This window comes from Prunus mume, linkage group LG6 (assembly GCF_029339155.1).
Source record: "Prunus mume cultivar Tortuosa linkage group LG6, ASM2933915v1, whole genome shotgun sequence".
NCBI classification, from domain to species: domain Eukaryota; kingdom Viridiplantae; phylum Streptophyta; class Magnoliopsida; order Rosales; family Rosaceae; genus Prunus; species Prunus mume.
In genome coordinates, this window is record NC_142703.1 from 7,400,393 (window position 1) to 8,475,162 (window position 1,074,770).

General features: G+C 37.8%; 186 protein-coding genes, 11 long non-coding RNA genes, 10 other non-coding genes and 21 pseudogenes across 321 annotated transcripts in view; 112 read left to right on the forward strand and 116 right to left on the reverse strand.

Annotated features, from left to right (window-relative positions):
• Positions 1–1,351: 1,351 nt before the first annotated feature.
• On the forward strand, positions 1,352–6,600 carry LOC103333974 (U3 ribonucleoprotein (Utp) family protein). Its single transcript, XM_008236885.3, is given in 12 exon segments — positions 1,352–1,773; positions 1,907–2,036; positions 2,306–2,787; positions 3,260–3,481; positions 3,698–3,956; positions 3,959–4,029; positions 4,300–4,671; positions 4,769–4,849; positions 4,983–5,066; positions 5,155–5,544; positions 5,740–5,871; positions 6,093–6,600. Coding segments are annotated over 12 exon segments (2,700 nt in total). The 5' UTR covers positions 1,352–1,467; the 3' UTR covers positions 6,264–6,600.
• Positions 6,601–6,749: 149 nt separating this feature from the next.
• GCP4 (GAMMA-TUBULIN COMPLEX PROTEIN 4) lies at positions 6,750–12,316 on the forward strand. The gene is made up of 16 exons (XM_008236884.3): positions 6,750–7,186; positions 7,269–7,554; positions 7,637–7,773; positions 7,930–8,028; positions 8,184–8,304; positions 8,454–8,726; positions 8,935–9,015; positions 9,089–9,172; positions 9,466–9,552; positions 9,675–9,730; positions 9,873–10,058; positions 10,253–10,478; positions 10,604–10,692; positions 11,358–11,511; positions 11,806–11,928; positions 12,020–12,316. Exons 1-16 carry the CDS (start codon positions 7,029–7,031, stop codon positions 12,086–12,088), a joined length of 2,229 nt encoding a protein of 742 aa, XP_008235106.1. The 5' UTR covers positions 6,750–7,028; the 3' UTR covers positions 12,089–12,316.
• Positions 12,317–12,685: 369 nt separating this feature from the next.
• Positions 12,686–15,073, reverse strand: LOC103333972 (S-adenosyl-L-methionine-dependent methyltransferases superfamily protein). Its single transcript, XM_089054348.1, has 7 exons — positions 14,684–15,073; positions 14,314–14,465; positions 14,101–14,221; positions 13,730–13,854; positions 13,478–13,606; positions 13,220–13,384; positions 12,686–13,020 (listed from the first exon to the last, which is right to left on the reverse strand). Exons 1-7 carry the CDS (start codon positions 14,874–14,876, stop codon positions 12,949–12,951), a joined length of 957 nt encoding a protein of 318 aa, XP_088910474.1. The 5' UTR covers positions 14,877–15,073; the 3' UTR covers positions 12,686–12,948.
• Positions 15,074–15,545: 472 nt separating this feature from the next.
• On the forward strand, positions 15,546–18,415 carry PHR2 (photolyase/blue-light receptor 2). Its single transcript, XM_008236881.2, has 4 exons — positions 15,546–16,831; positions 17,415–17,644; positions 17,737–17,823; positions 18,031–18,415. Exons 1-4 carry the CDS (start codon positions 15,851–15,853, stop codon positions 18,110–18,112), a joined length of 1,380 nt encoding a protein of 459 aa, XP_008235103.2. The 5' UTR covers positions 15,546–15,850; the 3' UTR covers positions 18,113–18,415.
• Positions 18,028–22,836, reverse strand: MHX (magnesium/proton exchanger). 4 transcript variants are annotated; one of them, XM_089054345.1, is made up of 10 exons: positions 22,543–22,832; positions 21,995–22,136; positions 21,712–21,836; positions 20,961–21,136; positions 20,716–20,834; positions 20,450–20,610; positions 20,211–20,344; positions 19,893–20,109; positions 19,659–19,788; positions 18,028–19,389 (listed from the first exon to the last, which is right to left on the reverse strand). In XM_089054345.1, exons 2-10 carry the CDS (start codon positions 22,012–22,014, stop codon positions 19,092–19,094), a joined length of 1,380 nt encoding a protein of 459 aa, XP_088910471.1. In that variant the 5' UTR covers positions 22,015–22,136; positions 22,543–22,832; the 3' UTR covers positions 18,028–19,091. The 4 variants fall into 4 exon arrangements, with proteins under 4 accessions (XP_088910471.1, XP_088910470.1, XP_008235101.1 ...); XM_089054344.1 differs by having other exon boundaries at positions 22,237–22,832; XM_008236879.2 differs by having other exon boundaries at positions 21,712–22,136; positions 22,543–22,836.
• Positions 22,837–23,017: 181 nt separating this feature from the next.
• LOC103333970 (Pentatricopeptide repeat (PPR) superfamily protein) lies at positions 23,018–25,463 on the reverse strand. The gene is made up of 2 exons (XM_016795162.2): positions 23,419–25,463; positions 23,018–23,328 (listed from the first exon to the last, which is right to left on the reverse strand). Exon 1 carries the CDS (start codon positions 25,136–25,138, stop codon positions 23,423–23,425), a length of 1,716 nt encoding a protein of 571 aa, XP_016650648.1. The 5' UTR covers positions 25,139–25,463; the 3' UTR covers positions 23,018–23,328; positions 23,419–23,422.
• Positions 25,464–25,571: 108 nt separating this feature from the next.
• Positions 25,572–26,988, reverse strand: LOC103333967 (large ribosomal subunit protein eL22z-like). Its single transcript, XM_008236877.2, has 2 exons — positions 26,654–26,988; positions 25,572–25,958 (listed from the first exon to the last, which is right to left on the reverse strand). The coding sequence occupies exons 1-2, from the start codon at positions 26,881–26,883 to the stop codon at positions 25,814–25,816; spliced, it is 375 nt and encodes a 124-aa protein (XP_008235099.1). The 5' UTR covers positions 26,884–26,988; the 3' UTR covers positions 25,572–25,813.
• Positions 26,989–27,099: 111 nt separating this feature from the next.
• ATOEP16-4 (Mitochondrial import inner membrane translocase subunit Tim17/Tim22/Tim23 family protein) lies at positions 27,100–28,735 on the forward strand. 3 transcript variants are annotated; one of them, XM_089054350.1, is made up of 7 exons: positions 27,100–27,260; positions 27,362–27,413; positions 27,504–27,535; positions 27,627–27,660; positions 27,740–27,807; positions 28,121–28,190; positions 28,316–28,735. In XM_089054350.1, exons 1-7 carry the CDS (start codon positions 27,189–27,191, stop codon positions 28,429–28,431), a joined length of 444 nt encoding a protein of 147 aa, XP_088910476.1. In that variant the 5' UTR covers positions 27,100–27,188; the 3' UTR covers positions 28,432–28,735. The 3 variants fall into 3 exon arrangements, with proteins under 3 accessions (XP_088910476.1, XP_088910475.1, XP_008235098.2); XM_089054349.1 differs by lacking the exon at positions 28,121–28,190 and having other exon boundaries at positions 27,740–27,861; XM_008236876.3 differs by lacking the exon at positions 28,121–28,190 and having other exon boundaries at positions 27,101–27,260.
• A 1,672-nt stretch (positions 28,736–30,407) lies between these two features.
• LOC103333965 (caffeoylshikimate esterase) lies at positions 30,408–34,241 on the forward strand. Of its 4 annotated transcripts, none has more exons than XM_089054346.1 (8): positions 30,408–30,738; positions 30,890–30,983; positions 31,074–31,106; positions 32,731–32,877; positions 32,990–33,120; positions 33,229–33,366; positions 33,460–33,558; positions 33,655–34,241. In XM_089054346.1, the coding sequence occupies exons 1-8, from the start codon at positions 30,718–30,720 to the stop codon at positions 34,063–34,065; spliced, it is 1,074 nt and encodes a 357-aa protein (XP_088910472.1). In that variant the 5' UTR covers positions 30,408–30,717; the 3' UTR covers positions 34,066–34,241. The 4 variants fall into 4 exon arrangements, with proteins under 4 accessions (XP_088910472.1, XP_008235096.2, XP_088910473.1 ...); XM_008236874.3 differs by having other exon boundaries at positions 30,893–30,983; XM_089054347.1 differs by having other exon boundaries at positions 30,411–30,738; positions 33,658–34,241.
• On the reverse strand, positions 31,221–31,968 carry LOC107881491 (uncharacterized). Its single transcript, XR_001678173.2, has 2 exons — positions 31,556–31,968; positions 31,221–31,461 (listed from the first exon to the last, which is right to left on the reverse strand). It is a non-coding gene; the product is annotated as an uncharacterized LOC107881491 (long non-coding RNA).
• A 2,271-nt stretch (positions 34,242–36,512) lies between the features above and the next one.
• Positions 36,513–39,836, reverse strand: LOC103333964 (UDP-glucuronic acid decarboxylase 2-like). The gene is given in 8 exon segments (XM_089054331.1): positions 36,513–37,061; positions 37,063–37,188; positions 37,277–37,369; positions 37,866–37,940; positions 38,029–38,112; positions 38,349–38,428; positions 38,956–39,102; positions 39,215–39,836. Coding segments are annotated over 8 exon segments (1,338 nt in total). The 3' UTR covers positions 36,513–36,950.
• A 6,153-nt stretch (positions 39,837–45,989) lies between these two features.
• Positions 45,990–46,956, reverse strand: LOC103333963 (pectinesterase inhibitor 6-like). Its single transcript, XM_008236872.2, has one exon. The coding sequence runs from the start codon at positions 46,810–46,812 to the stop codon at positions 46,210–46,212; it is 603 nt and encodes a 200-aa protein (XP_008235094.2). The 5' UTR covers positions 46,813–46,956; the 3' UTR covers positions 45,990–46,209.
• A 1,061-nt stretch (positions 46,957–48,017) lies between these two features.
• Positions 48,018–51,010, forward strand: PPAN (PETER PAN-like protein). Of its 2 annotated transcripts, XM_008236871.3 has the most exons (8): positions 48,018–48,155; positions 48,310–48,388; positions 48,556–48,735; positions 48,902–49,132; positions 49,357–49,449; positions 49,537–49,724; positions 50,304–50,497; positions 50,630–51,010. In XM_008236871.3, the coding sequence occupies exons 2-8, from the start codon at positions 48,371–48,373 to the stop codon at positions 50,749–50,751; spliced, it is 1,026 nt and encodes a 341-aa protein (XP_008235093.1). In that variant the 5' UTR covers positions 48,018–48,155; positions 48,310–48,370; the 3' UTR covers positions 50,752–51,010. The 2 variants fall into 2 exon arrangements, with proteins under 2 accessions (XP_008235093.1, XP_088910796.1); XM_089054670.1 differs by lacking the exon at positions 48,018–48,155 and having other exon boundaries at positions 48,234–48,388.
• A 614-nt stretch (positions 51,011–51,624) lies between these two features.
• Positions 51,625–53,783, reverse strand: LOC103334059 (pentatricopeptide repeat-containing protein At4g32430, mitochondrial pseudogene; annotated as a pseudogene).
• Positions 53,784–59,662: 5,879 nt separating this feature from the next.
• LOC103343938 (ABC transporter C family member 4-like) lies at positions 59,663–63,673 on the forward strand (annotated as a pseudogene). Its single transcript, XR_016128111.1, has 7 exons — positions 59,663–59,711; positions 60,112–60,874; positions 61,028–61,346; positions 61,576–61,662; positions 61,746–62,035; positions 62,646–62,940; positions 63,230–63,673. The product of XR_016128111.1 is annotated as an ABC transporter C family member 4-like (transcript).
• Positions 63,674–68,457: 4,784 nt separating this feature from the next.
• On the forward strand, positions 68,458–69,508 carry LOC103344387 (sodium/hydrogen exchanger 1-like; the record flags this gene model as incomplete). Its single annotated transcript, XM_089055034.1, has 5 exons — positions 68,458–68,539; positions 68,617–68,663; positions 68,752–68,946; positions 69,039–69,085; positions 69,241–69,508. Coding segments are annotated over 5 exons (468 nt in total), but the record flags the coding sequence as incomplete, so codon positions are not given.
• Positions 69,509–70,333: 825 nt separating this feature from the next.
• LOC148915998 (uncharacterized) lies at positions 70,334–71,445 on the forward strand. Its single transcript, XR_016127693.1, has 2 exons — positions 70,334–70,431; positions 71,139–71,445. It is a non-coding gene; the product is annotated as an uncharacterized LOC148915998 (long non-coding RNA).
• A 1,429-nt stretch (positions 71,446–72,874) lies between these two features.
• Positions 72,875–73,793, reverse strand: LOC103333960 (complex 1 family protein / LVR family protein). Its single transcript, XM_008236869.2, has 2 exons — positions 73,443–73,793; positions 72,875–73,125 (listed from the first exon to the last, which is right to left on the reverse strand). Exons 1-2 carry the CDS (start codon positions 73,681–73,683, stop codon positions 73,052–73,054), a joined length of 315 nt encoding a protein of 104 aa, XP_008235091.1. The 5' UTR covers positions 73,684–73,793; the 3' UTR covers positions 72,875–73,051.
• Positions 73,794–73,983: 190 nt separating this feature from the next.
• On the reverse strand, positions 73,984–76,201 carry LOC103333959 (LYR motif protein). 2 transcript variants are annotated; one of them, XM_089053979.1, is made up of 3 exons: positions 75,328–76,201; positions 74,577–74,645; positions 74,290–74,430 (listed from the first exon to the last, which is right to left on the reverse strand). In XM_089053979.1, the coding sequence occupies exons 1-2, from the start codon at positions 76,061–76,063 to the stop codon at positions 74,608–74,610; spliced, it is 774 nt and encodes a 257-aa protein (XP_088910105.1). In that variant the 5' UTR covers positions 76,064–76,201; the 3' UTR covers positions 74,290–74,430; positions 74,577–74,607. The 2 variants fall into 2 exon arrangements, with proteins under 2 accessions (XP_008235090.1, XP_088910105.1); XM_008236868.2 differs by lacking the exon at positions 74,577–74,645 and having other exon boundaries at positions 73,984–74,430; positions 75,328–76,199.
• A 310-nt stretch (positions 76,202–76,511) lies between these two features.
• Positions 76,512–83,280, reverse strand: LOC103333957 (zinc finger (CCCH type) helicase family protein). The gene is made up of 14 exons (XM_008236867.3): positions 83,025–83,280; positions 82,630–82,807; positions 82,346–82,519; positions 82,015–82,162; positions 81,048–81,362; positions 80,618–80,764; positions 80,365–80,545; positions 79,457–79,737; positions 79,242–79,364; positions 78,988–79,132; positions 78,574–78,845; positions 78,311–78,502; positions 77,302–77,823; positions 76,512–76,963 (listed from the first exon to the last, which is right to left on the reverse strand). The coding sequence occupies exons 1-14, from the start codon at positions 83,185–83,187 to the stop codon at positions 76,736–76,738; spliced, it is 3,069 nt and encodes a 1,022-aa protein (XP_008235089.2). The 5' UTR covers positions 83,188–83,280; the 3' UTR covers positions 76,512–76,735.
• A 4,506-nt stretch (positions 83,281–87,786) lies between these two features.
• LOC148915999 (uncharacterized) lies at positions 87,787–92,055 on the forward strand (annotated as a pseudogene). The gene is made up of 10 exons (XR_016128112.1): positions 87,787–88,727; positions 89,246–89,380; positions 89,456–89,518; positions 89,621–89,683; positions 89,776–90,678; positions 90,842–91,074; positions 91,168–91,255; positions 91,364–91,450; positions 91,545–91,775; positions 91,936–92,055. The product of XR_016128112.1 is annotated as an uncharacterized LOC148915999 (transcript).
• Positions 92,056–94,130: 2,075 nt separating this feature from the next.
• On the reverse strand, positions 94,131–95,191 carry LOC148916000 (uncharacterized; annotated as a pseudogene).
• A 316-nt stretch (positions 95,192–95,507) lies between these two features.
• Positions 95,508–96,560, reverse strand: LOC148916001 (uncharacterized). Its single transcript, XM_089055035.1, has one exon. The coding sequence runs from the start codon at positions 96,558–96,560 to the stop codon at positions 95,508–95,510; it is 1,053 nt and encodes a 350-aa protein (XP_088911161.1).
• A 1,881-nt stretch (positions 96,561–98,441) lies between these two features.
• LOC103334081 (NADH-ubiquinone oxidoreductase-like protein) lies at positions 98,442–100,791 on the forward strand. The gene is made up of 2 exons (XM_008237011.2): positions 98,442–98,732; positions 100,509–100,791. The coding sequence occupies exons 1-2, from the start codon at positions 98,583–98,585 to the stop codon at positions 100,608–100,610; spliced, it is 252 nt and encodes an 83-aa protein (XP_008235233.1). The 5' UTR covers positions 98,442–98,582; the 3' UTR covers positions 100,611–100,791.
• Positions 100,792–101,376: 585 nt separating this feature from the next.
• Positions 101,377–105,901, forward strand: LOC103334080 (serine/arginine-rich-splicing factor SR34-like). Of its 6 annotated transcripts, none has more exons than XR_016128325.1 (15): positions 101,378–101,542; positions 101,830–101,946; positions 102,295–102,360; positions 102,442–102,516; positions 102,605–102,713; positions 102,797–102,843; positions 102,946–103,003; positions 103,315–103,364; positions 103,527–103,583; positions 103,674–103,789; positions 103,877–103,978; positions 104,453–104,537; positions 104,628–105,119; positions 105,259–105,513; positions 105,666–105,901. XR_016128325.1 is itself a non-coding variant. In XM_008237009.3 (14 exons), the coding sequence occupies exons 2-14, from the start codon at positions 101,857–101,859 to the stop codon at positions 105,667–105,669; spliced, it is 915 nt and encodes a 304-aa protein (XP_008235231.1). In that variant the 5' UTR covers positions 101,377–101,542; positions 101,830–101,856; the 3' UTR covers positions 105,670–105,901. The 6 variants fall into 6 exon arrangements, 3 of the variants coding, with proteins under 3 accessions (XP_008235231.1, XP_016650817.1, XP_088911679.1); XR_001678130.2 differs by having other exon boundaries at positions 105,407–105,513; XR_016128324.1 differs by having other exon boundaries at positions 105,086–105,119; positions 105,407–105,513.
• A 984-nt stretch (positions 105,902–106,885) lies between these two features.
• On the forward strand, positions 106,886–108,488 carry EID1 (F-box family protein). The gene has a single exon (XM_008237007.3). It carries the CDS (start codon positions 107,261–107,263, stop codon positions 108,236–108,238), a length of 978 nt encoding a protein of 325 aa, XP_008235229.1. The 5' UTR covers positions 106,886–107,260; the 3' UTR covers positions 108,239–108,488.
• Positions 108,489–110,077: 1,589 nt separating this feature from the next.
• On the forward strand, positions 110,078–120,068 carry LOC103334078 (uncharacterized). 5 transcript variants are annotated; one of them, XM_089055499.1, is made up of 9 exons: positions 110,078–110,327; positions 117,555–117,677; positions 117,768–118,184; positions 118,273–118,404; positions 118,510–118,599; positions 118,687–118,818; positions 118,923–119,024; positions 119,216–119,354; positions 119,802–120,068. In XM_089055499.1, the coding sequence occupies exons 1-9, from the start codon at positions 110,166–110,168 to the stop codon at positions 119,810–119,812; spliced, it is 1,308 nt and encodes a 435-aa protein (XP_088911625.1). In that variant the 5' UTR covers positions 110,078–110,165; the 3' UTR covers positions 119,813–120,068. The 5 variants fall into 5 exon arrangements, with proteins under 5 accessions (XP_088911625.1, XP_008235227.2, XP_088911626.1 ...); XM_008237005.2 differs by having other exon boundaries at positions 118,273–118,395; XM_089055500.1 differs by having other exon boundaries at positions 118,282–118,404.
• A 260-nt stretch (positions 120,069–120,328) lies between these two features.
• Positions 120,329–125,444, reverse strand: LOC148916002 (uncharacterized). Its single transcript, XR_016128301.1, has 3 exons — positions 123,832–125,444; positions 122,081–122,212; positions 120,329–121,652 (listed from the first exon to the last, which is right to left on the reverse strand). It is a non-coding gene; the product is annotated as an uncharacterized LOC148916002 (long non-coding RNA).
• Positions 125,445–128,557: 3,113 nt separating this feature from the next.
• On the reverse strand, positions 128,558–130,336 carry LOC103334077 (Adenine nucleotide alpha hydrolases-like superfamily protein). Its single transcript, XM_008237003.3, has 4 exons — positions 129,784–130,336; positions 129,594–129,688; positions 129,164–129,285; positions 128,558–128,899 (listed from the first exon to the last, which is right to left on the reverse strand). Exons 1-4 carry the CDS (start codon positions 129,965–129,967, stop codon positions 128,812–128,814), a joined length of 489 nt encoding a protein of 162 aa, XP_008235225.2. The 5' UTR covers positions 129,968–130,336; the 3' UTR covers positions 128,558–128,811.
• Positions 130,337–133,850: 3,514 nt separating this feature from the next.
• On the forward strand, positions 133,851–136,798 carry NLA (SPX (SYG1/Pho81/XPR1) domain-containing protein). Its single transcript, XM_008237002.2, has 6 exons — positions 133,851–134,482; positions 134,893–135,137; positions 135,230–135,484; positions 135,992–136,129; positions 136,282–136,340; positions 136,449–136,798. Exons 1-6 carry the CDS (start codon positions 134,326–134,328, stop codon positions 136,552–136,554), a joined length of 960 nt encoding a protein of 319 aa, XP_008235224.1. The 5' UTR covers positions 133,851–134,325; the 3' UTR covers positions 136,555–136,798.
• Positions 136,799–137,435: 637 nt separating this feature from the next.
• Positions 137,436–139,251, reverse strand: LOC103334075 (nucleolar-like protein). The gene is made up of 3 exons (XM_008237001.2): positions 138,851–139,251; positions 137,883–138,004; positions 137,436–137,798 (listed from the first exon to the last, which is right to left on the reverse strand). Exons 1-3 carry the CDS (start codon positions 139,176–139,178, stop codon positions 137,685–137,687), a joined length of 564 nt encoding a protein of 187 aa, XP_008235223.1. The 5' UTR covers positions 139,179–139,251; the 3' UTR covers positions 137,436–137,684.
• A 516-nt stretch (positions 139,252–139,767) lies between these two features.
• Positions 139,768–145,239, reverse strand: LOC103334086 (ABC transporter C family member 14-like; annotated as a pseudogene). The gene is made up of 12 exons (XR_016128113.1): positions 145,051–145,239; positions 143,889–144,628; positions 143,416–143,735; positions 143,100–143,186; positions 142,681–143,016; positions 142,407–142,571; positions 141,808–142,102; positions 141,362–141,589; positions 140,849–141,141; positions 140,626–140,689; positions 140,298–140,537; positions 139,768–140,217 (listed from the first exon to the last, which is right to left on the reverse strand). The product of XR_016128113.1 is annotated as an ABC transporter C family member 14-like (transcript).
• Positions 145,240–146,081: 842 nt separating this feature from the next.
• Positions 146,082–166,505, forward strand: LOC103343940 (pentatricopeptide repeat-containing protein At4g32430, mitochondrial pseudogene; annotated as a pseudogene).
• On the forward strand, positions 148,318–149,513 carry LOC148916003 (uncharacterized). Its single transcript, XR_016128300.1, has 2 exons — positions 148,318–148,992; positions 149,084–149,513. It is a non-coding gene; the product is annotated as an uncharacterized LOC148916003 (long non-coding RNA).
• Positions 159,980–164,279, reverse strand: LOC148916004 (uncharacterized). Of its 5 annotated transcripts, none has more exons than XR_016128297.1 (7): positions 164,032–164,182; positions 163,832–163,920; positions 162,807–162,864; positions 161,222–162,155; positions 161,082–161,136; positions 160,752–160,980; positions 159,980–160,302 (listed from the first exon to the last, which is right to left on the reverse strand). It is a non-coding gene; the product is annotated as an uncharacterized LOC148916004 (long non-coding RNA). The 5 variants fall into 5 exon arrangements; XR_016128298.1 differs by having other exon boundaries at positions 159,980–160,328; XR_016128299.1 differs by lacking the exon at positions 159,980–160,302 and adding an exon at positions 164,248–164,279 and having other exon boundaries at positions 160,531–160,980; positions 164,032–164,081.
• A 1,052-nt stretch (positions 166,506–167,557) lies between the features above and the next one.
• Positions 167,558–171,445, forward strand: LOC103343939 (uncharacterized). Of its 2 annotated transcripts, XM_089055502.1 has the most exons (9): positions 167,558–168,247; positions 168,482–168,651; positions 169,171–169,320; positions 169,505–169,576; positions 169,687–169,748; positions 169,863–169,899; positions 170,320–170,360; positions 171,148–171,227; positions 171,307–171,445. In XM_089055502.1, the coding sequence occupies exons 3-8, from the start codon at positions 169,216–169,218 to the stop codon at positions 171,161–171,163; spliced, it is 333 nt and encodes a 110-aa protein (XP_088911628.1). In that variant the 5' UTR covers positions 167,558–168,247; positions 168,482–168,651; positions 169,171–169,215; the 3' UTR covers positions 171,164–171,227; positions 171,307–171,445. The 2 variants fall into 2 exon arrangements, with proteins under 2 accessions (XP_088911628.1, XP_088911629.1); XM_089055503.1 differs by lacking the exon at positions 169,505–169,576.
• A 436-nt stretch (positions 171,446–171,881) lies between these two features.
• Positions 171,882–173,279, reverse strand: LOC103343937 (sodium/hydrogen exchanger 1-like; the record flags this gene model as incomplete). The annotated part of the gene is made up of 5 exons (XM_016797205.2): positions 171,882–172,493; positions 172,649–172,695; positions 172,788–172,982; positions 173,071–173,117; positions 173,195–173,279. Coding segments are annotated over 5 exons (471 nt in total), but the record flags the coding sequence as incomplete, so codon positions are not given.
• A 4,075-nt stretch (positions 173,280–177,354) lies between these two features.
• On the reverse strand, positions 177,355–181,508 carry LOC148916005 (ABC transporter C family member 14-like; annotated as a pseudogene). Its single transcript, XR_016128243.1, has 7 exons — positions 180,155–181,508; positions 179,682–180,001; positions 179,366–179,452; positions 178,993–179,282; positions 178,687–178,851; positions 178,088–178,382; positions 177,355–177,798 (listed from the first exon to the last, which is right to left on the reverse strand). The product of XR_016128243.1 is annotated as an ABC transporter C family member 14-like (transcript).
• A 5,587-nt stretch (positions 181,509–187,095) lies between these two features.
• Positions 187,096–195,042, reverse strand: LOC103333923 (ABC transporter C family member 14). Of its 2 annotated transcripts, none has more exons than XM_008236837.3 (12): positions 194,748–195,042; positions 191,685–193,883; positions 191,206–191,526; positions 190,877–190,963; positions 190,114–190,743; positions 189,835–189,999; positions 189,181–189,475; positions 188,715–188,929; positions 188,157–188,462; positions 187,980–188,043; positions 187,645–187,884; positions 187,096–187,554 (listed from the first exon to the last, which is right to left on the reverse strand). In XM_008236837.3, exons 2-12 carry the CDS (start codon positions 193,785–193,787, stop codon positions 187,454–187,456), a joined length of 4,527 nt encoding a protein of 1,508 aa, XP_008235059.1. In that variant the 5' UTR covers positions 193,788–193,883; positions 194,748–195,042; the 3' UTR covers positions 187,096–187,453. The 2 variants fall into 2 exon arrangements, with proteins under 2 accessions (XP_008235059.1, XP_008235061.1); XM_008236839.3 differs by lacking the exon at positions 194,748–195,042 and adding an exon at positions 193,994–194,174.
• Positions 195,043–198,347: 3,305 nt separating this feature from the next.
• LOC103333922 (HSP20-like chaperones superfamily protein) lies at positions 198,348–200,571 on the forward strand. The gene is made up of 6 exons (XM_008236836.3): positions 198,348–198,488; positions 199,083–199,269; positions 199,366–199,519; positions 199,624–199,667; positions 199,757–199,814; positions 200,172–200,571. The coding sequence occupies exons 1-6, from the start codon at positions 198,484–198,486 to the stop codon at positions 200,273–200,275; spliced, it is 552 nt and encodes a 183-aa protein (XP_008235058.2). The 5' UTR covers positions 198,348–198,483; the 3' UTR covers positions 200,276–200,571.
• A 2,856-nt stretch (positions 200,572–203,427) lies between these two features.
• On the forward strand, positions 203,428–209,443 carry LOC103333921 (Transducin/WD40 repeat-like superfamily protein). Its single transcript, XM_008236835.3, has 8 exons — positions 203,428–203,639; positions 207,003–207,210; positions 207,307–207,402; positions 207,711–207,785; positions 208,095–208,205; positions 208,281–208,372; positions 208,639–208,720; positions 208,891–209,443. The coding sequence occupies exons 1-8, from the start codon at positions 203,512–203,514 to the stop codon at positions 209,260–209,262; spliced, it is 1,164 nt and encodes a 387-aa protein (XP_008235057.1). The 5' UTR covers positions 203,428–203,511; the 3' UTR covers positions 209,263–209,443.
• On the forward strand, positions 204,063–206,427 carry LOC103333925 (glucan endo-1,3-beta-D-glucosidase-like). The gene has a single exon (XM_008236841.3). The coding sequence runs from the start codon at positions 204,204–204,206 to the stop codon at positions 206,283–206,285; it is 2,082 nt and encodes a 693-aa protein (XP_008235063.2). The 5' UTR covers positions 204,063–204,203; the 3' UTR covers positions 206,286–206,427.
• A 135-nt stretch (positions 209,444–209,578) lies between the features above and the next one.
• EMB1644 (Small nuclear ribonucleoprotein family protein) lies at positions 209,579–211,781 on the reverse strand. The gene is made up of 8 exons (XM_008236834.3): positions 211,643–211,781; positions 211,450–211,493; positions 211,214–211,255; positions 211,000–211,098; positions 210,824–210,901; positions 210,434–210,473; positions 210,050–210,220; positions 209,579–209,830 (listed from the first exon to the last, which is right to left on the reverse strand). The coding sequence occupies exons 2-8, from the start codon at positions 211,450–211,452 to the stop codon at positions 209,808–209,810; spliced, it is 456 nt and encodes a 151-aa protein (XP_008235056.1). The 5' UTR covers positions 211,453–211,493; positions 211,643–211,781; the 3' UTR covers positions 209,579–209,807.
• A 276-nt stretch (positions 211,782–212,057) lies between these two features.
• On the reverse strand, positions 212,058–217,615 carry PMS1 (DNA mismatch repair protein). 7 transcript variants are annotated; one of them, XM_008236833.3, is made up of 10 exons: positions 216,888–217,615; positions 215,412–216,782; positions 214,603–214,871; positions 214,393–214,519; positions 213,898–213,966; positions 213,685–213,758; positions 213,145–213,210; positions 212,949–213,052; positions 212,605–212,786; positions 212,058–212,411 (listed from the first exon to the last, which is right to left on the reverse strand). In XM_008236833.3, exons 1-10 carry the CDS (start codon positions 217,443–217,445, stop codon positions 212,286–212,288), a joined length of 2,946 nt encoding a protein of 981 aa, XP_008235055.2. In that variant the 5' UTR covers positions 217,446–217,615; the 3' UTR covers positions 212,058–212,285. The 7 variants fall into 7 exon arrangements, 5 of the variants coding, with proteins under 5 accessions (XP_008235055.2, XP_088910284.1, XP_088910283.1 ...); XM_089054157.1 differs by lacking the exon at positions 212,058–212,411 and having other exon boundaries at positions 212,647–212,786; positions 212,949–213,084; XM_089054158.1 differs by lacking the exons at positions 212,058–212,411; positions 212,949–213,052 and having other exon boundaries at positions 212,643–212,786.
• Positions 217,616–218,062: 447 nt separating this feature from the next.
• Positions 218,063–220,507, reverse strand: LOC103333916 (thiamine pyrophosphokinase 1-like). Of its 2 annotated transcripts, none has more exons than XM_008236831.3 (6): positions 220,293–220,507; positions 220,090–220,186; positions 219,649–219,721; positions 219,267–219,368; positions 218,779–219,028; positions 218,063–218,331 (listed from the first exon to the last, which is right to left on the reverse strand). In XM_008236831.3, exons 1-6 carry the CDS (start codon positions 220,411–220,413, stop codon positions 218,213–218,215), a joined length of 762 nt encoding a protein of 253 aa, XP_008235053.1. In that variant the 5' UTR covers positions 220,414–220,507; the 3' UTR covers positions 218,063–218,212. The 2 variants fall into 2 exon arrangements, with proteins under 2 accessions (XP_008235053.1, XP_008235054.1); XM_008236832.3 differs by having other exon boundaries at positions 220,090–220,191; positions 220,293–220,434.
• A 788-nt stretch (positions 220,508–221,295) lies between these two features.
• On the reverse strand, positions 221,296–230,741 carry LOC103333915 (uncharacterized). Of its 2 annotated transcripts, XM_008236830.3 has the most exons (27): positions 230,396–230,741; positions 229,999–230,227; positions 229,757–229,866; positions 228,765–228,881; positions 228,489–228,635; positions 227,635–228,308; positions 227,269–227,390; positions 227,059–227,150; positions 226,646–226,865; positions 226,463–226,526; positions 225,807–225,955; positions 225,635–225,708; positions 225,387–225,560; positions 225,229–225,300; positions 224,552–224,653; positions 224,376–224,465; positions 223,944–224,019; positions 223,749–223,845; positions 223,593–223,662; positions 223,263–223,442; positions 223,025–223,147; positions 222,858–222,941; positions 222,342–222,526; positions 222,112–222,250; positions 221,939–221,998; positions 221,749–221,853; positions 221,296–221,653 (listed from the first exon to the last, which is right to left on the reverse strand). In XM_008236830.3, exons 1-27 carry the CDS (start codon positions 230,471–230,473, stop codon positions 221,540–221,542), a joined length of 3,747 nt encoding a protein of 1,248 aa, XP_008235052.2. In that variant the 5' UTR covers positions 230,474–230,741; the 3' UTR covers positions 221,296–221,539. The 2 variants fall into 2 exon arrangements, with proteins under 2 accessions (XP_008235052.2, XP_088910282.1); XM_089054156.1 differs by lacking the exon at positions 228,765–228,881 and having other exon boundaries at positions 230,396–230,624.
• Positions 230,742–234,528: 3,787 nt separating this feature from the next.
• Positions 234,529–239,157, forward strand: TOC159 (translocon at the outer envelope membrane of chloroplasts 159). The gene is made up of 2 exons (XM_008236829.3): positions 234,529–234,818; positions 234,909–239,157. Exons 1-2 carry the CDS (start codon positions 234,761–234,763, stop codon positions 238,895–238,897), a joined length of 4,047 nt encoding a protein of 1,348 aa, XP_008235051.2. The 5' UTR covers positions 234,529–234,760; the 3' UTR covers positions 238,898–239,157.
• A 130-nt stretch (positions 239,158–239,287) lies between these two features.
• LOC103333913 (Rubber elongation factor protein (REF)) lies at positions 239,288–240,604 on the reverse strand. Its single transcript, XM_008236828.2, has 3 exons — positions 240,446–240,604; positions 240,072–240,296; positions 239,288–239,996 (listed from the first exon to the last, which is right to left on the reverse strand). The coding sequence occupies exons 1-3, from the start codon at positions 240,479–240,481 to the stop codon at positions 239,511–239,513; spliced, it is 747 nt and encodes a 248-aa protein (XP_008235050.2). The 5' UTR covers positions 240,482–240,604; the 3' UTR covers positions 239,288–239,510.
• Positions 240,605–240,740: 136 nt separating this feature from the next.
• On the forward strand, positions 240,741–243,250 carry LOC103333912 (2-oxoglutarate (2OG) and Fe(II)-dependent oxygenase superfamily protein). 4 transcript variants are annotated; one of them, XM_089054076.1, is made up of 5 exons: positions 240,741–240,987; positions 241,212–241,434; positions 241,574–241,605; positions 241,997–242,206; positions 242,440–243,250. In XM_089054076.1, exons 2-5 carry the CDS (start codon positions 241,242–241,244, stop codon positions 242,758–242,760), a joined length of 756 nt encoding a protein of 251 aa, XP_088910202.1. In that variant the 5' UTR covers positions 240,741–240,987; positions 241,212–241,241; the 3' UTR covers positions 242,761–243,250. The 4 variants fall into 4 exon arrangements, with proteins under 4 accessions (XP_088910202.1, XP_088910204.1, XP_088910203.1 ...); XM_089054078.1 differs by lacking the exon at positions 241,574–241,605; XM_008236826.3 differs by lacking the exon at positions 240,741–240,987 and having other exon boundaries at positions 241,069–241,434.
• A 2,268-nt stretch (positions 243,251–245,518) lies between these two features.
• Positions 245,519–246,424, reverse strand: TSPO (TSPO(outer membrane tryptophan-rich sensory protein)-like protein). The gene has a single exon (XM_008236825.2). The coding sequence runs from the start codon at positions 246,182–246,184 to the stop codon at positions 245,609–245,611; it is 576 nt and encodes a 191-aa protein (XP_008235047.2). The 5' UTR covers positions 246,185–246,424; the 3' UTR covers positions 245,519–245,608.
• An 896-nt stretch (positions 246,425–247,320) lies between these two features.
• Positions 247,321–250,861, forward strand: ALG3 (asparagine-linked glycosylation 3). 2 transcript variants are annotated; one of them, XM_008236824.2, is made up of 13 exons: positions 247,324–247,599; positions 247,703–247,737; positions 247,834–247,971; positions 248,078–248,146; positions 248,325–248,482; positions 248,563–248,629; positions 248,719–248,772; positions 249,053–249,141; positions 249,309–249,425; positions 249,775–249,908; positions 249,992–250,070; positions 250,163–250,219; positions 250,324–250,861. In XM_008236824.2, exons 1-13 carry the CDS (start codon positions 247,443–247,445, stop codon positions 250,493–250,495), a joined length of 1,326 nt encoding a protein of 441 aa, XP_008235046.1. In that variant the 5' UTR covers positions 247,324–247,442; the 3' UTR covers positions 250,496–250,861. The 2 variants fall into 2 exon arrangements, with proteins under 2 accessions (XP_088909936.1, XP_008235046.1); XM_089053810.1 differs by lacking the exon at positions 249,309–249,425 and having other exon boundaries at positions 247,321–247,599.
• Positions 250,862–252,263: 1,402 nt separating this feature from the next.
• On the forward strand, positions 252,264–254,978 carry LOC103333908 (xyloglucan 6-xylosyltransferase 2-like). 2 transcript variants are annotated; one of them, XM_008236823.3, is made up of 3 exons: positions 252,267–253,797; positions 254,185–254,241; positions 254,346–254,978. In XM_008236823.3, exons 1-2 carry the CDS (start codon positions 252,463–252,465, stop codon positions 254,194–254,196), a joined length of 1,347 nt encoding a protein of 448 aa, XP_008235045.1. In that variant the 5' UTR covers positions 252,267–252,462; the 3' UTR covers positions 254,197–254,241; positions 254,346–254,978. The 2 variants fall into 2 exon arrangements, with proteins under 2 accessions (XP_088909937.1, XP_008235045.1); XM_089053811.1 differs by lacking the exons at positions 254,185–254,241; positions 254,346–254,978 and having other exon boundaries at positions 252,264–254,121.
• A 1,878-nt stretch (positions 254,979–256,856) lies between these two features.
• On the forward strand, positions 256,857–258,916 carry LOC103333956 (galactinol synthase 1-like). The gene is made up of 4 exons (XM_008236866.2): positions 256,857–257,773; positions 258,072–258,395; positions 258,486–258,620; positions 258,719–258,916. The coding sequence occupies exons 1-4, from the start codon at positions 257,495–257,497 to the stop codon at positions 258,914–258,916; spliced, it is 936 nt and encodes a 311-aa protein (XP_008235088.2). The 5' UTR covers positions 256,857–257,494.
• Positions 258,917–259,729: 813 nt separating this feature from the next.
• LOC103333907 (heat shock factor-binding protein-like) lies at positions 259,730–261,379 on the forward strand. The gene is made up of 5 exons (XM_008236822.2): positions 259,730–259,871; positions 260,303–260,356; positions 260,535–260,558; positions 260,634–260,676; positions 261,021–261,379. The coding sequence occupies exons 1-5, from the start codon at positions 259,869–259,871 to the stop codon at positions 261,164–261,166; spliced, it is 270 nt and encodes an 89-aa protein (XP_008235044.1). The 5' UTR covers positions 259,730–259,868; the 3' UTR covers positions 261,167–261,379.
• A 343-nt stretch (positions 261,380–261,722) lies between these two features.
• LOC103333906 (protein RALF-like 33) lies at positions 261,723–262,381 on the reverse strand. The gene has a single exon (XM_008236821.2). The coding sequence runs from the start codon at positions 262,271–262,273 to the stop codon at positions 261,923–261,925; it is 351 nt and encodes a 116-aa protein (XP_008235043.1). The 5' UTR covers positions 262,274–262,381; the 3' UTR covers positions 261,723–261,922.
• A 2,359-nt stretch (positions 262,382–264,740) lies between these two features.
• Positions 264,741–266,585, forward strand: LOC103333905 (xyloglucan 6-xylosyltransferase 2). The gene has a single exon (XM_008236820.2). It carries the CDS (start codon positions 264,927–264,929, stop codon positions 266,274–266,276), a length of 1,350 nt encoding a protein of 449 aa, XP_008235042.2. The 5' UTR covers positions 264,741–264,926; the 3' UTR covers positions 266,277–266,585.
• Positions 266,586–268,757: 2,172 nt separating this feature from the next.
• Positions 268,758–272,091, reverse strand: LPA1 (tetratricopeptide repeat (TPR)-containing protein). Of its 3 annotated transcripts, XM_008236819.2 has the most exons (9): positions 271,748–272,080; positions 271,355–271,458; positions 270,975–271,110; positions 270,491–270,722; positions 270,055–270,212; positions 269,721–269,909; positions 269,482–269,582; positions 269,255–269,351; positions 268,758–268,994 (listed from the first exon to the last, which is right to left on the reverse strand). In XM_008236819.2, the coding sequence occupies exons 1-9, from the start codon at positions 271,988–271,990 to the stop codon at positions 268,920–268,922; spliced, it is 1,335 nt and encodes a 444-aa protein (XP_008235041.2). In that variant the 5' UTR covers positions 271,991–272,080; the 3' UTR covers positions 268,758–268,919. The 3 variants fall into 3 exon arrangements, 2 of the variants coding, with proteins under 2 accessions (XP_008235041.2, XP_088911537.1); XR_514236.2 differs by lacking the exon at positions 268,758–268,994 and having other exon boundaries at positions 269,482–269,578; positions 271,748–272,089; XM_089055411.1 differs by lacking the exons at positions 268,758–268,994; positions 269,255–269,351 and having other exon boundaries at positions 269,662–269,909; positions 271,748–272,091.
• Positions 272,092–275,126: 3,035 nt separating this feature from the next.
• Positions 275,127–277,958, forward strand: GH3.9 (putative indole-3-acetic acid-amido synthetase GH3.9). The gene is made up of 4 exons (XM_008236818.2): positions 275,127–275,477; positions 275,572–275,673; positions 276,267–277,090; positions 277,170–277,958. Exons 1-4 carry the CDS (start codon positions 275,188–275,190, stop codon positions 277,751–277,753), a joined length of 1,800 nt encoding a protein of 599 aa, XP_008235040.1. The 5' UTR covers positions 275,127–275,187; the 3' UTR covers positions 277,754–277,958.
• Positions 277,959–279,638: 1,680 nt separating this feature from the next.
• LOC103333955 (ferritin-like catalase Nec2) lies at positions 279,639–281,353 on the reverse strand. Its single transcript, XM_089053805.1, has 3 exons — positions 280,795–281,353; positions 280,405–280,630; positions 279,639–280,234 (listed from the first exon to the last, which is right to left on the reverse strand). Exons 1-3 carry the CDS (start codon positions 281,112–281,114, stop codon positions 279,839–279,841), a joined length of 942 nt encoding a protein of 313 aa, XP_088909931.1. The 5' UTR covers positions 281,115–281,353; the 3' UTR covers positions 279,639–279,838.
• A 2,440-nt stretch (positions 281,354–283,793) lies between these two features.
• Positions 283,794–285,898, reverse strand: LOC103333902 (ferritin-like catalase Nec2; annotated as a pseudogene). Its single transcript, XR_016128114.1, has 4 exons — positions 285,873–285,898; positions 284,454–284,567; positions 284,148–284,371; positions 283,794–284,064 (listed from the first exon to the last, which is right to left on the reverse strand). The product of XR_016128114.1 is annotated as a ferritin-like catalase Nec2 (transcript).
• Positions 285,899–287,054: 1,156 nt separating this feature from the next.
• Positions 287,055–289,343, reverse strand: LOC103333901 (bifunctional protein FolD 2-like). The gene is given in 7 exon segments (XM_008236815.3): positions 287,055–287,426; positions 287,935–288,147; positions 288,276–288,298; positions 288,301–288,432; positions 288,554–288,737; positions 288,813–288,998; positions 289,203–289,343. Coding segments are annotated over 6 exon segments (897 nt in total). The 5' UTR covers positions 288,927–288,998; positions 289,203–289,343; the 3' UTR covers positions 287,055–287,195.
• A 1,032-nt stretch (positions 289,344–290,375) lies between these two features.
• Positions 290,376–292,337, forward strand: LOC103333900 (MLO-like protein 1). The gene has a single exon (XM_008236814.3). The coding sequence runs from the start codon at positions 290,626–290,628 to the stop codon at positions 292,138–292,140; it is 1,515 nt and encodes a 504-aa protein (XP_008235036.2). The 5' UTR covers positions 290,376–290,625; the 3' UTR covers positions 292,141–292,337.
• A 3,568-nt stretch (positions 292,338–295,905) lies between these two features.
• LOC103333898 (uncharacterized) lies at positions 295,906–297,470 on the reverse strand. The gene is made up of 3 exons (XM_008236813.3): positions 297,288–297,470; positions 297,073–297,148; positions 295,906–296,970 (listed from the first exon to the last, which is right to left on the reverse strand). Exons 1-3 carry the CDS (start codon positions 297,333–297,335, stop codon positions 296,198–296,200), a joined length of 897 nt encoding a protein of 298 aa, XP_008235035.2. The 5' UTR covers positions 297,336–297,470; the 3' UTR covers positions 295,906–296,197.
• A 2,080-nt stretch (positions 297,471–299,550) lies between these two features.
• Positions 299,551–301,789, reverse strand: ATCOAE (dephospho-CoA kinase family). The gene is made up of 4 exons (XM_008236812.2): positions 301,635–301,789; positions 300,886–301,057; positions 300,633–300,778; positions 299,551–300,149 (listed from the first exon to the last, which is right to left on the reverse strand). Exons 2-4 carry the CDS (start codon positions 300,991–300,993, stop codon positions 299,699–299,701), a joined length of 705 nt encoding a protein of 234 aa, XP_008235034.2. The 5' UTR covers positions 300,994–301,057; positions 301,635–301,789; the 3' UTR covers positions 299,551–299,698.
• Positions 301,790–301,805: 16 nt separating this feature from the next.
• On the forward strand, positions 301,806–301,876 carry TRNAG-CCC (transfer RNA glycine (anticodon CCC)). Its single transcript has one exon. It is a non-coding gene; the product is annotated as a tRNA-Gly (tRNA).
• A 79-nt stretch (positions 301,877–301,955) lies between these two features.
• On the forward strand, positions 301,956–303,558 carry LOC103333924 (pentatricopeptide repeat-containing protein At5g43790-like). The gene is given in 2 exon segments (XM_008236840.3): positions 301,956–302,446; positions 302,449–303,558. Coding segments are annotated over 2 exon segments (1,425 nt in total). The 5' UTR covers positions 301,956–301,989; the 3' UTR covers positions 303,417–303,558.
• A 13-nt stretch (positions 303,559–303,571) lies between these two features.
• LOC103333896 (glutathione S-transferase-like) lies at positions 303,572–304,707 on the reverse strand. The gene is made up of 3 exons (XM_008236811.2): positions 304,467–304,707; positions 304,322–304,370; positions 303,572–304,216 (listed from the first exon to the last, which is right to left on the reverse strand). The coding sequence occupies exons 1-3, from the start codon at positions 304,614–304,616 to the stop codon at positions 303,774–303,776; spliced, it is 642 nt and encodes a 213-aa protein (XP_008235033.2). The 5' UTR covers positions 304,617–304,707; the 3' UTR covers positions 303,572–303,773.
• Positions 304,708–305,946: 1,239 nt separating this feature from the next.
• On the forward strand, positions 305,947–310,039 carry LOC103333894 (bifunctional protein FolD 2-like). Of its 4 annotated transcripts, none has more exons than XM_089054161.1 (6): positions 305,947–306,266; positions 307,328–307,523; positions 307,599–307,782; positions 307,904–308,061; positions 308,190–308,402; positions 308,945–310,039. In XM_089054161.1, exons 2-6 carry the CDS (start codon positions 307,410–307,412, stop codon positions 309,173–309,175), a joined length of 900 nt encoding a protein of 299 aa, XP_088910287.1. In that variant the 5' UTR covers positions 305,947–306,266; positions 307,328–307,409; the 3' UTR covers positions 309,176–310,039. The 4 variants fall into 4 exon arrangements, with proteins under 4 accessions (XP_088910287.1, XP_088910286.1, XP_008235031.2 ...); XM_089054160.1 differs by having other exon boundaries at positions 305,948–306,266; positions 307,338–307,523; XM_008236809.3 differs by lacking the exon at positions 305,947–306,266 and adding an exon at positions 306,598–307,133.
• Positions 310,040–310,075: 36 nt separating this feature from the next.
• LOC103333892 (glutathione S-transferase F13-like) lies at positions 310,076–311,496 on the reverse strand. Its single transcript, XM_008236803.2, has 3 exons — positions 310,921–311,496; positions 310,734–310,782; positions 310,076–310,647 (listed from the first exon to the last, which is right to left on the reverse strand). Exons 1-3 carry the CDS (start codon positions 311,065–311,067, stop codon positions 310,181–310,183), a joined length of 663 nt encoding a protein of 220 aa, XP_008235025.2. The 5' UTR covers positions 311,068–311,496; the 3' UTR covers positions 310,076–310,180.
• A 652-nt stretch (positions 311,497–312,148) lies between these two features.
• On the reverse strand, positions 312,149–315,240 carry LOC103333891 (autophagy-related protein 18a). The gene is made up of 4 exons (XM_008236802.3): positions 314,124–315,240; positions 313,111–313,318; positions 312,533–312,659; positions 312,149–312,458 (listed from the first exon to the last, which is right to left on the reverse strand). Exons 1-4 carry the CDS (start codon positions 314,976–314,978, stop codon positions 312,368–312,370), a joined length of 1,281 nt encoding a protein of 426 aa, XP_008235024.1. The 5' UTR covers positions 314,979–315,240; the 3' UTR covers positions 312,149–312,367.
• A 237-nt stretch (positions 315,241–315,477) lies between these two features.
• On the reverse strand, positions 315,478–315,549 carry TRNAD-GUC (transfer RNA aspartic acid (anticodon GUC)). Its single transcript has one exon. It is a non-coding gene; the product is annotated as a tRNA-Asp (tRNA).
• A 311-nt stretch (positions 315,550–315,860) lies between these two features.
• LOC103333889 (kinetochore protein) lies at positions 315,861–319,293 on the reverse strand. Its single transcript, XM_008236800.3, is given in 13 exon segments — positions 315,861–316,616; positions 316,774–316,904; positions 317,021–317,118; positions 317,296–317,390; positions 317,488–317,603; positions 317,682–317,807; positions 317,894–318,213; positions 318,311–318,461; positions 318,611–318,666; positions 318,755–318,794; positions 318,920–318,951; positions 318,954–318,986; positions 319,067–319,293. Coding segments are annotated over 13 exon segments (1,329 nt in total). The 5' UTR covers positions 319,134–319,293; the 3' UTR covers positions 315,861–316,552.
• Positions 319,294–321,868: 2,575 nt separating this feature from the next.
• On the forward strand, positions 321,869–325,693 carry WEE1 (WEE1-like kinase). Its single transcript, XM_008236798.3, has 10 exons — positions 321,869–322,248; positions 322,360–322,420; positions 322,509–322,575; positions 322,718–322,984; positions 323,099–323,166; positions 323,283–323,392; positions 323,477–323,517; positions 323,629–323,777; positions 324,483–324,836; positions 325,350–325,693. Exons 1-10 carry the CDS (start codon positions 321,881–321,883, stop codon positions 325,443–325,445), a joined length of 1,581 nt encoding a protein of 526 aa, XP_008235020.2. The 5' UTR covers positions 321,869–321,880; the 3' UTR covers positions 325,446–325,693.
• A 2,946-nt stretch (positions 325,694–328,639) lies between these two features.
• On the forward strand, positions 328,640–333,131 carry LOC103333887 (potassium transporter 5-like). The gene is made up of 7 exons (XM_008236797.2): positions 328,640–329,087; positions 329,184–329,409; positions 330,033–330,281; positions 330,418–330,468; positions 330,899–331,159; positions 331,434–331,856; positions 331,932–333,131. The coding sequence occupies exons 1-7, from the start codon at positions 328,914–328,916 to the stop codon at positions 332,906–332,908; spliced, it is 2,361 nt and encodes a 786-aa protein (XP_008235019.2). The 5' UTR covers positions 328,640–328,913; the 3' UTR covers positions 332,909–333,131.
• A 3,603-nt stretch (positions 333,132–336,734) lies between these two features.
• NF-YB5 (nuclear factor Y, subunit B5) lies at positions 336,735–337,651 on the reverse strand. The gene has a single exon (XM_008236796.2). It carries the CDS (start codon positions 337,519–337,521, stop codon positions 336,991–336,993), a length of 531 nt encoding a protein of 176 aa, XP_008235018.1. The 5' UTR covers positions 337,522–337,651; the 3' UTR covers positions 336,735–336,990.
• A 4,932-nt stretch (positions 337,652–342,583) lies between these two features.
• LOC103333954 (uncharacterized) lies at positions 342,584–347,257 on the forward strand. The gene is made up of 3 exons (XM_008236863.3): positions 342,584–342,778; positions 343,925–344,683; positions 345,125–347,257. The coding sequence occupies exons 2-3, from the start codon at positions 343,952–343,954 to the stop codon at positions 346,889–346,891; spliced, it is 2,499 nt and encodes an 832-aa protein (XP_008235085.2). The 5' UTR covers positions 342,584–342,778; positions 343,925–343,951; the 3' UTR covers positions 346,892–347,257.
• Positions 347,258–350,776: 3,519 nt separating this feature from the next.
• LOC103333953 (zinc finger protein GAI-ASSOCIATED FACTOR 1-like) lies at positions 350,777–353,093 on the forward strand. Its single transcript, XM_089053812.1, has 2 exons — positions 350,777–351,171; positions 351,534–353,093. Exons 1-2 carry the CDS (start codon positions 350,816–350,818, stop codon positions 352,711–352,713), a joined length of 1,536 nt encoding a protein of 511 aa, XP_088909938.1. The 5' UTR covers positions 350,777–350,815; the 3' UTR covers positions 352,714–353,093.
• Positions 353,094–353,470: 377 nt separating this feature from the next.
• LOC148916006 (small nucleolar RNA R41) lies at positions 353,471–353,564 on the forward strand. Its single transcript, XR_016128377.1, has one exon. It is a non-coding gene; the product is annotated as a small nucleolar RNA R41 (small nucleolar RNA).
• A 67-nt stretch (positions 353,565–353,631) lies between these two features.
• LOC148916007 (small nucleolar RNA Z155) lies at positions 353,632–353,706 on the forward strand. Its single transcript, XR_016128385.1, has one exon. It is a non-coding gene; the product is annotated as a small nucleolar RNA Z155 (small nucleolar RNA).
• Positions 353,707–354,515: 809 nt separating this feature from the next.
• LOC103333885 (Cation efflux family protein) lies at positions 354,516–358,846 on the reverse strand. Its single transcript, XM_008236795.2, has 12 exons — positions 358,328–358,846; positions 357,957–358,026; positions 357,722–357,819; positions 357,369–357,529; positions 356,999–357,114; positions 356,793–356,889; positions 356,132–356,216; positions 355,836–355,898; positions 355,628–355,733; positions 355,232–355,371; positions 354,973–355,064; positions 354,516–354,884 (listed from the first exon to the last, which is right to left on the reverse strand). The coding sequence occupies exons 1-12, from the start codon at positions 358,706–358,708 to the stop codon at positions 354,764–354,766; spliced, it is 1,530 nt and encodes a 509-aa protein (XP_008235017.2). The 5' UTR covers positions 358,709–358,846; the 3' UTR covers positions 354,516–354,763.
• Positions 358,847–359,396: 550 nt separating this feature from the next.
• LD (Homeodomain-like superfamily protein) lies at positions 359,397–367,125 on the reverse strand. 2 transcript variants are annotated; one of them, XM_089053995.1, is made up of 13 exons: positions 366,755–367,125; positions 366,564–366,591; positions 366,251–366,381; positions 365,558–365,907; positions 365,377–365,470; positions 365,205–365,298; positions 364,703–364,835; positions 364,577–364,628; positions 364,441–364,484; positions 364,209–364,297; positions 363,418–363,858; positions 360,839–361,407; positions 359,397–360,319 (listed from the first exon to the last, which is right to left on the reverse strand). In XM_089053995.1, the coding sequence occupies exons 1-13, from the start codon at positions 366,914–366,916 to the stop codon at positions 359,567–359,569; spliced, it is 2,940 nt and encodes a 979-aa protein (XP_088910121.1). In that variant the 5' UTR covers positions 366,917–367,125; the 3' UTR covers positions 359,397–359,566. The 2 variants fall into 2 exon arrangements, with proteins under 2 accessions (XP_088910121.1, XP_008235014.2); XM_008236792.3 differs by having other exon boundaries at positions 366,251–366,396.
• A 3,495-nt stretch (positions 367,126–370,620) lies between these two features.
• LOC103333883 (cullin-1) lies at positions 370,621–377,491 on the forward strand. The gene is made up of 20 exons (XM_008236791.2): positions 370,621–370,818; positions 371,490–371,660; positions 371,784–371,883; positions 372,018–372,203; positions 372,329–372,376; positions 372,485–372,688; positions 372,774–372,851; positions 373,537–373,626; positions 373,712–373,792; positions 373,882–373,941; positions 374,715–374,744; positions 374,824–374,910; positions 374,992–375,141; positions 375,263–375,318; positions 375,619–375,739; positions 375,827–375,988; positions 376,099–376,242; positions 376,353–376,571; positions 376,673–376,840; positions 377,063–377,491. The coding sequence occupies exons 2-20, from the start codon at positions 371,530–371,532 to the stop codon at positions 377,162–377,164; spliced, it is 2,217 nt and encodes a 738-aa protein (XP_008235013.1). The 5' UTR covers positions 370,621–370,818; positions 371,490–371,529; the 3' UTR covers positions 377,165–377,491.
• A 2,114-nt stretch (positions 377,492–379,605) lies between these two features.
• LOC103333882 (cysteine-tryptophan domain-containing zinc finger protein 3-like) lies at positions 379,606–389,737 on the reverse strand. Its single transcript, XM_089054215.1, is given in 15 exon segments — positions 379,606–379,883; positions 380,355–380,475; positions 380,571–380,719; positions 380,876–381,693; positions 382,102–382,262; positions 382,380–382,540; positions 383,097–383,245; positions 383,327–383,523; positions 383,526–385,241; positions 385,334–385,794; positions 385,975–387,248; positions 387,342–387,740; positions 387,874–388,004; positions 388,111–388,183; positions 389,044–389,737. Coding segments are annotated over 12 exon segments (5,079 nt in total). The 5' UTR covers positions 389,206–389,737; the 3' UTR covers positions 379,606–379,883; positions 380,355–380,475; positions 380,571–380,719; positions 380,876–381,498.
• A 3,753-nt stretch (positions 389,738–393,490) lies between these two features.
• On the reverse strand, positions 393,491–400,004 carry PEX6 (peroxin 6). Of its 4 annotated transcripts, none has more exons than XR_016127905.1 (17): positions 399,584–400,004; positions 398,650–399,282; positions 398,282–398,525; positions 397,910–398,051; positions 397,379–397,562; positions 396,984–397,166; positions 396,016–396,300; positions 395,799–395,870; positions 395,418–395,504; positions 395,212–395,334; positions 394,979–395,089; positions 394,845–394,883; positions 394,631–394,752; positions 394,326–394,470; positions 394,014–394,085; positions 393,860–393,940; positions 393,642–393,725 (listed from the first exon to the last, which is right to left on the reverse strand). XR_016127905.1 is itself a non-coding variant. In XM_089054503.1 (16 exons), the coding sequence occupies exons 1-16, from the start codon at positions 399,851–399,853 to the stop codon at positions 393,627–393,629; spliced, it is 2,820 nt and encodes a 939-aa protein (XP_088910629.1). In that variant the 5' UTR covers positions 399,854–400,004; the 3' UTR covers positions 393,491–393,626. The 4 variants fall into 4 exon arrangements, 2 of the variants coding, with proteins under 2 accessions (XP_088910629.1, XP_008235011.2); XR_016127904.1 differs by having other exon boundaries at positions 393,642–393,732; XM_089054503.1 differs by lacking the exon at positions 394,014–394,085 and having other exon boundaries at positions 393,491–393,725.
• Positions 400,005–400,811: 807 nt separating this feature from the next.
• On the reverse strand, positions 400,812–400,884 carry TRNAA-AGC (transfer RNA alanine (anticodon AGC)). The gene has a single exon. It is a non-coding gene; the product is annotated as a tRNA-Ala (tRNA).
• Positions 400,885–401,023: 139 nt separating this feature from the next.
• Positions 401,024–402,457, reverse strand: LOC103333879 (uncharacterized). The gene has a single exon (XM_008236788.2). The coding sequence runs from the start codon at positions 402,288–402,290 to the stop codon at positions 401,085–401,087; it is 1,206 nt and encodes a 401-aa protein (XP_008235010.1). The 5' UTR covers positions 402,291–402,457; the 3' UTR covers positions 401,024–401,084.
• Positions 402,458–404,673: 2,216 nt separating this feature from the next.
• LOC148916008 (uncharacterized) lies at positions 404,674–405,950 on the reverse strand. Its single transcript, XR_016128175.1, has 2 exons — positions 405,516–405,950; positions 404,674–405,297 (listed from the first exon to the last, which is right to left on the reverse strand). It is a non-coding gene; the product is annotated as an uncharacterized LOC148916008 (long non-coding RNA).
• A 614-nt stretch (positions 405,951–406,564) lies between these two features.
• Positions 406,565–412,216, reverse strand: LOC103333878 (catalytics). The gene is made up of 15 exons (XM_008236787.2): positions 411,774–412,216; positions 411,592–411,664; positions 411,457–411,478; positions 411,273–411,351; positions 411,060–411,092; positions 410,433–410,581; positions 410,069–410,225; positions 409,495–409,735; positions 409,038–409,279; positions 408,597–408,860; positions 408,380–408,490; positions 407,793–408,017; positions 407,502–407,705; positions 407,232–407,408; positions 406,565–407,119 (listed from the first exon to the last, which is right to left on the reverse strand). Exons 1-15 carry the CDS (start codon positions 412,131–412,133, stop codon positions 406,916–406,918), a joined length of 2,541 nt encoding a protein of 846 aa, XP_008235009.2. The 5' UTR covers positions 412,134–412,216; the 3' UTR covers positions 406,565–406,915.
• Positions 412,217–412,862: 646 nt separating this feature from the next.
• APG3 (Peptide chain release factor 1) lies at positions 412,863–417,261 on the reverse strand. 2 transcript variants are annotated; one of them, XM_008236786.3, is made up of 15 exons: positions 417,034–417,261; positions 416,828–416,884; positions 416,217–416,297; positions 416,047–416,104; positions 415,838–415,941; positions 415,611–415,662; positions 415,261–415,310; positions 414,867–414,932; positions 414,624–414,788; positions 414,450–414,522; positions 414,208–414,340; positions 413,940–413,997; positions 413,716–413,763; positions 413,276–413,359; positions 412,863–413,155 (listed from the first exon to the last, which is right to left on the reverse strand). In XM_008236786.3, exons 1-15 carry the CDS (start codon positions 417,172–417,174, stop codon positions 413,084–413,086), a joined length of 1,242 nt encoding a protein of 413 aa, XP_008235008.2. In that variant the 5' UTR covers positions 417,175–417,261; the 3' UTR covers positions 412,863–413,083. The 2 variants fall into 2 exon arrangements, 1 of the variants encoding a protein (XP_008235008.2); XR_016127753.1 differs by having other exon boundaries at positions 413,107–413,155; positions 413,276–413,351.
• Positions 417,262–421,012: 3,751 nt separating this feature from the next.
• LOC103333876 (Zinc finger C-x8-C-x5-C-x3-H type family protein) lies at positions 421,013–424,622 on the forward strand. The gene is made up of 7 exons (XM_008236785.2): positions 421,013–421,418; positions 421,572–421,714; positions 422,192–422,254; positions 422,397–422,516; positions 422,615–422,905; positions 422,980–423,297; positions 423,957–424,622. The coding sequence occupies exons 1-7, from the start codon at positions 421,337–421,339 to the stop codon at positions 424,356–424,358; spliced, it is 1,419 nt and encodes a 472-aa protein (XP_008235007.1). The 5' UTR covers positions 421,013–421,336; the 3' UTR covers positions 424,359–424,622.
• A 2,916-nt stretch (positions 424,623–427,538) lies between these two features.
• Positions 427,539–431,459, forward strand: LOC103333875 (BTB/POZ domain-containing protein At1g03010-like). 2 transcript variants are annotated; one of them, XM_089054373.1, is made up of 4 exons: positions 427,539–428,096; positions 429,144–429,210; positions 429,393–430,589; positions 430,724–431,459. In XM_089054373.1, the coding sequence occupies exons 1-4, from the start codon at positions 428,005–428,007 to the stop codon at positions 431,264–431,266; spliced, it is 1,899 nt and encodes a 632-aa protein (XP_088910499.1). In that variant the 5' UTR covers positions 427,539–428,004; the 3' UTR covers positions 431,267–431,459. The 2 variants fall into 2 exon arrangements, with proteins under 2 accessions (XP_088910499.1, XP_088910500.1); XM_089054374.1 differs by lacking the exon at positions 427,539–428,096 and adding an exon at positions 428,205–429,057.
• Positions 431,460–431,931: 472 nt separating this feature from the next.
• Positions 431,932–432,004, forward strand: TRNAR-ACG (transfer RNA arginine (anticodon ACG)). Its single transcript has one exon. It is a non-coding gene; the product is annotated as a tRNA-Arg (tRNA).
• Positions 432,005–432,058: 54 nt separating this feature from the next.
• On the forward strand, positions 432,059–433,335 carry LOC103333874 (zinc metalloproteinase aureolysin). 2 transcript variants are annotated; one of them, XM_008236783.3, is made up of 2 exons: positions 432,059–432,218; positions 432,933–433,335. In XM_008236783.3, exons 1-2 carry the CDS (start codon positions 432,184–432,186, stop codon positions 433,123–433,125), a joined length of 228 nt encoding a protein of 75 aa, XP_008235005.2. In that variant the 5' UTR covers positions 432,059–432,183; the 3' UTR covers positions 433,126–433,335. The 2 variants fall into 2 exon arrangements, with proteins under 2 accessions (XP_008235005.2, XP_088910501.1); XM_089054375.1 differs by having other exon boundaries at positions 432,066–432,218; positions 432,937–433,335.
• A 5,178-nt stretch (positions 433,336–438,513) lies between these two features.
• Positions 438,514–439,275, reverse strand: LOC103333951 (monothiol glutaredoxin-S1 pseudogene; annotated as a pseudogene).
• A 4,220-nt stretch (positions 439,276–443,495) lies between these two features.
• Positions 443,496–444,087, reverse strand: LOC103333873 (monothiol glutaredoxin-S1-like). The gene has a single exon (XM_008236781.3). It carries the CDS (start codon positions 444,067–444,069, stop codon positions 443,659–443,661), a length of 411 nt encoding a protein of 136 aa, XP_008235003.2. The 5' UTR covers positions 444,070–444,087; the 3' UTR covers positions 443,496–443,658.
• Positions 444,088–446,774: 2,687 nt separating this feature from the next.
• LOC103333872 (Cysteine proteinases superfamily protein) lies at positions 446,775–448,844 on the reverse strand. Of its 2 annotated transcripts, none has more exons than XM_008236780.2 (3): positions 448,661–448,844; positions 448,145–448,256; positions 446,775–447,799 (listed from the first exon to the last, which is right to left on the reverse strand). In XM_008236780.2, exons 2-3 carry the CDS (start codon positions 448,234–448,236, stop codon positions 446,929–446,931), a joined length of 963 nt encoding a protein of 320 aa, XP_008235002.2. In that variant the 5' UTR covers positions 448,237–448,256; positions 448,661–448,844; the 3' UTR covers positions 446,775–446,928. The 2 variants fall into 2 exon arrangements, with proteins under 2 accessions (XP_008235002.2, XP_008235001.2); XM_008236779.2 differs by having other exon boundaries at positions 448,145–448,246; positions 448,661–448,842.
• Positions 448,845–451,261: 2,417 nt separating this feature from the next.
• On the forward strand, positions 451,262–452,184 carry LOC103333871 (Thioredoxin superfamily protein). Its single transcript, XM_008236778.2, has one exon. It carries the CDS (start codon positions 451,615–451,617, stop codon positions 451,921–451,923), a length of 309 nt encoding a protein of 102 aa, XP_008235000.1. The 5' UTR covers positions 451,262–451,614; the 3' UTR covers positions 451,924–452,184.
• A 1,549-nt stretch (positions 452,185–453,733) lies between these two features.
• Positions 453,734–454,688, forward strand: LOC103333869 (Thioredoxin superfamily protein). The gene has a single exon (XM_008236777.3). The coding sequence runs from the start codon at positions 454,148–454,150 to the stop codon at positions 454,457–454,459; it is 312 nt and encodes a 103-aa protein (XP_008234999.1). The 5' UTR covers positions 453,734–454,147; the 3' UTR covers positions 454,460–454,688.
• A 2,635-nt stretch (positions 454,689–457,323) lies between these two features.
• LOC103333868 (membrane-anchored ubiquitin-fold protein 3-like) lies at positions 457,324–458,654 on the forward strand. The gene is made up of 4 exons (XM_016795111.2): positions 457,324–457,446; positions 457,601–457,833; positions 458,061–458,237; positions 458,441–458,654. Exons 2-4 carry the CDS (start codon positions 457,704–457,706, stop codon positions 458,494–458,496), a joined length of 363 nt encoding a protein of 120 aa, XP_016650597.1. The 5' UTR covers positions 457,324–457,446; positions 457,601–457,703; the 3' UTR covers positions 458,497–458,654.
• Positions 458,655–459,215: 561 nt separating this feature from the next.
• LOC103333867 (zinc finger (C3HC4-type RING finger) family protein) lies at positions 459,216–462,140 on the forward strand. 2 transcript variants are annotated; one of them, XM_089055217.1, is made up of 12 exons: positions 459,216–459,380; positions 459,476–459,563; positions 459,679–459,735; positions 459,842–459,874; positions 459,978–460,055; positions 460,176–460,219; positions 460,321–460,361; positions 460,903–460,985; positions 461,065–461,156; positions 461,245–461,332; positions 461,429–461,467; positions 461,804–462,140. In XM_089055217.1, the coding sequence occupies exons 1-12, from the start codon at positions 459,307–459,309 to the stop codon at positions 461,924–461,926; spliced, it is 840 nt and encodes a 279-aa protein (XP_088911343.1). In that variant the 5' UTR covers positions 459,216–459,306; the 3' UTR covers positions 461,927–462,140. The 2 variants fall into 2 exon arrangements, with proteins under 2 accessions (XP_088911343.1, XP_008234998.2); XM_008236776.3 differs by having other exon boundaries at positions 459,217–459,380; positions 461,263–461,332.
• A 1,173-nt stretch (positions 462,141–463,313) lies between these two features.
• LOC103333866 (B-box type zinc finger protein with CCT domain-containing protein) lies at positions 463,314–466,457 on the forward strand. Of its 2 annotated transcripts, XM_089055165.1 has the most exons (5): positions 463,375–463,567; positions 463,690–464,435; positions 464,928–465,131; positions 465,208–465,461; positions 465,872–466,457. In XM_089055165.1, exons 2-5 carry the CDS (start codon positions 463,833–463,835, stop codon positions 465,960–465,962), a joined length of 1,152 nt encoding a protein of 383 aa, XP_088911291.1. In that variant the 5' UTR covers positions 463,375–463,567; positions 463,690–463,832; the 3' UTR covers positions 465,963–466,457. The 2 variants fall into 2 exon arrangements, with proteins under 2 accessions (XP_008234997.2, XP_088911291.1); XM_008236775.3 differs by having other exon boundaries at positions 463,314–464,435.
• Positions 466,458–466,852: 395 nt separating this feature from the next.
• On the reverse strand, positions 466,853–468,712 carry LOC103333950 (aspartic proteinase nepenthesin-1-like; annotated as a pseudogene).
• A 1,286-nt stretch (positions 468,713–469,998) lies between these two features.
• Positions 469,999–471,510, reverse strand: LOC103333949 (putative aspartic protease At2g35615). Its single transcript, XM_008236859.2, has 2 exons — positions 470,901–471,510; positions 469,999–470,813 (listed from the first exon to the last, which is right to left on the reverse strand). Exons 1-2 carry the CDS (start codon positions 471,508–471,510, stop codon positions 469,999–470,001), a joined length of 1,425 nt encoding a protein of 474 aa, XP_008235081.1.
• Positions 471,511–474,661: 3,151 nt separating this feature from the next.
• LOC103333948 (aspartic proteinase nepenthesin-1-like) lies at positions 474,662–476,174 on the reverse strand. The gene is made up of 2 exons (XM_008236858.1): positions 475,565–476,174; positions 474,662–475,476 (listed from the first exon to the last, which is right to left on the reverse strand). Exons 1-2 carry the CDS (start codon positions 476,172–476,174, stop codon positions 474,662–474,664), a joined length of 1,425 nt encoding a protein of 474 aa, XP_008235080.1.
• Positions 476,175–477,978: 1,804 nt separating this feature from the next.
• Positions 477,979–479,809, forward strand: LOC103333947 (bidirectional sugar transporter SWEET9-like). Its single transcript, XM_008236857.2, has 6 exons — positions 477,979–478,293; positions 478,429–478,465; positions 478,566–478,776; positions 478,869–479,030; positions 479,126–479,245; positions 479,347–479,809. The coding sequence occupies exons 1-6, from the start codon at positions 478,245–478,247 to the stop codon at positions 479,620–479,622; spliced, it is 855 nt and encodes a 284-aa protein (XP_008235079.2). The 5' UTR covers positions 477,979–478,244; the 3' UTR covers positions 479,623–479,809.
• Positions 479,810–480,560: 751 nt separating this feature from the next.
• Positions 480,561–481,962, forward strand: LOC103333865 (rRNA-processing protein). The gene is given in 4 exon segments (XM_008236774.3): positions 480,561–480,920; positions 481,149–481,252; positions 481,410–481,461; positions 481,464–481,962. Coding segments are annotated over 4 exon segments (684 nt in total). The 5' UTR covers positions 480,561–480,724; the 3' UTR covers positions 481,796–481,962.
• A 2,176-nt stretch (positions 481,963–484,138) lies between these two features.
• On the reverse strand, positions 484,139–488,049 carry GRH1 (GRR1-like protein 1). Its single transcript, XM_008236773.3, has 3 exons — positions 487,363–488,049; positions 485,572–486,064; positions 484,139–485,422 (listed from the first exon to the last, which is right to left on the reverse strand). Exons 1-3 carry the CDS (start codon positions 487,824–487,826, stop codon positions 484,625–484,627), a joined length of 1,755 nt encoding a protein of 584 aa, XP_008234995.1. The 5' UTR covers positions 487,827–488,049; the 3' UTR covers positions 484,139–484,624.
• A 9,918-nt stretch (positions 488,050–497,967) lies between these two features.
• Positions 497,968–501,563, reverse strand: LOC103333862 (sodium/hydrogen exchanger 1-like). Its single transcript, XM_008236770.3, has 14 exons — positions 501,425–501,563; positions 500,966–501,173; positions 500,743–500,861; positions 500,544–500,641; positions 500,379–500,438; positions 500,174–500,220; positions 499,882–500,076; positions 499,580–499,693; positions 499,371–499,471; positions 499,149–499,250; positions 498,887–499,025; positions 498,742–498,804; positions 498,576–498,659; positions 497,968–498,478 (listed from the first exon to the last, which is right to left on the reverse strand). Exons 2-14 carry the CDS (start codon positions 501,140–501,142, stop codon positions 498,122–498,124), a joined length of 1,656 nt encoding a protein of 551 aa, XP_008234992.2. The 5' UTR covers positions 501,143–501,173; positions 501,425–501,563; the 3' UTR covers positions 497,968–498,121.
• A 726-nt stretch (positions 501,564–502,289) lies between these two features.
• TLP3 (tubby like protein 3) lies at positions 502,290–505,493 on the forward strand. The gene is made up of 5 exons (XM_008236769.3): positions 502,290–503,573; positions 504,002–504,089; positions 504,344–504,473; positions 504,555–504,734; positions 504,817–505,493. The coding sequence occupies exons 1-5, from the start codon at positions 503,229–503,231 to the stop codon at positions 505,277–505,279; spliced, it is 1,206 nt and encodes a 401-aa protein (XP_008234991.1). The 5' UTR covers positions 502,290–503,228; the 3' UTR covers positions 505,280–505,493.
• A 330-nt stretch (positions 505,494–505,823) lies between these two features.
• Positions 505,824–507,086, forward strand: LOC103333946 (F-box/kelch-repeat protein At3g18720-like). Its single transcript, XM_008236856.2, has one exon. It carries the CDS (start codon positions 506,037–506,039, stop codon positions 506,964–506,966), a length of 930 nt encoding a protein of 309 aa, XP_008235078.2. The 5' UTR covers positions 505,824–506,036; the 3' UTR covers positions 506,967–507,086.
• Positions 507,087–507,144: 58 nt separating this feature from the next.
• Positions 507,145–510,774, forward strand: LOC103333857 (protein NETWORKED 3C-like). 3 transcript variants are annotated; one of them, XM_008236765.3, is made up of 3 exons: positions 507,145–508,195; positions 508,367–508,485; positions 509,922–510,774. In XM_008236765.3, exons 2-3 carry the CDS (start codon positions 508,398–508,400, stop codon positions 510,599–510,601), a joined length of 768 nt encoding a protein of 255 aa, XP_008234987.1. In that variant the 5' UTR covers positions 507,145–508,195; positions 508,367–508,397; the 3' UTR covers positions 510,602–510,774. The 3 variants fall into 3 exon arrangements, with proteins under 3 accessions (XP_008234987.1, XP_008234986.1, XP_088910579.1); XM_008236764.3 differs by having other exon boundaries at positions 508,381–508,485; XM_089054453.1 differs by lacking the exon at positions 507,145–508,195 and having other exon boundaries at positions 508,375–508,485; positions 509,820–510,774.
• Positions 510,775–511,049: 275 nt separating this feature from the next.
• Positions 511,050–511,834, reverse strand: AGP26 (arabinogalactan protein 26). The gene has a single exon (XM_008236766.2). It carries the CDS (start codon positions 511,723–511,725, stop codon positions 511,324–511,326), a length of 402 nt encoding a protein of 133 aa, XP_008234988.2. The 5' UTR covers positions 511,726–511,834; the 3' UTR covers positions 511,050–511,323.
• A 1,053-nt stretch (positions 511,835–512,887) lies between these two features.
• Positions 512,888–512,968, forward strand: TRNAL-AAG (transfer RNA leucine (anticodon AAG)). The gene has a single exon. It is a non-coding gene; the product is annotated as a tRNA-Leu (tRNA).
• Positions 512,969–514,816: 1,848 nt separating this feature from the next.
• On the forward strand, positions 514,817–516,585 carry LOC103333859 (putative indole-3-pyruvate monooxygenase YUCCA10). The gene is made up of 3 exons (XM_008236767.3): positions 514,817–515,725; positions 515,904–516,263; positions 516,349–516,585. The coding sequence occupies exons 1-3, from the start codon at positions 515,009–515,011 to the stop codon at positions 516,511–516,513; spliced, it is 1,242 nt and encodes a 413-aa protein (XP_008234989.2). The 5' UTR covers positions 514,817–515,008; the 3' UTR covers positions 516,514–516,585.
• Positions 516,586–516,605: 20 nt separating this feature from the next.
• On the reverse strand, positions 516,606–527,728 carry DEG2 (DEGP protease 2). 2 transcript variants are annotated; one of them, XM_089054450.1, is made up of 21 exons: positions 527,486–527,727; positions 527,251–527,406; positions 527,033–527,083; positions 526,729–526,802; positions 526,575–526,638; positions 526,158–526,202; positions 525,927–526,034; positions 525,317–525,394; positions 525,089–525,155; positions 524,904–524,962; positions 524,676–524,775; positions 524,332–524,411; positions 524,000–524,056; positions 523,460–523,563; positions 522,924–523,011; positions 522,715–522,800; positions 522,594–522,618; positions 522,390–522,461; positions 522,102–522,152; positions 521,962–522,022; positions 521,345–521,880 (listed from the first exon to the last, which is right to left on the reverse strand). In XM_089054450.1, exons 1-21 carry the CDS (start codon positions 527,690–527,692, stop codon positions 521,636–521,638), a joined length of 1,878 nt encoding a protein of 625 aa, XP_088910576.1. In that variant the 5' UTR covers positions 527,693–527,727; the 3' UTR covers positions 521,345–521,635. The 2 variants fall into 2 exon arrangements, with proteins under 2 accessions (XP_088910577.1, XP_088910576.1); XM_089054451.1 differs by lacking the exons at positions 521,345–521,880; positions 521,962–522,022 and adding an exon at positions 516,606–516,677 and having other exon boundaries at positions 527,486–527,728.
• On the forward strand, positions 519,705–521,366 carry LOC103333856 (putative indole-3-pyruvate monooxygenase YUCCA10). The gene is made up of 3 exons (XM_008236762.2): positions 519,705–520,496; positions 520,626–520,985; positions 521,071–521,366. Exons 1-3 carry the CDS (start codon positions 519,867–519,869, stop codon positions 521,233–521,235), a joined length of 1,155 nt encoding a protein of 384 aa, XP_008234984.2. The 5' UTR covers positions 519,705–519,866; the 3' UTR covers positions 521,236–521,366.
• A 1,788-nt stretch (positions 527,729–529,516) lies between the features above and the next one.
• LOC103333854 (auxin response factor 1-like) lies at positions 529,517–535,808 on the forward strand. Of its 5 annotated transcripts, none has more exons than XM_089053729.1 (15): positions 529,517–530,160; positions 530,315–530,470; positions 530,925–531,037; positions 531,253–531,348; positions 531,478–531,534; positions 531,731–531,886; positions 532,289–532,415; positions 532,826–532,916; positions 533,029–533,193; positions 533,302–533,421; positions 533,556–533,631; positions 533,718–533,856; positions 533,992–534,617; positions 535,061–535,251; positions 535,363–535,808. In XM_089053729.1, the coding sequence occupies exons 2-15, from the start codon at positions 530,344–530,346 to the stop codon at positions 535,454–535,456; spliced, it is 2,178 nt and encodes a 725-aa protein (XP_088909855.1). In that variant the 5' UTR covers positions 529,517–530,160; positions 530,315–530,343; the 3' UTR covers positions 535,457–535,808.
• Positions 535,809–536,027: 219 nt separating this feature from the next.
• On the forward strand, positions 536,028–537,076 carry LOC148916009 (plant/protein). Of its 2 annotated transcripts, XM_089054413.1 has the most exons (3): positions 536,028–536,433; positions 536,524–536,809; positions 537,015–537,076. In XM_089054413.1, the coding sequence occupies exons 1-2, from the start codon at positions 536,119–536,121 to the stop codon at positions 536,782–536,784; spliced, it is 576 nt and encodes a 191-aa protein (XP_088910539.1). In that variant the 5' UTR covers positions 536,028–536,118; the 3' UTR covers positions 536,785–536,809; positions 537,015–537,076. The 2 variants fall into 2 exon arrangements, with proteins under 2 accessions (XP_088910539.1, XP_088910538.1); XM_089054412.1 differs by lacking the exon at positions 537,015–537,076 and having other exon boundaries at positions 536,524–536,912.
• LOC103333852 (NAD(P)-binding Rossmann-fold superfamily protein) lies at positions 536,923–543,189 on the reverse strand. 2 transcript variants are annotated; one of them, XM_008236757.3, is made up of 3 exons: positions 543,030–543,189; positions 542,749–542,823; positions 536,923–537,793 (listed from the first exon to the last, which is right to left on the reverse strand). In XM_008236757.3, the coding sequence occupies exons 1-3, from the start codon at positions 543,047–543,049 to the stop codon at positions 536,992–536,994; spliced, it is 897 nt and encodes a 298-aa protein (XP_008234979.2). In that variant the 5' UTR covers positions 543,050–543,189; the 3' UTR covers positions 536,923–536,991. The 2 variants fall into 2 exon arrangements, with proteins under 2 accessions (XP_008234979.2, XP_008234980.2); XM_008236758.3 differs by having other exon boundaries at positions 542,970–543,174.
• A 2,974-nt stretch (positions 543,190–546,163) lies between these two features.
• TRNAP-AGG (transfer RNA proline (anticodon AGG)) lies at positions 546,164–546,235 on the reverse strand. The gene has a single exon. It is a non-coding gene; the product is annotated as a tRNA-Pro (tRNA).
• An 8,928-nt stretch (positions 546,236–555,163) lies between these two features.
• LOC103333944 (uncharacterized) lies at positions 555,164–556,176 on the reverse strand. Its single transcript, XM_089055036.1, has 2 exons — positions 555,922–556,176; positions 555,164–555,772 (listed from the first exon to the last, which is right to left on the reverse strand). Exons 1-2 carry the CDS (start codon positions 556,174–556,176, stop codon positions 555,164–555,166), a joined length of 864 nt encoding a protein of 287 aa, XP_088911162.1.
• An 859-nt stretch (positions 556,177–557,035) lies between these two features.
• On the reverse strand, positions 557,036–557,107 carry TRNAP-AGG (transfer RNA proline (anticodon AGG)). Its single transcript has one exon. It is a non-coding gene; the product is annotated as a tRNA-Pro (tRNA).
• Positions 557,108–557,249: 142 nt separating this feature from the next.
• On the forward strand, positions 557,250–561,427 carry LOC103333943 (BRCT domain-containing DNA repair protein). Its single transcript, XM_008236852.3, is given in 10 exon segments — positions 557,250–557,447; positions 557,606–557,893; positions 558,092–558,388; positions 558,391–558,660; positions 558,663–560,131; positions 560,206–560,475; positions 560,568–560,648; positions 560,763–560,874; positions 560,959–561,025; positions 561,124–561,427. Coding segments are annotated over 10 exon segments (2,988 nt in total). The 5' UTR covers positions 557,250–557,392; the 3' UTR covers positions 561,203–561,427.
• An 80-nt stretch (positions 561,428–561,507) lies between these two features.
• On the reverse strand, positions 561,508–564,091 carry LOC103333851 (C2H2 and C2HC zinc fingers superfamily protein). Of its 2 annotated transcripts, XM_008236756.3 has the most exons (6): positions 563,937–564,069; positions 563,794–563,836; positions 563,358–563,399; positions 563,008–563,275; positions 562,196–562,471; positions 561,508–561,784 (listed from the first exon to the last, which is right to left on the reverse strand). In XM_008236756.3, the coding sequence occupies exons 1-5, from the start codon at positions 563,942–563,944 to the stop codon at positions 562,209–562,211; spliced, it is 624 nt and encodes a 207-aa protein (XP_008234978.1). In that variant the 5' UTR covers positions 563,945–564,069; the 3' UTR covers positions 561,508–561,784; positions 562,196–562,208. The 2 variants fall into 2 exon arrangements, with proteins under 2 accessions (XP_008234978.1, XP_008234977.1); XM_008236755.2 differs by lacking the exon at positions 561,508–561,784 and having other exon boundaries at positions 562,017–562,471; positions 563,937–564,091.
• Positions 564,015–567,413, forward strand: LOC103333850 (Mitochondrial substrate carrier family protein). Of its 2 annotated transcripts, none has more exons than XM_008236754.2 (9): positions 564,015–564,254; positions 564,542–564,659; positions 565,006–565,067; positions 565,149–565,385; positions 565,475–565,645; positions 565,810–565,859; positions 566,337–566,469; positions 566,666–566,703; positions 566,934–567,413. In XM_008236754.2, exons 2-9 carry the CDS (start codon positions 564,548–564,550, stop codon positions 567,028–567,030), a joined length of 900 nt encoding a protein of 299 aa, XP_008234976.1. In that variant the 5' UTR covers positions 564,015–564,254; positions 564,542–564,547; the 3' UTR covers positions 567,031–567,413. The 2 variants fall into 2 exon arrangements, with proteins under 2 accessions (XP_008234976.1, XP_088910580.1); XM_089054454.1 differs by lacking the exon at positions 564,015–564,254 and adding an exon at positions 564,278–564,399.
• A 1,937-nt stretch (positions 567,414–569,350) lies between these two features.
• On the forward strand, positions 569,351–573,877 carry RBP-DR1 (RNA-binding protein-defense related 1). Of its 2 annotated transcripts, XM_089054108.1 has the most exons (10): positions 569,649–569,683; positions 569,898–569,980; positions 571,002–571,061; positions 571,303–571,354; positions 571,501–571,626; positions 571,741–571,820; positions 572,386–572,565; positions 572,760–573,093; positions 573,191–573,334; positions 573,415–573,877. In XM_089054108.1, the coding sequence occupies exons 5-10, from the start codon at positions 571,521–571,523 to the stop codon at positions 573,540–573,542; spliced, it is 972 nt and encodes a 323-aa protein (XP_088910234.1). In that variant the 5' UTR covers positions 569,649–569,683; positions 569,898–569,980; positions 571,002–571,061; positions 571,303–571,354; positions 571,501–571,520; the 3' UTR covers positions 573,543–573,877. The 2 variants fall into 2 exon arrangements, with proteins under 2 accessions (XP_088910233.1, XP_088910234.1); XM_089054107.1 differs by lacking the exon at positions 571,002–571,061 and having other exon boundaries at positions 569,351–569,683.
• An 801-nt stretch (positions 573,878–574,678) lies between these two features.
• On the forward strand, positions 574,679–576,406 carry LOC107881434 (uncharacterized). The gene is made up of 2 exons (XR_001678057.2): positions 574,679–575,888; positions 576,035–576,406. It is a non-coding gene; the product is annotated as an uncharacterized LOC107881434 (long non-coding RNA).
• Positions 576,407–576,560: 154 nt separating this feature from the next.
• On the reverse strand, positions 576,561–579,085 carry LOC103333848 (rho GTPase-activating protein 2-like). Its single transcript, XM_008236752.2, has 4 exons — positions 578,634–579,085; positions 578,150–578,270; positions 577,710–578,060; positions 576,561–577,608 (listed from the first exon to the last, which is right to left on the reverse strand). Exons 1-4 carry the CDS (start codon positions 578,954–578,956, stop codon positions 576,982–576,984), a joined length of 1,422 nt encoding a protein of 473 aa, XP_008234974.2. The 5' UTR covers positions 578,957–579,085; the 3' UTR covers positions 576,561–576,981.
• A 4,024-nt stretch (positions 579,086–583,109) lies between these two features.
• On the forward strand, positions 583,110–583,925 carry LOC103333847 (myelin transcription factor-like protein). The gene has a single exon (XM_008236750.2). The coding sequence runs from the start codon at positions 583,205–583,207 to the stop codon at positions 583,706–583,708; it is 504 nt and encodes a 167-aa protein (XP_008234972.2). The 5' UTR covers positions 583,110–583,204; the 3' UTR covers positions 583,709–583,925.
• A 673-nt stretch (positions 583,926–584,598) lies between these two features.
• Positions 584,599–586,928, reverse strand: LOC103333846 (rho GTPase-activating protein 2-like). Its single transcript, XM_008236749.2, has 4 exons — positions 586,429–586,928; positions 585,981–586,101; positions 585,511–585,861; positions 584,599–585,426 (listed from the first exon to the last, which is right to left on the reverse strand). The coding sequence occupies exons 1-4, from the start codon at positions 586,749–586,751 to the stop codon at positions 584,932–584,934; spliced, it is 1,290 nt and encodes a 429-aa protein (XP_008234971.2). The 5' UTR covers positions 586,752–586,928; the 3' UTR covers positions 584,599–584,931.
• A 2,705-nt stretch (positions 586,929–589,633) lies between these two features.
• Positions 589,634–591,449, forward strand: LOC103333845 (peroxidase 3-like). The gene is made up of 4 exons (XM_008236748.2): positions 589,634–589,960; positions 590,110–590,301; positions 590,406–590,571; positions 590,831–591,449. The coding sequence occupies exons 1-4, from the start codon at positions 589,754–589,756 to the stop codon at positions 591,238–591,240; spliced, it is 975 nt and encodes a 324-aa protein (XP_008234970.1). The 5' UTR covers positions 589,634–589,753; the 3' UTR covers positions 591,241–591,449.
• Positions 591,450–591,939: 490 nt separating this feature from the next.
• On the forward strand, positions 591,940–595,540 carry LOC103333843 (NPL4-like protein A). The gene is made up of 2 exons (XM_008236747.2): positions 591,940–593,322; positions 594,972–595,540. Exons 1-2 carry the CDS (start codon positions 592,339–592,341, stop codon positions 595,224–595,226), a joined length of 1,239 nt encoding a protein of 412 aa, XP_008234969.2. The 5' UTR covers positions 591,940–592,338; the 3' UTR covers positions 595,227–595,540.
• Positions 595,541–596,080: 540 nt separating this feature from the next.
• SCC3 (sister-chromatid cohesion protein 3) lies at positions 596,081–604,937 on the forward strand. Of its 3 annotated transcripts, none has more exons than XM_008236746.3 (22): positions 596,081–596,311; positions 596,403–596,592; positions 597,160–597,272; positions 597,532–597,624; positions 597,834–597,997; positions 598,092–598,328; positions 598,448–598,592; positions 598,694–598,872; positions 598,969–599,114; positions 599,222–599,349; positions 599,645–599,818; positions 600,266–600,427; positions 600,513–600,713; positions 600,791–600,928; positions 601,025–601,222; positions 601,345–601,489; positions 601,759–601,865; positions 602,073–602,210; positions 602,999–603,264; positions 603,368–603,492; positions 604,079–604,386; positions 604,681–604,937. In XM_008236746.3, exons 1-21 carry the CDS (start codon positions 596,261–596,263, stop codon positions 604,330–604,332), a joined length of 3,354 nt encoding a protein of 1,117 aa, XP_008234968.3. In that variant the 5' UTR covers positions 596,081–596,260; the 3' UTR covers positions 604,333–604,386; positions 604,681–604,937. The 3 variants fall into 3 exon arrangements, with proteins under 3 accessions (XP_008234968.3, XP_016650860.2, XP_016650859.2); XM_016795374.2 differs by having other exon boundaries at positions 603,368–603,483; XM_016795373.2 differs by having other exon boundaries at positions 596,406–596,592.
• Positions 604,938–607,420: 2,483 nt separating this feature from the next.
• LOC103333841 (sequence-specific DNA binding transcription factor ATNDX) lies at positions 607,421–615,131 on the forward strand. Of its 3 annotated transcripts, none has more exons than XM_089054801.1 (18): positions 607,421–607,496; positions 608,539–608,590; positions 608,886–609,014; positions 609,110–609,268; positions 609,860–609,943; positions 610,020–610,127; positions 610,382–610,600; positions 611,002–611,133; positions 611,262–611,357; positions 611,498–611,659; positions 611,886–612,177; positions 612,274–612,399; positions 612,483–612,552; positions 612,919–612,982; positions 613,091–613,159; positions 613,528–614,064; positions 614,148–614,182; positions 614,406–615,131. In XM_089054801.1, coding segments are annotated over exons 1-18 (2,883 nt in total). In that variant the 5' UTR covers positions 607,421–607,494; the 3' UTR covers positions 614,953–615,131. The 3 variants fall into 3 exon arrangements, with proteins under 3 accessions (XP_088910927.1, XP_088910926.1, XP_008234967.1); XM_089054800.1 differs by having other exon boundaries at positions 607,422–607,496; positions 610,020–610,148; XM_008236745.2 differs by lacking the exon at positions 607,421–607,496 and adding an exon at positions 607,520–607,665 and having other exon boundaries at positions 610,020–610,148.
• A 787-nt stretch (positions 615,132–615,918) lies between these two features.
• On the forward strand, positions 615,919–617,557 carry LOC107881431 (uncharacterized). The gene is made up of 2 exons (XR_001678052.2): positions 615,919–616,059; positions 617,449–617,557. It is a non-coding gene; the product is annotated as an uncharacterized LOC107881431 (long non-coding RNA).
• Positions 617,558–620,145: 2,588 nt separating this feature from the next.
• LOC148916010 (uncharacterized) lies at positions 620,146–621,424 on the reverse strand. The gene is made up of 2 exons (XR_016128022.1): positions 621,289–621,424; positions 620,146–620,267 (listed from the first exon to the last, which is right to left on the reverse strand). It is a non-coding gene; the product is annotated as an uncharacterized LOC148916010 (long non-coding RNA).
• A 293-nt stretch (positions 621,425–621,717) lies between these two features.
• On the forward strand, positions 621,718–622,459 carry LOC103333840 (Nucleic acid-binding, OB-fold-like protein). Its single transcript, XM_008236743.2, has 2 exons — positions 621,718–621,831; positions 621,924–622,459. Exons 1-2 carry the CDS (start codon positions 621,751–621,753, stop codon positions 622,371–622,373), a joined length of 531 nt encoding a protein of 176 aa, XP_008234965.2. The 5' UTR covers positions 621,718–621,750; the 3' UTR covers positions 622,374–622,459.
• Positions 622,460–622,527: 68 nt separating this feature from the next.
• Positions 622,528–629,145, reverse strand: BSL1 (BRI1 suppressor 1 (BSU1)-like 1). The gene is made up of 21 exons (XM_008236742.3): positions 628,608–629,145; positions 628,437–628,497; positions 628,203–628,281; positions 627,956–628,035; positions 627,749–627,843; positions 627,520–627,619; positions 627,361–627,430; positions 626,834–626,935; positions 626,517–626,598; positions 626,246–626,416; positions 625,568–625,757; positions 625,274–625,475; positions 625,025–625,192; positions 624,696–624,934; positions 624,383–624,467; positions 624,195–624,293; positions 623,911–624,110; positions 623,757–623,832; positions 623,378–623,513; positions 623,168–623,307; positions 622,528–623,052 (listed from the first exon to the last, which is right to left on the reverse strand). The coding sequence occupies exons 1-21, from the start codon at positions 628,810–628,812 to the stop codon at positions 622,969–622,971; spliced, it is 2,664 nt and encodes an 887-aa protein (XP_008234964.2). The 5' UTR covers positions 628,813–629,145; the 3' UTR covers positions 622,528–622,968.
• A 413-nt stretch (positions 629,146–629,558) lies between these two features.
• Positions 629,559–633,456, reverse strand: LOC103333838 (uncharacterized). Of its 3 annotated transcripts, none has more exons than XM_008236740.3 (11): positions 633,255–633,456; positions 632,934–633,142; positions 632,748–632,836; positions 632,598–632,654; positions 632,260–632,368; positions 632,024–632,125; positions 631,869–631,933; positions 631,293–631,396; positions 631,125–631,189; positions 630,596–630,650; positions 629,559–630,289 (listed from the first exon to the last, which is right to left on the reverse strand). In XM_008236740.3, exons 1-11 carry the CDS (start codon positions 633,310–633,312, stop codon positions 630,129–630,131), a joined length of 1,074 nt encoding a protein of 357 aa, XP_008234962.2. In that variant the 5' UTR covers positions 633,313–633,456; the 3' UTR covers positions 629,559–630,128. The 3 variants fall into 3 exon arrangements, with proteins under 3 accessions (XP_008234962.2, XP_088910929.1, XP_088910928.1); XM_089054803.1 differs by having other exon boundaries at positions 633,274–633,408; XM_089054802.1 differs by having other exon boundaries at positions 633,224–633,355.
• Positions 633,457–634,092: 636 nt separating this feature from the next.
• LOC103333837 (histone H2AX-like) lies at positions 634,093–634,877 on the reverse strand. Its single transcript, XM_008236738.2, has 2 exons — positions 634,577–634,877; positions 634,093–634,399 (listed from the first exon to the last, which is right to left on the reverse strand). The coding sequence occupies exons 1-2, from the start codon at positions 634,769–634,771 to the stop codon at positions 634,178–634,180; spliced, it is 417 nt and encodes a 138-aa protein (XP_008234960.1). The 5' UTR covers positions 634,772–634,877; the 3' UTR covers positions 634,093–634,177.
• A 370-nt stretch (positions 634,878–635,247) lies between these two features.
• On the reverse strand, positions 635,248–636,074 carry LOC103333836 (histone H2AX-like). Its single transcript, XM_008236737.2, has 2 exons — positions 635,795–636,074; positions 635,248–635,691 (listed from the first exon to the last, which is right to left on the reverse strand). The coding sequence occupies exons 1-2, from the start codon at positions 635,996–635,998 to the stop codon at positions 635,470–635,472; spliced, it is 426 nt and encodes a 141-aa protein (XP_008234959.1). The 5' UTR covers positions 635,999–636,074; the 3' UTR covers positions 635,248–635,469.
• A 1,079-nt stretch (positions 636,075–637,153) lies between these two features.
• LOC103333835 (protein VAPYRIN-LIKE-like) lies at positions 637,154–639,055 on the reverse strand. Its single transcript, XM_008236736.3, has one exon. The coding sequence runs from the start codon at positions 638,908–638,910 to the stop codon at positions 637,492–637,494; it is 1,419 nt and encodes a 472-aa protein (XP_008234958.2). The 5' UTR covers positions 638,911–639,055; the 3' UTR covers positions 637,154–637,491.
• Positions 639,056–649,220: 10,165 nt separating this feature from the next.
• On the forward strand, positions 649,221–652,295 carry LOC103333833 (gibberellin receptor GID1B-like). Of its 4 annotated transcripts, XM_008236735.2 has the most exons (4): positions 649,249–649,509; positions 649,658–649,817; positions 649,907–650,029; positions 650,700–652,295. In XM_008236735.2, exons 3-4 carry the CDS (start codon positions 649,991–649,993, stop codon positions 651,693–651,695), a joined length of 1,035 nt encoding a protein of 344 aa, XP_008234957.1. In that variant the 5' UTR covers positions 649,249–649,509; positions 649,658–649,817; positions 649,907–649,990; the 3' UTR covers positions 651,696–652,295. The 4 variants fall into 4 exon arrangements, with proteins under 4 accessions (XP_008234954.1, XP_008234957.1, XP_088910016.1 ...); XM_089053890.1 differs by having other exon boundaries at positions 649,249–649,817; XM_008236733.2 differs by having other exon boundaries at positions 649,658–650,029.
• Positions 652,296–654,551: 2,256 nt separating this feature from the next.
• Positions 654,552–658,514, reverse strand: LOC103333832 (pentatricopeptide repeat-containing protein At2g30780). Of its 2 annotated transcripts, XR_016128137.1 has the most exons (3): positions 657,947–658,514; positions 656,050–657,295; positions 654,552–655,048 (listed from the first exon to the last, which is right to left on the reverse strand). XR_016128137.1 is itself a non-coding variant. In XM_089055159.1 (2 exons), the coding sequence occupies exons 1-2, from the start codon at positions 658,379–658,381 to the stop codon at positions 656,171–656,173; spliced, it is 1,560 nt and encodes a 519-aa protein (XP_088911285.1). In that variant the 5' UTR covers positions 658,382–658,514; the 3' UTR covers positions 655,519–656,170. The 2 variants fall into 2 exon arrangements, 1 of the variants encoding a protein (XP_088911285.1); XM_089055159.1 differs by lacking the exon at positions 654,552–655,048 and having other exon boundaries at positions 655,519–657,295.
• A 721-nt stretch (positions 658,515–659,235) lies between these two features.
• On the forward strand, positions 659,236–664,272 carry LOC103333831 (transducin family protein / WD-40 repeat family protein). Of its 4 annotated transcripts, none has more exons than XR_016127924.1 (11): positions 659,236–659,450; positions 659,620–659,711; positions 659,909–660,329; positions 660,588–660,707; positions 660,954–661,031; positions 661,746–661,922; positions 662,207–662,284; positions 662,504–662,679; positions 662,859–663,160; positions 663,447–663,507; positions 663,866–664,272. XR_016127924.1 is itself a non-coding variant. In XM_089054571.1 (11 exons), exons 1-11 carry the CDS (start codon positions 659,385–659,387, stop codon positions 664,067–664,069), a joined length of 1,632 nt encoding a protein of 543 aa, XP_088910697.1. In that variant the 5' UTR covers positions 659,249–659,384; the 3' UTR covers positions 664,070–664,272. The 4 variants fall into 4 exon arrangements, 3 of the variants coding, with proteins under 3 accessions (XP_088910697.1, XP_088910698.1, XP_016650899.2); XM_089054571.1 differs by having other exon boundaries at positions 659,249–659,450; positions 663,002–663,160; XM_089054572.1 differs by lacking the exon at positions 659,620–659,711 and having other exon boundaries at positions 659,281–659,450; positions 663,002–663,160.
• Positions 664,273–666,249: 1,977 nt separating this feature from the next.
• On the reverse strand, positions 666,250–668,136 carry LOC103333830 (Leucine-rich repeat (LRR) family protein). The gene has a single exon (XM_008236725.3). It carries the CDS (start codon positions 667,693–667,695, stop codon positions 666,487–666,489), a length of 1,209 nt encoding a protein of 402 aa, XP_008234947.2. The 5' UTR covers positions 667,696–668,136; the 3' UTR covers positions 666,250–666,486.
• Positions 668,137–670,392: 2,256 nt separating this feature from the next.
• LOC103333829 (histidine-containing phosphotransfer protein 1) lies at positions 670,393–672,722 on the reverse strand. Its single transcript, XM_008236724.3, has 6 exons — positions 672,546–672,722; positions 672,029–672,159; positions 671,830–671,898; positions 671,521–671,592; positions 670,909–670,981; positions 670,393–670,686 (listed from the first exon to the last, which is right to left on the reverse strand). The coding sequence occupies exons 1-6, from the start codon at positions 672,606–672,608 to the stop codon at positions 670,636–670,638; spliced, it is 459 nt and encodes a 152-aa protein (XP_008234946.2). The 5' UTR covers positions 672,609–672,722; the 3' UTR covers positions 670,393–670,635.
• A 1,489-nt stretch (positions 672,723–674,211) lies between these two features.
• ATG18G (autophagy 18 G-like protein) lies at positions 674,212–680,037 on the reverse strand. 6 transcript variants are annotated; one of them, XR_016127780.1, is made up of 10 exons: positions 679,468–680,034; positions 678,549–679,013; positions 677,971–678,408; positions 677,119–677,364; positions 676,180–677,013; positions 675,948–676,105; positions 675,549–675,679; positions 674,696–675,262; positions 674,496–674,578; positions 674,212–674,421 (listed from the first exon to the last, which is right to left on the reverse strand). XR_016127780.1 is itself a non-coding variant. In XM_008236722.2 (9 exons), exons 1-9 carry the CDS (start codon positions 679,636–679,638, stop codon positions 674,574–674,576), a joined length of 3,015 nt encoding a protein of 1,004 aa, XP_008234944.2. In that variant the 5' UTR covers positions 679,639–680,037; the 3' UTR covers positions 674,212–674,573. The 6 variants fall into 6 exon arrangements, 4 of the variants coding, with proteins under 4 accessions (XP_008234944.2, XP_008234943.2, XP_088910270.1 ...); XR_016127779.1 differs by having other exon boundaries at positions 674,696–675,265; XM_008236722.2 differs by having other exon boundaries at positions 674,212–674,578; positions 679,468–680,037.
• Positions 680,038–681,236: 1,199 nt separating this feature from the next.
• LOC103333826 (receptor-like cytosolic serine/threonine-protein kinase RBK2) lies at positions 681,237–684,259 on the reverse strand. The gene is given in 10 exon segments (XM_008236720.3): positions 681,237–681,573; positions 681,575–681,684; positions 681,805–681,954; positions 682,087–682,222; positions 682,313–682,392; positions 682,521–682,675; positions 682,883–683,084; positions 683,086–683,135; positions 683,275–683,649; positions 684,041–684,259. Coding segments are annotated over 9 exon segments (1,362 nt in total). The 5' UTR covers positions 683,633–683,649; positions 684,041–684,259; the 3' UTR covers positions 681,237–681,452.
• A 4,564-nt stretch (positions 684,260–688,823) lies between these two features.
• LOC103333937 (ABC transporter C family member 4-like) lies at positions 688,824–697,500 on the forward strand (annotated as a pseudogene).
• On the reverse strand, positions 691,296–694,368 carry LOC148916011 (pentatricopeptide repeat-containing protein At4g32430, mitochondrial pseudogene; annotated as a pseudogene).
• Positions 697,501–699,703: 2,203 nt separating the features above from the next.
• On the forward strand, positions 699,704–701,254 carry LOC103333825 (uncharacterized). The gene is made up of 4 exons (XR_016128220.1): positions 699,704–699,946; positions 700,031–700,187; positions 700,818–700,873; positions 701,116–701,254. It is a non-coding gene; the product is annotated as an uncharacterized LOC103333825 (long non-coding RNA).
• An 11-nt stretch (positions 701,255–701,265) lies between these two features.
• Positions 701,266–701,623, forward strand: LOC148916012 (exosome complex component RRP4 homolog pseudogene; annotated as a pseudogene).
• A 67-nt stretch (positions 701,624–701,690) lies between these two features.
• Positions 701,691–703,128, reverse strand: LOC148916013 (pentatricopeptide repeat-containing protein At4g32430, mitochondrial pseudogene; annotated as a pseudogene).
• Positions 703,129–708,881: 5,753 nt separating this feature from the next.
• Positions 708,882–711,369, forward strand: RKF3 (receptor-like kinase in in flowers 3). The gene has a single exon (XM_008236719.2). The coding sequence runs from the start codon at positions 709,241–709,243 to the stop codon at positions 711,203–711,205; it is 1,965 nt and encodes a 654-aa protein (XP_008234941.2). The 5' UTR covers positions 708,882–709,240; the 3' UTR covers positions 711,206–711,369.
• Positions 711,370–712,589: 1,220 nt separating this feature from the next.
• On the forward strand, positions 712,590–716,741 carry LOC103333822 (Major facilitator superfamily protein). Of its 6 annotated transcripts, XM_089055383.1 has the most exons (20): positions 712,618–712,811; positions 712,903–712,927; positions 713,140–713,338; positions 713,437–713,499; positions 713,800–713,889; positions 714,016–714,075; positions 714,185–714,250; positions 714,336–714,401; positions 714,566–714,641; positions 714,721–714,785; positions 714,866–714,958; positions 715,067–715,147; positions 715,251–715,335; positions 715,429–715,472; positions 715,554–715,616; positions 715,708–715,767; positions 715,851–715,904; positions 716,015–716,074; positions 716,159–716,273; positions 716,390–716,741. In XM_089055383.1, exons 3-20 carry the CDS (start codon positions 713,168–713,170, stop codon positions 716,503–716,505), a joined length of 1,428 nt encoding a protein of 475 aa, XP_088911509.1. In that variant the 5' UTR covers positions 712,618–712,811; positions 712,903–712,927; positions 713,140–713,167; the 3' UTR covers positions 716,506–716,741. The 6 variants fall into 6 exon arrangements, with proteins under 6 accessions (XP_008234938.1, XP_008234939.1, XP_088911509.1 ...); XM_008236716.2 differs by having other exon boundaries at positions 712,590–712,921; positions 713,144–713,338; XM_008236717.2 differs by having other exon boundaries at positions 712,591–712,921.
• Positions 716,742–717,103: 362 nt separating this feature from the next.
• Positions 717,104–721,818, forward strand: LOC103333821 (sugar transporter ERD6-like 7). 4 transcript variants are annotated; one of them, XM_089055382.1, is made up of 19 exons: positions 717,104–717,629; positions 717,717–717,779; positions 718,141–718,187; positions 718,312–718,371; positions 718,485–718,550; positions 718,667–718,732; positions 718,893–718,968; positions 719,067–719,131; positions 719,221–719,313; positions 719,419–719,499; positions 719,592–719,676; positions 719,803–719,846; positions 719,929–719,991; positions 720,086–720,145; positions 720,230–720,283; positions 720,392–720,451; positions 720,535–720,649; positions 720,750–721,330; positions 721,444–721,818. In XM_089055382.1, the coding sequence occupies exons 1-18, from the start codon at positions 717,623–717,625 to the stop codon at positions 720,863–720,865; spliced, it is 1,221 nt and encodes a 406-aa protein (XP_088911508.1). In that variant the 5' UTR covers positions 717,104–717,622; the 3' UTR covers positions 720,866–721,330; positions 721,444–721,818. The 4 variants fall into 4 exon arrangements, with proteins under 4 accessions (XP_088911508.1, XP_088911507.1, XP_016650753.1 ...); XM_089055381.1 differs by having other exon boundaries at positions 717,109–717,629; positions 718,098–718,187; positions 720,750–721,504; positions 721,602–721,818; XM_016795267.2 differs by having other exon boundaries at positions 717,109–717,629; positions 718,098–718,187.
• LOC103333939 (sugar transporter ERD6-like 7) lies at positions 721,460–726,544 on the forward strand. Of its 2 annotated transcripts, XM_089055379.1 has the most exons (20): positions 721,460–721,504; positions 721,602–721,691; positions 722,787–723,013; positions 723,129–723,191; positions 723,470–723,559; positions 723,654–723,713; positions 723,807–723,872; positions 724,007–724,072; positions 724,177–724,252; positions 724,342–724,406; positions 724,494–724,586; positions 724,693–724,773; positions 724,854–724,938; positions 725,135–725,178; positions 725,256–725,318; positions 725,410–725,469; positions 725,553–725,606; positions 725,728–725,787; positions 725,878–725,992; positions 726,156–726,544. In XM_089055379.1, exons 3-20 carry the CDS (start codon positions 722,828–722,830, stop codon positions 726,269–726,271), a joined length of 1,443 nt encoding a protein of 480 aa, XP_088911505.1. In that variant the 5' UTR covers positions 721,460–721,504; positions 721,602–721,691; positions 722,787–722,827; the 3' UTR covers positions 726,272–726,544. The 2 variants fall into 2 exon arrangements, with proteins under 2 accessions (XP_088911505.1, XP_008235073.2); XM_008236851.3 differs by lacking the exon at positions 721,460–721,504 and having other exon boundaries at positions 721,556–721,691.
• A 269-nt stretch (positions 726,545–726,813) lies between these two features.
• Positions 726,814–728,602, forward strand: LOC103333820 (uncharacterized). 2 transcript variants are annotated; one of them, XR_016127685.1, is made up of 5 exons: positions 726,814–727,027; positions 727,127–727,175; positions 727,296–727,405; positions 728,070–728,199; positions 728,449–728,602. It is a non-coding gene; the product is annotated as an uncharacterized LOC103333820 (long non-coding RNA). The 2 variants fall into 2 exon arrangements; XR_514228.3 differs by lacking the exon at positions 727,127–727,175 and having other exon boundaries at positions 726,821–727,027.
• Positions 728,603–730,188: 1,586 nt separating this feature from the next.
• On the reverse strand, positions 730,189–732,376 carry LOC103333819 (putative indole-3-acetic acid-amido synthetase GH3.6). Its single transcript, XM_008236710.2, has 3 exons — positions 732,048–732,376; positions 731,816–731,923; positions 730,189–731,719 (listed from the first exon to the last, which is right to left on the reverse strand). The coding sequence occupies exons 1-3, from the start codon at positions 732,332–732,334 to the stop codon at positions 730,390–730,392; spliced, it is 1,725 nt and encodes a 574-aa protein (XP_008234932.2). The 5' UTR covers positions 732,335–732,376; the 3' UTR covers positions 730,189–730,389.
• Positions 732,377–734,508: 2,132 nt separating this feature from the next.
• LOC103333818 (DNAse I-like superfamily protein) lies at positions 734,509–738,106 on the reverse strand. Its single transcript, XM_008236708.2, has 4 exons — positions 736,846–738,106; positions 735,353–735,560; positions 735,139–735,268; positions 734,509–735,009 (listed from the first exon to the last, which is right to left on the reverse strand). Exons 1-4 carry the CDS (start codon positions 737,808–737,810, stop codon positions 734,744–734,746), a joined length of 1,569 nt encoding a protein of 522 aa, XP_008234930.2. The 5' UTR covers positions 737,811–738,106; the 3' UTR covers positions 734,509–734,743.
• Positions 738,107–739,838: 1,732 nt separating this feature from the next.
• On the reverse strand, positions 739,839–739,920 carry TRNAS-UGA (transfer RNA serine (anticodon UGA)). The gene has a single exon. It is a non-coding gene; the product is annotated as a tRNA-Ser (tRNA).
• A 213-nt stretch (positions 739,921–740,133) lies between these two features.
• LOC103333817 (RING/U-box superfamily protein) lies at positions 740,134–744,252 on the reverse strand. The gene is made up of 3 exons (XM_008236707.3): positions 744,060–744,252; positions 741,369–743,452; positions 740,134–740,938 (listed from the first exon to the last, which is right to left on the reverse strand). The coding sequence occupies exons 2-3, from the start codon at positions 743,391–743,393 to the stop codon at positions 740,396–740,398; spliced, it is 2,568 nt and encodes an 855-aa protein (XP_008234929.3). The 5' UTR covers positions 743,394–743,452; positions 744,060–744,252; the 3' UTR covers positions 740,134–740,395.
• A 7,899-nt stretch (positions 744,253–752,151) lies between these two features.
• On the forward strand, positions 752,152–753,963 carry LOC103333816 (methyl-CpG-binding domain-containing protein 4-like). Its single transcript, XM_008236706.3, has 2 exons — positions 752,152–752,300; positions 753,209–753,963. Exons 1-2 carry the CDS (start codon positions 752,181–752,183, stop codon positions 753,719–753,721), a joined length of 633 nt encoding a protein of 210 aa, XP_008234928.2. The 5' UTR covers positions 752,152–752,180; the 3' UTR covers positions 753,722–753,963.
• Positions 753,964–754,041: 78 nt separating this feature from the next.
• Positions 754,042–767,781, reverse strand: LOC103333938 (piezo-type mechanosensitive ion channel component). The gene is made up of 21 exons (XM_008236850.3): positions 767,327–767,781; positions 766,810–766,890; positions 765,647–765,806; positions 765,393–765,553; positions 764,889–765,045; positions 764,588–764,774; positions 764,123–764,238; positions 763,783–763,867; positions 762,958–763,173; positions 762,698–762,875; positions 762,346–762,474; positions 762,008–762,181; positions 761,611–761,844; positions 759,670–761,214; positions 756,817–759,314; positions 756,248–756,643; positions 755,952–756,110; positions 755,365–755,874; positions 755,007–755,151; positions 754,750–754,894; positions 754,042–754,642 (listed from the first exon to the last, which is right to left on the reverse strand). The coding sequence occupies exons 1-21, from the start codon at positions 767,373–767,375 to the stop codon at positions 754,507–754,509; spliced, it is 7,461 nt and encodes a 2,486-aa protein (XP_008235072.2). The 5' UTR covers positions 767,376–767,781; the 3' UTR covers positions 754,042–754,506.
• Positions 767,782–768,147: 366 nt separating this feature from the next.
• RPH1 (resistance to phytophthora 1) lies at positions 768,148–770,008 on the forward strand. Its single transcript, XM_008236705.2, has 4 exons — positions 768,148–768,464; positions 768,898–769,108; positions 769,355–769,524; positions 769,615–770,008. The coding sequence occupies exons 1-4, from the start codon at positions 768,216–768,218 to the stop codon at positions 769,639–769,641; spliced, it is 657 nt and encodes a 218-aa protein (XP_008234927.1). The 5' UTR covers positions 768,148–768,215; the 3' UTR covers positions 769,642–770,008.
• A 196-nt stretch (positions 770,009–770,204) lies between these two features.
• BSM (Mitochondrial transcription termination factor family protein) lies at positions 770,205–772,760 on the reverse strand. Its single transcript, XM_008236704.2, has 2 exons — positions 772,590–772,760; positions 770,205–771,918 (listed from the first exon to the last, which is right to left on the reverse strand). Exon 2 carries the CDS (start codon positions 771,888–771,890, stop codon positions 770,319–770,321), a length of 1,572 nt encoding a protein of 523 aa, XP_008234926.2. The 5' UTR covers positions 771,891–771,918; positions 772,590–772,760; the 3' UTR covers positions 770,205–770,318.
• Positions 772,761–772,887: 127 nt separating this feature from the next.
• On the forward strand, positions 772,888–775,039 carry ABP1 (endoplasmic reticulum auxin binding protein 1). Its single transcript, XM_008236703.2, has 5 exons — positions 772,888–773,042; positions 773,502–773,608; positions 773,910–774,113; positions 774,473–774,540; positions 774,762–775,039. Exons 1-5 carry the CDS (start codon positions 772,958–772,960, stop codon positions 774,871–774,873), a joined length of 576 nt encoding a protein of 191 aa, XP_008234925.1. The 5' UTR covers positions 772,888–772,957; the 3' UTR covers positions 774,874–775,039.
• Positions 775,040–776,366: 1,327 nt separating this feature from the next.
• On the reverse strand, positions 776,367–794,574 carry LOC148916014 (ABC transporter C family member 4-like; annotated as a pseudogene).
• LOC103333936 (pentatricopeptide repeat-containing protein At4g32430, mitochondrial pseudogene) lies at positions 785,056–787,880 on the forward strand (annotated as a pseudogene).
• LOC103333934 (pentatricopeptide repeat-containing protein At4g32430, mitochondrial pseudogene) lies at positions 790,191–794,694 on the forward strand (annotated as a pseudogene). Its single transcript, XR_016127744.1, has 3 exons — positions 790,191–792,558; positions 794,013–794,301; positions 794,446–794,694. The product of XR_016127744.1 is annotated as a pentatricopeptide repeat-containing protein At4g32430, mitochondrial pseudogene (transcript).
• A 71-nt stretch (positions 794,695–794,765) lies between these two features.
• Positions 794,766–797,238, reverse strand: LOC103333811 (exosome complex component RRP4 homolog). Its single transcript, XM_008236702.2, has 7 exons — positions 797,006–797,238; positions 796,785–796,886; positions 796,631–796,676; positions 796,407–796,496; positions 795,874–795,939; positions 795,707–795,772; positions 794,766–795,475 (listed from the first exon to the last, which is right to left on the reverse strand). The coding sequence occupies exons 1-7, from the start codon at positions 797,158–797,160 to the stop codon at positions 795,020–795,022; spliced, it is 981 nt and encodes a 326-aa protein (XP_008234924.2). The 5' UTR covers positions 797,161–797,238; the 3' UTR covers positions 794,766–795,019.
• Positions 797,239–798,098: 860 nt separating this feature from the next.
• LOC103333810 (putative galacturonosyltransferase-like 4 pseudogene) lies at positions 798,099–799,871 on the forward strand (annotated as a pseudogene).
• A 1,815-nt stretch (positions 799,872–801,686) lies between these two features.
• Positions 801,687–803,571, forward strand: LOC103333808 (BSD domain-containing protein). The gene has a single exon (XM_008236699.3). It carries the CDS (start codon positions 801,829–801,831, stop codon positions 803,344–803,346), a length of 1,518 nt encoding a protein of 505 aa, XP_008234921.2. The 5' UTR covers positions 801,687–801,828; the 3' UTR covers positions 803,347–803,571.
• Positions 803,572–804,240: 669 nt separating this feature from the next.
• On the reverse strand, positions 804,241–809,244 carry LOC103333806 (oxidoreductase, 2OG-Fe(II) oxygenase family protein). The gene is made up of 7 exons (XM_008236698.2): positions 808,524–809,244; positions 806,510–806,640; positions 806,267–806,384; positions 805,797–805,898; positions 805,530–805,645; positions 805,203–805,357; positions 804,241–805,087 (listed from the first exon to the last, which is right to left on the reverse strand). The coding sequence occupies exons 1-7, from the start codon at positions 809,074–809,076 to the stop codon at positions 804,613–804,615; spliced, it is 1,650 nt and encodes a 549-aa protein (XP_008234920.2). The 5' UTR covers positions 809,077–809,244; the 3' UTR covers positions 804,241–804,612.
• Positions 809,245–816,230: 6,986 nt separating this feature from the next.
• Positions 816,231–817,595, reverse strand: LOC103333805 (uncharacterized). The gene has a single exon (XM_008236697.3). It carries the CDS (start codon positions 817,240–817,242, stop codon positions 816,391–816,393), a length of 852 nt encoding a protein of 283 aa, XP_008234919.1. The 5' UTR covers positions 817,243–817,595; the 3' UTR covers positions 816,231–816,390.
• Positions 817,596–818,613: 1,018 nt separating this feature from the next.
• On the reverse strand, positions 818,614–822,062 carry LOC103333804 (E3 ubiquitin-protein ligase SP1-like). The gene is made up of 11 exons (XM_008236696.2): positions 821,503–822,062; positions 821,279–821,331; positions 820,952–821,073; positions 820,758–820,853; positions 820,428–820,565; positions 820,289–820,354; positions 819,803–819,915; positions 819,591–819,701; positions 819,310–819,353; positions 819,117–819,219; positions 818,614–819,020 (listed from the first exon to the last, which is right to left on the reverse strand). Exons 1-11 carry the CDS (start codon positions 821,574–821,576, stop codon positions 818,918–818,920), a joined length of 1,023 nt encoding a protein of 340 aa, XP_008234918.1. The 5' UTR covers positions 821,577–822,062; the 3' UTR covers positions 818,614–818,917.
• A 2,619-nt stretch (positions 822,063–824,681) lies between these two features.
• On the reverse strand, positions 824,682–829,249 carry LOC103333932 (E3 ubiquitin-protein ligase SP1-like; annotated as a pseudogene). The gene is made up of 14 exons (XR_016127653.1): positions 829,047–829,249; positions 828,861–828,941; positions 828,598–828,710; positions 827,786–828,437; positions 827,647–827,699; positions 827,137–827,255; positions 826,928–827,030; positions 826,587–826,723; positions 826,446–826,511; positions 825,820–825,932; positions 825,551–825,670; positions 825,261–825,304; positions 825,082–825,169; positions 824,682–824,989 (listed from the first exon to the last, which is right to left on the reverse strand). The product of XR_016127653.1 is annotated as an E3 ubiquitin-protein ligase SP1-like (transcript).
• LOC148916015 (E3 ubiquitin-protein ligase SP1-like) lies at positions 828,585–832,085 on the reverse strand. Its single transcript, XM_089055037.1, has 8 exons — positions 832,005–832,085; positions 831,789–831,883; positions 831,456–831,624; positions 831,301–831,366; positions 830,934–831,051; positions 830,792–830,850; positions 828,861–828,941; positions 828,585–828,710 (listed from the first exon to the last, which is right to left on the reverse strand). Exons 1-8 carry the CDS (start codon positions 832,083–832,085, stop codon positions 828,585–828,587), a joined length of 795 nt encoding a protein of 264 aa, XP_088911163.1.
• Positions 832,086–833,564: 1,479 nt separating this feature from the next.
• LOC103333931 (GDSL esterase/lipase At1g54790-like) lies at positions 833,565–835,324 on the reverse strand. Its single transcript, XM_008236846.2, has 5 exons — positions 835,086–835,324; positions 834,780–834,980; positions 834,526–834,692; positions 834,183–834,453; positions 833,565–834,095 (listed from the first exon to the last, which is right to left on the reverse strand). Exons 1-5 carry the CDS (start codon positions 835,279–835,281, stop codon positions 833,851–833,853), a joined length of 1,080 nt encoding a protein of 359 aa, XP_008235068.1. The 5' UTR covers positions 835,282–835,324; the 3' UTR covers positions 833,565–833,850.
• A 793-nt stretch (positions 835,325–836,117) lies between these two features.
• Positions 836,118–839,938, forward strand: LOC103333803 (GTP binding Elongation factor Tu family protein). The gene is made up of 12 exons (XM_008236695.2): positions 836,118–836,400; positions 836,664–836,739; positions 836,966–837,058; positions 837,191–837,265; positions 837,336–837,440; positions 837,557–837,647; positions 837,732–837,937; positions 838,338–838,421; positions 838,654–838,719; positions 838,810–838,872; positions 839,111–839,351; positions 839,510–839,938. The coding sequence occupies exons 1-12, from the start codon at positions 836,225–836,227 to the stop codon at positions 839,575–839,577; spliced, it is 1,344 nt and encodes a 447-aa protein (XP_008234917.1). The 5' UTR covers positions 836,118–836,224; the 3' UTR covers positions 839,578–839,938.
• Positions 839,939–840,144: 206 nt separating this feature from the next.
• Positions 840,145–843,403, reverse strand: LOC103333802 (uncharacterized). 2 transcript variants are annotated; one of them, XM_008236694.2, is made up of 5 exons: positions 842,935–843,403; positions 842,447–842,615; positions 841,718–842,123; positions 841,291–841,371; positions 840,145–841,073 (listed from the first exon to the last, which is right to left on the reverse strand). In XM_008236694.2, exons 1-5 carry the CDS (start codon positions 843,013–843,015, stop codon positions 840,572–840,574), a joined length of 1,239 nt encoding a protein of 412 aa, XP_008234916.2. In that variant the 5' UTR covers positions 843,016–843,403; the 3' UTR covers positions 840,145–840,571. The 2 variants fall into 2 exon arrangements, with proteins under 2 accessions (XP_008234916.2, XP_008234915.2); XM_008236693.3 differs by having other exon boundaries at positions 842,447–842,618; positions 842,935–843,398.
• Positions 843,404–845,800: 2,397 nt separating this feature from the next.
• On the forward strand, positions 845,801–849,711 carry LOC103333929 (BTB/POZ and MATH domain-containing protein 2-like). Its single transcript, XM_016795442.2, has 4 exons — positions 845,801–846,556; positions 847,319–847,667; positions 848,242–848,518; positions 849,318–849,711. The coding sequence occupies exons 1-4, from the start codon at positions 846,132–846,134 to the stop codon at positions 849,494–849,496; spliced, it is 1,230 nt and encodes a 409-aa protein (XP_016650928.2). The 5' UTR covers positions 845,801–846,131; the 3' UTR covers positions 849,497–849,711.
• Positions 849,712–850,200: 489 nt separating this feature from the next.
• LOC103333801 (aspartic proteinase 36 pseudogene) lies at positions 850,201–852,290 on the reverse strand (annotated as a pseudogene). Its single transcript, XR_016127845.1, has one exon. The product of XR_016127845.1 is annotated as an aspartic proteinase 36 pseudogene (transcript).
• Positions 852,291–852,690: 400 nt separating this feature from the next.
• LOC103333800 (endo-1,3;1,4-beta-D-glucanase-like) lies at positions 852,691–855,818 on the reverse strand. Its single transcript, XM_008236691.2, has 7 exons — positions 855,486–855,818; positions 855,086–855,107; positions 854,385–854,514; positions 854,166–854,256; positions 853,958–854,047; positions 853,676–853,776; positions 852,691–853,065 (listed from the first exon to the last, which is right to left on the reverse strand). Exons 1-7 carry the CDS (start codon positions 855,631–855,633, stop codon positions 852,925–852,927), a joined length of 723 nt encoding a protein of 240 aa, XP_008234913.1. The 5' UTR covers positions 855,634–855,818; the 3' UTR covers positions 852,691–852,924.
• A 5,777-nt stretch (positions 855,819–861,595) lies between these two features.
• Positions 861,596–866,587, reverse strand: LOC103333928 (uncharacterized). The gene is made up of 13 exons (XM_016794881.2): positions 866,437–866,587; positions 866,276–866,353; positions 864,286–864,476; positions 864,098–864,179; positions 863,768–863,994; positions 863,591–863,672; positions 863,247–863,434; positions 863,040–863,121; positions 862,688–862,929; positions 862,427–862,519; positions 862,276–862,345; positions 861,955–862,127; positions 861,596–861,808 (listed from the first exon to the last, which is right to left on the reverse strand). The coding sequence occupies exons 1-13, from the start codon at positions 866,456–866,458 to the stop codon at positions 861,758–861,760; spliced, it is 1,581 nt and encodes a 526-aa protein (XP_016650367.2). The 5' UTR covers positions 866,459–866,587; the 3' UTR covers positions 861,596–861,757.
• A 114-nt stretch (positions 866,588–866,701) lies between these two features.
• Positions 866,702–869,406, reverse strand: LOC103333927 (nucleobase-ascorbate transporter 4-like). Its single transcript, XM_089055038.1, has 9 exons — positions 869,394–869,406; positions 869,262–869,359; positions 869,005–869,172; positions 868,637–868,734; positions 868,080–868,155; positions 867,915–867,974; positions 867,623–867,840; positions 867,437–867,533; positions 866,702–866,764 (listed from the first exon to the last, which is right to left on the reverse strand). The coding sequence occupies exons 1-9, from the start codon at positions 869,404–869,406 to the stop codon at positions 866,702–866,704; spliced, it is 891 nt and encodes a 296-aa protein (XP_088911164.1).
• Positions 869,407–872,308: 2,902 nt separating this feature from the next.
• On the forward strand, positions 872,309–873,485 carry LOC103333926 (uncharacterized). The gene is made up of 3 exons (XM_008236842.3): positions 872,309–872,442; positions 872,598–872,676; positions 872,770–873,485. The coding sequence occupies exons 1-3, from the start codon at positions 872,416–872,418 to the stop codon at positions 873,390–873,392; spliced, it is 729 nt and encodes a 242-aa protein (XP_008235064.2). The 5' UTR covers positions 872,309–872,415; the 3' UTR covers positions 873,393–873,485.
• An 822-nt stretch (positions 873,486–874,307) lies between these two features.
• On the forward strand, positions 874,308–877,208 carry LOC103333799 (Exonuclease family protein). The gene is made up of 7 exons (XM_008236690.2): positions 874,308–874,523; positions 874,988–875,139; positions 875,254–875,387; positions 875,555–875,778; positions 875,876–876,049; positions 876,434–876,514; positions 876,631–877,208. The coding sequence occupies exons 1-7, from the start codon at positions 874,483–874,485 to the stop codon at positions 876,899–876,901; spliced, it is 1,077 nt and encodes a 358-aa protein (XP_008234912.1). The 5' UTR covers positions 874,308–874,482; the 3' UTR covers positions 876,902–877,208.
• Positions 877,209–878,219: 1,011 nt separating this feature from the next.
• On the forward strand, positions 878,220–886,407 carry REF4 (reduced epidermal fluorescence 4). Its single transcript, XM_008236689.3, has 12 exons — positions 878,220–878,701; positions 879,329–879,439; positions 879,599–879,946; positions 880,162–880,481; positions 880,578–880,669; positions 881,528–881,885; positions 882,059–882,281; positions 882,877–882,991; positions 883,081–883,242; positions 883,878–884,538; positions 884,650–884,856; positions 885,105–886,407. The coding sequence occupies exons 1-12, from the start codon at positions 878,415–878,417 to the stop codon at positions 886,223–886,225; spliced, it is 4,005 nt and encodes a 1,334-aa protein (XP_008234911.2). The 5' UTR covers positions 878,220–878,414; the 3' UTR covers positions 886,226–886,407.
• Positions 886,408–888,053: 1,646 nt separating this feature from the next.
• Positions 888,054–891,139, forward strand: LOC103333797 (protein PALE CRESS, chloroplastic). 3 transcript variants are annotated; one of them, XM_089054470.1, is made up of 7 exons: positions 888,055–888,258; positions 888,330–888,427; positions 888,620–888,814; positions 888,925–889,011; positions 889,467–889,517; positions 889,796–889,975; positions 890,646–891,139. In XM_089054470.1, exons 1-7 carry the CDS (start codon positions 888,138–888,140, stop codon positions 890,877–890,879), a joined length of 966 nt encoding a protein of 321 aa, XP_088910596.1. In that variant the 5' UTR covers positions 888,055–888,137; the 3' UTR covers positions 890,880–891,139. The 3 variants fall into 3 exon arrangements, with proteins under 3 accessions (XP_088910594.1, XP_088910596.1, XP_008234910.2); XM_008236688.2 differs by having other exon boundaries at positions 888,360–888,427; XM_089054468.1 differs by lacking the exon at positions 889,467–889,517 and having other exon boundaries at positions 888,054–888,258; positions 888,360–888,427.
• Positions 891,140–891,228: 89 nt separating this feature from the next.
• DBE1 (debranching enzyme 1) lies at positions 891,229–894,810 on the reverse strand. 2 transcript variants are annotated; one of them, XM_089054467.1, is made up of 2 exons: positions 894,612–894,810; positions 891,229–894,160 (listed from the first exon to the last, which is right to left on the reverse strand). In XM_089054467.1, exon 2 carries the CDS (start codon positions 894,088–894,090, stop codon positions 891,439–891,441), a length of 2,652 nt encoding a protein of 883 aa, XP_088910593.1. In that variant the 5' UTR covers positions 894,091–894,160; positions 894,612–894,810; the 3' UTR covers positions 891,229–891,438. The 2 variants fall into 2 exon arrangements, with proteins under 2 accessions (XP_088910593.1, XP_008234909.2); XM_008236687.3 differs by having other exon boundaries at positions 891,229–894,183.
• Positions 894,811–895,291: 481 nt separating this feature from the next.
• On the reverse strand, positions 895,292–899,733 carry LOC103333795 (hyperosmolality-gated Ca2+ permeable channel 1.7). The gene is made up of 12 exons (XM_016795109.2): positions 899,574–899,733; positions 899,154–899,483; positions 898,798–898,947; positions 898,533–898,668; positions 898,295–898,396; positions 898,001–898,120; positions 897,811–897,891; positions 897,244–897,584; positions 896,882–897,127; positions 896,284–896,608; positions 895,817–896,050; positions 895,292–895,692 (listed from the first exon to the last, which is right to left on the reverse strand). The coding sequence occupies exons 2-12, from the start codon at positions 899,465–899,467 to the stop codon at positions 895,471–895,473; spliced, it is 2,271 nt and encodes a 756-aa protein (XP_016650595.2). The 5' UTR covers positions 899,468–899,483; positions 899,574–899,733; the 3' UTR covers positions 895,292–895,470.
• Positions 899,734–901,735: 2,002 nt separating this feature from the next.
• On the reverse strand, positions 901,736–903,050 carry EDL3 (EID1-like 3). The gene has a single exon (XM_008237018.3). It carries the CDS (start codon positions 902,990–902,992, stop codon positions 902,102–902,104), a length of 891 nt encoding a protein of 296 aa, XP_008235240.1. The 5' UTR covers positions 902,993–903,050; the 3' UTR covers positions 901,736–902,101.
• A 2,942-nt stretch (positions 903,051–905,992) lies between these two features.
• On the forward strand, positions 905,993–915,358 carry LOC103334088 (Tudor/PWWP/MBT domain-containing protein). 2 transcript variants are annotated; one of them, XM_008237019.2, is made up of 11 exons: positions 905,993–906,413; positions 906,979–907,055; positions 909,593–911,719; positions 911,989–912,448; positions 912,746–912,854; positions 912,970–913,082; positions 913,252–913,439; positions 913,524–914,410; positions 914,506–914,682; positions 914,766–914,833; positions 914,907–915,358. In XM_008237019.2, the coding sequence occupies exons 1-10, from the start codon at positions 906,291–906,293 to the stop codon at positions 914,804–914,806; spliced, it is 4,302 nt and encodes a 1,433-aa protein (XP_008235241.2). In that variant the 5' UTR covers positions 905,993–906,290; the 3' UTR covers positions 914,807–914,833; positions 914,907–915,358. The 2 variants fall into 2 exon arrangements, with proteins under 2 accessions (XP_008235241.2, XP_008235242.2); XM_008237020.3 differs by having other exon boundaries at positions 914,921–915,358.
• Positions 915,359–915,790: 432 nt separating this feature from the next.
• GPX5 (glutathione peroxidase 5) lies at positions 915,791–918,893 on the forward strand. Its single transcript, XM_016795312.2, has 6 exons — positions 915,791–916,387; positions 916,470–916,546; positions 916,660–916,721; positions 917,014–917,132; positions 918,347–918,514; positions 918,609–918,893. The coding sequence occupies exons 1-6, from the start codon at positions 916,328–916,330 to the stop codon at positions 918,639–918,641; spliced, it is 519 nt and encodes a 172-aa protein (XP_016650798.2). The 5' UTR covers positions 915,791–916,327; the 3' UTR covers positions 918,642–918,893.
• A 1,922-nt stretch (positions 918,894–920,815) lies between these two features.
• On the forward strand, positions 920,816–921,241 carry RTFL14 (ROTUNDIFOLIA like 14). Its single transcript, XM_016795313.2, has one exon. The coding sequence runs from the start codon at positions 920,956–920,958 to the stop codon at positions 921,103–921,105; it is 150 nt and encodes a 49-aa protein (XP_016650799.1). The 5' UTR covers positions 920,816–920,955; the 3' UTR covers positions 921,106–921,241.
• A 940-nt stretch (positions 921,242–922,181) lies between these two features.
• LOC103334090 (ELKS/Rab6-interacting/CAST family protein) lies at positions 922,182–926,607 on the reverse strand. The gene is made up of 9 exons (XM_008237022.3): positions 926,488–926,607; positions 925,934–925,998; positions 925,441–925,600; positions 924,470–925,185; positions 923,804–923,977; positions 923,577–923,693; positions 923,079–923,258; positions 922,949–922,995; positions 922,182–922,796 (listed from the first exon to the last, which is right to left on the reverse strand). The coding sequence occupies exons 2-9, from the start codon at positions 925,979–925,981 to the stop codon at positions 922,484–922,486; spliced, it is 1,755 nt and encodes a 584-aa protein (XP_008235244.2). The 5' UTR covers positions 925,982–925,998; positions 926,488–926,607; the 3' UTR covers positions 922,182–922,483.
• Positions 926,608–927,343: 736 nt separating this feature from the next.
• On the reverse strand, positions 927,344–931,887 carry LOC103334091 (CBS domain protein with a domain protein (DUF21)). The gene is made up of 13 exons (XM_008237023.3): positions 931,516–931,887; positions 931,338–931,414; positions 931,163–931,246; positions 930,944–931,057; positions 930,586–930,669; positions 930,262–930,333; positions 929,800–929,867; positions 929,398–929,485; positions 929,195–929,268; positions 928,787–929,114; positions 928,534–928,580; positions 928,318–928,387; positions 927,344–927,790 (listed from the first exon to the last, which is right to left on the reverse strand). Exons 1-13 carry the CDS (start codon positions 931,730–931,732, stop codon positions 927,683–927,685), a joined length of 1,431 nt encoding a protein of 476 aa, XP_008235245.2. The 5' UTR covers positions 931,733–931,887; the 3' UTR covers positions 927,344–927,682.
• Positions 931,888–932,515: 628 nt separating this feature from the next.
• LOC103334092 (Ubiquitin carboxyl-terminal hydrolase family protein) lies at positions 932,516–934,195 on the forward strand. The gene has a single exon (XM_008237024.2). It carries the CDS (start codon positions 932,610–932,612, stop codon positions 933,807–933,809), a length of 1,200 nt encoding a protein of 399 aa, XP_008235246.2. The 5' UTR covers positions 932,516–932,609; the 3' UTR covers positions 933,810–934,195.
• A 921-nt stretch (positions 934,196–935,116) lies between these two features.
• Positions 935,117–935,940, forward strand: LOC103334105 (Tetratricopeptide repeat (TPR)-like superfamily protein). The gene has a single exon (XM_008237042.2). It carries the CDS (start codon positions 935,132–935,134, stop codon positions 935,747–935,749), a length of 618 nt encoding a protein of 205 aa, XP_008235264.2. The 5' UTR covers positions 935,117–935,131; the 3' UTR covers positions 935,750–935,940.
• Positions 935,941–939,976: 4,036 nt separating this feature from the next.
• IPT3 (isopentenyltransferase 3) lies at positions 939,977–941,577 on the reverse strand. The gene is made up of 2 exons (XM_008237026.3): positions 941,393–941,577; positions 939,977–941,297 (listed from the first exon to the last, which is right to left on the reverse strand). The coding sequence occupies exon 2, from the start codon at positions 941,265–941,267 to the stop codon at positions 940,299–940,301; it is 969 nt and encodes a 322-aa protein (XP_008235248.2). The 5' UTR covers positions 941,268–941,297; positions 941,393–941,577; the 3' UTR covers positions 939,977–940,298.
• A 5,143-nt stretch (positions 941,578–946,720) lies between these two features.
• On the reverse strand, positions 946,721–949,959 carry LOC103334094 (uncharacterized; annotated as a pseudogene). Its single transcript, XR_016128183.1, has 8 exons — positions 949,825–949,959; positions 948,956–949,393; positions 948,671–948,733; positions 948,390–948,537; positions 948,144–948,209; positions 947,584–947,649; positions 947,245–947,304; positions 946,721–947,096 (listed from the first exon to the last, which is right to left on the reverse strand). The product of XR_016128183.1 is annotated as an uncharacterized LOC103334094 (transcript).
• Positions 949,960–951,474: 1,515 nt separating this feature from the next.
• LOC103334096 (R3H domain protein) lies at positions 951,475–974,011 on the forward strand. 4 transcript variants are annotated; one of them, XM_089053984.1, is made up of 7 exons: positions 951,475–951,865; positions 964,269–964,339; positions 972,462–972,570; positions 972,773–972,855; positions 973,046–973,204; positions 973,388–973,489; positions 973,695–974,011. In XM_089053984.1, exons 1-7 carry the CDS (start codon positions 951,793–951,795, stop codon positions 973,773–973,775), a joined length of 678 nt encoding a protein of 225 aa, XP_088910110.1. In that variant the 5' UTR covers positions 951,475–951,792; the 3' UTR covers positions 973,776–974,011. The 4 variants fall into 4 exon arrangements, 3 of the variants coding, with proteins under 3 accessions (XP_088910110.1, XP_008235254.2, XP_016650927.2); XR_016127750.1 differs by lacking the exons at positions 964,269–964,339; positions 972,462–972,570; positions 972,773–972,855; ... (1 more) ...; positions 973,388–973,489; positions 973,695–974,011 and adding exons at positions 952,210–952,280; positions 953,119–953,227; positions 953,430–953,512; ... (1 more) ...; positions 954,159–954,388; positions 954,467–954,509 and having other exon boundaries at positions 951,541–951,865; XM_008237032.3 differs by lacking the exons at positions 964,269–964,339; positions 972,462–972,570; positions 972,773–972,855; ... (1 more) ...; positions 973,388–973,489; positions 973,695–974,011 and adding exons at positions 952,210–952,280; positions 953,119–953,227; positions 953,430–953,512; ... (1 more) ...; positions 954,159–954,260; positions 954,467–954,871 and having other exon boundaries at positions 951,547–951,865.
• On the forward strand, positions 955,196–957,936 carry LOC103334107 (uncharacterized). Of its 2 annotated transcripts, XM_089053983.1 has the most exons (7): positions 955,316–955,471; positions 955,570–955,770; positions 956,449–956,611; positions 956,693–956,763; positions 956,921–957,085; positions 957,420–957,503; positions 957,586–957,811. In XM_089053983.1, the coding sequence occupies exons 1-7, from the start codon at positions 955,442–955,444 to the stop codon at positions 957,691–957,693; spliced, it is 822 nt and encodes a 273-aa protein (XP_088910109.1). In that variant the 5' UTR covers positions 955,316–955,441; the 3' UTR covers positions 957,694–957,811. The 2 variants fall into 2 exon arrangements, with proteins under 2 accessions (XP_088910108.1, XP_088910109.1); XM_089053982.1 differs by having other exon boundaries at positions 955,196–955,471; positions 956,449–956,763; positions 957,586–957,936.
• On the forward strand, positions 958,064–959,367 carry LOC107881474 (uncharacterized). Of its 2 annotated transcripts, none has more exons than XM_016795295.2 (3): positions 958,064–958,200; positions 958,284–958,359; positions 958,444–959,367. In XM_016795295.2, exons 1-3 carry the CDS (start codon positions 958,177–958,179, stop codon positions 959,163–959,165), a joined length of 822 nt encoding a protein of 273 aa, XP_016650781.2. In that variant the 5' UTR covers positions 958,064–958,176; the 3' UTR covers positions 959,166–959,367. The 2 variants fall into 2 exon arrangements, with proteins under 2 accessions (XP_016650781.2, XP_016650782.2); XM_016795296.2 differs by having other exon boundaries at positions 958,501–959,367.
• On the forward strand, positions 964,623–966,977 carry LOC103334095 (uncharacterized). Its single transcript, XM_089053980.1, has 6 exons — positions 964,623–964,924; positions 965,019–965,219; positions 965,635–965,949; positions 966,107–966,271; positions 966,606–966,689; positions 966,772–966,977. Exons 1-6 carry the CDS (start codon positions 964,895–964,897, stop codon positions 966,877–966,879), a joined length of 903 nt encoding a protein of 300 aa, XP_088910106.1. The 5' UTR covers positions 964,623–964,894; the 3' UTR covers positions 966,880–966,977.
• On the forward strand, positions 967,131–968,776 carry LOC148916016 (uncharacterized). Its single transcript, XM_089053985.1, has 3 exons — positions 967,131–967,386; positions 967,470–967,545; positions 967,630–968,776. The coding sequence occupies exons 1-3, from the start codon at positions 967,363–967,365 to the stop codon at positions 968,184–968,186; spliced, it is 657 nt and encodes a 218-aa protein (XP_088910111.1). The 5' UTR covers positions 967,131–967,362; the 3' UTR covers positions 968,187–968,776.
• Positions 974,012–974,293: 282 nt separating the features above from the next.
• Positions 974,294–976,853, forward strand: LOC103334099 (Phenazine biosynthesis PhzC/PhzF protein). Its single transcript, XM_008237034.3, has 6 exons — positions 974,294–974,604; positions 974,695–974,895; positions 975,335–975,649; positions 975,806–975,970; positions 976,309–976,392; positions 976,503–976,853. The coding sequence occupies exons 1-6, from the start codon at positions 974,575–974,577 to the stop codon at positions 976,608–976,610; spliced, it is 903 nt and encodes a 300-aa protein (XP_008235256.2). The 5' UTR covers positions 974,294–974,574; the 3' UTR covers positions 976,611–976,853.
• A 2,469-nt stretch (positions 976,854–979,322) lies between these two features.
• Positions 979,323–980,884, forward strand: LOC103334100 (putative aspartic proteinase GIP2). The gene has a single exon (XM_008237035.3). The coding sequence runs from the start codon at positions 979,329–979,331 to the stop codon at positions 980,748–980,750; it is 1,422 nt and encodes a 473-aa protein (XP_008235257.2). The 5' UTR covers positions 979,323–979,328; the 3' UTR covers positions 980,751–980,884.
• Positions 980,885–984,193: 3,309 nt separating this feature from the next.
• On the reverse strand, positions 984,194–989,565 carry LOC103334101 (uncharacterized). Its single transcript, XM_008237036.2, has 17 exons — positions 989,309–989,565; positions 989,030–989,135; positions 988,787–988,935; positions 988,628–988,711; positions 988,488–988,550; positions 988,203–988,334; positions 987,924–988,103; positions 987,528–987,647; positions 987,344–987,393; positions 986,574–986,736; positions 986,336–986,473; positions 985,614–985,736; positions 985,397–985,495; positions 985,211–985,300; positions 984,979–985,063; positions 984,695–984,825; positions 984,194–984,580 (listed from the first exon to the last, which is right to left on the reverse strand). The coding sequence occupies exons 1-17, from the start codon at positions 989,309–989,311 to the stop codon at positions 984,437–984,439; spliced, it is 1,860 nt and encodes a 619-aa protein (XP_008235258.2). The 5' UTR covers positions 989,312–989,565; the 3' UTR covers positions 984,194–984,436.
• A 977-nt stretch (positions 989,566–990,542) lies between these two features.
• On the forward strand, positions 990,543–993,056 carry LOC103334102 (small nuclear ribonucleoprotein SmD1a). The gene is made up of 4 exons (XM_008237038.2): positions 990,543–990,684; positions 990,791–990,867; positions 992,478–992,669; positions 992,806–993,056. The coding sequence occupies exons 1-4, from the start codon at positions 990,671–990,673 to the stop codon at positions 992,865–992,867; spliced, it is 345 nt and encodes a 114-aa protein (XP_008235260.1). The 5' UTR covers positions 990,543–990,670; the 3' UTR covers positions 992,868–993,056.
• Positions 993,057–993,680: 624 nt separating this feature from the next.
• Positions 993,681–994,221, forward strand: OEP7 (outer envelope membrane protein 7). Its single transcript, XM_008237039.3, has one exon. It carries the CDS (start codon positions 993,800–993,802, stop codon positions 993,989–993,991), a length of 192 nt encoding a protein of 63 aa, XP_008235261.1. The 5' UTR covers positions 993,681–993,799; the 3' UTR covers positions 993,992–994,221.
• Positions 994,222–995,992: 1,771 nt separating this feature from the next.
• LOC103334104 (F-box protein At2g27310-like) lies at positions 995,993–999,312 on the forward strand. 2 transcript variants are annotated; one of them, XM_008237040.3, is made up of 3 exons: positions 995,993–996,227; positions 997,754–997,847; positions 998,050–999,312. In XM_008237040.3, exon 3 carries the CDS (start codon positions 998,062–998,064, stop codon positions 999,181–999,183), a length of 1,122 nt encoding a protein of 373 aa, XP_008235262.2. In that variant the 5' UTR covers positions 995,993–996,227; positions 997,754–997,847; positions 998,050–998,061; the 3' UTR covers positions 999,184–999,312. The 2 variants fall into 2 exon arrangements, with proteins under 2 accessions (XP_008235262.2, XP_008235263.2); XM_008237041.3 differs by having other exon boundaries at positions 996,088–996,227; positions 997,751–997,847.
• A 1,819-nt stretch (positions 999,313–1,001,131) lies between these two features.
• Positions 1,001,132–1,004,667, forward strand: LOC103334231 (protein trichome birefringence-like 10). 2 transcript variants are annotated; one of them, XM_008237177.3, is made up of 4 exons: positions 1,001,132–1,001,924; positions 1,002,799–1,003,188; positions 1,003,487–1,003,645; positions 1,003,785–1,004,667. In XM_008237177.3, the coding sequence occupies exons 1-4, from the start codon at positions 1,001,473–1,001,475 to the stop codon at positions 1,004,143–1,004,145; spliced, it is 1,362 nt and encodes a 453-aa protein (XP_008235399.3). In that variant the 5' UTR covers positions 1,001,132–1,001,472; the 3' UTR covers positions 1,004,146–1,004,667. The 2 variants fall into 2 exon arrangements, with proteins under 2 accessions (XP_008235399.3, XP_016650976.1); XM_016795490.2 differs by having other exon boundaries at positions 1,001,147–1,001,924; positions 1,002,810–1,003,188.
• A 263-nt stretch (positions 1,004,668–1,004,930) lies between these two features.
• Positions 1,004,931–1,006,835, reverse strand: LOC148916017 (preprotein translocase subunit SCY2, chloroplastic-like). Its single transcript, XM_089053780.1, has 3 exons — positions 1,006,600–1,006,835; positions 1,006,303–1,006,444; positions 1,004,931–1,006,152 (listed from the first exon to the last, which is right to left on the reverse strand). The coding sequence occupies exons 1-3, from the start codon at positions 1,006,634–1,006,636 to the stop codon at positions 1,005,936–1,005,938; spliced, it is 396 nt and encodes a 131-aa protein (XP_088909906.1). The 5' UTR covers positions 1,006,637–1,006,835; the 3' UTR covers positions 1,004,931–1,005,935.
• On the forward strand, positions 1,006,832–1,009,358 carry LOC103334232 (protein trichome birefringence-like 10). Its single transcript, XM_089055039.1, has 4 exons — positions 1,006,832–1,006,872; positions 1,007,939–1,008,238; positions 1,008,505–1,008,663; positions 1,008,866–1,009,358. The coding sequence occupies exons 1-4, from the start codon at positions 1,006,832–1,006,834 to the stop codon at positions 1,009,356–1,009,358; spliced, it is 993 nt and encodes a 330-aa protein (XP_088911165.1).
• A 427-nt stretch (positions 1,009,359–1,009,785) lies between these two features.
• LOC103334111 (antifungal protein ginkbilobin-like protein) lies at positions 1,009,786–1,010,531 on the reverse strand. The gene has a single exon (XM_008237047.2). It carries the CDS (start codon positions 1,010,433–1,010,435, stop codon positions 1,010,022–1,010,024), a length of 414 nt encoding a protein of 137 aa, XP_008235269.2. The 5' UTR covers positions 1,010,436–1,010,531; the 3' UTR covers positions 1,009,786–1,010,021.
• Positions 1,010,532–1,011,511: 980 nt separating this feature from the next.
• Positions 1,011,512–1,013,828, reverse strand: LOC103334233 (aluminum-activated malate transporter 8-like). Its single transcript, XM_008237179.3, has 6 exons — positions 1,013,405–1,013,828; positions 1,013,169–1,013,315; positions 1,012,545–1,012,817; positions 1,012,335–1,012,450; positions 1,012,062–1,012,205; positions 1,011,512–1,011,947 (listed from the first exon to the last, which is right to left on the reverse strand). Exons 1-6 carry the CDS (start codon positions 1,013,691–1,013,693, stop codon positions 1,011,621–1,011,623), a joined length of 1,296 nt encoding a protein of 431 aa, XP_008235401.2. The 5' UTR covers positions 1,013,694–1,013,828; the 3' UTR covers positions 1,011,512–1,011,620.
• Positions 1,013,829–1,024,058: 10,230 nt separating this feature from the next.
• Positions 1,024,059–1,030,256, forward strand: TT8 (basic helix-loop-helix (bHLH) DNA-binding superfamily protein). Its single transcript, XM_008237049.3, has 8 exons — positions 1,024,059–1,024,731; positions 1,024,856–1,025,113; positions 1,026,851–1,026,947; positions 1,027,176–1,027,190; positions 1,027,287–1,027,343; positions 1,027,450–1,028,008; positions 1,028,900–1,029,840; positions 1,029,944–1,030,256. Exons 1-8 carry the CDS (start codon positions 1,024,625–1,024,627, stop codon positions 1,030,028–1,030,030), a joined length of 2,121 nt encoding a protein of 706 aa, XP_008235271.2. The 5' UTR covers positions 1,024,059–1,024,624; the 3' UTR covers positions 1,030,031–1,030,256.
• A 345-nt stretch (positions 1,030,257–1,030,601) lies between these two features.
• Positions 1,030,602–1,035,697, reverse strand: UVH6 (RAD3-like DNA-binding helicase protein). The gene is made up of 12 exons (XM_008237050.3): positions 1,035,046–1,035,697; positions 1,034,641–1,034,921; positions 1,034,304–1,034,386; positions 1,033,797–1,034,200; positions 1,033,207–1,033,400; positions 1,032,821–1,033,001; positions 1,032,572–1,032,696; positions 1,032,168–1,032,257; positions 1,031,938–1,032,016; positions 1,031,753–1,031,829; positions 1,031,528–1,031,636; positions 1,030,602–1,031,100 (listed from the first exon to the last, which is right to left on the reverse strand). The coding sequence occupies exons 1-12, from the start codon at positions 1,035,577–1,035,579 to the stop codon at positions 1,030,978–1,030,980; spliced, it is 2,280 nt and encodes a 759-aa protein (XP_008235272.2). The 5' UTR covers positions 1,035,580–1,035,697; the 3' UTR covers positions 1,030,602–1,030,977.
• Positions 1,035,698–1,036,273: 576 nt separating this feature from the next.
• On the reverse strand, positions 1,036,274–1,037,813 carry LOC103334114 (non-structural protein). Its single transcript, XM_008237051.3, has 5 exons — positions 1,037,532–1,037,813; positions 1,037,392–1,037,449; positions 1,036,831–1,037,304; positions 1,036,599–1,036,723; positions 1,036,274–1,036,500 (listed from the first exon to the last, which is right to left on the reverse strand). The coding sequence occupies exons 1-5, from the start codon at positions 1,037,627–1,037,629 to the stop codon at positions 1,036,440–1,036,442; spliced, it is 816 nt and encodes a 271-aa protein (XP_008235273.2). The 5' UTR covers positions 1,037,630–1,037,813; the 3' UTR covers positions 1,036,274–1,036,439.
• Positions 1,037,814–1,037,819: 6 nt separating this feature from the next.
• On the reverse strand, positions 1,037,820–1,042,893 carry SCY2 (SecY protein transport family protein). Its single transcript, XM_008237053.2, has 14 exons — positions 1,042,752–1,042,893; positions 1,042,006–1,042,530; positions 1,041,834–1,041,922; positions 1,041,614–1,041,693; positions 1,041,396–1,041,485; positions 1,041,226–1,041,317; positions 1,040,575–1,040,658; positions 1,040,260–1,040,401; positions 1,039,855–1,039,971; positions 1,039,537–1,039,666; positions 1,038,767–1,038,890; positions 1,038,553–1,038,659; positions 1,038,346–1,038,467; positions 1,037,820–1,038,259 (listed from the first exon to the last, which is right to left on the reverse strand). Exons 1-13 carry the CDS (start codon positions 1,042,813–1,042,815, stop codon positions 1,038,378–1,038,380), a joined length of 1,734 nt encoding a protein of 577 aa, XP_008235275.2. The 5' UTR covers positions 1,042,816–1,042,893; the 3' UTR covers positions 1,037,820–1,038,259; positions 1,038,346–1,038,377.
• Positions 1,042,894–1,044,613: 1,720 nt separating this feature from the next.
• LOC103334116 (uncharacterized) lies at positions 1,044,614–1,047,082 on the reverse strand. The gene is made up of 5 exons (XM_008237054.3): positions 1,046,787–1,047,082; positions 1,046,625–1,046,672; positions 1,045,280–1,045,460; positions 1,045,077–1,045,166; positions 1,044,614–1,044,992 (listed from the first exon to the last, which is right to left on the reverse strand). The coding sequence occupies exons 1-5, from the start codon at positions 1,047,042–1,047,044 to the stop codon at positions 1,044,841–1,044,843; spliced, it is 729 nt and encodes a 242-aa protein (XP_008235276.2). The 5' UTR covers positions 1,047,045–1,047,082; the 3' UTR covers positions 1,044,614–1,044,840.
• Positions 1,047,083–1,049,242: 2,160 nt separating this feature from the next.
• LOC103334117 (Pentatricopeptide repeat (PPR) superfamily protein) lies at positions 1,049,243–1,051,825 on the reverse strand. The gene is made up of 2 exons (XM_008237055.2): positions 1,051,477–1,051,825; positions 1,049,243–1,050,634 (listed from the first exon to the last, which is right to left on the reverse strand). Exons 1-2 carry the CDS (start codon positions 1,051,753–1,051,755, stop codon positions 1,049,378–1,049,380), a joined length of 1,536 nt encoding a protein of 511 aa, XP_008235277.2. The 5' UTR covers positions 1,051,756–1,051,825; the 3' UTR covers positions 1,049,243–1,049,377.
• A 617-nt stretch (positions 1,051,826–1,052,442) lies between these two features.
• On the forward strand, positions 1,052,443–1,058,002 carry MIRO2 (MIRO-related GTP-ase 2). Its single transcript, XM_089054252.1, has 14 exons — positions 1,052,443–1,052,848; positions 1,052,958–1,053,090; positions 1,053,189–1,053,338; positions 1,053,430–1,053,606; positions 1,053,697–1,053,948; positions 1,054,184–1,054,252; positions 1,054,378–1,054,433; positions 1,055,135–1,055,216; positions 1,055,377–1,055,588; positions 1,056,030–1,056,099; positions 1,056,302–1,056,414; positions 1,057,063–1,057,213; positions 1,057,364–1,057,550; positions 1,057,644–1,058,002. The coding sequence occupies exons 1-14, from the start codon at positions 1,052,640–1,052,642 to the stop codon at positions 1,057,715–1,057,717; spliced, it is 1,935 nt and encodes a 644-aa protein (XP_088910378.1). The 5' UTR covers positions 1,052,443–1,052,639; the 3' UTR covers positions 1,057,718–1,058,002.
• Positions 1,058,003–1,064,540: 6,538 nt separating this feature from the next.
• LOC103334118 (uncharacterized) lies at positions 1,064,541–1,066,096 on the reverse strand. Its single transcript, XM_008237056.2, has one exon. It carries the CDS (start codon positions 1,065,834–1,065,836, stop codon positions 1,064,697–1,064,699), a length of 1,140 nt encoding a protein of 379 aa, XP_008235278.2. The 5' UTR covers positions 1,065,837–1,066,096; the 3' UTR covers positions 1,064,541–1,064,696.
• Positions 1,066,097–1,070,119: 4,023 nt separating this feature from the next.
• The window catches only part of FZL (FZO-like protein), a 5,883-nt gene continuing 1,232 nt past the window's right edge, over positions 1,070,120–1,074,770 (reverse strand). The window contains exons 2-11 of the mRNA XM_008237058.3: positions 1,074,400–1,074,770; positions 1,074,214–1,074,282; positions 1,073,492–1,073,689; positions 1,073,062–1,073,193; positions 1,072,563–1,072,649; positions 1,071,977–1,072,414; positions 1,071,706–1,071,873; positions 1,071,211–1,071,435; positions 1,070,850–1,070,965; positions 1,070,120–1,070,674 (exon numbers count right to left, since the gene is read on the reverse strand). The exon at positions 1,074,400–1,074,770 is cut by the window's right edge and continues 180 nt beyond it. Coding sequence (XP_008235280.2) covers positions 1,070,392–1,070,674; positions 1,070,850–1,070,965; positions 1,071,211–1,071,435; positions 1,071,706–1,071,873; positions 1,071,977–1,072,414; positions 1,072,563–1,072,649; positions 1,073,062–1,073,193; positions 1,073,492–1,073,689; positions 1,074,214–1,074,282; positions 1,074,400–1,074,770 — 2,087 coding nt within the window. The 3' untranslated portion in view covers positions 1,070,120–1,070,391. The remainder of the gene's footprint in view (positions 1,070,675–1,070,849; positions 1,070,966–1,071,210; positions 1,071,436–1,071,705; positions 1,071,874–1,071,976; positions 1,072,415–1,072,562; positions 1,072,650–1,073,061; positions 1,073,194–1,073,491; positions 1,073,690–1,074,213; positions 1,074,283–1,074,399) is intronic.

Below are 1,074,770 nucleotides of genomic sequence, written 5' to 3' on the forward strand. Positions count from 1 at the left end.
AACTTAATCTCCCCTAGTTTCTATCATATTTCCGGCCAAATATCTACATAAGCTATCCAGAGACTTAGTTCATCTTCCAAATAAAATTATGGACATGTATGTATGTATGTATATATATATGTTATTGCATTCGTTTTAATGTCAGACATTATATATCTTGCATCCATCATATATAAATATGAATACAAATATAAAATATGGTGAGGCGTTTGCTTTGGAAGGAAACATGGAAATATGTCCAAGGCATGTGTAAGATATATATGAACGCTAAGAAGGGATTGGTTGCGCTATGTGAACGTCATGTAAAATTTCAAGTGAATTTCAATTTCAAACAATATTAATGGATATATTATATTATGATTCGTGTTTCCTCTATACCAGGAGAGCTACTATTTATATTTTTGTATATACTATAACTGTAATCCAGGTGACCCACCATTTTGATTCATGTGTATATGGGATAATGGACAAAACCTAAATAATGTTTAAAACCAGCAGTTGGAACTTGGAAGGAACGTAGCTTCTTTGTCTCTGTACTACGAAATGTCATGCTTATGATCATGCATGCATATGGACTCTATCGGTCACAGATATTTTACTTGCAAACAAAACAATGGGGGGCTCCTCTTCTTCCTCTATCAAGCATTTCAAGTTCCTGGAGGTTGATTAAGATATATACCTACACAATTCGCGATAGATCGATATTCACATGGATATGTTGTCCAATCAGTTACTTTCATTTGATCAAATATCAACTTGACAGTTATAATATAAGCTGGATATAGTTTGTCTTATGCATTGGTGATCAAGATGACAAATTCTCAATAACAGCTGCAAAATTTGAACTGATTCATTTATTTTTTAAATATGAAAATGAAAGATGTAGAAATATGAAGAGCTTATGAAGCATCCAATTCAGGAGTGCTTTGCTTTCATTAGAAGGGAGGATTCAAACACATAATTTTGTTTTGAACCCGTTGACACAATCTCACTTAAAGTTAAAAAATTTGTACCAAAATGAGACAATCCTTTCCGATCCCGAGCAACAAATGAACCCTTGTGTTATTATGTGTTTCAAAACTTACATGGGTCGAGCATTTACTCTTGCACCCGAGTTTTTAAGTTGATTATTTCTTTTTCTTCCAATATCACTTGTAGCTTTAAAAAAAGAAAAAAAAAAAAAAAAAGGAACTTATATGGGGCCAAACATGTGAGCCTAATTGCGGATTGGTTGAATCGATCGATAGTTCCAACACTCTAACGTTGCAGCCCAACTATACTTTCAATCGTTTGGGCTTTAAGATTGGGTTGGGTATAAAACGAGCTCCGTTGAGTCTGCAAAGGCTGGCACTATAGAATTCTTGCGCACTGAAGGCAAGTAGGTTTTGCCCAGTGCCTTGCCTACTGCTCTCACCCTCACTATAGAAGAAAACCGAGCCCTTCTCTCCTCTCTATCGCGCAGACGACATGGCGGAGACGAAGCGAAAATCTAGAGGTGAGGCAAAGGGCAAGAGAGGCAAACCCAGCAAGAAGCAAAAGAAAGGCACCGATACAAGAGAAAGAAAAGGCCCTCGTTTGCCCAATGCTCTGCGAAAGGAGCTCGAACGCTTAAACCCTGTTGATGAGGGTTTTGGTTCCGACGAGGATCAGGAAGAGGTTTATGGCCGGGACTTGTATGAGTACGAAGAGGAGCTGCCGGAGGAGGAGTCCAAGAAGAACCGCCGGTACGACCCCGTCGAGAATCTCGAGTATCAGATGCCTGAGGAATTTGAGGTTTGCTACTGTCGAATTACAATTTCAGTTTACGGGACTTTGTAGTGGTTGTTCTGGCTCTGCATGGTAGAAGGAGTCTTTGAGCTCATTTTTTTCAAATCTGTGTTATCAATAATGTGCATGTTTATTGTAGGATGAAAATGTGTCATCGGATGATGACAATGACACCAGGAACGCTGGAGAGGATGGGGTTGAGGACGAGGACGAGGAGGATGATGACGGAAGGCAAAGAACCACACGAATTACAAGTGAAGCTTTTGAAGGTAAGACAGTTCCTCTGATTGTTCTTAGCCAGTTTAATTTACCGTGTAATTGTGTTTAGAGCACAAATGATGCAATTATGAATATTCATGTAGAAAAGTGATGTAGCCCTTGAGTTAATGAAGCAGAATACTGTTTTGTTATGGGGACTCTGCAAGTTCACATATGGGATTTGTTTAAAGACCCCAGTTATGCATTCAGAGTTATCTATCCATTGCTCGAGGATATTTGTCAGGGGCTTGACTCACTGTGAATTTAATGTCTTTGTCAGGGAAGAAGAAGAAGAAAAACAATGTTGTTATATCAGAGGCGTATCCTGAGTCTGAGTATAACCCTACCCGTGATATGTTGGAGGGTGAAGGACCCGTTAGCATTGGAGACCTTCTGGACCCTCTCCATGGAGTATCTGGTTATAGCAAACTTAGAAAGAGAATACATCATTTGGAAAAGAAATCTGTTCCTACTCCTGCTCCGCTTCCAAAGGCAGATCAAGAGAAATTGGAGAGGAAAGCAGCCTATGAAAAATCAAAGGAAGAGTTGCAGAAGTGGGAGCCAATCATTAAGAGGAACAGGGAGGCGCCTACCATATATTTTGACGATGATATGGATTTGGGGTTTTCAACTGTGGGAGCAATAGCTTCTGAATTTGAACCTAGAACAGAATTTGAGAAGAAAATTGCTTCATTAGTTTATGACGACCAGGTTATGGAGGCTCACCAAAAAGATGGGTCAAGGCTTCTTGAATTAAATAAGGTATGTATACAATAGACTAGTGCACTTGATGGAATAATATTGTTTTATAAGATGAGTTTTGGCAACTTATTGTCTCCTATTGCTTCAAAATTGTTAATTTATCTGATCGTACTCATATCTAATAGAATAACTGATGTTAAACTGTCTGACTGGTCAGTAAGGTTCTATGACATGATTGAAATGAGATTGTGATAGTTGATAAAACCTTCATGTTAACTTCTTCAAAACTAAGTTGCACCTTGTTTTGATGATTACAGAGATTGATATTACTTTAGTTTTTCAGTATTTTGTATCCTTTGTAGGGTTGTCAATAATCTATCATGTTGCTGTGACTGATCTTTTTGCTTTTTGTTCTTGTATGGTGCATAGTGTAGCTAAATTGTTCTGTGTTTGCACCAAACTAAATTATCTATTCCTTGAATGCATGTTTCTATTCCTTGAATGCATTTTCTTGTTCTGGTTTGCTTGACAGGTATCAGCTGAAGATGAAAAGGACCGCCATAATCGAATGGCCAAAATGCGCAGCCTTCTCTTCCGTCATGAAATGAAGTCAAAACACATAAAAAAGATCAAATCCAAAACATATCATCGTCTGTTGAAGAAAGATAGATTGAAGGCATCATCTACACAAAGTCAAATGGATCCAGAAGCTGCTAAAGAACTTGCAATGAAGCAAGAGTATGAGAGAGCAAAGGTGATAGATTTTTCCCCAAATATAGGTGGTAGTTAACTTGTTTTGGTTCCTTAGTGCGTTACTTCCTCAAGAAACTTTAGTTTTCTCTCTTTTCTGGTTACACTAAGGACCCAGAAACAGAAGGCAAACTGTACTTCTTGTTACAGTCAAGAAACACTCTTTATTGTACAAGTGAAAAGACAACGTGTTAATTCTTTTATTTTCAACTTGATCCAGGAACGAATGACTCTGAGGCACAAAGGTAGCTCCAAGTGGACCAAGCGCATCAAAGAGCGTGGTATAGATGTCCAAGATGAAGGAACTCGGACTGCGATTGCCGAACAGCAGCACCTGCATGCTCTGCTAACAAGAAAAATGAATTCTATGAAAGATGGTAGCAGCAGTAGCAGTGATGACAGTAGTGATGAGGATGATGTAGATGTATATTCAGCTGGTTCAGATCAGGCTAGGGCATCAAAGTTGTTAGAAAAAGCAAAGGGAAGACACTTAACTTGTTGGATGAAGATGATGAAGTGCCTAATTCAGGAGTGCTTTCATTACCTTTTATGGTAAAGCTTTGGTTTTTCTTGTTAGTTTCAGATATTAACAATGTAGTAGCAATTTACAACTACCATGATTGTTGTTGTTGTTTCAATCCTTTGTTTGAAAATAAAATGCTTTATTATGTCAGAACTTATGTTAATTATCTTCAGCAGGCCAGTTGAATAAGGAAAATAAACATTACTTACTGTTTGTATCTTTCCCTTGACCCTGTCACGTTCATGATTCTTTTGGTCCTTGTATTGTGAAGTCATTAGTCAGCTGTTTGTTTGACATAGGTGCGTGGATTGAGAAAAAGGAATGAGGCAGCTGCTGAAGAAGCTAAACTTGCTCTTCATGAGTATGAGTCATGGTCAAATCAGTTGGAGGATTCAAATGGGGCAGATAATGCAAAAGTGGCCCCTCCAAGTGGTAGAATGGTCTTCAATGCATCCAAGAAGGAGGCTCCAGAATCAAGTAATAAGACCAAATCAGATAATAAGATTAGATCAGATAATTATTATGGTAATAGTGATAGTGAAGATGACTTCGAGCCCAAAGAAAATGTTGATATCAGGGAAGACAGAAGTAGTGATTTGCAGAACAATGGCAGCATTAATCCTGTCTTACTTCATAAGGAATCTAAATATCATAAGGATTCTCTTTTCAAGGTAATAAGGTTTCTTAATTTTCTCCTGTCCTTTCTTGGAGACCTCTCTTTTGATCTATGAGCATGACAATGCCGTCTCTATCTCTTGTGGTTCACAGAACTTTGATGATATTGTTCAAGACCCAGGTCCGAAGACGACACATGAGGTTTCTATTTTTGCTTCAGGCACATGGAAAAAGGTTAGTTTTCTTTTGGATATTCTTTTTATTCTTCCATATGAATGATGCGAGTCTTTGTATACTTTTCTTATGATGGATATGTGCTTTTTTCCCTTTTTTTTGGTAATTACCATTTCTTGTGTAATGAATACAGATGAAAGGTGGCAACAATGCAGATGCCAATGTGAATAAGCCTACTCAACCCTTGGAATCAGTTGTGCTCAATCAAAATTTGCAAGTATGGCCTTTTTGCATTTATAAAATTTACGTTTCCACATTTATGATTGATTGGCTAGCTTAACCCTTTGAAAATGTTTCTGTTACAGGAACCTGGGAAAGATTTGGACGAGGATAGTGATGCAGATAGTGAGGGGCAGATGGTAGATGGGATTCTTACTTCGGATCCAAAAGTTGAATCATCTTATGAACTTCCTTCTCAAGCTGAGATAATTCGTCAAGCCTTTGCTGCTGATGATGTGGAGGATGACTTTGAGAAGGAAAAACAGGAAGTCCTGAACGAGGAAAATCCTGAACCCGAAAAGCCTGTTTTACTCCCTGGATGGGGTCAGTGGACTCATGTACAGAAAAAGAAAGGCTTACCTTCTTGGATGTTGCAAGAACATGAAAGTGCAAAGAGGAAGAGAGAAGAAACCCTTAAAAAGAGGAAGGATGCACATCTTAAACGTGTTATTATCTCAGAAAAGTTGGATAAAAAGGTTAGTCGTTTTTCATAGTAGCACTCACTCTTCATCAAGTAGGTGATGTCCCATACAAATGAATGTTTTAATTCACATGGAAACATTAGATCATAGAAATTAGTAGACATAGAGCAAGGGTTAATGTCCAAGTGTCTGATTATACCTCGTTTGTGGCGATTAAGTGACCCTTTCCTTTGTATTTTAATTTGACAGGCTGAGAAACTTTATACAAAATCATTGCCTTACCCTTTCACGTCCAAAGAAGTTTATGAACAGAGCATCCGCATGCCCCTTGGTCCTGAATTCAATCCCGCAACTGCGGTTGGAGCTCTTAATCGGCCTGAAGTAAGTGCCTCATTACAATTCCACTGGAGATTGACTATTCTTGTAGAAATTATAGCTCTTTTTACATCCATTCCTACGTCGTGAGAATATGCTTGAAATGGCATCCAGTGATGAAATTCTGCAATACCACGTGCAATTTTATCTTTTGTTTCCGTAAGCTGGATGTTGCGTGCTTTTGAATTACGTCTCTCAATTCTCACCTTAAATGCAATTGTGTGCAGGTAATGAAGAAACCTGGTGTGATTATAAAGCCCATCGAGTTTGAGGAGGTGAATCCTTATGAAAGAATAGAGGAGCAAACACAAAGTGGAAAGAAACAGAAAAAGAGGAATAAGAGTAAAAGCAATAGCGGCAAAAATGGGACAAAGGTGAAAACTAAGCTCAAGAATTAGCTAAAGTGGAAACTGTTTTTGGGAATTTTTTCTGGTTCCGTTTTTTCCATGGCAAAGCTTTCGCAATTTTCAACGTCATGGAAGATGGAGGACTGAAAATAAGAGAGAGAGAGAGAGAGAGAGAGAGAGAGAGAGAGTTACTTGAGTTATGCCTGCTGCTGGTTGAAATTCAATTGTTATAATCTGCCTTTGTATATTTTTATTATTTCTTTCGTCCTAGATGCAAGCAGTAGTCTGATAGAAATTGTATCAGCTATATTATATTGAATCTTTTTAACATGTAAGGAAAACCCCATAATGTTTTGACAAAGTGATATTCTAAAATAGTTTGAAATAATGTCTTCTTCCACATTAATGTAAAGGTTTCACCATGAATTGTTTTTTTCAAGCTGACTTTTCCATTCTTTCTTAGTTCCATGATCCATACCATTCCATTCATTATTTATTTTAGTCCCATTCAAATAAAATTTTTAATTTTAAATCTGGATAAAATAACCCGCTTAAAATACTTGAAAAACCACAAAGCTCCCTCCTTATTTCTCCGTTCGGGTTTGAGGCTTGAGCTTTGCCTTTCTGGGAAAGCAAAAATCAATCCGTCAAGCAAATTACGGCCAGTTGCCACCAAACCCACCTAGCAAGCCTTAGACGGTGCAATCCGGCGCCGTTTTGTACTCCTCAGTGCTCAGTGCTCAGTGCTCATGAGTGCCAGTCTCTGAGTTTGACCAATCTCTCTCCACTAGAATTCAGAGAGAAGAAGCAGCAGCAATGTTACACGAGTTGCTACTTGCACTGTTGGGCTACACCGGCGATCTGATAATAGATGAGAGAGAGCATTCCAAGTCTCTCGGCGTCGACGCTCCCATTTCCGATGAGCCTACTTTCAAGCTCGCTCCCGATATCTCCTTCATTCAACCCAGCGAAAGGTACCCAAAATATTCACACTCAAACCCTCCAAATTTCACATATTCCAATTTCATGCCCAATCGTTTTCTGCGTTCTCTGCAGGGATCTTATAGAGAAGATCACCACATTAGGGTTTTACTATCGGGAGCTTGACCGCTTTTCCGTCAGGTCTCGGAATTTAAGTTGGATAAGGTCTGCAAATGAGTGTTCTTTAGCCTCCGACTTGTCCAAGCCCAAAGCTGAAAAGCCGAGTGTGTATCGCAGGGCAATTGCCAATGGCATTGTTGAGATACTCTCGGTCTATAGGTCTGCTGTTCTCCACATTGAGCAGAAATTGTTGTCCGAAACTGTCCCCATATTGGCCACTGTAACTCAGGGCCTCAATAAGGTCGGGTTTTAAGAATGTGCATGCTGCATTGTTTGGTAATCATTTTTGTATGTGTTTCTTATGATCAGTTGGTTTTTGCTAGTTTTTTGTGCTCTTGCCGCCTCTGTATGAGCTTGTTCTGGAGATTGAGCGCGATGACATTCGTGGCGGTCAGCTTCTGAACCTTTTGCACAAACGATGCCATTGTGGAGTGCCTGAGTTGCAAGCATGCATTCAGAGGTATACACCTCATTTTTCATGCCAATGGGACAGTGTGTATGTGGAATACTTTCTTCGAAAGTAACTGTTAGGAACTGTTCGTTATGTTTTAGTGGCAAAATGAATTATAAGCTGATTAATTTCTAATTTGTTTATTGCTGTGTGTTGGTAGCGTAGGCTTCTTTGGCATGCACATCAGGTGCTGTATAACCAGCTGGCAGCGTGGATGGTATATGGGATTCTTCAAGACCAGCATGGAGAGTTTTTCATTAGGAGGTAGTGACGGAAGAAACTCCTTTCTTAGGGGTTTGCATACTTGTCAAACTTCCATAACATATAATGCCTTGTGTCTCTCCTTCAGGCATACCCTTCCATTTTTTAGCTACACTCAACTTAAAATGGTTTATATGGTTGACTGTATCACTTTTCAGGCAGGAAGATAAGGATGTAGAGCATGGCTCATCTCATCGAGACATATCTGAAAAGTTGGCACGCATGTCAACAGATGATACATCTTTAACAGATTGGCACTTGGGATTTCATATATATTTGGTATTGTTGACTTTGTCTTTTGGGATTTCATATTCTCCCTTTACCTTGGCTTTAATTTGTGGTACATCACTGCCTCAAAGAGAAACCCAACTTTGAAACTCAAATTCTGTTACTTACGAGTTTCATTGTCTTCCCCTTTCTCTTTGTAGGATATGCTACCTGAGTATATCCATATGCGTGTTGCAGAATCAATTTTATTTTCAGGCAAGGCCATCAGGGTTCTTCGCAATCCGAGCCATGCCTTTCGGTTTCAGGATATTGTGTATCATCAACAGGTGCCTAGAGGCTCTCAGAAAGTTCAAGGATTTTCAGGGAGATTTCCTTTCCTCAAAGACCCTTTTGCGGATAAGGAGTTGATTGGAGAAGAATTGCTTCCACAGTCCGAGGCTGATAAGATTGAAACTATGCTTCTGGAACTAAAGGTTTTCTGTTTGCACTATGATTACTACATATCTTGCTGATATCATGTTTCTGGAACTAAAGGTCATAATAAGGTGGATAATGCGATAGTTTGCGTTTGATCCACTGTGCCAGAATATATAGTTCTTGACAATCTTTATATTTGTTTCTTTACACAAGATGTAGCTTCTCTTTCTAATTAAGAGTAAATTACATGTTCATTATATGCAGGAATCATCTGAGTTTCACAAAAGATCTTTTGAATGTGCTATCGACTCAATTAGGGCTACTGCTGCCAGTCATCTTTGGCAGGTGCTGAATGTGAAAATTTTGGTCCCTCCATGTTATAGAACAAAAATTTACTATATTCCCTCAATTTCTGCAGCTTGTGGTTGTACGCGCTGACTTAAATGGCCATCTGAAGGCACTGAAAGACTATTTTCTTTTAGCAAAAGGAGATTTCTTTCAGGTAAGGATGGAAAATATGTAAAGATTGCTTCCTTCTGTTTTCGAAGTACATAAATTTTTAATTTTATTCTCATCGCGGTGACTGTATATACCTTCCCGAATCTCTAAATGAATTGTCATCGTTTGATGGCAATTTTGTGTTCAGTAATGATCGGATGGGAAAATGCTATTTTTGAAGTTTTTCTTAAGGTAGATGTGCAGGAAGTACTGATGTGGTCTTATATTTAGTATAGTTTCCCATTAAATGATTGTAACCTGGGAGGTTTCTTAATTACACATGATCTATTATGCCAGTGCTTTCTTGAAGAGAGTCGCCAGTTGATGCGTCTACCTCCTCGCCAGTCAACTGCTGAGGCGGATCTTATGGTCCCATTTCAGCTGGTAAGGTTTTTATAAAATGACTCCTTACATATTAAATCACAGAGTTGAGATATTAATTGCATCAACATTCCTCATTTTTCAAATGTCTGGAAACAATTTGTTTAGCTCTACTTCCAATGCAGGCTGCAATTAAGACTATAAGTGAGGAAGACAAGTATTTCTCTAGAGTATCCTTAAGGTTAGAGCCCTTTTTTTTTATTGTTCCTACTGTCTGCTTTAAATGAAGGTCTTGACTATGTAGCCTTTTTTTTCCCTATCAGTCATTTCACTTTGAGGTTTCATAAACATTGTTTATTCTACTATCATTCTGTCTCTGGTAGGATGCCATCATTTGGAATGACTGTAAAATCTTCCCAAGTAGATTTACCAAAGACAGATGGGAATGCAGGCACTGCACTATCAAGTGCTTCTTCAGAAATATCTCTTGACTGTTGGGATGGCATTGCTCTTGAATACTCCGTTGATTGGCCCTTACAGTTGTTCTTTACCCCAGACGTGCTCTCCAAGTAAGACTTCACTGCTAGTGCTAGTTGCAGATGCCATTCTTTGTTTTAGATTCAATATATTTGGTAATTGTCCCTAAAAATTTCTAATGCTTTTCTATTTTGGAGAAGCCTTTTGAGGAATCAGCTGCTGAAACATTTTATTAACTATTGAATGTTCATGATGTGAATGCATGCTAACATCAGGTGTACCCCAGGTACTGCAGGGTCTTCCAATATTTGCTGCGGCTGAAGCGAACACAAATGGAATTGGAGAAATCATGGGCCTCTGTGATGCATCAAGATCACACAGATTTTGCCAAGCATAGGAATGATCATGTAAAGGGCTCAGTATCTCAGCAGGGAAGGCAGCGATCTAGACCAATGTGGCGTATTAGAGAGCATATGGCTTTCTTGATTAGAAACCTTCAGTTTTATATACAGGTTATGGTTTATTCCATTTAACTTTCACTTCCATATATTCATTATTTTCCCAGAGATTTGTTGTGCAAAAAACAAAGCAGTATAGAACAGTATCTGTGCATCACCTAATGTATTTTCTGTTTCAGGTGGATGTGATAGAATCCCAATGGAATGTTTTGCAAGCTCATATTCAAGATTCTAATGACTTTACTGGACTTGTGGGCGTCCATCAGGAGTAAGTTGAATAAATAATTTCTTATTGTGTATCACTTCTATGTTGTCATGCTTTTGGATAGCTATCAGTTGTAAAAGTTGTCTAATATGCCTAGAATCATATTAGATGTACTTAATGAGAATGGTTGAGGCGTGCTACTTATGAAATATGATGAATGCAGGAAAACTGTAGGTAGGGGAAAGCCATTTGAGAGCCACTCAGACTTGTTTAGTTTTTGTTTCTAGGCTTATTGTTCCACAGTTCGATTTAGTTTTGTAGTTAGAGATCCTTGATTGCTGATTGAGATGATAGCTTGGAGCAGAAGAGCTCCGTATAAATTGAGGGCCAAGAATTGACTAGGGAATAGAAAGGTCTTTGTGACACCTTGCCCACACTTGATAGGATATGTGGTTTCCTTTTTGAATATTACAAGGCAATTAATGTTTAGTCAACTATGAATTTTTGTGGAATTTGTTCAATCTATTAGAGGTTCATGTTGCCTTTGTATTTCTGCCAAGCACGTAACCGAATCATGGTTGTGCATCGATTTTTTTCTGTTCATTTAATTAATTTGTTGAAGAGCTTGTTACTGTTGCTCTTACATATTTTCAGCTATTCCCTGTGTGTGCTTTGTCCATATTTTCTATTGCACCATAATGCTCATGGACTTCTAAAATTTCCTACAGGTATTTATCAGCTTTAATTTCACAGTCTTTCTTGGACATTGGCTCTTTATCAAGGATACTGGACAGCATAATGAAACTTTGCCTTCAGTTCTGCTGGAACATTGAGAACCAAGAAAGCAGTGCAAATACATCTGAATTGGAACACATTATAGAGGTAAACATCATTGTTTTGCGAAAATATTCTCTCTTCTTGCAATTATTGACAAGAATAATTTCCACATATTATACTGCTGCAACTGTCCTGGGAATTTACTCCTTTGTTGATGCCAGAGTTGGTTTACCTCTCTGGTTGTTTCTGACAATTGACTAGCCCTGCATAATTCGAGGATGTAGGTTATGTTGTTTGGCTTTCACAAGACTCCATAGCTGCTTGCATTATTTAACATGTTATATAATGTTCCAATATGTGGACTTCATCTTCAATTTGGTTTTGTTTTACTTTGTTCAGGAATTTAACAAGAAATCAAACTCGCTATACACGATATTGCGCAGTAGTAGGCTTGTTGGGAGCCAGCGAGCCCCATTTCTTAGGCGTTTTCTGATGCGTCTCAACTTCAACTCCTTCTTTGAGGTAAAATCCCCAGGCAAGACGCTGGGCTAGATACTTATAATTTTTGCCTTGCGATTTCTTAACATTTTATTGTTCATTCCTCTCTCAACAGGCAACAGCAAAAGGTGTGCTGAACGTTGTAAGACCACGGCCTACACTTTCTGTTTTGAATCAACAGTAGCATAGCATATTTTTGTTCTACGGCTTCGAAGTGGCTCCTGCAAACTATTTTCAGGAGCAGGCCACGTGAGCACTGGTAAATTTGTTTTTGCTTCTTAATTTTAATGGAAGGACAGAGAAAACGAGCTTTGTTAATGCTTGTCTGAAGACAGATTTTCGTGTGTGTGTAAATTGTAATATACATCAAATGTTTTTCCGAGTTATTATGTAGATAAGGTATTTTTGTCAACTCCTTGCTTGTTGATTTTCTGAGTGGATGAAAGCCAGGTACCTATTTTGTGGTACGGTTCGAGTCGAGGCTGCGGGTTTCTTCTCGTCAGCTTTGTTGTCCTGAAAGGGTGAAACAAACAAACAAATTACAATCCTTGGCGAAGGGGAATTAGGTAGCGATTTTGATTGGCGGCTTGGAATTGTGGGTCATTAGGTGAACCTTTTCTATGTATTGGGTCTGAAGCTGTCTTTTTAAATTAATTGAACTTTATTATTTTGTGTACAAAGAAAGAGTATGATAGCATCACGGCATTGTTGTGAGGCCAAACATAGACTCGACTTTACTTCCATAGCACAGGCCTGTGTTACGTGAAAATTGTGAATCTGGTTGTGGATTGAATAAGCATTACATTTATATACAACATATCACTGTACACGTGAAACACAGATTCTCCTCGCGAAAATAGCAATAAACATGTGGAGGAACATGTCCAAAAATGAAATGGGAGCAGAGCCCTTAACATCTTCAAAACTTATACAAAGAAGGAAAGAGAGAACAACTAAATTCCAAAATTTCATTATAAATGATTTACAATGTGGCGGCTTAATTAAAAACAAGATAATAAAATGCGAAACAAATGTGGCATTGTATTAGAGCTCTTCGAAGCCTTCCTCGTCCCCTTCTTCCTCGGCTCTTTGAAATTCCTTCCTCCAAGTTTCCATCTGTCAACAATGTAAAAAGGTTTAGAAAAGTTCCAGCGTTTGAAGGACTAATGATACTGACACAACACACTAACTCCTGGGGAAAGAAGATAACGGTTTGAATATGTAGACAGGATGAGTTGAGAGATTGATTCCTCTGGTTACATGAATACCACTATTTAAGCGTTCATAAATTGTCAGATACTGAAAAACATGTTACCTGATCATCAGAAAACCGCAGTTGTTCCGCAGAAAATAGTATATTCTTATAGCTTCCTGATGCTAAGTCCTTGCCTAAACTCCTCGCAACTTCCTCATAGCAAATCATGTCCACCCGAAAGCCATTGTTCATGAATAATTTCTCCATCCATTTCCTTGCACTAGTCTACAGAACAAAACAGGAGACAGGTGGTGCATTTCTTTTTTGAAGAGAAAAGCAATTCAAACACTGAAAAACACTTGAAATAAGCAAACTGACCTTGATCCCTATTTCAGTTTCTGCCAACCAAGCAGGCAATTCTCCCAAGAAAAAACATCCGTTCATGGCAGAACCACTTACGGTGAGCAATATGTCCTCAAAAGTTGCTAATGTCATCACAGGGAGCCCCTACAACAACATACTAAAATGACTTCCCCACCCACTGAAACAGAATCACCATGATAAGCTACACACAAATAGACAACTACTGGTCAGTCAGTATAGTACAGCTTGAAAACCTTCTTTAGATACCTGCATGGCCCATATACTAGGGCGATTGCCATTAAAGCCTTTAGCACGCAGACTTTGCTGTATGTTGGAGGATTCCAAAGGAACATGAAGGGATACGCAGCTTCTTGGAATCTTTGCCCCAACACCTGAGGGATTTAAGATAATACTATGAGAACATTTTGCAGTGCCTACTTAGCAAAAACAAGATGGTAATGTATAATAAAAGAATTCCTAAAAAGCTGGAATTTGCTGAGGATTAAGAATTAAACAAGACATGCATCAACAAAATATTTGATGCCCATGATACACAATTATCTTTTTTTTTTCAAATAGCTGCAAAATCTTTAATTTCACCAAATTGTCACTAGTTGATGTTGTAAGTTTGCAATCACCTTGAAGCTTTTCAGCTGCTCTTTTGAATACCCGTTCTGGAGATATATTAAATATAATGGTTGAAGTTGGCCAACTAAGCCTATATGGACGGGTGTCCATGCCATCTGTTAGCAAAACAACCTGCACTTTCAAGAAGAATACCATCGAAACTTAAGGATTGACAAGAACAAGTGTATGAAGTTAAATCGTATCTCTAGACAAACAAAAACTACCTGCTTAAGTCCATCAATATGGTTCACTGTACGGAGCAACTTATCATCAATGAATTTAGTTGCAAGGCAATAATGGTCCGAGGCTTGCTTCATATCCATCTGAGCATTAGGAGCAACAAAGCAACCGGCATACGGATCAACAAAGAGAGGCTCTGCACATGAATTGCAAGTACTAATCACATACTCAGAAATTGCACACAAAATTCAAATAAAGATGCATTCTTTATAAGTTGTTTGCGTCAATCGAATTGCTACTATAAAACTAAAACAAAAACAGATCATCCATAATAATACGAATCATTAAGAGCTATTTGATTGATTAAATACCCCACTGAAAAAGAAAAGTGTCAAATACAGGATATGGGCTTGCCTGGTCGATGGGTTTCTCGGAAACGAAGAGAGGCTGAATCTAAGGCGGATTGAAGTAATGGGTCATTTTCTTCGACGAGCTTTGCTCTCAATTTCAACCCGCCATTTCTATATGTTCTTGAAGTAGTGTAGGTTACCGGTCGGCGCAAGATTGCAGTAGCCGAGTCATGTGCAAAGCCCACAAAACAGTCCATACAATTCAGATTACTCTTCGTCGATGACAAGACTCACGAGAAATTGAAAGGATTCATCATCCGAACGTTGAGCCTCAGTATTGGCTGAAGACTTAACACAGGCCCTCTTACGCTGCGCATGGAGCGCGGTGCGCGCACACGACACGACCTCAGTCGTTAAGCCAAAACGACCCACCGTAAAATGACACCCCGTCTAAACTAAACTTATTTGAGTGAATAATTGTATTATTTGATAGAATGCGTGCAGAATAAATTTTTGGGTGTGTGTACAATGACTCAGAAGATTATGATAGGACACGAACCATGTCTATTCAGGAATTAAAATCAAGGGGGTTTGATAATGCACCTAACACCTTAGGACCCATTCCACAACTAACGTTGATGTCCCATCAGCTTCATGAACACATAGCTGTGCCACAATCCCAAATCTTGTGTAGATTGATCCTAATTAATTTGGTAACTGCATTAAAAAGAAGTTTGCTAAGCCTAAATCCCCATTTATCTTGGATGACAAACTACACAAGAATGAAGAATATGGAGAGTATTAGTGACGGGATCTTAGAGCGTATAAGATTTTGTGTTCGATTTTCCCTTTATCAGTAGACTTATCTTTAAATAATATTTTAAAGAAACAAAGGATTGAATTGGAGTTCTAGCGGGCCAAAGGCCATACGACCCATCTAATTATCTGAATTAGACTGAAGGCTGTTGAAGTTGAAATGTGAAAAGTTAGTGCAAATTGTTAGGTGCAGGCAGGTTGGTTATTAAACAAAGGAATTTGGATGCAATGAGACCAAAGGCTTTAAAACCCGCAAAAATCACAAGGCCACCAACCGCGGAGAACACACACAATCAGACAATCTAGGGAAATAGTGAGCGAGACTGAGAGAGCAAACCAGAGGTAGCCAAAGCCAACCAGGAAGACATTAGCTTATCTTCAATCTCTGCTGCATCTCTCAAACGAACCCTAGAAAATGGACCCCAATCTCCAAGTATCAGAAAACCCAGAATCCAAATCGTCAGAGGAACAAAACTCACTTGCCATTGTGCCTTCCTCATCACTTCCTCCTTTTGCCACTGCTTCCCTCTCTCTTTCTCTCTCTACAATCCTCCCCACCCACTTTTTCCAACAACCCAAAGTTTCTACCTTGTTTTCTTCCCAGCCAAACAAGGTCAAGGTGCCCACTCAGGCCTCTTCCTTGGCTCACCTCTCTCTATCCACGGCCAATGTAACTCCTCCGAAGCTCTCATTCAAGTCCACCATCTCAGCCAACCCTCTGCAAAACCCTCTCTCTTTAGGCCCTCGCCGTCCTCTAGACCCCTCCAATGGGGCCGCAATTCGCCGAGCTTCCATTGTCTGGTTCAGAAACGATTTGCGTGTCCACGATAACGAGTGCCTCAACTCGGCCAACAACGAGTCCATGTCAGTCTTGCCCGTCTATTGCTTTGACCCGAGAGACTACGGAAAATCCTCTTCTGGGTTCGATAAGACCGGTCCATACCGTGCGTCCTTCTTGGTTGAATCGGTCTCAGACCTCCGCAAGAATCTCCAGGCAAGAGGGTCCGATCTGGTGGTCCGAATCGGGAAGCCCGAGACGGTTTTGGTGGAGCTGGCCAAGTCAATCGGCGCCGACGCCATTTATGCGCACAGAGAGGTTTCGCACGACGAGGTTAAGGCCGAGGAGAAGATCGAAGCCGCTATGAAGGAGGAGAATGTGGAGGTCAAGTACTTCTGGGGAAGCACTCTGTACCATATGGATGATTTACCATTTAAGTTGGAGGAAATGCCCACGAATTATGGTGGGTTTAGAGAGAAAGTAAAGGGATTGGAGGTGAGGAAGACGATCGAGGCTTTGGAACAAATGAAGGGCTTGCCCTCTCGTGGTGATGTGGAGCCTGGGGATATTCCTTCCTTAATGGATTTGGGTCTTAATCCATCTGCTACAATGTCTCAGGTTTGACTTTCAGTTTCTGAGTTGTTATATTAACTCATCTTTGATCCTATAGTTTTCATCGAAAGTGTTTTGGACTGATTGTTCTGTGGATATAATTGAGAATTGATGATGTCGTGGTTACAAGATAAATAGAAATGAACAATCTTTTACATCAGGATAATGGAAAAGGTGAACAAGTTTATAGAATCAATAAGGCCTTGCTTGGCATCTTAGTATATAAAGACTTGAGTATGTGTTATTTCTATCAAATGTTTGCACGAGATAGGGACCGAGAAGTAAGTTAGTTTTGAATATTCCGGTTTTAAGTATGAAAAGATTTAGTATCAAACAAACTTTTTGCTCAAATTTGTATAACTTGAATGGTCGTTAATGGTTCAGCTGCAACTTTACTAATGCTAGCATTTGGATCTTTTGCCATTACTAGCCTAAAATGGATTCGAAGAATAAGAGTATCATCATTTATTGACATGGAAACTGTTTTTGACACATGGTGCTGTTAGTTTCCTCCTTTTTATAGTTCTGTGATAATATTTTTTGACCTGTTCCCTGGAAAGTGAAAATATTTTCATCTCTTGTCTTATAGGATGGAAGACCACCTGCCAATGCTTCCATGGTGGGAGGGGAAGCCGAAGCCCTAGAGAGGCTCAAAAAGTTTGCAGCTGAGTGCCAAGCACAACCACCCAAGGGTGGCAAAGATGGAAGCCATGATAGCATATATGGTGCAAATTTTTCATGCAAGATCTCTCCATGGCTGGCCATGGGATGCCTCTCTCCCCGCAGTATGTTTGATGAGCTAAAGAAAACTGCTGACAGGTGTGCCTATGCCTTTCTCTTAAATGGTGCTGTAGTTTCTAAATTTATATTTGATATGTACTCACTGTTCAATGCAATTTTATGATTGATAGAACCATTTCTGCTTCCTCAAAGCGGGATGATGGTGGCAGTGGAATGAATTGGTTGATGTTTGAGTTGCTGTGGAGGGATTTCTTCAGGTAAATAGACAGACCATGACGCTAAAATCACATGAGAACTATTATTTCATCTTGTCCTTCTCTATCAACAATTCTACCATCACCTGATTGGCTCTTGCGTATACACCCTATTCTCTACTTTAGCTTTCAAACATATCAAGTTGAAGATGTGTTATAATATGGGTAGTACTGTACTGATTTTTTTTTGTATATCCCTGCTCAATACAGATTTGTCACCAAGAAATACAGTTCTGCAAAGAAACAGCTTGACGCTGCTCCAGCCACAGCATGTACGGGTGCCCTTGCTTAGGGAAGAACTTAAATTGGATGATGAAATGTTGAGATATGGATTAGTTTCAACTCTTTTAATTTTCCAAGATGTAGCAGTTAGATGTTGTAGGGTTCCTCTGAAGGAGTTGTTCCTTGTTGAACCTTGTTTTCGGTTCCAAATAATGTGGTTGAATATGGAGATTTGTCCCATTCTTCATACGTTCTCATGTGAATAACAGATGGTCTGCTTTTTGCCTTCTATCTTTGGTTTGTTGTACACATTGACCAAGTTGTTAATGGAATTACAGATTTACAAAAGAAATAGAATTTCCGCGCTTTTAAATTCACTTGTCTTTCACTCATCTCACATGTTTACTTCGCCTATTTAAGGAGAAAAAAATACCAAGAAGAAATTATACTAAGGGTGATGTTTCCCCCACCATCACCCCCACCGTTGCCACCACAACCACTGTCAGCATCATCACCATTACCGCCACCGCCACTACCACCCCCACCTCCACCATCAACCACAAACCATCTCCACTGCCATCACCACCACCGTCATCACCCCTAAACCCTTTGTTTTTTGAATGCTATAAACTCCATTAAAATCAATAATAAAACTCTAACAAACTCAACTAAAATCTATACACAAATTCAATCAAAAATCTATGTGGAGTTTGTAGAATTCAGTCAAACTCAATTAAATTCAATTAAAATCCATCAACTTTATAACTCTTTTAAAATCATTTAAAATCTAAATTGAATACACCCTCCTAAATTTATGTAGATAACATACCAATACCCTTATTTGATAGAAAAGGCTAAGGTGAATAATAAGCCAATGCCTTCAGATGAGCTACACATAATCAGAAATTTTTGTGCATTGTATACATCAATGTTACAATGGAATACACTCCGTACACTCAGTCATACTAGTTAAATACAGAAAGAGAACAAACCAAAATCATACCGAGCAAAAGAATTTATTTTTCTTTCGAAAAAAAAAATAATAATTCTCATATGATGCCAGAAACCTTGAGAGAAGATAGCACAACAAAAATAAGCCAAAGCAACATGAAAAACACAAAGGTAATCCAAGCCCAAAGCCTTGGCCCTCCAAGCTCAGCACCCAATGTTCGACGCCTAATTACCAGAACCGCAATACAACCTACTGAAGTTGAGAAAAATACAAGCAAAGAGAAGCTAAGACCCGCTGCATTCTCAATCCGCAGTGGTTCTTTATATACAAAGAAATTGTATGCAGTGTCAATCAGCCACGGAACGCCAATGCCAACATATATATTCACAGAATTGCTGCAAAATGACATCAACAAACAGGAAAGCAAGTTGAGTTCATGACATGGCTGAAAAAATTTAACAAAATTGAAATTCAAGTGAGGCCTTTGAATCCAATTTTGTTTTCTTATCTTTCTTGTTTCATCTTCTGGATTTCATTTGTTAAAGGATGAACGTTTACCAAACTTCGAAATTCTTTATCCGGACCTCCTTGCTACTAAATGTATTCATTCCTTGAAAAATAACTTAACAAAGTCTAAAATTGAAATGGATCTTTAAGAGTAAACCTGCAAGTAATGTTTGCGATGGCAGAATCAGCTGTTAGCTGACGTTCAGCAGCAATCTTACTCGCAACTAAATCTGGCCATGAAGTTCCACTTGCTAATGCAGTAAATGCTATGACATAAGGATTTATTCCTGCAAAAAGAAAGTATGGGAATGACAAAGTTTTAGAGAACTAGCTAGATCATGGACAAAATTATATTGATGAACTGTAAGTTATCACAAAAAATCATAGAAACCTGTGACACAGCTTATGAGATCTGTGAGTTGTGTTACAATGTAAGCTATCGCACTGATGAAAACTAAGGAACATATGAAGGCAATCCAGCCATGAGCAATATGATAAGGGGGCACAAATGCAAATAGTAGTCTCCATGGGACAAGAAGTAACTGCCAGGAAATTCTTGCTAGTCGCAAATATAGGTTGTTCAGTTTTCTTGGTTCAGTGCTTTCTAACTGTTTCAGAAAAAGGAAATTACTGTAACCAGCAAAAATGGAAACTACCACAAACAACACATATCTTGATTATTAAGCATATACAACAAAGAATACAATACCTTGACTGCGTCTACAAATTGTTGCCTCCAAATTGCAAACACATGATAGTCTTCTAAACTCATCTTCTCTGGCGAATCTTTATTGGAATATTCAGGAGTTTCATCAGTTCCAGGAACGTTTTGATACACTGGACCTGCAAAGTGAGACTTCCATATTGAGAAAAATTGTAAAAAGCCCCTAAGAATGTTATTTTTACCTGAGAGTGACTATTTCGTTTCAAGGAATTTCAGACAAGTACCTATACCACTTCCTGAATGAATGGAGAAAATGTCAACAACGTTCCTGTTTTCATCTTCACCAACCTCAAGTATCTCAGAGTAGTTATTGCAGGGACCGCTATAACTCTTGCACGTAACAACCTCAGCTGGCACCCAATCCTCTGGTCTCTCACTTCTTGGTCTTAGGAAATGAAAACAAGAAATGAAGGCAAAATACTGAGAAAGTTAAACCAGTTTAGAAAAATGAGAAAGACCACAAAGATCTCAAACATTAATTTAAACATACAAAGGAAGAGAAAAGTAGGGCCAACGCTTGTCTTGAGCATAAGCATGCATCAGCAGTAATCCATATTGCAGTACTGTCAATAAGGCCTCCCATATTGTAATCACATTCGGTGTCCACACCTGCAGTGTTAAGTAAAACCATTTCACTACAGAGTTCTAAATGCGTGTCAGGCATAACCCGAAATGTTTTGACAGATAAAAATAAAGAAAAAGGATGATTAGCATAGGGTGATTCCTTCAAATTACCTCTAAAATTATATATAGCCAAATATAGGCCCAAAAAGACCAAAAGAGCTCAACTAGCCAGACTCCTACATCAGCTATCTTTTTCAGCTCTCCGACTCTAGGAACTACAACACATACTGCATGGATGGGGAAAAGGTCGAATGCAGCAGAACCAACTAGTGTTCCAGGACCCAAACCTATAAATTAAGAAGACTACAGTGTTAAAATATATGAAAGAAGATAATAAATGTAACTAAACCTACGTGTGAAGAAAAGAAAATCAGAGAAATGATTGCAGAAGCATGCAAAAAGATTCAAAATGGAAGAAAACCAAATCACACAGTTGAGTAATCGTCATTATCAACATTTCAGTGCATTCCCAGTGACTCCAATCACAAGATAGATTTTGGGAGATCATGCTCATCAGAAGCAGATGAAATGTGCTTCTCCTTTTTCTCCTTACCTCTGTCATATTGGAGAAGAATAACAAATCATGAACTTCCCTCAACAGTACTCTATTCTACTCAGGTCATCTAGTATCCTACCTACTAACAGCTATTGAACACATGAAGTTTTGAACTGATACTACAGCAAAACTCATGTTTCTTGCAGTGTATCTCAATGTGTGTGTGTGTAAAAGTGACAGTAGCATGATAAAACAATGTGACACGGAAAAGGATAAACAATCCATCAGGGAAAAAGATGAACAATAAACCATGAAGCTAAAATCTCAAAGTCACATCAATAATTCAGTAAGTTTTGTAAAACAAACCTCCAGCATACAGCTTCCCAAGGTTTCTTATAGCATCAATAGTAGCCAATGATATTTGAGGAAAGCTGGTCCCAAAAGCCAGCAGGCTAATGTCTGCAATTGTGAAGTTCCACACTTTCTCATACCTAATAATTTCAGCACCAGTATAAGGATTGATATCTACCACCTTCCGTGTGTGGCTCACAACACTCTCCATTGATTGGAAAAAACGAGCAGTTATAGCAGACAACCCAACGAAACAGTAAGCAAGACCAAGAAAATATAAGAAAGTCCGGAAACCAACCCCAAGGCTAGTTTCACCATGAAAAATAAAGTAGCTTTCACAATTTTCTTGACCCATTATACTGGAATTTCCAGGCATGGTTTATGTGGTTTGCTCAAATTGCTTGCAGTCCAAAAACTACAGTGAAGTAAAGCAACAAGACCTGATTGATGCAGAGAAGAAATTTGGTTATCAGAAATTGATTACAATTATGCATGACTTAATACTGTCAATGAGTAAAGGACCAAATAAAGAGGATTAACCTGCAACAAAGATAAGACAGACAAAGCGAGCAATTCAGCTCCTAATACCCAAATTAACATTGCTTTCAATTTTCCATTTCAACGGAAGAAGATGTTCAACAACATGTTGGCGAGTCTTTGTTTTGACACAACAAGCTCTCAATGCAAATCCCAGAAAACCCAAAAACCAAACAAATCCATGGCATCACCGAAAGGCGCGAGTACAAATCTTCAACTATCGAATCATACATACAGCTAGATCACATTTATGGGTTCACAAGAAGAAGATGAAATAAATTAGAAAACAGAGATGCAAGGAGGGACAACCTGAGGAGCTCACGTAGGAAGGGAAGGCAGGAAGCTCGCCGGTGCCGGAATCGACGGCCGCCGAAGCTCCTGCCACAAGTGATGACGTGCGAATCCAAATCAAAAGAAAGTAGATAGCAAAGCAATGGACAGGTGTGGCGGGGAGTGTCAATCTCTCAATTTTCAAAACGGTGGGGAGTTGGGTTGGGGGATGCGTGAACAGAGAGAGCTGTTTGCTGACTTTTTGGTTCTGAGTCAATAAAAGTCAGAGGACGCAGACGTGCATGGTTTGGGGCCAAAGCTTTCCTCATCTTGAATGATTAAATTTGCTAATTGTTATTAACCATCTGAACTGGTGTTGCATAAATAAATTATTACAATGGTGAACAGTGAAGGCGATACGTTTCTTTTTTCCTTTGTAGTTACAAATTACAATGACAACAATATATATATATATATTTTTTCTTTATCAATACGAGCAAAACTATAAGAGATCGAATCGAACTTAGGAGTTAGAATACATAATTGCTTTAATTCAATTGAGTTACAAGGGTCTTGATACGGGATAACAATAAGATCCTACCCTAAATATCTATTCTTTTTCTCTCTTGTGGAATAGATATTTTATGCAATATATGTGATTGCTATTTTGGGGAAGTCACTATGATTGTGACATTTACAATAATTCTACACTGTTTGTGGCTGGCTGTGTCCTATAATTCTGTTTGCAGCACTCGCCCGCCATCCATAATTCTGCCTGCTCCAATCGCATCAACATCAGACCTGCCATTCTTTTGTATCCCTGAGCTGAGCACAGAGTCTTTACATATAAATTATGATTATTATAAATTATAATTAATGAATTTACCAACCTAACCAAATTCCAGGAATAATAACCTTTCTACCAATAGTCTTTACAAGAGCACAGTCCTTGTCTAAAATGGTGAAACCGATTGCAATCTCTGATAACAATTTCCCGATCAAACTCCTTGGAAATCATCTTCATAGCATCATGACAATCACGACATATCCTCAGGTTTTTAACAATTCGAATTGGGGTGCCTGGACTTGTCTTCAAAAAGCAGAAGGCAAGTGCTAGTTTCTCACTATGAAAGGACAAAGCCAACTCCTTTCCTTCCTCATCCAGCTCAAGCAATACCTCACTTGTATTTCCAACAAAACCTCTCAGCTTCAACCTCTTCATGATCTCATCAAGCATCATATATATTTCTCGACTTTCTGGATGAGAATCGTCACCCACGAAAAACTCATGAAGAACACCTCCTACCTCAACCAAGCTACAACCAGGGACCTTTTTTATCTCCCTTTCCTCCATGAGATCTCTCACACGCGTTACTTCGCTCCATCTACCCATCTTTGCATACACATTTGATAAAAGCACATATGCACCGCTATTCGTGGGATCCAAATGAATTAGATTCTTCAGTGCAATCTCACTTGTTTCGATGTCCTTCTGCATCCTAGATCCACTCAGTAGAGCCCCCCAGATAAGTACATCAGGCTCCATTGGCATGGACTGCACCACCTTCAATGCCTCCCTAACAAGACCAGCTCTTCCATAAAGGTCAACGATGCAACCGTAGTGCTGGATTAAAGGCTTAACACCAAACTCCTCGTCCATTCTCCTAAAATACTCCTTACCTTCACCCACCAAACCTCCATGCACACAAGCACAAAGAACACCCACAAATGTCACAGCATTAGGCCTCACACCACACTTTACCATTTCAGAAAACAATTCAAGGCATTCGGTAGCAAGTCCATGCATGGCCAGTCCTGAAATCATTGAACTCCAGGCCATGACATCCTTACTGGGGCCCATATTATCAAAAACCCATTTTGCTTTCTCAATACTTCCACATTTGGCATACATGTCCACCAATGCCGTCCCTAAGATAACATCAATTTCCATCCCAGATTTGTCGATATAAGCATGAACCCATTTGCCATGCTCAAGTGCACCCAATCGCCCACAAGCCAAAAGTACGCTTGACATGGTAAACTCATTAGGCCTCGCACCATCCGCATCCAACATTTGCATTTCACGAAACAGGGCAAGTGCTTCCTTATAACCACCGCACATGACGTACCCCTTTATCATACAACTCCAAGAAATCACATTTCTGTGTGGCATTTTATCGAACACGTCTCTCGCATTGCCAATCAACCCCACTTTCGAATAGGCATTCATAATTGAATTCCAAGACGGTAAATCAGGTTCATAAATCTCATCAAACACTTGGCGGGCCAGCATCAAATTGCCACAAGACGAGTACATATGGATGAGAGATGTTTGGACAAACGGGTCGTGCGTGAATCCAAATAGAAAAACTTGGGCATGGATCTGCTTTCCCGATTGGAGGTAAGGAAGAGAACCGAAAGACTGAAGGAGAAAAGGGAAGGTGCGGTTGTCGGGTACAACTCCGTGTAAGCGCATGCGAAGGAAGACGGAGAGTGGGGAATAGGGGTTTGGGACTGTGGCTTGGACATGGGCTCGGATAAGGGTGTTCCAGACGAAAGACTCAGGGGTGGGATGGGAAAGATGGAGAGTTGGGTGCGTGGAGGATATGAGCTTTGCAGAAGCTCGCATTTGCATTTCCGGTGTTGCATGGCGGGAAGATGTTCAAATCGTTTTAAAGGAGTTGGCATTCCATTGCTTGGACAAGCTTAGAGCTAACTTTTCGACAGACTGACGAGCAAACGATTGCTAATCATTTGGGTATATTATATTGCTGGGCGGCAAATTTTATATTATAATCTGGCTGGCTCCTAGTTACCAAGGACTGACTTTAAATTTTATGCTTTCCCTAATTGTTTGGTCTGGGTTTTTCTCGACCTTTGCTTTTTCTATTTGTTTGGTACACTTCTCTCCTGGGCCTTGTAAGCTCCTCTTGCTTTGAACCAACTTCTTGGTTTACCAAAAACATAAATTTGATTTAGTGCAAATCAAAAAATAGCTTCTCTTTGCATCTCATTTGAACGAACTACAACCGAGGGTAGGTGATATATATAAAAACACCATCAAAAAATTATCAATCCATCATAATCAAATACCTGAATGAAATATGTATTGTACCACCCACATAGACAATGTGATAAAGAGATTCTAAATTTCAGACCGAATACTCAAAAGAAGCTTAATTTCATAGTGGGTATCAATCATGAAACAAGCCAAAATAAAAGTCGATAGATAAGCAGGTGAAAAACAAAAGATTGTCCTCTAGAACTACAAAGCTCAAAGGGTAATGCCACAAAAAAGGAGACTAGGTTTTCAGTCTTCCTCCTCTCCCTCGTTCTCAGCAATGTTGAAGTATCTCAACTCATAAACACCACGGTCCTTGTTGGAAGCAATTACGCGAAGCCAATCCCTCACATTGTGCTTCTTCAAGTACTTCTTGGTCAAGTATTTAAGATACCTGAGAAACAAGTGATATAAAGGTTATACATAAAAGAAAACAGAGCATGATTACTACTCAAAAAGCAACAAAAGAGTACCTATGTCTAACTGAAACCATTACTAATCAAGATATAAGGATTTCAAGCCTTTTATGTTGAACTGAAAGTTATATTCATAGAAATGGAATAATCCAAAATATAATTGCACAGTAAAGCTAAAATTTGAAGTTACAAAGAAAATAAACCATTGAATATTCTGCAAAATGCAACCAACATCAAAGATTCACAACAACAGAAATAAATGAGTCCTGTGCTAGTATACAATCCTTTTATACATATTAAGTGATATGAAACTTATACATAAAGCATGATATAAACAAAAGATAACCAGACTAACATCAGCAATACCATATCCATGGAAATGTAATAATCAAGATACAAGAATTCCACATATTTCACGCTGAGCTGTGATTTATATTCATGGAAATGCAGTAATCAAGAAATTAGTCGTACACCAAAGCTTATAGTTCCATTACAGAACAAAGCAAACATTTGCCACAACAGAAAAACAAAGGCCATTTTAGGGCACAACCAAAAAAAACAAAAAATAATTACATTCTTTTTCATAAAATAAGATTTAAACCACTGGGTTCTAGTTATAATTCAGATCTGCAAAATGGTATTTGCAAATAAATATAATCCAAAGTGTGAGTACCTCTTCGAGAAGTTGGAGTCAGAGGTGACGGTGATCTTGTTCTTCTCACGAGAGACGGTGACGGCGTCACCGAGAGCACCGGCCTTGCCGCCGACCTTGATGCGCTCCTGGAGGAACTTTTCCAGTGAGGCGATGTCCATGATCTTATCCTCCACTGGCTTCGCGCAGTCTATCACAAAGGAAGCCCCCTTCTTCTTCCCCTTCGTCCCAGCTGCCGCCCCACGACTCATCTTCGCTTCTCTCTCCCTCTCTCACTCTCTCTCTCTCTCTCTGCGTCTCTGTGTGAGCTGCGTCTGTTACTGAGATTAGGGTTAGGCTCCCAGTACAATAAAAGGGACTAGGGTTTTGGGTTCGCGGGGTTTTTATTTTATTTTTTTGGTACGGGCCCAAAGGCCCAGCCTAAAATAATACGTATAGGCCTGCCTATCTCAGCCCAGTCCTCTTTAAGAAAAATATGGCGACGGTGTCGTTTCGGCCCTCGTTTCTCTTTCAACGTCTATCGAACGCGGCGCGCATCGGGGACCGGAGGTGAGAGATGGAGGGAGAGCCCTACGACGTCGTCCCGTGCTCTTCCGTCGCCGTCGATTCTATCCTCCGCATCGGAACGGTAATTCAATCCTCTGAAACTGAATAAGACATTGTAATTCTATGTATCTGGAAACTCGTTTTACAGCGCAAATAAATAATTTTGAATCTCATAAATTTCAGGCTGGTGCAATTTGGGGTTTGTGTTCCGCTCCCCACGAGGCTCGTAAACAAGGTAAAGTTCAGAACTTTCCTTCATTTTCACCAAAAATTTGTAGAATTGATTTTGATTTTGTAAGTTTGTTTTTCTTTGCCGGTGATGTAGGCCTAGGAGGGGTAGCTCAGGCCGCTTTTGTGGTATAAATTCTTTCATAGATAAGCAACAAAGTTGTCTAGGGTTCTTACTAAATCTCTTGAGTGATACATTTTGTATTGGTACCGTGAGCAGGCGAGGTCGGCTAGCTCGTGTGGCTTTCAATATGGTAAACTCAGATGTAATATATCCTGATTTTTAGTTTCTGAGAGCTGTATTTGGCTGAATTGACACTTTTAAAATTACAGGACTTGTTGCTGGAATCTGTACTGCTACTCACTGTGGGCTTCAAAGATATCGGGGAAAGAGTGATTGGGTTAGTGAGGCTCTTGTACATCTGGAAAGAAACCCATGTTTAGGAAGTCAATTTGTATATCTTCTACCATTACTTCTTTGATATATAAATCTCTGCTGAAAATTTGCTTTTCATTTTCTTTTCTCCTTATCTTCTACTTGTGAGTTTCAAACATCCTAATACAAAGTACTTGCTGATATTCTAACAAACCAATTTGGAGTCTTGTATAGTAATTTGCCCAACACAATCCAACTTGCATTGCTTAAAAACTTTTGCAATCCAGTTCTATATTGTGACCCGACACACTATTGCTGCTGCACTCACAAATTTGCAGGCAACACCAGAGCCAACCAGCTTGATCTTGGCTTCACTAAGATGCCATTTTATGTTTAGAATTTGGAAAGGTTGTACTTGATAGTTTGTTGATCTACATTGCCCCTAATTTTGTATTTCATTGGGTGTTTAATGAGTCAACTTTGAAAAGCTTGATGGCCTGCTAGAAGATAATGGTTTTTCCCTCTTCTGGCAGGTGAATGGTCTGATTGCTGGTGCTGTGGCAGGGGGAGCCATTGCTGCTATGACACGAAGCTGGACACAGGTGGTTCCTATGGCTTGTCTGGTTTCTGCCTTCAAAGTTGCCACTGACTATGCTAGAACAACTTGAAATACCTCTCGGTGGAAAACTGTGGCAGAGGAAGGTTGTTCTCTTCGCTCCCGACATATTTTACCTATTTTTTCCCCTGCTTAGATCCCTCATCTTATTGAACCATTTCTGTATCACTGTCATTATTTTTGACTAAGCAAAGAAATACGTTCTATTATGTCAGTAGATATAGCGTTTATGGAGCGACCGTTGTATGACAGTTCAATTCTTGTATGATTTTCTTTTCTTTTTCCTTTTTTTGTGTGTAAATAACTAGAGCAGATAACAAGGTTCCCTTTTGTTGCTGATGCTCATTTCAACAGATATTTGACCAAGGATGAAAGCCCTTCATCCTTTGAATTCTGGGTGAAACTAAACCAGGTGAGCATTGTAGGTGATGATACCCTGCTTCTCAGAAACCAGAAAGACAAAAACAAAAATAAAAGTAAAGGAAAGAAGTAGGGGCAAAATTTCTATTTTCGACTAGTCAAATTCAAATGTAGCAAAATCTCCGTTTATTTGTGACTGCATGAAAGTGACAGCATCTACTCTGCATAGGCAGTAGGTTACATACCATCTCAAAACTAAGAAGTGGACAATGACAATGCGTTCGCCCTTGTTGATTGTGTTTAAGTTGACTTCAATAACATTCTTGCTGCAAAAAGTTATATAAATTATAACTTTGGTAGTTAGGAACAAGTGGATGGAGGGTCCTACGCAATAACTGGATGTGTGGGAAACATAAAAAGAGAAAAAAAGAATTAAGAAAACATTGTGGGGGTAAGTGACTATCTTTCTACCTGCTAACCTAAATGCCTTTATTTTCTTAAAACGTGTGTGTCACATTTTGATGGGGAAACGTCTCAGTCTCTGCTTGAATATATAGGAGGTCAAGTATTTAGGTGAAATCTCAAGAATTTGCAATGCTATTTTTGGTGTGGGTTTGTGGGAAATGTCGGTTCAACTTCCAAGTTTTTATGGAAAGATAATCGCAAGATTGAAATGAATTCGGATCTTGAATTGGTTTTCAGTCCAATCGGGTTGTCTAAGTAAAGTCAGTTCATGTACGTTTGTAAGCTGGAACGGGCTAGACAGTAGCAAAATTTGATGAGGCGTGAGCGAGCTATGTTCTTCCCGGTCCATTTAAAATTTGGGTTGGGTTGGAACATTTTGGATCCACTCTTTGAATTCCCGAGGTGAGGGTGTGATTAGTAAGTAAGTTAGAAAATATATTCGCAGGTGAAAAATTAAATAATGTAGCCTTGAAAAGTTGAAATGGTAGATGGATATTAACTTGGTACAGAGCAAGTATATGAAATGACTTTAAAATGTTTGGTGTTTGGTGCTTGGTTGGTGACAAAATAAATAGAGCTATCAAATCACTGAAGATGGTGCCGTATATTGGTGTTACAACCATACATTCCCATTTCATTGTATTCTCTCTTTTTTTCTTTTCTTTCCAATAATTGGTTACGTATCATGTTTATGCAACTCCTGTCTACTTTACTTGGTCATGTCGCACTCTAAATAAACGTCAAAAACGTTCTAATAATCGTGGAAAATATACAAAAAGTTTGTATGATTACATCTTACAATACTATACACGATATGAATATTTATCTTCTTTTTTTTTTGTGTGGCTATGTAAACGATATGACTAATTTGTATTCACATTTTTTTATACAAGTAGTATTTTAATTTAAATTACGGAAATGAGAATTTGAACTCGAATTGCAAAGCAAGGAACACATTTGCTCTAGCCAATTTGACTAGCCTCATGTGTGTATTCACTTTTTATTAGCAAAGATGATGAAGGAAAACAATAGCTTTACAAGTAGGAAAAACTTTGAAATGAACCAGTGGTTCTCTGCTCTTTGACCCCAAAACAAAAAGGTCCTCTATGCGCATGAAGCGCATCACATACTATAACACCCGAAAAGGTATCTATTTACTATATATAACAAGAACCTTTATACACGTTGGGGTGAGGAAAGGAAATACAATCCAGATAAACACCTACTACCACCGTCTCTCTCTCTCTCTCTCTCTCTCATCATCTTTCTTTTTCAGAGCTTCTACTTTCCATTTCCCCATATTTTTTCAGAATCTCTCTCTTTTAAGTTATATAGAACAACATTAATATTCATCACTCATCTCTTTCCCAAGTTATTATTGTGTTTGAGGCATCAACTCACAGATCCAGAGTTAGGATATACTATTCAAACATGGGGTCATCAAGGATCTGATATCTTAGTCGTTTTCTTTTCTTTTGCTCTCTCGTGGTGAACATGGATGGTGAATATCAAGGAGTAAGTATCTTAGTCGTTTTCTTTTCTTCAAGATATATTATATATACCTGTATGTATGTGTTTGGTTGAGTTAGACAATGTTGATATATATATATATATATATGTAGTTTCTTCTCTGATGGGGTGTTGTTCTTTATTTGTTGAATGAGAGAAGGTTTACATAAGGAATTCAAGAGGAGTGCAGCTTTTCACTTGCAGATGGTTGCCTTTTTCCTCTCCAAAAGCCCTCGTTTTCCTTTGCCATGGTACTCTCTCTCTTTCCTTCTCTCTCTCCCCATCTGATGAGATGGGGCATATGTGTAATTAATTGGCGGTATTCATTAATGGTGTTGCAGGGTATGGCATGGAGTGCAGCGGTTTCATGAGAGGTAATAAATTTTCTTAAATGACTCTTCTTCGTTCCTCCTATTCGTTCTTTCAATTATATTTTCTCAACTTTCCATTGCTTCATCTATAAATATATATAAATATATATAAAGGGTAGTAAAAGAAAAATAAGACAGTATTCTTTTATAACTTACAAACCGAAAAGAAATTTCAATATATCAAAAGTGGTTGGTAATAATAGTAATTTACTACACTTGATGATTTGAGGGTGTACAGATACATAGAGATATAGATAGTCATCACGAAAAACAGAGGCGGAAAGAAACTTTTACCCAACTACTTTTCCACTTCTTATTCCCTTTCGAGAAATGCTAGCAACCTTTTCCTTTTCCTTTTCTGCAAATAAAGCAAATCTAGTAGTGGGATATATTGGGAATGCTAATTCATTGAAATTGAAGACACTTTTTTCTGCAGAAAGCATAAAACTTACAAAATTCCTTGTCTTTTATGTTCATACGTTCCTGCTAATATACATGCATGCATATCCAAGGAAACCTCGTCAAATTACGCAAAATCCACTCACAGGGCCACAGAGTGTTTGGCATTTTTTTACTGGATCACTGCTATTTCGCCTCTCAGATAGGCATACTTTTAGGCGGTCGTCTGTTGGGAATTGGGTGCATAAGAATTGGGAGAGGATAGCTACATTGAAAATAAACAAAGCAGATGACTTATCCAGGATAAGTTTAAATCTTTGGCAAACAACCGTATGGCACACCTCAGTCCTCTGTGTCTTTATGCTAAATTTAAATTATATCGCACATAATCAGACAAATACAAATGGATTTTTTAGAGGCTGTTCTAGTCCCGTCCCATTCCATACAATGGATTTTTTTAGAGCCGCGAATGCTGACAAGCTATCATTTGTCCTATCTTTCTGGTTCAATTCTCAATTATTTTGGGTTGGAACTTGCATCGCATCATCTTCAACTACACAAAACACAAAACACATGGCTCTTTTTTGTCACTGCCTCTAATCTCTCTCTAGAATTGAATTGGCTCTTAGAGTCAGTGTCCTTCTCCAATCTATAATTTTTTAAGTAATTAAGACTCATCTAAATAATTGTCCAAATCTTTGACCTCCATTTTTTCTTTTCTTTTTGGATCCTTATAATTCAATTTAGGCCGTGATGATTGATTGGTGATAATAAATGAGCTCTGCAAGATGAAGACTTTCCAAACAATGTATCTCTGCATATTTGAAAATTCTCTTCTTCTTTTTCTGCATGTTTATTTACTCCTTCATCCAGCAATTATCATATGGGGTATTGTTCTTTTTCTTTTTATAAGAAAAAATTATTATTATTTGGGCCATTAACAACAACCCTACATGAAGATTCTATACTGAAAACGGAATTGGGTGGTCAACTGGGTTGGTTTGGTTAGGTTGGCGGACAAATTTTGGGCTGTAGGGTCTTTTGCTGGCGGACCGTGATAATGCCAAAAGGACTGTTGTTGTTGGAAACATTATACTTATCCAGGCAAATACTTAATGCAACTGGCAGACATGATATTGAAGAGGCAAATACCTTTTTGTTACTTTTTAATACGTACATATTGAAGGTTATCTAATGAAGTTATTCTTTGATAAATAAAAAAAATTAGAATGTGGTGTCCGACTGGCGAATGCGGGGTATGCAGTGTTCGGAATTGATTACGAAGGACACGGACGCTCGAGAGGGGCCAGATGTTACATTAAGAAGTTCGAAAACATAGTGAATGATTGCAATGAATTCTTCAAGTCCATTTGTGGTATGTTTAATCCAATCCAATCCTCCCAATTAAAAACTAATCTCAATCTTGGTTCTTGGGTACCCTCTACCCTGTGATTTTAATTGAACTTTGAACTAAAATGGTGTTCCAGCGGAGGAAGAGTACAGGGACAAGTGCAGGTTCTTGTATGGTGAATCCATGGGAGGGGCAGTAGCCCTTCTGCTTCACAAGAAGGAGCCGACTTTTTGGAATGGTGCTGTTCTTGTTGCACCCATGTGTAAGGTGGTAATTTGATTTGCGTGTTAAGTTTTTAATTTGGTTTGTTTGGTGAAGCGTTGGTTTACCAAATCAAAACTGATCGTTTTATACAATCCAATATTGTTAATTAAGATATCAGAGAAGGTCAAACCGCATCCGCTGGTTATCAATGTGTTGACCAGAGTGGAGGAGATTATTCCCAAATGGAAGATAGTGCCTACAAAAGACGTCATTGACTCGGCCTTCAAAGACCCTGTAAAACGCGAAGAGGTGACAAAGACAATTAAATAAACACTAATTTCATTTCTTTTTTTGACATTTTATTTGGTGAAAATTAAGAGAATGAATGGGTTCAAATTTCAGATAAGGAGCAACAAGCTGATCTACCAAGACAAGCCAAGGCTGAAAACAGCGTTGGAAATGCTCAGAACTAGCATGAGCCTTGAACACACTTTGCATGAGGTTGGTTTGTTGCTGCTTCCACTTCCATTTGATTCAACATATATATATATATATATATATATATAATTAGTTACTAACAATTGTAGACTAGCATAGCAGGTGAGGCTACCCTTCTTTGTATTGCATGGGGAGGCAGATACGGTTACAGACCCAGAAGTCAGCAGAGCACTGTATGAGAAAGCCAGCAGCGCAGACAAGACCATCAAATTGTACCCTGGAATGTGGCATGGCCTGACATCAGGAGAGCCCGATGGGAACGTCGAAATTGTCTTTGTAGACATCATAACTTGGCTTGAGAAGCACACCAATGATGACAATTCCGTCATCGTGCAACCTATTCACGCATATAGGAATGCCATTCTCAAGATGAACACCACAGCATCACCACCCCAAACAATAAACAAGCAGCATCAGCAGCAGTCGCCTCGGCCTGTGCGAACACAGTCGCACAGGAGATATTTCTGTGGGTTGAAGGGACGCAGATTGCAGCATCACTCGGCAATGTAGGCCAGCCAATGTTGAATGTGCACGGCAACTGATGTGCATAGTCACTCGTATAAATGAATGCTCTTCAGTTTTCGTCTGGATGAGAAATGTATCGCTATCGCAAAGAGGAGGCAGTGGAATAATAAATCCTTCCTTGCCCTTTATTAATAAACCTCTATTATAATTCAGCTGTCTAATATACTTCATCAATGCAAGGGTCAGATCAAATCAAAGAGATTGGTCTGTCTGGAACTTGAAAGGGAAGGTAATGGTCTAATTGAACTAACAAATCCAATCTAAATCACATTTCACTTGAACAAATCGAATCCGCGGCTTTGTGAGTCACTTGCCATCACAAGTCCCAATGGCAGCAGAGTGGTCTCTGCTACCTCTAAAGATGGTGGCTTGCCTTCCCTGAAAACCTCTGGCTTCCATGTTTTGATGTGCAGTCAATCCTAAGATGGTGAAAAGAGTTTAAATCAACACTGTAAAACAGCAGGAGCATAAAAGATGAAAATATTGCGTTGGAACTGTTATAACAATGTCCTATATTTCTGAATTTTAGTTTTAGGTTTTACTGTAGCTTTTAATATATCTGATTGTGATGTTTGTATTGTTTGCATGTCAACTACTTTGTTTGGACTATCTGAATATAGCTAAATCTAGGGTACAGTTCTTCCCAGGCTTATATGGAACTCTCAACCCAAAGCAATCTGTCAACGTCGACAGCATGGAGAGCGGGCACCAGAAAAGCTAGCTTGTTCAAAAATAAGGCCATCTCTTTCCTTGGTGCTGGTGTGCAAGTGCAAGTATACAATTAATCCAGGGTCTAAAGGCTCTAAGCTCAAAGTCATGGCATTTGCTAATGGGACGGAGAATTAGAGAATTTGGTTTACAGAAATTGTATCGCCGCGCGGCTATATTCTGGCATCCCTAATTTTTTAAAAGCAATCTTATAGCCGGGCGGCTATACTCCTATTTTTTTTCCCCAAACAAATGGTGTAGCTGTCTGGCTATATTCGGTATTTTTCAAATTTAAAGCTATAGTATCGCCGCGCGGCTATACTTAGTGTTTTTAAATTTTCCTATGCCCGGCTAAACTCCCCATTAGTATAGCCGAACGGCTATACCCGGTTTTTAAATGTTTTAAGATATCTTATAGCCGCGCGGCTATACTTCTATACTCCGCATTTTTTAATTTTCCTTGAAACTATAGTAGTCTATACCCGGTTTTTAAAATTTTTTAAGAAATCGTATAGCCATGCGACTATAATCGGTTTTCTCTAAAAGATATAGTATCAATCGGTTTTCTCTAATAGAAACAGTATAGCCGCCGGCTATACTCGGTTTTTATTTTTTAAAGATATAGTATAGCCGCGCGGCTATACTTGACAATTTTCAAATTTTTTTAAAGAAATAGTATAGCCGGGGCTATACCCGGTTTTTCTTATTTTTTTCAAAATAAATACTATACCATGCTGCTATACTCTTTTTTCCTAAATTTGTTAAAAGAAATAGTATAGCCAGGCGGCGATACTCGATTTTTTTTCAAATTTTTTAAGCACTAGTATAGCCTCATGGCTATGCTCGGTTTTTAAAATTTCTTTAAAAGAAATAGTATAGCCAGCGGCGGTACGTGGCATATTTCAAATTTTATTTAAAGAAATAGTATAGCCATGCGACGATACTCAGTTTTTTCAAAAAAAAATTAAAGAAATACTATACTAAGTTTTATCTATTTTTTTTCCAAAGAAATAGTATATCCGCGCGGCTATACTCAGTTTTTTCTAATTTTTTAAAGAGAACTAGTATACGCGACTCGGTATGGTATTTAACCTTCCCTTCTCTAACAAGTAAAATTTGATGTCATTTTCCAATCCTTTTAATTACTGACACGCTTGTAAATGGCTTAGGTAATTATCAAGAAAAGTCACAATGAGGATGCACAATGTGCCTTTGTTGTTGACAATCCTGGAAACTGCATCTAACCAGTCAGATGTAGAGTGCTCATACGGAATCATAGCAATCCTTTACCGGAGGCAGGTCAAGCTTACTTGCCCTAGTGTGAATGTATCACAATGAACGCATCGTCAAGTCTTCAAGGATTTACTTCCTTTTGAGAAAGGAAAAGAAGAAGGTATCACAATGAACATCATTTTTAACGTTCTTTTCAGCATTACAGTTGTACTTGCTTGTGCTATTAAGATTTAATCTCCCTTTTTTTTCACACGTGGTCTTTAGGCTCGCATCTCTGAGTATCTCTCTCAGGTAATCGAATATTCAGAGAAAATTTCAGCTCATAGAAAATGCAGCTTCATATCAGCTGCTTGTGACATCTTTAGTGCAAAACTTTATCCATCACTCTCCGAATTATTGTTTCGAAATTTCATACTATCTGTATTTTAGAACCTGTAGAATCTGTTATTCAAAAACCACATTCCTGTCTTATAACATCTCAGAATTTGGGATTTTTCTTTTTCCAAAGAAGAGTAGTTGCTTCATATCAACAAATCATTATCAATGGATTAGTGATTGGAGAAGCTCCTCACAATACAAACAAGTAATATCATGTAATCTAATGAACACTCTCTAATGGACACCGTTCGCATAACAAGAAAGAATAGGAAGACCGACCGAAAAGAGAAGCTCGCTGTCTATTAAGCTTTAAGAGGATAACAACACATAAAGAACAAGGATGGACATAAAACAAGTGCCAGAACTTCTTATATGCTACTGTTGCTGTTGTTGTTGCTACTGTGGCCGTGACCCTGCTGTTGTATTTCGTTTGGAAATTGGAGAGGGGAAAGAAAGAAAGGAATTGTCTTTCCCATTGCCAGTTTGCTGAGTGAGAATTGAAGTATATATGCCAATGGCCATGCCTACATTAACAGAGGAAGGAAGGATTATTACATGGTGGTGGTGGTGGTGGGAGTGGTGGTAGAGCCAGCTTCCTTGTGGTCACCAAAGATGCGCTTCCTGAAGTCTGAGACCATGAGAGGGAGACCCTTTTGCAGAGGACACCTTTGGTTGCCAACCAAGTAAGTCTTTAGCCTTTGTGATATCAGGCTTCCTCTTGTGGGGGTCATCCTCTGTGTTGGGCCTGTACTCTATCTTTGCATCTGGGTCGATTGTTTCTTGAACCACCTGCATGCACCAACATCACAAGAAACAATAAGTAAAAAAATTAAACTGCAACATTTGATTAGGGATTCCATCTCATCATGTCAATTACCTTTGCAAGTTCAAGCATGGTGAATTCACCCGGATTCCCGAGATTGAATGGTCCGACATGTTCGCCTTCCATCAGGCGCATTAGACCTTCCACCTATTGCCATCCACAAAACGGCAAAATCTTAATATCTTTCAGCACCAGCAAATGAGGATCCTACTTTCATTTAAAAGACAGAAAGGAAGAAGTTGACCACAATACAACGCACAACATGACTAAACTGCATAGATCAGAAATTTTACTTGGGAGCAATTTATGCACAAAAGCTAAAGTGCAGCATATGCAATCGCTTTGTGCCATGAACATGGGAAAGAGATTAATCAAACTCAACACAGTTGAAAAGAAAGAAAAACCCTGCTCTCTTTTTTTTAGTTTGTCACCAGTTCACTAACTGCCCATCTCAATCTCACTCTCTCTAATCTTGCATTATAAAATTTAATTTCACATGGCTCGATACTGAAAACCATAAAAAGCAGCAGTTTGGAATATTTAAAGTAAAACAATTAGCTAGCTAAGCACCACGCAATGCAACAAAGCAAGCGAAAACAGTACCCGCTTATTAAAATAAGGGAACTAAAATAGAAGCGTTTACCAGATCAGAAACATATTGGAAACTCCTTGTCTGCTTCCCATCTCCATAAACAGTCATAGGCTCTTTCCTCAACGCCTGCATCATCCCAATTACCACTCAAATAAACAGCTCATCCTTTCAACGACATATACAAATACAAAATATAAACAAATTTTTTTTTTACCTGGGCAACAAAGTTACTAACAACACGGCCGTCATCTATGCACATTCTTGGCCCATAAGTGTTGAAAATCCTAGCAATCCTAACCTGCAAAAACAACAACCTATCAAATTACAAACTAAATCATTAGGGATTGAACAAAATATAATTTGTAATTATTGATCCCATTACTCCTCAAATTGGGTTCACCTGGCACGTTACGGAGAGGACCGGCCTTTCTCATTTTTATTTCTCACTAATTATTGAAAAAATATGCGATTAAGTTAATTAATTTTGGGTTGTAAAAGAACAAAAATAATTAAATTTCGATTCAGAACCGGTACCTCAACTCCGGCTCCTCTGTGGTAGTCCATGGTCAATGTCTCGGCCGTACGTTTTCCCTCGTCGTAACAACTTCGGACACCTGTCACCCATTCAGACAGCCAACGAATTTTGTCAGGTAACGGACCAAAACTTCTGGAGTCTGCGAGATCTGCACCTACTCTAAACCAAAAGACGCCTATCGACATTACAAAATTGCCCCTCTCCAATTTCTATTTTTACCGTCCTAACACGTCACACCCTACATTACGGTCATGGCGGTGCGGGGAATACACAAAATCGCCACCGTCGGTTGAGTGGACCCGCAGATCACGGGTTTCTCGTTCACCGTAGAAATCCGACTGGATCTAGGAACATTGACCACGTGGGTCCCATCCACCCACCATGGCGAACGTGCTGTCAATTAGCATCGACTCCTTCAACTTCAAGAAAAAGACAACCCCCCCAACCTGGTTTCAAATCAGAGCTATAGACTCCGGCACCTGTCCCGCGCAAGTTACACTATAGGCATACCTCGCCACTAACGTGCACCGTAACGACAAATAGAACCGAAACCGCTAATAATGGAATCTAAAAAAAGAAAACAGAGAGAGATACTCTGTCACTCACCGATTGGATTAACGTTGCCCCAGTAGGTTTCAACCTGCGGGTGCTGCAAAGGATCACCGTACACCTCACTGGTGCTGGTTAGCAAGAACCGAGCTCCGATCCTCTTCGCTAGACCCAGCATGTTCAGAGTCCCCACCACATTGGTTTTGTGCAGCTCCAAAATTAAAAATTAAGGCCTCCAAATAATTATAATTAAAATTGATTGAAAAAAAAACTTTATAAAGAAATAAAATTTGAAAATTTGAAGTAGAAAAGGATATAATAGTCTTGACGGGGTTGAACTTGTAATGAACAGGGGAGGCAGGGCAAGCGAGATGGTAGATCTGGTCGACTTCGAGGAGAAGAGGCTCAACGACGTCGTGTCGGATGAGCTCGAACCTGGGGTTCCCGAAATGGTGCATTACGTTCTCTTTCCTGCCGGTGAAGAAATTGTCCACAACGATCACGCTGTCCCCTCGCTCTATCAGACGGTCCACAAGGTGCGACCCGACAAATCCGGCCCCACCCGTCACCACGATCCGGAGCCCCTTTCTCTTCAGCCCCAGCGGCACCTTCCCACCCGAATTCCAGTTCGTCAACCCGAACCGGCGCTCATAAGCGGGCTTGTGCGTCAAATGGGTCGACGAATCGAAGTCGTACCTAACATACTCGTTCGAGATCGGGACGTTGCCGTTAACGTCCGAAGAGCGAGAGGACGGGAGGAGCGTGAACCCGACGGTGGCTATAGCAATGCCGACGAGAACGAAGACGAGGCGCTGCTCTCGGAGCAAGTACCCAATCGGGCGGGTCACAGAGGCCCATGGCTTTGGCGGTTTCGGCGAGTAGGTGTCGGCCACATGTTGGGCCTCGTCGTGCCCTCTGAAGATGAGCTCCGAACCCATTGCGCTGCCCCTTATGGGTTCAGAAGAAGAGTCGGTTCGAGACTCTAAGTAATTTGTATAGGGAAGAGCGTAACTGAGTTAGACGGGTAGAACTCGCCGGCGACTCGGTCTGTGGCGGTGGTGTCGGTCTCACTCGTGTGGTTATGTGGGCTGGTATGTGCGTCTTTGTTGTGGTATTTAAGCTGCGAGGGGGTGGGGAATAAGGCCTTGGTTTGGAGGTTATTTACAGAGTGGCCCTTGCACCCTTTTCGCATTTGAAAAGTAAACGGTTGTCATTTGGCGTGATTCTTCTTGAAAAAATTTCCAATAGTTGGTGATTTGGTGATTTGGGGTTTTGGTTAAATAATTTATTTTCATTAATGTAATAACTAATTTTAATTTAAGTTAATGGTTTTGGTCACTCACTTGCTTTAACTGGGGCGGTGACGACCTGGGGTTATTGTTATTCAGTTCTCAGTTGGCTATATTGACTTGGTTATAAAGGGTCAAATCAAATCCCTCGTGGTTGTGGGCTTCCTTGGTTAATCCGACCCGATTGAATGTGCTGGTCTGCGTCCCTCCTAATTCAATGAGCCTCAAAATTACATAACGTATACGTAAGATTATTTTTTCAAAACAAAAGAAAAGCAACTATAAAACTTGGACACGTATAACATGGTCTAGTTAAAATCCCTTTTGAGAAAAATAAATTAGGCTAATTGATTAAGACAGTATTTCTTTCCTTGTCGATAATTCAACAACAAATATATAAGACAACATATTACCGTAAATTACTGAGGTAACAAAACTGAAGTTCACAAACGAAATAACAAGGAGGGACAGGTTGCTATCAATTATATGTTTTTAAGGAAGTACAAAGTACTAGCCAAGACCCCAGTGGTATACATTTTAGGGAACATTGGTCCCAAAAATAGTGGCATATTTTATATCCAGTTGTTTAAATGGAACATATTATAAAGTTGTGGATTGTGTTTTGAGATTTTTACCCAGAATAGTGACCAAACATTAATGCCCAACTCATTAGTGATTTCTGATTGTTTTGGAGTATTTGTTACCGTAAAGAATTATTCACCAACACAGGTATGAAATCTATATTTCCAAAAATAAACCAAACTTGCTGGCCACTAGAGAGAGAGAGAGAGAGAGAGAGAGTGTATGTAATATGTAAACATAATTAAATAAATCACCAGTTAAATTGCAAATTTATAATTAAATAACTGCAGATTCATTTAAAAAACAGGACAGATGTTGCTCTCGTATTAGAAGATTCAGAAGTCCCAAGGGGAATGGGCATGTTACTAAACCTGCAGTGCAGTGCTGGCCTACACGTACGTCACACAGTGGCTTTTACTTTTAGATCCATGCATATTTTAGACAGGCAATCGATACACATTCCATGTGGCTTTTATTAAATTGGAAATTTCTTGCTCAAATATTCAAATCACACATGTATTGTTCAGTGGATGTTCATTTTCCACCCTTAGTTTGTAGGTACTTTATCCAAGGGTTGTCTACGTCTCAGAAGGCGAAAAAGACTGATTGGCTTTTCCTAGGCATGTACACAATTCAACATTAAATTCGATATCGCTTTCTTTTTTCTAAGGACTGCATTTAATTTCATTTCAAGTTTTTGTATTTCCACATACCTCGCTGCATACTGTTACGCGTAATGGTACAGATTCGCTTTTCACTTCTCATATAAAATACGTTTTCGCTTCTGATATGATATATCAACGGTTAAAAATCACCCACGTAATAAAAGATAGACTCATATCAAATTTCCACTCCACTATTTGACATATAATATAAAACAAAATGTATCTATCGAATGTTAGCCAATACCTATTTGCAGGAGGCTTATCCCTAGTTTAAGCTTAATCAACTATATTTTAAAAAATATCTCAAGTGGCATACCAATAAATATACACGTATATTCACAAGATTTAAAAATTATGGTGTGTGTTTTACATGAATTCATAAAAACAAACTTATTAAATCGTCTGTGTACTCAATTGCTTTTATTGTTTTGGTAATTCACATAATTCATGAATTTCCCAATATTATTGTAACTTTCAAGGGAAGATAGATGAAAGAATTATTTGTGAACTTCTCAAGCAACAAGCATCATCTTCTTTAGCAAACAAATAAAACAATAAGCATCAAATTCCAATAACCAATTGAGTACAATTACCCTAAAGATGGCACCTCATCAAAAGGTCAACAAAATTGGCCTAATTCTAGCTACTTAAAGGCAATTTGTTGAAACTTGGAGTGATTTGGACACTCCATTTCTCCTTCTAACTAACGGGACATGCCATATATATAAAATACTATTTGTTCATGAAAAAAAAAAGCATTGACTTATAGACTAATTATCTCATATTCGAACTCTCGTGACACTTTGGTAGTGTGCGTGATAAATCATCGTTTATATTTTAAATTATTACTCCTACTAAAAACAAATATTTATTACCATTCTATACATTTCTCCATGGACAGGGCCATAGACTCATATCCAATTATATTTTATTTGTTTGTTTCCCTTTTTAATATTTTTAAGGAATCGTTGTTATAAAGCTAATTGAATCTAAATCCCTTTACGTAACCAATCAAATTGCTATGTCAAAGTACCTTTGATGAATATGGACACTTTTCCCTCAGCCACACACCAACCGATATTAATAGTATAATTAATCTAACATAAAACGCTTTTGTATTAATAGATTAAACACACGAGATGTGTGCATTGAGAGTGCCCAGGCATATGCTACACATGCATTTTATTATATAGCACTCACTTTTAAATAAAATAAACACATTATTCGTGACTTGAACCCAAATTATACCTAATCTTTTTAATTATAATACAAACCTCATTTTCCAACTACTAATTACATAAATAAGTATTGTCCACATTTGCAATAAATACATAAAAATATTATAGCAGAATGTCCATATGCATAATTATTGTAATATATATATATATTATATATATTTCAGATAGCAATTATATGTCGGGCCCCGGCCCTGTATCAACTGCCGTACAATAATTTTTATTTAAAATCTTTGTGCAACAACCATTTTCCCATATAACAAAACTTATTGAACGGATGGATGGTGACACGGTTATCTTATTCTTTGTTATCCCGGAAAAGAAACAAACTCTGGTTTATTCGCGTTCTTCACCAGTAGTGATTGTAAACAAATTTCAATTTAATGGTGAGTTCTTGGTCAATGGATTCACCTAATTATTAAGTGCTCAGTTTGTTGATATCTTGATTTGTAACTTAGATTCTATTTGAGTAATTTAGGTCAACGTTGTGCAGGTCCATTTTCTTCCATGCCTAAAAATTTACTTAGCTAGTTTGTGAGTGACTTCATGAATCCAAATGAGAATATGGGGTCAGATTCACCTTTGGCTTTTCACCAACGGTCAAATTTTTACATTTCAATTTTCTTGTTGGGTATAAGATCTTAAGAAAAATATTCAATAGCCAATGGGTTATAGCTCACAGTGGTTGAGGTTCTCCCCCCTACCCTCCATGACACCCGTTTAAACCCCAATAATGGTAATTGCGCCCCTCCCCTCCCCCTCCCCTCCCCCACCACCATAATGTAGATTCTTGAATTTCAACCCCAAAAAAAATATATATATGTATAATTATCTACAAATCACACGGATGAAGTAAATTTATTTATATATTTTTTTTAAATATAAGTGATAGTCTAAATTATAAGGAGAGAAAAGTTTCTTTCACACACTATCAATATGTGTCATAAAAGTTTGAACTTGAGATCATTAATCTTTAAATCAAGACTATTTTTCACTCGGCTATACCTCATTTAACTAAATTTACATAATCTTATAAGTCCGTGAAAGTTGAAATATAAAGCGTTTTTGTTTGGCGTGGGGTGGGGGTATGGTAGTAGCTAGCCATTAGGTGCATGATGATGCATGTTAATGAGACCCACAAAGACAGGACCTGGTTCGCACGTCGGAGGAGCATTCATATATAAGCAACGTTGACGCTGTTGCTCCATACGCGTGGCGCTTAATGATTTCGCACGTTTCTGCCAAATCGGCCACCAACCGCCATGATTGATCAAATACTACTAAATACGAACCAAACCATAGGACACACACACACTAATTACACTTTCTCATAACCATACAAGAGATTCAAATGCCGACTCATTTTCATTTGCTTGATCCCTCTTTATTTATCAGCCTTCACTTGAGGCCAAAAAGGTATCATCTTTTCATTTTCTATTTAACGGATTATTCAAACGGGTATTATTGTTGAAGATATAAAGCATCTTCAGAAACAGATTCCTGATTCTCTTTTTCAATTTACTCATAGGGAAGTAAATGATATTGTACACTGACTTGCTCGATTCGGTCTATATAATGTAGACAACTTTATTTAGTTTGAGATGCCCACTGATCTTATTTAGGACCCTATTATGTGATTTGTTGAGTCGATGTCAGGTGTGTTGTCCCTCGTGTTGTAATTCTTCATTTTATCAATGAAGTTTTCCTCGTTCAGTCGAAGTTTACTAAATAAATAAATAAAATTCAGCCTCCTAAATTTTGATTTTTAAAAGTCAAAATTGGAATGTACTCACAAGCTAGATAAAAAGATTAAGTACATCAATCTGTCGTGTGGTTTTATCAATTCAGTCATATTATAACACATATATATTTATATATTAATACTATATTTTCAATTTTAAAAAAACAAACGATAACTAAAAATACTCAAGATCAATCTGATTCTAATTAGCGGCAGTGATGATGGTTACATAAGAGCCACCATTGGGACAACTTATAGTGAACATAATTAATTCCCTATTGTTGATTTCTTTATTAGGGTTCTTGATTTGAAATCATGACATTATGAGAACGATGGCAACCTTTCTCACACCGGGTCAAAAGTTTCAAAAGTTGCAAACTTTTTCTTAGCTGCCAAACAGTCTGAATGGTGTGTACGAAATTCTTCCGACTTCCTAGAAAGTTTGTAAAATGCTCATCACGCTATGGTCCCCACCAAACCACGAAATTCATGTACATAGATATTTAGGGTTTTCCCGATTATGAAGTTAGGCATTGGGTTTTTGAAGTAATTAACTAATTTTTTTTTATTAGTTTGGGAAAATATAATAATAATTTTATAGAAAATACTTTCCTCTTTGTCATGTTATATGTAAGTAAAAGTTTATATATTTCTGCCAATAGAAGTGTAATATGCGCACACAAATTTCTTTTTGTATCGTTGATAAATTATTGTGTAAATATGTTAAATTATAATTCGCAAGAAAGATAAGTATCTTTTTACAGAAAATGAAGCAAACATTATCCTAATTTTATTAGTTGTTTTATTGGTTCGGCGGCAGAAAAATTGAAGTAATTGACAATACAAATTTAACTGTTGTATCTTTTTCCCATATAGCTAATAGCTTCTGCACATAAATTGACCTATCGTAAGCATCCAAAACTGAAAAGATAAATTGACCTGACAACCTATTCCGTATACGTGTCATCTTCTGTTGAAGTGGTATATGCCTGAGGACATTGGGTCGCCCAACACTCCAAGCACAAGGGTCGATAGCTTACGGTCAATTCTCTTCCCGAAAATGACCTCCCTGGACAAAAACAAAGACCAAACAGAGACCTAAAACTCCGCCTAAAATGAATTGCATGCGCAAGTTGCTGTTTCAATTTCAACTTTCATTTCCAAATGGATAGCAACCAAAATCACTCCGACAATTTTTCCTTAACTAACGTTATTGACTTGTCGAAACAGAAACAGAGTCTGCTGCAGCAATGTCTTTAATTTCCAGATGGAATGATATAAGCGGCAAAAAATGTTGGAATGAAGACCGAACGATACGGTGAGACGAGTGGAAATCCTAAAATCTTTTAAACTAATAATGTAATACAAAGTTGAACTATGTGCATTATCAATTAGAGTCTTCTTTTGTCGCCCTTCATGTTACCTATTAATAAAGGTTTGCCACCAACTTCAATAATTGCTGCAAAACTTAAAAAACAGTACAAGGTGCAGATATTTTTTGTTTGCAGAGAGCAATTGCCGCCAATTGGTAAGATCAGAACTGCAATTAGCTGCGGTTAATTGTAGTTTATCATATGCGGACAAGAGAATAACTATATATGTCATATATGTAGACAAACTAGCGGTACTAAACCAGTTGCAACAATTGAACAAACCATTAATTTACACAATTTTGAATCGCACTGCATTTCATTATTAAGTTATGCTAAAGTTTATTAATCCGCGTTCCCGTGTTATTGAGACTCACAATTAATCATGCATGTGCATAGGCTGAGCCTATAATTTGTCTCCCTAGCTTCCTATGAGTGTGGGAGGCTTTCCAGGCCAGTGGCGGCAAGTTTGTTGGCAAGAGCCAGAGCATTGCTGGTGATATGAGTGGCTTTTAAGACCTTGTTTTGAAGCAATTTGACTTGTCTTCCTCTCTGGCCCTCAAAGCCATCCAAACAAGTGTCCCCATTGGTAAGGGTAGCACTCAGCCACGTATTGAGGTCACCCATTTGCGTGTCAAAAGTCGTTCGACTTAGACTCCTGAGAACACCAAGCGATTTGTGAAGCTCGTCGATTGAGTTTTGAAAGCACTCAATGCAATCAGACAGAGCAACTCTGCTTCTCCTTCCATTTATGTGGCTGTGCTTTTGCAGAGCTAGCAAGTACTGAGCCACACTCTTGGCCTCACCCAATGTCACTGAAACCGCAGCTCTTGCCCACCTGCTAGGGCTGCTCTTGGCCGATCTTGAAAATGAAGCAAGTGAGCGGATGCAGAGGTCTTGATATCTGGTCACACTGCAAGCCTTTTGGACATTGTTTTGATTCCCATTTCCAGATACCAACTGGACTGAATTGATCAGGCATATTGCAAGCAAAATGAATGCTAAAACGTAATTGGAACATGCCATTTTCATCTCTAAAATGGAAAAATAAAAATGGGAAGAAGGAATGTGATGAAAATGTTAATTGAGCGGTGAGCTTTTTATAACGGGTCTTGGGTGGCAACTGGCAAAGGGTTTAGAGGGCGGAAAACTTTTTTCAAAGGCGAGAGGCTGGTGAGGGCAATTAAGATGGGGAGGAGAGAGTGATGACTGATGAGCAGAAAGTTTAGGTTTGAAATGGTGAAAAACATGTGAATGGGGCAGATGAATTTTTTGCCTTATGATTTTGGTATCTATGTTATCTTGTGTGATATGGGAACGTTATATTATCAATAACGCTACAAACGCCAACTTGTTTATTATTTATTGATACCAACGCTTGTAATACATGATATAACAACTCGTAGATGTAGCTGGCTTTGCAAAAACAAAAAGAACATCAAAGATTCAAACACGGACTGTATCTATATATCATAAAAAGACCATGTCGATTTCAACACTTCAGCGTGATCAAAACTGCCAATGTGAATGAAGACCCGGAAAGGTGATCACATGATCTTTGAACTAGTTAAAGTTCATGGGGTTATTGTTTGTTTGGACTATGAAAAGTTAGACTGGCTAAGAGGGATGCAAGTTGTAACTTAGGAAGCATTGAAGATTCGAAGGAGCTTTACTTGGGCAAAAAGCAAAATTATACTTTATGGTTTATGGTTTTCAATTAGTTGAGGTTAATTAGCTAAACCAACTTCATATTAGCAACCACATGGGATGGTATATATTCATCATAAATACTTTTTGGTTCAAATCAATTCACATGATGTTGTTTAAAAGATTAGTCACATTTCACGTGAATAATATATTTGAGATCTTCCATACATTTCATTTACATATCATATCCTGAAAAATGTTTTGTACTATGTATGTGAAAAATTAAAATGTTTAAACTACCTTTTTTTCCCCTTGATGGCTAATCTAAGAGAAGAACTTGAAGGTTTAGTATTATATATGTGTCGTGGAAAAATTAAAATGCAAAATAATACGTGATTGTTTTGAAATACCGTCATACTAGCGTCCTGATAGAGGTAAGTTTTTCTCCCGAGTAATGGGAATAAGGAGAAAGCAAAATGGTGTAGCTCTACTTTTTATTGGACCGAGCCTGGGTTGGATACCTCTAACCAAGCCCAAAATCAAGCCGGGGCTTTACCAAAACCGCTCCATGTCTATACGGCGTCGTCGCTCCCTATCAATTTCATTACTTATAATTCGACGGTCCGGATGGGCCTGAAAGACAACCTAATTTGCTTCCCGCTATCTCTTATCAGTCGTCGCCCTCTTCGTCTAAAACCTTAGAATTTCGCCAAAACCATACGCCCGAGGTAATACCATATTTTCTCCGTCTGTTTTTCTTTTCTTTTCTCTTCAGCTTCACCCCTATTTTTCAATATTTATTAAATTTGATTAGTTTTGTTATTTTATTTGTCTGATGAAGCCCTATAATAAATTGGTGAATGCGTGTGTTTTGTTTTGCAGTATTAATCACAAAGCTACGAAGCTGAGATTACAGCACTGAAACTCAATATTCTTGGAAGCCATGGCTCGCTTCCGAAATGTAAGCATATTTACTTCTATATAGTTTGCTTGAACGTGCAGCTTGTGTTTGGTTGACGAGAAAACTAAAGAAGGGAAATTTTGTTCTCTCTGAACATTGTTCATAATTATGTAAACGTTTATTCAATTTTGAGTGATTTTTTTCTATTAATTGAAATTCCAAAACAGAAAAAGAAGGTGTTTGTGAAACCAGTTTCCAAGAAGCAGCAGGCTACTGTGGACCATGTCACAGGGGATAAAATCCCAAGGAGCTTTGTGTTTTCCAGATTTAGGTTGCCTGGTCCTCTAAAACAACTTCAAGCGGATCTGAGGAAGTTGATGCTTCCCTATACTGCTCTTAAGCTTAAGGTACGAAAATATTTGTTTTGGCCTTTGTTGCTACATGGGTTTTTCATGTTTCTAGAAATTGAGAAGTGATAGTGTTATGATTCAAATTTTTAATTTGAAGAGCTGATGAATTTTAAATTAAAAATCTCAAGTAAAGAACTGAGCTTTTTCCACAATGTTTTTGCAGGAGAACAGGCGGAACAAACTTAAAGACTTTTTGAATGTTGCTGGGCCCATGGGGGTTACACATTTCCTCATGTTGTCGAAAACTCCAACTGCACCATACCTTAGGGTTGCGAGGACACCTCAAGGCCCAACACTTACATTTAAAATACAGGAGTACTCTTTGGCAGTCGATGTTGTTCGATCTCAACTGCGGCCTAGATGTCCTCAAGATCTTTTCAAGAATGCCCCTTTGGTAATCTTATATCTCTATCACAAAATGAAGAAATAAAAGTATATTTAAATGTCCTGACCAGTTCTTTCTAATGTTTTTTTTTTTGGTTTCTCATTCATTCCCAAACTGCAGTTTAGTTGATGCATTATCAGTTTCATTTGGCTGAGGCATATTTATCTTATGTGAAGTTCCATGAAAGAATATCACAATTTGGGTTTTAACGTATACTATTTTTTGTGTGGCAGATCGTTCTTTCTGGTTTTGGGACTGGAGAGCAACATTTGAAGCTCACAACAATACTATTTCAGAACATCTTTCCATCCATTGATGTTAACACTGTTAGTTCACAAAATGATATCTACCCAATTGTCAGTATCAAAAGCATTTTTCCCCAACTTACTGTGGTCTTGATTTGAATATTACAGGTGAAACTCTCTTCATGCCAGAGAATTGTATTGCTTAATTACAACAAAGACACAAAACTGATTGATTTTCGGCATTACTCCATAAGATTACAGCCTGTGGGTGTCTCCCGCAGATTAAGAAGATTTGTCCAGAACCATCAAGTCCCTGATCTAAGGAATCTTCAAGACGTGAGTGATTTTGTCACAAAGTAAGACGATTTTCTTACTGTTTAGTTATTTTATTGTTGGATTTGAGGAATTTTAAATCAGCTTGGAAAGGAAAATGATAGGATAACTTTTTTGTTCAAAGAGTATCTGATTCAACAGTTTTTTGAGGTTCACTGATTTCTCACTGTGGATCAAGTTAGGGAAACTCTACTAGATTGCTAGAGTTGATAGCTAGAAATGTTAAGTACGTTTGCTAAAGAATGCTTATGATCTGGTCTGCCTTCAAATATATCTTAAGTGAGTTTGGTAAATAATGCATAAATCTGATCTGCCATTGAATTCATCTTATTCGATTTTGCAATTGGATTGATTCCTTCAGTCATATAGTTGATACGTCATGCATGAATTTATATGGTTTCTCAAGGTTGTTTCATGGTGTTTTAGTGTGGTGATATCGTCTTCGAATGCTTTTTGGTAAAAATAAAAAATAAAAGGACTGTAATGAAGTGCAACATAGAAAAGATAATGAACAGGAATATAGACTTCTGCATGTTTTGCAGTTAGAAGGTGGACTAAACTTGGTCATTTTATCTTCTTTCTTTTTCCTGTCGATTCCGAAGGGCTGGCTATGGGTCAGAAAGTGAAGCAGATGATGAAGCAGCAACAGTCACTTTGGCTAGTGATCTCGGGAGGGTCAATCGGGCTTCTACAAAAAGTGCTGTCAAGCTTCAAGAGATAGGACCCAGAATGACTCTTCAGCTCATGAAGATTGAGGAAGGATTGTGCTCTGGTGGAGTCATCTTCGATGAGTTTGGTATGTTAATCATTCTGCCTTCCCTTTTCTCTTTTTTGGTGTGAATTGTTACAAAGTGCACGTTTATATTGATTAAGATAAGCCTGAGTGATATATGTTTGCTCAGCCTTTTATTTATCTCTTGTTCTTCAGGAAATGGTGATGGTAAGAAAACCGAAGACAACCATGAAGATATGGAAAATGATGATGATGAACATGATGAGGAAGATGAAGAAAATGACGAAGAAGATGGTGAAGATATTGAGGAAGACTAGCCATTTCCGAAGCTCAGGGCTAGATTGGAGACAGTCCATTTTCTTTTTCACTTGACAAGCCATTTGTAATGGTGGAGCATTTGGATGTGTGCATTCTTTGTGAGGACAGAAATTTTGTGCACTCATCAATAGATATGTTTTGTAGCATCAATAACGGTCATGTAACTCAGTTTTCGTTTTGTTCAAGTTGGAAAATGTGTAGGTTGAGCTCAACAAAATAATTTCTTCATTCAAAATTGCAATTTTCAAATTCGCTAAATCAGCAGTGTTTCGCAAATGAATATTCGCATTTTGGAGTTTCACTAGTGAATTTTCTCATTTTGGAGTTTTGCAAAATGAATTTTTGCATTTTAGAGTTTCCTTAATGAATTTTTCTCATTTTAGGGTTAAGCAAATGAATTTTCATGTTTTTCGGTTTCATGAATGAATGTTTGTCTTTTAAGGTTTTGCGGCACCTTCAAAGTCCTCTCTTTAGTGCGGCACAGTGCGGCACACCTGCACACACCTCTCCTGATTTTCCCATTTTCATATTTGTCTTCTTGTTTCAACGGTTCCTTATTGTCCACCTAGTGCAACTGCTTCCGCTGCGCACAACAATGAGCACCACTATTCCCAGCAAAAGTTCCCCCAGTCCTCAAATATCTCCTCAACTCTCTTCGAACCACTGGGAAGCCAATGGTGGAAACACCTCTTTGGACCAACCAAAGTCTGATAAAAGGACTTCTAAACTCATCAAAGAAGAGGAGAAAGAAACAGGCAAAGTGAGCTTGCACGTTTACAAAGTTTGTGAGTTAGAACTTGCTCACCTTTCCCTTTTCTGTTTAAGCATTTGTTTTTGTCATAGTTGATGAGAGATCCTATTCTTTGTTTAATCTAAATTGTATACGTTGTTTTCTTTGCTAATTGATGAGAATTTATCACCCACCAGGCATCAAACTGATCAGATATTTTCAATTTCTTCCCTTCATTTTGGGTATGATCATTGCCATCTACATCACTGTGCTTGCCATCTTTTGCCACCATTTCCCAGTCCCCTTTCTCAGCATACAAGTTGGACATCAACACAAAAGAACCCGATTCCATATGTTCCAATCTCATCAATGTATTGGCTACTCTCTCCGCCATCTCCACATTCCCATGGATCCTGCAAGCCCCAAGCAGGCTTTGCAACAACGAAAACCCTGGCTGTCCCGGGATCTGACTCATCAATTCCTCTGCTTCCTCCAATTTCCCTGCACGTCCCAACATGTCCACCATGCTTGAATAATGTTGAGGAGATGGTTCAATATGATAGTCTTTCACCATTGAATGAAAGAGGTGATGGCCCATCTCCACCATTCCATTTCTGCTGCATGCTGTTTGTATAGAAAGAAATGTGACTGAATCAGGTCTTACCCCTTCTCCCTCCATCTCCTTGAACAATTCTATCACTGAGTCATAGTCTCCATGCCCAGCATATGCAGATATTATTGCAGTCCAAGCAAACTGACTTTTATGAGGCGTCTCACTGAAAACTCTTTTGGACTGACAAATGCTTCCTCGCTTTGCATACATATCAAGAAGAGCACCTGCGATAATTGGGGCAGTCACTAATCCAAGTTTGATCAAGGAAGAGTGGCATCATTGGCCATATTGCAGAGAAATATCCTGAGCATCACCAATTGCACTCAAGACCCTACCAAATGTGTAATTGTTTGGCTTTGACTCCATAGTTGCTAAAAAGAATGCTTTTAGTGCATCTTGACACAGCACGTTCTGAGCATACCCTGAAATCAAAGCATTCCACGATATGTTTTCTCTGCGGTTGAACTCCTCAAAAACTTTGATGGAGTCATGCATGGACTGAAACTTAGCATACCCAAGCTGTTGCAAACATTATGCTTTGATAAAAAGCCAGTCTTAATGCAAAACCCATGAATCATTTCGCCTTCCTCCACCAACTTTCTAATTGATATAGCATGGATTAGTCCAACAAATGTAACATCATTTGGATATACTCCATCCAATCTCACCTCATTAAATAGAGAGATGGCATCTTCTTCGTCTATTGAAATCATAGTTGTCCAAGACACTATGTTGCGATCATTCATGCACTGAAAGACTAATTTTGCATCTTCAGTAACCTCACACTTTGAATATGTCGAGATCAATACATTACAAACTGAAACATGACTTCCATATCCTGATTTAATTGTCAAGCCATGTATCTGTTTCCCAAGTTCTAAATTCATTTCATGACCACAAGCTGAAACTGCACTAGTAAATGAGACATGATCTAACCCCATCCCTTCTCCCACCATCTCAATAAAGACAAAACTCGCCTCAAGCCCATGATTTCCCTCTTGAGAGTAACCTGATAGTATTGCATTCCATGAAACCATATCCTCATTCGCCATTTCATCAAACACATTCCTAGCTTCTATTAACCGCCTCTACCTCGAATACATACTTATAAAATACCTCGAATACATACTTATAAAAAAAAAACTTCACCATCTAAACCAGACTTAAATATAAGAGAATGCAGTTATAATCCAAATAGAAAATCTTCATGATCCGCACAAAAAGCAAGAATCGTAGTATAAGTCACTGGATAAAAAAGAACTCCATTAAAATTCATCATAAGAGCAAAATTCAATGCACCCTCACTTGTTCGAAACCCCGAAAGAATAGTATTCCAAGAAACTATATCAGTACAGCAGAGTCTGAAAGATAAGTAAGGGACCATCAAACTGACAGGCCTTGATAGCAAGGGTAACGGTGTTTTCATCAATGATATGAGACAAATGTAGTTGAAGTTGCTTACAGAACATGTCAAGGGCTCTAAGGGTAACGGTAACTTCATCGTGTTCATTTCTCTGTCTCTTCATTCCACTCTCGCACCACATTCCTCTGTGAGTGCAAGTTTTGTCTGTCTTCATTTGGAACAAAAAAGAGGCGGCCAGACCCGCCCAGGTCACCTAGGCGCCGCCTAGACCCACCAGAGCAGCCTAGAACCGCCCAGGCCGCCTAGAACCGTCCAGGCCTCCTAACTCCCTTATAGCATCAGAGTTGTTATCTTAGTGGAGATTTCAATGGCTGAATGACATTTAATGGTTCTCGTAGAGAGATTCCAATCCAATCCAATCAACGGAGCAGCCGAAACGAAAGGAAAAAAAATCAAAGCTCGAGTTGAGAGGGAGAGAGAGAGAGGCTCAAGACCGAGTCTTTGAAGCTTGGAAGCGCTTGTGGAGAAGCGAAATGGCTGTGACTGCGACTGCAAGCTTCGCGTTTGTGAATATATTTAAGCCGTATAGCCGCTCGGCTATACCCTAAAATATTCTAGAGTATAGCCGAGGCGGTGATACCATTTAAGTACTTGTCTGTACCTTTTATATATATATATATTCGAAGAGTATAGCCGCAGGGCTATACCTTGAAAATAATATATTTAAATAGTATAGCCGTGCGGCGATTCTATCTAAATATACAATTTTGTCATGTTATTTTAAAATACCACTTTAGCTAATTAGGATAGAGTTATTTCTTCAATTTTTTTTTTAAATACCAGTGATATTGAGGAAGGAGAATTTAAATTCTTTCTGATACCTCCCATTCTAATGATTAATTTTCAGCTATTAGTTGTTTAGGCAAGAATAAAATATGGATTTTATTTATAAGAAATAATACAGATTAAACTCATAAATACAAAAAAAAAAAAAAAAGGAGGGGGGGGGGGGATCCACCAACATTTTGGGGATAAAAGAATCTTGAATTTCGTAGTATAAAATTGCTTATGCAAGAATTTACTTAGAAGCATCATTCAAGCAAAATGAAAAAGTAAAAAATAAAACATAGAAAGTGTAATAAAATTGAACCATCCTTGGCAATCCAAATAAGAAGAAATAAATAACCTAGAATGAGAAAATTAAAAGAATGTGTCTGCATATCATGATCCTCTTTTTGGATAATGAACTGAAGTAATTTCAAGAAGTATAGATAATAGCAAACATGGAAGATGAAAGAAGATAGATTGCATATGCCTTAACTGGGGGACGCCTTTTCACTTGTATGCAGGCTTCAACATTGTCTTGCTTTATGTGTATCAGCTACCTGTGGAGTTTCCAGATATGTTACAATGGATAGCTGATTTCATTGGTCTGTTCAAGATAACTTCACATTCCGGATTGGACTGAAGTTTGTTCGAGCTTCTCTCTTTTACTTTTCTACATCATGGTACGTCTATCTTTTATGACATCTACAAATCCAACACAGTTTATGCAGGATACTTGAAAACCAGTCACTTCAGCATCTCTACAGTGTAGGTTTTGTAAGTTGATCACGCAGATTTGGATAATGTGCAACAGAGAATCTTATGTTACTTATTAAATGTGTGTGTCATCCTTGCTACTTAGCTACGTAAGTGTTTCAATTCTTAAAATCCTTGCCGCATTGCTTACCTTGTTGTGGTTTTACTATTAGTTAGTATTTCAGTACAAGATCATCAGACGAGGAAGGTTGATTCACTAGTGACCTGCCACATGACTCTGAAAACAGTGTAATCCTACCAAAAGCTCATTATCTTTAAATTTCGAATGACCTTAAGTCAGTTCCGGTACACCAAGAGGTACCCTTCCAGGGGCAGGCGCCAGGGAGCTAGGCGGCGGCTGGGTGGCTCTAGGCGGCCCTAGGAGGGTCTAGGCGGCTCTAGGATGGCCTAGGCGGCCCTTGGTGGCTCTAGGCACTCAAGGAAGGTCTGGGCGGGCGTTTTGCCGTTGAGGCGTGGAGGAAGGGCGTTGAAGTGCGCAGAGGTACCCTTCCAGGATGTGGCATCCAGGGGCAGGCGCCAGGGAGCTAGGCGGCGGCTGGGTGGCTCTAGGCGGCCCTAGGAGGGCCTAGGCGGCTCTAGGAGGGCCTAGGCGGCCCTTGGTGGCTCTAGGCACTCAAGGAAGGTCTGGGCGGGCGTTTTGCCGTTGAGGCTTGGAGGAAGGGCGTTGAAGTGCGCAGGATCCGCTGCTTGTTAGGAAGAAAGACGGAGAGAGAGAGAGAGAGAGAGATCGAGACCGAGAGAGGAAGGAGAAGGCGACGCTGGGAAGAAGAAGATATCTGACCTAATTGTTATATTTGAAACGTATAGCCGCGCGGCTAGACTATTAATTTGAAAAAAAAAAACACGGAGTATGACATCTGTTGTAGGAATCATGTGTGTTCTTGTGTTTGTTGTGCTGGGCACGAGACGGAACAACAGGTTCCAATCTAATGTGATGAAGTGTTGGGATTCAAGAATGAAGGCAACAAATGAGATGCTTAACTACATGCGCGTGATCAAATTCCAGGCTTGGGAGGAGCACTTTAATAAGAGAATCCAGGCTTTCCGCGAGTCGGAGTTTAGCTGGCTGACCAAGTTCATGTATTCAATCTCTGCCAATGTTGTGGTTATGTTGTGCACCCCAGTACTTATATCAACTCTCACATTTGGCACTGCACTCTTATTGGGTGTCCGGCTTGATGCCAGCCCGGGACATTGTTCAGAACCGCAAGCATCTTCAACATTTTGTGGGAACCCATCAGGACCTTCCCACAATCTATGATTTCAATTTCTCAAGCTATGATATCTCTTGGGAGGTTGGACCGTTATATGATGAGTAGGGAATCGGTGGAGGATGCGGCGAAGAGAGACGAGGGCTGTGATAGAACTGCTGTGGAGGTTGAAAATGGCCCATTTAGCTGCGATGATGAAAGCAAAGAAGAGGATTTGAAACACATAAATTTGAGTGTCAATAAAGGGACAGGGGGATATGGAAAGTCTTCCCTTCTAGCCTTAATTCTTGGTGAGATGCACAAGTTATCCTTAAAGGTATGATTTGATACCATTAAACCCTTTTCTAGATGTCTCTTATAACATAAAATCCCTCCACTGAACCATAAGTTTATAACCAGGTCATAACTCACTCAAAAAGCTTCAGTTTAATCAAGTACTTGTTGAAGTAATAAACTATTTGGATAACAGGTACGAGTTTGTAGAACAACTGCCTATGTTGCTCAAACATCATGGATTCAAAATGGGACCACTGAAGAAAATATATTATTTGGTTTGCCAATGGACAGAGATAGATACCATGAAGTTGGCAGGGTTTGTTGCTTGGAGAAGGACTTGGAAATGATGGAGTTTGGAGATCAAACTGATTAGGAGAGCGAGGCATCAACCTAAGTGGTGGCCAGAAACAGAGGATGCAACTTGCTAGGGTTGTATATCAAAATTGTGACGTTTTCAGTGCTATTGATGCTCACACTGTATCAGAAATATTTAAGGTAACATTGCATTAAATGAATGATTTACTTTTGATTCCACAGTGACTGAACATTCAAGCTTGTTCTTAAGATAATGGTTTGAACACTTTTTTACTTTCATAGTCTAAATGTTCTAAGATAGTATAAAAACAGTGCAAAGTGACACTCATTGAATTTGATTTGTACGCATAATGTTCTACTGATCATGATTTAAGGAGTATAGCCGAGCGGCTATACCATGAAAGTAATATATTTAAATAGTATAGCCGTGCGGCTATACTATGCAATTTTGTCATGTTATTTTAAAATACCACTTTAGCTAATTAGGATAGAGTTATTTTTCAATTATTTTTTTTTATATCAGTGATATTGGGGAATGAGAATTTAAATTCTTTCCGATACCTCCTATTCTAATGATTTCCAGCTATTAGCCCATTAGGCAAGAATAAAAAATGGATTTTATTTATAAGAATTAATACGGGTTAAACCCATAAATACAACAACAAAAAAAGGGGATCCACCAACATTTTGGGGATAAAAGAATCTTGAATTTCATATTATAAAATTGCTTGTGCAATAATTTACTTAGAAGCATCATTCAAGCAAAATGAAAATGTAAAAAATAAAACATAGAAAGTGTAATAAAATTGAACCATCCTTGGCAATCCAAAAAAGAAGAAATAAATAACCTAGAATTGGAAAATGAAAGAATGTGTCTGCATATCATGATCCTCTTTTTGGATAATGAACATGAAGTAATTTCAAGAAGTATAGATAATAGCAAACATGGAAGATGAAAGAAGATAGATTGCATACACTTTAACTGGGGGACGCCTTTTCACTTGTATACAAGCCTCAACATTGTCTTGCTTTATGTGTATCAGCTACCTGTGGAGTTTCCAGATATGTTACAATGGATAGCTGATTTCATTGGTGTGTGCAAGATTACATTCGGATTGGACTGAAGTTTGTTCGAGCTTCTGTCTTCTACTTTTCTACATCATGGTACTTCTATCTTTTATGACATCTACAAATCCAACACAGTTTATGCAGGATACTTGAAAACCAGTGACTTCAGCTTCTCTACAGTGTAGGGTCTGCAAGTTGATCATGTAATAATTCATTCATGGATGGTACGGTTATATCATCCAAGCAAATTGATCAGTTAAGAACCATGCAGATTTGGATTATGCAACAGAGAATCTTATGTTACTTATCAAATGTGTGTGTGTGTCATCCTTGCTACTTCGCTACGTAAGTGTTTCAATTCTTAAAATCCTTGCCGCATTGCTTTACCTTCTTGTGGTTTGTCTTCTACCTTTTCTTCCTTCTAATGCAGTTATCCTGTGTTAAATAAATGTGATCTAGAGGAAATGGATTCAATAATTTGAGTTGGTCTTATATGAAAGTGCAGTTGAAGTTGGGTTTTATAAAATCGCTTGCTCAATCAAATTGAAGGGTCTACTAGAATATTTTAAAAAATTATATTTAAAGAGTCGAACTGCGCGGCTGTATGCTGAAAATATTATATTTAGAATATTTTAACGTTATAGCCGAACGGCTTGACTCTGAAAAAATTATATTTAAACAGTAGAGCCGGGCGGCTATACCCTTCTAATATATTCGAATATTGTAAAGGTATAGCGGATCGGCTGTACTCTGAAAATATTATATTTAAAGGGCTTAATTATGTACATGCCTCTGTGCTTTCCAACTTATCTCAGATTACCACCTGTGTTTGCAAACGGCTCAAAGTATCCCTCAACGTTTAAAAAACCGTCTTACGTTACCCTTTCCGTCAGTTTTTTTGAAGTTCCGTTCTGAACGTTACTATTCATCCCCCCCAAAAATTCCAGAACAGCAGCCCATCTCCTTTGTTACTGTTCATCGCTTATTTACCTTCCAAAACTCAGAAATTTCTCATAACCAACACAACTAGCAGCAAGAACAGCTTGAGAGGTTAAAAAACCATACCTGGATCGAAGCAAATGGTGCTCGAAATCGCCCAAACGAGCGATGAAGATTTTGGGTAAAAATAGGCCAATTTCTTATTTTTTTTGGCGATCTAGAAGGTTGTTGGTAGCGGATGAGATGTGAGGGTGGTAGAGGACAGCGTGCTGGTTCTTTTGATACCCATGTTGTCGCTGGGGTGGCCAGAGGAGGAGATGGCAGCCCAAAATTGGTCGGATGAACAATAACAAAGGGATAGGTCTGCTGCGGAATTTTGGGAAATGAACGAACGTTCAGTAATTGAACTTCAAAAAAACTGACGGAAAGGGTAACGTGAGACGGTTGTTTAAACGTTGGGGGGTATTTTGAGCCGTTTGCAAACATAGGTGGTAATCTGAAATAAGTTGGAAAGCACAGGGGGCATTTATATAATTAAGCCTAGTTAAAGAGTATAGCCGCACGGCTGTACTTTGAAAATATCATGCTTAAAGAGTATAGCCGCACGGCTGTACGCTTTAAATATATACGATTTTAAAGTGCAGCCATCTATCTTCTGATTCTATTCGAATTGGTCGTTTCTGAGGAAATTCAAAGTCTTTGGGAAATGGGTTTTCGTGATTTTGATGTTAATCGAAAACCCAATGATGACAATTTGAATTTGAAGTGATTGGATTGGTTCTAAGGGCCTCTCATGGGGAGATTTCTTGGCGGGTTTGTGTTGCCTCTGCTGCTGCTAACAGGTTTTTAAATGAAAATGCCTTTTGTTAATTTGTTGTAATAACCATGTTATTGTAGTAACAAAATTATTTCAAGTGGATGTGTTGCACTTGACCAGCTGGTGTAGTTAATTGCAACTCAAAAATTTAGCATGCATTTGGATTGGGGTGCTGATTTCCTTGTTGAGTTTTCTTCAGTTATGTTTTTTTGGTAATTTAGATAAGTTAAGCTTGTCTCATACTGTCTCCCTCATCATCACCATAATTAGTAGTCTGAATTATCATTTGATATGGTTATGGAGAAATTCTGGACGCAGAAAACTTATAGATACTGACAATCTCTGCGTGCTTAGTAACTGAGGTAAATGTGATAGCATGATTCTGCATTAGTTTTTCTTTCGTTTTCGTTGTCAAAAATGCTAAGTGCATGCTATATGGATGATGACAGTGCAACTTGCCATTGCAATGTTCTTTCTGTATAACAGCCTTGGTGCAGCAATGATCACATCTGTAGTAGGAATCATGTGTGTTCTTGTGTCTGTTTTGCTGGGCACGAGACGGAACAACAGGTTCCAATCTAATGTGATGAAGTGTCAGGATTCAAGAATGAAGGCAACAAACGAGATGCTTAACTACATGCGTGTGATCAAATTCCAGGCTTGGGAGGAGCACTTTAATAAGAGAATTCCGGCTTTCCGTAGTCGGAGTTTAGCTGGCTGACCAAGTTCATGTACTCAATCTCTGTGGTTATGTGGTGCACCCCAGTACTTACATCAACTCTCACATTTGGCACTGTACTCTTATTGGGTGTCTGGCTTGATGCCGGGACATTGTTCACAACCACAAGCATCTTCAACAATTTGCGGGATCCCATCAGGACCTTCCCACAATCTATGATTTCAATTTCTCAAGCTATGATATCTCTTGGGAGGTTGGACCGTTATATGATGAGTAGGGAATTGGTGGACGATGCGGTGGACAGAGACAAGGGCTGTGATAGTAGAACTGCTGTGGAGGTTAAAAATGGCGCGTTTAGCTGGGATGATGAAAGCAAAGAAGAGGATTTGAAGCACATAAATTTGAATGTCAATAAAGGGGAGCTAACGGCTATTGTAGGAACAGTGGGATCTGGAAAGTCTTCCCTTCTAGCCTCAATTCTTGGTGAGATGCACAAGTTATCCGGAAAGGTATGATTTGATACCATTAAACCCTTTTCTAGATGTCTCTTATGACATAAAATCCCTCCACTGAACCATAAGTTTATAACCAGGTCATAACTCACTCAAAAAGCTTCAGTTTAATCAAGTACTTGTTGAATGAATAAACTTTTTGAATAACAGGTACGAGTTTGTTGAACAACTGCCCATGTTGCTCAAACATCATGGATTCAAAATGGGACTACTGAAAAAATATATTATTTGGTTTGCCAATGGACAGAGATAGATACCAGGAAGTTATATCAGGGTTTGCTGCTTGGAGAAGGACTTGGAAATGGAGTTTGGAGATCACACTGAGATAGGAGAGCATGGCATCAACCTAAGTGGTGGCCAGAAACAGAGGATACAACTTGCTAGGGCTGTATATCAAAATTGTGACATATATCTTCTCGATGACGTTTTCAGCGCTGTTGATGCTCATACTGGATCAGAAATATTTAAGGTGACATTGCGTTAGATTTTCTACTACATTTGATAGTAAATAAATGATTTACTTTTGATTCCACAGTGATTGAACATTCAAGCTTGTTCTTAATATAGTGGTTTGAACACTTTTTTACTTTCATAGTCTAAATGTGCTAAGATAATAAAAAAACAGTACAAAGTGACACTCATTGAATTTGATTTGTATGCATAATGTTCTACTGATCATGATTTATACTTCTCTGCAGGAATGTGTGAGGGGAGTGCTTAAAAACAAGACGGTTTTAGTTGTAACTCATCAAGTTGACTTCTTGCATAATGTTGATCTTATTTTGGTAAGATTATAATTGCAGTTTGCACACATTTATCCCTTGTACTTATATATTTATTTAAACTTATTACCTCCAAATAATATCAGGTCATGAGAGATGGGATGATAGTACAGGCTGGAAAGTCTAATGATTTGCTAAATTCTGGCCTGGATTTCAAACAGGTAGTAGCTGCCCATGAAACCTCAAATGAGCACCACTATTCCCAGCAAAAGTTCCCCCAGTCCTCAAATATCTCCACAACTCTCTTCGAACCACCGGGAAGCCAATGGTGGAAACAACTCTTTGGACCAACCAAAGTCTGATAACAGGACTTCTAAACTCATCAAAGAAGAGGAGAAAGAAACAGGCAAAGCGAGCTTGCACGTTTACAAAGTTTGTGAGTTAGAATTGCTCACCTTTTCTTTTTCTGTTTAAGCATTAGTTTTTTTCATAGTTGATGAGAGATCCTATTCTCTATTTAATCTAAATTGTATACGTTGTCTTCTTTGCTAACTGATGAAAATTTATCACCCACCAGGCATCAACTGATCAGATGAATATCTATCAATTTCTTCCCTTCATTTTGGCTATGACCATTGCCATGTACATCACTGTGCTTGCCATCTTTATCGTTGTATGCCAAAATTTGTGGCCAACAGTATTCTTGCTGATTCCACTTATTTGGCTTAATATCTGGTACTGGGTATGTCATTCTTTTTATCATGTTGTTGATATTTATCAGTGTAAGATCTATAATGTTGCAATGTATGTGTTCTTCTTGTTTAACAAATGCGTGTTAGACAGGAAAATAAAATATCTAGTTCTATGATCTTTGTCATTAATACTGTTGGTCAATCCAACTCTTGTTAGACAGATAATATAAATGTTTTGAACTGAAGCACCCCTATGCAGATATATGAATGTGCTACACTGGAAAAGTAAAATCTCTTGTTTTATGAATGTGGCCTTAGTTATATGCTGAGATTTTTCTACTGTTTGGATTTTAGGGTTACTATCTTGCATCATCTCCTGAATTAACTCGACTCGATTCGATCACAAAAGCTCCTGTTATCCATCACTTCTCAGGGAGCATATCCGGAGTTATGACAATCCACTCTTGCAGAATGCAGAACATGTTCTCCAAGGAAAATGTTAAACGGGTTAACGCCAATTCACGTATGGATTTCCACAACAATGGGTCCAATGAGTGGTTTGGTTTCCGTATGGAGATGCTTGGGAGTTTAGTTTTCTGCATTTCCACTGTATTCATGTTCTTGTTGCCAAGCAGTATAATTAAGCCAGGTACATCCTTCTTCTTTTGGTGCGACACTTAACAAGAGGTCATATCTAGCACTTGATTCATGGCCAATTATGATATGGGATGCCTAAGTATATAATACTTAGCGTATCTGATATAAATTAGCATCTTATTTTGGCACATCTGAAAGAACGTGTCTGCATATCATGGTCCTCTTTTTGGATAATGAACATGAAGTAATTTCAAGAAGTATAGATAATAGCAAACATGGAAGATGAAAGAAGATAGATTGCATACACTTTAACTGGGGGACGCCTTTTCACTTGTATACAGGCCTCAACATTGTCTTGCTTTATGTGTATCAGCTACCTGTGGAGTTTCCAGATATGTTACAATGGATAGCTGATTTCATTGGTGTGTGCAAGATTACATTCGGATTGGACTGAAGTTTGTTCGAGCTTCTGTCTTCTACTTTTCTACATCATGGTACTTCTATCTTTTATGACATCTACAAATCCAACACAGTTTATGCAGGATACTTGAAAACCAGTGACTTCAGCTTCTCTACAGTGTAGGGTCTGCAAGTTGATCATGTAATAATTCATTCCTGGATGGTATGGTTATATTATCCAAGCAAATTGATCAGTTAAGAACCATGCAGATTTGGATTATGTGCAACAGAGAATCTCATGTTACTTATCAAATGTGTGTGTGTGTCATCCTTGCTCAATTGCCACATAAGTGTTTCAATTCTTAAAATCCTTGCCGCATTGCTTACCTTCTTGTGGTTTTTCTTTTACCTTTTCTTCCTTCTAATGCAGCTATCCTGTGTTAAATCATTTAATTTATAAGGCGAGGTGTACATGCAAGGCGTAAGCCTTTTGAACATTAATTTATTTTAATAAGAAAAATTTAGGAATAATACAATATAATTAAAGAGAGAAATAAAATGACTTACTTGCAGTTGAAAGGTGAAGAGAATTCTTGAAATTGATGGAGATTATCTGGTAAAGGTAGAAAGTCCATGTGTTAGTATATTAATTTAGGGGGAAAAAAAAGGGTAAGTAGAAAAGCTACAGCCGGTTGGAGTTAGAAAAGGCAAGAAAGATATTAATTCTTCTTGCCTTAAGTTTATTGCAATAAAGGTCAGGAAAAAAAAAATAGAAACTGGTGGTTTTTTTTTAAAACACACTCCAAGTGAAACGACGCCGTTTCACTTGAAGATTGTTTTTAAAACACTACAAACCTTATGACATTTAGCCGTTTCACTTGAAGATTGTTTTTATAACACTACAAACCTTATGACATTTAACCTAAAAAAAACAATAAAAGGGAGTCGTCTTCCTCGCACACAATTTGCGACTGCAAATTTCTTCCGGTTCGAGTTTCGAGATCCGCACATCTTGTTCGCCTCGCTGCGCTGGCCATGCCTTGCAACGCCTTCTAAAGCCTTCCCAGCGCTAAATGTGTAACTCGAGAAACAGCCGACCGGCTCAGGAGTTTTCCTGCCGCCTCGCGCCGACGCCGTGCTCCGACGCATGCGAAAGCATGCCTTTGAAAACACTGATATAAATACAATACAAAATTAGTGAAACACCCATTCCCATACGTGAAACTATAAATATATCCTACACTATTTAAAACATAGAAACACACCAAAAAAAAATCCAAAACTAACAGCTGTTACAATTTTTTAGTTCAATTAGTTAAATCAAATACCTTTATTATCCTTTTAGTATTAAATTAGTTTATTTGAAAAATTCTGGGCTCTCTCTCTCTCTCTCTCTCTCTCTCTCTCTCTCTCTCTTTCGCAAAAACCAGGTCGGCTAGTTTTGGCCAATGTTTTGAAAGGCGAGGCATACTGACAAGGCATTTTTGTCCCACAAGGCAAGGCGTAAGCCTTGAGGCATTGAAGCGTAAGCTTTTCGAGCATATATTATTTTATAGAGTGAATATAAAAGTACAGATTACTTGAGCCCAATATTAATCATTGTAAAAATTTATTTAACATAACCTATGAATCAGTATTATTTTGAAAAGAAAAAAGTCTTAAATATGTTATTAAGTGGACATTAATAACCCGTACTCATTATTAAGGGCTTTTTTTTGGTTGGGCTTTATAATGGAACTACTTGCTTTTGAAAAAGCTAAACTTGAATAAAACGATGAGTTTCATTCAAAAGGGACCATAAGAGGCGTATCAGAATAAATAAAAAAACAGAAGAGGCAACGGTGTCGTTTAATGAAAGAAGTTAGGTCAGATCTGATCTTCTTCTTCATAAAAAACTTAGCGCCTCAGACTCCTTAGCGACCGCGTTGCTCCGCTTTTCGCCGCCTCACTGTCATTATGTACGCAAAACGTGTAGAATGCTAAACAAACGACGCCTTGAGGCGATTTGCTGCCGCCTTGCTACGAGGCGTGCTCTGATACGCGCCTACGCATGCCTTTGAAAACACTGGTTTTGGCCGACGATCTTGGTGCTCCGGCCATGGCTAGATGTGTAACTGGTCGGAAAATGACTAGAGGAGGCCAGCGAACCACTTTTGAGCCCAGCCCCGGAGAGCCCAGCCTCATTTCGCCGTCGCGAGCTCCAAGAACCTTCGAGGGTTTCGAGTTTGTCGACACCTTTTTCGGCTGTTCCGACGGCCGTCGTTGCCGATCCAGGTATGGATTTCGATCCTCTCCTCATGCTATTGCTAATAGTATAGTTATTTGAGATCAATTTTAGATTTTGAGAGCGTGAAAACGTTGTCGTTTCACTCCCTACCTTGCATTCAGCTATTTAGTTGCAGCCACAGAACTAGAACACGTACATTTGTACCTGTCCTGCACAAGTTGTCCCAAAAAAGGAAAAAAAAGGAGTAAAGAGAACAAAAATGGAAGTAGATTCTCGAAATTAGATTTTGTTCTTTGTGTTGTACTTGCCTTTGGAATATTTGCCTTCTGTCCATCTTTTGGCATGTCATTATTCTTCAACAAAGGTTTCATTAGTATTATTAGACTTTCACATAAAGCCTATCTCATGCATGATGCTATCCAAGGAGCAAAAGTTGATTTACTGTCTTTTTTTGTTATATTTGAACCCACATGTTTATATCTGACCCAAAATGTTTTTTAAATTACAATTGTCAGGTAAGGGGAACTAGCTTGGGATTTTGATACGGGATACGAACCTCAACCAGTGTATTCGTGCTTCGTAGCTGAGGATGTTTCGACCACCACCAATATGAAAATTGAAGGTATGGGCAAAGTTGCGGGTTCTTGATCTTCTCCTTTTGAAGCAACATTTTTGTTTGGATCATTTGCAATCAATCGAACTCTTGATGCGAACTTGAATTAACATAAAGGTGTCAGAAACATTTCAAACAAAAATATCACACTTAACCAAGATTTCAGTCAAAGCCAATCAACTACAAACTAATTGAATAAATAAATAGAGTTATATAATATCAAAATGCCACTAAGAACAATAGAACAGTATGTCTCATCCACATTTGATTCGATAGGAGAAACGTTAATGAACATTAGCGTCTTGGCATTACCACCAAGTGAATCACTCATCAACATCGTCAATTTATCGTTCTTGTAGGGTATGTGTTGATTTCGTTCAGAAAAAGCTTTGATAACATCTCCGAGTGCTGAAAGTGATTTATTAAAACTTTTAGCTTCTTTAAGTTCACTGCTGAAGAGCGTGACTTTTTATTTCTTTCCGAACCAGCAAGATCCACGAAACTTAGCTACACATTAAAGGAAAGGCATTATGAGCATAACTTCACATGAAACACTAAACCATGCCTTAAGTGAATGCAAACTAACGTGCATGAACAAATATTCATTCATTTATTATGGAAAACATTGATATACCTTTCCTCTTCCAACTGATTGAAGTTGAAGGTTGGTACTTTCAATGAAAATTGAAAGTATGACATGAGATCTTGAACCTTCTGCATTCATTTGAGTTCCAGCTATATGTCTTTGTTCTAAGCCGCTTTGAATGACGTTTTTCATTTCATCATATGTTGAAATTGATAGAACCGTTGCATTTTCAACAAAAACCATACCCTAACATCACAAATGAAACATTGAGAGCGAACTTAAAAGAAGGTAATACTAATCAACAAATTAGGCCAGATACCAAAACGAAATATTTAAATAACGTAGAAATTTAAGGACCAGATATGCATAACAACTCAAAATATTCGCCAGTCTTATAAAAACCACATGGCCACTGGCGAATGTTTTGAGTTGTTATGCATATCTGGTCCTTAAATTTCTACGTTATTTAAATATTTCGTTTTGGTATCTGGCCTAATTTGTTGATTAGTATCACCTTCTTTTAAGTTCGCTCTCAATGTTTCATTTGTGATGTTAGGGTATGGTTTTTGTTGAAAATGCAACGGTTCTATCAATTTCAACATATGATGAAATGAAAAACGTCATTCAAAGCGGCTTAGAACAAAGACATATATCTGGAACTCAAATGAATGCAGAAATTCAAGATCTCATGTCATACTTTCAATTTTCATTGAAAGTACCAACCTTCAACTTCAATCGTTGGAAGAGGAAAGGTATATCGATGTTTTCCATAATAAATGAATGAATATTTGTTCATGCACGTTAGTTTGCATTCACTTAAGGCATGGTTTAGTGTTTCATGTGAAGTTATGCTCATAATGCCTTTCCTTTAATGTGTAGCTAAGTTTCGTGGATCTTGCTGGTTCGAAAGAAATAAAAAGTCACGCTCTTCGGCAGTGAACTTAAAGAAGCTAAAAGTTTTAATAAATCACTTTCAGCACTCGAGATGTTATCAAAGCTTTTACTGAACGAAATCAACACATACCCTACAAGAACGATAAATTGACGATGTTGATGAGTGATTCACTTGGTGGTAATGCCAAGACGCTAATGTTCATTAACGTTTCTCCTATCGAATCAAATGTGGATGAGACATACTGTTCTATTGTTCTTAGTGGCATTTTGATATTATATAACTTTGTTTATTTATTCAATTAGTTTGTAGTTGATTGGCTTTGACTGAAATCTTGGTTAAGTGTGATCTTTTTGTTTGAAATGTTTCTGACACCTTTATGCTAATTCAGGTTCGCATCAAGAGTTCGATTGATTGCGAATGATCCAACCGAAAAATGTTTTCAAAAGGAGAAGATCAAGAACCCGCAACTTTGCCCTCAAAACCCAGTTCTTCCTCTTCCTCTCTGTTTTCTTCTTTACCCAAATCCCAACTTCGAATCCCTTCCGCAACGTAAACAAACCATATTTTCTCAATATGACAGCATGTCTTGGCATTAGATGGCCATTGTAGGAGGCAGTTGGCTGTCTGTAAGTCAGGGGATTGCAGAGGATACATCCAGTTTCTGGTTTTGCGACTGTTGGTGACGGATTGAGTGAATCTGTTGACTATCCAAACGAGTATTGGGACTCTGATGAATATGCTGAAGTGGGATACATGAGACAACCTATTGAAGATGAGGCCTGGTTTCTGGCCCATGAAATCGATTACCCAAGTGACAATGTGTGATACAGAAATCTGAACATTTAACTTATTGTGTCTTTGCTTGACTCAGGTGCTACACAAATATTTAAGAAACTGGACATTGGTTCGCTGGAGATAGGGGATTATCTTGGTAATATCATTTTCTTTGTTTTATTTGTTTCTTGAAATTCTATTTGTGGTCTAACTATTTTAAGCTCCTGTTTGCAGCAATTGGTGCAATATTTGCTGCAACAGATTCTGTATGCACGTTGCAGGTAGGGCACATATCAATGTTGCGTCTGAGTTTTTCAAATAAATAAACACCAACTATTCAACACTAAAGTTGTTTACCCAATGGTCCAGGTGCTCAATCAGGATGAGACACCTTTACTCTATAGTCTTGTATTTGGGGAGGGTGTTGTTAACGATGCTACATCTGTGGTGCTTTTCAATGCTATCCAGAGCTTTGATCTCACTCACATTGATTCCAGAATTGCTTTGCATTTTATGGGCAACTTCTTATATTTGTTTTTCACAAGCACCATGCTAGGAGTGTTTGTAAGTACCCGTCTCTATTCCGTGTCCATATATACAAGTGTGCTATATTGTTTTCGTTTTTTGTACCTTGGTATAACTTCTCTCTCTTGTAGGCAGGGCTGCTCAGTGCTTACATTATTAAAAAGCTTTATTTTGGCAGGTATATTGTCATAATTTATATATTCAAGTCATGCCTAGAGCTTTAGGGTCCTGTTTTGTTTAGCGTCTCAAGGTTTTTTATTTCTATGTTGAAACCACAGCAGTCTTAGAGAAGATTTTTTTTCCTGACACAACTTGGTTTCTGACATAATTCAGGCACTCTACAGATCGCGAGGTTGCTCTTATGATGCTCATGGCATACCTGTCATATATACTGGCTGAAGTAAGCTTCTCCTCTACTCTGGGCAGATGATGACCAATCCTTTGCTGAGGAGGATTCTCACTTTTCTGGTGAGCGGTACTTTCAAGCGAAAAATGTTGAACCAATTGTAACATCAGATGATCCTATAGGACTAACAGTGACTGAATTGTATGCGAGGAGTGATGAGAATGATTTAATAGCTCAATATGATGGACAGTTGATGTACATGCAAGGCAGTTGAACACCAATTTGATCAGTGCAGGAGATAGCAAAGCCAGTTGAGCTCGGCAGGGCTTTGCACTTAGCTACTGACCTGTACTCAGCTTCAGTTAGGAAGACCTGCAACAGATTTTTGCTTTTTAGAACTCCAGGAACGGGATTACCACCCAAGATAGATGTTGTGTGGATGAAAAATCAGGTTGGTTCAGTACCTGCCCAGATCAATAGGTGTGGGATTTAATAGTGATGACCTGCTATATTGGCAGGATAGTTATTTCTTCAAAGTTTTTGGAGGCAGTAGTGAAGGGGATGAGAATACTTTCGATACCGTGACAGATTTGGGTCCAGCATCATTAGGCAAGAATCAGATAAGAAATAATACGGGTTATTGATAGATCTAACGGACAACAAAAAATAGTAAACATGAGGCAAATAAAAGTTGAGAATTACGGGTCATAGATAAAATTGCATACAGAATATTTCTAAAATTCCATCCACAATTAGAGATGGACTTCAGACAAGCCTTAAATCTTCTCATGTCAAACAACTGCTGCTTTTGTCATTATGAGATACTGATGAGTTCGCGTGTATTGGGTTCTTTGCATAACATGGAGGCAGAAATAATGATGAGACACCTACGAATGAGTTGTAAATAAATAAGCAGAGGTCATATGGCATTGATATATATATATAAACTCTATTCCCTCAAATCTCTAATTTCATGCTTATGCCGATGAGAGAGTATCATCCAAGCAAGAATAAGATGATGAAATTGCTGCTGTTGGGAAGAAGATACAGGAGCATCAACCTTTCATGAGGACGCCGGTTTGATAAAGAAGCTGCTGTGCAAGAGCAAGTAAGGCAAATAAAGGCTCAAGAGGAAGAGTTGAGACCTTCAACCTCAAGATTGTGCATAGAAAAAACAGGTATGTCTTCACCTATGCACTAATCTCAAATATAAATTAATCGATCATGGTTCTTTACGGGAGAATTGTGCTTGGGCATATGATGTTTCTGTTTACACCAATAGTAAATTTAAAAAGTTCTGAAAACTATTGAAGCTGTTATACTGTAGTTTTAGGTTGGTTTTTTGGAAGAAAATAATTGTATAGTAATGCATCTATCTATGAAGATTTTGCAGCTATCTATCTATGCCACGGTTTCCCTAAATCCTAAACCCTTGTTCTTTCCTCTCCTCAACTTTTATTTTTTTATCATTTTAACCAAATAAAAAGAAATCATCCTATCTGTTTGAGCTTCTTGATCTGCTAATTGTACAATCAGTTATTTGACTGCAACTACCCCCTTTTTTTTGGGGATAAGAAACGTGAATATTTATACAAAATAAAACAACCCCTCTTTTCTTTTGTTGTGTCATGTGGATTATTAATCGATTAGTGTGATCTCTTTTATATGTAGTTTTCATTTTCAAGTTACACTAATCTTACTATAAACCTAAGCTTTGTGTAATGGTCGCTATTTTGTCGAGGCATGTAATTATTTGATGGACTTTAATCTCTCAGCTTTTTCTGGTAAGTGTTGCTGCCTTGAAGTCTTCTTTGCCATTTATACTGTTGTTGGTTACTTAACTTGCTTCTGGTAGACTATTAGAACTCATGTTTTTATTCCACAGAACTGGCTTTGAAGATGACAAAAAAATGTCATGTTGTGTTGAATTCTGTGATAACCGCGCTATCATGTCACCAAATATCTTGGATCAGCTGCTCTCAGCAAAGCTATGCAGGCGCATGATCTGCATACAGGCATGGATGTTTGTGTGAAAATTATAAAGAACAACAAAGATTTCTTTGATCAGAGTCTTGATGAGATAAAGCTTCTCAAATACATCAATAAGCATGATCCTGCTGACAAGTACCACATTCTACATTTGTACGATTACTTCTATTATCGAGTAAGGGAATGTACAATTTTGATACTTATCTTGTTTGGTTTTGAGCTTTTATAATATTTCGACATAGATTTTTGTTGAATACGTGCACATTTGCTAGATTTGAATTACTTGTCTTTCATTGTCTTGTGTACCTGTGACCCCTATGCTCTGGGGCAGTGCCTTTCTGCTAGCATGGAGAGGGCAACACTTGAAAGTTTTGTATATGGCTTCTTGTGGTTAGTCATTATACTATTGATCTTCCTTTTTGGGGATGTTTCGTACAGACATATATTATATTGACAACTTGCTTCTCGTGTTTAGTGTATTGATCTCAATGGAATGATGCCATATTAATCTTTGATAACTATTTGCATTCAACTTTATTTTGAATCTGTTGATAGTATGTGAACTTCTCAAAAGAAAACATATGAATTTCATAAATTTAATCGGGAGTCAGGAGGGGAGGTCTACTTCACAATGCCAAGACTGCAGGTTTGTTGTGTTCCATTTTCTACTTGACGACCATTAGCTTTTTGCCTTGCTGGTGTGTAAACTTTGCCCCTTTTTTTTTTTTTTTTTTTTTTGGCAGTCAATTACAATTCAGTGTCTAGAGGCGCTTCAGTTTTTGCATGGCCTTGGCCTGATACATTGTGACTTGAAGCCTGAGAATATACTGGTGAAAAGCTACAATAGGTGTGAGGTAAAAGTCATTGATCTTGGGAGTAGTTGCAACAGATCATCTCTGCTCCTATGTTCAGTCTAGATCATATCGTGCTCCTGAGGTTATCTTGAGACTTGCATATGATAAGAAAATAGATACATGGTCACTTGGCTGCATCTTGGCCGAACTTTGTACTGGCATGTACGTGCTATGCATCCATAAATACTTGTGACTTGGACATCTATACTAGATGAAACCCTTTGAATATATTCGAATATTGTAAAAGTATAGCCGCACGGTAGTACTTGAATTTCGAGGTTTCAAATGAATTTTGGCAATATGGGTAACAGTTTGGGGTTTCATTAATGCATCTCAGGGTTTCACTAATGAATTTTTGCATTTTGGGTTAAGCAAATAAATTTTCGCTTTTTGGGGGTTTATGAATGAACATTTAGAGTTTATGATTTCACAAATGAATTTTCGGATTTCTTGCCAATGAATTCTCGCAGTTTTGGTTTTCACCATAAAAAATTCATTTTGCAAAACCTCGATTTGCAAAAATTCACTAATGAAACCCCAAAATGTAAAAAATTCATTTACAAAGCCGTAAATACGAAAATTCATTTGTGAAACCAAACGAAAAATTCATTAACATCGAAATGCAAAAATTCATTAACTCTGAAATGCGAAAGTGAATATTAGTAGTTTTTGGTTTTGCTAATGAATTTTCACATTTCAAGGTTTCGTCAATTTTCGCTGTTTGGTTCACAATTTGGACTTTTATGAACTATTTCGGAACAAGGATGAAACCATTAGATCTATGAAATCATTTCATTACTTATCGAAAAACAACAAATTGTTTAAGAACAATGGCTCAACTTAAAACTAATTCTTGAAAACTTTCTAGACAACCAAATGGAATGGGGATCCGCAAAGCACCAAAACCCTCGAGCCGCACGCCGCCATACGTTGTAAGTGAAAAAGCCTTTGCTTCTCAAGACTTGGGAAGAAGTTCTTCAGAAGGAACCTCAAGCGTTGCTCCCGCATGATCTTTGTCTGCCTTCACTTCTGCATAAATCAATCAGTGTTTGAATGTAAACAAATCAGTTTGGAAGCTTTCTCATAAAATTCAAAGCTAAATCTAAGTAGCCATATTATTGGAGCTTCATTGAAATTGACACACAAGATTATCAGATTTCGACATAACAACAATAAAAGCTAACAAGCAAATGGTAAATAAAAGTATAGGAAAGCAGCCAAAGGAGCAATTTAACAAACACCTTCAAGGCATGACAAGGGCATTCAACGACATACAACAACTACTGGTTAATTCGATATGGGATTCATTCACGAGAGAGATGATTTCATTGGAAATGAAAGTTTACCGTAACCGCCGCGAGAATTGAGCTTAGCCTGGACGATCATTTGGGTGATGAAAAGGGAGGCCTCACGTGCCTCTTCCAGGAGTCTCTGGATCTCCACATCCGACGTCACGTGCCTATTATCTTCGAACTTCTTGCGGACCTCCGCCGCCGACCCCTTTAGCATCGGTGTGTCTCCGGCGAACGACTTCCGAGTCGCTCTTAGCAGCGCCCTGTACGCGTTCAATGCTTCTGCTCTCGCCATCTCAGCCCCCTCTCTCCCCCTTAGTCCTCTCTATCTGCTTCAGGCCTTGTTTTGAAAATTTTAAGCTACTACTAGTACACACCCCCAACAAAACGATGTTGTCTTGTCATCCCACAAGGGCCTCAGTCTTCTTTAGATATGATGCATGGGCTACTTTAGTGAACTTCACACTTTCAGCAACCTCGCTTTATTTTGGGCCAGTCAATAATTGTTAAGCCCGTATATAGGGACGTGGGCTCTATCTATTTTTCTCTAGAGTTGACATTTCTTTTATCTAATCAGAACTCAGAAACACAAAAATAGCAGAAGACATTCATTTCACAATGTACATATTAATGAAAATTTCCAACCAGTTGGCAACTTTGGGAATAACACACTATACTACAATGTACAGTCAAAATCCTTTAAGCATAAATTACATAAAGCAACATCGTGACATGAATCCAAAACCATTCGATGATATATATACCAAGCCCTCTCACTGTCAAAATGGACCTAGGAAGTCACAGAATGTGGTCATGCAGTGATTAGATCATGCATACACGGATTCCATCCAGGGGCCGACATCCTTCTCAATAGAAAGCTGATGCCTAGATGATATAAAGAAGCCTTTTGTATTCTCCAACTGATTCAGTTACCTCAGCGAATCAACCATTCTGCAGTCATGCTTCTTACGCCGACATCTGTGATGAGATTTTTGATCAACGAATGTATTTTCCCCCACAATCTCCATCATGGAATCAGTATCTGGATTAAGAAAAGGACCCATCAGCATATCTCCAGTTGAATCAAACGACTTGGAAAACCAAAATTCAGAATCTCATGAATGCATGTATATAACATAATCAAAAGACGTAAGCAAAGTAGAAGATTCTGTAAATCTCCTAAACTACTTTATGCTATTCTTCTTCTTCTACTGGTCCCTTATTCCCTTTTCTCATATCCATAGCGGCACCATTTGCCTATGTTGCCAGGAATAAAATTGATAATTAATAGAGTTGATAACTGATAAAGAAGAATAAATTATATAAACAAGCCGATAACAGCAAAACCAATGGTCTACTCATTCAGACAAAGAATGTGAAACATGAACATCTGTTGAGGGTTTTCAACTTAGATCATAATGCTGTTGTCCAGTGGTGATACACATATTCGAAAAATGAAAGAACAAATGTAAACCCCGTAAATTCACACCCATATGTACAGAGACTAAACTAGTGCCAGCAATCATACCGATAGAGTAAAGAACTACAGTGTTATGAAACTATCACCAAAGTTCAAGAAGGAAAGTCAGTCAAATTCACTTCAATCCCGACTAGAAATTAAAACTATGGCTTTGCTTGTTAATACTTTTCTGATTACTGCCTACCATGTTCAAATGCATCATTGGTGATGCCACCTACCTTATCCATTTATATTCAAAGTTCCAACTAAGATCCTGCTGCCAAAGTCTATGTTCAGATTCTATCTACCAAGCAAACTTGAATATCGAACTAGAAACACTGCAGAAAACTAAAGATATGCATATATAATTCACCAATCTGCAACTATAAGAAACTTTTACTAGAATGAAACTAAAAATTTGCACAAAATCTGCAATGCTTCATCGTGCTTCAAATGGAAGAACGTTTGTTCAAAATGTACCTCCAAATTGATCACCCCAAAACAACAGACGAGTATCCTCCTCCTCCTCATCAAGCTCATCGCCGTACCCGAACTCCGCATCCCCTCGGTAACCCGGTTCGCTGCCGTACCCGGACTCATTCCCCTGAACATCAAAACCCCCAATAGGCCCAAACCCAGTACCCAGATTCTCCTTCTCTCCACTCCCACCTCCATCTCTCTCCTTCCTCGAATTCCTAGCTTCACTCACATCCGATGCCCAATTTGCATCCCCATTCCCAAACAGCTCACCACTGGAGTCCGTACCCACCGCCACCGGAAAATCCGAGCACGTACCGTACGCAGCCGAAGCCCCGACCGAGCAGCACCTCCGGGTCCCACTCCGATCGCTGCTCCGACCCGAAACTGACCGGGACCCGTGGCGCCGCCTCTTTTTCGCAATGAATCGAAAGCTGCCGTGTCTATTGTGATGGCCACCGGAGATCGTCCTGTCGTCGTCGACCAAGGTCAACCGAGACATGTCGATGGCGTCGATTGAAAACGAGGTCGCTCGGTTGGATAGGCAGGGACGCTTGGTGTGGATCACCAGGCCATTGGAAGAGGAGTTGTAGGGTTTGGGGTTGGGGAGGGAGGGATCGGAGTCTAGGGCTTTGGAGGTAGGTGTGGTCTGTTGATGCAGCTGAAAAGGTCTCCAGCTATGGAGCTGAAATGCGCACGAATCGATGGGGTGCCGGTGTTCTAGGGCTTTGTGTGACATAGGATTTTGTTTTAAAATGGGAATTCTGTGAGGGTTTAGGGTTTACAGCCTTGCGTACAAACATGGAGATGAAGAAGATCAGCTTCAGCTACTTACATTCCAGGAGCTTCACATTTCTTAGATTTCTTAGAAATAAATTAATTCCTAAATCACTTTATAATTTTCTTTTGTCTTTTCCTGGTAAGGGAAAAGAATACAGCTCCCACGCGCGGGAAATGTGACCCACCTTAACACGTGTCACGTCCTCATCCTTTAAATAAATCAAGGCCAAAGTAAAAAGTTGATGAAACAAAAATTTGTTTAGTCCGACTACAGCATTCGTTACTGCATTCATCTGAAGTCTCTCATTTCACACTGAACCTCGCGTTTGCAAAATTTAAATCTTCATATCTATTTCAGATTTGGAATTTGTCAAATTTAAGACAAATTTGTAAAAGAGAAGCGTGAGTTTAAATATCATTTTCTATTTTGAGCAAAAATTGTTTATCAAAAATATACTTCCAGAGTTTGATGAGGAGTTAATAATACTAGGAAAACAGAAAGTTCAGAACTTGGGTAAATAGGGAACATTTGAAGACATAAGTAAGAAAAGGTAATATCTGTCGATAATCCGACTGCCAAATCTTAGTAACTAGTAAAGCTTATTATACAGGTCCAGCAGATGATGACTTTTTACACATCTTCCTGGATCTCATGATGAAGAAAACTGTGAAGTCCGGCTGCATAGTCACCAAACTGAATGTCTGAAGGTGGGTGCAAGTCAAAAACGTACGAAATGGGCCTCGAAACCATCATCGGCTTTTTTGTGCTGACTTTGTCTGGCAACTCTCCAAAGCTGGCGTCATCAAATGGAAATGACTCTGTAAGGAAGAAGAAGCTCTCCCTGCCCAACTTTTCTACCTGAAACGATCATAACCAAATGCCTTAAAACATCACACAACCATCATTATTATTATGCAAGAACGCTCATCCTTCTCCTCTATGTTATGTACATGTTTATTATACATGTATCAGAACAGCAAGTTGACACTGCAGGCACCAAGAACTAGATTTTCAAAAGAATTTCAATAAACTTGCGAGTGCAAGGTGCAATGTGTAATGTGCATGTGCCGAGTAGTGCGCACTGCAACCAAATAAGCGAGTTCTTCGATAAAGAAAGTCTTTGCCATCTCTTTAGATTTGCTATTTCTACAAAAAAAATTAGCAGGGATGCAAACAGTTTGCAGTGTTATTATTACCTGCAGCTGTGCAAACCTGATATTGTTCATAGTGAGAATAACTCGCACATTGTCCAAGTCATCAGCTAGCATTCGGACGGCAAGATACTCGAAGAAATTCTGCAAGAGAAGCTTCTGTCTATCTAAGTTCTCACTGTAGCTATCAAAATTAGGAAACCATAGCACACACTTAACTTCGTTCCATGAGATTTGGCTCTCCCCTGCTTTGGAAATGATTGTCTCATATGGATGATAGAGCCCCCACAAAATTTTGACACCAGTCAGTGATGAGTCAAATATGGATGTGTCTGACAAACTAGTGGTAGAAACTATTTTTGATGGATCATAATGTCTAGCAAAATTTGAGGAAAATTGTAGATTGGTGTCATCCAATAAGAGAATGCATCCATCAGTGGGCAACAATTGTATAAGCGATGTAGCTTTGGCTTCTCCACCTTCTGGCAGGCATAAAGTTGAGTTAGATGATGTCACTGATGAACTCTCATCATGAGAAAAGAAGCATGACGCTCCATATCGACAACCCTGTAATTATTAGAAAGAAAATAGATATTATACCACAAGCAAGGTATGCGACTAGGCAGTACTCAGAAAGTTGATATTCAAGCCAAAAATTTATCAAAGAATGTTGTGCTGCATAAGACAAGTTTTCAGCCAGGCAGCCCCACCAATTCTTAACAACTCCTAGTGTCGTAAAACGAATTATAATACAAGCCTTTAACCATAAGTCTGCAGATATGCATCACAGTAACAATTAACTTCCAAGAACTTCTATAGAAAGATAAACCTTAAGAAATCATTCTCTGAAAATTCCTCCATAATTTCACCTTTTAAATGCCTAATCTTGGAACAGATCAGAGAGTGCCAAGGACAATAACAGGAAATGTCATCCCAAAACTTTTAACAATTTAAAACTATGTACATCCCATAACTATACAAGTACCAAAGAGATAGCTATACAAACATCTTTAAAGGCCACACAGAATTGACTAAAGCTGTGAATTTTTAATACCTGGGCAGAATAGAAAAATTTGCATGGGGGTCTCTTTGCTTTAAGTGAATGAGAAAACAGGCATTGACTGCCCTTGTTGCAGGATCCATTAACAAAATATATACAAATAGAAGCCTCCCCATTGACATGATAGCCATCATCAACATCTAAATCCTGATTACTAGATAAATCTTCTGTATGCTGGACTCGTATCTGCAAAACGTGAGAAGTAAGGGAATGATCATGTGAAGGAAAATGCACAAGAGGTATGCAGATGAGAGGACCTGTTTGATTATGGTTGCCAACTTTTTTGCCACATCATTGTTTTGGAAGTTATTTGGAGCAACAAAAGGTACAGCGACACATTTCATTGTTTCACTAGATGGCTCAAGGTGCTTATCATCTGTAGTAAGAGCATCTGTATCTTCGTTTGGTTGTTGACATGTAAGGAGGCATATATGCTCAAATTCATAAGGATCATAGTAGGATGGAAGGCCATTAGATGTAGACAAAAACTTGGGCCGATACCGGTGCACTGAATCTAGTATATCTTCATCTGAAAAAAAGACACCTGAAATAACTAATGCCACTCTACTGTACCAGAAAAATTCCAGACTGATGGAGCAATGAATATTGTCGGCGGATGATTACTAGTAAGACAATAAAGTATGCTGATGTAATAGCAATGTACAACATACATATTTCAGATACATGTTTTAGTGACGACTGCACAAGATTATGGAAAGAGCACCAATCTTCTTCAATCTTGGGAAGCCGGAACGCAGTAGCTTTCATCTCATCAAACTTAAGAAGTTGCTTCAAATGCTCAACACGGTGGTTATCCTTTAGGGTAAAGCAAAATGTTTAAATCATACACAAAATGTACTCCAAGTGGGCTTTACAAATGTATGTGCACACTAATAAGCATTGTGAAAGTTCATGTACAATATACCTTGAAAACACGTTGCCAAAATTGAAATGCACACAAGTTTGCTATGAATACCATCTCCTTCCTACCATTTAGGCCAGTATTGCCATCATCTCCACAGAAGTAGCTGTCAGCATATTCTGCAAACTGAATTGTAGAATTAACTATATCAAAGGTCAATTCTCAAGCAATCAAGCAAATCCAAAATCTACAAAATTTATACATTTAACAGTTAATACCAAAATTTCATCTCCAAAAGGATGAAGGATAGGTAGAGGTTGTGTGTCCATTAATATGCCCAGAAGAATGCCTTCACGCAGCATTCCAATGTCTCCAAACTTGAGTACAACCAGAGAAGCATCAAAAGACAATGACAAACTGGAAAGCAACCTCCCATAAAATGTTGGCTCATACCGGCCCCTTGGAGATGTTTTTTCTAATGCTTGCATATGAACAAGCAAATCCAATGCATCTTCAACAACTTCAGGATGTGGTTGATCTAGAGCCTTCTGCAACAAAGCTGACACCAAAGCTCCATGTCTTAGAAACACACCAAAACTTCATGATAAAAGAACATGCTTAATGTAGCAGACAACATGCTGAATATCACCTTAACTTGTGATGTCAAGTTTAACTCACACCTAGCATGATCTTGAACTTCAGTGCGGTTACAAAAACAGTCTTCCAACAACTATAGCTTATGCATCAAACCAGATTGTATAGTTTACTTTTTTAAAAATAAAAGGAAAAGGACTTGTTGTTTTCTAAATAGAAATGTGACGAATAGAAAAAAGTACTGCAACCTTGGTCAAAGACCAACTCAACCCTTAAGCCTTCAACAAAGTTCGAGAAAATCTTATATCAGGTTCAAGGAGCACACCAACAGATAATCAAGATATAGAATGTTGGTCAGGTTTCCTTTGTCTTGCCTAATTAGCCACAAAACGTGTGTTCCTTGTCTTTCTCAGTTACTCTGTTACATCATCCTTCCAAAAACTAGATGGAATCCCTTGTTTGGCATATCAATACAAAGACTAAAGAAATCTTCTTCTTTTTTCCTGATGAGTGATGAATCACTCCAATGAGAGTAAAGCAAATTATCAAAACCTAAATGCAAGGATGAAAACAATGACAAAGAACAGCATACCTTTGGGATCATTAATGGCCTTAGATTCAGCACAGCAGATCTGAAGCACTTGCAGCCGCAATGATAACCTCAGTACAGAGGCACCCTCGTATTCGTCAAACTGGATGAAAAATGGTCTAGTAACCAACCGATAAATCTGGCCATCACAAGTTCGACCAGTTCTCCCTCTACGCTGATCGGCCTGCAGCATAAACCTAAAGTAAGGAATCAAGAAACCACAAAAATTAATCATCCAGTTAGAGTCCTTCAATACCTGAGACTTAGAAACCCAAACAAGCTTTGCAGATTCCTTTTTCTGATAACTGTTCCAAAAAACTTGTAAAGATCGGCATGAATCAATAACATAGGCCACCTTGGGTATTGTTACTGACGACTCTGCAATATTTGTGGCCAGTATCACCTGTGCAGATTATTGTTTTCAGAAACAACCATAAGTGTGAAGATAAGGATATAATGGAGGAAAAAATCAACCAGATTTTTTTTTTGGGGGGGGGGGACGGGGCACTAATCTACATCCTAAATATCTCAAACTAACTTCATTTGCAGCTATAGTTACAGTCATGTCTAGCAAGGGAAAAGTATTGGGATTAAACTACCCTTACATTTTGTTAGAACCAACAGCACACGTACAAAAACAACCACATCAAAAAAATTAAATAATGCAGCTAGGATATCAAACATACTTTACGATGGGATTTCCAAATCTTCATAGTCATGAGAGCTTGTTCAGTGTCAATGCTGCTATGTAAAATGTGAACTTTAAAAGATGAACTAAATGGCTTCAGAAGGAACCATTGCTGCTCCAGTGCATAGTATGTTGGAAGAAAAATCAAAATGCTCTTTTCAATGTCTGGTTCATGCTCATGAATATGCAACACCAAATCATGAATAAGTTTGTGCACTTTAGCCTTAATATCAGCTTTGGCCATAGAAGGACTTGGACCTGAACAATAACTATCAGAAAGCGACTCTGAATCGATATTGAGAAGATCAGCAACCTGTTCAGGAAAGAATCACAGAACCATCACTTATATAAATGAAATGGGTTCCATATATAATTCACGTGCTATTGTGAACTCCAAAACTGGGCCCCCTGACGTAGTTTTTCAATTAGTTCACATTTTTCATGATTTAAACCGAAGGTGATGTTTTTGGAAGTTGACATAAATTCAATATTAACTTTACTATTTTATTCTAAAGCATTTTTTATTGATGGTACACAGTGTCGTAGAGAAATGTCGCCTCATCTCCGTAAAATTTATAGCTTCCATCTTTTACATTTGTTTTATTAGCGCTTATATACTTACCTATTAAATCTTTTCAAAACACTTACGTACTTACCTACTAAATCTCTGCAAAACAAATCGTACAGACTATTGTTCCTGACACCTTTATATACCAATTCTACATCTGGCTGACAATATTCTCTCGCCAATGCAATAACTAAAGGCTACTCTCATTTGTTATTTTTCTAAACAGAGATCCGTAAGCTACACCCTATATTGTATTATCAAGATCTTGGGATCAAAGCATTATGCTCAACACCAATAAGAGTGCCTCAGATGATGAAGGCGGGCAAAAAGAAGCATTAATTGAGTTAGGTTCCCTAGAATAAACATAATATTTCCAGTAACGAGTACAAGTAAATGCCTCTTCAAGATAAGAAACCCTTCGCTGAAAAATGGCTTTGTGATTGGATGTAGGGATTGCAAGCACTTCCACTCGTTCACCTCTGCCAAGATCCTTAAAGTAATCCCTGTATCTTGCAATATCAGCAGTTGCAGACATCAAAACCACCCTGAAAATTCATAAATCCATTAGATTCTCGTGTAACAAAAGCCCAAGGAAATTATACTTACGTATGGAATACATAAATGTGCGGTTCCTAGAGAATGTAAGCAGAAACAGCCAAGTATAAAATAAGCCTAAATGTAGGAAAAGTTCGAACATCCATATAAGGAAAAGGCAGGTAGAAGTCGACCTCAAGTTGTTATTCCTCATCATAAACTGCTTCACACAAACAAGAACAAGATCGGATTCCACCGATCTTTCATGCACTTCATCAAGCACAATGACCTTGTAATCAAGCGCATGCATCCCCTTATCTCGCATTTCATCCAATAGAACTCCAGCAGTTTTAAAAACAATCGAAGACCTCCAAAAACATTAAAACAAATAAAGAAATGAACACAAACGTAACGTAACACACACTCTCAAATGAAAATTAGAAAAGATCATTAGAAAATGGGACATAAGTTAACACACCTTGGTGATAAGTGCTTTGAATGGCCAATGTGATATCCAACCTCTCCACCAATTTCACAATTTCGAGCTTTTGCCACCATTTTAGCAACAGCTACTACGGCGAATCTCCTAGGCTGTGTACATAGAATGGGCTTCAAATTCGCCTCTAGAAGAAACTGCGGAACTTGCGAGCTTTTCCCTTTGATTAAACCAAACAAAACAAATTAACAACACGAATAACAATTAGAAAATTCAAAAATCATAAATGCGGCGTTTTGTGAACACCGCACTATTTTTCTTCTCAGTTTTCTCGGGAACCAAACGGCCTGCATAATAGAGAATACATGACGAAGTACGAAATAGTTCGCGATAGTAAAACCGCAGAACCGTGCGGAGTAAGAGAGTAGGGAGTGTACCACAACCAGTCTCGCCGACGATGAGAGTGACGCGATTATCGAGAATTTTCTCCACGATTTTTTCGCGGAGCGCCATTACTGGAAGAGACGAGAATTTGGCGTTCGAAAACGACGATGAGAAGGAGGAGCTGCACGACGATGTTGGGGACGACGGTGACGCCATTGTCGGAACCCTCTCGTCTTCTCTCTGCTTAACGAAAAGAAAGGGAAGGGGATTGGAAATGTCTCTATTTGCTGTTTCGCAAAAGCGGAGGAGCAGAGACGAGTAAGTCGCTTATTAGTCTCCCGCGCGCCTCGGTCCTTTTCTCAGGAGAGCAATGTTCGGACACAGTAAGCTCTACGTGCGCTTGATAGTCATGAGCCTCGTGACGACTGAGGTCTTGATAAAAACAAACGAGTCAATTGGTTTTTCATTTAGTGTTGACTTTGGTTCTTATTTGGACCAATCGTGTGCTACATTTTGGGGGTGTACGCTGCACGCGAATTACGGGGAGCGGGTCCCGAATACTTCCTTGACACGTTCATTGTGGAGTGTGGGTCCTGGTATTAGGAATCTATGTTGTGAGAAGAGGATGGGACCCGGGTATAAGTATGTGGATTTGGGTCCTTTTTCTCCGGGACCGATTATGAACTGATGAAATGGGAAGGAACATATTGATGCATGTTGTGATGTAGAGGAATTCTACTACATTTCTTTCTTTCTTTATTCCGTGAAAATTCTGCTACATTTCTATCCATCTACTTTTACCTCCTTTTTTTTTCCTTAACCGACGTCTACTCTGTCTTTGTGTGCAAAGAACAACAATTCTTTGCCCACAAAAAAAAAAAAGAGTTTTTAATTCTTCATAAAATTATTTTTACTTTCTTATATTATTGAGTTTTTTTTGTCTTGATCAAGTCAAGAAATTTCATTCATATTGAAAACATCAATAATACAACCAGAAAGGTCCTTGCCTCTTTGGGTGCTACAAAGTTGTCTCGTTAAAATCTTGCCATAAATTTTTTTATGTAATTTGTTTCAATTGTGGTGTCATTTTGTTTTTATATCGAACTTGTCAACATCAACTCTATTTATTAAATTATTTTGTTAAATAATTTGACATTTAATTTAACTGATTCAATATTCTCATTTAATTGGAATTAACCCACATATATTATGAGCTAAAAACTAAAAATATAACTCCTTTATTTATGAATCAAGTTTTTTGTTTATACACTCCTTTATTTATGAATCAAGTTTTTTGTTTATACATTACTATGTCAAAGTAAGAGTATCTCCAACAATCAACAACTTTGGAATTTTAAAATATATGAGTCACATCATCAAAACTCTCTCCAACAACATTATCACACTTAGTCATCAAAGATGCAACCTCTCTCTCTCTCTCTTCAAGACTAATAAGTTTACCTTAACTCTTCAAAACATATAATTTTATTTTGAAAAAATAAAACTTACCTTTAAAATGTTTAAAACATGCAGTTTTTATTTTCAAGTAACTAGCCTCTCCGCACGCGCTTCCGCACCTGCGAAAGGTTTTTTTTAAAAAAAAAAAATTTTATTTTAGAATTAAAAAATATAATGGGTAGTTGTGTTCTATAAAAAGAGGATCCATTATCTGATTTTTCTTTTAATTTAAATTTTTTTTAATATGAACAAGTGTGAATTTACCATATTATCCTAATTTAATTAATAATTTTAATTCTTATTGTTTGCATTAACCAAGGGTATTTTCTGGTATTTTGAATATTTCATCATTCTTTGCCTTTTGCTTTATATATATAGATAGATAAATACATAGACATTCTTCACATGTTTTCGTATTTTTCATTATTTTCCATGGCATTGGATAAATTGAATTGAATACTCTACTTGAGCATAAATTATTAAAGCAGCAAATAACCATTTTCAATAAGTCAATAAACTTTAATTTAACGAATTTATTGTGTGGAGCTTGAGGATTCATTGTGTGTAACCTGACGCATCTAATGATGACTTTGGAGTTCTAGAAAAAGATGAATTTGAAGTTGTAACATCCCAAAAATTAATTGAAAGAGATTTACGATATTATCTTACTAGTAAAGGAAGTATGCATTTTAAAGTGAAATCATCAACCACATAACAAGCCTAAGTTCAAAACTATGCGACAATAGGATTCATTGATTTGAGTCAAATGGAATTTGAGGTTAATTTATAATGAGAATGATATTTTGATTAAATAACATGGTAAAACATGAAGGGATGTTGTTAATGGGGTATAACTCAGTTGGTTAAGCCACCTCCATCGATGTGAGTAAAGGTTCAAAACCCCTTGCACCCAACTAATATTTGTGTAAACTCCCTTCCCAATTGCTTATAATAAAAAATGTCACAAGCAATGAGATGTACAAAATAAAATTTTCATACAAATATACCGTTGATGAGTTCTTACTTAGTTAGGATTTTGGTTCTCTTGTAACTTGTGTTTGTGTTCTCCTTGCAATTTAAGTGATCTCCCCCCCACCCCCTTTCCCCCCATTCTTCAAGAAGGGAAAGGGGGAGTGAAAAAGATATGTTTTTCTTTCCCATGAAGATATTGCCTATTCATTGACTCCGCCAACCCCTTCTTTTCAAGGAGAGAGGGGAGTGAAGAGAATTTGTGTATGCGTGAATTAGGTAAAGTATATACGAAAGAATTCTCCTTCACTATGGCTGATGCTGTTGTTGTTGTTGTTGTTGTTGTTGTCTTCGTTGACGTAGCATTTGCTTACTTCTCTTTCCGTTGCTATGGTTATTGTTGTCGTTGTTGTTGTGGCCATCTCCTTTGCCTTTATTTGCCTTGCCTTACTTTGCTTTGCCTCACCTTTCTTTACCATGCCACCGACTCTTTGCACCGCGACAGCCTAACACAAGTATTCACTTACTCTCTTTATTTTTCAATCCTTTATTTTATATCTTTGCACTTCATCCTGTATGCACATGGCTCCTTTGAAACTTCTCTCCCTACCGTTCTCACGTAATAGACTTTTGACTCATTGCATCTTTTATTCTACCTCTCTTTATTTTAATTTTTGGCCATTCCCATGTGAGAAATGATTTTCTTCGTCTGTCATCTCACTTCTTATTCTTGTTTTTTTTTCCAAATTTACATCCATTCTCTAGGGAGAATGTTGGCGAATCCCTACTTTGTTAGGATTTTGGTTACTTATCAATTTGTCTAGTCGTATTATAATTGAAATTTATTTTATGTTCTAATTTATATTTATTTCTTATTGTATTTAGGATTAATATATTTGTGTATTTCCTTATAAATACCTTTATATTGAAGAAGAATACATATCCGAGCATAACTGAAAATTTACCCTATTCTATTTAACTTATACCCTATTAATGCACATAAAATTGTGTCACGAGTCACTCAATATTTATCTTATAAAATTAAGGGAGCTTTAGTTTTAAAGCATAATATAGTTTACTAATTTAGTAGAAAGAAATACAATTTAGTCTAATTAGCAAAAGGCAAAAAACCAAAATGTAACAAAAATACCATTACAAAATATGAAAATTACAACATATGCCATTTTCAGTATTTAGTTTTAAACCAAAATTGAAAAACGACATCAAGCCAAAACTGAACCAAAACGACATCAACCGAAACCAAAATTGAATCACAACCCTTTCGCGCGACGTTTCAACTTCTCCTCCAGAAACCTCTGCAACTTCACCTCCAGAAACCTCCAGACCACCAACGATCATCGAAGACCACCAACGATCATCGAAGACCACCAACCCATTCGTGCGACCATCATCGAAGACCACCAACGATCGAAGCCGATTCTTCATTCTCTCTTTCAGCAGTTCCAACCTATTCCCCCAAAATCTGAAGCGGCGACGACGGCGACGACGAAGTGACGACCAGCAACGACGACGATTGAAGGGTTTAGCACTCTCTTGGGGAAAAAATCGTAAGAAAATGACCCCTAACACAAATTTGCCTTCGATTCTAGGGTTCTGAAATTTTACTTACTGTTCATTCTTCATTCTGCAATGTAGTTTAGGTTTTGGGTTTAGTTTTGGTTTGAAAACCTCTAAAAACCGAAAAATTACAAAAGAAAGAAAAAGAGCATCAAAACTGTTTTCAGATCAATAAAGAAACGCATTGTAGTTTCTGCTAAATTATTTATACTTCTTTCCATTTCACGTCATGTTGTTCTGTAGTTTCTGTTATGTTTTGTAGTTCTTGTTTTGGCTATGCTGATCTTTCAATTTCATGTCAAGTTTATGCATATTTTCTGGTACATTTTGTTTTTTGCATTGCAGTGAAAGACAAACTGCATTGTAGTGAACTACAAACCGCATTGCGTTTCTGTGCTTCTTGAATGTTGCTCATTTCACGCCATGTTCTTCTGTAGTTTCTGTTATGTTTTGCAGTTCTTGTTTTGGCTATGCTCTTCTTTCAATTTCATGTCAAGTTGATGCATATTTTCTGGTGTATTCTCTTTTTTGCATTTTAGTGAAAGACAAACTGCATTGCAGTTTCTACCACAAATGCATTGCGCTTCTTGAATATTTCTCATTTCACGCCATGTTCTTCTGTAGTTTCTGTTATGTTTTGCAGTTCTTGTTTTGGCTATGCTCTTCTTTCAATTTCATGTCAAGTTGATGCATATTTTCTGGTGTATTCTCTTTTTTGCATTTTAGTGAAAGACAAACTGCATTGCAGTTTCTACCACAAATGCATTGCAGTTTCTGTTTGCTTGTAGTTTATCTCTACTTGTCCTAATAGTATTTTCATCCCTTCTTGTTGCAGATCACAAATGGCACAAGAAATGTCACCACAAAAGGAGGAAGCTCAAAACCAACCAAAGCGAAGATTCAAAATGATGGCTCAAAAGAGTAAACCAAAGCCAAAGTCAAAGCCAAACTATGATCGGAAAGCAAAGCACCCAGACTATGTCCAATTTCGGTGCAATTGCAACGCTTTCAACAGCATCATTACGGATGTAAAAGACAAGCTCAATGAAAGGCAGAAGAAGCTTCTCAAGAACACCCCATTTTGGAACTTGATTGAGGTGTTTTACAACCGAAGGATTGACATGAATAACATGAATAAGTCAGACCTTGACTTAGTTCAGCTGCTCAAGAAGTTTGATCCAGATACAAAGTCCTTCAACTTTGGCACCGAAGCATTCAAGATCACAGGCAATGCTGTGAGTCAGATTCTAGGACTGCCAAATGAAGGAAAATCCGTCCAACTTGTCAATGATAAGTACACTTCTACCTTCAGAATAAGGCACTTCGGATTAAAGGGAAAACCATCAAAAAATAAGGTAGAAGAAGAATTACTAAAGACAATTTCCTTGGCAAACCAACCGAAGAAAGAAAAGGCCAAGGCAGAGGAAAAGAAGAAAACGAAGAAAGGAAAAGAAAAGAAAGAAGCTGAAGAAGAAGAAGAAGAAGAAGAAGAAGTTGACTACGACAAGGAGGTGGTCAGCCTAGTATTGGTTCACCTCTGCATGACATTCCTTTTTGCCAACGCTTCATCAACTTTGCATTGGAAAGTATTTGAGCACTGTGTGAATCTAGACACCCTTTCAAGTTATTCTTGGGCAAGAGCTGTTTCAGCCTACATGAATGAATCCTTGGTCGCAAAAGCAAAAGCAAAAGCAAAGAAGGGTGGAGAAGGCTCTATAGGAGCTGTTTCGGGTTGCATTATCCTAATATTGGTAAGTAAACAGTGGCTTATGCAATGCATTTTGAGTTTTAGGCAATGCAGTTTCCCTTTAGTTCAATGCAGTTTCTGTTTTATCCTAAGCAGTTTCCAACCTAATTTATGATATATCTTTCAATTTCATGTTTATGTTTTGCAGTTCTTGTTTTGGCTATGCTCTTCTTTCAATTTCATGTCAAGTTGATGCATATTTTCTGGTGTATTCTCTTTTTTGCATTTTAGTGAAAGACAAACTGCATTGCAGTTTCTACCACAAACTGCATTGCGCTTCTTGAATGTTTCTCATTTCACGCCATGTTCTTCTCAGTAGTTTCGTTATGTTTTGCAGTTCTTGTTTTGGCTATGCTGATCTTTCAATTTCATGTCAAGTTGATGCATATTTTCTGGTGTATTCTCTTTTTTGCATTTTAGTGAAAGACAAACGCATTGCAGTTTCATGTTGAATGTTGCTCATTTCACGCCATGTTCTTCTGTAGTTTCGTTTTATGATATATCTTGTTTTTGAACTGGCAGTTTCTACTGTGTGAGAGGACAAACATAATACAACCAATCCTGGGCAAGGAGAAAGAAACTCCTGCCATTCTTAAATGGAGTCTTGTGGAACTCCACACAAGATTCAACCAAATAAAGGACTTGAATGACATCGAGGTATGCAATTTATCGCATGTTCTACTTTAATGTATCTTGAATGTGAATCCATGCTAAATCATTCTCATTGTACAGGGTATTTTTAAAACTCCTAAAAAGCGAAAAACTACCAGGGAAGAGGAAGACACTGTTGACAAGGTAATTAAAATCTGTATACAGTGCATTGCAGTTTGTGTTTTCTACATTGCAGTTTGTATTTTATCCAATGCAGTTTTTGAATCATTCAATCTCATTGTACAGGGTATTTTGAAAGCATATAAAAGGAGAAAAACTACTAGAGAAGAGGGAGTCCCTCTTGACAAGGTATAAGAATCTCTAAACAAAGAATTATGCATTGCGGTTTCCATTTCCTCCAATGCAGTGCAGTTTCTAATTAGTTTCCGTTCAATATGCAGAAAAAAGAAAAAGAAGATGAAGGACAACAAAGAGAAGCAGAGGAAGCAGAAGACCAAGGAAAACCTGATAATGCTGATCAAACTCCAGAATTAAAAGAGGATGGAAAGAAGAAAATGTTTGAGAATGAAGCTGGAAATGAACCTCTTGCAATTCAAGACCTCTTGGTGAAGTCCATGACAGACGAAATCAACTGTCGCCAACGTCAAGATCCTACCTTCATTTGCCCAGAAAGATTACAACTGTGGAAGGATGAAATAAATGAAGACAGTGAGAAGAAAATGAAGGAATTGTGGGATATATTTATCCAAGGAGAAAAGAGATCAAAGGAGTTGGAAGCGAAGTTGGCAACATACGTAGAGAAATTAGATAATGAAGAATATTTGATGCCACCATGACAGTGGAATCTGATTCAGCTTCAGGAAATACAAAATCTAAAAAGGAGGATTGCAGAATTGGAAGGCAAGGAAACTTGTATTGACAAGGAGAAGATTGCCAAGAAAAAGGAGATTGAAGAAAAGTACAAGGTAGAAATTGAAAGCTTGTTCTCAGACCCAACAGTCTTTGAAATGGAGATGGATCTGCCTACAACACAACCAACACAACCAGTTGAAGAGCAAGAAGAAGAAGAGGAAGAGAAAGAAGAAGACAAGAAAGAAGAAGAGAAGCAACAAGAAGAGAAAGAAGAAGAGAAGAAGCAAGATGCTCCAAAACCTGATGTTCCTTCAAGAGTACTAAGGCTGAAGAATAGAGAAAGAAAGAGGTTTCAAGCATCTTGCTATGTGTACGAAAAAAATAAGAAACCAAAAAAGAAGGCAAAAAAGGATGATGAAGAACTACCACAATTCAAGATTATCTCTTCCGAGGAGCAATCAACACAAGAGGATCCTCAAAATCAGAAGGTGGTATGCAATTACTGCAGTTCAAGCTGCTGCTTTTTCATTGCAGCAAATAGAAATCGCATTGCGCTTACGCTAAACGGAAATCGCATTGCGATTTAGAACGGAAATCGCATTGCAGTTTCTTTTATCAAATGTAGTTTCTAATTAGTTTCCTTTCAATCTGCAGTTAACACAAGAGGCATCTCAGCCCGATGCCACAAATCCAATTCCTGATCCCCCAAAAGGAAGGAGCCTTCATGATTCAATACCTGTAGGTATGCAAGAATCAAATGATGAAGATGAAGGAAAAAAAAAGCCAACAAAGAAAAAACTAGGATGGGGTCAAAAGAGGGTTTGGCAGAAAATTCCAAAGGAGGACAGGGACAGAATTCAAGAATACTACTTAAGTACTCAACCTAGGTAATATCTCTATTCCAAAAGAACAACTCTTTCATCTTTTAATTACAATAAACTAAAACTAATCTTGTGAATTTCATGTATTCGAATCCGCAGTGATAGCTTTTGGGCAGGACTCGATAATGAGAAAGTGACAAACCATGATATCAAAGATATTGTATGGGACCTGGAACTGTCACAAAACGTAAGTATAAAATACTAATTCTATAACACACACTGCACTGCATTTTTTATTTGTGCTACCTATATTACCCGTTAATAATTCCATTTTTCTCCAATCAATGTGAAACAGGTTATTGAGGCCTATATCCAAATAGAGGAGGAGAAAATAGGGCCCATGCAGACAGATAGTCCACAGTACATGTCTACATGGACTTGGGTAAGAATTATTTTGAAAATTCAAAGTTGTTTAAACAGACACGGCACTGCAGTTTAAAAATATATACTAACAAATTGCCATTCAATGATGGCAGGCTTACATGCAAACCTTTCTAGAACCAAATTGGCATAGGGCCCTGTATGAACACTTACTTGAAAAACTCGGGAAATGCAATGTTCTCTTCTTCCCGATCATTTCAAGTTCTGAGTTCCACTTTACACTTCTCACATTTCACAAAATGGAACGAAAGTGGAGACACTACAATCCACTTAGATCGTTGGGATCTAGAAAAGAAGAAAGGTGTATTGACATTGCTCAAAATTTTGTAAGTGGAATGAAACTGTCTTAATTTCTCAAAGCACAAACACAAACAGAAACTGCAATGCAGTTTCAGATATATGATCGCTTAATTTGCACCAAAACTATAATATGCAATGCACTCGATTACCATTTCTTTTTCTCTTTTTTTCTTCTTCTTTAAACAGGTTAATATTGTGGAAGGGTGGCTAGAATATATCAGACCACAAGCACAAGAGTTCTTAGAAACTAAAACAATACCAAAACTTGTGAAGCAAAAAGAAGGCCCCTACACCTGCACAGGTTGATTTGTCCCCAAATGAAGAACTCACTCTAAATTGGATTCTGCAAAATCCATATCAGTTTCCATTTGAGGATGACACAGAATGTGCTCAATAAAATTCGTCTTCGTAAGAATTGTGTCTACTCAACCATTCATTACAATTTGAAATCATTCAAAACCAAAAGCTAATCTCGTATTCATTTGCAGGTTGGATTGCGGCATGTTCGTCATGTTCTACATGGATAAAATAGCACAAGGACAGCCCATTCCAAAAAATGTGGACAAGAATTTCATGAATGAATATCGAGCACAATATGTCACAAAACTCCTACACCACAAACACTGTGTAATTAATCGTCTCTAGTGATTTGCCTTTCGTTTACTCAAGACAATATGTATCTTAATTCTTGTGGATGTTTGTAAATATTTCTAGTTATGGTATATAAGAACATATTTCCTATACATATAAACTGTAATATAATCTTGGAACAGGATGCAACAAAACGAAAGGGAAACAACAAACTGCACTGAATTTTCTGGTCAAATCGCAAATAAATTAAAATCGCAGGTTTCTGGTCTCGAACAATTATTCGAAATTGAAATATCGAACAAGAAAGCTGCAGCTTCGTCTCGAACAAGAAACGCACTGCAGTTTCGTCAAAATCTGCACTGCTTGCTCAAAAGGTAAAGGCATAATCAAAGTACTAAAACTAATATCAAATCACATTTAAGTAGGTCAGCAGTTGTAACATTCCAATATACTTGCAAAAATTATTCTGAAATTGAATTATCGAACAAGAAACCGCAGCTCGTCTCGAATAAGAAATCGCAGCTCGTCAAAATCTGCACGCTCAAAAGGTAAAGGCATAATCAAAGTACTAAAACTAATATCAAATCACATTTAAGTAGGTCAGCAGTTGTAACATTCCAATATACTTGCAAAAATTATTCTGAAATTGAATTATCGAACAAGAAATCGCTGCAGCTGGTCTCGAACAAGAAATCGCACTACGCTGTCAAAATCTGGCTCAAAAGGTAAAGGCATAATCAAAGTACTAAAACTAATATCAAAACACATTTAAGTAGGTCAGCTTGTAACATTCCAATATACTTGCAAAATTATTCGAAATTGAAATATCGAACAAGAAATCGCTGCTGTCTCGAACAAGAAATCTGCTGCTTCGTCAAAATCTGCACCGCTGCTCAAAAGGTAAAGGCATAATCAAAGTACTAAAACTAATATCAAATCACATTTAAGTAGGTCAGCAGTTGTAACATTCCAATATACTTGCAAAAATTATTCTGAAATTGAATTATCGAACAAGAAACTGCACTGCAGCTCGTCTCGAATAAGAAATCGGTCAAAATCTGCACTGCTGCTCAAAAGGTAAAGGCATAATCAAAGTACTAAAACTAATATCAAATCACATTTAAGTAGGTCAGCAGTTGTAACATTCCAATATACTTGCAAAAATTATTCTGAAATTGAATTATCGAACAAGAAATCAGTCTCTCGAACAAGAAACCGCACTACGCTCGTCAAAATCTGCACTGCTGCTCAAAAGGTAAAGGCATAATCAAAGTACTAAAACTAATATCAAAACACATTTAAGTAGGTCAGCAGTTGTAACATTCCAATATACTTGCAAAAATTATTCTGAAATTGAAATATCGAACAAGAAATGCTGGGTCTCGAACAAGAAACTGCGCTTCTGGTCAAAATCTGCACTGCTGCTCAAAAGGTAAAGGCATAATCAAAGTACTAAAACTAATATCAAATCACAACATAGACTAGCAAAAATATTCTGAAATTGAATTATGGGACAAGTTCTGTTCAAAATCTGCAACAAATAAACAGAATGCAGCAGCTTTACGCAACAAAATCTGCTCAAATCTGAAAACAAGCATTCAATGGCAGTCAAAAACGAATATCCACTCATGAAACAATTGTATAATTTTCATTAACTTCAAAAAACAATCATAATATCCAATTAGAAGCTGTGTAGCCAATTAAAAGCAACTAAAACTGCAATGCAGAAACTGACTATACATTCACTAAACCATATCTAACGTAAGCAATCGTCAACTGAGAAGTAATGTTCATATCACAGCCTTGCAAGTCTTCCTATTATGCCTAGTAACACTACACCGACTGCATTTCAATGGCCTTTTAAATTCACCAAAAGCTTTGATCCTCTTTGTTGGTGGTCTTCCGGCTGGCCTCTTTGTAATTGGCGGAAGCACAAATCCAATGCAAAACTGTACGCCCAAGCCTTTCCCAATATCCGAATAGGAAAAATAGGACTCTCATAGGCTTTTCGAAAGAAGTCAGTCCTATAGTAACACTCCACGTAATCATAAATTGAATCTTTCTTTGCTAGAATTGCAGCTACCGCATGCGTGCAAGGAAACCCGTCAATTTGCCAAAGACGGCAAGAACAAGTCCTTTGCTCAAGATCAACCATCACAGAATAATCAGCAAATACTTCAAAAACAGTGAAACTAGAACGACGAACTACCCAAGTCCTACCGGCCTCCGCATTTTCCCACAGTCTAGTTTCCATCTCCGGACACAAAATTGTTGTCCACTTCTCCGCTTCAATTCGTCGTTGAGAATTCAATACCATCAATTTCTGTCGAATCCCTTCTATCAAAGGTAGCACCGGCAAATCTCGAAACACACCAACCCAATTATTAAATGACTCCGCTAAACTATTTGCCATCTCCCCATACCGCATTCCTTTGAAATATGCGTTCGCATAGTGATCTCTAGACAAATCAGATATAAATGTCTTCACTTTCGAACTCCCAACAATCACCAACTCCTCCATTGCTACCGTAAACTCTTCCTCTGTAACAGTATATGCGCACCTACTAAATAAATTGATAACACGATCCTGGAGCAATTTCCCATAACCTGACTTCGGGTACTTCGATATCAAATTCTGTTTGAGGTGATAGTAACAGTAAGAATGAGGCCATCCAGGAAACACAAACCCCGTTGCATTTAACAAACCTTGATTGCGATCCGAAAAAAAGGTCACCACTCTCCCCATCGGTAGCAAAATAGAAGCCAAATGTTGAAGAAACCAAGTCCAATTCTCCTCTGTCTCAGAATCAACAACTCCAAAAGCTAGAGGATAAAACCCTGCAAAACAAAACCAAGAGCACAAGTATAAGCAAAAAAGGGAAATTGCAGTGCAGTTTTTGAAAACAAATCTGCTCAAATTTGAAAGGAAACCAAAAGGCAAAACCATGATCCAAGTACTAAAACTAAATTTAAAACACATTTAAGTTCATGAGCAGTTGCAACATTCCCACAGACATAAAAAAATTACTAAGAAAATCGAATTATGAAACAAGAAACTGCAATGCGTTTCTGCTAAAAAATTACAACAAATGGAATCGCAATACATTACAGAACCATACCTTGATTTCCATTCTTTCCGGAAGGAGAAGCTGCCTTGTACTTGCTCTTCAAAACGTAGCATCAACGAACAACAAGGGTATGCAATATTGAAATCCAGCAATGCAACCGCCAAACGACACAAAAAACCGTCTAAAGCGATTAATTCCAGCTTCACATTCAAGAGTGCAGAGAGAACCAGGGTTAGTTTCCTTTACGGCGTCCGCATACCACACTAACTCGTTGAAGGACTTCGACTCATCACCGTGAACGTTCAATTTAGCTAACTCTTTGCCAAACCATGCATGGTAGTATGAAATGTCTATACCATAATAATCTTTGAACTCGTGTATAATCTCAACTGGCTTCAGCTCTGGTTTTGCACGAATTCTGTCCACAATGAGGGAGGACACCACACGAGACTTCATCATCTTACTCTTTGATTCCCGTATCCGACCCACACATGTATGCACATTATTTAATGTCCGAATTACAAAACAGCCAGTAGCTTCACAACGAGAAGCATAAACACGCCAGCTACAACCCTCCAATTTCTTATTCGAACAAATAGCAACCACCCGCTTCTTGTCATTGCCGGCATATAAAAAATTAAATCCTACTTCAAGAGCGTACTTGCACAATTTCAAACGGAACTCCTCTGCACCACCGTCAAACTTCTGCCCTACATGATGTATGTACGTCTCCCACTCATTCGACAACAAAGGCTTAGCACTTGCTCTCTTCGACCTGCCCAAAAATTCATTTCTGTCTTCGACAGTACTAGAACACGACGACTCGCCCTTTTCACATGCTATCAACTCCTTATTTGCACAAAAATCACCACTATATTCACTGCTCCCGCATAAATCCTTCACTAAAATATCAACACTCTTCTCATTTGATACAAACAAAAATGACCTCATCATGTCCAAATCGCTATCCGTTTCTAGAAAACAACTCGGATAACTGGGCAGCGAATACCGTAACGTAAAACAACCCAACTGCAAACCCTTAAACCTTAGACACAAAGTCTTCAAAATATCAACCATGGATGACTCTGATGAAACTGAAAACATAATGGTTTCCGACTTATATGTGCACTTGGCAATGACACACACCTCCATTAGCCTTGAAAATGCAAACAAAACAACAAACAAAAACAGAAAACAATTTAAATCAGTAAATAATGTACATGAGCAGTTGTAAAATTCCAATAGACTTCCAAATATTAGTCTGAAATCGAATTATGAAACAAGAAACTGCAATGCAGTTTCTGCCAAAGTACTAAAACTAATATCAAAACACATTTAAGTAGGTCAGCAGTTGTAACATTCCAATATACTTGCAAAAATTATTCGAAATTGAATTATCGAACAAGAAATGCATTTACGGTCTCAACAAGAAATCAGCTTTACGTCAAAATCTGCACTGCCGCTCAAAAGGTAAAGGCATAATCAAAGTACTAAAACTAATATCAAATCACATTTAAGTAGGTCAGCAGTTGTAACATTCCAATATACTTGCAAAAATTATTCAAATTGAATTATCGAACAAGAAGCGCAGCTCGTCTCAACAAGAAACGCATGCTTTCGGTCAAAATCTGCACTGCTGCTCAAAAGGTAAAGGCATAATCAAAGTACTAAAACTAATATCAAATCACATTTAAGTAGGTCAGCAGTTGTAACATTCCAATATACTTGCAAAAATTATTCAAATTGAATTATCGAACAAGAATCGCCGCTGCTTTCGGTCTCAACAAGCTAGATGATGTAGTTTATGACAGAAAATCAAAACAATTCGAATAGAAACCAAAAGGAAACCACGATAAAAGTACTAAAACTAAATTCCATAAACATACAAGTCGACATAATCGAAAACAGGTTCTAAAGTACTCATACCTCAAAACTTAGGATGCCAAAAATCTCCACAACCAAACAAAGAATTAAAATCAAATCGATCACGAAACGAAGAATATAGGGTTTAGCATTGAACGCCACAAGATCGCGCCGCAAAATCGAGCCACAAAACTGAGCTCGAAATACCCGAACTAAAGAGAATAAATCACCCAAAATCGATATTCAAAGATGAAAATCGAACGCGTAGCGAAAAAGGAAGACGAAAAACGAAGAAAATAAAAGCAAAACCTACAAGAAAATTGAGCTCCAATGGCGAACCCAGCTCAAACGAAGAAGAAAACGAACGAAAGAGAAGAACTCGCGCGTCGTTTAAACGTTGAGAGGCAAAAGCGTCATTTAATTTGTAGGTTTACAGATGGGCAGGCTTTTTAAGAGAAAAGGGTAGAATTGTCTTTTTTTGACATTTTTAAAACGAATCTGAGCCTTGGGCCTAATCTAAAATAGCTATTTTTTATTGAGTATTAAAACCCAAACTAAAATACCTAATATCTCACTTCCTAATTAGTAAACTTAATTATGTCTAATACCTAATTTTCCTTAAAATTAAAAGGGGAAGCCAAAGTTATATAAACAAATGATAAGTAAATTTTGATTTTGTAAACTAACTTAGAGACTTGTGGCATTTTGGTCCATAAGCCTCGAAATTCATATAATCAATTAACTTATAGTTTTAGCTTACACTTCATAAAAGAGACCAAATTTCGAACCCCGTCATCAATTAAAAATAAAATAAAAATAAAAAAACCCGTATAAAATTAGTTCAAAAGAGAAAGCTAGGAACTCCTATAGATTTTTCTTGAAGAGCATATGTGAGTCACTAAGCTCGCCCCGTAACATCCAATTTCAAATTCCCCTAACATATATTAGATTAATTTCAATAACTCCTATAGATGGTTCAAAAACTATTTTTTCTTAAAGATACAACCTACAGAAAATACACCCTCAAATCCATTTACAAAACATAGTTCATAATCCACCGTCCATTTACAAGAAGAATACGCATTCGACGGTCACGATTAACTGATTAGTTTGTTCATTTTTCTATTTTTGATATTTTTTTGGGACGTCTTTACAGGCGAAAATTTCCATCGGTTTACATTGGTACCGCCCACAGTCAGCGGCAGCTTGAGCGAAGCAACCATTAAATCCCGATTAATTTTGAACCCATTAACCATCGTCGACAACGCTACCGGCAAATTGATTTGATTCGACGCTCAGTGAGAGACGAAAATGGCATCGGGTTGGGGAATCACAGGGAACAAAGGGCGCTGCTACGATTTCTGGGTGGACTTCAGCGAGTGCATGTCTCGCTGCCGTCAGCCCAAGGACTGTGTTCTTCTTCGCGAAGACTACCTCGAGTGTCTTCACCACTCCAAAGAGGTTAATTTTTTCTTTCAATTAGGGTTTTAATCTCATTTATTGCTCAGATCGGCGCATGAACCTTAAATCACCAGCTCCATTTTCAGGCACTGTTTGGTTATTTATTAATTTATTAATTAATTATTAATCTAGCTCAGCTGTGTTCAATTTTAGCTCTAGTTCCCCTCAATTGATTTACTGTTCCATCGATGTGTGTTTCAAGCTTGCTGTAGACAATGTCGTGTTTCTAAACCCTAGGGCATCGACCGCCACTCAATTTCAAGTCTGATTTAAGGTTTTATGAAAATTGATTTTATGTATTAGTCGAAAATGTCGAGTTATGGTTTCTTTTCATACATCTCGTATGTGTTGTTGTGAACATTTAGGAACTAGAATCATTACCCAAACATTGAGAAGCAATCTCGTAGAAGCTTGGTGTTGTTTGTGCAATTTTTTTAATGGCTTTTGAAAATATTTCAAACTGCTGAACAGCTCCAAATTGCAAAGCTAAACAAGTTTTTCTTTTGGTTAGAAGGTTGACAAGTTATTTTCGTAGATGATTTATATTTGAATTAATGGTCCATCTTCAATCAAAGCCTGCTGTGTTCAATCAAAGCCAGGGTCAAGTCTCCATGTGATCATATTACAATCACCTATCTAAATGTCGAATGAAGAGTAGATCCCACTATTTTTCCCCATTACCATGCACAGAAAGTGATGTAGTATCTACAGAAAAAACATGAAATAGATTCTGGAATATCCTACAACAGGGAAATATAAGCTTAGGGTTTCACAATGGTGAAGTTAGTTTTGAAGGGTCACAACCCAATCTGAGTGCAGGATACAGTTCTATGTATCTCCTATCAAAATTCAAGCATAAAAACAGATACAATTCTATTTATCAGCTATTTTGGGAGATTGACACCTAGGAGTTGCTTGGGTTTACTTTTCATGTTCTTTATGGCTCACTTCGAGTATCGAGGCTGTCATGCTTAGTTGTTATTGTTTGTGCTTTATATTTTTGGATTTCATTCACTACAATAGTTCAATGTTATGTCAAATGTTGAGTTCAATGCCTTTATACACCTTTCTGTAGCATTTTAAGAGTAGGAGGTTAAACATAATGGCGAAATGTCAACACAGTTGGCATAAAGTATAGAATTCGAACAATAGGCAACTTCGACTTCTGCTCTATCAGAAAAGGTTCATAGTTGGAGGGAAATCTCAAAAACATAAATGATTGTCTTCGTAGTATCATCTTAATTTCTTATCATTATTCAAATTTGTGTCTTTTATGGGTGGGGTGAGGAGAACATCATAACCTGGTATATAGTGCTTTCCCAAATTTTAAGGACATTTGGAAATTTTGAATCAAGATGGCATTCTCATCTCTCAAATTTTTAGCTCTCCCTGCCAAGGTAATAAATTTATCCAATGGCTTTGTTTGATTGTATGCATGTGTTATTCATCTCGGGTTTTGACTATTGATATATATTTCATAACATTTTTGAACTTACTGAACAACAAGTATGCAACTTTGCAATTTAGCAATGTAGTTCGGCTTAGGACATAACCCAATTGATATCCGAATTTTCAGTTACAGGGATGAGGTTTTTTTGTTGACCTAAAAAAAAAAAGAGAGATGAGGTTTTAGTCAAAATCCCCAGATGTTGTATGCAATCCACATAATATAACTTGATTTGTGTGTACATACATGAACACAGACTTGTTTCGTTTTGGTTTAAATTGGTAAATACTGATTGGGCTCATGGTTTCTCTGCATGTTTATTATCGCAGTTTCAACGAAGAAACCGAATTTACAAGGAGGAGCAGCGTAAAATAAGGGCAGCTGCACGGGCCAAAGAGGGTGGAGAGGTTGATAAGCATCACCATCCATAGCAGAAATCGATCATCATTTGAACTGAAGAAATAATAAATGTTTGGAGAATGGATGCTGTATTTTTTTTCCAATACTGGTCTTTTACTTGATTATGTGATCTGTTTTGTTTCTCCTGGAAAGAGTGTGGGCCTCGTTGGTCTATGCAATAAGATAATGGTCAATTTAGTTTTGCTTGCAGTAGTTGCAGATTGGACATTGATTTGCTTGGTGACTTAAACCGGCGTTTCTGCTCTCCAGACTAAAATGACTTGTGGAATATAAACCGGATTCGGTTTTAAGTTCTTTGTTTATCTTTGCGATCATTCGGAAAGTTGTTCCTACAGGCTTACATGGATTATGAATTCTCCTAGGCTTTGGCATGGGTTTTAAAGCAATTCTTCTATTCTTTAGATTCTGAATTGTCCTTTCCCTTCCAGTCTATCCTCCATTTTCTCTTCCAGAATATCAATAAGATCGTTACCATTTAATCAGTGGAGGAAGCGTGAGTGAATGAGTATAAATTTGTTATCCAAAAACAAAAGGGATGACTTGTATTCTTTTATTTTAGAGGTTGAGTGGAAATTTGGAAAAGTAAAAGGTCCGAGAAAGAAATACGAGGAATACGGGGGCATAACTATAAAAGACAAAGTTTCACTCCGAAGTGCCATTGCAGTGTCTCTAGCCAGATCAGATTAGACCGCTTCGGCACGTGTGGTGTGCACGCTTGGTCCGCATGAGTTTCAACGGTCCAGATACAAATTGGCGCAAATAGACAACGATCAGACTGTTTACGTTAAAAAATTAATAATAGAGTCGTATATATTGCTGTACTCAGCGTGACAGGTTATCTAGACCGTAATTTAATCAGGAGCCCTACCTTCCCTCAAATTCAAAACCCTAATTTACGAACTTCAGCCTTTGTGCTTCGGTGCGATCCCCAATTTCATCGGAGGTAAGCTCTCGTCTACCACCTGAGAACCATAGCAACCTTAAGTTTCATCCCCATGTCGAGTTGAATTTGTATTTTCATGCTTGTTTCCGGATTCATGTTGACTGAGCACTATGCTGTACCGGGTTTAGTTTGATTATTTTGTGTAATCGTTTAGCATCCTAAGAGATAATTGTAAGATTTGAATTCCTTATTTATTTTCTTTTGACTGTCTTGTCTATGCGAACAGGATCCTTCATGATTTATGTTATTTTCTTTTGCCTTAATTGTTTTTTTTTTTTTTTTTGTAGGGGATATAATTTACAGTACTCAGGAAAATGAGCAGCCGTAGTACAAGCAGAACTCTCTATGTTGGGAATCTGCCTGGTGATATACGCGAGAGAGAGGTCGAAGATTTGTTTTTGAAGGTAATTCAAAATTTTTTTTTTGCTTGAATTGATGCCAACATTAATGCTATGCGATTTTGCGATGAAGTTGTTATTTGGAATGCATTTGTTTATGCTTGCACATGTAAACATTGGGAAAAAAAAAAGAATTTTGAAATTGGGATACAACAGATGTGTCTTTTTTTTTTCTTTCCCAAAACCTGTTTAATCTTGTATTATGTTTCTTCGGTGTGAACAATTGTGTTCTATGGTAGTGGAGTGGCAGGTGTTGGATGGATGGGTATAGAGTACCCTAAAGAATAAGGAAGGTGTACCCTAAAGAATAAGGAAGGCTTACAGACTGACTGAAGTTTCTAATTTTCTTTGCAGTATGGACGCATAGCCCATATTGACTTGAAGGTTCCCCCAAGGCCTCCTGGTTATGCATTTGTTGAGGTGAGAGCCCACAGCTGCTTAATTTAATTTTATGTTTGTATGTTTCCTTTATAATATGTTTGAACAAGTTTTTTTTTACAGTTTGAAGATGCTCGTGATGCTGAAGATGCACTTCGTGGTCGCGATGGCTATGATTTTGATGGTCATCGTTTACGGGTACACTATTATGCTTACATGCCATATGGTAGATATGGTAGATGTGGTACTTTTCCTAGACATAATATTCTAATGTATATCTCTGTAGGTTGAACTTGCACATGGAGGGCGTGGACATTCATCTTCGTCAGATCGTCATAGTAATTATAGTGGTGGTCGAGGTGGGCGTGGGATGTCCAGGCGCTCAGATTTTCGTGGTTTGTATTTCACTTGTTACACTTTGTGCTCTTTTATATGGTAGGATGCATTTGATATGTTTCTAAACCTGTTCCATCCACAGTGTTAGTCAGTGGACTACCCTCTTCTGCTTCATGGCAAGATCTTAAGGTGTGTGTATTTATCAATTGGAGATATTTTTATTATAACTGTATTTCTGTGTGAGGGAACTTTTCACTGCATGTCTGACACATACGATGTATTTTTATTCAGGATCACATGCGACGGGCTGGAGATGTCTGTTTCTCCCAAGTTTTTCGTGATGGTAGTGGTAAGATGCTCTTCATGCTTCAAGTGTGTTTCTTGGTGGTATATTGTGGAAAATTTAGTAATAGAAACATTTATTGTGATCTTTTTCTTCCTTGGTCACTTAAAGTTCTTTTGTCCTAGGTGGTGCTAATAGAATTTATTAAATTGACTGGTTAATGCTAATAGTGCTTCTCAGCCGAATTTCGCACTGTCTTTGGATTTTCTCTGCTCTTTGATTGTGTTGTTGTTTCCAAATTTGTATTCTTAAGACCTACTTCACAAGACATTAGAATAGCAATTGTTTTAGCTTTCTGTCCCATGATTGTTTTATAGGCACAACAGGGATTGTGGATTACACTAACTTTGACGACATGAAGTATGCGGTAAGTCTTGCTTTTACTTTCTCACTCCAAACGTTTATATTGTGGATAACATTTGATGGAGTATGGGTGCTTGGTTTCCTTTTTATCAACACATGCATGTGTCTAAAGTTTCTACTTACTACATAGATTGTAATCTTAAACTTCATTGATTTTTTTCTGCAGATCAAAAAGCTTGATGGCTCTGAGTTCCGGAATGCCTTTTCTCGCTCTTCTGTTCGTGTATGCATCTTACCAATTTGAAAAATGTACTCTCCTTTCCTCCTGTATTTGTCTTTTGTTAAAGATGCTCATTGTCTCATTTTCTTACAGGTGAGGGAGTATGATTCGAAGCGGGACTCATCTAGGAGCCCTAGTCGTGGTAGATCTCATTCAAGAGGCAGGAGCTACAGTCGTAGTCGAAGTTATAGCAGGAGCAGAAGCCGGAGGTTTGACCATTTTCAATAACTCAACTTAGTACATATGGGGAATAAACATTTCTATATTGCGTTCTTACTTTTTCACTTGTTTTGCAGCAAGTCTCCCAAAACCAAATCTTCACGCCGCTCGCCTGCTAGATCTCGATCAAGGTCTGCTTCTCCGCCTCGCTCGCGATCAAGATCTCGCTCTCCGTTAGGGTATGTGTTATTTTTCACAATTATTCATTATACTATTTGTTTGTTGGCATTCATGCCGGCTGGGTTTTCATTGGTCCATGAGGTGAACACTGATGGACACAATAATATTTTTTGCCAGTCGAATTGTGACATCTGCGTTGTAACATTTTCTAGTTGTGCTATTAAATTTCTGAGTTGTAGAAATTTAACTAATTGTTGTGTTGACAGATGTAAGTACTGACTGAGATTAACTGGGTCGTTGGATGTGATATATGTCTAAAGATTAGTGGTGTGCTATTTTGCTTAGATTAAATGTCTTCTTGCTGTCGTGTAGTATGAATTATGTCCTTTGTGTTGAAATATTTTCTGTTGCTTCATTCCATTATTTGCTTGGTCAGCAGTGGGGTTTACTAAGAAAGAGTCAGATATCCACCTAGTTTTCATTTTCTTTACTCTTTTTTGCTTGCATGAAAATTACCTTTGTTTTTCTTTTAGATATGGATATATGCGGCGAACTGGGGATTGGATATTAGGACTTGATTGGATATGGTCAATTGCTTACAACTCTTTTTCTGTGGAGGTATGCTGTTTTTTAGATAGGCAGCTTTGGAAACCTTCATGGTACCTCTGTTCTAATGCTTTTAGCATTGTAAATGTCCATGGGTGCTAGATTGGGAACAATGGAGGTCTTGGATTGCACTAGTAAAGCTGGATATCTGTGAACTAAGTGCCATTGGGATTTGGAAGTCATCATCAATGAGCATTTGATTTTCATTTCCTGCTCCAACATTTTGCCAAGCTAATAGGGCGCACTATCTGGATATCCTGGATTCTTGTGTTACAGTAGGGAAGAATGCTCCTCTTGTTTCCACTGGTGTCTAATAATAATCATAATGTATTTTTTTTCATATATATTTTTGCCTCTGATTTTGTTCTGTTTTGGCGGGGATTACATTAATTGTTTTATTCTGTTTTTCTTCTTTCTATTCATATGCTGAGTGTTTAAACCTTTTTCTTCTATCCTTATTGGATATGGTAACTTCACATGGAAGAGGCATCAAGGACCTTGGACCAAATTGGTAAAAGGAACATGGTTATTAAATTGGGTTGTTTCTGGAACTTTTGCAGATCACGATCAAGAAGCAGATCTCCACTGCCTTCGGTAAGTGTTACCTTTTATTCTTTTGAATAATTTTGCAATATCTTTTGACTCACCCAGTTTTATAAGGACATGATATTGCGACAGTTGAAGCATAATTAAGCCTCACTTATGATGTTTCTTTTCTTCTTTTACATGACAGCGACAAAGTCTAATGTTTATTTGATTTCTCCTTGACTAATGGATGGCCTCCCTGGATTTTTTTAACATTGGATTCGTATAATACCTACAACTGGATTGGTCACGGTTCCTCCCTGCCTTTCATAATTTTTTTTCTTTGGCATAATCAGAAACACACAAGTAAAAGCCCGAAGAAACACATAAGTAAAAGTCCAAAGAAGCGTAGTGCTAGCCGGAGTCCAAGCCGGAGCCGGAGCAGGAGCAGGAGTTTGTCACGGTATTCTTGAGCATTATATCTACTTTGAGTAGTGTCATCATTGGGCACTGTCTTTTTCTCCTCCGACTACATTTCCCGTGAATCGCTCTTGCTTTGTGATTAATATGCAAACATTCCTTCTAGATTGTGATTGCAATATTTCTGTTTGACAGGTGATACTTGACCCCTTACCTGAAGCTACCAGCAGGAGGGAGCTTCACTATGGTTGTTAAAGCAGTGGAAGTGGGACGCCTTTTATTTATCCGACTTTTAAGTTTATGGATGGATTCATTTTGCAAGCCATTGTGTTGGTTGCATTCTTCTTTAACTGAAACAGATGTTTTACCATCTTCGCACCTTGTAATGAATATGAGATTTTTGCTATGTTGCTGTTGGAAGTTTCGGAGTATGTTTTCTTGCTGCTTTGTTTACTTTCCCCCTAGTTAACTTATATATAATATCATGCGTTGATGCTGAATCGGGATGCCATTTGAAACTTGGTGCTTGCTTTGGGTTGCCGTTTAGATTTTAGATTATTACACCGGGATTTTGTTTTCGATGGCGTTCGTTCATTTTATTGTTCTCTTTTCATCACCAATTGACACGCTTGACAAGTAGTCGTTTTCTCCAAAAAAGTGAACTGAGCAGCTAGCTAGGTAATCAAGCAAGGATAAGGAAGAAAGGAAAAGAAACCGTGAATGAACGTAGAAAAAGCAAGGCCGGTCCACATCCATTCAAGATCAAGACCACCCCCTCCTATTGCTATTATTATTATTTCTTTATTTCGCCTGGAAACTGGGGAGATAAGAAACACTGTATGCAAGGACAAGGTGATGAGAAATGCAAACACCAATCTACAAAGAAAGTAGAGATTGTACGGGCCATGTTCGATCTTATGCCACTCATTATTTTGTCTAGCGTGAGTGAACCAACCATGTTCTTTCTTGTGGACTCAAATTTCCCGAATCCAACGACCACATTCCACAAAATCCAATGAAAATCAATATTTATAAATGTTCAAATCCATATCCCTATCTTTCGAAAATAAAAAATAAAAAAATTGAGTGTTTTAATTAAGAGTAATTATCTATGCATTCGGGATTTGATGTTCAAATTCTCTTCTTTAGTTGAGCTATCGCTTGCTTTTTTTTTCTTCATTTTTTTTAAAAACCAAGTTTAATGCTACTACTGTTCTTTTTAATGTTGGAAGAAATATCAAGATAGATTCTTCATATTAAAAAAGAATTAATGTTTTGACTACATTGTTAAGGTCAGAATGCGAACATCATATGATAAGTGAGGGGAGGAGAGCCTGTTGTTTTTCCCCTAATCAGTGGTCGAAAGGCTCACGATTCATGAGAGGATTGGGGGGCCCTAACAAAAATAAGTGTGACAAAATCACAAAAAAAACAGACAAATTTTTGTACCTTCAAAGCAAGAAAGAGAGGGGCAAGAACTGAAAAAGGAATCAAATAGCTGGTAAGAGTCCCCCACCACAGCCACACCCATCTCACCGCCATCGGATTCCCACCCACCCAACAACAAAAACAATCAACTCTCTCTCACTTTGGCCCTTCCTTTTTAAACAAACATTCGCCGCACTCTCCTTCTCACTCTCATACTTCCTTCCCGGTCTCTCTTCCAATTCCATTCGCTAGAAAAAAACCAGAAAAACAAACACCAAACAAATAGAAATTCCGTTAAGTTACCACCCAAAAGACAAAAATACGCAATTCCTGCATTTTCCTTTCTCCTAGGACAAATTAACATGGCCGGACCCCTCTTCTCCCAGCTCTCCGACGACGTCGTTCTCAAGATTCTCTTCAAGCTCGAAGAGGACCCGCGAAACTGGGCCAGGCTCGCCTGCTCTTGCACCAAGTTCTCGTCTTTGATTCGCAACGTTTGCTGCAAGACCAAGTGCTCCGAAGTCATCCCTTCCGTCGTCTCCGATCTCCTCTCTGGCTCATCTGCGCCACCGGGCGGTTGGGCCGCGCTTCACAAGCTCGCCGTGTGCTGCCCCGGTCTCCTCCACTCCGGTGTTCTCTTTGAGAACTCCGATTTCGGCCTCGAACGTGAGGTTGGCCCCGATGAGAATTATCGGAGATTGGATTCGCCTCCAGCCGCCAAGCCCCAAACCGAGCCTTCGTCGAGCCAAATTGGTGCGAATCATGAAGTGGGTGCTTCAGGGCCTAATTGTTCTTGGTCTCTCTTCGATGATCTTTATTTCGATACGGTGTATGATGATTCTGAAGCCCAAGTAGAAGCAGCAGAGGATCAGGCTAGTGTTGAGAAAGGTGGTGTTAGAGTGGGCGGTGAATTTTCTATATGTAAGAAGAGGAAGGTTTGTAGGCCGATGAGGTCGCATTTAGCTTCTGGGGTTTGGAATTTGAGCCGTGAACAGGGCAATAAGCTTCTTCACAGTCGGTTCCGTGGTGATTGCTTATACATATGTGATTGGCCTTTCTGTGTTCACATCGAAGAGAAGCGGAATTACATGCTTTTCAGAGGGATTTTCAAGGATTTCAAGGGGTCTCAAGTGTGGAGGACCATAAGGGATGGGAATAGGAGCAAGATTGATCTGAATTGTGCGTTTTGCTCCTGTAAAGAAACTTGGGATTTGCATTCTGCCTTCTGTTTGAGGCGGGTTTTCGGTTACCATGACGATGGTGAGCCGGTTGTTCGAGCTTATGTCTGTGAAAATGGGCATGTCTCAGGGGCTTGGACTGACTTGCCATTGTACTCTTAATGGCATTTGCTTTGTTCTCAGTTCGTGGAGGGTTTTCTAGTTCTTTCATTTATCATTGAAGTGTCTCTTATGCGTATAGGAATTGAGGAATTGAGAGAGGAATGTGTTTATTTCCAATGTATGTCAGTTTCTGAGGAGCATTATGTTGTTGTTGCTGTCATTGGTGTGTCCTTCAAACCTGCTTTGTTTTATTGTTGTTATTTGTGTTTCAATAAGAAATTTGTAATTTGAATGAGATGCTTCATTTTAAGATCGTCTTTGCGATGAATGCGATGCTTTCATTTTGTTAAGATCCTAAGTTCTGTTGTTGTTTTAGATGGTTGGTAAGAAATTTTGAGTTGAATGCGATGCTTTCATTTTGATAAGAAACTTTGGTTAGCTTGTAATTGCTTCGTCTCTTGCCCTTCATAATTTCAACAAGCCAATTCTCTAGGAATAGCTTTGGTTCTGTCATGCGTGTTGGAAAACGTTTTCCAATTTCAAGCTTTAGAATAGAAAGTAGCCCTCTGTTCCCTAATGATGATGTTTGCTGGAATCAGAAAGATGCAACTTTGATCTCCAAAATCATGGATCATCATCCGACTAGAAAAGCCGATTCAAGTGTCATTTATATGCTAGTTCATTGGAACAGCGGCATTGTTTAGATTTGAAGTCGGATTTCATAATTCGAACAAATACAAAGTGCTTTTACCATCAGAAACAAGCAGAAGTCTGGAAAGTAAACAGATATGTTGATAAACCAAAACTACATAACATGCATGTCAGCAACATATTTCCCAAGTGAAACAACATTTCTTCGGCTGACACAGCAGCTAGCTAGTGCTGCAGCAGCATATGTGTTGGCTTATTTGAAGCAGGCAGCTAAGGCAAGGTAGCTGGAGTGGTAGGTGGGTAGCTTCAATTTTTGATTTTGGGCCTCTTCACAATGATCACGGTGCAGCGAGCATGATGCGCACAATAATCACTTACACTGCCTAAAACAGCCCTGCAAGTTACAACAACAGAATATGCCAATGACTTCCCTTGTGATAATACCTTGTGATAATACCTTCACCATTAACATCGAAATGTGAAAATTCATTAACTCCGAAATGCGAAAACTCATTTGCGAAAATGAATATTAGTAGTTTTTGGTTTTGCTAATGAATTTTCACATTTCAGATTGGACTGAAGTTTGTTCGAGCTTCTGTCTTCTAATTTTCTACTTCATGGTACGTCTATCTTTTATGACATCTACAAATCCAACACAGTTTATGCAGGATACTTGAAAACCAATGACTTCAGCTTCTCTACAGTGTGGGTTTTGCAAGTTGATCATGTAATAATTCATTCCTATTGATCAGTTAAGAACCATGCAGATTTGGATTATGTGCAACAGAGAATCTTATGTTACTTATCAAATGTGTGTGTCATCCTTGCTACTTTGCTACATAAGTGTTTCAATTCTTAAAATCCTTGCCGCATTGCTCACCTTGTTGTGGTTTTGCTTTTACCTTTTCTTCCTTCTAATGCAGCTATCCTGTGTTAAATGTGATCTAGAGGAAATGGATTTAATGTTAAATGAATGATCCAATAATTTGAGTTTAGAAATAAATTCCTCATCTCTCTCAAGCGCAAGAGAGAAAAAACTCTCAAATTGAAGGGTGTAGTAGAATATTTAAAAAATTATATTAAAATACTACAGCCGTGCAGCTATATTCTGCGAATATATTCGAATATTTTAACAGTAGAGCCAACCGGCTGTACCCTTCGAGTATATTCGGATACGTTAAGTCTAGCCGTGCGGCTGTACTTTGAAAATACTATATTTAAATGGTATAGCCGCACGGACCTACCATTGAGTGACTTTTAAGTCTTTTGCTTTGAGTGACTGTCTCGCCATCCAAATCGCCAAGCAATTAATCAGTTGTTACGAAAATTCAAGAAAATGTCAACGACACCTCGGGTGACCGACCACCACCACCGACAGTCGACATCCACCTCTCCCTCCCTCAGCTCCTCTCACCACCGCCTCCAAGGGTCGAGTTCCGCCTCCTCCCTCAGCTCCTCGCTCTCTCTCCCACAACGAAGCTCCACCATCACCGGTCAGGTATGGGTCTGATTGGGACTTAGGGTTTGGGAATTAGCTCATCACATTTTTTATTGTTTTGCTTATATTGTTAGAATTGTGGGGAAAACAAAGTAGCTCTTGACTCCCTTAGTTTGGGAGTTCTTTTGTTTCACTCCTCCATATGACTTGGGTTGGGTAGCTTTTGTGCTCCCACATATATTGGGAGTTCTAGTAGTTGACTCCACTTTGCTTGGGAAGGCTACAAGTCATTTTATAGATGAGAGTAGCCGACATCACCAAGTCCACCGACTTGGCTTTTTATTTCCAGCCACATGTTTAGCCGACATAGTTGGTGAACTTCTCAATTTATTGCTGCATGCTTTGTTGGTTGTTCTGGAACTTTCTTCAAACTTTAGTTTTGTTAGCCAACATTCCTTTTCTTCAAGCTTCTAGATTTGTCTACAAATGTGCATTAATTTCAACATATATATATATATATATATATATAAATTTATGCTAAGAGAAAGATGTATGCATATATATGTATATATATATATATATATATATATATGCTTATATGGTTAGAATTGTGGGGAAAACAAAGTAGCTCTTGGCTCCCTTAGTTTGGGAGTTCTTTTGTTTCACTCCTCCATATGACTTGGGTTGGCTCCCACATATATTGGGAGTTCTAGTAGTTGACTCCACTTTGCTTGGGAAGGCTACAAGTCATTTTATAGATGAGAGTAGCCGACATCACCAAGTCCACCGACTTGGCTTTTTATTTCCAGCCACATGTTTAGCCGACATAGTTGGTGAACTTCTCAATTTATTGCTGCATGCTTTGTTGGTTGTTCTGGAACTTTCTTCAAACTTTAGTTTTGTTAGCCAACATTCCTTTTCTTCAAGCTTCTAGATTTGTCTACAAATGTGCATTAATTTCAACATATATATATATATATATATATATAAATTTATGCTAAGAGAAAGATGTATGCATATATATGTATATATATATATATATATATATATATATATGCTTATATGGTTAGAATTGTGGGGAAAACAAAGTAGCTCTTGGCTCCCTTAGTTTGGGAGTTCTTTTGTTTCACTCCTCCATATGACTTGGGTTGGGTAGCTTTTGTGCTCCCACATATATTGGGAGTTCTAGTAGTTGACTCCACTTTGCTTGGGAAGGCTACAAGTCATTTTATAGATGAGAGTAGCCGACATCACCAAGTCCACCGACTTGGCTTTTTATTTCCAGCCACATGTTTAGCCGACATAGTTGGTGAACTTCTCAATTTATTGCTGCATGCTTTGTTGGTTGTTCTGGAACTTTCTTCAAACTTTAGTTTTGTTAGCCAACATTCCTTTTCTTCAAGCTTCTAGATTTTTCTACAAATGTGCATTAATTTCAACATATATATATATATATAAATTTATGCTAAGAGAAAGATGTATGCATATATATGTATATATATATATATATATATGCTTATATGGTTAGAATTGTGGGGAAAACAAAGTAGCTCTTGGCTCCCTTAGTTTGGGAGTTCTTTTGTTTCACTCCTCCATATGACTTGGGTTGGGTAGCTTTTGTGCTCCCACATATATTGGGAGTTCTAGTTGTTAGAATTCGCCATTAGTATATGTATTTTCAGATTAGGAAGAGAAGTATTTTCTGGAGATTTTAGCTAGAGAGCATGAAGAGAAAATGAGGAAGGCACTGTTCTATTGAATTCTTACAATCTGCCGCTTACATAGTGTGTCTGACAGAGAGAGAAATGTGATTCTCTTCTAACAGAATTACAACTGTCACCCTATTAGGTGCTTACACGTGTCATACCAAATCTAAGCTAGAGAATCCACCTAGACTATGATCTAATGGTTCTCATTACATCATTTAAAATAGACAGAACAGAAAATAGAAAATGACTTCTGCCTAAGAAATCAGGCAGAACATGACTTCTGCTCTAAGAAATCAGGCAGAACAGGACTTCTGCTCTAAGAAATCAGGCAGAACAGGACTTTTGCTCTAAGAAATCAGGCAGAACAGGACTTCTGCTCTAAGAAATCAGGCAGAACAGGACTTCTGCTCTAAGAAATCAGGCAGAACAGGACTTCTGCTCTAAGAAATCAGGCAGAACAGGATTATATTTCAACACTAGTAGTTGACTCCACTTTGCTTGGGAAGGCTACAAGTCATTTTATAGATGAGAGTAGCCGACATCACCAAGTCCACCGACTTGGCTTTTTATTTCCAGCCACATGTTTAGCCGACATAGTTGGTGAACTTCTCAATTTATTGCTGCATGCTTTGTTGGTTGTTCTGGAACTTTCTTCAAACTTTAGTTTTGTTAGCCAACATTCCTTTTCTTCAAGCTTCTAGATTTTTCTACAAATGTGCATTAATTTCAACATATATATATATATAAATTTATGCTAAGAGAAAGATGTATGCATATATATGTATATATATATATGCTTATATGGTTAGAATTGTGGGGAAAACAAAGTAGCTCTTGGCTCCCTTAGTTTGGGAGTTCTTTTGTTTCACTCCTCCATATGACTTGGGTTGGGTAGCTTTTGTGCTCCCACATATATTGGGAGTTCTAGTAGTTGACTCCACTTTGCTTGGGAAGGCTACAAGTCATGTTGACTCCACTTTGCTTGGGAAGGCTACAAGTCATTTTATAGATGAGAGTAGCCGACATCACCAAGTCCACCGACTTGGCTTTTTATTTCCAGCCACATGTTTAGCCGACATAGTTGGTGAACTTCTCAATTTATTGCTGCATGCTTTGTTGGTTGTTCTGGAACTTTCTTCAAACTTTAGTTTTGTTAGCCAACATTCCTTTTCTTCAAGCTTCTAGATTTTTCTACAAATGTGCATTAATTTCAACATATATATATATATAAATTTATGCTAAGAGAAAGATGTATGCATATATATGTATATATATATATATATATGCTTATATGGTTAGAATTGTGGGGAAAACAAAGTAGCTCTTGGCTCCCTTAGTTTGGGAGTTCTTTTGTTTCACTCCTCCATATGACTTGGGTTGGGTAGCTTTTGTGCTCCCACATATATTGGGAGTTCTAGTAGTTGACTCCACTTTGCTTGGGAAGGCTACAAGTCATTTTATAGATGAGAGTAGCCGACATCACCAAGTCCACCGACTTGGCTTTTTATTTCCAGCCACATGTTTAGCCGACATAGTTGGTGAACTTCTCAATTTATTGCTGCATGCTTTGTTGGTTGTTCTGGAACTTTCTTCAAACTTTAGTTTTGTTAGCCAACATTCCTTTTCTTCAAGCTTCTAGATTTTTCTACAAATGTGCATTAATTTCAACATATATATATATATAAATTTATGCTAAGAGAAAGATGTATGCATATATATGTATATATATATATATATATGCTTATATGGTTAGAATTGTGGGGAAAACAAAGTAGCTCTTGGCTCCCTTAGTTTGGGAGTTCTTTTGTTTCACTCCTCCATATGACTTGGGTTGGGTAGCTTTTGTGCTCCCACATATATTGGGAGTTCTAGTAGTTGACTCCACTTTGCTTGGGAAGGCTACAAGTCATTTTATAGATGAGAGTAGCCGACATCACCAAGTCCACCGACTTGGCTTTTTATTTCCAGCCACATGTTTAGCCGACATAGTTGGTGAACTTCTCAATTTATTGCTGCATGCTTTGTTGGTTGTTCTGGAACTTTCTTCAAACTTTAGTTTTGTTAGCCAACATTCCTTTTCTTCAAGCTTCTAGATTTTTCTACAAATGTGCATTAATTTCAACATATATATATATATAAATTTATGCTAAGAGAAAGATGTATGCATATATATGTATATATATATATATGTGGGTGTTTGAAGAAATCAGGCAGAACAGGACTTCTGCTCTAAGAAATCAGGCAGAACAGGACTTCTGCTCTAAGAAATCAGGCAGAACAGGATTATATTTCAACACTAGTAGTTGACTCCACTTTGCTTGGGAAGGCTACAAGTCATTTTATAGATGAGAGTAGCCGACATCACCAAGTCCACCGACTTGGCTTTTTATTTCCAGCCACATGTTTAGCCGACATAGTTGGTGAACTTCTCAATTTATTGCTGCATGCTTTGTTGGTTGTTCTGGAACTTTCTTCAAACTTTAGTTTTGTTAGCCAACATTCCTTTTCTTCAAGCTTCTAGATTTTTCTACAAATGTGCATTAATTTCAACATATATATATATATAAATTTATGCTAAGAGAAAGATGTATGCATATATATGTATATATATATATGCTTATATGGTTAGAATTGTGGGGAAAACAAAGTAGCTCTTGGCTCCCTTAGTTTGGGAGTTCTTTTGTTTCACTCCTCCATATGACTTGGGTTGGGTAGCTTTTGTGCTCCCACATATATTGGGAGTTCTAGTAGTTGACTCCACTTTGCTTGGGAAGGCTACAAGTCATGTTGACTCCACTTTGCTTGGGAAGGCTACAAGTCATTTTATAGATGAGAGTAGCCGACATCACCAAGTCCACCGACTTGGCTTTTTATTTCCAGCCACATGTTTAGCCGACATAGTTGGTGAACTTCTCAATTTATTGCTGCATGCTTTGTTGGTTGTTCTGGAACTTTCTTCAAACTTTAGTTTTGTTAGCCAACATTCCTTTTCTTCAAGCTTCTAGATTTTTCTACAAATGTGCATTAATTTCAACATATATATATATATAAATTTATGCTAAGAGAAAGATGTATGCATATATATGTATATATATATATATGTGGGTGTTTGAAGAAATCAGGCAGAACAGGACTTCTGCTCTAAGAAATCAGGCAGAACAGGATTATATTTCAACACTAGTAGTTGACTCCACTTTGCTTGGGAAGGCTACAAGTCATTTTATAGATGAGAGTAGCCGACATCACCAAGTCCACCGACTTGGCTTTTTATTTCCAGCCACATGTTTAGCCGACATAGTTGGTGAACTTCTCAATTTATTGCTGCATGCTTTGTTGGTTGTTCTGGAACTTTCTTCAAACTTTAGTTTTGTTAGCCAACATTCCTTTTCTTCAAGCTTCTAGATTTTTCTACAAATGTGCATTAATTTCAACATATATATATATATAAATTTATGCTAAGAGAAAGATGTATGCATATATATGTATATATATATATATATATGCTTATATGGTTAGAATTGTGGGGAAAACAAAGTAGCTCTTGGCTCCTTAGTTTGGGAGTTCTTTTGTTTCACTCCTCCATATGACTTGGGTTGGGTAGCTTTTGTGCTCCCACATATATTGGGAGTTCTAGTAGTTGACTCCACTTTGCTTGGGAAGGCTACAAGTCATTTTATAGATGAGAGTAGCCGACATCACCAAGTCCACCGACTTGGCTTTTTATTTCCAGCCACATGTTTAGCCGACATAGTTGGTGAACTTCTCAATTTATTGCTGCATGCTTTGTTGGTTGTTCTGGAACTTTCTTCAAACTTTAGTTTTGTTAGCCAACATTCCTTTTCTTCAAGCTTCTAGATTTTTCTACAAATGTGCATTAATTTCAACATATATATATATATAAATTTATGCTAAGAGAAAGATGTATGCATATATATGTATATATATATATATATATGCTTATATGGTTAGAATTGTGGGGAAAACAAAGTAGCTCTTGGCTCCCTTAGTTTGGGAGTTCTTTTGTTTCACTCCTCCATATGACTTGGGTTGGGTAGCTTTTGTGCTCCCACATATATTGGGAGTTCTAGTAGTTGACTCCACTTTGCTTGGGAAGGCTACAAGTCATTTTATAGATGAGAGTAGCCGACATCACCAAGTCCACCGACTTGGCTTTTTATTTCCAGCCACATGTTTAGCCGACATAGTTGGTGAACTTCTCAATTTATTGCTGCATGCTTTGTTGGTTGTTCTGGAACTTTCTTCAAACTTTAGTTTTGTTAGCCAACATTCCTTTTCTTCAAGCTTCTAGATTTTTCTACAAATGTGCATTAATTTCAACATATATATATATATAAATTTATGCTAAGAGAAAGATGTATGCATATATATGTATATATATATATATGTGGGTGTTTGAAGAAATCAGGCAGAACAGGACTTCTGCTCTAAGAAATCAGGCAGAACAGGACTTCTGCTCTAAGAAATCAGGCAGAACAGGATTATATTTCAACACTAGTAGTTGACTCCACTTTGCTTGGGAAGGCTACAAGTCATTTTATAGATGAGAGTAGCCGACATCACCAAGTCCACCGACTTGGCTTTTTATTTCCAGCCACATGTTTAGCCGACATAGTTGGTGAACTTCTCAATTTATTGCTGCATGCTTTGTTGGTTGTTCTGGAACTTTCTTCAAACTTTAGTTTTGTTAGCCAACATTCCTTTTCTTCAAGCTTCTAGATTTTTCTACAAATGTGCATTAATTTCAACATATATATATATATAAATTTATGCTAAGAGAAAGATGTATGCATATATATGTATATATATATATATATATGCTTATATGGTTAGAATTGTGGGGAAAACAAAGTAGCTCTTGGCTCCTTAGTTTGGGAGTTCTTTTGTTTCACTCCTCCATATGACTTGGGTTGGGTAGCTTTTGTGCTCCCACATATATTGGGAGTTCTAGTAGTTGACTCCACTTTGCTTGGGAAGGCTACAAGTCATTTTATAGATGAGAGTAGCCGACATCACCAAGTCCACCGACTTGGCTTTTTATTTCCAGCCACATGTTTAGCCGACATAGTTGGTGAACTTCTCAATTTATTGCTGCATGCTTTGTTGGTTGTTCTGGAACTTTCTTCAAACTTTAGTTTTGTTAGCCAACATTCCTTTTCTTCAAGCTTCTAGATTTTTCTACAAATGTGCATTAATTTCAACATATATATATATATAAATTTATGCTAAGAGAAAGATGTATGCATATATATGTATATATATATATATATATGTGGGTGTTTGAAGTGAGTGGAGAAATTTACCTTTTATGGAACAAAACTGCGCGTCCTAAGGGGCTACTCTATTTTTTTGATCAATTTAGGTTCGAACTTGAGATCTCTTTCAACATTAGGAAGAGAAGTAACACTAAACCAAGACCTAGTTGGTGAAATAATAAGTTTCTATTATTATTTGGGTAGTTTCTTTGTAAATTTGTATTATTATTAGGATTTCAATAGTTGCTATAGCTTTGCATCTTAATTTCTTAATATTAGTTTTAACTTTCAACCTCATCTCGTAGATCATCTTCTTTGAGTTCCACAATGTAGATGAAGTGGGTTGTGAAGCCAGTAAACATCTAGCCATGAATGATAATCAGTTCATGGTTGTGATGAGTAAGACATCGCTCACACAAAGCAACACGGTAAGACTTACTCATATGCAACATTAGTTTTATTTTTTTATTTTCTTTTTTAAAGTATGATAATTTTCTTTTTCATTTTTATTCTTGCAGATGATACCTAAAACATCTGTGCAAAAGATTCAACTTGACAAACTTTGTACAAGTTGCGAACCGTTTTTCTCTCCACCTCCTAATGTAAAAAAAAAATTGAGTACTGTAAGATTTGGAATGTTCACCCTTAGAATAAGTAGAAAAATATGCCTGGGTAAATGGGGGACTAAAAAGTGGCGAGTAGAAATTAAAAATGAATTAACACACCCGTGTAGAACAACCATAGGTAAGGAGTGGCTCACGTTTGTAAGAGAGAACCAACTTCTACTTGGTGACCATGTTGTTTTCCGGGTCCTTCCCTCCACTATGGAGTTGGTGCTGGTTGGCGTTTATCGCCACAACCCAGCTACTCCTCACCGTGCTTCCTCCAGTGTTCATCCACATGAGGCCACTAGCAGAGACCAAGATCTGTCGGAGGTATAAATCCACTCCTTACTCTTTTCTTTCCATTTTCCTTTTTGTTTTTCTTTTCTTTTTTTTTGTTGTGGAATAATATCTTACATAGGTGGTACAGAAATTTCATAATTTGGAGTTGCAAGGAAAAGAGGACAGTATTAGGAAACTAAAAAATGAAATAGTGTTGTTGAAGCAAAGGATGTCTGGGATTGAGAAATCTAAAGCCAATGAGGTAAAGCAGGTGTTCTTCACGTTTCCAATTTGAAACTGAGCAGGTTTTTGGGGTTTTAATGCCTCTTCACTTATATATTTTTTTGACTTAGATGCATTTCTGCTTTCCATGCAGGGTAAAGATATTTCTGTTGCCCTTCCAATACGTACAAATGATGCCATGCAAATGGAGACAGAAGCTGGCGGAGCCCAAGTTCAATCAGAGGTATAAATCCACTCATTTCTCATTTCTTTCCATTTTCCTTTTTGTTTCTCTTTTCATTTATTGATAGTGGAATGATATCTTACATAGGAGGTACAGAAGCTTAACGATGTGATAAAGCTTTGTAATGAGGAGTTGGAAGTGAAAGAGGAAACTATAAGGAAACTAAGATTGTTATCGGAGCAAAGGATTTCTGGACTTGTGAAAACTCAAGCCGATAAGGTAATGCCTTTGGGTTTTCTTTTCTTCAAAACACTTTTTTTTCTTTCTATGTTTGTGGTACCCAATGGACAAATCAAATATCTCAGTGAATGTTAACTATGCAGATTGATTTTCTAGAGAAAAAAATTGAGCAAGAATTTGCTGTTGTTAATTCAACAATTTCCATCATGAACTCTGAGATTGCTTCATTGCAAAGTAACCTAAAGGTAATGATAATCCTGTACTAGATTTTTTATTTTATTTCTTATGTTTCTTAAGGTTTAGGGTTGCTTTGTTGCTGTGCTTGTTTCTTATAGTTTCTCGACCTTGAGAGCAGGCACTTGCTCTTTTTGTTGTTTGGTTTTTAGGATTGCTTATCCTCTTGAACATTTTGTGAATGAATTTATGTTGATTTCAGGACATCGATAGAAAGAATGAGCTCATCTTGAGGATGCAAGGGGCTCGATTAGCTGAGGTGGAAGTGCTTTTCAAAGAGGAACAACTCATGAGGGAGCGCTATTTTAATACTGTTAGAAGGTTGGCATTTCTTTTGAGAGGTAAACATATTTTATTGTACTATTTATGTTTAGTTTTATTGGCAACACTAAACGTCTTTGTGCATTCATGATCTTGTTCACTTTTTAAATGGTCTCCCACCAGTCCCACCATTTATAAATGACTGGTGGGTCCTGCTTGCAAAATATTTTAAAGAAATCTGGACCTTTGTAAGTTGGATTTCTCTGTCATTGGTTAAAATTGTTCATTTCTGATTGTTTCTCATTTGGGGATCTGATCTTTGTCCTAGTTGTGAAATCAAAATGGTTCTTCATTTAGGTGGTTTAGATGAATAAATAGGCACATTGTTATCACAGGTCTGTTAAGCAATGGAAAGAAGCCCTGTGCGTACTCTTATGATTGAGTCTAAAAGCATGTCGTAGAAAATCCATTTGTTGAATTGTTGGTGAATCTGGTTTGTCTCATTCGATTATTTGCTTGCTCTTCAGGAGGAGTGTAAAGCAGACAACACGGCTTATTTACGAGTTTGCACTCGTGGAGGGTGTTTCCAATTCATCCTTGAAATGTACTGATCTAGTGAAGTCAATTTTCTGTCTGACTTGGTGCTGCCAAAGAGTTCAAAGATAGTCATTCAACCCCACGAACGGGACTATAAGGACGTTTATGTAAACTTAATAAGTTATTAAAACTTGAACACTAACTATGTTCTGCCATTTGAATGGACGCTTGAGAAAAAGAGTTCTTCTCTAAGATAATCGACTGCCTTAGCTCAATATTCTAGATGGGGTGACTATCTTGATGAGTTGTGTGTGTCGGCTCTTAGAGGGAGCTCTTCTATTTATACGCATCACTCAAGGAGTCTTGCTCATCAAGAAACTCCTTGAGGTATCCTTATTGCAATAGAACAGTGAATCCCAATTCTAAAAGGATTAGAAAACCCTTTAGCCTTGTAATCCAATTAAAACATTGATACACAGCCTACTGGATGAGATTAGTTTGAGTCCTTGGTTAATCAAGAAGTCTTGCAATCCGACAATGATTAGAAGACCACTTTATGCAAGTTTAAGATAGTAAACTATCTTACATTCTCCCACTTGGCCAATTTAGGACTTAAAACTTTTCAGTTTCTTATCAAGCCACTGTCGTTGATATAAACTCATATGGAACTGTCAAAGCACATTGAATAAATAACATTCAAGTCTTTTACAGCCACACATATAAGTCCATAACAACACATAAGACTGCCAACTGAATTAGGATCAAAGAATTGTTGAGATTTGCCTTAGAATGTGCTTGATGATCAAAATAGTTCTTAGCTCACCCTTACAAGACTACCAAGGTCTTAATAAAACTATCATGGCTCCTTCATGGATACGAAAATGCAAAACAAAAGTGCTAGCAATTTTGCAGATTCTTCCTTCATCCATATGCCAAAACATTCATAAATTGAGAAACATGATTTTAAGAAAAACTTGAATAACATTATCAAAACAAAACTGTAAGGACAACTTCGATTGAAACTAGTTAAATGAACACAAAACTAACTCTGACTCCCACTAACTCTCACAGACTTAAACATCAAAACTGATCTGCAAAACCATGCTTCTAACATGCCTATGAAAAACATGATTATGCAAACCTTTGTTCAAAGAGTCTGCAATCATAGAATCTTTCCCAATGTGATCCAAAGCTGTAAAACCATCTCGGATCTTCTCTTTTGCTGACAAAAACTTTAACTGCAGATGTCTCATACCTGACGATCTCTTATTTCCCTTTGCAAAATAAACTACAGCACTGTTGTCATTCCACAACTAGATTGGTCTCCGTATGGATTCCACAACTCTCAACACTGACATAAAATTCTTAAGCCACATTGCTATTGAAGTAGCTTAATAAACTGCTAAGAATTCAGTTTGCATAGTTGAGGTTGATACATATTGTTGTTTGATACTTCTCCATGCCACTGCTCCTCCTATAAACAAATATACGACACCTGATATACACTTCTGAGTATCCAAACAACCAGCAGAATCAGCATCAACTTATCCTTCAAGTTTTAAATCTTCAACTCTTCGATAACCAGTTTGTACTCTTTAGTTCTCTGCAAATGCCTCATACCTTCTTGCCTGATACCCAATGTGCTTGGCCTGGATTAGATTGAAACCTTCCAAGAACACTTATGCAGAAAGCAAGGTCTGGTCTTGTACAAACTTGCGCATACATCAAGCTTCCTACAAGTGAAGCATAGGGCTTGTCTTGCATTTCCAACTTCTCTTGCTCAGTTTTAGGAGATTGTTCACAACTCAATTTATCACCTTTTGAGAATGGAACATCACAACCTGTGCAGTTATCCATATTGAATCTTTTGAGTACCCTTTCTATATATCCTTTCTGTGATAGACCAAGTAATCCCCTTTTTGTGTCTCTATTTATTTCAATTCCCAATACATAATTTGCTTCACCTAAATCATTCATCTCAAAATAGTTTGACAACATTCTCTTAGTGTCATGTAATAATGACAAATTGCTGCTTGCTAAGAGAATATCATCAACATAAAGGAGCATGAAAATGTAATGTTTGAGGGAAAAATGCATCTAATGCTTAGGAAATGAAATTTAGCCACAACCTATACAACAAAAACATTCTAAATTGCGGATTCATTTTCTTTATATTAGTTTAGCTAAACCTTTTTCATTTTAAACCAAGTATCTTAGCCTAGTCTCTTTGAACACAAATAGGAATGGGAAAAAGGGAATAGATCTTTACCCTTGATGATCTTTTCTTGATTTCTCAAGAATGAACACCTTTGTTGGAAAAGCCTTTTCTTTCTCTTGATTTTGACTCCTTCACCTTAAGGCTCCAAGATTGGAGTCCTCTAGCTCACCACACCAAATGCTCCTAGAGATGAAGAGAAAGCAATCAAGAAGTATGGATGCTAGTCTACTTCTTGATTGGACCAATTTTTGGTTTATGGAAGATGAGATACAAAGATGATCACTCATCAACCAAAGTAGGAAACCAAAAACCCTAACTAGGTTTTCTCAAACTCTTAGCTTATATAGGACAACACAAAAGGCAATCGGGTGGATATTTGAGGCTCCATTTGGTCCATGGGTCAAGTCATCTTACGCCACTTATCTCTTGGGCCCAATAGCCTTTTGGGCTATTTTGTCAATTTCCTTTTAAATCATATTTAAAAGCCCAATCCAGTATTTCTATATGTCAATATTAATTCCATTATAATTTAATTATTAAATTACAATTATAGTCTTATTTAATTGACCTAGTTGAACTATTTGACTTTGGTCAATTGTTCTAGTCAACATGTTGACTTTTGACCGTGAACTTTGACATTTGATTATCAACCATTGACTTGTGTCTCCTCATTTGTACCTCTAATCACATTCTTTGGGTGTGCAGATCCGTAGGTTCCCTTTAGCAATGTAGTGGGTTGACTCAACTCCTCAGAGATGATATATGAATTAAATTTCACAATTTAATTCTTCCTATTAATAAAGGTTAATTGAAACCTTTTAGGACATCCACAAACTATGGTTGTCGCCTAGCAGCAAGTCATGGTTATCTGAACTAAATAAGACGTTGTGAAAGAACGTATTCAAATTGGAATGACCGTGCAATTGAATCCTTCTCTTATGTCAATACTCCTTATTCACATTATTAGATCATGGAATCTGATTGTTAATATCCTAATGTGAATAATTCTTTTTATATGATTATCCTGGTAAGATTTAAAGACTTCTTTTTTCAAGTCTTATCCATTACTCTGCGCAGAGATTTGACCAATCATATCTTGGAGTATTCTCTCTCCTTTGCTAAGAGTAGTGTTGTACATTCATTTGCTTTCATGATTATATTGAGAATCTTGATGAGCACCTTTAAGCTATACCTAATTCAGCATGACCGTATAGTGCCCTTAAAGATTAACAACATAGCCACAAAACATCTATGATGCCTCAGGTCTAAGGATTAGTTTGCACCATTGCAATTTATGAGTTCCAGCTTGACATGTGAGTAAAGACTTCCATGCTATAACTCATGTGTTGGATCACGTTTAGTGTACTTGTTCTTCTACAAGCACCTACACACATATCGATGTGTCTCCACACTTAATGACTTGAGACCTTACCATTCCCTACATATAGAGACGATACTGTGTATTGGTCTTTGCGGAATATTGATGCGTAATCAATATTTCTATGACCATGAACATATTCAGGATTTAGGGATGATGAGAAGTCTCCATGTATGCAATCTCATTATATAGCTCTCATATCCACTTGTATATTCCTTGTACTATAGTTGTTCTACATATTCAAAGATAATATAGAATGATTTAATGTATAAAACAAACTTTCTTGTCCATTGATAACATAATATGTCTTTTATCAAAGATGTCCTTAACTCTAACTATTACATAATTAGTTGGCTATATATGATCATGAAACTCCAAATTGGATTAGGATTCTTGATATCACGAAGTACGAGGAAGTACGCACCAAGTTTAAGGAGCAAGGGTATGAGGATGATGCAATCCCACAAGTTTTGATTTGGGGTCTTTTTTACTTAAACATGCCTAGTATAGAAGAACCTGATCCGAGGCTGACTGTGTTGAGTTGTTCTCTAACAATTCGAGCAAGTTATTCTTGGACAATGGAGATCTAAGACACAAACAAAGGGCGCATGTCAGTAATGCATATTATGTTTTTTCCACAAAGCAGATAGCCAACAAAAGAGAAAAGAAAAAAAGAAAAAAAGAAAGGAAATGTTCTTATCTCTTTATTTTCTCTGGTTTATTGCTTATGGTCTTCTTCTTTGGAGGCGTTGAGGAAGATAGCAACCTGATCCCCAATGAAGTCGCCAATTTATGGGGGGGGCTTTCTCTTTTTGGCAGCTACTGATGGGTCTGAGTTGCCGTAAAGAGAAAATGAGTGGATTTGCCGCTGTGTCCGAGTTCAAGAATCAGGCCCCAATAGTGATTCAAAAGGTTCGTGGAGCCTTAGGAAACACATTCGCTTCTTTCACCAACAAACCAACAGTTGCTTACAGATAAATATTATGACTTGGCATGAGAAGCTTGTGGCATGGGAGCTGAGTATTCATGAGTTTAGCATGAGAGAGAGAAGGCTTGGGTTTCTTATGAGAAACAGAGGCTCGAAGTAAGGGGGAGAGGAAATTTTGAGAGGATTTGTTGAAGGAAGAGAGGAAAGAATGAATGAAGAGGAATAAGTGGCTTGAGCAAGTTTGTAGCAGCTTGACGAAAGTTTCGTCAAGCTCTTAACTGGCTTGACAGAAGAGAAAAAGGGAAGCAATGGAAGAACATGGCTTGAAATCAAAGGGTTCCAGAGGTGAGAGGTGATGCTTGTTCTCTCTAGACGTGTTTATGGGAAAAAGAGGAAGAAGATGGAAGCAGGGTGGCTTTAGCAGATTTCCAGCAGCTTGACAAAAGTTTCGTCAGTCTCCTGGGTGGCTTGACAGAAGAGAAAAAGGGAAGCAATAGAAGAACATGGCTTGAAATCGAAGGGTTTCATAGGTGAGAGGTGATGCTTGCTCTCTCTGGATGTGTTTATGGGAAAGAGAGGAAGAAGATGGAAGAACATAGCATGAAATTGGACCTTCCAGCAATGAGTAAAGATGTTTCTTGCTCTAGATCGGTCTACCAAAGGAGAAAAATGAAAGAGATGGAAGAATAAAGCTGGAAATTTAAGGGTTCCAATAGTGAGAGAGGATGCTTGCTTTCCCTGGATCTCCTACGGATGCCCCCCGACTGTGATAATCTACTGGGTAGGAAATGCCCCTTTTTATAGGCGCTGGAAGCCCCCAATTTTATCAAGTCTTCTTCTCCATTTTTCCTCACTTTCTTCCATTCAATCCTCTTTGGTGAAATCTCCCCAACCCTAGCACATAGGAGCAGAGCTTTTTGGGGTTCCAAGACTTTCCTGCCACTGGACTCCTCTATCTGGGTGAGGAGCCTCTTGCTTTTCCTTCTTGTTTTCCCACTAGAGCTTGCACAGGAAAGAATGGATAAGTGTGATGGTCAAAAGTGATTTACTTCCAGCAGCCTATGCATATGAGTTTGCCTTGATCTTGACAAGGTGCTGGGAGCAGCTTGTGTTCACGTGGGTTTGCCTTGGTTTTGACAAGGTGCTGGATATTTTGACTGAAGTGGGATATTTTCAAGTGTTGTGGGCTATGACTATTGGATATTTTTCCAGGATGTTTGGGTCTTTTCTTAAGGTGATGGGCTATTGGGTTTTCTCTCATGCTTACCCATACGCGAACATGCCTTTTTTCGAGTTTACCCAAACATGAGAAAGTCCTATTAATCTTACGAAACACACGAGTTAAGTCTATACAAGATTCCACAATTCCAAAGGAGTATCATAATTCGGAAAATATACACTCCAAGTAAAACCAACATAATCACAGTCGAGTCCCAAGACTCGCTTTCACAACAAATCAATCAAGTATCCCATAATCATATATTCCATAACTTCAAATATCAAAATAATATCCAATAATTCCATAAAATACTATAAAATAATCTCATAATCCCAACATAATTAAAATAACTCAAATAACAATCAAGACTCGTTTATAAGGTCATTCTAGTACTTTTCGATGGGTGAAACTACCTCGGAAGACTCACGGTCAACAGAGGGGAGGAACCATAGTTTTTAAAGACCCAAAATCTGTGGCCTTGATAAGAACAATCTAATTTATTTTATTTGCTATGTTTGTAGATACTTCTGTAGAACCCCATACATAACACTTTACACAGCAAGCCTCATAAACCATATAATATCGAAATGGATTAGCTTCCTTAAGGATGCTAAAAGGAAGAGGAGATGTAATGTACATCTTTCATGCACAAGGAACGGAACTTATGAACATAACAATTTTGTAGTTGAGACAGTAATGGTAGTTACCTGGATAATTGATTCAGGAGCTAGCAAATACATTTGCAATACATTGCAAGGACTAGAATATCAAAGGAAGTTGTCAATATGGGAAATCGTGCTACGTATTGCAAATGGTTCCCAAATCTTTGTGAAAGCAGTAGGAACTTTTCTCCTTAAGCTACCATATAGAGAGACACTTGAACTTAAAGATTGTCTTTACTTTCTAAGTTGTGTGAAGAACTTAATATCTGTTTTAGCACTGCTAAAAGAAGATTTCACTATTACATTCAATTGAATGGGATGTTCTTTACATCAAGGCGGTCGACTCATATGTAATGGTACTATGATCAATGGTCTCTACCAAATACAAAATGTGGAAAACAACAACTGCCTGATAGATATGGAAATATGAGGACCTAAGAGGCCCATATGAGAAGTCAATCAGACTCAAGTTTGGCACCTAAAATTATGGCACATTGGCCAATAAAGGATTCAAAGGATGGTCAAACATGGATACCTTGAATCTTTGGGTTCAGTTCCTATGCCCATATGTGAATCCTGTCTACAAGGAAAAATGTCAAACTTACCTTTTTCAAGAAAGGGGGAGAGAGTCACTGAATTTCTTGAACTAATCCACACTGATGTGTGTGGGCCATTGTCCATTACATCAAGAGGAAGCTATTCCGACTTCATCACTTTCACCGAGATTACTCTGGGTTGGGCTATGTATATTTAATGAAGTACAAGTCCGAGACGAACTTACAAAACGTACCTGAAACGTCTTATTAGGTCATCCACGTCGAAGAGGCATCGTTTCATAATAGAACACACTACATTTAACGATACTAGGGATGCACATGAGGTGCGGATTCCATAGGAAATTGAACCTAATGTTTTGATACAAAATTGACAGGATCCACTCCAGATTCCCTCTTGGAACCCATGACGAACCCTGTTTCTCATTCGACATCCGACCGATGTCGGACCCACTTTATTAGAGTGCTCTTCTTGTCTAAATTAAACTTATAAAGACTTTGACTTCTACCGAAATTTGGGCAGAGTCTACCCTGTAGATGGGATGTTTCCCAATTTACAGTACCTTCAAACAAGGGCTAGAATAAACCCAACTTCCAGCATGCACAAGGTAAAGGCACGCACAATAGTTAAGACTATTCAAATGGGCTTCATGCGCTCTACCCAAATATCCATCGTGGAGACTGCCAAGGGTGCCCGAGTTTCGACATATCCAAGTATCCATCGTTTCCAAGTATTTGTATCCAATGGGAGGTACATATAATGACGTGTCATAGCTGCTCAACCTTGAGAGGGCTCTTATGAATACCTATTTGAGAGGACAAACGGACTTAGTTAATAAAAGTTCGGCACAACAAACTTTAACTCAAAACTCTAGTTTTCGAGTCAATAAATTGTGTGGTACAAATAATGTTATTGTTGCGAAAATAGTATGTCACAGACACACATGCAAATTTGCATTTGTGCATGAATGTTATAGGTATGTACAGTAAGTACCAGATCCGGCGAAGGCCATGGCAGAGGAAGAGGGTTTGGCATGGACAATGACGAGTTTGAAAACAGGGTTTGATGCAAAGGGGATGAAGAAGTGGTTGAGAGTCCATTCGAGACCGTAGACACTGTAGTCGCTAGCGTCCATACCTACCACCATTACTTGCTTGGACTTCTCGACACTACTCGCCATTGCAGCTTTGTTTAATTCCTGATTTTCTTCTAGATATGCCAGAAACAGAGCTTCTTTACTACTACTCATCACCAGGGGAGGGGGACTATAATTTGCGCATGGTATATGTATACGTATATGTCTCCTCCATCAACAACGAGGTGAAAACTTATCGTTGGAAGTAAGCCAAGGGCAATGATTTCCATTTTATATTTCAAGTAAAAAGAAGGTGGAATAATTTTATCAATAAATTTTGTGAATATAAGAAGCTGGCTAGCATACAGAAAGGATAACAACTAATTAATTAGCCTTTAAGTTTGTTTGAGTCAAAAGGTCGTGGATCAGATCATCAGTAGAGTGTCATTTGGCTGTCGCTTGCCCATAGACGACCAACCATGTATATCCATATCTACCATGGTTTCTTCCAGACCACCAACAACGTCAACGCCCTTTTTGCTGCTGTCTGTTGTCGGACAATTGCCACCCTTGACCACTTTTGAGGGCTATGTCGTTTTTTCCCGAAAGATTTCAACTGGTATTTATTTGGAATTCACATTTTTGTAAAATTAAGAACATCAATGATGAATGAAATATAATGAAGGGAATGGGGGAAAAAAGTCTGCGTCATAACTTATATCATACAACTTCACTAATCCAACTTTGATATACGGATACATCACTCGCTATACCAAAGTTTAAGCTTCAACTTTGTACCTTACAATAATACACACCATACTTTGAAGTTCGAACATTCAAACTATAACCACTAGTATATAACCTTACAACTCACAAATGGTCGAATTTATTATAAGTATCGTAATACTGCCACCACGAAACGCCATGCTTAACTGAAGCCATAGATAGGAGGAGGCTCACTCAGCTCAATGTTTTGTTTTAGGCTTCTTCACAATCATCACGCTGCAGTGAGCGTGATGAGCACAATAGTCACTTACGCTTCCAAGAACCGCCCTGCACCAGAATCAAACAGAGCATTAAGATTTTATGCAGACAAGTAACACCCTTTTCCACCAAAACTACTCATGGCACAAACAGTCTAAACGAATTTATGCAGCAACTATTGGCAGCTAAAACCCTGAACAAGACTTAAAATCTTGTTGCATCCTCGATATAATAAATCAATTAACCACAAATTATACCGTCAACTGAACTCTGAAATTTAGAGATGGTTGTTCTTGTTCCACTGAAAAGATTAGAACATGTATGATGGAATACCTTTTTATGGCTCCGTAGCCATGACTACCGACAACCAAGACGGATGCATGGTGCCTTTCAACAGCGTCACAGAGAACATTCCTAGCATCTCCTTCCACCAACTCCACAGTGACATCAGTCACCTGCATAGAATATGTAATGTTCAGAAACCGGCTAGGGAAATGCAAGTTGTTCATAATCATATCACCTAAGGCTTGCAAGAAGAGTAGTACTAGGATTGTCATTAGCTTCGACTATATCTTTCAGTTTTTTTTATTTATTGATAATAAAAAAACACTTGGGAAAACCAAATTAGTCTTCTTCACAAATCAAAGTAAGCAAAACTCAGATGAAACGCCTGCATCATGACAAGCAAAACCTTAACAATCATATATTAAAATTAAAAGGACCAAACTTTCACAAGAAATAATTAAAACAAAATGAAAAATACCGATTTGGTAGCGCAAAGTTGCTTAGCCTTGTCAGCAACGCGGGCAGCCATCCTCTTCAAATCAGCATCCACAATTGGTAAAACCTCCGCCGCTCCTACAATTAAGCACAACACGGAAATTTAGCTGATCACCTCCACAAAGACCACAATTAAAATAATTAAATGATTAATTAGCGGCTATGAGACTTACCAGGGCCGGCGAGGCCAACGACGGCGGAAGGCATGGACTTGGCGTGGACGATGACGAGCTTGAACGGAGACGTGGGACCGAAGGGTGCGAAGAAGTGGTCCAGAGTCCATTCCAGAGCGTAAGTGCTCTGCTCGCTCTCGTCGGCCCCGATCACCATCACTTGCTTCTCTCCAGTCGTCGCCATTAATGCTCTGGTGTTTCTCCCTCTGTCTCTCTCTCTCTCTCTCTCCCTCTCTGAGTCAATGAAATAGCAGTTTGTAAGAGCTTCTTCGGGTTAAATGTGTCGGTTTGTTGTATTGTAGGAATTGATTCGGTTACGAGCTTGCGTTGTTGTTAATATTCTGACAAGAGGCGAGTGGGACGGCGTCGTTTGGTACGTGAATATAGCTTAATTCCTAATCATTCGCGTTGCCTCTAGAAAGATAGAAACGACTTAGGGGTGGAGGGAGGGAGGTTAAGGCAAATCCCCAGAGGTTAAGACAGTATAGTAAATTATAAAATGAAGGCGCAAAGCAAAGCAATTATTAATAGTGTGTTTGTTTGTTATGGAAGAAAACCGTCCACTGATTTGTTTCTGTGGGCTAATGTAGCAGCAGCCGCAGGAAAGTGCCCCAGACCACTCGTTTGGTTTTTTCTTTTTCTTTTATGTTTTTCTATTTATTTGTGGTTAATATTTTCTTTTCTTTGTTTGGTTTTAGGACCACCGATTGGATTTGGTTCACATCTTAAATAATTGATGCAACTTCAACTTAGCTGCAAGTGTAAGGTGGGCGATGATTTAATTGGGCCTGCCTTCATACTTTATTTAGGGAATTCTGGACCAAATGCCCAAAACTGATATAAGTCATGGCCCAGATCTCATATTTCCTTTGTGGACCAAAATTTATACCGCCAAGGAAGAAAATGGGTCATTTTGTTGGATCTTTCTTAGCAATCGTTAGAAAGTCGCCTGAATTGTCCACACAACCGGATTATCGAGCCTGTGACAGCCCAAAAGAATAATGGTAGTGGAGTCATTCTATGGTGACCCTTCGGTAAAGTCTTCCTATCTCTTAATTGTTGGATCATTCTAATCAATTTGATCCAACAATTAAGAGATAAGACCTCATCTAAGGGCCATATATAAATACCCTCATTATAGAATTCTTGAATGGTAGTGTTCCAAATTTACCCATCAAATTAGACCGAGAAAGAAATCATACTTATATATGTGTTATAATAAAAGTGGAGTTGTAACACTATGTGACGGTGAATTGGTATGACACTGGCACTGACAAATTACGCCATTTCTCTTTTTGGGCAGTTTTCACATGATCCATGAACTCACGGCTCCTCCAACAACAGATACCCCATTAGGCACCTAAAGGGAGTTATAGTCAAAAGAAATGGGTTTATGTTTGTGATGATGGGTCAATTGTTTATGCATTTGGTTGGCACTCACCATTTTCTAATATGCTTCTGTTACTTTTCCTTTGATTTAAATTATATTTAGTCATTTATGGGTCAGTTTAGCTGGCTGCTTTTGATCAGCTTTCACCACTCATTAGACTAAACTCACCACCAAAGAATTCAGATAATGATGGCTTTAGGCGCCAGTGATCGTTTAGAAATGAAACACGTCCAATTGATATTGTCTAAATCAAATTTCAAATATAGATATCATCATTCATAGCTGTTAAAAAAAGATAAAAGATTCCTTACTCAGAACAGAAAAGATATGCAATGGAATGGATTTGAAGGCTCCTATGTATCCTATGAAGTAATGTTGTCCGAAGGAAACATTCGTGAGAATCTCCTTTTGCATATGATGCTTTGGACCGACTCACTCAACCCATAGACCATAAGCAAGTGCTGTCGAGAGACAACTCATAGTGGCTCTTCCACTCACAAAGTGACCAGAAAATCTATCTTTTTATTCTCATTTCCGATTGACGATATTTTTTGGGTGCATGAGCTCTTCTCAGTGTGGAATTAACTTACAAGTCACAATGCCCACCCACCAACCCACATATATACATACAGTACTTGAGAGAGGGACTATATATTATATTGTAAACATAGTCATAATGTGGTAATTATATCACGCATACAATGAAGCCATATATCGTGGCATAAACTATTCATATTGACATATATAGGAATAGCAACAGTTTGGTGACAAAAATCAAAGGTTTAAGATTAAGTAAGCATTCCTCCACTCGCGCAGTGGTTTGAAATAATTGATCTTTTAGGAAAAGTTTTGGATTCGAGTTTTAACATTTGTGTTGTGCACGTGAATTTAGTATACTATCGTCTCCCTCAATAGAAAGGGTCTTTAAAAAAAGAAAAAAAGATTAAGTAAGCACTCAAACTTAAATATAAGAAGGTGGATTCATTGTTCAAGTCTACTCGCTAAACCGCGTTTGCGTAAGCAGTGATTTAATTGTATCTAGTCGCAAAGTATTCTTCTTCTTAAGTTTGTAGCTAGAATGACTTGGCAGAGTAAGGTCAATCCCCATGGCAGTATGGATAAGATTAAACCGACCGGATGGTACTGTAGTGATGATATAAGCATCCCCGATTGCTTGCTAGCTATTTGGCTGTGTTTGTTTGTTTCTGTGTACTTACGCTGTGTGTCTTTATATGAGATTACATATGGTGAAAAAGTTTATTTTCTTGTCCCTTCAACATTGAACTATTATTAATTATAATTAGGCGAGCAACACGGTAATGAAATAATAAAATGTGCTCATCGTTGACACAGGAACTTGGCCAGACTGCGACAGCCCAAGTGCATACAAGGAAGTTACCTAAGACGTGTTTTGGTGTATAATTATTTTGTACACAATGTCATATTAATATGTTAATATTATTAAAAAGTAATATCCCTGCGTTTGTTTATTACAATTTTATATATATATATATATATATATTTTTAATCAATACTAGCCCCAGTTGGTTTTTTTTTAATTTATTTTTAGAATTAAGAAAAAATAATATGAGTAGTCATATTTCATAAAAGTAGGACTTATTATATGATTTTAATTTTATTTAATATGAAAAAAAATGAATTTATCATATTATCTTTATTTAATTAATAATTTTAATTCTTAATATTTGAATTAATCAAAAATATTTTTTAATATTTTTAATATTTTATTATTCTCTATATTTTGCTTTATATAAAGATAGATTACTATTATACTTAAAATACAAAAATAATAATAATAATACGACGATGGAAAAAAAGTTTGTCAGAAAAAGACTTTAAGAGGACCAGGTGCTACTTTCGTATACGAGACGAAAACGTTTCTTTGTTGAGACTTGAGAAGGCCGGCGGGGGCAGTTTCCTTTCCTTTTTTGGGTGAGAAAGTTTGGGTACCTAGATCGCTTGCTTTGGCTTTGGCTTCTTGACTTCTTGGCTCATCCGCCGTGACCCCACATACCAAAAAGGTGTCCCCCACTAGCTGTCTATCGCGTGAAGCAGCACCCCTTTACACGTGGCATAATAGCTGGCCATGTATTGTCGTACGCGGTTTACGCCCTTGCTCTTATCGTCGTGTGGTGGTGAATCGTGAACTGATAGATAGAGCTCCTCCAACAATTTTTATTCGTTTTTTTTTTTTTTTTGGACAAAAACGAAAACAATTTTTTATTATCATTGAGTAAATTTTATATCCCAAGGTCAAATGTGTATTTTTGTTTGACTTTCGGGTTGGTTAAAGCTGCGTTGTCATGATGAAAACATTAAATCGAGATGGTTGGATATCTTCTTTTCTTTTATTTTGTTTGCTACCAAAATTCACATGATCCTCCTCCTTGTCTTTCAAATATTACGTATACATCATACATGTGATGATGGTTCTCTTCTTTTCTTCTTTCTTTTTGGCCAAGTATTTTTTTAATGAAAAAACCTTTTTTTCCCCCCCAATATTTACAACAAATATGAAGGGTCTAGAATTAACATAGAAAAAGAAGGGTCTAGATATTTTATCAGAGTAATTTTTATCAAATAGGAATCAATCAAGCAGACAAAATATAGAACATCTACGGTCTACCGACCTACCCCAAGTGGAGGAGCATTACATTACCTGTTGTTGCGTTGTATTTTTTAATCTTGATTTGGGAATGTTTTCCCACATGGATTTTACCACAAAATGAAAAAGGTTTTCAAATCTGTGGCTTCATTCACTCAACTCAAATTGACATGTTAAGTCTGTTTTAAGTTTCCGAGAAATTCTTGATAAATTGACTTTTTCTCGGGAATTCAGTGCTCACTTAGCATATGGATGGTATAATTCGTCCTTTATATATTATACGTCTTCTTCAAGTGATGGATATAAACCGTTAGAACACATCTCTACACACGGCCAAAGACACAACACCACCTCATCACCGGAGAGTCTCAGAAAAAGAAAAATACCATTTGATCCATTTCATTAGTGATATTTAGCATTAAGGAATCAAAAAGTTTGCATCTTTGGATTTCTCTCTCAGACCCATCTCTGTTTTTTGCTAAATTTTAATTTAAAGCCAAGGATTTTTAGTGGTCATTGATGAAAAATGAAATTCTGCAAGAAATACCAGGAGTACATGCAAGGCCAGGAGAAGAAGCTACCTGGGGTTGGCTTCAAGAAGCTGAAGAAGATCTTGAAGAAATGCCGCAGGGAGGACACTCATGAGGTCCATGACGTTCGAACATGCCCTGACCATTGCCCAGGTCATTTTGAATAGCATGTTCTATCTATCTATTTCTGTTGAATCATCATTCTTCAATCTCTTTATTTTGGGTCTAATTGTGACAGTAAATTTATCAACTTTGGTCCATTTCTTGGATATTGGGATTTGATTATGCTGGATATATCTTTTCTTCAATCCCATTGAAATTCCTTGACATGATCTTGCATTCATATTTATAGCCAAGTTGGAGGATAAATACAAGAAGAAAAAATTTAAGGCCGTATTGATGTTCAGGGCATATGGAATCTGTTTTAACTTCCAAATTTTAAACTTTTTTAACCCACGATTGGTTCACCTGCTCACATTTACCAGTTATTTAAAGAAATAAAAAGTTTTGTGTCTGGCAATGGTTTTATGCTAATGTTTAGTTTGAAATTTTGAATTGTGCAGTGTGTGATGGGAGCTTTTTCCCTGCCCTTCTCAAGGAGATGTCTGCAGTGGTAGGCTTCTTTAATAAGCGTGCCCAGAAATTGCTTGAACTGCATCTGGCTTCTGGCTTTCGTAAGTACTTCTTTTGGTTCAAAGGCAAACTTCAAGGGAACCATGTTGGCTTAATTGAAGAAGGCAAGGACCTTGTTACTTATGCACTGATCAACGCCATTGCCATTCGAAAAATACTAAAGAAATATGATAAGGTATACAACTTGCACTTTTTGAACACATTTAATTTATCCTGAGTTTTGATAATCTAGTTGAATGAATATATTTTGTTTGTATTTTGAGACAGATTCATTACTCAACGCAAGGACAGGCCTTTAAATCACAAGCTCAAAGTATGCACATTGGAATCCTTCAGAGTCCATGGCTTTGTGAGCTTATGGCTTTTCACATCAATTTAAGGGAAACCAAGACCAAGTCAAGGAAGGCACCAGCCTTGTTTGAGGGATGCTCCCTCAAAATCAATGATGGGAAACCATCTCTTGCCTGCGAGCTCTTTGATTCTGTCAAGCTTGATGTTGACTTGACATGTTCTATATGCTTGGTAAGTTTCAAGATTTTTTATTTTTCACAGGATGTCCTGCATATCTATCATTCATTTTTCACTGCATATTTTTGTTGTTCTGCACGGAACTGCACATCATTTAATTCTGTCTATGGATTCAATTATAATGTAACAGGTTTCAAGAACTGAGCTTGAAATATTAAAGCACTCAAAATATTACTCTTACTCTCTCAAATTGAAAATTTCTGCTATGCCTCATTGTTATGAACTAGGAGCACATATGGCCAGTTTTTAAAGTTTGACATCCTTAAACGCAAACTGCATATGCCATGGCCTATGGGTTTGATTTGATCAACTCAAACTTAAAGCTCTGGCAGCTCTCTAGTCTAGGACTACAGAGACATTATGTTTTTGCCCATCTCAGCAACGTGCATGACTGAAGTAGGAGTTGTAGAGAAGAAAACATGTTTGCTATTATTGTGCTTCATTCGAGGTTCTTATTTAATGATAGTTCATGTGATTTTTCTCTTGTCTTCTGCTTTTCAGGACACAGTTTTTGATCCAGTTGCTCTCACATGTGGTCATATATTCTGCTACATGTGCGCTTGCTCGGCTGCATCAGTGACTATTGTCGATGGATTAAAGGCTGCAGAGCCTAAAGAAAAATGCCCTCTATGCCGAGAGGTGAGCATTCTCTCATTTTCCACTTGGAGCTAGTACGCTGGTAGCCTTTGTACCACAAACAAAGGCACAAAGTGGCGTCTTTTACTTGTGCTTGGGACCTGGTTAAAAGTTAAAACCACTTACCATTTGTAATTTGTTTATATTGATTTCAGGCAAGAGTTTATGAGGGTGCTGTACACTTAGAAGAGCTTAGCATGTTACTTGGCAGAAGGTATGTTTGTGCCCACCATATTACTTACTTTGCATCATTATTCTCTAGTGAATGACCTAGAAATTATATATGCAAAATTCTCATTCTTATTTTGTTCATATGGAACAGCTGCAATGAATACTGGGAGCAGAGGCTCCAGACAGAAAGGGTAGAGAGGGTTCGGCAAGCAAAGCAGCACTGGGAATCCCAGTGTCGGGCGTTCATGGGGGTTTGAGTGCTGTCTGTTCACAACTCGGGGACCATTTTGCCCTTCTTTTTCCGCCTAACCCACCATGTAAACTGTCACAATAGTTTCTTCATGCTCTTTTGGAACCCATTTACGGGTTATTTTTCCGTTGGGTTCTGTGACCCACCGACTATTTTGTAGCCGTGTGTGGATGTTCTGTTCCTTGTATGTAGCCTTTGATTAACGCTGTACATATAATTTGTTTTTAGTGTTCGAAGTTTTTGGGACTTAACGTTGCGGTCATTGTTTGCTTAATCCAAGTAAACTTGGTCTGTTATTAGTATGGATTCACAATCTGTTCATCAATTTTGATTTGGAGTAAAATTTGCATCCTTGTATCATGTCGTAAATTAATGATGCTAGAAGAGATGGGTACTATTGATATGAAAAGGAAAATGTTTGATGCTAAAAGAGATGGTTAGAGTTGAATTGTCCTCAAATTGGGTCCATTATGAAATTATGTAGGCTTTGCTTTGTTTCCATGCTGAATTTCTATCTGGGTATTTCTTTGCGATCCTTTTGCTTTTTAGTAAATTGCGTAAGAATGGTTCATCTGGCAAGCACTTGATAGCCAAGAAGCAGGAAGAGGAGGGTGCAGGAGGAGAAAAACTTCCATACTCCGTTGTATTGAGAAATGGGAAATTCATGCAACGGGTGCAGGAAAGTTTTTCTCGTGTCTGAGATGTTTGTGAACAAGGTGATTGATATGAGGGGACCACATGTTCGAATCTCACCCCAATTTGGAGCATTTGAACGACCAAGACAACCTAACCGGAGAAGACAATGTCTTCATGCCCGAGCAGGTTGAGGTCGATATCCATAATTGATAGGTCGGGCGACGGCCATCAGCTTAAAGAACAAGAAAGAGATACAAAATAGGTCTAGATACAGTCACTATTTTACTCATACAACATATACGGTTTCATGTTCTTATTACAATACAGTGCGCAATCATATACTCCCGTCGTTCAAAATTTTCTTTAGAACAATTATATTAATCATTCATCAACCAAAATTCTTTCATAAGTAAAAAAGATACAACATATTGAAAACGAGAAAAAGACCACATTAGTGATCGAATCACTCTCATGAGATTGCCATGCACGACTGAGCCTTTCTCAACGGATCAATAAGGGATTTTTATCTTTATGCACGTGATACCTTTTGCATAGTTTCTCCAAAGTTGCAACAGAATGCTGCATTGCATTTAGTTTTGTATCCATGAACATTCCCTGCAAAGCAACAATTCCACCTTAAGCATGAAGAAAGCAACTTTACAACTTCAATTTGTAATAGAATATAAGCTTGTATCCCACCTGATAGTCGTCTCCATACTTCTCAATGAGCCGACCAATATAAACGCGTTGCATGGCCGTTAATGGTTGCAGTGGTGCAGATTTTCCATCTCTCCGCTTTTTCCCTAGACTAGATCTCAAATCTGTATGAAACAAAGAAAGTTGTGTAATCGCAAGTTTCACACCTTTGAAAGAGAAGAAAATAATCAAGCCAACAAGTTCTACAACAAATAATTTATGCAATTCAAAATAGCAGTAAATCTAGGAGTACTGGTTTCGGAGCTAATTTTCGGCAGTACCTCCCCAACAGCATTGCCAATTTAACCGCCAAGTTTGGGATGGTTCCCCTATAGTGATATTTAATTTCACTGTATTTCTCGAAATCAAACACGCACAGTCCATTTCCTTAGGCAGAAGACAGAACTTTGGTTCTTGCAACCAGTTCAGCCTCTACATCATTACATTCTAAGGGTATTTATACATTAATTAACTGCAGCACCAACGGTAACGGATCACCTTATAGAAGTTTGTCAGTCAACAAATTGACCAGATTACCTAAGCCAAACTTTTTGGGCTTACAGATTAAAAAGTACTTGATCAAATTAAAGCCAAACTCAATATAGCGATCTCCATCCCATCAAATTATTAAGTATTTGGCCATTCTAAAATTTATTTCAACTTCCGTCCGGGAGTGTTGGATTTAATAACCCTGTAAACTGTCTGGGTTATTCCTCATACTTTTACCTCCAAACGAAAGGAATTTTGTGTAGAGCTAAAAGCAAACTGACTACCCCTCAACCTCAAGCAGATAACTTTATCCTAAAAGTTCAATCTTTCCGGTAAACCAATTGGAACTTCAATTGCAACTTCCCTTAAAAATCCACAACCAGTTATTTCATTAAGCACTAAGCTTTCAATTTTTTATTTCAGCCAAAGAAACTAAATTACCAATTTCTAATTCAGAAAAAGAGAGTAGAGAGAGAACTGACCGTCTTCTTCGACGTCGCTACCGTCGACGGGCTCATCTCCCGAAGTAGGCGGAGGAGGGACCTGGAGAGAATCACTTTCGATCATGTGAGAGGTTCGAGAGCGGACGCCGAGCAAGTTAGGGTTAGAAACGAAGCCGAAGGACTTATAGTTTTCGATAACAGTGCCCTCGGCGTCCCATGAGGCAGAGGATGGGCCTTGTTGTTCCAGTAAGGCGCGAAGCTTCGGAGGTAGACAGAAGGCTGCCTTGAAGACGTTGGGCTTCCTCTTCGGCAGCGCCACGCGGACCTTCGTCCTCGATTGCTTGTACTTTCGTCGTGACCTTCCCATCACTCTTTCTTTCTGTCTCTCTGTGAATCTCTCTCTCTCTAGGGTTTATGCTCGGGGTTTAGAATAGGGTGCTGTGTCTCTTACCTACAGGGGCCACAACAACACCTTAAACGCTGCGTTTCTTATTGACGCTTTTTAATGTAAAATTGATTATATAGCTGCTCCATTCAAGAAAAGTGATATCCTATTCTAAACCCTAGCACTATATTTAATTTATATCATAAATTCCATCATCAAAGACATGACGCATTGAGAAAATTTCATTTCTACCTTATTTTATTTGACATTAATCCTATTTATTGGCAAAATTTGATTATTTATGATATAAAATACCTTTTGAAACTTCGAAAATTTGATACTTAAAAAACTTTGACAAATTTATAAATAAATCTAATCCTAGACATGTATTTATAAAAAACCTAAACACTATTTAAACATAGAAACACACCCAAAATCAACCCCTTAGACTGGAAACCATCTGCACCCCTAAACCAATCAACCATGTCAATAAAAATGCACGTCCAGCACAGAGCCGGACTGATATTCATATATACAATGTAGAGAGAGAGAGAGAGAGAGAGAGAGAGAGTGCATCCACAAATTCCAGTTACTGAATTTTCCAAGAATAATACAACTGATTTCCATAAACAGCACCCTTGTCAAGAAGCATAAGTTTAATGTTCTCATCTAAATACATTCTAAACAGAATGGAGAAATGTGGGTGGTAACTGGAGTAGATTAGCTACTTCTTGCCACAAGTCTAAGGGAGGCTTGACTTGGACTTGCATTATTGTCTTGATAATTCCCACACACAGCTGAGAAGGGCCTCTTCTTATTTTAATAATGGGAGGGACAAATGCAGGCAGGTGATTCTTGGAAGATTTGCAAGCACAAAAGGAATCACCGGAAGCAACGATAGAGAAACCAAAGATGGTTGCTTATAGTCCTTGTGAACGGTTGGCATACTCCTGAACCAATGCCCCAAACAATGATTGTCCCTCAAGCAAGCGGGACAGTTTGTCAAATTCTTTAGCCAGTCCTGTTAGAAAAAGGAACATGAGCTACAATTTTCATGTGGTAAACAAATGCCGACCGTGACAAGATGGAGAGAACACTCACCTGCATCTACTACGGAAACTTTGTTGCAGTCCATCACTGTAGGTATTCTGTGAGCAATGCTGATTATTGTACATGCAGCCAAATCCTCTCAGATGATCCTTTGTATTACAGCATCCGTCTGTGAATCAACTGAAGCCGTGGCCTCGTCCATGAACAAGAGCCGGCTGTGCTTCAACATAACTCGCCCCAAACAGAGAAGCTGTCTTTGCCCCACGCTCCAGTTGTCGTTGTCATCAGCCACTTAATTTGATGGAAACAGTCAGTACCAAATCCTAATGCTAGTTAGCATTTCAGTTCCAGAGAGTAAATAATGGGGAGAGTCACATGCCTAAAGAATTGAGTTTATCAGGTTTTGCAGCTACCACGTCTTTAAGTTGGCAGTGTTCAAGGCTCTACAAGAAAATTAAGATTTAATGTGAATAAATGTTTCATCTAAGTAAGTGGATGACATACATATACAAAGAAATTGTATAATTCAATCTGATTGTTTTTTGAGGCTATGGGTTACTCTCTTATGTAATCTGGAAACCAGATAGCATTGTGTTGTTTACCTTGCAAATTTCTTTATCTGAATAAATTCCTACTGGATCAATGCTGCTTCTCACAGTTCCTTCAAAAAGGACAGGTTCTTGAGGAATGATCCCGAAGCGAGACCTGATATCATGAAGCCCTATTGTGGTTATATCAATCCTGTCGATGATAATTTTGCCTCCTGAAGGTTCCACCAGCCTAAAGAACACTTGGATCGAAGTTGATTTCCTGCTCCCTGTTCGACCAACAACACCAATCTTTTCACCCCCGTGAATGCTTAGACTAATGCCTTTGAGAACCAGGGTGTATTTGGACGATATCAAAAGGAACAGGGCTTATTTAGCTTGAGACAAAGCAATGGAGATGACCAAGTAACGACAACTTGCATGCAGACCACTTCATTTGTCCGTCCACTACACTAGCCATGGAAGATGTACTACAAATATACCATTTGGAAGGAAAAATGGCTAGAGTGTAGCAGCTCATGGAATGTAAGATTTGACTTTATTTGTTCAGAAGATATAAACAGAAATGAAGGTACACTACCTGCAAGTCTTTGAGCTCGACATTGCCACGGGAAGGCCAATTTGAAGGAGGAACACGGTCTTTTATCTCCAATGCTGCCTCTGATGAGATGTTAGTAAATTGTTTTATCCTCTCAACCGATTCCATCTTATTTTCGACAAAGCAGCTCTTATAAATGGCCCAGAACAGCACACCATTCTGGGCCAATCCGTAGGAGAGAGTTAAACCAACATTCTCTGCACCATGAAGGAATAACTGATTTAGCCAAATCTCTGAAATAGACACTCATCTACTGCAGCTAATTTATATCAGATGTGCCAAAATAAGATGCTAATTTATATCAGATACGCTAAGTATTATATACTTAGGCATCCCATATCATAATTGGCCATGAATCAAGTGCTAGATATGACCTCTTGTTAAGTGTCGCACCAAAAGAAGAAGAAGGATGTACCTGGCTTAATTATACTGCTTGGCAACAAGAACATGAATACAGTGGAAATGCAGAAAACTAAACTCCCAAGCATCTCCATACTGAAACCAAACCACTCATTGGACCCATTGTTGTGGAAATCCATACGTGAATTGGCGTTAACCCTTTTAACATTTTCCTTGGAGAACATGTTCTGCATTCTGCAAGAGTGGATTGTCAAAACTCTGGATATGCTCCCTGAGAAGTGATGGATAAAAGGAGCTTTTGTGATCGAATCGAGTCGAGTTAATTCACGAGATGACGCAAGATAGTAACCCTAAAATCCAAACAGTAGAAAAATCTCAGCATATAATTAAGGCCACATTCATAAAACAAGAGATTTTACTTTTCCAGTGTAGCACATTCATATATCTGCATAGGGGTGCTTCAGTTCAAAACATTTATATTATCTGTCTAACAAGAGTTGGATTGACCAACAGTATTCATGACAAAGATCATATAACTAGATATTTTATTTTCCTGTCTAACACACATTTGTTAAACAAGAAGAACACATTCATTGCAACATTATAGATCTTACACTGATAAATATCAACAGCATGATCAAAAGAATGACATACCCAGTACCAGATATTAAGCCAAATAAGTGGAATCAGCAAGAATACTGTTGGCCACAAATTTTGGCATACAACGATAAAGATGGCAAGCACAGTGATGTACATGGCAATGGTCATACCCAAAATGAAGGGAAGAAATTGATTGATATTCGTCTGATCAGTTGATGCCTGGTGGGTGATAAATTCTCATCAGTTAGCAAAGAAGACAACGTATACAATTTAGATTAAATAGAGAATAGGATCTCTCATCAACTATGACAAAAACTAATGCTTAAACAGAAAAAGAAAAGGTGAGCAATTCTAACTCACAAACTTTGTAAACGTGCAAGCTCACTTTGCCTGTTTCTTTATCCTCTTCTTTGATGAGTTTATAAGTCCTGTTATCAGACTTTGGTTGGTCCAAAGAGTTGTTTCCACCATTGGCTTCCCGGTGGTTCGAAGAGAATTGTGGAGATATTTGAGGACTGGGGGAACTTTTGCTGGGAATAGTGGTGCTCATTTCTACAAGTTCCATGGAGGTTTCATGGGCAGCTAATAGCTGTTTGAAATCCAGGCCAGAATTTAGCAAATCATTATACTTTCCAGCCTGTACTATCATCCCATCTCTCATGACCTGATATTATTTGGAGGTAATAAGTTTAAATAAATATATAAGTACAAGGGATAAATGTGTGCAAACTGCAATTATAATCTTACCAAAATAAGATCAACATTATGCAAGAAGTCAACTTGATGAGTTACAACTAAAACCGTCTTGTTTTTAAGCACTCCCCTCACACATTCCTGCAGAGAAGTATAAATCATGATCAGTAGAACATTATGCATACAAATCAAATTCAATGAGTGTCACTTTGTACTGTTTTTTTATTATCTTAGCACATTTAGACTATGAAAGTAAAAAAGTGTTCAAACCACTATATTAAGAACAAGCTTGAATGTTCAATCACTGTGGAATCAAAAGTAAATCATTTATTTACTATCAAATGTAGTAGAAAATCTAACGCAATGTCACCTTTAATATTTCTGATCCAGTATGAGCATCAACAGTGCTGAAAACGTCATCGAGAAGATATATGTCACAATTTTGATATACAGCCCTAGCAAGTTGTATCCTCTGTTTCTGGCCACCACTTAGGTTGATGCCATGCTCTCCTATCTCAGTGTGATCTCCAAACTCCATTTCCAAGTCCTTCTCCAAGCAGCAAACCCTGATATAACTTCCTGGTATCTATCTCTGTCCATTGGCAAACCAAATAATATATTTTCTTCAGTAGTCCTATTTTGAATCCATGATGTTTGAGCAACATGGGCAGTTGTTCCACAAACTCGTACCTGTTATTCAAAAAGTTTATTAATTCAACAAGTACTTGATTAAACTGAAGCTTTTTGAGAGAGTTATGACCTGGTTATAAACTTATGGTTCAGTGGAGGGATTTTATGTCATAAGAGACATCTAGAAAAGGGTTGAATGGTATCAAATCATACCTTTCCGGATAACTTGTGCATCTCACCAAGAATTGAGGCTAGAAGGGAAGACTTTCCAGATCCCACTGTTCCTACAATAGCCGTTAGCTCCCCTTTATTGACATTCAAATTTATGTGTTTCAAATCCTCTTCTTTGCTTTCATCATCCCAGCTAAACGCACCATTTTTAACCTCCACAGCAGTTCTACCATCACAGCCCTTGTCTCTCTCCACCACATCCTCCACCAATTCTCTACTCATCATATAACGGTCCAACCTCCCAAGAGATATCATAGCTTGAGAAATTGAAATCATAGATTGTGGGAAGGTCCTGATGGGATCCCGCAAATTGTTGAAGATGCTTGTGGTTGTGAACAATGTCCCGGCATCAAGCCAGACACCCAATAAGAGTACAGTGCCAAATGTGAGAGTTGATATCAGTACTGGGGTGCACCACATAACCACAGAGATTGAGTACATGAACTTGGTCAGCCAGCTAAACTCCGACTCACGGAAAGCCGGAATTCTCTTATTAAAGTGCTCCTCCCAAGCCTGGAATTTGATCACACGCATGTAGTTAAGCATCTCATTTGTTGCCTTCATTCTTGAATCCTGACACTTCATCACATTAGATTGGAACCTGTTGTTCCGTCTCGTGCCCAGCACAACAGACACAAGAACACACATGATTCCTACTACAGATGTGATCATTGCTGCACCAAGGCTGTTATACAGAAAGAACATTGCAATGGCAAGTTGCACTGTCATCATCCATATAGTATGCACTTAGCATTTTTGACAACGAAAACAAAAGAAACACTAATGCAGAATCATGCTATCACATTAACCTCAGTTACTAAGCACGCAGAGATTGTCAGTATCTATAAGTTTTCTGCGTCCAGAATTTCTCCATAACCATATCAAATGATAATTCAGACTACTAATTATGGTGATGATGAGGGAGACAGTATGAGACAAGCTTAACTTATCTAAATTACCAAAAAAACATAACTGAAGAAAACTCAACAAGGAAATCAGCCCCAATCCAAATGCATGCTAAATTTTTGAGTTGCAATTAACTAGACCAGCTGGTCAAGTGCAACACATCCACTTGAAATAATTTTGTTACTACAATAACATGATTATTACAACAAATTAACAAAAGGCATTTTCATTTAAAAACCTGTTAGCAGCAGCAGAGGCAACACAAACCCGCCAAGAAATCTCCCCATGAGAGGCCCTCAGAACCAATCCAATCACTTCAAATTCAAATTGTCATCATTGGGTCTTCGATTAACATCAAAATCACGAAAACCCATTTCCCAAAGACTTCGAATTTCCTCAGAAACGACCAATTCGAATAGAATAAGAAGATAGATGGCTGCACTTTAAAACCGTATATATTTAAAGAGTATCGCCGGGCGGCTATACTCTTTAAGTATAATATTTTCAGAGTACAGCCGGGCGGCTATACGTTTACAATATTCGATTGTATTCAAGTGTATAGCCAGGGCTATACTATTTAAATATAATATATTTTCACCGTACAGCCGTTCGGCTATACTTGTAAAATATTTGAATATATTCAAAGAGTATAGCCGATCGGCTACACCGTTTAAATATAATATTTTCAACGTACAGCCGAGCGGCTGTACGTTTATACCCGCTCGGCTAAGATTTAAATATAATATTTTCAGAGTAAAGCCGTTCGGCTGTACCTTTAATTCTAAGTATAATATTTTCAGAGTCCAGCCGATCGGCTGTACGTATAGCCTAAATATAAATATAACGTTAAAATATTCTAAATATAATATTTTCAGCGTACAGCCGCCCGGCTCGACTCTTTAAATACAATTTTTTAAAATATTCTAGTAGACCCTTCAATTTGATTGAGCAAGCGATTTTATAAAACCCAACTTCAACTGCACTTTCATATAAGACCAACTCAAATTATTGAATCCATTTCCTCTAGATCACATTTATTTAACACAGGATAACTGCATTAGAAGGAAGAAAAGGTAGAAGACAAACCACAAGAAGGTAAAGCAATGCGGCAAGGATTTTAAGAATTGAAACACTTACGTAGCGAAGTAGCAAGGATGACACACACACACATTTGATAAGTAACATAAGATTCTCTGTTGCACATAATCCAAATCTGCATGGTTCTTAACTGATCAATTTGCTTGGATGATATAACCGTACCATCCAGGAATGAATTATTACATGATCAACTTGCAGACCCTACACTGTAGAGAAGCTGAAGTCACTGGTTTTCAAGTATCCTGGATAAACTATGTTGGATTTGTAGATGTCATAAAAGATAGAAATACCATGATGTAGAAAAGTAGAAGACAGAAGCTCGAACAAACTTCAGTCCAATCCGAATGTAATCTTGCACACACCAATGAAATCAGCTATCCATTGTAACATATCTGGAAACTCCACAGGTAGCTGATACACATAAAGCAAGACAATGTTGAGGCCTGTAAACAAGTGAAAAGGCGTCCCCCAGTTAAAGTGTATGCAATCTATCTTCTTTCATCTTCCATGTTTGCTATTATCTATACTTCTTGAAATTACTTCATGTTCATTATCCAAAAAGAGGATCATGATATGCAGACACATTCTTTCATTTTCCAATTCTAGGTTATTTATTTCTTCTTTTTTGGATTGCCAAGGATGGTTCAATTTTATTACACTTTCTATGTTTTATTTTTTACATTTTCATTTTGCTTGAATGATGCTTCTAAGTAAATTCTTGCACAAGCAATTTGATAATAAGAAATTCAAGATTCTTTTATCCCCAAAATGTTGGTGGATCCCCTTTTGTTGTTGTTGTATTTATGGTTTAACCCGTATTAATTCTTATAAATAAAATTCATTTTTTATTCTTGCCTAATGGACTAATAGCTGGAAATCATTAGAATAAGAGGTATCGGAATTTAAATTTTCATTCCCCAATATCATTGATATAAAAAAAAAATTGAAGAAATAACTCGATCCTAATTAGCTAAAGTGGTATTTTAAAATAACATGACAAAATTGTATATTTACATAGAATCGCCGCCCGGCTATACTATTTAAATATATTATTTTCAAGGTATAGCCCTGCGGCTATACGCTTCGAATGTATAAAGGTACAGACGAGCGTCTATACTACTTAAATATCTAGGTATAGCCCTGCGGCTATACGCTTCGAATGTATAAAAGGTACGACAAGCGTCTATACTACTTAAATATATTATTTTCACGGTATAGCCCTGCGGCTGTGCTCTAGAATATTTTAGGGTATAGCCGACCGGCTATACTTCTTAAATATATTCACAAACGCGAAGCTTGCACTCGCAGTCAGCCATTTCGCTTCTCCGTAAGCGCTTCCAAACTTCAAAGACTCGGTCTTGAGCCTCTCTCTCTCTCTCTCTCTCTCTCAACTCAAGCTTCGATTTTTTCCTTTCGTTTCGGCTGCTCCGTTGATTGGATTGGATTGGAATCTCTCTACGAAAACCGTCAAATGTCATTCAGCCATTGAAATCTCCACTAAGATAACAACTCGATACTATAAGGGAGTTAGGCGGCCTGGCTGTTCTAGGAGCGCCTAGGCAGCCTGGACGGTTCTAAGCGCCCCTAGGCGCCTAGGCGGTTCTAAGCGCCCTAGGCTGCCTGGGCGGTTCTAGGCGGCTCGTGGGTCTAGGCGGCGCTAGGTGGCTCGGGTCTGGCCGCCTCTTTTTTGTTCCAAATGAAGACAGACAAAACTTGCACTCACAGATGCGCAAGTGGATTGAAGAGACAGAGAAACGAACACGATGAAGTTACCGTTACCCTTAGAGCCTTGACATGTTCTGTAAACAACTTCAACTACATTTGTCTCATATCATCGATGAAAATACCGTTACCCTTGCTATCAAGGCCTGTCAAGGGGACCCCAAACCCATATATCAAATTCACGGGTTTGCTTCTATCCTACTGTTTCAAATTCTTTGATGAGGTTGTACACCAAAGCTGGACAGTTTGATGGTCGTTTGATGGTCCCTTACTTATCTTTCGACTATGTGCAGATCGATATAGTTTCTTGGAATACTATCTTTTGGGTTTCGAACAAGTGAGGGTGCATTGAATTTTGCTCTTATGATGAATTTTAATGGAGTTCTCTTTGATCCAGTGACTTATGTTGAAATATAACTGCTCGCTGATTTCTCGATTCTGCTCGAATTGTCCGGGCCGAGTTGTTCGGCACGATTGTTCTGCCTGATTTCTTAGAGCGAAGTAATTTTCTATTTTCTGTTCTGTCTATTTTAAATGATGTAATGAGAACCATTAGATCATAGTCTAGGTGGATTCTCTAGCTTAGATTTGGTATGACACGTGTAAGCACCTAATAGGGTGACAGTTGTAATTCTGTTAGAAGAGAATCACATTTCTCTCCTGACGGACACACTATGTACGAAAATTCTGTGGTGCATCGGCTACCGGTACAGCCAATCATCTAAGGGTTCATATTTCATTTTAAAAATCAAGGGTTGAGATTGAATGACCTGATGACTTGTTCACTCCTTTCTTATTAAAGAGCACGTGAAATACACATGATTGAGAAAACAAACGAAAAAGCTTTGACGAACGCGAGGAAGACGTCACGTGCACTGGAGCTGCTTCATCTTTGCAATCTCTCTCTCTCTCTCTCTCTCTCTCTCTCTCTCTCTCTCTCTCAAATCCAATCCTCATCTTTGTCCCCAAGTCGAATCTGAGCATCTCCTCTCTGCCAACACCGTGATGCAAGAACCATCGAGAGGAGATTGAGTGGGGTGATTCAGTTGAGTTCGTTGGGGGTGGTGTGGAAGGCCTTTATTTGAGTAGAAATTCAACGACTTAGTGTTGAATATGGAGTGAGAATGTCTGTGTTGCAGAGCCTTTGATGGGAGAAAAAATTCAACGCCTTGGACTGAATCTTGGTGATTTTTTCTTTTCCCTCTTTTAATAATTATTAATATTTTAATATTTTCTCTTAATTTCATCACAGCATCTGACCCACTGTGATCCTTTCTCCATCAAACCCATGTAATTTTCATTTTATGGAGGATTTGTTTTCTTCCATGTATGAGGTTATGGATTTGTGCTTCAAAATAAGGTATGGAATTTTGAACAATCAGGTTGTTGATTTTCTTTAAAGTCTTGGATTCTTGAATTTTCTTCCTACTTTTTTTTTTTTTCAATTTCAGATTTGTTTTATTACTCAAGAACTCTGGTCATGATGAATCCAATTGGAGTTTTTGGGCTTGTTAGTGGAGAATTGAGGTTGGCATCAAAAGAGAAAGATGAGTTCTTTAACTGAGAAACCTCATAACTGGTTTTGGTTTCTTCAATCCAAGTGGTTGATGGTTAACTTTTGCAAGAAACATTTCTTAGAGCAGGTGCTTTCCTAGCTATAGAATTTTAATACCAGTATTAACATCCTACACATTGTTTTGCTATATTATTTCTTATATGCAATTGCATATAGTTTTTGTGCAATTGCATACAGTTTATGCAATTTTTGACCCCCTGTATGCAATTAGCGATAGTGTGATGTTTAAAGAAATGTTTGACTCGAATGCTATATCATTGAGTTATTTACCCATTAACAATCTAGTAACAATTGAGGTTTCGTTCTTTGAGTATGTTGCGTTCATTTGATAAATTTAAATTTTGGTATGTTCGGTAAGAAAAAATAAGAGTTCACGAGAAAGAAGAAGACATGAATTTGGTTAAGTGTGGACGACATGAGAGAATGAAAACAGAGCTACGGTAAGCTTGGAGAACATGTGAAACCAATAATAGACATAGAGCCATAATAAAGTATTTGCTTGGTTTTCTTTGTATTTGCGCTATACATTAATTAGGTTTGCGTTTTTCAGCTATGTTTAGTTTGCACACAGCCGGTCGGCATTTGCATTTCACACATGCAATTGCATGACGGTGATGCAATGCAAGAGTCACTGTGCGCAAACCCCTAATAAGGAAAAATGGATCATATTTTTTGTACATGCATAATTAGACCTATTTTTTGAACTATAAATCGAAGGGCGAAATGAACCAAATACAAAGCATGAGAACGGTAAGGGCAAGAAGCCGAACATATTATATTACAAAATGACCAATTATCGAAATTATGTAGTAATGGACATTGACATGTAGCACAAATGATTTTCCAAAAGATCCCGAATTTCGTAAAACACAATGTGATTAACCCTAATATTGAATAATAGACATAGGGTCATAATAAGGTATTTGCTTGGTTCTCTTTGTCTTTGCGCTATACATTAATTAGGTTTGCGTTTTTCAGCTATGTTTAGTTTGCACACAGCCGGTCGGCATTTGCATTTCACACATGCAATTGCATGACGGTGATGCAATGCAAGAGTCACTGTGCGCAAACCCCTAATAAGGAAAAATGGATCATATTTTTTTGTACATGCATAATTAGACCTATTTTTTGAACTATAAATCGAAGGGCGAAATGAACCGAAATACAAAGCATGAGAAACGGTAAGGGGCAAGAAGCCGAACATATTATATTACAAAAATGACCAATTATCGAAATTATGTAGTAATGGACATTGTCATGTAGCACAAATGATTTTCCAAAAGATCCCGAATTTCGTAAAACACAATGTGATTAACCCTAATATTGAATAATAGACATAGGGTCATAATAAGGTATTTGCTTGGTTTTTTGTATTTGCGCTATACATTAATTAGGTTTGCGTTTTTCAGCTATGTTTAGTTTGCACACAGCCGGTCGGCATTTGCATTTCACACATGCAATTGCATGACGGTGATGCAATGCAAGAGTCACTGTGCGCAAACCCCTAATAAGGAAAAATGGATCATATTTTTTTGTACATGCATAATTAGACCTATTTTTTGAACTATAAATCGAAGGGCGAAATGAACCGAAATACAAAGCATGAGAAACGGTAAGGGGCAAGAAGCCGAACATATTATATTACAAAAATGACCAATTATCGAAATTATGTAGTAATGGACATTGTCATGTAGCACAAATGATTTTCCAAAAGATCCCGAATTTCGTAAAACACAATGTGATTAACCCTAATATTGAATAATAGACATAGGGTCATAATAAGGTATTTGCTTGGTTCTCTTTGTCTTTGCGCTATACATTAATTAGGTTTGCGTTTTTCAGCTATGTTTAGTTTGCACACAGCCGGTCGGCATTTGCATTTCACACATGCAATTGCATGACGGTGATGCAATGCAAGAGTCACTGTGCGCAAACCCCTAATAAGGAAAAATGGATCATATTTTTTTGTACATGCATAATTAGACCTATTTTTTGAACTATAAATCGAAGGGCGAAATGAACCGAAATACAAAGCATGAGAAACGGTAAGGGGCAAGAAGCCGAACATATTATATTACAAAAATGACCAATTATCGAAATTATGTAGTAATGGACATTGTCATGTAGCACAAATGATTTTCCAAAAGATCCCGAATTTCGTAAAACACAATGTGATTAACCCTAATATTGAATAATAGACATAGGGTCATAATAAGGTATTTGCTTGGTTCTCTTTGTCTTTGCGCTATACATTAATTAGGTTTGCGTTTTTCAGCTATGTTTAGTTTGCACACAGCCGGTCGGCATTTGCATTTCACACATGCAATTGCATGACGGTGATGCAATGCAAGAGTCACTGTGCGCAAACCCCTAATAAGGAAAAATGGATCATATTTTTTTGTACATGCATAATTAGACCTATTTTTTGAACTATAAATCGAAGGGCGAAATGAACCGAAATACAAAGCATGAGAAACGGTAAGGGGCAAGAAGCCGAACATATTATATTACAAAAATGACCAATTATCGAAATTATGTAGTAATGGACATTGTCATGTAGCACAAATGATTTTCCAAAAGATCCCGAATTTCGTAAAACACAATGTGATTAACCCTAATATTGAATAATAGACATAGGGTCATAATAAGGTATTTGCTTGGTTCTCTTTGTCTTTGCGCTATACATTAATTAGGTTTGCGTTTTTCAGCTATGTTTAGTTTGCACACAGCCGTCGGCATTTGCATTTCACACATGCAATTGCATGACGGTGATGCAATGCAAGAGTCACTGTGCGCAAACCCCTAATAAGGAAAAATGGATCATATTTTTTTGTACATGCATAATTAGACCTATTTTTTGAACTATAAATCGAAGGGCGAAATGAACCAAATACAAAGCATGAGAAACGGTAAGGGGCAAGAAGCCGAACATATTATATTACAAAAATGACCAATTATCGAAATTATGTAGTAATGGACATTGTCATGTAGCACAAATGATTTTCCAAAAGATCCCGAATTTCGTAAAACACAATGTGATTAACCCTAATATTGAATAATAGACATAGGGTCATAATAAGGTATTTGCTTGGTTCTCTTTGTCTTTGCGCTATACATTAATTAGGTTTGCGTTTTTCAGCTATGTTTAGTTTGCACACAGCCGGTCGGCATTTGCATTTCACACATGCAATTGCATGACGGTGATGCAATGCAAGAGTCACTGTGCGCAAACCCCTAATAAGGAAAAATGGATCATATTTTTTTGTACATGCATAATTAGACCTATTTTTTGAACTATAAATCGAAGGGCGAAATGAACCGAAATACAAAGCATGAGAAACGGTAAGGGGCAAGAAGCCGAACATATTATATTACAAAAATGACCAATTATCGAAATTATGTAGTAATGGACATTGTCATGTAGCACAAATGATTTTCCAAAAGATCCCGAATTTCGTAAAACACAATGTGATTAACCCTAATATTGAATAATAGACATAGGGTCATAATAAGGTATTTGCTTGGTTCTCTTTGTCTTTGCGCTATACATTAATTAGGTTTGCGTTTTTCAGCTATGTTTAGTTTGCACACAGCCGGTCGGCATTTGCATTTCACACATGCAATTGCATGACGGTGATGCAATGCAAGAGTCACTGTGCGCAAACCCCTAATAAGGAAAAATGGATCATATTTTTTGTACATGCATAATTAGACCTATTTTTTGAACTATAAATCGAAGGAAATGAACCAAATACAAAGCATGAGAAACGGTAAGGGCAAGAAGCGAACATATTATATTACAAAAATGACCAATTATCGAAATTATGTAGTAATGGACATTGTCATGTAGCACAAATGATTTTCCAAAAGATCCCGAATTTCGTAAAACACAATGTGATTAACCCTAATATTGAATAATAGACATAGGGTCATAATAAGGTATTTGCTTGGTTCTCTTTGTCTTTGCGCTATACATTAATTAGGTTTATTTTTCAGCTATGTTTAGTTTGCACATCGGCATTTGCATTTCACACATGCAATTGCATGACGGTGATGCAATGCAAGAGTCACTGTGCAAAACCCTAATAAGGAAAAATGGATCATATTTTTTTGTACATGCATAATTAGACCTATTTTTTGAACTATAAATCGAAGGGCGAAATGAACCGAAATACAAAGCATGAGAAACGGTAAGGGGCAAGAAGCCGAACATATTATATTACAAAATGACCAATTATCGAAATTATGTAGTAATGGACATTGTCATGTAGCACAAATGATTTTCCAAAAGATCCCGAATTTCAAAACACAATGTGATTAACCCTAATATTGAATAATAGACATAGGGTCATAATAAGGTATTTGCTTGGTTCTCTTTGTCTTTGCGCTATACATTAATTAGGTTTGCGTTTTTCAGCTATGTTTAGTTTGCACATCGGCATTTGCATTTCACACATGCAATTGCATGACGGTGATGCAATGCAAGAGTCACTGTAAACCCCTAATAAGGAAAAATGGATCATATTTTTTGTACATGCATAATTAGACCTATTTTTTGAACTATAAATCGAAGGGCGAAATGAACCGAAATACAAAGCATGAGAAACGGTAAGGGGCAAGAAGCCGAACATATTATATTACAAAAATGACCAATTATCGAAATTATGTAGTAATGGACATTGTCATGTAGCACAAATGATTTTCCAAAAGATCCCGAATTTCGTAAAACACAATGTGATTAACCCTAATATTGAATAATAGACATAGGGTCATAATAAGGTATTTGCTTGGTTCTCTTTGTCTTTGCGCTATACATTAATTAGGTTTGCGTTTTTCAGCTATGTTTAGTTTGCACACAGCCGGTCGGCATTTGCATTTCACACATGCAATTGCATGACGGTGATGCAATGCAAGAGTCACTGTGCGCAAACCCCTAATAAGGAAAAATGGATCATATTTTTTTGTACATGCATAATTAGACCTATTTTTTGAACTATAAATCGAAGGGCGAAATGAACCGAAATACAAAGCATGAGAAACGGTAAGGGGCAAGAAGCCGAACATATTATATTACAAAAATGACCAATTATCGAAATTATGTAGTAATGGACATTGTCATGTAGCACAAATGATTTTCCAAAAGATCCCGAATTTCGTAAAACACAATGTGATTAACCCTAATATTGAATAATAGACATAGGGTCATAATAAGGTATTTGCTTGGTTCTCTTTGTCTTTGCGCTATACATTAATTAGGTTTGCGTTTTTCAGCTATGTTTAGTTTGCACACAGCCGGTCGGCATTTGCATTTCACACATGCAATTGCATGACGGTGATGCAATGCAAGAGTCACTGTGCGCAAACCCCTAATAAGGAAAAATGGATCATATTTTTTTGTACATGCATAATTAGACCTATTTTTTGAACTATAAATCGAAGGGCGAAATGAACCGAAATACAAAGCATGAGAAACGGTAAGGGGCAAGAAGCCGAACATATTATATTACAAAAATGACCAATTATCGAAATTATGTAGTAATGGACATTGTCATGTAGCACAAATGATTTTCCAAAAGATCCCGAATTTCGTAAAACACAATGTGATTAACCCTAATATTGAATAATAGACATAGGGTCATAATAAGGTATTTGCTTGGTTCTCTTTGTCTTTGCGCTATACATTAATTAGGTTTGCGTTTTTCAGCTATGTTTAGTTTGCACACAGCCGGTCGGCATTTGCATTTCACACATGCAATTGCATGACGGTGATGCAATGCAAGAGTCACTGTGCGCAAACCCCTAATAAGGAAAAATGGATCATATTTTTTTGTACATGCATAATTAGACCTATTTTTTGAACTATAAATCGAAGGGCGAAATGAACCGAAATACAGAGCATGAGAAACGGTAAGGGGCAATAAGCCGAACATATTATATTACAAAAACGACCAATTATCGAAATTACGTAGTAATAGACATTGTCATGTAGCACAAATGATTTTCCAAAAGATCCCGAATTTCGTAAAACACAATGTGATTAACCCTAATATTGAATAATAGACATAGGGTCATAATAAGGTATTTGCTTGGTTCTCTTTGTCTTTGCGCTATACATTAATTAGGTTTGCGTTTTTCAGCTATGTTTAGTTTGCACACAGCCGGTCGGCATTTGCATTTCACACATGCAATTGCATGACGGTGATGCAATGCAAGAGTCACTGTGCGCAAACCCCTAATAAGGAAAAATGGATCATATTTTTTTGTACACGCATAATTAGACCTATTTTTTGAACTATAAATCGAAGGGCGAAATGAACTGAAATACAGAGCATGAGAAACGGTAAGGGGCAATAAGCCGAACATATTATATTACAAAAACGACCAATTATCGAAATTACGTAGTAATAGACATTGTCATGTAGCACAAATGATTTTCCAAAAGATCCCGAATTTCGTAAAACACAATGTGATTAACCCTAATATTGAATAATAGACATAGGGTCATAATAAAGTATTTGCTTGGTTAGGGGATTTAAGTAGTTAATCATTAATTTCATCTATCTCATTCTCTCAAACATTTTCTTCAATATGATAGTATTTTTGTTCAAAATTTTGAAATATGTCTCAAATTTGGAGCCTCCCTTTAATTTACAAAAAATAAAGAAAAAAAAAATAAAGAACACAAAACAAATAAACAAGTGACCCAATCTCTCGAGTTTAGTTAGCCAAGTCACGCTCTGAGTTAGGGCTGACAATGGATCGTGTCGTGGCTAAAATGCTCAACTCAAACCCGACCCATTTAATAAATGTGTCGTGTCTAGTTTGAGTCTTGTTAAATAGGTTTTTAAACATGTTAGCTGGTTAATAACATGTTTAACAAATTATTAGGATTGCTATATGTGATTTTGTATCATGTAGTGCGAATCACATTCCAAAATATCCCCAATTTCGTAAACCAAAATGTGATTAACCCTAATATTGAATAATACACATAGGGTCCTAATAAAATTTGGAACTTTCCTTTCTTTGTCTTTGCGCTATACATTAATTAGGTTCGATTTTTTAAGCTATCTTTAGTTTGCACACAGCCGGTCGGCATTTGCATTGGAAACATGCAATTGCACGACGCTAATGCAATGTGAGAGTGACTGTGCGCAAACCCCTAAAAAGGAAAAATTGATAATTTTTTTTAAAAGAAAAGGCATAAGTAGACCTATTTTTTGTACTATCAATTGAATGGTGCGAGATTGGATATAAGAAGACTTCTCATACTTCCACTTCATTTCCTAAACATTCATGGTCATATATTATCAATTGGGCATTGATCATGATCGAAAAAGTCCAATTTTCTTTTTCGTCAATTCAATGTGGCTTAATCAATCGACCATTAAGTAATAATTTTTGGGGACATTTTGGAAAAGACAAAAGGAGAGAGAAATATTTTGAAAAGAAGACAAAGTGGACAAAAATGCCCTTATTATTTTTGGATTTCCTAAGGAACCCGTTATATTTGTATGTCTTTGGTTTAAAAGTTGAGGGGTTTTTCTGTCTTTTTTTTTAAAAAATTTGTCTTTTTCCAAAAGTGAAAGTTTGTGTGTAGCTAAAACCTAAATTTACTTCATTTTTGTTGAAAGTTTTTAAATTTATATTTGTATCAACAATCATATGTTTGATATTATTATTTTTTTAAATTAACAATATAGTAATAATTGGAGATAATCAACAAAGTTCAATTTTATTCCCAATAGTTCATTGGGTTAAATTAGTAGTAAATCACGAAAGTTATATTTAGTAATTTATGCCAAGTAACCTACCTAACGAACGCTAAGCGACTCATTCGTCGGGTAAATGACGTTGTCCGTTGACCAAATTACCCAACGAACTCCATGATTTACTCAACAAACAAGGTATTTGACTTCGAGGACGCAAGGGATGCGCTCGTTGAGTACATTTCGTCGTTCCTCGGGAAATTGGACAAACTAAAATACTTCATCAAACAAACGCGCTATTTTTTCACGCGAACACAAGGGATGCTTTAGTTGAATAAAGTTGGCCGTTCCCCCGAAAATTGGACCCAACTGTCTTACTTTTTCAAACAAATGGGCTATTTTTTCATGCGAACGTAGGGGTTGTGTTCGTTGATTAAAGTTTCCCGTTCCCGAAAAAATGGGCTAAACTAACTTACTTTTCCAAACAAACGGGCTATTTGTTTACGCAAACGCAGGGGTTGTATTCATTGAGTAAAGTTGCCCGTTCCCCGGAAAAATAGACCCAACTAACTTACTTTTTCAAACAAACGGGCTATTTATTCACGCGAATACAAGGGTTGCGTTCTTTTAGTAAAGTTGCCCGTTTCGCGGAAAAATGGGCCTAAATAACTTACATTTTCAAACAAACGGGTTATTTGTTCACACGAACGCAATGGGTTGCGTTCGTTGAGTAAAGTTGCCCGTTCCTTGAAAAAATGGGCCAACTAATTTACTTTTTCAATCAAATGGGCTATTTGTTCACACAAACGCAAGGGTTGTGTTGGTTGAGTAAAGTTGCCCGTTCCTCGGAAAACTTGGTCCAACTAAGTTACTTTTTCAAACAAACGGGTTGTTTGTTCACGCGAACGCAATGGGTTGCGTTCGTTGAGTAAAGTTGTCCGTTCCTCGGAAAAATGAGCTCAACTAACTTACTTTTTCAAATAATGGGCTATTTGTTCACGTAAACGCAGGGATTGCGTTTGTTGAATAAAGTTGCCCGTTCCCGAAAAAATGGGCCAAACTAACTTACTTTTTAAAACAAACGGGCTATTTATTCACGCAAACGTAGAGGTTATGTTCGTTGAGTGAAGTTGCCCGTTCCTTTGAAAAATGGGCCCCACTAACTTGCTTTTTCAAACAAATGCAAAGGTTGCGTTCGTTGAGTAAAGTTGCCCGTTCCCCGGAAAAATGGGCCAAACTAACTTACTTTTTCAAACAAACGGGCTATTTGTTCACGCAAATGCAGAGGTTATGTTCGTTGAGTAAAGTTGCTTGTTCCCTTGAAAAATGGGCCCAACTAATTTGCTTTTTCAAACAAACGGGTTATTTATTCACCTAAACGTAGAGGTTGCGTTCGTTGAGTAAAGTTACCCGTTCCCCAGGAGAATAAACCTCACTAACTTACTTTTTCAAACAAACGGGATATTTATTCACGCGAACGTAAGGAGTGCATTCGTTGAGTAAAGTTGCGAGTTCCCAGGAAAATGGACCCCACTAACTTTCTTTTTCAAACAAACGCACTATTTTTTCACGTGTTTGCAGGGGCTGCGTTCGTTGAGTATGTTGCATTCATTTGATAAATTTAAATGTTGGTATGTTCGGTGATAAAAAATAAGAGTTCACGAGAAAGAAGAAGACATGATTTTTATTTTTTATTTTTGTTTTGTTTTGTTTTGAGTCGAAGAATTTATTATTATTATTTTTTAAAGAAAAACCGTATAGGTGTGATATATACTATTGTTAATTTAATTGGATCTTTCCCCTTATATTTTTCAAATGCTTCTTTTTTAAAACTATTTAAAGTTTTGCTCTTATAATAAAAAGAGAATAAAATTACAAATATATTCACATAACTAAGACTCGAACGTAAGCCCTATACCAAGGAATATGCACTAGAAACCAACTCCACTAAATAAATTTTTGTGTCAATTTGTTGCACGTTGGAGTATATATACAGTTATTATAATATTAATATAAATTATATAAAATGAAATAAAAATTAGGGGTTCTTCAAAAATCAGGGGCCCTGTGCATTGGCGCCACTTGCACTATTCTAGGGCCACCCCTTCCTACTAGTTGGGTTAATCCTAACTATCTCATATATATGAAGACAGTAGGGAGCTCAAGAGAGACCTATGTGCACCATGTTCAAACTAGGCTTACAAAATGCTCGGGTTACGTGACTTGGTATGATTATTGTATGAATCTAGATGATTGTTCCTCATTGTTTGAACCTTATTGGAGCTCTTCATTTATATAGATGGACACTTATCTAAATTGTAATCCAATGTTAAAACAAACTATTGATTTATGCATGGTTTATTCATTCTAATCAACATTTTATTTTCAAACTTTTCATTAACGCGTATTACATACCACTTATATTTCTTCATATGTATATCTTATTATTAGTAAATTATTAGTTTTATTTGTTCAATACATTCATTGATAATGTACATAACATTTATGAAAATTTTACACAAAAATTACGTATTTCAATGCCTATATTTGTCAATTTTGTTGATTTTTTCCTGATACCTAAAACAATAACGATATATTCCCCGAAATATCCATAAATTGGAGGTCTGATATTATCTGCACAGCTGATATTTTAATCCTTGTCCTTACCTTTGTGAGGTGCAGAAATTGGATTCATCACTATCCATGTTAAAGGTCAACTATTGCATATATATAGGGTCAACTATTGCATAAATGGTATGCAATTCCATATCCTAGTACGCAATTGTCTAATGATACAAAAACTAGACAGTTGTGTACAATTACCCTTTCCTCCATCTGTTTTATTTGCAATCAATCAACAACCAACATAACCAAATGGCATTGGTTAATTTATGTTAATTCACTTCTGCAAAGCGTCAAAACTAATTCAGTAGCAAAACCGAGTTGAACCTCACCACAACCTCTCTTTTCTTCTTCTCTAACTGGTATCTCAATGCTCTATTTTCTTTGATGACCAAGATGAATGATTTTTTTATACAATAAAATGAAATCTTAAGCTACAATTAAAAAAAAATCTAATTTAATAGATTAGAGAACCTTATATTAATTTTTATTTTAAAAAAAGGACAAGGGAAAAATTGAAGGAAGAAAAATTCACAAAACCCAAACTTGTTGCTCTAAATAAATTAAAAAAGTAAGAGAGACAAAACAAAGAAACAACAACCAAGAGAAGCCAGATGCGTGGGAACTAAAATCTCCCAGCCAGATGCATGTGAATTGAAGTTGAATTTGAATGGTGAAGAGGTATTGTCTTTGTCCCCAACGTTGAGGAGCTGCTTCTGGGTGAGAGTTTGGCTCTGTCTACCCACTTTCCATTTCCTTGTCTCTACAATTCTCACCAAGCAAGAGACCCTCAAAAAAGAATCCACAAAACATCACACAATCCCTCATTCCAACATCACTTAAATTCACACACCCAGGCATTCACAGAGTTCTTTTTCTAAATATTTCTACTCAACTTGTGAACTATTTCAATAACAGAAAGCTGAAGATTTAGTAGATGAAACGCACCAATTTATTTCCCATAATTAGAAAACAATGCAATAAATCCATGAAAATGAAAAGTAATCTATAAATTAGTAAAAAGGTCCCATTTGAGATGATGGATTCATATTTTCCTCAACATGAACACTCTAAAAATTTCTCATAATTATCAAATTGACGAACTCACAATTCTCAAATTCCAATTTGATTACTTTATGAATTTCCAATCCCAATACCTTAAATTTATCACAAAAGCCAAAATGAACAAGCAATAGAGAGATAATAACATACGGGCAATAGAAATTGGAGAAGATGGCAATCTTGTTGAGTAGATGACGTTCTGTATGAACGCCGAATATTAGTGCCGCCACCGCTGCTGCCGTGAACGCAGCACCACCCAACAACTCTAACGCATCTTCCCATGACAACACAACGATTGCAAGTCCGAAAGGCCGACGCAGCTCTGAGACGATTCAAGCGAGTCCGACCCGTCCTCTGCCACTTGTTTGAGCCGTCGAGACTATCCAGCTCCACAATACCGAGTAAGATGAGCGACAGTTCAAAAAGAGCATTTTTAATAAAATAATTAAAAAACTGACCCATTTCATTGCCATCTCTCACCTTACTGTCCAACTTTGCATTGGCCACTTTCCCCATTTCAAGTCGTTCTTTTTTCCTGTCAATCATTTATTTTTAATCAACAAAACCATCATAATATTAAGCAACCACGTTTCCAATTTTTAGATATATGTGCAACTTACATGAAATTAAAAAATGCATCCCCGCCAACTCTTGATTATTGTACATTACTCTCGGCTTTGCTCTTTCCTTTCGCTTCACCCCTTTTTTCAACTTCCATAAATTGCACAAATCAAGTACACAACACTATCATGCAATTGTCTCTAGTGACGAGAATCTGAATACTAATCCAAAGCCTAATACACCCTAAACCCCCTTAAACACCACAACATCACATTGATTAATTACAAAAATATGGTGAACAGGATTTGCACACAGTTGCTCTATAATTGCATATACCGATATGCAATTGCACGACACTACTTGCAATCGCTCAGTAATTGCGTATACCGATATGCAATTGCACGACACAACTTGCAAGTGCATCAACCCTCCATTATAACATTGCACAAATAATGCGCACAACCCATCCATGCATTTCTCTCTTGGGTCGGGATTCTCAATCCGTTCAAATCACAATCCAAATCTTAACCAATTCTAACATTACACATTCGGAACACTTTATACTCCATAACAAAATATTCAAAAACACAGTCAAACCTACCTACCTTACCCTTCTTTTGGTTTTAGGGGGGTCAATTATTACATAAAATGTATGCAATTACATATTCGGGTATGCAATTGCAAATAAACTGTTACATCAAATTAAGAACCGATAAGTAACAATTGGTAATGGATCAACTATCAAAGAGATCGACTTGTGTAAATATGACAAAAAACTTTGTCGCACAAAGAAAGAATGTCAAGACAGAACGTTCTGCCTTGATGCCTATATCCATGAGTTCAATTGCCATCCACAGCTCAACACAATGAAACATAATTTAGAACACAACAGAAGAAAACCAAAACCTCAAGCCACCTGCAATTGGCGGCGCCTAGCTGCATCTTTCTCAAGGACCTTAAATCTGCTAGCTTTCATTCATGCTCTCTGTTCATCTATCATGATTTCTGTTAGAATTCTTAGTTAGTATATGTATTTTCCGATTAGGAAGAGATGTATTTTCTGGAGATTTTAGCTAGAGAGAATGAAGAGAAATGAGGAAGGCACTGTTCTATTGAATTCTTACAATCTGCAGCTTACATAGTGTGTCTGACAGAAGAGAAATGTGATTCTCTTCTAACAGAATTACAACTGTCACCCTATTAGGTGCTTACACGTGTCATACCAAATCTAAGCTAGAGAATCCACCTAGACTATGATCTAATGGTTCTCATTACATCATTTAAAATAGACAGAACAGAAAATAGAAAATGACTTCGCCTAAGAAATCAGTGAACATGACTTCTGCTCTAAGAAATCGAGTGAACATGACTTACGCTAAGAAATCAGCGAACATGACTTCGCCTAAGAAATCGAGCGAACATGACTTCGCTCTAAGCAATCAGTGAACATGACTTGCTCTAAGAAATCAGCGAACATGACTTCGCCTAAGAAATCAGCGAACATGACTTGCTCTAAGAAATCAGGCAGAACATGACTTCTGCTCTAAGAAATCAGGCAGAACAGGATTATATTTCAACAATTTTCACTAGATTCACAACCTTCATTATTTGGAACTTGATTGGTTAATTCTTTCTGAAAACTACCTGCTGCAGATATACTAGGAGCAACCATATCACCATGCAAAGTCTCAGAGGGTTCCTCCTACAATTAGCAAAGCAAAGGAGCACCATCAATCTATTGCACACAGATACTAAAGACAACAAATGCATCTGTATTGTTCAGTGAAACGTCAACTTTACAAGGTTTTCTAACAATATTCTCTAATGAAATGCCCTTCATAATTCTTCAAAGAATCCTTTGAGGGTTATCTTTCAGTAGTAAACACTCAAGACAAGCAAATACTTAATAACAAACAGAGCCTATATATAAACCCCAAGACATTTAAAAGGATTCAATATTTAAATGGGAACATAGAAAGCAGTGGTTGTTTCCAAAGCGAATAGTTCAAATATCATTGATCAAACACAAATATTATAACAAATTCTGAAGAAGAACCCAAAAACTTCTAATTAAATTATTTCATAAAGAAAAGGAGACCTTCCAACTTAATTATTATTATTTTTTCAAAAACGAAGTAACATAGAATTATTGGCAGTAGATTTCCACTTATCAATATCATTCTCCCTGACATCTTTCATGTGAACTCAGAACAACTAATCTCCGGTTCAATGATGTTCTTCTCTCAGCATTATTCATGCTCCTCTCTCAGCATCATTCATGCTCCACTCAGTAGCCAATCCATTATCGTAGCATACTAACATCATGGTAAAAGTAGTCTATATGAAAAATTTCTTAACTGAGTTACAACCTCAACCTCTAAGGATTCCATTACCATAGTTATTAATGAATATGTAACTACTTTTCTCATCAGTCTGTTACACCAAAAAAAGGTTTTACACAGGAACTGTTTTTCTTTTTCAATTTTCTTGACAGGTCTTTTGTTGCAATAGTAGAGTAATTGCATCCTTCAATCCTTCCAATTAATACCAAACAACTCAGGCAATATGCACTTAATACATTGTTCAAGCTGTAGCCTAAGCCACTAGAGCTGAGACACTATTGAATTCGAGCTATTATACAAAAATGAGATAATGACAGAGCATAATACCCTGTTGATCATTTGGAGAGCCTTGTTCGACTGCTGGTTCATGCAACTTTGTCGGGTCTCCTCCACTCGCAACTCTTTCTCTCAATTTTCTAAGAGAAATGTATCAAAATTTTGCACACAAAGAATAAAAGATTAAAGCAGAGTCCAAAATCCAAAGGATTTAAACATAAAAAAATAAAAAAAGACAGAGAGATCAGTACTTTTACTTGTCTAGTGGCGGCAACCTGTTCGACCTCATCTCATGAACAAACTGATCAAAAGAATAATATGGGAGCAAACGTGAGTGCCATTCGATGTACAACCCAATTAAGTTCCCCAAATCTCTAACCTCCAAAAACTGCTAAAAACAATTTAGCATAATATGATGAATTTTTTCCACAAAAGAAAGGAAACAAGAGTGGAATTGAATATGAGACCTCGTTTCCGAGGCCACGATACTTGAAAGCGCTTGAGTGAAGTGGCGGAGGGCGTGGCGAGGTCAGCTTCGGCCTAGTCTTCAATCGACACCTTTTGCCTTGAAGCACCGCTGTCTCTCTATCTCCTCTCCTCTGGCTGTTGCATCTCACTGGCGGAGATGAGACGCTGATTCCAATCTGGGGACATAGATGAAGCTTGGATTTCAAGAGAGAGATCGCAGAGAAGAGATGAAGCAGCCCGGTGCATGCAGGCGTCCTAGGTTTTGAAGGGGTGATTTTTTTCCCTTATTTTAACAGTTAACTCAAACAACCAGTTTCACTTGTTTTTTAAGAATTCAATAGAACAGTGCCTTCCTCATTTCTCTTCATTCTCTCTAGCTGAAATCTCCAGAAAATACATCTCTTCCTAATCGGAAAATACATATATAAACTAAGAATTCTAACAACTTATACTACGATTCTTGCTTTTTGTGCGGATCATGAAGATTTTCTATTTGGATTATAACTGCATTCTCTTATATTTATGTCTGGTTTAGATGGTGAAGTTTTTTTTTATAAGTATGTATTCGAGGTAGAGGCAGTTAATAGAAGCTAGGAATGTGTTTGATGAAATGGCGAATGAGGATGTGGTTTCATGGAATGCAATACTATCAGGTTACTCTCAAGAGGGAAATCATGGGCTTGAGGCGATTTTTGTCTTTATTGAGATGGTGGGAGAAGGGATGGGGTTAGATCATGTCTCATTTACTAGTGCAGTTTCAGCTTGTGGTCATGAAATGAATTTAGAACTTGGGAAACAGATACATGGCTTGACAATTAAATCAGGATATGGAAGTCATGTTTCAGTTTGTAATGTATTGATCTCGACACATTCAAAGTGTGAGGTTACTGAAGATGAAAAATTAGTCTTTCAGTGCATGAATGATTGCAACATAGTGTCTTGGACAACTATGATTTCAATAGACGAAGAAGATGCCATCTCTCTATTTAATGAGGTGAGATTGGATGGAGTATATCCAAATGATGTTACATTTGTTGGAATAATCCATGCTATATCAATTAGGAAGTTGGTGGAGGAAGGCGAAATGATTCATGGGTTTTGCATAAAGACTGGCTTTTTATCAAAGCATAATGTTTGCAACAGCTTGGGTATGCTAAGTTTGAGTCCATGCATGACTCCATCAAAGTTGGAGTTAAACTGCAGAGAAATCATATCGTGGAATGCTTTGATTTCAGGGTATGCTCAGAACGGGCTGTGTCAAGATGCACTAAAAACAATCTTGGTAGCAACTATGGAGTCGAAGCCAAACAATTACACATTTGGTAGTGTTTTGAGTGCAATTGGTGATGCTCAGGATATTTCTCTGAAATATGGCCAATGATGCCACTCTTCCTTGATCAAACTTGGATTAGTGACTGGCCCAATTATCGCAGGTGCTCTTCTTGATATGTATGCAAAGCGAGGAAGCATTTGTGAGTCCACAAGAGTTTTCAGTGAGACGCCTCATAAAAGTCAGTTTGCTTGGATTGCAATAATATCTGCATATGCTGGGCATGGAGACTATGACTCAGTGATAGAATTGTTCAAGGAGATGGAGAGAGAAGGGGTAAGACCTGATTCAGTCACGTTTCTTTCTATACTAGCAGCAGGCTGCAGAAATGGAATGGTGGAGATGGGCCGTCACCTCTTTCATTCAATGGTGAAGGACTATCATATTGAACCATCTCCTCAACATTATTCAAGTATGGTGGACATGTTGGGACGTGCAGGGAAATTGGAGGAAGCAGAGGAATTGATGAGTCAGATCCTGGGACAGCCAGGGTTTTCATTGTTGCATAGCCTGCTCGGGGCTTGCAGGATCCATGGGAATGTGGAGATGGCGGAGAGAGTAGCCAATACATTAATGAGATTGGAACCAATGGAATCGGGTTCTTTTGTGTTGATGTCCAACTTGTATGCTGAGAAAGGGGACTGGGAAATGGTAGCAAAAGTTGGGAAATGGAAGAGAGATGAAGGAGTGAGAAAGGAATTGTGATATAGTTGGGCGGATACTGGTGATGCTGATGGTTCCCTGTATATCACGTGGTACATCCCACCCACACAGTCTGGGGAGATATGTAGAATGGCAAAATGTCTAGGATTAGAGATGAAGATTTTGAGCGAGAACATGTGGGAGACAATATCACTGAAAATGAACTCCTTCTCAAGGCCCTCACTTCGAAGGCTTGAATCTGTACATGTGAAACTTCAAAAGTAACTCATGATTGTTAAGAAGTTCTGTAGCCAAATGTCAAAATAAAAAAAGGAAATTCATCTTGAGATAATTCAAAAATGGAAAAACGTGGTCGGTGGGGATTCGAACCTGGGCGGTACCACTCCGGCACAACCACTTGATGGGCGCTGGTCTACATCTTTTCCTATATTACTACTTCCTGTTCACATTGTTGAAGAGCCAACATTCAGAGATGAAACTTACAAGACAACAATAAAATAATTATTATTTAAATTTTGCAGCCATTGCGTTTTTTAGTTAGATTATCCCCAGAATGTTTTTCTTTTGTTTTTCTGAAGAGGACAGGAGTTAGAACTTGGTATAGCTGTTCTAACACTGCTAGTTCATCGCAAAACTATTTGATAAAATGCTCTAGACACCGCTACTTGGTCTACTCAAGGTCCAAAACCTTTGTATGGTAATGCCAAAATTGAGGATGTTATGAAGTTGCATCTTTGAATTTTACAAGGTTGCTAAAAATCTTGTAACAGGTAATGTGTAGAAAGGTGCTAAAAATCGTAAAATTAATTGGCAAGAAGAGCTGCCACAAATAAAAATCTTGTACTGGTAATGTGTAGAAAGGTCCAAAACCTTTGGATTGGATTCTTATTTTTTGTTGTTGCATTTATGGATTTAAAACCCGTATTATTTCTTATAAATAAAATCCATTTTTTATTCTTGCCTAATGAGCTAATAGCTGGAAATCATTAGAATGTGAGGTATCAGAAAGAACTTTAATTCTCATTCCCCAATATCACTGGTATAAAAAAAATAATTTAAGAAATAACTCTATCCTAATTAGCTAAAGTGGTATTTTAGCCCTAAACCCTAAAATATCATGACAAAATTGTATATTAAAAGAGTATAGCCGACCGGCTGTACTATTTGAATATATTATTTTAATGGTATAACCGTGCGGCAGTACTCGTGGGATATATTCGAATATTTTAAAGGTATAGCCGTCCGGCTATACACTTCAAATATATTCGAAACCAACACGAAGCTTGCACTTGCACTTGCAGTCGCAGCCGTTTTGCTTCTCCATAAGCGCTTCGAAGCTTCAAAGACTCTCTCTCTCTCTCTCTCTCTCTCTCTCTCTCTCAAGCTTCCAAAAAAAAAAAAAAATTTCTTTCGTTTCGGCTGCTGTGTTGATTGGATTGGATTGGACTCTCTCTATGAAAACCATCAAATGTCATTCAGCTATTGAAATCTCCACTAAGATAACAACTCTGATGCTATAAGGGAGTTAGGCAGCCTGGGCTGGTCTAGGCAGCGCCTAGGTGGCCTGGGAGGGTCTAGGCGGCGCCTAGGCGGCCGGGGCGGGTCTGGGCGTCCTTTTTTTTTTCCCTTCAACTGAAGACAGACGAAGCTTGCACTCGCAGAGTTATGTGGTGCGCGAGTGAAATGAAGAGACCGAGAAACGAACACGAAGCTTGCACTCGCAGTCCAATCTTCAAAATTCAAATACTCGGTCTTGAGCCTCTACTCAAGCTTGGATTTTTTTTCTTCGGTTCGGCTGCTGTGTTGATTCGATTTTTGTTTGTGCTTTTCTGTTATTGAAGTTGGCAACGTCAGATGAACATCCAAGGCAGTTTCTTAGTATGCCAGAAGAAGCCCAGCAGATGGTTCTTTAACCTGGGGCACACATTGCAGTTTGGCATTGGATTACACCATGCCGGTCTGAATGACAAAGATGGATCTCTGGTGACGTGGACGACTATATTTCGGTGAGTGTGCGTTTGTGCTGTGGCTTCTCTTGTTTGGTTGCTGAGAACATGTTGAGAGACCCAGGAAGAAATTGAGTAATTTGTTTACTGGAATTATGTTTATTTAACAAAACATAGATATTAAGTATATATTGTGTAATACCAGCTGGCTGGCTATTGTATTTGGTTTTGTGAAATTCTAAAATGTTATATTATTTTATCTTTTGTGTGATATTCTGTAGCAATCCTTTTCAGGAATGTTTTCAGAATTTAGAGAGAATACAAGCTAATTTCACAAGGAGGAGAAGCCATAGAAAAGCATAACGCAGTGATGACTTTGATTGCACACTATGCTTGAAATTACTATATGAACCTGTCACAACTGCTTGTGGGCATTTCATGCCTATTTCAGTCAATGGATCGAGGTGAGTGTTTTGCTGTTATTGATTCTATTTAATTGAGTTAGTCTATATCTATCTTCTAATCCCTTTTTAGTCCTTGACTTGTGTTAATTTTCCTAGGTAATAAATGTCCTTTGTGCCCAACAGTTCTTTTCATTACTCCTAGAACATGTGCTTATAATAATTGAATGAGATGCTTGTATTATTTGACATCAGAATTGTTGCTTTATGGTTTTCTATACCTATGCTGTTTGTAATGGACGTGGTTGCGCATCCCCCAGGAGTTCCACCTATTATAGATTAAGTCTGGCATTCTCACTTTTACAGAGTATAATAATTAGTGGATTTGTGGTTTCTAGATTTCGGAAAGAAAAAAAAATTCCAAGTAATATGAAATTAGAATGATATGTGCGTTCTAATTTTTTGTGCTTAATTAGTGTTATAGCTTTCAGAGTTTACCAAGATTGTTTGCTTCAGTTCTGACACCTTCAATATCTTCTTTTTGTTTTTCCCATTGTGACACTTAATGACATTAAACAAAAGAAATTCCCAGAGGAATTTGCCGAAAGGAAGTTGGAGAACGATACAATGACAAACTTTGGTGTTGATATGATGCCACTCTCTGTAATGGATGGTGTCCTCCCATTTCAGAAGTTTCTGCTACCCATTTTTGAACCTCGGTATAGACTTATGGTAAGTTGGTTAGCAGTTTGTATTTTTCACATATGACTTTCATAAAATATTTAAACGTAGAAGTGCATTTGCTGCAAAATAACTATGTTGAAAATGTTATCTAGCAAGTTTTGTATGCCTACTTGGTACTTTTCTACAGTCCATGTGATCCATGTGTTTTGTTGTTTTTGTTGAATATTCATAGATTTTTGCTTGTACCTTGTCACTTAAACAAGGGATAAGGAGTATAATGGAAGGCATCTGTCGGATGGGAATGGTAGATTAGTGTCACTGGTCCTTTTCTTTCCCTTTTAACTTCCATAAGGTACATAAAGTTCGACCCAAAGTATAAGTTTCACTGATTGTGGCTTGTTTTTAATTTTGTAGGTTATCATTGATTCTTCAACAGGTTCAATAGCTGATTTTGCTTGTGAAGTGGAATTTACCAAGTAGGTCTTTCATCCTCCTCCTTTCCTCCTTAATTTTCTAGTATGCAGAATGTCATTTGTAAACTCCACTACCATGCTTCCTCCTTTTAAAGAAAAAAATTATTATTTATGTAGGTGTGAACCACTTCCAGATGGACGTTTCTATTTAGAGGTTAGATACTAGCGCCTTTGACTTCAATCTGTACTTTTGCGCTCTGTTTACATTGGTTTAATGCATTATGAATGCTAAAACTGATCTACTTTTCATTTAATGAACAATTATCCTTTATTTTTTGTCTTTATTTATACACCCGAGGCTGCAAATTAACTATTAGGCTTATCTATGATATATATTTCCATATCAGAACGTATTTTGTTTGAAGTTATGATCTTTTTTTTTAATGATCCATTCACACACTTATAATAATACTATTTCATGCGGATTGAAAGTCACTGACGGTTTCGTATAATTCGATCTTGGGACCAAGATGGATGAGTTGTCTTATGAGATGTCTAGCCATTCATTTGATCTTTAGTTACTGCTCTTGTTCAATATTTTTGTCTTTTGATGTGCTCTACCGTATGGGTACAGGACATATATCCACCAGAAGGGTCTAGAGAGAGAGAGCAGACGTAAGTTCTTGACAATTTGGTTTGCTGTAATCTCTCTATTAGAGTGTGCTCTTTTCTTTTATATTTTATTTTTAAATTTTTTGTTGTAGAGAATAGTAAAAAGCTTGAGTTAAACTTGATCTGGTGCTTATCAATTCTTTTGAGTTATTTATTTATTTATTTAAATTTTTTTATTAATAAATTGGGCACACGTTTTTCTAGATGCAAAGTTGCGTAGTTTTCAACTTCAATTGGCAAAACTTGGGATACAATCATCAGAGCTTAAAGTGTTGTGGATGAGGCATCTTATTTTACATGTGACATGTGACCTAATGGAATTTGGTTGTAAATCTTCAAATGTATTATAGTTGTCACTGAATTAAGTCTAATAATGAACTCGGAATTTACCTTCTTTTTGTTTTTTTTTTTTGATGGGTTATCTTCATAAGTTGAATCTCTTAGTACTCTATAATAGGTATATATGGATGAGCTTTAAGAATATCCTAAATCATATTAATATTACTGCCTGATTGAGATTGCATGTTTCAATTTGGTGGTCAGTTGTAATAGTTGGAAATGAAGGATTAGTTTTATTAGGTTAAACCTTTTGTTCCATTGAAATGTCTGTCATATTCAGATTTCATCTTTAGGAAGCTTCTGCTTGTAACATTTGGGGAGGATCTTTATCTCTAGATCAACATGTCTTATTTATATGTAATGTCAGTGTACATAAGAATGGTTCCTTCCCCTATTCTTGTGTTCAGTATACCTACGTGCCCTTTTGATGTATGATAGTATCTCTTTACAGATCGAAGACAACTTGAGAGACTTCTCGGCGTGGAAGTGCTAATGCCTTCAATACAAGATCCCGAGCGTTTCAGCTTCTAGGTAATTTTATATTTCTCTATATTAAAATTGAGTATATTGTGAGCTGTGATTGCCAGTATTAATGTATGATTGGATGCAGCTTGCTTCTTTATCAAACCGGCATCCTCATGAAAGGTTGGATCTCCTGCGCTCCGCACTTTTCTCCCCTCTTAACGTTGGGAATTTCAGGTGCACGTGGGTATGGTATATGCAAGAATGAGATGATACTTCTCATCTAACACGTTGTTTGAAATTTCATTTAGAATAGTTTATATATATATATCAATGCCATATGACCTCTGATACCTTCAATTTATTTCAAAACTCCTCTTCGTTGTCTCATCAGATTATTTTGTATCCAATTTTTCATCTGCAAAGAATACAACGCGAACTGATATATCTCATAACAAAAGAGCAGGGTTGTCAAGTGCAATGAGAAAAAGGTTGTCATTGGGTTTAGTTCATAATTATGATGGATACATTTTAGAAAGTAAATTCTTACACAAGCAATTTTATACTATGAAATTCAAGATTCTTTTATCCCCAAAATGTTGGTAGATCCCTATTTTTTGTTGTCGTATTTATAGGTTTAACCCGTATTATTTCTTATAAATAAAATACATTTTTTTATTCTTGCCTAATGGACTAATAGCTGGAAATCATTAGAATGGGAGGTATCAAAAAGAATTTAAATTCTCATTCCCCAATATCAATGGTATAAAAAAACAATTGAAGAAATAACTCTATCCTAATTAGCTAAAGGTCTCAGTCCCCATTAAATCTCCACCCCTATTCAGACGCAGACTGGGCAGGTGACAAGAATGATTTTTCATCCACCAGTGCTTATGTCATCTATCTTGGGTGTAATCCCGTCTCCTGGAGTTCTAAAAAGCAAAAATCTGTTGCAAGGTCTTCCACTGAAGCTGAGTACAGGTCAGTAGCTAATGCAGCTGCCGAGCTCAACTGGCTTTGCTATCTCCTCACTGATCTTGGTGTTCAACTGCCTTGCTGTGATGTACATCAACTGTCCATCATATTGAGCTATTAAATCATTCTCATCACTCCTCGCATACAATTCAGTCACTGTTAGTCCTATAGGATCATCTGATGTTACAATTGGTTCAACATTTTTCGCTTGAAAGTACCGCTCACCAGAAAAGTGAGAATCCTCCTCAGCAAAGGATTGGTCATCATCTGCCCAGAGTAGAGGAGAAGCTTACTTCAGCCAGTATATATGACAGGTATGCCATGAGCATCATAAGAGCAACCTCGCGATCTGTAGAGTGCCTGAATTATGTCAGAAACCAAGTTGTGTCAGGAAAAAAAATCTTCTCTAAGACTGCTGTGGTTTCAACATAGAAATAAAAAACCTTGAGACGCTAAACAAAACAGGACCCTAAAGCTCTAGGCATGACTTGAATATATAAATTATGACAATATACCTGCCAAAATAAAGCTTTTTAATAATGTAAGCACTGAGCAGCCCTGCCTACAAGAGAGAGAAGTTATACCAAGGTACAAAAAACGAAAACAATATAGCACACTTGTATATATGGACACGGAATAGAGACGGGTACTTACAAACACTCCTAGCATGGTGCTTGTGAAAAACAAATATAAGAAGTTGCCCATAAAATGCAAAGCAATTCTGGAATCAATGTGAGTGAGATCAAAGCTCTGGATAGCATTGAAAAGCACCACAGATGTAGCATCGTTAACAACACCCTCCCCAAATACAAGACTATAGAGTAAAGGTGTCTCATCCTGATTGAGCACCTGGACCATTGGGTAAACAACTTTAGTGTTGAATAGTTGGTGTTTATTTATTTGAAAAACTCAGACGCAACATTGATATGTGCCCTACCTGCAACGTGCATACAGAATCTGTTGCAGCAAATATTGCACCAATTGCTGCAAACAGGAGCTTAAAATAGTTAGACCACAAATAGAATTTCAAGAAACAAATAAAACAAATAAAATGATATTACCAAGATAATCCCCTATCTCCAGCGAACCAATGTCCAGTTTCTTAAATATTTGTGTAGCACCTGAGTCAAGCAAAGACACAATAAGTTAAATGTTCAGATTTCTGTATCACACATTGTCACTTGGGTAATCGATTTCATGGGCCAGAAACCAGGCCTCATCTTCAATAGGTTGTCTCATGTATCCCACTTCAGCATATTCATCAGAGTCCCAATACTCGTTTGGATAGTCAACAGATTCACTCAATCCGTCACCAACAGTCGCAAAACCAGAAACTGGATGTATCCTCTGCAATCCCCTGACTTACAGACAGCCAACTGCCTCCTACAATGGCCATCTAATGCCAAGACATGCTGTCATATTGAGAAAATATGGTTTGTTTACGTTGCGGAAGGGATTCGAAGTTGGGATTTGGGTAAAGAAGAAAACAGAGAGGAAGAGGAAGAACTGGGTTTTGAGGGCAAAGTTGCGGGTTCTTGATCTTCTCCTTTTGAAAACATTTTTCGGTTGGATCATTCGCAATCAATCGAACTCTTGATGCGAACCTGAATTAGCATAAAGGTGTCAGAAACATTTCAAACAAAAATATCACACTTAACCAAGATTTCAGTCAAAGCCAATCAACTACAAACTAATTGAATAAATAAACAAAGTTATATAATATCAAAATGCCACTAAGAACAATAGAACAGTATGTCTCATCCACATTTGATTCGATAGGAGAAACGTTAATGAACATTAGCGTCTTGGCATTACCACCAAGTGAATCACTCATCAACATCGTCAATTTATCGTTCTTGTAGGGTATGTGTTGATTTCGTTCAGAAAAGCTTTGATAACATCTCCGAGTGCTGAAAGTGATTTATTAAAACTAGCTTCTTTAAGTTCACTGCCTGAAGAGCGTGACTTTTTATTTCTTTCCGAACCAGCCAGATCCACGAAACTTAGCTACACATTAAAGGAAAGGCATTATGAGCATAACTTCACATGAAACACTAAACCATGCCTTAAGTGAATGCAAACTAACGTGCATGAACAAATATTCATTCATTTATTATGGAAAACATCGATATACCTTTCCTCTTCCAACTGATTGAAGTTGAAGGTTGGTACTTTCAATGAAAATTGAAAGTATGACATGAGATCTTGAACCTTCTGCATTCATTTGAGTTCCAGATATATGTCTTTGTTCTAAGCCGCTTTGAATGACGTTTTTCATTTCATCATATGTTGAAATTGATAGAACCGTTGCATTTTCATCAAAAACCATACCCTAACATCACAAATGAAACATTGAGAGCGAACTTAAAAGAAGGTGATACTAATCAACAAATTAGGCCAGATACCAAAACGAAATATTTAAATAACGTAGAAATTTAAGGAGCAGATATGCATAACAACTCAAAACATTCGCCAGTGGCCATGTGGTTTTTATAAGACTGGCGAATATTTTGAGTTGTTATGCATATCTGTCCTAAATTTCTACGTTATTTAAATATTTCGTTTTGGTATCTGGCCTAATTTGTTGATTAGTATCACCTTCTTTTAAGTTCGCTCTCAATGTTTCATTTGTGATGTTAGGGTATGGTTTTTGTTGAAAATGCAACGGTTCTATCAATTTCAACATATGATGAAATGAAAAACGTCATTCAAAGCGGCTTAGAACAAAGACATATAGCTGGAACTCAAATGAATGCAGAAGGTTCAAGATCTCATGTCATACTTTCAATTTTCATTGAAAGTACCAACCTTCAACTTCAATCAGTTGGAAGAGGAAAGGTATATCGATGTTTTCCATAATAAATGAATGAATATTTGTTCATGCACGTTAGTTTGCATTCACTTAAGGCATGGTTTAGTGTTTCATGTGAAGTTATGCTCATAATGCCTTTCCTTTAATGTGTAGCTAAGTTTCGTGGATCTTGCTGGTTCGGAAAGAAATAAAAAGTCACGCTCTTCAGGCGTGAACTTAAAGAAGCTAAAAGTTTTAATAAATCACTTTCAGCACTCGGAGATGTTATCAAAGCTTTTTCTGAACGAAATCAACACATACCCTACAAGAACGATAAATTGACGATGTTGATGAGTGATTCACTTGGTGCTAATGCCAAGACGCTAATGTTCATTAACGTTTCTCTATCGAATCAAATGTGGATGAGACATACTGTTCTATTGTTCTTAGTGGCATTTTGATATTATATAACTCTATTTATTTATTCAATTAGTTTGTAGTTGATTGGCTTTGACTGAAATCTTGGTTAAGTGTGATATTTTTGTTTGAAATGTTTCTGACACCTTTATGTTAATTCAAGTTCGCATCAAGAGTTCGATTGATTGCAAATGATCCAAACAAAAATGTTGCTTCAAAAGGAGAAGATCAAGAACCCGCAACTTTGCCCATACCTTCAATTTTCATATTGGTGGTGGTCGAAACATCCTCAGCTACGAAGCACGAATACACTGGTTGAGGTTCGTATCCCGTATCAAAATCCCAAGCTAGTTCCCCTTACCTGACAATTGTAATTTAAAAAACATTTTGGGTCAGATATAAACATGTGGGTTCAAATATAACAAAAAAAGACAGTAAATCAACTTTTGCTCCTTGGATAGCATCATGCATGAGATAGGCTTTATGTGAAAGTCTAATAATACTAATGAAACCTTTGTTGAAGAATAATGACATGCCAAAAGATGGACAGAAGGCAAATATTCCAAAGGCAAGTACAACACAAAGAACAAAATCTAATTTCGAGAATCTACTTCCATTTTTGTTCTCTTTACTCCTTTTTTTTCCTTTTTTGGGACAACTTGTGCAGGACAGGTACAAATGTACGTGTTCTAGTTCTGTGGCTGCAACTAAATAGCTGAATGCAAGGTAGGGAGTGAAACGACAACGTTTTCACGCTCTCAAAATCTAAAATTGATCTCAAATAACTATACTATTAGCAATAGCATGAGGAGAGGATCGAAATCCATACCGGGATCGGCAACGACGGCCGTCGGAACAGCCGAAAAAGGTGTCGACAAACTCGAAACCCTCGAAGGTTCTTGGAGCTCGCGACGGCGAAATGAGGCTGGGCTCTCCGGGGCTGGGCTCAAAAGTGGTTCGCTGGCCTCCTCTAGTCATTTTCCGACCAGTTACACATCTAGCCATGGCCGGAGCACCAAGATCGTCGGCCAAAACTGGCCGACCTGGTTTTTGCGAAAGGAGAGAGACGAGAGAGAGAGAGAGAGAGAGACTAAAAGGATAATAAAGGTATTTGATTTAACTAATTGAACTAAAAAATTGTAACAGCTGTTAGTTTTGGATTTTTTTTTGGTGTGTTTCTATGTTTTAAATAGTGTAGGATATATTTATAGTTTCACGTATGGGAATGGGTGTTTCACTAATTTTGTATTGTATTTATATCAGTGTTTTCAAAGGCATGCTTTCGCATGCGTCGAGCACGGCGTCGGCGCGAGGCGGCAGGAAAAATCTGAGCCGGTCGGTGTTTCTCGAGTTACACATTTAGCGCTGGGAAGGCTTTAGAAGGCGTTGCAAGGCATGGCGGCGCAGCGAGGCGAGCAAGATGTGCGGATCTCGAAACTTCGAACCGGAAGAAATTTGCGAGTTTGCAAATTGTGTGCGAGGAAGACGACTTCGCGAGGAAGACGACTCCCTTTTATTGTTTTTTTAGGTTAAATGTCATAAGGTTTGTAGTGTTTTAAAAACAATCTTCAAGTGAAACGGCGTCGTTTCACTTGGAGTGTGTTTTAAAAAAAAAACCACCAGTTTCTATTTTTTTTTTCCTGACCTTTATTGGAATAAACTTAAGGCAAGAAGAATTAATATCTTTCTTGCCTTTTCTAACTCCAACCGGCTGTAGCTTTTCTACTTACCCTTTTTTTTCCCCCTAAATTAATATACTAACACATGGACTTTCTACCTTTACCAGATAATCTCCATCAATTTCAAGAATTCTCTTCACCTTTCAACTTCAAGTAAGTCATTTTATTTCTCTCTTTAATTATATTGTATTATTCCTAAATTTTTCTTATTAAAATAAATTAATGTTCAAAAGGCTTACGCCTTGCATGTACACCTCGCCTTGTAAATTAAATGATTTAACACAGGATAGCTGCATTAGAAGGAAGAAAAGGTAAAAGAAAAACCACAAGAAGGTAAGCAATGCGGCAAGGATTTTAAGAATTGAAACACTTATGTGGCAATTGAGCAAGGATGACACACACACACATTTGATAAGTAACATGAGATTCTCTGTTGCACATAATCCAAATCTGCATGGTTCTTAACTGATCAATTTGCTTGGATAATATAACCATACCATCCAGGAATGAATTATTACATGATCAACTTGCAGACCCTACACTGTAGAGAAGCTGAAGTCACTGGTTTTCAAGTATCCTGCATAAACTGTGTTGGATTTGTAGATGTCATAAAAGATAGAAGTACCATGATGTAGAAAAGTAGAAGACAAGAGCTCGAACAAACTTCAGTCCAATCCGAATGTAATCTTGCACACACCAATGAAATCAGCTATCCATTGTAACATATCTGGAAACTCCACAGGTAGCTGATACACATAAAGCAAGACAATGTTGAGGCCTGTATACAAGTGAAAAGGCGTCCCCCAGTTAAAGTGTATGCAATCTATCTTCTTTCATCTTCCATGTTTGCTATTATCTATACTTCTTGAAATTACTTCATGTTCATTATCCAAAAAGAGGACCATGATATGCAGACACGTTCTTTCAGATGTGCCAAAATAAGATGCTAATTTATATCAGATACGCTAAGTATTATATACTTAGGCATCCCATATCATAATTGGCCATGAATCAAGTGCTAGATATGACCTCTTGTTAAGTGTCGCACCAAAAGAAGAAGGATGTACCTGGCTTAATTATACTGCTTGGCAACAAGAACATGAATACAGTGGAAATGCAGAAAACTAAACTCCCAAGCATCTCCATACGGAAACCAAACCACTCATTGGACCCATTGTTGTGGAAATCCATACGTGAATTGGCGTTAACCCGTTTAACATTTTCCTTGGAGAACATGTTCTGCATTCTGCAAGAGTGGATTGTCATAACTCCGGATATGCTCCCTGAGAAGTGATGGATAACAGGAGCTTTTGTGATCGAATCGAGTCGAGTTAATTCAGGAGATGATGCAAGATAGTAACCCTAAAATCCAAACAGTAGAAAAATCTCAGCATATAACTAAGGCCACATTCATAAAACAAGAGATTTTACTTTTCCAGTGTAGCACATTCATATATCTGCATAGGGGTGCTTCAGTTCAAAACATTTATATTATCTGTCTAACAAGAGTTGGATTGACCAACAGTATTAATGACAAAGATCATAGAACTAGATATTTTATTTTCCTGTCTAACACGCATTTGTTAAACAAGAAGAACACATACATTGCAACATTATAGATCTTACACTGATAAATATCAACAACATGATAAAAAGAATGACATACCCAGTACCAGATATTAAGCCAAATAAGTGGAATCAGCAAGAATACTGTTGGCCACAAATTTTGGCATACAACGATAAAGATGGCAAGCACAGTGATGTACATGGCAATGGTCATAGCCAAAATGAAGGGAAGAAATTGATAGATATTCATCTGATCAGTTGATGCCTGGTGGGTGATAAATTTTCATCAGTTAGCAAAGAAGACAACGTATACAATTTAGATTAAATAGAGAATAGGATCTCTCATCAACTATGAAAAAAACTAATGCTTAAACAGAAAAAGAAAAGGTGAGCAATTCTAACTCACAAACTTTGTAAACGTGCAAGCTCGCTTTGCCTGTTTCTTTCTCCTCTTCTTTGATGAGTTTAGAAGTCCTGTTATCAGACTTTGGTTGGTCCAAAGAGTTGTTTCCACCATTGGCTTCCCGGTGGTTCGAAGAGAGTTGTGGAGATATTTGAGGACTGGGGGAACTTTTGCTGGGAATAGTGGTGCTCATTTGAGGTTTCATGGGCAGCTACTAGCTGTTTGAAATCCAGGCCAGAATTTAGCAAATCATTAGACTTTCCAGCCTGTACTATCATCCCATCTCTCATGACCTGATATTATTTGGAGGTAATAAGTTTAAATAAATATATAAGTACAAGGGATAAATGTGTGCAAACTGCAATTATAATCTTACCAAAATAAGATCAACATTATGCAAGAAGTCAACTTGATGAGTTACAACTAAAACCGTCTTGTTTTTAAGCACTCCCCTCACACATTCCTGCAGAGAAGTATAAATCATGATCAGTAGAACATTATGCATACAAATCAAATTCAATGAGTGTCACTTTGTACTGTTTTTTTATTATCTTAGCACATTTAGACTATGAAAGTAAAAAAGTGTTCAAACCACTATATTAAGAACAAGCTTGAATGTTCAATCACTGTGGAATCAAAAGTAAATCATTTATTTACTATCAAATGTAGTAGAAAATCTAACGCAATGTCACCTTAAATATTTCTGATCCAGTATGAGCATCAACAGCGCTGAAAACGTCATCGAGAAGATATATGTCACAATTTTGATATACAGCCCTAGCAAGTTGTATCCTCTGTTTCTGGCCACCACTTAGGTTGATGCCATGCTCTCCTATCTCAGTGTGATCTCCAAACTCCATTTCCAAGTCCTTCTCCAAGCAGCAAACCCTGATATAACTTCCTGGTATCTATCTCTGTCCATTGGCAAACCAAATAATATATTTTCTTCAGTAGTCCCATTTTGAATCCATGATGTTTGAGCAACATGGGCAGTTGTTCAACAAACTCGTACCTGTTATTCAAAAAGTTTATTCATTCAACAAGTACTTGATTAAACTGAAGCTTTTTGAGTGAGTTATGACCTGGTTATAAACTTATGGTTCAGTGGAGGGATTTTATGTCATAAGAGACATCTAGAAAAGGGTTTAATGGTATCAAATCATACCTTTCCGGATAACTTGTGCATCTCACCAAGAATTGAGGCTAGAAGGGAAGACTTTCCAGATCCCACTGTTCCTACAATAGCCGTTAGCTCCCCTTTATTGACATTCAAATTTATGTGCTTCAAATCCTCTTCTTTGCTTTCATCATCCCAGCTAAACGCGCCATTTTTAACCTCCACAGCAGTTCTACTATCACAGCCCTTGTCTCTGTCCACCGCATCGTCCACCAATTCCCTACTCATCATATAACGGTCCAACCTCCCAAGAGATATCATAGCTTGAGAAATTGAAATCATAGATTGTGGGAAGGTCCTGATGGGATCCCGCAAATTGTTGAAGATGCTTGTGGTTGTGAACAATGTCCCGGCATCAAGCCAGACACCCAATAAGAGTACAGTGCCAAATGTGAGAGTTGATGTAAGTACTGGGGTGCACCACATAACCACAGAGATTGAGTACATGAACTTGGTCAGCCAGCTAAACTCCGACTACGGAAAGCCGGAATTCTCTTATTAAAGTGCTCCTCCCAAGCCTGGAATTTGATCACACGCATGTAGTTAAGCATCTCGTTTGTTGCCTTCATTCTTGAATCCTGACACTTCATCACATTAGATTGGAACCTGTTGTTCCGTCTCGTGCCCAGCAAAACAGACACAAGAACACACATGATTCCTACTACAGATGTGATCATTGCTGCACCAAGGCTGTTATACAGAAAGAACATTGCAATGGCAAGTTGCACTGTCATCATCCATATAGCATGCACTTAGCATTTTTGACAACAAAAACGAAAGAAAAACTAATGCAGAATCATGCTATCACATTTACCTCAGTTACTAAGCACGCAGAGATTGTCAGTATCTATAAGTTTTCTGCGTCCAGAATTTCTCCATAACCATATCAAATGATAATTCAGACTACTAATTATGGTGATGATGAGGGAGACAGTATGAGACAAGCTTAACTTATCTAAATTACCAAAAAAACATAACTGAAGAAAACTCAACAAGGAAATCAGCACCCCAATCCAAATGCATGCTAAATTTTTGAGTTGCAATTAACTACACCAGCTGGTCAAGTGCAACACATCCACTTGAAATAATTTTGTTACTACAATAACATGTTTATTACAACAAATTAACAAAAGGCATTTTCATTTAAAAACCTGTTAGCAGCAGCAGAGGCAACACAAACCCGCCAAGAAATCTCCCCATGAGAGGCCCTTAGAACCAATCCAATCACTTCAAATTCAAATTGTCATCATTGGGTTTTCGATTAACATCAAAATCACGAAAACCCATTTCCCAAAGACTTTGAATTTCCTCAGAAACGACCAATTCGAATAGAATCAGAAGATAGATGGCTGCACTTTAAAATCGTATATATTTAAAGCGTACAGCCGTGCGGCTATACGCTTTAAGTATGATATTTTCAAAGTACAGCCGTGCGGCTATACTCTTTAACTAGGCTTAATTATGTAAATGCCCCCTGTGCTTTCCAACTTATTTCAGATTACCACCTATGTTTGCAAACGGCTCAAAATACCCCCCAACGTTTAAACAACCGTCTCACGTTACCCTTTCCGTCAGTTTTTTTGAAGTTCCGTTCTGAACGTTATCTGTTCATTTCCAAAATTCCAGCAATGCAGCCTATCCCCTTTGTTATTGTTCATCCGACCAATTTTGGGCTGCCATCTCCTCCTCTGGCCACCCCAAGCGACGACATGGGTATCAAAAGAACCAGCACGCTGTCCTCTACCACCCTCACATCTCATCCGCTACCAACAGCCGTCTAGATCGCCGAAAAAGTAAGAAATTGGCCTATTTTTACCCAAAATCTTCATCGCTCGTTCGGGCGATTTGAGCACCATTTGCTTCGATCCAGGTATGGTTTTTAACCTCTCAAGCTATTCTTGCTGCTAGTTGTGTTGGTTATGAGAAATTTCTGAGTTTTGGAAGGTAAATAAGCGATGAACAGTAACAAAGGAGATGGGCTGCTGTTCGGAATTTTTGGGGGGGATGAATAGTAACGTTAATGAACTTCAAAAAAACTGACGGAAAGGGTAACGTAAAACGGTTTTTTAAACGTTGAGGGATACTTTGAGCCGTTTGCAAACACAGGTGGTAATCTGAGATAAGTTGGAAAGCACAGAGGGCATATACATAATTAAGCCCTTTAAATATAATATTTTCAGAGTACAGCCGATCCGCTATACCTTTACAATATTCGAATATATTAGAAGGGTATAGCCGCCCGGCTCTACTGTTTAAATATAATTTTTTCAGAGTCAAGCCGTTCGGCTATAACGTTAAAATATTCTAAATATAATATTTTCAGCGTACAGCCGCGCGGCTCGACTCTTTAAATATAATTTTTTAAAATATTCTAGTAGACCCTTCAATTTGATTGAGCAAGCGATTTTATAAAACCCAACTTCAACTGCACTTTCATATAAGACCAACTCAAATTATTGAATCCATTTCCTCTAGATCACATTTATTTAACACAGGATAACTGCATTAGAAGGAAGAAAAGGTAGAAGACAAACCACAAGAAGGTAAAGCAATGCGGCAAGGATTTTAAGAATTGAAACACTTACGTAGCGAAGTAGCAAGGATGACACACACACACATTTGATAAGTAACATAAGATTCTCTGTTGCACATAATCCAAATCTGCATGGTTCTTAACTGATCAATTTGCTTGGATGATATAACCGTACCATCCAGGAATGAATTATTACATGATCAACTTGCAGACCCTACACTGTAGAGAAGCTGAAGTCACTGGTTTTCAAGTATCCTGGATAAACTATGTTGGATTTGTAGATGTCATAAAAGATAGAAATACCATGATGTAGAAAAGTAGAAGACAGAAGCTCGAACAAACTTCAGTCCAATCCGAATGTAATCTTGCACACACCAATGAAATCAGCTATCCATTGTAACATATCTGGAAACTCCACAGGTAGCTGATACACATAAAGCAAGACAATGTTGAGGCCTGTAAACAAGTGAAAAGGCGTCCCCCAGTTAAAGTGTATGCAATCTATCTTCTTTCATCTTCCATGTTTGCTATTATCTATACTTCTTGAAATTACTTCATGTTCATTATCCAAAAAGAGGATCATGATATGCAGACACATTCTTTCATTTTCCAATTCTAGGTTATTTATTTCTTCTTTTTTGGATTGCCAAGGATGGTTCAATTTTATTACACTTTCTATGTTTTATTTTTTACATTTTCATTTTGCTTGAATGATGCTTCTAAGTAAATTATTGCACAAGCAATTTTATAATACGAAATTCAAGATTCTTTTATCCCCAAAATGTTGGTGGATCCCCTTTTTTTGTTGTTGTATTTATGGGTTTAACCCGTATTAATTCTTATAAATAAAATCCATTTTTTATTCTTGCCTAATGGACTAATAGCTGGAAATCATTAGAATAGGAGGTATCGGAAAGAATTTAAATTCTCATTCCCCAATATCACTGATATAAAAAAAAAATAATTGAAAAAATAACTCTATCCTAATTAGCTAAAGTGGTATTTTAAAATAACATGACAAAATTGCATAGTATAGCCGCACGGCTATACTATTTAAATATATTACTTTCATGGTATAGCCGCTCGGCTATACTCCTTAAATCATGATCAGTAGAACATTATGCGTACAAATCAAATTCAATGAGTGTCACTTTGCACTGTTTTTATACTATCTTAGAACATTTAGACTATGAAAGTAAAAAAGTGTTCAAACCATTATCTTAAGAACAGCTTGAATATTTCTGATACAGTGTGAGCATCAATAGCACTGAAAACGTCACAATTTTGATATACAACCCTAGCAAGTTGCATCCTCTGTTTCTGGCCACCACTTAGGTTGATGCCTCGCTCTCCTAATCAGTTTGATCTCCAAACTCCATCATTTCCAAGTCCTTCTCCAAGCAACAAACCCTGCCAACTTCATGGTATCTATCTCTGTCCATTGGCAAACCAAATAATATATTTTCTTCAGTGGTCCCATTTTGAATCCATGATGTTTGAGCAACATAGGCAGTTGTTCTACAAACTCGTACCTGTTATCCAAATAGTTTATTACTTCAACAAGTACTTGATTAAACTGAAGCTTTTTGAGTGAGTTATGACCTGGTTATAAACTTATGGTTCAGTGGAGGGATTTTATGTTATAAGAGACATCTAGAAAAGGGTTTAATGGTATCAAATCATACCTTTAAGGATAACTTGTGCATCTCACCAAGAATTAAGGCTAGAAGGGAAGACTTTCCATATCCCCCTGTCCCTTTATTGACACTCAAATTTATGTGTTTCAAATCCTCTTCTTTGCTTTCATCATCGCAGCTAAATGGGCCATTTTCAACCTCCACAGCAGTTCTATCACAGCCCTCGTCTCTCTTCGCCGCATCCTCCACCGATTCCCTACTCATCATATAACGGTCCAACCTCCCAAGAGATATCATAGCTTGAGAAATTGAAATCATAGATTGTGGGAAGGTCCTGATGGGTTCCCACAAAATGTTGAAGATGCTTGCGGTTCTGAACAATGTCCCGGGCTGGCATCAAGCCGGACACCCAATAAGAGTGCAGTGCCAAATGTGAGAGTTGATATAAGTAGTGGGGTGCACAACATAACCACAACATTGGCAGAGATTGAATACATGAACTTGGTCAGCCAGCTAAACTCCGACTCGCGGAAAGCCTGGATTCTCTTATTAAAGTGCTCCTCCCAAGCCTGGAATTTGATCACACGCATGTAGTTAAGCATCTCATTTGTTCCGTCTCGTGCCCAGCACAACAAACACAAAAACGCACATGATTCCTACTACAGATGGTATATACTCCGTGTTTTTTTTTTTTGGTTGTCAAATTAATAGTCTAGCCGGTCGGCTATACGTTTCAAATATAAAAATTAGGTCAGATATCTTCTTCTTCCCAGCGTCGCCTTCTCCTTCCTCTCTCTGTCTCGATCTCTCTCTCTCTCTCCGTCTTTCTTCCTAACAAGCAGCAGATCCTGCGCACTTCAACCGCCCTTCCTCCACTCCTCAACGGCAAAACGCCCGCCCAGACCCTCCTAGGGCCGCCTAGGCCCGCCTAGAGCCGCCTAGGGCTTCCTAGAGCCGCCTAGACCCTCCTAGGGCCGCCTAGGCCTCCTAGGCTGGCGCCCAGACGCTGCCTAGCTCCCTGGCGCCTGCCCTTGGATGCCACATCCTGGAAGGGTACCTCTTGGTGTACCGGAACTGACTTAAGTTGGTTCGAAATTGAAAGATAATTAGCTTTCGGTTGGCGTGGAATTAGGATTACACTGTTTTCACAGTCATGTGGCAGGTCACTAGTGAATCAACCTTCCTAGTCTGATGATCTTGTATTGTAAAACCACAGCAAGGTAAGCAATGCGGCAAGGATTTTAAGAATTGAAACACTTACGTAGCTAAGTAGCAAGGATGACACACACATTTAATAAGTAACATAAGATTCTCTGTTGCACATAATACAAATCTGCGATCAACTTGCAGAACCTACACTGTAGAGATGCTGAAGTCACTGGTTTTCAAGTATCCTGCTACATAAACTGTGTTGGATTTGTAGATGTCATAAAAGATAGACGAACCATGATGTAGAAAAGTAAAAGAGAGAAGCTCGAACAAACTTCAGTCCAATCCGAATGAAAAGTTATCTTGAATAGACCAATGAAATCAGCTATCCATTGTAACATATCTGGAAACTCCACATGTAGCTCATATACATAAATCAAGACAATGTTGAAGCCTGCATACAAGTGAAAAAGCGTCCCCCAGTTAAAGCACATGCAATCTATCTTCTTTCATCTTCAATGTTCACTATTATCTGTACTTCTTGAAATTGCTTCATGTTCATTATCCAAAAAGAGGACCATGATATGCAGACACATTCTTTCATTTTCTCATTCTAGGTTATTTATTTCTTCTTTTTTGGATTGCCAAGGATGGTTCAATTTTATTACACTTCCTATGTTTTATTTTTTACTTTTTCATTTTGCTTGAATGATGCTTCTAAGTTCTTTCCTTCGTTTCAGGTTCATATATGAGGACTGGTTCATGCCTCACGCTCGGCTATATGACAAAAAATATATTTACCACGTAGAGCCCAGCAGCTATACTCGTTAAATTAAAAAATATATTTAAAGACGCCATAAAATAAAATAAAAAAAATATTTAAAAAGTACAGCCGATGGACTAGACTCTTTAATTAAAAAATAATATATTTAACGGTTATAGCCGGTCGGCTGTACTGTTAAAATATTCGTACAGCATATAGCCGCGCGGCTAGATTGTGTGAATATAATATTTTAATAAGCCAGTCGATCGGCTATACCTGTAAAATACTCGAATATATTCATGTGTATCGCCGTGCGGCTGTACTGTTAAACTACTGGAATATATTCGGAGTATAGCCGCCTGGCTATACCGTTAAAATATATCCACAGAGTATAGCCGTGCGGCGTAAAGCTTTAAATATAATATTTTCAGAGTACAGCCGTGCGGCTCTACTGTTAAGGTCGGCTGTACTGTTTAAATATAATATTTTAATACTATAGCCGCAAAATATTCGAAGAGTATAGCCGGTCGCGGTTTTCATGTCTAATTCTGTTTTTCTTTTATATAAATTTTATAATAAAAAATTGTCTTCAGTGTGAATTACTTGGAAATCATGAGGCAAAGACTTGTTTTGACTTATGGAAATTTTGAATGGAATTGTGAGACATGCATGCTTAACCAATAATCTACCAATCTACCACTTAAAGATACCAGGCGTTGAGAAAACTTCATTTTTACTCAATTTTATATAAAAAGATCCCAGTTGTGTTGTGTAGAGCATTGATCCATAGGAAGAAGGAAGACCCCCTACATAACTTGACTGGTCATTGGAAAATGAGAGAGAGACATAATACAACTAATTTGCATAAACAGCACCCTTGTCAAGAAGGTTTCAAGAAATATAATGTTCTCATCTAAACATATTCTAAATAGAATAGAGAACTGTAGGTGATAAACTGGATTAGATTAGCTACTTCATATAGTGATTGCCACTAGTCTAAGAGGCAGGCTTCATGTGTACTTCCATTGTGTTGATAATTCCAGCACAGGGCGGATCTTCATTTTTATTTTAACGATGGGACGACTCCCTTTATGTCACCCTTTGGTGTTATTTTTCCAGGAAAAATGCAGGCAGTGATTCTTGGAAGATTTGCCAGCACAAAAGGAATCACCGGAAGCAACGATAGAGAAACCAAAGATGGTTGCTTATAGTCCTGATGAACGGTTGGCATACTCCTGAACCAATGCCCCAAACAATGATTGTCTCTCAAGCAAGCGGGACGGTTTGTCAAATTCTTTAGCCAGTCCTGTTAAAAACACAGAAACAAAAGAATATGAGCTACAATTTTCGTGTGGTAAATAAATGCCGAACGCAACAAGGACGAAAGAGCACAAACCTGCATCTACTACTAAAACTCTATTGCAGTCCATCACTGTAGGTATTCTGTGAGCAATGCTGATTATTGTACATGTAGCAAAATCCTCTCGGATGATCCTTTGTATTACAGCATCAGTCTGTGAATCAACTGAAGCCGTGGCCTCGTCCATGAACAAGAGGCGGCTGTGCTTTAACATGACTCGCCCCAAACAGAGAAGCTGTCTTTGCCCCACGCTCCAGTTACCTCCGTCATCAGCCACTATTAAATTAAAATTTGATGGAAACAGTCAGTACCTAATCCTAATGCTAGCATGTCAGTTCCATTTGGTTTTCAATAACCAGAGAGTTACATACCTAAAGAATTGAGTTTATCAGGTTTTGCAGCTACCACATCTTTAAGTTGGCAGCGTTCAAGGCTCTACCCAAAAAAAATTACATTAAGATTTAACAAATAAACATACAGCATTGTTTCATATAACCTGACATGGGTTACTCCTATGTAATCAGGAAACCAGGTAGCAATGTGTTTACCTTCCAAATTTCTTCATCTGAATAAATTCCTACTGGATCAATGTTGCTTCTCACAGTTCCCTCAAAAAGTACAGGTTCTTGAGGAATGATTCCGAAGCGGGACCTGAGATCATGAAGTCCTAATGTGGTTATATCAATCCCATCGATGATGATTTTGCCCCCTGACGGTTCCACCAGCCTAAAGAACACTTGGACCAAAGTTGATTTCCCGCCCCCTGTTCGACCGACAACACCAATCTTCTCACCCCCGTGAATGCTTAGACTAATGCCTTTGAGAACCAAGGGTGTATTTGGACGATATCTGACCTGTTTTCCATAAAATTAAAAACATCATCAAAAGGAACAGGGCCCTTTTAGCTGGAGAAAAAGTAATGGAGATGACCAACTAATAACAACTTGCATTCAGACCACTTCATTTCTCCTTCCACTACACTATCCATGGCAGATGTACTACAAAGATACCATTTGGAAGTCAAATGGCTAGAGTGTAGCAGCTCATGGAATGTAAGTTTGGCTTTATTTTTTCAGAAGATATAAACAGAATTGAAGATAAACTACCTGCAAATCTTTGAGCTCGACATTGCCTTGGGAAGGCCAATTTGAAGGAGGAACACGGTCTTTTATCTCCCATTCTGCTTCTGATGGGATGTTTGTAAACTGTTTTATCCTCTCAACCGAAACCATCCTATTTTCAACAAAGCAGCTCATATAAACGGCCCAGAACAGCACACCGTTCAAGGACAATCCGTAGGAGAGAGTTAAACCAACATTCTCTGTACCATGAAGGAATAACTGATTTAGCCAAATTTCTGAAATAGACACTCATCTACTGCAGCTAATTTATATCAGATGTGTCAAAATAAGATGCTAACACACACCTCAAATCAGTAAGACATTATAATAATAACCATAAACTGAAGCATAATTATTATTTATTTCGGCATCGCATATCACGAGTGACCAAGAATCAAGTGCTAGATATGAGTGTTGCACAAGTAAAAAAGGGATGGGAGGATTTACATACCTGGCTTTATAATACTGCTTGGCAATAAGATCATGAATACAGTGGAAATGCAGAGAATTAAACTCCCAAGCATCTCCAAACGGAAACCTAACCACTCATTGGATCCGTAGTTGTGGAAATCCATACGTAAATTGGCATTAACACGTTTAACATTTTCCTTGGAGAACATGTTCTGCCTTCTGAAAGAGCGGATCGTCACCACCCCTGATATGCTTTCTGAGAAGTGATGGATAACAGGAGCTTTTGTGATTGAATCCAGCCGAGTTAATTCACGAGATGATGCAAGATAGTAACCCTAAAATCCAAACAGAAGAAAGATCTTCAGCATATAATTAAGGCGACACCAATAGTTACAGAGTCATATGGTTTTGGTTTAAAAAAAGTTTTTGCCATCAATTTTGACATTTTTGCATTCATGGATAAGCCAAAATGTCAAACTTTGCCAGTAATTCAAAGGATCAGGAGTTGGATTCATACACATTATTTAAAATGACCAATACATGGCCACAATCATATTATTCTTGATGACCAATAACATGCATGACCAAGATCATAGAAAAAGGTGCTTCAGTGCAATCCATTCACATATGTCTAACACATTCATTGCAACATTATAGTTAAATATCAACAGCATGATAGAAAGAATTAACATACCCGGTACCATATATTAAGCCAAATAAGTGGAATCAGCAAGAATATTGTTGGCCACGAATTTTGGCATACGATGATAAAGATGCCAAGCACAGTGATGTACATGGCAACGGTAATACCCAACATGAAGGGAAGAAATAGATCGATATTCGTCTGATCTGTTGATGCCTGGTGGGGGATATATTCTCATCAGTTAGAAAATAAGACAACATCAAGTATGACAAAAACTAATGCTTAAATAGAAAAAGAAAAGGAAAGCAATTCTAACTCACAAACTCTTACCCTACTCAGAATTCTTCCAGAAGGTGTAGTATCGAAAAATGACATGGGGGCATGCAGGATGCTGTGAAGAATTTGCTTGAAAAAAATTTGAGCTGTCGAAAGCCCCACAATCGTCACAGAAAATGCTCTTACCGATACCACAAGAAATGAAATAGCAGCAATAATAGCATAGACGGTTATAAAGACAGATGGCTTGAATGCCACTGCACGATCTGCTGAAGTTTCATAGGACAGCCAGTAATCACCCGCCATTAGAGTTGCTTGCCACAAGAGAGACAATGACAACACCAACACCACACCCCACCATCCGTAAGCCTCTGTGCAATAAACTTTGTAAACGTGCAAGCTCACTTTGCCTGTTTCTTTCTCCTCTTCTTTGATGAGTTTAGAAGTCCCTTTATCAGACTTTGGTTGGCCTAAAGAGTTGTTTGCACCATTGGCTTCCCGGTGGTTTGAAGATGGTTGAGGAGATATTTGAGGGCTGGGGGAACTTTTGCTGGGAATAGTGGGGCTCATTTCTACAAGCTCCATGGAGGTTTCATGGGCAGCTACTAGCTCTTTGAAATCCAGGCCAGAGCTTAGCAACTCATTATACTTTCCTCCTTGTACTATCATCCCATCTCTCATGACCTGATATTATTTGGAGGTAATAAGTTTTAATAAATATATAAGTAGGAGAGATACATGTGCAAATTCCAATTATAATTTCTTTGGTCACTAAACTGATGAGAAACCAAAATGAAAAAGATTCTCAAATACCTACCAAAATAAGATCAACATTATGCAAGAAGTCAACTTGATGAGTTACCAGTAAAACTGTCTTATTTTTAAGCACACCCCTCACACATTCCTGCAGAAAAGTATAAATCATGATCAGTAGAACATTATGCATACAAATCATATTCAATGGGTATCACTTTGAACTGCTATTCTTTACAAGACCTTATTTATTTTCATCACATTTAGACTATGAAATTGAATAGTGTTCAAACCACCATTGTAAGAGCAAGCAAAACCGCTCAATCACTGTGGAATCAAAAGTAAATCATTTCTTTACTATCAAATGTAGAAGAAAATCTAAAGCAATGTCACCTTAAATATTTCTGATCCAGTATGAGCATCGACAGCACTGAAAACGTCGTCGAGAAGATATATGTCACAATTTTGATATACAGCCCTGGCAAGTTGTATCCTCTGTTTCTGGCCACCACTTAGGTTGATGCCACGCTCTCCTATCTCAGTTTGATCTCCAAACTCCATCATTTCCAAGTCCTTCTCCAAGCAGCAAACCCTGACAACTTCCTGGTATCTCTCTCTGTCCATAGGCAAACCAAATAAGACGTTTTCTTCAATGGTCCCATTTTGAATCCATGATGTTTGAGCAACATAGGCAGTTGTGCCACAAACTCGTACCTGTTATTCAAAAAGTTTATTAATTCATCAAGTACTTGATTAAACTGAAGCTTTTTGTGTGAGTTAACTTATGCCCTGGTTATAAACTTATGGTTCAGTGGAGGGATTTTATGTCATACAAGACATCTAGAAAAGGGTTTATTGGTATCAAATCATACCTTTCCGGATAACTTGTGCATCTCACCAAGAATTGAGGCTAGAAGGGAAGACTTTCCAGATCCCACTGTCCCTACAATAGCCGTTAGCTCCCCTTTATTGACATTCAAATTTATGTGTTTCAAATCCTCTTCTTTGCTTTCATCATCCCAGCTAAACGCGCCATTTTTAACCTCCACAGCAGTTCTACTGTCACAGCCCTCGTCTCTCTCCACCGCATCCTCCACCAACTCTCTACTCATCATATAACGGTCCAACCTCCCAAGAGATATCATAGCTTGAGAAATTGAAATCATAGATTGTGGGAAGGTCCTGATGGGCTCCTGCAAAATTTTGAAGATGGTTGTGGTTGTGAACACTGTCCCCGCATCAAGTCGGACACCCAATAAGAGTGCAGTGCCAAATGTGAGAGTTGATATAACTACTGGGGTGCACCACATAACCACAATATTGGCAGAGATTGAGTACAAGAACTTGGTCAGCCAGCTAAACTCTGACTCACGGAAAGCGAGAATTCTCTTATTAAAGTGCTCCTCCCAAGCCTGGAATTTGATCACACGCATGTAGTTAAGCATCTCATTTGTTGCCTTCATTCTTGAATCCCGATTCTTCATCACATTAAACTGGAACCTGTTGTTCCGTCTCGTGCCAAGCACAACAAACACAAGAACACACATGATTCCTACTACAGATGTGAGCACTGCAGCACCAAGACTGTTATACAGAAGGAACAATGCAATGGCAAGTTGCACTGGCATCATCCATATAGCATGCAGCTGTAGCATCATGTCAGAGAGCTGTTGGGCATCAACAGCCATGTAATTCACAATCTGTCCAACCCCATGAGCCTGCCGGGCTGAGCATGACAACCTCAAACCCTTCTTGTACAAAGAAGTAATAAGAGTGGAACGAATGAGCATCCCAAGTTTCTGGGAGTTGAAATTAAATTGGTGAGTGCTTAAAACTTCAACAAATTTTGCACATAGAAGGATCAATACAAGGTAGTATCCTTCATAAGGCGAGCTTCTTTTTCCCGCGGTGAAATCCACAAAACTTTGGATAAGCACAGGCCCTACATACATGACACAAAGCCTCACTACTGCAAGGGAAGCTGTGAAAGCAACTTCTTTCCAGAAGCACCGGAGTAATGTGGTTCGAACTGGATGGTCCAATTTTTCTTGTGGTTTTGGCCAGTTTGATTCAAAGAGAGCCGACATTTTTTCAGCTCTATGTTCCGGAGAAAGCAATGGGACTTCATCAACCTTTAGAGGGCTTTTGTACCCTTTTCTGAGCAGAGGATTCATCCAAATCCAAAAGGTCTTAGAAATTATGGAAGCTGAAGCAAAGCCAGTGACATTGGATTTGCTCAAAAGGGGTTCGTATAAATTGCTTTCTCCATTCATACCTTGTTCGAATTCTCTGTTCACTGCAATCCCAGTTGATCCTCTAAGGCCAATAACAAGAAGAACAATCGATAGAGGGAAAGACACCAGGGAAACAACATCATCCAATCTAAAACTAGGGTCCTGATTTTGTTGGACATACACCAAACGAAGTATTCCGGAGACTGTAAACAAAGAAATAACAATGAAGTTTGCAACCCAATAAACTCGAAGTGATAGCGGGTGCTTAACAGCTTCAAATCTCCTTTCATGGGCTATTACTATTGTGATCACTGCATGAGTGATGGCTTGAACTAACCAAAATAGCCCATCTACGAGTGTCCATGGCAACTCAGTGTTTCTAGTGAATGCCAAAATGCAAACAACAGTGTAACATAGGGTTAACAGAGCGCTCAGGGTCAAAGAGAGTTTAAAGCAGATAGTGGTTCTGAGATGAGCTCTGCTGTTCCTGATGAGGGGCTTGTTGAGGTCCGAGCTTTGGGTGCCATTGGAGACGAACTTTGAGTAAAGCTTTTGTATTGAAAATGCTAAGAGTGAGAGCAAGAACAAGAGGTCAACAGAGGAAAGCAGAGCTCTCTGAGGACAGGGAGAGAGGAAGATGAATCTTAGCCATTGAAATATTGCTGCTACAGAGTTATCTTCCGAGGATTGAACCACAGATGGTGAACAGGAACTAGACGTGATCCAGGACCCAGAAGACATGGTAACAAAGTTTGCAGCAGAGGCTAAAGTTACACTCTCTTATGCTGAAATTGCACCCATGTCCTTCTTCTTCTTCTTCTTCTTCTTCTTCTTTCCCTGAAAAATTAACAGAAATTTATGTACAATGTGTAAGCACTGGCCCTCCTTGTATATTAGCAGAAATGAATTCAAAATTATAAGAAGAAAGAAAGAAAGAAAGCAAACACCTTAAAACTGCTTCAATGATATAAGCAGAAAGTCACAAAACATAATAGGCCAGCGTCTCATACCCCAAAAAGATGGTATTTAAAATTTGTTTTCTTTAAAGAAGAAAGCTGAAAATAATTGAATGAAAACTAAAAACCAACTATCATCGGGTAAAGAACATATTATAATTATTTAGTCCTCAGTGTAAAGTACTTGGAAATCGTGAAGAAAGTATGAGGAATATCAGGAGGCAAAGATTTGTGCCGAGTCACCCTTTGGACCGAAGCAGAACATTATAATGACATTGTGTTGACTTTTTTGGAACATTCACAACGTTATGAGCTTTGGAGAGCTGTAACCAGGCAGAGCACATGAACAACACAAAACCAACAACAAGTGTTTTGATAGCTACGTTTATGCTAACATTCAAACAATGTTTGGTTATTTTCAAAGCCATTTCTTGTCAAAGACGAAACTTGAGAAGAAGAAAAAAGTGAAATGATAAAATAACGAAGTATGAATTAATTAATTATAACTGAGAGGCGGACAAATCAGATGAACATGATATAATAACTATTAAATAATTGTGTATAAGGGGGTAGTTGGAGAATAATCAAAGCTACCATTCAAATCCAATCCATTCATCAACCACAGAAACAATATTTTTTTTAAAGGGGAAAAAGAAAAAGTGAACTTGACTGTGCAGAAGGCAAAAAACGAGGGCTAAAGCTGAGGCATGCAAAAGGCAAAAAAGACCCATCATCAACTAATTACCTGGGTTGAAAGACGCTTGAAGCTATGTGAAGATGAAGGTGCAGGTTCAGGTTGAAAGGTGGACGACCACAAGCAAGCAAGCACACTCAGATTTCGAAGCCGCTGCTGCTTCAATAATTTAGTCCAAGGGAAAATCCCAAGGCACCAAACACGCTTCACTAGAAACGTGTCCCTTTTATCTGCTCCCTTGCTCTCTCTGCCTGCATATAGGGAGAGAACGAGAGAGAGAGAGAGAGAGATGTTTTTGTTTGTGTGATATTAATTTTTCTGGGCGTCTATGTATTATTAGCTTCACGGTCTTTATGTAGTTGGACCAGAATTTATTAATGGCGCGAGTGAAAGACGTGGATAAACGGTGTTCTTCACTCTGCCCTCCGATAGAGAATGGGAGAAAGACAGAAAAATACAGTTTTCTTTTCCTTTATCTTTTTTTTTTTTTTTTTTTCTGAGGTCAAATTGAAGCACCAGTTTGTTCCTAACTTATTATTAACCATATACGTACCTGGCATTTTCTGGGCTTCTAAATAAAGAGAAACCCCTGCGTGGCCACCACTTTCCGTTTAGACGACACTGGCAGTGGACCAGCCAAATCCCTTACGATGACGTGGCAGAATTTAATTCGTCCAGTTCACCAAACTCCTTAGTTGAAAAGTTCACACGTCTCCACTACGTCGGTGGAGGATGGTTGGATTCACGGCGAGTGGGAGCATAGACATATTGGCATCGCGTGGAACTAATAACTTGCTTGTTCTTTGTACTGTTGTACATGAGTATTTGCAGACCGCCATGCATAATGGTTCATTAATGAAAAAAAAATATATATATATACATAATAAATAAATATTTGAGCATCCAAATTCCAAATCTGAAAGCAGAAAAAAAAACTATTTGTTTCGCATACACCCACGTGACAGGTTTGTTGCAACTTGCCTATGTTTTCAGTCATATTATTATCATATGTATAACATATTAATTAATTAGGTATAAAAGAATTAATACTGATAAATAAAGGAATATTTAGGGCACCTCATATTTCCTTTTTAAATAATTACTAATTACATTAGGGTATCTTGCTTCATTAAGTAAAAGTAAATGACAAACGACAAAGAGATATTGTACATTGCACTTCTCTCATGTGGGTTCTTAGTCGTTCACAAAAATGGGAAGGTCAGTAGACTACTTTCACGTTTAGTTTGTTCGTCGAATGCGACATATGTAAACCTAAATTATTGCTCAATTTATAAGTAGAGACGTGACTCTTTACCCCCTTTTTTTCAATGCTGGAAAATAAGATGTTCCTTTTCATCTATTCCGAATCATTGCCAAGAAAGCCAGCTCCATGATGTCCCACAAAGAAAAGTATACCAATTACTTTCTGTTACATGTCAATTTTGTTTTTGTTTATTTTTAATGGCATTTGTGGTTCTAATAGATGCATTTATCATAGGAACATGGGGCCGGTGTACCATTTAGTACATATGAAACATATGGAAAATATTTTATTTGTATGTCGTATGTGTATTGGACAATATTTTTACATGTTTCATGTGTATTAATTGGATGCTACATTAGTCACATAGTATACTTGGAACATGCAAAAATTATTCCCTTTATTGGAATTATATACTTCTCATTAATTTCTGCAAATCACGGTTGATACATGTGTAAAAAGAATTCATAAAAAACACAGAAATAAAAACTTTCCCAAATGTTCTTCCTACTTAAAAAGGAAGAAGATCCTAAAAATAGGCCTTTGCCACTAAAAGCAGAGTTTGTATGCGAGACAGACAGTATAGCATCTTTTTACTATTTGAATATTGGAATGTTATTCTATACCAAATGTCCCCTCATATATACAAGATAATAGGGGAGAAAGGAAAACAAAAGATTATTGAGATGACCGGTCAGAGCAGACAGCAAGGAATGAGCATATAGAATCGCCCAGCCTTCTTTCTCTTCAATCCAACACAACAACACATTGCATGCCAACTTCAAAAATCTCTAACATTTGTAATATATATATACTGGTTACATTAGAAGGAAGGAAATAGGAAATACAAATTTATAAATAAACTCAATTCTAGACATGTAATTATAAAAAAACTCAAGCACTATTTAAACATAGAAACACACTCAAAATCAACCACAAAGTCAATTTTTTGGGTGTGTTTATAAATGGGTTTTGAGTGTGTGTAATGATGAGTTTTGGGTGTGTTTACATGTTTAAATAGTGTTTGGGTTTTTTTATAATTTCAACCCCCATTTTGGATGTTTTAGTGAAACTCCCAATAGGAAATCTGTTCGGATTTCGAACTTGGGGGCCAAGCCAGGCATGGGGAAGGGGAGGCCACCACTGCGGTACTTGCTCTCGACAATATATAATATTTGTATTATCGCGTGGACCATACCTACCCAGGAATTGATTGAATTTTGCCTATGATAAATGGTCTTATAATAATTTCCTCAGCAATACGATAAGGTTTCAAGATAAATGCATACCATCAAGTCCAATATAACCTACCAAACGAAACCCATTGTTACAGCAAGAGTAGGGTATCAGTGTCTTCAATCATGACAAACTTCAATCGAGTACGTCACAGTTGACGTCATGTGATTGAGAAAGCTGATAGCCTACGTACGAACCTAGCAACTTACTAGCAGAATTTTGATATGCAAATTGAAGCATCCATTGAATGAAGCAAGTAGACTTCTATGGTCCATGCGAACTTTTCTAAGTAGACAATTCCAAGCACAGAAAAAACAAACTAATTGATACACCAAAATCCAATTAAATTGAGACTCACACACTGACCTATCCATCATTATCTCATTTTACGTTACAAACTAGTCCACTTTCAATTTATTTCTTTCACATTATCGTTTTCTTAGGGATCGTTTCATAATCATTCCAGTATAGCGGAAAAACAAAAGAAAAATATAAGTGCGAATGAGAGTGAAGATGAGATTGAGCGGGGAGGGAGAGAGAAAGGAGTAACAAAAGTGAAAACTAAAAACTGAAATATATTTTTTTTAAAAATTCGCTTTTGTTACTCTTCCCTTTCATCATCTCTCTCAATCTCATCCTCTCACTCTCATTTTTACTCTCATTTTCCTCTATACTCTACTATAAAAAATATAAACTAAAATTAAAATAGTTATCAAACGGACTCAAATAATGAGTGTATGTGAATAATAAAAAAACAATAAACATGAGTTACGTGAGGAAATTGAATGCACCTCTGACACCCAAATTTAATCTAGTAATACTTATAATATCCACCCGCCTTGTCGGACCGTGGACCACGATGACGTGGCTAAACTTAAGCCGTCCAATCTACCTAACGAGTTCTTCCGGACGACCAGGTTGCTCTGCCTGCGTAGAAATTCAAGCTGGGACTGTCTTCATATAATGGGTGGGCCTCTAGAAAATGAGTAACCCCTTCTCAAAATAACCAAAATGGGCCGCAACGGTTTGGATTGGCCCTTGAATTTTGGGGTTGTCGAATTATAGGCCTGGGCCCAACTCAAAATTAAAAAAAATTGAAGCCCAGATGCCTCGAAGTCTAGAAGCATCGCGTAGTCTCTCCACTCTTGTATGTACTCGTTTAATCCCGAAAGGCCGTAACTCACAAACCAAACTCATTGTTGTAGTAGGTCACGACTCGCAAGAGGGTTTGCTCTTTGCTCTGCTCTTATTTTAGGGTTTTACACTTTCCTTTCTTCTTCCCAGAACAATATGAGGTAAGCTCTTCTTCTTCTGCTTTCGCCCTCTCATGTCGTCCTTGATACATTTCATGCCATTGTTTTTCTTCCTTCATATTCAATATTTATATAATATTTGTGATATCGTTTCCTCTCTATAGACTTGTGCGTTTAGCTGTTTAAATTTGAGGTTTTGAAATCATATTTGGCTGTTTAAAAGAAAGAAAAAAGAGAGAGCATAGACTATGGTTCAAGAAATGAAGATATTCTATGGGACTCTGTTTGCTTTACTGGGTTTTTTTTCGTCTTGTTTTTAATGGAAAAATATAGGACATTGTATTGTTTTTGGATTGAAGCCTGTGATTTATCTATGTTATGATCATAATTTCGTCACCGTTTTGAGAATAGTTATTTGTCCCTTTGAGTTTGCCTTGTCACTCTGTTGATATTTGGTCTCAAATTTATAAAAAGCAAACAATTTGGTCGTCAATTTGAAATGTACTTACCCTGAGCCTTTGAGCCATTGATTGTGAAGATAGGAGAGAATTCTGTTCTAGTTTTTCTTTAGGTGATATTGGCTTGATGATGCATATTTCAAACTAATTTTGCGCTGACATGCTTCAATTGTGGCAGTCGTCATCCTGAGGTGAAGTGGGCCCAAAGGGTGGACAAGGTTTTCATTACTGTGCTTTTGCCTGATGCAAAGGACGCCAAGGTTAAACTTGAACCTGATGGAGTTTTTAGTTTCTCTGCTAGTGCCGGTGCAGAGAATCACCATTATGAACTGAAACTAGATCTTTTTGATAAGGTTAATGTGGAGGTAATAATTTGTTTATCTAATCTTAAATACTTGGATATTCTTTCAAAATGCTTGCGTTTATATGGATTCTTATTCTGTCCTATAACCTTATAATAGGAAAGCAAAATAAATGTTGGAGTGAGGAGTATCTTCTGTATCTTGGAGAAGGCAGAGAAAGTTTGGTGGAAGAAGCTTTTGCGTGGAGATGAAAAGACACCCCATTATGTCAAAGTAGATTGGGACAAATGGGTGGATGAAGACGAGGATACTGGTATACATCTTGCATATGCTGTTCCATTTCTTCGAACTGTTTAATTTGACAAAGCTGGCATACTTCTTGTATTTTACTAAATTACCACTTCTTGTTCTGATCAGGATCAGGTCCAAGTGACTTGGATTTGGGAGGGATGGATTTCTCGGTTAGTATATACTAACTTATGGGATTTCATTTTTTGAATTATTTTCGTGCGTATATATTCATTGTTCTGACTCTACTTGGATTATGCAGAAATTTGGTGGTATGGGAGGCGACGATGCAATGGGTGACTTTGATGATAGTGACGAAGGTAAGAAGACAAATTAGCTTAATCCTTAGTGGCAAACTGAGTAAAGATCAATATTGTAGTAAGCGTAGGTCAAGAATTCACAACACAACTTTCATGTTGTATATATGTGCTGGGTACCTTCATTAACCCCACCCCTACCCCCGCAAAAATGAAAGGACCCATTAGCTTGTATAGTTGAGGTTTGGGTAAGTTCTTGCTGTAATGTTTTTCCTCTTGAGCGGCCATGTAGCTGCTATAGGTGCATATAAAATTACTTTTGATAAGTTCATTTGTTGGATGAAAGAGAATAAAATGATTTCTTAAGCTACCATCGCTTGTTCAGTACCTCTGTAATCTTGACTACTCCTTTTATTGCAGACCTAGAATTGCCAAAGCCGGGAGAACACGAAGCAGAAGAGATTGGAGATGATCCTTCGGAAGAGAAGAAGGAAGAGAAAAAGGAAGCTGCAGGGAGCACATAATTTCATGTTACCGTAGCAGTCAACCAAAGCTTGCATGGTTATGGAGTGATTTTTTTCTTCTGCCTTAGTTACTAGGTGTCTGGTTTTTATCTAACCGCGTTAAGCAATCCTGCTCTATCTTCGATGTTAGCAAAATGATGAGTTCTGGATTACAGAACTGGCAATGCTCAGGGTGTTGTACTTTTAGCTATTTGTTTCGTGGATCTGAACTATGGGTTTTATTCCTAGTCATGAAGTTTACTACCTTGAAGTTTGCTGAGTTTCAGCTTTTCATACATGAAGTTTTTCGGGTCTCATTCTCATGCCTAATGTTTATTTTTGGAACACTTTCATACATTTGTTAGTGCTTTAGTTAATCCCTCCATTAAAATGCTGATGTGGCAATCGGTGGATCCATATGGACTGAGAAATTTTAAAAAATAAAAAATAAGTAAATAATCTAATAAAATAGAAAAGATAAAGATTAGATTTGATTAATTTTTTATTGATTAACTGGTTATTTGCTTTTTGAATTTGTACTTTAACTTTTGATTTACCTTATATCTTTTTTTTATAAAAAAATTAAGGATATGAATTTTTTTCCCACCTAATTTCCCCTTTGACGTTTAAATCATTAACATTTCATTCAATTTTCTGTTAAATTATTAAAAAATTAAAGAAAAAGGAACAAAACAAACCTATCCTACCGACAGACCCCCACCTCTTTTTTTCTCCCCCAACTTGACTACCCCTTCCCCACCTGCAACTCACCCCAAGACTAATTTGCAACCCATCTCCCCTCCCCACAGTCGCTGCCTCTCCTTTCGCAACACACCCCCAAACCCATGACCACCCTTCTACCCATCGCAGCCTCCCTCTCCCTCTCAACAGCTCACCTTCCCACAGCCACCACCCCACAACCATCACGCACACTCTCTCTCTCTCTTCCCCTAAACCCCAGGTCCATCCCCGACACCCACAAAATCACCCACCTCGCCACAACCCCTTTGCCTCGGGGGCGGTTTTTGATCAAATAGATTTGGGATTTTTTTTGTGTTCAAATATGTGCATATGGGTTTTTTTTTGTTCAAATATATGGTGGTGGTTTTGGTGGTGTTGTATTGGATGTGTTCGATTTTGGAAGGGGGTTGGTCTGAGGCTTAGAGCAACTCCACCCATTTCCCCTTCGGTTTTTTAGGTTTTAGACATAAAAAAAATTTCACCAAAACGAGGGGTACTGTAGCGCTACAGATCTACAGTACCTCGCTACAGATATCGCTACAGACTCGCTGATTTGATTTTTTCCTGTTGCCACGTGGCGTCGGCTGGGCTCTCCGATCTGATTTTTTCCTCCAATCCAACAGCAGCCAATTTTTTTGCAATAAAATACTGAAAAAATTCGAAATTTTTTTAAAAAATACCCAAAAATTAATGAATTTTTTTCTATAAATACCAGCCTTTTTTTATAATTTATCTGAAATTTGAAATTGAAAATTTTATCCGATTATGAGATATGAATAATATTGACACGTAGGAACCCGAAAATCTTATCCGAAAATATTATCTAAATTAATTATTGAGGTAAAAAAAGTTGTGAATAAAACAAAAAATGAATAGTAATTGCCCTTAGCAAGGGTAACGGGTGAAACACAAAATTCGGATTTTGCAGGGCAACCACTATTCATGTGAATAGTGGCTGCCTAACTCCCTTGCCATGGCTAAGGGCAAATGGGTGGAGTTGCTCTTAGCCATGACAAGGGGAGCTAGGCAGCCACTATTCACGTGAATAGTGGTTGCCCTGCAAGTCCGAATTTTGTGTTTCCACCGTTGCCCTTGCTAAGGCATTATATTCATTTTTTTGGTTTTATTCACAATTTTTTTTACCTCAATAATTAATTTGGATAATATTTTCGGATAAGATTTACGGGTTCCTAGGTGTCAAGACTATTCATAATCGGATAAAATTTCGGGATAAGATTTTTGGGTTCAAATTTTGGATGAATTTCAAAATTCAAATTGAATGCTTTGTTGTTTTCTTATTTATTATTGTGCCTTGTTTGTAGTTTTTGTTTTAATTTTAATTATGTTTTGTTTGATGTATGGAATATGTTGAATAAAATGGTCTTTTATTGAATGCTTTGTTTATTAAATAAAAAAATCCAATACAAGTCATTAAGAATTAATAGAAGAAGCCATAAAAATAAGAAATAAAAATACAAGGTGAAAGAGATGAAAATGTTAAGTGAAGAGTGAAAAAAATGTTGAGTAATTGTAGAAGTAGAATAAAATGTATGAGAATTGGTGTTGAAAGTGAAGGGTATTTATAGGTATTTATAGGGAAAAAAAAATCAGAATTTTTTAGTATTTTTTTTAAAAAAATTTCGATTTTTTTTCATAATTTTATTGTTGGAAAATCGTCACCGTTGGATGAAGGTTGTGGAATCAAATCGAGCTCAAGGCGTGCCGCGTGGCTTCCAAATGTTGGGCTGCGTCGTGGCGTCGACGCACATATGGTTCAAATTTTTCTTGTTGGCGCGTGCAATGCACACGCCAACGATAAAAATTTGATTACGCGTGTTGACGTCAACATGACGTCACCCCGCATTTTGGACCTCGGGTAGAAGTTGCTTGAGCCAGCCCGGGTTGGTGTGTCCCACACCCCGGCCCGGGCTCCACCGAACGCAAATATTTTTTTTTTTCCCTAGCCTCGGGCTGGGCTTGCCTGGAGTGGCTCTTATAGGTAGTGGAGTTGGTCCGAGGATGACATTCTCTCTACTCTGTTTTTTTTAATAAAAAATTTATTTCTATCATTATTGATTATTATTTCAAATTATTTTATTTTATTTTAACATAGAAATGATCAATTTGTCTTCGTATTTAACGGCAAATTGGATGAAATGTTGAGGATTTAGACGGCACGGGAGAAATTGGCAAAAAAAACAAAATTCATATCCTTAATTTTCTAAATATATATATATAGGTAAATCGAAAATTAGGTACAAGTTCATAGGATAAATCACTAGTTAACAAATTTTCTTTTTTATTTACTTTTTAAATGGGTAATTTGAAGATAGAATCATTGGTAAAGGATCTTTGGGGGTAATTAGATTATGGATATGTCGACATAAATTGGTTGACTAAATGTTGACTTTTACCATAGCGGAGCTAAAACCCTAAACCCAAAAGAGCGTTTGTAATTTTGTTTAGCCGGCTCAAAATAGAAGCGCCTCGCACGACGGAGAGACACAGACAGAGAGATGGAAGCTACGGACATGGACGTGGAGGAACAACCCGAGTCTAATCCAAACTCGTTCAGGCGTTTCGGGCTAAAAAACTCTATCCAAACAAATTTCGGAGATGACTACGTTTTCCAAATTGTCCCCAAGTACGTTCCCTTTGTTTTAGCTTCTCTCTTCAAAACATATTCCTTTACTTTCTGTTTGGTTCCCACGAAAATCCTGAAAATCTTTGTCACATAATTGAATTATTGTCTCTGATAATAAAACCCACCAAACGAACAATTCGACATTTCAATTGCGTTGCGCAGCTTGCACTTCCCACTTTACGCTAAACACTTCAATTTCTTCCTTTTCGTAAATTTTCTTTGATTAAATTGGGTTATACGATTCTTTGTTGGGTTTGAATTTTTGTGGGCTGGCGGTGTCTCTGTCAACGATAGGAGGAATATATCAGTCTCCTTCAATAAGGAGGAATATATCAAGATTACAACACTAGGAAAGAAATCCCTAGTTACAATAGGAACCGATCAAGATCTAACTAGGAAAGAAATCCCCAGTTACAATAGGAACCCATCAAGATCTACAACACTAATCTCTAGTTACAATAGGAACCCAGAAAAAAGAAACACTTACAGAACTAGGAACATCTTGAAAAAACTTATAAATATGAGGCTAATTGAAGAGAGACTTCACCACCACAATAAGGAGCAATGGCAAACAACAACCTCACTTCTGCTTTCTCTTTTGCTCTCATCCTATGTGTTTCAGCTCTTTCACTAATTCCACATACCACCTCGTCAGCATCCCCATTCCAATTCCCTCCAACCCAATCCACAATTCTCCCTGACCCTTCAAGCTTCTTCTCTGCAAACCTCCTCACCACCCCTCTCCCCACCAATTCTTTTTTCCAGAACTTTGCTCTCAACAATGGTGACAAACCCGAGTACTTCCACCCCTACAGCATCAACTCCTCCTCATCCTCTCTCTCTCTCTCCTACCCATCTCTCTCCTCCACCTCTGCTTTCATCTCCCAAACCTTTGTCCCTGATCTCACCATCTCTGCCTCCCAAACCAGCGCCAACTTAGCTACAACAAATAACAGCAGCCGCGTAATCTCTGCCTTCACTGATCTCAGTGTCACCTTGGACTTTCCCTCCTCCAACCTTCGTTTCTTCCTCGCTCGAGGAAGTCCCTATGTCACCTGCAATGTGTCTAGCCCTACTGCGGTTTCTATCTCTACCATTCATGCAATCCTCAAATCCTATTCGAGCAACTCAAAGACCAAGTTCACCGTCCAGCTTGACAACAATCAAACGTGGGTTATGTACACCTCCTCCCCAACTAATTTGACTAGAAGCAGCCCATCAACCTTAACTTTTGATGGCTATTCTGGGAATATTCGGATTGCATTGGTGCCAAGTTCTGATCCAAAATACACAGCAATCCTTGACCGATTTAGTTCTGCTTACCCTGTTTCTGGTGAAGCTGTGTTCACAAAGCCATTCACTCTGGAATATAAATGGGAAAAGTATGGACGGGGAGATTTGCTTATGCTAGCTCATCCTCTCCATCTTCAGCTTCTGTCTAACGCTACTGTTTTGGAGGATTTCAAGTACAAGAGCATTGATGGTGATCTGGTTGGTATCGTTGGCAATTTGTGGGAGTTGAAATCTCATAATGTATCAGTCACTTGGCACTCAATTGGAGGTGTCAAACAAGCCTCATACCCTGAAATTGTTTCTGCGCTTCGTCGTGATGTTAAGGCTCTTAGTTCGACGCCAATAACAACTGCTTCGTCTTACTTTTATGGGAAATTGGTTGCCAGAGCAGCAAGGTTGGCTTTAATTGCCGAGGAGGTGAATTGTCTTGATGTGGTTCCAGCAATTAGGAAATACTTGGCGGATGCCATTGAGCCATGGTTGGATGGTACTTTTAGTGGGAATGGTTTTCTGTATGATCCTAAATGGGGTGGACTTGTCACCCAACAAGGATCAACCGATCGCGGTGCAGATTTTGGGTTTGGAGTTTATAATGATCACCATTATCATCTTGGATATTTTGTTTATGGTATTTCAGTGCTTGCAAAGATTGACCGTGCATGGGGGAGCAAGTACAAGCCTCAAGCTTACTCTCTTGCAGCAGATTTCATCAACATGGGCAACCAATCGAATTCAAACTTTCCTCGGTTGAGATGCTTTGATTTGTACAAACTACACTCATGGGCTGGAGGACTGGCTGAATTTGGAGATGGAAGGGACCAAGAGAGCACAAGTGAGGCAGTGAATGCTTACTACTCAGCTGCATTGATGGGCTTAGCTTATGGAGACACCAATCTTTTCAACAGTGGATCAATGCTTACAGCTCTGGAAATTCAAGCAGCTCAAATGTGGTGGCATGTAAGAGAAGGAGATACACTATATGAGGAAGAGTTCACAAAGGAAAATAGGATTGTGGGAATTTTATGGGCAAACAAGAGAGACAGTGGACTTTGGTTTGCTCCTCAAGAGGCAAAAGAAATGAGGCTTGGAATTCAGTTGCTGCCCATATCCCCAATCACTGAGATCTTGTTCTCTGATGATGGCTTTGCTAAGGAAATTGTGGAATGGGCATTGCCAGCTTTGAGTAGAGAAGGAGTTGAGGAAGGATGGGAGGGTTTTGTCTATGCCTTGCAAGGGATTTACGATAAGGATGGTGCTTTGGAGAAGATTAAGAGCTTGAAGGGTTTTGATGATGGAAACTCTTTCACTAATCTCCTATGGTGGATTCATAGTAGGAACTTAGGTTCACAGTAGGATATTTAAGTTAAGTTTTGTTGATTAGTCTTGAGGTTGTGTCTTTTTCGTTCATTTTTTTATTGTAGTTGGTAGCATGCATATTTAACAAATTCTTTGTATGTAACTTAACTAAATCAATTAGAAGTTCAATTTATAGCAATGGTCATGATCTATACATCCACTCCTACCTAATCAAATCCGCCTCCTCTCTGTCTCTCTCTTACCCTTCTCGCTTTTCCAACTCTGCTTTAATATACCAAATTTTCAAAGCTAACTTCACTATCTGTGCAATGTGCAAGACCAAGCCAAAACATTAACATCTATATAGCTTTGCAATTCCTTTTAATGCCAAGAAAGATGCATTCCAAATAACAAGCTACAATGTTTTGCTTAATCTGCTGTTCACAAAGGAGAGATGTGCTCAGAAGGAAGCATTATCTTCAAGTAAAATCTTTGTTTTAGCTTCTTGCTTCAAAATATATTCCTTTACTTTCTGTTTGGTTCCCACGAAAATCCTGAAAATCTGTCACAGAATTGAATTATTGACTCTGCTAATAAAACCCACCAAACAAACAATTCGACATTTCAATTGTGTTATGCAGCTCGCACTTCCCACTTTAAGCTAAACACTTCAATTTCTTCCTTTTCATAAATTTTCTCTGAACCCAAACATAGTTGATTAAATTGGGTCATATGATTATTGGGTTTGAATTTTTTGTGGGCTTTTGGTGGAAGGGATGATTGGACAGCAATGGCGGTGTCTCTGTCAACGAACGCAGTGAAGGTGTACTCACCAGTGACAGGTCAGTACTATGGAGAGTGCAAGGGCCACTCTGCAACTATCAACCACATCTCTTTCTCAGGTCCTTCAACTCCTCATGTCTTGCATTCATGTTCTTCTGACGGAACCATTAGAGCTTGGGACACCCGCACATTCCAACAGGTTCATTTCTCTAATTGCATACATAAACTGGTACCTCTGTGTCTGGACATATTTTTATGTTCTTGATTTGTTTTTGTTTTATTGTTAATGCTGCAGGTGTCTTCTTTTCATTCTGGTTCTTCTCAAGAGATTTTCAGCTTTTCATTTGGAGGATCAGCTAACAATCTTCTTGCTGCCGGATGTAACACTCAGGTGCTGCATTTATTGTAAGAGTTTTGATCACGCTTGGTGTCTCCATTCATTATTTGATTAAGATTTTAGCAGAAATCATTGCTTCCACCATTTTGTCCACATTGAAGGAAGAGTGTATGTTAGTTTTTGTTCTAAAATTCCAGAGGATAATCCGCTCAATGTTTCACATTCACTCTTTAGTCTTCTGAAACTGATTGGATGGAAAACTATTTTAAGTCCATATGCTTATGTTTGCTTATCCTTGCTTATTTCGATGGACTCCATATAATTTGTTTTCTCCCTTCTTGCTGTATGACTTGCTATATCAGATACTATTCTGGGATTGGAGGAATGATAAACAAGTCGCATGCCTGGAGGACTCTCATGTAGAAGATGTTACCCAGGTTGGTTCTAATGCATGAGCTGTTTGTTTCAGCCATTTACTCATCCAATCTTGTATCCATGGGTTCCTGACCGTCACAGCATTTGGATGGCCTGGTAAATTATGCTGGGATTTCCTGTCTGATTTCATTTACATGTAGACTGGTACTCTTGGCAATTGTCACTTGCAACATTTGACCATATACTTGTATCATGGATTGGGTAGTTTAGCTTTAGCTGTTGTGACTTTAATCTTTCACCAAGTTGCATTGTAACGGGTGTGCTTATGCGACAGCGCAGAGCAGAATATTTAACTTTTATGTTTTCCATAGGTTCACTTCATTCCTGACCATCAAAGCAAGCTTCTTTCTGCTTCTGTCGATGGATTGATATGTGTATTTGATACAGATGGGGATATCAATGATGATGATCATCTGGAATCAGTAAGTTCAAGTTTGTAGAGTTTCAAAATTTATAGTTCAAGCTTGTCATAATAATTTACATTCTCAATAACCTAGGTGCTTAATGTGGGAACTTCAGTTGGGAAGGTTGGGTTTTTTGGAGAGACGTATCAAAAGCTTTGGTGTTTGACCCATATTGAAACCTTAAGGTACCTCTTTCTATAATTTAATCATGAATTTACTACTGTTAGACTTTGGTCTTGTAAATTGTAATCATAGTGGATTGTCTAGTGATTTGCATCTTTCACCATCAGTAGACCAACTCGGGAAACAGGCTTGAAGTTAAGAGCTTTGAACAGCTGTCTTCGCATTTGATTTCAAATATTTGCATGTGATGCTTATGTTTTACTCTGTTTTCTCCCCCAACTTGTAACCTGCAAGATGCAGATATTTTACTCTCTTTTCACTCATGTAGTATCTGGGACTGGAAAGATGGAAGTGAAACAAATTTCAAGGATGCTCGTTCTTTGGCTTCTGACTGCTGGACACTGGATGATGTAAGTTGTTCTGTCCAACAGATTCATATTTGAAATGTATCTTGTATGCCATTAATTTGGAGGACATGGATAAACTCAGTTCGTACACAATTTCCCAACCAAATATCATTTTAGCATGAAAAAAAAAATGCTTCTACTTTTAGCCAAGTCAATTGAACTTTTTCTGGCAGGTTGATTATTTTGTTGATTGCCACTACGCGAGAGAAGCAGAACAATTATGGGTAATTGGTGGCACGAATACTGGCACTTTGGGTTACTTTCCTGTAAGTTATAGAGGAACGAGAGCTATAGGGTCCCCTGAAGCAGTTCTTGGAGGTGGACATACAGGTATTGTTCGAAGTGTGTTACCCATGTCAAGCATGCCGGGCAGGTCCAGCCAAGGTCAAGGCAATGGCATTTTTGGATGGACTGGTGGAGAAGATGGCCGCTTATGTTGTTGGTCATCCGATAATTCTCCTGAGATAAACCGATCATGGATTTCAAGCACACTGGTTTTGAGATCACCAAGGACCCGCCACACAATAAGGCATCATCCCTACTAGGAAAACGACTTAAATTTTTCTAATTATAAAGTTTATTTGCTTTTCCTGTAATTTTATTTATTTTTAAAAAAATTGTAAGGATCAAAGTTTCCTAGTTACTGAAATTTCTGTACCATATTTGTATTATCTATCCACCATTTACAATGACTTTCAAGGTTTTATAAGTCAGCACATTTGAGCATGATTCAATTAGTTTCACCAGAGTAGGCTATACTATTGGATTGTGAAGGTAAATTATGTTGTGTCTGAACGAGTTTGCATGACTGAGGAACCTTAGGAAGAAAAAAACGGAAAGAGGGAGCAACGGACAGAGTAATAAGTGCAAAAATATGATAACATTGTCAAGATAAAATTTTCAAGCCCACCAGAGGAAACAGACACATCGGCTACATTGGAGCGAAAGAACCATGCCATCTAAATCGCACTACCATAATAAGAAGCATCACAACCAAAAAAACCCCAGACATTTCACATGAGAGTTGGGCCAAAATGCCTTTAAAAGTAGCAACTCGCCCATCGAAGCTCTTTTCACATTATAAGCATAATCACGCTCGTCCTCGTCCTCCACCTGACAGAAAAAACAAGAAAATAAGCCTTGTGCCAGCAGAAATTCACAACTTTAAGCTAAGCTGTCATCCCCGGAGAGAGTTTATGACAAAAAGATCCAAAATTGCATGGTGCTTATACTCAGAAAGTAATCACCCCAACAAAGGATCAACTTATATGACAATTGAACTCTCTTTTCTTCCTAGAGTACAAAAGGGGGAAAGATGGGCAAACATGTTACCTCTGCCTCCACCGGCCTTCCCACCTGGTCCACCTCTGCCTCGGCCTCCACCAGCACCCTTAGAACCACCATCATCTAGGCCACGTCCAATGCCTTTTGCCTGACGTCCACCAGGACCATCCTCCCTACCTCCTCTTCCTCTTCCACGTCCTACTCCAGGTGGTTTCCTATCTGGAGAAGTTTATCAAACCGCATAAAGTTAGAGCAATTTCTACTTATCTCAATGCATAAAGCTTTATCCTTGCAAATAAACATAAATAGTTTGTCCAATGTTGAGAGCAGATATATAGAGAATGCTCCAAGAAATCTTTTTTCCAACTTTGGATGGAGGGGGGGAGAATAAAAAAAAACCTGCCTTCGCAAAGTAAAACATCATTATCATACCTGAACGGCTCTTGGTCTCTTCTTGAACTTTGTCTATCACCTGAAATACAAAAGCAACAGAACTACATCATTCCGATAGGCTTCTAAAGCATTCGAAAAAAAATCAGGGCAAATAACTGGAAGAATGCTCAAGTAAAAACTCCTATTGCATGTGTTACCATTTTCCAATGGTAGACATAATCAACCAAAACGTAACAAGGTTCTGTCAAAGGATTTTATAAAGTTCCACATGGGTCCCCCACAAAGTATAATGTAAATTTGATTCAGGCCTTTTATTTTTTGGGAGATAAGAATTGTATCCATGAACCATACTCCAAAACTGGTTATGTTAGATCCTGAGATGTGCTCCCTTGCTAAAGACAATAAAGCCGTAGAAACATCAATGCATACCTCATCAGGAACTCTAAGATACTTTATCGTATTCCCACGGATGTAACATTCAGGCATTCTCCAAAACCTGTCTCCATCCTACACAGTATTCCAATAAAACTAAATGAGTCTCTTATATAAGAATTAATTTAAATTTCAAGTCCAGCCAACTTCAAGAATACAAGATATAGACTCACTTTGGAGGTACAAATGACTTCTCGAAGATGGATGTTCATCCAAGTGTCGCAGTTGACCAAATGGCCATTGTAGGTCTCCCCATTTTTCAATTCAACCAGCTGTTATAGCAAAGAAAAACTTCAAATTAAAATCTCAATGGACAATCCAAACATCGTACTATGTTAAATAGTGATTCTGAGTCTGGAACTACCACAAAAGAGGTAAAGATCTTACCATGGGGTGCCCTTGGGCAGTCTTCAGCAAAGATAGAGGGAGCTGCAATGGTGAAAAGGAAAAACGTAATTAAAAGCTCAAAACAAGAAAGGAAAACGAAGTCCTAAAATTTCATTTGATTTCATTATTCGAATTTTATTATTAAAAAAAAGGCACGGTTATACACCGTTTAGTTTCCTCCGTTTTCTGAGAAACCAAACAAACGGTAGAACAAATAATTTGAAAGAGAAACATACCATCTTTAAGGGCTCAGAAAGCAGACTAAAAGAACCAAAGAGACCTGCAACCAAAGTCAGTGAGAATTTTAGAAACGAAAAAAGAAAAGAAAAGAAAAGAAACCCTAAAAAATTTGAAATTGGAAAAGGCGTTGTTCTTAGCCAAAAAGAGGATACGGTAAGGAAACCCTAGCTGAAGAGCGTAGAAGATTACCAGTAAACAGCTTTGGATCGCGAGGAAGGAACGTTTCCGCGGTTTGCTTCCGCTCCCAACGACCCTCTATTCTCTCTTATGAGTATGGAGCGGGCTTTCTATACAAGTTAAAACAAGAGAGAAGTGGCCTTTATCTCCCTTCTCTTTCTCTTACTTAAAGGTTTAAAAAGGGTTTCATTTATTTTTACTTTTTTTTTTGGGTTCAACCGTTGCCCAATGGTTAAATAAGTGTCTGTATTCCGTACACAATTTATTTTTCCCTCTGTTTTATATATTACATCCTTTTTTTTTATATCAAATATTATATCCTCTCTTTTTTATATAAAAAATATATATCAAATGTTACATCCTTTTTTATATTTTGGCTTCCCCCATTCCACCCTTGTATTTATTTACGAATTATAAGATATATGGATAAATAAGGCACGAAAAGGTCCAAATTCTGATTGCGGGAGTATCAACCAAATGCCATGATGGCGTTTTAGTTTAGTAACAGGGGAAATCAAAATATGTGAAGAGAACCAAGAGTCCCAGCCCCTGAAGTACAATAGATGACACTAATATGTGCACGAGCCCCAGTATTTTTTGGTACAAAATAAGTTAGTGACCATAAGGAGGTCAGTCCAGGTTCCGGTAAGTTCCATCAAGCGTCTGCATCATCGTCTTCTTCCGACCTTCTAATGGTTTTCAAGTCAACCAAATGGCGCATAGTTGGTCTGCCATGCGGGCAATTCCACGGAGACTTCAGACCTGCCAAGTGCTCCAGAATCTGAAACAGGGGGATTAAGTCAGAAGATGTGACCGTTTCAAACCAACTCACAAGGATATCAGGGCTTCAGCATTAGTAAATTTCTCATAGTCTACAGCTATGCTTCACTAAAAAGGGCTGGAAGAGCTGGGTTGGTGGTTACGAATCAGGTGGAGGATCAACAGTAATGCAAAGTTATATTAAAGGTTGTTACCCTCTGCATCTCATTTCTTCCAAGGGCATCTCCAATCATAACGGATGATCTGCAAGCGCGTGATGCCAGCATTGCGCGAACTCTAGATGGGCAAACAGAATCAACAGTGTCCATCTTATAACTACCAATGATTGAGCATTCCCCATGACTATCAGCAAGAGTGGAAATGAGGTCCTTAACATCTGGACATTCAAATGCACATATTAGTTACATTCCCAGACTCCATTGCTAATCAGTCACTCCCAGACTCTCGAACTAAACATTTCAAATATTATATTCATGGAGACTGTTATGTTACACTATTCTACAATTAACAACATGGAAGATTTCCAAACAAGTGGTACCTTCAACTCCAAAAGTTATGTTTTTACTGAAGGGGACAGCTTTCAATTTGAAATGGTGCCCAGGTGGAGCATGTGGATCCTCTTCCAAAGAAAATCCATTTTTCCTAAGATTGGAACCAGAGTCCACGAAAATAAACTTTTTTTTATTAATGAATAAAGATATGCACAAAAGAAAATAGTTGGACAGAGTTTGCACCTGATTATGTCTATGTGCATGGAAGCTACCACTTCTTCTTGAGGAGATAACTCCAACCTCAATGGCCTACATACTCAAATGTGGAAGTGAACTTTCAGAACTTGATCTCTGATTTAAAGAGGGAACAAATCCTTTGCATAAGCAGAACAAGAATAACAGAAGGAATGGAAAAGAAAAGTGACATTGAAAAATAATGTGTACAGATTGGTTTTCCTTATCCCAAAGATTGACATTGAAAAATAATGTGTGAATTCAAAAGCAGTGGGACCAATATAAGAAATCGCAAGGAAGGATCATTTGAAACCGCTACTAATGTGATGCTGCAAAACACCAAAAAATTAAAATCATCATATGCCAAATATTAGGTGACTCACTATAGATTTTTTCTTAGACGCATACATGGTTTGACAGAGATGACCTATTCAATAATTTAGCCCACTGCAGAAATAATCCTACATTCTTTTCTTTTTAAGGTCAAACATCGTATGTCCTGAGGGATAAGGATATACCCAATAGAGGTAATCAAAAAATATAACTCACCGAAGCAAAGGCTGTTGGTTTAAGATGGTAGATTGTGACAGACGCTCAAAATTGTACTTCTCATCAGCAGCATGCTGGAAAGAGAAAAGACAATATCAAGTACCATTTTTCACTTAGGTATATAAGTTAACACAGTGCAAAAATTAGAAGAAGGAAGAATAACAAGAATGCATCACCCAACATAAAACTAATTCTGAAGCTGATGATAAATACCTGATCCACAATAAATAAATCCTGATCTAACTTCCCAATGATGAAGCCAAGATTGAACTGTCCAATCACCTAAGAATTGGGAAGCAACTGGAGGTCAGCACCAGTTAAACATAATGAGAAATCCCAAGCATGCATGCAGTAAATTTAGTAGGTAATCGTAGTGTTTATGATTTTTGGTGGGGGTAGATATGCTTCTTAGACTGTCCTGTCCCGTCCTGCTATGGTCCTGTCCCGTCCTGCTATGGATCAAATAGTCTAACCCAACAAACCCACAGCCTCCAAAACTACATCTCAGGCAGGTGAAAACATGCATATGTCCATCGAAAAGGTCAGATTGCAACTAAAGCATGATCACAGAGGTTTAGAAATTAAAAAAGAAGGGCAAAAGTAGAATGAAAAGAGAAAATAAGAAATGATAACATCATCCAGTCAAGGAAAGCTGATTTTAGTAATAGCACAGAAGTGCATAAAAGAGGAGTTAATGCAAACAACTACCTTCATTCTACCAAAATCTTGCTTCCTAAAAAGTCTTTCCAACTCAGTAGTGGCTGCAGCTAAAGCCCTTGCTTTGCGCTCCTCGTTTTCTGGTTGAGAAAGCTCCAATGTTGCAGCAGCATAGCACCTGTCAATGGCCATACAAATCAATCCCATCAAAAACAGAACGTAAAAATATTTTGCCACCTTCAAAAGTTATCACTCTGAAACCTTTGTGCTTTTACTCCTCCAGGCATGCTTGATTGCAATCTAGACAATCTCTGCTGCCTCCTTGTCTTTAGCTCTTGAAAACTAAATTGCAACGTGGAATGCATCATAAGACCAGAAGAAGGCTTTGGCTTTGGAGTGTCTGACAGTATACAAGAAGGTGATGGAGCTGAAACAGGAAGATCTTCAGACAAACTTTTAAGATCCCTGCTAGGTGAAGCAGTTGATGCCATATTAGAAAAAGGGTCTGCTTTCTGTTGAGCTTGTAAATCCTGTAATGAAAAATAGTCAAGTTGGACACCAAAAAGTTTAAACTTCAGTTGGGAGCAAGAAAACTGAAGGGTAACATAAGCATACCGAAGTCATCGTCACAGTTTAAAGAGGGCCTAAGAAAGAGTTTTTTTTCCTCAAATCTAACAAGAAATGTCATGCACAACCATATCTGATGAAGATATCATACAAATTTTTCTGCCTAAAAGCTGAACTAAAGGCAGCTAATCTGCATTGGTATTGGTTTAGTGATTTCATAATTTTTCTACATATTTTCTACAAATATTCCTTCTTTTTTTGATAGGATACAAATATACCATAATTCTCAAAGTAGCCAAACCTTTACTGTGGAAGGTGTAAAATAACCTTCAAATTTATGACACAAGGAGGACATGATGGCACCTTCTAGGGCCATAAAACACCAGACATTAACTTCCTTAGCTTTCAATGATTTTAATATTAACTAAAGAGAAACTTGTTAGTCTTATACATGTTAAGCTCAACGCAAACAAGTTTATAAAATTTGGTATAAACCCACTTACCTCTTCAAGTTCTTCATCTTTAGAGTTGCCTCCAGAAGAAACTGGACATCTGATTTTATTGAGGATCTTGTCTGCTCTCAGATACTTGGATGGCACATTCCCATCAACTTCAGCACAATTATCAACCTCAGCAGAATCATCAGCCTGGTGATGTTTAACCGGAGATTTTGAAACAGCGACAAGCAAATCAAAGGTGCTATTCTTGGATTGAGTTTGAAGAGCTTGGTTCCTTAGGACAGGCATTTCAGATAGCATTGTATTAATATTTTCATGCTTTCTTTTATTTACAGTTACAAATTGGTTAAGCGATGATTGAACACAGTTTGAACGACTACATGAATTTCCATTCTCAACGATGGTTGAAAGAGAATGGGTTCGATCAGTTGCCATCCTATTGCTATGTCTTATCAATTGCGTACTACCATCGACCTTCTTAATGCTGTGGACCTTTAAAGCGAAGTCTTTTCCCATTGAATTTCCGTGGCTCGACCCTTCTGCATCATGAGTGCACTCAGAGTCAGTTTCAAGAGCTTTCAGAGGAGCATTGCCCTCTGCAATCCGATCATCAACATGAACTTCTTCAGGAACACTGTCATCTGAAGATACCTGTCTTGGAAGCATACGAGACATTTGACGACGGAAACAGAACTCAGACCTACCTGCTTCCATAGTGGGCTCCTCCTCGACTTCATTAACAGAGTAATGAGCATTACTTGGAGAGTATCTCTGTTGCAAACCCTCCGGGGTGGGGATGCCCGCTTCTTCAGGAACACTGTCATCCGTAGATGATTGTTTCAGAAACTTATGAGACTTTTGACGAGGAGAACACAACTCAGACCTACCTGGTTCCTTAGCAGGCTCCTCAACTTTATTCACAGAGAAACGAGCATTATTTGGAGAATATATCTGCTGCAGACCCTCCCTTAGGGCAATCAGTATGGAGCTTTCATCAGAAAAGAACACTTTCCTTTTATCAGGAGTTACATTCACATCGCAGGCTCTTGTTGGAACATTGAAATTCATTATTGCAATGGGATGCTGCTGGGAGTTTGCTCCTCTATATAACTCATTCACAAGCTTGGTAACTTTAGGCATATCCACTGGTCTACCATTCACAAAAAAGAACTGTCTATCTCCCATATTTCGCCCACTACCCTGTCCAGACTTGGAAAGAAAACCATCAACCTTGCAACTTTCAGAAACAGATATACTCACAGGTTCTAAGCAATTGAACGTGCTCATACCGAAAAGTGTCACAATGTTATCCTTAAGGGAACCACTTCCTTGTGTTTTAAGTACCACAGACTTCACATTTTTACCGGTGGCATTGGTGCAGACGATACGAACTCCTTTCGCAATAAGGGCATAGGCCTAAAATTCAAATATCATAAGAAATGATATAAGATTTGATAGACTAAAATTCAATATAACATAATAATAAAGAAAGGCCAATGTGTTCTGTTATAACTCACGCACATTCAGTAAGGAAACAAGCTTTCCGTACTCCTTCCGAATGTTGCGACCAAATTCCTTGCACCGCACTGGTAAATTCGAAAACAAGCTCTTCACAGTGACGGTAGTCCCGACTTGCCGGGCCGTCTTCTTTTCGGCGACCAATAAACCCGAATGGTCAAAAGTCAAGTGCGTGGCAACGGGCTCGTTCTTCGTCCTGGTTTCCACTGTCAAATTCCCCAACGCACACAGAGAACTCAAGGCCTCGCCTCGGAACCCGAACGTGGTCAGAGACTGGAGGTCAGGGAAACCGACCAGTTTGGAAGTGTGATGCCTGAGGGCAAGGACCTTGAAGTTGTTCGGCGAAATGCCACAGCCATTGTCGATGACTTGGAACCACTCTTTGCCGTAGTCTTTGAGCGCGATTTCGATGCTGGTGGCGCCAGCGTCGAGGCTGTTCTCGACCAATTCTTTCACGGCGGCCGAGAGGTCTAGAATCACTTGGCCGGCGCAGATTCTGTGCACCACGCCCTTGTTTATGGGTTTTATGGTTGGAGAATCGGATGGAGTTGTTGCTTCCATTGAAACCCTAATTCATAAACCTCAAACTTCAGCTCATGGATACGACGCTGTTCTGGCTAGAAATTCACTGGAAAAATGCTCGTTCTTGATTCTGAGTGGGAAAAATTAAAACCCTAAGCGATTTTGCCGCCAAAACTGAAGCGGAACCGTTGAATGGTGACGGTATCGGTATTTATGCTGGCGAAGCTAACGTCTAAGTCTCTTAAGCGGCGTAGCCGGTATTTTTATTTTTATTTTTAAACTTTTCTCAACTTGTTGAATAGTGATAAAAGGAATTCCGGTAACCTTTTTCTTTTTCTTTTTCTTTTTCTTTTTGACATTGGAAGGGATCAAAATTAATTTTCCCAAAATCTTAATCTTAACTGATTTCCTTGATCGTACAAAACTTGGCATCAAAAGATGCAGCACAATGCATGGTGATGGAGGCTGGGTTTCAATGATCATCCCTGTAATTAACATGGGCAATAGCCATCTGTAACAGAACCATTTCCAACGGAACTTTTGCCTGTTCACTGTTCGTTGAAAAGAATATAATTCGGATTTGTTTCTAAACCGAAGAATGAAAAGGAAATATAAACAACTTGATGCTGAGAAATCCAGCATCTTTGACAGAACAAAGATACCCTTATTTGGAATAATTACAAAAATACAAACTGATTGGATGGAGTTTAAACAACGAATACCTAGCGTACACGTATAAAAGGAACCCTGGAAACGCACGAAAAGATTGCGTGATCTGTGGCTTGTGCACCTCATCTCTAGCTGCACTACAGCTTTTTAATGTTTATAGTCCAAAGAAGATCTGAATCAGATTGTACGGTGATTTTCTCTCCTTTGACAATATTTGAAGTACTGATTAAACCACCAAACTTCATCTCTGTTTCAGCTGGACAGGAAAAGCACGATTGAGTTAGATTCCCGTAACAAATTGCATAGCTACGAACAACAGATACAGAAAATTTCACCCTGTGGCATCCCTGTCATACCACACCCAAGAAGAAAGCCCTCAACCCAAGTCCCAATAGGGATACAAACTGTAAGTGCAGTAGAGAACAGAAAGTTTTAGTGAGTTACACACATGGCTCCCATTCAAAATACTTGGGTAGTCTGGCCACACTTGTACCTTACAGGGGGTTATTAGACCACCCAGCACATGAACAATGAAATCAACACTTAGGTAGTCTTTCCCCTTTTGGTCATGTTTAAGAAGGGAAGAACAGGAGTAGGTGACATGCAACAGTGGTGAGCAGACAAGTATTTTCTAAGGACGTTCTCTTAGGTCTTCCCAATAAAAGCAAGCATTTACTAGCCTTATGACTTAAGAAATACTCACCAAGATCCCATTGAAGCCCGGTGGTTGTAGTACTTCCAGATGGCATCCCAATGGGTATAAGTCCACAGTGAGGGCCTTCAACGGTGGGTTGAATATGAATCTCATGGTGGTGTGTCCTTGGAAGAAGATGGATGAGGCAATCATCAGATATAAGAATTATTCTAATGGTTGAGAATCGACATAACACATTGATGTTTCCAATCTCATGGTCAAACCGTCCACCAAGTGCCCCAGCAACCAGAATGCATAGCTGGAAATACATCGAGAAGAAACTCAGCTACTATACAAATATGAGAGACATACTATACTAGCAATCAATTTAGTAGTGTCAATATCTGGAAACAATCAATTTGAATACTCAATTCCAAATAAGTTGCGAGGACAGTGTTTGGTTACGGCAAGTTTAACTAAAGCGCCTAGAAATTCAGCGTAAGTTCAAAACAGGAGTAATAAAAAGAATTTATGAGCGATTATAACATGCAACTTACATTGGATTTATCTAGGTCTGGTGCCCAGTCACATATATATGCTACACACTTATGTAGATCGGTGGTATCCTGATCATCAGATTCATCAATTATCTTGGTTCCCTGCATTCAAATAGCAAACACAGACACCCTGAGAAAACACCAGAGCACCACATGTATGCAAATCGAGGAGCAATAGTACCGCAACAACATAATAAAATGCATCGAAAAAATCAGTCCCTATGACGCTATTCATATATAGGGTGGTGAATCATCTTCCAAATAACTCTAAAGGACAACATCATCAATCACTTCCTCAAGTTTTCCAGATATGAAAACAAGACTGATAGCTAAAGATATCGAGAATTATGCAGAAGATTGGTGTTCAAACAAGCTCACTTACCATACTAGCATAAAATTCCAAGACTTCCTTTCGGATTGAGTCCATGTCACCTTTAATAACGTCAGGCTTGTACCTGGAACAAAAATCAGCACTTTTTATCAAAAGTAGATGCAAAGGTCATCTAATCACTTTTCAGGAAGAGATTTGTTCCATTTATAGTGCAAAGGTCAATCAAACTCCATTCATGTCTTCCAGTCAATACCCCACCAATTATTCGATAATTAAACAAAAAACACTAGAAATTATAAAGTAAGCTGCGCCAAGGCTTAAATTTAAAGGGGAATAATTAAGTAAATAAGCAAAAATTGCTTCAAACAACAAAAAGCGGTCTGGAAAAGGAACAACTTCCTTAAAGAATCAACTTTGACAACTAAACTAACAGCGGAAGGATCGAACCAATAAGAGACCATACTTTAGAGCAAAAAATAAGAAAATAAAAACCTTTTCCGAACATCGAAAGCGTTTTCGTGAGGCAACAGAAGAGGCATGTCATCGTAAACGCGATTTGCTCCGCCGTCGGCACACAAACGTAGTTGTGCTGCTCTAAACAAACACGCACCACAAAATGCTCAGAGAAACAAATTGAAAAGGTGAAAACTGGAAAGAGAAAAAAGAGGTGAAGGTGCAGGTGCAGGAACAAGTACCGTGCTTCCATAGAAGAGGGGCAAATCTCGGGAGGCTCTGGTTAAGCACCACAAGCGCACAGGTTGGAGACGGTGGGATCGTAGGGAGGAGAAAGGTTGAGGAATGAGACATGAGCTCCATGGCGGTCACTTGCTCGCTTATTGGCTTCTTTTTTTCTGTTGGTTTGGTTTTGAGGTTCTTCAGTTTGAATTGAATTGAATTCGGTTGAATGCAGACGAATGCAATAAAAATAAAAATAAATAAAAAAGGCGTGGGGATTAATAAGTCAAAGACGGAGGTGGACGTGGACCATTCAGTCGAATGCTAATTTGACCATACACCTAAATTTAGATTTTAGTTATAAAAAAAATTTCATTTTAAAAAAGAACCTCTCAACTTTCAAACCAAAGACATGCAAATATAAAGAATTTCTTAGAAAATTCAAAAATAAATAAGGACAATTTTATCCATTTTGACTTCTTTTAAAATATTTCTCTCTCTTGGTCTTTTCCAGAGAGACATCACTTTGGGTTACAGTTCATCAATTTTATAATTAATAAGAATAATTAGAAAGAACAAAAATATATCAACATGTCATCCACCGTCAGACCTACGAGCTATAAACAGAAAGAAGAAACCTTGTTCAACCTCTCACCGCACACAGCGACTGCCCAGAAGTCGTCGGTTGTTAATGCCGGACCCTATTTTTTATTTTAAAAATAAATCAAATTGACCACGGGTTCATTGACTTGAAAGTTAAATTCAGCCGTCTATTAATAACTCTGCAATTGATCAAATTACTGCACCTCATAACAGTATCAGAATGGTGTTAACAGGCTGGTCCATTGATAACTATTTCTCTTTCACTTGATGTTTTTTGACCGCTTCCGATACAATTATGTATGAAGATGGTAAATAAGCAGACAAAAGGTTGTCCAGCCCCAAAAAGAATTGTAAATGGGTTTTCCATTGCTCATTTAGTAGTATGTGCAGGCAAAAGGCCTAATAGCAAAGAGAAAAGGCTAGTCAGGTAACTGAATAATATGAATTGAGAAACGACATTCCTAACATACATGTTAAAAGTAAATTAAAAGAAAAGGTAAGAAAAAAAAAACCTATATATATCATACAAATGGGAACATGACCTGCAATGGGATTTCAATGGATATCTAAGTAAGATCCCATCTTGCCACGCCTCTTTAAGCAGGACGAAGGACTTCTATACACGCAGGAAAAAAACAAAAGGAAAAAAAAAAGAATATCTATTCTACATAAAATAGCTGAGAGATTTCTTCTTTCTGGATCCACCTTCTCCATATAGGTCATTCCATTGGAGGAGCTCGCTCATATTTGTCGACTCTGATGATACACTTGCACATACCTGGTGGCATTGAGTTCAATATTAAACAACCAAAGTTCCAAGACAACCGAACACCGCAGGTAAACACTGCAACAACCAAAAAGCCTAAAACATACCTGCTCATGCGCATGTTTAAAATCCTCCATCTTCAAAGGGCGGATGTCGGAACTACAATACAACTCAGGTTGAGGTCTGTTCTCCACCACAGCTAAACTTCTCTCCTGAGATATGTGGAGAAAGAAAACTTATAACCAACCACACCACTTAAAAGTTCAAAAAATCAAATGTTACTTCCAGAAAACCAACCTTTTTTTCTCTCTCTAAAATTTCTCGAATGGGGCGGTGAGCTGCAGTAACACACAGGTTCTGCAACCACAAAAGAAATCAAGACAATCTATTACATAAAATTTTTGGAAGGAAAAAATCGAAGACAATATATCTAAGGAGCATATATGGTCTCAGAAAAATTAGTAGGCAACCTTTAGGTCACTTCCAGAATACCCATCCGTCATATTTGCAACTGCTTCCAAATCAACATCAGGTTCAAAATCTTCTTTGGCTAGTATGACTCTCAGTATTTTCTCTCTGTTTGGGGCATCTGGCAAGTTCACCATCAATCTGCACACAAATTAATATCGTACATAGGAAGTTAATGAAACTTGCATTGACATATAACAGATGTAGTAAAGGCAAAAACATACGATTTTACCTCCTTGGAAGCCTCCTAATAACAGCCTCATCAAGATCAAAAGGCCTATTAGTAGCAGCAAGTACCAATACACGTTCTTTATCCTTTGTACGCAGACCATCCCAGTTCACCATGAACTCATTTTTCATTTTACGCATAGCCTCATGTTCCCCAGGGTTTTCACGCCTTCCTAACATGCTGTCAACCTACAACAGTAGCCGTAAATAAGAATCATTTGCATAGAAGAAAATTGATTGAAACAAAAACAACAAAAAGAATCCATAATTCTCTTCTAAACTGGCATGGCATCTTTCATGACAAGGCCACTTCAAAATCCACTAGTGGCCTGCCAAACACATTGGTGCATTTTAGGTGTATAATGAGTGGGGCGAACTCACTCACCATGTCAGCTTATAAAACAGTTCAGCAAAACTCTTTGTATAAATAAAATTTTCCAATGAGAAAAACTCAAGGAAAATGGGGAGAAAGAACAAGTCCCCTGGACATAGCACAAATATATAGATGTATTGCACCAACCTCATCAACAAAAACAACACTAGGAGCAATTTTACTTGCTAAAGAGAACACTGCTTTAACATACTTCTCTCCTTCCCCAAACCACTGCAACGAAAGTTAAAAGGTGTCATATGGATTCAAGAAATCTCACGAAATAAACATCCAGCAACCACAATATCAACAAATACCTTTGAAGTAATACTCGACATTGATATGTTAATAAAGTTTGCACCAGCTTCAGTTGCAACAGCCTTTGCAAGCATTGTCTTTCCAGTACCCGGAGGACCAAACAGCAAGATTCCTTTGCAAGGCTGTAGAAAAAGTAACGATAATCAAAAGACAAACAAGCAGCAGAAGCATTAACTAAGATTTTCACTTTCCACAGGGGAGAAAGGAAACACAGACATAAAAAGGTCATGCTTCTACCTTAGTCAGCTGTCCTTTGCTAAACAATTCAGGCCTTTGAAGAGGAAGCATCACCAACTCCTTTAGGGTGTCCTTCACATTTTCCAAGGCCCCGATGTCATCAAAAGTAACCCCAATATCACTCGGTGGAATTACATCAGCAAGAAGTTTTTTTTCAAATTCGTTTCCTGTAACCACATCCTGCAAACTCTCGTGAAGTCAAGTCCAGTACAAATACACTAAAATTCTTGATCATAAGAAGGAAAAAAAAAATCAAATTTTCCTTGCATCCTCAGAGAGCAGAAAGAGCAAAGCATTTATAGGTAGTTCTACAGTAACCAATCTGCATACCTTGAGTGATTTCTTTATGCTCTTGTTTTCATTCTGAATGCCTTGTAAAATGTTCAGTCCATACTGAAGACTGCATCATAAAAACATAATGAATATCATTAGAAGAAGAGAATAGGCAGTACATCTAAAGTATACTGTAATAAAACACAGTACAACCTTTCACTAGAAATAACGAGTTTGTCATCTTTAACCACAGCCTCGGAACAATGCATAGAATGGTAACTTAAGGCCCAGCCTACTACTTTCTCAACACCTGGTGAAAAAACGATATAAAAAGCATAAGTGAATATTCCAGTCAAGACTCCCTGCAAAATGTTCTACGTTACAAGATTTTAGTTTAAGAAAACTCACTCTCAGTTGTAAGAGCAAGATCTTTGATGCACAGATTTTCAAGGTCAGGGCAATCCAGACGAATACGGTTAAGAACCTGAAATTATAATGCTTTATGTAAATATCAAGAACCAAAATAGCAAACAGTAAAACACACTATTAGCCACTAAAAGCTAAGTAAAAATAAGTTATAAGACATATTATCAGGGAACTGAATCACTGTATGCAGATGCATGTTAGCAAACACATGTGCATCCATCTTCATATTCATGTGTTTGAATACGTGCACAAGAGTGTGTGAACAGTATACAAGAGAAAACTACATACACTGCAAGAAAGTCAAAAACAGTCCAGAGTTTGAATCAATAAAATTGTACATGTAGAAACATATTTTCAAGACAAAACCACCACCAGCATAAAGGAAGAAATAGAAATGTGATCAGATGTACTCACTGAGCGAATGCTAATAATATTTGACTGTGCTTTCAAAGTTTCAACATCACGTTCCAACTGCTGCTTCCAGTCCGAAAGTAAAGCTTCATCCTACCAGGATAGCCAAAAATACCACATCATTCAAGCAATAGCAAATAGCAAAATGACCATATATATATAAGAAAAAGGATCATTACCTGAGGCAGCTGTATCATCACCTTGTTGGGGAAAATCCGAGTGAGTTGCTTCATAGTTTTAGGAGTTTCTTTGCTCCTATCATGCAGCCTACCAAGGTTATCCTGAACACCAGCAATAAATGTGTCATCTTAATTTTTAAGGCAAAATTACTATCATCTATGAACAAGCAGGTAACAACTTGTGAATAAACGTTGACAGCAATAGTTCCAGACTACCACTAGGAAAAAATTGCACGCTGATCTACTGGATGTGATCCTACATTATAACAAAATACGGGTGAATTTCATATTTCAACAGGAATGGAGCCCCATCCTCGGATTGTTTCAATTGACCTTAAGGAATTTGTGTACATTTGCATATGAGAGAGATAGAGAGATGAAGTTAAAACACAAATCATCCAGCAAACAGATAGGAAATTAAGTTATTCCGAAAATAATATAGTTATAGAATAAAAACTAATGAAATGCTCTCATGCGACGCACAGCAAAGAAATTTATGCACTTTTTGCATAATTGTAAAACAGAATAAAACATGATTGCAGATGATGATGATAATCATAATATAAGTGGGTAAAAATGGACTCAGTAATAGGATACACACATAAAAAGAACAAGATACATGCCCATAAACACAACAAAGGAAAAAAAATGGTAGAAGATGATGGCAACTGGCATACCGGAAAAGCAAGATCAAGCAAAGCGGTTTGGTTAAAACCAAACTTTGTAAACAAAAGACCACCGGGATGAGACTGCAAAACATAAAATATAGTTTTGATGTCAGATTGCAAGAAATAGTTTAAAATGAGCTAATTAAATACAATCCTCACACTCTTACCTTCTCTTTACGATTGTCCAACTGGGTATGAGAGCCGATTACAACAACATTCTCTGGCAAGTTTTCAAGCTTACTCTTTAAGACAGTATATGCATCTGAGTTACCTACCATAGCCTTTTCTATCTCTTTCACAAACAATATCAAAGGAAGACTTTTACTCTCATTGGATGCCACCTGCACAAGAGCACTTCAGATATTAATACCAAAATAACAGTAACTATCTTGCTTCAGTAAAGGGCAATGATTACCTCTAGAAGTTCACTAATAGCAAGCTTGTCAATGTCATCACCTCCAGAAACATCCAAGTGAAGTAAATGACTAGCTGCATAATAGAAATCAATTATTAACACAAGAATACAGCAAGAAAAATAAAGCAAAAGCATGTAATGATGTAAAGAGCATATGATATCAGAAAATCACCAGAACAAAAAAAGCCATGATCTTCTTCACAATGACCACCAAGATCATTGCCATCTGGTATCGATTTATCAAATCTAACCCCAATTTTTGAGGAGCCATTGTCTTCAAAAGGAAGAACAACTTTGCCTCTACAACCATATGATGGTCCCCTGCAGAAGAAGTTAGAACCAAAATCACTTTCCGATCAATGATCTATGGAATTCAACTAATAATACCTATAGTAGAATTAAAACTTTTTTCAATTGGGAAAATAATATTTGGGTAAAGACTGCTACAAAAACTTTCCACAAACTGGAATGGCAGCAGAGAAGCAATTTCATATGCATCACCTTAGCCCCAACCGGGGTAGCAACTTACAATTACTTGCCACGGCATCACCAAGTAAAACAAAAAATTTAGAACTCTTAGTTACGCCGCCATCATTCTCTCAGTTTAGATGCCAGTGGTAATAAATTCTTAAGTTACATAATTAAGTAAAAAATAAAATAAATGGAAGAGGAAAGATGGCAGTTTCAAAGAGATGCCCCATGTCATACATTGAGGCACACCAGACCCTCTTCTTGCTTCAGCAAATGGCATATACATACACATGCCATTTATGAATATCCAAGTTAGTCAAAGGTGTAATATTTTTTACCATTATGCAAAAAAAGTACCTTAAAGGACAACTCTGAAGAGGAGGCCCAGCAGATATGGGACCCACAAATTTTACCTTATCACCTGCATAGATTACAAGAGTTAGCAGGTCAGAGACTGAGAAAGTGTCAAGTTACTACAGCGAATCAATAAATCAATAAGTAAGACACTAGATGGTTAACATTTTAAGAAAAAAATCATGCCTTGTTTAAATGTAACGCCTCTGGAAGATGCAGTAGAAGTCTCCTGCTTTGGTGGAGCCTGAGAACTCACAGTGGATCCACCTGTAATTTCGGCCTCAACACTAGAGGTTGGTTTCTTATGCTTTAATCCGGCAGCATGAGCTGCTCGTTTAGCAAACACGGAAACTCTTTCAGGCCTTGATACTTCTTTAACAGAATCAGCTTCCTTGGGCACTGGTGCCTGCATTCATTTAGAAGTAAATTAAGACAAATATTTTTTAAAATGTACAATTACAAACTTTGATTACTGAAATGACGAAGCAAAACTCCAATAAAAACTAAATTTAGAAAACAAGAAGAGGAGAAATACAAACTTGAAAAACAAAGATGATTCTAGTTAAAAAGCAATCAAATGGGGATATGAAAGAACATACACCAGGCAGGAGAAGAGAATCGACAATTAGCAATCTAGCACCACAATGTTTTGCAAGTGCCTTTGCCAAGGTTTCCTGATATATCTCAGAGCCTACACAAAAAATAATAATAAACATAACGGATTGACAAGGAAAGCAAAGGAAAACAGCATAGAATTTATAAACCACGGAAGTACAAGCCTATGTGATAAAATAAAATGGCAGAGATACCTGCAGGACCAGATAATAATATACGCGGGCTTGCGGTAGAGAGTAATGAGGTATACTTTGCAAACTCACTACACTTCAAATGAATGTGGATGGAAGCAATCAAAACAATCTTTGTAGTATCACTGTTAAAATGCAAAATGAAATAAGTACAAAAATCATTATACAAAACGAGTAAAGCTGTGAGTACAGGAAATTATCAATGAGTCCAACATAGCAACATAGAATAGGGAGCACAGATAATGGATACGATCATAATATGAAAGGAAAATAAAAGGAAAGATAGTTGAAACAAATCACATGCAATTAGGGAAGTTACTTCAGTATCATATCATGACATAATCAACAAGGAAAAAGCAAATGATGCACCTTAGGTAATACGGGAAACTTTCAAATGAGACTTCAATATCATCAGGATTTAGAATTCCTTGTTGTAGTTTCTCCTTAAAAGCTTGTCGCCTAGTTGATATCAAAATTGGAGGATCAAAATCATGGAGAAGTTCCCTGATTTCCCTTTGCTCATCAAGTATCTTGGAAATGCTGCCACTTAAGTCAAAGTTTGTACTAGAAGAACCGCCAAACATTCGGAAAAGTGGTCTTAGTTGATAAGCTTCCCCAGGAACTTTTCCAGTTTCAGTATCCATATCCAATGCAAGGCTATCAACATTGGGGTTTTCATCGGCAGTGTCAGGGTACTGAACAATATCTTTATCACCTGAAACTTGATCATTAGTATTAGTTGTATCCTTCATCTCAATGTCTGCAGTATGATCATCTGACCCTCCACAGCCAGAAGGAAGAGAAGGCATTTCTGCATCTTGTTGCAGATTGTCACCAGCTTTAGCAGGTTCTGGAAGGGGTGACAAGTCATTTGGCCCATTTGACATCGACGCTAATATTGATGCCCCATCAACAGCAGACGGGTCCCCTGATCTTGCCTCAATATGTATCCCATTAACTGGAGTACTCTGAGTTTCTAAAATGCTAATTGGAGGAATGCCCTGAGCAGCTATATTATTATCATTGGTCAGCTGTTGGAAAATCTTATTCCACGTCAAGGAACCAATTGAACATAATAAGAGGTGGCATTAGATTGAAAAATACAACATACAATAAGAAACTGCAAAGGAAGAGCGGGGGTTCAGGGAAGGGATTAACACCAAAACACAACATTATATATGTCATAATGACTAGTCTAGGCTGTACTGCAGCAAAAAGGATACATAAGCATGTTTTCCAGACAAACTGAATACAACCTCATCCCCTCCACTAAGAACCACCTTCGAATCTTTTTGATAAATCTTCTCATTTACTTGAACATCACCTTTACCCCCTGTAATTTCTAATTCTGCGGCGGATGAACCTTCACGCTAAGCAAATTCAAAATATTTGAAGAAAAAAGAAAATAATATCAGCCAAGAGTTATTTTTTCACAAACCTAGTGTACTCAATAATATAACCAGTCAGAATTTTGTCAGAAGCTATATGGAAGGCAATACCTTAACATGCTTCAGTTTACACAAAGTAGTACTAATGGATGGGTCTTTAAGACATAAATTGCAATCACGACTTTGACCGACAGTGAAAACAGTATCACAAATGAACAGGTGCGGGTTCTGGCAAAGCAATTAGAAACAAAAGTAAAATTAGTTCAAAATAACGGGAACATCTTGACCAAGTAGGAAGCATTCTTATTAAAATCAAAATAAATAAATAAAAATCAACAGCTTGCTACTTGATAACATTAGTAGCACAAAATGAACGAACGCAAACAGAAACTGCTTTGGCACTTAAATTTCACATAACCTTCATAAATAAATAAAAAGCATGTTCTTCGATTCTGGGGAAAATAATTAGTAGTACAATCAAACATTTGGAGAAAACATTGCTTCTCTCGTATGGCAACATTGTCAATTTTTGTTTTTAGATTTTATCTTTTTCTTAGAGAGAGAGAGGAAATATACGGAAGAAATGAGAGATGAAGAAGGGTGAGGGAGGGTGGTGGAAGACGTGCATATGGAACATAACACATTTAATCCACGCCAGCTTTGCCCTTCACCATTTCACCACTCTTGTGTAGGCGTATAGATAAAACTTGTCCGCCCAGCTACTCTGTGTCATGTTAATGCAAAAATTATATGACTGCATGCAACTGGTTTACATTTAACAAAACCTAACATGCTAAATAGAAATGACCTGTGAGGTAATAAAATTCATAATAAAATAATAAGAACCAGCATCTCTGTCGAATTACTGGGAAAAAAATACCCGGAAAGCCATCTTTATTGTGTGTTATCATTGTTTAGATATCACAGTGTGATAAATTCGTCCCTTTTAGCCAAACAAAGAGTATAAAGAATAACAGAATGAAAGTTTATGTATTATATGGCCTTGTATAATTACAATAACCTACAAATTTTGCTTTGGATCTTTCCTAAGAAATCAACGGATAACAAAAGACAGGAGGGGGAAAATAAGCAACAAATCCCACCTTAGAGCACTGGGAAATAAGCATTCCCCAAGCTGATTTCGAATTTGATTTTGTAGTCTTCTTTGGAAGCTTCTTAGCCCGCTTCAACCCCGCACGGACTGCAGTCTCCCCTGAAAACCCCAACAACCCAAATAAAAAATGAAACCCAAAACCCCAGCACAAACAAAAATTCAAACCCTAAACCTTCATGTAATCGAAATCCAGCTACAGACAAGCATGCAAGGAAAGAGCAAGATTTGTACCCAAAGGCTGCGGCGAAACCAAGGCCTCGCCTTCGGCCACGACATCGGGAGATCTCTCGAACACCGTGGCATCAGAGCCGTTAACGGCCTTCAACGAATCAGTGCTTGGCGGATCAGAGGATCGGAGCTCAATTTCTGGAGGTTGGGACCCAGATTCCTTTATCGGACCCAAGGGCTCCGCCGGTGGCCCGCTCCTAACTCCGTTGTTGGAGGACGAAGCATCAGACGCCTAGGGTTTCACCGAAAACCGATCAAGCATTGGAAACCCAAAATGAAAAAACAAATCTTGGAACAAAAAATCGTACATGCAAGAGAATTCGCGTACAGACAGACAAAACCCATATATACATACACAGAGATTCAGTTAGAGCCCTAAAAATGAATTGAAAGACGATACCTTGGAACGTTTGGGGTTGGGGGGAGGGGAGGCAGATAGGGCGCGTTTGGAAGAAGAGCTCCGTCTGGTTTCAACCATGTTGATGCTCAAGTTCGAGCTGTGTCTTCGTCTCTGATCCAAACAAGGTGTTGGTGCAGAGAGAGAAACAGAGAAGGAGAAGGGTGTGAATGAATGAATGATTGATTGAAGGATATACCAATTATAAGAAGAAAAAAAAAATTGGTGTTGGTGTATGCTTTTTATTTGTTTATTTCATTCCCCCTCTTTTATATGGTTTGGTTTGAGAGAGAGAGAGAGAGAGGGGACAAATGGGGGAAAGGTTATGAAGCGGTGGAGGAAGTAGGAAGGGCCTTCTTTTAGTTTTGGGTTCAAAATTATTGAATTTTATTGGAATTTAAATTTGTATTTGGAAGCTCTAAACTAGTCGGAGAGAAAGTTTCACAGTTTTACGAACTCACTTCCGAACGTTTCATAGAGATTTCATTTTGAAATTTTTGAGGATTTTGATTTGATGAAGTTTCCATGTGAACTTCGGCAAAAGGATAAGAAATTTTTTTTTTGTGCTAATTACTATTTTCTTTTTACTAATAAGTGAAATTACACTAATTAAAAAAAAAAGTTAAATTACTATTTTACTGCGTCTTCATTCTTTTCCCTTTATTAACCTCATAAATATTTATCTAGATATTTGAATTTGAGTGCAAGGGAATTAGTCTAAATTATAAATATAACTTTATCTTTAATTAATTTCCATAACCTAAGTTTCATTGTCGTTTTTGTGATGCACGGTCAGCCTAATAAAGTTTCTACTTGTCAAGTTGCAATTTAGGTCGACAAGAGGATGGCATGGGTTCAAGTTCAGCTAACCAGTGCCCCAAACCACATCAATTTATTATTCCCAAGTGATAAGTTATGCAACTAACTAGCCACACACAACATGTCACACCAAAACCAAATGATTGCAAGTTGCATGATCAACTTCATCAATTATGCGCGGATGCATGAACTATGGCAAGAACCTGTAAAACAAACACGATCATGCGCGAAGCTTATGTACTAAACTCGAAAATATTGACCTTCTTTTGTGTCTATCTCTCTAATTTCGCATATTCTTAATTTTCAAAATTGAAATTACAAGACTACATTTTACATTTTGATGACAACTAAAACATGCAACTTGCTTTCTGACCCACTTGCCTTCTTTTCATACTACCCCAGAAAGAATATGCAGACTTGTCCGCAAAAACATCTATTAAAATATGCACTTTAATTTGTAAGTTCATATTTTGGTACATTTGCTTTGTAAGTTGTTGGAACTCGGTGTGTATATATATTATATTTTGTATAGATGTTTATGGGATTAGGAATTGGTTATTCCATTTTAATTATTTTGGTAGATTTTACTTAGCAAATCCAAGGTTGATTGAGTTCTTATTTATTTATTTAGTTATGTATAATGTATTGGCGAGTCAATTGGCTGCCCACCACTCGAAAAGGTAAAAAGATTAGGGAGTGGATTAATTTAATTGAATATATAAAGTATGCTTATTGGACTTTGAAAAAGATCAATCACATGTACCTTCGAAAAGTGGGCAAGGAAGAAGGAATCACGCAGACTTAATCATGCATAGGTTTTTGTTTTTATTAACCTAATCATTAGCAAAACCCCATATCATTCTCATCCGCCCCATCAAATTATATCCATTTTCTTACTGCTCCTGGTGCTGCCACAAAGGGACATAGCCAATGTTATTTACTCGTTTTGGGCAAACTTGTAGAAATCTTATGTCACAACACAACTATGAAACTGGTATTTGCTAGATAAATCAATACACGGGAAAAAAATTTGTAATGTGTAATGAAAAAACACGCATTGACATTATACCGATAATATGGTTGAACGTTATTGTTTGGGACGGCAATGATATCAACATATTATCGACATATCCTTTCCATAATCACACTACTATATAAATATAACGCAATTGACAAACAACCTGCCATTTTTGGCCAAAAATGAAAAGGAAAAATTTGGTTTCTTTCTGGGAAGCGAGGTTGGGTTTATGAGATTAGGCCAGTGAATGGGCTATCAACGCCTAACTGAGCCTACTTATTTCAGTATACATACTCAACCCTTGTGGGCTACCAATTTGTAGCTCAACCCAATTTTTACCAGCACCAAATTTTGTTGGTCATGGCCCGTATCTTAAAGTTATTATTATTATTATTTAAAGGTACAAAAAAAGAGGGCTTTCTCTCTTTTTTTTCGGTCAAAAGAGGGCTTTCTCTAAACATATTTTTTTGTACGTTTGGCAGGATGGATCCTTGTAGAAATCAAGCATTGGATGAGTGTGGAAGGTGGAGTTACGTGTGAACCGAGAGGGGCTGACGGAGTTTGGGCCATCCATTGTAGATGATGAGCCGATGAGGAATGAGAGGGAGCGAACGGAAACACGTAGTGACCAGAAAACAACAGACTCTATAACCCAATCCTCATTCCACAACGTTATCCTTCAAATGCAAACAAACAATGAGCAGTCCAACTAGTATTGACAGATACAAGGAAAACCCTAATCCTGAAAATTACTTGCCTGTTTGATCTAGATATTTTCAACTTTTATTTTTTTATTTTTTTATTTTGTATTTGTGAGAAAATCATTTGTTTAAACATGACAAAATATAAGATTTGAGTTGAAATTACACCACCAATGAAAGAGGGTTTTTTTTTTTTTTTTTTTTTTTGGTCTGAACCAATGAAAGAGGGTTTACGCAATACATAAATCACTAATTCAAATGGATATTTATATGAGTTTTTTCGTTAGTTGGAAATACTCTTAGGGCTCGTTTGTGAGTGATTTTGAGGATAACCACCTTCCATGTATTTCTTGATAATCATTTTAAAGTGATTTTGAGTAGAAGCACTTCTCATGTGCTAAAACTACTTAGGCCTCGTTTGGTTCAAGGAAAATATTTGATGGGAAATAAATTCTCATGTCTTTTCCCACAAGATGGGAAATGAAAGATTACTTTTTCATGTTTGGTAATGTTGAGAAAGTAATTAGGAAATATTATTTTATTTCATTTCACGTGTTTGGTTTTGTATATGAATGTAAAACAAAGTTTGTTTCATTTTCTAATTATACCCATATGAAATCAAATAAAAAAAGAATGCATTAAATGCTAATTTGTAATTATAAATTGTTAATGGGGACAATAAAAATTGTGCATTTAATTTTGGCTAATTTTCCCAAACTTTCCTATGATGAGAGAAAATGAAGAGTAATGCTACACTTACCACATTTTTATCCTATATTTCTATACCACATGATGTGACATGTCCATATCATATGCCACATCAATTAAATGAATGAAATGTATTTTAATAAATAAAATTAGAAAAACAGAAACTAATATTTTATATGATGTGGTATGTACACATCTGCTGCCACATCATATGATATAAAATTGTGGTAAGACTAGTATTATTCGAAAATGAAACCCAAGGGGGGAGGAGGGTTAACTTTCCCCCTATTTAACTATGTAATTGATTTCCCATTCCCAAGCCTCCTTTATCATGAACCAAACGGGCCTTATAGTTGTACTCATAAAACGCTTTTAATCATTATGAAAAAATTGCTAAACAAGACAGAATTATTATATACAATTATTTTATTGTAGCAAATATAAATTAATCATTTTTCAACATTTTAGTCTATTTAGAAATATATTAGTCGTGTGATATTGTAGTACGACCAGATGTCTCGATCACGTGTGATATAATAAGTGGATATTTATTAATATTATATCCTAAAAATGAGAAATATCAGCTTCACCATCCACACATATTATAACACATGAATAAGTTATACCACATATTCGTACTACGCTACCATACAATAATTTCTCATCAAGGCTCATCCAGTGATTGCAATTCTGAAGGTCCGAAAAATTAGGTTTAAAATTCTCATTAGTTCGCAACTAATAAAGGGAAGATGTAACAGGAAAGGAAAAAGATCTGGCAAAAAAACAAAACACAAGAAAGGAAAAAGAAAAATCTAGAGAAAGGACTATTTCGTAATTTTAGCAGGGGAATGAACATCGAATGGAACTCCCAGCCCAGACCATCCCTACAACAAACAAGTTAGTTTGGAAAAGCCAACCCAACCCAACCCAACCCGTGAGGCCGCATCCTTCCCGACTCTAAAACCTTATCTCCCCACTATCAGTCCCTTCCTTTCCCCTCCCTTCCATTCACTCTTCCTCACAACCCAATCCCGAAACAAACACTCGCTTCGTCACTCTTGAGAGTGCAGCGAAACCAAACCCAAAACACCTTTTATTTCTCTTCTCACAGTCACAGCCTCCATGGACGCCTCCAAGCTTTCTGCTTCAGAAGAGGTTCAGCACCTCACAAACTCATCAGGTTCTTCCCTCTCCTCTCCAACCTCCGCTTCTTATCCCTCACAGTATTCTGATGTTGATGGTTTACCGAAAACTCATGTTTTGAAAACAGATAATGACGAGAAATTTAATGGTGGCCGTGGTGACGGTAGTGATGGTGGGTCTGAGACTGAGGGTTTTGTGAGCGGGGAAGAGGATTTTGATTCCGAGAGGGCATTTGTGAGAGGCTTAGATAAAGAAATCGTAGTTAAAGCTATTGCAGGGGAAGAAGATTCCCCAGTCAAGTTTGTCAATTCATCGGAATTTTTCTATCCCAGTAGCCAGAGGCCGATTGCCAAGGTCTCAGTGGATGATGATGATGGCGAGGAAGATGATGGGGATTCGAAATATGATGTTTTGGGGGCTGAGGATGTGGTCAGGGAGTCTTTTGTTACTGATAGGGATTTGAAGACTGTTGGGGGTGAGAGTTCTGTGGAGAACTTGGGAACGAACGGTGAGATTTTGGTGGATACTGGTTTGGGCAAGAATGCAAATTTTGGTGAATTGGTGAAAGAAAATGGTGTAAGTGGTGGCCAAGGGCATGTCCTTGATGCCTTGGTAGGCGGTGAAGTAGATAAGGAGCTTGATAATTCGAAATTTGTTGAGGGTGTAGGTTCTGTGGTTGAGGGAAGTTCGGTGCCGGAGACGCAATTGGAGATGACTGAAATAGAAAATAAGAAGGCTGTAGGGTCTAAGGAAGGCGATGTACTCAATGGCACATCAGAAGTTGAAATAGAGAGTAAAGAGAATGGTGGAGTGGTTGAAGAAGACAGTACAGTTTTGGGTGGTGTTGATGAGAAAGAGAACTCTTTGATTGTAGAACTAGCTGATGATAAGTTGGCTGAAAAGGATGGTGTGGATTCCGAGTCTGACAGAGTGGCAGTTGCTGAGTCTGGGAATGTGGAAGTTCATGGACAGAAAGATGTTGTTGCTGGTGCTGATGAAGTTGGTTTTGAGAAGAGGCCAGAAAGAGAAGATGAACTAAAATCTGATTCTGAAACCAGACAGAAAGGGCTCACGACAGAGCTAGATACTGATGAAGTAGAAGTGGTGTCAGGTGACGAACCTTTTGTAGGGGATGGAGCTGAATCCCAAAGTGTGAACTGTGCTTCTGATTTAGCACAACATGAACCGGCGGATGAGGCAAGACCAGATAATTCTAATTTTGGTGTACATGATCTAGTAGATGAATTGGAAGCCGCAGTCTCTGTAAAATCTCTGGCCCCTGAGTTTGTGGAACCGAGTTCCACTAACCAAGAAATAAAGCTAGAAGAGGAAGTTCAGAAGAAGCATTTCCCAGATGAAGGTGGCAATGAATTGGTGAACGCAAATTCCATTTTGGACCGAGAGATAAAGGTAGAAACCGAAGATGATGATAATGATCTTCAAGATAATGATAAGGATCTTCAAGATGATGATGATGATGATGATGATAAGGATCTCCAAGATGATGAAGGGGAGAATGAAGGTTCAATAGCAGATGGTAACAACGAAGGTATGATCTTTGGAAGCTCTGAAGCTGCTAAACAATTCTTGGAAGAATTGGAGCGAGGATCAGGTACTGGTTCTTTCTCAGGTGCTGAGAGTTATCATGATCATTCACAGAGAATTGATGGCCAGATTGTCACAGACTCGGATGAAGAAGTGGACACTGACGAGGAAGGGGGTGGAAAAGAGTTATTTGATGCTGCTTCACTGGCAGCTCTTCTGAAAGCATCAACAGCTGCTCCCTCAGATGGTGGCAATGTTACAATTACCACCCCAGATGGATCCCGGCTTTTCTCCATTGAGCGTCCTGCTGGTTTGGGATCTTCAATCCGCTCTTTGAAACCTGCTTCACGACCAAACAATTCTAATCTCTTTACATCTTCAAATGTCACAGTTGGGGGAGAATCTGAGAACTTGAGTGATGAAGAGAAAGCGAAACTGGAAAAGTTTCAACAGATAAGGGTTCAATTCTTAAGGCTTGTTCAGAGATTAGGTGTTTCTACAGAAGATTCAGTAGCTAGGCAGGTTCTATACCGCCTAGCTCTTCTTTCAGGGAGGCAAAACAGTCGAGAATTTAGCCCCGATGCTGCGAAGATGACAGCTCTCCAGCTTGAAGCAGAGGGGAAAGATGATTTGAACTTCTCCTTGAACATACTGGTTCTTGGGAAAACGGGTGTTGGGAAGAGTGCTACTATAAATTCAATTTTTGGTGAAGAAAAGACCCCAATTTATGCATTTGGACCTGCAACAACTACTGTCAAAGAAATTGTTGGAGTGGTCGATGGAGTCAAGATTAGGGTTTTTGATACACCAGGTCTTAAATCTGCTGCAATGGAACAGAATGTAAATCGTAAAATCTTATCCCTTGTACAGAAGTTCACGAAAAAATGCGCCCCAGATATTGTCCTCTATGTGGATCGGTTGGATACCCGAAGTAGGGATCTAAATGATGTGCCATTATTGAGATCAATTACTAGTGCCTTTGGTCCTTCAATTTGGAGAAGTACCATAGTCACTCTAACCCATGGCGCTTCTGCTCCTCCTGATGGACCATCAGGTTCCCCTCTGAATTATGAGTTGTTTGTTGCTCAGCGGTCTCAGATCCTCCAGCAGACCATTGGACAAGCTGTTGGTGAGCTAAGGTTTATGAGTCCAAGTATGATGAGTCCAATATGTCTTGTAGAGAACCACCACTCTTGTCGGAAGAATAGAGATGGTCAGAAAGTGCTCCCTAATGGTCAAAGTTGGAGACCCAAGCTATTGCTTTTAAGCTACTCTATGAAGATTTTATCTGAGGCGACTAATCTCTCAAAACCTCAGGAATCATTTGATAACCGTAAGCTCTTTGGTTTCCGTTCCCGTTCACCTCCTCTTCCATACTTGTTGAATTGGCTGTTGCAGCCTCGCCCCCATCCAAAGCTGTCTTCTGATCAAGAGAATGCTGATTCAGACATCGACTTGGATGACTTGTCTGATTCTGATCAAGAGGAAGAAGAGGATGAGTATGATCAGCTTCCATCATTCAAGCCTCTCAAGAAAGCTCAGATTGCTAAGCTTAGCAAAGAGCAGAGGAAGGCGTACACTGAGGAGTACGATTATAGGGTTAAGCTCCTCCAGAAGAAGTTGTGGAGAGAAGAGTTGAGAAGAATGAAAGAAATGAAGAAGAAGGGTAAGGTTGGTGCAGATGATTACGGTTATCTGGGTGAAGAAGATCCAGAAAATGGTGGTCCAGCAGCTGTTCCAGTACCTTTACCTGATTTGGTTCTGCCACCTTCTTTTGATAGTGAAAATCCAGCTTACAGGTACCGCTTATTGGAGCCAACTTCTCAGTTCTCGGCAAGGCCCGTATTGGGTGTCCAAGGGTGGGACCACGACTGTGGGTATGATAGTGTCAACCTTGAACATAGTCTAGCCGTTGCTAATTCTTTTCCAGCAGCTGTTACTGTTCAGCTTACTAAGGATAAGAAAGATTTCACTATGCATTTGGATTCCTCAGTTGCTGCCAAGCATGGGGAGAATGGATCAAGCATGGCAGGTTTTGACATTCAAAACATTGGAAAGCAATTTGCATACATTGTCAGAGGAGACACCAAATTCAAAAATTTCAAGAGGAACAAGACAGGTGCCGGAGTAGCTGTGACATTTTTAGGTGAAAGTGTGTCCACTGGACTCAAAGTTGAGGATCAGATTGCACTTGGCAAGCGTGTGATATTGGTTGGTACTGCTGGGACTGTCCGATCGCAGGGCGAATCCGTACATGGAGCGAATTTTGAGGTGCGGCTGAGGGAAGCAGATTATCCAATTGGCCAAGATCAATCCTCAGTTGGTCTGTCTCTAGTGAAGTTTAGGGGTGACTTGGCCTTGATGGTAAATCTTGTGTCCCAGTTTTCCCTTGGGCGAAACTACAAGATGACTGTTCGTGCAGGAGTGAACAACAAGCTCAGTGGACAGATTTCTGTTAGAACAAGCAGCTCTGAACAACTTCAAATTGCGCTCGTGGCTGTTCTTCCGATTGTTAGGGCCATCTGCAACACTATCTGGCCCAGTGCTAGTGAGAATTACTCAATCTACTAGATTATGTTTTATTTACTCATCATATGTGTCCATTAGATGATGTTTTTTTTTTAATGAGGTCAATGTTATGATCTTGTTGAATGATGCTTAAATTTGTTTTGATCTGGAGTTTGCTCTCACTTTATTGTTAAAAAAATGAGATGGAACCACCTAGAGGGAAGGGAATTTAGTTTTACCATTGTTTCACATGTTCAATAAGATGTTGCTGTTATGAATCTGTTCGAGGATTATGCGATTTCAACATGAAGAGAAGTTTTGAATTTCGTTGTCGCTTTCCTGGAAGTAAATTGCAGTTGGGTTAACTTATACGCATTTCAAATTATTTCTGCTGCTTAGTACAACTTGGATTGGAACTGCTTCTATTAGATCACTTAAACTGCTTTCAATCACTTAAACTTAAGTTCAACAAAATTTATTAGTTGAAGAACACGGTTAAAATAAAACTAAAACAAAAACAAAAACAAAATTTATGCTAAACGAAACCCAACCAAAATTTTCTTGAGGCCCATACAATTTTACCACTTGAATTACAATTCAAGACCAGGGAAAACAGGCCCCAAACAAAACTCACATAAAAAAGATAAATAAGTACGAACGCCCTGATCAACGGTTGTCACTGCTCCATGGCAACAGCTCCACCACTAGTCAAAACGGCAGGGCCATTCTCGGCGTCATCAAACACTTTGGCAATCCTCTCCGTCGGAATCAACGGCAGATAAGCCGCCACGGAGTAGCCTCTGTCGGCCGTGTAACCAACAGCCTGATTGTACTTTGCCGACCAGTAAGCCACGGTAGGGACCATTATCTGAGCCACTTGGGGAAACAGCGGGAGGCCATTCAGTGAGCGCCAAGCCGACACCGCGTACCGCTCAGCCACCGGCTCGTACTTGTAGAAGACTTCCTCAGCCACCGGCTCGTATTTAGAGTACACGCTCACCGTGAGGTTCCTAGCCGTGTCCACCAAGCCAGCTCGCTGGACTTCCGAAGCCACGGTTCGAGCCACCTCCGGAGCCTTCTGAGCCACAGAGAGGGCTTGGCTCGACGCCTGCTTCACAAGACAGGGCACGTGACGGTCCAACTCGCTCAAGGACTCGTCCACCTGCAAACCACGTGATCACGATCAAGAAATGAACAGGCGGCAAAATCTAGGGTTTCGTTTCTGAATTAGACTGACCTTGCGATCGACAAATTTGAGCAGCTGGAAGGGAAGGTCGTGGAACTTCTCGTAGACCGGTCCAATTACAGTTTTGACGGTGCCTTCTACGGTCTGAACCCCCGGTTTAAGTGGTCCGGAGTTTTCCTTTGCATATTCGTAGAGGCTCGAGAAGCACACCACGACGTAAATCGCCGCCACTAGAACAAACTCCATATACTTGAGGTTTTTCTCATTCACTTGCGCCTTCGTTCAAGATCCCAAATACGATATTAAAAAACAAAACACAAAATCAACTTCTTGATCCATTTTCGCCGGAAAACGGAGCGTTTTCAAACCAAGCAGAACGAAGCTCACACACAAGAAAATACAAAAGACGAAGAGAGAGTGTTTACCGTTTCTGTTGTCTGCTTAGCTTCTGAATCCGCCATTTCGCTCTGTGTATAAAATTTTGATGCCTTTTCAACAGTTAACCTTCTGAATCACTATTTGAATTGAAACGAGGAAGACGAAGAGAAGCGTTGCAACTGTACCGTCTTTATAGGGAGCCCAACCTTGGGCGACAATCTCCAAGAAAATCTACGGTCACGATGAGATATTTTTGCCACTTGGCGCTTCTTGAATCCGTGGATACGGTCAAATGTGTCAACGGGAGGATTTCCCGGGGAAGTCTTCCTCTGTTGGTACTTGGTAGGAATATATGGACGGCTCAGATGAAGCGAGGGCAGCATGGGGTGGTCATACAGGATGGTGACACGTGGACCTCTAAGGATGACACTGCAACGGGTACGTGTCGACATGCTGGGTGAACTGTTCTGTGCATGGCACGAAAGGCTATGCAAATGCAATCCACTTGGCGTGGCACGATCGCCGAGGCGTCTGTTTGATTCATCCAATCAGCAATCACCTACGACGAGGCTGAGGATACTGCGCTACGGTGCGTACCGTACGAGCGGTTCTTTTACAAACCAGTCGTCAAAATCAATGGTTTAAAGTCGTTTAACATTACATCAGATCAACGGTGCAAAAAGTATTTTTTGATTATGTTGGGTTTTTCAAATTTTATTTATTTATGTGGTTTTTCAATTATGGTAATTTCAAAGTGATTAAACAGGTAAATTACGGAGATAAAAAATGACTTTTTGTTATTAAAATTACTAGCTTTTGCCTGATCAAAATTACAACGAGGAAATGGATGCTGCCAACGAGGAAATTCTGAGGCAAGTGTTCGGCGACTCATCGGACGGCGAGGACTTGGAATTGGGAGATGGATCTGACCCAAGCCATTGCTGGGAACCAATCAAAGAAATCAAAGGGTTGTGGTTGTGCAGAGACTTCCTCCCTCCTCAACGCCAGTCTTCCTTGCTCTCCACAATCCAAAACGGTGCGTCTCCTTCTCACTCATAGTCTCTTTTCAATTTTCAAGATTAGTTTAACTTGTTGAGTGAACTAAATATGTATGCTTGTTGGTGTTGTCTGCAATAATCTCATCTGTAGTGGCTTTTATTAACTTGTGGTTGCAGAAGGATGGTTCACTCAAGCCTCTCACAATCAGGTGCGCATAATCCCATATGCATACACATATTGGGATGCAAATTATGGATTGGATGGTGCGTTTCTTTATTGAAATGCATAAAATTAAATGGGGAAGATGGGATTTTGATATGCAAAATCTGGTTAGCCTGTATATGAAAAGCATTTCAATTAATACCCCAATTGGCAAACTCTATTTGAAATGTATGCTATCTGCTTTATCAAATAAAAAGTTGAGATAGAAGACAAGGAATATAAGCTTTGTCCTTTGTTTTTGGTATGGATTTGCTGATACTAGTTTGGTTGTCAAATTTGCTGATCACCTGTATTGAAGAGAACGAGTGATGCATACATAAGCCAATTGAATATCATCCATCCCACTTGCCAACTGAAAGAATTTCCTTTCCCTGTAGGCTATGAGATTTGGAGACCTTCCATCATGGGCAGCTGAGCTTTCGCATTCTATTCGCAAGGTTGTACTTGCGAGTGACTTTGTTCTTGAACCTATAGTATTGGGAAGTACTGATAATGTCAACCAGAATGCATGTTCATTTCCATCAGATCTTTTCTGCAGAGAGCCACTCTTCGACCAACTAATTCTAAATTCTTACCAACCAGGTGAGGTATGAGATTTATGGCATGAGAAATTTCTTTTTTTAGTCCCAGATGTTGATTTCTATCAAAAATATTGAAGTAAACATTGCTTTATGTCTTCATAATGAGCATAATACTGTATTCTTCAAAATAATTAAAGTTTCAACCATTTGTTTTACCATCAACTATGTGCATTTGATATACTGCTACTAGGACAACAAGTGAGGTTGACATCACCCCTCCTCCCGGCATTTTTGTGCAGGGGATCTGTGCACACATTGACCTTATGCGATTTGAAGATGGAATTGCCATTCTCTCCCTGGAGTCATCATGCGTGATGCATTTCAGTTCAGTTGATGGAACAAGCAGGGGCTTGGTAATGGATGGTGAAAAGGATCCTCCCATGGCCAAGATTCCTGTTTATCTTACCCAGGGATCCCTAATTTTTATGTCAGGAGAATCAAGGTACCTTTGGAAGCATGAGATTAACCGCATGCCTGGATTTCAGAAGTGGGAAGGGGAGGAACTAAATCAGAAGCGGAGAATCTCCATAACACTGAGGAAGCTTTGCCAAGTTGAGTAGGTCATTAATAACCAGCAGAATATTTTCTTTTTTCAATTCCTTTTGGTCATCAAATACGTTAGTGGTGGTAGGACTTGGAACTTCGATCAATGTGGAGGAAACCTGGTTCCTATGTAGCACCTGTGTCACATTTGTGGGTGAAAATGTGTCTGCTGGATTGAAATTGAGGATCAGATTGAACTGGGAAAGCACTTAGTATTGGTAGGTTTCACTGGGACTGTCTAATCTCTGTTGCAAATGGAGCCAATTTGGAAATGATGCTGAGGGAAGCAGATTATCCAAGATTCCAGTGGCCAAGATGAATCCTTTCTGGGACTAACTTAGCATTGGTGTCTAATTTTTAGAGCCAGTTTCAGCTTGGATGGACTTACAAGGTTGCATTTCCTATAGGATTGAGCAAGAAGCTTAGTGCATAAATCACTCTTAGAAAAATCAGCATGCATAAATGTTTTGTTACATTTGATATATATATATATATATATATTTTTTTCAGGTTGTTGAAGTTCGTGATTTTAAGTATAATTCTGATAATGATTTGATCTCAATTTTGCAATTTTGATGAACTGGTGAAGTTCATAGAGCCATTAAAACTGTATGCAAAATGGGATGGACCCTATTATCAGAAGATCTCATTACATCACTATTATAATTTACTTTGTTGTTTTGCATAATTAATTAGTGCAAAGTATATATGTGTTGTGATTTTAAAGATTTTTGGTGGAGAAAACAATCTCAAACGGGCCTAAGTCTGGAAGAAAGGTACGCATTAAGCTCATAATCATCATATTGAGAAATGCTTACACAACAAGACTGTATATGTCAATATGCTAAAGCTTTGTACATGAAATTTTCAATGGAACACGAGCTTAAGATTTACAATGGCCAAAAAGGCAACCCATGCCAAAGTGGGCTTCATCAGATCACCTGCAACTGGATTGATATTCTTGAACACCCGAGTACAGGCAACCACAGTCCCAAACATCCCCATGGACACCAGCAACCCGACCCAAGTTGCTCCTGCCCCGAACACAATCGGTGGCCTATGTCTTAAAAAATATAGACCAACACCATTTCTTAAAAAATTATAAATGATGGGCTAAATTTTATGGGTGGCCTATGTTTAGCCCTCCATTGCTAGAGATGGCCTTAGTGGTCCCATTTCTTAAAAAATTGTAAATGATGGGCTAAATTTCATGGGTGGCCTATGTTTAGCCCTCCGTTGCTAGAGATGGCCTTAGTGGTCTTGTTCCTGGAGAAAAATCGATGGCCTTTGAATTGAAAGGATTCTGTTTCGTGCAACCCAGGGTAATGCGTTTATGAAGCAAGCTGTGGTCAATAACCCTGCCTGTTGTTGATCCTGTATCAGGAGAGAAGGTTAAATACTTACTAACAGCTTTAGGGTACCACAACTTGATTATGTTTAGATTGATTGAAACTTTTATTCTCTGTTAATCATGTGTATTTGAGAAACTACAAAATAAAGTCGAATGCAAATCAAGTTATCATTCATTTCATATTAATATGCAATGCATCATTCCATAAACGAGATCAATACACTAAACACGAGAAGCAAGTTGTCAATATAATATATGTCAGTACGAAACATCCCCAAAAAGGAAGCTCAATAGTATAATGACTAACCACAAGAAGCCATATACAAAACTTTCAAGTGTTGCCATCTCCATGCTAGCAGAAAGGCACTGCCCCAAAGCATACGGGTCACACATACACAAGACAATGAAAGACAAGTAATTCAAATCTAGCAAATGTGCACGTATTAAACAAAAATCTATGTCGAAATATTATAAAAGCTCAAAACCAAACAAGGTAAGTATCAAAATTGTACATTCCCTTACTCGATAATAGAAGTAATCATACAAATGTAGAATGTGGTACTTGTCAGCAGGATCATGCTTATTGATGTATTTGAGAAGCTTTATCTCATCAAGGCTCAGATCAAAGAAATCTTCGTTGTTCTTTATAATTCTCACACAAACATCCATGCTTGTATGCAGATCATGCGCCTGCATAGCTTTGCTGAGAGCAGCTGATCCAAGATATTTGATGACTTGATAGCGCGGTTATCACAGAATTCAACACAACATGAATTTTTTTTGTCCTCTTCAAAGCCAGTTCTGTGCAATAAAAACATGAGTTCAAATAGTCTACCAGAAGCAAGTTAAGTAACCAACGACAGTATAAATGGCAATGAAGAGCTTCAAGGCAGCAACACTTATCAGAAAAAGCTGAGAGATTAAAGTCCATCAAATAATTACATGCCTTGACAAAATAGCGACCATTACACAAAGCTTAGGTTTATAGTAAGATTATTGTAACTTGAAAATGAAAACTACATCTAAAAGAGATCACACTAATCGATTAAAACACAGCGTAGCCCGCTATTTGGAAATCACAGAGATTAAAACACTGCAATTGGAGCCAATTCAGAAATGATGCTGAGGGAAGCTGATTATCCAAGATTCCAGTGACCAAGATGAATCCTTTCTGGGACCAACTTAGCATTGGTAATGATTTGATCTCAATTTTACAATTTTGATGAACCGGTGAAGTTCATAGAGCCATTATAAGTGTGTGCAAAATGAGATGGACACTATTATCAGAAGATCTCATTACATCACTATTATAATTTACTTTGTTGTTTTGCATAATTAATTAGTGCAAAGTATATATGTGTTGTGATTTTAAAGATTTTTGGTGGAGAAAACAATCCCAAACGGGCCTAAGTCCAGAAGAAAGGTACACATTAAGCTCATAATCATCATATTGAGAAATGCTTACACAACAACACCGTATATGTCAAGATACTAAAGCTTTGTACATGAAATTTTCAATGGAACACGAGCTTAAGATTTACAATGGCCAGAAAGGCAACCCATGCCAAAGTGGGCTTCATCAGATCACCTGCAACTGGATTGATATTCTTGAACACCCGAGTACAGGCAACCATAGTCCCAAACATCCCCATGGACACCAGCAACCCGACCCAAGGCGCTCCTGCCCCGAACACAATCGGATCCCAAATCAAATTCAATCCTAGCTGGGCCAGATAAAGAGGCAGAGCCGTGGGATTCTTGTGGAAGCCACCGTCAGCCCACACAAGCCAAGCCGAGAGACCCATCAAGAAACTGGAAGCCATGCAAATGAATCGCAGGGCCCACAAGGGCGGGAACCAGAAGGGCTTGGAGGAGCCGGTGGGGTAGTTGTCGGTGGAGCCCAAGTAAATAGCAAGCAGGTGGAGAGAGACAGGGATTGCAACCGCTATGGCCAATGACCTAAGGCCGCGTTTGGCCATGTCCATTCTCATATCCTTTTTGCTTTTGTAGTTGCTCTTGTTCATGGTGGTGGTGGCGGCAGCGGTGTTGGTATCGTCTGTTCTGCGTTGTTTGAGGTTCTGGGAATCCATATTCTAGAGAGAGAGAGAGAGAGAGAGAGTGTGTGTTTGTTTGTTCTGCGTATGGTTTCTGTTGGAGGAATTTCAGGTGGGGGTTATACAGAGGAGAGCGAGTTTAAGGGTCTAAATCAGTTTGAGAAAGTAGGAAAATGGAGAGACACGTGGGCGGAGGAGGAGGCAAGTAGCGGATGGCTTGGTGGAATACATACACGTGGGTGAGAGAGATTGTAGATATGGTAGCAAGCACGGGCACGCAGCAGCAATGCTCCAATGGTTGCGTTGGTGTTTTACATTTGGCTAGTTGTTGTGTGCTGCTGTGGATGTTGAAGTTGAGTGCAACCACCACGTGGCTTGGCTTAGAGAATTAGAACCAAAACCACAATGTCGGTTTGTCACGGTGACTCACACACTGGATAAAATTGCGAGGGAAGACGACTCTTGTTCAACTTGTCTTCATCCAAATCACAACACAACTCAACTCAACTCAACTGACTCACTCTCTCTCTCCTCCACCTCAACTCTCCCTACAGCGTAGCCCGCTATTTGGACTTCATGGAGCAAACACGTTCACATTCTTGGCTAAGTAAAAGTAAAAATAAAATTGTGATTTGCAAAACAGTTAAACAACCACTAGTATTCAAAAGTTTAAGGGCTCCAATAATGTATAAAATCGACATCCTCTCATATGTGAAATCCTATTATTCACGGGGTGAGACAAAATAATGCATACAGTGCACATTTAGGTTAGACTAATTGATTAAGATAGTGTATCCGCTTCATTGCATTCGAGTTTGATCTCTCTTTTCGTACATTAGAGTAGTTTAGAATATCACTTTGTCAACAAAAAAACAAAAGATATACATGTGAAATCACCACTATATCTAAAACTTAAGCTATCGTGGAAAGAGTACCAATCAATGTATATCGAGCTCGCATCTTTTTTCGTTGATCATATTTTCACTTACCATAAAATTTAAAAAAAATTAAAAAAACTAGTGAATGTACATCCTTGTCCCCACAATGGACCTATATTGGGCTTAACCTTCTGGGTTTATTTCACTATCGGGCCATCCAAGTCTTATGCTGTTGGTTTGATTGAGCCTGAGCTTCTGTTCATCAATAACTGGTCCGATTCTCAGCAAGGTCAGATCTTGCTTAGTATTCAAATCCAACGGTAAGGCCTTCTTTTGGCTTTTGCACGTTGTGACCACTGACCAGAGTCTCGTGCTCCAGTAGCTCCAGTAGCTCCAGGTCCAAGGACGATTCAACCATGGCGGTCAAATCGGCGAGGCGGGTGAAGCCGTCGCAGCAGCGGAGTTCTAAGGCTTCAAACATCAAGTTATTAAAAAGCCCTAAGGTAGCCTTCGCTTTCGCTTTGCTCCTCTGCGATGCGGTCCTCGTCGCCCTCATCATTGCTTATGTCCCTTGTAAGATTTTTTTTCTCTCTCACGCACCCAATTACACATATGTATGTATGTCTGTATGTGTGCATGAATGTGGATTGGTCATAGCATAAGTGTTTGGTTTCAGATACGAAGATAGATTGGGACGCTTACATGTCACAAGTGGGTGATCTTCCTCAATCTCTTTTTTTTTTTTTTCCTCTTCCCTGTTTGGTTCCTTAGAAATCTGCCGAGAAAATAACAATAGTCAATTGACAGGTTAGTGGGTTTCTTGATGGAGAAAGGGATTATAGTAACTTAAAAGGCGACACAGGGCCACTGGTCTATCCTGCTGGTTTCCTATATTTTTATTCTGCTTTTCAGTATGTTACAGGAGGCGAAGTTTATCCAGCTCAGGTAATCTGTTCTATTTCGGATTACGAATTTTATTATCGATGTTTTTCTTGTATGGTTTACCCATAATTTTTAATCTCATGGTTTCTATTCTATTTCATTTTTGCAGATTTTGTTCGGGGTTTTGTACATTATAAACTTGGGAATCATATTATTCATCTATGGGAAGACAGATGTGGTATGACAAAATTGAATTACTCATTTTACATGCATTTTTCAGTTTTCAAAGAAATGTTGTCTGATTTTGTGGATAACTGCTGATTGTTTACTCAGCTGTTAACTTTGTGTCAAACTGTAATTGTCCCTTATGTCTCAGCTCTGATTTTGTTTTCCAATGTTCTTTAATTGTTGTGCAGGTTCCGTGGTGGGCTATGAGCTTGCTTTGCCTATCAAAAAGAATGCATTCTATTTTTGTGCTCCGTCTTTTTAATGACTGTTTGGCCATGATGCTCCTGCATGCTTCGTTGGTCTCACTTCTTCACCAAAGGTGGCATCTAGGGCTGATCATTTTCAGGTAGCATTCTTACATCCTTGATGAACTTTTGTCGAGGTAAATGATAATTGTTTAACTTTGCTTTTTGTGATCTGTCAAAGTGGAGCTGTTTCGGTTAAGATGAATGTGCTCCTCTATGCTCCACCTCTACTACTCCTTATGTTAAGGGTAATATTAATTTGTGTAAAACTATATTTCTTTAAATTTGGCTCAAGTTATTTGTTAAAATTTCTCAGATAGCAACACATCTTTTACAGGCTATGAATATAGGTGGAGTGATATCAGCTTTATCTGGTGCAGCACTGGTCCAGGTGCTTATGTCTTCCCTTTTGTTTTCAACAGACTAATGCCTGCATAGGCGTGAAAAAAGTTTCCATTATATTTAGCCTTGCAGCCTTGATTTACGTTCTATTATGTTTATTTTTTCATTTTTAGAATTCACAGATTAAGCAACTCTAATAATGTGGAAGTTGAATGTTTGTGTTTTATTCCAACGTTTTTAGGTGAGCTAGACCTCAAGATCCTCATTTCAAGAGCAAGTCCAGTTATGGTGTTCATTTGTTGACAGCTACTTGCTGAATGGTTCTGCAGATACTTTTGGGAATACCTTTCATCTTGTCTCATCCATTTGCATACATCTCAAGAGCGTTTAATCTTGGCCGTGTCTTTATCCACTTCTGGTACATTCTTTGACCTTATAATTAAAGATATTTAAGAGGACCTTTTCCATTCAAATATTTTTTTAGCACATTTAGAAATATATGCAGTCTAGTATTCATTTGAAATTTATTTTCTTGATTATTTCGTCTACTTTTTGTTGAAAAATAACGTGCAGTCTATTTTTTAGGTCTGTCAATTTCAAGTTCGTTCCTGAGCCAATATTTGTTTCGAAGGCATTTGCAATCTCTTTGCTGATTGCACACCTTGGTTTACTTACCGCTTTTGCTCATTATAGATGGTGCATGTAAGTAAAGTGCTCATCTTCTTCTTTATAAGTCATAATGGGAAGTGGCATGGAAAATGTGGACGGAAGGTGTGAGGATCATCCTATTTTTATCCACAAGCTAAATTTTTGTTGGGAAGTTATAAAATTAAAATTACGAAGAAAACATTTCTTCTGCCCTTGACATATTTCTACATGCGAGTATCACAACCTCCTGTGCTGTACCACTCAACTCACAAGTGGGAACTAAGCTAGGCTCTTGTCTACAATAACATGCAACTCTCTACTGTCTTGACAAGTGGTGTACTTAGAGATGGCCACATATTTATGTCTTTTTGCTGAATATGTTGTGGTAATGGGTCACGTGCAGGCAGGAAGGTGGACTTTTCAAATTTTTGTACTCTAGACTTGATCCTATAAAATTCGAACTTGCTCTTACAAGTTCATTCTCTTTGAAGAAGTCCTACAATAGCCATTCATCCATCAAGGTTCTTAGCAAAGAATGTAAGTTGCAGGCTCCGTAATAAACTTTTTGCCTTCCTACTTGTCCTTTTTAACTGATACTAACTTGGGCTCGGTGATTTCAGATATTGTGACAACGATGTTTGTCGGGAATTTCATCGGCATCCTATGTGCTCGATCATTGCATTATCAGTTCTACTCTTGGTAAGTTTTGCTGGATGATATCGCGTGGTTTATTAGATATATGGATTCATTTTGTTTATAGGGCTCAAAGATGATAATGTGTCTGAGTGCAGGTATTTCCATAGCTTACCTTATCTGTTGTGGAAAACGCCTTTTCCTACATTACTACGGTAGGCTGCTCTATCCTTGAATAATGAGCTACATAGCTTGCAATGATTGTTGTATGATTTACTTTGAGAATGGTCATTTGTTGATTCAATGTTGTTTGGGGCAGTGTAATGTTGTTTATCGGGGTGGAGTTCTGCTGGAACGTGTATCCTTCAAGTCTTTACTCATCGGCATTGCTTCTTTGCCTCCACTTAGTAATACTGGTTGGTCTATGGTCTGCCCCACCTGAATATCCTTATGTGGACAACAAAGCATTGACTGAAGACAAGGACAAATGATGCTTTATTCATAAACAACGCGTATACAGACGATGATAGTCTAGCTTCTTATTCTACTGTTGTTTTAACTTGGCACTCTACAAAAGCATAGGGTTTTGTTTCTTTTCTTGAAATTGTTGTTGCATTGTTGTGTATCAGTTCATTATCGTTTGTCATAGTGGCTAGGCCATACAAATATACAATCGGAGTAGTATTCTTTCCCCAAATCTACACTGGCTCAGAAATCTACTATGGCGTCGCAGTGATTCTGAGTTGATTGATGATCCATCTTTCAATGTTTTCTAGCTTATAATTTTTCGGATAGTAGAAGCTGTCGAACTTTGTTTCACTGATTTGATCTAAAACTTGTAATTTAGATGAACTTGTGAAGTTCATAGTGCCGCTAAAAAGTGTGTGCAAAATTAGATGGAACTTATGGTATACTTTACTGGAAGATCTCATTACATCACTATTATCATTTACTTTGTTGTTCAGCATAATTATTTAATGCAAAGCATACTTGTGATCATGCTAAAATATCAATGATATCGGAAATATTGGTAGTCCAAAAACATGGAAATTTCAATGGAAATATCGGGATATTATCGATATCGATAAAAATTGAATAAAAACCGTGGAAATTGTAAGAAAAACTTAGAAATTTTTATTGAAACTTTGGAGAACGTTTATTTAGTCAATTATCTATTAGTTTATCAAAAAAAATTAGAAGGAAATGCATTACATGATAGATTTAACTGATTTAAGTTGATTATACAGCGAGCTAGCAAACACTGTGAGTTTAGAAAATATGTGTAATTAATGAAAAAAAGATAAAACACACCATAATCATTTATATATAATGACTTACTACAATATTTTACGCTTTATACATTGTATGGTAAGATACATGAGTGACTTAGTACCACATAGAGTTCCTATGAGGTTCAAATTTTTCACTATCTTCATCATCTCTATGTGTAGAGTAAGTGTATTGTGAAGGGTATTCATCAAATGATAAATCCCCAAAATAGTTTTGCATGTAATTGTTAACATGTCACCCATATAAATATAAATATTTTAGCATATTATTAGTAATACATAAGTGATATCTGGTGGTTAAGGTGTTGGAGGAGTAAAATGGGAGGGGTTCAAATCCCCTTTGTGTTTTTTTTTTCCTCCCTTTTTTCCCTTTTTTTTTTTATTTTTATTTTTTTATGTACATGGATATGTTCCGAAATATCTGTGATTCAAAAAAACCGAAATATTCTCTATATTTCGTCGATATTATTGATATTTAAAATTATGCTTGTGATGTGATTACTAATGGGGTGTTAGTTGGATTGACCTAGATCTTTGGTGTGCTTCCAAGTGTATTGGGTAAAAGCTCCCGTGGTACCCGTGTGTGAGTTTTTCCCCTCTCATTTCTTAACTTTGGCAACAACCCAAAAAAAAAAAAAATTGGTGTCAGGTGATTTTCACATTTATTACTTTGCCTTTAAAACAGACCATAATAGCATATGTGAGTTAAATTAGTTGGTATTGCACTCGAGTTCAGGTAGCGAACATGTTTCAAGTTCGAGTTGTGAGCATGTTTCCTTTGCACCCAATTTCGCATCTTTCTCCCTGTACATTGAATTAATTGGTTTGAAGCTTCCTTCACATAAATTAGATTAATTTAGAATTATTTAGAACCTAAGAATTTGCAAGTTAAAGACTATTTTCGATTGCACTATTTTCGATTGTCATTCGTTTCATATAAGAGATCGTAGTGGCCTCAGTCGGGTCCATACTCCAAAGGCCCAAACTAGAAACATTTAACAAACGCGTATAGTTAACGTTTTACAGAATCCAAATTTCACACATTAGCTTACGGTTCTGTCTGGGATCCTGGAGTTTCCAGATCTACTCCCACCCGCCAAATCCGAAATCCTGATTTATCTGCCTTTTGCTTTGTTTGTTCAATTGAGGTTCGCGTTCAATTGTCAATTATGATATTAGAGAAATGTTTAGGAGCTCAAAGAACGCGAAGGATCCATAGCGCTCTCCGCCATGGCAAGGTCACAATCCTGTGTCTCGTCCTCACTGTTGTCGTCCTACGTGGCACAGTCGGAGCCGGCAAGTTTGGAACTCCGGAGCAGGACTTCATCGAGATTCGTGATCACTTCTACTCTCGCAAGCGAGCAGAGCCTCACCGCGTCCTTCAGGAGGTCCAGTCAACGCCGGCCGATCCTAACAACTACAATGCCTTCGATATCAACAAGATCTTGGTCGACGAAGGAGAGGAAGACAGACCCGACCCCAATAAGCCCTACACTCTTGGACCCAAGATTTCAAATTGGGACGAGCAGAGATCGAAATGGCTTAAGGAAAACACTAATTTCCCAAATTTCATCGGACCCAATAAGCCTAGAGTGCTTCTGGTGACTGGGTCGTCGCCAAAACCCTGTGAGAACCCGGTAGGTGACCATTACTTGTTGAAGTCGATTAAGAACAAAATCGATTATTGTAGGTTGCATGGGATTGAGGTTTTTTACAATATGGCCCTTTTGGATGCTGAAATGGCTGGTTTTTGGGCCAAGCTTCCGTTGATTCGGAAGCTCCTTTTGTCTCACCCGGAGGTTGAGTTTCTATGGTGGATGGACAGTGATGCCATGTTTACAGATATGGCTTTTGAAGTACCCTGGGAGAGGTACAAAGATTATGACTTTGTAATGCATGGATGGAATGAGATGGTTTATGATCAAAAGAATTGGATTGGGCTCAATACCGGGAGCTTCTTGTTAAGGAATACCCAGTGGTCGTTAGATATGCTTGATACTTGGGCTCCTATGGGACCTAAAGGGAAAATTAGGGATGAGGCTGGGAAGATACTCACTAGGGAGCTCAAGGGTAGGCCGGTATTCGAAGCTGATGATCAGTCAGCCATGGTTTATATATTGGCCACTCAAAGAGAGAAGTGGGGTGATAAGGTTTATCTGGAGAATGCATATTATTTGCATGGTTATTGGGGGATTTTGGTTGATAGATATGAGGAAATGATTGAGAATTATCATCCTGGTTTGGGCGACCACAGGTGGCCGCTAGTGACACATTTTGTTGGTTGCAAGCCATGTGGAAAGTTTGGAGATTACCCAGTTGAGAGATGCTTGAAGCAGATGGATAGAGCTTTTAACTTCGGGGACAATCAGGTTCTTCAAATCTATGGATTCACACACAGCTCATTGGGTAGTAGGAGAGTTAAGAGAGTTCGTAATGAAACAAGCAATCCACTTGAGGTTAAAGATGAACTTGGATTGCTTCATCCAGAATTTAAGGCTGTTAAGGTATCGTCTTCGTAGTTCAGCTCTTGTTTACCTCGTGTTTTTGGATGATGTAGGATGTGTTACGATGTGTATGCTGTGCCTAATATTTCGTGTTAGGTGTGGAGATAGTATTATTTTGTTCCTTATAAATTTGTATTACTTCCCAAATTAAAATCAGAGAGATTATTTATTGTTTGCTGTTCAATTTTGTGGCTTCTGGGTAGACATTATATTTTTAATTTTCATGTTGTCTGGAAACCAGTTCAGACTTGTGTTTGTATGTTATAACTGTATAAGCCATGGAGTTTAGTAATCTTAAGCTGCATCATGGATTGGCTCGAGTTACTATTATTGTTATGGATTCATTTTGTTTATAGGGCTCAAAGATCATAATGTGTCTGAGTGCAGGTATTTCCATAGCTTACCTTATCTCTTGTGGAAAACGCCTTTTCCTACATTACTACGGTAGGCTGCTCTATCCTTGAATAATGAGCTGCATAGCTTGCAATGATTGTTGCATGATTTACTTTGAGAATGGTCATTTGTTGATTCAATGTTGTTTGGGGCAGTGTAATGTTGTTTATCGGGGTGGAGTTCTGCTGGAATGTGTATGCTTCAAGTCTTTACTCATCGGCATTGCTTTTTTGCCTCCACTTTGTAATACTGGTTGGTCTATGGTCTGCCCCACCTGAATATCCTTATGTGGACAACAAAGCATTGACTGAAGACAAGGACAAATGATGCTGTGTTCATGAACAACGCTTATACAGACGATGATAGTCTGGCTTCTTTTTCTACTGTTGTTTTAACTTGGCACTCTACAAAAGCGTAGGGTTTTGTTTCTTTTCTTGAAATTGTTGTTCCATTTGTTGTGTATCAGTTCATTATCGTTTGTCATAGTGGCTAGGCCATACAAATATACAATCGGAGTAGTATTCTTTCCCTAAATCTACACTGAGTCAGAAATCTACTATGGTGTCGCAATGATTCTGAGCTGATTGATGATCCATCTTTCAATGTTTTCTAGCTTATAATTTTTCAGAATGTAGAAGCTGTCAAACTTTGTTTCACTCATTTGATCTAAAACTTGTAATTTAGATGAACTTGTGAAGTTCATAGTGCTGCTAAAAGTATGTGCAAAATTAGATGGAACCTATGGTCTACTTTATTGGAATATCTCATTACATCACTATTATCATTTACTTTGTTGTTCAGCATAATTATTTAGTGCAAAGTATACTTGTGATGTGATTACTAATGGGGTGTTAGTTGGATTGACCTAGATCTTTGGTGTACTTCCAAGTGTATTGGGTAAAAGCTCCCGTGGTACCTGTGTGTGAGTTTTCTCCCTCTCATTCATCATGGATTGGCTCGAGTTACTATTATTGTACGTATTGGTTATGCTGATCAGGTCGTGACACCTGACAGTGCAGTTTGTGGCTATAAGATTGTCCGAGCATTACAAGTCTTCCAAGCAACAGCTGAGAGTTCAGTTGTCAGCTGTTGCTTGGAAGATATGGGATTTGTGGTCTATGGGTGTTATTTCACCGTGTATAGTCAAGAGATTTCTGAAACCCAATCCTCATTTGTTGGTCACCAATGCATTGGTATTTGAATTCTAATTGGGTATGTGCAATGCTTGAACTAGATCTCACTTCAGAGGTGTAATTAAGTTTGACGCTTGCTGAACCAATAGTGGTTACTGGTTGATACTTGTTTTGTTAAATGCCGTTCCATTTTCTGGTACCAGTAGTAGTTATTTCAATTTCTTAGTAATCGATTGGTATAAATTCTTTCCCCCATACCTCGGAATGTATGTAACTGAAGGTATCATGGATCTTCCATTACATGGATCAAAATTGGCTTAGTTATTTTGGGATGAGGTTTGTCAGTGATTCACTGGTCGTTTATTCCGACCAGTGTGTGAGTCATAATGAGAACATGGGATTATAAGGGTGAAAACTTAGCTGAAGTTCATGCTCTGTTTGGCCTGGTCTGCGTTTTGTATTTCTAGAGGCTGGAGGGAGTGCTTGCTTTATTCTCTTGGGTATTGGGTAAGCAAGCTCCTCCCATACATGTCTTTTGTATCATATCTTCAAATATTAGCATAAGCAGGGCTGGAGAACATAACTCACAACAAATCTTATTACCTTTATATATTGTCGTGGCTTTGATTTGTTTTGAGTTATGTTTTCCAGAACTTTATCTGACATACCTTAAATTGAGCACGCCTAGCTGGCAAATAGATTACAATGAAGGTGTGAAAAAATGAATTTGATTGGAAGTTCCCAAACATTGCGCAAAAAGATATAAATCAATCAGTTCTACCCTTTGGTAAGTTTTGCTGGATGATATTCTATATAAATCATGACTGGTAGCCAAATAGCTGCAGTTCTACATGCAATAGTAGCTAATTCACAATATAGAAGGAACTGAAAATGTTGTATCCTCGTAAACAAGGCATCTGTTTCTTATGTTGTTTTAACTTGGTACCATACTCCACAAAGCATAGGGTTTTGGTTCTGTTCTTGCAATTGTTGTTCCATCATTGTGTATCAGTTAGTTATCGTCTGTCACATCGACTAGGCCATGCAATTATACAACTGGTGATATTAGAAGACATCCATTTCGCTATGTTTTTTCTAGCTTATAATTTTTCGGAATCTAAAAGCGGTCAACTTCATTTTGTAATAAAGAAGTTAATCGGTAAACGACTAGGACTGAGGCTGAGGACGATGATCAAGCAAGATGGTGGTGGATGTTAATTGAGTTAGATCATCAAGAAATCAGTGATATCTCCCAACGGATCAATTGGTGATTTTGATTACGTCCTGAGCTTATTTTCTACAAAAAAGACTTTCTAAGGAACAATGAAACGGGAATAGGGAAGTATTTCCCCTTTTCCGAGCCCCTCAATCCTCTCTCTCTCTCTCTCTCTCTCTCTCTCTCTCTCTCTCTCTCTCTCTCTCTATTCTTCTTCTCCTCAATTTTTTCGGAATCCATAAAATGAATATACATAGAATATTCCGAAACTGTATACTTGCGACACAATAGTACATAAATAATACTTGATTATAAAATGGAATATTCTTTTGTTCATTGACATTTGAGGAAATGAATACTCATGCCAGAAAGGGAATGTTTGGGAGTCACCGTAATGCTTTCAATTTTATTATTATTATTTTTCAAAATATATATAAAATCTGAAACCCGAAAACATTGTTGTTACTGGATTGATTCTCACAAAATAGATTGCAATATATTAATCAATCGCGTAGAAAATGAGCATAAGATTTCTGAATCGAAGGAAGCAATTAATACTCTTGATCGAAGTTGCTTTCGAATCTCGGATAAATGGATAATTTTAAATTTTCTTGGGACCGACGCAACGTTTTATGACCCTTTTTATTGGGCTAATTTCTTGAAAATTCATCTCTCATTTCGGTTTACAATAAATTAATTTCCATTTAGAACTGATCATCCCTTCTGATCAAATGAGTAGTATATAATCAACAAATAATTATTCGCATTCTGCGTATAAATGGCAATATAATCAAGATCTTGCATGAGATACAAGTCTTATCAATAGATTTCCTTCCAAAATCTTATATAAAGACCCAGAAACCCTTCTCCAAAACCCTCCACCCCCCATCTTTCTTCTGTCTGTTGATTTGTTTCTTGTATTGTTCTTGGTCTCGTCATTTGCTAATCAAATCATATGGACCCCGTGAGCAAAGCCTATGTCACCTTCTTGGCAGGCAACAAAGACTATGTGAATGGAGTTGTGGGTTTGGCTAAGGGCTTAAGAAAGGCCAAGTCCCAATACCCACTTGTCGTGGCGGTGCTTCCTGATGTTCCCCAGGATCACAGGGACATTCTTGAATCCCAAGGCTGTATTGTCCGGGAGATCGAGCCGGTCTACCCGCCGGAGAACCACGAAACCCAGTTTGCCATGGCTTATTATGTCATCAACTACTCCAAGCTTCGGATTTTTAAGGTATCCACTACATATAAACATATACGGAGGGAGCTTCTCCAGTAAGGATTTGTATTAAGAATTAATTAAGGATTTATAATCTCAGTCATCCATTACATATGTTTAGTATGTTACATATTTTTTTAATGCCATCCAATAATTGAGATTAAAAGTCTTTAACTAATATATTTTGCATAAAATCCTTCGTGGAGACTTTCTGTGATAAATATACCCTAGCTAATTCTAGTATAATATTCTTGCATGCATGCACGGATCCTTTTGTGTGCGGTTACATATATTTCAATTGTGTTTTGCATAGTTTGTGGAGTATAGCAAGATGATATATTTGGACGGAGACATACAAGTGTTTGAGAATATTGACCACCTTTTTGAGCTCCCCGATGGCTTCTTGTACGCCGTCATGGACTGCTTCTGTGAGAAAACATGGAGCCACACCCCTCAGAACAAGATTGGATATTGCCAACAATGCCCGGAAAAGGTTCAGTGGCCTGCAGCTGAGTTAGGGTCTCCACCCCCGCCATACTTCAACGCCGGCATGTTTGTGTATGAGCCTAAAATCTCCACCTACAATGACCTCTTGGCTGCCGTCCAAGCTACTCCTCCCACTCCATTTGCTGAGCAGGTACTTCATTAATTAATTATGGCTGATATTTTCCTCATTAATAAATTAATAATCATAGTTTTGGGAATTTAATTCTTTTCTGTGTTCCAGGACTTGTTGAACGTGTTCTTTAAGGATATCTATAAGCCTATCCCTTCCGAGTACAACTTTGTTTTGGCTATGCTATGGCGACACCCTGAGAATGTGAAGCTTGATGCACTCAAAGTTGTTCACTACTGTGCTGCGGTGAGTTATTGGATTGGATATCATAAATGGATTAACCAATAAATTATTATTCATAAGATGGATTATTATTAGTAAGACTAATTAAACAATGTTATTAGGGATCAAAGCCATGGAGATACACAGGGGAGGAGGATAACATGGAGAGAGAAGACATAAAAATGCTGGTTAAGAAATGGTGGGATATTTACGAAGACAAGTCATCGGATTTGAAGGCGGCTCCTGCTGTTGCTACTTTGCTTGACCCGGAACCTCTCAGTGACATTGTTCAAGGAAGAAGTGCCCCTTCGGCTGCTTAGTTCTAGTTTTTACTTTGAGCAGCCCCGCCCCGTCCCGTCCCGTCTCCCTTCCCCCTCCCCTCCCCATAGCTTGATGATGATGGGAGCTCAGACATATTAGTAATGAGCTCCCATTTTTGCTTTGCTTTCTAACATATATAGCTAGGAAAAGCACAATTACACACTTCCTTTTTGTTATTGAGCTTTTGAAATTTTCTTAATCAAGTACTTGGGAATTACAATAAGACCATGTGCTGAGTTTGTTTCTTTACAAGTTTGTTTTGTAATTTTATAAATTTTCTGTTCGTCAGCTGTTACATATGAGTTTACTGTTAAGCATAATCTACCAAAAATAACATCTACTTGATACCGGTACGTATCCCATGCGTAGTTAATTTTGAATTGAACGCTCACATTCAAAGTATAGAAAAATTTTGGGTTGCAGGAATGAATTGGGTTTTAGGGAAGGGGCATGGGGCTTGGCAAAAAATCTTGGGTTATGGGTTGTTCATGGTTGTGCATGGCCTATCATTCAGCCTTGCTCTATTTGCTTGGCCTTTTACACTTGCTCTCCAATTTTTTGGTTATTTAATCAAATATATAAAATAAAATGAAAAGAAAAGAGTTTTGGGATAATGAAATTTTGAAATTTCAGTGGCGCTATTATTTTCAACATCAATTCTTCGACTTTCCCACTCTGACTAAAATGCCCATTCTTTCCTTCTTAGATATAATTTTGAATTCAAATACCATGGCAAAATGACCCTAACATATCCATTTGGGTATGGTGGCACAAATGTTAATTTATTTTCCAAACAAGGGTATATATGTAACCTGACCTTCAAAAGCAGCACCGGAAATATAAACCAGAGGCCACGCCGCACCCAAAATCATCCACGCATCAGCTAATAGCCCTGTAGAGCTACTGTACGGAAGGTTGGAGCAAGAAGGTCGTTTCCGAAATTTTTAGAGGATGGTAATGGCAATCTTCTCTCTTCTCAATCCTAGTTTTCTTGTTTTTCTTTTTCTGCGATTTTTTTTTTTGCCGAAATAAATGATTTAATTTCGCACAATTAAGCCGCTAGGGTTCCTAATATTTCAACTCCGATTCAATTCAAAAACTGTGTTTTTACTGTCTTTAGATTTGTTCTAACTCCACGATTTCTACTATTTTTGAAATTTGAAATTGCGATGCATGTAGTTTCAAATTTGGATGCCAAGATTTTGTTTTGTATGTTTTGAATCATACCGGAAATGTTTTGTTTGCCTTTCTCCCTGGTTGTTGCTACTCGCTCAATTGTGCGTCGTTTTATGGCTTATTGATAGTACGACATGTCGCTAGGGTCACCATTTCTAACACTTTGGACTTCAAGTGCCTGATTTACTGTGATCTGTTTATCTTGGCAGGATGGGCATGATTCAGAAGATTCAAAGCAAAGCACCGCAGACATGTCTGCTTTTGTGAGTGCCTTGATATTCTCGCAACATCATAAATGTTGGCATAGCTTATAAGTTATGATAGTTGTTGAAGAATGTAGGACTTTAACATTGTTGGATTATTTATACAAGAATCTTGTGTTGGTAATATTTGTCTTCTGTTGTGTTCTTGTCATAATTTTTGTGCATTTATTTTTTGCAGGTGCAAAACCTTCTTCAGCAGATGGTGAGTTGTTAGTTATAAGTGAGAGCTTATGTTGGTCACATAACTGACTGTTGCTAATAAAATTTCTGCCTGCAGCAATCTCGGTTCCAAACAATGTCCGACTCCATCGTTACAAAGAATATCCTTTCCTTATTTTCTTTAATTTTTACAATCGCAAATTTGGTTCTTCGTCAATTTTATTAGATACCTCCTGGAGGTACACCTATTAATATGTCTAACTAATGTAAATGAAACTAATATAAATGATTTGGTTTATGTATGCTTATTGAAAGCCTTAAAATTGTCATTTGGCCTGCCACCATAGGAAGCTGTTTTTACAAACTAGGTGTATCGATGTTTTCTGGTTTTGGCTGGTAGTTCAGAGAAATTGGAGCTTAATGGGTTTGAAACCTTACTGTCTGTGTCATATCATTGTAGTGGTTGAAATGAAATCTATTTTGTGTTTTCTTGACTGTGATTCACTTGACGAGATGGGAACTCGCATAAATGAGTTGGAGCATAGCATCAACGACCTAAGAACAGAGATGGGAATCGAGGGCTCTCCATCTCCCGTGCAGCAGCCCAAGCCAGAGGCAGGTGAAGTGAAGCAACAAGAAGGTTCTGCATAAAATTAGTCATAATGTGAACATTTGACGAGGTTTTTTTACTTTTTGCCATCATTGTCTGTGTTTCTGTATGTGTGCTTGAGCTATTAAAGCTGATGTTACTATGAAGTTTATAAGCTTCCAATGTGCTCTTGTAGCTATTTATCTTTCGAACGAAATTTTAGTCGTATGGGCCGTGTTAGGCAAAAGTCATGAATATGACATGATTTTTGATCATTGATTGTATTTGCAGCTAGTAGCCCTGTTTCAAGACTGATTTGTTATCAGAATTGTCTAAAGCGTTTAACAATTCACTGCTGTATGTATTTTTAAATTTGAATTTCTGAGAGCGTTTGGTTGCAGAGAGAATATTTTCATTCGAAAACATCTTTATACTTCATAAAATCCTGGTACCATGATCCTGCAACTAACAGGCCCTTGATGGGGTCGACTCTGGCTCTAACCATACACACACATTAAAGTGGGAAGACATAAAGAAAGAACAAAGCAAAAAGTTCATTAGGAGGATAGATTCTTAAGTTAAAGAACAAGGTTGACCAAGAAACATTGCCTGCTTAAGTAAAGCAAAATCTGAGACGATCCGCTTTCTAATTTTCAACATTTCACAGAGAAAACTGTGTGTTTTCTTTTATCTGAAGTATGGTACTGTATTGAAGTTGGGATAAAAACAGAAGATAAAGCAAGAATATAAACATTACAATCCACAACAATCCACAACAATCCAAGGCATAAACATAGTAAAATAGGCTACACTTTTGATCAGCTACGGCAACGAGCAATAGCACTGCATCCACGGTTGTAGGGGTTACTCTCTGCACCTGGCTTGCAGTTGTAGTAGGACGCACCTCTCCGAGAGCATGGCACGGTGTTCCTCTGCAGAGCTCCATAGCTGATGTATTGTGAGGTGGCCAGTATCCGCCTGTTGATCTCAGAGTCCATGTCAAATTCATCATCAGCCATGCACTCCGCAATTGAACCCTGGCAGCTGGTTCTACCCGGAACCCAGCTCAACCCGTGATCGCCTCCTGCATGGACGGTCCAAGTGGAGATGATCAGAGTTGCCGTGAACATGTAAAAGGCGAAGAGAAAAATAGAAGAGGAATTGGCCATAGTTTTTGCTCTGTTTTCCTGTCTTGGCCTATACAAGAAAATAGAGTAGTTTTGGTTGCCAACTTGTTTTAAAGTAGTTGAGTCTCAATCTTGGACTCGGTTTTATAATAATAAGAACAAGTGAATAAAGCTAACCTAAGAAGGAACGAAAAGCTAATTTAATGGAATGGGATGCTCATTTCTTCGACGAGGCTAATTACTTTATTGACCCTCACCACACCAGTTCAAACTTGTTGTAATTGCCACAAAGAAAGCTGAAATTGGATGAATCCGGGACTTGTTCAAAACCTACCAAGAAAAGGAAATCAACCACTAACTGGAATCATGGAAAATAATGCTGCTAGATTAATTACGTCAAATCCAAAGCATCTTCTTAGCCTTTGTGAAATTAAAAACAAAAAAACAAAAAAATGTAGAAAAGATCCAAGTTTTGTGATTTACGCAATTGTTTATATCAACAAACCGAGTACAAGTAGACGGAAGACCCATGAAAATATATATAATTTATTCCTATCATTGACATTGATATTGTTTTTGAATTCGTGCCGGCCAGCACTTACAACAACTTGGAGTCACTTAAGCCGACTTTAAACAACAGATTTAGACTTCAGGCTTCATCTATATGATGTATGGACTATTCTTTTTAACAACAGCTTTTCTTAATTCTATATAATAACCCAGTTGGCCAGCTGGGGGTGAGAAAACAAAAGGAATTGCATGCTGGTTTGGGGCACGAGTCTTTTTTTTCCCACCGCCTTTCAAAATTCAAGAGGCTGAGGATATTATATTATTCAACTCCAAGGAAATATAGAAATTGGGGGAGGGGAGGGGAAGTGTAAAAATATATTTAAAGGGTATATCCGCGCGGCTGTACTCCTAGAATACGCTTCACAATCTTCTTGAAGTTTACAAGTTTAGCATTGGTTAATTGGAGCAAGTGATTGTGCATGAGTTTTACTCATAACTCAGGAAAAAGGAATTCACAATATTGGATGCTGTTCATGGCAGGATTCACGCCTTCATAACTCGGAAAAACAGAGGCCTAAAGTCCATCATTATCAGAGAACCAATTGATTCAGTACGTGTGCCTCATCTAACCTCATCATTATTGAACTTTATTTAAATGGCAAAGTTGCACAAGTGAAGAAAACCTTTCAATTGCATTCAGATGTCTAATCATATTCTTGAACAGTTAATATATATACAGAAGTCCCTTCGTTATGTCACAACTCAGGGGAGGATATATGTATGGCAAAGACGTTTAAAGGGGTTAAAAATTATATTTACAGTGTATAGCCACGCGGCTATACTTCTTAAATGTAAAAAATCCATAAATTAAAAATATATTTAAAGCATATAGCCGCACGGCGTACTCATTGAATAAAAAATATATTTAAAGCATATATTCGCTAGGCTGTACTCCTTGAAAAAAATATTTAACGAGTGTAGCCGGGCGGCGGTACTCCTTGAATAAAAAAATATAATTAAAGCGTATAGCTGTGCGGCTGTACTGTATATTTAACAAGTATAGCCGCGCGGCTATATACTGTGAATAAAAAATATATTAAAAGAGTATAACCGAGTTGCTGTACTCGTTGAATAAAAAAAATATATTTACAGGGTATAGCCGTCCGGCTGTAGCGTTAAACAAAAACAATATTTAATTAGTATAGCCGCACGGCGGTATGCCTTGAATTAAAAAATATTTTAACAGAGTATAGCCGCACGGCTCAACTCCTTAAATAAATCCACAGGGTATAGCCCTAGCTTATAATTTTTCGGACTGTAGAAGCGGTCAAACTTTGTTTCACTCATTTGATCTAAAACTTGTAATTTAGATGAACTTTTGAAGTTCATAGTGCCGCTAAAAAGTGTATGCAAAATGAGATGGAACCTATGGTCTACTTTATTGGGAGATCTCATTACATCACTATTATCATTTACTTTGTTGTTCAGCATAATTATTTAGCGCAAAGTATACTTGTGATGAGTGTTAGTTGGATTGACCTAGTTCTTTGGTGTGCTTCCAAGTGTATTGGGTAAAAGCTACCCGTGTGTGAGTTTTCCCCATCTCATTTCCTAACTTTGGAAACAACCGAGAAAAAAAAAAAACGTGTCAGGTGATTTCACATTTGTTACTTTTGCCTTTAAAGCATACCATAATAGCATATGTGGGTTAAACTAGTTGGTCTTGCATTCAAGTTCGAGTAGTGAGCATGTTCTAAGTTTGAGTAGCGAGCATGATCCCTTTGCAACCAAGTTCTCATTTTTCTCCCCTTACATTAAATTAATTGGTTTAAAGTACCCTTCACATAAATTAGATTAATTTAGAATTATTTAGAACAACCTAAAGAGTTTGCAAGTTAAGACTATTTTCGATTGCACTAGACCAGTTGGCAATGACTATTCCATTCGTTTCATATAAGAGATCGTAGTGGCCTCAGTCGGGTCCAGACTCCAAAGGCCCAAACTTGAAACATTAACAAACGCGTTTAGTTAACATTTAACAGAATCCAAATTTCACACATTAGCTTACAGTTCTGTCTGGGATCCTGGGGTTTCCAGTCCTACTCTCATCCACCAAATCCGAAATCCTGATTTATCTGCCTTTTGCTTTGTTTGTTCAATTGAGGTTCACGTTCAATTGTCAATTATGATATTAGAGAAATGTTTAGGACCTCAAAGAACGCGAAGGATCCATAGAGCTCTCCGCCATGGCAAGGTCACAATCCTGTGTCTCGTCCTCACTGTTGTCGTCCTACGTGGCACAATCGGAGCCGGCAAGTTTGGAACTCCGGAGCAGGACTTCATCGAGATTCGTGATCACTTCTACTCTCGCAAGCGAGCAGAGCCTCACCGCGTCCTTGAGGAGGTCCAGTCAACGCCGGCCGATCCCAACAACTACAATGCCTTCGATATCAACAAGATCTTGGTCGACGAAGGAGAGGAAGACAGACCCGACCCCAATAAGCCCTACAATCTTGGACCCAAGATTTCAAATTGGGACGAGCAGAGATCGAAATGGCTTAAGGAAAACCCTAATTTCCCAAATTTCATCGGACCCAATAAGCCTAGAGTGCTTCTGGTGACTGGGTCGTCGCCAAAACCCTGTGAGAACCCGGTAGGTGACCATTACTTGTTGAAGTCGATTAAGAACAAAATCGATTATTGTAGGTTGCATGGGATTGAGGTTTTTTACAATATGGCCCTTTTGGATGCTGAAATGGCTGGTTTTTGGGCCAAGCTTCCGTTGATTCGGAAGCTCCTTTTGTCTCACCCGGAGGTTGAGTTTCTATGGTGGATGGATAGTGATGCCATGTTCACAGATATGGCTTTTGAAGTACCCTGGGAGAGGTACAGAGATTATGACTTTGTGATGCATGGATGGAATGAGATGGTTTATGATCAAAAGAATTGGATTGGGCTCAATACCGGGAGCTTCTTGTTAAGGAATACCCAGTGGTCGTTAGATATGCTTGATACTTGGGCTCCTATGGGACCTAAAGGGAAAATTAGGGATGAGGCTGGGAAGATACTCACTAGGGAGCTGAAGGATAGGCCGGTATTCGAAGCTGATGATCAGTCAGCCATGGTTTATATATTGGCCACTCAAAGAGAGAAGTGGGGTGATAAGGTTTATCTGGAGAATGCATATTATTTGCATGGTTATTGGGGGATTTTGGTTGATAGATATGAGGAAATGATTGAGAATTATCATCCTGGTTTGGGTGACCACAGGTGGCCGCTAGTGACACATTTTGTTGGTTGCAAGCCATGTGGAAAGTTCGGAGATTACCCAGTTGAGAGATGCTTGAAGCAGATGGATAGAGCTTTTAACTTCGGGGACAATCAGATTCTTCAAATCTATGGATTCACACACAGCTCATTGGGTAGTAGGAGAGTTAAGAGAGTTCGTAATGAAACAAGCAATCCACTTGAGGTTAAAGATGAACTTGGATTGCTTCATCCAGAATTTAAGGCTGTTAAGGTATCGTCTTCCTAGTTCAGCTCCTGTTTACCTCATGTTTTTGGATGATGTAGGATGTGTTACGATGTGTATGTTGTGCCTAATATTTCGTGTTAGGTGTGGAGATAGTATTCTTTTGTTCCTTATAAATTTGTATTACTTCCCAAATTAAAATGAGAGAGATTATTTATTGTTTGCTGTTCAATTTTCTACCTTCTGGGTAGACATTGTATTTTTAATTTTCATGATGTCTGGAAACCAGTTCAGACTTGTGTTTGTGTATTATAACTGCATAAGCCATGGAGTTTAGTAATATTAAGCTGCATCATGGATTGGCTCGAGTTACTATTATTTTACGTACTGGTTATGCTGATCAGGTCGTGACAGCTGACAGTTCAGTTTGTGGCTATAAGATTGTACGAGCATTACAAGTCCTCCAGTTACATACCTCGGAATGTATGTAACTGGAGGCATCATGGATCTTCCATTACATGGATCAAAATTGGCTTAGTTATTTTGGGATGAGGTTTGTCAGTGATTCACTGGTCGTTTATTCCGACCGGTGTGTGAGTCACAATGAGAACATGGGATTATAATGGTGAAAACTTAGCTGAAGTTCATGCTCTGTTTGGCCTGGTATGCGTTTTGTATTTGTGGAGGCTGGAGGGAGTGCTTGCTTTATTCTCTTGGGTATTGGGTAAGTAAGCTTCTACCATACATGTCTTTTGTATCATATCTTCAATTATTAGCATAAGCAGGGCTGGAGAACATAGCTCACAACAAATCTTGTTACCTTTATATATTGTCGTGGCTTTGATTTGTTTTGAGTTATGTTTTCCAGAACTTTATCTGGCATACCTTAAATTGAGCACACTTAGCTGGCAAATAGATTACAATGGTGGTGTGAAAAAATGAATTTGATTGGAAGTTCCCAAACATTGCGCAAAAAGATATAAATCAACCAGTTCTACCCTTGGTAAGTTTTGCTGGATGATATTCTATATAAATCATGACTGGTAGCCAAATAGCTGCAGTTTTACATGCAATAGTAGCTAATTCACAATATAGAAGGAACTGAAAATGTTGTATCCTCGTAAACAAGGCATCTGTTTCTTATGTTGTTTTAACTTGGTACCGTACTCCACAAAGCGTATGGTTTTGGTTCTGTTCTTGCAGTTGTTCCATCATTGTGTATCAGTTAGTCATCGTCTGTCATATCGGCTAGGCCATACAACTGGTGATATTAGAAGACATCCATTTCACTATGTGTTTTCTAGCTTATAATATTTCGGAATCTAAAAGCGGTCAACTTTATTTTGTAATAAAGAAGTTAATCGATAAACGACTAAGGCTGAGGCTGAGGACGATGATCAAGCAAGATGGTGGATGTTAATTGAGTTTGATCATCAAGAAATCAGTGATATCTCCCAACGGATCAATTGGTGATTTTGATTACGTCCCGAGCTTCTTTTCAGCGCGGTTGTACTCCTAGAATATGCTTTACAATCTTCTTGAAGTTTACAAGGTTAGCATTGGTTAATTGGAGCAAGTGATTGTGCATGAGTTTTACTCATAACTCAGAAAAAAGGAATTCACGATATTGGATGCTGTTCATGGCAGGATCTACGCCTTCATAACTCGGAAAAACAGAGGCCTAAAGTCCATCATTATCAGGGAACCAACTGATTCAGTACGTGTGCCTCGCCTAACCTCATCATTATTGAATTTTATTTAAATGGCAAAGTTGCACAAGTGAAGAAAACCTTTTAATTGCGTTCAGATGTCTAATCATATTCTTGAACAGTTAATATATATACAGAAGTCCCTTGGTTATGTCACAACTCAGTGGAGGATATATGTATTGGCAAAGACGTTTAAAGGGGTAAAAAATATATTTACAGTGTATAGCCAGGCGGCTATACTTCTTAAATGTAAAAAATCCGGAAATTAAAAATATATTTAAAGCATATAGCCGCACGGCCGTACCCTTGGAATAAAAAATATATTTAAAGCATATATTCGCTCGGCTGTACTCATTTTAAAAAAAAACTTTAACGTGTATAGCCGGCCGGCTGTACTGCTTGAATAAAAAATATATTAAAAGAGCATATCCGAGCGGCTGTACTCCTTGAATAAAAAATATATTTACAAGGTATAGCCGATCGGCTAAACTCGTTAAACAAAAACAATATTTAAATTGTATAACTGCACGGCTGTCCGCTTTGAATAAAAAATATTTTTACAGAGTATAGCCGGTCGGCTTTACGCTTTAAATAAATAAAAAGCACTATAGCCGCCCTGATGTACGCGTTGAATAAAAAATATATTTACAGAGTATAGCCGGTCGGCTATGGTCTTTAAAATTTAAAAAATATTTAAATAGTATAGCCGCCCGGCCATACACCATAAATAAATAAAAATATATTTAAAGTGTGTAGCCGCGCGGCCATACGCCTTGAATAAAAAAATATACGCAAAGAGCATAGAAAGAAACTTCTTTGTGTGTGTGTGTATATATTATAACAAATATCAAGATTTATTTCCACCGACTTTCAAAATTCAAGACGTTGAGGATATTACAGATGTATTCAATTCCAAGAAAATATTAGAAATTGGGTGAGGGGAAGTGTAAGAATAAGATGATTGCCTCACAGAGGCATCTACAAGAAGAGGTGGCTCCTATCTTTCTAGTTTGCTAAGCAATGCTTCTATTGGTGGCAGCTCCTCGACAATTTGTTGCCAGTCAGGCATGCCCTGCAAAGACATGGGAGTATTACAGATGTATTCTACTCCAAAAACAACAAAAAAGAATAAGGAAAAGGAGACGAAGACATTCGGAATTTAAATTTTCCTTTTAGGTCAAACCAGTTTAAACGTTTAGTGTATGGGCACAGAATGGAAAAGAACGTTTTGGGGTAAATATTATTTGAAATGAAATGCAGGAAATCCTGAATGTCAGCAGTAGGAGGTCAGAAACTCAAATCCTGAACTTGAATAGCCATACATGAACTTACCTTGCCTGACCTTCGAACCCGACCATCTAGGCGCAGTATAATATAGACATCCTCACCAGGAGTAACTCCTTCAGACTTTTGCTGATCCCTTATCCACCTAAACAAGCATTATGAAATCTTTAGCCATACAGAACCAAATAATGCAAATAAACATGAAACATTTTGTCATTTAGAGTAATAAATTGGTGCTGAAGCAAGTGTGGAGGCAGTATAGAGTAGCATGTAACCTTTCCCATTCTGAAGGGGATACAACCTCAGCCTTGAAACGAATTTCAGCTTTTAACTTTGACTTTGCAGTTATAGATTGAGTTCGTTTCTCGAATTCTTCCTACCATGGAGCCATTAGATTAGATTGTGTGAAGAATGAAGTAAACTATTGAAATCTAAAGCTTGTTTAGGAAATTCACCTAGTTCTAGAAGGATGATGCTTGCAAGCAAACTATAGATGGGAGACTCTGCAACTTACCCCAATGGAAGGAAGGGCCGCAGCTGCCTTTGAAGGTGCACCAAAGCCTTTCTTCTCTATTTGAGGTGCCCTAACTTCATCCCAGATGACAGGAACTAAAAGAACACCCCTTCTTAGGAGCTCCGTTCGAAACCTCGCTGCCTGCTGGATGCTTAAGGAAACAGTCTCCTTCTTCCCTGCTAAAATAACCTAAATCATAGACTTTATATAATCATTGGCATATTACAGATAATGAAAACAGAAAACAGATGTAGAGAACAAAATGCACTGCACCAACGTACAACCAACATAGACATATTCCAGAAATTGGAAAAAAGTAAGCATTGGTACTCACAGGCCTAACAGTGTCTCGCAACTGCACAAGTTCAACAATCCTATTGGTGGAGAGGCGCAATGGCAACCTCGATAGATTTTCATCACGAGATATTTGTGTAAGTTGTTCCTCCTCCTTCTTGTTTTCCCATAAAAATAACGCCACAAGAACAATAAGACCTGTAGATTACTGATTCAAAAGCTTAGTCATGTTAAAAAGCAGGTCACAAAAACAAAAGTTCAGTCAATATCGTACTAAATTCTTTAGTTTCCCAAGCAATTGAAAGAAGATATAACTGTCAATGAACATCCAACCCGAAAAGACCGATGTAGGATTATTCTTTATAACAAGGTTATCTCATCAAAGGCCCTATATACGGATCAACTCAGTACTTTTGTACCAAAAAAGAGGGGAAAACCCATACTTTTTATATGCAAGTAAAAGCACTAGATGTTACCTCCAATGTTAATAGCGACATTGCCAGCAGTTTCCCAGAGATCAGGAGCATCATCACCACCTGAAATTGCACGGAACAGCCTGGGTACAGTAAAGAATGTTGAGATTCCTGCAGCTGCCGAGAAAGCCACATAAAAGAATCTCCTAATTCCACGGAATGGTGCTTGGACTTCACTAATGAGTTTGAGATCTCTCCTAAAACTGTAGCCTATATCTTCCCCACCTAGTCTAGCCTGTACAAATAATAAATAATTGTTAAGAAGGATGTCCAAGGATGGAAGAAATCATGGCAAGTTTTCAACAGTAATTAACAGCTATTCATGTGATTCCATCACTTTCATACTCCAACCGGTTGAAAGAACCAGAGGATGAGATGCACTCTAAAGTCTTTACAGTACAAAATAACTGTCAAAGCATCCATAGTATCCAAATGAAGTAAAACAATGTAAAAGTGAACAGTTTGAACTTTGAGTTTAGTAACAAACCTCTTCCTGCAATTCCTTAAATTCAGGCAAAGCTCTAAAAGAGGCCAAGTCAGGATCATTCAAAATTGTGCCAAATTTGAGGTTATATTCTCTCAAGGCAGTACGTAGACAATCAGCAGCTTTCCTTCCTTCCCCTCTTCCTCAAAATGGGAACAAAAAACAATATCCATCAGCCTAGCCAAGAATTAGTTCGGGCTAAATTCTGGATTAGTTTCAGATAGAAAAATATAAACTTCAGGCATTTTAGATAGAGAAATCTGATCAGGTTTGATGCCTGATAATCAGTACAGTTATGGCGTTTGTGATTGGATAAAGGCCTTTCCTGAATACAAATGACAAGATACAGAGGAAAGCCAATGAAAAAGCTGTGAAATTCTTACTTATAGGCGTGACAGCAGGCTTTATTATACAGCGCAGCTTGGGCTTCAATTGGGTTGGGATCTAAACTGAGTGCTGTTTCAAACTGAACTAAAGCATCTTTAACCTGAAAAGTGCAGGATCGTGGCCATGATATCAATCAAACACTTTCATACACCAAAAGGACAGTTTCTTTCCAGCAACAATAAATTTCTAAACGTATAAAACTAAAGAACCAACTGCAAAGATACGATATTTCTGCTTGATAGCCTTAAAGAAGAACAATTTTAGCTCATAAATTATGGGAAAACAAAAAGGAATCACCAAAATTCAGCATACCCGTCTCACGAAAACGTAAACTTAGCTCAGTTAAATTGAAAATTGTAACGGCTCGTAGGGAAAAGGAGAATATATACCCGTCCTTTGGAGAAGAGCTGGAGACCCAAATTGACACAAGACTCTGCGGTCTCTGTATTGGCATCAGTGGACTGAGAAGTTGAAGAAGAAGAGCAGGAAATGAGAGAGATACCGGCCAAGTTCTTATGGATTTGCAAATGAGTAAGGGTGGTTGTTCTGCCGGGAAGCCACGGCCTTGTTCTTGTTATTGGGTTCGAGAAGGAGAGCCATTGCTGGTGCAGAGCCAGAGCAGCCACAGCCATTGAGGGAGTTTTACCAACTCGCACTGTCAACCGTTAACAGTCTATCAAGATAGCGAGGAAAATCCAGTGTCATCTCTGCATCAACAGAACAAGATCCTAGCCGTCCGTGCATGGGAATGCATTTTTCCTGTCCTTTTTAAAATTATTGTCATATTAATATATTTGTTTTTTTAATGGTAAAAAAATTGGTTCTTTTGAAATTCACCTGAAAACACATCAAAGGTATATTATGAACCAGAGTTGGCCAGACAAAGTCCCTCTAATTCTAAAAGGTAACTCTACCCTGGTTTCAATCTGCCCCATCCATCCAATTAACAGAAGTGATGAGCAACAGTTATAAAATGACTGGACACAAAACAAAAGGAATGGATTCCATTGACACCAAAAGCTAGTCTAGCCCAAATAAGCTAAAGTTGAAAGTTGAAACCCTAGAAAAATAATAATGCGTTATGCGTTATGCATGTGTAATTTTATACCACAAAAACCCTTTTCTCTGATAGAGAGCAACCTACCACCTACTATCCAATGAACCGTGAGGCTCTGCTTGGCTAAGCAACATCCTATTTGAAGCAATACACCATATGAGTATATAATTTATATGCTTGTGCAAAAACAGTAAATTCCAGTACTCGATGTCGCCGCGCCGCGTCCGCACTTCCAATTCCAAAAGCAAAAAAAGCATCATAAACAAACATGTTGATGTTTGCTAATTTGTTTACGTCTTTTCTTTTCAGCATCAATTATGGTGCTTCTGCTTGGAGAATAATGCTCATCCACAAAACCCTATGAAATCAAATGAAATAGCTTCTGTTTTGATTATTTCGTTCGGGTGAGTGCAGGAGGGGGATAGCGGTAGGCTTTCATCAGAAAGTGGATGGATCGATGCCTTGGTGGAGGAGGAGTATTTAGAACCTGCAGATGGTACCATGCATATGTACCCGCATAAGATTATATACCAACTGCCAACGGAACATTTCTGTTGTCTTTTTGAATTGTAGTTAATGATTTAATTAGAGTCTTAGACCCCATGTTACCTCAATCTTATCAGATAGACATTGAGAATGATTCTCGTGTCAAAAAAGTTATTTGAGTTAATTTTTGTAGAACCCGGATCCTCTGTTTGGATTTCCTCTGCTAGGATTGCCGGATATCATATATGTTGTCATTAATATATATATATATATATACTCAAGAAATAGTCACATGCATGCTGTTGATCTGATCTGATCTGATCTGTTTAGGCCTTAGGCTGGCTGACGAAATAGTTACCTGATCAGTGATCACACAAAGATACTGCCATTCTGAGCATGATTGTATTCAAGAAATAAGGATATCCAAACTGGATATGGTGGATAACCATGAAAGAAGGCACCCCAAGATCACATATATGGGATCATGGGGCTCATAATTTTATTATTTATTTATTTATTTATTTATTGTATGGTTAGTGAGTGAGTGCTGAACATCATAGAGAGAATACTTCCAAAGCAAAGCAGATATTGGAGATGGAGGAGGGCACCATAAATTGTGAGTGGAAGCTAGGCACGCCCCCACCATAATTTTAGCAGCACAAGCTGACCTTGGAAAATCAAGCTCAGTATAGTTTACTTTCTTCTACGCCATCAACAACTTGCCTGGTTTAGAAAAAGATTTCAATCTCACTACTACTACCACCATGTCTACATACAACTGTCATGCAGAGGAAGAAATATCAATTAAACGTATGGGACTTTTCGTACATTTGTTTCTTAATTAAAGATGCTGACGATGACACCAGTTAATTGGTCTCCCATTTTGGATGAGGATGTTTTTTTTCTCTCTTTCTGCAGGGCAGTCGGCAGCCCTCTTGAGCATCTTGATCAACTCATTGAATGGCTGAGATTGTTCCTTGTTTTCGTTCGTCACTATAGAAAAAGCCTATCTATCGATAGATCAAATCCCAACATGTAAAGAGAAGCAGCAATTTCTTGTAATCGAATTCAATGTCCTAAATATGGTAGTTAGGAATAACTTTAGGGTTAATGGAGGTCGTGTGACGCTTGAATGACCTGACCTTTTGATGCCTTCACTGCAAGTGCAACTTGCCTTTTTGGTTGGTTTTAAGTGCTAATTTTTCTGGTGCAGGTACAGCTTGTTAACCACTGAGTACATATTGCTATAGAGACTTAATGCAGAAGCAGAGGAACAGAGGGGGCTTTCTTTCTTTCTTCTTTTTTTAATTTGTGTTTTACACGTCACATTCTGTTCTGAGAGATAGAAGGGAACAGATACTACTAGAAAGAAAGTTACTGGTTTTTGAGCTTTCCCTACGCACGCACGCTTTGATTGACACAAGAAGAGCAAAAAGAAACTCTCTTTCTCTCTCTCTCTCTCTCTAGCATGTGGACAATCCATGATGTAAGAACCAGATACTTGTGATCTCAGTGTTGTAAACAAAATCAATCAGTATTTGAAAATGTACGTTACATTGTCCTGTTGTCAAATTTAAAAGTATACGCATGATTATGTGCTTTTAATCACCATCACTGTTATATGTATGAAGGACTTAATCTCCATAGACCCGCCCTCTCCAATTGCCTTATCCAAAAAATGAGGATGATGCATCATGATCATGTTCTATGATGCACTGGGCAAGAAAATCATCCCAAATTTCATTATTTTACATCTGACAAAGTAGTGATTAATAATTTCTCAAGCAACAGTTTGCCACATGATTAAACAAACATGGGGGGGAACTATTCAAGTTCTTCAGTTAAGAATTTCCTAACTTGAAAATCATGCATGTATTGTTTAAAATTCTCATACAAAGGAAATGAATAATAGTAGAACCATCATAAACACATCATGCATTCCATGCAGACAAATTGCTATATCTGATGCATGCTTAATTAAATTATATATAATTACAATTTCTACAAATCATACGTGGGGGCCAGATTGTTCAGATTTCTGCATATCGTATGTAGGGGCCACATTTTGGATGTCGTCAGCACCAACTGTTCCCAATTAGGTTGCAGTGATGTGGAAAGAAAAAGAAAGAAAAAAGAAAAGAAGAGAATTAGAAATGCAATGCACCTGTGAAAATCATCTAACACAGCCAAACTCTATATATAGACCCTCCTATTGGTTTCTAAAACTAGAGTTTTCTTCTACTCTAGTTTCTTCTGCTTCCTTGATTATAATTAATTACTAACAGCATGGATGGGAAGAAACTAGAGTACAAAGGTGAGGAGGCATTGAAGGAGATTGAGAGGCTCACAGCCAAGGCTGATAAAGTTCAGTTCAAATTTCTAAAAGAGATCTTAACACGAAATTCGAAAACCGAGTATTTGAGTAAGTACATGAAGGGATCAAAAGATGTATCAGCTTTTAAGCAATGTGTCCCAGTCATTACTTACAAGGCCATTCAGCCTTACATCCAAAGAATTGCTAATGGTGAAGACTCTTCTCTCATTACTGGCCACCCAATAACTGAAATGTTATGCAGGTATCTCTGTTTTTCCTCTGTTCCTCTTTGATGGGTTCTTTACTTGTTTTTACATGTGATCAATTTTGATGTACTTTGCTTATGGCATTTGCAGCTCAGGAACTTCAGGCAGAAAGCCTAAGATGATGCCATCAATCGCAGAAGATCTGGATCGTCGAACCTTTCTATATAATCTCATTATGCCAATTATGAACCAGTTAATTAATTACAACTTCTCTCTTCATTCACATCTCATGCATTACTATGAACATGAATACATCCCCTCTAGGAGGGAACCACAATATTTGTGCATATATTCGTTTTAAGTAAAGATAGCCTCCTTTACCCTTCTTTTGACCAAATTCTTTGCTAGTGATAATAAATTATCCCTACTGTTAAAAAGTTCAGCTAATCTTCCTTATCCAACCACTGTGCTTGATTGTGTACAGTTGAGAACATGGCCTGATGATGGGACATGTTATCCTCTTCAAGGCTATTAGCCTAAAAATGTTATCCTCTTCAAGGCTATTAGCCTAAAAATGTTATCCTCTTCCATTTTGATGCGCAAGCCACTAACCGAAAGATTAAAGTTAATATGTTGATGCAAATGTGTGTTAAGGTCAATTGGTCAGGCAGTAAGCCCATCTCCTTGCACAGTTTGAATTTCTCTTTTTGTAGATTAGATTAATTTAGATTAGTTCAGACTATCTCTTGTATAATATATTGATAGTTGTCAAGGGCAAGAACTGTAAGCTGGTCATGATTTTGATTACAATTATTCCCATGTGTTCGATATTGTAAATATTGCAGGTATGTCCCTGGTCTAGACGAGGGCAAGGCTATGTTCCTCTACTTTGTGAAGGCAGAAATGTCAACACCTTGTGGTTTGCCAGCTCGAACGGTGCTTACCAGCTACTACAAGAGCAGCCACTTCAAGTGCCGGGGGCTCGACCCTTTCAACAATGGCACAAGCCCTGACCAGACCATTCTTTGCAATGATAGCAACCAAAGCATGTATTGCCAGCTCTTATCAGGCCTTGTCCACCGCCACCACGTCCTGCGGCTCGGGGCCGTCTTTGCATCCGCTTTCCTACGAGCGATTTCGTTCCTTGAACGTAATTGGGTCAATTTTTGCAATGACATACGTACTGGACAATTAGACCCTTTTATCACAGACCCCGAATGCCGTTTATCGATGGCTCCCCTGCTTTCTCTGCCTAATGCTAGTTTAGCTGATGAGATTAAGGACATTTGTAGCCAAACATCATGGAAGGGAATTCTGTGCCAGCTTTGGCCTAAAGCCAAGTACATTGAGGCTGTGGTCACGGGGTCCATGGCACAATATATACCGGCTTTAGAGTACTATAGCGATGGAAAACTTCCCTTAGTTTGCACCATGTATGCTTCCTCAGAGTGCTACTTTGGTGTCAACTTGGAGCCCCTCTGTGACCCTGCCGACGTGGCGTTTACCCTTTTGCCCAATATGGGATATTTTGAATTCATACCATTGGGAGAGAACGGGACACGGCTCATGGACATAGATGAGGACGAGGAGGTGCGTAATGATAAGCTTGTTGATTTGGTGCAAGTGAGGCTTGGCTGCTATTATGAATTGGTGGTTACCACTTTCGCTGGTAAGATATATATATATTTCTAGCACTAGGTAGTTTTAATTTTTCAAAGATTGATTGATTTGGATTTGGATTTAATCAGGATTATATCGTTATCGAATTGGTGATGTGCTCCAAGTGACTGGATTTCACAACGAAGCGCCACAATTTAGGTTCATTTGTAGGAGGAATGTTGTTCTCAGCATCGACAATGACAAAACCAATGAAGAGGACTTGCACAAAAGCATAAGTGTAGCCAAAAAATTGCTAGAGCCCTTCAATGCTTTGCTTGTGGAGTACACTAGCTATGCGGACACGTCACATTTGCCCGGTCACTACGTCTTGTACTGGGAGATCATACACCATGGATCATCAGTGGTGGATTTGGACTCTTCAACACTTGATGTGGATAAGGTGCTCCAAGAATGCTGCATTGCAGTGGAAGAGGAGCTTGATTACATCTACCGTCGATGCCGCGCACACGACAAGTCGGTGGGCCCGCTTGAGATACGTGTGGTGGAGCCTGGCACGTTTGAGGAATTAATGGACTATTTCATTAGCCAAGGGGGTTCAATCAACCAGTACAAAACTCCAAGGTGCATCAAGTCTAATAAGGCGCTTAAGCTGCTTGATTCTAATGTCAAGGCCTGTTTCTTTAGTCCAAGGGATCCAAAGTGGATCCCTTAATTATAGGGATACATTACAACTCTTTTTGTTACTCTTCATTTCCCTGCTACTCAACTAACAAAGGCAGTGCAATAAGATTTAAATATGCATCTGCCATCTCATTCTGCAGAGGATATAAAATAATTATGCACCTTAATTAATTTGATGTTTGTATCATCATTTTAATTCTATGAAGGAAAAAAAAAACAAGTATGCTCAAGTTCAAGTGTTGTCTTGGTCTAATTACTTGCTTGCTTGCATGAAAAGGAAAAAAAAAAAACATATCAATGTACTAGACAAAAATTCGAACGCTAATAAAATCAACCTCTGTTCTTGCTTTTGTTAGATCAAATTAAAACGACAAGTTTTTATGTTTTGAATCCGTATAACTAAGAAAACTAATTTTGGGATACAGAGAAACAGTCAGTTTTAAGCATCTCTGGATTTTGGCCAGAAAAGGGCAAATGCCTTTCTTGTTAATTTGGTGTGGACGTGAAGATATCTGAATTGGATTGGATAGAGCCGTATATACAATGCGTCAGAAACAATTGGGTGGCAGCAATTCATAGATTTTACGTGTACAGCCAAAAAGCAGAACAAAGAAAAAAGTAGTTACAGAGAATTGTACTCGCTTGTACAGATTTATACTTACTTGAGATTATCGATCATTTCGGTTTCCAAATAAAATTGTGAGAATATGAAGAAATGCTCGACGTCCTCACAAAAATAAGGCACTCGTGAGTCTACAAAGACAGCTCACTCTACAATGGCCGGTGTTCGTTCATCATGAGATTGGTACATTCAATTGCAACTTTATGAAGCTCCACAAATTAAGCTTTAAAGGTGATGATGACCATGATGTCCTAGTGGCCTGTTTGAAAATTGAGCACTTGTAAATATATATATATATATATATATATATATATATAGTCATTCAATGCAGCTAAATCTAATGATCAGTGGTCATAAAAGTGTTTGTTGTGTTGTGTGTGTGGGTGTGTGGATATATCTGACACCGTGTTCAAGCATGCACCCAGCATGCGCATGCAAACTATATCTATATGTCAAGCAAAGCAAGGATCGAGAGCTGTTTCTGGATATTTGGGCGCTTGGGGTTGGAGGAAAATATATCAAGGATCTCAATTTTGCTGTTTAGTGCTACTTTTACCCTAAAGTTTGGGCTTTACATTTACAAATCGTGCCCCATTATTGACACACTGAGTCACCATGCATTACCCCTCTTGAGATTTTCAAATCAAGTGATAGGAAATCGAAAACTGCACTCCTGGGGCGCCCGCGAGTTTAATTTCTTTTCCCGTAGATTAAAGGAGTTAAAACATTACTTTATAATAATAATAATAATAGTAGTAAAAGTAATAATACTGATAGTAAAAGCAAAAACATAGGAAATCTATAGCAAGAGAATATTCGCAGTAGCTAAATTCTTACAAATTAAGATTAAGATCTATATAATTTAGTGGTAATTAAGAAGTGAAATGTAATGAAATGCTCAGCACAGGACTAATCTTTCATTAATTAAGAACTAAACTTAAGATTTTGTAAGTTCACAGGGATATCAAAAGAACAACTTTGGGGAAGGGTTAAATCTCTCTTCCCCACCACATGAAGTGCTGCCGAATTACCCCACTTCTCAGACAACTTTACACCAAATTACCCCACTTCTCAGACAACTTTACAGACCAGAGAGACCGGAAAAAGGAGAAAGCAACTACCATAATGTTCATAATCACCAGAAAATAATCAATGGATGGAGTGGACATCATGTGTTTTGGTAACTTTCTTTTCTGGGAGATAATAATGTTATCGGGAAGAGGGATTCGAACACGAGACCTCTAAGTTTTTATTTATTTTTGGGTTGGAGAGTGTAACTATGGAAAAGAAAAGAAAAAGAAAACTTGATACACCCTCAATAAGTGAGCGCCATATATTATTCTTGATATAATTTACTACATAGTCGAATAAGAATCAAGACTTTATTTATTATAGTCTCAAGATTCATGGTGACATACATATATATTAAATTCTAATCACGCACTGCAATTAAAATTGCAGCCCTGATTATTTGTGAGTGTATCACATTGATTTCTAGCCTCCTCTTCCTCCTCCAGCCACGGTAACGCAAGTCCTTGCAATTTTGCCATTTGCACCTAGAGGATAAAATCCGCCGTGCAGGGATTCATTGCCTGTTCCGTACACAATCCGCAAGATCTCAGGTGGCGTCCTTGCATACGATAGCGAATTCACATCCGCTGACAGAACGTTACTGGTGGTTTTATTCTCAGCCCCGAGCGTTATGGGTACTCTGATGCCTTCATCTTTGTTGCCACTCTTGCCCAGCGTGTTCCTCAGCGCCGATATTCGGTTCGTGAACTCAGCCACCGTCAGGCGATATGGAAGCACGGTCTGATTCCCTCTTTCATACAGTAGTGCGCGTATCACTGCATCTTGTCCGGCCTCAACACCCAAAAGTGATGCGACCAACTACATATTATCATATAGTACATATAGATATAATTAGATTATACGAATTGTAACGTGGAACTCACGTAGGCTTTTATTTTGTACGTTTTAATAAACGTATGGAGATAATTTCAATACGCATGTGTTGACAAACGTATGGAATAATTTCAATAAGCATGGCCATAACGTACTGCGCGAGAAGCAGGGGCGGTGAGGTTTGGAAGGGTGCCAACATAACCTGTGAGTCCAACGTAAGGGATCAAATAGGCTGCCAACAAATAGTTGATTGAGTTTGCATACGGGTCAAATGGAGGTATTAGAGTGAAGCCCACTGCTTCGTCAAACATTTTTGCGAAATTCTGACGGCTAAGATTTAACAGAGGCCTTGGAAATCCTCCTACTGCTCGAACAATTGCTCTGCAAATTTATCAATAAATATCGTTGTTATTTTAAAAAAAAAACATATATCACGAGCAGTTAGAAGTGGAAATCAAGTGTATAAATTAATTATACGAACATACGCAAGGAAATTTTAGTTCAAGTGATTAATAACATTTATGCCTAGAGATGAATGGACGGACCTGATATGACCAACTTCTTGATAACCGAATTCCTCAATGATACGAGCATCGTCAAGAATGTCGAGATTGGCCTTACGAGCACCAGCAGGAGGCGGACCTCCTTGAGCCAAATTTGGACTGATATCGTCGAGCCCTTTGCCAAGAGCACCATGCAGAAAAAACTCAGCCTCCAAGAATTCCAAGTTCAACGCAAACTGAATCTGGTCAGTGTCGGTGGCTTCATGACCTGAAGCAGTCATGAGCTGGAAGCTGAGAATATCCAATGCAACAAGAAATACAAAGGCACGACTGAAACAATAAGATATTGAAGAAGTAGCCATTGCTAGCTACCAAAACTTGATGCAATATCAATCAATCAATATTAGAACAATTTATATATTGAGTGAATGAAGCAAAACCAACGTGCATGAATTTATATGTTTGCTTACTACCAACTCCTCCATAATTTATTGCACATAAAAGTAAACGTAGGGTGTACAGGGTAGGAAAAGTCTAGCATTGTGACTCTGCGTAGGGTATGGCCTCTGAACTCAACCCCTATCTTCTTAAAATTAATGGATGAGATTCTTTGTCAATAACCTAGGGCAACAATGTCAAGTTTATTAATCGTTTGTTTGACAAAGTTCATGTGTGTTAGCAATGCTTAATCCCGTCCCGTACTCGATATTTTTCTCCTCAAACAGGGGTCCCACATGCCTAACTTCAATAAGCAGCCTTAATTTTCATACATTATCAACACAGTTGGTGTCTATTTTAATTTCCACTTAATTGTGTGGGCACAAATGAAACTGTACGAAAAAGATGGCAGGTCGATGAGATAATGACGACGACCCATCTTCGAAAACCCAATTAGGTTAGGTACCGTAGGTAGGTGTTGTCCGATCAAAAGCCAACTGTTGCTTGCTTCGGCTCATCGTCAACATTGATAAACATTTTGAGAGGATCTTGCTCGACGTTAGCAAATGATAAATGAATATTGTGGTGTTTATATTTTTAGTCAGAGAGAACGTTATTGTATTTGTATAAGGAAAGGCCATGGTTTAAGTTAGGCCTCAGAGCTATTCCAGCGGGGGAGCCCAGCCCGAGGCTGGGGGGGGAAAAAAAAACTTGTTCCAGCAGATAGCCCAGGCCCGGGAGGTGTGGGACCCACCAACTCGGGCAGCCAGCATCCACCCACATATTTGATTTTTTTCCTGTTGCCACGTGGCGTTGTCTAGGCTCTCCGATCTGATTTTTTCCTCCAATCCAACGACAGCAAATTTTTTTGCAATAAAATACTAGAAAAAATTCTAATTTTTTTTAAAAATACCCAAAAATTAATGAATTTTTTTCTATAAATACCAGCCAATTTTGTTTTAAATTTATCTGAAATTTGAAATTGAAAATTTTATCCGATTATGAGATATGAATAGTATTGACACGTAGGAACCCTAAAATCCAATCCGAAAATATTATCCAAATTAATTATTGTGGTAAAAAAAGTTGTGAAAAAAATATAAAAATGAATAGTAATTGCCCTTTGCCATGCAACGGGTGGAAACGGAAAATACTATTTGCAAGGGCAACTACTATTAACGTGAATAGTGGCTGTCCTAGCTCCCATTGCCATGGCTAAGGGCAAATGGGTGGAGTTACTCTCAAGGCCCATCAACGCTTTCCTCTGCAGTGCTACTATTTCCCTTCTCTCTTTGTAGGCGTTGTTGGGATCGTTGCATTCTTTTGGCTCTTTAATATTACATTTGATTTTTCGAACCCAAACCAAAACAGGAAAAAAACAAAAAACCGCAAGTACATACTGTACAAAAGTGATCATTTTGAGACTTTTAGCTAAGTTGTTAATAGTAGTTATCTATGTATTTAGGTTCATTTAGAAGTAATTTTGGAAGGGCCAGAATCACTTATGAGGAGGTGCTTTCCATATAATCACTTTAAGTGATTATATTGAGAAGTGTTATTGGTCTATCCACTTAAAGTTATGTGTTTGAATATGCCAACAGGGTTTAGCTCGGTGGAAAATTACCTTAACTTGCATGTTAGTAGTCTTATGTTGGAACTCTCATGACACCTTAGTAGTGTGTGTGTGTGTGTGTGTGTGTGTGTGTGAGAGAGAGAGAGAGAGAGAGAGAGAGAACCCTCCCCCTCCCCCCCTCTCCTTTTATAGTTTATACTGTCGCTTGTTTAAAAAAAATGTGTTTGAATCCTCCTTTTCCGAATTTTTTTTTTTTTTTAAAGGTAAGAATTTAATGAAATAATCCAATTACAAGGGGTTGACAAACTTAAAAGCACTTGGTATAATTTTAAATATATATATATATATATATATGTCACGTACAAACAATTCATACAATAACAATTCGTAATTCATTATTACAATCATTGATTGAGATTCATAAACACAAACAACATATTTATAACGATACATATATTGGTCTTAGTTAATGATTTATGTGCTAGCTTAGAGACAAGCACTGATTGGGTGGTCTTATAAATCATCAAGAGATACTTATATATATCTTATTTTCAACAAAGCGCCTTGCAATTTTATTTATTTTTATATTACTCCATTTACTTAAGTTTACAATATAAATAAGCCATTTGCAAATAAAAATACTAGAAAATCAAATCTCACTAAATCAAAATATGAAAAATCGGTTTTAGTGCAAAATACGATTTAGGCTGAAAATAATGGCCTGGCTTATTTGATGTGTAAGGAATAAAAGCCGCCACAGACTCATCGTCCAGCATGAAAGAACCTAAGATCAATCCTTAGATGTTCAATCCACTATGGTGTTATATTTGGTTTATGTTAAAACTTATTGAAAATTAGTCTATGGAGCTATGGTTCTCTAGAAAGACTATAAAAATTGTAAGTACATAATCACGCTAATAACTTTAGCTTTGAAAAATTTCTGGTTCAGCTAATAATCATTAAGAATCAATGTTGCCATTTGCACCTCGAGGATAAAATCCTCCTGGCACAGGCCAGTTGCACACAGGATCTCAGGTTGTGTTCTCGCACGACAGCGAATCCAGGTCGGCCGACAAGACGTTGCTACACGTCCGATTCTCAGCCCCGAGAGCCTCGGACACTATGATGCCTTCATCTTTGATGGCACACCCGCCAAGCTTATTCCTAAGGCCAGAAATTAGGTTGGTGAAATCAGCCACTGTGAGTCTGTACGGAAACACCTTCCAATGAGCCATCTTATACGGCAAGGCACGTATCACTGCATCTTGTCCAGCCTCCACCCCCAAAAGTGATGCCACCAACTACGCACAAATTAAGAGTGTTAATTAATAGTTAATTACTTCGATAAATAAATACTTAAAATTAATTAACTAAAGATTCTTACTCTACAGTTAGTTGGCTCACTGAGGTTTGGAATGGTGCCAACATAACCTACCAGTCCCACGTAAGGGATGGCATAGGATGCGAGCAGATAATTGACTGAGTTTGCATACGGGTCAAATGGAGGGGTCAACGGGCCCCGCTGCTTGGTCAAACAGTGCTGCTAAATTCTCACGGCTCAGGTTTAACAGAGGCCTTGGAAATCCTCCTATTGTTGTAATAATTGCTCTGAAAATTCATCAATAATACAAGTCGTTGAGGGGATTACAAGTATAATTAACAAGTTAATTACAATTAGAGAAAATTATACCTGAGATAACCAACTTCTTGGTATCCAAATTCTTGGATGATAGGGGCAACAAGAGGGTTGAGATTGGCCTTGTGACCACCAATGGGAGGGGGCCCACCTAGAGCCAAATTTGGACTGATAAATTTAGGTTTTAGTAATAAAAAAACGTATTTCATAAATAATTATATGCTTTGAAAAATTTAAATTAAAAACAGAGAGAGTAGAGAAAATATAAGGAAAAGAAAGAAAAAAAAAAGATAAAGAGAGGAGAGAAGAGAGAAGGAAAAGAAAGAAAAAAAGAGAGAGAGAGAAGATTTTGAGAAAAAACTAAAGAGAAGGAAAAGAAATAAGAATGGAGAAGAGAGATGGAAAAGAAAGGAAAACACAAAAGAAAAAGAAACATTATAAATACTAAAAGACATATGATAAAATCACAAAGTTATTTGTAGCATGGTGGATAAGGTGTTTGAGAGAAATGAGAGTGGTAGGGCAAAACCCTTTTGTCCATTTTGCTTCATTTTTACAAAATTTCGGGTCTAGGTAGGTTTATAGCGGGTTAGCGGGTTCCAAACCCACCCGTCTCGAGCCAAATTTGGGATCGATAGCATCGAGCCCTTCGCCAAGAGCACCATGCATAAAAACTCACCTCCAAGAATTCCAAGTTCAACGCAAATGAATCAGTCGGTGTCGTTGGCTTCAATGGGTGTGTAGTAATTATTATTAGGAGCTGATTAAGGAGATGAGATAATATTCAATGAGTGGTGATTACTGGGAACTAAAATGAGTGTAAGTTGATAATAGGAGTGGGGAAATCCATTCCAATAATGCAACAACAAAAACAAGGGTAGCTCTACTAGCCAAGTAAGATACTGAAGTGGCCATAGGAGATGTGTGTGATACATGCATACCAACCTTGTTTATATATATATATATATATATATATATATATATATATATATAGAAATGCAAGTCCCCTTGGGGTGGGGAATATAATTTTAAGGGACTTTGCATTACCAACTTACTTATAATTAAAGAAATCAATAACCTTAAGAGATATTTAGTCATATACCCATTTTTAACATTAATAATATAAATAAACCTTACACCATTTAATTTCTATAAACAAACAAAAAAAAATCCAAAAAATGACAGCTGGCTTTATTGAATTTAATTTTTATTATTAAATTATTTTGATGCCCTATTGAGTGTTTTGTGTATTTTTATGAAGTTTTGAGGTTGAGCTTAAATTAATGGCAGTTTTGTAATTTATAAGAAATTAAAAGCCTCTTTGTTATGTTGTAAATGAGTTTTGAGTGTGTTTCTAAAGTCCATTTTGTATAGGATTTTTTTTATAATTTGGTATAATAGTAAATCTTCCTAATTTTAATTAGTACTTAATCAATTGGACGCAAATGGCCGATTTGGTAAAAATTTGCTCACTTTACTGAAAGAGTACTCATTGCCATTGTTGTGAAATATAGCATCTAATTAGTTAGTGGTTTGGTGTGTGTATATATATATATATTATATATATATTCACCTAACAACCTTATCTTTCACCTAATTCTAAGTGGTCACAATCGTATTAAGGGTAGTAAGGTTTGATATCTCACCACGTCACTGACTAGAGATACGAGATTCAATCAAGTTGTTGAACAACTCGATTAACAAGATGCATCAGTCCAAGCTGCTCACTGGTAGGTAATAACGTTCATTCTTTTACACAACGAATGCGTGGAGATTAAGAAAAAGCTATCTAATCAGAAGATGGTCCCTTAATGATGTTCTGTTAAGGGGTCAAATGCTTCTTAAAATAGCAAATTAATGCATGTTTGAAAAGAGGGCGAATTTTACCTAAAATAGTCCACAAGTGTAACTTCTTAAACCACCTCTCAAATACTTTTTCTGGGAGGAAAGTAAAATATATTTAAATACAATAATCAATCAATAAATAGGGAGTCAATTTTAAGAGCTCCTAAGTTGAGGAGAAAGAAAGAAGTGTATAATTTAATGTCTAAGCTTTATTTAATGAGTATTTCAAACCTTTATTTAATGCTAACTATTATTATTTGGCTTTTAATAGAATGTACCAATAAAAAAAGAGTTATAGCATTTTATGAGCTCTCTAAATTAGGGAGTATGGTTGGAGTTGAAATTTAATTTACAGAGTCATAAAATAGCTTTTTTATATTTTTCAAATTTTTAAAAAATAAATAGAGAGTATCATTGTGGATTAGCTCTAAATATAAATTTTAAAGTGGTGAGCAAAAATGCTCCAAAATATTGATTTTCTGGTGAAAGTCTAAATCATATATTTAAATACAATAATTTGACAACAATAAATACAATTTTAAGAGATGGAAGAGAAGTTGTTGGAGTTGCATTTTTATCAATTTGTCTAGAGGAGAGAGCGTGGATGCTCTAATCCAGTAAAAAATGGCATTGATTTGCATATTAGTGGTCTCAGATTCGAATCCACACATGACATCATAAACCCTTATCTTTTGTAATTTAAACTATCATTTATACTAAAAAAAACCTATTAAGGAGAATTTAGTCAATTAACTATTCATACAAGCATATATATCATACTATCATGTATGCATGAACCAACACAAGATCGGTTAAAACTGGGAGTGAAATTCCCAAGACTTTTTAACAAAAAATAAATATAAAAAAGTCTCTAAAGTAAATCTTCAAAATCAAAATTCTAAATTAGGCCCACTAGAATTTTGAGTTAGAGGGCACGCTTAGCAACAGTTTTTATTGTGCAATAACACGCTTAGCACCATCCAAAGTGTTCTTGAGTAACATTGCAACAGTCATTGGGCCGACGCCTCCAGGCACAGGAGTTACCCATCCAGCAACCTTACATGCTTCCTGGAAATCAACATCTCCCACCAATCTATAGCCTGACTTTCTACTCGAGTCGTCTATTGCATTTGTGCCGACATCGATGACTGCAGCACCTGGTTTTATCCAACTACCCTTGATCTGAAATTCAATAGATACGCTGATAAACAAAAATTTAAATAGATTTTTCATCGATTTAAAACGTATAGGACAGACAGAAATGATGTTTGCTCCACTAACAGATGTCATGCCAGTCATTTCATCGAAGCAATGATACAACTTAGTGAAGAGACGCATTGCCTTACAACTTCGCAGTAAAAACGATGGAAGTACCAGGGCCCAAGAATTTCCTTTTTCCTTCACTTGGGATGAATGGGACGAAACAACCAAGTATACCCTATTCTCTTAGTTGCATTTCAGTTTTCTTGAAGTATATAACTATGTACAAGTTGTGTATACTGAAAAATATGGAGCTGTTAGTATATGGCATCTACTGTTATGTGCTAGTATTTATGGGTGAAACTACCTTGGTCTTCAGCACTACTTTTAACTAGAAATCTCATGGGAAGCCAAACAAATATTAAACGAGATAAAACTAATAAGACAATGTTACTCCATATCAAGGAACAACAATCTGTGAAATACCTACCATCATTGCCTGCCCTGCTGCTGCAATAATAATGTCCGCTTCACGAATGATACTCTCTGGATCATGAGAATGAGAATGGACTACGGTAACTGTAGCATCTGCTTTCAAAAGCAGCAACGAAACCGGCAATCCAACAATGTTACTTCTGCCCACCACCACTGCCTTCTTTCCCTTTATGCTTATGCCACTCCGTGACAGAAGTTCCAGACAGCCCTGCAGAGAAAACTATCTCATAAAACAAAACCGCTGACTGCCACATGAAAGCCTCTCGCAGCTTGATATATGTGTGTGCGTCTGCATCTATCTGTGTTTGATTTGAATACATAACTCAATTGTCTTGCCTTGGGAGTGCAAGGAAGGAATAAGGTTCTCTGCCTTTCATTGCAAGCTTGCCAATGTTGAGAGGATGAAAGCCATCGACATCCTTGTCAATGCTGATTTCACTCAACACTTTCTCCTCATTTATATGCTTTGGCAACGGAAGCTGAACTAGTATACCTGCCAACAAAATAAAACATACTTTCACGACTAACAAATGAAGATTTAGCACTGGTTTCACTAAGCTTGAATTAAAAAATGGGTAATTAACAAGTGAGCCACCATCATTCAAGTAACCAACCATGTACATCGGGATTGGCGTTTAATTCATGAACTTTGGCAATGAGGTCAACTTGGGACACATCCTCAGGGAGGTCAATGTCCAAGGATAGAATGCCGACTTCAGCACATGCCTTTCGCTTCATGCTCACATAGCTTTGGGAGTCCTTTCTGTTCCCTACTATCACTACTGCCAGTCCCGGAACCTAAATCATTGCATAATTGCGTTGTCAAAATCCATCCACTAAGTAATTACAAAATTAAGTTGAGATAGAGCAGACCTTGCCATATTTCTGGGAGAGATGGCGGACTTCCTCAGCAATTTCGTTTCGGATGGTCTGCGCTATGGCTTTGCCATCGATTATCGCAGCCTTGTGATCTGATTGTGATGCCATTGATCAACCACTCACTCAGTCTTGAAGAGATGAGGGTTTCTGATGAGGAGGAGCTCCAACCTCAATGTGTTACTGTAATCCACTAAAACAAATTATTCACAAATGATTCCAATTTCCAATTGCTACTTGATTCCAGATTTATATTATCACAAATGAAAGGCAAACTAATTATGGAACAGATCAAATCCCAAGCTGCTAGCCTTGGAAAGCCATTCTCTTAAACAAAACTAATCCAAAAAGGAGAAGCTAAAAGCATCCGCAAAAATTTTCTCTTACCTTTGCCGATTCACGGAGTTATTGGTTGGTGGGTGCTGTCGTTGCCGTTGAGTAGTAGCTGCGGTTATGAGAGAGAAAAGTGTGTGTGAGAGAGTCTGAGACAAGGGTAAGGGGCACTTTGGGATTTTTAACCCTGATTTTTTTTACTTCTTCTTTTTTCACAAAATTCTTTAGATGTTGAAAATTACATTAATACTCCAAATGACAAAATTAACTTGAAAGATGTTTTACCAAAATTTCTATGGTATTTTGTGACATGTATAAGGTTCTTTTATATTTGTATTTGTTATTGTGGCTGATAATCTTTGTATTTAATTTATAAATACAATTATCACTTTCTCTCCAAATAAAAAATAAATAAAAAACTTGAAAGATTAGTTGCAATCAACACCCTATCGAAAACCCCTTATGTACTTCCCTATTTCAAATTCTTTGATTTTTATATTGTAAAATTCGATTTTCAAACTAAAATGTTTGGTTTGATAATTGATCTATTTATTTTTTGGGAGTTTCACTAAAACACCCAAAATATGGGCTGAAATTATAAAGAAAACTCAACATCCAAAACACTTTATAAACACATCCAAAACCCATCATTACACACACTCAAAATTCATTTATAAACACACCCAAAAAATATACAATTGTTGATTTTGGATGTGTTTCTATGTTTAAATAGTGTTTGAATTTTTTTATAAATACATATCTAAGATTGAGTTTATTATAAATTTGTATTATTTTTTTTATCATACCAACCGGCAGTTTTGATAACAACAAATTTATAACTTCAAGTGATTAAAAATATTTATTCATGCAATCGAGCGCATGTATTCAAATTTTCCCCCATCCAATATAGTTGTATTAAGAAAAGGTCGCAGTCTTAATATTTATTATTGTGATAACTAAGATTTTTTGTGTGTGGTGGACGAAGATGAGGATGCTAATTTATTGATATTTGTTATTGACCTAGAACACGAATACCAAAAACCAAATATAATTATCTAATAATATTTTACTCAAAATAAGTTTCAGCGGTTGAGTCCAGTTCCCTTCCCTGTATGATATGATATGGCTGGTCGGTCGGTGCTGTTCTTTGGGCTGACGCTGATGTAACTCGTAAATTTCATGATTAATCTTTTCAAAAGAAGATATTATTTCCTCTTTTTTTTAATCACAAATTATCTGAGAAAGTAACCAAATTCAAATTAGTGGGTTTTTGTCTTTTTGTCTGAATCCCAGAAACCAACCCGTGTGAGAAACGTATTTCCAAAAGTAACCTTTTTTTTTCTTCGTCAACAATAAAGATTAAAGAAATTTTTGGGGGCACAATAAGTAAAGCTTTGTCAAATTTGTAATGTGAACTGAAGCAGCTGAGGAGAGAATTGAAGAAGAGAAAAGATCGAGGGAAAAAAGAAGGAGAAGGATGAGTGGTGGGGAAACCGAAGGGGAGACGTTAGAGTACACGCCGACATGGATTGTTGCAGCAGTGTGCACTGTGATCGTCGCCATTTCTCTGGCACTCGAGCGCCTCCTCCACTACGGAGGCAAGTACTTGAAGAAGAAGAACCAGAAGCCGCTCTTCGAAGCCTTGCAGAAAATTAAAGAGGAGCTTATGCTGTTGGGCTTCATTTCTCTGCTCCTCACTGTCTTCCAAAACGTCATCTCCAAAATCTGCGTCGCCCACCAAGTAATGGAGCATCTGCTGCCATGCAAACTCCCCAGTGAGGAAGGATCAGCAAAACCCACTTCCCATTTCGGAAGGAGGAAGCTTTTCGCTGAGGAATCGTTTGAGATGCAGATCGGTTACTGTGCCAAAAAGCATAAGGTACCGTTGTTATCAGTTGAAGCTTTGCATCATCTGCATATCTTTATCTTCGTCCTAGCCATTGTCCATGTGACCTTCTGTGTTCTCACTGTTGTCTTCGGAGGGATGAAAATTCGTCAATGGAAATCTTGGGAGGATTCGATCGCAAAAGAAAATTATGATTCAGAACAAGTTCTCAAGAAGAAGAAAAAGGTCACCCATGTCAACCAACACGCTTTTATCAAAGCCCATTTTCTGGGTATGGGTAAAAATTCAGCCTTTCTGGGTTGGGTAGATTCTTTTGTCAAACAATTTTATGCATCTGTGACGAAATCAGATTATGTGACTCTGCGACTGGGTTTCATCACAACCCATTGCAGGGGAAACCCCAAATTTAATTTTCACAAATACATGATTAGAGCCCTTGAAGATGATTTTAAGAAAGTGGTTGGTATAAGTTGGTATCTCTGGATATTTGTGGTCATCTTCTTGCTGATGAATATTAATGGCTGGCATACATATTTCTGGATAGCTTTTGCTCCCTTCGTTCTTCTGCTTGCTGTGGGAACTAAGCTGGAACATATAATTACCCAATTGGCACATGAGGTTGCTGAGAAACATATAGCCATAGAAGGGGATCTTGTGGTTCAGCCATCAGATGACCACTTTTGGTTCGGCAAACCCAAAATTGTCCTCTTCTTGATCCATTTCATCCTCTTCCAAAATGCTTTCGAAATCGCCTTCTTTTTCTGGATTTGGCTGCAGTATGGTTTCGACTCGTGCATAATGGGACAAGTGCGTTACATTGTCCCCAGGCTTATTATTGGGGTGTTCATTCAGGTGCTCTGTAGTTACAGCACTCTGCCACTCTACGCCATTGTGGCACAGATGGGGACTAATTTCAAGGCGGCAATATTTAATGAGCATGTGCAAGTAGGGCTTGTTGGTTGGGCTCAGAAGGTGAAGAAGAAGAAGTCGCTGGAAGCTGCTAACGATGCCTCTGGCTCTGGCTCTGGACAAGGCCAAGCAAGTTCCCATGGTGGTGGTCTTGCTTCTAATATGGGAATTCAGCTGGGAAAATTTATCAACAAGGCAACTAAGCAGGAGGAAACTAAGCAGGAGGAGACTAAGTAAAAGTAAATGTAACTTTGTAGAACTAGATTTCGGATTTTTGTGTGTGTGTGCTCTTATAATTATCAATAGCTAGCTGGACAATAATTTGCAGTTGATACTGAAAAATCCAAAAAAAATTTGTTGCGAAATAATTGTCTTGGCACGTTCTGCATCTAAGAGTTCTTCTTTTATTAATCAAAGCAAATACATATTGCATATGTGCTGAAAGATGTTGATATCTTGGCAATACATTCATATGTTACATCACACATGTATAATTACATGAGTCATCGACTATCATACAAGTTTCCAAATTTCAAGAATTTTTTTTCTGTTCATCCTCAAATTCTATCATACTTGACAAGTTTATTACAAGCAATCAAAGCTTAAGTGTGGTTCCATGACCCCAAGAACATGAGAGTCTTAATTGGGTCTTCTGCAGAGGAGCTCCACCTTCGTCTCTCGATTGCCTTTGAAATCAAGAAACCCCTACCAACACCATTCTGAGCTCCATGCCTCGCCATAACCAGCATGGCGGCCTTATAAGCCTGCCTGAGCCTTTCTCGAAAACCTATCTTTGATTCTTCACACAGAGAACTCTCCCCACAGATGTGTTGGGGTTTCATTGTTGGTGATAAACTGCGTTTGTAAGGCCAAGAGGATAAGATATTAGAATTATTCATGGCCTTGCCTGGGTACTTATAGAAGAAAAAAGGGCAGGAACCTGTCGATGTGGCCAATAAAAGATGCTGCATGATTGATATGGTGACCCAATTAGATATAGACTACAGTGTAAAATATTCATTATCTTGTCTGCATCTCTTCATTATCTTAAATCATAAACAGATGCTTTGATAAACAAATTGTGCATATGACAGAGATTGAATCCAATGCCATGTTACAGGAATATGTGCTCATTGTGCTTCTGTCTGATGCCAAAATTGATAGCTGAGTGTCATTGGAGTGATATCATATCATACCATATTCCAATTTTTAATGTGTTAAGACCTTGTAATAAAGATGCCCCTTTCAAATCCGAATTTACTTTTTACCAGGCTTAGATTCCAAATGTTTCAATTCACACTTGAGAGTGAGGAAAATGTTGATGGGAAGCTATCAAACTAAGATGCTTTGACTGTGCAAAGACAATCCACTTATGGCTGATATGCCAACTTCATTCCAACTCCCCAAGATGAAATGAGTGGAGAGAGAGAGAGAGAGCCAAAGAGGAGGAGGAGGAGGGCATAAATTGACTCTCAAATAGCACCAAATCACCATCTGTCTCCCTCTCCTCCTATCTCTTCTCATCTGATTGTTGATTTTTCAAAAAGAAAAGTTTCTGGATATTTTCTGCCAGGAAACCGAGCCTTTTCATTCTGGGTTTTGGAGACTAAATTATTGGGCCTTGAAGCAAGTCCTCTCCTCCACTAGTCCATGCAAAACACCCAAGGCTGGGTTGAACACAGCAAGCTTGCCCACATACAACAGTTTGCCTTTCTCACTGGGTTGTGTTAGTTTATAAGCCCAATCTTGTTTGACAAAGTACAGAGAGACTGTAATGAGGAATTACAATGAAGGATTATAACGCAGAGTTACAATATAGTCATATTATTGGGTGCCTGGATTGAACCCTCGACATAACTGTAAACATAGCTCCCTATATCCATGATATTGGTTTAAATTCTGCTTTTTGTTATCCTTTTTTTCTTGCAAGTTTTTCTTGCTTTCTTCCTTTTGTTCTTAATTTTCTGATCCACACAATTCAGGTAAACTAAATGAAAAAAGAGTACATTCAATAATTATTTTTTGATGAGAGAATTATAACCTATCTTCTTATATTATAAATTCGGTGTCGTTTTGGCACGAACCAACTTCAAAGTAGGTAGGGCTCAGTCAAATGCTCTTTATGGTCGGTTAGCTGGGTCAAGAATCAAGAGATTCATTATCCAACTGGGCTGGCTAGTGGGTGGAATGGGAAAACTACTTGCCATACTTGTCTTGTGTTGTGACCTATATTGTGAGGGCAACGCCCAGCTAGCTAATTTAACACCACTGATATAACCATCAATACTTACCTGCTCAACCTGCTTAGACTTATCTTCCAATGAATGCCTCACCCTCCCTCCTACTTCCATTTTCATGTTGGTTTTACACCAACTAAGCTATGGCCATTGTAACATAACAGAGAATGGAAACGCACTAATATCCACCCAAAAAGAAACTCATTTTCATGTCAAGTATAAAAGAAATGCGTAATATACTTGTTGTATCATCACCAACTAGCTATTAGTGTAATGATACTTCTCTTCCTAACATTGAAAGAAGTTGCAAATTCGAATATCCTTCCGTTCATCCAATATACATGAATAACGTAATTAGGATATGTTACAGACTGAAGAAATATACATCGGATTCATTTGCTTTTGGGGTTGGATTCTCTTTTCATTCTTTCTGATCTTTATAATGAATAGTAGAGCATTTGTCGTCCAAATACGTTTCCCTTTAACATGAAAATATCTTCAATTTGTCCCTTTTCGAAAAATGATTTTGAAAATCATACAATACACAGAGCAATGCTAGATGCAGTGATTATAGGGATTGTGAAATTAAGTTTCTTTCTTTCTCGTGTTTTCATTTGGTGGTGGGGGACTTGGGTTCAGGGAAAAGGACTGGCTTTCTAGATTCTACCAAATCATACTCTACCAAAGAGGGCCCAATAGATCATCATTTCATTCCATATTTTCATATCCAGCATATTAACTAAAGAAACCAACTTTTAGTAATCATGCAACTTATGATATATATTAATCCAATGAAAGAATTAAAGTTGACCATTGATATAAATTAAGTATAATTGCAGAGCCAGAGGCAGTCATCTCTTCTCTTTGACCAGCATGTATCTTAGAATTAACGTCCATGTATGCATAGAGCTTTCTGGAATCTGATCAAAAAGACGAAGCCAGGGGAAAACTTGGCAACGCATGACTCTTGTGGCTGCACTGTTAATACTGAGCGTAACATGTCTTAACTAACTGGCTTAACCTGTATTTACAGAAGTTTTTATATATACATGAGGACATGAACTTGCCTTTCCATTTGTTTATGACGAATATGTGACAGGATAACCATTCAAGTTCTCTTTTATGTACCGGAAAGAGGTATAATCCAATGTGAATATTCCGAAAATTTTGATAAAAGGTGAGGTTGAAGTTGAGGCTAGAGGGTCAAAAAATCATGTATATATATGGCTTCATAAAGTGATCATGACTGTAAGATATTGGCATATAATTTTAAGGTTCTCCTTTTTAAATTATTCTTCTTCTTTTTCCCCCCATTAATTTGAAGCAAAGCTCATTCAAAGAAGGTCAGCAGAGAATGATTTTAGCTGTGCAACTATAGAAGCATCGGGAATTGGAGATTAGATTTACATTGATTCTTTGTTCCACAACTTCCACTCCACCAGATATATTTATATCTTAGGGTATTGGTCCCCATGGGCATGCATGCATGCTTGCCCTGTTGTGAGCCTCAGAAAGAATAAAAGATATAAAAGCTTAAGACAACAGCACCAAACAGACCATCTATCTAGCTTTTCATTCCAAAGTGGGAGATGTACCCCTCGCATAATTGAAAGAAAGATCTTTACTGTCTACCACTCTACACAGACACCTTAGAGCCAAAAGAGAGAATATGTACTGCGATATGCTTTTCAAAAGCACTTTGTCATTCAGCAAATTAATTGAAAAGACAGTGTAGCTAGCTAGCATGCATTTTGATTGTGATCAATTTAGAGAAACAGAGAGAGATTTCATAATACAAAAATCTACTTTACACATCAGGCTGAGGGGAAAAGGAGATTTTACGCAAACCCAAACTAGTAAAAAAGCTATAGCTACATACCTATATAATATATATATATATAAGTTATAACAAAGACCAGACCCATTAATTATTACATGTTACAAAATTAATCCTCTCTTCCCCCCAAAGTACACACATTATATATATATATACTAGTATTTAATACATTAATTAGTTCTACGTACGTACGTAGACATAACCCTCATAATTCTAATTCTCACATAATGCGACACCCACTTTCGTCTTCGTCGTGGTCGTGGTCGTCGTCCTCCACATAGAATGTTTCGAAGGAATCGGACGGCAGAGCGGGCGAGTACATATCCGGGTGAGAATACGTAGTAGAATGCATGGCATCAGGAGCAAAGTACGAAGTAGCTGTACTCGTAGGATAGGCCGTATTGTAACTTAGCCCATACGTTGGAGGCAGATAGTACATTGAGGAAGAGTATGGGCCGGGGTACACGTGCTGAATTGGTGGGCCCATATTCATGGAGCCCATCGCTTCAGTCACCTCATGAGCAGCCACAGACGGCACAATTCCGCCTCCCGGAGCATCACCAAAGACCGTGTCACCGGGGTTGCCACCGCCGCTGACATTAGTAGAATTACCATTTTGCCCTTTCTTCTTTTTCTTCTTTTTCTTCTTTTTAGCCCCAGTACTTGCACTATTTCCGCCACCACCAGCAGCTTCGTTACTTTCGTCACCCTCTTTCTCCGACTCACCACCATCATCAGCATCATCACCGCCGTTGATTTGATCAGGTTGATCACCATGGCCATCGTCATGATCACCATCTTTTTCAGTACTATCTGTGGCCTGCTTTTCTTTATTATTATTCTTTGATTTGGATTTTTTGGCTTTCTTAGTTTCAGGCCAAAGCTCGGCGTGTTTGCCTGACCTCAACAGCTTCTTGAGAAGGGTCTCTGCCTCCACGTTGCCAGTAACCGTCACCTTGTGCTGCTGAGAATCAACCGTCGTCATGTAAACCCCTGGTGATCACGTCAACAATTAAACACAAATGATCATGAATTACAACTTGATTTAGTGAAGATATATAATAACTATGGTGGTCACGTATCATATGTACTCACCTTCAATGCCTTGAAGGACTTTCTTCACTTTCTTCTTGCAGCCTTCACAGTGAATTGAGACTTTCAGGACCCATGTCTGCAAAACAGAGGAGATAATCAATCAACTCAATTCATTTATAGGAGGAACATTTTGATTTGGGAAAAGGTTTTAGTTGATAAAGAAAGCAACTGAACTTGGTTGATGAGAACAAAACTATTATACTTATTAATTATACCTGGTATTTTAAGGATCCAGGAGCTTCTTCAGCTGGTTTTGTTGCCATCTATCTATAAGGGGGAGAGAGAAAGAGAGAGAAAGAGCTTGATGAAGTGGAGAATAAGGAAAGTGGGAGGTTTGAGAGAGAGAGAGTGTGCGTGAGTGTGCTTAGGTTAGGGAGTGGGGGAAGGATATAAGAGTAAGGTGGGAGCAATAAAAAGTGGAAGAAAAAAGCAAGAAGAAGGCATCTGATGGTATTGTCATGGTGTGGATGCCACATCAACTCCCCACCCAATGAACCACTAAAGGTCTGACACGTCATCAATATCACGTGACCCTACCAACAGCTTACTGCAGCTTCACAAACTCCAATTCACATACTTTATGGTTTATATTTCTGTATGCGGGTTAGGGTAATGAAAGTCATGTAGACTTGATCCAGAAATTTAGATAGATATTAAAATCTAACTCTGCCCTGCCTGCCCGTGAGGAAAGATGAGATGATCAGAGCCTTTTCAGTTCATTGTGAGGGAGGAGGAGAGGGGAGAGTCCTGTGATCCTGTCCTATGATCCTATCCCTCTCTTCTCTTTTCTTGTTTGTGGCTTTGCATTAACCCTTTTGGCTTTTATTGCATCTTTTGCAGTTATCCATGAGATCTTTACTTTATATTATAGGGCTTCTTTACTTACTTTTACCGAGAAAATTGACCCAGATAAAAGCCAACCTCCCTACCCACCTACCCCTCCCTCATCATCATCAACATCATTTATGGTTATGGGGCTCCCTCCATATATATTTATTATAGGGTTGCTGTTCTGTAACTTTTCCTAGGCCTATAATATTCTAACAAGTAAATCCAGGCACACCAGAGCAAGTGCTAGAATCCACTGGACTGAAAGCTGCTCTGCTTTGCTTCTTTACTGATCTGAAAAGCTGCCCTCATTTTGCATGCAGAGTATTGTACCTTGTTCGGTTTGGTGGAGTGTCAAGGTGATCAAATTATTGAGTTATTAGAAAAGAATAGGGCAACTTCCTTGCCTCGGAACCATGCCCTTATGCTTTCTTTCAATTAACTTTCGATGGGTTTTTGGACTACTATCGGCCAAACAGTAAAATCAAAAGGTACAACGAAAAACTATTTTTTTTTCTTTAATCAAAGCTAAAACTTAATTCCATGACGACACCCCTCCAGTGAGCTATATATTATTTAATAGGCCAGTGGCAATAGCTCTTGAAATTGATAGTCCATAACGGAATCACCTCTTTGAGACCTTATACCAACACCAACCTTTGAACACCCTGTACCTAATGTAGTTGATGACTGATAACTAAAATGCATTGCCCACTTCAATAGGGTGGCCAAACCGAACCAATTTGAGCGGTTTGGTTCTGTGTTTACACTACAAAGAGTGTACTTTTGAACCGAATCAAATCGAACCAAACCATAACTAATATTATACTACATGCTGTCCTGCCTGCTTGTTCAACAGGTGAATGATCTAAACTGATTTAATTTCACAAGAGTAGCATAGTAAATGGAATGCTGCCTTCCTTTCGTATAATGCAGGACATGCAGCTTTACCATGAAAAAAAAACAGCTAGTAGTTAACTGTTAATGTGCTTGCCAGCAGTGCACGTCTCTGCAAATCAAAAGGCAAAAGCGATATACAAAAGATAACAATCAACATTCTCAAAGGCAACTGGAAGAGATCAAATGATTATTACTAAACAATGGCACCACTTTTGCTTACAGATTATTTTAGAACCAGAGATATCATATATATATTTCTCTGCTTTTCTGGCTGATACTCATCAAACGTAGAGGCCAGTCTATATCAGTACATACAAAAAATTCCATATCGTCACAGCACACAATACTGTAATGGGGCTTCACTTATCTGCACTTTATACACACCAATGGTTTAGCCATGTCTTGAACACTGGAGTGACCTGTGACTGCACTTAGCACTCAGAACAATTCCTGCTTTTGTGCTTGTTGGCATACAAACGGGGCCATTATCAATTAAAATTTAACATGGTCATCCAATCTCAGAAAACAAATTTATAAACTTGACTTCCTAATGCGTTCCAAAATATCACCGAAAACGACTTGACTTCCTTTTGTACCCGACCACCCTTTACATTTCAACACAACGTAAAAAAGCTTTAACATCACAGGGTTGTGAGCCACATTATTATTCTCTACTTAATCTATAAGAAACATAACAAATCAAAGCTCAACCAGTATCAAGTTATGGAACAGAAAGATAACCTAGAAACATAACAAATCAAAGCTCTAGTGCAATAATTTTAGACTGCAAACACAAAGAATCATTCTTCATTGTTGCTACAGAAGACAATGTGAAGCTTGTTCTATCAAGGACATAGAGGTTTAGATCAAGATCTCAACACGTACAGTTCCAAGGTTGCTACAAACTCTCAGTACTATAAACTTTTCTGAATATAAGAACACCTACAATAATGGAAACAAGAACAGACGCGGCTCCTTGTCTAGAAAGCCCAAATTCAGTCCATGTCAAGGGCTTTGTAACTTCAAATAGGACATTCTGAAACTGTTCTTTCAAATCCTCCAGTGATCCAGTGTTATCAATCACAATGTCTGCCCTGGTCCTTTTTAGATCAAGTGACATCTGAGCATTGATCCTATTTTGAGCATCATCCTCACTTGTTCTGTCCCTTAACATGAGTCTCTGGACCTGTGTTTCAGGATCAACCCATACGACAATAATGGGCTTTGTCCATTTGTCCATCTTGGCCTCGAACAACAGAGGGACATCAAGAACAATAACCTTAAACCCCTTCATCCATAGCTTCAACATTTCCCAAAAGATTCCAGATGATATGTAAGGAGCTAGTAGTCTACACGAAGATAAAAACTGGAGATTATAGCTGATATGATAGTAACTTGTGCTATAAACTAATCCAACACAAATTCTCATAGTGATACTAGAATATTCTGAGCCTGATAAAATCCAGGAAATTTTGACGAAAAGGAATTGGCATAATTTCTCCTGCATACTCGTGAATCTTGACCTGGATGAGTCAAAACTCAACCTGAATGGTAATGTTTCACAACCATAAAGGAGTATGATCCAATGGCGACTACCAAGAAACACTAGGTTTTTAACAAGCACCCAGTAGATCCAATGGTGACTACATTTATAAAGGAGTATGTTATACCCAACTTCACTAGGAATAAGTTGAATTAGCAGTAAAATCCTAGTACGAAAAATGATTAGACTATGGTCTTGTATACAGCACAAAAATAAAAATAAAAATAGAAGTGACTCTAAGTGAAATCGTGCAAAGAAAACCTGGAGCTATTTGCAAAAGAGTACGTACCGGTTCAAAAGTTGGCGCTTTTCAGGATCAGAGAATACAATTTGCCCCAGTTTAGGCCTATCAACTTCTCCATCAGGTCGTAAAATGTCCTCTCCAAATGCTGAAACAACCTTTTTCCAGCCACCAGTGCCCTTCTTTAATACATCCTGAAACCAAAAAATGATCAGTCCTTGAATTAGATGAAAAGAATTCATTGCCATCCAACTTTCATGATTGTCAAAATTAGAAAATTCAGCTTTTGCCCATCACTTACTCGAGCAACAAGATCGGCGTCAACCACTGGAATGCCATGGGTCTTAAAGAGATTTGAGACGGTACTCTTCCCAGAAGCAATTCCACCAGTCAGTCCCACTATCCTCATTTTTCAACTTCCTATGGTCTTCTGCCTTTTCTGTTAGCAATTACTGAGATGATGTCCACAAAACCTATTTGCAGGGCGGTTCAAAATGCACCAAAACATTACTCTCCAGAACACCATTTAATGAATTTTTTACTACAAAAATTTATGTCAAGGAAAATTACTGAAACACTTTAGATCATCTCCAATATCATTGAGGCTAGCCATCCTTTTTCCTTCAGCTATTTTGAGTATACAGATGGAACAATGGAGCTCTAATGTGCTCCCCATCAAACTCTCAAAATTAAAGACTTGAAATTTGACTCGTTAGAAATGAGGAGCTTTTGTTGCTCCCTGTAATTATTTCAAACTTTATTCTATCAACTCATCCAGCTATGAGAATCGAGGATATTGAAAATAAGTGGAGGTTTTGTAAACATCTTGGAAGCCAAAAGAATTAGAGAGAAAAAAAAAAGTTCGCACCTTGACGGCAGTTTTTATTGCATTTTCTTACTTCTGATTATAAGGATTACAAAAAGAAAAAAGTTGCAATCTTTTTCTTTAGTTCACACACAAACAAACAGAACCTAAAGCATAAATTAACATGCTTTTAATATTCGTAGCAAACCAAGTTAAATAAAAAGATATGGGGAGGAATTTCTAACCTCTGGCGATTGGCGTCCTCGTTGCCAGTTGGAGACTTGGATTGAGAGAGAGAGAGAGAGAGAGAGAGAGCGAGACGAGACGAGAAGAATGAGTAAAGGAGCGGCGGGGAGGGAAGTAGATCGACTCAAAAGTCAAGTTTAATACGATTGTTTCACTTTGAATAGCAAGAAGCGCATCTGGTGTAGTGGTATCATAGTACCCTCCCACGGTACTGACCAGGGTTCGATTCCCTGGATGCGCATTATTATTTTTTTTGACCATTTTTTCGTCCGCTGCTATAAAAACAAAAAAATACAAAACCCTCCCTGTGCACACTGAAATTTCGTTCGTCTGTGCTCTCTGTTCTCAGATGAGATGAGACCACTTCCGCCGCTCAGCTCTGCAACAAGTCGATTTCTCTCTCTTCTCAGCAACTGCTCCTCTGCTACTCACATCAACCAAATCCAAGCCCAACTCATCCTCCTAAACCTCCACTCAAACACCACCATTGCCTCCCACTTCATCTCTGCCTGTCAATCTCTTGGCCTCTTGGATTTAGCCCACCTCCACTTCCTAACTCAGCTTCCCAAACCCCATGTTTTCATTTGCAATTCTCTCATTAGAGCATTCTCTCACTCCCACACTCCTCGTAATCAGATTCATAATCACATCCCTCTCTCTATCTACATCCACATGCATAAAAGCTCCATTCTTCCCAATAACTTCACCTTCCCTTTCCTTCTAAAGTCCCTAGCTGATTCCCACGACTTCAAACAAGGGCAATGCTTGCATACCCATGTCTTAAAATTGGGTCATCTCTATGATATTTACGTGCAAACTCGTTATTGAATGTCTATGCATCGTGTGGCCGCATGGAGTTTTGTCGACAGGTGTTTGATGAAATGCCCCAGAGAGATGTTGTGTCGTGGACGGTTTTAATAATGGGGTACCGAAACTCCGAGAATTATGATGATGCCTTGATTTCTTTTGAACAGATGCAATATGCTGGTGTGGTCCCCAATCATGTGACAATGGTGAATGCTTTAGCTGCTTGTGCAAATTTCGGGGCCCTTGAGATGGGTGTTTGGATACATGACCTTATAAGGAGGAGTGACTGGGATTTGGATGTAATCTTGGGAACTTCTTTGATTGATATGTATGGAAAATGTGGTAGGATTGAAGAAGGTTTGGCTGTTTTCAATAGCATGAAAGAGAAGAACACCTTTACTTGGAATGCACTTATTAAAGGGCTAGCTCTTGCTAAAAATGGTAAGGAGACAGTTGGGTGGTTTAAGAGGATGGAACAAGAAGGGATCAGAGTAGATGAAGTGACTTTAGTTTCGGTTTTAAATGCTTGTAGTCATTCAGGGTTGGTAGATATTGGTAGGCAGATTTTTCGTTCCTTGAGCGATGGGAAGTATGGATTTTTGCCTGGGGTGAAACATTATGCTTGTATGATTGACCTGTTAGCACGTTCTGGGTATCTTGAAGATGCTTTGAAATGCTTAAGAGAAATGCCTTATGAGCCTACTAAAGCTATTTGGGGGTCATTGCTGGCTGGTGGTAAAACTCATGGGAACTTGGAATTGAGCGAGTTTGCAGCTCGGAAGCTTGTTGAACTAGAGCCAGGGAATAGTACTTACTATGTTCTGCTGTCTAATATTTATGCAGAGATGGGAAGATGGAATGATGTTGAGAAAGTGAGGGGGATGATGAAACAGAAAGACCTTAAGAAAGACTTGGGCTGTAGTTCTGTGGAATTTGAACCCTCTGACCAAGTTACTCAACTGTTAGCACAATAAGTCACATTGTATTTGCAAGGGATTCTATTATTGAATTGGGTTGGGTTGTTTCCATTTCACTGACTACATCAAGTTTAGTGGATGGTGAATGCTCTGCTTGCAGCTTGGTTATCTTTTGAATTTTAGATGAAGACAGTTGAGATCAACTGGATAAAGATTGTAAAGGCATACCAATCTTCATACTGAGGATGGAAGACAAGAACTCAAAGGCATGCCACCACAACACCAGCAGCAGCAGAAGAGTCTTGTCCAACTATTTATGGAAAAGGAAAATCAAGGGCATATATGAAGCCAAAATACATGGAATTATTGAAGATACATGACTGTTGAGTAGCCAGCAACAGCAGTCTTTTACTACTAGCTTCGCATGGCAATCACCTTATTCCAAGCTGGCCTTGCAGTGATATCAGCTACCCATGCGCTAACATGGGGCCGCGATTCGAACAGCTTCTTCGATTGTGTTCCCATCAAGTAATTTATGGTTGGAAGGTGGTGAAGATCTGCCAAGGTGAAGCTGTCACCTCCCAAGTATTTCGACTGAGCCAGACGGGCCTCATAAACATCAAGAACCGCAGCCAACTTGGCTTCATATTCCTCCACAACTGCCGAGTCTGTGGGCATGCCAAACAGCGGCTTTATGCCTAGCTCCCAGGTCAGTTTTGAGGCTGCTGGGTCGAACTTTTGACCCTCCACCTCCGTCCACACTGATAGAATTGCCATCTTCTTTGAGTCTCGGATCACCAGCTGGGTTCCCTTGTCGAAATACTCGTGGGCAATGTATTGTGTAATTGCCCTTGATTCTGCACATATCAGAAGGTGCACACTTTAATACAAGTTACACAAATTCATATTTCATGTACGCTGTGTATGAATTTGATGCGAGCGAGCTAAACACAAAAACTTACCAAAGAGCTTAAGATCTCCATCTTCAAAAGCTGGAATTTGACCAAATGGCTGCACCAAAAGCAAGCACAGAAATGTGAGATTGACTGGAAACATGAAAATTCTAGTCTATCAAATTAAAATTCGAAGTCATTGTGATATACTTACGTTGAGGGAAATGACGGGCTCCTTTTTATGTTCCCCAGCTCTCATGTCAACCGGAACAAAGTCGAACTCGATGTCTTTCTCATAAAGGGCAGCAAAAACTCGCATTGCAGCAGTGGAAATGGTGTTTCCATAGACTTTGATGGTAGCCATGACTGTGTTATGATTCGGAACAAGTAAGAAATTTAGCAAAAGATGTGTTGTGATTTGGACCTAATGATATGGCAGGCCTAATGATATATTTATAAGGTAGGAGGAGGGAGGGATCATTGATCAATGCCTTTGTGAAAACATGTGGCTTTCTGTGCAAGCTGAATACGTAGTCGATGACTCTCTTAGTGTCATTTTCAATTATTATTTTTGCGGTGGCTCTTCAAGAATATTAATAATATATATTTGTGGATTTCGTTTGACAAACTTTTGGCCAAACTCTCCAAGAACCACACACACCAACCGCGCAGGGGTTTGCATATGCACCCATGTCATGTCACACGCACATCACAACCCTCCAGTTTTCTAAAAGGGCAAATGCAATTATTCCAGTCAAACACGACTTGGTAAACTATTTCGCAATTATTTACAGAAATATAAAAATAAAAATAAAAACAAAAACACACGTCTCAGGTAACTAAGTTTGGGCTTGGCCAGGAGGACCGTCTGAATCTGAAACATATATTTGGGCTTAATGAGATTACAATGTAGCCCGGTGGCTTAATGATATTACAATGATAACACAACTTTGGTTATTTCTTTGAATGTAGAATTGGAAACTCATCAGATATATCTGATGAAATCAGAGAAACAGTCTATAAGAGAAGAGGATAGATCAGAGATGAACGAGGAGTAATCCTTCAGCCAAACAATAGAGGGTATGAAAAATAAGAAACTGTCACATAATTTCACTTGGTGTTTAAACGTTGGTCTAATAACTTGATGTTATTGAAAAATGAAATATTAAACTCCCAAAGTTGAGTTGGGTCTATCAACCTTCCATGATCGTCCTGATAGTATTAGGTCTTTTCTTAGTGAAATTTACTTGGAATCTGTAAGGCTTTATTACACGTTAACTCCGTTTTTTCACAACAACAAAAACAAATGGATGACAATTGAGATCATATAAAAGTACAAGTACTTAAAAGGCAAAAAAAATGGCAGATATTTGACCCATCTTTAATGTAATTAAAGAGAGCAAATCAATAACATATATAAGTTATAACATTTTTATTAATTATTTAATTATAGGATGATCCCTAAAATTTTGGAGATATAATCAATCACGGGTTTATTTGGATGCGATCGATTGTCTGCACCACCTTCAGCCAAGCAGGGCGATTGAGTATGGAAGTGCACCAACGTGGGTGCTGGTCAAACAGCCACCTCATACTCATCATGCGATATAAATCTCATAATCGCTCTCGACTCTGCAATATTAATACACAAATTAACCCTAATAATTATATAGTAAGTAAGTAATATTGGGTTTTATTATCATTAAATCGTTTTTAGTATTATCCTGTAAAACTGGAACCTGACCAAACGGCTGTTGCATTGCATTCTCTCCCTCTCTCCCACGAACTCTCTCTCGTCACTGTTCATCCGAACGGAAAAATCCACACCGCCATCACTTCCGACCACCTCAGCTCTCGAGATTGGTCCCAAAAGCTTCGTCTTGACGTCCTGGTCAAGACCCACTAGTTTTCGTCGCCGGAAAACTCGAGAATAGTCGGCAGTATCGACTGGTTCAAATCGGAGGTTTTCCGATTGTTGCACCACCATTTCAGTCGTCCTTTTCCGGCGTTAAAGGTGAGAATTCTCCTTCTTTTTATCTGTTCTAGCTGCCTGTTGCTTAGGATTGAAACATTTTGAGGTTTTGGAAGTTATTTTCGAATTAGGTTTTTGGCCGGTTTTCAATTCGAAATTCCGGCCAGTTCCCGGTGGTTTTGGGCTTGGCCGTAGTTGAATGAAGTGCTCCCCTAGTTGAGTAGGACCTGTAGCCGGGAGGGTGACTTATGATTTGGAGATTTTCGGTCGCCGGAATTTCTCTGCACACCCGCTTGCTGCCGGCACGTGTGGTGGCGCGTGGGCAAGTGTGGTGGAGCTGCAAACTGTTCCAATGTAATCTTTAAGTTGTCACGAGCACGTAGGATTTCGCGGATCTCGATTCCGAGGTCGTCTGACTATCGAACAGATTATCGCATATTGTGCGTTATCCGGGTTCGATATGTTCCGACCGTTGGATCGTTTTCAAATTGAAGTATGTTACTCTAGATACCCGTAGGATCGTGTAGGATTCGACGAATCGTAAAATGGAGTCCTGGATACTCCGGAAATGCCAACCCTAGGGAATACAAATATGAAAGCATAGTAACCACATAGGGTTAATCCAGATACACGCCACAAAATGCGAGATAAATTTTGGTAAAACATCTTTCAAGTTAATTTTGTCATTTGGAGTATTAATGTAATTTTCAAAATCTAAAGAATTTTGTGAAAATAAGAAGGAAAAAACATGAAGTGTGAAAAATCCCAAAGTGACCCTTACCCTTCTCTCAGACTCTCTCTCTCTCACACACACACACACACACACACGATTTTCTCTCTCATAACCGTAGCTACTACTCAACGGCAACGACAGCACCCACCAACCAATAACTCCGTGAATCGGCAAAGGTAAGAGAAAATCTATGCGGATGCTTTTAGCTTCTCCTTTTTCGATTAGTTTTGTTTAAGAGAATGGCTTTCCAAGGCTAGCAGCTTGGGATTTGATCTGTTCCATAATTAGTTTGCCATTCATTTGTGATAATATAAATCTGGAATCAAGTAGCAATTGGAAATTGGAATCATTTGTGAATAATTTGTTTTAGTGGATTACAGTAACACATTGAGGTTGGAGCTCCTCCTCATCAGAAACCCTCATCTCTTCAAGACTGAGTGAGTGGTTGATCAATGGCATCACAATCAGATCACAAGGCTGCGATAATCGATGGCAAAGCCATAGCGCAGACCATCCGAAACGAAATTGCTGAGGAAGTCCGCCATCTCTCCCAGAAATATGGCAAGGTCTGCTCTATCTCAACTTAATTTTGTAATTACTTAGTGGATGGATTTTGACAATGCAATTATGCAATGATTTAGGTTCCGGGACTGGCAGTAGTGATAGTAGGGAACAGAAAGGACTCCCAAAGCTATGTGAGCATGAAGCGAAAGGCATGTGCTGAAGTTGGCATTCTATCCTTGGACATTGACCTCCCTGAGGATGTGTCCCAAGTTGACCTCATTGCCAAAGTTCATGAATTAAACGCCAATCCCGATGTACATGGTTGGTTACTTGAATGATGGTGGCTCACTTGTTAATTACCGATTTTTTAATTCAAGCTTAGTGAAACCAGTGCTATATTTTCATTTGTTAGTCGTGAAAGTATATTTTATTTTGTTGGCAGGTATACTAGTTCAGCTTCCGTTGCCAAAGCATATAAATGAGGAGAAAGTGTTAAGTGAAATCAGCATTGACAAGGATGTCGATGGCTTTCATCCTCTCAACATTGGCAAGCTTGCAATGAAAGGCAGAGAACCTCTATTCCTTCCTTGCACTCCCAAGGCAAGACAATTGAGTTATGTATTCAAATCAAACACAGATAGATGCAGACGCACACACATATATGGAGCTGTGAGAGGCTTTCATGTGGCAGTTAGCGGTTTTGTTTTATGAGATGGTTTTCGCTGCAGGGCTGTCTGGAACTTCTGTCACGGAGTGGCATAAGCATAAAGGGAAAGAAGGCAGTGGTGGTGGGCAGAAGTAACATAGTTGGATTGCCGGTTTCATTACTGCTTTTGAAAGCAGATGCTACAGTTACCGTAGTCCATTCTCATTCTCATGATCCGGAGAGTATCATTCGTGAAGCGGACATTATTATTGCTGCAGCAGGGCAGGCAATGATGGTAGGTAGTTCACAGATTGTTGTTCCTTGATATGGAGTAACATTGTCTTATGACATACATGTTTTATCTCGTTTAATATTTGTTTGGCTTTCCATCAGATTTCTAGTTAAAAATAGTGCTGAAGACCAAGGTAGTTCACCCATGAATACTAGCACAGAACAGTAGATGCCATATACTAACAGCTCCATATTTTTCAGTATACACAACTTGTACATAGTTAAATACTTCAAACACCTTTCTATATGCTTAGCTTACACAAGAAAACTGACATGCAACTAAGAGAATAGGTGTACTTGGTTGTTTCGTCCCATTCATCCCACGTGAAGGAAAAAGGAAATTCTTGGGCCCTGGTACTTCCATCGTTTTTACTGCGAAGTTGTAAGGCAATGCGTCTCTTCACTAAGTTGTATCATTGCTTCGATGAAATGACTGACATGAAATCTGTTAGTGGAGCAAACATCATTTCTGTCTGTCCTATACGTTTTAAATCGATGAAAAATCTATTAAAATTTTTGTTAATCAGTGTATCTATTGAATTTCAGATCAAGGGTAGTTGGATAAAACCAGGTGCTGCAGTCATCGATGTCGGCACAAATGCAATAGACGACTCGAGTAGAAAGTCAGGCTATAGATTGGTGGGAGATGTTGATTTCCAGGAAGCATGTAAGGTTGCTGGATGGGTAACTCCTGTGCCTGGAGGTGTCGGCCCAATGACTGTTGCAATGTTACTCAAGAACACTTTGGATGGTGCTAAGCGTGTTATTGCACAATAAAAACTGTTACTCAAGAACACTTTGGACGGCGCTCGGTTTTCAGTAACCTCTGCAATGGGCTTTGTAGGGTGTTCAACTTGTTCTTCAATCTTCTTCTAAACAGTATTTTTGTAACCTCTCTGCAGTGGGGTTTGCAGGGGTGTTTGGGATTTCTTCCATGCTCCTTTGGAATGAAAGAGAGTTGGAAAATGAGTAAAAGCCTCACATACATAGTGGACTGTTGTATATTGATTTATATAGTAATTGTACAATCCCTTACAATCACTGATATCTACATAGTGGGCATTAATAAAAAAGAATCATTGATACCTACAATCAGTTACAGATGAGGAAGAAGAAGAGTCCTGAGTCATAAAGAGGGCAGCTGATCAGATGAGGAAGAAGAAGAGTCCTGAGCCATCTTGAACAGTGGTAGAGGGGTCCTGAGCCATCTGGGAGAGTGGTAGAGAGTCTGGGCAACTTTTGGATATACAGCTTCTGGAACTTTTTAAGGTATAGGTAAGAAAACTGTTTTTCTCTTGTGGGGATGTAAAAATATCATCAGCATTAGCTGCTATCTCAGCCTCTTTGAAATATTTCATCGAGCAAGGCCCTCTCTAGATGGAGACTTATAACAGAGAAGACAGCAAGTGATAAATTTGTTAGGTGGACCGTGGGTGAAAATGACAAATCTATCGAGGTCCCATGCCATGAGAAATCTATGGAGGGGTCCAAAGCTGATATACAAGTTGGCCAAGACCCAGGAGAGATGTTATCTTAGCTAGCAAAGGGTTGAAGAAAGCACTTGGCAATGCAGTACTTTTGTTTCTTTTAAATTTCAATGAGAACTCCTTAATCACGATTAATTCTACAGATTTTCTATAATGTTCTGAATATGTTAGCAGTAGCAGGAAAGAAACAGAGCACACAACAACATTTTGTATTAAATTATTCTGCTACAATAAATGGGGATAAGTTGTTCCATATCCAAAACACACCAGACAGATACATAGATAGAAGAAGCACTCATTTAATTTCAACTTCACCAAGATTCATGCCCTCAGCCACTTTGACAGAGGCAGGCCTAGCTGAAATGTCCTCCCACCACGCCTTAACATGGGGACGATCGTTTATCAATGAAGACCAAGGAGTCTTCATGAAATAAAAAGTGTAAGCGAAGTGGTGAAGGTCAGCCAGGCTATAGAAATCACCAGCAAGGTACTTGTTGCTGCTCAGCCTGGTCTCGTACACGTCGAGCACCTTCTCGAGCTTCTCTAAGCTCACATCGATTACTGTTTGATCGGGCTTACAGCCCACCACAGGCTTCCCGAAAAACTCATACACAATGGGGCAGATTGCTGGGTGGTATTGTTGAGATTCCACTTCTATCCATACCTTCACCAATGCACCTTCTTTCAAGTTTTCGTGCCTAATGAGATCATATCCAGTTTCCTTGAATTTTTCAGCTACATATGCTGTGATTGCTCTGGACTCTGGTGTTGTAAAAATGAAACTTAGAATATATATCATATTGTTATATATTTATATGTGAAGATTTTGTGAGAGAGTTGACACTTACCAAAAAGTGTGACGTCGCCATCTTCAAATGCTGGAATCTGGCCAAAGGGCTACAAGATGGCGAGAAAAATATATCATCAGACATTTTGCTGTTGTATGACCAACCACAATAAGCTTATAAAGATAAACATATGCATAAAATTAAAAATTTATCAAGTTTTTGTAACTTAATGGAAATGAAATTTTACATTCTTCGCAAGAAAAGAAGGCTGCTTGTTTTCAAGGCCCAAAATATTAACCGGGACGAACTCGAATTCGAGAGTTTTTTCATGGAGACAAGCCTCTACGCGAGCCGTGCAGGGAGATACAGGAAATCCATGCAGCTTGAGCACCATTTTTAGAGTAGCAGAGCAAGAGCAGAGAGTCCTACAAATTAATAGCTCTATGTCTATGGATATGTTGATGAGAGAATAGATAGCAAACCAGGGTCCTCCTTATAAATAACTTGGCCTTCGGCCTTGTGATACTCTCTGTCTGTCATGACCATTTCGACTTGTACTGCTGCAAATAAAAAAATTGCAACCACAGTTGATTAACTGATGTTTGTGTTATATTCGATTGGATTTCACGTGACTGAATGTAAGCCCCGATGCAATGATCTGCCTGCCTGCTATAATAGCATTTTTAAATCTTCCCTTTAAAATATACTTTTGTGTATTCAAATCAATCTATGCAAAGGCCCAAAGCAATGTATAATTTTCATGTCACAACAACTATAACTATAACGAAGGGCTATGTTAAGGGTTATCACAAGGAGATTCTTTATAACCGCTGATTAATGAACTCCTCCACATTAAACGGTTGGATTGAACCCCTCAACACACGCTCTTGTTATAGAATCCCTACCACCATTCAGATGGGATGCAGATGCTTAAGACAATAATTATCGGGGCATATACTGTTCTTTGTATAATTTAATGTTGTATGAAATGAAGAGTGTAGCATATGAAATATTGTCCAGTCAAACAAAGATTTCAGTGCAGTGAATTTAAAATGATTGGCAACCTGCATCTTGAGATTTGCTCTCATTTTTAAACATCACACAAACTCCAAGTCCATTTTTAATCAGAGCTACACAAGACAAGTCCATTCTGTGGCCATCAGCAGCGGTCAATTGCAATTTCCCACACAAATGGTAATGGACAAGAGATGGAAGAAGTTACTTCAGAGTTAGGGTTGATTGATGCTGCATGCTGCAGGCCGCGGACATTAAAAATAACAATAAGTTCACACGGGATCAAAAGAGAAACATGGGATGTTGTCCTACACCAACTTCTCACATGATGTCTGCCAATTTCATAGGCTCGCATGCTGCCAGCAAACTCAAAGCCCATACCATTAGCACCATAAACTCACAGATTTGGGAAAATTAACACTTTTCATTCACAGATATATAAAAAAACAGTACAAAGCATATTCTTTATAAGTTAGTTTTTTTTTTCCTTTTCTTTTCTTAAAGTCACTGTTGGTACATCACTCAGAAATTTACAAATTTACATGCTCATGTATTTACAACATAATTTACCCATATGCTAAAACTGGGGAGAAAAACAAAGCAGAAGACCAATCAGTACTTAGAACACTGTAGGTAGGATAGGAACGATGGATAGTACAATATATATAATATATATCACTTCAAAAGGCTTCTTCTGGCTTTAGAAAGTTGTGATATTCCAGCTGGGTCATCTCTCCTCCATTCACTGGGTCAAACTCACATCGATAGAAGCTGCATCCAAATTCAAATTTCATAACAAAGTTTCAATTCCAAACTCATCACATGACTAAAATTTATTTTCTTACCTTCCATCCATGCCAAGAATTACCACTGTATTCTTCTGGTGACCAAAAGCAACAATGTATTGAGAGCCCTCAAGCAAGCGAAACTGAGCCACAGACCACTCTGAGCTAAAATACTTAGGCAACACCCCTGCAAGCAAAACCAGACTCAGATCCATTCACCTCAGAGAAAAAAAAACATGATATGTCCTTTGCCGGTGTACCACTTGGTATTACAAATTAGGGAGAGGAAACACAGGAAAAGCAGACTTCATCCACTCAGATAATCAGATTGTACCTTATTTCTAACAATTATTTTCAACAAAATGATCTGACTTTGCAAGAAAAGGTATCTCAGGAATTCTTTTACGCAACCACATAAACTTCATCTTGCTCTTAAATTTAGGTTTAAGACATCTTATAGTGCCGCAGTAACAATGCACTGCACTCTATTCTTTATTGGTATTCAAAATTCACTAGTATTTCAGCATATGGTATTGGAAATCCCCAATATGACCAATTTGTCAACTACGTAGAATGTTCAAAAAGTGCTGACAGAAAACAGATCAGAAAAATTCAAATATTGAGAGTGGGGAGTTTACCTCTGATGAAAGAAAGAGAGGAGTTTGATGATGAAACAGCAAGATTAGGATCAGATGCAGTTCGTGAATTCTCATTTCCAGAGGACCCAGAATTCACCTTAAGGTTGAAAACATGGACAGTTCCCTTGTCACTAGAGACTGCTAGCCACTGGGCAGTTGAAGAGAATGCCAAACTATAGATTTCTGCTCTGTCCGCACCCCTCCTTACCTGCATTTGCATCCAATTAACTCGAATTCATAAATAAATAAAAATTTGAATCTGTAATCATACATCAACACCATTTCAGATTTCCAAGGGAGTAGGGATGCACCCTCTTCAAAGTTTAGAAAAAACAAGAACATAACTGGAGAAAAAAAACTTTCCGATGTCATTCAACTTACAACTTACAGCTCACACCATGTCATTCAAACATAAGGATCCCTTAAACAAAATCATGTTTAAGATTTGTTTTCGACTTGGCTGTGGTGGGACAAAAGGGGTTGTTGTTCTTTTCTTACCAGGACCAATTGATGGCAAACTTACTTCTAATTGCTTTCTAGGTTTACGCATACATGTATGTGCATGCTTACAAGGTCATGCCTGTGACATGACTTCGTAATAATGCATGTCTGATCTAGATCCCTGAACCAACTAAGTTTTATAAAGTGCTTACAAAATGTATCATAAATAATGAATCAAGTAAATATTAGCACAGACCCTGTTAATGGTAGAGGAAACTTCCTCGCAATGTACTCATCCCATTCCCATATAAACTGAAATATTAATCACCATGCCCATGAACAATAATCTGCAACTTACAAGTGCTTATCGATACTACAAGGCTTTCAATTTCAGCAAACCCAAGCCTCTCTATTATAAGATGCCCCAAAATTCAAGAACTTGAAGCTCAACTATAGAACACATTGCATCGAATGACGACCAATATCAACATTTGACATGCCATACCAATCTAAAATGATGCAATAACAAAATTCAGAAATTTTCATCATAATTTGAACATAAAAAAATATACCTCTTGAAGCAAAGTTCCATCAAGCGTATTAAAAATCCGAACAAGAGTCCCTTTGTTGCTGGAGGTGGCGAGCAACTGGCCGTCGGGTGTGAGCGCAAAGCACGCAAGCCTGGAATCGTGAGCCATGATGAACTTGGTCCTCTTAGACCCGTAATGCTCAACCCTGACCTGCCCTTTCTGCAAGCCAGGGCACACCAGCACCAGTGACCCGGCCACTTGCGACACAGCGCAGAGCCCTTTGGGGTTCGCGATCGTCTCAATCTGGTGCAGCAGCTTTAGGTCGGCGAAGTTGTACACGTAAATCTTCTGCTCCAAAACGACGACGATTCGGTCCCTGCGGAGCCGTACGGACCGGACAACGGAGCGAAAGGAGAGCTCGCCGATGCACCGGCCCTGGTGGTCGTCCCAGATCATGACTTTGTTGGTGGGGTACTGAGGGTCCGGCCCACCGCCGACTATGGCCAAGATGTTGCAGCGGAAGAGCATCTCAACGACGCCGATTCCGCCGCCGTTGTCGAAGTCCCGGCGAAAGAGCTCGCGGAACGGATCACAGTTGTAGATCCGGAAGCCGTGGTCCGTACCCGCGGCGAAGCAGGCGTGGTCCTGGTTGAAGGACAGGTGAAACAGCGACGGAGGCGAGCGTGACGCAGGAGGGGTTGGCAGCTCTTGGGGTACGGAGAAGGGGTTGCTGTGGACATTAGGGTTAGGGTCCGGGGGTGATTGGGGGGCGTGGTCGTCGGCTGTCATCGACGAATCGGCGACACTCGAGGTGTCGTCGATGGCTTCGGAGAGGAAAGTGGCGTTGGAGTTGGGGTCAGGCCACGAGGGCGGTGCAAAGGCAGAGAGGGTCGCCATTGGAGGAGGATCTGGAAGGAATTTTTTAGGGTTGATTTGATATCAGGAGCTAAGAGATAATAGAGTGCTCAATTTACTGTTTGCTCCTTTTCGGGTTTGCGCACAGAATTGGAGAAAGGACAGGAAATTTTTGGTGAATTTAGGGAGAAGAAAGAGACAATAGTGTATTCGTCCAAAAAAGAAAGAGACAATAGTGTCCTTTTATTTTTTTTGGGTCGAAGGACAATAGCGTCCTTGAGGTGCTAGGCTTCGAGTGAAATTCAGAATTGTGATCCAGAAAGTGCAGGTGATTTTATTCGTTGATTGGAGTGCACGACAAAAGCGGGATGTCGTTCGCGTCCGAACGACGCCTGATGACTGATAGAACGGGCACCTTCTTCCGCCATTCGTCGTTTTTTCCAGTAATTTATTAATTAATCCATGGGCCTAAGTAAATTTCTCAAGTCTAAACATAGTTAATTTAAAAAAGCTCGACCAAAGAAAAAGTGTCAAAAACAGACGCCGTTGCCGGGGATCGAACCCGGGTCACCCGCGTGACAGGCGGGAATACTTACCACTATACTACAACGACTTTGATGCTAGATAAAGGAACCAGCTCTATTAAAATCTACCAAAATAAAAATGAAAAACAGAATTCCCACACATCCATTATAGTCCATTTGGATGAGAGAAAATAACTCGGAATTTAACTAAAAGTCGAGAATTTAATATGAGAAATTAACAATTCCTTTGTTTAGCAACTTAAGTAAGGAAGTTATTAAATGACACGCGAAAAAAATCGTGGAAATTTGGGCATCAAATTCCTGAGTTTAATTTCCATCAAAATAGGTGTTTTAACAAAATTTTGAACAAAAAGTACGCTTACAAGTTACGCTAGCAAAATGAAAAAAACCCAACGGTATTCCAATTTTTTAAAACTAATCCTAATTTACAAGTGCCGTATATCTGTCACTAAACTTATGCACACTTAAACGGATTGGGATCGGCTCCCAATAAAACTACATGTGTAAGAAGTAACGTTGTTCATGGTGCTAGAAATAACAAAAATCTGATTGCATAGACGCATGGTGCTTGGCAACGGAGCTATTAAGTTTAAGTTGCCAAAGCAGCTTCCCTTGCTTCCTGAATCCTGCTGAGCCAATCATAGCAATTGCAAATCAAACTAGAACTGGGTTAAACAGTTGACAAACGGTTTTGAGGGAGAGATCCATGTTAAAAGACACCAATATTTATCGTTCTCATAGCCACCATCATAACCAACTGAACCAAAAAAATTCACCCACCAAGCACTCCTCCCATAAAAAGCAGCATTCATTTCAAAGACAAATTCATTCTTCTTCACTGGCTACACCACTTGGATAGCAGTAACAGTGTTCAGGCAGAGCATTACCGTCTGGCACTGGCAGCATAGGGTTCTTATCGTGAATAAGATTTTCCAATGGAGGTTGTGGATTACCTTCAATTGATATTCAAACCCACCTCCCATGTAAGGCCTGCTCATCACCGGATTGGGTGGACTTTGAAGTTGTACTGAAATATTTCATACCAATCCTGGTAACCTGAGCTTGTCAAATTCAAATCTGGGAGAAATAACTGGATAGGATAATGCTTTTGTCATTGCCCACATGAATCTCCTTCCTGCCCATATTTTATCCATCATACTTCACATTAATCATGATATTTGTAGTAGAATAAGACACAACTAAGAAGTAATCAAATTCTGGTGGTATTTCCAACCCCCACAGTAATGCAGAATAAGCCAAGTCTAGCGAAGGTTTAAATTTCAGTCTCATACCATGGAGCGTGAATACGGATCCATTTCCCAGCATCGAGGTCAACATCATTGCAAACTCTTGGATTGAAAATAACTGTCTGTGTTGTTTCTTCTTTCAGCATGTGCTTGGGGCTCTCTGACTGTGGGAGGCTCTGCACAAACAAATATGCATCTTCACTCATCCTTTCTAACAAAGCCATCAGAAAATGTGCACGTGTATTCACTCATAACCTTGCTGCTGGAAGAACATCTAAGAAATAATCATTACCATGACCTTTAAGTTATTGCCAAAGGAGCAGTGGCAAACTTTCAGCTTTGCATCCAAGTGTCTCGAACAAATTTTCACATCGATGCAGCTTGGTTCCTCTGAGATATAAACATGAAACGGGAGATGAACAATAGGCCGCAGGATATATCTTACAGAAATTTTTTTCCTTTTCGCCTAGAAGTACAAACCCACATATACAAAGTTCTTTGTCGTATCCAAGTATTCTATGCTTGTAGAAATAAAATAAAAATATAACAATTGCAAGGCCTTATTACTTTGGTTAGCTCCGTTCTCAATATTCTTTAAGAATTCCATATCACTTTCTTTTTCACTCTGAATGACCTGCTGCAGTTGCCCAAATAATCCAATTCTACAAAATTGGCAGTATACAAGCACATTCAGCAATCAGTATAGAAGCACTTCTACTAGCATCAACTGCACTAGTATAACATGATCACACTGTGTACCTTAATGTTTTAGGCACTGTAACAAGGGCTCTGTCACTTAAAGCTTCCTGAAATCGATCTACCAATGTTTGCCTCTTCACCTCCGGTTTATCAAGCTTCAAAATTTGATCATCAGCCTGTTTAAGCATGTACATTAGATAGAGTACTGATTTGAATGGGAAATAGCCTATAAAGCAATCAGAAAAACGAGATACCTCGCTATCACTTGGTGATTCAGGGCCTAAGTGCTCAGGGGAGCTTTCACTGTCGATAAGTCTATCTCCAAGTGGGGGTACTCTCTTCACAACAGGCTGCCCCCTTTTACATCTTTTTCTACTATACTGAAGCAAACACTGGATCAAACAGGGGAGAGAAAAAATGTAAAGGGAAAAGAATGAGAAAAACATGTTTGAAGAAGACAGAGAACCATTTTGGAACTTCCTCTTGCCATAGTTGTCTTATCCTGAAGGCCATCTAAAAGCTCTGCCATTGACTGCTCAATACAGCCATGCCCATGTTCATTGACTTCAAAAGGCACAATCTCCAACTGATTTTCCTCCTCAACCTGAATATCCTCAAGAAGCTCAGCATCTGAATTTTCTTCGGGTCTATAATCCAACCTCTCAGGCAATTCTTGAACCTTGAATGAAACATCATTGTCATCCTTATATACAGAAAGCCAAGAGTGTCCTTCCTTGTGTGATGGGAAACGGAACGAAAACTTTGGCTTGCCTTTGCCTTTGACTCCTACAGCAGTTGAATTTTGCAGTTTAAAAAAAAAACACTGCAGATTGTGACAATAAACCCAAAAATCAAGAATTACCTCTCAAACACGAGACCGTACCTTTAGATGACTTATTCAATTTCAAGTAAGAAGAATGTGACGATGAACATGAATTTTTCTCATTCGAACGCATAAGTTCCTCAACTTCTTTACTTGCCGCAGACCATGTGTATGATCCGTCTTCTTTTCCAATGCTATGAACATCAACTTTCTGCAACTTTTTACCACCAACAGTAACATAAATTTTCGAGAGCACATTGTTCCGCTTTTCCACAAACAGGTTGCAAGCATATTACCGCCTTACACTACCACACTAACACACAATACATAAATAAGATATGTCTATATCTGAATGCATACCTCATCGCCAGAGCTCACGTCATCCTCCAAGTTGCAGGCATCTACATGCGCACCAGCTTCAGAAACAATTAAACAAACATTATCTCTGCTCAAAGAGCCTACGGCAGTACAACGCTAGCAGCCAGTTCTGGAAAAACATGTTACCTTTGAGCATTTCTAGCCGTGATGAAAGTGGTAATTCCTCCTGTTAAGAAATCAAATTTCTAACTACATAAAACGATACACACACATTGATGCATTGATACATGCACATACACATAAATCAAGAACATTGAAGCAAAATTAAGGATTAAAAATGGAAATGAAAACCTTTTTCTTGGCGGACCCGTCAAGGTAAGGCGTTTGTTGGGCCAATCTTGGTCAGATTCTTCCTCATCTACGCAGGTGAAGAACCAAAAACGGTTATCCAATAAGTACAATATGTGCATAATACGATAATTGAAATGAGGGAGTTACCGGAAATGCTCTGATCAGAATCTGGAATTGTCTCAAAACAACGCATATGCTTTGTTTGCTTATACATCTTTAGGCCAATCAACAAATTCAAATTTGTAGAAGAAGGTAGATTTGTAGATGGGAAGAGGCCTTTAGAATTACACTAGGGAAAAGATCGAGCTCCAACTGCCACTTCGCCAAATCAGAAATCGCCCAATCGCTAGACGGCCGCTTAGGCGCTAGGCAGGTTATATTTAATTATTCAATGAATCGTTTAGCCGCGCGGCTATACTATTTATATATATTATCATATTTAACGATTATAGCCGAACGGCTATACGCTTTAAATAAATTATCTTTTTTTTTTAAAAATAAATAGTATAGCCGCGCCGCTATACTTTCTAAATATATTATTATAATTAATGCGTTAGCCGATCGGCTATACCGTTTAAATAAATAGTATAGCCGTACGGCTATATATTTGACGAGTATAACCGTGCGGCTATATAATTTACATATATTATTATGTTTAGATAGTATCGCCGCACGGTTATAATCTTTAAATAATTTATCTTTTTTAATAGATAGTATAGCCGCTCGGCTATACTACATAACGAGTATAGCCGCCCGGCGATATGCTTGGAACAATTTTTAAAAAAATAAATATTATAGCCGCGCGGCTATACTTGTTATGTAAATAGTATGAAGCGAGTATTAGCGCGGCAAGAATGTCGGGGGACTTGCAAAAGTCCAATGTGAAAAGCCCATTTCCAAATGCTTCCATCATGGTAGTCAAGTTAGAATGGTTTGAGTTCACATACCCAAGAACTAACAATATGTTTTCTTCAACATTTTGCTGAGTTTCTCGTTCTGTTTTCTACTCTTTCTTTCCAGATGAATGAACATCTCAAACAGTGAGAGAGAATATTGTGACGCAAAGACTGCTAGCTATGTACTTAGTAATGCTCCTGGGCAGGACGTCTCAGCATCAAGTACTGGTTAGTTCTCTTAATCCTATATAAGTAATGTGGCTTAGCTAAACACTTAAGTAGAGGAAGAAGTGGTAGACAACAACACTAGAAATCGTTAGTCATTATGGGGAAATTTCTGAGCTAAGCCTGAACAGATTGCTAGCCTATGCAAACAAAACAAAATACATCTTATTCATTAAGTGTTGACAGGATCAGTTCCTCACGACCCCAAGGCTATTACTGGAGATGCAGATGAGTGCTTCCTGGTACGTGGTTCTTCTGTAAAACAACTGTTTTCATCTTTTCTTGTATTCTTATAACGTGCACTCATTTGCCGTGAACGAAGTTTCGTTCAGTCCATTCTGTATTTTTTATTGAAGTAAACAAACTCGGAATTCCCATGCCAATTATGTTTCTGCAGGCCATGCCTAACAATAATATTAAGGAACTAAATTTTGAATTTGAGCAACGTTATACTTTTTGTGAAAGTCATAGTTCCTACCAGATTTTCTGATGAGCTATTACATTGTTGGCAGGTCAAAGAATTAACTCAAGATGAGAAGAAACAGCCACAAGCTTGCGAAAATCATGAAGAAATCCAGGTAAAATACAAAGCAAACATACACAGCATGCTGTTACAATTCTGTCTTTTATCCTGCTAGCAGTAATGTACGAGTTCATAAAATGCAGGCGATTGATGCAAAGATATGACAGTGGTCAAGATGAAAGGAAGGAAACATACGCTCGTTATTGACTACTATGCAATATGTGAGAGCATTGATTTGTCAAACTCTCGTATTGTCATTTTTCTGTTTTCTTTGATCAGCCTCTAATACTGCATAATAGTAGTATGCTTCAAGGCATAAAAACTTGGTTGCCACTCTAAGAATTGAACTGACTAAATATTTCTCTTAAGACAAGGTAGATGGCACTAATTCCTGAGCAACTAATGCATGGCAGGTTCTTTGGCCTGAGAGCGGGTGGAAGACTGTACCTATTGTTGATATAATTGAAGGAAACTCAGTGAAAAGAGCATACCAAAGGGCTCTGCTCTGTTTACACCCAACTAAGCTGCAGCAGAAAGGTGCTGCTTCACATCACAAATACATTGCAGCCAAAGTTTTTTGATATCTTGGAGGTACCTAATTTACTAAGAATCACATCATAAACACTTGTCGGGCATTGCGGCGCTGCTATTCTATTTAAATACATTATTATATTATAGCCGTGCGGCTATACTATTTAAATAAAACGGGTATGACCGCGCGGCCATAATGTTTAAATAAATTATCATTTTTTAAATAAACAGTATAGCCGAGCGGCTATATGATTTAAATATATAATGTATAGCCGTGCGGCTATACGTTTATTTAAAGAGTATGGGGTCTTTTTTTATAATATATTTTTTAAAATTTTCACTTATCATTAAGAGTAATTTTAGAGTATTACCCCTTACTATTAAGTCATAAACCAATCCCTTTTTTTTTTTGGGTGGAAAGTCATTACCCAATCTAGTTTTGCCAAAAGGAAAAGTGCTTTACACTTTCTTGGGCCCACTAGCCCATCGAAATAATATAATAATATTAGGTTGCCCCTCATGCAGCGCGCACTAATTTTGAAAAAGCTTATTTCCCTCCATAACGAGAATGGCTTACATGGTGCGCGACCCATCACATAATAAATCCCATCTAACGTCGTACACAAATCTTCCATGAAATTACCCGATGCCCAGAGTGGGTCTCCCGATCTACGGACAAGATCAAATGTTAGAGAACCGTAAGCTAGTTCCTGCTCCACCCAATCCATTTTGCCCTCGACAATCCCGCGCGATTTGAAATTCACTCTTCTGCTTCTGATGTGATTTATGCCCAATAAACCCCTTCAAGTTTCTATTTTTAAATATATCAGACAGGGCCAAAGGGGTCAAGAGTCTAGTAGGACGGAGAGACACAGAGACAGTCGATTTGGCCGAAACCTAAATACGAGCAAGAAGAAGAAGAAGAAGAGTAGGAGGGAAATGAAGGGAGCACTAGCAAGGCTTCAGCTGGGTGAAAGCCACCAATTGTCGTTCCCCACGTCATCAAAATTATCTTCTTCCAACTCCTCTCGCTTCCAGAACCTTTTAGACTCCGGAGCTGCCGACGCCATCCTTCCCTCGTCGTCTCCTCTCGGTATTGACCTTGACCCCAATTTCGATGACAGAGATTTCATTCTCAGCCAAGACTTTTTCTGGTAAATTTCCCCGCATCCTTGATTTGATTTATAAATTTTCAAGCTTTTTAATACTCGGATTCAGATGATTGATGAAAAATTCGATTGTTTTTTTTGTTCCGATTAATGCAGCACCCCTGATTATATCACCCCGGATAATCAACATACGTTGAACGGTTGGGATTGCAATAAGGTACCATGGATTGAATTTTATACTTTCTGTAAATTTGAGCTGCGTTTTAAAAGTATTGTTTTAATAGCTTTGTTTCTACCTTGTATAGGAAAATATCCCTTGCCCAAAATCACCAGAGAAGTCAAATACGGTTAAATCCAAGAGACGCAGACAGGGTCAGACTAAGACTACAACTATGATTTTGCTTTTTTATCTGTATTTTTCCAATGTAGAAAGTTATGCACTGTTTATTGGGTAAACTTTGATGAAAATCGATTGGGTATTAGCATTGCAATTAAAAATCCATACTTTCTGCAGGTGATGTCTTAATGAATCCTCTGAGTCCTACATTTTCCGGCAATCAGCAGATAGTGGAACTGGGAACGGATTCTTTTGGCATAGATGAAGCTAAGATAGAGAAAGCAACAGTAACCGAAGTTCGAAAGACACAAAATTATGTATCTCAATCTGCAGTGGCTTTACGCTGTCGTGTCATGCCTCCTCCATGTTTTAAGAATCCATATTTAAAGGATGCTTCAGAAATGGACATTGATCCTCTTGGCAACCAAAGATCGAAATGTGCCGGTACACTTCTGTCAGCTGCCAATATAATTCTATTTCAGTATTAAGACATTAACAGAAATCCTTTATTTCATTTTCAATTTTCAACTTCTGCTTACATAATGGTGCAATGTACAGCTTTCTTCCCTGCAATTATGGGAGGAAATGGTCTTTCACGCTATTGCGCTGATTTTCATGAGATTGAGGTATCTACCAAATCCTATGAACATTTGAACTTAAGCACAACCATTGCTTTTTATTTCTAAATTTTTAATATTGTTGTGCTTGACTAACTTGTTTGTAATTTTCTGTCACTTTCCAGCAAATTGGTAGTGGGTACTTCAGTCATGTTTTTAAAGCCTTGAACAGAATTGATGGTTGTTTGTATGCTGTGAAACGTAGCATGAAGCAGTTGCATCAGAACACAGAAAGGTTGCGTACTCATGCTTTAGGTATATCTGCCATTTGGTCAAGCTATCTTCTTATGCGTAATTCATTCCTTTGTATCCTTTGCAGGAGAAAGGCTTTGATGGAAGTTCAATCTTTGGCAGCTTTAGGTACATTTGCATGATATATACATATATATGTTTTCAGTTTGTGTTTCTGCTTCATCTTTTTGACCTCATAGCAATTCCTTTTATTTGTTTTAACTGGTTTTCCTTCTCTAGGTTCCCATGAAAATATTGTTGGATACTACTCATCTTGGTTTGAAAATGAGCAGCTCTACATTCAAATGGAATTATGCGATCACAGCTTATCCATCAACAAGTTTTCCCAAACCTTCACAGAGGGAGAGATTTTAGAAGCCTTGTTTCAGGTTTGTATGATTTTTAATAAGATCTCACTTGAATCTGATCATTAACCATGTCAAAGAAGAGTCTCACTTGAAAGTTGAACTGAACAAGGTTCTAGCATCAAAGCTATTACTAGATTGATTGCATAGCAGATAGCTGTTTTCACTACACTATAGAAGCCTCTGAACATTTACACATAAAAGAAATAATGATAGACAGGGTTGCTAGGTCGGTAATCAGCTGTTATATTATATGCTTATACTCCTGTCTAGTGCATTAGAGTGCACCCAATTATGTCAGGGGAATTTAGATTCCTCATGATTCTTAATTACGCAAAATTAATAATATTTATGTGTTTGTGTTTGTGTTCTGTTTTCTTCACCATTTGAAATATATGTCCTTTCCTTGACACATGTTTGATTGTTTTAGATGTGCAGTAGTGGTGTTGGTTTCAATCCCTTAATAATTTTAGATGTTCTGTTTTCCTCATGAAGGAATGTCATGTTGCTATGTTAAACAAGATGGAATGGCTTTAATCTAATGAATGTCCATCCTCAAATCACAGACACGCATGCATGCATGCACACAAACTAGGAATTGATATAAATCTGAGGTCAAGATCCTATTTGGCAGGCCAAAATTTTCAAACTAATTTGTGCTCTTTTTAGCATGACAAGGTTTCTGCTTCTGTTGACATATACTTACTTCTCATAAAATCACATACACAGATTGCAAAGGCGTTGCAGTTTATACACAGGAAAGGAATAGCTCACTTAGATGTAAAACCTGATAATATATATGTCAAGAATGGTGTTTATAAGCTTGGTGACTTTGGATGTGCAACTCTACTTGATAAAAGCCTACCAATTGAAGAGGGTGATGCTCGATATATGCCTCAAGAAATTCTGAATGAGAAATATGATGATCTTGACAAGGCTGATATTTTCTCCTTGGGAATTGCTATTTATGAGCTAATTAGAGGTTCACCTTTGCCCGAATCAGGACCTCAAATTTTAAATCTTAGGGAGGGAAAATTGCCACTCCTTCCTGGCCATTCGCTGCAATTTCAGAACTTACTCAAGGTACTATAATTTTTTTTTGTTTCCGTTAGTGGTTGGCTTTTCTTCTGTTTCCGTTAGTGGTTGGCATGAAATAATAATTTACTTCCTCCTTTTTTTAAATCTTTGCTCCAAAATCTTGCAATGTGAAATCAAATTTTGTTTGATCATGAAAACTACCCTATTACTTTGTATGTACAATATCATTTCAATTGTAAATTATAATTTGGTTTGCCGATAATTGCAAGCGGGAATGGGGTAGAAAGAAAATGATCCCTGAAATGTCTGCTTGCTACAATTAGTAAAAGGCTCTTCAGATGAAAAGGCCAGGACATTTTCATATGAAATCATACTAACAATGCTGTTGTCTGCGGCTCTCCACATCCATTGTTTCAGTTGCCATGATATAAGCTATTACTGGATATAGTCAAGTTGCTTCTGATACTATTATGATCATATCATTCTTAGTTGGTTTGGGCTATAAAAGTACCCTGTGATGGCGTTTCTGATTGCATTATATTTTCTCAAATCTCTCAGGTCATGTTGGACCCAAATCCAGTTTGGAGGCCATCAGCTAAAGATTTGGTTGAAAATCCAATTTTTGACAAGGTCCTGAGAAAGGGACTAGCTTAGGACAACCACGATTGCCTTTTGTAGAGATTGGGGTGTTGCATGCGTCATTCATTTGCATCAGCCGGCCCTGTAAAACAGGCAAAGTGAAATTCGTGAATGACCAATTTTGTAAGTATAAATTATTCCTCTAAACTATGCACCTAATTTTCCCATTTCTTCGGTGCATATTTTGTTAAATCTGGAGGAAATCTGGGTCATGTACTCACGCTTATGTGCTGCTGCTAATGAAGGTCTAAATTTATTGCCTGCATTGATCGCTAATTCTCTTTACTCGTTAACAGATACATTAATTTGTAAGGATGAAGGATGATCTAAGACATAAAGCCCCAGAAATTGATATTAAAACATGGGGGATATAAACTGTAGCTACAGATATATAGGATAGTGAACTGGATAACTCTGTTGTCTCAGCTGCATGTTTGACAATATCTTGTAGCCGTTTATATGAGAAAACTCTAATCGCATAATCCAAAATATATACATTATTTTCCCAATTCATATACCTAATTATCAAAGGTGTCAAGACGATCCACAATATTTTGTAGCATCCGAGTGACTAGTTTTCGATGTCCAACAGAAAACACGTAGAAGTTTTTGTCTTTGAGTTGGAATATTCTCGCTTGGACATGCATATGTGCCCTTGAACCACAAAGTTGACAACAACCATTTGGTTGAGCCAACAACTTAACACTGCTAGTACATTCTAAAGAAATGCTTGTGAATATGAGAAATACTATGGGTGATGTCCATGGTCGAGTGGGAGAAATGCTAAGGGCAATCACCCACGCGTGAGTCACTCGCCTTTCTATGCGAAAGTCTAATTGCATAAACCAAAGGATATATTATTTTTCTCGAAAGTCTATTCGTCCACAATACTTTTCTAGCATATACATTTTGACTAAAGGGTCTAATTAGCAAAGCAAAGCAGCCACAACACGCGTAAATTTTTGTCTCTGAGTTTGGAATATTCTCGGATGGACATGCGTAAGTGCTTTTGAAACACAATGCATGCACAACAACAACAACAATTTGGTAGAGCCAAGAGGTCAACAACACTGTTTTTACGCGACTTGTTTGCTTTATTAGTAGAAGCTATATGCATCAACATGATCCGAATCTTTTAAAATGCAATCAGAGCATGAATGCCTTGTTAATTAGTATAAGCGCAATCATTGTTATCAAATCTGACGGAAGAAAACTTTGGTAAATCATTGTTTTTAAACAAACCAAGCATATTATTATACGTATCTTTCATTTTGGCGCATGGAAACGGGCAACAAAGAACCTGGTAGAAGAAACTAGAAAGTAATTAACTTAACATATTATTTAATCAATTTATTAATAGGACAGATGGAAAATAAATTAGTTAGCAGAATCAATTGGACAGACTGATCAGAAGTGATATGGTATATATATATATATATTGGTAGTTGCTGTTGGCTGTTGTTGATTCTGCATTATTTTCATAGTTAATTCACAATTACTTATAATTGCAATGACACAGCAGACAGCAGACGGCAGGCTGCACATGGTGTCTGGGATTCAGCAGCTAAAACATTTTCTAAGCAAACAATTCTATTAGGCTTTCTGCCACACAAGTCACAACATTGCCGAGGGAGGGGAGGGGGATGGCTTTGGCCTTAGGTTTGGTGCACATCTGAATATGGGATAAGCACCGAGGCCGCAAGGACATATACTCTATGATCAGCTCATGACAGATACCTAATTTAGGTTAAAATATACAATAAACCAAGGTTAATTAATTTTGGGTGGTCCAATCAACAAAACTCCAACACAACAGTTAAAAAAATACAAAAAGTTAACCGCATAAGTGCTCTCATGTAAATTACAATACAAAGGCGGCCGTAAAAGAAATTCAAATTATACATTTTTACAGTCGTTTACATGTGTGATGAGATTCTAACTGTTGATGCATTAATTTTGGACCTTAAAAGTGTCTTAAACACTGCTCAGATACCAAATTACCTGTTATGACAGTTAACCCCAGCTATATATATATATATATATTTTTGGAAGATTCATAATTCATTGAACGGTGCACCCTTTCTCTCCTCATCATGATTCATGCAGTGTTATTTGACAATGCCGAAGGTTTATGACTTATGAGCTTTGGTTGTGCCATACTGCATTTCCATGCATGCCATGTAGTCAAACAGTTGTCACCTTCCTCTGATACTGCCAAAAGCATAAAGGCTAAACAAGATACACATGTCACACGTGGCGAAGACCAAATTGCACGTGGCGTCTTCTACTAGAAAACTACTATGACTTTTGCTCTAAGCTCTCCGATTATAACTAAGCAGCAACTGTCGTCTTCTGATTAGCTGCAAAACCTAAACCTTGGTTGTCATGTTTAATTACTTTTCCAATTCTGGTTTTCATGCTAATGCTAAGTTTTAATTACATTTGTACAAGAAGCCTGTATGGATTGTCACAAAGTTTGACTTTTGATCAAAAGTCACGGCCTCCAATCTGACTAGGTGCCTTAGATTGTGTCACAATCCCAGTATTCATATGAGAAATTTCTTCTACATTGCCATTCCAATTGAATTTTTATTCTTTTTCTTTTTCTGGTTTTGTATTTTCTTTCCGATTATTTATAAATAATTCTAACCAAAACTCCTATATTTTTTCTTCTTATTTTTCCAACCAAAAAAAAAAAAAGGAAGTTAATTGAAAGATACGTACATGAGTAAACTCCAAGATATAAAATTTTGTTCATAACTTTCTAATGTCATCAATCGGACCAATAATGTAGTGTACTTGGAACACATAAAAATTTCTCCAGTTATAAACAGCCAATATAAAATATGATGACGACGAGTTAAATTATTAGGTATTAAACTACGTGTATATTCAAATTTAGATAAATATTTTGTTGGGCAATATGGCACTAAAACTCCAAGGCCAAAACAAAAGGAGACCAAATTTGATAATATATAGAGTGGAAATTTCATAAGTGGACTAGGAACATTTAACTTGTAAAATTACAACTTCTGAATATATAATTGTAAGTATTATAATTAAATAAAAAAACTGAAGGGCATAATTGATTATTAAACAGATGTGGCAATAAAAAAAGATCTCCATCAACATCTCGGCCTCGGACATCCCGTTAATTTGGTAAGCTTCACATTAATCTCACAAAACAAGGTCAAGCTCTTGTCCTAGCTAAGCTATTGTTTTGCTAGCTCCATGGGATTGGTTTCCATGCTTCTTTTTGTTCTAACTTGTGACCTACGTGTACATACGCGTATAAGTATACGAGTACATACCCGTATAAGTATACAAGTATGATCAGTTGTGGGCTTAACTTGCCTTTAAATATGACCCTCCATATCCTCACATATAGGAAGAAGTAGTACAGCTCCCCATACTTACGCACCCCGAGATTTCAACTCTCTCTCCTCAGATTTCAACTAGCTAGCTCATCTAGGAATCACAGAAATGCCTGATGAAGAGGTGATACTGGAAAACGCCACAGATCATCATGAAGTTCCTGATCATCATCAGAATCAGGAGCTCAAATCAAAGAAACTTTCATGGCAAAAGCTGCGAAGATACGACTCCTTGGACCTCGAGTCACGCAGTTTCACTGCTCACCATGGCCATGCCTCCAAGGTCTCCATTTTCATTTCTTATTCTTGTTATTCATTTTCTGGTCTGTTTGTATATATAACTTATAATTTGTTTTCCTTTGGGTTGTTTTTGTTCTAGGGTGCGGAGTGGTCGGTGATACTGCACCTAGCATTTCAGAGCATTGGAATAGTTTATGGGGACATCGGTACATCACCTCTCTATGTGTATTCAAGCACCTTTACCAAAGGCATCAACCATGATGACGACATTTTGGGTGTTCTTTCTTTGATCCTTTACACCCTAACCTTAATCCCTTTGATTAAGTACGTTTTCGTCGTCTTACGGGCCAACGATAATGGCGACGGTAAGATCTCATCCTAGCTACATCCTTTAATAAATTCATAATATTTCACTTAAATTAGCTGTATATTATTCTTGTGCTTGCTGTTCTGAATTTTTTATTTAAAAAAACACTCAAAATAAAGGCTGAAATTATAAAAAAATCCAACACCCAAAACACTTTATAAACACACCCAAAATCCATCATTACACACACTCAAAACCTATTTATAAACACACCCAAAAAATATACAATTGTTGATTTTGAAGTTGATTTTGGGTGTGTTTCTATGTTTAAATAGTATTTGAGTTTTTTTATAAATACATGTTTAGGATTGAGTTTATTTATAAATTTATATTAAATATATTGCACGAGTCACGATTACTTTTATACAAGTTTTTTTAGTTATTTTAAATAGGTACCACCCAAATGCACGAGTCACGACTCTCAAGTACCACCCAAGTTTTTAGTCATTTTTGTTTTGTTTTTTAATCTGACCAAAAGTCCTAACTTTGATGTATCCTGGTGTCATCTTGTGACCCTGTAACTAGGAATTAAAGTAACACAACGATGAGGCACAAACCAGGGACGAACTCATCTATAGACTATAGGCATTCTAATATAATTATTTAATTTCAATACGGCAGGAGGGACGTTCGCACTATACTCTTTGCTATGTCGATATGCCAAGGTTGGTTTGACTCCGAGTCAACAAGCAGAGGATCGGGATGTCTCAAATTTTGAGCTGGAGTTGCCGAGCAAACGCCTAAAGAGAGCGTCAAGGCTTAAATCTAAATTAGAGAACAGCCCCTTTGCCAAGGTCTTCTTATTATTCGCCACCATGCTTGGTACTTCCATGGTCATTGGCGACGGTGTTCTCACTCCCTGCATCTCAGGTTTCTAATTCTTTTCTTCTAATCACTTCACTTCCATGGTCATTTGAGTTGAACATTGTGCAATAAGACAAAATCAAAGTTTCATTTTATTTTGACTTGACCATCACTAATTTTTTCTGTTCCAATTTGATGGCAGTTTTGTCGGCTGTTGGAGGGATCAAAGAAGCTACATCTGCAATGACAGAAGGTACCCCACATGGCCCCACGTTCTTTTGACCCCAAATAAGTTTAGGTCATCATCTGCTAAAAAAACAAAAACAAAAACAAAACAATAGAGAGTTATTATTAGATTGTTGAATTGAAAAAAAAAAAAGTAGAGTTATTTTTAGATTGTTGAATTGCAGTACATATAATTCTAACTTTTTTAACCCGGCCCCAATTTGGCCTGAAAAAGTTACTAAGCCTAATTGACCCCGCCCTAATTCGGTTTGAGATTGAAAATTTATGGTCGGGCTGGGTCATCCTAATGCATACATATGTATTGATACATATCTTGTGTGAATGAATTTATTAATTAATCATTTGAATATAATAATATTGCATAGTTTGGTCAATTATTTAATCTATGTAATTGTTTACAAATTGTTGTTTATGATACTTTTGCTATGTGTACACAGATCGGATTGTTTGGATATCAATAGCCATCCTGATTTGCCTCTTCATGGTTCAAAGATTTGGAACTGATAAAGTGGGCTACACTTTTGCACCAATCATTTGTGTTTGGTTTACACTGATTGGTGGCATTGGTGTCTACAACTTCATCAAGTTTGATCCTACGGTGGTCAAAGCCCTAAATCCACAATACATAGTAGATTACTTCAGGAGGAACAAAAAAGACGCTTGGATTTCTCTTGGTGGCATTGTCCTTGCCATAACAGGTTCCAATCTAATTTACATCTTCTTGTCAAACAACACATGACTGGGGTTTGTGGCTCGGCTCAAATTTTGGGCTCGGGTCAGGCTCAGGTCGCCTAAAGTTTTAAATCCTTGGCCCAAGCTTTACACAATTTTAAAAATGGGTCAGGTGGAGCTTTGGTCCATCGAACTTGGATCGACCCACTTAGGCCCATAGACTTTGTGTCAAATGTTGATCCTTACACATGACGCATGAAATAACTATTAAGTTTGACTTATTAATTTTACAAAATGCAGGAACTGAAGCATTGTTTGCTGACGTGGGCCACTTCACAGTCCGATCCATTCAAATAAGTATGTGCGCAGTTACTTATCCAGCTCTCATATTGGCATACACGGGACAAGCCTCTTTTCTTCGCAATCACCATCATCTTGTTTATGATACCTTCTTCAAGTCTATACCAGGGCCATTGTATTGGCCGATGTTTGTGGCGGCAGTATTGGCATCAATCATAGCCAGTCAAGCCATGATTTCAGGGACGTTCTCTATAATCCAACAGTCACTGTCATTAGGGTGTTTCCCTCGTGTCAAAATCGTGCACACATCGGCCAGGTACGCAGGACAAGTTTACATTCCGGAGGTCAACTACCTTCTCATGTTGGCTTGCGTTGGTGTCACTTTGGGTTTCCGAACCACTGCAAAGATTGGCAATGCATACGGTAAGTAAATTAAATTACAATAATTTGAACTTGATTTACTAATTAATGAATGTCTTTATTTTTATTTATACACAGGTATAGCTGTGGTGTTTGTAATGACGCTTACGTCCTCGTTTCTAGTGCTAATCATGATAATGATATGGAAAACCAACATATTATTGGTCATCTCATATGTTCTTGTCATTGGAAGTGTGGAGTTAATGTATCTAAGTTCGGTGCTCTACAAATTCAACCAAGGTGGATATCTTCCCCTCGCCTTTGCCATGGTCTTGATGATTATAATGTTTGTGTGGAATGATGTGCATCGGAGAAAGTACTATTACGAGCTTGGTCACAAAATCTCTCCAGAACAACTCAAGGAAATTGCTGTTAGCGCAAACTTTTGTCGAATGCCTGGCCTCGCCATGTTCTATTCGGAGCTTGTTCAAGGCATCCCTCCGATCTTCAATCATTATGCAACAAATGTGCCTGCATTGCACTCGGTCCTTGTTTTCGTCTCCATTAAATCGTTGCCTATAAGCAAGGTTCCATTGGAAGAGCGATTTCTTTTTCGGAGAGTAGAGCCTAAGGAGCTCAATGTGTTTCGATGTGTTGCAAGATATGGGTACACAGATGTTCGAAATGAGCATGAACCCTTTGAAGGGTTGTTGGTGGAGAAATTGAAAGAGTTCATAAAGGATAGTTTTTGGATATCTCAAAGAAATATGGACGATAATAATGGGGAGAAGTTTGACATCAAGGAGGAGGAATTCGATGACGGGCTGGCTAACGGTGAGAATGGCAAGGAGGATGCGAAGGAAGTTGATGATCAAGAGAAGCAACAAGATTTACTGGACGAAGAGATTGAAGCCATAGACAAAGCATGGAGGTGGGGGGTTGTTCACCTAATTGGGGAAAATGAAGTGACGGCTGCAAAAGGAGCTGGTATGGTTAAAAGAATTTTAATTGATTATGCTTACAACTTCTTGAAGAGGAATTTGAGACAGAGTGATAAAGTGTTTGATATTCCTCACAAACGCATGTTGAAAGTGGGCATGACTTATGAACTTTAGAAAAAAGAAGAAAGTGGATACATGATCGAGTTTGAGTACAGGCTACAGCTTCAGAAAATAGATAAATAATCCAATACTGACATACGTATCCATGTCGTATAGAATGAAGGTGATTTCCCATGATTTAATTCTAGCCAAAAGTCATTTTATATATATATATGTATGTATTTTTTCCCCAAGAATGGGAGATTATATTGAGTAACTCCAGAATCAAATTTTGTTACAGCATTTGACTAACTAAATGTAATATATTTGAAATGACCGAATCATGTAATATTTATTTGTATAAAAGAGTATGAGTTGTGGGCAAACTCTTGCTTAATTGGCCCTTAAATATCCCAGATTTCTACAAACACAAACACAGAAATGGCTCAAGAAGACGTAATATTGGAAAGCGCCATTGATCATCAGGGACGCCAAGATCATGATCATCAACAAGTTTCTGATCAGAGTCAGGAACTCAAAGCAAAGAAACTTTCATGGCAAAAGTTGCGAAGATATGACTCCTTGGACCTCGAGTCACGTCACGCAGCTTCACTGCTCACCACAGCCATGCCTCCAAGGTCTCCATTTTCATTTCTTATTCTTGTTATTCATTTTCTGGTCTGATATGCATATCATTTTACCCTACATGTTGTAGGTTTGATTTAATAAATTATTTATTTAAAATTTTAAAAACGTATAGCCGGGCGGCTATACTATTGACATATTTTTTAAAAATAAACCATATAGCCGCGCGGCTGTAGGCTTTTAATAAATTATCTTTTATTTATAAATAAATAGTATAGCCGAGCGGCTATATTAACGAGTATAGCCGCGCGGCTGTAATCTTTTAATAAATTATCTTTTGTTTATAAATAAATATTATAGCCGCTCGGCTATACTATTCAAAGAGCAATTTCTTTTCCAGCGAATAGAGTCTAATAAGGAGCTCAATGTGTTTCGGTGTGTTGCAAGATACGGGTACACGGATGTTCAAAATGAGCCTTTTGAAGGGTTTGTTGGTGGAAAAACTGAAAGCGTTCATAAAGGATAAGTTTTTGATATCTCGAACAACAATGCACAGCACTAGTGGAGAGAAGTTTGACGTCAAAGAGGGGGAATCCGATGACAGGTTGGTTAAGGATGAGAATGGCAACCAGGATGTGAGGCAATTTGACGATCAACAGAGGCAACAAGATCTGTTGGACAGAGAGATTGAAGCAATCGACAAGGCATGGAGTTGGGGGGTTGTTCACTTAATTGCGGAGCTGGTATAATCAAAAGAATTTTGATCCATTACGCTTACAGTTTATTGAAGAGGAATTTGAGGCAGGGTGAGAAAGTGTTTGATATTCCTCACAAGCGCATGCTGAAAGTGGGCATGACTTATGAACTACAGAAAAAAAGAAGACTAATTAAAAAACTTAATGCGCATCCGAACTCGTGTTGGACGGTGCACATCCAACCTAAATAACAGATTATATACCGCATTATATATCTTACAATAATATTGAATCCCAAAACCCCTCTGTATTTATATATCTGATATCAGTGTAACCTCCTGCACGGCTTCTAATCAGATATATGCTGCAAAAATGCCAATTAGTTTCTTGGTCCAGCCGTCAAAAATTCATACAGCAATCTAGTGCTGTCTTTTTGAATAAATAACATATAAAATGTGGTGGCCTGTAAAAGTTGATACACTTGGGAAAGAGATGCAGAATAGCTAGCACGTGTAGAGTTGGGGACTTTGCTAGGTGTCACATGGAGAACTCATAAACTCCATGCCTGCGCCTCTGTCAGATTTATGGGTTTCGGAGATTAATTCCATGAAGTGAGAGTTTGACATCAAGTCCAAAGCCAAGAGAGTATGTAAACATTTAAAGTACAGAAAGCGCACGAAACGAACAAAGTGACTTCCTCCCATGAGCTAGCTAGAAATTTTAATTCGCCTGTTTCAAATCTCGTATCATATACTTCGGTCCTCTCTTTTTTTTTTTTCTTTTTTTTTAATTGGCATGAGGAACCCTAGAAAGCCTAATAAGTCAGTCTTGCACTTGTTTGTCTCCATTTGCCAGGAATCCTCACAAAAAACTTGTAAACAACTTGACATTAGAGCTTAGTCATCCTCACTTGTGGGAAGATGATCCAAAAACTCATTTCATTATAAAAATCGTCGGCATGATCGAAACTAGATGTGTTGTTAACGACAAATTAACCATGGAAGGTTGAGCCATGGCCACCAAAGCTGTGGTCCCGGTTAAAAAACAGACAAAAGTATAGCTGTGGTTATCAAAGGAAACCCTAGAGCTAGCCGTTGAATAACATAATTAGCCACATGACTTCATGAGTGACGGATAATGTGGGTTTCCCTTTTTAAATTAACCAAGAATCAATGCAAATTAGATAGCTACCTTCCACTCACACGGCATCTAGCGTGCGCATGTGTGTGTGTATATATAGATGGTAATTTAGATGACAGGAATTTTGAGAGAGAGAGAGAGAGAGAGAGAGAGAGAGAGAGAGAGAGTTAATTCAAACGGTTAGAGTGCTCAAGACATGTAAAACCAAACTTCACTATAAAAGCTAGAGAATTTCATAGGGTATGATTTCCAAGTCCAGTATTAATATAAAGGGATTTACACTAACACCACACCTAAGTTTTTGGTGTTTTCACAAAACTCTCTAAGATTTCAAAACTTACACGAATACTCCCTGAGGTTTCAATTTGCTTTCACAAAAAAACCCATTTTCATTGATTCTTCACCCAAAATTTGATGATTTCATACATAAAAACTTTTGCAAATAACAAAATTAACCTCAACAAATGTATGTGCAATCTAATCTCAAATGCTAACTTTGTCATTTGAATGAATTTTTTTTCATATAAAATCATCAATCTTTGAACAAAAAATAAATGAAAGGGATTTTGTGAAAACAACTAAAATCTAATGGGGTGTTAGTGTAAATAACTCATTAATATAAGAATACCATAAGACGAACTTAAAAGCAAATGAATATTTGTTTTTCGCAAAACCTGAGTTTAAAGCATCTAATTTCTCATATCGGATTTTGATTACATCAAAAATATGAACAAAACATGGTAGAAAAAGGAGAAAAAGAGTATGTATAATTGCTGTCTTATGAGTGAATTTCATATTCAAAAGGCCAAAACCATACATATGGCATGTTATATACACCGACAAATGCAACGTTTAACCCAGAGAGAGTTTTTGACTTACTTTTGGAAGTTGGCTGGACAATCTTTTGGGAGAGATTTATTTTCCTATATTCAATGGAGGCCAAACGGGGAGGATAGGTTATTCGAAGATAGTTTTAATTGGAGCAACCAGACTGTTTCAAATGTAAACCAATTTCAAGAGAATTAATGTATAAGATATTATCTGCCAGAAAACAAATCGAAATAATTTTTTCCAAAACTGAAGATATATAAAACCCTAAACATCCAGTCTCTGAAATAAATCATATCAGATCTAACTCACACCAGAAAGATGTGAGTAGGATCAAAATTGAAAAGAGATTATGTGAATTGATCTCTGGTGATCGTAGATTCCAAAATAAAAGGTCCAAAAACCCTAACGGAGTTTGCACTAAGCAAAATCCAGAAATTAATCAGAGATACAAACATCACTAGTGTTTCAGTTGCTTTGTAGTTTAGTGATCTTATGGCTTCCACCCAGCGGATATTACATAAAGAGTGAAGTATATCCCATTCAACTAACCCTCCATGAATTCAAGTCAAGGACAAAATTGAACAGGAGTATGTCATAGATTACTTCCTAATTACAGCTTATAAAACTAAGAAGTAGATATATAAGCTCATCAGACAAATAAGTCAAAGGATTAACTCCAATTTCGCATAATTCTCGAGCTAATAACAGTCAACCAAAGAAGAAACCCATTATGAGCACACATGAGAAACACAAAATGAAAAAAAAAACCTAAAATTAAACCTTCCCACTTAATTATCTATAGTCATGTTTATAACATCATCATCGTCACCTTCAACTCATACAGTTTAAGAAGAGTACCACTAATTCGAAAAGTATATTAATTACCTCGCTTCATATGATCATCACTCAAAATCGCCGGGAGAGCGAGCTATTTCCCCTTTCAAGCACATTGAACTTTAAGGGACTAGAGGTACTTGTCCTTGGTGGTGACACTTCGTTTCTTTCTTCACTACTGTTGGCCTTGCCTTGGTGAGCCGCCTTCTCTCCTTCCAATTCTCTGTACCTATGCAAATACCTCTTCAATGGTTCAGCATAATCATCGAAGCCAAGAGTTGCAAGAGCCCAGCAAATGTCATCTCCATTCACTGTCTTGCGCTTCTCTTTGTGACACTTGTCAGATGCTTCTCCAGTCACAAAGCTTATAAACTCAGAAACACATTCCTGCATGGTTTCTTTGGCTTCTTTCGAGATTTTTGCATTTGGGGGAAGAATTTGCTTCATGATCCGCCCAACATTAGCAATCGGAAGCAGCCGATCTTGCTCCTTGATGACCCCATCTTCTTGATGATGATGATGATCGCTAGAGATACTACTGCCTGTGAAATTGTACTTAAACCCTTCTCCCTCTGATGAATTATTGCCTATGTTATTATCCATCTCCACATGAAATTTTGATCCTCTCAAACACAGACACGTTGCTACCTCCTCTCAGTTGCTAACTAATTAAGCTGCTGCTTTATATAGAACATCAGATGTCCATATGTGCATGTTTATGTACATATGCACCATACAGATGGTAAAGCTTCCTCTATATGATGATGACATGCTTCGACAAATACCTGGTCAGCACAACAGGCAATTCTCTAGGTTGCTATTGATTGGGTTATTTTTATTTTTTACTTTTATTTTCCCTCTCTCTCTCTCTCTCTCCCCCATGTCACCGTGTAAGGTTTTTTGTGGAAGCTATCTACCCCCCGACCCAATAAAAAGCTTTGAAAAAATAGTAAAAGACTAAACTGATCAAATTATGGAGAATGGTCCCCGCTTGGTCTTTCATCGATCTGTTGGATTAAAGCCTAAATAAGATTAAGAAATAATCTTTAAATAATACCAGGAATTTGAATGTGTGGACTAAAGTTATGCACGTGTATTTGTTGCACTGCAGATATACAAACTAATCAAAACCTAAAAAGAATGGACTAATTATAATACTAATATTAGTGTTTGATTACCTACTGCTCTTAGGTTTTTTCCATGGGATCGATGGCTATGTACAACGGCAAACAATACTAGTACTACTTTGTGAGTAACTTTTGTTAAGGTGACAGCCAGGTCCAGGAATTCTGGATGGGTTTATGAAATGCATTGATGATGATTCGTTTGCCTAAGAGCACAATTATATAGGTTGGCATGTGGCAGTTCGCGGTAGTTGATCATCTAGCTAGCTCTAGTGTATGAACCGTACGCGGATACAATTTTACTTGGTGCAAATTAATCTAGAGGTCCTAATCTTGATTATTATGCCTAATTGTGAAACCTCCCCTCACCAACCCTTGTGAAAATGACTCGGTTAATTATATTTTATTTGGTCTAGTCACTTTTCAAGGTGTAATTAATTCACTTTTTAATTCGTAACTAAGTTTTCCTTATGCATACAACGCATCTCAAATTAAATTGAATAACCTCGACAATCAAAGATTCTCTTAAAAAGAAATAGAAAAAGCAAACACCCGCCACAATTGAAAAGAGGGTTGTAAAATTATTCGATGTCATAGTTATTTGCAATGAAATCTGATTCGTCTATGCAAATTGTTTTAAATATCAAATGGATTGTTGAAAAGATTATTCGTAGTCATAGATTCAAAATTTATTTCTAATTTATAAATATTAGCGTTTAGAGAATTGTTCTCGACAAATCATGAGAAAGAAACATGTATGAGATTTGTTAGTGTATCATATATGCTCATGAACATCAAGTTATATTAATAAATTACACTATATAGCAGCCTATGAATGAGAAAACATGTGCAACTAACGACAACACAAACCCATCGATCTATGCAGGAAAAGTTAGACGTTATTGTTGGTCTAATTAAAGTCATAGGTACTCTTAATCTTAATTAATCTATATGAAGTCACATTTTGGATATGCTTAATTCGAAATGCATACGTATGTAGATCGTGAGACGACCAACAAATAAAAGTTTACAGATGAAAAGGACCATAAACTTGCCAAATTGGGTAGTTAAATATATATTTAAAACCAGACATGCATAGAGAAGGACCAGACAGAACAGACAAATTCAGATTTATTTCCTGTTTGCCTCTGGATTAAGATTTATTTTAAGATCTAAAAGCTTAAACTGTATGTAGCGTTGCATCTACTTCTTCTTCTGCTTTAATTTCACAACTTACACAGTGCACTAATTCCTTGAAGATAGAACATATTGGACGGTGATAACAAAAAAGAAAATTTAATATACCTGTCTGCACCTTCTTACATGCATATTCCTCTTGAAAGAAAAATTAAAAAAACATGTATAACATTGTCAAAAGAATATATCACATCCCAGACCTATTTTATATTTCCACCACATCTTCGTATTGTATGTTCCTCCCTCCCTCCAAGGCTACTCGCGAAAGGTGCTGCTTTCAAACCGATGTTCTGCTTCTTACCGTACGATTTCTCAGCGTGAAGCCACTGTTTACAGAACATGATTTGTGGTCCTTGTTCACTGAACATATACCGAGTATCAACCCTGGTCGATAGGCAGATCATGCAAAAAGTACAAGGATATAAGACCATACTCATGGCTCTCATAGCTTCTGAGTACAAAGTATTTTACAAACAGCCTGGTTTTGTATGCTTAGTCTTATTCTTCATTGCTTTAAAATTTTCTTATTTCTACGACACAATCATTATCCATGCGTGATTAATTGGGCGACTTAAATAGGATATGCGCCATATATTATAAGTCACTTTCGTTTGGGACTGCTTATGTAGGAAACACTTATACTTTTTTATAAAAGATTTTATGACCCATAAGTACTTCAAAATTTTCTGCTATATATAAGCGTTTTTAGTTGTCAACTCATCTTGTGATTAGTAGTTAGGCCACCTCAAAACCTTTTGGAACTAATTAGCAGTCATTTAATTGTTCTTTGTTTTTTAGTAAACGATAGTCTAAATTAAAGAGATGAGAGAGTTCACACACACACACAACTAGATGTCATGGGAATTTGAACCTGAAACCTCTTATCTATAAATCAATGCCCTTTTCATTAGATTAGACACCGTTGACGTTCTAATTATTCTTAAAAGCCTCATTGCGCATCATCACAATTACTTTGTATGATGTGGTGAAGATGTGCATTATTCTAGATATTTTTCATATTTAGGGGCCACACCTTCCCACTTTCGTTAAGATTCCCCAATTTGCTTGCTCTAGTGGGCATCTTTAGTTGATCCGATCTTCTATTTTTTTAAATTTAGGGCTTTGGTACGTACACTGCCCTTTTGGAACAAAGCTTGTAAGTAATTAAACACTGTCATGATGATAGGATTTTCCTTTCTTTCTTATGCTATTTGTGTGGTTTGTTTTATTTTATGTATCCCAAGTTTTTTTGGATTGTCGACAGTATTTATCCCAAGTTCATGACGATAGATTTATAGAAAATTAATATGACGAAACAAACCAAACCGCACTAACTAACTTTTCATTATAGTTGAATCAAATATATAAGTGAAAAGCAAAACCACATAATAAAGAGAATATCAGTGTTCTATTTGCAGGTTGCTGATATAATTAAGTTTGCTTAAAACCTAAAAGGGGAATAATTATTGCTGCATCTCAATGGTGGACCTGCCTCCAAAGTACAAACCCTTCAAAACAAAACAAAAAACACTTAATTAGCTGTCATGCTTAGACATCACAAGTATTGATTTCGTCTAAGTTAGATTGATTGGATCACTTGAACCAGCTTACAGTGCTCATAATTTAGCACGTATAATCCACTAATCAATGTAATTAAGCACTAAACGTAAAGTTTACACTGTTCAGAACCATTTTCAGGAACCTAATCACCGTCAACATCAGGAAATACGTAAGTAATTCCTGAATTCCTTGTATAGTCGTCTTGGATCTCCAACTCATGCTTCCATTGCATACATGCATGTGAAGAAAAAGCCAGGATTTGAATGTTAAACCAACCTTTGTTTCAAGGCCTCGGCTTAAAAATTAATTAAATTAATCGCACACATATATGCGACTTTATACTTTTATTGGTGCGTATATATTTTACCTTTGACATAGGTCTTGAACAACATAATCCGATCGCCACACCCTAAAAATCGTGTTAATCTATTTGAAAAATAGGAAAACCAAAAGTTGTGCAGGCAAATTTTCCCAAGCGTAAAATAAGAAAAAATAAAAATAATACAATGGGCTCAAAACCGGCCTTGTTAAGGTTTAGTTTGGTTCAGTTTCCTTCGTATTTTTTGTGATAACCAAACCGAATTAAACCATGTAAATTTTCCAATTTCAATTTCAATTTCAGTGCTATAGGAAAACAGGACCGTACCCACGCCTAATAACACTTTATGAAATAAATGTGGCCTTGATTTATGGGTTGATTACATTAGGCCCATATAAAGTAAATGGAACTAGCTTTCGACCCAAAAAGGTTTTTCAAAACCTCAGGATTAGGCCCAATAGAAAGGTTCAAGTGGCCTTACCAAATTATCCGTTCTTCTTCAGGGCCTTTCATGGACTGTTCAATCAAACTAGCTTGGGTTGGATCATCCTAGTTTCTCTCTTTTTTTCAGTTTTATTACTAGAAGGTTCTTTATACTAATAGTTGCATGCCTTATTATAAGGTTTTTTTTATTTTCCCTATAATGCTTCTTTACAGTCCCGATCTCTTGGACCACGAAGTCAAGAGATTGTAATCACATTGGATATTAATCTAATTGTTCAAAAAGTTTCTTAAAAAGAGTGCAAGAGTGAGGTGAACAGTTGAATTTACATTCACCAACGGTGCTTCTTTAATGCAAGGGGGTTATTTTAGAATAGAAGTTGTGAAAAATTGCTATTTTAGCCAATTTCACTATAATATATAAATACGTCTCACCCTGAGTTCAAAAAAAAAAAAATCAATATAATTTGATAATATTTTATCATATCATGCCATAAAATTTGAGAGATGTGAAATTAAATAGCGTTAAGGTGCTGCAAATAGAACACTGATATGGAATTGAGGCATGAGTGGTATTGATTCCTTATAAGTTGTTTACTATAAATTTCCATGAATCGGAATTGAAACCAAATTTATTACTAAAATGCCATCGTAGTTGGGTTAAAGTACATGAAAAATTAGGAATTTTAAAAATTGTGTGAGGATATAATTGATAAAAAAAGACAAATTCCTAATAGATTAGTTCTTCAAGAATTAGAATATCACCTCATACCTAAGAGTCTAACTCTTTCAAAATTAGAGTTGAATTCCTAATTTTGTATAGGTTCCACGCGTATTTTCACTCCTCCATGTAAAATAAACACAGGAATATCATTGGACTTCAACTCTTTATTTTGATAGGGATTACTAAACGTGCCATAAAAGTTAGTTGCCAACAAGACCAACCCAAGCAGAACGAACACGATAATGGGTATTTTCGTAAATCAATCTACGTATAGTCACCCAAATGACCAGCGACCGCGTGTGGTCTCACTCTCATAAATCTAACCGAAACCTCTCTCTCTACATCGAGAAAATTTCTCAGCTTTTTCTTTCTTTCTTATTTTTACTCTCTTGGCCTTCTTCTCCTCCTTCCTTTCTTTCTTTCTGTGCCTCCCTCTTCTCGAGAACCCAACTTCCACATCCATGAAAGCTCAACTCTCTCGAGTATTGTACAAAGGTAAAATCTCTTCTCTTCTCTTTAGAATGCTTTTTGTCTTTTTGTCTCTCTCTCTAGCCTGAGCCTCTCTGTCCATCATATCCATCTTCTTCTATTATATTTATTTATTTAGTCTGTGTCTTCTTTCTTTAATGTTCTTGTTTCCTTTGATTTTCTCTATAAAAAAGTTGACAATCGAGGTTAATAATGCAAAAGACCCATTTACCCACCCAGGTTCATTTTTTTTCCCACGTGGGTTTTAACGTCAACTTCCTCCATGGTCATGGAGGTTTTAGTTTAGTCGCGCTGCGCACATGTTCTCTCTCCAACCATCTTTGCATGCTTTGCTTTTTCTTCTTTATGCATATCTCATGTGTATTTGTTTGTATGTTTCTGTTTGTCGATCTTGACGAGTTCTTTTTTCCTTTTTTCTGTTTTGAATTACTACTTAACAATTAGTACGTGCTATATTTGGTTGATTTATTATTTACTGTCTTGTTGTAATCATGCTATAGATAATGTGGTTGATAATATTTATTTGGGTTTCTTCGATTTTGTTGTTCTTATTTTTCTGTATTTGTCTAATGCTTTTTCTGGTTGTTTAAAAAAAACATTCATATTGTAGTATTTACTGTTGATTTATTAGTTAATTTGTGGTGAACAATGCATTTAAATTATGCACGCAGATAGGTTTTTGACACCAACTGCAAAAAATTTTTATTCTGTTTCAGTAGATCTTGCACATATATATTTCACTTATGGTACACTCAAACACACATATACGCCTGTATGGTTTGAGATCAGTGACAATTAAACTGACAGCTGAAGCATGTCTTCTTACTTTTATGAGAATTGAGAACCAAACAATAAAAACCAAGTTAAAACAGTGACAATCAAAATGCTTTGTTCAGTCTTTCAGTAAAGGCTCAATTTTTATTGAAAGAAACTGAATGTGGCATTAACCAAATGATGTTCAAGGGAATGGTTCTTGTTGTCAAGTCATCCAGAGATGCATAGTGATCATAAAGGTCATGACATACTAGAAAACTGAATCTGTTTACAGTTCCTTTCCTCTTAAAATTATGAAAACTTCCCCTTGATGGTGATGTAAGAGCTCAAGTTAATGGTCATCCTATTGTCTGAGTTCAAATTCTCCTGTTTTGGCAGATAGGTCCTAATCAATTGGATGACCATATGGAGAGTGTTGAAGATGAATATGTTGAGCAAGTAGTGTCTCCACGTTCGTGCAGTCCAGTTAATCATTTTGAGGATCCACAGGTGCTTCCTCGAATTGGATATGAATATCAGGCAGAGATTCCACCCCTAATTGCTCGTTTCGATTATCTGAAGATTACAAATAAGCCTGCTGATTCCAAAGCCCAGCTTGATCTGTCAAATTATTTTTCACTGGGTTTACCTATCCCTCGGAGAAATTGTGAAGTTAAAAAGTGCAATGGAAAACTAGAGTCTGGAGGTGTTGAACAGAGCAGGATTTCCTTAAACGATGAAAATTCAGAACTTAAAGTTAAACATCTAAATCCTGTTTTGGAAGATGCAAAAAACGTGGAAGAATTTTCAAACCTTGCACCTACTGTTGGAAGGGGCTTGGTTTTACCTCTGGAATCAAATATGAAATCTTGGAGCAAACTGGAGGAAGATAGTTTTCTCCTTTGTCTATATATCTTCGGGAAGAATCTTAGGCTTGTGAAGAGATTTATTGGAAGTAAGGAGATGGGGGATATACTGTCTTTTTACTATGGAACTTTTTATACTTCTGATGGATATCGCAGATGGTCAGAATGTTGGAAGTTAAAAAGTAGACGCTGTATACATGGGAAGAAGATATTTACAGGATGGAGGCTGAAGGAACTGGTATCACGATTGATTCCTCATGTGTCAAAGGAATGCCAAGATATGTTGATGGAGGTAGTTTTCCAACTTTGTTCTATACAAGCTGTCATCTTATCATGCATACTTCTAATGGTTTCTTGAATATCATGTTCTTGTGTTATCCTCCTCAACCAGTGCAAATCAGCAGTACAACTTTCAAAGTGGTACTGGTCAAATGTATATAGGACTAAGATGTGTTAATAAGCGAAGGAAAGCGGGGGTTTTTATCTTTTTTATTGCAAAGGGAATCTGTTTTTAGAAACTAGTACTTTTAGATTTGGCTATTTGGGATTTTGATAGTCAATACTGGTCAACCATTTCTTTTTATTGTTCAAGTATTTTCATTTTCTGACATTCTGAAATTCACAAGCTCTCCCGGATATTGCTTCTACTGTGGTTTGCAGTAGATTTACAAATTTGGTAATGAAAAAATATGCCATGTCCTGATAACTTAATAAGTTTCGATCTCTTGTGCAGAGTTCAAGATATTTTGTAGAGGGAAAGATTTCATTTGAAGAATATATATTCAAGTTAAAGGATACTGTTGGCATCCATATGCTTATAGAAGCAGTAGGTGTTGGAAAAGGGAAGCAAGACCTTACTGGCACTGCTTTGGAGCCAATAAAGAACAATCATGTAATTTCTTTTCGTCCTGAAGTACCGATTGGAAAAGCTTGTTCCTCCCTTACAGCTTCAGAGATCATCAAGTTTCTAACAGGAAATTTTCGGTTAAGTAAAGCTAGAATGAATGATCTTTTCTGGGAAGCTGTGTGGCCCCGTCTTTTAGCAAGAGGATGGCACTCTGAACAGCCTAAGCTGTCTTTGGTGTTTCTGGTACCTGGTATTGAGAAGTTTTCAAGGAGTCTTGTGAAAGGCAATCAGTACTTTGACTCTGTCAGTGATGTCTTGAAAAATGTTGCATCTAACCCAGGTATTCTTGAGCTTGATAATGAACCACCTAAAGGCAGTGAAAGTGAAGATAGGAAAGACAGGTGGGATCTGCCAAAAAGTCAGGGTCCAAATGATTTGTCAAATAAGCAACACCACCATTACCTCCTTCCACGCAGCGTAAATGGCAGTAGAGATCTAAGGAAGTTTACAATTGTGGATACCAGTATGCTTCTTGTAGCAGAAAAACCGAAGGTAAGAGAACTGAGGAGTTTGCATGTTCAAACTGCAGGTCTAAGCACCCTTTATAATCTTTCTTGTGAAAATGAACAAGATACATCTAAAAAGTCGGAAGATTATGCAGAAGAAACTAATACCTCAAACCCAGAAGAGGATATGATTGACAGGGAAGCATTTGTTAACTCCTCATATTGTGTAACTAGTAATGTGAATACTGGAATGCCTAACACCCCAGATCCTGCTTTGGTAGCAATGGAAAATCATGAAAGTCAAATTACAAGCCTGCTTAATCATGAAAGTCAAAGTACAAGTCTGCTTAATCATGAAAGTCAAAGTACAAGTCTGCTTAATGATAAGTGTCCAAGCAAGATAGTGAAGGATAAATTCAGCCGGAAACTGACGTCAGGCCGCTTAAAATATTTGGCCCCTATAATGAAACAGAAGGATTTGACTGATTGTAAGCATGGAGAGTCAAGCGGCAGCAGTGGTGAAATTATCTCTGTGGATAGGAAGCCAATTCAAGATGAGTCTCATGCCCTATCAAACTTGCCAAATGCATGTGAGGTTATGGAATATCAAGTAGATCCACAACATTTTTCAACAGCTAGTTCTCTGGAAAAAGGCAGTCCAAGTGGAAGCAATGAGGACAGTGTCACTACGAATTGCCTCAATAGAGAAGGGTCTCCTGAAAAATCTCAACCGTGGACATTGATTGACTTGAACCTTCCTCCTGTTTCACCAGATTTAGGAACTTATGAACCTTTGATAAAGTGCATGATGCAAAACAATGACAATTCAAGTGAAAACAAGTCATCATCTCTATCTGAAACAAGAGAGCAGCCTGAGCCACTGAAGCTTCCTGAAGTTGGGGAGAGTATGGAGCAGCAACAACCTGCTATTAAGAGCCAGAGGCAGAGTACAAGGAACCGACCATTGACCACAAGAGCATGGGAAGCTCTTGAACTTGATTTCTGTAGGACAAAGAGGAAGAGAAAGGGTGAGACTCTACAAAATATGTCAACATCAAGGTTGCAAAGAGATCAGGGAAACACTAGTGTTAGTTCAGTTTTTGATGAACTCCAGGATATAGGAGAAAAACGGGTTAAGAGTTTCTAGCAAAGCGACAATGCAAACGCGGTTGGTGTGCCTCAGGTTTGATGCAAGAAGAAATGTACTGGTCATATTAAAGAACGTCTAATTAGTTGAAGGCCATATGTCGAATGTGGAGAATCAAATTCAATTCTTTTCACTTGGCAGGAGCAAATTGGTAAGTTGACCTGCAGAAATTGGCTTGACTGGAACTCAAGAGTGTGTTTGAATGGTCTGGTTTAGCTCTAGTTTCTGAAGCTTTAGTAGCTTCATTGTATACCGATATACAGTACAGCTACAGGTCACTGAGGTGAGGCAAGCAAGGCCATATTTTGTTGCATGCTTCCTTCTCTCTGCCTTCATCTTTTTTAATTTTTAGTCTTTATTGGCCTATACTTCTCTCACTGATTCTTGAGGGCTGACATGAAACTATGACAAACTCCATGAACAGAGTAATTGTTATTCTGTCTTCATCTGCATATAAACTCATCATCCAGCTTTCTACCTCTATAGAAACTTGATCATGAAATTATCTTGACCAAATTATGATGATATGTCATTCTATAGTGAGGTAAGGCCCTTAAGGCAGTATTATCTCTTAATTGTTTGACCAAACTAATCAATTTGATCCAATAACTAACTAATTTGATTTAACAGTTGAGAGATTAGGCCCTCCCTATAGAAAGAATTCTACCTTTCAACTTTCGAACTTAAAAACCTCCCAAGTTTTCTTTGACCTTTGATAGCAACATTTATTTTCATCAAGATGGGCTGGGCCCACAGTACAGTAGCTCATTTGACTTGTCAAACAAACAGCCCTGTAAAATCAAGAGGTCTCTAAATAGTAAATTGTAATGAAGGATGGATTAGTTTAAAGTTCTGGGGCCAAACTGCAAAGCACTAGTCGCCCAATAATCACGCAAATGAGGAAAAAACTTAGACAGCAGTGCCCTACTTAAATCTAATACCAAGACAAACACTGATTGGAAATTCAATTGACGAAGTTGAAGCTTTGATGGTTGACTACAATTCTAAAATATCCTCCTCCCTAACATGTCCATATCAACCCCTCCCAATAAGATAACCCTTTGTATTTTGTTTATTCAAACATCGTTTTCCATGACACAAATAATATTCATTCATAAATTAATATGCCTTGACCGTCTCATGTGTTGGTTTTATCCATGGGGCTCCTTTGCTTATGTCAATTAGCAACTCATGAGCCACTAGTCTCTTAGTATTATGAAAAACTTAACTATAATTAGCATCCAAATGCTGCTTCGGTCGCCCTAAATTCGGTTTTAATCATAATATAATCAAGGAAAACATGGAAGAATGCGTGTGATGTTTGGATGCTATTGTCCTTACATTGTTGTGTTGATGTTAGCTTCATCAATTGCATCGATCTTCCTCGATGATTACTAAGCAATCTCTTTTGGTCCCATTTGAAATGATCGATGATTTGTGATCAAGAAAGAGAATCTTGGATGCCAAACCCTTTATATAAAAATTTATTGACTGAATATTTACATGTTTTCCCATGTTTGATATTCTAGCTTCTGTCTCCTTGTTGTTTTCCATTTTATAGCCCAGCTGCTGCTTGTTTTTTCCCATTAAGCTTCTGAAAAGCTAGAGGATAATCTGCATGCCCAACAATAGCTTAGCAAATCCCACATATTTATCAATCAAGATTGTTGAGAGATTAATAGTTTATTTATTGGTAGAAAATTAATTAATACTTATATATATATATATATATATTCCGTAAATCGAACATTATTAACAAGTCAGACGTCACCTCTAAAAAGATGATTAGTGTTAATTAAGTATGGCTTAGCGGAATGGGAATGAATATAATTTGGCCTAGTGCTCTTCTTCAAGATTGTTGATATGAGTTATTTAGCTAATGTCCTTATTCATTGATATTGAACTGGACCTAGAAAACAAAGCAGCAACATCTATTATGTCATTAATTATTTTTTAAATAAAAAACATAAATAGACTTGTTTGGTTCCCTTCGATCGTTTGGGAGAAATAAGACAAAAAGGGTTCGGCAGCTCTCAACTAATGACACCCAATCTCATGTAAGCTTGTGCAAATTTGTGTTTAAACTTTAAGTTCCGGGTTTATTAATTACTGACGTGGGTTTTAATTAAACTAATTGATTTTAACAGGTAGGATGCATGGTAAAATACAAGGGCATCTAGTCGGTAAGGTCTGTTATGAAAGCACAATAGACAGATAAATAAAAGTTGAAATTAGTTTTCTGTACAAGCGATAGTCTAAATTACTAGGAGAGAATTTTCTCACACACTATTATGATGTACTTGAGACTACTACAAGTTAAGACCATTTTCTATTGAGCTAGACCCTGTTGACAGCATGCAGCTACCGATGCTTTGAACTTAAGAAATCCATCCTTTGGTTGAATAGCCATATTTCTTCCCATCTAAACTAATACTATATTTAGAACCTAAAGCTACGGCAAATGGCCTTTGGGTAAGTAAGTTTGATTAGGACATATCGTCTAGACTTCAGAGGAAAAACGAAATATTAAAACCCATGTTAATTTCAGTGCATCCTCATATTTAAATCCCAAACCAACCCCTTGTGTGCCAATTTAATTTCAGTGCATCCCCATATTAAAACAATGTACTTGTTTTTCTTCTTCTTTCAATTCCTTATCTTTTTGTTTATAAATTGAGGTCCTAGGTTGATTTTTTTTATTTTACTTTAATCTTTTTATTAATTGGAAGGAGCTGGGGGCATTCCAATGTGCCAGGGCCTTTATAATTTGCATGCTTTAAAAAGGGGAAAAAAAAACTTTCTAGAAGTGAGCATACCTAGATCATTAAACAAGAAAGTGAGAATGTATATTGTGCATATAAATAATTAACAATAATAAATTATAAGGAACAAATATTAATTCATTAATTGGTCACACATATTTATTATTTACCCAAAAAGAAAAAAAAAAGAAAAAAGAATGGCATACAAGCTAGCAAGGCCATGGTTGTATTTACCCAACAAGTGAAGGGCATTTGGTTATTAAGTTTGCAATAATGTTTTCTTATGAGCAGTATATATAATTATATAAGGTCAAAGAAGACCAAGTTCCAAGGTTAAGTCTAATTGCAAAAATAGTTGCTTCTCTCATCCTCACACCAGAAATGGAGGAGCTGAGTTCCCTGGTTTTGTCTTCCTCTACCAGAAGCAAATTCCTGAATTTCTTCTCTTCACCAAAAACAAGCCCCTCCTTTTAGCTTTCTCTTGTGACAAGCTAATATAAGCAACATAGAAAAATTCTGAAGAGGTGTAGAAAGGACAAGCTAATTATCTCAAACCCCTTTTGTCTGTCAAGATATGTCAAATATTACAGGTGATGTTGAAGAAGGCAGCTTCTCTTCAGGGAACAATACTGGGGAGCTAGAAGTTCATCAAGAAAACCAGCAGCAAAACCACTTGCAAGGGTCTGGCTCCGGAGGCGCTTCCGGTGCCCAGAGCAACAGCAATGGTTCTGTCACTCAACAGCAGCAGCAGCAGCAGCAGCCTCCACTTAAGAAGAAGAGAAACCTTCCAGGAACTCCAGGCAAATAATTTTCAATCAATTACTTGAGTAGTAATAATATCAAGTATATTTCTTTAATTTTTATTGGCAGTTATTATTGTTATGGAGTCTAATTTTGCATGTGAAGATGGATATTTGATTCACTTCAAAATAACTAAAAAAACAAATGTTTTCTAAATTGAGTTATCTTGTAAAAGAATCAAAACTTTTTAATTATTGCTTTGAGATTACTTGAACTGTTTGCTTGATTTCACCTTTTGTTGCACACCAGGTTGTTACATACATAGATTATATATATATATATATATATAATATGCTAATCTAATTATTGTGTATGATCAGATCCAAGTGCGGAAGTTATTGCTCTATCGCCAACAACGCTGATGGCAACCAACAGATTTGTGTGTGAGATCTGTAACAAAGGGTTTCAGAGGGACCAGAACCTTCAGCTGCACAGAAGAGGCCACAATCTTCCATGGAAGCTCAGGCAGAGAACCACCACTGAGATTAGAAAAAGGGTTTATATATGCCCCGAGCCGACTTGCGTCCACCACAACCCGGCTCGGGCGTTGGGAGATCTCACCGGCATTAAAAAGCACTTCAGCCGCAAACATGGAGAGAAAAAATGGAAATGTGACAAGTGCTCCAAGAAATATGCAGTGCAGTCGGATTGGAAGGCTCATCAGAAGACTTGTGGCACTCGAGAATACAAATGTGACTGTGGAACCATCTTTTCCAGGTACTTCAATTAACCCAAACCCATGATTTAATTAATTAATTCATTCATGTTTGGACCTATATATAAAATCAATATTGCATGTGCATGAACATATGAGATTATATTGGGATCGCCTACAAGTTCATATCTGGACTGGAGCACACTTCAAAGATATATATATATATATATATATATATATTAAGTTAGGAAAGAAATGTCCGACCAATTGAAATATATTTACATTCATCGATATCCCTTTCTGGGACCTTTTAGTTTTTAAGTCTCAAATGATCTCTCTCTTCCCACCAATATCTAATTAATTATATGAACAAAGAAAACAAAGGCAACACCAACACTTGAATATCATGCATGTGTTTGTGCAGGAGAGATAGCTTTATCACCCACAGAGCCTTCTGCGACGCATTGGCAGAAGAAAACAACAAAGTCAACCACGGCCTCATGAGCTCACAGACCCAAATGCCTCTCCCTCATGACCAGCTCATATCATCAATGGCCATGAACACCAACTCATCCATGGGAGGAGGATCCGACGTCCTCAATTATGATATTTCGAATAAAAACTCAATCAATAAATCCTTCCCTGACGATCTTGTGCCAATGCCATTCAAGTCCATGAACATGAACATAATGGCAGGTGGTGTTGGGGGACCAGGCATGTTTTCAAGCACCTCAGGTTCACTCTTTGGCGGGCCAAGAAGCGTTTCATCAGCCTCAGCCTCTAGCCTTCAGCTGAGCTCCAACAACAACAACAGTTCATCTGGGTTCAATTACCTTCACCATCAAGAAACCAAAAATGGGGGGAGCACCCAAAGTAACATTACTGGGGCAGCTCAAATGTCTGCCACTGCCTTACTTCAAAAAGCAGCTCAAATGGGTGCCACTGCAAGCAACTCTACCATCAACTCCCCCATGATGCAGAAGAGCTTTGTTAGTAGCATGGCAGGCCCTGATCAGCTCTCTGTTAATCCTATTTCCATTAATAATAATAACAACAATAATAATAATAATATTAGACCACCATCATCATATGATGATCATCATCATCAGTTCCAACAGCAGCAGCCGCCTGATCATCATCAACCACATAATTCACACAACATGGTGGTTGGAGGATTCACCAACCAGCTCATGCAGAAGGGCGGCCCACAAGAAATGTCTCAGCTTTTTGATCATCATACCAACTCAGCTGCAAGCTCTGCAATGACTGACATGGGTCTCTATAGCCAAGTCTTCATGGGGATTGGTGGTGATCCCCATCATCATCATGAGATTAGTGCTGCCAATAATAATTCTAGTCCTAATTCGATACATGGAATTCGAATCAACGCAATGGAACGGGGCGCGATGGGACCGTCCACGACACTTGATCTGCTGGGGATTGGAGGGTCAAGGCCACCAAATCTGCATGAACACCAGCAGCAGCAACAAAGGTTGGACTTGGAGGCAATGAGCCAGCACAGATTACCAGCAATCATGAACCCTTTTCAGCAACAGCGCTCGCATGGAGATTCAGCTATGGAAAAACAGATTTGGGATGTTTGACAAAAAAGTACATGCATGTTATGATACTTATAACTTCCTCATCATTTGAAGAAGAAGAAGAAGAAGTAGGTCTTGTTTTGCTTTGCTGACACGCTGAGTGAGTTTGAGATTTGGGTCCTGATTATCATTTCATTTTATTGTATTGTGATGATGGGGTCTTGGAAATTCTTTAGGGCATGGTCAAATCTGGGCCTTTTTTCTGTCAACCCAAGTCATCTTTTTTAAGTACGAGCTGAGTTATTATGACCCAATGAGAGAGATGGCAAAAAAAACTCTTGGGTGCAAAACCTTAAAATGTATTTGTTTTAAGTCAGCTTGCAAAACCTTACAATGTCTTTTCATTTTCATAATCAAGAATGAATGTTCAATTTTTACATCAATGTTATGTGTCGTGACTCGTGACTCGTGACTCGTGTCAAACGACATTGAAAACTTGTCTTACTTTGTTATTGGATTTTGAATATTAGCACGCACATTTAAATCATCCATGATCCACAGAGGCCCAATGGGCCCTATTGGGCTGTAGCTGTAAGGGTAATTTCGTAATTCCAAGAATGAATAGACGGCAAAACCCTCTCAATCTCAAACCCTAATTCAGATCGCTTCCCTATATATTGAGAGCTCAAAGCCTCTCTCTCTCACAGTCATCCCTGTCTTTTCGTCTCGTTTTCTCGCTCTCTCTTCATCTGTAGAACAAATTCAATAGGGTTTTGTTTTGGTTAGTTGATTTTGCATAGAATAGAAGAAACAAGGGTTGGAGGAGGCTGTGATGTTGATAAACTACCTATTTTCTGAGGGAAGATATTCCCTTATGATTACAAAATTTACCAATGGATCCTTCTGAGCCTTCACTCTCTTCTTTCTTTTCTTTTCTTTATTTTATTTTTTCTTCGTTTTTATTTTCTGCTTGAGGAGAACCATTGACGTGATGATATGTTTTTCGGAATTTATAGTGTCGACTTAAAATAACAGACTACAATTATCTGATCAATGGTTTCTCTATTTTTTTTTCTCCCTGTGTCTTTACTTTTGAAACCCAATTATTATTTTTCATATCAGCCTAATTGTTTGCGTTTGAACTTTGGATTGGAGTAGCATCAGGTTTCAATCCAAAATCTATAGCCGATTAGAGTTTTATTTGTTTCTAAATAATATGCAGACCAAATTTGTGGTCCTAAAAACTGGGATTTTGCTCCCTAAATAATGCGTTAACTCGTGTGCTTTAGCAGTGCTCGAAAAATCGGCCTGGTCCGGTCGGGTCCTTGTTGGTTTTTTGTTTGGAAGTTTTTTTTTCCTGGCTTTAAAGTACCTCATGCTGCCTCTCTCTCCTCTGACCCGTCACCGCCTTCTCTCTCTCTCCCCCCCTCCCTCCTCCCTTTCTCCCTTCTTAAGGAGCATTACCCTAGAAATACCAGCAAATCAAATGCGGGATTGATGTACGGATGGGCGTCAAATATTAAAACATTAAGTTACTAAACAAATTGTGAAAAAATAGATATGGCATGTCGACTCATCTAGTCTTGTATTTCATGTATTCCAGTACATCACTATTCACTACAATTTAGGGTAGACTAATACAATATACTATTCACTACAATTTAGGGTAGACTAATACAATATGAGGTAATTCTGGGGTAAGGATATGATGGTAGGGATGACAGGTAAATTCATGTTGTAAATCACCAAAGATTAATATGAATGCCCATAATAAACTATCATCCCTGCCCCATTATATTCATACCCCATGATTCCTATTATGATTATGGCATGGCGTCTGCTCGAAACAATAACTGGGAACAAAATTACAGAAACGAATGTCAGGGTTGATAACTTTCGTCGATGTCAATGACATTAAAAGACTACATTAACAACAAAGCAAATGTTAATGTATCCTATCCTATCATTTCTTCTCCCGTCTGCCAGGGGTTAATCTATTATTCTCTATTGTAATATATGCAAAATGATTAAGAACCTAAAACAATAATAAGAACTTATGATTGCCATTGGAAATAGTATTTCTCACGAATCCTTCTTTTCTATCTGCCGTGTTTTAGTCATGGTTGAATTGTGGAATTGGACTTCCCAGACGTAGCTGAATGCTAACATGAATTAGATTGGTCGCCGCCTTCAAAATCTCTTCCTCAGCTTCTTTTGCCACCTCCACTGCATCTCTGGAAAGAAAAGAAAAATATTACTTGACCGTTGCGAAACACTAGACAGATTGCATCAAAATCACCAAGTTGTTATACAAGTTTTTACCGAATCAGGATGTCCGCAGGCATGGAAACCTCAATTTGGAGTAACATCTTGCCCCGCAACAAGTGATGCGTTATGCGCTCAACAACCATTTTCTGAAGCACACAATTTCAGAAGAAAAAAAACATATTTGGTGTCGAACTAACTGAACTATGAATTTTAAGTTTATCCCCTCTTAATCTAAATTCCATTCACAATATAATGCAAAAACACAAGTCAAGATTAACTTCCATTTCCAACTTGATAAGGAGACAAGACTCACCTCTGCATACTTAGATGTGATGATTTGAGAAACAGCTGCCTCAATGTCCTTATCCTCACCAGGAGAAAATTTCTGGCATGCAATTCCCTTGAGAATTTCTTGCTGATCTACACTGGGGCAAATTTGTTGAATTGAAGGATCTACAAAGAAGTTGGAGCAGGCGATGAGAATTATGTGTAGTGAAGAAAATGAGAATAAAAAACAATATAGTGAGAAACCAAAATCAGTTTATCCAACATAAGTGAACTAATATATGGAAGAAAAATGCTGAGTGTTTTTTATCCATTTTTTTCTATGTAGGAAAATACTGAATGTTTATATAAGAAAAAATTGGATAAAAATTATTAGAGTTCGTCCAGCCCAATTTCAGAAATTCGCCAGTGAAACTGTGCCTACCTATGTGTATGAAAACCTCAGAGACTTCAGGATGGGATTTGTGAATCTGATAACGAACATTTTCTCCAATGTCATGTGCAGCACTAACACTACAGAACGGATCGACCTGGCAAGTGAAAGTAACGAATAAAACGCCTTATAGGAGAAACATTGCACCCACAGAGAATTTCCAGGCAAGCAGGAGAAAGTGTAGAACAGGAAAATCAACCTCAATATGTACATCAAGGTATAGAGTTGAACCAGCCCTCCTTCCCCTCAAGCGATGACATCCCTACACACAGTTTGAAAGATAATTTGAAACAGGACAAAACAGAACGTAAGATCTTAGCTAATACTATTAAACATAGGAGAATCCATAAGCCAATATTGATGGCATGGCACACTCTACAGAAGCGCTGCTTGAAAGCTTAAATACATGAAGGAAAATAACAAGGGGGACTTCAAAGATCAGATAAGCAGACCAATAATTTCATGAACACATTATAAGAATTTTATACTAGATACCTTCACACCCTCAACTTGTACAATTGTCTGTTTAATAGGATCCAAATGCTTTGCTGGGATTGCCGCATCCACCAGTTCCAAGACACTAAATTGGGTCCACCATCCAAAAACACACATACACATCAGATACACATCAGATACACAAATAAACACATAACAAGCTTGCATTAAACTAAAGACCATCTTGGGACACATAGAAGTGTCAAAGTTGGAAGATTGACAGAAACATTGTCCTACTGTAAGATCATTAGCACAAAGTCATTAAATGGGCATTCATGCTCCCCTATTCCTCACACTAGTCTATGATTTTGCTGCATCACAATTGAACATAAAGTTTAAAGACTACAGACGCAATCTATACTACCAAAAGGCTTGGCAAGATATGATTGCTATAAGTAGGTTTTATTCAGTTGAGGAGACTATACGTAGCCTTAAAGGCCTCACCCAATCAGGAAACCAGCAGAACCTCTAAAGAAAAAATTAAGGAAAAAAATGAAAGTATGGATGTGGATCACAGAGATCTTGAAAATATCTTGCAACTGCATTCATATATCGACACTTGCAAGTTGCAATAACTTAAACATTCACATGACCTCCAATGGAAGTCTAAGAAGCAAGAGTGATACAAAGGTGCAGATAAAGTGGAGAACAAAAATCAGACCTCTGATGCCCAGTTTCAAGTCCCGCTTTTAGGATCATGCCTGAGACGAGTAGTCCAGCAAGTGGATCTAGAAATTTCACTCCTAGGATTGAACCTCCTAAAATAAAAAACAATGAATCATGCTTAGTTGATTATTTAAAATTTAACTCAGTATTTTAGAAAAATAGAAATAAAAATTATCTGTAGGAAGAACCAAATTGTCTCACCAACTCCAATGAGAGCAACTACTGACGAAACGGCATCTGCACGATGATGCCATGCATTTGCTTTCATCAGTCCACTACCTTGCCTTTCTCCTGCCCGTTTTGTGATCCAATAAAGCCTGGAAGTAAAAAGGAAGACACATTAGTTTGTTTGTGGGTGGGGGTTTTTTTTTTTTTGGGGGTGGGGTGGGGTGTGGGGTGGTAAAGTCAGAAATAAACATGAAGTTGAGATGGTTTACACATAAGCAACAAGGACCAATGATTCAATGACCTAGATAGCTATGTCGTTCAGATAAGGAAATTCAATCTGCTTTTCAATGACATGGAATAGGAGACAACTCTTGAAAAATTAAGATTTTATAAACTTTGGTACCCTTCTTTAACAAATATCGAGAAAACAGTCATGCTCAAAGCTAGAGCAGGGTGCTCCATGTCAACGCCATGGTGATGTCCACGATGATGATGATGATGATGATTATGCACGTGATCAGTCAATGACTGACTAACTATAGCAGGATCCGCTGAAAACAATCCCTGCACATGGAAGACAATGGTTTCTAAGGACAAATACAAAAACAAGAATCTGATCCAGTATCAAGAGACAATCTGACCACCAAGTATCAAATTGTCAATAGACTATCAATCTTGAAATCCATTTGGAAACCGCAAAGTAACTACATATGAGTACCATTCTTTAATGAGGTAGAGGGAGAAAGTAACACTTACCAGCAAAAGATCCAAAGCATGCCAAGCAATGCCACCAGCAGTTGCCAACAGCATACAAGAGATTCCAAGTGCTCCAAGAGTCTCAAATTTACCATGTCCTGGAAAAACAAGTGAAACAAGAAAACAGTTGTATATGAACCCAGCACACACAGACGACAATGAACTACAAAAGTAGGGATGTGTATGCATAATGTGAGATCAATGGAGTAGCGTGTAGGTACAAATCAAGAGTGACCATATGGGTGTTCTTTGTCTTTGGGAGCCTTTGCAGCTGTAAATGACCATAAAGCGATGCTGCTAAGAACCTACAATAAAAGCAGAAAACGAACATAGTATGCATGATAATCTAAAAATAGAGTTGATATAAGATAAAAGAAATATCTTACATACATCAAATTATGCTTGAGCCCAAAATTCTACAGGATAACAGATATTGAAGTATAAGATACAAAAACAAAAAAAAATCAGTAATAGAGGCAATCTAGCACAATTCAGCTCCTAGATGCATAGACGACAACAATAACATATAATTCACCCAAAACTAGAAAATAAAAAATGAAAAACCAACATGGGCAAACAGGAAGAGAGCAAAATAACAAAAGTTACCACGTCGGAGACTGAATGGGCTGCATCAGCAATGATGGCAGTGCTTCCAGTTAAGTAACCAGTCAATGCTTTGCCAGTAGCCAGTCCAATATCAGCTGCCAATCCCAGCCTGAAGATCTTCTCGCCCTCTTCGCCAGAGCCACGGTGCTGGTGCTGGTGCTCATCACCATGGTGGTGGTGTGAATGACCTAAATGCCATCTTCTGGGGATTGAGTAAATGGGATTTTGAGAGAGAACGAAAGAAGGGCCTTGGAGATGGGAAGTGAGGAATTCTTGGGCTACTGCGCGATTAGGATGAGGAGGGTTCTTGTGCTTGTGCTTGTGTATGTGCAAAGCAAGCCTTTTATGTAGGGAATTGAGATTGTGAAATCTGAATCCCATACTTGAAACTCCAAAGAGAAAATCAGTCGATCAAACCTTAAAATTGATTTTGTTCTAATTTCCTGATACGTGACGGAGCTTGAGCTAGAAGCCTGGAACTTGAAGGTGAAGCCATGAGCTACCTCTGTGGTTTTTACCTTTTTTTTATTTTTGGAATTTGCTTTACCGCAGTCATACTATATGTTCATGGGCGTAATGGATCAGGCCCATACTCGAAAGTCGGCCTACCACTACCAACATTGTTTTAGCTAAGATTGGGCCTTTTCCCTCAAACTCTCCAAACAGAAATGAGTGAAGCCCAAGCCCACTGGGAAGACGTGAATATTGTTTTCTGGACCGGCCCAACAGTTTTTTTTTAGGCCGAACGGCTTTATTCTATTATTTAATTATTTTTTATGAACATTCTAATTATGTAATTCTTAAGCCAATACACAAATCTATTTCTTAATCACCTTTTTTTTTTTTTTTTTTTGGGTTGAGATTTTCTACCCAGAAATTGGCCAATCTATTTATCCTTTTTGAGACTTTCTACCAAGAAATTGGCCAATCTATTTATCCTTTTATAAATTGAATTACTTCAACTTTATGCATCTCTGAACTAGAACTCTAATGCCATATAGATTTAAGTCTTGGGCCCAGGGCCCCACCCAATTTTATATATTGTTTAATAGAAGTGGAAGAATAAGAATAAGTTGCCAAAACTTTGGTTTTTTTTTTCCTTTTCACCATATTAATGATCAGTAAAGAGTTAATACGAGCATCCCAAACTATTATAGTCAAAGTCACAATGGCTTTTACAAGCTCCACTAGTATCAGTCTCCACCACAGTGCGCCATCCCGTCCGGATATAAACAATTCTCACTGTCTGCCGCGGTCCGGCCACCTGTTTCCAAGCCTGTTTTGGCCTCCGTATCCAGAAGGATTCATTTGCCTCGACCTGTCAGGCATGTAATCCCGTGCGGTATTCATCCTGGGTTCTCTTCCGTACATATACCCAGGATTTCTAGTTGGACTATTGTCCGGACTCCATGATTCGAAGTCTTGGTTGCCACCCACGTGTTCATTTCCTTCCCAAGAAGGACCTGGCAACAACTGAGGTTGCTGCGAAGGTCCTCCATATGATGCATTATACTGATTTTGGTTCTCTAAGTAACGGTAGTTTGAGGGCACATCCTGCCTGGCTCTCCATGAATCAGATGGAGGAGGAGGAGGAGGGCCTGGTTTTCCCATTTGTGGTTTAGATGGGTACATATGTGTGGGGAGGCGAGGCTCCGAAAAACGGGATTGCTGCAGCGGTTGCGGCTGCCTTTGCTGCCGTGCCGGAGTGGTAACCAAGGGCGGTGGGAACGAATTTGGCTGCCTTTCTGCTACATTATATGAGTTAGATAAGTTGTTCAAGTGTGTGTTCTTCATGGTTAAAACCATCTCTGACGCTGCTGGTGTTTGCATAGAGGGAGGAAAGTAGTCTGGCGAGTATGACGGCACTGCTGGCTGGGAAGTTGATAGCCGTTGTGATGGAATCATACGTACAGCTGACGAAACTAAGCTTTTGTTGGTGGTCGCCATTTGTTGTGGAAATGCATTCCATCCAGCATCTGCTCTCCATCCACTCTGTGAATTCGAAAAAAAATGGAAAACAGAGAAACACAGTCAGTTTATCTTGTGAATAATTATATTATCAAAAGTAGCTGATGAGCAAAAAGAAAACATTTAAAAAAGTTTCAGTATTTTTATTATCGAATTAATTGAATTTCCCAACGGATCTTTTTTTTTTCTTTTCCTTTTTTGCTGTTATTCAGAATATTGGCATCAAATCAATATGAGGCTCCAATGCCAGGCCATGATTCCATGGCCCATGCACAGAGGTCCCTACCAGCCACCCATAAAGGAAAATGGCATGCACCCGAAGTCTGGATTTGCCACTTGTTTCATCGATGGTCCCTCTCCAACCCAAAAGAAAAAAGAAAATGGAAAGAGATAAGAAGGCCCTACAGTTCAAAACCACTAATGGACCAGATTCTCTATCCTAAATTCTCATTTTGTAGTTCTATTTCCTTCGCTGTCAAGGTTCTAGAGAAGGAGAAGGGTAGCATACAGTGCAAAGTTGCAAAATAAGCCCAAGTAACGCACCGTTCCAGGATTGCTCGAAGGTGTTGGGGATGGAAGAGAAACTTCCACCCTCTGCTCCATTTTTCTACCTAACCCATTTAAATTACCAGCCCCCCCGGACTTAATCATATCCAGCAGTTTTACTGTATCTTCGCTTGACAAGTTAGCAGCCTGCCCAGAAGTCAAGGCAAACACCAATTCTGGGTTCTTTAGCAGTACAGCAAGCAACTCAAGATCGGGTTCGGCTGCTGCGCTTGCACCATTCATTTGAGACAAGGCGGGTGCCAAAGAAGCAGCACTGTTTACTCCTTGAGAAGAAGCAACCCATGCTTGTGCATTATTTCCTTCTCTACTTAGGGAAGCTTGTGTTTCGGTGCCGTCAGCATCAGGGGCCTGTTCTATTGGTATATCTGGGGTCAATGAATCATCATAGTCCATTTCAATGTCCCATGGTTCCTTGGGGTTAGATGGTATCTCCTGGACTCTCTGGTAGATAGTTTCCTTCTCGCGGCGGTTTCTGTTTCTCTGGACTTCAATTTCTTTGCCGTTCTCACCACCACCGACCCTCCATTCAGGGTCCAGTTTTATTTCTGCAGAAAGGAAAGGACAGGAAACTTAATAAAAAAAGGTCAACATCCGCAGAAAATGTTACTTAACACTTAGAAAAGTCGTCAGCCAGCCAACCAACCAAAGAAGTACCAAAGTAAATCAGGGAAAAAGGAAACAAAAACAGGTACTTCATTATTCAACAAGTCATGTTTGTGCTCCAGACATGGATGGGGTATCTAGTAGTCAAGTTTTCAAGCTACCGTGCCAAGAATGAGACAAGGTACTGAAAATAACAAGTCATGTTATTTTACATAACGAAAATTAATGGTTGAGTTCATCATTATCCAGAAACCGTCTGCTTCTGCATCAAAATGTCATCTGTCCATGCCTTAATGAAAATAATTAGGGCTAGTTCATTGGTTTTTATATCCGGGTGTCATCCAGTTACTACGTTTACCAAATTATATAGTCAACCCCTGGGAATAAAAAGTCCTTCTCGAGATACAGAACATGAGGCCTGTTACCAGAGTTTCAATACGACCTTTGCATAGTAAAGTCCTATACCAAGTTCGACCGAGACGGGTATCGGAGAGTAATCAGTTAGAGACTTGAGTGGGTTCAAGTTCAGACTAGCCATTAGCAACAACCCCTTATTCATTATTTCATGCTTATAAATTTAACACCGAGGATATTTCCATTCACTTAAGCCTGCTTGGAAGAATTTCCCAATTAAATTAGAGCAAACATGTAGATTGGAAATCATTCACATTCAACCCACCATAGTAATAATCTAGGATTTGACTCCGTAGAGGTAAAAACCCATGTGGACCTCAAAGAGTGTCCAAATCTTACTAAAACCAGACTATTTAAAGTTTTTTTTCTTCTAAGAAATAAAACTGAATTTAAATTTGTAAGTCACAAGATGAAAGCAATCCAGGGCAATGAAACACCACATGAACAACAAAATCAAATAACGAGTGACCAAATCAAATAAATCTTGTAGCACATTTTTTTAATGATGTGTGTTGTAAAACAGCCCTCGGAAGTATCGCAACCCACAATGGTGATTGAATAGAAGGGAAAGTAAGGATTGGTAATTAGGTGTGATTTATTTCTGTAAAAAAAAACAAACAAACAAACAAAGCCATTAATATGCTTAGAAAACCAAACTGAATAATCCCATTTTGATCAGGCATGCAACACCCAATCAGGCACCATCTTTCAAACACCCAGCAATTGTCACATGGAAGAAATGACATCCTCCAATCTTTTGCTCTATGTAGCACGTATAATCTACCGTATAATACTGATGCCTGTACTGTCACATTCCCAACCAAAATGCAAAATATGAATAATAACCAGACCAAGTCCAAGCGTCTAAGGGATTTTAAGAGCCACATCAACTGCTATAAGATTGGGTTTTCTTTTTCTTTTTTGCAACCCTGGTAGACATTATGACACATTGATTTTATAAAATCTACAATACAGAAATGAAATACCATTTAAGATTCAATTTGCCATGGAAGTCATTTGAGGCCTAAATATTATGATGACGTAATCCACAGATTTCCTATATATGATGGCTTAACAGACCATCAGTACAAAAGAGTAAACAAAACCCATAGCTGTGCAGGATCAAGAATTCATACTTAATTTATATTTTTTTAATGAAAAAATAAAGAAAAAGGATGAGGAGGAAATAATTTCAAGAAGCTTTCACCTGCTAACTTATACAACTGAACTACTACCCTGGTTTTCCATGGAAAAGCATACTTGAGGGTTATCCCATTCTATTCATATCAGTGAGCAAACATAGATAGTTGGAAAAGGAAATTATTCATCATTTAGAAGCTATTAACACAAGCAAAAAACTCTCCCTCTACGAAATATGTTGGAAATACCGAAGGCACTTTCTCCCCAAAACTCTAAACAACTTAGGAGGATCACTTTATATATTTTTTTTTCCCTTCTATAATGCCTGCTGCTTTCACACTAATATTATGAACAAATAGTCAAAGGAAGCAGCAAAGTTCCACTAAAAGCATATGTACCTGGCGGTGTCTTCCACAGGACCCGGATTCTCTGGCACTTCTCCAATATGGACTCCTTCAAATCCATTCTCAGCTTTGGAGCAAGAGAAGTTTCCAACCTATTAGGAGTTTCCCTCTCTTTCAAAAGAAGTGTCACAGGTTTCTTGGGTTCCTCAATATCAAGCCGAACTGGAACTTTAGGTACCACAGGCAAAATGCTGGCCTGAGAGGTTGAAAGTTTGTTCCCACCTTCGGTCTTCAGTTCTTTATTTTCATTAGATGAACCAGATTTCCCATATTTGCTCTGCATAAATTGTGCCCGCATTTTTGCTTTTTGGATATCATCAGCAGACATTGGACGACCCTTACTCACAGGTGTTGCCCTTGTGACCTGTACACTTCTCCCAGCTGATTTTTGGCCAGGCTGTTCCACCAACTGAACTTTTCTGCGTGCTCGAAATTCTGTTACTAGCTAAGGAAATGAGCTCCTTCACTTTTATATGTTTTACACGAATCATTCATATAACCTCTTTTTAGGCAATCCACATGGAAACATAACCACACCAAAAAAAAAAAAAAGCAAAGTATAGGGGACCACGTAACAGCTCAAAATGAGGAAGCTATATGAACTGTTAACATCTTTCCTAAACTTATTTGATAACCAACATAGAAATAAAACTTAAAAATTAACAAAAGCCTACTGTCTTAACTAAGGAATATAATTTTTGTTCTTTCAAACAAACTGTAAATGTTGCATAGGAATTCTAAAATATCATTTGGGATAAATTTTAAAAAAATGATATTCAGGATACGAGATGAAGATACACCTAGGATCTGCTTCTTATTTGACTCATCTGATGATGCTGTCAATAGCTTCAATGGTTCTGAAGCCTCTGATCTCCTGAAAACGAGACATTTAGGATGGGATTAACACCACAAACACAATCAGAAACAATACTATCCCACCAAATGTTAACACCACAAACACAATCAGAAACAATACTATCCCACCAAATGTATGTCAGTTTAAAGAAATCTTCTTACCTGGAATTCTCTGCATTTTCAAAAGGCGTTGCAAAGATGTCTTCCTGTACAACAGAAAATTACAATCTGTAAACGATAGGCAATTTAAATCAATTTGAACAAATCTTTTTTTTTTTCTAATTCGTGGAGCACTTACAGGAATATCAATGTTTGACTTCCATGATTCATCACCCATAACTTCATCGATACTGTAAGAAAATTAGAAATAATTAAAAACTGATTACACTATTTTTTAGTGCATGGGCAGTGAAAATGTACTTGCCTCTGCTTCAGCATTACTAACTCGTGTTGTGAGTCACTAGATGTTTTCATGCCATTTGGTTTCTTCATATTTTGGATTCTTGCTAATAACTTGCTCCATCTTGATAGCAAAACTCTTGCCCTGTTTGATACGTCTGATCTTCAAATCAGATAAATGAGATTCAAAAATTTCATGGTTTATAAAAATGACAAATGAAGCACATACAGAATTGCTTATCATGCACAAGAAGCTTTATAGATGCCACAGAAAATTAGATGAAAAATGTGATGGTTTATAGTCAAATACAACCCAAGCACATATACAGTTGCTTATTTATACAAAACAAACTTTAGAGTCACTAAACATATGGTTTATCTACGCATACAGAGAAGCTTGTTTTAACATTGAGTCAAGAACACGTTTAACCACAAAGAGATAAGCACGGGAGAAGAATTTGAGAGAGACAGAGGAAGGTATATAGAAGTGACAAAGCACCATAGTGGTTTCTGCAACAAAAGCACACCTGCTGTCCTGTAAAACCGCAGTCTATTAACACTTTGCAGTATGGCTGACATATGCACAGGAAGAGCTTTATGTAAAGGCAAATGACAAAGAACCTGTGCAGCAGATAACTATTAGAATTTCAAGCAGCAATCATAAAGCACATCAGAAACAGATTTCAGTTCAAAAAATACCTTTAAGATGACAAGGAGAACACTTGTTTGTTCTTCAATGGCTGCTTGACTCAACCATGTTGCTAAAATCATGACACCACCTGTATTTAAAAACCTGCGTGCATACAAGTTTGTCTGGTCTAGACCATGAAAAGAGACAATGGTGACATATTATCAAACCTATAAAGTGATTTGTAAGTACCAACATAATACTGAAGAATTTTGTATCTGCAATATCCACTCCATCAGTTTCACTTGCCCAGAAAACGTTTCTTCTTTCCGCATCAAGTTGAAAATGTTGTCTACAAAATGTTTATCTAAGTCATCTAATCCAGAAAGAGCATCATCTTGAGTTGAGCAAGATGGTGCATCTTCAACACTGGAGGGACCAACAGAATTTAAGGGAACCGGATCAATTGGTGTCAGAGGGTCAGAGCTTGTTGAGACCCCATCCTGCAATTCTTTATGTTCACTGGATCTCGTAGCCTTTTCCCTTGACAACTGTACTAGTTTTCTAACTCTCGACCGTTGACTATTAAAAAAATCACGAACCTGTCAATCAATGGAACCCAAGTCTGTCAGAAACAATTATAGGTTGAAATAGAATTATGCAATCATGTAGATGTTGTAAACCTTCAACCTTTCGCTCTTCCAAGTTTCCAACCAGTAAAAAGAAATAAAACCACACTGGGGAGAAATTGTCATACTGGGTATGGATAATCATAACCTAAAATAGCCATTAGTAGGAGTGTAAAACCATGTGTTCTTATCTATTTTATCCGCATTGGCATTCATGGGAGAGGGCTAACGGTTCAATGTACTACAAAAGCATATACAGTAACAAGTGAACTCAAAAAAGCAAGAAAGAAATATTCAACTAAATGAAAGTACGAACCTGTGTGCCTGTAACGCCGAATAGAGCACTGAGCTCACGAGACTCCTTCTTGCTAATTGCATCCTTAATAGAAAAAACAGATTGCATATACTTTATAGCTTTTGGATTTAACAAATCTCTAGGTCTTTTTCCTGCAAATGGACCATCTAATTAGAAAAAAAGATGGTGGCCACGAGAAACAGACAGGCAAATGTATAAAGATTGTGAATGGAAAATTATAGCAGCCAAATGGACATGTAGCATCTTACATACTGAAGCTAAAGGAGCATATTCAAGAAACATAAACATCAAACATTACACTTCCAAGACTTACCAATCTTAACAGAAAGAGCACCAGCTGCCTGCATATGGCAAAACGAAAGAAGAAAATTATTAGAATTATTTTTTGCACATGGAACTTGTTTCTTCTCAGTTAGACAAAGAAAAAGATAAATCAACGGCAGGGCTAATTCTTCTAATTCTCGGAAACCAAACGCAAAACGAAATTCATATTTTAAAACGCACCATCTCTTGGGAGAGCGGATTTACACCGGTGAGATTGCATTGGGTGACAACAACTTTCTGAAGCTGATCGATCTGGCTGTGGAATAGCTGCCTCTGCGAGTCCAAGAACTTCTGGAACGACTCCACGGAGCTCCCAATCTCCATCTCCGAAAGATCCTCCATTGCCAACCTCCAAGCCCCAAATCCCAAAGCTAAATGTAGCACATAAGGAATTCGAAACCAGGTATATTGGGGTTTTGAGATGAAGTTAGGGTTAGGCTTTGATTTCCAGAAAGAGAAAGACGAAGAGGGTAGACACAGAGTAGGAAAGTAAACCCCAAAACACGTCCACGTCGCAAGAGCGCTAGGTATAATTGGCGCGTGTATTATTCGGATCCGGTTTTTGCACAAGTAAAAGAAAGTATTTATACGCACCTCTAGTTTCCATTTCCCCTTTATCTAATATCCTTTGTATAAAAAAATAAATATAAACCGTATAGCCTGCGGCTATACTTATAATATCTTAGCCTGATTTAATTACTTTCATTAGTAATTATGTTGTAAATATTATTTCTGTAGTGAATAATTAGTATTAAATATTTTAATTAACATTATAAATTATATTACTTAATAAATAGTTTTAAATTTTTAAAAGTTTTGAATTTAATAAAATTCTTAAATACTAATTATTAAACAATAATTAAAGTAATTAAAAAAAGAGAAATTGAGATTATGGTTTATAGAGTATAGCCGCACAGCGGTACTGTTACATAGAAGATGGTATAGCTTAGTGTAAAAACTATTCTTCTTCTTCACTAAATGCTTACCTTAAAACTATCACATCCATATAAATCCAAGTATGTTATTGGTTTGAGCCGGTCGAGAAACTCTATTTAGTTGGTCAAGTCCAAAAAATCCATGCCCTCGATCATCATCCAGATTTTCCTCTTTAAGCCCAGCATCAGCCGGAGACATTGTGTCTGTGAATTCCAACCAATATCAGAAAAATAAAGGCAAGATACTGTGACATGGTGTATCCTAACTATAAAATTGATGAATCATATTTGAGTACCCTGGTCTTCTAGTTATTAGGAAGGAACTGAAACTGACATCACCTTTCACATACCAGGGGCCATGGAAAAGCTCAACCAAGCTGCTTCCACATACCGGGGGAAGGGGCCATGGAAATCTATATCAGAAGTAGCATTGGTCCCTAGGCATTACTATCAACAAGCAACAAAGCCCTATCAGCCAAGTTTATATTCTCAAGAAAAGGAAGAACTGTCAAACTTCGCCACAAATGGCACAAAGGAAAGAAACGTGATGCTTCATCCAGCTGGTTTTTCACCTTGACGAGCAATCCGGTAATTAAGTTAGCATTTTGAAGGTAAAGTATTTCTTTTTAGAGCAAACATCATACTTCCAAGAGTAACAGTGCATGTAATATATGAATCTAAACTCACTTTGCAGACAAACCTTAATTGCTTCAAGTTTCACATATTTCATGCTAAACTAGTTCACTGCTAAATTATATGCCAATGGAACCAAGACCAAGTAGAGTTACAAAATCAATATATTCTAGCATTATATCGCTCGATTCTCACACCACCAAAACAGGCAAACTCAATTTGAGTTTCAACACAATTTGCAAAACCAATATGCAAAATTGAGCCTAACTTTGATTACACACTTCACATATATATTAAACGAAACTATGCAATTATAAATTTAAACAAAGGCGAGAGAAATACCCAGAACATAACAAAGCTTGTTGATTGCTGCAAAAGAAGGCGGAGGAGATCCTAATGGTGGCGTGAACATGTTTTGGCAGAGTTTGTGGAGAGCTTGAACTTCGGAGCTCTTCCTAGCCATGCTTGTGTGGCTTCCAAACGCAGTAAAGAATTTGTATATATTTAAAGAGTACAGCCGTGCGGCTATATTAAAAAGGTATAGCCGTGCGGCTATACCGCTTAAATGAAAATTAGTTTCTTTAGTTTAATATTTGTAATTAAGTAATATCTAGTCTTATTTAATCATTTTAATTAGTAATTACGTTTTAAGTATTATTTATTTAGTGAAAAATTAGTATTTAAATATTTTAATTAATTTCATAAATTAGTTGATAAATAGCAATTAATTATTTTAAATTATTTTATGGACTTTGTTTTGATTTTTTTTTTGTACAAAATTAGTTTAATATTTGTAATTAAGTAATGTCTTAAGCCTTATTTAATTACATCAATTAGTGATTATGTTCTAATTAATATTTTTACTGAATAATTAGTATTAAAATATTTTTTTTATTTAATAAATTACTTAATAAATAGTAATTAATTATATTTAATTAGCTTAAATAATTTTGTGGACTTTAAAATTATTTTTTATTTCAGAAATCATTTTTAAAATAGTTTCAATTATCTAAAATTCCTAGAAAATTATTTTAGTATCCCAAAAATGAATTATAGACTAAATCCTAAATTAAAGTCTCAAACCAAAAACTCTAGCTTTCGAACTTGTTCCAAAACCTTTCTCAAGCCTCGAACCCCAACTATAAGCCTACTCTATGACACTTATGACTTGATTAGGCTTGGATACTCATGTAACTTGACCTAACTGAGTATCCAAAATGACTCAATTTCATTGGGATACGTTTGTCTCGACAAAATTTTCCTTAGGAAAGCTAATTACATAATGTTTGTAATTAAGTAATATCTTAGCCAAGAACATCACGATGAGGGTATTATTAAGAGTTCAAAAAAAAAAAACCGCAAGTGTAACATTGACATACAATATAGATGATTTGTGCAATTTAGGCTATTTTCAATGTTGGATAAGAGCTACTTGTGAACAATGTCCTAAGCTCGAATCCTACATGTCATGTTGCTGATATGATTTGAATAAAGGTCTTTTGGCCTCTATGCTTTAAAATTAATTAATTAATTAATTATTTTTTTAAAGGCCCTAGTTGGTTGTAGCATTTTTTTCAGGAGCTTGACTTGTGGGCCTAGACTTTTCTCAGTTTCCGGGCTTAACGAAATATAAGTTTGTGACCCATGAAAAAATGTTGTAAGATAAAAGTTTTAATTGACGGAATCACACATAATTTATTTATTAAGAAAATTAGTATAACATAAAGGAAAATAATCACATTAATCTCCCGTCACATGCATATTAATTTGGTAATTTCCTCTTGTTTTTTTTAGTACAAACAATAATTTAAATTAGAGAGGAGGGATTTCTTACATACACACAAGTAATATCATGAAAATTTGAACCTGAGACATCTGGTTTGGAAGTTAAGAAGAGAACTCTCATGTAACGAAGATAACACTTTTTGCTATCTCCGACTAATAACGAAATGACATGTAAGATAATTTTTCTACGTGTCATTATATTATTACTAATATAAGAAACAAGATTATTCCCGCTATACATGTAAATTTTTTAAGCAAGTTAAGGTCTTTTTCCAAACAAGCAACAAAACAAGTGGATTAAAGCAAACCAAATGTATTCCACAGGAACAAATGGGCCTCAGAACCCAGTTAGTAAATCTCGGACCTCCACAATAATGGCGTCTCTTCTCCCTTGCACTTATCTTTTTATTTTAATTATATTTTTTAAGGGTCAAAATAACTTATTCTATTCAAAGCACATCAGAGAAAGTATTTTACCAATCGATTATTTCCTGATGAAAAATAAGGAATAAAAAAGGGAAAAAAAAGTTGTTGGCTTATTTAATCAGTGGGAGAAAAATAGTTTAAAATGGCATTATTAAATAATACTAATTTTCTTACACGCTTTTGTGAGTGCGAGAGATTTTTTTTAATTAAATTATATTATGATAATCAATTGCTACTAATTTCCGCAGTTCCGTTTAATGCCGACTTAGGCTTAGTAATTTATTTTCCTCCGTCTTTCTATATAAAAGAAATACCTGACCTCCGATTAGTCTCGTCCTCCACTATTTCTCCTCAATTTCCAGGGATTGGGTTTGGGGATTTTTCCTAGCTCTCAATTCTCAACCAACGCCACTCTCTCTACGATTAGGTTTTCTTCTTCATTTTTTTCCCAAATTCTTAGCGAAGGTACCATCTCCTCCCTTATAACTCCTTCTCATTGTTTGGAATATCATAAACTCATGCGCAGCCCTCTTGTTCTTGTTAGTCTGCTTCGATTTCAGGGTTTTCTCGTTCTCATTTCTCTCTCATCTTCGTGTAATATTTGTTTCATGTTTATCTTTCGTATAGGATTTTGAGCTATTGTTTCTTCAATTATATTTGGTACTGCCCTTTGTAGTATACTTTGTTTTTCAGGGATCTGTTTTTTCATTGTTTTAAAAAAAGATTTTTCGCTTTTCTTCGTTCGCATTGTATTATGTTTTGTGCAGAATATATGATTTCAAATCAATGGTTGATTGTTCATCATCTATCTAGGGTTTCTTGCTTTTTTCGCTTTTATTAAGTTAAAAAAAATATTAAATATACATATGCATGTAGAATTCCGGTTGTGGGTTTCTGAATTCGATTTCTGGGTAAATATCACGCATCCTTCAGTTATGCGCCTTTAGAATATTGTCCCTGTTCATTTGTTGTTACTTATTGGTAGTTGTTACGGACTCTACGATTGTTATTCATTCGTCAATCATTTGTTGTGACTATTGGGTGTTAATCTGGATTTGTTCCCAAATTAAAACACGCCTGTACCCAAACTCAAACCATGCGTTAACATTTTAATGATTTTCTTTCTGTGTTGATAGAATTATAGTTGGAGGATAGCAAATCCTTTATTGCACGACAATGGAACGGAAAATTATTGAGTTGGATCAAGGATGGGACTATATGCAGAAGGGGATCACGAAGCTAAAGAAGATCCTAGAGGGAATACCGGAGCCTCAGTTCAACTCAGAGGAATATATGATGCTTTACACGTATCCTTCTGTTATTTTACATGTGTTATTCAAATACTATTGTCGTGTATGTGTGTGTTCCTTCTTTTATTTGCTCCGTTATGGTTGTGTGCTATGAGGTGACCTTTCCTTAATTAAGTACAGAACTATCTACAACATGTGTACCCAAAAGCCCCCAAACGATTATTCTCAGCAGCTTTATGACAAATATCGAGAGGCATTTGAGGAATACATTACTTCAACGGTGAGGATTGAGGAACATCGTGATATGTTTACTTATGGTTTCTATGTCTTATATCAGTTACTCAAGTGATGTGGTTTCATTTACTTTCTGAACTTACAAAGAATCATAGTCTTATTTGGTTGTTCATCCATTAGGTGTTGCCCTCTCTAAGAGAGAAGCATGATGAGTTTATGCTGCGGGAGCTTGTCAAAAGATGGGCTAATCATAAAGTTATGGTTAGGTGGCTGTCACGTTTCTTTCATTATCTCGATCGCTACTTCATTGCAAGAAGGTCACTTCCTGCTCTAAATGAAGTTGGACTCACCTGCTTCCGTGATTTGGTTAGTTATTGCACTGTTTTATATGCTTCTGCCTATTTTATGCAAAAAACCTTACACCCTTTTATATGCTTGCCACTTGTCCAGAGTTTTCTGTAATGATGTCTGATATAAATCTGTAATCGCAGGTTTATCGGGAGGTCAATGCTAATGCCAGAGTTGCTGTTATTGGTCTTGTAAGTTTATCGGTTCCTGATCATGTATTGCGAGAAGTATGCATATGTATGTATCCTGTCCATGATGATCGCAGTAGCGGCTGTATATAACCAATACTTTTTAACCAGATTGATAAAGAACGCGAGGGAGAGCAGATCGATAGAGCACTGTTGAAGAATGTGATTGACATATTTGTTGAGATTGGGATGGGACAAATGGAAGCTTATGAAGGGGACTTTGAAGCATACATGCTAGGAGATAGTGGTGAATACTATTCTCGTAAAGCATCAAATTGGATTTTGGAGGATTCTTGTCCTGATTACATGCTGAAGGTAAGTGTATGATTTAGATATGCTTATGGGTGTGGTGTGGCTTATCAGGTAAGTTCATGTCTAAATCTCTTGTGGAATTGTACAGGCAGAGGAATGCTTGAAAAGGGAGAAGGAAAGAGTTTCTCATTACCTTCATTCAAGTAGTGAACAGAAGCTGGTGGAGGTTAGTTAATATGTAATCAGATAGCAGAGAGTACTTTATATATATGTATGTATATGTGTATATAGAGTGGTAATGGGCGGTAGCTGTGATTTGGGAAAGATTTGTTAAATGTATAGATACGAGAGAGAGATAGAGTGTGTGTGTGTGAGGCTTGTTTCGCAAGTTGTTGTGCTAGTGGGTGGTAGCTCTGGTGCCTATATTGTAGTAGGATGTCAAATAAACTTTTAGTTTGTTACCTAAGGAGTTCATTAAGGTATTAAATCAGCTGCACCACTCCAAAAGTAAGGTGTGTGATTCAGCGTGCAGACCAATTTTAGCTTGAATCATACTTCTGTTTGCAATCATTGATTACAGGAATTCCAAGAATAATAATTGAACATTGATTATTATGTGAAGCTTTTAGAGACGAGTTAGCACTGATGCATTAGGAATATATGAGGAAGTACCTATCTACCAAATCTATCAGCACTCATGTAACATGGGATGTGGTGTGGCGTACATTGATACATTATTAGGAATAGATAAAGTGCCTTTTAATTTCTGTCATGCTAAATTGGAAGTGAAATTATTTGCCTAATCCTGTGAGCCTGCTTCTATGAAAAGTGCAGCATAAAAAGTTCTGGTTTGATATTGTTGCACTACTTTTAATTTTATATGTTATCTTATACTGTGATATTCCCTGTAGAAAGTGCAACATGAGTTGTTGGTGGTTTATGCAACTCAACTGCTTGATAAGGAGCATTCTGGATGTCGTGCTTTGCTTAGAGATGATAAGGTATTTTGTCGCCTTGCAGGTTATGATCTTTTTATCCAGTCATTCTTGTAATGCATTTCTAAGGCTGTCTACTTATTTATGTCAGGTGGAAGATCTTTCTAGGATATATAGACTTTACAACAAAATACCTAAAGGGTTGGAACCTGTTAGTAGTGTATTCAAACAGGTTAGTTAGTTTTATGTGCATCTTCTATTTCTGACCTCTGTGAGCTGTTTCTTTATTACGACAGTACTAATATCACTGATGGTTTGCAGCATGTTACTGCTGAAGGTACAGCCTTGGTCCAGCAGGCTGAAGATGTTGCAAGTAACCAGGTTCAGTCTCTTGTTGTGTTTATCCTGGAAGTGATATATTAGCTAGTTTGTTGGTGTAATTGCTGCTTTCCATTATATGTTGTGTTCTGTTATTTGATTCATCCTGCTTACAACTCTGTATGCATGTTGGAGTGTAAATTGTGTGGATTTTGTGTGTTAATTCGACACGTCTAATGGGCGCCTTTGAAATCATTGGTCCCATGTTAGAATTCTGGCTACTTAATAGGAGGGTGCAAACATTCTTTGTGATTAATTTAATAGTTTGGTATTCTGCACAAAACACATATAAAATATGCTTCAGTGATGATGTGTGTTTTCATGAAATAATCACAATCCACAATTTTATTAGTGATGCCCAACTAAATCAAATGGATTTTGAGGTTATTGCGATGGTTGCTTCATGCACAGTTAATCAATTATGTTCGAGTTTTGTTTCAAAAGCTTGTTAACTTCAAATCGACATGGCTATAGGAGCTGATTCATGTATATAATTTTTAATTTTATATGCTCTATTATATTTGATTAAATGATACAGTAATTTCATCTTAGAGAAGAGAAAAAAAAGTCTCCTAGTAAGGAGATGATTGTTTAATTGGACTTTTGTCATTTTTGGCCCGTCAGTATATTCTTTTTTTTCTTCTTTTTGTTAAACAGTTCTTGATTATGTGTGATGGTGTGTGATTATGTTGTTAGCATGGGTTCATGCTTGAGCTAGTTGTTTATCCTGCTTTTTATTATTATGATGCTAAGTGGTACCAACAATGCTTCTGCAGGCTTCAAGTGGAGCTGGCACACAGGAACAGGTACATTATTCAATTATTATATTTAAGAATTTTAGAAGTGATTGGAAGTCCATGATTGACTTAAGTTTGTGGTCTTCAGGTCCTTGTCAGAAAAATAATTGAGCTGCATGACAAGTATATGGCATATGTCACTGATTGCTTTTTAAACCACACTCTCTTTCACAAGGTTGGTGCTGTAGTTACTGGTCATTTACATTTGATCTTATCACTTAATCTAAAAGGCCCTCTTCATTTGTTTGCATCATAGGCTCTGAAAGAGGCTTTTGAGGTATTTTGCAATAAAGCTGTTTCTGGGAGTTCAAGTGCTGAATTACTTGCTGGATTCTGTGATAATATCCTCAAGAAGGGTGGGAGTGAGAAGTTGAGTGACGAGGCCATTGAAGAAACACTTGAGAAGGTATTATTCTTTGGGTTTTTTCTTATTATGGTTTTCATTTGTTGCTGATGTTATGTTTGGATTCTTGCAGAATTCAGTTGGTTTTTCAATTAATCTTACGGTTGTCATTGAATTTTTCCAGGTAGTTAAGCTTCTTGCTTATATCAGTGACAAGGATCTTTTTGCAGAATTCTACAGGTAGAACATTGTTTCTCAATTTGGGGGGGATTCGGTTTCATGTGTCACCGACAAGGTCAATTCTAGTTAGACCACTTGCCTGTTAGTGTTTTAATAAGGCACTTGACATGTCAAAATAGTACAAAGTCTTAGGTCATGTAAGCAAGTGCCACAATCATATTGGTTATTGAATTTACATCCAATGACTTAGAAAATGGTAGATACCTTATTAAAATGCTTTACTGGCAAGTGTCTAGCACTCCCATATGTGTGTGTATGTATTTGCAAGTCATAAACGAATATATTATTTTTTATTCACAGAAAAAAACTTGCCCGTCGGCTACTTTTTGATCGGAGTGCCAACGAGGACCATGAAAAAAGTATTCTGACAAAGCTTAAGCAGCAATGTGGTGGACAGTTCACCTCAAAAATGGAGGGAATGGTGAGTTGACCTGTTTTTCTCTGGGTGTCTTTCTGTATGTTACTCTTGTGGTAGGAGATTAAATTTGGCATTGGATTTTTCTTGCAGGTCACAGATTTGACATTAGCTCGGGACAATCAGGCCAACTTTGAGGAATATCTTCACAATAACCCTGACGTAAATCCTGGGATGGACTTAACGGTCACTGTGCTTACAACTGGTTACTGGCCAAGTTATAAATCGTTTGATCTGAACCTTCCTGAAGAGATGGTAACATATGCGTCCATATTTAGTTTGTTTAAGATTTCCCTAGCAAATATAGCTTATGCTTGAAAATTTTAAATGTTGGCTAAGGAATTTGTTGTATGTGTTCATTTCAGGTGAAGTGTGTTGAAGTTTTCAAGGGATTCTATGAAACAAAAACGAAGCACAGAAAACTTACATGGATTTACTCATTGGGAACTTGCAATGTTAATGGCAAGTTTGAACCCAAAAACATTGAACTGGTCGTGTCAACGTATCAGGTAGCTTAGTAGGCAGTATTATGGTTCACTTGTTGAGTCTTGGCACAATGTCTCCTTTCCAAGATGTTTTCTAGTATGGGGACTTTACATTTCTTTGCCGCCTTTTACAGGCTGCTCTCCTGCTTCTCTTCAATACTGCTGATAAATTGAACTATTCAGAGATATTGACTCAGTTGAACCTTACTCATGACGACTTGGTTAGATTGCTTCATTCGCTGTCATGTGCCAAGTACAAGATCCTCATTAAGGAGCCAAATACGAAGACTATCTCTCCAACTGACAGCTTTGAATTCAACTCTAAGTTCACAGACCGAATGAGAAGAATTAAGGTCTGAGATCCCTCTATACTTTTTTCACTTCAATTTTAGATTAGGATTTGAGGATTCATACCTCTGACAATTTTTTTTCTTTTTAAATTTTAAATCCTTAGATTCCTCTCCCACCAGTGGATGAAAGGAAGAAGGTAATTGAAGATGTTGACAAAGACAGGCGATATGCTATTGATGCTGCAATTGTGAGGATTATGAAGAGTCGGAAAGTTTTGGGTCATCAACAATTAGTCATGGAGTGTGTTGAGCAGTTGGGACGTATGTTCAAGGTATTAAATTCAGCTTTTAAATTCAGGAGAATGGTGTCATATGTGGTTTAATAATAATTAACTTGAAGTTCAAGATTTCAGTCAATAGTCCTTGTTAGAGGTCATGGCTAATTTAGCCAAAAGAATAAAATGGAAGTCTCTCATATCCGTATAAATAGTTTTTGTGTGATTTCTTGTTCCAAATAATTCTCTCTAACATGGTTATGGTTGAATTATGTGCAGCCTGACATCAAAGCAATTAAGAAGCGCATTGAAGATCTCATCACCCGTGACTACCTGGAGAGGGACAAGGAAAACCCTAACATGTTCAAGTATCTTGCATGAATGATCTGAGTGTCGGAGTTTTCATTTTACTTGGGATATGGTGGTCGAGGTACAATTGATGCCCTGAAGTACAGGAACATGAAGAATATCGTAGTTTCTTTGGAGTTGGGATCTGCTGTAAATTATGTGCAGCTCTTTTAGAAAATTCTAGGATTTTGAAAAGAAGTGGAGAATTTTTTGTGCAATTCTTCGCTATTAAAAGCCAGTTTTGTGCAATTCACCCATATATCCATCCATATATGGGAATGTTGATAAAATTTGTTGTCGCTCTTACTCGATAATTCTGTTTTATGCTTTTCTAAACGCAGCAGCCCCCTTTCTTTATAAGGATGATGATGTCATGATAGTTGTCCGAGTCGTTGAGTTTGAGATTGCCGGCGACTATTTTGGATATAGATTCAACAAACAGCATGAAAAGTTTTTAACTTGAGATAGATTGCAAAGTTTGATTGCTGTTGGACTCGCTGTGTATCTGTTTTTGGGAATTTTAAGCTTCAAATAGAAATTTTAATTTTATCAAACTTTAACCAATGTGATTGATTAGCGTGTTACATTATTCTGAGTAAGAACAAAAGCAAAACGTGTCAAAAGTGAATCTCATAGGCTAATGTTCTGTTTATGCTAATGAATTTTCGCACTCCACTCCGGTGTTTGGAAAATGAATTTTCACAATCCAGGGTATCACAAATGAATAATCCCATTTTGGGGTTTCACAAATAAATTTTCGCATTTTTGGCATTTGTTAATGAATTGTCTCATTTTGTTAGTTAATGAATGTTTGCATTTTGGAGTTTCAAAAATTAATTTTTTGCCTTTCGGGTTTTAGCAAAACTCAAAATGTGAAAATTCATTAGCGAAATTCAAAACAATTTATTAACAAAACCCCAAAATGACAAATACCATTTAGAAACCAAAAATAGAAAAATTCATTTGCAAAAGCCCCAAATGCGAAAAATTCATGTGCAGAACCCCAAAATTTGAAACTTCACTAACGAAACCCCAAGATACCACAACTTGTTAGTGAAAACCAAAAATGTGAAAATTTATTCATGAAACTCCAAAAAAATCGAAAATTCATTTTCACAACCTCAAAATGCAAAACTCCGAAATGCAAAAATTCATTTGGAAAACCCCAAAATGTGAAAATTCATTAATGAAACCCTAGAGTACGGCAATTCATTAGTGAAACCCTAAATTGTGTATATTCATTTGGGAAACCTTGAAATGCAAAAATGCATTGACAAAACCCCAAAATGCGAAAATTCATTAGCAAAACCCCAAAATGCGTAGATTTATGTGAAGCCCCAAAATACGAAAAGTATTTAGTGAAACCTGAAATGCAAAAATTCATTGACGAATTTCATTTACAAAACCCCAAAATGCGACAAATTCATTAGCGAAACCCAAAATACCAAAATTCATTCTTGATACCACGAAATGTGAAAATTCATTAGCGAAACCACGAAATGAGAAAATTCATTTGTGAAACCCAAAAATGTGAAAAATTATTCATGAAACTATGAAATGCAAAAATTCATTAGCTAAACCCCAAAATACGAAAATCCATTAGGGAAACATCAAAATGCAAAAAATGCATTCGCAAAACACCAAAAATGGAAAATCCATTTTCGGAACCCCCAAGTTTTGTAAAACTCCAAAATTTTATAGTGGATTCGAAATGTGAAATTTCATTCTTGAAACCATATAGACAAAAATTCGTTCATGAAACCCTAACATGTAAAAATTCATTTATGTAATCTTAAAATGCAAAAAATTCATTCACATAGCCAGGGAATGCGAAAATTGAATAGCAAAACTCATATCTCTGACACATAACATGCAATAAGGATTATCATTTATTTTTAAAAATTTAGGTGTTGGATTGTACTGGATTACACCAGATCATATTAAATTTTACTGGAAATGCATTTTGGCATTTGGATTTTGGAGTTCCAAAATTTTTTTGGACCAAAACGTCAAGACACATGGATTTTGGAGTTGGGTTCTACATTTCTGTGGTGGATTTCGAGATTGTTAAGTAGTCCAAAACGAGTGATTAACGACACTGCTTCCCTCCTATAAGGGTATTCTTACTTCTTGCAAATCAAAGTTCAATACATATGCAAAAATAATTCATAAAAAATACAAGGAAAAATCTCTACACACATGTCAAACTATGATTGGCAGAAAAATAGGAGTTTCTACTTCCAGGGAGGAGGCAAATATTTTCTAGTGAATATACCATCTTAACTTATTGGTTGAATTCCATTTTCGACCAAAATAAATAATAATAATAATAATAATTGGTTAAGGCTTAATTTATTAGTGTTTTTGTCCGTATTGTATAATTTGTATCGAGTATTAAAGATAAACTTGAATATTTGACAGAAGGTTGAGTTTGAAACTTGACGTAACACACGCATCTCTGGCCATCAATGTCGTCACTTGAAACAATCGAAAGCTTTATTAATAAAACCCGGATAATTACAATCGCTATGGGTAATCAAGAATAAATAATTCAAAAATTTATTGTCTAAACCTATAATAAATGTTATCTGTATGGGTAATCAATCAACCATTTAGTGGCTAGTTCATAATTTGGATAGAAACTACACTACACACCCACATCGGGGAAAACTGAAAAAAGGAGAATATCACATCAAACTCAGTTGCCTACCAGCGAGAGCTGCCGTAGCCGCAACTATCCCCGTTGCTCAGCCTGCAAGCAGAGACCCTGTTCAGTTAGCAACTTATCAACCAATCTCCTAAAATTTAAAAGTATAGGGTAAAACAATATAGAACAGTGGGAGGGTTATATATGAACCATTTATACAAGTATACAACGTTCCATCATTACTTTCTTTCTGCACAAGATTAAGAAGGAAGTTTGCAAATAAACCAATATTATATCTTAAAATTCAATTTACAACTAAGGATGATCATGTGCATAGACAATATTTAGCCCTTAGAAAGAATGTTTAATTTTCAAGTTGCAGGATGATAGATTTATTGATGCTTTTCTTATTATTTATTTACTATCTTCTCCATCACTCCTCTCATGCTCGGCAATTGTAATTTCAATTAATTTCTAGACACATGCTTCTAATTTGAGAGACTCACACCTTACAAGTACATAAATTGATCTGAAGTCGGCGAATAAATAAACATTGCCAAATCGTTACAACCTTACCTGTTTGATCTGAAGGACTGACCTAATAATATCCAATCATCCCCTTCTCTTTACAGACGGAAACACATGCAGAATCTTCAATAATCTCGATTCAATGATTTGTATATATACATAATCTCCACTGGCAGGAGAAAGTAAAAACACAGAGAAATCGTTAGAGATGAAGGCACATAGAATGAAGCAGCGAATTTTCGCAACAATTACAGCTACACAAACCTTTGAGGAAAGAAACTCAGGCAAGTGCAGCAATGCGAGCTCATGCATCGCAGTGATAATAATTTTCTGATAATATATTCTTCTGGTTTCATCTCTATTATCGCAAAGAGGATAATTATCCTAACTACAACAAGGGTGATGAAGACAACCTGCACATATAACCAAATTAAATTCAGACAGAAATAAATGCAAATAATTTTTATTTTTTTTCAAAAGGAATTTTTGGTAACTAAAAAGAAAACAAAGAAAAATAAAATAAAAGTTGAGGGGGAAAATAGAGGGTATCTATTAAAGAAACAGCATACCTACGATTTTCATCTTTTTCCACTCTCTCATAGTGTTGGTGTGGTCTCAATCTGTAAACTGTAAGACAGCTTGTGCACATACTGGAAGTTGCCATTCACAGGTTGTCTCCACATGATGCAATATAACGACTTATCAAGATACGTTGACAGTCTGAAGAAAAAAGAAGCCCCAAAGTTGTACTTTTGTGTTTTGGAACTTAAAACAAACCCCCTATTGTTTTTAGAACCAACGTTCTTCTTCTTATATACAACTATTATGTCTTCCATCACATTGCTGATGAAGCATATCCACCTTCAGAAGTTGCTCAGAATCTTCTCAGCAGAGCCGTAATCAATGATTGTTCACAACACCTCAAAATGAATATTGATTATTGAGATCAGAATAACCTCTTTGGTCCCTGTCTGTGCTAGAAAGCAGATTTTAGGACCAAATAAACTAAAACGAATAGGAGTTTATCTGTATTTCAAACAGGAACGGAAACCACCAGTCCCCCGACAGAAGTTCCAAGCAGTTCAGCAGAAGTATCAAGGCCAGCCTCTTTTTCCTCCCTCCTTAAGGCATGAGACCAAAGATTCACAGACCTTCCTAGGGTTGAAATCATCCCACAACCTCTTGGACTCTTTCAACAGCTAATGGCATCCATCGCGAGCCGCACCAAACGTAGTAATCCCTCCACATCATGGAAGTTGAAATCAAGAGCCCTTTTAATGGAAGAGATGCCTTCTGAACGATTAGCGTCTCCCACGTTTGTATTAGCAGCTGCAAAAGCAATCCGAGATTTTCTTGATGCTTCCATTGCAAAATTTACGTCCTGAGCCTGCAATTCATCATATTTGATCATGTATTGTTCATTCGCCGTCCAATATACAGGTATAGCGATTGAATCATGTGGCAATGTATGACAATAGGATGCAAGATTCAGAGAGAGAGAGAGAGAGAGAGAGAGAGATTTAATTCCCCTTGATAAGTTGGTAAAACATTATATGTTTGTTGTGCTTGAGGCATATAACAGAAAGGCATGCAGTGGCCGATATCCACACTTCTCTTATGGTAGACATGTGAAAGGAGAATACCCTTTTTTAGATAAATTGGTAGTCAACTCGTGTTCATGACCTTCTTTGACCATGTTATATGTGCTAAAGATGTGAAATATTTTGATAAAGATTTGTGCATTGGTATAATAGTAACAAATTAAAGCTTCAATAGAAGATTTATATGTACTTACAAAATTGAGCATCCTGAGAAAATTGGGACGGTTTCGGGCAGCAATAACATGGTTTCCAGCAACTTGGGGAGAGCTAACACCCTTGGGTAAGGCAACCTTGTCTACCGTTGAGGGGTTGTTCAAGTTATCAACATCAGAGGCAGAGGAAGAAGGAGATTCACCTGATAGAAAAGCAACAAGGACATCAAATATGCAGCAACTCAAACAAGGTTATTAAGAGCCTTGCATATCCTTTAGCACCAAAAAAAATAGCTCAGCTATGACGCTTGTCAATTTACCAGGAGGAACCAGTTGTAAAGCCGTTTGCAACTCAAGACGATCTCTGCTTGCACTGGCATGAGAGATATATATCACCTTCATATAAGCCACCTCCATGCATTTGTAGGCCAAAGCAGCAGCAGCCATATCCTTGGCTTTCTCGTATTCATGAGCACAAAACCTACAAGGTAATTCAAACTAATAAGGAAAAGCATAAAAAGAGGCATGGAAGCTCCATAGTCCATTAGAGTATAAAATCTGCAAGAAATGGCTCCTATTCATGCTACGACGGTAAGTACCAATACCTATTCTAATGACCAAATATAGAGAGTCGATCATGAAGCACAATGATTTACCTACTATGGTCCAAAAGCATATAGCTACGCGCAAAGACAGATGAGACCACTTCACTAAGTATGAGAAGATTGTAAAAATTACTGCTTATGTCTTGAAAACTAACCCTACCCCAAAAGTACAGTCTCTGTCAACCCTCCCCACCCAATCCAAAAAGGCTTACATGAGGGTAAAAACCTCAAAACACAACTGAAATTAGAATTAATACCTAAAATTTCACAAGTCTATTTATGGGTCCTAATCTAACACTTGCAGGGCTCCATCAAGGGTAGGCAGAGACTTGCATGCAAGGTGTACACGTCAAACGGATATGAATCACTAAGACCCAAAATCAGTGCATGTGCCACAAGAACAGTGTTTATAACGCTTAAAGGTTGACTTACTCCCATAGTTTTCCAGTGCTACTATACATTTGCATGCTCTCATTATGCTTGGCGCTCTCACTGTTAGTCAATTCCAACTGAGATGCTGCATGAAGAAATTTGACAGCTGCCTCGAAGTAAAGACCCGTACTTTCAGATGACCCAGAGTTCTGCAAAAATTGGTGTTACACATTATTATCACAGAAAGGAGAACATAAACATCTAATCACGAAAATATGATAGGTTAAAACCTTGAGACGATCAGCAAGGTGTTTTAAATCTTTAGCTTCTTTCACAGCATTTGTAACAGCCTGGCTGCTGGAGTCCCTTCTGACTGGACTAGGGGCATCAAGACTGGCCCTGTGCCCATTCTGTGTATGATGTCTTGAACTGATATGCTGAGTTCCATTCTGATTATCAGCCTTTCTGGTCTGTACTTGCACCTTCCAGCATTATTACCTTCAGAGGCATCAACTTGTATACTATCTGCTCCATTGCTTTTGTGAGAACCAGAAGCTGGTCGGGGGCAACGAGTCGTCATCTCATTTTGAGCTCCTCCGGAGGGTGGCAACGGTAGTGACTTCCCCCTAATTGAGCCTGTATCCACTCGATCAGTTTTTTCTGAAGGAATCCTCCTTGAAGGCCTTTCACTATCACAGTCTTGCAGCGAATGCTGCTTGAGAGTAGAAATTGAATCTTTTTTGCAAAGAGCATCTAGTCTAACATCTGGGCCATCATTACCCCTTAAATTTGACTGAATCTCCCTTTTACTACTCTCATTGGAGGGTTTTCCAGTAAAACCTTTCTTGCCGACATTTTTGTTCTCAGTTTCACCAGACTTGAGCCCAAATTTCTCCTGCAACTTGTTTTTACCATCCCTTGGTTTTATTCCATGGGACGGTGAATGATCTTGCAGTTCATTGAAAACATTAGAATTCTTGCCCTCACCCATATCCAAATCAGCCTCAAAGCTCCCTCCATTCTTGTCCTTCGACCGTGAAGAAGAGAAATCCTTCCCTGACTTTCTTGGGCGAGAACCATTACCATGATAATGGTTGCCATTATCTCTGTCTTCACCACCAAATTGATTTGAAGCCAATGGTTTACTAGGGAACCGAGTATCTTGGCCTGAATTACCATTAACAGAAAGACCATTTGTGATATCAGGCGATGGGACAACCAGTCCTCTAGCTTTACCACCAGATATGTGATTAGAATCTCTGTCCTGAAAATCAAGCACAGAAGAATCAAGGGACCCATGATTAGCCACAGTGGAAAATTTGTCCCTCCTTGCTGTCCCAGATCGATCACTCCCACCATCATCTTCACCATCCGAGCATCTTCTTGGGCTACCTATTGCAAAATGACCAGCATCTTGTGCCTCATCCTTTCCCATGAGGTCCCTGTGTACTGATGTAAGCTTATCAGGATTCAAGATTCTCATAGGTGATGATGAAACAGATTCTACTGGTGAACCTTTAACTTCCTGAAAGCTGGATTTGGTTTTCTGGGAACCAGAAACTTTGGAAGAGCTTGAAGTGGCAGCCATAGGAACCTGTACAGATCCCAAATCTTTTTTCGAAGAATCCGTACCATTCCTACTCCGGTGAGTTAGACCACTACTTATATCTTTTCTAAGTTGTTGATTCTTTGTATGGCTGTTTTTTTTGTCTGTTCTACCACTACCTTTGCTTGCACTAGACTCTTTCCCGTCAGATCTAGATGCCCTTGCCTTCTTTTCCTTCCTGTAGTCATTCTCACTAAACTCCTCCTTTGCAACGACTGAACGATCCTGCACATAGCTCCCTGTAGCGGGAATGGAACCCATATGAATTTGAGTATCGGGGAATTCCTTCACTTTTCTCTTTTTTGATCTACCTTTAGAATCACAAGTTCCCGTATCTAAGGATCGATTATCCAAAACTTCATCTTTTGCTTTTGTAATTGCCTGTGGCCTATTCTTAATTTGTTCCTTCCCTGCTGCAGCAGTCCGAAAACCACTACTTGAGCTAGGACCTACCTCCCCAACTGCCACACTGTAGTCTGACGCCCATTCTTCATCAGTAATACGCTTAACTTCAGTCTTGATTTTCTTGGAAGCTCTAGAAGAATCTGGATCGGAGTCTCTTCTGCTCTTGATCTTTAAATTCATGATATCACCTGTTTCTGTTTTAACATGCTTTATTAATAAGTAAATAGCATTCAACATAATTAAGGAAGTCTTCCAAGCACAAAAAATCACTGCTTCATATACGTACCTCCATTGGTAGAGGGCTCTAAAACTTTATGCTTCTCTTTGTACTTATGCTTTCGTTTCTCCACTGCCATGTCACTGGATTTGCTTAGCTGCTGCAAATCTAATTCACTTAGCAATGGAGACTGGTTCACGTCATTCAAGCTTCTACTCTTCACTGATGCCTGTAAGTTTTTCTTCATGGAGTTTGGCAACTGAACGGAACCATCTCTATTAGATGCATTTGACAATTCTTTTGGTCCATTTTTTTTCTTTCCGCCACTAGGCATGGCATGCAAACCAAAACTTTCGAGGTTTTGGTCAGGGTTCCAAGACTTAGGCAATGCCTCTCCTTCCATAAACCCACCAGGATTTCTGGACACATTATTTTGGCTCTCAGGGGCAGGAACTTGGCACTGCGCAATTAGAGCTTTCGTTTTTTCTGTTGTTTCCTCCTCGCTTACACTACACCGATTCATCCCAGGCCTGCATTTGAATCAAGACATCAAGCTTCCGAGAGAGAGAGAGAGAGAGATTGGAACAAACAGTCGCTAACAATTTCTAAACTGACATATATCAAAATACCACTCCAGGTTTTGTCGATATACATTGTAATGAAATGAAAATAGCTATAGAATAGAAAATGCCTACTAGAAAGTAACTTACAGCCAATTAAGCATGCTACACAGCCACTTTTCAGGTAGGTTGTCCGGGTTTGTACCATGTGGAAGAAGCCGCCATTTCTGACACTTGTCACAACATACCCAATTATCTTCTATGAGTGCAGGAGGCCCTGCAGCAGGAGTTGCAGCAAAAATTGGTCCATTTCCAAAGCGTGGGGCTATATTTGAAGCTGGTTTATCGATTTTCTTGCCACTTGGTCTCTCCCTTGATCCACTGTTAACTGCAGATGTGCTTTTTGCAACAGTATCGGAGTCCTTAAGCTTATCTTCAGAAGGAAACTCAAATAATTCCATTTGGTTCCCGTCATCAATATCCCCAAATAAACCTGTGTCTGTATCCCTGATTTTATCAAGATCTTTACATAGTTTGAAGTTTTCTGGATCAGTATTAGAATTGTTCACATGAGTGCTCTTCATTTTGGGACCTGAAGAGGAACCAACCCTCGAGCTTTCTTTTGGCAACTCTGCAACCAGGGTCCTGTGACCTTCCTTCGATTTCTTTTTCTCTGCAGGTAATGGATACTCCTTCCCAGAAACTAGTCTCGTATCATCTATCTCATGGGATGTAGCCCTCTGATTGACCCTCTGCTTTGAATGGTCCATGACTTCAGTATTTAAAGCTTTCCTCCCTTTAGAAACATTTAAGTCACCTTTCACTGATTCATAAGTTTTCTCTCGTCTACAAGGGCCCTCTTTCTTTGGATGAACCAAAACATCATCGCTGGAACTTACTTTTCTATCTTCCTGAACCTTTCCAGCCAAAATGGATTTTCGCTTTTCAACCCAGGCATCCTCTTGGTTGGACATTGGGTCCATTGATTCATCTTCTACTTGACCATCCTTCAATAAATATTTCTTATCCAGTTCTTTGCTCTTTATCACGTCACTGACAGTAGCAAATGAATTGGATAGAAGTGGGAGCTGCAAGGTTTTAGAAACAAGCTCCTCACAAGCAAACGCGTCCACATCATGTTCCTTCTTTGACAGGAGCCCAATTCCATCCTTATTATTCCCATTCTTTGATTCTGCTGAAAAATCATTTCTTTCAACAGATTTTGTTTTCCTCTGCCCTGACAATTTCCCACCACCCTCCATGGTATGAGTTCCATTCGCTAGGGAGCCAGACGTTTCCCAGCTATCCCTTGGAAGAGTCACAGATCTACCCTCTTTTAGGAGCTTTTCCTTTTCAGTTAAGTAAATAAGGTCGTCAGGAAGAGGTGACATCATACCCTCGTCCACCGGAAAGGATGTCATAATCTACTCCAGAGCACGATGAAAAGAAATGTTTCAGTTTAAGCACATTAAGTTCAAATACAGAAAACATCTGAATGTTACAGGGAGATGATTCACCTGAAGAATACTGGTGGGAGATTCAAATAGGGCATCCTGAGGCTCATGAGATATTCCTTCGCTATCGGAAGGGCTATCATCTAGCGAGGAAGACGGTGTGCCATCAAGGCCAAGCCCGCTGTAGATAGCATTTTTTCGTGTCGACAAGTTATCTGATCCCACTTTAATTCGCACCTTCAGTGTTTTCTGGTCCGATAAACTAATAGCTTTCTTGTTTGCAGATTCATGTCGAGGAGCGTACTGGTCAGCTAGATCTAATGACATGCTTCCTTCTTGTTTGACTGGATCGTTCACTGATGGCGCCTTTGGTGCAACCAGCGAAGTGGAACCCGTTGAAGCAGGCCCAAGCCCCACTGACTGAGGCGTAGTATGACAAACTACATTGTTACGTTGACCACCCTGTGCAGTAAAATAATCAAAGATGACTGAGAATTGTCAAATAAACCAATAAACGACGTTGGTTCCTCTGTACAGGATTAGAAATAAATCAGAAAAAAATAAAAATAAAAATAAAAGCTGATAGAATTGATACCTCAAGTTTCACGTTGTAAGGGGATTTGGGTAAGCTGTAGTTGTGAACCTTTGGTGGAGTCCTCGAATGGGACCACACTGGAGACCGCTGATAGGAAGGTAAAAATGAGCCATACCCACCAAACTTTGCCCCTGTTGCAATGTATTGATCGCCAATTCATTACTTAAAGGAGAGGAACTTCAAAGTAATGAATCTCTTAAGCACAAGAGAAAGTGTGATTCCCTTCTATTGACTTACCCAAATTTTCTGCAGAAACCCCACCTTCAAAATCTTTCTGAAACTGTCCCAAAACATCTTGAATCCTATCATCCTATTACCAGACAGAGCAGTATGAGTCATTAAAATGACAAGCTCATATAAAGAGACAAAAAGTGATAACAAGGGCTAGAAAATATTTAGGCATCTTTAAGATTTAAGATACTACATTGTAGAACTACCAACTATTAATACCCTAAAACAATTACACTTCACGACCCTACAACACTTACGCAGAAACTAAACACCCAGTTTCAAATTCCGAAAGATCATGCATTGCACTTGAAGTTATCGTAGATAAATCCACCTAACTTGATTTATAACATTCAAATTTCACAACCGCACTAACTCATAACTAGACAGGAGGGCAACATAGATCTAAAGACTCCAAACCTGAATAGAACTCAAGGCACATTATATGCCATAGTAAACTGTTACCATAATCAGTAAGTTCTGCATAGAAAACAATTATTCGAATGAACCAATCCCTCAAAACAGCATTGTCATGCCCTACCATAAGCCAAAGAGGGATACTACCTTGCATTACAAAGTGGACAACTATGATATGTTAATGTCGCAATTACATTACAATAAGCATGAGCTAAGTAACGAAGTCCTAAACTACAGTTTCTGCTCCCTATAAACAATTATGAAGTTCTAAACTACAGTTTATACAATATAATTTAAGATAAGTACTTATATCATTCGGTGCCCTTAAAGTTTTAACACAATCAAAGTAAAATTCAAATTCAATCAAACTCCGAAGCTTGGATCTAAGACATCAGTACAAGTCAACCCGAAAAATTCAAAGCAATTCAAAACCAATATTCATGTTAGGATCAAGCTTGTATGCAACAAAAAGTACACATACACACATGTATATTCATATCTGCACGTATTATGTTATATGCTTACGATGTAAGAGAGAGCAACATCAGGGTCGATGTTGGGATCGTATTCATTGATATGGGAAGAACAAGCTTCGCCTTCTTCAAGCTCAGTATCCTCCATCTCTCTCCCACCACCAAACCCTAACCCTAGCTCCTTCCTCGCATCCCTAGTCCCCACAGAAATCATCCACGCAACCCCAACCTTTCAAAGCCTTCAATTTCTAATCAAAAACCCGAAACTCTCTACGACCCATTCAACAGAATTCTCCTAATCAATCAAATTCAGACCCGATCACACAAACACCCCAAAAATCAATATCCTAACCACAAATTCACAACCACCGAATTATTCCAAATTAAAACGAATAAAAAAAACTAACTGGTTTCTGAAAACCACGAATTTGACCACAACAATCTTGTGCGTGAAACTTCTTTGGAGACACTTTCTGCGTGCAAATTCTATAGGAGTTGAAATTGATTCAACAGAACTCCCTCTCTCTCTCTCTCTCTCTCTCTCTCTCTCTCTCTCTCTCTGGGTTTTGGTGTCTACAGCAGCCGGTCTTTTTTTCAATTTTTCTTTTCTTTTCTGGTTTTTTTTTCTTTCTCTTGAAGCAAAATAGTTAATTATTTATATATTTTAGGTGGCCACATAGAATTAGGAAAGAACCGGGATCTAACCAGAGGGGAGAGACGATGGAGAAAAGAGGGTCAGATTCACCGTTTACATTCCCGGTAACATACTTTCCTTTATTAGAGTTTCAGCCCTCTATTTCATGTTTTTTTATGTCCTGACAGCACCTGGATTTCCAATGTAAGACGCAATCAGATGCGCGTGGCGACACGCTTCACCCTGTTTGACTCTAGAGAAAAGCAAGAATGTGAAAATTGTGGTGGTGGTGGCTTCTAAGTTGTTCTAACATAAACACAATATAAACAATTAAACCATCAAAAATTTATACTCAAGAGCATGTATTAACATATATGTACCATTTTCTTTTACACACGTGACTTTTGTGATATTATGATTACAGGAATGTTCAACAATAAACTATGGGTGTGTTCATTTAAACCTTTTTTTTACAGAGTCAATCTCTACACAGACGTAACATCTTATTTTTCACTATATCTTACTTTATTTGTCTATGTAGTTGCATGTTGGGATTTAGATCTATTTTCTATAACTATCTTGAAACGCATTTTGTTAAGAAAATCTTAAAACTAACATTGAAATAAATAATGAATAAAAGCGTGACCGGTTACTTTAAAAATATACCTTGTCAAGATTGTTACACTATGCTAGATACGTAACTAGCTGTCTATAAAAATATCTATATATAAAAAGAAGTATATTCGGCATTGGATTAAAAGGATTATTTTTCTTACCATTTAATCTAACACGTCATGTTGACATACTGTAAATTTTGGACATTTAGTAGTTAGACTATTGTTTGAAATGTGTCGCAAGTAATATTGTCAAACTAAAAATTTGTGTCATTAATTAAGTGTACTCTTGTAAATAAATTTTGATTACTCAATATCTTAATTGAACTAATTAAGTGTTATCTTAATTGTAAGTGGGGTTACTAATTAGGTGTTATCTTCTATGAACTGTATATAATGATATGCTAGCAAACTGTAAATTCGGGCCATTGATTTGAACGTTATGTATAATTTGTGAATTTGGACAATTGATTCGGCAAAATCTCATAAATTTGGACCACTGATAAAGTAGAATCTTATTTGTGTTGTTTGACTATAAATCTAGACCATTTATGAAGTAGAATCTTGTATAAAATGTTTGGCATGTATATACTTATCTTGTATGAAATGTTTGACATATGTACTTATTGTATTCTAAAGATCATATTATATGGTGAATGAATATAGTTAATAAAATTTATAAATGTTTTGTTCCCTACTTTTTTATGAGGCGGGAAGGGCAAATTTGAACTTGGAATCTATTGTTGTGTTTAGATTTAAGTCTATTGATGTGTTTAGATTTAAACTCTTAGAATCATAGAAAAAAAATACAATTAGGTAGTTGTATCGATTGTCTTAAAAGAATCATTATATTTCTTTGATTTCCTTAAGTATAACAAATTATAAATTGATCGCTTAGTATAAGCTCACTTAATGGTTAATTAATTCGATATGAGACCCCTTTCCCATTTATTAGAAAATGTAAATTCGGCTAAGTATAATCAATAGTTTGGTTAAATTTGGTTTATCATTATTTTTTGGTCAAAAGTCACTTTTGGTCCTTGTAGTTTGACACTTCAACCACTTTTGACCTTGTAGTTTCAATTCCTTCAATTTTGTCATTGTAGTTTCATAATTGTAGCAATTTAAGGACCATTCTAATTTCCATCAAATTATTCTAACTTTTGTTATCTATTTAGGGTATTTTGGTCCAAACTTGCATCCCCTCCCCCAACCCGCCAACCGTCACTAGCAATCCCACCCAACCCCACCTAGCCACCACACCCTGTAACTGAAAGCCAACACAGACCTCCCAAGGCTTCCCCAACCCCAACAAATGCACAAGGCATAAGCTAGCAAGCCGAGAGCTATGTTCCAATAGTTTCCCCAAGATCGACTGATATCTCCAAGCAATCTGTATGAGATCGAGTTGGGAAAGAGAATGCAAATTGAGTAGAGATTGGAAGTGGAACTTTTGGTGGTGGTGGTGGAGACCTGTTGCCCCTCTAATTTTAGCCCAATTATGTTTTGGGTTCCTTATGTTTTTGTTCAATTGTTAATTGTGTTCTTGTTGCTTTATTTATTTATTTATTTTAACATTCAGTACTTTTCTTGCACAAATTGTTAAATACGTTAGATCTATGAGTCCATGATATCATGGGGTTGGGGTGGCCTTGGGAGGCTATGGTGGGCGTTAGTTATAGGGGTATTGTAGCTGGCTAGGGTTGGGTGGTACTGTTCTTGAGTGTTGGCTTGTTTGGGAGGGTATGCAAGTTTGGACCGAAATACCCCTGAATAGATAATAGAAGTTAAGAATAATTTGACAGAAATTAAGATTGTCCTTAAATTACTACAAATATGAAACTACAATGACAAAATTGATGGAATTGAAACTACAAGGTCAAAAGTGATTGAAGTGTCAAACTATAGAGACTAAAAGTGACTTTTGGCCTTATTTTTTTTATGAGTGGTGATTTCCCCACTCTAATTTTATCCCCTTACACTCCATTTTATAACTAAAAAAGAATGTAAATGGATTAAATTAAAGTGAAAAAATTATTACCTTTTTTTTTTTTGCCGTTCCAATAATTTTTTATTATGCGGTAACTTTGTCATTTGCACTTGTGGAAGTTGTGTTCTAAGATTTTTGGAAAGCGTCTGGCGGCGAAAACTGTCCACGGAGCCACTTGTCAGCTGGCGAATCCAACACGCTCTTTTATTTTACAAAATTGATTATTTACCCAAGTGTTTCACTTTAACCACATTGACAGTGACACCACCCACCAACCAAAAGAAAAAGAAATTTACTGTTTTCATTTCACCACAAAAAGAAAAGTAAATAATAAACAAAGAGGTACGTAACGTACATACATACATGCTGTGTTCGGTTGGTGAAGAGGAGAAGAAGCGCTGGCTGACTTTCGTTCTGGTTACATGTTTTCTGGGACAAAAATGTCCCTGAGGCCCCTTTATTTATGTGGTTCTGCTTGTGCTGTGTGTTTTTTCACCTTGTCGTGGAAAACAATAATTCAATTCAATGCAATGCAAATCATGTGCAGACAAGATGCTGTTTTGAAGTTTGTAACCAACTTGAGTTGACAAATACATTATACATATACTATGATCATATATCATCCATCCTTCATGATTCATGATTCATATCATACGTGACTCCTGTGATTCGTTCGTCCAAAGTCCAAAGTCCGAACAGACAATATAACAGTTAACGTACACGAACAATGATCCTATAACAGAACAACAGATTTATGAACAATGATCCTGTTCCTGTTCCTGTTGGAATTAATTATTAAGGTAAACATAAATCCAAAGGATGATATTATTATCAGTAACAAGTATTAATTAAAGGCATAAAGTCAAGCAACAGAAAATAGATAAGATCAGTAACAGCAGCCAACAATTAATTAATTTTAATTTTTTTTTTTTTGGATTCCTTATCTTAGGCAATAGAATTGTAGCACAGACAGCACGTGCCTGGCTGAGTTATCTGATAATCAAATCAATAATTATAATTGGGTCCTACACAACAGGGTTGGGTTGGGAGGAGAAGGATGCCTTTCTTCTCTGTATAATAGTTGCAGGAGAAAGAAAGGTTTGGTTTTTGTTGGAATATACTCGTTGCTAATCATGAAAGAATATGCTTGGATTGGATTTGTGCCCTCTAAATTCCACTATCCAATGTCACTCAGATCAGATTGCAACAACATATTATTTATTTATTGGGATGATATATCTTAAGAATTATGCAATGGGAATAGTAATACTCACTCTTTCTTTATTTTGTCTTATTTTATATTTTATTTTCCTTTTTCTCTCCAAGTACAAACAGATATCATATACAGTTGAGTATGCAACAAATGGTTCAAAATTTCAATTCCCCTCAGATTCATATTAATATGAGGGGGGTTTACTTGGGAGCTCCTTCAAACTGATCTCGCAGCAACTCGTACTTCCTAAGCTCGGCCATGGAGAGGGAGGGAGAAAGCTCCCCTAACACCTAACACGTTAGGACAAGGCAGTCAGGCCATAATCTGGAAACAGGATTTAGAGCATTGCTTTGTACTGTAAAACACACAACTATTCATAATTTCCCTCAAACGTAGTGGAGAAAACAATTGCCATACCTTGACAAAATCATCATACTCAACAATAACAGAGTCGGATTGGTCATCCATGCAAGAAGCATCTGAACCTGAACTCAAAGCCTACACAAAACCAACCGTCAGTCGATACGGGAGCATTCCTTATCTACCCAAGTATTATGACCAAAATTTCTACCTTGTGAATAATCAAGTGTCAATAAGAAAAGTCCACGATATTGTTGAGAATACAAAGTCCTAAACTGGTTATCTATGATCAGCATAAACTCAGTTTGTTAATTGTCTTTGGGTTGGATACTCCCAACTTTAACAGAAATAAAACATGTAATTTGCAGTAATAATCAGACTATACAGTCAACTACTATTAAGACCCCAAATCAATGCACTTCAACTCTTAACTATCATTTAACACCCCAAATAACAGATAACATGTACTAATAGTTTAGTTTATCGGAACCAAACATCCAGTTTTTGGGTTGACTTGACTCACCTTGCGCTTTGCTGCATTAAACCAAGCGTCTGCACACAAGGCGTACATGTCTGCACCAGTGAAGTTCGGGGGACATCTCTTTGCTATTGAGTAAAGTGGTACATCTTCATGTAGTTTAAACTTTCGGGTAAGTGCTTTGAGGACCCTAGAAGAGATGAAGAAATGCAAACAAAATTTTAAAAAAAGGTTCATCACACTAATGACGTATGCATGATCTGTTTCTTTATTTTTGGAACAGACGTAATTTATTTACTCATGAAGTATGGATTATAAAAGAATGAAATCGAAATTACGAGAATACTAACCGCTCTCTGTAAGATGCATCGGAGTTAACTCCAACATACAGCAGCTTATCAAATCGTCCAGGCCGTAGAAGAGCTGGGTCAATTAAATCTGGTCTGTTACTTGCTCCAATTATAAACAAGTCCTAAAATAAACAAAAAGAAACATGAGTTTAGTTTCTTTATCAGGACAATAGTATCAAAATGAAAAGCAGGTATATTAGATAGAACAAATGACCTGTGTTGAATCATTTAGCCCGTCAATCTCTGCCAGCATCTAGCAAAACAGAAAACTTATCTCATTAAGAAAACATCATGGAACTAAAGAACATATTCTGTTGAAGGCATTAAAAAAAACAAGGGAGACTTCACCTGAGAAACCACTCTGTCCATAACACCCCCAGAATCCCCAGAGGCACCCCGTGCTGGAGCAAGAGAATCAAGTTCATCAAAAAATATAACACATGGGCGTGCTGATCTGGCCTGCAAAGTATGTGCAATTTCACTTATTGTGAGTTAAGTTGGATGTTCTGAAATTGAAGTATATAACCAATACCATAAGCTTCTTCCATTGAAGGGATACTGATCGGAGTGGAATGTTTTACCTTCTGGAAAATGTCTCTAACATTTTTTTCTGACTCTCCTATGTACATATTGATTAGTTCAGGTCCTTTTACGCTGAGAAAGTTCAGGGAACACTCAGTTGCAACAGCTTTTGCCAATAAAGTCTGAGGTTTGAAGTAAGCAAAACAAAGGCGGTCAAAACCCATAAGGTAAGCGAAGTCCTCAAAACAGTTTGACAGTAACTTACTTTCCCGGTTCCGGGTGGCCCGTATAACAGAACACCTGAACGCTTCCGTAAACCAGATGAAAACAAGTCCTTGTGCAGAAGAGGTAACTACAAATACAACAAAAAATAACTGAGTACAATAAAAGAGCCTTCCAACTGCCAACTACTGGAATCTTGCTAATGGACAACAGGTAAAAAGGACATCGCTCTCTCTCTCTCTCTCTCTGTGCCAGAACTCTGGTCCTCTCAAATTCAGTGTCATTGCCTTTAAAGGAAGACGTGTTAAAACTAAAAAAATAAATAAAAATGATTTGGAATTTAATGAAACATAAAAAGTGTTCTAGAGTTATATGTATCTAAAGATGAACATACAAAGGGCTTAGAGGTACAAAGAGAACTTACCTGAACAGTATCCAGAATTGATTTCTTCACATCCTCAAGACCGCCAACATCTTCCCATTTCACATTAGGGACCTATAGGAAAAATGACTTGAAAATTCCTTTATATACATCATAAATGTTACATAAGATTACTAATTCCCTGCTTGCTGATTTTAGCGGTAAAGCTCTTTAGCAAGGATATAATATTGTAGCAAAGTTAGTCTTGTCTCTGAATTACCTTTGGAGTACCCAGGGCCGATGCATTCCTTCTCTTTGAGCGCTCCAATGCCTTAGTCAAGTTTTCTTTCCCCAGAACCTGAGGTGCAACTTCGGAGGACTTACTGTCCGGTTCCATATCAGCTCTGAGAGATCCATCCGATTCCTCTGACTTAACGGTGTCAATTGGAACATTGCCTCTGGGAATCAAATTTGCACCAGCATCAGCAATCAAAGCACGAATATCTCTAGGCATGAAGCCAGATGTCTGCCCAACCATATCCTTTATAAAATCCTCTGAACCAGTCTGCAAAAAACAACAATCTGATCCATCAAAGTCACCAGTTATGATCAGAAAAAACTACAATTAATACCAAGTAGAGTATTCCTAAGTAGAAGATCTTATAACAACTTATCTGGACAAGATTAACTTCAATTTCTATAAAGGGTATACGACTTGTTGCTTTATGGATTTCAAAATTCACATAAAGCTTTGAATTCAAAAGCGATACAGATAAATAGCTTTGACAATTGATAACACTGCCTCAGGAATTCAAATAAAGAAATGCTACCAAAGACACACTTGAGTAATCTCAATGCTTGGTGCACCCATGATAAGCTTTTCCCATGTAATAGAAGGTGATGAATCATCAATTGAACTAGAGGGGGCTGTTAGAATAAAAATATTGTTGGTCACATCCTAACAGTTGAAGCTTTGAGAAATAATGGGAAACCAAAAAATTGCTCATGGTATTATAACAAGAGATCCTGCGTTTGAATCCCCGAAATTGGAACCCTCTCAACATAAGTTTCACAGTGTTGAGTTCTAGTGCTGGAGAGATGCTCACATGTGAGCGGAGTGTCAGAATCATAATTATTCACCAACATCCTAGTGTCTTAAGCTTTTAGGAATAGCTTATGCATCACGGTTATCTTTCTATAAAAACCACACACAAAAGGTACAGAGAAACAACACATCTGTTCACATACATTAGAAAGGAGTTCAGAGGTCGTTTGCAGAGACTGTGACACCATTTTAACCCTTTGTTCTTCAGTCAAAGGACCCACACTTATTTCATGGCTAAAGCAACGTCTAATAGTTGGTGGTAGACCTTCAGAACTGTCAGCAGCTGCAACTAACAGCACCCGATGCCTACCTATCTTCCCAGCATCCTGCACATGCTCCATTATGAATTTGGTTATTAAGATTAAAAATAACATACAAAAGAGTTAAAGATTAAGACACACTCACATGCATAAGAAAGAGGGACAGGAGCACTAGAAGTTCATTATTCAACTACTGATCATTTGTGAGAATCAATATTCCTAGGTTATCTAAGTATCCATAAACCAAGATATGTGGCACTAAAACATTTGCATCTTACCATATCACCATTCCATTTTCCTTCAGAATCAATGTCTCCATCATCAGAAATTGGCTCAGTAAATTCCCTGATAAGTGATGCAACTTCATATGTGATGCCAACTTGATCATTGGGTGAACCTTCGTGAGAGGCCAAATTCCGGAAAACGTCAAAATGACGGAGAAGAAGTATTGTAGGCGAGTATCTGATTGAAAAATTGGCATAAGGAAAAAAAAAAGAGGGAACGATAAATAAGGACAATCAAGTACAATAATATTAGTATATTTCCAGATGTAACTGAGATATTTCTCCCATCAAATGACAGAATGGTTGAGGGACAAAACAAGGATAGAATAGCATAGACCGGTTTCTCTTATAAGTTGGAATAAATGATGTATAGATAATTAGTGAAACAGAATTAACAATAATAATAGTAACATAAACATTTAACAAGGATGCATAGAACTGTGGCTGACTTGTCAAGTATAAATAAGAGTACTACAGCAAAGTAACTAACAAATTGTGCGACAACTAAACACTTTACTGGTTCACCTTTGAGCTGTATTCAAGGTTTGAGCTAGTGCAATGGACATCTTTTTTTCAGATGATGCCACTAGATTATGACAACTATATTCAACTACATGCAGGCCCAATCGACGAGCGATATATCTAATAACCGTTCTCTTCCCACATCCTGCAGCAAGCACTGAATCAGTACCCAACAACACCACACACATGTGCACATGAAAAACATATCTTATCCAAAACAAGCAGTTTTTCGTAACCATCATTTTTCATAACTGGTAATAGGTTTAAAGAACATTGCATATGGTTACCAATTAGCAAACTTGTTAGAAACCTTGTCAACTTAAAAAATCAATGCCACCATCAAAATCAAACTGCAAAAGAAAAGACCGAACATACCTGCCAATCCGTACAATAGAACTGAAACTCTGAACTTTGAAGATAGTGGTGAGGGGCAGAGAGGTGGCATAAGTACGGAAGCCAATATTTTCACTGTGTCCCCTTGCAAAGGTGCAAAACCTTGTTGTCCAGCAATCAACAAATCTGGAGGAACAGAAGAAGAGACACTTCCTCCAAGCACGAGGGCCGTTTGAGAGCAATTAACTCGAAGAATGGGTTCGTCTGAAGGTTCCATAGCCACAACCTTGCAATATAAATTTACATTGTGATTGGACTTGGTACGCTATAACATGCGTTGAGTATAAAAGTAACCAGAGAACAACATTGAGATTTCTTTTTTAATAGGAAGAACAATACAGAGAAGTTACCTTGAAATAGATGTTATCGCTTCCATCTTGCGATCTTTGGTTGCAAGGAATGCACATCATTGACTTGCAATTCCAATTTATACAAATGCTGAAAATATCACCTCTTGCTAGATACCTATCAACTCCAAAGTAGTTCTGTAATGCCAAATCTATCATTTCTTGACGATCTTCATAATCAACGGAAGAATTTCCTTTAAGAGAGTCAAGTGTACCACATTCCGGTATCTTCACGAAAGAAGCTCTCAAGTGTGAAGCATATCTCGGCAACTGAGGCTGAGGTTCCAACAGTAATCCAACTAGGGAAGCCTCAATGCCTTTCCCACTCACCTCATCACCCACTCTAACTCCAAAATAAGATGCCAGAGTCTCTTCCCCTCTATGAACGAGTGATTTCAAGCACAATGTGTGCAAGTCAAGGTTAAATGCTAACAGAGGCGATATATAGGCAACTTCCCGGTTTAACGACATATGGGCATTTTCAGGGAAAGTATAAGATGGCAAAATAAGCATTGTGTGAGAAACTTGAGACAAGGATGGTTCAACGTCTGTGGCGCAGTCATGGCTGTTCGGAGGATCCAGAACAATGGCCTGAGCGGTTCTTTGTATGTTTGTCTCGACATTCTTTACAACCACCTTGTGTATTGAAAATCCAGCCAAACCAGAGAAAGGAAAAAACATGGAATACTTGGTCTCAGTTACTAGCTCATAGTTTGCATTATAATCTCAAGGCCAAAGATTCTAAAGCAATTAACGAAATTCAGTTGTCTTAAAAAAGCAAAAAATGGATAACTTAAGTCTTTAATTGCGTAATTTAATTTGAGTTCAAGTGTAAATTCTTGTCCTTTCAGTCATTTTCCCGGCAACCAAACAAAAGCAGGAAACTTTAAGGGAAAGGAAAACACAGAGTATATGAATGAGCATCGAAATAATTTACCAGTGAGCCTGAGGTGATAGAGAGCCTTTTGAGGACAGAAGTGGAAAGCCCCACCAAAGCAGAGTCGTCGAAAGAAGCCAATTTGGGGCTTGAAATGGCCGTTTTGTCCTTAGAAATTCGGAGAATTCCCGGCGGCAACTGTAAGCTAGTCGACGCGTCATCGGCATCGTCGACTCGGTGGTCTTCACTCGGTCGCGACAAGCTCAGTACGGAATTGATTAGCGTTTTGGTGGAAGTGAGTACCAGAGGCTTCCTCCTCCTCCCCACCATTATAGAACGGAATTCTATGCAGACAAATATTTACGTATTATACACAGATAGAGTGAGAGAGAAGAGATGAGACTGACTGAAATGTAAATAGCACAAATCGATGAAGGAGCTTATTGCAAGTTGGCCTGCCTTCTGCTTCTGCTACGGCTTCAATTCAACGTACGTAAGCAGTGTTTTTGGGCTAGAATCTGGATGGACGGACTTGCAACTTGGGCTTGTACCAAGACTACAAAACTCTTGGGTCCAACACAGATCTTGAAAGCATGTGTATGAGTCCAATCCCACGCATAACTTTCCCAATTTGTCTCATTCTAACTTGATATTTTCTCAGATCTAATACTTCAGAAAAACTTCATGTTGTACTTTCAAATGAAAAAATTGTAACATACAATCAATTAGAAAATGACAACTGACTAATGAGGTTTTTTCGTCTCGAAATAGGTTCTCAAAGTGTTCCAGTATTAAGACACATAAATATCGAAGCTCATCTTTCAATTGGTTGGTAAAAGAACATCGAAAACTAGACAACATAATTCAGGATTTGAAAGGTTGGTACTTTTTTCAAACATAAATGTTTGTCTATCTGCAGAAGATGAAATTGCAGACTCTGTATTTGTCGAGGTGACCAGGTAGCTTCTCGTGATGGCTAAAAAGAGCAATTGTAGAAAGAAACCATAGCCATGATCACCTAAGAATTTCAACTACATAATTACAGTATTGATAAGTTGAGCACAAAACTTTCATCGTTTCCATTAATTTCGTATCCTTTTTGCATGTCAGTGACTTGACTTGCAATTCCAATTGAGCCCAACATACAATCATGAAATCAGAACTTCGTGTATGTAATAAAAATTCTAGGGAAATTAGCAAAGAGAAAAGAAAAGAAAATTTCCATGTAAAGCTGCGTGGTTTTCAAGTCAATAGAAAACCACACGCGAAAAACAAAGAGGGAGAAATATGGAGATGCGGGGTATCGATCCCCGTACCTCTCGCATGCTAAGCGAGCGCTCTACCATCTGAGCTACATCCCCACGCTTGTCTGAAGTGTCACCGCTATCTTATTTATTTGTTCGATAATGACAAAATGGAAGTTTTACCATTTTACTTCGGCATTGATGACAACCTCAATGACAATGAAAAACCATAATTATAACACTAAAATCAAATTAATTGTTAAAGAAAAACGCTGAATTTGTTTTCTTGATTGATGTTGAATCTTGATTTGAAACTATTACAATAAATCATGTCTGTCGTGGATATCCACTTTCCCTTGGTACACATTGGACAACTGAGGTATTTGGTCGAGATATCTGATCACAAACCTCTCCAAGAAGGGCTTCTCCGCAGGACAAAGCACACTGGCCAAACTAAAATTTTCTTCAACCATCAATCCTTTCGAAAACAGAACTTTTACAACCGAACACCTTGGGATGATTCTCCTCTCCAAACTCAAACACACGACCGTTGGATATTTTGCAATGCTTGCTGAGGGCCATCCCATCTTGTTTACCAAGAATTCCATTGTTTCCATGATCTTCTTCTCTGACTTGGTCATGCACATGGGGTTCAATTTGAAAGCAGAGAGAATGTCATCCTCAGACCAACCCCACTTCCTATAAGCCTCTGAACTTCTGCTCCATATTGTCTTCTTCCCAGACAATACGCGTATGGCAGACACAAAGCTCGATTTCATTGGCTCAAATCCCAGTTCTTTGACCTCACCCACAATCTCACTGAACAACTCATGCTTTTTCATCACGATATTCGGAGCATGAGCTAGCAACAGAGCAATGCGAGAGGAGGGCATTCCTAATTCTCTCAACAGCTCAATATTGGGCACGACGTTCTTGGATAGATTTTCCAGGAAAATCCATGGCTTGTTCTTCAAAACCTTCATGACCTTATCCTCAGAGAGCAGCAAGCTCTTGAGATAGTTGTAAGCGGGTATAATCTGGTTTTGCAAGCTTATCTTCAAAAGGGCCGGATCATAGCTCAGAGTTCGGGCAAGATCCATCCTTGATATCCCTGTGGAGCAGAAAAACTCAAGCTTGGGCAGAAGGGTTTTCTCGGCATCGGCCATGAGAACTAGTGGGTGTCTCGTTACAAGCTTTGAGATGTCGGCGTTGGAGAAATCATGGTTTCTCAAAAGGGCCAGAACGGAATCTGCTTTCTCTGAAGATCGCAGCTTTACCTTCTGGGCTACTCGAATGGCTGATTCCGGCGACAACCCACATGAGTTTACGAGGTAAGAGACTGTATAATCATCTTGCTCTGCTGAGATTTTGGTCGTGACGGGTCTGCAGAATGATAGATTTTGAAGAGGAAAGTGTGAATCTGCTACTGCAAACCTTTCGACTGCGAGCAGGTTTTTGCAAGATAAACAAGAGAATATTGGGTGTGCGGATCTGAGGCTCTTGAGAATGTGGAGCGCTGCCATGCTTTGGACGGAATGGATTGATGGATGAAGATGATCAATTTTGATGTTTTATTCAAGTCACTCTAGGGTTTCGTCGTTATTAAACTGAAAGCTCTCGGCAGAGCATTAGGCATAAGCTGGGCGCTTTTGCGAGGCCCAGAAGGACAGGTTAAGCCTTCTCGTGAAATATTGAGGATCTCCACCTACAAGGGCTAAGTCTAAGCGAAGGGTAAGTAAAATTTGCTATTTATGTGAATAGTATCGGCTGCGTTTAATAGTTCACCCACAAAGCAAAGTCTAGAACAAGTCTAAGGCAATTACTATTCATTGTACTTTATTTCCTATTTTTTTATACTTTAAACCATTAATTTTGATAATCTTTTGTAATTAAATTTTCGGATAAGATTTTCACCCTCTAAAATTGTGTCACGTGTCCCATATCAGATACGATTTTCAGATATTGAAAAAAAAATTATAATATCAGATTTCAGATAAAATTTTCACCTTCTAAAATTGTGCCACGTGTCCAATGTCAGATAAGATTTTCAGATATTTTTAAAAAATTATAATCTCATATTTCATATAAGATTTTCACCCTCTACAATTGTACCACGTGTCAAATGTCAGATAAGATTTTCAGATATTTTAAAAAATTATAATCTCAGATTTTAGATAAGATTTTCATTCTCTAAAATTGTGCCATGTGTCATTTCTATCTTCTAAATCCTTCTATAAAACTACACCATCAACTCATACCTCTCACACCATCTCTTAGATATTCCTTCATTTCTTAGATTTTAGAAAACACATTCTACTCTCAATGTCAAACTTGTCGAGGGTGTTGGAGAGGCAACAGAAACAAAGGGAAGAAATCCGGCGTAGACGTGCTCAAGAAAATCGGACGCCGATGAAGAAGAGGAACAACTGCTTGCGCAGCGGTGTGTATGATGGATCAATCAAGGCAACACCGTCGTCGTCGTGCCCCGAATGTGGACAGACGTAGGGAGTCTCGGGGTAAGAATCTCATGGAGGATTATTTTATCCCAAATTCGTTATATCCTGCTTCTAAGTTTCGAGAAAGATATAGAATGCAGCCACATTTGTTCCAAAAAATCATGCATGATATTTGTAATTACGACACATACTTCATTCAAAAGCATGATCTTGTTGGAGATTTGGGTCTTATCCGGAGCAAAACTTACAATGCTGCAGATGCTTGCTTATGGGGCATCTGCAGCGGTGGATGAGATTGCAAGGATGAAAAATCTTGTCCTAGAGTGTTTGGTGAGATTCTGTGATGCAGTGGAAAATTTGTACACGATGGAGTACCTTCGCAAACCCACGCCAAGAGACCTGCAACGGCTTCTACAAAAAGCGAGGCTCGAGGTTTCGGAATGATTGGAAGCATCGATTGCATGCCTGGCGGTGGAAGAACGCCCTCTTGCTTGGCAAGGGGAGTATGGGAATCGGAAAGGCCAAAAAAGTATAATTTTGGAGGTCGTAGCTTCATTCGATTGTTGGGTTTGGCATGCCTTCTTCGGGGTTGCCGGATCTCAGAATGACCTCAATGTCCTTGGTCAATCCCGGTGTTCGACGAGGTATTGCGAGGTCATTCTCCCCAAGTCACATACCAAATCAACAATACCGTTTACTCTGGTGCGTACTACCTTGCCGACGGAATTTATCCTAGGTGGACGACATTCGTGAAAACAATTCCAAATCCCCAATCCGAGAAGGAAAGAAACTTTGCTTCCTTTCAAGAAGGTTACAGGAAAGACGTGGAGAGGTGTTTCGGTATCTTGCAAGCTCGTTGGGCAATTATTAGAGGTGCTGCTCGGATGCTAGATGAGGAGGTGATGCGGAGTATTATGATGACTTGCATCATCCTTCACAACATGATTGTGGAGGATGAGTATGACTATGATGCTCAAGAGGTGTTTGAACCCGATCCAATGAACACATCGTTAACAAGAATATATGAAAGGTCGATTGGACCAAATGGACTACCACTGGAGCCCGAACCCTTACTTCGGGATGGTCAATTCAACAACCCCATGATTGATCGGTATCAAGAAATGCAATCTTCATATGTTCACGAGATACGTCAAGGTGACTTGGTCGAGCACTTGTGGGAGATGAAAGGCAATCACAATGGATGAAGTCAAGATTAGTGCTTTGTTTGGAATTATGCTTTGTTTTTAATTATGTTTTATTTTGTGTGTGGTTTTTTTTGGAATTATGCTTTTTATTATTATGCTTTTATGTATTGTTTGTTTTGTGTGTTGTTTGCAATAAATGAAGGTTTTTTTAAATTAATATTTGTTTTGATGCTCAAATGTTTTTAATAAATAGTCATTTTATTTAATGCTTTTTTTATTGAATAAAAAGGAAACAATACAACAAATTAAAGGATAATACAACAATACAACATATGGCAAAGGTGTTTCAATACAACCTAATGGTTTTCATCATTTAACCAATCCGTATTGCTAGGTCCGTCGTCATTGAAAAGTTTTTTTCTCATCACATCTCTTCGTCGTAGCTTCAAATAGGCTTTTGTTTCGGGAGACATATGACTCGTATCCATGGCCATGATTTTCATCTCTCTATCATCTATGTCTTTTTCTTGTGCCATTTGTTGTTGCAGAACAAATGCTTCCTCTCGTGCCATGTCCATTTCATCTCTTTTCAAGTCTCTCTCCATTCTTAGTGAGGTGCTCTTAGCTATTTGCTCCAATAATTGTACACATTCATTGGTCGAAGTGCCCTCTCTCTTGGCCTTTGCCACCTTTCTCCCAATAGGTCTTGGCGGACGTGGCACAAATGGTGACTCCGTTTCCATTGGAGAGTCCAATGGAGAATCGGTTGATGGAGAATCGTGGAGTGGCGTCTCATTCATCACAATCGGCGGACCGGTGGGAATAATTTTGAATCTCGAACAATCCTTCACAATTTCCCAACAATGGAAATGCACGAAACTTTTTTTGCCTTGCCCCATGGCACCGTACCACATTTGTGCTTGTATCATCTATTAAAAATAAATAATTGGAAGTGCAAGAAACAAAAATTATTATGCAAGAAAATATAAACTATTTTGAAATGCAAAAATAAAATTGATTATGCAAGAAAATATAGACAAATTAAAGGTGCACCAAGAAAAAAAAATATGCAAGAAAAACAAATAGAATATGCAATAAATAAAAAGTGACATTGAATTGATTAAAATGGCAATTATAAATATTTTACCTCATCGGTCAAATTTTGACCGCTTTGAATGTTCGCCTTTGCTTTTGTCAAGGCATTTCTCCATTTCCCTAACTCTTTATTCAGAAGTTTCCATCTACTAGACAACGCCATTTCGGTCCGAATAGAACCCGATCTTTGACAAAATTCTCCATGAATTTTGCTCCACATGTGATGAAACTTCATCTCATTGCCCGTGATAGGGTCATGACTAATGTTCACCAAAGATTGACACAACGCAATATCTTCATTCGTTGACCACGAGCCTCCGACTTCAATAGAAGATGTCATTCGTTTTTTTTATACAAATGGAAAGTAGTAGAAAAATGTGAGTGGAGAGTAAAAAATATTGGAAGGAGAAGAGTTTGTATGGAGAATTGGTGTGGAAGTGAAAAATGTGAGTGGAGATAAAAAAATATTGGAAGGAGAAAAGTTTGTATGAAGAATTGGTGTGGAATGTTTTAGAAATGTGAGTAAAGAGTAAAAAATATTGGATGGAGAAGAAATTGTATGAAGATTTAGTGTGGAAAGTAAATAAAATGGTTAGGTATTTATAGAGAAAAAATACAGAATTTTTGGGTATTTTTTAAAAAAAATTTCAGAATTTTTTCGATTTTTTTCAATTTTTAGCCAAAAAGCGAGGACCGTCGGTTCTGGAAAAAGTCATCGGAGAGTCCCGTCGCGCCACGTGGCAAACACCCATTGGGCTGTCGGTGGTGGCGTCGGTGGCGTCGGCGTGGCCTTCGCCCGTCGGCGTGGCCAGCCAGCGTCACCCAACTCGGGCTTCGGCTCGAGCAAGACTTGCCCTTAGGCTTCCTCGGGCTGGTGGGACCCACCTCGAAACCGGGCTACGGGCCCTGCACTGGAGCTTCCTCGGGCTCTCTCTGGCAGCCCTTCACCCAATTTGGGTTGGGCGCTGGAGATGCTCTTAGAGACACGAAAACTAGAGTTCCTGCATTATCACTCCATACAAAACGAAGTAAAAAACAAGCAAATCCTCGACTTGTCAGGCAAGATAAAAGCTCTGCTCAAGTATTAATGTGGTAGTCCGATGAGCATTGCAACTTTTTTTCCTTTCTTTGATAAATAGAGCTAAGAAAATTTTGCATTTTACACAACTTATTCTATAAACTTCAACTTTCCTCCTCACCCATACACAATCACAATATTCAACCGTGACCAGAGACCAACAAAACCAAAAGATAAAAAAATAGATGAGTTCAAACACTATCTTGGATCTTCCTTCCACGTCCTATACACCCACACCCATTATAGTATCGAGCAACATGACAGAAATCTGTCTCGACTCCATATGAACATACTACTGCACTGTCCCAAGGGAGACGAAAGTCATGCTAAATACATTAAAAGTATCCTTCGTTGATATTCTATTCCAATTACACTCATGCAGATGAGGATGATTTCTGGGAGAGCAAAGCCACGAGGGATCCGGGGTCATTTACAGGAGCACTGCAAGTAAAGTTTTGGCACACAAGAGCAACCACTTTGTCAGCAGCAAAATGATTCTTTGCCATGAGGGCGATGTTGCTATTGTTGCCCTCCCAAAATTGCAGCTCTTCGGAATTAGTTGGATCTATGTGAATAACCTGCCATTTGGTTGCATCACGAAAGTAATATTATTTTTGGAAATCGCAAGAGACTTGGATACAAGAGTATGAAAAGATGAACTTGTGAATTCAGACATAACCCCAAACTCACTGTTTTGTTGATGTCATATGATGCATGAGCAGCGGCAAGCATGTTCTCAAACTCTACAGAATGCTTATGGCCAACCAAGACAACTTGCTTTCGGGAAGGAACAGTGAGCATGTCTGCCGCACAACACATTAAAGGTACCGCCATAGCCATGTCTTTTAATCTTGTCTCGAAAACTGCCTGATGAAGCAGAGAATAAGCAAGTGAGCAGCAGATGAGACAGATTCCCCAGATAACTTATAAAAACTTAATTTTTGGTTAAGCAACTCGAACCAGAACATGCTCTGCATCCCTCCTGTAATGATCAGACCTGTTGCCAGCTACCATGGATGCCAATCTTACAAGATTGATCACAGAAACTGAGTTTCCAGAGGGCTCTGCCCCATCATGATCTTCCTTCACGCGAAGGAGAATATTGGGGTCTTCTCCTGGTGTATTAAAATATCCACCTCCCTCTCTATCAAGAAATAATTCATCCTAGAAAAATCTCAAGTAAACTAGCATCAAAACAAAGAAGAAAGTGGAAAGCTACACAACTTGGAAATGGCAGATATCAGTTCTTGCCTGGGTGTCTTGCAGCTCAGTTGCCCAAACTAGCCAGTTGGTTTGACCACCAAATTCGTAAAGATCCAACAACCCCGAAATAAGAAATGCATAATCATCTAAAAATCCAGGCGCTTTAGATGGGCCATTCCTAAAGCTGTGTTGTAGTTGATGAGTTTGCTCATTGTAAAGGTGTCTCCTGATAAAAGATGCAGCCCTGTCTGCAACTTGAATGTATTCCTTTGGCTAATTTTGGATGTAATAAACCACAATGGTCAGTAAAATATGAATAACGGAAATTAATAAATAAATTGTATGTGCCACATACAACATTGTCACCTCCTGTGTCAAATCATTAAACCTAACAGCTGCCTATCCGATGAACAAACAGTTATGAGTACAAGACCACTCAATCCACTATGGTATTAAAGCTTTCAGAGCACAAGCCTATTCGTGGAGGAATTTAAAATGTCTGCCACAGTCAACATGACAGCCACAACTACAGAACCTTCTCCTCCACAACTCAAGCTACTTGGAAAAGGATAAGAAAAAACAGTACACAAATCATAAGCTACCCACAGATGAACTCAAAGATGGTATAAACTTACATCAGAGCCGACAACAGGAAAGTTGAATTTGATCTCCTCAGGTTCATTCTTGAGAATTTTAGAAGCCCTTGCAAAAGCCGAGATAGCCAGTCCATTCCATGAAACAATTACCTAGAAGGAACCTAATCTATCAAATTGTACTTTAAATAAGAGAAAAACCAAAACTGTATGAGGTTGTTTCTTCCACAATCTTATTCATTGTGTTAAGAGAGAACACCTTATCATCCAAATGTGGTCTTGGTCGAGTACACCTTACTTCAAAAAGCTTTTGCCTGCTCTGGCCCAGAATATCAAGGTATTTCTCAACAGGTATTGCAAATTTTGATGCCATTTCAGAAGAGTCATTTCTCTCAATAAGTACATTCTTTCCCTTGAATTCATTGTGAGGATCACTCATTGTAGAAAGGTCGCAGTTCCCCGAAGGTTTTATATAATAGTGGCTCTTAAAAAGAGTTGCATCCTTTCCTAGAATGTCTTCAACCTAGTGGCAATAACCAGTTTAACATTAGGGGAGACAAAGAATAGAGTAACTAATGACCATAAAATGTTGCAGATATCTCATACTTAGCGTTCTCTACTTCAAGATCCACAGGGAACTTGAAAAAGTAGAATTAACACCAATCAAATGAGTCAATTTAAGGTTGAGACACTGAGAAACCTCTTGACTAGTCCAAACATAGAAGGCTCCTTCCTTTTTTCTTGTAGCACCTTCAGATTCAGCACTGTCAGCATCTTCTGCTGAATATATTTCACCTTCCGGTCCAATCATGTCTCTCCTTAGATAATCAAGAATATCCCGAGCAATATATGAATAGAAGACATCTTTGATAATAGAAAAGGCATCTAAATAAACATTGGCAAGCTGCCCTTGATCATACAGCATCTTCTCAAAGTGGGGGACTGCAATAAAACACTACTGCTTCAACAATTTGTTACAGAAACAACCAAGAAAACGAAGGAGGAGAGGAGTTGGGGCCGGCACATGGTAAGCTATAAAGTGTATAATGGTATAAGACATAGGCATTTGATTGAATAAACAGTTCACTATATGAGGACGTCTTATCAGTTAATAAACACCAACTATTGACAGAAAAGATTTCTTAAGAAAAACTGACCATGCCAGCACTCATCAACGCTATATCTGTGGAAGCCACCTCCAATATGATCGTGGACACCCCCTCTTGCCATGCATTGCAAGGTAAAGAAAACCATTTCCAGACCTTCTTTTGCCTCACCCAACTTTCCAGCTTCCTCTAACTTTTTTGAGTAATAAAGCATGAGCTGAACCTCAACTGGTCTAGGAAACTTTGGGGCAGATCCAAACCCACCAAACTTTGCATCATAGCTTTCAGAAAGCTATAAACACATTGAAGCAGGAGGATCAGGATAAATAAATAAATATCTCGATCAAGCATTAACAGCCACAAACCAATGCAAATACACAACAGCTATGTTCTCTTACAACTAGAGAACCAACAATGTTTGAGTTATGTTTTGACCCCAAATTTTCAATGCATGCTTCTATTCTGAAAAGTAATGACGTCTCCTTCTGGAATGACCTTATTTAAAAGAAAAAATAAAGGAAGGAGGGAGGGTTAGCAGACTGTTTACTCGCAACACAAAAAACTCAAAGTAGGTATACCATGGACGAGATAAACATAGGAAAGTTCCCAATGTAAAGATGCATACTTGCTCAGCACATAGACGCAACACATGTTGTGGAAGCCCATCCGGCAACTTATTAGAACTCGCACTTGCTGACAATGCTTCTGATAGCTGTTCAATTGCAAATGCTCCACTTTTAACAAGCATATCCCTCTTACTATCCCAAGCTTCTTTCACCTTTCTGAAACAGAAGATACAATAAAATGAGAGTGGAGGCCAAAATAAACAATAGCAATAAGTGTGCACGTAACATGCAGAGTCCAACTCAACAATCACTTGTGTCGTAACTTCGAGGTTTTCTGCCAATCAAGAGAACCATGGGAAGAGAAGGGGCAGGGAGGGGTAAAGGAGATAAGTTGAACTGTCTCAGAGACCACCGTCTCCTCACCTAAGTATAGTCTTAAATCCTGGTCTTCCAAACTTATCATCTGGGGGAAAGTAAGTTCCACCCATCAAAGGTTTCAAATCAGGTGAAAGGAAGACACTCAGCGGCCAACCTCCACCACCATACAGAGCCTGTACATAGGTCATGTATACCTGTAAGAATGAAGAAAACAACAAAGAAAGAGTTCTTAGCACATCATGATACCAGTATAACTGGTGAAAATTTATTGTTCTATTTTTAAAAAAGTACTTATTTCCAAACTAGAACCACTGATGCCAAAAATGTATGCACTGTATTCAAATGCATACTCAACATTTTTTTCTTCTTCTTTAGATTTGGGCTAGGAAATATTTCGACCCAAAACAAAGTCTAGCCCAAATGTATTACCTTAATAAAACATCTATACCTGTAAGTAAATACAGGATTCAGAAGCGCATTACTAAGGTACTAAACCTCACAGAGGTCACCTTCAATATAGTTGAACGTATAGCACAACAACTTGAAACATAAAGAAACTAAAAGTGAAAAGAACGCAGGTCATATATTAGAGAGCTTTGGAAAGCCTGGCTAATAACTTTTCTTCGAAGTAATGCTGGTAACTTCAAAGGTTTATTACTTTGTGTCATTCACCTTATCCACATCTGGTCTTTCCTCCCGATCCACCTGCAGTACTGATACGTCAGATAAATTGAACACAGAATGACAAAACCAGAAATAAGATTCTAAAAAAAAGGTTCATTTTGTTTCTTTCCGAAAACTGAAATAACTAAAATATTAGAAAGAGGAAATTGAACTCACGAACTACAGAACGTACATCCTGTGAGGCTAACAAATTGGACTCACCTTGATACTAACAAACCAATCATTCAGCAATTTGGCAACCCCTTCATCCTCAAAAGACTCAACCTCCATAACATGGCACCTTATTGACAGTTAAACACCAACTAGTTAGTTCATCTCATTCAATTATCACCTTGATATTAACCAGTAGATTAATCAACTTTCAAGATTGGATGAGAAATCTCACCAATGACATGTGCTGTATCCGACTTTGCATATACAATCAACGCATTTGCAATGAGCAATCGATCATATGAATCACATATCAGTTGACTACCAAAGAAAACAAAACATGGGTAGTTTAACACTAGAATAAAATTACTTGATACGAAGATGGGCACATCTTTCTTTCGAGCTTCGGCGAAAGCTTCTTCACCCCATGGATACCAATCAACCTAGTTAAAGTAGTCAACTTGCCCCAATCAGGTCACGGAGCAAATCAAGAAAAAACTAAAATTAACTAAAGCGAGGCGATTCAGAGAGAATTGAGAATCAAACACACACCGGGTTGTGAGCATGTTGAAGAAGATATGGACTGTGCTCAGCAGCGAGGCGATTGGTGTGCTTGTGAGACTGCGAAGCTGGGTTGGAAGTCTGTTCAGCCATGGCGAGAAGCTTGGAAGCGTAAACGGGTCGACGGAAAATGAGGGAGGAAAGTGCGGGAAAATGAGCAGGGGAAATATGTTGGGTTGTTGTTGAGGAAGGCAATAGTTTGGTTGGGTGAGAGAGGAAGCGATGGAGAGAGGAAGAGAAAGCAATCCTTTTCAGCATAGAATTGTGAAGAAGCAGAGAAGAAGAAGAGAAGCTTGGTGGTGGGGATGATGACGGTTTAAAAAGAGGAATTGCCGAAGGTGGTGGTGCCATGTGTGGAGAGAGGTAAGGAAGAGGCAGAGAGGGCCATGTGGAGCTTGGGCTTGTTTGACGGGTGGAGCAAAGCAGAGTTAACTGTTGCACGGATGAACTGGTGGCCCAGCTTTCATGCCTTTGGATTGTGATAAGTGGAAGTGGTAACTAATATTAGTAACACTTAATTATGTTTTTTATTTATTTACAACAGACTAATACCCTCACAAAGCTATACCGTTGCAACAAATATATATTATCAATCCAATCAGAGATATACTCCAACTAATTGAAGATAAATACCACTAATTAGCCAGTTAATTTTGTTCACTACACTTAATTAATAATAATCCACCGTCAATTATATCTCAAAAGAAGACAAAATATATATATACAAAAAACCACCGGTAATTGGAATGTCCACGTCAGCATGATGACCCATTCAGGATTCTAGGTGGGTTCTACCTCCAGACAATCCCGCAACACGAGTTCACCTGAGCAACAAGAGAAGTGAAAACAAGAATTGGGCCCATCCAGCAGGAGGGACCCCTGGAAGGAACTTTGGTTCGTAAAGGCTTGGGCCATACGCAAACCCAGTTGTTTACCTGGATTGTTTTCTAAGATTAATGGCCCAAATAAGCAGTTTGATCTTGCAGCTATAAAAGTTTTTGCAATGTCAACTCTGTCCTGGAATTAATCCGTTGTGAAAATTAAAACATGGAAATTTGATCTGTACATATAAGCTCTGGATATAACGGAATACAAAAATTCCAGATTCAAATTGGACCTCAGCTATTTAACCTCTGTCAACAAGAAATTTAAGATATATATATATATATATATATATATATATATATATATGCCTGTCCAGGATAATCATATAGGACTGCCCCATTTTGAACAATTTTTTTTCCAGCAAAGATTTCCTGATTATCCGGTCCGGCGGTATAGATATCACAGAAGGCTACAAATTAGCCAGCTGGAGCTCCTACAGATTCAGCGAGTTCTTCCAGGAGTTCCTGCTGTTCCAGGGAAGTACAAGCCTGCAGGAAAGTGGGTAATGGCAAACGTACTGTTACAAAACCAGCATATAAGTTCATGCCTATAATAATACTTACTAAGAAAAGGGCATGTCTTAGAAGAGGATGCTGTGGAAACCATACCTGAACTGCGTTCTCTATATCACCACCAAGAAAAGAGGTGAGCTCATAGTTCGTCTTTAACCGGTGGTCAGTCACCCTATTGTCCTAATTCAATAAACAAAAAGAGTAGCTAACTTTCAGAAACATAACCCAATCTTATGAAATAACAAAATGAAAACATGCAAGTAATCTCACAGAATTGTTGGACACTAGTATCAGATTGGTTAGCATAAGTGCTAATAGCTATATATACATATTGGGCCCTCTACGCCTAAGTGCTAAAGCTTTTGAATTGAATAATTCAATGAAAATCGCAATTCCTTAAGCAGCACCCTAGCCAGTCAAATTTAAATATCACACTATCAATCGTTAATCAACCTCGCTTGGAAACTTCCAAGGTGAAAATTTTGAAAACTATGGCATGCATATATAACCAAACTAAACTCCAATTTTTTCAGTACCTTAAAGTTGTATGTCCGAATTTTTTCTGCACGAGAACCAGTACCAACCTGCATTTTAGAAATATAAACATCACATAGTTTAGTCCAGTGCCTAAAACCATAATCTAGAGCTCCCATGTCCATACCCTAATCTCAAAGAATAGCATATATGTGACGGCAAATATTCACACCCGAGATATTGCAATCTCACATGCCTCTTAATTATTCTCTGAGCTAAAAGATACCTGTGATTTCCGTTGATTCCTAATCAACTCTTGCTGCTCTCTCAATTTTATCTTATACCTGCAACAATGTCATTGATCATCATATGGACCGAAGAAAAATTGTGCACAAACAAGAGCATTACGTGTAAACCGGCTGATTGCTTGCATCTCAGCGGCTGTAACAAAAATCTTATGCAAAAACCAAAACATTTCATAAAAGGTAACAATAAATATACCAATCAGACTACAAAATTGAGGACATCTAAAACATGGTGAAATCAGTACTCACAATTTTGCTCGCAGCAACTGAAAGGCACGATGCTTGTTCTGGAGTTGAGACCTTTCTTCACTACAAAAGATGCGGATGCCCGTTGGTTTATGGACAAGATCAACAGCTGTCTCCACCTTATTGACATTCTGCCCTGCATGATAATCACGCATGAGACTTAACTCACGCGGAATCCTGTTCCGAAGAGTGAGGCATGGAAAATTAAGTCAATTGAGAAAATTATATCATTTGCACATTAATACCTCCAGCACCCCCAGACCTTGCTGTTGTCAGTTCAATATCTTTTGGGTCAATAACCACCTCAACTTCATCCGCCTATATTAAGGAATTGAACAAGCACAAATAAGTCAAGAAACAGAAATGCTTGATCATAAGGATTCCACAAAAGATTACAGTGACAAGTAAATATAAGCTACCTCTGGCATGATTGCAACAGTTGCAGTGGAAGTATGCACACGACCCTGCGTTTCTGTTTGAGGAACACGTTGAACCCGGTGAACACCAGATTCATATTTTAATTTGCTGTATACACGTTTTCCTTTTATCTCCATCACATAGGTCTTGAATCCTCCTTTTTCAGCCTGAAAGAGTGCAAGAAATCTGTGTCAGTCATGTCAACAGCAACAGGATATACCTCTAAAAATGTCAGTGAGACATACCTCTGAGCTTGAAACTGCGCTGTACCTCCAATTATTCCTCTCACTGTACTTCTCATACATACGAACCTTGATATGAAAAAACAGAAAAGAAACAGAAAAAGAAAATGCAGAAGCATCAAGGTATGCTCAGAAGCGACTTGAGAAGAAGATTTCATACTGCAAGAAATATCTTTTTGGCCAATGAGGCTTTTCATTTAAAAAGAAAACATGAAAAGAAAAGAAATATTGCACAGGCACATCAATAAGAGATACAAAAACATGTACTTTGTTTTGTAACATAACCCATGAATATAGTATGATTTATCTTTGTTTTTACTAATTTTTCTGTTGTATGCAACTCAATAATAATGGGACATTCTTTACATTTTAAAGGACAAAAGAAACATATACCTACAAGATCACCTGCCCAGATTCCAGCTTCATCACCACCAGTACCAGCCCTTACTGCAGCAAGGGAAAATACTGCTTTTTAGTCCTAATGAAATGGAAAGACAACCTCCAGCATTGCAAACAATTAGCAAAGCACTCAATAAAGATGATCTATGTCCACTGGGAACAATATATATGTGGGAGGAACAGTTTCAGTCAAAGCTAATCACTCATTCCACCTCCGCCGCATATATATTGTTCCAATGTTTGCATATCTCTTCCTAAAACAGAGAGAACATTTTACATTGTTAAAAATCATGTCGTCTGCAAGCAATCAAATAGAACAATTTATTTAAAGGGCAAGTATGAGATTACCTTCAAGCATTATATTTCTTGCATCAAGAGGGTCACTAGGAAGGAGTAGCATCTGTTAGCATAAAATGGAACGTTATCCCAATGGATATTTCAGAATATGGCAAAGGAAAAACATTATATACGAGAAACAACAATCATAGATCAAAGTAGTCAAGAATACCAATTTGCTATCAAAAGAACCAGAGAATATAAATAAATAAATAACTCCATTATGCATGTAAAAGTACCTTGAGCTTCCCTTCCAGTTCTTTGATTTGATTGGATAAAGATTCAATTTCATAAGATATCATCTCTGCCATATCCTCATCATTGCCAGCATCTTTTGCTAAAGCTGATATATAGATTAAGAGGGGGAAAAAATCAGAATGAATGTTAGTGAATACCTCCAGAATTTTCAAAAGAAATGTTTTACACAGGCATACAAGTTAGAGTAAACCTTTTGTCTCTTGTAACTGCTTCTCACAGTCTTTGTAATTCTTATAGATTGTCACAACCTGACCAAAGAAAACAAAGGCAAAATATTGTCAGTGAAAACCTGAAATGAAATTCAAGAAGAACATACGAGTAAAACCTGGCACGAGAAGTAGCAAAGATAAACTGCATCACCTCATCAAGCTCAGCCACGGACTGTGCCAGCTTCTGGTATTCACTAGGATTTGACACGACGTCTGGATCAGCCAGCTTAACCTGCAATTTTATTTTATTTTATTTTATTAAGTACACTCAAATGTAGAGAAAACAACAGCAATAACTAACCGTGCAGCAGCATAGTACAATACTCTATACTGAAAAACCAATTAAACCCAATTTATGCTGGCCTTTCTTAATCCTTTGTTTGATGGCATGGTCCAGAAATGCCGTAATGGTACTAGGTCTTAGATTTAAATCATTCGAGAGAAAGTCTGTAGTTATCGCCTATTGCATACAAAAGAGGGGGGAGGAGGAACCATAAAATTTTGAGTCAAAGTTTCATGCCAGAGTTCTCTGAAATGGTCCCTCAATTGCAATCACTGCCATAAAAAAATTAATGACCAAAATGACATATTCCCAACCTTCCCAAACCATTCAAATTCTAAACCAGACAAACCCATAAACCCCTGCCTAAAACCCTAACCCATATACTTAGATAGTAATTCAAAAGCTCACAGACACACACAGAGAGGGAGAATGCTCGATAACCCAAAACATTATAATTTATTTTAGTGTGAGAATCATACCGATAAATCTTTCCATGTCTTCTCGGCAGAATCCAGCTTTGTAATCAAATAGGGCTCCTACAATTTCACAAAACAACACAAGAAAGTGAGTCCTACAGCATCTGTTTGTTTCTTGGGAAAACTATTTCCATCACTAAATAAATATAATTACAGAAAGGAAGTTAATAACTGTGAATTATTTTATTATTATTTTGTGATGTACGAACCGCCATGCAAATGAGTCTATGAGCTTTTGGAGGAGGTTTATTAAAGGCCAGGGAACTCCGCGAATGGTCGTGGAAACGGTGTCGTAATGGAAATGCAAGCAATCGAGCGGGTGTGGTGGAGCTCGTACTCATTGCAGCCATGGAAGTAGGAGGACAGGGAAAAGGCGCGCTCCAGTCGAAGTGGTAGGAAAAGAAAATTGGTTTGGTTTTTTCAAGTTATGGATGGGGTAACCGCGAAGGAACGAACACGTGGTGTTTGGAAAAGATAAAGCTCCCTTTACAAGTCTTGTTTGGTTACTGGGATATCCTATCCGAATCGCGGAATAACGTTGTGATTGGAAGCAACTACAACAAGCTTCTTTGGTGGAAACAAAAAATTGCCAAGAGGAGATTGTTGTTAACTTGCTACTCCTGATCACATGCTAAAGTACAAGTCTCTCATATAAACTAGAGGCATACGATAAGATGCTTGTATCCAGTGGCGAAGTCGGATTTACGTGTGTGTGGGGCCTCTTACAAAATATAAAGAATCAAAAATTCGAACTCATAATACATACAAAAAATAGTGTATATATATCACATATGTCAAGAATTATATCGCTTATTGATTGCAATCATAATTGTTCTCGACAAAGGGATAGACAAATACATTCTAAGCAAGAAAAATTGCAAGAGATAGACAAAGAGTAGGGATTTAGAAAATATTTTTAAAGCTTTTTCCCCATTAAATCTAATAGAAAGGAAAAAAAAAATCAAAATTTCCCAAATTAAAAACAACCTTAGGCTCCTTTATGCATTCATATCATACATGAAAAAATATGGGGGTTTTACTAAAACACCTAAAATGGGGGCTGAAATTATAAAAAAAATCCAACACCCAAAACACTTTATAAACACACTCAAAACCCATTATTACACACACTCAAAACCCATTTATAAACATACCCAAAAAATATACAATTGTTGATTTTGGGTGTGTTTCTATGTTTAAATAGTGTTTGGGTTTTTTTTATAAATATATGTCTATAATTGGATTTATTTATAAATTTGTAAAAAAGTATTTACTATGAAAAATGGTTTTTTTGAATAATCATTTTCTCAAGATAATTTTTAGCGGCTTTTATTCCTTACACATGAAATAAGAAAACTTGATTTTATGAGATTTTAGTATGAAGTATATATTGACTTAATGAGCCATCATTTTTAGCCTAAATCGTATTTTACACTAAAACCGATTTTTCATATTTTGACTTGGTGAGAATTTGATTTTCTAGTATTTTATTTGAATTCAAATAGGGGGTACTTCCTTATTTACATTGTAAACTTAAGTAAATGGAGTAATATAAAAATAAATTAAAGTCAAAGGACAAAGACATTTACTTAAATGTTGAAAATGGAAATAAGGTAATCTGTACATCTGGAGTGCATCACCACTAGCTGAGCAAGGCGCAATTTGAACTACCTCATTGTGCCTTAATAAATCCACAATACATGTGGGTACATATCAAAACATAAAGTATTTGAAATAATATACATATACAAATACATAGCAGTATATTACTTTTAAAATATAAAAAACTTGAGTGGGGGCCCGGGACCACACTAGTCCCAGTGTGGCTCCGCCCCTGCTTGTACCTAGTTAAGTTAAGAGCATTTGCATTCTAGATTTGATTCCTCATTCTCCCAGTATCATTTATATTTAAATAATAATAAAACTATAGTAAGTAAACAATGTTTAATAATTTATTCACTTCTCTCTCCCAAACCACATCCCCCTCTCTCCCCAAAAATCCTTCTAGAGTCGTTTTCACTTTAAGGAGGGAGGACGTCACTATTCTTCCTTCCCTCTCCCCTCTTATCTTCCTCCCTCTCCTCTCCTCATTTTCAATGACAAATGATTTCCCCTGTTTATCTTCATTTTGTTATGATTTTCCTTCCATCATCATAGGCAGCTGTGTCTCTGCGTCGGATCTCCACCACCATCTTTTTTGCGGTTTCTTTATGTTCATTGTAAGTCACATAAACTATTTGGGTTCTATGTGTAGTTTTGACCTCTTCTTTTGTAAGAGCTTTCTACCTCTCCTTTGTGAGAGTTTTATTTATATTGTTATGACTTACTTTTTTCAAGTTTTAATTTTTTTCTTTATTTTGAGTTTGCAATCTTAGTTGAGATACCTATGCCAGAGTTTATTCGATCATGCATGATCGTTAGTGGAGGCAGGGGCGGAGCTAGGATTTTATATTTGAGGGGGCCTACATGTTAAACACAAAAAGTTTAGTTGTATAATTTTTTTTTTTGGCCTATTGAGTAAACTATTGCGTACAAAAGCACTGAATTGAAATGAGTGGTTTTCTTTCATACATATAGTATGATTTTACTATTATATTCATATTAAAATACAATTTTGACAAGTATTGATTTGCGGTGAGGGGGCCAAAGGCTTAAATATAGCAATTTTTCTTTGCATTTGTTACCAGATCCAATATATACATTCAAAAGGGTTAAATAAATTGGAGGGGCCAAGGCCATCCCAGGCCTTAGTCTGCTCCGCCCCTGAGTGGAGGCACACCAGATTGTCTTAATTTTGATATTAGACAGCCCCGTTATTGTAATGACTTTTTTGTGGCTAGTTTGTATTGACTATTTGTGGCTAGTGGCTTTTTTGGTTAAATTATGAATGCAATCCTAGAATTTCTATATATAAAAAAACAATGTTTCAAAACAATGAATATGTCATCCATCTCGCTTCGTTATTTCTTTTTAATATTCATTATTTTAAAATATTTTTGTGGTTATGGGTACGTAAGCGTCATAACTACATAGTAGACAATATGCTAACATCCAAACGGTCTTGAACCAACAAGATAAATAAGGTCTATCACTTCTAAAGTAAGAAGAAGGGGTATAAAAGCAAATTGTTGATAAACTAAGGCCTTTACTAAAGAAAAGTACATATTTCGTGTTAATGCGCGTCGTGCTTCTTCTTCAATGACTCGGCTTGGCTTGATATACGAATCGGTAGCGCATAACTTTATGTAAAGTTGCTTATATACGAGATTTATTTAATTCATTTATCGCCTACCTAAATTGAAAGAGAATATGATTCGTTTGATTAATGCAATGACTTTTCCTTAACTCCCTCTTTGCTTTTTTAACACATGATCATTTTTTCACCATACATGAATTTGACAATGTTGATTCAAAACAATTGATAGACTCATAGCAAAGTTATAGTTGCCTATGTAAGCCATGAACAAATGTGCCAGGGTCATAATACATTTTAGCCTTTGATTCTTCATCAATAGAAGAGGAATAATTCAAAATTTTAATTTTTGTTAACATTAAAAAGAAAAATATCACGAAGTGTATTATTTATTTATATCCTAACAAATAAGCTCATAAATTTTTGGTGTATAAATTTGGTAAGAACATTTGTTGCAACTTGCAAGAATATAAGGCAATCAAAGCATTTTATAATTGAATGTGCACCGCAGCCCCCAATAATGCGATCGATGGAGCGAGCCGTTAATCTTGTCGTACATTCTTAAGCTAGATTTTAGCGCCGATTTCGTTTTTTTTTTGGGTAGAGAGAGAGCAACAACGTTCATTAATTGAGAATCTAAACTTCCGACCACACGCCGTTCACTGCAAAACTCGTATTTTTGTCCGAGACCAGCTGAGTCGGAGTAAAACTGGCTCCATTCGTGCACGGCTGGCTGAGAGACCAGCCAAAAAAGGAGCCAATCAGAAGCCTCTCCCACTCCAATTACCGAAATGACAGTTTCGTCCACCACAACGAAGCCCCATTTTGTCACATCCCACGTCTTCACCACAAGGGCTGCTTTGTAATTTCAAAGGCCCAGCGTCGGTTCCAAAACGAAGCTTACTCTTTTTCCAGGTGTGCTTATTTTGGCCGGTACGGAAACACAGTCCAAGTGTTAAAAAAAAAAACAAAAAGAAAAAAACCCAAAACAAAAAGAGGGAAAAATAGAGAGAGAGAGAGAGAGAGAGAGAGTTTTTGTGTGTGTGACGCCAAAAAAGCCAATACCAGACCGTACGGATACGGTCTCTTTAGAGAGAGAGAGAGAGAGAGAGAGAGAGAAGAGCATTAAGCTCTTCTCCACTACTGTGAAACCGTCTCCGTTTTCTCTCCTCTTTGGTTTCACACCATCTCCACTCGATCGAGCTCTGTGATCATTCTAGAAGGGTTGTGAAATCTTGTACAGCCTTCCTTTTTTACCCTTCCCATAGTCCCTACAGTTGCTGTAAGTGTACAGAGACCCCAGACGACACCGTTTTTTGATGGAGTTGTACGGTCGAAGCCCCGCCAGAAATGGGTCGAACCAGGAGTGGAGTCCGGGCGCCGGCGAGACTGGCCTCGAAGGTATTACTTTACTTGCGCTTCGCCTTTCCCATTTGCGTTCGTTTTGAGTTCGATTTGGGCCATTTGGTACCGTGGGTTTTCTAGGGTTTTGTATTGTTATGGTAATGTGGGAGTGTGATTGGGGTTTTGTTGTGATTCTTGATTGAATTGTAGAACAAATGTGGCAATTGGGGCTGACGAGCAGTGAATCGTACCCGGAGCGACCCGGCGTTCCCAACTGTGTCTACTACATGCGGACCGGGTTCTGTGGATACGGTATTCGGTGCCGTTACAACCATCCTCGTGATCGTGCTGCGGTAAATCCTTGTTCATTGGAAATTTGCATTGCAATCAGTTAATGAGCTTTTCGATACTGCTTTAATGTGGGTTTTGAATCTTGATATGTGAATGAGTCTTAAGCTTTCAGTGATAAGTGACTGCATCAGGAAATATAGGTTGTTTTGAATTTTCATAAGTTTGAGTGTTTTGGCGCTGATAGCTTGTTGTCCCCTTGCCCGAAACTAGATGATTGTTTGTTTGCTGAGAAAGATGGGGAAAAGAAAAAGGGGAAATTTTTGGAATGACATGTTTTTGGGTTTTTTAACTAGTTAAGTACAGTCTATAATTGATGAAAATAGTATTTGTGTTTTGGGCTCAGTTGAGTGGGCAATTTTGCTTGAGCGACTAACTATGAAAACTCATTTTCTTTGCTTGGATTTTACCAATAACTGAATAGTCTTATTGGAGAATTTTGTTTTCTTTTATTTATGATTTCGGTTTGATGCTGCACATAGGTTGTGGCAGCTGTAAGAGCTACAGGGGACTACCCAGAGCGAGTGGGGGAACCTATATGTCAGGTATGCAGTTGTTTTTGTGATCTATTGTAATTTGTAGCATGAAATGCAATGTAGATCTGGAAACTTTGCTGCAATTTTGTTCTGCTGTTTATTTAATTATTTGAGCTTTGAACTTCATGGCATTTGTTTGTTTAATGTGCAGTATTATTTAAAGACTGGGACCTGTAAATTTGGTGCGTCCTGCAAGTTCCACCATCCAAAACATGGAGGTGGATCCCTGAGCCGAGCTCCCCTGAATATTTATGGATTACCATTACGACCGGTTTGAATTTCATTTCTCTGCCTCTCATCCCCATATGTGTGTGTAGAATTTTGAGAAACTTGTGGTATAAATTCCTTACAATTTGTGTTACATAACAGGGCGAGAATGAATGCTCCTACTATTTGAAAACGGGGCAATGCAAATTTGGCATAACCTGTAAATTCCATCACCCGCAACCTGCTGGAACAACAATACCTTCTTCTGCACCTCAGTTTTATCCATCGGTGCAGTCTCCTTCTGTTCCTATGGCAGAGCAGTTTGGGGGGGCATCCACCGGTTTGAGGGTGCCTAGGCCTCCACTATTACCTGGTTCATATGTGCAAGGGACTTATGGTCCTGTCTTGATTTCTCCAGGAGTTGTTCCTATTCAGGGTTGGAGTCCTTATTCGGTATGATAAAACATATTTAGGTTTGAAATATGATTCGAATTCATCTCTTTATGTAATTGGTTTACTTGGTGCAGGCACCTCTTAGCCCTGTACTGTCTCCCGGAGCCCAACCCACAGTTGGAGCAACTTCTTTATATGGAGTGACACAGTTATCTTCTCCAACACATGGACTTGCAAGACCTTATACCTCCGTACCCTCTGCTGTTGGTCCTTCTAGCAGCAGCCCAAGTGAACAAGTTTTCCCAGAGAGGCCTGGCGAACCTGAATGCCAGTACTATCTGAAAACTGGGGACTGTAAATATGGACCATCTTGTAGGTATCATCATCCTCGGGATAGGGTCGTACCAAGGACAAATTGTCTCCTTAGTCCAATTGGTCTTCCACTTCGTCCGGTATGCAAACTTGTTTTCTGTTTATTCTTTTGAATCTTTAATTTTTTAAATTTCCACTATTAAAAGTTATTGAATACTTGCTGACTTGGTTATCCAATTTTATATTCTCTTCTTACTCTTGTTTAAACAGTAAGTTTGTTGTAAAATGTAGGTATAAGTGTAACATTTAGAATCATACATAGTTGACTTCCTTTGTACAACCATATTCATACAATTGAGTAGCCGAGACAGGCTGTCTTGCTATGTGTTGTCTTTTTTTCTTCCTTAAAGTAGAATAGGTTATGTAAAAAGGTTTTGATTTTAGAGGGTTCTGCAGTTTTACTTAGGGGTGTTCGTTTTCCTTGTTCTCTTTAGCGGTCTTCTTTTATAAATGATTTATTTTGTACAGTAATCTTTGTGATTGTGTTCTGATGTAGTTTATGCTCATTTTTGGATTAATCTGATTGGTAATTGGTGTAATTTTAATGTTATATTCTTCTTTCATTAATTACCTTGTTTCAGATCTGTTCTTCCTTTTCATGCCTTTGCTTTTTTGATCCTCTAGGGTGTTACTCATTCCTATTGAGATTTCTTTAATGTTGGTATAAAGTGCTGAAAAGGTTATTGTGATTTTGTTTCGGACTTTTTATGTTTAATTCATTTCTTAATGTGAAAAACAGGGAGTGCAACCTTGTACATTCTACCTGCAAAATGGTCACTGCAAGTTTGGATCTACATGCAAGTTCGATCATCCAATAGGGACCATGAGGTACAATCCCTCAGCTTCATCTCTGGTTGATATGCCTGTTACTCCATACCCAGTTGGGTCTTTGCTGGCTACCCTGGCTCCTTCATCCTCGTCAACTGACCTTCGGCCGGAATTAATTTCAACTTCCAAAAAAGATACTTATTCAACTAGAGTGCCTTCTTCTGGGAACACCTCAAGCAGTTCAGTTGGATTGATTTTTTCTCAGAGTGGATCGGTTTCACTATCTGATGTGCAACACACCAGTCAGACTTCTGTCCCTTTAAGCAGTAGCAGAAGCACGAGACAAGGTGGTGAGGTTCGTCGTTCAAGTTAAACGAAATACCCAAAAGTGACTCTTTCATTATCTCCGGAGGGGTGCGGTTTCACCAACATCCTCGTTTTGTTTATATAGAAGTCAGTTAAGTGAATGTGTAATGGTCAATTGTGCAAAGGTTTCACATTTCTCAGTTATGGTCGGTCGTATCAACCAAATCTGTTTTTCCCACAGTAGTAGGACAGACATTGTTGATGCTTGTGTCATCTATATACAGCAATCGATATAAATCCCAAATAAGCTGCAATGCTCAAATTCCTTCCATATCTACTTTTCATCTCTTTCTAGTAATTACCATTACCATAGCAAGCAAGCAATTTTCCCTTCCACTAAAAGTGTCACCAGTTTCATCTCATGTACCGCGCAGCAATTACTATCAGTGTCTCTTTCTTAACACAAATGAAAGGGAACCGTCAAAGTCAATTTTGCACATACTTGTTTTTGTCCTCTAGTTGGGCAAAAAGGACATTACACATGTTTTGCCTTATTCTTTCATATTCGCCTTGCCTCAAGGTCGTTTGTCGTTTCCGGAAATATTTGCCAAGTGGGGTCTCGGAACCTATATTTTTGGATGCTGACACGTATTGCCCGTTACACGTACGCACGCACCTACTCTCTGATTCTGTCGGACTCACAGTTTCGTTCTTGTTGTTCAGTTGAGCTCTTCTCTTATTAGAACTAGACGAACCCCTTTGCTGCTGTTGTCTCAGTTTCTCTCAAGCTCAGCTCCCAGGTCTCTGTGTAGACCTCGTTTAAAAAAAAACATATATATATATATATATATTCTAAGCTGTCATCATTGACATTAGTGTAAAAACCCAGGTTAAAAACCTACCATTTTCAACGAAGTAGCAAACAATTTCACTTTAGCCTCTTTAGGGTCATGCTTGCTTCAGGACAGCTTGGTGAAGAAAATGACTCCAGCCCTTTGCAGCATAAACAAAAAAAACTACAATTGGCTAGTAGCTCAAGTGGTTAAACGCATTTACTCCTGTAACCACCGAGCTCATGTGTTGGATTCTATAGAAAAAGAAAAAAAGTGTACAAGGGGAGAGGACTTTGGCCAATGGCTGGCTGCCATAATCCCAAGAAAATCACACCCACATTAGCCATAAGTGTTCTTGAAACGGAAAAAAGTTATAGTATCATGCGACTTTCTATGTTGGTCACCGCCCCAAATAATTTAAGGAAAGGCCCATATCTACATCTCATCTCTTGAACTTTGCTTAAAATAGTTAATAACTCAACTCAAGCAGCATCATGATCCACCTAGTCACACGTTTGACAATTACATTCGCATGCTTGCTTTCAAATACATTCACACACCATCATTCTCCACAATTTAAATAATGGGCTTAGATTATTATTATTATTATTATTATTATTTTAAAATTTGTATTCTTAAAATAATCAGTAGCTCACCCACCCCTTTTCCTCACCTTCTCTAATGATTCAAGCTCATTTTTCACCCTCATGAGTGAAAAAACAGAAAGACATCATTTTCCCATTGATGTCCTTTTTTTTTTGAACTCCCTATTCTATCTTCCCATTGAGAAATGCTTGTGTGGAATGAGAATAATACTATTTTGCTATTTTAGGTCAATCACGCTATGTCATGCATGATAACTTTTTTATTTGACATAACGTAATTAGCTGAAAATAAAAAAATAATGTTATTCCCGATTCATATAATATAAGTTTTTCATTTGAGGATCCAAGCTCTTCAATTAGACATTAAATAAAGGCACATTTCTTGAATTACATGGTTCATAAGATCTGCGTAAAATAAGTTAAATTAAAGAATAAAGATTCCCAATGCATAACTTTATTACCTAGGTAGGGTACACTTACACACTAAAGCCAAAAGACCAAAAGGTGCAAACTTGATTTGATGAGGCAGCTCTGCAGTGGCAATTTCAATTTGCTACAAGCTTTAACTATATGCCATTTTTATATGGGACAAGTTCCATAACTTCAACAAATAATTGACTCTTATTCAAGGGCCAGTGGCCTTCATTATAATAGAGAGAAGATGGAGGCACCAACAACAGCTTTGACTTCTTGTTGATACAATCTTATTTTCATAAATTTAAACCAATTTTTTTCACAACCTTTTCAAGAAAGATGAAATAGGTAAGTCAGAAAGTTGATTATATTGTATGTTTTGGGTCAGACAATTTTGTTTGTTCATTTATTTAAAGTTGTTACAATCGATAAAGAAAATATGATTTTCACACTCCGTTTTGACAGACTTCAATAAAGAACAAATGAGTCCAAACCTGATTTTCAATAAATATTCTTCTTGTCTGGCACAGACTCTACAGAAAAGATTGCCATCTAGCAGCAAGCAAGAAGCTCCATAGGGATCTGACTCTGTCACTCAGTCACTCAGTCACTCATGATTTGATGCATTGTTTGCGCCTAAATTTCTACTAATATGAAGACCCAATTAAAGCACAAGTGCTTGGCTGGAAGCAATCAGTGCACCCGGCAGCAGGGCACAGGGCACAGGGCACTCTGATTCTTCTTCTTTGCCTAATGCCTCTGTAACTGTTCATATATATATATATATATATATATATATATATATAAGTTTGGAAAGCGCCAAAGCTGGTGGTTTATTATTTGCGTACAGTCAATTTTAAATGTTGTTCACCCACCGGTCATCCAGCAACACAAAAGAAAAAGATTGATGGGGTTATCATTGTCACCTGATATATGCAATCTTAGGCCATGATGAGCCCAACAGAGTAACACTAAGAGCACTCAGCACATTAATGTATTTTGTTTGCATAACTTAAACTTAATACATCTGTACTTGGAAAGGTAATGTGTCATTATATAATCCTAGGTTAGTTTTTCGTTCTATGCTGTCGAAATTGTAGTGACCGTGAGTCTGTGCATTCCTGGAATTCCCCATTCTATGTTAATGGTAAAAAAAGGAAAAGAAAAGCACTTGCGTTAAATTTGTTTCTAAGAGTGATACTGGACTTTAGACTAGAATTTTCTATGATAAATATATTTTAAGTGGAAGTTTTGTGGTTCTCATAATAACATCTAATCCCACTCATCCTTTTTAATTTCTACTTTAGTGAGCTTTACACATAATAGAGACTTAATTTAAGCAAAAGCTATTTTATGCTCGGTGGGTTGCTTTCAATGGCCATGATTACAACCCCCAAAAGCACTGCAACCCCTCAGGAATCCTGCAATTCCTCAAAAACAAAAACCATGTAAAAGAAAGGTCACTTCCTCTCCCTCACTACCTTTCACCGAAAAGTTCAAGTGCAGCTACAATTCCTTGACTTCTACATATTAAACTCATTATCAACACTCATTAAAAGCATTTGTGTTTCAAAGTCATCATCAACCCTTTTGTTCCTGCATGGATTCATGTGACTTTCTCTTCACTCCAGCATTCTCTTCCCTCACACACACATGACAGAGAGAGACACAGAGAGAAAGCAATCAGACCATCTGTCAGAAAACTAAATGATTTGTTATGCAACTGAAAATACACTATGAGTTGGGTTTTTAGTGGGCGCTAGTTATATTGTTGAAAGAGTTACACTTCTGAACTTTGGTAGTGGGATTGGTGTTGCAGAATTTTCAGTGGGAAATTTGAACTCTAGGTGTTTGAGGAAAGATGGGTGTTGTCACCATTGGTGAACTGAAGCCTAGCATTTCAGGGAAGCGGTCGTTTCGTCCAAGTTCCAGTATCAGGCATGCCACAGAATGGTAATGTTCTCCTTCTCTGCTAGCTTTTGATTAGTTACCTGCATTTAGTTTGCTAGTTTCAAGAGTAAAAACTCATACACACAAAACACACCAGAAAGTTTGTGTCTTTGAATTTCAGCCTCATTTTCTCTAGCTACTCGTCTCATGGTAGTTTAGTTTCCACCTACCAAAAGGCATTTAATTTTGGTGCCCCAGAGTTCGTTTGTTGCATCTTTTTTTGGTATTTAATTTGTCCAAGTCAGAGCCTGGGTTTATCATCTACAAATCAACCTAAGCTGAGCTACTGAGGTCTCCCTAAATTTTATGGAAGATAACATCTCATGGCCGTGAACCCGTGACCTTCTACCTGACACCACCAAATCAAAACGACAGTGGCACGAGGTCCAGGCGAATTGCTGTCCACATGGTGCTATGTTTCACTGTCAACATTTTGAAGTGCCAACTGCCAAACGCAGTTAATGCCTTCTTGCATATCAATTATTTTTGCGCCTTTGTCATCTGTAGGCCCTCAAGGCTAAAACATGTACGGACAAGTTGTACATTTGGTCACCGAGTATGACAAATCTTCTAGCTTTACATAGAGTAACAACAAGCAAATCCACACCCTGCTAGCTTGTTAATCTTAAAGGACCCCACATGGTGCCCCTGTATTTTTGTAAGGCCGGTGAATTTGGCCAATTTGGTTCCATTTCAGGAGCAAAGCAAGTTCTTCAAACTTTAAATCAACTTTTTAATCCTTTGGCATATCTGGCCTTACTGCCTGTGCAAACTGCAATCCACTCATTTTGAAATTATTGAGTCGTCCCTATCGAATAATTAGTCGCTAGGGAGGATCACTCTGTCCATATGTTTGAGATGTTCCACTGTTCTTAGGTTGAACATAAATTGTGTAGTGTTCTTTCATGGAAATATATAGAAGAAGCTCCTGCAAAGTTTCGGACATGTTGGTACCTATCAACATGTATGCATGCAATTCTAAATTATAACTTGGTTTTTAGTTTTCTTGTCTCTCTTCAATTCCCTTTTAATAACGTTTCCATTTTGCAGGCCAATCTCTGATGTTTCCAGCGATCTTACTGTGGAAATAGGAGCTTCAAGCTTTGCACTTCACAAGGTAAGGAAAATCGGTTCAGCACTAGTAACGCTATTATTCAATCAACTTCTAGCTTGTTATATATCAATATCATGTGACAACTAAATGAACAGTCTATTGAATTATGAAATAGTATTAATAATGATCTGGACATTAATAAGAAAAGAAAGAGAATCAGTAATGTGATGGTGACTATGTTGCAGTTCCCTCTAGTTTCTCGGAGTGGAAGGATTCGGAAACTGTTGCTTGAAGCAAAAGATTCGAAAGTATCACGCATAATTCTATCTTCTGTTCCCGGTGGACCGGAGGCATTTGAGCTAGCTGCAAAATTCTGCTATGGAATTAATGTTGAGATTACACAATCAAATGTTGCCATGCTCCGTTCTGTATCCCATTTCCTGGAAATGACAGAAGAGTATGCTGAGAAAAACCTGGAAACCAGAACTGAAGCTTATCTGAAGGAGATGGTGTTCCCAAACATATCAAAATCAATATCAGTTCTTCATCGTTGTGAGACCCTCTTGCCAACGGCAGAAGAAACCAACCTGGTTAGCAGGCTTATCAATGCAATTGCAAATAATGCATGCAAAGAGCAGCTCACCTCTGGCTTATTGAAACTTGACCACAACTTTCCTACAAAAGCAGCTCCAATTATGGAACCTGAAACACCTTCAGATTGGTGGGGGAAAGCGCTTACAGTGCTTAGTCTTGACTTCTTCCAACGGGTTCTATCTGCAGTGAAAACCAAGGGTCTTAAACAGGATATGATAAGCAAAATTTTGATCAATTATGCCCATAATTCTCTTCAAGGTCTTGTTGTCAGGGATGCCCAATTGGTAAAAGGAAGTCTCTTGGATCTAGAATTGCAAAAGAAACAAAGGGTCATTGTTGAAGCTATAGTTAGTTTGCTCCCAACACAATCAAGGAAGAGTCCAGTTCCAATGGCATTTCTTTCGAGTTTGTTAAAAACTGCAATTGCAGCATCAGCATCCACTTCTTGCAGATCTGATTTAGAGAGGCGGATTGGTTTGCAACTGGATCAGGCAATTCTTGAAGACATCTTAATTCCTGCAAATTCACATGGGAACAACCACAGCACAATCTATGACACAGATGCTATATTGAGGATCTTTTCAATATTTTTGAACTTGGATGAGGATGATGAAGAAGATAATCACTTGAGGGATGAAAGTGAGATGGTTTATGACTTTGACAGCCCTGGATCTCCAAAGCAAAGCTCAATCCTGAAGGTGTCAAAGTTACTGGACAATTATCTTGCAGAAGTTGCACTGGACTCAAACTTGATGCCATCAAGGTTCATAGCACTAGCAGAACTACTTCCAGACCACGCTCGGATAGTGAGTGATGGACTCTACAGAGCTGTGGATATTTTCCTCAAAGTGAGAGTCTCTCTCTGTCCATGTGTTTAAGTCCTAAGCAACTCAACTTTGATTTACACTTTGTCTATGTTCTGCATTTTCATTGTTTCTTTCCAAGATGTTGAGTACCAATGTGCATTTGCATCTGTTTATAGGTTCATCCAAACATCAAGGACTCTGAACGGTACCGGCTGTGCAAAACCATTGACTGCCAGAAACTCTCCCAAGAAGCCTGCAGTCATGCAGCACAGAATGAAAGGCTACCAGTACAGATGGCAGTGCAGGTACTCTACTTTGAGCAAATCAGGCTGAGGAATGCAATGAATGGTGGCCACAATCAGTTCTTCTTTGGGGCAATAAATGGAACCCAATTCCCTCAAAGATCAAGCAGTGGTGCTGGCAGTGGAGCCATCTCCCCAAGAGACAACTATGCATCAGTCAGGAGAGAGAACAGAGAGCTGAAGCTTGAAGTTGCAAGAATGAGAATGAGGCTAACAGACTTGGAAAAAGATCATGTGTCTATGAAACAGGAGCTTGTAAAGTCTCATCCTGCAAACAAGCTATTCAAATCATTCACCAAAAAGTTGGGGAAGCTCAATGCGTTGTTCAAGATCAATAGCATTAAGCCCCTAGGGGGCAAGGCAAGCTCAGAGTCCAGATTTCCATTTCAGAAGCGAAGGCGTCATTCCGTTTCATGACTGTCTAGGAGTGTGAATATATACGAGTACAAGAGTGTATAGTATTATTTCTGTATTGTACTAGTATAATTATAAATTTACAATTCATAAAACTAGTGTGGTGGCTTCTAATCTCAGTTTGACAGTTTTTGAGTGTACGTACTTGAGAGAGATTCTATTTATTTGTTATATAACTTGTGTTCTTGAGATCAAATCCCTCCTCCACTTTTTTGATCAATAATCATATGAATGCTTATGTGTTTGTTTGAGACAAAACGATAAGATTATGTCATGTTTGATGTCGGACAACTATATCTATATGTGGTAATCTTGGGTTTGGTTTGTCAATGTCAATGTCATATTATGAACCCTTCTTTTTGACTGAGACCAAGTTCAAGATTAGTGATATGAGTTTGGGATCCAAGTACACTCCCTTTCAGATACTAACCAAACCAAGCAGATTAATGTCATTTGGTTTGTCAATGTCAATGTCAATCTTCTTTTTATGGGATAGGTTTTAATTTGGCCAAGCAGACTAATGTCAAATTAGGCAAAAGGACCGAGATTATTAACGGAATGAAACACACGCGCCAAAATATAAATTCAAGCAATATAGAGGGACCAAAATGGTATTTAACTCTTTCATATTAATCTAAATAAGGAGTGGAAAGCAACCCTAACAAGTGGACTCTGTGGCCCAATGGATAAGGCGCTGGTCTACGGAACCAGAGATTCTGGGTTCGATCCCCAGCAGAGTCGTTAATTTCCTCTTTTTTTTATTTTATTATTAATTTGCTAATTTGCTACTTCGCGCGTTTTGAAGAAGCTTCGGAATGACGTCGTTTTTAGTATCTTGATGAAAAGGGTCTCCCTGCTTGCAACCGTCGTACAACAGAAACGGCGCGTCTTTGAGGTGGGAGAGAGCGAGAGAGAAAGAGATGAGCAGGTCATTGCCCTTTTCCAGGCTCTTCAGGTACCTCCTCATAATAAGTTTTAGGGTTCCTTCCTTTCAGTTTTAGGGTTTTCAATTGATGCCGAGTAAATTGTTGATAAATAGAAAGTGATTCTAGAACCTACTGGGTTTGATTTAGTGATCTTTCTCTATAATTAACCTGAATTTGTTTCCTTTCTTTTTAGTTCAAATTGGAAATGCTACAAAGCTTTTGAATTTAATTCTGTCTGTCTGGGTTCGGTTTCTGTAAATCACAGGCTTATTAGGATATATGATCTAATGCTATTCTGAGAAGACCCAGATGGGCATTGGCCATAGTTATTTGATAAGATTCATTTTCTGTTATACAATGGATAGTTCTTGTATGCCTTATTCATTGCATCTAAGTTGCTTGATAAGAGTAAGAGTTGCTACCTGGGTTTTTATGTGAATGGGAAAAGAAAGAGCTTACCATTTTGGGGTGTATTGCTTTGGCATCATGTTTCGTCGATCGAAACTGAGTTCATCATGTGTAGTTGTATGGGTTGAATTTATGTATCTATCTGATGTCCGTGTTTCAAATGATTGCTAGAAGCTAGTTTTGAAGGCCCTAAAAATTATGCATCACAGACAATAGAGTCATGTTTCTGCTTTCTTTTCAGTTGCATACTTGATGTTCCTATATACTTTTGCAAGTTATTTTCTTTGTTATTTTTTGCATTCAATTGGGATTATTTCCTATTTCTTGTTGCATAGGCAGCTGGAGCAAGAGATGGAAACTGTGGTAAAGGTACTGCAGCCTGGACCTTTAGGAATCATAGAGCACAAGTTCTCTGCTGAGGAGATACGCAAGGCAAATGCTACAGTTCAGATGGCTGTGGAAACTTGGCGGCAGAATGCAATCCTAGAGCAGAGGAATCCACTCTTGAAAGATTATATTCATAAGTGAAGGATCTGCTCAAAGCTAACATTCATGGGTGATGGAGCAATCGAACTTTGTTGAATACATAAATTCTCTTGCTCTATGCGGGAAGTGAGAACCTGTTACAAATGTGCAGTTCATGTATTCCTTTCACAGTTTTGTTTTTTATGTTGTGATATGAAGAAGGAAGTGCTTAATTTCTTTTGGTCTCAATAATTATGACTCATTTGGCAAGTATACATATCTCCTATCTTTCACTGAAGATGATAAACTGTGGAGACATTGATAAGGAAATAAACTGCTTCCTTATGAAAACAGCATTGGAGGTGCTGAACCAGTGCCCTTTCAATAGCCTGCACATTTAGAAGTTCATCCAGCTCGTACACTGTAGGATTTGCCCCATAACTCGATATCAGTGACTTGATGGTGTGGCTCATGTAGCTAGAGCTCTTGCTGAAGACTTATCGTATCCATGAATGCCTGGAACGATGCGGATTAAAAGCGACGTGAATTGTTTGTGAAGTGAAATTAGTGGAGATTGCTTGCTTGCTAATAGCTATGTGGCTGCTGTGAGGAGCGCTCGTGTTGGTCCCTTTATGTTGTGCATGCGTTGTATTGTAACGAATAAAATATTACATCACCAGAAAAAGTCATCGATCGGATTCTCAGACCATCGCCCTTGTTCTTTAAGCATGATTAGTCGATAAAGACGGACCAACTTTGCTCTCTGAAAATTGTTATTTATGACATAGGCTTTAATTCACGGGGTAAGCAATTGTCAACTCAATGTATAACTTACATACAAAGAGTTGTTCTATGGTGAGGGTGCCATATATGGATCGTAGATGTGGCCCTTTATATTAGACATAAGATTCATTTGAATAGTAACTTCACTTAAGTTTAATGAAATGATCTTGTGACTAATATAATTTTATACATGAAGAGTCCATATACGACGCCCTCACTATAGAATTTCGCTACATATAGACTAATAAGAGTATTTCCATCAATTAGCCCATTGCCATGGCAAGGAGAGTCCTAGGCAGCTACTATTCACGTGAATAGTGGCTGCCCTAGCCCCCTTAGCAAAGTGTGTTTCAGCAGTTTAGGCTTGCCATGACAAATACTATTCATTTTTTTGTTTTTTTTCACAACGTTGTTTACTTAAACAATTAATTTGGATAATATTTTCGAATAAGATTTTTGGGTTCCTACGTGTCAATACTATTCATATCGGATAAGATTTTCGGTTTCAAATTTCAGATACATTTCAAATTTCAAATTTCAGATAAATTCAAAATGTCAAATTTCATATACATTTCAAAATTCAAATTTAAGATAAATTTCAATTTCCAAATTTCAGATAAGATTTTCACCCTCTAAAATTGCGCCACGTGTCATCTCTATCTGCCTAAATTTTTCTATAAAACCAGAGGCTCAGCTCATACCTCTCACACCATATCTTCTATACATCTTCATTTCTCATATTTTAGATTTCATTTATCATATTTTAGATTTCATTCTCCATTTTCAATGGCAGACATGCAAGAGGTTTTAGAGAGGCAAGAGCGAGAGAGGAGAGAAAGAATGTATCGACGAGCTGCAAGCAAAAGGGCGCAGAGAGAACTAGATGAGCAACTTGGCATGGCCGTTGCTTTGCTAGAGGAAGAAAACCAGAGCCGCCGTGGTTCATGAGAAAGCTGTGTCCCGAATGTGGACAAACATAGACATTCTCGGGGTAAGAATCTTATGGAAGATTATTTTATCCCACATTCTCTGTATTCTGATATTCATTTTCGAGCGAGATATAGAATGCAACCCCATTTGTTCAATAAAGTCATGCATGATATTTGTAATTATGATGAATACTTTGTTCAAAAGAAAAATTGTGCTGGAAATTTGGGGCTTTTTCAGGAGCAAAAGTTCACAGCTGTGATACGAATGTTGGCGTATGGGTCATCTGCGGATCAAGTGGATGAGATTGCCCGGATGGGGAAGTCCACTATTTTGGAGAGCTCGGTGCGATTTTGTGATGCAGTGGAAACTTTGTACACCAGGGACTACTGCGCAGACCTACACCCAGGACCTGCAACGGCTTCTACAAAAAGCTGAGTCTCGTGGATTTCCTGGAATGATTGGTAGCATTGACTGCATGCACTAGTAATGGAAAAATTGTCCAATTGCTTGGCAAGGGGATTATAGCAATCGGAAATGGCAGAAAAGCATCATTCTAGAAGCAGTTGCTGGTTTTGATACATGGGTTTGGTACGCCTTCTTTGGAGTTGCCAGCTCTCAAAACGATTTGAATGTCCTGAGTCAATCCCCGATGTTCAATGATGTTCTGAGAGGTGAACGCCCAAATATCACATATTAAATCAATAATACCGTCTACCAGAACGGGTATTATCTAGCTGATGGTATCTACCCGAGGTGGAGAGGTGCTTTGGTATCCTTCAAGCCCCGTGGGCTATTATCAAAGGCGCGACGCGTCTATTTGACGAGGAGGTGCTTAGAAGTATAATGATAACTTGTATCATCCTCTACAACATGATTGTGGAAGATGAGTATGATTACGATGCTGATGAAGTGCATGAACTAGATCCCGTGAACACGGCCTTAACACAAATTTATGAAAAACCTATGTGGCCAAATGGAGAACCAGTGTAGCATGATCCGTTGGTTAGAGATAGTAGTTTCATGCCTCGTATGATTTAGCGCTACACGGAGATGCAATCGTCGTATATTGATGAATGCCGTCAAGTTGACTTGATGGAGTATTTGTGGGCGGTGAAAGGCAATGAAGGTGAATAAAGTGAAGTGAAGATGTTTTTTTTTTTTTAATGTATTATGTTTATGTTGTATTTTTAGTTATGCTTTGTTTGTTTTTTTATGCTTTAGTTGTGATTTGTTTATTTTTTATGCTTTGGTTGTGGTTTGCTTTTTATATTTGGAATGTTTTGAATAAAAAGGAATTTTGTTGAATATTTTCTTTATTCACTAAAAGAAAATCAATACAACTCATAAAATAAAATACATGAATTACCACTAATTTTTTAAACAAAACAAAAAATACAATGAAATGAAAGGCAATCAAACTAACTTAATGGTACAATGAAATGAAAGACAAGCAAACTAACTTAATGGTTTTGATCATTTAACCAATCCGTGTTGCTAGGTCCATCGTCACAAAAAAATCTTCTTCTCATAACATCCTTTTGTTCTAACTTCCAAAATTATTTTGTTTCACAGGACATATGGCTTGTATCCATGACCATGGTTTCCCGATCCTTTTTTTCAATCTTTTCTTGGCGTGCATACTCCATTTCTTGGCGTACATACTCCCTTTTCTTTTGCATATTCTAATTTCTACATCAATTGCCATATCGTGCTCTTCTTGTTTCATGTCCATTTCAATTCTCATGGCTTGCAACTTTGAAAGTTCCTCCAAAAATTTAGATGCATTCTTGGTAGAATTATTCCCTCTCTTCGCCTTCGCCGCCTTCCTCCTAATAGGTCTCGGCTCCTTTTCGATAGGTGAGTCTTGACTCATCAGGGAATCCATAGGTGAATCCGATGCCCGTGTCTCATGGAGTGACGTCTCGTTCAAGACTACCGTCGGACCCGTTGGAATAATTTGGAATCTCTTACAATTCTTCATTACCTCCCAACATAGGGTATGGTTGAAACTTTTTTTGCCTTGCCTAGTAGCACCAAAAAACATTTGTGCTTGCATAATCTATAAATAAAAAAAATGAAAATGCAAGAAACTTTAAAAAAATATTGGCAATGCAACAAGTATAAAAAAAAAATTAATGAAAATACAAGAAACTTTAACAATTTATTAGTAATGCAAAACAAAATATAAATATTGCAACGAGCATTCATATTAATATTGGAAATGCAATAAATATTAACAAAATATATAAATTGCAAGAAACATTTAAATAAAATTTAACATGACATAGAAATTAATAAAACAAAAATTACAAATAATTTACCTCACTGGTAAGGTTTTTCCCGCTTCTATGGTTGTCCATCACTTTTGTTAAGGTATCTCTCCATTTCGCCAACTCTTTATTAAGAATTTTCCACCTACTAGATAATGTCATTTCCGTACGGGTCGAACCAATTACTCTTTCACAAAAATCATGATAAATTTTTTTCCACATATGACAGAATTTCATCTCATTGCCTGTTACGGGACAATGACTAATGTGGAGCCAAGACTCACACAAGCTAACATCTTCCATGATGCTCCATGCCCCTCCAGTTTCACTAGAAGAACCCATAAATTTTTCTAGAAAAATACAACTTGAAAGTGAAAAAAATATTGAGTAGAAAGTGAATAATAGTAGAAGGAGAAGAAAATGTATGAGGAGTTGATTTAAAAGTGAAGAGTATTGGTTGGTATTTATAGAAAAAAAAATTCAGTATTTTTTGGGTTTTTTTTTAAAATTTTTTTAATTTGGGAAAAAATTGGTTGCCGTTGGATTGCTGGAAAAAGGGGATCGAGAGCCCATAAGGAGCCACGTGGAAGAGAGCCGTTGGGATCAGAAGAAGCGTCAAATTTTTTTAACATTGGCGCACAACGTTAAAAATTTAAACCCCAACACGATGACGTCAGCTCAAAACGAGTTTTGGTGCTCGGGCCAAACCTCCCCAAGGGTCAGCCCAGTTCGTTGGGCCCCACACCTTGCCCTGACAGATTTTTGTTGTTGGAAACCCCATTTTGAGTTTGCCCCCCCCCAGTCCTCCCCTTGGGCCCCTTGCTGGAAATGCTCTAAGGGTAACGATTTTGGCACTTTTCTTTTGGACCAGTACATGAGGTTGTTCAATCTTGTAAGTTTATCGTAATATTTTCTTGGGCCTGATTTTGTGCATGTCAAAATGTGGCTCACGCTCATTTTATTAAATCATGGGCCCCGTTGGGGCTTTAACTTATTTACTAGAAAAAGGCAAATTCTTTCTTAATCAAAATGTATGCATGACGTACAATGGAGTGATGTTTCTGCTTTGTATCCAGTTTGCATACTTGATGTTCCTTCTTACTTTTGCAAGTTACTTTCTTTTTATTTTTTGTATTCCAATTAAAATCACTTTCCTGTTTCTTGGAGCATCTGCGCAAGCTAACTTTCATGGTAATGGCGCGATCAAGCTTTGTTGAATTATACATGAACTTCTCCATTCCTTGGCAGAACGGACAGCTTGCGGGGAAATGTCAACTTCAGTGGATATATTTTTCAGAACCAGAATAAAGTAAAGCAAAACGCAAGATCGATTCGTGGCATCCTAACCATTTTCTTCTTCATTGATTTTCTTTGAGCTTGATTGATGCAAGTTCAGCATTCACAGTGTTTCATAGTTCTGTGAATTACAAATAGTCTTAATTAATCACAGTTATAGATAGATCAACCATTGCAGTTCAACTCTCCGCCTTTATTGGACATACATAATATAATTAAGGGAGATTACATGAACTGAAAACATATAAATAATAAGCTCATCCTCTTCAACCTAGACCAAGAGGAAACTAACTTCGGCCTTGCCCAGACAAGAAGAAAGTAAAGAGTAAACAAAGCTAGGAGGGAACAGAAAAAACTGTTATTTGAGCTTTGTTAATTAGTGGACGTACGTAGGTACGTCTTGAAATTATTATTATTATTATTATTATAAGAGATATAATAATATAATGTGTATTATTTTAATTGTAGATAGATGAGGAATTTGTAGGAAAATGTTATTCAGGTTCTGTTCCAAACCCAAATAGCGTTGGCCCTTATGAGCCGTGGGACAAGCTGGTTTTGGACTTGGAGGCTCATGACCTGATCAGCTCCACCAATGAACTGCTGCCCTATGAAAACAGCCGGCACACTTGGTTGGCATTGGAAGTGCTGAACCAGTGCCCTTTCAATAGCCTGCCCATTTGCAACTTCATCCAGCTCGTACACTGTAGGGTTTGCCCCATAGCTACGTATCAGTGACTTGATGGTGTGGCTCATGCAGCTAGAGGTCCTGCTGAAGATCACCACCGGCCTTTCGGCCACCATGCTCGTTATCGTATCCATGAATGCTAGTCGGAGCCTGGAACAATGCGGATTAAAAGCTTTGTGAATTGTGAATTTATTGGAGCTTGCTTGCTAATAGCTAGGTATAGCTTGTTGCTGTGAGGAACTTAGATCTCTCATGTTGGTCTCTTTATAGTGTGCATGTGTTGCATTGTAACGAATAAAATATTAGATCACCAGAAAAAGTCATCGATCGGATTCTCATATCATCACGCTTTATCTTTAAGCATGATTAGTCGATAAAGACAGACCAACTTTGGCTCTCTCTGCAAATGGTTAGCTCCAAAATATGACCAACCCGATTTTGGCACTCGTTCTTTAGTTATATGCACTTCAAACAGAATATTTTACAACTCACGTGAGGACTGCAAATAGCGCTAAGTGTTAAAATCACTGGCCTTGAATAAAGCTAGGGTGTGATTGGAGGATGTCACTGTAGACCCAAAGGATTGGCATATTCACCACCTGCAGGTAGAAACAGTGGAAATGATGCCATGCCAATATATTTTAGACATATATAAATTAAAGAACACCTGCTAATGGTTGAGAGTGTTTGTCATGTGGAAAAGTTAAGGGACATAGCCTAGGTTTATAAGGGGTTGGGCTATTCCCCCATCACTAATTGATTTTGGGTAGTATCTTAATTTCCTTCATGGTATCAGATCAAGGCTTCACGTGTTGGGCCCAACGGCCACACGTATTCCCACGTTACCAAATATGTGTTGTCCACGTGTTAGGTTTGAAAGCTCGCCATACATACAGAGGTGTGTTAAGACTAGTGTTTAGGAGCATCTGCTCTATATTCTGCTAAGGTGGAGACATAAGATGAGTTTATCTAAAAGGGGCAAAGATTCCCATCCACTTCAGTTGAACCAAACCGAAAGCGATCTATTGGAGAGAGAGCTAGAAAAAAAAGTAAAATAGACTTTGGAGGGATAACATATATGCTTAAGAAAGATTATCTGTCCCCTACTTAATCCACGTGATTACCGTACAAGTTGGAGAAGATACCTCAAGGACCCACCCCACCTCTTGATAGAATTGATAATATTCTGTGTAAATCGTAGCTAGAATTAGTAAATTAGTATATGGTTTTTGATTCAACAAATTATTAGTTTAGTGATATTTCTCTTCAAAATATTCGAACTCCGAAACATATAGTCAGTTGCTGCCCACAAATTCTGACAATTGAATATTGACCAAAAGGATTGGACATGGGTCATTAACCCTTGAAATTAAATTATAGTTTTTAGGACATCTAGTCAATCCCTAATCATTGATTAGTTTCCAGTTAAGACCTTTGCACCTTTTGTAGAACAGTCCAATGAACAGAAGATAAAATAAAACTTTGGGGATCGATTCTTATTGCAAATGTCACTTAATTATATTAGCATATATACACATAGGCCAGTCGCATTCTTAGGTAGGAAACTATAGTTCAAGTGATTTGCTATCAATATCATAATTAAGTTGCTGCCAGTGATGGATATGGATAAGAAATTCCTTATACGTACAAGTTCAGATTTTTTTATATATTCCCGATGTCAACATTTTAATAATCAGTTAATACTTAGTTCATTATCAACAGTCAATGTAGAATTGATTTTGTTTGATCTTGATTCTGATTGATTTGGATTTCAAGAGCATATATGTCCATGCTTGCATGTGAATGAAAGAAAAGGACTAGCTAAGTTTTTTTATTTATTTAATTTTTAATTTTAAAGTTTGATTTGTCTGCAGGTACGATTTTAGATGAACCGCAACATCATGATGATGAACCTGATACCTGAGCTCATTTTGCAGTGATAAATTAAGTAATCAAATCATCATATATATTCTTGCTCTTCTAATCCACGTACGAATTAATATTCTTGTGAATTTTAAGTGACATACCATAATATATTCTTGTGATATGACACCATACACCAACATTTTCATTTCATGTTGATAAGTAAACTTCTGCTTAGGGCCGTTTGATAACCGCTTGCAAAAATTTACTGATCAAACATTTTCTTTTGTACAGAAAGCTTTTCCAGGAGAATAAGCTTAAGCTAGCTCCATTTCAAATTCATACGGAGGATGTATAGAATGTCAATTTTCTTTGGGTAAGTGGGGACTGTATCTATATTTTTGTGGACAACATATGTCTGGAGAGAGAGAATACAACATATATACATATATATAAGATTGCAAGGTCGACGGTTCCTGGCATCACACAAACGTTCTGAGACTGCAGCCTATAAAACTTATACATCTAGATTTATTAGGTTCACATTTAAATAATATTCCATGAGGTGGAAAATCTTTTCTTCTTTTGGTCCAACAGATGGAAAATCTATCTTGTTTTTTGCAACACACTAGCTATCAAAGACAAAATCAAAGTTTAGGACAATTCCAAGGGTGGATGGAGAGCATCTTTGTACGCGTAAAGCTTTAGTAAGTTGTTCTTTTCGTCTTTCCCTTGTCATCACGTGGGTTGCCTTGCTATTCCATATTTTATTGTCCTCTCGCGTAATGTGATCATATCCTTAGGGCCTCTCTCATGCAACACGTGTTTATCATATTATTGAGAAATTTCCGTGTATTACTCGAATATAGACACGTGGTGTAATTGTACACAATGACCGAATTATAATATAAGTATATATTTATTATACTGTAACACATATAAACTCAGTGTATAACCATATTACAACATGTATAAGACATAGTCGTATTACATGATCATATTGTGTATTGGTACCAGTGGGCGGTCCTATACCTAATTACTGCCTTTTTCAAAAATATGAACAATACTGTATAAATATGATCAACTGGGATTGCCCACAAAAAGTAGTTTTATGTTATGTGGGGGCAATGCTATAACCTAAAATACTTATCACATCTTTAATTATCTCCTCTTTGATTTCACATGGCACTTGAGATGTTTGATTTGACATTGGTATTAGAAATTATATATATTGTTGGTATGTTAATATATATATATGTTATTATGGATAAATAATTTTATTTGAGTTTGTTTTAATGATATGTTATCTTTTTTAAGTATCATTCATAGATCATCCCAAGACAAATCAAACCAATTTGTTGGACATTTGTGTTTTACAAAATCAAAGAACAGTTTTTTTTTTTTTTTTGGCTATACTTTTATTTCATGTATAACTCAATTAATCAAATCATATCTGTCCTCATAGGTGTATATTTTGTTTATTAATGAGATGATCTTTGAGTTTTTAATGAGTATCTACAAAGACTGATTAGTCAACTGGGATTGTACAAGTAGTTTTAAATACTATACTTACTTGAGGGACATCCAACCTATTAAAATCTATATATATATATATATATTTTTTTTTGACATATCAATTTCTTTCTTATTTTCATTAATTAAAAAAACTAACCCTACTGGATTAGAGACTCTTCAGTTTTCACGTTGTCTGTCGACCTCCACCAATTCCATCTCTCCCTCCTTCCTCTCCTCCCCACCGTCGGCACTCTACTGAACCTATGCAGCATATCCATCACCTCTTCGCTGCCGCAAGACTCCCTCCTACTTGGCTTTTTGGTCAGTACACATGTAATAACAACTGCATATCTGCTTTATCAAAACCCATATCATGATCAACATCATCGCGGTATAATGGTCCTTCTATGAGACGTTATGAAGGTGGTCGGGGCTGGTGATGCAAGGAGAGTGTTATGACCCTTCAACTGCCATTGACCATAGACTGTAGACATCATCTCAAAGGTGGACTAACCAAAAATTAAAGGAGGAGGGAGGGAAGCGGTGGCGGATCGACGGCAAAGGTCTGGCGAAGCTTCGATGATGGGTAGAAGGGAGAGGAGAGGAAGAGGGAGAAAGGGAATTTGGGGACATCAACAGATAATGTGAAAACTGAAAAGTCTCTAGGGTTAAGTTTTTTTAATTTTTTAATTAATGATAATTATAAGAAACTGATATCTATAAAAAAAATATATAATTTTAATGAGTTGGATGTCCGTCTCAACTGCCACGTGAGATGATATTTAAAATGTGCTATAATTATGTAGATAAGCATATCATTACTCTTTATTTTGAATATAAGTCATAGTCTAAATCATAAGAGAGAGGGAGTTTTTCACACACTATATACCAAGGTGCCAAGGAAGTTTGAACTTGAGATCACGGATCTCCAAATCAGGGCCCTTTTCCACTATGTCTAGACCCCATTGGCTTACTTTACTTGTAAGTATATAGATAATCGTATGTATCCGATCTTTACATTACTTATGGTTTATATATTCGATGAAGCCTCTGTAAATACATCTACATATACATATATATAAATATACTTCATCAAAAACATGACAGTACGTACGTAGTTCTCATTTAGTTAGTAACTGATGCAAATCGAAGTACAAAAAGATATGGACCGAGCCTCCTATATTGGATAGAGGCCGGCCATTTTATCAGTACATCTGCTGGGAGTGCATAGTAAGTCTATGCTACTAATCATCATCGATCGTTCCAAATCCAAATAGCTTTAGCTCTCATGAGCAAAGGGACAAGCCTGTTCTGTACATGGAGACTCATGACTGTGTTCGTACCTCCCACCAACTCTTGGCCTATGAACACAGCTGGTACACTTGGCCTGCAACCCCGCTGCAGCAGCGCCCTTTCGATTTGCTGCCCGTTCGGCATTTGATCCAGCTCATAAACTGTAGGGTTTGCCCCAAACCCACGTAGGAATGACTTTGTTGAGTGACTCATGCAACATGAACTCTTGCTGAAGATCACCAATGGCTTCTCATCCACCAATCCTGCCACCATGTCCATCTCTCTTCGATCGCTTCGATCTCTTGCTACCTGCCTTTTTAATTGGAGAATTGACTTGAGGTTTTGCTTGATGAGGAACTTGAGATCCATTATGGGTCTATTTATACTGGTTCATATCATTGTTCAGTGCGGTGGGGGATTGCAATGTTTAAAACTTTGATCGACATAGAATATAGAAGCTTTTAGCTAGCTAGTGATTATGTAATTCGATTCCCAAATTACCCTTTATGCATGCATGATTTACTTGGTTCTGTGCAGGACATGATCAACTGAACACTTCGCACGTTTATATGAAATTAGGTATGTGCAGGCATATGTATCTGCCCAGCATTTTGGCAAGGTTGAGGTGAAACTTGTCATTGTGAAAGGGCCATGCATATGGAATAAACAAGTTGCATATACATATACTTACGTGCAAATTGTGACAGCATTGTGGGATCTCTGAGTTCCCAAGTTACCCTTAACGTACCAAACAATCTATAGCCGCAATATATACATTGTCCTTTGCAAGCACCAGATTCATGTTTTGCATGCATTTTATCCCTAACCAAATTAATATTCATTACAAAAATAAACTTAATTACTGGCTCAGGTTTAGTTTGATATTGTAAGTAATTAATGTCAATGTGTGCAAGGGGTTTATTTTATTTAATTATTTTGAGTACGAGCAGTAGTCAAAACTATAGAGGAGAGAGATTTCTCACACATAAAACTATGAGATTCGAACATAAGACCTCTTGTCTGCAAGTCAATGCCATTTTCCACTGGCGGGGTTTATTTGTTATTGTTATTGCTAAGATATATAATGAACGCAACGCAGGAGTTTAGTTTAGGGAAAGTAACCTAAAGGGTATTTTGGTATTTATCCAGTACAACCCAGGTCTCATCATCTATTCTGGAGCATCTAGGTATAGTTTATAGTGGAGAAGAAGTTGGGTTTATGGAATGAGTAGGATAACAAGATTCGTGTACGTCCTCTTCAAGTTCAATTGAAGAGATCCGAAAGCGTGAATATAAAGTCAAGAGAAAGGAAGAAACAATAATTTACGTACATACATAGTTAAGATTCTGATTAAAGGTAAGTTAACAGTTAACTTGCCCCTTGGCAGCATGAAAATCCACCCAAAAATAAAACATTAAAAAGAAACTAAGATCCAAATTATTCAGGTCCAACTTGAACTTGCTAGGCTATGTATCAAGATTTCAATGGTTTCTTTTGGAACAATAATATTAGATTTGTAGATTGTCAAATTTATATATGTCATCAATCATCTTGGTTCCAATTCGATTCGATCTATATAAAAAAAAACCAATTATCTCGTGTGCCAATTACATTAAATATGTTTGGCCCGGTTTGATTAGAGGAGCATGAGGTTCCAAAAGAAGATTGCTTTCACAAAAGCTCTTTCCTTAGCTATATATGGATATTATTTCTTCTGCAACTAGCCAGTTACACACTGACAAAACAATAGAAAAGGATTTGCTTTGGGTATATTCGCCACCTCACCAAAATGATCTCAGCTATCCATCCCATTTGATTTCATTGCCAATGCATAAAGTTTGTCAACCCTAAACGTCAAGATTATGCATGCATATGCAGAAAAGAAAGAAGGATAATCTAGAACATAAATTATGGATAATGTTATAATATATGTTTGAGTTTGAGTTTGACAATAAAAGTAGTACGAGTGGACACGGTTGGGGATATGTAGAATATAACAAATGCGATAGCATCCCGAATGGATTAGATAAAGATTAAAGAGTGCTTGCTTGCTGCTACTTGTTTAGAGTAGAATTCTGCCCTTTTTTGCAACTCCATCTGCTTTTTTAATATATATTATAGTTTGCTTACTAATCCAGAAAAGAAAGAAGATATTTCATCATCAACTAGGTTTTGACTTTAGAGGACTGAGGTGGGCGGTTGTCACTTTGCATATGCTATATGCTACGGGTCCATTTGATAACCATTTTCAATTTTAGTTTTTAGTTTTCATTTTTCATTTTTTATGCTAGAGTATAGAAGAAAATTAGAGTGAGGATGAAAGTATGAGATTGAGTGAGAGGATGAGAGGGAGGAGTAACAAACGTGAAAACAAAAACTTGAAAGTGAAAAAAATTTCAAATAGATTTTTTGTTTTCACTTTTGTTACTCCCCCCTCTCAATCCCATCTTCACTCTCATTCTCTCTTTTTTCCCTTTGTACTCTAGTAAAAAATGAAAACTAAAAACTAAAATTAAAATGGTTCTCAAACGGGACCTACAATTTTAGTGATTTTCCAAATTTTCTTTTGGTCAAAATTAGTGTTTGTTGCCAAGCCCTTGACGCCCAAGCGATGAGAGAATGTGGGGCAAGGATTAGGATTTGTTCAGGTTTTGCTTCCCTTCAATGTAACCAAATAATACATATTCTTAGTACTTACAAGTAAATGTATTGGTCCAAAAACAGATTTAAGAAATAAGGGAAGAATAAAGAGTAACTAACTCGTTTTGCATGCAACGTATCAATGGACTTCTCAGATGGATAAAAAATGGATGTGGCATGTGAGAATCTCTGGCACTGGGCCTCTTAGGAACCTACAACTTGTGGCCAATTGTGTATTCACGCCGGGTACTCAAGTTTCGACATAAACGTCCAGAGAGAAGTCAGAAGAGACACAAATTTGACTACAAAACTTAGTCCAGAAGATGTAGAAAACTTTATACAAATTTATAAATAAACCCAATCCTAGACATGAATAACTCAAGCACTATTTAAACATGAATCATCAACCACTGTGTTTTAGTGAAACTAAAACTTTAAGGAAAACCAATCTGAATATAACCACTGTCTACTGTAGTATCAATAATTAGTTTAGAGCTCAAAAAGTGCTTGTTCACACCACAAATTACAAACCAAGTGATGAGCAAACCCAGTGTGTTTGCATTGTGGTTGCGCTGGCTATTCGATGATCATATTCGAACCACAGAATTATAGTGCTCACCAAGCCCAAATGCATGCTTATGGTATGACAACATAATACTCGAATCAGAAGAATCCGTACTGCTGCTATCTGATTTGTACTCCTTGCCCATCTCCACATCAGGGAAGGATCCTGAGTATATCATGATATGCTTTTTAAGGCAGTGAGTTAAAGCACCAAGCTCTAGTTGCCCTCCCCATGCCGCTGTTGACTCTACTTCTTTACAGTAATTCTCAAACCTCTCTGCAAGTGAATCCTCAGAATCTCCATCTACTGGATTCTCTGACAAAAAAAATGGGAGAAAATCAGATGCATGCTTCCTCATATAAGCAGCCACCATTTCTCGAAGCTCTTGGTACGTGTGAGGTGATGAACCTCCGGAAAGATGGGCCAGCTGATCCTGGATAGCTCGGTAGAGGCAATGACCATCGGGCTTTATTTCATTAATGGTCAAACCAAGGGGTTCAAGCTTTTTCTCTAGTTTCTCATTCTCAATCATTCGATCACTTACAAGGTTGCTCTGCTCTTCTTGAATTCTTTGCTCCCTAGCTGCATCTTGCTGAGCTCTTTTCTCCCGCCTCTTTGAACTCTTGCTGGGCTTTGCTTGGTCAGGTTGACTGGTGACAGAAACACCAGCTATGGCTTTCACTAAATTGTCAAGTTTTGCTTTCTCAGTTCCATTACTGGTGCTATAGCCTAATGAAGCAAGTTCTTCAGCATGTTTTTCTTTAAGCTTAGCAGAAAGCCGAGAAATCTCTTCCTCCACCTGCTTTTTCTTAGCTTTTTGTTCGGCCTTGCTACCTTTGGCAGCTGCCTTCTTCATTTCAATTTCCTTGTCCTGAAGTTTTGATATCTCTTTCCTGTATCAAAGGGGAATACCAGAATTATCTATGGGAAACTTAACAAAGTCGACCTAACCAATTTTTAAGACAACAGCCTCAATGAACCTATAATAAGTCGTCATTCTTATTATATCAACCACTTCTTGGAGAACATGAAAACGCATCATCAACACAATTTCATCAATTCAAATATACTGAAGATAAACCTTCGTATTAGTCAACCACAAGTGCGTTTGACTACCATACACATGTAAATAACAGATCGTATTTGCATTACCAATGTAACTACCAGCCAAATACAACATCATAAGAATATCTAAAAGAAAACAAGTGATAAAAATGCAGACTTGATGAGCAAATCACCTGTGCCTCGAAAGCATTTCATCACGAGTTTCCTGTGTATTTTCAGATGATTTGTCTGACATTGTTTCAGATACTTCATGGGCATCCTCCATTTGAGCAATCCTGAAAGCCACTTTGAACAATAATAGTATTATCCATCAAGAAGATCATAAAGTTTCAAACTTTTCTAAACCCAGGACTAACCCAACATCTAATAAAAGCAGAAAGTAAAAAAATTTCATGACTAAACCAAATCCAAACATGAAACATAACACCACCATATACAAGGAACTTCACTTAAAGTCCAGGGGATACAATAAACAACTTAAAATATACTAACCCAAACTGAGATAATCAAATTCCACACCCATGGAACCTGTAAGTCTAATCAAGTGCAATCCAACCATTTGACAATTAAAACTCTGTTTCGGTTCAAGGATTTGAACCAACGGTTTGGGTGCTTGAATATCATGCTGAGACAATGAACTTGAAATTCCAAATTTATTTTAGCTGATAGGTAGAACGAAATCTACTTACCCGAGAGTCCTTCTTTCAACCTCGATGCCGACCGACCGAAAACTGAAGCGTCCAAATTTATCGTTATCACTGCAAAGCCCTAACCCTAGGGTCGAATTCCGATTACACACTCTCCGCAAAGCCTAATTGAGGTTGGGAAGAGCCAAAGGAAATTTCTTTTTAAATATTATTATATATAAGGAAACATTCGACTATTAATTCGAGGGTTTTGTATTAGAATATAAAGTTTTTAAATGGGAAGGCGCGAATGTAACGCTATCATCAATTTTTTCTCTATTGTGCTATAGGTTAGCATGGTAAGTCACCTGTTAGATTAAGTCATGTGTCCTAGGTTTTGATTTATAATTAGGATTTTGTAATACATAAATGTATTTTAATGATAAGTGTCACGTAACATGTAAGTTCTTACTTAAGTTTTTCTCGTATCAACATTGTTTGCAAACTCACTCATAATGTTGTTAATTTTTTTAGTAAAAAATATATTTTTCAATCTCGACACACAAAGATATTATTAAAATAATTTTGATGAAATTTATAACTATCTTTCAATTATTTTATTAATTTAATCGAATGATTATGTTAAGAGATCACAAATGTTAGAGAATATTTGGGTAAGTAAGATCTTGTAGCACCGGCAGAGGAACACATAGAACCTATTAGATTTGCTTGGGTTTAACGCATATAATCTGAATTTTTTGAGGCATATTTTCCCGTTATGGAGAAAAGTAAAAATTCTCAAGCAAAGGGATAAAAAGAAAAGTAAAAGAGAATCAAGTCTCAACAAGCTATGGGGCCCAAAATGTCCCTCTATTGTTCATTATCTAGCCCATCCTACACAGCACAATTTAAGCAGGAAGTGGATCCAATGGGTTGAAGCCCACCCACTCCCCAACCGAACCAAATTCCACAAATGCCCCTGAGTCATTTTATAGTGAGGGCCTTATATATGACCTTTAGGTGAGGTCCTATCTTTTAACTGTTGAATCAAGCTAACCAATTTGATCTAACGATAATCAATTTATTCTGACAATTAAGAAATAAGACCTCACCTAAATGCCATATATAAGACCCTCACTATAGAAATCTTGAAATGCCCCCACCCTCATCTAGGAAAAATACTTCTCTAACGTGTTTCATTAAAGCGATTCTCGCAACAACACTCAAACCTTGCAGGACAAGGCTTGAGTGCAAAAAGCAGCTTCCAGAGGACTTGTGAAGCCTAGGCAGGCCATTCTTCTTCACTTTCAACACAAAATCCTCATATAATTTCTTCTCCTTATATTATTTTTCATTTTCTACACAAAATTTTCAACACATTCCATACATCAAACAAAATATAATCAAAAGAAAAAACCACAACCAGAGCATAACTAAAAATAAAACATAAACAAAGTATAAATAAATAAAACAAAAAATAAACAGTATTTGCCTTTTATCATGACAAATGGGCGGAGTTGTTGTTAACCTCTCCTTTTCTATCTATCTGAGGAGAGGAGAGGGGTGGCCAGAGGGGACAATGAAACGGCAAGTTATCCAATCGTAAATGGCTTGTCAATGTTGTGATGCGTGTCGACTGATGAGGACAATGCTAAGTTGTCAATGTGATACATGATGATGATGATGAATGGCTTTATTTTTATTCTTTTGATTGAGATGGGTATATGGAGACACGTGCCATATTCCGGATTTTAATATTAGGATTCTTTGCCAATAGAGAAGAAGATCATGCAGAACAATCAAGAAGATGCATTTATTCCCAATCTTCAGTGTCATGGAATGAAGACTTATTTTTTGTCCCTGGAATTTCTGGGATGGGATTGCTTGCAGGGCTGTTTACTCAATGACACATAAAGGAATATTAATAGCTTAGGTATCAAAATATAGATCATAAATATGCATGTGAATTTGATGGAGGGACCATATCAGAAAGAAAGTGAAATTCAATTGGATAAACTCTATCCCTTCTCCACATCAGCCACATACTGCAACATGCAATGCAATCCGAACAAAAACCAGATTGATTAACCAGCTTTATCTCTGCATTTTCCCCCTCTTCTTAGATTTGGGTTTGGGTTTATGGGTGGTGTACGTTTTGTCTCTGTACACAATGCCAAAGTGGGGTCTAAAATTCCTAGCTAGCTAGTCTCTGACTTTGTAAAAACAAATGCAAAGGAAAACGCTAGGGATAAAGTTCATTCTTGTTGTCCCCCTCTTCCCTAAAGAGTTAATTTGCAACCAACCAAGAAATAATATTAATATGAATTAGTATATCTAGATGCGACCATCCAAGAATTAATATTAATTAGTATATCTTGATGCAACCAACCAGGGCCGAAAGTGTGTGTTGGTGGTCAATATATAAACATATATGTGTGATTCTTATTCTCAACACTGTTCATAGTATGGACATTCCAGCAGATCTCAAAATAGACTGAAAATTATCATTACTCTGTGTCTGTGTCTGTGTCTGTGTGTGTGATTATATATATATATATATATATATATATATATATATTGTATATATGCTGCATGCAATTTGTGCATAGCATATAGCAGAGTCGCCATCATGCAAATCATCAGGGGCATTTTTCTTATCCAAACAAATATCTAAAGCAGCTACTACTTTCTCTTTCTTATCCATTTTATGGTTCTTAATTGTTTCTCTCCTTTTTTCTCTCAAGATTAAACAATGCCATCCAACAGCCTCTCCAGCCTTTATAAATAGGCTGATCAATCCCAAACTACACCAAGCAAACCCCAAACCAATTAGCCATTAAGCTCTTAGTACATCTGCTTTTGCTGCTCTTGCATATAGCATTTCCCATCACAAACAAATCTTTAATTAGAGTTTCTGCTTCTGGGTTTTGATTTGCAGAAGTGATCAGCATTGCTAGTGATTTCTCTGCCCTTTATAGTGTTTGCATTAGTCAGTATACTTTGTTTTCTCTAGAGAAATGGAGAGTGTAAGAGAGTTGGCTTCAGAGAAGGCTGCTGTGATTTTCACAAAGAGCTCATGCTGCATATGCCACAGTGTGAAATCACTTTTCTATGAGCTTGGTGCAAGCCCTGCGATTCACGAGCTCGATCGATATGCCAATGGGAGGGACATGGAGTGGGCATTGAGGCAGCTGGGCTGCAACCCTGCTCTCCCTGCTGTGTTCATAGGTGGGAAATATGTAGGCTCATCAAAGGATATCATATCCTATCATGTTGATGGATCTCTAAAACAAATGCTCAAGGATGCAAAAGCCATCTGGTTCTAGCTAGGCTGCTAGCTAGCAGCTTACACCTATTACACAGAAATTAAGCTATGCTAGTTAATGCTCTGTTAATTAGTTCTAAGCATACACAGAAAAGAATCCCAATACCATGCTTCAAGAAAAATGAGTATTGAGGTATATTTTCCTTTTTTCCTTTTTCTACTATGTATGTTACTTCCCTGGCTGCATTCTATGTATGTGAAATGAAGTCAGATCATATGAAAAGTATATCCTGGAGAGTTCTGAAACTTTTCTCCATCAAAACATCTTCTACTTTTACATTACAAGTAATTGGACACTGCAATTTTCCCTATCTGTCAAACCTGCAATGGATCTAACTACATTGACCTATTTATGTATTTGGAATCCCAACTTAGGTGGCAACTGATATGCACCCCACATCGTTATCCAATGCGAGAATGCCACCTAGGTTGGGAAAGAAAATTGGGAGAATGCCACCTATAAAATTTCATGATAAGACTGACTAACTAAACTGCAGCAGGTTTTTCATTTGTTCACAAAAGATTGTTTCCATGCTAAGCTAGATTAAAATTTTATAATAAAATTAAGTTTCAACCAAGCATAACAGTAACCTTTTATCATGATCAAGATTTCTGATCATCTGAGATTTTCCAATACAAAAAACGTATCCCCTAGATTAGGTGGGTCCCTGGTTGAAAAACTGAGAATCGCATTTGCCTATGAAATGTAAAAGGCTATAAAGTTTTTTCTGTTATTATGTGAGTTTGTATATGCATGGAAGATAAGAATCTTTTCTTTGCATATATAATATATATATATATATATATATATATATATATATACTAGGCTGTGGGTGCAGGTTAATCTTTGAAGGAAAAGATGAAATGGTTGGGTGGTTCTCAGCATTCTGACGGTTGGGGCTCTCTCCCTTGAATTCCCCAGAGACTACATGCCAAGTGAATTTTATGGGAAGCCATGTGCATGACAGCTACTGAGGGATCAGAGACAATGAAGCTTTGATGCCTTTAGGCTCCTATAGCTAACCTTTTTTGGGCCTTGTATTCCTCCAAATCCAAAAGGCCAAAATGTTCTTCCATATGTACCCTTCATCTATATAAAGAATAAGCAATTTAATAAATCAGAATCTCTGCAGGAGTATCTGATATGAACATCAAAAGAATTTAGATTTTCACTGATATGTTATATATGCTGATTGATGACTCATTATACTCTAAAAAGGCTTGCTCCAAGAATAGGAATATCTGGCCTCTTCATTTATACAGAAAAGAGTTGCTCTTCTAAAACGTATGGTGATCATTTCCATATGCCTATCCACATACATGTGGAGCATGGAAAAGTTTGGAAACTTAACAGTCTGTATGAACAATATCTAAGCTAGCTCTCTCACGTACGTGCGTGCCACATGTACGTGTCACGTGTGAAAAGGAATCGTTCAAGTTGGTGGACGCAACACAACAGAATCGCAGCCACCGAAAGCCATCTATCTCATTCCCCATTTTTCTGCTCAAGGATTCAAGGAAGGTGATTTAGGGAATCTGGTATAAATTGATCCCAGCTGCCTTATGGAATAACTTTCTACAATTTTGTTGTGTCTAGACAGAGAGTATATTTATATTTGGTGTTTGTTTCCATTAAATTTGTATAACCTGAAGAAATGGTGCATAGGCGATACACGTAGGTCGCATATAAATTACACCACTCAATATATATGCAGTCATATACCTGAGAGATATTAATTCACTTCAGCTAAGCATGTACTGCATGCAGTAAATACATCTGCCAAGCAACTTGTTCAGTCTAATAGATGTTTGGAGTCTTTATCTTAAAAAGTAGCTTTTCTTTGTTTGGGCATCTAAATAAAGACCATCCTCTTTTGAATTTTCTTGTTCAAAGAAAAGCAGTCCACCCTGCTAATGCTGTCCCTATAAATAGTCCAGCAATTGAGAGCTCAAATATTCAAACAACCTTAAGCTTCAAACTCTTCTCTCTAGCCAACCTAGCTAATTATCCATCTCTTCTCCTCATCATAACTCCAAAAGCCAATTTAACCATTGGATCGAGTTCAGTTTGAATTCGATCCGATGGTTCTGATAAAGTTTTAAGTAAACTAGTTGTCTTAGGTAATCCAGAGGACTACTTTTTTCCTTGGTTCTTTTTTTCCCTTCAAGGCAGAACTTTGCCATATTGGGAGGATACTCTTGATCAAGTGTTTTTTTTTATCAAGATGGACAAAGTAATGAGGTTGGCATCAGAGAAGGGTGTGGTGATTTTTAGCAAGAGCTCATGTTGCCTGTGCTATGCAGTTAACATTCTATTTCAAGAGATTGGGGTGAGTCCTGTGGTTCATGAGATTGACCAAGATCCTGACGGCAGGGAAATGGAGAAGGCTATTTTGAGGCTGGGGTGCACTGCCCCCGTGCCGGCCGTGTTCATAGGCGGAACCCTGGTGGGATCAACCAATGAAGTCATGTCCCTCCACCTAAAAGGCCAACTCATCCCAAAGCTGAAGCCTCACCAGCAGCAGACTATGTCTTAATTAAAACTACTCAAATATCATGTTGGAAAAAAAATAAATTGGCTCAAATTAGTACTCTCGTAGTGAGTCTGCATGCAAAGTCTATGTAGTAGTGCTTCTTTCTTTTTTTTCTTTTTTTTTTCTCCTTGAACAAGTTATGTAGTGTTTGATGTGTCTAGTGCTCTGTAACATTTGATCAGATATAGCATGTATTCTATTTCCTATTCTTAATGAAGTTAGCTTTATATAATTTCTGTCTTGGTGTGCAATTTTGTAGTTTGCTGCTTCCCCACTGCCACTATACAATGTCCAAAATGAGAACAATACCATTTTAAACTATGAAATCTAAAGATTGCAGTAATGCAGACTCTAGATCATTTGGAGATCTTAAAATGCTCTCCCTTCGTACTTCCCCCATGCAGAAGAAAAGGCGAAAAAAGAAGAAGAAGAAACAAAGCTCTCTCTCCACAACGTGAAACAAAATGTAAGTGAATAGCCAGTTTATTCATTATTTGTTGTTGTTGTTGTTGTTTTCTACGGTCAACCTCTACATATAGAATATCCTGAAGTATACTGTATGCTGAAAATTCTCTGAAATGATTGGAAACAGACAGAGCAAAATATCAAGAGTTCGGGATTTAACTAGCTTTCAAATCATTATAGTAAATTGTGAATCTCTTTTTTTTTCTTTTTAAACCCTTTTTAAGCGTTCTGAGAAAAGTTGCAACGGAAAAATTGAGGCAAGACAGAGAAACTTCCCAGACACTGAGTAAAAATCCGGAGTTGTAGAGAGAGAAAATTTAAAATCTAACTTCCATAATCCACCTTGCTTTCCTCCATACATGGTATTAAAAGGAAAAAGGAGAAGAAGAAGAAGAAGAAAAAGGTGTATTTTTCTAGGTATAGATTCTTCAACTTTATCAGAGATAAAGAAAGGTATTACATTCGTTTCCTTTTAACACTTTGCTTCCTTTTCTTTTATTCTCTTGATTCTCTCCCTCCAACGATAGATTTGTGTTTGGTAGTCAGTGTCACCCTATCAAGAACATCATGGAAAATTACAGCTCCACATGTTATTAGTGCGGAGCAAGATGCATATATGGCATCTCCCGTACATATTCCTTTTCAACTCACAGCCTCAGAGTCAGACGACACACATGTCTATCCTTCTCACACAGAAAATATATACATGTCAATTCTACAACTTGCACATACAACTCTCTAGCTAGAGAGAACTGTTTTTGCACTCAAATTCCAGCAAACTTGGATGTGTAGCGAAATTACGAATAAAAGTTGTACAGGTTAACTTTGCCAAACTCTATAGCTGGCTCTACTTGTCCAAGTTTGTTAACTTTTAAACAACCAAAAGGAATCAATTGAGTGGTGAGCTCCCCCAGAGTATCACACTGGAACAAAGATTCATTGTTGGCTTATGTTCTGCTGATCAATCTTAATCCCGAAAATTCAAAAGAAAACATTAATCTTAAAGTAGTGAAAGGGGCATGCAGCTGGCATGAAGTTTTCGAGGTTTTACTATGAAGAAGAAATGAAGTCTGTAATGTTTATGATACCATAACAAGATGCTCCTTGTCAGGCAGAACAAAATATTGTAGAATTTATCAAATTTAACCTGATAAAAAAGTAAAAAACTATAGCCATGCCCTGCAGAATCCATTCAAATCTTACATTAGGTGTACTAAATCTTACATATCAGTATCAAATATTACGAGCATCATCATCCGAATCGATTTTGAGTTGAATGAACTGATAGTAAGAACTATATGAGATGCAGGTTCACTGTTGTAAAGTTTATCCAAACAACCTATTTGTTTGAAGAAATTATCATGAAGGATACAATCATATTGGTGCGGTCCATTTTAGGTTACCCTGAACACTAGTCCACATGAGTAGTGCAAGTGCTTAGGTCATGTTTGGCGACTAGGATTGAATTGCATTGGATTAGGAGGTAGGATTAGTTGCATTGAATTCCGTTCGATTGAAAAAGATATGGTCTAGATATTGTGAAATGCGGTTAAATACACAAGAACTAAAAGTAGAGGCTCGGATTCCATTGGCACTAGTGTCCTGAGTTTGTGTCGTAGCTCTCGGATCTTGAATTCAAGGTTAAGGGATTAAAGTAGCGAGATTGTTTATCCCATGTCATTGATAGGATAAGTTGTCCTACAAAAAGGCATATAATAGAGGTGCGCCTGCGACTTTTATCCTATCCACATTCCACATTCCACGTTCCACGTTCATTTTTTAACACAAAAAATGATATTGGATTAAGCTAATCCAATCCTATTCCTTGTTCTACCATAATTTTTTTTTTTTAAAAAGTTCGATTTTATAAAATTATATTTTTGTCTCCTCCTACCCAATCACATCTTGACACATCACTATCCATAGACCATGAGAGAGGTAGCTTAGTCATTCGAGGCGGTCGGCAAAAAGCCTCCATTCTACACGTGGCGAGATATCAGTAGGAGTTTAAGAGCACGAAACTAAAGCCACCGATCAGAGCTAGAAGAAATCGTAGTTTCTTATCTCGCGTCTTTCTTTCGTTCAAGAATCGATTCTCTTACCGCCTGTTTGGTTGCCAGGAAAATGAAGGATAACTACGGAGGAGAATGTGAGAATTTCTCGGATCTTAATTACTGTTCCTTCGAATGCGAAAATCTTAATTACTGTATTCAGATCACCATGTAATGGAGATTTCTGGTTTTCATTATAAAATATGGAACAGATTGCATTATCAAATTTAATTGGGAAAGATCGTCGTGGATCACAGTATTTATAGTCTGATTTGATTTGGAAACTTGTGATTCCTTTTTTAATGAATATATATGGCATGAAATAGATTCGACATTATATTATTGTTGCAGAGAGATATCAATAGGATCGAGTTCTTGAGGCACTTGGGTCATATGAGGTGCTTACTTGGTTGGATTGGCTCCCAAACCCTTGATTCGGATGCGCAGCTTTTGCTTCTTCTTCTTGCACATAAGGTTCGATCCTCATTTGCCGCGTTCTTGGCTTTTATAAAATCTATTTTTGATTTGGTTTATTAAAGATTATAAGGATTTTGTATTTCATCGTTAGTGCTGAATAATCTGTTTGAAATGGGAATGTTGAAAACTAAATGAGGGTTTTTTTTTCCAGGTGGGTTTGGGGAGTTTGAATTCTTTCTGTGGAAGAAGTTGTCTGTTTGGGTTTTCAAGTTTGGGGAAGAAGAAGAAGAAAGGAGAAGGAAGGGGTTTATGATATGGGTCAAAGAGAGGAGATAGAGCTTAAGTTCAGGATTTATGATGGGACAGATATAGGACACCATTCTTATGCACCATCTATGACAGTAGCAAATCTCAAGAAAAGGCTACTTGCTGAGTGGCCTCAAGGTAATATAGCCACACCCAAATTGGATTTTGATGAACATGAGTTGCTGAAAATTGAATTTCATGAACTGATATATCATGTGGCGTATACATACAGGTGAAAGTAGTCCATATTTCAGCTGCATTTTCATGTAACATAACATATTTTGATTGTTAAAACTTCTCTTGATCAAGCTAGCTATAGTACTTTTGTCTAATCAATGGAACTTTAATTTTTCGATCACCCCCAGCGAAAACAGTGACACCCAAGTCTGCAAATGAAGTAAAACTCATACATAGTGGCAGAATTTTAGAGAATAACAAAACACTTGCTGATTCCAGAATAACCTCTGCTAACCAGCCTGGTGGTGGGGCTGTAATCATGCATGCAGTAGTGCAGCCCCTTGTACCCAAACAAAAGAAGACAGGTTAGTTCTGTTCAAACCCGCCTTTTAATCTCGGAAGTAGGATCGGTCGATCGATCGGATTCAGATATATTTTTGTTTTTTTAGTCAATGTATCTTTGTTTCTGCAAAGTTCTTTCTTTTAGTATCAATGGATACATGCAATTGCCTGCATGTTCATGGATGATGAGTGCCTGATTTATATGTTCCGGGTGGGTTTTGTGCAGATAAAAACCAGAAAGATATGCAAAAGATGAATTCATGCTCGTGCACCCTTCTTTAATCTGGGAAGCAGTCTCTGTTGCTGCGATTGCAGAGAACCACCACATTGAATTTTTCACATGTTATTTTGTTTCATTTTTTCATATTTGATTCAAGTTGTGTGTAAAATTTTGAGTGACATCTATAGTCATGCAGTTAAGTTGCCTTTGTTACTTGAAACTACTGGTCATATTGCTTCATTTTTTCATATCAGGGGACTACTCTTGTTGTGTCAAACCTTATACGAAAACTTCAATTGTGGACAAGGCCAATCCTAGGTTTCTAATACACATGCTAAAGTAAAAGTACAACTCTAATATAATGCACTATTATTATTATTATTTTGATTTTTTTACAAATAAGTCCATTCTAACTTGAGATATATCGCGTTAAAACTCTCGTCATAGACTTACAAATCGAACAATAAAAACCTCAGTCATATTAACCACAGTTTTTCTTATCAACAATATAAAGTTGGTAACTAAATATTCCAGTCTCAATTGATCCCTTTCGTATTTTATATTCACCTTTTCTATAATAATAGTTGAAACTTGAAACTACATTAACGCATACATGCGACATGTATTCCAAATTTACCCTAACCATAACAAACAAGGGCGAAGAGTCTTGTATGGATGTGGAGGCTTCAGTTGTAATTTGAAAAAATATTGTTAAAGGTAAATAAATAAAATAAAATAAAATAAAATAAGGAGACCAAAATAAAAAGACGATAAAACTTGGGTTACACTCTGACTCTGTTCACCCTTTTGGCCACATCCATCCAGACCAGAGCAATTCAGGCATTCACAATTGACCAGCAATAAACCATCCAATGGAAGACTCTGCTTCTCCTGCTTCTCCGCCTCCGACCAAGAGTCGACGAGATTTCGGAAAATTGGATTACGGGTAATAATAGAAGATAAAGCAACGGCCTTTCTTACGTTTCGTCTTTTTCGTCGGTAATTTGTTAATCTTTGTTTTGTTTCTAATTATTGATTTAGATGCGACCATTATCGGAGACGATGCAAGATTCGAGCCCCTTGCTGCGACCAGATTTTCCCCTGCCGCCACTGCCACAACGAAGCCGCGGTCCCCTCTTTCACCTTATGCCCTTTTGTATATTATATAATTCATAATTCATGTGTAATTGGGACTTTTTTCCTTTTTTATTATTTATAAATTTTGTTCGTTTTGTGGTTCTTAGAGCTCCCTCAGCAACCCCAAAGATCGCCATGAACTTGTCAGGCAGGACGTGAAGCAAGTATGCCCCTTCCCCCAAATATATTTATTTATTCATATTAACATTCACACTTGCTTTCACTGTTCTATTCAATCATAATAGTGTTGATTGTTTATTGCTGTTTTAGGTTGTATGCTCCGTTTGCAATACAGAGCAACAGGTTCGATTTTGGCGGTTCCTATAATATAATGCGTTTGTTTATTTTTAGTGCAATTGAACCTTTCAAATGTGCTTATTTTGCTTGCACTGTGATCTATTCCCAGGTTGCTCAGCTTTGTTCTAACTGCGGTGTCAACATGGGAGAATATTATTGCGATATTTGCAAGTTCTATGATGATGATGTAAGATAATTAGTTTCAATCCTTTAGTCATCTTTGGATAAATGAGATAAAAGTGTCTGAATTTCGGGATACAACTGTTTAGCTGTTAAATTTGAAATATACTGTTTGTTAATGATGCAGATCAGCAAGCGGCAGTTTCATTGCAATGAGTGCGGGATTTGTAGGTTAGCCAACTGGTGATATCTTCCTTTTATTGATTTCTGCTTTTCGGATCGTGCCCTTCTTTCAAACTGAACTATTTCTGTCGTTGAATTTTGATTCTCAGAGTCGGTGGTCGTGATAAATTCTTTCATTGTCAGAAGTGTGGTATGCACTTACCTTGTTTTGCTGGATTTGTTCTATGATTTTGTAAGCTTAATATTATAATCCCTGTTATTTCTTTTTCAATCACACTAGTCCAACTTTACACCTTCAGATGTACCATGCTTATATACAAGTGGGTTATTTCACGTCTTAACTTGGAGAGATGAAAAGTTCCTCCATTTTTAGGGTACTTCCAAGAAAAGAGTGATGATGAGGCAGGGCCTATAACTCAGAGAATTAGAGCTTGTGGCTGGAAAGTTGAAACCACGGTGGTGAGGGGTTCAAATCCCTCACTTCTTATAATTGGCCAAAAAGTGAACAAATCTTTCCTTTTGGAAGTAGGGAAATCATGATAGAGATAACAGATCCATAACATAAGGTGGGGTTGGCCTTTAGGGTCCCCCGAAGTATTCATACATTTTCAGTCAGATTGCATTTTTCACGGAGGTTTTATTCATCTTTTCTTTTTTATTTTTGGGAATGGCAACACAGGGAAAGTGGAGGCTGGCTGATTTGCCTTTTCTATGTTCTTCCATGAAAACAGGTTCTTGCTATGTAGTGGAACTGCGTGATAATCACTTATGTGTAGAAAACTCCATGAAGAATCACTGCCCTGTTTGCTATGAGGTTTGTGATTATTTAAAGTTCAAAAATTAAAATAAAATAAAATTTCTGTCTTCTAACAACCCTTTTACTATCCTGACAGTATCTTTTTGACTCGGTTCAAGGCACATCAATTATGAAGTGTGGACACACAATGCATTCAGAATGCTTCATTGAGATGCTAGGACAAAATCAGTTAACTACATATTATCTCTGAGATAACTAATTTATTATATAAATTGGATGCGTCAAACTGTAGTTGTTTGGTCATAATATATTTTAGATTTGTCATCCAATCCAGGTATCGTTGTCCCATTTGCTCCAAGACAGTACACGACATGGATACTATTTGGAGATTGTTGGATGCTGATGTGTGTATTCTGCTCCTTTTCATTCCTCTTTAATCCTTGTATCCTATATTATTGTGATTCTGAATTAGTTTTCTTTTCTTTTCTTTTGGGTGATAGATTGAAGCCACTGCCATGCCCGAGGAATACCAATATGAGGTCGTTGCTTTATCCTTTCTTTTTCTTCCTGTTTTTCAATTGTCTTAGCCATAGTATACTAAATGAATCCATGCCTTTATCAAATACTTGTGCATCTACCACATTGACTTTCATTGATGAAGGTATTTGATAGTTGCATGATTTTTGGTATAGACCCATGTCTGCGTTACTCTATCTATTACTCTACTCTTCCTAGTTTGAAACATACAAAAACTGTCAATTTACTTAATTGGTTTTCTATTTATTTTATTGTTTTTTTTCCCCAATTGTAAGCATATTGCTCTGTTATACCATTCTTGGGCACAAATTGAATGTAACAAGTCGCATATTCTCCAGGTATCAATTCTTTGCAACGATTGCAACACAACTAGCAACGCTCCGTTTCACATTTTTGGGCTCAAGTGCCGCAACTGCAATTCATATAACACCCGAAGAATTTCAGCTGCAGATCATCAATGACTATTGATTACAAGTTTTATTGAATATGCAAGGCTACGCCAATTCACATTAGACTTTTTTGTCTATGCTTCGCGTTGTTTTGACTAGAATAGTCCTCTTCTATTGTACCCGTGCTTCTTGTACGCCAAGTGTATGAAAGAATGCACAGCTGCTGTAATTGACTAGCTTCCATTGGTTCATCCAATTTATACCAACTGATTGACTTATTGTCCAAGTGAGAACAGAATCAATCTCTCTCTCTCTCTCTCTCTCTCTCTCTCTCTCTCTCTCTCTCTCTCTCTGCCCCACATTGCTATGCCCTTTTTCCTTTATTTTCTTCACAAACACAGCACGAAAGAAAGACGGGGAAAAAACCTCCCTCATTTGTATTTTTGTGGCACAATACAATTAAAGAACAAGAAATGGTGCAGGCCAAGTATTCTTGTGATAAGTTGGGCAGTTTGTCATGCTCGCCTCGTGAATTCTCTTTTTTGCTGAGTGAACTTCATGAGGAGGCAGCAGCTTTGTCATGACAAAACACAGCTGCATGTCTTCTTAGTTATAAAAAGGCAACTGGTTTCTGCCGGGCTCTGTGTGTTAAAACTAAAAATTGCTGCCTGACCTGTCATGTTAGCTATTGGTTTATGGCATCAAGTAGTGTCGACAAAACCGAACTGGACAGGTGGTAGGGCTGCCTCACAGAAAGAAATCAATTGAAGAAAGAAAAAAACATCACTTTTGTGTTAAGCTGACTGCTGCTGACCCAGATTAGGGGTTGAGAACTTGAAATGCAAGCTAGGAAAATTGATCTCTCTCCCCTCGCATTAATTTTCATTTACAAATTGGTTCCCCTATCATATATTGAATCTGGACCAAACTTATGGAGGGCCTAGATTATGGATGTGCCCAGATTCCATCTTCAACTTTATGATATGTTGGAGGGGCCCATCCCATCCCATTCATGAGACTTCTTATAACAACACATCATCATTTGGTTAGCAAACATCAAGAACCATCTAGAGATTAATGAGGTCGTACATTGGATTAATGACATCATCAATGCCTCACCTAAATTTGTAGCTCTTTTTAGTTTGAGACCCTTAACAAAAAGGTTTTTTTAATTTAAATTAATTAAAAGGTAAATTGTAGTTTGAGAGAGCTACACCAAATAACTTCTCAAAAGAAGGGTTTCCTTTTGTTTTTAAACAACAGAAAGGGCTTTGTTAAATATGGGTGATTATAAAATACTACGTGATCATACTACCGTAATATTTTATAATTTCTCATTGAATAGGGTTTCTATTAAGAAGGATAGAGATTACTCGTTATTTTATGATTTGTTTAATTTTTTATTAGTTCTTTTGGAACTTTTTCCGAACTTTTAAAGTAAATGTGGACCATCTATCTACATGGAAAGGTCAGCCACCATAGCTTAGCAACTTTGAAGTTCGAAGGGAACGTGAATATTGTTGAGCTTTTATTATCTTCTCTTTTATTCGCAGTCCACACAAAAATGCTATGGAGGAGACGTCACCGCCAAAATTTCACTTTCATCTGCCTTGGCCCTTGCCCTGCTGCTAGCAACTGGCAAGTTCCAAATTCAACCTTTTTCAGAGCAAATACTAGTCTCAACTGCAAAGTCTCTGCGAGTGTTAACCAAAGGTAAAACATCACTTTCCTATCTTTGTGGAAAGCCGACAAAAATCAACAAACCGTCTTTAAGATTGTTCGTGTTCATCAAGTAATGATAAGATCTTCCTCTTTCTCATATTCAATTCTTCCAGCCCTGTTTCAAAGCCACACCAATATCTCTGATATTTAGAAGAAAATAAGAAAACAGAAAAAGAAGAAGAGAGAGATTCATTCATTCATTCATTCATACAGATATTTGCAAACCCAGAAGCCACAGAAACACACAGAGCAAGAAATGAATGGTTCTTCAAGAAATGAAGAAGCTGAGGCGCCACAACCAGAACGAGAGCACCAAAAGCGTCTCTGTGATTATTGTGGAAGCTCAATGGCTCTGCTATACTGCAGAGCCGACTCAGCCAAGCTCTGCTTCTCGTGCGACCGTGAGGTCCACTCGGCCAATCAGCTTTTCTCCAAGCACACTCGGTCACTGCTCTGTGACGCCTGTGACGGTTCCCCTGCCTCCATCTTCTGCACAACCGAGAGCTCTGTTCTGTGCCAGAACTGTGACTGGGAAAGCCACAACCTTTCCTCGTCGTCGGTGCACGACAGGAGGCCTCTGGAAGGGTTCAGTGGGTGCCCTTGTTTGAATGAGTTGCTTACAGTTGTTGGGTTTGAGAATATGGATAAAAAGGCTCTGCTTTTGGGTGATGAGAGCGGTGGTGGTGGAGGAGGAGGTGATGGGTTTTTGGGTTGTGGGGTTGATGGGTCTTTCGATTTGGATGATGGGTTTTCGGATTTTTTGGTTTGGGACACTCCCTCTGTTGTTAGTCTTGACGATTTGATTGTTAGCAATCCGGCTTACAAATTTCAGGCTATGGGGGTTCCTCCTCTGCCTAAGGTATGTACCTTTTTATTTTATTTTATAACTTTCTTATAGTTGTTTTTTTTTATTCGCAATTCTCTTTGTTTCTTTAAGATATAAAGGAAATGACTTTAATTTTCTAACAATTTTTTATTAGTGAAGGTCTTATGTTTTCATTAAAAAGAAAAAAGAAACAAATGTTCTATATTGCTCCTTTCCTCTGTTCAATATGGTGTTAGTCTTGATGCTTTGCTCGTCTACTAAAAGAAGTGATTTCTTTCAAGTAATATTTCTGGATTTCTTTTTTGTTTTTCCTCTCAAGGTTCCTGGTAAAAATTCAGTTTCTGCTCAAAGAAATAAAAAACAATAAAGAATCCTTTAGTTCTCACTCCCTTTGCTTCATTACTATTTTTGAAGAATATGATTTAAAAATTTGGAAGAAGGGTTTCTTTGCGCTTGTGTATACTGTTGAAATCGTCTATTATTTATTGCAATTTGACTTGGTTCGGGATATTGTTGTTGAATCAGAATCGCAATGCTGCTTGTGGTCGACACAAGGAAGAAATATTTCGTCAGCTTCGTGTGCTTGTCAAGTCAGAACCCAACTTGTTTAGCGAAAATGTGGATGTTAAACCCCTTAAGTCCCTAGCTTCTGAACAAAACATGCAACAAGGAAGTTTGTTTACCGGTTTTGAGCATGATGCAGAGCCAACTGTATTTCCTGCCTATGAGGTATGCTTCTCTTGTGTCAATGTTAGTGCCTGCAGATTGAATTTGAAAAATGATCAAGTGTGTTCCTTTCATGCAGGCACATGATTTTCAGTATATCGATTGTGGCACAGCCGAAAAGCGAGAATCTTCTCCTAAAACATTTATAAGGAGCAACCTTCAGGAATGTTGTGTAGTTCCTGATAAACATTCACATAATGATGGTCATGGTCATGGAGGGCAAATGAATTCTGAAGCCTCCTCAGCTTTTCCCAAAGTTGCTGCACATGAGTTAAGTAGCCAAAACAGAGAGACTGCTCTCTCGCGGTACAAGGAGAAGAAGAAAACAAGAAGGTTTTACACCCCCATTTGCCACAAGTATCTCTTCTAAGTTTAAAATATTTGACTTGATAGGATTGCAAAGTTCGTTTCATGCCAATGAGATTCTGAAATTTATATGTTTATCATTTCAAAATTTATATTAGTAACTGAGGTCTTTCTTTTATATATACTTGAAATCCTGTTGAGGTTGTTAGTGATTGATGGAGAAGTTCAGAATTGGAGGGAAGTTTATAAATTCTTTATTATCATTATCACTTGTGAGCCTAATCTGATATTATTTGCATCAAGTGGCGGTTGTGGTGTATTTATCAGCCTAACTTATTTGTGCACCTCCTTTTCTGCTTGGCCTGTCATGAATGTTATCATGTCAGCATCTTTGGACTTTGGTATGTGACGTATGTTTACTTGGAAACAATGACCAGGTATGAGAAGCACATCAGGTACGAATCGCGGAAGGTTCGGGCAGAAAGTAGGACGAGAATTAAAGGACGTTTTGCGAAGATGGATCACTAAGGAGAATGGTAAGGAAATAAGACAGTTACAGCACACTTTGATGTCCTCCTATTCACACATCTTCTTCTTCTTCCCGGTAGAAGTGAATGGGAGCAAGGGCTATGAACACACTTTCCTGTTCTTATATATTTTCCTTGGCATCCGCTTTTAATTTTGTATAATGGCATAAGTATTCAACAGCTTTGACAATCAGATGAGGAATAGCTCAAGACAGAATTTGCGACATTTTGCTTTGCTAGGAGCCATTGAAACATCGGTATGCAGTCCTGAGAAAATATGACATTTTTGCTTTGCTAGGAATTATTTATTATTAATCTTGTATTCAGAGCTTTTGAAATTATAGCTTGGATCATTTGGTTGCTTGTTTCTGAAAGAAAAAGTAAATGTAAAATCTTGTATTTGGATAACTGTGATGTACAGAGCATCTCATCATGTTCAACTTAACCTCTTTTTCTGTTGTGTTAAGTTAGTTATGACAGGAACTCAGTTAGGTTACTGTGGTCTTTATACATGTGTTTAATTTTATGGGCCATGGATGGAATTTCATGTTTGAATATCCATACTTTTCTTCAAGTTTTCGTATTTTTTTTGTGCGTGCATGCGTACGTGTGTTTAAGTTACATTTGGGCGTATCAGATATGCTCATTCATAGAAGATGAAAGTAGAAAAACATGGGCGTGGTCTATAGTCTTAATGCTGCATATAGTCATACGTAGGGAGATTGATATTGTGCTGAAATCATTGAATTGCAAATTGGCTTGGATATATCTTTGCCCTGAGATGTGCAAACGCTGAAAATCTTGAACATCTTCCACAAAATGAGAGGATCCAGCTCCGACAAAAGGAGGAAAAATATACTAGGTGATTAAATCATGAAAGAAATCTAAAAAGTTGCAAAGCCATTGAAGAGAACTAATTATTTTCAACCAAAAAGAACATGTGGATGGATAGAAAGAGATACATGATCTATCAAGCTTGAGCTGATTAAGAATTCTTAGCACAATCCTCAGGAGCAAACTTCAACTGCCACCCGTTAAGGTCATATATGAATCTGTAATTCGATTGCTGGAATGATCCAAAGAGAGTACGCTCATCGTCTCGCAGGAACGCCAAACACAAAGCCTCATTCCCCTGCGCATCAATCTTCGCCGTTATGAATGCCTCCGGCGGCTTTACCTCAAGGTCAGCATTTTCAAAGTGAAATGTCAATGTTGGCAGCTGCACCTCAACTGGCGGCGGCGTCGACCATTTATAGCAAAGTTCAAACGAGGGTGAACGAGGACCAGGAGACTTAAATAAGCGAGGATAGCGCATAAAATACATCTCCAGAAACTGAACCAGAGCCTTAAAAGCAGGCGTGATAAGAAAAGTAAATGAGGAACCATTGTCCATGATACACCCTCCTGCTGTGCCCTGATTTCATATAGCAAACACCAACGGATCTATGAGAAGCTCCTGTCCATGCACACTTATGCCCAACAGATTCACGTAGTATAATGGTATTTCTTTGAAAAGCACTAATCTCGTGACACGCAGACCGCCTGGTGGTGTGGGGATGTCTCTACCAAATCTGAGAAATGTTTGAACATCTCTTCGGCGTGTTAGGCAGTGTGAGAATACTCCACCAGTAAGATAGTTTTGTTGCACTGGAAAGGAACTGGGAGCATATCCCAAACCCAATAGTCCGGAAACCTTGAAGTCTTCCTGCCTACCAAAATTCATTCTTCTGGTGTCATAAGCACAACCAAACACTACGCCTGGAACCGGCTGCGGCTGCCCACTGCTTGACAACAAGTTGAAATTTTCAACTGCAACCAAATCACAAGTTATATCAATATCGAATTTTCATCGATGTTATGTGTCACATTAGTTGCGATAATTGGAGTAGTGATTGGTGCCCTATCTAATATAATAAAGATATTTATCAGAAGAATGTTCTATGTATGTAATATTATAACAAATATTGGAAACTTTTTTTAGAATAAATGATCATGCCTGAAAGAATGGAATTGACAACGTGGCCGCCCGCGTACTCAATGTGCTGGGAGCAGTAGGGACCGACGCATTCGTTTGGCTTGCAAAAGGGGTGCTGATTGCAACAGAGAGGGATATAAGATTTGGACTGGCTGTTAGGGAAAGGAGGTTCCCTGGTTTGAAAGCATTGGTTTCCAGGCTTTTTACAATCCTCACACAGCACCCATAAGAGGCTGCTTCCAGTGTCAATGTACAAGTAGAGTGTTTTGAACGGCCTAGCCGGGAAAGGTGCATCAAAAGTCCCGATGCCAACTTGTACAAGGTAAGGGCCAAAAGGATAAAATTCGAGTTTCGGACGAATATCAAGAGGGTTTACAGTTTGTGACATATTGTTATGGTTGTTGAGGGAAACAGATGCCAACGTGCGTAGGTATTGAGCTCGGGCATTGGATCGGTGTACGAGTCTTTGAATTTCTTCTTCATAAGAAATGTTGCCAGGATAGAGAGGCGATGCCGGCGAGTCAACGTGGACAAGTTCCATGGTCAAACCATTTGGCTTCCCGGCGGCATTAACACAAGCAAGCAAGAAGCTAAGTGATAGGAAGCAAAGAACATGATGAAATGCTGCCATTATCTGCCTCATGGTTTTTGCAATTCCTCGAAGGGCTTGCTGCTTTTATAGTATATGATATATATGCCTGCATATATATTTGCTGGTCTGATAAACCCTTCTAAGGGAAAATGATGATATGCTTTTCCATATGAGCAGTTTCTGTTTCTACCTTAAATTCCCAAATGGGCAGTAGCCACCACATTAGCAAATATAAAAAATGATTGCAACTCTTTTACTTATATTCAGTGATTGTTTTTAAATCTAATCTACAACTAAAACTGTTAAACAAATTGAAATCCAAACCTACTGGCTGATCCTGAACGTACCAAAAAGAAAAACTGAACAGAATTAGGACAAATCGCACAGGTTCTGGGCACCCTTAACAAATCATCCATTAGAAAGGATCCCACCCAAGTAGGCACCTGATCAAAAGTATATAGACCCAAGTCCATGTTGTAACTCCATATGGCGAAACAGTTAGCCACCCCATTCGTCTCTCTGTAAATGTGATGCAAGACACAATAATCAAACTGTTCATGTGATATTTAAGGAGAGTTGTCTCCATATATTGTGTTGAGTTTATTTTCAGCATATTTTGTTTACGCAATTCAATTGCCATACATGTCTATCCATTTCATTAAATTTTTAAATTTCAAATGGTGATTAGCATAAAGTTGATTTGTTAGTAAGTTTTTATCTTCTTTTTTTGGCATTAAAATAGAAAAAATTCATGTTTTTACTTATGCTTTTTATGTGTTATCTCCTAATATTTTAATGCAACTAATCTTTATTTTAACATTTGATTTATTGGTTACTTGATTTTTAAATTTTTTGAACAATAATTTACCTATTTCATGATTTATTTATTTATTTTTTAAATCAACATATCTATTTGTTTCTTTTTCTTGAATGATAATATACCTATTAATTTTCTACTGTACCTATTATTTTATGGATAATAATATACCTATTATCTTTTATATGAATAATAATTTATCTCTTTTTATGGATAATAATTTACCTATCATTTTTTTGTGATACTTAATGTCAGTTTCCATGCTTGAAACTATAGGTAAATAATTTTAGTAGTAGGTATATTAGTCTTTATTGTGCCTATCGATATTGTGTTATGGTGTTGTGTGATTCATTTCTCGCAAAAATTTTACTGTGCCTATCAATACATTAGAGTTAGGTTGATTGTTTGTGGCGACAATGGTGGTGGGAGTAATTGGCCATGACAAGTTAGTTGTGGTGGTGGTGACATGGTGGCGAGTGGCAATGATAGTCATGACATGGTGGTGGTAATGAATCATATCAAGCTTGAGGTGATTAAAACATTTTTAAAAATCTATAAGGTTGCAAAAGAACTAATTATTTTGAACGAAAAAAGAGCACATGGATGGAATGATAATGAAAGAGAGATTACATGATCTATCAAGCTTGAGGTGATCAAGAATTCTTAGAACAATCCTCAGGAGCAAACTTCAACAGCTTCTGGTTAAGGTCATATATGAATAAGTAATTGGATTGGTGCACTGATCCAAGAATAGTACGAGCATCGTCGGCGATGAAGGCCAAACAAAAGAGATCGTTCCCCTGCTGATCAGCCTTCACCTTTATGAATAAGTCCTCTGGGTTGATCACAAGGTCAGCATTTTCAAAGTGAAATGTCAAAGTAGGCAGAGGTGGCAACGGCGTCATCCATTTGTAGCAAAGTTCAAAAGGGGGGCCAAGAGGCCTACCACCCCTAAAAAGGCGAGGAAAGCGCATGAAATACATCCCCAGAAACTGAACCACAGCATTAAAAGCAGGCCTGATGAGAACAGTAAATGAGCTACCATTGTCCATGAAGCAGCCGCCACTTGTGCCCTGATTTCGTACAGCAAACACATTTGGGTCTATGAGAAGCTGCTGTCCATGCACACTTATGCCCAACAGATTGACGTAGTAATATGGTATGTCTTTGAACAACACTAATTTGGTGACACGCAGACCACCTGGTGGTGTGGGGACGTCCTTACCAAATCTGAGATATGTTTGGATCTCTCTTCGGCGTGTTAGGCACATTGAGAATACTTTACCAGTTTGATAGGATTGTTGCAGTGGAAAGGAAATCGGAGCATATCCCAAACCCAATAGTCCTGCAACCTTGAACTCTTCCAGTCTTCCAAAACTGATTTTCCTGATGTCATAAGCACAACCAAACACTACGCCTGGAATCATCAGTGGCTGCCCACTGCTTGACAAAAAGTTGAAATTTTCAGCTGCGCATGCAAAGCAACCAGTTGTCATTTATTAGTTAGTTGCGATAATTTCGAGAATTAATACTAAAAAGATTAAGATATTCATGCCTGAAAGAATAGAATTGACAACGGTGCCGTCCATGTACTCATCGTGCTGGGAGCAGTAAGGACCGGTGCATTGGCCTGTCTTGCAAAACGGGTTTTGATTGCAACAGAGAGCAACATAAGATTTGGACTTGCTGTTAGGGAAAGGGGGTTCTTTGGTTTGAAAGCATTGGTTTCCAGGCTTGAGACAATCCTCGCACAGCACCCATGTGAGTATGCTTCCAGTGTCGGTGTACAAGTAGTATGTATTGAATGACCTTGCAGGGAAAGTTGCATCAAAAGTCCCAATCCCAACTTGTACAAGGTAAGAGCCGTAAGGGTAAAATTCGAGTTTCGGACGAATGTCAAGAGGGTTGATTATAGTTTGTGACACATTATTGTTGCCGAGGGATGCCAAGGTGTAATGATGGTGTTGAGCTCGGGCAATGGATCGGTCTATGAGTCTTTGGATTTCTTCTTCATAAGAAATATTGCCTGGATAGAGAGGTGATGCCGGCGAGTCCACATGGATGAGTTCCATGGTCAAGCCATTTGGTTTCCCTGCGGCATTAACGCAAACGCAAGCAAGGAAGAAGCCAAGTGATAGGATGCATTGCAATATTATTGCTGCCATTATCTGCCTCATAGCTACTTGTTGCAATTCCTCATAGTGGTTGCTGGTTTTTATAGTACGTACATGATATATATGGCCTTAGCTGGGGAATTAAATTTAGCCCAGTATGGTAATTGTAGCCTGCATTTCTGTATGAGCAGCTTATTTACCTTAAATTTTCCTATCAAAAATAAAATTAAAAATTAAAAAAATTACCCTATGAGCCGTTACCACATGAGCAAATTTACTAAAAAGGTTCGTCCTTTCATTTCTGTACTAAATTGATGCATATAAATAAATAAATGTCTTTGGAAAATGCATGTATGTGCAATCAAGGGCAGAGCTAGAATTGTAAAGTTAGGGGGTCCGGAAAATACTGAAGTATTCAATAGTTATATGTCTAGAGCTAAATATTTCTAATTTATTCATGTCTAATTTATTTTAGAGGAAATTTTAATTTCAATTATAAGTTGTTTAGTACTAATTCTATATGTTATATATAATATAATAGTAGAGAGATAATATATATATATTGGGGGTGTTGGGCCAGGCCTACTCCAGACTTAGAAGTGTCTCCGCCACTGTGTGCATTATTATGAGGGAAAGTACCAACCGTTCTGTCAACTGTTTCCTTATATTTGTTCAATGGAATTTATTTTTTTTTTTAAATGACAAATGGAATTTGTTTTTGTCCTCTACACTAATTAACAGCATTTGAATTTCAAGTTTGATCATAATCAGGTTCAGCTAATTAAATCCAAATCTTAGCCAATGCCAAATTGCTAATAGCTTATAATTGCTATTTGATCTCTTTTTACTTTGTTTTGTTGTGCATTGTGACTATAGTCTAAAATATCGATAATATCAATGAAATATCGAGGATATTATCATTTTTTCTGATCAATGATATTTGGGGTAGGTCCAGACGGTGAGTGAGGTGAGGTATATTGGGCAAGTACTAGCCCGACGTCAACGAGGAAAGAGAATAATTTCTGGTGGTGGGATTTGGGAGAGACTATAGAGAGAGGATTGAGGAGAGGGAGGACACAGGACAGAGATAATGGAACTTCTAACCCTAGTTTGGAAAAATAAAATAGAAAATTTGGGGTTTCACCCTCAAATTCATTTTTCCTAGTCCGCAACCCATCAAAATATGTTTCTTTGGCTAAAGTCAAGTGATTAGGATCCAACTAAGCTACTTACCTAATCAAAGTTTTAATATTTTTCAGATACCTAAATTATCCCTACTTACCGTTCATGTGATTTTTTTGGGGTTAAAATTGGGGCCGAGCCCCAAAAAGAAAAACTAAACAGAATTAGGACAAATCGCACAGGTTCTGGGCACCCTTAACAAATCATCCATTAGAAAGGATCCCACCCAAGTAGGCACATGATCAAAAGTATATAGACCCAAGTCCATGTTGTAACTCCATTTGGCAAGACAATTAGCCACCCCATTCGTCTCTCTGTAAATGTGACGCAAGACATAATAATCAAACCGTTCATGTGATATTTAAGGAGAGTTGTCTCCATATATTGTGTTGAGTTTATTTTCAGCATATTTTGTTTATGCAATTCAATTGCCATACATGTCTATCCATTTCATTAAATTTTTAAATTTCAAATGGTGATTAGCATAAAGTTGATTTGTTAGTAAGTTTTTATCTTCTTTTTTTGGCATTAAAATAGAAAAAAGTCATGTTTTTACCTATGCTTTTCATGTTTTATCTCCTAATATTTTAACGCAACTAATCTTTATTTTAACATTTGATTTATTGGTTACTTGATTTTTAAATTTTTTGAATAATAATGAGTGCTGCTAAACGAACCCTAAAATTAACTTAGTACAACCTATAATCTAAGTACGCCCTATTATTTAAATTAAAATATAAAATTAACTAAGCACACCCCATTTAATTATCAAAAATACCCATATACACTCTATCACACAACACCAAACCTAATGCCTCCTCTGCAGCTAGAGATGATTTTGTTGAAGATATTACAACCATTGTAAGTTGTTTTGGATTTGTTTTCCGATCTCTAGTTATTACTGGATGAATTTAAAATTAACCTACTACCCTTTGAAATTTCTACATAGGCAGCCAATGCTCAAACTGGTCGTCTAAATCTGTTCCGTAGGTCCCTATTTTTAATTACCCTTCCTTCTTCCTTTTTGTAGTTCCAGAACCAAATAATGATTATAAAAAAAGAAAAATGAAACCAAGAGAATGTTCTAAGTTTGAAGGACTCAACTTTCATCCAATAAATTATTTATTTATTTTTCCTCCTCGTATGAATCATCCATAACCCCTTAAAGAACCTATCGGAGTGGACTCCATGGAGCATCTACCACCAGTGACCAAGATTTGTATATCAAACAAACAACTTCATGGCATTCTCTTGCATTTGATTAGAGTTGAATATGGAATGGATGTACTTATTAAAATAATTGGTTTAACAATTCAATATATCCATTTTGGTCATTTTATATTAGGATAAATTAGTAATTTAATAAATAGTTTGGTAGTAGGGTGTACTCAGTTAATTTTAGAGTTCATTTAGCAGCACTCATAATAATTTACCTATTTCATGATATATATATTTTTTTTAAATCAACATATCTATTTGTTTCTTTTTCATGATTGATAATATATACCTATTAATTTTCTACTGTACCTATTATTTTATGGATAATAATATACCTATTATCTTTTATGAATAATAATTTACCTATCATTTTTGTGTGATACTTAATGTCAATTTAATGTCAATTTCCATACTTGAAACTATAGGTAAATGATTTTAGTAGTAGGTATATTAGTCTTTATTGTGCCTATCGATATTGTGTTATGATGTTGTGTGATTCATTTCTCGCAAAATTTTTACTGTGCCTATCAATACATTAGAGTTAGGTTGATTGTTTGTGGCGACAATGGTGGTGGGAGTAATTGGCCATGACAAGTTAGTTGTGGTGGTGGTGACATGGTGGCGAGTGGCAATGATAGTCATGACATGGTGGTGGTAGTGAATCATATCAAGCTTGAGGAGATTAAAACATTTTTAAAAATCTATAAGGTTGCAAAAGAACTAATTATTTTGAACGAAAAAAGAGCACATGGATGGAATGATAATGAAAGAGAGATTACATGATCTATCAAGCTTGAGGTGATCAAGAATTCTTAGAACAATCCTCAGGAGCAAACTTCAACAGCTTCTGGTTAAGGTCATATATGAATAAGTAATTGGATTGGTGCACTGATCCAAGAATAGTACGAGCATCGTCGGCGATGAAGGCCAAACATAAGAGATAGTTCCCCTGCTGAGCAGCATTCGACTTTATGAATAAGTCCTCTGGGTTGATCACAAGGTCAGCATTTTCAAAGTGAAATGTCAAAGTAGGCAGAGGTGGCAACGGCGTCATCCATTTGTAGCAAAATTCAAAAGGGGGGCCAAGAGGCCTACCACCCCTTAAAAAGCGAGGAAAGCGCATGAAATACATCCCCAGAAACTGAACCACAGCATTAAAAGCAGGCCTGATGAGAAAAGTAAATGAGCTACCATTGTCCATGAAGCAGCCGCCACTTGTGCCCTGATTTCGTACAGCAAACACATTTGGGTCTATGAGAAGCTGTTGTCCATGCACACTTATGCCCAACAGATTGACGTAGTAATATGGTATGTCTTTGAACAACACTAATTTGGTGACACGCAGACCACCTGGTGGTGTGGGGACGTCCTTACCAAATCTGAGATATGTTTGGATCTCTCTTCGGCGTGTTAGGCACATTGAGAATACTTTACCAGTTTGATAGGATTGTTGCAGTGGAAAGGAAATCGGAGCATATCCCAAACCCAATATTCCTGCAACCTTGAACTCTTCCAGCCTTCCAAAACTGATTTTCCTGGCGTCATAAGCACAACCAAACACTACGCCTGGAATCATCAGTGGCTGCCCACTGCTTGACAAAAAGTTGAAATCTTCAGCTGCGCATGCAAAGCAACCAGTTGTCATTTATTAGTTAGTTGCGATATTTTTCGAGAATTAATACTAAAAAGATTAAGATATTCATGCCTGAAAGAATAGAATTGACAACGGTGCCGCCCATGTACTCATCGTGCTGGGAGCAGTAAGGACCGGTGCATTGGCCTGTCTTGCAAAACGGGTTTTGATTGCAACAGAGAGCAACATAAGATTTGGACTTGCTGTTAGGGAAAGGGGGTTCTTTGGTTTGAAAGCATTTGTTTCCAGGCTTGAGACAATCCTCGCACAGCGCCCATGTGAGGGTGCTTCCAGTGTCGGTGTACAAGTAGTATGTATTGAATGACCTTGCCGGGAAAGGTGCATCAAAAGTCCCAATCCCAACTTGTACAAGGTAGGAGCCGTAAGGGTGAAATTCGAGTTTCGGACGAATGTCAAGAGGGTTGATTATAGTTTGTGACACATTATTGTTGCCGAGGGATGCTAAGGTGTAATGAAGGTGTTGAGCTCGGGCAATGGATCGATCTATGAGTCTTTGGATTTCTTCTTCATAAGAAATATTGCCCGGATAGAGAGGTGATGCCGGGGAGTCGACATGGATGAGTTCCATGGTCAAGCCATTTGATTTCCCTGCGGCATTAACGCAAACGCAAGCAAGGAAGAAGCCAAGTGATAGGATGCATTGCAATATTATTGCTGCCATTATCTGCCTCATAGCTAGTTGTTGCAATTCCTCATAGTGGTTGCTGGTTTTTATAGTACGTACATGATATATATGGCCTTAGCTGGGGAATTAAATTTAGCCCAGTATGGTAATATATTTGTTGTCTATATGATTAAACCCTTCCATGTATATATAATACTTTTCTATATGATCAGCTTATTTACCTTAAATTTCCCTATAAAAAATTAAATACAAAATAAAAACAATTTCCCTATGAGCCGTTACCACATAAGCAAATTTACTTAAAAAAGGTTCGTCCTTTCATTTCTGTACTAAATTGATGCGTATAAATAAATAAATGTATTTGGAAAATGCATGTATGTTCAATGGAAATTATTATTTTTTCAATGACAAATGGAATTTGTTTTTGTCCTCTACACTAATTAACAGCATTTGAATTTCAAGTTATATCATAAAACTTGCAAGTAATATTCATCTTCCTGCTCAAACAAAGTTGGTTTGCTATGTGTAGTGTAGACCCACCAACTTATGAAAGTCGCCTACATTTGCCTTTTCTCTTTGTCTTAAACAAACCAAACTATTGCAATTCTTAGAAGAGATTTTGATTGATAATATATTACTAAGGTTAGGTTTTGTTTGGGCAAAAACTAGTTTAAAACCGATCAGCCCAAGTCAACAGAAGGTCGAGCTCACGCTTGCTCCACCATGTGGCTCAATCCAAACCAATCTAGTTAAATTGCCAAGACTACTTATAAAGAAATATCCGATAACAAATTTCAACTCAAACTTGCTTGCTAAAACCAACAAGTGTAGTTCTAGCTAATTGGAGTATTTTCTCCACAAAAGAAATAATAAATAAAAAAACTTTGCATTTCATAACAAACTAAAAAGATGAGAAACAGAAAGATATACACTTTCTTCTATGCAATTTCAGTTTGTTCCAGGGCCACTGCATATGCACTAGGTTACAAAGAAAATCAAGAAAGACCAATCCATAAGCGAAAAGTGTAAGAAAAGTATATTTATACGCATACACACACACACATACATGCATATTTGAAAATTAACTTGACCACAGAAGAGAAGAATGAAGGAGATATCATATGAAGTATGCCCAATGCCCATAACTGAACACGCAAGGAGCCTAAACAAGTGTACAAGCATAGCATGCATGGCCGCTCACAAAAGTTGAAGCGAAAATAAATTGGTACAAAGCTAAGCTTGCCAGGTCCTAGAAAGAAAGGCATAATTAATCGATGATAATTGCTTCACATTTCTGCCTTTTCCATTTAAGTAGCATCGTTGTCTGGCAAGCACCGAGCGAGTGGTGCTCGCTGGTTCTTTCAACATCCAGTACGGAGCAGAGGATGACTAAGACTTCATTTATAACTGCAAATCTCAATGTGGCGGGCAATTTATTCACACGTAATTATGGTTACCCTTCAGTTACTAAGCTAATTAAGCTTTTGCAGAGTGTCTTAATCTTGTGGCTAATTGCTTGTAGTTGTCCTCATTGATTGTGATTACCTAGGGAAAGAAAAACATGTGTGAAAAGAAGAAGACAGACAGTCCAATTGCCAATTGCCAATTGGCAGGCAACCAAAAGCTTTATAAACACACACACACACACACACACTGCATATTCTGCGTACAATACTTGAAAATACATTTGCATAAAGCCCTTTAAACGTAACGGCCCTATCAGATATCCATTTTGCTCAACCTTTGCTTCACGTAACCTAATGGCTCAAGCTATTAGTTAGCTAGGCTAGGATAGGCTAGGATAGGCTAGGATAGGCTAGCAGCTCATTTTTCCCAATTCAAAATCAAAACTAGTGATATCAGCTTGAAGGGTTCGAGGAGGAAGCTCATTAATTCTTTGCCCACAAGACATCAAATATACAGTTTGTTCATAGCTAGCTCAACTCTGTTTCTTTCTTCTTCTTTTCTTTTTCTTTGGTCTTCTTCTCCCCTTCTGCTCTCCTATATAAAGGCACACAAAGCAACAATTAGAGCAAGCTCTTTGATTCTTTGGAGTGCCCTCAAATCCTCACACACTCCTTAGTTAAAAGAGCTTCACCCCCAAGAATGGCAGCCCCCGATGCTTTCCTCTTGGCCTCTGTTTTTGGCATTCTAGGTACCCTAGCTACTTAGTTCTTCTACCTCCTCTAACCAACCCCCTGTATTAATAATTAGGTTCCTTTTTCTTTTCAAATTTCACTTGGTTTTCAATTCTAAATTCTCTCTCGTCCTCTGTTTTTCATTTTCACAGGTAACATCGTGGCCTTCATGGTGTACCTAGCACCACTGTAATCTCTCTCTCTCTCTCTCTCTCTCTCTCTCTCTCTCTCATGCATCATCTGTAATTGGTACCTAACTTTTTTCATTGCCTTCAATTTTATTTTATAGGCCAACATTTTATAGAATTTTCAAGAAAAAATCTACAGAAGGGTTCCAATCCATACCTTATTCGGTGGCTCTGTTTAGCGCCATGCTGATGCTCTACTATGCCTTCCTCAAGACCAATGCTTTTATGCTCATCACCATCAACTCCGTTGGTTGTATCATCGAAACCAGTTTCCTTGTAATGTACATAATTTATGCACCAGCAAAAACCAGGGTACATACTTTCTAAATTTATAATGCTCTCTCTTCTCTCTACCTATAATATATTCATTTCTTGTTCATCTTTAATTTTTTATGGTTTTGCAGATTTACACAGCAAAGCTTCTTGTCCTGTTTAATGCGGGGGTTTATGGCGTGATCATATTGAGCACCTACCTAATTCCAAATCATTTTCTGCGGATTAAAGTTGTTGGGTGGATTAGTGTTGTGTTCTCTGTCTGTGTGTTTGCTGCTCCTCTGAGTATAATGGTAACAATATTGCTTATTTATTTCATGCCAAATCAAACACTATATTCTTGACAGATCTAAACACACAATTGATTAACCCCTGCTATAATTTTCAGAGGCTAGTTATTAGAACGAGGAGTGTGGAGTTCATGTCCTTCCCTTTGTCATTCTGCTTAACTCTCTGTGCTGTAATGTGGTTCTTCTATGGCCTTCTAGTGAGGGATTTGTTCATAGCGGTAAAACTTGCCATTATATATACATGCAGAAACACAATATATAATGCAATATAATTTGTCCAAGTTTTAAATATATCTGCCTTGTTTTCTTTCATGTTTAGGCACCAAACATCCTCGGTTTCGCATTCGGGTTAGCGCAGATGATTATGTATCTGATGTTCAAGAACTCAAAGAAATCTATATTACCAGAATTTAGCCTCAATCAGATACCAAATGTGGTTGCAGTAAATGACATTGTAGCAAGTGACAGTCAATTGAAAACAAAGGACACAAAGAAGAGTTCTGAAGCTGAGGAGAATCTGTCAACAGAAAGCATGACAAATGATAGCAGGGCCGGAGATGCAGCTGCTGCTGAACCAAATGAATCAATTGTGTGATCACCTAGACTAGACCAAATGAGCCAAGTGAATCAATTATGTGATTGCCTGAGGTTGGCAAAGGGGCACTATGGATATTGCCAATTAGCATAGGTTTTTATTAAATATATTTTTATTTTCTATAACCGATATTGGAGGGAATCGAACGGTAGACATCAAATTGACATGTAGCTGTTATTCTAGTTCTATTTCTCCATGATTGTCTTTTTCCCTTGCTCATACCTTATTTGGTTTATTCTTACATGTGGGGGCTTTCCTACCAGAATGAATGAATACTACATATAGAAACGAGAAAATCTAGTCTAATCACAATTGTAGCGAAACAAAAAGGAAAATCTAATCCAATCCAATGGATGCTTGCAAATTTATCTATGAAGTAGATAGACACGCATACCAAACATTATATTGCTTCCTAATACATGAATTCAATCACTTGCGACAATTACATTCTTCAAATTTGGAAGTTCCCTAACGAAAGATCATGCATTCGTTTATTAAGAGAAAAACTAAACTCGAACTATTATATCGCTTCATCATGCTAATTTTATGAATTTAACTCAAATGAAGTGCTTTTCTTTTATGACTAATTAACTTATTTTATCAATAAAGTGTACGAAGGATTTCAAAGATAGTATTTTTTTCAACGGTTAAAAAGAAAAATACCAATATATTAAGAGCTAATTGTTTTTCTTGTTACTATACTTTACTTTCTACTTATAATACATGACATATATTGCAAAAAATAATGTAAATATTTTTATTTTTATTCCCATTGATTTTTATTTTTGGTCAAATTTTTTATTCCCATGGATGCTGCACCACAGTTTGTCTGGACTCCATACTCCTGGAAAAAAAATGATTTAATTTAATTTTAACTGATTTATTTATTTACAATTTGTCATATTTGCTTTTGTTACATAAAGTAAAGGTACCCAATCTCTACGAGTACCGCCTTGCACAGTTGCAGTATAGCACGTTTACCAATCCTGCAAATTAGGGTTTCCAATTCCTTCGCTTTAGTGCCTAATCTTCCTCACCGTTTTGGCCGAATTTACCGTATTTCTGCATCAGTTTCTCAATATTTTCCCAATTCCTTTCCGTCATGAAGAATCGATACCCAAAAGACGAAGGAAACAGGGAGAAATTCAACGGCTCGACATCGATCAACAAAAAGAAGGATAGCATGAAGAAGAAGAAGAAGAAGAACATGAGGAGAATGGGTGGGCAAGGCCTTTCACTGGAGGCCTTCGCTAATGCCAAATCAAATAGCAGCAGCTACTTCAATCCTGCTTTGATAAGTATAAAGCCCCCTCCTTTAATTGCATTTTCATTATACTTTGTTAAATATTTGCTCTTACTTGGGTTTTAGTTTTTCTCTGTTTCTATTTCAGTGTTTTCCTATTTATATGATCATCTTTTACTTTTTTCTTGCTGGGAAGGATCTATATACATGAAACTTATGGCCACTCCCTTGTAGCATATTTATAATGATTCTAACAAACAGGTTTGGTTGTGTTTTCTGTCAGAGAAGCAAAAGGAGTTTTACAAGAATTCCAAGTATGTGAACAAGTATAAGAAGTCACTAAAGCAACAGCAGAGCAATCTTCCATTGTCTATAAGACCCCTTGAGGTTTGATTTTTAGCAATGTTTTATTGCCTCTTCTTTAGAAACAGATTGAGACAAGATTAGCATTGTTTGTAAATAATATAAGAAACCAATTGAAATCCTTTTTGTGAAACACAATCTTGAAATTTTATTTCATTTATCTTTTCGGTGGCTGGTACAGGAAGAGAATGAATTTGAACACGGTGATAAGGAGGAGAATGGAACTGAAAATGGTGTAAGAAGCATAATGAAACTGAAGATGGTAGTAAGAAGGAGAACGAAACCGAAGATGGTGGTAAGAGGAGTAAGAATAACAAGAAGAAAAAGAGGTATGGTGCTCGTAATTTAATAGAAGTGTATGAGAAGAAGCATGAAGAGGAAGAGAAGGCAAGAAGGGAGAGGGATGCGATTATTCAGGCAAAGAAGGAAGAACGAGAGAAGGCCGAAGCCCGGAGGAAGTCTGTGAGGGGGAAGATGCTTAAGAAAACACATAAAGGTCAGCCTGTTATGAAGTACAGAATTGAACATCTTTTGGAGACTCTTCAAGGTTCTGCAAAGCAAACATAGTTTGTGAAAATTTCGAAATGTTTGAATTTTGGATAATTGTAATGTTGCTGATTGAATTACTCAACTAACCTTGATAAGGGCAATTCCAGTTCCTCAAGCAAATGTAAAACCATTTTGATATCGTTAAGGTGCCAAATATGTTCTATCTACAGATTATTGTTCTGGTAGTTCTTTTCAACATTTGCTATGACCATTTAAATGCTTATTGATTTCAATTATTTTGCCAAGCATAACTCTCTTTTGGGAGAGGATTAAAAGTTTCGAAAACTCATGCCTCAAAGTTGAAAAAAAAAAACCTTCTGTATTACTGAAGGACAAACATAGGCTACGTTATTATCAGTTAACACCATGGTTCTAAACAAAAACGCATATAAACACTCATCTAGCCGATACAATTTGACCGAACCAGCCATACACCGAGCAAAATGCCGGCCCAGGCATATAATCACAAACACAGAAGCACACGGGTGAAAGAATTATTTATCAGCCAAAAGGGTGAAAGAAAGAATGACAAAAGCCAGAAACTTGCGCCTGTATTTGAAACTCTTTCAAGTCGAGTCTTCTGGGAAAGTTAAAGTATGTCTTAGAAACCAAGAATTTAGCATCCAACACTATAAGGCTTGCTCCCGGAGCTTCTTCAGAGTCCAAGTATTTTGGGGTCTTAAAAGTCCAAGTTTGGTTCCATATCCATGCCGATTTCCTAAACTAAGTCTAGACCATTTCTTTACTGGCCCTTGGCATTGTCAGGAACCCATATTCTGCCCCCACAGAAATCTGCTAAAAAGGTTTTTTTCGCTTTTTCTTAGTAGTCGATTATATGATATGATGAAGTTGGATTAGCAGAATATGATATTTGAAACTAAGATCTTAATCCTTGATTATGTTTTCATCTTTGTTTAGTTTTGGTGGGTTGTTGGGGGACTGATAATTAAGTTTCATCCTCATTTTTGTTTAGTGTACTAGCCATCCCCACCTGCATTTATGTTTGTTGGGCAACAAGGATCTGAATTGTACAATGCAGGTTCACTTATTTGGTACAAACTTTAACTGTGAGAGAGAGAGAGAGAGAGAGAGAGAGAGAGAGAGAGAGCGAGCTGGGGCCAAGGCAGGACACACTGAAGGATTGCACAACTTTAACTCTCTTTATAATGATACATACAGTACGAGTCAGTGAGTGAGTTTACTTTGATATATCATGATGATATAGGTGAGGTTGGGGGGTGAAACAGTAAAATCAGAGTGAGTGAGTGACGAAATCAGCAAAAGAATTGTGGTAAGGAAGGAGGAGGAGGAGAGGAGGAGAGAATAAAAATGATGATGATCATCAATACCCTCAAACGTGTGGCCATCATCAACCAATAAAGTGTCTGCAAATTTGATTGCCCCACATTCCACACCACACTCAATTCTCATCTCATCTCAGCTCTGCTCAGTCATTCACCAACTCTTTTTCTTTTCTTTTTTTTCTTTTCTTTTTGGAGTCAGTTTTTCAGTATGTGGTGGGGCGGGGGGGTGTCTGTGTTAAGTTGTTTTCAATCTCTGTCCTTGTTATCTTTTTTTGCGTTCTCTCTCTCTCTCTCTCTCTCTCTCTCTGTGTTTGGGTTGTCTTATTATATTATCTCATATTTTCTTTAATTTAATTAATTACTGTGGAAATCTATATGATATTCAAATGGCTTAAATAAGGAGTGTTCTTGGGTTGCTTGCTCTTGCTGGGTCATCAGGTGGTGGTGTGGGCTAGAAAAGAGAGCGTGAATGAAGCAAAAAGTTATGGACACCCTCCAATGTCACCGAATCTATCACGTGGCTCAAAAGTCGAGGTGTCTCTCTCTCTCTCTCTCTCTCTCTCTCCCTACCCAATAACATTAAAAGCTTGCCAACTCAGCATACATACATTTACCAAAGGAGCTTGCTTTTTCTACCCAACTGCCTTTTTTACCTTTCTTTTTTCTACCCTTCAATTATTTTCTCTCTTTTGGGTTGCTGAAATGTAAAGATGTAAAAACCTATGAGTGAAATGTCATTTCTCTCTCATATTATTTACCTACCCCATGGTATGGTTGTTTGGAGATCTCACAACAATGATTACTCAAAATGTCAATAATTATCTTAGTGTAGTGTAACATGTAATGTAAGAAAATTGTTGGCAGAACAATCGGCACCTTCTTGCAGTTGCAAGAAGAACGTATGAAGAGGTCCTCAAACTCAAAGAGAGCTTTCAACAACATTTCCTTCATACATTTCAGCAGCGATCCGATCCAATCCACCAATCTAATCCATCTTTCACAAAATCAACTAAATCTACATGATAGAATGCTTCAAGATTATAGCTTACAAGTGATAAATATTAAAATTTGAAGCTTTATTTGCTGAGATCGAAGGTTAACAATGATACAAATGGGTCCACATGGCAATTACTTCCTGTTGAAAAAAAGAGGCCACATAAATGCATAAACATGCAAAAGTCTGCAGCTGGTATACATGGTGGTGGCTATGCCGAATAAAATTAACAACTCTGTTCAATACATATAACAACAACAACAACAACAACAACAGGAGCTTAAATCTCTTTATTAGTCTAACTGGTATCCCATAGCTCAGCCAATGGTAAAATGAATGGCAATCGAGCTCTTGAGCCTCTGTATACCTCCCTACCCCGCTTCCACTCCAATCAGAGCTGCATCTATATTAAGCTACCGATGAATTTAAATGCGAAACAATTGAGTACCATATATTAAGCATGTACCTGCTATGCCCCCCACATGCAAGACATATCAAGGGTTTGAATCCGTGGGTGTCTCAGCGCAAGTGTCAAGTAACCCCCAAGTGTCAAGTAACCCTCACTGCAGAATCTTCATCCATGGTCCAAACAAACCCAGGCATGTCAAACCTTGGCCCCGCGATGGACCTATAAATGTAGAGCTTCTCAACAGGACAGCTCTCCGGCCTGGACTCCGGGTGTCCCCTCTCATCTATAACTTCAACATTAAGCCTCGGCAACTTCTGACCTAGCAGCTTACATGCTCCATAACTCACTGAGCAAGAAGACATCCAAAGGGATCGCATTGTCTCCAGCTTTGCAGCATTGGCCAAAAGAGCCTTATCACCAAAAGGACAGTCCCTAATCTCCAGTTTCCGTAGATTCTCACACCCAGACAATACATGATGAAGCCCCAAGTCACTATCTCCAGCAAAGGCTAGAGAAAGCATCTCCAACTTTTTTCCATGTGTTCCAATATACTCAAACGCACGATCAGTTAGTAGACCAGAGACAGACAACCGCCGGAGATCCTTGCAGTGCTCAACAATGGCCCCAAAACCCACGTCAAGTGGCTCAAGGGTAAGGTAGTCTGGAGTTCGGGGCTCAATTATACAAAGACGAAAACATGTAAAGTTAGGTTGATTCCTTGCAATGGTGATTAGTGCATCATTAGACATTTGCCGGCAGAAGTACAGAACTGACTGGAGCTTTGGACAGCCCTCAGAAACAGATATGAGGCCCTGCTCTGTCAACGACACATTTGGTTCCACTACAAACGGATCTGATGGAAACACCCTTAATTCTCGTAGATCTTTGCAAGATACTGCCAGGGCATCAAGGCCAACATCTTCAATGTAATCCAATACCTGCAGTCATATCCTTAATTAGCTACAAAATGGAATTACCAATTGGAACTTATTTGCATCTGTAAGCATCTGACCCTTGGACCTAAGGAGGATTAAAATTGAATTAAAGGCATATGAGGTTGAAAACATCAAAATAAGATGGGACATACCCAAAGGCGCTGCAGATTTGGACATTGGCTAACAAGCTTTATAAGATCGGGGCTTGGAATAATGGCATAACTCAAATTTAGTGATGTCAGCCCAGGGCAGATAGAATAAATAGCTGGAAGATATGCTGGGACCACATCCCAAAACCCAGATAGGCTCTTGAGTTCCTTGCATCCCGAGAGTGAACCTGCTAGGTTTGAGAAGAGATCAGGCCGCAACTCAGCCGAGCAGGCCCCTGTGCCTAACTCAACCAGCTGAGGTGCCCGGTGAAGTAGATTGGCTAGCCTGTCAAGAGGCACAGTGCGATTGAGCCGGAGACTCTTCAGATTGGGACACCTACCCACCAGGCGCTCCAGAGAAGAGAAACTAAACTCAGACCCTAAGCAGGCAATGTTAAGGGAAACAAGTGATGTGTACGTATCAGGAAAATGGCTGAGCCAATGCCCACTCAGGTCCTCCACATCGCTCTCATGCAAGTCCAGCTCCCGCAGATTCCTGCATCAACAAGGTGAAAGGGTGCACTGATAAGGACAACGCATAGACATTTCACAATCTGAGCAAAAAAAGAAGAGTTTTACTAAATAAAGCAATGGGATAAAACAAAACAAAACCATGAAAACTAGATTCCTGATTAAAATTACCAGCTCATCACCATCAGTAACCGACAGTGACTAGACTATTATCTTGGTTCAACTTTTCTACAAACCTAAGTTCACAAGAAATGTAAGTCATGTATTTTTCACTAGTTTCATGTTCCCACTGAACCATTATCGCACAAAAGTTCACATTTCTTTCCAATTCCAGCATTCTCAAGTGAAAACAACATATCTCCCAAAAGCAACAGCTAAAAAACAAGAAATCAGGTCAAAAGAATCTTTTGAGTAGCAAAGAAGAAAAGAATCTAGTGGAGAGAACCAAAACACATCCGCACCGTCCGAAGAGTTAGAATACAAAATTTGAAAAGAACCTCACAATACAATAGTCCATAACAAGCAAAGTAGCCTTTAAAAAAAAGAGAAACCCAAGTGCTCTTAACTACAATTTGAACATTAACCGTTCACACAACAAGATGTCCCAGTCAGATCTACAAGAAATAAAAGCAGAAAATAAGGAAGCCAGACCAAGTAGCAGGAGCTCCATTCGTTTCCAATCACTAATAATTTTAATATATAAATATATACAGAACTAAGTACGGTAATGAACTGGGATAACCCAAAAATGGGAAGTATCTAAGATAGCTATGCGAGACAAACAAAAATGTACGGTAACTTCTGCACGCTGCCATCAAAGGCAACAATGTGCAGCGGAAAACAAACCAAATCAAATGTCTTTACACATTCACTCATATTAACCACTTAACAGCACAACCACCAACAAGTAGAACCCAGAGCAAATATCTTAAATACAAAGTCTTGGTTGAAATGTAGGAAAAAGCCATGAAATTGTAAGATTTGTAAATCGTGGGTATTTTACTATTTGAGGCCTGGCCAAAAATGGAAACTTAAACTCAAGCAACCCCAGCTTAAGTGCTCAAGCAGTAAAATCCGGGTGAAGAAAGTTCACTAATTTACCTAACAAACCGAAAGATCCAAACTTTAATGCTTTTCTTTCTCTTACTTCTTCCTAGCAACCAAAAAGAACCACCAAAGAGTTCAAAAACAAACAAACATATAAATCGAACCCAAAATTGACTGCCAGAGTAAAACAGAACAAGCAAAGCTGAAGCACCCATATCACAACCAAACCAAACCAAACACAGTGCAAAGCAAATGCACAGAAAGAGAGAGAGAAACCTGCAATTGGCAGCAATGGCGGCAAGGCCATCAGTGCTGAAGCCCTCGCAAGACGAAAGCACAAGGAGCTTGAAATTCTTGAAAGACTTGGCAATCAGCTCCAGGGTCTCATCGGTGACAACCATCCTCTTGAGCTTGATCTCCTCAAGCCAAGGGTAGGCATCAGCCATGGCGGCGATCCAGGGGTGGACATAGCCACCCCAGCCTTCAGGGACCAGATTAAAGTCGGCGAAGTGAGGCTTCCCTTTGAGCTCGATGGATCTAATGTCTGGGAACCGTCTGATCATCATCCTAGGGCTCACGGCGTAGCAGTTCCCGATGAATATTCTCCTCCTGCACCATCGCTCGATCTCGTACCACGACTTGCACACCATCGAGATCGAGTTCCGGTCCGAGTCCGACTGTATGAACGAGAACACGTGTTCTAGCACCTCCTCTGGGAACGAGTTCGCCATTTTCAGCATTCCCACAGCTCAAACTGGAAAATTACTAAAATGACGTCGTTCTGGGAGTGCTTCGGATTTGAAGCAGCTATAAAAATAGCGAAAGAGATAAAGAGAGACAAAATAGATAGGTATACTGAGTTTGTGTGTCGTTTAGATTAGATCTGAGACTCCATTAACGAGCTTATTCGTTGCAGACTTGCAGAAGAGAGAGAGAGAGAGAGAGAGAGAGAGAAGTGAGAAAGAGAAAGAGAAAGAGGATAAGGTTTTTATGTTGAGCTGGGTGAGGTTAGAGTTTAACCAGGGTTAAATCGCATGGTGGGCTTCTGTGCGACTGATGCTGAGTCACCCTACGATGGCGACACGTGTCAAGTGGAGGGTGAGAGCCGTTGGATTGCGCGGTGGCAGTGGGGTGGTCTTATCCGCTGGGCGACCAAGGGCAGCCGCAGAAAACGGGTGTACGTAAGGGGGTGGAGCCGGGTGTATATCAAAGCGACGAGAGTTTGGAGCATCTCGTTGTGTCGCGATATTATCGGGAGAAATTGAGGAGGACGAGAAGGAATGGGTTGAGGTAAAGTGTTGTCATGTGTACCGGAATGGGTAGTGTAAGGGGAATCTCATGATTCGCATTGCACGGCTGGATCTGTGGGAGAGTAATATTGTGGGGACCACGTTTAATGGGGGAAGCGGAGTAAATAAAAGATTAAAATAATAAGGAATGATTTGATGTGAAGTCCCCTGGTTATTATGACATCATGGCCGTCCAATCATGTGTGACTGTTTGATTCTAACAACGCCACGCATCAGTATATATTTTGTTTTTGGACAAAACTAGAGTTACCAATTTACAATGATCCAGTGCGGTAATGTACGCCTATCAATAAGAAAGATCACATAGGGTAGGCAGAAATTTGAGTCTATATTCCAAAATTGTGAGGATAAGTACACTGGTTCGTTTGGGGGTGATTATGGGAGGTCCAAAATCACTAATACGGAGAAGTATTTTTCACGTAGTTTTCTATATAATCATTTTAAATTATTTTAATAGATTCTTTATAAAATCACTTAAAACTACTTAAAGTAATTTTTCATATAAATGATTATTAGGCTATTCATAATCACTCTCAAACAAGCCTACTTTTTTAGCTAAATAATAATGGACCGTTAATGACCAGCATAATTAATGAATTCAGATATATACATAAATTAAGTGTTTTTATCCCAAATATATTAATATACGTAGACATGAAGTTGTCATGGGCCTTGGCCCTCCATGTTGGTCCTCATCATCTAACGTCTATTATGAAATAATTGACAACATTTAGAAAGATTTAACTTCGTCGCTACAAGTACATATATATATATGTATTTTTTTACGAATAATACACATATTATTTACATATTTTATCTTACACATAAATATTATTTATGTGGTAGACTTGTTTCTTATTATACTAGCCATATGGTAACCAAACAATTTGATCGAAAATAAATGCATCCTTATATTGCAAAATCGTCAAAATGAAATGTAAAAAGAGAAAAAGTAAAAATTGGATAAACTGCTAAAAAAGTGAAATTGAACAATGATATAATAATATTGGTAATTATAGCCTCACTTATTATCCAATTGAAAGGTCATGATGGGCAGAGAAATAGTTCAAATGTACTACAAACACTGCACGTTGCATCTTAATCAGACCATACGATGTGGCTTTTTTACAGTGTACGGCGAGATGGTAATTTACACATGGACCCATGAAAGCTCATGCAGGTAATTAAATTTTGGTACCATAAACGGTAAAAAAGCACAGTTTCACCGAGGGCCGCGTGCGTACATTTTTACATGGGGCCATCACAAAAATTTATAAAATTGAGAGTACGAACTTGCCCTCTTTAGATCACACCCAACGGCCTTCGCTCCACACAAATGAGGGGTACTATTGCCAGTTTGAAAAGGACATGGTATTATTGGGATCCACTGCCTTACTATGGACTCGATAGACCTGTCCCTTTTCATGTCGAGTTAAAATCAACGGCCCAGATTTAGTGCTTGAGATGCGAATATCTCAACCGTTGGTTAGAGCTTGTCTCTACTGGATTTCGATATTTTATATATGATAAAAACAGCAAAAAGCGTTTTGGGAAGAAAAAAAAAAAAAAAAAAGATATTGAAATATCGCTCAGAAACTTAAGTCTTAATCAGTTAATTAAATTTTTTAATGGAATAATTAAATGGTGAGCTGAGTTGGCCTGCACGTAAAGTTGATTGTTTATTGGTGAAAAATCGTGATTAAGATATAAAAAATAATTGATTAATTAAAAATGAGAGGATTTAATAATTAACCCCACGCACGGTTCTCCGGGAATCTCTCTTCTTCTCGAGTGGAATGGCTTGGACTTGCTGTGTCTGTGTGTATAATTTTTGCAGGAAGACCGCCCACCTATTCATTTCAAAATGTTTTCTCTAAGACGAATTCTAGGAGTTAAAAAATATGCAAAAAATAAAAAATAAAATCATATTCTTCACAACCTTCAATGTCGATGATTAGAGAAAACATTTAATACAAAAATAGTACTATGATATGGGCAAACCGAAGTTGTGACAGCTCAACGAAATGCATGCTGGCACATAAAATTATACATTAGTCATTATTTATTTATTTATTTATATTTTAAGGTATTGTTTTCTTATATGATCATCTCATGAGTTACGTTGTCACGCACACTATCAATATATCATGAGAATTTGAACACGAGATCACTAGTCTATTCGAAAATAAGATGCGTAAAGAGCATCGAAATAAGGAGGAGTCAATTGCAACAAGAACCCAAGGGACATGATTTCAATTGTGGAGATCCAATCCAATTGGGGTCTAAATTAATTGAAAATCACCTCACTTTAGTGTAATTGAAAGCCATGAATGATGCCTACGACTTCTTTGCCCATCAAGTGATTCCTATCATAGATAACACCCGGCACGTGATGGGAACCTGAGTTCGATTTGTTAATTGACGTTGTTGATTCATATTGGCAATCTTATTAGTGGAAGAGTCTTTATCTTATCATTAAGCAAAGCTCTCTCTCTCTCTCTCTCTCTCTCTCTCTCTCTCTCTCTCTCTCTCTCATGTGCAATTACTTCCAAAGTGCGGAACAGTATGCCTTTATATGATAATGATGTGCATGTAGCTGAAAACCTATGCTTGTAGCTAGAGCGGTGGCTGGCCTTAGGCCTATATACTGTGGGCATCAGATAGACGAAATGTGGCAAACTATTGTTGACCACAGCTTTAAAAAATTAAAAATTAACATAAAGGTGGATAAGATGGGTACACAACTCTCTCATGTATTAGATGGCTCCCACTTAATCAGGAGAATCCACATAAAAACTATGCACATATATATAGTTTGCTTACTATACATCATTTTATGAAGAGTTTTTTTTTGTGGGACAAACGGTAGAGGCTAATTACAACTAACTAGTTACAAACTTATCATAAATATATTTTATTTTCGTCATTCATGTAAGTTGAATTTAAAACCTCATTGTGTAGATAAATATCACAAAATCAAAAGCTAATTAACGATTAGTGAAACTACTTTATGTATTCCGAATTAGTTGGAAGTGTGTATATATACCCAGTTTGAAAGCAATTCATAAACTCCGCTATTTAGGGTAGTTTCTATAATGAAAGTATGGAATGATGAGCTTATTTAAGGGGTTCAATCCCACTGTCAAACTATTTAAAATACTTAAGTTCATTAATTTCCTCATATTTATTGATGATGGGATTAAACTTCTTAAATAACCTTCTCATTCTAAACTCTTCGTTATAGCATTTCCGACTATTGCGTGATTTATGAAGGAACAAGTTACGTGCAGTGTGTGACCCCACCCTAACCTTATGGTGGTAGTATTTACCCATATTTGTAAGGTAACCCATAAAGCAAAGCAAAACAGTAAGCAGTCGAAGCCCAAAAGCCCAACAATCGTAGGGGTCCCTACGAAACAAGAGCTGGCCGGATCAATACTAGAGGGTGGCCAAAGTCTGCCTGCCCTAGTGCCGGCCTGCACTGTCCAATCAAAAACTCGAGTGACAGACACAACCTTTTCCTCTCTCTCTCTCTCTCTCTCACTTGACGTGAGCTTTTTATCTTTGTACCATCTGTGGTTTTGACGCAAGAAACAACTCATCAAGGAAGCTGGCTTTAGAGTCTTTGTTGAGACAATCCCTGGCTTATCAGTTGTATACTATGCTATCTAATCTCTCACCGACGAAAGGCCTTTTCCCTGCTTTCCTTTTTAGGTGTACAAGTACTTACGTGGCCTTATCGGATTGGCTGATCGTTATCTTTAATCTAAATGGTTGAGTTGACTGCCTTTATCATTATCGTTATCATTTTCCTAAGGGAAACGTGGTATTCCACAGTTACGTATTATGGGGGCAGTAGGCTTTTGAAAAAAAAGGAAAGATAAATAAATTGGAATTTAACCTAATTTTTCGGAATTATCATGCGCGTTGACAGATGGCGCGGTGGGTATAATTTTACCTAATTTCGTTGATATAAGCAGACACACGATTAAAATGTGGGTTCGGGATTTGTTGAAGAAAAGAATAATAGTAACTAATCATCAACTGCCATCCTTACAAAATAAAAAATAAATAAATAATGTAAGCCGTCGTTTTCCGCTGGGTTAAGACAAAATTTGTGTTCCTAGTAGGAGTAGCATGTCACCAACTGGACTTGACCAACAGATGGTATGGAGATTCTAACAACAATCACTTAAGTAAAACATTATCGAGTGATTAATGGATACGTACATGAATTCTTCACGCAAATTACATACAATTGACTGACTGTAACGCATCTCTAAAGCTCGTTTACGTACAATAGATGCCCAATCTAATTGTATGCTAAACAATCGGATACGGCTCGCAGCTGACTTAATATTTAGTTGACATGCACAATCAATCATGCGTAGAAATAAAGTACTGCTTGGATGTGTAGGTCTTACCAAGAAAAGTAGCGGCACCATGTTCTATCAGCAGCCTTCCTAGAAACTTTCTCTGCTTAGTTTGTCTACAACAGGACAAATTAAGATTCGGCCCCCAAGCACGCTTGAGCTGATGGGTTTAATGAGAAGGCCCCAAATAATTAGCCAATGGTGAATAGCCAGATATGTATTGTCTTGTACAAAATATAATTGGTTTTAATGATTTGATATGTTAAATATATATAGTGTGAGCGAGGGCAGGATTAATTATAAACCCCCTCCTTTTTGTCATCCTGCAACTATCAGTCTCCTCTGTGTGTATGAAATAAAATTCAGCTGCTCAAAAATGAATTACTTAGATGAAATGGACTCTCCGCAACAGTACTGCCAAGATTGCTAGGTAACTCTTCAGTGCTCAAGAAGCTTTTACTAACTTAGTTGAGTAACAACATTTACTCTTGTACTCAAGATTTTAATTTGATTCTCTTAAGCTTCAGTATCGTTTGTATATTTTAAAAAAGGTGCAGCTATTTAGTGCAATAAAGCATTTGTGGATTGTTGGGGCTTGGGGGGGTAAAATATAGAAAGGGAAATTCGTTATTATACTTAATATATGAGTCTAAATTATAAAAAATATATATATTTGAAATGAACTTTAGAAACACACCAAAAGTCCATTTACAACATAACAAAAAGACTTTTAACTTCTTTTAAATTACAAAATTGTCATCGATTTCTCAAAACAAACCCAACCCGAAACAGTCAATAGGACATCAAAGTAATTTAATAATCAAAATTAAATTCAACAGAACAAACCATCATTTTTTTTATAGAAAATTAAATAATATAGAATTTATTTATTTTATTAGTGTTAAGAATAAATATATGAGTAAATATCTCAATTTAATGCTGATGATGGTTGGCTTGCAGCTAGTTGGTGAGACCTCACACCAAGACGTTATAACTTTGTGAGTTATTATCAATTCCATCTGTAGGTTTTTGAGGAGTTTATGTCATGGGCCAAGTGCGCTTTTCTGGTGGAAACTTTAAATATTATGTATAGCCTATAGGTGTCGTGGTCCTGAGAATCCTGATGGTTAAAACTTACCCAACTGATCTGATGGCTCTACTTCATTGATTAATCTACGTACGTATACTTTTAGCCACTAATGGTCCAACTAAGAGTGGACCAATAATTCAAGGGATTTCTCTCTCTCTCTCTCTCTGTCCAATCCAGATTCAGAGGATTGGGGACCAATTTTTGTGACATTTGGGTTTGGTTCTTATATGCAAATCTAAAGGATGAAAGGTTTGCCAATTGGAAATGGAGACCAATTTTTGTGACATTTGGGTTTGGGTTTGGGTTTGGTTATTATATGCGCATGGGCCTTACATTGATATCCGAGGGGTGAGGCCCATCTTTATAATGCGTGTTGAATCTTTTATTGTTTTATTATACAAATAATATTAAATGAGAGGATTCAAACTGGTGTTCAAGAGGACAGAATTACTGTCCTCACTAACTAGCATAATCCAAATAAATTTTTTAGGGCATGTTTGGTATCCTATTTAGATATAATTTTATAAACTCAAAAATATATTTTAAGTCCAAACTCACAAAAACTCGTTTGGTAGATCTATTTTCAAAGACTCAAACCTGAAAAAAAAACTCAAAAACACATTCATTATTATTATTATTATTATTATTATTTTTAAAGATTTTATGTATACTAGCTCCTTGGCACACGCTCACGCATGTGCCAATTGATTCTTTTTTTTTTTTTAGAATTAAGAAAATATAATATGGGTAGTTATGTTCCACAAAAGTATGACCTATTATCTTTTTTTCTTTTTTTTAATATTAAAAAATATGAATTTACCATATCATCCTCATTTAATTAATAATTTCAATTCTTAATGTTTGAATTAACCAAGGGCATTTTCTGGTATTTTGAATGTTTTACAATTCTCTACCCTTTACTTTATATATATATATATATATTCCCTCTCCTCCCTCTCTCTCTCTCTCTCTCTCTCTCTCTCTCACACATTTTCTTTTCTAATTTTCTGATTTTAATTTCAATTTTTTTAGATCTTAAAAATAATTTGGAGTTCAATACTGAATAAGTTTTTAGATCTTAAAATCACTATTTGAAAACTCATGTTTTAAAAAAGAATCATAGTTTTTTAATCTATATTTTTTAATAGAATACCAAACAGGACCTTAATATTTTGCGAAAATGTCTGTGTTTTGTCAATTCTTGCAACCTATCTATACTCTTCTCCTTGTTAGTTACAGTTTGCTTGAATTGGAGGTCTTGTTGTTGGTGAAGACAGTGAACTCGTCTTTTTACACACAAGTTCGAATAAGCCTAATGGTAAAAGTGAGCTTTAATAGTAGTTTTGGGGAGCATTGTTATAAATAAGCCTAATTTAAAGTATTAACTCTTTTATCAAAATAATAATAATAATAATTCACTTAGGGGTAAAACTGGACATAAAGTTGCAAGGGCACCACCCTTGTTTAGGATTGTTTTTTTGGTCAAAAACCTACTTCACTTTAAAGTGAAGCAGTTCAAGTGTTTGGTAAAAATAAAAATCCCGTATTTTAAAAGCATTGCTTTTGACAATAGCGTTTAAAAGCAAGTTATGAGTTGCTTTTCAAAACTACTTTCAAAAGAAGCAGAAATGATCCTTTGATGACTTTTTTTAAATTCCCAAAATACACCTCCATCGCCACCACTGCCTCCACCGCCACCGCCACCATATCCTCCTCCTTCTTTGACACCATCACCACCAAAATTACCACCTCCTTCTCCACCTCCACCTCCATCACCACTACGCTGCCACCACCACCACCTCATCCTCCTCCTCAACCTCCACCTCCACAACTGCAATCCCCACAACCTCGACCTCCCCCTTCATCACCACCTCTTTCACTACCATCTTCACCTCAATCTTTTTAACCACCCCACCACCACCACTATTACCACATGATTAACACATAATACTTTCGTTATGTCTATTTTAGTTATTATTTACAGTTACAACAATTTTATATTAAAATTTATTAAACGATTTTAATATTATTTTTTGTACTAACGACACTTTTTAAAATATTGTGTACCAAATATAGAACTACTTTACTATACAAATAACTATTTTCAAAACACAACAGAATTATCTTTTTTTTTTTTTTTTTTTTAACTGACGGCAATCCCAAACTCACCCTTGATTTTTCCTACATATAAGCAAAGCTTCTGACACGGAAGGAGGTGTTATTTTTCAAAACCCTAATCGGAGTTTTGCTCTCTGTCTTTGTGAGTTCTTAATTTGAGAAAGATCCAATCTTTTCTTTTTATTTATATTTATTGTGATGATAAAATTGATTCTGTGTGGGTTAATTCGGTTAAGGGTGTTCAAAAATTGGCAAAAACAGGATTTTTGGATTTCCGGAATTGAGTAATCGCTGATGATGAGAAGCATAAAGGCCATAAGCAGCGACGACGTTTATGCGCATGGGTTGTCGTTGGGATGAGGAATGTGCCAATATGCTAATCTGAGGCCCCCTTTTCTCTCTGTCTCTTTAAAACTCTGTCTTTAACATCATAAACGAGTATATACTGTTTGTTTGCTGAGAAAATGGCGAGAAAAGAAAAGAGTTTGTGGCAAAAATCAGGCTTTAATCAGTATCACATGTTGTCATCCTACTAAGCAAACCCCCTTATAGCTCATCCTTTTGGGGCGATTGGGCTTTAGAGGCAGTAATTTTGGTGCAGCGTGAGGCATGCATGAACCAGTGCTCATGTATGAACCTGAAAGTGAAACCAACGAGAAGCAAAATGAAAAGAAAAAAAAAAAAAAGAGAGCCTAGAAGTTTCATAAAAGTGGCATCCCAATTAGGGGAATTTTGATCCTTCCCGACGAGTTTTCTCCGGGATAGAGATTTCCTGGCGAATTTTATCCTTCTCGCCGACAAACATATAGATTGCAAGGTGTAAGACTGGTAAGTTGAAGAAGGATAGTTGTCTTGTTGTGTGGTTTGACTTGCAGGTTTAGAGTGAAGAGTTGGTAGAAGTGTTTGTAAATAATATCTTCAAATGCTTGCTTCCAGGTTAAGTAAGCTCACGCTGCCTGCCGGCCTCTCTCTCTTCCCACTTCCCACATTTTTTGTTTATATACATTCAACTGAACTTGTTTAGTTCGGCATTGGTTTTCTGTTCTTACAAGGATCATCAGATTCAGCTACACCTCCGGACTTGAAGGTTCTCTTCTCTTTTGCTGGGCAGTTGGCACTCTGAGATAAAGGGTTAGTTATGGGACCTGGCGGACCTGGCGGTGGAGGTGGAGGGCCAGGAGGAGGTGGCTGGGGAGGCCCTGGACCTGGAGGACCTGGTGGCTGGGGAGGCCCTGGACCTGGAGGACCTGGTGGTTGGGGCCCCGGGCCTGGAGGACCTGGTGGCTGGGGCCCCGGGCCTGGGGGGCCATGGGGTGGCGGTGGTTTCTGGGGTGGACCTGGCTTTTTTGGGGGTTTTGGTGATGGATTGTGCAACCTGGTATCTTCTTGGTAATTATGATTTATGAACACCCATTTGAATTTTTGTTTCAAATGAATGATTATTCTTTGTAAATTCGTAAGACCCTTTTTGTTATTTAGATAGTGCTTGCTTGCAAAGTTGTCTATATATGCCTGTGAAGTTAATTATGAACTGAAATCTGAAGTGTGTTGTTGTTGCAGCTTCTACTGCTTGTGCTGCTGTGGTTTGCTCCAAGAATGCTTTGGCGGCCCTCGTGGCGGATATGGTCCTCCCGGACCTCCTCCTTTCTGATCCAATTTGTTTTTGAAGTTGGCTGTTACTTTTAGCTTTGGAGCCATGTTTATGTAAAAGTTGCTGAGTTTATGTTTATTTGATTCCCTGAGAGGAGTTGTAACGCGAATTCCGAATCATCTTTTTAAACTGTTACTTTGAATCTTGTTATTTACTTCCAAATTGACACCTAAGATAATCGTTAATTGAAGTAATAGTTTACCTTGATGAAAGTTTAATTGAGAAAGAATCTTGTTCTTTTCCTCATTCAAAATCAGATGACCTTGTATGTTTATAGGCATGCTACAAAATCTACTAACTTTTCTGTCAAAAGAATAAGAATTTGACTGCTGGTCAGAGTACTGTTAATCCCATTTCTTTCCTTGAGTTCCATAATGTCTGCATATGTACAATACAACACGGCTCAGGGAGGGAGGCCTGCCTATAAGTTATAATTTTGACTATTTACACCAATATATAACCCAGCAAAACAATCAGTCCTCAAGTTATAATATTACTCTACTATCTGCTGCTCCCCAACTACCGATTGGTGCACAATGTCTTCGTTGGGTGAACCAGGAGCGAATGGCACAAATCCTCTACCGCCAAAGACAGGACGCATGAAACTGTCATCAAACATTCTCCAGTAGTAATGCACAGAACGAACCGGTGTCATCAAGAGCATACGCAGAACAGTTCGACGGGGAATTCTATCACCGGCCATATCCCACTTTAGATCGTCCCCATTAGTGAGGAGTGGCATAGCCAGAGACGTCTCAGATGATAATAATTCAGAGGACAGGATGCTGCCTGAGTGTTTATGTTGTGGCAACAACCACCTTACAAGAGGCTTAGTCAATAATCCGCACACCTGCAATTGCCAAACACCGACTTAAGTGATAAGCAGGCAAAGAGCAGGCCTCAGTCTTACAACAAGTAAAAGTTTTAAAGTGGATAAGGAATTTTACCACGTTGGTGAAGAGAACAACTGTGATTGTACTAGTGATCATGACTGCGTTTCCACGGCGTTGAGTATGGCCTGACATTGTAAACTGAAAAACACAGCATATTAAAAACTTGGTTACATTAAAACAAGTAGTAAAGTAAAGTCATTAAATTTGATCCATTCCTTACCCAATTATAAGCAAGAGCCACAGATACAGCACCTCTCATGAGTCCTGCCCACCATACCGTTACCTGTTTGATTTTTGTCAATGAATCAGTCACTAAGTAATTCAAGAGGCTGAAAACTTCAACAACAGATACCAAAATAGCTAACCTGTTGCTTAAATCCAATTTTGTCGCTCTGATGTTTCTTAGTTAAGTTCGAAGCAAAACATAGGGGAAATACAAAAGCAGCTCTTCCAATCAGAACCAGGCCAAGTAATATCGAACTTACTCCAATTGATGTCCCAGGACTGTTAAAAAATAAGCAGAAAAATAAGCTTTTAATGACTTTAAAACAAATGGGAGGGTTGGGCTGCAGGGAAAGTCATCAACAATACTATCAAACTGTCCATTTGTATACATATAGGTGTTACCTCTGGCTTACAAATTTCCACTTCTCAATGTCCAAGGCATCCATACCAACATACAGGAAGATGAAAATCTCCGAAACAAATGATAATGTTGCAAAAGCATGCCTGCAGTTGTGAAAACAGCACATGAGAAAGAAACAGACACGTGACTTGTTTGTCCATGCTCTGTATATTTATACACACATACATGTCTGCTATGTTAAACTTTTGGAAAAGTTGGCTTACTTGGTTGTAACTCTTGAGCTTTCGGTTACATTGTGCCAGGTATAGTGAGACATGACAATCCCGCAGAAGAAAACAGTAAGAATGCCACTTAAATCGAACAGCTGGAAGATGAATAAAATTTGTCATTGTTAACAGAGTCAAAGACCAGTCAATATCTAAAACCAAACTGGATTGAGCTTTCAGTCCAAGAGGGTAAATCAAAATCTTACTTCTGCCACCATATATGACAAATAAGCCATTAGAATCATAAGAGCAACTTCACGATCAGTAGAGTGCCTGCCAAGGTACAACTTCTTCATGATGTATGCACTAAGCAATCCGACCTGCAAGTGTAAAAGAGAAGATGAGAAAATGAGTCTTCCAAGGTACAATTATAAACCTGACCGAACTCCCATCTTTCTCTGTTTCTTTTTCGGTCTAGGTCTACCATGAAATCTCCCTAATGCCATCAGTCATGCACGAAAGCTGATAATATGAACATGAGAAAATGAGAATGTGCACAAAGACTCACAGCTATACCCAGCAATGTGCTTGTCAGAAACAGATATAAGAAATTGCCAATAAACTCCATCACAATGGTTGAGTTGATGTGAGAGAGATCAAATCTCTGGATTGCATTGAAAAGTACCACAGATGTGGCATCATTTACAACACCTTCTCCAAAGACTAGACTGTACAGTAAAGGCGTCTCATCTTGATTAAGCACCTGCCACATCAGATACAAACTTAATAATGATTTACAATTTTAGTTATCCACTGATTTTATGTTTCAATAAACAGGGCCATGAGGAAAATATACACACCTGAAGGGTGCAAACAGTATCTGTAGCTGAGAAGATTGCTCCAAGTGCTACACGTAGAGAAGTGAAACAAAAAATAAGAGCATAAAGGGGCAAAAATAAGAAGTAATAAATGTTTCAAATACAACACAAATATGAACTCAAACAAGAGTGTAATTACACAACAAAATTTATGTAGATTAAAATGAGAAAGTAATAGAGAGGTTACCAAGATAATCGTTCATCTCCAGGAAACCAATGTCCATTTTTTCGAATAACTGCAACGAACCTGGATCAAAATTACAAAAGTTGCAACCATCATAAACCGTAGCTTTGGTGAGTTTCTCTTGCAATATCAGCCTTATACTGACCTGCTAGATTATTTATAACTTACCTAGCCATATAATGACAAATGATATAAAACTGCCAACAGCACCCAACAGCATGATTGTCATGAAGTTCTGGAAAAACCGCTTCTTTTTCACCTGGAATCTGGTGTGGAAAATAATGAAACCAGGAAACTTGACGATCATTATGAGGCAGCATTGAATATAAAAGGCTGAGATGAGATTGATATGAAATACATGGCTTACCCAGCATTGAATATAATAGGTGGCAGAAGATATATGAAGAAAATATCTTCATTAAAAACTAAGACGCGTGAGCTTTTCCATTCGGTATTTAGAAGAATAACAATTCCAGTACAAAGGCCCTGCATTCAAATCAAACCCAATAAAAAAATCATCTGAAAATTCCGAAACAATGACATGTGATTCAGTAAGCCAAAGCTAGAGCATTTAATTTGGAGGAACTTACAATGAGAAGGGCAGTGACTGATTCAGTCATCCATCGACTTTTCTCCAGAAGATGACCAATCACAACGCAAAAACAAAGGAGCACCACAAATAAAGTTATGGAATTTATGGGAGCTTCGTCGGTGGTGGTCGATTTCACCCCCAGTCTCATCAAAGCAGAGACTAAAGGGAAACCCATCGAGATGGAGCCACTCAATCTCTGCAAGCTCCTGATAAAATTAAACTCAAATCGTCACAAAGGCTCAACTCAAAAAATACATAATGCTCAAACTTTCATAAGAAAATAAATTCCAGATACCAATAACTCTGCATCAAATTACTTCAATGAAAATTCAAACATAGAAACGAAAACAAGTCATGAGCGTAAGGCTTAAAGACATTAGAATGAAAACTTTCTTTTCTTTTCCTCCACTCCACTTTCTATGAAACCAAACAGGACTGGAAAAGAAACAGTGCGCACCTCTATAATATCAATGGCCGCGCAATCTACAGCAAGACGAGATGAAATTTGACTTTTAGAGAGAGAAAGGAGTCAAATAGTTTTAGAGGGAGAGAGAAGAACTGCGAAGCAGAAAATAAGAATCCAGAGAAAAAGAGACTTGAAAGACCGCGAAAGAAAAGAAAGAAGACGAAGTCCTTTTATAGCGTTGAAGTCGCGGGAGAATCAGAGCCGTCCGAGTAAGTGGGCCCCAGCTCAGCTCTAACCTTGTTGTACACCCTACGCGAGTATTGTTACCGCTTTGGAAAAGGGAAAGTAAAATCTTTAATTGAAAGCCTGCCAATCAAGAACTGCCACCTGTGACTGTCTTGCCCTTTCTACCCTGGGTCTAGGAGTAGGTGCCCGTAGCATTACCTCTTTTTCTTGGGTAAAAACAAAAAAACAAAAAAACAAAAAACAAAAACGAAAAACAAAAACTAACCTTATTTTTATCGGTTATCAACAGAAAAAATAAAAAAAAAAGATGAGAAACCCCCCAGCAGTTGTTGTTAACAACAACTGCTGCTAAAACATTATCACTAAGTTTAGAATGTCCACAAAAAAACTACTACAACATTCTCATCAAAAGAGGTTGTGAATTGTTTTAATGTAAGAAAACTAATTCGTATTAAGAAGAATATAAATCAATAAATATGTGGATGATAAATGTATTTCGTAATTCTTTTTTTGTTGACGTTGTTGGTTAATGATATATACTCATTGGGTCATTCATATTGCGCGCCACTAAAAGTTTATATCATTTTAATATTTACATGCCATTAAACGGCCAAATTTTTTTAATTTTTGAATTGTATATAGTCGTTAAATCAAGCGGCTCAATACATAAGTGTTCAAAGACTTGCATTAATTGCACTCAATTTTATTTTATTTTTGGATGCGGACTGCACTTAATTGTGCCACATGAGACTATCATGTCAGATTTGTTCAAATGTCTTTTTTCTTTGTTGGGTCAAGTTCAAATGTCATGTTTTCTTAAATTCACTGCAAGAATAATCGTGTTCCGATAATGTTAAAGAAAAACAATTGTTCATTGTTGGGTTGGGCTAAACTTGAACCAATATCCAATTCCTCCAAACTATCCAAACCCGGAACCAATCGACTTCGCCCAATAAGAAGTAGCTTGGATAAGAGAGTGTACTGGTAACAGGATCTATCATTCATCACCTATCACTTGTCTCGGGGACTCTAGCACAGACAACAAAACACTGATCACCAAACCCTAATTTACAGCCCTCGGCGCTTACATTCATTTGCCAACCTTGGAAAATGGGTTTCAGTCCCTCTCCCTGACTCAAAATCTGGTATTTACCAGGCGTTGTAGATGTTCCTGTAAGCTGGTCTCCGAGGTTTGTGTGGTTCAATCTCCGTAAAAGTGTAAAGCTTTCATGGGTTATCAGGAATGTTTGGCATTCATTTTCTTTTAGGGTGTTTTTTGAAAGTATTTCTAGAGAGATCTATGGAAAAGTGACAAACTTTGATTCGATTTGGCGGTTTATCTTAGTTGATCTATAGTTTTTGGGTTATTGGATTTATCAGTGTAGTATATATCGGTTGAATATAGTTTTGTAGATCTACAAACAGTGCATCAGTGGCTGAAAACTGTGTATATAAGACCTTGGGATGAAAAATGGAGTGCGGATGTAACATTTTGTGGTGAATTGTGCTGATTGATATTCACATTTGAGGGAAGAAATTTTTAATCAACGGTTGTCCCCTTTGATTAAAAGTATACCTTTTAGCATTTCAGGCTTCTGGGATTTCAGTGATGTCTTTGAAGAGTATATTTCAAGATATGAAAGGTGAGTTTGGGAGCATTTCTAGGAAAAGCTTTGATGTGAAATTTGGTATAAGATCAAGGTCTCAACGGGTGGTTCAGGATACCACCTCATTTCGAGTTGATGCTTTGAAGCAGAGTTGTTGGGCTAACATGCCACCGGAGCTTTTGAGGGATGTGTTGATGAGAATAGAGGCATCTGATGATACATGGCCTCCGCGGAAAAATGTAGTTTCTTGTGCTGGTGTTTGCAAGAATTGGAGAGAAATCATGAAAGAGATTGTGAAATCCCCAGAAGTTTCGGGCAAGCTGACATTCCCAATCTCTTTGAAGCAGGTTTGAGATAGTAGCCCATATCCTTCCTACAAAGAATAAATTGTTCATGCTTTTATCTAATTGTGTTCAATTGTATAATGTATTCGTTTTACCTTTAATCTGTTGCTTGTTATAACATACCCCTCTGGTTTGTATTTTTTGTTTAGCTTGATGAGCTACATTGTTATATCTTGAAATTGATTTGCAGAGTCAGGAAAAGATCCTTATATTGTATGTAGCAATGGTAGCTTCCCAAATAATGGCTGATTGATGATTGTTGTATTGAAATGTGCATGCAAAAGAAACTACTAAGGCTACCTCTCATATCTTCAGCAAAACATTTTCATAAATATTTTTCCGGCAATAAAGTCTTATTAAGGAGTTAAGAATTGTTAATCTTATTGTTATCAATTTAAATAACAACTGAAGTCTTTGCTTATATTTTGCAGCCTGGTCAAAGGGGATCCCTTCTTCAGTGTTATATAAAACGGAGTCGTAGCAACCAGACATATTATCTTTTTCTGGGTTTAAATCAAGGTGATTTACTGAATATTTGTCCCGACTGACTGTGCTGATCTAATGTTGCTTTTGCTGGGATTACTGTGCTCTTTGCATTGTCTGTAATGCTCATGTTAGGATTCGTAATGTGGTTTTAATTTTGGATTTCATTAAGTAATTTGGTTGTTAACAACGTAGTTACTAAAACACAGAAAACGAGGTTAAGTTTTCTAGAGTCTCCTTCTAAGATGTAATTTTTTAATATTAATTGTTTTAGCTTTTGTACTTGCCAGCCTCAACTGATGATGGGAAGTTCCTTCTTGCTGCAAAAAAGTGTAGACGCCCAACCTGCACAGACTACATCATCTCTGTAAATGCTGAGGATGTGTCAAAAGGGAACAGTGGCTTTGTCGGAAAGCTCAGGTATGTTTATCAGGCCTGTGAGATGACTAGTTCTTGATCCTCTTGTTGGCCTAAGTTCATCATCCCATTTTCCTTGAACAGATCAAATTTTCTGGGCACTAAGTTCACAATCTATGATGCGCAACCTACTAATACTGGAGCCAAAGTCACTAAATGTCGTTCAACCAGGCTTGTAAATATGAAACAAGTCTCCCCCAGGGTTCCTGCTGGCAACTACCCTGTGGCCCACATTGCTTATGAGTTGAACGTCTTGGGTTCCAGGTACAAGAAACATAACTTTCCTTTTTCTTTTCTCAAGTAATGTTTTGTATAAATACTGTGATTGATTTGCCATCAAAATCAGAGGTCCGAGGAGAATGCAGTGTGTAATGGATGCCATCCCTGCCCGTGCTGTTGAGCCAGGAGGCGTGGCACCCACACAGACTGAATTTCTGCATAGCAACCCAGATAGTTTTCCATCCCTCCCTTTTTTCAGATCAACATCAACCCGAATGGAGAATTTCGAGTCTGGCGAGAATGGAGGTATGCTGGTATTGAGGAACAAGGCACCTAGGTGGCATGAACAACTCCAGTGCTGGTGTCTCAACTTCAATGGACGAGTAACAGTTGCTTCCGTCAAGAATTTTCAGCTTGTTGCTTCCCCAGAGAACGGAGTTGCTGCTGGCCAGGAGCATGAGAATGTCATCCTCCAGTTTGGAAAAGTGGGCAAGGATGTATTCACCATGGATTATCAGTATCCAATCTCAGCCTTTCAGGCATTTGCAATTTGTCTGAGCAGCTTTGACACCAAGATTGCTTGTGAATGATTGGCAAGCGCTAAGCAGGTTGCAATCCACAGTCGTAATGCTTGGAATTCCAGTAGTCTGTATTTAAATCAAAACCTGTTTCCTTTTTGCTTTTTATCCTTTTTCAGAAGTGCTTTTCGTATTCTAAAGATATGCAAAATCTTATTTTGCTTAAACTTTATTTCCCTTCGTATCTAGAATGATGAGCCTCCTCTCTTTTCTGTTTGGTTGTAAATACGAGAAATACAGTTGGATTGGATTGTCTTTAAAAATATTGGGCCGGGCCGAAGGCTAGGCATATGCCTTGGGCCTCGCGTTGCCTCTTTTTAGAACACAATCCTTGTGGGAGGAAACGCTCCCTCTGGGCTCCAAGGCATAGTTACGGAGTTTTCAATGTAAAATTACAAATTCGAGGTTGATACTTTTGACATGTCGAATTAGAGAGATCCCTACTGTTGCTTTGCTTGTATAAAAGAAACAAATTTGAAGGATCCCGGTTTTTGCCTCACTCCTCGTTTCATATGGACAGAATTTGGATGAGCAAAACCTTTTAGAATTTAGAAACCCAAAGATGAACCAATTCAAAACTCTACTCACCTAATAAGAAATCCCACTAACTTTATATTTTCCTTTCCAAGTTGGGAAAGGATTAAGCCTCTATATATTTGGCGATTTTACTCTCAAGTCTTAACAAGTTGTACAATTCTATCACTTTCATTAGTCCTCAAAGTTTTTCCTTCCTCTTTGTTTGCCGTTTCCAAATTCTTCTGCGTCGATAATGGGATGTCTCTATGAATCTCATCACGAAGAGGAAAAATCTGAAACCAACAAAAACATTCCCATGTTGTTCTTGCTTGGAGAACTCTCTGGGGAATCAAATCATGCTTGGTTAAACCCTAAAAACCACACCTCCAACTCCAAGCTCATCAAATTTCCAGAACTTGAGGACCAAACGGAGTGTCTCGCATCCGGGTTTGGTTGGTTGCTCGTACAGTCTCGCAACACCTCCTCACTCTTCTTTTTCAACCCCTTTTCACGTCAAAGAATCAACATCCCATACCACCACAGCGTTATCACTGCTGCAGCGTTTTCAGCCTCCCCCACCTCCCCTGATTGCACTGTTTTCACCTATAGGATGCCTAGCGTCTTTGGCGTCCGTATTGACACTTTGCTTGTGGGACAAGAAACTTGGACCCGTCATGTTTTCATACGAGATCCAAGTTTATTCGGTGGATCAATCCAAGCCATCTATAACAAGGGATGCTTCTATTGTGTGGATCCATATGGAAAAATTGCCACATTTGATGCTAAACTGAGGACTTGGAACATTGTTCGTGGCAATGGTTTTGAGAGGGCTCGCAATTATTTCTTTGAGTTCAATGGAGAAATCTTTGCAGTGAAGAAGAAGTCAGATTCAACTTTTGCTGAGAAACTTGAGAGGCTCAAAGTGGAAGGAGGAACGTATGGATGGGAGGAGGTAGACTTGGGCTGCTTGGGTGATGATGTTACACTGTTTCTAGGTCCCTATGGTTCCTGTGCTGTTCCAGGTTTAAGCAATGTTCTTGGGATGGAGAAGAAGGTTTTTGTGGCAGATCGTAGGCCTCAATCCAAGTGTCTTATGTACAACAAGAGCAATGGGTTTGGGATGGTCGCTGATGCAGGATTCTTCTCTTGGTGTTATGCCCCGATTTGGATTCAAAGCTCCTAGAAATCAAGTGTCATATAATAATAATAATAATAATAATAATTAGATTTCTTATTTCTTATTTTACTCATACATGTACTCTTTCTTAGCTACAATAAATAAAATCATTTACTTTCTCAGAAATGCATAAAGAGTTCATGTGAATTAACATATGGAGTTTCTGGCAAAAAAAACATGGTTGATGATGGGAAAACATATGATTTTTTTTATTTATAATGAAAAAAAAAGATCTTCTTTTAGTACATTATCTGAATAACACTTTCCATATCTTTTAGGTGATGAACATTTATGATATCATCAGAGAGATATGCTCATATGAATGCAAGTTGACTATGAATAATTATGTGCTTCATCAAGCATATGTCTACAATATGAGTTAATACTCATTATTACAACCATCCAACACACTTCGTTAGATGTATAAATTACGTCTAAATTACAAGGAAGAATATACACATTTAAATGCAAAGAAGCCGGCTTACTACTCTGATCAACTTACTTAACTCATATATGCTCTCTGAATGCGGGCTTAATTTATGTGAAAAGTATACAATATATATGCTTAATTATGTGCCTAAAACAATCGAAATGTTCATCATGGTTGGTGTGCCTTCCATTCAAACCCACAAACTACTTTCCTTTTTTTCTTCTTTCTTTCTAAAAGCCATATGAAGTCACCATTTTTGCTCACACAGATACAGAAGTGTATCTGTGACTATGGATCTCATATTCATGACCGTTACACATTTATGCTCCATCCCTTTTTTTTTTATGCTCCTCCTCTCTATATTCATTTCTGCTTCTGTTGTGGCCCCCACTACGCTCCCCCGCCCTTGATCCAGCTAGGATCAACGCGGTCAATGTTCACAAAAATCTCACTTTCCTAAAATACCCTCGTGTATTTTGGAAACATAAGATAAAAGTTGAGTAATTTCGTAAAATTGCAAGAAATCTGAAGTTTTGAATCCGCCTTGAATTTTGCTATGGTAAGTTTGTAATTTTGGGATGAGACAAAATTCCAGAGGCCTACCTAATACGTGTCGGACCCTGATTGCTTGAAGTGAAAATCCAAGTAGTATATGTTGACAAAACAATTTTGAAGGTCAAGGGAGTGTATTTAAATTCGTACTCTTTCACAGAAACTCTCCCACTCTCTGCGAAAGCTCCACAGTGCCAACATCGAGAGAGAGAGAGGGAGAGAGAGAGGCTCTCTGCGGAATATCAGAAACCAGGTACTCTTTCATCTCTGTCTTTGTTTTTTTTTTTCTCTTCATGTTTTGAGTTTGAATTTTTATGGTTGTAGGAGTTCATGGGTTTTTATTTTTTTAATTTGCGAATTAAAATTTTATTTTTTGGGTTGCTGGGCTTGTTGAATGAGAGTTGTAAAAATTGATTGTGCAAAGTTCCGAGCTTGAAGGTAAGCAAGGAGAAGAAATGACGAGGCAGCAGACGACACACTGGTGGTTGTATGACAGTCACTGCAACTCCAGACGCTCTCCATGGCTTCAAACCACCCTCGCTGGTACCATCTTCACTTTTCCTTTTTGTTTTTTCTAGATCGAGATTTTTTTTTTTTTTTGGGTTTTTAGCTGCTACTGTGCTAAAGGTTTCTGATTCTTGACCGTTGAAATCCTCTTTCTACACTTCTGAAATTTGAAAGTTGAAGTCTTTTTTAATTGTTGTGGTGGGGACCTGTATAAAGTATAAAACTTTTATGCGATTTGAGAGAACATAGCTGGGAAGAATGGTCGGTGAGATTGCAAATCGATTACCCTATTGGCATTGTTTAACAAGAAGACATGTGGGATTACTCACCTTCATTTCTGTAGAAGAAATTTGATGCTAAGATTCATGAAATTAGCTTATTGTTTACCGAGTTTAAAGACAAAATGGCTAGCCCACCACCTCTCCCAATAAAAAAAAGATTAAAATTTATAAAATATTCATGGATATGAATCCAAAAGGTGGCTTTGCTTATGTGGGAAGTGCATTTTTTTAAGCTTAATTGTATGTTTTTAATTTTTTGTTTCTTGGATCAAACACCTTGAGCGCCAGGGAAAAAGTTCCACCTTTGTTTATAATATCGCCTTTGGTAACTTTTATTGTTGTGGAACTTAGCGATCAGTGGTTTAAACAAGGTTGTGTAAGATAACTCTCCCATTAACAACATTCTGATTAGCACAAGAATCAACTATTGGAACACTTCTGATGAAGTTTTGTATAATTTCTAAAGACTTATAATAGCTAATTCTTGGGTGTTTGACTAATTACCTCACTAGCATTTACTATGATAGTTGATCATCATGGTCCCCTACCCTACCCATGATGGAATGGTAGACTAGAAACTGGAGGGGATAGGGCTGGTGTAATTAACCCTGGATCACCCACCCGGAGGTGTACTATATCTTTTCATCATATGGCTCTGGCTCTTAGACGTGATATATAAAGTCAGTGTTTTGATGATTGTATTATGCAAGGAGTTGTGGTGGTGGTCCTCACCTCACTGCAGATTAGGCTACTAAGGTCCACCCTCCAAAGACATTGTTAAAGTCTTTTTATATTTACCTTTCTATGAATGATTTCTCCATAGACTTTATATCTACTGTTTATGTTTATGGCCTCATCATGTTTTGGACCCACTGGGATCTAGTTATTTTCAAAACAACCTTTCTTAGGAACATAATACATAAGAACAAAGAAAGTTAAGAGGGGCCATGGGACTCTCTAATAAAAATATGAATCTCCCCATTATTTTTGTTATCCTCTCTGCTTGCTGTTTTATTTTTGGTCAACAACTCTTGGGAGTTGCAAGCAGTAACATGATCTTAGATTATAATTTTCATGGATGCTTCCCAGGTTGCAATAGTTTCTCCCTAAGTGAAGTTGTATCATTTACCAGTTTGTTCATGTTTTCACGTCACTAAATGATTGGTGGATGCCTCTTTCCTTCAATGGCAGACCTAGAGCATAAGACAGAGGACATACTAAAGCTGATTCAGGAAGATGCAGATTCCTTTGCTCAACGTGCAGAGATGTATTACAAGAAGCGGCCGCAGCTAATCAGCATGGTTGAAGAATTTTATCGGGCTCACCGGTCATTGGCTGAGCGATATGATCAACTTAAGTCTGATCCAGGAACTCGTCTCCTGACAACATTAGGGTCTCCATTCTCTTCCTCCAAATGCCAGTCTGAGAAGTCAATGAGCGTGGTGGATCTGAACTTTGATAGCCATTCCGAAACTTGTGAACCTGAGGAGTACTCCGAGTCTGAAGTTGATGATCCGGAACTGGATGATGAAACCCAAGTTGATGAAGAAATGAAAGAGAAGGCTTCGGGTGGGGTTAGTGATGATGAGGTGAGGAAGTTAAGGGAAGTAATAGAGAAGCTTGAGGAAGAGAACAGAACCCAAAAGGATCAAATAAAGCAGAAAGATGAAGAGAAGAGAGAGGTAATAAGACAGTTAAGTTTAGCTGTGGATATGCTCAAAGAGGAGAATGTGGAGCTGAGAAAGAAGTGCCTTGCCAGAGAATCACCTAAAAATTCGAGTCCCTCTGAGGGCAACAAATTCACAGGGACATTTTTAAGGAAGTTGTTTAATAGGTCTCCAAAGTTTCATCCTACAATTGTTGCACTCTAGATGTATGTTTACATGTTTGTAATATGTATAATTTGTAGTACACAGTTTACTTAGATGTCTATATCGATTATAGGGGCCTTTCCCCTTTAATTTAAGATAGGAATTTGAAGTGTTATCTTTGAAATAGCTCTAACATTTTGATATTCTTTCTATGTTATTTGCATTGCCTGTAACTCAATTATTGTCTTTACTCAAATATAATTTTGATTTTGTACAAGATTCTTTGGTGAATGCATAAAGTTATGCGTCTTTGCAGCAGACACAATGATCAATCAAAATCAATGGTTCTTATGGTTCAGATTCTGATTTATGAATAGAATCTAGTAGAATGAAGGTTTTTGTTCTTCAATTCATAAGACTCGTAACAAGAGAGGTGAAAGAAAGATCAAAACTGAAACAATAAGTATGCATTGAGAGAGAAGAAGGTAAAAGAATGGAAACAGTAAAGTACAAGACTGAAAGGCTTACAACTTTTATTTTTCTAAAATTCTTTTGGATACAATATCCTATCACAATCCATAACAATGCCACGAACTGCATTTACCTAACATCACACACTAAAGCATTCTACATATTCTAACCAAAATAGTTTACAAACATAAAGTGGAAACCACTATGAATTAACAATAATTGAAGCTTTCCACCAACATTGCTTTTTTTTCTTTCCAATTACCACAAAATCTCTCACATCACACACCACACACCACACCAGAAAAAAAGCATTACACAAACGAGCAAACCAGCAAGCCAAGAAACAAAATCACATTCAGAGGCAGAGATGAAGTTACAGGAGATGAATGGGAAAGTGGCAGAGACCCTGATGGTGCAAAAGCCAATCCTGGTCCAGGAGCAACTGTGTCCTCTGGATTTGGAGGGCTCGGGCTTGATGGGATGGTGGGCAGAGATGACTCGGCTGGAGAAAGTGGCACACCACCAGGAGAAGGAAATAAAGGAGAAATATCTGGAGATAAGGTTGGAGAAGAAGATAGAGGAGCACCTGGAAGCAATGCTGGTGCAGCAGATATACTTGAAAACTGAGTTTCTGGTTGAGATTCCAAGGCAAGGGAAGAATGGGAAGCCATGAAGATCACGAACATTGCCAAGAATGAGCAAAAGGAAGCCATTAAATGATGATATAATCAATCAAATTCTACACTTGACAATAGTAAAGGAAGTTCAATAAATGTGTCTTTTGGGGAGAGAGAGAAGGGGATGGAAGAGTAAAGAGCTGGAAGAATAAGTAGGGGATTAAAAGGGTCTTGTGAGAGAAAGTGGTGGTGGGGACAGAACCACAAAGTGCCAAATACAATTGGAAGCTGCTATGGTAATACAGCTCTGCATGTGCTGCTAAGGGACAAGGTTTCATTTGTGATTTTCCTCTGTACAGCATGAGGATGAGGTGTCTGTCTCTTTTCCCTTTAAGCATTTTTTTCTACTTCTTCTGTTAACTTTCATTTGCCGCAGCCTGCAGTTGGTCCGTGAATCTGCTATTAGGCTTTAAATCTTGGCATGTAGACATTGCGGCATTAATTGAATGACAGTTTCTGTTAGTGGCATGCTATGTTGGTAACTTGTGATGGCTGCAGATGCAGATGCGTTGGTTTATACTCCTTGCTACTTGCATCTACAGAGCGCAGAACAGTCTACAGAGTGAAAAATAAAAAAATTGAAATTTGGGTTTGGGTAAATGTTGTTTATTTGGACACTGTCACACTCACTCTTCTAAATTCTAATGTCAACCCAGGAACTGTTTTGTCAATGGAGCAAAAAATATCAAAACTTGATGCTTTCTTCTTTTTAAGCAAAAGTTGGATGAATATAAGCTGCCAAGTCATTTCCTTATTAGAAATTTGGAAAGAGGTCAGCTAATGATCAAACAATGATGATTTCCTTTTCTTTCTTTTTTTGTTGGTTCAAAAATTTTGGGTTTGTGTATAATAGTATTCTGATCATGGTCTCTGCTTTTCTGACCGTTAGAGCAACCAAGAACCATACTTTATCCCGGTAGCCGGTAGATTTAGATAATAATTGGTTTGGTTTGGAGAGAGAGAGAGAGAGAGAGAGCGCTGTAGATTGTAGAATGATGGGCTGTGTTATTTTGGATGGATATTGGAACAGACAGCTTAGTCATGTGGTTTCTCTTTATTTAATCTGCAGGTTTGCCTTTTTACTTCGAATAATATCTCTTCTCCTTTATGGTCAGACATACAATCAGCCGTCAGGATCTCAAAAAGCGAGCACGATACAATAGTATATATGTAAAGACTTAGAAACCATTTATCAACCGTTGAGATGGCCGAGTTGGTCTAAGGCGCCAGATTAAGGTTCTGGTCCGAAAGGGCGTGGGTTCAAATCCCACTCTCAACAGATTGTTTTCATTTTTATTTTAAGGTTTTGGATTTTTAGGCCCAGGCCCAAGTGGTTTGGACCAGCATTTGAAGCCCACATTGGTTTATATTGGCCCAGCCCCTAGTGGTATATCATTGGGTTTGATCAATTCTTCAAGCAAAGTCCCAAACTCTATAACTTTTGGTAAGAAATGAAAGGCCCTTTTTGGTGTCAATTCAGTGGAAAAGTAATCACGCATTTGGATCCATTTTCCGACTCCATGCACCGTCTCTAAATCTCACTATCATTCAGGTTGGCAGTCAATTCTACACTTTATTTGGTTCTTAAAATTTCTGGTGAATGATCCCCATCAGATTCAGAATGACAAATTAATCAGAGATTTAATAAGGATTTCATAGCATGTTACATTTAACATGTGCAGAGTAAATAAATAAATAAATATATATATATATTTATTCAACCATTTTTGCATGTTATGGTGATCAAGTAATCTCTACGTTTATTTTGCTCACCTCATCCACATCCACATCCACATCCACATGCATATACCATTAGACCAATTTCTTCCAACGTGCCCCCAAAAAGACCACGTAGTACAATTTGTCCACTTAATTTAATTTAGTGCTTGCTTATCATGCATATGTAATTTGGCAATTAACTATAATTTTTTTTTACTTTTTTAGTGAAATAAAAGTCTCCCACAATTTTACCTCCCACCACCACTCATTAATTTATCTAACGTAATTGTAAATTGTTGCATACATTATTTCACGTTTAGTTTGCTTTTTTACTTGGAATATCCACTTGGAACGACAATCTTGCAGACACAGCACCATGCCCTTTTCTTCGCTTGTCGCTTCTCATCATTAATTCGTGTCTCGTATGAATCTAGACTTTGAAGATACTCAAAAACAATGAAGTAAAATTCTTTGCCTTTCTATTTTGCTATTTCGGGGTACACTTTTTTTTACCACCAAAAAAAAGGAGAACATGAATAATAATATTATTATACACGTAATAATACTTTTTTATAGACTGAAAATAGCAAAATAATTATATCCCCGTAAATTAATTAAATTTTTCTCAGAGAAAGAAGAAGAAAAGGGGGGGAACAGAACCCTTTGAATAGACATGAAGATTTGTAGAATAGCAATGAATCACAGGACAGGGGGTGAGGTTGAGCCCACCAGCCGACTTGTGCTTCAGACTTGTTCGAAAGAAGGAAGCAAGCAATTGAAATAATAGAGAGGTACGAATAATGATGACAGTTGATGGAAAGCCACCATTTCTTACGTACCTGTTACTTCACTCCTGTTGTCTCGTGCTACACCACGCATCTTACAATTACCAACATTTTTCTGTAGAATTTCCAAGTGTAAATGCAGATGCAATTCAATCGTATGGATAACCTTCTCTTTTCCTTGTTTGTTTAACGAAAAAGTCAGCTGTCCCCCTACTTATTATATCAACCACATGGCAAATTTTTTTTTTGGGGGGGTTAAAATAGGAGGTAAAGTTCAAACCAAAAAGACTACACATGTACAAATTTAGGCCTCAAGAGGCCATTCTTATCATCATCTAAAATAGGCTGCATCTGAACCACATCATATTTTTACCATGTCGTACCAAATGTTTAAGACAAGATATATGTAGTTCACGCTTGATAAATGACCTATGTTCACAGAGAAAGATATTCTCATTATTATAATAATATGTATTTACATTTGTACATGGAGTTAAATTCAAAAATAAAGAGAAGAAGACCCAATGCCTAAGGTACAAAGCCCAAGAATCCAAGATCTAAGACTCATTTCTAAGTGAAGAGTAGTCTTCTTTTATAGGTGATGAGGAGTCTTCATCTCTTAGAGTCTTCCAATGAGGGACTCATTGCCTTGTTTAGATTTATAACTTGTGGTAAGGCTTCTTTGGCTAAAATGACGACCTATCATAGCATAACACATGAATAATCTAGCTTAGCTAGTTGCTCGGTTGGTCACGATACAAACATAAATCATAGATTTGGATTGGTGACTTATTGGTAATTTTTCAAAATGGGGTATGGAACCCTCCTACTTGAAATTATGTATTAAACTCTGCCTTATTCTTTGCAACAACAGAAGAGAGAGAGAGAGAGAGACAATTGAAATGGAGCAAGGGAAGGCAGTGATTATAGTCGGGGCTGGCCCGTCCGGCCTCGGCATGGCCGGATGTCTAAGCCGGCTTGCAATCCCATACATAGTCTTGGAAAGAGAGGACTGTTATGCTTCCCTGTTTAAAAAGTATTCATATGACCGTCTCCACCTCCACCTTCAAAAGCAGTTCTGTGAGCTTCCCCACATGCCATTTCCACCTTCTTGTCCCACCTACGTGCCCAAGAATCAGTTTATCCAATACTTGGACGACTATGTGTCCCGTTTCAAGATTAGTCCCATCCTGTACCACAGAAATGTTGAGTCTGCAAACTATGATGAAGCTTCTGAGAGATGGGTTGTGAAGGCGGTGACTAAAAGTAATACTGGTGGCTGTGGTGAGATGGAGGAGTATTTTGGGAGGTTTTTGGTGGTGGCTACAGGGGAAGCAACCAACCCATACACACCAGAGGTTCAAGGTTTGAACACTTTTGCTGGGGATGTTCTTCACTCAACTCAGTTCAAATCTGGGGAGGGGTTCAAAAACAAGAACGTTTTGGTTGTTGGATCTGGGAATTCCGGCATGGAAATTGCTCTAGACCTAGCAAACCATGGTGCAAAGACTTCCATCATCGTTCGAAGCCCGGTACGACTTCATTAATTTCTAACTCAAATTTCTTGGATGTTCGTAGATGTAGGTTAGTTCAGCTTGTTAGGCAATAAGTCGGTTCCTTAGATTAGTTTAATTTAAAGTAGTTTAGACTATAACTCGTATAAAAAATTTATTTCATGTTTAATATGATAGTTATGTGATATGAATGCAGGTCCATGTTTTGTCAAGGGGGATGGTTTACTTGGGCCCGGTTTTGGTGAAATATTTTTCGCTAAACATGGTGGACTCTTTGACGGTTTTGCTTAGCAAGCTGGTCTTTGGAGACTTAACCAAGTATGGGCTAGAGAGGCCAACAGAGGGTCCCTTTTATATGAAGGTCAAGTACGGCAAGTATCCAGTCATTGATGTTGGAACCTATAAGAAGATCAAATCCGGTGAGATTCAGGTGTTGCCAGCAGAAATCAGCAGCATAAGAGGCAGCGATGTTGAATTGAAAAACGGCAAGTCGTACCAATTTGATGCAATTGTTTTCTGCACCGGGTTCAAGAGATCAACGAACTTGTGGCTCAAGGTGATGATTAAATAACAAATTAATCAAATTAATTAAAAGAAAAACAGTGTTTTTGATGTGAAATTTTTAATTTTTTTTGTTACAGGGGGATGATTATCTTTTAAAAGATGATGGACTTGCAAGACAAAGTTTCCCCAACCATTGGAAGGGAAAGAAGGGTTTATATTGTGTGGGATTATCACAAAGAGGAATATATGGGTCTAGTGTGGATGCTCAAAACGTAGCAAATGATATCAAGTCATTTCTATAGAAACCAAACTGAAGAAGCTTGCTGCAATGTAGACAAATAATCAATAACAAATGGCTTTTTACTATTTTGTTACAGTAAGTATTTAAGGGGTGCTACCGCTTACAATCTACAAGGTACGCCAAATGATGAATGTTCCTTATTTGGGTTCCATTTAACTTCAAAACCTGAAATTAATTTTTTGTTAGTGCAGCCATATGGTTGGCAAGAAAAATACACAACATATACAACTAAGTTCCCTTCACACAGATGAAAGTTGGGAAGAGATTCTCACCTGTATACTTCCCGTTCCTCTCATAGTCATCCAAAAAATGAGACACAACTGTAGTAGGAATGACATATCCAATATTCTCGGCCTCTTCAGATCTGTAGACCTAAAAGAAGTGTCTCTTAAAATAATAAGGAAAAAGTTTTCATGCCACAGAATTGCCTATACAGCCAAGAAATCTGAGACCAAGTAAACATGGATAATCAAACTTTGACAGCAAGCCAACAAATTTACCTGAAATGCCACACCAATGCACTCCCCTTGATCATTGAATGCAGGTCCACCACTATTACCTACAATCTAGCAAAGTATAAGCAGTGGCTATGATAAATATGCAATATAAAGAAGAAGGATTGTAATCTTGAGGCAGCTAAGTGACGACAGAGTGTTATAATTGTAAATTTGAATCATAGACTGACCAGGATTTATTGCTGCATCAATCTGAATGCCCAACAAATCAGATGACCCATGAGCATATGACGTAACCTGAGGATATTAATGTAACACATCTTAATTTGGATGGCATATTTATCTTTTAAGGACATCAACCGATTATCAGAGCCATATCCATCAGCAAGTAATAAATCATACAAGTCCACTCAGGTAAGGAAAGCCAAACCTCTATACGCGATACAACCCCCTTTGTTACTGAAATGGTATCTCCTCCAAGGGGATATCCTACAACAGTCACTGCTTCCTGTCAAATATAAAAACCACAGATACAACACTTAAAGGGGATGAACCATTGTGATGTTATAGCAGAAGTGTAGAAAATTCCAAACTTAGGTATAACAACCTCAACTTCTGCAGTTTCAGAAATAGTAAAGCTACATTGTTTTGAGGGGTAAGCTTCCCAATTGGAGTGGTTCTGCCACTTTCCAGAATTCCTCACTTTCTACTGGAAGTAAAGCTGTATCACAATCAACACCTCTGGCCAAAACCTGCATATCAAGTCACTAATAGTAAAGCTATATCATAATCCCCACTACTGATAATAAGTTGCAACATCGTATTTATCTCCAAGATATTGAGCATCACCATGTTAATTTTCTGAGGGTGAAATACCTTAGCCACATATTTGGTATCATCCCCTCTTCTCTTCACTTTAACCTGCATTCGTAGAGAAAATAAAAATACGATGATAATAAAAATAAATAATCAGACTGGACCTCATGCCTAAAACATCATTTTGTATAAATACAGAAAAAGTAATTGTATCCTTCACTTTCCTCAATACAGACTTTCTTCATCGGTCATGTTTTACATACATACTATAGATAGAGATATGATTGTGCTTATGAACCCTCAAGGAAAAACACATAAAAGGCAACATATAGAACAAGTGTGTATGTCTTCTAAAACCAAAGTTGATATACTTATGACAAATGCGCTTAGAAGGCTAAGCCTATTCACTGACTAGATAAGTAAATGACACTTTTGTACCTTTCTACTGACTATTGACTAATACGGACAACAAAGAACCTGAGTATAATGCTCAACACAGTAGGCATTTGTCAAGAGTTTCCCGTCACCAATCATAAGTTCTTCAAAACACACACCCCACGGGGCTAGTGAAATGAGTACGAGGATAAGAGTTCAAAACTTGCCTGCCTGTACTTGTATATTGTCTTTGTTTTTGCCAAGGAAGGGAGTAGTCTGGTGAATGATCCCCATCAGATTCAGAATGACAAATTAATCAGAGATTTAATAAGGATTTCATAGCATGTTACATTTAACATCTGCAGAGTAAATATATATATATATATTCAACCATTTTTGCATGTTATGGTGATCAAGTAATCTCTACATTTCTTTTGCACACCACATTCACATCCACATCCACATGCATATACCATTAGACCAATTTCTTCCTACGTGCCCCCAAAAAGACCACGTTATACAATTTGACCACTTAATTTAGTTTAGTGTTTGCTTATCATGTATATGTAATTTGGTAATTAACTATAATTTTTTTTTTTACTTTTTTAGTGAAATAAAAGTCTCCCACAATTTTATCTCCCACCACCACTCATTAATTTATTTAACGTAATTGTAAATTGTTGCATACATTATTTCACGTTTAGTTTGCTTTTTTACTTGGAATATCCACTTGGAACGACAATCTTGCAGGCACAGCAGCATGCCCGTTTCTTCGCTTGTCGCTTCTCATCATTAATTCGTGTTTCGTATGAATCTAGACTCTGAAGATACTCAAAAACAATGCAGTAAAATTCTTTGCCTTTCTATTTTATTATCTCGGCGTACACTTTTTTTTACCACAAAAGAAAAGGAGAAAGATTTTCATGGAACATGGATAATAATACTATGATACACGTAATAATACTTTCTTATTGGCTGAAGATAGTAAAACAATTCTATTCCCATTATAATTAATTAAATGTTTCTCGGAGAAAAGAAGAAATGGGGAAAGAAAAGAGGGGTAACAGAACCCTGTGAATAGACATGAAGATTTGTAGAATACCAATGAATCACAGGACAGGGGGTGAGGTTGAGCCCACCAGCCGAGTCATTGAAACTGACTTATGCTTCAGGCTTGTTTCGAAAGAAGGAAGCAAGCAATTGAAATAATAAAGAGGTACGAATAATGATGACAGTTGATGGAAAGCCACCATTTCTTACGTACATGTTACTTCACTCTGTTGTCTCGTGCTACACCACGCATCTTACAATTACCAACATTTTTCTGTACAATTTCTAAGTGTAAATGGAGATACAAATCTATGTGTAGATAACCCTTTTTTTTCCTTGTTTGTTTAACGAAAAAAGTCAGCTGTCCCCCTACTTCTTATCATATCAACCACGTGGCATTTTCACCATGTACCAAATGTGCAAGAAGCAGCTCATTCTCTTGGTTTTTTAATTCATACGTTTTCGCATTATAATTAAGCACCAAAAAAAAAAAAAACATATTGACTGACTAAATCATAGACTTGGTCTCTTATTGGTGATTTTTCAGAATGGAGTATGGAACCCTCCTACTTGAAATTAATGTATTAAACTCTGCCTTATTCTTGGCAACAACAGAAGAGAGCTAGAGAGAGAGAGAGAGAGAGAGAGGAGAGTTGAAATGGAGCAAGAGAAGGCAGTGATTATAGTCGGGGCTGGCCCGTCCGGCCTCGCCATGGCCGGATGTCTAAGCCGGCTTGAAATCCCATACATAGTCTTGGAAAGAGAGGACTGTTTTGCTTCCCTGTGGAAAAAGTATTCATATGACCGTCTCCACCTCCACCTTCAAAAGCAGTTCTGTGAGCTTCCCCACATGCCATTTCCACCTTCTTGTCCCACCTACGTGCCCAAGAATCAGTTTATCCAATACTTGGACGACTATGTGTCCCGTTTCAAGATTAGTCCCATCCTGTACCACAGAAATGTTGAGTCTGCAAACTATGATGAAGCTTCCGAGAGATGGGTTGTGAAGGCGGTGAGTAACAGTAATACTGGTGGCTCTGGTGAGATGGAGGAGTATTTTGGGAGGTTTTTGGTGGTGGCTACAGGGGAAGCAACCAACCCATATACCCCAGAGGTTCAAGGTTTGAACACTTTTGCTGGGGATGTTCTTCACTCAACTCAGTTCAAATCTGGGAAGGGGTTCAAAAACAAGAACGTTTTGGTTGTTGGGTCTGGGAATTCCGGCATGGAAATTGCTCTAGACCTAGCAAACCATGGTGCAAAGACTTCCATCATCGTTCGAAGCCCGGTACGACTTCATTAATTTCTAACTTAAATTTCTTGGATTAGATTAGTTTAATTTAGAGTAGTTTAGACTATAACTCGTATCAAAAATTTCTTTCATGTTTAATACGATAGTTATGTGATATGAATGCAGGTCCATGTTTTGTCAAGGCGGATGGTTTACTTGGCCCTGGTTTTGTTGAAACATTTGTCGCTAAACATGGTGGACTCTTTGATGGTTTTGCTTAGCAAGGTGGTCTTTGGAGACTTAACCAAGTATGGGATAGAGAGGCCAACAGAGGGTCCCTTTTATATGAAGGTCAAGTACGGCAAGTATCCAGCCATTGATGTTGGAACCTATAAGAAGATAAAGTCCAGTGAGATTCAGGTCTTGCCAGCAGAAATCAGCAGCATAAGAGGCAGCGATGTTGAATTGAAAAACGGCAAGTCGTACCAATTTGATGCAATTGTTTTTTGCACCGGGTTCAGGAGATCAACAAACTTGTGGCTCAAGGTGATGATTAAATAACAAATTAATCAAATTAATTAAAAGAAAAAAAGTGTTTTTGATGTGAAAATTTTAATTTTTTTTGTTACAGGGGGATGATTATCTTTTAAAAGATGATGGGCTTCCAAGACAAAGTTTCCCCAACCATTGGAAGGGAAAGAACGGTTTATATTGTGTGGGATTATCAAGAAGAGGAATATATGGGTCTAGTGAGGATGCTCAAAACATAGCAAATGATATCAAATCATTTCTATAGTAACCAAACTGAAGAAAGTCAACAGTCAAGTTTACCTCTTCCCTATGTTTTTTTTAAATCGTTATTGGTTGTGATAGTGAAAAATCTGCTGCAATGTAGACAAATAATCAATAACAAATGGCTTTTTACTATTTTGTTACAGTAAATAAATTACAAGAATTGATTGCCAGCAGACTGAAGCAAACTTATGGATACAAATTATTAGATTCTAACAGACGAGGAAAATTGTTACACTAACTAATAAAACCAAACTGAAAAAACTCAAAAGTAAATAATAAAAGAGGAACACCTTGTCATGGCGTGAGAGGGGAGCCAATCTTTAAATAATTGTTGGCCTGCAATAACCATCATCTTTCTACTGATGACTTTGTATTCCTACGGGATATAAGCAAATTATAATTTATGCCCAAATAATTCCATCAAAGCCAATTTCCAAATTTGAAACCGGACTGTCGCCAATGTCCTGATCGACTGCTTGGTTGTCTCCAAGTGAATCCACATAGGGTTCCAACAGATCGGAAGACCTTTCAGACGGAATCCCATAATCTTTGAGAATGCAGGAAGAAGCAGCTGTAGCTGCTTCCCTTTCCAAAACTGTTATGTAATTGTCTTCAAATTCAAAGACTAAGTACTTGTCCTTGCATGCTGATTAAGAGCACAGCACAACCATGAGAATCAGAATGGCACAAATTGAACAGGAAATATTTAAGGGGTGCTACCACTTACAATCTACAAGGTACGCCAAATGATGAATGTTACTTATTTGGGTTCCATTTAACTTCAAAACCTGAAATCAATTTTTTGTTAGTGCAGCCATATGGTTGGCAGAGACATGCCAAAAATGTAAACGGAAACAGATAACTTGCCTGCTGATTGCTCATATCCTCATACCCTATGTTCACTTCATTTGCTAAGACCTATAGGAGATGAATCCAAAAATAAGAAAAAATGGCAACAGTTAAAAAATTTCAGAAACAAAGAGTGATGAAAAGGATGATTCTCCTTTTGTACAACTTAACATGCATAATATATTACAGGGAGGGCAAGAGAGGACAAAAATAAAAGAAGCTACACGTTTAATATTGGCTTTAATAACCACAACATAATCTCAACATTTTGATGTACATTGCTAAAGGAATATGTATGGAACTAACCTGTGATAGGATCACAATCTGTTCCCCTTTGAATCTAGCCAAAGAGTAGCGTGCCTTTGCCAAGAGTTTCAACTGACCAGAAGAGAAACCAAAAACCAATCAGTTTCCAAACCATAAGTGTGCATTCTGGTCAGCAAACGAAAAAGAAAAAACTAGTTAAACAGGGCTTTGGGCTTAAGAGTTTCCTCCATGGTCGCTACTTACTCCTATAGAGTCTTCACACTCCTCACTGCCAAAAGAACATAAGAAATGGTTAGTGTGCAGTTAGCACGGGAAGTTTATTACTAAAATAATTTATTCAGTGCCAGAAATGAGCGTGACATACTCTATCAGTGGTTCTGAGAGTGGGGTAAACACCAAACCAGCAATGATTAAGTAGGAAGGCTGACCTCCATCGATATGAAAGGGGACCTTATTGGGCCATAAAGAACTCAAAACAATCAGCATCAGGATGTTTATGAGAAAACAATAATAATAAGATTGACAACAATAGCTTTATGGCGTTGTAAAAAGAACCAAAAATTTACAACTTACCAAATGCACTCGTGGGTTCAAAACTGCTTTAACTTTTTTGAATTCTCCAGCTCTAATAATACCAAGATCTGAAACGTCACCTGCAAATCTGTATAGGAGCATTGTTAGCCTATAAATTGCACCTATAAATTAACAAATTAGAACATGGATGAAAATTCTACAGGAAGGAATTCATACGACTACCATGACTATGAATGAAGAGACAAGAAAAGGCAAAAAAAAAATCAAAATTTTAATAGAAAAAGGAATGTAAATTAAGACATAGAAGCTAGTGACTCCTAAAAATCGGCATTAGTGGTCAGAGTATCGACTCCTTAAAACTTGCACACTTGGGTGCGCCTTAAGGCTTTTTCAGTATAATCTTTCATTTTTCCACAAAAGCAAGTACAGCCAGGCCCCACTGAAGGCATTGCAATGCCAAATAATAATTGCAGGGGCTAACCAATGGATCAAGTATTCTTACCGGAACAAATAAGTACTTAAAAAGAAAATGCAGCTTTTAACTTAATTTCTTTGTCTTAGAACCAGGGATTTACTTTTGGCTAATGAGGTAGCGGAATGCAATGCGCTCATTTGATCGGAAAGGTACTGTTCCTTCACACCCTACATGAACATCATCAAAGCTTACAATCACGTCCCCCTGGAAAAGCACAAGTACTATCAAAGTTATTAACAATTAAAAAAATCAAATTTTCAATACGCTTTAAATCCCAAGATAAAGGGAAACATGAGGACAGATTGTACAAAATTGATTATGGACCATAATATATTCTACGTTGACTCTAAATGCCCCATTCATGATTGCCTTTTCACTCTCCAAAACTAACTTAGCAACCTTTTCCATACAATTACTTTATTTCCAATTCTAATAGTTTGCCACTTCACATTTTCACTATTCTTTCATCATATCTTGAAGATATCTAAACATGTAATACTGCTAACATCTGATCATCTCATAAGCTGATAGCTTGAGAAGCACCAAAAATTTGATTTAAAGGTTTCCTTTGATGACTGTTTAACAAGTATATATACAACTCGAGTACAGCAATCACTCAAGATTCAAACAGCCAGCATACCTCCTTTAATACATTATGTGCATCAGAAGTGGGTTCAACTCTTCGTACCAGTACACCCTGCGCAAGCCAGATGTGATGAGTAAAAGCCTAAGCAAAATTAACTGATTAACAGATTCAAAGCTAATATTATAATAACACAAAAACGTGGCCTGATATTATATTATAATTTCTACATAAGTAAATTCCTGCACGCTCCACTGCCACTTCATATCTGCTACTCTTACATTTCTTTTGCAAGAAACAATTTAAACCAGATGAAAGCTTTGCAATGTTTTTTCTGACACAGATACACCAGCTGATCCAGGAAACACTTAACCAGACAGAGAGACTACCTCAATAGACTCTACTTTTAAACACGCCCGTAATGCTGGATTCTCCAACTTTTGCAACAATACACCCAGGCAAGGGAAACCTGCAAGTCACAAAGCATTGAGGTGAAATTAACTGAAAAAAAATATAGCACGAATACTACTTTGCTGCTGAAGAAAGCAGCGGGTACTACACAGACAAGTTGAAATGGTATCTACAATCAATTGCTTTAGTTACATAAATCTTGGCACATTGCCATGGTCTATACCTTCTAACTCCCAGACGAGGCGTGGGGATGGTGCAAGAAAAATATGCATATACAACTAAGCTCCCTTCACACAGATGAAAGTTGGGAAGAGATTCTCACCTGTATACTTCCCGTTCCTCTCATAGTCATCCAAAAAATGAGACACAACTGTAGTAGGAATGACATATCCAATATTCTCGGCCTCTTCAGATCTGTAGACCTAAAAGAAGTGTCTCTTAAAATAATAAGGAAAAAGTTTTCATGCCACAGAATTGCCTATACAGCCAAGAAATCTGAGACCAAGTAAACATGGATAAACAAACTTTGACAGCAAGCCAACAAATTTACCTGAAATGCCACACCAATGCACTCCCCTTGATCATTGAATGCAGGTCCACCACTATTACCTACAATCTAGCAAAGTATAAGCAGTGGCTATGATAAATATGCAATATAAAGAAGAAGGATTGTAATCTTGAGGCAGCTAAGTGACGACAGAGTGTTATAATTGTAAATTTGAATCATAGACTAACCAGGATTTATTGCTGCATCAATCTGAATGCCCAACAAATCAGATGACCCATGTGCATATGACGTAACCTGAGGATATTAATAGTGAGAAACTTGATGCCCTATATTTATGTAACACATCTTAATTTGGATGGCATATTTATCTTTTAAGGACATCAACCGATTATCAGAGCCATATCAATCAGCAAGTAATAAATCATACAAGTCCACTCAGGTAAGGAAAGCCAAACCTCTATACGCGATACAACCCCCTTTGTTACTGAAATGGTATCTCCTCCGAGGGGATATCCTACAACAGTCACTGCTTCCTGTCAAATATAAAAACCACAGATACAACACTTAAAGGGGATGAACCATTGTGATGTTATAGCAGAAGTGTAGAAAATTCCAAACTTAGGTATAACAATCTCAACTTCTGCAGTTTCAGAAATAGTAAAGCTACATTGTTTTGAGGGGTAAGTTAAGGGATGAGTTTTATTATATCAAGTCATATTTAAAATCTCAGATTTAGATCACGTGGGTAGTCAGTTTATATCGTAATACTAATATATTTAATAATAGGTTTGGATAAAGCGGGTGCACATGCCCTCTAAAATTTGAAATTTGAAATTAGTTTCTTTTGACACAATGTTTGCAGTCACACTCCCTATGCACCACAATTAGTATTCCAAATGAAACTATCTCAATATATATATATATATGCGGTTTTTTTGGCTAATATTCTCTTTTGTATACCAGAAAATAAATTCTTGCAACCAACTAAAACATTTAAACCCAAGCCTCAGAAAGTTCGTTTGTTCATGTTAGTTTCTAAACGAACTAGATAGGAGTACTTTAAACCTGAAGATGTGGCAAGCTTCCCAATTGGAGTGGTTCTGCCCCTTTCCAGAATTCCTCACTTTCTACTGAAAGTAAAGCTATATCACAATCAACACCTCTGGCCAAAACCTGCATATCAAGTCACTAATAGTAAAGCTATACCATAATCCCCACTACTGATAATAAGTTGCAACATCGTATTTATCTCCAAATATTGAGCATCACTATGTTAATTTTCTGAGGGTGAAATACCTTAGCAACATATTTGGTATCATCCCCTCTTCTCTTCACTTTAACCTGCATTCGTAGAGATAATAAAAATACGATGATAATAAAAATAAATAATCGGACTGGACCTCTTGCCTAAAACATCATTTTGTATAAATACATAAAAAGTAATTGTATCCTTCACTTTCCTCAATACAGACTTTCTTCATCGGTCATGTTTTCCACACATATTATAGATAGAGATATGATTGTGCTTATGAACCCTAAAGGAAAAACACATAAAAGGCAACATATAGAACAAGTGTGTATGTCTTCTAAAACCAAAGTTGATATACTTATGAAAAATGCGCTTAGAAGGCTAAGCCTATTCACTGACTAGATAAGTAAATGACACTTTTGTACCTTTCTACTGACTATTGACTAATACGGTCAACAAAGTACCTGAGTATAATGCTCAACACAGTGGGCATTTGTCAAGAGTTTCCCGTCACCAATCATAAAAGCACTGCATTAAAGATTCAGATTATAAGTTCTTTAAAACACACACCCACATGGGCTAGTGAAATGAGTACGAGGATAAGAGTTCAAAACTTGCCTGCCTGTACTTGTATATTGTCTTTGTTTTTGCCAAGGAAGGGAGTAGTCAGGGGCAGTATGGGTGCAGTAAACCTAAACATATAACTGTTAGCTACAAACTGAGTGCGCAATGGATTCAGCAGATTTTTATGTTTAAGTGATAGGATTGACAAACACCATACTCCCACAGTTCAACAATATAACAATGAAAGGCAAATAGATTGTTTAAAAAAAGACAACAGATATTTCAATTGGGAGCTTATATTACAATATAGAACCCACAGCCCGAACAATAACATTGACACTGACAGAGGTATTCATACCTTAACGACGGCATTAAGAAAATCAGCATCCTGAAGGCTCCTCGGTTCAACCTGAATCAAGTACAATCACCTCATGAAGATAAAACCAAAATTTCAAATTTAAATAAAAAGATTTTCAAACAGTGAACAGTTTTTTTAAAACTTAACTGTAAATTTATAACACAAACTAATCCTGCAATTGAATCATGAAAAGGAATTCAGTGCAACAATTATCAAACCTGTTGCTCTTTTTGATCAACTGTAAACTCTTTCTTCTCTTTTCTTTGCGTTCCAAATGATCTATAAGCCGTTGGTTGAGACTTTCCCTTCTTCCCTCTACCAGTAACACTCCATCTATCACCATTTCCGCTCAACTTATTGGGAACAGCTTCTTTCTGCATTTCCAAACCAATATTAATATTAATTAATCAATTATCAAGAAATTTACACAAACAGTAGTGCTTAGGTTTTCACCTCTGGTTGGGATTTAGCAGATGACGACGACGAGCCTTTTCTTGAACTGGAAGCTCTTTCTCTCTTGCTTTGACTAACAGGTTTAAGAGCATGGCCATTGCTTGACCAAAGCAACGTGGCGAAGCAGGGTTGGATGGAAACAGAAGAACGGAATTTAACGGTGGACGTGAGTGCAGAGAAGCAGCAGTTGCCGACAGCAACGGCCATTTGAATTCAAGGTCAGCTCACTGCTAAAAGAAGAAGGTTGAGAAGACGAAGTTACTCTTTTATAGGACCGCGCAGCGTTTCCTTATCCGTAAATAATTGGACTTTTTCGGGCGTGGGTCTCTGAATTTTGGCGCCTACGGGTTTACTTCGAATGGGAGATTTCAGGCCCCATCTATCTTTGGGTTTCGGCTTAAGCTCATTCGATAACTTGGGCTTTAAAAATGCGCACCACAAAGCCCATATGAAAAAACCAAAAGAAAAGGTTCATTGCCTTTGCCTCGGAAACATGACGAAGCGTGACAGCTCAACACACGTGTGGGCTTCCGAAGTGGATACTGTTGTCGGGGTAGGAAGGTGATGGAGCTGACTTTTCCATAAATGCCCCGCATGCTTTATAGGACGTGTCGTTCTCACCGTCTTAATTGCTCCTGTCCGTTCGTGTAATTTTCGCGGGCCTCAAACAGTTTTGATCTGCTGCTGCTCCGTCTCCGTTACCTCCATTTCTTTAGTTTAACACTGACCTTGGGATGAAGCATTATTTATACAACATAGAATTATAAGTGTAGCCTGAAACTATGTAAATACTTCTTCCTTAGTATGGCGTTACATAAATTTTGGTGTAAAGTTTGCAAAAGTCTATGAAGTCCCCAACATTATAAGAAGATAAATACTTGCCATTTTAATGTTACTACCCAATTAATATTCAATGTTTTTAGTTTTGTTAGTGGTACATATATTAATAAGTATGCATTTGAATGTCCTAATCGTTAATGGTTTAATCACTTTGTAATTAGTCAAATCCAAACATTCATCAATGGTCATTCGGAGATCCCTTTAAAAGGATCATATTTAAACATGTCAATGGATTTGATTTTGATATGAATCCGATGTAATTAATAGGAAATGACTTAGGACTTTTCAATCCGATAATTCGATTACAATCCAAATCCATTAATTCGATTATAAATGAATTCAGATATGAATTGTATGTGTAAATGAATAATTTTAGTTTTATAGCACTAAAAATACACTTAAAAAACTAATTTTAAAGATAAAATATTTAATATAAAAAGTTGATAAATACAATAAAAGAATAATGATACTAATGAAAATTTGAATCTTTTTTAGGTATATCTTAAAATAAATTCGATAATAAAATGATATGTTGAATCTCATGAGTAATATATATGGATTGAGAATGTTATCCAATAATTCGAATCCGATAATCCAATTATAAATAGATTATGATTTGGATTAAGGTATATCCGATCTAAACCCTATCCGTTTACATGATTAATATTATTAAAAAATTAGCCAAATATAAAGTGTGGGACAAATTCATTAGCATCATGAACATTCATTGGAAGTGTTTGTTGAAAACAATGTTTCATCTATTATTTGACTAGTACCATCAAATACCAAATAAAGAAAATGTGTCAAATTATGAGACTACATTGCATGATGAGTCCCCACCATAGTTTTTCTATGTTCTGATTAAAGAATGACAATGTACCAAATTTTTGGATGTATTATTATTTATAATAATTTATTATGTATATTAAATCACATGGAAGAATTTATGTTTCGCCACTTTGTTGTTTCAGTCGGTGATAGGTTTACCAGCTAACGAAGGGAACATAACGACACACAGGAAGCCGAGCCGGTCTAATTAAGCCAAATTAATCCCCATGGACAATGGTTAAGCGACGCTTGCTCTTCATGCAAAACAAATACGAATTTAATTACAAAATTAAGTCCATGATTATTCGTTCTCTTTCTTTCTTTGTGGTTTTCACAAGACAGGCGGGACCCAATTTCCCCAAAATCGACGGTCAGTGTTGCCACACGCGAGTAAAGAAAAAGGTGACGGAGAGAGAGATGACAAATGGGCGAGATGCATGAGGCGAGGGGCATGCACTGCAGGGCAAAAGAGCGCATCGAACTCATCGGCGCAAAGTAGCAAACATCGCCAGCCAGCATAGCAAAGCAAACAATAGTACACTACACGCAGCAACACAGACAGAGACCCGAATTAAACGAAAGAGTCTCAGAGAGAGAAAGAGAGGGGAGAGAGAGGGGAGCCAAAAAGAGGCCTGGCAGGTGCAGGTGTACCAAATCACAAACACACACATCTGCAACGCGCCTACATACATTGAACGGTGCCTGCACTGCACTGCAGCCTATCTTTCTCTCTCTCCTCTAGCTCGCTCGCTCTGGTGCACAACAACAACAACGAACGACATCCAGTTTTTGCACTAAACGTTACGACGACATCACGCTGCTCACGCTGCTTGCTCACAGGGGCCTCTTCCAGAGAGAGAAACGCTGAAACGGCCGGGTGTGGAGGTGGGAATTGTGATACTTGCTAGTGGAGAGGACGAGAAAGTGTGAGAGAGAAAAAGAGAGAGAGAGAGAGAGATTAAAGGAAGTTAAGGAAGGCGACACATTAACGCCATTAGGTGGACGCGGTACCTGATTAATTCTTAACGCCTATTTGTCCTGATTCTCCCTCCCTCCCTGAACTTTCCTCTTCTACTTATTCTCACCCTTTTCTAAATTTCTTGCTTTCTTCTTCTTTTTTCTTCATCTTCCGCATATCTTCTTTTTTCTGTTTTGGTTCAGAGGCGGAGAGAATTGATAAATAAATAGACATGGCACCGAGGACGACTGCCGGTGTAGAAGGCTTGGGGCCCACCACCGTCAATATTGCCGAGAGAGAAAGCAGCGGATGTAGCGATGGTTCAGCCTTCCCTGCTGCTGCTAACAAGAATAAACGAGGTGGACGACCTGAACCAGTGACCTCTTGTTTTTCTTATTCATTTATTGTTCATTTTTGTGTTGAACTCTGCTCGGAGAGAAAATTTGTAACTAAGCTCTGTTTTAGTCTTGGATTTTAATTTTTTTCCACAGTAAAATTAGATGCATTGACCATTATTAATTTTTAATGGTGGATTTAAAAACTATTCTATTATTGGGTTACTGATTCAGAAACGAATTCTACAGTGGGCATTTTGATTTTTAAGAGGTAGCTCAAGGCATGTTGCGTCAAATTTTTATGATGAACATCTAGGATCTTCAACTCTCTGTATATTGTGGCCTGTAACAAGTCTCATTTCTGAAATGGGTTCTCAAATTCTTATGGACTTTCACTTTAGCGAGTCCTCATGGTTTGATTTTCACCCCCGCCCAATTTTGCCTCGGTCTGTTCTTATTTTTTCAATTTTGGTGTTAGGTGAGAAAGATGATTCGTACACTAGACTATGGCATGCATGTGCTGGTCCTAATGTTTATGTTCCGCGCCCCGGAGAGAAGGTTTTCTACTTCCCTCAAGGTCACATGGAACAGGTTCTCTTCTCCCTCACCTCCTTCATTACTATTTCTTTTATGGCACTTTTAAGGACTCTGTTTCTTCTGTCTATTAAGCAAATTGTGAAGTTTTCATGCCATCTCTATTTGGTCCTCGGCACACCTTTTAGATGGTCCCTATTCAATCAATCCCTTCAATCTATTTTTGTCTGAGGTCCAAATAGGTAACATCTTTGCCTGTTGATCTAGAGTAGGTCGAGGCATATGCAAACGAAGATGGCAAAATGGAAATGCCAATTTACAATTTGCCTTCCAAGATCCTCTGCAATGTTGTCTGCGTTCTGCTAAAGGTAAATTGCTCCTCTCTCCGTGTGTTTAACAAAATCTGATGGGTATACTCTTTAAATTGTGTCTGGACTAGAAAATTGAATGGCTTACAATTTATGAGAATTTATTAATTTTTAATGACTCATTTGCAGGCTGAAGTTCACACAGATGAAGTGTTTGCTCAAATCACCTTGCTTCCTCTGACTGAGGTTAGCTACTGAGTGCTGAGATGACCTTACTTAGGCCTCATAAGAACTTACAAGAAACTGATATTATTTCTTTTTGATGCCATTAATTTTTTTTGTATGGCTCATAATTTGAAAAGTTTACATTATTTCACATGTTCTGGAATTTTTACATTTGATGATAACAACAACATATGTGTACTGTGTTGGCACCTTGCAGCAAGAACAGCTAAGTTTAGATGAAGAAAATAATCAACCCGTGCCTCAGAGCACCAGTACACGCTCCTTTAGCAAGACACTCACCCCATCTGACACAAGCACTCATGGTGGATTCTCTGTTCCGAAACGACAAGCTGATGAGTGCCTTCCACCTCTGGTTGGTTTTTATTCTGATGGCTTTCCATAACACCCATTACAAAATTTATTGCGCACATCTGCTAAGCAATCAATTAACCAATCCAATGTGATATAAGTTCAGGTTAAGTTTAAACGAGGCATATGGGGATAAATGCCTTCATATATTTGATTTTGGCTTCTCTTGTCACTGTTTCTTGGGACAGATATGAAAATCTTAGAACCTAGTCAACCTAGTAATCTACTACTCTCACTCAAGTGACAAGAACTATGCTCGCATGTTTGGTACTTTGGATTATGCAAGTGTCATAGGAAATCTTGTCTCAGATCTTCACCTTTTGCAATCACCTCTACCTCATAAGATTTATATAAAATGCTAAGGATTAGAAGCCAGTTCCTTCACAAGTTATAGATGTTTTTGCAGGACATGTCTCAGCAACCACCAGTACAAGAACTCATCGCAAGGGACTTGCAGGGATTTGAGTGGCACTTTCGCCATATATTTCGCGGTATCTCCAAATTCAGACACTCTCAAACATCTGACTGTGGAAGTAACTTAAGCATCAGTATTAGTACTTACAGAATCAGAAACGAATGCATGACACTTGAATTTGTTCATTGTGTTCGACATTGCAGTTGTATACTTATGGATGCATTTCTTTGATTATTTCAATATATAGGACACGTTTTTCTTTCAGAAATTTAAAATTCCTCTCATCATGCCTAGGAGAAAAAAGCAATTTGCCATGGTTTTCTGACTCCATGTAATGCATAATGGACCAACCTACAAATAAATGCTCAGTAATATAATTGCATTTACAGTTGCAATTTTATTTCTGATTATCCTTCTTAAGTGTGGCGAACACTTTTAATTCTCATGCATGTTTCTGCCTTAACCTTCTACATTGGATTCATCATATACGACCAATCTTAAATTTATGCTGCATCTCCCACAATGTAGGTCAGCCAAAGAGGCACTTGCTTACCAGTGGTTGGAGTACATTTGTGACTGCAAAAAGACTTGTTGCTGGGGATGCATGTATCTTTGTCAGGTACTCTCTCTCTATCTCTCTCTCTCTCTCTCAAGTTAAATGGTTAATTAATATATGTATTAGTTATCTGTCTTCACTTTTTGTTATCTAATGATTGTAATTCTTGCTTCAGAGGAGAAAATGGAGAGTTACGTGTTGGGATACGCCGTGCGAACAAAAAACAGGACAATGCATCAACTGCTCTCATTTCAGGCCACAGCATGCAACATGGCATACTTGCCAGTGCTTTCCATGCCAATTCTACTGGTACCATGTTTACTGTGTACTATCGTCCATGGTAAGCTATTTGATTCTGTGAGCTAATAGGGTTTATGTTTAATATCAGTGTCACTGGGTATACACATATTCTAAGGTTTTAAGCATGCCATCTTTTATGCATATGCAGGACCAGTCCTGCTGCATTTATAATTCCTTGTGATCAATACATGAAATCAGCAAAAAATGACTACTCTATTGGTATGAGATTCAGAATGTGTTTTGAAGGTGATGAATGTGCAGAGAAAAGGTAATCAAGCCTTGGCTTCTGAGTGCAAGAATGGATGGATAAAAATACCATAGACACTGTTAACAACCTACCTTTTCCCCCTAAAGTGTCACTGTCATGGTGTTTTGACTGAATGTGGTTATTGTATGAACCAGATTGGCGGGTACTATATTAGATATTGAAGATAATGATTGTATCAGGTGGCCCAGTTCAGAATGGAGGTGTCTGAAGGTACCCAAGTTCCTGTTCTAACCATCAAAATCTCAAAATCTTCGAACTGATACATAATTATCTCATTAATTGATCTGTCCATCCAGGTCCAATGGGATGCCTCATCAGATACAAACTTGCATCCTGAAAGGCTTTCTCCTTGGAATATCATGCCTCTCCAACCTAATAAGAGAGCACATGTTCCTGATCTGATATCACCTGGGTTTCCTAACTTGGCCACGAATGGTCAGTAACTCTCATATACCTCCCTGTGGAAAGTTTCTCTAGATTTCAGAAAAAGCTTCCTTCGCAACACAGTTTGAATGATATATCCAATTAAAGTCAAAATTAATCAACTTATCTCTCTTGTTTTCTTCATAGGCTTATTGCCAATTCCAGTTGAGTATACACCTCCAAGACAAAAAAAGGTCTTTCAAGGTCAAGAAATTAGTGACCCACCTGCTCATGAACCGGGTACTCAAAAACCACCATTACTACCGCAGTTCATTCCACCATCAAATCCTGACTGCAACTATACACAATTGGGATTGGAAAACAATCCATTGCATGACCCACTTTTTCAATGTCCTGGCAGTGCAATAGCTCCAAGTCTCACTAACCAATGGCCACCAATATTTAATTTCGGAGTCTTGGACAGTGTCGCGTTTAGAAGAAGCATGTCAGTTCCAAATATCAAATCCTCTGGGTCCCAGGGCTCGAGGGCCTTCAAACCAAGGAGTGAGATTGAAGCGCCCCTTGTCCAACCAAATAGCCGTGGTACAACCATGCTGTTCGGAGTCAATATAGTTACTAGTCACCCGGAGCTCCCTTCACCACAAGTTGTCACTTCTAGTGAACTTTTTAGTCCTTGTTCTATTACTCCAATATCTCAGTCGAGTGTTTCTGAAACTATCCAGATTTCAGAGACATCTAAGAGTGTTTCTGGTGTTCTTTCTGCGAAACAATGCAAGAACTGTTGCTCTGTCACTAACAGGAGCTGCATAAAGGTACATTACATATAAAACTTCTTCTAGGGTGTCTTTTCAAACAAGTTGAAGGAAACATTTATGCTAATTGAATTATCTTTATTGTTTTGCATTCTACATTATTCAATCACCAAACTAGAATTTGATTTCATGCACCTTAAAAGATGTATCTGTGTGTTTAGATAACGAGCAACCTTCCAACTAGTTTCTACAAACTTCCAAAGAGCTGTGTCTGGTGGTGATAATGCTTTGTTGAAGTTATATGGTCAAGCATAGTTACTTGTGATTCAGGTCCCTTGGAAGGCACATGAATAGGCATTCTTATTACTTTCAAGTTGCATTTGTAGGATAATGAATCAATGTGCAGATAATGTTTAACAACTAGTATTTCTTCTTCGCACCTCCTTATAATGGTTGAGTTGATTGCTCAAGCTAACCTTGTCAAAATTTCAACGCTCTTTCAGGTGCTCAAATATGGAGCTCCTGTTGGAAGGTCGGTGGACCTCACACGCTTTGATGGGTATGGTGAACTCATTGCTGAGCTTGACCAGATGTTTGATTTCAAAGGAAGCTTGATCGATGGAAGCAGTGGGTGGCAGGTAACCTATATGGATGATGAAGGAGACATGATGCTGATAGGAGATTACCTGTGGCAGTTAAGAACTAGAACTCATACTGTGACTTAAAGTTTGCCATTTCTGATGTGCTGTACAAAACTGATCTGCTATTGGTCTTTACTAATTTGGTAATCATGTTACATATGCAGTGAATTCCAGTCCATGGTGCAAAAATTGTACATCTGTCCAAAGGAAGAAATCGACAGACTGAATCCAGGCTTGCCAAATGCAACATCCCTCTAATTCTTTGCTGTGAGGTCATTTGTGTTTATCTGTTCATATGAGGGAGTGTGAGACAGAAACAGAGACAGAGACAGGGAGAGATGGTATCGACAAACATGTCTGCATGAATAGCTATGTCCACTTGTGCAAATTTAATCATCTAGTGTAGCTACAGTTTGCACATTATCTAAATTTAGCCAAAAACAGAAGTTTGGTTGGTTGTTCTGAAGGATGCTAGTGTTTTGTGAGAGATTGCTGTCCTGTATAAAATCCAGATATATACACCTGTTCTGGTAGAATTATGGACCTGGGCAGTGGGCATGAATCATGATAGATACTTTCACAGTATATTATATTGGATAGTTGTTCTTTATTCAGTGTATTATATTGGATAGTTATAACTTATATTTATATGCAAAAGCATTTCCAGTTTCGAATTTGTTTTGCATATTGAGCTATAATGTGTGGGTTTTTTGGGCCTATTTATATGGTTTGGGCCCGAGCACCTTGGTTATCCCGAAAAAAAAAAAGAAAAAAAAAGTGAGAGCAGCTTGTGCCTCGGAGGCTCAGCCTATCTCGACTCTCATCTGCGAATTTCCAGGCACACGCACCCTTCATATATTTCCCGCCACCAAACCATTTTCTCTCATCAAAGAAAATCTAGCAGAGAAAAGAAAGTAACCATGAAATCTTTGTATCCAATTAGACCAATTACAGCCGTCCCAAAGTTTAATTCTACCTCTTACTCCAAAATTTCTGCTATCACCAGTGTTTCTACCCCTACGCTCAATTTCTGGGTTTCATCACCACATCCAATTCGCTCACTGAATGATTTTCCCAAGCCACACCCACACACTGCTCTAAGATCTCAGTCTCCTTCAAACCCACAAAGCAACGAGCAAGGGAAAGATGAAGTGGAAGAAGAAGAAGACCCAGATGCCCAAGTCCAAGACCTTGTGGTCCCAGAGCGTTGGTTGGTCCCTTCCAAGGCCTTGGAGGTATAATTTTCTCTTAATTTACAGAAACTAAATTTAAGCTGTTTTTGGATTTGATTGTTTTGATTGAATGATATCTATTTGTCTATCCAGGAATCAGAGTGGCTAAGGGTTACTTTGCATAAGTGGTTGGATGATGAGTATTGCCCAGAAGCCACCAATTTTGAAATCAGCAAGATTGCTGCTCAATCATACTACAAATCTTTGCTGGGAAAACAGACTGACTTGGGTGAGATTTTGCTGAAGATGGCTATAGAATTGGAATCTATTTCCTACCAGGAAAGCTTCCATGGGGCATTCTCATCCGCCAACGCAGCAGTAAATTTGATTGCCCAACGGATAGAGCAGTCCTGATTTTAACTCAAACCAGTTGATGAAGGTTTTCACTTTTCACTTTTCATTTCACCAAATTAGTAATTTATCGTCTCCTGCATTTCCTATGTAAAAACAGTAAGTTTTCATAAATCAATCTTGCGTGAAAAGGCCTTCATCTTTCGAATCAATGTCTTCTCATCTCATATGTCTTTGCATAGTGAGTCAGTGACAACTGATAATGAATGTTTAATGCACCTGATCTGGTGCAGGAAATTCCAAAGTCTTGAAAGATGTAAAACCTCCATCTACCACCAAATTATGCCCACTAACATATTTAGCGTCATCTGAAGCTAGATAAAGTGCAGCATTAGCAATGTCGTTGGGTTCACAATTTGTACCCTCCAAGACGCCGGCATTCTGTGTTATTTCTATTAGACGCTGAATATCGATTCCCGGGAAAATCCGACTCATTTCTTCAAGTACAAATGGGGTTGGAATGGCAAATGGCGATATACAATTGACCCGAATTCCATGCTTGCTTAGCTCTGCAGCCAGCGACTTAACAATGCCTATGACAGCAAACTTGGATACCGAATAGGTGTGCTGTGCGAGTCCTCCCATTAGTCCCGTGACACTGGCTGTGCATAGAATGGAGCCAGTTTTGCGCGGGATCATCACACGTGAAGCATGTTTCATTCCTGCAACGACTCCTCGCACGTTGATGTTCATGACACGATCGAACACTGCCAGGTCGAGGTCCACAATGCTCGGGGGAGTGTTGCAGGCTACCCCTGCATTGGCGTACATAATGTCAAGCTGGCTATGTTTAGAGATGGTGAAATCTACAGCATTGGAAATGTCGGATTCGTTTGAGACATCACAGGCGATGAAGGTCGCATTGGGACCGAGCTCGTTTGCTGTGACCTGGCCAAGCTGCTGTTGGATATCTGCAATGACGACTTTGGCACCATTGGTGATGAATTTGGATGCAGTTGCCTTTCCTATGCCACTTGCTGCTCCGGTGATCAGCGCCACTTTGCCTTCAAGTCTGCTTTGTCACACATAGCAAAGCAAACATGGCCCAAGTCCAAGCATCAGTTGCAGACTTAAAGATGTAGAAACTCTGTGGTATTGTAAAAGAGAGAGAGAGAGAAGAAGAGAAAAGAGAGAAAGGTTTCTCAAGAATTAAGAGATCTGTTATGTCTCATTAATTAACAAAAGAATTAATACAATTACATATATATAGCCTTTCGACTATTTACAAACCAACCACAGAAAACAAACTAATTACATGAGTAACAAACTTATAACAGACTGAACTAATAACCAACCAACTTTAGTTATGAGATATCATCTTCATCTTTACACCCCCTCAAGCCAAACTTGGAAGAATCAAGGATTCCAAGTGAAAGCTTGGACTGCAGAAACTGGAATCTGGTTTTAGACAAGGCTTTGGTATGGATATCTGCAATTTGAGACTGACTGCACACATATTTAACATCAACCAGATGTGCAAGCACTAACTCACGAATATAATGATAATCAATCTCGACATGCTTAGTACGAGCATGAAATACAGGATTAGAGGCAAGAGATATAGCAGAGATATTATCACACCAGAGAGTAGGTTTGTGAGAAATAGGAAAACCAAAGTCTATGAGCACCTTGCAAATCCAAGTAACCTCTGCAGCAGTGTGAGCTAAGGACCTGGTACTCGGCTTCAGAGAGGATCGGGCTCACGGTTGATTGTTTCTTGGCACTCCAGCTAACTAAGTTGGTACCTTAAAAACACATGAACCACCAGGTGGATCTTCGGTCATAAGAACAACCAGCCTAATCGGCATCCGAGTAGGTGATGCAATGAGCTTTTCCAAACAAGAGACCATGAGTAATAGTTCCTTTGAGAAAACGCAATATACGTTTGGTGCTTGCATGTGAATAACGATGAGGTGTATGCATAAACGTGATTTGATTTATCGCAAAGGAAATGTCGAGTCTTGTCCAAGTTAAGTATTGAAGAGCACCGACAAGGATCTGTATTCAGTAGGATTAGCAAGTAATTCCCCCGTGATCTAGCTTGGTAGAGCTAAGTGGAGTGCAATGAGGTTTTGCACAGTCATATTTGATTTACATGCATCAAGCAGATACTTGTTTTGGGAAGAATCGAGTGTCTGTGGTTCGATGAACTTCTAGACCCAGAAAGTAATGCAAGGGACCTAGATCTTTGACAGGAAATAAAGTGCTCAACTTGGCTATGAACTGATTGCAAATGGTAGCATCAGGACCACTTACCAGAATATCATCAACATAGACAAGAACTATAACCAGAGTTGGAGCATGAAGAACAAATAAAGAAGCATCAGAGGATGATTGACTAAATCCCAGAGATAGAAGAGCTTGAAATAATTTGTCAAACCAAACTCTAGGAGCTTGTTTAAGGCCGTAGAGAGATTTTCTGAGCTTGCACACATGAGTAGGCTCTGCTTGGGATCTCAAACCAGGAGGTTGAACCATGAATACATCCTCGTAAGTCACCATGCAGAAAAGCATTGCTGATGTCCAGTTGATTAAGAAACCAGTTAAATTGGACAGCAAAAGATAACAAGAGTCTGATAGTAACGGCTTTGCAATTGGACTAAAAGTTTCTGTGTAGTCAAGACCTTCCTTTTGGTGAAATCCCTTAGCAACGAGCCTTGCCTTATATCTCTCAATGGAGCCATCGATTCTTTTTAATTCGAAAGACCCACTTGCAACCAACCACATTGTGAGAGGGTGAAGGAGGAACAAGTGTCTAAGTGCCAGTAGATAAAAGAGCATTGAATTCATTTTGCATTGCGAGTCGCCAATTTTCAAATTTAAAGGCTTGAAGATAAGTATTGGGAATGTAATCAGTGGAGGAAGGAAGAGGATGTTTGGTAGCAGTGAATGCTCTGGGCTTATGAATACCATTTTTGGATCTAGTAACCATGGGATGCACATTAGAAACAGGAGGAGGCAGGGGAGGCGAAAGCTGAATGATTTGAGAGACAGAGATGCGAGGGCACGATGCTGGTGGAGAAATAGAGTGAGGAGGGACAGCGGGTTGGGAAGAAGATGAGAGAGGTGAGAAGCACAGGACAGAGGGTGGAGATGGAGGCATTGAAAAGTGAAGATTAATAGATGAAGATGGAGAAAGAGACTGGTCAACAGAGGATGGAACTGAAGAAACATCTTTAAATGGAAAAGTATCTTCATCAAATGTAACATGTCGAGAGACATAAATCCGATTAGTTTCCAAATCCAAGCACCGATAACCTTTGTGTTGTAAATTGTAACCCAAGAAGACACATCTCTTACTTTTCCCATCAAGTTTAGATGAAATGTAGGGCTTTAACCACGGATAGCAACTGCACCCAAAAACTTTAAGTTTGGAATAATCGGGAGACTTGCGAAAGACCAACTCCCATGGTGATTTAGTATTTCCTGAGATAGGCAACCTATTGATAAGATAAATGGCAGTGGTAAAAGCTTCAACCCAATAGGAATGAGGAACACTGGATTCAACTAATAAGGTCCGAGCTGTCTCAACAAGATGCCGATGTTTCCTCTCCACACAACCATTTTGTTCTGGTGTGTGTGGACAACTGAGTTGTTGGACAATACCATGAGTATGTAGAAAAACTTTAAACTGTAAACTGGTAAATTCACCCCCAGAATCTGAACGAAGTATCTTGATTTTATTACCAACAATATTCTCAACATAGGCTTTGAAGATTACAAAAGTAGAATACACCTCTGATTTAGTCTTTAAAGGAAAACACCAACTGTACTTGCTAAAGTCATCGACAATGAGAAAATAATATCGAAAACCACTTTGCAAGTGATGAAGCTGGTCCCCACAGATCACAATGTAATAGCTCAAGAGACTGAGAGGTAGATGTAGTGGATGAACTAAATGGGAGTTTGTGATTCTTAGCAATAGCACACTTGGAGCAAAAGAAGTCAACAGATGATGTACCCTTAATAGCAAGCTTAGTACTAGAGATTATTTTGCGAAAGATAGATGAAGAAGGGTGTCCCACCCGTGTACAAAGTTTGACTGAACCCGAGCACCGACGAAAGCGTAAGAGGATCTACAAGATGGAGCAGAGAGAACAGTCTAGCGAGGGTAAAGCCATCTTTAACGGGACCAAAAGCGTCCTCCCGTAGTACGATCCTTTACAACAGATCCATCATAGTCAAGTGTTAAAGCACAATAGTTATCTTTGAGAAATTGGGAAGCAGATAACAAGTTGTGTTTCATTTGAGGAACATGGAGCACATTACTCAAATGAAATTTAGCATGAGAAGAATGCAAAGAAGAAGAGCCAATGTGATGTATAGAGAGACCATTACCATCACCGACATAAACTTTGTCCTCGCCAGTATACGGTGTTGGTGAAGAGATGTTGGCAATATCATTGGTGATGTGAGTTGTGGCGCCAGAATCTAGTAGCCAAGATGGAGAAGGTTTGGAGGTATAGTGTGCACACATGGCTGCAAGTTTTGCAGGAGGAATCTTCCCAGAGAAGTCAGGATTCATGCGATCATAGCAATCAATAGCTTCATGACTAGTAGAGCCACAAATTTGACAAGGAACACGATTACTGCTAAAGGAAGTGTGACGAACACCTGTGGATGACCACGATTGGAAGATGGACCCCTATAAGTGCCTCTGTGTCCACGATTGTTATTGTACCGGCCAGGATTATGATAGTGATTACCTCGATAGGTGTTTCTTCCACGATGAGAAGGGAAACCAAAGGATTGTTGAGATTGTGCAACATATGCTTGAGGCGGTGGAGTTGGAAGAAGAGGCGGTTGAGGAGCAGAGAACGCTGAAAGGACTCAGTGGTGGAAGAAGAGAGCTTCTTGCGACGAGACATTGAAAGCTCCTTGGTGAGAAGAAGGCCATGTAACTCATCGACGTGGAAGAAAGGCGCAACATTACAGAATCAATAAATGATTCAAATTCATCAGGTAAACCAGCAAGAGTAGCCGCAATGAGATCTCGATCGTAAAATAGCGCACCAGCAGCAGAGAGAGAATCAGAAATTTCTTTGAGGTGTTGAAGATAATCTGCCATAGATTGAGCACCTTTTTGAATCGCTTGGAGTTGAGACCGGAGTTGATGGATGCGAGCATCAGAGACACCACCAAAACGTTGTTCAAGCTTGATCCAAAGATCTCGAGCGGAAGAGACACCAACAGTGAAAGGAATAACATCTTAGAGTGTAGAATTTAACCAAATCAACAGATTACGATCTTTTTCATACCAAAGCTCAAAGGTGAATTAACCGATCGATCTGGAAGGAAAGGCGGTGGACATGGCTCAGTACCTTCAACAATGCCAAAAAGTTTGTAGCGCCTGAGAATTGGGGCAAACAGAGCACGCCATGGAAGATAGTTAGATCGCTTGAGCTTAATCGGCACCATGCTTCCAATATTCAATCGTGAGAGAAGCATACGAATTGGACAAGTTAGGGTTTGTCGAAGAATTTAGGGAAAATTCGGAGATGCAGAATCTGACGGAGACGCCATGGCAAATGAAACGATAATTGCAGAAGAAGAACAGCAAGAATCAGAGAAACGAAGCGGAAGAATGGATGGAATTGGCCGTGAGGCAAAAGGCGAATGATACCATGTAGAAACTCTGTGGTATTGTAAAAGAGAGAGAGAGAGAAGAAGAGAAAAGAGAGAAAGGTTTCTCAAGAATTAAGAGATCTGTTATGTCTCATTAATTAACAAAAAAATTAATACAATTACATATATGTAGCCTTTCGACTATTTACAAACCAACCACAGAAAACAAACTAATTACATGAGTAACAAACTTATAACAGACTGAACTAATAACCAACCAACTTTAGTTATGAGATATCATCAGTTGCATCTTTAAAAGAATCCAATCAACAGAAAGGGGAAGCATCTGATAAAATCTAATTAACCCCATATCCATATCCATATCCATTCAAGTTTGCCTACCTCGCAGTCTGGGACGAAAATCCCATCTTGAAGCTTGGAGAAACCACAGGAGCTCTTGAAATGGTAACCTTTTTTCTGTTCAAAACTTCAAACCATTAGCAACTTTTATTCTGAGTTGTATCCAAAGATTAAATCTTATTGAATAGGAAGAGAAAACCTCAGTCCAAAAAAAAAAAAAAAAAAAACCCCAAGAAAACCAAACCAAAAAAAAATCCCAGCACCTTGAAATGATTTCTGTCTGTCTGCATAGATATCAAAATCAAAAGGTAAGACGAGCAAACCTTAATGCAACCCTGAACATGGTTTGTTTTGTTGAAGAAGATGTGGTGGTTCTTGTTTCTTGTTTCTATCGGCCAATTATTGAATATGGTTGGACCGACAAGTAGGATGTAAGAAAGCATCTTACATGGGTGGCAACGTGTGGGCCGTTGCATCAATACTTTTTCTTTTTTTCTTTTTGTCTGAAATTTTGTTTAATGTCAATATAATAGTGTCAAACGTAAGTTTGCACTCACAACAAAATCTGGGGAATCTGTGGTTGGATTGGAGTGGAGGACTATATGACAAATTTTTTTTAAAATTAGTCAACTTTGAAGGATTATTATTGTCGTTAGCCATTCTTGAACAATGTGTATTGAAACTAGTCCATCCCTGTTATAATTTCCAGTTTCAGGGTTAATTCTAGAAATGCACAGCAAAGAAGATAATAACAAAAGTCTGATGAATTGGGGAGATTTGACAGAATCTTGGGTGCATTACAACAATCCAACAGCCGGATTTAGAAATTGAGACATCCCCTCCCAACAACCCCAGCTGCTTCTCCACCCTCCCTTTCCTCTATCAATGGTATACATTCAACTTCAGCTGCTAATGGTGGCCCACCAGGAATCAGGCAAAAGTTACCACTTCCAGTGTAGGTTGCCAGCAGCAACGGGCAAAAGTAGAATTCTCCATTGTGAAAAGCAGCACATTCAATTCTTCAAACTGAAGACAGGGTAACACCACGCCGGTGTGGAATCCATTCATTGGCTCCGCGGTCGAGAACATGCAGCTCATGACAGAAACATTGCGATCTTGACAAGTGGGAGGTGATGAAAATGCTGCAACAGGACCCTGAAGCTCATATAGTTATGAGACTGGGAACTCTGGAAGGTCTATTTTGGCACGAGAGAAGGGGCAAAAGAAGAAGATTGAGCCGCATGACGGTTTGAAAAGAAGCAGCCATCCTTGGTTTGTTGCAAGGCAAGTTGCTCCTTTGAGTTATGGAATGTCAGTGATGGTGTACTTTTTACCAGTTTTACAAATTAGACACTGGCATTGATCAGAATCTTCCTCGTACAGTAGAAACCAGCGTTCATGTGAAGATTCAGTGTGAGCTGAAGCAGGAGCTCGATTAGGCCAAGACGCTCTGCTATGTTTGATAACACTTCAGGACGAATATATAGCCGCGTGGCCATAACCCTTTTTTAATATATATATTTCAATATTATAGCCGCACGGCTATAAGGCGTTAAAAATATTTTTCAATATTATGGCCGCACGGCTATACTCCTGCTATAAAAAAAATGCATTTAAATCATGTAGCCGGCGGCTATACTTCTGATATAAAAAATATATTTAAATAGTATGACCGCACGGCTATACTTCTGGAATAAAATATATATATTTAACACGTATAGCCGTGCGGTCATACTTCTTAAATAAAAATATATATTTAAAGAGCACAGCCGACGGGCGATACTCCTTAAATTAAAAAACAAATTTAAGAAGTATAGCCGTGCGGCTATAAGGAGTATAGTAGACTGCTTTACATAGTAGCGCCGCGCGGCTATACTCGTGTTTGAAGTAACACTTCAGAACCAATATATAGCCGTTGTTGGCCATAACCCTTTTTTATATATGTATTTCAATATTATAGCCGTACGGCTATACGTCTTAAAAATATATTTCAATATTATGAGCCGCACGGCTATACCCATGATATAAAAAAAATGTATTTAAATCGTATAGCCGATCCGGCTATAATTCTGGATATAAAAAATATATTTAAATAGTATCCAGGCTATACGCCTGATATAAAAATATATTTAAATACCACTATTAGCTACCAATAGTATGACCGCATTGATAATCAGGAATATATTTATGATCATCGTATCCGCCATTCATCCCATATAGAATAAACCAAGGTATATAAAGTACTCGTTAAATAAAAAATAAATTTAAGAATTATAGCCGCTGATACCGCTTCAATTAAAAATAAATTTGGAAGAGGCAGTATAGCCGTCGGCTATACCAAGCCTTGCAATTAAAAATAAATTTAAGATAGTATAGCGGATACCACTTCAATTAAAAAATAAATTTAAGGTCGTATAGTAGACTACTTGCATAGTAGCGCCGCACGGCTATGCTCGTGATACGAGTTCAGAACATCCAATTCTGGAAGATCGGACCAGAGTGTACTGCCTTTGACCACTCTTAGCTACCAATAACATTTTGGCATTGATAATCAGGATCTGCTCATGAAATGTGGCTGCTGCATCCCCATCTCATCCCAAGTTATAGGAACATGGAAAACAAGACAGAGCAAGCACAAAAAGGAGAAACAAGACACACTTGAGATCTGTTGGTTTGTCCATTCATGAATCATATTAAGACACCTTATGAACAAGAATTACAAGCAGAAGCAGAGTTATTTCATTAAAGGCATCAAATTAAACAAGAATGTGCGGAGTATTGTTGAATACAATACTCCGTTGGCTCAAGTAGTATATATACTAATGCTTAGTTACCCCTAAACCTAGGTCATGTGTTCGAATTTCTCGTACCCCAATGTTGCTTGTATCGAAAAAGCATATCAAGTTTTAAAGTTCAAATCTAAATGATGATCAGTTTTTGTACTTGTGTTGGCGGATTTTATCTTGAGCTTTTGTTTCGTCAAATTCAAGAACGATACAAGTCTCACAGCTCAGCTGTGATGTATGATGGATTTTGGCATCTTGAGGTCGTTTGGCATTCCAGCATTCAAAGTCGAAAGAATGAGAACACAGCTCAGAACAAAACCCAATAAGGATAAACCAACAGCTTCTAAAAATTCTTTTTGAAATTGATCATGGATTTCTGAGAACAATATATGATAACTTAATCGTACCTTTGAGATTAAGCAAGAAGAAGCGCTTCAAGAATAGACAAAGTCAGTGGAAGAATTACAATCAGAGAGTTCTAATTTCAGTAGCTCACTACAGCTTTGAACTGTCAAAATAAATGAATGAATAAATATAGATGGAACTCCTGAAAGGATAAAATCGTATAAGTGCCCCGGTGTGGGTGGAACTCTTGGAGGTTTTTTAAACGACATCCCGTTTCACATGCCAAAGTGCAAGAAGGAAAAATGCAAAAATAAATCTAAGAACCAGGGGCATTCCGAGAATTGAACTCGGGACCTCTCGCACCCTAAGCGAGAATCATACCACTAGACCAAATGCCCTTTTGATTTACAATGTAAAATTGTAAATATTTCTTTTGGTAATTCAGTCTTGAAGATTGAAGCAAAGTTCAAACCCCGTTAGCCAGCAACAAAAGGAAAAAAAGCTTTAAAATTTTATTTAATAAAAAGGAAAAAAACAAACAAAATGCTTCAGCAACAAAAGAAAAAACTTGAAAACAAAAGGCTTGCCCAGTATTGCAATTTGCAAACTTTGTTTTTGGAAGGATTTGAATCTTGATCATAAACAACCAAATTCTTGTATCATGGTAAATATTATTATAGAATTTGTTACAAATTCATAGGAAGCTTCATGTAAGAAAATTGAAGCAAAACCCAAAGAGTTATGTTATAAGCAAAACCAATTAAGCATTACATCAAAGTGTACCAACAGCAAACTGAAATAAAGACAAGAATGGTACTAGCTAGCTAGGAAAGGAAAGGAAAAAATTAAAGAGCAAAAAGCAGTGGTGAAGCAAATTCACAAGTCTCTTCTTTTGGAGGGACTTGGAAGAATTTTGAGTAGATCCATACCCCTTTGAGTTGACGGCTCTTGGATTCTTCAACACGATCGCCAGAAATGCTCTCACTGTAAACGAAACTGTCAAGGTCACCAGACTTCCTTTGTGTCCCACAAGTAGAAAACGAAACGTCCACGTCATCTGGCAACCCCAGCTTCTTCTTCATGTCAGTGTTCTTGAAATAATTAACTAGCGTAAGCAATGAAATCTGAACAAAAGAAGCGCCACCACAATTACCAACAGCTTCACCTTCAAGACCTTGTTTCTTGAACAAAAGAAGCCATCCTTGGTTCGATGCAAGGCAAGTTGTTCCGTCCAGTTCCGGAAGTCTCACGGAGAACTTCTTACCACTTTCTGTGACCAAATGGCAATTATGATAAGAATCCTCAGCATACAGTACAAACCAGGGTTCAAAGTCTGGTGTGGATTCAATTTTAGCGGAGGCAGTGGAAGAAGCAGAGTTCCAAGACTTGCAGACGCTCCGGAAACTCAGAAGCTCGATGGAGCCCAGACGCTCTGCTATGTTTTAAGCAAGATCAGGAGGAAGATGGGACCATGGCGGCCATTGCTTTATTTGCATTTGCATTTGGTCTCCAATAGACATTTTGCAAAACACTGGCCCATATTGTAATTTACTTTCTTAGCTGCTCCATACAGAGACATACAGACAGATCACACACATACACACACACACACACATACACAAATATATATATGTTAAAGTCGAAGGAACTAACATGGAAAAGAATTAGGGTTTATGAACCAATAAGTGAAGGCTAGCAACTAGCAGTGAATATATAACCAAGTTGTTAACTTGTAAAAGAAGGCAACAATCTGTGAGGTCTGCAATTTTCTTAATATGTTGGGTTTGGTCTGCTATTTCTATCATCGGATCAATTTAAAAAAAAAACAGAGAGTAAGAAATACTTCAAATGGATTAAGAACATCAAATTCAAGGTACCTTATAACGAGAATTACAAACTTACCTACACGCCAAACAACTTCTTCAAGTTCACCAGTGTTTTATTGATTCCAAAAAACCTACACCATAAAAATGAAAACATTAAAACAAAACATTTTCATATTCTAAGCACGAAGCCCAAAAGCCGAATGCTTAACCCTGAACCCCAAAGCGAATCCATTTTAGACCTAAACATGAATCGCCACCGCTACAAAATAGAAAAGAAATGCTGGATATATCATAATCATTGCTAGCATACAAAGAAACAGAGCACAAAAAGAGCCTACCAGAAGAAATCAACTGCTTCTGGACTTGACTTTTTTTCAAATTAACATTGGAATTTGGAAGAATAGAGAAAAATATACCAATACCTCTCTTTTTTTGTTACAAAGGGGAGAAGAGATTACTATACAACTGTGTAGTAGTTAATATATAGAACTCAGAGTTCTAAGATCACAAACAACCTGTGAATCCATGCATGTTTAGCATTTTGAGCCCTCTTCAGACAAATAGGCTCGCAACGCCTCCGTCCAGAGAAAGAGAAACTAGTAACTCTCGACACATGAAACCAGAAGCAGCTGAGAAAGCATAGACTGCAAAAGAAGCCAAAGGACGCTGAAAGAGGCCATTGTTGTTTCAGACTTTCAGTCAATCATAGTGTTCAAAAAATCGGCCTAGGCGGGCGGCTAGGTGGCTAGGAAGTCGCTAGAAAGGCTCGAGGCGGCTAGGATGTCGCTAGGTAGGCGCGAGGCTGCTAGGCGGTTGCTAGGCAGTTGCTAGGCGGGCGCGAGGCGGCTAGGCGGTCGCTAGGCGGGCGCGAGGATGCTAGGCCGTCGCTAGGCGGGCGCGAGGATGCTAGGCTGTACCTAGGCGGCCGCCTAGGCGGGTTGGGTCTTTTTTCGTTTCTGAACCCGGAGGACGAAGCCGCCGAAACCAAAGAAAACAAATCGAAGCTTGAGTTGATAGAGAAGAGAAATGGCTCGACTGCGAGTGCAAGCTTCGAGTTCGTCTGGAATATATTTCATGAGTATAGCCGCGCGGCTATACTTCTTCAATTAAAATTTTATTTAAAGCGTATAGCCGGTCGGCTATACTACTTAATAATATATATTTAAAGCGTATAGATTGTTAGATTAAATAGAGTAGAGGTTCTATGCTACTTAGTATAGAAATATATAGTATATATAATTGTGAGTCATCCGAAAAAGAATAAATAGAGTGATTCCTTCTTCGTTTTAAGTATTGACAGATACTATTGAGTAACAGATGTTCTAAATTCCCTTAACGAAGTTAATTTTTCAAAAACATTATTAGAAAAAGTGGAGGTTTTTGAAACATCTACAAAAAAATATTATGATTATTAAGAACTCAACGGGACCTACCCCCTCTTTCCTTGTCTGATTCGAGGGGGATCCCGGCATCTAGGGGTCGCGGACCGACCATAGAACCCTATTCAATAAGTGGACCGCATTAGCAATCTCATTTTTTGTTTAGAATTTATAATTCTATAGAATTTTCTTCTATATACTATAATAATATACTATATATTAGATAATATATTAGAAATAGAAAATAAAAATATAAAAAATATAAAAAATATATATTATATATATATTTCTATATAAATTATATATATTATACATATTATCTATATAATAATATATATATTTATTAGGTAAATTTTATTTTTTATTATATAATATAATATTTTTATTTTCTTGTATACTTTTATTGCTTTACAACTCATAATCAGATTGGTTTTTCTTTTGTGTTTATGCAAAAAAGATTTCAGTTGCTACAATGATATGACTCATATGCCTCTTTATATATATATATATATATATTATATATATCTACCGCCACCTCCAGAGCTCAACAGCTCCGTCAGCGAACAAAAGAAGAAAAAACCCCAAGAAAAACAAGTGAACACAGGTAATTGAAAACAAAAGGCTTGCCCAGTATTGCACAAGTAGTGCAAATGAAGACAAGTAATGAACAAAGAAAGAAAATAAGAGGGGAGAGAGAGAGAGAGAGAGAGAGAGAGAGAAGCAAAAGAACATGGAAAAAAGACTTCAAGTAATTTTTGGCTATGCTTCAAAAAGGAAAAGAAGGGAAGCTTAACCCTGAACATACTTAATTTCCTCAAGAAAAGATGGTTCTTTTTTACCTCCACACCCCTCTTTCTTCTCCTACCTTTGAGCTCCTCCAGCTGACTTCATCTTTGCATGCCATCGAATTATTATTATTGTCAATATTGCATCAAACTTGGTTAATAACATATGTTGAAACTTGAAATAGTCAAATGATAGAGGAGGATAATAACTCACAACGTCCCAATGTCCAGAGAGAAAGCGCCCTTCAGTAGGACATGAATAAGGTTACATATCTGAGGAGAATATTTGCTTGGTAGGTGAAAGCACAGAGAAATTTCGAGAGTAAAATTGGAAGCCAACCTGCAACACAAAAAACACGGGACATTCTCAAGGCCTGCATACAGTTTACAGTTTAGATACTGTTAGAGACTGAATATCAATGAACATAAGTAAGGTGTGCCCTATATATTCAACATAGTTTCTCAAATCGTACCCCTTTTAGACCAAAAAGGGAGAGAGGCCAAACATTGCACCAAATGTAAAATGGAGCCAAACATTGAATACTGCGCACAGATGCACAGAAGAGAGAGAGGGAAAAGAAAAAAACTTTATTGTTCTTTATCATTTATACGAAAATCCAGCAATAGTATTATGCGGAATGTTTACCAAATTCCTTGATAGTATTCCAATTTTATTCTCAACCTCTAATTCATTCCAAAGATCACAAATCTTCTGCTCTGCCAATCAAAAGCTGAATGCATACTAAGCATTTACACTACCACATCCAAATTCATAAAAGCCACAAACTGCAACGAATGTGCTGAGGTAAACCATCCATTGATCCCCTTTGGTGCTTCCATGACCTGATCCATCTCCAGCAGCCAAGTTATTATCCACCTTCACCAATGGCTCTCTTATCTCCTCCTGTGCATCATTCTTTGCATGCTCTCTGATGGCTATGTCTGCCTGATTATATATAACTCCCCTGTAAGTCTATGAATCTGTATAAATTGCAAAGAGAAGACGATTCAAACAGATGTGTACTTTAAGCAAGAAAATATGAAATAATGGAAGGCATACATAGAAGTATTATTGTACGCACAACTTCTAAGTTTGGTCAATGCTGCCTCTTTCTGGTCTTTTTTTTTAAAAAAAAATCTTAGGACTTCTAACAAAGGAGCTCAAAAGTAGGCAATTCTCGTGCTCAATTGGTTTGGTTGTAGATCAGCTGTAGACCGACCGAGTAGTTCCTTATGAAGTGTCAGGATTAGAATGAACTCAGAGAGAGAGAGCACAAAAACAATTGGACTTCAAAGATAATTAAGGAGTTGAAGATAAGAACCTGGATTTCTGCTGCTTCGTGAGATACGTCAGCATCTTTGCCACGAAGTTTCTGCAGGGCAACTTCAAAATCTCTCTGGCGTCTTGTCTTCGCCTGCACCGATGATGAGTCATAATCTATGTCTTCATTTCATTGAATGTTACCATCAGATAAACAGAAAAAGGAAAGGAGAATTACTTTCTTACCATCCATCTTGGAGACTCAGGAATGAAAAAGAGACCGAAAATGATCACAGCGCAGGGAACAATTCCTGCAATCACCACGCAGATGAGCCTCACCACTGTATTAGAGATCATAGGGTATTCTAATTAAAAACACAGGACATTCTCAAAGACAGAAGCAGCAGCAAAGGCTTTGATGAAATAATGGAGCTTCGTTTCCGGCAGACGATGATGGGGGGGCGCAGTTGACTTGTGCTTGGCAAGCAAAGAGTCTGATCTTTCAAGCTGATCAGGACGTTTGGGCGGTTGCGTTGGAGGAGGAGGACAAGGTGGAGTTGTGGTGGGTTGTGGTGCATGTACAGCAGCAGCAGGCAATGAATCTGATGGCTCAGATGAAGGTGAAGGGTTGGGGGTGGTCTAGTGATTAGATTATTCTTCTTCATTTCGTTTAAGACAAGGCGTCGAAGTTGGTGAGCAGTCAGCGACTCCAGAGAGGATTTGGGGAAGAAAACGACGGCGTTGTTGAAGAGGAGCAGCAGGTCCGGTAGAATGAAAGAGCGCAAGACGAATATGTTGTTCGCTTTGTATTGTTTCAGTCCACATGCTTCATTCTTGTAATACATGCAGTGTTCAAAAATTTTCATCGGCCTAGGTGACAGAAACTGAGAAACACAAAATCCATGCATGTTTAGGCGGCTAGGTGGAAGCAGCTAGGCGGCAAAAGAAGCCAAAGGACGCTCGCTATTCAATAGAAGGGGCTAGGTGGCTAGGCGGTTAGGAGGCGGTGTCGCTAGGAAGGCGCGAGGCTGTCGCTAGGAATGTGCGAGGCTGCTAGGCGGTTGCTAGGCGGTTTCTAGGCGGGCGCGAGGCGGCTAGAAGCGTCGCTAGGCGGGCGCGAGGATGCTAGGCGGTCGCTAGGCGGCCGCCTAGGCGGGTTGGGTATTTTTTCGTTTCCGAACCCAGAGGACGAAGCCGCCGAAACCAAAGAAAACAGATCGAAGCTTGAGTTGATAGAGAAGAGAAATGGCTTGACTGCAAGAGTGAAGTTCCGTACTCTGCAAGTGCAAGCTTCGTGTTCGTCTGGAATATATTTAATGAGTATAGCCGTGCGGCTATGCGTTTTAAATAAAAATATATTTAAGGTGTATGCCGACGGCGACATATTAAATAAATATATATATATATATATTTCCACCGCCACCTCCAGAGCTCAACAGCTCCGTCAGCGAACAAAAGAAGGAAAAAACCCCAAGAAAAACGAGTATACAAAAGGCTGTTTAAATAAAAATATAACAAAGAAAGAAAATAAGAGAGGAGAGAGAGAGAGAGAGAGAAGCAAAAGAGCAAGTAAAAAAGACTTCAAGTGATTTTTGGCTATGCTTCAAAAATAAAAATGATAATCGAAAGGAAAAGAAGGAAAAAAGAGTTAATTTCTTCAAGAAAATATGGTTCTTTTTTACCTTCACACTCCTCTTTCTTCTCCTACCTTTGAGCTCCTCCAGCCGACCGGCTAGACTTGCTGTGTATGTTTTTGTTTGGTTCAGAATCTATGTGGCCCCTACTTCTGCTTGCATATATACATATATATTAAATATATATATATTTCCACCGCCACACCTTTGCCACGAAGTTTCTGCAGGGCAACTTCAAAATCTCTCTGGCGTCCTGTCTTTGCCTGCACCGATGATGAGTCATAATCTATGTCTTCATTTTATTGAATGTTACCATCAGATAAACAGAAAAAGGAAAGGAGAATTACTTTCTTACCAACCATCTTGGAGACTCAGGAATGAAAAAGAGACCGAAAATGATCACAGCGCAGGGAACAATTCCTGCAATCACCACACAGATGAGCCTCACCACTGTATTACTAATTAAAAACACAGTTCTCAAAGATAGAAGCAGCAGAAGAAGGCTTCGATGAAATAATGGAGCTTCGTTTCCGGCAGACGATGATGGGCGCAGTTGACTTGTGCTCGGCAGCAAGCAAAGAGTCTGATCTTTCAAGCTGATCAGGACGTTTGGGCGGTTGCGTTGGAGGAGGAGGACAAGGTGGAGTTGTGGTGGGTTGTGGTGCATGTACAGCAGCAGCAGGCATTGAATCTGATGGCTCAGATGAAGGTGAAGGGTTGGGGGTGGTCTAGTGATTAGATTATTCTTCTTCATTTCGTTTCAGACAAGGCGTCGAAGTTGGTGAGCAGTCAGCGACTCCAGAGAGGATTTGGGGAAGAAAACACGGCGTTGTTGAAGAGGAGCAGCAGGTCTCGGTAGAATGAAAGAGCGCAAGACGAATATGTGTCCTTGTGGAGCTCGCTTTGTATTGTTTCCAAGTCCAGAATGCTCTTGTACTTGTCACTTTCCTGTACATGCAGCCACATCGTCATCATGCTTCGCTTTCGTTTTAAAATTTTCACGCTCACTATAAATCTTCTTGTTTGTTTTTGTTCAGCACAAATTACTACAGAAAAATTAGTGACAGAAACTGAGAAACACAAAATCCATGCAGTTTAGCATTTTGAGCCCTGGATGAGAAAGCATGACTGCAAAAGAAGCCAAAGGACGCTGAAAGCTTGTTGTTTCAGACTTTCATTCAATAGCAGTGTTCAAAAAATCGGCCTAGGCGGGCGGCTAGGTGGCTAGGCGGTCGCTAGAAGGGCTCTAGGCGGTTAGTGTTGCTAGGAAGGCGCGAGGCTGTCGCTAAATGTGCGAGGCTGCTAGGCGGTTGCACGGTTTCTAGGCGGGCGCGAGGCGGCTAGAAGGTCGCTAGGCGGGCGCGAGGATGCTAGGCGGCTAGGCGGTAGCTAGGCGGGCGCCTAGGCGGGTTGGGTCTTTTTTCGTTTCCGAACCCAGAGGACGAAGCCGCCGAAACCAAAGAAAACAGATAAGAGAGGAGAGAGAGAGTGAAGAGAGTGCAGAGAGAGAGAAATAAAAATATATTTAAAGTGTATAGCCGAGAGACTCTATATATATATATTTCCACCGCCACCTCCAGAGCTCAACAGCTCCGTCAGCCTGAACATAGGTAATTGAAAACAAAAAGCTTGCCCAGTATTGTACAAGTAGTGCAAATGAAGACAAATAATGAACAAAGAAAGAAAATAAGAGAGGAGAGAGAGAGAGAGAGAGAGAGAGAGAGAGAGAAGATGGTTCTTTTTTACCTTCACGCTCCTCTTTCTTCTCCTGCCTTTGAGCTCCTCCAGCTGACTTCATCTTTGCATGCCATCGAATTATTCTTATTGTCAATGTGCTTGCTTGGTTCAGAATCATTTTAAACGGACGGCAGCATGTGGGCTCTACTTCTGCTTGCATTGCATCAATAATTACATTGTATCAAGTATAGAGGTTACTAAGAAAGAAAATTAGTGAGGTAAATCCTAATTAAAGTACCAAACTCTGTTTTTGGAAGGATTAGAACCAGATTAAATTTTTATATCGGTAAATATTATTTTCTTACAAATTCATAGGAAGCTAATCCAATGATTTAGATGAGTTGATGCTACATGTAAATCAATGCTCTATTCTTACAGAGCATATGGGTTTGAGAGTTCAAATTTGAAGAGTTGATATAGACTGAGATTGCACAAAGTGAAAAGAAGAAGAAAACTTTGTCCATGCAAGCAAACCAGAAACCAAGTTCACCAACAAAAATTGAAGCAAAACCCAAAGAGCTAGAAATTGAAGTTGATAGAGTCATTGTTATAAGAAAAGTGTACCCCTACCTTACCTAAAAAAACAGAAGAAAACCAATTGAGCATTACATCAAAGTCTACCAATAGTAAGCTGAAATAAAGAGAAGGATGGTACTAGGAATAAATCAAACAAGAATTAGGCAAAAAGCAGTGATGGAGCCAATTCACCAAGTCTCTTCGTTTGGAGGGACTCGGTAGAATTTTGGGTAGATCCATACCCCTTTGAGTTGACGGCTCTTGGATTCTTCAATACGGTTGCTAGATATGCTCTCATTGTAAACGAAACTATCCTTGCCACCTGACTTCCTTTGTGTCCCACAAGTAGAAAACGAAACATCCTCATGATTTGCCATTGCAAACCCCAGCTTCTTCTTCATGTCAGTGTTCATGAAATAACTCTTGCTAACAAAGAATTTTGGCTGGGGTCCGGTGGGATCCACAGGAGACCATCTGGAAAACCTCCAGCCCACTAGGTTATGATCAGTAAATACGATGAACAACCGGTCTCTATTGTCGAAAAAGTAGAATTCTTGTTCATCAGTCCTGTAAGCAGCGCATTTGATTGTATTGATTCCTGAACAAGGAATGTCGTGTTGGAACCATTCCTTGTCTCCGCGGCGAAGTAAATGCAGCTTCAGTTCATAATCATTGATGCGGTTTATAACACAAACCTCACAAGCCCAGGAAGTTGGAGCACACGAAAATGCTGCAACATGATCAGAGAGCTCCGATAAAGGGCATCCTGGAAGGTCTATTTTTGTTTTGGAGAAGGGCTGAAAGAAGAACATTGATGAAGCACCACCACAATTACCAACAGCTTCACCTTCAAGACCTTGTTTCTTGAACAAAAGAAGCCATCCTTGGTTTGATGCAAGGCAAGTTGTTCCGTCCAGTTCTGGAAGTCTCATGGTGAACTTCTTACCAGTTTCTGTGACCAATTGGCATTTTGATCAGAATCCTCATCATACAGTAGAAACCAAGGTTCAAAGTCTGGTGTGGATTCAATTTTAGCTGAGGCAGTGGAAGAAGCAGAGTTCCAAGCCTTGCAGACGCTCCGGAAACTCAGAAGCTCGATGGGGCCTAGACGCTCTGCTATGTTTGACGCAAGTTTAGGAGGAAGATCAGACCATGGTGGCCATTGCTTCATTTGCATTTGCATTTCGTCTCCCACAGACATTTTACGAAAGCACTGACCCATGTGATGTATTTCTTAGCTGCTCCATACAAGCATACATCAAGTTGTTAACTTGATACAGTGACATATATGTTAAAGTCGAAGGAACTAACAAACAAGGAAAAGAATTAGGGTTTAACTAGCAGCGAATATACAGTCAAGTTGTTAACTTGTAAAAATAGGCAACAATCTGTGAGGTCTGCAATTTTCATAATATGTCTGGTTTGGTTTGGTGTTTATATTCATAGTGTATGTATATAGTATTTCTATCATTGGATCAAGAAAAAAAAAACAGAGTAAAAAAAAAACTTCAAATGGCTTAAATTCAAGATACTATAGCGAGAATTACAAACTAAAAGGGAGAAAGAATACCTACGTACACGCCAAACAACTTCTTCAAGTTCACAAAAAACCTGCATTAGAAAAATAAAAATAAAAGCATTAAAACAAAACATTTTCATATTATAAATACCAAACCCTAAATCTGAATGTTTAACCCTGAATATCATAATCAGTGCGAGTTTACAAAGAAACATAACACAAAATTAGCCTACAAGAAGAAATCATCTGATTCTAGAGTAAACTCTTGTTTGAAATTAACATTGGAATTGGAAGAAGAGAGAGAAAAATATACTAATACCTCTTTTTTCGGTTACAAAGCAGAGCAAAGGGAGAAGAGATTACTATACAACTCACAGTTGTAAGATCATTAGTTCACAAACAGCCCGTAAAAATATAAAAACATAACTGAAATTAAAAGGATAAAATCATCGAAGTATTCCAGTTTAGCTAGCATTCTTGGGGGGTATTTATGTCCTTTTATTTCAGTTCAAATTAAAAAGCGAAAAGCAAAAAAATCAGAGGGGCATTCCGAGAATTGAACTCGGGACCTCTCGCACCCTAAGCGAGAATCATACCACTAGACCAAATGCCCACATGTTACTGGTTGGCAATTTTATTTATATAATAGATAGAAACCGATATTTTCCCTCCAAACCCTCGCTAAAATAAAATCCTCAGTCTGTCAGTAATTTTGATTTTTCCCTCCAAACCCTAACAAAAGCCCTCCAAACAAAACCTTCCAAATTCCAATTCAATTTCCCTGCTTATATCATGTCTTCCCCAACACAACTAAAGCAACCAAATTTCAGTCTGTTTGGGTAATGGAAGAGTGATTTGTTCTCTCAAAGATAGAGTGCTTGACCAACCCCTTTGGGCTATGGCTGTTTCTCACACTGAAGCCCAGACCTTTGATTTTCCGTCTCATCCATCTGGTAATGATGATCTTCAAAGATTGTTTTTTTTTTCTTTTTTTCTTCTCTTCCTGACGATTCTTCAGGGAAATGGTGTTTTTGATCCGTATGTTGCTGTTTTGATTTGCATTTCGAAAATTAGGTCTGATTAATTGGAGTTTCTGTTGGCTTCTAATTAGGAAATAAACTCAAATGTGTCGATGAAGATGAGAAGCAGCAGCCACAGTTCCAAGACACTATGCCCTTTGAAGATACTTTTGTGCTCAATAGCCAATCCATGGAGGAAACCCAGTTACTGGATCATTCAGATTTTGGTGACGAGACAGGGACTGGTATGCATGAGTACGAGGAAGAAGTGGTGCTTGACAGTGAGGACGAGGAAGTAAATGGAAGTAGAATATTGAGTGTTAAAGCCCATGTCTTGTCTAATCAAAAGCTCAGTCTTCATCATCTGCAATGCGGTCCAGGTTAGTATATACTATTTGCACTGGAGGTGAAATTGTGAAAATTTTCAATTTTTTATATGTGGCCTTCTTTTTGTGTTGTTTTTGTTCATCACGTCACGGTTGGTGTTATATAACTTAATGTTTATGTGGAATATGTGTTTCATGAATCTTAAGTAAGTGATTTTGAGAAAACTTTTCTTTTATTTGAATACTTTGAAGGAGGAAAGGATGAGGGATCTCCGCCGCTTGCAAGGTTAAATTACATTGGCTCTCAGGAACCTGGGAGGGAGTCATCCCAAGCCAATGCACTTGATTTTGTGGATCATTATGTGTTGTTGAACGATGATCTGGGTGGCTCTCCTGGAATTGATCACAGTAAAACCATCAAGGAGAAATCCCCTCCTGTCTCAAGGACAAAGGGGTCTCAAAGGTTGGCTAGGATGATTAAACTTGAGTCTCAAATTGAGAGGGCAAAAACCTTTGAATGGGTTGATCCTCCTGAGGAGCATAGAGGGGTGTACTCTTTAACAAGAAGATACAATCATCTATTGATTCTGTAGACTGCCACCAGAGATCTATTGTTGGGCATCAGAAATTCAGGTTTGTTGATGATAACATATGCATTAGGTCGGGTGGTGAGAGCAAAGAGAGGAAAATAATTCAAAGCCCCCATAAGGAAATAACGGAATCTGAAGAGAAGATTGAAAATGAAATTGTTAATGATTTGGAAGAACAGTTAGATACAAAATTGACAGGACTGCAGTCGGAAGCTAGTGCCATAGGAACAGATTAGTTGACATGTTTGATGTTGGCTTTAACACTCAAATTGCTGCTGAAGCTATGGAGGCCTTGGCATATGGGGATCATCTTGACTGCAATTCTGCTGATGCTTATCAAGGTATGGAGAACACTGCAGATGTTGTTTCAGGAGGTGCTACAAAGAATACAGCACTTTTGGAACATCCTTCTCTTCCAAAGTGTGATTTTCCAAAGATAGGAGCCATTAACATGAATGCAAAGCGAAGAAAGCGTTCCACTAGAACAGTAAAGAGAAGATTTGCTTCATCTCAAAAGCAATCTCAGAGTCGGGAGTTAGATCCTGATTTGGCAGCACAAACAACAGTGAAAAGAAGCAGATTCTTTTCTGAATACTCTAGTAATTCTGCTGATGCCAATGGAAATTTATGTAGACAGTCTCCTAATCCTACCAAGAATAGAAAGCTAGAGAGAGCTACTGGAGAGTCCAACCTTAGAGTGTTGGAGAACAATCTAAGTTCACCCATATCAGCTGGGCGCAGCTTGCTGGGTAAAGGCCAGTCTCAAGGGCATTGTAAGAATTATTCTTCTGTTTCCAACCAGACTAGGCAGTCAAAGTCAGGGGTTAAGTTACTTGGGACTGAGGATGGACCCAACAATCCAGGAGAAAGGATGAACAATGTTATGGAGGATGGTATTATTAAATACAGAAGAAAGAAGAGATGTTTAAATGCTCATCCATCTGAAACAATCAGAGGGGTTGAGGGTGGATCTAACAAGCCAGTAGAAAGGACGAACAATGTTAAGAAGGATGATATTATTACCTACAGGAGAAAGAAGAGAATCAGTGCCAAAGAAAATTGTCCCAAATTATGTGTTTCATCTGAGGGAGATAGAGACATAAACGCCAGTAGTTTAATCTTAGATCTATGGAGCCATCCCAAAGGGAAAAGAACACGTCTCAATGCCCGAGGCAATTCTCGCAGAACTACTGTCTTCTTTACTCCTTTTTCAATAGTTGACGGAAAGGACAGCTGTTCCCCTTGTGATGAAATGCCAGAATGCTGCAACAATATAAAGGGGAAAGCACAGTCATTATTGTTATATTGTTGCCCACCTCAGCATTCTTCTAATAAAGATTCTGACAGAACCTTGCCGGCATTGCAATCTGGTAAGCTAGATAGCACAGATCCTACATCTCTGGTTGATGTAAAAAGCCAAATTTCAGTTGTATTATCTGGTTCAGAACACACTGCTCCATCTAACTCTACCACTGGCACAAATGTGGGATCATCCAAATATCTGTCTCATGATTATTACAGAAAGCCATTCAACAAAAACTTGCCCAAATCATCCCTTTTGAAAGAGCTTATTGGACTAGGTATCCCTGAGTCAATAATGGATTTCACGTGGAAAGATTTGAGAACGCGAAGAAATATTGCATATGTTCGAGTTCTGTTTAGCCAGCACTTGGATGATGATATCATTAAGCAACAGAAAAAGGTAGATTTTGATTTTGCCTGATTTTGAAACAGCTAGATGATCCACATCTAATGTTTCCTCTTTTCTCCTAATAGGTCATTGCACGACTGGGCCTATCCATTGCATCATGTTCTATTGATGCAACACACTTTGTAGCAGATCAATTTGCGCGTACAAGGAATATGTTGGAATTCATTGCTCTTGGTAAACCAGTGGTAACACATTTGTGGCTTGAGAGTTGTGGGCAAGCAAACTGTTTGATTAGTGAGAAAAGCTACATTCTGAGGGATGCCAAAAAGGAAAAGGAAATTGGCTTTAGCATGCTTGTTTCACTGGATTGCGCAAAACGGTGTCCTCTTCTAAAGGTAATGTATAAGCTTTTGTTGTTCCTTTGACTTAAAGATAATACTGTTTTTCTTTCCTCGGTGTTCTTATATTGTTTCTGCCTAACTAGCAGGGTCGAAAAGTCTTCATCACGCCAAACATAAAACCTGATAGAGCAATGATGATTAGCTTGGTGAAGGCAGTTCAAGGCCAGGTATATGTTTTGTCATTACATACATAATTTAGTAGTTAGTATCCATTGTTGATTTCCATGATTTTATTACCCTTTTTATGCATGTTTAAATTTAAATAAATATATGTTCCTCAGCCAGTGGAGAAGGTTCAGATACCTGCAGCAAAGGATAAAAAGAGTTTGGAGGATCTTTTGATTCTTTCTTGTGAAGAAGATCGTGCCATCTGTCTGCCATTACTTGAGAAAGGTAGCGGCATTTCATCCATCCTCTCTTTCATATAAAATCGTCTCGGTCGGTAACTTAAGACCTGTAAAATATTATGCCTTGCAGGAGCAGCAGTTTACAGTTCAGAACTTGTGCTAAATGGCATAGTTATTCAGAGACTGGAATACAAGAGGTCAGTACTATACTTGTAAAAGAAACATAAGCCCAATTAGTGTGCTTTGGGAAATTAGTTTAAGAAGTCCTTGTTTCTCTATTTCTTCGGCCTTGCAGACATCGGCTCTTCACAGCTCTTGGCAAGAGGAATCGCCCATTGGCCTTAAGCCTTGGGCCCTTTCCGCATAACCAATAACACTGTAAAATCATGTAATTAGTGTTGTTTTTGCCATATCGGTTCGGATTACTTCATGTTGTAGTGAACCTGGTATACAGTCGTGGAAATTGTTTGGATGTCGGAAGGATCAATCCTTCTATCATTTTTGTTCTTTTTGCTTTTTTATAAGGAAATGAAAAGGGCTGAAGAGACAATCAAAATGAGTTGGGGGAAGAAAAGCTTAAAATCCAACATCATTTACAAGATCTCTATGGCTCTGCCACACCATAAGATCCCAAAACACGTAATCGGCCTCACATTTTAACTTTGTATATGACTGCACATTTTTCACAACATGCTCTTATAAATACGAACCATCAGAATAAGGTGTGATTTTCGGAAGGGATACAATTGGCCTACAAAATTGTTAAATTGCACAATTTCCATTACTATTACAGGAAGGATCCTCTCACGATCCCACAATTTCCACCTTTAACAACAAATGACTAGCTCCTGGCTCACATCACATGATGAAAGGACATTATACCAAATTATGGCAGAAGACTTCTCGAACGAAGGCGCTGCAACATCAGTGATATTCCCTGGTTTTCAAGTGATTGCCTGTGATGAGAAATACCATGGAAGTCCAATGAGAAAACCAGGAAGTCCCAATTACACGATATGCCGCCCATAAAATAGGGTAACATGGTTACTTATACACCATAAAATCAAAAAATGCAATAATTGTTGAAAGTTTTTCCTTTATCTTAACAAGTTTAAGTGGTACTCACATTGTACTGGAGAACTTATAAAAATGATCAGAAACTGTTACAACTTTGGATTGGACAGTTGATTTATAAAGAAATTAAAAGCTTCATTTGTGCCCAAAAATCTTATGAACCACAGGTCCACAGAATTTTGCACTGCATTTTTGTTAAAACAAGATGCAAATAGATATTTGGTGCCTACATCATGAACTTACACACTCTTGCAAGATGCCTCAGTTTTCTTAAGTACAGGAATACCACATACCAATTTGACCACATTACTGACTAGAATCAGGAGGTTGGGTATTGGGATTAAAACCATCATAGCCTCCACTTGTTGGTGGTGTTTGATTGGATTGATACATTGGAGGTGGAGCCATAGAAGGGACACCAATAGAAGCATTTGGTGCTGTGCTGCCAGGAACTGTTGGTGGAGGATTCATAGTGGGAGGCCTCATCGGAACATTTAATTGACCAGGCATTCCAGGAGCACCAGGTGGAGCCATCATTGACATCATGGGTGGAGCAGAGCCATATCCTCCTGCCAACACCAGGAAAAAGCAAAAGATTCAATACAAAACATCATTACTATTATATAGTAAAATTATTCTGCCAGCAGTAAATTGATGCATGTTTGACCAGTAAAAATTATAATTGCAACAATAGGCTAGCAATGGGATCTAGAACACAGCTGCATCACAAGGTAACACACCATTGCAATTGTTCAGAGCCATGGAGAAAGGGATGCTAATTGATTGCATAAAACACAGATCACCAAAGGACAATAATTAAGTGAGCACGAAAAGGCATTCCATTTTCCCTGCCTACAAGTAACCGAAGTCTCATGTCAAGTAGGTAGAAGGACTAGCAATCCATCAAGTTGATAACAACAGAGTAACATATATTAGAAACCCAGAATGAAAAATAACAGTACAATAATGCAAAACATTGGTTTGGTCAAGCCGTGCAAAAAGTATGCAAGCCAACATGCAAAATACACATACACAAATAAATCACAGAAACAGCACTACAATGGAATGCCAACGAGAAATGAAGATATACTGTATTCAAGATTACCTGGAGCTCCAGGCATAGGTCTTGGCAAAACTGGAGGCCTCATCCCTGGGACCATTTGTGCACCTCCAGGCATTTGTGGCATACCAGGTGTTGGTAGAACAGGAAGACGGGGCCGCTGAGCCATTAAATGTTGATTGTAAGCTGCACCAACTTGCCCGTAAGCTGCAGCTTGGCCAAGGTGCTGGCCAAGGTGCTCCTTGATTCTTTGGTCAACCAAACTTTGGGTTTGTTGCTCCTCAAATTTCTGATAGTACAACCTCACGTTTGCCTGAAGTTATGCACAAAATCAGTGAAGGAGAAGGCCAAAAGGAAGTGGTGATTTACTCTAATGACATAGAAACCAACAATACCTTGTGTTTATAACCAGCATTGTGTTGCTTTCTAACTGAAGGCTGAAAAAAATAGGAAAACTACTTGTCAGCAGCAATAGAGAAACTTCCTTATTGCGGACAGTAAGCTTAACATGAAAGATGCCACATAATTTTTTTTTAAATGCATGCGTACAGAAAAAGAAAATTAGATATCCCTGAGTTGCAAGTGATGAACACATGGGCAATAACCCGAAAGTTCCCAACGTCAATCAACTAGCAGCTACTCTATTCTCCCATTTATTTTGACTAAACCCAGAATCATAAACCCCATAATAAAAAATTCCGCTCAATGTGATTAACTCTTTAACTTTAGCAAAAAATTATCAAAAAGCAAATTGAAAGCTCTCGGAAAAAGTAAAATCATACTTGCAAATACGATTCAAAAACAAAAAAAGAGGAGAGAGAGAAATGTTACCGAATCGTGGGTCAAATAAGTGTCACAGTAGTCACAATAGTACCTGAAAATTAGAACCATAAACAGATTAAAGATCTAAAAAAATTCATGTCATTTGGATTAGAATCGTTAAAGCTATCCAATGAATGAGATAGAGGTGTTACCGAGGCATTGCTCTGAATTCTTCGCAGGAATTGGGTTGAGAATCGAGAAGTAGTGAAGCTGTACTAATCCAGAAAACCCTAGGGGACAGAAAGAAGAAGAAGCTTCTGGTTACCGGTGAAAGAAAGACGAAGGTTTTTAACTTAGTGGGCTGTGGGCCTCTTTATCTAAACGAAGAAACAAATGGAGTCCGTGTTACAAAACGACTCGTCGTTTTTATCCTACTCAGTGTTTCTTTCCCGTTCGACATAAACAGCGCAAGTCATACCTCCAAAGTCGGAATTCAAACGCAAATCCGCTTCCGGAAACTCTGCTTTCAGGTTCTTTCTACGTTAGACCTTAACTTTTGTTTGATTCCCGAGAAAACTGAGGAAAAGAAAAGAAAATAAAAAAAGAAACAGAATATGTGTTCCAATGTTTTTTTTTTCATGGAAATGGAAGATAAGCTAAGCCAAATAGTTAAAGGTTTTAGTCAGAAGCTTCAATTTTCTCGGATCCTCGGATTCCAAACATTTTAGAATTCTCAGTCCAAAAATAAAAATGTTTGCGCTTTTTTTTTTTTTTTTTTCCTTGTAACTTTTGTATTGTTTTTAATTGAAATATTCAGGGGACGATGAAAGTGAATGAGAAGCAGAGTTGGGCGGTGTCGCCGTCCGATGTTGTTTATCATTTCGGTACGAGTGGACTTTCCGTTGCGGCTGCCACCGCGGTAACTCATCCTCTAGGTAATTTCTGAAAGCAAAAAAATTTACTCTTTTACTTTTTCAGCTTCCAATATGTTCGATTGCCTGTGTGAATTTTGCACTTGTAATCTTGTGGTGGGTGCTTGAAATTTGTAATCAATTGGTTACTGTCAAATGTGAATGCTAGATGGATAAAATCAGAGCTCATTGTGTGCTTACTGTTATAGCATAATTTTGTTGTTAATATGGTGATGCATAGCTTGTTGTCTTCTCCAAAGTCTGGTTTGGTTGATCTGCATAAATTTGGATTGCTCCAAGTGTCATAGAGATTATGGTATTAAATTTGGTAAATGTAAAGAATTTTCATTAATGTCAAATTGGGATGCAGATGTTCTCAAAGTTAGGCTGCAAATGCAACTTGTTGGCCAGAAAGGCCCCCTTACTGGAATGGTATTATTCCCCAGCTCTTTTTAGCTCATGCATATCTTCATCCAATTTATCAGAGGAGATTGTGATAGGGTTGATATACAGGGACGATTGTTTCTCCAAACTTTTAAAAAAGAAGGGCCAAGATTTTTGTATCTGGGGTTGGCACCAGCATTGACAAGGTCTGTTCTTTATGGGGGTCTCCGTTTAGGCTTGTATGAGCCCTCAAAGTATGCCTGCAATTGGGCTTTTGGGTCGACCAATATTTTTGCGAAGATTGCATCTGCAGGATTTGGCGGTGCAATTGCAACTGCACTGACAAATCCAGTTGAGGTTTTGAAGGTAATGCCACCATGGAGGCCTAGTTGAACATATTTTCTCTCTTTTTTTTCTCAGACTTCACTTTAAGATCATTTGCTTCCTTCCATTAGGTGCGGTTACAGATGAATCCACACTTTAGTAAAGGTGGGCCAACGGGAGAACTGCGTAGGATGATTTCTGAAGAGGGAGTGAAAGCTCTTTGGAAGGGGGTTGGCCCTGCTATGGCCAGAGCTGCTACGTTGACTGCATCACAACTTGCAACATATGATGAAACCAAGCGGGTCAAGTTCTAAGCATGCTATTTTTCGCTTTGAATATCCACGAAGTAATTTCCACTGTTTCTAAATCATTAATGTTTGATTGGCAGTATGAAAAGAATCCGTCTTCATTTTTCTTTTAATTCTGTCTGACTTTCAGGTTTTGTCCCAACTTCCTGTGATTGCAGATATTGATCACGTTGACATCACTTGAAGAAGGATTCAATCTACATCTCATGTATGTATGACACTATCGTGAACGTTCTTATTGTCTGTCTAAGATCCTTCATTTTCTTCAAGCAAAGTTGATTAACTTGATGTTCTGAGAACTTGTCACTTTGAAAACAATTTAAAGTGGCTGCCACTAAAACGCATGCAGTTGCACACAGAAGTATAAACTGAAGAAGGATGAAGATTATGTTTATTTGGGACATATAAGTTGATCTGGAAAGTTGTATGACTAACAGAATAGGAGCTTTTTTTAATGAGATTATAAGTTGATCTGGAAAGTCTCATGTTTGTTTGAATTTTCCCATAAATTGGTAATCCCAAGAGCTAGCCTGGCGATTCTCTTCCAGGTTGACCACTATTCTGTATGAGATTATTTATATTGTTCTTGTTTAAAACAGAAGCAGCTCATCTTAGAATGTAATTTGAAAAGTCCGTCAACTTTGTAGTTTTATCAAAAACTAACCATATTTTGCACCTTATGAAGCTCAAGCACAGTCGCAGGCATGGTGAGTACCCTCATAACTGCACCAGTGGACATGATAAAAACCCGTCTGATGTTGCAGAAGGAATCTAAAAGGATGGGAAGCTATAAAAATGGATTTCACTGTGCATACCAGGTATACATTACATATTCTCTTCTTTTCTACTGCAGTTTAATGATGCTTTTTTGGTGTAATTGGGCATGATAACCGGGTCCTATTTTACTTGTCAGTGTAGCTTTTATTTTACATAGTTCGTAGTCGACTATGACTTTCATTGAATCTCAGGGTTACCTATCTTTCTTATCTGATGTTCTATAATATTTGGTTTCAGGTTATGCTTACAGAAGGCCCCAAGGGTCTTTACAAGGGGTGAGTTTCTCTTCAGTCCCGAATACTGGTGCTTTTTCGTATACACATCTGGTTCCATACAATCTAGACACACTTATTGCTCACTTGTTGAAAGTTAATTTTGCTGAAAAGCTTCAAACTTCCCAATATCTTTTAGAATGTATTGGGATTGAGTAACTACAGAGAATTAGCGGTGCCTAATTTCTTAGAATGCCATTGAGTACAATATTAATGAGGTGATAACTTGTCAGGAGCCTTGCAACTTTTGCAAGATTGGGTCCACAAACTACAATTACCTTCATACTGTGTGAGAAGTTGCGTGAGCTTGCTGGATTGAATGCAATCTAGCCTTGGGATCAGCAATCTGCAATCGCCGACTCTTCTGGCTGTAATGAATTCTTTTCAATTGGAAGATAAGCTCACACCACATTCCCACAAATTCCCATTTAGGGGAAGGGGAGTTCTTTTTTACTATACTAGCTTTGTTCTTGAGTTTTCTAGGTGGTTTTACAGTACCATTGCATTATTAAGGGGATCATTATGAATACTGTATGTCATTATATCTCTTAAGAAGAGGCTCCAATTATTTTGATCACGTTGTTTTGTGTACCGTGATCCCACATTTTTTCGCTCGAAACTGGGTGTATCTAATTGAACAGTGTATCTCCAGCAACCCTGTCCCTTGCATTCGTGTTGTGTAAGAATAAAAGAAATGGTGATTTATTGCATCACTCCATGGTTTTTATATTTTTTGTGTAACAAGCTCCGGATACGTGCAAACACTCGAATAATGAAAGGTCATTCATCTATGTTACTTTTCCCTTATCTATCTACTGTTAAGCAACGAGATTTATATGCGAGCCAGCCAGACCTCATTGTATGTGTTTGATTAGAGACTTAGGTACAACTAACTTGAATTTTGACTTTAAGGAGAGTTTTGCCAAATGGGTCCTGGTTCTGTATACTAGTGTAGTCAAAGACGTCTAGTCTTATAGCTGATCAAATTAATTCAAAACGTCGGCCCACTTCTAGCATTTTTGGACCCCGGCCCGGGAGATATTCCAGCTTGCCACGTGGCATGCAAGGATTTGGGTCCCACCAGCATGTGAGCTGGTTCTTGGTGGCGTCCAATAAATATATTTCCTAATCATTATCGAATGTTTGATTTTAAATAGAAATATATTTTCCTTTTGCCGTCAATAAAATATTTTCTTTGCTTTCTTATTAAAAGGAAACTACCTTTCACTTTGGGTTTAAAGTAAATTTTTTTGGTGGAAAAGATAAATATATTATGATTGGAGAAGTAAACAAAAGCCATGCATGCCTAAGTTTAAGTGAAAGTCAGTGGTTTTGTCTCTGTGCACGCAAGCCCTGCAAGTTGCAACGTTAAACAGTGATGTGGCGCTGTAACTGTCTTTGGACAACCTTGGAGCCTTTTTGAGGAGAAGCAGAAGCAGAAGCAGAAGCAGCAACATCCTTGGCCTTTGGCGGGACAGTCTGGCGTCCTTATCCTTTCGCCACGGTTTCCACGCTAAACTACTTTCCTACCCTTCCCTCTTTATTTACCATCCTGCCCCTCCTCTCCCCTACGTACGAAATCCCCACCTGCTTTCTTCTTGAAGACACGGCCTTTCTTGTGAAAACGACCCCATCTTCAGTAGTCAACGACTCAACAAACAAACCCCAACACTTATTTTTCTTTTATATAAATATTTTCAAAACGCCATAATGATCGTCACAGTTTTTAGAGGCCATTGTAAACACACGATAATTTTTCAATGTAACATTGACGACACAACTTAACGTGATACATTCACGCTACTACAAGTATTATTTTCATTAATATTATATCATAGAATATAAACTTATCATTTTCACATATTATAACACGTAAACTATTATAACGACAAGACTCAAAAGTTTTCAAACGAGAGATACATGTATCTTATGGCTTATTATATACATGTCTTCCTGTTGCTGCATATGAAGGAGGAATGTTGAGAATGGACTAAATAAATACAAGAAAGGGCCAACACGTATATGGGCATACATGGGAATTAGGGTAGGGTCTTTTCTTTTTGGTCCATTGATAGAACTGGTTGGAGTAGCTCGTATTCACATGCCCAAATTGAGCAACTCTTTGACATGCCACCGTTTTATTTAATTTTAAAATGAAAACAGGTAGGAGAACTTTCTTTCACAAGAATTAAGTTTATACACAAAAACAGAGTAAGTAAAACTTTGTCCTTTGTCCTTTTTTTTTTCGGTTGTTGTTCCTCTTTTGAATATAATTGTCGTCTCCATTGGCACGTTGATGTTGAGTGAGGGCTGTCATGTTTGGGCAGTCTCTCAATTTTTTGGAAAAGTGTCTACATTTTCTTAAAAAACAATATTCCTTCTTTGTGTTTCAACAAGACTAAATTGGGGAAGTTATTATATTTTTTCAAGTGTAATACATACACGTGGACTTGGGCCCATCGTAATTTCCTCCGCTGACGACAATGTAAGGGTATCAAGGTAAAATCGTCGACACTCCTTGCGACCAGTGCGCGTACAAATTGACCCCAAGGCATAGGTAGATGAACTGGAACCGCCCGCAAGTGGCAGTCCCGAAAATAAATTGGAATCCGAGGGTAACAAAACTATTTTGATAAATAAGTAAATCTAATGAAGATCCAACTTTGCCATCCAGGAGCACCCCAATTTTCCCTTCGACGACTCTACGAAGAAAAAGAAAGGCTCAAAATCCTTTTACACGGAGAGAAACAAGACAGAAAATAAATACAAACGAACCGAGAAGTTAGAGAGAGAGAGATAGTGAAGTCATTAATGGCGGAGGGGAAGAAAGAGAGAAAGTTGAACAGCGAAGACAGCGTGAAGCTGTTTGTCGGTCAAGTGCCGAAGCACTTGACCGAAGCTCAACTCCTCGCAATGTTCAAAGAGTTCGCTCTAGTAGACGAAGTCAACATCATCAAGGACAAGACGACGCGCGCTTCCAGAGGTTTCAAATCTCTCTCTCTCTCTTGCATTTTCTTTACTAGTTTGTGATTTGGTTTTGAGTAGAGAGTAATGTGCGTTCTTGGTTTGGCTTTTGGTAGAGAATGTGTGTGATTTCCGCGATTTAGAAAATTGTGTTTGAGATTTGTGGCGTTTGAGTTCCTGAATTGGTCTTTCAAACCCTAATTTGTTGCTTCGGTGTTTGTGTGTGTTTGCAGGGTGTTGCTTTGTGATATGTCCGTCGAGGCAGGAGGCAGATAAAGCGGTCGATGCGTGTCATAATAAGAAGACTTTGCCCGGGGTTAGTGCAATTTGTATCTGTTTAAATGGATTGATGTGCTTCTTTTGTTGTTCTAGTTGGTAACTTCAAACTTCGGAGAATGTGATTGGAATCTATGCCGCCCCCTTTTTCTCTCCTAAAAGTATGATTAGAATGATTTTCATACGTCATCCGTAAGCTATCTCTTAATCATTGAACACTTGACATTATACAGGAAGAGCAGGTGTGTAGTCTTTGACTAGTTGTCGATCACAGATTCACTGTTATTCTTTCTTGTGTGTATTTGAACATTTAATAGTAACGAAACCATACCCACTGACTTATTTCGACAATGTTGACACTTGTGACCAAAACGTTCTGCAATTAATATTCCATAGGAAAAGTGAAATGACTTGCTCATAGTAAAGTTCCTTTGTTTTTTTTTTCCTAGTTAAGTTACAGTAGGCTCCTTTGGCAACAATTTCATCCTTTTTACAGAGGGCTAGCCAAATTTCTCTTTAGGTACTTTCTATAGGCAAAATGAACATGTTGCCAATCACATAGCAGGTGCTGTAGGATGTAGTTGATGAACTGTATATTATAATTTGCATATAGTAATGCAGATTATCCTGCCAATATCTTGCAGTGGAAGAGCATGACCATAAATAAGAAATGGGGTATAATGTCCCACAAAATAAGAGCAGAATCTCTTCAACCTATTGAAGCGAAAAATTGGTTCTGCCCGTCAAAGTTGTAAGGGGCATGATGATTAGTAAGCCATAGTACCCTGAAAAAATTGATGCAATCAAGCCAAGCTTAAATATAGCTGTGGTGTAAATTTACAAAATAGTTAAACAAAGAAGGTTGCATGCTTGTTTCAGAAGATACAAATATCAGTGACCTTAGTTAGATCATGTGAGTAAACTATTGACCATTTGGCCCACATTTTAGGCAATCTTCTTTTGGTACAGTATATCCACTAGAAATCATGATTAGCAGATTGATATTTGGACAACTTGATATAAAATATGTGCTTATGCAACTTGGAATTTTCCTGGCATAGGTCTTAGAGCGACTGGGGGAGCCTATGTAGGCCTTGCTGGACCTTCAAGTGGTTGCCCAGGCAAGATTCTCAGTTGGGCTCTTGCCTATGCCTGCTAATGAATTGTGATTCAACTGATTAATGTGACTTTCCTCATTTGTATTACTTGATGGAAAATATAAGGTCAACCAAAATATTTTTGGCTGTCCGCATTATTTCCCTAGGCCAGTGCTAACTTTTCACAACTTGTGCTCTTAGTGCTCTTGATGTGTTTTGTTATTCATTCTGATTCAAAGCCACCCTGTTCTTTTGTCCAATTCAGGCATCTAGTCCGTTGCAAGTGAAGTATGCTGATGGCGAGTTGGAAAGATTAGGTGTAATATACTTTCATGATTTAACTACTGATGTTTCCTATGAAGTTTTGTTGAACCAATGCTTATTGTATTTTCTTTCATCCCATTTATTTGTTTATTATTATATGGACCCTGATTACTAATCTTTGCCTTCCCCTTCAATCCAGAACACAAGCTCTTTGTTGGTATGCTTCCAAAGAATGTTTCCGAAGTTGAAGTTTCTACTCTTTTCTCTAAATATGGAACAGTAAAGGACCTGCAGATATTAAGAGGCTCTCAGCAAACGAGCAAAGGTAACTTCCTCCCCCCCCCCCCCAACCCAAAAAAAGGGTTGGCTTTATTGCTAGGGAACCTATATTGGTCCTCAACTAGTAAATGAATTTACCATGTCTTTCTCTTTCTGGCAGGCTGTGCATTCTTAAAGTATGAGACAAAAGAACAAGCTCTTTCTGCCCTGGAAGCCATGAATGGAAAATATAAAATGGAGGTTTGTGTCTAATACATGCTTTGGTGGCTGGAAATGTATATTGAAAATTGTTTATGTAATTCATATTGGATGCTCTGTTTTCTATTGCTGGCTGGCTTCCCCCCTTTCTAAATATTTACATAGACACCTGCATTGGCAGAAACATATATTCTTTTCCGATTGAGTGGACAATAATGATGAATAATGAGTCAGCAATTGAAGAGTTTGTCTTATTATCAAAGTTAATTAAAAGGCTTGTATACGTACTAATTGACTGATTGAGTTGAATTTTATCATTGACATTTGCTTATGGATAATGACAACTTGGTAGTATGGATGTATTTGTACAATTCTATAATCCACTCTTTTGGTTTGCGTTCTTTGGGTTCAAGTGTTCCTTTAGTTGTCAAGTGGGCAGACACAGAAAAAGAAAGGCTAAGTTAATTAAAAGGCTTGCATGCTTACTAATTGACTGGTTGAGTTGAATTTATCATTTTTGACGTTTGCTTATGGATAATGACAACTTGGTAGTATGGATGTATTGGTACAATGCTCTATAATCCACTCTTATGGCTTGTGTTCTTAGGGTTCAAGTGTTCCTTTAGTTGTCAAGTGGGCAGACACAGAAAAAGAAAGGCTAGCTCGGAGAGCTCAGAAAGCTCATTCCCAGGCTGTTAATGTGCCAAATGCTGATTCACAACATCCTTCGTTATTTGGAGCCTTACCTATGGGTTATGTTCCCTCATATAATGGTTATGGTTATCAGGTCAGTCTCGTGTCTCTGTAAACTTTTATTTTTTCATGGTAAGAAGAAAGCATAACCATTAGCACGTTTGGAGCTTTCTTTGGCATTATGCCCTAACCTATATATGAACTCCTGACTTAATGTCTTGATATTCTGGTTTTTTGTTATATTGTTTTATATAGTAATGGAGTAATGTCATTTCATTTCCTCTGTAGGCTCCTGGGGCATATGGACTCATGCAATACCGCCTACCTGGACTGCAAAACCAACCAGGTTTCCATAATATGATACGCCCTGTAAACCAAGGAAATGCTTTGCATGGTATCAGGCCTCGCAACATCGCCCCCAGAAATTTTGCAATGCCTCCTGCAAGTTATGTGGGCTCTGCTTATCCTGCAGTTCCAGGTCTTCAGCATCCGATGATGTATCCTGGAGGAATGATGAGTCACCGGCCATTGAGTTCACCTGGTTCAGTGTCACCTACAGTTGTGAACAGTAACCCAGCAACATCCTCAGGCACCAGTAGAAGTTCTGGGGGTCAGGTTGAAGGTTGTTATCTATATATGTATTATTGAGTTTTTTTCAAATTAAAATAAAGTTCTTGGTGGTGGTATTTTGTCAATTACTCTTATCTTCTCTGACTTAGGTCCACCTGGTGCTAATTTATTTATCTATCACATACCTCAAGAATTTGGAGATCAAGAACTTGCCAATGCTTTTCAAGCATTTGGTAGGGTTTTGAGTGCCAAGGTTTTTGTTGATAAAGCAACCGGCGTCAGCAAATGTTTTGGTGAGAATATTCTCTAGTTACTTGTGATTGTCATGTGAGCTATGTGGAAATCTTTACCTCTAATCAGTCTCAATTTTCAGGATTTGTAAGTTATGATTTACCAGAGTCTGCTCAATCTGCTATCAGTGTGATGAATGGATACCAATTAGGTGGTAAGAAATTAAAGGTTCAGCTTAAGAGAGACAACAAACAGAACAAACCATATTGATTTGGAGGTGAGTGATGCAAGGACAAAATTTCTCCGGCTGCATGCAAACCGAATGCATGGGAGTCAACTCAACTTCATCAACATTGTAGGGTGGATTTAGCTGATCTGCAATTATATGGGTTATTCCAGCCTACGTGTAACTTCCTCAAGGGAATGAAAGTCCTGAAACTTGTAATTCATGGTGCATACCGTGCCAATACAATCTGTAATTTGTGAATCATGAAAGTTCATTTAGACAGTAACTATCAATTTATTGATTCTTCCCTCATGAACATCTGGTTGTATAATTTTGTTGAATCATTCATGATAATTGATCCCCGATTCTTTTGTTTCCAGAGTTCAAAGACATTATTTCATATTTCTATTTATTTCTTGGTTAGGCACTTCTTGTATCCTGACTTATTTAACTATAAAGCAGGCTATCCTTCTGCATTCTTGTTGTAAGAGTTTGTTTTCCAAATTATGTGGCATACCTTGAAGTTGAAGGTATTAAGTAGCTAAACAAGCATTCTTTTAGTAGAAAAGGTGCGTTGTTGTATAGGCGTACCAGAATTCATGTTAGATAAAGTGGTTGTCTATACCATTGTGAAAATCATAATTTGAATGTTGTGCATCTGATTTATATTTTAATGCTAGTCCATATTTTATCCTCTCTTGTTCATTATCTATATTTAATAATTTTTGCCATTTAGGTTGAATTTGAATTTAGTTTTGTTGCCTACCAATTAATATGTACTTGTTTCTCTTTATGTTAAATCTTTCGTGGAGTTTTCTGATGAGACTGTTGTGATTCAAGGTGTTGGTCTTTTCCAAATTAGCATCCAGCATGCTGATTTTCTCTGTTTTGTAATGTTGGAGATGTGTTCCCTGGGCTCATTTGTTTTGACATGTAGGAGCACTGGATTGAAGGTTCAGCATGTTTGTATGTATTCTTAGCTGTTGTTCATCAGTACTAGACTGCATAAACATTGCTGATGTTGGAGGGTAAACGTGGAGTCTGCATCTCTGGTCTCAGTTGTTGCTTCTTTGCTATGAACTGTCAAATTATCGGGTGAGAATGAGCCATATTTTAGTTGCAGATGCAAGAATTTAAAGCACCATTGTTGCGGTGTAGATTGTAATTGATGAAGGTATGATGCCATAAACCTTAGAAACCTCAATAATTCCTTTTGGTGCGCTTGATGAGTATTTATTATTTGTTTTAAGCAGAACTCTCTCTCTCTCTCTCTCTCACACACATATTTATTCCTGTAGTACCCTTTTATGTACATTCTGGGCTTTTTTGGTAGGAAGGACTAGACTAAACTAGAAAAATACCTACATTTCATGTGCATTGAAGGCATAATATGGATATGTTGCCTAACTTTGAGAAAGAATGGGGACTCTCTATAAGAGGTTGATGACTAAAACTTATCCCCCCTAATCCCCTTGAAAATGGTGGGATTATGAGGGATAAGTTTTAGTCATCAACCTCTTATAAATAGTCCTCCTTCATTCTCCAAGTTAGACAACAATATTCATATTATGCCTTGATTGCACATGAAATGTAAGCATTTTACTAGTCTAGTCTAGTCCAGTCCAATCTAGTCCTCCCTAAGAAACAAGGCCTCTGTGTCTTGATATAAGTAGTCAAGAGTTTGGCACTTTTGAACAAGTTCAAAATTTGACTTGTGTGTATGTGTTGGTCACATAAACATGCAATAGCTGGTGGTGGTTTTCTTTGGTGGGTGACAAGTGTCTTCACCTGTGATAAAATCCCTTGCTTTTGAAATGGATGAGATTTTGTGGCTATCATGGAGAGCATTCTGTGAGTTGACCTAGTTAAAATAACTTGTAATGGAGCATATTAAGCTGAAGACTTCGAAAAAAAATGAGAAATGCAGAAACTTAGACCACTTGGATTGAGTAATGATTAGGGTTCAGGATGACCTAAGTCGAAGAATCTGGATTGACATTGTTGTCTTTCATGTGAATGTAATTTTTATTTTTGATATTACGTGGATTTTAATAATTACGACATATTTCATGATCATCATCAGGTGTGCTTTATGTTCAGATATAATCTAGTTTATTAAGAAAGTATTTATATAGTCGATGCTGGTAGTTATTCGTGCATATTATCATCATTATGACATTGGTATGCGTATAAAGCAGCCGGCCATAATTATTTCATGGTCATTTTGGGTATGTTTTGTGTTCTAATCTAATCTAGTCTATTTTATCCAACTGGATTCTTCAGCTGTAATCAGGTATCCACGTCTAGTTTTGAACACTAGTAGGCTCATAAATTTCCTGACGTGATATCATGCTTGGATGTTGAGCACTGTTTCTCTTCTTCTACATTTGGTAATATTCTACCCCCTTATTTTGGATCTTTTATTGAAATTTTGAAATGACATGTATGGAGGTCTGTTAAATAGATAATTTGTTTGTGTGAGTGCTGGTTGTTGGTTAGACTGGTAGGACAATTTCTGAATGTTCTTTATCTGTAGTTTGATCTGTGCAGCGAGCAAAGCTTCGTGATGCTTCAGCTGGATGCGGCATCCTTCCAGCCTTTTTGGCTTAATGATCGATGAATCTCTGAGGCCCAACAATGAAGTCTCAGATATCAGTCATGGGTGCTTCTCTGTTCGTCCCAATGTTTCACTTTCCAGTCCTCTTGTAAGCACAAGTTAATATATTTTGATGTTCTTTTGTTTCGTTTTGTTGTAATTGACTTGACCTTTTTACCCTGTGGGAGTGAGGTTTATCACGTAATTCTTCTTAAGTGTGCATCTTTAAGCTTCATTCTATATAGTGGAGACTTGGAATTAATGAAGTCGGATATGATATTATCTCTATCTCTACATATTTATTTTGGGATATTCGGATGGGATATTATCTCTACATAGTGGAGACTTGTAATGTGGCTGTTAAGTTTTCATTTTGATCCTCGGAATATTGGGATCCCACAGGGATCTTGTAGGGTTGACAGTTTCTGAATGCTGTTAAGCAGAGAATGAAGAAAGAATACAGAGATTGACCTTAACAAACACGAGCTTATCCAAATTTCATGTCGGGGACAACATACTGACAGAGTTACACACAATTTCAGACTGGCTGAATCAAGCTCCTAAGATAAACTAACAGAGTTACACACAGATCACCACTAACATGGTAGTGAGACTAAACTTCTGACTAAAGCACATTCTAGTGGAATGGTAAGGTTAGAGATCCTATTCTATTACAAACCAAACATAAGTTCAGCCCAAAGCTGAACCTGACTACTCACAAGTCACAAACAACTACAAAGCAAGCATTGCATTCCCAAGCTTGCTTGGTTCATCTAAATCCTCTCACAAACCATCATACCATTTACAGAAGTAAACAAGACCGTTGACATAAAACCAAAATCCGCTGAGAAAGCAATGTTCAAATCACCCAGAAGATGAAATGTTGGTCAAACAGATCCGTTAGATGCAATCGAGGGCTCCACAAATTTGTCCACCATCTCCATTTCATCCATGTTAGCACAGGCTATTGATACAGGGATCTCTGTATCCATGTCCTGTTCCACAGCTACAATACATTTTCCTGAGTCTTCTTCCCCGTCACTTGTACTAAAACTAGAATTCCCATTCTTGCTATCAGAAAATGATGTGCCAGACTCCCCGTTGAAGCCAGAGCAGCTTTGAGGACTCGGACAATCCCCATCTAACTGACCTGTTGGTTCATCCATTATTTCCAAACTACTTGTGGCAGCTTTAATCTCATCCAGTTGTCTCAAGAAGCATTCTTCTATCTCACTTAGTGACCGGACTTCATCTCGGTCTTTGCTTCTGTGGCTGCTGTGGGGATTCTCATCATAATCTGATGTTGGTCCACTCAACTCAGAGCTACTTTCCATCTCCATCTCGTGCTGGCTATCAAAGTCTTCGTCTGTTTGATGATCAGATGAACGAGATGACATGGGCGAATACGAACCAGTATCAGTCTCTTCACGTTCTCTTAGTGTTTTAATAATCAGGGTCTTAAGCAAATTCATTACTTGAACAGCATGCATCAAGGCCGTCAGAGGATCAGACATCTGGTATGGAAAAGAGTTGCAAAACGAAATAATCTGTCAATCTTTACTATTTAGCTATATTAGGCAAAAGAATGACCTCTTTTCTCCTGTTTTAGATTTACCTGAGTCATGTTTGGAGCGAACACCATAGCGATATTTCTCGGATTCATTTTGTTGAATTCTTCCTCTTCAACAACATCAGCCATCAGATCAATAGCCCAATTGAGTAATGCAGCCTCAGTTGGCTTTAGCTGCTTCACAAGCTCAACGCAGTCCTCTTCTGTTTCGCATTGAAGTACTTGTTGAGGTGATAGTCCATCCAGCACTCCCGAAGGAAGCTCTCGAAACCAGGCCTTAATTAGACCTGACAAACAATGGACATCAATGTCATCTGGCACCATACCCCTGTTCAATTGGTTTCTCACAATCTCCTCTTGGCTGTTCTCCGGGTTTATACGGAATATTCCTTCTGCCTGCAAAACTTCCAAAGGGACTAGTAAGAAGACTGATACAGAAACAAGAAAAGATGGTATATATTTTATATATAAACAAAAACTTGTACCTTCAATCCTCCTTGTGAGTATAACCGCTCCTGCATTAGCAGGAGAATGGTAGGGACACTGTTCCCTTTTGAATCAAAAGACAACTGCATTGACTCTACTGAGACGCCAAACACACTTGCACTGTGAAAAGTAGATGAGTTACAAGAAGTTAGACTATATGTAAAAATGAACTTGTACCTTCCTTTGTTAGCTCAATTAGAACATCTACATTATAAGGCACAATCTCAGCAACCAAAAATGTAGGGACAAGCAATTGCCCCAAGTAAAGAACTGTGTGTTTCCCCAACTTCAAAATCCCACATCAGGAGCTTAAAGTTAAAGAGCTAAATCAGCTCAAATGCAGTTGAGTCTCAGAAAGCAACATTTAAAAACAGCCTAATTGAGAACAGTTTTTCCATTTCCAAGCATTATTCTTAGCAAAACCCAAGTCAAATTTGACAAATCTAAGAGTGCCCAGAAAGCAAAAACAAGAGCTTTGGTTACCTAGCACTGGGAACTCGACCAGGGATCTCAACCTCGAACTCAACTGGAAGACCCAGAAAGCCATTGAAGCGGTCGAAGGTGACATGAGTGATGTGCTTGACATTTGTGGGCCACCCGATGTCCAAGTGATGGACGGCGGAGATCAGTTCTTCACCTCGCTCAACATGGCAGGCCACCATGGATTTCCTTATAGCAGCCAAGAGAAAGGCTACCAGAGAGAGCTGGTTCTGCTCTTCCAGCTCTGAGCTCTTTGTTGCCTTGGCTCCTCCTTTCACATTCCCACCACACCCACCTCCCCTTGTCACCATTACAAGCCCTGTCATCTTTACCTCTGTCTTTCTAGTCTATCTCTTCTCTAGAATGAGTGAGTGTTGGCAGTGGAGAGAGAGAGAGAGAGAGAGAGTTCAAATATCAGCATGGGAGGGGTTTAAATGTGTGAGGTTTTGTTTCAAGCTCAAACGGCCACCCGTTTCAAATTTTACTTTATCCACCATCTTGGGTAATCTGACCTCCTAGTTGATGGTAATAACAAAGGTGCCATTCTACGAGTGGCTCCACAATCCTAGACTTGTGTTTTATGTATAATACTTACATCAATTAAAACCTTACGGTAATTGGATGAAACAGTATTTTAAGCAACGAAACAAAAGATAATTATTAGTAAAGTGAAATTATGAAATGACGTTCCATTCCATCAGCCATCCGAAATCAGGTGGAATTCATAATGCTCATTGGGATTTGGAGACAAAGCAAATTCTTCTTCCCCTTCTTCTTCTTTCTTTCTTCCTTTTTTTCTTCTTCTTTCTTAGGGAAAACTAAAAACAAAACAATTTGAATTCGTGGGATATGACCGTTGAAGATGATGATTGTGTTTGGTTCCTCAACTTGAATAAAGCACAAAACTGTGAGATAATGGAAGGAAATAAATTGGATCAAATGTCTGTGATATTGCATTAGGCATATCATCATTTTCTTTATCTTCCAAAATGTTTTCTGAGAATTTTTGCATGTTTTAGATCCACATCCACCAATGCCATTGTAAATATGCTTGTCCTGTTTTTGACACATACACATGAAAACTCTAGCTTGAAATTGAATGCTTCCATCCAATCCAAGTTACCATTACCATGAAGAGGGGAGACTGTATAGAGGAGCGCGCCAGATTGAATCTTTGTTGCATTCGATTCGACATTGTTCCGACTAAATGGGCCCCACCGCCCTGAGATGAGAATTATTCGAATTTCAAAACTTTAGATCCCGTTACCAACTCATTATTTTCTTTTTAATCCCTTCTTTTATTTATATATACATTTTTTTTCTTTCTTTCTGGACAAGTCCTTTTTGTACTTAATTTCGGGACACAGAGACACAGCCAGTATTCTTTCCTTTTCTCAACAGCAATGAACTCATTTTATTACATGTGTAATGTAACACACCTGGTGTATTGTATTGTATTGTAATTTGTATTTATGTGAATGTACGCGATCCGTACATGGTGATACATATGACTACTCTATTGGCAGGTTTACCATGTACAAGTATTATATTTATTTATTTTTTGATTGTTGACTTGCACAATGAGAAATATGAACTTTCAAGCATTTGAGTCATTAATTGCCTAAAATCATATATATATATATAGAAACTCCAACTTATGGGTCAGTCAACAATCAATCCATGGATATATATATAGGATGGACCGTAGAGAGTCATGTGTTGTTGTTTTTATAAAAATGATTATTGACTTATTCAGAATCACTTTGAAAGGAACCCTCGATATTGCAATGAATGAGTTAGAACTCCAAATTTATAATTTATATATAGCAAGTTGTATTAATTTTGTATGATACTTACCAGTTAGGCAATTAATATGGAAATTAATTTAAGGGTGTGCTGCCACTACCAGCCACACAAAAGTCAAGCTTTGAGCAAGTTTTGGACCAGAAAAGAAAGAAAATGACAAATTAAAATGTCTGCCACCCACCCAGCAAATTCCTCATTTTTGATTGAATATTGTCTCCCTCTCCATCTATATTCTTGTGTTTGAAAGCTGTGAAGAGGCCACACCGTAAAATTCACGTTTGAAATATATATTAGGCTATGACTCAGCTCCATCCAGTGGACCTTTTCAAACATTTGGTGCCCTCCCTAGTCCCTCCCCATCTGCACTGCAAGTCAGCCTGCAATCTTCAAGGAACATTTTGATGCCCCACACCACACGATTACATATATATATTTATCTGATTCATCAACACTAACAAACAAACCAGATTTCCAATATATAAACAGCACAACACATAAGACCAAGCAAGCAAGCACTAGTTGAATTGAACCTTAATTTGAGTGCATGTGGATGTCGAGGCCAACAATTATATATACTAATTAATTCCCAGTCAAATAAGCAAGTTAATTAATTTCGATCACAAATATATATATATATATATGTATACAGTCATTCTCTTATTCTGATGTCTACATGTTATTATCATGCAAATACTATTATAAATATGCATGAAAGTAAGGAGTTATAGTACAAAATACATAACGTTCGTATGATAATAAAGGCTGAATGTTCACATAGGAGAATTTCTGTATATGTATATTAAGATATTGGGTAAACTACAGTAAACCCCCAACCTATAGGGTCATTTGCAAGGAAGAAGGAGAAGTTGGGGTGGGTTAGGAGGGAGAAGGAGAGAGAGGTGGCCAGGAGGTGGGGTTTAGTCGGGAGGGAGAGAGGATTTGCTGGGTAGGAGAAGAGAGAGGAGATCTGTTTTTATTTTTTTCTAGAGATTAAGGATTATCAAATCAATTTTTTTCTTAAAAAATTCAATCTTTAAATTTTATGGGTTTTGGTTATGTGAATTGTGTTATATTTCGTAGATAAAATGGTGATGGGTTGTTGTAATTGATGTTTTAAGTTGGGTTCCAAATCTGAATTTGCAAATATGAGGGCAACAGAAATGGTGATGGGTTGTTGCTGCCGCCATTGTTGTGAGCTTGCTTGAGCTGAATGTTGGCTGGGTTAGAGAAGAGAGATGAGATTTTTATTTTTAAAATTCATTTTTAATGATTTAAAAATCATTTTTAACATGTACATAATTTTTTATTATTTTTTTGTCCACATCATCAAAAAAATGAGTCCTATTTTTGACTCATCAACATTTAACAGACTCACTAACAATTGGGCTAACGAGGGGGCAAATTATAGGTTTTCATGACATTGAATATGTACTCATAAATGTCCCCAAAATCGGTATGAACTCGTAAATGATCCTATAGATTGGGGGGTTTACCGTAGTTTACCCTAAGATATTGTATTGAACCGTACGGCATATGGACAATCTTTTCTTGCAAGAAGAAAAAATGGAGAAAAAATGGGTGTGTACTTTTCTTGAACAAGTTTGAACAATTCTTTTTCTTCTTCTTTTTCAAGAATTAGTGGCTAAACATGAGAACATTTATTTCTTTATCTTGATTGACACTTTTGTTGTGTTGGAAGTGTTGTGTTGGTCATCACTACTAATTATGAGGCTAAACACTTTTTTTCTTGGTCGACTTTCCTTGAAATTCATGCAGCACGCCGGCCAAATCCAAATTAACTAGAAGAGTTTAAACTAAACCTCTTTTCTGAAATCTGCAAAAATAAAACACTTTGAGAAAAACATTACTTACGTTATCTAGTACATAGTTTTATTAAACTAGTTTTCCATTGAATGACACAATATTTTGTACTTATATCAAGTCTTCTTCTTTCGGTCGTTTTGAATATTTTGTCAACTTATAACTGTTAGCTAGACAAGTCTCTGTCTAGTAACAGGTATACTTTTGACTAACAATTTCATTCATTCATTCCATATTTTTAAGAGACTGACTTTTATTTTTTGTAAGAGAGAGAGGGAGAGAGAGAGAGAGAGAGGGAGAGAGATTGCTGTGTGAACTAATAATAACAAATATTTTAGTAGAAAGGTAAAAAAAAGGAAGCTTCAGTAGCCCGCACAAACAGTAAAAGCAAATGCAAGATAAACATGCGCCAACAAATTCTCATGGAGCAAAGCAAGTAAATCAAGTAATCAAGTTGAGATTAGGCAAAGCCATGTGCCAGATACGTGGCAGCACATGGGATGGGATAGATATGAACTGCCCTACAAGTTTTGCCCATCCATGTAAAACCATTATGTGTTTTTTCCTTCTAGAAGATTAGGTTGATTTGATCGATCTGCCATTTATAGCATTACAAGGCTAGCTTATTCGTTGTATTGTATTGCCTTCCTTCTAGAAGCCAGCGACCCAGCCACATGTTTCATTATAAATAAATGTCCATTTCAACGGGTTCCCTTTTCCATAATTTTTCTATCATGCCCATAATTTTGATCAATCCAGATATTTTAGTAATATTATTTTGAGAGGAGACTGACCTGACGGGGGAAGATATATAGGAGGAGGCCCCCACGACTTTTTAAGTGTCAAACAAGACAGCCTGCCTGCGACGTCTCTTACTATTCCTCTTTATTTAGGCCTGCCTATTTTTTGCAGCCTTAAAAAGAGAATTTGATTTTTGTGTGTTTGAAATGATTCGTTCATGGTTTCCTATGGAGGCAAACATGGACGTGCAGAAGCAGAAGAATGCTATGCCTAAGGCTATGGATTTGTCTTCTTTCTTGCTCTTTGAAGCCAGTGGTGATTCTGAGGCTGATCAGAATTACCCTGATCCCAGTTTAGCCATGGCTGAAGATGATGCTCAATCATGTAGCTATGATTCAACTGATATTCCTGATGCTGATGATGATGAGCTACATGATATTGATGATCAGGGTGATTCTGTTGATCAAGCATATTGTCATGGCGATGATGATGACGACGAGGACGAGGAAGAAGAAGGTGAAGAAGAAGAATGTTCATCAGTTTATAATCAAAGATGGGGTGGTGGTGAACATAATAATATTGGGATGCCATTGCCATTAATGGGGCACCAGCTGAAATCAACTGTCTCTGTTGATTCAACCAAAGAGTATGAGTTGTTGAATGAGGTGGAGAAGAGCAGGCTATTCTGGGAAACTTGCTTGGCATCATAAGACTGGCTGGCTCCATCTTTTTTTCCTGAGTCATCAATTTTCAGGTTGTTTCTCTTTTTCTTCAAGAGGTGGGGGAAAAAATTAAGCCTGTATTTTTTTTAAAAAAAGGCAGGTTGGGAAATTAGAAGGGGTTTGTGTTAAACAGTTCTGTATTTTAAGTGATATATAGAAACTGTATATAACAGATTCAGATATGATCATATCATTGTTCTCATCATTTTTCACCATCTGCACACCATGTATCATATATTTCTTTCCAGTTGTATTAGATTGGCATTAGACTTAGAATTATAGGTTCTGGAATATTACCCAACTTTCTTTCTGGTATTACTGTTAGGGAGAGAGGTGGGAATTGTTAATTATATCAGCACAAATAGCTCTTGGTTTATAACCAGGAAATTGTTCCACTCAAAATATATGTGGATATATATATTCACACAGACAAACATATTTAAACTTAGAAAATTGAACACAGAAGAGTAGGCATTAGTGCTGCACTATGTGACACTGTTGGCAATGCGCTTTGGATTCTGATGGATATCTCTCTATGGGGTATGTATGCATGTCTTTAGAGTGACTAGACCAATAAAGTGGTTTCAAAAAGAAACATGCAGCTAAAAGCAGTGGTTCTTGATGAGATTGAGTTCCACTTTCTTCACAGTAAAGTATGGTTTAAGGTTTAGTGGTAGATACAGCAGTTGATCAACAAAACTCGTTCATAAGAAAAGCTAACATATTCTTATACTCTATAGGAATCTCCTCTGCAACACAATATGTTAAATTTTCATAAATAGGTAAGAATTAGAATACAAACAGGTCGCTTCACTAAATTTCTTCGAATTCGAGTCATATATATTATAACAAGCAGAATCTCAGGCTTTCTATGATTGCACCAAGAAGAATTATCATAAGCAAGCATAAATGAGGACTAGACTTATGACTACAAATCATTTGAAATGAAATGTCAAAGTTAGAGGTCCTATTCTATTACAAATCAAGCATAGGTTCAGCCCAAAGCTGAACCCCGACTTGCTCACAAGTCACAATCAACCACAACCAAGCATTCCCAAGCTTGGTTCAACTAAATCAACTCACAAGCATCATATAATTAATATACAGAAGAAACATGACTGGAAAGCAAACTAAATCCATCTCCAGAGAAGAAATGCCCATCAGACAGGTCCAGTTGATGCAAACGAATGTATAGGTGAACCAGGCTCCATTTATCTGTCCACCATCTCCATTTCATTCATTTTTGAACATGATACTGATGAAGAGCTCTTTATACGTTTCCCAGAGTCTTCCCCATCACTTGTACTCAGGCAACTTTGGGGACTTAGAGACTCCCCATGCAACTCCACTGTTGATTGATCCAAGCTATTTGTGACAGCTTTATTCTCACCCAAATGTCTTAAGAAGCATGCTTCTATCTCGCTTAGCGACCGGACTTCATCTTCATCTTCGTCTTCACTGCTGCAGCTGGAGTGGCCATTTTCATCAAAGTCTGATGCCGGTCCCCCTAATTCAGATCTGGTATCCATTTCTTGCTGACTATCAAAGTCTTCATCTGTTTGATGATCAGATGAACTAGATGACATTGGTGAATATCCACCAGTTTCATCATTCTCTTCCCGTTCTCTCAGTGTTTTCATAATCAGGGTCTTAAGCAAATTCATTACTTGAACCGCATGCATCAAAGCCGTCAGAGGATCAGACATCTGGTAGGGAAAGAATTACAAAAGGGATTAATTAACCCATCAATTTTAACCATTTACCAATCAATACCAGGCAAAAAAGATTACCTGAGTCATGTTTGGAGCAAAAACCATAGCGATATTTCTTGCATTCATTTTGTTGAATTCTTCTTCCTCAACAACATCAGCCATCAGATTTATAGCCCAATTGAGTAACGCGGTCTCAGTTGGCTTTAACTGCTTCACAAGCTCAACAGATTCCTCTTCTGTGTTACATTGAAGAACTTGTTCAGGGGATAGTCCATCTAGCACTCCCGAAGGAAGTTCTCGAAACCAGGCTTTGATTAGGCCTGCCAGACAATGGACATCAATGTCATCAGGTACAATCCCCCTATTCAATTGGCTTCTCACAAGCTCTTCATGGCTGTTCTCTGGGTTGATACGGAATATTCCTTCTGCCTGCAAAACATCCAAAGGGGGCTAGTAAGAAGACTAATAAGGAAAAAAATAAGTAAACTGAAAGAGAAATTCACAAATGCAAACAAAAGATGGTATTGTTATCTCACAAAACTTCGTACCTTCAGTCCTTCTTGTGAGTATAATCGCTCCTGCAGTAGCAAGAGAATGATAGGGACACTGTTCCCTTTTGAATCAAAAGACAGCTGCATTGACTCTGCTGAGACGCCAAACACACTTGCACTATAAAATTAGATGATTTACAAGTTAGACTATGCCTTTTTGAAGATTCAATTGTAACTACAATTTCTCAGCAACCAAACAAGTAGGCAATAGGGATTTTCCTAATACAGAATTGTACGCTAAAACCCCAAATCAGAAGCTTAAGAGCTAAATCAGCTCAAAATGCAGGTCACCCTCATAAATCCACACTCATCAAGCAACTTACTTTAACTGTCAAAGATTTAAAAGCAGCCTAAAGAACCACCATTCGAGCATTCTAAGCGCAACCCAAATCAAATTTCATAAATCTAAGAGTGCCCAGAAAACAAAAACAAGAGCTTTGGTTACCTAGCACTGGGAACTCGACCAGGGACCTCAACCTCGAACTCAACAGGAAGACCCAGAAACCCGTTGAAGCGATCAAAGGTGACATGGGTAACGTGCTGGACATTTGTGGGCCACCCGATCTCCATGTTGTGGACGGTGGAGATGACTTCTTCACCTCGTTCAACACGGCAGGCCACCACGGATTTCCTTACAGCAGCTAAGAGAAGGGCTACCAGAGAAATCTGGTTTTGCTCTTCCTCTGAGCTCTTGTTAGTTCCTTTAGTTCCTTTCCCATTACCACCACCACACCCACCTCCCCTTGTCACCATTACAAGCCCTGTCATCTCTCTGTCTCCTCTCTCTCTGCTCTGTTCTGCTCTGTTGTTGTAGCTTACTAGTTTGACTGTCTGAAATGCTGAAGCGGTCACTCTCTCTGAGTGTTGGGAGTGAACAGAGAGAGGTTAAATCTCAGTGTAAAAGTATGTGAGGTTTTTGAAGTTCCAACTTGTTTCCAAAGTTCAAACGGCCACTCGTTTCAAATTCCACTTTATCTCCAGACTTTAGTAATTTGACCTCCAACTGGATAGTAATAACAATAGTGCCACTATACCGCTTTCGTTTGGTGCTTTTGGATTGGTTAGTCAAATCTTCTTTATCAATTTAATTAGAGTGGTGATTTTCCCACTCATTTTTCTCTTATTTTATCTACTTACACTCCTTTTTATAACTAAAAATGGAGTGTAAGTGGATAAAATATGAGTGAAATAATTGCCCTTTAATTAACTCGTGGTTAATATCATTTATTTACTAAGAGCATCTTTAAGGGAGATGTCAAATACCAAACATCAAATTTAAATTTGATGGCTGATGTGATAATTTAACATTTTATACAACTTTACATTCTACCCGATATGTTAAATTAAATTATTAAATTATTATATTTTAGTGTTGATTCATTTGTAATTAAAAAGAAAAGAAAAGAAAAAATAATACAATGTTCATTTGACATCTTGCTTTTGGGATGTCAAAAATAACATCTCAACCTTCAGTCTTCATTCCACATCACTTTGACATGTCGGTTGGAGTGATGTGAGATATTATTTCTAGTTGTTAAATGTCTATATGGCACGTTTGACACATTGATTTGAGATGCTCTAAGAGAGTATTTCCAAGGGATATGTCAAATACCAAATATTAAATTTAAATTTGACGGCTGACGTTGCAATTTGACATCTTACACACTTTTATAGTCCATCCGATATGTCAAATTAAATTATTATTTTATTACATTTTAGTACGGATTTATTTTTAATTAAAAAGAAAAGAAAAGAATAAATAATAAAATATTCATTTGACATCTTACTTTTGGAATGTCAAAAATAACATCTCAACCTCCAACCTTCATTCCACATCAACTTTGATATATCGGTTGGAGTGATGTGAAATATTATTTCTAGCTATTAAATGTTTATGTGACACTTTTAACATATCAGTTGGAGATACTCTAAAGAAATATTGTTATTAATGAGATGGGTCCATAATGTCATTTCCCAAGAAATCCTTGGGTCATCATCGGACATTGGAATTTGGAAAACAAAACAATTCTTTTATTTTTCTGGCTAAAAGAAAGAAGCGGAAACAAACAATTTGAATTTGAAGATCGGACCGTTGAGAAACAAGGACGGGCCCGCCAATAAGGACAACTTTCATGTGTCCAACAGTGAGGGTCTTTTTATGCCACTGCCATTCTCGTGAAGAAAGATGGGTTAAAATTTTGTTTCTTTTTTCCCAATTATATTATATTATTCTTTCTTTTTCCAAAAAATATTTGTCATTTTGTCTACAAGACTGGGGACCCAAGAAGATCCTGGTTTTGAACATTTGTCATTTGAGTTGAGAGCTCAATCAGTGGTGGTGGTACTTTCATTTCATTGGATTCTATGTTCACTGTTTTTGGAGCCTTGTACATGTCAATATAGAAAATGCCTGCAGACTATATCTTCTGCTTACAAGTTCTTGTTTTTTGTGTTTTTCCTTTTCTTTTGTTTCCCTTTCAGAATTTATCAAATTTCACTTGAAAATCTAGAAAATTAAAGCTCCAAAAAACTCACTTAGCTCCTAGCTTAACAAAAAGACACTTCTATTACACATGCATATCATGTTAACTAGTAAGAATATCAAAAGACACTTCTATTACACATGCATATCATGTTAACTAGTAAGAATATCATATTCGCCCGTTACACTCGAATTCGAATTCTTCATCAAAAAGTTTTATAACACATCTATAAAAAGAAATTTAGCATGACAGTCCTTAGACGCGTAGCATTGTAACCATGCCATTGCCAAGTGACCATGGTGTGGCAGACTGCCATGGTTAATGACAGCCAATGACCATTGACCTTGCCATCTTTTGTTAATGAAATGGTTATAAAGAACCTTACTTACTAAACAAATTAATGAATAATATCTAATGTCGTTGCTCTAGAACTGGTTTCCTGGCTGGTGGGTTCTATTGATTGAATTTGAATCCAACTCAAATTTATCATAAACATTTCATATGGATCACTGTGGTTGACGAAAGAGCTTAGACTAATTAAAAATTAATGAATAATCTGTAATCATAGGGTTAGCTAATTTAGCAAACTTTCCAGAATTCCAGTTCATCAACTTATGAGACAAATTCGTATCAAAAAACTTATGAGACAAATTTTCTTATAATGGTATAATGTATCATCCAATCATGTAGACTGACGGATATTATTCATTAATCATGTCTTGGCTAATCAGTAGCGGGACACGTTTACAACAACTAATCATGTTTTATGTCCACAATGTCAACAATCCTTTTTTAAAAAATCTCTAATCAAGTCAACGAGGAAAAAAGAAAAAGTAAACACTGAACCCGATGTATGTTTCTGCTAAACCACGTTCGTCCTTTGATGTCCCATCCCGTCATATTAGGGACACCGACACGAAATTTTAATACCAAAAAAATGAAAGAAAAAACAAAACACAATGTTGTTAAGTTTATCTAGACCACTTTCACGGCATCAAATCTGCATTAGCAATTATAGAGTGATGAACATAATTATCATATATTATTGTGGAGGCTAACAATACTTATAGGGTATCAATTATTGACGAAACCCATAAAATAATAAGAAGATGCGTTTTGTTTCCCCACTTGGGATGCCATACAGACTCTCCTCCTATAAAAGGAAGAATTTGGTTTTGTACAATGCATTGTAGATTGGAGAGCTTAGAGAAACAAGTTAGTAGATTAGATAATTAATTAGGGAAAGTGAGGTTCATCAACGAAATTCAACAGGAGTTAACGTTTAAAATGAATGTCAATATTCTGTTAGTGGCCTTTGTAGTTTGTGGCCTTCTAGGGGCCTGCCAAGGAGGCCAGCTGAGGAAGAATTTCTACCGGAGCACGTGTCCTTCAGCAGAGGAGATTGTCAGAAATGTCACCTGGAACCATGTCTCCAGTAACCCCAACTTGCCAGCAAAGCTCTTGAGAATGCATTTCCATGACTGTTTCGTCAGGGTAAGCCTCAACTGAAGCTATACATAGATATATATGCATGGTTTCATGACATGCAACATTTCAATGCTTATATATTGTTCATGTTCATATTGCTTATGATATACATATTCGTCTAACCCTGTTGAAGAATGCATGTGAAATATTTGCAGGGTTGTGATGGCTCAGTTTTGTTGAATTCGACAGCAAACAACACGGCAGAGAAGGACGCAGCTCCAAACTTATCTTTGGCAGGTTTTAATGTTATTGATGATATCAAAGAAAACGTAGAGAACAAGTGTCCAGGAATTGTATCTTGTGCTGACATCTTGGCTTTGGCTGCCAGAGACTCTGTTTCATTCCAAGTAAGACATTCTTAAGCAAAGCAAAGCCTAAAATTACAATTCATATGTATATATATATGCTGCAGCATTGCACTCATGTGTTGTATAACTTTTGATATATACAGTTCAAAAGATCGTTGTGGAAAGTGCTCACGGGTAGAAGAGACGGCACAATTTCACGAACTAGAGAGGCCTTGATCAACATTCCCCCACCTGCCTTCAATTTCACCCAACTCAAACAGCGCTTTGCCAGCAAGAATCTTACAGTACATGACCTTGTGGTTTTATCAGGTATGGTGTACCCCAGAGACGATGATAATTAATTATTTTTTCATTATTTTGTCAAAACGATATTCTAAAGTACTCTAGTTAATGTATGGGGAGTGAGATCGAACTCGGGTCCAAGGAGATATGCACACTGTCTTAGCCAATTGACCTAATCCACACCTGCATACACTATAGTCGATAACAAACTAGTAATTAATTAAAAGCAAACATAAATGGCCAATCTTAATCTTATATATAATATATAAGTATTATTATTGTGTAGGTTCACACACAATTGGAGTAGGGCACTGCCCCACCTTTAGCAACAGGCTCTACAACTTCACTGGAAAGGGTGACCAAGACCCTTCTCTGAATGCAACCTATGCTGCATTCCTCAAGACTAAATGCCCAAGCCTCAACGACACTACAACCACTGTGGAAATGGACCCTGGGAGCTCTTTAAAATTTGACACTGGCTACTATGCCACCCTCAAGCAGCACAAGGGACTTTTCCAATCTGATGCAGCCCTTTTAACAAACAAGGGTGCCGCCAATATCGTCCAGGAATTGGGTGACAATGACAAGTTCTTCACAGAGTTTGCTCAATCAATGGTGAGGATGGGAGCCATTGAGGTCCTCACAGGCACGTCCGGTGAGATTAGGAGCAAATGTTGGGCTGTGAATTCCAATTAATCAATCAAATTATTGGGTGTTTGCCATGAATAAAGTATAGCCTAGCTAGCTAGCTTGTGGGCTTGTTTCAATATGTCCTTCAGTATTTGTGTTCCTAGTAAATTAGCAATGTGGCTCTATCTATAGCCTCTGTTCAGTATTATTGTTGTCAACTTGTAATACATCGGAGGGATGTTTTCAGTATTATTTATTTATTCTCTCTTCTTCCATATTGCTTAGCACTAGTATGGATCCTCATCTAGTCTTTCATTTCCTTGTGATACCATAGAGTGGGAAATCAAACTCGGGTGCAAGAGAGAGGTCATATATATCTTGGTCAATTGGCCTAATTCACATTTTGCAACACTTTTATTATATCACCAACATTAATCTTGTAAGAACTTTTATCTCAAAAAATAAAATAAAAATCTTATATGAACTTATGAACCGGATTAACACTAACATTGCCAAGGGACACCAAGATGCAAGAATTATATAGTGAGGGCGTTACATATGGCCTTTAAGTGAGGTCTTATCTCTTAACTGTTGGATCAGACTAACCAATTTAATCCAACGGTTAAAAAATAAAACCTCATTTAAGGGCCGTATATAAGTTCCTCACTATAGAATGACTCTACCAAAATGCACTATCAAAACTTTGGGGGGTTTTAAGGTTCCGATGGTGCATAAACTCCTAATCCAAAAATAAGAAAAAAGCCCAAATCAATTGGATAAGCCCGATCACATACCGACCCAAAGAAGAAGTACTCTTCCTCATTTACCAGTAGTATTCCTTCTCCGATCCTCGCACAACACCACATCCGTCTCCCACTCAACATCAACTCTTCCCCTTCCAGTTTCCAACAGTACTATTATTCTTTTCCTCTTTCCCCTTCCCCAAGTTTTTGTAAATTCCCTAACTTTTCTTTCTTCCTTCCTTTCCCAAGTCCACACTCTTCAGGAATCATTTTTCAATATCAATTCCCTTCCAAGCACCGACTTCTCAATCCTTATTAATAAAACCACAAAGCCAAACCTTTCCTTCAACTATTGAATATTATTATATCACCTCTCTCTCACTCTCAGCCAAAATCAACAGTAATTCGCCAAATCCCAAAGATGATGCTTAGAGTTCGCAGCAGAGACGGTCTGGAACGAGTCACTGTAGATAACCCACAACACACCACTGTCTCCCAACTCAAAGCCCTAATCCAAACCCAGCTCCGAATCCCTTTCCAGAACCAGACCATCTCCACCAACCAAAACCTCCTCTTGGCCAAGACCCATGACGACATCTCCCGATTCACCGACATGGCAAATCCCAACACTTCTCTCTCGGCCCTCAATCTCTCCCATGGCTCCATCGTCTACCTCGCCTACGACGGCGAGCGCACCGTCGCCGGCCCCACCTTCCACCCGGCAGGCTCTTTCGGTCGCAAGATGACCATGGACGATCTCATCGCCAAGCAGATGAAAGTCACCCGCCAAGAAAACCCGCACAGCGAGCTCGTCTCCTTTGATCGCGATTGCGCCAATGCCTTCCAGCATTACGTCAACGACACGCTCGCTTTCGCGGTGAAGCGCGGTGGATTCATGTACGGTACGGTGTCGGAGGAGGGAAAGGTGGAGGTGGATTTCATATACGAGCCTCCCCAACAGGGGACTGAGGCGAATTTGGTGTTTTTCAGAGACCCAGATGAGGAAAAGTCGGTGGAGGCTATTGCAATGGGGTTGGGAATGAGACGGGTCGGTTTTATATTCACCCAGACGGTGAGCCAGGACAAAAAAGACTATACTTTGTCGAATAGGGAGGTTCTTCAGGCCTCGGAGTTTCACGCGGAGAGTGGCTTGAAGGAGTGGGTGACTGCCATGGTTAAATTGGAGGTGAATGAGGATGGCGGTGCTGATGTGCATTTTGAGGCTTTTCAGATGAGTGATATGTGTATTAGATTGTTTAAAGAAGGGTGGTTCGAGACTGAGATTGAAGAGGGTCATGATCCAAAGTTGTCCAAGATGAAGAAGGATGTTGTTGTTGGGGTGAAGGATACTAGGGAAGTGGACAATGATTTTTTCTTGGTGGTGGTAAAGATCTTCGATCACCAGGTATGCTTAAGTTCACTATTTTTATTTTCTCTTGTTTTACTTGAACGAATTGAATTGCATTATTTATTTAGATTGTTGTTTTATCTTGCTGATCAATGTTACTTTTTGCCCCTAGCAATCACGTTCCTGGTCGATTTGTAGAACACCCTATTGTTGTGACATAGGAAATGAACTGTTTAGAAATGTTAAGCATGAAAGAATATGAACGAAGAAGACTCAATGTTATTGATCAAAAGCTCAGATGAATCTTTACAGAGAGTTCAGATGACCATTTATATTCTCTGTTAACAATATATCTAAGTAATATTCAACTTAACCAACTCGCTGAGATTGTGACACTTGTCACAATCTGAGCAGTCTAGTGCTGTAGGCAATAAAGAGACATGGTAATCATGGTTAAAATCATGTTGTAATGAAGGCTGTTGCTTAGCCTGATTCCTTGTTTATTCAGGTTATATCAACAGCTTTATCTGGTTTTGAATTGCGTGCTGTTCAATAGATGTTTAAGACTGGATGTGTGAGAAAATTTTGGTGCTGTTGTGTGTGTGTGTGTGTGTGTGTGTGAGACGATTCCCTTTCCTAGTTACTGTTGTGCTCTTAAGGTTCTGAGGTATACATGGTTATACCTACAATGGACTATTTTTATTTCAATAGCTGATGGTTTTAGATTAGCTTTAGTTCTGAACCATTAATTACCAAGAATTAGACCACCATGCTTATTTTTCAAATTCCAGATACCGTTGACACTGAAGCTTAAGCCAGTTGACCGGATGGTTGAGGGTGTGTGGTGTTAATTGATAATGTGGGTAATTTGAATGTTTGCAAGTTGAATAGTTTAAAGTTGTTCTTTTTGGTTTTTTATTTATTTATATTTTCATATCAACATTTGCCTTTTCTTGGCTCCAATTTGTGATTTCAGTAGTTTGATTTGGTTTTGGATTCCCTGCAAAACCATATGGGGTTTTGTGGCTTTCTAGCTTGTCACTGGAGTTATAAGATTTGTTTTAATTGGTAGAGCAATATTGAACATCTTAGAGCTCAGAGGAGTTAAATCCACTTCAAGTGGTTGATCTTTGAAAGGAAAAGTTCATTTCTTAATTGCTAAGATTCACTGGGGTTTACTCTACGAGTGGTTGATCTTGGAAAGGGCTCTAATAGTGACCTTACAAGATTCACTCAACTAGGGTTCGTTAGCATGATGTATTGTCTGATATCCAATTTTTATTTGGTGCGAAGTTATGGAAATACCTAGTGAGGCCTCTGATTGCTAGTCCCACAAGTATTATGGGTTGACTAGGTTGAAGGTATTAAAGTGACGGGAGTGTAGGGATGCATGGATTATACTCATTATCTGGGAAAGCTTGTTGCATGTGACATTTACTGTTGGGAGACAACATCTAACTTGATCGTCCAGTAATCAGTGAGATATCCGTTGGGAATGATTTACAAATTATATGTTTTTCCTTATGGTCCAATGTATACATACATATATGTCTTGGGAATGATTTACAAATCACTTTGCTGCACAAGTTTACCTAGTTACTGTGTTCTGCATTATATTAAACTATTCTGCAACTTCATCTACTTGGGTTTCTTATTGTAAAGAAGAATCAACTGTTGTTCTCACATGAATTTGTATCACAATGCAGGGCCCACTTTCATCATCTTTTCCTATTGAGAACCGTAACACCCCAGTGACGTTGAAGGCTCTGAAAAATCATCTGGATCGTGCTAAGAGTCTTCCATTTGTGAAGCGAATTTCAGATTTTCATTTGATGCTCTTGCTGGCCAGGTTTTTAGACGTAGCTGCAGATATTCCTGCTTTGGCAGAGTGTGTCCATACAGAGTCACCCATACCAGAAGGCTACCAGTTATTAATCGAGTCGATGGCCAATGCTTCTTGATGCTGCTTTGCGTGCCCTTTTGGAAACCGATACATTCTAAGATCTCAGACGAGTGTGGCCAAGCAATGATCCTTTATTGTGATTACCTCCTATGCAACAATCCCTGTTGGTGTCTTATGCCATGCATCACGCAAAAAGTTTGCTTTGCCGCTTGAGTAGTTTAACATGTCATTTCTCAGGCACTTTGTGTACTAAAAAATTCAAGCATATTATTGCATCAGATGGTCTGGATATTTATGCTTGCCAGAACGAGGCTTGTGTGATTGTCGATGTATTATAATTTTAAATTTATGAATTCATGTTCATCTTGCAAATCATGATCGATGGACGCGAAGGTCTCTGATTAGTCTTGTGCTTAAATTTCACTGCAAAATGCAAATGGTCTTCCGATGGTCTTAACGTCTTTGTGCTTAAATTAAATTTCATCGCAAAGATGGACTTTACGAAACTGACAGTCCAACATATTCTGTGTAAGGGAATGGTAAAATGAGCAACAACATGTGCTGATATAAGCCCGTTATTAAAAAGAGATTATAATTTTGTTTATAGACATGAGTTTAGTTAAGTTGATTCGAGTTATAATTTTCGATTTAAGGAGGGAATAAGTTTATTCCCGTGAATTTTGTCCGCATAGAAGAACATTGGCCGGCTTAGAAAAAAATTTGCAGACAATATTTTCATGAAAAAACTTTCATTTACTAATAATTTATTATTTATGTATATAGAATCATTTACTATTTGTTACAATTTTTATTAATATAGCCGAAGGAGTAAATGAAAAAAAGAAAAGAAAAAAGAAAGTAAAACTGTAATACGCGCTCCATCATAAACATTGGCGAACATAGAAATTGTGTGTTATCTGTGAAGTATTATTGACTCTCTCAGATCTTACTAAAAATTCCATTTCACAGGCGGGAGATTTCTCCCTCTCCCTCTCTCTCGCTCTCCCTCCCTCCTTCACTCTCTCCCTCCCTCTCACTCTCTAACTCTAAATTAAGTTAGGGCAAATCTTGTGGTCGCAGAACCAGTGGGCCATGGAGGAGCCAGCCTCAGCCACAGCCACTGAACCATCGACTGTCCTCCGCGTGAGTTTCATTTCTCTTCTCTCTTTCTTTCTCTCCATTTGGTGAAATTAGATATATCTTTGACCTGATTCGGTGTGTTGCTGATGAGTAGCAGAAGAGGACCAGGGCTCAGACTCATAGCACTGAGAACCATGAGAGGACCAGCGCTGGGAGTGACCAGGCGGACCGCGAGAGCTCACCCGATGACTTCGAAGAGACTCGTCCTAAAGCTAAACGAGGTCGACCTGCCGCCGCTGGCACTTCCGCCGCGCCACAAAAACTCGCCACTCTCACCTTGATTGGTACTTCATCTCCCACAGCAATTATATATATGTTGATATTATATATATATATATGTATATATATCTCTGCCATAAGAAACACCATGAATTCTTTGCTAAATTACCTGTTACTTGCAGCTTGCATTTAGTTAAATAGTTTAACTGGTTGTTTCATTTAATGAGTGAAGAAATTTTGAATGAACGAGATGGGTTTTTGCAACTAAATTCTTAAGGGACCTTCTACATCCATGACGATCAATGACCCATTTGCTAAATTACCCACTAAATTGATACATGATTTCCTGGTTCATACAATCCCCGCTAAGTAATCATGTAGAATAGTGCTTTGGCGAAAAAAAGAAAATCATGTAGGATGTTGTTGCATGGTAATATTACTGTTGGGACACGACCATGACATAAAACTTTCTATTCTCTTTTTTCCATGACCAGAATTCTTGTGAACTGAATCGACCTTTAATTTTTGAAGAATTTTTACTCCGTGACTCCTAAGTTCGAATATACACTATGTGGGGATTTAGTATACACATGTACACAATTAAATTCACCTTGGTGTCTCATCTTCTGCAGAGGTCATCAAGGGCAACGGAAAACTTATTCCTCAAGCAGTCAAGCTCTGGGTCGAGCGATATGAAAAGGATCCAAAACCTGCTATGGTTGAACTCTTGATGATGCTATTTGAGGTAATCTGGAAGATATTTTAAGAGGCTTCTCAAACAGAATAAATTAAGCAAAAGTAACAGAATTTCAAAATTCCAGCTAATAGTTGAAGGCTAAAGACAGATCTAAAGGATATTATAAAAGAGTGAAATGGGTTGGGTTTCCCCATCTGAATCGGACATTTCTTTTCCTCAAATCAAAATACTTAAAATGACTGATTTTGCAAGTACAGGGTTAACTAACAAATGTAGCTCGAGTATGATGAGACTTATATATGTGCAGGCATGTGGCGCCAAGTATCATATCGAAGGAGAGTTGCTGGACGAGACTGATGTTGATGATGTCGTGGTTGCTCTGGTCGAGCTTGCTAGAAATGTATCCTGCATCTCTTCATTATTATGTTATCTTTATGGTTTTTCCCTGGTTCAGGGTTTTGTCATATGCCATCTTCCTTTTACTTGTATTTCACTTTTTTATGCTATCTTTCAGTTCCCACTGGAAAACCAAATGATCTAAGCTATCAACTGGTCATACATCAACATTCTTTTGCCCAAAAATTTTCCTTCACTCCTTTGAGCTCCTAGGGTAACGTTGAAGATTACCAAAGTTCAAAAAAGAAGGAGTTTAAGAACTTCAAAGATAATCTTCAATTGTTCTGGGATAATTTGGTCCGTGAATGTCAACATGGGCCATTGGTTGATCAGATTTTGTTCGAGAAGTGCATGGACTATATTATTGCTTTGTCATGGTCAGTGCTAAATTTTTTGAAGTTCCTACTGTTAAGGCTAAGTTTATCTATTAACTAAGCTCTGTGATAAATTTCCTGGTTTTGTGTTAAGCAGCACTCCTCCAAGAGTTTATCGTCAGGCTGCTACTTTGGTGGGTCTCCAACTTGTCACATCATTTATAACTGTTGCTAACACACTTGGTGCTCAGCGAGAAACTACTCGTAGACAATTAGATGCTGAAAAAAAGAAACGAACTGAGGGGCCTCGTGTGGAATCACTGAACAAGAGGTTCTCAACGACTCATGACAACATAACTATATTAGAGCAGATGATGCGCAAGATATTTCAAGGGTAGGATATTCTGACTTAGTATTATTAGTAAGAAGCAAAGATGAGTGATCTGATTTGATAGAATTCCTGGTTTATGATAATCCTGTAGTTCTTTATTACAGTCTAAGCTATCATTGTAGGTTATTTGTGCATCGCTATCGAGACATTGATCCAAATATTCGGATGTCTTGCATAGAGTCACTAGGGGTGTGGATTTTTTCCTATCCATCAATGTTCTTGCAGGATTTGTACTTGAAGTATCTTGGATGGACATTGAATGATAAAGTAAGTTTAAAATTATGGATAAGTCATAAACTAATTTCCTTTATACTTCTTCTTATGTGCTAGAAAAACCTCATTTCTTTTCCTCTTTCACTGCTTCTAAGAGTGCTGGTGTAAGAAAAGCTTCTGTTCTTGCGTTGCAAAATCTTTATGAGGTTGATGATAATGTGCCAACTCTTGGTCTATTCACTGAAAGATTTTCTAGTCGGATGATTGATCTTGCTGATGACATCGACACTTCTGTGGCTGTATGTGCCATTGGCCTTGTTAAACAGCTTCTAAGGTGACTGCTCGTTTTGGGAACTTGTTAATAAATTAATAATTCCCTGTTCACTATATGTTTGAAATCTCATTGAATTAAGCATTTTGTATGCTGCAGACATCAGCTTCTACCAGATGATGACTTAGGTCCTTTATATGATTTGCTTATTGATGATCCAGCAGAGATCAGGCATGCTATAGGAGCCTTAGTGTATGAACACTTGATTTCTCAAAAGTTCAATAGCTCCCAATCTGGTGCAAAAGGTTTCACTCTTTTGGAACTCTATTGCTTTTTGTGGATTTTATGATTCTATCAACCAAATTATTTTTCCCAAAACGAATACTTGTGTTCATCACTGTATTCTTTCCAGGTGATGGCAACAATTCTTCTGAGGTCCATCTTGGCAGAATGTTGCAAATTCTAAGAGAGTTCTCTGCAGATCCGATTCTAAGCGTCTATGTCATTGATGATGTTTGGGAGTACATGAAGGCGATGAAGGTTTAGTGTTAACTCTGATCGTTTCATCCTTTCATAAGTTATAATACTTTAAATGTATGCCTTATAAACCTTTTATTGATAGTTACTTCTTCAACCACACCCCCAACCCCCCACCACCACCACCACCAAAAAAAAAGGCTTAGTTTTCCTTCGGAGAAGCTACTTTAAATTTATTTTCCAATGGACATCATTATGGTATTTTCATAATATATAATAGTATTAAGAGAACCCTCATTGTCAACCTTCTGTTTACTTTTATTGTTTCTTATGCTGGTGGTTCGTATTCTGTTTGCAGGACTGGAAGTGTATTATCTCCATGCTCTTGGATGAGAATCCTTTGATTGAGCTTACTGATGAGGATGCAACAAACTTGGTACGACTTCTTTGTGCATCTGTCAAAAAGGCTGTAGGAGAGAGGATTGTTCCTCCCACTGATAATCGGAAGCCATACTACAGTAAAGCTCAAAAAGTGCGTAAATTTCACTTTTATCTTTTGCTCCTTTGTTTTCTAAAGCACCATTTCAATTACAATGTAATTATTGTTCCTTTGTTAGCTCATAAGGTGTTTTTTACTTGATTGGGTAAGCGTAATGTACTTTGGTGCTTTTAAATTTGGTTCTTGGATTGTTCAGTTGCTGTTGCCCTTATATGTCTGCTGACTCTGCTCCCGTTGTAATCCAGAGCAGACTTACTCTGCATGTTGTGTTATCTTTGTATTGGTTGGTCTTTGTCCAAGTTGGCCAAAGCATATATTGGAGCATATTTTATTTCAATCAATATTTAACATGCTTTCCTTGAAGTTTACTGCCCTGTTTGTGCCTTTACCAGCTATAAGTCGTTATTTTGATTTATGTTGGTTTGACTGAAATATACAAAAGAGGTTTGGATTCTAAATTCCTTCTCTTGAGTATGTCAGGAAGTATTTGAACACAACAGACGAGATATAACTCTTGCCATGATGAAGAACTACCCATTACTTCTACGTAAGTTCATGGCTGACAAGGCAAAAGTACCATCACTGATTGAAATTATTGTGCATATGAATCTTGAGCTTTATTCCCTGAAGAGGCAGGAGCAGGTGGGTAACTGCTTGTGTTGTCCTTGCTTGTTTTATGATATTTCTTTACAACTTAGTCTGACAGCAAGTGCTTTTATGCTTTCAGAATTTCAAAAGTGTCCTTCAACTTATCAAAGAGGCATTTTTTAAACATGGTGAGAGGGAGGCTCTGAGATCTTGCGTAAATGCTGTCAACCTTTGTTCCACAGAGAGTCAAGGGGAGCTAAAAGATTTTGCCCGTAATACATCAAAGGAACTCCAGGATGAGCTTATTGCCAAGCTTAAATCTGCAATGAAAGAAGTGGCGGTATATTTCAACCATATACTCTTTTCGTCCTTGCCAACTGTCCGATGATAAAAAATTAATGTGATCTGGAACTGCAGGATGGTGGTGATGATTATCCTCTTCTTGTAAATTTGAAAAGGTTGTATGAGCTTCAATTGTCAAGAGCTGTGCCTGATGAAAGCTTGTATGAAAATTTTGTCTCGACTATTCAGAGTTATACAAACAGGGACGATGAGGTGTGTTAAATGTGGTTGCATAAGAATAGAACTCCACTGCTTTTCAGATTTTCTTGCAGTTACTCATTATTTTGCTGCTGCTCATGCTCATTTCAGGTTGTCAGTTTTCTGCTTCTCAACATGTCTTTGCATTTGGAGTGGTCTCTGCATTCAATCATAAATAGTGAGACTGTCTCTGAAGCATCGTTGTCTTCTATATTAGCAAAACGCAAATCCTTGTCAGAGCAACTAGAGTACTTTCTTAACAGCCCTCCTGACTTGGAGGGTACTCGTGGTAATCTGCTAGCTTGTAGGGTAAGCATTTTGCTTCGATTTGTGGTATTTCAACAAAATCACACTAGTGAAATAATTTGGATTGGATTGAATGTTTATGGAAATTCGAATTCTAGTCTAATGAAATATTTGCTATACCCAAGGTTTGTATACTGCAAGCAGAATTGTGGTTTCTGTTCAGAAAGACAAATTTTTCTTCAACAAAGCTGGAAAGGTTGGGATATTATCCAGATGCGTCCATTCTTCAAAAGTTCTGGAACCTTTGTGTACGACAGCTCAGTATTTCAGGTAAGTAATTTGTTCTTACTTTCATCTCTGGAGCTAAAAGTAAAATTTTAATTTCCGTTTCTTTTTCCGTATATAATTGGACTTGTAATCTCAGGCCCATAAAAAAAAGACTTGTAATCTAATAACTTAAGTGATGCACATGTTGAGCTTAACTTTTGGTTATGTACTCAAAGGTCAATTATGCATCAAGATTACTTTCTCTGGGAAAGAAAATATATTTGTGTACTCATCTTCCTGTATAAATCTACTTTCCAATTTCTTTTTCACAGATGAGGCAGAAGATGATGATGCGAACAAAGAGTATATTGAGGAGGCAAACAGAGATGCAGTGATGATTGCTGCTGCAAAGTTGGTTGCTAATGATAAAGTTTCTAAGGTGAAGTTAGCATGTGTTGTATATATACTGAATGGTAAATTTCACCCTCTTAGATTAGAATCATGTGTAGTCTGGCAGGTTGTGCTTTGTTATCCTAGCATTTAGTTGCTTATGATTAAGCATGTAGGAGTCCGAAAATGGATTCATGCATGCTTGATTTTATATATCAAGTTTTTGTAGGTTACCTAAAATTGATGCCTAATGTAGGAGTATCTTGGTCCGGAGATTATCTCTAGATTTGTGATGCATGGAACAACTGTAGCAGAGATTGTTAAGAATCTGATTACTTTTCTGAAGAAGAAAGATGATGATCTTCCCAAACTTTTCTTCGAATCACAAAAAAAGGTATGACTCATGAATATTGTTGAGTTCTTAGTTGTTCCTGGTGGTGGTGGGGGGTTTGGAATTATTACAGTTGGTTAAATTTGCTGATACTTGTGTGCTGATAATAAAAAAAGGCTTTCTGATATTAGTTCTGAATAAAAATGAGCCTTGGTTTGCTATTTTGTTGCATCTCTGTACTGAGGTGATAGTCAACATTCACATGGCTCTGCTTATTTTAACTGGCTTCAACTCAACCCAAGTGTTGGAAAGTTTCTTCTTACTTTTCTCTAGCTTATTTGAAAGAAAACATTTCCTAATGAAAAGAAAACTAGAGCATCCTCATATGTCTTGTGGAAAAGTTTTCTGCAAAAACTATTTTCTAACTTGTGAAACTTTTTCCACTTTTGACCAAAAAAAAAAACTTGTGAAACTATTTTCCACTTTTGACCCAAAAAAAAACTTGTGAAACTATTTGCCAAAACTGTTTTCTATGGAATCTAATGAAAAGGAAACAGAAAATATCTTGATGAATATATCATATTGCATTTACCAACTTGGCCGTACTTCTGTTGTTGGAACTCATTTTTCTGAAGCTCTTAAATTTATGATAAGGGAAAAAGAGTTCAGGTTCTTATTGCAATTTTAAGAACTTTTTTAGGCAATTACCAGAAGCCGCTTGTGTAAAAATGCACTTGTAGATGGGGATATGGGTCTATACTTAATTATGCTAGAAAAGCGTAGTCTTTACTTTTTCTGTCCTATTAGTTTTATAAAAAATGTCTTGTTTTTTATTTTATTTATTGGACTAGGCCTACCAGCGGTATATGGTTGAACTTTCTGGAAGTGATGATGAATCTTCAGCAAGCAAGCGTTTTCAAGAATGTAAAGAACTGGCTGCTCGGCTTTCTGGAATGTTTGTAGGTGCCGCCAGGAACAAGCACAGATCAGACATTTTAAAAATTGTTAACAATGGCATTGAATATGCTTTTCTAGATGCTCCAAAGCAGTTATCTTTTCTGGAAGGTGCTGTGCTCCATTTTGTATCCAAACTGCCAACACCTGATATCCTGGACATGTAAGACTTTTTCTTATATAATTTTATCCTCTTTAGAAGTTTTCCCAGCTTATATTTTCACCATCTTCTAGTTTAATCCTTATAACTCTTTTTTTGCAAGTAGTGTGAAGGATGTCCAGAGCAGAACGGATAATATAAATACAGATGAAGATCCTAGTGGCTGGCGCCCCTATCACACATTTGTTGATAGCTTGCTTGAGAAATATGCAAAGAATGAAGGTATCCAAGGTATCACTAAACAGAACTAGTCTTTTTCGCTTTCCTCTATGTTGTCAACTGATTGAGGTTATTTCATTTTATCATTGTATGTCCCTGTAGTTTCAAATGCCTTCCTACTGTGTTAAAGATGCTCAACTAAAACCTCCTTTTATTCCTCACTGTTCTTTCTTCTACTTGCCTGTCCATCCTTGTCTCCTTCCCCAAAAATGCACTCTAATGAGTTCTGCAGCATGATGTTAAGACAGTTATGGAAGGTCGACTGAGCAGTAGGTTTACAGGCTTTTTTAAAATCTGTATAACCCTGCAGTTATTCTAAAACCAAAGTTTCCACATCAATCGAGGTAACATAGAGAGTTAACTGCTCAAACATGCCAAACATAGGGCATAACATGATTGTGGATGCATTCCTGGTTCTTGGTTAAGCATCTGGAGCCATCTGTTGTATGCAATTGAATATACTCTCTTTTGCCCATCCTTGGAAGACTTTCCTTTTGCATTTATTATGTGGTGTTAATTATGTCACTGATTAAGCACCTTTTAGTCTTTGCAAGTACCACATCCTATTGTGTTTAATCTGAACACTGGATAATCGCAGATGAAAAAGATGGGACCTCTATAAAGCGCAGGGGTCGTCCACGCAAAAGGCGTCGAGGAAAGGGACTTTTTGATGAGCACAGTTCAAGTGAAGAAGATGATTCAATAAGCGCATCTGACCATGAAAATGCTCAAGATGAAGAAAACAAGCAAGATGAGGATGACGATGAAGATGCTCCTTTAATACATTCAATTAGGTCATCATCCAAGTTGAGGTCATTGAGAGTGACAAGAGAGGAAACGAAGGCCAGATGAGGACATGAGATTTTAAAAGAGCTTAAGATAATTTAGCTGCTTCAAGGATGTCAGGTATGGAATTATGGGATATGTGCCTGGTGTGACAGATTGACACACTTGCGTTTCCCTTATGGTTTGTTTACAAAGAACAATTTCTGGTCGTATACTAAATTGAAAAGCAATTGCTTCTTATCACAGAAATGTCCCCCAATAGATCTATATATCTTTTAGATTTCTGTTCCAATTGTATGCCCTATTTGGAGATATGAATGATTTAGTTTTCGAGTAAGTTGATTTTTGTTACACTGATTTTACTGGTTATATGTAGGTGGCTGATTGATGGTTTTCTTTTTGTTTCCTGTGCAGCATCCTGGAACTAGAACTGCAACCTGCATATTGTACATTACAAGGTATATATATAGCTCGTTGGTAACACATTGTATATCTAATGACTTTGATCCACCTAGGCCTTGGGTGAAGATACAAGAATTTCAACTCCAGTTAATGTCTATTGTTTTCGTGTTGCCTCTAACTGTTGGGATTGGAGATCCAATCCAATTTGTGTATAATTGAGATTAATTAAGCCTTGTAGTATTATAGTTTCAGTCTTTTTTGTTTGGAAATTAATATTTTAACATAATCAGCTGTAGTTTACCTATTATGATGTACTAAGTGACTTTTTGAGCGTAGTAATGCTACACCATCGTGCTTGCATCATGTTAGTTGATAACAGTAGAGAAAATTGGCAGAGGGATGGATGATTTGGAGGATGAGCAAGTTCTTGAACATAATTTGTATAAATTTTATTATTTAAATTATAGGGTTCACAATTAATTAAAATAAATAGAAGAAAAATTAAAAGCTCAAGAATTACACGGCCTGTTACCTACTACTAACAAGACCATCCCAGATGGTGATATGGAATCCTACGTAAATGGAAACATATCAAGGGTGTAAGACTACTTAACATGAGCCAACATTTATTGTCAGTAAAACTGAGACTGCTTGCAACAACATTAAAAAAACAAACATACAGAGAAGATTCCAAAGAAACAAAATTGCAGATGCTGTCTTGCCATGATAAGAAGAAACCTCGGGCAGGTGATAAGTAAAAACGTAACCATGAAGCAATCAAGTTTCATCATCTTCCCGTGATCCTCAACAAAGGAGAAATTATACCCTGTATCTCTTGCAATGATTGTTGTATTTGTATTTCCTCCTCAACAGACCTTTCTAATATGACCCTTCAAATCGTCAGAAGCTCTAATGTCTTCAGCCCTCATCTCAAGAACCTTCTTTGTCAACCCCATCAACAGTCCAAGGTCGAGTGCTTCTGCAAAAACATCAGCAACAATCCGAGCTCCTCCGAATCCATATTCGAAACACATTTCAGCAATTTCTTCCTTGCTACCAATTCCTCCATCACAGCCACAGCATTCTCCGGATTCTTGCTACCCAACAGGTACACTAGAGCTTCCTTCTTCAGCGTCTTTTGCCTCCTCTCATACTTGGAAAGCGGCCTCTCTAGCTCCTCATCAGAGCCACCCTCAAAATCTTTCTTGTTCTTCCTCCTTCCAGCGTATATTGTCCCATTCCAAGTCCCAATAACCCTGGTCATACAATCCGGCGAATGAGGGGCGCAGGGAACCTCATGGAATGAGTAATTTCTCATAATAATTCTTGAGTTCATCAAAATTCCCAAATCATATGCATTGAGGAAAAAATAAGAAGAAAGTGCACAATTCCGTTTTAAAATCGAATCATATTTGTTTTTTTTATAAATAAAATTATTTGCATTCCAAAAAAGTCATTTTGTACTCTTCTATATTTATCATTAATTAAGCCAAATCATCTATTTCATTGCTTATTCTACCATAACATTAACTATCGTATGAAAATAAATCTGTCTTTAGAGATGTTATTAGGCGATTGAAAATTATTCCATGCAGATAATTTGCGCATGTGAGAATGTAATTGTTCATTGCCCCTCAAGTGATCTAACTGCTAAAATCTCTTATGCTTATGCAAGTTATATTTATAAAAGTAAGTTCTTACTTAGTTACAGATGTTATAAGAAAGTAACCATTAGATCATTGATTACGATTAATATATTTCATGTGTATAAAGAATTGTTTATAAGAGAATTTAAACAGAAGATCCTTATGAGTGAAGTCTTAAGTCTTACATGTGCACGATATGATTAAGATATGCACATTTCTTTATATGTGCAGCGTTTTCTCACACGCGTATGATATGATATGTGCATTTTTTATATGTGCGTTTTCTTTATTTGTACATGTACGTGTATTTTATATATATGCATAAATGCGTATATTATGTTGAAGGAATAATATAAGTTTCACTGCTAATATCACCGATGCTTTTTATGATAAAACTTCATACATACTGGGTTTTATATGTGGTTAAGTTTGGGACAATATCGGTGTTACTAGTAGTGAGCCGCTAACTCGTCCATCTAAAATTTAACATGGTATCAGAGCAGGTTGATTGATTTAGTCTTTATCCTTACCCTTTATCCAATACGTAGTGTTCATGTGTTAGATTTGAATGTTTAACTCTGATGTAGACTTGGCTCCACATGTAGCCCACTATATGATGATCCGACGTGAAAATGCGTGTTAAAGAATATAAGTCTCATATCGAAAACTTTACTAAATAAAATAAAATATAACATATAATGAATTATTCAATACTAATATCACCAATGCCTAAAATTTATAAATAATTAAGTTGGAACTTTGTAAATGATTCCACTGCTAATATAACATATAATGCATGAACAACTCCGACGTAAACCCTTTGTACATCACATCCCTAAATTCCCCGGTGTTCGGGTCACGGAGTTGGCCCGAGACACGATCCCGCCCTGGGCATCGGGTTTCAAGTGAAATTCCCAATTTGCCCATTTGACCAAGTGATCATCCTCCCGTCGTGCACGCTGAGTTTTTAGTAAAGAAAACCTTTTTTTTTATTTATAATTAAGTCAGTAATTATCTTCTCTTGTAAAGCTGAGGGACCAACAAGTCGAATGAATAAGAGGTTAACCAAATCTCATGCTAGTCATTATCAGCAATCATACAAGTTAAGACTCGAGACACAACACCACCACCAAAACACCAAAATTAGAAAACGGCAACAACTAAAAAAGAGCGTATATAAATGTAAGTCTCAATCCCCGTTCCTCAAATCATTACATATTTACACTTCTCCAAATCATTCACTCCACCCAATAAAAACCCGCGAAATCTCCCTCTTGCATTTTTCCTGTTTTATCATCTCTTTCTTTCAAAAAGTTTGAAACTTGAATCTGGTCGTCGCTGCAACTCCCAGGTCAATTTTCTGTCTCAATTTACGTTATTATACTCTGCAGCTAGTTGTATTCAAGCTTAGTCTGTTTTCATTTACTTGCGCTGTGATTTTTTCTTTTCTTTTTTCTCTATCTGAAAGTGTATGCATTTGTAGGGTTTTAACGTTCAATTCACTTTGCTTCCTCTAATCCTAGGGTTTTCTGATGTGGGTGTTTGAAAAAGATTTTTATTTTTCTGCATATCGAAGTTGTCATAAGCGTATATTTCGCATAATTTCACTGTCAGAATTAAAAATTTATTTAAAAAAAAAAAAATCAACTCTCTCTAAGCAAGTAACGTTCCTTACAATTCCCCTACTCTTTTCCATTTGAAGTTCGTTCAAGCTTCCATTTGAAAGAAGAAACTCCCCTAGTCTATGGTATTAATTATCGATGACTACCTGCATATTTGTCTAGTAGTTTCGTATTAAGAAGCAAACACAATGTTTTTTGCATCTCATTTAAACTTTCATAATTTTCAGTCTAATATCTCCCGATATGTTGATATTTTCATATGTACAGATTTTTTGTTTGTCTGAATGCTTCTAGATCCTTAATACTTCTGTCGGCATTGATATTTGAGACAAAAAAAGTTTCTTCCCCATCATCTTCTTCTTTGTGTTGTCATTTCAAGATTCATTAGGGAAATTTCTGAAATTTATTTTCTCTATGTGCCTTAAAAATCTCTCTCCCCCTCCCCAACAGTTGTAATTTTATGGATTCTTGAAACAGCACTACTAACATAAATCTGATGGATTCTTGAAAGATGCATCAGTAGGATTTTACTCCTTTGAGCATGAATGTTCTTATATTTATCCTCATTATGTCAAAGTTTTTTTGTTTTTGTTTTGGCGTAGGTTTTGTAGAATGAGACATGCTAAGGAAGAGCCGTCATGTAGTGGTGCACAAGTAAGATCCTGAACAACCAAAAGTTGACTGTATGAGTACATTAGGGATCCAAATTTTCTGTGTCTCGTTCCTTGCTTTTTAGTCCAAGTGGTCCATATGAAATCCAAGAGTTCTAATGGATGTTTTAGTTTTATTATTAACCCCTGAGAAAGATGAGTTCTAATGGACCACTACAATTAAGAAGCAAGGATAGCCAAGAAATGGAGAGGACCCAAATTTGCTTTTTAGACTACCAATTAGTTTTACAAATTCAGTCTGTTAGCATGAATAAGTTTTAATTTATTTGTGTGAACAGGTTATTGACTTAGTTTCAGCAGTCAAGGAGTTACATGGGCTTAACTCTCAGGAACTTAATAAATTACTGAAGGAATCTGATAATTTTACTATTCACTATGTTACTGAAAAAGGATCAATATTGAAAAAGGTCAGAAATCATCCTCACTGTTAGAAATGCCATATTCTTCTTTTGATACCTTACCTTTTTGTGGATGTCATTTCTAAAATGGTGTTATGTTTCAGATCGATGCAGAAAAGCTTGCAGGCTTTCTTCCTCTGCACCTTATTGCAGTGCTTATGTCTTCTGACAGAGACGAAGCTCTGTTCAGATACCTATCATGCGGCATTAGGCTTTTGCACTCCTTGTGTGATTTAGCACCTCGACATGCCAAACTTGAACAGGTTGCTTATAATCATTTTTAGTCCAAGTTTAATTTTCTTTCTGTTTTATTGTTTGCGTGCCTTTTCTTGTGATCACAATAAAAAATTATGTAGATGCATGATTATTCAATTTTGACGTGAGACTTGAAACTTCATATGATCTGTAGTATTAGGTGAATTTGTTATATCTTCGCTCTTTTCTATATACAATGTTGCTGCCAATAATTAATTTAAAAAATTAGTGTAAGGGTGTATAGAGGATGCCCAGTAGCTTCTCTGATTATAAATGAAACAGAGATGTTTTTACTTTTCATTTCGAGTACTAGGGTCTTTCTTGATTGTAATGAATCTTGTCAAGGTTTTCCTTCTTATTTGGGATAGGTGTTTGAAAATTGGTTATTGAACTTAGGATCTTTATTCTTAATGGAGACACACAGATGTGAATAGTTTTCTGGCTAGTTGCCTAAATTTTTATACTGTCATACCAGTTAGTGTGCTTGTTAATGGAATTCTTTTCAACTCTGATTACTTCATTGCTCTTTTCCAAACCGTTATATAATTCTTGTGGAAATAGTATATGAAAATGAGCCACTATATCTTTTATGGTTACAGGTTCTGCTAGATGATGTAAAAGTGTCAGAACAGCTGCTTGACCTGGTGTTTTATATACTAATTGTTTTTGGTGGTTATGAACAGGTTGTCCTTAATCCTTACCTCTAAGATCTATTCTCTTTTCTCTTTTTCTCCACTGAGACTTGCTTTCATGATGCAGAAAAATCACAATTTTGGTGGGGCACCCCTGATGTATTCTGCACTGGTTGCGTGCAGTCTACATCTACTAACAGGCTGTATATCTTCGCAATGGCAAGATCTTGTTCAAGTATTGCTTGCACATCCTAAGGTCTTATTAGCCCAAAATGATTGTTTTAAGCTGCTATTCATAGAAAATTGAAACCTCTAGCAAGCTCTTCTTATAGCCATATGTTTTCATGTTCATGGGATTGTTATGCAGTTTTCTGCTTCTTTTGTTTTGTGTTTGTGATCGTACGCTTGTGATTATCATATATATTTTTCCGGTTTTCCTCATGCTGACACATTGATGCATGTGCTCATTGTAAAACTCATCTGTTACAGGTTGACATATTTATGGATGCAGCTTTTGGTGCAGTTTGTGTTTCCATTAAGTTTCTGAATATCAAGCTGTCAGCTCAACATGATGAGTTCTGTACAAAATCAAGTTTGACTACCGAACAAATAGTGCACTCTCTCTGCCAGCAATGCGAAGCCTCCTTACAGTTTCTTCAGTTGATGTGCCAGCAAAAATTGTTTCGGGAAAGGTTACTCAGGAATAAGGTTTCCAAACAAGATCTCTCCCATTCTTTAAGTTTGGAGTAAATATTATTCCAGATATGTCTTATTTCTGTTATCTGTAAGTTTGTAGTTTAAAGGGAAAAAACAAGTGAAAGAAGAGATGGGTTTGGTCAAACTGAAAGCAGAAGTTTCCTGGGCAGATACTAGATACTCTCTAACTGCACTTGTATGCAGTAAACTAGTTAGGACAGGAACTTAGAGGGAGGGAGAATTTAATATTGCAATAGTGAGACAATATTCACAAGCAGGAAGTTCATGGAAGGCAATCTTGAATGTGCTCTTGTAAAGCTTAAGGACTTGTCCTTTACGTTATTTTGTTAAACACCCAATGATATCACAGTTTTTGTCATTTAAGTCAGTCATCTGTTTTTGGTACTGTACAGGAACTATCTGGAAAGGGTGGTGTTCTATTTTTGGCTCAAGCCATCTTGAAGCTAAACGCTGTGCCTCAATTTGCAGCATCTGCTAGAGTTGTGGCTGCTGTATCTAGGCTGAAAGCTAGAATACTTTCAATTGTGAGTCCTAGTGATGAAACTACTTTTAAATTTCCTTGGGACGTTCAACTGCTTTAGAATCTAGTACAGCTTATTGTATACCCATGTGCAAAAACCTCAGTGTCCAGCCACTGCTATCCTTGTTGCAGCTGTTGAATCTGAGTGAAGCAGACAGCATTTCTTACCTGGACGAAGTTGCCAACTCTCCAGGAAGCCTGGATTTGGCAAAGTCAGTCGCATTGGAGGTTAGCTTTCTTTCCATCTTATGAACTGTCAGGAATGCTGGTTTTTATCAGCCCATTTTTATTATTGATGTTCTCTTCTTTGTACAGAACCTGCTTTAACTGTCAAGCTGCTTGCTGTTAATTTATTTGTGACGATGCAGATTCTTGAGTTATTGAAGACTGCTATTGGCAAAGATCCCAAATGTTTTGCTGCCTGTTCTGATAGAAGTTACCCAATGGGGCTTTTGCAACTCAATGCAATGCGCCTAGCTGATATATTTTCCGATGATTCAAATTTTAGATCTTACATTACAGTATATTTTGTAAGCTATAATCATCACTCTCTTGTCTGCGTTTAATTTTGTTATCCTCCTTTTTCAGACCATCTTTGTGCTTTGATATTCTCAAAGATGAAAGAATCTATAATTTCCCTTTTCATTAGAAATCATTTACATTATCCACATGTGATTTTGATGCATCTAGTGTGCGTGCATCATGTGTTCTGATGGTGAAAAAATTTGTGACTCTGTCTTTTGTATGTCCCTCCAGACTAAAGTGCTGACTGCAATATTTTCGCTCCCTCATGGAGATTTTTTAACCAGTTGGTGTTCTTCTGAACACCCTGAAAAGGAAGAAGATGGCAGTATTGAGTATGATTCATTTGCAACAGCTGGGTGGGTTTTGGATGTATTTTCATCAATTGACCTACAAAATTCACCAACTTTAGAATGTACTGTTACTCCCATTAGTGTGACCCAGGCTTCCTACTCACATCAGAGAACAGCATTATTTGTGAAAATAATTGCAAATCTCCATTGTTTTATTCCCACTATCTGTGAAGGTTTGTTCTTGATTTTGTGAATTTTCGTAACTACTTCAATTAGCACATGTCATTGTTTTGTGTCTTATCAGTGAAATTCTCTGTTTTAATTTACAGAACAGGAGAGGAACCTTTTTGTTAACAAGTTTCTGGAGTGCTTGCAAATGGATCTATCTAACTCGTTGCCTGGATTTTCCTTTGCTTCTGATACTCCGAAACCTGCGACTGTTTGCAGAAATCTACGTAATTATCACCCCTAATGAATCTTTTTGTAAAACTTAATTGTAGAAGTTACTCCCTTCCTTACAAGTAAGTTGCACATGCAGGCTCGTTGCTAAGTCATGCAGAATCATTAATTCCTAATTTTTTGAATGAGGAGGACGTACAGCTCCTAAGGTAATACTGTCAACCATGCTTCTTCTTTCATAGTTTTTGTAGTTATTATTAATGCTTAGTTTTTAGAATTTAGCCTCAACCATGTTAAGGTGTCCACATCCAGAGCTGGAAATGGGACTTCAAGTTGTAGAATGGGCTTTACATGGAATTTACTTGATAAATGCTATAATGATTAGAATTTTTATTAACATCTGAAATAATGCTCTTCAGCTAAATCTGATGCCGACCAAAGTTTGTTTTTACTTATATGTATTTGTGTGTGTATGTATAGAGATTAGTATTGGTTTATCTATCAACTACATACTTCAGTACACCAGCCTTGTAGTATCACTTTTTTTCTTTTTTTTATTCATACTTTCTTTTCAGGGTTTTCTCCAAGCAATTACAAGCATTGATCACTTCAACTGAATTTGAAGAAAACCGAGTTCAGGTAGTAAAACACTAATTTTCTAGAAATGAATTTTGCCATTTTGTTTGATTCTTTCCTGCCCCACCCCTTGCATATACGTTTGAATGTTTTCAATAATGATGCTGGCAGGAGAAGAAACACGAGGAGTCAATATATAGGGATCAATTTGCTAAACTCAACATCAGTGATCATCATCAGGTAAATGTTTGATAGTTTTTTTGCCCCATCTTCTGGGTGGCCTGAAAATTCTGGTAGTTCAATCTACTTAGACCAATGATCACATTATTGAGTTGACGTGCTTTTAAATTGTTCTTTGGTATGACAAGCTTCACACACAACTATTTGAAACCAACTGTAGGAGTATTAAACTTGAACGTGAGACTCATAACTGAGTGAGATTTTTCGAATTAGTAATTAAATATACCTTAGATTGAATAACTGCTGTCTTTGATCTTCAAGTGGAATAAATGAGCCAATCCTCAAATGGGCGCCCAATTGAGTTTGCTAATGGTTATGTAGTTATTTCTCAACATACTGACGTGAGAGTAAACTTTGATTCCTGGTAGGAGGCTCAGAGCACTGGAGGATGCTCGCCACCTTTATTGAGTAAACAACCTCCTAATCTTAATAACAGAAGTGGTAATCTAGAGGAAATGTCTGAGAATTCTGCTTTTCAAGATGTGGACCAAGTTGATGCAAACAGTGAGCATATAGATCAGGGGAATGATGTAATGAGGGAAGACAAAGGTATATCTGGTGGGAGTGCATCTGGACGTTTTGGAGCCATCGACCTAGATGCTCATAATGTTGAAACCAGTGGTTCAGACACAAGCTCAACAAGAGGGAAAAATGCTGTAGATCAGATGGAAAACAGTGAATTCCCAAAGCCGAGTGCACACATAAAAGAAAGTGGATATGGAGGAACCGCAGAGGATGAAAAGGTTGAAACTGTTCAGTGTGAGGAAAAGCAGCGAAGGAAACGGAAACGAACAATAATGAATGATACACAGGTGGAACTTATTGAGAGAGCCCTATTAGATGAACCTGATATGCAGCGAAATGCAGCCTCAATACAATTATGGGCTGAGAAATTAAGTTTTCATGTATGTCAATGCTTCAAACTTTTTATTGAGTGTTTTTATTTTAAATTTTAAATTTAACATAAGTTAGCCATTGTGTTATCCAGGGTTCCGAGGTTACATGTCCACAGCTTAAAAACTGGTAAGTCATCCTTATATTTTCCTGTGTTCATTTTCTGCGAGGTGTTTGAAACTACTTTTAGTAATCAACATGGCTCTTGTTTTATTAACTGCATTTGTTTTTTTGGACACAGCACAATGTTTATGTGCAAGATATTTTCGCACCGCACCAATCACTATCCTACTGCAGTGAACATTTGGATGGTTGCTTGTTATGAAAACATCATGTTTTTGTGTCTCCGCAGGTTAAACAATCGAAAAGCCAGGCTAGCCCGCACGGCTAAGGATGTTCGTCCAGCACCTGAGGCTGACAATGCGTTGCCAGACAAGCAAGGTGGGCGAGGACTAAGGTCCAACAACTCACCTGATACCCCTGGTGGAGATGCTTCCAGCCAACTAAATGTGAGGAGAGATCCTCAAATGATGTTGAGAACTGGTATCAGGGAGATCTCTGAGACTAACGTGGCAGAAGCCGCTGTCCCCCGTGGTCCTGCAGAATTTGATCTGTGCAAGCAAGGCGACTCTATCGGCCTCATGGGTGCAAATGGAGAGGAGATTGGGAGAGGAAAGGTGTTTCAGGTGCGTGGCCAATGGTATGGAAGAAACTTGGAGGAGTTGAGGGCATATGTTGTGGATGTTAAAGAGCTAAAAGCTAGAAGAGCAACGAGGCTTCCGCACCCGTCTGTAGCCACAGGTGTCTCATTTGAGGAGGCTGAAACAAAGATTGGCGTAATGAGAGTGTTATGGGATTCAAACATGACTTTCACCTTGCGTCCTAAACGAGCAATGTAAGCCAAAGGTTAAACGGCCTCGGCCTCTGTAGAACTACAAGTCGTTTCGTTACCTGCAAGATGTAACCGTGTAACCATTGTAATTACTTAGACCTCTTTTCCCTTCTTTTTTATCCTTTTGTTCTTATGATAAACAGAGTTTGGAATTTTCCATATACATTATTACACACAGCTTTCTAACTTTGTGGAATGTTGTTGAGAAATATCGAGTTGTTCTGTCATCATCTAAAAAATATGCAAAGTTGGTTTCAGGTAATTTACTAGAATAACGTTGTTGAAATGATTTCGTTCTGGTGCAGAGGAAGGCGGGCTTCAGAAAAATAAGAGCTATTTTGGAAATTGAAGGACGACAACATCTATTTTGGAAATTAAAGAATTAAAATCCAAATCGGATTATAATTCAAGGACTTTTATTCCTAATCATCCTAAATAAAAAAGACGTGTTATTACATCTCAAATCATATATGGATGACTGAAAACTTAGCTCGTATTAATTTTGGAATTTGATATCTGAAATATGTACGAACAAATTTATCAAAATTCAGGTTATTCACTACCACTAATATACTGATCGGTGTATTATTAGCCGACAGATCTTTTTAAAGGACATGAACGGTTAAGATGAATCAGCAAGAATATCCCCAAACATAAAATGGCGCCAAACAAGTGACGAAACATGGCTTTGTATTGTAACACCCACTTGGTTGAGGTCCAAGAATTGACAGAGTGAATCGGAACAAACGCGATCTTCTCTCAAACCCTAGACCTAACCTTCCTTACCCCATCACTGTAACATGGAGCTCAGTCCTCACCCTCATTCGACGTATTGTTCTTCATTCTTCGTCTTCTTCATCAACAGAATCCCAAACCTTAACCCTAATCCGAAGATGTAGAAGACGAAGAATCTGCTGGCGAATTCGTTCATCGTCTGGCTGATTCGTTCATCGACAAATCTGATGGCCGATTCGTTTGTCATCGAATCTGATGGCAGATTCGTTCATCGTCTTCGCACCATCGGATGAGCTTCGGCTCCGAAGAGACCTTGATTCGTCTCACATTAGGTTTTGAGCTTCCGCAAGTCTCTTGCTATATTACGTGCACTCGTCAGGTTGGCCCTACATCTTTCTAACCTAATTACTTGCATTTATTTTAGTGCTCTTTGAATCCACTTTTGAGATCTAGTTGCATTTCATTTTAGCGATCTTTCTATTTTTACTGTGCGTTTGGATTTTTCTTTTTTTTATTTCCTGGGATTTGCATTTTGGATGTAAATCATAATGCCAATACAATACGTTGAGAGACTTTAAAGATAGTTGTTGCCTGAATTTAAGCAGCACGCCATTTCTAGGTAGTTGTTGAACATCTTCTGTTGGAATTGAAAATTAAGGCGATGTAGATTTGTCTATTATGAGCTGAATTGCTTTCTATGTATGCCTATCTTTATGGCAACAGCTTAGAAACTGAAATTTCAGGTTGATCCTTTCCCATTTCTGGTTAGGAACTAAAGCTCAGTGACATTAATTACTAGGTTACGCATACCAGCAATAAAACTCAGATGCACCAAATTTATTGTGTGCATCAATTAGTCTTGTTACTTTAGTTCCCTGTAGTTCTTAAGCTGCTAGCAATTTGAGTAAATCACACAGAGCATACGTGGGGTTTCTAGTATGGTTGTCACAAAAAAGGTGAAAATCTTGCCTTTGGGGTTACCTTTTTTCAACTTACATTAGCCACTATTTATAGGGTTTGATGACTTTGGGTTTTATTTATTTTTGGAATTTATTGTTTGTTGTTATTTTTCCTTCCTGATGTTTTGTTTATTTTTCCGTTGTCACATAATTTTGTCGTGCTGCTGTATATGTATTATTTGTTATCTGTACTTTCCATATGTTAAATCTTCACAGCATACGGTAAATTACACACACATGTATAGATACAATGACCAAACCATGTAGAAGATTCATGTTTCCAATAACAGTTACTAGGTTGGATATGATTTTAGTGCAAATTAGAGTTCTGTTGATGGAAGTTCATTGCTTGTGTTTCTTTAGATGGAGGTGACAATAAGAAATAAATGCTATTTCAATGTTTTAACTGGACTATTGCAAATGTAAACTTTCTGTTTTTCTTCTCTCTTTTCTTTTTCTCCTATGGGAATTGGATAAATGTAGGTAGCTAGCTACACAGAATAAAAGGTGGTTGTTTCTCTGATTATGAGTTAGGCAACCTCAAAATATAAGGGTTGTTTAATCATTTGCATCTAGAAATTTCCATCCTAATAATGGTGTATAGAAGTTATAATTATATGTTTAATTAGAAATCCTGGGAAAACATAATAAACGTGGATAGTGGATATGCCCTATGTGTTTCGTTTTTGTAACTTTAAGGTTTAGGACTGCAGTTTATATTTGCTTCTGGTTTCTTGAATCTCTCTGGCCTTCAGAATTGGATATTTTTGGCCCATAAATCTACTTACAGAAGACCAACTTGTCACCAGGCATAAAAAGGCGAATAACGAACCATACGAATCAATGTTCAGCAGTGATCGATCACCCCAGCTGTTGCATTCTTTTTAAATGATTTACTGAATCGTTTCATTTATTTTATTTATTTAAAATGCTATTGGATTTGGGCGCATCGTATTTTAATTGATAAAACTGGATAAAATATCCAAAAGATTATAATTGGAGAAATGCTGCGCATGCTTCAGGTTTGGTCGAGCCATAGATATCCCCAGACCAGGAGAGTCTACAATGAGGAGTTTAAGTGAGGAGGCTATTTGAGGAGATCAATCTTACTTCCTAAACATTTAAAATCTTTAAGGATTTCTGTATATTTGTTGATAGTGAGATTGATTACGCTCAAATAGCCTCCTCACTTTAAACTCTTCATTATAGCCTCCCAGCCCTAAACCAGACCAAGAAGTAGGCCCAATAACTTGAAACTAGTCCAAATGTCTGCCCAATTAAATGTGAAAGTGCCCACAATTCGGCCCAAAATGTGAAAGTCAGCCGAAAAGGTGGTCCACCAACTTGAAAGAACCCCAAAAGTCGCCCAATGACATGGAACATGCCTAAAGTCCGCTCAATAACGTGTAACAGGTCTAAAAGTAGACCCAATAACATGAAACGGGCCCAACATTAGCCCTAAAACTAGGCCCAATGATGTTAAACCGGCCCAAAGTTGGTCCAATAACATGATACAGGCCCAAAAGTTTGCCCAATAACATGGTACAGGCCCAAAAGTCAGCCCAGTAACGTGAAACCGGACCCAAAATTTGGCCCAATAAGGTGAAACAGGCCCCTAATTTGGCCCAATAAGATGAGACAGGCCCAAAAGTCGGCTCAATAAAGTTTAGAACGCCCAAAAGTTGGCCCAGTAACATGAAAATGGGTCCAAAACTAGGCCCAATAACGTTTAACAGGCCCAAAAGCTGGTCCAATAACATGACACAGGCCCAAAGGTCGGCCCAATAATTTAAAATAGGCCCAATAACATGATACAGGCCCAAAAGTCGGCCCAATAAAGTGAAACCGGGCCCAAAATTCGGCCCAATAAGGTGAAACAGGCCCAAAATTTGGCCCAATAAGATGAAACAGGTCCAAAAGTCGGCCCAATAACGTTAAAAAGGCCCAAAAGTTGGCCCAGTAACTTGAAAATGGGCCCAAAACTAGGCCCAAATAACGTTAAACAGGCCCAATAGTTGGTCCAATAACATGACACAGGCCCAAAAGTGGGCCCAATAACATTTAAAGGCCCAAAGACGGCCCAGTAACATGAAAAAGGCCCAAAAAAGGCCCAAAAACGTTAACACGCCCAAAAGTTGGCTCAATGACATGATACAGCCCAAAAGTCGGCCCAATAACGTAAAACAGAACCTAAGTTGGCCCAATAGAGTGATACAAGCACAAAAGTTGGCCCAATTAACGTGAAACAAGCCCAAGATTCCACCCAATAACGTGACAAAGTCCAGCAATTCACCCCAATAATATAAAAGCAGAGCCAGAAGTCGGCCCAATCACTTGAAAACGGGCCTAGTATTCGGCTCAATCACTTGAAAGCTATGGGGTAGAGTAGGCCCTACAACTTCAAAGCGGGCCCAATTTTCTCATATATGGGGTAGAACGAGACTGCCGATGACCCATTAATCATGCGAACTTGAGCCCATATTGAGTCAAAATACTGGAACTTTTACTTATTAATGTCACGTTCCATACAATCGAATGGAGCCAAGTAGTTGTTAAGGGCTAACTTTTTTTTTCTTTTTTTCCAGTATGATTCCATTGTCATGCATCGGATGATTTGATGAAGTGAAAAAGCAACTCAAGGAAGAAAAAAAAAACCAAATAACATCTCCCCAATCAGAATCGAACCCACATAATCTTCATCGCAGTCGTTTTTTTCATTCTCATTTTATCCTCTCATCTTCCAACTACCTAAAAGTTATCATATCATTCACCCAAGTCGCTTTCTTCATCATCATCATTTATCATTTCAAGATCCCAAGCCTTCTCATCAACAACCAAATGAATGCAGATACACAAAAGCATAGCAGCAAAAGATACAGAGGAAACAGATAAAACAAGTACAACTAAATGTACCATAACTGGAACCGCAGCTCCATTGCATCCAGGGATGGACATCAAGAAGAACTGCAGAACTATCTGAGAAGTTCGCTATATGCTTGTTCGTGAGGACGCATCATTTCCAAGCAGTGGCGGAACTAAAATTTTAATTTTTTCGGGCCAAAACATAAATTACATTTGTAAAAATATACTGACGGCAGATCAATTGCTGAAATGGCATCATTTAAACATAAAAACCAATCAATTGCAGTGCAATTCCTAATCTACCAATCTAAACTGTACAAATGCATGCATCGCATTATAGAAAGAAAAACTAATCAAGTTCACTGTCGCATATTTGTACAATTTATATAACTATTCTTACTGTTTTGAAAATTCTATTGGACTATGAAAAAGTTCTTGAGAGCGCTTCTAGTAGAACCCAATAGTATTAAAAACATAAAAAAAAATGTGCAAAGCAATGGACTAGAGCCCAATTTCCAGCAAAGAAAGGTTGGTAGACTGTTAAGTCATCACTTGACATGCATGTATTGCAGCATTACCGGGGCCTTAGCATCAGAAAAAGACTTCCTTTTAATATTTCTAGGCCAGTTGCTTGGTATTAATAGTGGTGACCGAAAAAGATGCATAGGACAGATTCATTGGAGCTGGTAAATTTAAGTCCAGCCTAATTTCAAATGCTTGATTGTATGAGGTCTTTAAAATGCACAAATCACAAAGACAAAGAAACCTGACAAAAGTTGAGAGAGGCTACACAGAATCAATTACATTTCAAGCAGGTAAAAACAATTCACTCTTTCAACCTTAAGTATTCCTAAACTCATGAATCATATTTACTAGATTGATTCTTGATAAATCAAAAGGCTCAACATTCCAGGCCCTCTTTCCTTGAGATGTCAAGCAAGCCTCGGTTCTCTTACTTGAGACTGCTATAATCAAATTAAAACTAACTTCTTATAGCCAAATTTCTCATATTCTAAATAATCAAATAAGGCAGATACGTTCAACAATTTTAGCATGGATATTCACTATTCACCTCTCCTACTAAAAACTCTATTCCCAAATATACTACAAGATTATCCCTGAAAAAGAGGGTGGATGGCAATAAAAATATAAGTTCTTGAAATTTAGGCCTAGATGTACTGTATTTCATGGCAATGAAATTCTATAAGTTGGTGCTAGCTATGTGACAGAAACCTAAATAACACCAAAGGAAAATTTGTAGGGGCAACCACTGCTCTTTACAAACATTCAGGTATGAGTCCACGAGATCAGCCATAGCAAAATAAGAGGTATCAAATGAAGCAAGAATCACAACACAACAATTAAAAGAAGCTAACTGAAATGAAAGTAAACGAGTTAAACTGAAATAGAAGGCATACACTGTGTAACTCTGAAATGAGCAAGCAAGCTTTATTGCATTTTACCAGCAGACAAAGAAGTAATTACAGATGCAAGGCAGTCAAAAATACTCACAGAAAATTGAATACCTGAACAGTCATAGAAGGTATTTCCTACTGAATACTGATGCAAACTCTTTTTTTTTTTTTTTTTTTGTGTGCATAAAATTAAACCTAAGGAAGATTATATTGCTAATATCATATCCAAAAAACTAATGGACGTAACCATTTATTCCTTTTCTGAAAGTAGAACTCATATCAATTGAGATAATCCATCACTGATGATAATTAATCCGCTTCACAAAATGAAACAAGTGGTGCATAACTAAATAAAAGGAAGCATAATATTACCTGCAGATGAAGATCGAGAAGGTAAAGATTCGTAAGAAAACTCTCTTGCATAAGCGAAATCTTTTTCCGAAAGCGAGAACCGATTGTCAACAAAGAATTGAGACCCCGATTGTCAACGAAGAATTGAGATCCCGACACCGAAGATTACCGGTCGGAGAATCGACTTGAATCGAAGCCATTATGGATATCGGCCTCTCTTGGTGATGGGGCTGGATATCGGGTGTGGTTGGAGCGAAGGTCCGATAGAATCTGAACATCTGAGCGAGCTCCATCGATGAGATTTTAGGGTTAGGGTTAGGAGGAATTGACTCTTGCTTTTCATGAACAACGATACGATCATTCCAGTGCCCGGTGGCTATTTTGAGCAAATCTGGCTAAGGCCTGACATAAACAAATAAGAAAAAGTATCGTCGTGGTGGTGGTGGGTATTTTAGACTTTTCCCTGGAGGCACCATAAAACGCATGTCGTTTAAAGTCGAGGATTTATCCTCCGCTTCCCTTCTTGCAGCACAACTCAACTCATCAATCGAAAGCATTAGTGAGGTACTCTCTCTCTCTGCGATTTTCAATTCAATCAAATACCTGTTTTGAATAAATTGTTGGGCCAATTGATTGAATGGATTTTTCTTTGGCAGAAACAAAGCAAAGATACATACAGAGAGATGGTGGCACTCAAAGACATAGTGCCAGCAGCACAGAACAACATAAACACAAGGTTCATACTTTTGGACAAAGCCTCCATGAACACATCCTCATCACAAGGCCAAAACAAGACATGCCTGGCACTCATGGCCGACGAGACGGCGGCGGTCCACTTTCAGCTGTGGGGGGAGGAGTGCGATGCATTCGAGCCTGGTGACATCATACACTTGAGCAATGGGATCTTCTCTTACAGCAGGAACAGTCTTCTGCTGCGGGCGGGCAAGAGAGGCAAAATAGAAAAGGTTGGAGAGTTCACCATGGCATATGTTGAGACACCAAACATGAGCGAGATTCGTTGGGTTCCTGACCCCAACAGCTCTCACAAGTACATACAGGAGGCTGTAATTTCTCCACATTCACGCATATTTCCACCCAAATACTAATATCATCATCAAGCTCTTCTTCTTGCAATTTCAATTTGTCTAAATTATTGGATTTTGAAACGAGTTGTGTATGATTTTTATTTTTATTTCTGATCAAAGGATAACAATTTGAGAGTAATCATGAAACGTATACAGTACACTTGCAAAACCAGTGTTTGTTCTGAAACACGCCTCTTCAAAAGAGAATACAATAAATGCTTTGAAAAGAATCAAATGTAAAGTTATTATTTATGTTACAATACGGTAAAACTAAAAAACCCAATTTCCCTTCCCTATAAGTTATCTCTACAGCATAAGACAAAAAAAAACCCTTCTACATTTCTTCTGCAAGACTACGTTGTTGTACATATATTGCAAACTCAATTACGAGAAACGGTAATTATTCAGTCCCTAACATCTATGTTTCTAGCATTCTCAGGCTGTGTGTACACTGACTAGACAAGGCTTCAACTTCTGCAACTCTAACTTCCAAATAAAACAACACGCTGCATTGAGGAAAACAAATCCACTCAATGTGGAAACTGGGAAAACATCAGGCCTCAGGCGAAATGTGGATCGTCACATTCACTAACTGTAAAATACAGAAGTCTATCAGCTATATATATGCAAGTGAGTTCCGATCAAGATCAGGCTGTGGTCGGCCACGTGTAGGAGTTGGCGGTCTTTGAATGTTTAGCTCCTACAGGACATCATCAGAAAGATACAAGAGTATGAAAGAGGCAAGTGGCAAATTTCAAGATTAACAATTAAATAATACATATTACGGACTAACAACATTATAGAGAATGGCTTACCTGCATCCATGTGTCCTCTATGACCCGTTCCGGAGATGTCTCCGGTGACTGAAGAGGAGGTGGCAAAGGATGAATTAATTTTGGAACCACAACCAAGCCTCTGCCAACAACCAGTATAGCACCAGCATTGTTTGCCGTCCCTACATGAAAAGGCCATATGAGATTGCAAACACCAGAACATAGAAAGAAACTGGCCAGAAATTTGCTTACCACAATAGTTAGTTGCAGAAAAGAGGGTGATCAATTGTCCCTGGGCAAATCTTTCAAACCCATCCATAACACATTCATGAGCTCTTATAATAAGTTGTAATTTGTTTCTCTTACAAAAATCCGTGACACGATCAGGCTGCGAGTAGTAAGAACATATTGGTATGGTGGCACAAGTATGCATTTCATAAAATTATGCACATGCAAGCAAGCAACAACCATATGAAAGAGTGTCGGATGAAACAAGATTACTAAGGTATTCACACACTGTCACTAACAGAAATGGGAAATAAATTCATGTAAAAAGCAATATACATGTCCATCCAAATATGAATATAAATTTTTTTTTTTTTTTTTTTTTTAAAGGGCCAAAAGTGCGTACCCCGAATGTGACAAGACCAGGCCCTCTGGCATTTGGTCTCAAGCCCTCTACACTATCATTTTCTGTAGGATCAGACCTGTGTACATAGATTTCAGAAGACCATAAACATTAACCATCAATAGCAAACAGACAGATGACTTGAGCAAGAGTGTACCACAGCAGATCCATTAAGATTATAGACCCAGCATCCATTGTAATGGGTCTTTCAAGCTTCTCGATCTGTTCTACTGAAGTTATAGATCTTCCAATGCCTCCATGCATACAAATAATTTTCTTTTCAATTAGTGCAGCAAGTGGGAGATAGTTGAAAAGTTGATTGAACCGTGTCCACGCCCATATTCCGTCATTCTCTCCCTGCATGCACATAAGTTACAACAACATTTAATATTCTGAAATTTCAGATAAAATATATTATCAAGTCTGCATAAGTATCCATACCATTCTCTCAATGCATTCAATACGAAAACCAAAAAGTGCATTGATATCAGCTGCCTCATGGTTTCCACGTATTAAGTGAACATTGTCAGGATACTCAATCTGCAGAATCAAACAGAGCATGCAGTCAAATATAAGAAGTGACAGAATACAACTATAAATGAATTAGATTACTTAAAAGCAGAACTTGCCTTAAGTGCAAGGAGCAAAGTTATGGTCTCCAAGCTGTGCTGTCCTCGATCAACATAATCCCCCAAAAACAAGTAGTCAATATACCTGTAACAACAGAAGGGTAGCATCAGCCCCAAAAAAAAATCCTTCTAACAACAAGTCTCACTTCAACATCTTAGGAAGATTTTGACAAGAAGAATTGGAGTAAATTCTTTCTTAGAACTTAGACTACTGATGTCTTCAGTGAATATCAGAGTCACAGTTCTGGTGCAAAACGAATTCTTCCCACAAGTATAATGACCAATATGGCATGAGAAAAAGTGCTCAACTTACGTTATGTCTCCTGCAGCAGATGGAAATCCATATTCATCAAATAAGCGCATTAAATCACCAAACTGTCCATGAAGATCGCCAAATACTTTAACAGGGGCTTTCAGCTGAAGAACTGTTGGCTCCTGCATAAAGATCTGCTCAGCAGCATAACAAAGTTCTCCCACTTCATAAGAATCCAAGAAAAACTTCCTATTCACAGGAGCTTTCCAGTTCCGAGGTCTCAGCAATGTAGATATAATCTGCAAGGAAACAAATGACAAAAAACAATGTTGAAGTAAAAAATAAAACGTTAAAAGAAAAAGAAAAAGAAAATGTTAATTGATGCTTGCCTTCTTATGTAGGCCCTGTGGAGACTTCTGCCTAGTGAACTTTTTGTTAGGATGTGACAAGTCGTTATTCATTGGAATCATTCGTCTACTCTCATTTTCAAATTGATCCAAAGACAACTGTCTTACCATCCCACCCAGGTTACCTACAGCCTCTTTGGCAACGACAACCTACAACAACATAAAATTATAAATATGCCACTTAAAGATGCAAAAAAATCCCGAAATTAGGCATTGATACAACAGACATACAGCTCGGTGATGAAGGCGAACATCTGCCTCAGTGTCACTACCATCGGACAATGTTTCTGCAACATGTGAGTTATCATCCGAAACAGAAGTTTCTTCAGCAGGAGTGGCAGATGTTGCCTGCACAGCTTGCCAAACAGCACTAGCTGCCTCAGCTTCGGCTGCAGAAGCCTCCCGTAGTTTCTCCATAGAATTTTTGTCCATGCTGCCAAAGATTATTACGTATCGCACAAATTATGAGCATGTGGCTCAGTCAAGTACTTGGGAAAAGAGGGAAACGAGGACACAGAAAAATACCTCGAACCACTGGATGGGGGACTCTCAGGTTCGCCATCCGAAGATGGTGATGTTCCAAAAGTACTTGTGTTTGCGTGAAACGGTCTGGGACTTGTTACAGTTGGCGATCTCTCAGATGTTAAAACAGGCGAACCAATTTCAGATTGAAATGATGAATTTTCTGCAACCAAGAAGTCATCTAGCAGGATGTCTGTACAAGAAGACAAACAAAAATTGTATTACCACATGATATAGTATATACAAAACCACATAGGTAGAGGAAGGCTGCACCAGAAGTGCATATTGGAATCTAATATAGACAGATCCCAGAGGTCATATACACATCTCGCTTAATTTAAACGTTTTTTAGTGTAGTAGTATAGCTACAAAACAAACCCTATGAAAATTTCATTAAAGAAATATTAACTAATACCATCTTCTTCTTTTTTCAGGAGACATCCCCTTAAATCCAAGATACCAATGCTAAATCTCTCATGTCAAGAATCTAGTCTGATAATTAAGGTGGAAAGCTACTATATGATAATAAACAGAATGTTTTAGTTTATTCTTGCAAATAACACTTTGGATTCCCTCCTAACAACCAAAAATCAGTACGTCCATTCTTGCAATTAACACTTGATTCTTGTTTGTTATGCCATTACATTATTCACATTCTCAATTATGTTCTAAAGTCTTTACCTCCCTTAAGACCTCCATAAATATATATACGAACACCAAGAGATGCAGCAGCGTGGCGACAACGACGCATAAGCTCCAAAGGAGGATCATAGTCATTCTGTCCCTTTCCTGTCCGTGAGGAAGTCACAAGCCCATTTCTGTCTAGCCAAACTCCGGCAGCAGTGTCCAATACTATCAAATAAGGAAAAAGAACATACAAAAAAGGTATTAAGAAAACGTACTGAAATTACAATATAAGTCATGGTGATGAAATTGACAACCAAAAGATTACCTGCAATAGCTCCTTCACCTTCTATACCACGTCCTCCCCTAAGAGCACCTCCTGTGACATGTAATCTTGCACCAACGAAAACCTGACAGCAAACAATGTCAATTTGATGCTTAAATAGGTTCAATGGGTGGAGTTAAGTCAGAAGAGAGGCAGCCAAGTACGTACAAAAATGCAAAATGCATTCATACCAACATTATATGATTTCTTCGCTTAAATATATATTCCATAACCTAAGTGGTACACTTAGAAAACACATATCAAATAATCCTGAAACATACAAAGGGTAGTATATTCCTGGTTTATAAATTATCACTTACCGCAGCATGTTGATACCTTGGTGAAGGGGACACTCCAGGTGCAAGGGTCCACTCCCACTGACCATTCCTATGCATGAGCAGTCCATAAGCATCTGCTAGTGGCTGTGGGAGCATAGATATGAGCAAATGCATCAGATAAACTATTAGCCCAGAAGACCTCAAGTATACAACTGACACACACAATTCCCAACTATTTCTATTAGTAACTTCATAAATGAAGGCGAATTTATTATTTAAAAAAAATTGAAAAATTAGATCCATGGTTACAAGGAAAATCTACTTAGAGAAATAAAGCCTCTACAATTCAAAAAGACATCTCCAAAACACATGGAAAGTGCCAGAAGTGGTTTGATATAATTGAGAAATGTTTGCTAAAAAATTATATGTAAACTTCATGATCTTCAATGTCATGCAAGTGAATGAATCCCCCTAACTTTCCAAACCAATCCTAAATCACTTCTTGCTCCATGTTTCACATATGATTTGGAAATTTATCAAATCATCTGGAAAGAAAAGATCCCACATACCGCTCCAGAAATATCTCTTCCACCGCAAAGCAAAAACATGCCATCTGAGCGGGCACTGGCTGTTGCATACCTACAAAATAAGGTTGGTTCATGAAGTATTTACAAAGTCCACCAGCATTTTCATAACTTTTCAATTGTCAAAATATGAATATTACTCACATTCTAGCAGAAGGTCTGTCACCTTCTGGGTTCAGCCTTGCCCATGCATAAGGTTTCTGGGCAGTATCCAGAGCCCATGCATCAGAAAGAACTCTTTTTCCTTTAAAATAAAAGTTAACATTAATAAAAGATAAAAGGAACCATCACATGCTTCTAAAAAAAAGCCTTGCATTTGACAACAGTGAAACTCACGGATAACAATTACTTAGGGTTTAGTGAATACACCCACCATCGTTTCCACTGACAGTAACAAGATATCTTTGAGCAACTAAGTCCATTACATGGCCATACCGAGGCCCAGGTCCTTGTCCTTGTACAACCACTCTACAGACAGATAACAAAAAACCAAAATAAATATGATTCGTACCACCATTTTAAAAAATAATCTATAAAGTCTGAAGTAGGATAAGCTCAATTTAAGGTCACTTATGCTCACCTGTGCCATTTAAACTTGTCATTGGTTAAATCAAGCACGTAGAGATCGTCTGTAGAATGCCCAGCAGGACCTATGCCACCCTAGACATTGCACAGAAATCCACACATATCAAGCAAACACTCATTAAACACAGTAAGAAAAGTTAATCCATATACTTTCAAAGCATTCAAAGCCCAGAAAAAGAAAACCTCCTGAATTATAAACCTCTAAATTTCCAATCAGTCCTCAAATGTATTTCTTAATTTACCTGAAAAACAACCATAGTGCCCACCGCAGCTGCCGCGTGAGCTGCCCTGGGAGACGGTGGCTCACCTGCAGGTCTCATTCTGCAAAATTTGAACACCAACCAAAGCAGAAGAACGATCAGTAAGCTTCCAATTCAATCCAACTAGTTATAAAGGTCAGATTTTTATTTTTTTTCCAAAGAAATAAAAGGAAGATAAAAGAGAGACATAATTCACAATTAACAAATGGCAAATACCTAGTCCACTTTCTGGTAAGAACATCATAGGAATGAACCGAATTGGTCACCCCCGCTAACCCTACATTCAGAATTAACAAACGCTCACACAATTCAGCAAAATCGAAAAGGAACAACTTCAATAAAAAAAACCAAAAACAGAAGAAGTTGAGAGAGGGAGAGAAATGGTACTGATGCCAGGGGCGGAGGAGGCAGCGCCGCCTTCAATGGCGGTGGCACCACCGAATAGTATGAGGCGCGGGCCATGGGTCTTGGTGGCAGCGACGGCGGTGAGGGTGTGGCCGCAGCGTGGACCAGGGCCGTCGTCGTCGGTATCCCAATAGGTCTCGAGAGTACGATAGGTCGGAGCCGGGTACAGCCATGGCTTCGAACCCATCAAACCCAAACCAGATCAAAACCAAACCCGAACCCAGAAGCAGCAGCAGTAACAATCAAGCCTTTGATTGATCTGCTGCTTCGTCCTCCCTGCTTGCTCTTTCTTTCGACAAATCGATTCAATTAGAGGGAAAAGAAAAAACAAAAGAAACCCGTTAATGGTGATGACGATGATTAGTGATCGCTGTTGGCTGAAGTTGTGGTGCTGCTGGGGCCCGAGCTTCGGCTCCGGACCCTCTATTTTCTTTTCTTTTTTTCTTTGTTTTAATTTATGTTTTTACTTAATCGTATCGAATCGTAATGAGAATTGAATTGAATAATCGGGGAGGTTGTAAGGGTTTCAGACTTGCGGGTATCAAATACATTGCCTTTTTTTCTCCTCTCCTCTGTGAGATAACACCTATGAAAGCCTACGCGACTGCGCAGAGTCAACGGCGTCAGATTTTGTCCGCATTGTCCATATTTAATACAAGTACATTGTAACAACGGAAAAAACGAGCAATTTATACACTAGCATAACTAGACTGTCCTCCTAATGAAGAAAAAACTACGCCACGTCCCATTAAATTATTGATATATTGATGTTACTGGTGCCAATCAACTGTAAAGATATATTATCCATACACATTTTCATAACATCTCATCTATAATGTCACCGATGATATAATGTGTTGATATCGTTGTTGTCAATCAATTGTGACAACAACTCCGTATATATTTTCGATACAATTTCATCAACATTATCCATAACACAAAACATAAAAACCTACCAGAAATGTTAAGCCAAATTTTGGGTACATTTTGGTCTTCTAGAAAGACAAAAAAGTATTGTCTTTTAGATATCCCCCCATACATGTATATATGTATAATGTATGTAACAACGTAAAGACTTTACCAATACTTTTTTTAACACGCCGGGTTCTTGTTCAACATTCTGCAACAAGTAGCTCAAAAGCTAACAACACAATACGCTGAACTACATAGTTCACAGCGGTCAACGCCCGTCACGACAAAAGACCGGGATGGCCCCAAAATTGAAGGAAAGTTGGCAGAAAGAATGTAGATGAGGCCCCACTTTTTGGCATGAGAAGCGCATTTAAGTTACAGGATGCTTGGAAGGAGGAATCACCATCATATCTAGACAGACAAAAATCCTACAAGATTCTGAGCAACTTTCTAGACCAATATCCTCCATCATTAACTATCAATTCAACGAATTTACAAATAATACATATACCAGAGATGAGATGCGAATCCATTTCAGACAGTCCGACAATAATTCAAACGACGGAGAAATAGAATTTGCTTGAATTTTGATCAGGGACATGGATTAGGAAACCTTTCATGAATCTTGTTGATTTCTGTAATTACTTCAGGTGTCAACTCGACCTTGCATCCATCTAGAACCTCCTGCAGTTGCCATGACTTGGTTGCTCCAAACACAACACTCGCAACAAGGGGGTGGCTCAAAACAAAAGCTGCCACATCAAAAATTGAAATGCATAAAACATAAATATCGTCAAATCTATAAGTTTAAGGACAACAACATAGTTAATGTCAAATCTATAAAAGATGTATTAGCTCAAGCAATTAAAGGCGGAAATGATGCTGCAATCAGTGTTTTCCTGTATGTATGGTTTCAGCAACTAGGTTGAGAAAAAGGGAAGAGGAACACACAAGCAAACAGGTGATTTTTCATTTTCCAACATTGTCTCCAAACCACTGTCCTAACGTGGACAAGAACGTGAAGAAACTATAAAGAATTGGAGGGAGAGGTGTCTAACCTATTGCAAGAGATACCGGGTGAACACTGTACTTCCCTGCAATATCAATGTATTCCTGTGAATGGAAATAAAAGCAGATTAGTAAATGGACGTGACGGACAGTATTCGATAAATACAACATGCAGTAAAGAGACCAAATGCTGGAAGTAGAGATAATATTCAAAATAATTTTCCTTTTAGAACAAGGAATACTGCAGACATTCATGAACTGCTATGGCACCAATGCAGAAACACAGGCTTTTATGTACCCACACACCCAAGCATGCATGCATACACTTAATCAAAAGTAATACATTGCCTTTAAAAAAATATTAATAACCACTGGGCATCATACCAATAAGACGTAAACATGACATTGAAACAAAACCAGTGAAAAGGTATGACTATCATTTTCTCACCCAGAGGGCCAGATTTTTATCAAAGTTTTGAAAAAGGCATTTGTGCTAACTTGAATTCAAAGTTCTAAATAACCTTGGATTCAGAGTAATCTTTCAACTGGCTATCAAAGTGAACAGAAGAATATTTATACCATGGCTGCTGCTCTTATGATGTGATCAGACAGGTTGTATCTGGATTCCCCTTCCGAATATTTACCTGCAAGTAGAAACATGACAGTCCAAATGAAACAAAATCACCACCTAAGAGTGCAGAAAGTTCCTTCGTATCAAAAGATGACATGAACAATTTGAAAATTGACCTCTAAAAAGATTCAACCGAGCATCTGCAGGACCCCCATCAGGCAAAAAATACTTCCCAGAGAGTATACCCATTGCAAGGGGGCTGTAGGCTAATAAACTGATCCTAAAACATTCAATAGCCCAACAGAAAATCATTAGTATTATATGAAGTGGCAGCAAATCATTTATAAATAATATAACTAAATTGATCATTTTACCACTCAATATAACTGACTCAGAAACTCCCTTGAATAAGGTTCATTCAATGGCTTACCTAGGTGTGAAAGCCATAAAAAATGAAAACCCAAAATGCATGTTAAGATAAGAAGCCCTCCCCCAAAGTGACTCTCATGTTCTCTGTTGGAATTTTAATTCCAGTTACTAATTTTATATTATTCAAGCTACTAATTAGCAAGAATATTCTATTGAATTTCTTCAAGAACTGCTAAGGACAGGATAGGAAAAGTAACATAACTTCAACTTCATCAAGAAAATGGCATGCACAAATCAAGCAAGCTTTCCCTATCATTTCATACCGGATGAAATAATTAATTGTTCAGCTATTCACTTTTTCTGAAAACCAACACTTTGAATACCTCTCATGATGACAGCATTCAGCCAACCCAAAATCAAAAGTTCGACAGAGCAAGCTGTATGAGTTCTATCAAATAGACAATAAGTTGCATTAGTCCAAAAAACAGCAACAATACAGTAAGCATTTGACTGAGAGTGCAATGATCAAATAGGCAACCTGCACAGAGACAATCTTTGGATGGCGAGTACCCCTTTCAGCTACCTGAACAAACTTCATCACCCCATATGGTGTTTCGTTACTGAGACCAACATATCTAATCTACAAAACAAACATTTCTGTTCAATTCACATGGGAATGTTATGCTCTTAAAACATTGCAAAATAAAGGAAAAAGTCACCAAACTAAATGACTTATCAAAGAAAGGGGAAGAAAGGCAACAGTATGAAACTAACCTTACCAGAATCAACAGCTCTTCCAAGAGCATCAAGTTGTTCGTCTATAGGAATCGAACAAAACTGTCGGGTTGGATCATACTCAATCTCTCCAAACATGGGAACATAGCTACAAAAACAGTCATTAATCAGCTCAAGTCTTACTAACAGGGATTGTGTAGGCACAAAGTGGAAAAAGCAAGACAAGCCTGGGTGAAGGCAAGCAAATTATGGAGTTGTAAACATATATGGTTGGGGAAAAATAATGTGAAAGCAATGAAGGATACGCCCACTGTCAAATTTAGAGTAATGTGAAAGCAAAACCCCAAAACACTAAAAGGAAGGATCTACATACAAACCGATCAGGCCAATGAATCTGATAAAGATCAATGTAATCTGTCTGCAATCGCCTTAAGCTGCATTTAAACATAACATAACTCATCACCCAGCACAGCATAACACGAAGCGTTTAAACAGAAGCAAATTACGAACTGTTTGCTTGAGCAAACCTGCCGTCAATGGCCTCGGTGATATTCTTAGCATTCAAACACTTGGGGCCATCTCGTATCCAAGTCATCTGCCCAGACGGTCCCGTAACCTGCAATATCAGAACAAATTTTCACACATCAGAAGTGAAAAGCAAGCTGGCACACCATTATTAGCATGGACTGATACTCTCAGAGCTACTTTACAACCTTGGTGGCCAAAACGACGCTGTTTCGAGGAACTCTGCGCTCTCTAATCCAACGGCCAAGGTACTCCTCGCTCCTCCCCTGGGTCTGGGCTCGCTGAACCACTGGATACATTTCTGCAGAGTCGAAGAAATTGATGCCGGCCTGGAAAGCTTGGTCGAGGAGCCCAAACGACTCCGGAAACGTGTTTTGCTCGCCGAAAGTCATCGTCCCTGCGAAGAATGAATTTATATTTGAGGATGAGAGGGAGGGCCAAGGAATCAGACTCAGATTCAGAGGGTATAGAATGGCACAAGTAGATATGGGCAAGAAATAGAGTTGAACCAAAGCACAGCTTTGAAACCGTAAGACTGGGGGCGAGGTTGAAGAGAGGCACCGCCATTGCTTCGCCTGAGAAGCTCTTTGAGTTTGTCCACTGTGAGTGGAACGGGAAGGAGAAAAATCAAAGTATCTGCTATATCGGCGCAAGTTTGGTGAATTTTCGGGGGTTGGATAAGCTAAAAAGAGAACGGAGTCACCATCTGAGTGTTCGTTATCGCTAATTTTCAAAAAAAAAAATGTTCAAAAAATGGGCCTAGGCGCCCGCCTAGGCGTCGGGTCTTCTTTTTTTTTTTTTTTTCCTGATTTTAAAGAAAACTTAGTCTTTTAGAGGCCTAGACGTCTAGCGATTTTTCGAAGTATAAAATTCCTCATTCCACCACATAATTGATACAAAATATTTGTTTACTAAAAAGACCCGCAAATAAAATTATTTTTACATTAACAACTATTTCGTGCTGATAATTGATACAAAAGTTCTATTAATATCTTGGCCAAGAAAAACTATTTTCCATTAATACACTCTTCCAACTTACTTTCTTTTCCATTTCCGAAAATTAAAAGTGGATTTAGAACTTTTGTAATAACAAAATAAGGGATAACAGGGCAACTAATTATTGTTTATTTTACAATTTAATTTTAGAAAATCCATAAAATCATTTTGGTTACATTGAATTGGATCTTCAAACATCTATAATTTTGAAGATCATAATTTTGATTTAGAAACCTAAAACATTTTCATTTTCTGGACTAAAATAAGATAATCACCCCATATATCTTTATATTTTCAATTTAATTTCTCAACCGATAAGTACCACAAATCTCATAAAAAACGCCAGGTCAATTTCAATCCGCAAAGATAATTACTAAACCAAAATTCCCAAAGTTTGTGTTTACAACAAATCGTCCCCAAATTTTAACAAGCAGTTCTAAAATTCTTGAGAGGCAGATCCAATGTCTCCTTTCCCTTTACCAATCTTCTTCGGCAACAGAGTCTGATGAATGTTCGGCAAAACACCGCCATTAGCAATAGTAACAGTCCCCAAAAGCTTGCTCAACTCCTCGTCGTTACGCACGGCCAGCTGAATATGCCTTGGAACAATTCGATTCTTCTTGTTGTCCCTGGCCGCATTGCCAGCAAGCTCAAGTACCTGTAACCCAGTCAAATCAAACGCCTTAGTTCACTAAAACAAACAGAGATTAAGAATCAAATTTCAGAATCGTTTCCGATCAATATCTCTTTGCAATAACAATTATTTTCTCAGTAACCAAACAACCCATAGAATGAAGAAAACAACGATCCAACGTAGCGGATAAACAAAACAAACCTCAGCAGCGAGATACTCGAGAACGGCAGAGAGATATACCGGAGCGCCGGCACCAACTCGCTCGGCGTACTTGCCGGACTTAAGGAATCGAGCGATACGGCCAACTGGAAATTGGAGGCCAGCCTTGTGAGACCTGGACACGGATTTGGAAGCTTTAGGCTTGCCTCTGCCTCCTTTGGAAGTCGGCGAACTCATACTGGGATTTGAATAGGGATTGAATCTGAAACCCTAGGAGAGAAAATCGAAATGAGATGAAGAGTGTGATGATTTGGGTTACAGGTGTCTGATGCGTGGGGGTTTGGAGAAGATGATGGGTTTATATAGGAGAGAAGGGTAGTGGGATGTGAATGGATGCTTTACTCTGATTGGTTGAGGAGGATTGCCGCGGATTGCCAGCGTGGAATTTTAATTTTCACGAACATTGAAAAAAGAGGGAAAGTTTGGTAAAACGAGGGAAGCTGGAAAAGTGCGACGCTGATTCAAAGTTCAAACTTTCTCTCCATACTTGGGCCCGGCCCATGTGGAAACCAAACATCAAAATAACAACGGCAAATGCTTAGCAAGATTTTTTCTTTTTTTCTTTTTTGTAAGACAAATTCTTAGCAAGATTAATTATTATCAGAAATTTTTGCACCCACAGAAAATATAAAATGAACCAAAAACAAGAAACATATGTAATCGGACAAAACCAAATTTGGAAATTAGAATCTGCACTGAACGATATAAACTCCAGTAGAATACAACATGGTTATCTTCCTGGAAGCAAAGCTTTACAATATTCCTTCTAACAATCTAAACTACCCACAAAAAGCAAGAGCCTTAACCGATCAAGGGGCTCAAATTTTTCTTTTTCTTCTTTTTCTTCTTTTTCCTAACAACAAAATCTACCAACCCTAGAACTCCTGGGAAGCAGAACCAATCTCGCCCTTTGCTTTGCCACCCTTCTTTGGAAGCAGATTCTGATGAATATTGGGCAGAACACCTCCATTAGCTATCGTCACAGACCCCAAAAGCCTCGTAAACTCCTCGTCATTTCTCACTGCAAGCTGAATGTGTCTCGGAGTGATTCTGTTCTTCTTGTTGTCCCTCGCAGCATTCCCTGCCAACTCCAGAACCTGAGCACAACCCAAAACATCAAACAGTTAGCCAACAATAACCCACAAAAGAGAAAGAGAAACCCCAAATGAACAAAGAAGTTAATATAAAACGACGACGTACCTCAGCAGCTAGGTATTCGAGGACAGCAGAGAGGTAGACCGGGGAGCCACTGCCGACTCGTTGAGCGTACCGACCGGCCTTGAGGAACCGGGCGACCCGACCGACCGGGAATTGCAGACCGGCCTTCTGGGATCTTGAGACCGACTTGGTGCCTCTGACCTTGCCTCTGCCTGATTTGGTGGTGGCTGCTGCTGTGGAGCTCATGGTTCTCGATTTGGGAATTTCAATTCAAGTTTGAAAAAATTCAAGTCTTTGGAATTTGGAGATGCCTTCAAGGTTCAACTGTGTGAGTTTATATGGACGGAAGGGTCAGTGTCAGAGAGCGTTTGATTGGTACGGTGAGGTTTCACGCGGATCGCTGACGTGGCTGTGGAGGGAGTGATTTGTATAGATTTGAAATGTTTCGAGCCCGCGAATTGAAATCTCAGTTCGACTGTAACTTTCGAATTCAAAAAACGACGTCGTCGTCTCCTGTGGATCATCGTCCGGACTGGGCTTCGCTTATGATTGGTCTAAGTCATGGGTTTGTGGGTTGAGGTTGACCCAACCCAAACAATTTACTAGTTTTTATCTGGGCTTCTCTTAATGTGGTCTGGGAGCCCAATTTGGTTTTGACCACATTCAATGAAACCCCAATTTCATGGGCTGTTTCCTCTTGCTTTCATATCGTTCTTCTAGATCAAGTCTATAATATAGTTCAATAGTCACATTCCTTCGTGGCTGATACGTTCAAATTCAGTTGAATTGATCATTAAACCCTGCTTGGGGAATGAACCAACCAATTGATAAGATACAAGAATAAATATTTTTGTTTATTTTATCAATAAAATACTATCATTTTTTTATCAATAAATAATTGCAATAATAACTTCGTAACTCCATATCGATTTTTCAACGTCTAATACTATCCGATGAGAATTAAGAACCATATATAGTTCCCACATGCCCGACAAGACCAACTTCATAGTTGAGATTGTTGGTGGATTTGTGGGCATGTAAATTGTAATGTATAACAATTGTTAGCTCAGGTAGGTGCATTGAAATTTGAATTCTAATGAAATGAGTTTGAGCTGAAATCAGATCCGCTTCCAAGATATTCAATTATATTCATCTCACGCGCCCCATATTGCTTGCAACTTTTGCAATCTTTATGACAATAGCAGAAACTAAAGCCGGCAAAGTTTTGAACTAGTCTTATTTCATAAACTTGAATCATTTGATGAAGAATACATGGGACTCGTTTCGGAGTGATTCTGCACAGGTTAATAAGCACTTCACTATATAATCACTATAAGTGGTTTTTAGTGACTCTTGGATATCCAAGTTTGGAAGAAAATAAAAGGCTTGAACAAGCATCGATTGAATTTAAAACAAAAATCTCAGTTCATTTTAGGTGCTTGTAAAACTTGATTTCTCGCCGTAAGTTACATATGAGACTGAACTGAAGCTTCGTCAGAGGCCATCTTGGTTCCCTATAAATGGGAGTTTTACTCACTTTTACAACATGGTTGTGGAGGGGAAACACAATTATAACTCCTACATCTCTCTCTCTACCCCAACCATTCAAACTCATCATCCCACATTATACAACAAACATCCGAAAATCGACATAACTATATACACATTTGATTGCATAGTGCATCATAACATAACAAGATAATTCAACAACACATAATGATATTCATGATATCAGTTCTTCAAGCTCGCTCTTTTTCATGACACAAAGGCTGGACAAGAGCTGGGTGGTTCTTGAAACGGTCCAAATTGATAGGCGTCATACCCTCCAAACTCTTCACATTGGCTCGAGCTCCATGAGCAACCAACAGCAGAGCAACCTGCACGTGCCCCGCTTCCACCGAGCAATGCAGCGGCGTGTACCCAGCATCATCAACCACATCAACCTGAGCACCATGGTTAAGCAACACCTTCACACACTCAATCCTGCCTTTGAATGCAGCCCTGTGCAAAGGGGTCCACCCATTTTGGTCCCTCCCATTCACGTCTGCCCCTTCCGCAAGGCTACTCTTCAACCCATGCGCATCGTCCAACCTCGCCGCCCGGTGCAGAACGTCGTCGTAACGCAGAACACCGAGCAGGCCCGAGTGCCCATTAGCCGCGGCTATGTCAAAAGCCGTCCTTCCATCTCTGGTGACGGCATACTTGACATTAGAGCAATCTAACAAACACTTGGCGGCCTCCAAATGACCCTTCTCCGCTGCGCAATGAAGAGGGCTCCAACCTTCACAGTCCGAAACCTCAGCATTGCCTCCAACCGAAATACAAAACTTCAACGTCTCGACGTGACCGTGCGCCGCCGCGACGTGGATCGGAGTCCGACCTTCCGGGTCGACCCAATTCAGGTCGATCCCGGCGAAACTCTTGCACAAAATCTCAATCAAATCGAGCCGGTTTATCGCCGCCGCTTCGTGCAAAACCATGTCGGCCGAATTGTTACCAATTCCGCAGCCGGAGGCTATCAGAACCTGTACAGTTTCAACGTTTCCGGCTCCAACACCCAGAGATAGCAAAGACCCAGAATCCGAATTTCTCTGATTCACAACCGCACCGGCGTCAATCAGGTCAGAAACCAAGTTGGCATTCCCAGAGGCTATGGCGGGTTTGAGTAGCGCAGTGAGGTCAGATACAGAACACCCAGAAATCGCTTTGTTGAAGAAAGAATCAAATCCCGAGATTCGGGTTTGCTGGGAAATGAGAAATTCAACCACATGTGGACCCACGAAGGCGATGGGTATGGTGGCGTCCTTGAAAACGTGGGGCCCAGGCCTTGCGAACAGACGGCGGAGATCGTCCTGATGCGCCTTGCCGGTGGGGAGCATGGAGGTTTTGACGTTGATGACGTCATGAGGGGTCGACAGAGGGAGAGGGGGTTGATCAGACGGCTGAGAAAGGAAGAGGCTGTAGGATGCTGAGGAGAGCGGTGGGATTATGGAGAAGGGCTGAGAAAAGGAAAACAGAGATGGGTTTGTGGTGGTAAGAGACACAGCTACAGACATGGTGTGCATGAGGTTGCTTAGCCTGAACGTTGTGCTGCACTTTTGGTCTCTCTTGAAGTTGAGCTCAACTTCTTTCACGTCTGGCTTCACCAGTCTGTCCATGGCGAAACTGAAACTGACCCTCTGGTGTTCTTGTTTTCTTTTTTTCTGGGGAAGGTTTGGTTTGATGGGAACTGATTCGAAATGAAGAAGCTGAAAACGGAGACTGGGAAGGTGGGGTGATCTTTTCCTTTCGTTTTCGTTCAAAAGTTGTATTATTATTATTATTTTTTTATAAATATTTCTGTGGGAGTTTAATTGTTTATTGGAGAAGTTATATGGTTGGACTAATTTAATGGTTGGTTTAGGGTTTTGGTGTGTAAAGAAATTGAGAGAGGTGGGGACTTTGACAATGAGAGAGAGTCGTAGTTGTTGGCTTTGTTTGAATTTGAAATCTTGAAGATTGAACTACCTCTCTTCAAGAGGGTGAGACAGATTGAGGTACATATTTTCCGTAATTTTAAGTGTTCAAACTTCAACTTGATGACCAAGTGGGTGAGGCTGTGTGGTGGATTTCCTAGTAGGCTCCATGTTCTCATAAAATTTCCAACAAAAAGTCAGATCATTTTGCTTAAATTTCTGAGGCGAGACCACCAAGTTTAGGCAGCTGATAAGGATGCTCAGCTGCGGAAATTACTATTCTATGGCGTGTGATTTAAAATATAACATTATCATTAACGTTAAATGGGATCTGACTCATCGCAGCCTAACATTTTTAGCTTCTTCTTCAACGCTGATATGTAGTGCTCGTTGAATAGCCAAAATTTGATGTTTTATAACTCGAGTGATTATGAGTTGTTATCTATGCATTTGAGATTCTGTGTTCGAGTCCTCTCCTTCAATATCATTTGTAACAGAAAAAAAAGAAAGTAAAGTAGTTTTGAAACCTCAGCAGCAAGCAGCATGCGTTGCTTGATTGTAATTTGTAAGACAGAATGCCGCTAGATATACTGTTACCTGTTCTTGCAAAACAGTTTTGAGTTTACATGGGCTCCATTAACACACAAGCGACAATGATTGCCCTTTGACTAATGAGAAATGCCGTGAATTTCGATTAGTTTATGTTGTTAAACCTAATAAGATGCTGTCAAAATATAAAAATGTACATTATAAATGGACCACTCATCGGATGTTTATGCCCATAAAAAATACATTATTGTTTATTTTGTTTATTCAATTTATTGAACCAACCCAATAGTTATCAATTTTTTTATGGTATATATTCGTGTCATCAAGCTGGTTTTTGTATTGTTGCATTTCGTGTTTGTTCTTTTCTTTCTAATAGTAAGGAATCGATGTAGTGATTTTCGGCTCAATATGAGAGAGAAGATCGAAAGCATATTTGGCATATTCTTCGGAAGTTGCAGGATTTGATTTTTTTCTCCCAAGATTTTGTGTCGCTTTTTTATATCATCAAGAGAAGAAAAATTTATTTGTAACGGAGATAAGACTGTTTAGCTTATTATAAGCCAATAGTATAATGACACGTGAAAACGTTATTTTACACGCTATCGTTGTGTTATTGATCGAGATAACAAAACAATATTATTCCGTTACATGAAAGGATTTCTTTATGATGAGACCTGGATTGGATTATTTGCTCTTTTTTCACTTGTTAACAGCATAGAATTTGATTTTGGACTTGCTGTAAGTTAGTGTGCATTGTTCTTCAGCCTATGCTGAAGTCCATGACCCAAAGCCCACTTGCTGAATTATGTTAAGCCCTCATCTTTTGTACAGTAAATATTTTGAGGATTAGGCCCATCTTGAACAGACTTGTCACCAAGTATTTGCAACATGCAATATAATATGGGCCTTAAGCTACCCAATAAAAATAAAATAAAAACCCATTGCTAAAAGCCTGTGATGACAGAGACTCACCAACCAAACAACCAAATTATTTTGCTCATTTTTGCTGCGCTCTGTTATGTAACCAAAGATGCATCTTTTAGATCCAGGATGGGTGATCTTTGGGAAGTCCTAAAATGAGTGACCTTTAGGGAAGTCCTAATGTGCATCTTTTAGATATAGCCCAATAAAAAACAAGGAAAAACTATAGAAACGGAAATACTTGACACTGGCTAAAGGTTTGTTGCTGCTGCTCCGGGGGTCTTTGCCCCCTTTTTTCACCAAGAAAAATATACTTGACACAGCCAATGGGGTTTACCAGCGGTGGTTTTCCCGTCCTTCCAACTGGCACCCGGGTTCGAAACTCCCTTATGTAATCAACAAATTATTTGACACGTGTTTATTGGCATAACCATGATTCTACAAACATAAAACAATGAGTTAACTGTGGTTATGTCCATAAATATGTGTCAAGTAGTTAGTAATAAGAAGGGTGGTGAGAATACATATCGTATTAAAGTAATGAGTAAAAATATTTTCAAGTTGAAAAGGTATTTGAAATATAAAGAAAAAAAGTCCATCTTTCCCTCCCTTTTTTTAAAGCATTGTCAAGCTCCAATAAACTAAATTGGGACAAATCTATTTCCCCTTTTTATTGGTTTCCTTCCTAGATCCATTTTCGGTATTTCAAAAACTGGGAATTGCTCATCAAAAGCAGGCATTCTCAAACTTTTAAAAAGATTTGATCCAATTCATTGAAGCTTGGTTTGTGAAATTCCCACAAAATAGGCTGTGACTGTCTCCAGACATATTTGTATATTCTTCCCTTCCCACACACCCCTTGTACTCAATGTAGGGAACCACATCCTGGTTCGCCATAGTCGTTTTCTTCTTACTTAGGTTTTTTTTTTTTTTTTCATTCATAAATTCGTCATCCCTGTCATCATCATCACCCTTGGTCATCGTTTTTTATTGCCATTGAATTGGAAATTCAATGCCAATTTAAGTAATTTATATTTGACAATGTGTGCTCTGACTCAATCCATCATCTTTAATTAATACAAACGCTAAACAAAGTTTGAAACCATGGCATATGTTTATGTTATCTTGGAGGAAGAGTTTGTGAGTTTGCAAGAACTGTCCATTTCACTAATATATATATATATATTTTTTCTGATGCATTGCTTGCAGAAAAATGATTGTCTCAAACACCTTATAATCCAACCCCACCAAAAAAAAAAAACCTTAATAAGGTTCATTTTATATGAGAAAAATAGTTTACATTTAAAGTTAAATTTTTAAAAAATTATATGAAATATATCATCATCTTCAGTGCCCAATTGGGCTGCCTTGATAGTTACGTCACAACTTTTTGATGATTATGAATTATCCATACTAATTAGTATAAGCAAGCTTGCTCCAAAGTTTTCTCTGGCCTTTTTCATTTTCTGGTTGAGGATCGTTCCTTGTAAGTTGAAGCAAGCAAATGGCTAATAAAGTATCCCAAAGTTGAAGCAACCCAATTGGCTTAACTGATGTCCGCGTGTGAACGATACTTATAAATGCATATGTAGTTAATTATCTTAATCAACAAAGTAGCTAATAAACGTTCATCGAATCTCGTAAAGATAATTTTTTTCATGGATGATAGTTGCTTATGACAAAGCTATCATACCCGCCCCTTTATTTCAACTGAATTATTCACTTTACATGCTAAATTAAATGTTGTTAACAGTTTGGTATTACCTAACGAATAATAAAGCGTGGTCCATGACCTTTTAAGATGGATGAGTATAAAATTTGGGGACGATGCATTGAGACACACACACACGATAGTATGATACACGATACATGATGATGCTTAATTGTTTTTACTTGAAGAGAGAATCTATCTGATCACACACCCAAAAGCCAATACTGGCTCACACACAAATTCAATGCACATTCTTACTTGTTAGGTGGTTTCTTTGTTTTAGTCACACTTAAGGCATCTCCAAGATCCTCATTCATTGTACATGGCTTTCTTTTTTGTCTTCGTATGTTCATTCAAAAGGCGCACACATAGACTGAACGTAAATGGCTTCCTTTCTTTTTTGCATTGTCTGAATACTAATAAAATTATCTCAATACGTATACAAAAGGGATTTAGACTCATTGACTCGGGGGGATTTAGACTCATTGACTCATAGACTCTTTGCCTACAACTACAAGGAAGGGATAAATATTTCCACTATAATATAATAAAATGGATTGAACTCAAATCTATATGAACTTTATTTTTTGTCTTTTGGTCAGACAATCTAGTATGAGCTAGTTTTGTAGACTTTTTTATTTAATCGAATCCGACCCATGATTGAAATCTAACCCCCAAAGTTAATGGGATTGGATCAATGATGGCATAAAATTAGCCACACATAAAATATTATTATCGTATTTTGAAAATAACATGCATGTACCAACCAAGCATAAAATTATTTATGATTTCTATAATTTTAAATGCCTATAAGAATAAAAAAGTTATCAAGTCCATTCAATTTACATCCAATGAATTATATTTAGATGTGTCGGAAGATTTTTGTTAATTAAATTAAATATGGTTATTTCTTTTGATACAAGAGATAATGTGCAATGGAGCGAACTCTCTTTCGTAATCAACTGACTTAACTCGCTTCCGTGACAAGCTGGTCTACCACACTTATATGTCTGTTTCTGGATTTAAAAACCTAAGTCAATTGAAATTACCAACCAACAAAAAGTTGAATAAACCCTCTTCACTAATTTGTTTTCAACATGTGGAATAGTTTGGATTTACAATAGAACACAAAATTCAAATAATTCACCTCTCTTTAGTGGGATTGACCAGAAGGACACAAGAAGACAAAAGCTGTTCCCAGTTGTTGACCTAACGCACAAAAGGCCAAACACAATGTGGGCCGCACGTTACTACCAAAAAAAATCAACTCCCAAAAGAGAAAAAGGGATATGACCCAAAATTAAATTTTTTTTTAAAAAATAAAAAATAATATATATATATATATATGTGCGTGTGTGTATGTGAGCCACACGGCATTATGTTTGGTACAGTTTGTGTTTGTGTGTGTTGGGCTGCTGAGGCGTGGCACGTGCTTAGCCACCTCCTCACAATACGACAACGTATGCATACAAAAATACAAGCACTCAATAATATCGTTGTTTTATGAAAATTAATTTATATTAATGGAGTTTGGACCGTTGTATAATTTCTTTGGCCATCATTTTTCAAGGAGTATTTTAATATCGTGGAGTTTGAGGAAGGACTTGGGTGTGAATTGCTTAGACACTTACTAATTTACAAGCTCGGAAGCTTCTGTGTGTACGCTATTGAGGGAGGTTTAGCCATCGTAGACAACCTGACACAAAAACAAAGCCATGGTAGACGACCAGCCAGTTGGCAATTTTAATGTTTTCTTTTATTCATGTTTGCATTGTTGTTTCACTCACCAACAAATTTGGTTTTTCTGATGAAAATAATCGTCCTTTGACGTAGTCTTTTATGTCTTTATTATTTGGACGGGACAATGTTTTTTGTCCAATTACATTGTCCATTCAAACTAATATTTGACAAAATAATTCACTTATTTAATGGCCAAATTTTATTTTCCAATTTTTCACTAAATTATGTACAATCCTTGCATTGAATCAAAACAAATAAAGTCCTTTAATTTATTAAAAATCCTAATATCTATCAAGATCATTTGATAGGCATGACTGAGTTCGCACGTATGAATATAATTCATATGGCTCCACTCCAATTATTAGTTCAACAAAAGTGTTGAAGGAAGTGAGTAAAAAATTTATGTACCAAAAAAAAAGAGGGGCAGCAAATAAACAAAACAGTAAAACTATCAAAACTCTATTTTCTCCTCCAAATATAAAATCAGACTTGCTTTGCACACCACAAGTCTAGTGTTCGAATTCCCATGCCATCATAGATGTGCGTGTGAGAAAGTGAGAAATCTCTCTTTCTGTAGTTTAGACTATCGCTTATACTAACAAAAAGAAAAAGAAACTTGAACTCTAGTTATTGGAAGCCTGGGAGTTGGTGTTGATATGCACAGTAAAAAAAAAGGCAGATAAATGGCTGGTTTCTCAACTGATGCCTGTAATCTTACCACTTCATAGATTTGTCTTGAGGCCCCATTGCATGCTTTCTCTTAAATTAAGAATCTGTCAACACCAACCAAATGAATAAAAAAGCCCTTCCCACCTGTTATTGTTTGTTGGCTTTAAACATATGAATACAATCCAATATAATTGTATTAGATGAATTCATATGGTATATTTAGGTTCTGTTAATTATAGGGCAGTATATGATTAACGTAAACACAATGTTAAAACATTTTTCCATTTTCATATAAAATTAATATGCAAAGAATCGTAAGAAACAATAAATAAATAAAAACAGCCGCATAGTGGCTCATGATCGAATAAAATATCAATGTTCTTTTAACAGTGTACCGGTCACTTGTCTATCTTTCTGCTCTTGAATTTGTTCTCCTACACTACACCACCGATGGGTCCATAACATAACCATCCGATTAAAAAACACAAAGCAAAAGAAACCAACGGTGGAGATGCACCAAAGTGTCCCACATCAGATGTCACAAGGAATATCTAATCAATCATCTCCTAAAAGCCAACCATGAGGACCACACGTGGCATACTCGGATTGATTGGTGACCATCACGGGGGCTTTTAAGGGTCCCACCACTGAGTTCATCGTATCAACTTGATTTTAGGAATAAGGCCCAAAGAATGGGCCCACTAGAAAACGTGAGAGATATGCATTCGCCACGTGTACGTAGCCCACGATTAGGATAGAACACGCTCCAGATAATACGACAAAGCTCAAAGCCCACGTTAGAATTAAGTTTCGTTTTTCCAATTTAGTTAATGAAAAAGGGCCCTCCCAAAAGTCCCCCTCAGCCTCTGACAAAAAACATGTCGTCACGCGCCTTCCACTACCGGACAAAACAATGTCGTCTTGAATGGCAGGTTCGGTGTTTCGAGGATAAATTCGTACTTTGGGCATGGAGGTTTGGCAAAAGAGTCGGGACGGAACCCTTTGTCGCCACGTGCCTTGGCGTCGGCCGCACGCAGGAAACTCTTGTCTCTCTCTTCCCTTTATTTTGCTTTTTCCTTTTACTTTAAGAATATTTGGTTTTATTTTGTAAAATTCTAAGGTGTGTTAGCTCATGTCATGGGGTTTCTCCTTGTTGAAAAATAACGACACTCAAAAAAAAGATGTTTGAAAGTCATGGTAAAAAGTGTGTCTGTTCTGTTGGTAGTAGGTCTCCTTTTTGGTGTTCAAGGAATATTATGAAATTATGAAAAGTAAATAACCCAGTTTGACTTTTCTGATACAAATATTTAATTATTGGGCAGAATTGTGCGGAACATAGTGGAAAGTAGTTAACAATGCAATGCACACTGCACCGTCTCTCATAATTTTAATTAATTTTGTATTCAAATAGCAACAACAACTCACCATGTTTTGCTTTATTAATTCAATATGCATATTCCTTTTGTTTTTGTTGGAACTTGGAAGTAAGTATATATTCATATTCCTACTATGTCTTTCTATCTAAGCCTATTTATATAATAACTAGCCTCTCTAAATGCACGTTTATTTTAAAAAAAAATTATATTTATTTTAGAATTAAAAAAGATAATGGATAGTTGTGTTCTATAAAAATATTATCTATTATCTTATTTTTCTTTTTAATTTTAATTTTTGTATTATGAAAAAGTATGAATTTACCATATTATCATTATTTAATTAATAATTTCAATTATTAACGTTTGCATTAACCAATGACATTTTCTGATATTTTGAATATTTTACCGTTTCTCTGCCTTTTGCTTTATATATATAGATAACATATGCTATTGGCAAAATTACAAATTTCAAATAAGAAGAAAAAACATTATAAAACGAAACAAGAAAAGGAAAAAAAACAATCCATATATTTTTTGGTCAGAGAACTCTATCAAAATACCACAAGCAACTTGATGTCATGAGTAACAAGAAAATATGAAGCATATGTCTCGATGAAAATGAAAGCATTGAAAGTTAGGTAAGTTACGGGTCCATATATTTCAGCTTACTATTTACAACGATAAGTATTGTACAAGAATATGATTATGTGGTATAACTCATTCACATATTATAATATAACTAGATATTTATTAATATTATATTATAAAAGTGGAGAGTTTTAACTTTATCGTTCACTTATATTATAACACCTGAATGGGTTATACTATTTGATTATATTTCAGTACTATAGGTTTGATATTATTGAGTAAAATATATCTCTTAAATAGCAAATATTGTATAATCATTTATATCTTTATCTATTAAAATTGTTCATAGAAATTTAGTTATATATCCAATCTTAGACATAGTCTTATAAAGAAACCCTATACCATTTAAAAACTATAAACACACCTAAAAAAAACCCAAAAATTGACAGCTAGTCATTTTTTTTTTAATTTTAATAGTTGTTTTTCATTATTTGTGCGTGTTAAATACCTATATTGTCCTTGTACTGTGGATTTGAGAGAGGAAAATCATATCTGCCCAGATCTGCCATAAAACCAAATATGCTTAAATCTGCCAAAAAACCAAATCATATTTATTTTTTACTTTCTTGCTGGTGTTTTATCTGGTGTTGGATTACAAGAGGAGCTTCCATTGAAGCTCAATCTCAGGTCCAACTATATTCTTCATCTTTAATATACAATTTTCAATATTTCACCTTCGATTTCTTGTTCTAAAATCATGCTTATATTGATTTATTGTTCAAGACCTTGAACAAACCTTGATCAGATGCTCTTAGCTCTACTCCACATCTTCAAGCTCTACTGCTCTTTTGCCACATCGTCGTTGTCATTGTTGTCATTATCGTCATCGTCGTCGTTGTCGTCGTTTGGTTTGGACTTGAGATTTTTAATCTTTTGTTTCAATTATGTGTTTCACTTCGAATTTTAGTTGATTTTCGAAATGTATTTTAAGCTTTGATGATTGATTTTTCTTTTGTTACTATTTCAGTTATGAATCTCATTTTTGTTTAACAATGTACTTCTATGACAGAGCATTAACAATGTACTTCTATGACATAATAGTATTAACAATCTGGATTCGGCTTGTTATTGAGTTGGTCCTGGTTTGTTCTTTCTTCATCTTTTCTTTGGTGGACATGTATTAGAAATAGCAACATGACAAGCATTAATCAACATGACAGTAAATGTCCCTAAACTGCATACAGGGGTGTTAGAAATTGTCACCCCTAGACTATAACATTACAGGAGTAGATATGCATTAGAAATAGAATATCATAGGAAACTAGCAGTATTATTACTCTAGATTGGAATATTAAAAGAGTATACATGCATTAGAAATAGGATGTCATATGAAACTAGTATTGTTATTAGCCTAAACTGAAACATTACAACCATTAATCAACATGACAGTAAACTAGCAGTATTATTATCCTAAATTGAAACATTACAGCAATTAATCAACATGATAGTAAATTAGCAATGTTACTACCATAGATGGAACATTATAGGGGTATACATGCATTATAAATAGGATATCATAGGAAACTAGCAGTGTTATTATCATAGACTGAAACATTATAGGGGTAAACATGCATTAGAAATAGGATGTCATAGGAAACTAGTAGTGTTATTACCTTAGACTGGAAACATTACATCAATTAATCAATTGTTCGCGCTATTTGAACATATAAGAGTTTAGGCTAACTTACAAGTATGCTGATGGTTGAGGACCAGAGTGACCTTCTTCTGTGATGTCCAAGGTTCGATTATGTGGTACTCCGAACAATCTATTTATAGAGAGCATTTGGGATGCTCTTAGCACTTAGTTTCGATGTGGGACTCGTGGGAGTGTCTTCGGAGGTCGACACGTGATTACAGGCTCGTAGGAATTCTGAGGCAATTTGTCAGAATCGGATTGATGTGATGGTTGGTCTCTCGGTAGACAATACCGAAGGTTAAATGCTTCGTTATCGACACGTGGTACACAACATTAATAACATTATAATCCTTAATTAACGTGACACGTTAATGAAGCTACGGTTTTCAAGACGTTTTGTTTGGGTTTTTTTTAATAAAGTTGGGCTGAGCTTGTTTTGGGTGCTATTTAAGTTTTTTGTGTTGGACTTCTTTTTTAAGTTGATCAATGGTAGTCATGTAATTTATAAGAACTTAAACACTAATTTCTTACGTTGTAAATGAATTTTGAGTGTGTTTCTAAAGTGCATTCCATATGAGATTTTTTTATAATTTTAATTTTAATTTTGAGTATATTAGTGAAGCTTCCAATTGTTTATGTATATTTAATAATTAAAATTACTTAAAATAACAATGGGATAGTTGGACTTTCATTCTAGTTTTTTATTTATAAAATATAGAGAATAATGGAAAAAGTAGAAATACAATGTAAAGCCAAAACAGGGCTGTCAGTAGCCATTCCAACCTTTTTAGCCCATTCGCGGGAGAGAAACAGAGCACAACAACACAACACACAAAACACTCTCCCTCTCCCTTCCTTCCTTTCATCCCTCAAAACAGAAGCACAAAGAAACCGAGTGAGAAAGAGCAGCAGACCAATTGGCAATGGTGCAAATATAAAATGAAAAAAATACAATTGAAAATTTTAAAATAGTAGGTCCCAGCTCAACAGTTTAATTCGGCCGCCTGCTTTGTCGTCTCTCGTCTCCGTCTTCACCACCGTCGTTCCTTTGCGTTTGACTCTCAATCTCTCTCTTTCTCTCTCTGCCTTTCTCTTTCTCTATTTTTTTTTTGGTGTTTGTACGCTTTATCTGTCTCTCAGAGTGATATCTTTGATCTATCTCTGTGCTTGGTCTGAGCTGTCTCTGCTCTCTTATTTCAGAAAGAGAAGTGTCTCTTCCTTGTTCAGTTAACCCAAAACGAGGAATCAATCCGATAAAACTCAAAAGAGGAGGTACAAAGAACAAACCCAAACCCATCAGCACAGAGGGAGAGCCACACAGAACAACCAAACCCATCACATCCTTTGCTTTCTCTCTCAGGTCTCAGCCAAACTCATCACATCCTTTGCCAAACTCATCCATTTTTCCCATTTTTCTATTATGTCCATTAAAGGGGGTGTTTTGCTCAGGATCATTGTTGGGTTTTAAGCGTCTCTCTTTCTGGGTTGTGAATCTTTTGCTGTGTTGAGAGAGCGTCAGAAAAAGAGATATTCATGGCTGGCAGTAATGAAGTCAACGTGAATGAATCCAAGGTACACTCTGTTCCTTGCCTTGATCAATCTTAGTCCCTCAAAGCCCTCCCTCTCTCTTCTTGTTTTTCTCTTCAATTTTACTTTTATCGTGTTGCCATTTTGGGCCTGCCTATTTTTGGTTCTAGCAAGTTGGAGATTGTTGAACTTGAGAGTCTCATTTGGGGCCAAACTCAAGTTTGATTCCCTTTTCTCTTTTTGTTTGGTTTGAAGGTTTGAATTGTTCTCAAGGGCATTTATATTAATCACTTATTTTTCATACAGAAAAATTATCTTTTGTGCTCAAGATTCGTGGGTTGGTTGGATTTTCTTAGTTCTTTCTATTTCTTCTGTGTTGGGTCCAATTTCTTGTTCTGGAAAGTTACAAGTTTGATAAGTTCTAGTTTCATTTGGTGCAAATGTTTGCAAATTTTCACTAAGATTTGAAGGTATTTGAGGTGAATTAGGCATATCCTCGTTTGTTTTCCCCTTTTGAACCGATTTTGCCTTCCTCGTTCAATAATTTCCTGCTGGCTTTGGGGCTTTCGTTGTTTATTTACACTTGTAATTTCTTTTCTGTATCCAGGTGTTTTTCTCTATGCATATAACCAGTCTGGTTGTTTATACTTTGAAGGCTTGAAATATTGTAGATAGATTCAAGTTCTAACCCTTGTCATTTCTTTTCCTTTTTCAGAGGGTCGTTCCGCTTAATACATGGGTACTCATCTCCAATTTCAAGCTAGCTTACAATCTCCTGCGCCGGGCTGATGGAACATTCAACCGTGAGTTGGCAGAGTTTCTTGACCGCAAAGTCCCTGCCAATACAATTCCAGTTGATGGGGTTTTCTCATTTGATCACGTTGATAGAGGTACCGGGCTCCTTAACCGGGTTTACCTACAGGCCCCTGAAAATGAGGCTCAATGGGGGATTGTGGATCTTGAGAAACCCTTGAGCACCACCAAGATTGTCCCAGTCATAATTTTCTTCCATGGTGGTAGCTTCACTCATTCCTCAGCCAACAGTGCCATCTATGATACATTCTGTCGCCGTCTTGTTAACACATGCAAGGCTGTTGTAGTGTCAGTAAATTATCGTCGATCGCCCGAACATCGATATCCTTGTGCGTATGATGATGGCTGGGCAACTCTCAAGTGGGTTAAATCAAGAACATGGCTTCAGAGTGGGAAGGACTCAAAGGTTCATGTTTACCTGGCTGGAGACAGTTCAGGTGGCAACATTGCTCACCATGTTGCAGTAAAAGCAGCTGAAGCAGAAGTTGAGGTATTGGGAAACATCCTTCTTCACCCCATGTTTGGTGGGCAAAAGAGAACAGAATCAGAAAAGAGATTGGATGGGAAGTATTTCGTAACAATTCAAGACCGCGATTGGTACTGGCGAGCTTTTCTTCCTGAAGGAGAAGACAGAGACCACCCAGCATGTAATATATTTGGCCCTAGAGATAAAAGCCTTGAAGGGCTCAAATTCCCCAAAAGTCTTGTTGTTGTGGCTGGTTTTGATCTTGTCCAAGATTGGCAATTGGCGTATGTGGAAGGGCTGAAGAATTCAGGTCAGGATGTGAAGCTCCTTTATCTAAAGCAGGCCACAATCGGTTTCTACTTCCTGCCAAACAATGAGCATTTCTATTGTCTCATGGAGGAGATAAGCAACTTCGTCAATCCTGACTGTTAATAAACTCTACTTAACTTTACCTACAAACAGCCATACATAGCAAAAGCTTGACATTTTACTGGGGTTCCTTCCGCCTCCTTTTGCACTGTCCTCGTGTGTAGTAGTTGTAAGATTCTCTAGTATTACTTGCTACTTACTTACTGTGTTTACCATTTGTTGTGGTAATTTTAGAGTTGTGCTACCGTCGTCCCTCGGAACTGTTCGATATCATTCTTGCTCTGGGGATACTTGTCTTGTTCTATGTCTCTTCAAGATGCTTGAGAAGGCCGGCGGCCATTTTCGGCAGCTTGGAAAGAAGGATCAGAACTGAAATTGTGGGATTCGGCATAACCACCCAACAGATGTAAAAGCTTTTACCCTGGCTCACTTCTGACCATGATTGATGAAGGGAAGCGTTGGGGTAAAATGCTTGGTGGTTGATCAACATGTTATTTAGTAAATGGATTTTATTGTAAGCACTAATTTTTCAGAACTTGAACTGTGGAAGGAACATATGCTCCTTGTTATGAACATAAATCAAATGTTTACTACTTTGTGTTACTTACTGTTGTACTACTAGCCTCCCTTAAATCAAATATAAAAGATTTCGTTGGCGTTTCAGTCTTCTTCATCAGTCCCCTACCTTTTGTTTCATTTCATTGCTTCTTTTAACTTCAATCACGCCTTCTCCCAGGGAAGAGCCTTGGCCCTGTTTTGCCTTTTGCGTCTTTATCCTTGACATCAGTGCATGCCTTTCTGCATGTTCTGCTAGGCTTTTGCTTGCTTTGAAATTTTGATCCCCTTATGTTGTTGTAAATAATTGGTACAAGACCTCTCGTGGGATGGCATTGGCGTACCATCCATCCCAGTCATCCAAAAACACCAAAACCCCAATCTATTATTAATATTATTCACCAGAAAAGACATGAAAATTGAGCAAGAAAAGTGATTGGACACATAGACTTGCCCATCTTTCTACATCTGTTTGTTTGGTTAATCATCGTTATTCTATCGAGATTCTAGATAGTAGAAACTAGAAAGAAGACTAAAATTGGAATGGGTTTATCTTATTCTGGGGATGGATTTGGGATAATGGCAAATGCAAAGAACTGGGTTTGTTTTATGATAGTGGGGGGGAGGCTCATCTGGTTGGTAGTGGTTGGGAATTTTGGATGTATTCCAAAGGGACCGCATTTGAAAACTCAACGGAGCCAAAAAAACAACACACAAAATTTAATAACATTTTTGGGATTTGCTAATGGGCACTAAGTGGTAAAAAAAACACAGCTATGCTTGGACAAGGACATGGAACCTTGTCTTTATTTGACTTTTCTTTCTTCTATTCAATGCATTGCTTGCTTAGAATGTATTATGCTTAGGTTGCTTTCTTCTCATTCACGTTGGTGTTTTATTCTAAACCCAAACTCAAACCCAACCCAACCCAACCCAACTTTTAAATTTTGAGTTTAATATTGTTAATTGTTAAAACGAGAGCTTATGTTGCTCGGATTGTCATGGCTTTTCCCACGTCGTGTCGTATTATGGCTTGTCTCTTGCAAATTAGCTGTTTATGTTTTGAAGTTATTCCCCGTAATACGACACAATAAGTCCTTGTCAACAAAATGGCCTTTTTCTTTAATGTCGATGCGCGAGTGCGGACAAAAACCCTTAATTCGTTTGCTCACCTCATTCACCATCCTTTTACTTTTCTGCATTAAAATATAATTGTTGTGGGTCATTGGATGCGGTGCGTGTTCACATCTAATTCATGTTTTTTTTTAAGAGACACTTACGGATAGAACGGGAATATCACTGTTTTGCTATTTTCGATCAATCACTGTAGATCAATCGTGATAATTCTTTGACGTGACAGTCACAAAGTTTTTCTGCTTTCGAGAGTTCCTTTTTTTATTGCTTTCCTCCTCCTCCTTCTCTTGTTTGTTGAAATGAAAAAGGAAACGTTTTCCTAATCAATTGGCTAGGTCTTGGTCATTACTCATATCACCCATCAAGGAAGAAACACCAATCAAAAGCAACTGATCCATTTGGATCTTTCTTTTAATAAAGAAAAATAAAATAAAATAAAGGTCATTTCTAAGTTTATACGCATGTTTTATGTTTATCGTAAAGTTGTAACTTTATTTGATGTCTGATGTCGGGAGTCTTTCCAAATTTATGTGATGGAGTATGTTTTTATTCATGACATGGGATCATCCTAATTTAATTTTACTCAGGATAAATAAAGAATATAATTTTTTAGAGTGAAACCTATTGGAAATTTTAAAACATGCGATAATCCTTTATTTTATTGATGGACAGATGACGAATTAACAATGATAATAAGCAATACCATTATGAATACTTATCCTTTTACTCTTTTAAATATATATGTATATATATATATATATATATATATTTTGCAATTGGGTCCAGCCACAGCATGCTGTTTCATGCTTGTATGAAGTCATTTTATCCACCCTGAAGGTTGGATTTGGTTTCCCAATGAAAGAAAACAAAAGAAAAGGGCATTGCAAATTTGCAATTGCACCCCAATGTTGTGAACTTGTGACGCATTCTGGGTTTTTTTTGGGGAAAAAAACAAATAAATAATGAGCTCATTGATAAGAAGGATTTTTGGCTGTATCATGAACATAAATACTTTATTTCTTCTATTCTGTTTGGTTAAATAAATGGGACAGTTTCATTGGAGATATAAGAAAGAAGTAGATAGAAAAGTTGTAGAGGATTATTCTCATCAGTCTTTCTAGGGTAATGCTACCAGCACTCATTTAGATCCTTGCACTTTAAAATGAATAAATCTTATTAATTTTTTGGCACTCACATAATTAAGTGCAAATAGCACTGACCTTTTTCTAAAGACAAGATATGTATTATACAGGAGGTGCTTGCTGAAACATTTAAACAACAGAAGAAATCTTTGGGAAGAATAACAAGTGCTTACTTTTTTCAAAATTCATAAACAGATCCAGCAACCAAAACAGGTCAGTCTAGAAATGCCTTCAACATACATTTAAGGTGCAGTTGGATGGTCATCCTCCTAGAAAACAAAAGGAAAATATTAAATTGCTAGCAAAAATATTTAACATGCAACATCTGGAAGTCAGCTTCCAGGTATTATTTGCTCTTGTTTCAGATGTAATTTGATACATCATCTACAGCCTTCAAATAGATCTTCTTTGTCAATGTGATTTCTATAATAATTAGCAGATTCAATCACAAATGCCGGGACTTTCTGCAGGAAGACAGACGGTGGCACCTCTTTGAATCTATGATGTCTTGGTGGAACTTATTTGGATTTCCATAGGCATTCAGCGGGGTTTGGTACACTTGGTCAATGAAATAATGTACAGATTCTGCAACCCAACGTAGTCAATCAATTGTGTGTATATGAAACCAATCTTATATAAACTGATGACAAAAACTGAAATAACATGATTCAAGAGCAATCACATGATTCGGCTTGACCCATAAAATACACAGAAAAAGGTTAAGAGTACCCAAATAAATAGTTCTCATTCAGACTAATGACAGTAACGTAGTTGCATGGGGGCCAATTATATAATTTCAATATCCCAGGAATTCGGGATGCGACAGCAATGACATTCATAAGCTTGTTAAAGTTACCCAGTGTGTGTTGGAGATAATGGGTCCTTTGTTCCTTTTTTGGCATCTCAAAAAAGGAACTCCATTCAGGTTCATCTGCGGTTATACTATTCACACTACATCTAGAATGATCTCTTGGCAAGGCTACACACATGCACTCACACTCACTCACATTTAAGTATATATTGTTCAACAATCAACAGAACACGGGTTACCAAGGTCAGCCCACAATTTTTTTCATAATGTCAGTGGTGTGACATTATAGAACCGGTAAGTAATCTCAAAGGTGAAGCATAATTATCAATGAAATTCAACCACAACTAAATTATTGTACAAATTGCTGACTTAGAAGAAGCCTCCTAGTAATCAAGACAGGCCAGCACAGACAATTGCAATCAGCTCACACTTAGACTTCCCAAGTGTCTACCCAAAGCATGTGAATCATGTGAATCCAGGGTTGGCTGTTTGACAAAGAAAACCTTGTTGAGCTGATTTATCTTTTTCAGTGAATCCAGGGTGGCATTCAGCCAGTTGATGAAAATAGAAAGGCTCTCAGTCTCCTAACATTTTGGAAAAGGGAAGAAAAGAAAGAAGGAGGCCAGACAACAATATATAACCATAGGATTCTAATCAGTTATATTAATAGGCAATGGCGGGCAATCATCCTGGACTGATATACATGTACTTGCAACAAAAAATTCAGGCGAGGGAGTCAATACCAACAAGCCACTTTCTGAGGTCAGATGTGTACCTGTGAATAATGTGGAACCTCTGTTGCGTCTTATGGATGTAATGAACCATTCACAATGACTGGCTGAATGCTTTATGCAATTGCTGTCATCCAATATGCTCTACCAAAGTGGAAGGAAGAATCATGACAGCAATTCATCCAAAGGAACGTCATATCCATGCTTCCACATTAATCCTATTATTTTCGCAACCTTATATCTTTGACCACACCTTGAGTAGGCTTTGTACAATATCCAAAATGTTCTTTTGGTACAGCCCAGGTTAAAATTCTCCATCTCATTAAGCACACTCTCCATTTCTTCTAAGCGCTTTTGTGATGCATACATGACCATCTTACAATGATACAGGGACCTGCAAGTTCTCCACCTTGCACATTCCGCACGTTTCACAAAATTTTCAAGTCTGTCCACTTTATTGCATCGAAAGTAACTTGAAATTATAGATCGCATCACACCTGTAGTAGTTACAGAGATTTTGTGATCAAATGCCTCATCTATTGACTTCTCCATTGCCTCAAACCAATCCTCTTGAGCATAAACCCTAATCAGCAACACATTCAACCAAGGTCTGTATTCATTTTCTGGAATAAGTTTCATTAGTGAGTGAATCTTTTTCACTCTGTCTTTGGCAGAACTCTTGCAATAAGCACATATCATAGCTCTTATCAATGGGATTTCCTTGTCATTAACGTGACGTTTTACCAATTCATATGTCTCCTCCATCTTTACCAAATTACCTGCATGAGCATACCCTCGAAGCATAAGCAAGAGGGTGCTAGTATCAGGACTAACAGGGCCCACCTTCATCTTTTGGAAAGTTTCTTCCATACTATCCCACATCCAAGCTGTAATATATCCGGCAATCAAATTGTTGTATGTGCTTAAATTAGGCGAGAGATTTAAATCATTTAAGCCCTGGAGAGTTGCCTCCATATGATCAACCAGCATCAACCGACCAAAGACGGAAATAAGAATATTGTATGTTACAATAGTAGGACTGCAATCTGGTTCCCTCTTGAGGTCCCGAAACAAAGACTGACATTTAGCAGCAAGACCATTGAACATATAAGCACTCATCAGTGCATTATAAATAGAAGTCGTCTTGATTCGCTTGTTTACAGCCTCTGTAAATAACTCAACAGCAAGTTCAACATTCTTGGTTTTACCTGCCAATGTAATAGCCTTGGCATACTCCTCTGGCGTCATAGGAGTGCCACCAGCCACCTGCTTTCTTCTCCAATCAAAAACCTATAACATAAGTAAAACAGATGAAAAGAAAATAGATAATTAAAACCAACATTTCCAATAGATTTTACCTGAAATTAACATAGGTAAGGCACAGTAAAGATTAGCCATTCCCTACATTTATTATTCATCTGTCTGTTGTTGTGGGTTTGTGATAATTTTCTACAGACGCAAGCACATCTCACGTAGACCAAATCAATTCCGTTGTGTTTTGTCTTTTAGATAGTCTTAAAAATTCAGAACAATTCACCATGCATATAGACTTCGAAAGAGCCCTAAGCGGGATAAACCAGCGGTAGAAACTTCTGCTGTGATTAAATTTTACAAAATCTGTTTCCATGTTAGTGCAATAGCAGTGCATATTCTGAACAGAGAACTGAAAATGAGATATGCTATCCGTCAAAAACTCCTAGCATGCCTAAAACCCAAGCAATCTTTTTGAAAAGCAATTGGACCCATATAGATACACAATTACCAAATGCACAATGGCATTTCAGCTGATTCTTATGCTGCATAATTAGTAAAATAAGCAAAAACTTATACTAAATGCGCATCAAACAACCCACTGGGATTACATATATCACATATACCACGCTAAAACCGAAAAGCTTTGATCTTTTAGTTTGAAGTCTCAAACTTTATGAGGGAAATTACCTCCACGGCTAAATGGGGCCACGAACGTAACTGGTTCATAAGCTCAACGACAGCGTATCCATTCCCATAGCTCGAAAAGAAAGAAGAGCCCTTCTCTTCCAAAACCCTAACAAACTCGTCACAGTCCCCAATATTCTGAACCAGTTCGTCCCTCAACTGCGTGACCTTGTGCACCAGATCCTCTCTGGCCCTCAGGTCTTGGGGCGAGGGCTTGTCGCTGAACAAACCGATGATGCTTGAGAAGGAGGTGGGGGAAGATGAAGATGGAGAGGAAGATGAATGGTTCTGGGCAGTGACATCGCGGGTGAATCTGTAATTAGGGGAGTTGGTGAGGGTGAGATTGTAAGGAGGTAGGGCTTCGGTTTTGGAAGAGCATCTGTAGCGGCAGAGAAGCTCTGATTGGGCGGCGTCTGATAGCTTCCAAACTCGCTTCATTGCTTGGTGTTAGTGGTGACCGTTGTGTGCATCTTCTGGGTTTTACCAGGGTTTTTCTCTCTGCCTGTCGATAGACTACCCGGCGGCCAATGGTCCAACATCAATGTTTGGGATTTAGTTTTACTATCACATAAGAAAATGAGGAAAAAGGAGATAGAAAAGTTGGTTGGGTTGGGCTAAATAGGTATGGATTTCAGCCCATATGGCTCACATAATGTGGGTTGGTACTGGACCCATCGAGGCAGGCCCAGTATGAGTTGCTTTTTTTTTAATAAGCCCAAAGCAAGGCTCCAAACCAACCTTCCGATCTCAAACCCATTCAGCCCACAAACTATTAGGTTCGGTTGGGTCACAACCCACAAAGATGTGGGTGACTTTTTCCTAACATAAAAGCTTTGGTTTTATTGACCAAAACAAAAAAAAAACAAAAGCTTTGGTTTTTTGGGGTTTTTTTTTTCCCTCATCAAACGATATTGAGAAGAGAGGAATCGAAATCGAACAATGTTGGAAAATTAGACTCCTCCAACTTCAAAAAAAGTCTGTGTAGTGTATCATGCATGCACTTATAAAACAAATTCGTTTACATTACCATATCGTACTCAATACAATCACCTAAAAATGTCATATTCGTTGAACCTAATTTACTACTTGAAAGCTCATCGTAGCTCATTACATGACACATTTGCCAATCAAATAGTGCAACACGTACATTGATCATAGTTCCTATTTAAACCATAGAAAAATGGGAATAAAAGAAATTATTGCAGGGGTAAACCAAAACATATGATGTCATAGCGGCCACAAGAAAGGAGGAAACGAAAGAGAAAAAAAATAACACAAAAGTGAGGATTTATTGCTAAAAATTAAACCCCCCAAAAGTGAGGCAGTGAAGCCTACAGTCACTCTCATCGAAGCCGAAGCTGAAGCTGCTTGCTTTACAAATTTCAAAGCTTGGCGTTGGCATTAATCAACAACAAGAAGTCTCAATATTTATTTATTATCCATGTCGATGTACACATGCACAGTTAAAGAAAGCCGCCTCCAATTCAACTCCCTTTCTTTACAACCGGTGAGTCTCTCTCTTCTTTGTCGCCGACGCCGTTAATTGAATTTCTTTCATTCATGGACTTTCTTAAATTGTTCTAAACAGATTAGTCTAACTGGTAAATGGTTCGTCAAGAAATTACCTCTGCACTGGTTATGGCTTACTATGAAAGGATATATAATTCAATTTGCAGATGAGGGTAACGGTGTTCACAAGGTTTAGGTTGTTGGGTTGGAAGCTTGTTATCGTATTTGTAAAATTTCCCAAGAAAGGAAGTAGCTTGAGGTGTGTGCTGATGAAATAGGAACAAGATTAGCTACTTGGTTGGTTGTCCTTATATTTCTTTTGGTGTTTTTCTATGGCTTATACTTGTAGGATTGGCGTGATTGGGATGCTTTTTTAAGTGTTTTCAAGGTTCGGCTACATTGTTAGTCCTTTAAATGTGTTGTGCAAAATCATATTGCTTCTGGGCTTAAACTCAGATACATATCACTGCCGCTGCGGCTGCAGTTTGATGAATTTGATGAGATGGGCTATTCACTGAGTAGATTGACCCTAGAATCTGACCATTTTGATGAAGTTGGTAGCAGTCAAACATCCGGCAAACTCTTGCATAATCTAGAGCATGAAGTGGCCCAACTCACAAAGTTAAGGTCAGCACCCCATGAGCGGCTCACCCAAATTGGACCGGGGAAGCGGGACCTGCCCGTTTCCGTGGTCAAGATGCTGGCTGGTCGAGAAGGTAATTATTCGGGAAGGGGAAGGTTCTCTTCTGCAGATCGTTGTCATGTTCTAAGTAGATATTTGCCAGTGAAGGGTCCTGGGCTTGTTGACCACATGGCCAGCCGGGCATATGTCTCACAGTTTTCAGCAGATGGATCTCTTTTTATTGCTGCGTTTCAGGTAACATGTTTACAGACTGCACTTGAAACTAAATTTGGCAAATTTGGAATAAGATGACCATCCTGACCGCTATTTTTGTTGAGTTCATCTGTTTGCTCATAAAACCCAATGTTTTCAGATATTTGTGCTGTTTCTTCAGTTCCAAAGCAGAAAAAAAGGGACTTAAGATTACATAAATCTCTAATGCCGTGGTTGCTACTTGTTAGTGATGCTATAGGCTTGCTTGACTTTTAGTTGTTGCACACATGTTGGTTGCAGGATAGCCAGATTAGAATATACAATGTGGATAAAGGGTGGAAAATACAGAAGAACATTCATGCGAAAACTATGCGATGGACCGTCACTGATACGTCTCTTTCCCCAGATCAACACCATCTTGTGAGGCCCTGTATATTCTTAATCTTAATTTCATGTAAAATGGTATCTTTGCCCTTACATAATGAAACAAGAAATCATGATAAATGAAATGAGGGGAAGGATTTCAAACTACTACATGGACTTATCAAACACTAAATATATAGAAATTGGAATCAATGAAAAAAATTTCACAACGGCCAGGGGTACACATAGCAATGTCTCTCAATAATTTTGTCTTTATTTTTACGTTGTATTCTGATATTTCAGGTTTATGCGAGTATGTCACCTATTGTTCATATGGTTAATGTGGGATCATCTCAAACAGAGTCTCTTGCAAATGTAACGGTATGAAGTACAATTGTTCCCAACACTTCAGTTTGAATGGGTGTTGTAATTTTTTTGGGAAGAGCTCGTGCATACTGCAAAATAAAAACACATTTTACGCTTACCAGCATAGTTTGTCATCATTATCCTGGGCTAACTGTACTCTCTTAAATTAGTTTTCCTAGATATTCTATTTTTCAACATTTTGCTCATCTTCTCATGGAAGATTCTAATTATTTGAAACTAAAAAAAGAAAAGTAATGGTGAGTGTTTTAGATCCTTGCTGATGTATTCTAAGATCCTAGGCTTATCTGTATTGATCGAAAATATTTGGTCCTTGTACATGCTCCCTGTCAAAACCGTACTACAGCTATCATTCAGTCACATTGATTGGACAATTCTCATGTTATTTCAGATTGGAGAAAAAGAAACACATGACTGATTAAATAGAATAATATTGTTCTTTTTTAGCACAATTACCATGGCCTTGAGAATGTGGGAAAGAAAAGATGTCAACGGTGAATATCATCTGAACTCGCTGAGACAAATATCTGTCATCATTGCTTTATATGCTATACTTGATTGCATCTTTCTTTAGGGGGTACAAAAATGGTGAATTGCGGGTATAAGATTTCTTCTGAAACCAGGATTTATTTTCCCTTCTATAATAGATTTGCTTGACATTCACAGTATTCTTTTTATAAAAAAACATTCAGAGAATGATTTCTTATGCAGGAGATCCATGAAGGTTTGGATTTTTCCTCTGGTGATGATGGAGGGTACTCGTTTGGTATTTTCTCCATAAAATTCTCGACAGATGGACACGAACTTGTTGCTGGAAGTAGTGATGACTGCATATATGTTTATGATCTTGAAGCCAATAAACCCTCCCTTCGAATTTTGGCACACACGGTATAAGCATTTCTGAACGCCTCAATGATTCTATCTTCTTGTTCTTGATTGTATTTTACTTATTGTTCTCTAGTCCTTGACTCCGCTGAGGAAGTGGGGCTGGGTGCCTCAGCCCTTTCAACCACCCACACTAATCAATCACCAAATGTCTTTTTTTCTTCTTTACCTTCTAGTATTTTCTTGGAGTTTTTTTGTCCTCATATTGAGGAACACTGAAATGTAATGTGGTGACTGCTCTTTGATGGGATCTTAGGGGTCGTAAATTTGATTGGTTTTTTTTGCAGTCTGATGTGAACACCGTATGTTTTGCCGATGAAAGTGGGCATCTTATTTATTCTGGAAGTGATGATACTCTCTGTAAGGTAAATTTGATGTCCTCATGCTGGCACTCCATTGAAGTACTTCTAATTTTGAGTTTCCCTTGTACATAAATACATCTTGGTGGACGTTATGTGTATTTCACAGAATTCACACTTTAGAATTCTCAAAGTTGTAGTTACAGAGAAGTTTTAAGGAAGTCATTATTATTTGACTTACCTGAGATGAATGAGAAAACTCATATAAGGTATAGCTTTGTGTAGGTCTGGGACAGACGTTGTTTTAAAGCTACGGGGAGGCCAGCGGGAGTCTTGACGGGACACCTAGAAGGTATTACATTCATTGACAGCAAGGGAGATGGTCGTTATTTCATTTCAAATGGTAAAGATCAGGCCATTAAACTTTGGGATATCAGGAGAATGACTTCTAAGGCCACCTGGTATGTCTTCTCACGGTGCTCTTGTAATCATACATGTATAAGTTTTTCCTTTTATTTTATGTGTCCAGTAGTTGATCATGGTCGTGAAATTTTATTATCTATCTGTGTGAACGCTATCTTATTAATTCTGTTATATAAACACCGATATGATATTTTTTCACTTCTTAAATCAAGATCAGCATGGTTGTGGAAGGGCTAAGTTATATCATTGCGAATTTGTTTGCTGGGTCTGCAGGAAAGTTTGGTCTCTTGCAATTTCCAGTTATGGTTTCCAAAATTAATCACTGTTGCAAGAAAGTAACAATCCTTCAATTTATTCCAGCATTCCAGGGCATAGGAGTTCTGAATGGGATTACAGATGGATGGACTACCCACCCCAGGCAAAAGATATCAAACATCCATCTGATCAATCAATAGCTACATATAGAGGTCATTCAGTCTTGCGTACGCTTATTCGCTGCTACTTTTCCCCTGCATATAGGTAAGCACTGATCACAATCTTTTTATTCATACTTCTCTAGAGGTCCAGAAGCTGGTTTCATATCACCGTCAAGTTTCTTTGTTCAAATGTGCTTGGTGATCTTGAAATTTAACCTACTTTTGCATTAATGCAATAGGTACAATTCTGAATGAGTAATATTCAACAGATTTCGAGTCAATCAAACTTGAGCTTTTAAAGTAGTTACTTGTTGCAAGTTGTTTACCCTGTCAACAGTGCTGTAAATATTCAAGACTTTTAACATACTTGATCTTCATGAAATTTGCAGCACTGGTCAAAAGTACATCTACACTGGATCGCATGATTCTGGCGTTTATATATACGATTTGGTATGTGGTACAAGTATTAGTTATTTAGAGCTGCACTTTTTTTGTTTTTTTTTTGTTTTTTTTTGTTCCATCTGGTTTCATACCTGAGTTAATGGATCAGGATACTCTTACTTATCTAGACTTCAAATGAAAGGAGATTAACACTCACCAGTTCATGAGACTTTTGGATAAAAACTGCAACTTATTCATGTTAGGTTTTTCCCAATCCTACCACCAATCCAGTGTGCTGATGTCGATGCTCAAGTGCCAAGTCTGTGGCTTGTGCCACTCTGGAATGCTTGCTTTTTCTTTGCCCCCCCCAGCCCTTGAGGATTTCATGACTTAACTTATGGTAATTTTCTTGGTTAACTCTATGTAGGTAAGTGGAGCCCGAGTCGCGACACTCAAGTATCATAAAGCACCTGTAAGAGATTGTAGTTGGCACCCCTATTACCCAATGCTCGTAAGCTCTTCTTGGGATGGGGCTGTTGTTAGATGGGAGTTCCCAGGGAATGGAGAAGCATTAGCACCTGCACCAGCACCTTTCAGCAGAAACAGCATCTGGAGGAGACATTTTTCTTGAACTCACAAGTGATATTGCAGTCAAGACAGTTTTGTTCAGGACACAATAATCTGGCGAATGTATGATGATAGCTCAGGCTGTACCAACACCAATGAAATAAGCCCCGCCCCTTCTTTTGTAATAAGCATATGCACGAAATTCAGTTGTAAATAAATTACCAAGTATGTGTTAATTTTGATCTTGCAAAACATCCTATTTGTGTACCTGTTCTTGTTATTTTGCTACTTTTACTCAGTATGTATAAGCCATTTCAAAAAGAATATATGCGAATGCAAATGAAAAACAGGAAAAACAGTAACGGGAAGGAAATAAAAGCAAGTAAATTTCATAGTTGAAAACAGTGAAATGGATTGGAAAAAGAAAAAAAGCTTATTAATAACACAGAAATTGTTAAGGGGCCAAAGAGAAAATTAGCACAGGAATACCCCAATCATTCTGTCTACCCCCCACCCCATGATTCAATTTGAGGGGAGGTGACATAAACAAGAAGGGGCCCCTACTTAGGTGATTGATAAAATTTTCTTTAAAGCAGGCACTGCAATTGAATAATAACATAATCAATGAGGAAACCTTCTTGGAAAAGACAATTAATTAATATAATTAGTTAATGATGCAGAACCATTACAATTATGAACAATTTTGGAAAAAGAAAATTTTAAAAGAATTATTTATTTTAGATTTCTGGAATCCAATACATCTTTTTTGAAAACTTTTTTTAAAGTGTCTAAAACCTAAAACCTAATGTTAAAAGGCCTGGCCCCACTTTATTGCAATATTATTTTTGTAACCCCCTATGATCTATCCCCTCCCCTCCCAAAACAAAAGAAAAAAAGAGAGAGGAAGAAATGTCTTGTTATACAAGCTTAACAGAAGATCATTTGGTAGGTAGGCAGTAGATTCTTGTTATACAAGATTAGCAGAGATTGCCTTCCTGCCCAAGCTTCACAGAATCCAATTACCAATCCAAAAGCATGTTTTTTATTTTCTTTCTCACAACACAAATTTCATGTTCCAGTAATTTTCTAAACCCAGACAGTAGACACTGCGGACACAAAGAATATATATCCCTGCCCTACATTAGATTTAGGGTAGAGATTTAAAAAATTGGGTTTGACTACTTGTGCCAAAAGAGCTCATAATAATAATAATATTCAATTCAAGCAAGGGATATGCCTTTCAAACCTTTTGGCAGAAGCCAAACAAGAAGAAGAGACAACAAATGAGTCAATTGCTTCAATTTCTTTTTCTTTTTTGTTTGTTAAAGTGTGTCATAGATTGACACTTGTGCTGACTGCTAGCTTTGTTCGTGTGCTGTCATCTCTAACCCCCACCTAATCCCAGCTACCTTCACATGTCCTCTTCTTCAATGGCTTTGCAGTTTGCACATTGCATAACAAAGGGAACATATTGAGTTGATGGTGTGGTTAAGTTTTTACAGGTAAATATATGTACCAGCCAGCCAGCCAACCACAACCCACCATCCAAAAAGTTAAAAAGGAACCCAACTTTGAGTTATATTTTATGTTATCTAATCGCATATATGCAAGTTATGATATTGAATAATGTTGCTTCACATTTCACTCAACTAGCCTTGTAATGGCTCCAATGATGGCTAATTTTGGGGAGAAGAAGCCCGTGCATAGCAAAAGCCGAAAAGCAGAGCGACCTGCATTGGCACTTGCGGTCCTTCTTCATCTTTCTATCAAAAATTACGAAAAGCAAATCAAGAAAATGATGTGCATGCTCTTCTTGAATGAGGCACATCACGACTCGGAAGAACTCAGAAGCTGCTGCTGCTCTCATCAACACAGATGAAATTCTGCTGTTTTTTTGGCAGAAAAACTTGTTTTAGCTTCAAACCTGACAACTTCTTCAAAAAAGATAACCCTCAATGTCCATGGTTGATAGACATATACATAAGGGTTGGATTGGATTCACTACTCTTTTCATCCCCTAAATCAATTTTTTTTTGTTCTCATCAGTTCATGAATTCTAAAGACAATAATGCCTAACACCAAGCAAAGCAAAACCCAGCATATGTCACCTTACATCCAAGTTCGAATCTCCCTCCTCGTAGATTAGATTAATCATTTGTAGAAGAAGTAGAACGAAAACCATGAGAATAAAAGGCTAATTAATTATCACAATAATAATATACCATAAAATACATTCACAGAGTCTTGCAAAAAATTCTTCATATTTAATAATAGAGTAGAGCATTAATTTCGCCTACATAGTTACACTATTAATTTCTGAGTATCCACAAATCTTCTTTTAATTCTTATTCATCATTTTCTACTATTTTCCCCAAAAATAAATAAATGAATCTAAAGGAACCCACCGCCCGCCCACAAAATATAGAATATATTAAATTTTAATAAGAACAAAAATATTAACGCCCATCCGAATTTCCCACTTTACCCCCTCCACTCGTTGCACTGCGCAGTCGGCCTAGTCTTCTGCTTCCCAGCCTTCAATGGGCACGGCGTCTGTAGGGGCGGGACCATGCAATTATACTGCAGACACAGCGAGCTGCTCACTGGAATCTCAGCCGTCGGATTAATCTGAATCCCAGTAAGAAAATTGTGCTGCAGATACAGTATCTGTATATTCGCAGACAGTAACCGATCCACGAAACTACCCGGAACCTGACCCGTGAACCGGTTGTTATTCAGGTACAGACTCTGTACGGTCGAGAACAACGGTGAGATTTCACCCGATAACCGATTGTAGCTGAGATCAATGGTCGATATTGAAACCTGACCATCCGGTTGGACCCGACCCGAAAACATGTTTCTCTGCAGCTGGAGATTGGTGATTGGGTAAGTGAAGACCCGACCCGGAATCGTACCCGTAAACTGGTTCATACTGAGGTCGAGGTAGTTGAGCTGGCCTAGCCGGTTCAGGAGGCCGTCGACCGGACCGGTTAGCCGGTTCCAGGAGAGAGACAGGTATTGGAGAGAAGGAGGGAGGGAGTTGGGAGCGAGCGAACCGGAGAGGTCGTTGTGCTTCAAGTCGAGCCGGGTTAAGGTTTGGGAGGCAAACGGAGGGACCGAACCGGAGAGGCGGTTGTGGCAGAGAATGACGTTGGAGAGCTCTGGTAAGGTTCCGAGAGCTGTAGGAATTGCTCCGGCGAACAGGTTGTAGCTGAGGTCGAGTGTTCTCAGGTTGCGTAGCTGACCGAGACTCGCAGGAATCTGACCGGAGATGAAGTTGCGACTGACGGCGAGGAACCGGAGGCTCTTCAACTGCGAAATGGATTGCGGCAGAGCGCCGAAGATCCGACCCGGAACCACCGAGAGCTCGGCGAGTGCAGAGAGCTTGCCAACGGCAGGGTCGATCCGACCCGTTAGTCCCGGAGCTCCGGCTCTGGGGTCGCCGAGGTTGAGAGCTATCACCTTATCGGAATCGCAGTACACGCCGGCGAAGTTGCAAGGGTCGGAAGTGAAGTCCCAGGAAGCGAAGTAGTTGGAGCCAGGCATGTCATCGAGAGATTTGCGAATGGATTGCAGAGCCAAGAAATCAACCGGGTCCAGAATGGCGAAGGCGATGGGATTACACTGAAGCAAACAGATAGAGAACAACGCAATGCACACAAAGCTCTTAACCCTCTGACTGTCCGCCATTAGAGGTCAAGTCAACTGGGTTGAGTGAAAGAAGAGGGCTTTGTGTTGTGGGTTTTATAGCAGAGAGAAAGGTTGAGCTTTTAGGGAAGAAGAGGTTGGAGAAAACACTTTTTCGTGAGAGGAAGCTACAGATTTCTCGTGGGAAATAGCGTGAAAGCTTTAATGGGAAAAGTATGGAGTTGGTGGTGATGATGACCAGTCTGAGGTTCAGCATCCAAATAGCAAAAATGATGGCTTTGGCTTTGGCTTTGGCTTGGAGAAGAAGGCAATTATTGAATCTTGTATTGTATTCTACTACAATCTGAGCTCTCTCAAAGCTTTTCTTTTTCTCTGAATATTTTTGGGTGCTGGCTTCTCAGAGAAGACGCAATCACTCACTCTGCAACTAGTTACTACAGAGCACTGCAAGGCTCTTCATTTTTTTCTTTTTTTTTTGGTGTGGTTATTATTAATATTTTACTGTTTTTGTTTTCTTTATTGGGGCTTGGGATCGGGATCAAACGGTTGTCCGAGCCTACGTGCTTAGGCGGAACCTCAGGTTCGGGTACCAGCTTGGCAACCTATGGAATGCGGTGATCACGTGACCTTGCCGCAGCGTCATCAAGAACACGTGGGAATGTAGAGGGCCTAGTGAAACTGTGATCTGATGTGGAAACTATTTGCCAGCTAGCTTTGGTTCCTTCTTAGGAAATGATACTACTTGTCGTTTTTATGGCTCGGATTCCTACTCGTAATTTACTTTTGCTTGCTATTAGAATGGTATATTTAGATTATAAATTCCTACTTTTGCTTGCTATTACTTTTCCTGCTAGTTTTTTTCTTTTCTTTTTCTAATCTTCTGTTATTATTAGATTATAAATTAGAATGGTATATTTAGAACACGTTCACCTTTATAATGACTTATAACTCAACTGATTAAAAACATTCATTTATAGATTAAAAGTTTCGTGTCTAATATTATCAAAAGTTTTATTTCATAGTTAAACTACCAGAAAATCACTCATAAATATATAATGACTTTGATATCTTTATCACTGAGCAAATGTTTTGGGAAAGAAAAACTTTAGTCATATAGTAAGTAAGATTTGATTTTGAATTTTGGAGTACATAAAAGCTCACAAAAGCCCGAAGTCCCACTGCAAGAACATTTCATTATGTTCTCTATAGATGCGCAAGTACATGATGGAATGGGTAACTTTTGCTTTCTATGAATTTTGTGGTATTTTGTAATTATGTAGCCTGCCAAACTTCTTCAAAAGCCTCAATTCTCAAACAAATTTATTCACCATAGCTTTCATGACTTGATCTACACCCACTGTTTTTAATTACTATTGTACCAAAATCTTTTATGAAGTTTCCATGCACCTCTCAATCAATATCAAGAGGAATGATACAAAATTAAAATTCCCAATGGCCATTCTGACTGCTTCTTTTGTATTTTCAGTTCGCATTTACTTCTCGAAACTTGCTCCCCTTTTCCGTTGGGATGGCTTGGACACAAAGACAGGTGAGCCCCCTAAAACAAAACAAAACAAACCAAACCAAACCAGCATCAATGGGGGGAGTCAAAGAAGTTGGTAAAATTGCAACCAAAAAGAAGTTGGTAAAAGTTACGAACTTCACAATCTCACATAACTTGATGTTCACTCCTCCTTAGCCCTTTCTTGATATCACAATTGCCTCTCTGGCTCAAGTCAAAAAGTTACCAAGAAAACCACACTACAATTCCACATCAAAGGCTGTCAAACAAGTACTAGAACCTTTGATTTGCTTTAAACTATTACAAATCACACCAAAATATATATGTATTTATTGCCATGCAAGCATGAATTGGCACACTTTGGCAGGTAGGTAAAAACACAAAAAAAACTTGTATGAAACGGGAATAACATTGTTTATCTCCAATCAATTACTGACTGCAACGTGAAAAATTTATCACGCATAACATACCATAATTGGTTAGAGATAACAAAATAATGTATGTCACACAAATATTTATCGTTAAAAAATAAGCAGCAAGCTAGCAAACCCCCATATGCGATGAAGCCCCACAAAACAATGGTAATATTTTGTTGGGTTGTGAGCAGATGACACCCACCCCAACAACTAAAACATCCACACATTCCCACTCATGGTTTTGGTTTAGGATATGGTAATGGTTCCTTGTCATGCCATAGACTGTTGGGCATTGCACTCTTTACCTTACATTAGCAGAATCCGCATTTATGAAACTCATTTGTGCGGTCCCTTTCTTCCACCTATACCACCTTCCACACAAAATGAGCTTCCTTCCCTCCTTTCTAGCTTCAAATACCACAAGAAGCTGAGATGCGTATGTGTGCGTGTGGCAAGATAGCAAAATCTGATGCATACATGATAGTGGGTTTTTGTCCTCTCTCAAGATTTTTAAGCATTTATGGTTTATTGGTCTCTGTTCATACAAGCTACAAATACATCAACGATGGCAAAAGATGCTCTAGAACTGGTGGCCTGTAAGTATTGATTGTAGAAAAACGTCTTGGCTTAACTTTTAACTTTATATGCGACCAAGCAGTTTGTGTAGGTCTTAATCTCATGAAACAACAGGGTCCCCAACAAAAATTGATAAGAAAAAAAAAAAAAATCGATCCAATATGCTTATATGGTGGGCTGCAGGAGATCATTTCACTAAATTGGATCGTATGGGCTTTGGCCAAGTTCGATAATAACAACTTCCTCAGTAAGAATGATGATAAAATGATGTTTAGAGTCTCAGAACAGAGCCTTACATACTCTAAGCAAGTTCTTAAGCTACATTGTTACCAAAACGCTAGGGGGGATGTAGGAAACTTTTCACTAAGTCAAAGTAAATTCAATCTTAAAACTAAAAGAACTCCGGTAAATTATGCGACATCCCATATTTCTCGACGTTTTTCCTAGCAGGGGATTCTTTCAAAGAATTTATTCCATAATAGGAATTGACCCGCCGGCAGCCACGATGTGTTGCTCCAACTACAGTAACCAAAGGGGGCAACGTCAATGGATGATTGAGAGATAAGTAAAATCCATATTGAGATTGTTCAAAGGCAGCAATGCAATGATTCTTATGTCAAGGTAAGAACATAAGTTATCTCCCCTAGCTCACAAGCATGACTATGCCAAGATTTCCCTTCGGATAATCAATAACATCTTGGCAAACACCAGCTATCTCAAATAGAATTTTCATGTACTTACCATAAATAAGTATTCAAGCTTGCTCTTCAATGCAGAGCTTTCTTGTTGCACTTGTTGCAAACATCTCAAACACCTGCATCAAACAATATTTGAATCACATTTAGGTGCAACTGCCATGCCACAACCGCTTTCTTCATCGTTAGGGTCAAGTAAAAACACAAAAGAAATACAAGTCATACACATGATGCCAACTTCACTTAAATAACAGCGGATTCAGCAAAATTGCAACGTTAGTGTAGTTAGATTATCAATTTTCCTTCAATTGAATAACAAAGACTTCCGAAGTTCTAGTCCTAATTTTATAATTGCATCGTTAACAAAGGCAGAGCACCCGTTGACTAATTTCCAATTTGATGGTACTTCTGAAAAATAATATATATCATAAATCAATCGATCTTGGTTTAGCCAACAGTTGGAGATATTGATATTCAAGAAAAGAAAAAAACTGCTCAAACTTGAATAACTTCATCAAGGCATGTGTGGCAAAAATTTGTGTCAATACCCTCCCTAAACTGATGGCGCCACCTCTTTAAGTATTAAGTGGCTAAATTTTCAGGCTCACAATGAAACAGAAAAAAAATGCAAATATCAGCATGAAGCAAAACTACTTACCCTTCAAGGTTCTGGGCCTCACAAGAATTTCTGAAGTTGATGCATACATTTTTAAGTCTTAATGCACCTATCCTGTAAACCACCGAATTCTATGATCAATTAATCACTTCAAAAAGAAGAAGAAAATGAGAAAAAAAATTAATGTACAACTCCCGAGCTAGGTAATCCAAATTTCAAATAACAAGCAGACCAGTTTTTAGTTTTTTTATGCTCCATATAAGCACTGTCATTTGCACCTTGCAGGAAGCCAGGCATATGAATTGAAAGAAAACAGAGAATAAGATAAAAATTAATAGAGCTTGGACATACCAGGCACTGCTACCCTTGAATTGATGGACGTACGCATCTACCTGTTTGAAATTCACAACATTCTGTTCTCTACAAAAACAAAGAAAATCCAATTAAAATTGTTTCACCTAGCTACCACTACAGCCAAAAAATAAGAATAAAAAATCTCCAAAGTGAAGCAAAGCCAGAATAACACTTGAAGGTTAAGACAAAAACTCACAGAGCCCTGCCCATATTGCTGAGAAGCTTCTCAGAATCTTGAAAGAAAAGAGAAACAACCTCAACCACAAAATCTGGGCTGCTTTCATCCTGGAGCTTCTTTAGCTGTGCAAACTGATCGTCCAAGAATCCCTTTTCACCACCAAAAAAATCCATCATCAAAATTCCTTCAAGGACCCAAAATTGAAAAACAAAAAGGAGAAAACAAATCCAGTTTTGAACAAAATAACAGTTTGTTCTGAAGAAAGATCCATTTGTTTCTATAAGCAACTTATCCTTTTAATCCGAAACAATAAAAGCGTCAAACAATATGAAAGTTCCTAACTTTACACACGAACTAATCTCATACTCCAAACAATGAAGTTTCTTTTGCTGAAATAAACGAAACCCAGAAATCTTTATCCCTATAAACAGACAGAGGTCGACAGAGAAAACCCAGTAGAAATCCCAATCATCATCATATTAACGAAACTTGAAAGTAGAAAAGGGAAAGGAAAAAAGAAAAAGAAAGCAGAAACCTCTCGGCGCAGAGACTGAGTGTAGTCGAACCACTGTTTCTGCCACTGAGTCACAGCATCCATGGTTGCTTTCTTGCTCAGTTGCTGCTACAAGTTACAGCCACAGATGACTCAAAAACGATAGTGTGGAAATTGGCATATCACAAACGGCTTTGACCCTCGACTTAACTTATAAGGTTGTACAAGAAAAGAGTTACAAACGTGTGAAATCTTGAAAACGCTTAACTGACCTGCCACTGCCAGAGAAGATTTTGGTCAATATCACCGGAAACAGCTCTATCTTAATTAATTTCCAAATAATATAAAATGTCTATCTTTGTTAATTAATTACCAAATAAAAAGGGACAACTAATCATCTGGCTTATTAGTTTATTCGATATAATTTTATGTTTTTTGGGTTGTGTTTCTCCTCCCAACATATAAAAGAGGGTTCATTACGGACGAAGTTAGGTTAGTTGACCAGGACAATGAATTATTTCATTAAATCTAGAATTGAGTTTCTCTATTTCTAAATTAGATCAATTTATAATAGTTTAAAATATCGTGTGCATAAACTAAACTAAAATAAAATAAAATAAAAGAGGGTGCATTGGCACCACGCAGGTGGTATGAGGTGTCCTTGATTGCTTTTGTATTTATGTTTGCTTGAAATTGAAAACCATGTCATTGTCTTAGGCTTGCAAGCAATTGCGGACTGAACCAATCAAGATCATTCTATATGTTGGTGGGGCGGTGCAATACGCATGGAGACGGAGAGGATCCATATCCACCTAAGCAATAATGATATGGTTATTTTTTGCTAAATATGGTTGATGCCTAGTCTAGAGAGACCACCCATTTTTATTAACTTCGCATGAAAGGACACAAGTCATGCGCACGGCCAAATCATGAAACTTTAGGAAAGCCTCCTACCAATACCAACCAATCATACAGAGCTATACTAGGAATTTTATAGGGAGTTTCACTAAAACACCCAAAATGAATTGAAATTATAAAAAAACCCAACACCCAAAACATTTTATAAACACACTCAAAACTCATCATTACACACACTCAAAACCCATTTATAAACACCCCCAAAAAGTTGACTTTGAGGTTAATTTTGGGTGTGTTTCGGCTTCACTACTTTAGTAAAAAGCCCAAATTTGGAAATCCTTTCCCTGCTTGACCCAATATTTAGGACCGGGTACAATTTACATAGCACAAAACCCAGGCCCGCTCAACATACTTAGATAGAATCACTCCAGTAGTTAGGCAACATCTCTGCCTGGTGATCGGATCTTTAGAAATTTGACTTGTAACTTAAGTAGTTAGGAGCATTTGTTCATATCATGTATTTGGTGATTGAATCTTTGAGAAAATGTCTCAATAAGACTTGACTTGTAACTTAAGGGATCAAGAGCATTTGTCCAACCAGATATGGATTCCATACAATCATTTGTTTTGTTTATTGGTTTTTTTAATTAATTAATTTATTTATAAAATGATGGTGAAACAATTTTAAACTACTCTAATTTACGGGGAAGGTGATCGAAGTCAAGTGCAAAGAGAATGCACATTGCCCTGGCCAATTAGCCTAATCCACATGTATATCATACAATAGCTGTTCAGCTGAGCTATTACACTCAGACCATTGTTGACACTACTTAAAAAATAGGCAAATAACTTATTTTCTTGATCACTTTCTTTTTATTTTATTTTTCCATTTCATAACAACAGAAGAATAAAAGTATTATACAAACTTGGGGAGAACTTGTTTCACACCAAATTTATCTGTAAAATACACAAGAGGATCAGTGAAAAGTTCAACGCGAGAACTAGCAATTCCAAATCCACTTTCTACAAAAGCCTTGTCGACTCGCCCCCTTCCCCACCGCTACCACAATCCATTAAAAAAATTTAATTTCCATCTACAATATGTACAATACCAAGAGAAAGAAGATAAGTCACCTTAATTTGGGAACAAAATAACTTTATGCATTACATATTGATTGTCGGAAGAGGCAACATGCAGCTTTAATTTATACATCAACCTGCCAAAAAGAAAAATACAATAAGGTCGCTACCAACCGAATTATAAAACACTTTATGAAAATTAAAAGGAAGCTTGTAAAATAACGTTCTGTGAAGCCATAGGTTTAGATTTTAACCTTCATCAGAAAAGGCAAACATGCCTCCAAGCATTTCACTATCTTCCTCATCCATGGCTTTCACCTTATCGCAGTGGCTACTGTCACTGTCAACGTCATCAGTTATGACTTCCGTTAACCCATGGCATCCGTTCGGCACCAATGCGTTACAATGCTCCTCCTGGAAAAACTGCGAAAGATCTATTGGACGCTGCAAATTGGGGGCCCCCTCTGCCACGATATTGGTACTTGAAGGATGTTGATCAGAGTACAAAACTGAGACCTCACTGATCCCAATTGCTTTTAAAGACAGGCATTCTTCAGCAGAAACTCTTCCTCCTGGGGTCAACTTACTTTCTAACATGGGAAAACCGTTGGTGAGACAACTGGAAACTTGAGAATCGATGTTCTTAAAGTGTTCAGATGGAGTACACAGAATGCTGAAAGATATATGGTTTTCTAATGAAGGCTCAACAATTGTATTGGCTCTTCTTTCCGGGCCATTCAAGATCTGACAAACTGTTGTGCGGGCCTTCTCATTGTTCATTTGATCAAAATCGAGGAAATGCTCAATTCTTCTTGACGAACCTGCTAGGAATTCAAATAGGAATTATGTGGACTCAATTAGTCAAAATGATCAGGAAGGTATTTCAGCTATAACAGAGAAAAGTTTACACGAGCCAACATCTGGGTTTATTATACATCTGGACAATTGACTCAAAAAAGGCTTTGCAAGAACAAAAATAGATATTAAATCTCCATTCCTATTTTTTCTCGAACGCCAGATGAAGAAGCAGCAGTCCAAGATGGACAGGCAGTCTAAGATAATAAATATATATTGATTGAAGCATATTTTCTATATATTATATCATACCCCCATCTGAGCTTTCCGTGGAGCTAAGCGATGCAGGCTTTGAGTGACAAATAACAGTCTCTTCCAAGATCTTGTCTTGAGCTTGATGAGGCTCTGACGAGGAAAGACTGGGAAATCTCCCACCTGGGACTCTGAATCATACAATCAAGCGAGCATTTAACAAGTATCAGAATGGTAGGAGAAAGGCACAGACACGTGTATGACACACACCGGAATGCACTCATGCATGATATATATAACAGTACCTTGCCCCAACACCTGGTAAGCTCAGATCAACCAAACTAGAAACTTTTAACAAGATGCAGACACAAACATCTCCAGCAAGGATCAAAACACTATATTATTCACATTTTGGAGTTATAAGAATGTGGGTTGGACTATAGATGAAATGGTTGTCACCTGTCATCCCAGCTTGATTTGATGATATGGAACTGCTCAAAAACAGGCAATAATTCCTTCTGTCTCATTTCAATTTCATGAACAGGGACTTTTTCAATTTCAAACTCTCCATCAGCAAAACTATCGACTCTTGGACAACCCATTGTATAAAAACAAATCTGGAACAGTGAGAAGAAAATTACCACCAAAATAGAGAAAATAAAACTGGAAATGTAACCTTGACAAGAAATACCTTAGACTTTTGCCATATTGGTAATCTCAAAGAACTTATTTGCACCTCTGCATTAGAGAGGTACCAGTGGGACCTATCATGGAGCTTTCCAGAGTAAGTTTCCAGTCTCCTTTCCCCCCCAACAGCACCATTTAAGTCTAGAGACTCCGTCCCATGAGTACCGTCAGAAACTGATTTATTTTGGTTTATTTCTGCTACGTCTTGTCTATCAGATGAGGTACCTAAAACAATGTCCTCTCTTTCTGGCCAGTCTGACCGCCTACATACATCCCACCATTGAATAGGTTCAACTTTCACTCTCAGATCTTCCTCCTGCATATGCATAGACGTAGCTGCCTGGGTACCACTATGACTCTGATCTACCCCTATCCTTGGCTGAAGTTCATGTTGAACTACATGACCAGATGGAGTATAAACTAATAGATGCTCCAAGGTACTGGTCCTTGAGTTACTCTGCCGAGGACTTTGAGATAATGAATTATGGAATACAGCTGCAACAGCACCAGATGGCACAAACACCTTCCCTGTTGTAGAAGAAGCAGTATTGCTGACTGGGCTAAGCCATCCAAAACTGCTATATTTTATCCTGCTCACAACGGAAAGAGCAACAGGTGCTGGGGGTGGACAAGATTGTTGATTAAAAATGCAAGAAGAAGTAGACCACCAAGGTAGAGATAAAACAGGATATAGGGAGGGTTCTTCGCCCTGAGTATTAAGAAGTCGAAATCCAGCATCGCCACCAAAAGGGGATAAAACAAAAACATGGCAGGTCCCCTTGGATGAAACAATTGCAACCCACTGACTGTAATGACTAAAGCAAATGTCCTGGATCATCTGCCAGAATAATAAAAATTGAGAAAAATGCATAAATAGTACATACAACACAAATTACAGGGAAGAAATGAATGAACATCTTTAAAACTACATATATGTACTAACAGCTGATGTTATTCCACGATGCAACTTGTAAAGGTGCACATGAGATGAGCTCCAATCTAAGTTCTGACCACCTGATCCACTGTGTTTGCTTGAAGGCATAATCCGGAAAATATTAATGTTATTTCCATATATGGAGGCTGTAACCAGAAGGGTCCCACTAGGATCGAAACATAGAGCAGATATTGGGCTAGTATGAGCTTTAAATTGTGATATAACAGCTCGGGAAACAAAATCTTTGACAACAACCTGCAAGCAATCATTTTAATCAAGTAATTAATAAAAACTTTCTACTCAAAGCTAAAACTTAAAACGTCTGGTTATCAGCCAAGGCATAAAACAAAACTGTACTGAAACATCTGATAACCATCATGTAATTATTAAAGATCTCACTTCTTTTTCCTCGAGGTTTTAATTCTTATAGGATAAAGTATTAAAACTAAAAAAGGAAAATAAGACAGTCTATGAGGATGCCATAAAGCTTTGTGATCTATGTCATTAGTGTGTAATATAGATAAGAGTTATGAGGAAAAATTAGCATCATAGAGTACAAAATCATCTAAATGTCTAGCCATCCTACTAAAGATGAAATCAAGGATTGAGAGAGCTAAATCCAAGCAATTATATGAAGTTAAGAATTACTAAAGAAAAATAAAGATTGTCCACATTATCATGCTAAAGCAAACAACAACAGAGCCCACCTGTTTCAGGATAAAGAACAAACAGAGACTCAATAGTTAGAAGAGATTATTCAATTTTGTAGCTTGCATGCCTAGACAAAACACCATTTGTGAGATTTTCATTTAGTACATTGCAAGATGCAGTAGAAGTATTCATGGTGAGTAAATAACTAACCATCCCTGCATTATCCATTTCTGTTCCTGCATGCCGACTAACTTTCCAGCCTGAATTTGATGATATTGGAGAGTTAGATCCATCTGGGAGCAGATCTTGACAGTATTTGTATAAGGTTTTGCATCCCATGTCACCCAGGTTAATTATTCCAGCAGCCAAATGTTTACTAGACTCCATCGCATAACGAGCCACATAACTACCACTGCCAGGTGATGTAGATGGACTAACTCCTGGAGAAGGAGTGAGGTTTTGGGGTCCCAAGCGACCTGTGTTTGACACTAGTGGGCTGTTGGAAGCATAGGCTAACCACCTTGGACCCACAGCCATTGGGCCATAACCGACATTAAACCCAATTGATCCTTGTCCTGCTAGCTGAGGAACAGGATAGGTAAGAACACTGAATTTGTTTTCGAGGGTGAGCGCGTCAAAGCAGTAAATCTGCCACCGAATATCAGGAAGATGAGTCAAAAATCTGCATCTAATCTCTTTTATACAGAAGGTGTAATCCTAAGTATTCAATCTCATACTTTTTAATATTCTCACATTCTAATATATGTCACATATAAGCGAGTGCTTACTTGAGTTGCAAGACCCACAGCTACTATCCGAGGACTGCATCTAATCATACACACAGCAGACCGAAATCTCAGAACATGCACATAACCGTGGGACCTAAGGGAATAAAACCGAACAGCTGTAGGAGAGCTGACAGGGTTTCCTGGCCGAGACTCCAAATTACTATCTCTGCCTATCCCTCCCAAGTGGCTAGTGTTATGAACAATCCCTGGACCATTGGTGTCGTCTCCAGCAACAACCAGCAGCAATGGATGCGCCATTCTGAATCCTTGGTTACCATCAGATGCTGCAGGAGAGGGCTGCATCTGTAAGAATGAAACTGGGCCATCGCGCCTTGAAACCAGTTCGCTGAAATTAGAGGCATCCTCTACATCAAAAACTTGAAATCCGTTCTGATAACCAAGTAAGAGAACATGCTTAAAGGCAGAGTGACTAAGCTCTAGCCTGCCAAAGCCAGCCCAAGTTACCTATTCACCAATGGAAGTTAACAAACATACAATGTTAGTTAATTAGTATATATGCATTAAACGGACAACCCAATGATCAAAAGCTGGCTCAGAAGAAACATTATAGTAACCGCCAAACTCAACAAGAAATTTGCTAATTCACATAAAGCAACATAAATTGAAGAGAACATTCACCATTAAAAGCTGCCACCAAATCATTTTCCTCAAAATTCAAACCAAGTAAATAATTTAGAGCCAAACAAACTTGAATACAGCGATTCAATCATGCTGCCAATCACTATAATTCTCTCTCACCCTAATATATCATAAATAAAAAAGCACATCAATCAGAAAATCCAAAATAAGCTCGATATTTTTCATAAAAACACCAATAACCAGTTGAAAGCCAAAAAAGGAAACAACTTCAAAATTAAACAAAAGCGAGGAAACACTAAATTTAGAAATCGCTTTGCACCTGATCCTTTTGATCCTCGGAAGCAGAAATAGAAGCAGCTACAGACGCACCAGCAGAGCGAACTGTAGAAGCGACGGTGCTCGCATTCGTCGAAACAGTTTTGAGGCACGACGATATGATCCTAAGTGAGTTCGGCAACAAGCCATTGTTCTTGCCCTTGCTCTTCTTCATTCTCCACCACCACCTTGACCTCGCACTAAGTGTCTTCTCTCACCCGCCACCACCGCCGGATTTTGCTTCTCCACCGCCGTGACAGCCGATGAACATCTCCGATCGCCGAAGATCGGATATAGCATCCGCTAATTGAAATCACAAAAAAAAAAAAAAACGATGTATGAATATGAAGGTCCTGGTTTCTTTGACTTGAACAAGGCTCTTCAACAAGGCGTGTGTCTTCTTAGCTAAATTCGCTCGCTCTCTATGATCAGACTCCGTATTTTTCTTTTTCTTTTTCTTTTCCTTTTCTCTCGCTTTCAGTTTTTCTACCTTTTTTTCTTTCTCATGACTTCTCTGTGTGTGCTGTGTACGCTTGGTAGTATAGTTATGTTTTGTTTCTGAGGAGCAAAACCGATAATAATACTCTCCGAGTAAATTATAGAAGCATCTGCTCCAAAAGAAAATTAAAAAAAAATCTCTTGAGTAAATTGATTTTTTTGTTTTGTTTATATTTTGGCCATTTTTTTAAAATACAATCATTAATCTACTTTGATGTAATCTATTACCAGGAATTCAAATTTAGGTAATAGCATATCCGCTCTATCCAATTTAACTAAATTCATGTATGCATTTTAGTAATTTCTAAAGTCTTATTAAACGCGTTTTGTTAAATGGTTTGGACACAATTATTGTACTCTTTGTTTAGATCTGTTTATTATATTATATCAAAATATCAAATGTATTGTGGTTAATTTATTAATATTTTCTTTTTACTTTAGCAAGAGGAAAAAAAATAACAAATGTTAAATCTCAAGTAAATTTGAATCTGATACCACTTTTCAAATAGAAACAAAAGCATGACACCATTATTTAGATGTTTAAATCAATCTTTTGTGATTAATTAATTCAATATTCATATTTTCTCTGGGTATGTTTTTTCAGATAAATTATTTTATTTATTTTTAAGTTTACACAAAATTTGACATATTAGATCTGATTAGATAATTAAATGACGAATACTTAAAAACTTGTGTTTAGAACTTGGAAATGTTAAAATTGAATGTGTAAATTATCATTTTTGTTTTACTTTTCTAAAAAAGAAAATAAAAATAAAAAGGAGTGGATAAAAAAGAAGTGGCGTGGTGAGTAGTGCGGGAAGGAAGGAGGAGAGTAGGGGCGTTAGCGTCAGAGAGTAAATGTGGTGACGACTTTGGTTGGGTGATATACGCCATCCGGCGTGGGGTTGCGTGCCAGCCGGATTCAAACAAAACTTGCCGATAACATCTATGGCTTGTGTCCCAGCCTAGCCTAGCCTAGCCTAGCCGCTTGCTTGTCTAGCCAAATTGTCAGGTTCAAATTCAATTCAAACATGGACTTGTTAGCTTCAATTCAAACATGGGACTTATTAGCTTCAATTCAAACATGGGATTTGTTAGCTCCATGTTCGTGTTCATGTTCATGCATCCCTCTTTATCATGATAATTGACACCCTATCCTCATTATAATAATTGATACTTTATCTGTCATTCATCACGTGAAGAGAGAGACATACACAGAAATTTATACGACATTATGAAATAATATATGATTAACTAATGTGATAACTAACGTGCTAAGAAAACATAATGCTCTAGTATTGCTTAACTTACTAACATTGATTTCTTTGAACCATAGTTTGTATTATGTACATGGGTTGGATAAACAAATTGTCACTCTTTCCTTTTGTTCTTTAACTCTTAAATACACTTACACAGTTTGAGAACCATAGTCGTTCTTTCCTTCTTTGGACTTGATGGACCAAAACCAGAAACTCCTAGTTTCCATTCCCATTACTCCAAAAGTTCCCATGTCACATTACTTGTCTCATGGGACAACAACCTCATGGCTTCCACAGTTCCAGGCGAACCAGCTCCATAATGCCGATTAAGGTCCTTTAATTCTTGGTTGGACATGGTCTTCTGTGTTGATGTGCTCATCCTGAAATGCTTTCCGGTAAAACGACATTCGGCTTTTCTTCATGCACTTCAAGCTGCTAAGATCTCCACTCAAAAGTTGTACCACCTAAAAACAACATGATTAACATCTCATCTTGTTTTGCATGCTTAATCTTATGAAACTTACCACAAGCTTCATAAGCAACAGCTTTTGGTTTATTGGTTATAGGAAACAAACAGAACATACCTGATTCATACTTGGCCTTCGTATTGAGGACTGTTGTATGCATGCAGAAGCAACCAGCAATACGATATTCATCTGCCGAGTGTTGTACTCATCTCTAAGAGAAGGATCGACTAAGCTTTTAACTTCATTCTTCTTCAGCAAGGGCTTTGCCTGTGAAATACATAAAGAAATTCTGCATTATGAATATCCATTTGTTTTGACTTGTTTGAGAATATTAAACGAATGTGAGCGCCATTTGGTTGCGGACATCCTAATGGGAAAGAAAATTACTAAACAACGTACCCACAAAACAAGGCTTTGCTGAGAGTAATCTAGTGCTCGGCGTCCGGTGACTAGTTCCAACAGCACCACACCATAGGCAAAAACATCAGTTTTTTCATCTACTATGCCGTGCAGTAGGAACTCGGGAGCAAGATAACTGTGAATTGTGATGAATACATATCAGATTAAGGCTAGCTAAAGTATTTGATGGATAATAGAAGAGGAGGCAAGTATAAGGTTTACACACCCAAATGTGCCCTCAAATTTTGATATAGTGTGGTGAGTCCATTTCTCTGGTAGCCATTTTGCAAGACCAAAGTCACAAATCTGTATGAAAGTCATCCCAGCATTATAATTATTTGCGTTATGCGTAAATTGTTAAGAAATAAATAAAAGCAGAAAGAGTACAACAACAAAGGCATTCAAGCTACAGAACATCAAGTTCAAAAGGGTACCTTGGCCTCAAAATCCTCTGTTAGCAAAATATTTGCAGCCTTAATATCTCTGTGGATAATTCTCCTTTGACAGCCCTCATGAAGATATTGTAAACCCCTAGCTGCACCTAATGCAATTTTATACCTGATCCCCCAATCAAGCTTCTCCTTTGAACCTATAAAATAAATCAGTCAGTCAGTAAACAAGATATTCACCAAGGATGAAGATATAGAAGCTGGAACACACTGCTGGTTTTACTTCTTTTTTTATGAACAAGGTGGGAAAAAGCCCCAGCACAAACAAACTAACCTGCTGGTTTTACTTTGTGTTACATTAAAATAGAAGCATAATGGGATGGCATCAAAACTGTGGGCTTACTTACCATAAAGCACAGAAGCTAAGCTCCCTTTTGGAGACAATTCCAGAACCAAGTGCATCCCTCCTTCAACCCCATACCCAATTAACCTGGCAGTATTTGGATGATTCACATGAGCCATGATCCCAATCTCTGCTAAGAAGTCCCCGGTAATCTCTTCCGGTGTTCCCCGGGTTAGCCGTTTGATTGCCACAAGTTGTCCACTTTGGTAGACAGCCCTTGTAAACTTCAGCATAACCCCCCTTTCCAATCTGATTTTCTATAACAAAACAAGAAAAACAACTATTATAATGCATTTATGCAGTGAAATTACTTACTAACTTTTCCAAAATTGGCATTCTGAAAAAGAAAAAGTAAAAGTAAAAGTGAAATTTGAAGCACAGCACAAGTTTACATACCGTGGCTGAAAGACTTGGTGGCAGCCTGGAGCTCATAGAGGGAGAAGTTCTTCCATGGTGACTTGAAAGGGTACATATCATCAATAACTGACTGAAACTTCGGCGTTATAATCCCACGCATACTACTGCTCATTCTTTTTGAGAATTTCATGAGAGGATGCATTGTTGTGGCTCTGGGTTTCTTGGATTTAGTTCTCAATAATTGCACAAGTCCATGCCACCGAGAAGTTGGTTTTGAATTTTGGTGATTTTCAGAGTCCGCAGTTGGCTCTTTGGAAGAGCTTGTTTCAGAATCCGAACTCCTAAAATAGTCCTCAAGAACTCCTTTGGGAGAGTACGTCTCAACATCTTCCTTCATTTTTCAAAGATCACAACCTACCAAACTCCAAAAAAATTTCAATTCACCCAATCCTCTCTGTGCTTTTCTGCATATATATGGCCCATCAAAGCAGAAAGAGTAAGAGGAAACCTAAACAAAAGAGGGATTGCAAGCAACCCATTAAGGAAAGTTTTAAAATTAGAGGAAAACTAGGAAACATATGTATGAAAACCCAGAGAAGATGTGTAACCCAATAAGAGAAACAAAAACTGAAGAAACCCAAAAGAGAGAGAATAATAAACAGAGTTAAGGTATATAAGCTCTATTTTAACATGCAAACACTAATTGAGGCAAACCCACAAACAGAAACTGTGCAAACTTAGATGTCAAAACAGAAACCGAACAAAACTAATACAAGAAGATGAGAAACTGTGAGGTTGAGCATACCACAAAGACTGAAGAGTGAAGGTTCTCTTAATCTTCTCATACACAAACAGAACAATAAAACAGAGGTAGAGAGAGAGAGTGTGCAGAGATTTGGAAGAAGGTGGACTTGGATTCGGAATTACTCTAACCGTTTCAACGATGTCTCCCTTTTCAAGGTTCCCCGGGAAACTATTCACAAATCCTTTTCTTGCATTTTATTGCAAAATTTTGTAAATATATGTGGCAGCAACAGGAGATTCTGTGTCCTACGTCTATGGAGCATATAATAGGATGTGGTCCGCGTGTGGGATTAATTTGGGCAAATATAGCTCCGATTTGGTCTCCTTTAGGATATGCCATGTCGGATAATCCAGCATGTGGGATTTTGACACTTGGATTCACTTAAGCCACAGTTTAGACTACTTTGTTCTAGTTGAGCATTTAACGGTTATTGACGTGGTGGTAATGTTTATCTCTAATTAAAGATGCTAATCAAAAATCATTCTGATAAAATAATAAAATATAAAGTCTTACTCATCGGCGCAGTTTGGGATGTGACACGGCCGTTGATTTTATTGGTAAAATGTTACGAGTAGAATAAGTTTTGGTTTGATTGAGATGTTGAGTATTTTTTTTCTTCACCAAACTTTCTTTCTTTATGGGTTTTTTAAGGCAATGTTTTAACGGTGTCATCCTAAGAAGACCTATATTTTCTAGTTTTTCTAGGTGTACTGTTTTATTGGAAAGTTAATGAAATTTTTCTATTTTAGTTTTTTGAAAAGGAAATATCAATTAAAACAAAAACAAAACGAGCAAGTCTCCGTTGCAAGGCTTATTATGACCAGGAAATCCTTTCTATGATCGGATATTACATATTCGTAGCATAATCTTTCTATTGCTAGAGAAGAAAGCATGGATTCTTGTTAATTAATACCAAAAATTGGTATCCTATTCTAATTCCTAGTGCGAATTGGTAAATTATATATATATATATAAAACTTGTGGTTAGTTTCCATGGTATCGGTTTTTTTTTTTTTGTTCGAATTTCATGGTATCGAATTCTTGTGAACTAGTTATAAAAGTTGACCATGTATGCCTATTATGTATAGTGATGCTGACCTTTGTGTCCAAAGTCAAATCAGTTGAACTTAAAGTTAGGGTAGATGATAGGATTGGTAAACTTACATTTGTTATGGTTGATGTTTGGTGCCTAATATCAATATCAATATAGAATTAGCACACAATCGTAATTAATTATAATGATGATTATTAATACATGCGAAAGCAAGACTGGTCCAATGATGCAGACGTCATAAGGTGGTATATTGGTTTATGTGGAGCATACAATGAGTGAACCTATGGTAATAATCATATAGGCAATTTTCAGAATTGTAATCTTTTGGCAACGTCGATCTTATGAAGAGTATTAAAAAGATCCAATCAAATTGGCCCAAAACCACAGATGCATAATTTCATTTGTTGTGTTTGGTCACCAAAGAAGATTTATTCATATTTGGCACTATAGTGGCTTGTACTTATTTCTATTCCTCTTATCAATAAAATACTATCGCTCTTTATATTTAAAAATAAAAGCATTTAAATTGGATAAATTAAACACAATTTAAGTCATTGGATCCTTTGGATTGGATTGAAAAATTCGCAATCTAATTTACATATAATCAAGCACGGATTGATTAAATTTTATTGGTTTCAAATCAACGAATACCCTTAATCCCGATGCCTCAAAATTATAAAGATCCCTAAAAACAACCACCAAAACAAGTATTTTTTTGCTTTTGTAATCATATGAATGTAATCATAACAAGCACTATGCATGGAATGGAATAAAAACCCTCACACAAGGAATTTTGATTATGTTCATGATTACGGACATTCTTCACTCGCAAATCAAGAAATTGCTCCATATAATCATACCCATCATCAAATAGTTAATACATTTTTAGTTTGTCTTACATCACATATACACACTAGTTTGGTGGTGCAAAAGTCGCTTGTTTCTTAAGTTTATATACCAATCCATGAGTAATATTATTATTTTTAAAAAATAATGTCGAAATGATTCGAGGATACTCAGAATCAGCTTTCAATGTTGTATTCTGGTAGGTGGCGGATTGCAATCCCAGCATAATAAATCTAAGCTTCAGATATTCTAGCTGGTCAACAACTCTCTCATTATTTCTTAGATTAAAAACAATATATCTTATTTCATTCCTTTTCTGTTTTTCCTTTTCCCTTTTTATATTCGGAATTTACACAGAAATATTTACACTTATTCACCAAGCAAAGAAGACTTAAATTAAATTACTGTTCTAATAAATAAATAAATAATATTAAAGTTCTAGACCAAAATAAATTTTAATTCCTCCAAAAAGAGAGGAAAAAAGAAGAAGCCATGATTACATATCCCCTGTATAAGTTGTTACATGTTTCTTGGATGAGAAGGAATTGCATGACAGAGTTTTCTTGTGCAAGTTAGCATAAATTATTTTTGGGATTTTTTAGTGAAATCTCACGCAATATAACTTGTGGGGGGATATGCGGTGCGAGTTTGGTGTTTGTATAATTTGTTTCCATGTGGTGTGGGTTATGGTTTATAACTTTATATATTTATATATGTTGAGGCAATCAGGTCAAGACACGGAATTTTATTTGCCTTTTCTTTTTCCTTTTTTCTAACGAAATGAAACGATTTTGTGATCAATCATTAAATCATTAAATATTATAAAATCAGGTCCACAACACACGCATCATGCCAAAGATGATATTGATTGGTGAGTCAAGTTGTATGTAGTTTGGTTTTCACGATGTTCCTCCTTGCGTTCTACATCAACTAATCAAGAGTTAAATAAGAAGTGAGAGGTGGATTATTTATTTTTTATTTTCTTCTTGCTTTTCAAGTTAAAAAGGAGGCTGAGCTGAAAGCTTCAAACCAAACAGAGCCCCGAATAATTACTTTTTATTGTTTATTTTTATACAAGCGATAATAAAGGAGGGATATGTTTATGCAAGAAAAGATAATTACTTTTTAAACACTTGAGGTACAAGTCCCTTGCTTAAGAATGCTCGCTTTTACACATGAAATCCAACTTTATAGTCCATTATACAGGGCACAAAGTTCAGCTGAAAGGTCTTGTCCACTACCCATGGGCCATGTTATGTTAGCTCGATACAAAGAGGAATTAGGCATGATTATGTTGGGTTAGATATGAAAGTGCAGTTGAAGTTGGGTTTTACAAATCAATTGCTCATCTCTCTCATGCCCAAGAGAGAAGAAACTCTTGATCAAATTGAAGGGTCTAGTAGAATATTTTAAAAATTATATTAAAATAGTCTAGCCGAGCGGCTGTACTCTTAAAATATTATATTTAAGGCGTATAGCCGCACGGCTATACTCTCTGGATATATTCCAATATTTTACAAGTATAGCCGTACGGCCGTAGTCTTAAAATATTATATTTAAACAGTATAGCCGCTCGGTTTGAATATATTCGAATATTTTAAAACTACAGCGGCCCGGTTTCAATTAGAAATCCAGTAATATATCACGTCTCCACTGCTCAAGCAAAAACAAGCCCTGATATTGTGACCAAAAGTACCAATTCAGCATATGCATCTGGAAACTTAAGGTTTACAACCTTGTCCATTCTCTCAAAAGATAATGAGACTAGATACTCTACAATGCAATGTTTCTCAGATATCATAGCTTGTCCTTTGGCGGCGGTTCGACTTCAAGGCACTCTTCATCCCAGTAGTAGGAACTTTAATTTTGATGCAGTGTGAGTCGCGAACCAGTCCTCAAAACAAGGAAAGAACTTAGAAGCATCATTCAAGCAAAATGAAAAAGTAAAAAAAAATAAAACATAGAAGTGTAATAAAATTGAACCATTCTTAGCAATCCAAAAAAGAAGAAACAAATAACCCAGAATGAGAAAATGAAAGAATGTGTGTGCATATCGTGGTCCTCTTTTTGGAAATGAACATGAAGCAATTTCAAGAAGTATAGATAATAGTATAAAATGCAGCATGGGTTTTAAGATGAAAGAAGAATGTTAAATGAATGATTCAATAATTTTAGTTGAGTGGGTTTTATATGAAAATGCAGTTGAAGTTGCGTTTTAGAAATCAATTCCTCATCCCTCTCATGCGCAAGAGAGAAAAAAACACTCTCAAATTGAATTGAAGGGTATAGTAGAATATTTAAAAAATTATATTAAAATAGTATAGCCGCACGGCTATACGCTTAATAGAGGGCATAGCCGGCCGGGCTGTAGCCGAAAATTTATATTATATAGCGGCTGTACCCCTTTAAAGTATAGCGAACGGCTATAAAATATTATATTTAATTGGGAAGGTATGGGTTTTCCTGAATATTTTGAATCTGCCAGGTGCATCCCAATTTACTTCTTCTTTCTGTGCGAAGCACCAGGTGCATCCTTCTTCTTCTTTCTGTGCGAACTTAACAATCATGGAGTTTAGTTTTCTGCAATTATGATATGGGATGCCTGAGTATATAATACTTAGCGTATCTGATATAAATTAGCATGCCTTATCTTATCTTGGCACATCTGATATAAATTAGCTGCAGTAGATGAGTGTCTATTTCAGAGATTTGGCTAAATCAGTTATTCCTTCATGGTGCAGAGAATGTTGGTTTAACTCTCTCCTAAGGATTGCCCCTGAATGGTGTGCTGTTCTGGGCCATTTATATGAGCTGCTTTGTCTAAAATAAGATGGTATCAGTTGAGAGGATAAAACAATTTACAAACATCCCATCAGAAGCAGCATGGGAGATAAAAGACCTGTGTTCCTCCTTCAAATTGGCCTTCCCATGGCAATGTCGAGCTCAAAGACTTGCAGGTAGTTTACCTTCAGTTCTGTTTATATCTTCTGAACAAATAAAGTCAAATCTTACATTCCATGAGCTGCTACACTCTAGCCATTTGTCGTCCCAAATGGTATATTTGTAGTACATCTTCCATGGCTAGTGTAGTGGACGGACAAATGAAGTGGTCTTCATTTCACTAGCGCACCACATTCCTCTGCGAGTGCAAGCTTCGTCTGTCTTCATTTGGAACAAAAAGGAGGCGGCCAGACCCGCCCAGGCTGCCTAGGCGCCTCCTAGACCCACCCTCGCAGCCTAGAACCGCCCAGGCCGCCTTGGCACAGCCTAGAACCACCCAGGACGCCTAGGCGCCACCTAGAACCGCCCAGGCCGCCTAACTCCCTTATAGCATCAGAGTTGTTATCTTAGTGGAGATTTCAATAGCTGAATGACATTTGATGGTTTTTGTAGAGAGAGTCCAATCCAATCCAATCAACGCAGCAGCTGAAACGAAAGAAAAAAAAATTGAAGCTTGAGTTGAGAGAGAGAGAGGCTCAAGACCGAGCCTTTGTAGCTTGGAAGCGGTTATAGAGGAAGCTTCTGTGGCTGCGAGTGCAAGCTTCGCGTTCGTTTTGGAATATATTTAAGAAGTATAGCCGAACGGCTATACAGTTAAAATGTTCGAATATGTTCAAAGCTTATAGCCGCCCGGCTATACCTTGAAAATAATATATTTAAATAGTATAGCCGCACGTCTATACCTTTAAAATATTCGAGTATATTCAGAGACTATATCCTATACCGTTAAAATAATATATTTAAATAGTATAGCCGAGCGGCGATACTATTTAAATATACAATTTTGTCATGTTATTTTAAAATACTACTTTAGCAAATTAGGATAGAGTTATTTCTTCAATTTTTTTTTATTTTTTATACCAGTGATATTGGGGAATGAGAGTTAATTCTTTCCGATACCTCCAATTCTAATGATTTCTAGCTATTAGTCCATTATGTAAGAATAAAAAATGGATTTTATTTATAAGAAATAATACGGGTTAAACCCATAAATACAACAACAAAAAATATGGATCCACCAACAAGATCAGGTTCCAATCTAATGTGATGAAGTGTCGGGATTCAAGAATGAAGGCAACAAATGACATGCTTAACTACACGCGTGTGATCAAATTCCAGGCTTGGGAGGAGCACTTTAATAAGAGAATCCAGGCTTTCCGCGAGTAGGAGTTTAGCTGGCTGACCAAGTTCATGTACTCAATCTCTGCCAATGTTGTGGTTATGTTGTGCACCCCAGTACTTGTATCAACTCTCACATTTGGCACTGCACTCTTATTGGGTGTCCGGATTGATGCCGGCCCGGGACATTGTTCAGAACCACAAGCATCTTCAACATTTTGTTGGATCCCATCAGGACCTTCCCACAATCTATGATTTCAATTTCTCAAGCTATGATATCTATTGGGAGGTTGGACTGTTATATGATGAGTAGGGAATTGGTGGAGGATGCGGCGAAGAGAGACGAGGGCTGTGATAGTAGAACTGCTGTGGAGGTTAAAAATGGCCCATTTAGCTGCGATGATGAAAGCAAAGAAGAGGATTTGAAACACGTAAATTTGAATGTCAATAAAGGGGAGCTAACGGCTATTGTAGGGATAGTGGGATCTGGAAAGTCTTCCCTTCTAGCTTTAATTCTTGGTGAGATGCACAAGTTATCCTTAAAGGTACGATTTGATACCATTAAACCCTTCTCTAGATGTCTCTTATGACATAAAATCCCTCCACTGAACAATAAGTTTATAACCAGGTCATAACTCACTCAAAAAGCTTCAGTTTAATCGAGTACTTGTTGAATTAATAAACTTTTTGAAATAACAGGTACGAGTTTGTGGAACAACTGCCTATGTTGCTCAAACATCATGGATTCAAAATGGGACTACTGAAGAAAATATATTATTTGGTTTGCAAATGGACAGAGATAGATACCAGGAAGTTGTTTGGAGATCAAACTGAGATAGGAGAGCATGGCATCAACCTAAGTGGTGGCCAGAAACAGAGGATACAACTTGCTAGGGTTGTATATCAAAATTGTGACATATATCTTCTCGATGACGTTTTCAGTGCTATTGATGCTCATACTGTATCAGAAATATTTAAGGTAACATTGCATTAAATGAATGATTTACTTTTGATTCCACAGTGATTGAACATTCAAGCTTGTTCTTAAGATAATTGTTTGAACACTTTTTTACTTTCTTAGTCTAAATGTGCTAAGATGGTATAAAAACAATGCAAAGTGACACTCATTGAATTTGATTTGTATGCATAATGTTCTACTGATCATGATTTATACTTCTCTGCAGGAATGTGTGAGGGGAGTGCAAAAACAAGACGGTTTTACTTGTAACTCATCAAGTTGACTTCTTGCATAATGTTGATCTTATTTTGGTAAGATTATAATTGCAGTTTGCACATGTATCCTTCCTACTTATATATTTATTTAAACTTATTACCTCCAAATAATATCAGGTCATGAGAGATGGGATGACAGTACAGGCTGGAAAGTATAATGATTTGCTAAATTCTGGCCTGGATTTCAAACAGCTAGTAGCTGCCCATGAAACCTCCATGGCACTTGCAGAAATGAGCACCACTATTCCCAGCAAAAGTTCCTCCAGTCCTCAAATATCTCCTCAACTCTCTTCGAACCACTGGGAAGCCAATGGTGCAAACAACTCTTTGGACCAACCAAAGTCTGATAACAGGACTTCTAAACTCATCAAAGAAGAGGAGAAAGAAACAGGCAAAGTGAGTTTGCACGTTTACAAAGTTTGTGAGTTAGAATTGCTCACCTTTTCTTTTTCTGTTTAAGCATTTGTTTTTGTCATAGTTGATGAGAGATCCTATTCTTTGTTTAATCTAAATTATATACGTTGTTTTCTTTGCTAATTGATGAGAATTTGTCACCCACCAGCCATCAAACTGATCAGATATTTTCAATTTCTTCCCTTCATTTTGGGTATGACCATTGCCATGTACATCACTGTGCTTGCCATCTTTACCACCATTTCCCAGTCCCCTTTCTCAGCATACAAGTTGGACATCAACACAAAAGAACCCGATTCCATTGGTTCCAATCTCATCAATGTATCGGCTACTCTCTCCGCCATCTCCACATTCCCATGGATCCTGCAAACCCCAAGCAGGCTTTGCAACAATGAAAACCCTGGCTGTCCCGGGACCTGACTCATCAATTTCTCTGCTTCCTCCAATTTCCCTGCACGTCCCAATATGTCCACCATACTTGAATAATGTTGAGGAGACGGTTCAATATGATAGTCTTTCACCATTGACTGAAAGAGGTGACGGCCCATCTCCACCATTCCATTTCTGCTGCATGCTGCTAGTATAGAAAGAAATGTGACTGAATCAGGTCTTACCCCTTCTCTCTCCATCTCCTTGAACAATTCTATCACTGAGTCATAGTCTCCATGCCCAGAATATGCAGATATTATTGCAGTCCAAGCTAACTGACTTTTATGAGGTGTCTCACTGAAAACTCTTTTGGACTCACAAATGCTTCCTCGTTTTGCATACATGTCAAGAAGAGCACCTGCGATAATTGGGCCAGTCACTAATCCAAGTTTGATCAAGGAAGAGTGGCATCATTGGCCATATTTCAGAGAAATATCCTGAGCATCACCAATTGGACTCAAGACACTACCAAATGTGTAATTGTTTGGCTTCGACTCCATAGATGCTACCAAGAATGTTTTTAGTGCATCTTGACAGAGCCCGTTCTGAGCATACCCTGAAATCAAAGCATTCCACGATATGATTTCTCTGCAGTTTCACTCCTCAAAAACGTTGATGGAGTCATGCATGGACTCAAGCTTAGCATACATGGTGATCAAGCTGTTGCAAACATTATGCTTTGATAAAAAGCCAGTCTTTATGCAAAACCCATGAATCATTTCGCCTTCCTCCACCAACATCCTAATTGATATAGCATGGATTAGTCCAACAAATTTAACATAATTTGGATATACTCCATCCAATCTCATCTCATTAAATAGAGAGATGACATCTTCTTCGTCTATTGAAATCATAGTTGTCCAAGACACTACGTTGCGATCATCATGCACTGAAAGATTAATTTTGCATCTTCAGTAACCTCACACTTTGAATATGTCAAGATCAATACATTACAAACTGAAACATGACTTCCATATCCTGATTTAATGGTCAAGCCATGTATTTGTTTCCCCAGTTCTAAATTCATTTCATGTCCACAAGCTGAAACTGCACTAGTAAATGAGACATGATCTAACCCCATCCCTTCTCCCACCATCTCAATAAAGACAATAATCGCCTCAAGGCCATGATTTCCTTCTTGAGAGTAACCTGATAGTATTGCATTCCATGAAACCAGATCCTCATTCGCCATTTCATCAAACACACCCCTAGCTTCTATTAACCGCCTCAACCTCGAATACATACTTATAAGTGCATTTCCAACAAAAACTTCACCATCTAAACCAGACTTAAATATAAGAGAATGCAGTTGTAATCCAAATAGAAAATCTTCATGATCCGCACAAAAAGCAAGAATCGTAGTATAAGTCACTGGATAAAAAACAACTCCATTAAAATTCATCCTATGAGCAAAATTCAATGCACCTTCACTTGTTCGAAACCCTGAAAGAATAGTATTCCAAGAAACTATATCAGTATAGCACATAGTCTCTTATATTTTAGTCTCTTATATCAGAATAGATAAGTAAGGGACCATCAAACTGTCCAGCTTTGGTGTACATGCTCATCAAAGAATTTGAAATCGTAGTATACGAAGCAAACCCAGAAGAAACTGCAAACCCGTGAATTTGGCCTCCGGGTTTGGGGTCCCCTTGACAGCAAGGGTAACGGTAACTTCATCGATGTTATGAGACAAAGGGAGTTGAAGTTGCTTACAGAACATGCCAAGGGCTCTAAGGGTAACGGTAACTTCATCGAGTTCGTTTCTCTGTCTCTTCATTTCACTAGTGCACCACATTCCTCTGCGAGTGCAAGCTTCATCTGTCTTCATTTGGAACAAAAAGGAGGCGGCCAGACCCGCCCAGGCTGCCTGGGAGCCGCCTAGATCCACCCTCGCAGCCTAGAACCGCCCAGGCCTCCTAGCCTTGGCGCAGCCTATAACCGCCCAGGCCGCCTAGGCGCCGCCTATAACCGCCCAGACCGCCTAGGCGCCGCCCAGAACCTCCCAGTCCGCCTAGGCGCCGCCCAGAACCGCCCAGGCCGCCTAACTCCCTTATAGCATCAGAGTTGTTATCTTAGTGGAGATTTCAATAGCTGAATGCCATTTGATGGTTTTTGTAGAGAGAGTCCAATCCAATCCAATCAACGCAGCAGCTGAAACGAAAGAAAAAAAAATCGAAGCTTGAGTTGAGAGAGAGAAAGGCTCAAGACCGAGCCTTTGGAGCTTGGAAGCGGTTATAGAGAAGCATCTGTGGCTGCGAGAGCAAGCTTCGCGTTCGTTTTGGAATATATTTCAGGAGTATAGCCGGACGGCTATACGGTTAAAATATTCGAATATGTTCAAAGCTTATAGCCGAACGGCTATATCTTGAAAATAATATATTTAAATAGTATAGCCGCACGTCTATACCTTTAAAATATTCGAATATATTCAAAGACTATATCCTATACCGTTAAAATAATATATTTAAATAGTATAGCCGCACGTCTATACCGTTAAAATAATATATTTAAATAGTATATTCAAAGACTAATACTATTTAAATATACAATTTTGTCATGTTATTTTAAAATACAACTTTAGCTAATTAGGATGGAGTTATTTCTTCAATTTTTTTTAATTTTTTATACCAGTAATATTGGGGAATGAGAGTTTAAATTCTTTCCGATACCTCCAATTCTAATGATTTCTAGCTATTAGTCCATTAGGTAAAAATAAAAAATGGATTTTATTTATAAGAAATAATACGGGTTAAACCCATAAATACAACAAAAAAAAATATGGATCCACCAACATTTTGAGGATAAAAGAATCTTGAATTTCATAGTATAAAATTGCTTGTGTAATAATTTACTTTCTAAAATGTATCCATCGTAATTATGAACTAAACCCAATGACAAGCTTTTTCTCATCAAAGAAGAGGGGAAAGAAACAGGCAAAGTGAGCTTGCACGTTTACAAAGTTTGTGAGTTAGAATTGCTCACCTTTTCTTTTTCTGTTTAAGCATTTGTTTTTGTCATAGTTGATGAGAGATCCTATTCTTTGTTTAATCTAAATTGTATACGTTGTTTTCTTTGCTAACTGATGAGAATTTATCACCCACCACCAGGCATCAAACTGATCAGATACTCTCAATTTCTTCTCTTCATTTTGGGTATGACCATTGTCATGTACATCACTGTGCTTGCCATCTTTATCGTTGTATGCCAAAATTCGTGGCCAACAGTATTTTTGCTGATTCCACTTATTTGGCTTAATATCTGGTACCGGGTTTTGTATTCTTTTTATCATGCTGTTGGTATTTATCAGTGTAAGAACTATAATGTTGCAATGAATGTGTTCTTCTTGTTTAACAAATGTGTGTTAGACAGGAAAATAAAATATCTAGTTCTATGATCTTTGTCATGAATACTCTTGGTATCAATCCAACTCTTGTTAGACAGATAATATAAATGTTTTGAACTGAAGCACACCCCAATGCAGATATATGAATGTGCTAGACTGGAAATGTAAATTTCTTGTTTGCCTCAATTATATGCTGAGATTTTGCTACTGTTTGGATTTTAGGGTTACTATCTTGCATCATCTCGTGAATTAACTCGACTCAATTCAATCACAAAGGCTCCTGTTATCCATCACTTCTCAGAGAGCATATCCGGAGTTATGACGATCACTCTTGCAGAATGCAGAACATGTTCTCCAAGAAAATGTTAAACGGGTTAACGCTAATTTACGTATGGATTTCCACAACAATGGGTCCAATGAGTGGTTTGGTTTCCATATGGAGATGCTTGGGAGTTTAGTTTTCTGCATTTCCACTGTATTCATGTTCTTGTTGCCAAGCAGTATAATAAAGCCAGGTACATCCTTCTTCTTCTTTTGGTGCAACACTTAACAAGATGTCATATCTAGCACTTGATTCATGGCTAATTATGATATGGGATGCCTGAGTATATAATACTTAGCGTATCTGATATAAATTAGCATCTTATCTTGGCCCATCTGATATAAATTAGCTGCAGTAGATGAGTGTCTATTTCAGAGATTTGGCTAAATCAGTTATTCCTTCATGGTGCAGAGAATGTTGGTTTAACTCTCTCCTACGGATTGCCCCTGAATGGTGTGCTGTTCTGGGCCATTTATATGAGCTGCTTTGTCTAAAATAAGATGGTATCAGTTGAGAGGATAAAACAATTTACAAACATCCCATCAGAAGCAGCATGGGAGATAAAAGACCTGTGTTCCTCCTTCAAATTGGCCTTCCCATGGCAATGTCGAGCTCAAAGACTTGCAGGTAGTTTACCTTCAGTTCTGTTTATATCTTCTGAACAAATAAAGTCAAATCTTACATTCCATGAGCTGCTACACTCTAGCCATTTGTCGTCCCAAATGGTATATTTGTAGTACATCTTCCATGGCTAGTGTAGTGGATGGACAAATAAAGTGGTCTGCATGCAAGTTGTCATTACTTGGTCATCTCCATTACTGTCTCAAGCTAAATAAGCCCTGTTCCTTTTGATGTCGTCCAAATACACCTTTGGTTCTCAAAGGCATTAGTCCAAGCATTCACGGGGGTGAAAAGATTGGTGTTGTGGGTCGAACAGGGAGCGGGAAATCAACTTTGATCCAAGTGTTCTTTAGGCTGGTGGAACCTTCAGGAGGCAAAATTATCATCGATGGGATTGATATAACCACAATAGGGCTTCACAATATCAGGTCTCGCTTCGGGATCATTCCTCAAGAACCTGTCCTTTTTGAAGGAACTGTGGGAAGCAACATTGATCCAGTAGGAATGTATTCAGATGAAGAAATTTGGAAGGTAAAAAACACAATGCTATCTGATTTCCGGATTACATAAGAGAAAGAGAGTAACCCATAGCCTCAAGAAACAATAAGATTGAATTATACAATTTGTTTGTATATGTTTGTCATCATTCACTCACTTAGATGAAACAATGCTGTATGTTTATTCACATGAAATCTTAATTTTCTTGTAGAGCCTTGAACGCTGCCAACTTAAAGATGAGGTAGCGGCAAAACCTGATGAACTCAATTCTTTAGGTATGTGACTCTTCCCATTATATACTCTCTCTCTGGAACTGAACTGCTAGCTAGCATAAGGATTAGGTACTGACTGTTTCCATAAAATTAAGTAGCTGATGACGGCGACAACTGGAGCATGGGGCAAAGACAGCTTTTCTGTTTGGGGCGAGTTATATTGAAGCACAGCCGGCTCTTGTTCATGGACGAGGCCACGGCTTCAGTTGATTCACAGACATCCGAGAGGATTTTGCTGCATGTACAATAATCAGCATTGAAAATTCTCATCTCTCTCTCTCATGCGGAGTTGAAGTTGGGTTTTAGAAATCAATTGCTCATCTCTCTCATGCGCAAGAGAGAAAAAACTCATCAAACTGAAGGGTCTGCTAGAATATTTAAAAATTTGTATAAAAATTTCTAAGCGGTATCGCCGCGCGGCTTTACCTTTATATTGGAATATTTTAAATGTATAGCCGTTCGGCTGTTTTCTGAAAATACTATATTTAAAGATTATAGCCGCCCGGCTATACCTTTCGAATATTTTAAACGTATAGCCGACTAGGCTGTAGTCTGGAATTATTATATTTAACTAGTATAGCCGAACGGCGATCGTTTCAATATATTCGAATATTTTAATTTATTCAAAATATTATATTTAAAGAGTATAGCCGTGCGGTTAAACTGTGCGAAATATATTGAATATTTTATAAGTATAGCCGCGGCGGTACTATGAAAATACTATATTTAAAGGGTATAGCCGGCGGCTATACTCTTTGAATATATTCGAATATTTTAAAAGTATAGCCGGTCGGCCGAACTTCAAAAATTGGCTATACGCTTTAAATATATACGAATTTAAATTGCAGCCAGCTTTCTTCTGTTCCTATTCGAAGTGGGAGTTTCTGAGGAAATTTGAAGTCTTTGGGAAATGGGTTTTTGTGATTGTGAATTTTTGATGTTAATCGAAAACCGATGGATGGGATTTTGAATTTGAAGTGATTGGATTGGTTCTAAGGGCCTCTCATGGGGAGATTTCTTGGCAGGTTCGTGTTGCCTCTGCTGCTGCTAACAGGTATTTAAATGAAAATGCCTTTTGTTCATTTGTTTTTATAACCATGTCATCGTAGTATATGGATTATTTCAAGTGGATGTGTTGCACTTGGCCCGCTGGTCTAGTTTATTGCAACTCAAAAATTTAGCATGCATTTGGATTGGGGTGCTGATTTCCTTGTTGGGTTTTCTTCAGTCATGTTCATATGGTAATTTAGATAAGCTAAGCCTGTATATTGTCTCTATTTCTTCAATGTCAAACCTTAATTAGGTTTGATTGTGTTCATGCAGAAAATGCAACCTAGGAGACAAAAGAAAATGATTTTGGCGTTTATGACACTGCTTCTTGTTATATTGAATGCTGGAAATTTCTCGTATGTTTATAATTGATTTTTACTACTTCTAATTACACTACCAGTGAACATGTTCGGGTTCGATTACTGTAATCCTAGGATTATACTTCTAGGAAGTTTCCTATAGTTATTGTGAGTTGCATGATAGTTGTAAGATCATGTTTATTTATTCTGGAAAGTATAGTCCTCGGTTATTTAGTGGATATTCCGTTTACTGGGAAAAAGATGTATGAGTATTAGTAATTAATATTATCTGGGAAACAGATGTATGAGTATGAGTATTAGCTATATTCGAGGTTTTCAACATGATGGTTTATATCTCCAAGCAAGAAGTCAGAAGTATGGAAAGGTTTGTCTTCTTTATATATACTGACTGTCAGAAGGATGCTTCTGATCATTATCTTACTTGAGCTTGCTTGTCTTGCATTCTATCTGGCTGCTATGAAAACTTTAAAGTCTACAACCTTTTCCATTCTCTCAAATGATAATGAGACTAGATACAAATATCATAGCTCGTCCTTTGGTGGCGGTTCGACTTCAAGGCACTCTTCATCCCAGTAGTAGGGGAACTTTAATTTTGCTGCAGCGTGAGGCACGAACTTCAATTGCTCATCTCTCTCATGCTAGAAATCAATTGTTCATCTCTCTCGTGTGCAAGAGAGAAAATACTCTTAATCAAATTGATGGGTGTGCTAGAATATTTAAAAAATTATCTGCGTATAGCCGAGCGGCTATACCTTTCGTATAATCGAATATTTTAAATGTATAGCCGATCGGCTGTACGCTGAAAATATTATATTTAAAGCGTATCGCCAAGCGGCGATACTTTTTGAATATTTTAAGAGTATAACCGCGCGGCGGTACTCTGAAATTGTTATATTTAAAGATTATAGCCGAGCGGCTATACGTTTCGAATACATTCGAATACCGGCTGTACTCTGAAAATATTATATTTAAAGAGTATAGCCGTTCGGCCATACGTTTCGAATATATACGAATATTTTAACAGTATAGCCGCGCGGCGGTACTCTGAAAATACTTTATTAAATGGTATAGCCGGTCGGCTATACACTTTGTATATATTCGAATATTTTAAAAGTATAGCCGATCGGCTGGACTCCGAAAATACTATATTTAAAGGTATAGCCGCTCGGCTATACGGTTTGAACATATGCCATTTTAAATTGCAGCCAGCTTTCTTCTGTTCCTATTCGAATTGGGAGTTTCTGAGGAAATTCGAAGTCTTTGGGAAATGGGTTTTTGTGATTGTGAATTTGTGATGTTAATCGAAAACCCATTGATGGGGTTTTGAATTTGAAGTGATTGGATTGGTTCTAAGGGCCTCTCATGGGGAGATTTCTTGGCAGGTTTGTGTTGCCTCTGCTGCTGCTAACTGGTATTTAAATGAAAATGCCTTTTGTTCATTTGTTTTAATAACCATGTTATTGTAGTAACAGGATTAAATTCAAGGAAACCATTTCTGGGCAACTCAGTTTTCTTGTAAATTCAGGGGACATGGGACCTCTGAATTCAATGGTGAAGTTGTTGCCACCGTTTGCGGTATCAGTGTTGATGCTTTCTTCAATGAACTTACCTGACGGCATCCAGGTATAACTGTTCGCCCGAATATAACATGCATCAGTAGTGATAAATTTCCTTTACCAGAGAAGCAAGCTACTGGTAATGGCGATATTGAAGATATTGACACAAGGCACGGAGTTCTGTTCTATAAAATTCATGTAAATCTGTTAGATGGTCTGGTTTCTTTGTTTGAACTTTTGTTTATCAATCTGAAGGCTGACGCAAATTGTGAGTTGGAAGTATGGAAATTCTTTCCTTTTGATCCGCTAAAGTCTGTTTCTTTAGATAACTAGTGGATATTCCACCAACTAGGAAAAGATGTATTGAGTATTAGTATTACATGAATATAGTTAGAGACAGCATCTTTTGGCATTTTCAAGGGAAAACGCATTTGAGCAACTCTGTTATTAATTATAATATAAAACGTAAGGAAAATTGCTCCATTTTCCCTTGCTATTCCCTCGTTTAAGTTTTACTCTTTCATTGCTAGAGGCGACGAACTGCTCTGGATGAACTCAACATGCGCAGCATTTTTTAGGAGAATGATGTCATTTGTGTATGTCCTCTAACATATATTACTGGCCTAATCGAATCATGAAAAAAGAAAGGAATAAGTTAAGAACTGATCCAGTGTTGCAAATACTTGCCCTTTTCCAGGCTGAAGTTCGTGGTTTTCAACATGATGGTTTACATCTCCAAGCAAGAAGTCAGAAGTATGGAAAGGTTTGTCTTCTTTTTATGTATTGACTATTAGAAGGATGCTTCTGATCATTATCTTACTTGAACTTGCTTATCTTGCATTCTATTTGGCTGTTATGGGATATTTTCTTCGTCATTTTTGCTTCCCTCAATCAATTTTAATTTGCATTGCTTTCATTGCATCCATCCGATGTGGTCTTATGATTATCCATTGTTTTGTTATTGGTTTTCATTATGATTGTAACCTGCATTGCAGCTTGGAAGGGGTCAATTGCTGACAGTCCCTCCTTATCTGGTGAAAAGACGCAAGCAGCACTTCCATCATTTAGAAAACTATGGTATTGACCTGATAATTGGCTGTAATGGATTCATCTGGGTTGGGGAACATGTTCAAGTGACAGACGATATGGTAGTGGATCAAGTGAACAAGTCTGAACAAGATGATGCCAAACCTGATGAAAATTCCATTAGTCCCGAAGATCAAGAGAAAAACTACACTCAGCAAGAGACAAGAGAGAACATATGCAGGGCTGCAAACGCTATCCGCGTATTGTCTACTTTAGGCTTCAATATTACTGTAGAAGTAATCACGGAGACGGTTGATTTGAGCACTTCTATAAATGTTGCTATACATGAAATGCTCGGTTCAGAGTTCTATGTTTTGGTTGCAGAGAAGGAGTCTGTAAGGCGAAGCATGACAAAAAAAAAGTGATGACTGTGTGTCCACTTGTGAATTCTGTTATAAGAGAGTTGTTCGTCCTTAATCCTTTTCTTTTATCTTTATATTTTACACAATCCAACGTATTTTTGGAGAACCAGTGAACAGAAGAGTTATACTCCATCCAATCTCATCTCATTAAATACAGAGATGGCATCTTCTTCGTCTATTGAAATCATAGTTGTCCAAGACACTACGTTGCGATCATTCATGCACTGAAAGACTAATTTTGCATCTTCAGTAACCTTACACTTTGAATATGTCGAGATCAATACATTACAAACTGAAACATGACTTCCATATCCTGATTTAATTGCCAAGCCATGTATCTGTTTCCCAAGTTCTAAATTCATTTCATGTCCGCAAGCTGAAACTGCACTAGTAAATGAGACATGATGTAACCCCATCCCTTCTCCCACCATCTCAATAAAGACAAAAATCGCCTCAAGCCCATGATTTCCCTCTTGAGAGTAACCTGATAGTTTTGCATTCCATGAAACCAGATCCTCATTCGCCATTTCATCAAACACACTCCTAGCTTCTATTAACCGCCTCAACCTCGAATACATACTTATAAGTGCATTTCCAACAAAAACTTCACCATCTAAACCAGACTTAAATATAAGAGAATGCAGTTGTAATCCAAATAGAAAATCTTCATGATCCGCACAAAAAGCAAGAATATTAGTATAAGTCACTGGATAAAAAACAACTCCATTAAAATTCATCCTATGAGCAAAATTCAATGCACCATCACTTGTTCAAAACCCCGAAAGAATAGTATTCCAAGAAACTATATCAGTATAGCACATAGTCACAAAGATAAGTAAGGGACCATCAAACTGTCCAGCATTGGTGTACATACTCATCAAAGAATTTGAAATCGTAGTATACGAAGCAAACCCAGAAGAAACTGCAAACCCGTGAATTTGGCATCCGGGTTTGGGGTCCCCTTGACAGGCCTTGACAGCAAGGGAAACGGTAACTTCATCGATGTTATGAGACAAATGTAGTTGAAGTTGCTTACAGAACATGTGAAGGGCTATAAGGGTAACGGTAACTTCATCGAGTTCGTTTCTCTGTCTCTTCATTTCACTAGCGCACCACATTCCTCTGCGAGTGCAAGCTTCGTCTATCTTCATTTGGAACAAAAAGGAGGCGGCCAGACCCGCCAAGGCCACCTAGGCGCCGCCTAGACCCACCAGAGCCGCCTAGAACCTCCCAGGCCGCCTAGAACCGCCCAAGACGCCTAGGCCGCCTAGGTGCCGCCTAGAACTTCCCAGGCCGCCTAGGCCCCGCCTAGAACCGCCCAAGCCGCCTAGGCACCGTCTAGAACCGCCCAGGCCGCCTAACTCTAGAACCTTATAGCATCAGAGTTGTTATCTTATTGGAGATTTCAATAGCTGAATGACATTTGATGGTTTTCGTAGAGAGTCCAATCCAATCCAATCCAATCAATGGAGCAGCCGAAACGAAAGAAAAAAAATCGAAGCTTGAGTTGAGAGAGAGACAGAGAGGCTCAAGACCTTGAGTCTCTGAAGCGCTTATCTAGATGCGAAATGGCTGCGACTGCGAGTGCAAGCTTCGCGTTTGTGAATATATTTAAGGAGAATAGCCGCCCGGCTGTACCGTGAAAATGATATATTTAAATAGTATAGCCGTGCGGCTGTACTATTTAAACATACAATTTTGTCATGTTATTTTAAAATACCACTTTAGCTAATTAGGATAGAGTTATTTCTTCAATTATTATTTTTATACTAGTGATTTTGGGGAATGAGAATTAAATTATTTCCAATACCTCTTATTATAATGATTTCCAGCTATTAGTCCATTAGGCAAGAATAAAAAATGGATTTTATTTATAAGAAATAATACGGGTTAAATCCATAAATACCACAACAACAAAAGGGGATCCACTAACATTTTGGGGATAAAAGAATCTTGAATTTCGTAGTATAAAATTGCTTGTGTAAAAATTTACTTTCTAAAATGTATCCATCATAATTATGAACTAAACTCATTGACAACCTTTTTCTCATTGCACTTGACAACCCTGCTATTCTGCTAATGAGATATATCAGTTCACGTTGTATGCTCTACAAATGAAAAATTTGATACAAAACAGTCTGGCAAGAGAGAAGTGTTTTGAAATAAATTGAAGGTATCTGAGGTCATATGACATTGATATATATATATATATATATATATATACGAACTATTCTAAATGAGATTTCAAACAATGTGTTAGATGAGAAGTAGCATCTTATTCTTACATATACCATACTCACATGCACCTGAAATTCCCAACATTATGAGGGGAGAAAAGTGCAATACCTCTCTTGTATCTCGCAAGCGTAGGAGATCCAACCTTTCTTGAGGACGCTAGTTTGATAAAGAAGCAAGCTACATCCAATCATACATTAATACCGGCAATCACAGCCCACAATATACTCAATTTTAATAAAGAGAATTATAAAGTTACCTAGAAGCTGAAACGCTTAGGATCTTGTAGTGTAGGCATCAGCACTTCCACGCCAAGAAGTCTCTCAAATTGTCTTTGATCTGTAAAGAGATACTATCATACATCAAAAGGGCACATAGGTATACTGAACACAAGAATAGGGGAAGAAACCATTCTTATGTACACTGGCATTACATATAAATAAGATATGTTGATCTAGAGATAAAGATCCTCCCCAAATGTTCCAAGCAGAATCTTCCTAAAGATGAAATCTGAATATGATAGACATTTCAGTGGAACAAAAGGTTTACCCTAATAAAACTAATCCTTCATTTCCAACCATTACAACTGACCACCAAATTGAAACATGCAATCTCAGTCAGGTTGTAATATTAATCTGATTCAGGATATTCTTAAAGGTCATCCATATACCCATTATAGAGAACTACGAGATTTAACTTATGGAGATAACCCATTAAAAAAATAAAACAAAAAATAAGGTAAATTACTAGTTCATTCAATTGATGTCATTCCTGAGCATTTTACCTTGATGTGCTGATCTTTTACCCCGCCCTATCCATAACTGAGCATACTCTGCTGCATTATTTGTCAATTCCTGCAACTGGACAGGTATTGAAGTTAAACCATATAGGCGCAACCAATATGAGGGGGAAAAACATGGAAGAACTTTGTCCTGCATCTTCCTACAGTGATGCATGTTACACTTCAGGCTATTAATACATTAGCTACAGGGCTTTTAGCAATGACATTATTAGACTTAATTCAGTGACAACTATAATACATTTGAAGATTTACAACCAAATTCCATTAGGTCACATGTCACATGTAAAATAAGATGCCTCATCCACAACACTTTAAGCTCTGATTATTGTATCCCAAGTTTGGACAATTGAAGTTGAAAACTAAACGCAACTTTGCACTAGAAAAATGTGTGACAAGATTATTAATTAAATAAAAACTAAAAGAAAACTACTCAAAAGTGTTAAGATATATGTCCTGTACTCATACTTACGGTACCTGAAGAGCACATCAAAAGACAAAAATATTGAACAAGAGCAGTAACTAAAGATCAAATGAATGGCTACACATCTCATAAGACAACTCACCCATCTTGGTCCCAAGACGGTTGCATGAAATAGTATTATTGTAAGTGCTTCCATTATACTCATAACTTGACCATGTTGTTTAAGACATGACTAGAAAATTAAGGTGAAAGACAAGCAAAAATCCTAAGAATGATATATTCAACACAAAACATACAAAACACATGGATTGCCTTCCATTATACTCCTTACCCGTGTTTAAGTGACTACAAGCAAAAATCTAGAATATTCAACAAAAACAACAAAACACATGAAAGTGTACCAAGTAGCATACAAAACTGCAATACTTGCAGCAGCAAAAGTACCAAAGTCTATGTTCATTAGTATCATTCAAAGAGTCCAGACTTCATTGTATCATTCTCGGCAAATTCCTCTGAGAATTTCTTTTGTATACTGTCATTAAGTGTCACAATGGGAAAAACAAAAAGAAGATATTGAAGGTGTCAGAACTGAAGCAAACAATCTTGGTAAACTCTGAAAGCTATAACACTAATTAAGCACAAAAAATTAGGAAAGCACATATCATCCTAATTTCATATTACTTGGAATTTTTATTTATCCTTTCCAAAATCTGAGAAACCACAAATCCACTAATTGTTATACTATGTAAAAGTGAGAATGCCAGACTCAATCTATAATAGGTGGAACTCCTGGGGGATGCGCAACCACGTCCGTATTACAAACAGCATAGGTATAGAAAACCATAAAGCAACAATTCTGATGTCAAATAATACAAGCATCTCATTCAATTATTATAAGCACATGTTCTAGGAGTAATGAAAAGAAATGTTGGGCACAAAGGACATTTGTTACCTAGGAAAATTAACACAAGTCAAGGACTAAAAAGGGATTAGAAGATATAGACTAACTCAATTAAATAGAATTAGTAACAGCAAAACACTCACCTCGATCCATTGACTGAAATAGGCATGAAATGCCCACAAGAAGTTGTGACAGGTTCACATAGTAATTTCAAGCATAGTGTGCAGTCAAAGTCATCACTGCTTTCTGCTTTTCTATGGCTTCTCCTCCCTGTGAAATTAGCTTGTATTCTCTCTAAATTCTGAAAACATTCCTGAAGATGATTGCTACAGAATACCACACCAAAGGTAAAATAATATAACATTTTAGAATTTCACAAAACCAAATACAATAGCCAGCCAGCTGGTATTTAAACAATATATACTTAATATGTATGTTTTGTTAAATAAACATAAATCCAGTATACAAATTACTCAATTTCTTCCTGGTTTCCCTACATTTTCTCAGCAACCAAACAAGAGAAACCACAGCACAAACGCACACTCACAGAAATGTAGTCGTCCACGTCACCAGAGATCCATCTTTGTCATTTAGACCGGCATGGTGTAATCCAATGCCAAACTGCAATGTGTGCCCCAGGTTAAAGAACCATCTGCTGGGCTTCTTCTGGCATACTAAGAAACTGCCTTGGATGTTCATCTGACATTGCCAACTTCAATAACAGAAAAGCACAAACAAAAATCGAATCAACACAGCAGCCGAACCGAGGAAAAAAAATCCAAGCTTGAGTTGAGAGAGAGGCTCAAGACCGAGTACTTGAATTTTGAAGATTGGACTGCGAGTGCAAGCTTTGTGTTTGTTTCTCTGTCTCTTCATTTCACTCGAGCAACACATAACTCTGCGAGTGCAAGCTTCATCTGTCTTCACTTGAAAAAAAAAAAGGACGCCCAGACCCGCCCAGGCCGCCTAGGTGCCGCCTAGAATCACCCAGGCCGCCTAGGCCCAGGATGCCTAGAACCGCCTAGGCGCCGCCTAGAACCGCCCAGGCCGCCTAAAACGCCTAGAACCGCCCAGGCTGCGTAACTAGCATCAGAGTTGTTATCTTAGTGGAGATTTCAATAGTTGAATGACATTTGATGGTTTTCATAGAGAGAGTCCAATCCAATCCAATCAACGCAGCAGCCGAAACGAAAGAATTTATTATTATTTTTTTTTGAACCTTGAGTTGAGAGAGAGAGAGAGAGAGTCCTTGAAGCTTGGAAGCGCTTATAGAGAAGCGAAACAGCAGCGACTACGAGTGCAACTGCAAGCTCCGTGTTCGGTTCGAATATATTTGAAGAGTATAGCCGCGCGGCTATACCTTTAAAATATTATATTCGGATAGTACAGCCGCACGGCTATACAGTTAAAATAATATATTTAAATAGTACAGCCGCTCGGCTATACTTATTAAATATACAATTTTGTCATGATATTTTAGGGTTTAGGGCTAAAATACCACTTTAGCTAATTAGGATAGAGTTAATTCTTCAATTATTTTATTTATACTAGTGATATTAGGAAATGAGAATTTAAGTTCTTTTCGATATCTCACATTCTAATGATTTTCAGCTATTAGCCCATTAGGCAAGAATAAAAAATGAATTTTATTTATAAGAAATAATACGGGTTAAACCCATAAATGCAACAACAAAAAATAAGAATCCAATCCAAAGGTTTTGGACCTTTCTACACATTACCAGTTACAAGATTTTTATTTGTGGCAGCTCTTCTTGCCAATTAATTTTACGATTTTTAGCACCTTTCTACACATTACCTGTTACAAAAATTTTAGCAACCTAGTAAAATTCAAAGATGCAACTTCATAACATCCTCAATTTTGGCATTACCATACAAAGGTTTTGGACCTTGAGTGGACCAAGTAGCGGTGGCTAGAGCATTTTATCAAATAGTTTTAATATAAATGTCATCAATGTCAAACTTTAATTAGGTTTGATTGGATTCATGCAGAAAATGCACTTTGAACAATTTTGGTTTACAATGTAACTTAGGAGACGAAAGAAAATGATTTTTGGTGTTTTTGATACTGCTTCTTATTATATTAAATGTTGGAAATTTCTCTACAATATGACAGGGGAGAGAGTCGCCCGATTTATTAGCCGAAGGGGTTGGTTCCCTGGAATCAAAGGTGGTTGTAGAGAAGAGAGATCAAAAAGAAAAGAGAAAAAGGAGAAAAAGAGTCGAACGAGTAACATAACCGTGATTAGAAAATAAAAGAGATAAGGTGGCTGACAATGGCATCTGGGACTGGGAATATGCACGCACGTAAATACAGCACACACTTGTTGAATTTTCGTTAACTGTATTTGATTAAATGCATTATATTTGTGTTGGAATCTGGGCATATTATATTCTAATATCAAAGATAACGCTATAAAATAAAATAAAATTGGTTAAGCCGTGACGAGATGCTTGCTGTTATATTCAAAAGTGATGTTTTAAACGTGACAATAATTATAATATTCAATTTGTTTTGTGTAGAGTGGCATGTGGAGCTTTGTTATAAAGGTCAAATTCAAAGGGTAGAGTTGAATGCTAAGAAAATAAGCATGAAAAGTCGCCACAGTAGACAACCTACCGCAACTTAAGAATTCATGTATTGAAAAGAAAAGTAGACTTTTGTGTGCATATATAGTAAACTAGATTTTGTGCATTAAAAAAACAAAAGTAAACTAGATTTTGCAGTGAATTGCATAATGCAAACAATAATCACAAAGAGACCATCGTTTAGAAGCACATTAGTGAACCATTTGAGTGGCATGTCATGTAATGTGTCAAATACCATTAGTGGAGACTTGATGTCCCATATAAAATGTTGTTACTAATGTGGTTTGAAAATGTGATACTTAAGTTATCTTTTTCGACAGAAATACTACCTATTCCCGTTTCATTGTTCCCTTTTCTTTATTTATCTAATGAGGTCGAGAAGCGAATAATGTAACGGCAGTATGAAAAATTCTCTACGGGGATTGGGCCTCGCAAAATCTCAAGTTAAAGTCCCTAAAGACACGCACATGGTGACAGAGGTGACACGACATAGGCCGGCGAATCAGATTAGTTGCTGAGGGCGGGCAGGTAGGAAGCTTCTCTGAGCTTGCCACCAACTCCAACTCAGTGACTAATCATCAACTGTCAAACTGGCTGGCTGGACTGGATTTTACCAGAACAGTAAGCAAGCACCACACCACACCACTTGCTCTTCTCCACCTTCCCCTTCCCTGTCCCTCCTTCCCTTCGCCTTGCTCCAATTATCATGCCCTCGATCCAAACACCCCCTTATGAAACCCTAACCATCCCAACCCCAATGTCCTCTCTCCTCTTTCTCCTTCTCCTCCTCCTACTTTCCTCCTCACCTCCTCCAACTCTCTCCCAGCAAAACGACACCGTCGCATGCCCCCTCAACTTCACCGTCCTCCGCCGGTTCGACCCCGCCTCCAACCGCCCCAAATTCGACCGCAACACCGAGTGCCAGTACATCCTCCAAGGCCTCCGGCTCGTCGAAGCACAGTACCTCCAGCTCACCGGCTTCTTCCTCCCCCCACCCAACGCCTCCGAGTCCTGCTGGGCCGCCTACCAAGCACTAGCCTCCGAGTTCGTCCCCAATTTCGACATTCGCTCCTCCTGCGGCTTCGAGACCAGCTGGATTTCGCAGGGCTGCATGAACATCACCACCAGGCAGCAATTCGAAGCCCTGGTCGGAAACGCAACGCTTAAGGACGTCGTCGACAACTGTAACCAGTCTCTCGAGAACAGCTCGCCCTGTGCCTCTTGCACCACCAGCTTGTCCAGCTTGCAAGCCTCGTATTTGACCGGCAAGTCCGTCGGGAACGTCTCCACTTGCACGGCGTACCCGTCGGTGTATGCGGCGGCTTTCGCCAATCAGTATGGGCCGGCCGATGCCGGCACCGCCGAGTGCCTGTTCGCGCTCAATTTCTCGACGCAGGGCTCCGGTAAGAAGAAAAGGACTGTTATTTTGATTTCTTTGGTTGCTTGTGGTGTTGCGTTGTTGGTTATAATTGGCGGGGTTTGGTTCTTGTGGCATAAATATGACCAATTTATGATCAAGAAGAGGAGAAAGGATTATAATGATAAAATTGAGAAGGGTTTGGGTTCTGCCTTAGAGTCAATTAGTGGAAGCACTACTTTGATTAAGTTTAAATACGAAGAGATTAGTGCCGCAACTAAGAATTTCTCTAGGGACAACATAATTGGACGAGGAGGCTATGGGAATGTGTACAAGGGCATTTTGGATGATGGCTCTGAAGTTGCATTGAAGAGGTTCAAGAATTGCTCAGCTGCTGGCGACGCGAATTTCGCTCACGAGGTTGAGGTGATTGCAAGTGTTAGGCATGTCAATCTTGTTGCTTTGAGAGGTTATTGCACTGCCACTACTCCTTTGGCGGGTCACCAGAGGATCATTGTGTGTGATTTGATGAAGAATGGAAGCCTCCATGACCATTTGTTTGGGTCTTTTGGTAGCAAGCTTAGTTGGCCAATCCGTCAAAGGATTGTGCTGGGGACTGCAAGGGGATTGGCATATTTGCATTATGGGGCTCAACCAGCTATTATCCACAGGGATATCAAAGCTAATAACATACTTTTGGATGAGGCATTTGAGGCCAAGGTGGCGGATTTTGGACTTGCAAAGTTTACAGAAGAGGGAATGACGCATATGAGCACGAGGGTGGCTGGAACGATGGGTTATGTTGCTCCCGAGTATGCATTGTATGGGCAATTGACGGAGAAAAGTGATGTGTATAGTTTTGGTGTTGTGTTTCTTGAGCTTTTGAGTGGAAAGAAAGCGCTTCATGTGACTAACGATAACCAGCCATTGCTCGTGACTGATTGGGCGTGGGCGTTGGTGCGAAATGGAAAACCCCTGGATGTTATTGATGATGATATGCCGGAGAAGGGTGCACCTGAAGTTTTAGAGAAGTATGTATTGATTGCTGTTCTTTGTTCTCACCCACAGTTGTATGCTAGGCCAACAATGGATCAGGTTGTGAAAATGTTGGAAACAGACTTGTCAGTTCCCTCAATCCCAGAAAGACCGGTTTCCATTGTGGCTAATATTGAAGACATTGAAAGACACAGCAGTAGTGGGTCACTTCAGCTCTCTAGTTCAGGTGGCTATCAGTCTTATACATTTGAAAGTCACCTCCCTTTTAACCCTAAGGGAGACGGAGAAAGTTCATTTTCCGGAGTATCAACTGTCTGATAGATTCCACTAATTGGTATGTTCACCCCCAATTTGTTTGTTGGTTCAGATTGTATGGTTTTATAATCAAATTTCCCACTGTAAATATAAAATAGATGTATGACTAAAGCTGATTCTTTATTCAAGTGAAATAGAACAGAACACACTACACACTTTGACCGTCAGTGTCCTTTGTTACTTGAGCCCAATAGATATGAAAGCTTATTGTATCATTGAAGTTTATTGCTTTGCAAATCCAAAGATGTCAATATTGCTCGTATATCACAATATTTATCTTTGTCCAACGAGGGATGGTTATGGAAATGTGATGCCTTTTGTTGCGAAAAAATCTCGAAATTATCCTTGCCTGCTATAAGATGCGGAATTTTGTTTTTCATCCATGAGTTAGTGGTCATAGTTTCTGAGTTCAAAGTTCCTGTGAAAACATAGACTGATTGGTATATGTTGAGTAGGGCTTTTCATAATTCAGAGGTCCTCTGAAAAAAAAAAATCCGCATTTACTTGCCTTAGGTAATTGTAATGAAAGCAAAATTCAGGACAAGGTAGGTAGGTAAAGTTTCATGTGTTCTGTCATATTTTTCTAAAATTTGTTTTCATAGCTGGTACTGGGGGGTCGCCAAGTACCCACTGGTATTATTGTAATAGAAGTGAATAATTTCAAAGCTGTCAACACGACAAATCTCTTGGGACCACGGCCTATCATTTTCAATAAATCACTGGTTTGGAGATTCTTTTCCAAGTTTGATTCTGTGATCCAAGTCGACTCAAGACTGCAAATATGAGCTTATCTTATATACGGTGGATCTGGGTTTTCGCAGTCATGATCATAGATCTATAAATCTGTCATTTTAGTTGAATTGAGTGCCCATCTTATTTTTTGGGTTACAGACAAATGAAGCTTTAGACAACGTGGGTGTCTGATGCCTAGGACCCGACCCAGAAGTAGAAAATTGAAAAGGGAGCTCAAATTCAAACCTAAAGAAGAATGGTTGTTCAATAATTGAGAACTTTGTTTTAAGAAAGCGTCATTAATGTTCCGACAGGTGTAAAAGGGCATTGACGTGTAAAAGGGCATTGACTTGAAGATTAGTGGTCCAAGTTCGAATCACCATGACATCTTTGTGGTGTGTGTGTGTGATAAACCCTAGTATCACTTGTATTCATAAAAAGAAACTGGCATTAGCCTCAAGTTTCTCTTGGTATATACTTATTTACCAAAAAAATCCCCAACGGTATTGTCCTCTGCCTCTAATAATTCATCTTACATGATAAAACCCACGTCCACTCAGATTTTTCTTTTCGGCCACATTTAATACGGTAACACCAGCTAGCAGCAGAAAGAAAGGGACATAAGTTAACAGCAAATATATCAATCGAATTGTCAGAACTTAGAAAGCTTGGATTTGATTATCTGCAAAATGCCTATTAAATGAACCACAAAATTAATGAAGTTCCATCTTTTGAAAGGAAGATAAAGAAAGAAAAGAAGAGATCATATGAACTGTACTGGCGCAAAGCAATCACTTTGACCAGACCTACATTCGTCCTTTATCTTCTCTCTCGGATTTTAATCTGCATCCTCTTCTTATCTTCAAAGCCATAAAAGGTTTTGTGATAATTTTTCTCATTCTTCCTTCCTTCCTTCCGTGTTTACGTGAAACCCATAACTTCTTTGTTGTTTTTATTCAATCAACCAGGCACTGTCAGTGAGAACACGTAAGTGTAAGTCAACATTTAGAAGTTGGAAAAAAGTTACTTTTGTAGAACAAATTTACATCCTTTCTCACATATTGCTCTCTCGTCTCTCCATGTCTTTTGCCAATAAGAGGATAAAGTTTTGCTGTTTCCTGTTTTCCATTATTTGATAGTTTCTTGCTTACACTATCCATCTCTTTGAATCTTCTTCACTTTGCCATTCATAAAAATTCATATAGACAGTGGGAGTTATATAATCAGGCAGACATGGCCATCAAAGAGGATGTAGAGAGTGATTTGCAGGAGGGCATAACAGATCCACTCATGAGGGTAGAGAAGAACTTGGCTGATGGAGGAAGCAGCAGAGGAGGGAATCAATGGATGGTTTACCTCAGCACATTTGTTGCAGTCTGTGGCTCTTACGAATTTGGATGCTGTGTAAGTGCTTTTTATGCATTTAGCTTTTCATTAATATAGCTGTAAGAGTTGTGATCGTTGGACAGGAAAATTCTGACACTTGTACTGCTGGCTTCCAGATCGGTTATTCGTCGCCTACCCAGTCTGCCATCAGGGAAGATCTCAGTCTTACATTAGCAGAGGTATTTATTGCAACATTTATAACTGCTCTATCAATATTTCTATCAGAGCTGTTCTTTTGGATATGCAAGTTCATGAGTGGAAATCTCTATGTGTTGTACTGGAGGACTGAGGGTTTGCATTGTCTGCTATGCCATTGCTTTCAATCTCTGAGTACAATGGGACAATGTTTAAAAGCAATTCAGTAAACTTTCAGCATAATGCTTCATAAATTTTTTCTTTCAAATAACTTACTGGATATTCCTTCAAATGCTAACAAAAAAAGAACTTCTAATTGCTATCTTGACAACTTCTGCATGCAGTATTCAGTGTTCGGCTCCATTGTGACATTTGGTGCAATGATAGGCGCTATTACAATTGGGCCCATCACTGATTTTCTTGGTCGAAAAGGGGTACAATTGCGAAACTATGTTGAATATACAGGACACACCGGTTATTAAGAACTTTTAGCAGTAATTTAAATCTGTTTCCATTGATATCACCATGTAACAATATCTATACTACAAAATTGTATGCAGGCCTTGAGAGTGTCTTGTGCTTTCTGTGTTGCAGGTTGGCTTGCTATTTACTTTTCCAAGGTTCGTATGATTTTGCACTTAAATTTTTGTCTGTGCTTTTAGATACTATGCAAATGTTCTCCTCAGATATTTGACTTTAGTCATGTTCTCTATCTTATTGCTACTGAAGGGGGCTTTGTCTTTGGACATTGGGAGACTGGCAACTGGATACGGAATGGGAGCCTTTTCCTACGTGGTAAGTTCTTTACCATCCTCTAGAGCCCTGGTATTACAAATACATGTTATTAACAAAGATTAATGCAATATTGGATGGATATCAGGTCCCTGTTTTCATAGCTGAAATTGCACCCAAAAATCTTCGAGGAAGATTAACTGCTATAAATCAGGTAAACATGTAACAAGAAATGCAATCCTTGCCCCTAGCTAGTAGAATTCTTTTGTGAGTTAGCTTTGATATTTTAAGCAAGAAATTGATGTGGGTTAGTTCAACAACAAACTATATGGGTTTGGATTGGATCATATCTAACTTTGTTTTCTGCTTATTTTATAGTTAATGATCATTTCTGGAGTGTCCATTTCCTTCATAATTGGGGTACTAGTAAGCTGGAGGGCTTTAGCATTAATCGGTGATTTACTTAGAGAGACTGTGCTTTAGAATACTTATCTAATATAGTAGTAGAGTGCTCATTTGTGTGGTGATTGCAGGACTAGTTCCCTGTGCAGTGACCATTTTCGGTCTCTTTTTCATTCCTGAGTCTCCAAGATGGTTGGTAAGAACTACTTTTCTTTTTCTTTTTGTAGTTATATAATGGCAACATTCAACAAGTTGATGACTTCCTCATCAATTCAGGCGAAAACAGGACGCCAGAGAGAGTTTGAAATGGCACTGCAGAAACTTCGTGGCAAAGATGCTGACATATCTCATGAAGCAGCAGAAATACAGGTTCTTATTTTCAACTCCTCAACTCCATCTCCTAGCCTACATTGACAATCTCTTGGAGCATCAGGATGATCATATATGTTATGGAATAACATGTAAATACCTTGATAGGATTATATCCTAACTCTTGACCGGCTCCCTAAAGCCAAATTGCTGGATTTGTTTCAAAGGAGATACTTGCGCTCAGTCATGGTAAGAGCTTCTTTCTACACCGTTTGTACTGTCAGTTTTTTCTTTTTTCTTTCTTTGCCTTTCTGGTTAGACCTTTCTTTGCTATTAATCTTTGTTTGATCAGATTGCAGTTGGGTTGATGGTCTTTCAACAATTGGGGGGAATCAATGGGGTCTGTTTCTATGTCAGCAATATCTTTGAACAAGCAGGTAGAAAGAAAGAATAGCTTGGCATTCTGGCACTCCTACAATCTATGTTTTCAGTATCTGCAACTTTAATGTACCTTTTTGTATCTACTTCAGGATTTTCTTCCAGTGTTGGAACTATAACTTACGCTATTCTTCAGGTTCAAAATCCTACTGTGACAGCTATTGGAATCTTTTAATTTTTATCCACTAAAGCATCTTGATGTGGTTCTGCTTTACAGGTTGTGGTTACTGCCGTTGCTGCATCCGTAATGGATAAAGCAGGACGAAAGCCTCTAATTTTGGTAAATTGGTGCACAGCTTTTGTTCTGAGAATTTGCTGAGACAAGTTGCTATTCACATTCAGAAGGTTTAACTTTTTCCAATTTATTCTAGGTGTCTGCGTCAGGGCTGGTACTTGGCTCTCTCCTGACTGCGATTTCATTCTTTCTGAAGGTAATCCTCAATCAGTGACACCCTAACGTCTCTCTGTTTAGGTTTATCCAACATAACATGACAACAAGCTCTTTGTGAACCAGGTTCATGAATTGGCACTCACGGCAACTCCCATACTTGCTGTAACTGGCATACTGGTAACTAACGAGCCTTATCAAAATATATTACCCACGCAGATCGTTCTCTTTTAACATTGAGTTTCCATTTTTTCTCATATATTTCTTTAACAATTTGTTTCTGGATTCAGATATATATAGGATCCTTCTCAATAGGAATGGGAGCAGTTCCTTGGATTGTGATGTCTGAGGTATATAAAATTTGCAACATTTACTCATCTAACCGTCCGTAATCGATCATGTCACCGATCTGAATAAATTTCCATCTGCTGCAGATATTCCCTATAAATATTAAAGGGCAGGCTGGAAGCTTTTCAACTTTAGTGAACTGGCTGGGTGCATGGTTGTGTTCCTACACCTTCAACTTTCTTATGAGTTGGAGCTCCTATGGTAAATACCTTTTCCTTTTCTCATTATAAAAACTAGAGAGTAATATTTAGTAGAGTTAATTTATAAAGCAATCTGATTATACATGGTAATAACTCATTACATGTCTCTATTTTCAGGTACCTTCATTCTGTATGCAGCCATCAATGCTCTGGCTATATTGTTCGTGATCTTGATGGTACCAGAAACGAAAGGGAAAACCCTGGAACAAATCCAAGGAGACATTAATAAATAGAGAATTGAAGGAAGAATTAAAAAAAAAAGAATGAAGAGCATTTTTTTGTGGTCATTCGTTGTCGTTGAAAATTTTGACAGCACAGTGCAGCAGATTGGTTGATGGAATCTTGAGAGACGCTTCCAAACCACACAAATATTGTACTGCTACTGTTTACCCCACAAAAGCATTGTCCCTACTTCCTTTTCATTTGTTGCAATGACTTTTGACATTGATTGGTCTATTTATTTTGCTTTTGTTTTGCCCCATGGGAGAGCTGAGGGTATTGCAGAATTAGAAAGGAACAGAAGAGCAAAAATATCAATGGAATTGTTAAAAAGCTTGGATTTTCTAATTTGGAAAATAATTGTCCACCTTCCTTATGAAAAGGAAGAAATTATAATATGAACCTATACTGGCAGCCACTTCGACCAGACCTACATCCTTCCTTATCTCCTCCGTCGGATCTTGAAATTATAATATGAACTTATACCATATACGACAAAGTTATTCTAAACGGCCTGTCTCTTTTACTGTTCTGATGTTGACATGTTGTGATGTTACTGCCTGCCTTGGCGTTGGCGGCTTTGCAACTGGTGGCAAACATAAAAGCAAGTCAAGTTAGAAAGAACTACTTGAGCACAACAAAACAATTGCCGGCATTTAGCATTTTGTTGAATTTTTTAATTCAACAAGGTACTGTCTCATTAACAGGCAGTGCAGATCAATCAAACCTTCAGAAATTCAAAAAAGAATAAAGAAAACAAAAAAAGAAAAGATACTTCCGTACAAAAAAACATTTACATCCCTTCTGGCATATTGCTCTCACTATTTTTTTGCCTAAGAGGATAGAGATTTCTTGATTTCCATTATTTGATAGTTTTTGGCCTACACTACCCATCTCTTTGATTCTTCTTCTCTTTGCCATTTATAGAAGTTCATAGGTACAGTGGGAGTTATATAATCAGGCAGGCATGGCCATCAAAGAGGATGTAGAGAGTGATCTGCAGGAGGGCATAAGAGCTCCACTGATGAGGGTAGAGAATAACTTGGCTGATGGAGGAAGCAGCATAGGAGGGAATCCATGGATGGTTTACCTCAGCACATTTGTTGCAGTTTGTGGCTCTTATGAATTTGGATGCTGTGTAAGTGTTTATAGTTTTTTAACTGATACAGAAAAACCATTGTGATCTCTGGACAGGCAAATTCTGAAACTTTTGTATGGCTTCCAGGCCGGTTATTCGTCGCCTACTCAGTCTGCCATCAGGGAAGATCTCAGTTTATCATTAGCAGAGGTATGGAAATTAGATCATCTATAACTGTTCTATTAATATTTCTATATGAGCTGTTCTTTGGACATATAATAAGTTAATGAGTAGAAATCTATATTTGTTCTACTGTATGACTGAGGGTTTGCATTCTCTGCTGTGCCATTGCTTTCAATCTCTGAGGTGCTATCAGTGTAATTTCAGCATGCTTTAGCAAATTTTCTTTCAACTGATTCTCTGGATGTTCCTTTAAATGCTAAAGGAAAACAGTTTTTTACTTTGATCTTGACAACTTTCAAACTGAAGTTTCTTCTCTCTTCCTGTGCATCTGTATTCTTTATGCAGTATTCAGTGTTTGGCTCCATTTTGACGTTTGGTGCAATGATAGGTGCTATCACAATTGGTCCCATCACTGATCTTCTTGGTCGAAAAGGGGTACAAACTGCGAAACGATGTTAATTATACAGGACACACCGCTTATTCAGAAATTTTAGCTGTAAATTAATTCCGTTTCCATTAATATTTACTAAGAGAATCTTCACTGTAAACTTGTATGCAGGCATTGAGAGTGTCGAGTGCTTTCTGTGTTGCAGGTTGGCTTGCTATTTACTTTTCCAAGGTTTGTATTATTTTATGCTTGGGATTTCTCTGCGCTTATACCTACTAAGCAAATATTTTCCTCAGATATATATATTTGCCTAATTCCTGTTCTGCATCTTATTACTTTTGAAGGAGGCTTGGTCTCTGGACATTGGCAGACTGGCAAACGGATACGGAATGGGAGCCTTTTCATACGTGGTTAGCTCTTACCCTCCTTTATAACTTGAGTGTATGTTGAGACCACAAAATACATACAAGTACCTGTTTCAACACATGTTAATAACAAAGTTTGATGCAATATTGGGTGGATGAAGGTGCCTGTTTTCATAGCTGAAATTGCTCCAAAAAATCTTCGAGGAAGACTAACTGCTATAAATCAGGTAAACCTGTAACAAGAAATGCAATCCTTGAAGCTTACTACTAACAACTAACAATCTTTTGCGACTTGCCTTTGATACTTTTTAGCAAGCAAAAACAGATTACTTCAACAACAAACTATATGGATTTGGATCATATCTAACTTTGTTATTCATTCTGCAGTTAATGATCTGCTGTGGAGTGTCTGTTTCCTTCATTCTTGGGGTACTAGTTAGTTGGAGGGCTTTAGCATTAATTGGTGATTACTTAGACAAACTGTGCTTGTAGTTTGAGATTTAAAATAGACAACTAATATCCCATACAATAGCAGAGGGCTCATTTGTGTGGTGACTGCAGGACTTATTCCCTGTGCTGTGAACATTTTCGGTCTCTTTTTCATTCCTGAGTCTCCAAGATGGCTGGTAAGGAACTACTTTTATTTAATTATTTCTACTGAGTTGATGGTAACATTCAACAAAATAAAGACATTATGATCTCCTCATGAATGCAGGCAAAGAAAGGACGCCATAAAGAGTTCAAAGTTGCACTGCAGAAACTTCGTGGGAAAGATGCTGACGTATCTCATGAAGCAGAAGAAATCCAGGTTCTTATCTCCGATTCCTGAACTCCTCTGAGCCCACATTGATGATTTCTTAGAGCATTTGTAAGATCAGATATGTTAAGACATACCATGTAAATACTTTGACAGGATTATATAGAAACTCTTGATCGGCTTCCTAAAGCCAAATTGCTGGATTTGTTTCAAAGGAGATACTCACGCTCAGTCATTGTAATAGTTTCTCTCTACCATTTCCACAGTCAGTTTTACATTTCTTAGTCTTTGAGTTAACTTTCCATTGATATTACACTTTGTTTGATCAGATTGGAGTTGGGCTGATGGTCTGTCAACAATTTGGAGGAATCAACGGCGTCTGTTTCTATGTCAGCGATATTTTTGATCAAGCCGGTACAAAATAAAGAATAGCTTGGCATTCTGACACTACTATAATCTATGTTTTCAGTATCTAACGACAACTACAGTGCACCTTTCTATATCTTGCTCTACAATTGAAATATAAATGTTCTATCTCAGGATTTTCTTCCAGCATTGGAACTATAACCTATGCTATTCTTCAGGTTCTATACTCCTACTGTGACATCTCTTGGAATCTCTTAATCTTGTCCATTAGATGCATCCTAAAGTGGTTCTGTTTTACAGGTTGTGGTTACTGGCATTGGTGCAGCAGTAATGGATAAAGCTGGAAGAAAACCTCTAATTTTGGTAAACTAGTGCACAGACTTTAGTTCTGAGAATCTGCTGAGACAAATTCCCATTTATATTCACAAGGTTTAACTTTTTCCAATTTCTTTTCTAGGTTTCTGCATCAGGTGTGGTACTTGGCTGTCTTTTGACTGCAGTTTCATTCTTTCTGAAGGTGATCCCTCAATTTTTGACCCTAACTTCTCTTTGTCTAGGTTTATTATCCAACAATAATCTGAAAAATCTCTGGGTGAACCAGGTTCATGAACTGGCACTCACAGCAACTCCCATACTTGCTGTAACCGGCATACTGGTAATGCATTAGCCTTGTCGAAACATTATCCATGCTTCTCGATCTCTCTTAGCATCAAATTTTCATTTATTCTCCTTGCATTGTTTAACAACTGGTTTCTGGATTCAGGTCTATATAGGATCCTTTTCAATTGGAATGGGAGCAGTGCCTTGGGTTGTGATGTCTGAGGTACATAAAATTGCAACATTTACTCGTCTAACAGTCCATAATGGATCATGTCGTCGACGTAAACAAATTTTCATCTGCTGCAGATATTCCCTATAAATATTAAAGGGCAGGCTGGAAGCTTAGCAACGTTAGTGAACTGGTTTGGTGCATGGTTGTGTTCCTACACTTTCAACTATCTTATGAGTTGGAGCTCCTATGGTAAATACCTTTTCCTTTGTTATTGTAAGAACTGAATAGTAAAATTGGAAAGCAATCTGATTATACATGGTAATAACTAGTTATATGTCTCTAATTTCAGGTACCTTCATTCTGTATGCAGCAATCAATGCTCTGGCTATATTGTTTGTGATTTTGATGGTACCTGAAACAAAGGGGAGAACCCTGGAACAAATCCAAGGAGCCATTAACAAATAGAGAATTCAAGCAAGAATTAAATATATAAAAAATAATAATAAGAGCATTATTTGTGGTAATTCTCATTGAAAATTTTGACAGCTCAATTCAGCAACTAGGTAGATGGAATCTTCGAAGATGCTTCAAAACCACAAGAATATTGCACTGCTTTTCTTTTTTCTTTTTCTTTTTTCCTTTTTAATAAAAAAATAGTTTAAATTATTCGTACCTTTGTGTTTTATTTGTTGCAAGGAATGTATTAAAAATATATTTATTTTTTTTAAGAAAAAAAAGGGGAAAATATTGTCGGGAACAAAATTCGCAGGGAAAGGTAACAAAAGCTTATAAATCGGGAAATGATGGACAATGCTGATTTCCAATTGACACCAACTGGTCGTCTTCTAGATAAGTAAATGAATTTGTCTGTATCAAAAGGAAATGATGGACAAGGAGGCATTGATCAAATCAAAACATATTATCGTAGAGGTATTGACCATTCATTTTTTTGCTCCTTTTACTAGTTTTATGTGCGAGAGTACACAGATAGCATACTGGGCATGTTTTGATTCAAATCCTTTCTTTTGTCACACAACCTGTAGAGAGAAGGCTTGCACTGATAGGAAGCACTCCCATCTGGAAAAAAGCTCTAACCGTTGCAATGTTAATAATAGAATCGACGTCTTCCTTTTATTTTACTTGTTGTGGTGTGATGTCCACAAGTTATAAGGCTGATAGTTTACTTGTTTGTGATTTTCAGGAATGTTCATTCTGTATGCAGCATTCTTTGTGGTATTTCTCATTGAAAACTTTGACAGCTCAAGCCTGCAACTTGTTAGATGGAATCCCGGTAGATGCTTCAAAACCGCAAGAATTTTGTATTACTATTTTTAGGATGGTTTCGTCCAAATTTTTTTATTTTATTTTAGGATGGTTAAATTCATTCATGCCATAAATAAGTGTTTCATTTGTTGCAAGGAATGTTTGCCATACATGACAATAACCAACAAATGGAGATCACTTCTACAAGCATTGTGATAAAAAGCCTTGAGAAGAAGTATAATCTGAATTAATACATAGCATTCTGAAATACAAGGCTCGAATTCGATCAAGCCACAATACATTTGGTGCTCATTTACAATCTAACATAACAGGCTAGATGTTTGATTAGAGTTTATACGGTCATTTTACATAGTTTTTGAACCTAACTATTCGCCAAGCCATCACAATTCAGCTATCATGCAGAGACAGCATAATGAAAACGGATAGAAATGTTACAATGCCTGGATTTTCATTTCTGATTAAAGTTAAAAAAGGAAAGAAAAAAAAGGATTATTATAAGCCTATACTGGCTGCATCTTTGGACAATAACTGCCGACCGAAGTCCTTCCTGTCTCGTCTCTCGGATTAGGGTCTTCTTTTTTATTTTTGTAGTGATTGACTTTTAATCTAAGCCTACTATAATACAAATCCTATAATTATTTCTCAAAATCTTCAAAGACAGAGAAGAAACCGATTGCTTGTGTCGTTTCCCAATTCTGTCAATACGTTTATGTGAAAGTGAGAGCATGTCATGCAAACGACAACGATTTATTCAATACGGCATATTACAATATATTGTCCTGTTTTACTGGACTGATGCTGCGATGCACTGCCTTGCGTTGTCAGCAAATATACAATCCGTAGCAATCTTGAGCAAGTCAAGTTTTAACCAATTGAGCACGAGAATTGCCTACTTTTGAGCTCCTTTGTTACAAATCCTAAGAAAAAAGAAAAAAACAATGACCGCAAAGAGGCAGCATTGAGGTTTTAAAATAATAATTTTATCGAAAATTTACCACCCTTCTGGCATATTGTGCTCTCTATGTTTGCCTTCCATTATATCATATTTTCTTGCTTAAAGTACCCATCTGTTCGAATCGTCTTCTCTTTGCAATTTATACAGATTCATAGACATACAGGGGAGTTATATATAATCAGGCAGACATGGCCGCCATCAAAGAGTATGCAAAGAAAGACGTGCAGGATGAGATAAGAGAGCCATTGGTGAGGGTGGATAGTAACTTGGGTGCTGGAGATGGATCAAGTCATGGAAGCACCAAAGGGGATCAATGGATGGTTTACCTCAGCACATTCGTTGCAGTTTGTGGCTCTTATGAATTTGGATGTGGTGTAAGTGCTTAGTATGCATTTAGCTTTTGATTGGCAGAGCAGAAAATTTGTGATCTTTGGACCGAAAATTTCGTTCGATATTGTGTTGTTCTGACACTCTTTGTATGGCTTCCAGGTGGGTTATTCATCACCTACTCAGTCTGCCATCAGGAAAGATCTCAATTTATCATTAGCAGAGGTATGAAGGTGACTAGGACATCTATAACAATATTACTAACACAGCTATTTTAATGGATATGCAAATGCATGCATGGTATTAGGGTGGACTTTTAGATTCAAGAAAACAAAAACAAGATATAAAACTAATTCCTGAAATGAATTAGAGGTTGAAAATAAAATGGGAGAATACTACCAAGGAATTTGGTAAACATTCCGCATAATAATTTTGCTGGATTTTGTTTAAATGCTAAAGAACAACTAAAGTTTTTTTTTCCTCTCCTGTGCATTTGTGTGCAGTATTCAATGTTTGGCTCCATTTTGACATTTGGTGCAATGATAGGTGCCATCACAATTGGCCCCATCACAGATTTTCTTGGTCGAAAAGGGGTATGATTTGAGAAACTATGTTTTATAGGACACGCCTTAATTGTGTTCATTGATACATTCACTAACAGTATCTAAACTGTAAACTTGTATGCAGGCCCTGAGAATGTCCTGTGTTTTTTGTGTTGCAGGTTGGCTTGCTATTTACTTTTCCAAGGTTCGTATTAACTGTACTTTCGAAATTTCTCTGTGGTTTTACCTACTAAGCAAATACTCTCATATATGTAACCATATTCATGTTCTACTGAAGGGGGCTTTGTCTCTGGACATTGGGAGACTGGCAACAGGGTACGGTAGCGGTGCCTTTTCATACATTGTGAGTTATTACCCTCCTCTAAAATTTGAATATTTTGTGAGAACAAAATATAGTGGAAGTACCTTATATATGATATTTCAAGTTTTAACATATGTTATTAACCAAGTTTGATGCAATATTGGGCGGATTATAAGGTACCTGTTTTCATAGCTGAAATTGCACCTAAAAATCTTCGAGGAAGACTAACTGCTATAAACCAGGTAAACATGTAATCAGAAATGCAATCCTTGAAGCTAACTGGCAACAATCTCTATACCTCATGGGTTTTGATCATAACTGACTTTGCCTTTTGCTTATTATATAGTTAATGATTGTTACCGGAGTGTCTGTCTCCTTCATAATTGGGGTAGTAGTCAGTTGGAGGGCTTTAGCAATAATCGGTGAATTTCTTAGACAACCTGTGCTTTTAATTAGAACACCCTATGATCTCTAATACAGTGGTGGAGGCTCATCTGTGTGGTGATTGCAGGAATTGTTCCCTGCGCTGTGATCATTTTCGGTCTCTTTTTCATTCCTGAGTCTCCAAGATGGTTGGTAAGAAAGTACTTCTGTTCTTTTTCTGTTTATCTGATGGTAACATTCAATAAAATGAAGACAGATTATGACTCATCATCGGTGCAGGCAAAGACAGGACGCCAGAGAGATTTTGAAGTTGCACTGCAGAAACTTCGTGGCAAAGATGCTGACGTATCTCACGAAGCAGCAGAAATCCAGGTTCTTATCTTCAACTTCTTAACTCATTTCCTATCCCACATTGATAATCTGATAGAGCATTTCGAAGATCATATGCGTAAAGGCATTTCATTTACTACCTTGACAGGAATATATAGCCTCTCTTGACCTGCTCCCTCAAGCCAAATTGCTGGATTTGTTTCAAAGAAGATACTTGCGCTCGGTCATTGTAATAACTTCTCTCTACACTATTTATTTGTACAGTCAGTTTTATCTCTCTTTCACTTTGAGTTAAACTTTCCTTATCAGATTGCAGTTGGGTTGATGGTCTGTCAACAATTGGGGGGAATCAATGGGGTCTGTTTCTATGTCAGCAATATTTTTGAGCAAGCAGGTATAAAACCTACTAACTGAAAGAATAGCTTGACCATCTGACACTACTAGTCTATAATCTATGTTTCTAATATCTACAACTTCAGTGTATCTGTCTCTATCTCTTCCATCTTCCTGTCAGAAAACTGAATCACTCACTTAAAGCAGACTTGTTATACAATTGAAAGCTAACTACTCTATTATTTGAACTATCTCAGGCTTTTCTCCCAGACTTGGAACTATAACCTATGCTATTCTTCAGGTTCTAAATTCCTACTGTGACAGCTCTTGGAATCTTTTAATTTCTCCCCATTAAGTTCATGTGGTTTTGTTTCACAGGTTGTGGTTACTGGCCTTGGCGCAGCCGTAATGGATAAAGCGGGAAGAAAGCCTCTAATTTTGGTAAACTAGTGCACGCTTTTAGTTCCAAGAATCTTCTGAGATAAACTCCTATTCATACTCGGGAAGTATAACTTTTTCCAATTTATTCCAGGCTTCTGCATCAGGGTTGGTACTTGGCTGCGTCCTCATTGCCACTTCATTCTTTCTCAAGGTAATCGTCAAATGCTGACCCTAATATCTGTTTAGGTTTAGGTTTATCCAACAAAAGATAAAAAGAGAGCCTTTGTGAAACAGGTTCATGGATTGGCACTCAAGGCATCTCCCATCTTTGCGGTAGCCGGAATATTGGTTAGTAACTCATTAGCCTTTCTCAAAGCATACTCTCCATGCAGATCAGTTTCTTTTAAAATCGACTTTTCGTATCTTTTCTCTTTTCATTCTATAGTTAACAATTCATTTCTGCATTCAGATCTTTATAGGATCCTTTTCAGTAGGAATGGGAGCAGTTCCTTGGGTTCTGATGTCGGAGGTATACAAAATCTGCTAGGTTTACTCATTTTATCCATCATGATTGTCTTGATCAAGTCACCAATCTAAAGAAAAATTATATCCTCTGCAGATATTCCCTATAAACATTAAAGGACAGGCTGGAAGCTTAACAACGTTAGTGAACTGGCTTGGTGCATGGTTGTGTTCCTACACTTTCAACTTTCTTATGAGTTGGAGCTCCTACGGTAAATAGACATCATCATTTTCTTCATTTATAAATAGAAATATTTAGCAGAGTAAACTTATTAAGCAAACAACCCTTCTATTTTGTGAAAGCTAAGTCCAAGTAATTTATAAGTTTACCAGTTATAAGAGCTATTCATTAATTTAATTGTGTGTCATTTTCAGGTACCTTCATTCTCTATGCAGTAGTAAATGTTCTGTCTGTGTTGTTCGTGATTGTGATAGTACCTGAAACAAAAGGGAAAACCCTGGAACAAATCCAAGGGGCCATTAACAAATAGATGATTAAGGAAGAACAAGAGAAGACATGAAGAGCACTCTTTGTGGATATTTCTCATTGAAATTTTTGACAGCACAAACCAGGAACCTGGTACAAGGAAGAGGCTTCCACACCAGAAGAATTTTGTACTGTTATTTTTACATATAATTAAATTGATACATGCCAGAATTAGTGTTTATACAAACATAAACAAGGACCAACTAATACTTGGATTTAAGGTGAAAGTTTTTGTTTTTGTTTTTATTAAAGGTGAAAAGGGGGTTTCTCACTAACACACTATTAAAGTGCCATGAGATTTTGAACGTGAAACCACTAGTCTGCAAATCAATGTCATTTTTCACTGGGCTAGATTGTTGACAAAGGTGAAAGTTAAGTACCCAAATGCATTATACTTTTTATTTAAAAGCAAAAGCCAATTGTATGAGTTAGCCAATATATTGTGTTAGTTTGCATATTTTACAATTTGTCTATTATAGGCTTGGGTTTCCGGAACATTATAATTCTCGGGCTCATTACTCTTCGGGCCAAAATAAAAAATAGAAACCCAATTTCTCGGAACTTGAAGAATAGGAGATGACGATTTTAGGCCTGCGATTTGGGGCCAACCTGTTATCGACTAAAACCAAAACCCCCAAATGTATTCGACCAAAAACGAAATCCCTAAACCTAACAAGTCGTCGCTAGCCATTTTACCTCTGTCAGATTAGTAGCAAGAGGGGAAAATGCACTACCATGCTCCCAATTTGTCCAATACAAGGTAACCGCTGGCTTCTACTCTAGGTTAAGTGCGCATTTTATATTTCCCAGATATATCTAAGTGGTATAATAATTGTTATCTCTTTATTATTTTCCACAGATCTAACTTGTAGAAAATCAAGATTTGTATCCTTTGTTCTTTCCCTAATGTACAAGTTGATCTTTTTTCAATTTAATCCTTTTGGTGTGATTTGTGGCTTGATTTTGTTGTTCTATGTGAGCATTATATTTTCTTCATCATCGTGAGTTTTGTGATTTGTGGCCTACAGTAGTGAAGAAAAAAACCAAGTGTCACCACCAAGGACAACCAATGTGATTGAAAGGGGAAATTGCTCGCCCTTGAGAGCTTTTGAGCGATGATCATATGAAGCGTGGTAAGGTAACTAATATACTTTTCAAATTAGAAGTACTGTCAAATTGTATGTGTTGAAGGTGATGATGATGCGATGATGATGATATATGAGAAATTGGAGTTAAAATTGTATGTGTTTCTCATATGTGCTCATAATTAAGTCTTGGGTTCCTTCTTTGGTTTACTGTTATTAGCTCAAGAATTCTGAGAAATTGGAGTTAATCCTTTGACTTATTTGTCTGTTCATAAATATTATGAGGTTTATTGCAGGTTAGCTATATATACTTCTTAGTTTTCTAAGTTGTAATTAGGAAGTAATCTATGAGGGTTAGTTGAATGAGATATACTTCACCCTTTATGTAATATAAGGGGATGGAAGCCATAAGATCACTAAATGATTTACGGTATGTTGAAGGGTCGATTTTTGTGTAATAATTTTCTAACATTGCATTGCACTCATAGGACCTGCATAAGAGATTAGTTTGGGATAGTCTTTCTGTTTACATACGTTGTTATTAAAACGTCATAGCCAATGCTGGTAGAGGTTGGGAAATGATGTACTGGAATATAAACATAAATTCTGGTAGGGATTTTATAGCGTCTTTGAAAGTTTTGAATGCTTGCTTCTTCCATTTGCCTTAATCTTCTTAATATCTAATTTATTTGTTGTGTTTCTCTATTTTTCTTGTAGTGTCGCAAAAGACGGTTAAGAATGGCTGTACAAACCATAGACAATGATGTTTTGATAATGGACAAAACTTCTGGTGTCGATACAGCTGTTGAAGAAGCACAATGGGCAATAAATTCAGCATATAATCGAGGTAAATTATCGTGCTTATTGTTTCTTATGTTACTTATTCAAAATCATTTTTACTGCTCATGCATGGATTTATGTTCATGTAAGACCAGTGGGTTTTGTTACTTTGAAGATTGATATCTCTATTATTTTGCACATGTATATATCATATATATGGTTACTTTCCTTGATTAGTAGGAGGTGAAGTATTTGACATCACTTTATCAGCATGAAATTACTTTTGGAGTTTACCTGACACTGGTATTTGTTGCAGTCTCGGATAATCGGTTAGCTGCGGGCCTAATCCAACTATGTGGGGTGCCTCTGCCTAAGCCATGGAGAAGCGGGAAAATATTTTTAATGTCTGCACAACATTGTATAAAATCCGAATGAATAGCATTAGTGAAATTTTGAACATTTTCATTTAATATTTGTGAACATGGACCATCAAATAAAATGTATGCTATTTCTAACTTTATAAATTCCTAAAGCAGGTCCAGGGGACCCAAACTTGGCGATGTGTCCCATCAGAAAGCGGCAACTATACAGTTTGTGACATATTAGCGAAAAATCTGAAAATCTAATTTTTTTAAAATACGTATTTTCATAAATACTAACCATTTTATTCACTTTCTACATCTTCATAAAACTCATCTCCTTCCAATATTTTCACTTTCCACATCAAAATCTTGTTTTTTATTCAATTTAATGTCTTTTATATATATATATTTCGTTGCATAATTTCTTTTAGATTAGTCCAAAACCAAAATGTTATAAAATTTTATCCAAAATTTTATTTGAAAATTTTATTCAAAAATGTTATCTTAAATTTTAAATGCTTAGCAAATAGAAAGTATAAACGACTAAAAGCGTTGCCAATCCTATTTTGCATTATGGGTATCAAAATTTCGTCACTAAAGCCCTTAAAACCGCCGCGAAATCTTGAAAATCGCTGTTAAATGTTTTAAACCGTCATTTAAAACTCTACTGGCTACTTTCTGCTGATTAGAGCCTTACTCCTTTTCTTTTCCAGCTGAAATTCATTTTCCGGCTTATACTGCAGGAAATTTAGCAAGCTACAAATCCGAATTTCATTACTATTTCTCCTATCAATATAGAGACTCTTCCGTGTTAAGAAATAACTTGTAAATTTGCTTTTAATATCGCCTACAATCAACTTAGTTAGCATAGGTTTCATGAGTGTATAAAAAATAACTTGAGCTTAAACTTAATTTCCTATTATCAGATTGCAACTGGGTTGATGGTCTGTCAACAATTGGGGGCTAATCAATGGGGTCTATTTCTATGTCAGCATTTTACAAAAAGAATAGCTTGGCCATCTGACACTACTATAATCTTTCTTTCCGATATCTACCACTTCCATGTATCTGTCTGTATCTTTCATCTTTCTGTGTGCAAACCGAATCATTCGCTTAAAGCAGATAATCTTGTTCTACAACTGAAAGCTAAATACTATAGTATTTGAACTATCTCAGGCTTTACTCCCAGACTTGGAACTATAACTATGCTATTCTTCAGGTTCTAAATTCCTACTATGACAGCTCTTTGAATCCTTGTAGCAGCCGTAATGGATAAAGCTGGAAGAAAGCCTCTAATTTTGGTAAATTAGTGCACAGTTTAGTTCTAAGAATCTTCTGAGATAATTAACACCTATTCATACTCAGAAAGTGCAAAGTTTTTCCAATTTATTCTAGGTTTCTGCATCATGAAGAAGGAACACTCCAGCAAAGTGCAACTCTTTGTGGGTAATTCTCATTGAAATTTTGACAGCACAATCCAGCAACCTGCTAGAAGGATCACTCTTCGAAACCACAAGAGTTGTACTGTTATTTTTACAGATGATTAAATTGATTCGTGCCAGAGTGTTTTCTTTGCTTTTATTAATCCCAAAAGATCTGATGCTAATTGTAGATTTGATTAACATCTCTTACAAAAACAAAAGCCATAAGCAAACATAAACAAGAACCAACAAATAAACAAGTAAGAGACAGAGTAACAGACGATTATGAACAAATTTTACAAGAATCATTTGTTACAACAATGTATTAGTTAATCAGAACTACAGTTCAAGGTGAAGAACTTTCAGACACGTGTGTTGTACACTACACCCGTAATTTAAGGTTCAAGATATAAATCATACAGGAGGACGCATCTTGCCAAGAGTAAACCTTGATTTCTCTTTCTTGTCAAGAATTCATACAACGGTAACAAGAGCACACCCTTCAAGGAGACGAGCAATTTCACGATTTCTTATGATTTTAGGTGGTTTATACTGACTAGCGGGTGCTCCATCCCTGATGGCTACCTGTGATAGTCTGTCAAAGCTACCAGGCTTTACAACATATAATAGCAAAGGGCCTGATTCACCTCTCTCTCTCTGGACCCTGTAAATGCCTCCCAAACCATCCTCGAGGGAAGAACAAAACCTCCTTAGAACTACAACTGACTCCTCTATCTTCTCTTGCATAAGTGACAGGCATCCCTCTTCAACTTCTACAAATACCTTCAACTGTTTTGGGCTCAACTCCATGTCTACAAAACTCGCAAACTCTGTAATCTCCATTTCCATTGCATTTCCAAGGTCAAGCTGAAACTTGTGGATTGCAGACATCAATTCCTTCTCAGTTATAATCTCATTGGGCCCTTTGGGTGCTTTCATGACATATTCCACTTGTGGAGATAAATTATAAAAACCAACAACCCTCACTATATCACCCAAATGATACCGGTAAAATCCTCTGTAAGTAGTGACAATGACTTCATACATCTTCCCCACTTCAACACCAGAAATATCGACTGTTTCTTTGCCAGCAGCATCAGTCTTGTTCATATCAAATGGAAGAAACTCAAAATATGCTGCAGTTGGAAGCAAAACAAATCGAGTTTTCTCGGGGGGTTGCATAATATCCAAGTTAATACCCACACAGCATTCTGAGGCAAAATAGTCTCCACCTAAAAGAGGTATCTCTCCTGCATAGTGCTTAAGTTTTGGATAATACTGCTCCATACTTCCAGTAGTAACACACCTAACATAACGAACATTTGGCCATAACTTGCTCACAATCCCACCCCGACTCTTTTCCTCGAAAACTGATCGAACTCTCTTTGCCAAGTCCAGTTGAGGCCCACCAAGAACCTCAACAACAGAATTCCTCATTGCAACATCAGAAATCTCCAAATTCGGGAACCCATGTTCAAGATCATGACATAGCTGCTCCCACTTGGACTCTAGAAGGCAAAACACTTTGATCAAGCCTATGGCATACGGGGCTCGAATACCATCGACTAAATCAAAGCTCCTAATGCCACATAGAAGATGGCAATACATTTGGTGCTCGGCATTGGACCCAAGAATAACTTCCCGGGGACTAACAATAAAGCTAAGCTGAGACCAATTTGCATTGCCACTCTGCAAAGGGTATGTGGAAGCAGCCATAACATTAACACCACCTCTAGTAGTTCTTACATTATCGGCATATATAAACCATAGTATCTTATTGACTGTAGGCCTTGGAGGAAACAACCTAGATACAAAATTTTAAACCAAACCCATCACAAAAAAACCTAAGTTAAATACGAAAATGAAAAACAGAAATCAAGAATTTTGTTAAAAATTATACCTTTTGAGAATTGCGGCACTGCCTTGGTGAGCTATGTAGGAGGCGGCTTGGGAGAGTTTAGAGTCGAAGTAAGGTATCAACTTGGGCCTCGGTGAACTTGTCCCGGAGCTTCAACAACCAAAAAATTATATAAAGGACCAATTTTTCATTTAGATTTGCCATGGCAGAAGAGTGAGATCGAGAGTCAGATTGATGAATATATATATATATATATATGTATGTATGTATGTACCTGTAGAAGAAGCAGACCAGAGGATCGACAGAGAGGAGAGGTTGATGATGATGACGTGGACTGTCGGCCATTTGATTGATGAGGTCAGCGTAGTCATCGTACGAAGACAAGGGCACGGAGCGGCGGAACGTGGCGTCGTCTAGCGGCGCATCGTGGGGTGGGAGGTAAGGCTGGAGATACAACACGGTACCGTTTTGGTCGAGGATGGAGCGGAGTGTGTCCAGCTGGTGACGCGTGGCGTTGCGGGTGGAGTCGTCGAGTTTCAGGAGGAGCTCGTCGTCCGTCATATCGTCCAGTCCAATGAGGCAAAAAGAACAAAGACGGCGCGCTTTTGCTCCAACAGAGGTGACACGTATCTATAAAAACTCAATAATGCCCTTACTATTTTCGTATTTTTGTAGGTAGAAACGACTTTAGCCATTTTTCGTTATTTTCAGTTTGACCCCAAGATTAGCTGTCGTGTAGTGAAATATTTTCCAATTAGGCCCAAATACTCGTTGAACTTTTATATGCTGCCACGTGTCCGCATGTACTCTCCCAGGCCTAGCAAAGAAAAGGTTTTGGACCGTTGAAGAAGCAGAGCAGAGGATCGAGAGAGAGAGAATCGGCGGAATATGGCGGCGTCGGGCTGCTCCATTGATGCCTGCGAAGCTAGAGATGACTGAAGAACGACGCCGTTTTGATCGCGGATAGAAACATGTTGGTAGTTTTAGTAAATGAAAGCAATTAAGCAAATGAAAGAAGTGCAAAACTCATTTCTTGATCAACGACCTGATCATCATCATGATCATCAAGATCATGTTTTTCTTGGTGCGGAGGTTTCGGACTTGACGATGTGTACGGAGATTCTGGGCTCAGAGAGCGGCGATTTCATGGTGGCCGAGACTCTGTGGACGGCGATGGCCGATGAAGACGTCCGATCAGGAATATCGTCGTCTTCTTCTTCAGCATTAAAACTGAGAACGACGTCGTCAATGCTGAGGAAACAGAGGCTGATGAAGAATTTGGCGCCAATGCTGCCATTGCTGTCCACGCTGGACATGTACGGACGGCCAAGATTCACTCTGGAAAGGAAAACGAGGATGATGAGCGACGGACGGCTCTTGATTTCTATAGACAAGGAGCAGCGCCCCAGGGCTGTGCCGCCTAATGGGAAGCGGAGGAGCACTAGTAGTAGTATCAGTAAAAAGCTAGTGCTTTCTTACAATTCAGACTCTGATGATGAAGAAGGTGAAGAAGAAGAAGATGATGATGATCGAGAAGATTCGGAGAAGAAACGAGAGGGTTTATCAAATTGAAAATCTGTACTGTGAAATTAATTGGTGTTAGGTAATTTTGATCTTCTTCAATTCCATAGGAGGATTTGGTAATTTTCAATTTCATAGTAGAAGATTCAAGAAAACGAGGGAGAAATTAGTCTCGTTACGAAATCGTCTCCGTGACGTTCTTGATTTTCTTGATCATCCGGCAGACTTCGCAGTCGCAGAGAGAGATCAGAGGTTGATGAGGAGGAGGGATTTCCCGCCATTATTGTTTACACTGAATGGGAACGGACGGGCAAGATTCGCTATGAAGAAAGTCTGGAGCGATGGACGGCTCTTGATTTTTGTGGAGAATAACTAACCCCCCCGGCTGTTGAAAAACAACCACAAGTAGAAGAAGTTCTGTGATTTACAGTTTTGAATATGAACACAACCAATTGATCGTGCATGACTACTTTACATAATTTGCGATCATCGACTTGTTTAGTTAATTAAGAAATTGGATTGGATTAATTTATACTAGACTGTAGTCTGCAGAAGTAATTACTGTTTTAACTCAAGTTTTCATAACTAGAGCTAAAAACCATGCAAATTGCGAGAACATTTTCAGTGGGGCTGCCGGAATGTGGCACCCCCTTAGAACGGAGTATGATTAGTGTGAGGTTGTGTTGGACCAGATTACAGGATCTTGTTTTTTTATTCATAAGAATATTCAAACAATTCACGTGATCAGACTACGCTATCGAAGATTATATCACGAATTGCAATGCTTAATTAATATAGGGTCTCATTTTTAATTTGCATAGCTTTGAGCACCAATGTCATTTTCTCCTCCACAATGCAATTTGTTTGAATGCCAATAGGGCACCCAACGATTGATCAGAGAGTGATCTATGGACGACACCCAAGGTGTCAACTGGGCTATTGCTGATATAACATGCTCCTCCTACTCATTGATTGCACAAGAAAAATATGATGGTTTGGCAAAGAAAATATGTCTTGCACAATGAAGACAACATTTCCCTTTGCCATAGTTGTTGTTACTTGTACTATACGTTTGGAATTGTATATAAGAACTGAGAAGGGGATGCATTTAATGTGGAAGGTTGATAAGACTAATGGTCAAAGCAGCTCATCTTTCTCAGTCAAAGATTACATTAAATGTCTGGGGTAAAAAAATAGAAAACAAATCAAGAAAATGAAGAACAAAGAAATCACTCTGATAATATATTAACTTTTCACTCTGCTGTACAATTTGGAGAAAAGACAAAATGCTAACCACACCCACCAAATTTCATCTTTTTGTTATTTCATCTGTTGTTCTGTTCCTAATAACCCAAGTAGACAGTAAATCAATCTTCCCATCCTTTAACAAACCAACACTAAATCTAAACTGTAAAAACACAAGTCAATTAACCTATATATTATTTCTGATCATGTCTCTGGAAGTTTCCATATCCCTTTTGATGGAGAAGTAGTGTTTGTTATCTTTGTAACCTTTTGCTTCATTTGCCGCCTTCTGATGTGATCTTCTCCAACACCATTATCCACTTTTATCACATCAACCCTTACTATATGATGATCTGATGTCCCTTTGGAAGAAAACACTGAGTATGACCCTGGAACAAACTTGTAGGGTGAATTAGAAGATGCCAATATGTAATCCACCCTGGTTCCATACTTGCAGGTCCCCTGCACACCTGCATCAAAACATAAATCCAGGCATTTAGAAGGGGATTAATTCGAATTCGTCGACTTTTTTAATTAGGCCTAATTGGGAAGAGAAAAAATAATAATAATAACACTAGGGTACAGGTGGGTTCTTGTACTTTGGCCCTTGGCAATCATAACCACTGATTCATATTCTCCTTCAAAGTCCTTAGCATCTGTATACTGTTTACTCTTCAAGTATCTCATTACTTCAACCTTAGGCCTTGGCTTTCCCATCTCCTCATAATACTGCAGCCAAAGAAAAACAAGGTGATTAATTAACTATATAATCAGTATACATAATTATCATTAGAAACCTCAATTATGTATCACCTTTACAATATCAGTCCATCTTTCTTGAGAGTAGTCTGATTCATCCAAAGAATTGAGACCTCCAGCCAAGATGTGGGGTTCATTGCTAGATTGGATTATAGCATTGATCTGCCTCATCCTCCAGTTCTCATCAAGATGGTCAAGGTGGGTGCAGTGGAAGTTGACTTCTCCTGCTTCAGGAACATCTATGGTGGCCTTTAGGACATTCCTGTGTGTGTGTCATTTTCAAGCACCCAATTTAGTTAATCTTTCTGTCCGATTTTCACTTATTACTAAAAGTGATTTTACATCGGCAATAATCATGATGTTTTCACTGTTAGCAGAAAAATAGAGGACCAACAACAGTTAAAGGCAATGCTGCCTTTTCAAGAAACAGAAAGATGTAAAAGTCTCGTGTATCTTAATCATGCTAATTATTTTATTAACATAACCCACCCATACTGCAGTCCAGTCATACCAATGCACTCCTTACCTAACATTACTTTTTTATACTCCTTAACAGCGATATTTCTCTTTCATTAAAAGGGAGCTTAAGGTTAGCTTGGAGGGTTAAGCCTTGTAAAGTTTGAGTGATATTGACAATCATGGATGGTAAAAGGCTTTTCTATCATCAGATACCTTTCTGAAAAGAGAAACATCGCTAGATATTGAAATATGAGTAAACTAGTACATCTGTAATTCCAAATTTCAAATCCACCAAGTACAATCCTAACCAAGTGCTCTCAAGCGACAGATACATCTGTAAAGTTGGGATTTTATGCAGCATAGAAATGCATTAAGTTTTAGTTCCCCCCGCCCAAAAAAGAAAAAGAAAAAAAGAAAAGCATTAATTTGTGATTCAGAAATCGGGTTGCCAAGGAAATTATATGAAATGAGGTGCAAATTTCCAAGAAAAACTTGGTTAGGATATTCCTCAAAAACTCAGTAAATTTGGAAGCTTTGATTTATCAGCTAAGAACATTGTCAGTGTATTCTGGAAATGAATAATTATCAAGTCTCAGGACAACCCAGAAGATGATACATAAAAAATTGCAAAATTGGTGGACAACTCTGCACAGCACAGCTGTTACTGAGGAGACTCAGATAATAGCAGACCCAGTAAAACACCAAACTTTCTACCAAATATAGTTGAACCAGACAGGCTGTACGGTAATAGAAGCCCATGAACAGATAGATCACAGAATTAATTTAGGACACTGGAATCGATTCCATATGGGCTATTTTTTCTAGCTTTTGAAAAGTTAGCCAAATAATATCAGATTGTATTCTATGATAAAGTTTAGAACTTTAGAATCGCTGATGACTTTATGAAAAAAAAAATATGAAAGTAAACATGTCTTCAACTTTGTTTTGCAAAGTCTGGGACCATAAACTGAGCATTCAATCGAAGAAATTTCCTTGAAAGCACCATCAGAAAAGAGAAAAACAGAGGACATTACTGAATGATGTTAAAGAACCAATTCTATATACAAAGGAAAAGGAGTTGTAATCACCTGAAATCAGTGTCATCAAAGATTTTCTGAACCTTCGACCGCTTAATCGGCCATTTTGATAAGATGGCGTTGCCGTACTCAGGTGCCCAACTTTCAGCAAAAACATAATTCATGCCCAAAGCAGCAGCCAAATCAGACAGAGGCTTCATGGCCTTCTCTTCCTCTGCCTTCACATCTTGCAAAGCCAATATATCAGCATCCAACTCTCTCAGCACATCAAGCACTGTCCTATGGCTTCTATAAAACTCTCCTCCATCTGCTGTGCCATTACCAATATTTGCAGAAAAGCTCACACTTGATGATCTCAGAGGAGCCTTTCCTCTCAGAAGTCTAGTCTTACCACTACTACTTGGACAAGAAGAGTCTTCCTTTCCTCCTCCTTCAGAAAAGTTCAATTGTCTATTTCTCAGTAAAGAAATCTCATTGTCAGGCAAATTGATCGAAACCCGTAACTTGGATTTCACAAACTTCTGTTGCTTAGAGAGATTCTCTGTGTTGTTCATTGAATTGGGATGTAAAGGAGATTGCTTTAAAATACTCTTTGGGCAATCATTTACAGACTTTGCTCGAACGTTAATGTGCCTAACCTTCATACTATCTCCATTTTCATCATCAAAGCTCTCAATTTTCTCACTTTTTGGAACCGCAGGTGCCATTGAGAACAGGGCAGCATTAAAAGTCGCTATCCTTACAGGCCTCTCTGTTTTTAAGTCACCCAATTGACCATTGGGGTGAACTGCCGCCGACCCATTAATGCTAGCTTCATGTCTAGCGTCAAGTTGAGATTTTTTGGAGTTTGTTTTCCCAAATCGCTTGATGACAACTTTGGGCCTGGAGCGGCGGCGAACAGGCCACCGGAGGCGGTGGCAGAGGCGGAGGAGGCTCTTGTTGAGGAATTTGAGCATTGGGAAGAAATGGGGGCACAAAATGGCTGGTTCTGGTTTTTTTGTTGTTGTTGAGAGCATGAGAATGAGAATTTTAAAGGGAAATTGGAGAAAGCTGCAGAGTTGTTTTCAACTCTGGCTCTCTCTGATGGTTGTGTTGTTAGGCATGAATTTTATGGAGGTAGAAGGATAAGTTTAGTGACTTGAAACTTTGTTAGATAGAAGGTGAAAATGTTGAAGGAGTCTTCTAGGAAAAGGGTTGGTGCCACTTGGCAGTCAACTAGGGGTTGAATTAGACTTTAGGGGTTAATGATGATGCATATAGAGTCGTGGAGAGAGAGAGAAGAGGGTGAAATCCTATTCCCAACTGCTCCATACTCTCCAAAGAAACAAAGAAAAATGCATAACTGTATTATTTGTGTATGCCCGGCCTGCTCCTAGCTAGCTAGTGGGTTTATTGGACTTTATATAAATGTCATGTCGTTTGGTTTGGGATTTAAGATTAAGATAATGGAAATGAGTTGTTTAATTAGTGAGGTCCAATAAATAAATAAACAGAGAAAGAAATGTGAATAATTATTTTTGAGAAAGGCAAAAATAAATTAATAAGAAAATTAAGGCCCCCTGCCCGACAACTACAGGCCATGCATGCAAGTAGGATTCTTATTTGGAACGCCACGTCACCTGAAATCCGGCGTATCCAACTCCTATGCAAGCCTAGTGGAGCTGGACTGCTGGAGTCCATTATTTGTCAAATACTGGAAATGAGGTGTTTTATTGTAGGGCCCTATGGGCTCCTCCTCCTCTCATCATCCTCACATATAAAGGCCCATTAATTCTCTGCTGCATACATACAAATACAAAAAACCGATTATTCTTTTTTGGTTAAATAAATATGTTATGTTGTCACACCGTGAATTTAGACTATACATAGATTGATACTCTAACAAAATAACATGTCATTGACGTGAAAAAAAATAACAAAATAACATGTCAGACACGAATCGAAGAGAAATAAAATAGTGAGCATAGAAAAAGCCAAGAGAGTTAGACAACAAATGTTGACAAAAATGGAATCCGCATTCTCCTCTGGAAGATGAAGAATAATAAATGAGGGATATAAATAAAAGAATAGTAGGTGAGTTGGGATTTGTTTATGTCTTTGTGGGGGTGACTTAGTTTTATTTTAGTGCGCGTAGGTCTCTAGCTGGATATGAATCTGATGCATGGGATTTTTGGCAGCTTTTATTTTCTCAGCAAAATGACAGCTCTTATTTTCTCTATTGTTGCCCCACCTCAGCACCTGATCATCATTTTTTGGGCTCTTGGAAGATTGAGATCGGAATATTTTAGTGGCTGTCCTAGTCTCTTAGTGGAATAAGAAACAGTGAGGCCCATAATCTGGAGAGAGAGAGAGAGAGAGAGAGAGAGAGAGAGAGAGAGGTGCAACATGGAATGTTAAAGATGTTGTTTGCTAGAGATGGAAAGTAGGATTAATTTGATTCTTAGCAGAGAGGTCAACTGGCTTCCTGGATTTCAAGACCTACCAGTCTAAGATGAGGTTTTGATCAAACTTTTGAGATTTTTTTGGTCTGTAAGATCAAATCAAACAAGTCTATATACAAATTTATTCTTCAAATATCACGCTGAACATGTAGAGCAGCAATTTTGGGTAGGTAGCATTATATATATACAAGAATGGGCAATCATTTGCCCAATTGTGACCAGATAGAGCTTCCAATTAATGGTGTGCAGAAAGCATGGATATATAATTCTCACATGGGCATTGGCCCGAAGATCTAGAAATTTATGGCAGAAATAATAATGACCCAGAAAATTCATTTATGCAGAAGCCTACCTCATGCCTACAAGGGCCATGCAGCTTTATTAAGGTGAACTTGTGCATTGCCTTCAAATGGTAGAGCAGGTTAAGAAGCAGGTGGTTTCTTGGTTTTGCTTCTTCTTCTTCTAACCATAAAAATAAAAATAAAATTTTGAGGCTTTGAAATATATGTGTGCATGATATGTGTGTGAGAGTGCAAATCACCTTCAAGAAGAAGAGTTTCATGTCGGGATATAGCATGATTAAACAAAAAAGAAGAAAAGAATCGTCGACAGCAGGGTTCGAACCTGCGCGGGCGAAGCCTAACAGATTTCAAGTCTGTCTCCTTAACCACTCGGACATATCGACTTCTTGTTAATTCTGTTCGGCTAATTCACTTATAACTGAATTACTTATTTTTGGAATTGAAGAACACTCACTCAATCAGTATTCAGTCCAGTCCAACAAGATGTGAAATACAGCAGCATTAGGAGATAAAAATTCTTACTTATATGAGTATGAATAGTCTAACCATTAGTTCTTTTTTAAGAAAAGAAAAATCCAGGTTGAAAAGAACCAGAATTAAAGGAATATTGCAGAAGGCATATTTCATATTATGTAAAAAGGTCATCCTACACTTTACAAGGCAACTATGACTCCACAAACTCTTCTCTGTCTATTTCTTTTTGGGGGTGAACCACCTCTATGACCTGTATGACCCAGAAAATAAAAGAAAACAAAATCCACCATAGTAGGAATGAATTTAACTAAAGTTTCCTCCATTGATCCATTCAAATGATTGCTCTCATTATCCAGTCACTATTCTCACTAGAAGGTTTACACACTATGGATGAGCATACTGCACATTGATCCTTCGTTGAATTGGGGTCCTACAAGAAGGGCAGTCCTCCATTCCTTGTTTCTTATGAAGCTCATTGCATTTTGCACAAACAACCTGATGTGCACACGGAAGGAAAACCACTGACATCTCCTCAGATAGGCACATCACACACTCGCGGTCCTGTCTCAAACTTCCAGTCCCAAAATAGTCCTCGGAATTCATTACCCTCTTGATGCTGGTAAAATTTTGGGTTCCCTTTGTTGCCATCACAGTTTTTCTGTCTGACAGGCAACCTCCAAAGCTTCCAGCAGCTCCCCTTCTTAGTGCAGCAATTCTTGAAGAGTCAGACTTCAATTGAAATTCAGATAACTTGCTCTCGAGTTCTTTGATGTCTTCCATATACTTCTGCATATCATTTTCTGCCTTCTGTTTGATCCTATCCTCCTCCACTTTTGCCAAAGATTCACGCTGTTCTCTTTCATTTCTTATGGAGTTAGCATGTGCAAGTAGTTTCTCATTTTCTGTGTTCTCCCGTTTCCATCTAGCCTGTAAAATTTATCATCATTAGTAAGAAATAACAACCAGCACATCACTGGGCCATAAATTTACACCAGCAAAAACTTGAATAGTACCAACTAGTATCACATGTGTGTTGTCTGTCTATTAAATTTTGGTTTTTAAGGTCATAACTAAACCATCCCCAACCCCATCACCCCTTATCGCTTGAGCCAAAGCTCAAGTGGAAATTTTATGTATACAATCGTGTGAACAATTCATGGAAAAAGAAGATTCCTTATTATGCTCAGTGAGAACAATTGTTGACTTAGTAGGATCCCATCACAAGCAAAGATTTTGTTTAAAAACAAGGCCACGACCTTTTCCAGGGACTTAAGACTTGTTCACCAGTATCCCACGAGCGATCCAACTTAACTTGTTTCTGAAAGGTAACTTTTACATCCACGTTGAAGAAGCATACCTCGATTTGATGATGGACACTTTTTGCCTTGCCTAGATCCTGTTGAAGTGAAGCCACCTTCTTCTTTTCTGTTTCAAGCTTCTCCTGCAATGAGCTTATCTCCCCCTCCCATGCCTGGGCCCTTTTCAGTGATCTCTGCTCTTGGTCTAATGCATCCAGGTGACGTCTTGCTTTCTCCAAAGCTATTTTTTTGGCAGCAAGCAACTTCTTTTTCAGAGTGGAATTCTCCACCTCAAGCCTACAGATATTAGAGTTAGCTCTCTCAACCTGGCCAGTTGCATTGTTCAAGGCATGCTCCAACTCAGATAGCCTCTTCATGGTGTTCTCCTCCAACATTTGTTTCTCCTTCTTAAATTGCTCCGCTTCTTCCTTCTCTTGCCTCAGTGTTTTAAGTTCGGGCAGTTCCTTACTAAGCCTACGAGAAACCTGCATTACCTTCTCATTGGCCCACTTAGTCCAGCCTTGTAGCTCATTCTGCAGCTCCTCCAGCCTAGGAACTAGCTTCAAAATCAGCTCATCCTTCTCATCTTGTGGTACATACTTTCCTAGAGACTTATCATATGGAATGCCAGCACAGTAATCAAGAATCTTGGGGGATTCGGAGGTGCAAACTGGGGTCTTAGGTCCAGATATCTCTTCCAACCCAGATTTCTGGGAAAACTTGGTATCTGCAGAAGGCAAGGAAGATATGGTACCTTTTTCAGGTACTGTTGATGAGCAACCTGTTGCAGGTGAAGCAGATGGACTACAGGTTGAAGCATGATGCCTTCCATCTGATGAAGGGATGGTGGCTCCACCTTGAGCACTTGACTTTGAGGAACCAACTGTTGTACGTGCTCCAGGAAGTTCAGGCGGAGGCTTCATCCTCTTCTCCACAAAGAAACCACCAACTGTGACTTTCCCTGACTTGAAGCCTCCTTTTGATCCATAAGCCCTGTAATTTCTCTCCATATGGAAGGACTTCCTCCGAAGTGCTGCTAATTCTTTCTTGGTGCGCCATTTTCGAACGGCTCCTGACTTTTCTTCAGAGGTACATGTTTGAGATTTGTTTTGCATATATTCCTCAGTGAAGCCTAAGCATTTTTCAAGACTATCAAGCATAGATGACAAACTGTCTTTCTCAGGGGTTAGCCCTCCAGGCGCATGAGAATGTTTGGAGTTGGGCACGTTAGGGAAACTTCCAAATTTGAGTGCTTCAGTCGAATTGTTTTGAGGAGCTCTCTCTTGAGCATGGGAGAGTGGAGGCATTGAGGAATTTGCTTGGTTGGGATTGGGATTTGGATGGATGGTTTCAAAGCTAGTTGCCTCTGATCTTAATTGGGTAGAGGAAGAATCAGAGGAGCTCTCTCTTGAGGATTCTTCAAAACCAATAGCAGTTAATGGATCTCCTTCCGATGTACAGGCTTGCAAAATGTTTAAGTCACAGATCAACAGCCACCACATTGCTTCCGCAACTGATAAGGATGGCCTCACCTCCCTAAGCACACTGATCATTTCTAGCATTGTGTACTCCACCAGGTGCTGTAAATTACCAAACTCATTATCTCTTGAAGCATCAAAACCCTTCCCTTTGTTGAGAAATTCCAGAGTATCATTAACAATATTTGATAGAGGGTCTTTACTGCCAATATAAAGGCCGCCTCTGGAAACAGCCTTTTCAGAAACCTCCTCACTGTACCCGCATTCAGCAACCTGCTTAACTGCACTCTGGAAAATTGCTTGCAAATAAGACAGCAACAGTTCTTCCAGCTGACACACAATGGGATCATCCCAATCTGTACATTCAAAGGCTCCCGCTTCCATTTCTTCTTTGGGCTGAACCACCCCAGCATCCACTGACACATTGTCACTCAATTTTGGACACATTTCTGGAGATAATTCGCACTGAGGGAATACAGTTAGGGGAGAACCGGGGTCAGTTGTATTCTCCAGAGAAGGGTCAACTAATTTTCTCTTGTTCTTACTTCCTTTTCTTAAGGATTCCCCTTGGTTGCTAGCAGTACCACTATTGACCATTTTTTTCATACTATGAACAACAAGAACTAACTTCACAATATCACCAGTCGACTCTAAATCAGTAAACCCTATACACGAAAACAAAAAAAACAAAAAAAACAAAAAGTGAGAATTTTACAGAAATGATCGAACAAACATTGTCAAAAGGGAAGCCATATTCTCAAACATTCGCAGATACAATATGTAAACAAAAAAATTGTGACTTATCAAGGAAAGTAATCATAAACAACAAGATAGGCATTCGTCATTCTTCAAATGAAATTAACAAGAAATACTAGAAAATTTCATAACTGAGCTACTAAGAGACGAGGGCAAATAGGCACAATAAGCACTCTCCTGTTAAAAAAGCACTTAAATTGTTCAAAAGCAGACACGCCCATGTATGAAAGCTGGAGAACAAACAGATTATAAGCGCACCCAGACCCAGTTAGCTAAAACCAGCAAATAGCCCATAACGCATGCAGCCACACAAGTCCAACTGCTCAAATACCAAGACATCACCGACAAACCATTGCTTCAAAAACATCAGAAAGTTGATGCCCATTTCACAAAACCACCAAAAGTTGATCCTCGTGGTTACAAAATCTTAAATAGATAGAGCAAAAAATAAGAACGAACCCAAATGAAGAAAAATATTAAATTTTTTCTTATACCCACAATCAAATAGAGACGTACCAGGCGAAAGCTGAGGTTTCTGTGAAGCCAATAAAAACTTCGACGTAACGTTAATGGCGAGGAGAAAGTTAAGGGGCAATGGCTCCCATTCTGCTACGAGAGAGCAATGCGTGAAGCTTCTTCAGAGCCTGCTGCTGTGTTTGCGCCTCACTGGCTCACTCTTGGGTTTTGGGGATGGTTTTACATATACGGAAGCCACATAGGCAAATGAAAACTGGCCCTGCTTTGCACTTGGCCTCTTGGCCCAATTTGGCTTTATAAGGACAACTTATACAAAGATTAGGGACCTTAAACCATTTTCCCTCCTACCTTCAATTCTTGAGATGCACTAATCTCAACCATTCAATCAATATCCCCACTTGAATTCACTTTAATGGATGGCTTGGATTTGCACACTAATTGTAGTAATAGCAGAGGACTTGAAAACATTTAATTTCATCATTAGGTACATGCAACTGACCCAATTTAGGGCTAAATAGGGTGAGTAGTTCTAGTATATTGTTGAGTAATAAAAGGTAGGTATAGGAGTTTTGGTATGTTAATAAATAAAATGGATTTATAATCCATTTTGCACTTGTATACTGAGCTTTGGTATCGATATCGGTTGATAAAAGTGTACATTTTATTAATGATTACAAAGAAGTTCACGTTTACCCATGTCGCACTTATTTAGTTCAATCAATTATCAAAATCTAACATAGATTAGTATGATATTTTCCTTCGTAGCAATGTATAAAACACCTACACCCAATTTTTTTTATTTTAGTATAAGTGATTGTCTAAGCTACAGAGGATAGAGATTTCTCACACATACGCACACACTACTATAATGTCGTGGGGATTCAATCTTGAGACTTTTGGTATGCAAATCAATACTATTTTGTATTGAGCTACCCGTTGGCACCACACCCAAATTTAAGCACATAGATTAGTCTGATTTTATCCCCTATAGCAATTCACACAAAGACAATTTTAGAAAGTAAAAAGGCGAGTTCCTTTTGCTGATTTTCATATCCATATAAGTCCATATGCTAGAATTAAATTGCATTTATTACCCATGAAAAAGAACAAAAGGCAATAACTGAAATTAAGGGAATCCAACTCCTAGTTAAAATAGGGAACTGATTATTTTGTTGGTTTATGGAGTGTTTGTTGACTTATTTAATTTATTTATAATCAGAATTGTAAAACATCCAACATGTTGGTATACCGTTTAATGTTTATTTATATATATAATTTTTTTTTTTGGTGGAGAAATATTTGTATAATATTTATTTGTTACTTGTTACTTATTAGTGGTTGTTTTAGCGATTTCATAATGGAAAATTCATTTAATGTTTTATTTTCTGAGGCCCAATCCTAATCAAAATAATATATCTAACTAGGGGGAGTTTCTACAATGAGAAGTTAAAGTGAGGAGACCGATCCGACCGTCAAAACATTTAAAATATTTAAGTCCCATGATTTCTTTACATTTGTTGATGGTGAGATTTGACCTCATCAAATAATCTCCTCACTTTAAAACCTCAATATAGTCTTTCCGTCTAACTAGGTCATTTGGTTTTATTAGTGTTCTAATACGAGGCCCAATTGAAAGCCCATCTCTTCCTTTGTTTTTCCCATCAACAAAAGCCCAGGCCCAAGTCTAACATGGGCCGTCTCCAGCCCCTCCCTGCGACCTATCATGATTCATCTTCTTCAATCCTCATCTCGCCACCCCAAAATCTGAGCCACCATCATCATCTCGTCCCGGACCTTGGAGATTCTAAAATGGCGTTTTTTTTCGGGGTCAAAATCACCCAGGCCGCCTAGCTCCTAGTCGCCGCCTAGGCCGATTTTTCAAACACTGCCTCAACATCAGAAACCTCCGCAGAAAATAGTATATTCTTATAGCTTCCTGATGCTACTTCCTTGCCTAAAATCCTTGAAAAACTTCCTCATAGGAAATCATGCCCGCCCACCCGAAAGCCATTGTTCATGAATAATTTCTACATTCATTTCCTTGCACTAGTCTAGGGAAGAAAACATGTGGTGCATTTCTTTCTTGACAGAGAAAAGCAATTAAAACACTTGAAATAAGCAAACTGACGTTGATCCCAATCTAGTTCAGTCAGTTTCTGCCAGTGCCAACCAAGCAGGCAATTCTCTCAAGAAAAAAAAACATGCGTTCATGGCAGAACCAGTTACAGTGAGCTATAACTTGCCAATGTCATCAAAGGGAGGCCCTACAACAACATACTAAAATGATGAATTCCCTACCCTCCATAAAAGATTATTCCAAACTGGATGCTTATTATATTACACCCAAGGGGAAAAAAGTGAGAACCCAGATACCATTTTTAAAAGAAAATCCTATATACGAAGGCATATCCGCTTCAGATTTCGACTTTGCAAGCCCAAAGGTTATGGAAGACACTATCCCTGAGATTGTCGGTAAAAAGGGTTCTGGTAGCAGCTACAAAAAAATGAGACCTCTGAAGGATGAGGTGGAGACGGGCAGTGTATGAGTAGTGTATGTTGAAAGATCACAGGTGAAAATTTTGTTAGGAGGTTTTGTCTTGTGTGGAAATGATGTATGTTTGTCCGTACTGATATCATGTTGGAATTTTGATGCTCCAGCCGCACTTGTGTTCTTTGTATTTCTGTTTGTTCACTTCACTAACGAAGACGATTTGAGGAGAGTCGCGCAATGTCATTCACATAGATTGAACTTGGGTCGATTTCGGAAAAATGATACTTGTAGAGAGTTGCATTGGTTGAATTTCCATCGTATTTTTTGTTTTCTTCGGTAATTGGTTTTAAGCATATTTCATTTCACAAACCGTTTGAGTAGGGGGGAGGGGTGTGGCAAGGCAACAATATATTCAAGTGAAGTCATTACAATGGTGACATGACATGGTTTGTCCGACTGATACCTATACATCCTGTGTTTTTGAAGGAAAAGGAACAGAAATCTACTGGAAAATATAATATTGTTGTATGGCTTTTCTCCAACTTGTATTGAACTATATACATGATAAATCAAAATCATCTTGAAATACAACATGTGCACATGTAACCACTATCCCTTCTGTGATTATGCAAAGCTATGCTAAAAATGTTGAGCTCTGTGCGTAAGGATACATGGAAACCAGAGGTCCTCTGGCTGCCGGAGTTTTGCATGGCTGCCGAAAGAATTTTGTTTTGTATTTCTTCGAATATAACTAGGTATCAGTATCTGAATTTCCGATATGTATAATGGGTGTTAGTCAAACCTAATGTCAATGTTAAACCTAGTTGAGTCCTTGTCAACTGGAGGTAGTATGTCTAGTCAGGTTTTGTGTTTTCGAGCAGCATGTGCGGTGACCTGTAAATCTTCATCAGCGTCCAATAAAGGACCTCTTCAACTCCAAGCTCACACTCTGCTCTTGCAGCATACATATCCTCACAAATGGCTATCAACCTATACAATAAAAGAGCCATATAAGTTTCAGGAAAATATTACTCTTATTGATACTTGGTTTGGAAAATGAAAGATTAGAAGGAAGGACCAAAGCAAAGTTGCCTTACCTATCACAGGAAGGAAGGTTCTCATAGGGGATTCTCATTCTTAAGTCAGAGCATTGAAGTCTGATAAAGCCGCCAACAGCAAGAACAAATGTTATGTAGGGACCCCAGATGTTGAACTTGCTAAGGGTGTCACCAAGAATACCCTCTGAAGTAACATTGATGTCATGGAAGGACCACCAGTCGTAATTAGCACGATTTATGACAAGATCCGCATTAACAAAATTATCCTGTAAATCAATAGTATTCCATCATTTCAACAAAAAACTGCTATGAAAATTACTGCAGGGACATGAGCCTCTGTGTAATCCGTGTACGTATGATTTCAATCAAACATCTCTCTCTTTCTCTCACTCTCTCACCTGAAACCAAGAGCTCAAATTGATAACAAAATTTGATATATAGAACTCACGTTAGTTAAAGATGTAACTGAGAGAGAGGCCCAATTTAAAGCCCATCTCTCCTTCTGTTTTTCTCATCAACACGAGCCGAGGCCCAAGTCTAGCACGAGCCGTCTTCCAGCCCTCCCCGCGACCTCTCATCTTCTTCAATCCTCATCTAGCCACCCCAAAATCTGAACCACCATCATAATCTCGTCCCTGACCTTGGAGATTCGGAAATGGCGTTCTTTTTTTCTGGGTCAGACCCGCCCAAGCCGCCTAGGCGCCGGCCCAGGCCGATTTTTCGAACACTGCCTGATCATCAGAAACCTCTCCAGGAAATAGTATATTCTTATAGCTCCCAAAATCTGAGCCACCATCATCATCTCGTCCCGGACCTTGGAGATTCCAAAATGGCGTTTTTTTTCTGGGTCAGACCCTCCCAGGCCGCCTAGGCGGCCGCCTAGCGCCTAGTCCCCGCCTAGGCCGATTTTTCGAACACTACCTGATCATCAGAAACCTCCGCTGAAAATAGTACATTCTTATAGCTTCCTGATGCTAATTCCTTGCCAAACTCCTTGAAAAACTTCCTCATAGGAAATCATGCCCGCCCACCCGAAAGCCATTGTTCATGAGTAATTTCTGCATTCATTTCCTTTCACTAGTCTTGGGAAGAAAACATGTGGTGCATTTCTTTCTTTACAGAGAAAAACAATTAAAACACATGAAATAAGCAAACTGACGTTGATCCCAATCTATTTCATTCAGTTTCTGCCAGTGCAAACCAAGCAGACAATTCTCTCAAGAAAAGAAAACATGCGTTCATGGCAGAACCAGTTACAGTGAGCAATAACTTGCCAACGTCATCAGAGGGAGGCCCTACAACAACATACTAAAATGATGAATTCCCTACCCTCCATAAAACAATCACCATCCGAAAAAGACAAATGCAGACAAGTATACTATCTTCCTGGACAATCATTTTTGAAGATGCAGAGCTTGAAAATCTTGTTAGATACCCAGCACTGCATGCATGGCCCGTATACTCGGCTGACTGCCGTTAAACGCAGACCTAAGCACGCAGACTTTGCTGTTTGTGGACTGAACTGCCCCTCCACGACTAAATTGACCAACTTGAAATGACAGGGACCAACGTGTTAAAAGTGGAAAGTGAGGGTTTAAGCACACGCTACCATTCGTCTTCCGAGCCACCACCACTGCGCCTTCACCTTTCTCGCTCTCTCTCATGGCTACCGCTACTCCAGCTAAGCGAGTTGGCACTCACAATGGCAGCTTCCACTGCGACGAAGCCCTCGGCTGCAAGGTCTACAAGTTAGTTAATTAGCATCCTAGTTCCTTCGGGTTCTGGTTGATAGATTGCTTCGAGTCACTGTGATATATTGGTATCTTAATTTAGTGTTTTAAAAAGCTTTCCCCACACAAATGCATGAATTTGCTTTTGTAATTTTTCTGACCCTGTGGTATTTGTGAATTGTGGCACTGTCATATGTGTGCTGGGGGTCTTATTCAAACATTTGGGCTGCCTGTATTAGGCTAGGCACTGAAGCAGATCAAGTTTATCTGTATTAGCAAAGCAGATGTGCTTTGAAGTGCTTAATCAGTTGTTTTGTTGTGGTTTGTCCTTAGCAAAGAGAAATGTGTGAGGGAGAAGCGAGATATACGAGAACATGCTAAGCGTTCCATTTGTGCACAATATTTTCGTAGAAAACTGTATGAAATAACTTGCTGCTGTGGGGGCAATGGCTCCCATTCTGCTATGAGAGAGCAATGCGTGAAGCCTCTTCAGTGCCTGCCTGCTGCTTTGTTTGCGCCTCACTGACTCACTCTTGGGTTGGGCGGGATGGTTTTACACATAAAGAAACCACATAGCCAAATAAAAACTGGTCCTGCTTTGCACTTGCCGTCTTGGCCCAATTTCCCTCCTACCTGTTTAATTTAATTCAACTTCAATTCTTGAGATGCACTAATCTCAACCATTCAATCAATATCCCGACTTGACTTCACTTTAATGGATGGCTTGGATTTGCACACTAATTGTAGTAATAGCAGAGGACTCCAAAACATTTAATTTCATCATTAGGTATATGCAACTGACCCAATTTAAGGCTAAATCATACGGTGAGTAGTTCTAGTGCATTGTTGAGTAATAAAAGGTAGGTATAGGAGTTTTTGTAGGTTCATAAATAAAATGGATTTATAACATGTCACTCACACCCCAAATTTAAGCACATAGAGTCTGATCTTATCCCCTATAGGAATCCACACAAAGAAAAATTTAGAGCATCTGCAACCGATATGTCAAACGTACCACATAGACATTTAACAGCTAGAAATAACATCTCACATCATTCCCACCGATATGTCAAAGCTGATGTGGAATGAAGGCTGGAGGTTGAGATGCTATTTTTGACATCTCAAAAACAAGATGTCAAATGAATATTTTATTATTTTTTCTTTTCTTTTCTTTTTAATTAAAAATAAATCAACACTAAAATGTAATAAAATAATAATTTAATTTGACGTATTTGGTGGAGTGTAAAGCTGTGTAAGATATGAAATTGCCACATCAGCTATCAAATTTAAATTTAATGTTTGGTATTTGACATCTCCCTTAGAGATGCTCTTAGAGGATCTCCAACCGATGTGTCAAAAGTGCCACATGGACATTTAACGGCTAGAAATAACATCTCACATCACTCCAACCGATGTGTCAAAGCTAATGTGGAATAAAGGCTGGAGGTTGAGATGTTATTTTTGACACCCAAAAGCAAGATGTCAAATGAATATTTTATTATTTTTAAAGATAGTTGGTTGTTACTTTTATTTATTATTTTCCTTTTTATATTATTTTTCTTCTTTATCTTAAATGGTTTGACTGTTACAATAATTATTTATTTGACATATCGAGTGGAGTGTAAAACTGTATAAATGTCAAATTGCCACATCATCCATCAAATTTAAATTTGATGTTTGGTATTTGACATCTCCCTTGGAGATGCTCTTAGAAAGTAAAAAGGTGAGTTCCTTTTGCTAATTTTCATTGCATATAAGTAGAGATGCTAGAATTAAATTGCATTAATTACCCATGAAAAAGAACAAAAGGCAGTAACTCAATAAGAGGAATGCTGATAACCTTCTCTCTAACATTCTCCTTTGAACATTCTCCCTTTTTTGCTTGACATGTGTCTTTCTCTTACACTTAAAACAATGTCATTAATATATTATACAAGCTAACTTTTGCTTTCCAAGTTTACCTTTATTAAATGTATTCAATTTATCCAAAAAAAAATTCACAGCTTTCTTACCATCTTATTAATTTTTTTCTAACATCAAATATATTTTTTAAAAAAGAAAATATGTGCTTTTAAGAGGAAATGTCTGGTTTTTTTTTTTAAAAAAAAAACAAACACACAAAGGGTTTAGATAGAAACAAAAAAGTCCTTTGTGTTATAAAAAACGGACATTTCCTCTTTTTTGAAAAAAGCAGACATTTTCTTTAAAAAAATAATTGACGTTTAAAAAAAAATTAATAAGATGGTAAGAAAGTTGTGAAATTTTGTGTGGATAAATTGAATACATTTAATAAGGGTAAACTTGGAAAACAAAAGTTAACTTGTATAATATATTAATGACATTGTTTTAAGTATAAAGAGAATGATACATGTTAAGCAAAAAAAGAAGAAGGTTCAAAGGAGAAGGTTAGAGAGAAGGTTACTAGTATTCCCCAACTAGAGAATTAAGGGAATCCAACTCCTATTCCTAGATAAAATAGAAAACTGATTATTTTGTTGGTTTTTGGAGTGTTTGTAGACTTATTTTATTTATTTATAATCAGAATTGTAAAACATACAACATTATTGGTATATTAAATAAAACTTTAGTTCTAGAGACTATTGAGAAAAGAAAGATAGAAAGTGATTGTGAAATAAGGATATGAATAATAGTAAATAAAACTTTTAATTTTTTTTGTTGGATAATAAAACTTAAAAATAAAAATAAAAATTTAAAACCATTTTCATGTATTTTAAAATCGTTGTGGTGATATTTTGTTTATCAAAAAACAAAGATGCGATTTCATACTTAATTTAATTATTCTTTTAATATAAGATCCAGACATTTGAAGGTAACGACGTCGTTTGGTACAAATATAAATGGAGATACGCATTGAGCATATATGCTGATTATCCTCCTCCTCCTCCTCCGGCTGTTTGGCAGGAAGGAAAGAGAGAGAGAATTTTCCAGGAACAGAAAAAGCTTAATGGACAGCCAAAGAACCCCTAGAACGTCGTCCAAGGTACGAATAGAATCTGTTTGATCCAATATTTTCCTCAATATCTCATTGAAATTGGGTTTCCAGTGTTTCAATCAAGGATAAGTGCTAGAGGATTTGATTTGCTGCTCTTTAATCCAATTCAAATTATTTTTGCGTTGATAAGTAAATCTGGAAAGCCTTCACCTTGATAGCATTTAGCGAAAATAAAATTGTAAAGCCTAAGTTTAGATTGAGTTTGAAATAATTCTTAAATTTTTATTTTTCAGAAAAAAAATAGCTGAAGCTTGCATGTTCACTATCTTGTATGTTAGCCTGGCGTTAAATGCTCGTCTTGAGTTTCATGGCAAGTGATCAGCAATATGATGCCCCTTTTGGTACATTCATGCTTTTTCAGTTTTGTCTTGGATAAGTAGCAGGGGATTTATTGCTCTTTGACCTTAATCATAATTAGCGAAGAGGGACAATACAACCTTAGATTCAGTTCAAATAAATTTTGAATTTTTCAAAGCATGCTCATAATTTCGTGTGTTAGCTGGTGTTAAATGTGGTTCTTGATGACTTTAATAGCATATAAGATGTTGTTTTTACTACTCAAATTTTGTTGAAAATAATTAGCTTAGAGAGAATTTTAAGAAGTTAAGTCTGGAGTGACTATGATTATCCCACAATGAGATGGATTACATGCTCATACGGGGAGGCTTAGCGTAGCATTGAAGTGGAGTTGGGGTGAATTGAATGAACAAAGTTGCGCTTTCTTTCTATATTGTTCTTCTTCATATAATTGTATGCAATCTGGTGTGTTTGCTTCTTATAGGATTTTGACTTTAATCTGCATGAGTAGTTGCAAATTCTTGTTGGGTTTGAATTTGGTTCTGATTTTGATGGCTAAATCATTGAATGTGCTAAATCCATTTGGATTCTCTTGACAGAAGCCACAGACAGGGACAAGTTCAATTGATCTATATGCTGCGCAGTGTGACGAATGCCATAAATGGAGGGTGATTAATTCAGAAGAAGAGTTTGAGGAAATCAGAAGCAGAATGAGTGAGGAACCGTTTTATTGCAACAAAAAACCTGGTGTATCTTGTGATGATCCTGCCGATATTGAGTACAATAGCACTAGGACCTGGGCCATTGATAAGCCTGACCTTCAGAAGACCCCAGAAGGTTTTAAGCGACATTTGGTGCTTAGAAAAGATTATTCCAAACTGGATGCTTATTATATTACACCCAAGGGGAAGAAAGTGAGAACCCGAAATGAGATAGCAGCATTTTTAAAAGAAAATCCCATATACGAAGGCATATCCGCTTCAGATTTCGACTTTGCAAGCCCAAAGGTTATGGAAGACACTATCCCTGAGATTGTTGGTAAAAAGGGTTCTGGTAGCAGCCACAAAAAAAAGAGACCTCCGAAGGATGAGGAGGAGACGGGCAGTGTATGAGTAGTGTATGTTGAAAGCTCACCGGTGAAAATTCTGTTGGGAGGTTTTACCTTGTGTGGAAATGATGTCTGTTTGTCCGTTCTGATATCATGTTGGAATTTTGATGCTCCAGCCGCGTTCTTTGTATTTCTATTTGTTCACTTCACTAATGAAGACGATTTGAGGAGAGCTGCAATGTTATTCACATCGATTGAACTTGGGTCGATTTCGGAAAAATGATACATGTAGTTGCATTGGTTGAATTTCCATCGTATTTTTTGTTTTCTTTGGTAATTGGTTTTAAGCATATTTCATTTCACAAACCTTTTGAGCACGGGAGGGGTGGCAAGGCAACAATATATTCAAGTGAAGTCATTACAATGGTGACATGACATGGTTTGTCCAACTGATACATATACATCCTGTGTTTTTGTAGGAAAACAAACAGAAATCTACTGGAAAATATAATATTGTTGTATGGCTTTTCTCCAACTTGTATTGAACTATGTACATGATAAATCAAAATCATCTTGAAATACAACATGTGTACACGTAACCACTATGCCTTCTGTGATTATGCAAAACTATGCTAAAAATGTTGAGCTCTGTGTATATCCTTAAACATGGAAACCAGAGGTCCTCTGGCTGCTGGAGTTTTACATGGCGGCCGAAAGAATTTTGTTTTGTATTTCTTCAAATATAACTGGGTATCAGTATCTGTATTTCTGATGTGTATAATGGGTGTTAGTCAAACCTAACGTCAATGTTAAACCTAGTTGAGTCCTTGTCAACTGGAGGTAGTATGTCTAGTCGGGTTTTGTGTATTCGAGCAGCATGTGCGGTGACCTGTAAATCTTCACCAGCGTCCAGTAAAGGACCTCTTCAACTCCAAGCTCACCCTCTGCTCTTGCAGCATATATATCCTCACAAATGGCTATCAACCTATACAATAAAAGAGCCATATAAGTTTCAGGAAAATATTACTCTTATTGATACTTGGTTTGGGAAATGAAAGATAAGAAGGAAGGACCAAAACAAAGTTGCCTTACCTATCACAGGAAGGAAGGTTCTCGTAGGGGATTCTCATTCTTAAGTCAGAGCATTGAAGTCTGATAAAGCGGCCAACAGCAAGAACAAATGTTATGTAGAGACCCCAGATGCTGAACTTGCTAAGGGTGTCACCAAGAATACCCTCTGAAGGAACATTGCAGATCAGAAATATCACCCAAAAATGAAGAACAAAAGTCATTTAAACCAAAAATATTGTTATTGTGCACATGAAACAGGACATTTTTCATAAACTTACGTGGCGGTGTTTCCTCAGATACGATGATGGCCATGGGTCCTCTCAAACCTCCACATCCATTGACGTCGGATGAATTGATGTCATGGAAGGACCACCAGTCGTAATTAGCACGATTTATGACAAGATCCGCACTAACAAAATTATCCTGTAAATCAATAGTATTCCATCATTTCAACAAAAAAACTGCTATGGAAATTACTGCAGGGACATGAGCCTCTGTGTAATTTGTGTAAGATTTCAATACAAATATATCTCTTTCTCTCAATCTCTCACCTGAAACCAAGAGCTCAAATTGATAACAAAATTTGACATATAGAACTTACGTTAGTTAAAGATGTAACTGAGAGAGAGAGGGTACCTCTAGTTCCAATGGTCTTACATCCCCGGAACCAGTGACGCGGAAGTATCTTGAATAAACATTGTATATCCTAAAGCTGTTTATAGAGCCATTAAGAACTTGCTGGACATCTGATTGTTTTGGAAGATCCTGAGGATCCACACTTCTTTCATATTTAACAACTTCCTTGCCTTTGGGCCTGCCCCTGGTAAGCACCCAAGTGAAAGATATATCCATGTGGGTCTCCCAATCAAGGGACTGAATGAATCTTGTCTGAACCACACTGGGGATAAGCCACAGAGTACTTGCATCAGCTTCACAGCATATCAACTGGACATCCTTCTGATTATATGTATCCAAATAACCTTTGGGATCAAGATTAACATCAGAGTTGAGCGTATCCCATTGGAGCTTTTTACAGAGGGTGGTTTGATACAGACTCAACCTTCCACTCGCTGTCTTGATGTCAACCTGAACACTGGCATCTTTAATGGGGTTTTCAATGTTGGTCGGGTTACCGCTGCTATACATCTGTAAGGGGAAATGATATAGAGAAAGTTAAAATCAAAGTGCACGTTAACTTGTCTGCGAGTGTGAAAGTTGCTTACCAGCATTGGAGCCCAAATAACACAAATCAATATGAAAAAAAGACATATGCCATTGCAGCATTTGGTCATTTTTGTTTGCTTTTCTCCTTGCTTGTGCTTTGCTCTATTCAAGACTGCATCACATTTGACAAGGTACAAGCTCGCATGTATGTCCTCCAGCTAAGTAGAAAGCTATAGTCAGTTTCAGGAACAACATGAAAAATGTTCAATCAAAATTCACTGCATAGGTTTCAAAGGTTGAAGTTCAATGCAAGATGAATTATAATGGAATGCTGTAGAGAGATTAAAAGACTTACTTTCAGCCAATCATACATGGTCAAAGATGTGGTTGTGCATGACCAGTCAAGTGCACATCTCAATTCATAAAGGAATGGCAGAGCGCGATATAGTCGATATCCTAAGTAATTAATTCGTGAAATTTCACTGGTCAAAAACTGCCGGTACAAAGTGCTTTTATGAGGAATTCCATGTCGGAGTTGTATAGCCTGCAGTGCCAGAGAAACTGCTTTTGCAAGAAATATAGCACGAAGTGCTAATCCTCCAGCATGTTGGTGGGAAGGTTCCATGTGCCAAGCATACTCTGTAACTGAATATGTGAAGAGGATGAGGTTGAAAAGGTAGAAAATTACTTTTCCAGTGGCAAATGAGCAGAGGTAGATTATGCGATCAAGGACAATCAAGAAAAAGATGATCTGCGAGGAAAATCATTTATCCTTTTAGAGAACATTACACATTTCAACCAAGAAGAAAAGATGATTTATCTAGCTTCAAATTTGCAACTCCATGTTTTTTGCAATAGACCATAAAGTAAACTTGATTTTGCACTACTTAAAGCACGACAGAAAATGATGAAAAATTAACTGACCATTAAGATGAACACAAACTCCTTAGGAAACTGATCATCAAGCTGATACACGTCCAGAAATTCACTTTTATTTTTTATGACAGATTGGTAGAATATCGCGACTAAAAAGAAAACAGTCAGATCAGCACCAAACACATAGGCATATAGATCAACGTCCCTTTTGCCTCCCCCAATTACAGAGAGTATAGGGTATGGGAATCCTATTTCTTCAACAAACCCAGCATGCTGTGCTTTTAGAATTTCCTTTGCCACATCAGCTGCTGGAGTAAGTGAATTGTACCATTCGACTGAAGCACACTCTGTTACGGGGGAGGCATATACCACCTCGAAAACAACCAACGCTACATTTTCATTTTCTTGACTCCTTTCAATGCTTTGAACATGCACCCTACTAGCAAAAGGGCATGGAGTAGGGGTTTTCTGCTTGCACCTTTCATCATGGATGATTCTGAGCAATTGATTTACTCCAGACTCAATCCTTTCTGGTTGAATTCCATCGTCTGGCCATGAGCGGACATCCATAGACACCTGAATAAAGTAAGGAGGGGAGTCTGCTCCCTGTGTCAGTGATTCCCAGTACCTAAAGAAGCTTCTGATTATCAATTTTATTGCATTTCCCATTATGTGCAGCAGCTCCTTTGTTTTCTCACTCCAGCTATAACTTACAGGAACCTCTTTTCCATGGAAAGCACTCCTCCTATAGAAGTCGAAGTCCGTAGATGACATCCACTCACCATCTTTTGCAGTTATAGAGCTCTGTATGAGGGTAAATAAGTAGACAAGAAAGAGAGGCAATGAACTGACAACAAAAGAAGAAGTGATTTTATGTGCAGGAAATCCCCACTCACGAAGTAGGTCTGAAGCAACACTCAAACCCCAGTGTTGGATGATAATCTGGTACAAATACTGAAGCAAAATATAGACTTCTGTGTAAATCAGCATAATAACCCAGAAGATGTAACTTGGACCAGAATTTACACATAGGGCGTACAAGAATAAGGCTGCCAGATACACCATAGAAAGCAAACTGAAGTTCCACAAGAAGACAATGACAAAGCAACAATAACACACAATATCATTATTGGACCGCATTTGGGACCATATGTGACGGAAGATCCTTCCTAACTGCAGACTTGTGGGATCAGAACTCGTATCGGACTGCAGGGAAGATGAACGGTTAAAACACATATACTTAGTGTTTTGGCTCTCCATCTCATCATATACCCCATCCTCAACAGAAGAGTGCTCACTGATATCAGACTCTTGTTCAATGTTCAAAAAGCTTACTAGGTTGTTAACTGCCTGATTTCCAATAGACTGTACCTGGGAAACGCCATCACCTATCAGATGAACTGCAGAGATGAGTGGGCTTTCCTTTGCTTGCCCTTTAACTTTGTCCTTCTTTTCTGAAGAATAAAATAATACACCATCAGTAACATCTTCTTCGACTTCAGTGATCTCACAGTGAAAAGATTCCATCGAATCCTTCATAGACTCCACCACTGTTGGGTTTTCCAAGTTCACTGTTGCAGGAGATCGATGCAATTCATAAGGGTACAACGAATCCTCTTTAAGTATCTGCTCCTTTTTCATGGGTAATCCTTCTTTATCAGGGGTCCCAGCATCGTTATTTGAGTTAAGAGAAGTACTCCTCCTCCTTCTTAGGCCTTCACTGACAGGAGGAGAGTCACCACAATTAGTAACTGAGTTCATGCTGTGAAGCTGGATTTGCAGGTTGAGCATCTCTGATTTCATTTTCTCCACTTGCAGGTTGCGCTGGTGTTTCTTCTCCTCGGATTCACGAATGTGTTTTAACTGTGCAGTTTTCCAGGCAGCTTTCTTTTCTTGCTCACGCACAATGGCACCAATTTGCTCAGCTTCAAGATATCGAGAAACATTATCAAATTCTTGGGAGGAAAACATATATGACTGAAGTGATACCACCATAAATATGACAATTTCAACGAGAGCTGATCTTGCAGTAATCCGAAACCCATAGTCATACTTATAAAATCCAATCATCTCAAATATGTAATCTACTGTCTCACACTTTCCAGCACAAAACTCCCCCACAAAAGGAGATTGATATGCAAGAGAAAGAACAATAAGAGCAAAATTGTATATGCGCAAGAACTTGAATATCTTGTTCCGCTTCTTTAGGATTTCAAGTCTCACCCGAAAGAAAACCAGCGCAAAAGCAAGATAACCAAGGTGCAGAATGTCATACTCAATGGTCCCAGTAATCAAAACCAACGCTAGCACAAGATCCAATAGGTGGCAGTAGCAGTAAAGCCTCAGGTAGTCAAAGAAGGTCCACATGCTTTTGGTTTCAAAAGAGAGGTCTCTCCACACAAATATATTTTTACGTTGAGATACCATTTGACGGTAAGTTGATGACACCGAGAAGCCGGACAAATGGTCAGCACGAAGTTTGAAACAAGCAAACATGAAGACAGCAAAATAGCTGATAAGCATTCGCGGATCATCAACAATAAGTCCTATGGCATAAATGGTATACATTGTTAATAACTTAAAGTAATGCATTGATCTACATAAGAACTGAAACATAAAAGCAAACAGGATATATAAGGTCACAGATCAAAATAAATTGTCTTAGAACTTGTCCAAGCAATGGACCAATAATCCAATATCAATTTTCTGCAACATTTTCCAATTCAAAAAAGAAACTAAATAATTTGAGTATCTCAGAAACCACAAAGCCCTCTTAAAGGCTAATGTTGGAAAAAATAAAATAAAACTAAAAGTAGTATCTGTTTGCACATGCATGTGCATATTTGTGTGTATTTGTGTGCGGGCCTCTACATAAATCTCGGATGGCTAAGAGAGTAATACCTAACCAACAGTACTTGCAGTAACTGAAATACATAGTTGAGATTTTCCAGCAATCATGGCAACGTGCATTAGTCTCATCAGGATGATTTGAAGGCCACGTACTCTTCCAGATGGCAAAGTACTCGAGGATGAGAATGGATGCAAACAGGAAAACAAGTATGGGCCATATCTTACGTATAATATGCCGATTCAAAATAATACAAGTAGCAAGTAACGCAATGTATACCAAAGAAATGGCATTCAACAAAGCAAAGCTTGCAAGAAGCAATGCAATCATGTTTATCTCAAGACCAAAGAGGTTGAACATATTTTCCATCCAGAATTTCAAATAGATTTTTGAGATAAGCTTCTGTGTTTCAAATCTCTCCTTTCTCAAGGCAAGAATCCGTTTCTTGTTCCACTTATGACTCTCCTTGGTGCTGCCCCAAATGTACCCAAATGAGTACTTGTTACTGCTACTACCCTCAGAACCTCCTGCTCTAGGGGACACAGGATTAAGGGATTCCGATAAACCTGGGGAGAAGAATGGCCATGAATGGCTCCTAGCCCCTTCTCGTTTCACAGAAAGTGCTTCAGAATCTGTTGATGGCTTGTTTTCCTCACTAGGGATGGAAGAATTAATCTTGGCATCTTCTGCTGAGACAAACAATGGACAAGGCTCTTCCCACTTTCCTTTGTTTAGGATAGTACTTGGCATCTTCTCCAACCAGCGGAAAACATTATATTGAAGGGTACACGCAGCAATCACCAGCACTTTTCCTCTCAAGCCGAATTCTAGACCCCAAAATCCAGGTTTAAATACACGGAAACCCAAAAGAAGGGAAATATTAGAGTGCTTTTGTCCAGGAAACATTGCAGCCTGTCTACCCCACATCTGAAAAAGATACTCAGCTGTTACTAGAAATCCTGTGTAAACCAAGAATAATTTAGACGGGATCCGTGAAGCTTTAGGTAATGTTGAACAGATGACAAGGCCAAGTAGATACAAAAATCCAAATGCACTAATTGGAGATAAAGATGCATAGAATACTGCAATAAACAAGATCTTGTTGCTGTGCCAAACAACAAACCGCTTTATAAACCCAAGCACTCCAAATTCTAACACATCAGCATCATCTGGCTTGTTATACCTGCTCTGTCTCCTCTCATAGCTATAAAGTTGCATCACAATCAAGACTGCTAGGGATTCCCAAACATTTTCCAAAGATGAAGCTTCTGAGTCATAGCCTAGATAGAAATAAAGGTCTATTAACCTGGACAACCAAACCTCAATGCAGCGGAAACTGCTCAAGCTATAGATAAAGATAAACACCACAATTGCGTATGCTTTCAACGGGAACCAAAGGCGCTTTTTCGTTCTCTCAACAAGCTGTCTTCCAATTATCCAAGCAAGGAGAAGGAATATGTACCCAAATGATACATAATTGGGTCTCACCAGGTATACAGTAAGGAGAATAGTAAGGAAGGCAATGTAGGTTCCACATGATCGGTACACAGATAAAAACCTCTGCCCAATTGCACTGAGGAATAATGCTATTCTTTTCTCTGGAAAGAGAACAAATCAGCAAATATAAATGTCAATAGTAGTTAAAGGAAGGATCGCAGCAGTAGCAGAAAAGCACAAGGACTGGCAGTAGTTTCCCTAGTTGCCTAAGAACAATGGGTAGCAATTGATTTCTAAAACCCAGCTTCAACTGCACTTTCATATAAGACCAACTCGAATTATTGAATTATTCATTTAACATTATATTTCTTATGGTAATTCATTTCACATTATTGAAATCACTAAAACTAAGCATTCAGTAGATTATCACTTGGATTTAATTGAGAAGGTTAAGACCAAATCTCAAATTTAGTCTCATATTTAGTCTTCGATTGTCAGAGACCAGATTGGCCACATTCAAGAAAAAATAAATAAATATAACAAAGATAAAATTATACCATAAGAAGGATTATCATGGCTGTACTTAATGGCTGAGGAGGCATACACTGACAACAAAACTGATTTGTTCAGGCCAGCTTTCAGAATGCTAAATCCAACTGGACGGCTAGGGGTATGCTGCACAATTGCTGAGAACGAAAATAGCATTTCAAAACCATGGTTATGAATTGCACAGAAGCAAGCAAGCAAAGCTATTTTCAAAAAATCCCACGAGCTTTCATGTTGAAGGAGACCTGCATCATTTCCAGATAAGATAATATCAGTACACATTGCTTTTTTCTTTTGGCAGCAGTTTCTGACATTAAGCATAATCAACCTCATAAGAAAATAAACCATAACCAGGTCCACATGTCAAATCATAAAACATAAATGAACCAAGAAAAAACAGTTGCATACCTAACTGTGATAAAACTTCTGCACTCAAAGAGCCTTTTCGCTCCAAAGCATCAGAGATCGGATTAATCTGAATGATATACAATAGTGCAAAGTGAACCTCACATAGGAGAATCAAAGCCTGGCGTATCTTTCTGCTAATGTTGTGGCTCAAAAGATATATCAAAAAGAATATCACTGAATCACAGGTCAAAACATAAAATTAATTAGTTAAAGTCCGGTGTTGTAATTTAAGCATTAGTTTCATGCATTACAAGATATATAAAGACAAGATTGTAAAAAAGGCATCATCATAACAGTCAACTTCATGAATTAATAACTAAATTAGGTTTGACACATACCATACACAGCATGGATGAAACCAGGTTTCATGGCAATGAGAAATATAAGTGCCAGCATGATAGCTCGAGAGCTTTTGCGCAGTCCCCAAGCAATTGTGGCCACAATCAATACTTTGGTCTCTCCCTCACCTATGATTAAAGATATAAACAGAATTAAATACATGGAAGGTAGATACAATAAGACATGACCTAAGCATATGCATTACTGAAAATCAAGGGAAAGCCCAATGGTTAACAGAGATATACTCTCGGAGAGATATATAGCACAAAGATGATGACCTATTTTCATACAATATTGCCATTAAACTTTACACCACCACACACACACACACAAAGAAATGTATTTCAATACCTTCTACGGTGCTGTTGTCATTTGAAAATCGCCCATCCTCATCAGACAAGCAAAGGAAAACTGAGTTGTTCACAAGATTACCCAAGGCAACCAATATTCCAAGACAGAATTGTGCAAGCAGAAAGAATCCAGGTATGGGATAATGCCACAACCCAACCATCTCCCATATGTCTGTGTTCTGTACATGTAATCAAACAGTTAACTTCCAATCATTTTCTGTTAAATTCAGACATGAAACATCACCAGAAAGAGAGTACTACCTTCCCAATTTTCCAATTCAGGAACGCAAATGCTACATTGAAAATATATGTGCTAACAGCCCACAAGAGAATGAAGACAAGAAGCAGCCCATTCAGTCGATGCAAACGGAATAAGGAAGGGAAGGCATATATGATGTAGCCAACATATGCAAGTAGCCCGAATGCACAAACACTTGCAAAATGAAAACTCCAAAAAGAAAGAGCAAACAAGGACACCTGTCAAATTCACCACTAAAAAATTAATATAACAAGACTAAAAAGAAAGATCTTAAAACATCAATTTTTGCTAGACGCAGGTAAATGAAAAAAATTGGGAACTCATAAGTTAAAATTCAGCAGATACTTTCATACTACTTCTTTCCACATGTGACAATCATACAGGGATGGAGTAGGGCACCTAATTTCCAACCTGCCCACTTTATCTACCTCAAACTATTATAAAATTTCCAGTTGATCTTAATTTAAAAGAATAAATTGTGTAAAGTTTGCAAGTAATACATTTGAGGAGAAAAGAAGCATGCATTTTGCTACAATAATTTTTTTTTTTCTTTTTCTGAAACCGAAAAGATAAAAACTTCACTGGATTGGAAAAACATAAAAATAAAAATTAAGTTCAAGCACTGAAAAACACTATGGCAAGTAAGATCCCTAGATGATGGTTCGAACTAAATAGATGCCTAATGCCTCATGCATTAAGTTCAAGCACTGAATTCACTACTGCCTCATCTTCAGCTTCAAAAAGATCACATGCATGGGTCAATTCAGCCTCAATAAACATCATGATGCTGTTCAGTCAAGAGGAAGGGAGACTCTAGGAATATATACCGGGAATCCATATGTGAAGAAGTTGATACTAAAGGTCCGGAAAACTGCTCCTGTCAACAAAACATTGGTATGCCTTACACCAGATCTGCGAAGAACAAACAATTACTTAAGCTGCACACAAACACACTGACAATTGTAAGGGTTCCCACATCATATCAGCTTTGTTTCATTAAAATCAAAGATATGGATTAAGGGTAGGAAGACAGAAGGTCTCCTCCCATATGTGTTAGAACTTCCAACAAATTTGAATAGTTAACTTATATGCATTGAAGACAATAATCAAAGGAGATGGCATCATGTGAACCGGATGAAAAGATGTTCCAACATCCAAGAATATTACCTAGATTCACGAATAAAAAATGAATGCTTCGAGGGAAGAAGTTGCTCCGTCAAGTTATTTTCTTTCATGGATAAAATAAAATCCATTTCCTCTAGATCACATTTAACACAGGATAGCTGCATTACAAGGAAGAAGAGGCAAAAGAAAAACCACAACAAGGTAAGCAATGCAGCAAGGATTTTAAGAATTGAAACACTTATGTAGCAAAGTAGCAAGGATGACACACACATTTGATAAGTAATATAGGATTCTTTGTTGCACATAATCCAAATCTGCATGGTTGTTAACTTAATTCTGAACTATAGTCAGATTAAATTGAATGATATAACCATATCATCCAGGGATGAATTATTACATGATCAACTTGCAGAACCTACACTGTAGAGAAGCTGAAGTCACTGGTTTTCAAGTATCCTGCTACATAAACTGTGTTGGATTTGTAGATGTCATAAAAGATAGACGTACCATGATGTAGAAAAGTAAAAGAGATAAGCTCGAACAAACTTCAGTCCAATCCGAATGTAAAGTTATCTTGAACAGACCAATGAAATCAGCTATCCATTGTAACATATCTGGAAACTCCACAGGTAGCTGATACACATAAAGCAAGACAATGTTGAAGCCTGCATACAAGTGAAAAGGCTTCCACCACCTTCAAACCCATAGATGCAACCATTAGCAACAAGAGAAACTAATTAAAGCAGAAAGAGATAGAGAGAGGCAACAATGTTAGCCAGTAACAAATGAAGGTTTACAAGGAAATCACCTGAAAAGTCCTAAAAAATTGCTTGTCAAAGACCAATCTACAAGACCACTGCAGCTCCCAATAAAAAATGGTAGAGAAACCCATGAGGGATGGCTAATTCCAACAACCAGCTGAATGGCAGGCAACAGCAAGCAGGAAGCAACCCTAAGATGAGAACCTTCCAGATGTAACAGATAAATAATTCCAAATCAGTTGTTACATTTGCAAGATCAATTATGGAGTACATGGGCATGCATCTTGCATTTTAATATAAGGTTAATAAGATGAATAAATCAATTACTCAAAGCATCTTTAACAGTTTGCATGAATATTGGCCCAAGAAGAAAATCTAATGCACAACAAGAACCTTAATTCTTTTCTTTTTCATTTCTTTTGAGAATAAAAATAAGAACCTTATTCAAGCTTTGTCTATTAAATTTCTTTATGTATAAAATATGGTTCAACAGGAAAAATCAAAGAAAAACCCAAGGAAGAATAAATAAATTCAAGCGGTTAATTACTTACAAATTAAGCGTTCAACAGCTGATGAAAATCGACCCCAACATGAATCACACGATGAAACAAGACCAAATCTGTTTCCATACAAATCAACTAAAGCAACAGCTACTACTGATAGTTGTAAGAGTAAAAAATATAGCACAGAGGGAGATTTCCATGACTGCAATCTGCAAGACCATACACAAGAAACAAAGTATATTATGTATGCATAGGAAATAAAGGGATATGAGATTAAAATAGAAACAAAAGACAATTCGTACATCATGAATCCAATAAGATTTGCCCACCAAGCACCTGCTCCAATCCATTTATTTCCCTCAATAGCCCATATAACAAGATATATCACTTGAGAAAAAATAACAAATAAAGAAAATATGACAATGAGCCACAATAATAAAAGCCTCCTTCCAAAATGGAATCCTACAACAAGGAAAACACTGTTAGAAGTAGTAAAAATCAATTATATAAATACGAGAAATTTCCAGCATTTAATATAATAAGAAGCAGTATCAAAAACACCAAAATCATTTCTTTTGTCGCCTAAGTTACATTGTAATTGTCTCCTAAGTTACATTGTAAACCAAAATTGTTCAAAGTGCATTTTCTGCATGAATCCAATCAAACCTAAGGTTTGACATTGAATGACATACTAAATAAAACTCAAGTAGATCTCCAAAACTTAATTTTCCTTATTGTATAAAATAAGTTCACAGCATTTATGCCTAAATTTGGTATCCATGTGGTTATAGCTGCTTAAGAAAACCAAAGTTGAGCACTCATAGATGCACTTAATCAAATTCCTACAGCACATTGCAAAAGGATTCATGTCAACTATATATTTTAACAGTAGTTAAAATTTCTACTCAATATATTTTTATGGAATCTATAACTGCATAATCTGTTTCTTTGATCCTCATCCATAGACACACACTTACCATTTTTGACAATGAAAACAAAAGAAAAACTAATGCAGAATCATGCTATCACATTTATGTCATAACTGAGGCACGAGATTCAATTTATGGACTGGTGAGTCAATGCACCTCAAGTAACAGTCAATATGCAGGATAAATTTAATTGACTGATTGAGATCACTTTACAACTCAGATTGTTCTCAAGCTAAAACAAAGAATTTAACTAGTCTGTTGTAGCTAAGAATTGTCATATCAAGAAAACCCCTTCCATATGAAAAGTTTTATGCCAACTCATTAGCAAGACAGTGGTAATCCATAAGCACATACTTTTCCTAGTATATTGATTTCCTGGTCAGACGAAAATGTATACAATACAGTAACAGAGGAAAAGGGAGAACGAAATTCACATGAAGAGCATCCAACAAGCGCATTTTCACTGGGTAGTGTACTCAGATAAAAGCATTCGTAATGTGGAAGACAAGCTGAAAAATTTACGGAGAGCAACTTACCTATTTTTGGTGCATTAAATAGAATAAGAAGAAATGCTACCAAATCAACAAGAGAGAGCAAGCTCCAATTGATAAAAGCAGCTGCAAGAAAAATGGAGACATGCAAAACTTAATCATACCTCAGTTATTAAGCACGCATGGATTGTCAGTAGCTATAAGTAAGTTTTTTGCGCCCAGAATTTCTCCACAATCATATAAAATAGAATACTCATTATGGTTGATGATGATGAAGACAGTATGAGACTATATATGCGATAGAGACAATAATAAAAGCTTAGCTCATCTAAATTACCATAAAAAGAAGTGAAATGAGCTCATTAAAATTGCTAAAGAAAACCCAACAACAAAGAAATCAGCACCCCAATCCAAAATGCATGCTAACTTTTGAGTTGCAGATTACTAGAACAGCTGGTCAAGTGCAACTCATATAATACCAAGAGTAATATCCAGTTCATCTACTTGAAATAATCTTACGGCTATTAAAGCAAACAAACCAAAGGCATTTTCATTTAAATACCTGTTAGCAGCAGCAGAGGCAACACAAACCCGCCAAGAAATCTCCCCATGAGAGGCCCTTAGCACCAATCCAATCACTTCGAATTCAAAATCCCATCAATGGATTTTCGATTAAATCAAAATCACGAAAACCCATTTCCCAAAGACTTCGAATTTCCTCAGAAACTCCCAATTCGAATTGAAACAAAAGAAAGCTGGCTACAGCTTCTTCTCTGTTTCGCGCACGATAACGAAATAAACAGAATATCGGTACGTTGGGTCCTCTAAATTCGCGGCAACTCAAACCATCGTCCAAAGTAAAGATTAAAACGACAGATGTTGATCTCAAGTTACGGTAGCTACCAGTCCCAAGTCCGAGCTAAAAGTCACCCAAATTTTACAGCAAAAATGTGGATTTCAAACTGTTGTCTTGTAAATGAGATTGGCAAACTGGCAAGAAAGAAGCTTTGAGAAATAAACTACAAAAATTAAATTAAATAAACAGAAGAAATAATAAAATTTTATTATGTTGTAGCCAGTAATAAGTAATCTCCCGACCAATAGGAAATTAGAACATCGGGAAATTTTTTCACTTTTCCGGTTTTAGCCTCGAGACTCGAGACTCAATCTGACGGACTACGGTGATTGGTTTCGCGGGGAAATAAGTGGCGTCCTACAAGTGTTCGTTTCTTTTTGGGCTTCAACTGGTGGGCCCAATGTACGGTCTTTATAATTGGGCCAGATATTGGGCCCACAGTCAATATTTTGGGCTGTTCTTGGTGTTATAAAGTGAGCCCAAATCTCTGTCTATGAGCTCTGTTCTCTGCCTTAAGTTTCTTATCTCTCTCTGTTTTCTTTGCATCTCCTTCTTGTTTGAGTTTGCAGTGATCTTATCAGTGGAGTGTTTAAACATGAACACCTTAAGTTCAACTTCTCTCTGCAATCACCAAATTTCAAGATTTCCTTTTACTGTTTCAAACCCGAGAAACATATCTCCATTTCCCAGCAGGGTCTTCTTCAAACTATATGCCAATGCCAATACCAATGAGTTAGATACACAGGCACAGGCAGTGGAGGAGCCAAAACAAGAGCTAGAAGCTGATCCAAAGGAAGCAGGCAAGGCCTCCCCTGCTTCTCCACTTGACAAGGACCTCAAAAAGGTTGGTTTTTTTTCTTTTGATTCTACTGGGGTACCCTGAATTACAATTTATTAGAATTATTTCATGAATGCCAGCTCCAAGAAACTGCCCTTTTTTCTTCTTCTATGTGTGTGACTGCATTTTTGTACAATTTTAGGTGGATTTGTAGATGTTCTTGTGGATTGTAAAATTGTGAAATTGGGTAGTAAGAACAGATTGGTTATGTTGCAAAGAAGCAGATTTGGAAAGGCATAATTTTTTAGCCTCAGTACTAGCTAGAACATGATAGAAATAGGTCCCAGCTAGTTTATATATTTTACTTACAGTTTTAGAGTCTTACCTGGGTTCCTTTTTGTTTTGCATATCCCTTATGTAATGATAGACTGGTTTTCAGATTGAAAGTTATTGTGTTATCAATTTTCTCTCAAGGTTATGCTTCCATTTTGCCCAACAGGTTGTTCAGAAGACTGCTGCAACCTTTGCACCAAGGGCTTCCACAGCTTCCAAAAACCCTGCTGTGCCTGGCAGTACTCTGTACACTGTTTTTGAGGTTCAAGCCTATGCCTCCATGCTGCTTGGTGGAGTTCTGTCTTTTAATCTCATATTCCCATCAAATGAACCAGACATATGGAGATTGATGGGCATGTGGTCCATTTGGATGTTTAGTAAGTTATTCCCCACTAAACTTAACTGCAAATTTTTCTCCTATACTTTTGGTATTTTGGAGATATACCATAACTTATCTGTCAATATAAGAACCATATATGGAAACTTTTCACATTGAAGTGAAATAGGCAGCTGTTTCATTTTCATGGTTTACAAATGACCACAGAGCAATGTGTACATGATGATTATTTTACGTACTGCAGAATTGGATTCTAACAAAGAATCCAACTTTCTAATTTTTGCAGCGATTCCTTCACTGCGTGCACGAGACTGCTCAAAAAATGAGAAAGAAGCTCTAAACTATCTCTTTCTTCTCGTCCCTTTACTTAATGTGACAATCCCATTCTTTTGGAAGTCCTTTGCTGTTGTTTGGTCCGCCGACACCGTAGCCTTCTTCGCCATGTATGCATGGAAGGTATGTAATCAGATATATGAATTAGGCAATCCCTTTAATAATTGTGACATTTTTTCTTCTAACATAGAAGCATATATTCTGTTTCTACAGCTTGGTTGGCTACAAAGAAAAAGCTAGGAATCCAAATCGCTTCATTTCTTCAAATGAAATGATAGGCACATGATACTGTATGAAATTTCTCAATGCTGATGGCCACAAAGTACGAGGAGAGCTTGTACATTTACAGGACAAAATGGTGCTTGCCTCCCCTGCAGCCTGCAGGAGCCAAAGCCATCATCAATTTTTGGAACATGTCGTGATGAACGAATGCATTTGTGTTCAGGCGCTCTTGTTTATATAGGATGGATATTAACAAGTGAAAATATAGTCGAACAGAGCAATGCAATGATAAATTTGTACATAGAAATCCTGAATCTTTTCCCCTTTTTTCTGTCACGTGACAATGCCATCTATACTGCTATTCATACATCTCCTTTATGCTTTCTATTTTGTTTGCTATGCGGTTGGCACCAGAGAATGGAAGCTGCATGAAATTGTGGTTCTGGAACCCAGAAAATTTGAATATTTACTCGCTTCCTCATGGGTGTCTAATTACAATCTTGTCGTAGTTATTACCATCTGTTCTCAGAAACAAGTATTGAAATTGGTGTGTTTAGCCAAAATGTGGAAGTGTGTAAAAATGCTTCAAATAAAGAAATTTACTTTCGTAAATATAACATCCATAAAATTTACAGGAAACCCCAGATTGAAAAGCCAAACTTTTGAAGGTGATTCACTGAAATTGGGTGATCATTCTATACATAATCATCATCACTGTCATCATAGTCTGAACCTGAATCGTCGCTCCTGGGTTCTGTGAGTGTATTCATATCAAATGATGGCAACAACTCCATCTCCTCCATTTCGATAGTGTCATAGTCCATCCGTTGTGCAAACTTTTCATCAGAGCAATTAAGAAGCCATCCAAGGGAGCATTTCAACCCCTTCTTTGAAACCATCTTATGTCTTGGTTTTATAGTAGATTCCAGACCGTAAGTAAAGAACGCCGGGAAATCAACCAAGTCACCCAAAGGCCTTTGCATCTCTGTTTGAAAGAAATCGAAGCTAAGTTTCATGATGTCAAGATTCAAGGCAAGCAATTGAGGGCACCCTGCGACCATCTTCCTCACTTGTTCCAAGGAGAATCCACAATTCTTAAGGAAATCTACATGCTTCATCATAGGTCTATCACTGAGGCTAACAACCTGAGGCATCTTCTCAACAACTCTGCCAAACTCCTCAGGACTCAAATCAATTACTGACTTCAGTGAACTTTGTTGACTGAGAAGCTTTGGCTTTAGATCAATTCCTATTATCTCAGGATATTGTGCCACTACAGAAGCAAGTGATTCTTTTCGAACACAAAACTCCAAAAGAGATTGAACATTTGGTTTCACCCTCTCCTCCAATCCAAATCCAAGGATGTGAGGCCGCTTCTCTATCAGTCTAGCTACGCCTAATCTTGGAATACCCAAATCTTCAAGATACTCAACAAAAGGCTTGATCACCCTACCTACACGCATCCCTAAAATCTCGGGGTATCTAGTTAACACCCCTCCAATCTCTCTTCTTGCGACCCCAATTCCGACTAAATAAGCCACTGAAGTGCTCATGGTCCCCTCAAGCTTGAATCCCAAGACTTCTGGATATCTTTCAAGAACCTGGGGAATATCATCGGGTTTGATATCCATTCCTTGAAGATACTTGACCACTGGTGAAAGGTCAATAACAACACTAGCATGCAGGACTTGTGGATATCTTCTCAAGAACTCTGTGAAAGTGGATTTCCTAACACCCAATTTTCCAAGATAATCAAGTACAGGAATCATGTTTTTCTTCACACTGCAGCCTAGAACAAGTGGATAGTTGTTAAGGTCTTCAATTGTAAGCCCCAGCTTGTGAAGAAAATCCACACGTTCCCTCATAACTTCAACTGTAACAGGAAGCTCCAACCCATCAAGCTCATCAGGGACAATACCAATCCCTCGCAAGAACTCATAAACTCGCGCACGATTTTCCATCCTATCATTCTTCATATCTAATAGACTAGGACGACTATATAATGATGAAGAACCTCCTTGTCTCGGACCCAGACGATTGGTGTTTTTATTTGACACAGATGAATCCCCATATCTAGTTGCCGACCTTCTATCAGCAACAGAATACTGAGACCTTGTAATCATCCCAGTCAACTTCTCACGGTTACAAGGGATTCGGAGCGTGAATAAAGAAGTAAATTGGGGATTACGAGATGTAAGTGCTGGTAACTCTGGATGCACAAGCAAAAAGCTGGGTTTGGTAATACCAGCATAGCTTCTGATCTTCATAGTTCCAGATTTAAAACTATCAATGAGCCTAACAAGAGAAAGAAAAATAATAATAATTAAAATACACAATGCTAATGCACCCAAAAAAAAAAAAAAATCTGATATTTCGCTCATGCAAAGCAAAATAACAGTGATTTAACATAGGCAAGAAAATAACTCAAATTTCACCCCCATCTGCAGAATCTTTGTTATTTTCATACTTGTTGAATAACCGACTCAATTGTTATAATGAAAATAAACTTGGAAAATAAAATACGAAGGCATATTCTATAATCAACTTCACCAACTCAGAAAAGCTTTTTCCAACTTCAAGGCATTCTTTTTCATCAAACAAAATGAGGCTTAATTACATTAGAAGACAAATTTCTACAAAATCTAGCCTAATATCTTAGGTACCAAAGAAAAATTGTGTTCTATTTACGTCTTTGTTAAATTTGAGAAACCATTTTGGTTATCTTGGTTGGTTAACTGAGAAAACCCAGAAGAGGGGAAATACAAAGAAACGTAAAAAAAAAAAAAATACGAAGACATCAAACTCTGGAAATCTGAAGGAAAAAAAAAACCACCAAAGACTGAAGATTTAGAAGCCCAGTTATCAAAAATCCATAAATTTATCATCTTCTTATCTATCTACATGTTCTTCAGTGAAAAGGTCTTAACTTGTACGAAGTTCTAGAGAAGGAAGAAGAAGAAGCTGACCTGTCCGAGGAGTTGGCTCAGGTTGACTATTGTGCTAGCAGCTTATCCAGAGTGTAGCTGAGATTGACTCAACAGTGGCTTCAGCTCACTCAAGCAGTTAAGCAAATACTCATCTCGTCCTCCTGCTAAAGCCTAAACCTTTTGGAAGGCTGCAAAGAGCTGTTGCAGAGTGAATAAAGAGGGAACTGGCCTTGCGTGCCTTATCCCACATGAGTCATGACCATATGATCCAACACTTGCTCTCATGGGCCTGGAAGTGCTTTTGGGCCCATAGCACTATTAAACTTACGCAACACAAATAAAAACAGAACTTTAGAAAATAAAATTACTTACGCACGAAATGTAGAAGTTGTGGAACTAACAAGAAAATGGCAGGGCCTTCTCTTACGATCTTCTTCTTGAGCTTTCTATTCTTCTGTGCGATATCTGAAGCTTCCAAGTGCTCAGTCAAAGGTAAGCTCTTGCTTAATCTTTTATGGATTCAGGTTGTGGCTATGCCCAGAAATGACAAGTATCACAGCTGGTTCGGTATGCTTTACATAATTTGTGCTTCAAGCGGGCATTTCTTGATTTACAGTGTTTTATGACTGAAATCCTACTGGTTTTTTTAATTTATGTCTATTTTGGTGGCTCGATACGATTGTTGATAGTTTTTTTTCTTATTGTGTTTAATTTATAATTCTCTGATGGTGTTTGGTTTTGTTTAGTTTCTTCTTGAACTTCTTATTTTGGTTATTTGGTGGGAATTTGAGCTTGCCCCCATTGTGAAATTTCCCCGGTGGCTCGGAGGAGGTTTTGATTGTTTGGTCCAAGTTCCATGGAATTCGCCCCCTTCAGATTGTGAACTTGCTTATTGATGATATAAATTAAGCTAATTAACTGTTCTCTTGCTATTGTATATGTTGGATTCAGGGTTACCTGAAGTAAGAAATATCAGTGCCCTTCCACAGAGTAACTATGGAAGGGGAGGTTTGGCACACACAACTGTTGCTGGTTCACTCTTGCATGGGTTGAAAGAGGTATGCAGTCACCATTCATTAGAGAATTCACTGTTCTTTTGATCTTGGGGGCTTGAAAGACAATACCTTTTGCATGATAACCTTGACCTTAAAACAAACTTCACTGAAAGTTGTCTGATATTACTCATGGTGTTGATACTTTGAGAAGTAAATGGGCTATCTTTTTTATTTGACTATGTTTGTAGAGCTTTTTGTCCTCACCGTGCCTTGGACATTACAAATCTTACCTTGCAATAACGAGTTATAGATTCCAGAAATATTTTGGGGGACATCATGTTTGATGCAATTATTGGGTTCACAGGTTGAGGTTTGGCTGCAAACATTTTCTCCAGGATCAGGCACACCAATACACAGGCATTCTTGTGAAGAAGTTTTTGTTGTCCTAAAGGGGAGTGGAACTCTCTACCTTGCACCAAACTCACACGAGAAGTCCCCTGGAAAACCACAAGAATTCTCTATCTTTGCAAATAGCACATTTCACATACCTGTTAACGATGCTCACCAGGTAAAACAAAGTATTCTGCACTTAGTGTGTTTTATGCCCTAGAAAATTTCATCAGCGTTCGTGATGATTCAGTTTATGTAACTTTTTTGCTTATTCATAATTCTTGTAGGGATGTATAGTATAGTTAACCCTGTAATACGTCTGAGACCAAATCCTGGGTTTAGGTCAAAGACTTATTTACAGTTAAGCAGAGGGTAAGGTGGTCATTGTTTTTATTATCACATTGCTTCTTGTAATAGGGCTCATTGAATTGAATCAGAAACTTGCGAGTTTTTTTATTACCAGATAGTTATTATTCTGATGGGCAATTCACAACTTTTACCCGGTCGTACTTATTTACAATCCTCATTGCTTTGCAGGTCCGGAATACAAATGAGCATGAGGATCTGCAAGTGCTTGTTGTCATATCTCGTCCCCCAGTTAAAGTGTATGCAATCTATCTTCTTTCATCTTCAATGTTTACTATTATCCATACTTCTTGAAATTGCTTCATGTTTCTTCTTCAAAGTAATATCTATACTTCTTCAATGTTTAATTCTTCTTTTTTGGAATGCTAAGGATGGTTCAATTTTATTTCACTTCTATGTTTTATTTTTTACTTTTTCATTTTGCTTGAATAATGCTTCTAAGTTCTTTTCTTCGTTTCAGGTTCATATATGAGGACTGGTTCGTGCCTCACGCTGCAGCAAAATTAAAGTTCCCCTACTACTGGGATGAAGAGTGCCTTGAAGTCGAACCGCCACCAAAGGACGAGCTATGATATTTGTATCTAGTCTCATTATCATTTGAGAGAATGGAAAAGGTTGTAGACTTTAAAGTTTTCATAGCAGCCAGATAGAATGCAAGACAAGCAAGCTCAAGTAAGATAATGATCAGAAGCATCCTTCTGACAGTCAGTATATATAAAGAAGACAAACCTTTCCATACTTCTGACTTCTTGCTTGGAGATATAAACCATCATGTTGAAAACCTCGAATATAGCTAATACTCATACTCATACATCTGTTTCCCAGATAATATTAATTACTAATACTCATACATCTTTTTCCCAGTAAACGGAATATCCACTAAATAACCGAGGACTATACTTTCCAGAATAAATAAACATGATCTTACAACTATCATGCAACTGACAATAACTATAGGAAACTTCCTAGAAGTATAATCCTAGGTTTACAGTAATCGAACCCGAACATGTTCACTGGTAGTGTAATTAGAAGTAGTAAAAATCAATTATAAACATACGAGAAATTTCCAGCATTCAATATAACAAGAAGCAGTGTCATAAACGCCAAAATCATTTTCTTTTGTCTCCTAGGTTGCATTTTCTGCATGAACACAATCAAACCTAATTAAGGTTTGACATTGAAGAAATAGAGACAATATACAGGCTTAGCTTATCTAAATTACCATATGAACATGACTGAAGAAAACCCAACAAGGAAATCAGCACCCCAATCCAAATGCATGCTAAATTTTTGAGTTGCAATAAACTAGACCAGCGGGCCAAGTGCAACACATCCACTTGAAATAATCCAGATACTACGATGACATGGTTATAAAAACAAATGAACAAAAGGCATTTTCATTTAAATACCTGTTAGCAGCAGCAGAGGCAACACAAACCTGCCAAGAAATCTCCCCATGAGAGGCCCTTAGAACCAATCCAATCACTTCAAATTCAAAATCCCATCAGTCGGTTTTCGATTAACATCAAAAATTCACAATCACAAAAACCCATTTCTCAAAGACTTCGAATTTCCTCAGAAACTCCCACTTCGAATAGGAACAGAAGAAAGCTGGCTGCAATTTAAATTCGTATATATTTAAACCGTATAGCCGGGCGGCTATACCTTTAAATATCGTATTTTTTGAGTTCAGCCGACCGGCTATACCTTTAAAATATTCGAATATATTCAAAGAGTATAGCCGCCGGCTATACCTTTTAAATATAGTATTTTCATAGTACCGCCGCGCGGCTATACTTATAAAATATTCGAATATGTTCGCACAGTTTAACCGCACGGCTATACTCTTTAAATATAATATTTTCAGAATACAGCCGGGCGGCGTTACTGTTAAAATATTCGAATATATTCGAAACGTATAGCCGTTCGGCTATACTCGTTAAATATAATAATTTCAGACTACAGCCTGGTCGGCTATACGTTTAAAATATTCGAAAGGTATAGCCGGGCGGCTATAATATTTAAATATATAGTATTTTCAGTATACAGCCGAACGGCTATACATTTAAAATATTCCAATATAAAGGTAAAGCCGCGCGGCTAAACCTCTTAGATAGAAATTTTTAAATATTCTAGCAGACCCTTCAGTTTGATGAGTTTTTTCTCTCTTGCGCATGAGAGAGATGAGCAATTGATTTCTAAAACCCAACTTCAACTCCGCATGAGAGAGAGAGAGATGAGAATTTTCAATGCTGATTATTGTACATGCAGCAAAATCCTCTCGGATGATCATTTGTATTACAGCATCTGTCTGTGAATCAACTGAAGCCGTGGCCTCGTCCATGAACAAGAGCCGGCTGTGCTTCAATATAACTCGCCCCAAACAGAGAAGCTGTCTTTGCCCCATGCTCCAGTTGTCACCGTCATCAGCTACTTAATTTTATGGAAACAGTCAGTACCTAATCCTTATGCTAGCTAGCAGTTCAGTTCCAGAGAGAGAGTATATAATGGGGAGAGTCACATACCTAAAGAATTGAGTTTATCAGGTTTTGCCGCTACCTCATCTTTAAGTTGGCAGCGTTCAAGGCTCTACAAGAAAATTAAGATTTCATGTGAATAAACATACAGCATTGTTTCATCTAAGTGAGGGAATGATGACAAACATATACAAACAAATTGTATAATTCAATCTTATTGTTTCTTGAGGCTATGGGTTACTCTCTTTCTCTTATGTAATCCGGAAATCAGATAGCATTGTGTTTTTTACCTTCCAAATTTCTTCATCTGAATACATTCCTACTGGATCAATGTTGCTTCCCACAGTTCCTTCAAAAAAGACAGGTTCTTGAGGAATGATCCCAAAGCGAGACCTGATATTGTGAAGCCCTATTGTGGTTATATCAATCCCATCGATGATAATTTTGCCTCCTGAAGGTTCCACCAGTGACGCAGCACAAGCAAATAAGGTTTCAAACGAAAATCTTGAGTAACAAGGAAACTGGAATCCACCAGAAATTAAGAGAAACTCTCTTTGATTAATTTGATTAAAATCTGAACTGCCAAAAAACGTTAGACGAACCCGTCTAAATACACAACTCTCAACCCTTGTAACTGCTAGGGGAGTTATTACAAATAAAACTGAACAACAGAATTAATTCGGAGACTTAACTACGTAACTCCGAAACTGAAAAAAAACAGAATTTATTTTGGGAATTAACTATGTAACTCCGAAACGGAAAAACAGAATTTATTTTGGGAATTAACTATGTAACTCCGAAACGGAAAAACAGAATTTATTTGGAATTAACTTCGAACTTCGAATGCAGTTTTGAAAGGCCAAACGACTCACCACGTCCCTTTTCTTGCTCAACCGCGATTAAATCTGCCATCTGTTCTACATCAGTCCTCTCCACCTCCGAAGAACTCGACCCCGAGTTATGATCTGGATAAAGAACCTCATCTTCACGGAACTCATATAAATCTGCAACATTAAAAATATTGGAAATTCCCATGGAATCCGGTAACTCAATAACATAGGCATTATCATTGATCCGTTTGAGCACTTTGTAAGGACCATATTTCTTCGGTTTAAGCTTGCTGTAAGTGCCAACTGGAAACCTCTCCTTCCTCAGAAATATCATCACAGAATCGCCTTCTTGAAACACTTTAACACGTCGATGCCTATCCGCAGTAGCTTTGTACTTAGCATTTGTTTGCTCAAGTTTCTGCTTGACCTCATCTCGAACGGCTACCACTTCCTCAGCCAAATTTTTCACGACATATCGGTTTGCTGGCCTCTAGGCGTTTCACCAAATCTACAACATGGTTAGGTATAGCAGTATAAACAATGGAAAATGGAGACTTCCCAGTAGCGCTATGGACTGCACTATTGTATGCAAACTCCACCTGCGGTAATGCATAATCCCATTGTTTCGGCTTCTCTCCACAGACGCTTCGCACCATATTGCCCAATGTCCGGTTTGTAACCTCAGTCCGCCATCAGTTTGGGGATGGGCAGTGCTGCTACGATTCAAAGTAGTCCCAAACAGTCTCCACAAAGTGATCCAAAAATGACTCAAGAACTTGGTGTCACGATCAGATGTAATGGATGTAGGAACCCCATGCAAGCGAACAACCTCCCTGAAAAACAGTTTGGCTATATTTGATGCATCGGCAGTCTTTTTGCAGGCTATGAAATGCGCCATTTTTGAGAACCGATCAACCACCACAAATACAGAGTCCACTCCCCTTTGTGTTCGGGGCAATCCGAGGACAAAATCCATAGCAAGATCCTGCCAAATATCGTTAGGAACTGGTAATGGCATATATAATCCAGTGTTTTGTACCTGCCCCTTCGAAGTTTGACAAATGTAGCACTTGCGCACAATAGTTCCAACATCACGTTTGAGCTGTGGCCAGTAAAATCTCTCCTCCAACAATGCAATTGTTTTGTCATGGCCTAGGTAGCCACTCAACCCTCCACCATGCAAGTCCCGAATGAGCTTCTCCCTCAAAGAAGAAACTGGAATACACAACTGGTTGCCTTTGAACAAATAACCTTCATTGAGAAAGTAATCTGCCATTGGCTCTTGATTAGTGCACTTAATCCAAATTTCCCGGAAATCATCGTCACCTGCATATAATTCCTTCGGACATTCAAACCCCACAACTTCTTGAGTCAGCGTGACTAATAATGAAGCTCTCCTACTCAGCGCATCTGCCACACGATTGGTTTTGCCAAGTATGCTTGATAACGAACGAAAATTTCTGCAAAAAGTCATCCATCTAGCATGCATTTTATCAATATTTTTCTGGCTGTTAATATACTTCAACGCTTGATGATCTGTAAACAAAACAAATTCCTTCTGGATAAGATAGTGCTCCCATTGCTTCAAAGCTCGAACAACCGCATAGAACTCTTGGTCATAAGTACTCCACTTTTGACGTGCATCGCTCAACTTTTCAGAAAAGAACGCAATTGGCCGCTTGTCTTGTGAGAGCACAGCTCGACTCCCACACCGGCATCACATTCAACTCGAAAACTTTCTCAAAGTTTGGAAGAGCTAGAACCGGTGCGGTGCAAAGCTTTTCTTTATTTCTGCAAAGCTTCTCTCTTGCTCCTCTCCCCAGCTGAACCGGCCCTTCTTCAAACATTCTTATAGGTGCAGCAACGGTGCTAAAATGCTTCACAAATCTTCAGTAAAAGGTGGCCAAGCCATGGAAGCTTCGAACTTGAAACTATCTTTGAGCTGGCCAGTCAAGGATTGCCTTGATCTTCTCGTCATCTACCTGGATACCATTCTCACCAACAACAAAACCCAAGAACAGTAGCTTATTTGTGCAGAAAGTACATTTTTTAAGGTTCACATACAGCTTATTTTCTCTCAACACATCTAAAACTTGTCTCAAATGCACAAGATGTTCTTCTTTTGTGGTACTGTAAATTAAAATGTCATCGAAATAAACAACGACAAAAGAACCAATAAATGGTCGAAGAACCTGATTCATGAGTCGCATGAAAGTGCTAGGTGCATTTGACAATCCGAATGGCATCACCAACCATTCAAATAATCCGTCCTTGCTCTTGAACGCTGTTTTCCATTCGTCTCCAGTGTCGTATGCGAATCTGGTGGTATCCGCTTCGCAAATCTATTTTGGAAAACACCCTTGAGCCGCCAAGAACGTCCAGCATATCTTCTAACCGTGGAATGGGAAACCTGTACTTGATCGTTATCTTGTTGATTGCCCGGCTATCAACACACATTCGCCAAGTCTTGTCTTTCTTTGGAACCAGCAAAACAGGAACTGCGCAGGACTCAAACTCTCCGGATAAATCCTTTCCGCAGTAATTCTTCAATCTGTTCTCTCAGGATGTCATTCTCCTTGGGGCTCATCCGATAATGGGGCAGATTCGGAAGGCTAGCTCCAGGCACCAAGTCAATTCGGTGCTGTATGTCCCGCATAGGAGGCAGCTCGTTTGGCAGATTTTCAGAAAGTAGTTCCTGAAATTGATTCAAAATCTGCTGCACATCTTGTGGAATGTCACCTTCTCCTCCGCCAATTTTCAACAACCCCTTCAACACCAAGGGACAAAAACACTCCGCTTCTTTGACAGCCTCGTTCAACTCCTGCTCGCTGTGAATTAGGGTTAGAAAACTAGAACTCCTCGTCTTGGGCTCAACAGATTGCTTTGCGGGCTGTGTGGTTGCCATTGCAATTTTCCGGTTGTTCCAAGAGAACAGAATTACATTATCTCGTCCCTTGAAAGTTGCATCCACATCAAATTGCCAAGGTCGCCCTAACAAAATATGGCATGCATCCATGTCAATAACATCACATAATATTTCATCTCTGTAATGCTTACCAATTGACAGTGGCACTCGGCAAGTCTCAGCTACACGAACCGAAGGGCCTTTTTTAACCCAACCTAGTGAGTAAGGGCTGACATGAGGCTCCGTAGATAACTGCAAATACTCCACCAATTTCTTTGACACGAAATTCTCGCAACTTCCATTGTCGACGATCACATCACATACCTTGTTTTTGATTGAGCAGAGGGAACGAAAAATACTATGACGCTGCCCTTCCTCCTTTGGTGCCAAAAGAACTCTCTGCAAAACCAAGGTAATCTTCTCCATTCCTTCCTCAACTGCAAATTCAGCCCCTACATAATCATCTTTTCCGACTTCATCGTTTTCCTCATCTTCATCGGCTTCTTCGATAAAGTTGGCCTGCTTCCGCTCTGGACAAACATTAGAACGATGCCTGGTTTTTGGCAACGGTAACATATGTCCGTCATGGGCTTAGCATACGGATTCTGGGACTGGTTTCGGCTGCCCTCTGCTTGTAATTCCGGCTACCTTCGTTGAAATTTTTGTTTTGGCCAATCTTTGGTTTTGTCGATCCTCCAAGATTCTGCTGCTGTGCTTTCCCTTATCTCCTGAGCCACTAGAAGCACCAGCAGTATATTCAGAGGCTTCCGTCGTGTTCCTGCGGAAGTTGGGTTGGCGTTTCTCCTTCTCCAACAATTCAGCCTTCAATGCCATGTTAATCGCCTCCTGCAAAGTCCATATATTCTGCATACCAATTTTTTCCTGGATGGAAATCTTCAGCCCATTGTTGTACCTCGCGACCTTTTGGTTGTCGTCTCGGTCAAATGGTTTCGCTCTGCCAAACGCATGAATTCTTCGGTATATTCAGAATCGAACGGGTGCCTTGCGCACAGCCTAGGTACATACGGTAGAGAATCTGCTCATAATCTGTGGGCAAGAATCGTTCCATCATAAGCGACTTCATCTTCCGCCATGTTCGAACCCGCTGCTTTCCTTGCCTCTGCCGTAAATTTTGCAATTGATCCCACCAAACAGCCGCTGTAGCTTTAAGACGGAAAGCTACCATCTTCACCATCTTATGCTCAGGAACCTCCATAATATCGAAAAACCTCTCCACTTCTACAAGCCAATCCAAGAAGTCTTCAATCTTCAGATTTCCCCAAAAGTTAGGAATTTCTGCTTTAATCCGATAGTCGCCAAAATTCTCGTAATTACGATTACGATTACGAGGATTATTAGCCGGTGGTGGTGGTTCTTCAAGTTCTTCTTCTGACTCTGACTCACTATCCGGAATAAGTTGCCTCCTATTATCTCTTCTCTCGCCATCTCTACCTTCTCTTCGATTATTATCCCTGCCTTCTCTTCTTTCGTCATCCCTGCCTCCTCGCCTATGGTTGCCACCAAGAGCTTGCAACAACAATTCTCGCATCTCCCCAAATTGGGTGGTTAGGTTGTCGATCCGTTGGTTTTGAGCGTCCAGATCCGCTCGAGTAATTGGGGCTGGGACATCAGCTTCACGATCACCCATGATAAGACAAGAATACCAAGACGGGAGAGACCCGCTCTGATACCACTTGACGCAGCACAAGCAAATAAGGTTTCAAACGAAAACCTTGAGTAACAAGGAAACTGGAATCCACCAGAAATTAAGAGAAACTCTCTTTGATTAATTTGATTAAAATCTGAACTGCCAAAAAACGTTAGACGAACCCGTCTAAATACACAACTCTCAACCCTTGTAACTGCTAGGGGAGTTATTACAAATAAAACTGAACAACAGAATTAATTCGGAGACTTAACTACGTAACTCCGAAACTGAAAAAAACAGAATTTATTTTGGGAATTAACTATGTAACTCCGAAACGGAAAAACAGAATTTATTTTGAGAATTAACTATGTAACTCCGAAACGGAAAAACAGAATTTATTTGGAATTAACTTCGAACTTCGAATGCAGTTTTGAAAGGCCAAACGACTCACCACGTCCCTTTTCTTGCTCAACCGCGATTAAATCTGCCATCTGTTCTACATCAACCAGCCTAAAGAACACTTGGATCAAAGTTGATTTCCGGCTCCCTGTTCGACCCACAACACCAATCTTTTCACCCCCGTGAATGCTTGGACTAATGCCTTTGAGAACCAAAGGTGTATTTGGACGACATCAAAAGGAACAGGGCTTATTTAGCTTGAGACAGTAATGGAGATGACCAAGTAATGACAACTTGCATGCAGACCACTTTATTTGTCCATCCACTACACTAGCCATGGAAGATGTACTACAAATATACCATTTGGGACGACAAATGGCTAGAGTGTAGCAGCTCATGGAATGTAAGATTTGACTTTATTTGTTCAGAAGATATAAACAGAACTGAAGGTAAACTACCTGCAAGTCTTTGAGCTCGACATTGCCACGGGAAGGCCAATTTGAAGGAGGAACACAGGTCTTTTATCTCCCATGCTGCTTCTGATGGGATGTTTGTAAATTGTTTTATCCTCTCAACCGATACCATCTTATTTTCGACAAAGAAGCTCATATAAATGGCCCAGAACAGCACACCATTCAGGGGCAATCCGTAGGAGAGAGTTAAACCAACATTCTCTGCACCATGAAGGAATAACTGATTTAGCCAAATCTCTGAAATAGACACTCATCTACTGCAGCTAATTTATATCAGATGTGCCAAGATAAGATGCTAATTTATATCAGATACGCTAAGTATTATATACTCAGGCATCCCATATCATAATTGGCCATGAATCAAGTGCTAGATATGACATCTTGTTAAGTGTCGCACCAAAAGAAGAAGAAGGATGTACCTGGCTTTATTATACTGCTTGGCAACAAGAACATGAATACAGTGGAAATGCAGAAAACTAAACTCCCAAGCATCTCCATATGGAAACCAAACCACTCATTGGACCCATTGTTGTGGAAATCCATACGTAAATTAGCGTTAACCCGTTTAACATTTTCTTGGAGAACATGTTCTGCATTCTGCAAGAGTGATCGTCATAACTCCGGATATGCTCTCTGAGAAGTGATGGATAACAGGAGCCTTTGTGATTGAATTGAGTCGAGTTAATTCACGAGATGATGCAAGATAGTAACCCTAAAATCCAAACAGTAGCAAAATCTCAGCATATAATTGAGGCAAACAAGAAATTTACATTTCCAGTCTAGCACATTCATATATCTGCATTGGGGTGTGCTTCAGTTCAAAACATTTATATTATCTGTCTAACAAGAGTTGGATTGACCAAGAGTATTCATGACAAAGATCATAGAACTAGATATTTTATTTTCCTGTCTAACACACATTTGTTAAACAAGAAGAACACATTCATTGCAACATTATAGTTCTTACACTGATAAATACCAACAGCATGATAAAAAGAATACAAAACCCGGTACCAGATATTAAGCCAAATAAGTGGAATCAGCAAAAATACTGTTGGCCACGAATTTTGGCATACAACGATAAAGATGGCAAGCACAGTGATGTACATGACAATGGTCATACCCAAAATGAAGAGAAGAAATTGAGAGTATCTGATCAGTTTGATGCCTGGTGGTGGGTGATAAATTCTCATCAGTTAGCAAAGAAAACAACGTATACAATTTAGATTAAACAAAGAATAGGATCTCTCATCAACTATGACAAAAACAAATGCTTAAACAGAAAAAGAAAAGGTGAGCAATTCTAACTCACAAACTTTGTAAACGTGCAAGCTCACTTTGCCTGTTTCTTTCCCCTCTTCTTTGATGAGAAAAAGCTTGTCATTGGGTTTAGTTCATAATTACGATGGATACATTTTAGAAAGTAAATTATTACACAAGCAATTTTATACTATGAAATTCAAGATTCTTTTATCCTCAAAATGTTGGTGGATCCATATTTTTTTTTGTATTTATGGGTTTAACCCGTATTATTTCTTATAAATAAAATCCATTTTTTTATTTTTACCTAATGAACTAATAGCTAGAAATCATTAGAATTGGAGGTATCGGAAAGAATTTAAACTCTCATTCCCCAATATTACTGGTATAAAAAATTAAAAAAAATTGAAGAAATAACTCCATCCTAATTAGCTAAAGTTGTATTTTAAAATAACATGACAAAAATGTATATTTAAATAGTATTAGTCTTTGAATATACTATTTAAATATATTATTTTAACGGTATAGGATTATAGTCTTTGAATATACTCGAATATTTTAAAGGTATAGACGTGCGGCTATACTATTTAAATATATTATTTTCAAGGTATAGCCGTTCGGCTATAAGCTTTGAACATATTCGAAGATTTTAACGGTATAGCCGTCCGGCTATACTCCTTAAATATATTCCAAAACGAACGCGAAGCTTGCTCTCGCAGCCACAGATGCTTCTCTATATAACCGCTTCCAAGCTCCAAAGGCTCGGTCTTGAGCCTTTCTCTCTCTCAACTCAAGCTTCGATTTTTTTTTCTTTCGTTTCAGCTGCTGCGTTGATTGGATTGGATTGGACTCTCTCTACAAAAACCATCAAATGGCATTCAGCTATTGAAATCTCCACTAAGATAACAACTCTGATGCTATAAGGGAGTTAGGCGGCCTGGGCGGTTCTGGGCGGCGCCTAGGCGGACTGGGCTGTTCTGGGCGGCGCCTAGGCGGCCTGGGAGGTTCTGGGCGGCGCCTAGGCGGTCTGGGCGGTTCTGGGCGGCGCCTAGGCGGTCTGGGCGGTTCTAGGCGGCGCCTAGCGGCCTGGGCGGTTATAGGCTGCGCCAAGGCTGCCTGGGCGGTTCTAGGCTGCGAGGGTGGATCTAGGCGGCTCCCAGGCAGCCTGGGCGGGTCTGGCCGCCTCCTTTTTGTTCCAAATGAAGACAGATGAAGCTTGCACTCGCAGAGGAATGTGGTGCACTAGTGAAATGAAGAGACAGAGAAACGAACTCGATGAAGTTACCGTTACCCTTAGAGCCCTTGGCATGTTCTGTAAGCAACTTCAACTCCCTTTGCCTCATAACATCGATGAAGTTACCGTTACCCTTGCTGTCAAGGGGACCCCAAACCCGGAGGCCAAATTCACGGGTTTGCAGTTTCTTCTGGGTTTGCTTCGTATACTACGATTTCAAATTCTTTGATGAGTATGTACACCAAAGCTGGACAGTTTGATGGTCCCTTACTTATCTTTGAGATTATGTGCTATACTGATATAGTTTCTTGGAATACTATTCTTTCAGGGTTTCGAACAAGTGAAGGTGCATTGAATTTTGCTCAAAGGATGAATTTTAATGGAGTTGTTTTTTATCCAGTGACTTATACTACGATTCTTGCTTTTTGTGCGGATCATGAAGATTTTCTATTTGGATTACAACTGCATTCTCTTATATTTAAGTCTGGTTTAGATGGTGAAGTTTTTGTTGGAAATGCACTTATAAGTATGTATTCGAGGTTGAGGCGGTTAATAGAAGCTAGGGGTGTGTTTGATGAAATGGCGAATGAGGATCTGGTTTCATGGAATGCAATACTATCAGGTTACTCTCAAGAAGGAAATCATGGCCTTGAGGCGATTATTGTCTTTATTGAGATGGTGGGAGAAGGGATGGGGTTAGATCATGTCTCATTTACTAGTGCAGTTTCAGCTTGTGGACATGAAATGAATTTAGAACTGGGGAAACAAATACATGGCTTGACAATTAAATCAGGATATGGAAGTCATGTTTCAGTTTGTAATGTATTGATCTTGACATATTCAAAGTGTGAGGTTACTGAAGATGCAAAATTTTAGTCTTTCAGTGCATGATGATCGCAACGTAGTGTCTTGGACAACTATGATTTCAATAGACGAAGAAGATGCCATCTCTCTATTTAATGAGATGAGAATATTGGATGGAGTATATCCAAATTATGTTAAATTTGTTGGACTAATCCATGCTATATCAATTAGGAAGTTGGTGGAGGAAGGCGAAATGATTCATGGGTTTTGCATAAAGACTGGCTTTTTATCAAAGCATAATGTTTGCAACAGCTTGATCACCATGTATGCTAAGCTTGAGTCCATGCATGACTCCATCAACGTTTTTGAGGAGTGAAACTGCAGAGAAATCATATCGTGGAATGCTTTAATTTCAGGGTATGCTCAGAACGGGCTCTGTCAAGATGCACTAAAAACATTCTTGGTAGCATCTATGGAGTCGAAGCCAAACAATTACACATTTGGTAGTGTCTTGAGTCCAATTGGTGATGCTCAGGATATTTCTCTGAAATATGGCCAATGATGCCACTCTTCCTTGATCAAACTTGGATTAGTGACTGGCCCAATTATCGCCGGTGCTCTTCTTGACATGTACGCAAAACGAGGAAGCATTTGTGAGTCCAAAAGAGTTTTCAGTGAGACGCCTCATAAAAGTCAGTTAGCTTGGACTGCAATAATATCTGCATATTCTGGGCATGGAGACTATGACTCAGTGATAGAATTGTTCAAGGAGATGGAGAGAGAAGGGGTAAGACCTGATTCAGTCACATTTCTTTCAATACTAGCAGCATGCAGCAGAAATGGAATGGTGGAGATGGGCCGTCACCTCTTTCAGTCAATGGTGAAAGACTATCATATTGAACCGTCTCCTCAACATTATTCAAGTATGGTGGACATATTGGGACGTGCAGGGAAATTGGAGGAAGCAGAGAAATTGATGAGTCAGGTCCCGGGACAGCCAGGGTTTTCATTGTTGCAAAGCCTGCTTGGGGTTTGCAGGATCCATGGGAATGTGGAGATGGCGGAGAGAGTAGCCGATACATTGATGAGATTGGAACCAATGGAATCGGGTTCTTTTGTGTTGAAGTCCAACTTGTATGCTGAGAAAGGGGACTGGGAAATGGTGGCAAAAGATGGCAAGCACAGTGATGTACATGGCAATGGTCATACCCAAAATGAAGGGAAGAAATTGAAAATATCTGATCAGTTTGATGGCTGGTGGGTGATCAATTCTCATCAATTAGCAAAGAAAACAACGTATATAATTTAGATTAAACAAAGAATAGGATCTCTCATCAACTATGACAAAAACAAATGCTTAAACAGAAAAAGAAAAGGTGAGCAATTCTAACTCACAAACTTTGTAAACGTGCAAACTCACTTTGCCTGTTTCTTTCTCCTCTTCTTTGATGAGTTTAGAAGTCCTGTTATCAGACTTTGGTTGGTCCAAAGAGTTGTTTGCACCATTGGCTTCCCAGTGGTTCGAAGAGAGTGAGGAGATATTTGAGGACTGGGGGAACTTTTGCTGGGAATAGTGGTGCTCATTTCTGCAAGTGCCATGGAGGTTTCATGGGCAGCTACTAGCTGTTTGAAATCCAGGCCAGAATTTAGCAAATCATTATACTTTCCAGCCTGTACTGTCATCCCATTTCTCATGACCTGATATTATTTGGAGGTAATAAGTTTAAATAAATATATAAGTAGGAAGGATACATGTGCAAACTGCAATTATAATCTTACCAAAATAAGATCAACATTATGCAAGAAGTCAACTTGATGAGTTACAAGTAAAACCGTCTTGTTTTTGCACTCCCCTCACACATTCCTGCAGAGAAGTATAAATCATGATCAGTAGAACATTATGCATACAAATCAAATTCAATGAGTGTCACTTTGCATTGTTTTTATACCATCTTAGCACATTTAGACTAAGAAAGTAAAAAAGTGTTCAAACAATTATCTTAAGAACAAGCTTGAATGTTCAATCACTGTGGAATCAAAAGTAAATCATTCATTTAATGCAATGTTACCTTAAATATTTCTGATACAGTATGAGCATCAATAGCACTGAAAACGTCATCGAGAAGATATATGTCACAATTTTGATATACAACCCTAGCAAGTTGTATCCTCTGTTTCTGGCCACCACTTAGGTTGATGCCATGCTCTCCTATCTCAGTTTGATCTCCAAACAACTTCCTGGTATCTATCTCTGTCCATTTGCAAACCAAATAATATATTTTCTTCAGTAGTCCCATTTTGAATCCATGATGTTTGAGCAACATAGGCAGTTGTTCCACAAACTCGTACCTGTTATTTCAAAAAGTTTATTAATTCAACAAGTACTCGATTAAACTGAAGCTTTTTGAGTGAGTTATGACCTGGTTATAAACTTATTGTTCAGTGGAGGGATTTTATGTCATAAGAGACATCTAGAGAAGGGTTTAATGGTATCAAATCGTACCTTTAAGGATAACTTGTGCATCTCACCAAGAATTAAAGCTAGAAGGGAAGACTTTCCAGATCCCACTATCCCTACAATAGCCGTTAGCTCCCCTTTATTGACATTCAAATTTACGTGTTTCAAATCCTCTTCTTTGCTTTCATCATCGCAGCTAAATGGGCCATTTTTAACCTCCACAGCAGTTCTACTATCACAGCCCTCGTCTCTCTTCGCCGCATCCTCCACCAATTCCCTACTCATCATATAACAGTCCAACCTCCCAATAGATATCATAGCTTGAGAAATTGAAATCATAGATTGTGGGAAGGTCCTGATGGGATCCAACAAAATGTTGAAGATGCTTGTGGTTCTGAACAATGTCCCGGGCCGGCATCAATCCGGACACCCAATAAGAGTGCAGTGCCAAATGTGAGAGTTGATACAAGTACTGGGGTGCACAACATAACCACAACATTGGCAGAGATCGAGTACATGAACTTGGTCAGCCAGCTAAACTCCTACTCGCGGAAAGCCTGGATTCTCTTATTAAAGTGCTCCTCCCAAGCCTGGAATTTGATCACACGCATGTAGTTAAGCATGTCATTTGTTGCCTTCATTCTTGAATCCCGACACTTCATCACATTAGATTGGAACCTGATCTTGTTCCGTCTCGTGCCCAGCACAACAAACACAAGAACACACATGATTCCTTCTACAGATGAGATCACTGCTGCACCAAGGCTGTCATACAGAAGGAACATTACAATGGCAAGTTGCACTGGCATCATCCATATAGCATGCACTTAGCATTTTCGACAACGAAAACAAAAGAAAAACTAATGCAGAATCATGCTATCACATTTACCTGAGTTACTAAGCACGCATGGATTGTCAGTATCTATAAGTAAGTTTTCTGCGTCCAGAATTTCTCCATAACCATATCAAATGATAATTCAAACTACTCATTATGGTTGATGATGATTGAGATAGTATTAGAATGGGAGGTATCGGAAAGAATTTAAATTCTCATTCCCCAATATCACTGGTATTTAAAAAAAAAATTTGAGGAAATAGCTCTATCCTAATTAGCTAAAGTTGTATTTTAAAATAACATGACAAAATTGTATATTTAAATAGTATCGCCGCCGGCTATACTATTTAAATATATTATTTTAACGGTATAGCCGTACGGTTATACACTTTGAATATATTCGAATATTTTAGAGGTATTGATTCGCGGCTATACTATTTAAATATATTATTTCCAAGGTATCGCCGTACGGCTATACGCTTGAACATATTGGTATAGCCGTACGGCTATACGCCTTGATTATATTCCAAAACGAACGCGAAGCGTGCACTCGCAGCCAAAGATGCTTCTCTATAAGCGCTTCCAAGCTACAAAGGCTTGGTCTTGAGCCTCTCTCTCTCTCAACTCAAGCTTCGATTTTTTTTCTTTCGTTTCAGCTGCTGCGTTGATTGGATTGGATTGGACTCTCTCTACGAAAACCATCAAATGTCATTCAGCTATTGAAATCTCCACTAAGATAACAACTCTGATGCTATAAGGGAGTTAGGAGGCCTGGGCGGTTCTAGGAGGCGCCAAGGCGGCCGGGGAGGTTCTAGGCGGCGCCTAGGCGGCCTGGGCGGTTCTAGGCGGCCTGGGCGGTTCTAGGCGGCGCCTAGGCTGCCTGGGCGGTTCTACGCTGCGATGGTGGGTCTAGGCGGCGCCAGGCAGCCTGGGCGGGTCTGGCCGCCTCCTTTTTGTTCCAAATGAAGACAGACGAAGCTTGCACTCGCAGAGGAATGTGGTGCGCTAGTGAAATGAAGAGACAGAGAAACGAACTCGATGAAGTTACCGTTACCCTTAGAGCCCTTGGCATGTTCTGTAAGCAATTCAACTACCTTTGTCTCATAACATCGATGAAGTTACCGTTACCCTTGCTGTCAAGGGGACCCCAAACCCGGAGGCCAAATTCACGGGTTTGCAGTTTCTTTTGGGTTTGCTTCGTATACTACGATTTCAAATTCTTTGATGAGTACGTACACCAAAGCTGGACAGTTTGATGGTCCCTTACTTATCTTTGAGACTATGTGCTATACTGATATAGTTTCTTGGAATACTATTCTTTCGGGGTTTCGAACAAGTGAAGGTGCATTGAATTTTGCTCATAGGATGAATTTTAATGGAGTTGTTTTTTATCCAGTGACTTATACTACGATTCTTGCTTTTTGTGCGGATCATGAAGATTTTCTATTTGGATTACAACTGCATTCTCTTATATTTAAGTCTGGTTTAGATGGTGAAGTTTTTGTTGGAAATGCACTTATAAGTATGTATTCGAAGTTGAGGCGGTTAATAGAAGCTAGGAGTGTGTTTGATGAAATGGCGAATGAGGATCTGGTTTCATGGAATGCAATACTATCAGGTTACTCTCAAGAAGGAAATCATGGCCTTGGGGCGATTTTTGTCTTTATTGAGATGGTGGGAGAAGAGACGGGGTTAGATCATGTCTCATTTACTAGTGCAGTTTCAGCTTGCGGAAATGAAATGAATTTAGAACTTGGGAAACAGATACATGGCTTGACAATTAAATCAGGATATGGAAGTCATGTTTCAGTTTGTAATGTATTGATTTCGACATATTCAAAGTGTGAGGTTACTGAAGATGCAAAATTAATATTTCAGTGCATGAATTATAGCAACGTAGTGTCTTGGACAACTATGATTTCGATAGACGAAGATGATGCCATCTCTCTATTTAATGAGATGAGATTGGATGGAGTACTATATCCAAATGATGTTACATTTGTTGGACTAATCCATGCTATATCAATTAGGAAGTTGGTGGAGGAAGGCGAAATGATTCATGGGTTTTGCATAAAGACTGGCTTTTTATCAAAGCATAATGTTTGCCACAGCTTGATCACCATGTATGCTAAGCCTGAGTCCATGCATGACCCCATCAAAGTTTTTGAGGAGCTAAACTGCAGAGAAATCATATCGTGGAATGCTTTGATTCCTAGGGTATGCTCAGAACGGGCTGTGTCAAGATGCACTAAAAACATTCTTGGTAGCAACTATGGAGTCGAAGCCAAACAATTACACATTTGGTAGTGTCTTGAGTCCAATTGGTGATGCTCAGGATATTTATCTGAAATATGGCCAATGATGCCACTCTTCCTTGATCAAACTTGGATTAGTGACTGGCCCAATTATCGCCGGTGCTCTTCTTGACATGTATGCAAAACGAGGAAGCATTTGTGAGTCCAAAAGAGTTTTCAGTGAGACGCCTCATAAAAGTCAATTTGCTTGGACTGCAATAATATCTGCATTTGCTGGGCATGGAGACTATGACTCAGTGATAGAATTGTTCAAGGAGATGGAGAGAGAAGGGGTAAGACCTGATTCAGTCACATTTCTTTCTATACTAGCAGCATGCAGCAGAAATGGAATGGTGGAGATGGGCAGTCACCTCTTTCATTCAATGGTGAAAGACTATCATATTGATCCATCTCCTCAACATTATTCCAGTATGGTGGACATGTTGGGACTTGGAGGGAAATTGGAGGAAGCAGAGAAATTGATGAGTCAGATCCCGGGACAGCCAGGGTTTTCGTTGTTGCAAAGCCTGCTTGGGGCTTGCAGGATCCATGGGAATGTGGAGATGGCGGAGAGAATAAATCATTATACCTTCCAGCCTGTACTATCATCCCATCTCTCATGACCTGATATTATTTGGAGGTAATAAGTTTAAATAAATATATAAGTAGGAAGGATACATGTTCAAACTTCAATTATTATCTTACCAAAATAAGATCAACATTATGCACTGAAAACCTCATCGAGAAGATATATGTCACAATTTTGATATACAACCCTAGCAAGTTGTATCCTCTGTTTCTGGCCACCACTTAGTTGATGCCATGCTCTCCTATCTCAGTTTGATCTCCAAACTCCATCATTTCCACGTCCTTCTCCAAGCAGCAAACCCTGACAACTTCCTGGTATCTGTCTCTGTCCATTGGCAAACCAAATAATATATTTTCTTCAGTAGTCCCATTTTGAATCCATGATGTTTGAGCAACATAGGCAGTTGTTCCACAAACTCGTACCTGTTATTCAAATAGTTTATTAATTCAACAAGTACTTGATTAAACTGAAGCTTTTTGAGTGAGTTATGACCTGGTTATAAACTTATGGTTCAGTGGAGGGATTTTATGTCATAAGAGACATCTAGAATAATGGTATCAAATCATACCTTTAAGGATAACTTGTGCATCTCACCAAGAATTAAGGCTGGAAGGGAAGACTTTCCAGATCCCACTATCCCTACAATAGCCGTTAGCTCCCCTTTATTGACATTCAAATTTATGTGTTTCAAATCCTCTTCTTTGCTTTCATCATCGCAGCTAAATGGGCCATTTTTAACCTCCACAGCAGTTCTACTATCACAACCCTCGTCTCTCTTCGCTGCATCCTCCACCAATTCCGTACTCATCATATAACGGTCCAACCTCCCAAAAGATATCATAGCTTGAGAAATTGAAATCATAAATTGTGGGAAGGTCCTGATGGGATCCCACAAAATGTTGAAGATGCTTGTGGTTCTGAACAATATCCTGGGCCGGCATCAAGCCGGACACCCAATAAGAGTGCAGTGCCAAATGTGAGAGTTGATATAAGTACTGGGGTACACAACATAACCACAACATTGGCAGAGATTGAGTACATGAACTTGGTCAGCCAGCTAAACTCCGACTTGCGGAAAGCCTGGATTCTCTTATTAAAGTGCTCCTCCCAAGCCTGGAATTTGATCACACGCATGTAGTTAATGTCATTTGTTGCCTTCATTCTTGAATCCCGACACTTCATCACATTAGATTGGAACCTGTTGTTCCGGCTCGTGGCCAGCACAACAAACACAAGAACACACTCGATTCCTACTACAGATGTGATCACTGCTGCACCAAGGCTGTCATACAGAATGAACATTGCAATGGCAAGTTGCACTGGCATCATCCATATAGCATGCACTTAGCATTTTTGACAACGAAAACAAAAGAAAAACTAATGCAGAATCATGCTATCACATTTACCTGAGTTACTAAGCAAAACAAAAGGATGACACACACATTTAATAATTAACATAAGATTCTCTGTTGCACATAATCCAAATCTGCATGATCAACTTGCAGAACCTACACTGTAGAGATGCTGAAGCCACTGGTTTTCAAGTATCCTGCTACATAAACTGTGTTGGATTTGTAGATGTCATAAAAGATAGACGTACCATGATGTAGAAAAGTAAAAGAGAGAAGCTCGAACAAACTTCAGTCCAATCCGAATGAAAAGTTATCTTGAATAGACCAATGAAATCAGCTATCCATTGTAACATATCTGGAAACTCCACATGTAGCTGATATGCATAAAGCAAGACAATGTTGAAGCCTGCATACAAGTGAAAAGGCGTCCCCCAGTTAAAGTGTATGCAATCTATCTTCTTTCATCTTTTATTTTTTCATTTTTGGATTGCCAAGGATGGTTCAATTTTATTACACTTTCTATGTTTTATTTTTTACTTTTTCATTTTGCTTGAATGATGCTTCTAAGTTCTTTCCTTGCTTTCAGGTTCATATATGAGGACCGGTTCATGCCTCACACTGCAGCAAAATTAAAGTTCCTACTACTCGGATGAAGAGTGTCTTGAAGTCGAACCTCCGCCAAAGGACAAGCTATGATATCTGAGAAACATTGCATTGTAGAGTATCTAGTCTCATTATCTTTTGAGAGAATGGACAAGGTTGTAGACTTAAGTTTTCAGATGCATATGCTGAATTGGTACTTTTGGTCACAATATCAGAGCTTGTTTTTGCTTGAGCAGTGGAGAACGTGATAAATTACTGGATTTCTAATTGTAGCAATTATTCTCACAGGTTATTCAATGTACATTTCTAAGCCCAAACCGTTTTTACAAGCAGTAATACAATTTTAAATTTTTGTTTGGTTTTACAAGCACTAATACAATTCTCAGAGGTTTTGCGATTTGCAAAATGCCAAGTCAAACGTTTTAGACATCAACATAACTCTTCTGTTCACTGGTTCTCCAAAAATACGTTTGACTGTGTAAAATATGAAGATAAAAGAACAGGATTAAGGACGAACAACTCTCTTATAACAGAATTCACAAGTGGACACACAGTCATCACTTTTTTTTTGTCATGCTTCGCCTTACAGACTCCTTCTCTGCAACCAAAACATAGAACTCTGAACCGAGCATTTCATGTATAGCAACATTTATAGAAGTGCTCAAATCCACCGTCTCCGTGATTACTTCTACAGTAATATTGAAGCCTAAAGTAGACAATACGCGGATAGCATTTGCAGCCCTGCATATGTTCTCTCTTGTCTCTTGCCGAGTGTAGTTTTTCTCTTGATCTTCAGGACTAATGGAATTTTCATCAGGTTTGGCATCATCTTGTTCAGACTTGTTCACTTGATCCACTACCATATCGTCTGTCACATGAACATGTTCCCCAACCCAGATGAATCCATTACAGCCAATTATCAGGTCAATACCATAATTTTCTAAATGATGGAAGTGCTGCTTGCGTCTTTTCACCAGATAAGGAGGGACTGTCAGCAATTGACCCCTTCCAAGCTGCAATGCAGGTTATAATCATAATGAAAACCAATAACAAAACAACGGATAATCATAAGACCACATCGAATGGATGCAATGAAAGCAATGCAAATTAAAATTGATTGAGGGAAGCAAAAATGACGACGAACATATCCCATACCAGCCAAATAGAATGCAAGATAAACAAGCTCAAGTAAGATAATGATCAGAAGCATCCTTCTGACATTCAATACATAAAAGAAGACAAACCTTTCCATACTTCTGACTTCTTGCTTGGAGATGTAAACCATCATGTTGAAAACCACGAACTTCAGCCTGGAAAAGGGCAAGTATTTGCAACACTGGATCAGTTCTTAACTTCTTCCTTTCTTTTTTCATGATTCGATTAGGCCAGTAATATATGTTAGAGGACTTACACAAATGACATCATTCTCCTCAAAAATGCTGCGCATGTTGAGTTCATCCAGAGCAGTTCGTCGCCTCTAGCAATGAAAGAGTAAAACTTAAATGTGGGAATAGCAAGGGAAAATGGAGCAATTTCTCCTACATTTTATATTAGAATTAATATCAGAGTTGCTCAAATGTGTATTCCCTTGAAAATGCCAAAAGATGCTCTCTAACTATATTCATGTAATACTAATACTCAATACATCTTTTCCCAGTTGGTGGAATATCCACTAGTTATCTAAAGAAACAGACTTTAGCGGATCAAAAGGAAAGAATTTCCATTCCATACTTCCAACTCACAATTTGCGTCAGCCTTCAGATTGATAAACAAAAGTTCAAACAAAGAAACCAGACCATCTAACAGATTCACATGAATTCTATAGAACAGAACTCCGTGCCTTGTGTCAATATCTTCAATATCACCATTACTAGTTAGCTTGCTTCTCTGGTAAAGGAAATTTATCACTACTGATGCATGTTATATTCGGGCTAACAGTTATACCTGGATGCCGTCAGGTAAGTTCATTGAAGAAAGCATCAACACTGCATCATGGCTATAGTTTATCTCCACTCTCCAACGCTTTGGAGCAACCTGAACAATAAACAATTATCAGATTATAACATGACCCATAAAACTAAACATATCTCAACAAAGAAAACAAAGCATCAATAATCAAATTTTAAACAAAATGAACTAAAAGGGGGTTAAGCATTCATTTCTTTTACCTCAATAACACGCCCCACTATGATATCTCCAACCTCTGGCTTGTACCTACCATCATTTTTGTTTTTTGATAATTCCATAAGCACCAAGGAGCAAAGTTTCCATAAAAATTATCCGCGGGGGGGGGTGGAAGTAACACAGAGAATTAGTGAGTACCTGGCTCTTAGAGCACGCACATAGACCAGCTTATTGACGCGCTCGACGATACCGCAAACGGTGGCAACAACTTCACCATTGAATTCAGAGGTCCCATGTCCCCTGAATTTACATGAAAACTGAGTTCCCAGAAACGGTTTTACGGAGAAAAATCAAAATTGACAGAAAACCCAAGTTCAAATTCATGCCAAGCGTTTTAAAGACAGAGAGAAGAGAGGTACTTGAGAAGGCCGTCTTCGTAGTTAACAGGGATTGAATCGGCGACAGTAACAGAAGCATTGGAATTGGCCTTTGAAGACAAAGACTCAAGCTTTTCGAGAGCTCTCTGTAGCCGAACCTTCTGGGTTTGGTTCAACGAAAGCTGTAGCTCTCTCATCTTTCTCACAGTGGAAGAGGGAGACGAAAACCCCTAACTGAACCCTAGCCTGAGTTTTTAGATCATTGCATGGACCCAAGGCTCTCCACATTTTTAGACCCAATAAGCAAATGACGAAAAGAAGCCCACATTGGAATGGACGGCGGGGCCTTGCTAAGTTCAGACGCAGTAGAACTTAAGGGCAATTTTGTCCATTTTGACTTCTTTTAAAAAATTTATCTCCCTTTTTACTTTTTCTAAAGTCTCCCTTTTTCTATTATCTTTTTTAAAAGGTTTACATTTTTTGTACTGATATATTATGTTGCTTATTACAGACTACAGTTACTATTATGCTTTAGAGCTTAAAGTACATTTGGAACTGCTTGTATAGGAAGTACTTCTGCTATTTGTTGTAACCGGAAAAGGATATAAAAAAATTTGGCTTGCGCTAAGGAATTAAGCATGTATCTGTGTTAAGTAAAACTTGCCTTGCACATAAGAAAGGTGCCTGACACTATGATCTTTGTTCACAGAACAAAGAGGGCAAGAAGATAAAAAAAACCCAAAAGTTCCATTATGAATGTCAAAAACTTTGATTATTGTTTGACTAGAGAATATCTTTGTGAAAGTCCAAGTACGAAAGATGTTATTATGAGTCAAAATTTGGCTTTCTTGCCCTCTTAAGGATAAGGAGGCAAAAAAATATGGAAGGTAGATATCAAACGGACTAAAAAATTCAAATCAAGAAATAAAATTAATTACTTAACATTAATATATTTTGGGTAATTTGGCCTAGCTATGTGCATGATTTCGTGACATGGGGTGGTACCTTAACCTTATTACAAAAGCCTCCGAGGAATCTTCTCTTCCTCACAATCCCACCGAATATTTGTATAACAATCATTAGTTTCTAACCTCTCCCCCTAAACTTTCTCTCAACCAGCCTAGTAATGGCTACCACTCTCCCTGGTCCTCCTCTTCATCCTTGACCCCCCCAACCACTTTTGTTACCATTAAGGGCAGGATGGCCTCTGCGAAAACTCGTGGCCTCCTGTCTCTCCTCCTCATCCTCCCCCTCATCACCGTCGCTTCCGCCACCACAGGTATCCGCCTTGGCATCATCCGGAAACCCTCCCTGGATGTTGCCATCTTCCGAGAAGCCCCTGCTTTTCGAAATGGGGATGCCTGCCATCCTGCAGAGAAAATCCACATTGCCATGACACTGGACTCTAACTACCTAAGAGGCACCATGGCCGCTGTGCTTTCGATTTTGCAACATTCAACATGCCCCGAATTCATTGAGTTCCACTTTCTCTGGGCCAGGTTCGAGCCTGAGGTACTCTCCAACATCAAATCCGCCTTCCCATACCTAAAGTTCAATGTCTACCGCTTTGATTCCAATAGGGTTCGTGGGAAAATATCAAAGTCTATACGCCAAGCCTTGGACCAACCCTTAAACTATGCACGCATATACCTAGCTGACATGATCCCAGCTGATGTGAAAAGGGTTCTATACCTAGACTCAGACCTTGTGGTTGTGGATGATGTAGCAAAGTTATGGAAGGTTGACTTGCAAGGCAAGGTACTGGCTGCACCAGAATATTGTCACGCAAACTTCTCCAAATATTTCACAGAATCGTTCTGGTCAGACCAAATGTTTTCCAAGACATTTGAAGGCAGAAAGCCTTGCTATTTTAACACAGGGGTTATGGTGGTGGATGTGGAAAAATGGAGACAAGGAGAGTACACAAAGCAAATGGAGGAGTGGATGGTAGTGCAAAAGCAAAAGAGGATATACCATTTGGGGTCTTTGCCACCTTTTTTGCTGGTTTTGGCTGGGGATATTAGGGCAGTGGATCATAGGTGGAACCAACATGGGCTTGGTGGGGACAATCTTGAAGGTAAGTGTAGGAGTTTGCATCCTGGGCCAATAAGCCTGTTGCATTGGAGTGGGAAAGGGAAGCCCTGGTTGAGGTTAGATTCAAGAAAGCCCTGCACCGTTGATCATCTTTGGGCCCCATATGATCTTTACCGTTCATCAGCTCATTACTTGGAAGAATGAGATGAAAGTGAAAAGATATATGCAATGAGTAATGAGGTGGAGCTTTGGCTCAATTGGCTCAATTGGATCAATTTGGGGCAATATGGGGATAAGGGAGTTTAATTAATTAGAAGAGAAAGAAGGTGGTTAATGGGTAAGTGCTATACCTTTTTTTTTTTTTTTTAAATTTATCTTAGACCAATTAAGGAAAAAAAAAAGTTCAAGAAAAATTATAGAAGGAAAGTAAGACTTGTGAAGTAACTTAATTTGGGGTTGAAGCTGGTTAATTACAGAAGGAGAAGAACCTTATATTTGTTTATAATGGTTATGGCCTTTCATGCTTGGAGGAGAGGATTTCATGGAGGAAGACTGCAAATTATTTGAGTTTTTCTTTTTCTTCTTCTGTTGAGAATGTTATCGGCATGGTATGATAGCTTTCGATCACCAGAAGATCCTCTTACCAGAGTTTCTATGCGGCCCTCTGAACATTATTTCTATATATATGGAGTGTATATTATTAAGTTTATTTAGCCTAACATTGTGTTGTTACGTAGTTTTTGTTTTTGTTTTTTTTTTTTTTTAATTTTGATAGTCTTTTTTGTACCTTCTTGTAGCGTCTTACAGTTTGATAAGATGATGAGCCACTGAGCCTCCAAAATTAATTCAAAAGCTTAAGTCTTTATACCACCAAGATTAGGTTGCTTACTATATTGGCGACATTGTGATGGGAGCCACTCGATAATTTCAATTAGAAAATATCCAGTCTCGGATATTCTGCATATCAATTTTCTGATTTCTGTCATTGTGTTATAGTTCTTCTTCCTAGCAGTTTCGATAGTGAATGCTGATATGAATTGGTTTTTCAGACCCCGAAAAGGCAAAAGGTTTTGAAAGATAAACTTTGTGTATTATCTATGAGCATGTCATATATAAAACTACAAGAAAACAAAGAAAACAAAATATATTAGAATGCCCACTTTTTCGTCCTTATATATTTGTTTTCGGATAGAGGGAAAAAGTTAAGCAGATCTTAGCTAGAAAACTTAGAATCCGAATCCTTTCTAAGAAAACCTTCAATATAATGTATCTTTATATAAAATTCAATGAACATTGTTACTTTAATCTTTTTATTCTGATACATATACTATAGCATAACCTTTTCACCATAGTTGCTCGCAACCTAATCATCGTGACAGCCTTACCCAATGGATGCACAACCCCGGCCGCGAGCCACCGCGCCAACCGCCACATGTAGCCAAGAAGACTAAGATATCCTTGGCTCAAGGCCATAGTTCCTCCTCATAGCTTCCTTTCTACTCCGAATAAACGCATCTGATTTTTCATTTATGTTTGGCGCAACATGAAAGAGTGGCCTTACACGCCTCAACCCAAGCCTTGAAATCTCATCTTCAGCCTCCATTGCTAGCGTCAACTTTTCACCACTAATCACACCCTTTCCTTTCTTCTTATTGTTCTTCTCTTTCTCTTTCTCTTTCTCTAACTCTCCCTCATCTTCAATGCTCAACCTCTTCTTTGGCTCCTTTGCTTGGGATGTGGCTGTGGAAATGAGCTTCACCTCTCGTGGACCCTTGTCTTGAATCTCTGCCTCCTCTGTTCTCTCTATTGGACCCAACTTGTCAACTTCGGTCCATGATTCTTCAAAGTCCTCATCGGTTTGCTTGTAGTGAATTTGAATCTCAAAAACTGATTCGTTTTCCGGTGTCTGGAGAGCCTGAAGGTACATAGTCTGACCAGCCCCATTAGGGTTGGCTGCTGGGATCATAGGCTGTAGGTCTTGAGGAATTGGATGGCCTAAGGTCACACGCTTGACAAGGCTTCTAGCAATGTGGCTGTTCATGATGAAGGTGATGAGCCGGTGGCAGATGCCAATAGGCTGGGAAGGGTTGCCTTTCTCCTGCATTGTTGCTTGGTTTTCAAAGGAGAAAACGCTAGAGAAGTAGAGCTCCTAGCTAGAGGCTAAAAATGGTGAGATGGTGATTTCTATGTATTGAACAAACTAAAAAGTGATGGGATGATTTGATGTGTGATTCCATGCTTGGAAACATGGTAACCAAAAGTAAAGAATAATGTTACTTTGATGGAAGAATGAATGCTTTTGTCTTTTAATCCAAACCAAAGGGAAGAATGTTACTTTCACATACTTCCTTAAACCTTGAGACTTGAGATGCTTTGTTATAGCTTGTCAATTGGAATATGGTCTAGACTACAAGACCTATGAAAGATTTCAAACTCTCACCATTTTCGGGAAGCTTCTATATTGGCGAGGCTATGTTGAGGGAGCGTGTTGAGGAGTTCAATCCAACCGTCCAAATACAATGGGCCTACAAACGATAGACCCATAGTCCTACAATCCATAGCCCTATGGGCTTTCAATCCATAGGCCCATGGGCATAGATGGGCCTCCCATCTAGAACCAATCAATTTGCTATCTGCATGCTGAGATGAGCCCATATATCAGCCTGAAATCCACCCTCACTGATGCGCACTGCGCACCAAAGCGCACCGTTCAGGCACTTTTTCTAAATTTCCATTTCGATAACCTCAGTCCTACTCCAGCCCCTCTCTCTCTCTCTTTCTCTCTCCCATTTTCTGGTAATTCTCAATCTCTCTGCTTCCCCAAAAAGTCCATGAATTTCTTCAAGTCCGTATTCTCTGATGAACCAGATCCTCCAAATCCGGATTCCGAATCTGAATCTGAACCCGGGTCTCGTAAGAACCCAGAACAAGAAGACGCAGATTCGAAATCCCCACCAAGCCAACCCGATCCAAACCCAAGTGGCAATAGTGGTGGGTGGATGTTTGGCGATCTTATCAAAACCCTAGCGACCAAATCCGAGTCTGTGATCGAGACCTACCGTCGCGACCTCCAGGAATTCGGGTCGGGTCTGAAGAAAGAGATCGAGGTGGCTCAGGGGTCGTTGGAGACAGTTGGGAGCGTCATTGATGAGTTTGGCAACACCGTCTTGAAAGGGACGGCCCAGATCATCTCTCAAGGTACGGACGCGATCCTCGCCCCTGATCACGAATCAGATTCCTCCGATCCCAACAGTCAGAGCTTTAGCTCTCAGCAGGGCTTGAATTCGAAACGGTACAGTAGGTTTGACGTTCAGGTCCGTGCGATTCAAGGTGACGCCGGAACTTACTGTGAGGAACCTGAGGATTTGGATGAATTTAACAAATGGAAATCAGGGTTTGTTTTGCAAGACAGAAGTGAAGAAATTGAGGGGCTGTTTGAAGAAAATGGAGCTATGGAGAGCATTTACGAAAGGGTCGTTCCAAGTAGTGTTGATCATGAAACCTTTTGGTGTAGGTACTTTTACAAGGTTTATAAGCTCAGGCAAGCTGAGGATGTTAGAGCCAATCTTGTTAAGCGGGCAATTTCGATTGAAGAAGATGAGGAATTGAGTTGGGATGTTGATGATGAAGAGTATGATGAAAGTGTGAGCAATTTGGTGTCGAAAGCGAATTCAGCGAAAAATACTGAAGGGGCTGCTACTGGTAAAGTTGAGAAAATTGAGGACTTGAAGGTTGATAGTGAGGTTGGTGATAAGAGTTCCTCTAATGTGGGAGAGGTGAGCAGTGTGGGTGAAGAGGCTAATGTGGGGTCGAAGAATGGTTATTTAGCGGCAAATAGGGAGTTGGTCAGCAAAGATTCTGAGAAAATGAATGTCAAGGAAGAGAGCAGCTCTGTTGAGGAATCTCAAGTTACTGGGACTTCTTCCAGTGTTCTTGATGAGAAGGGAGGGATGAGCCCTGAAATGGATAAAGAGAAGAATGATAGTGCTGTGAATTTGAGTGGTGATAAGGAGACTGAAAAGAAAGTTATTGTAGAAGGGGACTCTGGGAAGAAAGATTTGCCATCGAAGTCTGAGGAGAAAGTGGCTTTGGAGGGGAAGAATGAGGCTCTTGAATCTGGCGATGATTTGGTTGTTTCAAACCGGTCCTCAGCGCCCGAGGAAGAAGACCTTGGCTGGGATGAGATTGAGGATCTTAGCAGCATTGATGAAAAGAAGGTGACCCATGTTGGAAGTGGAAGTTCTACTAAAGCTAACCTGCGGAAGCGGCTCAGCACTGCTGAAGAAGAAGAAGAAGAAGACTTGAGCTGGGATATCGAGGATGAAGATGATGAACCGGCTAAACCTTGATTGGCAATTGAATTTAAAGTTGTTGCTTTTTAAATTTAGTGCACTAAATTCTGTATTCTCCCCCAAATCTATTCCTGTAAGTGTGATATAATGTACAGGGGGAATTCTTTTTTCTTTTCTTTTCTATCAGTTGGTTCAAAATGCAAATATGTTCCTTTGCATCTGAATTTGTCAAGTCGAAGTCTTGAACCCAGCCTTGTCTATAAAAGCATTACTTTTCATTGATTTGTGAATTGTGACCATTACTTGGCAAAAAAAATTAGACACATTGGTTGCCTTCTGTTATGCATTTTCTTATTTTTGGAAATGTTCTGGTATGTGTATGGATTAAAACTGTATTGTGTCAGTATATAATGTCCAACTCCCAGTTCCAAGTATGAAGTGTTTCTTCTATGGCATTTAACACTACTAAACAAAAGATGTCCAGGGCAACAAACAATTCAATCCTGACTTCTCACCGTCAACAGAAAAGTCTGGTGCATGATTATAACCAAATCCCTTGCCCTTGACTCCTTGGTGCGGCATTGATATTGAGTGTCATGTGGAAAACATGCATATTTGCCCCCCTGGTGGAGGATGTTGACGCCTCTCCAGTCATTTTTGTTTCAACTCTCTGGTTTTTTTTGATGTGGTTTTCATGTTCTGCTTTCTTTCTTTTTTTAAATTTAAAAAAAATTGTAATTTGTTTGTTTTTGGTTTGAATGTAATGGCTCTTTCTGAATTTCAATTATAGCTCCGAATATCCCCCTGTTCCGAGGAACCTGTAAAAAATAATACAGCATTGGTTTCCAAATGGCAATTGAGATTGAGATTAGAAGTAGAACTTCTCAAAAGTAAATTGATCAAACATTGAGATGCTAATTCACAAACCTGGACATTAGTAGGAAAATACGATTCTGTAAAGAAAATAATATATAACCTGTCTATGAAATCCTTTAGCATTAACTTAATACAAAATTCAGCTCCTTACTTGAGCTAATTCACACTCCACAAACTTGATGCTCAACTACCTCCGAAGCCCTAACATGATCGGCATCCCAGAAAAGTACTGTAACCATTGTGCTAGCACCCTAATCTTACTGAGGAAAACAAGGGGGAAAGCAAATTGAAAAAAGAAAAACAGACTCCTCTAACAGCACCTAGGCTCTGTTTGTACAAGAAGAAAAATCCTGCAGAACAAGGATGTGAACATGAATGCTAACTTTTCTGATTCATATCGTTGGACCCAGGGCTGCCTCTGACTAACTTCATACCGATGCTCTTCCATTACACACTGATGCCTGGCTCAGAAGTGGACTCACCCGCATGTGTTTCTGGCGGGGACGGGAGCGCCATAAGCCGTCCTTTCTGGGCACGAGGTGGGAGATGCTTTGCTGGTTTTCTTGATCCCACAGTCCAGGGCAAGAAAACCCCAGTACCACTTGGAGGAACTTTTCGAGGACTCAATACCATAGGCCGAACTGGGGCCAGCATGACCACTGGAGCCCGAAGGACACCCCATTTGGGCATTACATCCATTCCCTCATAGCCATTGAGAGCTCCATCTTGCACTGCATATGGACTCACAACGCCAGGTTGCCATAGAGTCATGGCACCATTCTGTGTTGGACTTGGTGGTGACTGGAATTGGTTGGAGTCTACTCGAACTCTGAAGAATGTGATGCTCACCCTTCTATTTGGAGACGGACACATGACGTGTCTTGCCATGTCGGCACTGTTTCCCCTCATAACTAAAAGAGACCTGCAGAAGTTACATTCAATGTTTGTGCTTTCCATCACCATGAGTTGATCCATCCCAATCACAGCCACAGTTAATAGATATGTAATTGAAATTCAAAAGAATTAAGAATACATACCCTTCTTTCAGTGAGAGCATCAGCGGCCCCTTGTAGTTCCCATCATTATCACTTAGAAGGGTGCGCCCAAAAGCCATCGTTGATTCAGAGAGGAGAAGAGTAGCGATGGGCTGGTCCAAATGGGGTGGTTTCAGGAATGGCTGTGAATATTCTCCCTACACAAGAAATAATTGTGATTTCATTTGTTTATCTCTTAAAATTGAACCAAAAGTACATAAACCAAGACTCACAACACAAACCAATCGTGTGAAGCGCCCTCTTTGCAGCTATGTTCTAGTAAGCAATAACAGAGGAGGTAACATGATAATGCAGCAAAACATAGAATACCTCCTCAAAGAAGTTGATGATGCAACCATTTGGTCTTTTATACTCTGGAATTAGTTGCCACAGTACAAAGTGATCAACCACATCTTGGAGAAGAGCTGGAATTGGCCCTATATTGCCTACAAAGACAAATGTCAAATTAAAGTTAGCTTTGGAATTTAGCATTCACTGCATAGACTGCATCATTGATAAGAACCAAACCAAAATTTTGACAAATTGAACCAAATTTATTAGATAGTTGTAGTATGTATTACTAGTATTGATTATTACTTGTAGTTTCCTCCTTGATCTGTCCAAAAATTGGAACACCAAACTGAATCAGCTCTCTCCTGTTTCCCTTAATCTGCTTGTTGAATAAGATAAAGGTCTCACCTGTATTCAATCAGGAAGACAGAATTAGATTTTTGTATGACTGCCAACAATGTATAAAATTACCGGTTACTGTAGTTAGTATTATTAAGTAGAAATGATTTAGTGCTTAAAACTTTGAAAGATTTTTTTTATAAAGTGACACATCTGATCGCATTGGGATGGCATATGTTAGAAAAACCTATAATAGAGCAACACACAACCAGATTCAACAAAACAAAAACTAAAATAAAAATGATCAACTATACAGGTTCAAATGAGTCTAACTACATGGCTTACCAAATCTTGCTATCAAAACAGCATTAATTACAACGTGCATAAAGTCAGTTGAGTAACAAGAATGAGGTTCAAATGAAAGGGGATGTGTTTACCTGAGAGCTCTCCATTCAGTCCAGCCGCATGGAGTTCATTTACAAAGTCAGTCAATTTAAAGAGCTCTGAATCAGTGAATATGTCCTCATATAGCTTTAAACCTTTCACAACATTCACCTGCCAGTTTCAATCATCCGTCAGTCAGTAATAGCTACCTGGTCTTCCCTTACCAGAATATACCACAGAAAGAACTCCTTGACATCCATCTTCTGTAGTGATCTTAGATTACATGAATAACTCACCATATGCCCTTTGACCGACTCCTTTGCAGAGAAACCTTTTGTCAACTTGATCACGGTACGACGGGCCTCGCATTCTTCATGATTAGAGCATATCTCCACGTTTACTGAATTGAGCTGTGCTTCTTGAGACCCTGCAGTAAAAACAGTAGATAATCAAATGAATTTACAAATGCAAAAACCTGTGTTCATTTGCGGCATAACAGATAAACAATAGCTTGTCAGGGTAAAATAAATAATTATTGAAACAGACAACTGATCCAAAAACCAGTTGGTATAATTAAGTAAGAAAACAAGCATTTATCTAAGTCTGTTGAAACAGCTATTATTCAGAAATGATGCAAGTTTATATCAAACCTGAGTCTATAAAATATCACAATAGCATTAAGTAACCAATACACATATATTGTACACAAAGCTTTGAAACAGAACACATTCCGGTGACTCCCATCCACATAACTTATAGTTCATTTTTTAAAATGGGATCTTTGCCAAATGCATACCCATAACTTATTTTTAAATGATTTCCAAGACTAGACCTTTCAAGACTGATAAAATAATTCCACATCTTTGTCAGATGGTGCATTTGTGCATTCTATCACTTCAACGTTCAATGAATGGATGAATATGGCTATATGACATGGTTGGCACCACCCTATACCTTATAACAAAAGTTATTTGCAAAACCATATAAATGCTCACTTAAATCCAAACATGCCGTTCATTGGTGCTTCTACAACAAAGCAAGCAAAAAGCTATCACTCATTCACTGCTCACCATGCGCACCAACAAGCTCGACCAAAGAGGCAGGACACAATAACAAACATAAAAACACTAAAAAGTTACCCAACAACACCACTCAACATATCCGAATCTCGAATAGCTTATTCGGCTGCCCAAACATAATGACCGCTGAGTTGACCCGGCAAGGCAACTCGGTAAACATCTAGCGAGTCCGGCCCACAACCAGACTAAAGAAAAAACATTTGAATGTTGGAATGACCACCCAAACTTTTGTCAAAGCCCACCTACCCACCCTCTGATTAAATCAACGAAACGAACCCGTGACGTCAACTGTGTATTAAGACGGCTCTGATCCAGCGCCGCCTACAATTAAATCAAACGGCACGCATCTCGAGGTCGAGGTCATTACATTCACTTGATAGTTGAAAGGCAATTCGCCAACCCCGAAACTAACTGCGACACCGAGTGCAACCAAACCTTTCCCTCACCTCGAGAATCTCAAACCCCCCTAAAACCTCGGGAAAATACCAGCCACAAAAAGACCATATAAAATGTATTTATTTATTTTTGTTCTTTTTTCCGGTTGAGAATTTAGTAAAACAGAGAGATTAAGCTTTCAAATCAGAGGGATCGAAACGTCAAAAAGAAATCTATCACTGTCTATAACGGAACGTTGAATTCAAAGCCAAAGCCAAACCCAGAGGAAATGGAAAACGGGCTTTGAATCTCGGATCTGATGGAGAAAAACATGTTTGCATTTGCCTCCTAAAATAATGGACAGAAAAGAAAGCTTGGCTTTTTTATATTTATTAAAATAATCATATATGTTTGTAATCAGAGAAAATGATCTAACAAAATCATTTTTTTTTTCTCGGAGACCAAACAGGGGAAAGTTTTCCAGATTCCAAACAGAGCTTCATTTCTTCTCCTTACGTTTTCTCACCAACCAAACGGGCCTAACTTCAGAAAACCGGAAAATCAGTACTTTCTCAGCTACAGCTACGTAGCTTCGCGTTTTTGAAGAATCGGAAATTCAAACACACCTGTAGACAGATATCTGATCAACTAAAAATCGAATACAAACAAACAAAATCAAAGCTTTAGAGCCATGCTGCTAATCTCCCTCAGTACTCAATCAAACAAACACAATATTTCATCATAAATTCACAAAAATCGATTGTAATCAAACATAAAAATCATACCTTTTCGTATCAAAATTCAGAATTATGTAATAAAAATCCTATCTTTAAAGAAAAGGAATCAGATTACTTACCTGAATCAGTAATCTCGCTATCTGGAGAAGCCTCCTCTTCGATAGCCTCATCGGCAGCGTCATTTCCATTACTTTCTTCCACTTTCTCATTTTCCTTCTCTTTCTCCTCGTCCAAACACGACTTAGCCTCCTTACTCTTACAATTTTCATCAGTTCCTGATACCTCACCGTTTTCTTCACTCTCCTTCTCCGCCTTTTTTGCTCCGACGTTTCGGAGCTCCACCATCACATCGGCGATTGAGTGATACTTCTGCATCTGGAGCACCGGGATCCAATTGATCCTCCTCCGGTGTATCGCTGCGAAAACGGCGCCGTATTCCGCCCCTCCGCCGCTGAGCTGGGTCAGGTGGCCGCAGAGCGAGTCGATGATCGCGTTCGCGGCCGCAAACTCGCCTCGGTACCACCCGATAATAGCGTCCTTCGCCATGGCGTCCGAGACCATCGCCACCGGCCCCGGCGCCGGCATCTGCATCTGCATATGCATCATTGCGGGTCCCAGCACCGGAGCGGCTCCATCAGTCGGCGACGCAGCTGGCCCAACCGCCATCGCCATCTATGTCACACTGAGCCCGAAATAAACTGTGTTCTTTTCGTATTCCGAAACCGAAATATCTCGTTTTTATTATGCACCGGTGTTCCTCTCAGTTATTCACTCGGTCGAGATTTCGGTGAAAAAAAAATCACGCAGAGAGAAACAGAGAGAGAGGCGGAGGAAGATTTCACATGGAGGGGTTTTGAGGGTGGGGACTATATATATACTCAGAGGAGGAGCGAGTGTGGCATGTCCGTGTGGGTGGGGACCACTGTTGACGTGGCAAGTTCGAGGTCGATTGACGTGGCACAATGGAAGCGAAGGTTGGGTTGGTTGGCTAAATGGCTTGGAAAGGGAAGGATGGTTAGGGCACTGTAGCTAGCTGTAGAAGGTGGGTTGGGAAGGTAAGTAGAGCGAAATGACCGAAATAGCCTTTCCCCAAATGTGTTAGGTCTATCTGGCACGTGCAATATTTGGCTGGCGGGGATTTTCATGCACCGGTGAGACTAATATAGGAAACAATAAGGCCTTTTAATTTTCAATTTTTGGACCGTCGGATCTGATCTGACCTGGCATTGCGGTAAAAGCGGTTAGTCCCCCCATATTTATATTTCCATATATATAAATCTCCATTTTAGTTTCTTTTTCCTTTAATTTCAAATTTTACTAATTGAGAACGCGTAATTCTTTAAATTGTAGCTGTTTTGTTACTATCAGGAGTGTCTGCGGTAAAATTTACAACTCCTAATTTGGTCATTTGCCGAACTCTTCACTATTCGGGTGGATTTTCCAATTACTCACTCAACATGTATTGCAGATGCATGTATAGTTTATGATTTGGTTTAAAGAATCCAATAATGTTTATACGATATTTGTAGTCGAATGTGAACATAGCGTAATGATCGTTAAGTGAGAGATGCTTCGAATTTAGGACCTCATTTTAATTTTAGAAAGACAAATACTACTAAACCATGAGCATTGGTAAGAATTTTAAGGGATTTAAACGAAAGGTGAGGGAAGGAAAGATATCATAAACGAAAAAGAGAAGGATTGTAAATTATAGTTTAAATCACGTAGCTAATATTAAATATTATCTTAACCCCCATCTTAATACGATGAGAGTAACTAAACAACTAGGGTTCCACATTAATAGTTACTACTAACTTGTCCATATAATTAAGTGTCAATCATACAATCAACGGTCATAACGATCATAACTAATTAACTACTTGTATACAACGGTCACAAACGATCATAACTAATTAACTACTTGTGTACAACAGTTGACACAACGGTCATAACCAATTGGATGCAAAAAAACTATTAATGAGTTCTTCTATCTAAGACTCAAGAGCTCAAGTGAGGTATGTCATAATGAGTATCCATTTTGATCATACAAATTGTATATATTATTTAGTTAGATCATTTAATCCATTTACTTGCCGAAAATAACCGCCATAACTAATTTTGCATTTAATTTAGGCATTAATGAGTTCTTTCACCTAAAGGTTGGTTATGTACTCAGCTTAAGGATAAAAGAAGATAGGCATCGAAGTGAAGGAGAAAAGGTTTCATAATTTTTAAAAAAGTGAGTTGATATCATAAATCTACAAAACAAAATAAATAATAGAATTATATATAATAGGTGGTTTTGGCTATTGACACATCACTAGGTAGGCAGAACGAAATCAATGACAAGAGACGACCAAAAAAATGCCATGTGTGGTGGTTGGTGGGGCAGCAACCCCATGACCAGCAAGGTTCGTTTGGGTGGGTAGGGTCCATTGAGATGGCTCTATTGTTGGCTTGTAGACGAGGATGGAAAGTTGCGTGGTCCCAAGGGGAAGGGAAGGGAAGGGAGTGCCCTAAACTAAAGGCAAAAAGGGCTGAGGCCCCATCAGAAAAACTTATCTCTGCCCATTTCATTGTTTCTCTCCTATCTCTCTCCATCCTTATGCCACTTATGGGATGAGAGAGATAGAGAAATAGAGAACAATGGAATGGGAATATGAAAGTATTTATGCCTGATACGACATGGAAGACATGGACAGATTATATATGGAGTGGTGCACGATGGCTTCTCAGCAGTTGCTACCACCATAAAAGACACTGCCAACGAAAGCCGGCTATTTATGTATTGAAGCAAGCAAGCCACTTGACATGCCATTCGGCTTGGCCACAAGTGCTTTTCCTTTTTCCCCTTCTCTTTTGTGCAAGAACCTTTCTTATTCGCACTAAAGGTTTGCTGTCTAATTTCTCTGTTTTTGCATGAAAACAAAACAAGCAGCTTCTTTCATAAGCTTGACGTTTACCTGTCATCCATGTGATGTGAGTTTAGATCCTCATGCTTAAAAGAGATACGAAACAAATAATACACAGTAAGAGAAAAGAAAACAAACACAATACGATTTCTGATTGACGTTATAGTCGCATGATGATGAGAAAGAGATTCAAATTCTAAAATGTGGTCACTAAGATTCTAATTTTCGATCGTAATTAGAATGTCATTTGAGATAGACCTTAATGTATGTATTATATATTTCAATATTCTTGATACAAGGTCATTGCTACATATAGTCGTTGTATTCCAATATCATATAATAATTGGTCCACTTATGAACTAATTTGATCTAAAATATGTGTTTTAATGAATTACAATATAAACGTATGATATTAATTAAAACACATTACATCTTTTAAACCCTTTGATAAGAAAATGTGTATCATTTGAGTATCTTATCTCCAACCTGTTAAAAAGAAAAATATATATCTTCAACCTAGGTATGAAATCTTTTTAGCAAGAACATTTTTAGGTGTGTCACCTACGTCCTTTAACAATTTTTTTTTTAAAGTTTCTTTATTAAAGAAGGGTTAAATAATTCCATTTGGCATAAATATCCACCTGTCACTTTCCTTAATGGTGCAAACGAATAAATTTACGTTTTTTTTAGAGAAAAACGATAGTATTTATTGAGAAATAGAAGAGTAACTATTGCAAAAATCGGGTTAATATTGGCGGTGACGATAGTGTTTTATTGAGGAATAAAATTTTACACTTATAATTTCTTCAATTAAGATATAAAGTAGTTGTTGCTAAAAGGATGACAAAGCCATCATCTTTAAGTGAGAGTTAAATATATTAACTTTAAAGGATTCAACCTTTATCAGATTCTATACGGAGATGGGCATAATTGTAATAAGATGAAAATAACTCTGGGTGGCCAGGTTTGCAGGCAAGCCAAAGCTTAAGCTGACCTGAATAGTGGGGAAAAAGGGCCATGATTCGATTTTACCTTTTTAGCAAAAAATCGAGGGTGCACATGAGAATTGGGCGGTCCACGTAAAAAGTAGAGTCCAAAAAAGGGCGCCATTTGGATGGAGACCATCCCATGACTCATGCTCGCAAGACCCACACGAGAAGCACTTCGTAGAAAAGTCCAACTCAGTTTCAAGTTTCACGCAATTTATAATCTTCAAACTTTATGCCAATAGAAACTCTACATGTATTGCCCATGCATGAACATCAAGTCTGTATCAATATTTTAGCATATACTTATTAGAGCTAGATAAACCTATAGGTTTTTTATGCTCTTCATATAATGCCAAAAATCCATAAAGCTAGGTCATATTTGTAGTTACGTATTTCACTATGCATGCCTACTTTTCGGGTTCCATTTAGGATGTGACATTTCAAGTATAAAAACTTTAGCTAATGCTCTATTATTATTGCTTTCAAGTTGGGGGTGAAAATAGGATATCGTTTGCGTACTTCCACTGAAAAATTGGAAGAAAATGTTTTTACTTCCTGCAAATCACGGTTTGACACATGTGCAAAAATAACTAATTAAAAATACAGAAAGAAAGACTTATACTTACATGTCAATTTGTCATTGACATGAATATAGGAATTCTTACTTACACGAGACTGAGAAAAGTATTTTCAGTGAACATATTAACAATAGAGATACATTTTTAAATTAAGAAAACAAGACATATATTTCGGTTAAATTTTCAGGGTAGGAAGATCAAAGGTCTTACCCATAACCGAGCCTAACACGGATCTTACCCAATATTCTTGTAACACCAAAGAAGATAAGAAGTTCCTTTATATTCATCCAAAGAATGAGACCACCCGTCTACTTTGAACGTGCTTGTGCTTGTGACAAGCATCACTTTTTGTTGAATTTGGACGGCGCAGGATGATGTACACAGCTCAGGCATATATATGTAAACCTGGACCATCTAAACTTAAGTACAAGTTGTTATATATTAAAAATGGTCGAGCAATGGCATGTGGATTCTTCACGGCCGTGAGCTTGGGAAAGATATAAAGAAGAAATTGGATTCCTTTTCAAGATCTGTAAAATCTCTGTGACAATTAAGAAGGTGCTCGAAAGAAAAAGCCACAACTTCATAATCCATCTCCCCCTTCCCCTTCTTCTCTCTCCCAATCCCTCTCAAGATATTTTTAGCAATTATATACTTCTTAAGTAAGATTTTGTGGACAGAAATGCAAAGTCGTAGCCTTGTAGGCTGTTTGGCTGCGTCCATAACCAAGGGTTTTAAATCTTAATATATACGCTTCAACAGTAGTCCCTTTCTGTCTTGAATTGCATATATATTTAACACACAAATTATTAATCTAATCTACGAGAGGAGAGAGATTCGACTTTGAGTGCAAGAGAATGAGCTCACTGTCCTGATCAACTGGCTTAACCCAAATCTGCAACAAACAGTCAAGTTATAAAACTGTATAATTTAAATTTTTTTTTTTTTTTTTATGTTGATAAAAAATATGTCACCATCAATATATAAATATATGTGTGTGTTTTTTTAATGGTCTACAAAAAATTGAAGTTTGACTTTCTCTAAATCATACAATATGGTGTGTGTGTGCGCATGTGTTTGGGTGAATGTGGGGCTTCCTAAACATGCATGATTTGGGGGTTGGCATTATACACACACCCACACATCATATTCATATTTTCATGCCTCCCTTCTATAATTTGTGTCACAAATTGAATTTTGAAACCATTTATATTAAATGCAAGCAAAGCAAAGCAAATAAAACAATATAATTGTGAAAGCATGCGTGAACATGCTACATATGCAATTCAATATTTATTTATTTTTCCCTGAAAATGACATATTTCTCATTCTAATACGTTGTTAACAGCTTGTTATGCTGCTGCAGCTGCTGCTTCCCTCACTCTCAATCTCAAACTCAGCTTTCCACAGCCTGTTATAATATTATATATCTTCAGGTGAACCAAGTAAATAAAGCATTAATTTATGATTAATATTAATTTAGTTGAATTAAAATAATAATAAAAACAATGGTTGGTCGTTTTATAAACAAATATATAAATTTAGTTTGCTCGTTGAGACCCCCCGAAGGTCGTTTTTTCTCATCAGAGAGATGTGTTTACGTCAATAAAACAAAATTACAAAAAGGACGGTGATTTCATGTTTAAATTTAGAATTATATAGTTTTTGAGAGGCATTATTATTAGTTCTCACATGCATGTTTGAGTTTGACTTGGCTCAGTTTGGTCACAAGTATTTCAGAATTCAGATTTATTAAAACCTGGGTGATGAAGTTTTCATTTGAAGCAAACAATGCCTTTTTCCCCTTTTCCACCCGGCAGTACTTTTTCACTTTCAAATTTGAACAAATGGTCCATCATTAACATAAAACAACATTATTAAGCTCAAAAGTACAACGTTGTTTAGCCACAAAAGGTGACTACCAGGAGCGGAGTTAGAATTGTAAAGTTTTGGGAGGGGGGGATGGGGCGAAGTACAAAACACAAGTATATAAAACACTTAAGTATTCAATAATTACATGTTTAGGAGTGACTCCGTCACTTATGGCCCTTTAGAAAAGCTCCATATAAGCTACGGATACATCCATGGGTGTCTGGTCAGTGTTACCACACTAGCTAGCTAGCATTACCATACACTATCGCAATCAAAATGGTTTATTGTTCGAGTGATTAAAAGTGTTTTATTCCTACATTCGAGATCTCGTGTTCAATTTCCATCCTTTAATATTGCTTGTATAAAAAATTATAAAACATGAATCATAAGTAAATGAAGTGACGTCGTTGTATGAGAGTTTCATAGAGAAATATGGCATATACTAATATGCGCATGCTGAAAACGAGAACTTTTCCAAGGCAGCTAGAAGAGTCAACGAAATGGTTCAACTTCAAAATTTGGCAGCAAAAATGAGAAGATTATGAATAGAAAATTAGAGAAATAAAGAAATTCGTCAATTAATTAATTAATGGGTGATTAGAATTTTATAGGTGTAGTTGGAGTGGAGGAGAGATGTCGTCCAGGAATAAAAAAAATGCAGAGGAAGTTGAAGAAGAAAACATGGTCATGGTGCAATGGGCTGTCACGCAAGGAATTGAATTAGAAGCATGACAGATGACCAATCCAGAGGCCTAGTATTTTTATTGTTTTTTCAAAATTCTCACTTCAATTCAAATCAACTAACCATAAAGTTGGGTGGGCCCCACTGGCCCTACCCTGTGGACCATAGACGGTCATGAATTAAAGAACAAGATAGGGTCCAGTATTTTATTATGATGTAACAAACGGAGTGGGCCAAATAAAAAATATCTGATCATGTGTCATAAATTTAAAATCACTGTTAAGGCCCATCAGAGCCCGATCATAGGGCTTGCCTTATGATTGTCCCAACATGCCCAGCCCATGTCGACATTTACCAGATCTTTTTTTATTTTTTTATTTTTATCTTTTTATAAAAACAATATTGGATGAGGAGGGGATGAGAGAGGATCCGAACACAAGACCTCTGATGCATCAATAATTGCTCTTAATCACTTGAGTTATAAATCCTCCTTTGCGGCATTTACCAGTTTTACCAAGCAAATGGAAAATTTGTGATATTTATTCAGAATTTATCTATCTAATTGCTACTTATGTCAGTTCATAGTATGCTTCGTTTTAGGCGATGCTTTATCAATCCCCGCCATTTTGGTTCACATGGGCTTGTGCCACGTTGCCCTATGACTTTACAGCCCATCTTTGCTCTATTCAGCTGACCGACAATCTTGGATTGGACTTGGATATTGTAGGATATTAGGAATCTCCCCTTCTAGTAATTTGCAATGTTAATTCATATTTAACCAGATTTACGGAGCAAAGAGAGTAAGCTTATTATGCATTAGACACTAATAGCATGCACACACAACACAAATTACAATTAGGAAGATCAAGGATTTTCTCCCAACAATCACCAACACCACCATTATTTACTTAGCACAACCCATAAACCAAAAGTTGAAATAAATAATCTCCTTCTTACTCTCTCTTAAAAGAAGCATTCTTTCCAGCACCAAGATTTGAGGGTGTAGATTTGAACTTGTTCTTTGCACGATGAATATAATCAGAGAAATGGTCTTTGACACTTTCTTTTTTCTTTGCATCATCATCTGATTCTGATATGTTGTTCGACGACATGGTTCTGATCTTAATCTTTGCCTGCTTGATATATTCAGAAAATGTGTCATTAATATCCGGCCCTCCTGGTTTCTTACCTTCATTCTTAACTTGTGGTGCCTCTGCCTCATGAACGTTCACGGCAGCATTATGATTGTGCTGCGCTTCCCCAACAGCTCCTTTTAATGGAGACTCAGAGTGCTTAGGCTTCTGCTTCTCCTGCTCCTCAGCTTTTGAATAAGTAGCCTTGTGTGGCTGAGCCTCAGAATACTTGGGCTTCTTTTTCTCCTCATCAGCTTTTGGATAAGTAGCTTTCTGTGGCTGAGTCGACAGCTCTGCCTTGTGCTTGGGGCTTCCTTGGTCATGATGTCCTTGGCAAACCTTTGCCACTTTGGTGATCCTTTGAGCATGCGCAGTTAGAGCAGCAGCAGCAGCAGGAGGCAGGACTGTTTTCTCAGAAGTGATTGGAATTTGAACCACCTTTGGAGCTTCAGCTGACTTCTTGGGTTGTGGAGGACTGATTTGAGCATCAACAATCTTCACAGCATTAACATGACTATTGGCTGGCAGATTTAGAGGATCTGATCTTGCAGGGGAGACAGACGTGATTCGGCAGATCTTTCGAAAAGCAGGAGTTACTGTGATGACGCTAAAGATTTTCTCACAAACCCCTGTTGAGTCTGAGGCAGCAGAACCATTGCCATTGTTTCCCATCAAGTATATATATATTTGATGAAGTTGTGAGAAACCAGAGTGGCTTTCTAACTACAAGAGAAGGTGGTATTTATAGGCATTCTAAATTAATGCCAAATGTGGCCAAAACATATAAATTAAAACAAGGTAAGTTGTGGTGTGCAGAAACGAAGGGGGTTTGTTGGGTAAGAATCCCTCATAGCTACTCACTTGCCACAGAAAAGAAAAGTAGTTGGTCTAATTTCAGGGACATTATGTTTGGGATCATATTCTCATAGACTTTATGTGACTATTTTCTACGGATATTATCAGATTCTCAAAAGTACCACTAGGAAAGCTGGTTTCCACAAGTGCTTTTTTTGACAACAGAGTTTTCGAGAAGGAAATGAGGCACACTGCAGGGAAGATTGAGTACTTGTGGATGGATGAGCGTCTGTATATATATTATATGGGAATAATGGAATCTCTCCGAGTGTGGAAAACTTAACCCCCTTGTAATTTCAAGAATCTCTTGGGAAAGAATCATGCTTTTGCTGCCTCGTGAGTCATGAGTCGTGACAAACCAGTTCACATTAGAAACTTAGACTAGCTTTTGACTAATTGAATGAGTTATCTCTTTTTTTAAAGAAAGAACCTCATGTGAACGAGGAAAACTAGTGTTGGCGAGTCTAGGATTGTACTTCTCTATAAATACCTCTATATTGGAGAAGAATAATAAGATGAGCTAATATGAGCGTATCTAAGCATAATTGAATATTTGCCATACTTTGTTTCACAACTAGCATATAAAAAAATCGCAATTCCTACATTGTAATGCAAAACCTTCAAATTTGTTATATGCTTTATGCATTTCGACACCTTTTTTTTTTCTTCCCAAAGTTAGGAATGGATGGGGAGGGGAAAAACTCACACACACAAGTACCGTAGGAATTTGAACCCATAATCACTTGGTAGCACTTCAAAAGTGTGAGCCAATCCAACTAACACCTCATTGGTGCATTTCAGCACTTAATTGGAAAAGTACTCTATTGAGAAGAAGAAATCACAAAGTTTTGTAGCTTCGTTGATGTAAACGAACATTCTCTTCACATTTCACGTGTTTTGCGGGGAAATTTTGAATGGGAAGCTAGGGTTATATTCCTTCCCTTTGTTTTCCATTCAGATGTAAGAATCAAATTATACAAAGTTAAGAAGATTATTTCCTTTTCTTCTCCTTTCCCCATAGGTTAACTTTGCTTTAAGATCTCTTCTCATTTGTCGTAAAGTGTATCTTTATGCTGTAATTGGTGGTCAAGCGATGCCTTAGTGAAGACTAACATTTCAACCCACAACGAAAATCATTCTTCCACCAAAAATAAAAGCATTATCAGCCAACAAATGAAAAAGCCACAGTTAAACCAAACAAGAAAAGAGGCCATAGTTTCTATAGATCACATCAATATACAAGGATACAAGGATGTTCGCCCGTTAATCATTTACAAATTTTCAACAGCAACGAGAGAAAGCACCATGTCAGGAATATTTCCGGATATAGAAGCATATAACATTGCGAGTTTACTCATAAGCAAAAGTTCCACCGCCCGGGGGTGGGGGGAACTGGCACAGTTACACCGCATAACAAGGTCTTTGTTAAACTCCCAGTATGAGGAACAACTCAGGCATTCAACAGTCAAGATTTCTTCACAGCTAAAAAATCCTAATGGCGGAAAGTTTTCACTGCCTGATCAATTCTTCGTCGGCAGAGAGGACAACTGGTCAGGTGCAAGGAGCATGTTGTACAACAGCACATATGACCACACCTGATGATAAAAATAAATGAATAAGCCATGTTCTAAATTTAAGAAGTAATAAATTAGACTGCCTATTGTATCAAATACTGAAAAGGCAGTTCTTACGGCACAAAAACCGCATTATACTCATGCTCAAGGCATATCACACATAAATCTGGCATCAGCCTCTTGCTCCCATCTGACACATTATCATCTTTTTCGTTCGAACCTGGGAGAAAAAAAGTTCAGCCTTTCATTTCAGTACATTTTCGGGCATAAATTGCATACAACATTGTAACGAGGACACTCATCAATATACCTTCATTATCTTCCCCAGATCTTTTAGCAGCTGCAGCAAGAACCCTGCACGGACAGGAATTTCATTATCTATTTGTCTCAGACAGACAGAAGAAACAATGGAAGAAACAGAGTTGAATAAATTGGGCTTTTACCCAAAACAATAAACCTCTTTGGAACAGGCGGCCTATTTTTATGAGTGCAAAATCAATACATGCTGTTTTCCTTTACAATACTACATATGCAGCGACTTCCACGAGCAATCAATTTCCAAATAAACAGACAAACTTAGGCGAAACTTACCTTCTCTGCAATTCCCAACGGCGCCTTCTTTCCAAGATGTATTGGATAGAATGCTTAGCAACCAAATAAACACCAAACACGGTCAAACCCAAAGATGCGTATTTGTACCACCTGGTAAAAAGATCTATATTAATTAGACCTCAGAAAAAGCACACCATTAAGAGGCACATGAGTGACATGTCAATACACATTCAGGCTTTCATATAAACAACCTTGCCCATTTCCCAAGGTTTGCAATAAGCTGATCAATGGTTTTGGGAGAGACATAAAATGGCCCTTTGTGAGGTCGTTGAATCCGGATGGTACCAATGTCATCTTTGACAGCCTGATATAAATTTGAAATAATAAGTGAGTATACAAATGAGTACACCGACATCATAACATTTCAATGCACACAATCAAAGAACTGGCTGCAAATACAAGGGCGATTTGTTTATTAAACAACAGGTTAAAGCTGTTTTACACGAGTGCAAGTTCTTCTAAGACACAAGGCTCAGTCTCGGAAAACATCAAGGTGTTTGGATTACATACATGCATAACTTAAGTACATTTTGGTACCATACTAAACTAAAAACGCTTGTAGAAGCAGTAAATCTATAATGTAAACTGTGTCTATTATCTGAATATCAATTGTAATTTGTTGGCTTTAAGCTATTTCTATATGAAAGGATACAGTATCATATTAAACTACAACATACCTCACCAACAACACTCAAAGACGTGCCTGTTGGAAGTACTCTCTCAATTCGTTTGACACCAAGCATCTGAGACAAAATAACTATCATATTAGTTGAACCCACTTAGTTTTGCCAGATATAATTACTAAACAAGACAAACCTTGAGGCCTTGAAGATAATCTAATGTCCCACGTACGAGGGACCGCCCTGACTCTTCAAATACCTCACTTGCGACCGGCAACACAAAGCCTGTGGCACCTCGAGCTCCCACCACATGCACACGACCACTTCCATCATCCTGATAAAAAGAACAAGGAACCACGATCATATCCTAATACTCAACTTTCAACTCCAAGTGAACTGAAAATAATATTTACTCAATCAAACACAAGAATGGACATGTGGAAGTCTCAGAAGACCACACCACGAATACGCCATTGTTGCATACTCTCATGTGAAGGAGAGAGAGAGAGAGAGCACAAATACTCACCAAGTACCAGGGGACTTCTTTACTCATTGAAAGCATCAAAGCAGAATCCTGTATCCATGAACCAGCATCATTGTGTTTCAAAAAGTGTTGTTCTGCCTGAAGAAGATCAACAAGATAGTTAATTACCAATTACGAAAGAAAACAAAAACATGACTGATGAAAGCATATATTGTTTAGAGTTATGACTTGTGTACCGTTTCCTCCACAACTACACCTCGTAAACCAGTGAACTCACAGGTGATGGGGGTTTCAGAGCTAACTCTCCCCGAAATTGCAACCACCAATGGTAATATGCACTCGGAATCCAACAATTTTGCTGAAAAGTGAGAGAAGACAAAAATTCTTACTTAGGAAACAAAGCCAAGCAGACTAACGGCATCGATCACTAGCAGATAAATCTTTTCCCAGGCAGATGTTCGACAAGAAAATGCATTTAAAAGGCAATGGCTTTCAAAAAAGGCGCCAAAAAAGAAAATAAAAAACCAAAAACCGGTCTTTCAATTTCAGAAAAAGGGGCATACCCAATTCCTTCAACTGATTAATCCGAGTGGCCGATTTAAGAATTTCCGCATCCCTGTGAAATCACAAAACACCAAAGAAGTTACCCTCAACAAATATAATCTCTCCAAGAACTTATAAATACAAAAGACAAGGTGCTTCATAACTTCAAAGCGTGTAATTAATGGTCACTAAGCTCTTATTAAAACAAAGCTGATCCAATTTTAAAAATGGAGCATACACTGACCTGCCACTGCTCCTGCCAAGAAGGTAAAGAGCAGCTGCACTCAAACAACAACTTAATCCACCCCAAGGCAGCATCTTTTACAACCCTCCACAAGTAAAACCCTAATTCCAAACCATCGAGCTATTTCTCTCCGTCATAGTTATGTAATACTGGTGGGATCAAAGTTTACAATAAACGGATTCATAAAGAAAGAAAATGATACGCGAAAAATTGATGCTTTATGAAAAAGCTGAAGAAGAAAAATAGAGAAGGACGTCGGAATTAGGGATTTCGGGATTGGGAGGGGAAAACGAAAAGAGAAATTCTAGGGAAATAGGAAACCGCGAAGAAAGGGTTCTCGAATCTTTCTGTTTGCTTCCCGGGAAACTTAAAAAGGAAAAGTTGGGAAGGGAAATTAGGGAGAGGGAATTAGATACGAGAAGTGTTGGCAAGGGCGGAGGGAGGTGAAGGGACGAGAGAGAGAGAGAGAGACATAGACAGAGCGACAGAGCTTTCGGTTTGGGCGTTTGCTAAGATCCTACCCATCACTCACGTGGATTGGGGTTGGGGATAGAAATGGTGTGCAATGCAAAGATGGGAATTGTTTTTATTTAACTTTTTTTTTCCGACAGAAAAAAAAGGAAATTTTTTTTAAATGTTGACGTATTTTCATTGCAATCGAATGAAATAAAAATAGGAGCTTCACTAAAACACCTAAAATGAGGGTTGAAATTATAAAAAAATTCAAGCATTATTTAAACATATAAACACACTCAAAATCCATCATTACACACACTCAAAACTCATTTATAAACACACCCAAAAAGTTGACTTTGAGGTTGATTTTGGGTGTGTTTCTATGTTTAAATAGTGTTTGGATTTTTTTATAAATACATGTCTAGGATTTGGTTTATTTATAAATTTGTAAATAAAAAAAGGGATAGCGTATAGCCGCGCGGCTATACTATTTATTCCGACAAAACGGGAGGCAAATAGTATGGCCGCGCGACTATACTTTTTAGCAATAAAATTTAAAAGGGACGCCGTATAGCCGAGCGGCTATACTATTAATAAATAAAATTAGAGTATGGCCGTTCGGCTATACAATTTAATAAATAAATTTAAAATATCTACAGAGTACAGCCGACCGGCTATACTATTTATTTAAACAATTAAAAAAGGACTGAGTATAGTCGGCCCGCTATGGGAAAAAAAGGAGACAATATAGCCGTGCGGCGATACTATTTATTTAAAAAAATATTAAAATGAACGGGTATAGCCGCTCGGTTATACTACTATTATTATTATTATTATTATTTTTTTATAAATACATGTCTAGGATTGGGTTTATTTATAAATTTGTAATTAAAAAAAAAAGGGATAGAGTATAGCCGCCCGGCTATACTATTTATTCTGACAAAACGGGAGACAAATAATATAGCCGCGCGACTATACTATTTAGCAATAAAATTTAAAAGGGACAGAGTATAGCCGGGCGGCTATACTATTAGTAAATGGTATAGCCACCGGCTATACTATTTTAAAAATAAAATTAGAGTATAGCCGTCCAGCTATACAATTCAATAAATAAATTTAAAATATCTGCAGAGTACAGCCGACCGGCTATACAATTTATTTAAACAATTAAAAAGGGCCAGAGTGTATGGGGAAAAAAGGAGAGAGTATAGCCGTGCGGCGATACTATTTATTTAAAAAATATTAAAATGACAGAGTATAGCCGTCCGGCTATACTATTATTATTATTATTATTATTATTTTATAAATACATGTCTAGGATTGGGTTTATTTATAAATTTGAAAAATTGATAGAGTTTAGCCGCGCGGCTAAACTATTTATTCTGACAAAACGGGAGACAAGTAGTATAGCCGCTCGACTATACTATTTAGCAATAAAATTTAAAAGAATACAGAGTATAGCCGGTCGGCTATACTATTAAATGGTATAGCCGCAGGCTATACTATTTTAAAAATAAAATTAGAGTATAGCCGTCCAGCTATACAATTCAATAAATAAATTTAAAATATCTGCAGAGTACAGCCGACCGGCTATACAATTTATTTAAACAATTAAAAAGGGCCAGAGTGTATGGGGAAAAAAGGAGAGAGTATAGCCGTGCGGCGATACTATTTATTTAAAAAATATTAAAATGACAGAGTATAGCCGTCCGGCTATACTATTATTATTATTATTATTATTATTTTATAAATACATGTCTAGGATTGGGTTTATTTATAAATTTGAAAAATTGATAGAGTTTAGCCGCGCGGCTAAACTATTTATTCTGACAAAACGGGAGACAAGTAGTATAGCCGCTCGACTATACTATTTAGCAATAAAATTTAAAAGAATACAGAGTATAGCCGGTCGGCTATACTATTAAATGGTATAGCCGCAGGCTATACTATTTTAAAAATAAAATTAGAGTATAGCCGTGCGGCTATACAATTCAATAAATAAATTTAAAATATCTGCAGAGTACAGCCGACCGGCTATACAATTTATTTAAACAGAAAAAAGGAGAGAGTATAGCCGTGCGGCGATACTATTTATTTAAAAAATATTAAAATGACAGTGTATAGCCGTGCGGCTATACTATTATTATTATTATTTTTTTATAAATACATGTCTAGGATTGGGTTTATTTATAAATTTGTAAATAAAAAAAAGGGGATAGAGTTTAGCCGCGCGGCGATACTATTTATTCTGACAAAACGGGAGACAAATAGTATAGCCGCTCGACTATACTATTTAGCAATAAAATTTAAAAGGGACAGAGTATAGCCGTTCGGCTATACGGTTAAGTGGTATAGCCGCCGGCTATACTATTTTAAAAATAAAATTAGAGAATAGCCGTCCGGCTATACAATTTAATAAATAAATTTAAAATATCTGCACAGTACAGCCGACCGGCTATACTATTTATGTAAAAAATTAAAAAGGGCTAGAGTATAGCCGGCCCGCTATGGGGAAAAAGGAGAGAGTATAGCCGTTCGGCGATACTATTTATTTAAAAAATATTAAAATGACAGAGTATAGCCGTTCGGCTATACTATTATTATTATTATTATTATTGTTATTATTATTTTTTTTTTTAAAGAATGGAGAAAGTATAGCCGAAGAAGATAAATCGAGAAGGACGTCGGAATTGGGGATTTCGGGATTGAGTGAGGGGAAAACGAAAGCGGAACTGGTGTCTTGTCTCTAACTCAGACAGGCCATAATATCTCATATCAATTTACAATGATACAATAAGGATTTCTAGCCGTTAAGCATTTACAAATCTCAATAGTGAATCCAGAAAAGCACCGTGTACTGAAGTTGCCACATCCAGAATTCTTCATCTACTAGAGCAGAGAACCTCAAATTTGAAGCAGAATCTCAAGGGCGGAAAGTCCTCACCACCTGCACAATTCGTTGCCGGCAAAGGGGACACTTCCTCAGGTTCAAGCATCAACTTGTACAACAGCACATATAAGTTAACCACACCTGGAAAAATAAATGGTTCAGACGTGTGCTGACTTAACAAAGGAATAGATGAGACGCTTTATTGTAACAAATGAGGGAAAGGCAGTTCTTACGGGAGAAAAACAACACTATACTCCTGCTCAAGGCATATCACACATGAATTGGTACCATTTGATGCATCAACAGCCCCTTCGTCTGAACCTAGGAGACAAAAAGTTCAAGACTCTTAGTACATTTAGGAAAATATAGTATATGGAAAATAACAGTGTGGTTGGGACGCTCCGCAATATACCTTCATCATCTTCCCCAGGTCTTACAGAAGCTGCAGCAACAGCCCTGCATAGGCAGGAATTTCATTTTCTATTGGTCTCAACAGACAGAAGAAAAGACGATGGAAAAAACACACATGTAGAGTTAAATAAGTTGGGCTTCTATCCAAAAATACACCTCTATGGCACAGGTGTGACATATTTTCATGAGAAACAACATCAACATATGATGTTTGTCCTTTGCAGATCATATAAGCAGCATTTTTACTCGCAGTTAGTTTCTCAATAAACGTAACTTGGGCAAAAAACTTACCTGGTCAGGCTTCTCTGCAATTCAAAGCGGCGCTGTCTTTCCATGATGTATTCATTAAATTCCATGGCAATCAAAGTAAGACCGATGAAAGCCAAACCAAAAGATGCATATTTGAGAAACCTGGTAAAGAAATCTATATTAATTAGACTTTAGATAAAGCACACATAAAAAAGCACATGAGCAGTGCAGAGGTATAAACACACACACGCACACACACACAACACTAGCACACACATTTCTATATGCATTCAGACATTCATATTAACAACCTTCCCCAGTTCCTATGGCTTGCAATGAGCTCGTCAATGGATTTGGGAGAGACATAAAATGGCCCATCGTGGGGTTTTTGAATTCGAATGGTACCAACGGCATCTTTGACAACCTGAAGATGAACTTGAAAGATTGAAGGATTAGTATATAATTAAGTAGACTAACATCATAACATTTAAATGTGCAAAAAAATCTCCATTAGTGAACTTCCTACTAATAAATGGGGCATGTCTATGAAACTATAAGTTAAAGCTGTTTATTGTGTATACTATGAAACTACAAGTTAAAGCCTTTTATTGTGTATACCATACCAAGTTCTTCTAAGCAAAAAAGGCTCATCCTTGGAAAACATTAATGTGGTTGGAGTACATACATGCGCATCATCCACAACATCCATCCAACTTAATTATGTAAAGTTTGGTAGCATATTAAACTGATATGCTGTAATTCGATAATTTAAAGTCATATATATATATATATATATATATATACACACACATGCACATTGAATTATCTGAATACTAGTAGTTGATTATTAGCTTCAGAGCGTAGTTGTATGAAATGAAGGTGCTTCAAAACCTTGGGATATGAATTACTTGCAGCATCACATTGAATTACAACATACCTCGCCAACAACACTCAAAGAAGTACCAACTGGAAGTACCCACTTAGTTCGTTTGACTCCAAGTACCTAAGACAAAATAGTGAAAAATTTAGTTGAACCGATAAGTTTTGTCAGATATATAGATTACTAAACAAGGCAAACCTTGAGGCCTGGGCGGTAATCTATTGTCTCACATTTGAGGCATCTCCTTGACTGTTCAAATACCCCACTTGAAGCCGGAAGGTTAAAGCCTGAGGCACCTTGAGCTCCCACCGCATTCACACGACCAGTCCCATCATCTTGGTATAAAAAACCAAGGAACCACCATCATATCACGTTACTCAACGTTCAACCAAGTGCACCCAAAACTAATATTTACTTAATCAAGCACAACAATGAACATGTGGAATTCTCTAAGAAGACCACACCCCAAATACACCATGGTTGCGTACTGATACTCTCATGAGACACAGAGAAAGAGAGCACGGCCACTCACCAAATACCAGGGGACAAATACCAGGGGACTTCTTTGCACGTTGAAAGCATAAAATCAGAACCCGATCTCCAATCACCATCCACGTTGCGTTTCAAAAACTTTTGTTCTGCCTAAAGAATATATCAAGAAGATTGCAATTAGAAAAAATAAAAATAAAAATAACCTCAAAAGAAAGAATCCCATACTATATATGGCATCTAGAGTTGTGATTTGTAAGCATTGCTCCACAATTACACCTCGTAAACCACCAAACTCACAGTTTATGGGGGTTTCAGAGCAAACTCTCCCTGAAATTCCAACCACCAAGGGCACATGCTCAGCATCCAACAATTTTGCTGAAACATGAAAGAAGACATTGTTATTTTGGAAACAAATCCAAGCAGATTAACAGCATCACTAGCAAATAAATCTTTTCCCAGCAGATGTTTCATATGAAAATGCGTTTAAAAGGCAAAGCAGTGCGCTGCCAGGACTAAAAACTTTACTCTCTAACATTTGTGATGAGTTCCATGTATACTCACAACCGTTTCAATCTCATCATCACATTGCTTCTTTTCTCATACACGTTTATCAAAATTACAAATTGTAAATCGAACTCAAATGGAATTTCAAGAACAACTAAGAATTTCTACACGTTTATGGAAAAGACAGGAATTCTCCAACAGTCTTTCAGAAAAGGCGCCAAACTAGAAAAATCGATAAAAACTTTTCAAGAAAGGCACATACCCAATTCGCTCAACTGGTCAATCCGAGGCACCGCTTTAAGAATATCTGCATCCCTGTAAAATCACAAAAACACCAAACAAGTTTAATTTCTTTCTACAATAACTTCAAATTAATCGTTAATAATGGAGCATGAACAGACCTGCTGTGGCTCCATCCAAGAAGGAAAATAGCAACTGCACCCAGGCAACACAATAACCAGTTCCAATCTCGCATCTTCAACTCTCTGCCTCTCCGAAGAAGAAAACAAATTCTTTTTTTCTTTTTTTCTTTTTGTTATTCAACTAAATTCCTTTCATAACAAGAAGTCTAGTTATGTAGAAGAACTTTCCACTTAAGAAGTAAGAAAGCTTACGAATGAAGGAAACCAAAATTAGTACGAGGGCAAAAAAATCCTTATTTAAAATAATTTAAATTCCTAAAATCCTCATTCCCAACGGACACGTGTATTTTTAAAGTTATGTGCGACGTCATCAGTTCTAATCGGAATTTTATCGAACAGCTTGCGGGCAGTAGAAATTCTTCTGCACGGCACGCGTTTGTAGGGCAAGAAGTGACATTGAATTTTCTGCATCAATCCTTTTCTTGAACGCCAGGTTTGAACATTTTTATCTTACATTTTAAAAATTGATAAACGTTAATTATACTGTAAAATAAATCAGTGAGAGAAAGAGGAATTTACTCAGACCACTTTCAACCTCAAAACGAATGGTGCCGTTACACTAAAAAGTTATAGAAGTTGCAAATTTACATTCATAAGCAGAAAGTTGAGGGCCATTGCAAAGTAGCAGAAGCTGGCAAGGAAAGACATATACGTTAGTTTGGAGTTCAGAGAAAGCACACATGGAGGAAGAGATGCACATGACACAAGCAGCAGCAAACGAAAAAACGTCGCAAACATACACACACACGCTACAACATGTTTGTATGCATTCAGGGATTCATACAACCAACCTTGCCCAAATCCTACTGTCTCCAGTGAGCTGATCAATGGTATGGGGAGAGACATAAAATGGTCCTCCATCCGGTGCCCGAATCGAAATGGTAGCATTGCCATCTTTGACAGCCTGAACAAGAATCATAAAATGGGGGCATTTCAATGTCATAAACATCATAACATTTCAATATCAACAAAAGCTCCATCTAAGAACTTGGTGCAAATAAAATGGGGGAATTCTATGAAACTACAACCTAGTAAAGAGTTTATAGTTTCATACTAAGTTTATCCAAGGATCACCAACAACACTTAAAGAAGTACCAACTGGAAGTACACGCTCAATTCTTTTGACTCCAAGGACCTAAGGCAAAATATCCAAGCCATCATATTACTTGAAGAACCAATGAAGTTTTGTATGTATATAAAGATCACTAATAAAGTAAGCCAAATCTTGCGGTCTTTCTACCCTTTTGTTATGGAAGGAAGGTTTTCGAGATCAGCTACTGTCTCAATTCCAGGCCAGCTTTTCTTTGATCCTTTAAATACTGCATTTTCAGCAGGGCAGTAAAAGCCGCTGGCACTTTGAGCTCCCACCAAATGAACACACCATGGTTGAGAGAGAGAGAGAGAGAGTAAATTCTCACCAAATACCGTGGGACTTCTTGTGTGGTAGAATTCAAGAGTTTATGAGTCTTCTGCATTTGGGTGAATTTTAACCCGCGCGGCTATACTATATGTTTAAAAAAAAATAAAACAAAAAAAATCCGGTACGGCCGTTCGGCTATACTATTTACAAAAAACAGAAAACCCCGCCAACGATTAGGTACTCACGTGTCAAAGTCAGTATAGCCGTGCGGCTATACTATTTTTGGAAACATTAACACCGAGTATAGCCGCTCGGCTGTACTATTTTTACAGATAAAAAATGTATAGCCGGTCGGCTGGGCAGAGTATAGCCGACCGGCTCTACGATGTATTTTTCAAAAAGAAAAAAGGCCCAGTATAGCCGTTCGGCTATACGATTTTAGAGTGTACTCGGTCGGCTAGCGTTAATAATAAAAAGACGGTATAGCCGAACGGCTATACTAGCTTTTTTAACGAGTGAAGAGTATAACCGCACGGCTATACTATTATTTAAAAAAATGACAAATTATAGCCGTTCGGCTAATTATTAAATAAAAATAAAAAAAAACCCGGCGAATAGCGCCAAGGAATACATGTATTATATAGAAATTTCCCCGAAATGCAACCATCAATCTATTGTCAGATTTCAACAATGGCTCTGAACAGTAAAACGAGATTTAAAAAATATATATGATATAGGAATTTCAAGAGTTTCTACTGGAAAAAAGAAACAGTGCATACCCAAACCCTTGAACTCCGTAAACAGTGCATACTGAGCTTTGCTGAACAAAACGCTTGAATCTTTTGAAGGGAGACGATTAACATAAAGCTGGAGCATAAACTGACCTGTCACAGAAGCACCTCCCAACAAACAAAATAGTATACCTCCAAACATCTTCTTCTACCATGAGGCCTTTTGTTTACAAGTTATGACCATTTTACACTGAGTTAGACCCCGTTAGCAGTTGGTGCCACTTTTGTTTTAAGTAATAGATGAACTTCGGTATCTTGTTTTAATTGGTAAATGGTCATACATGAATTAAGCATAATATAATACCATAATAATATTCATAATTTTACACAAAATTTCCATCAAGTGACCATTTCCAATCTTGGGAAGACCCATTAAGGTATAGAGACAGTTTTATTTATTTATTTAAACACAAGCAATAGTCTAAATTACAACTCGATGGAGGTTTCTCACACACACTACTCAAGTGCCATTAGAGTTCGAACTTGAGACCACTTATTTACAAGTCAATGCATTTTTCTACTCGGCTAGACCACGTTGGTATAGAGACTTGAGTTTTAGAAAATGGAAAATGTAGCTTGCCATTGCTGACTTCAGAGACTTGTTACATTGTTTTTAGTTTTACTAATACAACTGAGGAGTTGGATCCCATGAGAAAATTTGCATTCAATATTGGAAGATGTCAAGTGTATGTGTTTGTGTGTGAGCAAAGTCAAATTGAGAATATAAAGAGACAATTTAAGGCCTTCAAATTCTTCTAAAAGTATAATCCATTACAATCATCGACATATATTCCTCTTCTCTGCAATTTCTCAACGAGGCCGTGTGGTCAGAACATGCAAACCAATATCGGCAACACCAAGCAAAGTGAGAACGACAGATCCACCATAGAAAACCCTGGTGATTAAAGACATGTATATTATTAGTTTAGCCTTCAGAGAAAGCACACATGAAGAAAGACACATGTTTGTAAATTGTATCTTGCATCGCCCCTCTGCCCTTCAGTGATCTGATCAATGGTTCTTGGAGAGACATAAAATGGTCCTCCTCCGGCTGGTCTCTGAATGTAAATAGTACCATTGCCATCTTTGACAGCCTGAACAAGAATTGTACAATGGGGGCATTTCCATGTCAACAAAAGCTCCATCAGATAACATTTTGTGGATAAAATGGGGCAATATTGAGGGACGAGGATTTTAACATGGGGCCTCAACTACAACTTAATAAAGCCGTTTATAGTTCCACACTAGATTCTTCCAAGGATCAAGGTAATTTTTAGGTTTTAAGTCTCTATTTGTATGTCAAAGGGTATGAAGTACTTGCAGCATCATATTAAACAACATACCTCACCAATAACACTCAAAGAAGTACCAATTGGAAGCACCCGCTCAATTCGTTTGACTCCAAGGACCTAAGACAAAATAGAGCCAAGCCATCACATTACTTGAACCCAATGGAGTTTTGTATGCATATAAAGATTACTAGTAAAGGAAGGCCAACCTGGCGGTCCTCCTTCCCTTTTGTTATGCACGGAAGGTTTTCGAGATCATGTAATGTCTCAACTCCATGCCAGCTCCTTGATGGTTCAAAAACTGCATATCGATGTGTGCAGTAAAAGCCTTCTGCACTTCGAGCTCCCACCACATTCACACGAAAAGTCTCATCATCCTTATATAACAAAATCAAGGAACCACCATGTCCTGTTAAGTCAAATTTCAGCTCCAAGTGAAGCAGATATAAAATTTCTTCAATCCAGCACAAAAAGGAACACACCATATAGTTGCATAGTCTTGTGTGAGAGAATGAGGCAGAGAGAGAGAACAATTTCTCATCAAATACCATGGAACTTCTTTTGTGATAGAAGGCATGAATTTATAATCCTTCATCCATTCATCATCCTTGATGCGTTTGAGAAAATATTGTTCTTCCTATAAAAAGATGTCAACAAGATTGTTGATTATCAATTACAACCCCCAACCCAAAAAAAAACCCACCACTAAAGAAAGCATCCAAATTTGTATAAGTTGTTTAGAGTTATGATTTGTATACCCTTTGCTCCACAACTACACCTTGTAAACCACTAATTTCACAGTTCATGGGAGTTATGATTTGTATTCCATGCTTAGGCATCTTGTACTCTCTATGAAGAGAAACAAATTCGTTCTTTTCTATTATTCAACTGATGCTCTTTTACATAACAACAAGTCATTTTATAGTGGAATTTAAATAAATTAAAAAAAACTCATGAAATAAATAAAGTTGAAACAAGGTAAAGAAAGGAATAAAAGAGTAAACTTGATGACCAAGAAATATATATATTCATATTTAGGCAAGCACTTGGGTTCTGTTCTGCATTAACACCCCTCCCTTTGTGTCAAGTTTCAAGAACAGAACGAGGCAAGCACTTGATTATGTATAATGAATGTACAGATCATACATTACATGTTACACAAATTTTCATTTCATCAGTAAGTGATGAGGGATTTAAACTTCGACCATTTCCAATGTTGAAAAGAGAATTATTCGTTACACCACGAGTTATTTCGTCATGCTTCCTCACACATTCATCCCATTAATCTAACTAGAGCCCATAGCTATAGGGAGAGAGTTTCAGAAAGTGGAAAATGTAGCTTGCCACCATTGCTGAGTCAATAATATTGGAAGATTGCAAGTGCCTCTGAGTAATTTCCTGTCAATATCTGGTTTGACACATACTGATTTGAAGCTTGAGTATAATGGTTGCCGTCCCAATTCACGTACTCTTCTGGATTAGCGCATGGTGTTGCAGTGACCAAAGTCCCAATTCACATACTGATATATATATATATATATATATATATATGAGTATTGCCGCTCGGCTATACTATTTATTAAAACAAGTTAAAACAAATTAAAACTAAAAAAACCCAGTACGGCCGGACGGCTGTACTATTTTTTTATAAAATGAAAAAAATTCTCGTATCGCCGAGCGGCTATACTATTTTAAGAAACATTAATAAACCGAGTATAGCCGACCGGCTATAGTATTTGTAGGGGTATAGCTGGGCGGCTATACTGTTTATTAAAAAAAATTAAAGAAACCCGTAACGCCGGCCGGCTATACTGTATTTTTTAAAAATTTTAAAACTCTAGTATAGCCGCGCGGCTATACGTTTATGAAAAAACAAACGAGGACCCGCCCAGGGATTAGGGGCCAGCGTGTAAAACCGCGTATAGCCGTTCGGCTATACTATTTTAAAAAATACAAATTTATAAATAAACCCAATCCTAGACATGTATTTATAAAAAAACCCAAGCACTATTTAAACATAGAAACACACCCAAAGTCAACTTTTTTGGTGTGTTTATAAATGGGTTTTTTGAGTGTGTGTAATGATGGGTTTTGGGTGTGTTTATATGTTTAAATAATGCTTGAGTTTTTTTATAATTTCAACCCCTATTTTGGGTGTTTTAGTGAAACTCTCTTTAAAAAATTAGGTAAAACAAGTTTAGCCGACCGGCTATACGATTTTTAAAAAAATTTAGGGGAAAACGAGTCATATTTAGGCAAGCACTTGGTTCTGTTCTACATTAACACCCCTCCCTTTGTATCAAGTTTCAAGAACGGAATGAGGCAAACACTTGATCATGTATAAATCATACATTACAGGTTACACAAATTTTCATTTCATCAATAAGTGACGAGGGAATTAAACTTCGACGAGTTTCAGTATTAAAAAGATAAATATTCGTTACACCAAGAATTATTTCGTCATGCCTCCTCACACATTAATTCATCCCATTAAGCTAACTACAGCCCATGGATATATAGAGACAGAGTTTCAGAAAATGGAACACGTAGCCTGCCATTGCTGACTTTTGAGACTTGTTTTATTGTTTCTGAGAAAATTTGCATTCAATATTGGAAGATGTCAAGTGTCTCTGAGAAATTTCCAGTCAATATCTGGGTTGACACATACTGATTTGCAGCTCGAGTATAATGGCTGCCGTCCCAATTCACATATTCTTCTGGATTATTGCATGGTGTTGCAGTGACCAAAGTCCCATTGAGATTCTTGGTTTCTCCACAGTTAATCCGATTATCAAAATTTAATGGCAGACCACCATATCCACAGCAAGCTGCTATGCCTTGTTTGAATCCTGAAAGCCAATAATTAACATTCTTGGATATTATTAATCTTGAGATCCAAGAAACCCAATTTAAATTAATTAGGAAAGCTATCTTACCATATTGAGCATAGTTTGTGATGAGGTCCAACTTTATTTTGTAGATGTTGATGTAAGTAACATTGGCTTCTGGGAATTTTCTCTGAAACTTGAAACAAAGATCATGCAGTTGGGCATTGAAAGCAGTAGCAGCACGGTTGTGGGAAGCAACGCATCCAAATTGGTCAAGCTGTGATGGGTTTTTCCCAAATGTTGCAATAATTCTTGGTAGGCATCCCAGTGGACCTGTGTTGTGAATCCAAAAATTCCTAGCCCCCTGATTGTATAGTTTCTGCAAAAGAAAACAAAAGTTATTAACTGTCTCAAATTAAGATTCTGAAGTATGAAAAATGGCAGACAGAACCTGAATTCCGGTCTCGAATTCGGTCATAATAGATGGGATTAAAGCAACTACTTGGTCTTCTGATTTTAAAGAAAATGCACCATCAAGATCATTCTGTCCCACATCGAATGTGTAAAGGCCCTGCTTGAAATTATCTTCGAAAGGGAGGACATTTTGAAGCTTCTTGTCTAAATCCCACACCAGTCACCAAAACTCTCATCAGTAAATTCCACATGATCAACAAGCCAATTCTTACCACAGTATATAATCAGTACCTTTAGATAGTAACTCAAGAGCTTTTGCCTTGAATCTGCCAAATTGAGCAACCTGAATTCCAAAGGAGAAGGGGCTTATTGAGGCTGCACTGGCTGGAAGAACAGTAGACCCTCCTGTTGCAAAATTACATCCAGTTTGGAAGCTTGGTGCACCAACAGAATCCAAGTATGGATTCAGAAATGGTAGGTCCATTTCATTCACTGCAGCATATATTAATGCAAATAAAGTAAAATTGTAACATGTCAAACATGTCTATGTAAACCAAATCTATATACATGTACATGTAAGAACAGAAATATATATACTTATGTAATCAATGATCAAATAGCCATTGCAGAAACGTTTAATAGGAAAAGCAATTCCTGCATTGAGGCCTCCGGTGTCTGAATTCGAATCGCCGAAGTTAAAGACAGCCGGATAACTGAGATTGGCGGGGCTGGTTGTAGGCAAGAATGCAGCCAATGAGGCTAGTAATTGAAGGGCAAGGACTTTCAGAGCCATGGTTAAAAAGGATGATTTTTATTGAAGATGGATGGTTAAGGTCATTAGAGGTGAAACAATCTTTAATATATATAGGTGCTTAAGGTTAAGGTGGCAGGCCGGAACTTGAAAACAAAAGTTTGGTAAGATATAGGTGTCTTGTAAGCTGAAATAGCCACGTAGGGATGCAAATGCGATGAAGTGCCTTAAGTACGAATGCAAAGGTCTGAAAAATATACAGGGCAAATTGTGGGTAACTTGTCTTGCTTTCTGACACTTAGCCCTCTACTACAAGCCTCAACTTTGAGATGATCCAATCATCTAAGTATTCTGCTATGTTAATTCAAGAAAGAAATTTGCTTACACACCGACCTCTAAGTTACAACTGGACCATGACCTTATCTGATTAGAGAAGTGACAAAATATAGAACTAATTCAAGTAATCAATAGGAAAAAATTCTACATCCAAATGTGTATACAACGTTCCTCTCACAATAAGCGATCACGTGACCAGCACATGAGAGATAAACGTGAGAGGACACAAAATTACCCTCAAATGTGAAATGAGTCTATACAAAGACATTACACACTTTTTCATAAGACTAGACTTATAGATATTGGTGTCTTGACCAATTATTGGAAAATGAACTTAGTAAGAATTGTTTACTTGTAATTAAGGTGTAAGCATCCCCTTGTACTACAAGTCGTTGGATGGCTTGATACTTCAGCGTCATCCGTCATGTCGTCGTCGTCGTGCGATTACAGAAAAGACGGGCCGGGTTCGATTGATACGGGTGGTTATTTTGTTACCAAAAGCCCGTCAGCAAAACCCTCGAGAAATCCCAAAAGCCCTAAACGGCTTAAAGCCTAAAACCCCACAAACCACAAACACACCAAGTCTCCGCCACACTCTGAGTGAAGGCTGAAGCAAATCCTTCTCTCTGCTTCTTCGTCCTCATTTCCAATGGCTGCGGTCGCTCTCAGAAACCCTAGCTCCAGGCGCATCCTCCCCTACTCCTCGCAAATCTATTGGTGTACCCGAGGATCAGTTGGTTCTTCAATCTCTGAATCTAGTTTCGGAAATGACCGATCTTCTAGCCCCAATCCTTGGTGGAGATCCATGGCCACCTTCACACGCACGTTAGTATTCATCCGTTTTGTGTGTTTGTTACTTTGAGTTGGAATTTTTCATAATAAAAAATGGGACTTTTAGAAGAGAGAGATTTGTACGCTTGAGTTTTGTATTGTTTAATTTGCCCCAATTTATCATTTTAGTCTGAATTGGATTTATCACCATTCTTTTCTTGTTTACTCTTTTGAACTTGAATATCATGGGATAGGAATTTTTCTGGTTTGTAACTATAATCACATTCTTTATACATATGATGCTGTTTGGCCAACAGAAAACCTCATGTGAATGTTGGAACAATTGGACATGTCGATCATGGAAAAACCACTCTGACTGCCGCAATTACAAAGGTTGGTCATTGATGCAGTGATTGCTTTTCTATGCATATTTCTGGACTGTATGTTTATCTGTATTTCCTTCTTAAGTAAGAACCTGAAAAGAATTTGCTGAAGAGAGCAGCTTTTCCAACCTATAATACGTCTCCTTCTCATGAAATGAGGCCCGGTACATATGAAAGAGTTGTCAACAGAAAAAGAAAGAATTTTCCATAATCGTAATGTTTTATATTTTCCTCAGGTACTAGCAGAAGAAGGAAAAGCTAAGGCTATAGCCTTTGATGAAATTGATAAGGCCCCTGAAGAGAAAAAGAGAGGAATTACAATTGCAACGGTTAGTATGTTTTTCTTAATTATCATCTTGGCATTTTGGTATTTGTGGAATAGTGTAAGCTTCAATTAGGTTATTGACTCATCTTCTCAAAGTATTATCCCAACCTAACTTGGGTTTGCCTTGATTTTGAAGGCTCATGTAGAGTATGAGACTGTCAAGCGACACTATGCACATGTGGACTGCCCAGGACACGCAGATTATGTCAAAGTAAGCTTTGAATTTAAGGGAACAATATTTGCATACATGAATTCTTCTAATAAGTATGATTAACGCACAGAACATGATTACTGGAGCTGCCCAAATGGATGGGGGCATTTTGGTTGTATCTGCTCCTGATGGGCCTATGCCACAAACTAAGGAACACATTCTGCTGGCTCGACAGGTGGGTATTTTTGGGGTCATCAGATTGCAAAGAAAATCAAACTTATGTGCTTTTTCTCGTGTATTTGTGTGCACATTGATGTATATTTATACTTTTTTGTTGGGTGTATTGCACAGGTCGGTGTGCCATCACTTGTGTGTTTTCTCAATAAAGTCGATGCTGTTGATGATCCAGAGTTGTTGGAGCTTGTGGAAATGGAGCTCCGTGGTTCGTAGATTTAGGAGATCACTTTATTAGCAGACGGCTTTATATTCAATTGAAGTTTTTTAATTTGTCTTATGTTTCTGGCAGAGCTTCTTAGCTTCTACAAGTTCCCTGGGGATGAAATCCCTATCGTCCGGGGTTCAGCTCTGTCGGCTTTACAAGGCACAAATGAAGAGATTGGCAAAAAGGCAATTCTAAAACTTATGGATTCTGTGGATGAATACATTCCTGACCCTGTACGCCAACTTGACAAACCTTTCCTGATGCCAATTGAAGATGTTTTCTCAATCCAGGTAAGTTGGGCATGCATTTAGCCATACTCGTGTAGACATTCCTAAATATTAATCCCTTTAGGGCATTGACATTTGTGACAAGGATTGTCTTAAAGTTGGCCTTTAATTTTGTTCATAACATCTGGGTACGTTGCTCTCGTAATATCATTGCTGCTGCTTTTACAATTACTACTGTTTTGATCATGAAACTATTATTTTTATTATAAACTATTACTATTATAAAATTGATGTGATTTATTTGAATTGCCCATATTCTTGTGTTTCACATTTCTAATGCCTTACACTGTTCTGATCCTTATTTTTATTTGATTTTCTTTTTCTTTTGTGCGTGGTTTTTTGTAGTAGGTAGTTTCATTTTTAGCGGTCACTTCACATTATCAATTTCTTTTGTGTTTTGAAGGGTCGTGGAACTGTTGCCACTGGTCGTGTTGAGCAAGGGACCATTAAAGTTGGCGAGGAAGTTGAGATTCTGGGGTTGCATCAGGTCTGTCTAACACAAGTTTTTATATTGTTTGGTGCTGCAAAGCTTTCTTGTGCATCTATTTCCCTTTTATTACTTTAGCAAATGTTTTGCTATGCAACTCATTCTATGAGTTGGCATTGGCCTAAGGTGGACCTTTAATTTAGGTGGCATTGATCTTTGAATTAGTTTTGATAGCTTGAGGATAAAATACCACTCTAAGAAGGGCTAATCCTTAGTTTGTGTTCTTTGTCAGGGTGCTCCTTTGAAAACAGTGGTGACTGGTGTTGAGATGTTCAAGAAAATCTTGGATCATGGAGAAGTAAGTGACTGATTCTAAACACACTTCAATATATTAAGGCTTTTTTACCGCACAAAATATATCTCATGATGGGTTTGTGCACTCGACTAGGCTGGTGATAATGTTGGTCTTCTTCTTCGAGGTCTAAAGAGGGAGGATATCCAACGAGGACAGGTGTGTGGTTTCAATTGCAGCAGAAAAATTACGTGTGGAAATTATTTTAAGAAAAGATATTGAACTTGTGGATATTACCTAGTGAGTTTATACCTTGTGAAAATGATTCTTTTATTGGTTATTTTTTATTTGATGCGCTAAGTTTCTTTCAATTGTTTGGGCAACTAAACTCTGTTTCAGCACTGACTGTTGTAAATGTTGGATGGCTCTGCTGCACTTGTTTGTTCCTATTGCATAGGTAATTGCTAAGCCAGGAACAGTGAAGACACACAAGAGGTTTGAAGCAGAGATATATGTCCTCACAAAGGATGAAGGTGGACGCCATACTGCCTTTTTCTCAAACTACAGGCCTCAGTTTTATATGAGGACTGCAGATATCACTGGAAAGGTAGAATTGCCTGAAGATGTTAAGATGGTTATGCCTGGGGACAATGTTACTGCAGTTTTTGAGCTGATTCAACCGGTTCCTCTTGAAGCAGGTTTGTACACATCATCTCTGCTGCTGAAAGCTAAATAATCTGCTCGTCTGTGTGTTAATTTGACGTGGTTGTTATTTCCAGAGTTTCACTGTTTCTGTTTCCCTATTCCTTTTAATTGAAGTTTTGAAAGCTAAAACTTCCCTACGTTCATGTGGCAGGACAAAGATTTGCCTTGAGGGAAGGAGGTAGAACGGTTGGTGCAGGAGTTGTTTCTAAAGTACTCTGAGATGAGATTTTCCGGCTCGATCCTTGAATCTCTTTCTGTATGCACATTAGTGGAAAAAGGGGTGGGGAACCAAAAGAACTCTTCACTTAGAAAAAACTGACGTGTGGTAATTGGTTACATAATCCGCGTTGCATGAGTTTGTTTTAGGTATTTTCGATGAGATCATCTGTGTTAGGAAAAGAACAGAGTAAATTAAGAAGGAAATTTGGCACGTTTTCATCCCATAGTTTTTACCAAGGCTGTCAATAATGTGATCAGTGTCTGTTCGTTCAAGTAATTTATATTCTTTACCATGTACAATGTGACATTATTTTTTTATCTTCCGGTGGCCGTCATTGCTAATCTGTTTCACTTGTTGAAAGCCTAATTGTTCCTTGTATGTTCTCTTTGTTCGTTTTTGGGTTTGCATGCTTGCTAGTTGCGAAAAAAGGTAATGGTATAAATAGAAGATTTTGCCTTTTACCAAAAAAACGTGCCCAGATAGAAAATAATCAAACAAAGATAACATAAAGAGCCAATTGACCTGGCAGAAAGGAGGGAAAAATGGAAAGCACGATTCCAACGGTATTTGACTTCCAATAACAGCTATTATTAAAACATTTATTCTATAACCAATGCAAAAGTTATTTGAACAGCCATCGAGATTATAAGATCATAGAGGGGAAGAGAAAGACAGTTTCATGCACAAAATTGTTTAGTACTACAGACTACCACCAAGTCACCCTTCTATCAATTCACATTCTACATGACTACTACTACTACTACCAGCTCACTGGTCCAGAGCTCGGATGACGAGACCTCTGGTTCACGGCAACTGAAATCAGATTTCCAACTTTTCTTTCAAAGATGGGTTCTTCACACCTCATGTCCAACAAGCTTCACCTCTCTGCCGATCACCCAACTTGGTCACCATATGTACAGATATTCTCTTGTTCATCGCTCTAGTCAAATGTTCCTCAAACCATCTGTGTATCTTCTTCTTCTCATTTCATGCTCAAGCAAGCCTCAACACGGCCACTGCCATCAGTGTTGCAGCTCTAAAGTAAATCTCTTTCACACTTCCCTCTACCCTTTCCATTATTTCCTCTTCTTTTAGATCCAACTTCTTTGAATTCTTGCTGATATGAATAATTGTGTCCCTCAGCTTGTTCACTGCCCAAGAGAGCCAAACTAACCCAATTGCAACTCCAGTATTCAAGAGTTTGGACGCACAAAAGGGCCCCCTCCCACAACTTACTTTACAGAGGACAGAGAATAGGAGAGCTAAGCCAGTTCCAGCGATACTAGCAGAAAACTGGGTGAGGAGCTCTGGAACCTCAGGGCCAGATCTTTGAAGTGAGAGAATTGCTGATTTCCCATGCCGCCTTCTGTTAATCATTAAAGATAGAAGGCTCTCACAGGCGTGGAAATAGTTCCTCTTGTAGAGATCTCTATCTTTGCCTACTCTTTTCCCACTCTTCTGCTTTTGTGTTGCCTTTTTTTTGACTTTTTCCGGACTGTTAAGTAGATAACAGACAAAAAGTTAATACGAAGCATGCTTTGATCCAAGATTTGGTGGAAGAACAGGCATACCAGTGTGACACCAATAACATCAATTACAGCAAAACAATTTAGTTTAATCTTGAAACTGATATCCCTTCAACAGGTACAAAGAAATGGAAAGAGAAAGGGTAAAAGGGAAAAAGAATAATAAAAACATGTTCATGTCAATACCTCTTTAAAGGAGCAAGGGTAGTCACTTGCATCTTCAAAAAAGTTCCATCAATATTAGCTCCTGCTTCCCTGCTCTCCACCCTGATTCATAAAGTTATTGTCAGGTCATGTTTTATAGGAATGGAGAAGACTTAAAATATAGACAGTTGGAAAGTATAAAGAATATTCATCAAAATGAAAGGTATTTTTCTAAGAAAGGATTATTAAGGAAATATTCATTCTAAACTCAGTTTTTCTTTCGACCAAAAAAAAAACACTCGGTCCACAAGATCTACTGATTCCATACTGTTGAAAGAAATATACTCATGCATGTGTATTCAAACATAGTTAGAAAATATTCATTCTGAGGACTATGATAAGTATTTGATCCTGTAAAAAAAAGATGCCAAATTTAAATTTAAAAAAAGGTATAATCGTCCATGCATACCTATTGAAGTGCGGAACCAGCACAGACTGCTTTTTCCAACAAACTGAGTTTCTCAATGAGTAAAACTCAGCAACAACCGAAAGGAGATGCTCCATCTCAGTCCCTGTACCTGTGAATAAGACTCGACCATCTGGCTGAACTGCAATTTTGGAACTCCAGGCAAGACCTCCCACAAAGTCCAAGAGAGGCTTCTGGGTATTAAACTCACTACTTGGGTAGATAAGAGAAGGAATGAATGCTTGTTGGCTCATTTCATGTAACCCCATCAAGTTATATAGTACGGTTATATCTAGTCCGCCTTTCTCTGCTTCAGTTTCTCCAGACTTGAGGAACTGCAACATTTTTTCACGTCTTATGAAGTGTTCAGCAATTCCAATACTGAACAGCACTGAGTCTGGATGAACATCTGTAATCAGCAGGAAAAAGAGATAATTCAACATATTGCAAAGAAATTACATTTCATTATAACATATGCGATAAGGATATAACCGCATAAATCTGATATGTCATTATTGCCAAGTTAAGTTGTTCTAATTTATTTTAGGATGCATGAGATAATCATTTATAGAAAGTTATGCTGGAAATGGAGAAGAATAAATCTAATTTATTGTAGTACCACTCAGCCCATCTAAATCTAATTTTATCTGTAACCACAAAAGAGCAAGATAGACAAAATTTAAATAAATTCTTTGGGACAAACGGCAATGAAATCAATATTGAGGTGCATACTTTGCATCTCAGTGAGTACAGGCCTTTCGGTCTTGGCAAACCAGTTGGCCTCTGGCAATCCATTGGCGAGTTTCCATGGCTCCTCACATTGCTGCGGCATCAATTTCAAAGATCCCAGTTTTGTGATTTCCTGCTTTGCTCCATAACTCGGCAGAAGGGGTTGAAAATCCTGCTTTAATCAAAGGAAAATATATAATCTTTTCAGCAACAGCTTTAAAAGAAAAAGGAAAATATATCGGCTAGAACTTCAATTCCATTCAGAACAATAAATCAAAACAAGAAAAACTGAAGCCCCAGATAGAGCTAAACATGCAAGACAAACTCAAGGAACCGAATTTGATTAATATGAAAGCAACCCAAATAACAATCAGACATGAAAATTAAACCCAAATGAATCAAATTCGAATGCAAATACAAAAATCTCATCTGCAAACCAAATACCAAACCAATGAAAACAAATAAGCTAAGCTAGAAAACCTTTGCTTTACCTTGACTATGCCCTGCTCTTGCTGTAAAACAAGGCCGTGAGGGTAGCCATGAGAAGCCATCAAACAAAGCTTATCTGCCATGGCCGAGAGATACACAGTTTCAGAAACCAAATTTCTCTCCTTTTTGGTGCGTCGTGCCTCTTCTTCACACCACCATAAACTGATCCATCCCTGGACCTCAAAATCCAAGATTTTTCACAGTTTGGTCTTTTTCATTTTGAGCTGCAGCCACACATAATAAAAATCGGAAATAACAAAGTCGGATTTTATGTCATCCAGTTGTTTGATCGACAAATTTCTGATCTGAGAATCCAGGTTGGATTTCTCACGTCAGACAAAAAGTGTCTGTTTTCTTCCACCTTGGACTCTCCTGAATATTGGGTTTTCTGCCCGTGTAACTTTGTGCACCATACATTATATTTCTTTAGTTTCTGGTTGTGACATCTTGGCCGTCGATTTTGCATACCATTGTTGTTTGATTTGGCTAGGGTGCGATGAGTCCCTACTGAAACAGAATTGAGGGGAAAAAATCTTTGCATGGAAATTGACCCCACAATGGAAACCTCTAGATTTATGTGAGGGTTTGGATTGTGACATACCAAAAATGAAAATAAAAATCCGACAGATGTTATCGGAAAATAAAATTCATCTTCCAGCTTGCATAGTTCGAAATTTACTTTAAATTCATTCTCATTTTGAGGGTGCTTTAATTATTGTGAAATTAGTTGGTTAAAATTTCAGTTTTATTCAACAAATTGTGTTTATTGCACATTTTATTTTGGGTAATCAAATAATTTTTTATTTGAATAATTTTTTGTATGAATGACCCGACTTAAAATAAAAATAGTCTGCAAAAGACTTACTAGTGTAGTTGTTTAGAGTAATTGTTCCTCTAAACAAGATCATAGGTTCGAGTTCTAACATATGTTCCGATTGTTGAATTAAATTATGAAAATAGTCTATAAAAAAAGGTGTACATTTTCTTTTTAAAATAAGAAGAAGTCATTATCATGGTGCCAAACTTTATGCTTCATTTGGCACACCTGAATGTTTTTCCAGTCTCTTGACAAAGTGCAACATGTGAGTATTAAATCCAAATCATGGCATTGATTATCTTCTTAAATACAGATCAATCACTTAAGCATTCAAGAACTCAACCACAACACCAAAATGATAAAAATATTTGGTCATACTAGTCGTGTTTGCTGCCTTTAAAGCAAGGCAATCCCTTATTCGGTTCTCTTTATTTTAATAATGAGAGCTAGCTGGCTGGCTGGTTCTTTATTTTCTTGTTTGTTTTTGTGGGTCTCCCATCTATGCTGGAAAAGTATATAAAATAAAAAGATAAATAAATGTTCTTTTAAAATTAGAGAAATAAATGTGACCACCAAACAGAGCAAGCTACCATAAAATCTAACATCAATTTGGTCAAAATGCTTGTAACTGAGATTAAATGGGCTGCAACAACTCTGTGTCACATGCAGGTATTTTGTTACATTCATAAATGCACCATCTACTTGTTCTTCCTTCTTTGGTCAATGGTCGTATCAATGTCATGTAGTGAATAATTCATATATTTCACAAGTAATGTTCAAAAGGAGGAGAACACAAAATATATAGAAATATCCGTTGCTTTAGAAGCTTTTCTTTGAGAGAATGTTACGATCAATCACCTGCTTATGTAGATTGATTTTGGTTATTGTTACGTTTGAAACCTTACATGCATCAACGACAAGAATCATAATGTGCGGGCCAGCATGCAACCGATCTTAATATTGTTTTTTTGTTTTAAAAAAATAAAATAAAATAATTTATATTTTTTTTTATTTGGAAGATGATAATAGGAAATCTATCAGGTTCACATTTGTTGACACCTGGCATTACTCACAAGTAAGTAGTGTGGTCGTCCGTGTAGACTAGTTATCCCCGCAGCAGGTGGTCAGCTCATCACCCGTGCAAGCTGGCTCGCGCACATCGCCAATTGGCGCGTCTCATCTCGCACAACTTGAGCAGCAAGCCAACGGCTATTTAATCCTATGTTTTGTTGACTTTTCCCCTGAAAAGCAAATTACAGATTTTTATATGCATAAATAAAAGCAAAATATAGATGTAAAATAAGTTTTGCGACTTCTCCCAATTTTTTTGTTTATTTAAAATAATAAATTAGAAAAGAAAATATATGACAACTACTATATTTTTATACAAAAACACTTGAGGAGTCTAACCCAAGAAAAAAACATCCACTATTTACTTAAAAATAAAAATAAAAAAGTTTGTTCTTATTGTGTTATTATTATACAACATGATGCATTTTAAAATATATATTTTTTAATGTAAGCGATAGTTTAAACTATAAGGGTTGGAAGTTTCTCTCACTCACACACACTAACAAGGTGTTATGAGGGTGAGAATCTAAGACTACTAGTTTGCAAGTCAATGTCATTTTCTACTATGTTAGACCCTATTGACGATATTTTATAAAGTATTGACTCTGAATGAATTATTTTTTTCTAGATTGTAAAATTATCATTAGTTTATATGTGAAAAGCTCTATTTAAATTGACAAAAAAAAAGGGAACTATTTTAATGTATTTCTTTCCCAAATTGGGGAACAAATTTGAACATGGGTTTATCTTATTTATCAATCTCACTCCCAATTATTATGGACACTATATATGGAACATTTCTAAATAGAGAAGTAATCTGCGCGAGGATTAAATTGCGTATCCGAATGACTAGAATGGCCTTGTGTCTCTATAGAGGCGGATGCATACGTGGCTCAATGGAAGAGCGAGTTGGTGGAGTTTTAAAGGTCGGCAAGTGCGCTTCTGCTTCATCACCAATAATTTCACTGTCGGGAAAAAACAACTATAAAAGCACAATCACAAGTCGTCGTTTTACCATCTTTCTCTCTCTCCTCTCTTCTCTCTTCTTTCTCTGATTGTGAGAACACGAAGCTCTGGAAACTCACCTTCGAGAACAACATAACTTTCCCGAAGGAAACCCTAGATTCTCTCGCAATACAGTCACTTTCCCGAGAAAATATTCAGGAAAAGAAGAATCTTGTTTCGCAAGTCCAAGGTTCTTCATTTCGCATCCAATTTTAGCCAAATTCCACATTTCCCGATTAAACCCTAGATCCCAAATTCAATCCCAGAAAAATTAAAGCCCCAATTAATTCAATTTTGTCGCCGGGTATGGGTAAGGTTTTCAGAGAAACCTCCAGGCCCTCGTCTTCTTCATCTTGCCCGGCCTCTTCGTCGCCCCCGACAACCACATCGACGTCGATCACCGAGACCGTCAACGGGACCCACCATTTTAAGATCACGGGTTATTCTTTGTCCAAAGGGATTGGAATTGGGAAGTACATAGCGTCCGATACGTTTAATGTGGGCGGGTACTCGTGGGCCATCTATTTTTACCCAGACGGCAAGAGCGTCGAGGACAATGCCGCGTACGTCTCGCTCTTCATCGCGCTCGCGAGCGAAGGAACCGATGTGAGAGCTCTCTTCGAATTGACCCTTTTGGATCAGAGTGGGAATGAGAGGCACAAAGTGCATAGCCATTTCGGGAGGACCTTGGATAGCGGTCCCTACACGCTCAAGTATCGCGGTAGCATGTGGTGGGTTGGCGAATTTCCAGTTCTTGATTTTGTCTTTGTGGGAATCTTGGTTTTCTTGCCTTCTGTTTTAATGAAAGTTTATAAGTTTGTAAACGTTGGTAATTTGGGTTTTCCATTTTCAAAAAGAAGCATGCTTTTATTTTTTGATCTGTTTTTGTTTAGATGCAATGTTTACATATAACAGATCCAGAAGAAGGGTTTTAAAGTTAGGTTTAAAAATGTTGAAACTCTGTTAATATAATTAGGAAATGTGAAGCTGGATTGAAAATTTTCTGCAATTTGGTAAGGTTTTGATTGCTTGTTGTTTTTGGTTTTTTCACTAATCTTGCAACCTGCAAAACTTTAAATCTCTATGCTGAACCTGATTTGAACTTGTGTATGATATTTATATAAATGTAACGGCTTTTCTATGCGGGTACAAGTAGGAAAGTAAAAGGCAATATGTAACATCGGGCAGTGAGAGAATAAATTCATTGTTGATCTTGTTAACCTGTCAATGTTCCATTTGATGTTTTAAAAGTGGCTGCCAGGGGGTTTAGTTGACTACTACTTTTGATGCATGCCTTGGATTGATTATATAGAAATTTCATGTCATTTGAATATGACAAGGCATCGATGTTTTCTATGCAGTCCAATATTCTCCATCATGTTGTGTGATTTTCTTGGGGTCTAGCTTGGTTTCAGCCTTGTATCCTGTACATATCCATTGTTGTCACTAGTTTGCATATAGGAAGAGTTTAATGGATTCTTGGGATGCTGCAGGGGTTACAAGCGTTTTTTCAAAAGAACTTCTCTGGAGACATCAGACTACCTTAAAGATGACTGCTTGTCAGTAAACTGTATGGTTGGTGTTGTGAAGTCACACACGGAGGGGCCAAAAATATACTCCATACCAGTACCACCATCCAGCATGGGCCATCAGTTTGGGCGGCTACTGGAAAGTGGAAAGGGAACTGATGTAAATTTTGAAATTGACGGTGAAATTTTTGCTGCTCACAAGTTGGTACTAGCAGCTCGATCACCTGTATTCAGGGCCCAACTATTTGGTCCTATGAAGGATCAGAACACTCGGTGCATAAAAGTTGAGGACATCGAGGCTCCAGTCTTTAAGGTTTGATGCATTTCTTCTTTTTCCTTGGTTGGTTATGTTATACATTTGTTTAACTAATGCTGATCAATCTTTGTACTTTAGATAGTAAATTGGTTACCATATTTATTTGCAATTGTATCAGTTTGTCAGGCATGTTGCATAGACATTGTCATCCAGGAGTATGATCTCATGCTTTTTGTGCTTTAGCTGCAAATCCTGCCAGATGCTAGTGATCAAATATGCATTCTAGGATGATTTTTTTATTTTTTTATTTTTTGCTTTGTTGCTTGTGCAGAGTGGTTATAAGTGGTAAAACATGGCCTAGTGTGAAGTAATAAGTTTCAGTTTTCATGGAGAACTCCCTATTTGGGTTGTATTATTATGCTTTCTGCATAATGCTTATTCTCTTTCATTACAAATTTAAGCTAGGTTGGCTATGCGGTTTCTGCTCTAATTCTTTTTTTTCTTGTGCTATCGTGTGAACTGTAGAATTGTTAATTATAACCATCCACCTGGGAATTGTTTCCATGGATATTATTGGCTTTGTTCTCACTTTTCAACTGTTTTTCCACTCATCCATTTTGTCCTTGTGCAGGCTTTGCTTCATTTCATATACTGGGACTCTCTGCCTGACATAGAAGAGCTTACTGGAATTAACTCCAACGGGTCTTCCACTTTGATGGCGCAGCATCTGCTTGCAGCAGCAGATCGGTATGGCTTAGATAGACTTCGGTTGTTATGTGAGGCAAATCTCTGCAAAGATGTTGCGATAAACACTGTGGCAACGACATTAGCATTGGCAGAACAACATCACTGCTTCCAGCTGAAAACTGTGTGTCTCAGATTCGTTGCAACACCTGGAAATCTATCAGGTGACTCTTTGCTCTATCAAGCTTTGTTTTACAATGTTGTGTAATTTGAAAAAGCGAACTGTCATCATCTAGGCCCCAAATGAGATTGTTGATGATGATTATGCATGATGATTTGGTTATATGTGGATGACTCTAAAAACTGTGGTAGAATCGTAATCAAGATTGGAGAAATTAATTACTACAATGATCTATGTATTGACTTGTCTTTCTTATTCCATTGAAGTTTTTAATTTGTATTCAGCTGTAATATGTGTCCTTTTTTCCATTGACGGTTATATGAATTAATATGTTTCATGTTAGTCCAGATGGTTAGTTTAAACTATAGCCCTCAAGGTCTAAGGATCCATGTTTCATAACCTGTCATGTTAGGCTTTACCTATCATGAGAGTAGTACTTCCTCTTGGCCCTTTGGAAGGTCATTTGGTACTTGATTATACTTCCATCATTGGCCATTTTACCTATGGATACATAAGCCTTTGAAAAGGGTTGTCAAAATTGGCTGAGATAGCAACAAAACAACCCACTCTGTATAGTGATATGTGGTTTACAATTGAAAACAACTAGGGTATTTTGGATCTTGTTTTTTACTTGGGACTTGGTGTAATTACTGGCCACATGAATTCTCATCTTCCATTCTTCCGTGTTTTGTACAGTGTCTCTTGTTAATTTTTTTTTTTCCTAGACCTTTTTGTTTTGCTTCTTCTGATGCATTGGTCTTTGTTTGATTTGTGATTCCTGAATATAAATAAATGCGAATGTTATGTAAGTAATTCTTAATTATTTTATTTTTGTTTTGCAGGTGTGATGCAAACAGATGGTTACAAACACTTGAAGGAAAGCTGCCCGTCTGTTCTGACTGAACTCTTGGAATATGTAGCTAGAGTTAGTGAACATTCTGTATCTCTATGCAGGCATGGGAATGAAGCTATTCTTGATGGTAGTGACATCAATGGCAGGCGGGTGAAGCAAAGGCTATAGTGAACTGAGCTTTTCAAACATCTACCATGTAGAAAAACAAAATGGAAAGAAAGATAGAGAAAAGTGAGGGGAGAGATTATTTCTAGGTTTAGAAATAACTACTAGTTTTTTAGGCTTGTTATTCGAAAGGATGTTGATGTCTCTGTTGGCTTGTAATTGAACGTTGTAGTACTTACTGTTTTGATTGAGAAAAAGAAAAATTCAATTCCCTGGTTTGTGCCTCTCTCTTTCTCCGTGTTGAAGTTGTAAAACTTACTGTTTCCTTGATATAGAACAAAATTCAATCCAATAAACAAAGACCACAAACATATTTGTAAAATGTATTAAATTGACAGTCAGCAGCAAACCCTACCCTCAGATTGCCCTACAACTCTGTTTTGATGTCTTGAAAACTGGTGCAATTGAGCAGACAGTTTGTCCTTTAACCCCTTTTTTGCTGCAGATTACCAATGCTAAACAACTGTACCTCGCCTATCCCAAATTAATTTCTAACCCCTCCCTCACACTCATCTACTTACCTCTGCGGTTAGTATAGAAGTCAACAGATGCACAAGCCCTGATAAAAAGTCCAAATCCAAAAAATAGACCAAATAAATTACAAAAATTGCTTTGGCCTTTGGCTTCACAAACACAGCTTAGTGAAACCTGTTTTGATTTTTTATTTATTTTTGCCATTGAAAAGAAAATGTCAATAGTCTAATAAATGGAAATGAATCACACAATTTCATTGATAAATTTTGGTGCATCAAAATGAATGCTGGCCGCTTGTTGAAGTAAATCTAATACAAAGAAGATATTTGCAGCAGCACGGAACTTATTAAGAACAAGAATTTCAATAATCTTCCAATTGTTAAAGTGGAAGCTGAAGAAAGATTGTGGGCACCAATAGTGTCAATTCCCCCTGACTTCTCATCTCTCACTTTGATGCTTGAAGAGCAGTTGTAATCCATCCACCCAATTTCCTGATTCTCAAGATCATAAATGACTAGCTTATTTGAAAGCACTAAATCTCCCAGAAGGGTCATGGAATCTCCATTTCCGGATTTCATCCCACTGCTCTGCCAACCAGAGCACCAAACATCATCCTTCAACTGGAACAAATAGTCACGAGGATATACCGTCATTGAAGCCGAATTCTTGAAATGGAACTTCACCACTGGAAATCCATCATCGACACTCTTGGAATACTGGAAACATTTGAACTGCTCATCAACTGTATGTAATTTCAAGTCAGGCTGACTTGCAAAGATCTTGCTCATGACTGGTTGATAAACCTCCTCTGGAAGATAAGCCAAGGTTGTACCACTGTCAATTATTGTCCCTTCCTTGTCTCCAGTGTCAAATGTATCTGTGGGAAGTTGTACCACATCGCCACCCACCTCAATTGCCTCCATCGCAACATTGTAATGTGCCTGCTTTGGCACCAATGGAGTTGTATTCTTCACTTTTGGCTGCACCACTTCCCCAATGGCAAAAATCCCACCTCCATTTACATTGTCCAGGCAATGTGCAAATTGTTTTCTGACCTTTCCAGATGCAGCCAGCTGTGAAATCACAGATGAATTTGCCTGCCCAAAACCAAGTATCCCATCAAGTGCTTCAGAAGACTTACCTAGCTGCCCAGATTGTCTAGCTCCACAACCAAATACCATACTTCCATTTGTTCTTTCATCAAATTCAATATTGTCCTTCACAAAGTAACCAGCTGTTGCGCTTCCATCTCCATAAGTCACATCATATTCGCAGAGCAAGGTTGGCCTGCAACCAGGGAGCTGACCACTGTATTTGGATGTGCAAAAGTCTTGATCACATGTAACAGGTTGTGACGTTGAAGAGCTCTTTGGATCATACAATGTGAGCTTCACACCAATATCACTTTTCTTGGGACAGTTTGTGCAGTCAATACAATTGACCCATAAAATGTCACTTCCTGTATCGACCTGGACAAAATAGTCCTTTGAAGGTGAACCAATCCCAAGTTTGGTGAAGTAGAGGCCAGTGTCGGAAGGATGGCCATTGCCGCCTATTTCCAGATCCACAGCAGAAGTAGAGCCTGAGCCTGCAGAGGCTAGAATTCTACCATGGCGGCGAGCATCATGGGCTTTCAATGCACTCAAAGACCGCTGGCCCTTGAACTTATGGTGCACAGGGAACACAAAGTCACCTGACGCATCCAGAACCAATGTGAAAAGAACCAGTATACAACCCAATACAGCCCCTCTTGTCGTTTTCCCAAGATCCATTGAAATTGCCCAACAAAGCAGGAGCCTTTAACGCTACTTTTACAAAATTGATTGAGGTTGAAAACAACCCAAAGACTCAATTTTTATAGGCGAGAAAACTGAAGCTACAAGATCTGATTGGACCCAACGGCAAAAGAAGCTGTTTTGGGACAAATCCCAGATTGAAAAAAATTCGTAGCTTGAATTCTGAGGCTTAGAGATGTGGGTTTTGTTGAAATTGTTGAAAATTCATTGTCGAGTTGGGTGGAGAAAGAACAAGGTCGGTGAAGGAGGAGGGAAAAGCATGTGTGAAGAGAGAGGAGAGGGAAAGCCAGATAAAAGAGAAGAAAAAAGCGCAAAGCAAGACGGCAAGAGAGACAGAAAGACAGAAGAGAGAAGACTCGGACGAGAGAGTTGCGCGTTTTGAACGTCAAAGATTAACACTAATCGATCCATTAGTTCGTTCATCTCAACTTTAATTGAAAGTACCAGTCAACATGCCAAACCAACAAAATAAAATTAAAAAGAGAGATAATAACAAAGTCAAGAAATAAGCATCTATCCAAAAGACACCACCAAATTACAACAATTTATTTTTCTGTATATTTGGAAACGACGTTCAACAACATTGAAATTGCCAATTGGGTTTTTCGTGGGAATTACGCAGTTGCCACGTTCTCTCTTTCTTTCTTCTTTGGTTTTTTGTTATTTTCTTTTTGGCCGGCCGCATTCTTTTCTGGTGAAATAAAGACTTGGTAAAGAGGACCAACTTTCCTCCTCAAATACTGTCTTTTGAGTTTGTGAAAAACGAGGACGAAGTTTGATGGTAGCTACATGTCCTCTGTGCGAGGACTTGGCTGACTTGGATAGGTGTAATCAAAGTGTTCTTTGTTTTTGGCTTAGGTTAATACTTATTTCAAATCAAAAAAGCAAAATCTCCAAAATCAACGGTGGAGATGAACTCTATCACAATTTTTATGCAAATAACACTAGGGTATTCTATTATCCTTCAACAATATTTTAGAAAAGCCAAATAGCTTCTCAAGCCTTCCCAAAGGAAGCAAGTTTAGCTCTTACATAAGTCTAATTCAACAACAACACTATGCTATTATCTTATTATTCCTACTTTTCGTGCTCATCATCGTTATTGGTAACTGATTAACTGATATAATCTGATGGTGAGCATTTCATCCGCCATGATTATCTTTACTTGACATGCTGAGTAAACCAGGCCAACAAATCTTGATGGGCTTCTCCAGCATGCTTGACAGCAGCCTCATCCTCTTCCTTGTACCTGACAGTCCATCCATGTGGAACACCAGGAAATATTTTCACATAGCCATTAACCTGCATAAAAACTATATCAATTAGTTTCTGAAAGTCATGTTGGCATCTGGGAAATTCCTCACTTTGTAATCACGGAATCATCGTATGACAATGTATCGTACAAAGACTTCCATTTAGGTTTCTAATGAATTTCACTTTCAAGGAATTGTTTTGTGCAGTGGGATTTGATAACCATTTCAATTTTAGTTTTTAGTTTTAATTTTTTGTTCTAGAGTATAAAACAAAATGAGAGTGAGAATGGGAGTGAGGATGAGATTGGGAGAGAGGATGAGAGGGGAGGATGGGAGGGAGGAGTAACAAAAGTGAAAACAATTTCAAATAGATTTCAGTTTTTAGTTTTTATTTTCACTTTTGTTAATCCTCCCTTCTCATTTTCCCTCTCAATTCCATCTTCACTCTCATTCTCACTTCCATTCTCCCTCTTTTTCCTGTATACTCTAGCACAAAAAATGAAAACTAAAAACTAAAATTGAAATGGTTATCAAATGGGCCCTAACTTTCTGAAACTGGAAGACCATGACAATTTATGATACAAAGACTTCCATTTAGGTGTTTTATTAATGAATTTCACTTCGAATATATTAACTTTCTGAAGTTGGGAGATGCTTACCTCAGGCTTAGTGGATAAAACCTCCTCGTACTTTTTCAGGAGTTCAGGTGGAGAGATCTTGTCAAATTCGGCACCCAATATGGCTATTGGAGCCTTAATCTCTGAAACAAAAGAAGAAAAAAAAAAAAAAAAAACAGTAAAAGGTGTATTAGTAACTTCAAACACCAGAAGAAGCCAACAAGAGTGCAGTGCAGTAGTGCAGCCCAAGACACTAGAAGCAGAGTCTTCCTTTGGCCATATTTATCATATAAAGCAGTTTAATTCTGCAGTGAAAATACATACCTTTAATATCATCAACTGTGACAAGGGAAGGGTGTAGCAACACTGCGGCTTGAATGTAATCAGACTTTGCTAGCTCCACAACCACCTTGGCTGAATAACAACCAAGAGTTATTGGTTAATTTAACAGTAATTGCACAACTAGTGAAACCTAAAAAACAAATTTCTACAGTCATATGATTCTACTCTAAAAGTGTAGTAGGAGTCTTACCACCCCAACAGAATCCTGCTGCTCCTATCTTCGATACCCCTTTGTTCCTTAGAGCAGCAATTATAGGTTTAGCATCTTCAAATCCTTTGCCCTTAAAGAAAGAGGTAGGGGAAGAAAATAGCAACACTTTTAGTACATGATTAAACTTGAGTCATGATTACACATTCAGCAAGTTTACACTTTAAAGATAAGGGAAATAAAAAAGATTAAGAAACAAACTGTTCCATGAGACTGTATCCAAACTGATACAGGCCTCTCAGCATTGTCCGGTACATAGGGATCTCCATAAAAGAAGTCTGGAACCACAACATGGAATCCAGCAGCACTAGCTATTTTGTCGGCAAGCTTCCTTTACAGAAACAGCAGTGAGTTCAAGAAAAATGAAAACATGTAATGAAAGGATGGGAAATAAATGTCAAAGCAAAGAGTAGTCCAGTTGTTAAAGCAGATTAACTCTTGTTAACAAAGCAACAAATTCACTTATCATGAGGTTTCAGAAATGGCCTAGACAAATATATGTTTCACGGACTGAGTGATAAAGGGCTTGGAAGTGCAGCATCAAATATAAAGTTTTTACACATTTGGCGGAGAATTGTCATTTCATTTGGTGAGAGGGTTTTAACAACTGTAAACCCCCCAGGGTCCATAAAATAAAACTTCTCTTATAAATGGCTGCCCCTAACTAAAACAACCCATTTCAAAAAATTTATTTTTATCTTCATGCAGACGTAGATTATCATGACCAGAGTAGGCAACAAAGAGTATCCATCAGAATTCAGTAGCTAGATAAGCTGCAGCTAATATTTTTCAAAAAGGAAGGGGATTGGGAGAAATCATGTTAGGTTTTTCATGTAAGGTGCTAAGATATCCATCATGTACCATTAACAAACGAGGATGCAGAGTTGAGAAAGTAGGCATACCTTAGGTTTGGTGCTTCAAATCCTGCAAAACAAATAAATATACTGTCAAAACTTAAAATTTCAACTCACCAAGCGGAATTGAAAAAGCTCTAAACATGTACAAAAACTTACTAAAAAGAAAGTATTTGGACCAACAGAAAGAAATAACCATGTAACTGATCAACTTATAAGTTAAGCATCAATATTATACATGTACAATAAGGACACAAAGGAAAAAGAATCCATTTTTTAGAACCTAAGCATGGAAACCATAATTTAACTACCACCCAGATCACAAAAGCAGATGAGATGTGAGACAAAAAAACCCAAATTGGTATGTGATAAACAATAGCAGCAAAAAAGAAAGAAACTTCATCAAAATTACAAAGAAAGAAAGAAAATTGGTGAAATGGGTAATTACCATATACATCAGAAATGAGAAGAATGGCCTGCTTGGAATCAGAAGGGCCAGTAACGTAGGCTTTTAAGCCTCCAATTTCAGTCACTGAACCAGCTCCGGAGCTTGAGCTAAGGGTTGGTGGGTTTTCACAGCACTGAGGCCCCGACATAGCTTTACTCAGAGAAGCAGAGATTCAGAGCCACACACACAAAATCAATAAGTTAGAGAGCTCCACTGATATATTAGGAAGCTAGCAGTACTTGCCTTGGAGAACAATTTGCTTACGATCTGAAATGTTACAAGTATCGAAACATTATTGAACAAGTTTTGTCCTGACTTCTCAAAGTTAGAGACTGTTTTTGTTTTTTCCCTCATGATTGATGATGACAGATTCGAGAAGAACCACGGGCACAGTAATTTTCTTTCTTTTGTGTTCACAAAGAGCCACAGGCCCAATATTTTTCTTTTTTTGTGGGTTAATAAAGAACACAGGCCCAGTTTCTTTATTTTCTTTTCGGTTCACAAAGAGCCACGGGCCCGGTATTTTTCTCTTTGGTAATTTCAGTCAATATTTAGCCCAATCCTCTTGTCTTGATTAGCTCACGCACGGGAGGAGTGTGACTTTGCTATTGCATGCTTGCTAATTGCAGAAATTCTCAAATGCGGGATGAATGTTGTGGGATGTGAGTAGTCATTCAACAGTAGCTAATTAATTGGCCACTCACATCCCGCAACTATCCCGTATTGCACTATAAATCAGTTTACGTAACAAGATAATGCATTCATATAACTAAATCCACAGTTAGCCTAAGTCACAAACTGCTTAGAAAATGGAAATTGATAATTCTTAATAATTTACCATGATTACGTACCAATTTCACGGGACATACATGTACTTAATAATTAGACCTAACCTACCCAAAAGGAACAGCAAGTTTGGACACATACCAGCAGAATCACATGAAGAGAGAGAGAGAGAGAGTGAAAGCAATGAATCTATGTATAAACTCCTCAACATTACAAATCTGTAAAATATTTGCATCGAAATGTTGTTTCATCCTCACAATATATTAAATTAAAATCATGTCTAAATATGCGATCATGATTCCAATTTAGAAATATAACATATGTGACAAAGTGTCATTATTGTACCGGTACATACACTTTCATCTCCAAAAACAAATTCAGAGTTGAACAGATGCAATTGGTTCTTGAAAACAGAAGAAATAATAACACACACAAACACCTTACATTACGGTGCAAGCACTAGTGCTAGTGTTATCGTCGCTGAAATAATGGAGCATTGAGTTGCCAACAGGCGGTTCCTTTGTTCGATGATAATAAGGATAAGGATACATTTGCAATGGCGGTGGCGGTCGTGGCAGCGGTGCCATGCTTGAGTGGTGAACATTACCACCATATGCATGTGGCGGTGGTCGTGGCAGCGGTGCCATGCTCGAGTGGTGAACATTACCACCATATGCATGTGGCGGCGGTCGTGGCGGCGGTGCCATGCTCGAGTGGTGACCATAACCACCATATGCATGTGGCGGCATTGGTGGCCGTGGAGGCAGTGGAAATGCAGGCGGTGGACCTGGCGGGGGCCTTCCGTACATCCCTCGGGCCCAATTGTTTTGTGGCCCAAGAGGTTTTGGCTTGGGGAAATTGCCCTTGCCATGGGGTGCAACAAATGGACCATTAACATTGGCTGGCTTCTTAATTTTATGTCCACTATGACCATGATGATCTCCATCAATCTGATCATCAGAATCAGAATCAGAATTTGAATGATCATGATTATGATCATTGTGATGATCGATGATCTTTTTCGTGTCCTTGGTTTTGGGGTGGTGATGATGATTTTGAATGTTCTTCAATCGTTGTGCTCGTTTTTTCTTTTGGGCAGCACGAGGGTCCTTCTTGTAGGACACAAGCTCTGTCCTAATCTTAAGCTTTGCAATTGTCACTAAGATTGTGGCTGGATCTGCCTCACCAGAAACTGCTACCATCCCTTTTTCATAATCTATGGTGATGGAATTTACTCCTATGTATACACAAATCGAACGTACCCAAAAATCAATTGAAAATTGAAAAATTAATAGTCAAACCAATACCATTTTTATTTATTCAATTTTTTCTATATATAGTTGGTATATATGCAAATGCAAGGCACAAAAATTGAAACAGAAGAGTTAGTTTTCGTACCGTTAAGTTTCTGCAGTTTCTTCTTTATTTTGGTAGCACATCCCTTGCAACATGTAATTACCTTCTTCTTTTTTATGAACTTGGGGGGCCATAGCTTGGTGAAGTGGGGAGGCCATAGCCGAAAACCCCCCAAACAACATGTACTCACTTTCAAAATGCAAGTCTGCAAGAAAGAAGATATTAATTTTGTTATATTAATCGTAAAATGAAAGAGAAGGTAGCCCTAGCTAGAGAGACATACGGGACCATCAGCAGGGTGGTTCTCCATTGCAAGTGCAGTCTCTTTGATGAGAGCTTGAGATTTTGTACGTCTCCTTCTCAAGTCCAAAGCAAAGAACCCTAAAGCTATAAAGACTAGTGCTGATTAGTCGGCAAAAACTTTGGACTTGGATTTGTAAAGAAAATTGATTTGGGAGAAGATAGTGGTGACATTTATAGGTTACTTGATTAGAAGTTAGGTCAAGTATTGATTAGGAGGATCTCCATGAATTGAAAATCTTGTACCATTTTTGGTATTTTTCACTAAAATAAAAATAAAATAAAAAAAAATTGTTTGCTTTTCTCGGTATTCCTACGAACTTGTTAGGAGGAATGTGAAAGTAATTTCCTTAAAAACTTAAAATGGGTGTTTGAGAATTAACTGGAAATTAGGACAATAGAACAATCCAATTGTATATGTCGATCTTCTGATTTCATAATGCGCATGTAAAGAAAGACAACCAAATGTTGAAAAAAGTAATTACTTGATCGAAATCTTTCAAGATATTAACTAGTTTAGGTGAACCCTGTCCGAATCTTGAATTGAATATACTTAAGATTCTCGCCTTTTTAAATAACAAAGAGTATTTATAGATACTATTAGTTAGTAACAACATATTTTATTTAAAAAAAGACTAAACCGTGAGGATTAAGGCGAGGTCGTCGAACTAAATCAGTAGCCTATTTTCTTCCCGCAAAGAGATTAGAGAGAACCTCAAAACCCTAGGCCTCCCTCCTCACCCATCAACACCACCAATACATGTTGGTTCTCCTCAAAACAAATCATCGGAAGAAGACAATTACAGAGTGTCCATGAACTGCAAGAGAATCCAAAAACATGTCATGGTAAAAGTGCTAACAACGATATTTGGAAATAAGTAGCCAGTTGATGCTAATTTTCATACCCGCCTGTGTTCGTAGTTTATGTGATTGCAAGTGAAAACCGGTGGCTGTAAAATCTGTTGAAAACAAAGATAATTTTATCATTTAGATCAAAGTAGTTGGGAACTACTTGCAAGTTTGCAACATTTTTATAATTAATTAATCACAGCTTGGTGTTGCAAAAGGATGAAATTAAGAAACAGAACAATAGTCTTTGTTAATTTTCTTACCCTAGTTGATTTCTTTTGGGGACGACGAGAATCTTTGTACGCCAAAAGCATTGCTGATCTCTTATATTTTGTCAATATTGTGTTTGTGACTGTGAGAGGATCAATATCACCATGAACTTTTATGTTCGATGTATGTGTCATCTATAAGGGCAAGAGCAGTATTGTTGAATTGAGACCAAGATCATCGTAGTTTTCCCTCACTGCCAGAGCAGTACACTTTGCGTTTGACATGTCTCACAATCCCTAGCTTGCTAGACTGCGTTAGATTATAGACTGCTGCCTATTCTGCTAGTTAGTCGTCGAAAGTAACTAATGTTGGGAGAAGATTGTGATTCTGATGCATAATTTTGGTCCGTTAGTTATAGTCAGTCCTTGATCAAAGAAACTCTACCTTCTTGGTTCATCTCCACGCATGGTTTGGATCAGGAAGGCTGAGAATCTGGAAAACCATACCAATCACGCAACCCAAGGAGTCGTGCCTAACAGTTAATACACTTTATATACATGTTAACATCCTTTTTATAATTATTAATACGTATTTTATGGTATAATTATACGTAATTCTGACTTGGATATTCATATATATTTTTTTAACTTATCAAAAATAAAAATCGCTTAAATATATACATAGAGAGTAGAAAACCACAATTTGTAGTTCCCCTAGAGCCTCCAAAACTAAGGACCGCCACTGTGTGGATGTAACCAGTGCTGACAAAATTACTTCTGTGATTACACGTTAATGAATATTAAATTACGACCAAGTAAAATTCACTAATATATTATTGTAATTGTAGCATATGTGGGTTAAGACAGTTGACTAAAGCATTGTTCCTTCCCTTGCACCTAAATTTCATCTCATTCCCATATATTAGAGTAATTTAAAAGAAATCATTCCCTTATCAAAAAAATCATTTCAATTCAATTGAAGTGTGTGTATAGAAATTTGGATAGCTAAGGTTCCATCCACCTAGGTTTGAGTACTTGTGACACGGACTGAGACATACGTGACTAAAAAGCTAAGGTTATATATATATATATATATATATATATATATATATATATATATATGTTGATTCTCCTCAAAAGGATAATCATCCAAAGAAGTCAAAAGTTGTCGCACAAAGTTTCGAAAGCGGAAATCAGTCGCTGCAAAATCTGTTCAAAACAATGACACTTTTCTATATTAGATCAAAGCATGTGGAAACTACTTGCATATATTCTTCTTTTACAAAGCCCCTCTGGGACCGAATTTACTCCTACATATACACATATTCGAATTTTATATATACTTACTCAGTTGTACTTACTGCACGCATAATAAAGAGGTTTATTTATTAATTTTTACCATCAATTTTCTCCAACTTCCTTGTTATATGCTATAAAGCAGAGAATCATCAACTACGCTCACCTTTACGACATGATAAGTAATCTGCAACAACAAACATATTAATTCTAGAAAAAAACATCGATACGTATCATTCAGTGTTATAATATAATGAAGAATTAATAATTAAGAAGTAGCTTGATACATACGGAGTAGTTGTCGTGATGAAGACGGTGGTTCTCCATTGATGAAATTGTAGAACCCTCCTTTGGGTAAGACATAAGATCGCCATTATCATCTATAAGGGCAAGGGCATTGTTGTAGAATCTTAAACCCTTTCCTTTCTTGTTGCCTATATACCAGAAACCGCTTACTTCTAAGGTTTGGTTTCCTTCACCAGGAAACCGCTCTTAAACCCTTTCCCTTCTTGGTGTGCATGCTTAAGTTAAGAATAGACGGCAACTAATAAGGAAAGTGAAGGGGAATCTCATATGCGAATTTTAGATTTGCTACCATTAACTAATATTCTTGGTGAAGTGAAGTAATTTGACAGTGGACACAAAACCAATTTTGTCTGAGTCGAGAAATTATATGCCTCGAATCTACTCCTTTTTTATTCCAAAAGCGTGAGAAATCAAGCCATTCAAAATGCACAAAGTCGAAACCTCACATCATTAAACAGGTAACAAACCTCAATGAAGCAAAACAACTTCCCAGTACAATTTACGTTTCTTTTTCGTAATGAAGTAGTTAATATCCAAATGCAAAAACACTTCTTGTCTTTGAATCTGATCTCAATAGATACACGAAACGAGAATAATTATAGCTGCAGGTTTCGCGTCTTTTTGGAACAGTGAACTTCCCATCAAGAAACGTTTGAATTAATTTGTAAGTAAAACTATTTATCTGTTTGTCTTCAAATCTATGCATGCAACCAGTGCTGATAAAATTACTTCTGTGATTTTAGACGTTTCTGAATATTAAATTATGACCACTTCAGTAAAATTCACTAATTTGTCATCGTTTATTTTAAAATAAATTTAATATGTGAGTTAAGTCAGTTAGCTAAACCATTATTCTTTCTTTTTGTTCGATCTCATTCCCATATGCATTAGAGTAGTTTAAAAGATTACACTTATCAAAAAATTCAATTGACGTGTGTGCGCGCATAGAAATTTGGATAGCATCCACCTACCCTTGGTACTTGTGACACGGGCTGAGACATACGCGACTAAAAGCTAAAGTTGTTTTTCTTCAAAGGTAAAAGACAATTACAATCCATCTTCAAATAACAAAAGTTACTTATATCTATAACAATTAAGGCTAAATTACTATAATATATATATATATATAAATTCTCCTATGCGGATATCCGGACGTAATTATTAAAGAAGTCAAAAGTCGTCGCAAAAAGTTTGGAAAACGGAAACCAGTCGCTGCAAAATCTGTTCAAAACAAAGATAGTTTTCTATATTAGATCAAAGCATGTGGAAACTACTTGCAAGCACTTTTGTAATTAATTAGTTAAAAAGGTATAATGCAAAGTATAATTAATTAAGAGCACCACAGTCTAGTCTTTGTTAATTCTTACCCCAGCTGGTTTCTTCGGGGGACGACGAAAGTCCTCGTACGCCGAAAGCGTAACTGTTCTCTTATATTTTGTCAATATTGTGTTCGTGATTGTGAGTGGATCTATATCACCAAAAACTTTTACTTCCCATTCATGAGGTCCATATTTTGAGAAGCTGAAGATGAAATCTACTCCTACAACCCAAAAGATAGAAAATAAATACACAAATATGAGTATTGAATAAAACAATAAGTACTAATTAAGAAGAGTTTCGATGAGTAATATAAACTCGCATGCAACATTTACACAATTAAAAAAGAGTTTCATTTGCAATGCACAAACCTTTTATTTTGTGCAATGTTTCCATTATTTCGTCAAGACAACCTGGACAATGTACCTTCAAAACACAAGTCTGCAATGCAAGAAAATGTATTACTTAATTATAATATAATTAAATTTAGTCATAAAATGAAAAGGCCGTAGCAAGACATACCACCGGACCATCAAAACGGCGGTTCTTCTTCATCAATGGAAGAGCAACCTCAGTAGTACTGCGGTTCTCCATTGACGCAGGAACAATAGCATCCTTTGAGTTCGATTGAAATTAATCAAATCATTAGTTATACATAATCAGGGAATAATTAAGAATGCATGCATGCTAATTAATATATATATATATATATATATATTTGTTGATATACTGAATGAAGGATTATAATGGTGATGTTTAGACGGAAATTGCAATCTTAATTACCTTGTTATAATTAGGGGATAATTTTGTGTCGTTTTGAATGAAGTGATCATTATTCTTGATCGTTCGACCTTGTGCAAGATGATTTGCAGCAGGATTTGAATTCTTCTTGTCGTAGGACACAAGCTCTGTACGACGTGCCTTACAAATCCTTGATATTGTCTCTATGACTATGGCTGGGTCTACAATATCACCACAAACTGCTATCGTGCGTTTGCATGCATTCATGGTGATGGATTTTATTCCTACAAGAAAAGTAAAAAACTATATTAATATCAAACGGAACCTCCATATATATATATATATATATGCAGCACTATTATTAATTAATAATTATGAAAGAGTTTATTTGTACCATTTATTTCCTGCAACAAATTTTTCTGTATCGCCTCAAAATAATAAGCTATCCAATGACTTGGAACCTTCACAACACAAGTCTGCAGGAAGCATGTATATAGACGCATCAATGCATGGTTATTATGAAAAATAAAATGAAAATGAGGAGTAATACGATATACGATGTATGTAAGCTAGAGTTTTTCTTGGTTGATTTCTTAATTACCTCAAATTGGAAGTTTTTCTTGTTTTTGAATCCTTGTGCTGCTGCAGCAACAGGTTTGTCCTTGGCATTTCTGTGGGGCTTAATCTGTGCATACTTTTCTATTGTCTTTACCAGTGTGGCTGGATCTACATGATCACCAGAAACTGCTATCCTCCAATGATCATGATCTACTGTCACGCAATTTATTCCTATATGTATGCAAACCCAAAATTTGAAAAACTCATATAATCAAACCCGTACGTACCAATATATAGTTGAGAGTTATGGGTATAGGGGTGTGTGTGTGTGTGTGTATATATATATTATATATATATATATTTATAAAGTTTTTGAATAATTTGTACCGTCAGTTTTGTTCAACTCTCTCTTTATTCTGTTAAGGCGTTCCGAACAACACAGGTTAACGACCTTCACAACATAAGGGATCTGCAACAAGGCAATCAAGATATAACACGGTATATATTAGTGCATGTAGATTTTGAGATGGTTATTTGCTGCTAGGGTCTTAGTTAATTTCTTACCTTAGAATAGAGAATTTTCAAGTCCTCGGCAGGTCTTTCATTCTGAATATGGTTGTTAAAGGCTTCATCACAAGGGTTCTTTTCTATTTTGTAGGACAAAATCTCTGCATCCGTAAGTATTGTCTGAATGATTGTGACTGGATCTACATGATCGCCACAAACTGTTATCTTGGCACCATACCTATTTCCTCCCCTTTCATAAAGCTTCGCTGAGACGGAATGTGCTCCTACACACACACACACACAAACACACATATTCGAATGTTATATATACTTACTCAGTTGTACAAATTACTTGCATAATAAAGAGGTTTATTTATTAATTTTTACCTTCAATTTCCTCCAACTTTCGTTTTATTCTATTACGCACATTAGAGTCAGATTGGTTCACCTTCACGACATGATAAGTAATCTACAACAACATACATATTAATTCCATACCATTCAGTGCTATAATATGGTACATACAGTCATAATATAATGCAAAATTAATAATTAAGAAGTAGCTTGATACATACAGGGGTGTCGTGATGAAGACGGTGGTTCTCCGATGATGAAATTGTAGAACTCTTCTTTGGGTTAGACATAAGATCGCCGTTATCATCTATAAGGGCAAGAGCAGTGTTGTTGGGACCAAGATCATCGTAGTTTTCCCTCACTGCCACAGACATATACTTTGCGTTTGACATGTCCCACAATCCCTTGCTAGCTAATAGATTAAAGACTGCGGACTAGTCGTAGAAGAAACTTAGGGTTCTTTGAGAAAGTAAATAATGTTGGGAGAAGATTGTGATTTGTGAGATATTTATACATCAGAAAATATATGCCAATATTACTTTTTTCAAAATCTTTTGACCTTTTTTTTGCGGTAAGTTATGAGATTTTCTAAGCCTTGCTTCGCCAGGAAACCCTTATTTCTTAGGAATCTTAAACCCTTCCCTTTCTTGTTGCTTAAGAATAAACGGCAACCGAGGAAAGTGAACCAAAATCCAATTTCATATATGCCAATTTTAGATATTCTTTCCATTAATTATATAAGCTTCTCTTAAAACAATGTTATTTTGGTGATCAGAAACAGATTTATTTCTGGGAAAGAAAATTCAGCTTAATTATAAATCTTTAATTTGCAATCACATAAGCTTGGCTCTTAGTAAAATTCACTACATCAGTCTCGTTTATCCTAAATCTTGTGAGTTTTGACCGTTGGTATGTTTTTAGAATTTCTAAGGTTTGGTTTGCTTCACACCAGGAAACCGCTACTTCTTGAGAATCTTAAACCCTTTCGCTGCTTGGTGGGCTTAAGTTGAGAATAAGGGAGCTTGAATAGTGAAACCCGAACCCTCTAGAAGATCCCAAAGCTATAAATTACAACATTGCCATTAACCGAAGCCCAGCCCAAGTTTCATTAAAAAAAACCCAAACTAAATTACAACTTTGCCACCACCTTTTCAAGGCAAAAAAACCCAAATTGAAGCGTAGCCCAAGTTTCACTCAAAAAACCCCAAAACACTCAAAACAAGCCCATCCCACATTAAAACAAAAACAAAAGAAATTAACAGTCGCTGGGAAAACGTGCGTAGGAACACAAGTCTTGGCCTCATGATTTTCCTCGTAATGTCTTACGTATTTCCAAGTGCTTTCAACTGAATAATTTATTTGTTATATATATAAAAGAAGAAAAAGAGAATTAGAAACGAAAACCACGTGCAATCACCCAAATTATAACATATGTGTGCAATCGTTAATACTAAACTTTCCACTAATACAAAATGATAAGAAATATGACCTGCCTTGCAACTTTAGAAAATTATATATGAGCTAAAACAATGACTAATGTTTGTGATTTGGGGTTTCTATACAAAGAATAATAAATAGCCCCCTCATTCACCCTCCAATTTTAAGGACGGTAGTAAATTCACCACCCTTTTAGGGAAGGCATAGAACGAAGCTGTATCACTATCTGCGTTGTTCCTCAGAGGTGCCCACCAATCTCTTCCACTATCCACACGCAATGACTGGTCTCCCAGAGTCACGATGTAATCCATGGCGATAGCAGCTGCTGCACCTAATGCTGAAGATGAGCAAAATACCTGTATAGTGCAGCTCCACTGCACATGATCAAAATAAGAATAATAATGTAAAATCATGTTATTTTACTTCTCTAATACATGAAAGATAAGTAATACTCACCCATGAGGATCCTACTCCAGAAGGCAGGAGAGACTCATGCCAGTACGATGGCACAGCAATGCCTAAAAACAGTGAAGAGCCTACTATGAAGTGAACTCTAATGCTATTTGGGTTGCAAAATTGGATGAAGCTCATACCACCAGAAACTGCACGCCCAAACAATTTAGGGTTTAGAGTTAACAGGCTGTTATTATATCAATCATGTAGCAAAACTATGGCGGTTTTGCTACATAATTATCATAAAAAATACAAATACAATTAAACTCTAAGATAACAAATAAATCACAAAGAGATAGACACATAAAAAAAAATACATACCCACGTAGGAGTATAGCAGACAATACACTGCTCCTACAAGTGGCAATGATAAGGAAGCAAGAAATGCTGCAAATTTTCCTGTGAAGGATGAACTTAATTAGTGACTATCTATAAACATGAAAAGCTCTTGCCTTCAAACATTTAAAATTTAAACTTCATACCTAATATAGAGAATAAAATCATAATGGCAGCTGCAATTTGTACGGCTCGCCTGCTTCCGTACCGAGTCAATCCTAATAGCCCCGCATTTTCACTAAAAAAACAGAATATCAATCACATTGGCAACCATGATTTAAAAAACAAAAACAAAATTAGAGACAATAACTACACCTAAACAAGATTACCACCAATTAAGCAACCATTGGGCACTAATAAAAAGGATTTGAGATCACAATAAAATATATAAAAACTATAAAAGTTAAATTATTACACTAGTGCTGTAGAGCCAGTCCCTACTCCAAAAACTCCACCCAGTAACGTGCCTATTCCCTGAAAGAATTACAAACTAAGTTAGTATTTTAGAAACTTCCACATGAGGTTTTTGCTTATGATACGTTGAAAATGAAAGGCAGAGTAATGATTACTTGGAAAAAAATCTGAAACTAAAAATTACAGAGGGCGAACAGAGTGTATGTTTTAAAAGTTACAATAAATAGATAGACTATTCTCTACAAATCCATTTAAAAAGCATCTAGATTTTCTCGCATTTTTGAAAATTTTAAAATGTAAAGCCTCCCAATTGTAATTTTATTTTATTTCTAGACAAGCTTTGTGAGGCTCATCCATTCAAAAATAAAATTGCTATTATATGGAACTCACGTCTATAAAAGGATGCAATCTTATGCTAAGGTGGAAATCGTTAATGCTTATTTTAAACTACTTTTCTATTCTTTAAACTATGATCCCAATAAAATACACGAAACAAGAATAATAACGATGGATGCGTATAAATATTTGATACCTACCTGGCATATAGCTCCTCGTCTAAGAACGAAAGGTGGGGGAAGGGGTGGCCAACCCGTACCTCGAGGCCATAAGAAAAGTCCCTGTAGACTGCTCCCCAAAATGACAGGGGGAAATGTATGTCAGTGCAACTGTTACTCTTAAAAAAAGTATGTCAGATTTGGGGTCTTAAATAACATTACTATAAGACTATCTTACCTCAAATGTGGCAACAAAAACAGCCATCATCATTGCAACTGCATCTCCAACATCAAGAGTGGGAGAACCCCATTGAAATGGATTTGGAATCCATAGCCTGTATTTAGTGAAAGACAATTGTTAAAACATACTACTTCCACAACCAACAACAAGAGGTAGAGTACATAAGCTCGAGCTAGAGTTTACCCATGAGCACCGCTGAAAAGTCCAGACAGATGAACCCGGCAAATGCTATGAGTATGACCATATGCAACAGACAAAACTGCTGCAAATGGCCATGCAAAGGGTACTAAAAACAGCAGTGCATATCGCTGAATTTGATTTGGCTTCAACCTCCAGTATCGAAGAAACCTAAATCTGTTAAACGGTTCCTCTCTAGATATCGAGACAATGTGCGGGAGACACTACAACACAATACAATTACTAAATTAGCAATTCAAGTTCAATGCAAGAAAAGGGTGGTTAACATGCTACATACCTGTGATATGAAAAACAGCACCAACAATGTTGGCACTCCGACTACAGCACACGTGCCCAGCTGCACCATTAATTAGCAAAAGAAAACGTTATCCGTTAAATACAAAGGTAAAAAGAAGTTGCAGAAAAAATTGTTAAGAAGTAAAAAAGGGTTCAACTTCATTACCTGAGGGAACCCATAAACAAACATGCCAAGTCCAACTAGGGTCACTAGAGGTATAGTGGTGAGAGGGCTCAGAAGTCTGCATATCAACATTAATATCAAGTTATTTTTTAAAATAAATGAGATCTACTTTGACAAATACACATGTCATGGAAGGTGTGCTCGTATTCGATACGGATATCGATACAATACCACCCGATACGACACAATACCTATATAATATGACAACTGGATTGTATCGTTAACGTTCTTAAGATGCTGACCACACGACGGTGGCTGTAATACAGCTAGGATACGAGATGGGTACGACCAATATTCTATGTTACAGAATGTTGTTGGCCTCCATTTAGTGAAAGGTGGACAAATTTTTTTTATACGTGAATATTTAACTAATATAACTAATATGTTGATGTAATAATATTTTTAAAAATTAATGAAATGTTTATTTTAGTTGCTGTATTCTTCTTGTACATGTATCTTAGTTTTTAGAAATTTATCGTATTATTGTATCGTATCGGTGTACCATACAACATAGAATTGCATTTATTGTCACAACATACCTCCCAAAAGTCGGCATAAGGAACACTGCAATAAGAATCTGAAAAACAGATGCAACCAGAAGTGCTCCCTGTATAGCTCTCATGCAGTGCGTAAACCTCTGAAAAGACAGTCGCACCACACAAAAACAGAGCACACAAAAACAGACGTAACGTAAGAATGGAATTTCATGTAAAAATCAAGTAAAAAAGTTAATAGAATAACATCAGTTCCATGGGTCAACTATTAGCCTACAATAAAATTAATGTTTACATCTCACACAAGAAGAAACAGAAAAGAACAAACAAGATCTCTTTTTTTTTCCTTTTTTGCTACAGTAGATTTTCTAATGGAACATGACATAAACTACAAGTAAAGAATATGAACTTACCAAATGCGGTTCCTCAGTCCGGAATCTGTGGGAAGCAGATATTGCAGGGGCAAGAAAGGCGTATGATCCTCCCATGACCACTGGGAGGCGAGTGCCAAACCAGCTCTGCAGTAAGGTGCTAAGACCAGAAACAAAAAGCAGTGTCTGGATCATTCTTGCTTTCTCCTCCTATTCGCATAAAGATAAAGTAAATTATATTAGAATTACTACACACAAATAAGGGAAACTTGATTGACTAGTTTTTGTGCAAATCCTACATGGCCGCCACCCAGTATGGGGACTATGATAGACGGAATAAGGGCAGTTGTTCCCAACATGACCAAAAAATGCTGGAAACCCAAGAGTATGGAATGGCCTGCATTCCATCAAACAGTTGATGTAATTAATACAGTTGATTCCCATATTACGATGGAATTAGCATTCAATTAATTATCATAGAATTAGGTATTACTAAAAAGAATTAAAAAAACAAAAATATTTAATAAGATTAAAATAGGTAAAAGTCCCACACCCCTTTCTCCTCTCTCGGCACCTCCCTATGCCCAACCTCCCACCGCCCCCATCAAACAGGCACATTTTCTCCCTCCCCAAAGGTTTTAGAAGGCCCTATGCCCAACCTCCCACCCCCCATCAAACAGGCACATTTTCTCCCTCCCCAAAGGTTTTGAAAGGTGAGGTGGCGAGGCGTTTTGGTATGGTGAGGCGAGCCTTTTGAACACGTAATATTTTAATTAAAATTATTTTAAAAAGAATAGACAAATAGTTAAATATTAATATTAATTTCCATTTAAAATGTAATAATCAATTCCAGCAAATCAATATTTATCAAGTGATAAAATATTCATTACAAAAACAAACAATTCACTACGTATTGGGTTTATATGCAGAGAGAGAACATCAACAGAGCTTTTGGCTCAAATGCACATATTTGGTGGCTGGAAGGAAAACATAAACAAACAAACAAAAATAGTAATAAAGAAAGAGCGCATGCTTTTGGATCAAATGCACATATTTAGTTAGTATTATTTGGAATTTCAAAGAGGAAAAAAACTGAGATTGAAGTTGGGATTTGCTTGAGAAGATGGAAGGTTTCAGGGTGGGTGGGGTTTGGGGGAAGAAGAAAGAGTCGAATCATGAGATCTAAAGGATAAAACGCAAAGACTATTTGTAAATGAAACTATTCGTTTCAATTGAAAACTTAGTATGAAATTAGGTCGGGAAGCACATCGTCTTCTTCGCTGAAGTTGCGCTTCACCCGGCAGGGCCTCAACCTCTCCGCACATTTGGCTAAACAATATGCGATTTACGAACGCCTCAACATTTTAAAACCTTGCCCTACCAACACATTGTGTGCTTGTGTGTGTGTGTGTGCGTGTGTGTGTGTGTGTGTGTGTGTGTGTGTGTGTGTGAGAGAGAGAGAGAGAGAGAGAGAGAGAGAGAAACGTACGCCATTTAGTGTTCTGTTTCACGCTTATGAAGTCGGTTGCCTGAAGGATGAGTCTCGACGGATTCTCTCGCCGTGGAGGAGCCTGGTTCTCCGGCTGTGGAGCCTGGTTCTCCAGCTGTGGAGCCTGGTTCTCCAGCTGTGGAGCTTGGTTCTCTTCGTCGTCCATGGCGGTGATAGCTTTAGCTCGCGGCTTTTCAAATCAGAGCTTTCTATTCTGAATCAACCAAAAGCGACTTGCTGCACACTCTTGCCACAGACTTGTCCCACTGTTGAGCATTAAATAGTATTAAAATTTTAATTACCCTTTTTAACCCCTCAAGAACAACCCATGTATTCCGCTTTAAGTTTTACTGTAGCAAGATTTACCCTTTCGTCGTCTCATGAGGGAGGACTGGAGAGCTCATTTGCTGGAGGAATTGGTAAAAAATGAAAAACAATGAGGGGTAGAAAGGCCAAAGAGAAGAGTAAGGTTATTCAGGCTGGCTTTTTAACTTTTCAATCGCCAACATTGGGATAGCAAAAGAGACTCTTTGTTTGATATACGAAGGTAAAAGAGAAGCCTGGTTTGCGAATGGACAGGTAAAAAGCCAGCAGCCAATAAGAATGTAGATCTTGATTTTACTCCGTTTGCGAGAAGCCTCACGCAACAAGTGCCTGAGTGTCGTGCGTTGGCCCCACCATTTGTCTTATCCGCTTTATTCTTTTGGTTCCAATCAAACTATGGTCCCAATCCAACAACAACTATTGTCAAACATGGGATTAGAATATTCAAGGTACCACCAACCAGAGCAAAATCAGAAGACGAAAAGAAAGAGGGAAAAAGTCAGCTTATCAGTAGACTAACCATAATCTGCCATTAGAAGACCTTAATTAATTGGGTTGCTATTGTAATTAAGCTTCTTAAACACTTTCATTTATTTTTCCTTTCTCAATTTATAGTGCTAAAAGCGCCTTGTTTGGCACATGTCATTTATAAGCAAAAATAAGGGACTATTTGTGGTGGGGGGAATATTTGCATATAAATATAAAATAAGTCTCGTGGATGCCCAAACTAAGAAAAATTTATGGCAATTTATAATCATGAAGCTCCATTTATAATGCCAATCAAAAGGTTCTATAACAATTAACAATAAGGTTGTGAGATTGCCAACGTCACTGAGAAATGACATTGACTTGTAAAGTCGTGGTTTAAATTTAAATCCCCATGACATTTTTGACTGTGTGTGAAAAAAACCCTCACATCCCATATCGCTTGAATGAAAGAAAAAAAAAAGTTGTGAGATATACTATCATGCAGGGAATGCTAACAGTGCATTGTTGAAGTTGGGAGAAGATTGTAATTTGAGATATTTATTTACACATAAGAAATTATATGCCAAGTGTTACTTTTCATCAATCTTGTAAGTTGCAACCTGTAACCAAGATCCAATTTCATATGCCAATTTCAGAGGGGTACAAACGACATTATATATTTTGCAATATTCACGAATTTGCCTCAGGATCATTTGTCTTATCCGAAAACTTCTGCCCATTGGTCTGGTCCTTTGCAGTTGAGGACAATAATTGGTTTAATTACATTTTTAGCTAGTTTGTACCTAATATTATTTCCTGTAAAAAGGATTCATTTTTTAGGAATTTTTTTTGTTGTGGCTGAATTCTAATTCTTCAATCTTCACCACTTAAGTGAAATTTAGTATCTCTCACTTTTAATTAAATTCAGGATTTTGAGCTTTCTTCCCACTTAAGTATCTCTTGAAACCAAAACAAATCACTCAAAGCCGTTAATTGCGTTTTAGCCAATTAATAATTAGTGCCCATAAATCCTTCACATTCTCTATATATATTTCTTACCTATCCAAAACATATTCATCTTGAAAATTCATTTTTAATTTCTACAAAACCCATTAGTCTGATACCTCTTCTTCTATTTCTATTATACTATACAAAGATCTGAAGCAATTCTGATGGAGCAACATCGTGCACCCGTTCCGGTATGTATTTTTCTTTTATTTCTATTGTATTTGGTGCATATGTAAACATATATTACTCTAGGCTGTTGACTTAAATGGTTCCTGAATTTGTTCTCGAGTTGCATTTTGGTCAAATCATATTATTCCCGACTATTTCAAATTTATGTTTTCTGCAGATTTGTACTATAAAAATGAATCTCTATTGTTGTGCAAAGTGTCCAATCAAATTGAAGGAAAAGTTGCAGAAACTCAATGGTAAATATATTGTTTTCCGTTCATGATTTCATCATGCATCTGGCTCGTTTATTTAGTTTATAAATTTTTTTATTTTAAATTTTAATTTTATAGGAGTGGAGGACATAAACATAGATCCAGAACAAGGATTATTAAAAGTTTCAGGTGACATAGACCCTATGGTTCTCACAAATATAGTCAAAAACATGGACAAAAAGGCAGAACTTTGGTCCTTCCAGAAAGAACCCTACAAAAACAATGTTAATATTGGTGCGTCTACTAATTACAACATCCAAATTGGCGAAGATTGCTCTTGTGATGGCGATGAGGCTGAAAGCAGTTCGGATGATGAAAGCAAACGCAGTATTGCACCCAAGAAGCAACATGGAGTTCTCACTTGGGCCAAAAATGACAAGAAGAAGAAGAATGGGAAGGGATTTTCTGGCATGGGAATGGGCATGGGCATACCTATGCCTCCTCAGCATCGGCCGCCTATGCGGCCATCTATGGGCATTCCGGCCCATAGGAGTTTTCATGGGATGCCCGGGCTCGGATACCGGCCACCAAACCCATATTATCAATCAATGGCGTATCATAGACCGTCACCGCCACCATATGGTTACTACGCACAAATTCAGCCACCACCTTATTCATATTTTCAGTCAAGATCGCCACCCAAAATTAACCCTATTGTCCACTACACTAATTATGCGGACAACTATCGGTACCCCATGTAGGCTTGTCATATATTGTTGATTGAACATGCCTAGCCCATATATTTTTTAAATTGTTGCTAGGTTAATTTATATGCACATGGGTTTTGCTTTCATGTTCGGATCAGTTCTTAATTTCCTTGTTTTGGCTCAAACATGAACTTTCTGACATTATGTTTTAAACATTTATCGTCTCATAATCATTTAATTCTATGTTAAAGACTGGTGTTTATTCGTTTCTCGTTTGTGTGGCTTCATGCAATTAGTAATTTTATGTTCATCAAATTTGATGATTATTTATGATTTCCTTCTTCAAAATCAATATGCACCGTGTGTTTTAGATAAAACACCAATTTAAAATCGCAGGTAATAGCCGAACCCTAGAGTTGTAGAGCAATAAATGATGGAAATGCTCTGGGATAAAAGAAATTCCAATTAGGTTTTCTCTTAAAAGTGCTACCACATAATTTATGGATATTTATATTACTTTATTAATGATTTTGATTCACTATCTATGAAGAGAAATTACTCATAACATAATATTTATAAAAAGATTCGTATATATAAGAGTGATTTCTTGCCAAATATAATCAATTATGATAAGAAAAAAATTGTTTAAGATGAAAATTATCTATTAAACTTAAGGGAATGCTTGATTTTAGTTTGGGAAAAAATGAGTGCTTGATTTAAGTGTACTATATATTTATACAGTCGATATCAAAGGTAAGGGAACTCAAAGACTATGTTTGTTCTTGCCCTTTTTCTTTTTACAAACAACATTGACTCAATGCGTGAAAAGTGAAATCAAACAATTCACTTAAATTATAACACGTAATAAACAACACGTCAAACATGTAATAAGCGACCCGCAAAATATGACAACATGTTAATGTGGTGTGACTGTCGCATAGATAAATTAATGGTACAATTACTTGAAAAACCCTATCAACAAAAAACTCGAAAAGCCCTAATTCTCTGACTCTCTGTGATAGAAGTCAGAAAAAATATCCCCCATTTGGGCTCACCTCCATTTTGTGCACATTTCTCGTACTGCTGTTTTCCCGCCAATTTTGAAGCCTCGTCGACGGCGTTGTTGAAAGCAGCTCTGGGCTCCATGGACTTCGAACCAGAATTTCCAAAAACCACAAACACAAGGTTCCATCTCTCTCTCTCTCTCACACACACACACACATCTTCTGCAATTTGTGAGGTTTATGGCTTTTATTTCCACATTTCCACAAGGACTTGCATGTTTGCTGAGAAATTGAATATAGATTTTGTTTGGGTGGCTTATTTATGAACTTATCTGATAAGCTGATTGAGGTGCATTGCAAAATTTGACATGGTTTATCACGCATTGTTTGATTCTAGTTTTATCGAAGTGTTTTTCTTGATTTGGAAATAAATTTCCTTTGATTGTGGAAACAAATCTTCCTTGGGGATCAATTCACTTAATTAATCCCAATTGTCCTGCTATAGTAATGTATCTGAACTTGAATATTTAAGAACAATTGCAAAACTAGTTGACAAACTGTGCTATTAGGTATATATACAATGTGATATGTGATTTTTTTGCTGTTGAATATTTTGAAAAGATTCTTGACCTGTGGGCTTTGCAGGTACAAATGTGCTGCATGCTACAAGCAGTATAAGAAAAAGGAACATCTTGTCGAGCACATTAATGTCTCGTTCCATTCAGTTCATCAGCCTAGATGTGGAGTGTGTAAAAAGCACTTCAAATCTTTTGAATCACAGAGGGAGCATGTCACTGGTGAGATGTAATTCCGTGTTGCATTGTAATTGATCAGATCATTCCATAGTCATTTTGATTCATCTATAAGATTGCTTGTTGTTTGATATCCTTTCCCTGGTTGCTATGATTAAGGACCACTGGCAAAAGAAAATTGCAAGAGGGTTTTCTCTGAACAAGGTTGTGATCTATGTTTGAAGATTTTTGATAGCCCTAATTCTCTGAGCGCGCATAAATATATGTGTCGCCTATCTGCACCTGTTCCTCTGGTAAGTTGATTACTTGAACATCAAGCGTCCTGTACGGAATTGGGAAACTTGTCAGCTTCCAGTATTCTGAATATTTTACCCTTTTTACCCATTAAAGATACTCTTAGCTGCAACCGTATATAAGATATGCACATACATTACTTATATTTTCAGTCGAAGTGTTGCAGGTAACAATGATGGAGCGATGTGCAGAATTTAAACATGATATAAACTCCAGCAACGAATATCACATTGGGGATGGTACAGAAGCAATTGCTCTGGATTGTGAAATGGTTGCTGGTGGAAGTGATGGATCACTGGACCTGTGTGCAAGGGTGTGCCTGATTGATGAAGACGAGACTATCCTCTTCCACACTTATGTGCAGCCCCAATATCCTGTCGTTAATTACAGGTACTAGTGTGTTATGTTTCTCATCTTTGATTTCTTACAAGAATTTTGCGAATAGGCCTCTGATCATTCCCAAGTGTTGACAATGTTTCCATTCCAGATATGAAGTTACTGGGTTAACAGAAGAGCATCTCAGAGATGGCATGCCACTCCAAAAAGTGCAAGATAAGGTTTTGCAAATTTTGTATAATGGAAAGACCAAGCTTCTTGTGGGGCATAGTTTAGAGAATGATTTGGATTGCTTGAGAATAAACTATCCTGATTACCTGCTGAGGTATAAATAAGAGTTTCTGTTTTCTTCTGTAATCCTCTTCTTGAGATATGTGAATCATGAGCACAGTGTTTCTATAGTCATGCTATGCTCTGGTTCTCATATGCACTCCTATTCTTCTCTTCAATCCCTTTTTTATTATATAGGCCATAGTGTTTGGGCTGCTTTGTGCATATGTAAGATAGATGGTGTCACTGTTTCTTGGACAATTGCGTTTATGGCTGTACTTCTTTTCATTCAGGCCAGTCAATATTATGGCCTTAGTCATGATGAAATTTTGCATGAAGGACCAGCTTTAATATGGCAGCTATTTGACATAGATTGAGCAAAGAAGCCTGTTCTCTGTTGCCTCTCTAGAAGCTTGATGGTTACTTATTTTATATGCAGGGATACTGCAAACTACCATCCTCTGATGAAAACAAATCTGGTTAGCCACCCGCTCAAGTACCTCACCAGAACATATCTAGGGCAAGTTATTCTTCTTCCCAGATTTTTACTTTTTAGTCTTTATTTGCTTGTAGAAGCAGGCTCTAGTTTTAAGTGCTCCATTGAATATTTAGTGTCATGAGGCTTTGGTTTTACAGGTATGATATCCAGTCAGGTTTTCATGATCCATATGAAGATTGTGTGTCTGCTATGAGACTCTACAAAAGGTTCTGTGCGCTAGATCATCAGAAAGAAGGCAATGTGGCTTCACTTGCTATGCTGTGTGCAAAAGACATCCCTGGGAGTTTTGATTCTTGGGAAACCGACAAACTTGAGAAGATGACGCTCGATGAGCTTTATGAAATGTCGAAACCAAACTACAAATGTTGGTGCCTGGATTCAGTGCAAGCAATGCAACCTCAGCATTAGATTCTCACTTGAAGTTAAGTTATTGCAATTTTCGTTCACAGACCGCAGGATTGACAGAAACATCACATGTAGGAATTACAAGTCTGAAGCTGTTGGAGATTCTGAGCAAGGGTACCATCGCACATATGTAGTAGGAATCTTGTTAGGGGGTCATGCCTTAATGTTATATAAGTTTGTTCATGCCTCCTTTTTCGTCATCGGTCTCGGATGGTGAAATGATGCAAATTCTCTAAGGCCCCGTTTGGTTTGGGAGAGAGGATTTGCATTTGCATTTAGATTTCAAATCTATGGATATAATTTCATGACATGATTTTGCTGCTTGGGTTTTGGGGTAGATTTTATCTGTGTGATTCCCTACAGAGTACGGAGCTTCTGCTCTGTGGTGTGGTGCACGTGATGAGATGCTTAAAGGTTACGAGGGTGAGTTAGTAATTTACAAGTTGGGTATACGTATAAATTTCTCTAAAGGTAGAACTACTTTTTGTTTTATACGTATAAACCGATGAAGGAGGGTTGGGCCTCTGTCACTATTTACCGCCCAACTGGCCCATCTTCAGCTGTCGGATTAGCAACCACTTCCCATCTTCAGCTGTCGGATTAGCAACCACTTGTGGGCTTGTAGCATCCTAAGGTAATAGTAATACCAAAGCAAATGTAAACTCTATTCCGAAAAAAGTTAACCCAAAAAAGAAAAAAATCAGAGGACTACTGTTCAACCAATCATAATGTTTTTTGGGGGCCAATGAATTAAGATTCAATATGCGATGATCTCCATTTTCAATTTTCCCTTGTATGCAAAATCAAATCCAAATTGGGAATTGCTAGATCCATTCCATTTGTATGTTTCCTTTTTTCCTTCATATTTTTCTATGTTGTTGGTGTTCCCGACCTTTCATTTTCGAGATCATTTAACCACAAAAATCACTCAAATCGGAAATTGTTTAACCATTGGTCAATAGTGTGCTAATTTAGTGTTTAATAAACATTCTATTTATTTAGTTCATTTTGTGAAAAATAATTATTAAATGTTGATCTAAAAGGATAAATATTGACCTAATTTAGTGTTTAATAAACATTCTATTGATTTAGTTCATTTTGTCAAAAATAACTATTAAATGTTGATCTAAAAGGATAAATAAGACAGCTACGATCACCAAACCACATTGCAGGACGAGAATAAGTGAGAGAAAATAGAAAGGAAACCTACAACAAAAGGGCAGTTAGCTAGCATTTCCCATCCAAATTCAATCAAAAAATAGATATATGAGACACAACATAAACCCTGCCTCTTCACATTTCAGAAAGACACGTATGTGATATCTTCTGCCAGTCAAGTCAACGGTGAACATATACCCGCCTCCTGAACTGACTTTTAAGCTTTTCCTCTCAGTTGAGTCTCCAAACACTATTACACAATTCAGAATCCAAGGAGCAAAGGAGAACAAAAGAAAAAGGCTCGGATTCTCTCCCTGTAATGAACCCTAATTCCTCTCCAATCGAAATCTAGAAGACGATGATGGCGGTGTCCGTACAGCAACCGCTGAGCCATCTATGGGACACGGTGCTCCAGCTCACCAAGTCCGCTCAGGACAAGAACAGCGACCCGCTCCTCTGGGCGGTTCAGCTCAGCAACAGCCTCAACTCGGCCGGCGTGGCCTTGCCCTCCGTCGAGCTCGCGCACCTCCTCGTCTCCCACATCTGCTGGGCCAATCACGTGCCCATCACGTGGAAGTTCCTCGAGAAGGCCTTGACCGTCAAGATCGTCCCTCCCATGCTTGTTCTTGCTCTGCTCTCTACCAAGTACTCACCCCTCACTCCCTCACAAATCGTGCTTTTACTGTCATTTTCTTATTTCTAATCATCATTATTATGTTAAAGTAACTATTTATATTGTTTAGTGATTTTGATAGTGTATTGAAGTTGATTGTTTATAGGGTTCAAAGTTTTTATAGTAGATGAAATATCTGATTAGTTACCGAAATCCTACAGTGCGGTTCTTCTCTTTTGAATGGTTCTAATATTTGTCGTACTGTGGTTAGGTACATTACATACATAAATTAGGCAAATTAGTTAATCCAACTTAACTATATGGTAATATTTAGGGATGGCTTCGTGCGAAATGCCTGAGTTACTTGTAATAGTCGGTAATTTCCCATTGAATATGCTTCATTATATCTCGGACGGTGGTTTGAAAAGATATTGTAATTCAAGTATGTGCTATCTAGTGTGATGGATCTTATACCTTAAATATCTCGTCTTCAACATTTGCACTTACTATATTCTGTCTTACACTATAGATTGGGTCCGCTTTTTTTTTTTTTTTTCCTGTTCTCTACACTTTTGATGTTCCATTATCAACTATTGTTATACATATGCTTATTTTTATTGGTTAAAATTTGCATTTAATGCTTTTGTTGTTTAATACAGGGTTGTTCCAAATCGGCAACTTCACCCTACAGCATATAGACTTTACATGGAACTTCTTAAGAGACATACATTTTTATTTGCTTCACAATTGAATGGACCAAATTGTCAAAAGTAAGGTTCAGTTTTTCTCTTTTTTGTCGTACAATAATGCATATATAATAATTTATTTCCTCCTTTTTTTTAAATTTTTTTTTTTTTTTTTCTGTCAGTAGATAATTTGCTGTTTTATGCTCACAATAATTTTTAACTTATGTTTTGATGCAATTACAGGATCATAAAATCCATTGATGATGTTCTGCATCTTTCCCTGCTGTATGGCCTTCAAGTGGGTGAACCTGGAGTTGTTGTTGTTGAGTTTGTCTTTTCGATCATGTGGCAGTTACTTGATGCATCATTAGATGATGAAGGTTTGCTGGAACTTACCCCAGATAAGAAGTCTAGATGGTTTACCAGGCCAGAAGATATGGAAATAGATGGTCATGATTGCTTTAATGAGAAGAGAAGTGAGCAAAATGAAGGCTTGCAGAAAGCAAATACTGCAATGGCTATTGAGATAATTGTAGAGTTTCTGCAAAACAAAGTAACTTCAAGGATTTTGTGCCTGACACGCCGAAATTTGTAAGGACCTAATTTTGTTTATATTCATTTACTTTTTTTTTTCTTTGAGTGCATCTTAATGTTAATCATGTCGTGTTTGTGAGGGAGAAGTGGGAAAACAGCAGTTTTAGTAAGCATGGGTGTATTGTAGTTTGACTAGTTTAAAATCTCATGTTAGAGTTTTGAAAAGTATTATTGAATGAAGATGCCAAATATGTCATCCTTCTTCTTTTTAGGCCGTCACATTGGGGAGGTTTCATTCAGAAAATGCAAGTGCTTGCAGCAAACTCATCAGTTTTGAGGACTTTGAAACATATAACTCCAGAGTCCCTTCTGCAGTTGACATCTGATACACGTCGACTTCTGACTCGGGAATGCAAAATCATTTCACGGCAAGATTTTCATGCAGTATTGTCTTCTGGGTCTCTGAGGTCTTCTGCTAGTCAATCTCACGGAGTGAGTTCATCTGCTTTTTGGCTTCCCATTGATCTGTTTCTGGAAGATGCTATGGATGGATCAGAAGTAGCAATAATTAGTGCCGTTGAAACCCTTACTGGTGCGACCAATTCTTTTACAGTAATCTTTCTGTCTTGCAAGCTGATAAGATTCTAGTTCTTTTAGTCAGAGATGTTGATCTGAGTTAATGTTGCAGGATTAGTAAAGGCTCTGCAGGCAGTTAATAGCACCACATGGCACAATGCATTTTTAGGTTTATGGATTGCAGCCCTTCGACTTGTTCAGAGAGTAAGAATTGATGCCACTAGTTTAGAAATATATATCTTTAAAGATCAATTGATGTCTTGTTGTGTGCTGGAAAGGATGATACACAATGCTTTTCAGACTAATTCATGTTTATACCTAAAGCTCGTGCGCGTGCACACACACACACACACACACACACTTCAGTTTTGCAAATAGAGAGGCATATCTAGAGATATAAGTTTTTACTGGATAAGGTTTTCAAATGCCAATGTTTGCCTGGATCACTCCCTAAACACCCACCACAATATTTATGCATATGTGATATGTGTATGAACTGATATGATGCATCAAAAAAGTTTGATTTCAAGTTTTGAGCAGGCTCATCAGGTTACCTCAAGCTGACATCAAACCCTTATTTACGTAAACACGTTAGAGCATCCAAGGGCTTGGCTCATCTGGAGTCTAACCCATGTGGTTTGCAATTCTGTAGCTTGGAATTAAAAAAATGGTAGTTATTTTGGCTCTGCTTTGAGCGATTTAAAAACACTAGATAAGCTCCTTTTGTTTTGTTTTTGGGGGTGGGGATTTGAAAATATTGATCATAATCCAAATAATCTACTTGTTTCATGGAGATACTAGAAATTTGGAATATGGGATGGGGTTGAAGTAGCTGCTATGTGTGATGAATCAGAAGTAAAATGTTGAAACATGAAAGGCTCAATTGATGTATGTTCAGATATGTCCTGTATATAATATATGGGTGTCTCTAAATAACCAGCTTAATTGAATGAAGGAATTGCTGGTGATTAGATCTTAGCAAGCTTTATTCTTAAGCTTTATATGCTCTGTTTCAGTTGTTAACCAGATTGACCTATTATGACCTTTTCCCTTGTTTTATAGGAAAGGGATCCCAGAGAAGGACCTGTCCCTCGTCTTGATACCTGCTTATGCATGTTGCTGTCTATTACGACACTTGCAGTGACTAATATTATTGAAGAAGAGGAAGCTCAGCTGATGGAGGAAATCGAAGGGGATCGTACTAACCAAAGAAAGGAACAAGCTCCAGGAAAGCGTCGCGAGGGTTTAATTATGTGCTTACAGCGGTTGGGTGATTATGAGTCCTTATTGACTCCACCTCAGTCTGTTTGTTCGGTGGTCAATCAAGCTGCAGCCAAGGCTATAATGTACAGATCAGGCCTTACAGTCAGTAACGGATACTATGAATCTGTTAGTGTGAATGACGTGCCAATAAATTGCAGTAAGCAATTAATTTTTCCTTCAGATTTGCAATTTGATTTATGATGGATTTTTAGATTGGGAGGGTATAACATAGCTTCGGATTTGAGTCTTCATGTGTTAAGACCTTTCATTTGTTGATGTTTCTTTAATTCTTTTTTATAGATCAATTGATTTTTCCTTTTGCACTTACAGTGGGAAACTTAAGGCATCTGATTGTTGAGGCTTGTATTGCTCGGAATCTCCTCGACACATCAGCATATTTCTGGCCAGGCTATGTGAGTGCACGTAACAGCCAAGTACTACGTAATATGCCTGGGCAAGTGCCTGGCCAAGTGCCTGGTTGGTCTTCGATAATGAAGGGGTCACCTCTAACTCCATCATTGGTTAATGCTTTGGTTGCCACTCCTGCTTCTAGGTATGCTGCTAATTGTTTTACTACAACGTGTGTGTGCGTGTGCATATATATATTTTTCTCAACTCCAAAGGGAAGGGGGTGGTGATGACCAGGCGTGCGTGCATGCATGTTTGCAACAAGCTAGAATGAGATATACTGAACATTGGTCGACTCAATCTTGAAATTTCAGTAAATGGTCCGGCTCTACTAGTAGTTAGAAATTTCTATTGAAAGATATAGAAGAGTACAACCCATACTAGAAATTCCAGAAACCTTTTATTCCATAAGCATTTGCCTGATAATGCTATGGTACATTAGTTGACCTAGATGGATGTTAAACAGTCCCGGTTCTGAGGGAAAGCGAGTAACACTGTATAAACATGAGTCCTATGCTGGATTCATTTATTAAGGGTCAATGATTTTGAGTTTGTATCACTGTTTAGCTCATAACTGTACGTACCAAATAATAACTAAAGTATCCTAATTTTTCATGACGTAATGACCTGGTCTTCAGTTACACCCTTCTTTTTCCTGAAGCCAGGTATATCAGATGCTCTTTTTTGTAAATTTACCCAGTGGTATGGCAACTGAATTTAAGCTATGGATTTGATGGAAGCTTAGCAGAGATCGAGAAATTATATGAGATTGCAGTCAATGGTTCAGATGAGGAGAAGATATCTGCTGTTACCATCCTTTGTGGGGCTTCTCTTATTCGTGGATGGAATATACAGGTAGGGTCTTTCCCCTCCCTCCCTCCCTCCCTCTGATTGCCTCTACTCTCCCTGAATGTTGGTCTTATATAGTAATTTGTTGTTTGCAGGAGCACATCTGTCTTTTCATTATAAATTTGCTGTCGCCTCCAGTTCCTGCAGATTACTCAGGGAGCGATAGCCATTTGATCAGCTATGCTTCATTCTTTAATGTTCTTCTGGTTGGGGTATCATCTATAGATACTGTACAGATTTTCTCCTTACTTGGATTGGTATGTTAAATTTTCAAAAACATTTCCTGCCTGATATCTGTATGTTATTGTGGTGTTAAGATCAAATATTTTCCGGTGCTAAATTTAAGAAGACACTATCCTCACATAATACAAGTCCTCATATACACTAAATTATCATCCATATATTGTGGACAAGAAAAGGGCCAAAGAACCTTTTGAATTATTATATTTCCAAATCTATAAAAAGTAGGTTGTAGAAAGGCATTTATAGTACGTTATAATATTAATTTCATAATGTGGCTAGAATTTGTAGCACCTGAAGCAAGATTCAAGACTCTTAAACTTTCAAAACTGACAATCAACTCACAAGATATTATTCTAGATCTTGCCTGCAGAATTCAAGGGGCAGGTGGGTGTTGGGCGGGCCTTAGTTTGAATATGGCCTAGTGCTGATAGAGTTAGTAATTTCCTAGTAATTTGGAGTGAAAAGGAACAGGTGATATGCTTAAAGGGGTCCATTCCATCAATGAATTATGGAATTTAAAGAAAAGAACAGTGCAGAGCCCTTATTGATATAGTTAAGATAGCAAATGGTCTTCTGTGTAATGGAATGAATTTTTTTTCGAAGCCGTCATTTTTTACTACAACTAATGTTATTTGCCATTCAAATCTAGGTTCCGCTACTTGCAGCTGCGTTGATGCCCATTTGCGAAGTTTTTGGGTCAAGTGTTCCCAATATCTCATGGACCCCTACAACAGGGGAAGAACTCTCATGCCATGCAGTGTTCGCAAATGCTTTTACACTTCTATTGAGGTTATGGAGATTTGATCATCCACCTCTTGATCACATGATGGGGGACTTGCCAACTGTGGGAAACCAAGTTGGTCCAGAATACCTATTGGTGCTTCGAAACTCTCGATTAGCATCCCTTGGTAATTCTCCCATGGATCGAATCAAAAGCAGAAGAGTTTCCAAATTTATAACCTTCCCTTCCGAAACCATTACCATGGATCGCTTTCCAAAATTGAAACTCTGGTACCAGCAGCATCAAAAATGTATTTGTTCCACCCTCTCTGGGCTTGTACCTGGGACTCCTGTTCATCAGATTGTTGATGCACTCCTAACCATGATGTTTAGAAAAATAAATAGAAGTAGTCAGCCTTTGACTCCTGCGACTTCAGGTAGTAGTAATTCATCTGCGTCGGGAACGGATGACTCCTCTATTAGACTCAAGGTGCCAGCGTGGGATATCCTCGAAGCAACTCCATTTGTGCTTGATGCTGCTCTTACTGCTTGTGCCCATGGAAGACTTTCTCCCCGTGAACTGGCTACAGGTTTGTTGAACTCTCTTTACGGATTAATAGAAAAGCAGGACTGTGAGATTCCTGTGACAAAGTTGTAAAGTTGGTTAAGGTTTGTTAACTTTGTTACATGCTTTATCTCAGGACTGAAGGAGCTTGCTGATTATCTTCCAGCAACTTTGGCAACCATTGTAAGCTATTTTTCAGCAGAAGTAACAAGGGGAATATGGAAGCCAGCTTGTATGAATGGAACTGATTGGCCAAGCCCTGCTGCAAATTTATCACTTGTTGAGCAGCAGATAAAAAAAATCCTAGCTGCTACTGGTGTTGATGTTCCTAGCCTTGCAGTAGGTATGTTATGATTGAAAAATGAAAGATCTTTTTTAAAGAACTTTTTTGTTTTTCCAGATGCCTGTTATGGTTGAAACATGAAAGATTTCCATATATCGCCTCTAACGTCTGATCCAACTTGTTGAGAAAAATTATGTCAGTTGTACTCTTGTGATGAAAAATGTGAATATGTTTGGTTGAGATTTAAGTTGTTAACTTCTGATAGTTATCCTGTTAACACTGTTATGCCTTTACTTTATTGCTTGCAGGTGGGAGCGCTCCAGCTACGCTTCCCTTACCATTTGCTGCCCTTGTTAGTCTCACGATAACTTATAAACTTGATAGAGCCTCTGAGCGTGCCCTAACCCTGATTGGGCCAGCACTGAATTCCCTAGCTGCTGGTTGCCCTTGGCCATGCATGCCCATCCTAGCCTCATTGTGGGCCCAGAAGGTAAAGCGCTGGAGTGACTACCTTGTGTTTACTGCGTCTCAAACTGTGTTCCACCACAATGGTGATGCAGTGGTCCAGCTTCTCAAGAGCTGCTTTACATCCACTCTCGGGCTAAGTTCCACCCGCGCTTACAGTAATGGCAGCGTGGGTGCCCTCCTTGGCCATGGCTTTGGTTCCCATTTCTCTGGTGGGATCTCTCCTGTTGCCCCCGGAATTCTTTACCTACGTGTGCATCGGTCCGTCAGGGATGTAATGTTCATGACAGAAGAGGTGCTCTCTCTTTTAATGTTCTCCGTTCGAGACATTGCAAGTTGTGGGTTGCCCAGAGATAGAGTGGACAGATTGAAGAAGACCAAGCATGGGATGAGATATGGCCAGGTTTCTCTTGCCGCGGCAATGGCACGAGTCAGGATCGCAGCTACACTTGGAGCCACTTTAGTTTGGATATCTGGTGGGTCTAGTTTAGTTCAGTCCTTGATCAAAGAAACTCTACCTTCTTGGTTCATCTCCACGCATGGTTTGGATCAGGAAGGCAGAGAATCTGGAGGCATGGTTGCCATGCTGGGTGGCTATGCCCTTGCATATTTTGCAGTGCTGTGCGGGACATTCGCTTGGGGTGTGGACTCGGTGACGCTGGCATCAAAGCGGCGGCCAAAAGTTCTCGGGGCGCATTTAGAATTTCTGGCTAGCGCACTGGATGGGAAAATATCACTGGGTTGTGATTGGGCCATGTGGCGGGCATATGTATCCGGGTTTGTGAGCTTGATGGTGGCTTGCACGCAGAAATGGGTGCTGGAAGTTGATGTGGAAGTGTTGAAGAGGCTGAGCAAGGAGCTTAGGCGGTTGAATGAGGAGGAATTGGCTCTGGCCCTGCTGGGGCTTGGCGGGGTAGGGGCCATGGGCGCAGCAGCTGAGCTAGCCATTGAATGCGAGGTTTAAGAAGACGACTGACTGGCTGGCTGGCTTGTGTATGTCGTCTTGTATGATATCCTTCTTGAGATGTAGAGATTGGGATTATATAACTATATATAAGATTATTTTTTGGGAGAAAATGTAGCTTATTCATGTAAATTTCAAGCAGGATTTTTCTTTTGGAAAAATAATAATTAATAATTTGTTTTGATGCTTCTATATATAACTTGAAATAGTAAAAATGATGTGATCAATGAAAGATGCTTTCAGGCAAATCACAAAGAATGTTTAGGGTGTTGGCTTAATGAGCTTATAACTCGATGGGCATCCTAAATAATGTATTTTTCTTCACTGAAATTTGACGGCACAACTTTTTTATATTTTTTATAATCAATTTGAACACAAGGTCAATGTGCAAGACTTCAACGAAATAAGTTAATTACTATTTATTAAGTAATATAATTTATGAAGTTAATTACAATAATTAATACTAATTATTCACTAAAGAAATAATAATTAAAATATAATTACTAATGAAAGTAATTAAATAAGGGTAAGATATTATTTAATTACAAAAAAGAAAAGAAAATAAAACAACTATTTATTGACCTAAAGAAAATGATATACTGTTGAATTTTAAATAGTATAGCCTGCCGGCTATACTGTTAAAATATTAGAATATATTTCACGAGTATAGCCGTGCGAGTATACTACTTAAATATTCTTAAAGAGGTATTCAAATATTTTAACAGGATAGCCGAGCGGCTATACTCTTTAAATATTCGAATTTATTTAAACAGGTATTCGACGGCTATACTCTTTAAATATTCGAATTTACTTAAAAAGTATAGCCGCCCGGCTATACGCTTAAAATATTGCTTTTAATAGTATAGCGCTCGGCTACACTATTTAAAAATTCAAAAGTATATCAGTCTTTTAAAAAAATAATAATAATGATAACTTCTTTTTTTACTTTAATTTTCATCTGGACAAAATTTTCTTCGGAATAGCTAATTACTTAATATTTTTAATTGAGTAATCTCTTAGTTTTATTTAATTAAGAATTAGCTTTTAGTTTTTTTATTGAATATTTAGTATTTTAATATTTTAATTAGTTTTATAAATTACTTAATAAATAGTAATTAATTATTTTGTGCATTAAAAAATTAGTTTTAATTTTCTAAAATTATTTTAAATCCTAGAAAATTAGTTTAAGTACCCAAAAAGATTTTAAAATTTATTTCAGTATTCCAAAAATGGATTTTAGTCTCCAAACCTTAAATCCAAATCACAACTTAATTTGATAATATCAGTTACGTGTTAGAGTTTGAATCAAATACATAAACTTTATTCCTACATTGGAAAATGAGAGAAAGTCTCTACTCCTTGTCAGTGTGAATCTTCCAACATGTAGTATATAGAAGATGGGCCTAGTGGAGTGGAACTTGAGCCTCATTATATATACATAATAATTAATATTTAATAATTGTAAACTTGACTAGATTTAAAATTTTAATTTTAATTTTCAAACAACACCACTAATTTTATTTTATTTTAAATGAAATTTCTATCTAAAGGATCATTTACTGCCAAAAAAAATATTAAAAAGTGGCATAAATTGAATATTGACACAAAAAAAAGAGGATTGACAGTAAGATTGTAAGAAAATGATTTTTAAAAAAGTATTTAACCTAATTTTGTACTCTAGTTTATAGTACTCTATAGAAATATGCGGTTTAAAAAAAAAAATCACTAATTTTTTTTTTGTCAATAAAAAAATACATTAGTATTGTCTTTTTTATTTATAGCTTGTATTTTAAAGTAGAATATCGCTTCTATTTTTAAAGTTATCAAATGTTTCCGAACATGAAGTTGGCAAACACCGAGAACACTCAAGAGTCCGGCGCAGTAAAGAGTCGGTGAGTGAAAACAAAGAGAAATGGAAACAAGGGTGTTCCCGCTAACGTGCACAGCGCTTCCACTCTCACCTGCGTCATCATCTTCATCTCATGGAAGGCTCTGGCCCTCTCCTTTCAAGCCCAAACATGCACCTAAAACAGGCACATACTATTAATTTGATAGCCTTTCAGTGCTCTCACATCACTTGGTTTTCAATTTTTTCTTCCTGAAGTTGTATGTTTTTTGGGTTTTTTTATTTCAGTTTTGAGGAAGAGCATGAACAAGGAAGAGCCACTGTTAGAAGGTCTTCCCAAAGAGTATTACGACGATGTAAGTGCCCTTTATCCTTAATTGGCCAAATGGGTGTCCAAATTTCATATTTTTCTCGTTTAGAATCAGATAACATGAATTTTTGTATGAAGATGTGTTCTGTTTTTGCTGTGTTATGCCAAATTCAATATTATTTGTTAGCATATTTATAGTTTTGGAAGCTGGAACTGGAAGTAAGCTTTTCTAAATTAGGAATGGCAAGCTCGGCAAAGGGAGAAAACAAAGGAGTTGCATCAAAGACGTCAAGAGGAAGACGAAGAGGAGGAAAGAAAGGTTGAAGAGTATCGCGAAATTGGCATGAGATTGAAGGGTTATCCGGAAGAAGATGTTCGGAAAGCTCGGAAATTGATTTCCAGCTTTATCAGAGCGGCCGAAGAAGTGGAAGAGGTAATATCAGAAACCGTGAACACTTTCAATTCCTTATGTATGCTTTATTGAAATTTCCTACTTCAGCTCAGACTCTGGGTTGATTGATGTTCATTATGTAATATACGCAGAAAATTGAGGAAGCTGCTGAGAAAGGAGAATTGACTGAACTTGTTTTGATGGTCATATGGAATCGTCTTGACCTCGCTCGACGTGATGTAAGTTGATCGTGGAATGTCTTTAACATTTTCCTCGTTAATCAGTCTAATGCCTGGCATAGCAACATTTATCTTCAGCAGCGTATGTGAGTCTAAGGTTTTAAGCATCATTAGCTCAGATTTCAAAGTTTTGCAATGGAAAATAATATCAAAATTCTGGTCAAGAAAATGTAATATATTTCTTTTCACAAGATTGGTATAGGATAGTTATTAAAAGACTGATTTAGTGCTAGAAATGAAGATGGTATTTTCATATCCTATAAGTTAGTAGCTGGCTTCGATAAACTGGCCAGCCTTGCTGATAGCTTGAGATCAGCAAACTCAAACTAACGAGTAGTTTCGGATTAGTCTAATGTTATAGATAACCTATAATAACATTTTCCTCGTTACTCTCTCACATTTCCTCTTTCCTCTTTCCAGCTTATTGATTTTAGGTATTTATGACCATTTTACAGGAAGAAAAGGATGTTATTAGAAGTCTTGATTTGTTATACAGAAGGGTTGAGGTATGAGTTGCTCTCATCCTATTCTAAGTTCTAGCTATGAAATTGTTGATTTTAGCATTTTGGAACCAGCTGTTGACTTGTTATCCTTTTGATTTCGTTACTAGTGGGACAATTTTGAGCTGTTGTGATTACTGAATGGTTTCAGCCTAGAATATCTTGCAGAATTAGTTTAAACTAGCCTTTATACCCCCTAAGCTCTTTATGTATAATCTTATTTGCTTCTTTTTTCCATTCTTGGAAAGAAAATCACAAAATCTAAGTTTTACTTGACATTTTAGGCTGAGATTTTGAAACGGGAGGCTTCTCCTGCCATGAGACTGCTCAATGATCTTTTGAATATGCATGATGGGTATGATGGTGAAGGATGGCTGAAGGAATGCAAAAAGCGCATGGTTGATACTTTTCCACGAGAGGATCCATTTAGCATTCTTGTTCCAGAAGGATTTGATATTGATAAGGTATGCTGCAAGTATGCATATCGCAGGCTTACGATTGAGTTGTTTTCAGATTTCCTCTTTTCCACAGGTTTTGAATGTCTGGCTTTTAGGTTCAGTCTTTGTTAACGTTACATTAAAGGTTTCTTTCTCGGGAATTTTTTGTATAGGTTGAAATTATAAAAAAACCCAACACCCAAAACACTTTATGAACACACCCAAAATCCATCATTACACACACTCAAAACCCATTTATAAACACACCCAAAAAGTTGACTTTGTGGTTGATTTTGGGTGTGTTTCTATGTTTAAATAGTGCTTGGGTTTTTTTATAAATACATGTCTAGGATTGGGTTTATTTATAAATTTGTATTTTTTTTTTAAAAGGGTGGGGGTTGTACTGTTGGCTATTTAAGCAAGTTCAAAAGGAATTAGACGATTGAAGTCCCATTTACTCCGACCCACCCTATCATTCTTTCTAGGGAATACCATAATGAGATAAGATTGGAGTTAGTATAGATTGTTATTACACTTCAGAATGCAAGTGAACATTGTTGGACACAACTTTTCTGTTCCTAAATAAATTTAACTATTCACAGATGATTTTGATTCAACTCTTTAATAGATGATGTTGTCCTCAAGGTTATGTAATTGTTAATTTAATTTCGTCATTTCTGACTCTATCCTCCATCAGCATCAGGGACCACTCCGGCTACCACTTGAAGCTGATGATGTTCTATTGAGGGCAGACTTTGTTAGAGAAGTTGATGCATTGCTACAAGAGGTTAGGGCCGAGCAAAATGAAGTACAAAATGCACAAGGGCTTGATGCTGAGTCCATTGCAAGTAGGTTGAAGCAGCAGGAGAAGCAGCGGGCCATACGCTTGGTAGAAGCTATACTAGACCTGGCCATTAATTTGAAGTGGTAGCAATATTGCGTTTTTATTTTTGGTTTAGTTTTTGTAGCCTTTTCTTTTTCTTGCTAAAGGTTTTCTTTTCTTTGGGGAGAGGGGGCTGTTGCAGTTAGATCCCCTGTTATGGCAGCATTAAGCTCTTCAGTCAGTTTCAGGATTCCGTAAGTAATTATTCGAGTACCAAACTCTTATATGCAAGGACATTGTGTATTTGCCTTTGGTTTTTGGCTTTCAAACGATCAAAGATTCAATGTCAGAACCACTCATGCTGATTCCACTTGGTATATAAGAAAGGGTTAATTTCAGTTTGGTACCTTGAACTTCAGGGTACCAAACTGAAATTAACCCGATAAGAAAAGACGAATTTCCTGAATAATTATTTTATTGCTTTAATTAAAAATTGAAGGCATTGAAATTACAGGAAAGACTGTTGAATTTACATGGAATTTACAGCAGTGCCCTATGTGCTACTATACCGCACTTAATGGTCTTATTATCTAAGTATCCTATCAAAAGTTAACCAACGAAATAATAATATTCCACAATGTAATTGAATTTGGACCAACTAACAAAGTTACAAGCTTCTGGCCTCAAATAGAGCACAACTGTGAGACTTCATTTCATATGCAAATAAACCCACCATTTGCCGAACGACGGGCTCACCATCAGTAGAGAAAAAACCTGGGAATGGAAGAGCTGTGTCGACCAAACGGCGCCATCCCATACCTTCCTGGGGCGGAGGCAGAACAAGAGTCTCTGAATGATCAGCTGCACTGAAGGCAGCAAATAAGTCTCCCCATGAATGAGAAGATTCATCCCCTGGTTGGTTCACTTCATCTTCGTCTGCTTTCAACCTCATGGCAAGGAATTTGCGGGACGGATCTTCCCATCTTGGAGGAGTTTGATCACTCTCATACCAGTCAATATTTTCTTCTTTCAAGAAGTTCCTCTTCTGAAGAAGGTCACTACGCCTCTTCCTAAATGAACTTAAAAATGCGATAAATTGTGTGGTTTGAGTAGCAAAACCTGTTTCCAGTGCATTCCAATCGAAAGCTTTTCTGTCACTGTATGCAGGGGAACCACCTGTGGATTGTCCACACTCATCTCCCATATTAAGAACAGGAACGCCCAGTGAAACAAACAAGATAAAGAGAAAATTACGAATTTGTTTAAGTCGTCTTTCTAGTACAGCAGTTTTATTTGTAGGTCCTTCTTCCCCACAGTTCCAACTCAGTTCTGAAGCTAACTCAACACCACTGAAACTAACAACGTCCACAAGAGGAAGTCCAGAATTCCTGGAAATAAAATTGAAAGCGAATGCCGGGCCTCGTCCATCCGAGAAGATGTCCCCGTTCCCACAAAGCCGTGTAGCAAGGTCACTGAGAAGACCCTTACCCCTCAAATAGTTTCTTACATCATTACAGAATTTTGTGTTTACTTCTGCCCATCTCTTCCAATGAGGAAAACGAGTTTCCTTTGGTGCCATGCCATGCGGGTCCCAGCAGTCTGCAATGATCTTGGTCTTCGAAAGTAGTGGATCGAAAGCAATTGCTTCAACCAAAGGTGGGCGAGATAAGTATTCACCATTGAACCCTCGCAAGAGAGATGATGCATTTATGAAACAAAAACCATCGATGTGAAACTCAGTCACCCAGTACCGAAGACTATCCAATACCAGTTGTTGCACAATAGGGTAGTTACAATTCAAAGCATTTCTGGCTTCCAAATCCTCAACCTCATTTACATGATAATAAGATGAGATATCGATTCCTTGCAGAGCTTCACCCTCAGCAGTATGGGTGAAAACAACTTCCAGTAGGACCTCTATTCCATTGGCATGAAATTTCCTCACCATCTCTTTCATGGAATTGACAGCTGATACAGGGCCTCTAGAAGGTCCAATACACTCCATTGGTGAGAAGAAATGGTGAGGGAAATATGGACCCTTTTGCTCATCAAATGGGAAAATGGGCTCTAATAAAACTGCATTCACACCCAGATCTTTAAAATGCTCCAGCTTCTCTGTCAAACCTGAAAAGCTGCCTCCTATATTAGTTGGTAGCTGACTGGACTTGTGCTCTGTAAAACGCGTCACGTTCAACCGATAAACCACTAGTTTTTCCATACTTAAGTCAGGTCGAACATCACCAGCCCAGTCAAAAGCAGGTTCTTCGCATAGTCTTCCAAGATACTTCAACCCTGTTCCATGATTATTAGGAATAGATTTCGCAATGACCTTAGCATATGGATCCAGCAGGACATGCCCTTCATCAAAGTTATTTTTGTTTGTCAGCAGAAGGTTCCGCTTAAATTTATAACCGTAGCTCACAAAAGTCCATGCACTTCCAAATGACACATGCCAAATGTCACCTGATCGATTGACATATGGATCTAGATCAAGCTCCAAAGCAGGTTTTTCAGCTGTGGTGTTATCATACAAGCATAAAACCACACTCTCTGCATTTCTTGAAAAAATGGCAAAGTTCATGGATCCATCATTAGAAAAGGTGAGACCCAATGGACCAGGATAACCTCGACCAAAACCAACTGGGACACAAAAATTTGTCTTCCTATGGCTTCTTATCTCCATATCACTCACATTAGCATCTGCTGGAGAAGTCAAAATAAATGAGAAATAGAAAGGGATTTGTTTAGCCTCAAACTCCAATTCGAGAGTAAACCTGCCGGAAGAAGTCTGAATGAACGGAGTTTCGAGGGTGGTAGTTGTGTCATTTGGGGTTGAACTTTTGAAGTCTAACGGCATGAAACAGGATGAATCAGCTCTATACATGCCCCAATGCAGTACTAGTCTTCTATCACTGCTAGACAGGTATAAAGATGGAACTTCAATATTCACAGTGTACTTGGCATTTCTCTTTCTAACAAAGACATTTACCACGTCCCCAATTTCTGTCCTAAATAGATAAGTTGATACCTTGTCTATTTCTTCAGTTTCAGTACCAGTGGAGAATCGTTGCTCCATTGGCTCAACAGAAACTTGGGATTTAGCATACACTTTCAAGTTATGATCCCGTGGCAGGTTTTCATTGAAATTCTGCACAACTTCACGGAAAACTAGCTTTCTTTCTACATCCAATTTTACAAAACCATGCATAGCTTTGTCCCTGTGTCTAAAACCATTGGTAGCTGTCAGCTTAGATGATTCAGTGATTCCACAGTTCAAACAACAGGCCTGTATTGCAATTGAAAGCGGAAGAGTTGCCATCTACAGTCTCAAAGGTGGAGAATTGCAAACCAGATTGCAGACCGAAACCCTTGCAAGCAATAAGATCTCCCTACTCAAATGCAAACAGGTACTCTGTTCAAAAGAAGTACACAAAAAATATCATTAAATGTAGACGAATTTGCCAATATCTCTAATATTGGATCCAAAAAATCATCTTCTCAGATATCATTAACTTCTTAAATCACTGGCAATTCAATGATTCAAGCTGTAACATACAATTGCAATGACAACATTTTCAAAGATGAACATTTCCAATCGAAGAAAGAATAGGATCCATGAGAGGGTCATCAATAATAAAAAAACTACGTCAATCAAGAAAAGAAGTTAAACCCAGTTGTCATTTTGAGAAAATCTCGATGGCCGTTCACAATTCAAGTATAAATGATCAAAATCTACCCAAATATCAATTGCATCGTCAGCTAAGCAACGAGACAGAAACTCACAAAGCAATAACGAACTGAAAGATTCAATCACAACAAAGTGAGAGGTATTGAACTTACATCATTGGATTTCTTCAGTAAAAATCAGACTGATGCACCAGGAGTGATCAGAGAGAAAGAATGAGGCCAATCACAGTGGAGGGGCAGGAAGACGAGAGCAGAGAGGTGTGAGCTTGTCGTTTTATCGAAAAATCGCATTTTAATGGCCGCACAACGCAGCAAAGCTGATTGAGATCGAGATAGGACAGCTTGAATTGATGGGTGACAGTGAGCCTGAATTGTTATAATGAAAATTCCATGGGTAAGATGCTCGATCTTAACCGTTCGATTTTAGCTAAAATTGTGTACTGTCCTCCTCTTTCTGGCAGGTAAATATTATAAAATTTGTACCCAAAAAAAAAAAATCACTAATTTTTTTTTTTTATAACAAAAAATAAAAATAAAAAAAAGGTCCAGGCCTTTACAACATTCTCGGGTTATTTAAATTTGTAATTTGGGTAGAGGTGGGTTAGGTTAGGGCAGTGAGCCGGTTCTTTGAACTCAAGTTCGATGTCCCTCTCATACTTGTATAAAAAAAAAAAAAAAAATTGTAATTTGGATCCAAAATCTTGATAGTGGTATTGTTTGTTTGTTTATGTTTATTAAACCATACAATTGAAACAAATTTTGGTAATTTCTATTTTAACAAAACTACAAACCACCAATGAGCCCAAGCTGCCATGGCAGTAAATAAACTCATGTTACAACATACAAATATAGGCTTCCTTCCCTATTGTCAACAGAATGATTACTAGAGTATAAATCAATGTTCTTCCTGGTGCATTTACAAGGTCAAAACTAAGTAACAACATTTAAAGGGAAATTAATAAACACTAGAAGAAGAAGGGGCTTTTAATCCTAAGATAAGATGTCAGATATATCAAATTTTAGCTTCAGAACTGACGTCAGACTCATGTTTGCTTCCCATTTGGGATGTTCTCTTTGTGGGAACAAGAGGGCTGCTGTCTTCTTCATCAGGGTCTTCATGTTTCTGCGACTGCCCTCCCTTGAACACAGGATGTACATAAGCATCCTTAAGATAGTTCATCAAATTCAGGTTTGGTTCTGTTGCCTTTTCAACTGTATCCTTCACCATTGCTTCCTGTTGCCATTTGCCAAACCAAAGACATATAAATAGATTAAGAATATATTAATGCAAGTGATTAAGGTTAAGTAAATGTACAGATGAAACTCCTTGTAACGGAAACTGGAAAATTGAAACTAACCTGCAATGGGAATTTAAGGAATGCTGATTCGAAACGTCCCTTGCAGATTCTATGGAACCAGATTGTCAAAACAGGCTGTGCAACGAGAATAAATGTTGATTTTGCAACACCTAATGTGCTAAATAGCCCCATTAGAAGAATTTGGGATATGATTAGGCCAATAATTACACGCAGATGCACTTGTGGCCAGAAGGCTGCCGCACTCTCATATTTCTGGTCATAGACATTAATAATCTGGCAACAAAAGGAAAAGAATACTATTAGTGCCACCTAACAAGGAAAATTGCTCTAGGATTTTACACTAGAATATCTAAGTACGACCTAAGAAAAAACTTCAACCTTCAAAGTTCAGCTTAATGCTAATTTATAAATGAATGAGCTTGCGCTTGATATTTCTCCGGCCAGAGCAATGGTCAAGACAATCATGGAAAATATGAACTTGAGCAATGGTGGTATAGCTAACGTACCTGATGACGGAAAACCAGGTAGGCGAAAGAGAAGAAGATAAGAATGAAAGGAAGAAGTATAGGTGTGACAACGCAATACACAAGCCCCAGCAGAAAATATAACTGTGTCCTAGGTTCATTTGTAGCAAAGTTCAAGGAACCAGGATCCATTGCCTGCTCCCTGTCTTCTTCTGTCTTGACCAAAAATGTGTTCTTAAGGTGGAACAAAATTAATGGAACCAATCTGACGATTTCTGCAGCAACTCCACTCCAACCATCAACCATGATATAAGTGATGAAGAATGTGGCTTTCATTGGAATGGACCTCCCAACAGTTTTTGTGAACCTGCAAAACCAACAGTATGTATCCTGTCAGATATCCCATCATCAATAGGCAAATTTGGAAAATTCCAAGTGTAAGACAGAAAGATGCAAATGTCAACATTGCTGCTAAGTTGTGAAAAACATCAACGTAATTCCATAAGAAAAGAAACCCAGGGATGCAAATGGTACATCTTGATTTCTGCTTATTGGAAATTATTATTTACCATTAACACAACAAAAGACAAACAACTCTGACAGTTTGGATAGACACATGGAAAGAGTTACACAAAATTACTCTGTTGAGGGCTCGTTCATAAGTTTCTCAAGCTGCTGAAGTGCTGTTCCTGTAACAATGCTTCCCAGAAACACATTTATAAGTATGAACAAATGATACTTCGCAGCAGACCTCCTATCCAGAGATGAGAGTGATGTGAAACCTTCTATCTTGGACATTAGCATAAGAATCATTGGAAGCATAGCAAGGAATATCTTTAATGCAATTCCTGGAAGAAAACCTTGGATGACAGACTTAACGGGCTTCCTGGGAAAAAACGGAAAAAAGAAAGAAAAGAGGGGTGACGATTTGAAACCTTTATTCTTAGTCCATATAACCGCACATGAGAAATCAATAACTAACAGAATGAAATAGGGACTCACATCTCCAGCAGTGGCTTCAAGAAAGGAAGGACCTTCATAATCCCCTCAATGTTGGCTAGAGATTGGACGAATGCTATTGGAATCATAAAGAAGAAAGTAAGGAAAAAAAAGGCTACAGCCATGAGTAGTTTCCGAACATTGAGTTCAACATATGGAATTGCAAGATTTCTCCAATAGACGTCGCGTGGCTCAGAAGCCCACTCTGTCAACCAGACGATAGGATTACTTGATTGCTGAGTTTGAGCACATACAGCTGCTCCCCATCGAGTTCTGAATGAAACAAATGCTGCAGGCATTATGGCATCAGGATCACTTACAACCTTTTCCCTTTCTTGTTTTTCCTGCATGAAATCTACATCATTATGCATCTAGAACGGACGAACAAAAACAACATGTATACTCTAGCAGATTAGTTCCCATTCATTTTTGGGAAGAGAAGAGAATATTTGGCTACATGCAGCAGCATCTTCATTGGATATAGCTAAATTAGCTAGCAGATGTAAAAATAAACAGCAACAACACTTGCATTAGTCAATACAAAGCATAGGTATAAGAAGGCATACTCACTTCTTGGATCATCTTCTCAATCTCCTCAATGTAGTAATTAATCGCGTCCACTTTATGTCCCCACAGGCCCAAGAAACCTGTCTAATGGGACATGAGATGATGAACTCAATGGTGACAAATTATTAACAAATGAAACTCTCAAACAAAAACATAATTGAGCGGTTATCAAATATCAAGTAAAGAAAGAAACCTTTGTAGTAGGCCTTGACTTAGGGTTTCTTTCATATCTGGTTTGGTAGTAAACAAGCCAGTTATTCCAACTCTTCTTCTTCTCGACCACCGCTGCAAGTTTATTTGCATTGTATACAACCTACAGACATTTAAAGGTTACAAACAATGGTTAAGTTGTTTTAACACTGGAAACCTATTGCAGATACAATACAGTTTACTATCTTGTTCTTGAATTGTTTTTCAGCAGTATATGCTGATTCTTTCAGCAGTCAAACTAACAAAAAAAATCAAACAAGTTTAAAAAGCCGCATACTTGATGTGTAAGGTAGTGATCGGGATGGTTTACGCAGAAGAAATGTTCAATATGCTCACTGACTGATTCATCAGGATCTGGGGGTACATTCCTTACAAGAACCTGTGGGGGACATAGAGTTAATATTGTCAACAGCAGCAAGCTAAGCAGAATCTAATGGGAGCAGACATAATAAATCAAATTCAATAAAGACATATCATTGAGGAAACAAAACAGAGCACCATGTAGATGCCCTCACCGTAAATTGATCTGGACGGCGTTTTTCAGATGCTAAAAATGCAAGCCTTTTAGCAGCCACTGTCTTGTATTCATGGTATAAAACAAAGCACGTCCAAAAGGAGAAGACATAAGACATCACCATATGTGCCCAAAACCTACAAGACATAAGATAAATTCATACTTGGTGAATTAAAACCAACAACAAGAAGTATTTCTGAGTCCCAAAAACCATGACATTTATAGCCTAGAAGAAAACAAAGCAAAATAAGAGATAAAAAACTCACTTGGGAGATCCGGAAGGAATATTGGATATTGAGAGCTTATCGATATTGCTGAATGTTACTTCACGGGTCTTTCCCAGCGTATTTCCGGTATAATTGACAGGCACCAAAACAATAAGCGCAAGCGCAGTAATGGGGACAAATATCTTCAACCTACGTGTAATTAATTAGTATCATTAAAATATCATCAGTAGTTTAGCATGAAAAATTAGGGAACTGTTATTAGCATACCAAAATTGTTATTTATTCTGCACTAAGGTTCCTGTTCCTTACGATTAATATTTTGGAGTACTAATAACAGTTCCATTAAGACGGTCACATGTGACATTTGTTTCGTAACATGTACATGAAAAAGTTACCCGAGTATATAAATCCGAATATAGGCAGCGGAATCGAGGCCTGCGTGTTCAATGAGCTCTGGCTCAGGCATCCGCAATGCCGCCGGCATCCAATTGAGAAACTTGATGTAGGTTTTGGCGTCCAAGTTGACGAATTTTTTGACCAAAGCCCCAGAACTCGTGGGGCTTCCTCTGATCCCCTTGAGGTACCATTTGGGAAAGTAGACTCTGTCGTTGAACGGTTGAAGCCGTATCAGAGCAAAGGCCACGAGAAAGCCCAATGCAGACAATATATTGATGGCCGCCGATACTGCTATATCTTGAAGGGTCGCCATTTTCAATTGCTAGCTCCTGCAAATTCACATTCGAAATGGCGATCAAACAGAGGAAGAAGAAGAAGATGAAACAGAGGAAATGCACATATGCATATGCATGACGAACCTGTGTGTGCCTTGGGCGTGGCTTTTTGGGATTCAGTGAAATTGAAATTGAAAATTTGGACAGAGAGGGATGAGATTGGGGTTTTTTTTTCTTTTTCTTTTGTCGATCAAATGTTTGGGAATGGGAAGCAGAATAGAGAGCGGTTCGATGGCGCCAACAAGGTCGGAGGCATGTTTGGCCTCGCTGCACTCACGCTTGTGTACGTAACAGCATATATTTGAATCTGTTCTCTGACCCAACTGCCCCTTTTATTTATTTTCTATGTTTTTTTTTCGTTCATAAAAAAAATACTTATCTATTTTAAAATTTTAACCAAGGATTTGATTTGATAAATATGAATATATATATAAAGCAAACGGCAGAAAATGATGAAACATTCAAAATACCAAAAAATGCCCTTCGTTAATTCAAACATTAAGAATTGAAATTATTAATTCAATGAGGATAATATGGTAAATTCACATTTTTTCATATTAAAAAAATTAAAATTAAAAAAAAATCAGATAATATGTCCAACTTTATGAAATATAACTACCCATATTATCTTTTCTTAATTCTAAAAATAAAATAAAATAAAGAAAAAAGAAAACCAATTGGCGGGGGCTAGTTAAAAGATAATGAAGGCTTCTTAGCATATATATATATATATTTATTTATTTATTTATTTATTTTTGGATACATATGATTAACAATCTAAGGCCAACGGGGGTCTAGCCCAATTAAAAAGACATTAACTTGCATATCAAATGTCTCAAGTTTGAATTCTCATGGCATCATAGTTGTGTGTGTAAGAGAAATCCTCCTTTCATGTGATTTAAATTGTTGCTTGTACTAAAAAAAAAATCTAAGCATAATATAAATCATATTTTCTAATCACTTGTAAATTACATGCAACTCCAATTTTTAGTTTTACAACTTGTTCATAAAATAAAGGGACATTTTGGAAAAAGCAAAAGGAGAGAGAAAAATTTAAAAAGAAGCAAAAATGGACAAAAATGCCCTTATTTATTTTTAGATTTCCTAAGGAATCCAATACATTTGCATGTCTTTGATTTGAAAGTTGAGTGGTTTTTTTGTCTTTTTTGAAAAAGCTTGGGCTTTTTCCAAAAGCGAAATTTTTTTTATGTCTAAAACCTAAAAAACCTTAAAAAAGGTAAATACACAAAATAGGCTGAATGTGTTTTGCACATTTTAGTTGAATGTAGGCCCTTTATGAATTCATATTAGTTGTTTTCCTAAGGATAAAAAACAACAATTATTTATCTATAACTTAAACAAATTTGCAACCTCCTTTTTAAAGTATAAAGGAGATAGTTGCAAGAGATTTGCGGCTCAATAAGTTTTATATTTATATTTTGATAAATTATAATTGTATGCATAAATTAGTTTATTTATTAATTAAAATTCGACCCTCAAATTAAACATAATAGATTCAGCCATATAATGCCAAGAAAAAGATGCATATGTGATATTATGTGGTCAATGTAATCAACAAACCATAGCCTTAACTACCCATGGTACAAATTCCATAGAGAGTGGAGGAGGAAGAAGCATCGTTGCTCCTCCTCCCTCTCTTCTCTTCCTGTCTTTTCCTTTTAGGTTAATGAATGAGTTTACTGGGGCATTTTGAATAAAAGCTCCTTGTGCTAGTTTCTTCTGAGCTATGGTTAGATTAAAGTTCCTCGTCACCCTTTTTAGTCTATGTTATCAATCAAATTCTGCTTCCAAAATTCGCTCATTAATTCGGCTCATGTTTTCTAAATTTAATTCTACATCGTTTTTGACGAAGATGGCTGCAAATCACCAAATTATTATCTAGTAAGGTTGTTGGTTTCGTTTATTTGTTCGCTTTTATGCGCATATAGATATCTAGAAATCATATTTTTTTTAGATCTAATAAGAATGCAGTAGTGGGTGTGATTGCAACGACGCTTCTTCAAGTGATAGTGATAGGGCTTGTCTAGGCTTATGGATAATTTTAGAGTTTTGGTTATATTGAATTTATGAACTTTATTTGGACTTATGATTAATTGTGATAATATGAGCTAGTAATTTTAGTGCGACTTTTATCCGCATTAATTTTACTTTTAACATATTAATTTATTGTCTTTTTGAAATTAATATTTTAAATATTTTATTAAGATCTTTGATTGTACGTTGAATTTATCCAATAAAGTTTTTATTTCATTAAAAATAAAAATTGTAATCGACAAACCAGAATGTCTATATAAAATCCAATATCCTATCACACACTACTAATCTCCATCCAGCTGTGGAGCAAAATAAATTAAAAATAAACAAAAAGAAAAGAGTAGAGAAAAAAAAAAAGCAGTGGAACGGAACTCACACAAATAATTTCCACTAAAATGTTACACGTCAGCCTAAATTTATGTTATCCAATCTCCGCGTCATCCCACACCCAAAAAATCTCCACATCAGCAACCGACGCCGAAAGGATGCGAATCACCGGAGAGAAACCAAAAGCAACGGTCCAACATCGACCCATCAAAACGGGCCCCAAAGGGCAGTTACTTTGCGGGCCCGTCCACCACAACTTCCTCCCCCATAGAGCACATACTTCCATTTGTGGCCGTCCGATCGTCGTAGCCAATTCTGCGGACTCCACCATCATTATCATCGAAATCGGAGTCATCACTACCGTCCATCTCATCATCCTCATTATCATCGGACGACAAAGGCACCAGCCAACACGAACCATGCATGTGCCCGTTCACACACACAAAATACTCCAACGCCCCATGATGCGAGCCAAGCCTCCGGGCCGCGCTCTTGGGCACCAGCCCAGCCGTGGTCATGCTCCACTCGGGGGCCCCACAGTAAGGACATCTCACCCTTTCTTCAAGCTTTACTCGCCGTCCGATCAAATACGCCCTCGTCTTTGACTTGTCAAATCCCTTAAATACCCCTCTGTAAATCCCCAAATCATCTTCCTTCTCCCCCATCTGATGCTCGCACGGGTCGCTGACGTACAGCAAATCGCCCCGGCACCGCTTCGTCAAGAAGCTCTGACCCGAAGTCTTAGAGAACCTCGACGATTTGACGAAGTGGCCCGGGGTGGGTCGACTCACCTTGAAATTCCGAGTCGGCTCGCAGCCGCAGCAAAAGAACATGAGCTTCGCGAGCGTGTGCCATCCGCCGCCGATTCGACCGCTCGGCGAAGCGTTCTCCAGCGACGCTATCATGCGAGGGGCGCTATGCGCGCAGAGCTCCCGCCACAGCAGCCTCTTCACGATTGCTCGGAGCTTGTGGTTCACCGACGCGGTTGAGCAGAGCGCCTGAATATCCCATTTCATGGACCGGAAGACGAGGAAGAGTATCCGCTCGTTGAGAATTCCGAGGTCATCTGAATCGGACCTCTGACTCGGCGGGTTCGGTCTGAGTCTCCGGTTCAAACTCATCGGGACAATGCTAGAATGTATTTTTGAAATTTTTTTTTTATGAACAATCGAGATGAAGGCGATGCTGTCGCGCGAGCTTATATATATGGGGGACGAGAGTACAGTACAGGGGTACGTGTCGAATTTCTATTTGCGGATCGACGCGTGTTAGCATGTCATTGCTTGGATACTTAGATCGTGAATCGAGGAATTGTAGATCAGCGGAATGGAATCGGGTATAAACTCGTTGGGCGCCACGTGTCCAATTGTCTTGCGAATCGAAATATCTTCTTCTGTTGGCCCAAAAAATATCCCAGAAGATATATCCATTCTTTGACACGTGTTGGCGTTGCAGGCTCCCACGTGTAATTCATGATTTTGATAAGTAGTTTGTTCAGTGTTGGGTCCCACTATTTTGTCGTCAAGTGGTCAAGTTATGTACAAAAGTAGAAGTATTATTCTTTTTTGGGGAGGAAAGTGGTTGGCCCATGGTATTCCAAATTAACGTTTTACTTTGTCAGTCGGGAGGAGCACAACCTAAAAAAGCTAATCATAAGTTGGTCTCACCTTCACTTTCAGCCTTTTTTCTTCTTTTTCTATTTTTCTATTTTATTTTATGAACCTCACTATCAAGTTTCAAAATATATATATATATATATATACACATATTTAATTATTTTCCTAAATTAAAATACATAAATATTACACCTATTTAATTATTTTTCTACAAATCAATGTGATGGAGCATGTGAATCCGAAATAGAAGATAGGCAAAGCCTAATATCAAAATATTGTTTAGAAAAGTCAACACCTAACCCAATTGAAAGTAGAACTAGGGCCCAAAAGGGAAAATCCACAAACATCAAAACCAAATGAGTCCCGCGGTGCGAAAGACACAAGATACCAACAAGGTACAAATCAAACAAACACCCCAATAAATTTGAGTGTGACTATATTCGTTTACGTATCCATCATGGTTTCTTGCTCCTTTATTGTGTTTTTGTTCATAAATAAATTACCTTCTTTTTAGTACACACTAGCCCCTTGGCACACACTTCGATTGTTTTTAAATTTTTTAAATTTTATTTTAGAATTTAAAAAGATAATGGTAGTTGTGTTGTGTTCCATAAAAATAGGATCATTATCTGATTTTATTTTAAATTTTTTTAATGAAAAAAGGTGAATTTACCATATTATCATAATTTAATTAATAATTTCAATTCTTATTGTTTGCTTTAACCAAGAGCATTTTCTGGTATTTTGAATGTTTTACCACTAGAGAGTGTGCCAATTGGTTTTATTTTATTTTATTTTAGAATTTAAAAAAGATAATGGGTAATTGTGTTCCATAAAAATAAGACCATTATCTGAACCAAAAAATAACCAGACTATATGTAAATATTTATGTATACAAGCTGTGTAAATTACTGTACATATAATTTATATACCAACATAAGAGTGTAATTACATATTGAAGGCTGAATATTTTAAATACAAGCCTAAGTTAGGAAACAAAAAGTGAATGAGTTAAAGACCTATAATTTTAAGAGTTACAAGAATGTGGCAATACATGGAGAGCTAAAAAAATATGGCACGGCAAGAATTAATCCTCCTAACCCCTAAACCCCCAAGAAATGAAGGCGGCATAGCTAGCTAGTGGGTGGCTTTGCATGAAAGAATGTTTGGTACTTTCTCCCCCATCAAACATGATTCTTCAAGAATATTCACAAGAAACTCGAGCTCCTTTAACTTTTCCTGCAAGTCGCCATCACCACTTCTCAAGTATTCAATCGGTTTGGCCAAGAACTTGTTAACAATCTCTCTACTCAAATCTTCCACCAATATGCTCTCCTCATGTGATAGTTCCGATCCTTTGGTTTTGTTCATAAACTTTTTCTTCTCCAACCCTATCACCCTTTCCCCGAAGGACTCTAGCCTCTGGATTATAGAAGAAGCCGCTTCTTTCTCCAATGTTCTTGTACAATATTCTTTCTTGTTGCTGTCTAGCCCGGGATTGGAGACGATCAAAACGTTGTCGTTTTGAAATGGGTTATTATTGATCAGTACTTGGAAGAGGCTTTTGGGTTGGTATGTTGAAGTTACACTAACCTTACAAAGATTATTTCTCCTCCTTGTACTGATTGAACTGGCCTTGCAAACAAGGCTGTGATGAAGATCTTCACGTGGTCCGGCGGCGCATGGCAGAGGCAAGATGATCATATTGAGAAAATTAGGTTTTGGTTCTTGCAGGTTACACTGAAAATTTGTTGACAACTTCTTCAAGGTGATGTTTTTTGTTGCTCTAGTTTGGTGAAGTAGGGTTATGCGATATGTGAGTTTTGACTTCTGAGTTTGAGCGTGGTCCAACAAGGGGTTCGAAAACTATATATATAGAGTTTGGCTTCAAGGGTTTTGACTTACCGCGTACGCGTTTTCACCGGCACATATGCCTACAGGGACTTGGAATCCAAGTTTTTTGACGGCAAATAAAATGATTTTTTTTGCATTTTACAATGTAAAATATAAAAAAAGGGCAAGATGGCCCAGCCCCTTTGGTTCCTCTCAGTAAAGAAATCAGACCCAAGATTGAGGCCCGAAAACCAAAACATGATCCAATGGTCAACAATGATGGTCCATGCACTTCAAAACTTACAAGTTAATGATATACTGATATTTGTTTGGATATAATTCATGGATAACCCGGTCCTGTTTATCCAGAACCAAACAGAAGTGGGCCGGGTTTAACCACAAAGCGGAACAAAGTAATTTGAGTTGTACTTGAGGAAGTGTGGAAGCATGGCTGGTGGGTCACGTGTTATTCGCACAGCACAATACTAGTCCTTTGCGGTATGGCCAATATCGAAGACCCTAGTAACATCATCACACATCCAGCCCACGTTAGCATACTGCAACTAGGCCAAACAAAAAAACCTACACGGGACTTATACTGCACACCCCTAGCGCACATTAGTCTCCCTTTCACCTAACCAACTCATCTCTCTGTTTGCGCTTCTTCCACATAAAACTCTTCTATCATACTCATCCAACTCTTTCGTCTCTCTCCCCTTCTCTTTCTCTCTCTATCTCTTTCTCTCTCTTTGAAATTAGGGTTTCGTGCACAGACTCAGTCACTCACTCTCTCGCTTTGAATGCGATCTCTGTGCTTCAATGCCTGCGAATCTCTCCCAGAGATTTTCCGTAGAGTGCCAGATTGTTCAATTCCTTGGGCGGTTGCGGCACATCCCTGAGTTCGTGTATTTATTCCAGTTCAAATAGCGTTCCCTAATTCAATTGGAGCGCCTCCGGTGGTGGTTCTTTGATGGCGCCCAGCCGAAGGAAAGGAGCTAGCAAAGCCGCTCAGGCCGCCGCTGCTCGCCGCCAATGGAAGGTCGGCGATCTTGTACTTGCTAAGGTCAAAGGCTTCCCTGCTTGGCCTGCTACGGTAAGTCTTCTGTAAAAAAAAATATCTTATCTATTTATTTATGCCATGCCAGTCAAGACGACTGCGCAGTTGAGGAATATGCTTTATTTAGGGTTTTGGTGCTTTTGTGCAAGCTTAGTGAATTTGATACAGTGTGGGCTTTTGCTTGGAAGGATAGTTTTCTGGATCTGAGTTTCAATTTATTTATTCTTTAATTGCCTTGACTTAACTTTTTTGGTTTTGTAATTTTATTGTTGGGTTTTTGTAATTTTTTAATTTTCTAGTCTTGGTAGTTGGAAGTGTTATGTGATAGAGGTGATTCATGAGTTCTTCAATTTTATTTATCTAACTTTTGTCATTTTTATTATGATATTTATTTATCGATGTATTTGGAAATGGGGGTTTGATGACTAGCGTTAAGTTTCTACATTTAAATTTGAAAATTTTAATTTTCTTTGATCTTTATATTCATCGATTCTCATGGACAGTCACTATGGAAGTGCACTACTGCAGTGATTACTAGACTTACTTTCAGTGATTATTAGGACTGCTTAACTTGGCTTATCGAGTTGGTTTGTGCTTGCAGGTAAGCGAGCCTGAGAAGTGGGGTTACTCTGCTGATTGGAAGAAAGTACTTGTCTACTTCTTTGGAACCCAACAGATGTAAGTACTCAATGCATTCTTGATTAACTTCTAGTCTAACACGGTGGTTTCTGTAGTGGTGTAAGTCAAATAATTGATTAGTTATGACTTTCCTTTCAGATCAGACTTATTGACGGAAGTTAACTTTGTACTTTATGATAATATGATGTCATGTTGTTTGAGTAAGGTATGATTACTATGTTGATTGTACTGAGTTATGAAGAATAAAGCTTGATTATGTTGTTCTTCTCTTCCAAAATTTGGTAGTTGGCTTCTTAACTTGTGTTGCTAGATATGTTCATATGTTTTTGGTCAATCGAAAATCGCTACTATGTTATTGTGTCTGTCTTCATTCTCCTCTTTTTTTTTTCTTTTTTCTTTTTCCATCTAATTGTACATGAGTCAAATTTTAGTTGTATATATTTTTTTTTCACCCTGTGAGTGTTAGGTGCCTCTGAAAAAAATTACGGATGGTACTAGCAAAGTTGAGTGGTGACTAATAATAGAAAAACTTGTATGTTACTGATGATTTATTGTTATTATTTAGGGCCTTTATTCTATTCCATTAAGTGAGGATAAAACAAGGTAATTTGGGTAGGGGCATTATACACTTTTACAATGTCAATAAGTAAATTGATGAAGATGAACAACTCTCAACTCTTCCCTCTTCTAAATTTACCAACAACGTTGAGAAAAAAAGGAGAGAATTGTGATGTAATCAAATGGTGGTAAACTTGCATACATTGAATTGAAGTGAGAAAGTTATGCTTCACCCTTCAAGAGTAGCAAACTTTACTCAGTATTTCAACACCAGGGAAAACAAATCTTTTGGAGGTCTTCCGGAATAAGCACTAGTATAGACTATTTGAATGTTTTCTTTCAGGATATTGTGAGGTTTGAACATCTTTGATCAGTTTAGAGTAACCTACTTCGTATGAGAAATAATTATAGTTTGACATAGATTTGAGACCGTGGGTGTAATTGTAGATTTGTGTGTGATGCTTTATTGGATGGACTCCAATCTCTCTTGCATCACAAGTGATTTGATGTAAAAAAAAGGCAGCGGATCTACTTTCCTGGTTTTATTCCCTCCACTGACAAGATCTCATTCTGTTATTACATTCTCGTTCTTTGCATGACACTTTTCTATCTCTACTAGTTATTTCTGGTCATATAATTAGTATTAGAGAGATGAAGGGGAAGAAGCTCCTGAAGGATTTGTTTTACTTTTAGGGAAATTTAGAGTTGGTTGGATAGCAGATACAATGACCACACTTAAGTCGACGTTTACCCCTTTGAATTATGCACTGGAAAAACCTGATTTGACAAATAATTATTACATTATGAAGGTAATAGGGCAAGATGATGATCCTACATCAGATGACTTCCGTAGTAAATGGTGGTTAGTTTCTTCCTCTTGTTAGAATACTAAGCGGGGAGTGCCATTGATTAGAAAAAGTGGGACTGATTTGGGCTTTTTGTTGTTGCTTTTTTAGCCTTGCTTGGAGGTGAAGCCTGTTTGAATATTTTCTTGACAAATATTTTATGTTACCAGATTGTGAACCCGAACGAATGTTTTTTTTATTTATAGTAAGAACTGACTTGATCAATTATTCATACTCATGGCCTAGCAACAACACACCAGATTTCTGAAGAGTGAACGTATTCCTATATTTATCTTGTTTGGGTGGAGCTATAGGAGACGTTAGGGATGTGAATGCCCTTCTTTTTTGTTTCTAAAGTCTGGTCTTTTGAGTCATTTACTTCATCCAGGTTTCATGCTTTTATAAGGAGAATAATTGTAATAACACATTTTAAAATTATCTATTTTCTCCTATCTTAATTTTGGCTTCACATGCAAGACTGGCATAAATTTGCTTTCATAGGGCTTTGGTGTAGGAAATCAAGATTTTGTTGATGAAGGACGAGTTTTTTTAGGAGGAGATATATGCCTGTTGCATAGAAGTATATTTGATACGCTAGGACTCAAATGTGAATTGAAGGATATTTTCTTTTTATCCTTCTGTTTACTTGGATTGTGAATATGAATGTGTGCACAAGTGTCCTTGCATCCATGTGTGTGCATACATTTTTACAGCGTAGAGGGCTTTGATTTGTGAGTGAAGGGTTGTACGCTTAACTTCTATCCTTTAAAGTTATTGAAGTTGCAGGACTTCAAGCACTCCCTCATCAATTAGCTGGTTACATACAATCAGGGATGATGAAATGTAGGTAGTCCACAGAATATTGGTGGGAATATTAGTAAAGATTATACAAATGACAGAAATTTTCTGAATAATGTTGGAATTGTGAGTTAGGCTTTAGTAAATATATACCAATGAGGGTGCATTGTGAACGTATATATAAGCTGGAAACTTCAATACTATTGCGTACAAATCTTTATTTCATTTTTTACATCACATGCCCATTATGTTTGTGGTGACAGTGACCTAACTTACCCAAGTGACGCATTACCCTTAACTGCACCAGAAGTCTGAATTTGATATTTGCTAGCTAGTTTGCCTTATTCCATTGAGTGTATTTCCTTTTTAATGCAGAGCGTTCTGCAACCCTGCGGATGTTGAGGCATTTACTGAGGAGAAGAAACAGTCTCTTCTGGGCAAGCGTCATGGAAAGGGTTCAGATTTTGTTCGTGCAGTCCAGGAGATCATTGATAGCTATGACAAGCTGAAGAAAGAGGACCAAGTTGATGATTTCAACTCCACTGCAAATGGAGGGAACTCAGTGGACTCTTCGTCCAACTTTGGTTCAAAGGATCAGTCCGAAGCTCCTGAAGCTATTCTTGATTCACGCTCGAAATCTTCACATTCAACGATTGATAGAAATGAGCCAAGTTTATCTGTTGAGGATGCTTCAGCGACTGCACAAATTGATGCAATGGTTGATAAGGAGGCCCTAATTGAGGAACCTGCTGCCACAGAAATGGTTACTGAAACACCTCTGCCAGTGACCTGCTCTTCAAGAAAAAGATTAAGACATTCGCGACCACAGAAAGAGGAAGCACCAGCTCGTAGATCAAGAAGCTCATCTAGGATGGAATCGCGTAGATTACGGAACTTCACAATGCCATGTGATGATGATGCCAAGGATGCTAGGGACGTATCTGGTAATCTAGTTCGAGATAGGTGTTTAAGAAGGAATAAACGAATACGGAAATCACCTGATAACTCTGAGTGTGATGATGTGAATTCAGCTGCTTTTGTTTCAAATGGTTTTATTGAAGACAATGGTTCTGAAGTAGTCACAGTTGATTCTGACACATTTAGTCTTGATGAAGGTGGTGCTATTGATTCTGGTTGTAAAGGTGAACATTCAGAGACTGTTGTCGAATGCATGGATGGTGATGCTCAGTTGAACAAAGGACTTGATCTAGGAGGTAAGGTTGTTATTAAGAAGAAAAGGAAGCCGAACAGAAAGCGAGTTTCTAATGATGTATCTGAGCCTATTAGTATGTTGGACAAGGAGACAGTTTTGGAGGTTGGTTTGCAAAGCAGTAGTCAGACTCTGCAGACTGACTGTGGAAAGATGAATGGGACTTGTTCCAAGGAAAATGGAACTTCTTCTAAGGAAGATGGAGATGAGCACTTGCCATTGGTGAAACGAGCCAGGGTGCGAATGGGCAAACCATCTTCTGCTAATGAGGAAGCTGATAGCTTTGCGCACAATGAAGAAAGTTTGAAGGAAGTTATGGTCAATTCATCAGAGCCGATCAGCACATCCTCTAATTGTGATGAAAATTTCCCTGCTGCTAGGGACTCATATGTGGTAAATGGAGCTCTGGATAATATAACACCTTCAAGAGGTTGCACTCGAATTTTGGGAAATAAGCCTCAGCTTTGGAACACCAAGAAAGACCAATCATTTGGTTCCTCCGCTGATGGTGAAGCTGTTTTACCTCCATCTAAGCGTCTTCATCGCGCTCTAGAAGCCATGTCAGCTAATGCTGCTGAAGATGATGATAGATGCCATTATGAATCTTCAATCTTGAAGATGTCTACTATTGGTTGCCATATTTCATCCACGAGCAGATGCCTCCCTATCACTGTGGAAAGTGATACAGGGAATGGTTTGGGACTTCAGAGTGACGACTCTTTGGGCAATAAAGCTTCAGGTGTTGATGCTTCTAGATTCTCTACCAGTTCAAACCCTGTAACCTTGGAGGAAAGTACTAAATCAGTCGTGGAAGTGGATGTTGATCAAAGAACTGAGAGTCCTAACATTCAAATTCATGAATGTTCAATTCATGAATTTCCAGATTCTGGGGACCTTGCTGATGATAAAAATCTTAGTGGTGGTTCTTCTGGTTGTCACACTATTGGAACTGCAGTCCAGACTGAAAGTCCAGTGCATTTATTGCCTAATATGGATATAAGAGAGGCTGGTACTGGAGCTAATCAAGCTTCAATGGGTGAGTTGCCTCTGAAGGGCGGAGGTGATGCTAAAAATGAATTGAGCAATTGTGATGCAGAAAATCCTGATATTGAATGTGATATGTCAGAGCCTGCTCTGAAGAGCACAGATCCTGTATCAGGCACCATCCATGGGATGGTTGAAGTTTCACCTCGAAATGATGCAAGTCCGCGTCACTATGGTGGAGAAGGTGCCAGTGTGAATATCGAGTCTTTGGAGCCCTGTTCTGAAGATAACAGAGAGGTCAATGACATGTAAGCTTCTGTACCATAGTGTAGTTATGCAGTAGAATTTGATAGTTCATTGTTTTCTTGTTCATATTTCACAAGATTGTCCCCCTCTCCATCCTTTTCCATTTAGTAAGTTAATGCCTATACTTCCTTAATTTGTTTACTTTTTTTCCTGCCATTATTTTAGAGGAGTTTTTGGTACCGAAACCTGCTTTACGTTGTTATCTTTTATAGAGGAACTTTTAGGTTAGTAATGTTCTAAATCTCTGTTGCATTGTATTTCTTTGTTTTAGGTTTGATGTTGTGAAAGAGGTTGAAAATAGACAAACAGAGAAGGATCCAAGTTCAGTTTCTTATCCAAATGAGTATTTAGGTGAGAAAACTGTATCTGGTATCCGGTCAAGTCCATCCGTAACAGATGGAGGAGATTCTCTTGCACAAGCATCGCCTCCCAATACCTCAGGTTGTCGCATGTCTACTTCAGATAGTAGTAATATTCTTCAGAACAATGGCAGTTGTAGTCCTGATGTTGATTTACAAGACAAGAGAACTTCATCTACTCCAGTTGATGAGGATGGAAAGTCTGAATCAGTGGTTAGTCAAAGACCAAAATCTGTGGGCAGGTATGAAGAAGCACTTGCTGCTCTCACATCATTTGAGACAACGCTTGGAACATTGACAAGGACCAAGGAGAGCATTGGCCGAGCAACTCGTGTAGCCATTGACTGTGGAAAGATTGGTGTAGCTGCGAAGGTAGGTGAAATCTAATTTCTAATTTAGTTGGAGGAGATATGGCTGGTACCTGATTCCCCCTTGGTTATTTTCTTTAAATTTCAAAATTGTGTCGAACTTATGTAAAATCTTTAGATATATGAATTCATGACTGAATGGATATAACGCAAATATTTCTGTTTGTAGTTGTAGATGATACACCACAGACTTCTTTCGTTATTTCCCTTAGAACTTTAAATAATGTTGAAATTGTTATGGAGAACAAGAATGCACCTAGATCTTTTTCTCCTTTTGTAATATTTCTTCTTTAAAACTCAGGCGTTGGAAATTCTTGCCCGTCATTTGGAAACTGAGTCAAGGTTACACAGACGGGTGGACTTATTCTTCCTGGTGGATTCAATCACTCAGTACTCTCGAGGTTTGAAGGGTAATGCATCTTTTCAGTGTATCAGAGCTAATCATCTGACACATATAGAGATAAGTAAAGTATGAATCATCTATATGTTGGATTTCGTGATCTTGATATTGATTTTGAATAATAGGTGATGGTGGTGGTATGTACCTTTCTGCAATCCAAGCAGTCCTGCCACGGTTGTTGTCAGCTGCTGCTCCTCCTGGAAGTGCTGCACATGAAAATCGCAGGCAGTGTCTAAAGGCAAGCAAAGCTCTTTTTTCTTTGTTGGGTCATTTTAATTTCCCTTTAATAGCACATCGTAATAGTAGCCTTTTACAATTCATTATTGCTTAGTGTTGGGCAAACATCTGACAGTATTGTTGTCTGGCTTGTTCTAAGTGCCTTACGTGCTCCTCTTCTTTTGTATAAGGTTTTGAGACTTTGGTTGGAAAGAAGGATTTTTCCAGAGTCCATAATTCATCGCCATATGCGAGAACTGAATTCCCTTACTGGGCCTTCTTCTGCTGGTGCCTATGGTAGGCGCTCCTCGAGAACAGAAAGGTCTTTGGATGATCCTCTTAGAGAAATGGAGGGTATGCTTGTTGACGAATATGGAAGGTTTGAATTGGTTGCATCTTACTCCTTGATTGTCTTGCATTCTCGTATTATATCGTTTATTGAGTTCTTCCTGTATTGCTGCAGCAATTCAAGTTTTCAACTTCCGGGATTTTGTATGCCTCGCATGCTCAAGGATGAACATGATGGAAGTGATTCTGATGGGGAAAGTTTTGAAGCTGTCACTCCTGAGCATAATCCTCGTGGGCATGAAGAATATGAAACCACACCTGCTACTGAAAGGCATAGGCATATCTTGGAAGATGTCGATGGAGAGCTTGAAATGGAGGATGTCGCTCCTTCTTGTGATGTTGACACAAGTTCATCTTGTGGTGTTGCCATAGCTAATACTGTGCAGGCTTCACATAATCAGTTTGAACAGAACTGCCCATTGCCCCTTGCCCCTCCATTACCTCAAGATGTGCCACCATCATCTCCTCCACTACCATCTTCTCCTCCACCTCCGCCACCACCACCACCTCTGCCTCCACCTGTTGTCATCCACCCTCCATGTTCTAACTTGGATGTGCATTTGCAGAACGTGCATGAAAATAGAGTTCAACCTCCACCTCAGCAGTTGAATGCACCAAGAATCAACCAAACAATTTCTGATGCCGTGCACTATCGTGCCCCTGAATGTAGAGATCTTCAAAGACAGATGCCTGATTCTACTTCTTGCTCTTATAGTAGTTTTCCTACATATTCAGGGAGAAATGTTCCACAAACGGATGGTGCTACCTTTCATAATAAAGGTTACCCTTTACGACCACCTCATGCCCCACCATCAAATCAGTTCTCTTATGTTCAAGGAGATCAGCAGGTAAAGCCTCGACGGGAGGCGCCGCCTCCTTATCACAACAGATTTGACTTTGGGCCGAATGGGGACAGAGAAAACTATTACAATAACCATGAAAGAATGAAACCCCCTTATGAGCCCCGTGAGAGCTGGGGGTTTCCTTCACATTCTTTTTCTGGTAATTTTTTAAAATATCAAGGCTTTGGAACACTTCCCTGTTTCCTCTGGTATTTTATGGTGTCTTAAAATTATTTGCTTTTCTTTCTGCACTAGGTCGATATCCTGACAAAGGCAAGACGTCTTATGGAACTGCCCCCTTTCGTGGCCCCCCATGTGAACCAACAAGGTTACCCAGCCAAGGGTGGAGATATCCTCCCCGATCAATGAACCACAGAGACTCTATGCCCTTTAGACCACCCTTTGAAGGTCCGATACCCGTCAACGGCAGAGGTGTGTGCATTTCCTGCAGTGTTTGGTCTCTTTATGCAGGGGATGATTTTGTTCCCTAATTTTTTCCTGGTAATCTGTTGTAGATTATGGTGGTTCAGGTCCAAGCTTCTGGCGGCCACGATGAGCAAACATAGCAAATAGTCAGGGACTGGTGTGTTACAGCGACAATATCCCTAAATTCACTATTTTGTTAATATTTGTAACGCGTGCTAATTCTGTAGCAGTTGATAATTGGTAGGTATGATCCATTTTTGATCTTGCTTTCTGCTGCTTATTCAAGAGGGCCGGTCATTTCGCCAAAGCCATTGTTCTTCATGTTGTGAGGCGCAGGCCTTTTAGAGGAGAGAGAGAGAGGCCAAGGCACAAAGACAGGCCATTGGAGTATGCTTCGGATTTGTACATATGTAATTGTATCCTTCCTCCTCCTGCAAAAGCAGAAGAGCAGGGAGACGGTGATTGTAGAGATGATTGAGAGCTGGTGACTAACTCTAGGTTGGCAATGGCGTGTATAATTTATTTCTCTCTTTTTTTGTTTTGCCAATTTTTATGTCAAAATTTTAGAATGATTTATTTCTTGGAAGCCCTTACATAGGAATTTTATGACATGCATGGGGCATTTGATGGAACATATACTCATAGCTTTGGTGCAATCTTTATCTGTATATTTCTCTTCTTAGCTGTCTTGTCCATTCGTGGAAATTTTTATGCTGCCAACTCTATCAAACCATCAAATTGGGCTGCTTTCCATGCCCTACTATTAGAAGAATCGTTTGTTATTAAAATGCCTTGTTCTTGTAAACCAAAAATCTCTTAAATCTGCGCAATGGACCCTAAGAATCTGATGGTTTGGAGCAATACTCTCTCATGAAAGGTCCTGATTTAGCATCGTCGTAGAGTGTGTGAGTTTAGTATGTTATCGCCTAAGAAATATCCTTAAAAGAAATCTCTTAATTCTTGTAAGATTTCGTTTCTTGTTAAAATTAAAGGTAATCTATTTTCAATATAGAAACTAATTTATTTGTGATTCTAAAACATATTGAGTTGGGTTTCTAGTTCCCCTCTAATTTTTTTAATATCATAACAGAACGTGGTGCGGGCCATTGACAGCGGGAGCGGTTATGTATTTACCGTGATTGCGCAATATTAATGAGGGTAGTTGGCTATTTCTCAGTCGACCGACTTTTTATGTTACATGAGATGTTTTTGAGTCAGATTCTTGTTTTTGGGCTTAATTAGGGTTTGTTTGACATCCAAATATCTTCTTGACTGAGTGACTGATGGCTGAAATTCATGAGAAATAGTTGACCCGAAGAAAAGAAAAACTGGTTAGAATTACAAAGACAGCACATATTGGTTGGAGCAAACAGACCACTGACCCCGCTCATACTCATGACCCAACAAAATGAAAAGGCCAAAAAAGAAGAAGTGATTGAGAGTAAATTATGAAATGAAGTGAAGCCCTTGTCCCTAAATTAAAAAAGTTTTGAGCCCCTTGCCTATCTGCCGTGTGAACTGCAGCAAATTGGTCACAAACAAGGCAACTGTAAAAAGTCTTTCCTTCTTCATCCTTCCCTTCACAGTTTCTTCTTGCTCTGTATAAATTATTACCAAACAAACAGTTTTGCTTGTGTAAAGAGACAGAGAAATGGGTGCTTCACATTCACAGTTGGTCTCTGAAAAATCCATCCACGAATTCACAGTGAAGGTAATTCCAAGTTCATTGCTTTTCTTTTTCAAGTCAATGGTTTCGTTCAGAAATCTTGAATTTTTTTGTTTTTGGGTGGCAGGATAGCAGAGGTAAGGACGTGGACCTCAGCCTTTACAAAGGGAAAGTCCTCCTCGTTGTTAACGTTGCTTCCAAATGGTTCTCTCTTTTTCCCCTTTTATTTTTATTTTTTAGTTCTTGGGTTTAATCATTTGATTAATCCTTGTGTTCTTCTTCTTCTTCTTCTTCTTCTTCTTCTTATGTGTTTACAGTGGATTTACTGATACGAATTACACTCAGTTGACCGAGCTTTACAACAAATACAAGGACAAAGGTTTCTTCTTTTCCCTCTAAACCTTTTTCACTACAGCTCTTAACGTACGAACATATCATCTATATTTACAATCAAGTTTCGTGAAGAAGTTCTAATTTTGAGCGAAGGATTATTAAATCCCATGAAAAACTCTTCTGGGTTCTTTTTCTATAATCCAAAGTTTATAGTTTTGTTTATATTGCTAATTTCCAAGTTCTTATCAGTTTAGTTGATGCCATTTGCCCATTAAGACTGAGAGTAAATATTTCTGTTAGTTTTGTATTTGATCTGCTCTAGACATGAGTATTTTCAGGTCTTGAGATCCTGGCATTTCCGTGCAATCAGTTTCTGAAGCAAGAGCCTGGGACAAGCAAGGACGCGGAAGAATTTGCATGTACAAGATACAAGGCTGAATATCCGATATTCAAGAAGGTAATTGAATATCTTTTGCCACATTTATCAGATCATCAATCCGGTTATCTTAGTCCTACATGGTGCTTGTGATATCCTGAGCTTTGAAGAAAATGACTATGTATGTGATATTAGTAGTGGCTCATGGGTTTTGCCAATAATTTTTCTTTGACCTCAGCTTGGTTTTTGTTTGAATTCACCCATGTAGAGTTGAGGAAATGGAAAACGGTTACCAGACAGCTAAATATTGCTCACTGCTATTGCCTATATATCCCCACCTAAATACTAGAGTTAAGGAATGTAGATATTATCTGGAAAAAAGGAATGAAGAGATTAGGTAATAGAAGTTAATCACTATAAGTTTGATGTTTTCCAGTCAGCGGGTCAGTTCTAATGGCACAGACCATTGGAAGAGCACATGTTCTTTCAAAGAGCTTTTTGAGGAAGGCATTATTAAGATTTAGAATTCTCAGACTCATATTGGATGGCTTCCTGGTTTGTTTTGATTTGTGAAAAAGGGAAACGCTAAGACTAATGCCCTCATACTTCAGTATAAAATGTGGTCTATACCCTGGGCTAATAATATTATGAGGTTCCTTCTAGAGCATATTAAAAAGAAAGAATAAACCTTGCCACCTTTCAATATTACGACTTCTGTATTTATATATATAGTTTCTGTAGAACGTTGGAAACCTTTCATTTCTGTTTATTTGGTTCCTTTCTTGAGTGTTAAGTTGATGTGCTTGAAGCTGAGTGCGATGGGCATGTTATTTCATTGATGTGGGTTGTGCTTACGTGTATTCTCAGTAATGCACTTACTTGTTATCTTCATCTGGTTGGTCAATTGCAATGGATTGCAACAGGGGAAGAATATTACTGATTCTGTACCAGCTGTAGCCTTTTTATCCATTACCCCTTTATGAGAAATGGTTTACACAGGGGTGGAATATGAGAGGCCATTATGGTTGCCAAATATGTTTGAATGTGTGATAGAGAGAGGAGAGCGAGAGAAAACCACTTTCTAGGAGATGCTTCACTATCAACCAAGGCTAAAGAAAACCTTTGACAGGAAACAAATCCATGGTATCAAACAAGCTAATTGATTGGATTTGTAAGCAAAACCATGATTTCTTTCTGAGTGATGCATCTTATGTTAAGATCTTAGTTCTTTTGCGCAATCTGCAGATGAAACTTAACAGTTTAATAACATGGATTCTGTACTCTTCTATATCTAGGTACGTGTCAATGGGCCAGAAGCAGAACCTGTTTACAAATTCCTCAAAGCAAGTAAAACTGGATTTCTGGGGAATAGGATAAAGTGGAACTTCACCAAGTTCTTGGTTGACAAGGATGGCCATGTCATCGAACGGTACAGCCCAACCACGTCTCCTTTGAGCATTGAGGTTTGTTCTCAGTCTCTCTTAGACACATGCATACACACAGAAGCACAGCTCTGGTCATCTCTTAAACTAATATTCTTCCCTATCTTTGACACAGGCTGATATCAAGAAAGCTCTGGGGGAGGCGTGAGGTTATCAGGCAGTTCAGTTCAAACACTAGTGAATACGAACTCTTCTCTGTGAATTATCTTTCTTCCTGTCTATGTAACCCTTCTCTGTTAGTACGTATTATTCATTTCACGTTAAGTCTTTTCCTATAACAGAATCAGTACTTTGCAGATGAAATAGTGAATACGAACTCTTCTCTGTGAATTATCTTTCTTCCTGTCTATGTAACCCTTCTCAGTTAGTACTTATTATTCATTTTACGTTTGTCCTCAAAGTCTTTTCCTATAACAGAATCAGTACCTTGCAGATGAAAATGTGAGTTGTCCATCAACTTCCAAAATACAAGTGCGAATCATTTCTTTTTGGTCGGAAAATATAAAAAGTGCCACATGCTTTTCAATTTTTAACCCTTTGCTTTGATTTTTATTCAAGATTGTGGAAGCGCACACATTCTCATTGGTCTATGTACATTGGTTGGTTCCAAGCAACCCCCTTGCTTCCTTCCCCATGTGCATTTCCAAATTATCACGCAACACGTGTCATGTTGTGGGGACTCAAACACAAGACTTAGTGTGCAAGAATGATAACCACTTAGAGTTTCAAGTCCTTTGCAATGTGTGGGGTCTCGCACCCTTGTAATCTAATGTGTAATATTGTCATGTATGATGTATACTGATACTTATACCTGTGATTTTCCCCCCTCCATTGAGATAAGGTTACGAGTGTTTATGACAGTGGCTATGCTAGCTCTGGCTGCAGCACAGGGACAAAGACAAATGGGATTTCTGAGAACCACGTGTAGGGCTCCAAATCCACTAATTCAGAACGGAGATGGCCAAAGTTGGGACAAGTTGTCCATTGTAGAGGTTACAGTGTAGGGTTTTGTAAGGTGGTTGTTGTTGAAGGCGAAGGATCATCCTGAGTGTCGCCTTAGAGTCCATTAGTATAGTGGTAGTGGTAGGGCTTCCTCCAACTTCAAGTCATTGAAGATAAAGATACATTTCATGTATTCTTAAAAAGAAAAAAAGTCGACGGCATGTCGGTTTGACCAGTACGACATACTGCACGTGATATTCGAGCCCTGTGCTGTGAGGATGATGAAAATGTGGGTGGGCCCCTTTGTACTTGTTTTCTTTATGTTACACGTGGGCTCTCTGGTAGTAGTAGTTACCAAATGTGAATGCTATTGTTAACGGTCAGTCTCGGTCTAAAGTTCAACTCCAGGAAATACCCATACGCTTTTTCAAGTTCGATTTCTTTCAGAAAAAATAAATGATTGTGAACAAGATTAGCTCTTATACTAGTTACCAAATTAAGGGACACGTATACCACCATTTTGATAAGAGTTAATTGCTGAAATACGGACCCTAATCGAAATTAACCCCGTGCACTAAAAACTCAACCAATTTAGCACCTTAATTATTGAAATTGTCAATTTCACACCTACTGCTAGATTTTAGATGAAATTCGAAAATTTTAGCAGTGAGTTTAAATTGGCTGTTTTAATAAATTCAAGTAAATTGGTTGACTTTTTAGTTCTGAAGGTTAAGTTTGATTAGGGTCATAATTCGGAGGTAAAATGGTTGAAAATCATTTTGATAATATACGTTGTCTATTGTAGATAGCTCCTTTAGTCCCCTTTGATTGTTTGCTGCTTTAAATGTTTATCACTATTAGTCTATTAATTGACTTTTATGATATAATTAATTTTAGAAATCTATATTGAGAGCATTAACTGGAACATTAGTCAAACTTATTAATGATTCTTAATTGTTTAGGTGATTGATGTGAACATGCATTATGCATATCGCAAAGAAAACTGCTAGGCTTATCACATTTTTCATATCACATTGTGTACTACCTTTCTAATAGAAGTAGGTCTCATTGTATTGGTGGGCCCACCTCTACTCCACATCTATTAGAGATGTAGTATATAATGTGGTATAAAATTGTGATAAACCTGACATTACCCTATTGCAAATGCATGCAGATATCAGTGCAAGTGAGATAAGGGGATGGCCCCTCCATGGGGAAGAGTCGATGAGAGGTCCTTATCCAGAGAGGGTGTGCTTTGTCATGATGCCCAAAAACAGTGGGGCCCTTCCCTGTCCCTTTGGCTCAACCAGTGGCCAACATTTGTCAAGCACCACATATTTGTTCCTCGCATTTCTTCTTCTGCTGTTCTGTAGTCTCTCTATTTAAAGCCCCTGGTTAACACCCCTTCAAACCCACAACACAACAAGTTTAGTTTCAAGTTCCAACTTCTTTAGTTAATTGTCATAAAATCTCAGCCAAAGTTCGATTTGTGTGTTGGTTTTGTTCATATATATATAGGCATGGGCATGGCAGCCAAGGCAATCCCAACAACAAGGAGCAGTTTGAAGCTTCGGCCGTGGACATGGTGTTCAAAGCACATAAGAGAGCAGAGGGCACGGCTTTACATCGTATGGAGATGCAGCGTGATGCTTCTGTGCTGGCATGATTAACTATATATTTAAAAGGCTAATTAATTATGTTAATTAGCTCAGTTGAGTTGAGTTGAGTTGAAGCATGCACATGCACTACTGTGTTGTTGTTGTTGTTGATCAATCTCGACTCCAAGCTTGGGATTCAGTAGGAGGATTAGGGTGAGTAATTAACCATACCGTACGGGTGGATGTTGTGGTGTTTCTCTCTGCATCTGCATGTTGTATAATGATCAAGCAAACAAGTGTGACGCAGTTTTGGCTTAGATGGTAGGTAGGTTAAAGTGAATTGAAAAAGATATATATATATATATATATAGCTCCAATTTCGAAATGTGTATTTGATTTGACTATGTAAATACATACATGTACCATATGATATGATGTATGGATCTCTCTGATAATTAATGAACTCTTGTGTTTCCTATTTTGCTTATAAATAATGACACTATTGCATGTCCAGTCCAATCTGTCTGTCAAACTCATTTCCCGATTAATGGCTCGTTTGGGATTGCTTTTCTACGAAGTACTTTTGCTAATAAGCACTTTTAACAAAAACGTCTTTATTAAAAAAATCTTCAATTTTCATAAAAAATTAAAGTGCTTCGTGAAAAAGCACTTGAGAGTGCTTCCTGAAGAAGCACATAACAGGTGCTTCTCTAGGAAGCACTTCTATGACCCATAAGCCCTTTTAAACTTTTCTGCCAAACGATGTCAGAAGCGCTTTTAGTTATCAGAAAACGCTTTTAGCCCTTTTAGAAGCATTCCCAAACAGACCCTAAGCCAATTTACAGAGGTTAACTTGCTAGAATATGATTAGCTTATCCGATAAATAAAAAGCCTTTTTGACCTTGCAGCCGTTTTTCATCTTTTCTTCGTGTTCAGTGGAGCCAATTTACAGAGGTTAACTTGCTAGAATATGATTAGCTTATCCGATAAATAAAAAGCCTTTTTGACCTTGCAGCCGTTTTTCATCTTTTCTTCGTGTTCAGTGGATCCATTAGTCGATAAGCATCTGGACATAGAAATATATACATACATTATACATACTGTACAAATCATGATAGAATATCTAGGTTTTCTGGGCTAGAGTAGAATAATATCTTCAAAACTTGCAAGTTTTCATTATTGTTTCGAATATATGTACTGTACAAATCATGATAGAATATAGAAAGTACTCGCAACTATCAAAGTAGTATGCGGAAAGAGAGAGGCTCGACTAGTACTCCTCAACCCTATGGAACTACTAATAACACTCCAAATATATTATATTATATATATGTATAAACCCTACTCTCAACTTAAACAAAAATGCATTTGGAGAAAATCCTGCGAAGTTGATCTTGTTGGTCGTATTCACAATACCATAATGTATGCACTAGTAGGCTTAGAAATCCAGTTATTTGTCGACGACAACTTCCCACCCCTCGTCCACAAGTGCTTGCGCAAGTTCTCTTCTTTCATCTTCAAGTCTGCTTGTTGGTGATAGGCCATCAACTGAAGGAGTAGGACTTGCCTTCTCTGCAAACTTTGGTGACTCGACTCGTTCCAGAAGCAAATCAAATGCCCCCAAGCTTTTCAGGGATGATGAGCCTGAAGAAGCTAAGATGCAACTAGTCTGGCTTGAGGAAACAGACTGGCTTAGTGGAACCCGTTCATCAAATTTTTCTTTCAGCAGCCTGACATCCAGACAAATAACAGAAATTTCTCCTCTGCACAAGTACCAAAGTACCATGTTATCTCCTCAAAACCATAAAACTAAATATTGCAGAAAAAACAGACACGAAACTATCAAAAGAAATTTAGAAAGCCTCGAAAGGAAACAAAACTAATATATTAAAACAATGATGACAAAATTACTTACTGCAGCATATCGACAATGCGACCACGGTCCATCAGAAACTCCCGCAACTGCAAAAAGAAAAGTAAGAACGAAATTATATCATCAGTTACTCTACTTGAGTAGGTCCACGGTCATTGGAAATAGTTGCAACCTTGGAATTCTCCTCCGCCTCTTGTTGCAATACTTTTGACTCCTGGACCACTTTCTCCATCTCCGCTTCTTGTTCAGCAAGAGCTGTCCGTGCAGATTCTTCCTTTTCTAGCTTGTCCTGCTCAGCCACTTTCCTTGCCTCAGTTGCTGCATCCAGTCGTTCCTCAAGAGTTTCACGCATCTGCAGTTACAAAACAAATAATGAACTAAGAAAATGGACTATCTTTGTATCAGCTGCTGTGCATCGATTGAAGCCAAACAAGTGACGGATAACATTTGCCCCTTTTTTTTTACTGTATGAACTCTGTCATGATATTTCTTGATAAATAATTAGAGCAGTGAAACAGAGAATATAATCATTGCCTTTGAAGAATACAACATGATAAGGATAGCATAATAAATGAGGAAATTTAAAAGATGAATAAATAATTTAGTTAAACATAGCATGACAACAAATTAATGCAGTGTGATGAACAACTTGATGAACTGAAGTAAAAACCTCATTCAGAATTGCAAGTGATTTATCCCTTTCATCTGATAAGCTGAGCAATCTAGACTCGAGCTCCCTCACTTCAGTTGCTAAAATTGCTTTCTCCCCATACACTTCTCCAGCATGCTGCAGAAAAAAGAAGAATACATCCTCAGTTATGATGCACCCTTGACAAAGAACAGCAGAATTCAGAATCCATTAACTTATAATATTAATCTCATTTAGCAATCTACAACCATGTCATTTGCATCCTTCGCATGTGCCAACATCTGTTTCAGTTCCTCCACCTTGACCATGATATCCAAACCTCCCCTAGAAGCTTCCTCTTTGACAATATCAACAGCTTTCTCTTGGACTTCCACTTCTCTCATCATGCTTATAACTGACTCCATCGCTGAAAACAAGGTTTTCTGCTCCATTGTTTAATAATTAGGAACTCAATCATACGGGAGAGGAGAAAAAAAAAATAATGATGCTGAAAACAGACTCCATCAAGATGCTGCATCAGCAATGTAAACACGTAATAAACTACTCAAATTAATAATAAGCTCCCAAATGTCAGCCAATAATTATCACCAGTACATCCCGTGATGATACAAATTATTGATACAAAGATGAAATGAAGCACCGAAACCAAATCTATAGAACATAATATCATTGCATTCAAAAGACAAAATCGTATAGTACTTGTTTCACACGGAAGGATTAAAAGCCACTTCAAGAGACCCAATAAAAACACAGAGCATCATCACAAAGAAAGGATCAAGTTGATAAACTACCATCATTAGGTTTAGAATCTGATAGTAATTGAACAAAAAATTATGCAGTTGTAATTTTTATAGTAGATGCATTTACTTCTGAATTGCAAGTCTAAAGCTAACAAGTTGTAAATCCATTAGTACCTTGTTATTTTTAGCATCTTCAATTATCTCTTCAAGAACATAAATATTGCATATGTTGTTTGGTGTGGTCTCCTCAATATCAAACATTTCCCTGGGAGAGCAATCTTGGTTGGAAGTAAGACATGAAGTACCAGTTGCTTGTAAGTTGCCATCAGCAAGAAGAGGGCCTGAACAGAATTCTGAATGAAAGTCACACTGTGTAGCATCTGGTGCATGTTCTATAAAAGAAGAATCCAGCTGAGCCACAGAACTTTTAACCTCCACCAAAGAGTCAACAGCAGATGATTCTACTTTATGACATGTTTCACTGATAACCAAATCAGAATCATCATGCACAGGAAAATCAAAATTCTTCCATGCAGGAAGTGGCTCATCCAAGATGCCATTCACCCAATCTTTTTCAGGCATTGAAAGGGTTGACTTGCAAGATGGAGACTGCTGAAGCCCAACTTTGCCATCAAAATTCAAACCCGTTTCATCAGAAATCGGTTCTTCATTTCGAGTATGTATCCTCAAAGGATCTGCCGTGACAGGGGCATTATGCAATGTATGCACTTCCTCCATTGGTGTGGGTTCATCATGAGAGGCACCACTTGTATGATCATTTTTGTTGCCATCCTCACCAGCTGCGGTTTCTGGTTCTGGTAGAGATCCAACTCCTACTTCCTTAATTACCTGCTGGTACATCAATGCTTTACCCTTCTCCTTGTGGTCAACTGCAAGTTCATCATGCAACATATAAATAAATACCATTGTTAAAATATCAAATGTTTACCACTAGCTAGAGGGTTTGAATATATGCATAAAATAAAGTGTATACAATATTAACCATCTAAAGGTTAAAAGAAAAAATGGCAACATTCTAGTGTTTATCAATATATAACGACGGGGAATAGGAAAAATATAATGGCGTCAATAACAGAATGATATCAGGAATTGGAAAAAAGTTCTCATGAAAAGCTATAGATTACCTGTAACTGGTGAATCTGTGCGATGCAGAACCTGTGCAGGACTAACAAGAGACAATGATTGTCTGTTCAAGGAAGGGAGCTCAGTAAGAACATCAAGCACTGCTGCATCAGCATCGGTGGGATGTTCAATAGCAACAGCCCTCAGAAGGCGAAAATCCACCTGTGCAGCATTAGAAGAAATAACATGGAGGGTCAGCATAGTCAACACCAAAAAGACAACTCAAGCATCCTAGGACACATAGATTCCCTAATCTTACAGCTCTTACATTAAGGAATATTAAAGAAAACTGTATAAATCTTTTGCTTAAGATCTTAGGGACGACAATGTGTATATTCCATAAAATCCAACTAGTACTAATCATTAGCATCTGCCGGAATAAAAACTAAAAAACAAGAAATAAAAGGCAAAAAGGAAATTGAGGCAAACAAGGAAATCTAATAGCAAAGATATATAATTTAATCCAAAAATGTCTTTTGAGGTAAAGACCGATACCTGTGGAAAAACTTCCTTTAAGCAACCATAAACCGCATTGAAACCCATATCCAAGAGCTACAAACCTGCACATACCAAAAAAACATTCATCCATTTGAGAGTTCCAAACTCCACATATTAATAAACATAATTTTTTTTGTTAAAGAAACAACAAAGAGCAATAATTTGACACAAGAAAACGAAAATGATGTCAAGATCCAAGATGAATTTTTTTCCCCCTTCACTCTATAATACTCCGTTTGGTTTAAACTTATGAAAAAAAATCAGAATTTGATTCGAAATTGAGAGCCGACAATACAAAATTCATCACAACGGGGAAATACGCATGAGATGAAATCGAAATTACAATCTCTCTGTTTGGCTGCCGAGAAAATAACACACACAAAAAAACCCTAAAAACGAAAAGAAAATAATTCAGAATAAAAAATTTCTAACTTTTTAAAACCTGGGATTAAAACGAAAGAAAGATGCGAAATTTCACAATCCTTTCTCTGCGATTCTTATCCTTTCTCGGCAACTAAACGGACGGAAATAACAACAAGATAAAGACTGACCGTTCAGCTAGGGGGAGAGAGACTCAGGGGAACCAGGAAAGGAGGAAGGAGAAGGGTTTTCAGGTTTGTACGATATTTGTATTTGTAGTGTTCGATTCTCGGGAAAATAAACAACTAGAAAACTCGGCTGGGCTTGGGCTGGGGGCGAGTTGACCCACGCGGCTAAGGAAACGGGTACAATCGTTAATCTAGCTACTATGCGAGGGTAATTCCGTCGGTTTATAATTTGACTGTTCGGCTGACATGGCAGAGGCTCTTGGGCCGCTACTCAGGGTAACCAAGTCTTTATTCGTCGGAACTTGGATGGGCCACTGGATAACGGTTAAGCTGACGTGGAACTTGGGAACTTTCCTGCTGCTTTCTGGTCCTTTCTTTCACACTTGCTGTGTCTTTCCATGCCCACAAATAATGAAAAATCAGCTTCTGAATATTAATGCTTTATTTTCTTTTTCTTTTTCTCAAATATATGGAAGAGTCTCCTAATTGTCACATTAGGTCAAAGACAATTTCTTGAGATTTTGCAAGAAAATTAAATGAGATTGTGGTGCAAGTGCTCCTACTTTTCGTTTGTCTGGTTATTTTAATTGTTTTATTTTATTTTATTTTTCGCCAAATTAGGAAGGGAATGAGAGGGAGGCGTTCATTCGAACATGAAATCACTGACCTTTTTTCACTGGGATAAACACCATTGACATTTTCATTGTTTGATTAACTTATTCTCTTTGTCTAGAAGGACCACATTATATTAGAAAAGGTAATACACAATATATTATCTCCAACATTTTCCTTTTGTCTATACCGTCGAACTAAGTCTGTAAGATTTATGGTGAAATTATTCATTTATAGGCCCCTCCCCTTCCGTTAAATATCCATCTGTTTCTCTTTGGTAGGCTTTTATAAATAACCCAAATGGGTTTTACTGTAGTTGGACAGATCCAGTTCGTAGACTGACAAAATTTTTGACCAAAAGAACAAAAAAACTTGACAAAATTTAAATCCAGTTACATACGCATGCACACTATAATCTACAAGAAAAGCCTAGCTTATAGATATGTAACTGTAATCTTGATATTTTAACAAAGGACGCAGACTGTTGACCACAACTTCCGTGGCATGGCATGATAGTTAACAAAGGACTGAAGGTAGCCACCTGCCGCAACTTTGTTTCCTGACCGGAAGTCTGGAACTACCGTTGTCATCTCTTGTTGCCTAGAAGAGGCTCCCGAGGATTCCCTGAATACCTCACTGAATGTGCATCATCTTCCGCGGACTTCTTTGGGGTTTGTCCATGCTCAGTTAGTCCCTGAAGGATAACCAAATGTATAATTAGACAAATAACTTTGAACTTCCAGAACAGCTCACAGAAATGAAATACAACTTGTAATTCTCCAAAATATGTACTTGGAGAGGAAGCTAATAAATTTGATACTTTTCAAACTTTTCTTAAAATTTTCGGCTGCTTTTGGCTACTTTTTATGAAGTTACTATATGATGATTCCCGCCCCTTCAATTATTCTTCTGCATAGAGCTACTACACATTTATGCACTACAAATGTACTTTAAGCGTGAGCAATGCATGTAAGAAGCACAAAAACATTGGAGTTTTGCAGATGAAAATTCTGTTCAAATACAGCCCCATGTGCTTCACAAATTGCAAATTTGGTGAAATGTTCAGTTACTGGAAAACTTGTGCTTTTCCAGGAAATGGGCTTTTATCTCACTTAACAAAGAAGATGGGAACTGATGATGACGTAAATCCATATAGTGGTTTATGAATTCATGTTCAAATGACTTAGCAATGAAGATTGACAAGTGAATGATGTAACTTACTGCAAGCAACTTCCGACTTGATGGACCTCGTGCCATGGATGAAGCAGCTGCCACAGCAGCCACACGTATCCTATACAAATCATGCATTCCAAATTAATCAAGCAACTTGACCATGAGCGACTGAGCAAGATAGATTTATATATATATATATATATATATATAGAGAGAGAGAGAGAGAGAGAGAGAGAGAGAGAGAGAGTTCAGATCCAATAGTACCTCCTATGTACATCGATATATACATCTGTTTCATCTACAATCTCCTCCTGCATTAGAAAGGGGAATCAGGAAAATCTATCTAAAAAAATGGAAATATGAAAACAAATAATATGCGCATATTTTGCAGTGGAACAAATACTATCCCACTGACTGAACCGCGAAAAGATAGTTTAAATGGGTTGAGTGCTACTAAGCCAAAGTCCATGACAATTTACAGACCATTCCGAATCTATAAATTAGAGGCAGAGCTTACTTGCAGAAGTTCTTCAAAAACATCCTCCAGGGTGATGATTCCAATGACATCCCCATCTTCAATATCCTCAGTTGGCTTGTTTGTCAGAGACTTTGGAGATTTATCGATGTTGACAACAACACTCCCTGATTTGTCATCATGCTTGCTTAGCAAGGAGGCAACTAATTGAGATTTTTCATGGGGCAGTTTATTCTCTTCGAATTTCTCTTTGTCAGCAGTTGGCAAAAGGTTCTTGTTCTTTCCTTTGATTTTCACTACAGCAGCCAGGTGACTGCTTCCTTTTTGAAACTCATTAAGTATATCATACAGAGGCATATCTGCAGGAACCCTGGGATATCCATGCATAAGAATTTAACAATTCCCACAGAGAACAGATACATAAAAGAGAATATGGAGAAAATGACACACCTGGGAATTCTTCGAATGGAAACGGCACTCACTGGAGTCTCCGTTTCTGCTCGTACTGTGAGAAGATTTTTCACCTAAGTCAACAACAAAATTATAAAAATGACTTGCAAATTCTACCATAAGCTGTTACCAATAACAGAATATCATATAAGACACACACACACATACACAAACTTCAGACAGGCTAAAGTTTTCACACCCACCAGTAAGAGGCCAATAATGTTTCTTGGATTTCCATAATAGACAGGAACTCGACTATGACCTCGTGCAAGAATTTTCCCAATTGCTTCCCTGCATTAGGAAAGTGGGATTAAAAAAAATATGTTCATGTGTTTACTCCTGATTAATAAGAAGATACACAACCATTTAAGAATACATATGTCCCTATATCCTGAAAAACGAGAGAAGAACAAGACGCATCTCAACAACAACCGTGATCCTTAGAATTCCTTCTCACTACCTAGTTCTTACTATATTTGCCTTAAAAGATCAGATACAGAAACAAAGTAAGGATCTAGAGATGTCAGTATCTGTCACTGCTATTTTAGTATCACAAAAGAATGAACACGAAAGAAGAAGAAAAAAAAGTCCAAAGGAAAACACACCAGTCTAAATTTGAATTTACATCCAAGGAAAAAGTTGATTCAATAGGTGTCATAGCCTCCTCTGCAGTCTGGACATCAAAAGAAACTTTAGTATCATGAATACTTCAAATATTGAAGACAATGCAACATGCAGACATGGATTTTGGCTTTATCTCAATACTTAAAATGGCATGCAGAAGCCTGAAAAATGTAAGAAATACCCTGGAAGAGAAGTAACACTAAAATAGTTTGGATGCAGTATCAGCCACAGAGCAAGTACTACAAAAATGCACATTGGACAAAAGTGGTTGATAATATAAAAGGACCATCCACATGAACATAACCCAATAGAGAAGATGAAAGATGACCTAATAGAATCAAAATCTTTCCTCAAATCTCTCTTTAATGTCTCATAAATTTCCAGGTCAAATGCAGATATGGACAAAATGAAAATTTTAGAATACTTCTTAAGACATTAGGCACCTTTTCAGTTAAATCTAGCGCTCCACTGATGATTGTTGTCTCATCATGCGTGAGTTCACCTCCCTTACCAGCCTAAAATGGACAGAAAAAGCAAGTCAAAGAAAAGAGAAAACCATTAGAATAGGTAAAACTGTTGTGGAATTTTCAGCAGCCATTCACAAATCACAAAGCCCGATATAACCCCAAGAAGTAGTTGTATCATTTATCACTACTGCTGTTGTGCAACAAAAGAAAGAGCTTTCAACAAAATTAGTAGTCATGAACAAAATATTGGAAAATGCAAGAGGTGGCATGTCATAAATACTTCCAACCTAAGCAGCTTACCTCTTTGCCGTGAATAGAGACTAGGGCTTTCAACTGTGCTCGCCTAAACAAATCATCACTATGACCAAGTACAGCATCCAGAACCTGAGACCATGGGTTAAATTAAAAGCTACAATAGCAATATATGAATCTGAAACATATCGAACTTCACTCCTTATACTGTTTTTCTGAATCAGGAAACATACTTTTTCATCCAAATATGGAAATGATCATGAATATAGTATTGAAACACCATTTTAGTAATCTCAGTGTTGTTGATGCAATATCTTAAATGTCTCATAACCCCAAAAACAATTAATTAAAAAATTTGAAGAGAAAATTGAAATTGGATGATACAGTACAAGGATATAAGCATTACCTTGGCAATTGGGTACGCAATTGGATAACAGATGCACATCAAAATGCGAACAAGCCAAACAAAATTGGCACCAACAGAAAGTCCATATCTTGAGCATATTGATTGTGGGATAATCTAGTCCAATATGACAAGGCATAAGTCAGGCACAATCCCATTCAAGATTAAAGGCTATACCCAGTTGCATTGCAAGAATTAATAATGAAATGAGAAAAGCCGTACCTCTCCAAATAATAGAACAAATGTTACAGACAGCACAACAGCAACAAAGGGGTGAAAGATTTTATCAAGGTACAAAGGAAGCGCCTGGGAAAGCAAAGATCAATACAAATACTAATTAATCCGTTGGCAAACCGCAAATCTATAAAATTTAATTAAGTTAAAAAGTATTAAGTACCTCCATGGCACAAGCATTGCAGAGAAGCAAAGTGACCAAAAGCTGGTGCTGCTTTTGCACAACAGGTAATATCTTAGCTGCGTACAGATCAACATCAAGCCATTAATTTCACAACCAAGCTTAATTAAGTTGATTAAACACCAATTTGTTAATATAATTTCGTTTCTGAAAAACAGACCAGCTTGCTTCTTCTCGGTGGGGCTCCCGCTCCGCTGCAGGATCTCGAGGTCGACGAGATTGAGAGACATCAAGCCCAAGGTGAGCCCGGACATGATCCCGGCGAAGAGGACCAGCAGGCACGACACTCCGGCGTAGAGGAACCACGAGCCCGTACCAAACGGAATGTCGTCCGAATCTAACACGAGGTCCCTCGCACCGTTCCACATCAGCATCATCGTCGTCGTCGTCGTCGTCCGAGCTAGGAAACTAGGGTTTCGGTGTTCGGTGATAGCATAGCACCGTCGACAGCGAGACTCCGAATCGAGTGAGAGACAGAAAAAAAATGAGTGTTTGTTTTTGACTTGCTGTTGTTAACTTGTGAGCATATGACAGGTTTGTCGTCGTGCGGGAAGGTGATGCAGTTAACGGTTTGGACGATCGGGTCCGTTGAAAACGCGGGTATCGTAAAGCAAACAAAATCGAGTTAGCGAAATGGACGGCCAGGATTGTGTGAAGTGTCGAGGGGCTCGCATGAGATCCGTTTTAACTAATTTAAGTTTAACACAGTCTAAATCCGAGAGGATACTCCCCGTAAATCACAGTTTAACATGTAGCAACATTTAAAAGAAAAATTTATGCACACATAAGGTCATTCACATAAATGTATAAGTTCCTACTTACAAAAAGAGGGGCAAGTATTTTATGTCCAAAGGGGAAAGCAAACAAACTCAATGATATCAAAGGATCTAGATTGTGTCTAACTTCGACACAACCAATTGACAAAGATAGTGTTGTGTTCGGTCAGCTAATTAAAATAATGTGTGTCACATAAATTCGATCTCCCTTCTTGTACATTAGACTACTTAGAATATCATTTTGTCAACAAATAAACAAAAATCCCCGAGAATGGGGTTTTTATCCGCTGTGGTCGAGCTCTGTGATACTGTTTGATTGGATTGGGCCAAGGACAGGCCCAAACTAATAAAAGTATGAATAAGTCAGCCCATTCAACTTTGCCGCTGCAAAAAACACACCTTGAAATTGTGTTCGCCGTCTCTCTCTCTTAGCTCACACTGTGTTGAGTGGGGTTTGGCTCGGTCTCTGATTCCAGGTATGCTCCCCAAGACCCGAATTATTTCTTCCTATTTGCACAACCACACAGCCATTTTCACGTCACACACGAACCCAGAAACGCACCTTCAGGTTCGATCCATTTCGAGCCTCAAGGTGGTTTGGCGCAAAGACCGGAAGCTAGACCAGGCCATTGAGAACGACAAACAATACAAGCTCTGTGCCCGGGTCGTCAAGGAGGTCCTTAACGAACCGGGCCAGGTAATCCCACTTCGGTACCTTGAAAAACGGCGCGAAAGATTGCGCCTTAACATCAAAGTCAAAACCTTTCTTAGCAGAAACCCTGGTTTATTTGATATTTATTATGATAGAATCAAACCAAAAACGGAACCCGTTAAGTTTCTTCGAATTACCGATAGGCTCCAGCAAATTCTTGAAGAAGGGAATGGGATTGTTATGGAAAATGAGCTTCTGATTGTGTCTAAGATGTGTAAATTGTTGATGATGTCCAAGGATAAAGTGCTTAGTGCTGATAAATTGGTTCATGTCAAGAGGGAATTTGGGTTCCCTAATGATTTTATGGTCAATTTGGTGCCCAAGTATCCGCAATATTTTAGGATACTTAGGTTCCCTGGGGAGGAGAAATCATTTCTGGAATTGGTTTCTTGGAACCCCGAGTTTGTGAAATCTGTGATTGAGAGGAGAGCAGAAGAGGAGTCAAATTTGACAGGAATCCGAGTTCGTCCTAATTTTTATTATAAGCTTCCGTCAGGGTTTTTCTTGAAGAGGGAAATGAGGGAGTGGGTTAGGGATTGGATGGAGCTGGATTACATATCGCCATATGAGGATGTGTCGCAATTGGATCAAGCATCTCAGGAAATGGAGAAGAGGACGGTTGGGGTTTTCCATGAGCTGTTATCATTGTCCATATTTAAGAGGATTCCTGTGCCCATATTGGGGAAATTTAGTGATGAGTATAGGTTTTCAAATGCATTCTCGAATGTATTCACAAGGCATTCGGGGATATTCTATCTGTCGTTGAAGGGAGGGATTAAGACAGCAGTGCTCAGGGAAGCGTACAAGGATGATGAATTGATTGACTGTGATCCGTTACTAGAGATAAAGGACAAGTTTGTTGAGCTATTGGAGGAGGGATGGAGGGAGAGAAAAGAACAGACGCAGTTGCAAATGGAAGAGGTTAAGAAGGACAAGGAAAGGATGGCCATGGGGAATAAAGAATAGGGCAAGGACAGGTGCAAAGAATAGTTGATGATCAAGAAAGGTGATTTTGCAACTAGATGAATGCTGACAGGTAAGAAGGAATTACTTCTTATTTGAAATTTCTATTGATATTGAGCTGCAAATACTGTTGAAAATATTGGATGATCTTGGTTTTGTGGGATTATGGTATTCTGTCTAGGAGAAGGTTCCTTTTTGTCCTCACATTTATCAAAAAATTTGTAGTGATTCTTGGTGTAATTGTATCTCTTGAATGGAGGGTGAAACTGCTTTCTTTTGGTGTCATATATAAGACCCATTATTATATATCTGTACTTCGTTTTGTTGAACTGTACAACAATTTGTAAAAATGGGAATTATTGATGAAACCACTATGACCATTTGTGATACATGCTTGTAAATTTCATAACTGATCAAACATAAAAATAACGGTGAACATTTTCATCTTTTTCACATCCCCGTTATCTCAACTTCGCCTGTGTCATGCTCAGTTTGCAAGATGACACGATTTCAGAAAATGTTGATCTCGTTAGGCATTATTCTGGAAGTGAGACTATAGTGTCTATTTATTAAGGCTGGAGTTTGATCTCTCATACAATGAATTCTGACAAGTAGCTTCCGAAGTGAATGCTCACTGAAGTTGAGTGTCTTGCCTTAAACAGGACAATAGATCTGAAATTTTTTATCATGAATTTACTTCTGTTAAGAACATCAGATGATGTATACCATGTAGGAAGTGAATCTTGTTCCAAATATAATTGAACTGATCTACATTTGAGCTTTCCTCTTCATCTCTGCCTTAGTTCTCTCTGTATGAATGGGTTGGTTCAGAACTTCATGAGGCTTAGTCATCCAACTATTACCATATTTTGGCAAACCAGAAATTCTGCTTCCCTTAATATTCTACAAATGTTGACTATTTCATTTGAGTTTTAGCTCTAAACATTTCATTTAGTTGAATGATTCTGCAAACAGGGCATGCAATGGGTTCTTCCTCATTTTCTTTGTCTCCATGTTGATGGCCAAACAGGAAGATAGTTTACACCAAATATATTATCCATGTCTTCTAAATGGACAAGGCAAAGGAAAAATCTTTAACAATTTGCCAACTTGTGAAGTATTTTCTGTTCTCTGCTCTTGCAGTTGGTAGGAGCAATTTAGAAGAGTTTGCACGTCACCAAACTCTAACAGAGTCTTCACACAAAATGAATGAGAATGAATAAACCATTCAAAACCTGAACTCATCCCCTTGGCAATCCCCATTACTTATTAATTATTATCACCCACAAAGAGAGCCTAACTAAACTCAAGAAAACAAGAAGCTTATGAAAGCACAAAACTGTATAAATATAAGGCTTAGCCTAAAACACCTAAAAACCATCCATCTTTTCTCTTCACATCTCACATGTAATAGCAGAAGGCAGAAGATAGCTGGCATGGAGAGAGTCAACATTCTTACTTTAACCTTGTTTGTAGCTTCCCTACTATTTGTGCCCAAGATGGAGGCACAGCGTATATTCCCACCTCCCCGCCCTCTTTGTGCTTCACAATTTGCGCTTGCTAACTATGCATGTGCATTGCTGCCCTTCACTCCAACGCCCCCTCTGACACCGCCCTCCCCTCCCCCCTCTTCTCCCCCCGATGATGACGGAGGTCAGGAACAGGAACACGAACATGAGCATGGACATGGGCACGGACACGGGCACGGGCATAGACATGGTCATAATAGGCACAGGCATGGGGGGCACCATGAACCCTCACCCTCACCTGCAGAAGATAACTGTTGTAGATGGTTGACCCAGCTGGATAATGAGTGTGTGTGTGAATTGCTGGTGCACCTGCCTACATTCCTCCTTAAGCCTGCCCATGCCTACACTGTAGCTGTTGGGGAATCCTGTCGTGTTACCTACACATGCGGAACTCCGATCAGGATAAAGGTCTGAATAAACATCTTACTACCTTGTGAAGCCCGGCGGTACTCATCAGAGTACGGAGAATTTTATTTATATATGCTGCATGCTATGTTTAGTGTTATGACATTTAAATGGTACGTATGAGTGTAATGCTGAATCTTGTCATAGTGTGGTGTTCGTTTAGCAGCTTATATTTCTAATAATTTTGAGCTTTCAACATAGATTTGAAGTTGTTGCATGGAGAAGACGAACACAAACTCAACTACCTATCTATATAATTTGTAATAATATTTGGTTATAGAGCCTTATACATTTATATAAAGACGAAAATGGCTTTTACAGCTTTAGTTTTTTGTGTAGAATGATGCAACAGTGATCAATCATATTGGAATTAGGCCGAGATTTTAGCTTCAGTGGTAGAGCATTTGTCAGGTAGAACCCACACTACACCACGAAAAGAGTAGTTAGATTAATACTTGCTCAGATAATGGGAGAATCGGAATATCATCAGATAACCAAAACGTTGGATAACTTTTATATATATATATATAACAAGGTTTGAGGTTCGGCCATTGGGTTATCTTGCTCGTACAATTGTAGAAGGTAGATATCGTATCTCTTTTGGATACATAAATGAAATATTTCCAAGTGTCTTCAAATGCGACAATAAGACCCCAAATGGAAACAACGATGTATATATGCTGATAACACCCACAATAATAATGTTCTGATATCCTAAAGATGGTGACTGATGGAGGAGTGTTTATTCGAAATTTACCTTTCTTTTTTCGAAAAGAATAATTAACGATGACAAATTGGCTTGTCTTGTACCAGTCGGTATCAAGTCGTTCTTCCCCATTCATTCCCATTTCACCCTAAACTTTATTCTCTCTTTCAATTTATGCAAAAATATTCTCTGCCTTTAAATAGTGAAATCTATATTGACTATATCACATTTTACAAACTTGAAAACTCCGTACGATGAGGTCCCTTGTGAGCATAAAGATGTGCTTGTTATATTAATTAAAAAGTTAAAAGTAGTTGTCGGGGCATTGCTATTTATAATATTTGTACCATATTTACTAACCACCTCTTTATTAGAAGTGATCATCAATATAGCCAGTAAATGTAATACGAATAAATAGCAATGCCCTATTTTTTGTATGTGAAAGGACAAACCTTTTCTTTTTCTTTCTTTATGGACAACAAAAGAATGGGCGGACGTATAGCGAAAACAGATGCCTCCTTTTCTTTATTGTGTGTTTTCCAGGCTGGATATATGCTTGTTGGATTTCATTTTGATATATTATTAGGGTTACGCAAGGAAAATGAGCAAGAAGAGAGAACATCGACAGGAAGGAACCAGAATAATGTATCCATGCATGATGCACCATGAAAATGACAACAGTAACTTTTGGTTAGTGGTTTCCGAACATAACACAATTTGTTTCCATTTTCGTTTTTGCGTGTTTCCTTTTTGGGTCAGAAGAACCTGTGAAATGCAAAGGAAAGAGAAGAAGCAAAGAAATATTTTGTATCTGAAACCCTAGAAAAATAAAGCTATATATAAAAGCCCAAAGCCGCTTGTGGGATCTGAAACCCTAGCAGCAGAAGAGGCCCATCTGCTGCACTACTTTGCTTAGTCTAGATATGTGCTTGCTAGCAAGCAGCGTCATGAAGCCACAGCAGAAATATCTTGGGTTCTCTCTTTATCTAGGTCAATTTTGGGTACTTTCGTTAAAGCCAATATGTACGTGTGATGAGATTCACCATAAACAGTAAAGAATGACACTCACAAGTAATTAGAGATGGATTATCTCCTAATCCCATTAATTTAGGGAATGTATTAGTGGGGGGGTGGGGTGCTTCATCTGTCTCATCAACTGCATATCTGGAAATTAATCAAAACAAAAAGGTTTGTCTTTGTGTGTGTGCGTGATGCTTGAAAAGAAAGCAAAGCATATATTAATAATACACAAAGGGATTGCATTTCGCAAAGTAATTCAATTTTGTAAGTTGCTTTTTTATCAGATGAAAATATCTTTTGTGTAATTAGTCGATCGCATCCAATAGCCAAGTTGTTTGTTGACTTTTTCTGTCATAATCAGTTTGACTTTAGTTCAAAAGGCATTATAATTAAGATTCGAATGCTTTGTTATAATTTTCTTTGTCATGATCAGTTTGACTTTCGTTCTCTATATGTCACCTCATTAAAATTTAATTTAATTAAACTGAACACATTATCCTTCAAATAAAAATCCAAATTACTCTTAATTAAAAATGAACAAAAAATCTCTAAATTGACTATTCGTATAAAAAAAAAACGTGTATAACATTATTTGTTCTTTCTTCTTCCCTCTCCGCACATCTTCCCAAAAAAAATCTGAGTCATTCATCTTTTCTTTCCCAAACCAATGATTCTTATTTCAGACCAAAAAAAAAAAAAAAAAACCAATGATTCTTAGTGGCCTTTAAAAATTTGAGGTTTCTGTCATGGAAAGTAGAAGGTTCCATTCTATTCATCAAATACAACAGCAGCTATGGGATCAATCTGACGTTGGAGTAATCTTTGCCACCCCAATGGGCTGTCATACACTTCGTGCTAGGATTGCAGGAGTCAATGAGGCTCAGCCCATGTCCTCTCGAATTTTTTTGACTTTTGCTGCTTTGACCCACCATCACAAGACACTCGTTGGCATTCTGGATGGGGTCTTTTGTAGTTTTGTTAAACTCATTCTAGTTTAGCTTTACCAGAAAAGAAAAGGCATTCCAATTTTTTTATTTTCTTTCCCCAATTTCCCAAGCCAATGATTCTTAGTGACCCTTAGAAATATGAGATTTCTGTCGACTATGAAAAGTTGAAGGTTCCATTCAATTCATCAAATACTACAACAGTTGCTTGATGAATGTACTGCAAAGATGTTATGAATTGGGGTGGGGGTGGGGGTGGGGGTGGGGTGTGGGTGCAGCCGGAATCAAGAATTTTGTATATTTAAAAGGTTAAAAATTGTAAAGGATTCAGACAAGGTCTTAGGTTCAAGTTCTAACATCTATGTACTGTGTTAGAAAAAAGCTAAAAATTCAAAAATTAATTTATAGAACCAAATGCCCTTAGAATTTAAACAATACTGATGTCTCAAATAAGAGTTTTACGTCTATAACTAATTGATTATAGTCTATATGGAATATCAATTAATATGAACAAAATTCAAATTAGTGACACAATAATTTATCAAAATTCATATCAAATATGAACAAAATCCATGTCAATTATATAATTAATATAACAAAAGTCAATACCAATTAATCTAACTAAAAGCACATGTGATTAAAAGTTCAAGGTAATTTTTGGTGAATTTTTCAGCACACATGAGTTTTTAATGAATTCTTAAGTTAGACCAATTAGAAAATGACATGTGTTAGCTTATTATTGGACCATTTAAAAAAAAGAATCAAAATCAGAAGCGCTAGATGGACGCCGAGTCTTTCTTCTTCCTTGAACTGCCTTTGCAAGTTCATCAATTCTTACATAATGAAAAACTTCGAAAATTCATAACTTTGGTTGTGTAGCTCTGATTGATAAACTGTTTTCTCCTACATGCTCATGAGATCGAGCCCAACAATCTAATTTAAATATTCAAGGTCTCACACACAAACAAACAAAACAACGTCTTTGAGACATGTAGTCGAACAATTGGTGGGCACTAGCAAAAGGGCAAATTTCGGCATCTCCAAGGAAGTTTCTAGTGAGGGGAGGTGCAATTACACTTCCTTGCACCTCTATGGATCTGCCAGTGCATATGGGGTGGGGAAGGAAGAAGAAGGAGAAAAAAAAAACAACGTTAGGTTGGAGTAAGTCAAGTTTGAGCTTTTTTTTCCTTTTATTTTTAATTATGAGTAAATTTGATTTTTATTTTAATGATGATGTGTCAAGTTTAAATCTCTTAAATTAAATTTTAATGAGATGACATGTAGAGAATGAAAGTCAAGTAGATCATGACACAGAAAATTAAAGAAGAAGATCTGTATCCATATATTTAACAATTAACTGAATTATCTTAAAACCATGCTCTCTCTGTCTCTCTCTCATCATCATCACAAGATTCTGATTCTTTAAATTCATAGACACAAAAAAAGAAAAGAAAAAACGAGCGTGTGATGTGACTGATGATATACATGCGTACGGAGTCGCAATTTGTACGGCCAATTCCTTTCAATTATATAAATGTCCTGGACGACAAAATTACTATAAATAAATAAAAAGAAAGAAAGAAGAACTTCATTATAGCAGTCATTTTGAAGGTCACAACTTACATACATTCTCTTCATAATAATAATAATAATAATAAAAATACACCCTGTTTTTTTCACGGATCCAATGCCTCTAAAAAGCTAAAGCCAAAAAGAAAGCTATCTATAATTAATCATATCATGCATGACATGGAGCATATAAATTAATTATTGCTTACGAAATTTCCATGACAATGACAATTAATCCTTTATTTTACACTCATGATTAGATGAAGGTAGTGCATCAAAATGTATTGCATAATAAGAAAGAAATAATGTCTAAGTCTTCCTAGTGAGTTGCAGCAGCGAGTGCTGCACTTTCCATAGGGACCCTCATGGCACCAAGATTGACAGGGACCTCAGCTTTGGCATAATTGTACAGAAACTGACGAACAATCTGAGCACTTGGCTCATAAACAAACTTTTCCCAGGCTTCGTCGGATTCCTTGCCACGCTTTCGAAACACCTCCGTGGCATCCAACGGATGCAAATTCCACCCTTTAACATTTCTAAGTCTTTGAATCTTCTCCAGTTGGCGGGAGGCCAATTTGCAATTATTCTTCTTAATTTCCTCCACTGCTTGTTCTAGTAGCCTAGCTTTAGTTTCTTCATCCAAAAATGGCCCATACCGAAAGTACTTATCGAATTCGGGCACCCCAATTGCCCTTCGAATCCCTTTCGAGTAATCTGCATTGGGATGGAAGAACTCCTTCACCTCATCCACCATCCCATTTTCGACCATCTTGTCCACCCGTTTTGACACAAATGAGTGCAGAACCGGCGTGGACACGTTTACCCATAAAAAACAACATTCGTATTTGGACCGAAATTTATAGTCATAGTCATCAATTAAGGCCTCAATGTACGAATTGGAGCCTCCAACGATGATTGGAAGGCGATCGCGGCCTAAAATGGATTCAATGGTAAGTGAGGTTTCGTCACAAAAATCTGTTGCCGTAAAATCTGCATTAGGATCATGTATCCCTAGCAAATGGTGCGGTACCCCACGTTGTTCTTCTTCGGTTATTTTGTTGGTGGCTATGTCAAGCCCCTTGTAGACTTGCATTTTGTCAGAGTTTATGATTTCTGCGGCGAGATGGGTGGCCAGGTCGATCGAGAGCCTCGATTTCCCCGTCCCGGTTGCTCCCATTACGATCACCACCTTCTCCTTCTGCCGGCGAGGATTGAACACGTCCATTTTATGACTGTAAGCACCGGATGGAAGTAATGTTTGCATTTCCTTGCACATCAAATTCATGTTTGATGATGATGAAGCACTATATATAATCTGCAGAACAAAAAAGAAAGTTAAGAAACAGAATCAAATTGTGAAATCAAAAATATTTGATCCGAAGTAAGAGATTACGGCCTTTAAAAAAGTACCTGTTAGATTGGTGGTTAAGGAGACGCGGCAAGCTGAAGAAGCTAAGAGAGAAGTGTTGGCAGACGGCAGTAGGGCACGTATTGCTCAAATGCCACAGGTAAGTAACCAAAGTATGAAGAAAACAAAATTGTTTATTTGCTCAAAAAAGTTGAAGCAACTTACGACCTCGTGGAGCAAAAGGGGGGGTGGGGGGGTTTGCTATATATATACATATATATTGGGTTTACGTACGCAAATCACAAGTACGTAAAACGGAAAAATTTACAAAATAAATGAAGGAAATTAAAACAAGTGGTGGATTCTTCAAAATGACATCTGATTGTTACGCTAATTGGACTCAACTGTAATCCGATTCCTCCAAATGCAAGTGGATTTGACAAAAATGTCTGGCCTTTAATCCGAATAAAACGAAGAAGAAAAAGAAAAAGAAAAAAAATACTTGTTTAAATTTCAATGTAAACCCTGGCTAGGTTAACCAAATGTATTGTAGGAAAGGAAGGATTTGATTTGACAGTGGAAAAGGAAACAAATAACTTTAAAGAAAAAAAATAAAGTTTTCCAATATGTCGTTTTAGTGATGGTCAAATCACTAGTGATCACTTTTCTCATCATTCGGATGTAATAGAATAACCACCTTTATTCTGGAAAAAAATTTCTTGGGTTGGGAGTCCACTGAATCTACCACGGTCTATGATCATCCAGTAAAAGTTGTACAAGTTTAATATATAATATTACAAAGATCTAATAAATTGATGGCTTCCAGTGATTCTCTTCGGGGATTTTGATTCATAGAACCTTCTAGTTATGCTTATGATGGTGGAACATAACTGTTTTCTTTTTATAGGTAAAAATGTAAGGTCTAAATGAAAGTGAATAGCATTGGTGCTGTGTATGAACAACAGATCTTTGGCAATGACATGCATTTGAACGATTTTTCTTTCTTTCTTTCTTTCGTTCTTTCTTTTTACCAGAAAGAAAAGAAAAATCATTCAAATGCATGCATGCCAAAGATATAAATGATTTGTCTAATCATAAGAGTATATAAGATAGGGTTTGCTAGCTTGGTTTCCACTAAGAGAAACTGAAAATGATTTAGTGTGGAAGTTTTGGGTTATGTCATGCTTGATTACTACATGATGTATGATAGTTAAGATTACTCGAAATTAATAAGTATATAAATCAAGCGCCACCTTAACGAGAAAAACTTAATTGTACTCGTGATACGAATTGTGCCTATCTTAATTTGTACGCAAGTTCACAGGAAAAGAGAGATGGACTCGATTGTCCTAACTATCACGATGCTAGAAGATACAAGTGTTTCTCCACATTATCGCACCTAAGGTCTATCAACACCTAAGAATAGTGAACAATTATACTAATTAGATTTCACATCAAAAATCACGCGGGGATGGGATGAACTTGGAAAAAGCAAGCTTGTTAATCATCATGGATGAGAAATCTTCCGCTTTAGCTCCATTTACATCCCATCGGAGAGGGTCGATCGATTGTTTTAACATAAAAACAAGTTGCTTATGATTTTCTTTCAATAATTTGAGCTACCAACCAGTGCCAAGAAAGAAACAAAAAAAGTAGATGATTAAATGGCGGTCGATCGAGTCGAGATGGAATTGAAAATGGCCTATGCATCTGCAAACTATTTGCCACGGGCAGTGGCTGGCTCCTACCACCACCAAACATGACCACCTTGGTCAAAATACTAAAAACAGAACGGATAAAGCTGTACCCTACCCTTTGCAGTATTAGTTATTTTCTTTGGGCGGTGAAAGATTGAAATTCTATATGCCACTGGGTTTGGACCACATGATAGTAGACCTCAAGGTAAAAAAAGGGAGGCATCAAGAAAGACATGCAAGTTTGTCAGGTATTTATGTCATGAACCTTTATTTTGAAGGACCACTTTTTGCTGGCAACTATGGGTTTGTCTGTGATTATATGCACCCCCTTTTAGCCATTCCTCCGATTTAGGACCAGATACCCTTTATATATATGCCTGAAAATTGAAAACTTAAAAATCGTAACTGGTGTACCCGAAACACGTAAAAATTACTCTTTCAATCAACTAGATTGAGGTTTGATGGGTTTTGCATTTGCAAATTGCAATATGGTAACTTGGGAGTAATGCTGACTCTGGTTTCGGGCCAGTGGGTTAAGACTAGATAGACTAGACTAGAGCTGTGAATTGATGGAAGTGCACAAAACCTTATCAAGTGAAGAAAGAGTCCAAAAGGTACAGTACAGCCCACTGTTCTTCCCAGGTTGGGTTTGGATAAACATTAATAAACCAATCAGGACTAGGATTTGATTGTATTGGACTTACTAATTGTCAAGAGTTTCGTCGTGGGTCCCAAGAAGAAAACCAACAAAATCATAGGACCCCACCCCACCCCATCCCAAGGATAAAGAAACAAGTTAATATAACGTTTCTTTTGTGTATGCGTGGTTTGTTGTATACGCCCAAAAAAAGTGGCTGCATTGCATGAGGCTGCCGCTGATCACTGTAGCTGAAGCTGCTAATACGGGACCCACCACAGTTTTGAATGACGACCTTGGCGTCGTAGGTTGTGTTGTTTTGACTGTAGTCTTGTTGTTTCTCTTTCACATGTAAATTGTAAATTGTAATGTCAAGATTTTGTTATAAAGCTAAGCTAAGTTTCAAAAGTTAGTGTAATTATTGATCAAGCTTCTTTGTGTAATGATAAGACCTAGTTTTGTCTGTTTCATAGTTCTCGAATGATGAGAGGAGGACGGCTCCTTTTTTTGCTGACTTTGTGGATGGATCATGCAGGAGGAGGTTATCGTTTTGGATTGCCATGGGCTTTGCTGCTGGTTCTTTCTTGGAAGAACAATGATTCTTTTAAGCCATTCATTTTTATGGGTTTGCTTTCGACGCCAAAGCAGCTAGCCTAGCAGAAAGAATTGACCAATGGTTTTAATAGCTAGCATACTGTCATGAACAGCTTTGTATGCTTAAACTTATCTCATAATTTTCTTATCTTTGATTGTGGTGTAGATTGAAAGATCTTATGTCACTTCCAAACTAAGGAATTTATCCAAAGTTTTGGGTTGTTGCTATTGCACGTTAGTACTTTAAGCATTATCAATTAAAAACACACACACTAACCTGCGAAAGCCATATGAACAATACAAAAGTCTTATACCTTCTGTAGATTTCATATCACAATCTCTCTAAATGAGGTATAAGAACTGAATGTCTGTAACTACTTACGCTAAGTGAATTTTTCCCATCAACAAATTCAATCAGGACTCTACTTTTTCCCATTAACAAATTCAATCAGAATTCTACTTCATCACCAAGCAAACCGAATAGGACTCCTTATTAGCTCAATAAGATTCCTTATCACATACCAAAAGAGCAGCTGGACATATCCCATTTAATCTCAAATACAATGTGTTATAGTTTCAACCTAATTGCTCAGGTGTGCCTAGTCCTAGTAAGGCTTACATTGCAGTCATATTGACGCCATTCACATGGTCATGGACATATATATTGTATAAGTAACAAAATAATATTCTTGCTCTTCATCTGGCTTACATTTTGGCTGCATGCATTATTAGAAAGTTTTAAAGGCTGTTATTAAATTTGAAAATACGACATGCACAGAAACATAAGTACATAAATTAATTCAACACAAAAAGTCACCATGAAATCATTACCTTTTCATTAATTCTAGTGGGAAAATGTCAGCTTCTTCTGCTATCAAACAAGTCACAATATGTCCTTGTATTTGTTCAATGAACTACTTTTATTCTAGCTAGCTAGTGATGAAGTGTTCAAAGTTTAGCATCGGCTTGTGGTTGCAGGCGTTTATACTTTATAGTGCTAGCTAGGTTTCGGAATATCCGGTGAGTTTTACTTTGTACCTGTTTTTTTGGCATTTTTGAATTTGGAATTACCTATACTTGTCAAAAATATGTTCCAAACTTTCCACCTCCTTGTTGTTACTTGCAAAGGGCAGATCCACATACAATGGAATTCATCATTGGAGGCAAAGATGTTGACCCCTGCAAATTGTCCATAAATAGCTTGATGAAATGCTCCAGAAGGCATTCCTGACGTCAAAATGACAATGATACGATGTAGGCTAAAAATGATGGCTCATTAAGTCAATATATACTTCATACTAACATCCCATAAAATCAAGTTTTCTTATTTGATGTGTAAGGAATAAAAGCTGCCAAAAATTATATTGAGAAAATGATTATTCCGAAAAACCATTTTTCATACTTAGCTAATACTTTTACATAAAACAATTTTTCATGTATGATATGAATGCATGAAGTAACCTAATCTAGGTAAAAAGCCTTAGATGTTCAATCCATAAAGAGTTCTACAAGAATAATGTAACTCTTATGTATTGAAGAAATATTTGCTTAAATAAGCTCCTCCTAAGACAATACTCATAATGGTCCAAAGTTTGAGAGCTAGAGCCCAAAATCAAAACGACGATGGACCTCAAAAATAACATAAATACCCTAAAATGAGCAAGATTGCACTAATATATGCCAGCTCTTACGTCAAGTAGGACAAGACACCTTGGGAGGCGAAGATGATTGCGCTAATTTTTTGGTTTATTATCACTTTCTTAGAGATATTTTTGGTTTATTGCAGTGTGTGTCTATTTTTTGAAGTTGATTCAGTGTGTGTATGGTTTTATCTACTAACTATGAATTAGAATATTATCGTTTCATTTTGATGGGTCAATTTTGTATAGATTTTTTTTTTCCTTTGCACGTTGACCCCTGTAATGAAAATTCTTGGGTTTGCCTCTGCTTGCATTGCACAGTAATTCTAGTGGTTTGCATTACTAAAGGTGCGAAGGCTTTTCTGGACAAAGTACTGGCTGAAAACTCTGAGGTAGAAGAAGGCATATTGTCACCTTCTTCCATGCTACCCCTCATTGCAGCAGATTCATCCTTGGATCTTCAGAAGCCTCTCATAATCCGGGTAGACTCAGACCCCTTAATTGAGGATCACGAAAAATAATTACAAACTCAATGTAAATTTATTTGTCTCATTTACTAATTATTTTGTAGTATAGATGTGATTTTTCTTTTCTTTTGCTTAGGAATATGAACTGCAAAGGAACAAAAGAGAGAGAAGAAAGTTTGCCTCCCTAGCATTCATGTACATCACCCACACTCAGTGTGCTTGCCAATCCAATCTAGCTTTTCACATGTAGTAACAATTAATTGAACATAGAAATGATTGTTTTCAAATTCAATTGTGTGCTTTTCAATTCAGCATATCTACCACAAGAGAAGAAAAGGAAAGCAAAAAAAGTCAATTTAGTTTTGAGAAATACATAGCTTTCTTGCACTAATAAATTAATAATTAAACGTGTTGACCATCGAAGAAGTGACACTCTGAAGAACCAACCACACCACTGAGTTTGATCACCCTAAGTAACTATCCAGTGAGAAACCATGAACAAAAGTTAATAGTTAACAACAATTAAGCATGATATTTATGGATATGAGAAAAAGTATATCTATCTAATTAACTCAAGCTAATGGTTCAGAGTAATCCATTGGCAGCAGCAAAAGATCCTTGTTCTCCAACAGCTGACTTGCTGCCATTGGATTTGTCTCCAGCAATTTTCCCATCATCTCTTCAAGAGGTTCATTCAGCATATTCTGGTGGCAAAAGTAGTGACCATATCCCTGCAAAACATAAAAGAATTATAAATCTCCCTTGCATAATATGAAAGACAAGAAGGCACCTTCATCATGGGGCTCAACTTTGGGCAAGTTAAACATTACAAGATGATTTTGCCTAACTCATAACTCAGCATAGATGAATTATATATACCTCACGGAATATGATAGGTTCAGTAATTGTTTCACCTCCCAATCTGCTTCTACATAAATCCTGCACAGATGAGTTCTTTTCTATTTTAACTTCATCAACATACAGATATAACTATTTATCAAATGAAAAATAAAAAGTGCACATAGAATCTTCACTCATTGATGTAAGAATATCAATATTCTCAAACAATCTGCTAAAGGATGTTCACAATGCAACACTTCAAATTGTGGTTAAGAGAAGGTGCTTTTTTGTGTTGCTTTATGCATGTTTATCTGCGAGTGCATATACAAAATCATGCAAAAACCTGTAGCGTCACACAGCATAAACAGACAGATTTACCTTCATTTGAAGCTGCAAAAACTTGATATGGTCAATTACATCATCCACTACAAATGACCGACCACCCTACACATTCAAAATAACCAGTCATATATAGATGGACATCTGACCACATTCTCCAGATAAAATAATTTTGCCATATATTAGCATTGAACCTCCATATGGTACTGGACATCAGAATCTGAGGCAGCATTTTCATATATGTGACAATTATTGAATCTTATACACACTTCCATTTCAAGAGGAAGACACGATTTGATTTGTAAGTCTACTCTGTATAGCCTAGACTTGATCTTCACCGATAAGCTTAATATGTCAATGAATGTATTACCAAAAAAAATCAAACTCTAATTATTTTTATAGACAGACTCGACTGCATTTGGTTATTAATTTGCCTGTTCTCTTTGTCGTTTGATGACAAACTATTATGGTTGGGGTCATCCAAGTGAGAAAATACAAACAGAAAACAATATTCATTGACAAGTCATTAAGAAAACCCTCTTCAGCCGAGCTAGTACAGGAGCAACTGCATGCATTCTTTATCAATATACACACATTACCTCTGTGGATATTGGAAGCAGTTGTCGCAATCCATCAAGTTTTTCAGCAATTCGAATCCTGCGACTCTGAATTAATAAGAGACTAGTTTTAGAAACTAAACATATCCAAGAAAATCCATCTACACCAATTTACAAACATCATAACTTGAGGTGAACAGAACAAGTAATGGTGTTGTCTGTCATTTGAATGGAAAATGGCACGAATCTTGACCAGTTCAGTTTATCTAGTCAAAGAATTTGGCTTACACGATCAGTTACAGCAGCTCTCTGTGTCGAAATGTGGTGATGTGGTTGGGAATGAAAATCAGGTAAAGCACTTCTTGCTCTTGGATCAACTTGAGAAACACTATCCTTTTTATCCCCATTATAAATTATCTGTCCTTGAAGTATGATACTGTACGAAGTATATCGCACAGCATTATCATGATAAAGTTCTCAAAAGTGAAAAACATTATAGTTGAAATGATTGCTTGACACAATCGCAGCTGAATGTGAAATTAAAGAAAGTTGTTAAAAAATAACTTAACCTTGGCGTGAAGTTGATGTTGTGCATTCACAAGTTCGTCATTCACTGGCCTCAGACATCTCACCTGCTGAGAAAATTCAATGAAGGACCACAACAAGAGGAATTGGATGAACATATATACATGTGACCACTAGGACAATTAATGCTGCAAAATACCCATTCTAGAGACAATCAGACAGGAAAGTTCTAACCATAAGTACATCAAGAAAGGAAAGGAAGAGCTTCAAACCAAAAACATTTCCAATTTATTGTCTTAATGCACTGGGGATAATTTCAGGAATGTTACCTTCCAATCGTCCATGTCCATAGAGAAATCATTTAGTTTAGAACCGCAAGCATTTCCAAGACTGCTGTACAACACATCTCTTTGAAATTCAGAGACCCCACCAACATCATCTATGCCAGAAACAGATAAAGGAATGCTTTCTAATATATCTTCACAAGGATCCTTTGGGAGAAATGTTGAACTTTCTGCTAGAAACTCAACACAATTGAGAGAATTGAGAGATGGCTTTGGTTTTTCAGTCCACCAATGTGAAAAAAGATCATCAGTTTGGTATGCAGTCCCTTCAGCTGCCATGCTAACTTGTTGGCTTGGATCATCTCCAGTTGCCTGAGAGACATCAATGGCAGCATCCCCACAAAAATCCAACGGCACCAATTGCATCGGGTCGGTGAGGCTACTCTGTCCTTCCATATGAACCAGAGGCAAAACACCTTCAGCCTTAACAAAATACAAACAAGGAGATGGCATAACTACCATTATATAATATAATATCATCCAAATGATATTCTCATGAGCTTCACTAACATAACATTAGAAGAATGACATGAAATTCCAATTAGAAGCTAGTAACATAAGTAAGTGACAAACAAATATTAGGGTGGCAAAAGGCCTAATCTAATTGGGATGCTCTCAGATTCTGGGTTTAAAACCCATTTTCATGCTAACAACCCTCTAAATTATCAACCCAAGATAATAAATAAGCCAAGCTAGTACTTAGTACCAAGAAACATTCAGTATTATAGTATCAACGACAAGCAATTGATGTTCATCAAAATAATGCAAAAAAGGAAAAAAATTTGACATTTATGACAGAATCAACAAGGAGGACAAGACGAAATGAGATGGGTTTTTTCTAAGTCAACCATTACCTTTATGTGAAAAGAGCAAGCGAGAGAACGGCTTGCAGATGAAGAGGGTGAGCTCGTAGTTAGGGTTTCGCCCGAGAGAAAGAGAAGATGCCGCCGGTGAGTTATTCGCGCGGTTTTGCCCGCATTATGTTGGTGTACTGCACTGCAGTGGTACGTACATGCGAGCTTTTCAGAGGGGTGCAGGTCAGCACATGAAAAACCTATAGTACCCTTGTAGTCTTTAGTCAGTGACAAATGACTTTTTTCTTTTTGTGGTCAAATGGCTAATGACTTTTAATGGAGAAAGACCCCAAAAGCAGGAGAAATTTTTGTAGACACCCGGTACACCTGGTGTACCCACCAATAGGAATGAGACATATGTAATAATTTATTTTTAAGCTTTTAACTATTTGTTTCGTTAGTATTCTTCCGTTAGCCTTTTAACTATGTCTCTCCATTAAGCTTTTGCTACATTAGAGTCTTCCCATTTTTTATTTCTCAATTCTCACTTTTGTTCTCCAAATTTATGGAACTCCCTCCTTGTTAAATTCAAAGCAAAACCTGAACAAAAGAGAGAATTTAGGAAGATTGGGGTCGAAATGGTGGGCTTTTTATATGGGTTTTGAGGAAGCTGAGGATGTGGGTGTGGTTAGAAGTTCATGAGAGAGTGGGGGTTGGGTGAGGAGTTGATGGGGTTTTGGGTGCGCTCGGAAGTGTTGGGTTTGGGATTGGAGAGAGCATTGGTTTTGGGTTCTTAGGGGTTTGCTCCAATATTGGTATGGTTATTGGTCTTCTCATGTTCTTTATATGTGTGTGTATTTAGCCCAGTTGTGTTTTTGTGTTTTGTTGATTTTCTGTACTTGTTATGTTGATTTGGTTTCAGGGGAAAGTGAAACAAATTGTTGGGTCTACCCTTTCAGATTCAAAGGAGGACGGGTCTGCTCTTGTTACCAATTTTGTGTTAGGTAAGTCAACGGCGGAGCATGCAAAGATGTATGAAGAAGATGGCCTCACAGGTGGTCATGCGATCATGCTTGGAGCTGACCCTTTGACTTTGAGTAGAGCTGCAACCATTGAAGCTCTGCTTGCCTATCCTGGTGGGTCTATGGTTGCCTTCTTTTTCTTGTAGATTCTATCGATGTGTTCAAGCTTTTGGGAATACTAACAGAACAAGTGTAACTCAATTGGTATCAACGGAACAATACCAAAGGAACCAAAGGCCAACAGAGAGATAAAGTTAAAAGGCTAACAGAAGAATACTAATGGAACAAATAGTTAAAAGGCTAAAAATAAATTATTACATGTGTTTCATTCTTATTAGCGGGTACACCAGCTAGCTGGTGTACTAGGTACCTGCAAAAATAGGCCCAAACCAAATAATAGATCGGGAAAGTTAACAAACTTAACTAATGAAGAAAGACGCCAGCCCAAACCAAACCAAACCAAACACTAGAGATGATGGGGCTAAGCAGAAAACTAGGCAGCAAAACAAGGGGAACCATCAGAGCATAGCAGCAGGCCAAAACTCTAACCAACCAACTAAGCCACCGCAGGCCAGAGGTCCAGAACCCAAATGAACCAAAACTCTAACCAACCAACACCATACATATGATATGAGCTACTAGGATTACTCGTCCGTCCTTCTTCGAACCACATGGTTGATTGGGTCTTGTGCCACGTGTCCACGTTCCCAAACTCACAAGACCAAGTAAAATGGTTTTCCGTCTGGCATCAAACGTTGATACATGAGTATATTCTACTGTCGTCTCTCCCTCTCTTCCGTATTTCTAAGGCCTTGTTTGGTTGGGTTGCCCCTCGTTTGTCGTTGCCTTTCACAAAAAAGTTTCGGCCTTGCTCTCTCTCATCTCTGTTCCTCAAAATCCATCAGCGCAGAAAACACCCACGAACCCAGAAGAAGAAGAAGAAGAAGAAGAAGAAGTAGAAGATTCAAAGCCACAGGCTTTAGATCCGCTCTGCATCCAATCAATCATGGCGACTCCTGACATTCTTAACAGAGAAGACGGCCTTTTCCTCTCCTCTCCTCTCCTGGAACCTCGAAATGGTACCTCTCTCTCTCTCTCTCTCTCTCTCTCTCTCTCTCTCTTTCTCTCTTCTTTTTTATGCAATGGATTTATAGCTCATGATATAGAATAAAGTCTTGTAAAGTTGCAGACTTGGACTTTTTGGTGATTTGTATGGAGTGAAACACCGTCTGTGGATTTTGGGTATTGATGGGATTTTGATTCTATTCTCTGCGTTTTATGTTTATTTTGAATAAATGACCCAGATCATGTACTGATGTCTTCTGTCAAGTTTACTGTTAGTCCTTTTTTAATTTGTAAATCTATTTGTGATGCCCCTGTTACTGCTAGAAATTCTCCATTTAAAAGTGGTATTTTTGGGCAGGAGAGAGTGTCAAATCTCGTGGCATGTCAATTGAGAAGAAGATTGAGTTTCTTGAGAGCTTGGCTGGAACGGTACCATTGTGATTTGCTTTGATTTAGAAAGGATTGTGATTGTTGTATAATAAAAATTGATTTGAAAAACGGACTTATAGTTTTGACGTCACCTGTTCCGACTCAATTTAGATCAACAGTTAGTGTTATTGTTAAGTCAATTGCAAATCTGTTGTGTTTTTTGGCCTATTTTATGAACTTTACTCACATGGTAATATTGAATCTTGCTTTCTCTTTGTATATGAATTTCATGGATAAGATAGAACTAGTGAACCTAATTGATATATTTTATGATTTAAAGGGGTATCCATACTCTTTTTACTTAATTGAAACTACATTTTAGCATTTGGTGTCTCTCCGCAATGGTTATTCAAATAGCAAATTACCACTAACAGTAGCATACAGCTTTAATAAGCTTTATGCTAATTGAATAACCAAAATGGTTATTTTAGTTACATAAAAGACTTGTACTATTTGGTGGAGCTAGAACAAGTTGGCAAATTGGCATATTAATTGCAGATATGCTCGTTTTGGTGAATATGTGTCAAGTTTGTTGTGTTTCTCTATCAATGGAAATTTTGTGTTTCCAATGTAAAAGATCTAGTGAAATTCCAATAATTATTATAAATTAGCTCTAGTGAGCTGAAAAAGATTGTATGATCGGACAAGTTGGAAATATTATGTTTCATTTATAGTTACAGTTCATCATTAGGATTTTGGTACGATCATTTATTTTGTCACAATAGATTGCATTAATCCTTCCAAAAAAGTATGAGCTTGAAGAGTGACTATTCTTCTACTAAAATGATAAATTATTTTCTGTATTTGATTCATGTTATGACTTTTTTTGCTTTGGCAGGTAAGTAACCGACGGTCTCGAAGATGGATAAACGATCGTCTTTTGATGGAACTTGTTCCTCGTCTAAATGCAGAAGAAATTAGAGGCTTGTTTGCTCCACCACCTTGGGGTACTCATTTGGCTAAAAGAAACATCTCTTGATATAACTGCTTGATGCATTGCTCACCCATTAGTACTTCTATTTTTACCATATATTGTTGAAAGTTTCTGTGATTATTGAACTCACCCGCATTTACTCTGCAGTGGTCTATTTATGGTTATTGCTGTTTAGAAAATCTCATATCAACATTGGGTTTGGTTTGAATGTACAGGTGATGATGTACCGCTGTCACCGTTTTGCATGACTAATGTACGAGAGTGGGACACATTTAGGAATATAGACATGGACAAACAGGTCCTTCGGCCACTCTCATTCACTGAAAACTTGTTTCAATCTTTTAATTCCTTGCAATCCGGTGATTTAAGATGCTATGAAGTTATTACTAGAATTAAATTCATTTATTTGAGTAGCCATATGAAGGACCAACCTTTAGAGTTGCATTTAAATTGTCTTGAAACCATTAAGGTAGCTGATTGTTTGCCCTTCTGAAATTATTGATTTATCAATCAGTATGTGCATCTGAGTGTGTGGGTATGGTTCATTTTTAGATGTTACCTGGTTGCATGCCCTGACTCTAGCCTTTATTTCGTTTTGACAGGCTAATATCATTGGTTCCTCAATAAGCCCCTGTGCAAAGAATAAGGGTCCTGTTGATGCTGATAAAATGGCTGTGTTAAATGCATGGCGAAGGATTGATTCTCGAACAAGACAGGCACTTCGTCGTAGTGTTGTTTCAGAGCTTATTGAGTGCTATGAGGTGAATGCAATTCTTTATGTTGTTTGTTGGTTTCCTTTATTGGTATAGACAGGTTTTGGCATCACATTTCCATCTTCACCATCTTTGGCATGCATGTTTCCATGTTCATCTTTCTTTAAATCAAATTGTAACCCAACATGATCTTTTGTTGTCATTGAGTAGAAAATTTCTTTTTCCTCTCAGGAGCGCATAAGGGCTTTTGTGAGAGAGACTGAAGATGGAGATGGTCTCATCCTGCAGGTTCAAGATCCTTTCCGTCGATTGTTGCTCCATGGTGTTTGTGAGGTACATTTTCTCACTTATCATTCATGATGCATTATGGAGCTATGCATTTAAAATTATTGCACATCGGGATTACGCGGTTTGCATGGCATCAGTCGCCACCTAAAAGAAATAGTACCTGATACTAGAAGGTAGTAAAATTGTTACTCAATTCTTATCAAAGCTTTCTTGGAAGTAAATCTAATATGCACAAACTGGTTTTTGAACAGTTCTACAACTTGGTGTCGGTGACGGTTACTGAATCAGAGAATGGGGAGGCAATTAAGGTGACAAAGATAACAAAGAAAAAGGGGCGTTCAATTGAACTTCCAAATATCACTCTATCCCATTTCTTGAAGATGTCCAAGCAAGGAATGTGGTGATTTCATTTCCATTTGGTTAACTTAAAATGTATAATAAAAGCTGGGCGTGCTGTGGTGTCAGTAACCTGGTTTGTTAGCCGCATCATGTAAATTATCAAGTCACTTTGGCCTGATTATTAGCTCCTGTAAATTATCTAGGTTTGTTTTCCGTGAAAAGATTTTCAAAATGTACTGTATCCGTCAGTCAACGAATGAAGATGATTGTAAATTTAGGACGTGATTATACTTTACAAATTTCTTTTTCTTCAGAAATTATTATTGGCAAAGAAAGAAAGGGTTAATGAAAGTACTCTCATAACCCATTACTCCAATGAGAGTATTATAAAATCAAAAAAGAAATGCACTATTTTCGGCAGGAAAGATTAAAAATTTATTAGAACGAACGAGTGGATTTGATTTTAAAAAAAAAAAAACAATTTAGGATGCTTCTAACAGTGTTTGATAAAAAAAAGTTTAGAAGCACTCATGAATGCTTTCTGTAGAAGAAGTACTCTCAATGCTTTTGAATTTCTTACGAAAATTTCTTGCTAGAAGAGAAACAGTCACAAACCACACCGACTCTCTCAAACATGATGACACATTATGTTTGATAAATTATGTTTAGGCTTGGGCAAGGGGCAAAGAACAGGATATGTTCTGGCCCCACGATCATAGCAGGTGATGGTTAGGTGGTCGGGAAATCAGTGGACACCCCACTCGAAACCAAAATGAAAAAAGACACTGTGGCATTTGGACCAGCGCCGGCGGACCGCGATGTTGTTGAGTTGAGTGACTCTCTTTGCTTCTGCTGTATTCTGCTGCATAATCAAATTTCAATCTTCCATGGCGAAGAAACCAGTGAAATACTCCGTGGTACTCAAATCTCTCTCTTCTGTATGTAATGCGTTGCGCTCAAGCAGATTGTTAAGAATTTGAGTGTTGAAAAATGGATGTGTTGTGTGTGTGTGCAGGTGGATGCCTTCACTGAATCAGCTTTCAAGGGAAACCCAGCAGCGGTTTGCTTATTAGAAGAAGATAGAGACGACCAGTGGTTACAGGCCGTGGCCTCCGAGTTCAATCTATCCGTGACTTGTTATCTGAGTCGGGTCACCGATTCTACACCTACTTCAGCTCCTAGGTTTGGTCTCAGATGGTTCACGCCTTCCAATGAGGTCTTAGCTTACGCTCTGTTCAATTAGTGTTTGATTTCACAAAATCAAAAGGATATATCTTTATGCCCCCAGTTCATTAAAAAAAATTATAAAAAAAGAAAAGAAAAAGGATCGATCTTTATAGTTTTGTTGGTGTTCTTCATAACAAAGTTGAATTGAAGTGTGAAATTGAGGGAAAAGATTTTGAGTGTATCAAAATCTTCAACGGCCATGAATTCAGTAAAAACGATGGTTCCTTTTAGGCTTTTAATGTATACAAATTTATAAATAAACCCAATCTTAGACATGTATTTATAAAAAAATCCTAACACTATTTAAACATAGAAACACACCCAAACTCAACCCCAAAATCAACAATTGTATATTTTTTGGGCGTGTTTATAAATGGGTTTTGAGTGTGTGTAATGATGGGTTTTGGGTGTTGGGTTTTTTTATAATTTCAGCCTCCATTTTGGGTGTTTTAGTGAAACCCCTTTAATGTATGGGTTTATTTAAAAAAGTAAACTTTTTAAACTCCAGTTTCCCCGGATTTGATGTGTTTAACTGGTATTTGATAATTTGATGCCTTGATTTTGTCACTGATGCATAAAGTAGAGTATGCATACCAGGCACTACTATTAGCAAATTTGATATCTTAGAAAAGTAAATCAAGCTTGAAAAATTGATGCCCTTTTGCAGGTTGAGCTTTGTGGTCATGCAACATTAGCGGCTGCATACACTCTCTTTAAGTCTGGTTTAATAAATTCCAACTTTATTGAGTTTGCTACATTATCTGGAATCCTAACAGCTAAAAAGGTTCCAGATGTTAAGAAAGCCAATGGTTCAAATAATATTCAAAATGGTGAAGCACAAAACTCCTATTTCATTGAACTGAATTTTCCTGCCGCCCCATCTTATGAATTCAACTCTAGTGAGGTTTCAGTGATCTCCGAGGCCTTGGATGGTGCTTCTATGGTTGACATAAGGAAGACACATGTCACCGACGATCTACTTGTAAATCCTGCAACCCTTGCAGAAAATCTCTATATATTATGCTTACCATCGATATAAGCTTCTTACTTTTTGTTTTTGATGGATTATGCCTTTATATATTTGGCTTATCTATGGATTCTAGATGTACTCTTAAATGAGGACTTGTTTCAATTTTCAGGTTGTGCTTCCATCAGCAAAAACTGTTGCAGATTTACAGCCAAAGTTTGATGCAATCCAAAGATGTCCAGGGTCTAGGGGAGTGATCGTAACAGGGATTGCTCCTCCAGAGTCTGAATATGATTTTTACAGTAGATTCTTCTGCCCTAAATATGGGATTGATGAAGTAAGCAGCTTTAATTTATTTTCTGATCAAGTTTCTTTCAAGTGCCTGATATTGGGAACCCAAGTTTGTTGCATATTTCTTTTAGCTTTGCTATGCTAAATGTGAAGATTATGTATTTGGATTTATAATCCCACCTCCTTTTTCTTTTTCTGCTAAAGTGGATTTAAACCATTTGAATAACCTGCTTGGAACCTTTTCGTGTGTATTTTGCTGTTTGGTTTGTGTCAGTTTTCAGTTATACTGAACTCAAAGAATAACTGGAATATATCCGACTTATGAACTAAAATTGATACAAGGCTGAATGGTGTTAGTGTTACTTGTTTATATCTTTCAGGATCCTGTTTGTGGGAGCGCACATTGTGCCTTAGCATCATACTGGTGCAAAAAACTGGGAAAGTCTGATGTTTTTGCATATGCGGTACTCTCTCCCTCTCTCTCTGATCTTATCATAGCTTTACTTGTTCTCCTTGTATGTTTGATACATTATAGTTTACTTTCAGGCATCCCGTCGAGGCGGAGCAGTAAGCATGCGTCTAGATGAGCAGAATCAAAGGGTGCTGCTGCGAGGGAAAGCTGTTACTGTCATGGAAGGAACTGTCTTAGTTTGAAGTTTGCCAAGTACAAAAATTTGAAGTAAATGACTCAATTGGTGGAAGACAAAACAAAACCCCCCATTACATTTGAATAAATATTAATATTCGAGCTATTTGTTTTGATTATTGTGAACTATGCATTCTGTATTCTCCATCTTGGCATCTTGAAAGGTTAAATATGGTAATTCAAAGCAAACAAATCTTCTGACTGGATTTTAGCCATTTGAGGGGATTCAAATCCTTCCCTCTTTATGCAAATATCTTGTCCACGTGAATTTTTGAGATTCTGCAAAACATGTGTTCAAATATTTGCCTTCAACTTAAAAGCTGTCTGCATGTTTGAAAATCATTAATTAATGCACTCAATCAAGAAATTACACCCAATTTAAGACACAGGATACGTTTGCATGTTTAAATACCCTTCTTTCTCTCATACCTTCAAATCAAACTGCAACACATCGGAGATATCTACCATTCCTAACTCCAGGGCTAATTTCAATGGCCCATGCTCACTGTTCTCAGGTATTTTTCTCATTCATTTAGCTCTTGTAATTTGTTTCCATTATTACCCTTAGTCTCCTTCAACTATCTATATATCATTGCAGCCAGACATTACAAAAATAAACGTAGAATGCCACAAGTGTCAAGAGAAGCTGAGGAGATTTCTGTCAAAATTTCAGGGTACAAACTTCTTTTTTTTTAAATATATTTTTTAGTTCATATATCAGAATTAAAATTCATTTATCTTTTTAATTTTTCCCCTAGGAACCTATTCTGTTAAGTTCGATGCGGAATCAGGAAGACTAACAGTTGAATCTACAGCAGACAAGCAAGTGTTCAAAGAGGCAGTTGGGCTTGTGTGTGAGGATACTCTGCCACAACCCCATCTGCACAATGGCATGCAACACAATGCCAGCAGAAGCCACATTTCCGATGTAGCAGCAGCAGGCAATGGTTATGGAGGAGCACAAGAGGGGCTTGAGATTATAAGATGGGCTCAAATGGCAGAGCTCCAAAAATTGCCTAACTTCCACAAGCTAAGGAGGCTGGAACTTACCCAGTCTGGGGTCAACAGAAGAATCAAGCTTACCTTCTTCAATGACCACAAAATGGATGGTCAGGATCAACAGATTCATATAGTCAAGGATGATGGGCCTCATGTTGGAGGAAGCTGCAGCAATGTTAATAATATTGGGCCCTCTGCAAATACGGCAATGCCCAAAAACAAAACTTGTTGCACAAGCAACCATGGAGATCATCAAGGTGGTGAAGGAAGCAGTTCCACGAGTACTTCTGACGGTGGTAGCAACCATAACTTTGAATTTCAATATGTTCATACTTCTGATGGGGTACCGACGGCAGCTGCGGGCAATAATATTGGTTCACACACATATTTGATTCCAAACTTCCGTGAGCCCGCCGTGACCGTCAAACATGCGGCGGTCGGATGTGAGGATGTGATCGCAAGCAAATGCACCATATTGTGATCATCCCCAAGATCTCCATTGCCAATTTCCATGACTGATCGATTTTTCTATATATGCTTCTCATTAGCTATTGAACTTCTACAATAAAATACCAATCAAGTTGTTTCTGCTATAAGACTAGTTAGCTAGCTACTAGAGTGACAACTTTTGTAATTTCCTTTCTCTTTATCTGAATTAACAATGATATTTGCATTTTGTTTCACTAATTGCTTAATCCAAAATGAGTAATGCTCGAGAAATTAAAATAAAATCTCAAATTTCAAATGATGTGACAATATTTCATTTATCTGAAATCTTCATTCATTCTAATAATTACTAACATAATAATATGGCATATCGCGATTGAAATTTGAGATAATATTATGGCTAACATTAATTATTATACTAATCAAGTGCACAATATTTTTGTTGTAATTAGTAAAATTGAAGTTGGCACATTTGGTTCCTTGGGTCAAAAGTGTTGAGGTAAACCCCAACCTCATGGATTCAAGATCAAACTGGAGAAAACTATCCTCCATCTGATGCCCTCCGACCACAATGGAAGACCTAGGGTTGGCCCCACCATCCACAAAAGAAACAGAGCACAAAAAGAGCTTACAAGAAGAAATCAACTTGACTCTTTTTTCAAATCAACATTGCAATTTGGAAGAAGAGAGAAAAATATACCAGTACCTCGTTTTTTGGGTTACAAAGGGGAGAAGACATTACTATGCAACTGTATCGTAGTTAACATATAGAACTCAGAGTTCTAAGATCACAAACAACCTGTGAAAATATAAAAACATAACTCAAATTAAAACGATAAAATCGTCATAATAAGTATCCCAGTTTGGCTAGAATTCTTAGGATGTACTTGAGATGTGGGTTTCGCTTAGTGTACTCCTTAAATAAAAAATATATTTTAAATAATACAGCCCGGCGGCTATACGGCTGAAATAAAAAAATATATTTAAAGTGTATAGACGCGCGGCCATACTCCTTTAATTAAAAAATATTTTAAATAGTATAGCCGATCGGCTATACACCTTAAACAAAAAAACTACAATAGAGTTTCGCCGTACGGCTATACTCCTGAAATAAAAAATTATATTTACATAGTATAGCCCGTCGGCTATACGCCTGAAATAAAAAATTATAATTAGTATGCCCGCGCGGCTATACGCCTGAAATAAAAAAAATTGTATTATAGTCTAACCGTACGGCTATACTCCTGAAATTTAAAATTATATTTACAGAATATAGCCGCTCGGCTTTAAGATTTAAATCATTTTTTTATTTAACTATAATAGCCGTCCGGCTATACTCGGGAAATAAAAAAAATGTATTTAAATAGAATCGCCGAGCGGCTATACGCCTGAAATAAAAATATATATTTCAAGAGTATAGCCGCACGGCTATACATTCCCCCCGCCGCCACAATTGCTCAACAGCTCCGAAGAATCAAGCTCTCCTCTGCACCCACCTCCTCTGTCACTGATCAACAGCCCCAATTCCTTCGGTAACTACTAATTGCAATAAATGTTCTCTCTTTTTTTGCCTTGTTTTGGTATGGTTTTGAATTTTCGATCGTGTTGTCGAGCAAGTGTCTGATGTTTTGACTGTGAAGCATTTCTGGACTTCACACCAAGCGCTCAGCCCAGCAGAGTTAGGAACTTTCCTCACGTGGATATTCTAATTAAAAACACAAGTTGTCTGAGAAAGTCACCGATTATTGCTAAAGCCTTCCAGCTTACTACTACCCCAATGATGAAGGAGACAGACACTCCGGTAACTATCATTAACTATAAAATAAGCAAAAGGCAAAGTTAGTTATATGATCAAATCAAAAGCCAATTAGGTATAAAGATTGTTGGCAGTTAGCTTCAAGGATTGCATTTCTGATTACATGTTTACCTGGTTTATAGCAGTTAGTCTTCCTCGAAGATTTTCAGGTGCAATTTCAGCTATGAAAACAGGTACCTTATCATCCACCCAATATTGCTTCAAACTTGTTTAATAACATATGTTAAAACTTGAAATAGAATCTATAAGGTACTTCTACTATATTTTGGTCTCAAAAAATACTCAAATTATAGAGGAGGGTAATAACTCACGATGTATGAAAAGGCTCCGCTACCGTACCCTGTTGCCAGTCTCCCAATGTCCAGAGACATGAATAAGGTTACATATAGGAGGAGAGTATTTGCTTAGTAGGTAAAAGCACAGTTAATACGGACCTTGGAAAAGTAAATAGCAAGCCAACCTGCAACACAAAAAACACAGGACATTCTCAAGGCCTGCATACAAGTTTACAGTTTAGATACTGTTAGATAGTGAATATATCAATGAACACAATTAAGGTGTGTCCTACGTGCCCTATAAATTCAACATAGTTTCTCAAATCATACCCCTTTTCGACCAAGAAAATCTGTGATGGGGCCAATTGTGATAGCACCTATCATTGCACCAAATGTCAAAATGGAGCCAAACATTGAATACTGCACACAGATGTACAGAAGAGAGAGGGGGAAAAGAAAAAAAACGTTAGTTGTTCTTTAGCATTTAAAAGAAAATCCAGCAATAGTATTATGCGGAATGTTTACCAGATTCGAAGAGCTGTCACAGTAGGAATTTAGAACCTGAAGAATAGCATAGGTTATAGTTCAAAGTCTGGGAGAAAAGCCTGAGATAGTTCAAATAATAGAGTAGTTAGCTTTCAATTGTATAGCAAGTCTGTTTTAAGTGAGTGATTCAGTTTGCTGACAGGAAGATGAAAGAGATAGAGACAGATACACTGAAGTTGTAGATAGTAGAAACATAGATTAGAGACTATTAGTGTCAAATGGTCAAGCTGTTCTTTCAGTTAGTATGGTTTTATACCTGCTAGCTCAAAAATATTGCTGACATAGAAACAGACACCATTGATTCCCCCCAATTGTTAACAGACCATCAACCCAACTGCAATCTGATAAGGAAAGTTTAACTCAAAGTGAAAGAGAGATAAAAATGACTGTACGAATAACTAGTATAGAGAGAAGTTGTGACAATGACTGAGCGGAAGTATCTCCTTTGAAACAAATCCAGCAATTTGGCTTGAGGGAGCAGGTCTATATATTCCTGTCAAGGTAGTAAATGACATGCCTTTATGTATATGATCTTTGAAATGCTCTATCAGATTATCAATGTGGGTTAGGAAATGAGTTAAGGAGTTGAAGATAAGAACCTGGATTTCTGCTGCTTCGTGAGAACGTCAGCATCTTTGCCACAAAGTTTCTGCAGTGCAACTTCAAAATCTCTCTGGCGTCCTGTCTTTGCCTGCACCGATGATGAGTCATAATCTATGTCTTCATTTTCTTGAATGTTACCATCAGATAAACAGAGAAAGAAAAGGAGAAGTACTTTCTTACCAACCATCTTGGAGACTCAGGAATGAAAAAGAGACCGAAAATGATCACAGCGCAGGGAACAATTCCTGCAATCAGCACATAGATGAGCCTCCGCCACTGTATTGGAGATCATAGGGTATTCTAATTAAAAGCACAGGTAGTCTTAGAAATTCACCCATTATTGCTAAAGCCCTCCTACCGACTGCTACCCCAATTATGAAGGAGACGTAACGATCATTAACTATATAATAAGCAAAAGGTAAAGTTAGTTATAATCAAATATAGGTATAGAGATTGTTGCCAGTTAGCTTCAAGGATTGCATTGCTGATTACATGTGTGTGTATATATATATAGTCTAGCCGATCGGATATACGCCTGAAATAAAAAATTATATTTATAGCTTATAGCCGTGCGGCTATACTATTTAAATAATAGTATGGCCGATCGGCTATACTATATAAATATAATTTTTAAATTGGCGGCTATACTCTTGAAATAAAAAAAATGTATTTAAATAGTATAGCCGAAAGGCTATACTCTTGAAATTAAAAAATATATATATTTAAAGAGTATAGCCGCTCGGCTATACATCACGGCCACCTCCAGAGCTCAACAGCTCCGAAAAATCAAGCTCTCCTCTGTCGCTGCTCAACAGCTTTGGTAACTACTATTGCAATAAATTTTCTCTCTTTTTTTGCCTTGTTTTGGTATGGTTTTGAATTTTGGATTGTGTTGTCGACCAAGTGTCTGATGTTTTGACTGTGAAGGATTTCTGGACTTCTCACCAAGTGCTCAGCCCAGCAGAGTTAGGTACTTTCCTCACGTGGACATTCTAATTAAAAACACAGGTTGTCTAAGAAATTCACCGATTGTTGCTAAAGCCCCCCAACTTACTACTACTCCAATGATGAAGGAGACAGACACACTCCGGTAACGATCATTAACTATAAAATAAGCAAAAGGCAAAGTTAGTTATTGTTAGGGAGTTACCACCACCATCATGACATTCAATCATAGTTATACCTATTCAAGGAGTATTTCCGTTACATTTTTATTGTATCTTAATCATAGCTTTATTGTATTGTAATTACTACACTACCGTTGTAAACCATTTAGCTACCTCCTATGCATGTATATAAGGCCAGTACCTGTGAATTGCATATATGAAAAAGTATCTCTTTTCTACAGTTATGATCAAATCAAAAGCCAATAGGTATAAAGATTGTTGCCAGTTAGCTTCAAGGATTGCATTTCTGATTACATGCTTACCTGGTTTATGGCAGTTAGTCTTCCTCGAAGATTTTCAGGTGCAATTTCAGCTATGAAAACAGGTACCTTATCATCCGCCCAACATTGCATCAAACTTGGTTAATAACATATGTTAAAACTTGAAATAGCATCTATAGAAGGGTGAATTTGGTGCGTACGAAAGCTTTCAAGTGTTTTCAGATAGATTGCTGCTGGCAAAAGGTCTGGTACAAATTGCAATGCCTTGTCCCAGTCCACCTTAGCCCTATGAATGCCGTAATTCTTATGATGTTCAAGGTCAATTGTATTATAACCTCTTTGATCGTTTTACAATTCACTTACAATATCCAGAAGGTTACATCTTATAACCTCTATGTACTGATGTCTTCTGTCAAGTTTACTGTTAGTCTTTTTTGAATTTGCAACTCTATTTGTGATGCCCCTGTTACTGCTAGAATTTCTCCATTTAAAAGTGGTATTTTTGGGCAGGAGAGAGTGTCAAATCTCGTGGCATGTCAATTGAGAAGAAGATTGAGTTTCTTGAGAGCTTGGCTGGAACGGTACCATTGTGATTTGTTTTGATTTAGAAAGGATTGTGATTGTTGTATAATAAAAATTGATTTGAAAAACGGACTTACAGTTTTGACGTCACTTGTTCCGACTCAATTTAGATCAACAGTTAGTGTTATTGTTAAGTCAATTGCAAATCTGTTGTATTTTTTTGCCCAATGAAAGTATTATAAAATCAAAAAAGAAATGCAGTATTTTCGGCAGACTAAAACAGGAAAGATTAAAAATGAAAATAGCAACACTATTATTAGAACGAGTGATTTTGTAGGAAAAAAACACTTTATGACACACTTACAAAAAGTTCAGAAGTGCTTCTGGTCCCATAAACGCTTAAGGCTTGGGCAAGGGGAAAAGAACAGGATATGTTCTGGCCCCACAGTCAAAGTAGGTGATGGTTAGGCGGTCGGGAAATCAAGTGAACCCTACTCGAAACGGAAAAAACATACACTGACATTTAGACCAGCCGCCGGCTGACCGCGACGTTGAGTTGAGTGACTCTCTTTGCTTCTGCTGTATTCTGCTGCATAATCAAATTTCAATATTCCATGGCGAAGAAACCAGTGAAATACTCCGTGGTACTCAAATCTCTCTCTTCTGTATGTAATGCGTTGCGCTCAAGCAGATTGTTAAGAATTTGAGTGCTGAAATGGTTGTGTTGTGTGTGTGTAGGTGGATGCCTTCACTGAATCAGCTTTCAAGGGAAACCCAGCAGCGGTTTGCTTGTTAGAAGAAGATAAAGACGACCAGTGGTTGCAGGCCGTGGCCTCCGAGTTCAAACTATCCGAGACTTGTTATCTGACTCGGGTCACCGATTCCACGCCTACTTCAGCTCCTAGGTTTGGTCTCAGATGGTTCACGCCTTCCAATGAGGTCTTAGCTCACCTTCTGTTCAATTAGTGTTTGATTTCACAAAATCAAAAGGATAGATCTTTATACCCCCTGTTCATTAAAAAAAAAAGGATCGATTTTTATAGTTTTGTTTGTTTTTAGTTCTTAATAACAAGGTTGAATTGAAGTGTGAAATTCAGGGAAAAGATTTGAGTGTGTCAAAATCTTTAACAATCATGAATTCAGTAAAAAAGATGGTTCCTTTTAGCCTTTTAGTGTATGGGTTTATTTAAAAAAGTAAACTTGTTTAACTCCAGTTTCCCTGGATTTGATGTGCTTAACTGGTATTTGATAATTTGATGTCTTGATTTTGTCACTGATGCATAAAGTAGAGTATGCATACTAGGCACTACTTAGAAAAGTAAATCAAGCTTGGAAAATTGATACCCTTTTGCAGGTTGAGCTTTGTGGTCATGCAACATTAGCGGCCGCATACACTCTCTTTGAGTCTGGTTTGATAAATTCCAACTTTATTGAGTTTGCTACATTATCTGGAATCCTAACAGCTAAAAAGGTTCCAGATGTTAAGACAGCCAATGGTGCAAATAATATTCAACATGGTGAAGCACAAAAGTCCTATTTCATTGAACTGAATTTTCCTGCTGCCCCATCTTACGAATTCAACTCTAGTGAGGTTTCATTGATCTCCGAGGCCTTGGATGGTGCTTCTATGATTGATATAAGGAAGACACATGTCACCGACGATCTACTTGTAAATCCTGCAACCCTTGCAGAAAATCTCTATATATTATGCTTACCATCGATATAAGCTTCTTACTTTTTGTTTTTGATGGATTATGCCTTTATTTATTTGGCTTATCTATGGATTCTAGATGTACTCTTAAATGAGGACTTGTTTCAATTTTCAGGTTGTGCTTCCATCAGCAAAAGCTGTTGCAGATTTACAGCCAAAGTTTGATGCAATCCAAAGATGTCCAGGGTCTAGGGGAGTGATCGTAACAGGGATTGCTCCTCCAGAGTCTGAATATGATTTTTACAGTAGATTCTTCTGCCCTAAATATGGGATTGATGAAGTAAGCAGCTTTAATTTATTTTCTGATCAAGTTTCTTTCAAGTGCCTGATATTGGGAACCCAAGTTTGTTGCATATTTCTTTTAGCTTTGCTATGCTAAATGTTAAGATTATGTATTTGGATTTATAATCCCACCTCCTTTTTCTTTTTCTGCTAAAGTGGATTTAAACCATTTGAATAACCTGCTTGGAACCTTTTCGTGTGTATTTTGCTGTTTGGTTTATGTCAGTTTTCAGTTATACTGAACTCAAGGAATAACTGGAATATATCCGACTTATGAACTAAAATTGATACAAGGCTGAATGGTGTTAGTGTTACTTGTTTATATCTTTCAGGATCCTGTTTGTGGGAGCGCACATTGTGCCTTAGCATCATACTGGTGCAAAAAACTGGGAAAGTCTGATGTTTTTGCATATGCGGTACTCTCTCCCTCTCTCTCTGATCTTATCATAGCTTTACTTGTTCTCCTTGTATGTTTGATACATTATAGTTTACTTTCAGGCATCCCGTCGAGGCGGAGCAGTAAGCATGCATCTAGATGAGCAGAATCAAAGGGTGCTGCTGCGAGGGAAAGCTGTTACTGTCATGGAAGGAACTGTCTTAGTTTGAAGTTTGCCAAGTACAAAAATTTGAAGTAAATGACTCAATTGGTGGAAGACAAAACAAAACCCCCCATTACATTTGAATAAATATTAATATTCGAGCTATTTGTTTTGATTATTGTGAACTATGCATTCTGTATTCTCCATCTTGGCATCTTGAAAGGTTAAATATGGTAATTCAAAGCAAACTAATCTTCTGACTGGATTTTAGCCATTTGAGGGGATTCAAATCCTTCCCTCTTTATGCAAATATCTTGTCCACGTGAATTTTTGAGATTCTGCAAAACATGTGTTCAAATATTTGCCTTCAACTTAAAAGCAGTCTGCGTGTTTGAAAATCATTAATTAATACACTCAATCAAGAAATTACACCCAATTTAAGACACAGGATACGTTTGCATGTTTAAATACCTTTCTTTCTCTCATACCTTCAAATCAAACTGCAACACATCTGAGATATCTACCATTCCTAATTCCAGGGCTAATTTCAATGGCCCATGCTCACTGTTCTCAGGTACTTTTCGCATTCATGTAGCTCTTGTAACTTGTTTCCATTATTACCCTTAGTCTCCTTCAACTATCTATATATCATTGCAGCCAGACATTACGAAAATAAACGTAGAATGCCCCAAGTGTCAAGAGAAGCTGAGGAGATTTCTGTCAAAATTTCAGGGTACAAACTTCCTTTTTTTTAAATATATTTTTTAGTTCATATATCAGAATTAAAATTCATTTATCTTTTTAATTTTTCCCCTAGGAACCTATTCTGTTAAGTTCGATGCGGAATCAGGAAGACTAACAGTTGAATCTACAGCAGACAAGCAAGTGTTCAAAGAGGCAGTTGGGCTTGTGTGTGAGGATACTCTGCCACAATCCCATCTGCACAATGGCATGCAACACAATGCCAGCAGAAGCCACATTTCCGATGTAGCAGCAGCAGGCAATGGTTATGGAGGAGCACAAGAGGGGCTTGAGATTATAAGATGGGCTCAAATGGCAGAGCTCCAAAAATTGCCTAACTTCCACAAGCTAAGGAGGCTGGAACTTACCCAGTCTGGGGTCAACAGAAGAATCAAGCTTACCTTCTTCAATGACCACAAAATGGATGGTCAGGATCAACAGATTCATATAGTCAAGGATGATGGGCCTCATGTTGGAGGAAGCTGCAACAATGTTAATAATATTGGGCCCTCTGCAAATACGGCAATGCCCAAAAACAAAAGAGAGACTTTGGAAAAAGCAAAAGGAGAGAGAAATTTTTTAAAAGAAGCCAAAATGGACAAAATTGCCCTTATTTATTTTTGGATTTCCTAAGAAATCATTTACATTTGCATGTCTTTGATTTAAAAGTTGAGAGGTTTTTCTGTCTTTTTTGAAAAAGCTTTGGTTTTTTCCAAAAGTGAAAGTTTTTTTTATGGCTAAAACCTAAATTTACTAAAACAAAACTTGTTGCACAAGCAACCATGGAGATCATCAAGGTGGTGAAGGAAGCAGTTCCACGAGTACTTCTGACGGTGGTAGCAACCATAACTTTGAATTTCAATATGTTCATACTTCTGATGGGGTACCGACGGCAGCTGCAGGCAATAATATTGGTTCACACACATATTTGATTCCAAACTTCCGTGAGCCCGCCGTGACCGTCAAACATGCGGCGGTCGGATGTGAGGATGTGATCGCAAGCAAATGCACCATCTTGTGATCATCCCCAAGATCTCCATTGCCAATTTCCATGACTGATCGATTTTTCTATATATGCTTCTCATTAGCTATTGAACTTCTACAATAAAATACTAATCAAGTTGTTTCTGCTATAAGACTAGTTAGCTAGCTACTAGAGTGACAACTTTTGTAATTTCCTTTCTCTTTATCTGAATTAACAATGATATTTGCATTTTGTTTCACTAATTGCTTAATCCAAAATGAGTAATGCTTGAGAAATTAAAATAAAATCTCAAATTTCAAATGATGTGACAATATTTCATTTATCTGAAATCTTCATTCATTCTAATAATTACTAACATAATAATATGGCATATCGCGATTGAAATTTGAGATAATATTATGGCTAAGATTAATTATTATACTAATCAAGTGCACAATATTTTTGTTGGAATTAGTAAAATTGAAGTTGGCACATTTGGTTCCTTGGGTCAAAAGTGTTGAGGTAAACCCCAACCTCATGGATTCAAGATCAAACTGGAGAAAACTATCCTCCATCTGATGCCCTCCGACCACAATGGAAGACCTAGGGTTGGCCCCACCATCCACAAAAGAAACAGAGCACAAAAAGAGCTTACAAGAAGAAATCAACTTGACTCTTTTTTCAAATCAACATTGCAATTTGGAAGAAGAGAGAAAAATATACCAGTACCTCGTTTTTTGGGTTACAAAGGGGAGAAGAGATTACTATGCAACTGTATCGTAGTTAACATATAGAACTCAGAGTTCTAAGATCACAAACAACCTGTGAAAATATAAAAACATAACTCAAATTAAAACGATAAAATCATCATAATAAGTAGAGACTCCAATATAAGCCCATACAACTGATATCCCCTAGACACAAACTCATCTATCTATATAACTACGTTGAAAACCCAAATTCAAATTTAAATGACCAGTAGGATATAAGAGGTCGTAGTATTTCTATGTTTTTACATCGTTGCCACTAAACTTCATATTTTATTTATAATTTATTTCAAGCATTTCATTAACTGCCATAATTGTAATTAATATACTCCCTATTAATAGCATATCAATCACCCCATTTCTTTTAGTTGTCATTCCTTCTCACATCTCGCCCCCTAAAATTGCAAACAAAAAAAAAATCTGTAAATTACATATCCAATAATGTACCTATGACAAATATAATATAAATATATACATATAAAATATAGGTATATTATTTACCCAAAAAAAAAAAAGTCAGTTACTTTGTAATTGCGTATATTTTTCATAATTAAAAATAGGTACACAATAATTTATATAAAATATAGGTACATTATTTGAAGAGGAAAGATAGGTACATTATCAAAGGAAAAAAATTGGTAAGTTATTTGGAGAGAGAAAATAGGTTCATTTAAAAAAATTACGTTTGATAAAACAAATAGGTACTTTATTCAGAGAAAAAAGGCTATATTATTTATAGTAGAAAATAGGTACATTATTTAGATAAATAATAGGTACTTTATTCGTAGTAGGTATATTATTCAAATGGTAGGTACATTGGATGACATATAATACCTAAATCCTAATTGTAAGTACATTAAAATTAATGTAGGTATATTGGAATAGATAATTATGTACACTTTTCATACTAGGTAAATTATATTTTTCATAAAACAAATAGGTACATTATTTTTTCAACATAATTAGTATGTACAGTTTTATTCATAAACAATTATAAAGTGGATTATTAGTCATGTATAATTCATAAAAAGAAAATAACATAAACATTTTATTAAACAAACCAATTACCCAAATTTGAATTTATTGTTAATTGTTTTTAAAATGTTCCAAAATTAATTCCTACATCTATTACAACCATTTGGAGATATTTCCAAATTCAACATCTGTCATTATGTACAATCCAATTAAAAACTGTTTCCATATTGATTCCTACATTAATATACAAAATGCAATAATGGCTTAGTTGGGGGTATTTTTGGAATCTGAAAAGTATAATAAATCAGATTTTATGCTTAATTAGGTAACTTGCTGAGTTGGATCCTAGTCATGGGTTTTTACTTATACAAATTGTATTATTTATATGAACAAAAAGTGAAGGGTTTTAGGTATGGCAAATTGAATTTAAAGGGTGTAAGCCAAATTTACTATAATAAGTATTCCAGTTTGGCTAGAATTCTTAGGATGTACTTGAGATGTGCGTTTCGCTTAGTGTACAGCCGCACGGCTATACGAATGTAGTAAAAATAAAACAGTGTAGCCGAGCGGCTATACTCTAGACATAAAAATATATATTTATAGCGCCAAGCCGAGCGGCCATACTCCTTTAATTAAAAAAATATTTAAAATCGTATAGCCGGTCGGCTATACTCCTTAAATAAAAAATATATTTTAAATAATACAGCCGGGCCGCCATACTCCTTTAATTAAAAAATATTTTAAATAGTATAGCCGATCGGCTATACACCTTAAAAAAAAAAAACTACACTAGAGTCTAGCCGTACGGCTATACGCCTGAAATAAAAAAAAATTGTATTTATAGTCTAACCGTACGGCTATACTCCTGAAATTAAAAATTATATTTACAGAATATAGCCGCTCGGCTTCACGATTTAAATCATTTTTTTATTTAACTATAATAGCCGTCCGGCTATACTCGGGAAATAAAAAAAATGTATTTAAATAGAATCGCCGAGCGGCTATACGCCTGAAATGAAAATATATATTTCAAGAGTATGGCCGCACGGCTATACATTTCCCCCGCCGCCACAATTGCTCAACAGCTCCGAAGAATCAAGCTCTCCTCTGCACCCACCTCCTCTGTCACTGATCAACAGCCCCAATTCCTTCGGTAACTACTAATTGCAATAAATGTTCTCTCTTTTTTTGCCTTGTTTTGGTATGGTTTTGAATTTTCGATCGTGTTGTCGAGCAAGTGTTTGATGTTTTGACTGTGAAGCATTTCTGGACTTCACACCAAGCGCTCAGCCCAGCAGAGTTAGGAACTTTCCTCACGTGGATATTCTAATTAAAAACACAAGTTGTCTGAGAAATTCACCGATTATTGCTAAAGCCTTCCAGCTTACTACTACCCCAATGATGAAGGAGACAGACACTCCGGTAACTATCATTAACTATAAAATAAGCAAAAGGCAAAGTTAGTTATATGATCAAATCAAAAGCCATATAGGTATAAAGATTGTTGGCAGTTAGCTTCAAGGATTGCATTTCTGATTTCATGTTTACATGGTTTATAGCAGTTAGTCTTCCTCGAAGATTTTCAGGTGCAATTTCAGCTATGAAAACAGGTACCTTATCATCCGCCCAACATTGCATCAAACTTGGTTAATAACATATGTTAAAACTTGAAATAGCATCTATAAGAGGGTGAATTTGGTGCGTACGAAAGCTTTCAAGTGTTTTCAGATAGATTGCTGCTGGCAAAAGGTCTGGTACAAATTGCAATGCCTTGTCCCAGTCCACCTTAGCCCTATGAATGCTGTAATTCTTATGATGTTCAAGGTCAATTGTACTAGAACCTCTTTGATCCTTTTACAACTCGTTACTCACTCACAATATCCAGAAGGTTACATCTGTTGACTTTCACTTTCTGCGGTCAACACAATGATATGCTCTGACTTTGTTAATCTTTTTCTTTTCTTTCATCTATAAAAAAAAGTTATCTTTGCAACACAATTAGATCGAAAATGAAGTATATATTATGTTTCATTTATAGTTACAGTTCATCATTAGGATTTTGGTACGATCATTTATTTTGTCACAATAGATTGCATTAATCCTTCCAAAAAAGTATGAGCTTGAAGAGTGACTAGTCTTCTACTAAAATGAGAAATTATTTTCTGTATTCGATTCATGTTATAACTTTTTTTGCTTTGGCAGGTAAGCAACCGACGGTCTCGAAGATGGATAAACGATCGTCTTTTGATGGAACTTGTTCCTCGTCTAAATGCAGAAGAAATTAGAGGCTTGTTTGCTCCACCACCTTGGGGTACTCATTTGGCTAAAAGAAACATCTCTTGATATAACTGCTTGATGCATTGCTCACCCATTAGTACTTCTATTTGTACCATATATTGTGGAAAGTTTCTGTGATTATTGAACTCACCCGCATTTACTCTGCAGTGGTCTATTTATGGTTATTGCTGTTTAGAAAATCTCATATCAACATTGGGTTTGGTTTGAATGTACAGGTGATGATGTACCGCTGTCACCGTTTTGCAAAACTAATGTACGAGAGTGGGACACATTTAGGAATATAGACATGGACAAACAGGTCCTTCGGCCACTCTCATTCACTGAAAACTTGTTTCAATCTTTTAATTCCTTGCAATCCGGTGATTTAAGATGCTATGAAATTATTGATTTATCAATCAGTATGTGTATCAGTGTATGTGGGTATGGTTCATTTTTAGATGTTACCCCGGTTGCATGCCCAGACTCTAGCCTTTATTTCGTTTTGACAGGCTAATATCATTGGTTCCTCAATAAGCCCCTGTGCAATGAATAAGGGTCCTGCTGATGCTGATAAAATGGCTGTGATAAATGCATGGCGAAGGATTGATTCTCGAACAAGACAGGCACTTCGTCGTAGCATTGTTTCAGAGCTTATTGAGTGCTATGAGGTGAATGCAATTCTTTATGTTGTTTGTTGGTTTCCTTTATTGGTATAGACAGGTTTTGGCATCACATTTCCATCTTCACCATCTTTGGCATGCAAGTTTCCATGTTCATCTTTCTTTAAATCAAATTGTAACCCAACATAATCTTTTATTGTAATTGAGTAGAAATTTTTTTTTTCCTCTCAGGAGCGCATAAGGGCTTTTGTGAGAGAGACTGAAGATGGAGATGGTCTCATCCTGCAGGTTCAAGATCCCTTCCGTCGATTGTTGCTCCATGGTGTTTGTGAGGTACATTTTCTCACTTACCATTCATGATGCATTATGGAGCTATGCGTTTAAAATTATCGCACATCGGGATTATTCAGTTTGCATGACATCAGTCGCCACCTAAAAGAAATAGTACCTGATACTGGAAGGTAGTAAAATTGTTACTCAGTTCTTACCAAAGCTTTTTTGGAAGTAATCTAATATGCACAAACTGGTTTTTGAACAGTTCTACAACTTGGTGTCAATTGAACTTCCAAATATCACTCTATCCCATTTCTTGAAGATGTCCAAGCAAGGAATATGGTGATTCCATTTCCATTTGGTTAACTTAAAATGTATAATAAAAGCTGGGCGTGCTGTGGTGTCAGTAACCTTGTGTGTTAGCAGCATCATGTAAATCATCAAGTCACTTTGCTCCGATTACTAGCTCCTGCAAATTATCTAGGTTTGTTTTCCGTGAAAAGATTTTCTAATTGTACTATATCCGTCAGTCAACGAATGAAGTTGATTGTAAATTTAGGACGTGTGATTATAATTTACAAATTTGTTTTTCTTCAGAAATTATTATTGGCAAGGAAATAAAGGGTTAATGAAATTACTCTCATAACCCATTACTCCAATGAAAGTATTATAAAATCAAAAAACAGGAAAGATTAAAAATGAAAATAGCAACACTTTTATTAGAACGAGTGGTTTTGAAGGAAAAAAAACACTTTGTGACACTTTTAAAAAAAGTTTAAAAGTGCTTCTGGGTCGCAAAAACGCTTTCTAAAGAAGTGCTGTCAATACTTTTGAATTTCTTATGAAAAATTATTGCTAGAAGAGAAACAGTCACAAACCACACCGACTCCTCCAAATATGATGATGCAATATGTTTGATAAATTATGTCTAGGCTTGGGCAAGGGACAAAGACCTGGATACGTTCTGGCCCCACAATCGTAGTAGGTGATGGTTAGGTGGTCGGGAAATCAAGTGGACCCAACTCGAAACGAAAAAAAAATACACTGACATTTAGACCAGCCGCCGGCGGATCGCGATGTTGTTGAGTTGAGTGACTCTCTTTGCTTCTGCTGTATTCTGCTGCATAATCAAATTTCAATCTTCCATGGCGAAGAAACCAGTGAAATACTCCGTGGTACTCAAATATCTCTCTTCTGTATGTAATGCGTTGCGCTCAAGCAGATTGTTAAGAATTTGAGTGTTGAAATTGATGTGTTGTGTGCAGGTGGATGCCTTCACTGAATCAGCTTTCAAGGGAAACCCGGCAGCGGTTTGCTGGTTAGAAGAAGATAAAGACGACCAGTGGTTGCAGGCCGTGGCCTCCGAGTTCAATCTATCCCAGTCTTGTTATCTGACTCGGGTCACCGATTCCACGCCTACTTCAGCTCCTAGGTTTGGTCTCAGATGGTTCACGCCTTCCAATGAGGTCTTAGCTCACCTTCTGTTCAATTAGTGTTTGATTTCACAAAATCAAAAGGATAGATCTTTATACCCCCTGTTCATTAAAAAAAAAAGAAAAAGGATCGATCTTTATAGTTTTGTTTGTTTTTAGTTCTTAATAACAAGGTTGAATTGAAGTGTGAAATTCAGGGAAAAGATTTGAGTGTATCAAAATCTTTAACGATCATGAATTCAGTAAAAAAGATGGTTCCTTTTAGCCTTTTAGCGTATGGGTTTATTTAAAAAGGTAAACTTGTTTAACTCCAGTTTCCCTGGATTTGATGTGCTTAACTGGTATTTGATAATTTGATGTCTTGATTTTGTCACTGATGCATAAAGTAGAGTATGCATACTAGGCACTACTTTTGGCAAATTTGATATCTTAGAAAGTAAATCAAGCTTGGAAAATTGATACCCTTTTGCAGGTTGAGCTTTGTGGTCATGCAACATTAGCGGCCGCATACACTCTCTTTGAGTCTGGTTTGATAAATTCCAACTTTATTGAGTTTGCTACATTATCTGGAATCCTAACGGCTAAAAAGGTTCCAGATGTTAAGACAGCCAATGGTGCAAATAATATTCAAAATGGTGAAGCACAAAACTCCTATTTCATTGAACTGAATCTTCCTGCCGCCCCATCTTATGAATTCAACTCTAGTGAGGTTTCATTGATCTCTGAGGCCTTGGATGGTGCTTCTATGATTGATATAAGGAAGACACATGTCACCGACGATCTGCTTGTAAATCCTGCAACCCTTCCAGAAAATCTCTATATATTATGCTTACCATTGATATAATCTTCTTACTTTTTGTTTTTGATGGATTAGGCCTTTATTTTTTGGCTTATCTATGGAGTCTAGATGTACTCTTAAATGAGGACTTGTTTCAATTTTCAGGTTGTGCTTCCATCAGCAAAAGCTGTTGTAGATTTACAGCCAAAGTTTGATGCAATCCAAAAATGTCCAGGGTCTAGGGGAGTGATTGTAACAGGGATTGCTCCTCCAGAGTCTGAATATGATTTTTACAGTAGATTCTTCTGCCCCAGATATGGGATTGGTGAGGTAAGCAGCTTTAATTTATTTTCTGATTAAGTTTCTTTCAAGTGCCTGATATTGGGAACCCATGTTTGTTGCATATTTCTTTCAGCTTTGCTATGCTAAATGTGAAGATTATGTATCTGGATTTATAATCCCACCTCCTTTTTCTTTTTCTGCTAAGGTGGATTTAAACCATTTGAATAACCTGCTTGGAACCTTTTCGTGTGTCTTTTGTTGTTTGGTTTATGTCAGTTTTCAGTTATACTGAACTCAAGGAATAACTGGAATATATCCGACTTATTAACTAAAATTGATACAAGGCTGAATAGTGTTACTTAGTGATACTTGTTTATATCTTTCAGGATCCTGTTTGTGGGAGCGCACATTGTGCCTTAGCATCATACTGGTGCAAAAAACTGGGGAAGTCTGATGTTTTTGCATATGCGGTACTCTTTCTCTCTCTCTCTCTCTCTCTCTCTCTCTCTCTGTGTCTGTGATCTTATCATAGCTTTACTTGTTCTCCTCGTATGTTTGATACATTATAGTTTACTTTCAGGCATCCCGTCGAGGCGGAGCAGTAAGCATGCATCTAGATGAGCAGAATCAAAGGGTGCTGCTGCGAGGGAAAGCTGTTACTGTCATGGAAGGAACTGTCTTAGTTTGAAGTTTGCCAAGTACAAAAATTTGAAGTAAATGACTCAACTGGTGGAAGACAAAACAAAACCCCCCCATTACATTTGAATAAATATTAATATTCGAGCTATTTGTTTTGATTATTGTGAACCAGCATTCTGAATTCTCCATCTTGGCATCTTGAAAGGTTAAATATGGTAATTCAAAGCAAACAAATCTTCTGACTGGATTTTAGCCATTTGATGGGATTCAAATCCTTCCCTCTTTATGCAAATATTTTGTCCACGTGAATTTTTGAGATTCTGCAAAACATGTGTTCAAATATTTGCCTTCAACTTAAAAGCTGTCTGCATGTTTGAAAATCATTAATTAATACACTCAATCAATGGCCCATGCTGACTGTTCTCAGGGCTAATTTCAATTCCAGGGCTAATTTCAATGGCCCATGCTGACTGTTCTCAGGTACTTTTCTCATTCATTTAGCTCTTGTAATTTGTTTCCATTATTACCCTTAGTCTCCTTCAACTATCTATATATCATTGCAGCCAGACATTACGAAAATAAACGTAGAATGCCACAAGTGTCAAGAGAAGCTGAGGAGATTTCTGTCCAAATTTCAGGGTACAAGCTTCTTTTGAAAAAATATATGTATATCTTTTTTAGTTCATAGATCAGAATACTATCCTCCATCTGATGCCTTCCGATCACAACGGAAGACCTTGGGTTGGCCCCACCATCCACAAAAGAAACAGAGCACAAAAAGAGCTTACAAGAAGAAATCAACTGCTTCCAGACTTGACTCTTTGCAATTTGAAAGAAGAGAGAAATATACCAGTACCTCGTTTTTTGGGTTACAAAGGGGAGAAGAGATTACCATGCAACTGTATCGTAGTAAGTAAAAAATGTAGAGGACAGTCGCGCGGCTGTATGCCTGCAATAAAAAAATATATTTACAGCTTATAGCCGACTGGCGATACTCCTGAAATAAAAAATATATTTACATAGTATAGCCGTTCGGCTATAAGCCTGAAATAAAAAAATTATTTTTATAGAGTCTAGCCGCACGGCTATACTCCTGAAATAATAAAATTACATTTATAGAGTCTAGCCGCACGGCGTGACAATTTAAATAATTTTTTTATTTAACTAGTATGGCCGAGCGGCTATACTCTCGAAATAAATATATATATATTTAACGAGTATAGCCGGTCGGCTATACATGTCCACCGCCGCCACAACAGCTCAACAGCTCCAAAGAATCAAGCTCTCCTCTGCGCCCACCTTCTCTGTCACTGCTGAACAGCCCCAATTCCTTTGGTAACTATTAATTGCACTAAATGTTCTCTCTTTTTTTCAAGTGTTTGATGTTTTGACTGTGAAGGATTTCTGGACTTCTCACCAAGCGCTCAGCCCAGCAGAGTCGGGAACTTTCCTCACGTGGATATTCTAATTAAAAACACAAGTTGTCTAAGAAATTCACCGATTGTTGCTAAAGCCCTCCAACTTACTACTACCCCAATGATGAAGGAGACAGACACTCTAGTAACGATCATTAACTATAAAATAAGCAAAAGGCAAAGTTAGTTATGATCAAATCAAAAGCCATATAGGTATAAAGATTGTTGCCAGTTAGCTTCAAGGATTGCATTTCTGATTACATGTTTACCTGGTTTATAGCAGTTAGTCTTCCTCGAAGATTTTCAGGTGCAATTTCAGCTATGAAAACAGGTACCTTATCATCCGCCCAACGTTGCATCAAACTTGGTTAATAACATATGTTAAAACTTGAAATAGCATCCATAAGAAGGTGAATTTGGTGCGTACGAAAGCTTTCTTGTGTTTTCAGATAGATTGCTGCTGGCAAAAGGTCTGGTACAAATTACAACGCCTTGTCCCAGTCCACCTTAGCCCTATGAATGCTGTAATTCTTATGATGATCAAGGTCAATTGTATTATAACCTCTTTGATCCTTTTACAATTTACTTACAATATCCAGAAGGTTACATCTTTTGACTTTCACTTTCAGCGGTCAACACAAAGATATGCACTGACTTTGTTAATCTTTTTCTTTTCTTTCGTCTATAAAAAAAAGTTATCTTTGCAACACAATTAGATCGAAAATGAAGTATATACGTATCTGATTCTATAATTTAAAAAACCAGTCAATAAATTAATTATTCATCATTTCAAAGTCAGCTACAACAATAGAATTCCTTAATAATTAAAAATTAAGTTGGATATGGAAGAACAATTCTTGGCAATGCAAGCAAGCATCCCTCTATACTCTTAACTTGTTTGAAGATCCATACCAGTCAAAAATTATAAGATATATATGATTTAAACGATTGAGATTACTTCGTTCAACCATCAAGATACATGATAATTCATTCACTTATGTCTTTTGAGACTACTCCGAACAAATCACTTCTCAAAAATATGCAATCTTCTCCGAGTATTTCTTTTCTCAATGTTAAAAGTGATAATCTCCCATTTGGATTCAAAAATCAATCACATAGACGAGTGATGATGTGATGTATTAGAAGTCAATTAATGTCGACGAAACTCACAAGGACAGCTTACCTCCTTGATTGAACTACTAGATGCATAGAAACCACGCAGCAAACACTGACATTAAGGCTGTCGGTGCCTTATCCTCCTCGCATATGTATATCTACATTTAGGGACCAGTCTCATTTTCAGCATTCATACATACATAAAACTGTTTCTTTGTTATTAATTCAACACCCCCATGACATATATGCATACACAGCCACGTTTATTTATGCCCACCTCAACAACTATAAATAGACCTTTCCCTCAACTCAACCATCCAACCATAACCATGGCTTCCTTTACTCAATATTGCCTCTTCTTCTCTATCTCTACCCTTCTCCTCCTCTTCTTCAATGCCTCTCCCGTTTTGGCCCAGCAATCTTTCAGGCCCAAAGCCCTCGTCATCCCAGTCTCAAAAGACGCTTCTACCCTCCAATACACCACACGTATTACCCAAAGGACCCCTCTCGTGCCCATAAACCTCGTCCTTGATCTAGGTGGCCAGTTCTTATGGGTCGACTGCGAACAAAACTACGTGTCCTCCACGTACCGCCCAGCTCGTTGCCGCTCAGCTCAATGCTCACTCGCACGAGCCAGCGGCTGCGGCGATTGCTTCTCGTCCCCGAAACCTGGCTGCAACAACAACACTTGCGGCCTCACCCCCGACAACACCGTCACGCGCACGGCCACAGGCGGTGAACTCGCGTACGACGTCGTCTCGGTCCCATCAACCAACGGGTTCAACCCCGGCCGAAACGTCAGCGTTTCGCAGTTCCTCTTCACTTGCGCGCCAACGTTCCTATTAGAAGGCCTCGCCGCGGGTGTATCGGGGATGGCTGGTCTCGGCCGCACCAGAATATCTCTCCCTTCCCAATTCGCATCCGCCTTCAGCTTCGACAGGAAATTCGCCATCTGTTTGTCTTCCTCCGTGTCATCAAACGGCGTCGTGTTCTTCGGCGACGGCCCGTACGTCATGCTCCCAAACGTCGACGTTTCAGAGTCATTAATCTACACCCCGCTCTTCATAAATCCAGTCAGCACGGCCTCCGCCTTCTCCCAAGGGGAAGCCTCGTCGGAATACTTCATCAAAGTCAACTCCATCAAGGTCAACGAGAAATCCGTCGCTGTCAACACGACACTGCTGTCGATCAACCGCGACGGCGTGGGTGGGACCAAGATCAGCACCGTCAACCCCTACACGGTCCTCGAGGCCTCCATTTTCAAAGCCGTAACCGAGGCTTTTATCAGCGAGTGTAAATCCATGAACATTACCAGAGTGTCCTCTGTAGGCCCCTTCGAGGTGTGTTTCAGCCGGGACAACGTGCTGAGCACACGTGTGGGGCCGGCCGTGCCGAGCATTGACCTTGTGCTGCAGAACGAGAGCACTTTCTGGAGGGTGTTCGGGGCCAACTCGATGGTGCAGGTGAACGACGACGTTCTGTGCCTTGCCGTTGTGAATGGCGGTGAGAGCCCAAGGACTTCGGTTGTGATCGGAGGGTACCAGTTGGAGAACAATCTGCTGCAATTCGATTTGGCCACGTCGAGGCTGGGCTTCAGCTCCTCGCTTCTGTTTAGACAAACCACATGCTCCAACTTCAACTTCACCTCCACCAATTAATTATCAACTTAATTAAATGATGATCTTATTATATACACTTCATATATTGAATAATTCAGTGTTAATAAGTGGCCAATAGGATGTTACCGCAACCTTCTATAATTTCAAATTTGGCGTCTGAGTTTTATCAGAAATTTGGTGTGCTTAATAATTTTTTGAATTTTTGTTATAAATTAAAAGGTATTTTTGTGAAGACATAATGACAATATCCAAAAAAATAATGTGATGTGTTTCTTTAATGTTTAAACTATAATCTAAATTATCCTAATTTATTGAAAATGGTTTTTTTTTTAAGAGCTTTCCTATTGAGAGGGAAGTTATTATTATAAATTAATGCTAGAACTTGAATCCCATGAGCTTTCCTGGTAGAGAAATTGTTTCCAAACCACTACAGTAGTGGGTTCTTTGCATTGAAAAGGGAATTAAACGACCAACAATAAACGAATTAGAATATGCATCGTATATAGTAAATACTCATGATCATTGATCCCCAAGCTAAAACATTGACAAGGTGTAGAAAAAAAAAAAACTGAAATTATGGATAATCTTTCTAAACATGGAGTTAATAATAGGAAAAAGCTTCTCATGTTACAATTAATTAATAAACTGAAATTAAGCTAGAAACTTAAAATTAAGACGGTGTCAGGGGGGGATCAAAACAAGTTAGGCATATTTGTATGGTTGTTGTGATCATTGATCATCTGAGATTGCAAAGGCTGAGGAGGCCACAACCATGCCTCATTAAGTGGAGATATCATTGATGTGTTTCTTCCTTGCAGCATGTCGACCCAGCAGCTTGAGGTTGCAGAAGAATAAGACCCCAATGGAGCAGAGTTATAATTATAAGTATCAACCCCACCAAAATTCTCCGGCTTAACTAATCCAAAGTCTCCATTATTGTAACCAGGCTCCAAATTAGCATTACCACAAATACCATTCGTGTCAAATCCATAACGAAATTCGATATTATCGTCGTAAAAATTACCTCCGGATATCGGCAAAGTTGGGCCGTCGTCGTTGAAATTACAACTCTTTGGTTCCAACAATGCTGCCGTGCTCTCTTCACCACATATATATGGCTGAATAGTTTTTGTTTTTCTTCCCTCGAAAGAAGAATTAATATTCTCTTCCAAAGTTTGTATATTGGTCTTCAAAGCCTCTATAATCTTACCAAGCTTCAGGTTCTCTTTCTCATCAAAACCCTTCTTTTTTCCTTTCCGCTTCTTTTTCAAGTTTCTTCCCAACAAATCCGAAATCCTGACCTCTTTCTTTCTTCCACCTGACGACGATCTGGTTTTCTTACGTTCTCGGAACTCCGTGATGATTTCTCTGGCCTTGGCCGGGTCCTCTGGCCACAACGAAAAATTGCCACCATTCGGATTGTAACAAACAATGCAAACCTTAGCATGGAGTTCTTCAAGCCTCTCTGCTTTCCTGTGCAGTGTCGCATGCCTCTTCGCGCTCGGCATTGCTGAAGTCTCTTCTGTCGACGGACTACTTTCACACCGTTTGCGTTTGCGGTCCTCACCTTTTCTGGCCATTGAATCCGCCATTCAAGAACCAGAAGAAGAAGAAAAACACACACACAGAGAGGTTGGCGGACAACACACAATATTGGCTAGTAGGAAGAGAAGTTAATTGAGAAGGAAAAGCTTGCAACAAATATATAGGAAGCTAGAGAACTTGGGTTTCTCTGGTGAATCTTGGAAAACAAATTCCGTCTTTGATTTTCCTGATGGAAGTGGGTCAATATGATGTACGGAGCAAAGCTTCGTCGTCTTCAGGAAACAGAGCAAATAAAATATTGATTTCTTGAGCTCCAGAAAGGAAAGAAATCTGGAATACAACGTCACTAGCTTTTGTCTTTAGTCCACGTCACCAAGTTTGAGTGTCCCTCTCAAGTAGGAAAGTACTAGTGTTGCCCGTTCTTGTTAATTGCGGTTATTGCTTCATTAATTGCTTAAGCCGGCTGTGGTTCTTTCCTTTTTCTTTTTTTCTTTAATTATGGGAAAAACAAATTAATTAGATTGAATTCTCACAAGTTAATTCGTCATAGTCGGTTTTGAAATTTAAAAATCAATCCAATAATATTTGTTTAAGAACTTAAGAACCCAATTCATTAATCAAAATTAAATTGTATATATTGATTTGGATGCATTGGATTGAATCATAAGCACCAAATTAGTAAGATATGTCTATTATCAAGAACCACGTGAATGTTTAATTGATAGTCAAAAGTTTCTTTTCCTGAAGAATTAATTAATAGCCAATTTAATTAAGAATAAAAAAAATTAACCAAAATTTTGATTCATACTATCTGTCGAAATTTCTTTAAATGTTGAAATCAACAATAAGATAACAAATTTCATTTGAAATTGGATCACTAAAAAGATAAAAGAGAATTCTAATTTTATTTTATTTTTTTCATATATAGAAATTGAACACAATACTTTAATTAAGCGAAAACAATATATTGTTCAAATAATTGATCAACATCGCAGCTTGGCAATAGAGGACTGCCGCCATCGTCGTCGTCGCTACCATCGTCACTATCGTATCCGATGTTGTCATCTTTGCCGCTATCATCATCATCATCGTTGTCATCATCTTCGCTGCCATCGTCGTCATCATCTTCGCTGCCATCGTCACCATCGTAATTTTTGCCACCCTCACTGTCGTCGCAATTATCCAACATATCCATTAAATAATCAATAACAAAGTTGTCATTTGCCTCAAAGCTTGTCGTCTCATGTTCCTCAACTCCGGTCACATGCGCCGTCACCGCCGCGTCAACATTGTTGATGGAGGGGCCATTATTATCATCAACATTAATGTTGCTCAAATCATCCTCAAACATATTTTCAATATCTGCTAGAGTGAAAAAATCATAATTATTGCCTGACTGGGGAATTGGATCGATTACTGTAGAGGTGCAATTACTGGCAACCTGCTCATGCTCCAAAGACTTGAACAAGTCTGGCATTAAATCCTCAAGATCAACAAAAATATCATCATCGACATAACCCTCATCGTTCTTCTCCGTCGACTTTGATTTCCTCTTTTTGTTGATCGAAGACTTGGATGGAAACGACATTGGCTTCGTCAAATTTTTGGACTGCTCCTCACCTTCTCTCGGTTTTTCTGACTTTTTCACCATTGTGTTTGTGAGAGATTTTTTTTATTTCTAATGAAACAACACAAAGCCGTAGCTACTCTTCTTAAAGGATCCTTGAAAAGCTTTGCAAAGCACGCATAGTGGTCTAGACAGTGCAGGATATATATATATATATATATATATATATATATATAAGGAGAGTCTTTCCTAATGGGGCATGGATTTACCGTTGTTTGTTTTTCTCAAAATAAAAAACAAAAACAAAAGATGATTTGGTGTTATTACAAAAATGCCGTACAAACTAAAACGATAAAACGGCCCAATGATCGAGAATAACCAATGAATGAATTAATTAATTGGATTAAGACGTTGCTAATATACACCATGGGATCCATAGCAAGGAAAAAACTATGATCCTTTTGCTGATAATGATACAAATCGATAGTGGGATCCCTGACCTGATATGACAAAAACATAACATAAACTACATCATTGGGGAAGGTTACACTGAATTTGCTATCCCCATTTCTTGTGACCTCTAATTGGAAATATGCTTATTTGAGTACCACAATCACCGGCGCCGGGAAGAAGAATTGTGCTCGTGGGCCTTAATATCGTTCCGTATCCGGTCAGCATACATGGGTAGCCGGACAATCTGATCTATCTCCTTCAACAAAACTTCCTCCGTGATATTATCCTTTATGCTTCGCATTACCTGTTTCAGATGAGAAACACAGCTTCATTAATTACTCCAAAACAAACACACGTTTTAGAGAAAAGAGGAAGGAAAAAAACAAGAACGTTAACTGGTACAGGATATAAAAAATACCTTCTTATAGGTATTGAACTCATTTGGGGTTGATTTGTCTGGCCTAGTCCGCATGCACACCCATACATTTCCCTCCGCATCCCAGGAGCACTCAATAATTTTCCCTGAACAAAGAGCAGGGTCGAGCTCATCTGCAGGTGGATTTCATAATATCACGGTATTAGATTCCGAGCTAAGTTAAAATTAAATCAACACAATCAGGTGCCTACAAATTCTTGATCATAATTTGTCAACATAAATATGATGGTAAATATGAAACAAATACATAAGTATCAAAATGCGACCTTTAAAAACCACCCGATAGCCTCCCATTAGCTTCTTCTTTCCACGCTCATTCAGAAAAAGTAGTTCCCGACCATCAACTCCTAACTGTCAACACAGAAACTATTTTTAGGTTATCATCATGGTATAAGTAAACAGAGAAGAGAGTTGAACAGAACACTACAATTTGCAGCAAATGAAACTAAATTAAAATTAGGACGTGTTACAGTCTGAAAAGAAAAGAAATCATACAACCTCAAAGAGAAAATCAACTGAATTCATTTCAGGAAATTTCCACTTCAAAAGACCTTCATGTGTGCGGGGTACATATGGATCATCCCAGCCCTGAAAAAGACGGATCATCAGCACATAATGAAGTATAGGACAATATAACCACATAATGAACTTGCTCACTGTGAAGGGCTCCAAAATCTTAATCACCTGGAATATCAGACCATCAGATGCGTGTGAAAGCCCAGGAATGAATTTCCTCAAAAGTTTCGTAACAGTAGACAGTAACCAAAAACCCTTCCTCCTCACCTGATGAACATCTATAACAAAGTAAAACACCAACCATGACGGAATATGCAACTAGAAACATTAATGGTTAAAAGGAATCAAAACATTTAGTGTAATCTTCGATTGTCGAGATACATACACTGAATGGTTCCAAGTCATATCTGTAATAAGGCTCTGGACTCTTGGAAAGAGTATCACGTTCCATATTTCGAGGCTCAATCACTTCTTTTTCAAGCATTTTCCACCGTTCATGGAATGGCAACTGGACCATTTTTAGATATCAACTTATTAATAAATAGAAGTATTTTATAACAAATTCATTATAAGTCTAATAAAAGATGACATGCTGTGATATCAAAAGTGGGGGTCAAAAGAAGGAAACCTAAGCAGAAAACATTATACTTGACAAAACATGAGGATAGTCCATCTTAGGGAGAGGGAATATGCATATGTGACTAGCATTTGAAGCAGAAAAATCTGCTCCATAATGTTTCTCCACCCTTAGAAAAATTGGCTTAATAACAAGCGTCAATAGGTAACCCTTGGATCAAATGTTTGGAGCTATGGTGTCACAGAAAGGATATGAACGACCAACATTCAAAACCTCAGTTTAGAACCTATAAACCTGCTCAGTATGCTCACACACAGAACAAGAAGAAATCTATTTTAATACACAAGCAGCAAATTTATGTAAAGCCTACTACTGCTATTGGAAACTACACCATAAAAAGGCCAGTCCAATGCAAGAGGCTGCCAGCAACACGGAGATTGGAAAATAAACCATCCAAAAAAAAAAGGAGGGGGTGGAGGGGGAACGGGAACTATCAAGATATATTCCCATGACATTATCATATATCTAACCTCTGTGAGAGAGAGTTGGTTGATTGCCATGACGTCATAAATGAGGTATCTTCTCTCTTGCTTATGAGTATTTGGGTCAGTGTCAATTATCATCTCTCCATCAAGTAATGTGAAGTGGTGAGTCTTCTCAGGTATAACCTTCAAAAAATGATTACAAAAGAGTCATCTATTGAAATACTTCACATCAAACTATGCGAGTTCCATGTGTCAAAACTCAAAACCGTAAGCACATACACACCTTATTTGAGAATTTGCAAGGAAAACGCATCTGGACCCTTCGGAAACAAAATTTCCTATCAATCAAGTAACAGCCGTCCCAAGTAATTAGCATCATATAACGTGTTCCATCAGCTTTCCATGTGGCGTAGTAATAGCGTTGCCTTAATAATTGTTGGTTGTCCCTACAGAGAACATAATGATATGCAAACTTTAGTGTTGTATGAACCATAAACCAAGTACCTTTAAATATGATGATAGTATGCCTTAAATAATATTAATGAATAACAACCCTTTTATTTATTTATTTGGACAAAAGGAAACCAATATCAGGCAAATATCTTCTGAAACAATCAGACTCTAGCCTGAACCACCTAAGAAGTAAAATCTTGGAATTACTCATAAAAATGGTTGGCCTTGTTCACTTTGAAGGATGAAGCAACATAAGCTGTATCAGCAAAAAATACTTCCACCCATTTCATTTAAGGTATTATTCACAACAAAACCAAAGCATGTGGAAACAGCTTAGCAAAGTTATATGCCAAAATTAGAACAACTGAATTTATAATACGCAAAGGAAAACTGGATGTCCACTCATTGAAAAAGAATTTGATGAAAATTCATTAAGGAACTTCCTAATTACAAACTGAAAGTATCCAATTGTATATTTAGTCCATTTTAATACATTACTGATCTGAAAAGGCCACCATCAGTTTATAATGCTTAAAAAAACTGTGTCCAAACCAGTAGAAGTACATAATTGTCATTGATATGGATATTGTTAAATCAAACCTGTTGAGCGAAACAGGATGCGACCCTGGAAATTGTAAATTCCCTCTACCCTGAGGACATAGCCAGAAATAAATTAATCAGAATATAATGACAGCAACATCATGAAAAAGGAGAAGTAATAAAATATTGACATTACATCTTAATATACAAAGCATAACTCAAAGCACTGGATTTGAGTGCCTACCCCTACACCCAACTTGAGTGCATGATAACAGGCTTCTCGCATTGTTTTTTGCTGGTCAAAAGGTATTGGTTCACCCAAAACATCATCAATTGTCATTGCTTCATTTCTCACATGATTTTCCTAATGCATTCAAAAGAAGAAAAGTTAGATGAAGAGGAAAAATCCACTTTCAGTAACGATCAAACCAAAGGCAAAGGTGCAATTTGAATTTCGTCATTAAAAAAAATGGATATCACAAGGACGGTTTCCAAACACATGACCTCGCATATAAGCATTTCAACTGGGAAGTGGTTTGACGGCCAAACACGTTCGGCATCCAGTTAGGTACTTAAACAAGAAAAAAGGTACTGCTGAGCAGACATTAAACAGGATTAACTAATTTCAAACAATACATACATTGTCCTGATACATCACAGCTCCAGCCTTGTCATCAAGATCGGAACATCTCTTCCACTCTGGAGTTTGAGGGCAAACAACTGATTCCGGCTTTCTTTCATGATAAAACATGTAAAGTTCATCAATATAGTCCTGTTTATATATTCCTGGATGCCGTGCCTTGGCAAATTTATTTATTGCCTGCAGAATGGTCAGTCCAAAAAAAGTGATGAATGTTTCTTGGATAATGGAATAGATTCAATCAGAACCAAAATGACTACAACAGAACTAATTACTTACCTCGGTAACAGAAATTGATTCGTTACGCACAAGAAAATGAACAATCATGAAACCGGTGCGGTTATGCCCATGTGTACAGTGGACAAGTATACACTCCGTTGGGTCAGCTCTATGGGAGAAAAATTGTGATACCTATTAAAAATCACAAAATCAGCGACATATTTATACTTTTTATAAACTCATCACCAAACAATGATGCGACATGAATTCCAGAGAAGAAAAAAGCATTCAACTTTCTAATGGGTCAAGTGAATTTTTCATAAAATTAGCATAGAGACAGTTTACCTCATAGATAAATTTATCTACAGCTACATTATCAGGTACGGAATCCCTTCCTCTGCATTGTATCTGGCGCAGACAAATTAGAGGACATAAGTAAAAAATATAAACCTCACTAACTAGGAACAGAACACAAACACACTTGCCTTAACATGACGAATGCCTTCTTTTGTCCAATCCGAAACGGGATAGTAACGAGTAGTGTTTGTTAAATCAATCACTAAACCAAGCTGGAAAATGAAAATCAGTCAGCATAACAACATCATACAATATAAAGTATAGTACTTTATGAAAAAAGGAATTACTTCTCTTCCTAGAAGTCTTTGTTGATGAATGACTTGCTTTGGAGTGTATGTTTCACCACGAATATGATCCTTGAAAGACTCACCAAGCGGTACTTTTGAAGGAATTATACAACTTATTTCTTCACCATATGCGGGGCAACCCACCCAACCTAATAGCACAAGAACAAACCCATTAGCTTGTAATCAAATATGATTGATTTCTAATCACCAACTAGACTAATAATCAGTGTTAGCATTACCTACCTTCAGGAAGCATGTGTCTATCAAAAGCTTGATGGTTCCTACTTTGAAACCCAGAATCCTGATATGGGTTCTTTCTTTTCAAGCCCAAGCTTCTTTCTTCTCCATCCTAATAAGGAATTAAGCACCACCCAACAAAGGCAACAGTTAAAAAATCAAAATGACATAGTTAACAAAATCCCAATTATGTTTTGAATAAATAAATAAATATATATTTAATTTTTTGGATTGAGATTTTAAAGATAAGCATAGGATAGGAGTGATATGGATCTATGTATGTACCATTGACTTGGATTCTTCAATCTGCTGAATCGATGAGACTCAGAGAGTCTAGGGTTTTAGGTTTGGATGGATCAGACTGACTTCAGAGAGACATTAGACAAGTTGAGAGAGAGAGAGAGAGAGCCAACAAACAAACTAACGGTTCAATGAAAACGCTTCGTTTATATATCTTAAGGAACCGCCAGCGACTATGTTTAGTTGTTTGCTTTCTACACCGGCCCTGTCCTGTCCCCCGCCCCACCCAACTTCTCTAATTTCTGCTTTTTTTTTCTCCTTTGTTACCAATTAAACAAAAATCAATGGCATCTTCGAATAGACCAATACCAAAAATTCAATAATAGTCATTGTAGTATAACTACTTTCAAAAAAATTCATAAACTTTGCTTCTACCAATTGATTAAGCATAAAGGTTTGAGACGGATACTAAAACTGTCATATATGATGTTTGGGAAAATGGTGAAGTGGTAAATTGCATTTCTAAATTTGGGGAAGGGGAGGATTTGGTGTCCACAAAGCAACTAGTTAGCCAAGAAGGAATTGTGTCATGTTTGAGTTGCTAGAGTTGTCTTCTTTCATTCATACGCCCCCATAAATTAAGATCCTCTAATCCGTATTGTAGTATAATTAAGGTGGCAAAAAATAAAAACAAAACCATCTTTCTTTGAGATACTAAAGGTGAAAAATAGTATCATGTGTGGGTCTCATATGTCAATGTTACTTATGTAGTGAAAAACAACTTTAATAATACAGTTGTCGTTAAATAGTTGCAAATTTTAGTTCAAATCCAACATTCAATAAAAAGTAGTTAAATTTTGTGTGTATACGTGTCATTGTCATGTGTAAGGATTAAAAAGTATCATATTTAGCTATTAAAGCTCCTTTGACTCTAAATCATGCTTACGAGGAACTTTTACCCATGTAAATGACACACACATTGGTCGAATTGAAGGGTAATATGATAGAAATTTTTGATTTGGATGGAGATTAGTAACAATATTAACTATAACCATGAAGGATTTTATTACTAGTTTTGTTCACCTCAAAATGTCTTGGGCTTAACCTTAATGGGCTGATTAAAGATTAGAGACTTACACATGAATATTTTGTGTGCGATTCCATTTAAGCCCAGCTCGCGGTATGGTGAGTCGGCAGGTCATAAAACGACAACGTATTCTACTACGCCGGTAGGATGCAGGAAGGGCGTTTAAGTAATTTTGCCGTCGTTTACTAAGAGACCTCCTCACCAGCCCGAGCCCTAAAGTTAATTTCATTCTGTGCGGCACAGACAAGATCCCCCATTCTCCCGCTTCGTTTTTGGTTACGCTTCAAAACCCTAAGCCCTAGCTGTCGTCTCTATCAACAATGAAGCTCGTCAGGTTAGTCTTCCTCTCTCTCTTCCTCTAATTCTTCTTCTTCCTCAGTTAACAGCGATGCAAATTTTCTGCTGGTACAGAAGTAAAAATGGAAATTGAAAATATGCAGGTTCTTGATGAAGTTGAACAACGAGACAGTGTCGATCGAGCTCAAGAACGGCACCGTTGTCAACGGCACCATTACAGGTATTTCTGTGTTCCCCTCTTACTCCTTTCTTTCTAAAATGATATGAACAGTGAAGTTTTTACATAATAGGGTTTAATTAAACCCTAGGTTTGTGTTACCCTATTTTAACTTAAAAAGCAACTTATACTAGTTTTTGTGTAGCGTAGAATGTGATTATTGTGTTTATAGCAGAAGTGGGTCTTACCTTAAATTTAATGTTAGATTCTTATCAGTTATACTGCATAAGATGAATTTAGTGAAAAATGGAGTAATTATGTTGTTGGTTTCTCTTTGTGGGGCATCTCCATGGGTTGTCTTAGGACGTTCAGCTCTTCCCACAGTTTCAGATTGGAGTGTTGTTTCCCTCGGGGGGTTTATAGAACTAAGTTTTCACTCATCCGGCTCTGCCAATTCGTATAAATTGACCATGTAGAAGCATCAGCAGAGCATGGATACCACCCAAGTTTAGAGTCTACTAAGATGCAATTGACAAAGTTTTAGGACTTGTAATGGCTTGTTATAAGTTTGTTATGTACATTACATATGCTCTGTCATCATAGATTGCTCAGTAGTTATAATTTCTTTTTACGTGCATAGATTATTTGCGAACCACGTGCATAGATTACTTGCGAACCAGGATATGTCTAAGTATCTAGAATACTGGAAGATTTGAATAGTTTCCTTACTTATGGTATTGGGCTCATGACATCTATGTGAGGTCAGGCTTGTTTAAGAGACTTGTTAATGATTTCGATTACAGCATAGATGCTCAGTTTCTGGCAGCTGTATCATTTTGATTTCTTTGTAGAGGGAATTTCCTTGGAAATTCTGATCCTTTTATGATGTGAACAAACATGCGTCTTAACAAATGTTGTATACTTTGAGATGCCTCTGTTTTCCTTTCAAAGTGTTGACCCAGAGTCAGAGCTTATGAATTTGCTCAACATTGGATTTTCAAGGGTTGGGATAGCGTTGTGGTTTATCTGTAAACCATGGATATCATTTTTCAGCACATAATTTGCTTGAGCCCCTTGATTACTTCTATGTATGATAATCAATTCCTTAACTACACATGGGCTACAGAGCATCAGCAGAACTTTCGAGTCCTTATTTTGGAATGGGAAGAAGATGCTTTTTAGTTTGATCCTCTAGTAAAAGACAAAAAAATCTTATGGTGGTTTCTTTACTGGTAAACCTAGTGTTCCAAATATTACACAAGATTTTATGAGAAAATGATTTGTTCATATGTTTAACGCTTGTTTTCTTCAAAAATTTTGGTTTACAATTTGTTTGTTTCTAATGACTCAATGAAAGATTTGACCCTGCTTTACATGCATCACTAACATAAATGTTTCTGTAGAACAGCTAATTTTTTATTAATACTCTCCAAAGGAGATTCTTGTGTATTATGTAATAGTATCCAGTAATGGTTGAAGAAGCTTCAGCTTTTTGTGACTGGATTGCCTTGTGGAGAGAAAGGAAGAGTCTATGATTTGTTTTACTTTTAACTTATTACATAGATAATAGATTAAATCTTGATTTTGTTGCACACTTTGATGTGCCTTGTGTCCAACTAACTTGATAGGGGAGAAAAGTAGCTGTTCTGTCTGACTGGTAACTTCTTGTACAGGTGTGGATATCAGTATGAATACACATTTGAAGACAGTGAAACTTACGCTGAAGGGGAAGAACCCAGTGACTCTGGATCATCTCAGCGTGAGGGGAAACAATATTCGATACTATATCCTCCCAGATAGTTTGAATCTTGAGACTTTGCTAGTTGAAGAGACACCTAGGGTCAAGCCCAAGAAGCCAACTGCAGGTACTGCAACTTGTATTAGATATAATTATCTTTTTTAAATCATACCTATTTTTCTTGATTTACCCAGTGCTATCTCGCAGGTCACTGTCATAAATCTTCTACTCATTATTTCCCGTCTTTGTTTTTTCAATTTCAGGGAGACCCGTGGGCCGTGGACGTGGGCGCGGTCGTGGTCGGGGACGTGGGCGCGGCCGTTAAAGATGTCGCACGGGTTATAATTTTTGTGGCACGTGGTTATGTAAACACCTTTGTTGTAGGAAGAACTTGTTGGTGATCTTGGAGACATTAAATGAGTTTCGGTATTGCACTTTTATTCGTTGTCTATCCCCAGTGAAACTCCCAAAATGTTATTAAGAAGTTGGTAATCGATATGCTTTTGACATCTCATATACAGTTCTCCATTTTCATTTTGGGTGTTGAGGCACCAAAATTAGCGCTCCCTATTCTTGTTGATGCTTTTGAAAGTTGCATCTCTTATTAGGTGATATAGGTGGCTAATAGCTTGGATCTCGACAAGGGGTTGCCGCTATGCCGTATTGTTCTTCATTGTATCGGAACTTGATTGAAGTTTGCATGAGACAGGATCAGTTGTTGCTTAGCTTTTAGATCTTAAACCACCTTTACAGACATTGTCACATGTCAACCTGATGAATCTTTTTCATGAGACTTCATAGTAATATGTTGATATCCTATCTCTATCTATCGAAAGGTGGATGAAACTTGCGAGCAGGCGCAGTTCTTATTTTAAGATGTTTTACATTTTTTGTTTTTTGTTTTTGGTTTTAAGATAGGTTTGTGATACATAGAAAAATTCTGTTAATGAAGGGATTTGCGTAAATTGAGCAAAAAGGCTAGTTGGGCATGATTGTACAGACACAAAAACTTGAGTTGGATACAAATACAAATTACAATACAAACTAACGCGTAGAGAGAGCGGGTTGGTCCAAACAGGGTCCAAACCCAGACGGTGACGGGACGTAAACCCAAACCCAAACAAACCACAGCATATATAACGCTGCACCTCGAAGGAAAGGCAAGACGCGTAGAGAATCGAGAATTTTTTGAGAATTTTGAAATTCGTCAAACTTTGTCAAGTAGAAGAAAGCAAAGGAAGGAAGGTAGAAAAAGAGATGGGGAAGCCGACGGCTACGCAGCAAGCGATGGTGGTGTTCGGAGCCCTAGCAGTTGGATGGCTGGCCATAGAGATGGCTTTCAAGCCCTGGCTTGACAAGGCTCGTGCCGCCATGGACAAGTCTGACCCTGCTCGCGACCCCGATGAAGACGACGTCGTCAAGGCTGCTGAGACCGCTGCTGATGAATGAGCCTTCAACTCTTTAAGGTAGCAGACTCGGAAACACTAGGCTATCTACTATCTACTACACCAATAGGCAATAACAACAATGGGGTTTTGAAATTGTAGGTTCTTTAATGAATTAAATTTCAACAACTTTCTTATTGTGTGATTGTTGCAATGGAGGACATTACTGGCTAGTGAAATTTGTGATCTCTCTATGCTCTTATGAAAACTATTTTGTCTTTCTATTGAGTTCAACCCTGAAAACCTTTGGAATTAGAGGATTATTGGATTTTAGATTACAGATTTGGTTGATGCAATTGCAGAGCATGAATCCTCATACGAAAACAAGAGGAGATCTAGATTGTTCTAGAAACCCCCTGGTTTTGGGTTTTTTGGGCTCACTTGATTTGTGTATGTTGGTTGGGGTCTTAGCCTGTTATTTATGACTATTGGCCGCGTTCTTGGAAGAGATGGTCCAGGCCGATGTCATGTCACCTACTATTCTATTCATTAAGCCCATTAAAAACTGGAGCCGGCCTTTCTTTTGTGGGTCAACAATGATTTGTCCAATAAGGCCCTTGGATGAGATATCGTTCGATTCAACTAACCAATTTGATCCAATGGTTAAAAGATATTGTCTCATCTTAGATAAGACCCTCACTATAGAATTCTACTTGTCTAATCGGTTTGGATTGGACCGAAATTGAGTCTAAATTAGTCCTTATGAGTCTCATCCCTTAGGTAGGACTTATAAGACTTACTGTTGTCCAATTTAATAAGTTCAGTTTTAGCACACTTAATAAATAGTCAGAATCTGTTGCTCATTTTAATTTAAATAATTCAATCCTACTCGCTAAATGTGACCTAAGAAGTTGCTTTTATTCGAGTGCTAATAACAACTCTCGTTATTCCGCTAATAACCAAAGGAATTAAAACCTAGAAATCTTGAGAAGCCACATCTCCATGACCATGATCCCCGTTCCACTCCCAATCTGGTAGACATTAGGACACGAGGACGAAGGAGCACCAGGTTGTAGTGTACCCACGACTACAAAGCGCATCCGTTACACAATCACCAAATGCCTTGAAAGAAAGCTGAAGGAGAAATTGAGTTGAGCGCCGCGCAACCATAATGGTGGTGATAGGATGGGAGCATGCTCCCTCAGTCTCAGTCAAACCCTTGCCATGTCCTTATCCAATCTCCACCAGCTCTCCTATTTACTATTCACTTGTATCCACGTGGTGAGCCTACAGCCTTCGACCCCACCAATTGTTGGTGAGCTTGCATGCGACCTCTACCTTTCATGCCAATTTCAATTTTCAACTCCCACTTTTTACACAATTTTCTTCACCTCGATTATGTCCACTCTGCTCATTGGTCCTTATCTTTTCATTTCTAGTGACTTCTAAATTCAACGTCATTACAACTCAGATCTCACCAATTAATCAACCTATTTATGAAAGTAATTAGTCACCTAAATTCGAGTTATAGGGTATGCGAGTTACATCATCCTATATGTTTGAACCGAAAAAATAATATTATTCACATTAACCTAACCTATGTGTATTTATTTAATAACATATTCCTTCCCATCTATCTAGCTGTGGGGCGTTACCACCTAATGCTATAAGGTTTAACTAGTTAAGGCATTTTTTTATTTTATGTTTGGGAATACCTTTAATAAATTGATAAAGATTACGAGAAGGGAATCGAATTTAGGTGCAAGGGGGCGACACTCTTTCTAACTCACTCGTGCTTCAGTGGCTCCAACTTTCATGATATGATATTTTAACAATTTCTTATTATAAAAAATATAAAAAGCAATTCAACACACAGAGGTTAGGAGTAGGTATAAATGAAGGTATGGTTGGTCCAATAAATTTATGCGATGAGGTGGCAAAACTTGGCCGGTTAGTGGAAGTGGACTGGATCGCATAATAGGGGAGAGAGAGAGAGAGAGAGAGAGAGAGAGAGAGAGCCAAAATCCCATATCTTGTAGTTTCGTTTCGTGTCAAACATAAAGTAAAGGAACACAGTGACCCAGTAACCTTCCCAAAATACAAATGGAAAGTGACCCGGGAACCTGTCGCTTCGATTAACAAGATATTATCGGATTTGCCTTCGTCTTTTGCCATCTGGGTTCTTTTTAGCTTCATGCTTCTCTCATTGGAAATCTCAAAAAGGTCAAAGCCTGCCCTTGTGTTGTGTTGAAGCTTCTTTGTTTTGTGTTCATGCGAGCTCATGGGTTATCATCAATGAGGTTAGCAACACCAAACCCAATTCTTATTTTCTCAGTTTCTTCATGCTGATTATGCAAAGCCTTCGTTTCTGGTTTGTGTTTATGTGGGAATTTGGTTCGTGTTTGTCATTTTGATTTGGGTGAGTTTGTAATTTGGTGTCTTTATGTATTTATTAAGCATTTAGCCCTTTTATCACTCGAGTTTGGTGCCCATCTCAATCTTATTTTCTCATTTCTCTCTAGCTTGTTGTGTGTTTTCTTAAGTAGCGTTTGCAGTTTTCTCTTTTGCCATGTATCATATTGGAATCTTATTTTCTTTGTTTGAAGAGACAATTGTCATCTTTGAACGAACAGGAAAGGGAATTTGCCCATAACATGTTTTACTTGTCAGAAGTTGGGGAAGGACAAAGCTGTTTTTCCCCCCCTTAATTATTCCACCTTTTAATTGAATTTGGTCTTTACTATTTGTACTATTTGATCCATTATTACTTTTACAATTGAATTTGGTCTTTCTTATTTGTACTATTTGATCCATTACTACGTTTAGAATTCAATTATAGAATGAAGTACATGTCTCATGTTTCGGAGGCTGTGATCAAATAAAGTGTATGGTTATCTATTATACACACTTAAAACCCATTTATAAACACACCCAAAAAGTTGACTTTGGGGTTGATTTTGGGTGTGTTTCTATGTTTAAATAGTGCTTGGGTTTTTTTATAAATACATGTCTAGGATTGGGTTTATTTATAAATTTGTATTTTTAATTTTCATTGCTCTGTTTTCTTTTTTTTTTCTTTTTTTTACAGAGGCCTCGATGCTTTTGAATTTGTATTTAGTGTTACCAAATTCTGAAGCCTGTCATTGTGTCTAACAGGACAAATCAAATTATATGATCTTGATACTTGCTTGTATTATGCGTTGTGGATTTGTTAAAAACTAAAAAACAGAAATGTTCTTGCCAAGTTAGTGAATGCATACTTGCATCTTTAGAGGCATTGGTGAGATGTAGTACCATAGAGAGATTTCGCGAATTTGAAATTCTTCCTCTGGTTTAATTTTGTTAATAATACACACATCCTGTCCTTTTCAAACATTATGAAAGGCACCTAAATTGTGATAATCCAATCAGCAAGTACTCTCTGTGTTAAAAGTTTTATTGGAACCACTTGCACTTTGCCAATTTAGGCACTAACTACTAATAAACTCTTTCCCATACTGTTTCCGTTATTGGTTTCAACAGTGATTTAAGTTGTCTTTCTTCCTCCTCTCGTGTATCTATAGTGGTCTTTTGGGTAAAAGGACAATTTGATAATGGTTGTCATTTCACTTTGTTTTGTTTTCTAAATCTTTGTTCAGTCTAGGGAAGAGACTAATGGTTTGGATTAGGTTTCATAGGACACTTCTTATCTTTGAAAGGAATTTCTTGGTTATAAAGTTTCTGCTTGAAGCTTTTATTTGGTTTTTAAATTTGTAGGTACATTTACTGTTTTCTCCTGCCCTTATTTCCTTTCCACTGATTCTTTTTTTGTTTTGTTTTGAAGCAGTTCAATTACAACCAGACTGGGTTACCCGTAAACCTTGTAATGAGTTGGTTTGCATGCCGGTGTTGATTAGCCCTAGTTACTTGACCTAATCAAGGTTGGTGAAAACTCTCTGTAAAGCACTTTATCATTTGGTTCTGTGTATATTATTCCAGAGTAAAATGTTCTGGCCCTTGGTTTGACGACTTTTGTTGGTGTAACTTGTCTTAATATTGTGTTTATCTTCTTGTAAAAAAATTTGTAATTATCTTGAGAGCTCTTATCGGATTTATCATGTGCTTTGTTTCCCTGATTATCAGAGATCTACTGCAATGTCAGTTGCACCAGTTGAGAATATGGCATCTTTGAACACAGATCTTTTCTACGATATATTGAGGCGTCTTGATGGACCGACTTTGGCTAGTGCAGCATGTGCTTGTGCAGCATTCTGTTCCATCTCAAAAGAAGAGAGATTATGGGAAGATGTGTGCTCTTCTATGTGGCCTTCAACTAATAGGGAGGATGTCAAAAGTTTAATATTATCCATTGGTGGATTCAGAAAGTTCTATGCTGATTGTTTTCCCCTTATAGTAAACAAGGAAGTTTCAGAGTATCAATGGAATGACTACCTTGAATACCCTGAGGAATGGACTGAGGCTGAATACTACGGCGACATGGATGAATTTGAAAGTATTTCACCATCGGATTTTGTTTCTCTTGTGGACATCAGGTACAAGGATAAAATAATCTGCTCAAAAGTTCTTTGGGGCATTCCAAATGCAAATGGCTTCAATGGTTGGTTTTACAACTGCCCCTTTCGGATTGATCTTCTTACTTATGCTGATAGAGACGATGACAACGATGGTGAGGTTTTCCTTTCTGTTGCTGATGGTCTTCCACCAATTACTTCTATGGAGACAGAAAGGAAAGATGGGAAGTTGTGGCGGGGGCTTCGTGATGGACTCCGGCTTAGTTGGATTGTTGTAAATAAGAAAATAAAGCAAGCTGCAAATCTTGCTAGCTGGTGCCCTCTTGGAGGTCAAAGGCATTGGCCAACAGACAAGGATTTTGTGATTCGCTTTGGATCCATCCTTCCTGCCAGAGACATCCTTCCATGTCAAGTAGTAGAATGCATCCTTAGTATGAAGTTCAGAGTGATTTATACTGAGGGTGAAGGTGTACAGACAACTCTTAAGTTAACAGAATTAAGCATGCAGCTGGAAGACATGGAAGGCTCTCACGTCAATGGAAGAAACAGTTTGCTTATTCTTAAGGAAGCATTGAGCTGCCGTCGGAGCAAAAACTACAGCGAAGTTCTTGAATCTTGTCACTTATACTCGAAGGTACAGAACGAGCTAAAAGAGGAGAAGATGAGAAACGAAAGCAGGTTAGATAGACTTTGCATCTTAAGTGGCATTGCTGCATTCGTAAGCTTCTGTTACTATGTTTTGTGAACAAGTGCCTCTTTTGGTTTGACACTGTTAACTGTAACAGCCCTAACGAACATTTCACGATTGTACTCTTCTCTAATGTAAAATTCAATTTTGCTTCAATTAATCTAAGGTTCTTGCCCTTTTTTATAATTCATTTGAGAGCAAACCTCCGCTGCATCTGGCTTGACATCTTGTCTGGGTTTAGGATACTGCAGACAGCATTTTGGAGCATACCCAAAAATTAGAAAAAGTAAGAATGGGCTTGTGCAAGAAAACTGAACACAGGCTTCAAAGAAAAATGAACCAAAAATTTTTGGGCTTTGCTTTTGTGGGTAATGCTTATTTGGGCTATTCGTACTTCGAGTATCGTAGTTATTGTTCTCATTTCAGCACTGGCCCTCAAACATTTTGATATTTTGTGATTCCCGTGATAGAAATTTATTGGTTCAACCGTCATATCGTCATGTTATGTTACACTTTATTTATTTATGTTATATCGTCATGTTATGTTACACTTTATTTATTTATGTTATAACATGTAGTGGTGTGACAATAATATTATATTTTTTTTTTATACCAGATCTTTATTTTTTGTTCAAAGACTCAAAGTACACCAGATCCTTTGGGAAGACGTGAATGTGAATTTTGTACACCTCCTTGTTGAACAACAGCATTTCGTTTTCCACACGTATTTTCGTTGGCTATTTATTTTTCCTATTTAACTAATTAATAATTATTTAGGTGCTATACGCATGTTTGGATTATGCCATTGGCTTGGACTCGCCATATAAAATGTTCATTCTTTATCAGCGCCACATGCATAGGGGGGCTGTCATGTCCGAATTTAATTTTTTTCTCATATTAAATTAAGTTTTTTTTAATAAAAAGGAATGTAAAATTAGTATATTTTTTTAGAAAGAACATAAATTATAAATATATATATATATATATATGCAGGCCTACATTTTTTTGAGTTTTTATTTTATTTTTAAAAGGCCTACATTTTTTGGTGGTCAAGCAAAAGGCAAGTGTTCCCACATTGCGGAATGAACTTGCCGACTTAAATTAATTGGGTTGACCACAAATTTCAGATTTTGGCTTGCTTGTGTGGTATTCGATGGAGGGCATTTTGTCCATCTCAGATCCTTCAATATGAAATACAATACTACCAACCTCTGTTTCCTTTTCTTTTTTGTGTTATTTTCCTCTCTTTTTTGGGCCTTTCTAACAATTTTATGTTGCTATTAAAAATCCAGCTTTATTTTTCTTATTGAATAATTTATGAGTAGAACAAACAATGAAAGCTACATGGATGGGGCACAATTTCAGGCAGGGCTGAAAACTTTCGACAATTAATTCAAGAATCCATTCAATTTATGAGAAAGATAAGCCCATTGACAATAAGATAAGAGAGTTTTACTAAAACACTCAAAATAAGAGCTGAAATTATAAAAAAACTCAACACCCAAAACACTTTATAAATACACTCAAAATCCATCATTACACACACTCAAAACTCATTTATAAATACACCCAAAAACTATACAATTATTGATTTTAGAGTTGATTTTGGGTGTGTTTCTATGTTTAAATAGTATTTGAGTTTTTTTTATAAATACATGTCTAGAATTGGGTTTATTTATAAATTTGTAATAAGAAAATAACATCCCTTCATGTCCAAACGTGGTTCCCAGAGCTAAATTCTCCTATATTTATTGATGATAGATAGATAGATAGATAGATAGATAGATAGAATAGACACATGCGAATGTGAATGCGATTTTTCAAAAATGGCGGAAAGTAATCATGCGTGACTTTTTATTGTCAGATAGTAATTGGCCAAGACTCGAGCAAAAATATAATTTCAAAATCAGTAACCATTTATAATAATAATAATTTACCACACCAATGACAAGACTGTGAAACCAATTCAAGAAAGCATAAATGCTGTTTTGAATGTCTGCGTTGTGTGCTTCTGATTCTTACTTGTCGTCAAACCTCTATCTCTCTCTCTCTCTCTCTCGCAGGTTATAAACTGATAAAAACCAGCACCCATTTCAAATGCTTGAATGATCTCTTTTTCTTACTCTAAACAGAAACTATTTACTGTGGTGCAGTCTGGGAAGAAAACCCAATTCGAAAAATGTCTTCTTTAGCCACTAGTGCTTACTTTCTTGCTCTATCGGACCCCATTTTCTCACTCTCTAGAAGTCTAAAGAGCCCATCTTTTTAAGCCCCCTTTCGGCTCTTGGACCATCACTCCAACACAAGACGCCCATGAATTATTAAAGTTTCATTCTTTTCAAAGAAATGGCTGACAGTAAGAGCACACCTCCACAGGACACAGAAGACACGAAGACCCAGTTTGAGTTCTTGATGAAATTCAAGCGCTTCAACCCTCTTGAGCCTTCGTTAGCCATTCTTGGCTTCTTCTTGGTCACTCTTCTTTTCATTAGCTGCTTCTCTTATTTGGATTACCATACAGTTATTAGCGGGATTCGTTCTCGTGGGTTTGCCTTGCTGGGATTGCATGGCTCATCATCTTTACCATCAACTGGGAATGTACGGCCGGGATTTCTTGATGAAGGCTGTGTTGCGTGTGATGTGTTTGATGGGAATTGGGTTTGGGATGAGAGCTATCCGTTGTATGAGTCACAAAATTGCTCTTTCATGGATGAAGGCTTTAGATGTTCTGAGAATGGCAGGCCTGATTCTATCTTTACCAAGTGGCGTTGGCAACCCAAAGATTGCAGCTTGCCCAGGTATTTACCATTTTGTTTATGTTTCCCTGCTGAGATTTTTAAGGAAAGAAAAATGTTTGACATCATATTTATATTGGTTTGGTTTTGTTAGATGGAAGGTTCAATGCTAGTAGAGAAGAAAGCTTCCTAAATTTTATCAGCAGCCTAAATTATTAGAATTTAGCTTTTGTTTTGGTGAACAGATTAAATTATCCTTCTTTTGCGTGCTTTTGTAGTGTTAATTTGGGCTTCGTTGTTATTTTCTGTGTCAATAATTTGAGTTCTGTACAGTTTGTTGGTGGACCTCTTTTGTTGATTAGCTGCACCCGTGAACCTTTTGGATTTTGGCTTTGGCAACTCTTTATCTAGATCACAAGTTCAAATGTTCAAGTAGTGAGGAAGGTTCTCTGTTTGCTCTTTCGTTTCGGTTGTTTTGTTATATTTTTTCAATTTTCTCTCTTTCTGCGTGCCCATGTCAGCGTGTGTTGTCTTTGTCCACGATTGTGTGCTTAAAACAATCTTCTTCTTTTTTTTTTGTCCTCGTATGCCCTTTGAAATTGGAAGTGTTTTGTTTGATTACCTGTTCTCTCTGAATCTAAAAAGATAAAAGAAAACTATTTTGAGGTTTTCTTTTTTTCTATATTTGACATTGTGATTGATTATATCGTGATTTTTCATCATAACTCTAATTAAGTACATTGTGTTTCCTCTTTAATGGCTATGATGATAATAATGGTACTTTGAATCTTCTCTAATTAAGTACATCTGTAGTTGCTCTGTTTGGTGTTCATTTATGTTTTAGACTATGATCAACCTCATGGTTTGAGTTCTGTTCTAACCAGGAGTAGATTGTACAAGAAGATCTTATTGAGTTTCTGTCTTCTCTTAAGAATAGATTTGATGCAGGGAAGATGTTGGAAAAGCTTCGGAACCGGCGTCTTGTATTTGTTGGTGATTCAATTGGAAGGAACCAGTGGGAGTCTCTTCTCTGTATGCTTTCCTCTGCAATTCCTAACAAGACTTCAATCTATGAGGTGAATGGGAATCCAATCACAAAGCACTCGGGGTTCTTGGTGTTCAAGTTTGAGGACTTCAACTGCACAGTGGAATACTACAGAGCACCATTTCTAGTCTTTCAGGGCCGTCCTCCAGCTGGTGCTCCAGCAAAAGTGAAGTGCGCTTTAAAAGTGGATCAACTGGAAGGGACTTACACCAAGTGGAGAGATGCAGATGTGTTGATTTTCAATGCCGGGCACTGGTGGAGTTATGAGAAGACCTTAAGAGAGTAAGTATATACACGTCCTGATTACTTTCTACAAACTTTTTTTTTGTTATTTTTGTCATATCTTTAGTTTCAACCCCACAAACAAACAACATGGGTTCTTAAGTTAAAGGAAGGAACCTTATTGATACATTATGCAAACTTTTCACTCAAACTCTAGCAGATGGTAAGTTTACAATGAATTTGTAGTCAAAAGAATCTAATTGGCTGGTTGAATAAGAATTCAAACTTTTCATGTGGGGAGAAGTGTATGATTATAAGTGATAGGATATCTGATCTTTGGAATTTCATTATTTGTTAGGGGTTGCTACTTCCAAGAAGGGGAGGAGGTGAAGATGAATATGACTGTTGAAACTGCATACCGCAGATCAATTGAAACTGTGATTGACTGGATTGGTAGTGAAGTGAACATGAGCAAGACTTATGTCCTCTTTCGAACTTATGCTCCTGTGCATTTCAGGTTTTCTCTATCACTTCTTATGCTTGTCTCCAAGTTATATTATTGTTTTCTTCTTTGTCTCGTGGATATATTATTGTTTTCTTTTTATTTCATGTTCTTGTATAACTGAGCACTAATAAATAGGCTGTGGATTTAACAGTGGCGGTGATTGGAATACTGGTGGTGGTTGTCACTTGGAGACTCTACCTGGATTAACTTCATTGCCAGATTCATGCATAAGTGTTTATAAGACTATCTTTGATATAGTATCGGAGCGATCAAATGAGTCACATGTTAGGAAATTGGACTTGCTGAATGTGACAAACATGTCTCTATGGAGAAAAGATGGCCATGCGTCTATATACTATCTAGGGCCTGAGGCTGGACCAGCCTCCGTCAATCATCAAGACTGCAGCCACTGGTGCCTACCGGGTGTCCCTGATGCATGGAATGAGCTTCTTTATGCACTCTTCCTTAAACGGGAATCCATTCTCACAGGAAATTCAACCAAATCTTCGTAGATTACATTGTATATGGCATTACAAGCTTCCTGAGTACACCAGCATGATCATCATAAGAGGACATTTTGTTCAACACTCCTGCTAAAGCTGAGAGTTGGCCAGCATGGTTAGTATCTTCAGTTTGCTCGACCATTCTTTGCTCGAGCACTAGAGGGATTTTGCTTAGCGAGGGAAAATTAGAACGAGAGATTACCTCCAGAGGGAAAACTTTTTGCTAGGGGTTAACAGGTAAAGCTGGGGTGCATTGACCTGTGAGAATTCAAGTGATCGGGGAGGCTTTATGGTTATCTCTTTGCAGCAAATTTGTCATCACCAGACCCGGAGGGTCGAAGTTGATAGAACTTATACACAGATTGTTTTGGTTATTTGACAGGATGTAATTATACAGAAAAAAGCTTTTATCTTTTTTGAAATTACAGAATGTATATCAGAGTTTACTGGAAAATTTTGAGATTCACAACTCTGGGTTTCGTTCTTGGACAGAATTTACCAATTGTAAGATGAATAACCCATTTCTCTGTTTCTCATCTCTTCATCAATCTACACTCTCATAATCCTATATTTTGAAATTTGTCATTATTTGTCAATTTGCATATTGAGAAAGACAGGTCCATCAACTACGCATTGATATTGATTAAGAGAACGATGCTTGACAATAAGCACAAAAAAATTTACATGATTTTTGTCCATGTCAATGGTTAGATTGAGACTCACAACGACTCTTTTTCATATTTTTCGTATGAGGCTCACAAATTGACTTGCTAATAACAGAACATAATGTCCCCTTCATAACAATTAACACCAATCTTAAAATCCAAATCAACAAATGCTATCAGATATTAAAACATCTACCGTGCATGATGCGAGGAAGAAGTGTTTCGAAACTAATTTCAAATGCTAAGGAAACAAAACAAAAAAGTGAAGAGGAAGAAACACCAGCCGTTGGACAAGCTATTGGTTTTTCAGAATCAGGATTTGGGGTACATTGTTTTGTTCCCGCGTAAATGTCTTTCTCTGCGTCTTTCTCCTTTCTCTCTCACATGTCACAAACATCAGCTGTTTAAAAACTTGCAACGTTGTGAATGATTGAACGATCTCATTTTTCTTGGTATAATTCACCCAAAAAAAAAACTGTGATGCAGTCTTGGAAGAAAACCCAATTCGAAAAATATGGGCTTTGAGCCATTAATGGTTAGTCACTTTCTTTCTCAGGAGAATTGAACTCCACTTCTCCTCACTTCTCAAAGAAATGGATAATAGCAAACCTTCACCTCCAAAGGACGCAGAAGACACAAAGACCCAATTGCAGTTTTTCAAAAAATTCAAGCCTTCTTTGGGCAATCTTGGCTTCTTTTTGGTCACTATTCTCTCTTCATCAGCCGCTTCTCCTACTTGGATTACAATACAGTTCTTAGCGGGATTCGTTCTCGTGGGGTTGCCTTGCTGGGTTTTAGATGATTTATGTGTTAATGAGAACGAACCGTGTGCCATCTGCTCCAACCCAAATTTTTTAAAAAAAAATCGGTCTAGGCGCCCGCCTAGATGCTAGGCGGCCTGGGCGGATCTTTTTGTTTTGTTCTGTTTAGTATTTGTAATTATTTAATATCTCCTTAACATGCTCCAAGGCCCTGCACGAACGGAATTGCCAGCGTTCAATATCTCCTTAACATGCTCCCAGAAAGGCGAACCAAGAAGACTGCCAACAAACCACAATATCAGAAAGTGTAATGGTAAACTTTATAAATGAAAAGAACAGGTGTAGTTGGAATATTTAAGGAAATTTTTTTGGGTCAGCAGAGAAATGAGCAACATTTTGGTTTCATTAGCGGACAATGAGTTTTCATCTTCAAAAATGCAAAAATGCTGCAAGTTAAGAAATTGTGACCTTGCAAGAGAATGCTCGGAAATGACGAGATAAGTGGTGGTGAGAACAGGCTGCATTCCTGATGGGTTAATGGTAAAAGGGATATATGGCTCCACTCCACTTCAGTAATAGGCGAGTCATCTCTGTCCAAAACACTTCAGTAACATTAGGATAAAGAACAACCGTGTTCATATAATCAAATAACACCACATGCATACAGAAAAGGCATGCATTGTGCAGTTTCTTTCACTACAAACGATCATCAGCCATCAAAATGGTTACGAATGTATTACCTTGCAGCAGAAACAAGCTCAAAACCATAGTACTGCAGCTTTATCTTCCTGCAACCTTCAGTTACCACAACTGCCCACATAGTGACTATAGTGTAAACGCCCAATACTGCAAGTAAGTACGGACCCCAACTAACAGAACCTCCTGCAATAAAAAGCATGAAACCAGTAAACTTACAACAAACTTGAAGTTAAATGGTATTGGACAGAATTGATACTATGATCTAAAAACCTCACATATGTACTAACATCACCATGACAAAGAAGCAAGTATTCCACAAGGACTCGTAGAATACTTACCATGGAGTGAATGATGCACATGGTAGTCAAACCTCATCAACAGGTATAAATAATTATGATCAAGAACATCATCTTATTATATTAATCCACAGGAAAAACATTATCAAGATGATATTAACTCTTCCGCCGAATCTCACTCTTGAAGAATGACTCAGCAGCATTGTTAAGGACTGAACTCAAAGTTGGGAAGAGTTGGGGATGAAAGCGTTGCGAGCTGAGAAGACTAGCTTCCATGGCGGGACTGGGAACAGTAGAAAACCGCAGGACTGTTCGGTTCTTTAAGCTAGAGAAGGCTCATCTTTAACGGTAGCAATCCTGTGTGTTACCTGCTCCAACAAACAATAAAACAAAAAAATTCGGCCTAGGCGGGAGCCTAGGCGCTAGGCGGCCTGGGCGGATCCTTTTTTTGTTTATTTTAATATTTGTAATTAATTAATATCTTATCCATTAGTAATTATGTTTTAATTATGAATTATTTAATGAATAATTAGTATTTAAATATTTTAATTAATTTCATAAATTACTTGATAAATTGTAATAAATTATTTTAAATTATTTTGTGGACTTTTTAAAAAAATAATAATACAAAATTCGTTTGTTTAGTTTAATATTTGTAATTAAGTAAGATATTAGCCTTATTTAATTAATTTAATTAGTATTTATTATTTATTTAGTGAATAATTAGTATTTAAATATTTAATTAATTTTATAAATTACTTAATAATTAATAATTAATTATCTTAACTAATTTCGTGGAATTTTTTTTTTTAAAATTCAGATATTATTTTTAAAATATTTTATTTAACAAAGCCATAGTATTTATTGAAGAATTAAAATATTTAAAAATCTGGATTAAAATAGTTTCAATTATTTTTAAAATCCTAGAAAATTATTTTAGTATTCCAAAAATGAATTTTAGCCTCCAAACGCTAAATTCAGTCTCGAACCAAAAACTATAGCTTCCGAACCTGTTCCAAAACTGTTCACAAGCCTCGAATTCTAACCCTAAACCTATTGCAAGGCACTTAGAACTCGATTAGGCTTGAATACTCATGTAACTCGGCTTAGGGCTTTAGAATTCAAGTTTCAATCTCAATCTTGGATTAGTACGATGTAACTCAATCTTGAATTCTATTTTTCCTTTGCACTTTTGAAATATTAGTCTTTATTGAGCACATTGTAATTAATTAATTGTTGCACTTGCTACATTATGTTTAGGTTCAGCTCCAATGGTAACTATAACAATGGTTTTAGATTATGCTCAACCTCATGGTTCTTCCAATTAAAAGGTCTTTTCATGCTTAGTTATTTCCAGTACTTTCAATTCTGTTCTAACTAGGTGGATTGGACAAGAAGATCTTAAGAACAGATTTGATGCTGCAGGGAAGATGTTGGAAAAGCTTCGGAACCGGTGCCTTGTATTTGTTGGTGATTCAATTGGAAGGAACCAATGGGAATCTCTTCTCTGTATGCTCTCCTCTGCACTTCCTAACAAGACTTCCATCTATGAGGTGAATGTGAGTCCAATCACAAAGCATTTGGGGTTCTTGGTGATCAAGTTTGAGGATTTGAACTGCACAGCGGAATACTACAGATCACCATATCTTGTCATTCAGGGCCACGCTCCAGTCCAGAAGGGGTGAAGTTGACTATAAAAGTGGATCAAATAGACTGGACTGCCAGCCAGTGGAGAGATGCAGATGTGCTTCTTCTCAACGCTGGGCATAAACGAACATAGGTTTATAACTAAAAGAAAGGAATCTTATTGATACATTATGCAAACTTTTTTCCCACAAGGTCAAAGAGGTGGAAAGTTTAGAAAGTTTAGAATGAATCTCCAGTTAAAATATCATGATGGTTATTATTATTTTTGGAATAGAACTCAAAGTTTTCATTATGTCTTAGGGATTGCTACTTTCAAGAAGGGGAGGAGGTGAAGATGAATATAAACGTCGAAAATGCATATCGCAGATCGATTGAAACTGTGGTTGATTGGATTGGTAGTGAAGTGAACACGAGCAAAACTTATGTCCTTTTTCGAACTTATGCTCCTGTGCATTTCAGGTTTGCAGGATCACTTGTCTCCTTCATATTGTTTGTTTCTCTGTCACGCCATATTACAGTTTGTTTTGCACTTAAAGGCCCTTTGTGTTTTTCATAACTTCGTATAGGAGTTTAAACATTGCATTTTATGCGATGTTTTCGCGGACTTGATGTGCTTTAGCAATACAACATGTATAACTGAACACTAGTAAATTGGCTGTAGATGTAACAAAGGCGGTGATTTGGAATTCTGGTGGGGGTTGTCACATGGAAGCTTTGCCCGAGTTAGGTTCATTGCTTGTTCCTACAGTCCTATAGTTATGACCATCTTTGATGTGTTATCGGAGCAATCGAATGAGTCTCATGTTAGGAAGTTGGATTTGCTGAATGTGACAAGCATGTGTCCCAGCCAAGAAAAGAGGCTGTATCCGAGGACATGGAAAGAGATGTTTTTATGTCAGCAGCAGAAGCCCAAGTTCATCTTTATCACATTAGCTAAAACTTATTTGTTCTTGTTCATTCCTATCACAACAAGATGGACTTTACCTGGTGTGCCTACCTGCATCAAGACTGCAGCCACTGGTGCCAGAGAATGGCCAGAGAATGGCCAGCCTCTGTCCAGCATCAAGACTGCAGCCACTGGTGTGCCTGATTCATGGAATGAGCTTCTTTATGCACTCTTCCTTAAACATGAATCTCTCAGCACATCTTCCTGATAATAATTATAATAGTGCTCCAATGTACAAAGGGAAAATGAATGGAACATTTTGCTTCCACAATAACCAGCAAAATTCTGACCTGAATCGGTCAGTACATAGCCTTGGTTTGTTCAACCATGCTCTGCTCAAGCATTTGAGGGGTTTTACTTAACAAGGGGAAGATGGGAAAGTAGGTGAAATTGTACTCTTGATGACTGCTATCGATACGCTAACAGGTAAAGTGAAGATGAATTACGTGGCGATAATTCACAAATGGTTTTGGTTATTTTCACAGGATGTAATCATACAAAAAATGAAAAAGGTTTATAGTCCTTGAGGATATCAGAGCTTGTTCTTGTATCAGGAGACACAATTCAATCATCAATTTTTTGTATTTGTAATATCTTTGAGACAATAAATGTGTTTGCCTGTCAAGTCATACATGTGTTTTGCCTTTATCATTTCTTCCTTCTTCATGGAATAAATGTACCAAAAACCAATCAGTGCACCGATATCTTCATGTCCGACAGGCAAAAAACCATGAATGCATACTCCAAAAGGAAAGAAAATATGAAAGGAAAGGATTTTTCGTACATGGAAATCTGATAATGCAGCAGCAGCATCTACTACTTGTAGCTAGTGGAAATCAAACTCATTGAACAGAGAGAACAAGCCAATGGCTCAGTCAGTAGTAAATGGGTATTGCTCATACCTTATTGCACAATCACGAAGAACCGCTCGACCCCCTATCGCATTTTGACACGTGCCTAGCATATCTGTTTTTGCAGCACAAAGACAAGTAGTGCAATCTGGGGTTGTGATGTTTTGGTTACAAGAAGCATGCCCATATGCAAATGCATTAGGGTAAGGAGATATGTCGTAGAAGTCATAATTCTTGTGTGTTGATGTTGCAGTCTCCAACTCCTGAAGAACATAGGCTAGGCTAACAGCAAAAGGATCACCAGCTGTATACACTCCAGAGTTGCAGAGAACGCTTGTTATATTTGTATCTGGAGTGCTTGTGGCCACACCGAAGAACCCAAGGAAGAAGACGACGATTATAGTTGCAGCAATTTTCATGAGATGAACGGCCATTTTCTCTGTTTCTCTTGTTGTGCTATGCCTCTTGATCTTATCAGACTTGTTTTGAAGTTTTGAAATGGATTTTTTTATGAGTCTTCAGACATCACTACAATTATATGTTACTCCGTCAACATCAATAAAATTATGCTGATATTTGTCATACTTGATTGGCCTTATCTTAACGGTCCTCTTCCATTTGTACATTTGCCTTCTTTTAATAAGAAATTTAAATAAAACTGATTTCAAACACAGGGGAATATTCCTATTGCTTCTACACAATTGAATTTAAGACCTGGTCATCCTATCTTGTTTGGCCTGCGGTTCTGTGCAGGGACATTTAGGCCAAACCTATATATCAATCTATTTTGTATAATATTTTTCTTTTGATATGGTCCCAATTTTGGCACAGCCTGTCCAAATTCTTTTTCTTTTCTTTTTTTCTATCTATTTTCCCGTTTAAAATTTATAAAAATGAAACTGGCCTTGTAAAATCTCAACCATCCAATATTATATGATATACCCTTTCACTCAATTCTTTTCTCATCTGGAACATGCAGACACCATTGTAAACAATGAGGAAAGTAAGAAGGGATGATAGAAAGTGCATAGTGTCCACAAGGTAATAACGTCTGAACGTCCGCATAGGAGAAAATCTGCTCTTTCACTTATAATAAATTAATTTGTCATAGTTTCAGTTACATGGTTAATCTACACCACATATATAAATATATATATAAATATATATATATATATATATATACACACAATGAGCTTCGGTTGAGGGATCACTCAAATATATTTGAGGGACACCCTTATAGGGCTCACCATACATTGTATTTCATTAATCCAAACCGTCTATTTTGTAGATATTCATTCGAAGATCTTCTCTATAAAAAATCACTTGAATCCTATATCATCTGACCGCTCAATTAAGTTATTGAAATTTTAGTATATTCTTGAAGTACTGTGTTCATTGATTTTGTAAGACACCATTAGATGTCTAAATAATTTTTAATTTGTCTAATTTTTTGTAAAGATATGATCTATAAATAAAGACTTAAAATAAATATTATAGCTAATTATACATCTTGTCCCAAGTCTCCCATATTTTTAGATCACAGGTGTAGAATTTTTCCAGGCCCAAAATTGGCAAATACCACAGTTAAGAAAATTAAGTCCATATATATATAGCTATAGCTATTTAGAATGAAAGCCAGCAAGCTCTCCAAGTTCTTCAACCTCCTTTGCCAATTCTTCCACTTTCTCAAGCATCTCTGTCAACAAGAACACAAAGCTTGCAATTGCAAGTCCTTCAACATTCTCTAGAGGTCCAAAGTTGGAAACTTGAGACACCATGGAGCTCAGCTCCAGTCTCATTGACTTCAACTTGGGCAATATCACATTCTCTTGAGGGCACCTTCTCATCTTCATAAGGCTCTCTCCAAGCTCTCTCAGGCTCCACGCAAGTGACAACCCTACAGCTTCACTTGGCTCTTTCACTGACTGCCTCAGGCTCGACGAGGGCTAATCACACACAATTTTGAAGCAATAAATAAATTAACCAAAACCGGCTATGAACTTCTTTGTTTGAAGAAGAAAAAGGAACCAAAATTTAATATTACATATGTATATATGTACCTGTCTAGGAGATTGAAGAGAGCCTTTGAGGGAAAGAACCATGGTAGCTAGCTCTCTAAGAAGCTCTCCAACTTGTAGGTACTTATTCCATGGGTAGAAGAAACCAAATTTTCCATGCCATGGTTCCCATTTCGCAAAATTCGCCTGTCGATAAACATAATTAAACGCCATTTTTGCTTGAGATAATTGATGAAATGAGTATGAAATTAAGTTCAAAATTTTTGAGAGTGACCAAAAAAAAGAAAAAAAAGAAATAGTAGTGCATATATGTACCAGAGACTCATCCTTTGACTTTGAGTGCAACACCGATTTGCAACTACTGGAAATGGCACTAGGCTGGTCATCCTTCAAATTTTCTGTGTCCAATCTAAAATAACTCTCCAAGAATCCTACAAATTGTTGAACAAGATCATGATTAATCTCAATTAGATTATGGTTCGTCGTGTAATTTAACGCAAGATTGTTTTTCCCCTAATTACTTACCTTCAATTGAGTCTGCAAGGTCTTGGAACTTATGAGCTGTAGAGTGGTGAAGCTCATCACTGGCCCATGTGGGGAACACCAGCAAGCTTATGAAGATGCAAACGGCAAATCCCATGCCGATGGTTGAAAGCCGCTCGCGAGCTAATTCCAACACATTTTCGGCACGTAAACCAGACACAACCACCAGATTGAAGGTGAGGATGAAGATCATGGCTCCATAGTCATATCTTTTCTTAATCCTTGGGATCAATCTAGAATATGTTGCAGCTCCACCTGAAATATATTTTAGGTAAATTGTATTGACAACTTGCACTCTCTAGTCTCTACAATTAGCCCATTTTTTCTACCAATTAATTTACTTTAATTATTTTTTCCAATATGATTAAGTTCGTCATCATCAACCATTTAAAATCTGTATGATGCATGCCACGTGGTGTGTAATGCGCCACGATCTTCTATGGTACAGAAAGTTGAAGTTCCAAATTCCTTGGGACCAACTTGTGGAATAGGGGCCATGCATTATAAATATAAAGAGAGTTTTGCTACAAATAAATGAAAAACTTATGTTTATTTCATTTGAACATTTTTTATTAAAAAAATAGACCAAATAAATATAAATCTTACCGAAGATAAACACAGAAAAACCAACAATTATGGCGTTGCCCTTGCCCATTCCACCAACTTCTTGAGCAAAAGTTGCAGCTGAGAACCCCATAACGCCTCCTAATATTGTTCCCAATCCACGATTTAAACCCTTACTAAGTGTAGCACCTGAAAAATGTTACCCAACTAATTATTAATTAATCTACACAAAAGTTTTAAGGTTGTAATTAGAGAAGCTAATGAAGTAGCGGTCGAACCTGCGTAGAACTCAAAGATGACGACGACCGTCATTATAGCCCACATGGCATTATCTCCAACTTGCTCATAGAGAGGGTCAAGAAGATAGAGAAGTGAGACCAAAACCAGTGCAGTTGCAACCTTGACGCTGTGAAGCAGCGTTCTCATATCCTGCTGGCTTTTCTGAAGTTTTCTAAGATTGGAAACAATGGTGGCAAAAATAGAAGGTTTGGGCTCCTCTTTCTCTCCAATATTTTTGGGAAGAGCAAGCTCAACATCTGCTGGAATAGATATCACGATCGAACCCATTAGAGAAATAAGAAGAATAAACTCTCTGTCTTAGTTTTTTTTTTTTTTTTTTTTTTCTCTTGTTTTAGCTAGACTGATCAATACAAATCACTCACTTTGTTGTTGTGAAATTTGGAAGGGAGAAATTGGCTTTATATATACATGACCCTCTCATGAAAAGTAGCCAAAGTGGGAACCTAAATAGTCGTACACCTACGACCTGAGAAGTGGACTTAGCTATAGCAAAGGGGATTTTCCTTTGCACTTCAATTTAAAGACAATGCCCTAAAAATTGTGACATGCATGCCTAAAAAATCGACATATATGCATGGTGTATGTGCGCATTTATCTGAAATAGGGTATGCATTTGATCAATGAACTTAGTGACCCAAGTGGAACACGGTTGCATAATTGTCTTTTCGCAAATGTGCCAATATATTCCCCATCGTTGATCAATCACACAAAGTCATTGTGGGTTGATCACCAAACTTAATCATGATCACTTTTGACATGTTATTAGTGCATGCTCACAACAACTCACAAACATGCACGGTTGCAGTGTCATGTCATGCAAAGGTTGATCAACAACAGATGGTCCTTAAGCTCACAATCCAATTAAGCTATATATGGATGGTTATTCATTGTTGTATCTAAAATTAATCATCGATATTACTCGTGAACGACTATAACTAGCTCATATATATATATATATATATATATATTTAGATGCATTTGTCAATAAGTTAGGTTGGAATTAGAAAACATGTGGCTCTTATGATGAAGTAAAATATCATAATAACTTAGGGAATTCTGTAATCAAATCAATTCTACTTCAAAAAGCTGTCTGAAAACGAGTCAAAAGGAAAGAGAAGCTAATGGGAAAAATCTAGAATATCTGGATTATAAAATCAGATAAAAACGTACGCTTGAAACACTGACCTCCAAGTCCCTAGTGATAATTAAATAGAAAATGACACCATGTCTTACTCATAGTGGAGATGCCACTTTCTATATTGTCTACAATTACTTCTATGCCATTTTTTCGGTAAACATCTTTTGTCTTAATTTTATTGGCCTCCCATATACAATTTTTGATGTCTTTTACGTGATCATGTTGGCTACTTCTTACATGTTTTTTTTTTTTTTTTTTTTTTTTTTTTTTTTTGTGTGGTCAAAATGGAAATATTATATCTTATCTTAATGCTTGTCCAAAAAATATATATATCTTATCTTAATGTTTGTTCAAAAAAAATATATATCTGATCTTAATGTTTGTCCAATAAACTTGGTCGGAAAAAAAGAAGGGTGAACCAATAGAATTGTGAATCGATTGGGAGCTTAATTCGGAGTTAAGTTAAGAAATTAAGTGCCTAACTTTAGTTAGACAGCATGAACATGACCTAATTTAGCTATGATGACAAAGTTTGGCGTATAGCTAGCTAGCGAGCTACCAATTTTTAATCTACAAATCCGTTTAATTAGTGGATAAATTAGCATCAATCCTGATCAAATGAATGCGTAAACGGTTGTGTGATCTTGTTAAATGGATCTTTCACTTAACAAAAACCGTGTATTGACTAATCATATATAGCCTAAGCCAGGTCCAGTCCCTTCCCCGCAAGTACGTACCTCCACCCTATCAACATCTATAAACTAACAAACGCTTTATTATGAACAATTAAGTATATCATGAGATGACGTTGTGGAGCGAATCTACAAGAGTCGTTTTAACTCGGCGTTTTTGTATATATTGATTTTTTCTTTTCTCTTTTCTTAATAGAAACTTCAACTTTTCATTAAACTATGACAAAACAGAAATATCTTGTTCCACGGGTTCATAGAACCACTCAGTTTCTCTTGGACTATATCCATACTTCGATCGAGTTCTCAAGATTCAAAGCGAATTTTGCTAACTGGTGTGGACTAGGCCACATTACATTTGCTTGGCTAAAAATGGCAAAGACTTGAGATTTCCTCCACCGAAATTCCTTTCATGTCCAGCACTAATGGGAGCGCCATAATGAGAGCAAAGATGAGAAAATTTCAAACTCAATTGAAAGTTGAACCAAAGTATTCTATCTATATCGTGCTTAAAAATGGCAGATATTGATAAACTCCAACTCGAATGACATTCAAAATTGACAACAAACACATTATAATACAATTAATTGTTAATTCAGTATTGGGATAGCATGGCACCAACTAATCTCCTCCTTTTTTGAAACACTAATTTTGTTTTGTTGAAGAAGTTCGAACTTTCCTGGGAAAAATGATGCACCAGCTGTAACCTTTGTTCACGTAGTCCGTACGATTATTGTCCGTACCTTTCACAAAAGGTTATTCTGGCTAATGGACACGAATCCAACGCGGGATTGAATATTCATATTCATGAATGATGATTCCCACTAGCACTAGCCAGGTAATACTAATACTCCCATTAAGTTAGTATTATTATTTAAAAGATGATCATGTCAATTGGAAAGGACTAACCTACCTCAAACTAACGACACTTTCTATATGGGATTGAGTGTTTTATGAATCAGGACATATTCGATATTTCGATGCAAATTCATGTGTTTACTAATACATGAGTCTTAGAGAATATCGTCAATATATTATTGAAGAGAGGTAACCAGTATAAAAATGAGACTAAAGTTTAGAGGATTATGCGAGCATCCTTATATAAAAGAGTTCAATTGTCGGACTAACCAAGTAGCCTACTCTCCTTCCACATAGAGATTAGAGGGAACCTTACCCCTGAATTCCCCAAGTAGCCTACCATCATTGACTATCTCATTCTCAATTTTAATTTCCCTTTTAAATTCCTCAATTCATAATTTCTTAATTAATATTTGAAATTCAAGAGTTTATATGATGGGAAAGGGACAGATGACATATACCTACCAACAACCAAATTACTTGGTATATTATCCAGTCCGTGCCACGGAAAGCATCAGCCGTACGTTAATATGACTTTCGTGCAGACTCTCGTCTCTTTCTTTTGCCTTTTGCTTTGATTTACGCGTTTACTATTTTGGGCCCACTGACATGTCATCCTACTCAGTTGATGCACCGTCGACCGTCTAATGCTCCCACTGCATTCCAAAATCTCTCTTCTTTTTTTCTATGTTGATGACTAAAATAAAATTACAAGGAGGAAGGATGCTAGATGCCTATTGCCAGAAGCTTCATTAATGCAAAGCAATGTGAACGAGTGAAATTTGAGTATGTTTTGGCCTTTCTTTTCATGCCATAAACTTCATTAATGCAACACAATATAAAACTTTCATTTAGTTGATGATTGTAATCGGGGTTAGGTTTGAAGCTCATCTCTCACATTTTTTTAATCAATACAGTTTACCTCGTACCGTTGAAATTCTCTCTTAAAAAATAAAATTCTTCAAACTTCTTTGTGGGTATGCAAGTTATAATAGACATCATCATGTCCATTTTTTGGTTAAAAGGGAAAGATGTTTTACTGAGATAGTGCGGGTAGGTTTGCATTTTCGTACCGAAAGATATCACATGAGTTTGACAAAATGTGTAGTCAAGATTAATTAGCATGTCTATTTGAGGTGAATACAATATATTATAAATTCAAAATCAGAACCAGAATGATTGTTGGTATGAAACAATCACTTGGTGAAGCAAAACAACACTACGAAAATGCAATAGTGCTAAAAACATATCGGTAACATACCACTTATCATATTTCATGGTAAGCATTGCTTACCAAAAGAAAAAAAAAAACATATCAAATTCAGATGCTGAGATTTATTGGCTTAATGACACAAACAATTATTAATTAGTATATTTCTATCGGGAGTTGAAAATCAGCACTCTTTTTAGCGGTACCACTAACTATATTGGGGAAATAAAAAGTCTGCCTATCAGATGTTTTATCAAAACATAATGATAAAAGCAACAACAGATACATTCCCACTCATCCACTCTTAAGCATCATATGTTGTTGCAAGTCAAAGAGCAACAAGGATTGGCGTTGCTCTATTAATCATATCTGCCGTGAGCAGAATGTTGCTGCTGATGCTTTGTCTGCTAGGAGCATCGATTTTGGTCCTGGGATTCATCTCTTTGAGACGGCTCCTGACTTCCTGAAGGATATTTTGTATGCTGATGCCATGGGTGTGTCCAGGCATCGTTTTGTTGCTGCTTTGCTGGGCTTTTAGGCCCCCATGTTACCAAAAAGAAAAAGAAAAAGCAACAACAGATACAATGCATATCTTTCTTTCCAACTCCACCAAAACTTTCAAACGCAAACTGCCAAAAAAATTAGTGAAGAAAACCATCTTAATTATTATTTTTAATTACTAAAGCATCCGTACCCTAGAAGCAACATGATTTGTTCTTGTTTTTGTTTTTCTTTCTCTAAATTAAATGGAGTATAAATTAATAAATTAGCCCATTAGCCCATTGCAATGCAAAATGTGCGCGGGCCATGAAGTCTGGTCGATCAGTGTCCTCAAATAAATTGACGAGGTTGTGGGGTGCATAGGCCTAGGAGGATAGGATATGATAGGACAGCAACATTTGGGTCACAAAGTCTAAAAACTGCAATTAGAGGGCAAATTTATATCATAAGTGGAGAGTCCACTAATAAAACATATCCTGCCTTTTGGGTGCTTTTTCCACAGAGAAACAGTGTGTTCCCTTGTCTCATTCTGCACCAAATTTTTATTATATGTTTGTTTGTCCCTTGGAACTTTCTTTACTTATTTAATGAAACAGTGAAGATCCACATTTCCTGAGCCCAGGTTCGGCATGAGGCCAAGAGGCCAATTGGGGTTTTTTGGGCTGGCCCTGAAAGAGTGAAATTTGGCTTCGGCCTGACCATCAATTGGACGAGGCTAAATTCGGCCCAATTGTAGATGAATAATATATGTCCCTGTTAAAAAAATAAAAAAATACAAGCGATAGTCTAGAAGGAGGGGGATTCTCACATACACACTGGTTTACAAGTCAATACCATTTTTCATTGAGCTATACTTCATTAGCCTTACAGTTGTTCCGATAGATTACTCGAGATGACAAGTGGTGTGAATTGGGACAAATGGCAGTGTAGAAGTGGTAGAAGACAACCCATTTTGAGGAGTATCTCGATCAATCTGACCCTTCATGGACCACGCCCTACCCTATCACCCTTCATGGCCTGTCGTTTCTCCATAGCGCTTGAAAGCTTGAAGTGAACTGAACTGGTCTTGATTCAGATTATAATGGGCAAGCAAAAAAATTGTTGTTCTTGATTAGGTTACAATGGAGAGGCAAATAAAATGGTACCAACTGTTGGAAATTTAATAATTATAATATTAATTAAATATTATAATATTTAAATTTATGGTTGAGTGAAAATATACAAGAGTCCGTTTTGCTCGAACAATTGCATTGTAATTGATATTATTTATTCGCATTCAAAAGCAATTGCTTTGTTGAATGCGGTTATCAAATATAGAAGCATCTTTTGCCATCAAAAGTTGTGTCTATTGATGGATACCTGATGGGTTCTATATAAACTCATTACCTTCTTCTTCACTATATAGGAGTTTTTCCCCACCCATGATATGTTAGAGTATCAATCTTCAAGTTTCCTTCCTAAGTGTTTTGAGAGTACAAATATATAATTGGTTCGCCAGAGTCTTAAATTGAAGTGCTTCAATTTAGGATTATCGATTGTTGAATCAGGAGGACGCCTTTATAGAATCGCTATGAGCACAAGGGTAGGGGCGAAATCTGTCTTTAGGACATTGCAATTCTTGCAAGCCTCAATCGCTAAAGTTGTTAGTATTTCTACTTGTGTTTGTTGATTTACATTAATTTCATGTAAATTTGTTATTGTATTTGATTATTACAATTTTGTTGAGAATTATTATTATCTTTAAATTCATATTTCATATTGTTCCGCCCACAATCTAAAGACAGAATTATTTATGGAACAATAAGAAAATATGAAAAGAATCGGAGTTCATCTTCTACAGGAAGGAAAGCTTATTTTCTATGGGAATTTTGGTGGGGCTGGTCTTCTACCAAAATGCGTGCAGTTCAACCAAGGTGGTTGGTGTGAGTGGTTCGGCACTCTCATTCCTTAAGAGAAGGTCAGGGGTTCGATCCTTGCTCTCGTATGGAGTCACCACTTTGGCCAAGACTTTACCCTTCTGGGCCGGTGTGGCGGGGATTAGTCTGGGTTGTGGTTAAGGCAAAGTCTGCCATAGTTGGGGCCCATCCAGGACCACCTCGTGGTTCAAACCAAAAAAAAAAATGTGTGCAGTTCCCTTTGTAGAAAGGAATTGAATTCTACATTGAAGTTTAAAATGGGCCTAGTTGATATGCTTGGTGATGTATATTAAGTATACAAGGGCATAGGGACCATTGTGTCGCATCTGGAAGTAAGATTCATTCACCCACTGCATGGACGTTAACATATAATTGCACAAGACAGTAGGCATAATTTCAAATGGAGATTGTCTGATCTTTTGCAAAGATTCTGTCGGTCATCAAAAGATGTTAACCGCTCATCTGGAATTTTATGGAGGCATTGGGCTTAATATTCCAGGCATGATGTTAACTGGTTCTAATGCAAGACAGTTACTTAGTGAATAGATGCATGCATGCGAAATGGCTGTGTATGTAAAGTTTGTCGAAAAGAAAGTTCGTTTGGCCTTATTGGAAAGTTTGTGTTTGGATCTGGAAAATAAGGTCATGGTGGAAAGATGCAAACCGTTGCATATGCTAACTATAAAAAAAAAAAAAAAGACAATATTTCAGTGATTTCAAATTGATATGCTTATTAGATTTGAAATCTGGAAAAACTGATGTGATGTATATGATGTCTGTATTGTATCTGTTTTGGTTCATGGATTTTGAATTCATGGATACCATGTGGAGGAAAAACAAGTTGGATTATGAGATGGACATTGTTTGGGCTTATTATAATCTACAACTTGGAAATTGCTCATTAGTTGAGGAGTCTGTCTAGTAGACAAGTAAGGTTGTAATTTTCTGGAAAATTCATTTTCTAGAAAAAAGAGATGGGCTGTTGAATTACAGAAGTTTGCCAATTTGATAATTTCAAAATTAGAAGAGATATGTTCATATGAACGTGTATAAGCCTTTGGGTTGATATTGAGATATGCAATTGGCATATTGGATTGCATATAGAAAGATTGCAAATATTTGGTTTTTCAACTTTTCCTAAAGAAGGGAAAGCATGTCAGTGTATTGTCTATATTTGACATACACAATTGACGAATACTTCCAAGAAGAGAAGTATTGTTGAAATGACCAGAAACATGGTATATTTCTATGTGGGGGTAAAGCCCTATTTTGTAGAATTAAGTTTGTAATTGTGAGGTTTCAAACTATACAATGGTTTGTATGTGTAACAAAATTACACAAATGATGAGAATCCGAAAATGTGGGGGTCTATTGCAAAATTGCACTAGACTTAATTGCAAAGTTCTTAAGGTATGAAAATTCATTGGTAGTTTAATAGCAACCACAATTGTAAGAGAATTGTGGGGGTGGCTTAACTATCTTTGTAATCTCATATTCGTGTAAGAATGGAAAAGTAATTTGCTCTTTCAAAGAGGGGGAAGTCTACTGAAGAGTTGGCAAATTACTTAGTAAGTCCCAACAAAATGCATGGAGGACTTTAAAACAAAAACAAAAACAAAAAAAAAAAAAACAACTCCACTCAAATGAATATAATTTCATAAGATGGAAATGTGCACACCCATTAGTTTATAGTCAACCTAGTGGATCCAATATTTAAAAGGTTGGACTAGAGAGTGAGTTGAGCATCGAGGGGAATGAGGTTAAAGCCAACATATTGAATGAATCAGCCGGGCGGAAACCTAACCCAGTTGATTGGAGATCCCATGGTCTAGGTTCAATAGGCAAACTGGTTGGGCATGATTCAAAGTTGTTAAACACACTATACCTCATTCCTATGATGGAAGAAGTGTGTTGTCTGCAGAAGTATAAAGGGTACTTATGTTTAATGATACTGATATCTTACAAATAAGAGGAATAGGGCAGACTATTCTTAATCAGCGTGTCACCTATGTGAGAGTAGAAGTGGGGTCGCTTTTATGAGAACAAGATGGCTAAGTTCTCTAAAGCTCTCATGAATCCGGGAATTGTTCAGGACCAAAATGAACACAACCGTATGAACCATAATATATTAGGATTGGAGATGTGTGATTCCTATTGTCTCGGTTTACTACTGCGGTGAACAGTTCCAGTTCATTATATCCACTGCGTCACCAAGTAAATCCGATAGGTATTCACTATGATAGGTTCAAGTCCAAAAGACACCTCTTCAGACGCATCTCTTTTCCACCAGTACTCTCAAATTTCTTCTTAAATTTTCACTCATGTGGGGGATTGTTGGAAATTTAATAATTATAATATTAATTAAATATTATAATATTTAAATTTATGGTTGAGTGAAAATATACAAGAGTCCGTTTTGCTCGAACAATTGCATTGTAATTGATATTATTTGTTCGCATTCAAAAGCAATTGCTTTGTTGAATGCGGTTATCAAATATAGAAGCATCTTTTGCCATCAAAAGTTGTGTCTATTGATGGATACCTGATGGGTTCTATATAAACTCATTACCTTCTTCTTCACTATATAGGAGTTTTTCCCCACCCATGATATGTTAGAGTATCAATCTTCAAGTTTCCTTCCTAAGTGTTTTGAGAGTACAAATATATAATTGGTTCGCCAGAGTCTTAAATTGAAGTGCTTCAATTTAGGATTATCAATTGTTGAATCCTGGGAGACGAACGCCTATAGAACTGCTATGAGCACAAGGGTAGGGGCGAAATCTGTCTTTAGGACATTGCAATTCTTGCAAGCCTCAATCGCTAAAGTTGTTAGTATTTCTACTTGTGTTTGTTGATTTACATTAATTTCATGTAAATTTGTTATTGTATTTGATTATTACAATTTTGTTGAGAATTATTATTATCTTTAAATTCATATTTCATATTGTTCCGCCCACACCAACTACCAACCAAATTTCTGTTGTTTCATTCACCTTATACAAGTTGCCTTTCATGAGAAGGTCTGCAATCTTTTTGTTTTTCCCTGATACGGGAAAGGGATAATTGAATCTAGGACTTATGGTGCATAGATAAATGTTCTTAATCACTTGAGCTACAAACCCTTGCTTTAGTTCAATTTCTAAAGTTAAAGTTTTGGGGCAGATAGCGTTTGATGGGTTGGATATGGGCAAGCATTTCAGTAGAGTAGATAGCAGTTTGGGGCATCATTTTTCTGCTCTCATTTATTTACTGCAGATAGGAAGCAGCCAATCTAAAACTTCTGAGCTAAAGGTTCAGATCACAGAGAATCTGGAAAATTATATAAGCAAATTTATCTAAAACCTAAATACTAGCAAATGACAAGTCATGTGACATGTTTATACAATGAGCCTCTTATCTTTACTTGTTATGATACCGACATTTGTGAGATAATTATTATATATAAGGCTAGATTAAAAGATTTTCTCATAAATATGTCTAATAAAAGCAAAACAACAATAGAAATATATATGAAACAATTTGGTTTTAAAAGTTGACCAATCACAAACACATATTTGAAGGTTATATAAAAAGAAAAAACAAGACTTTGTTTTTTTAATAAAAGCGATAGTCTAGACTAAAAATATGAAAAATTTCTCTCACACACACTACTATAATGTTGTGAAAATTTAAATCCTGCAGGAAAAAGAAGAAGAAAAAAAACAACTTATACTTGGGTAAAACCCTCGGGACTAATGTCTTCAATTTCACCAGATTAATTAGTTGGAGTTCTCAATTGGACCGTGTGATATGTCCTCATTAAATGGGAAAGATAGAGAATGAAAAGGAAAATGAGTGCTGACCTTGAATTGACATTTTACCACGTGACCATTTGACAAGTGGATGTGGAAGTATTGGTAGCTTCCACGCCCCATTCTAAATTACCTTTTTTGTGTGTACATACAGCTCCAACGCCCAGTCTTTGGCCACCTAATCCCTTCTCTCTCTCTTTCTCTCTCTCTCTCTCTCTCTCTCTCTCTATCTTGACAATATGCATTTAGTGACACTCAATGTTGCAATCATATATGAAGGCAAGCCAAGCCAATCCACGCGCGCACAACTAACAAAATCAGCAGAGCAAAGCAGGCACTGCATATGACTCAGTCTGTATGAACTGTCTGGTAGACCGACCGGTCAAAACCACCCATCTTCTCCAAAATCTCATGCTCTCTCTCTCTCTCTCTCTCTAGAATTCACTTCTACCCCCTCCCCATCAACCAAAGCCAACGACCCTTCATTTCTTTACAATTTTTTAACATAATCAACATCATCATCATCATCATCATCTTACAACTGATACAAAAGCCAGAGCCAATTAGTATAGAAAGAAAGATAGCTAGAAAGGTGGCATTTCTTGGGCAACTAACGTATCTTCCTCAAAATCATCATCTACCTTTTCCATCTTCTTAACAACTCTCTTTCTCTCTCACCTGCAAGTCTGCTTTCATATTCTATCTATCTCTCCTCCACCTTAAAGTCCCTCTAACTTTCTCTTCCCCCTTTCTGTATGTACTCACTCATCTGTCACTTGGGGGATATCAAACACCAAAGTGTTTGATCATTAGCTAGCCTCCCATATCCTCCTCCTCCTTTCTGCCTCCTGCCTTTTCACTTACCTCTCAAACCCCCAAACAAAACAATCTTGTGCTTTCTTTCCCTCTTACTTATTTTTTAACTCACCATTTTGACATTCTTTCATTGAAAGGGTAAGAGTTAGGAAAAAGGGTAGTTAGCTAATTCTGTTGAAGTCTCCCTTTCTCTCTAACTGTCTGTATCTGGCTAGCTCTCTTCTAATTAAGCAAATTAAGAGCAATAAGCTACGTAGGGAAGAGAACATCTGGTGGCCGATGGCTGCACCGCCAAGTAGCAGCAGGCTCCGCAGCATGTTACAGGCGTCAGTCCAATCTGTCCAATGGACTTATAGTCTCTTCTGGCAAATCTGTCCACAACAAGGGTACTTCTACCTACCTCCCCCTCCCTTATCCTTACCTACAATTTCATTTCATTTCTATTCATTCTTCAACAACATTACTTAATTATAATTCATGATGTCGATGATGATGATGATGATGTATCAGGATCTTAGTATGGTCAGATGGGTACTACAATGGAGCCATCAAGACGAGGAAGACGGTACAACCCATGGAAGTCAGTGCAGAAGAGGCCTCTCTTCAGCGGAGCCAGCAGCTTAGAGAGCTGTACGACTCATTGTCTGCCGGAGAAACTAACCAGCCCCCGGCACGCCGCCCTTGCGCCTCCTTATCCCCTGAGGACTTAACCGAATCCGAATGGTTCTACTTGATGTGTGTCTCCTTCTCTTTCCCCCCTGGGGTGGGGTAAGAATATTCTTAGCTTCCACAGATTTCCATGTTCTTCATTGCCTCCTCTTCAATTTTATTAATTCAATGTCAAAAATTGCTTTTTGTGGTGTAAGTTCAGTGCAAACTCAGCAACTAATACTAGAAAGAAAACATATTTATGGTTTGTTTTACAGTACTGATTTATTTCGCAGACATAACAAGTAAAATTCAGTTAAAATGTTTCCTTAATTTACAAGATATGATGACAAAAAAAAACCCCATCAATGCTATTAACACACATGCATCTATACATATAATTAGTATTGTTTATATATACATAATTTAACACTTTTCCCCTATAATATGTACAATGATATATATTCGGATACTATACATACATACATACATACATATTGATCATCGGTACTATTTATAAGAACACATACATATATCTAAAAACTTCGATTCGATCATCAAAAAGGGGCTCAGTTTCCAGTACTGTATGTATTTTAGTTGAAACATTCAGTATTTGGCATCTGTAGCCTATAGGTCTATGTGTAGCAACTCCCATCTAACATTTCAACCTTACATTTATGATATCGACAAATACTCTTAAATCGCTTTCTGTATTTAGAACAAAGGGGACCTCTGCATCTCTCATGTCTAATTTCCAGTGAGAGAAGGAGGGGGCGGTGGTTCGAGTGGTAAATGTGGTTTGCCTAAATGTCGGGAACTGTATTTTCCCAAAGATGGAAAATAACTAGTGACACGTGTAAGCCTGTGGTGAGTTGTTAAGAATGCATCTTTGCACCTCGCTGGAAGCAGCATCACTTCCAATACATTTGAGCCGAGCCACTGACAATAACAAGACCCTCCAGAGTCTGTCGTCAGTCTGCACCTTAGTTTTGTTTCATTGTTTTTTTGTCTCTTTGTGTTCATTTTGCTAATTAATCAGACTTTAATTTCTTGATGTTGTTATTGTTTGCTTGTTTTGTTAGTTAATTGTGTGATTAATTAAAGCACTGATGGTGTTATTCTTCGAGCACTGAGCAACTTTAAGATTGGAAACTACTTAATTTAGAGACTGTTGGGGGAATATATTCTGGGACTTTTTGTCAAACAGACTTGCAATTATATGTATAGATGAAGCAATATTAACTATATAAAAGTGAATATGACGTTGAAACATGTGGCGCTCACTAAATTCTTCACCTGCTTCCATGAAATCGAAGCTACTTGTTATGCATAAGAGACAAGCAAATGTGTTCATCAATGCCAGGCAGCTAAAGAGGAGCTGTTTTCTATCATTTCCTCTCTCTCTCTCTCTCTCTCTCTCTCTCTCTCTCTCAGAGTGAGGGTAGGTTAATAATTTATCTGGCCCGTACTCTTATGCACCTCCTTACGCGCTTTTTCAAAGAGATGAAATTATTTCGAGGTATAAATAATTACTGCAAGCTACCTAGAGGGCATGCCTTTCGGCTCACACCACATGCAATATACTGAGCTTAATTGCGTGGACATGTTTGTATTTTTACCATATAGCATCCATAAAAATATATAAAATATGTGTACATTTCTTCTTTTTGGTCATAATTTGCGTGTATCTTTGTCGTTGGATTACATATATATTCCGAAACAAAGCTACTAGCAACGAGCAACCCACAATATCTCTGAAAACTTTTTACTTCATATATGTATACATATTACATGATTAGATATGTATAATTATCTAATTATTTAGTTAATTCAGAAGTGAGATGTGTGCGTACGTAGGTTGCCAGGAAAAGCATATGCGAGGAGGCAGCATGTATGGCTCACCGGTGCAAACGAAGTCGATAGCAAAACCTTTTCCAGAGCTATCTTAGCCAAGGTACTCTCTCTCTCTCTCTCTCTCTCTCTCTCTCTCTCTCTCTCTCTCTCAATGCACCTTTAATACAAAAACTCAAATTATTACAAACAGTACCTGAAATTTAAGTTGAACTAGCCGGCCTCAAATCAAACCCTAGCTAGGGTTAATGGCATTCCCTATTATTTTAATTTTTTTCCTTTATTTTCGAGTTTGGTAACTAACTTCTACTTTATTTTGATGCATCTCCAGAGTGCTCGTATACAGGTATATATCTCTAGCCAACCCATTAATTCGATTCTAATTCTTATTATAATTATTTCTCTTAGCTAACAAATATCCATACACTTGAAAATAATGCAGACGGTTGTTTGCATTCCTCTACTAGACGGCGTCGTCGAACTAGGCACCACAGAGAGGGTAACACTTTTAATTATTTCCTCAAATATGGTTAATTAATATGCTATTTAATTAAATAAAATGGTGCTTAATTATTGTTACACAACGTATTATTGTACGTATGTAGGTTCCGGAAGATAATGCCTTGGTCCAACATGTCAAAACCTTCTTCGTTGACCACAACCACCCTCCTCCCCCAAAACCCGCCCTCTCCGAGCACTCAACCTCCAACCCTGCCACGTCATCCGACCACCCACATTTCCACTCTCCGCACCTCCCAGCAATGTGCACCGACCCGCCTCTCGACGCTGCCCAAGAAGACGAAGAAGAGGACGAGGAAGAGGAGGATCAAGAGGAGGACGAGGAGGCAGAGTCAGACTCAGAAGCCGAAACGGGCCGCAACGGTCAGCCCGTTGCTCCCGGTCCAAACCCTCCAGCCGTTTCGGCCCCCGCAGCAGAGCCTAGCGAGCTCATGCAGCTAGAGATGTCCGAGGACATCCGGCTCGGCTCTCCGGACGACGCGTCCAACAATTTAGACTCGGATTTCCACTTACTAGCAGTGAGCCAGTCTAGGGTTAACCCAGCCGATCAGCAGCGCCAAGCTGACTCGTATCGAGCCGAGTCCGCTCGCCGGTGGCCGTCCGTACAAGAGCCACTCAGCAGCGGGCTCCAACCGCCACCCCAAGGTACGCAATACAAAACAACTCGATACTCCTTTTTCATTTTTTTCCCCCTTTCTAAAATATGAAACGTAAAAATTAAAAACTATAACAGAGATATCATTTTTCCCTTTCTAATACCCTCTTGACATTACACAATATGGTTTCGTACATGGCGAATGGCCTTTTTATTTATGCACCGTCAAACTCTTTTTAGTTGACATATCTTATCTACATTATTCTTTTCTTCAAATAAACTAGGCAGAATATTTTTTGCTTATATTTTTGTCTTGGTGCAACACACCCTTATTTTTAAAAAATTATTTTCCCGCTGCTCCTCGAGTCTAAAAGACTGAAAAAACTTACATGTAACAGAAATAGCACTGTTTTGCTATGCCTAGACAGTAACACAATGTCATACAGAAAAAGTATCCTACTTATTGTTGTGTCATTGGGCGGGAATATCCAAAAGTGATATCCCCGTTATATGAGAGTGTTTCTCCTAAAAGACTTAGGAAAGGTCAACACCTAATGTTTGGGTCCCACTTTGCCCGTGCGAAAAAGTCAAAACCTCCCGTGTTCAACGCGCCAATGCTTTCCGTGTACACGCAAACCCAAACACCAATGAGATTCTTGGGATTGTACAATTTGGTTTGGAAAAAGACAAAACCGGATTTAAAAGTACAAGAGCAGCGTGATTTTCGCAGGCACGTGAGAAATCTGGGCAAGTTGGTTTTGTTTTTCATTTCATCTTTGGATGCTATGCTACCAAAATTTCAACGCCTTGTTGTAGAACTTCAATGCTATATTGTTGAAGTAAGTGCTTCAAGCTTTGAACCTAACCTATCCTAATCGTAATATAATCCTCGTCATTAGTATCATCTTGACAAATTACGATAACCTTATTTGGTGGTGCAGGACCCATGGCATTGGAGGAATTGACACATGATGACACTCACTATTCTGAAACAGTCTCCACCATACTTCAAAGGCAGGTGACTAGGTGGACGGATTCCTCGTCCACTGATCACGTCGCCTACTCAACCCAATCAGCATTCGCCAAGTGGACGACTCGCGTCGAACACCACATGCTGGTGCCAATTGAGGGCACGTCCCAATGGCTCCTCAAATACATCTTGTTCAGCGTTCCGTTCCTTCACACAAAATACCGCGACGAGAACTCGCCAAAATCTCACGAGGGCGATGCCTCCACTCGGTTGAGGAAAGGGACCCCACAAGATGAGCTCAGCGCCAATCATGTCATGGCGGAACGGCGTCGTCGCGAGAAGCTTAATGAGAGGTTCATTATACTAAGGTCGCTTGTGCCCTTTGTGACAAAAATGGACAAGGCCTCGATACTAGGGGACACGATCGAGTACGTGAAGCAATTGCGTAAGAAGATTCAGGATCTTGAGGCACGTAACGTGCAGATGGAGGATGATCAACGGTCAAGATCATCCGGGGAAATACACAGGTCAAATAGTATGAAAGAGTTGCGGAGCGGGCTCACGGTAGTGGAGCGGACTCGGGTTGGTCCACCCGGGTCGGATAAAAGGAAGTTAAGGATTGTGGAGGGAAGTGGTGGTGCGGCCGTTGCCAAGCCTAAAACGATGGAGGAGTCACCACCTCCACCACCACCACCGCCACCACCACCACAACCATCACCGACACCTATGGTGACGGGTACCTCTCTAGAGGTGTCGATAATTGAGAGTGACGGGTTGTTGGAGCTCCAATGCCCGTATAGAGAAGGGCTGTTGCTTGATATCATGCAAACTCTAAGAGAGCTAAGAATTGAGACCACAGTTGTCCAGTCCTCATTGAATAATGGGTTCTTCGTAGCTGAGCTGAGGGCCAAGGTACATATATTTATACTCTCGATCATGCAATATTAATAGTAACATTGAATCTATTTTCATTCAGTTTTTTTGGTTTTTTTACATAATGAATTTAATTTTTCAGGTGAAGGAGAACGTAAATGGCAAGAAAATAAGCATTACGGAAGTGAAGAGGGTAATAAATCAAATAATTCCCCAATCTGATTCCTAGTATCTTTTTAGTGCGTACGTAATTAAAGAATTTTGAGGGGAAAATCAAATTATTTGCAAGTAGCTCTAGCAGCATCAGTACTGTACAATATTTACAACACTTTTTTTTTTTTTTCCCTTCTAATGGGTGTTTATTATTTATTCCCCTCTGTAATCTAACAAATGTAATATTTCTGTGACATTCAAGATAATCTTAAACAAGAACTCCAAAACCAGTTTAGTTTTGATGTTTTGCTGCGGACCACAGTATTTGTCAAGTTTGATCAAAGCCCTTTCCAATCACATTGATCATCAAATTATGATTATCCTATGAATTTTGTAAGCACATATTCATTTGAAATGGACCGTCATAAATATTATGAACTTGACTATAGGGTACCAGCAGAATATATAACAATGTAATTCAGTATTTTGATCATGATCAAGACTAAGTTATTTAACACGCCATAAACTAATGTCACAATCCTTTATTCAGAAGGATGAATCTGTTGACAATTTGTATGGTCTAAAATCAAAATCATGGAAAAGAACTTCAAATTCCATGGGGAACCAATCAGCTGGCTATAAAGAAATGAAGATAATTAGATAGAACTTTTCATAAACTCATCGTAAAACATATTCTTAGTCAAAACTGAGCGCAAGTAGCCAAGCCAGAGCTATAAATTACAACCAGGCAAAAAATGTACACGACTATGAATTTGTACAGAATATCATGAAGTCAACTACGCAGCAGCCGTTAATGCCATTTCAGTTCCATCACCCGGAAAATTAAACTTCAATTATTTTGACCGTAACACTATGTCTTGCTCTGACAGTTTACTTCTCAGACCACTGACAACAAAATCCCCCGACCTGGCCAAACTCCTCTGTGTGTAGGGCTGTAGATCATGAACAAGCAACAGGACGGCCCACTAACCACACTGAATTTCACTTTCATTCAGAGAATCCTTAACGCAACATTTCATCAGCGATGCTTTCGCCCATCTTTTCTAAGTCTTCTTGGGATAAAAGGGTTTTCCTACCACTTACGCTACCGGCCTTATCATATGGTTGAGCCATCTTCCTAAGGAACTGCATTCAGGATAAAGAAGATTGACATACTAGAATATAAAAATATGATTCCCACGAAATTCTACTAAACAGAAAAAGCTACGACAAGAAGAAATTTAGATTTGATCATCTTCATCAACACTAGATGATTAGGGTTTCAGTTAAAAAAGGAGAAAAGAACTTCATCACCCCAATGAAGATGTGTTTCAATGTTCCATTCTCGATCCTTTTAAACTTCTTCTATTGGGTCCCAAAGCTATCTAGCACAGTTCTCAAAGGAGGACAAAGATAATGATAAAACAGATAATGCATGACTTATAAGGCAAACCAGAGAAAACAAAGCTCTATTGTTAGCATACCACATATGGGTTTGATTGATAAGTATATTTCAGGCTAACCAATAACCATATCTAGATAGGAACGTGCGTTATCGGTACCAAGGACAAACCTCTCGTGCTATATGCAGAGCCATGTCTGTGCTCAAATTTAGGTGTGCTTCACGTAAATGTGACAGTATCCACCCAGGCAATTTGGATCTCTTGTCATGACGGCTATATCTGAAATTGAAATTAAGCACCCAAAATTCAAGCAGATAAAGATTAACTAGAAGCTCCACTAGAGAATCTAAGAATTTGGAACTCAATTAATAAAAAAAGAACAAATGAGTATGAACCTTTTGTCAGCAAATATCATCATGCCATAGTCTGCTTTTGACCGGATGACTCGGCCAACACATTGAGCAGCTTGTCTCTGCACCAGTAAGTTCCCCATTAGAGAGAACTCAAAACGATCAGAAACATATAAACTAAACGCCAAGCAAATAATTCTTAGATGATACAAAAGGCAATGCAATGATACCAAGGCATCAAAAGTCAAAAAATCTCCTTCCTTTATTTGAAAGGTATCCCGCAAGTATTCCAGCCGCGCCAGCAAAATCCTGCAAAACAATACTCTCAAGTGTCAAACCACAGACAACATAGCTTTATGAACTCGGTTAACAAAGATAGCTCATATGTCATACCACAGAAAATTAGTTTCACAATCTCTTTTTCACTACATAAAACAAAAGAGATATCATTTGCACTCACTTGCTTAATGTGTACTGAAACGGAATACCAAACATGATCACCAATCGTCCATAATGTCGATCAAAGTCTATCCCTTCAGCTACTTTTCCCCTGCGAAAGTAAAGATATAATGTTAGCTTCTTTATAGAGAACTATGTGGAACATCAATTGTAATATTGAAATGATAGGTTCTGAATTACATGTGGCATGGAATTATGAATGGATTTTTAGATGACAGTATAAATGAATAGCAAAAGATAGGTTCTTCTCTTTCCCCACGAGGGAAAAGCCCTTTCCAGACGGAGTAGTGCATTTCTGTCTTGAAAGCCCACCCTCCATCCTTTTTAGTTTAATTGCAATTTCCATTAGGAGATCAACAATAAGAAATAAGAAACTTTGAACGTTTTTAAGGACTGATACAGTACCTGGCAACAGACAAAAAGACAGCACCTCTCCCACAATCACAAGCCTTCCGGTAATTGTCAAGAGCCAAAGTAGTTTCTACGACATCTTGGGTCTCAATGAAAACAAGCTTGTGCTGCATTATTTCCTGTGACAACGGGAGCACTAAGAACCTATCCGCAAAACTAACTTCGTGGCAAACTTGGAAAACAGGACAACAGAAAAAATCATAGAAACCCAGCAAAAGTAATAGGCATTGATAGTGCAGTCACCTTTAAAATTCCATTTTCATTCCAGCTATTGACTATTCCATCCATATAAGAGTAACTGACAAAGAAACATACAACCCCATCTGGGACAACAGAAACCATCTCCAGCAGCAGCCTCCCGTAGTTCCTTACTACGCCAAGATCACTTCTCATATCAAATTTGGTACTTACCGGAAGCTGATCACTGAAATATACCATAGGATACTGATTCAGAGTGACATTTAGATAACTAATGGGATCAATGTCTTATAAAACTATTATGATGCTAAATATAATAGAGATGTTATGATCTGATAAGAAAAGTTGTGATTTGTAAAGTTTACAACTTTCCCAATAAAATAAATCGGGAGAAGAAATATAAGAAGAAAAATATTTTGTCGATGTCATACCTTCCACGTGTAAGAACCATTGGGCAGATGCAGTCTCTTGTTAATGACATTGTAAAACTTCGACTGACGACAGGATGGAAATTGAGAAGACGGGGGTAGAGATCAATTGGGCTCAAGGTTCCAGATGTAATCACAACTGATTGAAATCGATCAAATACAGGTTTTATGGCAAGAGAAGCATCATGACAGCTAAGCTGGAATACCACATATGAAAAGACTAGATCAGAACTGAAAAATCTTCATTCAATCCACCAAACGAAGCAGTATAAGTAGATCAAATAATGGCAGACGAACTCCTATAGTACATATGCAAGGTAACCCATTGGAGGAAAATTTTATTCTACTTTTTTTAAAATTACCAATAAAAATTCTGATACTGTAAAAGTCAAAAGGAAAACTAGGACCATAACCATCAAATCATTAGTATCATGAGAATGGACACAGTTTACAAGAATTGTTAAGAAATGGTTTTTAAACAAAGTATCCAGATAAGATATGTAAGTGTGGAGGCAGACCAGAATACAATTTTTAGAAATGGTTCAATTTTATAGAAAATGAAATTCGAAGATAAAAAACCACTAAAAACCAACCTGCAAAACAGGATCAGGAATATGCGGCATTCTCTCATCAAATGGTTCAATTATAATAGAGAAACCGCGAGTGTATGTCCCCACAAGGGTCGCAAAGTCACAGATTGTTTGGATGTGTAAGAACTCATCTGTGTCAGTAATTTCCAACGTCATCATGAGTGAGTGTAGGCGATCATAACAGAACTTCAGAGTTTTCTGGTCAATTCCAGCATGTGTACTAATAGAGGCAACAAAACCAACTGGGCCTTCCTTCTCAACATTCTCGGTCTCAAGACGCCCTTCCAAATACTGGACCAATCTTCGTAACACATGCACAAAATGGTCCGCTTTGCGAATATTTCCAGGCACAGCCTCCTTCAGAATATCATCAGGTAGAGCGGGATTTTGAAGCCAAGTATCTGTGACTGCACATATAGAAAGAAAAAGTTATGAGAACTCAAGAAATCATCAAACAAAAATTTTAAGTTTCAATGAAAGAAAAATCATGGGAATGAGCAATCAGCATACGAGGTAGGTTTCCTCCTTGTGCCAAACCCTCAACAAGTCGGTTGTATTCTTTACGCAATCTATCCGCATCAGTGGCCTTGAACCTACCTACCATGTCAAGCAAACAAATGAAAATCTGTATCAAACGTGAAGGCAAGAATTGAAAGAAGCTGAAAACAAACGTATCTAGGCATAATCTAGCCATCACTTTAAAAAAATCATGATAGAATATAAAGAGGCAGATAAGTGACCCAATGCATAATTTACGAAGCTTCTGCCTTTAGAAAAAAGTAAGACTTTGAGCCTTAATTACAGCTCGAATCCATAACCAACCATTGCTGAATAGCAAAGCACCTACCTTTCAATTTCATGCTGCATCTTACTGAGATTCCTTCTGGCCCCTTCAAGTGTCTGCCTCCTCACACTAACACTAAGCGCTTCAATACACACATTATCAATATTGTGGGCCTCATCAAACACCACAACAGACTCCTTCTGCATTTCCTTGGAAATAATCCCAGCCACTTTAGGATCAAGCATATACTGATAACTGTAAACCACCACATTGGAGAACTGCACCATATGCCTTGCCAAGAAGTAGGGGCACCACCCTCTCTGCTTCCCATACGCCCTCAAATCCTTTTTTTGACATAAAATAAAGCAACCCAATTGCAATTACTTGATTCCAAAACGAAAACAAAAAGAAAGATAAAAAATTTCAGATCCCACAATTGAGTGATCAATGAGAAGAAGTGACTAGTACCTGCAAGGTATAAACCCCGGGAGGCAAAACTGCTCCAGACCCAGCTTTCTCATACTGCTCCAAAAACTCACAAGTAGGCACATTTGGGTTCTCAGAGGCCAAGGCTCTCACCCAGCTGGCAGTCAATTTCCGGCAGGCTGCGTCGACAGAGTCTCGATTTTCGGCTGCCAAGACAGTTGGGTTGACACAGAGGTTCTTCCGAGACGAAAGCCCCACAGCCAAGATCTGTGCTTGGGGACCCAGATGCTTAACTTGGTAATTGTGGAGGACCTTGAGCTCAGCGAGAGTCTTCTCCATCTCGTGAACAGTGCGAGTGCAGTAGATGAGCTTGACTGGGTTTTGGGGCTTGGAGAGAGTGTAACTTGTGATGAGGGAGAGGAGGGCGATGGTCTTGCCCGTGCCTGTGGGCATCTCCAGGAGGCAGTGGCCCTTGGCGTCCAGGGCTCGCTTGAGCTCGAGCATGTATGCATATTGCTCTGGGTATATGTGGTCGTATGGGAAGTAGACTGTGACGTCTTCTACTTGAAACTTCATGGTTTTTTGAGGTTTTGGGTTTTGCTGTGTATCTTCTGTGTCTCTCTCTGAGACCAGAGATTGGCGGTTTCACAATTAAAACGGCGAGACCTCACTCTTCTTCCATATCACGAAGACGTGAGCGAGTCGGATTGGGCTTCAATCCATATTTATAGCTTAGGCATTTTCGGAGCAGAAATGGACAAGATGACAATTTGGGCCAAGTTTTGGGTTTAGCTCCTTGCTTTAGAGAAGGTCCAACAAAAAATACATGAAAAAATGTTGGTTTTTGTAACGATTTTAATTTAATGTTTAGATTCTTTCTACATGTATAATTTATATTTAATAAGTATATTTGTGAGTGTTCTGTATCTTTTCCAATATTTTCGTTTAAATAACTTATAAGATATAAAAATTATCTCCTTATATGACAATCTTAGCAAGGATATAATTGACTTTTACTGCCTGATTTGTGTTATCAAGTGACCATCTTTCAAGTTTTCATTGTCACTCTCACATGTTTGAAAGAGAGACTGATAATAAGTGAGCACAACACCCCTTCGGTTGGATTGGATCGGATCAGTGAATGAAAAAAGCAGTTCCTTCTCTAAGAACATGAAATATTTTTCTTTCCAACTAGCACTTTGTTTTGGTATAGTGATACTCCTCTTCTTAATTTTGAAACATCTTCCAAGTTCAAATCCCCGTTTCCCCATTGATGCAAACATAATCGAACTATATAGCTAAATGAAAATCCGTAATCTTCGAAATCCATGAAACCTAAACGCAAGCCCTGAATAGAGGTGAATGTTACAACAGTCAAACTATGATATAATCTCCATAAGACATGAGGAATTATTGTATGCACAATGTAGGTCTATTCATTCTGCTTCAGTCGGTGTGTTAGATGCCAGGCCCTTGATTACATGCCGACATTGGAACCTGCAACCATCAAACAAACCAGATATGACCTGTGCATAAGCCAAGCAACAGAACAAATACGAACACATTGAAATGTATGCAATTGGAAAGCAACATACCATATAAAATCATTCGGAGCAGACTCAACCAACCCATCAGAACTGCCAGTTTCAGAAGAAACAGGAAGAGCATCCAGGTTATGATCTTGGGTTTTTCTCTTAATCTTTAGTCTTAAAGGCACAATCTGCAATTTGTTTAAATAAATATGCATAAGCGAGTTGTATGGTAGTTGATGATTTAATATGAAATAATGAAACTACATTGCCTGCTATTTTGGGTAAGAACATGTACCTTGTTGCTGTATCTGAAATCACGTTTGGGAAGAAAATGCAGAGGCAGATTGAGACAAGGGGGAGCTTTCACCAACAGAAACAACTTGGAACGCCCTAAATAAGAAGCACACCCAGCACCCTTTGAGATCAGCCCCCGAATCGCTTTTCTACAAAGCACTTCCGCCGCTCTGCTTTTGCCGAAATCAAGTTCCTTTTCATGTTCATGTTCACCACTGCTACTAGGAACAGCGCTTGCGCTTGAAAAGCTCAACTCATAGACATGATGAGGCCGTAGCGGACTCGCTCCGATCACCAAAATGGCTTCTTGGAACTGAGGAACCTCACTGATCATCAGCTTCAGCGCAGTTTGGAGATCAGAAACTTGACGCATCAGCTTCTGGAATCTTCGAATCCCGCGCTTGGCTTCCCTCATTTGGCCGGCGTGCTTTCTCCGAAGCGTTGGCTTCACCTCGTTCTGGTGAAGAGCCATTTCCTGAAACTCACAGATTCTAAATTAGGGCAAAGAATTCAGAGCCGAAGAAGAAAGAGTTGATGAAATTGCAGTCTCGGAATCTCATACCGAATCCTTGTACTCAGAACAGAGCGAATCGAATTCCAGAGTAATATCCTGCAACAATCTGTAAAAATTGGATCAAATATTTTGCATGAGTGCGAAGAAATTGATTTGTTTGGGAACTCAGAAAGTTGGGGAAAACTTACGAAGGGATTTGCTGGTGCATGTAAAGCACGAAACCTGAGATTTCGTTAATGGCGTGGAAGATCACAGAGCCGTCCAGAGAGTCCGCCGCGATCTCCATCGCTGATCTCCGTCCTCCCACACACCTCAAGGCTCGAACTATCTGAAATTCAAAATTTCGAACGAAACCGGGTTTTGTAGTTCGGCCCAACTGGCCCAGAATAAGAGGAAGCGGGCCGGGTCGTGGAAAATTCAATTCCAGTACCGTGTACGTGGTAACTTTGGAAAATTTAAGGAACAAAATATTTTCCTTAACGAAAACAAAACATTAGTTGTTTTTATTTTTGGCCTAAGTCAAAATATTGTTGTGAATTGATGTAAAGGCAAACACCCAGTGGCTAAAAAAACAAAAAAAACAAAAAAAAAACCTACAATGTCTTAATACCCAAAGAGTATATTGGAGTTTGTTACACATGTTTTGTGTTACAATTAAGTAGCATCTAAATGGAATCTGTGTATCCTATCCTCGATACGAAAGCAGTGTGCTCTACAATGCATGAAACCCTGTCGTCGATGCTTTTCCGTTTGATACAGAAACCATGCAAGTGGCGAGCCTTCGCTACGTATTTGCCAAATGAAGTAGTATCATTAGCTGTTACTCTAAGCATCCAGGACCCCTCAAACCATATCGTGATGCCATAACCCTTTCCGGTTTCTGCTGAGGTGTTTCATCAGTCCAGGAATTCCAGCGCTGCCAAAACGAAGAGAGAAAATTCTCGTTAGCGTCACCATCTATGCATAATTTATTTATCAGTTTTATAAGTGATAGAGCATCACCTCAAGACTAGAAGGCACATCCGGTTTGCAAGTTATACACCATACCGGCTTAAGGCTTTACTTAAACTTGGCATTACATTATATGCTTGATATGATCTTCTAAGTTCGATTATAGAACCCACCTGCACAATTAATGGTCAGAACTACTTGCAAGAGTTGCATAAAATATAAAGCATTTCAGGAAATCATACTTCCTATGTTACTTACTATGATTAGGACTGACGTCAACCCAATTGCAAATCCTGCATTGATATTGCGTAAATAATGATCCAGTATGCTTGACGTTGTTGCCAAGATACTTAACAACAGCCCACCTGCAAAGTTCCACCACAGGACAGCAAAAAGAAAGCAAACAAAGTCAATGAGGGCCAATGGAATTACGTTAAAATGACAGGTAGACCAAATCAAGGGAGAATCATACCCCAAAAACGTGTTGATGCCTGAATCTTTGTAAGGTACTCAATTGTAGCCTTCCCAGGTTTTATGTTTGGTATCCTAGCACCCATCTTATTTAAGTAATCAGCAATTTCCTTGGGCAAGTTGGCCTGGACAGGCATTATTGATTTAAAACAGCAAACAATGAAACAGATTATCTCTACCTCAACATCAAACAATACGGTAACTCTTTTGACCAAAAATAAAACAATACAGTAACATGACATAATCTTAATATACATTCAAAAACATTTCACAAGCTTCGGTACTCATTGCATTTGTCAACTGCAGCCGCATTATTTGTCCCCATAGGAGGTGACTGACTGGTGTGCAGTTATATCTTGAAAGTTCAAATCTAAATTAGCATTTACATGCTGGGGATTCTAGTATAACTTACTAAAAACTTTCTATTAACATATAAATGTACAAATCTCATATTTAATATCGAGTTTTGAACCAAGGCGGCAAAATTTATTAGCCATAATAGACAACTCTATCTATTGCCAGACACTATAGCTTCATATTCAGACATATAAGCATCAGAAACTGAATGCTGTAAGTAGAGAAACGTTGTGACAATAGAAATTTAAGGTACAGAAGGAGAGAAATGTCATGATAATAATTAAACGCTCTAAAACTATATAATTTACTAGCTCAGTTTTAAAATATTCTTTAATATATTGTATCCTGGAGCTTGATGAACGGAAAGCAATGTGATTCTAGAACAATTACATACAAGGTTAAGAAGAAACTTACAATGTCAAATATATTGAATAAGAAGACAAAAAACGCATATATTGAGTAGTACACCCAAGGCCCTGCACCAATGGAATTGTCAGGGTTCAATATCTCCTTAACATGCTCCCAGAAAGGCGAACCAAGAAGACTGCCAACAAACCACAATATCAGAAAGTTGTAATGGCAAACTTTAAAATGGAAAATAATAGGTGTAGTTCGAATACTTAAGGAAATTTTTTTGGGTCAGCAGAGAAATGAGCACTCTTTTGATTTCATTAAAGACACGGACAATGAGTTTTCATCTTAAAATAATGCTGCAAGTTAAGAAATTGTGACCTTGCAAGAATACTCGGAAATGACAAGAGATAAGTGGTGGTGAGAACAGGCTGCATTCCTGATGGGTTAATGGTAAAAGGGATATATGGCTCCACTTCAGTAATTGGCGAGTCATCTCTGTCCAAAACACATCAGACCAAAAAATAATGTCAGCCAACATAATTATCCAAATATATATATTTTCAAAGCTCAAATTATAGAAGATGGTGTGAATTGTTTCTACTAGGCTGTTAGTTGATACAAAGATCAGTTTATAAGCAATATCTGCTATACATCTAACATTAGTATAAAGAACAACCATCTTCATAATCAATAACACCACATGAATACAGAAAATGCATGCATTGTGCAGTTTCTTTCACTACAAACGATCATCAGCCATCAGAATGGTAACGAATGTATTACCTTGCAGAAGAAGCAAGCTTAAAACCATAGTACTGCAGCTTTATCTTCCTGCAACCTTCAGTTACCACAACTGCCCACATAGTGACTACAGTGAAAACGCCCAATACTGCAAGCAAGTACGGACCCCAACTAACAGAACCTCCTGCAATAAAAAGCATGAAACCAGTAAACTTACAACAAACTTGAAGTTAAATGGTATTGAACAGAGTACTAATGATATGACACACAAAGTTACAAAATAAAACCTAACATCTGATAGGATATTAATTTTGCCCTAATATGGGGTATATTAATGGAATTAATTACATCACATACCTGAGAGCTGAGACAACATTTTGTATAGTGTCTCTGTGTAGCCAGTCAATATTTGCACACATATGATTAGAGATGAACCTTGACCTGAAATATGAATGACCAGTCAGAGAAGATAGAGAATATCTGCAATAAGATTAAAGAATGAACAAATAATTTTCTTCTAAAGAGGAATAACCAGATCAGAATTGATACTATGATATAAAAACCTCACATATGTACTAACATCACCATGACAAAGTAGTAAGTATTCCACAAGGACTCATATAATACTTACTATGGAGAGAATGATGCGCATGGTAGCCAAACCTCATCAACAGGTATAAATAATTATGATAAAGAACATCATCTTATTATATTAGTCCACAGGAAAAACATTATGGTCAGTAAACTTATTGAGTCAAAGCTCCTAGTTGTGGACCTTTCTTCTGCTACAAGGCATGGGATACGTGAAATGATAATGCATTCATAAATTTCAATTATGTAAAAACATTAGTTAAATCAGGCATGCTAAACAGTAACCGAGCTTGACAGAGTGACTTGTGGTTATGAAAAGTAAACTTCTTTCACTGGAAAAACAAAATGAGACTTGGGGAATATTATCAAGATGATATTAATTCCAATCAAGTAACCAAAATATCAAGTATAAAGTACCAAATCCAGATTCTGAGATGGTATCACAAATCCAAGTCATTGTCATCGCACCACAGACCAGTAACATACTTGTCACCATCACATGCTTGACCCTGCAAAATCTTAAAGTTACATAGATACATTTGAAATCAAAGTTATTGTTGAAAAGTATGATATAATTGCTGCATTACCTGTAGCTAGCCGCATAGATTGAATATGGAAGTGAGTAACAAGCCAGTATGATGGCCTCCACAATTGCAAAGCCAAGAGACATCCACCATCTTGAATAAACATAAAACGCTCATAAGGTTCACAATCTTGAAAGGAAAAAATGATCTAAAGTAAAAGTCACAATCAAATTGTGCAACAAGAACTTGGCTCACTGCTTGAGATGAATAACTAGACACACATATAACTCTTAATCTTCTCGTGACCATCTAAGCCTTCTTTCCGCAGCTTTACTAGGGAGGGAACAAGATGACAAAGTACCTATACATCGAATTTGAGATTCTCAATATATCATCATATTTTAATACATATCAAATTTTCTCTCAAGATTAAAATACTTAGACAAATATCATTTTAGTTAACATAAATACACATGAAATAGATGAAGAAAAGCAATAAACCTGCATAATAATCGATGCTATAATTTGAGGACTGATTCCAAGCTGGAAGAAGGACATTTTAAGCTCTGCTGTGAAATCGCCAAGTTCATCTGCCCGAAAACAACACGAATCACTATCCGATAATTTTACACAAATGACCATATACATGGAGGAACAATGGTCAATTACTCACCAACAGATCCCGATACGAAGCTCAGGTAATCTTGAGGGATCAACCTTCTATCAAATCCAGGCAGAGGAATGAAATAACCGACACGACTTATCACTATTAGTACTGCCGTCACAAATAACCTCCGCCGAATCTCACTCTTGAAGAATGACTCAGCAGCACTGTTAAGGACTGAACTTAAGCGCACAAAATCCAGAAACCGATTTCTAAATGTTAGAGGCCTTGCTTGCTCGGCATTTTCTTTGTCAATGTCGTTTTGTTTGGAGATTTCTGTGCCATCTTCGGTACTTAGTGGAGTAACTTCAAGATTTAGAGACTCTGGAGGCGTAGCCTCGACGTTTGTATAATCATTTAGGAACTGGTTTGAGAACTTTGCAGAGACTCTCTTGTTTGCTTTGGACGGGAAAGGCCTGTTTGGCAACACGAAATTTCTTGTGCAAGATTGTATAGGGTTTGTCTTAAGGGAAACATGGCTGGTTCTAGCAAGGGGCAAACAACAAATTTGAATATCGCAACCTGAAATTGCACCTGCAAGTAATTGAACATGAAGCCCTATCAGAAGACGCAGAAACTTCATCTGAAGCTAGAACAATCACCCAATCAAAAATGAACAAGAAAATCCTTTCGATACATAGCTAGAAGAAGTTACTAGATTGAGTTACCAAAACACGAAACCTAATAATATTCCGGAGTTTTCATCATTTCAGTTATTTTTGTGCGTTTTCCCAGAAACCAAACGAAAAACTGACCTCGAAATTTTGAGGGGAAGAGTTGGTGATGGAAGCGTCGCGAGCTGAGAATAGTGGCTTCCATGGCGGGACTGTGAACAGTAGAGAGCAGCGGGACTGTTCGGTTCTTTAAGCTAGAAAAGGCTCATCTTTAAGGGTGGCGATCTTGTGCTTAATTGCTCATGTTGCGTCAATATGAAGCGCTTCCTTATTGGACTATAGTAAGTCGGCGCGGGTCAATGCTGACGTGGTCAGCTGTAGTTGGGCAAATGTTTTAAAGGGTTGAGAATAATGTTGCACAGAGATTTCTATTTAGACATGTAGAATAATCATAGAGCTTTGGTGCTGCTCAAAACCTAAAATCACATCGATTAACTAATTTCAACCTCGAAACTTGAAGTTTAAGCTCTAAATGATGATTCTACACTCTAAACATAACATTGTGTACAAAGCCGGACTGGTGTAAATATTACTACAAGTTTATGTGTTTGTTTATAGATTCAACGAAATATAGAATAAGTGGGCATTCAAATTTAGTACTTTTTTCAATATTCGAAGGAGAAATACCATTAAATCATGAGTTAGTTAAGGCATGACCTTTAATATTCAAGTTAGTGTCCTATATGAGAGTATGTGTATTTATACAAATGGGGCTTGTTTGGTACGTCAGACTGTATCGATTAATTTCTGTCGGAGAGTACTGATTGTTTATTCATAATATGATAAAGCGTTTGGTGTTGTTCTGGATAAATAGTCAGTAACATCATATCATACTATTTTTATATTGTGTTTGGTGTGTTCCGGATAACATCATATCAAACCATTTTTATTTAAAATTCTTTGATAATTTAATGAAAATTTAAAGGGAAATGGAGTAATTTAGTGGGAAGTTAAAAGGGCATTTAATTTACGTATTATACACATATTTTCACAAATTATTGAATAAGAATAATATATATTTAAAAAACTAATATATTATATTAGAAAATTATAAAGTGATCCACCTTTTCAGTTGTAACTTACTAAAATTGTTAATGATTACTAAACAATTTATTATGCAACTAAGTTTTACTAGTTTGTAGAGTTGAAATAGCAAATTAATATCTATAAAGTATAAACTAATGCAACTAGGAGGTCCTTTTTTCTTTTCTTTTTTTTATTAAATAGTATAGCCGCGGTGATACTTATTTTGACATGTGGGCGCCTAATCAATACGGTCCTCTATTCCCTTATATATATATATAACTAGTATAGCCGTTCGGCCATACTCGATTTTTATTTTATTTTAAAAACCGTATAGCCGTACGGCTATACTTCTTTCGACACGTTGGCGCCTAATCGCAAGATGAGTCCAATTAGTATCGCCGATCGGCCATACTCAGGTTTTTTATTTTTGCAAAAATAGTATAGCCGGGCGGCTATACGGACATGTGGCCGCCTGCAGTCCTCTCCCTTTTAAACACAAATATTATAGCCGCACGGCTGTACTTTTTTGGGTACAAATAGTATAGCCGACCGGCTATACGCGAATTTGTTTTTCCATTAAATTTTTTTATAAAAAAAATAGTATAGTCGATATGTACTGGGATCCTATTTTGACACATGGGGTCCTCTCTTTTTTTTTTTCATAAACAATATGGCCGTGCGGCTATACTCGGTTTTTAAAAGTTTTTTAAAAGGATAGCCGCGCGGCTATACGTATTTGGACACGTGGGCTCCTAACCACTGGGGTCCTCTTCTCTTTTCTTTTTCACAAATAGTATAGCCGGGCGGCTATACTCGGAGTTTTTTTTGTTTGTTTTTTTTTTGGGGGTTATAAATAGTTTAGCCGTTTATTGTTGGATTTCCTACAACCATACTAGTTATCTACTCCTGCAATCGGACCTTGTAGAGTTGCAATATCAATTTAAAGTGTACACATTATACATATAAACCATTAAAATATATATATCAAAGCACTTGTATAAAACGGAACATCGAGCTGATATTATTTAAAGCTATATAACACGATCAAGATTATTTAAAGCACATCAATCATATGGCTAGGAGAGATTAGCCTTTTATGACGAGTTTCTCTTGTGTACATGTATAACTGTTCCACACATTCCCCCTAGTATGTCCATTCCTTGGGAAGAAATAACTCCGGGGAAGAACTTGAATTTTGAGAAATAATGTAGCATTGAGTCGATGAAACATCTTTATTTCCACTTTTATTATGAGCCGAAATACAATCGTCGCCCTTTCGTTTATGATCCTTAGCATCTGAAAGAAATCCTAATCTCTTAGCAATAAATTCATTTATTAAAAATATACATAGTTCAAATTAAGTGAGAGCATAAAATTAACCTTGTCGCGGTGAAATTTGGAGGCCTAGGGAATGAACATTGAGGTTGAGAGCTTGAACCACACGGGAGGGCAGAAGAACAGGAGCACAAGCTGCATGCAAAAATTAATATGTAAGTACTTCAATAGAAAATTGAAAGCGCGCGCGCACATATATATATATATATATATATATATAGTATTTTAATCGAAGCAAACTTGCGAACCTGGTTTTTTAGTTTTGTGGGAGTTGGAGCCTGCTATTTGAGGAAGAAAAACGCCAGTGCCACATGATCTTTGGCTAGAAGAATCCAGGAAAATAGCTTGCATTCCAGGCCCTCCAGATGACCAGTTGACATTGGCTTTTGGTCTATGATGATGAGGTCTAATTGAGCTAGGTTTTGAATTCTGCAATTGGTGACAATTACACATTTTAGTCAAAGAAACACTAAGATAACTTAATTTGTTTTAAATTTTTATTTCGGTGTGTTTATTTTAAAGTCGACATTACTTAATCCCTAAGGCAGGTTTGGGAATTTGCGAAGAAAACATGGTAGCTCCCCCCCACATCACACCTCTAAATTAATTACTTCCCCAAAACACTCCTCCAACTATGTATATTTTTATTTTTCTTAAGAACCAAGTATGCTTTGAAGTGAATTAGTTGCAAAAATATCAGAATGGCAATTAAATGTATTGGGACGGGTTTATAACTAAATTCATCAATCATTTATTCAATAGGATTTCCATTACCAAAATGTAGAAGAAAAAAAAAACACACACACACACACATATATATAGAGATTTTCTCCTATGCGAGCATTCGGATGTTTTTCCAATATGCCTTCCTGCTTTTCTTCCCTGATTACAATGACATCTACATATGTAATAACGTATGGACGTACGTATATGAGAATTTCTGTATATCAATTATTATTCTCTCATATGGATGTCCGCACATTATTATCGTGCGAATGTCATTGTAAACAGAGAAACAAACAAATAGAGGTAGTAGAAAAAAAAAGGGATTCTCACAAACGTCAACATAGGAGAATTAATGTGCATATATATATATATATATATATAGCTTACAAATGAAGGAAGCCATATTTTATTGTTTATGAGTGAATTAACCAAATTAAAGGTGTACTTACTCTAGTCTCTATAGAGATGTTTTGATCAAGTCTTTTTGTTAATTTATTTTTCAACAACGAAAATGACCAATACCTATATATTAGTCTCCTGAAATAATTAGGTAGATCTAGACCAATTATGTATAACCTAATCTTGGCTGTTGAGTAAGTATGTAGTATCATGAGTAGGTTTGTAATTCTGATAAATTAAAAAGAGTAGGTTTGTAATTGGTCCTTTGACAAAAACTAAATAATAAAAATCTATCTATTGATCCTATCTACTATTCCCCAAAACCATGTCAAAAGTGTCGCGGTAGTAAAAACCAGAATCTCCAAAATATCCCAGCGTCAAAATTTCCATCTTCGTCTCCACCATTTTCACAGACATTGTTGCAGAACAAAAAAAACCACAAAAACAAAAGAGAGAGAAAGCACGTACCAAATGATGATGATGCTGGTGGTGCTGCACTTGAAGCCTCGAGTATGTCTTCAAATTAAGAAATCAAACACAAATAATACAAACTCAATAATTTTTGGAGTGAAGCAAAACAAAAATATAAAGATGGAAGAATTTAGAATATTTATATGTGTATGTATCAACCTTTGTGTCACATATTGCTTCGTCTAGAACTTGTTGCGGCAGCCACAACATTCCTTCTTCAAAACCAACCTCTCCTTCCTTAGCAGCCATGGAAAAATATACAGAGAGACACAGATAGAGATTAGAGAGAGAGGATTTTATTTCACTTGAGAGAGAGAGAGAGGGGGTTGCGAATTGTGATTGTGAGCTCCAACTTCTAACCTGCAACGCAACTAAATACTCACTCTCTCTCTCTCTCTCTCTCTCTCTCAGGAACATAACCAAATTAAGAGAGAGAAAATCCTATAATTCATAGCCAAGGTCTCATGTGTGAGAAAACTAAGTTAACTCTCTCTCTCTCTCTCTCTATCTCTCTCTCTAAAAGCGCGTGTAAATATGTTTTCTTTTTAGATATTTCACGAGACGTCGTCGTTTGGGGTCGCGTCTTTGCTAAATCCTCAACTGCGAGACTATGCCAGAGCAGTTCTTAACAAATTAAAATTTATTAATTGACCCTAGTTTACGACTAGAATTACGCACAAAACCAAGATGCGGTTTGCCGGGTTCTCTGCGGGTTGGATTTTCCTTAATGACCACTTTGACCTTCACCGGTCAAATACAATTTGTTTGATTTATGATGATTAACCCTATAATCCATGCATGATTGGAAATTTGAAAATTAAATACTCCAATTATCTTTTATAACTGTTCAAACTCCAACTATCTTCCATGTTTGTCACTTGCGTATAAATTGGTATTTAACTTCAAATTAAACTCTGTGGTTGACTGTTTTATTTATATCCAAATTCTAAATTATTTTGACTTTTACTCACTAATATCAAACCTTATCTATCAAAAGTTACTTTCCTACATTGGTCTAAGGAAGTCAATGTCAACAAATTTTGGATTTATGAGTAAAAGTTTACCCCTTTTTTTGCACCTAAATTCGAGTTCATCCTCACGTAGATTGAATTAATTTAAACTTATTTTCATATATCGTTTTAAATAAGTCAATGTCTACATAGTCAACCATCCAACAAATCTTGTGTTTCTTAATAAAAATCTATGACATAGAGCGCATTCCTTTGCATCCAAATTTGAGTTTCCCAGTAAATTAAACTATCGCTTGTATTAAAAAAAAAATTAAAATTAAAAATTAAAATTTAAAAACTCTAAAATCAAGTATCCATAATTAGAAATGCAGGAGGGGTAAAGGTCATTATACAAGGAAAATGGGTCTGACCCGTAGCCAAATATATCATAATTGGGTTCATGTAGTTTTCTGATAAAAAGATGGGCATTTACGTAATTTGGTGTGTATAGGTCTAAGTGGGACGTGGACGTGGACGTGGGTTGGGTTGGGTTGGGTTCGGTAAACCCCTCTTCCTATTTGGTCGTTGCAGTTATTCTTCACGTAACGTTCTGATGTTGGCTCCTTCCACCATAACCTGTTTTTTTTTCTTAAGGTTTTTTTTCCCCTTAAATTTTGGTCAGAATTTTTAACATACAAAATAAACCACACTCGAATTAAGTCTACCACTTTTCATACGTATGTATACTGTGCCTCTTCTTCTTAACTACCTTACCAACGCTACCATCAGTCCATCTGTTCAGAGTATGGTTTAGGAAAGTGGGTTCCACTTGTACACAAGCAAATATATGAAAGTTAGGTTGTATATATTATCTTATTTTTGTATGATAATTATTGGGAACCAAAGCTCTTGGGTATTTGTCATTTTGAAGACACATTAAATTAAAGTATAATTTGATTTAGCAGATGCGAATTAGGTCAGTTGACTGGGCAGTAAGTCTGTCATCTTTATTTTACTTTTAGGTTATATTTACAATGTGAAATTTCAAGTTTACACATTTTAAGTAAGTATTTATAGTTCAATTGCTTGTATATAATCTTAACACAGTTTGTAAATAATTTTATAATTACATTGTATCTATTGATAAATACTTCATTTTATCTGTTTTATTTTTTGTGAACTTTGCAATCAATGGAAGATGGAGGGACTGTTAGTATAGCTTTGGTTGAAAGCTCAGTTTTAAAAGAATCCGACAAAATTAAAGTGGGTCAGCCAGCCCCAACCCATAAAGATTGCAAAGTGCTAGGTCAACAGAAGTGGCAGTTCAGTTGGGTTTGGCAGGTCAAGGAAGACCTAGCTTGATTGAAACAAATACATGCTGGTGTAAAGATCATTGACCCAATTAATCAACCCCTTATTTGACATACATTTACAACTCTACTGCCCATATTCATCAGTCAAACTGCTTGTTGAACCAGAAACTGTTCGAAATCCATTAGGTAAACTGCAAAACTTTCTGCCCATAAAACCCAAAAAAAAAAAGAAAAAAGGAAAAGAAAAGAAGCTACTTATATATAGATTTGGTTTCAGTACAATGAACAGCATTCTTTGTTGATCACATTCAAATCCCACCTTCTTGTTATCCAGCCAACATAAACAAGCAAATTCAAAGATCAAGAAAACAATTGCAATCAATAATTTGAAGCATCATATAAGTAAACCATTATGGCTACAAAAAGTTAGCTGAAAAACAGCAAATTCTACTAATTTCTGGAAGTAAATTTCATATCGCACTTGCATTCAAGAGCGTATGCTAGGAACTTCGCTCACGCACATTGTGCTAGTCAGTTTTATAAGTCTGCGAGTCTCTTCATCCAACTGAACATTGTCCTTCTCCATCCTTTCTGCAACTATAAGTGGCATTTTACCAGCTTCTGCATAAGTTCTTAGAAGTGAATTATATATCTCAGTGCTCACATGACCAGCATTCCGAAGAAACACTAACAGTTCCTCTGCCCCTTGTATATTGCCTTCCTCCTTGAGCCTGTTAAATACTTCTCCAATCAATCTTTTGTCAGGATCCCATCTTTTCACACTACCAACAGCTTTCTTAAAATTATCTAGCACTTTTTCCGTATGTTTTTGTTTCAAAAAACCCCATGTAAGAAGCTCCCAAGTACTGTAACAAGGCGTTATGCCATTTTGCACCATGCGATTATGAAATGTTTCAGCCATTTCCATTTGGTCTTTGTTGATATACGCTGCAAGAAGTATATTTGAAACCCTGGCATCATGAGTCCCAGAAACAGACTCCCACTCAGTATAGAGTTTCTCAGCTTCTTCAAACTCCTTGAGTTTCACAAGCGAAGATAGCATACATGTGTACTCAGCATCATTCATTTTGCGGAAACATGATTTCATTTTCTTCCAGATTCGCCAAACACCATCCTTATCGCCGATGTTTGTGTGCAGGCTGAGCAGGGATGAATATGCAACTCGATTTTCCCGAGATGCTATTTTCTCCATCTCCTTCAAGGTAACTGCTGCTTTTTCGGTCAGCAAACTTTTTATGTACAAGTTGGTTAACGTACTAAAGGTAACCCAGTCAGGATTTAGCTTTGCCTTCTTTAACTCAAGGAAAACTTTTTCTGCAGTTTCAACATCACTTTGCAAAGCACAAACGGTTAACCACAGATTGTAAGTAACAACATCTGGCGAAGTATTACTCTTCAACTCCTGAATTACTTCTGGAACCTTGTCAAATTGCCCATTGGAAACGTACAAGGACAAAATGTGGTTATAAGCAAGGGGATGCTTCATGTAACCACACTGTGACATCTTTGCCATCAGAGCTTCTGCTTTGTCAGACAATTTATTCTGCACATAGGTATGCAGAAGAGCTGTACAGGTAGGGCGGTCTGTCATCTGATCAGGAAGATCCTCAAAAAACTTTTCCGCACTATTTAAGCCACGAACTTTTGCAATCAAGTCTAAGTGAACGGCATAATCACCTGGTAGTAGCTTCATATCTTGTTGTAATGTCATCCATTCACATATCTGCATAAACAATGTTCAAAATTAAAATAGGAGGCCAGTTGAAAAGGAAACAATTTCCCGGAAAGCTCAACAAGTTATGAAACATCCAACTAGATTTATTTGAGAAGCCAACATATAAGAAATTGATAAGGAAAATGGAAGGGAAAAAGTTAGCAGAAAGGCCTAGGGTCACCAAACTGAATATTCTAGCAGACTGCAACCGCGAGAGAATACATATCAATTCCATATTTACACAACCCCTTTTTTAATACAAACTTATAGATCATGTTCAACTTTACAAAAGTTAGCTGAAACTTATATCACTGCCCATGAATGAAAACAGAAGACAGGAAAACAATAGCCCTCTCGAGAGCCACATTAACTTGAAGGTTTTCTTGAACAAATTTTACAATCACGCCATATGCACATTCAATTATCCCCTGGAGCGCATTCTTGAGAGTTGGAATACTCACCAGCACACCTTCATTATAATTCCTAAACAAAAATACTAAAAGCTGGACACTTGGAAAAGTACTTCTGTAAGACCAGCATTATCAACCAGACCAAAAGCATTCCAATTTTCACTTCACAGAATTCAAATAGCTTGCACCTTCAAATGCTTAAAGCAAATTTGACTGGGTAACAAATTGCTATATGCTCTGTAACAATATACACTCATTTAAACCTATCAACTCAGACCATTTACGCAAACTCAATCATGCATAAAAAACCCCCCAACACCATCAATCCTAAAAGTACTTCTCACTTTCTACAACTAAGTAAAAGCATCAAGAGCAAACCAAAGATTAAAACTTTAACTTGAACAGAGCATAAACACAAGGGTTTTTGTTAAACAAACCAACCTCGAGTGCGTGTTTGTATCGCTTGAGCTTGCGAAGCTCACGAACGATGCGATTGAGCTCATACTTGCGCACCTTGTGCCCTTCCTCTTTCCATTTCCGTATGGCAATCACAGCGCTGCGTTTTGGAAACACCAGGCTCATAAGTCTCCTTCCCAGCGTGTCTCGGCCACCGCTCGAGCTTTTCTCTACGCTGGCGGTCGCCGCCTTCGTCTCCACATGCGCCTCCGCCGTGAAGTGGCGGACTGCGGCGATGGAGCTCCGCAGGGTTCGAATTAACATCTTCCTTCAGTTCTTGAACCTCTATGCCAGCCAGTCTCATCTACTGTCAGTCTCAATACCCTCAACTCTCGACGTCGCCGTCTTGGGCATTGGACACAAGAGCCATTGAGCTTTTGTTGGGCCAAGAAGAATTAAACTGGGCCATTTTGGGCCACGAAGAATTAAACTGGGCTGAAAACTACAGTAAGACAAAAATTAACATCATTTTTGGTCTCTATAATTTGTTGATTTTTTTATTTGGTATATGTATGTAGTTTTAATTTTGTCAATTTAACCTTTGTACTTTGATTCTCTCGCAATTTAAAGAGACATCTAAATTTTCATACAATTTCATCCTATATTCCATCTAAAATATGTATATATATAATGAATATATGAAATATTTTTGCTCACCAGTTTAACATAATGTGTATTATTATCATCATTCTCAACACTTAACACGTGTTTATGGACTTAACAATAATTAACTTTTGCTTTGTATTTATGGAATCATGATTATGCTTATGGACACATATCAAGAGTTGAGAATGATAATAATGATACACTTTGAGTTAAAGTAGTGATAAAAAATACTCGTTGGGCAATTGTACATAAGTTTAGATATGTTTTTGAATTATGATAGAATCAAAATACAAGACATATCTTTTTTATTTTTGTTGAAATACAAGATCTGTCTTTGAATTGTGATAGAATCAAAATACAAGGTTCAAATTGCCAAAATTAAAACCATGGAATGAAAAGTGACTTGTCGCCAAACTAACAAATCATCACTCAAACGGCAGCTCAGACACCGTCTTCAATCTCACGCCTTCATTGATATTTATAAGTTCAACATAAAACCCTGCGACTCTCAGTTCGCGCTTTTCTGTTGGCCCAAGACGAAGATGTCAACAACAGGTATCTATGGCGGAAAACGCACCGGCGTCCGAGTCGTCGTCGCCGGTGACCGTGGCACTGGCAAGTCGACCTTGATCTCAGCAGTGGCCACCGAAGCCTTCGACCGAAACGTCCCTCCTGTGCTCCCGCCGACGCGCCTCCCCGCCGATTTGTACAACGATCTCGTTCCCCTCACCGTCATCGATACCTCTTCAAGGTATGTGTATACATACACACTAAGAACGAAAATTGCAATTTCTTTTTTGCCAAGAAAAAACGAAAATAGCTGTTTTTTATTGAAGTTTGTGTTGATAAAATATATTTAGCTTGGAGAATAGTAGTAAGCGCAATGAAGAATTGAAGCGGGCTGATGTGGTGGTGTTAACTTATGCCTGTGATCAACCGATGACGCTCAGTCGTCTCTCTACTTACTGGCTGCCTGAGCTTCGTCACTTGGGGGTTTGTAATTCTATTGCTTTACTGGCATGGCATTGTTTTCCTTGTTGATTTTCAATTATTTAGTTAATTGATATTATGAGAAAATTGGAAATGGTTAGGTGAAGGTGCCGGTTATTCTGGTGGGATGCAAGTTAGATTTGCAAGACGAACAGGCGCCAATGAGCATGGAGCAGGTGATGTCACCTATCATGCAGCAATTTAGGGAAATCGAGACTTGCATTGAGTGTTCAGCAGCCACTAATAGTCAGGTATATTCAGATGCCTAAACACTTTTGTTTCCTGTGTTAAATAAAGGTAAGAGATCTTGATGTTTGAACATTGTAAATTACTTGTTATTAGGTTCCGGAAGTATTTTATTATGCTCAGAAGGCAGTCCTTCATCCAACAACCCCGTTGTTTGATCAAGAAAGGCAAGCTCTGCAACCCCGATGCATTAGCGCTTTGAGAAGGATATTTACTCTTTGCGATCATGACATGGACGGTGCCCTCAATGATTCAGAACTGAATGAATTCCAGGTTTCCTTTTTCCCTTTTCTGTTGCGTGTCTTCCAATCGTTTTTCAGTCACTTATTTGGAAGTTTGACATTTGGTAACTGCCATAAACAGGTTAAATGTTTTAATGCTCCACTACAGCCTGCTGAAATTGTGGGAGTTAAAAGGGTTGTACATGAGAAGCTACCAGATGGTATCAATGATATTGGTCTTACCCTCAGTGGGTTCCTTTTTCTTCATGCTCTTTTCATTGAGAAAGGACGTCTTGAGACAACTTGGGCCGTCTTGAGAAAATTTGGATATGATGATGACCTAAAACTTGCAGATGAGTTTGTTCCTGTTCCATCCAAGCGTGCTCCAGATCAGGTATAGCTCAAAAGGTCTTGTTATTTTGAAGTTTTAGTGTTGCTACACTGTTTTTGTTCATTAGAAGGCATAGATGCAAGCTTTTATGATAAAAACTTTAGCATTGAAATACTAATGACTAGAAAATCTGTTTATTGGCTCCTGCCAATGTGTTTATTTTTTCCTGTCATATTTCATAATACTTTGTTTTTTAATGGTAAATATGCAATACTTATTCTTAAACGTCTTGTTTTAGAGCGTGGAGCTGACAACTGAAGCTGTTGAGTTCCTGAGGGGGATCTTCCGTTTATTCGACACTGATAATGTATACCCTGATATCTATTCTCACCATTCTTTCTATGCCTTTGCAATGTAATTTATGTTTTGTCTCTGTTTACGGTGCTAATGATTATTCTGTCATTTTATTTCCAAATGTACCTTGGCAACTAGGACGGAGCCCTACGACCACATCAGCTTGAGGAACTATTTGCTACTGCTCCAGAAAGGTGAATTCAATTATTATTAGAATTTGTTCAATAGTTTTCAGTATATATTTCATTATATTTGCTTGCATACCTAGTTTTGTTTTCATTACGTATTCAATGAAACCCCACTGTAATGGTTACCTGCATATAATGCTGCTTGTGCCAGCTGAGAAGGGGGCATCTCTGCTGCCTGCAAGGTTCTGAAGTTACTTAATAGATGTGTGCTTCAGCTTATATCTGCTGTTTTATGGGCAGTAGATTTTCTGTTCCTCACACACAATTAAATATTTACACCCACCTCTTGATTGTTGGAATAACATCCTGACAATATAGTTCAGCTTTATGAGTTGCTGAAACATATTAATGATGGAGTCATCTTTAATCTGTCTCGTGATGAATCTAACTTTAATTTCTCAAATGGTAAGTCCCGATAGCCAGGATGTCACGTTCAAAATGTTTCATAGTTTCTGTATTTTCTATGATATAGTACTTCTGATTGTGATAGTTTCCTGAGCTACATGTATTAATGTCTTCAAGTATTTTCTATTAACTGCCACCTGCATGAAGTCCTGATCTATCTATATGTTTTTCTACCTTTTTCAAGTATTTTTAATTAACTGCCACCTGTATATTGTGGGATTAAATAATGAATGTCCCTATCTTGGTTTCTTTTTATTCTCCATAATAGATTTCTTAGTATTGTGTTCAATGTTTTTTTTCAGTCCTTGGAGTGAACTACCTTTTGAAGATGCTGCAGAGATAACAGCATCAGGGAATTTACCTCTTAATGCGTTCCTGTCTGAGGTATATCTTCTTTCTTGTTGCTACCCTGTTTAGAGTAGCTGCTTATATTCGTCACCATTTTTTGTTTTATCTATTTCTTGATGATAAAAGTGTCTTTCTTTTAATCTCGTTAAGTCAATTGTATGCTGTAACTGTATTTGTGTTTTATGTGTGATTCCAGTGGGCCCTCATGACACTAATAGATCCGAAGAAAAGTATGGCTAACTTGATATACATTGGATACACTGGTGCTCCTGCTTCTGCGCTCCATGTTACTAGAAGAAGATCAGTAGATCGTAAAAAGCAAAAAACTGAAAGAAATGTCTTCCACTGCTTCGTGTTTGGTCCTAAAAATGCAGGAAAAACCGCTCTTTTGAATTCATTCGTAGGAAGGTATTGCTCTCAAACTTTACTGAGCTCAATATGGTATCTAGTACTCTGTATTATTATATAAAATGAAGAGGAAGAGGTGTCTGTAGAAATTTAACCTATTGACTCACACTTCCAAATTTTACTCAATACCTTATCTCCCGTTTGTTTTCAATCCTTGGTTAAAAACAAAATTCTCTCAAATGCGGCTATAGAGTTGTACACAATTGAAATATTTTACACCTGAAATAACCTTATTTTCTTTTTTCCCAAATTGAGAGAAAGCTCACATGGATGTGCCGCACTTGGGTGTCCAAGCATTATATTATGAATTTTCAGCTATCGCCATATCTGCTACCTATTTCCTGTTTGACTCTGTCCATTTCAGAATTTATTTGTGGTGACTGTACATCATTTATTTTTCGTTTGACATTGTTAATTTATTGTTGCCAATTTCAACCTCAGGTCTTTCTCAAAGAGTGACACTACAGCAACTGGTGAGCGTTTCGCAGTGAATGTTGTTAACCAGGTTGGGGTGAGTACCGTCAAATATAAAAAAATTTCTTACACGCATTGAAATTGTTTTTGTGAGAAGAGAGCAAGTTTGATAGATTCCTGGATGAAAGTAAATGGATATGTGGCAAACAAAAGAAATGAACAAACATGATTGCCTGTATGATTTGTAATATCTTGGACCTAAATGTATCCATGAATTGATGTTGTGACTTGTGCTATAGGGGAATAAGAAGACTCTTGTATTGAGAGAGATACCAGAAGACGAAGTTAAAACCTTTTTGTCTAAGAAGACCTTTTTGGCAGTCTGTGATGTAGCTGTCTTTGTCCATGACAGGTGATTTTATTTTATTTTGTTCATTAAAATTAACAAATTTATTATTTCAATTTTCCACAAAATGGAGCACAATGGTAATGTGTGTTAGGCTTTTCTTTTGTGAGTTGTTGACCAATTTCGATTACTGGAATTGTTATAGGATTTAACATAATTTTGCATGGTTTACTCATATATGTATATAATTTTAACAATTCAAGGCATTCTGTATATAGAGGTACTACCTTGGTTTTGTTCGCTTCAGACTAGGCTTAACACGAAGTCAAACCGTCAGAGGAGATGTGGGTTCTTAGAACCTAATTAACCAACCCATGTAAGATTTGGTGGTTTGGTTTGTCTGGACTAGTTCAAAGTTTGCAAATAGCTTTTTCTTGGAAAAAGGTTTTTGATGGTTAGATTAATACAAATACGGGGAAAATGGCCAAAAAGTTAATCAAACTTAGAAGCTGCACATTAAAAATTTAGACCTTTTGATGGTTAGATTCATATAAATACTTCGATTAATTTGTTTATCTAATATTTGTAGCATGTAGATCGGTTGGTTATACATGCCTTTGTGGCATTGTTTGAATAACTCAGATGTGCCGGAAGAATTATAAGTTCTGTTTATTTCAGTGATTTCATGCTGTGACATTGTTTTTCACTTTCCAGTTCAAGTGAACATTCATGGAAGAGATCAAGGGAGCTCCTTGTGGAGGTTGCTAAGCAAGGAGAAGAAAGTGGCTATGGTGTACCTTGCCTCCTTATTGCCGCTAAGGATGATCTGGATCCATATCCAATGGCAGTACGAGATTCACTAGGGGTATAAAAGTGTTCATTGTTTTGTCTTCACATTCTTGCATATGTTTGGAAATGAATGATCAACTACTCCATGAAGTTGTGATTTTGCTTCATGTTGTTTATTTGTGGGAGAAACTAGCTAATAATTATGATTTTTTACTCTTTTCTTCAGATTAGTCAGGAATTGGGCATAGAGGCACCTGTTCGTGTGAGCATGAAGTTGAACACTATGAATGATGTGTTCAATAGAATCCTAAGTGTAGCTGAGCATCCTCACTTGAGTATTCCTGAAACTGAGACTAGGAAGAACCGCAAGAAGTACCTCCAGGTTGTTAATCGATCACTTATGTGTGTTTCAGGTATGTTTCACTCTCCCCTCTCTCTCTCTCTCTAAGAATTCTCTTCTGAGTTCATACACACTAACTATATCGATATGTTATATCGTTTTATAGTTGGCGCTGCTGCTGCCTTTGTTGGACTGGCAGTGTATCGTGCGTATTCAGCAAGGAGAAACGCTTCCGGTTAGGTGCCGGGATTTGGCCATCAATCAATTGCTGTTGCAGTCTACGAAAACAATTTTGTTGATGGGTTAGTTTTGCGTGGTTTTTCCCAGAAACTTTTGGTTCTATTGGGACATTCTAAAAACAGCACATGTATAGAAATTGCTTGCAATTATTTTTCTCCCATTGAGGGCTGATTTCCTTTAACATTTACAAATCTCTTTATACATTATAATCCAGGTAAGAATTGCTTGTAATTTAAACAGTAGTGCAACATCAACGTTATTAATAATAATGAAGTTTGATGCTGAGAGTAGTTATCCATTTTCTTTTTTTACTGTCAAAATACTGAAAGAACGAGACAGCAAGCAAACATGTTAGTTCTTGGGCTGGGCTTTCAAGAATGGGCTTCTTCAGCTTAATACATATTGAGCGTCGTCCAATCTGAAAATCCATTCACTATCAATCTCAGTTGTGTATTTATTTATTTTGGGATACAAGTGATAGTGAGGGAGGGGGATTCAAATACTGAACCTTGGGTGCAACTGTTCTTAACCACTTAAGTTACAAGCTTCTCACTAATCTCAGTTGTTTAGGCATGTAAAATCAACCTCCCACACAATAAACGTTTAAGATCAATATAGTAAACAAAGTGTAGACATTTTAGTTGCAAGTGATGTCGTCTCAGATTGCTTCATGCAGTAATGATGTGTAGTTTCGGCAAAAAGTTGTCTGCGCCAATTTGGGCGCCCCGTGACTGGATGGACGTGCATATTTGTAAATGTAGCTCCATTAGTGGGTGCATTTGATTTTTAACGTGTGACAAGCTAAATCCTAAGTGATGCTAGCTAGGTTGAGTGAGCAAGGGAACATAGACTTATGATTTTGTCTAAAGGGTGTCTCTGCCTTCAATCCAGATGTTCATGTTCCTCTTTATGCTTACCTGATTGAACTTGTTGGCCAAAATTTTCCATAATCTCACCCACAAAAACCTTCAATTGGGGCCTAATTCACAGCTTTGTATTTGGTTTTATGATTTTCTTCAAATTAAAAATTGTTTTGGTGTATGGAATATTGGCATTCCAATGGAATCTTCTTTGTAAGTTTTTTCTTGATTCATAAAAAATAAAAATAAAAATCAAGTGTGGTTAAATTTAACGTTCAGAGATGTCTTTAATTATCTTCTAATCAGTGATTTGATTATTGACGTCTAATAAATTAAGTAAATGTATTTGAACTTTTGAAAAAGAAAAAGAAAAATATTTGAAAAGGTGGGATTTTGGAAGATCGAAATACAGACCAAGTTGGAGGGGAAAGAGGTAAACAAAATCTTATTTCATTGATTCCATCCATCACTCCCAAGAAGAACCGCCCTTGGTCAAGTCTCTCTCTGTGATCTATCTGCCTGACATGGAGGAGCAATTTTATTCCTCGCAAGATCTCAAGCGATCGCTTTTAGCTGCATGCTTTTGACTAGTTTCCTTCATGCATCACTGCGGCCAAGATATTTGTCTCCACATTATTGGTGGCTTTGAGAGAGAGAGAGAGAGAATCTTCCATGATCGATACGGCTTTCAAGCCCTGAAAAACTGTATAGAGATTCTAAAATCTCACATATAGCCCTAGCTAGAGGTAGATTTGGTGCTTAGTTTAGCCTTTGAAGTTACAAAAGAATGAACCTGCAGGCATCGAAAAACCTAGCTAGCTGCTAATACTAGAACCAAAATAACCCCCATGCAAGTTTCTGCATGGTAATCATATCATATATTCTTTAAACTCAAATCAAAGCTTGCTAGTCATTAATTTGAATGTCGTTTTATGAATATATATATATATATATATATACAGATATTTGATCAGCTTCATCAAGAACAAACATGTTGCATGCAATCTGAAAGGAAAAAAAATATCCCCTGATTCAATCTTATTCTATCATCTCGTATTGACGGTAATTGATGTGTCTGTTAGTCGGCAGGAGCAAGGACGTACGGCTAGGATTTCCACTAAGATTTGTTCATCTCGACTAGCTAGGGTTCCTAGCTATATAGCTATAGTTAGCATAATCGGTGGGTATAAGTGGGCCAGGGCTATTGATCGAATTGGAGACAGACACATACATATTACAAAAATGATGATCATAAAATCTTTTTATTTTATTTTAGAGAGAGATAAATAATTGCAAGCTAGGTAGCAGACAGAGAAATCTTATGATACCCAACAAAACAGCATAGACTAAGATATCCAGAATCCAAAAATGCTTATAGGATCGTGGGGTCCTCCTTTGATACCGTCGTGGATCTTCTGCTCTGAATCATCCCCTTCAACATTTGTCAACCGTATATATTCTCACAAGATCATATATAGATATACCACTTGCATCAGCAGATATACCACTTGCACTCATCAGCTTCCCTCGGAACTAGTTTATATATATATATATATATATATATAAAACAAGACAAATTATTAATGATATGATATGTTAGGCAAAAATAATCAAATCAATGTGGGATATGTGTATTTATAACTTGATTAATTGTGGGTTAACTTTAAATACAAGTAATGGTAATGCATGTCACTGCATGAAATAAGGGGGAGGGTTTCCTAGTTTTTTATTTTGTTTTTTGGCTTTCCCTTTATATGTATGTACGTACTTTTCATCATTGCTAAGGTGGACTCGCCCTTCCCCCACCTCCCGCCCTTTCGCACTTTCTGTCTGTGGTTGTAAAATCCAATACCAACTCAACCATCAATATGTCATTTAGAATATTGGTGATAAAGATGTCTACAGAAACAAATGTTTTCTGTTTTTCAGCCACCAAACAAGTATATAATATCGATTGATCGATCAGCACCAAGACTCTGGTGGCCTTGGTTTAAAGCTACCATATAAATATATATATATAGAGAGAGAGAGAGAGAGAGAGAGAGAGAGAGAGAGAGAGAGAGGAAAAGGGATTAGGTTGATGACATGGAAGTCCAACACAACACAAGCATGTACGGAAGAGAGTGGCATATAATTAAATAATATATTGGACACATGTGGAGAGCAATGAAGTTGAACACGTAAGACAAGAAGGGTGACGATGCATTGCTGCCGCTGAGTGGAAGGAGATGGAAGACCACACATAATTAATTGGTGGGATTTACAATCTTCCCATTCCCAAGGGCAAGGCACATACATTTTCAGGATGAGATCGATGACCAGGGCCAAGGAAGGGCCTTTGTCTCCTGTCGTGGACTTCATATATCATTCGTGGGCTTCTAGGGCTTAGCTTGCTTGGTGCGGTCCTAATTAACACGTAACATTTATATATATTTTTGTTAATATTTTCTCAGGTGCAAAAGCAAAACCACACAAGGGAGACAAGGCCAACTCAGCCTTACCCATGCATGCAAGTTGAGAGGGAAAGCGAGAGATGGGTCAGACACAAAGTAGCATACACATAACGCAAAAGCTAAAAAAGGTTGGAGACATGTCAACATTCGAGGTCTTTGTGGGGTTGTGCTTTTTTCTTTTCTTTCTCTTTCTTGTGTCTCTGTCCAATTGGATGGACAGAGTGTGCGCTAAGTAATTTTTAGTCGGAGCACACCATCACGTAATGTTACTAAATTACAGTATATATCCGAAAATGCCTATATAGAAGACATATTTTATACGTTCTACGTTTCATGAAAGAAAATGTACACCAATGGCCAATGAGATCGATAGAAATCAAACCAATCATAAGAGTGGACGAGTAGTTTTTTAAGAAAATGACGATAGTATTTTATTGATAGTAGTAACTAGTACAAAAACTAAGCTATGTCATCGGGAATTAGGAGAGTGGAGGAGTAACTTTGAGATATAATTTGGGAAAAATTGAATTCATGGGAGCCTCTCGGCCCTCCAGTATGGGATGTGTCAGATCCCTTTCAATGATAGTACGTGCGCAAAAGGTGTATATATATAAACCTACGTACAATTTTGGCCATGATATGAAAACTCAAAACCTAATTGGTTCGCATGCAGATACTCAGATATATGTAGAGTCAGTCACAACATGAGTTGTATATTTTTCAAGTACTATAGTACTTGTCATGGTGAAAATGGGTCCCATCGCTGTCCAAAGTTTTGCCCACTTCCAATTCATGTGTTTAATTTGGTGGATGATTTCACTTTCACCACTACGACAGCCAAACACCAGGCATGGCGCCATGTGAAGACTGAAAAAATGTGCAGTAAAGAGGTACGTATGAGACTTTTATTATTAAGAGTGAGAGGAGTGTGATGTTGGGCATCAATGGCTAAATCTGGGGCAGGCAGTTATAAATGCCGGTATCTTTCATGGATATTGATACTACTTTCAACTGACAATAAAATGAAAGAGATCGATCACAAGATCACTTCGATAACATATTGATAAAGGCCTCCACTCCATTAACTAATCTAAATTAAAAGGTTCTCTCAAATTAAGCACATGATGTATATTGAACAGAATGTTGCATGTGCTGTCATTTCCTTTTCCTTTCTAACCACTCCCATCGTACAACTCTTGTGGTACATGACGTATGGATGCCCCCCAACTCCCCATGAGTATAGTGGACAATGTCCTCTCTTTCAAAATTACTAGCTTCTTTGCCGCCGAGAAAAGAGGTGTTTTATTAATCACGCGCGCTAACATAGCCTAAAAACGAGAAGCAGAGGAGAATTTCAATTTGCTATCAACCATAATTAATTAATTAATTAATAGTACTCTAAAAACACCGCTAAACCCCTATTAATTATTGGTTAGCCGTCACGAGGAATTTGTAAAGAAACTTTACTGCCAAAGCCGCAACATGTATATGGCCTAGTTTGGGATTCTGTCACTTTTAAAAAAAGTTGCTTCTGCTGTGCTTTAAAAATAATTAGTAAAGTAAAGCGACTCCATGTTTGGTAAACACTATTTTTAAAGTGCTGTTAGTACAAAAAGCAGTGTTAAAACCGTTTGGTAAATTTTAATATAAAATTATTGTAACTGTGAATAATGACTAAAATAGACATGATGTTAAAAGTGTTATGCACTAATCATGTGGTGGTAGTGGTAGTGATAGTGATGGAGTGGAGTTGATGGTGGAGATGAAGGCGAAGTTGATGGTTGTGGTGGTGGAGGTGGTGGTGGTGGTGGTGGTGGTGGTAGTGGCAACATGGTGGTGGTGGTGGATGTGGAGGTTTTGGAGGAGGTGGTGATGGTGGTGGTGGTGGTGGTGGTGGTGGTGGTGGCGGTGGTGGTGGTGGCGGCGGTGGTGGTGAATGAGGAGGAGGTGATGTTGGAGGTGGTGGTGGCGGAGGATGAGGAGGAGGAGGATGTGGTGGTTGTGGTGGTGGTGGTGGCGATGGTTGTAGAGGTAGTAAATGTGGTGGTGCAAGTGGTGGAGTTGGATGTAAAAGTGGAGGTGGTGTCATTTTTAAAAAATGAATGATGATATTTTGAGAATTAAAAAAATTCATTAAATATTCATCTCTGCTTCTTTTGAAAGCACTTTGAAAAGAACCAGTCGACTTTTAAAACTGTCAAAAATTTTTAAAATAATCGGGATATTTTAATTTTACCAAACACCTTAAACTGCTTAACTTTAAAGTTAAGCAGATTTTTGGCCAAAAAAAGCAATCCCAAACGGGGCCTATGTTTGATCGCATGACTAGCGCAACTCTTGCATGTTTGTGATGGAAGGAATATCATGAGATGGAAGAGGAAAAAAGTGATCCCACATGGATGATGGACATTGATGAAGTCAGTCCATGTTACCCTTCGGGGCCTACCCTTAACCAGGCATTCATTCATTCGTACCCACAACTTGCAACATATATATTTACTTTCCTTTGCATGAAAATGCCATTTTAATTTAGGAGCTAAATGTGGGTTGTTCTACCATTCAGTTCTTGTTTATGGGTACATGTTATAAAATATATATATATATATATAGTCCCGATCTCTTGGACCACAGGAGACCAAGAGATTGTAGTTCTGTAGTTAGATATTAATCCAATGGTTCAAAAAAGTTTCTTAAAAGGAGTCAAGAGTGAATGAAATTGTTGAATTTACATCCGACGGTGGTGACCACAAATCTCTTGGACTGTAGTCCAAGAGATCGAAATTATATATATATATATATGAAATATCATCACTTTTGGGTTAGTGTGTGGGTATAAATACAAAGATGCTTTTATCCGTACAAGGTATCAAATATGGTGTATAAGAATAGGGAAAATGTAAAAACTTGCACCATTTTCCGGCTTTATACACATCACATAACTTGTCACATATCACACCGTCTCGTGTATGAAATCAGTGTAACTAAGTTTTAGATTCATATATAATGATGTTACTATACTGAACTCAACAGTGTTTGTAAGGAAAGTGTAGCATATATAATTTGAGTTCAGAGAAGTAGCTTGGGAAGAACATGGGAAACGAAGATTAAGTTTTCAAAGTACTACACTGCACTTTCAAGAGATGGTCCAAAATGCTAGCCATAAAAAGTGATGGCTAGGCCCTTTGATTGGCTAACAGCATTTGGGAGCAGGACCAGCAAAATGCTTTAAAATTGTGGTAGTTGGTGAAACTACGTCACTTTGCACACGTTTGGTTGTCAGTATGGCCCGTGTTCAAATGCTTAATGGAAATTCGAACTTTGCGAAGGGTGGGCTAATTGTTATGATTAACTAGTCTAATTCACATTTATATTATTATTATTATTAATTATTTAATGTTCATGGCTTTTGCTAATTGCTGTTAAGCATGCGTTGGGAACAATAGGTTAATTATATTCATGAGAGAGAGAGAGAGAGAGAGAGAGAGAGAGAGAGAGAGAGAGACGGAAATGTCCAATAACGATAATAACTAACATTAGCATACTGAGGAGAAATTCCAAGCTTATGGCAGCTTCAAATATTAATGACTGAAAAATCTAGAGATTAAGTAAAAATCATAAGTAAATATTCATTAGACAGAGGCAGAGACACAGAGAGGAGGAGGTGTTTTAAGTGGCGACCCAAAAAGACTCCGGCCAATTCATGACCATCTTCTTGTTCCCACGCCGACCTTCTTTGCATCGGCTTGGCCTTGGAAGCTTCCCCATTCCCTTTTCACCCACAACATTTCCACTATTTCCATCCATCTCCTCTGCTTCAACAACATTTCCAGCGTTCCCATCCATTTCCTCTGTTTTCACATTTCCACTCTTCCAATCTATTTCCTCTGTTTCAACATCAAAGCCATTTTCTTCGTCACAATCACAAGCTTCATTTTCAGCTTCCATTTGTTTTTGAACCTCATCTTCTTCAACCTCAACAGCTTGATCATCTTCCACAGGGCATTCTTCTTCGCATTCATCCTCTCCAGCTTCTTCAATGTCACTGTTCGGAGAAGGGTCCTTCAACAAAAGCAGCCTGAGCCTGCCATCACCACGCTCGGCTTGGAAATAGGCGGTTGGAGGAGAGCTGACAGTAACGGCTTTCAAAACTAGCCGGCCTCCTTCTCTGTGAGGCCTCACTTGAACACCATTGGAGCCACTGATAGATGTTAAGGGAGGAGGAAAACTAGTAGCAATACTACGTTTCAATCTCTTTGGTGAAGCTCGAACATTATTGTCACTAGATATTTTAGAACTCTCACTTGTAATAGTGGGAGTGCATGTTGGGTTAATTTTTCGACTACTTTCAAGTGAGAGAAAAGAAATGTCAGCATCAATTTGCGAAAAAAGAGAAAAGTCATCACCGCCGTTTTCGCTACCGGTCTCGCTGCCTAAGCTTTCAGTGCACATTTCCAAGCTTTTTGGGCTCAGCATTAAAGCAGAGCGCTTCACAAGTGGGTGGACATAGACTTTCTCTGTTTCAGTCTCTGTTTTGGTGGTCTGATTTTTCTGGTTGCCGAGAGACTGGAGGAAGCTCCAGCCAGGCTTGTCAGCGTCCTTGCTGTCAATCAAGTTCAAGTTGTTGTTTGTGGTTGTGATGGTTTTTTCAATGTGGGATATTTCCTCTGTCTCTTGAGGGTCAGGCTTGCAATCCCAACAGGGGGTTGAGGGAAAATTTGACCTGGGTGGAGCCAGTTTGAGCCTAACAAGAGGCTCGGGGCATGGTTTCATCCCTTGATGACAAACAGTGCTTGATGTTGACGACATGTTGATATGCACAATAAGGATTTGAACAGAAAAGAAAAAACAGAGCAAAGGGCAGAACAGGGGAAGGGGGTTGAAAGAGGGGAGCTTGAATTTGGATGAAAATGTAAGAAATTTGAAGTCTTATGAGAAAAGTGGTGTGAGAATGAGACCAAAGACAAGATTTTAAAGAAAACCCAGGTTTTGGTTTAGGTAAAATTGCAGACGGGTGGCTTGAGAGAAATTAAGAGGTAGGGAACGGATGGGTGAGGAATATGAAAGAGAAGTGGAAGGGGTGGGCTTGAATTTATAGTGAGATATGGTGGGGGAATTTTTGTAGCTTCTCTGTAGAGTCATAAACTGTGGAGTCTAGTGAAGGAAGGAACTTTTGTGCCCACTAGAATTATACATATACGTTTTATTTTCCATACTGCCACACGTTATAAGCCTATTGTCATATAGAGAGCTAGAATTCGAAAAAGATGAAACTCAAAATAAACTAAAATGTATTTTGGACGGTCGTAAAGGCATTCGTGGTTGTAGTAGGGCGGATCAAAATCATCAGGGCATGTTTGGTTGAGTCTTTAAAAAACTGTTCTTTAACATGGTCTTCAAAAAAGCAGGAGAAAAATAATAGTTTTGACTTTTGAGCTTTCTTCAATGGTTTCATCATTTTCTAACTGAAATCAAAACAGATTCTGCAATAGTTTTTTCCTTCCGGAACAATCTTCAGAGATGTTTTCACAGTGCTTTTGCTTTGTATGATTTTAATAAGAGCAAGTTTAATTTAAAACATGTGAAAACAGATATGCTAATTCGAAAACCCAAGAAAAAGAGAGGTAATAATTCCAGAATGAGTTTCGTGTTATTCTTGGCCGCTAAGACAACTTTTTGTTGTTGCTTAACTATAAATAATTGTGGGGTTGGATCAATTTATGTGATGAAAACGAGCAATTACCTCATTTGTTAGGGAACACAATGCTTTCTCACCCATTTGCATTTACTTCCAATTCCAAATGAAAACCAAACAGAGAGAACATAAAGGAATTGATATTCATTCACAGAATTCCTATTTTATTGCATGTGTTTTGGTCAAAAACTAAGTTGATGATGTTAGAGGACCCATTTGTCAATTGACTAATTGTTTCAACTTTCATACCAGAAAGAAAGAAAAAAGGTGCAGTTAAATGACCAAACAGCGGCGTGGCAACAGAAACCAATCAGCATAAAACATATAAAATCACCGACCAATTGAGATTATGAGAAGAACCCATTGGTGGACAGGACACTTAAAGTTAATATAAACCTGTCTTTGGTCTTTACTGTCTTCTAAGGCAAGAGTTATAAGCCCTAATCATGAAGCTTATTGCACACTCAAAAATCCCAAATTTGTAGCAGTTTTTACTCTTCACAGCAAAAGAAAAGCAACATCTCCCTGCTTTTTTATCCCTGGGGGCGGCCTGCCCTTTTGCTATTTTTCCCAGATCTTCTTTTGTTAGGTAAATTCCGAAAAAAAAAAAAGTAGCCACATGCTTGTGTGTACTATAAAAATAAAAATACATTTTCTTTTAACTTATTAGGCAATATTAACACCAAAGGTGTTTGCTGCAGCTGCATCAGCATCAAAGGCCAAGGCTTTCCAAGCATTTGAAATTCATGCATCTAACATTCACTCACACAATCTGCAGAGGCAACCAAAGTGCAAAAGTTGGCCATAAAAATTTGGCATTGGATCATTTGTCCTGTTAATTAAGCCAACTATTGAGCCAACATGCATTGTTATAAATATCGGAACAAGAAAAGAAAAGAAAACCAAACCAATTTCATTCATATAAGAATTTTAGCTAAAGAAAGGATTGAATTCTTCTCTTAAAGTTGATAGCAAAAATAGTTGCCCTGCCCACTTGCACCAGCCGACATGAAGTGGAGCAGAGCAAGATCCCTAACCCTTCTCTGCACTTTTCTTTCCAAGGTGTGCGGCTTAAAACATGCATTTCCAAGGAACTGAGACCAGTTCGAAAATCAAAGCGAACCGTACTATAGTACTATCAGCTACTATAATTTTCACATCAGAAAAAGACTTGAAGGCATCCAGCAGTAAAATAAAATGGATGCCTTGCCCTAAACTGGTTCCCATTAGTAAAATCCCAGAACCTTTCCTGATATTGGAAAAATCCATCATGTTGTTTATCTTTTGTGTTTGGTCTTTTATTTGTTGTCCATCTTAAACCCCCCAGGTAATTTCATCAAGACAAGAGTTACCCTGCAATTAATTCAGCTGCAATAGTTTCAATTCATCAGTGGATAATTTTATCTCTGTTTTGATGAAATATACAGAAGCATGAGCACTGTAAGAATATGTAACCACATAGTTTTTAAAGATAAAATCCAAAAGTTTATGGATAAGTATTTACTGTAATTCAGAAATTACTTGCACCTGATAATTTGCATGTGAAATATATATATATATATATATATATGTTTTTGAACTTTTTTTATGGAGCAATGATCAGAATTGCTTGCCAGTCCTCATGCTCAGGGCCTATGATTGCCTGAGAAGGTCCAATATATACACATCTGCATTATTGGAGCCTTGAACTTGACTGTAAAAATCAAACATCTTAATTTCCCATGCAATTATTTATTATTTGGGTCAGTTTGTACCTGTATGCACCTTAAGAGAGCTAAATTAGTAGTTACTTGTAATAGTCTTTTGAGGAAACAAATGAACAAACTGCTCAGAAATCAACAGATAGTACATTGGATGTTCTGATGTTCAATAATGCTAATCCTCGAATCTAATACGAATAATTTGATTTACGCTGTTTTTCTCCGCATATCGCCTTAAATAGGAGAAGATGATTAGTAATTATTTATGTTCCCCCTCCCCCTAATTAGCTAATGGTTATTCTTAACTCATTCATGGAATAAAATAGGACAGAAAGATAGAGACTTGGCCTTCACAACTATGAGAACTTGCTTCTTACACCATAAAAGCCATTAACCACAACAGAAATATTCGTTCAACAGAAAATTATTCATATCTTTTTTTTCATGTGAAACAGAGATTTAGTGTATTCCTCACAAGACCAAAAGATTTGTCTAAAAGATCTTCGTCATCTTTGGAATTTTAACCAGTGAGGTAAAAGTGTGATCCATTGTTGAACCAAAAGAGAGAATATTAAAGGAATTGATGCAGAGAAGAAACGAGTGATCCTTGATAAAATATACAGAGGTCAAACTATAATGATATAATAAATATAAAAATTACATTTTTTTTTTGGACACAGAGTGAATGAAACTATGGTAAGTGCGGTAAGTGCGTTATATGATTTAATATATACTTTTATTTATATAAATGCTATAAAAACTATAAGTACAAAATAAAACGTTCATTATATTTTACCCAACACTTTAGCTAGTCCACACGTTGAAAAATTTCTGGTTCCGCCTTTGAGCCCTAGCCATAGACTTTGCTTTTTAAACAAAATATTTCACATATCTGCTTTTGTTTTAGAATCTCCATTAGCCAACGAAGAAGAAAAGAGAAAAAGAGTAACTTTGCAAACCAATGAAAGGGTCTCTTTGTTTCATCTTGCTCCCTGGCTGGCTCTTGTTAAATTTAATCAATTTATGATCACCTTTTCTTCTGAAAACCCTAATTAATATATAGATAAATTTGTCAACTTCAACTTTATGATCTTTCCCAAGAAAAATGGTGGAATCAAATTCATGGTTTGCACAAACATGTTAACAAAGCGCACTCCTTGACAACTTTTGACCATGTCATGTTAGTGACAACTTTTTCTTCCTTTAATTTAAACATGCATGTTTGTTTCACTTGGCAGTTGAATCATGCGACATGTGACATGTCCCTAGGATAATAAAATGGCTGCCTCCTACTCGTTGTGCTTAAGTTTTGCAGGCATAGACTATAAACACACTTTATGGACGGTACGTAGATATGATCATTGAAAGCATCAAGATTGGCTTTCCAAATGTTTGATTGTGGTCCTTCGATCTTAATTGGCATTAATAAGGAATTTTGTTAGTGCTAGGAATTTTCTTTTTATCAAGAATTGAATGATATTAACCACCAACTAAAGAGGAAATTAAGTTTCAAAAGGTCCATTCTCCATCAACACACCACCTTAAGAAATTGTCAGAGCAGGAATCAATTCGTCTTTCTTTTTATTTTTTTGGTCTGATTATTCTTCTTTGTTTTAATTATAAACTATAATGGGGTTAAGGTCAGTTGGCCATAGCAATTAGCCTACCCTTACGCCGAAGTTCGATTAGAGTCGCTGTAAAAAGAGAAAGCGAAGGTAATTGTTCTTCCTTCAGTTTTACTGTTTTGCCTCATGTCACCGAAGCTTGAAATTTTCCAAGCATCGAAAGTACAATTTACATGCTTTTCACTTCCAAGTAATTCTTCTTATTGATACATAACAATATATTACACTTGTTACCCCAACTGGGGGGGAGAACAAATTTAATAAAAAAAAGGGGGAGGAAATACATAACAATGCATCCGTTACAAGGTGAAATGCAAAGAATGAAGGCTAAGCTCAAGCTGGGATCATGACACGTGTAGATTTTGGATTTCAATTCGTAGCGTTTGAAGTTGTTTATCAACATTGGATATTTCATCTTGAAGCTCTAGGAGTTTCTCTAGTCTCTGCCGTGCTGTATCTTGGTAAGGCTGGCTAATATTTTTCACGAAGCTTTCCATATTCTCAATAGCTTCTGAAAGATCTTTCTGCATGGCCCCTTCAACTTCACGTGCCAACACATCTGCCGTCCTCTTCACCTTATCTATCATCTCTTGCCGACGAGCGGGAAATTTTGATACCGCTAGTAACCTAAATCAGAGATGAAACAAACAAAAACATACGATTTGAGTGTTTATTAAGTCATAGAGCAGAGGATTTCTGCCATGTTTACGCAAAACTTTGTCATGCCTCAAGAATAAAAGAGAATTACCAAGTAAAGAAATTAAGACAAACAGAAAGAGTTCAATTCAAGAAGACTCATTACCCGCCAGCTGAGCAAAGACCAAGAGCAAGAAGATCTTCTAAAGTGGTCGGCAGTACAGATGTCAGAAGTGAAGCTGATAAACCAGCTGCTCCTAGTCCACCAAAAGTCGCCAGCGACTGGAATTGAAGTGAATCAGATTGAATTAACAAGATATTTTATACAATAATATATATGGAGCACCTTGTCACAAGCCATAATCATGTCCAATCTCTTCATTGTTTTTTTTTAAAAGGAAAAGTAAAATAAATAGCATATCTCTACCTCAAAACACCACATACGTATCTCAAACTTTTTAATCATAACTAGTTCTTCATCTAGAACACGAAATCCTAATCCATATCCTGAATAATATTGAACTTACCACTTCACGTATTTCTTGCTCAAACAATTTGGAAGCAGCATTGGTACTGAAGCCCTCTATCACTTTCAAGCTGAGTTCATTTACTTTTTCCAGTGCCGTCTCCAAATGCACCTGTCTGTGCGGATAGACAAATGAAGACCAACGTTTTTCGAACGTTTCTGCATACATCCTTCCTTCACGAGCGTTGTCTGATTGCAACCATATCACATATTCTCCAAGTAGTTTCTATATGACAAGACATGGACATTAAACGGTAAAAAAAGAATCAAAGTCCACAGAAAACAATCAAGCATGGTGACAAAGATAATGCAAGAACACACAAGAAGAGAAAACCAAATCTTTAATTCCTACGATGAAATCCAGAAAAGATGCAAATTGTTATCTTAGGCATATTCATACAGGCAAAATCCTTGCACGATTCAAAATTACATTTCAAGGCTTGCCAAAGTAATAGGGGAAAAAGTTAATGGAACAAAGTTAAGGCTATCAACTTACTTGCACATCTGAAAATGCAGGACCCATAATGTCATTTTGAACCCTTGTGGTTGCTGGAATAGAGGCAGATTTTTCCCCTTTGAAAACATAATAAGCAACAAGATCAAGATTTGATAATTGCAGAGTAGCTTCTATGAGCTCCACCACACGTGATTTTGTGGTATCAATCTGCAATTGTATGTGCAGACACAACTCGTTAACTAAGTTTATGAAACTATTCCATCAATTTGCCATTGGATTATACAAGGGCATAAGTTTCTGCAAAACATACCACAGACAGAATTCTTCTTCTCCAAGCAATGCTTTCATTTTCCATCTTCACTGCGTAGTTCTTTATACTCCCAACTATATCATTTATCGAGGCCAAGTCCTGTTTGGCATATCGGCAGTCCTGTGTAACAAGAGTTTCACAGGCAGAAAGTAGTTTTTCTGCAATTGCAATCGGTGTTTCCAGTTTGAGTTTCATTCTTTCCATTCCGGTACTTGTTGACCCATCTAAAAAACTATACAAGAAATTCTCAAGTTCATAGAAGCTACTGGTTTTCCACTGTGAATCAGATCCTAATAGTTTTGCATAATCTTTCCCCAAAGCAGAAGCTGAAAGTTTTGCTTCAAGAGCAGATCTCGCAGAGACAGGAAATAATGTCACATGTTCAGTATTCAGCAATTTCTGTGTATTCTCCTTGATGAATGACATAGCTTCCTCAAGCTGCACCAAATTATGACATTGGATAAACATAACAGGAAGAACACAGGAGAAGCTCAAATAGATGGAAGCACCATATTAACTGATTTTACTGAAAGAGGATTGCCAAAAGTAATATCAGCAATCTATATGAGTAAATGCAAAACAAAACCTCATGAGCATTCTGGTAGATATCAGATTTGTTCAGGACAAACACAACTTTCTTCTTCCACTGCTGAGTATAACGAAGGAAAGCAACCTGGAGAGCAAGTGGTACTGAAATCAGCATTAGTGATAATGAGGAATAGGTACAACTATTCCACAAGCATAGCATATTAAGGACTTCCTCACATGTTGTCATAAATCAATGCTAAAATCAGCTAAAAGACTTTAAGATCTACAACAATGCCTTCCTAAGCATACAGATATTTGCAGCCTCGGACGGGTATCTACTAATACAAACATATCAACCTTCGAGTTTGATGTAGAATCATTTCATGAACCTTGTTATTGATTCCATACTCAGATAACAACGAATGATAGTTTTCAAGATGTATATCTTAAATTGCATCCTACTTTTCTGGATAAATAAGTATTTTATTTGAAAAAAGGTAGAAGCCTGGACAAAAGAATGAGATGCATGTAGCCCATGACGAACCAGTGAATCATACCTCACTTTCAGTTAATGGGCGGTCAGCAGAGATAACAAAAAGAAGCAAATCGGCACGGGGCACAAATTCCTCAGTAAGGCGTTGCTGCCTCTGGAGAATCACATTAGTTCCAGGTGTATCAACAACGTGCATCTGCTTTCAATTTAAAACAAAACATGTGCATCAGATAATGCAGTTTTTATCATAAACTAGCATTAATCTAGTTCTAGGAATATGAAAGACTAAGCAAGATGTACGATAAATTTTGTTCTGCCTGCAGTACACATATTTTTATCTTGTGCATCAGCCAGCATGTGTATGTGTGGCTACTTATAATACATATGAGAATCATTTCAATAAAGTGCAGAGTAACCAGAATCTATAAATAAGGGATTGCACTATTGTTGAACTGAATAAATAGTTTGATTAGCACTACATTAAATCCACTCACTTCTTTAAGAATTGGAGCAGGAAGGTAGCATATATATTGACCATCTGGATGCCTTTCACAACGTTGTTCCTCACCAGAATCCATCTCAGAATAGCGTAAGAACGTGATCTCATTAGTCGTAGGAACAACCCCCTCTTTAAGATATCTACTTCCGAGAAGTGCATTAATAACAGTTGACTTACCCGAGTTAAACTCACCCTGTTGACAAAAGGAGAGGTAAAGTCATAGGAGATCACCAGAAACATTCCGACAGAACTCATGATATAAAATAAAGCCAATTTCAGAAAAATAACACAAAATTCACATCATGATTCTTCCAGCTCAAACATGATAAATAACCAATTAAAGGATAGTCACACACCTTCTAAACAGTAAGTTTGGAAGCATAAATATAAACAAAGGCTCAAAAAGGATAGGTTGCAGTTTCCAAAGGGACAAGATGCAATAACAAATCATTTCATCAAATATATTGTCCTAGGCAGATAGAATAGAACCAAGCTGCTTGTCAGGTCCTTATTTGAAGACATTAATGACTTATAAATTTAGGTATCATGGAACAGTTTTATAAAGTATTTCTTATATAAGGTTTGCAATAATATTATCAGAGGCCACCTTAATTCTTAACTCTATCAAGAAAAGAAAAAGGATTTACATGAAATATAGAGCTAATACCAATGTATACCCCTGGAACCACAATTTGTTGAAGTTCAGCACACAATTACCACTATAACCAGTAAAAATGGCTCATCAATTTGAGAAACTGCATCAATGAGAAGTGAAACCTCCTCCATCTGTCATCCAAAATCAATACGTCACTATCCATCATAAAGTATACAAATAAAGAGTAATGAAACTTGAATTATCTCAAGATTAACTTCAACTACCAAAAAATTTAATTAAATGATCACCAGTGGAGCAGCTTTCTGGATGACATTTATTGCTTTCAGCAACACTGATCTCTCTGTTTCTATGAACTGCTTCTCTCTATCCTCCAATTTAAGAAATCCAGCAACATTTTTGTCGTCGTTGAGACCATTAAGCACATTCAAAACTGTGAGATTATCGAAGCTTTCAATTTCATCCTGTGTTTTACCATTTTTCATGTAGACGATGTCAAACAATTCGCTCAAAGCCTCATCATTAAGCAGCCTGAAATCTTTCAAAGATGTAACTAATCCGCTAGCGCCAGATTTGAGTAATGTTGGCACCTCCGAATATAAAGCATCATATGAAGGGAACATGACAAATATCGGTATCTTCACATTTTTAAATAGTGGAT

What these genes read in the sequence shown, in the direction of transcription:
- LOC103333972 (XM_089054348.1), bottom strand. Translation starts at nt 14,876, where the DNA reads ATGGACTGTTTTGTGGGCTTTGCACATGACTCGGCTACTGCAATCTTG. An exon ending in AGCAGCTGAAAAGCTTCAAG is followed by an intron (nt 13,855 to 14,100) that starts GTGATTGCAAAC and finishes TAAATCCCTCAG; the next exon opens with GTGTTGGGGCAAAGATTCCA. An exon ending in AAACTGAAATAGGGATCAAG is followed by an intron (nt 13,385 to 13,477) that starts GTCAGTTTGCTT and finishes TTTGTTCTGTAG; the next exon opens with ACTAGTGCAAGGAAATGGAT.
- LOC103333866 (XM_008236775.3), top strand. Translation starts at nt 463,833, where the DNA reads ATGAATGGTTCTTCAAGAAATGAAGAAGCTGAGGCGCCACAACCAGAA. An exon ending in CTGTATTTCCTGCCTATGAG is followed by an intron (nt 465,132 to 465,207) that starts GTATGCTTCTCT and finishes CCTTTCATGCAG; the next exon opens with GCACATGATTTTCAGTATAT. An exon ending in GAGAAGAAGAAAACAAGAAG is followed by an intron (nt 465,462 to 465,871) that starts GTTTTACACCCC and finishes AACAATGACCAG; the next exon opens with GTATGAGAAGCACATCAGGT.
- EDL3 (XM_008237018.3), bottom strand. Translation starts at nt 902,992, where the DNA reads ATGAGTTTGAACCGGAGACTCAGACCGAACCCGCCGAGTCAGAGGTCC.
- LOC103334096 (XM_008237032.3), top strand. Translation starts at nt 951,793, where the DNA reads ATGGCGACTCCTGACATTCTTAACAGAGAAGACGGCCTTTTCCTCTCC. An exon ending in GTTTGCTCCACCACCTTGGG is followed by an intron (nt 953,228 to 953,429) that starts GTACTCATTTGG and finishes TTGAATGTACAG; the next exon opens with GTGATGATGTACCGCTGTCA. An exon ending in ATATAGACATGGACAAACAG is followed by an intron (nt 953,513 to 953,816) that starts GTCCTTCGGCCA and finishes TCGTTTTGACAG; the next exon opens with GCTAATATCATTGGTTCCTC.
- LOC103333818 (XM_008236708.2), bottom strand. Translation starts at nt 737,810, where the DNA reads ATGCTCTCAACAACAACAAAAAAACCAGAACCAGCCATTTTGTGCCCC. An exon ending in TTTGATGACACTGATTTCAG is followed by an intron (nt 735,561 to 736,845) that starts GTGATTACAACT and finishes ACACACACACAG; the next exon opens with GAATGTCCTAAAGGCCACCA. An exon ending in GATGGACTGATATTGTAAAG is followed by an intron (nt 735,269 to 735,352) that starts GTGATACATAAT and finishes CTTTGGCTGCAG; the next exon opens with TATTATGAGGAGATGGGAAA.
- IPT3 (XM_008237026.3), bottom strand. Translation starts at nt 941,267, where the DNA reads ATGAATTTGATGTGCAAGGAAATGCAAACATTACTTCCATCCGGTGCT.
- LOC103333808 (XM_008236699.3), top strand. Translation starts at nt 801,829, where the DNA reads ATGAATTTCTTCAAGTCCGTATTCTCTGATGAACCAGATCCTCCAAAT.
- LOC103333946 (XM_008236856.2), top strand. Translation starts at nt 506,037, where the DNA reads ATGGGATGTCTCTATGAATCTCATCACGAAGAGGAAAAATCTGAAACC.
- RBP-DR1 (XM_089054107.1), top strand. Translation starts at nt 569,512, where the DNA reads ATGGCGGAGGGGAAGAAAGAGAGAAAGTTGAACAGCGAAGACAGCGTG. An exon ending in ATAAGAAGACTTTGCCCGGG is followed by an intron (nt 569,981 to 571,302) that starts GTTAGTGCAATT and finishes TGTCCAATTCAG; the next exon opens with GCATCTAGTCCGTTGCAAGT. An exon ending in CGGCGTCAGCAAATGTTTTG is followed by an intron (nt 573,335 to 573,414) that starts GTGAGAATATTC and finishes CTCAATTTTCAG; the next exon opens with GATTTGTAAGTTATGATTTA.
- APG3 (XM_008236786.3), bottom strand. Translation starts at nt 417,174, where the DNA reads ATGGCTGCAATGAGTACGAGCTCCACCACACCCGCTCGATTGCTTGCA. An exon ending in GAATCTGGGCAGGTGATCTT is followed by an intron (nt 414,933 to 415,260) that starts GTAGGTATATGT and finishes TTTCATATCAAG; the next exon opens with GTTCGTATGTATGAGAAGTA. An exon ending in CAGTTGCTGCGAGCAAAATT is followed by an intron (nt 413,998 to 414,207) that starts GTGAGTACTGAT and finishes ACATTGTTGCAG; the next exon opens with GTATAAGATAAAATTGAGAG.
- ATG18G (XM_008236721.2), bottom strand. Translation starts at nt 679,638, where the DNA reads ATGAAGAAGAGCAAGGGCAAGAACAATGGCTTGTTGCCGAACTCACTT. An exon ending in ATCGTGGAATAACATCAGCT is followed by an intron (nt 677,014 to 677,118) that starts GTTAGTACATAT and finishes TTATTCTGGCAG; the next exon opens with ATGATCCAGGACATTTGCTT. An exon ending in AAATCAAGCTGGGATGACAG is followed by an intron (nt 675,680 to 675,947) that starts GTGACAACCATT and finishes TGTATGATTCAG; the next exon opens with AGTCCCAGGTGGGAGATTTC.
- RKF3 (XM_008236719.2), top strand. Translation starts at nt 709,241, where the DNA reads ATGCCCTCGATCCAAACACCCCCTTATGAAACCCTAACCATCCCAACC.
- LOC103333851 (XM_008236756.3), bottom strand. An exon ending in CTTATTTGACCCACGATTCG is followed by an intron (nt 563,400 to 563,793) that starts GTAACATTTCTC and finishes TATTTTTTTCAG; the next exon opens with CCTTCAGTTAGAAAGCAACA. An exon ending in ATGCTGGTTATAAACACAAG is followed by an intron (nt 563,276 to 563,357) that starts GTATTGTTGGTT and finishes GCATAACTTCAG; the next exon opens with GCAAACGTGAGGTTGTACTA.
- LOC103333965 (XM_089054346.1), top strand. Translation starts at nt 30,718, where the DNA reads ATGGATGGTGAATATCAAGGA. An exon ending in TGGATGGTGAATATCAAGGA is followed by an intron (nt 30,739 to 30,889) that starts GTAAGTATCTTA and finishes GTTGAATGAGAG; the next exon opens with AAGGTTTACATAAGGAATTC. An exon ending in GTGCAGCGGTTTCATGAGAG is followed by an intron (nt 31,107 to 32,730) that starts GTAATAAATTTT and finishes AAAAAAAATTAG; the next exon opens with AATGTGGTGTCCGACTGGCG.
- LOC103333923 (XM_008236837.3), bottom strand. Translation starts at nt 193,787, where the DNA reads ATGTCTTCTGGGTCCTGGATCACGTCTAGTTCCTGTTCACCATCTGTG. An exon ending in ATAATGTTGATCTTATTTTG is followed by an intron (nt 190,744 to 190,876) that starts GTAGGTATTTGA and finishes AAATAATATCAG; the next exon opens with GTCATGAGAGATGGGATGAT. An exon ending in TCGAGCTCAAAGATTTGCAG is followed by an intron (nt 188,463 to 188,714) that starts GTAGTTTATCTT and finishes TATGGAAAACAG; the next exon opens with GTCAGATATCGTCCAAATAC.
- OEP7 (XM_008237039.3), top strand. Translation starts at nt 993,800, where the DNA reads ATGGGGAAGCCGACGGCTACGCAGCAAGCGATGGTGGTGTTCGGAGCC.
- LOC103333970 (XM_016795162.2), bottom strand. Translation starts at nt 25,138, where the DNA reads ATGCAAATGCGAGCTTCTGCAAAGCTCATATCCTCCACGCACCCAACT.
- LOC103333913 (XM_008236828.2), bottom strand. Translation starts at nt 240,481, where the DNA reads ATGGCGGATTCAGAAGCTAAGCAGACAACAGAAACG. An exon ending in CTAAGCAGACAACAGAAACG is followed by an intron (nt 240,297 to 240,445) that starts GTAAACACTCTC and finishes TCTTGAACGAAG; the next exon opens with GCGCAAGTGAATGAGAAAAA. An exon ending in TCAAATTTGTCGATCGCAAG is followed by an intron (nt 239,997 to 240,071) that starts GTCAGTCTAATT and finishes CGTGGTTTGCAG; the next exon opens with GTGGACGAGTCCTTGAGCGA.
- LOC103334117 (XM_008237055.2), bottom strand. Translation starts at nt 1,051,755, where the DNA reads ATGTTAATTCGAACCCTGCGGAGCTCCATCGCCGCAGTCCGCCACTTC. An exon ending in GATACAAACACGCACTCGAG is followed by an intron (nt 1,050,635 to 1,051,476) that starts GTTGGTTTGTTT and finishes TTGTTTATGCAG; the next exon opens with ATATGTGAATGGATGACATT.
- LOC103333896 (XM_008236811.2), bottom strand. Translation starts at nt 304,616, where the DNA reads ATGGCTACCATCAAAGTCTATGGAAACACCATTTCCACTGCTGCAATG. An exon ending in AGCCCGTCATTTCCCTCAAC is followed by an intron (nt 304,371 to 304,466) that starts GTAAGTATATCA and finishes CTTTTGGTGCAG; the next exon opens with CCATTTGGTCAAATTCCAGC. An exon ending in TGGAGATCTTAAGCTCTTTG is followed by an intron (nt 304,217 to 304,321) that starts GTAAGTTTTTGT and finishes TGATATGTGCAG; the next exon opens with AATCAAGGGCAATTACACAA.
- LOC103333908 (XM_089053811.1), top strand. Translation starts at nt 252,463, where the DNA reads ATGATATTAGAGAAATGTTTAGGAGCTCAAAGAACGCGAAGGATCCAT.
- LOC103333915 (XM_008236830.3), bottom strand. Translation starts at nt 230,473, where the DNA reads ATGGTTGAAACCAGACGGAGCTCTTCTTCCAAACGCGCCCTATCTGCC. An exon ending in AGGCGTTACATTTAAACAAG is followed by an intron (nt 226,527 to 226,645) that starts GCATGATTTTTT and finishes TAATCTATGCAG; the next exon opens with GTGATAAGGTAAAATTTGTG. An exon ending in ATATTATTAGCATTCGCTCA is followed by an intron (nt 224,020 to 224,375) that starts GTGAGTACATCT and finishes TTATAATTTCAG; the next exon opens with GTTCTTAACCGTATTCGTCT.
- LOC103333887 (XM_008236797.2), top strand. Translation starts at nt 328,914, where the DNA reads ATGCCTGATGAAGAGGTGATACTGGAAAACGCCACAGATCATCATGAA. An exon ending in TACATCTGCAATGACAGAAG is followed by an intron (nt 330,469 to 330,898) that starts GTACCCCACATG and finishes ATGTGTACACAG; the next exon opens with ATCGGATTGTTTGGATATCA. An exon ending in CATTGTCCTTGCCATAACAG is followed by an intron (nt 331,160 to 331,433) that starts GTTCCAATCTAA and finishes TACAAAATGCAG; the next exon opens with GAACTGAAGCATTGTTTGCT.
- LOC103333916 (XM_008236831.3), bottom strand. Translation starts at nt 220,413, where the DNA reads ATGGAGCTCATGTCTCATTCCTCAACCTTTCTCCTCCCTACGATCCCA. An exon ending in CCCTCTTCTATGGAAGCACG is followed by an intron (nt 220,187 to 220,292) that starts GTACTTGTTCCT and finishes TGTTTAGAGCAG; the next exon opens with CACAACTACGTTTGTGTGCC. An exon ending in TGGAATTTTATGCTAGTATG is followed by an intron (nt 219,369 to 219,648) that starts GTAAGTGAGCTT and finishes ATTTGAATGCAG; the next exon opens with GGAACCAAGATAATTGATGA.
- LOC103333959 (XM_008236868.2), bottom strand. Translation starts at nt 76,063, where the DNA reads ATGTCACACAAAGCCCTAGAACACCGGCACCCCATCGATTCGTGCGCA. An exon ending in TTGGGGTGATCAATTTGGAG is followed by an intron (nt 74,431 to 75,327) that starts GTACATTTTGAA and finishes TTCTTAATCCAG; the next exon opens with ATACTGATTCCATGATGGAG.
- PMS1 (XM_008236833.3), bottom strand. Translation starts at nt 217,445, where the DNA reads ATGGAAGCAACAACTCCATCCGATTCTCCAACCATAAAACCCATAAAC. An exon ending in ATTTATTTATTGTGGATCAG is followed by an intron (nt 213,759 to 213,897) that starts GTATTTATCATC and finishes TTCTCTTTCCAG; the next exon opens with CATGCTGCTGATGAGAAGTA. An exon ending in CATAACTTTTGGAGTTGAAG is followed by an intron (nt 212,787 to 212,948) that starts GTACCACTTGTT and finishes TTGAATGTCCAG; the next exon opens with ATGTTAAGGACCTCATTTCC.
- LOC103334105 (XM_008237042.2), top strand. Translation starts at nt 935,132, where the DNA reads ATGAAAGCACAAAACTGTATAAATATAAGGCTTAGCCTAAAACACCTA.
- LOC103334080 (XM_089055553.1), top strand. Translation starts at nt 101,857, where the DNA reads ATGAGCAGCCGTAGTACAAGCAGAACTCTCTATGTTGGGAATCTGCCT. An exon ending in TCGAAGATTTGTTTTTGAAG is followed by an intron (nt 101,947 to 102,294) that starts GTAATTCAAAAT and finishes TTTTCTTTGCAG; the next exon opens with TATGGACGCATAGCCCATAT. An exon ending in TTGACGACATGAAGTATGCG is followed by an intron (nt 103,365 to 103,526) that starts GTAAGTCTTGCT and finishes TTTTTTCTGCAG; the next exon opens with ATCAAAAAGCTTGATGGCTC.
- LOC103333835 (XM_008236736.3), bottom strand. Translation starts at nt 638,910, where the DNA reads ATGGACAGACTGGTGAAGCCAGACGTGAAAGAAGTTGAGCTCAACTTC.
- LOC103333905 (XM_008236820.2), top strand. Translation starts at nt 264,927, where the DNA reads ATGATATTAGAGAAATGTTTAGGACCTCAAAGAACGCGAAGGATCCAT.
- LOC103333821 (XM_089055381.1), top strand. Translation starts at nt 717,459, where the DNA reads ATGGCCATCAAAGAGGATGTAGAGAGTGATCTGCAGGAGGGCATAAGA. An exon ending in CTGAGTCTCCAAGATGGCTG is followed by an intron (nt 719,132 to 719,220) that starts GTAAGGAACTAC and finishes TCATGAATGCAG; the next exon opens with GCAAAGAAAGGACGCCATAA. An exon ending in CGATATTTTTGATCAAGCCG is followed by an intron (nt 719,677 to 719,802) that starts GTACAAAATAAA and finishes GTTCTATCTCAG; the next exon opens with GATTTTCTTCCAGCATTGGA.
- LOC103333926 (XM_008236842.3), top strand. Translation starts at nt 872,416, where the DNA reads ATGGAGCAACATCGTGCACCCGTTCCG. An exon ending in AACATCGTGCACCCGTTCCG is followed by an intron (nt 872,443 to 872,597) that starts GTATGTATTTTT and finishes TGTTTTCTGCAG; the next exon opens with ATTTGTACTATAAAAATGAA. An exon ending in AAAGTTGCAGAAACTCAATG is followed by an intron (nt 872,677 to 872,769) that starts GTAAATATATTG and finishes TTAATTTTATAG; the next exon opens with GAGTGGAGGACATAAACATA.
- LOC103333947 (XM_008236857.2), top strand. Translation starts at nt 478,245, where the DNA reads ATGGCAGCCCCCGATGCTTTCCTCTTGGCCTCTGTTTTTGGCATTCTA. An exon ending in CTGCTCCTCTGAGTATAATG is followed by an intron (nt 479,031 to 479,125) that starts GTAACAATATTG and finishes TATAATTTTCAG; the next exon opens with AGGCTAGTTATTAGAACGAG. An exon ending in TGAGGGATTTGTTCATAGCG is followed by an intron (nt 479,246 to 479,346) that starts GTAAAACTTGCC and finishes TTTCATGTTTAG; the next exon opens with GCACCAAACATCCTCGGTTT.
- LOC103334232 (XM_089055039.1), top strand. Translation starts at nt 1,006,832, where the DNA reads ATGGCGGGACTGGGAACAGTAGAAAACCGCAGGACTGTTCG. An exon ending in CACGCTCCAGTCCAGAAGGG is followed by an intron (nt 1,008,239 to 1,008,504) that starts GTGAAGTTGACT and finishes ATTATGTCTTAG; the next exon opens with GGATTGCTACTTTCAAGAAG. An exon ending in TATGCTCCTGTGCATTTCAG is followed by an intron (nt 1,008,664 to 1,008,865) that starts GTTTGCAGGATC and finishes AATTGGCTGTAG; the next exon opens with ATGTAACAAAGGCGGTGATT.
- SCY2 (XM_008237053.2), bottom strand. Translation starts at nt 1,042,815, where the DNA reads ATGGAAGCCACTATTCTCAGCTCGCGACGCTTCCATCACCAACTCTTC. An exon ending in CTTCGTATCGGGATCTGTTG is followed by an intron (nt 1,041,923 to 1,042,005) that starts GTGAGTAATTGA and finishes GTTTTCGGGCAG; the next exon opens with ATGAACTTGGCGATTTCACA. An exon ending in TTTCCGAGTATTCTTGCAAG is followed by an intron (nt 1,039,667 to 1,039,854) that starts GTCACAATTTCT and finishes GTTTGTTGGCAG; the next exon opens with TCTTCTTGGTTCGCCTTTCT.
- LOC103333854 (XM_089053729.1), top strand. Translation starts at nt 530,344, where the DNA reads ATGGCACCGAGGACGACTGCCGGTGTAGAAGGCTTGGGGCCCACCACC. An exon ending in TCAAACATCTGACTGTGGAA is followed by an intron (nt 532,416 to 532,825) that starts GTAACTTAAGCA and finishes CCCACAATGTAG; the next exon opens with GTCAGCCAAAGAGGCACTTG. An exon ending in ATAGGAGATTACCTGTGGCA is followed by an intron (nt 535,252 to 535,362) that starts GTTAAGAACTAG and finishes TTACATATGCAG; the next exon opens with TGAATTCCAGTCCATGGTGC.
- UVH6 (XM_008237050.3), bottom strand. Translation starts at nt 1,035,579, where the DNA reads ATGAAGTTTCAAGTAGAAGACGTCACAGTCTACTTCCCATACGACCAC. An exon ending in ATGAAAATGGAATTTTAAAG is followed by an intron (nt 1,032,697 to 1,032,820) that starts GTGACTGCACTA and finishes CCGTTGTCACAG; the next exon opens with GAAATAATGCAGCACAAGCT. An exon ending in TTTCAGTACACATTAAGCAA is followed by an intron (nt 1,032,017 to 1,032,167) that starts GTGAGTGCAAAT and finishes ATTGTTTTGCAG; the next exon opens with GATTTTGCTGGCGCGGCTGG.
- LOC103343939 (XM_089055502.1), top strand. Translation starts at nt 169,216, where the DNA reads ATGACAAACTTTGGTGTTGATATGATGCCACTCTCTGTAATGGATGGT. An exon ending in AACCTCGGTATAGACTTATG is followed by an intron (nt 169,321 to 169,504) that starts GTAAGTTGGTTA and finishes GAATATTCATAG; the next exon opens with ATTTTTGCTTGTACCTTGTC. An exon ending in ATGGACGTTTCTATTTAGAG is followed by an intron (nt 169,900 to 170,319) that starts GTTAGATACTAG and finishes GTATGGGTACAG; the next exon opens with GACATATATCCACCAGAAGG.
- LOC103333831 (XM_089054571.1), top strand. Translation starts at nt 659,385, where the DNA reads ATGTCGATGTACACATGCACAGTTAAAGAAAGCCGCCTCCAATTCAAC. An exon ending in CCCCAGATCAACACCATCTT is followed by an intron (nt 660,708 to 660,953) that starts GTGAGGCCCTGT and finishes CTGATATTTCAG; the next exon opens with GTTTATGCGAGTATGTCACC. An exon ending in GTGATGATACTCTCTGTAAG is followed by an intron (nt 662,285 to 662,503) that starts GTAAATTTGATG and finishes AGCTTTGTGTAG; the next exon opens with GTCTGGGACAGACGTTGTTT.
- LOC103333803 (XM_008236695.2), top strand. Translation starts at nt 836,225, where the DNA reads ATGGCTGCGGTCGCTCTCAGAAACCCTAGCTCCAGGCGCATCCTCCCC. An exon ending in AGATTCTGGGGTTGCATCAG is followed by an intron (nt 838,422 to 838,653) that starts GTCTGTCTAACA and finishes GTTCTTTGTCAG; the next exon opens with GGTGCTCCTTTGAAAACAGT. An exon ending in AAATCTTGGATCATGGAGAA is followed by an intron (nt 838,720 to 838,809) that starts GTAAGTGACTGA and finishes GCACTCGACTAG; the next exon opens with GCTGGTGATAATGTTGGTCT.
- LOC103333805 (XM_008236697.3), bottom strand. Translation starts at nt 817,242, where the DNA reads ATGGGAAACAATGGCAATGGTTCTGCTGCCTCAGACTCAACAGGGGTT.
- LOC103333872 (XM_008236780.2), bottom strand. Translation starts at nt 448,236, where the DNA reads ATGGAGGATGCCCATGAAGTATCTGAAACAATGTCAGACAAATCATCT. An exon ending in GAAATGCTTTCGAGGCACAG is followed by an intron (nt 447,800 to 448,144) that starts GTGATTTGCTCA and finishes CCTTTGATACAG; the next exon opens with GAAAGAGATATCAAAACTTC.
- LOC103333817 (XM_008236707.3), bottom strand. Translation starts at nt 743,393, where the DNA reads ATGAAAAAAATGGTCAATAGTGGTACTGCTAGCAACCAAGGGGAATCC. An exon ending in GTGTCCATCATCAAATCGAG is followed by an intron (nt 740,939 to 741,368) that starts GTATGCTTCTTC and finishes TAAATTTTACAG; the next exon opens with GCTAGATGGAAACGGGAGAA.
- PHR2 (XM_008236881.2), top strand. Translation starts at nt 15,851, where the DNA reads ATGGACCCCAATCTCCAAGTATCAGAAAACCCAGAATCCAAATCGTCA. An exon ending in CATCTGCTACAATGTCTCAG is followed by an intron (nt 16,832 to 17,414) that starts GTTTGACTTTCA and finishes CTTGTCTTATAG; the next exon opens with GATGGAAGACCACCTGCCAA. An exon ending in CTAAAGAAAACTGCTGACAG is followed by an intron (nt 17,645 to 17,736) that starts GTGTGCCTATGC and finishes TATGATTGATAG; the next exon opens with AACCATTTCTGCTTCCTCAA.
- GCP4 (XM_008236884.3), top strand. Translation starts at nt 7,029, where the DNA reads ATGTTACACGAGTTGCTACTTGCACTGTTGGGCTACACCGGCGATCTG. An exon ending in TTCATTCAACCCAGCGAAAG is followed by an intron (nt 7,187 to 7,268) that starts GTACCCAAAATA and finishes CGTTCTCTGCAG; the next exon opens with GGATCTTATAGAGAAGATCA. An exon ending in TAACTCAGGGCCTCAATAAG is followed by an intron (nt 7,555 to 7,636) that starts GTCGGGTTTTAA and finishes GGTTTTTGCTAG; the next exon opens with TTTTTTGTGCTCTTGCCGCC.
- DBE1 (XM_089054467.1), bottom strand. Translation starts at nt 894,090, where the DNA reads ATGGCAACTCTTCCGCTTTCAATTGCAATACAGGCCTGTTGTTTGAAC.
- PPAN (XM_008236871.3), top strand. An exon ending in CATCCATTGATGTTAACACT is followed by an intron (nt 49,450 to 49,536) that starts GTTAGTTCACAA and finishes TGAATATTACAG; the next exon opens with GTGAAACTCTCTTCATGCCA. An exon ending in GTGAGTGATTTTGTCACAAA is followed by an intron (nt 49,725 to 50,303) that starts GTAAGACGATTT and finishes TCGATTCCGAAG; the next exon opens with GGCTGGCTATGGGTCAGAAA.
- ATOEP16-4 (XM_089054349.1), top strand. Translation starts at nt 27,189, where the DNA reads ATGGAGGGAGAGCCCTACGACGTCGTCCCGTGCTCTTCCGTCGCCGTC. An exon ending in CTATCCTCCGCATCGGAACG is followed by an intron (nt 27,261 to 27,361) that starts GTAATTCAATCC and finishes CATAAATTTCAG; the next exon opens with GCTGGTGCAATTTGGGGTTT. An exon ending in CATGTTTAGGAAGTCAATTT is followed by an intron (nt 27,862 to 28,315) that starts GTATATCTTCTA and finishes CTCTTCTGGCAG; the next exon opens with GTGAATGGTCTGATTGCTGG.
- LOC103333816 (XM_008236706.3), top strand. Translation starts at nt 752,181, where the DNA reads ATGCTGATTATCCTCCTCCTCCTCCTCCGGCTGTTTGGCAGGAAGGAA. An exon ending in CCCCTAGAACGTCGTCCAAG is followed by an intron (nt 752,301 to 753,208) that starts GTACGAATAGAA and finishes TTCTCTTGACAG; the next exon opens with AAGCCACAGACAGGGACAAG.
- LOC103334091 (XM_008237023.3), bottom strand. Translation starts at nt 931,732, where the DNA reads ATGATGCTGATGTGGAACGGTGCGAGGGACCTCGTGTTAGATTCGGAC. An exon ending in TTGCGTACCCAATTGCCAAG is followed by an intron (nt 930,670 to 930,943) that starts GTAATGCTTATA and finishes CCATGGTCTCAG; the next exon opens with GTTCTGGATGCTGTACTTGG. An exon ending in TATATCGATGTACATAGGAG is followed by an intron (nt 928,388 to 928,533) that starts GTACTATTGGAT and finishes TGATTTGTATAG; the next exon opens with GATACGTGTGGCTGCTGTGG.
- LOC103333840 (XM_008236743.2), top strand. Translation starts at nt 621,751, where the DNA reads ATGTCGTTTAAAGTCGAGGATTTATCCTCCGCTTCCCTTCTTGCAGCA. An exon ending in CAATCGAAAGCATTAGTGAG is followed by an intron (nt 621,832 to 621,923) that starts GTACTCTCTCTC and finishes TTTCTTTGGCAG; the next exon opens with AAACAAAGCAAAGATACATA.
- ATCOAE (XM_008236812.2), bottom strand. Translation starts at nt 300,993, where the DNA reads ATGAGGATAGTGGGACTGACTGGTGGAATTGCTTCTGGGAAGAGTACC. An exon ending in ACGCCGATCTTGTTGCTCGA is followed by an intron (nt 300,779 to 300,885) that starts GTAAGTGATGGG and finishes TTTTGGTTTCAG; the next exon opens with GATGTATTAAAGAAGGGCAC. An exon ending in AAGCGCCAACTTTTGAACCG is followed by an intron (nt 300,150 to 300,632) that starts GTACGTACTCTT and finishes ATCTTCGTGTAG; the next exon opens with ACTACTAGCTCCTTACATAT.
- LOC103334118 (XM_008237056.2), bottom strand. Translation starts at nt 1,065,836, where the DNA reads ATGTCGTCAACATCAAGCACTGTTTGTCATCAAGGGATGAAACCATGC.
- LOC103333857 (XM_008236765.3), top strand. Translation starts at nt 508,398, where the DNA reads ATGACGAGGCAGCAGACGACACACTGGTGGTTGTATGACAGTCACTGC. An exon ending in GCTTCAAACCACCCTCGCTG is followed by an intron (nt 508,486 to 509,921) that starts GTACCATCTTCA and finishes CTTCAATGGCAG; the next exon opens with ACCTAGAGCATAAGACAGAG.
- LOC103333963 (XM_008236872.2), bottom strand. Translation starts at nt 46,812, where the DNA reads ATGAAAATGGCATGTTCCAATTACGTTTTAGCATTCATTTTGCTTGCA.
- LOC103333885 (XM_008236795.2), bottom strand. Translation starts at nt 358,708, where the DNA reads ATGGGATTCAGATTTCACAATCTCAATTCCCTACATAAAAGGCTTGCT. An exon ending in TCGATATTTGTTAAAGAAGG is followed by an intron (nt 357,115 to 357,368) that starts GTACCAAAGTTT and finishes TTTTACTTCCAG; the next exon opens with GCTTTATTGGATCACAAAAC. An exon ending in TCACATCTAAGTATGCAGAG is followed by an intron (nt 355,065 to 355,231) that starts GTGAGTCTTGTC and finishes TGTGTGCTTCAG; the next exon opens with AAAATGGTTGTTGAGCGCAT.
- GPX5 (XM_016795312.2), top strand. Translation starts at nt 916,328, where the DNA reads ATGGGTGCTTCACATTCACAGTTGGTCTCTGAAAAATCCATCCACGAA. An exon ending in TCCACGAATTCACAGTGAAG is followed by an intron (nt 916,388 to 916,469) that starts GTAATTCCAAGT and finishes TTTGGGTGGCAG; the next exon opens with GATAGCAGAGGTAAGGACGT. An exon ending in CGTCTCCTTTGAGCATTGAG is followed by an intron (nt 918,515 to 918,608) that starts GTTTGTTCTCAG and finishes TCTTTGACACAG; the next exon opens with GCTGATATCAAGAAAGCTCT.
- SCC3 (XM_008236746.3), top strand. Translation starts at nt 596,261, where the DNA reads ATGGAGGAGCCAGCCTCAGCCACAGCCACTGAACCATCGACTGTCCTC. An exon ending in AGTACATGAAGGCGATGAAG is followed by an intron (nt 599,350 to 599,644) that starts GTTTAGTGTTAA and finishes TTCTGTTTGCAG; the next exon opens with GACTGGAAGTGTATTATCTC. An exon ending in ACGACAGCTCAGTATTTCAG is followed by an intron (nt 601,490 to 601,758) that starts GTAAGTAATTTG and finishes TCTTTTTCACAG; the next exon opens with ATGAGGCAGAAGATGATGAT.
- LOC103333859 (XM_008236767.3), top strand. Translation starts at nt 515,009, where the DNA reads ATGGAACCCTCCTACTTGAAATTATGTATTAAACTCTGCCTTATTCTT. An exon ending in CCATCATCGTTCGAAGCCCG is followed by an intron (nt 515,726 to 515,903) that starts GTACGACTTCAT and finishes ATATGAATGCAG; the next exon opens with GTCCATGTTTTGTCAAGGGG. An exon ending in CAACGAACTTGTGGCTCAAG is followed by an intron (nt 516,264 to 516,348) that starts GTGATGATTAAA and finishes TTTTTGTTACAG; the next exon opens with GGGGATGATTATCTTTTAAA.
- PEX6 (XM_089054503.1), bottom strand. Translation starts at nt 399,853, where the DNA reads ATGGTGGGGAGGAGGAGGAAGCCTCTGGTACTCACTTCCACCAAAACG. An exon ending in CAATTCTGGATACTGTTCAG is followed by an intron (nt 395,505 to 395,798) that starts GTAAGTTCTCTT and finishes TTGTATTTGTAG; the next exon opens with TTACCTCTTCTGCACAAGGA. An exon ending in GGCCACCCGGAACCGGGAAA is followed by an intron (nt 395,335 to 395,417) that starts GTAAGTTACTGT and finishes TTCAAACCTCAG; the next exon opens with ACTTTATTGGCAAAAGCTGT.
- LOC103333811 (XM_008236702.2), bottom strand. Translation starts at nt 797,160, where the DNA reads ATGAGAGAGCTACAGCTTTCGTTGAACCAAACCCAGAAGGTTCGGCTA. An exon ending in TACGAAGACGGCCTTCTCAA is followed by an intron (nt 796,887 to 797,005) that starts GTACCTCTCTTC and finishes ATGTAAATTCAG; the next exon opens with GGGACATGGGACCTCTGAAT. An exon ending in GTGCGTGCTCTAAGAGCCAG is followed by an intron (nt 796,677 to 796,784) that starts GTACTCACTAAT and finishes AAATGATGGTAG; the next exon opens with GTACAAGCCAGAGGTTGGAG.
- MHX (XM_008236879.2), bottom strand. Translation starts at nt 22,072, where the DNA reads ATGCCTGGAAATTCCAGTATAATGGGTCAAGAAAATTGTGAAAGCTAC. An exon ending in TGGGAAGCTGTATGCTGGAG is followed by an intron (nt 21,137 to 21,711) that starts GTTTGTTTTACA and finishes CTTAATTTATAG; the next exon opens with GTTTGGGTCCTGGAACACTA. An exon ending in TCATTCAGGAAGTGGTATAG is followed by an intron (nt 20,345 to 20,449) that starts GTACTTGTCTGA and finishes CTCACTTTGCAG; the next exon opens with GTCCAGTGTATCAAAACGTT.
- LOC148916015 (XM_089055037.1), bottom strand. Translation starts at nt 832,085, where the DNA reads ATGCCTAAGCATGGAATACAAATCATAACTCCCATGAACTGTGAAATT. An exon ending in TTGCCGATATTGGTTTGCAT is followed by an intron (nt 828,942 to 830,791) that starts GTTCTGACCACA and finishes ATTTTGCCTTAG; the next exon opens with GTCCTTGGAGTCAAAAGAAT. An exon ending in GTGATCCTTGGATAAACTTA is followed by an intron (nt 828,711 to 828,860) that starts GTATGAAACTAT and finishes ATTCTTGTTCAG; the next exon opens with GCTGTCAAAGATGGCAATGC.
- LOC103333822 (XM_008236716.2), top strand. Translation starts at nt 713,168, where the DNA reads ATGGCCATCAAAGAGGATGTAGAGAGTGATTTGCAGGAGGGCATAACA. An exon ending in CTTACGAATTTGGATGCTGT is followed by an intron (nt 713,339 to 713,436) that starts GTAAGTGCTTTT and finishes GCTGGCTTCCAG; the next exon opens with ATCGGTTATTCGTCGCCTAC. An exon ending in CAATATCTTTGAACAAGCAG is followed by an intron (nt 715,336 to 715,428) that starts GTAGAAAGAAAG and finishes TATCTACTTCAG; the next exon opens with GATTTTCTTCCAGTGTTGGA.
- LOC103333797 (XM_089054470.1), top strand. Translation starts at nt 888,138, where the DNA reads ATGGAAACAAGGGTGTTCCCGCTAACGTGCACAGCGCTTCCACTCTCA. An exon ending in CAAACATGCACCTAAAACAG is followed by an intron (nt 888,259 to 888,329) that starts GCACATACTATT and finishes TTCTTCCTGAAG; the next exon opens with TTGTATGTTTTTTGGGTTTT. An exon ending in CCAAAGAGTATTACGACGAT is followed by an intron (nt 888,428 to 888,619) that starts GTAAGTGCCCTT and finishes TTTCTAAATTAG; the next exon opens with GAATGGCAAGCTCGGCAAAG.
- LOC103334111 (XM_008237047.2), bottom strand. Translation starts at nt 1,010,435, where the DNA reads ATGGCCGTTCATCTCATGAAAATTGCTGCAACTATAATCGTCGTCTTC.
- LOC103334090 (XM_008237022.3), bottom strand. Translation starts at nt 925,981, where the DNA reads ATGGGTTTCAATGCGGTTTATGGTTGCTTAAAGGAAGTTTTTCCACAG. An exon ending in TAAAGGAAGTTTTTCCACAG is followed by an intron (nt 925,601 to 925,933) that starts GTATCGGTCTTT and finishes AATGCTGCACAG; the next exon opens with GTGGATTTTCGCCTTCTGAG. An exon ending in AGGCGGAGGAGAATTCCAAG is followed by an intron (nt 922,996 to 923,078) that starts GTTGCAACTATT and finishes TTCTTTTTGCAG; the next exon opens with TTGCGGGAGTTTCTGATGGA.
- LOC103334075 (XM_008237001.2), bottom strand. Translation starts at nt 139,178, where the DNA reads ATGGGAAGGTCACGACGAAAGTACAAGCAATCGAGGACGAAGGTCCGC. An exon ending in TAGCGACGTCGAAGAAGACG is followed by an intron (nt 138,005 to 138,850) that starts GTCAGTTCTCTC and finishes TGTTTCATACAG; the next exon opens with ATTTGAGATCTAGTCTAGGG. An exon ending in AGTATGGAGACGACTATCAG is followed by an intron (nt 137,799 to 137,882) that starts GTGGGATACAAG and finishes GTTGCTTTGCAG; the next exon opens with GGAATGTTCATGGATACAAA.
- LOC103333874 (XM_089054375.1), top strand. Translation starts at nt 432,102, where the DNA reads ATGAAAAGGGTCTCCCTGCTTGCAACCGTCGTACAACAGAAACGGCGC. An exon ending in CCCTTTTCCAGGCTCTTCAG is followed by an intron (nt 432,219 to 432,936) that starts GTACCTCCTCAT and finishes TTGCATAGGCAG; the next exon opens with CTGGAGCAAGAGATGGAAAC.
- BSM (XM_008236704.2), bottom strand. Translation starts at nt 771,890, where the DNA reads ATGAAGATCAGAAGCTATGCTGGTATTACCAAACCCAGCTTTTTGCTT.
- DEG2 (XM_089054450.1), bottom strand. Translation starts at nt 527,692, where the DNA reads ATGGCCGTTGCTGTCGGCAACTGCTGCTTCTCTGCACTCACGTCCACC. An exon ending in TGATGCAGCAATAAATCCTG is followed by an intron (nt 524,963 to 525,088) that starts GTTAGTCTATGA and finishes GCTAGATTGTAG; the next exon opens with GTAATAGTGGTGGACCTGCA. An exon ending in CTCTCAGAACCACTGATAGA is followed by an intron (nt 522,619 to 522,714) that starts GTATGTCACGCT and finishes TTCTTTTGGCAG; the next exon opens with TGAGGAGTGTGAAGACTCTA.
- LOC103333806 (XM_008236698.2), bottom strand. Translation starts at nt 809,076, where the DNA reads ATGGCGATGGCGGTTGGGCCAGCTGCGTCGCCGACTGATGGAGCCGCT. An exon ending in AGTCGGTCAAAGGGCATATG is followed by an intron (nt 806,385 to 806,509) that starts GTGAGTTATTCA and finishes TGAAACTGGCAG; the next exon opens with GTGAATGTTGTGAAAGGTTT. An exon ending in ACTGAATGGAGAGCTCTCAG is followed by an intron (nt 805,899 to 806,266) that starts GTAAACACATCC and finishes GATTGAATACAG; the next exon opens with GTGAGACCTTTATCTTATTC.
- LOC103334081 (XM_008237011.2), top strand. Translation starts at nt 98,583, where the DNA reads ATGGCATCGGGTTGGGGAATCACAGGGAACAAAGGGCGCTGCTACGAT. An exon ending in GTCTTCACCACTCCAAAGAG is followed by an intron (nt 98,733 to 100,508) that starts GTTAATTTTTTC and finishes TTATTATCGCAG; the next exon opens with TTTCAACGAAGAAACCGAAT.
- LOC103333795 (XM_016795109.2), bottom strand. Translation starts at nt 899,467, where the DNA reads ATGGCGACCCTTCAAGATATAGCAGTATCGGCGGCCATCAATATATTG. An exon ending in GCCGTCCAGATCAATTTACG is followed by an intron (nt 898,397 to 898,532) that starts GTGAGGGCATCT and finishes TGTCCCCCACAG; the next exon opens with GTTCTTGTAAGGAATGTACC. An exon ending in TTGAGAAGATGATCCAAGAA is followed by an intron (nt 897,585 to 897,810) that starts GTGAGTATGCCT and finishes GATTTCATGCAG; the next exon opens with GAAAAACAAGAAAGGGAAAA.
- LOC103333836 (XM_008236737.2), bottom strand. Translation starts at nt 635,998, where the DNA reads ATGAGCTCCACAGCAGCAGCCACCACCAAATCAGGCAGAGGCAAGGTC. An exon ending in TCGAATACCTAGCTGCTGAG is followed by an intron (nt 635,692 to 635,794) that starts GTACGTCGTCGT and finishes GGTTGTGCTCAG; the next exon opens with GTTCTGGAGTTGGCAGGGAA.
- LOC103333907 (XM_008236822.2), top strand. An exon ending in AAAACCTTCTTCAGCAGATG is followed by an intron (nt 260,559 to 260,633) that starts GTGAGTTGTTAG and finishes TTCTGCCTGCAG; the next exon opens with CAATCTCGGTTCCAAACAAT. An exon ending in CGACTCCATCGTTACAAAGA is followed by an intron (nt 260,677 to 261,020) that starts ATATCCTTTCCT and finishes ACTGTGATTCAC; the next exon opens with TTGACGAGATGGGAACTCGC.
- LOC103333841 (XM_089054800.1), top strand. An exon ending in CAAAGTCAGTCGCATTGGAG is followed by an intron (nt 611,358 to 611,497) that starts GTTAGCTTTCTT and finishes GTGACGATGCAG; the next exon opens with ATTCTTGAGTTATTGAAGAC. An exon ending in GAGGACGTACAGCTCCTAAG is followed by an intron (nt 612,553 to 612,918) that starts GTAATACTGTCA and finishes CTTTCTTTTCAG; the next exon opens with GGTTTTCTCCAAGCAATTAC.
- LOC103333848 (XM_008236752.2), bottom strand. Translation starts at nt 578,956, where the DNA reads ATGACAGGGCTTGTAATGGTGACAAGGGGAGGTGGGTGTGGTGGGAAT. An exon ending in GGTCGAGTTCCCAGTGCTAG is followed by an intron (nt 578,271 to 578,633) that starts GTAACCAAAGCT and finishes TACTTTTCACAG; the next exon opens with TGCAAGTGTGTTTGGCGTCT. An exon ending in TCGCTCCAAACATGACTCAG is followed by an intron (nt 577,609 to 577,709) that starts GTAAATCTAAAA and finishes TTTCCATACCAG; the next exon opens with ATGTCTGATCCTCTGACGGC.
- LOC103334102 (XM_008237038.2), top strand. An exon ending in TGTCAACGGCACCATTACAG is followed by an intron (nt 990,868 to 992,477) that starts GTATTTCTGTGT and finishes CTTCTTGTACAG; the next exon opens with GTGTGGATATCAGTATGAAT. An exon ending in GCCCAAGAAGCCAACTGCAG is followed by an intron (nt 992,670 to 992,805) that starts GTACTGCAACTT and finishes TTTCAATTTCAG; the next exon opens with GGAGACCCGTGGGCCGTGGA.
- LOC103333876 (XM_008236785.2), top strand. Translation starts at nt 421,337, where the DNA reads ATGGAGTTGTACGGTCGAAGCCCCGCCAGAAATGGGTCGAACCAGGAG. An exon ending in TGGGGGAACCTATATGTCAG is followed by an intron (nt 422,255 to 422,396) that starts GTATGCAGTTGT and finishes TTTAATGTGCAG; the next exon opens with TATTATTTAAAGACTGGGAC. An exon ending in AGGGTTGGAGTCCTTATTCG is followed by an intron (nt 422,906 to 422,979) that starts GTATGATAAAAC and finishes TACTTGGTGCAG; the next exon opens with GCACCTCTTAGCCCTGTACT.
- LOC103333878 (XM_008236787.2), bottom strand. Translation starts at nt 412,133, where the DNA reads ATGGCACCACCACCTTCGGCAATTCCTCTTTTTAAACCGTCATCATCC. An exon ending in GGATTTAAGACTATACTTAG is followed by an intron (nt 410,226 to 410,432) that starts GTGAGGAGACGG and finishes CTTCTGTTTCAG; the next exon opens with AAAGGTGAAAGAAGCTTGGG. An exon ending in TTCCTGTTGTCGGCTCTGAT is followed by an intron (nt 408,018 to 408,379) that starts GTAAGTTTATAC and finishes ATCCAAAATTAG; the next exon opens with CCAAAGGAATACATTCAAGT.
- LOC148916016 (XM_089053985.1), top strand. Translation starts at nt 967,363, where the DNA reads ATGGCCCATGCTCACTGTTCTCAG. An exon ending in CCCATGCTCACTGTTCTCAG is followed by an intron (nt 967,387 to 967,469) that starts GTACTTTTCGCA and finishes ATATCATTGCAG; the next exon opens with CCAGACATTACGAAAATAAA. An exon ending in ATTTCTGTCAAAATTTCAGG is followed by an intron (nt 967,546 to 967,629) that starts GTACAAACTTCC and finishes TTTTTCCCCTAG; the next exon opens with GAACCTATTCTGTTAAGTTC.
- LOC103333944 (XM_089055036.1), bottom strand. Translation starts at nt 556,176, where the DNA reads ATGTCTGTGGGAGACGAAATGCAAATGCAAATGAAGCAATGGCCACCA. An exon ending in CCAATTGGTCACAGAAACTG is followed by an intron (nt 555,773 to 555,921) that starts GTAAGAAGTTCA and finishes TTCTTCTTTCAG; the next exon opens with CCCTTCTCCAAAACAAAAAT.
- LOC103333931 (XM_008236846.2), bottom strand. Translation starts at nt 835,281, where the DNA reads ATGGCTCTGAAAGTCCTTGCCCTTCAATTACTAGCCTCATTGGCTGCA. An exon ending in AATTCGAGACCGGAATTCAG is followed by an intron (nt 834,454 to 834,525) that starts GTTCTGTCTGCC and finishes TTTCTTTTGCAG; the next exon opens with AAACTATACAATCAGGGGGC. An exon ending in CACAAACTATGCTCAATATG is followed by an intron (nt 834,096 to 834,182) that starts GTAAGATAGCTT and finishes ATTGGCTTTCAG; the next exon opens with GATTCAAACAAGGCATAGCA.
- LOC103333921 (XM_008236835.3), top strand. Translation starts at nt 203,512, where the DNA reads ATGGAAGCTACGGACATGGACGTGGAGGAACAACCCGAGTCTAATCCA. An exon ending in GTTTTCCAAATTGTCCCCAA is followed by an intron (nt 203,640 to 207,002) that starts GTACGTTCCCTT and finishes TTTTGGTGGAAG; the next exon opens with GGATGATTGGACAGCAATGG. An exon ending in CTGCCGGATGTAACACTCAG is followed by an intron (nt 207,403 to 207,710) that starts GTGCTGCATTTA and finishes TTGCTATATCAG; the next exon opens with ATACTATTCTGGGATTGGAG.
- LOC148916009 (XM_089054413.1), top strand. Translation starts at nt 536,119, where the DNA reads ATGAAATCTTTGTATCCAATTAGACCAATTACAGCCGTCCCAAAGTTT. An exon ending in TCCCTTCCAAGGCCTTGGAG is followed by an intron (nt 536,434 to 536,523) that starts GTATAATTTTCT and finishes TTGTCTATCCAG; the next exon opens with GAATCAGAGTGGCTAAGGGT.
- AGP26 (XM_008236766.2), bottom strand. Translation starts at nt 511,725, where the DNA reads ATGGCTTCCTTTTGCTCATTCTTGGCAATGTTCGTGATCTTCATGGCT.
- REF4 (XM_008236689.3), top strand. Translation starts at nt 878,415, where the DNA reads ATGATGGCGGTGTCCGTACAGCAACCGCTGAGCCATCTATGGGACACG. An exon ending in AATGGACCAAATTGTCAAAA is followed by an intron (nt 879,440 to 879,598) that starts GTAAGGTTCAGT and finishes ATGCAATTACAG; the next exon opens with GATCATAAAATCCATTGATG. An exon ending in TTTTCTCCTTACTTGGATTG is followed by an intron (nt 883,243 to 883,877) that starts GTATGTTAAATT and finishes ATTCAAATCTAG; the next exon opens with GTTCCGCTACTTGCAGCTGC.
- LOC103333867 (XM_089055217.1), top strand. Translation starts at nt 459,307, where the DNA reads ATGGAAGACTCTGCTTCTCCTGCTTCTCCGCCTCCGACCAAGAGTCGA. An exon ending in TTCGGAAAATTGGATTACGG is followed by an intron (nt 459,381 to 459,475) that starts GTAATAATAGAA and finishes TTATTGATTTAG; the next exon opens with ATGCGACCATTATCGGAGAC. An exon ending in ACTGCCCTGTTTGCTATGAG is followed by an intron (nt 460,986 to 461,064) that starts GTTTGTGATTAT and finishes CTATCCTGACAG; the next exon opens with TATCTTTTTGACTCGGTTCA.
- LOC103333927 (XM_089055038.1), bottom strand. An exon ending in TTGTTTATGGGTTCCCTCAG is followed by an intron (nt 867,975 to 868,079) that starts GTAATGAAGTTG and finishes TTAATGGTGCAG; the next exon opens with CTGGGCACGTGTGCTGTAGT. An exon ending in TTTTTGTTGCCACATTTGAG is followed by an intron (nt 866,765 to 867,436) that starts GTAAGATAGTCT and finishes TAATTCTTTCAG; the next exon opens with GGAATAGGCACGTTACTGGG.
- LOC103334231 (XM_008237177.3), top strand. Translation starts at nt 1,001,473, where the DNA reads ATGGCTGACAGTAAGAGCACACCTCCACAGGACACAGAAGACACGAAG. An exon ending in TATGAGAAGACCTTAAGAGA is followed by an intron (nt 1,003,189 to 1,003,486) that starts GTAAGTATATAC and finishes ATTATTTGTTAG; the next exon opens with GGGTTGCTACTTCCAAGAAG. An exon ending in TATGCTCCTGTGCATTTCAG is followed by an intron (nt 1,003,646 to 1,003,784) that starts GTTTTCTCTATC and finishes TGGATTTAACAG; the next exon opens with TGGCGGTGATTGGAATACTG.
- ALG3 (XM_008236824.2), top strand. Translation starts at nt 247,443, where the DNA reads ATGGCGGTCAAATCGGCGAGGCGGGTGAAGCCGTCGCAGCAGCGGAGT. An exon ending in CTGGTGCAGCACTGGTCCAG is followed by an intron (nt 248,773 to 249,052) that starts GTGCTTATGTCT and finishes ATGGTTCTGCAG; the next exon opens with ATACTTTTGGGAATACCTTT. An exon ending in CAAGGTTCTTAGCAAAGAAT is followed by an intron (nt 249,909 to 249,991) that starts GTAAGTTGCAGG and finishes CGGTGATTTCAG; the next exon opens with ATATTGTGACAACGATGTTT.
- LOC103333949 (XM_008236859.2), bottom strand. Translation starts at nt 471,510, where the DNA reads ATGGCAGCAATAATATTGCAATGCATCCTATCACTTGGCTTCTTCCTT. An exon ending in TGTCAATTCTATTCTTTCAG is followed by an intron (nt 470,814 to 470,900) that starts GCATGAATATCT and finishes TTGCATGCGCAG; the next exon opens with CTGAAAATTTCAACTTTTTG.
- LOC103333846 (XM_008236749.2), bottom strand. Translation starts at nt 586,751, where the DNA reads ATGACAGGGCTTGTAATGGTGACAAGGGGAGGTGGGTGTGGTGGTGGT. An exon ending in ACTCACAAGAAGGACTGAAG is followed by an intron (nt 585,862 to 585,980) that starts GTACGAAGTTTT and finishes GATGTTTTGCAG; the next exon opens with GCAGAAGGAATATTCCGTAT. An exon ending in TTGCTCCAAACATGACTCAG is followed by an intron (nt 585,427 to 585,510) that starts GTAATCTTTTTT and finishes TTTCCCTACCAG; the next exon opens with ATGTCTGATCCTCTGACGGC.
- LD (XM_008236792.3), bottom strand. Translation starts at nt 366,916, where the DNA reads ATGGAGGATCTTTCGGAGATGGAGATTGGGAGCTCCGTGGAGTCGTTC. An exon ending in TGCTCTTTCTGTTAAGATTG is followed by an intron (nt 366,397 to 366,563) that starts GTAAGTCTTGGA and finishes TTTTCTAATTAG; the next exon opens with ATGGTCCATTTGCAGGAAAA. An exon ending in AGTCAAACATTGATATTCCT is followed by an intron (nt 364,485 to 364,576) that starts GTAAGTGCTCCA and finishes TCTGTTGTACAG; the next exon opens with GAAGACATCTTTGCAACGCC.
- LOC103334078 (XM_089055499.1), top strand. Translation starts at nt 110,166, where the DNA reads ATGTCAACGACACCTCGGGTGACCGACCACCACCACCGACAGTCGACA. An exon ending in GCTCCACCATCACCGGTCAG is followed by an intron (nt 110,328 to 117,554) that starts GTATGGGTCTGA and finishes CTCATCTCGTAG; the next exon opens with ATCATCTTCTTTGAGTTCCA. An exon ending in TGAAAACTCAAGCCGATAAG is followed by an intron (nt 118,819 to 118,922) that starts GTAATGCCTTTG and finishes TTAACTATGCAG; the next exon opens with ATTGATTTTCTAGAGAAAAA.
- LOC103333906 (XM_008236821.2), bottom strand. Translation starts at nt 262,273, where the DNA reads ATGGCCAATTCCTCTTCTATTTTTCTCTTCGCCTTTTACATGTTCACG.
- LOC103333894 (XM_089054161.1), top strand. Translation starts at nt 307,410, where the DNA reads ATGGCATCACAATCAGATCACAAGGCTGCGATAATCGATGGCAAAGCC. An exon ending in CGCCAATCCCGATGTACATG is followed by an intron (nt 307,783 to 307,903) that starts GTTGGTTACTTG and finishes TTTTGTTGGCAG; the next exon opens with GTATACTAGTTCAGCTTCCG. An exon ending in TCCTTCCTTGCACTCCCAAG is followed by an intron (nt 308,062 to 308,189) that starts GCAAGACAATTG and finishes TTTTCGCTGCAG; the next exon opens with GGCTGTCTGGAACTTCTGTC.
- LOC103333955 (XM_089053805.1), bottom strand. Translation starts at nt 281,114, where the DNA reads ATGGCTACTTCTTCAATATCTTATTGTTTCAGTCGTGCCTTTGTATTT. An exon ending in CAAGAAGTTGGTCATATCAG is followed by an intron (nt 280,631 to 280,794) that starts GTCCGTCCATTC and finishes ATAAATTTGCAG; the next exon opens with AGCAATTGTTCGAGCAGTAG. An exon ending in CCGCCCCTGCTTCTCGCGCA is followed by an intron (nt 280,235 to 280,404) that starts GTACGTTATGGC and finishes GATAATATGTAG; the next exon opens with TTGGTCGCATCACTTTTGGG.
- LOC103333939 (XM_089055379.1), top strand. Translation starts at nt 722,828, where the DNA reads ATGGCCGCCATCAAAGAGTATGCAAAGAAAGACGTGCAGGATGAGATA. An exon ending in ATTTTCTTGGTCGAAAAGGG is followed by an intron (nt 723,560 to 723,653) that starts GTATGATTTGAG and finishes ACTTGTATGCAG; the next exon opens with GCCCTGAGAATGTCCTGTGT. An exon ending in TTGCTATTTACTTTTCCAAG is followed by an intron (nt 723,714 to 723,806) that starts GTTCGTATTAAC and finishes GTTCTACTGAAG; the next exon opens with GGGGCTTTGTCTCTGGACAT.
- LOC148916001 (XM_089055035.1), bottom strand. Translation starts at nt 96,560, where the DNA reads ATGGAGGTGTGTGTCATTGCCAAGTGCACATATAAGTCGGAAACCATT.
- LOC103333843 (XM_008236747.2), top strand. Translation starts at nt 592,339, where the DNA reads ATGATGCTTAGAGTTCGCAGCAGAGACGGTCTGGAACGAGTCACTGTA. An exon ending in TAAAGATCTTCGATCACCAG is followed by an intron (nt 593,323 to 594,971) that starts GTATGCTTAAGT and finishes ATCACAATGCAG; the next exon opens with GGCCCACTTTCATCATCTTT.
- WEE1 (XM_008236798.3), top strand. Translation starts at nt 321,881, where the DNA reads ATGCCCAATAAACCCCTTCAAGTTTCTATTTTTAAATATATCAGACAG. An exon ending in CTCAGCCAAGACTTTTTCTG is followed by an intron (nt 322,249 to 322,359) that starts GTAAATTTCCCC and finishes CGATTAATGCAG; the next exon opens with CACCCCTGATTATATCACCC. An exon ending in TTGCATCAGAACACAGAAAG is followed by an intron (nt 323,393 to 323,476) that starts GTTGCGTACTCA and finishes TATCCTTTGCAG; the next exon opens with GAGAAAGGCTTTGATGGAAG.
- LOC103333830 (XM_008236725.3), bottom strand. Translation starts at nt 667,695, where the DNA reads ATGGCGGACAGTCAGAGGGTTAAGAGCTTTGTGTGCATTGCGTTGTTC.
- LOC103333922 (XM_008236836.3), top strand. An exon ending in TGGGAGGGATGGATTTCTCG is followed by an intron (nt 199,668 to 199,756) that starts GTTAGTATATAC and finishes TGGATTATGCAG; the next exon opens with AAATTTGGTGGTATGGGAGG. An exon ending in CTTTGATGATAGTGACGAAG is followed by an intron (nt 199,815 to 200,171) that starts GTAAGAAGACAA and finishes CTTTTATTGCAG; the next exon opens with ACCTAGAATTGCCAAAGCCG.
- LOC103333800 (XM_008236691.2), bottom strand. Translation starts at nt 855,633, where the DNA reads ATGTCGGGGCCTCAGTGCTGTGAAAACCCACCAACCCTTAGCTCAAGC. An exon ending in TTTGAAGCACCAAACCTAAG is followed by an intron (nt 854,515 to 855,085) that starts GTATGCCTACTT and finishes GTTTCTGTAAAG; the next exon opens with GAAGCTTGCCGACAAAATAG. An exon ending in CACAGTTGATGATATTAAAG is followed by an intron (nt 853,777 to 853,957) that starts GTATGTATTTTC and finishes CTTTTGTTTCAG; the next exon opens with AGATTAAGGCTCCAATAGCC.
- LOC103333948 (XM_008236858.1), bottom strand. Translation starts at nt 476,174, where the DNA reads ATGGCAGCAATAATATTGCAATGCATCCTATCACTTGGCTTCTTCCTT. An exon ending in TGTCAATTCTATTCTTTCAG is followed by an intron (nt 475,477 to 475,564) that starts GCATGAATATCT and finishes TTGCATGCGCAG; the next exon opens with CTGAAGATTTCAACTTTTTG.
- LOC103333891 (XM_008236802.3), bottom strand. Translation starts at nt 314,978, where the DNA reads ATGGCGACCCTCTCTGCCTTTGCACCGCCCTCGTGGCCTGACCCCAAC. An exon ending in CTCTCTTTCTTTCATCAGAG is followed by an intron (nt 312,660 to 313,110) that starts GTAAACTCCCCA and finishes TTTTGCTTGCAG; the next exon opens with GGGTGTTGCCTAAGTATTTT. An exon ending in ATTCTTGGCATGGATGGAAG is followed by an intron (nt 312,459 to 312,532) that starts GTAAGAAAATAA and finishes ATTTGGATGCAG; the next exon opens with CTTCTATCGATGTGAGTTTG.
- ABP1 (XM_008236703.2), top strand. Translation starts at nt 772,958, where the DNA reads ATGGCAGGGCCTTCTCTTACGATCTTCTTCTTGAGCTTTCTATTCTTC. An exon ending in CTGTTAACGATGCTCACCAG is followed by an intron (nt 774,114 to 774,472) that starts GTAAAACAAAGT and finishes ATTGCTTTGCAG; the next exon opens with GTCCGGAATACAAATGAGCA. An exon ending in TCTCGTCCCCCAGTTAAAGT is followed by an intron (nt 774,541 to 774,761) that starts GTATGCAATCTA and finishes TCTTCGTTTCAG; the next exon opens with GTTCATATATGAGGACTGGT.
- LOC103333956 (XM_008236866.2), top strand. Translation starts at nt 257,495, where the DNA reads ATGGACCCCGTGAGCAAAGCCTATGTCACCTTCTTGGCAGGCAACAAA. An exon ending in CCACTCCATTTGCTGAGCAG is followed by an intron (nt 258,396 to 258,485) that starts GTACTTCATTAA and finishes TCTGTGTTCCAG; the next exon opens with GACTTGTTGAACGTGTTCTT. An exon ending in TTGTTCACTACTGTGCTGCG is followed by an intron (nt 258,621 to 258,718) that starts GTGAGTTATTGG and finishes CAATGTTATTAG; the next exon opens with GGATCAAAGCCATGGAGATA.
- LOC103333804 (XM_008236696.2), bottom strand. Translation starts at nt 821,576, where the DNA reads ATGCTGCCTTGGGGTGGATTAAGTTGTTGTTTGAGTGCAGCTGCTCTT. An exon ending in GTGTAGTTGTGGAGGAAACG is followed by an intron (nt 820,854 to 820,951) that starts GTACACAAGTCA and finishes GATCTTCTTCAG; the next exon opens with GCAGAACAACACTTTTTGAA. An exon ending in CTTTGAGTGTTGTTGGTGAG is followed by an intron (nt 819,916 to 820,288) that starts GTATGTTGTAGT and finishes AATTTATATCAG; the next exon opens with GCTGTCAAAGATGACATTGG.
- LOC103333925 (XM_008236841.3), top strand. Translation starts at nt 204,204, where the DNA reads ATGGCAAACAACAACCTCACTTCTGCTTTCTCTTTTGCTCTCATCCTA.
- LOC103333852 (XM_008236757.3), bottom strand. Translation starts at nt 543,049, where the DNA reads ATGTTCAGGGTTGCATTAAG. An exon ending in ATGTTCAGGGTTGCATTAAG is followed by an intron (nt 542,824 to 543,029) that starts GTTTGCTCGTCT and finishes AGTTTTGAACAG; the next exon opens with AAAAAAGGTTACCATTTCAA. An exon ending in TTTTCGTCCCAGACTGCGAG is followed by an intron (nt 537,794 to 542,748) that starts GTAGGCAAACTT and finishes GTGACAAAGCAG; the next exon opens with ACTTGAAGGCAAAGTGGCGC.
- LOC103333802 (XM_008236693.3), bottom strand. Translation starts at nt 843,015, where the DNA reads ATGGCAGATAAGCTTTGTTTGATGGCTTCTCATGGCTACCCTCACGGC. An exon ending in CTGGTTCCGCACTTCAATAG is followed by an intron (nt 841,372 to 841,717) that starts GTATGCATGGAC and finishes TTTATGAATCAG; the next exon opens with GGTGGAGAGCAGGGAAGCAG. An exon ending in ACCCTTGCTCCTTTAAAGAG is followed by an intron (nt 841,074 to 841,290) that starts GTATTGACATGA and finishes TCTACTTAACAG; the next exon opens with TCCGGAAAAAGTCAAAAAAA.
- LOC103333837 (XM_008236738.2), bottom strand. Translation starts at nt 634,771, where the DNA reads ATGAGTTCGCCGACTTCCAAAGGAGGCAGAGGCAAGCCTAAAGCTTCC. An exon ending in TCGAGTATCTCGCTGCTGAG is followed by an intron (nt 634,400 to 634,576) that starts GTTTGTTTTGTT and finishes ACTGGGTTACAG; the next exon opens with GTACTTGAGCTTGCTGGCAA.
- LOC103333873 (XM_008236781.3), bottom strand. Translation starts at nt 444,069, where the DNA reads ATGGATCTCAAGTTCCTCATCAAGCAAAACCTCAAGTCAATTCTCCAA.
- LOC103334088 (XM_008237019.2), top strand. Translation starts at nt 906,291, where the DNA reads ATGGCGCCCAGCCGAAGGAAAGGAGCTAGCAAAGCCGCTCAGGCCGCC. An exon ending in ATCGCAGGCAGTGTCTAAAG is followed by an intron (nt 913,083 to 913,251) that starts GCAAGCAAAGCT and finishes CTTTTGTATAAG; the next exon opens with GTTTTGAGACTTTGGTTGGA. An exon ending in TCCTTCACATTCTTTTTCTG is followed by an intron (nt 914,411 to 914,505) that starts GTAATTTTTTAA and finishes TTTCTGCACTAG; the next exon opens with GTCGATATCCTGACAAAGGC.
- LPA1 (XM_008236819.2), bottom strand. Translation starts at nt 271,990, where the DNA reads ATGGCTGTGGCTGCTCTGGCTCTGCACCAGCAATGGCTCTCCTTCTCG. An exon ending in TTAAGGAATTGCAGGAAGAG is followed by an intron (nt 270,723 to 270,974) that starts GTTTGTTACTAA and finishes TTATTTGTACAG; the next exon opens with GCTAGACTAGGTGGGGAAGA. An exon ending in TGCGAGACACTGTTAGGCCT is followed by an intron (nt 269,910 to 270,054) that starts GTGAGTACCAAT and finishes TCTATGATTTAG; the next exon opens with GTTATTTTAGCAGGGAAGAA.
- RTFL14 (XM_016795313.2), top strand. Translation starts at nt 920,956, where the DNA reads ATGGGCATGGCAGCCAAGGCAATCCCAACAACAAGGAGCAGTTTGAAG.
- LOC103333847 (XM_008236750.2), top strand. Translation starts at nt 583,205, where the DNA reads ATGATTCGTTCATGGTTTCCTATGGAGGCAAACATGGACGTGCAGAAG.
- LOC103333833 (XM_008236732.2), top strand. Translation starts at nt 649,991, where the DNA reads ATGGCTGGCAGTAATGAAGTCAACGTGAATGAATCCAAG. An exon ending in TCAACGTGAATGAATCCAAG is followed by an intron (nt 650,030 to 650,699) that starts GTACACTCTGTT and finishes TTCCTTTTTCAG; the next exon opens with AGGGTCGTTCCGCTTAATAC.
- LOC148916017 (XM_089053780.1), bottom strand. Translation starts at nt 1,006,636, where the DNA reads ATGAGGTTTGACTACCATGTGCATCATTCACTCCATG. An exon ending in TGTGCATCATTCACTCCATG is followed by an intron (nt 1,006,445 to 1,006,599) that starts GTAAGTATTCTA and finishes TTTTTATTGCAG; the next exon opens with GAGGTTCTGTTAGTTGGGGT. An exon ending in GAGCTTGTTTCTGCTGCAAG is followed by an intron (nt 1,006,153 to 1,006,302) that starts GTAATACATTCG and finishes TGTTTTGGACAG; the next exon opens with AGATGACTCGCCTATTACTG.
- LOC103334095 (XM_089053980.1), top strand. Translation starts at nt 964,895, where the DNA reads ATGGCGAAGAAACCAGTGAAATACTCCGTG. An exon ending in ATGTCACCGACGATCTACTT is followed by an intron (nt 965,950 to 966,106) that starts GTAAATCCTGCA and finishes TTCAATTTTCAG; the next exon opens with GTTGTGCTTCCATCAGCAAA. An exon ending in CTAAATATGGGATTGATGAA is followed by an intron (nt 966,272 to 966,605) that starts GTAAGCAGCTTT and finishes TATATCTTTCAG; the next exon opens with GATCCTGTTTGTGGGAGCGC.
- LOC103334077 (XM_008237003.3), bottom strand. Translation starts at nt 129,967, where the DNA reads ATGGCGACGACTGGAGAGAAGCAAGTGATGGTGATCGGGGCCGACGAG. An exon ending in AACTTTGCGCTACCAAATCG is followed by an intron (nt 129,286 to 129,593) that starts GTATTTTTCATT and finishes TATTCTATGCAG; the next exon opens with GTGACTGATGTCACTGTGGA. An exon ending in GGCTACGGAGCCATAAAAAG is followed by an intron (nt 128,900 to 129,163) that starts GTATTCCATCAT and finishes ATTCTGGTGCAG; the next exon opens with GGCGGTTCTTGGAAGCGTAA.
- TT8 (XM_008237049.3), top strand. Translation starts at nt 1,024,625, where the DNA reads ATGGCTGCACCGCCAAGTAGCAGCAGGCTCCGCAGCATGTTACAGGCG. An exon ending in CAAATCTGTCCACAACAAGG is followed by an intron (nt 1,024,732 to 1,024,855) that starts GTACTTCTACCT and finishes ATGATGTATCAG; the next exon opens with GATCTTAGTATGGTCAGATG. An exon ending in GCTCCAACCGCCACCCCAAG is followed by an intron (nt 1,028,009 to 1,028,899) that starts GTACGCAATACA and finishes TTGGTGGTGCAG; the next exon opens with GACCCATGGCATTGGAGGAA.
- LOC103333938 (XM_008236850.3), bottom strand. Translation starts at nt 767,375, where the DNA reads ATGGGGAGATTTCTTGGCGGGTTTGTGTTGCCTCTGCTGCTGCTAACA. An exon ending in CTGCAAGTACTGTTGGTTAG is followed by an intron (nt 759,315 to 759,669) that starts GTATTACTCTCT and finishes TTTATGCCATAG; the next exon opens with GACTTATTGTTGATGATCCG. An exon ending in TTATTTGGGCTCCAATGCTG is followed by an intron (nt 755,875 to 755,951) that starts GTAAGCAACTTT and finishes TTCCCCTTACAG; the next exon opens with ATGTATAGCAGCGGTAACCC.
- TOC159 (XM_008236829.3), top strand. Translation starts at nt 234,761, where the DNA reads ATGGACGCCTCCAAGCTTTCTGCTTCAGAAGAGGTTCAGCACCTCACA. An exon ending in GCACCTCACAAACTCATCAG is followed by an intron (nt 234,819 to 234,908) that starts GTTCTTCCCTCT and finishes TTTTGAAAACAG; the next exon opens with ATAATGACGAGAAATTTAAT.
- LOC103333953 (XM_089053812.1), top strand. Translation starts at nt 350,816, where the DNA reads ATGGCAACCAACAGATTTGTGTGTGAGATCTGTAACAAAGGGTTTCAG. An exon ending in TGTGGAACCATCTTTTCCAG is followed by an intron (nt 351,172 to 351,533) that starts GTACTTCAATTA and finishes GTGTTTGTGCAG; the next exon opens with GAGAGATAGCTTTATCACCC.
- LOC103333856 (XM_008236762.2), top strand. Translation starts at nt 519,867, where the DNA reads ATGGAGCAAGAGAAGGCAGTGATTATAGTCGGGGCTGGCCCGTCCGGC. An exon ending in CCATCATCGTTCGAAGCCCG is followed by an intron (nt 520,497 to 520,625) that starts GTACGACTTCAT and finishes ATATGAATGCAG; the next exon opens with GTCCATGTTTTGTCAAGGCG. An exon ending in CAACAAACTTGTGGCTCAAG is followed by an intron (nt 520,986 to 521,070) that starts GTGATGATTAAA and finishes TTTTTGTTACAG; the next exon opens with GGGGATGATTATCTTTTAAA.
- LOC103333912 (XM_089054076.1), top strand. Translation starts at nt 241,242, where the DNA reads ATGGATGCTGCCAACGAGGAAATTCTGAGGCAAGTGTTCGGCGACTCA. An exon ending in CTCAAGCCTCTCACAATCAG is followed by an intron (nt 241,606 to 241,996) that starts GTGCGCATAATC and finishes CTTTCCCTGTAG; the next exon opens with GCTATGAGATTTGGAGACCT. An exon ending in ATTCTTACCAACCAGGTGAG is followed by an intron (nt 242,207 to 242,439) that starts GTATGAGATTTA and finishes ATTTTTGTGCAG; the next exon opens with GGGATCTGTGCACACATTGA.
- LOC103333869 (XM_008236777.3), top strand. Translation starts at nt 454,148, where the DNA reads ATGGACAAAGTAATGAGGTTGGCATCAGAGAAGGGTGTGGTGATTTTT.
- LOC103333838 (XM_008236740.3), bottom strand. Translation starts at nt 633,312, where the DNA reads ATGGCGGTGCCTCTCTTCAACCTCGCCCCCAGTCTTACGGTTTCAAAG. An exon ending in GAGCTGTTGATTCTGGTAAG is followed by an intron (nt 632,126 to 632,259) that starts GTTAGTTTCATA and finishes TTTGTTTTGTAG; the next exon opens with ATTAGATATGTTGGTCTCAG. An exon ending in CAAAGATTGTCTCTGTGCAG is followed by an intron (nt 631,934 to 632,023) that starts GTTGCCTATTTG and finishes TCTATTTGATAG; the next exon opens with AACTCATACAGCTTGCTCTG.
- LOC107881474 (XM_016795295.2), top strand. Translation starts at nt 958,177, where the DNA reads ATGGCCCATGCTCACTGTTCTCAG. An exon ending in CCCATGCTCACTGTTCTCAG is followed by an intron (nt 958,201 to 958,283) that starts GTATTTTTCTCA and finishes ATATCATTGCAG; the next exon opens with CCAGACATTACAAAAATAAA. An exon ending in ATTTCTGTCAAAATTTCAGG is followed by an intron (nt 958,360 to 958,443) that starts GTACAAACTTCT and finishes TTTTTCCCCTAG; the next exon opens with GAACCTATTCTGTTAAGTTC.
- LOC103333875 (XM_089054373.1), top strand. Translation starts at nt 428,005, where the DNA reads ATGGGTGTTGTCACCATTGGTGAACTGAAGCCTAGCATTTCAGGGAAG. An exon ending in ATCAGGCATGCCACAGAATG is followed by an intron (nt 428,097 to 429,143) that starts GTAATGTTCTCC and finishes TCCATTTTGCAG; the next exon opens with GCCAATCTCTGATGTTTCCA. An exon ending in CAAGCTTTGCACTTCACAAG is followed by an intron (nt 429,211 to 429,392) that starts GTAAGGAAAATC and finishes ACTATGTTGCAG; the next exon opens with TTCCCTCTAGTTTCTCGGAG.
- LOC103333868 (XM_016795111.2), top strand. Translation starts at nt 457,704, where the DNA reads ATGGGTCAAAGAGAGGAGATAGAGCTTAAGTTCAGGATTTATGATGGG. An exon ending in ACTTGCTGAGTGGCCTCAAG is followed by an intron (nt 457,834 to 458,060) that starts GTAATATAGCCA and finishes GATCACCCCCAG; the next exon opens with CGAAAACAGTGACACCCAAG. An exon ending in ACCCAAACAAAAGAAGACAG is followed by an intron (nt 458,238 to 458,440) that starts GTTAGTTCTGTT and finishes GGTTTTGTGCAG; the next exon opens with ATAAAAACCAGAAAGATATG.
- TLP3 (XM_008236769.3), top strand. Translation starts at nt 503,229, where the DNA reads ATGTCTTTGAAGAGTATATTTCAAGATATGAAAGGTGAGTTTGGGAGC. An exon ending in GGCTTTGTCGGAAAGCTCAG is followed by an intron (nt 504,474 to 504,554) that starts GTATGTTTATCA and finishes TTCCTTGAACAG; the next exon opens with ATCAAATTTTCTGGGCACTA. An exon ending in TTGAACGTCTTGGGTTCCAG is followed by an intron (nt 504,735 to 504,816) that starts GTACAAGAAACA and finishes CATCAAAATCAG; the next exon opens with AGGTCCGAGGAGAATGCAGT.
- GRH1 (XM_008236773.3), bottom strand. Translation starts at nt 487,826, where the DNA reads ATGCTGAAAATGGCGAACTCGTTCCCAGAGGAGGTGCTAGAACACGTG. An exon ending in GCCATTGCTGCCAATTGCAG is followed by an intron (nt 486,065 to 487,362) that starts GTTTCTCTCTCT and finishes TTGTTGATGCAG; the next exon opens with GAATCTGCGGGAGCTGGACT. An exon ending in CAAATCTGCAGCGCCTTTGG is followed by an intron (nt 485,423 to 485,571) that starts GTATGTCCCATC and finishes ATATGACTGCAG; the next exon opens with GTATTGGATTACATTGAAGA.
- LOC103333929 (XM_016795442.2), top strand. Translation starts at nt 846,132, where the DNA reads ATGGGTAAGGTTTTCAGAGAAACCTCCAGGCCCTCGTCTTCTTCATCT. An exon ending in AAGTATCGCGGTAGCATGTG is followed by an intron (nt 846,557 to 847,318) that starts GTGGGTTGGCGA and finishes GGGATGCTGCAG; the next exon opens with GGGTTACAAGCGTTTTTTCA. An exon ending in AACACCTGGAAATCTATCAG is followed by an intron (nt 848,519 to 849,317) that starts GTGACTCTTTGC and finishes TTTGTTTTGCAG; the next exon opens with GTGTGATGCAAACAGATGGT.
- EID1 (XM_008237007.3), top strand. Translation starts at nt 107,261, where the DNA reads ATGGCCGGACCCCTCTTCTCCCAGCTCTCCGACGACGTCGTTCTCAAG.
- LOC103333799 (XM_008236690.2), top strand. Translation starts at nt 874,483, where the DNA reads ATGGACTTCGAACCAGAATTTCCAAAAACCACAAACACAAG. An exon ending in TATCTGCACCTGTTCCTCTG is followed by an intron (nt 875,388 to 875,554) that starts GTAAGTTGATTA and finishes GAAGTGTTGCAG; the next exon opens with GTAACAATGATGGAGCGATG. An exon ending in TATCCTGATTACCTGCTGAG is followed by an intron (nt 876,050 to 876,433) that starts GTATAAATAAGA and finishes TTTTATATGCAG; the next exon opens with GGATACTGCAAACTACCATC.
- LOC103334100 (XM_008237035.3), top strand. Translation starts at nt 979,329, where the DNA reads ATGACATATATGCATACACAGCCACGTTTATTTATGCCCACCTCAACA.
- EMB1644 (XM_008236834.3), bottom strand. An exon ending in AGAGACCAAGAGCCGTTCAG is followed by an intron (nt 210,221 to 210,433) that starts GTATGATAATGA and finishes AAACTTCTCCAG; the next exon opens with ATAGGAAACCACCTGGAGTA. An exon ending in GAAGGCCGGTGGAGGCAGAG is followed by an intron (nt 209,831 to 210,049) that starts GTAACATGTTTG and finishes TTTTTCTGTCAG; the next exon opens with GTGGAGGACGAGGACGAGCG.
- NLA (XM_008237002.2), top strand. Translation starts at nt 134,326, where the DNA reads ATGAAATTCTGCAAGAAATACCAGGAGTACATGCAAGGCCAGGAGAAG. An exon ending in TACTAAAGAAATATGATAAG is followed by an intron (nt 135,138 to 135,229) that starts GTATACAACTTG and finishes ATTTTGAGACAG; the next exon opens with ATTCATTACTCAACGCAAGG. An exon ending in TGACATGTTCTATATGCTTG is followed by an intron (nt 135,485 to 135,991) that starts GTAAGTTTCAAG and finishes TCTGCTTTTCAG; the next exon opens with GACACAGTTTTTGATCCAGT.
- RPH1 (XM_008236705.2), top strand. Translation starts at nt 768,216, where the DNA reads ATGAACACCTTAAGTTCAACTTCTCTCTGCAATCACCAAATTTCAAGA. An exon ending in GTGGTCCATTTGGATGTTTA is followed by an intron (nt 769,109 to 769,354) that starts GTAAGTTATTCC and finishes TAATTTTTGCAG; the next exon opens with CGATTCCTTCACTGCGTGCA. An exon ending in TCGCCATGTATGCATGGAAG is followed by an intron (nt 769,525 to 769,614) that starts GTATGTAATCAG and finishes CTGTTTCTACAG; the next exon opens with CTTGGTTGGCTACAAAGAAA.
- LOC103333829 (XM_008236724.3), bottom strand. Translation starts at nt 672,608, where the DNA reads ATGGATGCTGTGACTCAGTGGCAGAAACAGTGGTTCGACTACACTCAG. An exon ending in CTCAGTCTCTGCGCCGAGAG is followed by an intron (nt 672,160 to 672,545) that starts GTTTCTGCTTTC and finishes GGTGGTGAAAAG; the next exon opens with GGATTCTTGGACGATCAGTT. An exon ending in TTCAAGGGTAGCAGTGCCTG is followed by an intron (nt 671,593 to 671,829) that starts GTATGTCCAAGC and finishes GGTGGTTTACAG; the next exon opens with GATAGGTGCATTAAGACTTA.
- LOC103333832 (XM_089055159.1), bottom strand. Translation starts at nt 658,381, where the DNA reads ATGAAGCGAGTTTGGAAGCTATCAGACGCCGCCCAATCAGAGCTTCTC. An exon ending in GGCCCCATTTAGCCGTGGAG is followed by an intron (nt 657,296 to 657,946) that starts GTAATTTCCCTC and finishes CTTATGTTATAG; the next exon opens with GTTTTTGATTGGAGAAGAAA.
- LOC103333819 (XM_008236710.2), bottom strand. Translation starts at nt 732,334, where the DNA reads ATGACGGACGACGAGCTCCTCCTGAAACTCGACGACTCCACCCGCAAC. An exon ending in CTGGTCTGCTTCTTCTACAG is followed by an intron (nt 731,924 to 732,047) that starts GTACATACATAC and finishes TGGTTGTTGAAG; the next exon opens with CTCCGGGACAAGTTCACCGA. An exon ending in AGTGCCGCAATTCTCAAAAG is followed by an intron (nt 731,720 to 731,815) that starts GTATAATTTTTA and finishes TTTTGTATCTAG; the next exon opens with GTTGTTTCCTCCAAGGCCTA.
- LOC103333850 (XM_008236754.2), top strand. Translation starts at nt 564,548, where the DNA reads ATGAAAGTGAATGAGAAGCAGAGTTGGGCGGTGTCGCCGTCCGATGTT. An exon ending in GATTTCACTGTGCATACCAG is followed by an intron (nt 566,470 to 566,665) that starts GTATACATTACA and finishes ATTTGGTTTCAG; the next exon opens with GTTATGCTTACAGAAGGCCC. An exon ending in CCCAAGGGTCTTTACAAGGG is followed by an intron (nt 566,704 to 566,933) that starts GTGAGTTTCTCT and finishes ATAACTTGTCAG; the next exon opens with GAGCCTTGCAACTTTTGCAA.
- TSPO (XM_008236825.2), bottom strand. Translation starts at nt 246,184, where the DNA reads ATGGATTCCCAGAACCTCAAACAACGCAGAACAGACGATACCAACACC.
- LOC103333879 (XM_008236788.2), bottom strand. Translation starts at nt 402,290, where the DNA reads ATGGCAGCGCTCCACATTCTCAAGAGCCTCAGATCCGCACACCCAATA.
- LOC103334107 (XM_089053982.1), top strand. Translation starts at nt 955,442, where the DNA reads ATGGCGAAGAAACCAGTGAAATACTCCGTG. An exon ending in AACCAGTGAAATACTCCGTG is followed by an intron (nt 955,472 to 955,569) that starts GTACTCAAATCT and finishes GTGTGTGTGCAG; the next exon opens with GTGGATGCCTTCACTGAATC. An exon ending in ATGTCACCGACGATCTACTT is followed by an intron (nt 956,764 to 956,920) that starts GTAAATCCTGCA and finishes TTCAATTTTCAG; the next exon opens with GTTGTGCTTCCATCAGCAAA.
- LOC103334092 (XM_008237024.2), top strand. Translation starts at nt 932,610, where the DNA reads ATGCTCCCCAAGACCCGAATTATTTCTTCCTATTTGCACAACCACACA.
- GH3.9 (XM_008236818.2), top strand. Translation starts at nt 275,188, where the DNA reads ATGGATGGGAAGAAACTAGAGTACAAAGGTGAGGAGGCATTGAAGGAG. An exon ending in ATAACTGAAATGTTATGCAG is followed by an intron (nt 275,478 to 275,571) that starts GTATCTCTGTTT and finishes TGGCATTTGCAG; the next exon opens with CTCAGGAACTTCAGGCAGAA. An exon ending in GGTGGTTACCACTTTCGCTG is followed by an intron (nt 277,091 to 277,169) that starts GTAAGATATATA and finishes GGATTTAATCAG; the next exon opens with GATTATATCGTTATCGAATT.
- LOC103334233 (XM_008237179.3), bottom strand. Translation starts at nt 1,013,693, where the DNA reads ATGGGTTCGATCGTGATATCTATTCCAGCAGATGTTGAGCTTGCTCTT. An exon ending in TTTTTCTGTGTTTATCTTCG is followed by an intron (nt 1,012,818 to 1,013,168) that starts GTAAGATTTATA and finishes AATATATTTCAG; the next exon opens with GTGGAGCTGCAACATATTCT. An exon ending in CTCTTCAATCTCCTAGACAG is followed by an intron (nt 1,011,948 to 1,012,061) that starts GTACATATATAC and finishes GTGTGTGATTAG; the next exon opens with CCCTCGTCGAGCCTGAGGCA.
- LOC103333900 (XM_008236814.3), top strand. Translation starts at nt 290,626, where the DNA reads ATGAGTGGTGGGGAAACCGAAGGGGAGACGTTAGAGTACACGCCGACA.
- LOC103334114 (XM_008237051.3), bottom strand. Translation starts at nt 1,037,629, where the DNA reads ATGGAGATCGCGGCGGACTCTCTGGACGGCTCTGTGATCTTCCACGCC. An exon ending in ATGCACCAGCAAATCCCTTC is followed by an intron (nt 1,037,450 to 1,037,531) that starts GTAAGTTTTCCC and finishes CAATTTTTACAG; the next exon opens with ATTGTTGCAGGATATTACTC. An exon ending in ATTTCAGATACAGCAACAAG is followed by an intron (nt 1,036,724 to 1,036,830) that starts GTACATGTTCTT and finishes AACAAATTGCAG; the next exon opens with ATTGTGCCTTTAAGACTAAA.
- NF-YB5 (XM_008236796.2), bottom strand. Translation starts at nt 337,521, where the DNA reads ATGGATAATAACATAGGCAATAATTCATCAGAGGGAGAAGGGTTTAAG.
- LOC103334116 (XM_008237054.3), bottom strand. Translation starts at nt 1,047,044, where the DNA reads ATGTTCCTGAGAGAGAGAGAGAGAGAGAGAGAGAGTGAGTATTTAGTT. An exon ending in AAGCAATATGTGACACAAAG is followed by an intron (nt 1,046,673 to 1,046,786) that starts GTTGATACATAC and finishes CTTAATTTGAAG; the next exon opens with ACATACTCGAGGCTTCAAGT. An exon ending in ACCAGCATCATCATCATTTG is followed by an intron (nt 1,045,461 to 1,046,624) that starts GTACGTGCTTTC and finishes CACCAATTGCAG; the next exon opens with AATTCAAAACCTAGCTCAAT.
- LOC103334101 (XM_008237036.2), bottom strand. An exon ending in CACTCAAGTTGGGTGTAGGG is followed by an intron (nt 987,394 to 987,527) that starts GTAGGCACTCAA and finishes CTATGTCCTCAG; the next exon opens with GGTAGAGGGAATTTACAATT. An exon ending in AGTTCAATACCTATAAGAAG is followed by an intron (nt 984,581 to 984,694) that starts GTATTTTTTATA and finishes CATCTGAAACAG; the next exon opens with GTAATGCGAAGCATAAAGGA.
- LOC103334099 (XM_008237034.3), top strand. Translation starts at nt 974,575, where the DNA reads ATGGCGAAGAAACCAGTGAAATACTCCGTG. An exon ending in AACCAGTGAAATACTCCGTG is followed by an intron (nt 974,605 to 974,694) that starts GTACTCAAATAT and finishes TGTTGTGTGCAG; the next exon opens with GTGGATGCCTTCACTGAATC. An exon ending in CCAGATATGGGATTGGTGAG is followed by an intron (nt 975,971 to 976,308) that starts GTAAGCAGCTTT and finishes TATATCTTTCAG; the next exon opens with GATCCTGTTTGTGGGAGCGC.
- LOC103333928 (XM_016794881.2), bottom strand. Translation starts at nt 866,458, where the DNA reads ATGATTTTATTCTCTATATTAG. An exon ending in AGAAAAACTTCCAATTTGAG is followed by an intron (nt 863,122 to 863,246) that starts GTAATTAAGAAA and finishes TGCTTCCTGCAG; the next exon opens with ACTTGTGTTGTGAAGGTTCC. An exon ending in TTTGTTGCAGGAAATAAATG is followed by an intron (nt 862,930 to 863,039) that starts GTACAAATAAAC and finishes CTTTTCTTGTAG; the next exon opens with GAATAAAATCCATCACCATG.
- LOC103333898 (XM_008236813.3), bottom strand. Translation starts at nt 297,335, where the DNA reads ATGGCAACAAAACCAGCTGAAGAAGCTCCTGGATCCTTAAAATACCAG. An exon ending in CTGGATCCTTAAAATACCAG is followed by an intron (nt 297,149 to 297,287) that starts GTATAATTAATA and finishes TCTGTTTTGCAG; the next exon opens with ACATGGGTCCTGAAAGTCTC. An exon ending in AGTCCTTCAAGGCATTGAAG is followed by an intron (nt 296,971 to 297,072) that starts GTGAGTACATAT and finishes CGTGATCACCAG; the next exon opens with GGGTTTACATGACGACGGTT.
- LOC103333862 (XM_008236770.3), bottom strand. Translation starts at nt 501,142, where the DNA reads ATGGGTTTCCCTTTAGTCTCTGCTTTGATGAGACTGGGGGTGAAATCG. An exon ending in TGTCATATATGGTGGCAGAA is followed by an intron (nt 499,472 to 499,579) that starts GTAAGATTTTGA and finishes TTCATCTTCCAG; the next exon opens with CTGTTCGATTTAAGTGGCAT. An exon ending in TGGAAATTTGTAAGCCAGAG is followed by an intron (nt 499,026 to 499,148) that starts GTAACACCTATA and finishes ATTTTTTAACAG; the next exon opens with TCCTGGGACATCAATTGGAG.
- LOC103333871 (XM_008236778.2), top strand. Translation starts at nt 451,615, where the DNA reads ATGGAGAGTGTAAGAGAGTTGGCTTCAGAGAAGGCTGCTGTGATTTTC.
- LOC103333967 (XM_008236877.2), bottom strand. Translation starts at nt 26,883, where the DNA reads ATGAGTCGTGGGGCGGCAGCTGGGACGAAGGGGAAGAAGAAGGGGGCT. An exon ending in GACTCCAACTTCTCGAAGAG is followed by an intron (nt 25,959 to 26,653) that starts GTACTCACACTT and finishes CTTGTTTCTCAG; the next exon opens with GTATCTTAAATACTTGACCA.
- BSL1 (XM_008236742.3), bottom strand. Translation starts at nt 628,812, where the DNA reads ATGGGTTCGAAGCCATGGCTGTACCCGGCTCCGACCTATCGTACTCTC. An exon ending in CTTTGCTCCTTGCACTTAAG is followed by an intron (nt 624,294 to 624,382) that starts GCAAGTTCTGCT and finishes TTGATTCTGCAG; the next exon opens with ATTGAGTATCCTGACAATGT. An exon ending in TTGAATGCATTGAGAGAATG is followed by an intron (nt 624,111 to 624,194) that starts GTATGGATACTT and finishes ATGTGCATGCAG; the next exon opens with GGAGAGAATGACGGAATATG.
- LOC103333960 (XM_008236869.2), bottom strand. Translation starts at nt 73,683, where the DNA reads ATGGCGAGAGCAGAAGCATTGAACGCGTACAGGGCGCTGCTAAGAGCG. An exon ending in CAATTCTCGCGGCGGTTACG is followed by an intron (nt 73,126 to 73,442) that starts GTAAACTTTCAT and finishes TGATTTATGCAG; the next exon opens with AAGTGAAGGCAGACAAAGAT.
- LOC103334104 (XM_008237040.3), top strand. Translation starts at nt 998,062, where the DNA reads ATGTCAGTTGCACCAGTTGAGAATATGGCATCTTTGAACACAGATCTT.
- LOC103333954 (XM_008236863.3), top strand. Translation starts at nt 343,952, where the DNA reads ATGGAGAGTGTTGAAGATGAATATGTTGAGCAAGTAGTGTCTCCACGT. An exon ending in GCCAAGATATGTTGATGGAG is followed by an intron (nt 344,684 to 345,124) that starts GTAGTTTTCCAA and finishes TCTCTTGTGCAG; the next exon opens with AGTTCAAGATATTTTGTAGA.
- MIRO2 (XM_089054252.1), top strand. Translation starts at nt 1,052,640, where the DNA reads ATGTCAACAACAGGTATCTATGGCGGAAAACGCACCGGCGTCCGAGTC. An exon ending in CTGAGCTTCGTCACTTGGGG is followed by an intron (nt 1,053,091 to 1,053,188) that starts GTTTGTAATTCT and finishes GGAAATGGTTAG; the next exon opens with GTGAAGGTGCCGGTTATTCT. An exon ending in CCAAGCGTGCTCCAGATCAG is followed by an intron (nt 1,053,949 to 1,054,183) that starts GTATAGCTCAAA and finishes GTCTTGTTTTAG; the next exon opens with AGCGTGGAGCTGACAACTGA.
- LOC103333845 (XM_008236748.2), top strand. Translation starts at nt 589,754, where the DNA reads ATGAATGTCAATATTCTGTTAGTGGCCTTTGTAGTTTGTGGCCTTCTA. An exon ending in GAGACTCTGTTTCATTCCAA is followed by an intron (nt 590,302 to 590,405) that starts GTAAGACATTCT and finishes TGATATATACAG; the next exon opens with TTCAAAAGATCGTTGTGGAA. An exon ending in TGACCTTGTGGTTTTATCAG is followed by an intron (nt 590,572 to 590,830) that starts GTATGGTGTACC and finishes ATTATTGTGTAG; the next exon opens with GTTCACACACAATTGGAGTA.
- LOC103333957 (XM_008236867.3), bottom strand. Translation starts at nt 83,187, where the DNA reads ATGGCGTCACCGTCGTCCCCAACATCGTCGTGCAGCTCCTCCTTCTCA. An exon ending in ATGAGGAATAACAACTTGAG is followed by an intron (nt 82,163 to 82,345) that starts GTCGACTTCTAC and finishes ATGAATTTTCAG; the next exon opens with GGTGGTTTTGATGTCTGCAA. An exon ending in TTTGGGTTTCTAAGTCTCAG is followed by an intron (nt 80,546 to 80,617) that starts GTATTGAAGGAC and finishes TTTATGCTGCAG; the next exon opens with GCCGATCAGCGTAGAGGGAG.
- LOC103333883 (XM_008236791.2), top strand. Translation starts at nt 371,530, where the DNA reads ATGGAACGGAAAATTATTGAGTTGGATCAAGGATGGGACTATATGCAG. An exon ending in GTCCTGATTACATGCTGAAG is followed by an intron (nt 372,689 to 372,773) that starts GTAAGTGTATGA and finishes GGAATTGTACAG; the next exon opens with GCAGAGGAATGCTTGAAAAG. An exon ending in TGGTCGTGTCAACGTATCAG is followed by an intron (nt 376,243 to 376,352) that starts GTAGCTTAGTAG and finishes CGCCTTTTACAG; the next exon opens with GCTGCTCTCCTGCTTCTCTT.
- LOC103333892 (XM_008236803.2), bottom strand. Translation starts at nt 311,067, where the DNA reads ATGGTGCTCAAGCTGCATGGATTTCCTGTATCTCCCTGCACGGCTCGC. An exon ending in CTTCTTTTCTTGCGAAGAAT is followed by an intron (nt 310,783 to 310,920) that starts GTAAAATTTCAT and finishes GCCATCTTGTAG; the next exon opens with CCCTTTGGCCAGATTCCAGC. An exon ending in TGGCGACGTCACACTTTTTG is followed by an intron (nt 310,648 to 310,733) that starts GTAAGTGTCAAC and finishes TTACAACACCAG; the next exon opens with AGTCCAGAGCAATCACAGCA.